General features: G+C 46.4%; 1 protein-coding gene across 2 annotated transcripts; it reads left to right on the top strand.

Moving 5' to 3' along the window:
• The first annotated feature begins 339,106 nt into the window (after positions 1–339,106).
• On the top strand, positions 339,107–1,009,104 carry LOC138581423 (cytochrome P450 2D17-like). Of its 2 annotated transcripts, none has more exons than XM_069652740.1 (9): positions 339,107–339,620; positions 475,912–476,077; positions 568,266–568,418; positions 631,916–632,076; positions 661,481–661,654; positions 759,297–759,438; positions 793,967–794,154; positions 876,021–876,162; positions 1,008,899–1,009,104. In XM_069652740.1, the coding sequence occupies exons 1-9, from the start codon at positions 339,168–339,170 to the stop codon at positions 1,009,015–1,009,017; spliced, it is 1,698 nt and encodes a 565-aa protein (XP_069508841.1). In that variant the 5' UTR covers positions 339,107–339,167; the 3' UTR covers positions 1,009,018–1,009,104. The 2 variants fall into 2 exon arrangements, with proteins under 2 accessions (XP_069508841.1, XP_069508840.1); XM_069652739.1 differs by lacking the exon at positions 1,008,899–1,009,104 and adding an exon at positions 878,155–878,522 and having other exon boundaries at positions 339,111–339,620.
• Positions 1,009,105–1,103,007: the final 93,903 nt, after the last annotated feature.

Raw genomic sequence — 1,103,007 nt, 5'->3', positions numbered from 1 at the left:
TTCAAGCCCCTTTTTCCAATTTTCTACCAAGGGGATACGTTCCTCATGTGCTCTAAGCGTTCTGATTGGGGTAGAATTGGTGGGATCCATGTGAATTTGTGCTGCTGTTTGTTGATTCCCTATATAAGATGGAGGATCCCTCACAGCCGTTACCGGGGGGTCCACTGAACCATTATTGGGACAACAATTCGGTGCAAAGGGCTCCTCCCATTCAGGTGCCCGATGTTCATCCTCAGTTGGATTACTCCGCACTTTCATAATCACGTGTGTGTGCACGTGTTTTTGTCACAGCCTTTCGGTTGTTTGCCTTTCTCTAAACTTGAACTAAGTGAATAAGTTACCTTTGTTAAAACAAGGTTACTTACTTTCACCTGACCAGCTGAATCAAAGGAACCTAGTTCCCACAGTCTTCAGCCGCAGGTGTATGTTTTTATTGCACCTGCTTTAAGCAAAATTAGGAATGAAGTTTAAGAAGCATGCAGCTCCAAGGCAATCGCCCGCAGTCACTGCATGTAATCTCAACGATAATATTCAGTCATCAATATTCAGTGATTATAATGAACACAGATTGAGCAGGTTTCTATGTGAGAGCACGAGCCAGCTAGACGAATCGACAAAAGGACTAACTAGAGGCACTGTGACAGTTCACTGGCGAATCACTGCATGATAGTCAAGCCAAAAAGAGGCGTGTTATTATGGCAGGTTGCCGGGCATATACATTCGTCAAAATCGTGTTCGAGCAATAAATACCTAGCGGCTAGTGGCACTGAGGATATCGACACACAATAGATGAAAATCGGACTTTAAGAAGTGAAATCTTCACCTTTGTTTTTACGGACAGTCTCAGAAATGCAGATATGACAAGTAACAGTTTTTTTTCTCCTTCGGGTTATTAGTGATTACCTGCTGTTGGCTGTGCCCAAAGCACAAATCTTACGGCCAGGCGAGTGATTATACGTTGTCACATGGTTGATGTTTCCGGTAGTATTAAGTAGGTTCAACTGCCAGCGCCACTCAGAGCCAAACAGCAGCAAAACAGTTCTCGCTTACACAGAACGCACCACCCTTTACTCCGCGGCCGGGCTTAACGCCGCAAGGGCTCAGTGCTCAGTGTTTTACTTCCTGGTATCCTCGGGAGCGTGTCTGCAGTTCCACGATCCTTAAAGTGGTAGGTAGTTATTCCGCAGCGCGGGTTGCACCTAATAGTTCTCTGACAAACTTCAAGGACACAGGCTCAAGGCAGTCCAAACAGAGCCAACAGCAGCAAAACAGTTCTCGCTTACACAGAACGCACCGCCTTTTTCTCTGCGGCCGAGCTTATCGCCGCAAGGGCTCGGTGCTCAGTGTTTTACTTCCTGGTATCCCAGGGGGCGTGTATGCAGTTCCACGATCCTTAAAGTGGTAGGTAGTTATTCCACAGCGCGGGTTGCACAAGTTGCCAAGTTGTAAAGAAGGCAACCTAATAGTTCTCTGACAAACTTCAAGGACGCAGACTCAAGGCAGTCCAAACAGAGCCAACAGCAGCAAAACAGTTCTCGCTTACACAGAACGCACCGCCCTTTACTCCGCAGCCGGGCTTGATCACGAATTCACAGCACCGACTCCGGGGGATAAGCAGGGCAGCAAGTCGCAGGATATTATAGAGGATATTAGTTTTGTCGCCAGAGCTATTCAGGCCGCGGCCATTTTCGTAGCCGTGCAACAGCGCCCCCTCACAAGACCCTTAATTAACCCGGGGTAGGTGAGACTTGCACCATTGAATGATGCCATTGCTTGCTGCTGGCACCATTAAGACCATGCCTACAAACTACGGGAGCACAGCTTCACATTAGTTTAACTGGGACCACTTTAAGCACATAATCTACATGCAGGCTCACCACATCTAAACGCATGTTTACTGTGTCTTCTCCGAGCACTTGCAGGATTGCAGGAGACCTGTACACTTTGCTTCAGTGTCTGTTTAGGATATTCACTCACACGGGTCCAGGTCAGTTTATGGTACAGTTCACAAACTGGCAAAGCCACACCTGGGAGTACCAGGGTGCCACATCGACCCAGTCCCTTGATGTTCGGGCATGCAGCGAGACGCTGGTAGCAGGGTGTCTAGGCGGTGCCACATGATGTTAACAGGGCATGGGGTGACAGCATGTCACTCACCCCCCTTTTTCTTGGTCACGCTCCTGCAGGTAGGAATGTCACTTTATTGCAGTGGTACCGAAGGGCGCACAAACCTCCCTCTGGGTGCGGGGATCAGGGCCACAGATGGTTGGTAGGCCAGACACATGTGACTGGGTGTCTGGGTCACATCCTCTCCTCCCGGGGCAGGAGTCACTGCTGTTGGTGCGGCAGTAGCCCTGGTCAGTCCACCTTTCCTTGCTTCCAGGCAGGACCATTGGGCAGTTGGCGTCCCAGTTCAGGGCTGGCAGGAATCGCACCTGTGGCCACATCGGCCTGGGCAATGGATGGTGGGCCGGTCTGATGACACTCATGGCAGGGTGTCAGGGCCACTTGCAGGGCAGGCAGCGTGACACTAGTGGCATAGCATTAGGGCCACTTGCTGCTTAGGTCTCGCCCCCAGGCAGGAGTGTGGGCAGGAATCTGCCAGTAGCAGAGAGCGCACACCAGTGGCAGGGTGCTGGGGCTACCTACCTGTCGGCAGGGCGGTTGTACCCAGTGAATTCCCCACTCTCGGTGGTGGATGTGGGACAGGCAGGGTGACACTGCTGGCAGGGCCTCTAGGCTGTGCCATTCACTTCACTCCCCCAGGCTGGAGTACTGTTCTTTCTTTAACTCTTCCCATGGAGCTTGCATGCAGCACCCAGTTCCAGCATTGCAGTGCACTCTTCAAACGATCTCTAAAGGTGGTACTCATAACACTGACACTTGACACATGTGCAAGCATGATGTATAGAGTATGTGCCTTTCCAGTGCACCTGGTTGTTCGGATGATAACTGTCACTTAAAATACCAAAACCCTTCCATTGCGAGCAGATGGAGTATCTTGCACTGCTTGTCTTTCTAATCTGGTGCCTGTACTGGAAACATGCCCCTCTCTATACTGCACGAGTCAGCTGGTTCAAGAAGTGCAGGGCATGCATAGAAACACATTTTAAACCTTTCCTTTTCCTATTCATTCTTCTTTGCAGTGCGCCGGCAGGGAGCACTGCATTCTTCTCCAGCCAACGCTTGTTATTCAAATCACTGCCCGGCCGGGGTCATTAATGAGGTGCACCCTTTTCTGAATCTCCGATGAAGCACTATTGTTTCACCACCGGGCCAGGGATCTGCAGAGGACCATGTACTTATGGTACATGTACTTATGGTTATTGCAGCTCGGACGTGCAGCACATGAAAAGTTCACTGCCTCCTACCCTGGGATCGCGTGAGGGCCTCTTACTTTGCTTCGCTCCGACCCGGAGCATAGCATCATGTTCACCGCCTGGTGGGCCTGGGATAGTTCGATCCTTGTGTGGTTTTCAAAAGGCCCGCTCTGGGCACTTCACTTAATTACCACCTGGCGGCCCGAGTTCTCTTATCGGATGTTTCCTCTATTATGCTCCGACGTGGAGCGCATCCACTTATCACTGCCCGCCTGGCCGGGGATATTTCTCTGGGGGCCCATACTCCTTGGTGTCACTGCGCCGGCACACAGCGCCACCTTAATGAGAGCTCCCGTCGGCCCAGGAATATCAGGGGGGGGGCGTCAGCATGGCAGGGAGATCTCCTGCCCTGCCTCTGGCTACCTAATCAAACGCGGGCAGCCGCTCATTTCCTTTCAACTTCTCGAACAAGGAACCTTTTTTTTGCTTTCACCACCAGCTGGGCCCGGCCCGGGTGTCTTCACCTATTCGTTCCGACGTTGAGCATTTTCCATTTTCACCACTGGTGGGCGCAGGTTGACTTTGGAGGCTGCCGGTGTAACGTCACTTTTTGCTAAAGAAACGTACAGCACCAATTGTAGTTGGGCCACAAGTTGCCAACGCACAACTTGAAGACTGCACTTGCCACCCATTAAGAATTCTACTATGCACATGTTGGACCAGTTGAGTAAACACTGCATTGAGATTGCTGATTATTGCAACAATCAGAGCAAAGCATTAGATGGGGCATGTATGATAACCTCCTGCACCTTGTGTTGGAAGAGTCTGACCAGGAAACGATCAGTGCGGCTTGACACAGTAGAGAAGGGAACGCCACTAGGTCCTTTTCTTTAGTCTCTCGCTGGTTGGAGCCTGTGGTGCTGTGTATCGAGCGTCGTCCTCCACGTTCCTGGAGCCCAGGCCGTCCACGTGCCTGGGAGCAGCCGAGTGGTGTAGCGGCAGTAACGCCAGAGGAAACATCGAGGCTGTTGTTTTGGAAAAGAGCAAGAGAAAGAGTGGGCGGTAAGCAATGGAGATCTCGTACTTTTGGGACGTACTCCGTTTGTGCGAGTGTAACTGAGTGCCTGTATTAAGGCCACCGCTGTGCGGTGGGGACAGATAGTATTTGGAGAACTTCAGTACTTGTCGCTTCATACCAGGGTATTGGCCTAGGCTAGGGCAACGGCACCGTGGTGGGCCGCAGGTTGTGGCAGTCCACGTTGAGTTTGCCCGTAAGGGCCCAGCAATCATCCTGTAAAGATTTTTCTCCGGTAAAACATCTTTTGATAATGTGTTTGGGCCATGTATGTGTTTGCTTTGCATAGCAGAGGATTGTCAGACTTGGCTCTTCTGCAGGATGCATTTTTGGAAGAAGATTTTAAGGTTCAAGTGGCTTCACTAACATCAATCATGGCAAAATCGAATTTTCTGCAAGGTTACTTTTTTTTGCGAAATCAAATGGGATTAGAGATGCTAATATGTTATCTCCACGAGTATTGCAAAATGGACGTGGTGGAGGCAGACATTCCAATTAAAGAAGCGTCCATCGTTATTGGTTTTATATATATATATATATATATTTGTTTGTTTGTTCGCTGGCTGCACAGGCCTTTTCACACAGCCCATCTACCATATCATTAATGGCAGTGCATAATGTGGCTGGTATTAATGACTGCCCTGCTCCACTGAATAATGTTCCCCTGTTATTACAAAGAAAACGAAAAATCAAAAGAACAATACTAAACTGAAAAATAGGGGCACTCAAAAGTTTCTTAGACGCCTAAAGTTGGCCTTAGCAACTAACAGGGAAGCCTCTATTTAGTCGCATAATGCGTTGGGACAGTAATCTGTTGTGGAGGATTTGCAATAAGGTCAGGTGATTTGTAAGGTCGGAAATTACTAAAGGCGTTACAAAAACCTGTGGAAGGGAAAAGCTCCATGAAACATTTTTTGAAAACACTAAATGCCTTGCTCTCCCCAGATGATTAGGATTTGAACCTAAGTATTCTCATTGGGCAATCCTGTGAAGTAGTAAAGGCATTAGCGAGACCAGCAGACTTGATGCTTTACCAAGCTTATCCAGCTATAAACAATCATGTAGCTGTGACTTCTGTTCATTTGACTCAAGGCGGATGTTAGGGAGAATTCTCCAGAATGGCTAATTTCCCTTACCTACTGAGTCCCTCAGCAGCTTTGCTGGATTTCTAGGATTTATTTTTTCACCTGGTAAGAGTATGAGCCCCTTTTCCCACTCTTACATGTGTTTTGCTGTGCGTGTTTAACATTTTTGTGTTCATAGACTGTGGAGCCCACCTCCTCCACAAGCATCATCTTTTTTATTGTGTTTTACACAGCACCTTCAGTGCAGTGACACAGGGTTGTCTTTTGGACTACCCAACTCAGACTCCATTTTCTGGGACTGACTCCTGTCTCCCAGAACCTTTAAAGTTACCATTAACTTTATTAGCCTTTTAAAACCACAGATCCAGTACAAATCATCTTTCATGTAGTACTGGAAAGTGTTAATGCTGATCCCTTTTTGTCTGTTCCTCTTGGAGCATTTCTTCGCTCCCTTTTCATCAAGACTTGGCTGGTGGCAGTGGTAACTATAACCTTGGTATTGTTTTAGGCTAGCTTGGTAGCCTCGAACTTAAACCCGCTTGACCAAGTTGTTTTTAATATTGTTCCGGCTGGGTTTATTCACCATTTCTTTTTGTAAAAGTCTTTCTCGTGTTTTACTCTGTGCGCCAACCCAGTTTTGGTTCCTTTGTTCACCATTTTTTCGCGGGCTTCTACGCAGAAGCCCTCCTTAGGCGCCTGTATGTCGGGGGACAGGATGTGAGGGAGGGGTTTAGGACTCCAGCACAGGGTCTCCTTGGAGACCCATGTCGCACTCTGACATGATTGGCTGTGGAGACTGTCCCGGCGGTACAGCCACCCTGCTGTGTGATTGACAGCCAGGCTCTGTGAATGGGGGAAAACTGCATAAAAAGCAGATCTCTGGGTCTGGAAAGGCAGAGTCACCACTGGAACTAAAGAACCTACGAGGAGCTGACTGAAGAGGACCCCCACCACGACTGAACCACCCGGTGAAGCCCTGCTGCAGGTCCGAATCCTCAAACTCTAACAGCAGAGAAGATCCTCCAGGAATCTTCTTCCCTTGAGCTGGTGGAACCAACCAGTGCACCCAAACTGCAAGCCAGGACCCCCTCCTCTGGTCGAATTTGCTGTACAGAGCTACAGTGGGCCGGATAGCCAGGAAGGTCGGACCCTGCTTGGGTTTTAAGGAGCGTACCTTTTATTTGTTGTTTTGCTCTGCTGCTGGTTTCTTTCCTGGTTAGTGCAGGACCCTCCAGTCTTCCTACCTCATGTCAGTCCGACAGTTGCTTCAGGAACCATCAGCCTGCAGGAACTACCAGGAACATCTGCCTCAGCTACAGCTTCTTCTCCATTGAAAGGTACTGTTCAATTCCGAATGTTCATCTCTTGAGATAACTTTGGCTGCTCAGCCATTGCTACCACTTTTACTGTGTAGTACGGGCTTGTACCAAAGGTGAATTTGTGCTGCCACTTGTAGTCTTAATTGTGTGTGGTTTTCCCAAAGGGTACTGCATATAATTCTGCCTAACAGCGGACCTGCGGCTATTGATGGAGCAATTTCCCCCATCATCCCCTATTTTTTTGACATTGGAAGCTAAAAGAAATAGACCGATAGCAAACCTGGGTGCTGCGTTTTTCACTCACCGTACGGGTGATGGTCTTGCTGTTGTTGAAAATAAGGTTAAGTCTTCCCATATGAATCCTGAGTTTGGGAAATATTTTATGACTTGTCCTACTGTAAATCTAAGTGCTAAGGTGCAAGTTGGTGGTAAATGTATGTCTAATTCTAGCCTGGAGGATAAGATGTATTGGAGTCAATGTGATATTTTTAGGCATGATATGGTATTACAGAGCCAAATTGTGTAGAGCTCATCCCCAGTTAAGATGGCACAGGTTTCGTGGAATGTGACCCCAAGATCATTTGGCATTGATAGCTCTATTCCTTTGAATAGACAAAAGGTTTTATCACTTTTGTATGATATGATATGATAGGTTATTTATTATAATGCGCTTAATACGCAGTGGTTTCTAAGCACGGATCCGGGGATCGAACCTGTGTTGCTCTGTGTCATCTTGCTTCCAAGGCAATCCCTGGTTACGTTCGATTCCATCTGCAGACATTCTACAATTCGAATTTATCCTGGAGCATCTTACAGATTTAGTGATGTTGCACTTGGCTTCCAAGAAGATTCAAACAATATTGTTGGAGGAAGCTCGTTTGTTCCTATTATTGGGGTATGATGTCTTTACTAATTTGGGGGAGAAGCATTAAGCGGTGAAGCAAGTGGTGCCTTTTAAAACTCTGTTGGCTCCGATCTTGTTGGATGCTGCTAATTCTTTAACAATGTGCCCAAGCAGATACTCAGTTGTCTAGGAGACACATTTCTGACATGTCATCACTTTTGAATATTTTACATGCTAAGAAGTTTTAATCTAAGCTAAAAATGTAGATAATATTTCAGGCAAGCTGAACTTTCCTGGAACATTTGAGGTTTTTCTCATTTGCTGACAACTTTCTTCTCAACTTCATTGCATTGTTGCTGTTCAATTATATGTTTACTTTTAATGAAGCTTATTATGATAAATTGTATACAAATGGAACATTTTAATTTAGTGAAAGATCAATGTTTGATCATAATACAATAAATAACATTATATGTTTACAAGAAACTTGGCTGCTAGACAAACCTCGTATACATGGTTTATCTGTTTTATATGTGTCAGCCCGAAGGGGAAGATTAGGGAGACCATTTGGTGGGCTATTATGTGTGGTGAGTGGTGCGTAACGATTTTGGGGTGTGAGCGGAATACTGGGGTGCTGCATCACACAATCTCTTGGCCATTAAATTAAAGTGGATTAATCCTTGGTCAAAAGAGCAGGAAAATTGTTTATTGTTAAATGTAAACATGAATCCAAAAATCATGACCGTGGATGTTTTTATGTGTGTGCTGACAGATATTCTGGTAAATGGCTCTCATTTTGTTAGGGTCATATTAAAATTGGTGATTTTAATAGTGAATGCGTAGATCCTAGTTTGCATATTGAACACCCTTGCTCTGTGTCTTTTCAGCAAGCAGTAGCGCGTGGTGACACTATTCACCAAGTCATGGAAGTGTGGAACCTGATTTTATTAAATGGTCGAGTGCATGGTGATATACCGCAGCGTTTTACCTGGCAGAATACCAGAATGTCTGAACTCCGCATTATATATTTATATCCAGTGCCTTTTTTTGAAATTGCTTAAAACTATCGACAAACGAGAGGATGGACAGTAACCACTATTTGTTGAATTTAGTCACTAATTTATCTACTTTCTGGCCTTCTATGTGAAAAGTCAACTTCCCGTTGGAAATAAAGCCCCGTAATTCAACAGTTGTTTGGAAGCCAAGCTTAGCCGACTGTTTGAATGCTAGGATTATGGGGAATGTTGTGTAATAGTGATCCAGAGAGTGGCAGGTTAAAGAATCCTTGAGAAGTTTCCTCCTCTTGTCAGGAGATATTGGCAGGCCTATTTATTGATCGTATAGGTTTGGTGGTAAAGGGTAGGAATCGGTTTACACACTCCTTGGATGCATCCGTACAAGCTAAAAAAAAGGGAGTTATGTCGTAATATCAGACATGTATATTGTAAAGATAAGATAAGGCACAAAAAGGAGGTATGACTTCTCAAACAAGGTTACTAGAACTGGCTTAAAAACCTGTTAAGGATTTCAATTAGGCGACACACACCTTGGTCTCAGCCTAGGATGTAGTGCTCAATTGGCATGCCTTTCTTTTTATTTGAATATGGGGGCAGCAATCACCAATGGGGTGATAATTACAATGAAAATGTAAGCAATGCACTTAATTAACCTTCTCCTAGAACATATACCAAGCATACGTGAATAGGAGCACTTTTTGGGTTAGGATAGATAGCACCCAAGTTAAGGTTTCCCCCTGCAATGTTCCCTCAACCCACAATTAATGACATTCCGAGTGGATAGAAAGGAGCAGCAGTTAGTCAGGAATAAGAGGGAGAAAACCAAATCCAAATCCGACCTGCCCTCACAAAATAAGAGCAAAGGGCCTAAAATGACACTCGAATTCCACAAATAATAAATTAATGTGTGGTTAAATTATAATATACATATGTTTTATCACAATAGCATGTATGTTCTATCACTGGCAATCACAATGCAATGGATCAGCAAGAGGCATACAATTTTGTTAGGGAGAATTCTCTGTTTAGGCTGAATTTCCTAACCTAGTGAGTCCCCCAGCAGCTTTGCTGGATTTTTGGGGTTTATTTTTTTCTCCTGCCAAGAGTGACTCTTTTACCCTCACTCTTGGGCATGATTTGAGTGTGTTTCTTTGAATCTAGATGTGTTTAATGGGCTATGGGGTCTTTTACCCCATAGGGCTTCATGTGTTTTTGTGATGTGTGTTACACAGCACCCTCAGTGCAGTAACACAGGGGTGTCCTAATGACCCCCCAGTATAGACTCCATACCCTGGGACTGACTACTGTCTCCCAGGGCATGTAAAGTCACCATTGACTTTACTAGTCTTAAATTCTGAACAGAACCAGTACAAACCATCATATTGTGGACGTACTGGCTGGGGCAATTGAATTGCCCCAGGGTCTGTTAGTCGAGGGGGCACGTCTCCGTCCCCCCTGATCGAGTTTTGGCTGGTGGCAGTGGATACTACTTCTTATATTCAACCGCAAATATTTTCCTCTGGGATTTCCCACTGTTTTAGGCTACTATCTTTATTTAATTATTTACGGTAGCCTCGAACATACCGCCGGTTTATTTAATTAATATTAATTCTCCGGTGGGTATTTTTTGCCAAAACTTGATTCTAAAATGGCGTTTGTGTTCTCTTCTGTGACTCCAACCCAAGTCGAGCCCTTTGTTCCACTTTTTGGCAGGCTTCTCCACAGAAGCCCTCCAAAGTGGTGCCACTCTGTCTGGGGTACTTAGGAGGGGTGGAGGGGGATTTAGGCACCCTGGACTGAGTTGCCTAGGCAACTCAAGTCGCACTCCGTCCTGATTGGCCCAAGTGGTGAGCCGGCCGGCTCACCACTTAGCATGTTTGAGTGACAGCTAGGCTGAGTGAATGGGGGTTTTCTGCATAAAAGCAGGGCTTTGGGGACTGGAACTTCAGAAGTCGCCACAGGACCTAAGAATCCGACGAGGGAGAAGCTGAGCCGACCTGCCACGACGACACCACCGGTGAAGCCCTGCTGGACCGTCTCACCACTTTTCCCAACGACAGAGGAGATCTCCTGCCGGAGAGTCTTCTTCCTTTGACTGGTGGGGACAATCAGTTTCACCGTCTTTTCGCCTTCCCGACGTATCTCGTGGCCGCCTTGCCTGTGCCAAGCACCCCGGCAACCGGGATACCACGTTTTACCACGACCGCAAATTAAAGGGTACTACATGTAACCGGAAAACTCCACGGCTGGTTTCTTCCCTGGCAGTGCAACAACCTTCATCTTTCCTCTAAGTCGAGATCTTCTCTTCCCCTGGACGACAGAGCGACTTGCACCCACTGCCAGGAACAACTGCCCCCGCTGGAGTACCTTCCCACTTAAGGTACCGTTTCCCGCCTGGCTTCCCTTGCGACTATACGGGGTAGATTTAGTCCCCGGCTTTCGAACCTGGGTTAGCCTGGGACACCCTGGCTAAACTTTTCTGAGCCTCTCTAAACTCTTTTTGAACTCCCTGCAAGACTTTCTAAGCCTAGTGTAACTGTGTGATCTTGGGCGCATTTGTGCTCTGCTCTCTCTAAGAGTGGGCCCAGCCATTGGACTTTGGCTCACCAGTGACTTTTGCTCTTCTGCCTTGCTAACAGTGTTCGTAAATCTTAGAGTGGTGTACCTTTCCATATTCTGTCTTTTTCCCTCCCTTTTTCACAAACTTATTGGAGTGCCATCTATTTAAGCGCTCACCTCTGTATGAAAATAAGTGGTGTTTTACTAAGACTCATCTGATAAGGAATAAGGGGTGTATATATTATAATAGTAACTGTGTTTAGAGTGTTTTACAATAAGAGTGCTGGAGTTTTTCAAACAGTGTGTTTTTAAATGAATAATTATATACTTTGATACCAAAGCTCTGGTCAGTGTTTGCTTGTATTATTGTGTCTGAGTGCCTATTGTGTATACTTTGCATACTGCCTAACTCTTCTTGAGGGAAGTCTGACTGCTCAGCCACAGCTACCAGGTAAATCTGGGTGGGACAGACTGCTACCAAGTGGGTTTACTGCTAACACCTGTAGTCCTAAATCTTTTGCAGTGTTCCCTAAGGGAACTGCACAGGTTTCTGCCTAACAAATTTGAAAACGAGTGGAAAGTTTAGAGCATGCTGCAGCCAAATGACACATTGAAAAACTTGCAATTTTCTCAATTCCCGCATTAAATTACCCAAACGGTTTTTAATAAAAACGGGTGAAATACTCTGATTTGGAGTGGGTTTTTGGGCTGGGGGGTAGATATATATCACAGGTACAATATAGAGGTGAAAATAGCTCTCTAGCTGGTGAATTGAGAGAATTGGAAGTCAGGGTGAGGTTAGTTTTTAAGAAAATAGAGCAGTTAAAGGGAAAACTCTGGTTTTAAAAGAAAGGCAAAGGTTACTTAAAACTAAATTATCTAGACTATATTGTTAAAGAGGAACACAGTAAGCTCCAAGGTTGATTCGCGAGGTCAACCTTGTCCCCCCAGTGCTCAACCCCAACAATAAAATATATGGAAATTAGTTTGATTACTCCAAAAATAAATAAGGGCTTATCATTTACACTAGACAAAATTTAAAAGTGATGGCGCTAGCACTTAAACATTGAGGACAGGATACAAGGATAATTCTAACAGTTTCAACAAGTTACCAGGGTATAAATATGATTACTTAGAGAGTGGGATAAGGACAAAGGCAAGACAAGATAGGCTATGTGTTTCTATGGGGTGGGGATTATACTCACAGTCCACTTTCTGCTTTTGCGAATTTTGGACAGTCAACAGGGTCTGGTCACCACACGGCGGCGCGCCTGGCAAAAGTCAGCTGGGCAATTCGGGTCACTGGATGGCACAGGTACCGCTGGAAGCAGTCAGTAGGCAAGCAGTTAGTGGGCCGCAAACCGGTCTGATTTCAGGATGCAAAAGGTACCACCGCTTTCCCCTTTTTAATGGGAGATTAGTGGGTTGATTTTGGATCAATGGCCTTGCTGGAGTCGGAATCAGCTATGCTTGGGTTTTTTAGTGGGCTCATGAGTAGTGTCAGCAATGCTCTGGCCTTGAAGTGGGGTCTGGAATCTGGATGGAACAGATCAGGAACGCAGCGCAGGAACTTCAGGAAGAGAGTGTGTGTCGAGTCCTGTCATGGACTTTTACTTTTAATGCCTAGTGACATCATAGAAGTATATGGCAGGGCAGGCTTAGCTAAACACACCTCTAACCCACTCGGTTTGTCAGGGGTGCTAGTCTACGCCTCACTCTCAGCTGGTTGGATCAAAAGGGCAGGTTTATGATGGGAGTTTTACAATGTTCAAAAACTTCCCACAGTTACATTAGCTAAATCCAATTTTTGCCACAAATGTTACATTTATACAGTTGAAGTCTCTTAGCAAATTACATAAACAGGTTACATATTTTATGCAGACCATTGCAGTCCAACTCTGCCATCTGTGAGACATTGTTTTGTACGTTTAATAATCTTTGGTCATTTTCAGTGTGAAATGTTCGGCCTAAAATTCTGTAACTTTACACGCGTGCACATACTATCATAGGGCCTATTTCTGTTAATTTTTAACGTTCCATCATATGTCCTTTCCCCATGATTCACATAATTCTGGTGTTCATGTCCCATACATGCTATTGACAGCCAATACCTCTTATTTGAAAGCCACAAAAATCACATTGAAACTACTAAATTTTTACATTTTTGCAAAGTCCTGTTGCAAAGATAACCATCTTCAAAGTTTCGTAATAAAATTGTCTTTTGAAACAAATGGGCATCCTTTGTCCTACACTGGCCCATTTTTTTTCTTTTCAGCTACCACCAACTGTCACTTTTCCCAGAGGGAGGATGGGGTTTTCCCATCTTGATTGAATGTTTATTGCCCCTTCTCCACTTCGCACATGCGTGTCCTGGAAATTCCATTGTAGAGGGCTCAGCCCAGATCAGATTCTGTCTAACCTAGTCATTATCACTGGGGTGTTAGTGTCTACTGAGAGAGTCCTTTCTGTTTCTGTCATCCTCTCAGCAGAAACCTGTCTTGGGCTGATTCCTCCCCCCATGCAGCCAGTGAAGTTTGATTTAATTGTATTTATTTTTGTTCTGAATTGGAAAAAAAACCTGCTGAATTGAACCGTTTCGTACATTGTATTTTCACAGCACAATCCCCTGTCACATTGCTAGGCAAGAAGTTTTTGTTCAACATAGTATTCTCCAACAAGCATTTTTCTTCTTTAGTTTGCCAAGCCCATCTTTACACATGTGGTTCAAGCTGCTAGCATTTTGCCTTCAAATTTGTTTTTTGACTTTCCATTTGGATTCCCACACTGTTTTGCAGCCATAGTCATTTTCTTCTAGGCAGTAGTTTATTTGAACCACCTATGCACTGAAATTGACATAGCTCAGAGTTGGAGTTTCTTTGAATTACTGATCATTGACTCTTTGTAACTTAAAAGTGAATCTTTTTCCCGTGCGGCGGAAAATTTAGTTTCTTTGTTGATTTTTCTCAGATTTGGTTTGACAGAGCCTGTCATTCAGGGGTCATGCTTGGTTTTGCTGAATCACAATGGGGATATGAATGGGCATGGCAGGGCCTTATTAATTACAGTAGTTTGAGGAAGAACAGATAAAAATAGCATTAGAGCAGCATCATTCTAAGGTAAAATACCCCCTTTTCAATGGGGACTTTAGGCTGGCAGCAAAGCAGCGCTGCTTTTTCACTCTATTTATTTTGTATATGGAAGACAACACTGTCAGGCTTCCTCAGTGTGCCCCCTTGTTCCATCCTGCCCAATATGTACTTGCCAAGATGATGCAGCCATCTTTTTGTTGAAGCAAAATGCAGTTTGAGGCCGTTGTGCTCACAGGAGCCAGCACAGCCATATTGCTGTTTCTGCAGATGCGCTGCTTGGTGATATGGGGAGGTTCAGCTGAGCTGGGTCAATATATCCCATAAATTCCGCCCCGACTCTTCTGAGATTCCGAGTCAAGGGAGAATCGGGCAAGTGGGATTCATCAAAGGGGCCAAGCAGGATTCCCCAGGTATAAGTCCTTCCATCAGACAGCAGTGCGCCATGATCCTCTCGCTGTCTATCATTGGAACATGGAACAACACCCCCAGCTTTTTCTTGGATCTTCCTTTATGGTGTTGAGTGACACCCACAGATTTCCTTCGATTTTTCCTTTGCAGGTGCCCTGGGAGGTCCTCCTTGGCAGTGAATGCGCAACCAGTACAAATCTATGAAATAAACACAAACTGGTTACTACAATTTCCCACTGACTGCCCTCCAATAGGGTTGACAGCAGTGGGACACGCCTGCATTCAATAATGACAATTGATAATGAAGAGAAATACTCCCTGTTACATAATTATACTTATAAATCCATCGTTCCCTTCTGATTCTTCTTTTTCTTATTCTCATGTTTCAGATGTCTCCTCTATTTGATTTTCCCTTGGCTCGTCAATTTGCTGCAAAGTGTGCCTAGGGTGACAACTTTTTAACTCATTAATCTGGACTAATTTCTCTTCTGTCAGTTCGCCTTTGGGGATGCTGATTCTGTAGGCGACAGGTGAAATTTTATCTACAATTTCAAAAGGACCCCGGGAGCTTGGCAAAAATGTACGTTCTTTGGTCTGGTTCCTTTGGAAATTGTACAAGTAGACCCTGTCTCCTACTAGGTATTCCTTTTTGGTTGTTTTTAAATCATATCGAGTCTTCATACCCTCTGCAGATCTTTCCAGATTCCGCTGATCGTACACAAAAGTATGTTGAAGGTGTTTTCTTAGATTCTCAACATACTCATGAGTTGTGGAAGTGTTTATCAGTGTCTGCTCTTGTGTTCTGTAGAGCAGATGCTGAGGTAGCACCATCCTTCGTCCAGTCATCAGCTCAAATGGAGACATCTTAGTTGCAGAAGAAGGTGTAGATCTGATGGCCATCAAGACAAGCGGTAATCGGATGTCCCAACTTGGCCCAGAGCCTGCCACAAACCTTTTTAGAATTCTCACAATGGTTTTATTGTACCTCTCAACTCCACCACAGGCAGTATACAATGTGAAGTTTCCTTTTTACCCCAAGTATCTCCCACATCTTTGTCATCATTTCGCTGGTGAAGTGACTAGCTCGGTCTGTCTCAATCCGTGAGAAGATATGATTGATCATCAGGGCAGCTACTGTTTCTGCCTTGCAATTTGGAGCCAGGAGACATTCCACCCATTTGGTAAACAAGCATGTTACGGTTAACATGTACTTGTTCCTCCTAGAGGAGCGAATCACGGGCCCTATGAAATCTACTTGTAAATCTGACCAAGGCAGTGTCAGCCCCCTCTTCTGGAGGGGAGCTCAGTGTGTGAGTGATGTTGGCTGAAATAGTGCACACACAAGACACCCCTTCAAGTATTGATCGAGGTCCTGCCCCATGTGTGGCCAGTATGCAACCTCTCACAAGATTTCTAAAGTAGTGTTAAATCCCCGATGACCGGCTGTGGCCACGTCATTGGCGTGACTTAGCATCAGGCTTCGGAATGAGGTAGGGACCACCCACTGGTCACAGCCAGAAATGGATCTCCTTACCAACAAACCGTCTTGGATTAAGAAAATATTTGGACATTTAATCAACTCCCTGAGGTCCTCTTTCCCAATGTAATCGGTATCCGTGAGAGGAAAGTTCTCAGGGTCCTCAGTTTATTCATAAAATGTACCAGTAATCGCATCCCCTTTTTGTGCCGTGATTAAATCAGCATCTGGGGTCTCCTTACTCCACTGGGCAGTTGAGAGTTCATTGTGAGCATTTGCCTGGGGCTTGTGATGGCACTGGCCTGGATTTCCCCCAACAGGCACTCGATCTCAAGGAGATCACCCTGGATGGGTCCGGTTTTGGCCAGCTGATCAGCTACGTCATTTCCAGTTTTGTCTGGCCCCTCTATTCTTGGATGAACCTTGATTTTCTTCCAATAGACAGTCATCCCACTAGAGGTGACCAGATCATCAATATTTTGGATTAGCTTGCCTTGTTTGAGAGGTCTGTTATTAGCACATAGCATGCCTCTGGTTTTCCAATTAACCAGGTGCTCCACAAACCCGTTCCGGACATAATCTGAATCGGTGATTATGACCAGTTGGTGTTGGACGGCAGTGAGGATGGCCTGATATACTGCCATCAACTCCACCACCTGACTACTCCGGAGACCGATTTTGTACCCGGCGGAGTGCTCTCGGGCATCATTCACCCATGCATTCCCAATGCCAGCCACCAGTTCCTTTTCCCCGTTGTAGTCAACATGGTAGGAGCACCCATCCACATAAACTGTGGGCATTCCCTGGTACTTGTCTTCTTCATAGAGTTTGTGTGGGTAATTCAGGTATGCCTCCATGTTGTCCTGGATTTTAAGACTTTCGTCCTCGAGACAGTTTTCTCTGGCACAATCATGCAAGTCAGCCAGAACTTGCGGGAGGGGACTCTTCTTGTTTTGGCCATATCTGACTTCCACAGGAAAGCCTTGCATTGACAGAATCCAGGAAGTAATTCTGGAATTACTCACACTTCCAGCCTGGATTCTGTCGCTTTGAAAGTATTGCAAAGACTGGTGTGGAGTCTCCACTATGATGTGTTCCCCCTGGATGAACGGGCGGTAATTTTTCAATGTGCACACCGTTGCCAGGAGTGCCTTCTCACAATCGTTGAATTTTTCCTCCACAGAGGATAAAGTCTTGCTTGCATAGGAGATGACTTTATTGACCTTGTCATGCTTTTGATATAATACTGCTGTCAAGTATGTATTCGAGAACCCTGTCTCCAAGAAAAACTCCTTGTTTTTGACCGGGTAAGCTAGACAAGGTGCTTGTGAGAGGCTTCCTTTGAGTTGCTTTACTGCCTCGGCTTGTTCTGGACCCCACTCCCACTTGACCCCCCCCTTCAACAGATGTATCAGGGGTCTTGGGATCTCTGCGTAATCCTTCAATGAACTTCCTACTGTAATTAGTCAGTCCAAGGAGGCTTCTTAGCTCCCGCAGAGTTGTGGGGTCTTTATGTTTTAGGAGTGCTTCCACTTTCTTCTCCTGGGGACAGAGACCCTCAGGAGTTATCTCATGCCCCAAGAAGGGTCCTGCACCACTGTGCTTTTTGGAAGCAAAGTTTTGTTCCGGCAACCCTCAACTGTGTTAGCACATAACGGATTTCCGCTATGTGTTCCTCCTCAGTGGAGCTTTTTATCAGGACATAATCCACATAGGCCAGGTTACTCCTTTCACCCAAGTCAGGCATGGCCTTATGTAGGAAGATGTTGAATTCGTAGCCGGAGTTGCTTTATCCAAAGAGAGTCTGGGTCCAGGTGTACTACTTCCCCCCAAAGGTAAAGGCCAGCTTGTATTGGTCCTCCCTACTGACATGCACAGCCTCGTACCCATTGGTCAGGTCAATGGCAGTGTGTACCTTTGACCGCTAGATCTGGGCCAGCCCCTGGTCAATGTAGGGGAGAGGCCATTGGGACATGTGGACCTGTTTATTCAGCTCCCTCAGGTCAGCACAGAGTCTCCACTGGCCGTTCGGTTTTAAAATCCCCAGCACCGGATTATTAAAGGTGCTATGGGTTGGACGAATTATCCCACGGGACTCAAGGTTTTTGATGATTTCCGTCAGGGACTCCATGGATGCGAAAGGCAAGCGGTATTGCTTGACAAACACTGGAGTCATTCCAGGGTCCGTGGGAATTGTTGTATTGTGGATTTCGGTGCGGCCACAGTCATACGAGTCCACAGCAAAGAGATCTTGAAAATCTAAGAATACCTGTTTGAACTTTTGCTTTTGCTCCGGAGTCTCACAGGCATCAGCTAGGTTGACTCGCTCTTCAACCAGCCTGTAAAGACTTCCGGTTTTGCTATCTCAGCGGCCTCCACCAGCTGGGTGGAGAGGTCCCTGGTTAGAGTATTGACCTGGACAGAGGGTTTCAGTTAGGAGAAGCTGTCATTGTGGACCTGGAAGATCACCTCATCCTGCCTGATGTCACAGGTCACCTCTTCCTCATTCCTCTTTGTAAGTGCAGGAAGAGTACACCAGGAAATTCCCCCCTTTCCGGGTGAAGATCCTGTCTGGTGGTCAGTCATTGTCACTGTCATTGTCAAAACAGTCATTGGGGATTGATCCTATCAGTTCATTTCCTAGATCCATGGAAAAATGTTGGTCATCAACCGCCATTCCAATAATGGTGCCTGCGCCCAGAGTGATACTCCTAGGGTCGCTGTTATCCATCAATATTGGAGTGGTGTTGAGTTCTACATTGACTAATGGTGTTGGTTTTAACCCCAACCCCTGCTGTTGGAGATGGGCGTTGAGGTGTACATATGCGTCAGGATTTTGCAGTTTCTGTCCTCTTTTAATTCAAGTGGGAATAGTCAGGCCCGTCCTGGGAGGGTGACCTCCTCTGCTTTTTCTGCATCATCAAAGTCCATGGGATTTTCCCTGAGTCAAGACCAGACTTTGTAATTTATCAGATCCAAATTAATGGCAAAACGCTTGAGAATGTCATTGCCTAAATAGAATGCAGCAGGGGCATCTCGCACAACCCAACAATTGTGTTCTATGCTTTTGTTACCTATAGAAATTTTGAGCATACTCTTGCTAGGCAGGAGATGTTTGGAATTCAGAGTTTCCAGGCCCATTTCCCACTTATCGATCTATTTAAACGTGGGAATGGCTGGATCTTTTGGGAGCTGCCTGAACGTGGCTTCGCTGATGAAGCTCTTACCATTGTCCACGCACACTCGGGCGAGAACAGACTCCCTCCGCTCATTTAACTGAATAGGGATGAACAACTGTTCTCTAATTTTCTGAATATCAGCTAAACATTGAGCTGGTTTCTCATCACTTTTGACTATAGGATTGGGGTTTTTAGATTGTGAATCAGTATACAATTTCAAAGTATATCCTTCCAGTGTGGAATGCCACTTAAAACTGGAAGGAAGGTTGATTTTCAGGAATGGAGAGGAGTCCCCATCACCAGTTTGTTGTCCCACAGCAATTACTGTCACGTCAGGTATTTGATTGTTCTGGAAATTAAACTCAATATGATCAGGTTTTTGTTCAACCATGTGGCATGTGCCATTTAAACTAACATGGTTGACACTCTGTTTCAATTTTATTGGCCTGTTAGTCTGAGTCCAGAGGACCTTGTTCATGCAGTCTATTAGGGGGGACAACCTACGCAGGATGTAATTCCCTAGTAGACATGGTGTGCCCTCTGGAGTCACGACTATGACCGGGTGTTTCACTTTGTGTCACCCAATTTTTATTTCCAAATCCGCTCTCCCCTGGACAGGAATTTCATTCCCGTCGAAGTTTTGTAGTTGTCCAGGAAGAGGGGTGAGAGAGATCTGGTATCTCTCCTCCCTTCCTGAATTTAGCTGATCAAAGCCCATTTTTGACAGAAGAGTGGCTTGCGATCCAGTGTCTACCAGCGCTGCAAATATACATTGACCTTGTACTTGGACCGGGGCACATAAACCCTCTTTCTCCACCATTGGGCAAAGGTAATGTGCATTCCAGGCAAGCTGGGTGGTCAATGTCTTTATTTTGGACTCCGACACAGGGGTAGTTTGGGAATAATCCTGTATTGGAGTTTGGGAATCTGAAAGAAAAATTTGACATTCTGATATTTGGGGAATTTCGGGATCCTTTTCTGATTCTGGGCTGCACCCCCTCTTTTTCTTCTTTAGTTTGCCAAGCCCATTTATACACATGTGGTGAAAACTGCTAGCGTTTTGCCTTCAAATTCAGTTTTTGACTTTCCATTCGGATTCCCACACTGTTTTGCAGCCATAGTTATTTTCTTATAGGCAGTGGTTTATTTGAACCACCTATGCACTGAAATGTACATAGCCCAGAGCTGGAGTCTCTTTGAATTACTGATCATTGACACATTGTAACTTAAAAGTGAAGCTTTTTCCTGTCCGCGGCGGAAAAAGTTTCTTTGTTGATTTTTCTCAGATTTGGTTTGACAGAGCCTGTCATTCAGGTGTCATGCTTGGTTTTGCTGAAGCACAATGGGATATGAATGGGCATGGCAGGGCCTTATTAATAACAGTAGTTTGAGGAAGAATAAATACAAATAGCGTTAGAGCAGCGTCATTTTAAGGTAAAATATCCTCTTTTCAATGGGGACTTTGGGCTGGCAGCAAAGCAGCACTGCTTTTTCACTCTATTTCTTTTGTCTATGGAAGACCACACTGGCAGGCTTCCTCAGTGTGCCCCCTTGTTCCATCCTGCCCAATATGTGCTTGGCAAGATGATGCAGCCAGCTTTTTGTTGCTGCACAACGCAGTTTTGAGGCCATGGTGCTCACAGGAGCCAGCACAGCCAATTTGTTGTTTCTGCAGATGCGCAGCTTGGTGACGTGGGGAGGTACAACTGAGTTGGGTCAATATATCCCACAAACCACACATTTATAATGTATCATCGTGAGGGCTGCATTGAGCAAGGACACTTGGGCCTTTTGGTGCCTTATTAAGAATCCATGTATTACTCAGTGTTACTTACAAGCGCAACCCATTTCAGAGTAATGCTTGGTGGACCATTCTTTCTAATTTAAATGGCCAAGTTGAGAGCAAGGACAGTAAAAAAGTGTCATTACTAATAAGCATAAATTGAGTTTAGACTTCTCCACTGAGGATGTCTTAACTATTTTTAGTAAATGTAAACCATCCAGAGCTCGGGGGCCTGATGGCCTATTGAATGCCACTTTTAAATCCAACATAGATCTTTGTGCTACAGTTTTAGCAGTTTTGTTTCACAATATTATAAATGAACAGCATATAATGATTTTGTGGAAATGTGCAATATTTTAGTGTTCAAAAAGGGTGACAGATTAAATCCTCGCAATTATAGTCTGCTCTCGCTTTTGGATGCTTCTTGCAAGGTGTTTTCAGGGATTGTTTTAAGGAGCTACAAGTTTGGCCTCTTTCTAAAGGGACTATGGATAGTTGTCAATCTAGCTTTAAAAAGTCTCTGGGAACTGCTTTGAATTGTTTTGTTCTGAATCTTCTGCCCAGGCAGGCGGTGCTGTCGAAACATGCTATAGATTCTGTTTTTGTGGACTTAACATTAGCTTTCGACTGGGTAAATCTTGACGAACTTTGGCTTAAATTAAAACAGAAAGGTTGTCTTGAGTTATTTGATTAAGATCTAAGGGGCCGATTCATGGAATAATCTGTGCTGAAAATAGGGTACTTGCGCGTGATTCGATTCATGGAACACACTGTTCAGGGCTTACCCTGGACTTGCGAGGAATCCCTGCCGGTCCACCACATCACTGCGACCCGACAAACGCCTTGCGTGACACTCCTCCAAGAGAAGGGCCGGACCGGCCTGTGCAGGCACCTAAAAAGGGATCGGCACACGTGTAATGAGGAAGAACAAGCTAAAATGTGGCCGTTAGTTTGACGGTGGAACATCCGTCCAAACATCCCACCCATACGCATGCAAAACAAATGTATTAATGGAATGGAACGGTCGCGAAAAAGCATGCGCAAATCCAGAAACACCAACGCCACGCGATCTCCGGGCTGGCTAATGCAGATGGTGCCAAAAAACACCCATGTCTGCTTGAAACAGGATAAAAAAGAGGGGTGCCCCCAGGCAGCCCTGCCTTACACCTCTCTCTACTTTTACCAATTCTGAGAGATGCCCCTGGTCGTCGAGGCGCACTCTCTGTGGTATCCCTATGCAGTTCGACCAGCATTGACAGCAGCGCTTCCGGGATCCCCCATTTTCTCAACTTGTTCCAAAGAAGGGCTCTTTCAACCTGGTGGAAAGCCTTTGATAGATCCACCCAGGCCCCATAGAGTGGTGGTCTACCCTTATCCATGATATGTTCGCAGGCCAGGTTTAAGATTAGGCCATTCAAAGCAGTAGAGAGGCCCCACCGGAATCCTGTCTGGTTGCAAGACAAAATCTGTGCGGTATCCACCCATTGGGTGAGGGCGTTTCATAGGAGTTTCATGAAGATTTTGCTATCTATATCAAGGAGGGCGCTCGGGCGATAATTCGCCGGATGTAACCGATCGCCCCTCTTGAAGAATGGTATAACTATAGCAGTCTTCCATGTGGCAGGAAACTCGCGTTGCTCAAGTATCTCCCTAAAAAGATGATTTAATAAATTGGAGCAAAGCTCTGGCTCATTTTTTAGGACCTGATACGTCCATTCGGGCCCGCGGCTCGAGAGTCCGAAGATTTAGATATTATCTCCAAAATGTCCCTCTCTTCGAAGGGCAAGTGCCACAGCACATCCAGGTATGCACAATCAGTCTGCCTGAGGATGCTCAAAATGTTTAGACAGATGACTCCGGAACCAGATTACATAAAGTGCTATTATGGTTAGCTTTTAGCTGACCAATTACTGACCAGATGTTTCTGGAGTTGTTCTCGTTTACCAGCTGCAGCATTGCTTATACGTCCTGATGCAGACGTAGCACCCGGCGGCTTCTGGACCAGTGAATATAATCTTGATTTACTCTTTTAGCCTCTTTTTTATAGTTATCTGGGTCCGGATGCAATTTCCCTAGAATTCGAAGTCTCTGTCTACGCTGCCCCTTTTTCCCCCGAGTTTCCTCATCAAAGCTATACATGTGGTTTCTTTTACTTCCTGATGCGGTTTGGTTTGGGGGTAATATAGACCGGATGAATTTAACAAACTTGGCTGGCTGGCAATCTGGTATCTTCTGTAGGTTACTATTTAATTTCGTACCCCCATTCCTATATTTGACCAGCCATACTTTACCCTTATTACCTATTAGATCTTGAGGATGCATGTCTGATGGAGTGGCTGATAGGTCTGAAAAAGTCAGCTCTGAAAAAGACAGCTCAGGATGAGAATGACCCCTCGCTCCATCATGTTTTATAACCAGGGAGGAGTGTTGCGAAAAAAGACCGGGAGAAACAAAGATGTAATCTAAAGTGGATGGTGATTGACCTCTATGCCATGCCGGAAAAGAGGTTATCTCTTCCCCGGAAGGCCCGTTTAACATCTTCAAACCCCAAGAATCCAAGAAGTCCACCCAGATTTGCCCTTTTTTCAGGATTCTTTTTAGGACTTTAAGCCCCCTCCACCCTTGATGGTTGAATACATTCAGTGTTTAGGTCTCCTGCAAGAATTATGTTAGCCCCGCCAGAGACCACTTTGACTCTCCCCAACAGCGAAGCCAACGCCAAAAAGACCTGGAGATCAGAACAGGCGGGGCTCCAGTAAATATTAATGACAATGAGGTCCAGATCTGACAAGTCACACTTTATCCAGATTTTATATGCCTGAATTCCCTTTACGTTGTTAAAAATGGGAGTTATGGAATTTACTGTAACATTTCTAAATGCCATCAGGAGACCCCCTGTCGGCCTTACTTTAGCTTTCTGAGATGCAGATAAGCAGTAAAGTGTATAGCCCTCAATCTCTATCGGGTTGACAAGCCATGTTTCCTGGAGCAATATGATGTCATTTAGTTGAAATAGCTGCTCTTTAATTTTTTTGACTTCGAAAGTACTGGATCCCCGCGTGTTCCATCTTACTAGGGTAAGGCCTCTCTGTCTAACAAGGCTGCACTCCCACCCCCAGCTTCTGAAGAACTTGGGATAGAATTTCTGGGAGGAGAGTCAAAGTGTTCTCATGTCTGGTTTCCCCCTTAGCTTTCCTTCTTTCTTCCTGGCGGGCCTCCTCGTGACCCTCACTACCTCCCTGTTGAACTGAATTTTGACCACCCAGGCCTGATACACTCCCAACTATCCTGGTAGCACACGGTAGTTACATCTTCAGGATGTCCCCACTACACCGGGCCCTGGAAGCTGGGAAGCATGGCAACACATGGATCATTGGTGAGTAGGAATCGCCATGCACATGCATTCATGTTGCACACAGACCAGTAGACACCATCAACAAATGACTCACCTCTACAGGGGATAGTGCCTACCCTCTAAGCACATACATGATGATTCCCATACACAACCCCAAAACACCTGCCGAGATATGGTACAATACTGCCCATATTGCGACTCGGGCATAGTGCACATTCGTAGTGCTCAAGGCACGTTTGCGCTCCCTTGACCACTCTGGTGGTGTGTTGCTATATGCACCACAAGTAGTCTGCAGGATCATTGTGGCAGCATGTGTCCTGCAGAATGTTGCAACACGGCGTGGTGTCCCGGTGGACATGGTGGTGGCACACCATCTATTCCCACAGGCACACCACTTGCATATGGTTGGGCAAAGGGCACATGGAGAGGCTGCACGTATGCGGCTTGTGCAATCTTTTTTCACCTAAAATCATTCCCCTGTGGAGTGCACATGATCCCGCAAAATACCAGGTGCCATTCACTGATGACAATGGGCAAATCTACTGTGCCCACAAAACCACCCTGAGAAAGTGCCTTAGAAGTGCAAATTTGTGTGCATCCCTTAGTACTAAAAAGACATTTCATTTTGTGTTTCATAAAGAAACACATTGAAGAGGGAGGACACCACTACCACCATGGCAACCATTTAATGAAATCACCCCTTTGGCACCCAAAACATCCCATATGATTAACATACCTAGCAAATGTGTAAGCAGCGATAACTCCTGAAACATGCCTGAGCTGCAAGCCATACATGGCCTCAAAAAATAACATGGACACAAAATACAACAAGCACAATGGCATATTGCTGCACACATGACCTAGAATGTTTTGGGGTGTAGAAAAGAAGAGCAGTATTGATCCACATGTGACACAATCTGGCAACATGACCACACGTAAACCCATCACAAAACCAAAAATGAACAAGAGGTAATTGACAATTGTGACAAAGAGGGTTACACACCAGAATGGCCACATACAGACATGCATCAACTAATGTAGCCATTCCATAACGATCAAGTTAATTGCCCATTTTACCTGTCCCCTTGGCATGTAGATGATTGGTGGACAGCCAAACTAAATCACCAGGATGGAGTTCTGGGGCAGGTAAACAGTGTTTATCGGTCTGTGTCTTGATGCGCTCCTGAGCGGGCTGAAGTTGCTGAGCGAACGCCGTACGGATGGTGACCAGGGTGCGTTTAGCCGTGTCGGCTGCCGGGACAGGCATTAAGGAAGGCAGGATTGGAGGCAGCACCCTGGAATGCAGCCCGTACAGGGCGTAAAAAGGGGAACAGCCAACTGATGAGTGGTGCAAATTATACACAAACTCGGCTGCCCCCAAGACCGACAGCCAATCGGACTGGAACTGCAGACAGAGGCACCAAAGGTACTGCTCCATGGTAGCATTGAGTCGCTCTGTCTGACTGTCAGTTTGCGAGGTGGTAAGAGGATGACAGCCGGACATCGATACCGAAGGCCTTGGTGAGAGGCAACCAAAATCCAGAGGTAAATTGCGACGACCGATCGGAAACAATCGTAGGGAGGCCATAAAAACGTACAATATTATCGAAGAACAGAGAAGCCAGAGTGGTGGCAGAGCGGACTCCATGACATGGGACAAAACGGGCCATTCTGGTAAAGGTGTCCACCCCCACAAGGATAGTCGACATGCCGTGTACAGGCGGAAGCTCGACTACGAAATCCAAAGAGACTGTTTGCCATGGTTGGTGAAGAATGGGCATCTTCTGTAGTATGCCTACTGGTTTGCCTGTCATAGCCTTACATTGAGTACAGATGGAACATTTTGCTATCTAGTCCCCCACGTCCTGCTACATGTTTGGCCACCAACACCATCTATGGAGCAGATCGTAGGTTTTGGACTGTCCTGGATGAGCTGCCAGACGGATGTCATGGGACCACTGTAGCGGCTGGATTCTGATCCGTACATCAGGTATGTAGAGACGCCCCTGCACATACGATAAACCCGATACAAGTGTCATGATCTCTGCTTCCAAAAGGTCAGGGTTTTCCCAACTCCCTTGGAAGCAGATCCATAACCCAGGTTCCGAGTGCCAACCAGTCCCAATTGGGACCTTTTGGACCCAGTCCTGACGCCAGTGGCACCAGGCTCATAAATATGCCCAGTCCCAGCGCTGGAAGCGCCGGGCTCATAATGCTTGGGTGGACTTACCTGCAGCAGACCATGCTGCTTACTTGCCTGTCAGTTGATCCTCTTCTGTTTGGAACTACTTTTCCTGTTGGGTGGGGCAGGAGCCACTCCCTAGATTCAGAACACTGGAACTCTTCTGGAAAGCAGGAACTCTTTTCTTACCTAGGCGTGGCTGTGGAAGGAGACACCTAAGCACTATAGGAGGCTATTTAAACCACACCCGATGGATGAATCTTGCTTTGCGTTATTCTGCATCCTCTGCAGCAGAACGCTCATCGTGTCTTCTGCATCTGATCCTGGGCCTAAGGAAAAAGGCTTACCATCCTGAATCCAGTCTTCAGCAACACCTATAAAGACAAGAAAGAACAGGTTAGCATTACGGTCTTCAGTGACAGCTCTTCACTTACCTGGTCCATCGGCTGTCACCAACGCCTCGCGCTGCATTCCGGCATCTGAAAGACAAAGGCTTACCTACTCTTCGTGCGCTCCGGAGGTCTTCACACTGCATTCCGGCATCTGAAAGACAAAATCTTACCAACTCTTCGCACGCTCCGGAGGCCTTCGGCGCTGCATCCCGCATCTGAAAGACAAAACAAGGTGCGTTTAAAGACATTGGGGAACTTTAATACTCACGAGCCATTACTCCTTTCCACATCTAACCCAGTGGGTATTCCGGCACCCTGCAGCCGCTCCGAACTTGTACCTGCAAAATAAAAAGACAGTTAGAGCGCATCGTGAAGCAGGCAACAAGCGCTTACTTACGTGCTTCCAGGCGCTTCTATTCATCACACGGGCTCCATCTTCAACTCACTTCAGCCCGTCATCCGCCATCGCCGGAACCCTGCAAAACAAGAAACATCATTACTAAAGACTTTAAAGACATTAGAATTACTCGAAACTTACCGTTCGTGCAGTAAACGACAGACAGCAGTCCTCTGAAGTCAAGAGGCCTGCTCCCCTTATCCAGTGAAGAAACTGGTTACAGCACCCTGCCCCGAGGCAGATGGAGAGCACGGCGTTCACTTACCTAAGGTGAGAGCGTTAACCTTTGGGGTTCTACTGGAGAAGAGAAAGGGAAGAAGAGAGAGACATTCAATAACCCAGTTCCTTAATCCCATATTTTCTATCTGCAGACATCTTACCCTTCGAGTCAGACATACAGTGCACAGAGGTCCAGCCCAAAGAGCCAGCCGTGTGTTACACATCACCTTTGAAGGTACGGTATACGCCCAGTCAAGACCGGCGCCTCTACGGGAATCAGGTGAGCGTTACAGAACGCAAAGACTACCACAAAACTCCCGTCCAGGCGCTATGGAAACCTCGGATACCGACCAGCTAGCCCAGTTACTTGGGGAACTAAGGGCAGAAGTGCATGCAGCCCGTCAGGAAACTAACGCTCTAAGAAGGGAACTGATTATTTCCAAGGAACGAACAGATGATCTCGCTAGACAATTGCTACAGTCACAAGCCGGACAGACCCCGTTACCCGCATCTGGGGGAAATCTTCCTTCTACATCCTCTATGAATCCAGTGCAGATCAACCTACCTGGGAATGTACCTCTGGCTCCGCCCGAACGATTTTCTGGTGACCCAAAGAGGTTTGCAGTATTTATCAATCAGTGCCGGTTGCATTTCTTATGCCGGCCAGCAGCCTTTCCAACTGATCAAGCTAAAGTAGCTTTCGTGCTTTCGTACCTTAGTGGCAATGCGGCAAACTGGTCGATCCCTCTAGTAAATCAAGATGATCCGGTCCTCCATGATTTTCAAGCTTTTCAGCTCAGTATGGAAAAACTGTTCGCAAGACATTCACAGGGGCAGGCCTTGGACAATGAGCTTCTTTCGTTGCGACAAGGTAATCAAGACCTTTTGGCTTATATTGCGTCTTTCAACAGACTGATAGTGGAAACTCAATGGCCTGAGGACAAAAGGATTACGCTGTTTTATAGAGGTCTATGTGGAGAGCTCAAAGATGTGTTAGCCCAAGTAGTGAATCCCCCACAAGATTGTTCGGACTATATAGACTTAGTCGTTCAAATAGATCACAGACTGCAGAACAGGAAGGCCGATCGTTCCAAGTTTGATGCTCGAGTATTTTCCAAACCGCCAACTCCTTCCAAAGGAGTAGACTCAAGGGAACCCATGCAAATAGGGGGTCTGAAAGGTCCTCTAACACAAAAGGAGCGGGAAAGGAGAAAACAGTTGCAATTATGCCTCTATTGCGGAAACTCAGGGCACTTTCTTCGAGACTGTCCGGTGAAACCTGCCAAGAAGGCAGTAGGAGCTGCAGTTACCAAAGTTACAAACTCTGAGCAGGGAAACGACCTCGCCCGACAAGAATAGAGGTCCTCTTGCCGAGCGTGAAAACCAGTTCCGTGACCTCGCATTTCGTGATACCTATGGTCCTCATTAGCCCTGATAATCCGGATCGATTACATGCAATTGAAGCTTACGTCGACAGCGGTGCCATCGGCAATTATGTGGATCATGAAATGGTTTTGAGGATGAATCTAACTCTTTGTCCCAAGGCTGTAAAGGACGTCATTACTACGGTGGATGGTACGGAGATAGCCTCCGGGCCAGTAACGCATACCACTCAAGAGGTGACGCTAGTAAGTCAAGATGGACACCATGAGAAGATCGTGTTCGATGTGATCAAGGCCCCTCAGTTTCAGATTATTCTAGGAATACCTTGGTTAGAGAAACACAATCCTCTGATCGATTGGCGAGCAAGAACGGTCCAGTTCCCAGAATGTGTCTCTACTTGTCACCCTCCACATGGTGTTGCACTGGCAGCAATTTCTTCAGAGACTCCCCAGTTACCTCCCGAATACCTAGAATACCAAGATGTTTTCCGGAAGGATCAGGCTAACTCTCTACCTCCTCATAGGTCTTATGACTGCCAGATAGACCTGATACCTGGATCTACTCCTCCTTGTAGTAGAATGTATGCCCTCACCGAGCCTGAGAACCTTCACCTTCGACAATACCTGGATCAATACCTGGCAAATGGGTTTATTCATCCTTCCAAGTCCCCTGCTTCTTCAGCTTTGTTCTTTGTTCCAAAAAAGGAAGGAGACCTTAGAACTTGTATAGATTATCGCTCCCTGAACCAGATCACCGTTAAGAATAGATATCCGTTACCTTTGATCCCTGAACTCCTGGACCAAGTCAGAAAAGCATGCATATATACAAAGCTGGATCTTAGAGGAGCTTACCACTTGGTACGAGTAAAAGAGGGCGATGAATGGAAGACGGCCTTCCGCACCAAGTATGGGCTATTTGAATATCAGGTCATGCCCTTCGGACTTTGCAATGCCCCGGCCGCCTTTCAATATTTTATGAACAATGTCCTCAGAGAGCTCATAGATGTGTGTGTTGTTGTTTACATTGACAACATCCTCGTTTATTCTTCATCGGAATCTGAACATCGGAAACACATGAAAATGGTCCTCGAAAGATTGCGTCAACACAAACTTTTCGCTAAGTTGGAAAAATGTGTTTTCAACGTGACTGAAGTTGAATTCTTGGGATTCATATTATCACCTGGCGGAGTGCGTATGGATTCAAAGAAGGTCGATGCAGTTCTCAAATGGCCATCACCATCCTCCGTAAAAGGTGTGCAAAGCATGTTAGGCTTCGCTAACTTTTACCGCAGGTTTATCCCCGAATTCTCTCGAATAGTCCAGCCCATCACTGCCTTGTTAAAGAAAAACAAACGTTTTGAATGGTCTACCGAGGCGGAACAAGCTTTCCAGGATTTGAAGACTAAATTTATCTCTGCACCAATCTTAAAACACCCTCGCCCCGAACTCCCCTACATCGTGGAAACTGATGCTTCAAGCCTTGCCATGGGGGCAGTTCTATCACAAAAGGACCCGGTAACCAATCAGTTGCATCCCGTGGCATTTTGGTCCCGCAAATTCTCGCCTCCTGAAATCAATTACACGATTACTGACAAGGAACTTCTGGCTATCAAGTCTGCCTTTAAGGCTTGGCGGCATTATCTGCTGGGGGCCCGACACACCGTTACTGTGATTACGGATCACCGAAACCTGCAATATTTGAAAACCGCAAAAGCCCAATCCTCTAGACAACTCCGTTGGGCATTATTCTTTGCCGAGTTTGACTTCATAATTACCTATCGACCTGGTACAAAGAACGGTAAAGCTGATGCCCTTTCTCGGATGGGAGTGGAAGAACACTTGATCAACCCTAAACCTGTACCAATCATTCCCGAACAAAGAATTCTGGGTGTAATCGCCACAGAATCCATAGAGGAAGTTAAGGATAAAGCCAGGCAACTTGTAACTCCAGCAGACATACAGAATTGGCATCTGCAGGGAAAGGGCTTTGCAGTAAAGGACAACTTATTGTATTTCCAAGAACGATTATACCTACCCAGCACAGATTTACAGAAAAAAGTAATCTCTTGTTATCACGATTCTTTAATGGAAGGACATCCCGGTATGGCCAAGACCTCAGAAAAGATCAAGCGCTACTTCTAGTGGCCGTCTTGGAAAAAAGATATCAGAGACTTTATAATGTCCTGTGGAGTATGCGCCCAAAACAAGAGTCAAAAGGAAAGACCAGCAGGCCTCTTACGCCCTATTGACATCCCACCTCGCCCTTGGCATACGCTTTCTATGGACTTCATCACCGATCTACCTCCATGCTCCGGATACAATACGATTCTAGTAATCGTGGACTTATTCTCCAAGATGGCGCATTTCATTCCGCTCAAAAGCTTGCCAACAGCAGCAACTCTGGCCCGAGAATTTCTCGAAAACATCGTCCGACTGCACGGTTTTCCTTCGGTTCTAATTTCGGATCGAGGTAGTCAATTTATTTCTCATTTTTGGCGAAGTTGCTGTCGGTCGGCTCAAATTGATGTGAGACTATCGACCAGTCACCACCCTCAGACCGACGGACAAACCGAGAGGACCAATCAAACTCTGGAACAGTATTTACGCTGCATGCTACAACAAACTGAAAAAACTTGGAAAGACATCCTTTGGATAGCCGAATATGCCTACAATAACTCTGTCCATTCGGGAACTGGGAAAACCCCGTTTTTTCTTTTGTACGGCAGCCACCCTCGAACCTCGGAGTTGGATCCCCTCCAAGATCTTGAAACACCAGCAGTAGACTACCTGCATTCTACAATCACCCAAGCCTTTAAGGAAGCTGTTTCTCACCTTCAAAGGGCTAAAGAACAATACAAGAAAGGAGCAGATCAACATCGGAAGGAAGCCCCTCAATATCAAGTAGGGGATCAAGTCTGGTTATCCACCAAATATCTACCTCTAAAAGGGCCACGCAGATTCAACCCAAGATACCTTGGTCCCTATTCCATCACTACCATAGTAAACCCAGTAGCTGTCAAGTTGGACTTGCCCCCGCACATGAAGATACATCCGGTCTTCCACGTCTCTCTATTAAAACCCGTGCAACCTCAAACCCGACTAACTAAATCTCCAAAACCTATCCTAGTTGATGGAGAACTCGAGTTTGAAGTCAAAAGCATTCTGGACTCCAAGATCTCCAAATCTAAATTATTTTACCTAATTGACTGGAAAGGCTACGGCCCCCAAGAGAGATCCTGGGAACCTGCTGAATATGTCCACGCTCCTCGCCTAATCAAAAGATTTCACCGAACATTTCCTGACAAGCCAAAACCCCCGGAGAAGCCCGGTTTGGGAGGGGCCTTGAGGGGGGGTACTGTCATGATCTCTGCTTCCAAAAGGTCAGGGTTTTCCCAACTCCCTTGGAAGCAGATCCATAACCCAGGTTCCGAGTGCCAACCAGTCCCAATTGGGACCTTTTGGACCCAGTCCTGGCGCCAGTGGCACCAGGCTCATAAATATGCCCAGTCCCAGCGCTGGAAGCGCCGGGCTCATAATGCTTGGGTGGACTTACCTGCAGCAGACTATGCTGCTTACTTGCCTGCCAGTTGAGCCTCTGATCCTCTTCTGTTTGGAACTACTTTTCCTGTTGGGTGGGGCAGGAGCCACTCCCTAGATTCAGAACACTGGAACTCTTCTGGAAAGCAGGAACTCTTTTCTTACCTAGGCGTGGCTGTGGAAGGAGATACCTAAGCACTACAGGAGGCTATTTAAACCACACCCGATGGATGAATCTTGCTTTGCGTTATTCTGCATCCTCTGCAGCAGAACGCTCATCGTGTCTTCTGCATCTGATCCTGGGCCTAAGGAAAAAGGCTTACCATCCTGAATCCAGTCTTCAGCAACACCTATAAAGACAAGAAAGAACAGGTTAGCATTACGGTCTTCAGTGACAGCTCTTCACTTACCTGGTCCATCGGCTGTCACCAACACCTCGCGCTGCATTCCGGCATCTGAAAGACAAAGGGTTACCTACTCTTCGTGCGCTCCGGAGGTCTTCACACTGCATTCCGGCATCTGAAAGACAAAAGCTTACCAACTCTTCGCACGCTCCGGAGGCTTTCGGCGCTGCATCCCGCATCTGAAAGACAAAACAAGGTGCGTTTAAAGACATTGGGGAACTTTAATACTCACGAGCCATTACTCCTTTCCACATCTAACCCAGTGGGTATTCCGGCACCCTGCAGCCGCTCCGAACTTGTACCTGCAAAATAAAAAGACAGAGCGCATCGTGAAGCAGGCAACAAGCGCTTACTTACGTGCTTCCAGGCGCTTCTATTCATCACACGGGCTCCATCTTCAACTCACTTCAGCCCGTCATCCGCCATCGCCGGAACCCTGCAAAACAAGAAACATCATTACTAAAGACTTTAAAGACATTAGAATTACTCGAAACTTACCGTTCGTGCTAGTAAACGACGGACAGCAGTCCTCTGAAGTCAAGAGGCCTGCTCCCCTTATCCAGTGAAGAAACTGGTTACAGCACCCTGCCCCGAGGCAGATGGAGAGCACGGCGTTCACTTACCTAAGGTGAGAGCGTTAACCTTTGGGGTTCTACAGGAGAAGAGAAAGGGAAGAAGAGAGAGACATTCAATAACCCAGTTCCTTAATCCCATATTTTCTATCTGCAGACATCTTACCCTTCGAGTCAGACATACAGTGCACAGAGGTCCAGCCCAAAGAGCCAGCCGTGTGTTACACATCACCTTTGAAGGTACGGTATACGCCCAGTCAAGACCGGCGCCTCTACGGGAATCAGGTGAGCGTTACAACAAGGCATGCTTGCATTGCTTGAAGGTCAGTGGAATGGCCCTTTGCCCCATGACGAACACCATCAAACAAGGGAACGGGGGCTGCACAGACACAGATCACAGCATCTTTGTGCAAGATGGACATGGTGGTCTTGGGCGCGTTGTAATCACCTCTGATATGTGACAGTGCATAAGCTTTGCCATGTAAGGGGCCAGGCCGGTAGGGGACCACAAAGTTAAACTGAGCAAAAAACAGATGCCACCGGATTTGTATTGAGTTGGTACACTTAGCGGTGGACAATGCCTGCAGGTTGCAGTGATCTAAGTACACCGTTATCGGGTACTTGGCCCCCAAGAGATGGTGCCGGCACTCTTTGAAAGCGGCCTGTATGGCCAATAACTCCCTCTCCATAATAGTGTAGTTTGTTTCGGGGGATGACAGGGTCCTAGAATAGTACACCACCGGGTGCAGGCGTTGTGTAGAAGGACACTTTTGCGAGAGGATAGCTCCAAGAGCTACCGTGGAAGCGTCTGCCTCTACGACAAACTGCAAGGACGGATGGCCTGCAATGCCCATTGTGCCCCCATATCACAGTGAAAAGGGACGGAAGGCTGGTGAGGCGGGTCATAGGTGCCACAATGGAGGAAAAGAAGGCAACAAACCGCCTATAAAAATTGGCAAACCCCAGGGAGGACTGTAAAGCCTGCAGAGTTGTAGGGACAGGCCAGTATAGTACTGCTAGCACTTTGGCATCAATCATGTGAATACCCTTGACGATATCATGAAACCCAGGAATTCCACTGATGAAGCGTGAAAGACATTTCTTGAACTTGGCGTATAGGTTGTACTCACAGAGGCATTGTAGGACAGTGCGAACATGCTGGACATGTTGTTCTTCTGTTTTCGGAGAAGATCAGTATGTCGTCCAAGTACACCATTATATAACAATCCAGGATGTCCCAGAAAACGTTGACGAAATGCTTAAAGGTGGCCGGGGAATTGCATAAACCAAACCGCATTACAAGGTACTCGAAGAGCCCATATTTAGTTTTGGATGCTGTTTTCCACTCACTCCCTTGCCTCATCCTCACTAACTTGTAGGCTCCCCTTAGGGCCAACATAGTGAAAAGTTTAGAAGCTGTTAGGCGGTCCAGAAGTTCTGTGATCAATGGCAGGGGGTACGGATTTTTGATGGTCACGGCATTGAGAAACCTGTAGTCCACACAAGGACGCAGCTCGCCGCCTTTCTTAGGCACGAAAAAGATCAGCGAGGCTGCTGGTGACCGGGATGGGTTTATGCATCCCAGCTTCAGGGATTTCTCTATGTATGCATTCAGTTGTTCTTCCTCTTGTTGGGTTAGGGAGTAGATGCAGCCATGGGGAACCACCGCCCCAGTACAAGGTCAATGGGACAGTCATATAACCGGTGCGGGGGAAGCCGCTCTGATAAACCCTTATCGAACACATCAGAGAGGTCACAATACACCAGAGGCAATTCAGAGGTCACAGCCTGGGTAGTAGCACTGACTGAAGGCGTGTTAGACAACAAAGCCAAACATGGGGACGACGGGGCTCTACCTTGAGCGAGAAGGCACTCTGTCGTGCAGAACGGAGAAGAGAAGCAGACGGTCTGCTTTACCCAGTCCATGACTGGGCTGTCCTTCTCCAGCTATGGGAGACCCAAAATGATACCGAATTGAGGTGCGGATATCAGGTCAAAAATCACATTTCTGCGTGGCCCTCCGAGGTGCACATCAATATAGGTTGTGTTTGTTCAGTCACTTGCCCTGAAACCAGGCAAGAACCATCAACAGCGTGGACCGCTTCGGGACAGGCTTTGGAAGAACAGGCAAGCCGTGTGTATGAGCCAGACGAGTGTCGATGTAGTTGCCTGTTGCTCCCGAGTCTATCATTACCGGGTTGCTAAAAGGCTTGGAGTCCGATAACGTGAATGTCATAGGCAGACAGATATGAGTTGCAGCAGAGAGTTTGTCCTAACCATCAGAGAACGGACCTGTCCTTTTGGCCCTGTCTAAGGACGGGTCTTGGCATTTCCCACACGTTTGGCCGGGCGCTTAGGGCAAACCCTGATGAAGTGGCCTGTCGGGCCACAATAAAGGCACAGATTGTTTTGCATCCGCCTTTCACTTTCTTCCTTTGTAAGGGGCCCTCTCACTGCCCCAATGTGCATGGGTTGTGCTTCACCCGACGGGGGTGAGGGGTTGCCTCGTGTTTGTCAGACCGCATTTCAGGGACCTGTCGTTCTCCTCGTCTCTTTTGGATGCAAGCATTTACCTGTAGCACCAGATCCAGGAGTTCGGAGAAGGTCGGCGGGAAGGAGGGGACGTCAGATAATGCAAACTTTAGTTCCTCACAGGGGCTCCCCTTGTAAAACACAGCTGCCTTTTTCTGCTCTGGCCATGTGGTCTCAGCTGCCAGCTGATTAAACCGAGCAAGGTACGACAGCAATGTCCTTTTTCCCCTGGACCAGGGCTAGAAACTCCAGATCGGATGCCTGGGCTTTGTACCGTGCATCAAATACAAGATTCATGGCATTTAATAAGGTGTCAAAATCGTGCAAGGTCGGATCGTTAGATTTCAACAGAGGGTTAGCCCATGTAGCTGAGGTGCCACCTAGGTAGGTGAGAGAGCACAAAAGCCGCCTTGGTCGTGGAATTTCGGAAAGGCCAAGGGGCGACAAAGGAAATGCAGGCGGCATTGATTGATGAATGTTCTGTATGTCTTGGGGCCCCCCGTAAACCATTCTGGTGGGGCCAGGGAAATGGTCCGGGCAATACCACCGGAGTGGGACCCGGTTATGGAGGGGGTGGATTGGGGGGGGGTGGTGCAGCAGCTGCCCCGTCCCCGATTTAATCATCCGTGGGTAAGGGGTGTACCAAGCTCTGCATGACATCCATGTGCTGATGTAAAGCGGCATGGACTGATGCCATGTCTTTTCGAAGTGCCGCAAAGGCCTGCAAGACTGCGGCCATAGGATCCGCCCTAGGATCCATCACAGACAGGCGTAATGTATAGGTTCCTAAATCTGTCACAAACTGTGTGTGCCTGTCACTAAACTGTATGGGTAACCAGGCCTCCTCCTGCCGATGATAGAAGGACTTTCTTCCCGAGTGTGCGGCTTGCAGGGTACAAGAACCTGTCAGGCCAGGGGCTCAGGCAAAAGGTAGGAGAACACAGCAGAGCAAAATGGAAAAAAACACAAGATTGAACGGTAAGTATGGTTCTATCTCGACTTCCCACTGCACCCCCAGTTGTCCCCAACACCCACATCTTACCTGTAGTCCTCTTCTGCTAGTTGATACACCTACTTGTGGTTCAGCACAAGGATGTCGTATATAGGGAGTCAGGTGTTTCCAAGCAAGTTCCAGGAATGTGGAGGGGTCCAAAAGGTGATGAAGGACACAAGGGGACTCCCTGACCCGAACAGAACGAGGGCGCAACTGGGGGTGACGAGGAAGTCACTAGAAGTTGTATCCAGTTCAGTTTTGAGAGGAGCAGAATCTGTATTAATCCAGGAGAAATCCAATGGAGCAAAGCGTCCGTGAATCTATGCAGAAAGCAGAAAATCCAGATCCCTCACACACACAGCGTAGCGTCCCAGAATGTGGGGGAAGTAACCAAAATGATGGTATATGGAGCAAGATGAAGATCCCTCTCACGGAGTGCAGCAAAGCGTCCCGGTCCGCGAGAGAGCAGGGCAGTGCTGCACAATGACAAGGATCAAGCAAGGAAGGCAAGGGCTTTCTACGCACGGGTTGTGACGGTAGCGAGGAGGGTTGAGGCTAACAGACATGAAGTATTCAGAGAAGACTATAACATAAAGAGCAGTCCGCGTCGGAGAGTATCAGGGGTAACTATCCATAGGAAACAAGCGCCACACACAGGAGGATTAGGCAGAAAGCATAGTCAAAAGCAGGATAGCCGGGTCAGAGTTGAAAGACGTGGAAATGAGGAAACAAATGAAGTCACCTCTTAGCCGTGCCGTAGCGAATGGTATAGGAGTACCAGGCAACAGCAGAGCCGACACTAAATAGCGCACTTCCGGGAGAGGCGTGAAACACATGGTGGGCAGCATTCCACGCGCATCACTGCACGCCATGATGGATGGGAGATGTGGTACTTGTTCTTTGTTGTGGCTGCCATTGCCCCAATATCCATTGTAATCACCAAGCCTTCAGTCCTCAGGTACGGGGAAGGCCCTGGAGAAGGCGGGGCATGACAGTTCCCCCCCCCCCCCGAAGAAAGAGGGCGACCCCGAGAGGGACTGGACCTGAAGCGGTGGAAGGCCCGCAAGAGACAAAGAGCGTGGATATTAGTAACGGGCTCACAGGTCCTACCGGGCCCGTAGCCCTTCCAGTCGACCAAATAGTGTTGAAGTCCCTGGGTGACACGGGTATCCAGTATGGCCCACACCTCATACTCGTCTTCTCCTTGCACGATCAGCGGAGCGGGGAAACGAGGTAGCCTGGTGCCAGCCATGTAGGGTCATAGCAGGGAGATGTTAAACACTGGGTGAATCCGCCAACGGGAAGGAATAGCCAGCTGGAAAGCCACTGCGTTGATACATTTGGTGACAGGGTAAGGGCCCACGTATCGGGGTAGCAGCTTGCAATTGCCCGGAATATGTAGATGCTTGGTGGACAACCAAACTAAATCACCAGTTTTCTGCTGGCTGCCTCTTCCTCACGGATTGCAGCTCTGTGGGCCAAAAACTCTCGCCTCAGGGCTTCCCTGTGTGCCTGACCTTCTGTAAGCAGGGATGCCTGCAGACACTGCAGATCTGCCCATCGGCCCTGATGATGGCCTCCATGCGCAGCCTCTGGGAGCGGCACGTGTACTGCATGACCTGCAGCTGTTGCTCCACCTATGTTGCTGGGTGGATCATGGAAGTGGCCACAATATCCATGCCCTCAGCCAAACTCTCAAAGGCAGCACCCTGTCGGTGTGCGGAACGCAACTTCTGCTGCTCCCACTCTGTCTGCACAGTCTGCACATGTCCCACGCCTGTCTGATCCAAGGGAGCATGGCCCTTGCTGTGATGCCCCTGTCCCTGGCTGCAGGGCTGCAACACTCCCTTGGACATATGTCCCAGGACAGAAACCAATACATGGGAGTGTGGGAGTGTGGCCTTGCAGCCGTAACTGCCACAGATGGGCGTGCCACCACTGACTGGCCTTATGAAGGCACCTGACCCCCTGCAAACTCACGGCCCCCAACTGCTCCACCCATTGGTGCACTCACCTCGGCCAGCATTGAGGACTGCACATCCAGTTCAGCATCAGAGCCAGTTGAGTTCAAAGAGTAAGAAGTGTCTGCAGCACGGCTCAGGATGGTCTGTAACACCAGTGGGTTTTCACAGCCTGCCACGCCATGTCCTCCACTGGTGATCTGAAGCACCACAGACTCTTCTTCATCCTCTTCCTCCTCCCCTGCATCTAGTGCCTCCTCACCTGCACATGGACAGAAAAAGACATGTGGAGTCATGTGCAATGTGTCTACAGTAAACATGCGTATCACATTGTTGTCATGTAACAAAATGCAGGGCATGTCACCATAAGAGAAACAGCATCCACACACTGTACAAGAAGCTATCTGATCATGTCATATGCAGACTGGCAACAAAATTCCCTGCTCGGGGCCATGCTGCCAGTGGCAAATTGCCTACCAATAGAGTCGTTAAGAAGCACATTAGGGCCCATGGCACCACAAACTGTTGACTAATACCAGTGAAATGGGCATGGACATGTGGCTCTGTGATGTGCAATTACATCACATGGCAACAGTCAGACACTCATATCCACATCCAAGTCTGCATCCATCACATGCCACACCAGTGTTGTCTTGGTACAGGGACTGTACACAATGGGAACATTGGGAACATGGCACAAGTCTAGAGAAAAGGACACAGTCCCAGTTGATGTATGGCTGTAAGAGTACCACCTAGGCAAGGTCCATAAAGTGGAGAGAGTAAGTCAGTGGAGTTGTAGATAGGAACAAGGTTCAGTGACCCACAAGAGGGAGAGGGGCATGGCTCCATGGAGTGTGGGAGGGTAACAGAGAGCAGGCTTCTCAACGATTTGCTTCAGGAGTCATTGCCACTGGGGCAGCGGGGATGTGCATAGTATAGACATATGCACACTCACTCAGGGCACACCATAATGCACGTTGGTTGTCATCTTGGATGTTCTATGTGGCATGGAAGCACATACGTACTTGTGTGAAAAGAGATTTTATACCCTGCAAGGCATGAAGTTTAACTCCTATTTCAGATACATGCACATGTCTAGCAGAGCAGAGTCACTGACATCAAGGATGCAGCAAACAACTGTGCACCTTGTGGTATCATGTTGCAGATTTTGGGGGTATGCTAGAGTACTGTCACACAGATATGTTCAACCGATGACAAAACACATGGTTTGTATCCACTCTTGTGTACACTGGACAGGAGTCAGTACAACACATGACATGGTTCACCCGGGGCAGTCATTCCAATGCAGCCAGATGTGCACCACAATTATACATCTAGGCCTCACACGCCTTGCACCTGCTCCAATAGAATGAATTGGCTCATAGACTCTTCATGCTCGGTCTTCATGCTCGGTCAGCTCCTCCTCCTCTAGTGACCCCCTCCAGTTGCCAGATCAGAGGCGAGGTTGGCACCACGCCTGGACCTGGTGTGACGGGTGAGATCATTCCAGTGCTTCACTACCTGTGCAGCAGTGCACTTCTCAAACTCTTAGGGCGTTGATCTCATCCGTGACATGCTGCCAATGCATCATACGCTGAGCTGGTGTATGTGTGCTAGCATATGTCACAGTGGTGAATGGTCACGTAGTCGATGAGGATCTTGAGTTCATCATGGAAGTTCTTCTTCCTCAATGTGCCAGTGTCCTGTGCCGTGTCATGGGGTTGAGCCTGTTCCTGCTGTGCAGGCTTTGTCTTCTTGCCATGAGGTGTTGGTGCCACCCCTGTACTTTGGTACTTTAGGCTGGGAGAGTGAAAGATTTAGTAATTGTCTACTGAATTCATTCTATCAGTATTCTTTGGGTTTTTATCCAGACCTCTGTTAGAACTGAAAGGGTAATCACAAAAGAAGCACTAATATCTATTGTCCACTCCCAACATGGCGCTCAGTGCTTTCCAGTTATTTCCTGGAAAGCACTGAAGGGAGTTATAACAAAGGGAAGCTCCAAACACTTGAGTTTCCATTTCCACTTGCGATCGAAAGGACAGATTGCGGACTACTAAGCGCTGAGACTACTAATACAGAGAATGAAGTAAGAACCTTAACTACGGATATTCTGATCCCTCTAAAACAGGCGAAAATGTAATATTCTATTGGAGATTCCACCCGGATAAGATATATTAAAATGAATAAACATAAATGCATTATGCATATAAACACAAATAACAATTTTAATCTCCTCACTTTCCCCACTAGATCCGGCAAGTTGGGAACAACCATTTTAAATATTTAGATTCCCTCTCAGGAAGGATTTCTTACTGGGCTTCGCTTCCCTTGTCCCTCTATGGTTGAATTTCACTTGCTAAAATGCCAATCGTCTCCAAGTTAACTCTATTATTTTCAGAACATCCTAGTGTGCCCCGGAAGGAAATTCTTTCACAGGATACGATAAATCCTGATTCAGCTATACTGGCACCCTAAAATACCTAGAATAAAAGGGGACAAGCAGCAACGGATTTAGAACTTTATTACCTAGTCGCACAGGCCCACTTTCCGATGCACTGGTTTCTATTCTCTCGTTTCTTCCCCCATGTGAGAGTCAGAAGATTATCCACTCGTCCTCATTTGCTTTTATTCGTCTTGCTCTCTCTCAACGGTACTACTGATACCTGCAAGTATGATCCTGTAAAGCAGGTAGATATGATATGGCATTTATAACGCACCTGTACGCAATTTTTTCTAGGCGCGACAAGACAAGGAGGGGGAAACAAAGGGAGGACAAAATAACGATCTTACTAGGCCTAGTGACATTGAAATTGCGCAAGTGCGGGGAAGAAGGAAGGGGAGAAGTGCAGGCGGATTGGAAGGGGGAAGTGCAGTTACAAGGGAGTTATTCCCCCCGCCCCCGAAGTGTGTGGGAAAAATGAAGATAGAAAATGTACATGCAATATAGCATGGGAATTGAAAGATGTATACACTGTGATATGGGTTATAAACAGTGCTTTAAGTGGGTCGCGGCCCCGGCAGTCTCCAAAAAGTGGGGCTGAGCCGGGGCCCCCCGGTCCCACACAACATTAGCGGGACGCATTATCCCGCCGCAGCGGGAGATGCGCCCGCCAGTTTAACGTCAGGCGAGCTGACAGAAGTGCCAGCCAGGCACAGCGTCGCAGAGGCTGGCTGGCACTTCCGTCAGTCATTGTAACTTCCTCTGATGACCCCCATGCGAGGGGTCATCAGAGGAAGTTACTGTCCCTTTGTTTGCCCTCCCCAGGATGGTCACTGACCCTTGCGGGCTCCGTGATCTAATCTGGAGATTAGATCACGGAGCCCGCAGGTTCGCAGAGGCTGAAAGACGCCTCGGGCTCCGTGATCTAGAGGTCACAGAGCCTGAGACGCCTTTCTCTTTTGGCAAAGCTTTATAAAAGATGCCTTGAATAGTTTACGTTTCAAGCCATCTTTTATAAACATAGAAATATGTTACAAATGTCTATGTTTATAAAAGGTGTCTTGAAAAGTACACAAACCATAGTAAGGGAAGCACACAAGTGTGCGTAAATTACTACGGTTTGTGCACTTTTCAAGCCACCTTTTATAAACTTAGAAATATGTAACATTGCTTTGTTTATACAAGAAAACTTGAAAAGTACACAAACCATAGTAGTACCCATGCAAATATATAAATGCTCACATACATTTATATATTTGTTTGAGCACCTTACTATGATTTGTGCACGTTTTAGGCCATGCCCACAATGGAAGCCACGCCCCCCCACACGAGGCCCCCCCCTCAGTTTCTTACCCCACTTAAAGCACTGTTTATAAATCAAAGTTTGAACATTTTACTGATCGGCTGGAGTAGTGAAAGGCTATTGCAATGGCTTTGTCATATTTCTGAACCGTTGAGTCCACGTCTCACACACACACCATTTGGTTCAGTAAGGCCAGATGAATGACCGCTTAAGTTGTAACGAAGCGGGACTCGCGGTTTCCCTGTGCAAAGTAGTCTGTGGGGTCTTTTGTGGTCACGAATGGGCCGCATGGCACGTGGCGCAGTCAAATAAGCACAGACGCGGAGTTCTGCTATAACACATCTTCTTTATTTAAATCACAACTTGAACTTCCCTTTCCCCTGCCCCCTCCCGCATCACTTCCCTTCTGCGGGTCAGTTCCCCTCCAACTCCCGCCTCCCGTCCCCATGGCGACATCAACGTGGCATCCCCCCCCATTTTAAACAATGACCAGACTCTTCACAACAGATGATGGTCTGGTGGTCCCTTAGTCCATTTCCTCGATCCACCGGTGAGGTCTATTCCAGGCTCTCTGCGGGCATGCACAACTGCTTACTGGAGACTGTCCATTATCCTCATTCTCTTTCACCACATCCTGGTCCGACTCTTCTGAATCCCACTGATCCCCTTGATACGGGTCATCCGATTCCGTCTTCCAAATGAGATTGCACCCTCCCGCTCAGGCGCCTGGTCCCCGTCTGTGGAAGTTCCTTGAAGTGAGAAGAGTTCTGGGTTACTGACCCCTCTGACCCTTGTGCAGTGATCATGGAACCCTTCTGGGTGACGAGTAGGGGTTCATTGCGAAACAGTGAGGTGTGTTTGTGTGTCATGGGCTGCCGGACGCCCACTACATCTCCAACCTCTATCTGAGGCACTTGTGCTCACCGGCGAGTGTCTGTGTATTCCTTCATTCTGGTCTTCGCTGCTGTGTCCCGCTCCCGCACCTCTAGGGCAGGAGGTGGGCTGATTGTTTCTATCTGGGGAATTCACGTTTGTGTATTCCGTCCAAACATTAGTTCTGCTGGGTCTTCCCCGTGGTGGTGTGGGGTGTCCCACGGTAGTCTCTCAGGAGTTGGTTTAACACTTGTTCGTATGGCTGTCCTGTTAGCCCCGCAATTTGTAGTGCTCTCTTGAGATTCGCCATGAAGCGCTCAATCATCCCATTGGCTTGGGGCCAGAGGGGAGTGATCTTCCGATGGTGAAACCCTAGATATTCAGCGAACCGGGCAAACTGATGCCCACAGAATGGGGGTCGATTGTCTGTCTTGAGTACCTTCAGCACTGCATAGTCTGAGAACATATGGTCCAAAGCGGGGATGACCTGGTGAGCTGCCGTCGAGGATATTAGCTGAACGTCTGGATATCGGGAGTATTCGTCCATCACAGCCAAGACGTATCTCCCTCCCTCGATAGGTCCGAAGAAATCAGCTGGGACTGCATCCCATATCCCTTGCGGAAGTTCAGACATAACCAGTGGCTCTGGGTGCCGGTATGGGATGATGAGACAGCATGTGGGACACGCTTTCAGTGCTGCCTCTACCAAGGTGTGCATGTGGGGAAACCACACTTTCTGGCGGAGCATGCGTTTGGTGGATACCATGCCCCAGTGGTTCTCATGGGCTAGTTTGATGACTTTTTCTTTCATGGCTGCTGGTAACACTAACTTGCAGTCTTTCAACAGTAAATGATCTTCGGACAATGCCATCTCATCTTTCACTTGTATCAGGTGCTCCACATCCTCTCTTACTTTGTCCCCTTCAGCTCTCCCTCTTTCCTTGGCTCTTCGCCATAGCCCCGACTCGAGTCACTCGCATATGATGCAACATGCTAGATCACTTTCAGTCTCTCTTGCGAGTGTTTCCGTGCTTACTCCCTCTGGAGTGGTCTGGTGGATGAGATATCCGAGATACCTGTCGGCTACTGAGGGTTCGGGTGCACACCCCTCACGTGGCCTTCTAGACGGGAAGTCTGCAGGGTTTTCTCCTTTTCCCAGCCTGTGTACGATTTCAAATGCATAGTCTGGTAAGCGCAGGCCCAATTGGGCGATCTGAGGTGGCCTCTTTGCCTGGGGGTTTCCATATAGGAATAGCACGTCTTGGTGGTCCGTTATGACTCGGAATGGCTTCCCATATAGGAAAAGGTCAAAATGCTCACACGCCCACACCACGGCGAGACCCTCCTTCTCTGCCTTAGAGTATGTGTAACGCTCACCTGATTCCCGTAGAGGCGCCGGTCTTGACTGGGCGTATACCGTATCTTCAAAGGTGATGTGTAACACACGGCTGGCTCTTTGGGCTGGACCTCTGTGCACTGTATGTTTGACTCGAAGGGTAAGATGTCTGCAGATAGAAAATATGGGATTAATGAACTGGGTTATTGAATGTCTCTCTCTTTTTCCCTTTCTCTTCTCCTGTAGGACCCCGAAGGTTAACGCTCTCACCTTAGGTAAGTGAACGCCGTGCTCTCCATCTGCCTCGGGGCAGGGTGCTGTAACCAGTTTCTTCACTGGATAAGGGGAGCAGGCCTCTTGACTTCAGAGGACTGCTGTCCGTCATTTACTGCACGAACGGTAAGTTTCGAGTAATTCTAATGTCTTTAAAGTCTTTAGTAATGATGTCTCTTGTTTTCCAGGGTTCCGGCGATGGTGGATGACGGGCTGAAGTGAGTTGAAGATGGAGCCCGTGTGATGAATAGAAGCGCCTGGAAGCACGTAAGTAAGCGCTTGTTGCCTGCTTCACGATGCGCTCTAACTGTCTTTTTATTTTGCAGGTACAAGTTCGGAGCGGCTGCAGGGTGCCGGAATACCCACTGGGTTAGATGTGGAAAGGAGTAATGGCACGTGAGTATTAAAGTTCCCCAATGTCTTTAAACGCACCTTGTTTTGTCTTTCAGATGCGGGATGCAGCGCCGAAGGCCTCCGGAGCGTGCGAAGAGTTGGTAAGCTTTTGTCTTTCAGATGCCGGAATGCAGTGTGAAGACCTCCGGAGCGCACGAAGAGTAGGTAAGCCTTTGTCTTTCAGAATGCAGCGCGAGGCGTTGGTGACAGCCGATGGCCCAGGTAAGTGAAGAGCTGTCACTGAAGACCGTAATGCTAACCTGTTCTTTCTTGTCTTTATAGGTGTTGCTGAAGACTGGATTCAGGATGGTAAGCCTTTTTCCTTAGGCCCAGGATCAGATGCAGAAGACACGATGAGCGTTCTGCTGCAGAGGATGCAGAATAACGCAAAGCAAGATTCATCCATCGGGTGTGGTTTAAATAGCCTCCTGTAGTGCTTAGGTTTCTCCTTCCACAGCCACGCCTAGGTAAGAAAAGAGTCCCTGCTTTCCAGAAGAGTTCCAGTGTTCTGAACTTAGGGAGTGGCTCCTGCCCCACCCAACAGGAAAAGTAGTTCCAAACAGAAGAGGATCAGAGGCTCAACTGGCAGGCAAGTAAGCAGCATGGTCTGCTGCAGGTAAGTCCACCCAAGCATTATGAGCCCGGCGCTTCCAGCGCTGGGACTGGGCATATTTATGAGCCTGGTGCCACTGGCGCCAGGACTGGGTCCAAAAGGTCCCAATTGGGACTGGTTGGCACTCGGAACCTGTGTTATGAATCTGCTTCCAAGGGAGTTGGGAAAACCCTGACCTTTTGGAAGCAGGGATCATGACAGTATGCCTGCTCGGTGGTGGACAGGCTCCTGCTGGCATAGGCCACGATGTGCTTCTGCGACGGATCCTTTGAGTCAACCTGTGCAAGAATGGCTCCCAGACCTACGGGGCTAGCATCTACTGTTAGTTCGGTCTTTCTACTGGGGTCGTAGTATGCCATGTTTTCTGCTTTCATGACTCTTTCTCTTATGATTTCGAATTCTTTCTTGTACTCGTCATACCACTTGAAGGTCACATCTTGATGCGTTGGACATATTAGTGGCTCGCTGACAGATGCAAAGTCCTGAATGTATCGATTGCAATAACTCGCCAGGCCCAAGAAAGACTGAAGTTCTGACACGTTGGCTGGGGATGAGGTTTCGTTTAGCGGTGCTACCTTCTCGGGGTCTGGGGTAATTCCTCATTCCGAGAAGACGTGTCCGAAGAACTTTAGAGTACTTTTTTGAAATTCACACTTGTCTCTGTTCAAGGTGAGGTTGCCATGATTTAGGGCTTTGCAGACTTTCATCAGGGTTTTGTCATGCTTGTTTACGTCTGTTCCAAATATATGTATGTTATCACTGTAGTTGCGACAGTTTGGGATGTGTTTGATGACGTTATGTACTTCGGCCTGAAAGATGTCTGCTGCCGAGGACACCTCAAATCTTAGTCTCTTGTACCTAAAGAGACCGATGTGGGTGACGAATGTTGTCATGTTCCTACTCTCGGGGCTCAGAACCAATTGATAATACCCTTTCTGCAAGTCGAGTTTAGAAAAGACTTTTGCCCCATTCAGCAAGTGAATCATGTCCGTAATGCGGGGCGTCTCTCCCGCTGGATAGCTTGATTTGGGCGCTGCATGTCCACACACAGTCTTATGCGCTCAGACCCTTTTTTAGGAACTGGGACTATTGGGGACACCCACGTGGTGGGGCCCGTGGCATGTTCAATAATGTCCTGTTCCAGAAGTTTGTGGAGCTCGTCCTCAACTTTTTTTTTAATGTTGACTGGAATCCCACGCTAGGGTTGGGCGACGGGGCGTATGGAGTCGTCCACATGGAGCTTAACTAGCCTGTTTTTTAGTTTGCCGATTCCTTTGAATATCCGGGGGTATAGGTTGTTGACCATTTCGACCGGGTCAATGTATTTGTGGACCATTATGTTGTATAGGATGTGAATTAGCCCCATGTCAGCGGCTGCCTTGAAGCTTAGGACACAGCCGCCGTCCGTTTCCGTGGCTAGGAAATGTATCAGTATTTTCATCTCATGTCCTTTGTAGCGGCAGAGCCCACTAAATTGTCCCAGATGCTTTAAGGGGGTTTTGGCCACGTAGGCGTAGATGTCGACGGTTGCTGGATGTAGCTTGGGCTTCTGAGGTAGGTTGGCATATACGTTCTCACTTACCACATTTACCGTGGCCCCTGTGTCTATGAGAAACTCTGTCGGCCTCTCATTCAGTTTGATGAGTGTTAGGCTGTGGGCTGTTGCTGTGTGGTTTCGTAAGCCCTTTTCATCTGGTCACTCCCTGATGAGCTGGGGTCGGAGTCAGTCGGGGATTGTTCCGCCAGATATCGCACGTGGTGTCTCGAACTGCGCTTCGGCCTTGCGCGCATTACAAATCTTCCTCTTTCTCTTCTCTCTCTCTTCTGCCGATCCTCCCCGGAATCTCTGTCTCGGGTGTCTACAGGGGCTGAATAGGGGTGTTCTGAGTGCTTGGGGCTGGGGCGTTGTTTGACGATCCCGTGGTCCGGGCTTTGGATCGGGAAGGATTATCTCTGGGCCAGTCTCTCCCTCGGTCTCTGAATAGTCTGCATACGGCCTTGAAATGCTCTTCTTCGCCACATGAGGCACAGCGTTGGCCTACCGCGGGGCATGTTCCGTTGTGTGGATATACAAACCCACATTTGTAGCGGAAGAGCTCTTCGTCTTTTCTTTCCAGTTGGAGTCTGTGCAAGTTTTTTCCCGGGTTGGTGTTTCCAAAGCTCTCCACTTGGGAGTCAATGGCTCTTTCAACTCTTGCTAGCGCCAGTATTTCCTCCAGTGTGCGGGATTTTTGAAGCAGCTTTCTGCGGAATGCTTGTGATTCGCACCCCGAGATGATTTGTGATCTCATCTCCTCCGTGTTTGAGTAATTTGCGAAGTCAGTGTTTTAGTTTGGTGCGCAATTGCATTACATAGGTGTCCATTTTTTCACCTTTCACCTGTTTGGTGCTGTGGAACAGGTGTCTTTCATAATCCACGTTAGTTTGTGGAGCGAAGTATGCGGCTAGTGCGTCTTTGAGGTCTTGAATGGAGTCTATGGAGTCTGATATCATGAGTGGCGGACCCAACTGCCAAGTTTAGTAGGCAAATTTGCCTGCCGTCGGCGATTGGCCCTGTGGCTCCGATGTACAGATCAAAGTCTCTGATCCATTTGTTCCATCTGGGACCCATGTTGCTGGTGTCAGTTACATCGAGTGCGCCTGGCATCTGGGCCGCCACCGTATCTGGCAAGTGATAAGGCACGTGGTCTGGTACTTGCATGGCTGGAGCTGGGGGCCCGTTACCCTGAGCCTGTGCTCCCTGCCCGCCGTCCTGGTCCGACATTTGTGCAATGTGGGGGTCACTTACTGTTGCCGGGTCTTCTTGGCTGCTTACTGCCTTCCACTCTTCTTGATGGCCGCCACTGTGGCACAAGCACATTCGGTTAGTTGCCCTTGGTGGAGGTCTTGTACTCTCCTTTCCCCCTTCTCTTGCAGGGCCTGACTTCACCTGCTGCGAGGGCTGGATGACCGCCACCTGGCACGAGCACAATCCGCCTGTAGAGCAGTCCTTCAGGGGTGTCTGCAGCACTTGCAGTATTCAGAGCTCCGGTGAGCTCACGTGTGCGTGTATCCTCAGGGGGGCCTTCCCCCTGCAGGCAGCGCACGGGCAGTGTGCTTACTTCCTCACCGCCGCGGGCCGGGTGCTGCAGAGGAGCGTGTCCGCTCTGGGTTTCCTCTGGGTCTGTAGTGGCCCTTCCCAGTGTCGGCAGTCACCACTGCAGCCCGGGCCGCTTGAAATGTACGCCCTGAGTCGAGCGGGCCCACGTCCTTGGGATCACCGCTCCGGCGCAGCATGGGTTGTGGGCTCTTTTATGAGAGCAGACGCTCGTCTTGGTCCGCCCTCCTCGTAGCCATTGTTGTGATCACGAATGGGTCGCGCGGCGCGGTCAAATAAGCACAGACGCGGAGCTCTGCTACAACACGTCTTCTTTATTTAAATCACAACTTGAACTTCCCCTTCCCCTGCCCCCTCCCGCATCACTTCCCTTCTGTACGTCAGTTCCCCTCCAACTCCCGTCTCCCGTCCCCATGGCGACTTCAACGTGACAGGGTCCAGCTGCGCTATGCTGCCTATAATTACGGGTGGCGAGTTGTACCATAGAGAGTAGCTGGCCCATCTACTCTAGTGCTTACTGTGGTACCCGAAGACATTGAAGAAGAGTCACATTTTCGTGAGATCGACACCAGAGGGTAGCAGAGACCATGGTGAAGTGACCAACCCCATGTTTGCTCTTCTAACACTCTATCCTTATCTTTAACTGCCTGCCTCTGCTATGCGCCCTTGTATGTAACTTGTTTCTTATTTTATGGAATTTTGATAAGCGCCAACATTCTGTCAAAGTATTCTCCATCGCCCTCTTTTTCGCCGTCTTTCTGTAACCTGCACCTGTGACGCATTCATCGTGCAGGTTCATAAATAAATGACTACTTATAAGGAGAGGAAACCCGGTATACTACTGGCTAAAAGAAGTTAGCAGTGTATACTCTGTCTATATCCGGGAGGATAATAATCAGTATATAAGAAGACAAAGCTATAGTGCAGATGCTAGAGATACAGAACATAAATACTCAAAGTGATTCCAATGGGGGACCAATCAAGATAAAAAGTGCATCTCAAATTTTAATAATGAAGTATAATGATGAAAACATAAAAGGGGTCCACAGTACAAAACTTAACATCCAATATGTAAAACAGCAACAAGGAATACGTATCAAGCTTGAATAGCAAGTTAAAACGGTGTCACAGAAAAAACAACACACACATATGGTACATATAAAGCAAATAGTATGGTACCCAATTCTGTTAGAATAAATGCGTAAAAGATTTAAATCTCTGTTTATAGTCCAAAGAGATGTCTCTGGACTATAAACAGAGATCTCCTTGTTGCTGATTTACATATTGGATGTTAGGTTTTGTACTGTGGACCCCTTTTATGTATTAATCATTACTCTCTTCTTATATACTGATCATAAATAAATGAACCTGCACCTGTAATGCTGCGCCAAAAAACCCCTGCGCCTAGTGTTCCCCGCGCCCTACTGCCTGTGCCGAACTGGCCGCACCAAAACATCCCGCTCTGCTTTCTTGTCAGTCTTCGTCGTTACTCTTTCTCTCCAACCGGGTGTTCTTCTGATCTCTTCCGGGTTTTGCGTCTGTCACCGCCACCTTTCTCAGATCATTTCTGTCATGACACCTGCCTCTATCGCCACCGCCTTATTTTTACGATCAAACTGTCGCCCTTCCCCATTCTGCACTGTATTTATCTATCAGGCTAACCCATGCTCCCATCACTGGTCAAATGAAGGAGGAGGTGGGCTAATGCAGCCTAGGTGAATCTGTGATGTCCGCGTCAGGAGAAGGCCTATTAAATACCTACACCCAAGCCAAAGCTGTTGGTTTTGCCAGTGCTTCTTTTTAAAAGGTCTTCAGTGCATACTGCTTATACATCGAGTGACTAAGAGTACACTTAGTTAAGCCATTTGTATTACTCCAGTAGCACATTTACAACTCTAATTAAGCCAACTAACAGAAGACTGCTTTGAAATAACACAAACAGGCAATTACAGCACTGTGTTTGATGTTATTCTTTGATAAACAGAGCTCAAAGAGATCCCAGGAGGATGGGTTTTGGGCAAGGCGGAGCAGGAAATAGATGGGAATGGCCATATGGATTAGCATTGCCATGGGCAGTCAATCAGTGGATGTTAATGTTAAAGGATATTTAAACCGTGCACTATCACCACCGTAGTGGTCCCCTGGCGGATCTGAAAAAAAGGGGGGTAGGTTAGGTAGGACAAAGTTTGGAGAGAGAGCAAGGGAGCTGTGATGTGCTGTTGGCAGCTTCATTTCGGTTAACGTCGTTCGCTGAGCTTTTTGGTGTGGTATCCGGTAGGAGTGTGTTGTGTGCTGTTGTGTAATGCTCTGTGTGGTGTGTTTGTTGTTGCAGTGTGGTGAAGTGCATACAGGTTGCTGCGGTTTAAGAGGTATGTTGTGTTTAGTTAGGGTTTGAGACGTGTGTGAAGAAGGGTGAAGTTTTAGTAGGGTTGGTTATTAGCATTGTTGTCTGGAGAAACGCACACTGATATGGTGTGTCTTTCGAGATTGAGACAACAGTTTTTCCTTACAGTGATCTAGTTTCATCATGACAAGGGTGTTTCTCACCTCTCTGTCCATATGTTGCATTAGTTAGTCCCTACAGTTCTATCTTTGTTCTTACTCAGGCCAGCCCCTACATCCCAGTCGGTGGCAGATGCAAATGGTACTCGCAGATTTATCTAGTTGCGACCTATGCCCATACCCATTGCTCTGTCTGAGTGCGACGCGGTACAGTTCAGCCCTTCCCAGGATGTCTGGACTGACGCAAGTGAAACACCATACCTATGTCTCAGATGATTTTGTTGTGTGTGTTGGGTTAATCGTTAGGAAGTCAGTGCATCTCCAACAATACTGCTAGGGTATCGTGTATGTCGGTCTAGTGCATTCCATCTTCTACTTACTAGCTTGGGGGATAAATAACCAAACAACACCCACAAGCTGTGCGTCCCTCCTCATATCCCATCTCCCACCTCGCTGTACTCCAGTGCAATAGTTTCAGCTTATAGGTGGTGCTGTAGTGCCATCTAATAGGCAACACTAAAAATAAAGTGCCTCACTGCATGTTGATGTCGAGTGCAGTGCTGCTGAATGGGCTTTAACTACTAGGGCCTGCAAACAGTGGTGAAATACAGAGAGTGAGATACAACCTCACTGCACAAACTGGCCTATACACACATTTTTACAAACTGCACATTGTTTAATCATTTGGCATTGGTAACACGCCCATGCCGAACAATATGTTGCTTGAGCGTAAGCAATGACAAGCGCCATGGTGAGAAACAGAGCAAACGCAGAAGAGGTAGAACAAAGACAAGGGGCTGGAGGGAGGGATGGAGACAGGCAAGTGCAGTACAGTTAGAAAAGAAAGCTAGGCCTGTTGACAAGGTCTCTAGAGGTATGTGTTTAAATGATCTCTTAGGGAAGAGCAGGTTTCTGTTTTTAGGAGATGGGGGGGGGGCAGTAGTTCAGCACTCTAAATCTGTGACATCAGAGCTGTTGTTCAAGAAACCTTATTACATCCATGAGTATGGATTTAGAGGTTAAGGGAGTTTGAAGGGCTGGTTTCCTTTGGATCATGCTTGAAATTAGGGCAGGGGCTGAAAATGGCACGGCTCTTGCTTGTCATGCGAGACTCAGAGGTCTACATGTGTCAGACTACACTGCAATTTATTCAGCACATATGCCCCACATGGTGCATGCTGCATATCGCAATATACTGTAACTTATTCAGGAATCCAGAACGAGTCGCGCAAGACTAACTCCGCCTTACACACTGCTTGAGCCCCAAACGGTCTGCAGGTGTATACAATCTACCTTACTCAGTGCCACATGGCTTCATGCCCCAGGACCCACCAGCCTCACGCGGGAACGCGGAATGCTGCCACTGTTATAGTCTGTTTAGTCTTCCATTCCTGCCCCTAACTCCGCTCACACAGGCGGAGGCTTGGCTGCAGGTGGGTGGGATTATCGACATGAATGGGAAGGCCATGAGGGTCCTCAAACACTCCGGTTGAGCCAGTAGGAGAAGGCCAGCCATTGGTGAAACTCACAGCTGATAGCTATTTCCTGCCTTCTCATCCTGCCACACAGATGTCCCCATTGAAAGAGACATTCAGAACCCACAATAACTGCACAACAATGACCAATTAAAACAGGTGCAATTCACTCTGACATCACGTGACCACCTTTTGAAACTGCAGAGCCGTTTTGAATGTTATTCTTTTTTCCTTCTGATACATTAGCTTGCGCAGACATGCCAACTTAAAAACATAATCTTTATTGTGCTTTAGTTTTAATTGAACTTTTCACAAATTCACAAAGAAATGTAAATTTAAAAACTGGATGAACTTAGCTCTCAAGTTGTCGCAGGACAGACATGCGTAGCCATTCAGTCCTTATTTTCACCTGCATTCCCGGACACATAGTTTTGCTTGTCCCTTTTGAAATGCAGGCCGTAGAATGCATAGGAAAATAACGTGCGTATCACACGACAACGTGCGTGCTTGGAGGATATGTGGTATAGACTATACCACGTATCCTCCAAGCACGCGCATTGTCCTTGTATTCTAGTGTTAGGCAGAATCCTGTGCAGGTCCCTTAGGGAGCACTACAGAAGATTAAGACTACAGGTATATGCAAGAAAATCCCCTTTGGTATCAGTCTGTACCACAAAGATTTAGTTGGTAGCTGTGGCTAAGCAGTCAGACTTATCTCAAGAGGGAGATGAACAGTATTCAGGGTTTACACAATAGGACTACAATACTATGGAACAAGGAACCACTGACCAAAGTTCTGTATCAAGAAGAATATATATATTTATGTTACACTCTCTGATGTTCACACACAAGTCACTATTCTTAAAGTAAGTTAAAACAGTCAGAAAAAGTATACACAACTCCCTATTTTAATTGTAGACAAGTTTGAGCAATAGTGAAAACTGAGCAAAACGGCACAGTGTAAACAAAGCAGAAATGGCACTCTAACAATTTCTCAGAAGGGAGGAAAAGGACAATGTATACAGGTTTGGTCTCTTTAACACACCTGCAACACTTCCCAAGTAGGTTGTGAACAAGTTAGGCAAGGCAGTACTTTAGCATATGCAATACTGAGGTGAAAACCGAGCAAAATGGCACTTCAAAATATTAAAAAGAGGAAGGAAAAAGGTGGTTATAAGAGTTAGGTGCACCAACAAATTTCTAGGTGAGAAGCAATCTAGAAAAGGCAGTTGTAACATATTTAGCCAGAGTCAATAGGCCTGTGCCAGCGTCAATGGTACAAGGCAATGTGCCCAGGATCAAACGGTTCGAGTAGCTGCAGTCAAGTCTTTGTTTAAAGAAGTGAAAAGGCGGTTGCAGAAGGTAAAAGACAATGTTAGTCGATAGGGGCGGCCAACCCAGTAGGTAAGTAAAGGATTTAAAACACCTTTAGCGATACCCAACGAAACGGGAGGCCTGGCGGAACAATGTACCTTTAAAGTGGATGAGGCGTCTGCGGTGGCGGTAGTTCCTGGCAGTTCCTGCAGTTCAGGAGATCCAGCAGAGGAAGAGAGGCTCGCGTTGTGGGGGAAGGTTCTAGTTAATGCATTGGCACGGGATGAAACCAGCCGCAGTGCTGCCAAAACAAATAAAAGGTATGCTCCTTTAAATCGCGGCCGTGGTGGACAGGTGCTTGGCTATCCGGTCTCCGAGTGCAGGGCACTGGCGATTCGACAAAGGCAAGTCCTGGAAGGCGATTGGCGAACTGGTTGACCCCGCCAGCTCAAGGGAAGAAGACTCTTGCAGAGGAAGATCTTCTCAAGTCATTGGAGAAAAGTGGTGAGGATCTGCAGCAGGGCTTCACCGGTGGTTCAGTCGTTGCAGATGTCTTCAGCTTCTCTCCTCTTCGATTTATTTGTTCCAGTGGCGACGTCTTGTCCTCCAGTCCTCAGGACCCTGCTTTTATGCAGCAAGACCCCCATTTATACAGCATAGCTGTCACTCACACAGTGGGGTGACTCTCCTGGCGGGAGAACCCCCCAGCCTATCAGAGCAGAGTGCGACTTGGGTTGTGTAGACAACCCTGTCCAGGGTGCCTATTCCCCCTCCCACACATCCTGTCTACCCCAGACTAAGTGGCACCGAGAGGAGGGATTCTGTGCAGAAGCCCGCCAAAAGGACGAACAAAGGATCCCGACCCAGGTTAGGATTTCAGAGAAAGACACGAAAAAGAAATATTAAAGTTCTGGCAAAAGAAAAAATCAAATTAAAGTTAATATTATAATAATAAACCGGCGGTATGTTGGAGGCTGTTAGTAAAAGTGGTAGCCTCGAACAATGGGAAAATCCCATAGGAAAATATTTGCGGTCTAATATTTACGGTAGTAACCACTGCCACTAGCCAGAAGCTTTTGAGAGAGGGACTGTACGGTACCCCTCGAAAATGAACACTAGGGAAAAACTATTAACCCTTTCCAGTACTTCTATATTAAGATGGGTTGTACTGGTTTAGTTCATAATTATTGAGTAGTAAAGTTAATGGGGATTTTACATGCCCTGGGAGACAGTAGTCAGTCCCAGGGAATGGAGTCTATGTTTGGGGGCTGCTATGACACCCTTGTGGTACGGCACAGAGGGTGTTGTGTACCACACGTGTTAAAAAGATGATTCCTATGAGGGTGAGAAAAACCCCATAGACCATAAGCACACAAGATAGCCTAAAACATACACTAGCAATCTGTCTAAGAGTGGGAAAAAGAGTCTTACTCTTAGCAGGAGAAAAAAAATAAACCCTTCAAATCCAGCAAAGCTGCTGGGGGACTCTATAAGGAAAATTAGCCTTAGAAGAGAATTCTCCCTAACATCTAGTGAACGCAAAACTACAAAAACCAGAATTCAAAGCCAAACTCAAGATTAGCTGATATACTTACAGCTGACAAACGGTAAGGTAGTGCTGTAATAATTAGCTCTTATTATTAACTCAGAACAAATTAACGGCAGAACCAAGGACTTAGTCCCACTTCAGATGTGAGGAGCACATTCAACTCCTGCTTTTCTTTGCATGCTTGCACTTATACTGCATTTAAACTCGAAGAGCTAAAGTACCAGTTCCCGAATGCAATAATAATAAGACTCCGAAGCCCGCCACCAGACAACTAGAAGATTTGATTTGGGGCTGAGGGTGCTGGGTCTGTAGCACTCTGGGGCAGGCAGTAAAGAGTAACATTGTGTGAGGAATTCAACCATCTGCACGGGAAGTGTGCGCTAGCCTGGGCTTTATGGAAATTAAAATTAATGATGGAAGATCTACCTCCGAAAATGGGTGAGGCCATTCCACACACATTTTCCCTGCTCACCACACGACAAGCGCAGTCATGTGTACTCCGGGAGGCACAGCCTACAGGCACCGTCCTCCCCTGTCATGTTCAGCTGGAATGTGACAGCCACGGGTACATCAAAGCATCTCAAGAAGGGGGAAGGTAACAAAGGCTCCATGGATCTGGCTTCCTATTGTCTAAATTGCTGGTGGCAGTGCCTACTAACAGGCCTGCAACAGGCTTGATCACAGAATGGACAAGAGGAAAGCAGTACTAACACCTCTTCAATTTACAATGTGTCAACTCGAAGCTAGTTCCCACCCCTATGTATGAAGAACAGTGGATGGCATGTCCGGGTCCACTATTTACTACCATAGGCAACCCCTGCAGAGCAAACTCTTTTCAGAGGCATGAAGTATAGAATTTGAGGGAGACAGAAGTATATTCTCACCACAAACTTCAAGGGAGACCTGCACTTTCATCAAGAGGCACACAGGGCTCAGTTAACCAGAGAGACACTTTGATCTACAACAGACAGGAAGATGGATGGGACTTAGGAGTACATGTTGTCACCTCTTACATTTCCTGTTGCAAAGCACTTGCAGAGGAGGTCCCAGATAGGGCCTGCACTCCAGCCACTCATCTTGAAATACCAAGAATATACTTGCCAAGATATGTGATGTATGAGGAGCAACTAAACCAACAGAGAGCCACACTGGGGCTCTGCCCAGTACCCATCAGAAGAACAACACCTGTTGAAATGCCAATAACCAGACAACCATGGGCAGCACGGTACCCATTCAGACAACCGTACCAACAGCTGACACGAAATGAAGACTACTTATAAACGGTCCCCGAAGATACCTAAAGGGCCTTAATCGAAGGCAAATGCTGACACACAAGGGCCAGGACAGATCTACAGATGAACGAAATAACAACCAAAGGATGACAAACAATGATGAAATGAGATGAATAAAGAAGTAAAGGACTTAAAAGGAGTAACGATGCTGAACTTTAAAGAAACATAACCATAAAGCAAGAGGCAAAATATGCAACTGGCTAAACGCCTGTAAATAGGCTTGGAACGCAAGCAGCTAAGGAAACGGTACTGCTTGCTATGCTTAGTAGAAGAATAGATCGGCAAGCGCAAACTATATATCTACCTCAAAGAAGCACATTATAGAAGTGCAACTCAATTTTACAAAAGCAGAATTAAGCCCAGAATGGTAGGGGTCAACCAAGCCAGGATTCATATAACAGCACAAAGCCAGATGAAAGAGCGGAATCGAAACTTAGCAAGAAGCAGCTCATGCCTGGAAATTCGAGGTCACCCAAGCAAGGGAGGAGAGCGGCAACTTCGAAGAAACGAAACTTAAGAGCATAGCAGCCAGCCAGTGAAGGTCGAGATAAGGAGGCCCAGGCAGGTGGCAAGGCTAAAGAATCAAATACACAAATAGAGGGAAAATGAATGAGATTCATGCTGTACTGACACGTGACCAGCCAAGCGCAAAGAGGTACTCACGTCTGATGACATCCGAACCCAGAGGATGCCATAACTTCTCCTGATAAGAAGCTACAGTTTCGAGGCCATCCTCTGCCAACTAATTGACACATAGCCTTAAAGTACAGATTGATGGAGGGGAGGCTGGATGAATCTTGGGGCATACCGCACCTGGGTAATCATTCTGCATGCTGCTAATTAAAGTGGAGATTTATGCCTAGAGGTGTAACCCACCCAATCACAATGGACCAAATAATCAATGGTCCTATAGCTAGTAGAACCAATGAGACGTCGTACTTTTAGTGACGTTTGACAGGAATGATGTAGAGGGAGGGGCGTAGACGCCCACCCGATAAGAGTTATCCTATCCTCACACTCAGTTACCATGTACAGATATAGTACCTATACTTAACTTTTCTCTTTAACCAATAGAATTGCATGACACACTTTTGAGTGTTACATGTCAATGATGACGAGAATGTGCTATAACTATCACTGTCTGAATGAAGAATTTGGGAGTAGAAGCGAGACGGGCGATCGCATCACTGATGATTTTCTATTGTTTCCCCTTTTATTGTACTTGTCATTAAACGGACTTCCCTTTGCCAAACCATTGAGTTGTCCTTTTTGATTGGTGTTGGAGTAAGAGAATCCCGCACCCCATCCGCCTCAAGGTGCAGCTATCTCATTTTAAAGTACTCGAGGGTGAGCTTTGATCCCATGGGCCCGTCAGAGGTCGCTCCTCCCTCCTGTATATTTGGTAGTGGAGAGGATGGTTTTGATTATTTATTAAAATAAGACACCTATTGACTGTCGACACGAAGTAACTCTAGGCCTTCGGCAATATCACGAGTCCTTCGCCATTTGGCCGAGTAGACTGTGAAGCTTCCTGTGGACAATGATAGTTTAAAACTGTCCAAAAACTGCAGTGGGTCTGAAGGAACCTGTTTCATAACATAAACCCTTCCATTCCTATGGGCAGCAGAACAGACGAAAGACTAAAGGAGGCGGTAACGTAGGCAGTGATACCGAGGATCCTGTAATAAATGCGTATTCAGAACAAAGTTTGGTAACTGAAGGGCAACCCCAAGGACTCATCGATAGTCTTCTTCCTCTCCTCTATTTCTCTCTGTCTCTGTCTCGAATTTCTTCCAACAGGGGGATGAGCACGAAAGCCTCCCTAAACCCTTTCCCCTACCTCTAGAAGACTAGAGGAGAAGAAAGGTCTCAGGGAAACCCTCTGGGGAAGAAAACCCTGTGTCAGCGGCTGCAGGATCAATGTCGTCAGTGCAGCGAATTTTCAGGTGAAGACTGGTGGAAAGCGGTCTTAATGGAAGAAGAAGAGAGTTTGGTAAATTAAGTGAGGGTAAGTAAATGATAGGAAAATTAAGGTAAGTATATATCAAGTTACCCTTAAGAAGGATTAGGAGAGGTATCACGCTGGAAGGGATGACTTCTGGTAATCACCTATTTGAGTGCGGAAGTTTGTTAGCACAGAACAGAGTATAGAGTAAACAGGAAATGAAATGACGGGGTCTTTACCTGGCAAGTTCTGAAAGAAGCGCATGGAAGTACATATAGCAATAGTATGTCTTGATTGAGCTGGTCTGTAGACCGAACTCGGAATCCCTAAATATTGAATAACGGAAGAAAATATGTCAACTTAGATTCGCTGTTTGGATCTTGGAGTTCCTGTGACAACTATCCTTCGTACCGGAGTTTGGGACCTGAGACTCCCTAGGAGTCTGCTCGCCGGTTTCCGCGACGGAGCCGATGAACAGGTGTGTGAGAGAGAGGGCTTGAGTCTCTGTGGTAGGAAAGGAGTCGAGTGGAAAGGCAGACTCTGAAAGCAGGAAATAACGAAGGACAGAATTAGGCGCAATAAATCCAAGTTTTGAAAGCAGGAAAGGCTTATTAGAAAGGTGTTTATAGATGCGAACTTACGTAGCGTTGTCTGTGAAGAGTAGCAACGCATCCTTGCGTTGCCAACAGGGACAGATAAAACGAATCCCGAGTAGGAGGGTGGAGCTTCTGTGGTGCTGGGCTGTGCATCGTCTAGACCCACGCCTTCCGTTGCGACGGCCATCTTGGAAGTAAAAATGGCCGAAATCCGCCATCTATGGGACCAACGATGCCACAAAGACCAACGTCTCCGGAGAGGCGTGACAAATCCAGAGAGGAACCATGCGAGCGGTGAGTGAAACAAAATTGAATGCTTTGACAAATGTCATTAGGCATTAGAACAAGTAAGGGAAAAGGTAACGGAGGGAGGTGGAGAAAACAAAATAGTCAGAAGTAGAGAAGACTGTATATATATATATATATATATATATATATATATAAGGGGATAATGACTCGAGAATAATGGAATAATAAGAGAGAATACCCGGGGTAGACACCCGAGAACAGAAAGAATACCGGGGTAGACACCCAAGAAGAGAGAGGATACCAGGGCGGACACCTGAGATTAAGAAAGAGGATACGCATTGTTCCTGCGCTTTAATAGAGCGGTCAGAAGAAACGTGAACTCAGAGCCCACATAATAGGGGACGACTAGGCTACTACCACGTTTAAGGACGTCGTAAAAGGGATTTGTTTGAACTCTATGTCGGGGTACAAATTAGAGGTAGAGATATTTGTGTCCAGCTGGTGTCTGTCTAGTCTGCTGAATTTCTGTTGGACGTGTTCTGTCGTATGTCACATCTAAGGAAATTTGTCTCCTTGTTGTTTGAAATTAAGTAGGATTTTTATGCGATTCTATAGTTAAGAGGAAATCGCACATGAATTGATGTTCGTGAAGTAAATTGGTGATAAAAAAGTTTTTGGCGGGAAAAGATTGGATCAGAGCTTGTAGTATTTGGTGCTCGCTCATATTGCTGGGAGTGTTGGAAGTTGCATGAAGGTATTGTTAGAGACAGATTTAAACATGGAAGACATTACTCCATTAGCACACCTATGTAAACAACTGCCGAAACATGCACCAAAGCTTAAGAAATACAGCACCGAGTGGATTAAGGGCACTGCCCAGAAGATGTTTATGCCGTGGCCACAAAATGGGTCCTTATCTAAAGCCATTTTACAGCACATGACGACTTACTTACACGCCACATATACAGGGAAAAAACTAGAGAAACGCCTTGCTGTTCTAGAACTTTGGAAAATGTTCGAACAGTCAAGGAAGAAGAGCCACCCGCTGACTGGATATTAAACGTATGCGCAGAGGGGCGTGAGACGCCTACCGCACCACCTGCCCCACCTGAAACAGAAACTGAGGGAGGTAAGCCTGAGGAACTCTACCCATTAAGAGAGCTTAAGGCAGCCACCGGGTATAGCAAACCCGCATATGAGTCACCTACGTACAGTAGTGACGAAAATAAAGGGAAGGATCAGGATAAGAATCTTGCCTCCGCAGTCCCGAGGGACAAGGAGATACACAATGAGAGGAAGGATCAGGCACAGATTAATGCATCTCTCTATAAGGAGAGTGAGGAAAAGAAATGGAAAGGAGGTGAAAACAGAACTGAGATAGCATTTGCAAAAGACGAAAAGGATGGGAGGACAGATATTGTTGAAACTCGATGGAAAAGGAAGTGATGATGTGAGACCTAAAGAGATGTCAGATGAGGAACAGAGAAGGGTGAAGGAAAAGGAAAAGGAGGTGAGGGATGAAAGGATAAGAAGGAAAGATAGGCTGAGACGAGAACAGCTATATCGCGAGGAGCAAGAAAAGCAGCTCGATCGCAAACAGAAAGCAGCCTATGACCAGTATAGACAGCAACAGCTAAGGCTGGAAGAAGAGCAAAGAGTATGTGAAAAAAGGATAAGGAGACGAAAAGATGAGGAAGTTCGAAGGGAAGATGAACGTAGAAATGAAAGCAGAAGGGAAGAAGATAAGGTCAGAGAAGAGGTGAGGAAGCGCAAAGTATTCCATGATGACATTGAACGTAAGCTTAGACAGAGGGCATGCGATCTCGAATATCTGGAGCGGAAAGTTAAAAAAGCCAATCATGTTGTAGAATGGGAAGATATTGAAGAATTTTTTCCTGCGTATGACTCAAGGAAAAAGGGAAGAGGAGCGTTTGGAAAGCACTCAGCTGTATGACACTGAGGATGTCACCCGAAGTAGCGGGAGCAGGAGACTGTCTTTGGACAGACTGGGAATCAGTAAAAACGATGATGACACAAGGAGTTGCGTGAATTGGGAATAATCAGTGTCCGACTCCGGAGAGGTGACGGAGGACGAGACAAATAAAGAAGGGAGATGGCGCGAAAAGCGGCTCCCAAGGGACAAAGCGGTAAGATGGTGAGATGCTGGTGAATCCGCACCTAGGATATCAGAGTCTGCTGCGGAATCTGACCAGCATGAAGAGACACCCCATGATCAGAGGGGGGTGTCAGCACCCGCCTATGCAGACAGGTTGAGGACATTGCCAGGCAGACGGTGAAGCGGGAATATTACCCCAGCGGTAGACAGGAGAGATATGGGGGAAGGAAAAGAAGGCTGCGCATTCCAATTTCCGCTATTAGAAAAGGGGGGAGCAAGACTGCAATATATTCCATGGCCACACATGGATGGAGAAAATCTGAAAAACAAGCTTCCAATGCTGACATCGGGAGCCGAGAAGTGGATACACGAATTAGAAAAAATGACAGGAGGCATCACATTAGCTATAGGGGATAGTAAAGGTCTCTTGATCGCCATACTTGGTGAGAGAGCAGATGATGTGTGGACACGGGCAGTGTACCCTGGCGTAACCATAATCAACACTGCACACGACGGAGCGCCATTTAATAATTGCAGAGCAGCTGTATGGAAAGCGCTACAAGTGCTTTACCCGGACACTTCCGATATGGGAGCTATAATGACTCAGAAAATGAAGGAGTCAGAAGATCCGTTGATTTATATCCAGAATTTCCAAGATGCGCGGGTGCTCGAAACGCATGAATCTTGGACAAAATCTATACTGGTGTTTTACCACATCTTATGCCAAGGGTTGCCAGGACCAGTGCAGAAACAGCTCAAGAAATTGGTAGGGGTTGAGGCTAAATCTTGGGCTGAAATACAGTTAACTATCGCACATTACTCTAGATTGTTACAAGAAAAGAACCGGGAAAACGAAGCAACTCGAAAGGGCGAGGAAGCGAAGCTGGTGCAAAAGAAATTATTAAAATATTCTCTTGAAGGAGCCATGCTAACTAGCCCAGCTGAACAGAAATTACAACAGGGGGCTAGCCCACAGCAGAACAACCAGAGTAACGTAGGACAATACCCAAGGGGAAGAGGATTTAGAGGAAGAGGATGGCAGAGTAATCAAGGAGGTTTCCAAAGTAATCAAGGAGGCTTTCAAAACGTGCAAACGGGCAGCCTAGATATGTCAAACGAACAAGTAATCCGACCACCGCCAGTATGTTAGCTGTGTGGAATGACAGGGCATTTAGCATGCATGTACGGAAGCCAAGGCGCGTGGAAGAATTTCCAAGGAATGGGAGCAGGCACGGCGAATCCACCTGCGATTTCACATCAGGGCAGTGCACAGAATCACACAGTGCAGCAGCAAGCACCAGGCGTGCAGCAGGGTGCACAGCAAGGGGTTCAACCCCCAAACATGGGGAATTCGCCACAAGGACAATTTCAACAGGCACCACCGCAGACGTCTCGGGGCACAAACTGCGGAAGGGGAGGCAGCTCAGGGTGTGGAGAGAATCCACAAGTGTACAGTGGGCCGAACTTATATATGAACTTAGACAGCTCACTGGGAATCCTGATGTGCTCTATCTTATCAGTGACACCAGACCCTAATAGGGAACCAAGGGTGAATGTGGTCATAGGGGTAAGGAATATTCCTTCTTAGTTGACACGGGTGCAACACGCTCGTGCATACGAGAAGGCAAGTTTTCCTTGTCCGGAGAGGCCATAGATACTCAGAGTTTTACAGGAGCTCACATTCAAATTCCCTTTACAGACACACTCCCAGTCTCCATAGGGGAGTGTGATATGAATGTACCTTTATTATACTCACGTCAGACCACAGTGAACATTTTGGGCCGTGACTTAATGACAAAATTGAACAGGACAATCTTGTTTACGGAGGAGGGTATAGCATGCTCCACTCCGAGAATGCATTAGTCAAACATGTGCAAAATGATCAGGGCATACTCAGGACATACAGCCATGAGAGCTATACCATTAGAGCCAGATGTTTTCACATATGGCATGCGTGTGCTTCTGGCAGGATTACCAGGCCACGCAGATAGAACTATGAGAACCCCTAATGAGTTTCTATTCAGACCACAAATACCTATGCATGAGGAAGAGGGACAAGTATTTCCCTTGATGATACATACTGCAGGAGTGCGAGGAAAGGTAGTATTAGTTGACGGGTACAATGATGAAGGCAGACAATGGTGCACAATTATCGCCATTGACAAAGGGTATCGAGTGACTGACGTCACCGATGATGATTAGTTCGAAGAACAACCAGGCTCAGAAAAGACAAGGGTAGAAGTGAGTCTTATATTTTGGGTAAAAATGATCAAAAGGGAAGTGCCTCAGAGAATGATGTTGGCACTGACACGTCCGGAATACTTTGATGACGACATGGCCCAGGTGCCTGTCTCAGTATGGACTACAGGACCATATGACGTAGGCCTCCTGAAGGGGGTGGAGAAGTGAAAATTAAGCTGAAACCAGGACAGGAGCAATTTTACCGAGAGCACGACAATATCCCATGTCCAGAGAGGCGGATGAAGGGATCGCAAAGACAATTTCTGCCATGATGGATCAGGGCATCTTAGTGGCGTCAGAGTCACCCTGTAATACAGTGATTTATCCTGTCAAGAAATCAAAGAGAGGGTCTTGGCGTTTAATCCAAGATTTAAGAGCATTATATGATATTGTTGAAGCCGAGTTCCCTCTAGTTCCTAATCCATCTACAATCCTATACAACATACCCATTGAGGCAGAATATTTCACAGTGATTGATTTGAAAAATGCCTTTTTCTCAATCCCGTTGCACCGTGACTCTCAAGATCTGACGTCATTCACTTTCAGACAAATGTGTCTGAAAAGCATGAGGTTGCCACAGGGGTACTGTGAGTCCCCATCCATTTTCAATAGAGTCCTACAGATTGACTCAAGCAATATTGCATTAGAAAGTGCCGTCTTGCAATACATGGACGACATCCTGATCTGCAGCTCCATGGAAGAACAATGCAGATGCGATTCAATTCAGCTATTGACTTTACTGGCTGAGAAAGGTTATAAGGTTGACAAGGAAAAGCTGCAATATTGTCAACAGGAGGTGCTATACATAGGCCAGCTAATCTCACATGAGGGTAAAAAGACCTCAGAAAGGGCTGAAGCTATCATGAACACGGCTAAGCCATTCACAATAAAGCAAATGCAGAGCTTTTTAGGCCTGTGCAACTATGTTAGAGCATGGGTCTTCGATTACAGCTCATATACCAAGACCTTGCTCCAGGCCCTGAGGAAGGCCCAGGCGACAAAGGAAAAGATTGAATGGACAGAAGCAATGGAAAAGGGTTTTGCAGAACTCAAAAGAGCGATTTGTACGGCTCCAGTTCTCGGGATTCCTAATTATGCAGAGGAATTGTACCTGTTGTCACGCACAGATGGCAGCGTTATGACGGCAGTGCTTGCGCAAAAAACCTCGTTGGGGTACAAGCGCCTGGCATATTACAGTGGGAACCTTGTCCAAGTAATGAGAGGCCACTTCCCATGCGAACAAAGCTTAGCTGCCACAGCGTTCACCATGGAGAAAGCGACAACCATTGTAATGGGATGTTCTATGACATTATATGTCGAACACTCATTATTCGCCATTTTAGAAAAACCAAAGGGCACATTGACATCTCAAAGAGCTTCTGCCTATGAAGTGATTATATCTAATCCATCGATCAAAATAGTTTGTTGTAAAACAGTGAACCCAGCTACGTTCATAGCTAAGCCAGTCACTGAAGGAGAGCCAATACATGACTGTGCAAACTATGAAGAATTCTATGATGAAATCCCCAGGGTGAAAGAAAAGGCCTTGGCGGGAGGAGAGATCGTTTTCATTGACAGCTCTTCGAGAATCGACCAAGAAGACGGACAAAGATATACAGGCGTCGCTGTGACGAAATACATAGCAAACAGAGAGTTTCGAGTACTCGTCAGTGCACGAATACCATCTCATTGTTCAGCACAGACTGCAGAATTATTGGTGTTGGTACTCTCCATAGAGAATCATGCAGACCAGGAAGTAACAGTGTACAGTGACTCGGCCTATGTGATGTGAACAGTACATGCAGGGTTAGCACACTAGAAAAGGAGGGGCTACCTCCGAGCAGACGGCACGCCAGTGCAGCATGCAGCCTTATTGGACAGGCTGATTAAGGCGCTACAGCTCCCAGTGGGCATAGCGGTCATGAAATGCACCGCCCACACTAAAGGGACAGATTTCGTATCATGAGGAAACCACTCAGCAGACACGGAAGCCAAGTGTATGGCCTCCAAAAGTGAGACGATCATGGAAGTGGAAGTGGCATGTACCCATGAGAGAATGATGGTGGCACGTACCACACCCGAAGCCTATAGTAGTCTGGGGCAGACACAATTAATGGAGCTTCAAGGGGAGGCACCACAGGACGAGAAGAACCTATGGAAACATTGAGGGATGTTCTTTAAACCCCTCTGATGGATTGTGGCGGAAAGACAGCACTGGTAAACCAGTAATGCCTGTAGCCTTACTGAAAATAGCATTGGAGCAATTGCATTACCCATTACACATGTCAAAAGAGAACCTAGCTGCAACGCTCGCGGAAGACTGGTTTATACCGAATTTAGCTAAGCATGTTGCATTCTTTATCGTGAACTGCATAATCTGCCAGCAATTCACGGCTGGGCACACATTAAAAGTAGTGAGAGGAGTCCTCCCCCAGCCAAATGGGCCTTTTCAGCACTTACATATCGACTATCTCGACATGATTGAAGTGTGTGGAACAGCTACAGATATTTAATTGTAGTGGTTTGTCCATTCTCTAGATGGATAGAAGCAGGTCCATGTACACACCCAGACTCTACCTGTGCGGCCAAATTCCTAGTGAGGGAAGTGTTCCCTAGATGGGGGTGTGTGAAGTGATGAGATCAGACAATGGGGCGCATTTTGTAAATACAGTCTTTGAGCAGATTAGCTTGTCACTTGGTGTGAAGCACAAGTTCTCGTTGGCGTATCATCCGGAAGGTAATGGTTTTTGTGACCAGCTCAATGGCTTGTTAAAGGAAAGGATAGCCAAGTTGAAGCTTACTCTAAACAGGGGATGGTTCAACTGCCTTCCACTGGCATTGTATGCTCTTCGGAACCAACCAGGCTGCGACCATCATCTTACGCCGCACGAGATAGTCACAGGAAAGAGAATGAATACTTCCCTACCCCCACGAGACAGAGCTAGATGTGATGCCCAGTCAACCCAGGAGGTCCTAGGAACCAAAATGAGCAAATATCTGAACTACATGACATCCAGCCTTACTGTAATTTCAGACCAACTGCAGCGGCGACAAAAAGGGTGCAGCACAGCACAAAACACAGCAGGAGATACTGAAACAGATGCAGTTCAAGGTTTACGTGTTCCACTCATTTTCCCGGGAGACGCTGTGCTCGTAAAGAACCATATGAGGAACGAGCCGAGATTCAATGGTCCTTTCATCGTGGAGGACTGCACTCCTTCAGCTGTTAAACTGCAGGGCAGGAGAGCATGGATTTTTCTCAATGACATTAAGCTCTATATCGGAGAAAGCCCTCTAGCTGCACCCCACCACGAAGAAACCACAGACAACTGGGAAGAACCACAGCACATGCAGATAAGGTCCATGATGAGGAAGAAGGACTCATGAGCAGCAAAGTCAAGACAGAAAGAACCCTTGTGCAAGTCATGGCTTAAACAGGACATTTCCTCTAAGCAAAAGGGGATAAGGACATAAACGGACACTCTGTGCATCATAGTTGCAGGGTGAAGAAGAAAATTGCGCATCTAAGCCACAACACGTTTGTTGACACAAACTTGTAAATCAAACCACACTTAAGCGTTGTCAAGAAACAAGACTCTAACAGACAGTGATCAAGGACTTTTACCTAAACGCAGTATCCTGAATCATCAAATATCAAGACTTTGTTTGGCAGCACTTATGGTGTCCCCCAGCAGAAACATCACAAGGGACGTACTCAACTACTTCCATTATGTATTGGCAACATATCCGTCGCTGGTAGGGAGGGTCAGCAGTGTCACAGACTATATCCAAGATCCTGCCAACAAGAAAGTAATCTGGCAAACTACTTACAGTCTTCGCGGAAGCTGTCATAGAACTACCGGAATACAGTGATTAAGACACAAATGATTCCACCGCAGGTGATTCTAGATGAACTCATCAATACACCAGACACTCCAGTGCAACCTTCCGCCGAGGGACAGATCGAGAAAGCAGAGGCAAGCACTTCATCTTTCTGCCAAGGGACAGATCGAGGGAGCAGAGACAAGAACTTCACCTTCATTTGTTTTGATTGCCATTCTTTCCATTTCTTCACATTAAACAGTGTCTAGCATGTCCTCGGGACTGAAGCAGATTTGGGGGATGGACTGGGAACTCACCTATTTTGAATATGCACAGTAAAAGTGACTCATCGAAGTGTTAGTCTAACCTATTTTCCCATAGTCTAGCAAGGTTACTGCATCCTGTATCAAGAGACAATCGTCACCCATAAGAGGGGGGACACTTGTGAAGCACCAGACATTTTATGACACAAACTGTTTGAGAACTATATCGAATCGAGAGTACATCAAATAAATAATCAAGATGGGGGCCCAGAACAGTAACCTGGTCCTCCCACAAGCTGAGGGGCACCCTCGCTTCTCTGGAAGGAAATGTTGCCATTTTATCTACAGAACTATCATGTATCTATGCATTGTGTTTATCATTATTTTGCTATCATAAACAATCAAAACTGCATTTTTCCTTGGTGCACGAAGCGGTCCAATTTCAGTGCACCCACCTGATGGTGTACGCATGAATCCCACAAAAGCACCCAGACCCTATATAGTTATCCCAGTCCCGAGAAAATCTGATGGTAAGGCAAATTAACTGAAAATTAATGTAATTAGCAGTGATACATACACACTTGAGGTAGCGAATGAAGAGAAAAGCTGGAGACAGGGTCCGCATGGAATGAACAAAAACTTAGTACTGACAACTACACGCACCCACCAATTGAATGCACACGAACCAGGGCATGTGTCGGAGGCCACAGAACCTCAAGCGAAGCAACCGTGAGTATGAGATTGCCTACCGAACAATCAGTCCTAGAAAATAATGAGAGAGACCGAAAAGAATTGAGAGAAATGCCAACGAAAGAAGACAGAGACGGCAATAGGAGAATTCACTGCAAGGACACAAATGTTAATAGATCATTTATTCCCATTCATAGCCAAAGCAAAGATGTGGCATGAGGGATTGAAAAATAAGACCGCAGAGACTGTATTGCCCAGGACACAAGTCCCAACACATGGAACAAGTACCAGGCCCACGATGTAGCCGTACACTGGGCCGGTAACGCTGGTGGTTGATAAAGGCACTTATAGAGGGCAGAAAAAGGATGCAAGAAGAGAAGGAGAGAACTGCAAAACCTCCACCCACCACATCGATGCAACTAAGGAAACCTGCTCCATTGACCAGAAGACCTGCAAGTCCCCCAGCAAGGAAAAGTCACACCAACGCGTTTAGAGAAGTAGTTATAGATAACTACAGGAAGACACTAAGTATCAAGAGAAGCCCACACAAAGATAACAATGAACTGAACGATTACCTGGATAGTACAGCACATCTAGGAAACAACATTTGGTACCAACACATGAAATAAGTCGGGAGAAGAAAATCAGAAGGAGAATGCTTCATTTGTACACTTCCACCATACAGCATGGGAAAATCCAAGGACTTCTTGGCTGTAGAAATTGATGTCCCGACAGCACACTGTTTGTCACACGTAGCAATGTGCAACACGAGAGGACAGTTTATGGGAAGGGATGCCTCATTGATATGGGCAACCGAAACGAATTACCCCGATGAAGATGACTACGTCCAGGACATTAAGACAAGAAATAGAATTCATACTAGGAATCACGTGTTCAGGTATGAAAAGCCAGGAGTTAAAGGAGCAGGAATAAGATGGGAAATTAACCCAAGACGGAACGTCCAAGGGCGAACTCCAGAAGAAGCTCACATTTGGAGAAACAGAGGCCAGATGCAGATTTGGGGAACAGTGCTTTCACCAAACGGATGGGAAGAAGGAGTGGTGATCTGCCAGGTATGGCTGGTCCTCGGAGCCTGCAAAGAAGCAATAGAAAACTCACAAAGATTGTTCAAACCTTTATGGCCGAAACTCACAAAATTATTGACATGGGTCGAAGACAGAGGAGGACTCTTGCAGATAGTGCCACTAGAAAGCCCAAAATTGTGCTTCAGGAACAATGGCACAAGGAATATGGGGGAAAATCAAAACTGTGGACGAATTTTTGAAGCTCCATGAATGACTCACGGAACCGCAGTAATTATGGATCATTACTGGGCGTGTGGATCCAAAGCATACATAAGACTGCTGAAAAACTGAGGAGGCATATGCACGATAGTGAACGTCCACGTTCCTGCACTAGTGATCCCGAAAAGTGACCTGAATATAGACAGTTTTCCGAGAGCAGATGCCCACCTGAGGAAAATGAGATCTGTGGAGCTGGTATCCCGAATGAAGAGAGAAAACTTACTTTTCTGCCAAATCAGAAGAGGCATTCCACGCAATCGCGTATGAACACAGGCTCTTCAGCCTCACTTCATCAGTATTCACAACAATTCTCATGCCATGGATCCAAGTTGGAGTGAATACCAAATGGTTGCAGATAACCAGATGGGAGTTATTGCAAAGCATCAACACTACCATAATAGGATTCAATGCGATTAAGGAAGAATTAAGAGCAATACGATTGATGACTCTACAAAACAGATATGTACTTGACATGATCACAGCGATAGATGGAGGAATTTGTGCAGAAATTTGAGAATCATGTTGCACGTTTATACCTTCTCACAATGAGGAAAATGGAACTTTAACAGAAGCCATAAGTATGCTGACAAATTTACAGAACCAGATGATCGATGAAACTGACGAAGGTGATGATGACAGCTGGTTTGGAACGCTGTTCTCATGGGTCCCACAATGGATGGCAGACATATTCAAGTTTCTGGGAGCCGTGCTATTGATGATACTACTAGGATTTCGTGTCATTAAGATAATAATCTCACAATGCCAGAAAACTGCAAAGAAAGCCATAGGGATGAAGATCATGATCGATGTCAAACAAGGATGGAAGCCCAGAGACCTGACCGATGAAGAAATAAGAGACTTTGTGAAGGCCAGCGAATATGCGCCAGAAGGAACACAGTTCCTGTACCTCAGGAAAAATAGAAATTATGAAGGAAAATGTGGATCTATTGCTGCCCAAATGGGCAGTGCCAGCTAATGACCTGGAGCAAAGACGAACATGTAAAAACAGCAGAAAGTTTGAAATGAGTGATAAAAATAAGGACTCCAAAGAAACACACGTTCAGACCGTCATGTACAAACCCAGAAGACGAGGAATTGGATGCAGAAGAACCAAGTAAGAGGAATCGAAAGGAGAAAGAAGAAGTGGTCGATGAACCGACCAGAGGGGAGAGTGTGGAGGAGGTCCCAGATAGGGCCTGCACTCCAGCCACCCATCTTGAAATACCAAAAATATACTCGCCAAGATATGTGACGTATGAGGAGCAAATAAACCAGTGCCCATCAGAAGAACAATACCTGTTGAAGTGCCGATAACCAGACAACCATGGGCAGCACGGTACCCATTGAGACAACCGTACCAACAGCTGACACAAAATGAAGACTACTTACAAACGGTCCCCGAAGAGACCCAGAGGGCCTTAATAGAAGGTGAATGCTGACAACACAAGGGCCGGTACAGATCTACAGATGAAAGAAATAACAATCAAAGAATGACAAACAATGATGAAATGAGATGAATAAAGAAGTAAAGGACGTAAAAGGAGTAACGATGCTGAACTTTAAAGAAACATAACCATAAAGCAAGAGGCAAAATATGCAACTGGCTAAACGCCTGTAAATAGGCTTGGAACGCAAGAAGCTAAGGAAACGGTACTGCTTGCTATGCTTAGTAGAAGAATAGAGCGGCAAGTGCCAACTATATATCTACCTCAAAGAAGCACATTATACAAGTGCGACTCCATTTTACAAAAGCAGAATTAAGCCCAGAATGGTAAGGGTCAAACAAGCCAGGATTCATATAACAGCACAAAGCCAGACGAAAGAGCGGAATCGAAACTTAGCAAGAAGCAGCTCATGCCTGGGAATTCGAGGTCACCCAAGGAAGGGAGGAGAGCGGCAAATTCAAAGAAACGAAATTTAAGAGCCTAGCAGCCAGCCAGTGAAGGTCGAGATAAGGAGGCTCAGGCAGGTGGCAAGGCTAAAGGAAGAATCAAATACACAAATAAAGGGAAAATGAAGCAGATTCATGGTGTACTGACACGTGACCAGCCAAGCGCAAAGAGGAACCCACGTCTGATGTCATCCAAACCCAGAGGATGCCATAACTTCTCCTGATAAGAAGCTACAGCTTCGAGGCCATCCTCTGACAACTAATTGACACATAGCCTTAAAGTGCTGATTGATGGAGGGGAGGCAGGGGGAATCTTGGGGCATACTGCACCTGGTTGATCATTCTGCATGCTGCTAATTAAAATGGAGATTTATGCCTAGGGGTGTAACCCACCCAATCACAATGGACCAAATAATCAAGGGCCTATAGCTAGTAGAACCAATGAGATGTCGTACTTTTAGTGATGTTTGGCAGGAATGATGTAGAGGGAGGGGCGTAGACGCCCACCCGATGAGAGTTATCCAATCCTCACACTCTGTTACCATATACAGATATAGTACCTATAATTAAGTTTTCTCTTTAACCAATAGAATTGCATGACAAACTTTTGAGTGTTACACGTCAATGATGATGAGAATGGGCTATAACTATTGCTGTCTGAATGAAGAAGTTGGGAGTTGAAGCGAGACGGGAGATCGCATCACTGATGATTTCCTATTGTTTCACCGTTTATTGTACTTGTCATTAAACTGACTTTCCTTTGCCAAACCATTGAGTTGTCCTTATTGATTGGTGTTGGAGTAAGAGAATCCTGCACCCCATCCGCCTCAAGGTGCAGCTATCTCATCTTAAAGTACTCAAGGGTGAGCTCTGATCCCATGGGCCCGTCAGAGGTCGCTCCTCCCTCCTGTACACAATCTGGTCCTGACCTCACGCATAACAGAATATTGTTGGTGGGGACCCAGGATTGGTTCATTAAGGTAGGCTTAGCCTGCACCAGTCATTGGGGCCCATTTGGCTTTAAAAGAGGGCTGAGCCCCACACTTAGCAGACCATCCGACGACTTCAAAAGGAGTAAGCAGGACTTATTTGGACACTGGCTGAAGGTACAGTCTGCGTTACATCCTCCGCCAGTGAAGGAAGGCCAGGATTTACAAGAGGGAAGCAAGATCTCTCCCCTAAACATCTCCCAGGGAATAAAGGGAGATACCGGACTCAGAGGACCTGTCCAGCTCCAGAACTGGTGCCCAGCCAGCACACAGTGTGCCCTGCTAGGTTCTGCCAGAAAGCTTCCTAGGTGGGAAGTGCCAGAGAATCTCTGAACAAAGGACAAGGCCATTACCTGCAAACACTCTCCTCAGCTTTGGGCCGTCTGCCTTAAAGGATGACACACGCCCGGCAAAGAAGCTAGGAGAAGTGCCACAACAAGCAACAACCAGCTTCCATTTTTGAAGGACATTTTCGAGGCAGTCAAGCCCTGGAACGGCGACCGGCTGCACCACTGACTGTTGTCACGCTGCAGTCACTAAAGCCATTTGAGATGCCTCGACCAGCATTCCAGATCTGCCAACCAGCACAGAGACAACAATTCTTGACCCACAATTGCTGTGTAGGCCAGCCTGCAGCTGTCCGCACAGCCTTGCTTCTCGAACTGCCTGCCGCCTGATACCCGCAGCTGTCTCCCGTCTTGAACTCTGTCGCAGGAGCTGCAAAGCATCCTGTAACAGACTTGATGCTATCAACCCTCAAGATCATCGCAAGCACCAGGTACATTGTGGGTCTGTCCCCCTGGTCTTTCTCCGAAGGCCCCTAGTTACATTTACAACCCGTTGGTCCCTTGGTGCTGAAACCAAATAACCTTGAACAGTTAAGACTGATTGCTCTACGACAATCCTCCTGTCATTATCCAGAGTGCAGCCCTTTCCTTCGTGAAACTGTCCGTCCTCTGTGTTCCTTTACAGGGTGGGCTGTATTTTGTAGTGTTCTAGAACTGTCTGTTGTAATTATAATAAAGTTGATATTTTTGTACAACCTTGAGTGGACAGCCCTTTTATCATTGGGTAATAATTGTAGTATTTTCGCTGTGTTGCAACTAACCGACGATCCACGACCTTGCAGAGATAAGCCTGCAGTTCCTTCCACTTTACCAAAATTGGACAAGGAGGTTTATAATTTACTTGTGTTTCCAATCTCTTTGGATCCCTTCTGCTGTACTAGAGGTGTGGGGCTGATTGATGGTTTAGAAATCGATATTCATCCCTGGACCACAGGTGCCCCGGAAGTTGATTCGTTACATTGGTAGCAAGCGGTCAGATCAGTTGGAGCCTTGCGCACAGCTTAGTCACCCAATGATAAAAGTACTGTTGCAGGCAATGTTTAGTCACTGCTAGGTATTAGTAATAGTCATCGATTTTAACATGGAGACTGTAAAAGGCAGGACCAAGGATGTCATGCGTGTCTAATGTCAAGAGAGGGGACTTCCCCACAGCACTAAGGTTAATAAACCTGAGTTGCTGACCAGTCGCCAAGCTTGGGTAGAAGCGAGGGCGGTTGGGGAGAAGACCCCAGGGGACCGGCTAGTCCCAGTGTACCTAAACAGACAAGACCTTCCGGGGGGGGGGGGAATGACGAGGACGACCGCATGAGCAGTGTTTCTCGCCAATCATCCCACCGGGGGGCAAGTGTGGTTTCTCAACACTCGAGAGCGTCAGTGAGGACAGAGGCTAATGCGGCATCCCGCAGGTCCCAGGCCTCAGCACAGTCTCTAAGTAGCCCAGTAATTGTTCCGGCTGTTGGTGAGGTAGCGGCTAGAAAGCTCCTGCTTCAGGAGAGGAGACTAGCGCTAGAGGAACAAAAACAGCGGGACAAGGTCACCATAGAGCTGCACAAGCTGGCGCTTGAAGAGCAGAAGGAAGCCAACAGATCCACATCTAGCGAAAGCAGCAGTAGTGCCTCAAACCAGAGTGCCTGGGATAAGCCCCAGCGGCACATCCCCAAAGACTTAGTGCAGGCTTATGAAGTGGGGAATGATATTTTTGACTGGTTTGAAGCGCTCGAGTTGGCTTTACATCTACAGGAGGTGGACGAGGTATTGTGGTGTGCAGTCCTGATGAGTCGCTTACCGACACCAGGGACTGATGTAATTCTTCAGTTAACTCCTGAAGGAAGGCCCATTTATGAGAGCATGAATGCAGCCCTCCTCAGGAAGTTCTGTAAAACCCCAAAATAGTATCTCAAGAGTTTAAGAGAGCTTGGAAAGAAAAGTGGGCAGACATTTGAAGCGTTCACACACTGAAATATCTGAGCGGGTGGGTGGCTGGTAACAAAGTTGACACATTTAAAGGGATGTACAATTTGATTGCCGGTGAGCATATATTGAAAAATTGTGAGGTTGACCTACACCAGCATCTTGTGGACAAGACTATCACAGACCCTAGGGAGCTTGCTACTCAAGTCCAGAAAAAGGCTCAGGCGAGCACACCAAACCGGAAGAGAAATCGGCAGACAAAAAGTAAAGGATGGGAAGGACAAAGGTCCAACCATATCCTATTCGAAGTCAGGTCCCCAAAAGAATGAAGGGAAATCCCAAAACTCTATTTCAGCTGTGCACACCGAGAAGAAGAGTGCAGGCACCACTGACACTTGATACATCTGCTTTCGCACCACCCAAAGGTTGTTTTGTGTGTGAGGAGCTGGGCCATAGGAAAGGGGATCCTGCTTACAAGGGCTTACCCAAGCAAGCCATAGTGAATGTTGGACTCGTGGAAGAGGCCATCATTAGTGTGTGCCTCTTAGAGGAGGACTTCCCACTAGGCCAAGGAGTGTCCGAATATGGATTGGTTACACTGAGTGGGAATGGTACCGGGTCTCCAGAAGAGACCTCAGTTCCCAATAATACTCACCTCTATCTAGAACATGTGTATATCAATGAACACAAAATTCCTGCAGCCCAAGACACTGCAGCTAATGTCACTGCTGTCGCCCGGCAGTGGGTACAGCCAGGCCAGTATATTGATGGGCCTGATTGTAGCTTAAGTGGGTTTGATGGAAAGAGTAAGTGCATCTTGACGATAGTAGAGTTCAACTGGCGAGATGAAAAGACCTAGCACCCTAAGGCGGTGAAATACTCCATCCCTGTCCCATGTCTGTTGGCAATGATCTTCCTGATCTCGAGGTAGTCGCAGTGGCTCCCCGATCAAGGGCCAGAGAGAGTGCCATATTGGATACTCTGAGAGCCTTAGGGTCTAGAGTGCTTCCAGAGGGCTTGTTGGAAGGACCAGTGTGGCTGGTAGCCCCGAGTCCTGTTCCACAGACTACTGAGTTGCCTACTCCTGTGGTAGAAGGGCTAGTAGCCACTGAGGACCCTACTTTGTTAGCATGGGACTCAGTGACTTCAGAGTTGCCTGGCGCAGCGCAGGAACATGAGGTGGAGGACTAGGTAGGCGCAGATCTGAAGAGCCTGACCAAGCTGGATGAGTTCACATCAGCTGGGAGCCCAGGTCAGACCGACTTATACACAGCCCAGAAAGAGTGTCCACTCTGGCAGGTCTGCGGAAGCAGGCAGAGGAGCAGGCTAGGGGTGAGGCCCCTGGATTGTTCAAAGTGTACTGGGAAGATGGACTCCTGTACAGTGAGCCAAAAGATTCTGAGGGCGAGGGCACCAGAAGGTTGGTGATTCCCCAATGCCACAGAAAGTTTCTTTTTTATTTGGCTCATCAAAATACTTTAGCGGGTCACTTGGGAGTGACTAAGACATCAGACCGGTTATCTGTGCACTTTTACTGGCCCCAGTTCGGTGTAAAGATTAAGGAATTTGGCCGGTCCTGCCCGACTTGTCAAGTTTCTGGCATGTCAGGTGGTGCCACAAAGGCCCCCTTAATTCCACTACATGTGGTTGGGCGGCCTTTTGAGAGAATAGGTATGGATATTGTGGGTCCTTTGGATCCTCAAACCAGCTCGGAGAACAGATGCATCTTGGTGGTGGTAGACCACACCACAAGATACCCTGAGGCTGTCCCTCTGAGGAGCATAAAAGCCCCCATGGGTGCTAAGGCCCTCATTGGGACATTCTCCTGTGTTGGATTGCCCAAGGAATTTGTTTCTGACAGGAGATCAAACTTCATATCAGCATATTTGAAGGCCATGTGGGAAGAGTGTGGAGTCAACTATAGGTTCTCTACATCCTTCAATCCACAAACCAATGGGCTTGTTGAGCGTTTCAACAAGACCCTAAAAGGCATGATAGGTGGCTTGGAAGAGCACCTGAGGAGACAATGGAATATTCTCCTGCCATGCCTTCTGTTCGCCCACAGGGAGGTGCTACAGAACGTACTAGGGTTTAGCCCCTTTGAGCTTCTGTTTGGACACCCTGTACGAGGTCCCCTCAGTCTAGTGAAAGAGGGATGGGAAAGCAAGCCCTCATCCCCTACACGAGATGTGGTGGAATATGTACTCGACCTTCAGTCTAGAATGGCCAAGTACATGGAACAGTCGATAAAGAACCTAAAGGCCAGTCAGGAGCTGATGAAGCACTTGCACGACCAGAAGGCCACAGTGACAGTCTATTCTCCAGGCCCGTGGGTGTGAATTACAGAGCGGGTCAAACCCAGTGCCCTTCAGGACAAATGGACTGGGCCTTACTGTGTGCTGGAAAAGGTCAGTGAGGTGAATTATCTCATTGACGTGAAAGGACCTAAAAAGTTGTGCAGACAAAGGCAAATTGTCGGAAGCGGCTGACGTTACGTAGCATTGCGTAGCATTGCCAGTGCGGCTTGACGATCCTTGATGGGCCTGTAGGGTCCTTTTCTCGAATATGAAGCAACGGAAGCAACAGAGCTTCGAGCCGTGCTGAATCGAACTGAATTGAACTGGACGCGGCGGTGGCAGTGATATTGGCTTTCGGCTGTGATTGTCCGCGATACTTGTTGCTGCTGCTGTGAAGGATCGTTTAGGGTACCTGAGCAGCGGCAGCTCTACGGCGCCCGAGGAGCGGTCCGAGTAGTGCTCCATGCTTAGAGCCCCAAGGGCCCCCCCCCCCCCCCTCCCTGAGTGTATCAGCCTCCCCGTATGAATTCCTCTTGTGGCGGCTCGATTCCCTAGACTGCCCACAGGAGGACCATAGCAGTGTGCATCCTGTATGAGGAGGAGGTTAAGCTACAGGAGAGGTGAGGCTACCATACTAAAGGTGTGGTTGCTATATTAAAGGTATGAGTGTGTGATTGTTGTGTCTCTTGTTGATTGTTCCAAATTTTAAATGGCACACAGACACACATACATACATACCTGGAGGGGTTTTTCCCACAATAAATAATTAAATCTAATGTGTGGAAAGTGCCCAGAATTTTAAAAGCATACGTGGAAGCGGTCTATTTTATAGGCTGTGCTTGGCTGTGTTTTGGGAACCCAGTGAACTATTTGATTTGGGGGCTATCCCGTAATACTGTTGAATAAATTCTCCCCTAATTGAAAGGAGCACGGGGGAGTGGTTGTTCAATAGGCGAACTAAAGGAAGTGGTGACTGTGGGACTTAGTCCTTTGAGCCACTCCTTTGAGACATATAGCCACTGCCGATACTCGCTAGTGGAGAAGTGTGCTGTAATTTGTCTACTTAGCACAAGCTTGGATCTCGGCTTTTATTCGATAAGTATTCTACCGCCACTTCTATATTCCAAAAGTTGGACTTTAGATCTACCTTAATATTAAGGGGACGGAGGAAGTAGGGGCCATAATGTATGACCTCCGTAGTTCAACCCAAGGTCCCCAAATTAATCAGGACGGCCACACCAAGACTATGGAAGTTGCAAAATCCTCAGAGTGTCCTGATAAGAGGGGTGCAAGTTATTTTAAACCCTATAAAACAGGAGGAGGTATTTTTGTTCCTCCAGGCATCTATCCAGCTAATAATCAATCTCCTGCAGGATCAGGGCTCCAAAAACCCTCTGCTGAATCAAGTTTTAAGGGAACAGAGTCTACTCCTTCAATTCATCCTTTCCGGGCACTCTTCCAGGGCACCCTGGATTATACATTAAGAGCAACTACAATGAGAAAGGTGATTTCAAACCAGCTAACAAAAACAACAGATCACTCTATGAATACTCTGATGAATGAATCGCCTACTGAAGAAGTAGTTTGAACACAGTATGGGGACTCTCAATTGTCGTTAATCGGCAATCTTAGTGAATTAAGAGACGAAGATCTCCTGGAGGTAGAAGTGGTGGAATCACCGAAAAGCTCTGTAGAGTCAACTCCAGATGGTGAAGATCAAAGGCAACCGCCCACTAACAATCGTGCTGTATGTGAGTTTGCGAATTCCATAAAAAGTCCGCAAGTAACTTCTAATATGGACCAAGGCAATAAATCACAGGAGTTGGCTCAACCAATGATAATGGCTTTAAATGTTGTCCTTACTTCGCTAGTAAAAGTCTTTGAAGATCTTAAGATGGAAGTTCAGCAACATAAAGGCATCCTTTGGAGATTACTAAAGAATTGGAGATAAATGACTCAACCATGGCTGCTCTGAAGTCGGCAATTAATGAGTCAATGGGGGAAACCGTGAAGGAGATTCAAAAGGAAGTTAAGGAGCAATCTCTAAAAATGGATCAGGTAACAGCAGGCTGTGCAGATTTATTTAGGGTATCAATGATCAACTCAGAGAAATGTGATCCCAGTGATAGAAGCCCTGAGAATCAAGACAAAGATGTCTGCTCTAAAACAAGTACAGAATCCGTCTTGCAAGATACCCCATTATCAGCATCGGTTATGGAAGAGTTTCTGAGGCTGGCAGTTGTGTTGGATAACGATCTCGAGCAAACCGACCATGACCAGCCGATTAACATATCTTTAGCTGGCTCTGATTGTGCTGCCCTTAGGAAGAAAAAAGTAAATGGAAAAACGAAGCAGAAAAGAAAAAGGCAAGCAAGAGCTACACCTGAAGTCCCTACGATGGTAACTACTCAAGGAAATAGCAAAAAGAACTGCAAGACACCAAGGACTAGCCAATTTCTGAAAAACCTAAAAGATGGTTTGAAAAAAAATGAAATAAAGCAGAAGGAAAGCTGCCCCGAAAGGGGTCAAGGAAAAAAGATGAAGACTAATAAATCAAAGAGCCAAGACATTAGAGATGCGATGGATATAAATAGAACTGTGTAAAAATCAACGGTGGGGATCCAAACAGATAAAATTGAGCCGCCAAAGAAAATGGCTCCTATATTCCTTCTAGCAAAACGTAAAACTAAGCCTATCGATCCCTCGCTAATAATTGCGCTGATTTTTTAAAAAAAAATAAAAACCACTTCCGCTGCAAACCAAGTGGGAAATCAGGGCATGAACACTGGGGGAGAGACTGAAACCAGAGGGGCAGTTAAAAATCTTGAAGACGAAGGACAGCGAAATAAAAATCTTGAAATAACTCCTGATGTGGATCAGGGAACGAGGAAATCAGTAAGGGAGAATGGAAATAATACCACAAAAGGCACATATGATCTCAGTAAGAAGATGAGAGGTTTGCAGAGCCTTTCTTATGTTGATTCCAAGTAAAAGACCATAGAGTCTCTCTTTCGAGAAAATCTTCGAGCTCCCTAAATACAATCCCGTTAAACCGATCTACAATTTTACGGGAAATGAAGATGATTCCAGCCCGCAAATATATTACAACTGCAGATAATGATGTGGTGAGCTTTCCCTTTGGGCCGGACACCAATACCGCAGAGGTTACCTTAAAATCAAGATTAGGTGTCGATTTAATCTTGGGTGAGTCAATAGCATGGAATCAGAGAGGCTTTAGGATCTCTCAGACATGCCCAACTTTAACAAATACGAGTCAAGGCCTTTTAGACACCCAAAATCAGAAGATGGAAACTAATAACAAAGAGAGAATCAATATGTGGGAAATGTTTATGTTTGTTTGTTTATGTTTATTTATTTATTGTGCGCACCAGACCCTAGGGTAGCAGGGCGCAAGAGAACAAGGAGGTTTACAGCTTAGTTAACGTTTACAGGTTACAGATTAGTTAACGTTACAGGTTACAGGCATAGTGGACATTTCGAATCTGCAGGGTAGGGCAAGTGCAAGTGCAGATAAAGCGTAGCTAAACAGTCAAATCTATGGCGATCAAACAGTAAAAGCAGGTTAGTACAAACATTATAAGAAGACGTTACGTATAAAGTGACATACGCTATGTCGCATTCTCAATAAGCCATTTTATGGTGTTCTTTCTGAAGTTATTGAAGGTTTGGTCAGATCTGAGTGCAAGGGGTAGGGAGTTCCATAACTGTGCTGCCTTAACTGGGAAGCTGGAACCTCCAATGGTGGCTAGTTTGAATCTGGGCACTAGGAGGCAGTTAGGGCTGGCTGTCCTTGTGAGTCTCGTTGGATTTTTCCTGTTGAAGCGTTCTGAGAGGTATCGGGGAGCTTTGTTGTTTAGGCATTTGTGGATAAGGGACGCAGATTTAAGGTTGATTTTTTCTTGGGTGGAAAGCCATTTGTGTTTTCGTCTTATTTCTGAAATGTGTGCACTTCTAGGGATACTTAGGGCCGCTCTAAGTGCATTGTTTTGGAGCACTTGGATTCTGTGGATGATTTGTTTGGTAGTCCCTATGTAGAGGGCGTTGCAATAATCTAGTTTCGATAAAATGAGGGCTCTAGCTAGAATAAGACAGCTGTCCTCTGAAAGGAATGGTTTCCCAGCTCGTATTAACTTGCATGTATAGGCAGTGGATGATGACAGTGAGTTCACCTGTTTGGTGAAAGATAGTGTCGCATCAAGGTAAAAACCTAGGGTTTTTACTTCTCTGGCGACCTTGATAGTGTTGCCATCGATGATGAAGGCGGAGTAGTTTTGGTTAAGTTTGGAGATACGGGCTGCCGTGCCCAGGATGATGAGCTCTGTTTTGTCATCGTTCAAGCATAGGCCATGGTTGGCCATCCATGCCTGAACGATGCTGTAGACTCTATTCACCAGAGCCAGATCTTCGACGTAATCCCCAGTAAGTGGTAAGAGAATCTGAGTATCATCTGCATAGTTAGTGTAGGTGATACCCAGATTATCAAGATCGTCAAAGAGTGGCTTGGTGAAGATGTTATAGAGTGTCGGCGAGACGCAGGATCCCTGGGGCACTCCGCAGGTGATTGGGATAGGGTCTGCTGCCGCTGCGGGGGAGAACACCCTCATGGTCCTGTCACTAAGAAATGATTGAATCCAGACTATAGCCTCCTCTGAGAAGTGGGCAGCCGAGTCCAAGTGATTACATAGGACTTTATGGTCCACCAGATCAAAGGCGGCTGAGAGGTCTAGAAGGAGGAGGAGAGCTAGTTTTCCCTCGTCTCTGAGTGAATCTATTTGGGCTTTTAGGTCGATAAGGGCAGTCTCTGTGCCGTGTTGCGGACGGAAACCGGATTGGCGGGTGCCGAGGAGATGGTTCATCTCAAGGAAGTTCTGGATTTGGGTGTATGCTACCTTGTCTAATATTTTTAGTAGGAAGGGAACCGTGGTGATGGGCCTGTAGTTAGTAGGAATGTTGGGGTCCAATGTTTGCTTTTTTAGGAGGGGGAGTACCCAAGATTCCTTTAGATTGTGGGGGATGGTGCCCGTAGTAAAGGAGGCATTGATAAGTTTTGTGATAAAGGGGGCTAAATCCCTAGCCGCATCCTTGATCAGTTGTGCGGGGCATTGGTCGCCTTTGCAATTAGAAGGTTTGAGAGTCAAAATGGTCTTCTCTACCTCAATTACTGAGACCTTGGAGAAACGGAATTGGGTGGATTCTGGGTTGTTGGATGAGGGAATTTTGACTATCAGAGGTTGAGTTGGCAGAGAGGCTTTCTTTAGGGCAATTTTTGTTTGGAGGTTGGATACTTTGTTGGTTAGTGCCAGTTGTATGTCTGTGCACCAAGTTTTGTCTTTGATGGAGTCATCCTGTACTGTGATAGGAGTTTCCAATTCCTTTAGGATGGAGAATAGCTCCTTCATGCTGGAGTTGGATTGGGAGATCCTATTATTATAGGTTTCTTGTTTGGCCAGGATGATGTCTCTTTTGTATTGCGAGGAGATGTTAATTAGGTTAGTTTTATTTTCAGCGGTCGGATGTCGGTTCCAAGCTGTTTCGCATTTTCTCTTCTGTAGTCTTAGGTTTTTTAGGTGGGGTGTAAACCATGAGTTCAAATGCTTTTTGGGTTTACTGATCCGAAGTTTAAATGGAGCAATACTGTCAAGAGCAGAGCACATGGCTGCGTTGAATGCATCCACTAGGATGCCTGGGTCAGAGTGGTCAGGTAGGGAATTTAGTTTGGGTAGGATGTGGGGCAGAATATTGTCGGCTGTGATGTTTTTCTTGTTTCTCGTTAAGGTGGGTGTGGCTGGCGTGGGTGTTAAGACTGTGGGTCTTTTGGTGTTGAGGGTGAAAGAGATAAGGTAGTGGTCAGACCATATTTGGGGGGTGATGGCTGTTATAGAGGGGTAGCAGTTGTGACTGGCAATCCAGTCTAGTGTTCTTCCCTTGATATGTGTGGAAGTATTCACGAACTGCGTGAAGCCTAGCACTGACAGAGTATTGCCTGTGGCAGTAGCATGATGGTCGTTGATATCGTTGAGCCCTAGATTGAAATCTCCTAGTACTAGTGTTTGGGAGGATTCTTTTAGCTTCTCAGAGATAACAGTGGTGATGTCTTCAGTGAAGGTGCTGACGGGGCCAGGGGGTCTATAGATAAGGTGGATATTTAGTGTTTGGGAGTTTGCAGTCGGTAATTTGATAGAGAGAAGCTCGCAGGATTTGAGGGAGGGTGTGGGTGTGATTCTCATAGAGAGATTAGATTTGGCGATAATTGCAATTCCTCCACCGCGCGAGTCTGGTCTGTCAGCTCTGAGAATGGTATAATTCTCTGGGACTGCCAGAGTGAGAGCCGGACCTGCTGCATCGTGGAGCCAAGATTCAGTAATGGCAATGAAGTCAAGGCTATTATCCCGTATGATATCTGCTATGTCAGTGGCATGGCCGACTAATGATCTGGCATTGATTAGAGCAGCTTTTAGTTCAGGTTCTAGCTGTGCTGTGAGCGGAGGTTTGGCTATAAGTTTATTGATTTTATGGTGTGGTTGGTGTCTGAGAGGGGCGGTGATTACCAGTGGTCGGCATATTTTGGGTCGGAGGTGTTCTAGGTTAATGTTATATTTAGTAATAGGTTCGAATATTTTAGGTAGTCGAGCCCGGAGTCTAAGCTTCCTTTGTTCTAAGTTGCAGGGTTTAGAGATGAGTTGTATGTGGGCACCAAGGCCCTCTGTAGGCAGAACTGTAGGCATGGTCGTGTAGATGATGGTAAGGATAATTGTCAGTTTGGAGAATTGTGCAAGGTGAACTGGGTTGGGCATGTGGAAGTACATACTGTTACTACTAGCTGAGCTAGGTGGGCTGGAATTAGTTGCCGTGGATGGATACGGGCCAGAGTTGGCAGAGTACAGTTCACAAATACTTAGCGAGATTAATGCAGCAGTGACGTACTAGTCTGAGAGTAGCAGTCAGATATTGGGCTAAGTGCGACGGTCAGATGTAGGTCTAAAAACCGAGGTCAGATACTGGGCTGAGAGTGATGGTACAGTGGTCTCTGGGCGACCATAAGGCACTACACAATAATACAGTGGTCTCTGGGCGACCATGAGGCACTACACAATAATACAGTGGTCTCTGGGCGACCATGAGGCACTACACAATAATACAGTGGTCTCTGGGCGACCATGAGGCACTACACAATAATACAGTGGTCTCTGGGCGACCATGAGGCATTACACAATAATACAGTGGTCTCTGGGCGACCATAAGGCACTACACAATACTACAGTGGTCTCTGGGCGACCATAAGGCACTACACAATACTACAGTGGTCTCTGGGCGACCATAAGGCACTATACAATAATACAGTGGTCTCTGGGCGACCATGAGGCATTACACAATAATACAGTGGTCTCTGGGCGACCATGAGGCACTACACAATACTACAGTGGTCTCTGGGCGACCATAAGGCACAATACAGTGCAGTGGTCAGTTAGCGACCAAAGGGCACGGCCAATAGCAGTCATGAGGCATAAAGCACTAGGGGCTGAAAATGACTGAACTATTAAAGAGGTGGCAGCAGTAACGCATAGAGGCGGCGGAGTTGGAAGCATAAGCGTATGTAGCAAACAGTTAAAACAGTTATCGAAGGTGAAAGAAACCGAGTTCAAATGTTTATGAATGCGGAATAGCAGAAGACATACCAGAAAGCACAATAGTGTAAACTGGGGGTATCCCCTTTACTCACAAAAGATTAAAGGTCCGAGTAGACACTGGCTCCGAGGCTCCGGAGGCAAACAAGGTGATTACACAAGGTGTTTGTGATGCCTGGAGCAGCACGGGCAGAGTTTGTGGCCCCTGGCTCCTGTGGCTCCGAACAGGCACCCAACAGGCCTTAGAGTGGCCTTGGAGCTGGCCGCCGGCGCGATCCGCCTGCCGGCGGTTACAGCTGATGTTAGCGAGGCTCAGCCTCGGTTTCAGGCCGCGCTGCGCCCGGCATGCGCGAGTCAGGCGGCGTGTGGGGACAGGGTCAGGCAGGCCCCTGTCCGTGTTCCTCTGCTGGGCTGGGGTGCTGGGGGGGCTCCTGCCCTCGCCCCACGATGAGGAAGAGTGGAGTGAGGGGGTGAGCAGGCACCCAACAGGCCTTAGAGTGGCCTTGGAGCTGGCCGCCGGCGCGATCCGCCTGCCGGCGGTTACAGCTGATGTTAGCGAGGCTCAGCCTCGGTTTCAGGCCGCGCTGCGCCCGGCATGCGCGAGTCAGGCGGCGTGTGGGGACAGGGTCAGGCAGGCCCCTGTCCGTGTTCCTCTGCTGGGCTGGGGTGCTGGGGGGGCTCCTGCCCTCGCCCCACGATGAGGAAGAGTGGAGTGAGGGGGTGAGCAGGCACCCAACAGGCCTTAGAGTGGCCTTGGAGCTGGCCGCCGGCGCGATCCGCCTGCCGGCGGTTACAGCTGATGTTAGCGAGGCTCAGCCTCGGTTTCAGGCCGCGCTGCGCCCGGCATGCGTCCCAGAGATAATCTCTGAGGTATTCCGCAAACTGGGTGCTCCCCAGCAGAGACTCTAGGGAAGACTCAAATTAATGTACTGTCATGGCACACAAGAGGATATGCATCTTTCTCTGAGGAACCAAGGAAATCGAAAATATTCAAATCATTTGAACTAATACTATTTCAAGAGACTTGGTTAATCGGAGTAGTTCTGTTGGATGGTTTTTCCATTTTTCAGCAACTGGCTCGAGGGTCAGAAGGGGGTAGGCCAATAGGGGGTCTGCTGATGGCATGCAGTAATGAGACTTTTGAGAACTCAAAGATTGTATGGAATGCTGGAGATGGTATCCTTGTGGTAAGAGTGATGAGGAGAGGGATCACCAAGGGGAATACTTGGCTCATCGTAAATGTCTATTGGAACCCCAACGCTATCTCGCTTTTTTGCTTAATTTATCGAATGCTTTAGGAGACTCTTTGCAGCAATATCCTTCTGATGATCTTATAATTGCTGGTGATTTTAACTCCCAATGTGTTTCCACAACTGACCCTATTTCAGGAAAAACCTGCCAGAAGACCTGAAATGGGAAGACTTGGACAGACTTTGTGTGAATGGGGCCTACAGATTAATGAAAATGTAAGGGGAGACATCCCTAATGCTCCATCGTGGCGTAGAGGGCCTGCCTTCTCGACCATCGACTATCTCTTTGCCTCGCAATGTATTTTTGAATCTTGTTCAAGTTTTCAAATGGGGAAGGGAACGCAGATGACCATCAAATCCTGAGAGCAACTCTGGTGTTTGAAGGGGTTCGGGATGTATCATGCAATGAGCAGGTCCTTACAAAGAATAGAGTAGGAAATGTTATCAGGAAGTTCCATAGGGGGGGGAGATCTAAATTCTGAATTGAGGGGTTGGGTGAATCAATCATCAGATTTACAACTTTCAAATCTCTGTAATCCTGATGATTTTTCTCTCTTTCTCTCCAACTTGGCTCCTTGCGATTCCAACTTGCAGAAACCTCATAGGATCCACAAGCATACTCCTAATATGGATATACTGACTAGGAAGAAGGAGCTTAGGCAGTAAAGAACGAAGCTAAAGAGATCCTGTATAGATCTGGTCCGACTTAAGGAGGGTATGAGAATTCTTAGGAACAACTATACAAATTGGTATAGGGTTTATAGATATCTTATATGGCAACAAGATGGAGAGAGAATGTTATCTGCTCTTTCAAGGGGAAATACAAGAAATTTTTGGACAATGGTAGGGGGAGGTGAGTTAAAAAGGAATCAAAAAATGGATGTGGTTATTCAAGAACAAGTCTGGTCTGAGCATTTTGCTACTCTTTATGACTCACCTAATGCTATAACTGGGGAGAGGAACAATTTGATTAAGTGGTCCCTGGACTTTACAACTATAGATTTGGAAATGTTAATAAGGAAATCATCAACTTCCAAAGGGGGAGGACTGAATGGGCTGAGTAATTCAATCCTTAAAAAAGACCCCCCCCCCCTATGGGCTGAGATTCTAAAGAAACTTTTCGATAATATAATCTATCAGAAAAGTTTCCCGCATTAATGGAACAACTCCCTAGTGATACCAGTCTATAAAAAGGGGGATAGATTGCTAGCTATCAACTATCAACCGAATTCCCTCTTAGATGCAGACAGTAACATTTTTACAGGGCTCATTTTAGCAGAACTGGAATCATGGGCAAAAAAAATGGATATTATCCCAAGACAGCAATCAAGTTTTAGGAAGGGTTTATCTACATCCTTAAATGGGCTGGTTCTGAGCGCCCTGACCTTCCCGGCTGTCCAAGGAGGGGGCTCACCCCTGTTTGGTGCTTGGTTAGATCCCTCCCAAGCTTTTGACACGATAGACAGAGATCTTCTTTGGAAAAAATTAGATGACTGGGGTTTGCCCCCGACTCTCTTGTCAATATTGAGAGAATTACATCATAATAATTCCATGCAGGTGAGGCTTGGAAGATCAGGCCTCTTGACAAATGTGATTGATGTAAAGAGAGGGGTCTGTCAAGGTTGTCTCCTAGCTCCCCTTTTGTTCATCTTATTTATGGCAGATTTGGCTGAGGCAATGAAGGGAATAGGTCTAACATCTCCGATATTAGGAAAATCAAAAATTAATTGGTTGGCATACGCGGACGATATCGTAGTTCTTGATCATTCCCAAGTAGGTCCCAGTGCCTCTTGTTTGGCTTAGAAAATTATGCCCGATATAATAATCTTATTATTAATCCAGCCAAGTCGAAGATAAGAAGATTTAAACATCCGAAAAAGATAATTAAGCAATATGTCTGGACCCTGAATGAACGTCCAATCGAGGTAGTCTCAGAGTTGACATACTTGGGAGCCTCGATTAGCTCTTTCCAAACGAAAGGTAATTTGGTCAGCCTGTTGGAATTAAAAGTTGTAAAACTGGAAGCACAAAAGAAAAAAATCAAATCCCAGTTTTGCAAATTTTCTGTTCTCCCCCTGGTGAAATTCTATATAGGGAAAGTAATTCCGATTCTTCTCTTTGGCCTTGATTATAACATTTTAGCAATTGACCTCAAGTGGGATTCCTGGGAAGCCAAGTTATGGAAGCGAACATTGGGACTGCCGGACTGTGTTCCAATAGTCTCTCTTCGCTATGAATTGGGCTTGCTGTCTCTTGGATCATGGCTTCAATGGAAGTGGCTGACTCTATATAGATCTCGTCCCGGGAGGATAGCTCAGCGGCAGCGTGCGCGTCTTGGAAGCAAGACGACACGAAGCAACAACAGGTTCGATCCCCGGGTCCGCGCTTAGAAACCTCTGGGTGTTTAAGCGTGTTATAAAAACGTAACTAAGATTTAAAAAAAAACACAATTACGCAACTAAGAAAAAAAAAATAACAATTCCTGTAACAGCACCTCGATGCCTGCGGGCTGTGTGAGCGCTTTATAAATGTAAAATAAATAAAATAAAATAAAAGATGCTCTTAAGAATTCACTTTTTGAGGATATTGCAGGTGAGCTGAATCATGGTAAAAATCTATTTCTGGCTAAGTTCAAGCAAAGATGCCTAGAAATGTTAGAGAGAGCGGACTGTGACTCAACCTTACTGCTTCAAAATCCAGATAGAGTAAAACAAAAGATGAAACAAAGAGACTGGATTGATACGATTGAGAGTATGAAGAGGACGAAAAGATCAGCATCGTTTTCTAAGGTTGATAAGCCTCTCTCTTTGGTACCCGCCTACCTAAAAAAAAGCCTGATTTGTATTTCGGACTATCTCTTCTTAGATTTCGCCTAAATCTACTCCCTACTCAAGAGATTTTGGCCTCTAGAGATAGAGAAGAGAAAATTAATCCATACTGTGATGTGGTATGAAGGTTTTCCAGTCCTTAAAACATATGAGAGTCAGAAGATTTGGCAGGTTTGTCCATCAGTCAAACTGGCTTGATTCTGATGCTTTTTGGGGGAGATTATCCTCCTGCATATGAATCTGCTCTTTCCATGGAACTTATTAGAGCCTTGAGAGAAATCTATCTAATTGGTGATCCTGTCTCGGTTATGTATGGATCAAGCTCTTAGTAATTACTGTTATCCAGGTCAAGTTTGCAATGGAGGATCCTTATTTGGACTTTGTAAACTTATACTGGCCCTCATTACAACCCCGGCGCTAAACCATGGCGCTATTAGCACCATGGTTGGTGCAGGTGTCGTAACGAGTCCGCCATGGTGGAATGGGGAAATACCGCCCCATTCCAAGGTTGGCGGGGCGGTATTTCCCCATTTCACCATGGCCCTTCCCCATTCCCATTTTCGCCCAATAGGGCTCAATGGGATTAGGGAAGGCGCTAAGTACGGTACCGCAAATTGCGGTACCGTAATTAGCACCGAGGTCCCTTTGCGGCACCCTAGTTTAACGGCTGGTAAAACCAGCCGTAAAGGTCGGGTCCCGCAAAGGGACCTCGTAATCAGGCGTTAAGGGTTTAACGGCGCCGACACCTTTTACGGCGCCGTTAAACCCTTAACGCCAGGGTCGTAATGACCCCCACTGTCTTTTTTTTAATTTTTTTTCCTATTTTTATGTGGGGGATTTTTTTTTCTTTGTGAAATTTGGATTTACTGACTAATTTCTTTGGGAGACAAGTTTGTTTCTTTCTGAGTTGTGGTTTGTTCGTTTTTTTTGTTTTTCCTTTTACCCTTTTTAAGAAGATTTTACTGATATGGGTTTTGTGAATTGTTTGAAGAATTTGAGTCTTACTTACTTTACGTATTTTTGTAAATGTGTTAAAAGTCAAATGTTGGCTATTGCACAATAAATAAAAATAAAAAAAAAGTTGTGCATGGACTTTCACGTCAGCCGGCTAAAACCCCATTATAGCTGGGATTACTTGGTCATGGCATGAATGGCTTACGGAGAGCCTGAGAAGGAGACCGATCCCCTCCCAGACCTCTTGCACACTGAAGCCACAGATGGGTCAGTTGAAGGTGTCAACCTTGCAACGGACTTGTCAGAACAGCAACTGACAGTCTGTCGCTGTTTACTGGGACAGTTTAACAGTCTGTTTTCACTGACTCCCATTGGCGCAGATTGGTGCGCTCATGATGTGTACACTTGAGACAGTAAGCCGCTGAAGGATGGGATTCACTGGATGTTCGATAAGTTCAGGGACACAACCAAGGGGGGTGTTTCCAAGATGTTGTCCCTTGGAGTGATAGAACCATCCCACAGATCCTAGGCTAGCCCAGTGGTACTGGTCTCTAAAAAGACGAGTGGTGGAAAAACTGAAGTTTGCTTTTGTGTGGACTATGAAGACAGATGCTCACCCCATTCCTTGGGCAGATGAGCTCATTGACAAGCTTGGCGCTGCCAAGTACATGAGTACCTTTGACCTCACGGCAGGTTATTGACAGGTTGAATTGACAGATGGAGCGAGAGAGGTCAGCATTCTCAACCTGGAAGGACATTATCAGTTCACTGTGATGCCCTTCGGATTGAAGAATGCCCCTGCCACTTTTCAGCAGATGGTAAACCTTGTTTTGTTGGGTCTGGAAAACTTCAGTGTCTCCTATTTAGACGACATTGCTGTCTTCAGCCACACCTGGGAGGATCACTTATTCCCACCTGAAACAAGTGCTTCAGGTGCTGCAGAATGCAGGCCTAACTATCAAGGCCACGAAGTTCCAGATAGCGCAGGGCACAGTGACTTACCTAGGCCACCTGGTCGGTCGAGGTAGGAAACAACCTCTTGAAGCAAAGGTACAGGCTGTGAAGGATTGGGACATCCCCACCACACAGACACAGGTGAGAGCCTTTTTAGGTGTCACTGGGTACTACTGGTCATTGATAAGGGGTATGGGACCATTGCCATGCCCCTGAATGATGTAACTTTCAAGAAGATGCCGAAGAAGGTAACTTGGACCCCCGCCTGTCAAACTTCCTTTCTGGATTTAAAAGGATGGATTGTGCAGGGCCCCAGTTCTGATAGTGCCAGACCATGGTCAGGAGTTCATTATCCAGACAGATGCTTGTGATTCTGGGATTGGAGCAGTGTTAGCGCAGCTGAACTCTGAAGGGGTAGAGCAACCTGTCCCCTGCATTAGCAGGCGGTTGACAAAAAGGGAAAGGAATTGGGCTGTCATAGAAAAAGAGGCGCATGCGGTCATGTGGGCCGTAAAGAAGCTGAAACCCTACATCTTTGGGTCTCACTTTATGATCCAGACAGACCACCAGCCTCAATGGCCATGCAAGGGGAGCACCCAAAGCTTTTGCGTTGGGCCATATCCCTACAGGGATTAGATATGGACATCCAGCACAAGCCAGGCTCCCAACTTGGAAATACAGATGACCCCAGTCGGGACTTTCGCCTTGATGACGAACCAGAACCTCAGTAGGGTAGTGGTTCACATGTTGAGGCTGGAGGGCATGTGCGGAATTCAACCATCCACACAGGGAGTGTGTGCTCGCCTGGGCTTTTTTAAATTTATTTGTATATGAAAATAAATGATGGGAGATCAACCTCCGAAAATGGGTGAGGCCATTCTGCACACTTTTTCCCTGCTCACTGCATGAGAAATGCATAGTCACGTGTACTCCGGGAGGACACAGCCTACAGGCACCGCCCTACCCTGTCATGTTCAGCTGGAATTTGACAGCCACGGGTACATCAAAGCATCTCAAGAAGGGGTAAGGCAACACCTTCCTCTGGCCATGGGCAGCCTAATTAAAATATCAAAGGTTCCATGGTTCTGCCTTCCTATTGTCTAAATTGCGGGTGCAAGCGCATACTAATAGGAGTTATTTGGAACAGGCCTGCGACAGGCTTGATCACAAAATGGACAAGAGAACGACAGAACAAACACCTCTTGGATATGCAGTGTGTCAACTTGAAGCTAGTTCCCACCCCTCTGTATGAAGGACAGTGAATGGCATGTCTGGGTCCACTATTTATCATAGGCAACCCCTGCAGATCGGGCCCCTTTCAGAGGGACGAAGTATGGGATTTGAAGGAGACGGAACTCTTTTTTTCTCCACAAACTTCAAGGGAGACCTGTGCTTTAATCAAGAGCCACAGAGGGCCCAGTTAACCTGAGAGACACTGTGATCTACAACAGACAGGAAGATGGGTGGGATTTAAGAGTACATGTTGTCACCTCTTATCTTTGTAAGGGTGTCCCTAATTAAGGTTGTGTCCCTAATTATGCTCACTATCTTGTCTATCTTGTAAGGATAACAAGTTTAATCTTACAAAAACAAGGGTGGTAGCAAAGGACTCTGCTGCCTGAACGGTCTTCTCCTGTCCCTCATCTGTTCCATTCTCCTCCCAGAGTGATACCTGACAGGGGTTTATATAGTCCTGGCTTGCTGCAGTTGTATCACTGGATATAGGCCATGGCTCTATCCCATACTGTCCTGCTTCCATACAAGGGATGCTCCAGAGCCTTCCTTTCTTCATTGTCAGCTGTTTTTGTCAGAACATGCTGCTCTACAGCTTATGCAAGAACACACTGTAGTTCATGCTTTCCTTCATTTTGGTACCTATGAGCATTGTATATATAAAAACATTTTCCAGTCATTCTCTCCATATTTCACTCATTCTACTCATGTTTATCTGAGCCCTGTAGGTTCCCCCCACCCTTAATACTCATATGTCCCATTTCTGCATTTTGTGCACTGAGCATGCAAATCCCTATTCTTAGTCTACATGGACTCTTTGACAGACAGTAGACAGCTGGTGAGTCACATCGTGTGCTCTTCCAGTGCTTGGCTCTAGTGATGAACCACCGCAGAAGTGCCTGTAGTCCATTTTTAGCGCAGGCCATATTCCTTCTGGAATGGAGGGGAGAGTTCGACAGTACTTAGATTTTTACAAATGCATAGGATCTGACATTACAAATATATTCAGCTAATAGTTAATTGCTCCTTATATTTAAACAATACCTGCCTTCTTCAGTGTCTGGCCATGTCCTTCTTCAGTGCCGGCCCATGTCTGTGTATGTGATTATATTTGCATGAGAGAGCTTTCCCAGTGCCCCTGCCCCCATTAAAGTGCCTAAAAGAGGTGTTGCCTAATTCTAAAGTGCTTGGTGGTGCAGGAAGACTCCAGTTCCTTCCCAACATTCCCCCCTTTCGTTACTTCTACAGTAACAAACTCATCCCCACCCAACATATCTACAATCCCAGAAAAATTAGTTTGAGTTTCACTGTTTATTATATGGCAAGGTATTTTAGATGCCCCAATTGATACCATCATCTTTGCACTATTAGGAACTATAGTGACACAATATCGGAGACACTATGGTGACAAAACATCGGAGACTCAATTGGCACGTGCAGAAGAGTACCAAGAAGAATACGATAACAGGCACCAGTATTTTTACTGTTGCCCCCAGCCATTACGGGACCCAATCAAAGGCAAGCGATAGCCAAGCCGTGTTCTGAACTCCACATTCTTTCTTCATTTGAACATCTAGATTATGCACTGCGTCGATGACGTGAGGTAGTGACCCATTCACAGCATCCTCCGGGGTGCAAAAGTTCAGCAGCTGCTTCCCAACTTTTTACACACTCCTCCTTCTATGGCTGTTAGCAAATCCAGCATGTAATGGTTTTGCATCTGTGGGATGTATTGACCCACTCCGCTGTGCTATGCGGCATCACTCTGATAGTTTTGGTGCAAGAAACAGCAACGATGGCGGCAAAACTCTTGTGTGCGCCAAAAACCTCCAAAACCGCGCATTTAAATGCACAAAATGATGGATGCACAACCTGCCACCCATGGTGCATAGGTGGTGGGATAGAGCACACACTGCAGAAAATGTGCCAGTGGGCTCCATGACCAGCAAACAGAGTGCAGAGAGAGAAGCAGCGCTTTGCAAATGAAACTCCAAAATGTACCTATAAATGACATTTGTTTTGTTGCTAAAAACTCCAAAATGCCTATACACAACACTTCTCAGATATTCAAAATCTTGCTTGGCGCTAAAATTCATGTAATCTAATGAAGCATGGCGAACATACAAAGTCCTAAATGTGAAGAGTAAAACATTTCCTCGGACAAACTGGATTGTCTGTAAACTGACAGCTCCTGTTAAAATCTGTGTGCAGTACCCTGGGCTACTTGTGAATGACAGCTGTCAGATGAGCTCCTGATGAAACTTCAAAGTATTTAAACTAAAAGTCTGCCGGATTAGCAAACATAAAAAGGATTGTTGCTAAAAGGAATACAGATCTTAGTTGTGTTTTTTGTTCCTACAGATTTAAAGCTAAGAACGTAATGTATTAATGTGATTTGATGCAACGAGTTTGGTTTCTGCTGGATTTGTAATTAAGAATAAATTTGCCTGGCTGAGCTGCAACCCTTTTGAAGTGGAAAAACAGGTTTCTCCCAAGGGGAAGGAAAATCCTCTCAGCAGAAACTCACTGGTAGATGATAATTGTAGGTTAGACCAGACTCTTGTCTACAGAAAGAGAATGAACAATAGCAGGCCCTTCAGCCCAGGAAACGGAGGTGTGAAAGGGGTCATAAACTGCTCCTGCAAGGAACTCCCCAAAGAGGCGGTTGCTCCAGGACTACATGCAGAGACTAAGGGGTGGACCATTTGTTGTTAAGCATGAACAATCAACAATTTTTAAAGACTCATGACTTGTCATTCAAAGTGATGAAAAATATAAAAAGGACAGAGTTGTTAGTCTAATTTTTGGCTGCATGTTTTAAGAGGCGTTAGAACTGTGTAACATATTCTGGACAGGAATGGCATTATATGTGGTTTTATGTGAACTGTGTTAATGTTAAATTGTGAAAATGTACACACACATCCCTATGGTAAATACACACATTTGTGGAAAGTTGCAGAAAGTTTGGAAATTGTGTTCATAGCGAAAAGGACAACATTCTGTAGAAAGGCGAAACGAGATCCCACAGCTGCAGGATTTTGAGGAACAGCTACTACATAAAATATGGAATCTTTGTCTGTGATTTGTGTAGAGATTACCAATGTAGAAATATGTATTTAGGATAAAATCCGATTTTGAGACCAGTGGCTAAAGGGAGGTTTCTAAGTACTGTAAAGCAAACCATAAAATGTGACATCATCCGGCCTTGACCCAATCACTCAGATGCAAGGCGGAGATGAGGTTTTGATCCAATACCAGCTCACAGGGGCAAGCTTAGTTAAGCCGGCCCATAAACCCATTTTGTGATGTCATTTGAAAGGATAAATAGAGACAGCTGACAACACATAAGGACTCACTGATCCACTCACTTTCCTGATTCCGGCGAAGCACTCTGATCCAGCATTCTACATCCAGCTTTAACATCCTTCCAGATCCAGATGCCAAGACTCTTGCCAGCAGTAGAGAACTATTGCTTTTCAGCAAGGCCTAAATTCTCAAACTTATTCTCACAACCCATTGAAGCGCTGTGGTGTAGGAAGGCCTTTTGAACTAGTATCCTGAAATTCTCTGGCTTGCTATCACAGGGCTTCCCTGAGGAACTCGCTATCCAGCTGATTGAAATAGCCACAAACAAGAAGGGCAGATCCTGTGCAAATCTGGTGACCGGACTAGCTGATACAGTCCCGCGCCTGATGTGCTGTCCTTCCTAGACCAGACCCAATCCAATGACCAGAATTGACGGTCCCATTTAATTACAAAGTACTGTAAGTATTAATAGGAAGAACAGTGACCAGAATATATCTGCATTGTATGATCCCAATCTCAAACCCACCCCATCTTTAATTCAGAATCATAGTCTTGCCAGAACTATCTTTGTGCTGACTGTTTTCTCATCTGTGTTATTAAACCCTAACTTCCTATTGATTTGATTAAGAAAAGTAAATCCCAGGAAGAAGTAGAGTATCCACAACAGGCGGGTTACGCTGATCACCTGACTGTAAGATCCATCTGTGGCATTCGCTTTTTCATAGTCATAATCTAGTGTAATGAAACCCATCTGTCATTTTCAAAAGTGCATTTCTGTTTTCCATTCTTGCGCCTATTTTGCAAAAATGTCTCTCACGAAAACCTCTATAACTCCCTCAGTTTTTATGATAGAAGCGAAATTTCAACTCCTGCCTACAATCCTATGATTGGCCCGTTATAGCGAATATCGCGCAAGTAAAAGTTTGCCGCAAATTGAAATTCTGAAAGGTTTTACATGTGTCAATTAGCTTTAAATTGCTTCCCACTTTGACTTTGAGATTTCAAATGTTTTCTTTTGACTAAATCATTGTTTGTGATTGTGTGCAACTGTTCAAAGCGGCTCCCATAATAATTTATAATTTCAGTATTTTTGACCACATTTGGTGTTTTTGCTCAGCTAATTCCAAAGACAATTTCAAAGCCATGCTGACAGCTGAATAGTCAATTCCGTTTTTCCCTTGTGTATGAAGGGGGAAGGTGGGAGTGATATTCTGTTTGATTGGTGTTATTCCTGAATCCCTGCTCTTTCATCACATCTATTTAATTGCCTATTGGGGGGTTGAGGGGTGTTGCAGGGGGAACCCCTCTCATAGTGCCATCTGTTCTAAACCAACCCAAAAGTATTCTTTTCTGTGCTGCATTTGTTTCTGTGCTCATTACTTGATTCATAGTGCATTAAAAATATTATTCAGTGTTCTGTAACCCCATTGGTGGTTATTGTTACCTATTAAAATTATTGTGATTAAAATTCTAAATACATAAATAAATATTTACCTTTGCAAACTAGCCTTATTCCTGGTTCAGTGTGACCGGGGGGGATATAAGGAGAAGGGTGTGATATGAGTGTTATATCATTCAGAATATTGCACTTATAGATGAAAAATAAATAAGGGTTTCATTTGCTCACTACATGCTGGGTATGACTTGGGTGTGTGCCGGATTGAAATCACTTACACATCGTCATGAGTCTCAATGCACGAAGCTCTACTTTGATGGCGTTGAACCGATTCTCTGTGCATTGGCCAGCTGGACTAGCTCCCATCGGACTATCTGCACCCACTTGGCGTTAGCAGCTGCTTGTACCCCAGGAGACAAAAAAGATGAAAAGAAAGTCTCTGCTAAGCTAAAAAGTTCATACTTGTTAGATATTCCTCTGAGCAGTGCGGAAGAGTCTTTCGAGATATAGTTTGATCTCTTCTTTCTTCCCAGCTGTTGAAATCATTCTTAGCATACCAAATTCTTGTGGGATCTGCAAGTTTATTTTTGCTTCTTTAGATGCAGGAGTGGCTGTTGGCACCTTGACAGGCATTTCTTCTCCCTTCAGGTATTCTTCCGGGATTACTAGTAGCACTGAGTGCAGGGTGGCCAGTCAACACTTGCCCCTCCAGGATAGTGGGAGGTGCAAGTAGGTTTATTGGCGACAAACCCAGTAGTAATCCATCACAGCTGCCGTACCTTTTGTCATATCAGGGATCACAAGAGTGTGGTTGCACTGTGTGTTTGCGCCAACAGGAACTGTTCCTTCATTTCTAAAACAAAGTTCATAGTCTGTGTCTCTATGTATTCACACTGGCTTCTGTATTGTTGCAATCCATGTCAGCCTTGTGATGTATTGGGACCATATTTGCACACACATAGGGCCTGATTAATGGAACGTTTTCCTATGGGATTGCACCATTATAAAACACTTCCATGAATCAGGCCCATAGTGTCTACTTAGGCTATTGTTTCTTTGCTGTACTCAATCAGTCTATCTGCCAGGCACGCCACTGTGGTGCCCTGCCATTTGTCGTTGACATGTGAGTGACTTCCCAATTAAAAATATGGTGCTTGTAGACACTTGATGTATTTTGTATCGTCATTACATAGCGCTGGGTCTAGATCAATGCTCCTAAACTGCATGCTGTGTGCCTGGAATGTGTCCTTTATCCTACATAGTGCAAGATGTACCAGGCATTGTGCCTCTGTAATTGGGACTGGATGTGGAACTAAAACCTTAGGAGTGAGCCCCTGATGCTTGCGGGATAGGTGCACGTAACATCTTTCATTTATCACATTTCTTCCTGCAGTACGCATATCGGAGAACCGGCTGTTTGATGATTCTGAGTACTCAATGTCAGAAATTATATCAAAACCCAACCCCTTATATAAATCACACGTCATTCATACTTCCCGTTTTATTAGTCTAAGAAAACCTGTAGGGGTGGCTGGCAAAAAGTGAGACATTGTTTGATTTATCTTCATACTAGCATTATGTAACTGTCCGCCCCCCCCCTTTATATGGCCACCCCAAATAACAGATATACCTTCATACACTCCAACAACCATGACCAGTGCCATACAAAACAATATAATACTAAAACAAATAATGCATAATTCCTAGAACAAATGACATTCACTTTAACCTTATCCCTACATAACAGAGAGGTTTGAACATGTCAGTCGGGCATCCTTGCTTATTCCCGGACTGGAGAGAAAAGGTTACCAAGAAAGAGAGAGAGAGGAAGAGAGAGAAAGAGAGGGGGAGAGGGAGAAAGAGAGGGAGAGAGATGGAGAGGGAGGATGAGCGAAGGAGAGGGAGGCAGAGGGTGGGACCCTTTTCCCACCAGGGCTGACTGGGTTCTGGACCTTCAAAATTTGAAACATTGAAAAATTGAAAAAAGATAAAAAAAACAAAAGGACAATAACAAATGAAAAAAGAAAAAAAAATCAATCAGGGGTGTGCCACTGCATACCGCCCTGGCATGGATCCTTTACTAAAGTCTTCTTCCTTAATTATGTTTTTAATCTATCAATTGAGCTTTGCATGCTCTCAATGCCTCGATGAGAGCGACAAGTTCCGCTGCCTGAGCTGAATACTGCAAAGGTAATCTTTTCATGATCAGAACTTCATGCCCCCCCCTTTACCGTGCACCACTGCCACTTCTGTGTGCCTCTGTCTCATCTCAGAGTGGGAAAATAAATAAAACTCCTGTATATAATCCTTAGTTGCTAAAACAGGGGCCGTACAAATAGCTTCTTTCAAGTCCTCAAATTGTCTACTCATTTCTTCAGTCCATTCCAATTTACAATTTTTTGTCTTCTGTCCTTCTCTGAGTCTTTGTAACAGCGGCCTTATGTAGGATACATGGCCTACATTAATTACATAAGCCCAAAAACTGCTGCATTTCCTTGACAGCACTGGGCCTAGGGGTGGCGCGTACTGCCGCCGTCCTATCTGGTAATATTATTTTCCCGTTTGCAGAAATAAGTTGCCCCAAGTATAGTACCTCCTGTTGGCAGTATTGTAGTTCTTTTTTCTGTATTGACCCTTTGTGAGCAATATCATTCCTCCTGCACTGATGTTCATTTTCGCTAGATACCAGCAGATCATCCAATTACTAGATGATTGTGCTAGGCACCTGAATATTTCCTAAGTCATGCAGTACTCTTTTGAAAATACTTGGACTTTCACAGTACCCTTGCAGCAATGTCGTGTGCTCGAACCGCTGTTGACCATGAATAAACGTAGTGAGATACCAGGAATCAGGTTGAAGTGAGTTTGAGAAGAACGCATTCTTCAGATCCACTACTGTGAAGTATGTCGCTGTCTTGGGAATGCTACATAGGATTGTCGCCGGATTTGGAAAAGGACTCCAAAGAGAATTCTAATAATTCCAATTCCAAAGAGGGCCCCAAACAGAACCAAAAGCGTAAGCCACCAGGGAAACCAAATCAGGCTAGTGTACCTCCTGGTGCCAAACCAGAAGGAGGTCAGAACACGCCACCATTCCAGAAAGCATTTGGTAAATGCTTTGTTTGTGGCTCTACTGACCATGTGAAAGGAGATCCCAGATGTAAGGGTAAACCTTCAGGGGTCCAGCTTGTCTCCTTAGCCTTCGCTCCAGAGGAGGAAGTCCAAATGGCAAGTGGAAACTTTCTATTACTGGCTGATGAACCCATGGGAGTCTCAGCTAGTGTTTCTTTAGTGTCTCTGGGTCTGTGGGAACAACAGAACTTAGATGTCTATAATTCTATCCCAGATAATACTAAAGAGTATTATAAGGACAGTGTCCAGGTGAATGGTCAGGAGACTCCTGCCATTAGGGACACTGGGGCCAGCATAACTGTGGAGGACAAATCGTTTTCTCAGGCTGAGGATGTTGCTAAGGCACCCAAACTCCTCACCAAGTTAGCTGGAGGGCCTGTGCAGATGCTTCCCCAATTACCAGTTCTCATCCAGTGTAATGACATGACTGTGAAGATACCTGTCAGCATACAAAGTGAGGTGCCAGGAAGGGTTCTACTGGGTAATGACTTGAAAACTCTTGGAGTAGTGTCGCATACCCCCAGACCTCCTAGTAAAAGGTTACAGGAGCTCACCAGACCTGCAAGGGAGAGAACCATGAGAGGTATTCCCAAGGAGATGATGAAGAAAGAGATCACTCCTGCTCCACTGGAGATGTCAGCTGCTGTCTCTAAGAAACTAGAAGAAAAAGGGAAACCTAAAACCTCTAAAAAGAACCTCACAGCCAGCCCTCCAGTGCAGCCAACAAGGACTTCCCCTAGGTTGTCCAAAGTTACACCAGTAACTCCCCCTCCAGCTGAGGCTGAGGCGGGAGGTACAACCCTGTGTGGTTGAACTAGACTCTGAAGAAGAGCTAGTAGAAGGCCAGGAACTCATCGGAGGTCTGGATCCTGTTGACCATCCTGATCTGCAGTATTTACTGGCAGAAGGTGGACCCAACAGGGCAGACTTCAGTAAGGGACAGAGAGAATGTCCAACTCTGGAAGGTCTTCGCCACCAGGCAGATGCTCAGGCTGAAGGGCAAGAGCCTGGGAAATATAGGTTACACTGGGAAGATGGCCTCTTCTACAGTGAACCAACCGAGTCTGCACCTGGGGACAACAAACGACTTGTAGTACCCCAAGAGAACAGACCACAGTTCTTGCAGTTAGCCCATGAGATTCCTTTGGCTGGTCACTTGAGTTTCAAGAAAACTAAGGAAAGGCTCTCACTCTACTTCTATTGGCCAAAGATAGGGGCCGAAGTAGATAAATACTGCAGGAGCTGCCACACTTCTGGTAAGGTTGGCTCCAAGAATGTGGCACCTTTAGTGCCCCTCCCAGTTGTGGGAGTCCCATTTGAGAGAGTAGGGATCGACATTGTTGGTCCCCTTGATCCTCCAACTTCCTCAGGCAACAGGTTTATACTTGTTGTAGTAGACCATGCTACTAGTACCCTGAATCAATTCCTATGAGGACTGTTACAGCTCTGGCTGTGGCTAAGGCCCTCCTTGGTATTTTTAACAGGGTTGGGTTTCCTAAGGAAGTAATCTCTGACAGGGGGTCAAATGTTATGTCCCACTACATGAAAGCCATGTGGAAAACCGGCGGAGTTACTTACAAGTTCTCAACCGCATACCACCCTCAGACAAATGGGCTGGTTGAAAAGTTCAACAGAACCATGAAGAGCATGATAGGTGCTTTAGAGGACCCCCTTAAAAGAAAGTGGGACCTTCTACTGCCATGCCTTCTCTTTGCTTATAGAGAAGTCCCTCAGGAGGGAGTAGGTTATTCTCCCTTTGAACTTCTCTTTGGTCATCCGGTCAGAGGTCCATTGGCCCTAATCAAGGAGGGGTTGGAGAGTGCTCCTTCCCCCAAGCCAGTCAGAGTGACTGACTATGTGATAGGTCTCCGAAGGAGAATGTCACAAATGATGGCAGAAGCAAGTGATAACTTGAAAGCTGGACAGGCATTGGTCAACACTGGCATGACCAAAAGGCTAACATGGTTGAGTTTACTCAGGACCAGCTAGTTCTCGTTATGATTCCAACAAGGCAGAGGGCCTTGCAAGACAAATGGATGGGACCCTTCAAAGTTGTGGGTAAACTTGGAGAGGTCAACTATCTGGTGGACTTGGGCAACCCCAATGAGGCTCCAACAGTCTTCCACAACAACAGACTAAAAGCGTATGTCTCCAGACCTGATGTAGTAGCTTTGCTTCTAGCATCATCAGAGGAAGAAGAAGAGAGTGAAGCTCTTCCTGATCTCCTCAGAGGCTTACCTTTAGACGAAAAAAAACACTTTAAGGTACCCTGTCCTCCAGGCCTCCCTTTCTAAAGATTGCTACAAGGTAATAATAACCCCTTAACCTTCTGGACTGGGCTGGCCGCCTTGACCTTCTAACTGGTCCCTTTCTTTGGTCCAACTCCGTTTTGAACCTTTGCAAGACTTTTGTGCACTGCAACCGTGTGACCTTGGACACATTTCGTTTGGATCCTCTGAAAGTGGATCCGGCCTCTTGAACTCGAACTTCACGGTTTTACTTTGCTTACCTCTCTTGTTATGTTCTGATAAAAGTGTTGGGATCTGTTTCAATTTGTTCCCTGCTTTTCTCTCCCTTTTTTTTAAACAAACTATTAGAGTGCCATCTACGTTAAGCGCTCACCGCTGTCTGAAAATAAGTGGGGCTTTACTTAAGACTTGTCTAATATTCTTTTAAGGGAGTGTATATCTTTTAGTGACCGTGTTTTTGAATTGCTTACTATTAGTGCCTGTGTGTTTTTCTAGATGTGGTTTTAAATAAATAATTATATCTCTTTTACACCAAGCCCTGGTCAGTGTTTAATTGTTCTACTGTGTTCACTTGACCTATTGTGAATACTCTGTATACTGCCTAACTCTTCTTGAGGGAAGTCTGACTGCTCAGCCACAGCTACCAAGTGAATCTGTGTGGTACAGGCTGCTACCAAGTGGGTTTACTGCCAAACACCTGTAGTCCTAAATCTTTTGCAGTGGTCCCAGACGGATCCGCACAGGTTTCTGCCTAACACTGGTGGCAGCAATAGGATTTGTATTGAGTATACACTTTAGAGTGCTTGTTGAACACTTTAGGACAACTAACCACAGAGCTTAGCACTAAAAAGCTGATTTTCTAACTATGTCTGCTATGGAGAGTTATACCCTAGAATCATTGTCTGCCAAAACTGCTAATTGCTTAAAAGTATTGTGTAGACATAAGAATCTCTCTGAGAAGGGCAAGAAAATGGAACTTATAGAAAGATTGTTAGAAAACCAAAGTCTGGGTGGTAAAGAGGAATCTACCCCCCCAGCAAATGTAGAAAACAGTAATGGTATTGATCTGAATCAAAGTCTTGAGAATGAGTCAGAAGAGGAAAGTGAACCTAATGAAGTTAGCCACTCTGAGCCTCTGTCTGCCTTACCTACTGTACCTACTGGGCCCACATGTAACCCTGCTTATTTTGAATTTGAGAAAATTAAGCTTGAATTAGAGTATAAACGTTTTTTAGCTCAATCTGAAAGAAACCAAGAGCTAGAGTTCAGAAGAATGAATGCCCAGGCTGAGCAGAAGCAAGCTGAGTTAAGACTCAGAGAATTTTTTTTTTTTTTTATTACGAGTATATAATCACCGAAGTGATTTTTACAAGAGGATGAGAAAAAAAAACACATCAATTTACAATTTCTAAAAAAATTTGTTACAGAATGGTTGAAGCAGAGAAGAGATCCAAAGTCAGGAGAAGCTGTAGCTAAGGGAAGCATGAGCAAGTTCAAAGCAAGTTCAAAGACACACTCAGCCCTCCTGGTGAGTGGTCCATCCAACGCCCAACCTCGCATTTCACCCCTTGTGCTTGTGCTTAGATGGGTCCGTTCTGCCCAGACTGCGAATCTGTGTGAGGAAAGATTTGATCTAAAATTTTGGTGGCTGCTATTGTCCAAGAGGGTCTCAAGCCTCCTATTAGGTGATCCCACCAGAGTGCTTCGTCGACCAAGTAAGCTTGCTTTAAATGGTGAAGCAGGTACGGCGATCTATATTTGTCTGTTCCTGGACACAATAGAAGAAGATGGCGTACTGTTTCAATTTGTTGGGTGTCAGTACAAAAGCGGCAGATATTAGTTGAAGAAAGGCCTCTTATATGCAGGATTTCATTCGTAGGGAGCAAATTGAGCCTAGCACGGAGTAGAGTATTCTGTGTTTTTCTGCTTGGATGTTTTATCAAAAATGGTTGGATTGTATTTAATTTTCTGCATGTTGGAGATAGGTTGCTAGTCAGCTTATACTCAGAGGCTTTGTCGAGTATATTTATCCAATCCATTTCTTCCATGCGAGTTTTGGTTTTTGTTGGATTACCTAAAAGTTCTTCCATAGAGCTGCCGCAGATTTCAAGCTGTGCTATGCACATTTCCTCCCATTTGGACAGAAGTATACTTTTACCTAGATTCATCTCTGCCTGCACCAATGAAAAAATTGTCGGGGAAGAAGGATCTTTGATCTTCCTGTATAACATAACAGAAGCCCTAGTTACTATTGACTCCAGAGATGAAAGAGACAGTTCACGTCTTATCAAAGCTAGTGGAGTGGAAGGCGGTAGATTCAACACAGAACGCCAAAAAAGGCTCTCCAGTTTAGACCACAGTGAGATAGGTAAAGATGGCATAGCGTCCGCTCCATAGGTAATTGTTGGGATAACTTTGCCCCGATAGAATTTAAGTAAGGGCATCAATGAGAAGCGCCTATATTTTTTGTCCAGTATTTTCACTTGTGAGATGAGGGTTTTCATTTTTTCCAAGAGGTGTTGTTGCATCGCTAAGTCTTTAGCTGTCGAGTCAATGAGAACCCCCAAATATTTGAATTTTGCTACTTGTTCAAGTTTGTTTCCCGCCAAGAACCATGAATTGATCTTCTTCCTCTTGTTGTTTTTTTCGAACACCATGATCTTTGTTTTTTGTTTGTTCACTTCCAGGTCATTGGCAGCTGTATATGTGGTCAGTGCAGTTAGCTGGCGTTGTAGGCCAATTGGGGTCTGGTCTAGTTGAATAAGGTCGTCCGCGTACAAGAGTCTTGGGATCTTCTCCTTGCCTAATTGTGGGGAAAATGCTTGTGTTGTAGTTGATGTTTCTTTGTAATCCCCAAAGTATGAAAGAAAAAGAGCCGGAGCTAGAGGGCAACCTTGTTTGACCCCTCTGCTAGTTGTTATGGCTGATGAAAGCAGACCACTAGTATTCAAACGCACCTGCACCGTTGTAGCAGCATGTAGAGCTTTGATGGGATTCAAGATCTCCTGTGGACAGTACCAGTTGTTGAGTTTTTCCCAAAGTTTCCTTCGATTGACTAAGTCAAAGGCCAGGGAGAGGTCTATGAATGCCAAGTACAAGTTCTGATTTGATTCTCAGGCTTTTGCTTTTAATAGGCTGAGAATAAAGATGTTGATGCTGGTTCCTACTCCTTTTTTGAACCCGGATTGAAGAGGGTCATTACATGGTGCGCTTTTCGCCCAATGGTTGAAGTGGTCCAACAATAGGGATCCATAGACCTTCCCTATGACGTCCAGGAGAGCCACTGGACGATAGTTCCTAGGATCATCCTTCCTACCTTTTTTAAATATGGGGATGATGACCGCTGAGGTCCATGAAGGCGGGATTGTACTCAAGTTTGTGCATTTTTGGAAAATCATACTCAATAAATTTGTCCAATCTTCTGGCGCGGATTTCAGATTTTCCTTGGATAGACCATCGGGCCCCTGGGCCCTCGATTTCTTTAACTTAGAGATTTTACCCAGGATTTCAGTCTTATCCGAAAGGTCGACCCAAGATTCTGTTGACAGTGATGGAAAAGGCACATCGCAAGAGTCAGGAGATCTGAACAATATTGAGTAAAACCCAATCCATGTTGCTTCCGAGATGCTATTTAGCAACATTGAGTCTACTTCTTTGGCTCGTGGATTGATAAATCTCCAAAAATCTCTGGAATTAGATTTTCGGATTTGGTCTAACATAGCTTCAGAGTCCTGTTGATGTAATGTTAGACGATGGTGCCGTAGCCAACTTTTGTAGACTCTTGTTGTCTCGGTGACATGTAATCTGTTGGAGTGCGTGTTGTTTCTTGCAGCCCTCCTTTTTGCTCTGCGTAGTATGTTTCGCTGTGCCATCAAGAGGGCATCAAAATTGTGTGCATGATAAAGATGTTCTTTGTTTTTCCCCTTCAAACCTTTCATCCTGGCTCTGTAAGGTTCCAAAAGTGGTCTGTAATCGACCTCTAATACAGACTGGCTACTTCCATATGAATTTGTGATCGCCCGGATGTTTGCCCGACTGACTCTTACCCGGTTGCCTTTGCCTTCTAATTCAACCCTTCCTGGGTAATGAGCTGATAATGGTTTTGCAGTGCTCCATTTTATAGCCAGAAGATTGTGGTCACTTTGATTTGAGTGGTGCATGCTGAAATCTGTCAATCGAGCTAGAAGGAATTCAGAGGCAAAGATGTAATCTATAGTTGAATAAGCCGTGCCACGCTTCCATGATGGTAAGGTGATGGAGTCAGGAAGTATGGTCGCAGTATTAAAAAGTTGCCTGTCAGTCATCAGTTTAAGCCAAGCTGTACCTTGGGTACAGGGTTTGTGGTGTAGGAAGCCCGTGGCGTTCGAACCGGCCATGGGACATTTGATGTTTAAGTCTCCACAAACAATGACCTCACATGGCCCATGCTCCAGGTATACCGAGTCCAAAGTAGCTGAAACTATGTCAAACAAAGCTGTCTTTTGTATTGCTTTATGGTTCCAGTAGATGGACATCACCAGCAGGGAGGTGTGCGTGGATTGATCATGCGCGGACTCCTTTCGCAGCCAAGAGATTAGGACTGCCAGGACATAGGAGGACTTTAGGATGATTTTGCTTATTTCAAGACCCATACCCATCCGGACCGCAATAATTAGTCCTGAAGAGGGCCTTCCTTTATTTCCTGCAAGAGCTTCTGAAAAGGCGATCTCAAACCCATCCAGTGTTGGTTTGGTTTTTAGCCAAACCTCTTGCAGACATAGGATGTCGTAATCCCCCAAGTTGATATCTCCAGGTGTTGTTAAATGTAGGAACCCTCTTGTGTTCCAACTCGCCAAAGAGAGTGATTGATGCTCTTTAGCAGTCTTAGTGTGTACTGGTGGCTATTTGTGGAGCCGAGAAGATAAGACCTTTGGTAGCCAGGACCATGTGGGAGACTTTTGGGTTGGTCTGGCCTGGGAGGTCTTTTGATCTTCTTATTAATGTGCTCGCTTTTGTACTAAGTGATAGGCGTGGCGAAATATCTTGCCCATGGGGGACTAATTGAACATTATCAAGCCGGGCGGGTACTGAAGAATTTAGTTGTGAATCGTCTCTTGTGCTAAAATGCTGATGTTCCTCTCTTGAAGAAATGCCATCCCTTGTGTCCTCTTTTGTCCTGTCGTAGTCTGTTTTGTTTGACCTGAGTAAAGTTAAGTCAAAACCTTGTTTGTATAAAACCTCTGCTGCTGCTGACAACAAGGTAATTACTCTGTCTGATGGTATGTAGAGCAAGCACGAGGCCTTTTGCCCCTCGTGGGAAGGTTCCACCGTTTTGAAATCTTCTGATTTTAGATTCCTTAGCGTAGAAATACTGTATAACAGACTCAACACAGTGCGTCTGTTTAATACCAAGTATTTTTGGTTGCCGGACCGTTGTCGAATTTTGACAGAGGGACTCAACCTCTGTCTGTTAGCCCCTTCGTGCTGTTTCTTCTGTTGGTGGAGAATATGAGTCGCTCTCCCTTGTTGATTATTATCATGGTGACCTTTTCTCTGCTGCGCATATTTGGAGTCCTTGCTCTTATCCAGTACTTCAGATTTTGTTTGGGTATGGACTCTCGAAGTATATTTCGCCTTTTGTCTACGGGGTGGTGAGTCTAGATGGGAGATTTGTTCAATACCTTTGCCCGTGGGCTTGTTGGAATGTGCCCATTTCTCGCCTCGTAGAGCTTTAAAGCGCTCGTCTAGTGAAGTAAAGCCTGAGAGGTCCCTAGTAACTATCTGTAGGTTAGGGGTCATTTTGGGTAGATGCAAGTTCTCTCCTTTCTGTTGGTTGTCCACGCTGACATCTAGATGCTGGCTTAGATCCATCAAGTCTTTCTGAGTGAGGAAATCGTCTACTGATTTTGGTGACTGAGGGAGGACTACCGCTGGTTCATGGATGTTTGAAGCAATTGCAGGAGCTGAAGTCTTCCCTCCCAGACTCTGAATAGTCTGTGGTAGAATCTGCTCATGGCGCTGTGCAAGTTGATGAGTCTCAGGGATAAGCTTGAACAGGGGGGCCGTTTTGAGGCAGACTTGGGAGGTCGGAGGCTGCTGATTACTTCCCATGTCTTGGTTCACACCAAGAATTGTCCCTGCAATCAGGGGATTTGGAGGTTTTCCCTGAATTATACTCGTGCTTGACTGGGCTTTGTGAGGAGAAAAGTCATCTATACACATCACATCGTAATCTCCAGGCTTGATATGCACAGAGTCCGGTCTGGTGAATGCCGAGTTGTGAGGGCCCTCCAAAGTACGTGAACCAAGTTTTGGCCTTGTCCCGCAGTCCCTGTGGGAGACATCATGCCGAGGAGTATCATGTGCTGTTGTTTGAGAACTTCCATCTATCCTAGGCCGGCCCTTGTTGTTATTTCTTAATTCTGTTAAAAGTTCCATTAACTCCGGTTGATGAAGTAGGGGAGTTCCGGCTAGGTCATTTTTCCTTCTCTCCAAGGCGTTGATATAACCTTCTAGGTATATGAGCTTTGAGTTCATCATCGCAAAGATAGATGTATTATCTTTCAAGGAGTCATTTATCGCCTCATATAGCTTGCAGAATGGGGCCAATGCAATCGTTACCGCAGACATAATGTACATGAAGTCTGCTTTTTTCGATGGAGTCTCCTTTGGAATGGTGAATGATGGCTCACTTAGTCTTCTATTTGCTGAAGAACTTATTGGTGATGTAGGCGGCCATAAGCGTGGAATTTGATGGGTTTTTTGTTTTGGGGTAGCCATCCTGGAAAGAGAGCCCTCTCTAGGTTCTGACAGAGCTTCCTTGCTTCCGTCTCCCCTTTGGCCCCCAATGCTAAGGCGATCTGCCGTTTCCATGGGCTTGTTTGCGGAGTTGTTTTTCCCGCAAGTTTGAGGCGGTAGACTTCCATTATTCTGTAGATCCAGGTCAGTTGTTCCAAATAGCACTGGTAAGGCCATTAGAGAGTATATAGAATCCAAATGGGGCGTTGGTTTCGAACTTCCCAGTGGAGAATGGCTTATCTGATCAGGTTCTAATAAGATTAAATCTTCACTTGGAATCTCGTTTTGAGCTGGCAAGGGTGAAAAGACAGACGTTTCCCCAAGCCGATTTTCTTGAGTTTCCACAATGGTCGGTAGAACTACTGGTACCAGATTAGAGAATTCTTTAACTTGCACTTTTTGTTGTTGTAAGGGTGCTTGGACCCCACTGCCTTGCAAGTTCTTCTGGTTACCTGATGAGGCTGTGAGTAGAGGTTCAAGGAGTGCTTCTAGCAAGTCTGCGTCTGAAATTTCACCGTTCCCCGTTTGTTGAAGTTTCTTTTTTGCTTGTCTTTGAAAGAGTGTTTTCAGGGAGTTTTCCAGGCGCAAACTCGCCGATGGAGTTGACGTATTAGTAGATCTCAAAAATTTTTTTGCTTGAGCTCGCTTATTAGATGTTGGGAGATCAAAGTTTTTTTTTGTGATCCGCCTGAGTGGGATTCCAATTGCATGCTTGTTGTGTGGCCCTTGATTAATCCCCTCTCTCAGATCACTAGGTTTACCGGACTCACATATGGTGCTCTCCGGGTGCAAAGGGACCGAAGAAGCTGTTGTTGCAGGGAACGTTGTCATTGGCTCACCAGGGCATCCCAAAGTCTTAACAACCCCCTCATGAGGCTGTATTTTGTTTCTTTCTTTCTGTTCTGCATCTGTGCTTTCAGCCGATGTCAAAGGTGGTGTACTGTGTATCTGTGCCTTTGTGTTTGATTCTGAAGGGGTTGGTGTAGTCACAGCTTTAGCCACCAGATCGCACTGTGGGGCTGCTGTGATGGGAAGCGTCAAGTTAAAAGACCGCGCCTCCCCCGAGTCTCTGGTTTGCTCGGATGAGAGCCGAGCCGGGAGCGGGTCGTCGTCGCTCCAATCCTCTGTCAAGTTGCACCGGTCCTCCGCGGCCGCAACGAAGACCGTGATGCCCGGCCGCGGCACCCCCCGGATTCCAACGCAGGTGGCCCCCCCTCCTTCGAGGGAAGGTTCCTCCGCGTCTTCCCCCATCCGCAGAGGCCGCGGACTGAGCACCACGGCTCCACCGGCCCCGCCGAAGCCCGGAGCGCAGCCGGCTCCCTCTTGCACATGCCGCCGCAGGGACACTCCCCTGCAGCTCTGCTCCTCCGCGGGCCCACAGCGGGCCAAAGGCTGCGAGTCGGAGCACACGAAGGCCGCCCCCCGCTCCCTTCGGCTTCCGACACAGGTGGCCCTCCCTCCTTCGAGGGGGTGCCCCACCGTGTCGTCCACCATCAGGGGCTGGGAACCAGGTGCTACGGCTCCGCTGGTGCTGCAGCCAACCTCCAGCTCCTCCGTCTGACCATGTCCACTGCCGACCTCTCCTGTTGAAGTGGATCTACACACGGGCTCAAACCAACCCGCAGGCTAGAGTTTTTTTTTTTGGGATGAATGGTTGATTTTTGCAGTTTGTTGTACTGCGAGTTTGGCCGTTTTTTTTGACGGGTTGTTTTGCAATTTGCCACCTGGTCGCTTTAGTGCGCCTGCACTGGGTAGGTTGATTATTTGAAGGGTAGAAGGAACGTCGTAAGAGGGTGAGGATGACAGGGGTAAAGAAGAGCTGTTTGCACTCCGCAGCCTATGAGGCTCATCTTCACCACCCGAGGTAATGAGTCTCAGGTCTCCCCCCTCTGCCCCAGACGCCATTAGACTGCCTCAGACTGCCCACTCTCACACCACTCCGCTCCGCTTCACTCCAGGAAGTGGCTTTTGTAGAAAAATGGCGCCAAACTGCAGTGTCCAAACGAGAAAAGACTGTGGACTGCCTCAGACTGCCCACTCTCACACCACTCCGCTTCGCTCCAGGAAGTGGCTTTTGTAGAAAAATGGCGCCAAACTGCAGTGTCCAAACGAGAAAAGACTGTGGACTGCCTCAGACTGCCCACTCTCACACCACTCAGAGAAATAGAGCTTAATCATGAATTAGAAATAAAAAAGTTGTCTGTGGAAAATGCTTCTCTCTCCTCTGGTTCTTCTAGGAGTTCCAGTCCCAAAAGACCCCGGATGCCTAAGGAATTAGTGGGTATGTATGAACCTAGATTGGATGTGTTGGATTGGTTGAAAATGTTTGAGTATAATCATGGGCTCCAGGACATCACAGGGAATGAGTTACTTCCCTGGTTGTTCTCTAGGCTTCCCCCTGTTGCAACTGATGTGGTAATGGAGTTGGGGGGGTGGATAAGAAGGATTATGAATGTGTGAACCTAGCTTTGATAGCTAGATTTGGGAAGACCCTTTCCCAGTACCTTAAGAGGTTTAGGACCCTCAAAAAGCATGATGGTACCCCTTGGGCTATCTGGCTGAGTGAACGTTTGAAAAACTTAGAGGGATGGATTAAGGGTTACAGAGTTAACACTTATGAAGGAATGAAGAATCTTGTAATGTTGGAGTCAATGTATGATGCCTGCTCTCCTGAGCTCAGACAGCACTTGGCTGATTCAAAGGAATTAGATTCCAGGAAGTTAGCTAAGGCTGCTGACTTGTGGGTTGCCAACAGAGCCACTCACAAGGATTCTGGGGCTACTCAGTAAAAGGATGAGGGGAAAACAGCCAAAAAAGGACTCCAAAGAGAATTCTAATAATTCCAATTCCAAAGAGGGCCCCAAACAGAACCAAAAGTGTAAGCCACCAGGGAAACCAAATCAGGCTAGTGTACCTCCTGGTGCCAAACCAGAAGGAGGTCAGAACACGCCACCATTCCAGAAAGCATTTGGTAAATGCTTTGTTTGTGGCTCTACTGACCATGTGAAAGGAGATCCCAGATGTAAGGGTAAACCTTCAGGGGTACAGCTTGTCTCCTTAGCCTTCGCTCCAGAGGAGGAAGTCCAAATGGTAAGTGGAAACTTTCTATTACTGGCTGATGAACCCATGGGAGTCTCAGCTAGTGTTTCTTTAGTGTCTCTGGGTCTGTGGGAACAACAGAACTTAGATGTCTATAATTCTATCCCAGATAATACTAAAGAGTATTATAAGGACAGTGTCCAGGTGAATGGTCAGGAGACTCCTGCCATTAGGGACACTGGGGCCAGCATAACTGTGGTGGACAAATCGTTTTTTCAGGCTGGGGATGTTGCTAAGGCACCCAAGCTCCTCACCAAGTTAGCTGGAGGGCCTGTGCAGATGCTTCCCCAATTACCAGTTCTCATCCAGTGTAATGACATGACTGTGAAGATACCTGTCAGCATACAAAGTGAGGTGCCAGGAAGGGTTCTGCTGGGTAATGACTTGAAAACTCTTGGAGTAGTGTCGCATACCCCCAGACCTCCTAGTAAAAGGTTACAGGAGCTCACCAGACCTGCAAGGGAGAGAACCATGAGAGGTACTCCCAAGGAGATGATGAAGAAAGAGATCACTCCTGCTCCACTGGAGATGTCAGCTGCTGTCTCTAAGAAACTAGAAGAAAAAGGGAAACCTAAAACTTCTAAAAAGAACCTCACAGCCAGCACTCCCGTGCAGCCAACAAGGACTTCCCCTAGGTTGTCCAAAGTTACACCAGTAACTCCCCCTCCAGCTGAGGCGGGAGGTACAACCCTGTGTGGTTGAACTAGACTCTGAAGAAGAGCTAGTAGAAGGCCAGGAACTCATTGGAGGTTTGGATTATGTTGACCATCCTGAGCTGCAGTCTTTACTGGCAGAAGGTGGACCCAACAGGGCAGACTTCAGTAAGGGACAGAGAGAATGTCCAACTCTGGAAGGTCTTCGCCACCAGGCAGATGCTCAGGCTGAAGGGCAAGAGCCTGGGAAATATAGGTTACACTGGGAAGATGGCCTCTTCTACAGTGAACCAACCCAGTCTGCACCTCGGGACAACAAACGACTTGTAGTACCCCAAGAGAACAGACCACAGTTCTTGCAGTTAGCCCATGAGATTCCTTTGGCTGGTCACTTGAGTTTCAAGAAGACTAAGGAAAGGCTCTCACTCTACTTCTATTGGCCAAAGATGGGGGCCGAAGTAGATAAATACTGCAGGAGCTGCCACACTTCTGGTAAGGTTGGCTCCAAGAATGTGGCACCTTTAATGCCCCTCCCAGTTGTGGGAGTCCCATTTGAGAGAGTAGGGATCGACATTGTTGGTCCCCTTGATCCTCCAACTTCCTCAGGCAACATGTTTATACTTGTTGTAGTAGACCATGCTACTAGGTACCCTGAGGCAATTCCTATGAGGACTGTTACAGCTCCGGCTGTGGCTAAGGCCCTCCTTGGTATTTTGAACAGGGTTGGGTTTCCTAAGGAAGTAATCTCTGACATGGGGTCAAATTTTATGTCCCACTACATGAAAGCCATGTAGAAAACCTGCAGAGTTACTTACAAGTTCTCAACCGCATACCACCCTCAGACAAATGGGCTGGTTGAAAGGTTCAACAGAACCATGAAGAGCATGATAGGTGCTTTAGAGGACCCCCTTAAAAGAAAGTGGGACCTTCTCTGCCATGCCTTCTCTTTGCTTATAGAGAAGTCCCTCAGGAGGGAGTAGGTTATTCTCCCTTTGAACTTCTCTATGGTCATCCGGTCAGAGGTCCATTGGCCCTGATCAAGGAGGGGTTGGAGAGTGCTCCTTCCCCCAAGCCAGTCAGAGTGACTGACTATGTGATAGGTCTCCGAAGGAGAATGTCACAAATGATGGCAGAAGCAAGTGATAACTTGAAAGCTGGACAGGCATTGGTCAACACTGGCATGACCAAAAGGCTAACATGGTTGAGTTTACTCAGGACCAGCTAGTTTCGTTATGATTCCAACAAGGCAGGGGGCCTTGCAAGACAAATGGATGGGACCCTTCAAAGTTGTGGGTAGACTTGGAGAGGTCAACTATCTGGTGGACTTGGGCAACCCCAAGGAGGCTCCATCAGTCTTCGACACCAACAGGCTAAAAGAGTATGCCTCCAGACCTGATGTAGGAGCTTTGCTTCTAGCATCATCAGAGGAAGAAGAACAGAGTGAAGCTCTTCCTGATCTCCTCAGAGGCTTACCTTTAGACGAAAAAATTGAAGGAGTAAATCTCTCTTCAAATCTGACACCTGAGCAACAGGAAGAGTGCAAATCTATGTTGAATCAGTTTGCCTCCTTGTTCTTACTTTAACCAGGCTTGACCCCTTTGGGACAGCATGACATACTCACTGGTGACTGTCTGCCAGTCAAAAGCAGAGGATATCGAATGTCAGAAAATGTAAGAACCCACATCAAAGGTGAGGTCCACAAGATGCTTGATCTCGGGGTAATAGAGCCCTCTACTAGTCCATGGTCTAGCCCAGTTGTGTTAGTACCAAAGGCAGGATCTAAAGAACTTAGATTTGGTGTGGATTACAGAGCTCTTAATGCAGTCACTAAGACTGATGCCCACCCTTTGCCAAGGACAGATGAGTTGGTGGATAGATTTGGTGCAGCCAAGTTCCTCAGTACATTTGACTTGACGTCAGGCTATTGGCAAATAGCCCTGCCAGACCATGCCAAGGAGAAAACTGCATGTTCTACCCCAGTTGGCTAATACCAGTTTAAGGTTATGCCTTTTGGATTGAAAAATGCACCTTCTACGTTTCAAAGGATGGTAAACCAGGTTCTGAATGGGATGGAGGACTTCTGCATGGCATACTTGGATGACATAGCAGTGTTCAGCAATTCCTGGGAGGAACATGTGGACCACTTGAGATATGTTTTGCGGGCTCTTGGAAAGGCCAATCTGACCATAAAGGCAAGTAAATGCCAGATTGGACAGAGTAAAGTGGTCTACCTTGGACATGAGGTAGGAGGTGGAGAAATAAGGCCTTTGCCCAGTAAGATTGAAGCTGTGCAAAATTGGACAACACCTACTACTCAGACCCAGGTGAGAGCCTTCTTAGGTCTCCCTGGGTATTACAGGAATTTCATTGAGAACTATGGGTCCATAGCTTCTCCACTGAATGTCATCTCCTCTCCTAAATTCCCTAAAAAGGTTGGATGGAATGAGGAACGCAATCAGGCCTTTGAAACCCTGAAAAAGGCTCTTTGCCAAGCCCCAGTACTCAGAGCTCCTGACTATCACCAAACTTTCATTGTGCAAACAGATGCTTAAAATGTAGGAATAGGTGCAGTCCTCAGTCAACTGGATGGGAAAGGTAGGGAGCACCCCATTTGCTTCATCAGCCGAAAGCTGAAGGATCCTGAGCCAAGGTGGGCAACAATCGAAAGAGAATGCTTTGCTATTGTGTGGGCACTGAAGAAGTTTAGGCCATACTTGTATGGTTCTACTTTTGTCATTCAGACTGACCACCAACCCTTGAGATGGTTAATGCAAATGAAAGGGGAAAATCCAAAACTATTGAGATGGTCAATCTGCCTTCAAGGGTTTGATTTCACCATTGAGCACAGGTCAGGGTGTCACCATCAAAATGCTGATGGACTCTCTAGGATGTATGCCATCGACTAGAGGTATGAGGTTCATCCAGGAGTGGATTAAATCCTCCTGTCCCTTAGTCTGGGGGGGGCGAGTGTTAGGGAGAATTCTCTCTTTAGGCTGAATTTCCTAACCTAGTGAGTCCCCCAGCAGCTTTGCTGGATTTCTGGAGTTTGTTTTTTTCCTCCTGCCAAGAGTGAGACTCTTTTTCTCCCACTCTTGGACATGACTTATGGTATTCCTTTGACTGGTAATGTGTTTTATGGGCTATGGGGTCCTTTACTCCATAGGGTCTCATGTGTTTTTCCTATGTGTGTTACACAGCACCCTCCGTGCAGTAACACAGGGGTGTCATAGTGACACCCCACCCTATACTCCATACCCTGGGACTGACTACTGTCTCCCAGGGCATGTAAAGTCACCATTGGCTTTACTAGTCCCGAATTATTAACAGAAACCAGTACAAACCATCATATTGTGGACGTACTGGTCGGGGCAATTCGATTGCCCCGGGGTCTGTTAGTCGAAGGGGCACGTCTCCGTCCCCCCTGATCGAGTTTTGGCTGGTGGCAGTGGAAACTACTTTTTATATTCGACCGCAAATATTTTCCTATGGGATTTTCCCATTGTTCGAGGCTACCAACTTTAATTATTTAATTCTCATAGCCTCGAACATACCACCGGTTTATTTAATTAATATTAATTCTCCGGTTGGTATTTTTTGCCAAGACTCGATTCTAAAATGGTGTTTGTGTTCTCTTCTGTAACTCCAACCCAAGTCGAGCCCTTTGTTCCACTTTTTGGCGGGCTTCTCAACAGAAGCCTCCAAAAGTGGTGCCACTCTGTCTGGGTACCACAGGGGTGTGGGAGGGGGTTTAGGCACCCTGGACTGAGTTACCTTGGTAACTCAAGTCGCACTCTTGTGTGATTGGCCCAAGTGGTGAGCTGGCCGGCTCACCACTTAGCATGTTTGAGTGACAGCTAGGCTAAGTGAATGGGGGTTTTCTGCATAAAAGCAGGGCTTTGGGGACTGGAACTTCAGAAGTCGCCACAGGACCTGAGAATCCGACGAGGGAGAAGCTGAGCTGACCTACCACGACCACACCACCGGTGGAGCCCTGCCGAACCGACTCACCACTTCCCGACGACAGAGAAGATCTCCCGGCTGGAGAGGCTTCTTCCACTGACTGGTGGGCACAACCAGTTTACCTTTCTTTCTTCGCACCCCAGCCCGGTTTGTGGTCGAACTGCCCGTGCCAAGCACCCCGGCAGCCGGATAGCCACTCACCACTGAACCGTGAATCACCGGACCGCTCCTTGTACCTGAGAAACTCAGCGGCTGGTTTCTTCCCTGGCAGTGCAACGGACTCCTGTCTTCCTCCACGACCAGATCCTCTCTCCCCCCGGACGAAGCACCAACTTGCATCCGCTGCCAGGAACAACTGCCCCCGCTGGAGCGTTCTCACCACTTTAAGGTACCCTGTCCGCCAGGCCTCCCTTTCTAAAGATTGCTACAAGGTAATAATAACCCCTTAACCTTCTGGACTGGGCTGGCTGCCTTGAGCCTCTAACTGGTCCCTTTCTTTGGTCCAACTCCTTTTTGAACCTTTGCAAGACTTTTGTGCACTGCAACCGTGTGACCTTGGACACATTTCGTATGGATCCTCTGAAAGTGGATCCGGCCTCTTGAACTCGAACCTCACGGTTTTACTTTGCCTTCCTCTCTTGTTATGTTCTGATAAAAGTGTTGGGATCTGTTTCAATTTGTTCTCTGCTTTTCTCTCCCTTTTTTTTAAACAAACTATTAGAGTGCCATCTACGTTAAGCGCTCACCGCTGTCTGAAAATAAGTGGGGCTTTACTTAAGACTTGTCTAATATTCTTTTAAGGGAGTGTATATCTTTTAGTGACCGTGTTTTTGAATTGCTTACTATTAGTGCCTGTGTGTTTTTCTAGATGTGGTTTTAAATAAATAATTATATCTCTTTCACACCAAGCCCTGGTCAGTGTTTAATTGTTCTACTGTGTTCTCTTGACCTATTGTGAATACTCTGTATACTGCCTAACTCTTCTTGAGGGAAGTCTGACTGCTCAGCCACAGCTACCAAGTGAATCTGTGTGGTACAGACTGCTACCAAGTGGGTATACTGCCAAACACCTGTAGTCCTAAATCTTTTGCAGTGGTCCCAGAGGGAACTGCACAGGTTTCTGCCTAACACTCGCTCTGGCTGTAAGCTAGGGGAGAGCTTTAATCAAATTACATTTGTCCATTTGATGCCATGGCACATACTGCAAGCAACTCCTACTCCTACTCCTTTATGTATATGAGGCATCTGAATGTCTATTTTGTTTCCTACCCCTTTTTTGTATTCTTCTGATCTTGTACTACCACCATTAAATCTGGTCTATTTCATGGTCTATCCCTTCTCACTGCCTCTTGTGGTGGGGACGGGTTTCTTGCCGCCTCCTCTCCTTGCTCTCTTTCTTGCCCCTCCTCTTCATTATTTCTGCCGTCTTGATCTTCCCATTCATTTTCCCTTGCTTGTTCTACTTCTTGTCCCAGGACCATCCATACCCTCTCCCCATCATCTTTTTCAACACAAACATTTCTTATTGCTCCAGGGTTGAGTATAAACCAAAACATCTCCTGACTTCCACTCCCCTATTTTCTGCACTGGTACCCTTATTTCTGGTGGCATTTCTTCAGGTTCTTGTAACCTAACCTTCCCCTTAATGCTCTTAACTCGTTTAATCTGCGTGTGAACCCCATGAGTACACTGATGCTACGGGCATGTCAGTGGAGGTGGAGGTACAAAAGCTTGAGTCCCCCCCTAGTTGCTAATCCTGATAATCCTGTTGTTGACACTCTCTCTACCGCTGGAGGCTTATAGACTGGATTTGTATACCCTACTGCAGGTTTAGGCGTTATAGGGTATATCCCCTTACATTGGATCTCTTTTTCATCTTCCTGATCTTCCATATCCTCGAGCAATCACCAGAGATCTGGAATTTCTTTTCTTTTTTGGAATGTTTTCCCCTTACATTTTTCTGCTAAAAAGATGGACATTTTTTCTAGCATGTTTCTGTTATGGGAGCCCTGCTCTGGCCAGGAGAAGGACATCCCCCTTCCTATGTTTCCAATACCCATTGTTTGTGATATTTATCCATCCTGTCACAATGCAGTGGAAGGACCCTCAGCATGTGTTTTATTGGAGTTTCTTACCCCATAATGTTACGCGCATCCCTAATGCTTCACTTAGACCTTACTGCTATGCTACACACGCTGCTGCTTGTTACACAAAAATACAGATAAACCCACTTTTTCCCCCACCGCCCTTATTTTGTCCATTTTGTTTTCACACACACACAAACCGCAACTCATCCACCTTCCTTCCTTTTTTACCACAAAAGACAGCAAGAGAAAATATGCAAAAATAACTGAGTAAAATCCCGGCCCATTCCGAGCCACTACTTGGTTTCCTTATGTCCTTGTAATACCACCTTCCCAGCCTTTTTAATATGCTGAGGATCCCATTGCTTTTATCATCATAAAAGAATACTATGTGGTACTACCTTCTCAACCTATCATGGCTGAGGATCCCTTACTTCCCAGTCCTTATACGCTGACGCTCCCTTTTTCCATTATAAAAAGTAGAAAAACATAAATACGTGACAATTTCTTTTTTAATTCCACATTTTATTGTTTTTTTGGAAACATAAAACATACAGCCCCACACAGTGGGGTAAACAAAACTTCCCATACTCGCCCGCCAACAACTCCCCGCTGTGGTCCCTTACCAACCAGCTGCAAAACATGCCACAACATTTTGTCCCTTTCGCATTACACCCACCAGTCCATCTGCAAGTCTCTGGATAGCGTAACAGTACAATATTATAAGTTACTTTTAGTGCGCCTCTTCCCAACTTTGCCACATTTTTTGCGCTTTTTCTGGGCACCCCCTGGCAGTATAGACTCTCTTTTCCATCGCAATGCAGGTATCCACGTCCGTGATCCATTGTTCAAGACTCGGTGGCCTCTCGGAGCCCCAAATTTCGCTATGTTCCTTTTAAGTATCACAGCGGTGGTAGATAAGAGCGCTCTCTCATACCTCGTTAAATCTGTGTCTCCTTCTATCCCCAGCAATAATTGCTTTGGATTTGCAAGTATCCTCTTGCCCATTACCCTTGACAGTTCTTCACAGCACTGTTGCCAGTATTGTTGAATGATGGCACAGTCCCACAGGATATGATAATAGGAGCCTTCCTCCCTCTTACATCTCAAACAGTATGGATTTGTAGCCTTTCCCCACTTGAACAGTGCCACCCTTGGGTAATAAATCCTATGTAGTATCTTCAGTTGAATTAATCTAAGCCTGGAGGAGATAGTTGATTCTCTGGGGTACATCAGCGCAGTCACCCATTCCTCTGGGAGTATGTCACCTACCTCCCTCTCCCACTTGTCTTTCAGGCTCGACAGCTCTTTCGTAGCAAAGGAGTTAATAACACTGTACATAGTCGATGTGACTTTCTGTTTAAGCAGTTCTGGGAATACATTACGTTCTAGTGGAGAATAATAAGGTATGTCACTCAATTCAGGGAGATGGGCCTGCAACGCATGTTTGAGCTGGATATAGTGGTATTGTTCGTTGGGAGGGAGTGCAAAGGTGGCAGTCAGATCCGCAAATGCTATTATTACATTTTCTTTCATCACATCGCCAATTTTCGTAATACCTAGTTGGGCCCATGCTTGCCATTTAGTGAGTTTGTTCACCTCCGGGAGATGTCTGTTGTTCCAGAGTGGTTGTGCTAGAGTTAGTTTTTTATCCCAACCTAGGTATTTATGTGTATCTGCCCAGACTAGGGTTATATGCGACAACATGGATGGGTCAGCAGGTCGCTCTTTTTTCCGGTAGAGGAGGCTCATGATGGGTCTTTCTTGTGCGTCGGTGTCTAGTATTATGTTATGCGGTAGAGTGGTATCCCCATGCAGTTTGTCATTCACTATTGCCATTTGACTGGCCCAGTAATAGGTCTGTAGCCGGGGGAGCCCAATCCCGCTCTCCCATATGGATCTTTGTAGGGTAGTAAGTGCCATTCGTGGGTGCCCCCCTTTCCATAACAACTTCCTAAGTGTTTGATCTATCTTATGGAACTCACTTGGTGCTATTGATAGTGGTGCATTTTGTAGCACATAGAGAAAACGGGGGAGGGCCATAATTTTGAACAGTGCCGCGCGTCCCAGTAATGTGAGTGGCAGGGACATCCACTGGCGAACATCATCCTTGAACCTGGTCGCCACTGGATGTAAGTTTTTCCCCACATAGTCCGTTAGTTTGTGTGTGATTTGTATACCGAGGTATCTGAATTGTTCCCTTTCAATATGGTAGAGGCACACATCTGGTATCGCAATGTCTATATGCTTCACCGGGAATAGTATGGACTTTGACAAGTTGACGCGGAGTCCGCTGAACGCGCCATATCTCTCTAGTAAATGCGACACAACGGGGCAGGAAACTTGCGGTTCCGCCAGATAAATTAACAGATCATCCGCGTATAAAGACACTGTCTTCCCAGCCGTCCGCCCACCTGAAGCCACTCCATGTTTGCGTGGATCTTAACAGGATTGCTAAAGGTTCGATTGCTAACGCAAAAATCAAAGCTGACAGGGGGAAGCCTTGTCGTGTGCCCCTACCTAGCTGGAAGGGTTCGGAAGTATACCCATTCACTCTTGTTACTGCTACTGGAAGGTGGTATAGTAGCTTAACCCAACTCATGAAGTAAGGGCCTATGCCCATTCGTCGCATAATTTCCCAACTTGCCTCCCAGTGCACAGAGTCGAAAGCCTTTTCGAAATCTATGGACAGTAGGGCTAGGGGGTTTGGTAGCTTAGGTGTTTTTTCTAGTGCTGTGTGTAATCTATATATATTTTGCCTGGTGGATCTTTGTGGCATAAATCCGCATTGGTCCGGGTGAACTAGTGTGTGTACGACGCGCTGCAGCCGATTGGCCAGTACTTTCGCCAGTATTTTGGCCTCGCAGTTTATAAGAGATGGGTCTGTAGGAACTGCACTTGTCAGGTGGCTTATCTGCTTTGGGCAAAACTATTATTGTAGCTTTTCTGAGGTCTTGGGGGAGGCAACCCTGCGAGCGCGAGAGTTGAAAGAGGCACAGTAGTTGTGGAGAGATTATGTTTGCACCTATTTTCTTTCATATTTCGACAGGAAAACCGTTCAGGCCTGGGGTCTTCCCTGACTGAAGTTCTGACATTGCACAGGTTACTTCTTCCTCTGTGATTTCTTGTTCTAGTAGGACCGCCTGTTGCTTGTCTAGGGTAGGAAGGGTAATTTCTTCTAATATATCGGTCGGTTGCAGTACAGTGGTGCACTGTACATTTCAGCGTAATATTTAGCAAATCCCTCTGCTATGTCCTGGTCTGTTACTAGCGGGTCTGGCTCTTCTGTCGTTAGTTTCCTAACTTGAGTGAGGCCTAAATCCCTGCGCTACAACCATGCCAGAATTTTCCCCGCCTTGTCCCCAGTTTCATATATTTCCGCTCGCATTGCTGCATGCGCTTGTTTTGCATTGTCTAAGGCTATGTGCTGTAGCTGTTTCTGTGCTAACTGCAGTGCACGTTGTGTCTCAGGTAGGTAATGGACCAGGTGAGCAGATTCTGCATTCCGTACCTTGGCTTCAGCTGCACGTATCGCTTCAAGGTGTTTTTTCTTGTGGGCTGCTGTCCAGGCTATGATTTCACCCCTCAATACTGCTTTTAGTGCCTCCCATAGCGTTGTTGGGCTGTCCACAGAAAATACGTGACAATTTCAATTCATAACCCACCTCCTATCCAATCTATACCTTAACACATCACCTAAGATCCTATTCAATCTATACCATAACACATCACCAAAGGTCCTATTCAGTCTATTTCATTTACCTCATACTTCATTCATACCAACGCCATACATACATGTCCCCTTGTTGTTATCTCTTACAAGAATATACTCACATGTGGGGTTCTCACGAGTATCCTCCATTACGAAGTCCCACTATTGGCCTGTCTTTCTCTCTGGAGCCACGCCCTGCTTCAGTGAGCCGAGAGGATTTCTTTTAGAATGGCTCCTACTAAAACGGTTCAGGAAACACGTGTTTTTTTATTTTGGTGACTGGTCTCTTTAGATGGGTGTGACTCCTTCCAGGTGACTGGCCTGGTCTTCACAAAGTATGGGGGAAAGACTGAGATCACATTGGGACGTCACCACTTGTAACAGTGTCCTTAATAAAGGGTGTCCCTAATTACGCTCAGACCAGAATAAATGCACCCCTCTAGGGAAGTGAGGCCAAGATTCTATCTTGCAAGGATAGCAAGATTAATCTTACAGATATGTGGATGGCAGCAAAGAACTCTGCTCCCTGAACGGTCTTCTCCTGTCCCTCTTCCATTCCTTTCTCCTGCCGCAGTGATGCCAGGCAGGGATTTATATACTCCTGGCTTACTGCAGTTGTGTCACTGGATACGGACCATGGCTCCATCCCAAACTGTCCTGCTTCCATACAAGGGATGCTCCAAAGTCTTCCTTTCTTCATTGTCAGCGGTTTCTGTCAGGACATGCTACTGTACATTTTTCTAGCCTATGCAAAAATACACTGTAGCTCATGCCTTCCTTCGCTTTGCTACCTATATAAACATGTTTTTCCGTCATTCTCTCCATAGTACACTCATTCTACTTTTTATCTTGTCCTGTAATCTCCTTCAAACCTTATTTTCATAATTCTGCAGTTTGTGCACAGAGCATGTAAAATTAATTTTTATTCTGCACGGGCCATTTGACAGACAGTAGACAACTGGTGAGTCACATGTGCTCTGTCAGTGCTAGCTTTAGTGACGCAACACAGCACAAGGCCTGCAATCCATTTTTAGAACAGGCAACATTCCTTCTGGGATGGAGCTTGACTCCTCTATAGCACTTAAGATTTTAAATTTGCCTAGGATCTGTCATTTACAAATGTATTCAGCTAAGAGTTAATTGCACCTTATATTTAAACAGTAACTACCTTTTTCAGTGCCTCCCCATGTCTGTGTATATGATTATATTTGCTGAGAGAGCTTTCCCAGTGCCCTCCTTTCCCCCTGGTCCCTTGTAGTGCCTAGAAGAGGTCTTGATTAATTCTAAAGCACTTGCGGGGGGGGTGTGGGAAGACCCTAGTTCCTTCCCAACACAGCCCCTAGGTGCTTGTAGGCCTGGAGGCAGTGCAAGGGTGACTGATCAAGAAAGAGCCTGGTACCGAGTGAGACTCTGAGGGTAGCCAAGCATCCAGTCAGTACAGCAGACAGGTAGGTCAGCAGGGGAGGGAGAGAAAGAAAGCAGAGGAGAAGAGGAAAGTTTTCAGCTGCTTCCAGAACTAAAGGTGGTACGGCTCAAGTTTGAGAGGGGCAGGGAGGCCATTCCAGAGGGAGGCACCAGCAGGGGAGAGGGATCTACCCCCCACTCTCTGCCTGGAGAAGCGTATAACCCTTAGAGCGTTAGAGGTAGCTGAGGGAAGGGCTAGAGAAGGAAGGTATTTTGGAAGGAAGCAATTGATGTAGTGCGAGCCTCGGCCCCAGAAAGCCTTGTGGACAATGCAAAAGGTCTTGATCTTTACAGCCACCGGGAGCCAGTGGAGAGATTTCAGTCCTGGAGAGATACCGTCCCTGGGCTTGAGGCCAAGGATAAGTCTTGCAGTCCTGTACTGGATTAATTGCAGAGGGCGGAGAGTAGAGGAAGGCAGATTGAGAAAGAGGCTATAGCAGTAGTCCAGCATACAGAGAACCAGGGCCCTGGAGACAGTGAGCTTCTGGCGAAAGTGAGAAAGGGCATCATCCCTTTGAGGAGGTGCAGCTGGTAGTGGGACTTCTTGCCGATGTCCGAAGTCCGAGATGTGAAGAGAGAAAGAGAGAGTGGAGTCGAAGGTGACATCAATGTTTTTTGCCTCGGAGGAAGGTGAAGGAAGAGGGCCCAAGGCCGGGGGCCAGAGGAAGAGAAGGAAAGCAGGGGCAGGGGTACCAAAGAGAAGGATCTCCGTCTTACTGGCCGTAAGGCAGAGATCTTTGGAGGTGCACCGATCCTGAATCGCGGATAGGCAGTCAGGAATGAGCGAGGAAGAGAGGAGGACGAGAGGAGCCTGAAGAAAAGCTGAGTGTCATCCACATAACCCTGAAAGGTAGACGAGTAGGTAGAGATCAGGTGGGCCAAAGGGGCCAAGTAGAGGTTGAAAAACAAGGGTGAGGGCATATAGCCACAGATAGAGTGGTGGCAGAGAGAAAGGAACCAAGTTGGACCTGGGAGGGGCGGTCCAAGAGGAAGGAGGTCAGCCACTCCGGGGTCTGATCCGTGATGCCTAGTTTCTCACAGAGTCGATTGATCAGGATGGCGTGCTTTATCGTGTCAAAATCAGAGAAAAGATCAAGGAGGATGAGGACAGAAGAAGGAATACTGGAATCAAGGTTAGCGAGCAGATCTTCGCAGGTGTTCAGGAGAGCAATTTCTTTGCCTCTGGCAGCTCTGAAGCCAAACTGATGGTAATGGAGACAACCCACAGATCAGTGTGGAGAGTAAGCTGGGAGATGGCCAGCTTTTCCAAGAGTTTGCCCAGGAAAGGGGTGATGGAGATTGGACAATAGTTTTCCGGGCAGGTAGGATGGGCAGACGGCTTCTTGTGGGGGTGCACAAGCGAGTGCTTAAGGGGAGAGGAGAAAGTTCCAGTGGCAAAAGAGTGATTACAGAAATCGGCCAAGGCTGGAGCGAGGGTGTCAATATGGTCCTTGATAGTTCTGGAGGAGCAGGGTAGCATGTGTTTGGACGACACTTTCATAGATCGGACTTGTCTAGAAACCTCGTCAGGTGTTGTCAGAGGGAAAGAGGAGAAAGAAGGAGGAGAGGGAGAGATGGCCAAAGGGGGGCTGAGAGAGGAAGAGGGAGAGGAAGAGGAGAGCACAGGATGTCCTGAGATTTAGCAGAGAAGTGAGAGGCCAGAGCCGTACAGAGGATCTGGGAGGGAACAGGAGACATGTAGACTGCAACAGTACTGGCCAGTTCCTAGCAGATTTTAACGAGTTTGGCCGTGTCGTTAGAGGCCGCAGAGACGCTGGCTTGAATGTGTGCTCTCTTCTTGAACAGGGCAAAGAGTCTGTATTGCCTTCGGAGCGGGCGCAGGCCAGTTTGTCAGAGGATGTGTCCGAAGCCCTCCACTTCGTCTCAGCCAACCTGCACTTGCATTTCAGGATGGGTAGGTCGAAACCATACCAAGAGTTGCACTTGGAGGTAGGCTACAGCTGGATTCTCATGACAGGGGCAAGGCTGTCCAGGGTGTTGGAAATAGAAAGATGCAGATTAGAAAGGGCTGTGTCAAGGTGTGAGTCAGCCGCAGGAGGAGCAGAGAAAGTAAAGTCAAAGGCATACACTGACACACGCTTCATGGGCCGAATGACAGAGAAGGTAGGTGGTAGTGCTGCAGGGGGCTTTGCCTGAGGGATAGAGAGTTTCAGATGAGAGGAGAGTAGAAAGTGGTCAGTTCAAGAGAGAGGAGTGGTGAGAGGGTTGGAGAGGGGGCTGTCTGAGGTGATGAGAACATCCAAAGTATGCCCGGCAGAGTGTGTCGGGCCATAGGGCAGAATGGAAAGAGAGTATCGCAGAGGTTGCGGAAAAGCCCAGAGGAGGGATCTAGGTGGATGTTGAGATCTCTGAGGAGGAGAAGTTGAGAAGTAGAGGCAAGGAGAGGAGAAGAGAGGTCGGCCCATTCAGAGAGGAAGAGGGCGACCTGGCCAGATGGCCTGTAGATGGTGGCCACAGTTAGGGAGAGGCCAGGAGAGAAAGAGAGCCTGAAGACCAGCTATTCAAAGGAGGAGTAGGCCTGCTTAGGGATGACAGAGGCCGGGGCCCACTTCAGAAAGATTAGGGCTACTCCACCTCCAGGTCAGTTGGTTCTGGGTTCTGAGAGGATCTTGTCGTCACAGGTAGGAGAGTGTCAAAACTTGTGACAAGACATGTCTCGGTGAGAACAAGCACATCTAGGTTGAGTTCTTAGAGAAGGTGACAGATGTCAAAGGAGTGTTTGACACCAGAACGAGAGTTGAGAGTGGCAAATTGGAGCAGGTTGCCACATATTAAAGGGGTACATGCTTGAGGTACAACCCACAGAGGTGGTAGAGGGGTCCGAGGATGGGCAGAGGAGGAAGATGAGGTTGCCAAAGAGGTGATGGAAAGAGTAGTAGGAGAAGTTGATAAGACGCGGGAAACACATATCAAAAAGGAGGCGATTGGGCTGAGGGCCCTGAACCAAGAGGGTGCAGTTCAGATAGATATTAATGATGGTCTTGGAGGAGTAGAAGGGGACCAAGAGGACATCCCACCAATAACTACCGTTAATGGGAAGAGGAGGAGAAAGAAGAGATAACAGAGACCATATGATTGGTCCATAGGTCGGAAAGGGGACGACCAAGAGGATGTCAGTGAGAGTCTGCCTGGAGGAAGCACTGGTGTAGGTATTAGCGATAGGGAGGCCTGGGTTGGAGACAAGGATGTCCCTCTTGAACTTCTTCCTTCCAGACTTAGTGAGTGGGATAGGGTAAGCGATAGAGGAAGCTGTCGGAGAAGATGGGAGAGACAGAGAGCACCATAGGCGGTGTGATGGAGGTATTTGCAGCGGAAGGGGGTGAGAGAAGGGAGAGAGACGCACAGCCCATTGGCACACAACTCAGAATGTGCAGGGGGAGGGGGAAGGGGGCCGGAGTCACAACAAAGGAAGACACAGGAGTGGAACAAGTAACTCACAACAATGAACAGCACGCCTTGTGGGTGGAGATCTAGGTGGGAGCCTAGAGAGAACCAGCAACAATGCCACAGTTACCGGAATGCTTAACACCCACATTCCACTTTTCCAGAAGGGGGAAAAAGGCAAGTTTTTGAGCACAGCACAATAAAACACACCCAGATTTGACTTTCCCAGAAAGGGAAAAAGACATGTTTTTGACTTACCTGATTAGTCGCAGCAGGTCGATGGCTGCAGGCTACGTGCTATCACAGCAGACACTGTATAAATGTCATATAGCCGCTGTATACATTTCAGCTGTATTTTTTAGTGTAGCCACTGAATTTAGCTGCATCTCTTAGTATAGTGTGCTGAATCCCTCACGTCTTCATTTCTCCCCGGGAGGTGGACCCTTCCCATGGGGCCAAGGAGCTGAGGCTGCTACCTGATAGTGCCCCTGGGGGTGGTACTCAGTGGGAGGATCCTATGGGTGGGGACACCCTCTCTGGGAGGAGTGAACACTGTTGAGGGAGAATGCGGTATACACACCATCATCTGGTTAGACATGAGGTATCCAGCTCTCAATGTAGCACTCAAACACACCCTATCCTCTCTTTCTTCTCTTGCTTCCACTAATTTCCTTATACATAGTAATTGTGGTTATCAGGGAAATAACTCTATGACGAGGAAGAGTGAGGGAAGAGTGAATATGGATAACTTCAAAAGTACTGTGTCACGAGGAAGAGCAGGGCGATGCAGAGCCCTTCGCAGATCCGATACGAGCATGCTAGCTATTGGAATTTAGAAAGCAGTCAGGAATAAACACTCACAAGCGCCCCCCATGGGGTCTGTCCTGCCCCAGAGCAGCTTCCTGCCGGAGAGCCGAATGCCGAGGAGAGGTCCCTCGGCAGACCCGGTTGCCTGGAACAGAGAGGTGGGGAAGCAACATGACTTACATAGTTGTGGGATCCAGGGTCCGGTGGCAGAAGTAAAGTCTTCCGAATGGTCCAAGCAAGACCCAACGCGCGGATAGAAACCAGCGTGATACAGCCGCCTAACACTGGACGAAGATTGCAAGAGCCCAGGGGAAGCTGTCTGGTGTTGGCGAGGAACAGAATCCTTGCAGACCAAGTACAAAGGTATGCGGAGGGGGACTGGGCAGGCACACGGATACCACAGAGGCTGTGGTTGAGAGGAAGGGCAGAGTCGTATTCCTCGTCTCAGTGGGACCGAAGAGAGACACAAGTTGGGAATGGAGGGGGTGAAAGAGTGCCCCAGAGAGACTGAAAGAGAGCTTGGCAGGGCCTAGTTAAGATACATTACAGAGTTGAAAAGGGTGTCTGGGACCCACAGAACGAGATGGGAAGTCCAGGTGAAGAGAACCTTTGGGATAAAGCACGAGAGGTCCAGGTGAGGAGAACCTTTGGCATAAAGCATGAGAAGTCCAGAGGGAAAGAACCTTTGGCACAAAGCACATGAAGTCTAGATGAAGAAAACCTTTGGCATAAGTTACGTGAAGACCAGGAGCAAAGTACCTTTGGCACAAGTTGCGAGAAGCCCAAGGGGAGAGACTCTTTAGCAAAAGTCACGGAAAGCCCAAGGGGGAAAGAAAGACCCCTTTGGCACAAATCATGAGAAGACCAGAGGAAGGGAGTCATACCCTTTGGCAGAAGATAGAACTGTGATAAAGAGACTATTGATAAAGAGAAGCAGAGGACCGCTTGGGGAAGGGAGACACCCCGAAGAATGGAGTCATCCTGTTCTAAGCCGAGCATAGTTTAGTTATAGGTTTTCTATTAAAGTGTAAGGGATGGAAATAGGTTTAGGACACAGGAAAGTGGACTTTATACTTTTGATGGGAATTCTGACATTATCCTTAGTTTTGGTTGAGGCAGGGAAGACCCTCTTAGTCATAGGGACAGGTAGGGTTCTTGCTCATTTTCAGTCCAATATAAGTCTATACCAACAAGTATGCCACCTTTGTGTCCTGATTCTACTTCTGCACTCTTAGAATAACCATTGCATAAAAAAAGTTACTGATTTTGTTAGTATAGCCACTGTGTTGAGCATAGCTGCATTGAATTTGCCACTGTGTTATTTCTAGTTCTCTTTGAGTATAGCCCCTGCACTGAAGCTAGCTGTAATATGAGGGTAGCATCTTCTTTATTTCTAGCGGTGCTTGAACCGAAGCACTGTGTTGAACCTAATTGGCACTGAGCATTCTGAGTGCAGTCACTGTTTAACTTTAGCTGTACTTGAACTTTTCCAGCCCTCCCACACTAGCAGCGCTTCAGAGTTCACTATTGTGTTAAATCTAGTTGGATCCTGAGAAAAGCCATTGCATTGAACCTCCCTGTAGCCATAAACTTTATTACAGCGCCTCAAGCTTTGCCTCCTTCCCTAATCTAGCCTTCTTAGAATACACTGATAGTGTGGCAGGCCCCCCCATTAGCCTTTCTAGCCACCAGCAGAGCAGACGCAACATGCTATCCACCATGAAAACCAACTCCCAGATCAGAGAGGCACTTTGGCACACCAAAAACATGGCCAACTGCACTGCGGACCCCTTACCCCTGCACCCTCCACACATCCAGCCCTTGGGGAAGAACTGCCCTGCTCAGACACCTCCCTCTTCCCCCTCACAAACCTTAGCCCTTACCTTCCCACACAAGCCTTTAACTGCGACCACCCTCCCCAACCCCTTCCCTTCTCAGTCTTTGCATCCCTTAGCGCCATTCATGCTTCCCTTGCCAACACCCTTCCTGGGCCGCCCTGTTCACCTTCACACACACGCCGCAGGTACCAAAGAACCCCCTCAAACAGAGGATTTGAGAAAACCCAGACCCTCTCATCTCTGCACACCTCTCCCTATCTCTCCCCTAGTTCCCTGCATGTATCTCTCACCTACACCATTACAATTTTGCACCACCTCTCCCAACCCAGTGAAATCCATCTTCAACACTTTCTTCAACTCCTTCAGCACTAACCCCCTTCATCCCCCTCGACAATCCCCTGGAAATCAGCAACCCCGCTTCATGTAAGAACTTACACCCTTCCTTTCTTCCAAACCCCTTTCATCAACAACCCCCCCTCAGTGACCCCATTCACCACCCTGCACCTTCCCCTGCCCCCTATCCTCCTGACTCCACACCTGCAATCCCCTCTTACACTCTCTCTTTACCCCCTCCCCCACTCCAATCCTCCTCCCTTGCAACCGTACATCACAAGCCCCCCTTCTGACCATCAAAGAATACTCAGAGCCTCTCCATCCCATCTTGATATCAGAAACAGCTCACCCTCCCCTAACAACCTCTCCCCTTCTACTTCCACCATCTCTCCCACTTCCTGCACTCCCTACCCTCTCCCTTATTCACACTGCACTACCCAAAGGGGCCCCACCAGGGGATCCCTTCCCTGCCCTCCACCACCACCCCAAAGGTACTCCACAGCCAGCCTTTCCGAGAGCAAAGAGCACCCACCCCCGCTCATTACTCTCATGCATCCTCATTAACACTAGATCTGTCGCCAAAAAGCGACACAACATATACGACCTAATTTCCAATGAAAGTCCAAACATCCCTTTCATCATAGAAACCTGGTTCACACACATACAAGGCAGTCCCCCCAGGCTACACACTCATCGTCCATAACAGAACTTGCAGAGCAGGAAGGATTGTCATCCTCCACAAATCACACCTCTCCATCTCACACTCTGAGCAGCAAGCCTGCAATGCAGACTGTGAATCCCTCCTCGTGAAATTTCTCACTAACCAATCTCTTACCCACAGTTTTTTTACTCATCTACAGACCTCCTGACAACTACCTCCTCAACCCCAGAAAAACAGAAATCATGATCTGCGGGAAGACGGCTCTCTGTCCCCAACCCACCCTTTACCCATCCTTCCTAGGTCCTCCCCGTGCCACATCCAATGCCTCAAAGAACCTGGGATGCACCATGGTCACTGATCTGACACTCTCTTGCCACGTTAATTCTGTGCCCAAATCTTGCTATCTACATGTCGACATTCTCAGACGTATCTTGTCTTACCTCTCGTAACCTCACAGAGTCACCGCGATCATGACCATCATCCTCTTCAGCCTTGACTATGCCAATTCCTGTTACCTGGGTGCCCTGCATATCAACTCAGAAAGCTCCAACAGGTCAAAAACACTGCATCTAGGCTATTTCTGAACCTTGGCTCCAGAGAGCACATAACACCCACCCATCGTGTCGTCCACTGGCTCCCTGTTGGACGACGGGGCGCTTTCAAAGTCATGTGCATCACCCACCGTGCCTTCCACAAGACAGGCCACAATAGAACCAACAGAAAGTACTCCATTACCAACACAACCGAAACCTTAGATCAGGCACCAAACCCATTCCTTGCATTGGTTTATTTAAGCACCTCTCAGGTAGGCCAGGGCAGCAATGAACCTGCAAATAAAATATATCGAGACCAGAGAAAATAAACTCCTGCAGGCAACAGGACAGAATGATCGCCAATTCTACAAAACCAGGAAACAAGCCAATGCACACGGGTACGTATCAAACTCCATGCTCATTAAAAATAAATGATGGCAAGGCAACCCACCCACACACATCTGCCACTACACACAACTCTTAAGACACATTGCACAACACCTCTGCCATAAAAATGCAGCCATCCCTAATGACAACAATTCAGTTTAACTGGACACTTAATAAACTTCCTGCATGCACATACTATCCAGACGATCCTACAGCGGCCATCCACATGCCAGCTCGATATGGTTAGCTAGTACAGACTTGGCCACGCCTAACCTCCTTCGTATTGACCATAATTCATGTGGTTTCCCGATGGGAACAGCAGGCCTGGATGCACAAATGCCCTCTTCGCCCCGAACAGAGTCACAAACAAAGCGTGTATGGTCTTCGATCCTGCTCGTGCACTGCCCTGCGTGCTAACGCAATGCTGAATCTATTGACATGGCGCAATGACTACCCAGTCTTTGCACCTTAAAGGAGATCACACCACAATGCACACACATATTCTACACTCATCTGACAAATTTCTCATTCTATGGACTTTATTCCCCCAAGGGCATTGACCTACATCACTTTGAGACCATACCAAAGGGAAAGGGCGCTAGACAAATGAAAAATGATATTACATTACCTTGCAGAAATTCTGAAAACTTTCATTGGGCAAGACTGAATGTCTCATATGTAAGTGCTGTTTAACCTAAATCTGAAGATTTAGCAACATTTGTAAATGAAAACCTTTCATGAATCTACATATACTCTGCAATATAAGATATAAACGTTATCAGCAAAATGTAGTTGTACTGTATTTATCACACTTCATACAGTCAAGTTTAAAATGTATGAATTAATTTACACACACAAACACACTCCAATATTGTTACCGTACTGTTTTGGAAAACATGTAAACAATATAATTGGAGATTTTAAGCATTAGACAGTAACAGATTTTGTATGAAACTGTTCTTTAAATTTAGAATTATAGAATAGGATTTGACTTCAAACAGAAAGGGGAGTAACATTGAAGCACAGACAGTGCACGCGAAGGAAGTGGATTTTAAGGAAACTGACAGATTCTTTGCTGCAACAACGTGGTGGGGGAAATAACGAGTCTGAGAACTCGTTAGTTCAAGTCCCTGCAATGGATTTTCATATCCACTTTAAAACAATAGATCGAAGGTTGTTTTTTTCTTTTATGACATTGTTTGGCATATAGTCTGAGTTTTTTTCCTCACTTGTGAAATTTTTTGGCATGGCATGTGACACCTGCAAGTACTTGTAGTAGTGACATGCAGTGGCACTCATCACTGGCACATGTAATGCCATATTCGGCTCTTACCCGTACTGCTACATGATCTGTGTGATAGTGGACAGATCACACCACCTGGATCCCTCGCGGGAGTGCATAAGAATAACTAAATATCGCGTGCTGCAGGTAATTACTTGGGTGGAGCTTTGGCTGATTAGTTATTGTCTTTCATTCAACACAAAGTTCTAATCTCTGCTTCTTCGTTTATTGAATCTGTGATCCTGAGCAAATATGTTTATCTGGCTTGTACCCGAGTTAGTACACATACTGGCCCAATATCTCCACCGGCCAATCTGGGTCTATAGCTCACAGCCGAGGGCTTTAGGTAGAGCAGTGCCAGTATAGCTGTTGCCGTCTATGCTGCAGCCCACTTGCAGATCAGCGGAGGACATTGTTGGGGATGGGGGAGGGGTGTGTGGGTCAGCTGCCACTGCGCATGCTTTACCCCTCCCTTTACCCCTCCTGAGCGAATGAACGAGTTAATACGTACTCTTCCCACACGCTAACGTTCTTATGGATGTAAGACTAGCGCTCGAGGGAGCCGACCCCCATGAGTGGGGGAGGATGGAGGCTGGCGCCGCACACCCCAGCTTAAGGCGCTAGACCTGGTATTCTCCCTTGTTAAATATTCACTGCATACCTTTGTTGGGCAGCGTACAATCGCATGTAATCGTGGTCAATAATAAACGCAGTCAATAAATCAGGATCGGAGGCAGGTGCGTGTTAAATGGTCTTTAATCAAGCGTGAACTGCCTAATTGGTGGTAACCCCGCCTCCTTAATCATGTGGGACGCAGCCCACGAGCAACTGCAATAAACAGAGGACTGCTCCTCTGAACAAATAATAATAATAAAAGTAGGACATTACATTTCCCCTCTCCTTGAACAAATACTTCAACAATGTTCAATTGAACTCTTCAATCCATCTCGTGGGTCTGCGGATGACCCTCTTGGATGGGCTGCGCGCCGGTGGGGCCAGTTTCACTGGAGTGCCATCACTTTCACTGCCACTATCATCAGCGTCTCTTTCCTCTTCATGATATTCAGAGTCCTTATCTGACGAATCATCTGTCAGCGTCATTGAGGTGCTGACAGGGGTGTCCGTGCTGTTGAAAGCCTTGAAAAAGGATGAATTCCTGGTGATTGTGCCATGGGGGCTAGAAGACGTTACCATCGACCCTTGGATGTGAGTCACTGTCATGGGGTCTGGCTTGAAGGCAGGCATGTCCTTAGTGACTTGGTTTTGTCATACTAATACCTGGTCACCAATGCGAATGGTGCCAGGTCTGGCCCGTCTTCTGGCATCTGCGTATTCCTTCATTTTGTCCTTGCTTTCTTGGTCTTTGCTTCTGGCATTCTGTATGTGCATGGAATCATCCTTGGTTCGTGCATAGTGGGGAAGCCTTGTTCTGATGACACGTCCGAACATTAGCATTGATGGGCATTCATGGTTGAGCTATGCAGTGTATTCCGATATTCTCGTAGTAACGTACAGATGGCTTGCATGAATGACCCATTTGTGATGGAACAGATCTGGAGCGTGCGTTTAAGGTTTCCCATGAAACGTTCCACCATTCCATTTGCTTGTGGCCACAGTGGTGTGACCTTGTGATGTTGGAAACCTAGGTGTTCTGCGAACATAGCAAAGTCATGGCTCATGAAGGGGGGCCCGTTATCAGAATTGACTCGTGAGGGGATGCCATAGTCAGCAAAAGTTTTATCCAGCGCAGGTATGACGGCTTGAGCACTGGTCGAGTGAATCAAATGTACTTCTGGGAATCGCGACATTTCGTCGATGATCACTAGCACATATTTGCCGTTTGCCAGCGGCCCAAACATATCCACTGCTACCTCATCCCACACCTGCAGAGGCATCTCAGATGTTTTAAGCGGCTCGGGGAATGTGCGCGGAGCCACCGCCTGACAGGGTAAGCATTTCCTTAGTAGTTGTTCCACCCGTTCGTCTATGGATGGGAACCATACCTTTGTTCTTAGTTGTCTCTTGGTTGACACTATTCCTCTGTGTCCTGCATGAGCGATATCTTGTACCTGGTCTTGCAGGGTTGCCGGAATTACTATTCTGTTTTCTTTCAATAGCAGGCCTTCGGGTGATGTGGACAGGGTAAGTCGGACGAGTTTGAATGTGCGAAAGTGTTGTTCCTCCTCCGTGGACAGGGAAGGTGCCCCTTTTGGTCTGTTCAGCCATTGGTTCGACTTTAGACAGGATTGTACTGTCTGGAGTAGTATGTCCTTTTGAGTCGCTTCTAGCAGCTATGCTGTGGTGATGGATTTGGGTAGCGCACTGCTGACTAGGTATCGTAGATATTGGTTTGCTTTGTGTGATTGGCGCTCATCTTGAGCTGGAAGTGGATAGCGTGATAGAAAATCTGCAGGATTGTTGTCTTTGCCTGGTCGATGGATTATCTTGAATGAGTATTCTTGTAACCTCAAACCCCATCTGGCGATTCGTGGTGGCATTTTGGCTGTCGGTTTTCCATAAATGGTGGTGAGAGCCTGGTGATCAGTAACTATGGTAAACGGTCGTCCATACAGAAATAGATGATAGTGCTCGCACGCCCATACTACCGCTAAACTCTCCTTTTCGGGTTGGGAGTATGCACATTCTGTGTTGGAAAGACTGCGGCTTGCATAAACTACAATTCTCTTCGGAGAGTCAGGTGAAGCACCACGCCTGGATTGTGCTAGGATTGCTCCTAGTCCAACTGGGCTAGCGTCTACTGTGAGTTCTGTGTCAAGGTCAGGGTCGTAATATGCCATGCATGAGGCCGTTGCGATTCTTTTCTTGATTTCTTGAAATGCTTCTTCACAAGTATCTGACCACTGGAATTCTTGATGCTTACCAGTTAGAAATCGAAGAGGCGTGCTCACAGAAGCGAAATCTTGTATATATCGAGTGCAATAGCTCGCCATTCCCAGGAATTAGCGTACTGCTGAAACTGATGTGGGCGTGTAAGTCTCTACCAGCGCTTGATCCTTTTCCGGGTCTGGTTTCAGGCCATCTTTTGAGAAAATATGTCTGAAGAATTTGAGAGTGGATTTACTGATCTCACATTTGTCCGGGTTGAGTGTGAGGTGGGCATTTTCTAGTGCAATGCAGACTCTCCTCAGAGTATCATCATGGCTGTCTTGTGTGGTGCCGAAAATTAATATGTCGTCCGAGTAGTTTAAACAGTTGGGGATGTGTTTTATCACTTGATGTATCTCAATTTGGAAAATTTCGGCAGCCGAAGATACCCCAAAACTGAGCCTTTTATACCTGAACAAACCCAGGTGGGTTGAAAAGGTGGTTATGTATCTTGAAGCAGGGTGTAGCTCTAGCTGGTGATATTCCTTATTTAAGTCTAATTTCAAGAACACCTTGGATCCGTGCAGTAGGTGCATCATATCAGTCATTCTTGGGGCAAGGTGTCGTTCCCGCTCTATGGCCACATTTGGGGCCCTCATGTCCACGCAAATGCGAATGCTGTCCTTGTTGTCCTTTTTCGGTACGGGTACAATGGGAGACACCCAGGGAGTTGGTCCTGATGCTGGCTCTATGATGTCCTGCTGTAATAATGACTGAATCTCGTCCTCCACGTGTCTTTGTATGTTGAGAGGTATGCCCCTGTAGTGGTGTGCTGTCGGAGGTATCTGGGGATTGATGTGCAACTTTACTTGTTTGTCCTTTAGTTTTCCCAGCCCTTTGAATAGAGAGGGAAACATTTTTTTCATCATGTCCTTCGGGCTGGTCGTGTATGCCGACATTATTTGATACATGATTTGAATGAGTCCCATTTGAATCGCAGACTTGAAGCTCAGAATGCTGCCGCCTCGCATGTCCCCTTTTATGACGTATATTTTGATCTTTTGATTATAAACAGAGGACTGCTCCTCTGAACAAATAACAATAATAATAAAAGTAGGACATTACATCCCTGAGCGTGGGTGGATGAGTCGGTGTGAAGGCGCAAGGCTGGCGTGGCTCTGCCGAGGTCGCCTGTGTTGCATACGGCGTGCTTGCCTCTGCCCTGCCTGTACAGGGGTTTCAACACTTAAGAGATGACTGGGCTGGGGCGGTGCACTGGCCGAGACTGAACTACTCGCTTATTGGAACCCATACACACCTGATCAATTATCCAATCAAACAACTTCGAGAAGTATTTGCACACTCTTGGTTAATCTCAATGCACTTGTTGTTCATTCCGCCCTATATCTGGCAAATCTGAGCTGGTGGCTCTCTTGGTGTCCCCTTAATCTTGCTTGATAGATAGTGTCGAAGTGCTGTGGTGGAAACCGCAGTGCCTTCTACCGCCGCCCCCGCCCGGCTCCTCCCCCACCCCCCACAAACACTTGAAACTCCATGAAGTGCTGGGCAAGGGCTTGAATGGTCACTACGAGGTCCACTTATTTTGTTCATTTATATCACGTTCAAATCCTGCTGTGGGAATTGAGCTCTTAGGTTACGAGTTTTGAATAACTCTTTGACATGGCACCGAACAGTCCCCGCTGTTTAGTAGGGAGGGCCCCTATTTATTTTTCATTCCAAAATTTTATTGAACACATCGTAAGTCAGAGAAAAACCGAAGCTCTGTCTTTTTGCTATAAAATGTCCCTTTTAAGCATTTACACATGATCGATGGAGTGAGTGACATACGCCCCACCCGCGCTTGCTCATGTGCATTAAACAACCTATATTAGTACATTGCCCCACTTGGCTTGCGTGTTTAACCTTTCTAACCCCTTAAACCCCCAGCCAACATTTTGTTTTCTTTTTCTCTTGTTGATCAAGGTACGGCTACGCCTGGCAGTGGGACAATACACCACTCTCAGGACAAAACTGCCACTGTTAGGCCACTATACAGCGGACTGGCAGAGTGCAAGAAAAGCTTAACAAAACCCTACAGCACAAAATCTCCCCCGAGGGATGGCCCGTCCCATTGAGTGTGGTGGGCATAGCTGGGTAAGATCCACTGTGGCAAGGGCAACTCATCTCATTTAAAGTGAAAACCCTTTCAGTAGCAGCCATGGCTTTCACTTCAGATGAGTAGAGTCACTTAAAACGTTATCGATCTTGGGTGGTGAGGTCACTTTGCGCAGGTTTATACCTGCCCCGGGCCTGCTGCTTTACCTCTTCCTATTCTTATGTGTGTGTTTGGGCCACAGCCCCTAAATCGGGGAGTCAGGGGTGGTTTGCGGGTTTCATGTGCACCTCTGCCCACTGCACGTTCTAATAATTACCTTTATAACTTGGTGTTTCTGCATTGCTTCCTGGCAATCTTGCTCCTCAATAATAGCGCTGCGGCATTCTCATGTGTATTTTCTCTGGACCTATGAGTCATGCTGACGCCCCCAAATTCCATGCTCCACATTAGAAGTAATATAAGTTTAAGAGGAGTCGATGGGGTGCAAGGGAGCAAAAAAAATCAACTTACCGTCTTGGAGTGTCATTATTTCTTAACTGAATGGAGCATTTTGTGTTTACTGCCTACTCCGAGTCAAATGCTGACTCGGTCTATATGGGTTTCAAACTCTGCACACGCTGGTGGCAATCTTCTGCGATACATGATCTACCCCACCAGGCTATCTCACCACCGTGTCCTGGTTCTTACTGCTGGGCCTTGGGAGACCTTTGTTTGACGACCCCTCTCCCCTCTTCAGGGGTGCCTTTCTAACTTCAGCCCTCCAAGAACATTGCAGCCCACCTCACAATGACGGAGCCTGCAGCCCTTGACGTTGGCGTCAGATTTAACCAAAACTAGGATTGCACCTCTCAGTGGGACTTTGTATTAAGTCTCACAGAGGAGAAAAAGAGATACAACCCCAGAAAACATTTACACCGTATAACGCTAAAGGCCTGATCTTGAGTTTTGAGGTATTACACCTCCAAACCCATTTACCACAATATTTACTGGGTGGTCCACTAGGTCCGCATAATGAGGAGTCATGCAGACCATACCGTAATTCCCAATTTTGGAGGCCCATACTACTTCATGAGGATCTGGTGAATACTGCATTCGGTAATTACCACATGCAATATGCAATAATTACTGGGTGGTTTGGTAGGTCCGCATAATGAGGAATCATGCAGACCATACCGGTATTCCCCATTTTGGAGTCCCATACTACTTCATGAGGATCCGGTGAATACTGTATCCGGTAATTACCACATGCAATAATTACTGGGTTATCCGGTAGGACCGCATGATGAGGAGTCATGCAGACCATACCGGTATGCCCCATTTTGGAGTCCCATACTACTTCATGAGGATCCGGTGAATACTGTATCCGGTAATTACTACATGCAATAATTACTGGGTGGTCCGGTAGGACCGCATGATGAGGAGTCAAGCAGACCATACAGCTATGCCCCATTTTGAAGTCCCATACTACTTCATGAGGATCCGGTGAATACTGTATCCGGTAATTACTACATGCAATAATTACTGGGTGGTCCGGTAGGACCGCATGATGAGGAGTCAAGCAGACCATACCGCTATGCCCCATTTTGGAGTCCCATACTACTTCGTGAGGATCCGGTGAATACTGTATCTGGTAATTACCATATGCAATAATTACTGGGTGGTCCTGTAGGACCGCATGATGAGGAGTCATGCAGACCATACCGGTATTCCCCATTTTGGAGTCCCATACTACTTCATGAGGATCCGGTGAATACTGCATCCGGTAATTACCACATGCAATACTGGTGTGATCCTGATGTAAAGACAGACTATATTTTCAGAGGCAACCTGTCGGGTCCTGCTCCAGCGGTCTTGCGCAGAGGTAGCACGAACACTTACCTCCCCGTTGGGTCTTGGCACCTGGGAGGGTATGTATACCTCAGGCCACCACGACCCGCCGGGGAAAGAGGGTTAGGGTCCACGGATTGGATAGGTTTGGGGTAGTTAGGGTAACCGGGTAGAGGATAGGGAGGGTAGGGTTGAGGTTATGGATAAGGATGGGTAATAGGGAAGGTATTCTGTGCTGGTTCCTTTAGAAGATGCTGTTAACTCTGCCCATGCACATCAGCCACTCACACACTTAACAATACAGATTCTGGTTTCCAACTTTAGAACACCTAATATTGCTTAGATGTTGCCTTTTGCAATGAATACCACAACTTTATCATCATGTTGCAGTTTACCTCTGATGTGCCCTCGTGCACCAAGGTATTCGCCCTTATGTTCTATCAACAACATTCCCTCATGTCGTACTAGATAATTGCATTTCAATCATTCATAATATTTTAGAGTTACAGTAAATTGCACTCAGCTCTGTTCGCAGTTCGTGCGGCTCTCCCCGCGGTCAGCTGTTTTTTTTCCCGGAATGCCTTTCCGAGTCGTGGCGGAACTCCGCTACAAAGAAAACATTCTATGAGTTTTGCATTAAGTTAGTGTGTTTACAACATGCTACAAACTTTCGTCTGGGGATGCCCGTATATACAACCAGGTGTCGTCTAGTGCAACCACATGCTGCACGTTTTGTTACTATCACACTGCCTCCATAACTTATAAATCTATGGGAGTGAACCGTGCTCTGGTAACTGTCATGAGCTTTTACGATTACGCGTTCACTTTTCCCCCAGAGGAACGCTACGCTGAGCGTTTGCCTCGCTACCCAGTGATAACAAGAGAGAGGACTTATCTGGCTCTGATTGCGGGGCCTGCAGTGGAAGCGCAGGCGGGGGAACGGCGCCGCTGATAGTGGTCTGCAGGAGCTCCCGAGTTCCGTGTCTGCCTTCTCCGATGCTCCGTAGCGCAAGCAGGGGGCGTCGGGCGTGGCGCACGCATGCTCGTAGCGTTGGGCGTGGTCCAGAAGCTCCAGAAGGCCCACGAACACTCGGGCCTTCTGGGTAGTGTAGTCCCAAGCTGTCCTGGCAGTTCAAAGTGGGTTTCCTTCTGAAACCACCAGTTTTCCTGCATGTTACACAAAGAAGGCTCTTACAACAGGCATGCCTTTTCCTTCTACAATGTCTGCATGAGCATTTACATTGTAATATATCAAATAAAGCCTTATTGTCTCCTTTGCTGCTGCTAGCTACTTGTTGGTTCTTAACACAACCTGACCTGGGTTTGCATTTCCTGCATATGAATGTGTGAGAGGGGACCCTGTAGTTCTAGAATGTATGTACCAAGCGGCTCCACATGCTGCTGGAGCCTCAGATGGGAGGTGACTGTCAGGTTTAGCTAAAGGCTTATGCTTGATGTCGCACTTATTGTACATCCCTACAGCACCTTCGCTTCACCCAACTACAAGTCCATGTAATGATAGCAGAATGAAAACAAGCGCTCAAGGGGCATATGCAACCCCGTACCAGTTAATGGGCATGCAAGGCAAATATATTTTTAATAAAAAATGTTTAATGTTACAGCCTGGGTTCCCCTCAGGCTTCCATTTTCGTGGAGACTTGTGCCACACATGGGATTTAAGCAGGCAGGTTATTTTCGATTTTGTAGACAAGCTACCTGTGATTGTGTTATATTGTGGTGACTTCACCTGCATAAATCTTAGGGACCACCAATGCATTCATTTGAATTTAATAAAACAAAATATTTATTCTGCAAATAGCCTGTTGCTTGCCCCCATAATTGTGGGGTGGGATTGCTTGTTAGGGGGCATTAAATCAGGGGTGCCAACTTAATGAGCGACCAAGATATCAACAGATTAGTCAAAATCATTGCATACCCAGCGAGAGGAACCCCCCTGCTGAGTCCTGAGTGGGGTATCATATGTGGCATTGCCATTTTCAAATCACATATTGAAACCAGAGCAACTCTGCTACCTCTGGTTGATTTCTAAAATGCTCCCATACCCCCACTAACTGGGACCATGGGCATTTGAACGACTTTGTTGTGATCTGTGGACACGTACTAGCCAGACCTGGCAATGCTCTTCTCCCGAAGGTTCTCATAGCGCAGGCTTTAACCCTGAGCAGGAGCAGGTGATGCAGCTGTGGAGGCCAGGAAACCCACGCCGAGCCTCTGCTGGGCTTGCCCCATTATTGTTGAAATGGCACCCCTACAACAGATTCCAGGGGTGCATCAAAGGAGCCAGGAGCAAAGAAAGGAGGATGTGTTCAACCCAGTTCATGGTGAGTGGAACTCTGCTTTCCTTTTCCATTGCTATCTTGGCCCTGATTTTGCTTTCTTGGTTTCTGCTCCTGCCCCTTGCTGCCCATCTACCCCTCAATGTGAGCAATCCATGCAGCTAAGATTCTGGGGGCAAACAGTCACAACAGGGGTCATTTCTAGCACTATACATCATTGTGCTAGGCCAGCTGCTGGAGGACACCCTTATTAATGACTGGCGTACTTGACTAATGCATCTGTAGTAATCCACAAAATATATTTTATTTAAGACTTTTAACAATTTATTACTCTATCTGAGCAAATTTATGCTATCCCGACAACCAAATCACAGCCACACACCACAGTCACATCACAACCACAGAACATGATACACATAACAGCCAAATCACAAACATATAACTATAACAAGCACTCCCATAACCACACCAGAACCAAAATCGCATCCCGTCCTCATCAAAACCAAATAATCATTAAAGCCACAGTAAAATCCATTCACATTCACAACACAATTTAAAAATGCTTTATGGCATGACAAAAGAAAATGCAAATATTGCCAATCAAGAGGTGGGCACTTTTTAAAACATTATTGCTCATTTATATAGCGCCTATACACTTAAACAAGCGTTTCAAATTGCTCCAATGCGGGGAGGGAGTGTAAAAGGATTACATTCAGAATAGGCAACGGATCATTCAAAATGGGCAAGCGCAATGCGTTAGAGGTACAACATAGAGCAAAATACAGACTGATTACAACATATGAACATACATTATTGTGCGTGTCTGATCCTGGTTGCAACAATGCAAGATCTTTACATAAAATAAGGGAGAGAGGGGGAGGGGGAGGGGAGGGGAGGGTAAAACAAACAGAACCATGAAACTATCATCGTACAAGAAGCAGCTCTGAAAGTGTTAGGTGCTTGAGCCCTAATAGAGAGAAGGGGGTGAGGAAGGTGGCAGGAAGAGGCCACTAACCAGGAGCACAAACCAAAGTGGCAACAGATGTAAAAGGACACCTAAATCCGAATTCTAGCAGGGGCACACAGTGAGCACAGAAGAGAAAATGGTGACATATGTAAAAGGACACCTAAATCTGAATTCTAGCAGGGGCACACAGTGAGCACAGAAGCAAAAATGGCGACAGATGTAAAAGGACACCTAAATCCGAATTCTAGCAGGGCCACAGAGTGAGCACAGAAACGAAAATGGCGACAGATGTAAAAGGACACCTAAATCCGAATTATAGCAGGGCCACAGAGTGAGCACGGAAATGGCGACAGATGTAAAAGGACACCTAAATCGAAATTCTAGCAGGGTGTCATGCGTCCCTCTCGTCCTGTGTCCCATCAGACTGTACGCCCCTTATCATGTCCCAGCACTAGGGCACACTCATCTGGTAGGCGCATCCCGAGACCCCTACTATCATGAAACCTTGTGTCCCTTGACGGACGATGTCCTGGGGTTCCGTGGTCCCGAGCTGGCGTTGCTGGCAACGCTGGCATTGGCAGTTGCCATGGCGTTTACGAACTTCCCGACAGCCAGCTCTCCGGGCTCCCGTTGCACTTCCTACACGGGTTGAGCAATCACGTGTGCGGGGGCGGGGCTTGACCTCATTCCGATCACGTGGGCCTTCCTGCACGTCGATCACGTGCACACGTGACAATTAGCCGGCAAAATACAAGGACGCCAAGTATGCTGCTTAAACGCTTCTCAGCTGTTCTTCTGCAGCGTTTGGCGTTTCGTTCTTGCTCTTTGTACCTTGGATTACGGACCCGGCAACGTTTCTTGGATTTTGCTACCCGATTTTCCCATTTGGATTTGGCGCCTAATTTGACAGTTTACCATGAACTGCTCTGACCTTGGGTCTTGGATTTTGGACTGCTCTAGATCTTGTCTTTGGAATTGACACCCTGGACCTTAACCCTTGTTTGGCCCTACCTCTGTCCTATCCTATTCCCCCATCAGGAGCCCCACCCATCCTCTTTACCCAATGGTGGCACCTCATTGTGGTCTTGATAAAACACCCATTCTGTTGTTTGAAAGTTGTTTCCACCATGACTTCTCACAAAACATAATGAGGGGATCAGTGTCTTCCTTTCCTCACTCCAGTCTCCATATTGGTAGGTGTCTTTCCAGTTCTTAGATTGGGACACATAACGAATCAAGATTGTTTGTTTTTGTCTAATTTGCCTGTTTTTTCCTTACAGTCACCTGGGACTCGGAGTTTACTGATCCTGCCACCTGTGGCCTCAATAATAGGTCAGCAAGTCAATTTGTCTCTCTCTGACTGGTGCTTGGGGATGGAGGTATACTTAATCTACGTGGACTTCAGTTCTTGACACAGGGGCGCACAGTGAGGACAGAAACGCAAGTGGCGACAGATGGAAAAGGACATCTAAATCTGAATTCTAGCAGGGGCACAGAGTGAGCACAGAAGCGAAAATGGCGACAGATGCAAAAGGATACCTAAATCAAATTCTAGCAGGGGCACACAGTGAGCACAGAAGCGAAAATGGCCACAGATGGAAAACGACACCTAAATCAAATTCTAGCAGGGGCACACAGTGAGCACAGAAGTGAAATGGCGACAGATGGAAAAGGACACCTACATCTGAATTCTAGCAGGGGCACAGAGTGAGCACAGAAGCAACAATGGTGACAGATGCAAAAGGACACCTAAATCAAATTCTAGCAGGGCACACAGTGAGCGCAGAAGCAAAAATGGCGACATATGTAAAAGGGCACCTAAATCCGAATTCTAGCAGGGGCACACTGTGAGCACAGAAGTGAAATGGCGGCAGATGAAAAAGGCACCTAAAATCGAATTCTAGCAGGTGCACACAGTGAGCACAGAAGCGAAAATCCAAATTCTAGCAGGGCACACAGTGAGCGCAGAAGCGAAAATGGCGACAGTTGTAAAAGGACACCTAAATCCGAATTCTAGCAGGGGCACACAGTGAGCACATCTGCCTTCTGCCACCAGGAGCCACGCTGCTTGCGATGTGGGTAGAACCTTGCATTGCCACACTGCCCCCGAGACCAAACAGAGCCGGCAACCTGCCCCAACTGCAAGGGACCGCACCCTGCCAGCTACCGAGGATGGCCAGCCAAGACCAGAGCAAAACAGGATGAGCAACAGAGTAGGGCACCACGACCACTGCAAACACCACAGAGCCCAGCAACCACTGCACATGACTTGCACAGGAGCAGCGGACACCACCAACCACACCAAAGTACCGCACATTGCCAGGACTCAAAACAAACATCTGCCACGCAGAGGAACAACCCATCTCGCCCGCCACTAAGCCAAGGCCCAGCGAAGAGCCAGAGGACACCCACTGCATCCAGGCTGAGCTACGCTGAAGTCCTAAATCTGCCACCCAACCCACCACAAGCTGCCACCCCGGTGCAGGAAGAGGGAACAGCGAGATCTATCAACTGGAAGACCATCATTGTGAAGATCGCAGCTTTTGTTGCAGAGCTGAACATCAACCCCACCATGACGATGGTGGCAAGGCTTGTCCTAAGCCTATTCCCGGGCAAAGAAACAAACCAACATGGTATCTAAACCCAGTTACGCCATCGTGATGTGGAATGCCAACGGTATCCCGAAGGAGACCGACAAACTCCTCCACCTGATGGAAACGAGAAAGATGAGTGCTGCCTTGCTGTCAGAGATCCACCTGCAAGGAAATCAGAAGCTGAGCCTGGCGAACCACAGAGTGTACCTGACCGACTGACCTGCAGGAGCCAAATGAGGGGGGACAGCAGTGATAGTGAAGACAGATCAAACACCACGAGATTGCACTCCCACCCCTCAGAAGCATTGAAGCCACTTGAGTGCAAGTCAAGACTGCGACAGGACCACTCCGGCTGATTGTAACTTACTGCCCTCCGAAAGCAAAGCTGGACCTTGGAGACCTGCATGCTTTGCTGAATTCCACTGTTCCGACAATCATCGGAGGAGACGTCAACGCCAAACATTGATGCTGGAACTCCAGGACTGCCAACCAGAGGGGACGGACACTGCTGGCGTATTCCAGGAAGAACGACTGTGTGGTAGCAGGCCCGACTGAGCCCACACACTACCCAGGTGTAGCAAGTCACAACCCAGATGTGCTGGACATCGTGCTGCTAAAGAACTTGCAACACTCTTTGGAGCTAGAAACACTGGTGGAGCTGACCTCAGACCACAATCCAGCAGCAATCACATTGGGAGATGAGATGGAACCCTACCAGCAGGCTGAGAAGTACAACCTCAGAAGAGCTGACTGGAGCCACTACAAGGAAGAGCTGAACAGCAAGGTCTCACCAAACCCGCTGAGCACCAAGTAAGACATCAACAAGGCTGTGGAAGATTTCACGATAGCAGTCCAGCAGGCAATCAAGAGAAGTGTTCTGATGCAGAAGACAAACCGATGTTCCATCTATGACCTACCCAGAGGCATCCAACAGTCAATCGCTGACAAGAACCTGGCCTACGCCACTGGCATAAGTTCTGCACACCTGATCTCCTGCAGAAGTAGAATATGCTCACAATCAGACAGCACTATGGAGAGAAGTGGGAGGCTGCAACAGCCAAGCTGAAGGACAGCTCAGTATGGAGAATGACTCGTCTCCTGACTGGGAAGAAGGAGAAATCCCACCAATCCAGGGACGAAACCCACCTTGCATGCAGCAACAAGGACAAGGCAGAGTTCCTTGCCGAGACACCATAGGCTTCGTTCACACCGAACAAGGTAAGTAGGCTCTCAGACAGAGTGGGAGAAGAAGTTGAGAAGCATCTCGCAGAAGACCGAACCAGGATGGGAGCAGACGATATCAAGGAGTGCACAAGCTATGAGGTAGCAGGAATTGCAGAGAAGCTGGTGAACAGTAAGGCGCCAGAGAGTGACGGAATAACCAACCTGGCAATCAAGAACCTCCTGCTGGCATCAATGGAACACCTCACTGAGATCTTCAATGCACGCATGAGGCTCCAGCACTTCCCGAGATCATGGAAAGAAGCAAGGGTCATTGTTTTTCCAAAGGCCGGCAAGCCACTGAGGGATCCTGCGTACTACTGCCGCATCAGCCTGCTCTTGGATTATCAAAGCTCCTGGAGAAGGTCCTCCTCGCCCGACTCAGAGACTTCGACCTCCGAAAGAAATCTACTAGCAAAGGAACAGTTCGGATTTCGAAAAGAGCATGCAATGATACATCACCTGCTGACAGTGGTGGACACCATCAGCCCCAGATTCAACATCAAGAAGTCCACGGGAATCGTCTTCTTGGATGTTGCCAAAGCATTTGACCGAGTCTGGCACAAGGGACTGCTGCACAAGATGATTGGCCTGGGATTTCCAAACTACCTCGTGAAGACAATTGCAAACTATCTGGGAGACCGCACCTTCCATGTCACCATGCGGTCTGAGATGTCCTCATCACATCCCATCCGAGCAGGCGTGCCACAGGGATCGAACCTCAGACCCTTCCTGTTCAACATCTTCACCAACGACATCCGGACAGACCTCTACAAGACCGACCTGGCACTGTATGTGGATGATGTTGCAGTCATCTTCCAGGTATTCAGCGACAAGGAACTGACGAAACACCAGCAAGCTTCATTGGATACCATCTCGACTTTGAACAGCGACTGGCAGATAGAACTCAACTCAACTCAACACCAGCAAGACAGCTGCAACGCTGTTCACCAAAAAGAAGATCAAGGAGCACCCGCACATCAGCTTCAGCGTGGAGACCATCAACTGGGAGAGCAGCAGCTGCCACCTCAGTGTGACCCTGGACAACAAACTCAACTGGGGAAGCCATATCGAGAATACTCAGCAGAAGGCAACAGGAAAGATGGCAGTGCTGTACCCACTCCTGAAGACCAAGTCCATGCCCCTCCGGACAAAGATCAACGTCTATAAAGCAATCATCAGACCTACCCTGACGTATGCCTCCCCAGCATGGGTGACCTGCCATGACAGACACCGGAGGAGTCTTGTCATAGTCCAGAACAAGGCCCTGTGGATATCGTTTGGAGCGCCAATCTTCACAAGGATAGCTGACCTTCACAGGAAACTGGACATCGAGATGTTGGATGAACATCTAGGGAAGCTGAGTAAGAACTTCTTTCAAGGACTGGATCAGAACCCGAACCCTCTGATCAGAAGACTCACTGCCACCACTGCAAACCCCTTCGACCGCTACCCACGTCCCATCACAGTGAAGACCCTGTGAAACCACTCCTACCATGGCAAGTCCACACAGACCAAGAAGAATCCTACATACTCAACCCGAGAAGAAAGAGTAATGAGGCTCAAGCCTCGGTATCCAAAATTCACTGCTGATGGATAAAATCTATCAGCAAGAAGAAGACAGACAGCCGTAAGAAGTCTCTTTGCACCCCCTGCCGCAGGATCATCGTTGTCTCTTTTGCAGGCAGAATTTTGGTGTAAAGAGCTTTGGAGGCAGTGCAGAGGTGAGTGGGGTTGAAGGTCAGGGAACCTTGTGTACCTCAACCTCCCTTCCCCATGTTTTCTTTCCCTTTGGCCTCGTATTTTGGCCTCAAGCAGGCCTCAAGCAGCTCCATCTCCCGTAAGATGGACTTCCTGCGTTGGTGCTTTTATGTACCTCAAATCGCAATGGGGAATGATGGAGGAAGTCTGCAAAGGGCAGTGGCGGGGGTCTTAACCGGTTGCTATAGGGTAATGCGCGATATTTAAAGGTACTGTCCTTTATACTCTGTGCTGCTTCGCACGGATGGCGCTGATCAGCAAGTAATGCAGTGTGATCGTGGCCACTTGTGGTACGGGTGCAACTGAATTTTGTGTCAACCCTAAAAACGCTGCTGGAAGAAGGTTGTGATGTGGTTTTTAGGAAAATGTGAGAAGGGCTTGTGTTACCCAAGCTGCGGTTTACTGGGATTGATGCACAGTCTTGGGTAATGGAAAAGTTCTGCTTTTCAAGGAATTTGTAAGAGCAATGGTTTCCATTTGGCAGGATGTGCTCGCACAAAGGAGCAGTTCCCCACCTTAAGTACCACCTCTCCAGCCACCATGTGGGCCCATTCAGGCATTACCTCCCCCTTTGGGCCATCTGCTAAGCGGGGGATGTTTCCTGAAGGGGAGTAAAGGAGAAAGAGCTTGAGGGGCAGGGACAGAAGTGCAATTTTGGGCTATAAAGGACTCCCAATGGAGATGCAAGAAAGGGTTTCTGAAGTGTTGTAATGGCATAGGTAACAGGAAGTGCACTCCCGGGTTCCGGAAAATGTAATCAAGCAATCCGAGAACGCGTTTCAAAGGAATCATGCGAAAGGACTGTTTGTCTTAACAATGTTAAATTGCAGGTCAGTGTTTTTATAAGGATAAACGCGTGTTGTCCAACAAATGGATATAAAGGTGTCGACGGAAAGACAAACAAGATGGAGGAGGCACCTCGATAACCGGGCCAGGGTCCTCCTCCTCCCTCCCCCCTGGGTAAGGGGGAGGGATAATCATAAGCGTGCCAAAGCGCTGGCAAAGCTCGCGAAATTGCGACAAAGAAAAGGGGCGGGACAAGCCCCATATAAGCGGCGGGCGCTAGCTGCCTGGAACTTTGCAGCCTGCAGCAGAAGGATGCCCGCCGACACTGGAAAGAGTTTCGGTTTGTTCCTGTTTCTTGATTGCTTGATGGAGATCGTGGATGCTGGCTTTCCGGAGTGGAGGTTCCAGTGTTCATGGTTGAGAATGACAGTGTTCCGGGATTGGGGTTGCGGTACCTGTCGGGTAAGGAGTGGCGGCTTGCGGTACTGTGGGGGAGCAAGAAGGCGACAGTGAGGGAGAGGGCTGGCCTGATAGCACAGCTAGGAGGTGCTGGAAGACAAGGTTCTCATGGTGTGTGTGCAGCCATCGCAATGGGAAAACACAAGTAGTCATGGAGACAGAGTAGAAGGTGCAGGTTGTGTCTTTGTGTTCCCTGGGCGATCCACACGCTGCAAGTGCTTAGTGTGGCGGCCGGCGTGAGGTAGGGACTTTGTTTTTAATTTTGACCATGTTGTTGGCGTTGATGGCTTCTGATGGATGAGGTGGAATTTGTCGGATGGCCGACTGGGGCGCAGCGTGTGCGTTTGGCATTTTCAACCAGCGGTTTTTATTCAAGGGTTAAGGCGTTGGTTGTGCTGCGTAAAAATGCTCTGATGTGCCCGCAGCTCAGTGCAAGGGAGGTGTAGGGGCTTGCCTTCCTTGCATCGTTGCTGAGACATTGTCTCATCACTTCCCAGATGGTTGCGTTACGTACTGTTTTTTGGATGAGAGGCAATGGGTCGCGGTATCCGTTCCAAGTTGTGCCGATTGTTTGAGAAACGCAAGTCAAATGATAAGTATTCTGATGTTGGGCTGCTTTTATCGCGTTGGTATTTCATTTACATTTCAAAAGTAGTTGAAGGTGGTGTGGTAACGGGTGGCAAACCGATCGTTTATGGTGGTAGAAGTAGCTGGGCTGCTTCGGGAGGGCAGCCATGCGGAATGAGGGCTACAGTGGCACACCGGCAAGGTCGGTGCTTGCAGGGCTGGAGACCGGGTTCAGGGCCTGCAACCAGATTGATACGTTTAATTAAATTAAGTGTTTAAGGGGGTTCCCCAGGTGAACGTAAGAAGCTTTTGTTTTGCATTTGATGGTCATTGTAGGAGCGCACCTTTTTAGGAAGGTAACGAAAAGTGGAGTGTGTGCCGGTTGATGAGGGGTTTAGGCTTTGCGGTACGCTCATAAATAAATAAAGCAGTTTGTACTGGACCTTTTACGAATGCTGGTGAGGTATTGCACTGGGTTGGGGCCCAGGGAATGCTTTCAGTGGGGGATGGCCTTGGAGACATGAAGTGGTGTTTCTGGTCTACCGGGGTATGCACGCTCTGCATGGGCTAGGTTACAGACCGGGCCAGAGGGCAATGCGCCAAAAGCAGTTATTGTGCTGTCGTATAATTTGCATACATTCTATTTTAATGTGGGAGTAGGGCATGGTCTCGGGGTGGGACGTCTGGTGTGGTGAACAGGGTAGCGCTGCTTTGCGCATTGCATCTGGGGTGCGGCTTTGCGCGCAGTAATGTGGCTAATGCTTGGTGTATGGTGTGCGATCGATATTTATGCGAAAGGCCTAGCTATGCAAGGGGGCTTTTCTCTCCCGTACGATATAAGTTTGACAGACGTAAGCATAGGTACCGAGTACTTGCTGGGGATATGTTTTCCTTAATTGGTATGTTACGAAGTAATTACGACTTAAAGAGGAGGAATTGAGCCGGCGCGCGCATCAGTTAGCACTCTCTTTCAGGTAGCATTCTGATGTTTGATATCCGTTTGGGGCTAGAGTTGCTTGTCTGGTTTCATCGGTCTACGGGACGGACAGAGGGGTCGGGTGCACCCTGCGGGGAAGTGCAACAGGAGGTAGCGCTTTAACTAATATGTGCGTTTACATGGCAAGAGAGTCACCAATGCTTCCTTAGACGTGCATGTTTACCGGTTACCAACTGGTTATATATTTTGGTGGATGTTGCCGTTCGCCTTCTGCAGCGGCAAGTTACCAGTGGTATAGGGTTGTCCACCGTTGTTGGAAGAGGTATGGCACACATTGCTTGCTAAAGGAGGACCAGTTGGCTCCGATCGGCAGGTCGTAGCGCATTTAAACACCCGGGTAGATATGTCTATTTGAAACGTTTTGTAGCTGCAATATACATACAAATGCAGCAGCTGTGTTTTCGGATGTGAGAGCCGCCTTGTAGGACGGTGATAGCGCAGGGTCAACGTGATGGTCTTGGAAGCAAGACCACACAAAGCAACAGGGATTCAAATCTGCCTTAAAAACATAGTTACTTTAAAAAAAAAAAAATTACAATTATGAGTTACTGACACGTGTATGCGCTTGCCGCACAACAGGCGCTCGGGAAGGCGCTGTGTGGGGGATGGGTAATGGGCTTGTGACAATAGAGAGCTTGACAAACAAGGACATTGTGCATATAAGTGGTGGTTCATGGGCGGCCAGGTGGCTCTTGCGGGCAGGGCAGATGCAAGTTAAGAAATAAGCGCACTATGACAACTGGGTATAGGAAATATGACACCGAATTAACGACTTGTTGAGAGTACAGGGTGTTCTAATTGCGGCGCACTGCAGATAATGTGCAAAAGGGGTAACATGCATTGTTACAAGTGGCGGTAGTGCTTCTGTTATTGGCGAGGACATTGTGCAGATAAAGGGTTGGGCAGGGGCGGCCGGTTGGCTTTTGGGGCAAGGCTGATGCAATGTAGAAATAGCGCACTAGGTCAACTAGGGAGTGGAAACATGGCGCCAAATTAACGATTTGCTCTGGGTACAGGGCGTTCAAAATTGCAGCGCACTTTGGATAAAGTTCGAAATTAGAAATGTGCATGTTTTCAATGGCGGTAGTGCTCCTGTTATTGGTGAGGGCATTTGGGCATATGAGTCTGTTCATGGCTGGCTGTGGGGCCTCTTGTGCAGGGCCGATGCAACTAAAATATGTGCACTGTGGAGCACCACAGGTGAGATGGGGATGCCAAACGCTACAGTTGATGTAGCAGCTTCAATGGTGGGGTCAGGGGAATAGTGCAAAGAAAGCATCCCCCTCAGTAAGGCACATGTTAAGCCCACCTCGATGCCTGCCACGCTACACAGGGCATTTAAAAGAGGTTGGGGGCAACAACGTACAGACACGGCAGTATTGTGGCATACATGTAATGGGGATGTGATTTGGGGAATGCCCAAGGAAAGCAACCCGGTAGAGGTGTTCTTGGGTGGAAGGGGTTGTACGGCAATGTACAAGCACTGACGGCGTTGTGTTTGGATATTAGGCGACTTTGGTGGGTTGTGGCCCAGGTGTAGGACCGAGGGTACATGCATGTCTTATGTCGGATACATAGTCCATAGAATATAGAGGAGCGGACGTTTGGAGTACACGGTACGGCAGACGGGTCGCTAGAGTTTAGGGGCCCGGGAGGTGAATTAAATGCCCATTTGAAACACGGGGTGGATGTGTTCTTGTGTCAAAAATAGCTTGTCGCTAAAATTTGCAAACAGGACTGCGGTACTGGACTTGGGTTTATCGTTTGAGGGTGAGACCGCAGTTAGTTTCCCCTGGGGAATGGGGTTTACGTCTAGGTGGGGACAAGCTCAGCCGATCATCCCACACGCCGTGGGTATTAATGAGGAATCAGAGTTTGATGATAATATTATTGTATAAAGGCCTCATTGAGCAGGGAATGTGTGAGGTGTACAGTGGGGTATAGTACGCATATTCTCCCTACAGGTACATATTTGTCGGACAGGTGAAGCACGTAGAACCTTTGGATGGGTTGACTCTCACGATGGCCAGAATGATTTAGTGGGGAAGTAAATCAAATTGCTATTGATTGGGCGCGGGGACCTCTTTAAACGGAACAACATAACGCCAAGGGGTGAAGACAAAAGGTTGGAGGATGATCATTTTCGATTTCAAGTAGCGGCGATAATTGAGCGATATGACTCCATAGGTATAGGATAATAGGTTCGATACGGTAAGCTTGGATCAAGAGAGCAGGAGTTGAGATTATGTCATCAGGCTCTCATCCTCTCTGAGTGGGCTGACCTCTCCTCCTCACTCCTGTCCTCAACCACTCAACTCCTCATTCTTGGTGACTTCAACATCCACTTGGATGCCTCCTGTCCCCCCACGGGACTCTTTCGAGACCTCTGCAACTCTCTCTTACTCTTTATTCTCCCGTCTGGGCCTACCCATTCTGCAGGGCACACTCTTGATGCTCTGATCTCTTCTGACCTTCCCCTCTCCGTCCCTCTCTCCACTCCTCTCTCCTGGAGTGATCACTTTCTCCTATCCTCCCACCTCACCCTCCCTACCCCACAGGCAAAGCCACCCTCATCACTGCCACCCACCTTCTCGGTCATCCGACCCATGAAGCGCGTGTCAGTTGAGGCTTTCGCTGACACCTTCTCGCCCCCCCCTCCGTCCCCCTTCGGCTGACTCCCACCCTGACACAGCCCTCTCCATGCTCCACTCTGCTATATCTGATACTCTTGATATCCTTGCCCCCGTCATGAGAATCCGCCTGAAGCCCAAAGCCAAATGTAACTCCTGGTATGACTCGGATCTCGTCACCCTAAAACGCAAGTGCAGGGTGGCAGAGAGGAAATGGCATGCTTCATGTTCATCCTCTGACAAACTGGCCTGCTGCCTGCTCCAAAGGCAATACCGTCTCTCCGTTCTCACCAAGAAGAGAGCCCTTATCCTAGCCCGCATCTCTCCGGCATCTAACAACTCAGCCGAACTCTTTAAAATCTGCAAGGAGCTTGCCAACCCTGCTGCAGTCTCTACCTCTCCTGTCCCCTCCCAGGCCCTCTGCACTGCACTGGCCTCTCACTTCATCTCTAAAACTCAGGACATCCTGTCCTCACTCTCCTCCTATCACCTCTCTCCCTCTCTTCCCAGCTCTTCCTCTTGCCCTTCTGCAGCCAGCCCTCCTCCCTCCTTCTCTGCCTTTCCCCTTTTTTCTGCTGACGAGGTTTCCAGACAAGTCCGATCTATGAAAGTCTCGTCTAAACAGGTTCACCCCTGTTCTTCCAAAACTATCAAGGACCACATTGACTCCCTGGCTCCTGCCCTGGCTGACTTTTGCAACCACTCCTTCACCTCTGGAGTCTTCCCATCCCCCCTTAAGCACTCCCTTGTGCACCCTCTTCTTAAGAAACCCTCTTCTGACCCCCCTTCTGACCTCCCTCTAACTATCGCCCAATCTCCATCACTCCCTTCCTGGGCAAGCTCCGGGAGAAACTGGCCATCTCCCAGCTTAACCTCCATGCTGAATCTGTTGGTAGTCTTCATGACCATCAATCTGGCTTCAGAACTGCCAGAAGCACGGAAACTGCTCTCCTGAACATCCGTGAGGACTTGCTCTTGAACCTCGACTCCAACACTCTGTGTGTTCTCATTCTGCTCAATCTCTCTTCTCCCTTTGACACTGTCAACCATGCCATCCTGCTCAACCGTCTCCATGATAACCTGGGTATCACTGGTCAGGCTCTGGCGTGGCTGACATCTTTCCTCTCCAATCGTCCCTCCCAGGTCCAACTGGGGTCCTTCCTCTCTGACATCTTTTTCTCCACCTGTGGTGTCCCCCAGGGATCCAATCTCTCTCCCTGGCTGTTCAACCAGTATCTGGCACTCCTTGCCCACCGCATCGCCACTCTCTGCCCCAACTTTCAGTGCTATGCGGATGATATCCAGCTCATTTTCAGGCTACCCTCGGCCTCCTCCTCTCCTTCCCTCATCTCTGACTGTCTGTCTGCTATTCAGGAATGGTGTGCCGCCAATGACCTCTGCCTTAATGCCACTAAGACTGAGATTCTACTCATCGGCACACCCACTCCCTCCTTCCCTGCAGCTCTCTGGCCGGCCTTTCTTGGCCCTCTTCCTGCTCCTACCTGCAAGGCAAAAAACCTCGGGGTCATCTTCGACTCCACACTCTCCTTCTCTCCTCATATATCTGACGTCTCTAAGAAGTCACACTACCAGCTGCACCTCCTCAGAGGTATTCTTCCCTTCCTCTCCTTCCCCCAGAAGCTCACTGTCTCCCGAGCCCTGGTTCTCTCAAATCTGGACTACTGTAACAGCCTCTATCTTAATCTGCCTGCCTCCACTCTCTGCCCTCTGCAACTCATCCAGAACAGAACTGCGAGACTTGTCCTTGGCCTCAAGCCCAGGGACCGTATCTCTCCAGGACTGAAATCTCTACACTGGCTCCCAGTGGCTGCGAGGATAAAGTTCAAAACCCTCTGCATTGTCCACAAGGCCTTCTGGGGCCTGGGGCCTAAATACCTTCAACTCTCTCTTCCTAAATATCTTCCTTCCCGAGCCCTTTGCTCATCCGTCTCCAACTCCCTCAGGGTCAGCCGCTTCTCGAAGCAACGAGTTGGTGGTAGATCTCTCTCCGCGGCAGGGGCCTCTCTCTGGAACAGCGTTCCTGCCTCCCTGAAATTTGAGGAGAACCATCTCCGGTTCCAGAAGCACCTCAAAACCTTCCTCTTTGCTTCTGCTTTCTCTCTCCCTCTCCCCTGCTAATTCTTCACTGAAACTGCACTGAATCTGCAACTGGGCCACTCTCACTGACCTCGGTCCTGGGCCCAGCCACTCTCCACTTGCACTGCCTCCCTGGCAACCCCTGCACTGCGGGACTGTCTCTGTATCCCTACAGCCCCCCCTTCCCAGCACTTGTCTGCACTTACCCTGCACTTGCCACCAACTGGCCCTTTTCTTGTACTGCACTCCCCCCCCCTTCCCCTTGAACTTTTTCCCTTCCCCCTACCCCTGCACTTGCACGGTCTGAATGACACCTGGCCTAGTAGGATTGTTGTCTGTCTTCCCCTTGTTCCCCCCTCCCTGCCTTGTCGCGCCTTGAAACACTTGTGTATAGGCGCGTTACAAATGCCTTATCATATCATATATCATATCATATCATATCATATCATATCATATACTGATAGCCAGTACGCTTTTGGCGTAGTTCATAATTTTGGCCGATTATGGGCTGAGAGAGGTTTCTTAACATCCCATGGGGCTAGAATTCAACATGGCCCTCTGATTGTACGATTACTGTCTGCACTTACGTGTCCAAAGCACCTGGCAATAGTGAAATGCGAGGCGCATAAGAAGGTGACATGTGAAGTGGGAGAAGGAAACGCATTTGCAGACAAAATTGCGAAACAGACTGCCACTGATTTGAATACAAAAATGTTGACAGTACAATCAGAGGAAGTGCCCTGCATGATAGAGAATGGAATTGCAACTGTTAAAGAGATGCAGGCGGAAGCTACCGCCGACGAAATACAGGGATGGGCCAAGGGCTCTGCAGAACTGGATTTGGAGGGTTGTTGGGTGGACAAGAAAAGTGGGAATTGGATGCTGCCAAATGCATATGTAAACGCAATGGTTACAATGGCTCACAGTTCCACACACATCTGTGCAAAGAAAATAGTCCAACATTTAGCCACAGTCTGGGAAAATCCACTTATAAAAAAGAATGCAGAGAGGCTGGTACAAAACTGCATTACATGCCTACAACACAATGTGGGAAAGGGAACAGTGACTCCAACAGGAAGTTTTGGACCTCCTTCTATGCCATTCGAAGTGATTCACTTTGACTTCATAGAGATGGAGAGATGCAAAAATCTGAAGTATGTTTTGGTGATCATATGTGCATTCAGCAAATGGGTGGAAGCATATCCATTGAAAGACTGCACAGCCATGAGCACAGTGAAAGTAATGCTAAAAGAGTATTTCTCTCGCTTCGGTCTGCCCCGTGTCATATGGTTGGACAATGGTCCGCATTTTGTAGGTGCAGTGATACTGCAGATTTGTGCAGGGTTACAAATCGATAAACGATTCCATTGTTCGAGACATCCGATGTCGGCCGGTTTTATTGAACGCCACAGCGGAATCTTGAACTCCAAAATCAGTAAGATCTGTGCAGGCAGCAAATTAAGTTGGGTAGATGCATTACCAATAGCGTTACTGTGTATGCGAACATCAGTGCAGGCCAGAACTGGGCTCTCCCCATATGAAATCATAATGGGGAGACCGGCGAATGTGTGGTGCGCACCTCAGCCGAAGAGAATGAGAGAGGTAGAATACCCTGTACTCAGCACTTATTGTAATTTGTTAGTAAAAAAACTGTGTTTGATTCATCAGCACGTGCAGGAGGCATTACCAGTTAGGTACACTGGCCCAGGACATGCATTGGAGCCAGGAACCTGGGTGTTGATCAGGAACTACGAACGGAAAACATCGCTGGCACCCAGGTGGCATGGACCGTACCAAATACTCAGGACCACGCAGACAGTGATACCCGTGGGTGGACGGAAGGCGTGGATTCATGCCACGCACGCCAAGAAAGTCCCATCACCATTTGACACGTCAACTGATCGGGACAAAGACCAGAAAGAGACATCAGCGGTTCCAGAAACGAAAAATGCCATTGCCAATCTCTTGCCACAGAAGCTGCCTGATCCTGAAACAAAGCCTGATGAGATTTCTATAAAAGCGGAAGGGCAAAGAGTGCCTCAACTAAGTCCAGCAGATGCTGCACCCCTGCTGGTGGACATCAAGCGCATACCTCTGTGGTGCCCACCATCTTCTGTTGCGCCACAGCCTGCATTGTCGCCTGGGCACCCATCATCATCTGCCATTGTGCCCCAGGCTGACTCCAAGCTTGAGACCGGAAGTGCACCCGCACTATTTGTCGATCACACGATACCAGGAGCAAATCGGTACAACCTGCGGAGCAGAAAAAAGAAGTGATCACATTTTCATCTATTTGTGATTTTCTTGCCTCTGTTTCCTATTTTTGAATGAAGTGGGAACCGGAGGCCTAGAGGAGGGTGGCGTAAGAGTTGTGCAAGTCAGACAGCTCACCAAACGCAACTCCTCGGTGCTAAATCCATGTATCAGGAACCCGAGCGAGCAAGCGGGGCGCACGTGGTACAAAGGCAGCTGCTCTGAAATTCTAGAGCAATGTGCAAAATGCACAGAGGCCTTGCCAAATGACTAAGCAATCCAGGCAGATAGAAAACTCGCATAGAAAGACTGTAGACATTGATTGAACTCTTTCAACATCCCGAGAAGCACATGAACAAAAGATAATCACGACAAGCACAGCAGAAGAAGGACAAGCGAAGAATGTCGGAACCAGCAAATGCCCCCTCCTGCACCAGAGCTGATAGTGAGTTAAACGCAGTACATAGTAAGGTGAAAAAAGGACATGGTCGAAAGAATTGTATGTTGGGTCTAACCATAATAATGTGTATAATGAGTATATTAGCCCCAATATTGACCATATCAGTATTATGGTACCTAGAAGAAACGCACCCTCTTGAAGTACTTTTGCCTATTATGAACATTTCCACAACGGAAAGCCCAGTCCATGTGATTTCCTATACCTTGTCCCCAATGGAAGAGAAACATAGGGAAGGATATGGGAACAACACATTGTTGTTAATAATGAATATGACACACTCAATCCTAAGAAACAATAATTGTTGGGTTTGTGCCCACCTGCCGCAGCATTGTGGTTAGGGAATAGGATGGTATGTACAGCCCCTGCCCTTAACTTCTGCATTTTATGCTTCTCTAAGTGCCTTATACTATGGGAAATGGAACGAAAGTGAAACTGGTCAACTAGATAAAACGAACATGAATGAATTCGAGGAAGTGATTATGAAACCGGTGGGTTGCTCTATGTTCCATAAAAGACGATTAATTACATCAGCAATAATGCCACAGGATAGATTGTCTGTACCTTATAAAACTTCTGTGATCACGTTCCACATGAACCCACAGGGGAATAAGGAAGCGGAACCCCCTTCATATGCAGTGAATTATAACCCTCATTCTGTCCCATTCTGTTTAAAGAAAAAGGGTTCTTTCCAGGTAGGAACATTTAACAGATGCAGGAACATATCATTCCTTGATAAAGAAGTGGAACCAATATATGTGGGAGATCCTGTGTATTTCATATGCGGAGAAAAAGCATATCCTTGGTTACCTAGGACCTGGGGAGGCACGTGTTATTTGGGATTTCTGTTTCCTGGGGTGTTTCTTTTAAAAACATCAGACATAACCAAATTGATCAGGTCACGACCTCGCCGTAATATTGAAGACGGGTTGATTGTAGGGGACATAGCAAAATCATTCATTTTGTCTCGGGAGGATAGCACAGCGGCAGCGTGCGCGTCTTGGAAGCAAGACGACACGGAGCAACAACAGGTTCGATCCCCGGATCCGCGCTTAGAAACCTCTGAGTGTTTAAGCGCGTTATAAATACGTAACTAAGACAAAAAACAAAAAAAAAAAAACACAATTACGCAACTAAGAAAAATAAACAATTCCTGTAACAGCGCCTCGATGGCTGCGGGCTGTGTGAGCGCTTTATAAATGTAAAATTAAATTAAAAAATTCACGACTGTCGAGGATATTGGAAGAAACAATAAATGGAACCACTGATATATTATATAATATGACTCTTGAAGAGAAAGGAATTAGATTGATGTCACTGCAAAATAGAATGGCCCTTGATATAATCTTAGTTGATCGCAGCAGTGTTTGTTCAATCGTGGGATCAGCGTGTTGCATATTTTTAAGTGACTCCTCCCCCACGATTTTTGAGGCGATAAGAAAATTGCATGTATTAAGTTCAGATCTCCACCCCCCCTGAAGGAGGCTGGGAATTGAACATAAGCTCCTGGTTTTGGGAAGTGTTACGATCCTGGGGATGGAAGCTATTTGCAATTCTAGTAACAATCCTAGGAATATTCATGACATGTTGTTGTTGAATACATTATCTCCCTATAGTATGTACTGACATTAGTGAAGAATGTGTACAAATGATGGAACGAAAAAACATTACTAAATCAAGCACTCACAATAGTAATGAATCTAAACCATTAAAGAATTCATGGCACTCGACATTTATAATAATAAGGAGGAGACAACAAATATATACGAGTCAGAATTTGAATCAGATTCCGAATCTGATCCAAATACTTGGTCAGAGGAGGATGCAATGTATGGATGAGGCATTTGGCATACGGCCAAGAGGAGGGTTTCTCAGTCCAGAAATACTAAACACCCCTTGGGCAGAAGGAAATGCATGATCAATTGGTTGGCCGAAGACCAATCGCCTCATTTACAGTGTTAGGAATATATTACTCATTAGTTATTGCGTAGCTATTAGTTCAACTAGAGTGAGGCCATTGTAAGATGACCAGAATTGCCATTTTGTTCTCTCTGCTCTCTCTAACTTTGCCACTTTGCCTCATGTAAAACTGCTTTGCTGTAGATATTATTTCGCTTCAATGACCCAAGGCTAAGAAACATGTTGAAACATTACACTGGAAAGCCAGACAGAAATGCCCGATTGCCTCCCTCACATATCCTTGAAGGCAGGGAGCAAGGCATTTTAATCAGTACATGAATGCCAGCGAGTCTCCTGAAAGAATAGCAATGTATGAAACTAGCATTTAAAGAGTTGAATTATGTTCTTCTTTACGGCACCCCTTTCTGAGCACAGTGAGGCCCCGGAGAGCGGGCTGACCTCTAGAGCGAGAATCGAAACTAAGAGATAGTGAGGCCTGGTATGTGCCAGTCTCTTACGCGCAGCTTGCCCATGAAAACAGAAACGCTGTGTTCTCGCAAATAAAGAATGGTGTCTGTAAAATTGGAGATTGCAACCTGTTAATAAATATGGTGGCTAAGGTGTCATATTTGTCACAATGGTCAATCATCGCCTCTAATTCAAAGGGAAATGAATTAGGGGCGGCATCGAATGTGTCATACTGTGTCATTGCTGACTGGAAGGTGCTCCTTTTGTATATATGTAACTGATGTACGTCTCTCACTCTCTTGCGTCCCCCGAGGTCTGTTAGACACACGTCGCGGGGCGTGGGACCATTTGGCCAACTGGGACTAATTTTGTATTGCAATAAACCCTAGATTTAGGAACAGAACCTCGTGTCTGGCGTATCCATTCATGTGTGGTGATTGTGCCTTGTTTCCACATCCGAGGGTCCGTCAGGGGCCCCTTCAACAGGGGGGATGATGCAGTGGATAGGTAACAGTAGAGGTTTAGTAGGACGCTAATTAAAGTGCCAGATAGAGGGCAGTTGGTAGTCTGAAGGGAAAAGAGGACTAGCTCTGTGTGGCCGGGTCTGCTAACTTTTGGGACTACAGCTGGGGAGCTTTGACTTACTAGAGGGACAGAAGAGGGGAAGGAGGCCTATCTAAAAGGAGAATGGCCTGGCTCCTTCCGGTCATGATCAGAGCTTGGCGAATTACTGCAACGGCAGGCAATCCGCAAGTGGTTAGAGTGGGGTTAAAAGCAAGTTGGTCTTGAAATGGTAACAAAGTATACAGCCCAACTTCACCCAGCAGGAACGGTGCTCTCCCAGCATGGTAACTCCTGCAGGGGCAGGCAGAACGAGGATAAATTGATTGGGGAGCTTTAGCCTACTAAAAATATAAAAAAAGAATGGACTTACTACAGGTGAAGTATGTCAAACAAATGGACCCCACTCCTGGTTTAAAATGGGAAACAAGGGTCGGACAACAGGCCATGGTAAGAAAGAAAGATGGCAGGGGTGAAGGGTTCCCCAGACCAGTCACAAGCTGATGAAAGGCGAAGTCCCTGGTCAAATAAGGAAAGAAGGAAGGGCACTGGCCAGCAAGGGGCAGGGAGGTGTACAAAAAATGGGCACAATAATACACTAAGCTCCTGGATCTACGAAATAGGAAAGGGGGGAGCCGCGGTGGCCGGTAACCCACCTTCGGCGTGGTAGTGTTTTGGTGACCAGTGACAAGAGACATACTCTGAATGAGCCATTGCATAGCCGGAAGGGTCTTCGCTCTTCTCGGACCAGCGCCTCTTGGGAGCCTAAAACGGCGGGGGCTCTTGGTGGTAGCAATGAGGGCTCAGCTTCCCCCAAATGAACGGTGCTCTCCCAGCCCAGGAACACCTGCAGGGGCAGGCGGGTCTCAGGCACAAAGGGTTGGGGGAGTTCTGCCTACTGTGGACTGTGTTGGAAAAAGGGGGAAGCAGGTTTGGACACGGAGCAGTCGCTGCATCTTCGGAACTATTTTCACAAATGTTTGCTGTGTTTACTATTATGTGTGAAAATAAACCTGCTGCTTTTAATGCCAAAAAGAAGTCATGTCTCATGCTGCCCCTTATTGGTGGAAAAAGAAAAGGGCTAAGAAGAATGAGCAATGAGAATGTATGATGGCATAGTAATGGACATATGCCCAGGTTGGGGTTCATGCACTTCGAACTATCAAGGGCAAGTGAGGTTTCTGGGGTAACAATAAAGGTTCAAAGAGAGGCCTAGAGTGATGCTTGCATGGCAATCCACAGTGCACTGTGGGAATCTTAAATCTTGTATAAAGCTTGCTGGTAACTGCGTGTTCATTGCCAGGTTTCAATAGGTAATCTTGGGGCGGTTTACAAGAATGGCGTCATTTCACATTTTAAGGGATTAGGAGGATTCACAGCTGTGGCAGATTACATGAGTAAAGGCTCTCAGGCCTAAGGCAAGTCCCTCAGGATTTATGGGCGGGGCTCACGGTTACAGAGATAAATGGCGGCTGCCTCGAACGGGCTAAGGAGGTAGGAAAAGCAGGGAGCCAGGGCCAAAGGGACATCAGAGGGCTTGTGACAGTTAAAACCGAAATAGAGCCGCATGGGCAGGAGGAAAAGAAGGCTTGGCTGCATCTGCTGTTGAAAGGCAGAATGTTGTCTTTTGTGCACATTTTCACGGCCCTGAACAAAAACAGAGAAAGTAATATATTGCTGGGTTACAAGAATGCTGACTGGCAGCATGGGGGCGGTTGCTGTAGATTACTGGGCCGCATTTGTAGAATATGGGCATGAGGTACCAGTTGTAGAAGTGGGGAAATGGTTAATTTCATTATTAAGATGTGTTACGGTTGGAGTGCTGATGGTTGGAATAAGAGGCCTGGTGGGACCGATCATGTCGGGGGAGCAGCTGCGAAGTGAATGTTTCCAGGCCACAGTTTGGTGCGCAGCATGGAAGCATTGCCATCACAGCTATTATTAGATAATTCTTTGTAAATACATATGTGCTTGCCGGATGTTGCATGCAGACCTTTAATTAGCAGGTTATTCTATAAGGGTAATGGCAAACTCCACTAGAGTGTATTGCGGGCTTGCCATGTGCAGTGCCGGATTGGCCCATAGGGCAATGCCCAAACCAAAAACGCAAAATGATCGTGTGGGCCAGTTTCTTGGCCCATGAAGGCCATTTTGAGAAGTTATTTCACCATGCGTCTAGTAGTTTTGACCAGTCTTACTGAACGATATTCTTTAAAATACACAATTTGCATCACATTTTATCAAAAACCTCCCCCCGAGTGTTGGATAAGGAAGTGTATTGTGGAGCAGAGATGTGGAATGAGTGTCCCCCGTTTTTCCATTACTCGCCTCCTGCCACCGTATTGTTAATTTTAAGGAACATTAAAGTGTAAGGCCGGGGATGTTGATGAACATGCGTGGCCTTGGTATGAAGTTTCTACACTTCCAGGAGGGAGATGTTGCTGAACATGCGTGGCATTGGTATGATGTTTCTACACATCCAGGCGGGCAAGATGAACTTTGGCAAGCAGAAAGTATAATTATTTCAGCAAAGGGAACATTTAGTTAATTTCAGTGGAGTAACTTGGCTGAAAATGTTGTGGGGGGGGCTTATGACATCTAAATGAAAGGGGCCCCTGCCAAATGAGTGGGACAAAATGGTGTGCCACAAAAGCTGGGGGAGGGACCTCCTCCCAAATGTCCCCCCCCTCCTAAAATGATCCCCATGGTTAATTTGTGCAGAGGTTGCCATCCGTTTCGGCAAAGGATGCGTTTTTCCAGTGGCAATTAGTTTATTTACAGTAACTGGCAACGTGCCGTGCTCATTTGTGAAGTTTTAAATAATAACGTTGCAGAGGTTAAAGTTTGGTAAAAGCATGAGTTATTGCGTTCATGTTTTGCTATGGTTGGACATGGGGTGTTGCTAGGTCTGGAAAAGACCCGGGGCTACGCTAATGTCAGAACTGTCAGGACTGGGGGCTAGCTAGCCTTTTGGCTGTAGCTCCTGAGATTCTATCCAGGGCTACAACCAAAAGAACAGCGGCTATAGCCCCCTTAGCCCCCCCTAGCAACGCCTCTGGGTTGGACAATGCAGGGTGGCTGAATGTATAGAGTGCGGGCTTGGCATTGGCTTGGGGTCTGCACTCTCCTGGTTCTCTTGTGAACATGGACCGCACAGTGGGCCATCGCCAGAACCTCCGGCGATCTGTACATACGGTTTGGTATGTTCTCTACATGTATGGTTCGCTTGGCGGAGGTTGGCACTAGTGTCGAGCTGATTGCTTTGGGGGCAGAGGTGTGCATGGTCACAGTATTGTGGGTATCTAGTTGTTTTGCACGTTACAAAGGGGATCTTAGTTTTACCAGTTGCATGTCGCATCGAAATGCAGAAGTTTTCAGCATTGGGATATGGCGACCCCCAGGCCATAAAGAAACAATGGGCGAACGGCATGATTAACATGCTTAAAGGCCCACTTGGGAGGTATGGTTGCGATAGGTTGGCGCTGCATGCAGGTAAAACAAGTGGTTACAGGGTTAACAGCTTCAATTGTAAATACGGTGGTAAATGGAAATGGGGCATGCTTTGCATGGCATAGGGACATGGGTGGCCCCAAGGTGAAAAGGTGGCCGGCTATAGATGGAGAACTGGGTCAGATGAAATGCCTGGGGTGCAGAAATCTAGGCAGACATTGCCTTGCATGCCTGGAAGGTAAGGGCATTGGTGCAGTTACAGAGCACAGAAAAGTGCCACATTACCCGTGCTGGTGTACTGGTGCTGCACAGGGTTTGGTGGATGGATGCTTTGCATGCCTGGTCCTACGTATTATAAGGGTGTCCAGGGTTTGAAATTGGGGACCGCTAGGAGCTGGATAGCGCCTGCTTGTGTCCTAGAAGGGCCAGGCTAGCTTGGCATCAACAGCGACCAGGAGATGCTTTTTGCTCCCGGGAAAACTGATGCAGAGCATAACCAGCTATGTGAATTAACATTGTGTGTTTGGCTAACCAATAAATAAACAGATAAAGCATAAGGGTCATAAATAATGGGTACAATGAGCTGCAGTGCAAGTTAAAGTACACAAACCATAGTAAGGTACGCACACAAATATATAACATTTACGGGGCGTGGCCAGCACGCATGGAGTGAAGACGCGAATCCACGCAGCTCCCGCTTGAGATCCTGTAAATGATCCTGTAACGGCGGACATAGACTTATCCGACTGCAAGCAAACACAAATAAAGTTGGCGGGACCATTTTCCTACCCTCCGGTGCCCTCCCGGAGGGAAAACGGACCAGGGAAACTGCGGTAGCGGCTGTTTTGCAGGACCCTCCTGCGTCCTCCAAGATGGCGTTGAGGGCTCCCTGAGGCGCTAAGACAGGGCGGGCCATCTCCGTCACCCCAGAAGCCGACCGAGCGCCTGAGAAAACAGAGGTGGCGGGGGCGAGCCCTGCAGACTTCGGGCCCGGGTCCGACCATGCGCCTGCACCTTGCGGCCGTCGTCGACCCGCAGGCTGACGGGCCTAGGCAGGCTTGCGGAGAGGCGGTGACCGAGGAACACACGAACGACATGGCGGGGAACTGTGCCCCCGGGGCAGGCTCGGACAGGCCATCGCTGTCACCCCTGATGTCCGGGAACCGACTGAGCGCTTGAAGCAACAGAGGCGGCGAAGAGTGAGCCCCGCAGACCCCTGAGCCTGGGCACGGCCTCCTGAACCTCGCGGCCGCCGCATACTCGCTGGCTGGTGGGCCCGGGAGGAGAGGGAGGAGAGGCGGCGGACGAGGAGCGCACCAACGACACAGCGAGGAGCGGGGCCCGCCCTGGCCCGTGGTCTTGCCTCCGGTGGAAGGAGGCGGAGGGAAGACGCGAGGCGGAGGGAAGACGCCCGACCGAGGAGAACAGATCGGGATTGCAGGTACTCGGAGATCCGGATCGGCTGCAGCGCCTGTCTTGGGGTGGCGTGCCCGTATGCTGCGGCCCCCTGCTAGTTACAAACAGGGCCGTGTGTGCCGCGGCCCTGGGGGACACTAAACCACCTGGTGGCAGCGGGCGGGAGGCAGCTGTTCCCCACCCACGAGATTGCATACAAGACTATACAACCCCCTGGGAAGAACAGGCAAAATCTGTTCCCTTAACCTCCACCCTAACAGCGCAAGCGACGAACAGGACCGCCTCACCCGCCAACCCAACTGCCACGTCTGGTAACAGCGGTTTTGAATTGAGAACAGATCACGGGTGAAAGGGACGGGAGCAGAGCCATACCTAAATGCCCATATACGAACAATGCCTACCAACAAGAAAACAGAAGTGAAAACTAAACAAGCCACCATGGACACTTTTGCTACAGCACCTGGGAATAAGCAACCAAATGTACAGGACGTGGTGGCGGCAGAGGCGAGCACCCCATGCCAACTAGTCAACGGGACAAACAGAGAGATTCTGGAGGCAATTGCTTCCCTAAAGACGTGTCTCGAAAACAAAATAGACATGGCTATAGGTGCCCTGAAAGCATCCCTGGAACAGAAACTGGACACAGTCATGGTGGATGTGGGCCTCCTTCGGCAGGATGCCAGGAACTTCACGGACAGGGTGTCAACAACAGAGCAGCTGTTACAACAAAACACTGCAGATCTCACGGTTACAAGGACAGAAATGTCAGAAGTGCTGCAGAAAGTCAGGCTCCTAGAGCGGAGAGCAGAGGATGCGGAAGGCAGGGCCAGGAGGAACAACGTCCGCATAATTGGAGTCCCGGAGGGCGAAGAGGGGAACGACCCCAAAGAATATGTAGAAAATATGCTCCTTCAGGAAATCGGAGCGGGGTCGTTATCCCAGGGCTTTGTGGTAGAACGAGCACACAGGGCACTATCTAGGAGGCCTCGGCCCAGGGCCCCATCGAAAGCAATGATCGCCAGGATAATGAACTTTAAAGACAGAGAAAGGATACTGGCATTCTCGAGGGGAGGGGGAGAGATCATCAGAAATTCCTCCAGGATCACAATATATCCCGACTATACTGCCACTGTCCAGAAACAAAGAGCCCAGTTTGGCCCTACAAAAGAACGCCTCAGAAGGGCGGAGATAAGATACATGCTCCTTTTTCCAAACTAAAGGTGATATATAAAGGGAAATCTTATTTTTTCGAATCTACGGAGGAAGCTCAAGCATGGATGGACGTGCAGGGGATCCCCCAGCTGCCACAGAGGGATGCCAATAACGGAAGGGGCTGACCCCGGTGAAGGGATCCGCAGCTAACTAGGAATAATGACACCAAAAAAACATCAAATATACAATGGGAGTTCGGAGAGTGAAGACAGATAGAAAGGAGCGACTAGCTCCACTCAGAAGCGCCGGCGGAGGGGAAAGGCCAAGCCCCTAAGAAGAGCGCAAAGCGAGTTTGGATGCCAGTTCTAAGGTATCACGCTGCGGCGAGCCTGCTTTGTCCAAAGGAGCATGACAAGAGAAGCGGCGAAGCCCGAGCGGGGGGAGGGTGGCTGGGCGTTAGTTTAAAGGTTGAAGTTTGGGTTAAGAAAGTTACGGTTTACGTGTTGGTTGATATTAAACATGGCCGACTGGCACACGGCACCATCGACGGATGGGATGACTCAAGCAATTACAGCATGACCCGAGTGGGTGGAGATAGAAAAATCACACAACAGCAAAGCATGCGGACCCACCCCGGAGGCGAAGGAGGAGATAACTTGGCAGGAAGCAGGGCAACAAACGAATTGAAGGCTATGGGACAACAGAGCCAAAAGAATCAATGTATATATGAACCCTGACGAGATAAAAATAGCAACTTGGAATGTGCGGGGACTCAACGCTTATGTCAAGAGACTCAGAGTATACGCCTGGCTAATCAGGATGAATGTCAAAATAGCAATGCTCCAAGAGACTCACTTAACATCAGAAAAGCAGGCCAAGATGGCAAAGAAATGGGGAGGACAAGTATATAGCAGTACATACTCGAACTATGCAAGAGGGACACTAACATGGATTGCACCGGGAGTGCCGTTCCAGCTCATGAAGCAAGAAACGGACTTAGAGGGGAGGCTAGTGCTGGTACACGAAATGCTAGAAAACAAAGAAATATGTCTGATCGAACCACGAAGCAACCGAGTTCTTCAAGAAAGCGGCACTCAGAGTGGCTCAATACAGAGACGCCACACTCATCTGGGCATTGGACTTCAATTGTACCTTAGACCCATTCCTCGACAGATCAGTTGACAAGTACAGGAGTCCGGCGCCTCCAGCCAAGGAACTTCATAGAACACTCACACGACTGCACCTGGTGGACGTCTGGAGGCAGGTACACGGAGGAGGGAGGGGGTACACTCACTATAGTATGCCCCACGGGGTATTCACACGGATTGATTACCTGTTCGCAGGCGCTGAATCCTTAATAGAATTCACAGGAATTGACATTAAAGCACGAACACTATCGGATCATGCCCCGGTAATAGCAACATGGGCGTATACCCATAGGAAAACCCCAATACCAACATGGCGCCTCTGAGCGGAGGCGCTGGAGGGGAGCGAATTGGAAGCACACCTACAAGAGGTAATAGAAGAATACTTTGAACAGAATGAGGGAAGTGTAGGAAGCAACGCCACACTCTGGGACGCGTTTAAGGGAGTGATAAGGGGGACGGCGATTGGGAAAACAGGAGGGCTAAAAGGGGCAGCCATGGAGGAACTGGATGAAATAGAAAAAGAAATAAGGAAGGAGGAAAAAAGGGCAGAAAATGTGGGCGGGGAACCCAGGGAATTGCTGACGTTAAGAATAAGATGTATGGAACTCTTGGAGAAATTGGGGAAACTAAATTATGGGAAATATCTACAGACACTGCACGCAGAAGGGGATAAACCCAGCAGACTCCTAGCATGGCTCACGAAACAAGAAAACAAAAGGAACCCCATAGTGGTACTGGAAGATGAAACAGGGACAGAGGTTAGAAGTCAAGAAAATATAAACAACCTTTTCGCCGGCTTTTATGAAAAGCTATATGCTCCTAATCCGGAAGTGGAACCGGAAGCCATTCCGGACACCCTGGCCGAGATAAGGTTACCAAAGTTAACGGAAGAACAGGCCCAATCATTAGATGCCCCATCACATTAGATGAAATTGAAACAGTGATTTCCGACCTCCCCTCGGGTAAGGCCCCGGGTCCTGACGGACTCCCGGGAGAATTTTACAAGGTATACAAGAACACCATTGCCCCGAAACTATTAGAGACATACCTGGAGGCCTATGAAAACATACAACTACCAAATAGCATGTCGGAAACGACATTTGTACCGATCCTTAAACCTGGGAAACCCCCAAGGAAATGTGCCTCTTATAGACCAATCTCCCTCATCAACCAAGACACCAAAATACTCACGGCAGTTTTAGCGAACCGCCTGAAAATAGTGATGCCCACATTGATCCACTCAGATCAAACGGGCTACGTCCCAGGGCGCATATACGTCATGGAACCTTCGCAGATTACATCATGTTATAGAGCAGATGAACCAGAGACAGGGCGAGTGCACGGTGGTGTCACTAGACGCCGTCAAAGCATTCGATTCAGTTAGCTGGAAGTGGCTGCTAAGTGTTTTGGCCCATTTCGGCATAGGGGAAGGGTTCCTTAGATGGATCAGGCTACTATACAAGGATCCCAGAGCCAGAGTACAGACAGGAAGGCACATCTCAAAAGCTTGGACAATATACAGGGGCACCAAACAGGGCTGCCCACTGTCCCCAATGTTATATATATTATCCTTGGAGCCATGGGCGGTTTTCCTCAGGGCAGAATACAGAGATACAGGAATAGACATAGACGAAGGAGTACATCAGATCTCGATATATGCAGATGATACCCTGCTCTTCGTAGAAAACCCACGTACTAACCTGCCCTGCCTCCTGGAAGCAGCAAATGCATACACCAGACTCTCAGGGATAGCCATTAATAAAGAGAAGTCGATCCTTTTCCCCCTGGCTGACCTCAGACGAGTCCCCCGAGACAAACTCCCGGACATGGGTCTGACATGGGCACTGAACTCCTTTTAGATATTTAGGAATAGAGATACACCATAACACCGTAGAATCACATGAACGTAATACACTAGTAGCATTAGACAAAATACAAAAGGCCATGAGCTTCTGGGAGACACTACCTCTGGGGATGATGGGAAGGGCAGCCATTTTGAAGATGGTGGTACTCCCAAGGTTGCTATATTATTTCATAAACATCCCGCACGCCATACCCAGAGCCTTTTTCAGAAGATTGGACACGATGGCGCGGAAGTTCCTGTGGGGCGGGGGGAGGTGCAGGATCACCATGACAACTTTACAAAGACAGTACGAAGCAGGGGGTATCAGGTTACCTGATTTCGAAAGATACTACCTAGCAGGGCAACTTCAATTTGTGGTCAAATGGCTGGGGGAGGATGAAGCAATAGACAAAATACTCTTCCAACCGGCACTGAAATCATAATACCTACGAGAAATCCCATGGCTAGACGAATCCCTATGCAAGACCTTACCAAGCATGCTCAGGCTTGCGACAAAACTGGGGGCGAGGGCGTGGACACTCCAGAAGGCGATGGACCCTTGCTCGTCACAGATACCATTAGCCGGGCTATTGGGTACAGATCGGAACGTGCTTACAACATACAGATCCCAAGATTCCAAGACATGGTGGAGAGTTTTGACATACATGAAGGCCAATTCATCCTATATAATAGGATGATACTGACAATTAAAAAGAGATGGCCTGAGTGGCCAGAACAAGAGGATGAAGAAGGGGAGTTAGATGTAAGGTACGATATAGCAGAAGGTGGACACACAACTTCAAGGCTATATGAACAGCTGTTAACATCTAATAACTCACAGGCGCCACACACGAGAGAAAGCTGGGAGGAAGAACTCGGACGATCCCTTACCGACCAGGAGTGGACCAGAGCATTGAAATATCCCAAGAAAGTATCAAGGAACGCAAGGTTCAGGCAAGCACAATTATATGTCACACACAGAGCGTACTTAACACCCAAAAGGATGAATCTAATGAAGCTGGGAGAACCCCGCACATGGCCCCGCTGTCCGGAGGAGCAAGCGGGCATGGTGCACATGTTCTGGACCTGCCCAGTGATACAGGTCTTTTGGGACGGAGTCAGAAGCAAGGTGGCCGGAAGCGGACTCCAAATACAGGTAGGGAACCCTGAACTATACCTACTTGGCCTCTTCCCTAGATGAGGCAGACATAGGTCGCACCTCGCAAAAATGAAAGACTTAATATGTATACTAGCTAAACGACGGATAGCGATGGCGTGGAACTCGAAAGAGGGCCCAAGAATAGACTCGTGGCGGGCGGACCTCAGGAAATGGGCGATGACAGAAACGGTGATGTGGATGAGGGCAGCGCAGAAAGGAGAAGAGGGAATGGGACAAAAAATGATGGCGTGGAACTCCCTGATGCAGGACCTATTCGAACAAAGAGAGGACAGTGAAGAGGGGGACCCGGGAAGGGAAGAAGAACGGTAGAGGATGGTGCTCGCAGCACCCCACAGTACAAGAAGGTGGAATAAGGAAGCCGCTGCACCGCCACACCGCCAAATAGACAGAAGAAACACAAATGGCAGGGTCGCCTGCCCACTCGGGGGCAAAGTAAGACACTTATACAGAGTGCCAAGCAGCCAGTCATGTAATGTGTTACACGTTGTATGTTATATGTTTGTTCATTTTTGTAATGTTATCCAAAAAAAATAAAACCAATAAAGTGTTTTAAAAAAAATATATATATAACATTTACATATTTACACTTTTTGGAGGCTGCTGGGTCCCTGCGCCAGGCTGCCCCCGGCCCACTTAAAGCACTCAGTGGGGGCTGCCCTCAGTGCTGACGCCCACCGGCCCGGTCTAGTGGAAAAAGGGGTAAGTGGTGGGGTAGGGGCTTATGAGCTCACCGCCCGGGGGGAACAAGGGGGCAGTTGCGTCATCAAGGGTCGACGCTGGGCCATGCCACGGCCATGGAGCCCTCCCTTATAAGGGCAGCTTGCATGTAGGAGCAGCCTCTTTGGGTCCTGTTCTTTGTTTGTGAAAGACGATGCGAGGCGGGATGAGGAGGTAAGTGTGCGGGAGGTGCAGTGAACAGTCCTGTTCCCTGTAGTGTTGGCTCTTAGAGCCCTGTGTTTGGCATGCACCTTCCCTCCACTAGCCTTGCGTTTGGGCGGTTGGTTTGGGTCTGCGCTTTCCGTTTCGGGCACAGATGGGAAGTTTGATGCTTGTGGCCGCTGTGCTGCCTGGGCGATTTCAGGCCCTAGATACTCATTGTGCGGCATATAGCGCTGACAGTCAGCATGTCTGAGAATATCTGTTTAACTAGGACACAGCTGGTTTGAGTACAGCTTTGGCCCCCTTCGGTGTTGCTGAAGTTTCTCAGCACACGCATGAGATATATAACCTGATTTGTCTCGGCACGCTCTCTGTGATAGAACACAAAATGGGAATTCGTTCATCCGTGCAGTGGTAGGGGTGTGTCTATAAAGCCTGCATATGTGGTAATGAACTGCGGGTCCCTCGGCCTGTAGCCGTGCCGCGGGGATGATCACGTGGGAGGCTGAGACAGAGTTAAATAAGCAGGCATTTGCAGGAAGCCAGGGTTGTCCTGTCCATTACCTATGATTCCACCCCCAAGCAAAAGAAACAATGTCCAACAAGGTTCTGAGCTTCTTCCAACTTCCAGCTTCCTTTCAGCTCCCTTCCCCAATTTTATAAAACAGTTCTGACAAAAAGTCTCAAGATTACCTTTCTTAAGTTCAGGATGATACAGTTTTAACCAATACTCGAGGTTCTCTGCCCCAAGTTCCAAGTAACACAGTTCCAAACACAAACGTACCTAGAGACTGCGTTCTCAAGTCAGTAAATGGGTTCTCTTGCCCAAAGACTTAGTTACAGTATCACAAAAATATTCTTTGTTTTCTTAGGGTTCTTTGCCACACTTGCGCCCTCTTTTTATTGTTGATTTTCATGGAAAAATCTTGACTGTGTTGGATTTAATATCAGGATTCCCGTTAATTCTGCTTTCATTGTATATTTCGTCATATGTAGTTTTCACACAATTTAGTATTCAATATGCCTCTGTTTGGTTCAAGGTTTAAAGTTCCCTTCACTTTAGAATTCAACATACAGTGGTTTTACTTGGATTTAAAGTTTCAGTTTGGTTCAATGTTAAAGTTCCATTTACTTTAGAATTCAGCATGCAGTGGTTTTTAAAGTTTCATTCAATTTAGAATTCAGCATACGGTCGTTTTACTTGAATTAACGTTTTGTTCATTTTAGAATTCAGCATGCATTGGTTTTGCTTGATTTTAAAGTTCTGTTCACTTCTGAACTCAGGGTGTCAAAGTTCTGCTTATTTGTAATGTTTTCATACAGTTCGGTATTCAATAGAGATGGGTTGTATTCATAACATACTTTCAATTCAACCTGCTGTTTAATAATCTTTTAAGTTGTTTTAAATGCAATGTTCAGCACTCAGAGACTTTTGAAAACGTGTTTCCTTAAACACGCGACCAGCCCGATAAAAGGTGTTCCTGGTAATTCACTAGATGACAATAGTTTGAACCAGAGACCTTCGAAAAACATATTTCCTTAAACACGTGTCCACTCTGATCCAAAGTATTCTTTTAGAATGGAAAAGTTAAAACGCTTATGAACCAGGTTTCTTACTTTTTAGAACTCACTGGTCGCGTTACAGCTTTTCCAGCAGCGTGGATCAAAAGGCCTTTTGCTTCGGAAGCCAGGGTTCCAACTTCTGCGACCTCTTAACACAGGGGAACAACCACCTTGACCACAAGACATAGGGACAGCCTCTCCCCATGCCTCTCTCTGTAATGCTCATTCTGCTCCACGGAGCACCAGCTCCCATGCCACACTTCCATAGATGCCTCTCTCTGCAGACTTCAGCGTCTTGGCGTATCTCTCAAATAAAGTCCCCTGCTGCTTGCACCGGCCTCCCTGCTGCTTCTCCTGTTGCTCTCTTTGCTGCTGGGCTGGTCTCCTTTTATATACCTGGAGCCCCTTGACAGGCTGCAGGTGTGAATGTCCAATCAGCCCTGCCTAACCACAATCAAGGGCACATGTCTGACCTTCACTACTCTCAGCAGGCATCTTCCTCGTCCCAGTACCAGATTGGTAACATAGTGTAGTCTTCATTGCTCTTCGTTGCCTCTTCCTCGTCCCAGTACTGTCAGGTTTTACATGTGGGAAAACAAGGGGAGCTGACTTACAATAACCCATAAAGGTCGAGCAAGGGTTGGTCGTCAATAGGCAAAGGGAGATACCATGTTTCGGCCAAAGGCACCCCACTCTCAGTCCCCAAGGGCTCTCCACCCAAGTGATCCTCCCTCTCTTCTCCACCGCTAGGGTCGGGATCCAAAAGCGATGGCCTTTTCCTGGCCACCATGCAGAGGACTCAAGGGGTTTAGGAGCGAGAATACCCTCAGGTTTCTCACAGCAGGAACAAAAAGAGAGTTGCTTTGGGAGAAGAGGACACTATTTCTGATGCGGAAAGATTTATAACAATGTGGTGTGAAAGAAATAAGTCATAGCTGAAATGCCTGAGTTGCGTGATACATGTGGAAGGAGTAAGAATGAAGTTAATGGTGGGCAGTTGTTCTCCATATACCATAATCTCTAGAGAGAAGTGGGAGGAGTTGACACTCCTAGGTGTTAAAGCAACTTTATGCAAACCCTATATTAAAAACCCAGGAGGATTTGAAGGAACAAGCATTCAGATAATGGGATATTTCCAAGCAGTAGCTGAATTCTGAACAGAATGGCAGAAATCAAAGTGTATGTCGCAAAGAAGAGCGTTGAGGTGCTAGTTTGGAAGGACCAAGCTGCACTCCAAATAATACTTGACTGTGTACGGAAGGGAGGAGAAGATCAAAATAAAAATTGGAACTGATTTCCACTTCTAACATTGGTTGTGTTGAAGGATATGCACATAAGATCACTAACAGTTGATGCCAGTGGGAAGGGTTTAGGAGCTGCCATTTCACAGGTTGTGGAAGGGATTGAAAGGATCATAGGCCATGCGTTTAGGGCGATATCAGAGAATGAATGAAGGTGCTCAGTAATAGAACGTGAATTGTTAGTATGTGATTGGGGAAGATGGGGGTATGGCCTGCAGCCATGCGGTAGGCAGCGCGTCATGTGAGCTCCTGCTGGATCCTTAATTGATTTCCCTGTAAGCTTTCTTGTTTTACATTCTGTGAAGTTCTTTAGCATTTTCATTTGCACCGGAACGTACCTGGATTGCCCTGCCTGCAGCGGCGCTGCTCGAGAACGCTGTGCTGGCTGTAGTTGCTGTTAGATTTCCAGTGCCTGAAGATTCCAATAGGGCGGCTAACTGAGGAGGCAGTTGGATGCAGCACAGCTAAGATGGGCTGCACAGCACTGTGGCACGACTCCGATGCTGGTGGAGCGAGGTGGGAGTGGCCCCGGTGGGGGCCATCTGCAGCCGTGGGTGAGAGAGCTGCATGCGCCTGCTCGGGCAGCAAGTGGCGAGGAGTGGCTGTAACGCTTACCTGGGACTCTGCGGGAGCATAATGCCTTCTCAGCCAGAGGATCTGTTATTTGGGCACTTTTTGGATTCTTTTTCTGTGAAAACTTCAATAATAACAATAGAACTACTATAATTTCTATTTTGCTGGGAAACAACTGTATAGCAGTGCACCCTTGATAATCCCTCCCTTCTCACCTGTATTAATGTTTTGTGGAGCTCTCCATCCTGTATTCTACAGGGGTGCGTTGGTATGAATACTTTTAACTTGAAAGGCTGCAGTGTTGAAATAATTCTTGTCACAATGTTGTCCTTGCTTTTCTAGAGTTATCTTGGGTAAGTATTTGGTCAAACAATATTATAGTTCGTTAGATTCTGAGCAGTCCCTACGTTGGAGAGATCTCTCTTTCTAATACTTTCCACTTTAACTTGCAGGTTCTTGGTTCTCAGAAAAGGTGAATGGCTGCAGAATGTCTGCGACTATACTCAGTTTGAGGAAACATTTAACAAACGTAAGTTTGTGTTAACTGAGTAATTGCAGCCTTTAGAGACGAGCGCGGTAATAACTAAGAGAATAAAACTTGCTGGAACTTCAGGTAAGCAACGTAGGTAAAACTTCTTCATTCTTATTTCTATAAGTGCATTCATTAATTAAATTACCTTTTGTTTGCACGTTTTTGGAAAGCTGTAGATGAAATACCTTCGGACGATGCAGAGTCTGCTGAGGAAACCTCAGAATGAAGGCACTGCCACTCCGAATGAAGACTGCTGCGAAGAAGATGCTGCGGCTGTGAAGGAACGTCTGACAGAAGATGCGGAGGCTACGAAATAAACAGCTGACTGAAGAAACGCTTCGGAAATACTTCGGTTTGGTAAGTCTTTTAAAAAACAATGGAATTCTGTTGATTTTCTGTGAAAACAAATGTCTCTGAACTTTCTTTTCTTTGGCAGGCTCTGTCAGGAGATCGCTGTTGGCGTTAACCGCTGTCAGAGGAGAAGACGCGAAGCGAGCGCTCCAGCGGAGGCGGGGCTTAAGTAGCTTCCTCTGCAATAGGTATAGTATGTGCTGTAAGTTAACAATGGACTTTCGGCGGCCATGTTGAGTGTATGAAAACCAATGTAAGCGCTATGTGAGCCTATGGGTGCAATGCTATGAATGAGACACATGCCATTTGTGCCAGGCTTGTAGCCACTGTTGACCCACTGACTGATGTGAAGTTCCTTGCATCCCTGGTATGCCTGAATGGGAACTGTGCCCCTTTACTGGGATCATGACAGTTTTCCCGACCAAGACCCCTCCCAAGGATGAATCCTCCGATCCTGGCTTAGTAGGGTGGTTTTGATGAAACTTCTGAAATAATTTTGGGGCATGAATGTTTGAGCTAGGTTCCCAAGTCCTATCATGTGGGCCAAACCGTTTCCAATCTACCAGGTAGAATAATTTCCTTTTTACAATCTTGGAATCTAAAATGTCCTTTACTATGAATTGTGGTTCACCTTCTATGATTAGGGTTTTTTGTGGGGGCTGGATCGAAGGTGGACGTCCAAGGATGTAAACCGTTCTGTATGTAGAAGGGAGTATAGCCCTTGGAAGTGTGTTCGGAGTTATTATAAGCATACTCTGCGATCCAAAGGACATCCGCCCAAGAACAATCTATCTGGTGGAGAAGACATCAAAGGTATTGTTCAAGAGTCTGATTGCTTCTTTCTCTTTGACCGTCAGTATGTGGGTGGTGACTGGTTGATAGACGTACTTCATTTTTAACCAACTCACAACATTTTCTCCACAATTGGGATACAAATTGGCTCCCTCTATCAGAGATCACTGTAGATGGAAATCCATGAAGATGTACAATTTGTTCCAGGAATACCGTGGCTAAGACTGAGGAAGTAGGAAGCCCTTTAAGGGCAATGAAATCTGCCATCTTGGAAAATATGTCCACCATGACAAGGATTGTGTTATACCCCAAGCAAGGAGGCAGCTCCGTAATAAAGTCCATGGAAATGGTATGCCATGGCGGTGGTTGGACGGGTAACAGTTGAAACAGTCCTGCTGGTTCCTGCTTTAAGCTTTTATTCTGAGCACAATTACCACAAATTTTAATGTAATCTATGATGTCCTTGCGCCATGTTGACCACCAGAAATGCCTCTTGATTTTGGCCGTGGTTTTAGCGATTCCAGGGTGGCCTTCCAATGTGGCTCCATGGTCATCTGCCATGACTTTCTTTTGCGTTGCGCAAATATTGCAGGTTTTGGTGATCTGTGAAAACTAACAGTGTGCCAGGCCCCTAACAAGTGGTGTCTCTGTTCTTTGAACACGTGTTTGATTGCTAGTAATTCCTTGTCGGTGATGCTGTAGTTTAATTCGGCTGTTGAGAACTTATTGGACCAGAAGACCATTGCATGCAGTTGTCCGGTTTCGGTATCTTTCTGGGATAGTACTGCTCCCATTGCTGCACTGGGCGCATCGGTTTCCACTACAAATGGTAGCACGGGTTGTGGGTGTCTCAAAATGGGAGCGCTGGTAAATATTTTCTTTAATGTCTTGAAAGCCTCTTCTGCTTCCTTGGTCCAGGAGAATGTCTCGTGCTTTTGCAGCAATGAAGTTATTGGGTGGACCAGTTATGAAAATCCTGCAACAAAGCGTCTGTAGAAATTTGCAAATCCTAAAAAAACTTTGGACTCCTTTCACTGATGTAGGGGGAGGCTAATTTAGAACTGCGTCAACTTTTCGGTTATCCATTTGGATTCCCATAGGCGATAAGACGAATCCCAGAAACTCCACTGAGGTCGCATGAATGGAGCATTTTTCTAGTTTAACAAAGAGCTTGTGTTGTTGCAGTATCTGGAGTACTGCTCTTACATGGGTTATGTGCTCACATAAAACATTGTTTTAAAATTCTGGAAGGCTGCTGTGGTGTTGCATAAGTCAAAGGGCATGACTTGGTATTCGTACAAACCATATTTTGTGCAGAAAGCAGTCTTCCATTCATCTCCTTCTTTGATTCTCACTAAGTGGTAAGCTCTTCTAAGGTCTAGTTTAGTAAAAATCTTGGCATCCTTAACTTGATCCATCAACACTGGAAAGAGTGGAAGGAGGTACCGGTTCTTGACTGTGATCTGGTTGAGGGTACGGTAGTCTATGCAAGTATGAAGGTCCCCTTCTTTCTTGAGCACAAAAAACAGAGGAGATGCCATGGGGGACTTAGAAGGCCGAATTAACCCATTGGCCAGGTAACTATCTAAATAGGTCTGTAAATGAATATTTTCTTGTTCAGTTAGAGCATAGATTCTGCTACATGGGGTCTTTGAGCCAGCAATCACATTGATTTGACGATCATATGGACGATGGGGTGGCAGCACATTAGCCTGTTCTTCTTTGAATACTTCTTGAAAGTCTTGATACTCCGGTGAAAGGGTTCCTATCAACCCTAAGGTGTTTTTTTACATGAAATCTCTGGAAACTCTTTCTTCAAGGTTCTGCCTTGAACATAGCAGGAAGTCCTGCATTCTTCAGTAAAAACTATGGTTTTGGCACGCCAATCAATCGGTGGATTATGTTACTCTAGCCATGGAATTCCTAAAATCACTTTAAACAGTGGAGCACTAATTAGGTCAAGCGATATCTTCTCCTGATGTCCTTCCTGGCAAAGCAAGGTGCAAACTTCAGTACACTTCGTCACTGGTACGGATATTAGTTGAGTTCCATCTACTGCGGTTACATTTTCTACCACAGCCTTTGGATGTATACCAATACCCATCTTGCCTGCTAGTTCGTAATCCATGTAGTTTTCAATCGCACCACTGTCCACATATGCTTCCAGAGCATACATCTTGGAAGGTTGAAGGTCACTACTTAGGATGACTGGAACAACGAAATGAGAGATCTGAATTTCCTTCTTCTGGCTCGACATGTTGATCTCTACACTTGTCGGGCACTGGAGTTTTCCGGCTGTTCATTTTCTGTGATTTTTCTGTCCACCTTGTCTACTGCTCCAACTGGTTTCCATGGTGGTTTCACTGGACAGTTTAGTAATTGATGATCCGCTGAACCACTATAGAGACATAAGTTCTGCTGTCTTCTCTTGTCTCGTTCTTCCTTAGATATGGAACCTCGAACACCTCTTAACTGCATGGGCTCAGGATGACTTTCAGTGATTGGACGAGTTCTGGAGTCTTTTGAACAAACATAAAATGATTTAGCCTCTGATCTGGCCCGATCAGAGCTCCGGTTCTGCAATCGGTGATCCAGCTGTATGGTCAGGTCTATGAATTTGGCACAACCTGTAGGAGGATTCACTACTTGCGCTAAAATATCCTTGAGCTCGCCTCTTAATCATCGATGAAAGAGTATGGTTCTCGTCTCCTCAGGCCAGTTGGTTTCTGCTACTTATCGATTAAAAGAGGCTACATAAGCCAACAATTCTTGGTTACCTTGGCGTAAAGAGAGCAGCTCGTTATCTAAGACCTGACCCTGAGAAGGATGAGCAAAAAGTTTTTATAACTCCTGCTGAAAAACAGGAAAATTCCCCAGTAATGGATCATCTCGATTCACTAAGGGTATGGACCAGTCCGCAGCATGTCCCCCCATATATGACAACACAAATGCCACCTTGGCCTTATCTGAAGGAAAGACCCCAGGTCTACATAGAAAGTGTAAATACATTGGTTCATAAAAACTGCAAGACATTGTGGGTCCCCTGTAAATCTCTCTGGGGCTGCTAGGGGAATATTCCTGGGTAAAACTACTTGTAGAGGAGGACTGGGATCGGAAATGTCACCCTGTGAAACCCCACTAGGAAGTGGTGCTTGTCCTGCTTGGGACTGTAGCAATTGGCGACCCAATTCCTCAGTGCCCTCTCTGTTAACCACAAACTCTCTCCTAAGAGAGTTGGTTTCTAACCTAGCTGCATGGACTACTGCCCTTAACTGTCCCAGAATATGGGACAAATGATCAATTCCTGTGTCCTCCATTACGCTGAGGTGGAGTATTTTAAGCACTGGCTTTGCATTCTGTAATGCTTACCTGCGTCTCCGCTGGAGCGTAATGCCTTCTCAGCCAGACAATCTGTTATTTAGGCACTTTTTTGATAATTTTTCTGTGAAAATGACAATAATAACAATAGAACTACTATTATTTCTATTTTGCTGGGAAAAAACTGTATAACAGTGCACCTTTGATAATCCCTCCCTTCTCACCTGTGTTTGTTTTGTGGAGCTCTCCATCCTGTATTCTACAGGGGCGCGTTGGTATGAATACTTTTAACTTGAAAGGCTGCAGTGTTCAAATGATTCTTGTCAGAATGATGTCCTTGCTTTTCTAGAGTTGGTAAGTATTTTGTGAAAAAATATTATAGTTCGTTAGATTCTGAGCAGTCCCTACGTTGGAGAGATCTCTCTTTCTAATATTTTCCTTTTAACTTGCAGGTTTGTGGTTCTCAGAAAAGGTTAATGGCTGCAGAATGACTGCGACTATACTCGGTGTGAGGAAACGTTTAACAAACATAAATTCATCTTACCCGAGTAATTGCAGACTTTAGCGACGAGCGCAGTAATAACTAATCGAAGAAAACTTGCTGGAACTTTGGGTAAGCAAAGTAGGTAAAACTTCTTTCTTATTTCTATAAGTTCATTCATTAATGAAAATACCTTTTTGTTGTCAGGTTTTCGGAAAGCTGTAGATGAAATACCTTTGAACGATGCAGAGTCTGCTGAGGAAACTTCTGAATGAAGGCACTGCGACTGCGAACAAAGACTGCTGCAAAGAAGATGCTGCGGCTGTGAAGGAACTTCTGACAGAAGATGCAGAGGCTACGAAATAAACAGCTGACTGAAGAAACGCTTCGGAAATACTTTGGTTCGGTAAGTCTTTTAAAAAACAATGGAATTCTGTTGATTTTCAGTGGATTTTCCGTGGAAACTAATGTTTTAGAACTTTCTTTTCTTTGACAGGTTCTGTCAGGAGATCGCCGGTAGCGTTACCCGCTGCAATAGGTATAGTATGTGCTGTAAGTTAACAATGGACTTGGCGGTGGCCATGTTGAGTGTATGAAAACCAATGTAAGTGATATGTGGGCCTGTGGGTGCAATGGTATGAATGAGACAAATGCCATTTGTGCCAGGCTTGCAGCCAATGTTGACCCACTGACTGATGTGAAGTTCCTTGCTTCCCTGGTATGCCTGAATGGGAACTGTGCTCCTTTACTGGGATCATGACAGTGGCATGGCATGTCGCAGGGCCGGTGTAGCAGCGGCTCTGGCTGGCAGCTCTGGCTGTGTCCCATGGGCATGTCCCATGCCCAGAGGCGGACATCAGCTGGATACTTTACTTATATGGTTGCAGGTAAGTAGCTGTTGCTGCAAACATATCCCCACAGGACGGCTGATTTCTCCAGGCACGCGAGCAATTGCAGGAAGCCGTGTTCTTGCTGATCTTGGGCCAAGACTGGGGGCGGTAACATTGCAGATACATCTTTACAACATTGTACATCCCGAGGGCAGCTAGGTGGACAGAAATAAGCAGAAGTGTGGTCGCTGCATTGAGGGCCCCCCTCGCCTGGAGAGTTTACCTTCGAAGGCGTGGGTGGGTGCCTTGGATGGTGAGACTGCGGCCTCTGCGCAGTTTTGACTTGCTGCGGCTTGTCTGAAGGTCCTGTGGTGGGAACGGGGTACAAGACTTGTGCCGGCAGCATCCTGAGTGTGATACAGTGACCGTGCTGCCCAAAATGTTGTCTGTGATTCATACTTGGTCCTTGCCCTGCTCTGAAGGGGGGGCAACAGGAGCATGGGAGTGCAGACTGAGCTTCTGGGTTGTGGTACATTTTGAGGTCTGGAAAGTCACGTGCTCCAGGGTATACGGAGGACAGCTACATTGAAGATACTGCCTGATCAGGGCAAATAGGGAGGGACATGTGTGAGGAGCCCCTGACGCACCAGACCCTCCCCAGCACAAGGATGCCCAGAGCTATATACAGATGCCGGACAAGCATAACATGTGCAAGGCCAAGCAGACGGTCATGGAGGCCTTCACCAAGAGTGAGGGCAGTGGTATGGCACAGTCACTGCCGCAAATGGTTGGGGAGTCCGCCTCTGTGTCCATGAGCCAACTAGGGGGAAGAACAAATAATGGCAGCCATTGCGATACTACAAATGTCTCTGTAGCACACGATTCAAACAGTTACAGTGACGTTGGCCTCTTGAGGCAGGATGTACGTTCGCTAGAGGAGCGAGTTGGTATTCCTGAGGCACAGGTGCAGGAGAACAGAACCCACGTTGCCAGTAACCAATCGACAATCACCTCATCAACGGTGATGGTGCGGGAGCTGGAATGTAGAAGGCATGACTAGGAGTAATAATGTAAGGATCCTGGGCCTACCTGAAGGGGAGGAAGGCCAGGACCCCACTTCCTACGTGGAGAACGTGCTACTGCAGGAGGTGGGCCCGGGAGCGTTTTCGCAGGGGTTCACGGTAGAGCGTGCCTACAGGGCTCTGGCTAAGAGGTCCCCTCCCAGTGCTCCCCCATCTTGCGGAGACCACTGATTGGTGAGATCCTCAATTATAAAGATAAAGAGCAGATACTAGCTTTTTCCAGAGAAGTTCGAGTGATAGAGCTGGCGTCCGCCAAACTAACTGTTTACCCTGATTACAGACAGCTGGTCCAGAGAGGCAAGCAGCATTTGACCCCACCAAGGAGCGACTGCATCGGGCCAATTTCAGATATATGCCGATCTATCCAGCCAAACTTACGGTGCTGCACAATGGACAATAGCATTTCTTTGAGGACACTACAGTGGCACATTCATGAATGGGCTCGATGTGGATTGCGCAGTTGCCAGCAAGATGGAATAATGAGCCCTGATTGTGGCACCCCCATTGTGTTGTTGTATACACTCTTACATTGCAGGGCATCTTTGATGTGCAAGTGGCGGGAGACCGCTGGTTGAAACCTTTGGCCGCTACATCTTTTTCCTGTTTTCCTGTTTTTTCCCCTTTTATTTCCGGGGTGCGGCTGCCTGCCGTAGTTGCAGCTGACATGCTGTCACATACATTGGGCCTCTTTGCAAGGTTGGCAATAACCTGCCAGTAGCCAACCCAGCAATACTGTTTCTGCCGCCTGACATCCCGGTGCTACCGGGATATCATAGGCGGCAGCGGAACTGTTATTTCCCATTCCCAAACCTGAAGCACTGGCGTTGTTAGTAACGGTGCCAGTGTCTTAGCGAAAAGCATGCCGGTATGGGCCTAAATTCTTAGCAGGTCAGGCTGCAAACGTACAGTTTGATGGTCGGAAATGGTGCTGGTACGTTGCTACTGGCACTGTAAACTCTGGACCGCCAAACCTGTAATGAGGCCCAATATTGAATTTTTTTATACCAGTTTTAGGTAATCCACTGCTGTTTGTCACCCGGCAGGTTGGGAGGAGGTGCACGAGAAGCAGATTGGCCTCAATATGCTTCAGACTATTGGGTGTGTATTGTTGGGGGTGGGAGATGATTGTTGGGGGTGGAGTTATTTTTTTGGTTTACTAGTTTTTATTGCACATATAGAGGGTCTTGTTTGTTGGGAACAAATCTGGAGACTGATCGGGTGTATGGGAAAGCACCGTTGTGGGGGCTAGCTAGGAAGGAAGAGGGAGGTGTGAATTGGTGGGCGTGAGGGGTCTGTGGGCATGGTCGGGGGCCGAGAATGATGATGCATGACTAGCAATGTGCGGGTTGTTAACGTAGAACGTCTGCAGCCTGAATGGCTATATCAAACATATTACAAACAATAATTACAAAATAATTAACCTGATTGCCACATGCTTAAAACCCCCTGAAAGCATCACCATGAACAGATTTAAACAGACCTTAGTAAACAATTTCTCAATGATAGGGCACACTTTAAAAACATTATGACAGCCCACCACACCTGGAAAAACATTGAAAACCTTGGCAGAAAAAGTCTTCTTTTTGGAGCATCTTTCGGCGCCTCACAAAATAGACATGATTGATCCTCTACCCCCTTGGACCAAAACACCACCACTGCTCTCACATGAATACAATTGAAACAGGCCCTGGCAACTAGAATTCGCTGTGAGGGATGCTGAGCCCAACTCAGGTACTTCTGGAGACCAGGGAACATAATTATCAAATGTTTCCTATTTGCTGCCCTCATGGTCTCCAGTGACTCTCTCTTCACCCTAATAAACTGGAGTACACTGGTTTTCACAATTTTTACAACTTTAAAATTTATAAGGTCTGGCGGATAAAAAAACTAAGCCACTCCAGTATCCACTAACACCGCCTTTATGTACCTAAGACATGGAATCCTCAGGTGAAGGTTTCTTCTGATCAGATAACTGATTAGGTCCTGGGTCAGAAATGCCTTTCTATTCCCTCAAACTCTAAGCCAGTGACTTACAGGCTGAGAAGCAACAAGGTCACCCACAAACCAACAGCCCAGTTCTTGGTGGACTGCAAAGTTAGAGGTCGACCTTGGTAACAACAATATTCTCTTAAAATAAAAAAGTATTCTCAACCACCTGTATAGACTCATGCTTACTGAAACCCCACAACTCCATCCCATACCTAGCCACAGAAGTGGCTTTAGCCTTATAGACCTTAAGCACAAGCTCCACCGGCTTTGATTTAAACAAGCCCAGTGCTCTGGTAACCCCACCAATTGCCTGCTAAAATCTCAAGGTCTGCTTCTCAACATGAGATTCAGCCCCCAAATTTGAATCTAACCCCCAGGTAGTCAAAATTGTCCTCTCTAGGGATTTTCTCGCCCTTGCTAAATATGGCAGGAAACCTTTGTGGATGCTTCCCCGTAGAGCAGACCATAACAGCCGATTTATTTTTTTAATTTCCTTTTTAAACACTCTTTATTGGCATTTTAATAAACCAACTGTCAAACAATAACAGCCACTTCCCTCCCCAATCCTCCCTTAACCCCTTATCCCATATTGCTCCTTATGGCTGACGAGTCCCTTTTGCCCCTTGTACTTTCTCCTCCGTTCCCCATTTACCTCCCCATCACATATACCCCCGATCTCCCTCGCGAAGTAATGTACAGTCATACTTCACCCCCATTGTCTCATGGTAGTCTCAGATCTTTTGATATGCACAGGACATTCAACAACTGACCCCAGTCTGTTGTTTCGCCGTCCACCAAGTCCTTATTATCCTGTAGTATCTCCAGTTCCGCCATACCCGATCTCCAGACATCTTCCTGGCATAGCGTCACTGACGGGCCCTGTGGGTGTTTCCAGGCTATAGCCATTCAACATTTAGCTAAGATCAACAGTAATCTAATCAATTTATTCAGTAACTTATGTCTTTTCCCTTCTGAGAGTATTCCCCACAGACATACCCTTGGCTCACATTCCAGTCAGCAGTTTGTTTATTCCCTTAAAAACCATTTCCAAGTATCTTGCTATAATTCTGCAATCCCAGACCAAATGCCAGTGTCCTGCCTGACCTATCCCACACCTACGACATTCATCACAGAGTCCCATTCATCACTCAGAGCCTGGCTGGGGTCACATACACTCAGTGTAACAGGTTAAACTGAATCAGTTGGAACCTAGCATTCCGTGACACCTTTCGTACCGGTTCCCAAACCTTAATCCATTCTTTTTTCGCATATCTGAAACCCTCCATCCGCTTCCCATTTACCTTTTATTTTCAGTTCCTTGTGGGGTACCTCCTCCTTTAGTGCCCTATAAATGCGGGAGATTTTTGCCCTTCCCCCTGCCAGCTCTAGTAGCGATTGCATTAGCTGGCTGACAGTCTATTCCTTAGGTATTGCCTCCCATATCTCTGCTAGTCTCTTAACTACCGCCCCATATGACAGGAATAAGCCCTTGGGTAGCCATACTTTGCACACCACTCCAAGAATGTCATAAGGGTCCCTTCCACAAACAAGTTCCCGCCCGCACAGCAATGCTTTTTATGGAGCCTCTTTGCTCCGATCCTATCGATAGCCTGCCTTAATTTCTGGTCTGAACTCCAGGGCAGGGTCCCACTATACAGTCCTTAAGTCGCGTCTTCTGAATATATTTCTTCCACACCTCTCTGACTGCGTGGAACAAATTTGCTGCCCCATTGTTTCCCACTTTGTCCCATAGCAGCTCCACCTCCAATCGATGTGCTGGTAAATTCCCCACCAACCCTTTCAGAACCTCTCCACCTACATGCCCCCCATTCCAACACTGTTTGCAGTTGCGTTTCTGTAAAATAGCCCTCATAGTGCGGTGAACCGAGGACTCCCTCCAATCTTGGACGTCGTTGCGTTACCAGTGACACCATCCTCCTTCCCGTGTTCCACAGTAATTCCCCGATATTTTTCATCCAACACTTTTTTAATCACATACAGTATGTTGGTGAAGTAGTAGAGCAATTTTGGGAGTATTACCATTTTACATAGCACCACCATTTCCATGAGGGAGAGGGCAGCCCTTTCCAAAACTGTACTGAGTCTCCTATTTTAGACAGTGCCATCCCAGTGTTAAGCACAAATGTTTCCTATATTGCTTGAAATATTCCAATACCTAAATATTTGAATGATTCTGTCTCCCATCTTATCCCCCAGTCCGGCAGATCATTCCCTTTACTGTTCCTAAGTCCTCCCAACGGGAACAGTAGCGACTTCACCTTATTTATCCTAATACCGGATCATTTTCGAAAATTCCCCAGCACCTCCAACATCATTGGAAAATTATCTAACAGATTGCCCACGTACAACAACAGATCATCTGCGTAGAGCGAGACAACGGGGCCCCACCCCATCCACAAAAATCCCAGCCTCCCTCATCTCCTGTTTTAGAAACCGCGCCAGCGGCTCCAGAGCCATTGAAAATAATATTGGGGACACAAAGCACCCTTACCTCGTCCCTCTACCCAGCTCCCATCGTCCTGACACCCAGTCGTTGGTTCTCACCACTGCCAATGGTCTATTGTATAAGAGGCCAAGCATCTCCTGTTGGGTACCCACAAGTTCTCCCGATCCGTCCCTGATTTGGGTAATAGTGTGGTGTGGTCGTTACTTGTCAATTAATCAGGCTAGCAGTTTTCCTGCTTTGTCACCTTCCCCATGCAGTCGCACATCTCGTTTGCTGCTGTCAACATTTGAGAGGTCCACCAGGGTCTTGTATGTTGTCTGAGCTTGGGCCAGTCGATCCCCCACTTGCCCCCCTCCTGATGCTTCCCTATCTAATTCCACCACTTGTTTCCCTCATGCCACCAGAGCTGCCTGTAGCTGTTTCCTTTTACCTACTGCCATGGATATACAAACCCCTTTTATTGTTGCTTTAAAGACCTCCCATATCAATCCCACCGTTGCTACTGACCCTGCATTTTGCTCAAAATATTGCTCTATCCCTTCACAGAGCTCTTTCTTGAATCCACTATCTTTCAACGTCACCCCATGCATGCACCACAAACATCTCAGGGGCCTCATCCCAGTCCCTCACAGCCTCGTCACTAAGGGGGAATGGTCTGATAAGGTGCGCCCTAAGTATTCCATCCCTTCAAACAGATGAAAGCGTTCCCTACCTGCCAAAGATAATCTAAAGGAGTGTAGATTCAATTCATGTTCCCCAGAGTGATAGGAAAACACCTTCTCCTCCCCATGTGCCTCTAGCCATAGCTCGACTAGGTCTTTGTGTAGTGCCACCGTCATTTGCCTCTTTTGGATCCCAGACCCTCCAGTACCATCCAAATTCATATCCAATTGGCAGCTGAAATCGCCTCTCCATACAAACAGCCCATCTCTATATTCCCCTGCTAGTTTCAGTACAGACTGAAAATATTCCTTGTCATCAATATTTGGCGCATACGAGTTCACCACACATAACATTCTCCCTTACATTCTCCCAAAAAGCACTATACTATCGTCCTACCCACCTCATCCATTAAGACCTTCTACGCCACCCAGATCAGCACCCCCTTGCCTGTGAGGAATAGGATGTGCCAACCACTTGCCCTCCCCACTGCCTCCCTAATGTCACCAATTCGGCCCTGGTTAAGTGTGTCTCTTGTATTAGAGCCACCTCCATGTCATTTTAGATATCTCCCAACTCTTTGTCTTTTAAGGTTTGTTCCCAACCCCCTAACATTCCATGTTCTGATCTTTAAGTTCATGTTCCCCAGTGAGGTCGCCTGGTTTAATTTGTGACTCTCCACCAGTCTTGTAGTGTCATTCCCTCGTCCCCTACCCCCTACCTCTGCTTTTGCCCCTTCGTCCTTGCTCTCGATACTCCAATCTCCTGGTCCTCCTCTCGCTCATACCCCCATAACTTTCTAAATCGCTTGTAGATGCCCTTCCTCCTCTGTCCCTCCGACCCCTCCTCCACTAACTCCCCTCCCCTACCCCAACTTCCTGCAACTACACTCTACATCGCACCCTCCCCCCCCTGCAAACTCCCGCTCAAACCCCTCTCCCCCTCCCCTTCCTGAAGCCTCCAGTCTCATAATCCACCCCACTCTTTTGCGTGGACTATCGACCTGGAGAGGTCCCACCCCTCTCACCTCCACCCCTACATTATTTGTTTCCCTTTCTACCGAGATCACCCACCCTCTTTGCAGTATTATTGCCCCCTAAACAGAGGAACAAATTCCACATCATGACTTCTCTTCTGCCCCCTCCTCACTCAGGGGCAGATGGTGTGACTTCGATTCCAGCCATGTCCAGACTTCCTCAGGCAATGTAAATAAACAAGCCTTTCCATCGGCTATAACCTTAAGTTTGGCTGGGAAGAACATCATGTACCTAATGTTCAGGTCTTGCAAGCGTCGTCTCACTGCATCATAGGTCCGTCTCTGCCTTTGCACTTCCAGTGTTAAGTCTGATAAAATACGCATCTTGACATTCCCCCACTCATAGAGGCCTGCCATTCCTGATTCCTGGAGGATCGTGTCCCTGTCTCGGAAATTCAGGGTCTTGGTCACTATTGCCCTTGAGGGTCCTCCCAGCGGGTGAGCTCTACTCTGTGTGAGAGTTCCACCATGAAAGTTTTGGAGAGCCCTTTCATACCCAGGGTTTTCCGAATAAGGTACTCCACAAAGAGCTCCACGCTCTGGCCTTCCTCTCTCTCCAGGACTCCCACTATTTGAATGTTGCAAATGCCAGGAACATCCGACTGCAGCATCTGACATCGCTTCCAGCGTTATTGTCGCCCCTATCAGGCCCGCCACCTGGCTTTTAAGATGCTGCAGGTCATCCTCCATGGTGCTCACCATTTGCTCCACTTCCGTAACTCTTTCACTTACGTTCTGTAGGTCTGCTCTGACCAGTGACATGTCTACCCCCACTTCCTTGATATTACCCTCCATCAACGCTTCCAATGTCACTCCCCTAGTGCCACTCAGGGATCTCCTCGGATTCAGGTTTCCCTCCTTCGCCTCTCTGCTGCCTATTTCTGGGGTCTGCATATTTGTCTATCTTTTGTTGGCTTTTCCCCATCACGACCGCTGACCCTTATGCCGTAGCTCTTCAAACAATATAGCTGTATTCTTTGGACCCTTCACTTCCTGTGCAGCTCTTGTCTGAGGAACGCTACAGCGCTTTATTTCTTGATTCTCTGGCCTCCAAGTATGTCACCAGCCTGTGCAGTCAGGATATAGATGAGTGGAACGGGTGCTCCAGTGAGCCACTTGTCCCCACCTCGATGGTTAGCCCCGCTCCATACAAATGCCTTATTCCCTTAGTGGACTTACTTATTGTAAGAAAAGGTGACCTTGTTCCCCTGAGCTGAGTCCTGTGGTGCCAAGGGGGACAATCCTCTTCCCCTGGTCTTTCCAAAACTACAGTTGTGGTGTGTAATCGTTTATATGGTGTTGTCTTGTCTCTGGGAGAGCGAGCCTTCTTTGCTAAGGAAATCCCAGTTTTGTTCTCAGTATCACTGGGACAAGGGCGGGTGAGTACGGATAATCAGACTAGTGATCTGCAACAAGCTTAATTGTTGCCGAGATCTCAGTGGGTGGCTGTTCTCTCCAGCACACTCAGATACTTATCTTCCCCTCATCTTCTTTATATACGCGCTCCAGCCCTCTCTGTGGTTTGTTTCCCTCTCTCTTTGTTTGCCACCACTCCCTTGACTACCAGCGCCCCCTTTTCCAGGCAAGTACATTCAACCGAGCTCTTCCTGGTCCACTGGGGTGTTCTCCTTCGGGGCTCCGTGTTCCCCAGCCCTACGGGGTGTTGTATCGCAGTTTCGTGGTGGCTGCTGCACCCGACAGCAGGCTGTCGGGATGTGCTCCCGGTGATCCTCACACAGGTCACCCACTTCAGATCCCGTGTCTTGGTCTAAAGGGGGTAGGATTTCACCAGGATATCGATGAGTGAAACGGGAGCTATGGCGTGCTATTTGTTCATGCCTCGCAGTTAGCCACATCCTGCACGGCCAATTTCTTTACTTTTATTTTTAGCCCCAGTGTGTCCATAAATTGAGAATACAAGACACTGTAGGGCTCAAGGAGTTCCGATTAGCGAAACTGTATAATCTGCATGGGCCCTTAGGGGTAAACGCCTAATGCCCAGCCTAGGAGTGTCTGAGGTGGATTTAAGTAGATGGTCATATAGAACATTTGTATACAAACAAAAAAGCAAAGGGGCCAGTACACGGCCTTGACGCACCCCACCGTCTACATCGAAAAATGGAGTGCAGTGTCCAGGGGCCCCACTCCTCACACAAGCCACTGTCGAGAGATGAAGTCTCTCCATGAGGTCCACCAAGGTACCAGGGCATTTCATGGATCTGAGCACACTCCACAACTTGCCACGATCCACCTTGTCAAAGGCGGTGCTCAGATCCATGAAGGCCAAGAAAATAGGCTCCTCCTTAATAAATGAAGAATGTGCTGCCACCAAATAAAGGTTCAGGACCTGCTCTGCTGTTCCAAGCCCTGGTCTTAAACCAAGCTGGATAGGGGAGAGAATGTTAGTGCTCTCCAACCAGGCCTCCAACCTCCCCAAGAGAGCCCTCCACAAAATCTTTAAGACAGACGGCTTCATCACAAGTGTGGCGGCATCAAGGCAGGATACCGCCAGTGCAAATAGCGCTGTCACTACTCGGTGTGGTGCTATTAGTGCCAAATCACGAGTAGCGGTTTGGTGGTTATTGCCCATTCCCCATTGGGTCCATAGGACCCATAAGGTTGGGGGTGCTATTACCACCGGCGGTAATTGTGCCGGTGGTAATAGTGCCGAAAATGGGCAGTAAGTGGAATTTATTTTGCTGCAGATAAAACTCCAACTTGCCGCCCAACTCATAATGGGGCCAGCAATTAAATGCAGTGGTAATATTATTACCACCGCATTTAAGGGCTACCGCCCAACTCATGATGAGGCTGAGAGTCTAAAAGAGAAATTGGTCTATACGATGCTGGTAGGGCCCTTGGATCCTTTGTATGAATTGGATTAATCACTGTGTGGGACTATGAAACAGGTTGAGTACCACCTTCACAAATAGCATTGGACCCCAAAGTCAAAATAGGCACCCAGAGGTCCGGTTCTGCCAAAAACAGATAGGCAGGATTCGGGGCTCAGGGGCCTTATTCCTAGCTTGACATTTTATAGCTGTCACAATTTCCTCAACTGTAAAGATTATTTTAATATCTCTCACAGAAGACAACCTTTTGGGATCCAGGGCTACTAAACGATCAATATCCACCTCCTTGCATCCACCACTGTATAAGGAGGAATAATGGGACACCCAGTCCTGGTATGCAACCGTCAGAAGGGCACCACTCAACTTATATTTATGATAGGGCCCGTTGTTTACAAAGTCCCACAAAAGCTTATCATTATTGGTGACAGAACAATTCAAATTTAACGAAAGGGAACCCCTATTGTATTAGGATTTGGGGGAGGAAGTACTTATATAACAAGAAGTTTCCTAATACTACAAATCGAAATTCACTAATTTGTGTGTTACTGTTTGCACCATGTATGGCAATTAATGTCCACTTTTTTCTTTTATTCAAATAGTCTTTGCAACACGTCTAGTGGTAATTATAATATTTGAACACTTTTTTAGAGGGTGCAAACATCAGCCCGTTTTTTCTTTTTTTATTCACAATACTTTTGTAGTACCTTCTATTATCATCACGACATACAATAATTTTCTCGTCATGTTCATATGTTCATTTTTTCAATAGATTCTATTTCATCTTTGTGCTGTACGGCTTACTCAATTTTCAAAAATATATATACAAATATACAGTGAAAGAAACACCCAACATTAAGTGCTAGTCCAGCGCATTCCTTTGTTCAAGTCACATAGACACAAGAAAGGAAAGGAGACGGGTACATAAATCATCTGTACAGGATCGGTAGGTGAGTCCCTATACAAGTTGGATGACCAATACCTCTTATATCCTGGACATTTTACAAAAGACTTATATACATAAAAAATATGCAAAGCATAAACAATTTACAGCTATTCACATATATGCAGTGTGCTCTTGATTTCTATTATAACCTATCCCAACCAAGTGTATGTACAACCCATGTGTTTTTATAATGAGCATGAGTTTCTAGGGATTAGCAATTCATCCCAGGGGTTCTTAAATTGTTCCTATAAAGCGAACAAGTTATCCTGTTCTTGATACTTTGTTATTAGTACTGTCAGTTGACCAATCCTTAGTCAAAGTGTCCTGCTCACTATTATAAAATGTACGACTAAAACATCACGAAGACGCCTCCCTACCTGCAAAAAAGGGCAGGGGAGTTCCAGTTGATATAATTCGTTCATAAGAAGGGTTTTGGCCAGAATACACAAACCTCCACGGCAGCGCACCCTAGAACATTTTTTGTGCCGGAACAGAGTAGGCTGTAAAACAATATCAGCCCCCTGAAAGAGTGACAGTCTCTGAACAACCTGCTCTAGATTTAATACCTGCTACATTCCATAAAACAATCACCAGCAACTCCAGTGAATGCAGCATCAGAGGTTGCATAGACACAACGTCTAAAACACCACCAACATCCTGACAGTAGGGGGTCGCAAAACAACTTCCTCTCGACCAATACCCCTAAACCCCTAAAGCTGCTTCACAGGCGGGGCCTGGGTAACAAGGGCATGCATCTCCTCCTGAACCTGTTGAGAGACCTGGAAAGACATTGAAAAAATCTGCCTCAGTCTCTGCTTGAAATCAGATTAGTCAGATCGATAAGGGGTCGATTGGGGTCAATAACAGACTCAATATTTCTACAGGACCTATCATTTCATACACTCCCAATGGAATGCTTACCAAAAAGAGGGGCGCTCTCCACTGGCCCCACCGCAGCCTGCCGGTGGTGCCAAGAATCATGGATGTGACATACATCAGCTTTCAGGTTTTCGAAGACCTCATTCCCCTTCAATGTCAAAACATCACAGCAATTCCAGATACACATATGAAAAATAGCATTAGCAAAGGAAAAATTGACATTACACCCTTTGCAAAACATACAGTCTGATAGAATGCGTACAGGGCACACTTGGATGGTGTTAGTTCTTGAGCTCCTGGAGGGTAGGGAAGTGTGTATCATGAATACTTATGCCCCCAATCATACTGCCACACCCTTTTTTGCCTCACTGTATTGGAGGTTGCCCCATTGTATACATGTTCGATGGATATGGCATGGGGGCGATTGCAATTGTACTCTACACCAGACAGTGGACAGGTCGGATGATAAATTTAAGAAGCCGGGCCCTCCAGCAAAGGCCCTGAGCAACTCGCTGAGAAACATTGAGTTGACAGATATATGGAGGGCTACCCATGAGACGGGGCGCTCATACTTGTACTTTTCCACCCTGCACAGAGTGCACACCCGCATAGATTATATTTTCATGGCCCACAAAGTATTAGGGGTATTTGCAGATGCTGCTTAGCAGACCAGAGTCCTCTCTGACTATCCCCACTGATGGTCACGTGGTTGTGGAGATTGGACAAACTTCTGATCCCCACCTGGAGGTTGTGGTCAGAGGCTCTGCTGGCTGACACATTTAGACGATATTTGGGGATGCAACAGATAATTTCTTTGATGTTAATTACAGCAGCGGTGATCAGGCTGGCACCCTGTGGGAAGCTATTGAAGTAGTTGTGCGAGGAGAAGCGATTGGTAGGATGGGCAGGCTCCGGAAGGAGTTACTGCAATCTCTCACGAGCATAGAGGCAGAAATCGAAATGTTGAAACGCAGAGATGAGGGTACTTGAGTGGAGAATGGGAACCTGACCAACTTGAGGCAACGGTGCCTCGTGGCTTGGGATCAGTTGGGCAAATTTGATTTTATGGAATATACCAGGAAGCTCCACATGGAGGGCGATGCACTGGCAGGCTGCTGGCATGGTTGTTAAGCAGAGAAGATAGGAGGGAAATGATCAGTGCCATACGGGATGACCAGGGGGTCGCTAGGCATGGACAGCACAAGAGCAATACAGTGTGGGAGGAAAGATAACATCATACGTAGGAAAGAATTGTATAGTTGTTTTGGGAACTCCTCTTATGAGATGAAAGAGCGCTCTGTAGCAGTAGAATATTGGTTTTATTTTGTTGTTGGCCCAATGAGGGGGGCGAGGGAATATTATTGTTGTATATAGGAGTGAGTTGTTTTTGTGGAAGTGAGGCAATTTATGATTGGAGGAGTATAGTGGATGTGTTGAAGTGTCGTAGGATTGTATTACAGTTGTTAAGGTGATACGTGTGTTTGAATGAGCGAGGTTTGTTTTGGGTGGGGTGAAAGGTGTGTGGTAATTGAAGGGTGAGGTGTGAGTGGTTTTTCAAAATAATTTTTGGGAGCTGGAAAATTGTTGTAATACAAATGAAGTTTTTCCAAATTGGGTTATTACAGTGCCGCAGAGGCATGGGCATACATGACCCTGTTAGAACAATGTCGGCGGACACCCAGCAATTAGGCATGGGGCTAACTGGCATTATGGAAACTCTGTTGGAACACTTATGCAGTACATTGCCACAGTATAGAGATTACATTATAAAGTACCACATAGTGTGGGTTCAGGACACGGCAGGAACATTTTTCAAATCGTGAGCCAGAGAGGGTATCTTTGAAAGGGGGATTGTAGAGAACATGTACTCATATTTATTGGCCACACACAAAAGGAAAAAAACTGAAGAGTAGACAAAGCATATTAGAGTTGTGGAAAATGTTCGAGGAGGATGAGAAAGCTCCCGTCAAAACAGCAGTTAACAGTAATGAAACATTCACTGTATCATCAGCCCCACCGCCTTATGGGTTCTTTCCGGCATTGCAACCTGTGGCGGGCTATATCAACGCTGCTCATGTACCTCCAGCTGAGGATCAAAAAGGGGCGACCAAGAAGAAAACAGGGGCTACCTCAACAGGTACCTCTAGTAACAGAACTGCTACCGCCACAGTAGCAGACAGGTAAGAGCGTACAAAGGCAGATAGTGTACATATTGAAAGAAGCAGGGGAAGAGCTTGCGAGGGCCATATGGGAACAGGAGGAGGGGCGGCACACAGTGATCACACTTGAATGACAGGGAAAATTATGTTGGACAGTAAACCCAATTCAGAACCAGTAGATAGTGATTCTGCAGATGACAATTGTCAAGTAGAGGAGGATGTAGGGGAGGAGGCAGCAGAAGGAGATATGATATTTTGGGGCGATGCTAGGGAAAGGCAATAAAGAGAGAGAGAGAGACCGAGATTGGTCCAAACGACTTAGGAAATGATAGCTCATGATAGCAATAGCAAGTAGCGCGAATGGGGACAGTACTTCTAAGCCTCAGAAGCAGTTGCCCCTATTACAGAAAGGTTGAGGGGGAACACAGTATGTGCCATGGCCAAATATGGATAAGGAAAATGTAATAAACAGCTTGCCATCAGTCACAACAGCACCAAACAAGGTACCCACACTGTAGACAGTCCTAGTTCTGTCAGTTATTTTAGTTATATCTCCAAAATAATACAAAAGGAATGTGCTTTGAAAAAAAGTCACATTAAAGGAACCAAACAAAAGTCTTTAGAATACAGAAATAAATTTAATATGCAAAACACACTTTATATTCAAATCACTTTTTACAGAAGATAAATGAAAATATTGAAAAAGAAAGAAAGACATAAAACAAAGCATTCATAATATATACATATATTCACAAAAAGGAGTACATTCATCAAAAGCAATTTGGATACATTTCAGCAACTTAATTGAGAAAAAGTCCCGGTAGGAAGCAAATTGTTCCTACAGAATAGGGAATACCAGGGTGTATGAAAAATTACCCTGATACGTAAAGAGAGATATTAATCAATCAACTGAATTTGTATGGTTATCTGCCAACGTGTAAGAGAGATCATAGATTAGTTCCCAAAGTATTCCAAGACAAATAGGGAACAAAACACATGGATAACACGTTTCGGCGTGCCAAATGGGCATCAGTAGTTGGAGACTTCCTCAGGGCAGGAATGATGTAGTAGGATTAGTTTCTCCCTAAAGGGGGCTGAAAAGAATGGGACATAGTTTTCAAAGCACATTCTTTTTGTATTATTTTGGAGGTATAACTAAAATAACCAACAGAAATTAGGACGGTCTACAGCATGGGTACCTTGTTTGGTTCTGTTTCAAAAGTATATTTTGCCCTCTCTCACGCTTGCACAAAGGGGCACCCCTATTGTTCATATAATAAAAATCCTTCAGAACAGCGGCAGGCAAATGGATCTATGCCCTTGAGAAAGAGACGGCAGAGGTTACCTTAGCAGTAGGTGATATGAAAAGTGTATTCCTCTTTAATGGACGAGCATGCGGATGGAATTTGGAAACGGGCAGGATATGATGGGCTAACGTTGAGCAGTAATGCCAATGATGGTGCACCATTCAATAACTGTCGGGAACACATATGAAAAGTGTTAAGGAGTCCGATAGGCTCCCAAATCCTGCCAGCTCCCCTGCTCCTGCCTTAAATGGAGGAAGAGGAGACCAGCAGGAGAAACCGCAGGGAGAAGGCCGAGGGAAAAGGCCTTTCTCCCTCTCTGTAGCTCTCCGCTGCTCGACGGTGCCTCCTGCCCAGCCTCACAAGTTAAGGCTCTCACTTCAAGCTAGATCGTCGTGCTATGGGGCAATCATGTTGCAGACACAAGGGCTGTCTCCTACACTCCACTACCCCCACCGTGCTGTGCTAGAAACCCGCGACTCCACTCGTGCACGCGGCCAGCCCCGCCCCTCTCCTATGCTCCAAACTCCTACTACCACAACATGCGGTTGGGAGTCAGATGCGCGCAAAGCGTTCACCGCCCCTAAAGTAAGGCCACCAGTTATTGCGGTGTGTGTGCACCCTTCACCTATGCTACCCCCACCATCACCTTGCCATCAGCCCCTCTCCCCCTTACCTCCACCGTACCCGCTTCGTTCGCCCAAGCTGGCCGCCCGCATCTGACTATGTCTCCGCTACCCGTTACATCAACGGCTGCACTGCAACAACCCATACCGAGTGCTCGCTCCGACCTACTCAAGTCGGATGCCCTGTGTGACACACCAGTTTGTTCACCAGAGAGACCCTCTACTATGACCCTGCCCACTAACAATATCACTTACCTGCATACTGTCTGGAACAAAGGTACTGCTCTCCTACCATTGAAAATCATTACCTGCCATTGACCATTACTACTTGTATACCATTGCCTGCCTCTCATGTTGCTCACACGCTCACTCATGCCTCTGAAGCTAGTATTGTGCCTGTGCCTGTGCCCATTGTTGCGCCCATGCCCTTACCTACATCTGATGGTGAAACCATGCCAATTATGACTGCACGTGTGGCTACTGCTGTGCCTATGCCACTACTTGCCTGTGATGCTGATATTATGCCAATTTTGCCTATGCCCTTTGGTGCGCCCATGCCCCTACCTGCGTGTGATGGTGATATTATGCTTACTGTGCTTGTGCCTGTGCCTATTTGGGCGCCCACGCCCTTACCTGCCTTTGATGTGGATACTATGCCTACTGTGCTTGCGCCTGTGCCCATTGGTCCACCTATGCCACTACCTACCTGTGATGTTGATATTTCGCCTCCTGTGCTTGTGCCTGTGCCCATTGGTGTGCCTATGCCACTACCTACCTGTGATGTTGATATTTCGCCTACAGTGCCGGTGCCTGTGACCACGGTGTGGTTATGCCACTACATGCCTGTGATGTTGACATTACGCACACTGTGCCTGCGCCTGTGTCCCTTGCTGGTCCAATCCCTTCTCCTGCCCATAACACCACACCTGTGCCTGCATCTGCTTCACAGCGGCAAACCTCGGTCGCCAATAGGCCAGAGCTCCGCAGGCCACCTGAGACCCGGCTGTCTGCCACTCTCAATTGTGCATTGGTCAACTCCCGCTCACTACTAGCCCATGCCCTAGATGTCCATGACCTCATTGTCAAGGATAACATTGACTTCCTGAAAATTACGGAAACCTGGTTGAACGAAGCCTCAGGTCCTGTCCTCTTGCCATCCCAGCTGGGTACACGATCTTTAGACAAGACCGTACTCACCAGACAGGTGGTGGAGTGGCCCTTCTCGCCAGAGAAAGCTTTGCTATTAGGGAGGCCGAAGGGGAGCACGGTCACAACTGTGCCTACCTCTTACTCAAAATCAACTTCTCCCATAACTGCACCATCACTGTGCATATTGTCTATCGACCCCCGAGTCCAATCGCTGAATTCCATGAGACCCTCATCCTCTCCCTGTCTCACAACCTCAAAAAGACCTCTCAAGTCCTGCTCGTGGGTGATCTAAATCTAGGCCTTAATGACCCTAAAGATCACCATGCCATTACCCTAAATGAAGCCCTGTCCACCCTAGGGTTCTCTCAAATCATCTCTGAGCCTACTCACATCAAAGGAAGCACCATGGATTGGATCAGTCACCACAATTGTGCTGTCCGAATCACTGCAAACACTCCTATTCCATGGCCTGATCACCACTATATTAAATTTGACCTCAATACTAATAAAGTGCCCCCTATGCCTATAATCCTGTGTCCAGCGGCACTCGCTAGAAACTCACATCAACTTACCTCGGAAAAGATTGCACCTTTCCTCATGGTGCCTGCTCTCCAGCCTCCATTTTCCGAAGACCCTGACATTCTCGCTAGTGCTATCATCACCCTATCTGTAGACGCTATCGCTCCTCTCACCCTAAAGAAAGCAAAAAAAGTTAAACATTCCATCGCCTGGTTCTCTTAGGAGCTGCTGGAATTACGCTCTAAGAAAAGGCTTGTACACTCCCTGCGATTTTTAGAAATTGAGAGACAGATGCAAAGCAAGACCCTCTTGCTTTTTATCTGTCCCTCAATTTCTAAACATCGTTTTTTATCCGGCGTTTACCTGGGCCGCTAGAGAGAGACACAGTATGGATGGAACAAAGGGCCATCCATACTGCGTCTCTTCTCACCGGCAGAGGTGAGGGGAGGTTCGGGGGGGGCACTCAGCCCCGACTCGATTCTGCCAGCGGGTGCTGCTCGGGCCCCAGAGCACCCGTGTACTCGGCGCCCCTGCTGTAGGAGGTCGTCAAGAAAGAAATAGCAGGGAATTCAGAAGAGCATAGGAGTAGAAATACAGGAAGAAAACGGGGTATAATGCAAGGAACAGAAGGTCGATGCAGGATTGAAAGGGGGACGTCAGTCCGTCCGGTAGGACGTTCGGAACGTTGTCGCCCATTGGGCGTGGCGAGAGATGTGTCCAAGGCGTGACTGCCATTTTGGTCGGTGATATGCCGCTTGGCGACCAAGTTGCCCCTGAGCCCACAGCGAGGTGAGTGAGGGACGAACGGATGTGACTGCCATGCATAATTTATCTGAATAAAATGAGGCAAGTCATTGATTCAGCAAATATGAGTAAATCCCATGTAGCTATAGGTGCTATGAAAGGAGTAAGTTGTTTGAATTCCCTGCTCTTTTGACAGCCACGCCATCTAGAACAGTATGGTGGAAAGGGTTGCGGGCAGTGTGACACAAACAAAGCACATGTCCTTCTAGTGCAATAACGGTGACAATCTCTTTTGTATCGGAGTTTACTGAAAGCAGACACCTCCATTCCTGCGTGTAAGTACTGCACATTTCAGTAAAAATTCTTTTTTGCCCAGAAATGCGTTATGCATGATTGAACCTGCGTGACTGTGCAGGTACGAGACTGATGAGTTTAGTGCCTGCTCGAGCCGAAGACATGTTTGCTTCTGCCACTGTTCAAGGGCATAAGCTTTCCACTCCTGAGCAAACCACAAGCCTTTCTTGAACACTGACCTTGGAGAAATGTGTAAATACAACTGACATGAATATCTTTTGTTGAATTTTCTCAACATCTTCATCTGCATTTATGTGTTCAGTTGTATTATTTTTGTTATGGAGTCACAATTTTCACCAACCTTTCTTTCCTCCCTATCTAAGGACGAGAAACTTTGGGAGAGGCCGCACCAGTTGTACAAGGAACACATCTTGGTTGCTGATGGGAAGTTCAGGAAGTGAGAGGCCTTCATACTTTTCTCTGCAGGTAAATACTGACACACTACGAAAATTGCAAAGATCGATATAATTAACAATTTATTTTCAATTTTAGTAAATTCCATATTTAAAGGTAGAAGTGGTTATAAGTGCAAATCGAAATTGCATACACCAAATGATAAACAGATCGATATGTGCAATTTCTCTGTTCATTGGTCCGATTTGACATTTTGTTGGCTTGTTTTATGTTCTACAGAGACTTTTCCACCTCTCCCTGTAAATTCCTTCTATGCCACTCCATTCCCTAATTTCCACTGTTGCAGGAATTTAGGAGTCTAATTTAGATGAGGCTGAAGAATCAAGTAGAGAGAGAGAGCCAGGTGGCATCCACTTCCATAGCCGGGGTTCACTATGCACTGTATTCTCATTATCCGCTGGGAGCAGACTAAGGCATGGGAATCTTGGTACCCCAGGTGTACATGCCAAATCTGCTCCATGAGGATAATCTGCATTGATTTTGGCCAATATCAGTAATGGGTGCTATGAAAAAGCATGGCGGCTGTCATTGCAATGAACTCATATGGACCTGGCATGATTTTCACAGGCGGAAAATTGACTGCAGGATTGATGTGAATTCAGCCTTTGTCCCAGCAGCAGAATACGTTTGTCATGGAGAAGCATGCAAAGTACCTGCATGGCGCAGACAAACCGAAGCAGCATATTTTCCACTATGGTTACCCAGGGGTGTAGGAGACACATAAAATCTGGGTGGGACAGGGGGCACCTTGGGGATTTAGCATGGTAAGATGACACGATCCATCAGGCCAGGTCAGCAGCCAGACAGTCCATGTTGTGCGCCCTGGTTTGTGCTGCCCTCTGCTATACGGGTTGTTACGTGCGTCTCCATCCCATTACATAGAAACCAGGTTCAGGAAGTTGTCTCTGGTCGCCCCCTGCCTGTAGAAGCCGTGATTCCCTAGGGACAGTTTTGGCGGGCGGTGCCCACTCCCTTACAGCAGATGAAGCGGGTAAAATATGACCCCATGTGTTGCGTGCGTGTACATTGGTCAGTAACTAACGCCACATAATGGTTGCCATTGTTTCTTCCCAAGGGTGTCAAAGTACTGTCCAAGTGGTTGTGTTGGCCCAAAAAGAAACAAAAATGGTTTTAATTTGTCTGTATGTTCCACCTGTGCAGTGTTGCCATTGCAACTGGGAGTGCTGGGATTCTGCAACAAGAGGAGCCTGTGTATGACAGCATGATCAGGGCAATCCAACAGCTTTAAATCAGAGAGCATGGCACAGTAAAGAGTATGTTGCACTGCCCACCCCCCTTGAATGGTGCATGTAAATTGAGAGGCAGTGGCAGTGGGTCAAGGAAGAAGGCTAGAGTCATTTGGGTTAAGCACAGGCAGTGTGAAATAGCTTGAGGGGGAATGGTGTCAGTAACAGCACAGAGATCATATAGCACAAGAGCTTGGTGATGGGAAAGAGAACAGTTCAGGCAGAGTGTGAGGGAAGGGGGCAGGGGAGAGAATGAGAGCTATATTCGGGTACTGAAGGGGTTGGGAGCCAGGATTATGTAATTGGAGGGGACAAGCAGAATAAACAGTCACAGAGAGAATGGAACTAACATTGGAGAAAGCCATCCATGAGAGGATAATTCTGGGCAACAAACAGCTAATAATGCCCAGAATTTCACAACTCTGATTGGGTGGGCCACCATAAACATTCTGGAAAGAGTCCTATAATATATATGTACCTATGCTGATCCAACTCCATGTTCTAACTCATATTTCTGTTTGTATTGTTCAATTGAGGCAGAAAGTGGTGGCATAATAAAGCATGACTAGCCGGTGTGTACCAACCTGTAATAGCCCTCCACCTGAATTAAGGTACAAATGCAGTGAGGGCATTTGGCAGGTGCTGTACAGAGCTCTTTATTGCCAGTGTGGCCTTTCGAAGCATGCTTTATCACCACTATCACCCAATTTGTTTGTGGCAAACAGATGCAAGCTGGAAGTGCAAACTCGTTTTTCAAAAACAAATACAACTACAAAAAGGTGTCTGTCTTTGAGAATCCAATGGAAGCTTTATAAATATCCTCCTTTCCATTTCAATGGTAGTCACAGTGCTTGAGTTAATGTGGGTCAAACAGGGGAAAGCAGCGGAGATGGATAGTGAGCAAATGCTGTTAGCCAACTAAGAAAGTGAACTGTTTAAAAAGGATAAAGCCCATGTTCACGCACACTCTTTGGCTGTAGCATCCATCGATAGTGCTAATGGATGATAAAACATGAGTCTGCAGGTGAATGAATGTATTAATTGGACAGGAATACATATTTCTCATGGATGTTTGTGAGCAACCAACCATTGTGAGGGCTTCCAAAACCAAGCAATGGAAGATCAGAGGGCTAACCCCACTCCCCACACCCCTTAGATTTGATTTTTTTTAAATAAAAGATTACAATTGTGCATTTTATTGAAGAGTTTTTTTGAATCAATCGGTAAATGCCTATAAAACATACAATTGATTGCGCGGGGTATCACATGAATACAATACAAAAATTGAATGCTAGGTTACCAATAGCACACACGTGGATTTTTCAGTGCATTTCCGGATCCTTCTGCACACAATATATCCTAGTATTCGTCTTGTGTCAAAAGACATTTTCAATCTCCAAGTTTCAATATACACCAGTATTCCAAAAATAAAAACACACTCATGTCGGTATTCCCTATAATCCCAATAATGCCACTGTAAGAAGAAAAGTTCACACTGGCCAGACTCATATATGGCAGTATTCCCACATAGGTTAGTACTCCCATGTAAGAATACTTATGATGTATTGGACCATAATGTTGTTGCCACATCTTAGTTGTGCTAATTAAGGGCAATATACCTCAATACTGCCATGTAACTAGGTAAAAAATTCTCTATGTTGGCTGTGGCAATAGTGGCCAGTATCTCCGTGAAAGAACTCTCATGATGCCTTTGCCAATAATGCCAGTAATATTACCATGCCATTATAAACGTGTCCATGCAGGTTATGCCACTATAGGCCATTGTCCTTCCTAAGAGCACTCAAACTGTTTTTGCCAAAAATGCCAGTATTATTGACATGACACATGAAGAAAGTATGCCCATGCTGCACTGTAAACATGTCCATGCAGGTTGTAAAACTTTACCCATATAAGAACACTTATTTTGGCTTTGCCCATAATGCCAGTAACATTGCAATGACGCAGCATAAAAATATGCCCATGCAGGCTGTGCCAACACAGATAAGTACCTACGTGTAAGCAAACTCATGTTGGCTTGGCCCATAATACAAGCCACATGGCCAGGCTATTGTATACAAATATGTTCATGCAAGCTATGCCAACATAGGCAATAACACCCTTTAGAACAGTCAGGCTGACATTTCCCATGATGCCAATAATATTGCCATGTCACATTAAAAAAAAGATCAATGCTTGTCCACGTTTACCAATCACCATCCTCTCGCAAAGTGCCCATGCACCAGCTCCTTCCATCACAGCCCACAACCCCCTATCTCTTTTAATCCCATCACAAACACAACATCCCCACGCACACTAAATCTCACTTGAGAATTCATAACCACACAAGCTCACACACAAATACTCTTAACACAAACTCACACTTGAACACACACATATGCTCACATCCAGGTCCGGACTGGCCTATAGGGCATAGGCCCATGGGCGAACCAAAAATAGAAAATGTTGGTGTGGGCCAGTTGTTGGTCAAAATGGGCCTCTTTTTTGGCCAATTTCGGCAAGCAGTTGAGTTTAGCAGCTACAAGTTTTGACCAGTGTTGCTGAATAAATATTCTTTAAAATGCACAATTTGCATCACACGTTATCAAAAAACTCCTCCTTGGTTAATATTCAAACTGTGTCACAAAAGGAATTAATAGCAATTTGCAACTGTGGGCCACTTTTTAATTGGTGCCCGAGACAATTGTATGGCCCAGTTCGACCCTGTTCACATCGCACATTCATACACCATTATAGCAATTGCACATGAACAGTATCGCTTTCTCTCTCACAGAGACAGGCACACACATTTGCCTTTCTACTTACCTTCAGGCCGCAGTAGCAATTGCTTCATCAAAGGGCTTCAAGTATGCATGCACAGTACACACAGGTGAGGGGTCAGGTGCCTCCCTTCAGTCTTCCATCTTATTACTCTGAATCAGACTGGGTGGAGGGGGAGGAGAGGTCAGCAAAGGAAGGGAGAGGGGCGGGAGAAGACATTTGTTTCCAGCCATGGACAGGAATTCCAGTGGCCATTCTGGGAAATGGGTTGTGCGAGCAGAATTACTTTAAGCTTGCAAACAGTCTGCAGAACGTGTACTTTTGCAAGCTGATGGCTGTAGCCTGCAGACGTATTTTTACACGCTGCATGATGCAACTGCAGACAGTGCAGAGACGCAGTGCACTGCACTGTGCACAACAACACTTACATTTTCTGGGGGGATGAATGCCATTATATCCCCCACTTACAATTGTGGGGGGGATTTGTCCCCCCCCATGTCCTACGCCCATGTGGTTACCTTATATACAGAGGCTTGTAAAGGATATGAGTGCCCCCATCCACACCATTTTGCGCCCTTATTGGAATGGCAATGTGACTACCGTAACAGGCACCCCTGTTTTGCAACGGAGTAAAAAGGGCATATGAATTTTCGCATGAAAATGATGTCCAAACAACAAACCTTCTCACATAGCCCATGTCCTGAAACTTACAGCAAACGGAGGGATGGGCGAGCAAACCTGTAAGCATATCGGTCAAAATATCTAATTCACTTGTGCTACATTATTGTGCCCATTTTGCCAGTGTTTGTCACACTCCCCATACTCCTGAAACATTCATAATGGATACAATCCCACGCACCTTGTTTTCTAAATACTGAACATCCTTACTATGAACCAACATATTCAATCATTGCGCAGCTCATTGAAGCACACAAACCCTATTCTCTAAATGCCAATTTTTTCTACATGATACATACAATATGCGACTCGTAGCCAGCATCAACCATCATTGCAAGCTTGTACTCCAAGCAGCACCTGAAAATTACAATGGTACGAATGCACTCATGAAAAACCGGTCTGGCACGTGTGTGTAGAACGACAGGAAAACAATTGACTGAGCCACACTTTCATAAAAGATTAGTAATTAATAACTCATAGAAAGCTTTGTTGGGATGCAAATTGCTATATCACCCCTAGAGATGCAATAACGCACCCATAACAATTCACTCAAAACATTTAGAGGATATAGTGGTATTCATCTAAACTCATACTAGCTACATGCAGCCATTGTAAACCATCATTTACTCTAAAAAGACAGTTTGAGGCAGTTTATAATTTTGATTACTTCTAGATCAGAGATTGAGGTGAACTCAAACAGGTGTATATCGAATGGAGGAAGCGGGAGTCAGGTGGTGTATCAGTGGCCATTCGTTTATTTTTCCTTGCAAGAATGTTTGTGTGTAGTAGTGTGATGTTTTCCAATAAAACATATTGGGGCACAAGTAGAGGTCTTTAAGGCAACTGGCTGGAGGGATGGGGATTGGTGCTTTGAGTTCCCACAGTATGGCAAAGAGTTCTCGAGTGCCTGAATTTGCTGTTTCAATTTGATCGTTGTATATCAAGCTTTTTGCAAGGAATAAGAATTTTTTTGTAAGTTTTAGACAATGAGCCAAAGTGATCTTTGTTAGCAGTTGATGGATGCTTTTTCCAGGTAGACTCAACTGCTCGCTTGGAGGAGCGGAGGGCTTTAATGTTGGGGGTGTACCATGTATTAATATGAGCCACCGGCTTAGGTTTACGTTTGCACATGGGTGCCACCGTCTCGATAGCAAGTAGAAGTGATTGGTTGTATTATTCTACCATTGTGGAGGGGTCGCTGATTGTGGGTTGGTAGGCTGTCAGAGGCATCAGCAACAGGAGCAAGTTGGCTGTTGTGATGTTCCTGGTATTTCTTGTGAGGATGGTCGGTAATGGTTATAATACGGCAAGAGATTGACTGTTCATAGGAATGGTGAAGGATCTAACATTGTGGCCTGACCAAGGGCACGGCTCACTGGATGAGATGCTGATATTACAGTTGAGGTCTGACACCCAATCTAGTGTGCAGACTTTGTCATGTGTAGGGCATGTGATGCGTTGGGTAAAGCCCAAGGCTTCAATAGAGTTGGCTAGGGCAAGCGCATTAGCATCTGTGGGGTCGTTGAATCCTAGATTTACATTGCCCATGAGGATAATTTTGGGTGAGGGTTTGGTCTCTAGTGATAGGAGTTGAGAAATATCTTTCTCAAATGTTAATGGTGGGCCTGGTGGTCTGTGTATGGGAGGAAAGGTCTCTAGGACCCCCCCTACATCCCTCAACTGCATGGGGCCTATGACTCGCCGGCAGCCATCTATGCACCTGGGCCCGGGATGCAGGATGGCTGCAGGTTGACGCAAAGGGCTGCACGGCTCATCCCATAACATGATACAGACTCCATTTTTGTGATACACCCAGATTCCATTTTGAATATAATAAGCTGGGCCTCAGTGGCACAAGCGGCCTGCAGGGCTGCAGTTCTCCCCACTTGACCGCGCACAGCGAGCCCAGCGCCTCCCTCACCCTCCTCCCCTTGGCGGCTCAACTGAAGGCCTGTTCTCACGGGAGACTGGGCACGAACAAGCTACATTTCAAACACTCTTCTGCAGTACATCTTTGACCTAACAATGACCGGCCCAAGATCAAGGTCTGAGAAAAGCAAGCTGTTTCCATAAAACTTGCCCTGTTCTCTCACAGACTCCCACATCTATAATATATGCTGCAAATGACCCCCCAACCCTGTTTCCCGTTTGAAGTGCCAGACGTGTATGTTAAGCCTGTGTGCCACTCAGTTTCGACCCATACGACTAAGCTATCTGTAAGGACGATAAATTAGTCTCAAGTCCATGAGATCGATTGTTTCTATTGGAATGAGACAGCTCTCTCCCATCCCAGATCACCCACACGTGAAGTTATGCAACAATCCTATATGTATTCGAACTGGCCAGTACTAACCAAGGATTATTGTTGCTGCGCAATATTTAAAAGCAATGTGTGACAGCCATATTAACTCTGATTTCCTAAAAGACATCCAAGACTGTAAGTAGACAATTAAGTGTTTCAATATGTATAGGTTCTTGAGGTAATAAGTGCTAACCATATTAATAGTGTTTTTTGTAAAGTATTTGTTTATCTTGTGAGCATTATGTTATACAAGTCAGATTATAAGTAGAATGGTGCAGACTCTTCTTTATGCCAATACATACACTAACCGGGTTCTACCTCATGTTTTTAATGCTAGCTTGTCTTGAGTGTCTCGCACCCAGATGTAAAACCTTAGCCCTGCAAAGGATGTGACGCTAACAAAACCTTTATGATAGAAGTATTTTACAAACATGGTACTCATAAAATACGAAAATGTGTAATACCTAGAATGTTTTATAAGCTCACATGGCTTTCGAGATACATGTAATTATACTGGCCTAATCCCGTCTCTCATTTATAATCATTGCATGTAACCCTATAACTTAGACGCGCGAGAAGCCACAGGGCCATCTCTCCCTTTCCCTGTAGACCCGCGCACTCAGCCACCACCCTCCTCAGGCTGGACTGACAATTGAAGGCCCTTGTTTCGCTGATGTGCAATAACACAGATGTATCTCTTCGCCTCCCTGCTGAACCCACTTCCCCTATGCCCCCTAACACCCGATACCACCATAAAATCACCTTGTACCTCAAAGCAGCTCTGGTTAAAAGAATTATGGGCAGCAAGCCCCCACGTTCCACTGCCTTTTTGATGTGCCAGCTATGTACCCCCTGACCCGATGGTATTCTAATTCACCCTAACCTCGATTGACCATGGTGGCAGTTTACTCACTCTTGTACTAACATACTATGACGATGTCTCCTACTTAATCTAACAAAACAGAATGATAAAGTTATCCTGACCCATGCTCCATGAAAAGACACCTGGACTCATGAAGCTGCCCCTTTTCAACTAATGTTTTTCAGGATCACGCATTAAGAGCGTTTAGAGTTATGTGCTATTTTTCTTGTGATGTTAGATCAACAACTTGTAGGATTTACAGGACAACTTGAAGCAGAACTTAATAATGAATGTGTATGTGTGGCCACAAGGGCAAAATGTTAGTGCAGCCAAAATGTATCAACTCAAACAGCTCCTGACCTGGCACTCCACCCCGATGAGCCCAGCTGACCCACAAGCATCATCACGACACCATGCAGAGTCTCACCAATCAGGACCGCCGACCCTACACAATCTATAATGTTTATTCCCCTTTGCCCAATCTCATCGATTCATGTAATCTCTAGTTCCCATGCCATAGGTGATGAGGATTAGTAACAAAATGTGGATGTTTGCTATTGTTTGGCAGAGCGCTCTCGGAGTTTGCAGAGTTCTCTGCATGCCCTATATTGGTTTAGATAAACCTTTTGACTTCACCCGCACTTGGTCTTGGTCTCATTCCCTACTGGGGTTGTCCATTATTGACTCTCATTGTGGAGATTTAAATGCCTTTTTGGGGGACGTTCACTTTCAAGTGGTCACCCCGACGCGATTGCGTTCTTTTTGTTCCTTTTGGCATGAGACGTCCCCGGCCACAGTGGAGACACATGGCACGCCCCCTCAAGAGAGCTGCCCGCCTACGGCAACCGGTACGCTTAGACATGCGCACGCAGTAGGGCGAGAGGGTACGGGTCCCACCTCACAAAACCCAGAGTACTGCTCGCCGGGTGTGGCCATTGAGCATGGGGCAGCGCCACCTGGACGGACCGGGTCCGAAGGGTCTTGGATCAAGACGGACACGTGAATATCAAGTGCGAGCGACATTAAAAGGCATTGGACATAGACAATAGTATATGAGGTCGATTTAAGTTAAAGGAGGTTCTTGTCACGACCCTCGCCCAAAACCTCCTCTGGCAAACCCATTGGCCTGGTGGAGTCAGGACTCGGGCCTCTAGAGCCTCGCATCCTCTTCCAAAACCCTCTTGCGGCCAGCCCTGGCGCCTATGGCGCCAGGCTCATACACCATGAAAAAGAATGTGCTTGGGAACTACTTTATTGTGTTTTCAGCCAACATGGAGGCATCCACATAGCTTGGTTCCTCGGAACCAAGCAATGCGGTCTAGTGTTTTGCGTGTGGTAGCCTCGGGACTACTTTATCTGGACTATTTTGTTGGGGCTATTTAAACCACACCCGAGCAAGACAACACGATTCGTGTTACTTTGCAGCTTGCAACGTGACGCTCACCGTGTCCAGCTATACCCCCGAACCTCGGAAAAGCAGAACCTGCATGGAGACAAAAGGGACATCATTAGCAGCAGTATCTTACCTGCAGTCTTCATCTTTAGTTATTTGCAGCTCCTGAGAACAGCTTTCCTTGGATCTGCACGCCTCCCGGACTGCACGACCTGAAAGAGGAAGATAGAGGCAACATTAAGAAAGCGGAAGAGACATTACAAATTACAAACTGCTCAAAATGCTTACCTGGCTGGTCGCCTCTCGGCTGGCACCACTCCGGAAATTCCACACGCGCTGAAGAACACCGCGACCTGCAAGGAAAGAAGACAAAACAGGTTAGCAAAGGCAAGCCATCGCAGCGCTGCGCATATCGCTTACTTACCGCATCATAGCGCTCTTAAAACGCCATCATTTACCAGCGGGGCTCAACCAAGCCAGTTCGCCGCGCTGAAGCTCCGCATACCTAAGGGAGAAAAAGAGACATTATTAAACAAAGAGAGGCATGCAGGATAGCCAACAATACTAAAGAACAGCAATAAGACCTAGCTGAACGATATCAGACGGGCCGGCGTCAGTGAAGTAACTGGACCGCACACGCTCACGAAAGACAACGCGCCCCTGCAAAGAAGGCAGGATGGAGAGCACGCCTAACTCTACCACAAGGTGAGGAGAGGGCCCCTGAGGGGCTGAAATCATACGGGGTGGAGGGAGGATACTTACCCCCGTTGGCCAGTCTTGAACACAGTCCTCCTGTATTTTCAGGCAGAATCTTCCCCGCAGACCACATCTGGGCAAAACTGAGAAGCATACCAGCGAGTAACCCGGCTGGGTGGCGTCCCTGTGGATACCAGGTGAGCGTAACAGTTCTTGGGGTAAAATAGGTGTTATTCTTAGACTTTCCATTCTCTCCTCATATGGTCATTAGGATGAGTTAAAGAGATTTCAAGGTGAAAAGGGAAGATGGGAACCTAGCTCCGAAAGGGGGTGGAAGGCGGCGCCGCATAGTGCTATCTTGACTAGTACTGGGAATAAGTGGAAAATAAAAGACATAAGTAGGAGAAGACTCTGAGTACAATTTAGAAACGCTTTTAAGCTTTTCCTCTTTCTAAAAATCTATAGGAAGCTATCGAGACAATCTAAGGGTTAAGAGGTGCAATGGACCGAAGTAAAAGAGATCTTTTTGGATAAAAAAGTAGCATAGAGAAGACAGGGAGGTATATGTTCTATGTTGCATGTAGAGGTTTTTTTCAATCAATGTTATGTGTTGGACCAGTTATGTTTTTTCTGTGATCACCATGTATGGTAAAGTTGTTTACATGACTGTGTAATGATTTTATGAAAAAGCAGTCACTGTAAGTGTGACCTTCCAAGGATTTGGTACATGTGATATACAAAAGTGGTATATTAGCGATAGAATATTGCCATCGTCAGCATTGTAAGTACATAACACCCCCCCCCACTAAAACAGAGTATCAGGAGAGGTGGACGGGAGAGTAACATGGGGGGCAGAAACACTCTTGGCCCATATTTGCCAGAACTTGCCAGGTTATGCAGAGCGTATCATGAAATACCATGACCAATGGGTCACGGAATTAAAAGGGGAAGGGCTACCACAGGTATGGCCCCAGGGAGGATCATTTGACAAGAGCGTGCTGGACATGGTGGCCACTTGCTTATTTGTGAAATATAAAGGAAAGCAATTACAAAATAGAAGAGAGATACTAGACCTGTGGAGGTTATTTGAAGAAGTACCTCCAAAAAAAAGAAAGGAGCAAATAAAAGAGCAAATTCCATCTCCCCTGGCAGCAGAGGGTAGCGAAAAGGAGAGCGAAGGAAAGGAGGGGCCAGTAGAAGTTGCACAGATATACCTCCTCTTAAACAAACCAGTGCCTGCTGAAGGATATAGTGACCCAGTCGCCCCCCAAACACACCACGGCCCACAGCACCCCACCATATGAATGCCCAAGAACAAGTGGACAGGTAAGTACCCCGGCAATAGATATCGAAAAATTCACAGAAGAGTTAGACTCCAGGTTATCAATGTCCCGAAACGAGCTGTCCAGATTAAGAGATATGTGTGAACAAAGTGGGTCAAGTAATTCTAGGATTGATCAGACACAGAGGGCACAGACACCCGACAGGTCCATAGAGGAAGGATGGAAAAAGGGAGAGATATTGTTCTGAATACAGGATGAGCCAACAAGCATAATAGAGCTAGAGCAACACACACCTGAAGGAGACACAGGGGGAGGCGGCCTGACCTCAGGGGGTGGAGTTATGGTGCGACATAGAGGAAGATGAGCTGGAAGGAAGAAAAATAGGGTTTGCAGCAGGAGGGGCTCCGGTGAGGTTGGATGAAATACCTCTGGGGAGGGCAATGGAAGAAGAATGGAATGGAAGATTAAGAAGCAGAGTGGGGAGGATGGCAGTATTGGAAAAATGAGGAACAAAGTTGAGTACAGGGAAAGGAACAAAAGGAAAGTTGCAGCTGCCCCTGATACATCGAGGAGGAGGGAGGCTAAATTACATACCCTGGGCACAAATGGATAAGGCCAATCTGTTGAAGTTATTGCCCCCGCTGTCAGGAGGTGTGAGTAAATGGATATACGCATTTGAGAAACACACTTCAGGAGTAGGTGACGTTAAAGGTGTGTTAGTATCAGTAGTGGGTGATCAAGCTGATCGAGTGTGGGCGAAAGCGGGGTTCCCAGGAATAACATTAGATTGTGACAGACATGATGGTGCTTTTAATACAGTAAGAGCAAGGGTATGGGATGCATTCAGAGACACGTTCCCAGACACACCAGATCTACAGTCAGTGATGCAATGCACAATGAATGATGAGGAAGATGCAATGGCTTTCATTTTATGGGTGCAGAATATGTGGAGAGCGGAGACGGGCATGGCCTCGGATCAGTCAACGTCCCCGTTTTACTTTATAATAAAGAGAGGGCTCCCGAAGGAATTCCAGAAAGCGCTTGATAAAAAAGCTGGAATTGAAGCCAAAGGCTGGCCTGAGATGCAAAGCATTATATTGCACCACTGCGAAAGGATCAAAGAACGAGAAAAGGAGATAGCACAGAGAAGGTTGGCAGATGAGGCAAAATAAATACAGACGAAACTGGTGAAGGTCACAGCAGCTGTAACCACACTCCCCACAAATAGAGAACGAGAGGAGGAGGAGGGCTCAACAGTAATACAAGCGAGAATGACAGCTAATTGGGGAGGAAACGGACAGGAGCAGTGGAATGGTGAAGAGCAGTTTGGAGGGCCACAGTGGCAAGTGTGGAGCGCCCGCGGAGGAAGAGGTGGATACAGAGGGCAAAGAGGTGGCGGTCTAGGGTACGGAGGGAATGGAGGGTACAGAGGTCCAGGTCCACGGGGGGGACAAGGAATTGTTGGAATTGTGGAAAGTGGGGACATTTTTCAAGGGAGTGTAGAAGCAGACCAATGAACACTTATCAAAATGGACAGCAGTGTGTCCACCCTCACCCAGGAAGCCCACATGGGCTGCCAATGGGCGGGGGAGAGAGAGGAGAACAACAGGATCAGAGATACACAGATGAACGCAGGGCACAGCCGCGGAATGTACAGCAACACCCACAATGCCGTGAGCACATGGCACACATACAGGGCAATCCATTTGCCATGATGGCAAATGGTGCACCTGCACTATTTGGTGCAATGGCTGTGATATCAGGAAACGTTTTTGAAAAGGGGGGAACAACAAGGCATCCAGCACAGGACAGCCCACAGAGAGCGCCTGCGTGTCCAGTACTATCAACGACCCTCAATGCAGCTGAGGAACCATTGGTGAGGGCGGAGATAGGGAACAAACAATGCATTTTCATGGTAGATTCGGGAGCTGAAAAATCATGCCTACGAGAAGGCAGGTTTCCTCTATCTAATCGTAAATTGGAAACACAGGGGTTATCTGGGGCGGTGGTCGAAGTTCCTTACACAGAACATTTGGATGTAACAATAGGGGGGAAGACAGTAAGAGCACCCTTATTGTACTATGAAGAATCACTGATTAACTTGCTGGGGAGGGACCTCCTCAGCAAGCTTAATATGACCATATTGTTTACTGAGAGGGGGATAGTGTGCTCAACACCGGGCATCTGCACTTTAAGAGTGTTGTTGGTAGTACACTCAGGAGCCACAGCACCAGAGGTACGCGGCATACCAGTTGACCCAGACATGTTCGTTCAGGGGTTAAAAAACACTAGCGCAAGTAGTTCCTGAGTTAAAGTGCCAAGAGTGGAGGGTACCTGCAGAATTTGTTTTTCGCCCAGTAGCACGCCCAGAGATAATGCCAGGAACAATGATGTCTTTAGACTTGCATGCGATACAGGTGTCAGCGCAGCGAATAGCAGTCATAGGAATGGATATACATGGGTGTCAGTGGCGAACAGTGTTATGCATTAATGCTAACATCGCACTGCGAGACCTGTTCGATGAAGACCTCTTCACAGATTCAGACAGTGATGGGGAAATAATAATGGAGATAGCGATCCCCTGTGACATCATGATACAAACAAGACAGGTGCCAGTGCAGCTAATGGCAGTGGTAGGAGCGCCACCTTCCTTTTTCGACACAGACATGCAACTAGTGCCAAATGATCTATGGACAACAGGCCCACATGATGTAGGGCTATTGCATGAGGTGATACCAGTAAAAATAAAACTCAAACCAGGAGCATTGCTGCCCCGAGTAAAACAGTACCCCCTGTCCCGAGAAGCAGAAGAAGGGATAAAAGACAATCTATGCACTATTAGTGCAGAGAATAATAGTGCCCTCAAACTCACCATGAAATACTTGTATCTACCCCATCAAGAAAGCAAAGGGCGGGGCGTGGAGGATGATCCAGGACCTACGCCCACTTAATAACGTCATACAGAAGGAATTCCCATTAGTTCCAAACCCTGCATCAATTCTGTGTAATATACCAAAAGATGCATCATGTTTCACAGTGGTGGACTTGAAGAACTCATTCTTCTCAGTGCCACTAGATCCAGAATCTCGATACTTGACAGCATTCACATTGGGAGGGAAGAGATATAAACATTGTAGACTACCCCAGGGATACTGTCAGAGCCCAAGCATATTCAACAGAATTTTACATGAAGTAATATTGTAATATTGTCACAGAGAGCACGCTCATTCAATATGTGGATGATCTCCTTTTGTGGAGAAAGTGAAGAACAGTGCAGAAAAGACTATTACACTTTTGACATTGCTGGCCCACAAAGGTTACAAAGTGGACAAGGAAAAATCACAATATTGTCAGGAAGAAGTATTGTATTTGGGACAGCTAATATCAAAAGATGGTAAAAGAATCATACCAGACAGGGCAGCAGTACGTGCGGTGAGTGAACCAAAAACAGTAAAGGGAATGCAGAAGTGTCTCGGCATGTGCAACTACTGCCGCGCCTGGATATCAGAATATGCAGGGTACACAAAGCCATTACTGCAGGGACTCAAGGAAGCACAAAAAGAGGGCACAGAAATACAATGGACAGCAGAAATGCACAAGGCCTTCAGCACACTCAAAGAATTGATTTCAACAGCACCAGTACTCGCAAACCCAGATTATGAACGCAAGTTCTACTTATTCTCACATTGTGACGGGACATTCATGACAGCAGTGCCAACAAAAAAATCATCTCTGGGTCACAAACCATTAGCGTACTATAGTGGCACACTAGATGCAGTAATGCAAGGACACTTCGCTTGCGTGCAGTCACTCGCAGCCGCAGCGTTCACCATAGAAAAGAGTGCAATAATTGTGATGGGGTGTTCTGTGACACTGTTTGTGGAACATTCACTGTTCGCAATATTAGAAAGATCAAAAAGCACACTGACAATGCAAAAGGGCCACAGCCTATGAAATTATTCTATCCAGTGCAAATATAAACATAGTGAGATGTAAGACAGTTAACCCCGCCACATTTATCACAGAAGCATGCACAGTGGAAGATATGCAAACACATGATTGTGCTCGTATAGAGAGTAGGATGGAGACACACCCAGTATGAGCGAGAATGCTTTGTCCGAAGGAGAAGTATACTTCATAGATGGGTCAGCATCAATAAATTCAGAGACAGGAGAAAAAAACGTGGGTGTGGCTGTGGTGAGAATGGAGGAAGGTGAATATGAAATACTCATTCAGCAGAGACTACCCGCTCATTACTCAGCTCAAACCGCAGAATTAGTAGCACTCATTGAAGCATTACATGCAGCCAAGGGATGCGCAGTAACAATCTATACTGACTCTGCATACATGAGCAGAACAATACTTGGGGGATTAGCTAGGTGGGGGAGAAGAGGATTCCACAGAACAGACGGATCACCAGTACAGCACGCTGAACTATTGAAAGAGTTGATAGAGGCATTAAAAGAGCCAACAGTTGTGGCCATAGTGAAATGCCAGGCCCATACAAATAAAAATGACGTCATCTCATTAGGAAACACGGCAGCAGACGCTGCCACGAAAGAAGCATCATATTTAACAAAAGGAAAAATAGGTGAGTAACTAGTGCAGAAACATGTGGAAGAAGATCGCCCTGATGGGTATAATTCCATGCCCAAAATATTAGAGTTACTAGAAGGGGCGTCAGGTGAGGAAAAGGAGATATGGGGAAAAAAAAGAGGATGTAGTCAGTCGTCCACTGACCTTCTTTGGCGCCAAATTAACACAGGTAAGGTAGTGATGCCTCAAAAGTTACTAGAAATAGCATTTCAACAGCTTCACTTTCCAGCTCACAATGCCAAACAGTACATTACCGCAGAAATACAAGAACACTGATTTGCACCAGGGCTGCAGGAACAAGTTTCAAAATTGGCCACGGAATGTACAACATTTCAGATATACAATTCAGGAATGACACTCAGAACAATACGAGAAACACTCCCCAAACCAATAAGTCCCTTTAGAGAGCTGCATATTGATTATGCCGACATGGGGGAAAGATGCAATGGATCCCGCTACATGATAGTGGTGGTCTGTGCCTTTTCAAGATGGGTGGAGGCAGGCCTGTGCGCCCATCCAGATGTGAAGTGCGCTGCAAAGTTCTTAGTGTGGGAAGTATTTCCGCGCTGGGGAATTTGCAACGTAATTCGCTTGGACAATGGTACACATTTTGTTAACAACCTTTCAAGGAAGTAACAGCAATGTTAGGGAGAACACATAAGCTGTGCACTATTTATCACCCGCAATCAAATGGCGTGGTTCAGAAAATCAACGGCCTCCTGAAAGGGAGTTTGTCAAAACTGTTTTACACTAAAAAAGAACTAGGTGCACTGTTTACCCCTGGCCTTGTTTGAACTGAGAAATCAACCCAGCAAGGACCATCATTTGTCCTCCCATGAAATAGTGACAGGAAGACGCATGCATACAGCGCACTCCCCACTCTGCAGACATTCAGATGCACACAGAAGTGCTACAGTGCTAGGGGAGGAATTCAATGAATACTTGACAAAGCTTACAAAAGCTGCCCGCATGATTTCCAGGCAGTTAGCACCTCCGTTCACACAAGATGCCACAAGTGACACAGTAACTCCAGCGCCAGATTGTCCCACAGGCCAGCTAATGCTAGGGGAGATGGTGTATGTGAGGAGTTCCGTTCGTCGGTGGAACTCTCCAAGATTTCATGGCCCATATGAAGTGGTGTACTGTACACCCACTGCGGTGAAGGTGAGGGGCCTGAGATATTGGATACATCTGACAGACGTGCGAAAAGCTTATGCAAGTGTAACACAGGAAACAGAAATGGGGATGGGCGATGAAGGAACACAACCTTGATAAGAAAAGGTGTAGGTTTAGCAGTACACCTGCGATAATGAGAAGAAAAAAATGAATACATATTCTGATGTACATACTAACTGTAATGAAATGGAGAAATATTATTCTCTCTCTTTCTCTCCTTCACTTTCCTTCACTCGGTTACAATTACAAATAATTACAAATAGTGCAAAACAAGAAAAAGAAACGTATAAAAATGAATGTTATTAGTTGCTTAATGCACTTTTATGTCTCATTATGTAGGAGAAACAATGGCAACGGAGGGGGCCCCCGCTGCAAACAACCTTAGAGTATATAGAAAAGGAAATAGTAATTTTGACTTGCATAGATATTCTTCTGAATGTGGTTTGTTTGTGTGTGCTGTGATATTTTTTGCAATGATGTTTGGCCTAGTAATATATTGGGCAGTAGCATTTATATCTATGGATATAAATGAGGGGGGGAGGGAATGGGACGAGCATGATAAAACAATTTATATGGGGACACGGTACCTACCATGATGGCACACGGCACCCAAATGATACAAGCAATGAACAGGTAGCTCCACATCCTATTGCCCTGTACAATGCCTCTGATTACAACATTTATGAACGAAACGATCCAAGTCCTTCTGAGTTACCTTGGTTTTATGATGACACCACCACCACCGTTGTAACACGAACATTCGAAACCTGTATAGGTTATGAATCCCCCACAAGCACAAAGGAAGAAAATGCAGAGATAGCCGAGAGATTTATGGCCTTATATAATGAATGGGAAATGGGGAGAGCGGAGGGAACGCCTTTGATGCAGCATGAGGTAGAAAAAGAGACAGAGAACCCCAGGAGCAACAGAAGGAGGAGGGAGGATGGGAGGAGAAAACATGATGAATACTCCGGACTAGGATTAGATACAATAGAAGACCCTAGAAACCTGCAGCAGTCCAATAAGTGATATGCGGACATGAGTTCCACTGCCAAACAAATCACCAACGAGAGCTGTTACATGTGCTCTCTAATACCCCACGCCTCAGGTACCTCCAAGGTGCTCCTGCCACAAGTATTACCGATTGCAGATGCCCATTTTCTTCTTCATCTCATCTTATGCAGAATAAAGAACACCTTCCAGGCACACACAGTTTCTTTTGAAATACTGCAGAATGAGAAGACGTGCTACTCAAGATCTAAAGGAGTAGTGTGCTTGAAGTAACCATTCCTAGTGATTAAAGGGACATTATATTCAGACAACAAATGGAAGGAGGAACAAGTTACATGCAAAGCAGAAGCACTACGAGGGTTGTCAGTGGAAAAGTTGCAATGCGTCGAGAAAACGTGCGCGCCAGCATGGGCCCAACACATCGCAAAGCTCACTTGGGTCACAGCCCTGGAAAAACCCTTCAAACTGCAAAAAGAAATTACATATGAACTGTACTTCCTCGGCGAAGAGAAAATTAACATGGGCTCCAATAAGAACTGTACCAAAACGCTCATCATCCCAGATATGAAGAAAGGAACAGCTTCCTTGATGGACACTTACTGGGTTTGCAGTAAACAGGCATACTTGCACCTCCCACAGTCATGGAGGGGCACGTGTTCTCTGGCAATGCTGCACTCTGCCCTGATGGTGATTCCGGAGAGTCATATTCAAGAAGGGAAGGGGCTGCAAGCCGTTCGAGAACCAGAGGACGCAGAGCCAACGGACAAAACACCAGTGTATGCCCTATGCGCAAACAACATGCAAAACCCAGTATCCCGAAAGCAGAGGTCGTCCAACTACATATCCAAAGCTTCCACAGAACTTTTGGCGCAGATTCCAGACAGGTTCCGGCTGTTCAATTTGCTGAAACATTTTTCGCCTCCCTTATCCCAAGCATCGAGGTGCGAGCTAATGCAAAATGGCAAATAACATGCTGGGAGTTGATCCAACTAGCCAACGACACAGAAGAAGGATTCAATGTGATCAAGGTGGAGCTGAGGGTGCTACGGCTAATGACAATGCAGAATAGGTATGTCCTAGACCTGTTGACAGCCATGGATGGAGGTGTTTGCCGAAAAATCAGGAGCGCATGTTGCACTTTCGCACCCTCTGCAGGCGCGGACAATGGAACACTGTCCCACGTTATCAGAGCCGTGCACAACCTTGGCGAGTGGATGAAGACAGAAGGAGGACTGGAGCAGAGCTCATGGTGTGACAACATTTTTTCATGGGAAACTTCCTGGCTCGGAATGACTGTTAAACCAGTGGTACCCATCATCGTCTTTTTGCTCCTGATTTTTTCTGTGTGCCAGCGAGGTCTTCGGTGCTGTGCAAACGCAGTCCCCAATGGTGCAATGATGATGGTGACAATGGCCAACGCTAGAGGAGTGGCACAGATGACCCAAGAAACACAAGTACAAACAGGTGTGGACCCTGGGCCCAAATACAGAATGGTAGCATTATACTATGACGGGGACATAGCGGACAAGTTATACCACACCACGATAAAAGAGACCCGTACACTGGAATGGTATAAGGAGGTATAGGTTGACTTGGAGGGAGATGGGGGGTGTATATATATGACCTGCCCCCCTGATGAATATGCCAGAGCAGGACAGAGCCTCCGGGGTGTATGTAGAGCCTGGATGCCAATAAAGGGAACACCGGCCTGGGATGAAGCAGTAGCTGATGAGAAGGAGCGAAGGAGGTTGGGTGAGCTGCAATATTCGTTGCTTAAGTAACGAAAGGGGGGAATGTATGGGAGGAAAGGTCTCTAGGTCACCCCCCTACATCCCTCACCTGCGTGGGGCCTATGACTCGCCGGCAGCCATCTATGCACCTGGGCCGGGATGCAGGATGGCTGCGGGTCGATGCATGGGGCTGCACGGCTCACCCCATAACATGAAACAGACTCCCTTTTTGTGATACACCCAGATTCCATTTTGAATATAATAAGCTAAGCCTCAGTGGCACAAGCGGCCTGCAGGGCTACAGTTCTCCCCACTTGACCGCGCACAGCGAGCCCAGCGCCTCCCTCACCTTCCTACCCTTGGCGGCTCAGCTGAAGGCCTGTTCTCACGGGGGACTGGGCGCGAACCAGCTACACTTCAAACACTGTATCTTTCATCTTCTGCAGTATATCTTTGACCTAACAATGACCGGCCCAAGATCGAGGTCTGAGAAAAGCAAGCTGTTTCCATAAAATTGTTCTGTCCTCTCACAGACCCCCACATCTATAACACATACTGCGAATGACCCCCAAACCTGTTCCCCGTTTGAAGTGCCAGACGTGTATGTTAAGCCTGTGTGCCATCCAGTTTCCACCCTATGACTAAGCTATCTGTAAGGACGATAAATTAGTCTCAAGTCCATGAGATCGATTGTTTCTTTTGGAATGAAGCGGCTCTCTCCCATCCCAGATCACCCACATGTGAAGTTATGCAATATACCTATATGTATTCGAACTGGTCAGTACTAACCAAGGATTATTGTTGCTGCACTCTATGATTTCCTAAAAGACATCCAAGACTATAAGTAGACAATTAAGTGTTACAATATGTATATGTTCTTGAGGTAATAAGTGCTAACCATATTAATAGTGTTTTTTTTTAAGTTTTTTTTTTTTTAAACTTTATTTAATGATTGTGGTACATGCCATTGCAACAACAACATAAATAGGATATCTTCGAAACATCAGCTTTCAGTTAGGTAACATTACAGCATAAGCATTATTTACTGATTTAATGGAGTACTTGGTCCTACCGGGCTGTTACTGTTCGAGTTAGCTTCGCTACGATACACTCTAAACAGGGCCCATATATCTTTCGGTTTGCTTGGATTCGGGATCGTCAATATATAGTATTCGTCACACTCATTTACATATATCAATTCTTTAAGGAAGTGATTCACTCTCGGTGCCTGTGCACTCTTCCATTTTTGCAATATACACTTTTTCGCCACTGCGCATGTAATATTAAAGAGTCTCCTTGTCACCTCGGATTGTTTACCAATGTCCCCAAACAAGTATTTTCGCGGTGTGAGGTCTGCAGGTATTTGAGTCACCTCCTCCAGGATATTCGCCACCTCGCCCCAAAAAGCAAGCAGAAGAGGACAGTTCCAATACATATGCATCAAATCAGCCCGATCCATCCCGCACTTTGGACACGCCCCAGACCCATTGTTTGTAAACCTCGCCACCTTCTGGGGGGTATAGTGTCATTTGTTCAGCATCTTAAACTGGATCAACCGGAGGCCGGCATTCATGGATACTTTCTTGGTCATTTCGCAGTACCGTTCCCATTGTCTATCGTTATATCCTCACCCAGATCTGTCTCCCAGGAGGCCTTCATTACATTTAATGTTGGGGTACTGGTCTGCACAGCTACATATAGTCCCAAGATGCTAGTTCCAGCCCGGGTTGAAAGGGTCAATCGACATGGGTGTGGTGGGGGCTCATCTGGGAGCGTTGACCAACGGGCTTTAAAAGCCAATCTCATTCTATAAAATTGCAGAATCATCAGCTGATCCCTCCCCATCCCCGTCCTGAATTCCTCCAGCGTTATAAATTGCCCATTGGAAAATATGTCCTTGATTTTAAATTCTTCATCTGGGTCCCATTTATTTTGTATACCTGGGTCGTATGTGGGTGTTATGCCTGGGAAGTTCCAGAAAGGGGCCTCAGCATAATAAGGCGTCTTTACCCCCAGTCTTCAGAAGATCTTGAACCATGCCTGAGCCGCCGCACTAACTGGATCGAATGGGCACTCATCCCTATGTTTAACTTTAAAAATGACTGACCTTATGTCGGTCGGGCGCGCTGCATGTCTTTCAAGACAGATGTGGGGTGAGGTGTCGTGTTCGTCATACCAGTGCTTAGCAAATTGGGCTTGTGCAACCAAATAATATAATTCAAAGTCGAGAGCCGCTATGCCCCCTTTATTGTATGGCTCCACCATTTTCTCCCACTTCATCCTAGCTGCCCTCCCCCCCGCACCAGATAAACTCCACCGCCAGGGACCTAACGGTGTCGAAAAACCTTCTGCCAGGCCAGATCGGGATGTTGGTAAATATGTATAGCAGCTTAGGAAGGATGACCATTTTTAATATGGCTACCCGGCCTATGAGTGAAATGGGGAGTTTGGCCCAGAAGCGGAGTCTAGTGGCAATGGTAGTCAGCAGGGAATCATGGTTGTTCAGAAATAGAGATGTTCTGTCTCCAGTAACTATAACCCCTAAGTATCTAATCTTATCTGGGGACCGCTTTAGACCATGTGTATTGTGTGGGCAGTTGGTAGCAGGGGTCAGGGGGAAGATTTCAGACTTAGATCGATTAGTCTTGTATCCTGAGTATGAAGCGAATTTGTGCATTTCATCCATTATTGGACCCAGGTGTTTGTCAGGTTCTCTAATGTACAATAGGGTGTCATCAGCATACAGGGATATCGATTGAGTAAGGCCCGCCATCCATATACCCCTCTGTTCCTGATGTTCTCTAATAGCTGCCGCAGCTGGTTCCATAGTGAGAGCGAACAGTATGGGGGAGAATGGACAGCCCTGTCTAGTACCCCTCTTCAACTCAAACCAGTCTGACATAGTATGGTTAGTTAACACTCTGGCCCCTGGGTTAGTGTACAGCACTTTGACATAGTTAAAAAAGCTGGGGCCCAGTGCGAACTTACCAAGCACCGTGAACAGGTATGTCCTTGACACAGAATCAAACACCTTTTCGGCATCTAGGGACACAGCTACCGCCTGGGCCTCCGGTTTGATTTGGGCCATTACGCCAAACAGCCTATGCAGATTAAGCGCTGTGGATCTAGTGGGGATGAACCCGCACTGGTCAGGGTGTACTAGTGCCGGCATGTGTGGCAGGAGTCTATTGGCCAGGATCTTCGCGAATATCTTAGCATCACAATTTATAAGGGATAGAGGCCTATATGAGGACATCTCGCTAGGGGGACGTCTGGGCTTAGGGAGTACCATGATTATAGCCTCTCTCATGGATGGTGGCAGTGTTCCTATCTCCGTGGCCTCTTCCCACATGGACAGCAATATTGGGGCGAGTTCTTTGCGTAGCTCCTTGTACAATTCGATTCCCAGACCGTCTGAGCCAGGAGCTTTTCCATTAGCCAAAAGTTTGATTGCTTTCTTAATTTCCTCAATCGTAAGGGGTTGGTCTAGCTGTAGTTTATACTCAGCAATCAATTTTGGAAGCGTTATGCTATCTAAATACCTTTGGATATCTCTGGGGGTTTTTAAGTCATGATTAGCATAGAGTTCTCTATAAAAAAGGGCAAACTCCCCATTAATATCTTCCTCACTTGTTCGTACTGTGCCGTCGCTCCCTATTATGCTGGTAATCAGGGTTCGGCCTCTGTCAGCTTTCAACAGGTTAGCTAGTGTGCGCCCTGCTTTATTTCCCTCGCCATACCGACGTGCTCTAACCGGAGTGGCCATATATAGCACCTCCCTATTGGCTAGTTTATGAAATTCTTGTAGGTTGCTATTAATGTCTGCCAGGGTGCTATCCTCATGCAAGGCTGTATATTGTTGCTCCAGTTCCCCCAGCCGCTTCTCAACCTCCTCCAGTTCTCTCCTGACTGCTTTCAATAGTCCTGTGGACTTGGAAATCAGGATCCCCCTCACCCATGCTTTGAATGTTTCCCATAGCATCGAGGGGCTATCCACCGAACCCTTATTGGTCTCAAAAAAGAATTCAACCTCAGTGTCTAGTTCCTCTAACACCCCAGGATCCTTAAAGATGTCGGAAGGCATTCTCCAACTCCTGGCTGGGGGTTTAAGGTTTTTTAAAGTCATATCTAACTCTATGGGAGAATGATCCGACAATGTGTGGGGAAATATTTCACTTTCATTAATTTGGCGAATGAGAGACGCTGATACCAGCCAATAAACAATGTGGGATTCAGTGTCATGTACTGAAGAGTAAAAGGAATATTGTCGTTTTAGGGGCTGGAGTGTTCTCCAGGCGTCTACCAGCTGTAGCTGTAAGATGATTTGTTGCAGGGTGTTGGCTGTTCTCGAGGGGTTCCTATGTGTGGAAGTTGAGCGATCTAGTTCCGAATCCAAAATAGTATTAAAATCTCCTCCCCACACAATCTGCTCGCCCCCACACGCACCGATCTCATGTAGTACATTTATGTAAAATTCAGGGTCATCAATATTTGGACCATATGTATTAATGAAAATCATTTCTTCTCCCTTGACGCTACCCCAAATTATAACGTAGCGACCCATTGGGTCTATTTTACTCCTCTCAAGCTGGAACCCAACAGATGGGTGTATCAAGGTTAGCACCCCTCTGGCCTGTGAGGAGTATTCCATGCAATACCTGTGAGAGCCCCACCCTTTCAAGAACTCGGCATTGATCTTCTGGAGCACATGAGTTTCCTGTAACATGATAATGTGGGGCTGATGTCTAGTAATATAGGCTCCCACTTTCCTCAATTTGGCTCAGTTATTCAGTCCCCGGACATTCCAAGTTAGCAATTTCAATCTGAGCCCTCGGGCTGTCTTGGCAGAATCAGCCACAGCCGTACTTCCAATTTACATTTTTTGCCTTGCTGCTATTCAGGAGATTTCCACGTGTTGCAATGTCACCACTTTTTTTTTTTAACTTGTGAGACTTCTCCAACTGAGTCCCAGTTCCCAACTTTCCCCCCTCCCTCTTCGTTCAGTCATATAACATTTTAAACCCCCACCCTCATCATCAACCCCAACATGACAATGCTGCCCCGCAATAAACAGTCCCTGAACATGTGGAACATTCCTGAGGGTCACTAATTGCAACCCGCTGGCGCGCTCTGAGTTGGGGCTCACAGCCCGGAAACAATAACAATTATAGTTTAGTCCGTCAACATCGTACAATTTCCAATTTCTGCATGTTTCTCACCGTGTGACAGGCCAACAAGCCCTGTCCTCTTTTCTCGCTCTGCCAGGTCTCTCCTCTACCTCTTCAGTTATGCATCTGCATTCGGTCACTTGGGGGTAGTGGGATGGAAGACTCCACGTAAGACATAGCATCTGCAGGGTTTTCAAAAAAGTGAGCCCGTCCCCCATGCTGTATTCTCATTTTCGCCGGGAAGATGAGAACATAAGGCACATTTCGCATACGTAGCTGCCTCTTCACCCCTTCATATGATCTCCTTTGTACGCTGGTCGAGAGGTCCGGGTATATGTGGATTTTGTTTTCCTCAAATTGTAAAGTTCCTTTTTCTCTCGACAGCCTGAGTATAGTGTCTCTGTCTCAGTAGTTTAGGAGGCGAGCAATTATAGTTCGAGGGGGGGCTCCTGGTTTCGGGAGTGGTGCTAGAGTGCGATGGGCTCTTTCCACCAGAAAGTGATCCGAGAAGGCATCGGCACCAAGGATTTCCTTCAGCAACACTTCAACTTGTCTTTCCATGAGGCCTTTACCAAACTTTTCCGACACCCCAACAATCCGGATATTATTTCTCCGGGATCTTGATTCAAGGTCCTCACACTTGCTCTGAGTCTTGTGCAATTCAGTTTGTAGGTGTGCTATATCTTGACTGTGCTGCAGTATCGTGTCTTCGCTTGCACATATTCTATTTTCCGCCTCCGTAACACGTGCGCTTTCTTTTTCAACACGTGCCTTTAAGGATCCCATTGTCGCCACTATATCGTCTAGTTTTACGTTCATAGCCATGAATCCGTTTTCCACCAATGTTGCTAGTCGTTCCATCAGGTCAGCCTCTCGCCCGTCAGGTAGTTGTGGCTCCCCGTTGGATGCTCCCTGCGGTTGCGAGCTGGTGAAAGCCATTGGGCCGATCTTCTTCCCTCCTGCCCCCCTTTTCTCAGTGCGGCCCATGTGGCGCGGCACTCTTGGACGGATGACTGTGTTCCCCCACATATTTTGTACCCTTGTACACCAGTGTGGGGAGGGGGTACCCCTCGATGTGTCCGTCTTTATCGTCTGGCTTACAGTTAATAACAAGAGTGTAATCGCACAACGTTGTGCCAATTAAGGCCTCACCCACTTCAAATCTGGATTATACGTTAAAGAGCTTCACCCACGGAACTAAATGTATCGTGGTATTACCGGCAGTTCTGCTGTTTCTCCCCAGTGCAGGGTCTATGATCGTTGCAGGACGTGTGTGTCCCCACCCGGGTGCTGTTTATCTGGCCTTTACGATGCACTGGAGGTCTCAGGGTGTTGTATGATGTTGTTCCAAAGTAGTCTGGGGTGCCTCTGGTTCGCCGCCTTCTGTACCGGTGGGGGCAATATGGATCGGGCCTAGGTTCCAGTCCCGGGACGCTAAGCAGGGCCTTCCTTCAGTGCGCCCACCACAATTCTACTTTCCCTCCCCTGAAGTGGGGGAGTCACTCCCGCAACACACAGCCACTTACTTGGTGTAACGTGGGTGGGAGGGGGTAGATTCCAGCCACACTCGCCCTTGGGCCAGCACGCGACGTGTTGATGAGGGTCGCTATCAAGTTCAGACTTCGCTCAGGGGGCCTCTGTTCAGGGCCAAACTATGTCCCAGCCGCAGTCTTCCCGGTAGGGAGGAGTTTGCGCCCCACGTAGAGCTGCAGGCAGGGAGTCGGGCCGGCAGCTGCCGCGGCTCCGCGACCGCGACGCAATCTGGCGCCTCCGTGCTCCTTTTCTCGCTCGCACGGGGTCCGACCACTCCAAGTGGTACCTGGGGAGATATTGCGGGCGGGGAACTAACTCTGTGCTCTCCGAACGGTCAGACTCCCCTTCACCCGCACGGGCGGGTCGCCGTGTGATGAGCGTTGCACCACCCCCACTCCGGCTCTCAGCTGGGCTTCCGCGGAACTCGCAGGCGGCTCTGCAGGCCTTCACTCGCCGCCACACAGATGGATATTTCCGCACCCCTGCTTCGATTTTCAGCGATTTTCCACCAATATGTGCAGCAGAGCTTCGGCTATCAGGGTAGTACAAAATTTCTGCACTTTAGACGTCACTGACAGGATTTTGCTCGATAAGGATTTCTTCCGAGCCGGAGCTCCCACACTAGGCGGCCATCTTAAATGTGCGCAACCGCGCCTCCCCGTATTTGTTTATTTTATGAGCATTATGTTATACAAGTCAGATAATAAGTAGAAGGGTGCAGACTCTTCTTTATGCCAATACATACACTAACCGGGTTCTACCTCATGTTTTTAATGCTAACTTTTCTTGAGTCTCGCACCCAGATATAAAACCTTAACCCTGCAAAGGATGTGACGCTAACAAAACCTTTATGATAGAAGTATTTTACAAACATGGTACTCATGAAATAGGAAAATGTGTAATACCTAGAATGTTTATAAACTCACATGGCTTTCGATATACATGTAATTATACTGGCTTAATCCCGTCTCTCATTCATAATAATGTGCATGTAACCCTGAAACGTAGATGCGCGAGAAGCCACAGGGCCATCTCTCCCTTTCCCTGTAGACCTGCGCACTCAGCCCCCACTCTGCTCCCTCCTCAGGCTGGACTGACAATTGAAGGCCCTTGTTTTGCTGATGTGCAATAACACAGATGTATCTTCGCCTGCCTGCTGAACCGACACAAGGTATTTGCCTTCCCCCATACCCCCTAACACGCGATACCACCATAAAATCACTTTGTACCTCAAAACTCTGGTTAAAAGAATTATGGGCAGCAAGTCCCCACGTTGCACCACCTTTTTGATGTGCCAGCTATGTACCCCCTGACGCGATGGTATTCTAGTTCACCCCAACCTCGATTGACCATGGTGGTAGACATATGCGCGTCCACGCGGTTTCTACGAGAGCCGAAGAGAGTTCTTACATCTAACAAGGTAAGCTATGACCGAGGGTTAGATTTATTGGATCATCACTATTCTGCAGATATGTTCTAATTTGTTCCTGCATATACAGTTACAGATGCTCTTTGGAGATCCAGTATCAAGCGCACGTTTGCATGCCATTTTGGCAAGAGATTACCCAGCCATTTTGAGGCATCATTACAGGGAAGCAAGGTCAGTTTCTACCTCTCCCTTGACACGTATTACCATTTGTTTTCACTTTAGAGTGAAGATTAACTCTTGTCTCCTTTCCCTATGTTTATTTATTTTTTATATTTGTAATTGCTGTGTTCCCTCCATTATCCACTACTTATCATACCCATATGTATATTATTTTCTCTGCATGTCTTTAGCATGATCGTGGACACATTGATAAATTGGACAAATGTACACGTAAATTGAATGAACGTGGTGGGCATTAATTCTGTGCATAATGGACTTGTGGTCTACGGTCATAATTTTGTTTTCTTGAATACGGCGTTACTTTGGTGATGTTGGAACTTTATTTGTGTCCTAAATAATCATTTCTAGGCCCTGATGAAGGAACTTTTATTCCGAAATGCATTGGCCATACCAATAGGCACCTGCATTGAGAGAATACAGGAATTGCATAACTCTCTGAATAACATTCAGTTATATTATACATAAGTACTGAATCTATGTTTCCTTATATTCGTGACATTAAATTGATCACTAAGAGAAGTCACATTCCAGTGGATATAGGAGTGCAGCCCGCACCGCTGGCTATATAGCCAAGGTCTTTTGAACATGGTGGCAGTTTACTCACTCTTGTACTAACATACTATGAAGATGTCTCCTACTAAATCTAACAAAGCAGAATGAAAAAGGTATCCTGACCCATGCCCCATGATAAGACACCTGGACTCATGAAGCTGCCCCTTTTCAACTAATGTTTTTCAGGATCACGCATTAAGAGCGTTTAGAGTTATGTGCTATTTTTCTTGTGATATTAGATTACCAACGTGTAGGATTTACAGGAGAACTTGAAGCAGAACTTAATAATGAATGTGTATGTGTGGCCACAAGGGCAAAATGTTAGTGCAGCCAACATGTATCAACTCGAAAAGCTCCTGACCTGGCACTCCACCCCAATGAGCCCAGCTGACCCACAAGCATCATCATGCAGAGCTTCACCAATCAGGAGCGCCAATCCTACACAATCTGTTTATTCCCCTTTGCCCAATCTCATCGATTCATGTAATCCCTAGTTCCCTCATCATATGTGACGTGGATTTGTAACAAAATGTGGATGTTTGCTATTGTTTGGCAGAGCGCTCTTGGAGTTTGCAGAGTTCTCTGCTTGCCCTATATTGGTTTAGATAAACCTTTTGACTTCACCCTCACTTGGTCTTGGTCTCATTCCCAACTGGGTTTGTCTATTATTGACTCTCATTGTGGAGATTTAAATGCCTTTTTGGGGGACGTTCACTTTTCATCTATAAATAAGATAAAGTGTTAGGGTGGCAGTCTGGGGGAGGGTCAATTTAATGGTCATCAGTTCTCCAGACTGCAAGACATAGTTATTCATTTCTCTAATGTATAATACGTTTTTAGCTATGATGGCCACCCTACCCCCTTTTGCATCCAGTCTGTCTTTCGTCAGAATGGTGTATGGAAGAGGGTGGGTCCTGCTCCCGCGTTCAGCCAAGTTTCTGTAATGGCTAATATATCCATTTTAAGGTGCTGTTTGGAGTACAGGCTTGCAATGATTGTTGATGTCGCATAATGTATCGTGTAGAAAACTGCAACATTTACCGAATAGGGTTTATGTGTTTCAATGAGCTGTATAATGATTGAATATGTTGGTTCATAGTAAGGATTTGCAGTATTTACAAAACATGGTGCGTGGGATTGTATCCATTTTGCATGTTTCCGGAGTACAGGGAGTGTGACATACACTGGCAAAATGGGAACAGTAATGTAGCACAAGTGCATTACTTTGACCGATATGCTTAGCAGGTTTGATCGCACAATCCTTTTGCTTTAAGTTGCAGGACATGTGCTATATGAGATGGTTTGTTGTTTGAACGTTTATATAATGTTAGTATTCAATTGCTTAAGATGGGGCTGTTTTTTTAAATGTTGCATGGTCTGATTCGTTTGAGAGATCTGGGCATCCTGAGAGTATTAGGATGTCTTTCTAAGGTTACGAGATTGTTTATTAGTGAGCAGACTACTAGACATATGAGTCTTAGGACGTAGGGAGTGTGATTGGTTGATTTCACACCAAGCGTGCGTGGGACCGAGCACTTTGTATTTCCAGTTTAATATAAGGTGCGTCACATTTAGAATAATGATTTCCGCCCACTTACAGAATGTTGTAATCCACCTACTGAGGCAGAAGGCTGGCAAAGAGCCGCAATATATGTAAGTAAAAGCAAGATGTTGCACAATTCATCTGCTTGTTGTGCAATTTTGGGTTATGAATATATATGAGAAGCAATGTTTATTTTTCATTTGTTTCCAGGTTTTTCATTTACTTTGATTGCTGTAACCACTTGGTTTGGAAAGTTCCTGTTCACATGATGAACGCTATACATAGTCCATTTCGACTTGAGGAGAGTCCATACATTTGCATAAGGTACCTCTAAGCCTATAATTAGGGTATATTCACATTTCTTGTCTTTGTGTTTTTTAAATAGGTGTTTTTAAATGCTATTTTTTTATTTAGCACGTGGACTTTTCCTCACATAAAATATTCATTGCTCACTAGGGTTGGTAAGTAGTTTGGTACACGCATAGGTGTTTATTGGGTTATATGTATTTATCCTTAAGATTTATGTATGGGCTAGTCAGTAGCGGATTATCCACTAGTTTAGCATATTGGTGGTTTCTGTACTTTTAGGCATCTTGGTGGTTCATGTCACAGTCATTCACTTTGCTTTCTTAAATTGTCTTTTTTTTATAAACTTTATTCATCTGTGAAGACACTCAATTAAGATGCAGCATACAAACATAATCTGGGAATGTACCCAAAAGGAAATCAACTCATAAAAACATCACGGTAAACGAAATCCCTGACGCTGTCATGCTGGAAAACTCAATCTTAATAGATAAAGAGCCCCAGACTGTAGAGACGGCCGTTCAAACCATGAAAGGTGAAACCAAAAACCAGTTAAATCAAACAGACAATGACCAAGACTCAAACTTGAACACGCTACCATCAACGATAGAAGCACCTCAGAAAGAGGGGGAGATGACCAACAAACTTAAGACAGGGGGAGAAAAGTGTGAAAAGGATGACTTCCTGATGATTACAACAATGGCAGCGATACTGGCCCCTTACATGAAACTACATGAAGATGCTACGGATACTCTGAAGGACCACACTACAATGCTAGCAATGGTTCATTCTAAGACAATCTTCATTGAAGGAATCATATCGGCCATATATATGCAAAATGTTGAGCAAAGAATCTCCGATATGTTACACACCATCTTAGAACCAATTATGAAAGAGAAGGGAAACCGATGGAAAAACCCTAGGAGAGATTCTCTATGTGGTTCGGACTGCTCCGTTTCTCAATCAAAAGAATTAGCAAAATTGCAACCACAAATAGAAGAAAATGCAAATGAAGAGCATTTGAAAGAACGTACTGAAAATATGATTGAAAAAGGGACCTTAGAAGACCTAAGTAATCAGGTCGAATGTCCAATTCCAACTCTGAGGAAAAGAGAAACAACCAAAGATACAATGGACACAATAAAAGGAAAGGATAAAAATAAAGAAAATAATGAAGTGGCGCCAAATACCTTAAAAATCCCTGTGGAAAACGAAACTCAAGGAGGAGCCACGGCGAACAACGATCAGAAAGTAAAACAGATTACAAAAAAAGGACAACACACACCTCAAAAAACTTTGGACCTTTCGCAGCACGAAAAAGATATTGATGTATTAAAAATGGATAAGCAGAACTCAAAATTGTGTGAAATCTTTAAAAAAAAGGACGTAAAACAGATGGAAGGTATCACTGTGTTGCAACGAAAGGAGCAAATGGCCCTGAATGATAAGAAAGCGAAAACTACTCAACCATTACAGATACTCAAAAAACAAAAAATCAACCGCCGCGGAGGTTATGTAAATCAAATAAAAGCAAATCATTTTTCAAATGCCTGAGTACACCAAAGGAAGCAGCAATTATTGTAGTAAATCGAAACATTGGTAGCCAGGGAGAGGCCAATACGCAAATAAGTATGAGTCCAAAGAACAAAGAAGCAGTAGAAACGGATGACTCCGATCAGGAGCTAATGGATATGTCCACTTACTCCATCTCGGAGGACAACGTTTCAACTGATAGTGACTCAGAAGAAGAGGAAATTGAAATAACTGATGAACAAGTACAGACAAAACGCCAAAGGGGAGTTAAACCAATTTTGGATGAAAAGAGGATAATTGGGGAAAACACAAACAAAGCTGAAACAACAAAAAAGGAAAATAATATAGTCAAGCCCGAAATTGCAAACAAGAAAAAATTAAAGACAACGATGACTGGAAGCTCAAACACACCAGTCAAAAGTCCAACAAGAAACCTGGAAAGTCAAAATATAAACAGCCTCATACCTATTTTGGAGATCAAGGAATACACCACAGAAGAAAGTGAGCAGAACAGTGTAACTGTTGATTTCTGGACTAGTCCCTTGAGACTACCGAAACGCAAATTAAACCCGGAAAAACGGGGAGAGGTCTTTTGGAAAGATTAGTACATACTGATGATGGTCTGATCCTAAACCGGGCAAATGTCCTAAGGTTGTTCCACCATATACCATCCTTGAGATTAATCAACTCTAGTGATATAACCCTGATAGAATTTCCTGACAAAAGGTATATGGATAGTATTCGGGTTTCTACATGCTCCCAGGTGATTCACCAGCTATTACTATCCGAAGAGAGGACCATAAAAAAGATGGGGTTCAAAATAACCGAAAAAAACAATAAAGAAATAGAACCAGAGGTACTGGACCAAGAAACTATCTCAAAGAAAGCTCGTTTTCAAGAGGCGTATGATACGCATAAAAAAGCCATGAAACAATCGCAGGTAACCCAACCTCAAGACGGAGAACAGGAGAGATGGGTATGGTTGGCCAACCTAGCAGCAGGAAAAATGAAGACACTATAAGGCCGGAAAGTAACACAAAAGGAAACATGGACCCTTTTTTTTCCTGGAATACAAGGGGATTCAACCACCTTCTAACAAAAAATGAATTTGAAAAAGAGATGCCAGATGTACTATGCCTGCAGGAAACGTGGTTGAGAGAAACTCCTCTGATCGAAGACTATTCAGTAAACATAAACCCAGCAAAGAAAGGAGAAAAAGGAAGACCAATGGCGGGTCTGCTGATAGTGATAAAAAAAGATCTAAACTGGAATGTGATCCATTCTTGGAACTTGGCTCCATATATTCAAATCTTAGTCCTGGAAACACTGTCGCCCCTAGACGATCAACATCACCAGCACGTTGCGCTGATGAATATATACTGGGTGCCAGGAGTTAAAGGAAACCAATCCCTTCCAAGGGACGTAGCAGAGGCAATTGATGATCTGAAAGCGAAATGGCATGACCCATGGATAATATTGGTGGGCGACCTTAATTGCACTTGTTTCGACGAAAACAATAAGGTACTCGAAGATGTACCGAAAATGGTCACAACCAAACACAAAAGAGGTGTCAACTGGAGGTCCACTTTAGAATCTAGAGATTGCACAATCCTAAATGGAGTCACGTTAGGTGATATTCCAGGGAAACCGACGTGGCGAGGGCTGAAATCCAAAGCCATTATAGATTACGTGACAATTTCAACTAATATGTCAGCGTTTATTAAAAAACTTGAGGTTAACCGACCAAGGCTAGTGACCACAATGCTATCAAACTTACCTGTTCTAGCTTTCTCCCTAAGAACGTATAGTAAATATACCCATTCAAGATAGAAATCAACACTGGGCGAACTTGAGTAAAAATGAATCCAGCCAAACTAACAACGCTGAACGATAACTTGACATCCACCCTAAACGAATTGTATTTGCAGCTACCTCTCCAAACCATCGATTATGTTCCACTGCTAAAAATCTTCCATACTAGAATTAAACCTGGGACTATTAAACCAATAATGTCACATCGACATATATTCGATCAAGCAGTGGTTGATAAAAAAAAGACTATGAGGAAACAGTTAAAATCACTGAAAGATTTGAATGAGGTAAATAAAACTGATAAAGTACGAGAAATAAAACAAACCTTCAGAAATTGGAGAAAGTTGCACAAAAAAACAATGTTAAACCACGACTCCCAGGCAATGTTAAGAACGATATGTGAGAGAAATACAGCAGAGACGTGGGCCTTAATAAATAATAAAGAGACTTTGCAAGATGCCCTAATAACAAATCCAGTCACAGAGAAACAATGGCAATTATACTATAAACAGCAACAGCCAGTTCTAAAACCTCTTACAAATAATTGTATTACACCAAAAAGGGATGAAAATTTGCTGACCATAGACAGTGAGACATTAGAAGACATGATTAAAAAGCTAAAGAACTCTAGAGCACCGGGGCCAGATGGCCTGACAAATGAAGGTCTGAAAAAGGACCCAGCGGAATGGGCAAAAATCCTACACCAACTGTTTAAATATATGTTGGCTTCGGGGAAACTACCGACTTCATGGAAGACGAGCATTGTGGTGCCAATCTTTAAAAAGGGCCTAAGAACAGTCCCAGAAAATTATAGGCCAATTGCCCTTCTGGATGTGGCTGGAAAAATCTTTGCCTCCATTCTATTAAAATCATTGACAAATTGGGCAACACAAACAGGCCATAAGGATGAATGGCAATCTGGGTTTGTAAAAGGACAAGGCACTCCATTAAACATCTTTATTCTAAATCTGTTGAAAGCTCGAACCCTGACGAACAAAGAGGCGAAATTCTATATAGCTTTTGTTGAGCTATCAAAGGCTGTTGATGCAGTTGATAGAGAGAGGATGTGGAGGAAACTAAAAAAATGGAATTGTCCAGAAATTCTACTCTACAACATAAAGGAACTACACTCGAACACCTCAATTAAAGTGAAATTAAATAAAGCCGGCCTGTTATCGGATACAGTTCCTACGACCATTGGGCTTAAGCAAGGCTGTCCCTTGGCTCCAGAATTATATAAACTATATTCCTCAGATATGGAAAAGGCCTTTGTAGATATAAGATCCTTTCCAGCAAAACTTGCTAATATAGCAATTGGACGATTGATCTATGCAGACGACATAGTTTTAATCGATCAGACTCCTATAGGTCTTCAGCATCAACTAAAAGCATTAGAAACATATGTAGTCAAAAACAAAATGACCATCAATCCAGAAAAATCTAGGATGTTGACGTTCACTAATACCAAAAAGAAGAAAAAGATAAACACACCTCAATGGTATTTAACCAACAAAAGGATAACGGAAGTGACAGCTATCACGTACCTGGGGGTTTGTATCAATACCGACAGATATGAAGCCCCGAGATGTCAGGATTTAAAAAACAAACTTGGAAATCTAATAGGCCAAGCTAAGATTCTACTGGCGCGATTTTGTCAATTTTACATGAAACCACTGATAGACTTCTATCGTGCAAAAGTAGTGGCAATCCTAACCTATGGATCACATACTTCACTCCTATTGGACAACAAAATATGGTCACGACTAGAAGGCAAGTTCTGGAGATCTATTTTGGGATTGCCTAAATCTTTCCCAAATCAATTAATTAGAAGAGAACTGGCACTATCCTCTCTGAAAGTCACTGTGGAGTGGAAGATATTGTCTTTCTACAGAAGATGCCTAGAACCGGCAACAAAGGGGGGCTTTGCAGCCATAAAAAAAGCAATGGCAGAGAGGTCGGAACCAATATTAACTGAATGGGCCAAAACATGCCAGATGATTCTTCTTAAATTGAATGAGACGAAAGAATCCTTCTTAAACAACCCAGATCAAGTGAAAAAGAAAATGTACACCAGAGATTGGATTGATACACTGGACGAGCTCACTAAATATCGAGGCTATGAAGAATTCTGGGCAGTCCCGCGAAAACTGAATATACTACCCAAATACCTAACTCTTTTCCCCAATTGGTTCTTGAGGCAAGGCTTCTTAAAGCTGCGTTTGAATCTCTGGCCAAGTAGAACCAATCATTATAGAAAAAGAGAGAAAGACGACCCAAAGAATTGTAGATTATGCAAAAATGTACTAAAAGTTGAATCATTGAAACATTTGTTGCTGGAATGCCCTACTGTGAGAGTTGAACGACAGAAGTATTTAGGTCATATCTGGCAAGAATACAGATTCAAGGACATTTATCTTTGGTGGTCATACCTGCTGGAAGGAGATAAGATCTCAAATAATCTTGTGGTCATAAAATTTATCCAGTTCATTTTTGAAAAAATTGAGGGACAAGACGAACCTCTTGGAACAGTGAAAAGGACCTGAAATCAAGCAGACTTTTGCAGTGCCAAACAGTAAGCAACATAAAAGAAAAGAAAGAGAAAGGAAATAAGAAACAGGCACTTTTAAAAATGTCTATTAACATTTTAGCATATCTGCAGAACAGAAGTTTGGGGAAATGATATCCTGGTTTTTTGGGCTATTTTTATTGAATTATTCTTGATTTTTAAAATGTTCTTTAAGTTTTCTTTAACGATTGAATTCACTTTTGTCTTGATTTTGTATAGTTGAACTTGCTTTTTTGCCTCTCTCTTTTATGTAGTTTTCTTCTCTTTTATGTTGTTTTCTGCTCCGTGTTCGGTAAAAATAGCTAAAGGTTTTCTTTGTGTAAACCAAAGAGCTATAATAATAAAAAAAAAATTTAAAAAATAATATATCATACTATTATTTCAACAGTTGAATCACGTATCTTAGATCAACAAGTACCATGTTACTACGAGTCTCATGTACAGTGGAATCAGCCATTACAGTTTTCCTGCTTGCGTAAATAGTCTTTAGACCGTTTCCAGATGTTTTTAGGTCTGGAAATCGGTGTAACCAACAATATATATGCTTCTTCGCTTTCGTTAACATGAGTCATCTCTTTCAGCCACCTATCTAGCTTCGGAGCTTTGACGGATTTCCAATTTAATAATATGCATTTTTTGGCTATCAGGCAGCCAATATTGACCAGTCTCTGTTTTTTAATGGAAATTTTCCCAATGTCTCCAAATAAGTATTTGGGGTATGTCAGCACCGGGGAGACTCCAGTGCATTCATTTAGTATTGCGGCAATTTCCACCCAGAACTGAACAATCAGGGTGCAGTAGTATTGCAGCAATTTCCACCCAGAACTGAACAATCAGGGTGTAGGACCAAAACATATGCATCGTGTCCGCTACATCATTGCATTTAACACAGTTTGAACTCACGGATAGGGCAAATTTGGATATCTTCAGTGGGGTCTAATGGAGCATATTAAGTACCTAAAATTGTATTAGTCGATACCTAGCATTTAGTGAAACATCTCTAGTAAGTCGACACCATCGCTCCCATCTGACATCATCGAGCGGGGTGTCCAAATATTCCTCCCAGTGCAGTCTGGGCGGATCTGGTGGCAAGTGCGTGTCTTTACATTTTTTGTATAGTGTGGAGATCAGTCCACGGGAATAACCCGTTGTCACGATCATCTCCAGAAGCTGGCATGTGTCAGGCTCTTTAGGGAATGATGGCCATTTTGATCTGAATGCTGCCCTCATTCTATAGTACTGCAAGGTTCGGCTCGGACCGGCACCCAGTTTTTCAGTGAAGACAGGCAAGGTTACAAATGCACCCCCAGGGTAGAGGTCTAGTAGTGTCATGACTCCTGCAGGGTCCCATCCTTCCCTTAGGGTTTTATCATATGTGGGCGGGGGGGCAGGGCAGCGCCATAATGGGATGGAGCCTGCCTATGGTTCAGAGACCTTCAGCCTAGACACACGTGACCAGGCGTTAACATTAGTGCGTACCGGATCAAACGTGCACGTATCAAGGTGATTGCTAGCTAGGATGATCATTTGCAGGTCTGATGGGGAGGCACTGTACTGCTCCAGACTAGTGTGCAGTGGGTGAGCGTTTAGTGTGTACCAGTGGCTTGCAAAGTGTGCCTGTGCAACTTCATAATACAGTTCAGTGTCTGGTGCCTGTAGCCCCCCCCCCGAGTACATATGGCCTGGTCATGGCATCCCATCTGATCCGAGCAGTGTCCTTATCCCAGCTGAAGCCGGTCACTACCAACGAAGTTTATCAAAAAACAATCGGCCAGGCCAGACAGGAATATTTACAAAATAATAAAGTAATTTAGGTACCACAATCATCGTCAACAGAGAAACCCTCCTGTATAATGATATCGGAAGCCTAGACCACAGTTTCAGTTTATCCGCTAATGTAAGCATATATTTCCTATGATTTTCAGACAACAAGGTCTGGTGCTGTTGCGATACAACTACCCCCAGATATTTCATCTTGTCTTGCATCCATCCGAAACCCTGTAGATCCACCGGAGGGATCGTGGCTTTATTCAGGGGGAACAGCTCAAACTTTGTTTCATTTACATGGTAGCCTGAGAATCTGGTGAATCTGCGGACTTCAAGTATTGGGGCTAGGTTGATTTCCGGGTTTCTGATGTATAACAGTGAGTCATCTGCGTACAATGATAAGAGTGGGGCCGGTCATTCGTAAGCCACGGTGTAGGTGGAATAAGCGCATGCAGCAGGCCAGGGCTCTATTGAGAGGGCGAATAGCAATGGCGATAAGGGGCAGCCCTACCGCATACCTCTGGCGAGTAGAAATATGGGTGAAATTGTTTTACCTTTCCTTTCAGCGAGAAGCACAGTAGCCGAACACATCAGATATAGAACTCTCCCAGCCCCATACGGCGAAGAACCAAGAACAAATACTGCCAAGAAAATCAAACGTCTTTTCGGCATCTAATGAAGCGGCCACGGCCTGTGCTATCGGGTCCAATTGTGAGATAATCCCAAATAGTCCACGCAGATTGGATGTGGTAGTCCGGCCAGGGATAAACCCTGACTGGTCTGGGTGGACAAGGTCCTGCATATATGGAAGTAATCTAGCTGCCAATATTTTGGCCAGAACCTTTGTATTGGTGTTGATCAGGGAGAGTGGGGGGTAAGATCCCATGTCCTCAGGGGGTCTATTGGTCTTTAACAATAGTGTAATCAGTGCCTTGGACATCGAGGGTGGGAGAGCCCCAGTCTGCAGCGCCTCCTCCCATACTTGAAGCATATTAGGGACCAGAACCGGGGACAGCTCTTTGTATAGTTCAATTCCAAGCCCGTCTGGTCCGGGGGCCTTGCCTGAGGGAAGTGACTTGATGGACTCAGTGATTTCCTCTGTAGTTAACGGGAGATTAATAGCTTGTTGGGACTCCTCGCTTAGCTTTGCTAATGTCATAGAGTCAAGATAAGACTAACTCTTCAGTAAAGCACCCATCGGTGTTGGAATAGAGCGATTTATAAAATGTGTAGAATTCAGCGTTGATATTTGTTTATTTATTCACATTAGTAGAAAACACAATAGCCCAAAGAGATCGTGGCGCTTGTTACAGGGGGTGATCGTAGCTTAGTTAAATAACAAACAACAGACAATCATAATATGTACAAATATTATAGAGCAGATAGGGAAGCATGAGGATAGGGAAGCTGCAGAGGTTGGAAGGTATGAGCAGTTAGTTGAAGAGAGCAGTTTTGAGGTTTTTCCGGAAGGCATGGAGAGAAGTTTCAGCTCTGAGTGCAGGGGGGAGTGCATTCCATAGCTTTGGGGCAATATAAGGGAAGCCTAACCCTCCTGCCTTGGTCCTATTGATGCGCGGTTCAATTAATTGGTTGGAGTATCATGTTCTGGTGGGCCTAGTTGAGAGTGATCTGGATAGTGTGTCTGAGAGGTAGGATGGTGCTGTGTAGTTAATGCATTTGTGTGTAGTCGTGAGAATTTTGAACGTGATGCAGTCTTTGACTGGGAGCCAGTGAACCGTCTTTCTTGCTTGTGTGATGCGGTCTCTTTTAGGTATACTTAGGACTGCTCTGAGCGAGTTATTTTGGGTAGTCTGGAGCCTGTTTATGGTTTTTATTGGAGGTGCAGGCTAGGAGTGCATTGCAGTAATAAAGCTTGAACCCTACAGTAGCTCTGGCAAAGGAGCGACAGTTGTCCTTTGTTAGGAAAGGTTTTATAGCTTTAGTGAGCTTAGTACTCAAAGCTGAGGCTGAGACGATAGCGCTGACTTGTTTGTTCATAGACAGCGTGGCATCAATGTGTACCCCTAGGGTTTTAACAGAGGATAAGATCGGGATGATGCAGTTGTCAATGTGGAAGGTAGCGTAGAGAGGGTCTAGATTAGCTAGAGTGGACTTCTTCTGGCCAAGAATAAGAATTTCAGTCTTTTCCCCGTTGAGACAGAGGCCATTTGTGGCCATCCATGCTTGGATGGTGGAGTAAATTTGCCTTAGGACTGTAGCGTCTTGGTGATAAATTCCTGTCAGAGGAAGGAGCACTTGGGTATTATCAGCATAGTTAGTGTCTGTGATCCCAAGTGCATCCAGTTTATCAAAAAGGGGCTTTGTGAAAAGATTGTATAACATAGGGGCAGTACAGGATCCCGGAGGAACACCACAGTGAATGATAGTGGGCGCTGCATTTGCTATATTTTAGAAGACTTTCATAGCTCTGCCTTCTAAGAAAGAGGTAATCCAGGTAGTTGCTTGGTTGCAGGACACGCAGCGTATGTGAGATGTTTGGTGAGGGTTTTGTGGTCAACCAGATCAAACGCTGTTGAGAGGTCTTAAGAGGAGTAGGAGGGCAGGCTTGCCCTTGTCCAAGATATGTTGTTTTAGGTCTAATAATGTGGTTTCAGTTCCGGGCCTTTTGTGAAAACCAGTCTTTTTCCTAGAATAGAGTTGGTTTCAAGGTAGAGTTGGATTTGGCTGCGGGCTGCCTTGTCTAATATTTTAAGAAGAAATGGGACGGTTGTTATGGGCCGGTAGTTATTAGGTTGTGAGGGGTCTAGCATAGGTTTTTTTAAGAGGGGACGCACCCTGGCCTCTTTAAGGCTGTCAAGGACTATGGCTGTTTTAAAATATGAGTTAATGAAGGCGGTCAGGAGAGGAGCAAGTGGCTCGGCACACTCCTTTATGATCTTAGGGGGGCACACATCTCCCTTGCATTGCGATGGTTTAAGATGTTTGAGGATGTCTATGACTTCTGTTTCTGAGATTTCCTTAAATGAGAATTTGGGAAAGTTGATAGTTTTGGAGTTGGGCAGAGTCTGCATATGTTGGTTCTGCTTAGGTAATGTATTATAGTGGTCTCAAATTTTGTTTTGTATGAGGTCTATTTTTTTAGCATGGCAGTTTGTATGCTGGTGCACCAAGCTTCATCTTTGATGATCTCATCAGTGCAAGTGGGAGGATCTGTGAGTTCATTAAAGATGGTGAAGAGTTCTTTGGTTTGCGAGTTAGCGTCAGAAATTCTGCGATTGTAAGCTTCAGATTTGGCATTAAAAATTGAGTCTTTGTACTTGTTTGCAATTGTTTGGAAGTTTCCTTTAGTGGTGGCAGAGGGGTTTGCCTGCCAATTTTTAAGCGCCTGGCGTTTGCTATTCAGCAGGGTTTGGAGCTCTTTTGTGAACCACGATTTAGAGTGGAATGATTTTTTCTCTTTCTTATTTACTAGTGGGGCACTGGTGTTGACTGCGCAAGTAAGGGTGTCCTTAAATATATCCGCTTGGATGTTAGGGTCTTGTGAGAACGGAGGTGCTAGGCACGGGAGGTCAAGATAGGCACGGATGTTCTCTGCAGTTAGTTTTTTGGCGCTTCGTGCTAAAGTAGCAGGTGCAGAAGTACTGGATTTAGTACTAGGTCCTGTGGGGACGGTGAACTGTAGGTAGTTGTGGTCCGTCCATGGGAGGACAGTGTTGGAGGTGATGGAAGAGTCACAATTATGGTCGACAACCCAGTCCAAGATGCGACCTTTGGAGTGGGTGGGGGAAGTGATTTTCTGTGAGAAACCCCGATCTAAGAGGTCCTTGGTGAGAGAAGAAGCAGTTTTATCATTAGGGTCATTGAATCCTATATTGAAGTTGCCTAGAAGTAGGATTTTGGTGGTTTTTTAAATTATTTTCACAGAGTAAATGGGTGATTTTTCCTAGGAAGTCTGTAGGGGGTCCCGGTGGCCGATAAATGGCATGAATATTTATGGTGTTTTTTGGTGTGAGAGATAGTTTGGCCGATAGAATGTCTGTATTACTTTCCCCTTGGTGGGGTATGGGTCTAATAGCTATGGCCTTTTTGAAAATTAGAACTACCCCCCCTCCTATTTTTGAAGGCCTGTCCTGTCTGAGGATAGAGTCGCCTTCTGGTAAGGCTAGCGTGACGGTGGGGCCGGATGCTTCATGAAGCCATGTTTCAGTGATGGCTAGTATGTCTATGTTCTGACTTACTATTAGGTCATTGACTTCAAGAGCATGGGCATTAGGAGAGCGTACATTGAGTAGAGCACATTTGAGTTGAAGTGCAGGGTTGTTCCTGCTAGAATGAGGTGAAGTGCCTGTTTTGGGTGAGATGTTATGTTGTTTAATAACGTTGAGGTTGGGCTTTACATGGGGCGGCTTGGGAGAATTAGAGTTGCGGTTGTGCATACAGTGGTGATCCGTTTTCCGTCTGTGGGTGGTGCGTGTTCCTAGTTGAGTGTTTCTGAGTACTATCTATAAGGGAAGGGCACTGATGTTCATGGGGCGTGTGCGTGTCCTAGGTCTGTGGAGTCTGGACTGACAATTAGGTGCATGAGTGAGTGCCTGCGTGTTATGGTGAGTGGGGTGATCGGGCCTAGGCAAAATGGTCATGGTGTGAAAATTAGGGCTGCTGGAGTTAAGATAGTTAGAGGGTTCTATCCTAGGATAATTGAGTATGATATTGAGGGCGAGTAAAGTGCCTAGCATGCTAAGGTAAAGTGGCGAGGTGCACATACTGAGAGCGAGGTTAGGGTACATTTAGCAGTTAGGCTATTTCGGAATGCACAAGACCAGAGACAGCTGGGCTATTTCCAGCAAGCATAGCTGAAAGGCTAATTCAGGTAGGCTAGGGCAGAGTATGTTTAACAGTGGCAAAGTAGGCAAAATAGGCTGTATTAAGACACTTTAGCAGCAAATAATTGGGCAGGCTTGGGTAGTATTAGTCTCTTTGAATTAGGCTATTTCAGAACTATGCATGACACAAGAACAGGCTAATTCAAAGCCACATGGGTACAAATAATTGGGCAATTGCAGTATTAGCTATATGAATTAGGCTGATTCAAAATAAGCAAAACAAAAAGATACCTATTTCAATGCATGTAGAGTTAAAAACAGATGTGCTCATTCAGTGCAGACTTAGCTGCAAAGGACAGGCTAGGCATTTCACAGCGTATTACAGTACGTATAGGAGATGACAGTTTGCTGTTTTCGAGTGTGCAGAGTAATGACAAAAAGGTCTGTTGCAAGACGCGCTTCACACAGTATCACATTGATCTGTCGGGCCTGTTTGTGCTAGGCAATTTAATGAGGATTATGCAGCCGTGTTGTTGCCGCGGCAGAGTCAGAGATTGTAAAGAGTCATCAAGTAGTCCACGTATGTTTGGACAAGGCGTGTGGGCAGTTATTTCTGATGAGGGCGAGAGTTAGTAATGTATCATAGAGTAACTAGGAGTGGGTAGCTGAAGATTGGATCTTGAGAATCAGTAGGCAAATGCTTACCTAGAGGCTGAGCGCGGACAGCGTTCTACGGCCCCCGGCTCCTACAGGCTTGGGACAGGAAGAGAGCCTTTGTTGTGCGTGCCTTCGTCGTGTGGGCCAGCTTAACACCTGCCGGCTCGGGATTGGTGCATAAAAAGCACCCAGCGGTCAATAGTAGACGGTCTGGTTGTGGGATGGGTGATGGTGCTGCCTTTTACAGGTGAGACGCCATTTTGGAAAGGTTTGGCCTCGTGTGCCTTAATGGAGACATGCAGCACTAGCAAAGTGCACTGCGTGGGCAGGAGAAGGCACAGCTGATGATCCGATTCAAATTAAAAATAATAATGTGTGAAGAAATATCAGCGTGATTGGTCGCGTTTCAGTTGCTGATGCAGGTGATGGCACGAATTCTGCAGAGGAGCCGCCGGGCTTACCTTGCGCTCGTGTGGTGTAGTGCAGCCTGAGACGGGGCTGTAGCACTGATCCAGCAGTGTTGGGAGCTCCTGCCCCACTGAAGACAGGCGCGCACAAAGCCTATGCAAAGACGGATAGCTTTTGGGGCATTAAGAGAGTCACCAGAGGCACAGCGGATCATAGAAATGTGATGTGTTCGCGTTTCGCCAGCACAGCCCTCGCCATGTGATACCCGGGCATATCTGCTTCTCCATATCGCCTTGCCTGAATCGGGTAGTATATAAGTCGTACCTCCTTGTCGGCAAGCTCCCGGAACTTCTGGAGGTTGCCCTTGATACAGCCCAATATCGCCCGGTCCGGTTTGTGTGAGTATTCTACCTCAAGATTTTTTAAATCAGTCTCAACCTCAGTCAGCTCCTTTCTAGTATCACACAACAGCCCACATGTTGAGGAGATAATTTCACTCCTAACCTACACCTTGAAAGCCTCTCAGTCCGTACCAGCCTGGGAGACCGGCAGTAAATTCCTCTGGAAGAATTCCTCAGACACTAAATGTAGTCTCTCTTGGACTGTCGAGACAGCCAGACATGTAGGCGGCAATCGCCATAGGGTGCACGGGAGTGTCTGGGTGAACCAATCAAATGTCAGCGTGATAGGGGAATGGTCAGAAAGGGTTTGTGGATAGATCGTGGAGTCGACAACCCGGGGCGCAAGCCAGGCGGGGATCAGCCATAGATCAATCCTGGAGTGTGCCTCATGCACCGAGGAGTAGAATATATACTCACGTTTGGTCGGATTGCGGCAGTGCCAGGAATCAGTTAGGTCAAGATGAGACATTACACTCGTAACCATGTGCCCAGCCACAGTTAATTCCCTTTGCGTGCTCCTGGAACGATCCATCACGCAGTCAAGTATGAGGTTAAAATCGCCTCCCCAAATTATGTGTATGCTGTGTGTCATCTAGCAGAAGATCAAGGACATGCTTATAGAAGTGAGGGTCATCTAAATTGGGGCCATATGTATTTACAAGTGTCACCCCAATACCCACCAAAGTACCCCATATCATGACATATCTACTCATTGGATCAAAACAGTGCTTGGTTTCTCGGAATTGTATAGAGTGGTGTATGAGAGTGAGTCACCGACTGGATTGAGATGAGTAATTAGTGTAATAGCGCTGGGTGCCCCAGTTTTTAGCAAACAATTAATTAACGGGACCAAGAGCATGGATCTCTTGGAGCATTACCAGCTTTGGGGAATGCCTATTCAAGTAGGCCGATACCTTACGGGACTTAATGTGATGATTCAGACCACGTACATTCCAAGAAAAAAATGTGAGATAAGTGCACTGCATATTGACAGAAACTTTTATTTATGCACATATGTTGCAGAACATTTGGCAGACCAGAGTTGCATACGTTTTCAAGAGAGATGTGTTCACAGTTTTCCAATTTACAACCAAACAGTCCCAAACCATAACCGGCGTGTTATAGCCTTACAACACAACAAGTACAAACTTGTGGATGGCCTAAGTATTTGCGAACAACCCGGAAAAGTCCCCCACCCACATCATCACCCCCAACTTGACGATGCACATCCCATTAACGAACAATATATCAAACCCTATGGCGTGCACTGCGAGCCCGCCTCAGGTCTCAGGCAGCGGGCGGAGAGAGTGGAGCACCCCCAATACATTGTAAGACCATACCCATAAAGAATAACAAAGGTACAATGATCATAAATGCCAGTATCAGTCATTATCCATAGAGTCAGGTGCGTCCGCAGCCAGGCGGGACCTCTCACTGCCTCTGCGGTACTTCCTTGGGAGCGGAATGGAGATATTAGCTTCTATGTATGATGTCGCATCTCCCGGATCCTCAAAAAGTGCGCTCTCCCCCCTTGCTGTAATCGTAGTTTGGCAGGATACAGTAAGGCATATTGAACCTGGCGCATTCGCAACAGTTTTCTGACTGGATAAAAGGATTTGCGCTTGGTGAGTACCGCCGATGCAAAATCAGGATAATTGTGGATGTTAGAGGATTCAAACCGGAGTGTACCACTCTCTCTAGCCAAACGAAGGATCAGGTCTCCGTCGTGGTAGTTGAGCAACCTAAGTATTTGCGAACAACCCGGAAAAGTCCCCCACCCACATCATCACCCCCAACTTGACGATGCACATCCCATTAACGAACAATATATCAAACCCTATGGCGTGCACTGCGAGCCCGCCTCAGGTCTCAGGCAGCGGGCGGAGAGAGTGGAGCACCCCCAATACATTGTAAGACCATACCCATAAAGAATAACAAAGGTACAATGATCATAAATGCCAGTATCAGTCATTATCCATAGAGTCAGGTGCGTCCGCAGCCAGGCGGGACCTCTCACTGCCTCTGCGGTACTTCCTTGGGAGCGGAATGGAGATATTAGCTTCTATGTATGATGTCGCATCTCCCGGATCCTCAAAAAGTGCGCTCTCCCCCCTTGCTGTAATCGTAGTTTGGCAGGATACAGTAAGGCATATTGAACCTGGCGCATTCGCAACAGTTTTCTGACTGGATAAAAGGATTTGCGCTTGGTGAGTACCGCCGATGCAAAATCAGGATAATTGTGGATGTTAGAGGATTCAAACCGGAGTGTACCACTCTCTCTAGCCAAACGAAGGATCAGGTCTCCGTCGTGGTAGTTGAGCAACCTCACCACAGTAGTGTGAGGCGGGGCACCAGGCTTAGGGACCGGGGCGAGGACACGAGGCGCCCTTTCAACCAAGAAATGCTCTGAGAATTTAGAGGGATCAAAAATGGATTTAAACAATTTCTCGATGAACTGTTCCATCAGGCTCTTACAGGCCGCCTCTGGGATTCCGACTATACGGATGTTGTTGCGGCGTGAGCGTGATTCGAGGTCATCTCACTTGCTGCGCACCTTACTAAACTCCTGCTGAAGGTGTACAATATCACAACCATGTTTTACCAGTTGGTCTTCCATCTCGCCAACCCTAGACCCTGTGATGCGAGCCTATTCTTTTTCCAATTTGGATTTTAGTGAGCCAATAGTGGATACAATCTCATCGAGCTTTACGTTTACAGCAAGAAAGCCATTTTTTACCGTAGCAAGAAAATGATCTTCCCTAGATGTGGCGAGGGCCAGCTCCTTCGCCATGGAGTCAGTGGCGCTAATGGGGGATTTGGTAGGGGTGCTGTTAAACGTGTCCACGGGGCCCTTCTTCTTGGGTGCAGCGCCTTTTGTCATGGCTGCTGGGGCAGAAACACCTACCAGGCAAGGTAGGCTGCCAAACCAGAAGCCCTCCAACAGATCTGCAGGAACCAGTGTCGGTCCCCCCTCCGTCAGGGACCAACTAATAAAATCGGACACTGTCCGCAGGGATTCCGCAGTTAGCAGCACTCAGGTGGTTTTAGTGGGGACGCCGAGACACCCCTTGAGATAGTTAGATATGCAGGGGGATATTACAACGAGGGGGGGAGAGGCAGGAGGGCGCACCAGAAAAGGTTGAACCACTGGCCGCTGCTGGATGTATGATGTTCAGCCCTGAGGTCCCTGTCCAGAGTGATAATGACCAAACGAATTAAGCCAGCCAGGCAAATAGAACAGATCACCCCCTTATTGGCAGCACGGCGACTAGTGGATTATGGGCCTTTTTGGTGTCAGAGGTGCCCCGGATTCATTTGCAGCCCATCACGGTAGGATATGAACGTGGATACCGAGGGGGGCAGGTGGGCCAACCAAAATTCATGACATCCTGCTTCAGGCCGCAGTATACACAGTGCGTCCAACCATGCCAGGCAGAGAGGATGTAGTAGGGCAGGGGTTCCCGACAGCGCTGCAAGCCAGTCGCCGTAGCCCACGCAAGGGCAGTGGGCCGACAGCAGGTGTTAGGATCAGGGAGTCGGTGGGGCAGCTCGGCAAAAACTCAAGCGGGGGAAGGGCCAGGCCACGACCGACCAGCCCGAGTTGGCCCCAGCAGGCTCTCCAGCACAATGTCATCTCACGTAGGGTGAGGGCACGGTACTACGGAGACCCGATGTTGCAATCAGGAGGGGGCCAGGGGGACCGGAGAACACTCCAAGGCCCCCATCAGCAGGAAGGACCCGCAGGGTCACCGAGGGCGCAGCAAAGTCCAAGGGGAGACAGGGTGCAACAGCTCTCACCTGGTCTGGGATGCAATCTGGAGTGGGGGAGGCGGAGAGCTGCACCAGGCCTGCTGAGCAGCGGCAAGCCCTCTTCAACCCGGGGTGCAGTGTCCACGTGTGCCGGCCCAGGGGTGCAGATTTAGCACACAGGGGAGTCGATGCCCAGATGCCCAGGGGGGGACCACACAGCAGGGGCCAGGACCAAAACAGAGGAGGCAGAGATGTTATCAGGCCGCAGCGAGACCGCACCAGGGTCGCCTCAGGCAAGGGGGGCCAGGCAGCCTGTCCTCTCCACGAGACAGGCGAGGAGGAGCCCAGTCAGCTCGGGCGCACAGTGAGTGCCACAAAGGCCATCCGCAGTGAACAGCAGGCCGTAGTCAGTTCCTGAGCTACCCGCCAGGCAAGGCGCTGCAAGGAGGCGTAGACCAGGGCGGGCTGGGCAATAATTCAACATATGGGTGCAGTCTGGATCGTATGCGCTGCTGCTGTGTGTGCGGCCAGGAGAAAATCAGAGGAGAAGGCTCCTGTTCCAGTTCCGTCGCATTGGAGGCTGGGGCCCCCCAATAGCGTGTGGTGAGGAAGATCTTGAATAGGCCGTCGGGGCCACAAAGAGCAGGGACATCAGGCCAGCACAGGGATCCAGCGCCTCACCTCCCACTGTCATAGCCAGTCGCAGCCTGCAGCAGACCAATCGCTGAAATCTCTGCTCCAGAGATCCGATTTCCACCAGGACTCCCTAGATAGACACACAGTTCTCTCTAGGGTTCAGGGATGACCGCTGGCTGTCATCTAGAAGGGCATAATAGGATTAATTCATCAAACAGATTTTATCGGGCAGGAGCCACACACTCAATTGGCCTTCTTGTTCAGCGGCTCAACAGCGCTCCCCCTTAAATTGTCTTTAACGTGAGGCAGTGTTCCATTTGTCCAGAACGGGTGACCAGATATCCGGTTGCCCCGCGTTATCGGGTGCAATGTGAAGGTATCAACGCCTGATTTACTTGTGATTAACGTGAACCCAGAGGTCCTTTAAGATGAGGTAACAGTATCTGAGATGGATGGGGATGCAGATTTTACTCATACATCAATAATCAGACCGACTCAGGATGTTTGGCAAAACCACAACTGTTTTAATTACACTTGTTAAAACAGGGAGTACAACGGGCATCAACGGACGCAGCACAGCTCGCTCAACGAGTTCTCAAAGCATTCATGAAAAAACACAACTTTATACAACAAATGTGTCATTGCTGATGTCATACTATGTGGCGAAATAAGAAAACCTACTAGGGTATGTGATAGGCTTAAAGGGAACATCTAAGTATACGTTCTATAAGGGCAGGGATCGTGATTGTGTCTCTACAGTAAGATGAACAACTAAGCCCACCCCCAAGTGCAAGTATTCTTCAGTGTCAGACTAATACACAATGTTCTATTGGCTTCTCAAACTATAGAGCTCCTTGCTACGTGGCCCTCTATAATTGGTGGGACGCTTGTAATCTTTTGGAATATTCCACTGGCTAGCAGCATGCAAGCTGGTAACCCAGGTGCTGGAGGGTTGGCTTGGTCATGCCTCCCCTCACAATTAGCCAACATCCATCCTCACTCCTGCGGTCTGCCATTCCATTAATTGTTTTTGAACTCGACCTTGCAAGGCTCACTGTGCCTGAGAATAAAAGGGAGTGAGTGTAACGCTCACCTGGTATCCACGGGTACGCCACCCAGCCCTGGTTGGATGATTTCCACTCTCAAACCCTCTCCCGGTCCCTTCGTAAGGCCTCTGGTTAAAGATGGGTCTGTAATATAGGAGAGCTGGATTCAATACCAGATTGTCTTTATGTTTCCCACCTCCCTTGGCCTCAACTCTTTCCTCCCCCTTGGGCCTTCTCCTCACCTTAATATTGTAAAAGGTGGATTCTCCGTCCTGCTCTTCGTGGCAGGGGCACGTAGATGTGGGGGGCGAGCAGCGACCAAGTTACTTCACTGGTGCAAGCCCCCCTGTGGGAATCCAGGCTGCTGCAACTCCGTCGGTTTGCTGCTTTACAGTCTTTATATGCAGTTCTTATGTTCCTCTTAGTTCGAATAATAAAGTCCTGCTTCTTTCCTTTTAGGTATGGAAAGGTATGTTGGTGTTGTCATGCAGTTTGAAGATGAGCATGGGCCGGTAGGCGAAAGCGCGGTATGCGCAATGCTGTCCGGTGAGTAATGCACAATACGCTATTTCACCTGCTAACCTGTGTCTTTTCTCTCCTTGCAGGTTGCGATTTTCCTCACCGAGCGCCGTAATGTTCCAGCAATGATACTGACCAGGATATGACTACCCAGGTAAGAATTGTGCGGCTTTCTTCATTCGGGAGGAAACGTGAGTAAATGCTTACAAATACTGTCTTTCTTTCTCCTTTTCCAGGTTATGGTATTGTACCTTCAGGTGAGTGGAACCGAAGTCGGCAATGGATTGAATACAGGATACTATTCCAGGTAAGTTTCATTGTGTTCTTTCTCTCTCTGCAGGTCTTTGGTTTCAGGTAAACTGGCATCAAAGAACTGGACACGGTTGGGGTTACACTGCCCACAGCAGAATAATGCAAAGCATGTTCTGCTGTTTGGGTGCGGTTTAAATAGTCTCAGGTAAAGTAGTCCAGGTAAAATAGTCCCAGGCCTGCCACACCCAAAGTAGTCCAGTTAAAGTAGTCCCAGGCCTGCCACACCCAAAAGACTAGACCGCATAGCTCAGTTCCTTGTAACTGAGCCATGTATGTGTCTCCATGTTGGCTGAACTCCCCCCCCCAAGTTAAAGAGTCCCAAGTAAATAGTCCCATTCTAATGTTGGTCTTCATGATGGTTATGAGCCTGGTGCCAGGACTGACTCCAATAGTGTCTTGGATGAGGTTTTAAGGCCTTTGACCTGGCCCTAACTGGAAGGCTGACTTGCCAGTGAGGGCCAGGGGCAAGGGTCATGACAGCAGAGGCGTAGACAGGGTAGGGCCTGAGCGGGCAAGGCCCACCCAAATTCTGTAAATGCCCACTCAGCAGCGCTGTGTGGGCATTTACAGGTGTTAATGTCACTGCAGTGGGCCCAACTACATTAGCGTTATGCCCCACTTGTTAAGTAACCCTGCCCACGCCTCTGCATGACAGCACTCCCCCCCTCCCCCCAAGGCCCCTCTCACGGTGGCACTTCTACCTGGTCCTTGTTTGGCTGGGTAATTCTGATGGAACTTTTTAATTAAGCGAGGTGCATTGATGTATTCACTAGGTTCCCATGATCTGTCTAGAGGGCCATATCCCTTCCAATCAACTAAGTAGTATAGTTTGGATCTGGTGTACTTTGAGTCTAGGATATCCTTTACTTCAAACTCTGGTTCTCCGTCAACTAATACTAGTTTTGGTGGTGTTGTAACCCGAGTACCGGGTTGTACCTGTTTCAGGAGTGATACGTGAAACACAGGATGAATCTGCATAGTGGGTGGTAGGGCTAATTTAACTGCCTAACTGCCACTGGATTTATTATGGATCCAATAGAATAAGGTCCCAGATATCGGGGACGAAAGGTCTGAGTCCCTTTTATGGGCACATATTTTGATGCTAACTAGACCTTGTCTCCAATTTGATAGTCGGGGGCTTTACTACGATGTTGGTCAGCAAATTTCTTTTGTCTGTTCTTGGCTTAGAGTAAATGTTCTGCTGCTTCTTTGAAGGCCTGGGAAATAGTCGTATGTAGGCTTTTAACCGCTGGCATTTCCAAAGGGGTTGGGAGATCCAATTCTGAAGTACGTGGATGTCTACCGTATATAGTGTAGAAAGGGGTTTGTCCACTGCTGGTGTGTAATGAATTATTATAGGCATATTCAGCATCCATAACAAGTCCTTCCAATTTCTTTCCTCTTCATGTAACATGCAACGTAAGTATTGCTCGAGGGTTTGGTTTGTTCTTTCTGTTTGGCCATCTGTTTGAGGATGGTGACTTGTGGATAGTCAAATGTCAATTTGGGCCATTGAACATCATTTCCTCCAGAAGTTGAATACGAACTGACTACCTTAATCTGAGTTCAAGACCGAAGGAAAGCCATGTAGCCATACGATTTCCTCCAGGAATACTTTTGCTAAATTGGATGCATTTGGAAGACCCTTAAAAGGAATAAAGTGTGCCATTTTAGAGAACAAGTCTACAACTACTAGGATGGTGTTGAATCCTTGACTGGGAGGTAGATCTGTAATGAAATCAAGGGACAGTGTGTGCCATGGTGCAGGAGGAATTTCCAATGGTTGGAAAAAACCAGCTGGTTTCTGCTTTTGGGACGTGTTTTGTGCACACACACACCGCAAGATTGGATAAATTGTATGATGTCTTTACGCCATGTGGGCCACCAATAGTTTTGTTTTACTTTAGCTAGAGTTTTGGCAATTCCAGGATGACCTTCAATCAGGGAGTCGTGATAACCCGAAATAACCTGCTCTTGTACATCTTTACTTGGCAAGTATAGACGGTTCCTAAAATATGGTAACTGGTCTTTAATGGTGTAATGTTCTCCTGGAGTACACCACTCTTGTGAGAAAGTGGGATACATTAAGAGTTGGATCTTGTTTTGGAGTCCACCCTGTGTCAATGTAGTTGTAAGACCCAGGAGTTTGTCTTCTGGAATGATGGCTACTGGATCTGGAGTTATGTATACCTTTCCATCAACACCCATGCGGGACAAGGCGTCAGCCTTTCCGTTTCGGACTCCTGCCCGGTAGGTGATCACATAGTCATATTCAGCGAAGAAAAGAGCCCACCGCAGTTGACAGGATGATTGAGCCTTTACTGTTTTTAGGTATTGCAGGTTTCGATGATCAGTTATGACCGTGACAGTATGTCTAGCACCAAGGAGATAGTGTCGCCATGCCTTGAAAGCTGATTTCATAGCCAAGAGGAGTTCTTTGTCTGTGATAGCATAGTTGAGTTTGGGAGGTGAGAATTTTCGTGACCAGAAGGCCACAGGGTGTAACTGGCCAGTTCCTGGGTCCCTTTGTGAGAGAACAGCTCCCATAGCCATAATAGAGGCATCTGTTTCAACTATATAAGGGAGGTCTGGGCGAGGATGCCGTAGAACTGGAGCAGAAGTGAATTTTTTCTTAGGTTCTTGAAAGGCCTTCTCTGCTTCTTCGGTCCAATGGAACTTTTTATTGTTTTTTCTCAATAGTGATGTAATTGGATGCACTATTTGAGGAAAAATCGGGGATGAATCAGAGGTAAAAGTTTGCAAAGCCCAACATACTCTGGATTCCTTTAAATGAAGTTGGTGACGGCCAGTTAAGAATGGCATCTATCTTGTGCCTATCCATTCTGATACCTTTTGGTTTGAGGATAAAACCAAGGAACTCCACTTGGGTGACATGAAAAGAGCATTTTTCAACTTTAGCATACAGTTTATGTTGGCGGAGTTTAGTAAGGACAGAGTGGACATGCCTGACACGGTCTTCTTTTGTAGCAGAATACACTAAGATGTCATCAATGTAAACCAGGGCGCAAACGTTGATTAACAAAACATCATTCTTAAAGTACTGGAATGCAGCAGGAGGGTTGCAAAGTCCAAAAGGCATTAGCTGGTATTCATACAAACCGTATTTGGTACGAAAGGCGGTTTTCCATTCGCTCCTTTCTTCACTCGAACAAGATGGTACGCCCCCCTAAGGTCCAGTTTGGTATAGATTTGGATGTCTTTGACTTGATCCAATAATTCCGGAATAAGGGGCAGTGGATAACGTTTTTTTACTGTGATCTGGTTTCATGCGCGATAGTCAATGCAAGTCCTCGAATCTCCTTCCTTCTTTGGTACGAAGAATAAGGAACTGGCTGCCGGTGATTTAGATGGGCGGAAAAATCCATTTGCCAGGTACTGATCAAGATAAGATTTCAAATGGAGGTTTTCTGGTTCAGTTAGTACATAGATTCGACCACAAGGAATTTGCGCACCAGGCATGTGGTCGATCTGACAATCGTAGGGCCTGTGCGGTGGTAGAGTATTGGCTTGTTCTTTCTGGAACACGTCTTGAAAATCATGGTATTCATTTGGTAGGGTACTAGTCACACCTAGTACAATCGCCGCCGTACTGGGAGTAGCAGTTGTACATAAGTCTGTTTTCCCCTTTTCTTGGTAATAACAGGTGCGAGCACAATCATTGGAAAAGGCCAACTTCTTGGCACGCCAATCTATTAGATGGTTGGGAGCTACCAACCATGGCATCCCTAAGATTAGTCGAAACTGAGGAGCTTTGATGAGATCGAATGCAATTAATTCTCGGTGTCCATCCTGGCACAGTAGGGTTAGTGCTGCTGTACATTGGGTTACTGGTCCGGAAGCTATTTCTGTCCCATCAACAGTAGTAACTTTTTCAGTAGTCGACTTAAGGGAATCTCTGCTGCCAGATCTTGGTCTACATAATTCCCAACTGCTCCGCTGTCTATGCATGCTTCGACAGCATGCATCCGAGATGGTTGTTGGTGATTGATCAAAATTACTGGTAATACAAAGTGTGAGGTCTGTGGCTCATCCTTCTCGCTCCACAAGCGGACCTCTATGCTTGCCGGGCTTGGTAGTTTTCCGACTCCTTGTTATTATCTTCCTTCTCTGGTTTCCAACAGTTCTCCCTGGTGGTTTTACTGGACATTCTTTGAGGAAGTGGCCTGATTTCCCGCAATATAAGCAGAATTACTGTTGCCTTCTCTTGTCTCTTTCAGTTTTAGTTAAAGGGGGCCGTACACCTCCGATTTGCATGGGTTCTTCCGTGTTTTCCAATGTACGTGGAACATTATCCTTTGACTGGACATACACAGCTCGAGTGTCTAACCTTATCCGGTCTGCTTTTTGGTCTTGTAATCTGTCATCTAATTGCACCACAAGGTTGATGAATTCTCCACAATCTTTGGGTGGGTTAACCACTTGAGCAAGGACATCCTTTAGTTTCCCTCGTAGACCCCGATGAAATAGTGTGGTCCTTTTTTCCTCAGGCCACCCAGCTTCAATGACTAGTCTGTTAAATGTTGCTATATATGCAAGCAAGTCTTGACTTCCTTGACAGAGTGACAAAAGTTTGTTGTCTAATGCTTGGCCTTGGGTATGACGAGCAAAGAGTTTTTCCATTTCCATCTGGAAACCCCCAAAGTCATGTAAAAACGGGTTATCCTGACTTACTAATGGTACCGACCAATCCGCAGCACTGCCACTCAGATATGACAAGACAAAAGCAACCAGCGCTTGGTCGTTAGGAAAAGCCCCAGGTCTGCAAAGGAAATGAAGACGACACTGGTTCATGAACGTTGCATACTTATTGGGGTCCCCTGTAAATCGTTCAGGTGGAGCTAAAGGAACTCCCACAGGAAGGTTTATTTGTACTGGATTGGTGGAAGAAATTGGTACAGGTGCTGGCAGAATGTTACCAGGCAATGGGCTCTGGCCTGCCTGTGATTGGAGCAATTGTCTACTTATTTTGTCAGTACGATCCTTAGTAACAATCAAATCCCTCCTAAGAGCGTTGGTTTCTTGCCTGGCTGAGTGTACTTCAGCGTGTATTTGTCCCAACCACTGAACTAACTGGTCAGTCTCTGAAGTCTCCATGATGCCCAGATGGATAATATTATTGAGGTTTTGTGTTCTGTTACGCTCACCTGGTATCCACGGGGACGCCACCCAGCCCTGGTTGGATGATTTGCACTCTCTAGCCCTCTCCCGGTCCCTTGGTAAGGCCTCTGGTTAACGATGGGTCTGCAATATAGGAGAGCTGGATTCAACACCAGATTGTCTTTATGTTTTCCCACCTCCCTTGGCCTCAACTCCTTCTTCCCCCTTGGGCGGCCTTCTCCTCACCTTAATATTGTAAAAGGTGGATTCTCCCTCCTGCTCCTCGTGGCAGGGGCACGTAGATGTGGGGGGCGAACAGCGACCAGGTTACTTCACTGGTGCAAGCTTCCCTGTGGGAATCCAGGCTTGCTGCGACTGCGTAGGTAAAGCAGCAAACCTACGCCGTTTATATGCCGTTCTTATGTTCCTCTTAGTTCGAATAATAATGTCTTGCTTCTTTCCTTTTAGGTATGGAAAGGTATTTTGGTGTTGTCATGCAGTTTGAAGATGAGCATGGGCCGGTAGGCGAAAGCGCTGTGTGCACGATGCTGTCCGGTGAGTAATGCGCGATGAGCAGTGCTGTTTTGCCTTTTATATTGTTAACCTGTGTCTTTTCTCTCCTTGCAGGTTGCGATGTTCCTCGCCGAGCGCTGTAATGTTCTAGCAATGATACTGACCAGGAGATAACTACCCAGGTAAGAATTGTGCAGCTTTCTTCATTCGGGAGGAAACGTGAGTAAACACTTACTAATGCTGTTTTTCTTTCTCCTCTTTCCAGGTTATGCTATTGCAGGATGCATGCAGTGCTGGATGATGGAGTTCGTACCTTCAGGTGAGTGGAACTGAAGTCGGCGATGGATTGAAGACAGGATACTGTTCCAGGTAAGTTTCGTAGCGTTCTTTCTCTCTCCAGAGGTCCTTTGTTTCAGGTAAACTGGCATCAAAGAACTGGACACGGTGGGCGTTACGCAGCCCACAGCAAAATAACGCAAAGCATGTTCTGCTGTTTGGGTGTGGTTTAAATAGTCTCAGGTAAAGTAGTCCAGGTAAAATAGTCCCAGGCCTGCCACACCCAAAAGAGTAGACCGCATAGCTCAATTCCTTGTAACTGAGCTGTGTGTGTGCCTCCATGTTGGCTGAACCCCCCCAAGTTAAATAGTCTTAAGTAAATAGTCCCATTCTAATGTTGGTCTTCATGATGGTTATGAGCATGGCGCCAAAGGTGCCAGGACTGACTGCAAGAGAGTCTTGGATGAGGCTTTAAAGCCTTTGACCTGGCCCTAACTGGAAGGCTGACTTGGCAGTGAGGGCCATAGGCAAGGGTCATGACAGTGAGAGATGGCTTTATCTTCTGATCTTGGTGTAACTCGCCCCAACGTCTATTTTCATCTGACCATGTGACTGGAGACCACGTTTTGAGCTCCTTCGTTGCATTTAATACTATTAAATGAAGAAAACTTCTAGTGTTTTTCTTTTACACCTAAAACAGGAGCTCGGCTCACTTCTCATGTTCATTGTATCTTCTCGCGTAGATAACCAGGCTCTTGGCGGCTCCGACTCTTGACACTCTTCCTTCGCCGTCAGCTGTTTTATTCTGCTGCACCACACTTTCAGCCCCTTCATTCACGCGGTCCAAGTTTGCTAAAATGCGTCGTGGAACATCCAGATTCTATACACACATATATATATATATTTCTGAGGCTTGTGGAATCTGATTAGATCACATGCTGTGCGTAGGCCGACATCTAGTTGAAGCTGCAGAGTATTACAGTTTGTTTTTCGAAACTCGAAAAAGGGCGTTGAACTAGGGCGTGCCAGTTATACTATCCCTAGTGTGACGTCCACTGTACCCATGAACCCTCACGCGTGTAGGACCCTCAGATTGTTTTCTTCCGCCATACTTGTCGGAAGCATAGTTGCAGAGCTCCCTGGCTTTCAGCCATTTATCATAAATTAATCTAAAATTCCAGTTCCTCAAATCCCATGTCGAGACTGCGAAGATCGACGCCGGTTCTGGAGAACGAACAGTCGTTGAGACTGCACAACAGATTTTGGGCCTCAGAAGGCCTCTGGCCTCGGCCTCGGCCTCAGAAGGCCTCTGGCCTCGGCCCTGTAAGTAGGGAGAGTGGGGGGTGGACATACTCGCACTCGCTTTTTTCCTACATACACTCATCCGCTGCCATATATTAACATAGGGAGAGTACTCCATTTAAATTCTGCCCCAAGTGCAACTGTAAGTTCCCTTGGGTAGTTAAGCAAAACACCTGTAATCTGTGTCTGCCTAAGGACCACCCCGAAGCATATTGCAGAGGGTGTAAGCTCTTTAAAGCTAAAACATTTAAGCTAAAACATTTAAGGACCGCTCCACCAAACGTTGGGCCCATTACGCCAGGCAGCTCCAGGCCATGGACGCGTTGGGTTCCTTCAGTGATGGCAGCAACCCCGCCGTATTGGACGGCGAGGGCACAGGGGTGTCGTTCGATGCCTGAGCGCAAGTCCCCGACCTCAGAGGACTGTCCGGCGGGGCAGTTATGGGGACCACACCCGGCGGCAAGAGCGCTACCCACACACCTTCATCTAAACACACTAACCCCACCCAAGACTCAGCACGCGTGTCGAGTGATCGGTAGAAAAAGGCACAAAGAGACCGGTCCGCAGAATTGGTATCCTATGGGCGCTCCAGGTCACGGTCGCCCCATGACACACAGCAACCATCTTTGATTGCTAAGAGTGCCACGCTATCTAAGGTCACAGAGGTATGGTCGTCAGAAGACAAATTCGACCTCTACCCCCAAACAGCACATTCAAAGTCGACTCCAGCAGTTCATTCTACGTCTGCCTCCGAGTCTCGACGTCCCTCCTTTAAAACTCCAGAACCTCCTGTACTCACCTACGAATCTCGACGCCAGGCGTCGAAAGATTCAGGGAAAGCCAAAGAGTCAGGGAAACATGCCTCTACACACAGGAAAGGGGACAAACAACAGAATAAAGTTTCTGTACACCACATCCAGAAGGAGAAACACAAATCTTCAGAGAAGTCCAAGACCCCTGACCCTGTCACTGGGCCTAACGTTGTCCCTCCCACTCCCCAGGATAATAAAAATAATAATAAAAATATGGGAATGGAAGAGGAACCACAGCAGGAAGTGGTCGTTCCCAGTTCCAAAGAATGGAGCTCTGAAGACATCGACAAAGTGATAAAAATTTGTCATAAAAGACATTCTTCTTATGAGAAAAATCCTGATTACTGCTATCAGAATACCCCTGCTACCTCTACTCGTTCCGGATCCAAGGACCCTCAGCCTCCTAGTAAAAATCCCTGTACTGGGACTCCAGTTCAGGGCCTGATTTCAGACCCACTCACAATTGAACCTTATCATCAGTATGTTGAAGACATACAAATACTCGACAACCAGGCAGGGGTGGAATATTATGGAGACGATGAGGACCATGGTGAGGAGGAGGAAGACGAGGCAGAGGCCTATAGTCTCGACTGCCCTATTCCCAAGGACCCACCGGTGAATGACTCACCTGTGGACAATCAACTGTTACTGAATGAGGTCTTAGCTAGAGCTGCAGACCACGTTCAGATAGACACTCAAGGGGCGCAAGAAGAGAGGGACTTTGCAGAGCAAATTATGGGGGATAGAAAATCCATTGGCCAAGCCATATCATTTCTGAAGTCTATTCAACGCAGAATTGACCGCTCTCTACTCACCCCTAATCTTACCTGGGCAGTTAACCCAAGGATAGAAAGATTATTCAGGGCCACCCCCTCAGACCCACTTTATATAAGGGGTCAGCTTAAACCCGACTCATTTGTGGTTATAACCACCAGGAAGAGGGCAGGGACACCTCTAGCATCCTCTGAAGCTCCCCCAGACAAGGAGAGCAAAAAGATGTCTGGGCTAGGAAGGAAAGTGCGTTCACTTCCGCTTACCAGGCATGAATTGTTAATACTACCACTCTGCTGGCAAGTTACAACTGTCACCAATGGGAACAGGTAGCTGCCCTCATTGCCTCTGCACCTGAATCTAAAGGGCCAGTTGCCCCAGATTGCGTCGGAAGGGAGATCAGTGTCTGGGTGCATTCTCAAAGCGACCTTTGACGCAGCAGACAATGCAGGGCGGCTCATCGCAGAGAGCACAGTCATCAAGAGACACGCTTTGCTGAGACAGTCTGGGTTTAAACCCGAGACCCAAGCTACACTCATCAACATGCCGGTGGAACCAAATGTCTTGTTCGGGAAAGCAGTGGAGGAAGCACTCAAAACAGCCAAGGACGAATACGATACCCTTAAATCCCTTGGATAATTAACTAATAAACCCACTAACCAACGAGGGAATAATAATTTTCGTCACTCTCGCGGCCAAAATTCCCAGAGAGGGTCTAATTACTTTCAAGGGCAAGGAGCATTGTGGGGAGGCAACCAACAGGCTTCACAGGGTTTCTCCAGAGGTCAAAAGAGGGGCCGTGGTAGGGGGAGAGTCAGGCCAGGTAGAGGTGCTACACCCCCCCCAACAAACAGTGACATTCCGCTCCGGGTCCCTTCCAATGCATCCCCTTTAGGGGGGCGCATTTCCACCTTCAGCCAACCATGGGAAGGGATCACTTCAGACAGATGGGTGCTGTCCACAGTGTCCGCGGTATACTGCATCGAACTGTTGGAACGCCCCCAAAACCATCCTCCAAGACAGAAAATACACTCCTTGGAACACCAAAGAATCCTCCTCGAGGACATTGTCATTCTTCTTGCAAAGGACGCGATAGAACTCCTCCCGGGCAACCAGGTAAACAAGGGTATTTATTCAACTTACTTCCTTGTGCCAAAAAAAGATCTAACAATGCGCCCAGTATTAGACTTACACCCTGCAAAGTATGTCAAGCCTCAAAAATTTCACATGACTACACTCCAAGAGGTAATTCCCCTACTAAAGAAAGGAGATAACATGGCAACATTAGACATGAAAGATGCCTATTTTCATATTTCCATATTCCCATCTCACAGAAGATTCTTGCGCTTCAAGGTGGACAGTCAGCAATACCAGTTCAAGGTGCTGCCCTTCGGTATAGCCTCGGCTCCTAGGGTATTCACCAAGGTACTGGGGGTGGTGGCGGCGCACCTACGCAGGGAAGCAATCCCAGTGTACCCTTCCCTGGACGACTGCCTCATCACAGGGGAAACCCCCGTAATTTGCAGATCCAACATTCAAAGAACGATCGACCTCCTCTTCCAATTGGGCTTCTTAATCAATGAGAAAAAAATCAAGCCTGGTGCCAAGCACCTCAAAACAGTTCCTAGGAGCTGTCCTAGACACTCAAGAGGGGTGGGCCTTTCCATCAGAGGAAAGAATTCAGAATCTATTACTGCAAATTCCTCAATATCAGTCTGGTCGCCAGATAAGGGTTCGCAAAGCGATGTGTTTGCTAAGCATGATGGCGTCATGCATTTACCTGGTTCCCCACGTGCGTCTGCGCATGCGACCCATGCAGGAATGGTTGGCGAAATAGTGGTCTCAGGCAAGTGGTCAAGTGGGACGATCTAGTGGTCGTTTCGCCAACACTAGTCCAGAGTCTTCGCTGGTGGACAAGCCCTTTTACGATCCAGATATACAGGCCGTACTCACTACAGACGCGTCCCTGTCAGGGTGGGGAGCACACCTCCTTCACCACACAGCTCAGGGCCTCTGGTCTCAGACAGTGGCCAGGAATCACATCAACCTGCTAGAGCTTCTGGCAGTCTTCGGAGCGCTTCGAGCGTTCGAACCCCACCTGTCGAACTTGTCAGTGCAGATCCTAATGGACAGCACGACCGCAATGTTTTACATAAACAAACAGGGGGGCACTCGTTCACCAAATCTGTCCAGGCTCGGCCAGAAAATTTGGATATGGGCACTCAGACGGAACATTTACCTGTCATCTCAACATGTTCCAGGGGATCTCAATTCACTAGCGGACCCTTTGAGCAGAGATCCCCTCCCAGAAGAATATGAATGGTGTCTACACGAAGAAGTCATAGAAGACCTCTTCTCACAGTGGGGTTCCCCCAATATAGACCTATTCGCCACAAACGAAAACAGACAATGCCCCGGATTCGCATCCAGGTTCCCCCAGCCAGGCTCCAAGGGGAACGCCCTATGGATGAACTGGTCAGGGATGTTTGCCTACGCTTTTCCACCAACCCCTCTGATGAGGAAGGTGGTCAACAAAATACACAGGGAATCGATGACGCACATCCTAGTTGCTCCCATGTGGGCAAGACAACCGTGGTTTCCGCACTTGGCAAACTGGCGGTGTGCGAACCCATCAGACTCCCGTTCTGGAACAACCTACTCTCCCAGCACGGAGGACAAACAGTCCATCCTCAAACCAACTCGATGAACTTGGCAGCATGGCTCCTGAAGTCATAGAGTTTGGCCATCTCAATTTACCACAGAGATGTATGGATATTTTAAAAGAATCAAGGAAACCTAACACAAGGCACTGTTACTTTGATAAGTGGAAAAGATTTGTTATTTGGTGCCAGAATAAACAGATCAACACAGTTGATTGAACTCCTTCCAATATTGTCACCTACATGCTCTACTTACTGGATGCAGGGTTGGTATTTAATTCACTCGTAATACATCTGGCGGCGCTGTCAGCCTACAACACCTCCCATAACAACGTGTCATGGTGGAAAATGCCAGTTGTCAAAGCCTTTATGGAAGGGGTGAAGAGACTCCACCCTCCATTTTCTAACCCACCACCAGGATGGGACCTTAATGTGGTGCTTGCTAAACTCATGGGACCCCCCCTTGAATCCACGCATAAAGCTAGTCTCAAACACCTGATTTATAAGACTGCCTTCTTAGTAGCCATTACATCCATAAGAAGGGTCAGTGAAATTCAGTCTCTGTCAGTGCAGGATCCTTTCTTTACTGTTCATAAGGATGAACTGGTTCTACGAACTCAACCTAGGTTCTCACCTAAGTTCATTTCAAAATTCCATGTTAACCAGTCCATTGTGCTACCGGTCTTCTTCCAAGAACCCAAAAGCTCGGCTGAGGTGAAACCACACACACTAGATGTGCGAAGAGTGGTCCTCTACTACGTAGACAAGACCAGACCGCTAAGAAAGACAGATCAGCTGTTCGTCTCGTAACTACAGGCAGAGAAGGAGATCGCGTCTCTAAAGGTGCCATCTCAAAATGGATAGTCAAATGTATCCAGCTGTGTTACTCCCTTTCTGATAAAACTCGGGGCCACTCTGGCTTTCATTGCAAATGTACCCCTGGACACCATTTGCAAAGCAGCTACATGGAGCTCTATTCACACTTTTACTCAGCACTACTGCATTGACACGCATTCCAAGACAGATACTCAAGTGAGACAAGCGGTTCTAAGACATTTGTTCGCTCATGACACTTCTCACATCCCACCTCCTTCTTCTAACACTGCTCGCTAATCTATGCGCAGCATGTGATCTAAGTAGATTCCAGAAGCCTCAGAAGGGATACATTACTCACCGTAATCGTATTTCTGATGCTTGTATCTGCTTAGATTTCCATGCGCCTGCCCTTCCTCCCCTCTGAGAGAAGGAGTATGGATGCTTGTAGTCTTATCTATCTATCTGCTTGGATACTCTGTACTCACGCTACTCCTCATGCTACCTCATGTCAGAAAAAATACAATTTGAGGGTCCCACACGCGTGAGGGATCATGGGTACAGTGGACGTCCCACTAGGGATAGTATTACTGGCACGCCCTAGTTCGACGCCCCTTTTCGAGTTTCAAAAAACAAACTGTAATACTCCGCAGCTTCCACTAGATGTCGGCCTATGCACAGCATGTGAATCTAAGCAGATACAAGCATCAGAAATACGATTACAGTGAGTAATGTATCCCATATATATATTGGCAGCACCGCCTACAGTCTATTCACTACGTATAGCCAGCCTTATGATTACTTCGTCTAATTTCGTTACTGCACCTGTACATTTATGAAATGGTTTTGCATTTTCTTCAGCACTTTGCTGTACGTGCAATCTTAATTTTGCTCCCAAAACGTGCTTAATTCGCTATTTTGCCATCAGATTCTATAAGGTCTATATATTTTCTTCATTGGCATCTCCTCTGGGTGCGTCATCTCTACTTCATGTGACATGATCAGTCTTCTCTTTCATTCACCTTCACACCTCTTCCGGAACTTCCTTCAGATGAGCATCATTTATCCTGAGATACATATAGGGTTTTCTCAATAGATATCTTGTTTCAAGGATTCTTTGCATTATAGGTGCCATTACTGGCTTTGCGCATGTCGTAATTTCCGGCTGCCAACATATAGGCTGAATGGGGGTGGGACTTGCGGTAGAGGTACTTGGCTCCTCCTCTACACTCCCCCCTCTGTTTGATTTATCAACCACTCTCCCATCAGTCTGCAAATCTAGAATTTTTTTCGGAAGAAGTGCTTCTTTGGAGTCCATATCGATATTACTCCTTTTAGATATCCTGCTAATTTCACATGTTCATCAACACTCCAAGTCATGTGGCTACATTGTCCATTCGGGCTGCGGTAGATCCATCTTCCCACATACTTCTTGTGGTTTCTTGGATACAGGAACTTTGTTCCCTCAGGTGCATGAATACTATCTTTTACCTAGTCTCTGATTTCTTCATCTGTCAGCTCTTTGGGTCCAAACCCTGACTCAACGTCAATCATGATCTTCATTCTTGTTGCTTTCTTTGCTGTCTTCTTGCACGGTGTGATTATTATCCTGATCACACAGAATCCAAACATGATCATCACCAACAAAAGCCCCAAGAAACTTAAAGATATTCGCCATCTATTGTGGGAACCATGAGAAGATTGATGCAAACCAACTGTCATCAGCAATATCTTCCACTTCATCTTCCATCTTGACATGTATGTTTGTGAGCATCGTTATGGCCTCTGTCAAGGTCCCATTCTCTTCATTACCTCCTTTGTCTTCGTCCCATGTCAGCAACTTTGCAAGCTTCGGCCAGAGAGGTTTGTATCCCTTTTCCACACAATCTGTAACTGGTTTGTGATGTCCAGTTACTGCCACGGCTCTGCATACAACTATGCCTTCTTCCCATCCATCTGGAGAAAGTATTGTTCCCCAGATTTGCATCTGGCCTCTCTCCTTGCATCTTCATATTTCTTCATCAGTTTTTCCTTGGCAATTGAGTTTCTTATTCATCTCTCATCTGATTCCTGCTCCCTTCATTCCAGGCTGCTCGTTGTTTGTTTGTTTATTAATTTGTAAAGCGCACCAAACCCATGGGTATCTGGGCGTATTGCACAAAATTTTGATGGTTACAGTTACATGCACATACAGGTTGTGAGCATAATATAACTATGTAACAGGTAACATATTATGCAAACAGGAAGCAGATGCAATGCAGAAGGTCAGGACTGGTATAGCATCAGAGTTGTGGCTGACTAGGTGGAGTTTGATGTCATTCGTAAGTAGCCAGTTTTTGGTGTTTTTCCTAAAACTTAGGAAGGTCTGATCAGTTCGCAGATGAAGATGGAGAGAGTTCCAGTATTGGGCGGCCTGAACAGAGAAGCTATTACCGCCTGCCCTTTTCAGGTTGAATCTGGGAACTACGATGCAGCAGGAGTTAGCAGTCCATGTGGGACGTGGTGAAGATTTTTTGATAATTCTTTCTCTTAAGTACTGCGGGACAGCATTGTTTAGACATTTATGGGTGATGGAAACTAATTTGAACTGAATCCTATCCTTGATATAGAGCCATTTGTGCTTTCTTCTAGCCTTGGAAATATGTTCCCTCCTAGGAATGCTTAGTGCTGTTCTAAGAGCATTATTTTGTAATATTTGGAGTTTGTTAGTGATATGTTTGCTAGCTCCTGCGTAAAGGGCGTTGCAATAATCAAGTTTCGAGAGGATTAAAACTCTCGATAGTGTGATGCAACTCTTAGTAGATAGGTATGGTTTGCAAGCACAAATCAGCTTGCAGATGTACGCTGTTGTGGAGGCCGTGGCATTAACTTGCTTGCCCGTGTTCAGGGTTGAATCCAAGTAAAATCCTAATGTTTTGGTCTCTTTAGCAACTTTGATGAAGATACCATCAATGTTGAATGATGTGTATTGACCGTCAAGTTTATTGAGGTTAGCAAGGGCACCTAAGATCAAGATCTCTGTCTTGTCATCATTCAGGCACATCCATGGGCTGCCATCCATGCCTGAATGGTTACATATATTTTGTTGACTAAGGCCAGGTTGTGTCGTAGGCGCCAGAGAGAGGTAGGATTATCTGGGTGTCATCTGCATAGCTGGTGTAGATGACACCCAGATGATCCAAGTCATCAAACAAAGGCTTTGTAAATATATTATACATGGTGGGTGAAACACACAAACCCTGCGATACTCCTCATGTAATGGGGGACGGTTCAGCAGCGGCAGAGGGAGAAAAGACTCTCATTGACCTTTTGTTAAGAAAGGATTGAATCCAGTCTGAGGCTTCTTGGGAGAAGTTTGCAGCAGAGGACAGGTGTTTACAAAGGACTTTGTTATCCACCAAATCGAAAGCAGCTGATAGGTGTAGTAGGAGTAGCAAGGCACATTGCCTGTTATCTTTGAGTTGGTCAATTTGCATTTTCAATTCTATCAACGAAGTTTCTTTGCCATGAAGTATTCTGAAACCAGATTGTCTTAGTCGTAGGAGATTATTGGTCTTGAGATATAGCTGGATCTGGAGGTATGCAGCTTTATCAATTATTTTAAGAAGGAACAGAACCGTAGTGATGGGCCTATAGTTAGTTGGAATGGTTGGGTCCAATGATGCTTTTTTAGCAACGGTAGAACCCGCGCGTCCTTTAAATTGGTAGGGACATTACAGGTGCGAAATGAGGCATTTATTAGATGGTGATAAATGGAGCCAGGTCTCTGGCGGCTTCTTTGATTATTTGGGCTGGGCAAATATCGCCTTGGCATCTTGATGGCTTAAGCGATGCAGTGATCTTTTCAACCTATACGGTAGTGACTTGAGAGAATTTAAATTTCTGGGGAAGGTTGGGAAGGCGTTCTTGGGGTCTGTGGTGGGTTGAGCCTTTTTGTTGCAATTTAATTTTGGAGTGTGGCAATTTTGTTGGATAGAGCATTTTGGATGTTAGTACACCATACTTTATCCTTTGTACAGGAATCCTCAGGGGGAAATGGGATTCCATTTCCCTCAGGATCACAAAGAGTTCCTTAGTACTGGAATTAGCTTTGTTGATCCTGTCGTTGTACGTTTCACATTTAGTTCATTATATTTCAGCTTTATATTTAGTAGACATTTCAATCAAGTTGTGTTAGTTTTCTTTGGATGGCAAATTTTTCCACAAGACTTCCAATTTTCTTTTCTCTGCCCGCAGGGTTTTAGCTGGGGGGGTGAGCCATGAGTTAAGGTGGGCTTTCGGGTTTACTTTTCCGCATTTTGAGTGGGGCAATGAAGTCTAATGCTTGTGTAGTAGTAGAGTTATACAAGTATAATAGCTCGGCTGGGTCCAATGACTCTGATGAAGAGTTCAAGGTAGGAATCAAGAGGGGCAAAAGCTTATCGGCAGTAATGTTCCATTTGTTCCTCGTGAGGAGAGGCAGAGCTATCGGGTTGCTCTTGGTAGCTACTTGCTTGGCAAGTATAGTGAAGGATATTTGGTAATGGTCAGTCCATGCCTGAGGTTCGATGGATGTGATTGAGGTCTCGCAATTGAAATCTGCTACCTAGTCTAATGTTCTGCCTTTCTTGTGAGTAGGCTGGTTGGCTCTTTACGTAAGGTCTAGTTTAGTTAGAGTATCAGACAGTGCATTAGCAGGTTGGTCATTGGGGTTGTGATAGCCCACGTTAAAATGGCCTAACAGTAGTATTTGCGAAGTGGGTTTGGTATTAGCCGAAACGTAAAGTAGTGATGTCTTCCTCAAGGGAACCAATGGGACTTGGAGGTCTGTAGTTTAGGTGGATAGTTAATGTACTTGACTTGGTCGTGGTTAGTTTGACCGTAAGTAAGTAATTCATAGGACTTAACGATAGGCAAAGTAGATACTCTGAGCCCTAGGCTCGACTTCGCGTAGAAAGCAATGCCGCCTCCTTTCGAAGTTACTCTAAGTCAGGTATGGTCAGTAGGAGGGAGGGTCCTGCTGCAGTGTGGTGCAATTTCTCAGCTACAGCTAGGAAATCTAGTTCTCCAGTATTGATTAGGTCAGCTATATCTGTGGCATGGGTAACCATCAATCTTGCATTAATTAAAGCACCTTTGATGTAAGGGCTGGTGGCATGAGAAGGGTTAGGGCAATCCTTCCTTTGGTTACCTCTTCTTTTTTCAGGTGGATAGTCTTAGAGGTTGAGTTGTTTGGCCCCAGTGGAGAGTTGGGTTTATCAAAAGGTTTGGTCTGTAAGGAGAGGTTTCTTTTAAGTCTGGAGCCAAGCCTTGTGTTTCTATCTCCAATGCCGCAGGGCTGGTTGGGTGTAGGTTTCATAGCATATAAGTTAATCAATTGGCAAGGAGTTAAGGTGTATACTGAGTCAGTAGTGCTAACTAGGTCAATGTTGTGGAGCTTAATATTTTGTTTTAATTCTGGTAGGAATGTAGTTGGTCTAACAGCTCTAGATGAAAGTGGTCGACCACTTTGGCATGAAGGAGGACCGCTGCTAATATGTACAAAAGACTAACTATAGGGCAGCTGGCGGCATACATAGTATAGGAAAAGCGGGCTACTGAACGTTAGGAAAGGACGTTCAGAGACCATGGTAGATGCTGGGTCAGGTGCCCTGAGACTCTAGAATGCAAGGTTGGTAGTAGTCAAAAATGGCTAAAGGTGTAAGGTGTAGGCTAGTGAACAATTGCTCTGTGCAATATGTTACAGGCTCCGTCATGAACAACAGGGTGTTAGTAATTACTGAAGGCATATGGTGGAAGAGACTATGGGCCTCATTACAAGTTCGCCGGTCCGGTAGTAACGGTACTGATAAGCTACCAGCACCGTTACTACAGGACTGGCAAACTACAAGTTCTGCTTGCTGGTGCCTTTCTGCCCTCCAAGTCTGACCTGGCGGGCATACCGGAATCCGCGAGCACAACTCGACAGAATGGTGCCGGTGCATCCGGGCTCCCCATTTCCATTGAGACCTATGGGGCTCGAATGGGAATGGGGAGCATTTTTTACAGGCACCCGCGAATGGGTAATTACCGGCTCCGGCGGGGCCGTAATGACGCGGTAATTGCCCATTCATGGGTTCTGGTGAGAAAATGATACCGGCGGCAGCCGTGCCAGTTTTACCAGCACCGCTACCGCCAGGGTCTTAATGACCCTCTATGATTTTGATAGCAGATATAGTCCTATGGCATATGGTAGAAGAGACTATGATTCTGAAAGTACATATAGTCCATAACATACTGTACATAAAACAATTATGACGCAGTAATATAGACTAGACCAGTGGTCTTCAAACTTTTTTGGCCTGGGCCCCCCCTGTGCAAAGTTTGGGCAGGCCGGGCCCCCCCAAAAATGTCAAATGGACAGTATGTACAAATCGCTATGAAATATTGCGTGCCGTCCCTGCACCCTACTCCCAGTATAGTCTGTGGGCTCCCCCAAATGCTCCCATCACGGTCGCTGGGCTCCCTCATCCCACTCCTACCAAGTCCCTGGGCTCTTTCCACCCTGCTACCACCACTATCCCAGTGCTCTTGCCCATCCTGCTCCCACCACAGTCCCTGAGCTCCCCCCCACATTCCCAACACAGTCCGAGGGCCAGTGGGATCTGTTTTTTTTTTAAGTGGAGGGCCATAAATATTTCCCATACAAATGCCATAGCGACCGAGCGCAGCGAGGGATTCCGAACCAATCAAGGGAGGTTCGGGGGGTTTCCCCCCGTGAATTTTTTTATAAATAATGGGTTAAAATGTTGGATTTTAGAGCATAGTTTAAAAGAAATGTGTAAAAAGCCAAACGGTTTGCAATTGGCGCTGGGGGGCCAAGGGAGAATCATGGTATTTTTGACTGGACGTCTATGATAGATATCCAGTAAAATAAATACCATCCCTGTCCCCTGTGTTCCACAGCGCCTCAGAAGGAGAGCTGATTTTGGCAGGTGGGTAGGGCGATTGTGCATCAAAGTCATTTTTAAAATGCCTTTGTTGTACAACCCTCCTTCCCCACTCTACCCCCAATACTCAAAATCAGCTCTTCGGACCAAAACAAACACACACAGTTTAGCCAGCCCAGGAGCACTCCCTCAGCTGGAAAAAGCAGCTGAGGGAGTGCTCAGTGTTTCACTGGGCTGGCTCCTCGGATCCTCCATAATGGGTGAGGGGGCCACTGGGTGGATACCCCCTCTGCCATTATGGATGAGCTGCTAGGCTCAGACTGGCCTATGGGGCAATAGGACAATGCCCGTACTAAAAATGCAAAATGCTAGTGTAGGCCAATCAAAATGGCCCACTTTTTTGGCCAATTGATGAGTTACTTCACTATGCAGCTAGTAGTTTTGACCATTGTTGCTGAATAAATATTCTTTAAATATCACCATTTGCTTACATTTTGACACAAAACACCGCCTTAGGTACTATTCAAATGGTCTGTGACAAAAGGAAAGACTATCAATTTGCAATTGCGGGCCACTTTTTCATTGGTGTCCGAGTCAGTTTTATGGTCCAGTCCGACCATGTGAGCCGCCCCTGGACATTTCCTCCAACCTAAAAAAAATATATATATATTTTTTTTTTTACATTTCATGCTGCTGGGCTCTCGCGCCCTCCCTGTGGGGCGCGCCCCACAGTTTGAAGACCTATGGACTAAACAGTGTATGTTAGACAATAGAACATAGGCAACTGGTCATTAGTCAGATTAGCATTGTGGTAATTACAAGCAATGATGACTGTGCATCTTGTACTAGGCTGAACAATACAGACATGTATAGATTTAACATAGGTTACGCAGAATAGCTGTGTGTTCTACTTTGCCATATGCACACTGTTGGCTGAATCGGGAAGGTCGCAAGGTGAGCGACGCAAGGAGACGCACACATAGATGGAACCGAACAGTAGTTGGCGCTGCAGAGCATACGGGTGTCTGCCCAAATACACGTGGAGATGGTGGAAATTCAGAGATGTCTATCAAACTGGTAGAGGGGCAGCCAAATGATGTAATATACATTGGTGTAAATAGGGTACACCTGATGGTGGTCTGCAGAATGTTATAGCGCCAAGCAGTACTTATCAGAGGCGTAAAGGCTTAAAGGCAAAGTGTGCTAATTGTAATGACAACAGTTGTACCCATGATAGCAGTAACACTAAAGGCAATTAGATACCCTCGAATGGGATTAGTGTTGGTGGTGAGATGCGAAGCAAGTCTGGCGGAAGCGCTTCTCACTGGATATAAGACTTTATGGAGTGGCCACGGCACAGACTTCCACGGACAGACACAGACAGACGAACAGCCTTAAGTATCAGGCCTTCAGTGATCAGGACCGGCTATCGCATTCCGGTGATATCGGAACAACCAAATAGGATGCAGAGGCCAATCAAGGTCTGTGAGTCGAAGTGAAGCGTTACTACTCAATAAATAAACAATTCAATACGACGGCCATCTTATCTGCAGCACACGTATTGCTACACGGCAGAAATGGTGAAATGGTGAATCAGCAGCTACTTGGAGGTCGCTGCTGCAGTAAACATCTGGATCACAGTGTTGCCTCATAAGAGTATGCCGACAAGGCTAGTAGTGCTTCCACTACACACTCAAGCCTTATCCTATCACATGTTGAAGTTGGCCTCTTGGAGTGCCGTGAGGTAAGGCAGTGTCGGCAGGATGGGCTCCACCCCTTCTCCCTGGATGAGACAACGATGAAAAGAGAGGACAAAGACAGATAAACAGCCTTAAGTATCAGGCCTTCAGGCCTTCATATCTTATCATATGATCTGTGGTGTGCGGTCTCTCTCTTGTCTTTAAATCTTGCACATAATCATCTTCTTCTGGAGCTGACCATTCAGTCACCCATACCAAGGATGCTGTTCGACCCTGGAACTGACCTCTTGTATGGCAGAGTGCAAGGTGAGTCAGGCATCAAGCTGTCTTGACGTCTATTTCTATAGCTATGAATATCTTGGACTTCCCCATAGCATAAGGTAGGAGAGCACATACATAGCAGTCCTCCTCAGATGTTCTTTTTCCTACCTCCTTCATATGTTGATAACACATGTTGTTCCCCAAACGTGCTGTACTGTCTAGATAATTATTTAACTCATAGTCATCTTCCCTTGCACTTCCTTAGGTCTCTTTCTTGGCAAATGAGCTCATACATAATGGTCATGGAGTATATAAAAAAAGGACCATCCTACAGGAGAAATCATAGGAATACTTGTCAGAGAAATGGGTGATTTTACATGTGTCACTGGTGTAGGTATAATCACATATGGCCTTGGTCTCTTTGCAACATCTTATTCTGTATTGGTCACTGGAGTGGGAAGAATCAAGGGAACTCCTATCTTTCTGGGACCAGCAAGGTAAGCAGGGTGAATTAGCAAAAAACAGAAAAACAATAATAGATGCTGAGCACACATATATTATACAACAATACATCAGACCCCACCACTGGTGTCTCTCCACACGTCTTTGAGTCTGCTGGCTACTTTCTGGAACTGCATTATTCTCAACGGTCCACATTGTACCTGTGTACTACTTTTAAGGAAGGAAAACGCCTTTTTAATCAGGCATCCTTGTTAGATGCTCAGGTAGCTGCCAAATTTGCTCAATTATCGCTGCAAGCAATCTTTTAATCACAGGGACATTCTTAGGATCCTGCACAAAAGTATGTAAGCCAGTGCTACGCCCAGCAAGAGCAGGGTAAGCTTGGAGTATAAAAATAAAGACATTGAGAAGAAGCCTATGGATATTGGCATCAGATAGAACCATGAATCTAGCCAAAGAGAAACTCAGTAAGGAATTAATCAGAGAACTGCTCCTTTTTCCAGTTGTTGTATATAAAATCAAGATCTGGCATTTTCAACAGATAAGCACTTTCTAAAGTCCAATTAAAAAGATTCCTGTGGCTCGAGAACATTGACTTTTGCACTCCTGCTAAAATATCTATAAAGAGTGTTCCGGGTAGGCCACAGTCCAAATGCACACTTGCATTTATTTAATCAGCAAGTTTAGGCTCCTTCTTCCTCGACATTGATCGAGTCTGCATGTGCTGGACTGCTTCTTCTTGTCTTGCTTCCGAATCAACAGGTGGTGATCTATCGGTCTCACCAGCATACGGCTTCACGTTGCCCAAGTGAATCCAGGAGCAGCGCCTTTCTTGGACCTTTACTGCTGAGGGAGTGATATTTTCAACGATGATTGGTCCACTAAAACGGGGCCCGTGCCACTTCCTTGTGAAGTTGCACACTAAAACGAGGTCTCCAACAAACAACTTGGGTACAGATAGTCATTTTTTACATCTGGTTGCTGAATGGTCTTCATCCGTTTCCTGAGATTGACACCCCTTTACGCTTCAGTTGATCTAAAATGACAGCGATACTAGCGGTCATGCATGTCTAATAAGTTTGTAGCTCATTTCCTAACAATTCTGAAGTCGTCTGGGCATCACTTCTGCTCCTCGATGGAGGTGACAAGGGTATTCTCATTTGCCTTCCTGTTACTATCGCATGGGGTGTAAGGTGGTGGTACGACCCAAGCTGATTCCTTTATGCGTATAATGCAAGGAGCAGGAAATACAGCCATCCCTTGTGCAGTGTCAATTTGAGTTTAGCGATTGTTTCTTTGAGAATACCGTTGAGTCACTCACATATTCTGTTCGCTTGCGGGTGATAAGTGGAAGAAAACTTGTGTTTTATACAAGCAATAGGCTGATCTGTTTGAATAATTCATTAAGAAAATGGGGCCCATTGTCAGATCTCAGCACCTCACATACTTCCCATCTAGGAAAGACTTCTTGGACTAAAAACTTTGCAGTGAAAGTGGCATCGAGGTGTGTACATGGACCAGCTTCAATCCATCTCGAAAAGGGGCACACCACCACTATCATATACCTATATCCACTACATACTTGCAACAAATCAACATAGTCGATATTTAAATGCTGAAAAGGACTGTTGAGTTGAGGAATCGCTCCTCTGATTATTCACAGTGTGTGCTCAGCAGTAAACTTTTAACATACGATGCCATTTACTACATAAAAGGCAACGTGTTCTAACAGGTTCGCTACGAACCAGTCCTATGCAATAGCTGCTGCGAGGCCTTACCTAGTTACATGCGCAGGGTAGTGCAGCTGTTCAAGCGCTACCCTTAATAAGGCTACAGGCATCACCGGCTTTCCATTGCTGTCCTGTCACCACAATGCTTCAGAGGGGGATAAAGAACACCCCCTTGGTTTCCACAATTCTTGCTCTTCCTGTTGGGCACTGCCTTGAACTTCCATCAACTATGTTCTGGACAAATGATTAAACCCTTCATTTACAATCATAATAATGACCACATTTTCTTTTACATCTGGAGTATCAAAACTTGAACTATCTGGTGAATATGCAACCCTTGTGGCCTCTTCATCTGTGGCTTCGTTCCCACGTGAAATAAAGTCAGTTATATTAGTATGTGCTGCACATTTAACTATTGCTATGGCTACTGGGAGTTGCAGTGCCTTAATAAGCCTGTCCAATAATGCTGCATGTTGCACTGGAGTGCTGTCTGCTCTGAGGTAGCCCCTCCTTTTCCAACGTGCTAGCCTTGCATGCACGGTTGACGTCACATAGGCAGAGTCACTGTACACTGTTACTTCCTGCCCTCCGTGCTTCTCTGGCGTGACAATAAGTGCCACCAATTCTGCACCTTGTGCCAAAAAGTGAGACGGTAGTCTGGCACTTGCTACCACTCAGAATTCCCCATTAGCTCTGTGCCTTACCTCAGCTGAACCTGAATGCCTTTCCCCATCAGTTTGATCAATTTTTGAAGACCGGTCAATAAAGAGAATCCCACCCCTGCTAGAGCATTCTCCTTTCCTCTTGCAATCTCATCGTAGAACTCATAGTTGTAGCAATCATGCACTTGCTCATACTCTGTCACAGGTTCGGCTACAAACGTGGCAGGGTTCACTATTTTACACCCGACTATTTTTATTGGCTGGATTCGATATACCTACCCCATATGCAGAACCCCTCTGAGATGTCAATATACCCCTAGGTTTCTCCAAAATGGCAAACAAAATATGCCCAACAAATAAAGTGATGAACACCCCATCACAATGCTTGTAGACTTCTCAAGGGATCCAGCGATTGTTCGCAAGGAAAGAGTCCTCTCATAACTGGATCTAAAATTCCACTATAATATGGCAGAGGTTTGTACCCAAGTGTAGTCCTCTGGGTAAGCACCGCTTCTTTCATATCTGTTCCATTCATGTGTGAAAACAGAAAGAACTCAGAATAATTGGGAATTCCTAAAACTGGAGCTGTACAAATTGCTTTTTTCAATTCCTCAAACCCTCCCTCCATTACCTCAGTCCTTTCTATTTTTTCCTCGTTCATGTGGGCTTTCTTTAAAGATTGCAAAAGGGGACTTGTGTATGAACTATAATCAAATACCCATACTATAACATAGTTGCACAATCCCAGAAACTGCTGAATTTGCTTTATCGTGTGTGGTTTTGGTGTTATATGCCTCAACTCTTTCAGGTGTGACTTTCTTTCCCTCATGCTAGATTAACTGCCCTATCTACAACACCTCCTCCTGGCAATATGGCAATTTCTCCTTGTCTACTTTATATCCCTTGTGTGCGAGGATAGTCATTAACTGAATCAAATCTTGTCTGCACTCATCTACTTTTGTGCTACAAACTAAAATGTCATCTACGTAATCTACGTACTGCAGCACAACACTTTGCAAATCAATATTGCTTAGGTCCATCAGCATGACTCTATTAAAGATCGATGGAGACTCACAGTACCCTTGGGGCCAACGAGTACTCTTCAGCTTAGTCTGACGAAATGTGAATGACGTAAGGTCTTGGGAGTCCTTATGCAACAGGATTGAGAAACATGCATTTTTCAAGTCAATCACTGTGAAATATCGTGCCTCTGTGGGGATACTATATAAAATCACCACAGGATTCGGAACTAAAGGAAACTCTGCCTCTACAATCTGGTTAATTGCCCTCATATCCTGAATTATCTCAATGACCCCCCTTTTGATTTCTTCACAGGATACACAGCAGTATTACATGGTGACTCTGACGTCACTAAAATACCCTGTTCCATAATGGCAGATATGGTAACATCACCTCTTGGGGGTTTGGTGTCACTGATAGTACTGAACACATCAAGTTACCCTGTGAGCTGTCCAATTGTGGGTACATGCTTATTCCTGTACCTGTAAAAGGACTTCCTCCCACGACAGTGAAACCCCCTATTCTAGGTGTCAGTAACTATCCAGTGCTTGCCCTCTGCTATATCTCCATGGGTGTATGCTGTGACTGCCCTTGCGGCAGATTCAATGGTGCTTGCTGTGGTTGCAATGCCTGTTGCATTTGCGGCGCTTGCGCTTGATACACTGTCTGATCTTGGGCAAACCCATCCCTAATTTGTGAGCTATATGCTGAAGGATATGCTGTCCCCTCCTTGAGAATTGGCCATTCTGTACATACCCCTGGCTCCCACTTGTTTGTGCAATGTGCCCTCTCATGCCACATGTCCAACATATAGGGGGAGCTCTCCTGACTAGACCCCCTTGATTAAAACCTCCTTACACATTTTGGTTATCATTCTGCATACTCTGAAACCCGCCTTGGTTATTTGAAACCCACCCTGATTATTCTGAAAATTACTTCTTCCTCTGAAACCCATTCCTCTGCCTCGCAGCATGAACCCATTCCCTCCTTGATCTTGTTGATTATTCACCTGCGATGTACCTACTGCTTGCTGCCTTCCCAGCCCTTCTCCGCTTGTCAGTACCGCCCCTTCTATGGCATCCTTTGACAATTTCTTCTGAACTGACTTAGCTTCCTCAAGTTTCCTAGCATCCTCCTTATTTTTTGCTTGCAACAGGCGGCAATGATGCGCAATAGTAAAAGGTATCTCTGCCCATGGCTCTGCTTCCATTCCCACTAGTTTTTTAAGCTGTCTTTGTACCTGCTCTGGCAATCCCTGACACAGAATGTGGAAAACTACTGCCACTGATTTCCCCCATGGCTCCCTCATTTCCAAAGTCCACTGTTCCTGAATACTTTGAATGTAAGCAAGCAGATCTTTGTCATCTTTTATTTTACATGCCATAATTGCACCCATATCTGACGTATCAGGATATTGTACCTTGAGTGCTCGCCAAACATCTGCTGTGCAATTATGAAATGGCGCTCCATCATGAGCCGTGTTCTGTACTGTGACACTTGAGTAATCTGCTCTCGTCGAAATGTTATCAGCCCTTTCCCCAAGAATGCCTACTAGGAGACTCTTAAGGTCCCCTATGGGTATAGCATTAAATCCTGTCATCTTTTCTAGCTCATAAATCCATTTTCCCGCACCCGCTGTTAAACTAGAGAGTTTACATCTTAAATTATCCTTGTCCATTTGGGGCCAGGGAATATACTGCTGTCGGGCCCCTCCTTTCTCCAATAAGGGGAACTGCGTGAACCCAAATCCACAATCGGCTCCCATCGTCTGCCTATCCATAGTGGGGACAATGGTTCCTGATTGCCTTCTACCTGGTAATTACCTCAACCTGTTCACATATGGTGGTGATTCCCCCTCTCACTATGCAATCATCCTTTAGGTCGCTCGGGTATGCCATGGGGTCTGGCGTACTATCTTTAGGCTGCTCTAGATCAGACCATCTCACTTCCTCATCTGTCTGCAAACACCCCTCAGGACCGCATGCACTTTCTCCCTGCTCCCCACGTAAGGTTTCTCTGTCTTCGTCTGACATATCTAGCCCCCAACTAGTATGGCTTTCACCCTTTTTGTCCCTATTTAAAGTCAGCCTGTCTAAAGAAAAGGCTCTATGCTCGAGACTAAACAGGCTTCCATCCTTGCCTTGTGACTGGACAACTATAGATTGATCTGCTTTCCCTCTGCTTTCCGATTCACTTTTTTGCCCTCATCACCTGATAAGCTTTATCGATCCTATATCCGAGGCTTCCCATCTCAAAAATTCCCATCTATGTTTAGCCTAGATGGGCCTGACATTGCTCCCTGTGACGGGAGAAACTCCTTGATGTCGCCCCATGATATTACTGGACTCGATTCCATCAGCTCTTTCTCAATGCGATCAAAATTGTGTTCCCTCTGTCTCCTTTTTCGCTCCATTTCTTCGTCTAATTCCTTTCACTTCTTCACTTCACATCTAACCCTTTCCTCTTCTTGTCTTTTTTCTTCCCTTCTTTCGTTTGCTCTACACACTTCTTGCCTTCGTCTTTGCATTCTTTTATCTCATAATTTGAGCCTCTTCCTCTTCACTCTTCTTTTCTAGCCTATGTCGTTCTTCAATTGCTCTCTGCCTGTTGTCTGCCTGTGCTCCTCTGCCCTTTCTTCCTTTCTTAGCTTGCCCCCCTGCTACATCTGCTCTCGTCTTTGTCTACTCTTCCTTTTATATTGGTCTTCTTTTCCTTTAGACTTTTCTGAGCTATCATCACTACTATAAGCAGGCGGTTCATGTATCGGATTACTATATCCTGTCACCGCCTTTAATTCCCTTAATGGATACAATCCTTCATCTTTTGTACTATCGCCATTACTAGCTAGCCATTTCTCCAATTTCTTCCCTCTGTACGCAGCGTGCAAGTATGTGGTCATGTGTTGCAAAACCACTTTTGACAGCGATCCCCCTTGTGGCCATGCCACAAACATTGTATCTGCTGTAACCTTGACCCATTCCGCACTATAATGTTTGAGCCAGGATGCGTGTTTTGGCAGTTTCTTGCACAAGTGCATCAGTGGAGTTACATCCCCCATTATGACAAGTCTCAGTTGACTGTCGATGCTTACCGTTGATGTACATTTCAGAAAAATAACAAATATGAGCGCTCACCACCCTCGCCGCTTAAAGGCTCTACTACAATTTACTCCAATCTACCTGTTCAGTCGGCGCCGACAATAACTAAAAAGATAGATAACAACTTTTTCCTCTTTCACCTCACAATTTTACTGTTGTCGTTCCTCAACACCTTTCTTCAACTTCAAAGTACACAAACAGACTAGCTGGCTTTACATATATCTTGTCATGACACTCCTTTTCTCTCAGGCCATAAAATATTCTGACTGGAGTTTGAAACATTCCCTACCATACAACCTTGTTTATGTGCCGCCTAAGTACCCCCTTGGGTTTTGAAATGACTCCTTCTAAAAGCTCCTTGAGCTAGAACTCTGGGCTTTTTTTGACGCTCCTCATCATATATTAATCAACCCGCCATTATTTTAATCTTTTACTACAACCCCCACTCCCTTATTTTGCCAGTCCCCTCAATCTACTCACCATTCGCCTTTCAGCTCCTGACCCTCGGGATCGTCTCCTCCTCCAATCAGCCACCGTCACCTTCGGTCCGCTCAGCGCCTGTGGAAACCAAGAGGGATTTCGTGAAAGAGGGACCCATCACACGTGTATCGTTTTCCTGTAAGAGTTCTATATAGGCTGCTCTCGACAGGAAGCCTCGCGATCCTCCAGCGAAATGGCAGAGGATTCCCAATGTTCCAAAAATTCTAAAAGCCTACTGGTCTATGGGTCTTTAACCATCCTCTTTCTGCTACCAAGTGAACCCGGAGGTCCTTTAAGACGAGGTAACAGTGTCTGAGATGGATGGGGATGCAGATCTTACTCATACATCAATATTCAGACCGAATCAGGAAGTTTGGCCAAAAACAGGATTGTTTTAATTACCCTTATTAAAACAGGGAGTACAACAGGTATCAACGGACGACGCACAGCTCGCTGAACGAGTACTCAAAGCATTACATGAAAAAACACAACTTTATGCTAAAAATTCGTCATTACGTGGCTAACTAAGAAAACCTACTAGGGTATGGGATAGTCTAAAAGGGAACATCTAAGTATACTTTCTATAAGGGCGTGGATCGTGATTGGGTCCCTACAGTCAGGTGGACAACTAAACCCACCCCAAGTGCAAGTCATCTTTCGTGTCAGACTAATACGCAACGTTCTATTGGCTTCTCAAACTATAGGACTCCTTGCTACGTGGCCCTCTATAATTAGTTGGCATGCTTGTACCCTTCTGGAATATTCCACTTGCTAGCAGCACGCAAGCTGGTACTCCAGCTGCTGGAGGGTTGGCTTGGTCATGACTCCCCTCCCAATTAGCCCAACATCCATCATCACTCCTGCGGTCTGCCATTCAATTAATTGTCTTTGAACTTGACCTTGCAAGGCTCCGGTGCCTGAGAATAAAAAGGAGTGAGAGCATGGCCTTATCTTCTGGTCTCGGTGTAACTCGCCCCAAAGTCCATTTTCATCTGACCATGTGACTGGAGACCACGTTTTGAGCTCCTTCGTTGCATTTAATACTATTAAATTTAGTAAACCTGGCACTTCTAGTGTTTTTCCGTTACACCTAAAACAGGAGCTTGGCTCGTTTCTCACATTCATTGTATCTTCTTGAGTAGATAACCAGACTCTTGGCGGCTCGACACTTGACACTGGCCCAGGCAAGCGTTCTCGAATTTTCCTTCGCCGTCAGCTTTTTTATTCTGCTCCGTCACACTTTCAGCCCATTCATTCACGGGGTCCAAGTTTGCTAAAATGCATTGTGGAACATCCAGTTTCGATATACACATATATATATTGGCGCCACTGCCTGCATTCTATTCACTCCGTATAGCCAGCCTCTTCATTACTTCATCTACTTGTGTTACTGCATCTGTACATTTATGAAATGGTTTTGCATTTTCTTCACCGCTTCTCTGTATGTGCATTCTTCATTTTGCTCCCAAAATGTTGCTTAATTTGCTATTTCGCCATCAGATTCTATAAGTTCTATATACTTTCTTCATTGGCATCTCTTCTGAGTGTATCATCTCGACTTCATGTGTTGTCACCAGTCTTCTCTTTCATTCACCTCACACTTCTGGAACTTCATTCAGAAGACCATCATATCTTTGCGGATACATATAGGGTTTTCTCAATGGATACATTGTTTCAAGGACTCTTTGCGGTATACGTACCATTACTGGCTTTGCCCATGTCGCAATTTCCGGCTGCCAACATATAGGCGGAAGGGGGGGGCTGGACTTCTGGTAGATGTACTCGGCTCCTCCTCTACAAACACGTTTATGGGTAAGTATGGGGAGGTTAAGATGTGAACATTGCCATTAAGATTTATTTGAATAGTATATTTTTTCTTACTTGTTTTTTCTTTGTGTTGTTATCTCTATCTTTGTTATTATGTTGTTTGTTTATGTATTTTTGACAATTTTGGTATATATCTTCTATTGTTTCGGGTCTTGCATGATACCAAATCATTTTAATAAAGTGTATGTCCATTTTTGAATGCATATACATTCATATATGTATGGTTTACATGTTGTACAGACCAGAAGATGACCTTTTAGGTCAAAACACATGTCGACTTTTTGAGCTTTTCTTGGAGATTAAACATATTTATGTTCGCTTTCAGAATGAGATTTTCAAATATCGTATGCATTTGCTATGATATTTATATGTCAATGAATCACGCATTTTAAGGCAACTTAGTTGGAAAGTATTATGTATAGTAATTCTGTATTAAATGCCGTATATCTATGTATTAGGAACGTAGGTTGATTGAGACCAACCCTTTCTTTCTTGTGTGCATTCATGAGGGGGCCCTTGGACCTGGGCCTCTTAGGCCCTCTGTCACTGCGGCACCTAGTCAGGTTCAATGTTGTTTAGCTAGCTCGTACCAAGGCAGGTCGAACTAACTTTGTTATACACCTTTGAGAATAATGAATGCAAATGAAAAATTCCTTCTTCTGCGCTCTGTCATTTAGGTTAATCTTTGAGAATCTGGCCCTTTGTCTAGTTTATTCAAACATCATATAATTTCTCACTTTCAGATTTCATTGTGCAACCTGTGGAGAAACATGATCACAATCCATTGATACATTATAAGTGTGAACTATTTCAATCAAACTAAATAATATTTTCTCAATACAGACCGAACGTTGATGGCTCCAAAACAAATCAGCTGCTTTGTACATCCAGAACAATTAGAATTATTTTGTGTGATTATTTTTAATTTTCTGATGAGTATTGCACCACTTTTGGGCATAAACAGGGCACACAAGAGAGGGTTCATCTGTCTCGGGTCTTTCATCTATTACTGAATGGTCATATGCATTAGTTGATCTGATTAAGTGTAATCGGTGTGAGATATGACCTACATTGTGTGAAGTATTGATTAGCTTGCAAATTGGTAGATGTCAAAGATCAATGTAACTGAAAGATATTCACATTGGTCAAAATCCCAGACGGTCCATGTCTTCCTGACTGCACAATCTTGACATAACGATGTTGCTAATAATGTGAAACATGAAGAAGCATCAACCTCTGTGAAAAAATAGAGCTTCTAGATCAATTATTGCCAAACTAACAAGTGGGATCTTCACTTGAAAACATGACCTTAATTGCATTGCATAACTTACAAGCAAGTAATTTCAAAGCATCTGAAGTTTTTTCAAGGGTGAGAAACATGTCACCTTCAAGTAATTGTGCAAGAGCAGACAACCTGCCATGATGTACAGCATATGTTTTGAAGGGATTGTGTCCTCCGACGTATTCCTTATCTTGATAGATTTCATCCCAGCTTGCTGGCCTCAGAAATTTTATCAGTTGAGGGCACTGCGCGTCGACGTCCCTCGAGCTGGTGTCCCTCGACAGCCTCTGTCTCGGCACAACATCATTGTGCCTATAAATAGACTCACGCAGCGACCGTTGCTCAGTTCCGTTTTTCTGCGCTTCGTGGGCCTCGGAATCGTGTTTCTCAATTCTCTCTTCAAGACAATGAAACTCATTCCTCTAAGATATCATCTTTATTCAGATGGCTTCCTCATCTGAACTGTCGACCCCACAGCTCGGTTTCAAAAAATGTCATGATTGTGGGAAGAAAATGTCGTTGACGGATCCTCACAGGATCTGTTTTTGGTGCCTGGGATCGGAGCATCACTGTTCGGAATGCGAGGACTGTATGTCCATGATGGCAAAAGCCTTGAAGGAGCGCAAGGGGAAGCTAGAAAGAGGTAAGACTCTTAAAACCCCTACTCCCTCGAAAGTTTCTTCGATGAGTCGAGACATTCGTCTCCTCGCCGTCACAGGAAACATTCCCGTTCTAGGTCTCGAAGCGGTTCCCATCGGTCTTCGAGATCGAAACACTCTAAGAAGAGGCATCGTAGATCTCCCTCTTCTTCGTCTTCTTCTGTCTTCCCGGAAAGGGTCACCTGCCCCACCAAACACAGCTCTCCAGCTAAGTGGGAGGAATTCCGAATGAAAATGCTTTGCGTCTTCGAGAAACCAGCCTCGACCCCCTCGGGGACGGCTAAAGGTGATACCCTGGATGAAAGACCCGAAAAATCAAAACACCGCGAGTCGTTGCACCAGGCGAAAAGAAACTACCCGAGAGTGTCATGAACCCTCAAGTAAAGGCAGTAAATCCGCGTCATCGACGCCGTCGTCGAAGGTTTCTTCGACTCATAAATCTGCGTCATCGACGCCTTTGTCGAAGGGTCCGTCGATGCATAAATCGGTTGCATCGACACCGTCTACGACGCCACTGTCGACTTCGATAAAAGACAGACCTGCAACTGTCACTACATCTCAGACAGTACAGGTGTCGAGGACTTCGACCATGACCGCGAGGATGATGTCGACAACTTCGACGACTCCGAGTAGGATTCCGATCCTCTTGAGTACTTTCGAGGTCTCTCCAAACTTTTTCGACGCCCTTTTCAGGTTTGTCAAAGCCTTTGACTTCCACGTCGACAACTTCGATGTTTTCTCAACTGGTGACAACCAATTTGGCCCCTTCTGCCCTAGAAATGGGTTTTAAACCATATCCTAGGTCTGATTACTTTAGAGCTTTTTCCCCTATATATGAGGAAGGGGAGGATTCTGACCACGAGAGACCGTTTGGTCTACAAAAGGGCCACAACACCCATACCAGAGGAATTTATCTCTGAAGACAACAGGTTAAAAGATCTTCAAGACTCTTTACATGAGACAAGTGGTTTAGATACTTCTCCAGAAGTAGAGTTTGCTATACCAGATCCTGGGGAGCCCTTATAGGGTTCTGATGGCTAGAATAATAGAATTCATGGGATGGTCTACACCATCACCTTCTTTCTAGCAGGATGACCTTACTGACATTGTATTTAAAGGTCCACAGGAAGATCCTGTTGTTCCTTTTCATACTGCTCTCGAAAGGAAGATCTCTGCTAATTGGGAAACTCTTGGAGGTTATCCCTGCAGTTAACAAGAAACTGTCTGCCAAATACAGGGTATCTGCATCAGATCCTGAATACTTGAGCAAACATCCAACTCCAGAGAGTTTGGTTGTACAAGCAGCAACTTCATCAAATAGTAGATCTGCATACCCTACTATTCCACAGGACAGGGATGATAAAAGGTTTGATGTTATGTCAAAAAAAGTATTTTCTGGATGTAGCATGGTGCTTAAATCTATTAACGCCACTTGCACGCTTGCAAGATTCAGCCATACACTTTTGGAGTGTGCTTCATCTGTGGCTGACTGTCTCCCAGAAGGAGAGGAAAGGGAAGCATTTTTAAACATCATCAAGGATGGAAAAGATGCAATGTGCGAGTCCCTTCAAACAGGCATTGATTTTGCTGACAGTATCAGCAGGGCCATGGTGGCAAGTACCACAATCCGCAGATTTGCATGGTTGCGGAAGTCTGGTTTTGCTCCACATGTACAAGCCAGACTTTTGAACATGCCTTTGATGGCACTTCTTTATTTGGCAAGAAGGCTGATGACAGCCTGGAGAAGTTACAGACATCCAAAGGCAGCAGCGAAATCTCTTGGGGCTGCAATCCAACAGACTCTGCAAAAAAACCGCAGCAGCAGGTGCCACTTTACCCTCAGCATCTGCGTCAGCCGCTTCTAAATCCCTCTGAGGTCTCCCCTCAAAAGACACCAGTAGGGGGCAGGTTAACTCAACATCTGGCAGAATGGCAGGCTATTACGTCAGATGCTTGGGCATTGGAGACAGTTGCCCAAGGTTACTGCCTGCCCTTCCTACACACCCCTCAGGGTCATCCACCAGGGAACAACTCTTTGAAGTTTCCAGATCCGCTCCTTATGCAGGAGATTCTAGACCTGCTAGAGAAAGGTGCCATAGAACCGGTACCTGCAGTGGAGAGGAACAAAGGTCGGTATTCCGCCTACTTCCTAGTACCGAAGAAGGACGGAGGACTGAGACCCATCTTGGACTTATGAGAATTGAACAAATTCTTCAGGAAGGACAAGTTCAAGATGGTAACTCTTTCTCAGATCCTTCAGGCTCTCCAGATTCAGGACTGGTTGGTATCTCTAGACCTTCAGGATGCTTATTTCCATGTGCCAATCCATCTCAAACACAGGAAATACCTGAGGTTCGCAATTGGCAACTCTCACTATTAATTTCGAGTTTTGCCATTTGGGCTGACCTCCGCCCGAGGGTCTTCACCAAGCTAATGTTGGTAGTGGCTGCAAGTCTAAGGAGGGAAGGGAGCCGCGTCTACCCCTACCTGGACGATTGGTTGATCAGAGCAGTATCTTCAGAACAAGCTCAGATCCAGCAAGATTAGGTCTTCCACTTCATTCACAAACTGGGCTTCTCCCTCAACTTAAAGAAGTCACAGATGATACCATCACAGAGACTCCAGTTCATTGGAGCAGTCCTGGACACTTCCCTGTGGAAAGCCTTGCCACCAGATGTGTGGGCTCAAGATATTCTGCAGATGGTGACCAAGTTTCAAAATGCCCAACGCCTTCCAGCCTTCGACTTTTTGAGGTTGCTAGGCGTCATGGCATCCTGCATCTTCCTAGTGCCAGAGGCTCGCCTGAGAATGAGATCCCTCCAGTGGGCACTAAGAACCCAATGGTCGCAATTCTCAGGAAGAATGACAGATCTCCTTCAAATCCCGAACAGAGTGGCTCGAGACCTTCAGTGGTGGGCTTGTCGGGAGAACATTTTGAAAGGAGAACAGTTTTGGCAACCATGGAAGGAGATAACAGTAGTCACGGATGCCTCACTCACGGGGTGGGGATCCCATGCCAACGACTTGACCATCAGCGGTCGTTGGTCTCCATCGGAGTCCAGACTACATACCAACCTATTGGAGCTGAGAGCAATCAGACTAGCGCTGAAGTCTTTTCTGCCATCTGTACAGGGGAAAAATGTCCTAATAATGAAGGACAACACAGTGGCCATGCACTACCTCAACAAAAGAGGAGGCGTAGGATCACTGCCACTGTGCAGAGAGGCGATGCAGCTCTGGTTTTGGGCAATTCAATAAGGAATCTCTCTATCGGCAGTTCACTTAGCCCGGAGAGAAGAACTTGACAGTGGACGCTCTGAGCAGATAGAGCACAGTCTCCCACGAGTGGGAGCTAGCTCAGGAGGTCCTTCAAGAGATCTTCGCCCTTTGGGGAACCCCTCTAGTGGATCTGTTCGCCACCAGTGTCAACAGGAAGTGCAATCAGTTTTGTTCAAGGGAATTTCCCCCGAGAGGAGTTCTAGGGGACGCGTTTGTGGTAGACTGGGAGTTTCCACTTCTATACGAGTTCCCTCCAGTCTCTGTCATTCCTCAGATGATCAGGAGGTTGAGAAGATTCCGGAAAACTATGATTGGGCCAGGAGAACATGGTGCCCGGACCTTCTGGACATGTCCATCTGCCCTCCGATTCGTCTTCCGCAAAGAGAGGATCTTCTCTCGCAGAAGGGAGTTCAGGTTCTCCATCCAGACATCAGAACCCTCATCCTTCACGCTTGTTTTCTGAAAGGTTGAGATACAAGGATTGGGACCTCCCAGATGACGTCATGGAGGTGTTGCTTTCAACTAGAAGGCCAGCAACAAAGACTTTATACCGCTGCCGTTGGAACAGATTTTGCAGCTGGTGTAGAGAAAAGAATATCGAACCCTTTTCATGTAGTACACCAATGGTGTTATCTTTTTTGCTCTATTTGGCAAATTCAGGTCTTCAAGTTGGTACGATCAAGGGCTACCTCGCAGCGCTGTCAATCTTTAAGCGCACTGCAGAGGAGCCATCATATTTCAAATTACCCCTAGTAATCCAATTTCGGAAAGGGCTAACTAATGTCTATCCCCCAAAGCCGTTTCAAGTTCCCTTGTGGGACTTAAATCTAGTCTTAAATTTTCTGATGGGTACTCCCTTTGACCCACTCCATTCTTGTTCATTAAGATTTCTCACTCTTAAAACAGTCTTCCTAGTGGCTCTAACATCTGCCAGAAGAGTGAGCGAATTACAAGCTCTAACTTGCAAACCTCATACAATTTTTCACAAAGTTGTCTTACAAGTGAAGCCTAATTTCCTCCCAAAGGTGGTTTCTGAATTCCACATCACTCAGAAAATAACCTTACCGTCATTCTATCCTCCTCCCCATCCAGGGAAAGAGGAAGAGAGGCTACATAGGCTGGATCCAAGGCGGGCCTTCAGTTTTATATCAACAGACTTGCTAGGATAAGGCAAGCAGACCAACTGTTTATAGGTTTTGCAGGACACAAATTAGGATTGCCAATATCAAAACAGACCACTTCAAAATGGATTCTTTTAGCCATTCTAGAATGCTATAAATTGGCAGGGAAACAGCCCCCTCAACATCTTAGGGCTCATTCAACAGGGGTATCGCAGCCTCTTCGGCTCTCCAAAGAGGGGTACCGATTCGGGACATATGTGCGGCTGCCACATGGTCGTCCGCACATTCCTTTACAGAATTCTACAATCTGGATTCCTCCTCTAGCCAGGAGACATGATTTGGCAAAGCTGTGTTACATTCTGTTCATTCTTAAAGGGAAATATTCCCATTTTACTCCCACCTCCTCTTTCGCACCACTGCTATGGGAGTCTATCAAGATAAGGAATACGTCAGAGGTCACAATCCCTTCGAAGAACAAGTTACTTCTTACCTTGTAACGTTCTTTTGATGGGATGTTCCTCCGACGTATTCCTTATCTCTCCACCCATCCATCCCCGCAGTAAAACTTCCTTTGTAGTTGCATCTTACGCTCCTTCAAGGTCATTAACCAATTCATGCCCAGCTAATTTCAAGCTTCAAAACGGAACTGAGCAATGGTCGCTGCACGAGTCTATTTATACGCACAATGACGTCGGCGCCGAGACAGAGGCTGTCGAGGGACACTAGCTCGAGGGACGTCGACGCACAGCGCCCTCTACTGAAAACATTTCCAAGGCCAGCAAGCTGGGATGAAATCTATCAAGATAAGGAATACGTCGGAGGAACATCCCATCGAAAGAACCTTACAAGGTCAGAAGTAACTTGTCTATATACTGCAATGTTATGCTATGTACAGATTCATTTGCCCACGTACTGCAGATTGATTTTCCTTTATCTAATGCTGTTCACAGATTCACATGCAAACTATTGTCATCAAATGCCAAGTGCAGCCTTAAATGGCCATTTACTGTCATGATATACCATGTAAAGCTTAATGCACCCAAATACTGTCATGTTATGCATTCTGCACCCTCTCTTACATGCCATCTTTAGAACACATCTTTCCATCTCTCTCTCTCTCACACACACAAACACATACAAGCACATAGCCTCTCTCACACCTTCTAGCCTCGCACGTTCCTGATGTTTTCTTCTAGCATTATTATTGCAATTTTGTGGACCTACGATTCCAGCCAAATTGGAACTGTGATAGACTGTAACTCTTATTGCCATTTAACTATGCTCTGTTGCAGAGACACATATCCAGTTAGTCCTAAGTATCCCATCATGGTTAACGGGGGTATCAGCCGATATGGAAGACCTATGCAAGTAATTGACGTTTTTGTTGCCCTAAGTGAGTGGTGTACCAATTGGCAACTAATCAGAAATTAATATTTGAGTGCACATAGAGTGCTGTCATTTTGCACTTGTTACTTTTTTGATGCAATCATTATTTAAAAGGTTCATGCTGTTCTTTTCAGGAGACAGTGAAGAGATGTATCATTATTCAGAATAATCTATGAACCTATAATTACACTGCACATACATTAGTGTCCCGTAGCGGTTCATCTGCATGGCAAACACACAGTGACTGATTTTCAGTCTGCTGCAAATGCTATTATCAGAGGTGTAGAGTGATACTTGAGCTGGTCCTTTGGAGATATCCAGCTGCAACTCATGCCGTAAAAGAGAATCCACACTCACTGGACAGTGCTCGCAACAAAGACACAACCAAGACTAACCAGGCAGTGGTCTTAATTGCCTTTAGCCAAATCATATACCAATTGCTTATTGGTGCACATTTTAAAGGGGAATTGATGTCCCAGCTGTTTAGTATTGCACCATATTACATATGGTTCCAGTTGGTGCAAAATAACACAATGAACTAAATGTATGTAAAATATATAACAATCCAGAATTTTGTATGAAGGTCATTGGCCGGCAGAATGCTATGAAAAAATACTTGACCTCTGAACATCATATTTTCAGCTAATACATCATTCTAACCATACACTATTTATTAAGGAAACTAAAATGACCGGCTATCGACAATTAACAAGCTTATAGAAACAATCCATCTAAATTCAAATGTAACGAACTGTTTAACAAATAATGATCATTCTTGTCCGAATGTACACATAACCTTCAATTTTAAGCTTCAATACAAAGTTTTATTATACAATTTGATTCTTATTAGTTAGCTTGTGCACATTTATATGTATCATTCAATATGATTTTTGTTTGATACTCCTACAACAACCTTTTATTTTACAAGTTAATTACTAATCCTCCATTGGCCTCATAAGAGGATATGTTGATACCTTTAATATTAAATCACCTGCTCATCCCTTGTGAGAAAAATATACAACCCTTATTACATTTAACCCCTTAAGTGCCAAGGGTGAGGTATCTCGTCCTTGGGAGTACCTCCCTGTTGCCAAGGACGAGATAGCTTGTCCTTGGCACTTAAGGGGTTAATAAAACAGAAAGCTTTAGAAGGCATTGAATAGCGAAATACCAAAATCACCAAAAAAGGCCTTGGCTTTGGGGGGGGAAACCCATAGCGACCTCCATTATTGAGATGTGTTTACCTTCCATTCTTTGAAATAAATTAAAACGGATTATTGTAAAGTGTGCTTGTAACAGTTCTCCTGCTTGATTCACTCTTCAATATTCTGTGTTGATTTAAGAGAATTAATATTCGTTTATTGAATAATCTACCAGCCCCATGTTAATGATATACTAAACATATGTCAAATACTGAATTTTTTTAAACTAGGTACTTGCCTTTGAAATTAATTGTGCATACTGCAGACTCCCTATATCTTGTATGTCAGTTTTCAGATAGGGTATACTTCAATTTCATGCTTTTTTGATTTCTCTCGGCTTGCAACATAGTCAATGTAAAAGATAGAAGTTTCTAAAAGCCATTCAGTTCTTTATTCAAGAAGATGTTACCTAGACTATAATTCACTATCTGGATCACACACCTCAGGCCACAATAGTGCTTCATCGCGGCACGATAACCGCAAACACGTGTACACTGGCATTTTCACTAAGCAGCACCGTTTTGGGCAATATTTTTATTATCTGTTTCATGGAAAGAAAAAGTGGACGTCATAGAGCACTTTCAGCTTCTTATGGCAGCCATTGAGGGTTGTTTTCCTTCACCTTAATGTCGTATTAAAAAAGAAAAAAAACTTCTTTAAGCACTTTCGACATGTTCTGTCAGCCATTACACACTGTGTTTGCTTTGCTCTACTGGTCTTAAATATACATTTTAATTAACGTACTGTTCCTTCTTCCAAAATGTACATGTTTCAATCAGTTATTTAAATACCTGTCTTAATGTTCTTAAACTTAACCTAAAATATGTATTTGTTCTTCTCACAGACCAAAGATGAAATTGATTGATACAATTAATCTCACCGATTATGCAGATACATCTTTAGAAAATCAAAATCACATTCAATTTTACCTCATTGCAACGGCTATCCTTGTTCACTTAAAAAGCACAATGTTTGTATACAATATTATGGTTATTGAAATAAATTCAACTCATGTTCTCTGGTAAAAAAGGAACAAATAATTGCTTCATTTACTTTTAAACAGAATGCTTTTCGTTTAAAGCCATTTATAAAATGCAATCATGCCACATAGTCCTATGCTTTACCACTTTACTACTTGAGACGTTGGGAGTTATGTTGACATTTCTTCAATAGCTTCTTACACAAGTGTGTTCAATGTTGGTCCTTTTTTCTGTCAATACATCCCACTAGGTGACATGATATGCCACTCACATTTTACTGCACTGTTGCACTGCCTGTAAGAGAGCCTTTTGAGAATGGAAATAACGGCATAAAAAAGAAATCTTTCTGTTGGCCACATAGCTATAAACCTTTCCTAATGCTTAAACAGATTGCCTGATCATACTCAATCCAGTCCCTAATGAATGGTACATTTTCAGTCCTGTTTTACACCATATGTCTTTGCTCTTGGGCTAGCCGAATGTGGATTTCTTCAAATCTCACCACAACTGGAAATGTTTGGAGTTATCCCTCTGTAAATGGAAGGAGGACAATATCTTGAGTGATCTTTTCCACTGGGAGTGCAGGTTTTTATTTGTACCCCTCTTTCTCTTGTTTCAAAAGTAATTCACAAATGGAGGTGTAGTCCTGACTGCCATGTGATTTTCAAAGCTCCCCAATGGGCAAACCATTTCTGGTACCTTTTACCTGCTACATTTCTCACTCTCTCCTCCAGTGTTTCTTCCACTTTAGAATAAGCTATTCTCAGAGAAAGGATGCTTTATCATTCATCCTTCCCCTCAATCAATGTGCTTAGTAGGCTAATCCCTCACACCCTGACAAATGGACACCTTTTTTGCAAAACAAAAATTATTTATGCTGAAGGCGGCTAGAAAAGACTCCAGTAGAAATCAATACACCAGAAAATTCATTAGATGGTGGTGCTTTTGTCTCTGGACAAATTAATCATTTTACTTGTTCTTTGAATTTATTTCCCTTTTCCATCCCCCCAGATCTGACTAATCCAAAGCTCAATTGGTGTGCAAAAAGATCTTAGTGCAGTGATCAAAATGTTGGAAGATCTTGATGAGACCAAGCAAGCCAAAGCCGGATTTGGAAGAATTTGTCGTGTTTGCTGAAGCGCAATAAATGGATCTGCTTCTGGAAGAACACTGTAATACCCCCATTTCATCAACAGAAAGGAACTCCTGTACTGAGCAGGATGTAAACACAAAGGGGGAAGTTACCAATCATTACCAACTGCTGTTCCAGAAGCAATTCCCTAGTTCGGCGATGGAGTTGGCCCATTCCAACCCGAAAGCCAGGCACCTGGGCTTAGAGAAGATGCACAAAACCACCTGCAGCACAAAGTTTATGCCCAGATCACACAGTTCTGCGTGACTTGCCCCCTCTGACAGAAAACCTTTGTTGGAAATTGTACCTATTACCCCCCTCCAACCATTGCCAATCATTGAGATGCCATTCTATGAGATTGGCATAGACATTGTAGGGCAGATGGAGCCAGGAAACAAGTACATTCTTGTGATACTTGATTGCACTACATGGTATCCTAAGGCCTTTCTCTTGGGAAGCAACAATATCAAGGATAGTCCCATGGTGGTCATACCATTATTCATGCGAGTGGGCATCCCGACAGAAATACGTACTGAACAAGGCAGACTTTCTATGTCTAATCTGATAGGTGAGATGAAAAACCTCATTAAAATGTACTCCCTCAGGTTGTTTGTGTACCAACTCTAGACTGATCGGCTGATGGGCTGGTGGAGCAGTTTAACCAAACTCAGAAATGCAACCTGAGAAGGTTGCTGATAGATGATGGGAAGAACTGCAACAGATTAATACACTAGGCAGTTTTCTGTGAAAGACACTCAGTCGTCTGGTGTACCGTTGGAACCCCCAAATATGTGTTGGCTATTATGGGTGAAGAGTGGGAAGGGCCTGGGGCAGACTAGCGATCAATCACCTGTGCGAAACACTAGGGAGTACATGGAAAAGGTAGAAAGCCTGGTGAAGGTTAATCTTCATGCAGCCCAGCCTGCCAATAGAAAACATGCATTAATGATACTTAGCTATTCCCATTTCAATTTGAGGATAAAGTCATGGTCCTACTCCCCATTACTCAGAACAGCCTACTATCCAGACAGCACGCGCCATATGTCACATCTATCCCATGTTAATAAGATAACGGCCCAGAGAGCAAACAGAAACCAACACCTGTTGGCTCTCTACGTAAACAATACCTGGGAGACTGCTTTACCATCTCAAGTTAATGAGTTAATACTGCAAGGACTATCCAACATCTAGTAATTAAGAATTAGCAGAGTTGCTAGGGAGATACCCAGATGTCTTCTCTTCAAAGCCAGGAGGAGTGCACAGCTGGTACACAATATTCAATCACCACTGGAAGACCCATTAGACTGCTACAGACTGCCAGAGGCCAGAAAGAACATTTTTAATGAAGACCTGAATAAGGTGCTGGACCTAGGTGTCATTGCTTTCAATGAGTGAGTGGTAGGATCATTTGAGACATCTAACAAAAGTCTGCATCAACTGCTTGAATCCCAACTCACAGCCAATCCAGCCAAATATCACCTGGCACAGTCATCCACTAAATACCTTGGATTGCAAGTGGGGAGTGGACTGGTATTGTCCCAGCACATTAAGGTGGGGAGGGTGTCCAAAGTGTTGAATGGCCCCAAACAAAAAAAGATATTTGAGCTTTTCTAGGGCTAGTAGGATACTATTGTAGATTAATTTTGAATGTTTCCGTAATTGGCCGCACCCTTAACTGACAAACTTACCAAATCCATCCCAAGCCTGAACAGATGGCGTTTGATAAACTAAAGCACACCCTCTGTAAAAGTCAAGCATTAGTCATACCAGACTTCTCAAAAGAAGATGTGCTAAAGACTGATGCCTCCTCAGTAGGGCTGGGAGCCGTTTTATCACAGATCCATAATTGGGAAGAGAGGCTAATCTTATTTATCAGCAGAAAACTCTTCCCTAAGAGGAAAAACCATTCTGTGGTATTCTTGGCAATAAAGTGGGCCATACCTCAGGAATTATATAATCACTAGCTTACCGGAGGCCCACAGGCTGCCCCACCGCCACATGTCCGGTGGAGGGGAGGTTGCTTCAGACATATAAAAGAAATATTTTCTTTTTGAAATCACTCTGACTTCAGAAATACATTTCTGTTACGATTCAGTTCCGTGATCTGAATAATTTTTTTCTGAAGTCTGACTTTCTAATTGAAGTCGTAGGGCTTCTAACCCACCCGCACATGACATGGAGGCCCCCAGCTCCTCTGCGCATGAGAGGAACAAGCGTTCCTGCTGTGTGGATCAGACAGCTGGAGGCCTACTGCAGAGGAGTTTCTCGGAGCAACACTGGATTTGAAAAAGGTAAGAATGTATTTTGTTAAAATCTGTGTGCGTGCATGTAATTGTGTTTGTATATCTATATTATGTAATGTGTGTGAATGAGTGAGTACATGATGTATAGGTGGCTGGTGTGCGTGTGTCTGAGTGTTTGGTCAGTGGGTGCAAGATGCCTCATACATAAGTACTGGGATGAGCAAGAGGGACGTGTAGGTAATTCTGGACCAAGGAGCAGATTGTGGGGGATTGGGTAGACGATGTGTGGGGAGGTTGGGACGGGGGTTGGTGCGCTAAATGGTAATGAACATGCATGATAAAGCAGGCATGATGTGAGTTATTAGTGGCGACTGGCATTTGGGTGCAGCCAGTCTGGCCGTTTCTTACTGTGGGATTGTATATTTTTCTGGGCATCTGTGATAAAATAAGCATGACACGTGTTATTATACCGACATGTTTTACTGGCATTTTTGGGCAAAGTCGACTTCATTAATGTTTTTACATGTAGTGGTGTTTTCGGTGGGGGTATATGTTACTATGGCATGGCATGTTTTACTGTGATGTTTATTACATACCTAGACTGGCCTACATTGTGCAGCCAGTTCTTATATTGGCATGGCATTTGTAAAAGCAAAACATTTAATTAAAGCATTAATGTTCCTGTGCATTCTTGTTGACTTGCATGTATTTAATTTTTGGATTGGGGTTACCTTACAAAAACCATTGCTTTGGCTTTTTACCCAATTTTCCTCAGTGTGCTGTATAATGCAAGATTTTAACCCATAATTCAAATATTTATCTTTGGTGTGAGGGATGAGAGGTACGCATCCATGGATCCCCTTTGGATGGTTTGCGCTCCTTAGCTATGCTTGGTCACTCTGAAATATTTGTGGGAAATGCGTATATCCCTTCAATTAAAAAATGAATCAGCCGCCACTTTATGAGGGACCGGTGGTTGAATGTGTATGAATATGTGCGTGCAAGCTTGGGGCCCGGGCAAGGAGCATTGGAACATGGATGTTTTCTTACTTTTTTTACTGGCATTTTTGTTCAAAGTCAACTTGATTGATATTTTTACATGGAAGGGTGTTTGGGGTGGGGGTTTATAGCGCGAGTGTGCAGGCAGAATGTACAGTGTCTGTAGTGTGCCATTTTTTACTTGCATATGGGGGTAAGACCACTATGATGTGTGTTCTTACATTGTGGGTCGATGCATTTCTGCAGCCAAACAAGGAAATGTTTCCTTACTCAGCAGCATTGCATATTCTACTGGTTTTAAGGGCAAAGTCCAGTTGAAGGGTATCCTTACATGGTGATTGTAGAAAAATCAGGACAGTAGGCTAAGTGGAGTTTTGTAGACCTTTATTACACAATGTCTTAACCCAGGTAGTTGGACTCCAGGTTGACCCCACAGTTACTTCACTGTGAGTAAAAGGCACCAGGAGTTCCTCTTTTTTTTGAGTGTCTCCTACTCTCACGGACCCGGATAGGCCCACCAGTTGCTCTCACTCTCCTCTCCTTCTCCCTGCAAAAAGCAACAACAACGCCATTAGGCCAGTCCCTTTTATACCTGGGGTTTGGAGGGAAAAAAGGCCAATCGGGGACAACTTTCCTCCCCCCCTGTCTGATTGGTGGGGACCCTAGGCACCCACCCTCTATGAATAGTGCTGCCTCCTCCCCACCTCCTCCTTTATTCTGGCTGCCTGGCTCTAGCTTCCCCTCCCTGCTGTCAGCCACACCCTCTCCATTGGCCCCGCCCCCCCAACATTGTGTCTCCCTCGAGGCATGTCTCCCGGAGGCCCGTCCTGCTTGAGGCCCCATGCTAGCGTTCTGGGTCTGCCCTGCATGAGGTAAGGAGGGGGTTCTGGTTGGCTGCCCCGATGGGTCCTTGCCCAGCTGTCTGGCGCACCTCCGACGCCGAGCGGTCGGCACAAGTCGGGCTCTCTAGTTCCCGAGCCTCGCCGCCGCTCGCCGCCGGAGGCCACCGAGGTACGTGGTGCTCGCGGGTCTCCCAGCCGCAGCGCCAGTGAACCCGGTCCTCGTGGGCACACGCGGCGCTGCGGCTGTGAGCACCTGCGGCGCCGCAGCTGCAACATCGGCACCGTCGCGGGACGCCGACAAGGCTCTCCCTTTAACAGGGACGCCTTCCCGGCGCCCGCGTTCGGCGCCGCACACGCCCGCGGCACAGCGGGCTCCTCTGGCCGTGCGTCCCGCTCTCCCTCTCCGTCCACCCTCACATCCCCACAGTGATGCAGGAGTTGGGCAGGCATTTGTGTAACAATAACATGCTTTCTTCCTGTGGCAGGAGATTTTTACTGGCATTAAGGGCATAGCCAACAAGAGAATGTTTGTATATGGGGATACTGGCAGTGCCAACATGAACATGTTTTCTTATTGTATCATTATTTCGCGTAACATTACTGGCCACGTACAGAGTTGGCTGGTGCATTTGGGTGCCCGGAGCTAGGCAGAGCCGCCTTGTTTCTATGCTAGGTGAAAGATTTACGGTTTGATTAAAAGCCATATTTGTTTTTCTTCTAGTGCAGTGCAGGGTGTACCTCTGCAGCAGCATGATTGTGTTTATTGCGCTTGTGTGGTGGTGCAGGCCGGCCCGGAGTGTGGCCCCTCAGCATGGCTCCCAGGGAGCCCCCGCATTTTATGCTACGCTGCTGTATCTAAACGGCTACCAATTTAAACCTACCCCTTGACAGTGCCCCTTGGTGTGGGTGGCCAGGAATAAAGACACCAACCCTTGCACGCTGAGATGGTTCTTGTCCCTCTACCGATATTCATTCAAAGTACCAGGGCCCCATGTTAGGATTAACTTAGGTCTTTCCGAGATGGATTGAAAGAGAAAGCGTGTTTGCCCTTAGGCCATCACAACCAGCCAGTCGGATATTAGCAGTAGGGGTTAACGATCTCTTCTAACCATCTTGGGGTATGGTAATACAATGGGCTAGGGACGGAACCACCCAGGTGATACGGGAGGGAGAGTAACAGCTTGTAGAGAGCTCTGCACAAGTATTTCAATAAAACCCCCGGTATTGTCTTCGAGAGTTGGCCATCTGTGACAAAGGGGAGAGGAGGGAATTTATGTCAAGAGTAGTTACAAAGCTTTGCTCCACTGACCTATATTATCGGCTTGGTAACGGTATTGAAGGAGACCAGATACTGAGTTCATAGTACATAAGCATCCCACCATGGACATAATTTGGGGGTGGCTGGGGGTCACAGCCGCAACCCCTCCTGTCACCCTTACTGCCCCTGGCACGCCCTTTGTGACCCCTAGATAATTGGAGAAAAAAACTGAGAAGAACAGAAAATCCATCACGGCTGCAGGGGCCACTGGGTCTCGTCTCGTGCTTTCAAGAGTTTTGTAACTTGAGTAGTTGCTCAAAAGTTATCAAACTCTTGAAAGCAAAAGAGCCCTCTATCTGCCCCTGTGGGCGAGGAGGGGTGAATGAGAGGACCTCGCACACAAACGCTGGATATCCTGACACTCCGTCCTAACGGGGGAAATGAGCGCCAGTGAAGTGGTTTGCCTGGCCTGGCTCTTCAAGTTCCCCCGGAGAAGAAGCTGAAGAGATATTATGTAAGTGCCCCAGAGCTTTTCTATCTCTTGGTTCTGTGTGCATGACACTGCTCTAAGAATGAAATATTAGATGTGTTTTTGTTCTTGACTGTGCTCATTCTATATGTTGTTTGCAGTAACTCTTCTTGCCACTCCTTCCTGATGTAAACACAGTTTGTTTTAACTCTAGCTCCCAGAAATATGATGGTGCAAAATAAGCAATGGGAATAGCAGCGTTTTCAAAGTGCCCCTTAAAGGAATGGTTCGGTCAAAAATATTTATTGCCCCTACGGGTCGGCCATGTGTTTTTAAGCCTAAGTCGCTCATTTTTAGAAAAATTTCCTATGGACCTCACCCGAGTTTTCGTCCATTAAACGCACGCGAAAACAGGCACCAGGGAGCTGCCATTTTGTGATAATCCTATCATTTCCCCCATCGCCCTGGAAGACCTGCTTTTGCGGCACTAAATCATATCCCCCGCCCCTGAGCCTGACATTATCAAAACATTCATATTCCCCGCCTCTCTACGTGACGTTACTGTGCTGCGTAGGCAAACGCGCCCAGTCGTCTTCTACGCGACTTCACACAGAACCCGGAAACCAACACAGATCAGCTCACAACACAGCGCGCCACAATTCGGAATATGAAACTGTACTTTAAAATCAAACAGCAACACGGTAAATTTGGTAAAGTACATTTATTTGACATTAAATGTTTATAGAATATTCTGCAATTGCCATATGAACTCTGAAAGTCATTTATTTTCTTTTATCTCTATCCGCAAATCCTTAAAATGTTATCGTGAGTCACGCGCTGTTCCTTTATGGTACACAGGGTGTTGGTTTTCGTTCAAAGAGGCACTTTTGTTGCACGTTGAACCGCAAGGCTGTTACATCAAGCAGGCATTAGGCCAGCGTAAAGGTTGATATGTTGCTTCTAGCCGCTAGTACCGCGTAAGGGCATATGGGCCCATAAGATCATCAGAATGGTGCAGTTGTTTACATTAAGCTGCAGCTGGCGGCTGAAGAAACCGTCTGCCGGTGTCTGAAAACTGGTGACAGTGGCAAAATGGGAGTATATACCTATTTTGAAAACATAAAATTTATAATTAGTCTCACCAGCCGATCTTTATTAATATTATTCATTTTAATTATTACGGCCGAGCTGAAACTATTTGCTTTCAAGGATAGTGCAATGGAGTATGTTCGGCTCTAAAATCAATGCGAAAACTAACTAAATAAATCGAGGTTGGTACACAATAAGAAACGACTTTTTGTCTACATGCGTGTGGAATGTGGACCTGCATGCCCATGTGCCCGCTACAAGGACGATCCCACAAACCTTTTCAAAGCTCTTCATTCATTCATTTATTCATGCATCCATTTATTAATTCTTCATTCCGGTATAAAAGCGTCTAAAGAGTTACTTAATATACATTATATTTACAATTTCCATTGTGTCTCTGCGTAATGCAGTCCTTAAATCCCACTGTGCTCTTGACAACGATTTTTTGTATACTGAACTAACATGAAACTCGGTCTAGTCTAAGAATTTTCTGCCTTATCGTCTCAAACGTTATTGCACCCCCCAGCCCCCTCTTCAAATGAAGTTCTTTCTGCATGGTCCTTGTCTCTCAACGTCAAAAAACAATAGAACCTTATACTGCCAGTGCGAGTTGTGGGCCTCTTCAGGGCGCGAGCTGAAAATCAGAGACGCTGACCTTCACTAGAAATTAACATACATTCTTTCTTTGCAACATCCCGTATTAAAGCCATCTGTGAGAACTTGAAGTTTCAAATCCATTTATGTAGTGCGCCTCAATGTGCAAATGCGAACTGGCTTCTCTCCCATCTGCAACGGCTTGCTTGGCGCGTTCTAAGGCCCTAATTTTGTCCTCCTTGTCTGTGAGCTTTGATGCCCCAAAGAACCATAACTATTGAGACTTTTAATTTTTTGGGGAAGGTCAGGTGAAAGTATAAAGTACCCAAGCAGTTGATTTGAAAGTGAGATTTATTGTTTCTTTGTTTTATTATTTGCAATACGCAAGCCTCCCCTCGGTTAACAGTGCCCACCATTTATAAGAGATTGCGAAAACAAAAATATATACATACACATATAGACAAGGTCAGCAATATGAGGTGAATAGAGAGAAAATTCAAAGATGACACCCAGGTAGTTCGGCACCCAGGATGGTGAAGGTAGGGGTTAGGGTTAGCATACTTTGTATGCACACTGTACAATAAAATGTATTTACAAAAAGACAATCGTATTACAATTATTTAAACCGGGATTTGTACTTCACAACCAGCTCTCCTTTGGGTGGACATGGCACAGTGGCAATGTTGGGTGGCAATGGATCAGTGCTCTGCACAGAAACGTTCAAAATTCTGTATCTGTGCTTCTCTAATACAGCAACAATAAGGCTTTTGACAAAGTCGAACTCCATTTCCTCATAAACTGGTTTGATCACCCATTGCTTACTTCTTTTTGAAAAGGCCTTAGTGTAGCGAGGCATCCTTACATTACCCTTAGTCCTAGATTGTTCACGGCCGAGATTCTCGTTATGGGCCAAGACGGCAAGTAGAGTCCTATGTCTCATGCCCCGTATGCTGAAATGCAAGCGCTTTGGCCTGTACTTTAGGCACATATTGTGGAACACCTCCAAACCTCCTGTGTGACAAAACAATCTTCTCAATGGCTTTGTGTGTCGGTGAAGATGGATTCAACCACTTCTTCTTCCGTGCCTCCACTGGGGATAAAGGGCCATGTTCACATTGGTGGAAATGTAGGTTTTCTGACCAGCGGTGCACGTTGGTACAGTGGTGCATAAGTGACCGCCATTTTTCAAGTAGTATTTCCACTGACCCTTCACAAGTTTTGGAGCTCCACCAAAGATGGTTGCTGATAGACTGGGACCACTCTGAAATACTTTCCAAACTTTTTTTTCCCTGCAGCCGAGATTTTCTTATTGATTGATTTAGCAAGATGCCATACGTCAAATTGATGTTTAATATGTGGGAACTGCTCTCTCATTGTCTTGGCAATTGAAACGTGTCTGTCCGCGGCTATGAGGTCGATGTGCATTCCCCTCGATTGTAGATATTCCACTGATTTTATAAATCCTAGTTTCTCCATGGCCACTGAGGATGTACATTGGGTTACCTGCACGACCACTGAACTCACAATTTTCTTACTATCCATGTCCTGAAAGTGGTAGGTGCAGTACTTGGCAGAAAAACCAGGGCTGTCGCACTGTCCATCGCCGGCTAGCCTGAATCGTTTGCCTTCGAATGTACTTGCTAGAGACAATTGTTAAATTTCCAAGCATCACTAATGGCCGGAAACAGATAATCATGTTGGTATTTGTAGTACTGCGTTTTTTAAATGAAATGGAGTCCCACAAACTGAAAGAAAGACTCTAACTTTCTAAAAATGGAGCCACTAAAAAGTGATGCGGCTGCACACAGTAGATTGCCTGCTGGCAGTTTCCCCAGCATCGGTTGTGCAGACCATGAGAACGTATGATGTAATCTACAGGCGGCATGTATTGTGACGTTACTGCCTTGTTTTTGACGAGTCACATGAATCAATGGCTTCCCACATACTTTCCCTCTGACGGAATGCCCACATTTCAGCATACTTATAATATCCATCAAACAACTGTTGAATACTATGTATTTGCCCTCTTTCATTAGACTGTCATCCTGCGTCAAAGTTGATTCGGCCTGTGACGTTGAGGACATATCACCACATTTGAAAGAAATATAGCTGCTATCAAGTTCTGATGCATCAGTGAATGCTGCTGCTGGTTAATTCTCTGTCATTTCAACATCTGCTACCTCAACATTGATGGGAGAACACAACAATGTCGACAGCTTTTTTGGTGGCAATTTTTTGGCGGGTGTAGATTGTGTGAATTGATCTGCGACTACTTCAGAGCTATCTTCAATACTTCCAGTATCATGTTGTTTCGGCAGTGCGGTCGTACTGTAGCAATGGTCCAATAAAACTTTGCTGTATTCTCCGGACACATTCATTTCATGTTCTGGCCATTGGACATGAGCATCCCGAGTCTCAACATGCCGTGTCTGAATTAATAGTTCCTCCATAGTGTAAATGGTCTGGCAAGCAACATCTCTCATTCGCTTCACTGTCTGTGTATGTATAGTTCGTAGACCCACAGGTAACTAGAGGACAGATTGGAAAAGGGATGTTCAGTTTAAACACAAGATAAAGTATAGTACAATTGACTGGAAAAAAACATAAAATAGTCCCCAGCACAAAAAAAATTCTAAAGTTATGAACTGTTTGTAACTAACCTTATTTTGGTTTCTTTTCTTTACAACTTTTTTGACTCGACCTTCAATATCTGCACGCTGTTGCTCTGATACGTATCGGCATGTCTCCCCTTCCTCTTGCGCTGCAAAGACTATATTTTCTGTATCCGCATAGACAGCACGGAATGAGGCTCCATCGACTCCCTGAAACATGGTATTTTCATTACTGTGTATCAAAATATTGTTAGCGTAAAACGCACGTGAGGACGAACACACATGTACATCTCAATAGCCAAACACGATTTAAACATTGTGTGGAACAATCAAACGACAAGTATTCGAGCTCTGATGACCTAGTTCGATGGAGATGTCAGTATCCATACCTCTGGCTCTACATGGACTGCCACGAATGATTGTATTGAAGAGGAGGCATCAGCAACTCCCTGAAACACAGTACTTGCGTTAGTATGGTTTTCAATATCGTAAACATAACACACACTTGGGGTCGACGGCACAGGTACATATAAAGAGATAACCACAAATGTTGCATTGTCTAAAAGAATCAAGGAATATTTAAAAATGATCAGATTTAATCGACTTATTTCTCCGATTTCTTTACATCTGCATCATCTAAATGGGATCTTGTGATTGTAGTGGAAGATCCATCATCTCCCTGAAACACAGTACTTGCGTTAGTAGGGAAGAAAGTATAGCAAATGGAATCACATTATATGAGCACGCTCGATGGAGCTGTCAGTATCCATACCTCATGCTGCTGAAGAATATCTAGGGCTGTTGTCAATGTGGTGCGCACTTCCGAAAGCTGTTGCGCCGATTCGTATCCACATGGTCCCGCTTCCACCGGAATTACTTGAATGTCAGGCTCTGCATCAAGTGCGTGTGTTGACGATTCAACAACAGCCTGAAACATAGTATTTGCATTAGTAAGGATTACAATATTGAAAACACAACACACGCTTGGGATCGACCGCACAGGTACATATCAACGGCTAACCACAAATGAAACATGGTGTAGAACAATCAAACGACAAGTGTTCCAGTCCTGATGATCACAGTCAGTTGAGCTGTCAGTATCCATACCTCGGGCTGCTGAAGAACATCTAGGGCTGTTGTCAATGTGATGGACGCTTCAGCATCTCCCTGAAAGACAGTACTTGCATTAGTATGGATAACACTAATTATAACTGAAAACAAACACCAGGGGACGACAACTAAGGTGTATATCAATTGGAAAGCACTAACCAAACAATTGGTAAAATAATCACACGATACATACAAACTATTACTTGACATGCATAAAACAAGTCTGTAGCGGAATAGCCAAGTATGATTACCTGATGCGCGATAGAAGTGGTTGATAACTGCGAGCACGTGACGGAAGTAGAATGTTCTTGCTTCAGATTCAAGGGATAGTCAAGAAGTTGTAAAGGTAAATTATTGTTTGATAATGAAATGCCAATATTTAAAATTGCCATGTAAGGAAACAGAATACTTGAGTAATGCGCAATATAGCACAGTTCCCTGTGCCCATATATAGATTTCGTTTGTGGGTTATGAAATCTAAAAATAATATATTGATAAATGTCATTATTCAAAAAGCTATACACTCATATCAATGTCGAAAGTATTACAAATTGGAAACAACACCTAAAATATCAATGAATCCATTCGGCTACCTACACACTAACGCAAGGCCTAAAGCTAAAAACAGACACTTGACTCACCAGTGGCGGATTGTGGATGAATAGAGTGGGAATAGCGTTTGCGAGCAATTTTCGTGTCGATCGCCGTTTGTTCTTCTTTGTTACCCAAGATGTGGTGTACATGTTCGAGGGAAAGTGCCGGCTGCAGATGCGGTATCGATCACCCCTCTTATCCTCAGACTTGTTGGACTCTACTTTCCAGCTCATCCAGTGGATATACGCAATGTCTGACCCATTCTCTTATTCGATCAACAGTTTTCGGGAATACATGCATTGTAGTGCCTTCAGATTTAGCATGGGTCTTCGAGGGGCAACCGCTAATCGAACAGGCAGGCATTGTTGAAAATTCTGAAAAGTAAATATCAAGATTATTATAAAACCTTGATGAATAAAAATGTCATAAAAAAGTAAATGAACCATACCATGCTCAATGCAAGGTTTGTTTTGGTCGCCGGAACTATACCAGTTCATCATGTGCGGCTTAGTAATTGCATAAGTTACAGAAATTTCTGTTTTGTCTTGCACGAAAAGGAACCATGCTTAGATTATAGACTGGACCCCCGAAGGATGCAATTCGGTGACAATTGACACAGATTAAAATAAATAGATCTATTGATAGCATAACAATTGAAACTCAAGTCAATAGCAATGAGACCAATGACCATAGCTCTATTGGGTACTGTAATAGCAAATAGATTGAAATTTAAAAATGATCGAAATATGACTAGGATACATGGCCTTACCTTGACCAACAAACAGTTGGATTCAGCAGGCCGAGCAGTATGTTGCAGGAGAACAGGTAGATGGCCACAGGTAGCACACTGACGAGTTTGCTCGAAGCGGTCACAGATAGCACGGCGACGAGCAGATTAGCATAGATCTCAGTGCTTCTCAGGTAGAAGGTTCAGGAGTTGACTTGTAAAGCACAAAGATGTTCTCATGAGACATATCAAGTGGTTTATAAAGTATTAGAAACAGGGGTGTGTTTGTGAATGAATGACGTGTGTATGTCGTGGTATTATGTGGATTGCAGGGGGGCGGCCTGCCTCAGGGGAGGCCTGCCTGGAACACGGGGTCTGAGGAGGCCATGTGAGCGAATGCCCCTGGGCGTGGGATACCTTTTGAAGTGTACATGCTGTTTGGCACCTTGGCCGTTTGCGCCCGTCACAGCCCCCCATGCCAGCGCTCAACCCCGGGTGCGAACCGCCTTTGATAGAGGGGGTGGGATGGATGGGCCTGGGGCGTGCAGATAAGGCACAGGAAGACTGCTGAATGGAGACTCACTTATGTGGATTGCAGGGGGGCGGCCTGCCTCAGGGGAGGCCTGCCTGGAGACACGGGGTCTGAGGAGGCCATGTGAGTGATGGCCTCTGGGCGTGGGATACCTTTTGAAGTGTACATGCTGTTTGGCACCTTGGCCGTTTGCGCCCGTCACAGCCCCCCAGGTCAGCGCTCATCCCCGGGTGCGAACCGCCTTTGATAGAGGGGGTGGGATGGATGGGCCTGGGGCGTGCAGATAAGGCACAGGAAGACTGCTGAATGGAGACTCACTTATGTGGATTGCAGGGGGGCGGTCTGCCTCAGGGGAGGCCTGCCAGGAGACACAGGGTCTGAGGAGGCCATGTGAGCGATGGCCCCTGGACGTGGGATACCTTTTAAAGTGTACATGCTGTTTGGCACCTTGGCCGTTTGCGCCCGTCCCTTGCCCTTATGTGATGTTAACTTTGCATGACATTCGCATAGATGGGAACACTGAGCAGGACACGGGGCATCCATTTTTGTACCCCCTTTCCACTCCATTTTGGTGACCAGGCCTCACTGCGATAGTACAGCGCGTAGAGCACATGGCCCACAGCCTCGTTCCCACTCTGACTGGAAAACTCCAGAGGTATTTGCAACAGCTAATAAATGTAACACATCACTCTCTGAGATCACGGTCCTGCATGTGAACCGGCTTGAACCATGCACATGGCTCGTTCATCTCCACAAACGTGTCCTTGCCCACGCACCCTCGCCAGTGGAAAGTAACTGCCATTCTGACCCTGTGTCCCTGCAAGGTATTCTCTTCATGTGCCAGACCACTGACCACGCCATGATGGCCAACTAGCAGATCCCCAACTAACATTAGACCCCTACTGCAGTATATCGTTGCCTATTAATAACAAATGCCACATATCGGAGATTCTTGTGAGCACAGACCCACACTTCAAACACTGTATTATAGTGGTCAAGACCCTTGACCTAAGACCTGTATAATCCAATGTTCATTGATAGTATTGATATATGTGTGACTTTTATAGAGACATAACCGACTGAAAGACTTTGAACAAGTGTTATTTAGTGCGTGCATTATTGATAATATATTTGGTTAGCTTAGATAGTGACCACCCTGCTTCACAGCGACCTGAACTTCACCCATTCCGAGCACAGGTTAAAATATATGTGGTGTTTTATTTTGTAACTTATTTTGATGACACAAAAATACAAAAGTTTACACATTGTACAGTTCAGGTTGCAGCACAGCGAGAGAAAATCCCCTGTACTGACCGCTGTCACTCGGGAATGTTTCTCTTATGGCACGAACGGCACAGGTGGGTATCACTCTTCGAACGCGGTGTCCAAGCCTCCCATGAAGCCACCATGTAAAGGAACGATAGGCCACCAGCCTGTACCACCTGTGAAAAGGAATGAAACAAACTGTTTTTAAATGACCAAGATAATTTTAATAAACGTTTGTTGTCAATGACAATTCTTGTAACTAATGGCATTCTGCTCTGACAAATGCTATCTAGACACTGCACACTATTGAACGACTTTCATGCATTTCAATGATATGTATATGTAATTTTGGATATAGTAGAAGACCATGAAATAGGAGTGGCATGACAAGCAGAGTATACTTACTCGTTACTCTGATTACGAGGACGAACAGTTGCGCGAAGTTCGTGCATAAGCACCATCATTATCCTCAACACGGACCGTGTGAGGCAGGCTGCCCTGAAGTCTGGCAGCTCGGTGATGTATTGCGGTCGTGGCTCGCCTTCCGAAATGTAGGCCACGCATCCCGAGTTTTCACAGCAGCAGAGTTTTCCTCCTCGGTCGGCATTAGCTCGCACCGATTGCATGTGCACCAGGTAGAAACACCGTCCATGCGACTAGGTCCAATGTCTTCATCCGTTGATTCGCCCTGTCAACGGCTGTCCGAAGCCCCATCGTTTTCGCGTGTTTCCCTTTCCAGTAGTTCCTCCTCGGTATACTCGGTCTCGTACATGTAGGGCATTATTGTATCCATTGTGTGTTGCACAAACTAAAATAATTGATAGCGGTGGTACTGGTATCTGTCCACACGGGTTACAAGCAACAAAGGTAGCTGACCAGAGCACAGAAACGAGTCACAGAATACTCAAAGTAACACAGAGAGAGGAATGGAATCAGAAATCTGCTGCTGTGTGTTGTGAAACGGTCTGTTTATACTTATAGAGGAAAGAGGCGTCCTGCCATTTCCATGGCGACACGTCATTAGCTGAAGCGCAGCGAATGTTGACACGAGACATGCTTTGGCGTTGTGAAATGGGCGGTACGCGTCTGCTGGTGACAGGCTCAGGGGCGGGGGATATGATTTAGTGCCGCAAAAGCAGGTCAGCCAGGGCGATGGGGGAAATGATAGGATTATCACAAAATGACAGCTCCCTTGTGCCTGTTTTCGCGTGCGTTTAATGAACGAAAACTAGGGTATGGTCCATAGGAAATTTTTCTAAAATCGAGCGACTTAGGCTTAAGAACACATGGCCGACCCGTAGGGGCAATAGAAAATTGTGACCGAACCATGCCTTTAACAGGCATGAGCAGTGCACCCCCTGCCCCCACGCCTTGCTTTTCCCTTTGAAGTAGGAGACATGTGATGTTATTTTCCGTTATAAGTGGCGACCCTCAATAACCAAAAGGTAAAGAAAAAAAACAGTACTGCATGAATGCGCCTGTCATGGGACAATTTAGGAGCTTTGTAAATAAGCAAAATACTGGCAATACTCGGCGTGCTAACTCGTGGGCAGTAGGGTGCAGGAAGGCCAGTTGGTATTTCAGGGTGCAAAAGAAATTGTCAGTTGAGTTAATGAAAGTAAAAATACCACTTTAATGTTAATACATGTCCAGAAACAGTAGGCAAGGGAGACACTTTTTCAATTGAATGGACCTTCTTTTTAGACAGTTGGGGCATTCTAATGCAAATTAAATACAGACGTCTCAAATTCAGACTTCCCCTTTTGTAATTGTTTTCGCTTTCACTGTGTGATTCGCTCTGTGCATTGACCTGCGCAATGGCGTTCGTGTAATGAAAGAAGGGAGGGCCAGCGGGGAACGTGAACCGTTTCCCCTCGGGGAGATTTTTGGCGCTGCACAAGGCCTGGTGCATAGAGCACCCCATGGGTATTTAAAGTGTTGGGGAAGATTCTGCTCCCGAGCCTTCCTTGATTGGGGCCTATATAGTGCAGGTCACGGAGGTAGGAAGATTGGGTACTTAGATAGTTAGTTGTTGGGAGGATAGGCTTAGTTCTAGCATATAATTTTGTTTCTTTTTCTTCATTAATTATATAATTTCGTCATGTTTGGGTGTGCTGTAAATAAAGCACACAAAACACTTACCAGAAGCTTGTGTACGTTGCGGCCTGCGTCGCAGCTGTACGGGAAGTGAGGTGTCCCATGGAGTTTTTCCTGTCAGCCCGTTCATCCGCTCTAAGGGTGGCGCAGCGCTGCTTTTCCAGCCAAGTGAAATAGGGGCTTCTTGTTTGTAGCCCTGCTTTGTGTGGGCACTCGGGGCAAGGGCGGGGCAGGTTGTCTCAGGTCAGTACGTTTTTCATTGTTAGTTGGATTTATGGCCGAATTTCGTGAGGCATTCGTTGCTGTTTTTTGTAACTAGATGCCGCTCGGCAGCCGTGTGTGGGCAGGGCCGAGCCCCTTAAAGGAGCCGTGCATTTAGAGGCAGAGACACATTGCTCTGCATCTGTGCTAGATATTAGCACATAGCGTGTGTCAAAGCTTTTAGGGAGTTTTTCCTAAAATACGGGGCCCGGGGCTGTAAAATAAAAAGAAAATGTTTTGCTTACATTATATATTTTATTATACTGTTAGGTCAGTTATATTTCATTTTTGTTAGCGGTTATTTTTCCCAGCTGTTGTTTTCCATGATATAGGCAATTTGGGGAGCCTTATAATACATATAATAAGATTGTTTTGCAGCCAGTACATGATTTTGGCAGCACATTCAATTTCTGCAATTTCTGCAGCCACTTTCCTTTAATTTCTAAGATTGTTCGTTATTTTAGGGGCCTTTGGTGTCATATTGTTGTCCAAGTCCCCAGCGTTTGAAAAGGGGGATAGGCTCGGGGCTAGTAGGTTTTTTCTCCAGGGCGTTGCGCAAGTGCGCAATAGCACTAATTAGGTAAAAAGGTGGTGCAGGTAGGGAAAAAGAGGGGACGTGTGGATGCTAAGGCACTGAGGGAAGCCTTGGACATCATTAGTAGGGCATCTAAAGGCCAGCTTGAGGGGGCTGTAGGTGAGGTCATGGGCAAAGGGGCGGAGGTTGTAGCAAGGCAGCAGCAGAGAGCAGCGGCAGATGGGGCTCTTTCGGCAGTGGTTGCTTGCAGCCCCTCGGCAGGCAGGGGGGAGGAATGGGAGTCTAGAGGTAGGAAGATGCGCAGGGAGATTGATAGGAGAGCGTCAAGGGGGGGATTTCATTTGGGGGAGAGTTCAGTAAGGGATTTGGAGGATAACGCACAGTGGCTGAAAGGGACATCAGGAATGTACAGAAAGATTTGGGTCGGGTGGGGCAGGAGGGTGAAGGTGAAGGGGCGCAGAGAGGGGTGACAGGGCAGAGGGGAAAAAGGAGAAAATACCTGCAGAAGAGTGCAGGTGGGAGGAGGAGAGAGTGGTCCCCATCAATTAGTGAGGTTACGGAGGGGCGCGGAATGCCCCCCCCCCCGGTTAGGAGGATTTCGGGTGGAGGGCACAGAGCAGCCCCTGCTGTTACAGAGAAGGAATATGGAGAGGGTTTAGGAACGGCCGCTCCTCGAGCTGTGCAAGGACAGGCTAGAGGGCACAGCACGGCCCTTAGTGAGGAAGACTACAGGGTGGAGGAGAGGACACCTTGCCCGAGAGAAGAGGACCAGGAAGGGGTTTCTACGGCCCCACGGAGAAGACGCCAAAGGAGTGGCGAGCGGACGGCCCGGACTCACAAGGTGTGGATCTACATGGCCCGAGCATGTGCACGCAACAGCAATGGTATTTCATGGACACTGATGAAGGGATGGAAGAATACGTGGGGCAGTGGGAGAATGAAGGTTATAGGTCAGTAAGGAAGTGGGGCGGCGAGAAGGGGTCGTAGGTGGGATTGTGAAAGACAGGAAAAAACGGGTTGGGTCAACTGCATGGCAGAGGGGGGACACGAGAATGGGGGCAAGAAGCGAAGGGTAGGATTGCAAGGGGTAAAGAGAGAGATTGGTGTACAGGCTATTGGAGCCTTGGTTGGAGAAAGGAAAAACTGCTTGATGGAGATACAGACAGACAAGGTTATTGAGCCAATGGCGCTTGAGGTGCATGTTTCTAAAGAAAAAGAGGTTGAGGTGAAAGGCAAGGTGAAAAAGCTACCATACATGGGCAACACAAAACCATTGGGAGCACGCTGTCACGACCCTCAGCCCTGATCCCCACTGGCAAGCCCATTGGCCAGGTGGAATCAGGGCTCGGATAGCTAATAAAGCCTGGCATCCACTTCTCAGGCCCTCTTGGGGCCAGTCCTGGTGCCTTTGGCGCCAGGCTCATAAGTAAGGAAAGACATCTGCTTGAGGAACTACTTTATTTAGGCTTTCAGCCAACATGGAGGCATCCACATAGCTTGATTCCTAGAACCAAGCTATGCGGTATAGTGTTTTGGGTGTGGTGGCCTAGGGACTACTTTACCGGGTCTACTTTACAGTAGCTATTTAATCCACACCCGAACAAGACAACATGCTTCGCGTTACTTTGCTTCTAGCAACGTGACGCTCACCGTGTCCAGCTTTCTCACGAGCCTGGCGAATTCCGGACCTGCAGAAAAACCAAGAACATTGTTAATCAGCAGAATCTTAACTGCATTCATCATCCTTCACTGCTTGCAGCTCCTGGGCAACTCTATTGGAGGAGTTCACCGCCCGGTTCGAAGGACCTGAGAAAAGGAGAAAGACATAATTAAAGGAGGTAGTGGAGACATTACAACCACAAAACGCTTAAAGACTTACCTGGTTGGTTGCTTTTCGGCCGGCATAGCTCCGGAACTCCATCTGCACTGGGAACTCACCGCGTCCTACGAAAAGAGAAAAGCACGGGTCAGTGAGGACAAGACATCGCTGCGCTATGCAAAGCACCTCCTTACCGCATCATAGTGCTTTAGCGCGCCATCATCTACCAGTGAGAACCAGCATATCCAGTTCTCCAAGTGGACACTCAGCGCTCCTAGGGAGATAAAAAGAGACATTTAGAACAGATAAAAGGCATGCAAGAATAATGACGCCATCAATCGCAATAAGACCTACCTGAAAGACACCACAAGGGCCGCAGTCAGTGAAGTAACTGGACTGCCCGCGTCCATAAAAGACAACGCGCCCCTGCCCAGAGAGCAGGACGGAGAGCCCACCGATTCCAACAACCAGGTGAGAAGAGAACCAGGAGGGGCTGGAAACACGAGGGAGGTGGGGGAAAACTTACCTTGGTCGTCCAGTCCTAATATAGTCTTCATTTCCAGGCGGAATCCCATCGACACCGAGACCAAACCAGGGAATCATTGGGTAGGGCACCAACGACCAACTGGATGGGTGGCGTCCCCGTGGATACCAGGTGAGCGTAACACACACTTGATGATAGCGACTAAGGATAAGATACAGGCGGGGAAATTTGTGGATGTGTTAAGTTGCTTCATAGGGAAGTAAGAGCAAAGGAGGGTTCTAAGGAGGAGGAGAGGGAGTTGGCCTCGCGCCCAAGGGTTCCGGTGACAATAAAAAATTGGACATTGGCTATTATTACCTACGCGTGTGTTTATTGCGAGAAATTTCCAGAGAGATGTGTGGCTCTGCTAAAATACATGGATGTGATTAGAAAGGCATTCACAAGTTTTGGGGGCTTTGCGTGGGTGCGTTACGATGAAGAATTTAGGGCAAGGATGGCAGAGGACAGCCAGGCGGTCTGGGGTGAAATGGACATGGATCTATGGCTGCAGTGGATGGCACCGACGAGGCTTGCCCTGACATTAAACACTCCAAGTGGTTTGCCTGTGCCTTTCCGGCCCTTTCTTGGTCGCCCCGTCTATGAAAGGGCAGGCGCAGGATGCAGAGGGCAACCCTCAGCGGCATGCTGGGCCTTTAATAAGGACGGCTGCACAAGGAATGTGCGTAGGTTCAGACACAAATGTAGCAAGTGTGCAGGGAAGCACCCACTTACTCAGTGTTTCAAACAAGGAGACATGGGGAGGGGGAGAGGGTCAGGCAGAGAAGTTGTGGGTAAAGGCTTTGATGCCAATTAAATTGGAGGTGTTGGAGAAGTGGTTGGAATTTTATCCGCCAAGGAAAATGTGGAGGTGGTGAGGGAGAAATTGGGCAAGGAGATAGCGGTAGGGAGGGTGGTAGGGCCATTTGATGATTTGCCTGGAGATGTAGTGGTATCCCCACTGGGAGTTGTACCCAAGAAGGTCCCAAGGTCCCAGGGGAATTTAGATTCATACACCACTTATTGTGGCCGGAGGGCATGTCTGTCAACAATTTTATTGCCCCGGAAGAGTGCGGGGTTGTATACGCAAGTGTGAACCAGGCAGTGGATTCGGTGAGGAAAGCAGGGAGTGGGGCTTTCATGGGCAAGTGCGACATTAAGGCGGCTTTCAGGTTGTTGCCGGTGCACCCGGAGGACTTTTGGCTACTAGGAATGCAATTTTAGGACTGCATCTACATCGACAAGGCTTTGCCAATGGGGTGTGCAATTTCTTGTGCCTTGTTCAAGCATTTCAGTTCTTTTTTGCAGTGGGTTTTCTCATTCAGTTCTGGTTGGAATGGGGTACTGCATTACCTAGATGATTTCCTTGTCATTAGCAAGGCAGACAGAGAGAGGGAGTGCGGGGAGATGCTAAAGATGTTTCAGGACCTGATGGGAGAGTTGGGGGTGCCTTTGGCAGAAGACAAAAACAGAGGGACTGCTGTGGTGTTGACCTTTTTAGGGATTGAGTTGGACTCAATGGCCATGACCTCACACTTGCCACACGACAAGGTGAGCAAACTGGTGGGATTGCTCGAGAAAGCGGTGGGGGCTCGGAAGATGATGCTGGTGGTAATGCAGAGACTGGTGGGGCATTTGAATTTTGCATGCAAGGTGGTGGGGTGGCCCAGGGTGGACTTTTTGTAGAAACATGGCACGGTCTATGGCAGGAGCAAAATGCCCACATCGCCGGGTAAGGGTGTCACGGGCAGTTTGGGAAGACTGTAGGATTTGGCTGCGGTTTTTGGAGAGTTTTAACGGGGTGTCCATGTGGTTGCAAGGGGATCCAGTGTCATGGGAAGTGCAGATATTTTCAGATGCAGCAGGTGCGGGAGGGTTTGGAGTGTTTTGGGGAGGAAAATGGTGCGCAGAGAAGTGGCTATCGCGTTGGTTGAAGGAAGGGAGGAGCATAGCATTTCATGAATTCTTTCCTTTGTTAGTTGCAAAGGAGTTGCAGAAAAGGAAGGTGAATCTCAACATTGACAACAAATGCGTGGTTCACATAGTGAACAGGCAGTCGGCAAGGGATCAGAGGGTGGCAAGGTTGATGAGAGAGTTTGTTCTGCGTTGCATGGAATGGAATGTGGTGTTTAAGGCAACACATGTGCCGGAGAAGGATAATGGCATCGCTGATGCATTATCTCGTTTTCAATGGCAGAGATTCCGTGGATTGGCACCAGGAGCGGAACAGGAGAGGCAGCGGATTCCGGAGGAGCTCTGGAAGATAGGAAGCTGAGAAAGGTAGGGACGATGGGGAAGAGCGGAGAAGGGATGATGTCACCAACTTCATCTTGAGGTGCATGGATAAGGGTTGGTCTAAAGCAACTATAACGGGGAAGATGGCAGGGATCGCTTTCTATGGGAAAAGGTTTTGGGGTTTTCAGCCAAGCGGTGGAGAAATGGCGACCAGGATGTTGGAAGGATGGGCAAGGGTGAACAGGAGGGAAAAGGACAAGAGGAGACTGGTCTCGGCGGTCTTCCTAGCCAGGTTGTGTGGGGCTGTGGGTGCGGTTTGCTGGTCAGCCTGGGAAGGACAGTTGTTTGCGACTTGCTTTACATGGCTGTTCTTTGGGGCTTTTAGGGTCTCTGAGATGGTGGGATGAAAGAGTGGGGTAAGTGGGACTGCGTTGGGAAGATGTTTATTTTACGGAAGCAGGCCTGGACATCAGGATTAAGAGGTCTAAGACAGATCAAAAAGGAAAGGGATCTTGAGTTTTTCTTGGTTGGGGGAGCAAGGAATTGTGCCCGGTGCAGTCAGGTTTGGCGTGGAAGGAGCTATGCGGGGGGAGGTCGGATTTGGTTTTTTAGCATGAGGATGGGGCGGCAGTATCAGCAGCGCAGGTTTTGGGGGTGCTACGAAGGGTGTTGGTAGCGGTAGGGGAAAAGGCGCAGGAGTTTGGAACTCATTCATTTAGGATGGGTACATCATGTGAAGGTAGCAGATTGGGCTTATCGGAGGATAAGGCGAAAAGCTTGGGACGGTGGAAGTCCGGGAAATACAAAGGGTACGTTAGGGACTTTGGTAAAGGTGATGTTTGAAATAAGGTTTGGGGATTTCAGGAACGTAGAATGTATTGGAATGGTTGTGATTTGAAAGTGATCTTGTAATTTCTTTTTCAGATGCTGCTCGGAGGACGGGGGAGATGCCGCAGATTTGGATTGTGGGCCACTCTATTGTTAAGTGGGCTGGGAAGGAAGCGGAGAAGAGAGTTTTTGGCAAGCAGTTGGGTTGCAGCTACAAGGTGGCCCTGGTAAGGTGGTCCAGTTTAGGGGGGCTTCGATGGGATCAGCTTCTGCCTATGTTGGCGGGGTTGAAGGAAAGATATGGGTCTCTGGATGGGGTGATAATTCATGCAGGGGAAAATGATCTGGTAAGAGATACTGGTGTGGCACTTCTTAGGAAAATGAAAAGGGATTTGGTATGGGTACGGGAGATGTGGCCCAAAGTGCATGTAGTTTGGTCTAAGCTGTTGCCGCAGAGGGTTTGGAGAGGAGCGAGAAATGAGGGAGCAATAGAGCGTGCTAGTAAAGGAATAAATAGAAAAATGGAAAAGTTTTGTGCCTCGGTGGCTGTGAAGGTTTTGGAGCATAAAGAAATAGTTTATGAAGGTTTTAAGATTTTCAGGTTTGACAGAGTTCACTTGTCCATTTTCGGGAATAGTTATTACTTGGGGGATTTGACCTTGCAGGTGGAAGAGATGGTAAAGAGTTGGAGGTAGAAAGAAGTGGTGGGGGTGGGGGCAGAAAGAACACCTCGGTGAGGGTTTCTCTGTTGCCGGGTGCATGGCCCCTTTAGTTGAGGGGGGGTGAAGCACAGTGGGGGAATAGTGCGGTAAAGGATGGGGTTGGTGCTTTTTGCACAAACGGGCTACCCCAAGGGAACAGGTTTTGAAGATGGAGGGGCATGGCCCTGGGGAGAAAGCGGGACGCCTGGAGAAGATGGTAAGGAGACGGTAGGGGACAAGGGATAGGTAGGGAGGAAGTGGGTTTGATTAATTATTTATTTGTTGCGGGAAATGAAAGTGTTTAATTATTAAATTGGTTGTTAAAACGTTTTGGTTAGTCTGTAAGGCCTAGGAGCCAGGTTAGCGGTTAATTGTGAGATTTGGCCTGTCACATTAAAGCGACCTTTTCCACTACAAGCGAGTCTGGGTGTTTTTGTACAGTAAGCCAAAATGTAATCTGGGACTTGTAATCTTGGTTAACTTTGACTGGACAAATTGAATTTAAGCATCTGACACAAACGATTTGCAAAAAGGAAAGTCTGAGAATTATCACGTTTTGTGCTGGTGACCTGTTCACCCAATAATAGCACAAAGTCGCCGGGTTACTCTGCAAAGGTCTGTATTTCGCTATTTTCAAAACACTTTTTTTTAAATCTGTGCCCAATAAAGGCTTTCAGATGCATTTGTTTGACCAGGGCAACACAATGTACTCAAGTGGGCAGGGTGGGATTAGAGTTTTGTTCTTCTGGTTCCTCACACCTTAGTAAAAACACAAGTCTTATTCAAGAAGTAATTTTGCAAATGCTCTCATCCTGTCACTGTAAGCATTGGAGCAGACAAGCAAAAAGGCATTCAGGGTTCATTATTTTAGGTGATCAAGCGTTTGGTACTAAATGTTCTTTCAGTTGACTAGATAGCAGCTTCAAACAGTCCATCAAAACATGCATAGTACTGGCTTGTAAAATTCAGCACACTGTCTCTTTCTTTTGAAAAGAATGTTTAAAGGCGAGGCATCTTTTGCTTTTTTTTTAAAGCATTTTCCCGTCTACCATGGTTAGTCGACGCCAGGCAGAGGAGTTTCGTGGGATTTTGGGGGCCAGGCAATGGATCCGCAGGGAGAAAGCTGGCAAGAATATTTCACCCACAAATAAAAAGAACAGTCCGTGGAGATGAATGCATGATCCAAGCTGGACCCTGATGATGTAGACTCGTCTAATACATCAAGAAGTGTCTTACATTTAAACGTGAGCGCTGTACAAAGTGATACCGTTAGTTGCTTTTTTAATAACAATCCACTAAAGTTGCGAATGTCGGTGTGAGAAATTATGATTGGTTCTTTTTACTGGCCAGCTTGGAGAGCATGGGTTTCGCATCTTCTAATATATAAGATGAATGTATGTATGTTTGTCCGGCTATACAAAGCCACACCGTTGAACCCACGTCTTCCAAATTATGCATGGATTCCTCCTTTGTCTGGGGCAGGATCGTGGTCTATGTTTGGATGCAAAAATCTTATATGCAAAACATTTTTGGAACGTGTGTGTGCATGTTTGTCAGTCTATACACATAGTTGAACCCACTGATACCACATTTTGCATGGATTCCTCATTTGTCTGTGGGTAGATTGTAGTCTATGTTTGGATGCAAAACATTCACTCAGTAGACACCCTCATTTACTGATGCTCACCCCGATCCACTACTGTAGGTACCAGAAGGAGGCAACATTTGGAAAAGTGTCTGGAGCAAAATGTTCAATGTGTTGGTTACTCCTTTGAAATGTATTACTACTGTATACAGTTTGAAAGTGTTTATTAAAGCATTTTTACAGGGAATTTAAAATGTTTTTTATCACACCACCCCAAATATGGGAAATGGCAAGGTTACAGTTTATCTAAGTTCATTCACAAGAAGAGAGCACAATCAATAAATCTTTCTTGGACAGTTTGTCAAATGTGCTGAAGCCATTGAGTGACTGAAACATGCCGCACAAAAAACCAACATCACTTGGAAAAGCTCTATCTGATGCAAAACGAAAATCAATATCAAGAGCTTCTGAAACACAACAACAAACAGCAACACGACTTGCCGACCAGAGGACAAGAGAATCTTTCTCCAGGGCAAATGAGTTGCCAGAGTAAACAGAAGCAAGACTTGGTGACATGAGGACAAGAGCAACATCCTCCAGGGCACATGAGACACCAGAGCAAACTGAAGCAAGACTTGCCGACAAGAGCAACATCCTCCAGGGGACATGAGACGCCACTCGATCAGGACATGAGCAACGCCGGGTACCCCAGCTAATAATTAATATATTGCCAATCGGAAAGGAGCACAATAGTTTAAAATCATCCTATTTATTATGTTCGAGGTATTGCACGCAAATGTTAATTTGCATTATCTATAAAGTATGAACTTTATTTTTTTAGGTATTTGCCAAATAGCCCTTTCACTCTTTGAGCTACTGTGCTGATGACTGCCAAGTTGATTAGATGTGTGCAGTTCAACTGTTCTTGAAGTGCCTTCTTCCTTATGGCATTGCATTTTAATGGCAAAGCCAACAGGAGCATGTTATGTGGAGCTACTGGCATGCAATTAAACCAGCTAGGACATGTTTTCTTAGAGTATCATTGCTGGCATTAAAGCCGGGATGAGTATGTTCTCATATGGCAACACAACACATATTTGTGCACCCACCATGGTCTACACACAACTTCAAGTGTGGAATGTGGGCTAGTGGCATGCCTTGAGGGGGAATGCGTGAGGTTGTCTCTCTCTCTCTCTCTCTCTCTGCGTTCCTTGCCATACTCAATATGTGAGAACTGTCTACCAAATGAAAATGCTTCAGAAAACTTCAAACACCTGTTAATATATATAACTTGCTACAATCATTTTTGTTGTTGCATATCCCGACAGGGGATGACTGTAGATATGCTTGGTTCTAGCTTAGTTTCTAAGGGTTGAATTTGTTGACACACGTTTCATTTCATGCAACTGCCACATGTGTTTTCTTTCCATTGCATGGCATCATTTGGCCTTGGACGTCTGCTTAAAGTCTCAGTAATATGGTCAAATGGGCCTATACACACTGATATTAATGCTACATATGGTGATCCATTCTTGTATGAAATGTTTATCATATCACAGTTATAGCATCACCCTATTTTTTGTAGTGTACTGAGGAACAGTGCTATGTGATGCCACTTCCTGTTTTGTCAATGGGTGAAAGGTTGTGTGTGATCACTTCCCATGATGTCACTTGGGGGCAGGAGAAAATTACATCACTTCCTGTGATGTCATCAGGGGGCAAGGGTCGTGTGATGTCGCTTCCGCTACCCCTTGCATTTTGGTGAAATTACATCCCTATATTCCACCACAGCATATACCTTGCTTAGCCTAATGAGGGGAAATGATCCCTGAGATGTGAGTTGCCCACCCTGGTTGAACCGGGATGACCAGCCATTGTCCATTCATGAACTACGGATAGCAACGGAAAATATTTAAAAGGCACAAAAAAGAGAAAATCCGGCATACAAAACCAGGGCATCATCCACTTAGGGACACACTATTCCAGTGGGTAACAGGTTAGAATAAGACTTCTCCACCAGGTCCCAAAAGGAGCCAGAAACACAGAGAAATCCACTGTTGTTAGCAAGGAGGTTGGGGAGGCATGGATCATGTGGTTAGATTACTCAAGACAGAAGACACAATGAACAGGATGAGTAGAGGTTGAAGAGTAACAGAAAGGGCCCCCACCAAATACTTCTCACTAGCTAGAAGCATAGCTCTCAACTCACACGCTTTTGGCGGGTGTTACCCACCTTGTAAGGGGCTGACTCACCCACCAAGCCTCCTGAACACCCATTCATTCCAATGGGTGTCGCACACGTCAAAAACAAAATTGGGTGATTTCATCCGCCTTTGCAACACAAATGGTTGAGAGCTATGTAGAAGAGTTAAGGATAGTGAGTGGCTGAGGGTGAGAGCACATAGATTTTTCTGTATAACATAATATATTTCTATCACTACTGGTCCTCTTGTTAAAGCTTTATCAATGACTTGATATGCTATTCTAATTGCCCATAGACGGGAGTTCTGGGTCCAAACATGGGCATACTGGGTGATTTCAGCATGGAATGTGTGGGTGTGCAAACCTAGACAGTTGCCCAGACATTGCAGATTATAATGAGCACTGTAGCGTTTGGGGCATACTGTGATGGGTGCACATAGAGTTCCATGGCTCTACGGCACCCGTTACCGTCTGTTCTGCCAACCCCAGGATGGCCGCCCCCCAGGGTCAACGAAGAGCCAAACTCAAGATGGCGCTCTCCAAAGTGCGTTGGGACGCCTGGGACGTCATCATGTCATTGGACGTTAGCGGAGGACCAATCAGGCCCATTCCAGGAAATAAGAATGATGGCTAGAGACGGACTTTGCGCCTCAACACTCCTTTAGTTTCCTTGTGGGCAGACGCTTTTCTTTCCCCATACTTTCTACTGTTTTCTTGTGCACCAGCCTTTTCTTGCTACTGGTCGGCCTTCCTTCTGTTACTTACTCAAATTCCTTCCTGGATTCCTCTCATTCCACGTCCTGTCTTTTCTGTGTTGCTGCTGGCTTCCTGGATCCTTGGCTGCACATATTGATGCCCTGCTGCATACACCTCGACTGCTATCCTCTGGAACTATTCTACATGGGGTTTTCGCAACTTTTAGACGCTTTTCCCCATTTCTGTGTTTTTCTCTGAATTCACATTGTCCTCAGATGTTCACTCCAACTTGAGACACTGTGGAACCTGCGAGGACTCAGCCTTGCATCCTGAGACAGGCTAGATTCCTCTATTCTCAGGTAAGGCTGTCTCCTAACAGACTGAGATGCCCAGAAAACCTAATTGCACACATGCAGGAGCTGATGTCTGCGACCTGTCTTTGACCACTGAAGTTCAGGCGTGACTGCCCTGGATGTTATATATGCTGAAATGCCATCCCCGCCTTTGGCCATGGCCCCTTTGGGGATTCACCTGCCAAACTCAAGGCTTTTCTTGACTCTTGTTCAATACAATTTACATTCCCACCTTTGGCCTTTTCTACTGATAGGGCAAGAGTGGGTTTTGTGGTTTCCAGCCTTGCCGATAGTGCCCTTGCCTGCGCTATGGCTCTTTTCACCGCAAACAACCCACTTTTGACCACTATGATGATTTTGTCGGTGCTTTCCGGTAGATGTTTGGTTGTCCTGAATTGTTCTATACATCCAAGGAGACTTCTGTATTGTATGCAAGGCACCTTGGACATTTTGGAATATATAACAATATTCAAACAACTTGCTGCCGAGACCACTTGGCCGGAGCAGGCCCAGTTTACTTTGTTGAGACGGGTACTCCCAGAGGAGGTCAAGGATGAGCTAGCTTGAGTCCCTAGAACTGCAACATGTGCGGATCTCATCACCATTATCCTGTAGTTGGCCAACCGTCTACGTGAACAACTAAATGAGAAGAGAAAAAACCAAAGCCCTTCCTCACTCCTTTTACCATCTTCCAGCGGGAACAGACCTGAGCCAGAGCAGTCCTCCATTACATCAGGGAAACCCATGCAAATTGGAACCATGAGAGGACCCATTTCTGTGGAGGAAAGGGAACGACGCCGTAGGTTGGTGCTCTGTATCTACTGTGCTTCGAACTCTCATGTGGTCAGAAATTGTCCAATTGCTCCACCCAGGCATTCAGAAATGCCACCTCCCGGTCATAAAATGGTCTCTTGATCGGGATGACTATCTAGGCACTGTACTTGCCGTGACCAGACCCTCGGAAGAAGACACTGATTGCTTTTCCTGTTAGTCGAAGTGTCAGACACGTCCCATTCTTGGAAGGTTCATGCCTTGGTGGACTGTGGAGCTGCAGGAATCTTTATAGCCAAGATATTCCCTGAACCAGCAAAGGGATTTCCGTCCTGGTTGAAGGTGTTGATGGCTGCCCCTTATCTTCTGGTCCATTGGTGCTATGTACGTACCCGATCCGGATAGTCATAGATAAACATCAGGACAATATTATATTTTGTACTTATCACTACTGCCCACTTAACTTTGATTCTTGGCATTCCCTGGCTTAAGGTTCATAACCTGTATATTGACTGGGCAGCTCGGACGCAGTATCTGGGTCCTGAATACTGTTGCCGGAATTTTCCAAAGCATGAACTCTGTCTCAATGGACCATGAAGTCACGCTTTCTGTCCAGGCTACTGTCATACCTTGCAAGTATCACGCTTAACTGGACATCTTCTCTGACAAGCCCGTCAAAGCTTTTCCCCCTCATCGAGCTGACAAATGTTCTATAGATCTAGTGCTGGGATCCACTGTCCCCTTTTGGTAGAATGTTTGCCCTTTCCGAAAAGGAGAAAAGCGCTCTCAAGGACTACTTAGATACCAATCTTCACAATGGTCTCATTACCGAATCTAAGTCCACTGGAGGTGTGTCACTTTTCTTTGGACCCAACACCAACACAGAGGAACTTGAGCACTGTTTGAACTATTGAGGGCTAAATAAAGTGACCATAAAGGACAAATATTCCTGTAGAGTGTAGTGGTCTTTAGGAAATTGGACCTGAGGGGGGCATACCACCTAGTCAGGATCTGTGCAATGGCAACAAATGAAAAACGGTCTTCCGCACCCCATTCGGTCACTACCAGTATAGGTTAATGCCGTTTGGCCTGACCAACACCACTGCTGTTTTTCAATGGTTTATGGACCATGGGCTGCATTACAAGTTTGGCAGTATACAGACAGTAAATCTGCCTGAATACTGCCAAACAGAATGACTGTTATCACCACTTGGTCTGGCAGATTTACCGCCTGATTACAAATAGTTGTAGATGGTGTTAGTGCCATTAATTGATGTCCATAGCACTCCATGGGTATTTTTGGCGGAATTAATGCAAGCGATAATTCCGCTGATTTTGTTAAGATTTGACAATAAGGTGGAGGAGCTTCTTCATAGTTGGGCGGTGAGATAATGCGGCAGTGAAGGAATTACCGCCACATTACCGTCAATTTCTACCGCACCACCCAACTTTTAATGAAGCCTCATGTGTTTGTCGATGTCATTGGACACCCACTGATTGTATACCTCGACGATATACAATTTTTCTCTAAAATCAATGAGGAACACGCTGCAGACATCTTCCTCCATCGTTTACGCTTACACCATCTTCGGGTTAAACCGGAAAAAGTTCTGTTTGGTGTGCTTTCGGTTCTTTACTTGGGTTATCGGCGACCCCCTGAAGGTATGTAGATCATGACTACATAGATTATATATATAGGTTTAGTACAGTCTCCCAAGAATGGAAGGCAATTCCCCCTCATACTATATTGGGAAACAAAATGATGCCCGGGCACTCATAGAAGGAGCTTGGGAAAAAGATTTATCAAATAAGTTTTATAACAAAACTTAAAAAGATTGCCAAACATGCACAATCATGGCAAAACAGGAAAGAAGGATTCACTCACTCATCAGGGTTACAAACACCACATGTTCTGCTCATTACAAGAGCTTCTTCAGGCAACAATTAAACAGACATTTCTCCTTGGTCCCAAAATATATACAATTCCCCTCGTCGTGCACTGCCTCCTCTGGTCATGTGACTACCATAGAGTTTCTCGCACCATTTGTACGGCCATCTTGGAATGGAGTACTTTCCTATAGTAGGTATACATATTAAGTCTAACTTGAACCAATTAAATCTAACACTCCTAATCATTTTACCTTCTCATCTCATTGTATTTGCAGGGAATGACAAATGAATTGATGTAATAAATTGCACCACATATTGGAAGCATAATGTGCAAGTTTGCACAATGTTTCAAAGTGCAATATCCTCTGTTCAATAATTGCTCAAATGTAAATTGCATATGCCCTGCAAAGCCTTCACTGGCTCCCAGTCTCAGCACAGATTAAATTAATATCCCTCTGTATCATCCACAAGGCTATCTGGGGCTGGGGACCACTCTATCTTCAACACCTCCTGACCAAATAGTCCCTTTCTAGACTCCTGCGTTCCTCTGGCACCAACTCCCTGCTTGTGAAGCATTTTGCTAAAAAGAGAGCTAGTGGTCGATCACTTTCCTTGGCAGGATCCCTCCTGTGGAATAGCCTCCCTCTGGTTCTTGAGCAGGACCTCCTTAAGTTCCAAAAAAGCCTCAAGGCCATGTTCTTTACCTCTTCCTTCACCTCCTCTCTTCCCTGCTAATCATACAGTAGCGTGATTGATGTGCAGGGCCCTTATGCATCCTCAGGACCTTGACCCCTTCCATCTCTCATCCCAACCGCTGTCTATTTACTGCACTTACTTAGGGTCACTCCCCCATGGGAGGTTGCACTTACCTTTTTTTCTCTTCTTAGCACTTCACCCTGAGCACTTCTCCATGAGCACCACAGCACCTATCCCTTATCCCCCTACCCTCTGCACTTGCACATTCTGAACACTCACAATGCATAGTAGGTTCGACTCCCCTGCCTCTTATTCTCATTATTTGTTTGTACTATTAATTCAATTATGTATCCTTGTAATTCACTGTCTACCTCCCCCTGTCCCCACCCTGTTGCCATGTGGGTGCTTTGAAACAGTTTTGCTAATTGCATAAGCGCCTAACAAATGACCAATAAATAAATAAACAATACATAAATATAGAGTCTCTAGCAGTATAGATTCAAGAATCTATACATAAATAAATATGCCCCATAAAGTGCAGTAGTTTATGAGCGGTCAACATGTGTAGCCTTTGTGCAAATTTATTTATAATCCAATGCAAATTGACTGTGGCAGCACATACAGTACATAAAGTGCTAATGCATAATCCTTGATACTACGATAGCTACCATTAATATACAAGGCAACTGCAGATAATGGCATAGTATAAGGCACTCAGGTGTCCATGTCTAACCTTAACATACCATGCCATGCTAATAATTGTTTAGATTTGTTTTATAGCAGCTAAATACTCACACAGAAAAACTAGCAGATTCCATAGAGTCCATCATCAACTATCTAAATTTCTGGTCTGTGTGGAAATGGGCAAACATCATCACAATAGGAACTCTTTATGCAGTACTATGTAGATAAAAGCTTCACCTTCACAATTGTAGAACCAAATTCTATACAGGATTTACCCTTCGTGTACAATATCATACATTTTTGAAGTATTTAGTTTAAGAAAGCGTGCACCTCTGAGTCAACATTGAGCCCAAATGGTCTCAGAGTATTGAACTTGCATGTTAGCCAATTGCCGCAATTTTAATTCTCTGTTCTGTTTTCTATCATGCTCTGGAATATGAGCTTAATCCGACAATTTCATGTGTAAGACATTACCATTATATTTGTTCATAAAGTGTTGTGTTAAAGGGTAGCTCAAATCGGCATTCTTTATTGCTCTATAGTGCTGCAATATTTTTTGTTTAAGTGAGCCCAAAACGTGACCCAATATATCTCAAGCCATATCTGCATATGATGACACACATCACGAATTTAGTCAAACACGTTATCTTGTTTTTGCAGGTCAAATTACAATTGTATCATCTACTCGCAAATTATTCAATGCCTTATTCTGCAGATAGGAGCAATTTCTTGATGTTGATGCAATGGAAGAAGAAAGTTTATTACAGTCTTTGAGAACCAATTCTTCAAACTCTTCAATTTGAAATGTTCAGACAAAAGATGGATTTGGGCTTAAATTGGAGTGAAAGCTCATGTCCGTGTGTATACATATCTATGTAACAGAGTAGTATCTTCTGGGGTAAAATTTGCTGGATCATCTTGCAAAGTTGTTAAGCAAGTGAAATCAGTTAAATCTGCAACAGAGAGAGGAGATACTTCTTGAGGATGCAGATGCCTGCCTTCATCAACCTTGGTTGAATAGAATTTGGTCAATTTTAATTTTTGTATACATTTAAATGTCTGACCTTCTTGATGTAAGGTCAAAGGCAAACGTAGTGCACAATGAAAGTCCTAATTTTAACACAGATTCTTCAATTAGGTCTAGAGGTCTTGATGATATGTTGAACATTTTTAATTGTAAGTCTTCCTTACACGTGCCCTCCCCCTCTGACCTCTCCCAAATCGTGTTACTCTGCTGGTTGTGCTGTCTTCATCTTGATTGGAATCCTTGTCACGATTAGTCTTTCCTGCAATTCCTTCTGTTCCTCTTACACGTGCTGTAAATTTCCCTTGTCCTCTTGTCCATTTTGTTGTCCAAATGGAGCAACTTGAACTCTTCTAAAAAATTCTTATGCAATGTTCTGACACCTGGATCGGATTTCTCCACTTCTGAACTGCTCGGATCTTCTGAAGGTGCAGTATTTGGTTTCGGAGTTGTTGCTGGATTATTGAGCCTAGCTTTAATGGGCACATCAAAACGTTTTGCAAAAGTATAGATGTGCACTTGCTCATAATCTAGCCTGTCTCGTTTCAATTTAAGTTGTTTCCTGCGTCTTATTTTACCTTCAAATCTTTCTAAATTTTCTTCTAGCCTGGTGATCCGTTTTTTTACATAAGCACACTAGTATTCCGTAGGTTAAGTATTGTGGACCCAAAAGGCATGGCCGGAAAACCTCAGCCTCTTACTGCCTCTGGCTCAGTGTAGATGTTTGTCATTAAACTGTCTTACACTGTTAAACTACATACAAAAATATTTGTATTCATCAATGTTAAATACAAAATCATTTTAAGAAAATACTATTTCAGCACAAACATTGTCCATATGTTGTGGAAAACAACGCAAATAGTGTTCAACACATGATAGCTCTCAAATCTACTATCATTACACCATTTCATTAAGTTGATTAAAACTCTTCAGTCACATATTACTCTCATTGTCCACAGTCACTCCATATCTGCATTCACAACTGAACATGTTTCATTTCTACACTCTCACTATTTAAGGACAATTATCCTGGAATTTCTTCAGGGGTACACTATTGTTTGTTTCCACTCTTTTAAGGCTCAGTGCAAATACATTTGATCATAGCTTGATTAAGAGAAGCCTTTTATTTTGTATCCTTTCTTTAGGACGTCACTATGTCAATTCCTATGTAGCTTTGTTACTGGCTTCCATGTCCCACTTGCAATTCTACCTTTGGGTCTACAATACAAAAAGAAGAAAGGGGATTATTTTATCCCGTTTCTATGGTTTCTAAATAACCACATTCTTACTCGGTTAATTACGTAACAAGTGCAATTCTCAATCTTTACAACACATCACTGCTCTCAGCTTCCTATCCTACTCAGCCAAGTTTCAACCTCCAAAGTGTGTGAGTCAATTCACTTCCACTTCTTTAATTTTCTTTGTTCATTTCTATTCGTTACTTGTACCTCAATTATCTTGCCCTATGTATAACCGAAGAAAGAACCATGGGGTCATAATTGCTTACTCCGCCGTATCATATTTCCAGAGCACATTGCACAGTTATATATTACATTCGCCCGTTGTCACATATACCATTTGATCTTGCTATGTTTAGTGTCCTGATGTATTTATTTCGTGGATTTTAAAATACAGACCACATCAGTCTTAAGTGTTTTATCCAATTTCCTGCCCCGTATAGTCTATAAATATTGCAAATAAACATCTGGCTGGCTGGGCGGATTTTTTACCTTGTTTTTGGGGAGCTGTATCGCCAGGCTCCTCGTATTAACGCTGTCTTGTCTATTCGGCAGCAAACCAGTTTATTTCTCTATTCGCCCCTATATCAATATTATTTATTTATTTATTTATTCGGATTTTTAAAGCACGCAATCAGCCCGAGGGCATTGTGGCGCTGTTACAGTTCAAAAGGACAATTGTCAGGTTACAGAGAGGAAAGGTTCATTATGGTACAAGCGCATGTTTGCAGTTTACAACCCTGAAAGAGCATTATATTCAAAGTCAAACGTCACACGCGGTAACCGGCCGATTTATGGAATTAATGTGCGCCAAAAATCTCTGCGAAAGCGTGCGAATCGCAGCGCAAGTGCGAAAATCACAGTGCAAGTGTGCAAAAGCCACGCACATCGATTCATGGAAGTCCGTGGGCGTGTAAATGCTGGGATGTGTGCTAAAATCCTGTGTGGCGCACGCGTGCGCACACCTCATCAAACGGCGTGCGCTACGTGCACAGCAAAAGCGCACATAGCGCTGCGCACACAACAAAAGTAGGCGGAACACGGGGTGTAACACGCGGAATGGGGAACATCGCGTGAAAATGTGGGCGTTACGGGGAAGTACAGGAGGCAAATGCGCGGAACGCTCACATGCACGCCTACAACACTTATTCATGGAATCGAACAGGGGAAACGCGTGCACCAAAAAAGACGCGCTAATCCGGAAATACGTACGCCAGTAGGAAGCAGGCGTTCGCGGACCCACGCAGCATTAAAGTGCGCGCAAACAAACAAGCTCAGACACTACGATGAATATACCGTTCCTCGCAGCAGTGGTCGTGGGACACCGCAGGAGGAGGAGGATAGTCAGGTGTATGGGAGGTACAGGTTTCCACCTCATATTATACTCGACCTGGTGAGTGAGTGGGAGGATGACCTCACATCACCCACCCTGTGCTCCCAAGCACTGAGCCCCTTGGAAAAGGTGCTCAATGTACTGCACTTCTTGGCCACTGGTTCATTTTAGCAGACAAGTGCCATAGTGGGGGGGTGTCACAGGCCACGCAGTCACGCTGCCTACACCAGGTGTTGGCCATCATGACTGCACGCCCATCAGTCCGCAGGCACATGTACCTGCCCAGAACACCTGCAGAAAGGCACGCTGCCATCCAGGATTTTTATGGGTTGGCACACTTACCCAAAGTGTTAGGTGCCATTGATTGCACCCATGTGGCTCTACGTCCTCCCAGGGCAGCTGAGCACATCTATAGAAACCGCAAGCACTGGCATTCCATCAACGTGCAGGTAGTATGTGATGCCAAGGGAATCATCACCTCAGTATATGCCAACTATCCAGGGTCCACCCATGACAGTTTCATTTACAGAATGTCAACCCTAAACCGGGACCTAGAAGCTGGGCGGCATGGCGATACATGGCTGCTTGGTGAGTATAAATGCCTCTGCACATGCATGCATGTCAGATACTGAGTAATGTCACAACCTCACTAATGATACCCATCATCACCTCCCCAGGGGACAGTGCCTACCCTCTGAGCACCCACATGATGACGCCAATTCGGAACCCCACCACACCACCCGAGGTAAGATACAACACAGCCCATATTGCAACCCGGGGCATGGTGGAGCACACATTCAGAGTGCTCAAGTCACGCTTTCGCTCCCTTGACCGCTCTGGTGGGACGCTGCTATACGCGCCCCCAGTGTGTAGTGTGCCAGATCATAGCGGCAGCATGTGTCCTGCACAACGTTGTAACCCGCCAGGGCCTGCCGGTGGACATGGTGGTGCCTCCACATCCACAACCACATGCACTGCCGCTGCGCATGGGAGGGGAAAGGGCACGTGGTGAGGCAGCCCGTACGCAGCTGGTGGCTAATAACTTCACCTAAAATCACACCCCTGTGGAGTGCACACAACCATGGTACATACCTGCTGACAATCAATGATGATGACATAAGGGACAGTCAACTGTCACAACCATACCAGCCTGAGATTGGTCACCTGGAAGTGTTACATTGTGTGCATCCCTACCTACCCAAAGACAATCAATGCTGTGTCACAAAAAGACACACATTTATGCTGCATGAATGACTACCCCCTTGCAAAATATAACATGAAAACAGCACCATGTCACCAAACCCCTCCCCATCTCCGCTACCCATCACACCATGGCATGTCATGCAATGTGAAAGCAAACAAAGGAATGCACAACACATGGCACAAGTGTCACAAAATGCACTGTCCCAAATGGAAACAGGCCACAGACAATATGCTCTCAGTAATCAATAACAAACAGCACACATGACCAAATACTTACCAGCAACACAATACAGCAACACAGGATGAAACATTGCCAAAATATGACAGTACCAAATGAAAGTAGTGCAAGTTTTACAACCTGAATAAGCAAGCACATACACCCCTTCCAACTACAGAGTGTTGACGTCAGGCAAATGTGTCAGTGTACTGCATACAACATGAACTGCATCCGCAAATGAGACAGCCTTGTGAAAACATGAAGAAGGTACCTGTGAATAAGGAGGAAGACATTAATGCACAAGCACATATCAATACACCATGCAGTGTTCAATACAACAACAATCCCCACTAGGGATGTACACACAGTTTTGACTACAGACTGCCCACACAGCTCATGGGAGCCCAATGTCACTGTGTAAGTCACTGTCACTTGGTCACACCCGTTGCAAGCCCATGGAAAGGGAAGCAGGAGGGGTGTGTGTGTCAGGAACCCAAGCATCTAACACAAACACAGGACAAGCCTGCATGTGCCCAGCTGGAATACACAGTGGATGCCCACGGGAGCCACACAAGGCAACACACAGTCAAAAAAAAAAAATCAAAAATGGCCATGTGGGGACCAGGGGGGGAGGCCACCCAGGAGGTTCGAGGACAGGGTGCACAACAACACCCACCTGCGTGGATTTTGCGAAAAAAATACCTCCATGGGCTCATGGCCTACACGGCTACGCTATTGTGGGAGAACTGCTGCTGTCTCTCTCTTCACCCTCTGCTTCTGCATCAGGAGGTGGTGGTGCTATGGGAGGCAGCCCACACAAAGCCCTGGTATGGTCCTCCATGGCAGCAAGCATTTGGGTGTTGAAGGTCTGATTCTGGAGGATGATAGTGCAGAGATCACCATGCAGCACCTCACGCGTTGCCTGCATTTCTGCACGCATGGCCTCGCATGATGCCCGGATCTCCTCCCGAGTTGCCTGCAGCTCAGCTGAGAGCGAACGTGTGAGCTGCTCCAGCTGCTGTTCTGACCTTAAATTTCCAGAAGCCTCAAGTTCACTTAGAGTCTGCCTGAGGAACTGGAGTTCTAACCTCAGGGCTTCCCTGTGGCCCTGTGACTCCACAGAAATGGCTTCCCGCAGAGTCTCCAGTGCCGCCCGTCGGTCCCTGTTGGACGCCAACATGTCTTCCCTGTGTGATTGGCAAATGGAGTCTGTTGCCTGCTGTTGTTGCTCCATTTGCCTTTCAGGGGGGAGAAGGGAAGTGGCCACCCTCTCCATTGCCTGAGCCATCATTTTAACTGATGCTCCCTGTTGTGCTGCAATACCGTAAATGGAGTTTTCCCATACAGTATTGCCTGGTGGCGCACGGCCACCGTGTCGGCGGGCACCACACCTGTTTGGGGCAAGGCAATCTGCACCTTGCGGTGCCGGCACTGCCTGAGGCTGCAGGACTGCATTCCCCCTCTGATCTGCTGGCCCAGGAACAGGATCAGATGTTGTGGAGTGTGACCCTGCATCCATAACCGCCAAAGGTGGAGTTACCAACACTGACATCCCCATAGAGGGTTCTACCCATGGTGCAGGTGGGTTGGATAGAACAGAATCCCTGCCAGAAACACTCACCTGCGACAGCACATTAGTCTCATCATCCGATTCAGCACCTGAATCATAGCGGTCTGGGGAGCTGCAACCAGAGACACCCCTGGACAGTATGGTCTGCAATAAGATTGGGTTTTCACCCACCACCACACCACATCCTCCACTGGTGCCCGGTCGTGCCTGAGATTCCTCCTGGGTCTGCACCATCTCCTCCACCTCTACAGCATCAAGTGCGTCATCACCTGCAAAAACATGAAAGACAACAAATGGAAACAGGCATGAGCACCATAGCACACACATAGGCCTTACAAGCCAGAGATCAAGTACATGATTTACACATGTCCCACATGACAATAACCCTGGCATGCATGCACTGTCAATGAGTTGGAAGGGGAGGCAAAAAGCAGACACTGAGGACACCAAGAGGGAAAAGCAACACATTTGCTGCATGCTCGGTAGCACTGGCATCACACATTAGCCTGTGAGTGGCATGTCCAATAAACATACATGACACATGCCAGCACACAGATGCCATGTATCCTAACCATGGTACATTTGACAAGTACAGCCATATGTCAGTGAATGAGTACTGTCACCCACCCATGTGAAATGGACATGATGAGATGAAAAATGCTAAATAGTGTGACAAAATATGCATGTGCCACACACTGCAACACATCCAGTGTACAATAATACAGTGATTACAGGCAGATGTACACATCAATGGTTGGTCACTTCAACATGACAGGAAACAACTATCATGTTCCACATTCAAACAGGCCCCAAAAGTTAATGTGAGCAGGCCAATACTCAATCAGCCTGAATGGTCTAATTATTCACATAACAAGTTAACAAATGTGGGCCAATGTGGGGTGTAATAAATGACAGAAGCATGTCACATATGTGGCATTAGGGCTAAAAATGTGTTGCAAAAATGGGAGAATTGAAACAATCAGCCTGAATGAACACTGAACAATTCAGAAAAATGTTGTTGCAAGATGACAGTTCAAGGGCAACTGCAGTAATGTGGCGCCAATTGGCTACTGTGGGCAGAAGGGATACTGTCATACCCAAATCCAAGGCCGCTGAATGTTTTGGGGAAAGCACATGGGTGACCCATACCACTCTGGAGGACACACCCTCAGCTGGCACTCAATCAGAACCCGTCACCCAAACAACATACACATGGATTACACACACATGCATGGGCACACACCAGACAATGCGTGGTAATCTGGTAGGTCTCCCACGCCTTGTATCTGTTCCTCTGTGACAAAGGTTCCAGCAACAGACTCATGTTCAGTGAGTTGGTTGTCCTCTGGTGGAGACCCACCGCCAGGCACCAGAGTAGAGGCATGATTTGAGGCCAGCCTGTTCTTTGCTCTGCGTTTCAGGTCATTCCACCGCTTGTAGCAATAATCAGCTGTGCGCCTCACAAATCCAAGGGCACTAATGTGGTCCGCAATGGTCTGCCATTGTGCCCTACGTTGACCAGGTGTGGTCTTGCACCCTGCAGTGACCACCATTTTGCGGCTATGTGCCGACACATAGGCCACAAGTGCATCAAGTTCGGCATCATTAAAGCTAGGCTTCCTTGACGTGCCGGAGTGTGTAGCCGTGTCTGGGGTCTCAGCCTGTAGTGCCAGAGCACCCTTCTTCTTCTTTTTCAAAGATGGTGCGGATCCTGATTGGCTTACGTCGCTCTGGTCAGTAGGGGCAGAAGCGCAGGTGGACTGGGTACTAGAAGTGTGCGAAGGCACAATGACTATAGGTCTTGGTGCAGGCATTGGCTGCAGAGTGATGTTTGCAGGGCCAACGTAGGTTTGATGGACCTGGACTGACACTGTCCCGGCTGGGAGACTCAGAGCTTGGGTGGATAGAGCTGCAGCTGCCCCTGCAGCCTCCCCACCCTGCCTACTTGGGGCAGCAGATGACATTGCTGCCCCAGATCCATGTGGCCTGGTGACAGCAACTTGCATCGCCACACATGGCTTAGACTTGCTGACCTGGAAGTCGGCCTGGGAGTCATCCTGTGCCGGTTCAGGTGCCAAAATGGGCCGGTCCAACAAGGGCTGAGCTGGGATGGTGTCAGCTACGTTTCCCACAACCATGGGGGGGGGCATGGGTGTCCCTGATTGCTCCTCCACACACAGGGATTTAGGAGCACCCTGCAAATCATGGCCATGTCCCCTACCGCGCCCACCACGCCCACCTTTTGGAGGTCGGCCACCTTTGCCTCCCTTACTGCTTGGTCGCCTACCAACCATGGCACTGATGTTGTTGTGCGTATGGGAGTTGCAGTAAACAATTGTCCTGGGCAATTGGGGTGAAAGGGCTAGGATACTAGATGGAATTCGTACCCTAGTGCTCTGGCAAGGCTGTATGTGACCCCTGAGGAAGATGACGGGTCACGCAAACGCACAGGCACCCCAAAAACAAAAGCACACGTGCACGCAACCCCTGGTAGACCACGTGCGTGGAAAAATAAACCCGCACTACGCTGTGGCACCCAGAAACACAAAAATAAGCGTAAGCGTGTTACACGCAGCCTACAATGACCACTGAAGGGGTACGCGACACACGGGGGCACAGTTGGGAAATACGTCTGCCTTGAAAAAGAACATGAAAAAGACGCACGTGTGCGCGTAAGCAACACTCCCGCCAAAAGAAGAAAAGAACGCAGTCTGAGGAAACAGGGAGTACGAACTGGAAACGTTATGAAGTAATCACGTGTGAACCGACAAGAAGTACAAGATACACCCGCTTGCTCTCCACAAAAAGCACGTACAAGGAAATAGCGTGATACTCGTACCTTTTAAGACAGCCCACACGTGAAATGTCACTTACGCGCTTACGCATTAAGGCCCTTTCCTCCAATAGCACAGTGACGTGCAGTTTTCTCTCGTGCTGATTCACTATGCACATGTGTTGTGGGCAACGTCTGCGCGCGTAACGTCACTTACGCGCTAAGGGCCTTTCCTCGGATTACACGCTGACGTGCTATTTTTTCACGTGCCAAATCACTCCGTATCAAGCTGGCCACGCGAATACACACGGAAGAATACGCTGCTGCCCAAAAGGCCATTTTCTTGCCCCCAAGAGCTCCGAGCACGTTCCCACCAGCCATCTGCTGCTGTCTGCCTGCTGTCCACGTGCCCTGCTATTTGGTGCCTGCACGTCAGCCCTCTGCAGGGGTCCAGTTGCTGTGTCCACCCCTGCTGGAACAGAATACTCCCAACTGGGATAACATCGCTCCACAGCCCAGCCCCAGGACCCAGTTGCCCACCCACGCCTGCCTCGGGGGTCGCCATGTCGGGGCAAACACCATCTGAGACCCCCAGTCAGAGAGGCAGAGGGCCACCAGCTTCAGTGAGAAGGAAGTTGATGTCCTGGTGGAGCATGTCCTGGGGAATTATGATGCCCTCTTGGGAACATCACGCGCCAACAAGGAAGGACGGTTGAGTATCTAGGAGGACGCAGTGCGGGACATGACCAGGGTTGCAGGGTAGTCCCTTGTGGTGTGGGTTGCCTGCAAGGGCCGTGGAGGGGGTAGAGGGCACACCTGTGAGGACCCACACTGCCAATTCACGTGTGGGCCTCCCTGCGCACCCCACTGGATACACGTACCCGCTCTGACAGCGAAATTGTGTGTTATACTTCCTGCGTACCCTGAAAATAGACATACCCTGCTCGCACAGGGCCGATCGCGTGTGAAACTTCCCGCGCACCCCAGTAATACACGTACCCTGCTCGCACAGGGCGGATCACGTGTGAAACTTCCCACACACCCCAGTAATACACGTACCCCGCTCGCACAGGGCCGATCGCGTGTGAAACTTCCTTGTTCACCCCAGTAATACATGTACCCCGCTCGCACAGGGCCGATCGCGTGTGAAACTTCCCGCGCACCCCCGAAATACACGTACCCCGCTCGCACAGGGCCGATTGCGTGTGAAACTTCCCATGCACCCCCGAAATACACGTACCCCGCTCGCACAGGCCCAATTTTGTGTGAAACTTGCCGCGCACCCCAGTAATACACGTACCCCGCTCGCACAGGGCCGATCGCGTGTGAAACTTCCCGCGCACCCCCGAAATTCACGTACACTGCTCGCACAGGGCCAATCGCGTGTGAAACTTCCCGCGCAGCGGGGTACGTGTATTCGGAGGGGTGCCTGGGGAGTTTTACAGGCATTTTCGTGGTTGGGGGCCTGTGCGCCATGTACGGGATTTGTGCGCTGTACATGGCGCATGGGGAGGGGTTGGGGCGTAACTGGCGCTGCTGCAGGGTCGCTGCGCCACTCTGCGCCATGGCTGGTAATGGATGTTGAAATCCATGAATACGCTGTGCGCGGAAATGGATTTTGGCGCACGCGGCTGGTGCAGAGTGTCGCACGCGCACACTGTGCGCGAGCCGCATGCGCCACTTGTGCGCTGAATTCTATGAATTACCCCCTATGTTGTCTTTTCCCTGCTAAGTTGCTCGCACATTCTCACTAAGTGGCGCCCTGCAAGGGGACGCAAATTAAGAGCGATTCAGAGTGCCGGTTTGTGTCTGCAGGATCGGTCCTGCATAGGCGAGGTGGCAAAACTTCATGCAAACGTGTTTGTTGTATTTCAGTTGTGTTTTTGTGTCCGGTGCCTTCAGAGTGAGGGCCATAATGTGGAAGCATGTTGTCAGCAGGAAGAGTCTTGGATTTACGGTTGGAATATGGATGTGGTTAATGATCTTAGCCATACAACTGGCAAGCCGTGCCAGGCATGAGGGGCAACAGTGCATTGTTTATCTCACTGCATGTTCCAATCGGAAATAATTGACCTACAAGAGCAATTGAACTGCAGTCAAAACGTTGTTATCCGGCATCCAGTTAAGCACTAGTTATTGGAATCTGGTGGTATTTGAACCTGCGGCCAGCAGCTTACTCTCGGATCACTGCAACAGGCGCACTAACCCACAGAGCTGTCACACTGTCACAGGAGTTTAAAAAGAAATTGAGGTAGGTCACGTAGGTGTTAAATAGGAAGATGAAGACGGGGCTGGCGCGTATCCAAAGACAGCTTAGAAATCATCCCTACAGGCTACTAGTTTACACGTGAAGTCATTCACTGCGGAAACCTAAGAACATACAAGGCCGAGCTTGTTTTTACAAAAGGAATGCTGTTTTCTTTTGCAGACTGCATTTCCAGTTTTTCATCTGAGTTGCGTCCATGACCTCCACCCACATTCATTTTCTCTTACTTCTGGAGCATGCAATTCTGAGCGCAGGGTGGTGCGGTGGTGGTAGCAGCCCATGATGGTTAAAGCCCGCACAGAAAGCATGTATGCTCTGGCATGACTACTCAGTATCAGGTGAAAGGCAGGGTGAAAAGGGAAAGGCACGCGGAAGGGCGTGCAGCAGGAGCATTGCAACAGTGAGCAGGCGGAGTAACAAGGTCCACAAAGGGCATTTGAGGTGGAGACGCCTGTGTTATGAAATATATGAGACCTGCTGCGCGAGGGCAGGAGCTCAGAGCCTGGAAGCCGCAGCAAGAGACAGATTTGGGCTGCTGAGTTCATTGAGCATGGCGCTGCTGTCTGCTCCCGGGGCGCTGCTGGCCTCCTGCTGTAGCAGCCTCCCCCTGCTCGGCCTGTTCCTCGCCACCTTCCTCCTCTGCCTGCGCTTCCTGAAGCGTAGGAAGAGCTGGAGCGCCGCCCTCCCAGGACCCCCGTCCAGGCCCTTTGTGGGCAACCTGCTGCAGGTGGATTTTGATAACCTCCCCAAGTCCTTCACTCAGGTATGTTGGCGCTTTCTGGTTGTGCATTGCTCTCCTTCCTTTCACTCCCTGGGGAGTTCTCGCACCTGGGCACGTAATAGGCGGTGCTTGATGGAAGGCCACAGCTTGAAGCCCGCTGGAGGTGAACTGAGGTGAAGAGCCTTTGTTTGGGTTCCACTGGGTAATGGGATAAGATAGAACTCTGATAATGGGCTGGTTCAATCCCTTAAGTGGGACGAAGGGTTGGAGGGGGTCCATAAAGAACGGATAGCCCAAGAAGCAAAGGCGCGCTGCTTACTTATAATCGTGCAGTGTTTGTTTAAGCGCAGTGATATGAGGGCTACACTAGGCTCTTGTGTCTTTGCATCTTCATTATTCCCAAAAGTTTTGAGTACACATTTTGCTTTTTTACATAAGAGAGCCTGCACCTAAGCAGAAGGGTCAAGTTTATGATACCTTTTATAATGTGTACATCTCGGTAAAATGAGGAACCGGGCACGGTCTCCTGCTACCAAATGCTGCATCTTCTAGAACATTCAGAAAAAGAATAAAGGGGCCGCAGAGCTGGGCGGGAGCGCCTACGCTGAGGGGTGAATCTGTCCGTTAATGAAGAAAACAACCCCCTGCAGAAGGGAATTCTCAAGCTAAGTGGACACAAAACATATTTTTGCTCTACTCTAAGATAACCCCAGACACGCAAATAGCCAACATGTACACAGAATTGGATAGCATTTTCAAAACAATTCCAATGCAAATTGTTTTTAATATAATGTTTTCAATTGAACTTTTAAAGTAGCCCATGTACTGCTTTATTTTCTGCTGTAATACCACTAGTGGACCCCACCCTTCAGCCAGGGGGCAAGCACTAGTGGGCAGAGAGCATGAGGCCCTGGGGAAATTCAACCAAGTGAAAGGGGGAGCTCTTGGACTGCAATTGCCTGCGCCATGTTTGCCTGAATAATGGGACCCGGAGGAGAGTTTTTGTAGCTTTTGTTGGTCTGTGTTTTGAGAGGACCCGGGCCAAAGAAAGGTAAGAAACATGGGGGGTAAGGAGGAACGTGCGTAAAATGAATCGTGCATACGGCGGCGCCCATGATGAAAAGCAGGAACAGTTACCGTACACCCTCCGAATCACGAATGTGCAACGTGTCTACAGGGACTTACCACCACTGCCCGCGGACGGCTCTCTTCAGGGGATGTGGGTGGGTCTGGTAATGGGAGGGGCATTTATACTACATGCCCATTCGCTCGTTGATCTTTTGGCAGTGAAAGGTGGGGCCGCCACTGGTAGGGAACTTGGTCACCAGTGCCTTTCAATCATTGAACTTTACATGAAGAAATCCCATCTGTGGCTGGAAGGGGATTTAGCCTCAGTGGTATTTCTGGCCACCTTTATTTATTTGTTTAGTTGTAGAAAATCGAATGCCCTTTTTAATGACACGCATGAAGGAGAGCACAACATAGTAAATGCTTAAAAGATAATAAATGATGGATGTTTGTAGATAATTCCGGTTTAGGTTTAGCTGATAGTTCCGTCTTCAGCTTCTGTTCCTGAATACCAACTATTTGATCTGGCAGGTTGATAAACACTTCAGCTGACGGGTACAATACAAACCGCAAAAACACAACCATAACCTCCAAACCATGCATTGCTCAAGATGTCCTAGAAAATATCACCAATAGCATTTAATCCCCGCTGACATCATCCAAGATACCATTATGTTCATGCCGCATGACAATAAGCATGGCCTGAAACCATGCCCCAGACATAGTATTCCAATTTGCAGTAACCCACAGGGCATGTCTGCAAGTACTGATCAATGGAGATTGCGATGGTCATACTTTTGAGTACATTATCCTATTTAATAGTTTAAAAAGTATGATCGGATATAGGTCAATATTATGTTTATTTCCTCTGCTATACAACTGTCCTTACCATAGCCACTGGCCAGGACCTTTGCATCCCATGCCTGTGAAGCCCTTATGAACCGCATCAGCCGAACATTGACTGATTCCATGCCATGTGCGAATGGTGGCTGAGGCATGCCATGTGCCTCGCTCTTAGGTCTTTCCCAGAGTTCCCAAAGCATGGCCTCTGACTAAACATAGTGCTGTTATATATGCACTCTCTTTCCAGGGCATGTACTACAACTGGTGCATAGCCTTCAGAATTGGATGTTACCGAGGTTCCGTCTTTACTTCAAGAACTTAAATCGCGCACACCATGGACCCGGAGGTTTAAGGGTACGACAACAAAAACAGACCAATGACAAATCAAAATCATAGATACCATAGATCACTGTGAAGATCTGACCATGAGATTAAACAAATAGGAGAGTTTTAAGTTTCTTTTTGAAGACTTCAGTGGATTTCATGCTCCTAAATTCCGGCGGAATGGGGCTGCATTCAGAAATGCTCCCTTTGTGGCTTTGATAGTCCTACATCTAGGAAGGGCCAACAGGTCCGTATTGCTGGATCTAAGGGTTCTCGTATAACTTTTTGTTCTTTTAGTAAATCCGGAAGATAAACAGCATTTTGCCTAGCAGACATTTCTGTACAATTACCAAAAGGCCGAAACAGAAACCTCGACTCCACTGGCAGCCAGTGCAGACCACATCTAGCCTCAGAAACGTGGTCTCTCCAGGCAATTCCCACAACCACATGCACTGCACTATTCTGTATTACCTGAAGCCGATTGCTCTCAGCTTTACTGATACCGTACAGTAAACTACTCGAATAATCAGTTTTGGCACCCACAATGGCCCTTGCAATGGTCTCAGCATTTGCCCGAGTAATAAAAGGACGTAGGTGGGCCAAAAGCTTAATATAATAAGCAGAGGAGGGCACAAGGCTACCAACATGAGCCTTCATATTTAAATGTTGGTCCAGAAAGATGCCCAACATCTTCACCTTCTTTTGGGCCATTATTCTTGTATCCTCAATTAAGAAGCTCTCGTACTCTGGACGCAATTTCCTAATCATATTGGGAGTGCTGACGACCAATGGCTGTGTCTTATCTCTATTCAGAGCCAGGGCATTTTGTACCATCCCGCTTTCAATAAAAAAGTATACTTTATTCAGCTGCAATTCATCAACATCATGTATGCCCGTAATGGGGATGACACATAGTGTTATCAGCATAATTTGTGAACGCTACCCCACTTTGCTCTAGAAGAGCAAAGAAGGGTACCGTAAAGATGTTGTGAAGGCAAGGTGAGAATGACCCCTGAGGGATGCCATATTTCAGGGTCATAGGCAATGCCTCTGCCTCCTCGCAGCAAACTCTGCAGTCCCGATTGCTTAGAAACGTGGAGACCCATTGAGATGCTGCACTTGAAAAGTTAGCGACGTTCCCCAACCTGGCGACCATAATGGAATGATCCACCATGTCGAAGGCTGGCAACAAATCCAGCAGGACCGGAATGGAGACCTTTCCATCATCCATACATTCCAGCAATCTGGATTTTAGTACAAGCAGCGCGGTTTCTGTCCCAAATCCCAGCCTGAATCCTGATTGATGATATGATATGGAATTTATAACGCGCCTATACCCAAGTGTTTCAAGGCGCGATGAGGCAAGGGAGGGGGAGCAGGGGAGGAGACAGACAACGATCCTACTAGGCCAGGTGTCATTCAGATTGCGCAAGTGTGGAAGGGGGAGGGGACAGTGCAGTACATGGGATAATAGAATAAATTATAGTAAGTAAAAGTATGGCCAGTAGGTGGTAAGTTCAAGGGTAAGTGCAGACATCAGATGTCAAGTGCTGGTAGTGGGACTTTAGGGATACAGAAAACAGTCCACAGTTGCAGGGGTTGCCAGGAAGGCAGTGCAGGTGTGTGTGACTGGCAGGGGAGGGACCTGCGCCGAGATCAGAGGGTAGCCAGGTAACCAGTGCAGTTTCAGCCAGGGGGCCAGCAGGGGAGAGGAGGAGAAAAAGCAGAAGCAAAGTGAAAGGTTTTGAGGTGCTTCCGGAACCGGAGGTGATTCTCCTCAAGTTTAAGGGGGGCAGGGAGGCTGTTCCAGAGGAAGGCCCCAGCCGAATAAAGAGATCTACCACCAACTCGTTGCTTGGAGAAGCGACTGATCCTGAGGGATTCAGAGGCGGATGAGCGAAGAGCTCGAGAAGGAAGATATTTAGGAAGAGAGGGTTGAAGGTATTGAGGCCCCTAAAGGCCATGTGGACAATGCAGAGGGTTTTGAACTTAATACCTGCAGCCACTGGGAGCCAGTGCAGAAATGGTTATTAAGAATAGGTAACGTATTGAGGTGTTCCGAAATTTGGACGTACGCCACCCGATTCAAGATCTTTCGCAGGAAAGGGGTGTTCGTGATCGGTCTGTAATTTAACGGCATATCCGCAGGTAGACCTGGCTTTTTAAGGGTGGCAGTTATCCATGCCTTTTTTAGACAACGGGGCACTAGATTTTCTCGAAAGGATGCATTGACAAATTTACAGATGAAATCCAACAAAATAGGAGTACAACCTTTAATAATAACAGCAGAACAAGGATTGCCTTTGCATTTAGTGGTTTTTAGCTGATCCACAATGGTAGATAGTTCTGAAACCGTTATATCGGTAAAGCTAAATTGTGGAATGAGATGGCAGCTAACATAATCCACTTTCGCCTCATCTCCTGATGGTTTGGATTGACTCTCTTTTTTAGTGGCGATATCTGCTTTGATTTTGCACAATTTACCCTGAATGGCTTCCTGGATAGCTGAGCACCAGCCAGCATCCTTAACAACAATGCCAAAATCCTATGTGTGTGGAGTTTCCTGCTCTTTAAGAATTTTAAAGAGCTCCTTCACATCAGAGTATGCTCTGCAGACATGGTCACTTGGTATTCTGTCTGATGTGTGGCCCATGTCCATATTCGGCCCTAGCACGCATACCCTCTCTAACTACTATTCATGACCGAGGACATGCTTCATAGGGACTGTCAAAGGACTCTTCTTATGGCAGACTGGATTTTACCATTAACTACAGGCTTGCTCTGGATCAATTTGCTGTAGTATTTTGCCTGCATGAGGGGAGGAGACCCTCCCATTAATTTATTTGACCTCTGGGCTATTGGAGAAGAACGATTCATCAGGACATCTATTGGGGGTACAGTCTGCTCCATAGTCATCTTCCATAATGGTGACGATAAAAACTTACAAGGAGGCCCCAAACATCCCAGGGGTACATTTGGGGGTGACTGCTGTTTGGACCAAAGCCTGCATGCCTGCTGAGACGCTGGTACCCAGGACTCTGCCTACTAGAAGACTCAGCCCTATAAGTACTCAGGCAACCTTCCTATCTGGGAAGGGAAGAATAAGGACTTACTTTATCCTTTCAGACCCTGGACTAGTTCTCACAGCAACCCAATGATCAGGTCTGGGCCCTGGTGCCCATCTCAAACTGCTTGTGAGTTACGCTGACCCAGAATCTACTGCCTGTCCCAAGCTTCCTAATGTCCAGTGCTGCTGCTGCTTGTGAACCCGCATTTTGCGTCAGAACTGGTTGACCTGCGCTCCAACGTCATGCCGAATCGCTGCGTCAGACAGCTCCCTTACTCCTGGATTGATGCTGTCAAACTCAAAGAACAGGACTGAAAGGTATTTGAAATACTTCTGTCCCCCTGGTCTTCCCTATAGGAACATAGGGACATGTAAGACTCATCCCCTTGCCCTTTTAAAGGAAATCTCTGTGAACCTGAATGTTACTGCAGAAATTCTTGCCTGTCGGCACCCTGCCTTCAAACCCCAAATAAGGTATTCTCTCCTTCTTTTACAGATGCGTTATTAGTGCTATTATTAGTTGCGTGTATTTTTTGTGTAATTACATGTTTGGATTTTCATAGAACATTGATTACACATTTCTTTTATTTCAATAGCATGGCACTAATGTTGTTCTGGTTGCTTTTGTGTTAGATCACACCGCTTCTGAAACATATAGCTTGCCCTCAGCCTGCGCTACCCTGGGAGGCGAGGGAAGCATACTGTTATGAAAAGTTATGAAAACTAGCCTAAGTTAAGACAGCTTTTTCACATATCATGCGCCCAGTAGCTAGTGAAACAATGACAAATGTTAATGACAGCTGTTAGATGTTCATCGAGTATAATGGTCGTCAAACACACAGCACACATCGTAGACAGAAAGGTAGTGCACAAGCTTGCTGGACAGCACACGTCGTAGACAGAAAGGTAGTGCACACGCTTGCTGGACGTATATGCCTTGGCTTAACCTTAGTCCAGGAAGGCGTGCTTTCCTTTTCTAGCAGATGAGCGAAACCACAAACACCTGTTTTAACTGCACACCAGTAGGCGCAAGTGTTCACTTTACACCATTGAGTGATACATCTGATAAGGAGTCAAATACAGGAAATACACCGACACGAATTGACGCATGATGCATGTCTGCTTTCTGCAAAACTATCAAGTAACTAGTGACATACCTATCTCTTCGCTAAGCCAAAGCCCAGGGAATACCAGTCACTGAACAAGTACAAAACCCACTTAATGGAGTTGTACACCGGAGACCGTATTACAACGATCACAGTGACGCTCTGACTTTTAGGCCCAGCTAGCGGATATGACGCACACACACGGGCAGGGAAACCATGTTTCTTCTTAGATATAAGCCCCTAGCAAAAAGAGAGAGAAGGTCAGCAAACTCACTGATCCATCGAGGTCAGCTGGGCTGGGGAAGAGTACAGTACAGAGGAGTCCTGAGCAGAACAGTAGCAGGAAGGAGACAGCCGGGCTCAGCTAAGCAGAACTCTCTAAAAGTGAGTGAAGGGTGGGGACTTGCTGAGTGCATTGAGACTGATGGCGTGTAGTGTGGTGTAGTGTAGTATATCATAGCTCCTTGAGACACAAAGGTTACACATGCTGTTAAAACAAAACTACCACGTGTACTATTGTTGATCTACTCAAACATGCTCTTAGCTCACATAGCAATCTTGTTCATTGGTGTGATGTTATCCTATGTTATATCTGCTTTTGCTTTAGCTTGTGTGATGAGAATAATAGCCCCCAGACGGTACGGGTCATATTAAATACATTACCATGATAACTCCTGTGTCAAGTGTGTAATTCAGAGTAATGTGTCTGAATGGTATTACTTTGAGTCCATGAACTTTACAATTCCTGGCTGGTTAGGTTTAATCATGGTGGTAAGCACAGCAACCTAGTCAGGCTTGTCTTGTAGCGCTGAGACATGGTCTAGGGTGAATATGTACATGAAACAACTGATGATCACGTGTCTATTTTCACAGCCTCAAACGAGGTGAAGATAAGAGGCTCTTGTTGCATGGTCTCTTCCTGCCATTCCTCTTCACTCCACTCTGAGGTTGTGGATTGGGATCCTCTGGGACTGCCATAGTGAGCCATACTTCCGGACTGTCAGCTGAGTAATGTTGCTCTCACCAGAGTAAATGCTGCTTGGCAACACTCTGAGCCTTCCGTGCAGTGGAAGCAGTTAATCACTTTTTTCTTTAGTTTTTTTGTTGTTAAACTGTCTTTAGCTCTTCTCCTCAATACTGTGCGTCAATCTGTGGCAATTCGAGTGGCCCTAACGTTGAAGGAGGACCAGGGATGTTGGGACACTTAGAAGCCACCTGCTCCCCTGGGGTCCTAAAGCGCGCTGCATTCGCCAGCGCGTTGTGAAGGAACGTTGAAGAAACGCACACAAACGAACGTTGAAGAAACATGAGGAGTGGGGCGGGGTGCCTGATACCAGCGCATTCGTTTGTGGCTCCTGCCCCGACTCCTCAGAACGCTTTGTACGGAATACACCACAAAAATACCAAAGATCATTGACAGGTATTCGCTAACGCGCACACGCGTGTGCAACTAGGTTTATGAAACGCTTGCCGCGTATCATTTTCTTGCAGCAATCCGTTCAAGCACACAAAGCCTACGCTTGGGAAACTAATCCCCTTCCTGCAGTATCACGTTATCTAAGCACTCATGCTATTACATAAATCCATCTATAGTAATTAAGTAAACATTTACATAAATCCATCTAATTAAGAAGTCACTTATCTCATGGCAGCAAAAAGAAAGATGAAGGGACCTAGGGCTAAGGGCACTTATACCCCACACAGGCTCCTGATAGGTGGAAGGGAGGAGCCAAGGCCTACCAGAGCCCAGAGGATCATGGGGCTCGTAGTGCCTATGGAAAGATTTGATTTTCTTGAACTTTAAACTTTGGTTTTATTTTTTCCTCAGTTGGATGGAGCAAAAACTATAAATCCCCATTTTAAATGTTCAATGTTTTAAACTGCTGAGGTTGCAGCAATAAAGAAAGAAAAGCATAATGATCGCCTCTGTGTCTTTAATAGAATCAAGAATACCCTGCGCTGTAAGCCTGGGCAATCTTCATTGCACCCCTGTATGTGAAGTGTTTTTTGCCTTTTTTCTGGGAACATTTGTTTTTACTATGTAGGCATCAATAAGGCAGCCTATGTATTTATTTGAAGCACTACATTATCTGTTTTGTAGCTTTGAAGAAGGTGAAACAATGCATTTTGAGTGTGATCGGTTTGTATATAATCAAGGCAACCATTTACACCAGAGAAAGGGGAACCAGGGAGACATTCAAGTGCGTTACATGCAATCAGTGTTGTGATAGCTAGTACCTTGATTGGTATCCCTACATATTATCCCCACCAAAAATATTCCCGTATATATGCTTGTCTGTAACGCCATAGGCGATATTTTTTGAGGGGATAATTTGTAGGAGCGGGGGTTGCGGGTGTGTCCCCCACACATTTAAAAATAATGGGGGGTTGCAGGGGTGTCCCCTGCAGGTTGCATGCCTCAATATTGCCGCAAAAATATTGCGATATTTTTGTATCGCAATATTTTTGCGGGGATATTAACACAAGGAACCCTTTAATTGAGGTAGGTATGAAACATTCAGTTTCAGTGTATATAGAGGGTGTACGTTGAGTTTCGTAAGTTGAACAATAAAGTTGTATATAGCTAAATCAGATAAAAATGACCCAAAAGGACGGGCACTTCAGTCATCGTCCATACAGCCCGTAGTGTAAACTTTGTTACTAAACCAAACCTAAACAAGCAACCTAATGAAATCTATGAACTTTTTTGTCTCCATGTTGCAAACCCTCGCTCCACACACTCCATAACAACACTTTTGCCTCACTAGAACCAGAACTAAAAATCCCATTTGATATCACCATCAGTGCACTTTGCTCATAGGTAGAGCTCACTTGTCACCATTATTTTGGCTCACAGATGGTATTTTTGTGCCACCATTAGTTTTGGCTCAGTGGCCTGCTACAACCATCTAGCAAGGCTTGATTGTTTTAGCACCCAGTTGGTTTAATCACAACCAGATGGTTCTCTTGTGACTCTAGAGAGCTGTCCACATTGTTACGAAATATGGCCCCATCACGCTTATTGTTCATCCAACCTGTTTTTGCCCTTTGGATCTTTTTGTTGTGATCAGAATGGCATGAGAGGACCATAGTTTCAGGGTGGGGCATATTGAGTTGCAAGTTTTCTCAGATAATTTACATCTCTGCCCGCAAAGACCTTGGGTAGTCGGCATAGTGCGTTAATTTGTTTTCTTTGCTCCATTTGGAGCTAACTGAGAGCCTTTCAAACTGGTGTATGTTTTATACATCAAATTCAGTAAATGCAGTTGCTCCTCTTGTGACGTGGTGTCAGCTGCTGATACTGTAGGAACTTGTGTGCCTGGCCCAGAGGTTGCTCATGGGTATATGGTCCCACTGGATGCTGCTATCTAAACAATAAAGCCACATGACAATATCATAATCATCTCAGGGATGGTCTGCAGACATTGACATCATTTATTCTAGTTCGGGCTCAGAGCCATATAGAGATTGTGATGTTTTTCTCAAATCATCATCTTCCATTCATCAGGGCCTCTACATTACCTTTCATGGCGTCATTAAGAACATGGATGGTTGCCCAGCAACATGTCAGACACCAAGCCCACTCTCCAAGAGTGTGTGGTTGCTTTGTGGGGCATCTTGGTGGTGTGGTCAGATTTTCTTTTTACAGTAGATTGCTTTGTGAGCCTCAACAGCGCATAGCTGCTTGTAAACTATGTTGCTGCTTGTGCTATTCATTGGCATGCATTTTTCACTGGACCTTTCCAACAGCTGGGACAGTGTATCTCTGGTATGTACTGTTTCCTCCCACATACAGTTAATGTAATCATTCAGTCTTGATGTGTTCATTTGAGCATGGCAGATTGCCCAACTCTTGTGTGGCTACCAGAACAGTATACGTCGCACACCAAGTGACTGTGTCAGCGTGTGTGTTTATTTGGTGGAGCATGTGAGCCGTATGATGAGGAAATGTGACAATGAGTCACTTTGTGAACAGCAACAGAGAACACTTGTGTGGGAATGCTGTTTGTTCTGTTCAGTTGTGACAGAAATCAGATGTGGCACCTGAATCTTGGTGAGGTAAGGTATGTAAATCTTTAATAGCACCACGGCAGGGAGAACACAACAATGGACAACACGTAATCGCAAAGCAATTACAACGCTGTTACCGTGTCAATTTATCAGCCACCTTTATATTTTTTCAGTACATTGAATTCAATACAATGAATGGAAGATTCAATAACTTAGAAATTATCACAATGGTCTTCTATGAGTAGACAGGCATGCCCAGCCTCCCAAGGCCATTCCACTGTCTTCCAGAGATAGCCAGCAGAGAAGTGCTGGCTTATTGCAATTAAGACTTGCACTCCATCTTTCGTTTGGTGCTGCTTCTGCTTGTAATCTATGCGTACACTGCAAAAAGTATACCCATGTTTCTTGAATTACTTGCAAGGCAAGCAGAATAAAAACATGTCAGTAAATGCAGCATTAGGTGCCACATTCACCTCTTCATTTGGACTGTAAGCATATATTTATTTCTGATTAACTCTAAACTAAATGAGGTCTAATACTGGATACAAAGGCCTAGTCTTTCGCCATTCAGTATACTACTTCCACTTACATTAAAATGTACTTACAAGTATGTTTCTCAACAACATTCTTTGAGACATTCATTTGCTTACATCTGCATTTTTCTTCCACAGAGCGGTATTTAATTTTTTTGCACCTTTGCCACAGCTGTATTGTATTGTATTATTTATTTAGCGCTCTTTCCCCATTTGTATGGCCTCAGTGTGCTTCGTGGTTGGAACACCCTCAGTGACCGCAGTCCATGGCCCTCATTACAAGTCAGGCGGTGGACCATGGTGCTCTTGGCACCATGGTCCATGCCGGATTCCGCCATGGTGGATGGCGGAATTACCGCCCCATTCCAAGGTGAGTTGGGCAGTAATTCCCCATTCACCATTTGCCCTTCCCCATTCCCATTTTTGCCCCATAGGGCATAATGGGGATGGGGAAGGCGCTAATTACGGCACCGTAAATTACGTTGCCGTAATTAGCACCAAGGTCGCTTAGCGCCTTGGACTTTAACGCCTGCAAAAAGCAGGCGTTAAAGTGTGAATCAGGCGTTAAGGGTTAACAGCGCAGACGGCGCCGTTAAACCCTTAACGCCTGACTTGTAATGAGGGCCCATGTGTGGGCGGTTCTCAGAATTTAAATTAAAAAATGCTTGTGTGCATTTTTGCTAGGCTCGGACTTAGGTGGGCTGGCTAGGCTCCAGTAAGAAGCCCGGAGGTCAGGCACATGCGTGGGTCGCTGTTGGTGGTTTAGGTGGTTTGCTGAAGATTCGATGTGTGCCCAGCTAGACCAAATTTAATTTTTCCTTGGCTTTCGCTGTATACCAATGGCAGAGTTGTTGAAGTACGTCAGGGTTTTCAGTGCGGACGGCTATGTGTGCGGCTAGACTGGAAAAGCATAGCCATAGCTGCAGTCTAGGGTGCATGGATGGGTGGCCGTTCCTGTGGCCTGTGTCCACAGATGTGGTGTGAAGTATGCGTACCGTATGCTTGGATAGAGTTCGACTGCAGTGTTCTTTTTCTTGGTCCAAATGCGATTGCCTGGTCTCGCTGTTCGTGATCTCCCTGTAACAAAAGTCTGATCAGTGGCAGAGGAGCCTGGAAGGAGGGGGTGTGGGGGATGAGGGGAGGACGATAGGAGAGGACGATAGTTTGTTATGGTGTGCCTTTTACAAAAGCTGACAGCATTAGTGAGGTATTGGTGGCTAGAAGTGGTGTTGTGTTTTTCAGGAGGATGAAAGTTTGTTACGGTGTGCCTCAGTGAACGCTGCCGGCATACATGGGGTATTGGTGGGTAGGAGTGTTGTTGTTTTTGGGCAGGGCGATATTTTGTCACAGTGTTCCGCTGCGAACGCTGCCAGCATCTGTGAGGTATTGGTGGATAGGAGTGTTGTGTTTGGGTCAGCGTTTGTGTACCTATCGCGAGTGTTGCGTGGGGGAGGGTTTCAAGAGAAGGGAGGGAAAAGCCAGGGACTGAGGGCCTTTCCGAATGCCAGGTGATTGTAAATATTGCGAATGTGCAGGGGTAGAGGGTTCCAGATGATCGGCGCTTGGACGGAGAAAGAGGAACCTGTGTCCTTGGCATTTGCTGTTTCATTCCATGTACAGCTTACAACATTGTTCAGCTTGGGCATCCAGGGCAGGATAGCTATCTGCCGTAAGTTGTTGGCATTTTAATAGATGTATACCATTCCATTGTTGTACCACTATCAGCCCAGATGCCATGCTCCCAGCATCACTTCTCACAGAATCCATCAACCCAACCAGGTTTATCATGGGAGGAGTGTCGCCACTTCGTCCCAGACAGTTGGCAACCCTGCTTGAACAATCGAACGGGGTGGGGGTAATGAACACTAATACGCAAAACACTGGAAGTTAAACGGTAACCACATTCAATAGAACAGACATCTCCAACTTTAAGGACACTTCTGCTTCACTAGACAGCATGCCTTTCACGGAAAAACATGCAGAGACTGCCTCGGATGCACAGTCATTGCAGTTGATCACAAGGTTTATATTATACCCAGAAAATAGTCAAGCCCAATGTGACAGTCTAGAGATGTACATAATACGTCAGCCGGTAGGTACCCTCCATCTAGCCCTAGTGGCATATTTGTATTTTTAATTTTATTTGCGCAACAGGGATGTCAATTTCGATCAGAAGTGACCTACAATAGCACATTTTCAGATGGAGGAATACTAAGAAAGGGTACCTGTACAATAGTACTAAGGTGAGAAAATGTAGTAAGCCAGTTTTAGAGGGTGATTGATTGTAATGGGCAGTGGTTCCCGTTGGAGCGGGTCGAGTAGGGAGAAAACACGGAAGCAATTGGAGGCACAGGGGAATGGGGCAGTGAGGTTGAGCGCAGAGGTGGAGCCAAGGGAATGAGATGGCGAGCAGACACAGATCCAGTCAGCCAGGTTCTGAGGAGCAAGACCTCTGATAGCCTTGTAGACAAAGAGAAGGAAGTTAAAAGACAGTGATTGTACACAGACAGCTAACCAGCAAAGTGGCTGTATGTAGAAGTGGGGGAGGATCTGTGTAGATTGTAGAAAGTGCAGGCAGCGATGTTGAGGACATTGTCTAGAGGGAGGATGTACTAGAGGGGAAGTTCAAGGAGTTGGCATGAGCAGTAGTCGATTTTGGTGAGCATGAGGGTGGAAATTACACTTTTCGCAGAGTGGTGAGTAATAAGTAGATGAACTTTCTGAATGTTGAGTAGGTTAATATAAGGAGCGGAGGCAGAGGTAGTGATACTGGTTTCTTTTGTCAGTTGCTATCTAAGAGGACTCAAAGTTTGCAAGCTTTATGCGGGGGATAAAAAAGGTCAGAAACGAAGGAGATGGATGAGGGTAGGGTAGTGATGGTGTTGGAAGCCGGGCCAAAGTAGATTTAAATTTTTAACAGTTCAGCATGTGCCAGCGCAGAGCCACCCAGTGATGGATTGCAGTGAGCCAGTTGGTAACCTGCTCATACAGGTGAAACAGGCGTGTTTAAGGGCCTATGGTATACCCCAAAAGGTGTATACCTTAAACTCTTAGGATAGTGCACACTAAGAGTAGGCTGTATTCTTCAGGAGGGGTGGGAGCTTGTACAGAAGCAAAATGAACAATAGTACTGTGGTCCCAAAATACATGATTGTCCAAACAAGATTCTATTAAAAAAAAGGGGATACTTTAGTTATACTAAGAGCAAACAAACTAATGAAAAACACTATAACCCTCCCCAGTAAAGGAAGATACAGAGAATGCCGACTTTGGAAGAAAGGGGGCACCCTGAGTTTGAAGACGGGTGCACAGGCAATAATTCCAGCAGCATTGTCAAAGTTACTGAAGATGTCTTTGAAAAGGTAGAGAGTAGGGTCTTAGTAGTTACTATACCACTTTAAGGTTGGGCATAGGGAAGTAACCACTTGAGGTACCTGTAGTACTTGCTTTTGATACTCAACAGCATCAAACCAGGCTTTTAGGTTCTTTAGCTGGGTCAAGTTGGTGTCATAACATTGCAAATTGGTAGTACCCAGTGTATTCCAGGACATTTTGAGTTGGTATTACCCAGTGGATCACAGGTGTAGTGACTGTTGAGTCAGCTTGAGATGGACCAGTGATGCAGCCCGGTCCTGTAGCTGGGATCCCTTCGAAATGGGTCAGGAGCAGTCGGGCAATATGCTGATTTGGTATTTCAAATTTGTCGAATTGGCGTGAAGAGGTGCAACAATGCAATGGTGCTTCAGTAGTAATTGACCCAAAGATGCTGGAGTGCAGGGCACGTGATGGGTTGATGCAGTGACTCGATGGCTTGCCAGCAGATTGAAAAAGCAGAGAGTGTCAAATGCAGCTCTCGTTGTTTATCGTGGCTGGAAAGGTATGTCACAGTGGTAAAGCTGGGTTGATAATGGATCTTATCTGGAAAACAGCTGGCCGGAGCTGGTTTTTCACTTCTGGATTCTAGGGAGACCCCATTCAAGGTCTCCAGAGGCCAAGACGTTATTTATGTCTGCAGTTCCCAACCAGGAAGGTCTTAGAAAGCATTTGCTGGGTTGTCACCTCTAATGAGCAGGTTCCTGGGTACCAGTGGTCTCAGCTGTAGTAGGCTTGGTTCAGCCTGCTAATCAGCGCACACATCCGTCTGGGTGGTTGAGGGAAAGGGCTTGCCCTATTCTCGGAAGCCTCTGTCCTTGCCTTTATGGCAGAGGGCTTTAGAAAAGACTGTATTTTCAACAGAGTTCCAGATGTAATCCTTCTTCTGGCCCCACCTCTTAAATAGGGAATTATCCACATTGGATTGCTTCACTTCTAGTCTTCTGTAATGTACACAATCTGAGCTGCTGTTCCAGCATTGTCTGCCTGCTGATGTCATACCCAAAGTACTTTGTCTGCAGGAAATGGGGATGGATGTACTGATATTTTGGGAGCTCTGGGGCGAGACCCTTCTTGGACTGATGCTCATCTCCTGGCTACTCTTATTCAGCTCCCTTCCTCTGTCTGCCTCCACAAAGAGTTTCAGGTAACTAACACCATAGTGTGTAAACATGCAAATGTAATCAGCAATTTCAAAGGCATGTCCAACCAAAGAGCGGGCATTCAGTAAAGATAATGCTAGTGGATTGCTACCAGGTAAATTATTATCATCCCATTAGAATCCGGGGATGCAATTATTATCACACAGTGACTGCTCCTAACTAGTTTTAGTCAGCTCCTTAATGGAAGGAGTTGTGAAATGAATCACAATAGGGTCTGTGTCTATTAAAGGTGGTAGTATATAATCAGAGGTAGAAGCCAAAGCTTTGGCCCGTAACATTTGTGTCATGGTCACTAGGCAAGCGCCCAGCCCTCCACTATATACAAGGTCCCAATGGACCCAGTCTTGGCGCCTATGGCACCAAGCTCATTTCAAAGTGTGCTCTGCACACAGAAATCCAGGGGCACGTGCAGCAAGGCCGGGCGGGGCCCGATTATCACTGAGAAGGCACGTGCAGAAGGAGGAGCTAGGTTGGGCCACAAGGCGGAGCCTACCAGGAGTGGCCAGGATCAGGCTATATAAGCTGGCCCCTCCCGAATACTCGCGCTTCCAGTTAGTTTGCTATCTGCAATGTAACACTCACCGCAGACCAGAATAATCTTACCTGATCCAGCACGTGCGCTTCCAGTCTCCGGAACCCTTCGTCACCTATCTGATTCAACGCGCGCACCTCCAGCCACCTAGACCATCTTACCTGGAAAGCATCATCGCTGGAGGCTTTGTCACACGCTTCCCTCTCTACAATCGCTGCGCACGCCTTACCTGAGATCACACAACCGTCGAAAGCACAGTCATCTGCTTTCACTCTGCAGTCGCAGCGCAAACCTTACCTGTGATCGCTTTGTTGCTGGAAGCCTCGCCATCAGCTCCCGACTTGGCCGCAATCATACTCACCTTCCGGCGTCCTTGACAGGTACAGCCCAACAACCTTATCTGTTCCTTATTCTTTCGACTCAGGACCCTCTTTGGGTGCTGCCTCTGTGCTAATCTTCGCCTCCAACCACCATCAGGAGCCAGATACCGTCCTCCAGCCATCCCCAACCTGCCGCACCTGCAAAGAGAGTAAGAGACACAAGGTGAGCGATCGCACAGACTTTAACCCGTTAAAGCGGCATAATTTACGAACTTGGTGCAGTTTCAGAAATCACCAGCTTATCTACCAGTGGTGGAAACTCCCGGAGCTGTTTCCTTTTGCCATTACGCGCTCCTGGGTCATCTTCATTGCTACAGAGGAGAAAGAACAACATACCCTTACGAACAATAAGTGTCATTACCAGGACACGGACAATGCGAAAGTCATAAACACTTAACTTCAAGACAGAATGGTCACAGCCGGTCTGGACCCCCGCAATCAGGACCAGTGACCTAATTAGGTCCATCCGCAGTGCCCCTGCTGAAGGAAAGCAGGACGGAGAGCTCGCCCTTACATACTATCAAGTGAGCCTGCATGGGTAAACCTCTGCGCACCACATTCTGGCACGAAAGGGCGGAAGGGAACCGCGACTCCACCACGCGAGCCTCATTGTCTCTCACCCTCTCGCCGGAACAGGTACAATCTTCTAGGCCCATGAAGAAGCAGCTATTGGTGGGAAAGTAGCGATCTGAAGGAGTCAACTCCAGGGAGGGCTCCAACCATGCCCCAACGCCCCCGCAGAGACCAGGTGAACGTAACAGTTTTGGAGCAAGTTCTTCGATCCATTAATGATAATGGAGAAAGTGAAAACTAGTGGAACGGGTGCAGCAGAAGCGCTTACCTTTGTTTTAAAGATTGAATGGAGATCGGAAGCAATAGGTGCTTCTGGTAGAGCCCACCATCCACTCGCCTTACACGAACCGGCACTAAACAGGTTTAGTCTTCCGCATCCTCCTCAGGATGACACTCATGGCAAACACCTGAATGGACAGTGGCCGAACATCACTTGCCTCTGAACAGAGACATTGACCATCCCCATGACCAGGCTAAGACCAGATTGAACCTCAGGTGAGAAGTTTCCTCGGTGTCCCCTGAACGCCATAAATTAAAACAAAACAATTGCAAGCTGCATGCTTGTCAAACAATGGCCGTAAGCGGGTGACCTTCTTACACTATCCTTAGTTGTAAATGATAGCATGTGCCACACTAAGATGGAATTGTGATTGATAGCGTATGATTGGTAGCATGTCCCTCACTTAGTTGGCACTGTAAATGATAGCATGTGCCGCACCCTGATGGAATTGTAAATGATAGCATGTGCCGCACCTAGATGGAATTGTAAATGATAGCATATGATAGATAGCAGCTCCCTTACTTAGTTGGAATTATAAATGATAGCAGGGACCACACTTGGATGGAATTGCGAGTGATAGCGTTTGCCTCATCTAGATAGAATTATGATTGTAGCACATCCCTCACTTAGTTGGAATTGTAAATGATAGCATGTGTCACTCTTAGATGGAATTGTGAATGATAGCATGTTAGCATGTGCCTCATCTAGATAGAATTATGATTGTAGCATATCCCTCACTTCGTTGGCATTGTAAATGATAGCATGTGCCACACTCAGATGGAATTGCGAATGATAGCATATAATTGGTAGCATATCCCTCACTTGGTCGGAATTGTAAATGATAGCATGTGCCACACTTAGGTGCAATTGTGAATGATAGCATATGATTGTTAGCATATTCCCCACTTAGTGGGAATTGTAAATGATAGCATGTACCACACTTAGATGGAATTGTGAATGATAGCATATGATTGGTAGTATATCCCTCAATTAGTATAACTATAAGTGATAGCATGTACCACACTTAGATGGAATTATAAATGATAGCATGTACCATACAGAGATGGAACTGTGAATGATAGCATGTCCCACAACTCGATTCAATGGTAAAAGATAGCATGTGCCACACCTCGATTCAATGGTAAAAGATAGCATATGCTGCACTTATATAGGGGGTCATTACGACCCAGGCGGTAATTACGCCAACTTACACCATGGTGGATGTCGGATTTACCGCCCCATTCCAAGGTGAGTGGGGCGGTAAATCCCCATTTCCCATTTTCCCTTCCCCATTCCCATTTTTGCCCCATAGGGCATAATGGGAGTGGGGAAGGCGCTAATTACGCCACCGTAAATTACGGTGGCGTAATTAGCATCATGGCGGGTTAGCGCCATGGATTTTAACGGCTGCTAAAAGCAGCAATTAAAATTGCAATCAGGCGTTAAGGGTTAACGACGGCGTTAACCCTTAACGCCTGGGTCGTAATGAGGCCCTTAGAATTGTGGATCATAGCATGTGTCACATCTGAAAGGAACTGTGAATGATAGCATGTGCCTCATCTGGATGGAGTTGTGATTGGTAGCATTTTCCTCACTTAGTTTGAATTGTAAATGATAGCATGTGCCATTCTTAGATGGAATTGTAAATGATAGCACGTGTCTCATCTAGATAGAATTATGATTGTAGCATATCACTCACTTAGTTGGAATCGTGAATGATAGCATACCCCGCACTTAAGATAGACTTCTGATTGATATCAGGTCTGGGTGTCTCACACTTATTGTTGAACTTAGAAACTGTGCCTAATGTACGCCCCCTGTCCTGCTCTCATGCTTGATCGCAGGCGCTTACTGATACCCACCATATCACACTACTATGCTTACTCTCCCCTATACACCATCATTCAACTAGAACACAGCTATACTATGACACATTCATTTTAGCTGTTCTCATAATAACATGACCCCACAAACTCCACATCATCCTAATAAAACACTGCTAGTTGAGCACATTCCAGCTAGCTTAAGCGTCTCCTCAGGCCTAACACAGCCAGATTTCAGTCTGGGTGTCTACCCTCCAGACTGAACACATCCAACTGATTTCCTCAGCACCACAACTAACGCTAAGAAGCAGCTTTCATGCAACAACCACACTAGCTGCACAAATATCCGGTGCACCCACGCACTACCACACTCTCTCTACTTACTAAACTACGGTTGCCGAGGGCGTTGAACCTACCAGCACTTTGAGATCATACCAATGATACATAAGGGGCTATATAAATGTAAAGTAGCATAACATAACATGTGTCTTGAAGTCCAGAGTTTATCAAAACCCTAACACCAACGGCACGAGGACACCTTAGAACACAGTCCAGTGCTTAATAGGCAGTCTCTAGTCCAAGCACTCACGAGATCGTCCTGATGTAAGGAACGAAGCTTCTTCAAAGTTCCAAAGAGGATGAAGCAATGATCCTAATTCGTAAGGCAAAGGGAGTCCGTAAAGAGTTCCAGGTTGAAGAATTCCATTTGAAGAGCAGGTGAGAGCAAAGACAGAAGCAAACCGGATTAGCAAAGCCAGGTCATAGACAAGTAGTCAAAAAACAGAAGTAACAAAGAACAAGAACGCTGCTGTAACCAAATTCTGAAGCACCGCTCTATAGACTGTGAGGAGCTTATATCCAGAAATCACCTAACACGCTGAACACGGTGTCGCTGTATGAGAGCAGGTGAAAGCTAGCATACCGGCTGCCAGCGGTTCCATGGCATCCCCCAACGCTGCCTCAAGGATCTGACATGCGTTGAGGGTTTGTATATGATATATCGTATGCCGTGCTTTTTCCAGATACTGGGGGCAAGAAACAAACATGATGGGGAAGCATCTAAAGAAGTGCTATGCTTTTTCAACGCACTTGGAGGGGCTCTTAATGTCCCTGGAGATAACTGAGGTGGTTTCCTGACAGCATCCTCCCCCAAAGACACATCCCTACCCCGGGAGGCAAGGAAACGGGACAACATCTCAGGGGCATGCAGATTGGATTTAGGTTCCCAGGTTTGATCCTCTGGACTGTAACCCTTCCAGTCTATCAAATATAAACGAACCCCCCGGAAGGTCTTGGTATCTAGAATGGCATTAACCTCTTATTCCTCCGAACCTTGTACAGTGACTGGAGAAGGACGGACTGGTAGTCTGGTTTTGTCCAAACAAGGTGTTAACAAGGATACATGGAATACAGGATGGATCTTCCATGTAGGCAGTAGCTCTAGTCTGATGGCCAAAGGGTTAACAACCTCCTTGACCGAATAAGGACGTACAAAACGAAGTACCAGGCATTTGCGAAGAGGTATGTGAAGATTTTTGGTCGATAACCAATCAACATCCCAGGTTGATACGTGGGTGCAGGATTACAGTGACGATCAGCATATTTCATGGTTTGATCTTGGGCCTCCTTCAAATGACCATGTACTTGATCACGCAAGGCAGCGCTATCCCGGACACAATCCTGAACGGCCGGGTTGTCAGACTGGAGAGGAAGTTCTATTGGTAGCAACCTTGGATGCTGCCCAAACAGGGCATAAAACATTGAAGAACCTGTGGAAGTATGGATAGAATTATTATATGCAAACTCAGCAGGTACTAGGACTGAAAACCATGATTTCTGATGTTGCATGGTCAAAGAGGGCAGATATTGCTCAAGAGAAGCATTCAAGCGTTCTGTCTGCCTGTCTGTTTCTTGATGGTAAGCACTGGAATAGCGCGCATCAAGGCCCAGAGAAGCTGTGAGATGTCGCCAAAAATGAGAAGTGAATTGCATCCCCCCGATCAGATATAATGATATCGGGGAGACCAAAAAACCTGAAGACATTATGCAAAAATAACTCAGCCAGGACAGGAGTGGTAGGCAACCCTCAACAAGGGACAAACAGGGCCATTTTTGTAAAGAAATCAGCCACCACCCAGATAGTGTCATACCGCTGGACTGATGGCAATTCCACAATGAAATCTGGTGAAACCATTGCCCAAGGTTTGTTCGGTATCGGAAGGGGCTGTAACAGGCCTATGGGCTTGACAGTGTTTCCCTTACATTGGGCACATATTGAACAGGAAGCGATATAGTCAGCCACATCTTTATGTAGAGACGGCCACCAACATCAGCGTTTCAATAGGTCGGTAGTCTTGCGTTGTCCTGGGTGTGCGACCATAAGGGAATCATGGCACCATTGCAACGCGGTTTGTCTAGTATCTGCATCTGGAAGGTAAATACGACCCTGGACATATGGCAGAGAATGAAAAATGTCCATATTGTACTCTGATATTTCCACTGGTCTTCTTGCCACCCAATCTTGAATGGCAGTTTTCAATGATGGTTTCAGTGTACAGGTACATACAACCTGATTGGGTAGGAGTACATTACCTTCCCAAGCACATGATGAATTGTCCCCATGCATCCTTGATAATGCATCAGCTTTGTAGTGTAATGACTCTGGACGATAGGTCAGCACAAAGTTGAACATGGAGCAGAATTCTTGCCACCTTGCTTGACGAGCGGTGGTACACTTCATGGATTGTAAGACAAGCAAATTGCGATGATCCATGTAAACCTGCACTGGGGTGACAGTACCCAACAAGTGATTTTTCCACACCCTAAAGGCATCCCTTACCGACAATAATTTGCGCTCTGTGATGGTATAATTCATTTCATATTTCGTGAGTTTACTAGAATGACGAGCTACGGGATGTAAAAGCCCTGTGTCCACACAAACTTGTGACAAGACAGCTCCCACCGCCTGATCAGATGCATCTGCTTCAACATAAAAAGGTTGCTCAGCGTCAGAGTGTTGAAGCACTGGAGCTGTGGTGAAATCAGCCTTTAATGCGTCAAACGCCAACTGACGGCCATCACTCCAGACAAAAGAATGTTTCGATCTAGTGAGAGCTGTCAGCGGTGCCACAGTAGCAGAGAAAGAATGGATGAATCGTCTTAAAAATTTTGAGAAGCCAAGAAAGGACTGCAGTGCTTTGATTGACATAAGATCGGGCTAGTCCAGAATAGCTCTGACTTTGGAAGTCCTCATCAGGACCCCTTCACTTGTTATGTCATAACCCAGGAATTCAACATGCTTCGCATTGAACATACATTTTTCTAGTTTGCATATAGATTATTATCACGCAACTGTTGCAAGACATTGGAAACATGTTGTACATAAGTTTCATACGAAGGTGAATAAATCAAGATATCATCAAGATATACAACAACATAGAGATCAAGAAAGTCTCTAAACACATTGTTGATGAAACATTGTAACATTGCCGTAGCGTTGCACAAACCGAATGGCATAACCAAGTATTCGAACAGGCCGTACTTGGTTTTGGACGCAGTTTTCCATTCATCACCCCTCTGCATTCTTACCAGATTGTAAGCACCACGTATGTCAAGTTTAGTGAACAGTAGAGAAGACCCCAACTGATCCAACAAGACACAGATAAGCGTAATAGGTTATTGGTTGCGTATTGTGACTGCGTTTAAGGCACAGTAATCTATGCATGGACGCAAATCCCCCTCCTTTTACGGAACAAAGAAAAGAGGTGATGCGGCCGGAGAGCGAGAAGGACATATGAACCCTGACTTCAGTGCCTTGTCCAGATACTCTTACATACGCCGTTCTCCTTATGTGTCAGTGAGTAAATCTGACCGGAGGGGATTGAAGCATCCTGAATCAAGTCAATAGGACAATCATAGGGTTGGTGGGGAGGAATAAATAACCTAGGCCCCACCCTTGTCAAAGACATCCCTTTATGTCTCATACTCCTTCAGAAGGATTACCGTAGTGACACCCCCTACCACTGAGGCCGAGTCCAGGATAGATATACAAGGACTTAATACTGTAGTCTTGGTAGATAAACAACAATCCTCACACAGCGCTGAGGCAAATTCTACTGATCCTGCCCGCCAATCAATAACAGGATTGTATAGTTTTAACCATGGTAAGCCAAGCATAAGCTTGAATTGCGGTCCTGCTATGACGTCAAATGTTTTCACTTCAGAGTGTCCGGGTGCAATGGTCATAGTGAGAACAATGGTGCATTCCGTTACAAGTCCAGACAGTAACGTAGTTCCATCCACTGTGTTAACCAGCTCAGGACATTCCTTAGGGACCACCAGAATACACTGTTCACACACATATTGTGCATCCACATAATTCCCTGTCACCCCTGAGTCCAAAACCGCCTCTGTGGACCACGGTTCTCTAGAGGGATAGACTAGAGTAGCAGGTATGGAAAACAGAACTAAACAACTGGACCCCTGGTTGTTTCTGCTCGGCAAAGGGACTCCCTCTATTGCCGGACTTTGGCATGTCCCTGCTTTTTGGTTTTTTTTGGACATGATCTCAAGAAGTGTTCAGAGGAACCACAGTAAACAGTTCTTCTTACGGAGTTCTCTCTCCTCAGTGGTTAACGGGCCCTGAACAGCCCCAATTTGCATTGGTTCATTGTTTCCTGATGGTGAAGCAGCAGGGGTGTGAGGTATAAAAGGTACCCCTCGCTTTTCCCCTTTACATTCTGCTTTTTGTGCATCTATCTGCAAAACAAGATCCACAAGTTCTGGAAAGGAGGTAGGCACAACAGGAACCGTGGCTAATACATCCTTTAAAGAGTCGGACAATCCCTTATAAAACAAAGCTTCCTTCTTTTCATCCGGCTAGCCTGTCTCAGCAACTAACTGATTAAATCTGGCCAGGTATGCTAAAAGGGATGTGTTGCCTTGCTGTAAGGCAAGCAACTCCATGTCGGAGCCCTGAGATTTGTACTGTGTATTGAACACCCGAGACATGGCAGTTATTAACGCGTCACAATCATAAAGCAAGTTACTGCCCTGCTCCAACAAGGGATTAGCCCATACGGCTGCTGTACCACCTTAATAAGACAGCACCAATGCTGCCTTTGTGGTTGAGTCTGGAAATGACATAGGGCGACACAGAAAGTGTAGTTGACATTGATTGATGAACATCCAAAATGTTTTCGGGTCACCTTGAAAACGCTCAGGAGGGGCCAAAGAGAATTGTGCCGCGACGTACACAGGTACATTCTCCTGTCTACCTGGCACCCCGCCTGAAGCTGAACCGGGAACAAGAGCAGAGGTGGAATGCACCGGATTGCAGTCCAGCCTGTAGAGCTTCAATACGACGTTGTCTAGCGTCATGAGTGGCATTCATGTCTGCATGTAAATCTGCCACCAACTGAACCAGAACAACCAAAGGATCATTGGCGGGCTCCATGGTATATATTTATATAGGCTTCTGAATATGTCAGATAACCCCTGCGATGCTCTGGAGTAAATGCCTATTGGCAGTTGAGCACATTGTGCAGGAGAAGAATTATTTCTGTCAATATAACTCTCAAGCGTACATAAGGAAAGATTGAGAGGTCTATTGACCCAAAGATGGATTACCGACCCGGTACACAGCTCGCTGAAAGAAAAACACACAATATCTCATTAGGAAAGAGAGACAATACTATGCAATGAGTTGCTAAACTCACTTGTGTGTATATGACAGAAGTCTTCTTGTATATTCAATACTACAGGGTTCTGCTTATTTCCAAAGGGATGTAATCCTGTAGACAAGGACATTGACAACCATAATACCAAACCAAAGATGATACTAGGATATCAAGAAAACTTGTGTCATTACATGAATTCAATAAGTGAAGAATGCCTTGCCAAAATGCTGCATGGAAGGTGGTTCAAATCCTTGTTGATATGAAAGATAAAGGCAAAGTCCGCTATTCCCGCCGGCACAAGAACCCCTGCAAGGAAGTCCAGAGTTTATCAAAACCCTATCACTGAAGGCACGAGCACTTCTTACAACAAAGTCCAGTGCTTAAAAGGCAGTTTCTAGTCCAAGCACTCACGAGATTGTCCTGACGTAAAGAATGAAGCGTCTTCAAAGTTTCAAAGAGGATGAAGCAATGATCCTAATCCATGAGGCAAAGGGAGTCCGTAAAGACCTCTGTAGTCATAACTTTCCCAGGACGTACCGTAGCAAAATGTTAGGCAAAGACAGTTCCGTTAAACTTTCCAGGTCGAAGGATTCCAATTGAAGGGCAGGTGAGGGCGAAGACAGAAGCAAACCAGATTAGCAAAGCCAGATCATACACTAGTATTCAAAAAAACAGAAGTAAAAAAGAACAAGAACGCTGCTGTAACCAAATTCAAACGCACCCCTCTATACACTGGGAGGAGCTTATATCCAGAAATCATCTGACACGCTGAACGTGGCACCGCTGTACACATCAGGTGAAAACCAGCGTACTGGCTGCCAGCATTTCCATGGCAACCCCCAACGCTGCCTGAATGATCTGACATGCGTTGAGGGTTTGTTTATGATATATTGTATACCATGCTTTTTCTGGATACTGGGGCCAAGAAACGAACATGATGGGGAAGCATCTAAAGAAGTGCTATGCTTTTTCAACGCACTTGGAGGGGCTCTTAATGTCCGTGGAGATAACTGAGGTGGTTTCCTGACAGACCTGAGGAGCTATGTAGTCCCTAACTGCAGACTATTCTCAAATCCTGGTTTCAACAACACATAATTAAAGTATGTGATCCTGGGCAAGTCAGTCTATCTCCCTCGCCCTTATTTGACAACATAATAAGTACTTAAAATTGATTGAGTTGACGTGGTATACTGACAAAAAGTCCTTAATGGCATTGCACCATATATAATATATTTGTATTATTATAAAAAACAATGACCATCAATCCATATATTGCAGATCAGATCAAAGTTTTTTGTCCCTTGACTTGCTCATGACAACTTTTTGTGATGCAACTTTTCATGATACTCTTCAGAATCAAAGACTGATTTCACGCTCTGTAACTTCATTTTCTCTAGTGTTGTATCAGGTGATATCAGAACATGTGCAAAGAAGGGGGCCCGGACGTCTTCGACCATATGTTGAAGCAGTGCTTCAGATAAGCCATGAGGTGGGAGTATTTTTACTCCCTATTTTTAAACTTTGAGTGTAAATGTGATTTCAATGGAGTAAAACTGAGTTTTCTCCTGCTCAAGAGAGTAAAAAGTAAGTGGCATCCAGCGGACGCATGGAAAAAGTTAAAATTGTATGGAAACCCTTATCATGCAGCCACGGTCCACATCATAACAGAAAATCAGGTTTCTCTCACAATTAACAGATAGAGCACAGTGGGTAATAGAACAAAAACTCTGTCACAAATGGAAAAGATGACCCTGTCACAAATGGAAAACATGAGCGTTAACTAAAACAGTGAGCTTCCCCTGCATGCAAAGAAGAGGTGCAGCAGCATAGTACGCTTTTCACTCACACAGAACTGGTCAGCGTGAGTAGGAGCCATCCAGGCTTCCCTCATACAAACAGAAAACCCGAATTAGGGCAACAGCTATGCACACTTTCATTATGTAGAACAGGTGGAGGGGATCAGTGCAAAGTAAAGCCAGGGTAGAAGAATGAATTGCAGAATGGGGAACCAAACCCAATCAATGCCCTGGTCGCTAGATATCACAGTTGAGGGTGTTGCAGAGAAACCTAGAGTGTGGGCTGCTTGCCCAGCGGCACATAAAGTAAACAAACAAAGATAGGGTGATTGGGTTCCTGTTCTAAGAGTATGCTGTGTTAGAAAATTATAAACAAATGAATTTATTCCGTTCAAAATTCCTTGAGCCAACATGTGTTTTGAGCCAAAGCTCTTCCTCAGGGCTTTATCAGTGTATACAAACAAGTTGTATTCGTAAATATTTCCACTGAATGTCATCATTCATTTGAATCTTATATGTGACATCCAAGTTCTAAATCGTTTGTTTCCGATAATTGTTGTTTCTTATTCAAATGCTTGCCATAAAGCAATTTGAGTATCATAATACAATCGGGATGCCTGTTGACTGATTTGGGTAAACGTGTGCTAATTTTATTCACTGGAGCGCATGATAACGCCTGACCGTCAATTGCTCCTAGGGTACGGAGGAACCGGGCCCCCATCAAGGGATGTAGTCCAGTCAAGGGTAGAGGATACCCACGCAGAGAACAGATAAGGAACGGGTCTGCACAGTAGAAGCTCTCCTCACATAGATCAGGTGCATGGGCTTCAGGAGCGCCCACTCCCCTCCTAATGGACCGGTATGTAATTCTTTCTTCACATGGAACAGGAACGTCATGGGTCTCAAAAGTACAAGATTACTATGAACAAGTTGGTCACAGCAGTAGAGGTTCCATTCTCATAGAGCAGGAGCTGCATGGAATGGAGCAATGCAAGCACCCCCCTGACCCCTTATTGACCAGGTAAATGAAGGGCCTCTTAGAACAGGAACAGCATAGACTTAGAATTCCTAATTCCAATCGCAAAAAGCAGGGAGTAAGCGATCCAAGCTCTCACCACATAGAATAGTAATAGCATACATCATCATTAACTATATTGGCTAGGATTGGTGGGATATGTAGTCCAAAACATGTGGCGAGCCAAAGGTTGCAGACCTCTGGACTAGCTAAAATGCAGAGGCTAACTGTTTCTGGAATCAGAAAAACTTCACATAGTAGCAATTTAGTAATCTGTTATTTGCAGGAATTCAATCTTGGAACAACAAATCATTTATCAGCCATCTACAGCTGGTCCACTCCTAAAGTGAGCTGCAGGTATGGATGCTAATATTACAGGAGGATAAGTCACCCAATATGCTTTTCGTGTTTCCTCTACAAAGTTCTGCACATTTGATCTCTTCTGTATATATTTAAATTTTTAAGATGCAAACAAACCCGGTCATTTACACAGTTAAGCAAACATGACTTGTAGTGTGTTTCTAGGTTTGATAGCAATATTGTCTGTTGGTGATAAATAATCACAGTGCTTAGAAGTTGAATAAATCCGGCATGAAGGCTTGCATACAAAATACCCACCTGGCTTAGCACTACAGGGGCATGTTTTGCTGAGTTTTTATTTCGTTTGTAAATGCAACCATTGACCTTGTTTGCAGTGAAGTGAGTGAGCATATTGAATGCATCGCAGCCTCCCCAAGAAGTTCTGAGGTCTATTTGCCTCAAGAATATTGTGAGAAAAGCAGGGGCAGATTGTGCATTTTCCTGAACACAGAAGTTATGCAACAAAGCTGTACATTACATGCGCTTCGAAACGCACACATACTCCACTACTAAGAAGCATCTGCCGATGGAAGAAAACTCTGCCCAATGGGTTTGATCACCAAGGTCCTTATCTGTGGGGGTGTTATAATTACATCACACATGATATCTCAACTCCCCCACCAGCTTTTACAGACATGCAGACGAACATGCATAAACACCTGCGCTCATGTTAAGTGCTGAAGTTATACCAGGGGACACAGGCTCCTCGGGATGGCAATGGGTGAATAGGGCCAGCACTTCCGGGTGAATAGGGCCAGCACTTCCTGGTGTCTGGCCATAACCCCTCCCTCCTCCCTCCTCAAACTGCCTGCTCCTTTAGGGTCACGCTGTCATTCCACTGGCTGTCCCCCACTCTTTGCCTGGGACATGGCCCTGCCCGTGAAGCGGCAACGTGATTGGGTCTAGCTGTGTAGCCTAGGTACTCCTTTCCCAGTGCTCTTGAATCCCTCCAGCAGAGTAACAGTAGATATTATACTGGTATAGACAACGTTTGAATGAAAAATCTGAAACTTGGTCTGCACTCCAGCACACAATAATGAAACACATTTACATGATCACTTCCAGGACTTACAATGAACGCTCTGCCAGCAATGGTCACCACACACTAAACTACAGAAACACTAGGCGGCAGCAAATAAAGTAATGTTTACACATTTACCCACAGAGGAAAAGTATTATTACTGAGGATGTGGAATATAATGCAGCCTTGCGATCCTGGCAAACAATGTATTGCAAGGTCTTGTGTTTCATGGGGTGCAAATAAACCCGGTTTAAGTGGGTTGAGGATTTCATTGCAAAGCAGCTTTGTGAGTTGGAGCGCAAAGTATAGTCTGAGGTCTTGCGTTTGAGTGGAAAGTAATCGCATACCCGTCGACTCACCCACGTTTGTGGGGTGTCACCCCCATGGTAGTTCATTCACCCGCCAATCCCCTTACATGTCCATCAACCAGATGGGCTCTCAGCCTTCAAATGCAAACGTTTCTATTTTCACCCATCCCAGTGACTCAAAAGGTTAGCAGACATGCGTCAGCAGTAGAGATTGAATGAACGACATCCGTTCGATCTTGGGAAAACAGTACATTCTGGGATCGTATGTTCTATGGGGCAATAGTTCCCATTCACAAGTGTTCTGTTATGAGGAAGGCAATTGACAATGGGAGGTAGAAGTAATTGGAATTATTAGCAGTGGCCACTGGTTAGTGAATTCAATGGGAATCACACCCCCATGTTTGCAGTGTTGGGCATCCTCTGGTTTATGTTCTGACCTCTACCGCCTCGTCAGTCAAAAAGCTCTCTGTCAAACACGTGTTTGGGGAAAGGTATGTGTGTGTGGGGGGTGGATGGTTGGAGGCATAGGGAGGTACCCTCTTACCTTTCACAAAAATCCAAGAGGGGCAACCAATTGGTTGAGCAAACTTAAATGAGCCTTCTACACAACAATATGCAAAGCATGAAAGGTTGCAAACATTGTATTCGCAAAAGGTGCATATATACATTACGTTACACAATAACTGAATTGAATACTGGAGAAAGTTTGCACTGTTATATCCAACATACCTCAACCATGGAATTCATTACACACAAACTCGCAGCTAAGCAAGTGCATCCGAAACCTCGGTTGACATATCATCAAGTTTTTATATAGCACTTCATGCCAGGTTCCTCATGCTTGAAAAACTATAAAAAGCGTTGTTACCCTTGTTAATGAAATAGGCCAATACAGCTAGAACAAAGGCAATCATGCAACAATGTGAGATGTATGGCTGGCTACATGTTGTAGTGCCTGGTACTTCATTGCTTTAATTCAAGTATCACTCTGGCAGAGCACCAAAAGCTTGCGTTTCAGCGCTTCGCCTAGGAGCCTTGAAATGCAAGCTTAAAAGCATTTCTACACCCTCAAGGGGTGCAACGTCCATTTTTACATCACTGATGGTATGCATATTATGCCTTGGACTAATATACTTGAATGTGTTAAACAATGACTAGGAGCAGGTGACTTTCACACACTGGATCTTCTGGGTTGTTTGTAAGTCGTAAAGAGGTACAGACCATTGTCAGGTAATTTGCAGAGATCTCAGGTTGTGCCATGACTGGCGTGAAGTCCTAATCCATTCCTAGATTTTCAGTTTATACCATGTTGCATTTTGGTACATCCTGTACAGCATTTGTAATTTGTACAGGAATGCAAATTGGCATGCAATTACGCATTCTATCACTCACGGAACATGATTTGAGAACTCTGTTTCTGCACATTTGTAAGTGTGTATGAAGAAGTGGTATTAGCTGAGGAAAGTGGATTCTGGTTTTTCTGCATTACTACCTTTAGCAGGCTTCCGAATTCATCATATTCAATAATTACTGTGTATCAATTTCATTGTCATGTGCCAGATGAGAGAACGTGCATCAGCTCGATTTCTGGCACGATTGGCACGTTCGTTTTGTAAAATAAATCTGTGTATTAATCAAGTAGCAGGTGAGTTATAAGGTGAAAAAACACTTTCCGGTTTCATCAAAGGGTACATACATATCTTGTGATAGGTCTGGTGACACCGGGGTTACATATACAATATCAACTGCTTCACCCGCCCAGGAATATTCCCCCTCTCTGTTTACCTAGACCAGCCTATCCTCTCCCTTCTGCTAATAGCTGACTGTCCTCAGGTTCCCTCCCACCACCCCCTCCAGGAGGAACTGTCACCGTGCTACCACCCTTCACTAATCACTATCATTTAGTTTAGGTATCTGGTGAGGTCATCAGAACGTTCAACAATTGGCCCTAGTCTGTGGAGATCCCCTCCTCTTGCTCAAATCCATGGGTTGTGCATAAAATCTCCAGCTCAGCCCACTCCCTTCTTTGATGTCCAATACCCGTTGGGCCACCAGTGGTCCTCTGGAGCTCTTCCATGCTATTGCCACCCGCTGTTTTGCTAATATATGGAGAAACCGATTTATCATTTTCTTGTATCTGTGCTTTGCATCCAGGTAGATTCCGTAGCAAACCTATCGCCGGTGTGGACTCATAGTTCCCAGACAACAAAGGATTGGTTTTGTCTATCAAATCCCTCCAATACCTTTGGATCAAAATACACTCCCACACCATGTGGCAGAAGCACACCGACTCCATCATTCATCTAGGACAACTATGGGGTACTTCACGGTTTACTGCATGCATTCTTGCCAGCATCGTATATACTTAGTGAAGAATATTATACTGGATTAGCTTAAAGCGGGCCTTTACAGAATCCTTTGCAACTTGCTCCCATAGCTTTAACCAATCTCAATCTGACATAGTAAGCTTAAAAGAGCTTTCCTGGCCTCTAAACCAGGCCTACCTATTGTTGACACCTAGGTCAGTGCTGCTTCCAGGCAGACTATTACTAACATCCTCTTCTCTGTCCCCTCCCTGGACCAATGCACTCCCCACTTGGGCTCCACTCCCCTTTCTCCTCTTCACCCATTAATGGTGGCACTAGATGGGAAATACTCTTGGTATAATTCTCATCCTCTAGGTACATCATTAATGTCTATCACAATGGCACTATCATGGCCCAAGGTTCTCAACCTACCATTCTCTTTCTGGACCGGCACCTGCCCTCTCTCATAAACTTCCTCCCTTCTACTGCTACTCCTGCCTCCTCTTCATTATCCCCCACACCACCACCAACAGGAGTACCAGTCCCCTGTAACCCCTCCTCTGAAAACTTTCAAAGGTTGTAATTAGCTTCACTTAGCTACTTTGAACGCTCGTTCTTCTCTCAATCACTACTCTGGCTTCTGTCTCCTTCTTGAAGATCGTGACCTCGACGTCCTAGCCCTTACCGAGACATGGTTCAACACCAGCTCTGTCACTTCTCTTGACTCTCTCCTTCCTGGGGGCTACAAACTCCTCTCGGTGGGTCTAGTGGCCCTCATTTACCCCGAGTGGGTCTCTGTTTCCATCATACCTACTCAATCCTACACCCCTTTTGAATGCCTGGTCTGTAGGCTTGGGGTTTCACTTACTCTCTCACTAACCCTCCCTACCATCTACAGGCACCTGGCCCTATCCCTCTCTTCTTCTCCGAATGCGACTACCCCACCTCATCCCTCCGGACCTACTCCTCCTCGGTTCCTTTAATATCCATCCGACTCTCCTGAGTCAGCCACCTCACGTTTCAGTGACCTATGTGACTCCCTCTCTCTTACTATTCTTCCTTCCAGTCCAACACATTCAGCCGGACACACTCTGGATGCCTTCATCTCTTATCACATCCCTATCGCTAATTCGGTCACTACCCTTCTCTCCTGGTCTCACCACTCCCTCCTCTCCTGCCACTTGGGGCCCCTCAGCTCTATGTCCGAGCCACTGCCAGCCTCCTTTGCCGTCATTTAACCGATGAAGCCAGTCTCAGTCGTGGCTTTCGCCTCCACCATCACCCCCCACCCCTCCTTCCGAATTTCCCTCTTAATCTGTCCTCCCTAACCTTCACCTCTCCATCTCAAAATCTGCAAGGACGTGGCCAATCCAACTGCAGTCTCCACCTCGCTCCTTCCTTCCCAGGTGCTCTGCACTGCTTTGGCCTCCCATTTCATATCCAAAACTAAAGACATCCACTCTCTACCCCCATAACCACTCCTGCTCCTGCTCTCCTGCCTCCCTTGGATTCTCTCCCTCCACGCCCCACACTCACCTCCCTCCTGCCCATAGCACCCGATGAGATCTCTAAAGGTGTCTGCTCTATGAAGGTCTCATCCAAACAAGTGCTCCCCTTCCAGAACCATTATGAACAAGATCTCCTGTCTCGCCCCGGCTCTTGCTGACTCATCTAAACACTCCTTCGCCACTGGCTCTTTCCCTCTATCCCCCAAGCACTCGGGTGTACACCCACTCCTAGAGAAGCCATCTGCTGACCCCTCCTGTCTGGCTAACTATCGCCCTAGCTCCACCACCCAGTCAACCATTCTACCCTCCTGAAACGGCTCTGTAATACCCTCAGCATCACAGACCGGGCACTGGACTGGCTGACCTCTTATCTCACTGGACCGGATAGAGTGGATGGAACGGATAGAGTGAATGAAGCGGATGGAGTGAATGAAGCGGATGGAGTGAATGAAATGGACAGAGTGAATGAAGCGGACAGAATGAATGAAGCAGACGGAGTGAATGAAGCGGACAGAGTGTATGGAACGGATGGAGTGTATGGAACGGATGGAGTGGATGGAATGGATGGAGTAGACTGAATGGATAGAGTGAACAGAATGGACAGAGTGGATGGAGTGGACGGAATGGATAGAGTGGACGGAATGGATAGAGTGGATGGAATGGACAGAGTGGACGGAATAGATGGAGCAGACTGAATACATTAAATGGATAAAGTAGATGGAATGGATGGAGTGGACGGAATGGATAGAGTGGATGAAATTCATGAAATGAATAAAGTAGATGGATCGGATGGAGTGGACAGAATGGATGGAGCGGATGAAATACATGAAATGGAGAAAGTAAATGGAATGGATAGATTGGACGGAGTGGATGTAATGGATGTAATTAATAGAGTGGATGGACTGGATGAAATGAGTGGACGGAATAGATGGAGTGGATGCAATAGATGGAGTGGATACAATAGATGGCGTGGACGGAATGGATGGAATGCACATAATGCATGGAATGGACAGAGTGGATCGAACAGATAGAGCAGATGAAATGCAAATGTAAATGCTAATATGCCCCACACGTGTATCACTGTGTACCCTGCTTACCTGTTCCCCATGTTGTTGCTATACATCCGTATCCCCCTCCTGTCGCTGTAAGCCCAGCCGCCTGTCTCTATGTCCGTGTGTCGCTTTGATCCTGCCATCCTGTTCACGTGTCTGGTCTTGAGTACCTTAAATATAACCATCATATCACATCACTACGCTTACTCTCTACTATACACCATCATTCAGCTAGAACACAGCTATACCCCTGACTAATTCGGCCTAGCTGTTCACATACGAACACGACCCCATGAACACCCCATCACCCTATAAAATTCAGCTAGCCGAGCAGCACATTCCGGCTAATTGCTCACATATGCGTCCTTCAGGTCTAACATAGCCAGAGCCCAGTCTGGGTGTCCACCCACCAGACTGCACACATCTAACTGATATCTTCAGCACCACACCTAATGCTAGGACGCAGCTACCATCCCGCAATCACATCAGATGCACACATATCTGGTGCACCCACGCACCCTACGACACTATCTCTCTCTACTGACCAGAACTATGGTTCCGAGGGCGTTCAACCTACCAGCGCTTCGAGCCACCCATCCCATTTGCAACTGGGCCCTTTCTCCTCCACCACCTCATTCTCTACCTGCGGTGCCCCCCAGGGCTCTATCTTATCGCTGTGGCTCTTCAATTTCTATCCTGCCCCTCGTGCTCACCTGATCTCCTTCTCTCCTCGTTTTCAGTGTTATGCTGATGATACACAGCTTTCCTTCACACTTCCCTCTACTACCTTCCCCTCTCTCATTCTTGACTGCCTGACCACCATGCAGGCATGGTGTGCGGCTAATGATCTCTGTTTTAATGTCAGTAACACAGAAATCCTTGTCATTGGGACACCTTTGCCCTGTTTTCCTCCTACCCTCTGGCCACCCTCCTTGGGCCCTCTACCCTCGCCCTCTTGTAAGGCCAAAAACCTTGGGGTCATCTTCAACTTTGCTCTCTCCTTCACCCCTCACATATTGGACCTTGCCAAGAAGGCCCACTACCAGTTTCACCTCCTTAGAGGCATTCTCTCCTTCCTCACCTTTCCCTAGAAGCTCAACATCACCAGAGCTCTGGTCCTCTCTAGGCTAGACTATTGCAACTGCCTCTTCCTCAGTCTCCCCCTTTCCTCCCTACCGCTCCTTCAGCTAATCCAGAATAGGGCTGCAAGATTAATCCTTGGTCTCAAGCCCAGGGACCGTATCTCTCCAGCCCTAAAATCTCTCCACTGGCTCCCTCTGGCTGCGAGGATCAATTGTAAGGCCCTCTGCATCGTCCACAAGTCTTTCTGGGGCCTGTGACCACGCTATCTTCAACTTTCCCTCCATAAATACTTCCCTGATGGAGCCCTCTGCTCCTCCAACTCAACTTTCGGCTTGTCAAACACTTCTCCAAGCAGAGAGTGGGGGGAAAGACCCTCTCTTCAGCTGGCGCCTCTCTTTGGAACAGCCTCCCTGCCCCTCTCAGAGTTGAGCTGGACCTCCTTAAGTTCCGGAAACTCCTCAAAACACCACTTTTCTCCACTTCTTCCCCTTTTTCCCTTTCCTGCTAATCACCCCACTGCCGCTGAGACGGGCGGCCTAGTCCTTCATGCATCTCTCAGGTTAGCAGGCCCTCTAGCCAGCCAACACCAGTACCCCACTTCCCCCATCAGCTCTGCCCTTACGGGCCCCCGCCTGGCGGCTGAGCATCCCACCCTTGGGATTACACCACCCTAGCACTTAGCCAGTGGCCCCCTCCCCTGGCCCCCCTTCCCTTTCACTTCCCTCCCGGGCTCCAACTAACACTTCTCCATACCTTTCTCCCTCCCCCACTCTCCCTTCCCTATCCCCCGCACTTCTTTTCCCTGCACTTGCACATCCGTATGTCACAAGGCCTAGTAGGACCTATGGGACTCCACAGGAATGGGGACTAGCATTTTCCGCTGCCTGATATCCCTGGCCGCCGGGACTTGTAATGTCCCATTAACACCGGGATCTCAGGCGGCGGAAACAGTGTTAAAGTTCGGCAGTAACCCACTGGTAGCACCGGCGGGCTAATACCGCCAGTCTTGGAATGAGGCTCATTTAAGAGTGTTAAAGACTGGCAGCTACCCGCCAGTAGCAAGAAATCCTTGCTGGACCACTGGTGTTTGTCACTCTAATGTGAGTGCGCCTGCATTGAAAGTTTTTCTAATCCTTTTTATGTGTGAACTCATTCAAATCTGCGCTGGGCTAAGGGTAAATTGTCAACAACGGTTCATATTTTAAAGTTGCATAGTATGCTGCAATGCTTACTGGTAACGCGCACATACATCCATGTTCCCTACTATGTCCTGTATTTAAGCCAGACAACCCTTTATTTGTTTCCAGATAACCCAGGAGCTGTGTGGAAAGCAGGTATGTGTAGGAGTCAGTGTGATGTAGAACAGTATTCACCTGCAACTGGGACATGTATGCAGCACAATCCATAATATTCACTCCCTGTATGGTTATCTGGGGCGATATCGGAGGAAATTAGACCGGCAAGGCACTGCAGGACTGAATGAGCATGCGACACAGACAGTGATAGTAAATAGGCCCCACACTGATTCAGCACTTAGTCATTTTATAGGTCTCTAGTTTTACACTATTGTGATGCTGGAAATCCATCGGAGGGTCAGGGCCTCCATATCCTTGTCCTTTACTGCTTTATCATGTACCTTCTGAGTTGTTTTCTACGCAGGAGTTCACGTGGGACTCCTGACGGTGCAGCTCTCTCTTTCTGGTTTGGTGAACAGACCCTTGGGATACCCTTATGGCAACCATGGGTGGGAGTACAACCCTGTACCCCTAGCGTATGTTTTTGGGCATCTGTGTGTGGCGAACAGAGCAGGTTACGGCTGGTGGCAGCTCCGTACTGAATTGATAGGTGTCGTGAGCATCTTCCATTTTGGAATGCCAGGCCCTGTCATTGGAATCTGTTGATTCCTGATGGAGACAAGATGGCCCCCGTGGCCTCTTGCCGACCACCGCCTGGGAACTTGTTTTACCGAAGTCCCGGGAAGCCCTGTCTCTGTCCCTTCCCCCTGACTGGCTGTTGGGTGGAAGTTCCATATATGGTAGTGTGGGGAAGTCCAGGCCAGACCGGCTGGAGCCTTCTCAACGACTGTATATTGTGGGTACGACCTGGGGGTGGGAACTGGGTAAATGTAGTGTGTGACGAATATGCATTTCTTGTTGTGGATCTCTAGTATCTGATGTGTGACGCAAAGACTGAGACAGCCCTGCCCGAAACTGGTATGAATGCACTGTGGAGTGTTGAATAGCTGGGTACTTGTCCCAATACAAATTACTTGTTGTGAGTGTCTGGAGAGAAGTGAATGGCCTGAATGCACTATGCACCTAATTGGCTGCCTGCCTGCATAAATGCACTTCTGAGTGATTGTTTGCCTGAGTGTGTCCCAGCAGAATGAATGAGAGACCAAATAGTATATCCGGGGACCTCTCACTGCTAGAAATCATTCAGAAGCTGAAGTTGAAACTGACATTGAAACTAATGCTTAATCTTGAAGCCCTGCTGGGAGATAAGAATTGCTGTTGCTCTGCTTCGCCAATCTAAAAGCTGTTGTGTCTCCAAGAACTGATCCAAGAGAGGACCTGGTATGGAGACCTCTTCCCGAGCTACAAGGGACCATCAGGCACTCCTAACCTTCGCCAAAGCTCCCTGGAAGCCAGCATACGAAAGACGGTCAACTGGAGATGGGGACCGCCGAAGAGAACGAAGAGAAACATTGGACAGCTGTCCATCTTCGTGGACCAGGGCTATAACCGCTCGAGGCCTATAGAAGCTGTGTTGCCCAGAAGCCGGAACCGCTTGATGCCGTGCCGCTGCCGACCGGAGCCGCAGTGCTCCCGTTGACTAAGACACCCTGAATCTAAGGAATCTCTTGCCTGCACCGTCGACCGTTTTGTTGTGCCGGAGAAAGTTCTGCCCGCTGACGCGTCGAGGAGAAACCGCTGGTGGGTTTCCCGTCACCTGAGACCGCAGAGATGCCGACAACCCAACGCCGTTGCTGGGCCAAAGTTCTTCATAGACTCTTTGCCATCCCGAACTATCAACGCAGAGGTGCCCCGCACGTCTCTTCTTCGCAGGACGTCTACGACGATCCTCGACGAGCACCGCCAGGACCCAAGCTGCTGCCTCGCCGTCATTGTTCACCCTTTTCTTCGTGGGATCTCGATGATCCGGGCTCCTGCCTTAAAGGGAGCCGCTCAAGAAGGATCCGTCGATGACCCGCCATCGGACTCTGCTATTCCAGCTACATTGGGGTTGTAGAGCTATTTATGAGGAAATAAGACTCTTGTGAGGAATATATGGACAGGGCTTGTATTATATCTTTATTTACGGGTTGCCCAGGTGGGGGGGTCCTCATACAGAACCGTGCTGGTGGTAGGGGCTCAGTATTCTGCCAATTGTTAGAACCAACTGCTTTCCTCCTATGACTATGGTTGGTCCCCTTTATTAATTGATTTGTGTGACATTTGACTACAGTACAGTTGATGCACTTTAATGAAATTTGATAGTAATTGTGGTACCACGTAGAACTGTGTTTATATTTTCCATTGTAGATTAACTGAACACAAAGTGAGTTATTTTGATTGTGTATATAACCTTGAACCTTAATTATCTAAAGAACTGTGTTTTCGCTAATACAGTGTGCAGACATTCCTTTGTGGGTGCATGGGGACTACACTGTACTTAGGAACCAGTCTGCATCACCTCCTGAGAAGCTAGGCCTCGATTGCTCATCCATTGCTACCATAATAGAGAATCTTGGCTGGAGTCCTCTGTGCCTCTCTTCTGCCATATAGAGAGCAGGAGTACAGATACCCCCCTCCAGTCTTTACAACCAGTTAGCCTGGCTCTGGATCATTCATTTTAACATTTGCCCCCTATGTTATTCATATCATGATGACCGTAACATGACTGCACAACAAACACTTGCTCTCTGTGTCTTTCAGCAATCGGCATTACATCACAACCAAACACATACCCACATCCATCATACTGTGAGGAATTGCCATCTGGGAAGGTATAGAAGCCCTGGCTTTTTTTATTTTTACTCATGAATAAAATGATGCAGGTAATTCCATCTTCGAAAAGGTAATCTGCCAATCCTATTCTCCTTTCATAAGCTCCATGCCAAAAGCATAGTGTACACCTGTGCCCTGCTGCATCGGTTACCTGATCTGCACCTACTCCACCGATAGCACAGAGCAGACCCAGAGGAAACAAGTGCTCATTTGACAGCTGCAGTGACAGGCAAGTATCTGCAGCACATGACGTGCATTTAGGACATGCACCTCTATACCAAAACCCTATGAGTTTACAGTTCAGGTGTCAGAATGATCTTTAAATATAAGCCATACCTGAGTTATGGTTGGATGGATAATATTTCCCATAATAATTGGTCAGCTGTTAAAGGATTGTGTATCTGCAGCCAGCAAGACCTTAGTCTTGGGGTCTGCCACTTTTTATTCCTTTCGGAGTGCAGGTAACACTCGCTACAGGAAGACAGCCACTCTATACAAACCTGTCACAACAGGAGTAGCCTCACACCAGGGTGCTGCATTCCAAAACGCCTTTGATTCTATTGAGAAGGAAATGGGGTAGGGCGAATTGTAGGCAAAGGGAAGTCTTTACAGTTGGAGGAAGGTTTCACCATCTTGTTTTTCTCGATGTCTATCTTTCCTTCCTGTACCCTTCACTTCCTTTTGCACAAAGCACTTTGGATGTGATGTCAGAAGGCAAAGTCCACTGGTACCTAGAACAGGGATCGGAGCCCTAAAGCAGGCTAGCATCAGACAAATCACCTGTGAGCCTTTGCCTTTAAATGAAGTGGTCTCCCATCACTTCTCAGATTCACTTTGGAACAGCCATATACAAAGACGTTCCTTGGACCTCTGTTGGGAGAGTTGGCTTTCCACAACCCTCCAACAGTGAGGTGAATACTGAGTGAATACTGAACTTGTGCCTGTTTCCCTGAGTTTCCAGAGTGGTAAACGCATTATCCTGGGAGGCAAGACAGTCGATAGCCCTGTGTTTCATAAGATCAAACCTGTCAAACTACCATCAAACTGGCTCCACCACATCTCAAACAAGCAGGACCCTTGGGATCTCTCTTTGGCACTCACCAAGCTCTTTGAACTCAAAATGTATATTTGACCCTGTTCAGCGTGACAGCGTATTAGCTGAGCATGTCGTTGCCTCAGCTCAAACTACAGCTCTTTGTTGCACCTGCCACCTTCAACCTGCTACTTGCCCCACCAGCATCTTCGATGCTGATTGCTCTCGCCAATCTTAACTGTCGCTGATGTATACTCAAGCCATGACTAACAGTGCATCAAACCGCGTGAAGCGAACTTGCGCATTCAGTCACCAGCGTGTTTTCCACCTATTCAACCATCAAGCCAATCCTGGTGGCCCTTAGTTCATCGAGCACTTCATCAAACCGATCCTGTCAAACAGCGCATCCAGTCCCTGCCTCTTCAAACTGACCATCGAACCAACACTGGTGGCCATCATGAGCCACCCGGCTCTTCGCATTGCCTTTGTACAGCAACAAGCTCCCGTTTGTCCCCTGCTTGACACTGCTCCCCATCTAGAACAACGCGATCATTGCACTTGAACAGCCTCGAATTGCATGAAGAGCACCGAACACCTGAGTACACTTTAGTTGAACCGCCAAGATGGTACTATTTACCCATAATTGCCCCCTTGGTCTATTTTGGTCCCTAAAGAGTGTTTAGGTAACCTGTGCACCTTTTACCTCAAGACATATCCTTTTTTAAAAAAAACATTATGATCATTGAAATTGCCTTCCACCACTCTATTCTTACCCAGCGTGTGTTGCATTCTCTTTTTTCTGCCTATTCTCTGTTCTTTCCACACGGTGGGTTATTGTACAGTTTCTCTATGTAGTCATCTTGTAGATGCTGTGCTCAATTAAAGTATATATATTGTTATAGATCCTTGATTGGACATTGTCTTTATTTTGAGCTGTGTTACTTTGCTGTTTGGGTCGCTGCTGAATCACATTCACACCCCTCTTGAGAGTATAGCCTTCATTTGGCCGTTGTTACCGTAAAAGGAAAAGGAGGTGCAACTCTTGAATGTGTCTGTTTTCCCTTTCATTGGGTTCACTGTTAGTCTGAATAAGTGTGAGGGCTGCTCACCCATATACTCCTGCAGAGCAGAAGTCATTTTGTCACACATATCCCCTTTACGCCTCCCAGAGGAGACCCTGTTATGAAAGAGTACAGGGTGATGGCATTTTGCGGGTGCTTTGTAAGAGCGGATCTTTCAAGTAACCCCTCCCAGGAATGTCAGGACATGTTTGTTCCTGCAAAGCACATGCACCACACACACACACACACACAATCCTTCTCACACTCGCTCCCTCTAATGATGTGCATTCCCATAGGCTGTGCTACGGCAGTCCCATACTGCAGTGTCATAGAGAGAGAAGACCCAGTCAGGTTTAATTAAAAGTAGGGAAACGGTGTATTTTGTAACACATTCCCTAGCTTTTTCTGAAATAGCTTGCAGGAATTTACCAAAAGGTGTGTATCGAAAGGTTCTTGCTATATTCATACATACATGCCTACTGCAACACTTGCTATATATGCATATGTGTGTGTGCATTTGTGTGTGTTTTAAGTCACTTATTTTACTCTCTTTGCCTGCATTGGTCCTGCTGTACTGCCAGCAGCTCTCCTGGCAACCTTTTCAAACGTTGAGGACATTGGGTATGAGCATGATGTTGCCATCGTCACTCAGACTCGTAGCCTTCACTGCTTCTTGTCTCTGTAGATTCTGTAGCCCGCCTGGAAAAGCAAGTCTCTGGCCTCTTCTTACAAAGCTGTTCATATTTTCCATTGTCTGCTCCATACACATGCGGTACATCATGTGGGAGCCAAGAATGGCCATTGGATATGTTGAGCATATTACTTTTTGGCACTTGTAACTGAAAGCCCAGTGCGTTGCATGCAGCACTCACTGACCAGTCGTATCATATTCTAAGCTCCTCAGAATCAAATCCACTCCCCCGGGGATGCAGGCAGCTTGATTCAGTCAGTAAAAAAACCTTTCTCAAAATTGCACATAATTAGCAATGCAGGATTCGAGTGGGATATAAGTGACACCATTAGCTGCCACTCAAAGCAACCACCTATGTTGCCTGAAGCTAAGACAGTCTTCTTTTTCATCCTCCGCTACAACTTAGTGGCAGAAATATTGTGCACTGAAGCAATATGCAGTCTTTCGAAGTCCAGAAATCTCATCCCACCACAACCAACAGGCAACTGCTGTTTCCGCATCTCAATGCCAAGAGGCTTGCCATCCCAAAATATGTCTCCCATTAGCTTATTAGCTTGTTAAGTTCTTTAAAAGATATGCCCGGTACTGGAAATGGAAACATTGATGGGCCAAAACTCACCTTCTGAGCCATCTCCATCTTAATTGAATTGATCTTGCCCCACAGTGACAGCTTGAAGGATGGCCATCTGCCAAACAGATCTTTCACCTTTTACATCAGCTGGCTCACATTCCACCTCCAAATCCCCATGATACATGCTTGAATCCAAAAAAACAGGTGCTTTGTCTTCCTGAGCACCACCTGCAGCTGAAACAATCAATATCATAGCTGAGGGAGACTGGCAAACATTTAGACATGGACAAGTTGATCTGATAAACTGCTGTCGCTCCAAACCATTTAACAGTGATAAGCAGTGCTCTGAGAGATGGCAAGTTGTTCTTGAACTACAGTAAGAGATTATCAGCATATAATCCTTTCTTGCTGGGTACTGTTGCTAAATACACCTTTCTTTTCTGCATTAATTCTGTTCGGAATCACCAAAGGTTCCGTAGCCAAAATGAACAGGAGTGGGAAGAGCTGACTTTTCTGCCTCTTCAACCTCAACTGGACAGACTCTTCATACCGCAGCCATGTTGTCATCACTGAGTCTGGAGGTGTGGTGAAAAGCAACTTTATCATGCGCTTGAAGTTTTCTCCAATATCAGTCCATTCCATCACCAGAATCAAACTGTCAAAGGTGTTTCCATGGTTGGACCAATTTCTCTAGTGTCATGCACATTTTGAAGTGCACCAGGAGCTGTCATCTAATCTGGCCCAAGAAGGTGTGTTGCTCTGACCTGGAGGCATTCTGGATGGAAGACCTTTGGTGCTTACTATTGAGGGCAGATCTTGCCCACCTGTAAGTGGGGATTATATTGCACCTGTGGCAAGTCAGAAGGACACTGGGCCTCATTCTGACCCTGGCGGTAGGGGGTTAACCGCGCCGGTAGAGCTGCCGACGCCGTTAACCCCCTAACGCCTCATTACGAGGTCTGCTCGCGGGACCCGCTAAGGACGCCTGGTAAAACTAGGCGTTCTTAGCGGGTCCCGCGAGCAGACCAGGATGCTAACAACGGATCCATCATTAACGGGCCCGTTATTCACATCCTCCCCATTCCTATTGAGCCCTATGGGGGTTCGAATGGGAATGAGGATGCACAGGTTCTGGGTTCTCTGAATGGGGAAATACCGGGCCATCCAGGATTGAAATAGCCCGGTATTTCCCCATTCAGGGAACCCGGTACCCGGTATGGGGTACCTCCATACTCGGAATGAGGCCCACTAACTCTTGGATGGCATGATGTATTATTATTTAGCCAAAAGAAAAAAGGCCCAACTTTCCCTATGACTCTGGGTGGTCCCTGCCTACTTTACTAACTAATGTGTGTCACAGTCTATCGTGACAGCCAAAAGGGAAAGTCTGCTGCCAAAAACTACCCTAACTGACTCTACCGCTATATAAACTAACTTATAATTGGTGTATGACTCTCTTCTTCTTAGGGTACTGCTAGCACCAGTCTATAGAGTTTTTTTTTAAAGCAATGTTATTATTTTATTAACAACAGTATACCTTACAAACTTTCAAATGCATACACTTAACAATGCACACCTAGTTGCGTGTGCTTGATCCCCTTCCCCTCATTTCCCCCACCTCCCAGCATATTCCACATGTGGTACCCCAAATCAGGTTCCAACGGACTGTACAAAGTATATTTATGTATCTCTTTACTGTCAATTGCGTAGGAGCCTTTATTTCCGCCTGGGTTTCACTATGCATAGAAGCAATCAATTCTTGAAGCATCAGCCTCCAAAGGTCCAAGTCTATGTTTAGTTCAGTTTGGCTCGACGGACTGCTTCTTGCCACACTGAAGTCTCTGCCTGCGACAGTTTTTGAAAGTCACCCCACCACAGTTTGACTTCCGGACCCTTGTGTGCTTTCCATCCCATTGCTATCCTGTGTTTTGCTAGGTCTTTCAGTTTGCTGACATGTTTTGCCTGCTTTGGTCGTGCATGGATGCCGAGCATACAGGCTGTGTGGGACTGTGTGTCCAATATTATACCTGCCTTGGCTAGGAACTGAGCTATGTCTTCCCAATACTGTTGGATCTTCCTGCAGGACCAGAACAAATGTACAAGATCTGCATTAATCAGTCCGCATTTCGGGCAAGTTTGTTCTGTTGCTTTGCTAAATCTAGCGATTTTCTTGGGCGTAAAGTATGCTCAATGGGTTATATACAGTTGTATTAACTGTAGCTTTGCATTTCTGGACACTTTTTTATGAAAATGTTATCGCTCAACTCCAGTCCTTATCTGTCAACTGTTGCTGCAGATCTGCTTCCCAGCTTTGTCGGGTCAGAACGAGCATATCTCCACGCCGAGACATAAATAACTTGTATATTCTTGATACCACATGCCCCCCTTCTGAAATATCATAAAGTGTTTATATTGTTTCATCCTGCTGCAATTCACTATCTATTTCTGGCCATTTCTTCTTTAACCTAGTAAGGAGTGTGGCATATATCATAACATATCTTATGTTGCCCACAATGTAAACCAGTTTCTGAGGTGAGTGCTCCAAAGTCCAGTGACCTCCCCTCTTGTAATAACTCTCCCACTGTCGCTACCCCTATGGGTTCCCAGTACTTCCTCACATTCCTTCTGCATTTAATGCTATCAATGAAATCTATGGGGACTAGGGTGGCTCTTTCCCTAGCCAGCGCCAAGCCCTATGCCATATCATCCTCCCCAGTGTCGGCAGCAACGGGGGTTTTGGACTACGTGGCATCTGGATCCACATCTCCTCTTTTAGAAAAAATGGGGTGCAAGCCGGCTGTAGCAGCAGAATGTTGTGGGACTGCTCGTCTGCCTGCCAGTTTGTAATACATTTTAGTTGGCCCGCTACAAAGTATGCTACAAAATTGGGCACTTTTATACCTCCCTGGTCATGTGGTCTCTCCAGTTCATAAGTGCTATTCTAGAGTTGTGCCATAAAAACCCACAAAACGTAGTGTCAAGTTTCTTAAAGAAGCTCTTAGGGATGTGTCATGATTCCTGCCCCTCATGTGCCCACCCCCAAAAATGTCAGGCTGGAGCCAGGCCACAATCACCTACATGGCCCTCAAGGGCCTCTCCATCCCTCCAAAGACCCACTTGGAGTCAGACTTGGCGCTTGTGGCACCGGACTCACTCACTCCCATAGGATAACATTGGGGATTGGACTTGAAGTGCATTGATGGGGACAAGATGGATGCTCCCACATATTTCGGTTCCCAGAACTGCATGTGCGGTCTAGTCTTTTGGGTGCGGTTCAGCCCAGAGACACCTGGGATACCCAGAGACTATTTAAGCCACACCCAGGCTGAGAAACATGCTTTGCGTTTTCTGCACCTGCAGCGTGACACTCACCGTGTTCGGATCAGTCTCCAGTAGGCCTGCATCTTTCTTCTGTGCTCAGCTCCTGCAAGAACAAGAACACCGTTAGGAACAGCCTTACCTTGCGGCGCTTCTGCCCATCATTCAACGCTCCTTTTGTTCTGCGGGCATCTTCGGCTTTGTCATTCCCATCCCGGCACGCCGCTTCCTAAGGAAAAGGGAAAACAACAGAAAAAAGGCATTAGTAAGCATTCTGAAAATCTTCGCTTATTTTTAAATACTGTACGAGCTTCAAACGCTTACCTGAATCCCAACCGCTCTGGGGGAACTCTGACTCCGGAACTTCTCATCCATCTGCAAGAGGGAAAAGACACTCCAGGTTAGCGTGGAAACATCTAGAGGCGCTGCATACCGTGCTTACCCACCGCATTTGTTCTTCATTACCGGCATCCACGCTGAAAACGTTGTGGCACCTAAAAAACACAGAAAAAGAACTCAGTTCAATGCAAATACGAAAGGGGTGCATCGCACATCGCGCTCTCACTCACCTTCAGCGCTACTCATCTCGGCAGCACCCCGCCATCCCTGGACGCCGGCCATCATCTAAGGAAGGAAAGGAACGAAGTTAGAGAACTGTTCAAAAGACTCATTATACTTACCTGTCGGACTCTTGCCAGTGAAGTAACTAGGCAGCAACGAACCTGCATCAATCAATACGCCCCTGCGCTGAAAGCAGGATGGAGAGCACACTATCCAAGAAAACAAGGTGAGCTGTGGATCAAAGCGAAGGGTTGGACCCCGGGGAAGAAGGGGTTCAAGCACACAGAGACAATATGGAGTTAAACTCTACCAATCCTGTGTTTCAGGCCCAGTCTCCAGTCGAATAGCCTCCAGGGAAGGGTTTGATGTCGTAAGAGGTCAGAACAGGTTGAGTGATGTCTCCGTGGATACCAGGTGAGTGTTACAGGATGTTATGCGGAGGTTAGTGAAAAAGTGAAGGAGCCTAGGGAGCGCCACCTTCAACAATGCTGCCCTACCCATCAGTGAAAGCGGCAGTCTAGCCCAAAAGTCCATGGATTTCTCTAATTTATCTGCACGCTTCTGTGTGTTTTGTAGGCATTCCATCTTGGGATAATGGAAGATTTCCACTCCTAGGTATTTGAATGTGTTCACACTTAATTAGTAGCACTGACAGTGTATTCAGAGGTTTCCCTCTATACCCTGCCAAGGGGAACACGCACGATTTCTGCTCGTTAATTGTTATGCCCAAAAGGTCTGCTTATCGCTCAAACACCTCCAAAATATACTGTAGGTTGGTCTCCGGGTGCTTTAGGTATAAAACCATGTCATCAGTGTATAACGAAATCAGATTCCTTCTGCCATGTGTTACTATACACGCATCTTGATACTCCTTCCGGAGATACGCTGCTAAGGGTTCTAAGGCCAATATAAACAACATAGGGTACCATGGACAACCCTGCCCCGTACCTTGACCTAGCGACCATTGGTCTGAGCCAAAGAGATGACGAAGCTGGACTGCAGCGCGACTGTGTAGGATTATTACAACTGTCAGCTATAAACGGTGCATAGTCAGTGGAAGCAGCGGACATAAGCCTTCAAAGACCCGATGCCTATAAGAGCCGCCGGAGGACGGAGAAAGACACAGCATATTGTGCCCCGGCAACTAGGCGTGCATGATACGCGAGCGGATCATCCTCCCCAGTGAGCGCTGGAATCGATCGGGCACCCGCAGCCATCCGTTATGGGAACCCCAGCGGTAAACGAATCCTCGACACGAAACGAAGAGAAATAGGCAGACGTACGGAAGTACACAACACATCCTAATGTTGTAGCACGGAAAGTGATGCACTAACGGAAAGAGTGGTACAAGCTTCTGTACCGCGCTGTTGTGGGCAGAAACCGCTGACGAAGCGATCCCGGGGTACTGCACGGTGCCCAAGGAGATCACAGTGTAATTGAACCTAACTCAGAAGTCAGCACACCTGGAGCAGCAGTGAAAGACTTTCCAGACCGCTATAATAGCCGAAGCGCTGATGCGCTGCCCGTGCCCCTAAGAAAGTGAAACCATCAAACATCACTCAATCCAATGTTTAAAAGTGATACATGGAATCCGCTGAAGTGCAATGATAAAGGGGAGAGTAATAGCGGGAGCCTGCGGAAGGGAAGAAACTGACAAGGCTAGAGTCCAGAGTAATCCGAAAGGGGTGTCCACCGGAGGAACATAAAAGAAGAGGCGGTGCACAAAAAAAAATAATTAAACCTGTGGATGACGGCTCAGAGGAAGAGGAACTCCATGACAGAGCTGGCACAGACATTAACCCATGAGAAAGGTCATCACGTGGGCGCCCCAAAGAATAGGAGAAAACGCTAGCTGCACAGCCCTGACAGCAGTCCTGGGATGGTAACTGGATGTAAAATCAGAGCAAGAGTCGCATGCAGGGATCGCTGATGGATTTCGAGCCCAGAAAACAAAGTCTGCATGTGTACTGGACTGAATACGGCTCAACGGTGGGGCTCTCTGAGCTGGGAACGAAACAGGTAAACACCCAAGCCCGACACCTGTAGTGTGGGCGGGGGGGACCCCACTGCTGTAAACTGAGATCACAATTGAGATGCAGATACAAGACTGACACAAGCAAACAGCAGAGGTGAATCCCACATCTGTGTGGGGTAAGGAAGGAGAATAACGTGGATTTCTGCAAGAGATTGGGCTCCCATTGAGCTGCGCAGGAACACATGGCGTAAAAACCGTGCAAATCCAATGGGAAGAAGCTATCAATAGATATTTTGACTAAACCAAATCAAGCAGGGGAGATCGCAAAGACCGTGGGACAAGGCATGCAAGGAGAAGTAGCCCCACCACGGGATGACCACCAGATCCTGGAAGCCATTGTGGAGTTGAAGTCATCATGGAAGTCCAAGATTCATGCTGCCATCGCAGAGCTGCAGACATCCTTGGAGTGCAAAATTGTGGGCGTTAATCTTCTGAGACAAGATGTTAGGGCGCTAGCCGAATGCACAGGAGGGCTAGAAAAGGAGGTTAAGACAAACACAGGCCTTTGCACTAGCAACGCCAATGATGTCTCCCTATTGCAACAACAAGTGCGCAACCTGGAGTGCAGAGCAGAGGAGGCAAAGGGACGAGTGCCCAGGAACAATATACGTATTGTGGGACTTCTGGAAGGAGAGGAAAGTCTGGATATGACTAACTAGATTAAAAATATGTTGCTGCAAGAAATAGGCGGTGGATCGCTCACCCAGGGTTCATAGTGGAGAGAGCGCACAAAGCCTGGACTAGGAAGCCGCCACCAGGAGCCCCTCCTCGGCCGATCATCTCCAAGATATTGAGCTATAAAGACAGAGAGAAGATCCTAGAGCACTTTCTCAAAGGGGGTGCTACAAGCAGAGCGTCGCGACCATTACGAGTACCCAGATTTTACTTTCCAGGTACAGAAGCAACACCTGAGCTATGTGTCGGTTAAAAGAAGGTTACGTGAGTCTGGCTACAAATATGTGTTGGTGTACCCAGCGACAACTGAAGGTCGTGCACAAAGACGGAGCATTTTTTTTCGAGACTCCGGAGGACGTGACAAAGTAGATGGACGCGATGAACTGCACGGCGGAAGCGGGTGACCAGGCGGATAACAGACAGAATAAGTGAATCTGTGAAACTATCGGACAGTACGTATGCTGCTGTGTAATGTTATTTAAATGACACTGAACTTGATACAAGGGCATAACCCAGAATAAGTCGGATCAGATGTAACGAGTTCACATAGATAATTAAGTGTTTAATTTACTGTGCAGTATACTGACAGCAAAATGCAGGAGTCGCTGGGGCTGCTCCCTTGTAAGCAGCGATAGGAAACACGTTATCACCCCCCAATATTTAGTTAGTTTAGTCAGGATACAGGTAGTGTGGATCCTCCTGCAGTGCTCTAGTACCGACTGTTGACCGGGAAATGGACGAGCTGCAGGGTAGCCTGAGATCCAGGGATGAAGCTGGGCAACAGTTGGGAACAGTTGGGGCAGAGGGAGGGGAGGGAGTTGGGGTAATTAAGGGAAGTAAGGCCTACAGTAATGCACACAGGGAACGGAGGAGGAGTATGCGAGAAGAGCAATATTCCAAAGTGACAGTTGAATATGGTTGACCTTAGAAATGTCACCTGGAATGTCAGGGGAATGAACAGTTATATAAAGAGAAATAGGATTATGGCATACCTTAAACGGCAAAAGGTAGATATAGCGCTCCTACAAGAGACTCACCTCACCATGGAGAAACAGGAGATGTTGACAACGAAAATGGAGCGGGAGGACGGTGGGCTCAACTTATTCAGCATATGCCAGAGGAGTCCTGATCTGGGACGCGCCGAAAGTCCCTTTCAAGGTCCTTCAGACTGTGGTGGACAATGACGGTAGTATGGCAATTGTTAGGGGCCTGGTGGAAAACAAATAAATATGCGTCATAAATACATATTCCCTGAACCAAGACACCACTTCTTACTTTAAACCACTATATTCCAGGATTAGTCCACACAGGGACTGTTTGTTGATATGGGGAGGGGATTTTAATTGGGATTAGACCTGACGAAAGATAGGTCATATGGTAAATTTTCTTGCCCAACCCCAGCTGCTAAAGCGTTGAATGTGTTGCTGCGCACACTGAAACTAGTGGATGTATGGAGAGAGTTGTTCCCACAAGACCGAGAGTATTCGCACTACTTTGCCCCACAGCACATATATATGAGATCAGATTATGTGTTTGTTAGAGAATAGTCAATACACCAGATTACACAAACAGAATATAAAGCGAGAGTCCTTTCCGACCATGCCCCCTGGTCACTACATAGCAAATACTTCCTCCCCGAGCCAGAATTCCAACCTGGAGACTAAGGGTGGAAGCTTTGAAAGACGCTGGGTTCCGTGAACACATGCGGAAAGAAGTGCAGGAATATTTTAAGCATAACACCGGCAGTCTGGACTTAGCTGGGATACTGAGGGAGGCCTTCAAGGTTGTGGTGCGGGGAGTGGAGATGGCCAGATCTAAAGGGCTACAAGAGGTCATAATGCGTGACTTACAGAAAACGGAGAATAAACTGGAAGCTATAATGTGGGCTGGTAACGGGACGCTAGAAGAAGTGGGAGAGGTGTCCCCCCTTCAGCTAGAATGCAGAGAACTGTGGGAAAGGCTAGGTAAACTAAGTTATAAGAGATATATAGAGTGCCTACATGCAGAAGGGGATAAACCGGGCAGACTTCTAGCTTGGTTGTATAAAGGTGAGACCACACAACAACCAATCCGAGCAGTGCAGGGCAAAGATGGGAGACTGCTAGAAACCCAGGAAGAAGTGAATAAGTGCTTCTTTGAGTACTATAAAAACCTTTACGAGGAGACCACGGAAGAAGAGGAAGAGGACGTGGATATACAAGACACGCTAACAGAGATAAATCTCCCCAAACTAAGGGCGGAGGAGAGGGATAGGTTGGAGATGCCTATTAGGATCGAGGAACTAGATAATGTGATTAGTGAACTGCCTACTAGCAAAGTTCCCAGGGCGTATAGGCTCCCCAGTGAATTTTACAAAGAATATAGGATAGATATCCTTCCCCAACTGTTGGAAATGCTAAATTAAGCCTTAGGACACGGCATGCTACCTGGGTCGTTGGGGGAATCAATAATCATCCCCCTTCTTAAACCTAATAAATACCGGACACAGAATGTGGGTCATACAGACCTCTGTCCTTGCTGAACCAAGATAGGAAGATCCTCACTGCGGTGATGGCAATGCGACTGAGGCCCGTGATAGGTAAACTCATCCACTCAGATGAGACGGGATATGTCCCACATAGAAGCATCACCAACAATTTGAGAAGGTTACACCATATAAAAGACCACACAAATAAGGAGACACGCGAAGTGGTGGTGGTATCGCTCGATGCAGTGAAAGCCTTCGACTCAGTTAAAAGGCTCTGGTTGCTGGCGGTTCTGAAGGACTTTTGTATAAGGCCCATATATGTAAGGTGGGTGAAGTTATTATGTAATATACCAATGGCAAAAGTCAAGACAGGCTCCACCTTCTTGGAGAAATGGTAATTAACTAAAGGCATGAGACAAGGGTGTCCTTGGTCCCCGATGCTCTTTATATTGGCATTCGAACCCTTAGCGGTCTATTTGAGGATGGAGTTTGGTGAGGTGCGTATAAACACACCTGGTGGTAAGCATCTGATTTTGTTGTACGCAGACAACATGCTCCTGTACCTTCAATACCCAGAGATTGCCAGTGTTGCTGATTAAGTGGGAGTTAGAAACATTTAGGTAATTGGGAGTGGTCATATACCACGATAGAACATGGTTAAAGTGGTAGACAAAATTGAGAAAAGCATATCTTTCTGGGCAAGGCTACCACGCTCTATGATGGTGCGAGCAGCATTGTAGACTTTCGCAATCCCAATTCTTTTTTTTAATAGACTAAATAGCATATGTAGGAGTTTCATATGGCATAACTCCAGAAACAGAGTGGCTTTGTGGAAGCTCCAGAATTCATATGAACAAGGAGGTATAAGGCTGTCTAATTTCGAAACATACTTCATGGCTAGTCAGCTATAATTTGTGGCCAAATGGCTGTCGGATGAACAAACATCAGAATCGAGGCTGCTAGGTACGATGGGCGCGCCGTTCTTCTTGAAGGAAGTTATATGGCTACCAGATTCGTACAAAGCCAGTGAGAGCCTACTGTTGCGCCTCTAGTACAATAAGCAAGACAACTGCAAGGGGGTGCAGCACCATATTCCCCGCAGATACCATTGGTCACGCTAGGAGGGGTGGATGAACAGACCAGGAGAAATGTTCAGAAGAGTTGGGAACCCATGGGAGTAGCTACAGTGGGGGATGTACATAGAGAAGGGGTACACCGAATGTTTGAGGAATTGATAGAGGACACTGGAATACATAGTGGGCAATACATTACGCATGCCATACTTTTGAGAAGCCTGAAACAGAGATGGCCAAACTCTGTCATGCCCCTGCAGCCAGACGAAGTGACTGAATCATTTTACGATGTGTCTGAGGGAGGACACAAAGTATCACGTATATACGAGCTATTAATGTCTAAGGTGGCCCGGGAAACGGATCAGACTATACGGAAATGGGAAGCAAAGCTGGGGGAATCATTGTCACATGAGGGGTGGAATTGAGCGAAATTGTACCATAAGAAGGTTTCGAGAAACACAAGACTGCAGCTGATTCAGTTGGACGTGACACATAGAGAATACCTGACTCCTAACAAGATAGCCAGTTTTGGCCAAACGGAGGTTCAGAGGTGCCCGAAATGCAGGGAGGTGGATACGATCGGATGCATATGTTTTGGGCGTGTGTGGAAATTGGTAGGTTTTGGAGAGAGGTAGCACAATTGTAGGAAAAAGCGGAAATCACTCTAGATGTGGGGTCTCTGAAGGCTTCTCTGGTGGGGGGTTCCTGAGACCCAAACGGGCGCACCATGTCAATAAACTTAAAGACTTAGCATATATCCTGGCAAAACACAGAATAGTGATGGGTTGGAAAGCTCGAGCAAGACCGGTGTCACATGTGTGATGGAGGGACTTGTTGAAATGGGCAAATGCAGAGACCACTGTATTGTAAGAAGTGTTCCGACAAAGAAGGGTAACAGGGGGTGGGGGAGGGGTTGAGTCATGGAAATTGCTGATAGCCACCTTGGCAGCCTAGGAATGCAAGACACAGGAAGAGGTAGAGATCTCTGCACAGGAAGCTACCATAGATGTACAAAATGGAAGCAAGGAATAGAGCTGAAATGTGAGTTTGTATAGGCCTAGACCGAGGGGAAGTTGTGGGGAGGAAAGGGGAGTTGATATGTTATTGAATGTGTGTTGGTTATTATTAGCAATATGTAAAGTGTTTTGTTTATGTTCAAAAATAAAAATTGTTTTTAAAAAAAAGGATCTCATAAGATATTCTCGGCTTCTTCCCCTGCCATATGAAATGGAAAACTGCAACTTTAACTTCCCAAATAAAAGGCCCTGGAGACACTAATGGGGAGCACGTGGAATATGTAAAGGAACCTCGGTAAGCACACCATCTTGAGTGCATTGAGGCGTCCTATCCACGAGATGGTCAGTTTCCCCCATTTTTCAAGATCTGTCCGGAACCCTGAGAGCAACCTGGGGTCATTTGCCTGGAATAAATCTGCCAGGTCTCTTGTGAGATTAATTCCCAAGTATCTCAGTTTACCCAAGCTAACCCCCAATCCCAGAGGGGAGAACCTTTCTATTCCGCCATATGCAGGAGCAAGTCATCTGCATATAGTGTAACTTTATATTCCACTCCCCCACCCTGGTTCCCTCTACCCCTTGGTCGTCCCTAATCCATTGTGCGAGCCGTTCTAGTGAGAGCGCAAACAAAATCGTGGAGAAGGGACAACCCTGTCTCGTACCCCTACTCAAGGGAAACCATCGGGAAAAACATCCACTGACTGCCACACATGCCTAAGGGGACCCTTAAACTGCCATAATACCTCACGTTAATCGTAGATACAGACCCACTTTGCCTAACACATCCTTGAGGAAGCCCCATTCCACCCTATCAAAGGCTTTTTCTGCATCTACTGAGAGAGGAACGGGGTCTTCTCCAATTCCCTGTGCTTCGTGCATCAGATGCAAGGTCTTACAGAACGTATCCGCCCCCTGGCATCCCCTTATAAAGCCCACTTGGTCTGAGTGGATCACCCCCTTGATCATCCATTTTCCCCACCCCCTCTATGGTTGTAACACACCTATATGCGCGCTGTCCCCTGAACCTTGCCGCTAGCAATACATCAGCCTTGTCTCCCTTTTCATAGAACTTTTGTTTCAGGAACTGCAGTTTCCTGATTATTTGGCCTTCCTCAAGAAGACGCAGTTCTTACCTTTTCTTTCTTGCCTCCAAGACCCTTTCCTCCTTTCCCTCTGTGATGTCCCTTGCCCTCCTGTCAAGTTGGGCAATCTCGATCCTCACCTTGTTTTCAATTAATTCCTGCACCCGTTTTTTATGATCCCTTTCCCTGATCCGGATTCCCCGCCATGTCGCCTTTCCTGCTTCCCACACCGTTTTCCTTGGGACCTCCCCCTTATTGTTCATTTTGAAATATTCCACAATCTCCTTGTCAGTTCCTCATGAAACACTAGGTCTTTCCATAAGGAATCGTTGCACCTCCATTTAGAGCCCCTTGGTGCCACCCCTGTAAATTTAGTTCCACCTGAACCACGTGATCGGGGAGATCTCTGAACTCAGAGTCTCTTCCCATAGCCCCTTCGAGATGTAGATATAGTCGATTCTGGTGAAAGTACCATGTGGGGCTGAGTAAAAAAGTATACCTTCGTTCCTCCGGGTGTAGGTGTCTCCACATGTCCCGTAGATATCCAACATTCCCAAGACCTCCAAATATACTGGCCTTGACACTTCATCCGTACTCCCTCCCGGTTCTGTCTTTCTACCCTTGGATCCGTCCACAAATTGAAGTCTCATCCTAGAATTATATGGCCCATGGCTTCAAGCATTATCTTCGGGATGGTTTTCTTCAGATACCTCTGGTGTCCCTGATTTGGGCAGTAGACTGTCGCAAATGTGAACCACACCTTGTTTCTGGCTTTCCCTCTTCATCTGCCCAAACCTTTGCTACCTCCATCCTTAGCCCCTTTGCAATAGAAATCCCGACCCCTGCTTTTCTGAGAGGCCCTGACCCAGAGTATTCCTGCCCCAATGTCCTGTCGTGCACCCTCCGTTCCTCTCCCCTGGCATTTTTAGTCTCCTGTAGAAATGGCACATCGAATCCGGCCACCAGTGATCTCTTTGTGGGTGAGTTCATTCCCTTTACGTTCAGCGTCCCCACCCTGAGGAGGCCCTCTCCCTATTTTCTTACTATTACTGCCATCTTCCCTCCCCTCTGACCCTTGGGTACTGTGGGCGACCTGTGCACATACCCCCCAACAACCGGTAAATACCCCTCTGAGAAGACTCTTGTCCTACCCCACTTGTGACTAACCCCTCCACCCCCATCCTGTACCCTCCCTGGCACCCGACTCCCCCGTCATCGAGAGATCGGACCACCAGTTGGAGCCGGTTCCTGCACATCAGTACCTCTTAATCCTTTGCGCCCTTTGACCCCCCCACATATCGCCATTATCAAACCACCCTTCCCCCATTGTGTCATCATACATCACCAAATTAAGTCCTGCCCAGGTACACCCTGGTCCCATGCGCCAGTCCGGGATCTGTCCAGCCTGAATCAGGTATCGCTGGTGGGTGACAAATTCAGTTTCATGTATTTCCTGGATCCTGGAATCTTTCTCCTTCTGGGACCCTTAATCAGCCATTGCCTGTCGCCAGCCCATGTTTCCTCCTGATTCTCTGAGGAACCTGGTTCATCAAGCAATTCACCCGCGGCTCTCCTAATGTGTTCCTCTGTCAGCAACTTGTATTTCTGGCCGCCCACTTCAAAGGAGATGCAGAATGGAAACCCCCACCTGTATCTTATTCCCTTTTCGTTTAGCCATTTGGTTAGGGGGGAGCTCATTCTCTGCTGAGCTAAGGTCAGTGAGGATAGGTCCTGAAAAATTGTCACCCTTGATGAGTCATATGTAACCGGCCCTTCACTCTTGCTTTCTCCAAGATGTTCACCTTGTCCGTATAGTTATGGAACTTAGTGAGGACTGACCTGGGGTCTCCAGGAGCTTGGCCAGCACAGTGAATTATTTCGATCTTTGTTGCATGTATGTATCGTCCTCAAAGACCAGCTTTGTCAATTCATGTAAGGCTCTCCTCAGGTCAAATTCTGTCTCCCCCTCATGATCCAGAATACCAAAGAGTCTGAGGTTGTTACGCCTTTCCCAGTTTTCCAAGTTGTCCATCTTCATTCTAATCTCCCCCTTCTGTCTTTCCATTTCCGTAAGCGCACATCCATTTGTGACTCTAAGGTGTCTATGGAGGCATGATTGTGCTCTACTTCTTCAAGCCTTCCCTCCATCTTGTCTATCTGCTGCGTGATCCTGTCCACTGTACTACCGATGTCCGCTCTCATGTTTTGTATTTCTGCCATCAGGTTGGCAAACTCTTTCTTAGTAGCTGCTGATTCCTCAGCTGTCATGGCCATGCTGGTTTGTGCTGTGTCTCGGTCTCCCGGACCACTCGACGAGTACTTGTAAACCTCAACTTCGAAGGGATTGTGTCCTTCGACGTATTCCTCATCTTAGATATCTCCTTCCAGCTCTGCTGGCCTTGGAAAATTTTTTCTCTAGAGGGCGCTGCGCGTCGACGTCCTTCGAGTCGATGTCCCTCGACAGCCGCCGTATCGACGCCAACGTCATCCTGGCTATAAAGGCCGCGCGCAGCGCCCGTTGCTCAGTTCCGTTTTTCCGCGCGTACTCAGTGCCTCGGAATACCGTTGCTCAGTTTTGTCAGGTTAAACCTATTTACCTCGAGTTATTCGATCCGTACTCAATGGCTTCTTCGTTGGAACCGACAACTCCTCGATCTGGCTTCAAAAAATGCAGAGATTGTAGGAAAAAGATGTCGCTGACTGACCCTCACAGAGTTTGTCTGTGGTGTTTGGGAGCTGAACACCATTGTTCGGAGTGCGTGGACTGTATGTCCATGACAGCTAAGGCCCTGAAGGAGCGTAGGGGGAAGCTGGAGAAAGGTAAGACTTTAAAAGCTTCTTCTTCGTCGACGAAGTCGAGACATTCGTCTCCTCGCCACCATTCGCGCTCCAGATCTCGGAGTGGGTCTCATCACTCCTCGAGATCGAAGCACTCGAAGAGGAGACGTCGAAGATCCCCTTCTCCGTTTTCCTCTTCCTCTGTTTTGCCAAAGAGAATCCCGTGCCCCACGAAACATAGTTCCCGGGCTGAATGGGAGGAATCCGCAAAAATATGATGAGCGTCTTCGAGAAAGCGGCCTCGACCCCCTCGAAGACTGCCGAGAGCGATGCTCTGGTCGAAAGACCCGAAGGTCAAAAACGCCGCGAGTCGAAGTACCCGGCGAAGGAAACCTCTCGAGCGCGTCACGAACCCTCGAAAGTTCCGTCGAGGTCGATGTCTTCGACGCCGTTGTCGAAGGGACCTTCGACACACGAGTCTGTCGACTCGACGCCAGCTTCGACACCGGTGTCGACGCCAAGAAAAGTCACGGTTACGACACACCCAGTGTCTATCCCCAGGTCCTCGACGTCGATGGCTTCGAGATTGTCCAGTAGAATCCCAATTCTGTCGAGGTCTTTGAGGCCTCCGCCTTTGTTTTCGACGCCACGCTCGAAGCCTTCGACGTCGGCGTCGACGACATCAACGTTTTCGAGGCCGATTATGACAAGTTCGGCACCCTCTGCCTTTGAAATGGGGTTTACACCCTTTATGAGTTCAGAGCAATTGAGAACTATGTCCTCAATATTGGAAGAGGGTGAATTGTCTGAACGGGAAGACACATTTGAGTTGCAGGGACCTGTAACCCCAATTAGAGAGGAATTTTCCTCTGAAGAACGCAGGTTAAAGGATCTTCATGATTCCTTACATGAGGCAAGTGGGTTAGACACCTCCCCTGAGGTGGAGTTTGCTAGGCCAGACCCGGGGGAGCCTGCTGAAACCCCCTATAGAGCCTTAATGGCCAGGATCACAGAGTTTATGGGGTGGTCTGCACCTTCACAATCTTTCCAACAAGATGACCTCACGGATATTCTTGACAAAGGCCCACAGGAGGATCCTGTGGTGCCTTTTCACAAAGCTCTTCAGAGGAAGATCATGACAAACTGGGAAACCCCAGATGTCGTACCAGCAGTAAATAAAAAACTGTCTACAAAGTACAGGGTATCCTCTACAGACCCGGAGTTTTTGTCTAAACACCCATCCCCAGAAAGTCTGGTGGTACAGGCAGCATCCTCTACCGATGTCAAGACGGCTTATCCTACCGTCCCACAGGACAGGGACGATAAAAAATATGATGCTATGGCAAAGAAAGTCTTTTCGGCATGTAGCATGGCGTTAAAATCTGTTAATGCTACTTGCACCCTTGCTAGATTCAGCCATACACTTTGGGAGTGTGCTTCTACAGCGGCTGACTGCATCCCGGAGGGAGAAGAAAGGGATGCGTTCCTGAATATTATACAGGACGGTAAAGACGCTATGTGCGAATCCCTCCAGACGGGCATTGATTCGGCTGACAGTATCAGCAGAGCAATGGCGGCAAGAACAACAACCAGGAGATTCGCTTGGTTGAGAAAGTCTGGTTTTGCCCCAGATGTGCAAGCCAGGCTCTTGAACATGCCATTTGATGGCTCTTCTTTGTTCGGGAAAAAGGCGGATGACAGTTTAGAGAAACTGCAAACTTCAAAAGCAGCAGCAAAATCCCTAGGAGCTGCAATCCGTCAGACACCTTTTTGTCCCACAGGAACCTCTGCGAGGGGCAAGTCCTTTCGCTTCTACTTCGCATTCGGAAGAGGTAGAGGATGACCGGCTCAAAGGGGACAAAGAAGAACTACCCGAGGTGGACGAGGTAGATATTCAAAAGCCGCAGCAACAGCAGGTGCCTCTTTACCATCGGCATCTGCATCAGCCGCCCCAAAACCACTCTGAGGACTTCCCTCACAGGACACTTGTGGGAGGCAGGTTGACTCAACATCTGGCGGTATGGCAGGCTATCACGTCAGATGCTTGGGCATTGGAAACAGTTGCCCAAGGTTACTGCCTACCTTTCCTACGTATACCTCAGAGTCATCCACCGGGGATCAGCTCTCAGAAAGCTCCAGATCCGCTCCTCTTGCAGGAAATTTTAGACCTGCTAGAGAAAGGTGCCATAGAACCGGTACCTGTAGCGGAGAGGAACAAGGGCTGGTACTCCCCTTACTTTCTCATTCCGAAGAAAGCCGGAGGACTGAGACCCATCTTGGACTTGCGAGAATTGAACAAATTCCTCAGGAAAGACAAATTCAAGATGGTGACTCTTTCTCAGATCCTCCAGGCCCTTCAGTTCCAGGACTGGTTAGTATCTCTGGACCTTCAGGACGCTTATTTCCATGTGCCTATCCATCTCAAACACAGGAAATACCTGAGGTTCGCAATTGGCAACTCTCACTATCAATTTCGAGTGCTGCCATTTGGGCTGACCTCTGCCCCGAGGGTCTTCACCAAGTTAATGTCGGTAGTGGCGGCAAGTCTAAGGAGGGAAGGGATTCACGTCTACCCCTACCTGGACGATTGGTTAATCAGGGCTGTTTCTTCGGAACAAGCTCAGATCCAGCTAAATCACGTGTGCCACTCCCTTCACAGACTGGGCTTCTCCCTCAATTTAAATAAGTCACAAATGATACCATCACAGAGACTCCAGTTCATAGGAGCGATCCTGGACACTTCCCTGCGAAAAGCCTCGCCACCAAAGGTGAGGGCTCAAGATATTCTACAGATGGTTACCAAGATCCAACATGCCCAACATCTCCCAGCCGTCGACTTTTTGAGGTTGCTAGGCCTCATGGCATCCTGCATTTTCCTAGTGCCAGAGGCTCGCCTGAGAATGAGATCCCTCCAGTGGGCACTGAGGACTCAGTGGTCACAATTCTCAGGGAGAATGACAGATCTTCTTCAGGTTCCCGACAGAGTAGCTCGAGACCTTCAGTGGTGGGCCTGTCAGGAGAACATTCTGAAAGGAGAACAGTTTTGGCAACCCTGGCCGGAGATAACAGTAGTCACGGATGCCTCACTCACGGGGTGGGGAGCCCACGCCAACGACTTGACTATCAGCGGTCGTTGGTCTCCATCGGAGTCCAGACTACATATCAACCTGTTAGAGCTGAGAGCCATCAGACTTGCGCTGAAGGGGTTCCTGCCAGCTGTACAAGGGAAAAACGTCCTGATAATGACGGACAACACAGTGGCCATGCATTACCTCAACAAAAGAGGAGGCGTAGGATCACTACCCCTGTGCAGAGAGGCGATGCAGCTCTGGTTGGTTTTGGGCAATCCAAGAAGGAATCTCTCTATCGGCAGTTCACCTAGCCGGAGAGAAGAACTTGACAGCGGACGCTCTGAGCAGGCAGAGCACAGTCTCCCACGAGTGGGAGCGAGCTCCGGAAGTCCTTCAAGAGGTCTTCGCCCTTTGGGGAACCCCTCAGGTAGATCTGTTCGCCACCAGCCTCAACAGGAAATGCGATCTGTTCTGCTCAAGGGAATTTCCCCCGAGAGGAGCACTGGGAGACGCGTTCATAGTGGACTGGGAGTTTCCGCTTCTGTACGCATTCCCACCGGTCCCTGTCATTCCTCAAATGATCAGGAGGTTGAGAAGATTCCGGAGAACCATGATCCTAATTGCCCCGGATTGGGCCAGGAGAACGTGGTACCCGGACCTTCTAGACTTGTCCATCTGCCCTCCAATTCGACTTCCACTCAGAGAGAACCTACTCTCACAGAAGGGAGGTCAGGTTCTCCATCCAGACATCAAAACCCTCAACCTTCACGCTTGGCTTCTGAAAGGCTGAGGTACAAGGATTGGGACCTCCCTGATGATGTTATGGAGGTGTTGCTTTCGGCAAGGAGCCCAGCAACAAAGTCTTTATACCGCTGCCGTTGGAACAGATTTTGCAGCTGGTGTAGAGAACAGAATATCGACCCTTTTTCATGTGGTACACCAATGGTTTTGTCCTTCCTACTATATTTGGCAAATTCAGGCCTTCAAGTTGGCACCATTAAGGGCTATCTCGCAGCGCTATCCATCTTTAAGCGCACTGCGGAAGAACCATCCTATTTCAAGTTACCCTTGGTAATACAATTTCTTAAGGTGTTAACCAAGTTTATCCCCCAAGACCATTCCAAGTTCCCCTATGGGATTTAAACTCAGTCCTAACTTTCCTGATGGGCACACCTTTCGAACCACTCCATTCTTGTTTGTTAAGATTCCTTACCCTTAAAACTGTTTTATTAATAGCACTTACATCTGCTAGAAGGGTGAGCGAATTACAAGCTCTTTCTTGTAAACCCCCTCACACTATCTTTCACAAAGACAAAGTTGTCCTGCAAGTGAAGCCTAATTTCCTCCCAAAGGTGGTTTCTGAATTCCATATCACTCAGAAGATTACCCTACCATCTTTCTATCCTCCTACTCACCCGGGGAAAGAGGAAGAGAGGTTACACAGGCTAGAACCTAGAAGGGCTTTAAGTTTTTACATCAGTAGACTAGCCAGGATAAAACAGGCAGACCAGCTGTTTGTAGGTTACACAGGTCTCAAGCTGGGGTTACCAATAACTAAGCAGACCATTTCCAGATGGATCATTCTAGCCATTCTGGAATGTTATAAATTGGCAGGAAAAGAGCCCCCTCAAAACCTTAGAGCTCATTCGACCAGAGGTATTGCAGCTTCATCGGCCCTCAAAAGAGGTGTGCCGGTTAAAGACATCTGTGCGGCCCCTACATGGTCGTCTGTCCATACCTTTACACGATTTTACAATTTGGATTCCTCCTCCAGTCAAGAGACTAGGTTTGGAAGGGCTGTACTGCATTCTATTCATCAATAGAAGACAGCATGAAGTCAGTACTCCCTCCTCCAATAATAGAATACTGCTATGGGAGCATATCTAAGATGAGGAATACGTCGGAGGACACAATCCCTTCGAAGAACAAGTTACTTCTTACCTTGTAACGTTCTTTCGACGGGATGTTCCTCCGATGTATTCCTCATCGACCCTCCCATCCATCCCCGCAGTTCTACTTCCCTTGTTGTTGCAGCTTACGCTCCTTCATGGTGATTAGTTTAGTCCAGAAAGCATTATTGTGGGCTACAAAACGGAACTGAGCAACGGGCGCTGCGCGCGGCCTTTATAGCCAGGATGACGTCGGCGTCGATATACGGTGGCTGTCGAGGGACATCAACTCGAAGGACGTCGATGCGCAGCGCCCTCTAGAGAAACATTTTTCCGAGGCCAGCAGAGCTGGAAGGAGATATCTAAGATGAGGAATACGTCGGAGGAACATCCCGTCGAAAGAACGTTACAAGGTAAGAAGTAACTTGTTCTTCTACTTCGCTGACATGTGCCTCTCCCCGCTTTTCCCTGAAAGTCCTCTCAGGGGTGTACCCTTCTTCTGATAGTGTGTGCTGGTTGTCTGACCTCTTTTAAGTCCCCCTTACAGAGTGTCTTGAGTTCAGAGAATGTCCCTGCCGACAACGGTACAGGAGGAGGGCACACGCCCCGAACTCAGGGGCCCACACCTCCTGAAGGGAACCCAGTGTTCTATCACTCCTCCCCAGGGGAACAGACTGCGGGGGTCTTCTTCCAAAGTCCTCCATCTGGTGTATGAGGAGCCCTCTATGTGGTGGCAGGGTGGGAGCCTGGGCCCCGACTGATCACTCCTGATGCTTTCCTTTAGATGTTCCCAGAACGCCTCATCTTTCAGGGATTCACCTCTGAGCAGGTCGGGATACATGCACTAGGAGGGTCAACTTGACATGTGACTGTTAGCAGTGCATGTTCCGATAGAACCCAGGCCTTATATTCCACCATTTTGAATTTGCCTAAGGTTTCCTATCCTGTGAAGACATACTCCAGTCTGGTGTATACGTTTTTGGGGGCTGTCTAATGTGAGTATCCTCAGTCTTGTTGGTGAAGGTTCCTCCATATTTCGGAAAGCATGAACGCTCATAACAACGTGTTCATGGCTTTGGCTGGAGTGGCTAGACGTGCAAGTTTATCGTCTGATCGATCGAGTTCTGGGTTTAGCGTACAATTAACGTCTCCCCCGCCCCAAGAATAATGTGCCAATTCTATATGAGCCAATTTAGGGGTATAGCAAGTGAAAGTAGGGTGCAGTTTTATGGTTTGGTCCGTAGGCGTTAATAATACATAGTTCACTTTTTTCCATAAACCCCTGCACTACAATCATCCTGCCTTCTTTGTCTTTGAATGTATTAAGGCCCCTAAATGGCACAGACGGTGCTACCCATATAAAAACCCCTTTAGCATATGCCGAATACTGCAAGCCCAGGGTTGTGCCACTCCATTATTTGGTAAGGATGGCTAATTTCTCAATGGTGAGGTGATTCTCTTGTAGGAGTGCTATGTCAACTTTTTGGCGGCGCAATTATGTCATTATCCTGTTACGTTTCATGGAACTATTTAGCCCCCTGACATTCCAGGAGGCTATCTTAAGGTCACCTATCATAAATGAGGTCCACTGTTTGATTCGTCAGCCTGATGTGTGTATCGTTCATACTCTGTGTGGTTATGTAGGCTATCTCCCCACTAACTACCCCAACTTTTGTACCCTCCCAACCCACAACAATTGCCCAGCTCAGTACCTCGTGCTCAGGCATTCCTCCTTCTCACTCCCGCCGCAGTTACTTGTCCACTGGTGCCTGGAGTGCGGCAAACTGATACGTAACAGATAGTGTCCGAAAACAAAAAACAATCTTAGGTGAAGGACGTTTCCATGCAGCGCACTCCCGACTCCACAGAGTCTGCACTGCTTGCTCCTGCAATCTACAGAGGTGTTATTGCCAAAGACTTTTTCACAGGGATTGCTTCTTACTGTTGTCTGTCAGCTTTTGCACATGACTTGCCCTTCTCATGTCATACGACGATCCCTCAGCATGTGTCCATCTTGCTTACTGTTGGCTGTCTGCCCCGCCTGGCAGGTTTTCCATGTCCATCCACTTGTGTGCATTCGCAGGGGTATCAAAGAAGATGGTTCGACCTTTGTTTATGATTTTCAGTCTTGTCGGATACAGCAGCATATATTTGAGGTTCGCCACCCAAAGCCTCCTTTTAACTGATGTAAAGTGCAGCCTCTTGCAAGGTGTAGTCTGGGTATGCCGTAATATTTGCTGATGCGTTGATGCTCACTGTATCGTACCACCTTTCTGGAAGTGTTCAGGAATCTTCTCCCTGTCTTTATAATTTAATATCCAGGTGATTATGAGACTCAGTGGGGCTCCTAGCGGTGGCTTCCTCGTTAGGGACCTGTGTGCCCTTTCTACTGTAAAACCTTGACTAAGAGTGCCTGGGATGATTTCTTGCAGCAGCATAGTCTGTACAATATTAGTGGGGTTTGCTCCTTCTTCACCTTCAGGGAGTCTGATCATTCTGTTGATGTTCCTTCTAGCACGCCCTTCTGCATCTTCAAGTCTTCCTTCTAGGTTCCTCATTCGCTGTTGCAGAATTGCAACGTCCTTCATGGTGTCCTTCAGGCTGACTGTGTTAACTGCAACTTCTTTCTCAAGGGCCCTGGTACGTTCAGCGAGTGAGCCTCAGGAGGGTCACGTCTAGACTGACGGCATCCATTTTGGATTCCATTGCGATCTGCAGGGCTGCTATTGCCGCTAGGACCTGTTGGTCCCCCTTCATCTGTTCCTGTTCTCCTTGCAGTGCTGGGTCCGCTGGCATGGTGGCATCACTTGAATTTGTTGGTTTAGCGAATGTGTCCAACGTGGGTTGCTTGGATCTGTTCTTTTGGGTCTTGGAATCCATGAGTGGGTCCTCAAGTACCTGTCTATATACTGCTTGCTGGCTTGCCTGTGCCTCACCACTAGGCTGCTGGCCGCCGGCCTGTGCTGAGTGAATAACTGCACTCATTGTTCCGAGACTCCAATACTGGCAGTTCGGCGCAAACAGTGTTCACTGCAGACGAACGTCGCTGCCGTACCTCGCTGTGTTGGCTTGAATCTGTGCGCAATGTTTAAGCAGGTGGCCACATACACATCTGTGAGTCTTACCCGTTGTGCAGGGTTTATAGTGAAAAGGTCGAATAAAAAAAGTCGAATGTCAAAATCTAGATTTTTTTTTACAATGTTTTTTATTCGAAATGGGGGGGCTCCCCCCAAAACCTCCCTTTTTTTTAACCATTTTTTTTATTCCCGGACCCCAAAATAAATATATAATTAAAAAAGAGGGAATTCGACTTTTTTTTTTCGAGATTTATTTTTCGAGATTATTGTCATTGAACTTTTTTTTCGAGATTTTGACTGACCACCGTTGTGCAGACTGATGTATTCCTTATGAGACAACCATTTCCAGATGTACTCCCGTGTGTCCATGTGTGTTTTGCTGAGTGTACACCCAGTTCTGATCCCGTACACTGGGGGCACCCCACTGTTTCTTGGAAAACTGGTAGTCGTCGTTTGGGTGACCTCTTTGACTGCACCCGAGGGCATCACGACTGGTATCTTCCTTCCCTTTCATTGAGCCAAAGTCATGCGTGTGTGTGGCCCCATAGACATTCATAAAGTCTTATGTGTTTAACTGGGCAACCTGCTATAGCTTCACAATTGGCTGACACTCCTTGGCAGCTGTCCATTCCTTATTAAATTTTACTTTCACAATTCAGTATTTATGCCACTATACATGGAGCCTGCCATCGAGGCCGTGCCTACAGGGATGTTGGATTGCACTATTAGTGCTCTTCATAATCCGGTGGTTCATATATGTTGCCTGTGTGTCCTCTGCCTCTCAAGCCCCGAGTATATTACATTCAGGGTTGGCTCCTACCCCTGCCCCGCTTCCGGGATTACACCCTGTGTCTCAGTTTATGCCATTTGTGCATGTGATTCGTTGGATTTAGCAGGGGGGGTTGGATGCAGCTGCTTCTGCAGCAAACAGCTCTTGCTGCTTACCTTATCATGTGCTTGCACACAGTGTTGTCTGTACGTCCTCAATGGACCTTCTATACAATCTGCTCCGCAGGCCACACTGTCCCTTCCTGACTCAACGATGGTCCCTGCATTGCTGGCGGCAATCCTCCGGTGCTTCTGCCTTGCGCTCAGTGCTTCGCCTGCCGAGTCCAGTTCTTCTGCCCGACCGCTCGCACTGCAGCCACTTACCAGTGTCCGCCACAACCTCCATAGCAGCAGGGTTCAGTCGGATCTTGTCTACGCTATGTTCCTCATGTGGAAACAGGTTAAGTCCCTGTTGCTCCGCCGGCAGCCGTGTTGCTGTTTCATATCACCACACTGCTTCCAAGACGAAATAAGTCTCCACACCCACATCCGCCACCATGCTGGATCCTTTGCAGACTGCAGCAACCTATACTTCAATGAGCCCGATCATAGCTCTACTTTGTCCGTTTACTCTGGATTCATACACGTGTGCGTGCATGCTTACCCCACCTGCTGGTGTGCTAACAAGGACTTAAAACATGCAGAAGCTGGTATTCTAGGCCAGAATCTTGTTGTATCGGCAGGAGCCGAGGGAAACACGTCCTTACTGCATGGCTACTTATCCACTCCCCTCCAATCTATAGAGTTCTTTCAGTATTAAGAATTCCTCAAATAGGGCCTCATTACGAGGTTACCAGTAAAACACTGTTAGCGCCGCCTGACATCCTGGTGCTACTGGAATATCACAGGCGGCAGAGGTACAATAAGTTCCCATTCCCATGGGAAACCTGAAGCACCGGCACTGTTAGTAATGGTGCCAGTGCTTCAGTGAAAAGCCTGCCGGTAGGGGCCTGAACTCCCGGCAGGTCAGGCCTGACCGGGAATCGGTGGCCCCCACCGGTAGGCTCAAAGTGAGCCGGTCCGGAAAAAGGTGCCGGTAACCTTTTACCAGCACCTTTATTTCCGGACCGGCTCACTTGTAATGAGGGCCATAGCCTCTTTGGATCCCTTGTTTGGATATCTTTGTAAATCTTGTATTTTTCCCTTATCCTTTTTGGTTCTTATGTCAGAATAGCCATTTTCCCCTGGCCAATAAAGATTTGAATTACTTTCGTATGTTGATCTCTTGTTTAAATAATATTGGGCCTCATTTCAGGTCTGGTGGTAACTCTCCGGGGATACTGGCTGGTTGCCGCCAGATCTGAAAAAAATGACCGGCGCCTGACTTCCCGTCAACATTGGGGTATTACATCCCCGGCGGCCGCGAAGTCAGGCGCTGGTATTTCTGTTAATCCCCATTCCCATGGAGTCCTATGATACAGGAGTACTGGCACTGTTAACAACGGTGCCCCAGTGAGAACTCTGCGATCGGGTGCCATCCCGCCCGCCAGGTCTGCCCCTCAGAGTCGCCCCCTTGCCCGTGCCAATCCGGTAACAATGGTGACAGTAGGCTTACCAGCACCGCTGTTACCGGACCGCCACAGTCGGAATGAGGCCCATTGTCTGATTTCTCCAAATTCATGTTCACCGTAATTATTCCTATTTATTTTCTGTTCCTCTTCTCACTGTGATAAATTCACCCCCCTGGCCCCACTCAACCCCAGATGATCATACATCACTACCCGTCCCTCTGGGCCCCTCACCCACTGCTCAGGCTCACAATCTTGGGAGACCACAACTGATGAGACCAGTCAATCGCGTTGGACCAAGGAAAATTACATTGAAGATGAACTCCATCCGAGTTTAAGGTATGTATACCTTGCACCATGTTCTGCAAACACAGGCCGCAGGCACGGCCACCAATCCATGAACTATAGAATGCAGCTATGGCTATACAATTCCAGTCTAGCAGCTCGCATAGCCATCCACACTGAAAGCCCTGACGTACCTCAACACCTCTGCCATTAGTATACATTGACAACCTACGAAAAAACTCAGTCTAGCTTGGCACACATTGAGTCTCTGGCACTAGCACTCTATCCTAGATCACCAACAGCACCCTCCCACATGCCTGACCTCCGGGCTGCCTGCTGGAGCCTAGCCATCCCACCTAAGTCCTCACCTGGCAAAATGCACACACGCATCCTAAAAACTAACTCTTAGAATCTCCACACTTCGGTCCAAAGGGCGTTCCAACCACAAATCGCATTGAGGCCATACACATGGGGAAAGCGCTCTATATAAATGACGAATACAATACAATACAATGTCCAAGTCCACTGCCAAAGACGAGGCCCATCCCTGGAATATCAGCTGGAGCATCTTCCTCATATTGCCGATCTCTTTCTCTTCATTAATCCATACTAATCACAGCTGGCCAAGTTGTTCAATTCCCTCTGCAGCCTCATTGCCAGGATTTCGACCAGGATTTTAGTTGCTCTTCATTAGGCTAATCTGTCTGTACCTTCCACAAGCCATTAACTATGTCTGTTATGAAGAGCAGATTGATCTTGATATTTCTAAGACTCACTGGGACTGTTTTTCATGAGTGAGTGAGAACAATCTCATGCTTTGAGTATTTTGTAAAGTCCACTTGAAAACCATCTGGCCATAATGCCTTCATGGGGATCAGATCATCTAGTGAGATCTATACCTCTTCTAGAGTAATCTCTTCTTCCATCAGGTTCACCTTATCTTTTCCAAGAGAAGGTAGATTGACGCTATTCAGAATGTCTGCAGTATCATCCTCTCTCAGCCGACGCTGATAGAATAATAAATAGAACTTCTTTAGCTCTTCATTTATTTTCCTGTGCATGCATGTCACTTCTTAATTCTCCAAACATATTGCTGCAATCATCTATTCACCCTGCATGCATTTACTGTGTTCCTTCAGCCCACTGCCCCACTCTGCCTGCTCAAAGTAATTTGCCCGACAGTAAACATTGGAACATACAGCAGACAGAGTAAGTTTCATTTTCTACAGATCAGCAGTTCCTACTACGACTACAGTTGACACACAGGTCGTGTGATGCCTATTCGCCTAATGTTGCTAATTCTACCTACTAAAGACATCTCGCCGAGTGAGGGAGTCGAAACCATGCTTGCTAGTGCAAAACAGGACAGAATGGCACATCATGGGTGTGTGCCTTCTCAGTGGTATTGAAATACAGGTGGACTTTTCACATTGGGTGTGGATACAGATACATAACCATTTGCTTATCAGCGCAACACAATACAGGCTCAGGAGTAAAACCAGTATCAAGAGGGCAATCTGGACAATGGCTGTTCCAAAGGAGCCAGTATACCAGTGAGCCACGACCAAATAGCCCACCCTGAACAATTGTTTTCATGAGCTGAGTGTCATCCGCATAGCTACAGTTTGACAGATGTGGGCAACAATGTCAGTGATGTTGCTGTTGGTATTTGGTATGTAAGTGCAGCATTACATTTTCACGAGGGCTCACTCGCCTCCTTTGGAAGCTAAGAGGGTGTCCAGGGCCATACAATTCTGTAGTACCAGAGATCGGATTTCCATTTGCTCACGGGACAGGAGGGTCAGGGAGGTGGCAGTCTCACTTGCAACATCTTCTATGAGTCGGGATGAGGTAACCCCTACCAGTAATAAAGTCTTACCAGCCTGTGGCTGTCATCGGGCAGGGGTGGGATGGAAAGGTGCAAGAGTATCAAATGGCTAGCAGGACAGACCCCATGTAACAACTCCCACCACAATCAATGAGCAGGCAAACGTTAATCTTTATCTCCACATATAAAGTATGCCCCGCGATATGTGGTGAACCTAGCTTCAGAAAATGAGAACCCTGGGGTGAAAGTAAATGAGACATTATGGATGGCTACACTGGTATTGATTGAATGGTAATATTGATACTTACTGTTTCTCTTGAATATTACACCTTGGTTGGTGTAGCAAATAAGGCCAGCAGTCTGAGAGGAAAGGTGGAGTGCTGTTTGTCTCATTGATACCTGGTCTGGGGAGCAAAATGTGTTAGAACCAATAAAGCCCATGTGGGAATGAAAATCACCACATGGTCTGGGACCTCGAAATCAGGCAACCAGCCGGAGATCCACGCTAAAGGTAACAGGCGTTATGGGGAATCCGGGAAAACACGTCATGGTGGAGATGGGCTTAAATGCAGCAATCAGAAACATAAAAAATACATAAATATTGCCAGGTGAGGTACAGAAACATATTTTCACTTTGAATCCAGGGGTGAGGAGAGGGGGTTGTCGTGTTCGCGACTTGTGGTTCTAAAAGCAGCAATCACAGTGAACTTACAGCGATGACAACAGTAGTAAAAAAACAGACATGATGCGTCAATTGCGACACCTAAGAATGCCAATGTTCAGAAGTGGGAGTGTTTGCTTCCAAAGTATCACGTTCGTGGGAGGGACTGACAGTTCAGTAAAAAAAGGGGGATGAATGTTCTCAGAGGTTCATTGGGATGCAGGTCTTCTGCTCAGGGAATGGTTCACAGCTTGGGGGTTAGACCCGGACTGTTACAATCTCCACGAGAGTTCTGTAGGTGGGAACACAGGGAGTCCACTGGGATCCTGAGGATAGGGCGGGATAGGGCAATCAAGGGCTAGTTTTTCTGTTCCATTGGCAAAGTCAGAAGTAACCATAGAACCAAAGCCACAGAAATACAGAGGTCATTAGCACGAAGACTTCTGCAATCATTCCTTCGCCACTGGAGTCTTCCCATCCCCCCTTAAGCACTCCATTGTGCACCCTCTTCTTAAGAAACCCACTGCCAACCCGTCCTGTCTGGATAACTATCGCCCAATCTCCATCACTCCCTTCCTGGGCAAACTCCTAGAAAAGCTGGCCATCTCCCAGCCCAATCTCCACACTGAATCTGTTGTTTGTCTTCATGATCATCAGTCTGGCATCAGAGCTGCCAGAAGCACGGAAACTGCTCTCCTGAACACCCGTGAAGACCTGCTCTCCAACCTTGATTCCAACACCCCCTGTGTCCTCATCTTACTTGAACTCTCTTCTGCCTTTGACACAGTAAACCACGTCATCCTGCTCATCCGTCTCCGTGATAACCTGAGTATCACCGGTCAGGCCCTGGTGTGGCTGACTTCTTTCCTCTCTGATCGACCCTCCCAGGTCCAACTTGGGTCCTTCCTCTCCTCTGTCTCTATCTCTACATGTGATGTTTCCCAGGGGTCTAACCTCTCTCCCTGGCTATTCAACCAATACCTGGCACTTCTTGCCCAACGCATTGCTGCTCTCTGCCCCAACTTCCAGTGCTATGCGGATGACACTCAGCTCATTTTCAGGCTAACTTCAGCCACCTCTTCTCCTTCACTCATCTCTCACTGTCTGTCTGCTATCCAGTAGTGGTGTGCAGCCAATGATCTCTGTCTTAAATCCAGTAAGACTGAGATTCTCCTCATCGGCACACCTGCTTCCTCTCTTGGCCTTCTTCCGGCTCCCGCCTGCAAGGCTAAAAACCTTGGGGTATTCTTCGACTCCACACTCTCCTTCTGTCCTCACATCTCTGACGTCTCTAAGAAGTCACACTACCAGCAGCACCTCCTCATAGGTATTCTTCGGTTCCTCTCCTTCCCTCAGAACCTTACTGTCTCCAGAGCTCTGGTTCTCTCTAGGCTGGACTACTGCAACAGCCCCTTTCTTAATCTGCCTGCTTCTACCCTCCGCCCTCTGCAACTCATCCAGAACAGGACTGTAAGGCTTGTCCTTGGCCCCAGGCCCAGGGATTGTATCTCTCTAGGACTGAAATCTCTGCACTGGCTCCCAGTGGCTGTGAGGATTAAGTTCAAAACCCTCTGCATTGTCCACAAGGCCTTCTGGGGCCTGGGGCCTCAATGCCTTCAACTCTCTCTTCCTAAATACCTTCCTTCTCGAGCTCTTCGCTCACCCACCTCCACCTTCCTCAGGGTCAGTTCCTTCTCCAAGCAACATGCTGGTGGTAGATCTTTCTTTGGCTGGGGCCTCCCTATGGAACAGCCTCCCTGCCTTCCTGAAACTAGAGGAGAACCATCTCCGGTTTCAGAAACAACTCAAAACCTTCCTCTTTGTTTCTGCTTTCTCTCCTCCTCTCCCCTGCTGAATTCCTGCCTGAAACTGAAACTGCACTGGTTACCTGGCCACCCTCTGATCTCAGGCCCAGGTCACCTCCCCCGCCAGTTGCACACCTGCACTGCCTCTCTGGCAACCCCCGCACTTGGGGACTGTTTTCTGTATCCATACAGTCCACATAACAGCGCTTCACACCTGTTTTCTGCACTTATCCTTGCACTTGCCACCAGCTGGCCGTATTTTTTATTATTGTTTTATTTATTCTATGTATCCCGTATACTGCACTGTCCCCGCCCACACCCCTCTGCACGTTTCCCTTCCCTCTTCCCATCCACTTGCAAAATATGAATGACACCTGGCCTAGTATGATCATTGTTTCTTTCTTCCTCCTGTTCCCCCTCCCTTGCCTCGTCGTGCCTGGAAACACTTGTCTATAGGCGCGTTATAAATGCCATATCATATCAAAGAGAATAACCAGTATGTGGTAACAAAAGTATCCAAACACTTCAGGCAAGGGCATGTCAGCAGTGTACTGCCACATTTGAGAGGTGCATCTCTTGACGTTTGAAAGGTCCAGAGGCGAGTTGTGATACACACAGACGAGATCATGAAGATTGCTGACACCCCCCAGGTTCCAAGATGGCCAATTTATAGGAAGGAGGTGTAGATGATCGCTCCGTCCTATTAATGCAGCCAAGTCGGGACACAGTGGTTAAGGTGGTCCTCCTCGACTCCTAACAACATCAGAGAAGTCCAGCAGCAGCCCCTCACCCCAACATCAACGCTCAATGGCGGTGGAATTGGGCACGGCAGGAGCGCAGTGAATGAGGACCATGTCCTTACCACTTTAGCACTCGGACAGTTACCAGAGGAAGACATCTGCTGCTGTCCTCTCTCCGTCCCCACAATCTCCATCCGGGGCCGAGTCTGACCTGTGGTATGCCACTTCAGCTATGGAGTAAGTGGGCAGGGTGGGGGTTAAGGTGGAATATAGAAGACAACATGCGTGAGGAAGAGGGATCAACACAGCCGGGCGCAAGTTTTATGGAAATCATACCTTGCTCAGGGCAAGAATTACAATGCTCACCATAGACAGCAGAACCCATCGCACATTTTTATCTACATATTAGGCAAGTGTAAGCTCTGTGATGTAACAGCGCTTCAAGGGAACAGTAATAAAGTCAGTGAAATCACTCAATAGGAAAGAGACATCCAGCAGTAAAGGGAAGAAAAGTAATTGCTGAGCTTGCCTTAGACTCCTGGAGGGACAGAGATATTGGCCTCACCATTGGCTCCTTTGGACCAGTTAAGAATGTAACACAATAAAGAATGGCTTGCCCCCACAGCAGAAACATCTAGTATAACCATTAACCAAAGACATATGTCTGGCAGTAGGAAGAACCAAACTAAACATGGGCAAACAGAATCTCAGTAGAAACAGCATAAATCCTTGGATTTGCTTTCGTCCATCAGGTGCACCGATCAAATAAAAACTGCAACTTTCCCCGGAAACATCACTGGGTGCATCAGACATGTCAGCATCTAAAGATGACTTTGTTAAAAGCTTCAAGGAATTCCAAGATAAATTTGCCTCTTCCTTCGAGTTGCAGCTTTCTACTTTCACCTCTGAAATCAGAGGGTCACTTGTAAACTTCAATAAAGAAATATCTACTCTAGCAGAAAAGGTAGATACCAATCCGCGAGCTATTCAGGAACTGACGGAAGGGAATAAGCAATCTGACATCGCTTTAGAAGAACTGTCTCGAATAACACACAACTTAGAACTGCAATATGAAGGGCTTGAAAACCGTTCACGACATTCCAATATTCAAATAAAGAACCTTCCGGAATCAGTGTCGGACATCGATTTGAAAGAAACTGTAACTCGCATATTTGCAGACCTCACAACTGAAGCAGAGCCTACACACAGTCTCCTGGATAGGGTTCATAGGCCTGGACCCAAGAGATTGGAACCGGGTACCCGCCCATGAGATGTGCTGGCAGCTTGTGCACTCGATCAACAAAAGGAGCAAATATTAAGGGAGGCGGGAACTGCAGCTACGATTACGCATAACTGGGCAGAGATTCAACTATACCAGGATCTGTCCAGGTCGACCCTACAAAAACGCGGGGACATGTACGCTGCAGTAAAACCTCTCCAGGCACGAGGTATAAAGTGTATATGGGCCTTTCCCTTTGATTTACTCTTCAATTTGGATAGCAGGCAACAAAGGATTACTTCCAGGAAATCAGGCATGGCATTACTACATATCGAGGAGGATATTCCGGGGGTAGGGTGGCCTCTGAGAAGGGGTTCATCCTACACTGGAGCAACAAGGAGTCCTCTCCAAGGCAGGGGAATGGACTTCTACGGACCGACAAAAGAGGAATCACAAAAGACTGGAGAGCTCGACTCAGAGGCCCAACCCACAAATGTGGCACTTTTGTAGAATTTTGAGGACAGCATTTTAATATCCTTCTACAAGAAACACAGACTCAGCTAAAGAAAATTCGATAAGCAGATCGGACAGACAGCGACATCTTGGATTCTATCTGTTCAGGTAACAGATGGGGGAGCTAGGACTCTCTGCACTTAGCCCTGGGACAAAGGGTGATTTGCAGCCGGGGCTGAGGTTCCCAGGATTCAATAGGTACTGTGACTCACACCAGGGAACTCTTCAATGGAAGGGGAGCGGGTTGGGAGGGGGTGGGTTAAAAATGTTAGTTGGGATGTTAAGGGGGTATTAAGGGAGGGGGGACATATTGCTAAGACAGGGGTGGTTGCCCATTTTGCAGAAGAAATATTACAATGCTGTGATTGAAATTTGCCCAAATGTATCCACTCCAAGGCATAGAGAGACTATAGAGAATAATTCAAGTGCTTGTCATCAAATGCAAGGGGGCTTAATACTCTGCAGAAGCGAAGGAAAGTTGAGACCTTCTTGAGGCGGCACCAACCGGACTTGGTGGCGCTCCAATCAACCCATATTCAGAAGGTGGATTAAGGTAAACTTTGTTTAGGCCAAAACCTGATAATATTACAGGCGACAGCGTAAAGCAAGGTTGCAGGTGTGTTGATAGTGATAAAGCAAGGGTCGGAGATCCAAGTGGTCCATACCAAGATCCATAAGGAGGGGAGATATGTATTTGCAATTGTAAAGCTTACGGCTATTAAACTACTGTAGCCTCAATATATGCCCCTAACACAGGCCAAGATGGCTTTTTGAAACACGTCATGGGGCAATTGGAAGCTTTCATGGAAGGGGAATTACTGATATTGGGGGACTTTAATATAGCGTGGAACCCGGATCGGGATTGTAGCAGGTAGGTTAACTCAATATGCATCGGTGGCCCTGTTATGGAAATTTGCAGATCTATCCTTAGTGGATGCTTGGCCTACCGTAAAAAGGGAGGAAAAGGGTTATACTTTTTACTCAAACGTATATCGGTCATTTTCCCGATCAATTATATATATGCATCTCCACCCCACTTTTAGGCTTAACGAAAATTATGACCCACACGATTACTCTTCCAGATCACGCCCCAATTAGGGTAGATTTTAATATTGCAAAAGAGAAAAAAAAACGTTGGTCCTGGAGATTTCCATTAGTGCTATTGCAAGATCCAGTGGTTAGGGGAGAAATTGAGGCGCAAATAAGGGAATACTTTGAGCTAAACCGAGTGGGTGAGATGTCGATTAATACTATCTGGGATGCTTTAAAAGCGACACTGAAAGGTTTTCTTACAGCAGCGGAGGCTAATAGACGCAAGCAGAGTTTGGCACTAGAATTAGAACTAGAAGGGGAATTAGCCCAAATTCTAAAGAAGATGAAAACACATTTGGGTCCATCGATTCAGAAAGAGTTTAGGGCAGTGGCTGGCAGATTAAATCTTCATACTGCTAAGAAACCTGAAAAAGCCCTTCTCTTCTTAAAACAAAAAGACTATATCAAAGCAAATAAAATAGATTGTCTCTTAGCATTTAAACTTCGTCAGAGAGCAGCATTAAGGATTGTATAACAGATCAAATTGCCTTCTGGGTAAACAATGTCAGAAGTCATAAGCATTCTCACACAATTCCACTCCTTTTTTTAAGTAATATCACGGTGATAAAGAATGGTCCACAGGTGAGTCTCGGAAAGGATGGTTACAGATGGAACAAGTGGTGGGGAGACCTAGGGCCTCATTACGACCCTGCCGGTACCATAGTTTCCGGACCACCATACTATGGGCTGTGCTCACGGGTGCCTGACAGCCTGCCAGGTTTTTCCTGGCAGGCTGACCGGCACCTGCGAGCAGAGCACATCCGATGCACCGGCACAACTCTGCATGTACCGGTGCACCCAACGTCCCTATGGGGCAGAATGGAGATGAGAAGGCCCTTGATTCCAGCACCCGAAAATGGGCAAGTACAGGGTCCTCCTAACTCGGCATGACCCGGGTTCTTGCCCATTCATGTGTGCCGGAAAAAATGCAACTGCGGCGGCAGCCGTGCGGTTTCTAACAGCACGGCTACTGCCAGAGTTGTAATGTGGCCCCTAGACTCTGGGATGCACTGTGGTTACCAAAAGAAGACCTGCCGACTAATATACATGCAAGTGATATTATGGGTGCAGTAGAGGAGTCCTGGGATGCATTAGGTAAAACGCACAGCTAGACAAACTCACACCTATGTTCTTTAACCCTCAGTTTACCCCAGGCCTAGAACCCAATGCATTCACAGAATGGAAACAGGCAGGATGCAGAAAACCTAGAGACATGTTTCAGGGGGAGGAGGTCAAATCATTTATACAATGTAAGCAAGAGATTGGTCTATCTGAAAAATCGAGATTTAAATATTTCAGGTGAGACATTGAACTCTTGCCCCACCAGTAAAGTCTGTGGCTGTAAAAGAGTTAACACCTTTAGAAATCTTTGTGACATCCAATTCAGGGGAAAGGGTCCTTATCTTGCATCTACATAAACTGATGGGGGATGTTGAAGTTAAGGAGGCGAGTAGCTATAGGCAATGCTGGCAGGTAACGTTGGGGGCAGAAATCTCAGACATAGGGACTCATTATAAGTGTGCCGGTCTGGTAACAATGATGCTGGTAAGCCTATGGGCACCGTTGTTACCGGACCGGAACACTACTACTCTGCGGGCAGGTGCCATCCCGCCCGCCAGGGTCTGACCTGGCGGGCGGAACGGTACCCACCCGCAGAGTTTCACGGAAGCGCCGGCACCGTCGTTGATGGTGCCGGTGCTTCCGTGGTCCCCATTCCCACTTGAGTTCTAAGGAACTCAAGTGGGAATGGGGACTTACATTTACTGCCACCTGACTTCTCGGAACACCTGGGTCATAATACCCTGGTTTTAACAGGAAGTCAGGTGCTGGTAAATATTGCAAGTCCGGCGGCACCCTGCCCGTTTTACTGGTGAAGTTACAGCCAGGCTCTTAATGAGGCCCATAGACTGGGAAAGTCTGTGCAAAGCAATTCCTAAACTCATCAGATCAATCCAGACTAGATAGTTCTGGTACAAACTAATGGTGCAATGGCATTTCACTCCGGCTCATTTGGGGAAAATGAAACCATCATTAACAGATAAATGTTGGAGTGATTGTGGATGGTTGGGAAATTGGGAGCACGTATGGTGGAGCTGCCCAGTGTTGACTCAGTACTGGGAAGCAATGAGCGAAATGTTTCCCTCGCAAAAGCCCAGATCTAAATGGACATGCCTCCTATGTTGGAGAAGGACTTTAGACGGCAATCAAAACCAACTCAGAGGGTCGATGTAATGTTGCAAATGGCAGCACTGCTAGCGATTGCTCAAAAATGGAAAGTGAAAGACCCCCCACCCTCATATCACAGAATGGTTCACCAATGTTTGGAACTTTTTAGCCATGGAATGGATGACATACTCATTACAGGGGGAACACTCTGCATTCTCTAAAGACTGGAAAGAGGTGCTTGACTTTCTACATACGGACTATAATGTTATGTATTGCCCTCAGAAACTGCGTATACTGGGCATTGCTAGAAATGGTAACAAGTGTTGGTACATGTCTGGAGGTAAACTCGTCACAAGAGAATTGGTACATCTGTAATCTGGCCCAGAGAGGGTTGGGGGGTTTATTTAAAGGGATGTTTGGGGTGGGGGTAGGGATTGTTGTTCATTTGTACAAAATAAATGCAAATTGGGGTCACAGAGAGTATCTATCTTGCCTGCATCAGGTGCTGAGGTCCATGGGGGCCAGATGCTGGAGATAGGCCAGTAGGGGAACCTGAATCAGGTTGGTAACCCCCTGGGGCCTTGTTTGCTTGGTGAAGAAGCTCGAACAGTAACTCCTGTAGCGACCCCACTTCTGTAAACCGGTTATGCAACTGTGGGTCTGGGTTCAGTGCCTGGGCATAGAGGTAAAGAGGAAGTGGTGGAGTCGGCTTCCATCCTTGCCCGAGGATTGAGCTGAGCTGTCAGCGACAGGGTTGTTGTAGGGGCTGGATCTCTGGAGAAGAGTTGTCCGATTGATGTGGTGCTGGTTTTTGGTAGCAGAGGATCCGGAAAGCTGGTTCTGGCAGTGCCTGCTTTGGCTAGCAACTTCAGACACTGGGCAGCAGGCATCCAGGTTGTGCGGCCGATGCACTTGGATAGCAGTTCCTAGCAGGACCTGGAGTGGGCCTCCAATGGGGCTGGAACACTGACTTCCACTGGCTGCTATAATTGTGAAGTTTCGGTAGCTGGGGAGGCAGTTTGGGACTGATAATGGAGAGAACTGACAGCCTTGAATAGTGCACAGCAATAATTAAGAACAGTTTTGTCTTTCAGGTGCATGTTCAACAGGTGCAGGGCCGAAGGGGGTGTGCCTATTGTGAGAAAACTGAGGGTATCCTCACTCCTACTCCCCCTGGATCCTTTGCTCAGGTGGCCAGGGAAAGGCCATCACTCTTGGATCCCGACCCTGGGGGTGGAGAAGCGAGGGAGCATCACCTGGGTGGAGGGTCCTCAGAGATTGGGGGTGGGGCGCCTGCAGCCGAGACGAGACATGGTAACCTCTTTCCCTATTGATGACCAACCTAACCCTCCCCCAACGTTTATGTGGTATTACAAAACCTCTTCCTTTATTTCCCCACATTTGACATTGGAAAGTACTGGGACAAGGAAGAGAAGACTAAGAGTAATGAACACTAGACCTACATTTTACCACTCTGGTACTAGGAGGAGTAAGGTGTCTGCAAAGTATGGTAAGAGTCAGGCATGCCCCCTTAATTATAGTCAGGCAAACCTAATGAAGGGTTCTCACCTTCATCCTCACTCTGGCCATCTTCTATGGGCTCACCCCCTTCTCCTTCATCTGAAGCCCGAAACATTCAGGACCTTGCCAAGAAGGCCCACTTTAAACTCCACCTCTTCAAAAGAATCCTTCCTTTCCTCACTTTCCCCCAGAAGCTCAATGTCTCTAGAGCTCTGTTTCTCTCTGGGCTTGACTACTGCAATCTTTCTTTCCTTAATCTACCCTCTTCTTCTCTACAACCCCTCCAGCTATTCCAGAATAGGGCTGCAAGACTTATCCTTGGCCTCAAGCCCAGGAACCGCATCTCTCCAGTGCTAAAATCTGTCCGCTGGCTCCTGGTTGCTGCAAGGATGAAATTCAAATCCCTTTGTATCCTCCAAAAGGCTATCTCGGGCCGGGGACCACGCTATCTACAATAGACTCTCACTAAATGCCCTCCTTCTAGATCTTTACATTCCTCCGTTCCCAACTCTCTGTGTGTCAAGTGCTTTGCTAAAACACAAGCTGGTGGCCGATCTATGTCCAGGGCAGGCTCCTTCATATGGAACAGCCTTACCCTCCCTCTTCGTCCTGCGCCACGTCTCCTCAGTTTCCAGAAGCTCCTCAAGACCTTCCTTTCACCACCTCCTTCCCTTCCTCCCTCTTCTGCTAAACCCCACGGTTGCCGAGATTGGTGACCAGGGACCTTATGTGTCCTCCTGGGTCCTGGCCTCCCACACCCAATCTCCTTCAGCCTCCGCCCACTCCCAGCACTTGCCTTGGGACTCACTGACCCATGCCACCACAGGCCTGCACTTACTTATTTATTGGCAGTTGACCACTCTCAGAAATTCACTTAACAGCTGCTTACTCTGTAGCACTTCCCTCTTGGTAGGCCTAGCACTTACCACCCCACTTCCTCATCCCTTCTTTCTCTCTGCACTTGCACATTCTGAATGCTCACAAGGACCAGTAGGTTTGCCTTTATCTTATATTGTTATATTTGCTTCCTTTTCCCATGTTCACTCTCTGTTGCCATGTGGGCGTTGTGAAACAAAATTTACTTGATGTAGAAGCACCTTACAAATGCACAATAAATTAAAAAAAATAATAATAAAATGAGAGCCAGAGAACGGTATAAAAAGAAAACAGGGAGGCTTGTGGGGAAAGGACCAGCAGGGCACCCTTTCCAGGATGAGGCAGCCGTGGTGGAACCTGTGAAGGAGCCAGGACGCCAGCCAGCAGCCCTGAACTTTGCAGAAGGAAGCATGCTGTCCTAATCCCCATGGAGGCAGTGGAGCTACCAGCGTGTGAGAGGCGTGCCCTGGTGTATGTATTTATTTATTTATTTGCTAATACTGTGCCGTAATCCTGCAGGCATCTGGATGCCAACATATAGACAAGGAACCCGAAAAGATTATGAAGAACAAGACAACAACATTTACCATATAACATCTGTCAGGGGACGCTATTGTAACTCAAGAGTTGGAACTACTTGAGAACTATCAGGGGATGATAATCCAACTCAGGATGGACTACTTAAAAAGGTACGTTTTGAGGTTTTTTTCAGAATGTGATGTATGTGGGCTCTAAACCTAACTGTATGGTAAGTTATTCCATTTTGTGGCCACCTTAATGTGAAATGCTTTTCCGAGTCCATTTGTTTTCTTATGCATTGCCACCAAAATGTGTCCCTGTGCTTCTGATCTGAGGACACGACCTAGCACAAAGCGGACGATCTTCTCTTTGAGGTATGCCGGTGCTTTCCCACATATACACCTATGAGCCAGTGTCAAGGCCTGTTGTGCAAGCAGGGATCACAGGAGCTAATCTGCTGACCTGCAAGGAAGAAGGAAGCAGCAGGAGCTGCTCGGGAATGACGCCGAGCAGCGATGAGTGTCAGGGAGAAGCACTCAATACTGGGGCGTACCTAAGCAGCCTGCTAATAAGGTAATGAATGCATCGTCATTACCGAACTGCACGGACTGTTGAAAGTAAGCACAATTAATACTTATTTAATGTCGAACTGTATAACAACTTGAAATTAAACCATACAGAGTACATATTGTATACCAAATTGATGGAAACTTTAAACAATGCATTTCTATTGAATATCAAACTGAAAACATACTGGGGGGGGTGCTAGTGAGCCCGACAAAGATGGCTGCTAGCCCATGAAGCTCCACAGCACTCATAAATCTGGCTCTAAATCCAGAAGATTTCCAGCCTGCCAACATCGAATGCATGTCAGAATTAGAAAGGGAAGAACGTCAGGATCCAGTAGGAGCTTTGCTGAGAAGAATTGGAGCTGGTAAGCCCATAATAGCTGGCACTGTAGAGGTGACGGTGGAAGGCCGCAGGTACGACAACGAGCAGAGAAGGAGCCGAGGCAGCCACGCGCTGGCGTGCGGTGAGGTCTCTGTGTAAACCTCGCTGCACTACCGAAGAGATTCTACACAGCCCCGAAGATCCTGAATCCCAAAGCCGCCCGGTGGCGGCAGCGAACTTGAGCTGCTTGAGAGTGGGGGGTGCCGAGACTGAAGCAGACCCTGGGTTCGCCGGGGGTCCACTGCGGGGAGCAGAACCAGCGTCCTGCCAGCGAGGTGAACAAAGACTTGGGATGCGTGGAGGGGGGGCCCCACCATCCAGACCGGGACCATTGCCTCTCTGAAGCTCCCTGGGAAGGGGAGGCAGAGGTGACCACTAGATGTCAAGATGTTGTGAAGTGGAGGTGCAGTGCCGCGGACCAAGAACTCCGGTGGCCATTGGAACGTTGGTGACACGGGACCACATGGAGACCAGGGGTGATCCCACAAAGAAGAACACCAGACCAGCTGATCCAAAAGGTCTACTCCCCATGCGCCATCTAAGTGCCCAGAGGTGGTGGACCATCTAACCCTTTCCACGGAAATAGTGCAGCACATAATACTCCGACGACCGCAGCCCATCTGCCACTGCAGCGTGGTGTCTGAAAGGGTCCAGAGGCGAGGTGAGGGTGGGGGCCGAGCTCTGGTGAGTTGGGACTGCCAAGGGAGGTAATTGATACACGGGAGAACTGTCTTGTGAACAAGGCCGGATCACCCCCAAGTCAGAATTGAACCTTATGTCCAAATCCGGAAAGAGCGTCAAACAGCAGGCAAAGCTAAACTTTGAAACGAGGTCAAAGTCAAAGTCAGCCAGAATGATGGAGGATTCACAGGAGACTCGGCTCTCTGCACTCCCCCCAGACCCGACGACAGCCTTCTAAGACATCAAAGTGATGTTTACACAATTGCAGTCAGGCATGCAATCCTTAGATGGGAAACTTGCCACCTTGACCTGTAAGGTGGATCACATGCAGGTGAGGCTGGATAAACATGAGGAGAGACTGGACGAAGCTGAGGGCAGAGTCTTGAGAGTAGAAAATGAGGCTGTCTCCGTCTCCAGGGAAATGACTGAAGTAAAGAGGGCTCTGAAGGAGCTCACAGAGAAGCAGGAGGATCTGGAATTGCGATCCAGACTAAATAATATCAGAATTGTGGGGCTGTCGGAATCACTGGACCAGAAAAACATGGAGGAATTGGTGGAAGAGATACTACGGGAAGCGCTGGGACCCGAGGAGTTCTCATCACTGTGCATAGTTGAGAGGGCACACAGAATACCAAGCGGTAGGAGACCGGTTCCGGGGGTATCACCTCGCCTACTAATAGCCCGCCTGCTGAATTATCGAGATAGACACACAGCTCTCCTCAGAGCAAGGGAAAAAGGCACAGTCTTCTACAAAGGGGACACTATACGTTCTTCCAGGACTTTTCAGGTACAGGCATCCAGAAGAACATTAATAGCCATAAAGAAAAGGCTACGGGACAGAGGCATGAAGTATGCCATGATGTTTTCGGCCAAGCTGAGGTTCGAGCACGAAGACAAACCTACTTTTTTCCAAACACCAGAGGAGGCCAGCTCTTTTCTAGACATGCTACCAAGAGCCCCACGCCCACGTGAGAACAATACATGAAGTACTATTTGAACGAACACACAGCGCAAATAAGTTTGCATAATAATGTTTGAAATCTAAAAAGCTGGACATTTCTGGAAACCGCACACCTAGAGAGTGCAATGGAGGGTCGGCTCCTAGCCTCCCCTATAGCGAAAGCTTGGTAACATTCAATGGTTGCGGATGTTAAAGTGCTGAAATGTTGGGGTACTCAGCAAGAGGGGGACGGGGAGTTCTTTTTCGGGATAGATGAAGTTGGGGGGCGGGGGAGTGAGGAGGGATATCACTGACGAATTGGGATTGTCGGTAGGTGTCACGCTCACCTGGGAAGCTGACTTGCCAAAAGAATGGGTGTTTAGAGGGTTTTCCGTAATGAGGCATTCCTAACCTCCCTCCACCCTCCCAGTGCATTCCCTTGCTTAGGGCGTGGCTCACCTTTTGGTTTAGTGTGGTGTGCTTTCCATCCTGCATCTGCAGGGGTGAGGTAGTCTGAGGACCGGGACTAGTTGCTTCACTAGTTTCAGGTAGGTTCTGAAGAATACACAGTCTGTGGTACGTACCCAGTTACAACACTGGGAATTGTTCGTAAGGTTATGCACGGGCTTGATTCTGTGAGCCTACGAAAAGGAAGCTGCACGTTAGTTCAACAACAAGCGGAAGGTAAGTCCAATGGGGCCAGTTACTTCATTGGCCTTGCGCCTGAGTTACAAAAAAGGTGAGTTGTTGCCTGTGGATATGCAGAGCGTAATCTTGTGTTCTTTGTCGTTGCAGGTTTCGGGCATGGAGCCGCGAGCTGTATTCTGGTGCAGAGAGAAGAGTTCCAAAAGACTTGCTTACGGAGGTAAATTCCTTTGGTCGCGCGGGAGACTGAGGGGTTAATTGAATGCGTGTGCTTACTAATTCTGGCTTGTTTTCTCTTCTTTCATAGATCGGGTCCGAAGTGCTGGTGTGAAGAGCAGGGAAGAAACTTGCCTCGATCGGGTCCGCAACGCTGGAGAGAAGAGCAAGAAGAAACTTGCCTCGATCAAGAAGAAGAAGCAGGTGAGAGTTCCACTGGATGTCCGGATCACCATGAAGCGGAAACAGGTAAGGATGTACTGGATATTTGGGTTGCGAGGAAGCAGAAACTGGTAAGTATCCACTGGAGATCCGGGCTGCGGTGAACATGTGCTTGAAGCTACAGAAAGCACACTAAGCATGGGGCAGTTCTTGGGTGTGGTTTATATAGGCAGCCACGCCCAAACACTAGAGTGTGCTACAAAGTTCCCTGCATTTCCTGAAAGTCACACAGGCATCCATGTTGGGAGTACAGGAAGTGACTAGAAAATAAAGGCTATGCCAGAATAAGCTTATGTGAATGATGTATATGTTAAGGCTTCCTCAATGTATGTTTTGCTTGCCAAGCCTTTACCCATCTTTATTTATTTATTTTTTATTTTTAATATTTATATTGCGCTGGTAGCTCGCAAGCCTCGGGGCGCAGAAACAAGGACTCGAGAACGGACGGAACAGATAGTGATTAGACAGAGCAGACGGGACAGTCACATAGAATTAAGCTAACTGAGGTATATGCCGTGATGGCCGTTTATTTGAAGATATGGGTTTTTACCTGCTTGCGAAAACGCGAGTAGTTGGTTTCCAGTCTAAGGTGGTCTGGTAGGTTGTTCCAAAGGTTGGCTGCAAGGGTTGGAAAGGCTCTACCTAAGCCACTTTTGAGTTTGTGAGGTGACGTAGCAATTTTAACAAGTTGGGATGATCTCAGTGTTCTATTAGGAACGTATGGTTTGATCCTAGTTTTTAAGTAGGTTGGTGCCTTTCCGTAGATGCATCTGTGAACGATGGTTAAGGTTTTGAAATGCACCCTATCTTCGATTTTCAGCCAATGAAGCTCCCTTCTGGAGTTGCTGATATGTTCTGTTTTAGTTTTGAGCTTGACAATTCTTACCGCGTTGTTCTGTACAATTTGGTAGCTTTGTAGGCATTGCTTGGAGGCACCCAGGACTAGAGCGTTGCCATAGTCAAGGCGCGATAAGATGGTGGCTCTTGCTATGGTCGCACAATTTTCATTGCCCCTGATTGTGTCTTCAGCTTTTCCCCAGGTGTTTGTACTACTGAGGTGTGGGCCCGAATGCTAGTACCCATGACAGTAGGGGAGGAGGGAGGGATACCACTGGTACAGGCGGAATAGTATCTAGATATGGTGTGAAATCTTCTATGAGTGTATCAAAGAGTGGGATGTCACAGACGCCACGGATGACCTTCCGATATTGGGGGGGAATAACTCAAACAAACCTGAAATGGCGACACTTAAATTCTTAACTTGGAATGTAAGTGGCCTCAACTGCCCCTCTAGGTGCCGGAAAGTCTTGCAATACATGAGACGTCATCAGGTGGGGGTTGCTCTCCTGCAGGAGGCACATCTCACAACAGAGTCAGAGACTAAATTTGGGAAGAGTTGGGGTTGCCACAGATATTTATCCTCATATTCCTCATATGCAAGAAGTGTAAGCATCCTAATATAAAACTCTGTGGGGTTTTTCCAAACACATATCATGAGAGACAGGGAAGGCAGAGCACTAGTGGTTCAGGGGGTAATCCAAGGGAAATTATACACCCTAATCAATTATTATGGCCCCAATCAAGATATGATAGAATCTCTAGAATGAATCGAAAAACAATTAGGAAACATACCCGAAGGGGAGATAATATGGATGGGAGACTTCAATGAGGTTCTGGATCCCATCCGTGACCGGACAGGGAGAAATCCACGCTTGCACACGAGGGGGTCTGATAAACTCCAGGGAATACTCCAGATGTGGGGGGTAGAGGATGTGTGGAGAATAAGGAATCTGGCTACATGTCAATATACATATCATTCTGAGCCCCATAACTCCGCATTTAGGCTGGATTTTTTCTTGATATCCCGGACCACTCTGCGTCAAATTGCTGACATGGGTATACTTGACTGCACGCTATCGGACCATGCCCCCGTACTTCTTACAGTTCATCTACTCGGGAGGGGAGGGACGCGACCACCCTGGAGGTTTAAAAGTGAGGGACTCTCAGACACAGTCTTTAGAGAGGAACTGAAAGCAGCTATTGATTCATATTTCGAGATTAATGAGGGTTCAGTAGACTCTGGCTACTCTATGGGAGGGGTTTAAGTTTGTGATCCACGAGGAATGCATCGAAAGGGAATCTGGGATACTAAAGCAAATAAGAAGAGAACTAGCAGAGAAGGAGGCGATTAGCCACACCCTACAGGAGGCTAACCCTACCCCCACGCACGTCCAACAATCGGAAACGATGCAGGCACTCCAAGATTTTTACACTCTAGCAGAGAGGGAAATAAAATGTCTATGGGATAAGATAGCACCCCGACAATATGGGGAGGGTCAAGCCCTGGGCGGTCCCTTGCCAGGGCCACTAGGATGGAAGGCCAGGAAGGCCGGGTAGTAGCTATAGTTGATGAAAATGGGAGAGATCAATATGAAGATCTCAAAATTGTACAGGAGTTTCAGAAATTGTATACACATCTATACTCTGCTCAGACCCACGCCTCCCAGGCGGACATAGACTTGGACCAGGTGGGGCTATACTGGTGTAATGATGGGCAGAGGGAATGGCTGAACCGACCACTGACATTGGCAGAGGTCAAGGAGGCAATTAAAGATCTGCCATCTGGGAAATCCCCAGCCCGGGCGGCTTCTCAGCCAAATTTGATAAATATTACGTCAATAAGCTGGCCCCTTAACTTTTAAAGGTATACCAGCAGGCCGTCGAAATGGGCCGTTTACTGGATTCCCTCAGAGAGGCGGTTGTGGTGGTTTTGCTGAAACCAGGGAAACCGAGTAACGACTGTGCATCCTACCGCCCGATCTTGCTCATCAACCTCGACAATAACATTCTGGCGAAGATCCTAGCGACAAGATTATCACTGCTTATGTTGATAATGGTCAGGGCCGATCATGCGGGATTCATACCGGGGCACTGAACATTATACTGATTGAGGAGAATGTTCAGTTTAATGGCGCCCCTGCCACAGGATGAGCCTGTGGTAGCAGCGCTACTTGACGCCACCAAGGGGTTTGACTCGGTTGAGTGGCCATATTTATTTACGATTCTATGCCGTCTAGATGTGGGTGAGCTGTTTATCTTGCTGATATCCCTGCGGTATGCAGATCCGGTAGCAAAAGTGAGAGTGAATGGGCAGGAGACGGAACGCATACCTCTTGGGCGAGGGACACGCCAGGGCTGCCCATTATCCCCCCTGCTCTTCGCCCTGGCAATAGAACCGCTAGCGGAACGAATTAGGGAGCTTCATCTACACAGGGGGATTAGACTGTAAAACCATAGAGTTGTAATGTCGTTATGTGCAGATGACATGGTGCTGTTCCTTAAAGACCCTACTGTTAACTTAGACCCTGTGATGCGTGAAGTCCAGCACTATGGCTATCGGGCCTGAAGGTGAATAACAGCAAGTCGATTATATTTCCTCTAACAAAGGCGGTAGACCAATTCCGGGATAATTGGGGGTTCCAATGGGATTTACTCCAAACTCGGTACCTGGGGGTCACCATATCTAGGAATAAGGCGATGGTTTACAATAGCAACTATGTGGCAACTCTAGAAGTCGTCAAAAAGGCCATGTTGCGATGGAACTCTCTCCCACTCAACCTCAGGATATCGGTGGTCAAGATGGCCATATTAGCCATATTTCTGTACATATTCCTAAACGCACCAATATCAGTACCTGCAATATTCTTTCGAGAACTAAGGTCAGCAGTCACACAACTTATTTGGGCAGGTAAAAGGGTGAGAATATCTTGGGACAAGATTACGGCCCTGATACTGGAAGGGGGTCAAGCATTACCAGAATTTGAAGTATACTACAATGTGGCACATGCCGGTTTCCTCAGGTACTGGTTCGGGGCACATCAAGACCGGAGACATGTTGAAATAGAGAGAGCGTTGGCAGCCCCGGCAAAACTGAGGTCGATAATTCTCACTGCCCCAAGCCAATCACACAAATCGCGGCACATGGTTGATTTGACATGTAAAGCCTGGACCATACTAGAATGTAAAACCAAAGGGGAAATACTTTAGTCACCTGAACTCCCAGTCATTCATATCCCAGACGACCCCCTGACCAGTGAAGCAAGATTCATATCTCTGATGAAAAAATTGGGGGTGGGTACATTTTCCCAACTATTCCCTAATGGAGTGTTTATAATGTTGGAATTATTGAGGGAGAAGGGGGAGTTGTCAGCGCTCAATATCTTTCTATACTTTAGGCTGGGAGTGACCCTGCTGCGCCTATTCCCATAATTTCCCAGACGACCCCAGATCGCAAGCATACTAGACAGCATGATACAGGGATCCTTGGGAGGCCGGGTTACGTCCACATTGTATACGAAAGCTTTGACCAACAGACCGACGACCATAGCCAGTCCCAAAATAGCCTGGTAACGGACACTGGGGAGGGAAATATCAGATGAAATGTGGAGATACTGCTGCAAAATGACCAGGAAGGGAGCCATCTGCACCAGATTTAAAGTAATCCATTTTAAGTACCTGCACCAATTCTATTACACTTCAGCCACGATAAAATAATTATTTCCACTCACCAATGGGAGATGTTGTAGATGCGGCCGGGAGACGGCAGATTTCCTTCATATGGCATGGGAATGCAGAGAAATTAGACAATTCTGGGACCAGGTCTTTGAGGGAGGTGATAGGGAACATTATTGGTCGGGAGACCAGAATTAGCCCTGCTAGGATATACCAGGCTAATACCTAAAGGCACCAGGAAATTGGTTGGCCTCCTGCTGATACTGGCCAAGCGGAGGGTGGCAATGGTGTGAGGAGGAAGGCAACGCTCATAGGTAGCGCAGTGGACTAAAGACATACTGTACTGCAACAATATGGAGACTGGGTGGGGCAATATGCAAGGTAACAGATGCGGAGATGGACAAATGTGGGATGCATACACGCTTTATCTACTAAAGGAATCTGATAAGGAGAGGGGGGCACCTCTCACCACAAGATACTCCCTAACAGCCCCGGCGTAAATAATGGAACTCACTGATGGCACCCCAATATTTTTTAAAGGGGAGAGGTGTGCCCCCGATCAACAATTACCCAAGCTGCACCAATCTGGAAAATGCCTAGTCGAATACCACACAACCCCAATTTACTAACTATGGGACATAACCTAGATGTGCCGAGAACTTATGCACTGGGACACCTGGAACAGTCCTTATTTTCTTTTTTGTTCCATTTTTTTGAGACACCACCAGTTCACGCTCACCTGACACTGGTAGGACGAGGACACATTGTGAGGAATGTACCGGGGGAGGGAGGGAGTAAAGGGGGAGTTAATGTATTGGTAAGAATTTTAAAAAAACCTGAAAACATACCGAGGGCTTATTTCAAAACCAAAGTGAAGAAAAACTTTAAATCAAGCACAACAATTGCACATTGAACATCAAACTAAATGAAAGCTTGAAAATAACTAAAGTGAATATTTGTTGGGTGTTGAACTGAATGAAGCCTTGCAATTTCACTTACTGAACATTGAACTGAGTAACACTCTTTATGGGCAGACCAAAGGACAGCCAAAGAGAAAGTGCCCAGGTGAAAATAGCGCAGAGAAAAAAGCATAAGTGTGAAAGAGTGTTATAGGAATGTGGGACATGGGCAAGACCATCATAACATGAACTGTATGGATAATTGCAGTGTGGCAAAGTCAAAGATTGGCAAGAGGTGTGTCACACTTTGGGTCAGAGCCAAAAGGCTAATCAGGAGAAGCCAAAGTAGTGTCAATATTGCACATAAGCCAAGAAGGCAACCAAGAGAGACTGCAAGAACACAAATCTGTACACAGGGACAAGTCTGGAAAACCTGTGTGGGTTGAGAAGCCTAGGGATCCTGGTTGTGTGATCTGTGATGGGTGGACAGTGTGGTCTGACAACTGCGCCTAGACCAGTGAGCGCAGGAGTCTGCGAGCCAATGACATTGGCCCTCATTACGATACCGGCGCTAAACCATGGCGCTATTAGAACCATGATTGGTGCCGGTATCGTAACGTGTCCGCCATGGTGAAATGGGGAAATACCGCCCCATTCCAAGGTTGGCGGGGCAGTATTTCCCCATTTCCCCATGGCCCTTCCCCATTCCCATTTTTGCCCCATAGGACATAATGGGAATGGCGAAGGCGCTAAGTACGGTACCGCAAATTGCGGTACCATACTTACCGCGAAGGTCCCTTTGCGGGTCCCTACTTTAACGGCTGGTCTAGACCAGCCGTTAAGGTCGGGTCCCGCAAAGGGACCTCGTAATTAGGCGCTAATGGGTTAACGGTGCCGCAGCCTTTTACGGCGCCGTTAACCCATGAGCGCCAGGGTCGTAATGAGGCCCATTGTGTAAACTAAAGACTTGGGGAAGGGCACCCTGAGACTGAAGGTATTGTGAATCTTGTCTTGAGAACAAAGTCTCAAGACCCTTATGCTTTTGAACTTTGTTGCTTGGAACTTAAGGGGGCTGAAGAAGCTCAGAACTTTATGTTGATCACCATTACTTACAATATTTACATCCCTATACATTGTTTAGCTGTAGTTGTGAGGGCAAGGATAGGTTATGAACACAGACAGACTTTTCAGTTGAACTCTTTGACTCAGATTTTCCAAAGTATCGTTCAGGTAGCAAAATCCCACCTTAGCATTGGGCAAGTTAGGTCTTCAACCATCCTGACATTTAAATTAATAAATACCTTTTGTTTGAACTTTAAGTCTGTTGTCTGTGTTTTACTCCATGATGTCTTCACATCATACACATTGGGAGCCCGATGATCTCAGGTTTGTGGTGCGGGTTATTTCACATATGAAGCGGTGTGAGGGGCTGTGTCTTGGGCCACTTCAATCCTGTTTCTTGACACACTTAAGATAGTCTAAGCTTCAAGTCGCCATTTCAGAGTTCCACTGTGCCCCTGGACTATGGTAGTAGGAGCAATGAAACTGTTGGGAATTCCCCAAGGCTTTACATACTGTCACAGGTTTCCCCCTTTCTCACCTGTCTGTGTTGTTTGTTGGAGTTCTTCATTGGAGTCTTCTTTCACACAGTTCGGGTCTTGTATAACCCTGTGCGTATGTCTTTGGGTTCCAGTGTGCATTCAGCGTCCCGTCTCCTGGGAACGTTCAGATGTCCGGGAAAAGTCCAGGAAACGTCAAAGAGTGCACTCGGGAATGAGTGCACAGAGATCCAGGATGCAATAGAGGACAAAAAAGGGCAGGAATGAAGGAGGAGCAATTTAGGGGGTCCGGGAACCAGGAATCAAAGGAATTAGCAAAAGCGAACTACAGCAGCACATGTCTTGCCAGTGCAAGCGGTAGTGTTGAGATGCGCAGGGCCATGTCAGCTTTATAGAACGTTTTGCGTACGACGCGGAAACTGGTAAACAGCTTTCCATGTTCGGCGGCCATGTTGGGAGTACTGCTGAGTGCAAGCCCCTATGGATCAGGGACCAGGAAGTCCAGAAAGGACGCGTCCGATAGTTCATGACAGCATGCCTCCTCCGAAGGCCTGTTCCTCTGGGTTTGCCCAGGTGTATAAGGTGGTACCTTTGGAGTAGTCTGGGGGCATTTAGGTTTGAGACTGGTTCCCAGGTGCGTTCACTGGGAGGGTACCCTTTCCACTCAACCAGGTACTGTAGCTGACCACGTCTGTACCTGGAGTCACATATTCTGGACACTTTGTATTCTAGCTGGTCATCGACAACCATAGGGGTAGACCTTGGAGCAGTCCGGGAGGTCTGGACGTATGGTTTCATTAGAGACATGTGAAACACTGGGTGGATCCTCTTCTAGGAGTCTGGTAGTTAGAGTCGGAAGGCCATTGGGTTAATGATTTCCTTTATGGAAAAAGGGTCATAATACTGGAGAGCCAACTTATTAGGTCGTAAGTGTCGAGACAGTAGTTTCGAGGATAGCCAGACCTTATCACCCACTGCATAGGAAGGCCCTGGTCTTCTTTTGGAGTCCGCATAGTGCTTGGTGTTAGTTTGGGCCCTTTCGAGTTGTTCTTTGGCTTTCTTGTGTATGTTGATGAGGGTTTCAATCCAGGAGTCGACTGTAGGAACTGGTGTAGGATGTGGGAGAATGGATGGTAGAACTGAAGGGTGGAATCCTTGGCTGCAGAAGAAAGGGCTGGTCTTGACAGCCGAGTAGTCCGAATTGTTGTAGGCGAATTCAGCCACAGGTATTAAGAGTGACCAATCGCCCTGGACCTTGGTGGTGAAGCAACGAAGATACTGCTCCAGGGTTTGGTTCACACGTTCAGTAGCTCCGTTGGTCTGTGAATGATAACCCGAGGAGAGGGCTCGTTGGATTCCTAGTATACGGCATAAGTGTTTCCAGAATTGAGATATGTATTGAGGTCCTCTGTCTGATATGATCTTGGAAGGGAGTCCATGAAGTCGGAATATGTGTTCCAGGAAGATTCCAGCGAGTTCTGAGGAAGATGGTAGTTTATACAAGGGTGTAAAATGAGCCATGTGAGTGAATAAATCAATGGTGACCATGATAGTTGTGTATCCCCTGGAAGGTGGTAATTCCACAATAAAGTCTGTAGCGATGAATTCCCAGGTCTTGTTGGTAGCGTTGGTTGGAGTAGGAGACCTGCCGGTCTCTTGTTATCATGCTTGTTTTGATTGCAGACTGCACTGGCTTGGATATACTGCTGGACGTCAACTTTCATTTTTGGCCACCAAAACTGTCTTTGTATTAAACGGAGAGTGTGGGTGATGCCACAATGTCCTGAATGAAGGGTATTATGACAGAGGCTTGTAATCCTTTGTCGCACTCTCTGTGTGGGGATGACCAAGCCATTATCCTTGAACAAATGCCCGTCCTTTGTTTTAAGATTCCATCGATTCTTCCCAGTAAATTCCATCCAGATCTCAGAGGACTGGGTTTGAATCCGAATGTCTTCCAGGAGACTGATTGCTTGGGCTAAAGAAATTGGGTGGGGAAACATCTTTGGGAAGGATCGATCTTCAAGAGTTTCGTAGTCGGGACGTCAGGATAAGGCGTCAGCAATTATGTTGTGTGTTCCAGGAACATGATGGATTTGGAACTGGTACTGGGCAAAGAAGAAGGCCCAACGGGCTTGACGACTATTCCTACATTCCAAGGATTGTAGAACTTGAAGATTCCGATGGTCCGTACGGACCTGAACAGGATGTTTTGCTCCCAGGAGTAGATGACGCCACTCTGTGAAGGCTTGACGGATGGCTAACAGTTCCTTTTCCAGAACAGAATAATGGGTCTCGTTAGGAGTTAGGGTTCGCGAGAGATAAGCGATGGGATGTTCTAACTTGTCCTCAAATTCCTGCTTTAGGACTGCTCCGTTGGCGTAGTTGGAGGCATCCGTCTCCACTAGGAAAGGTCGATCAATGTCAGGTTGCGCCAGGATGGCGGCCTGTGTAAACTCATCTTGGGCTGCTGTATCCTTCTTCAACAACGTAATGATCGGTTGAAATATCTCCAAAAAGGAGGCTATGAATTTCCGGTAGAAGTTGGCAAGCCCCAGGAAGGATTGAATCTGTTTCACAGTAGTTGGAACAGGCCAGGATAGTATGAAATTTACTTTTGAGAGGTCCGTTCCAATTCCTTCTGGACTAAGGACGAATCCTAGATAGTGAACAGTAGAGACATGGAAAAGGCATTTCTCGGGTTTAGCCAGGAGCTTATGTTCACATAGCCGCTGATACCACTGGTACAGGCGGAATAGTATCTAGATATGGTGTGAAATCTTCTATGAGTGTATCAAAGAGTGGGATGTCACAGACGCCACGGATGACCTTCCGATATTGGGGGGGAATAACTCAAACAAACCTGAAATGGCGACACTTAAATTCTTAACTTGGAATGTAAGTGGCCTCAACTGCCCCTCTAGGTGCCGGAAAGTCTTGCAATACATGAGACGTCATCAGGTGGGGGTTGCTCTCCTGCAGGAGGCACATCTCACAACAGAGTCAGAGACTAAATTTGGGAAGAGTTGGGGTTGCCACAGATATTTATCCTCATATTCCTCATATGCAAGAAGTGTAAGCATCCTAATATAAAACTCTGTGGGGTTTTTCCAAACACATATCATGAGAGACAGGGAAGGCAGAGCACTAGTGGTTCAGGGGGTAATCCAAGGGAAATTATACACCCTAATCAATTATTATGGCCCCAATCAAGATATGATAGAATCTCTAGAATGAATCGAAAAACAATTAGGAAACATACCCGAAGGGGAGATAATATGGATGGGAGACTTCAATGAGGTTCTGGATCCCATCCGTGACCGGACAGGGAGAAATCCACGCTTGCACACGAGGGGGTCTGATAAACTCCAGGGAATACTCCAGATGTGGGGGGTAGAGGATGTGTGGAGAATAAGGAATCTGGCTACATGTCAATATACATATCATTCTGAGCCCCATAACTCCGCATTTAGGCTGGATTTTTTCTTGATATCCCGGACCACTCTGCGTCAAATTGCTGACATGGGTATACTTGACTGCACGCTATCGGACCATGCCCCCGTACTTCTTACAGTTCATCTACTCGGGAGGGGAGGGACGCGACCACCCTGGAGGTTTAAAAGTGAGGGACTCTCAGACACAGTCTTTAGAGAGGAACTGAAAGCAGCTATTGATTCATATTTCGAGATTAATGAGGGTTCAGTAGACTCTGGCTACTCTATGGGAGGGGTTTAAGTTTGTGATCCACGAGGAATGCATCGAAAGGGAATCTGGGATACTAAAGCAAATAAGAAGAGAACTAGCAGAGAAGGAGGCGATTAGCCACACCCTACAGGAGGCTAACCCTACCCCCACGCACGTCCAACAATCGGAAACGATGCAGGCACTGCAAGATTTTTACACTCTAGCAGAGAGGGAAATAAAATGTCTATGGGATAAGATAGCACCCCGACAATATGGGGAGGGTCACGCCCTGGGCGGTCCCTTGCCAGGGCCACTAGGATGGAAGGCCAGGAAGGCCGGGTAGTAGCTATAGTTGATGAAAATGGGAGAGATCAATATGAAGATCTCAAAATTGTACAGGAGTTTCAGAAATTGTATACACATCTATACTCTGCTCAGACCCACGCCTCCCAGGCGGACATAGACTTGGACCAGGTGGGGCTATACTGGTGTAATGATGGGCAGAGGGAATGGCTGAACCGACCACTGACATTGGCAGAGGTCAAGGAGGCAATTAAAGATCTGCCATCTGGGAAATCCCCAGTCCGGGCGGCTTCTCAGCCAAATTTGATAAATATTACGTCAATAAGCTGGCCCCTTAACTTTTAAAGGTATACCAGCAGGCCGTCGAAATGGGCCGTTTACTGGATTCCCTCAGAGAGGCGGTTGTGGTGGTTTTGCTGAAACCAGGGAAACCGAGTAACGACTGTGCATCCTACCGCCCGATCTTGCTCATCAACCTCGACAATAACATTCTGGCGAAGATCCTAGCGACAAGATTATCACTGCTTATGTTGATAATGGTCAGGGCCGATCATGCGGGATTCATACCGGGGCACTGAACATTATACTGATTGAGGAGAATGTTCAGTTTAATGGCGCCCCTGCCACAGGATGAGCCTGTGGTAGCAGCGCTACTTGACGCCACCAAGGGGTTTGACTCGGTTGAGTGGCCATATTTATTTACGATTCTATGCCGTCTAGATGTGGGTGAGCTGTTTATCTTGCTGATATCCCTGCGGTATGCAGATCCGGTAGCAAAAGTGAGAGTGAATGGGCAGGAGACGGAACGCATACCTCTTGGGCGAGGGACACGCCAGGGCTGCCCATTATCCCCCCTGCTCTTCGCCCTGGCAATAGAACCGCTAGCGGAACGAATTAGGGAGCTTCATCTACACAGGGGGATTAGACTGTAAAACCATAGAGTTGTAATGTCGTTATGTGCAGATGACATGGTGCTGTTCCTTAAAGACCCTACTGTTAACTTAGACCCTGTGATGCGTGAAGTCCAGCACTATGGCTATCGGGCCTGAAGGTGAATAACAGCAAGTCGATTATATTTCCTCTAACAAAGGCGGTAGACCAATTCCGGGATAATTGGGGGTTCCAATGGGATTTACTCCAAACTCGGTACCTGGGGGTCACCATATCTAGGAATAAGGCGATGGTTTACAATAGCAACTATGTGGCAACTCTAGAAGTCGTCAAAAAGGCCATGTTGCGATGGAACTCTCTCCCACTCAACCTCAGGATATCGGTGGTCAAGATGGCCATATTAGCCATATTTCTGTACATATTCCTAAACGCACCAATATCAGTACCTGCAATATTCTTTCGAGAACTAAGGTCAGCAGTCACACAACTTATTTGGGCAGGTAAAAGGGTGAGAATATCTTGGGACAAGATTACGGCCCTGATACTGGAAGGGGGTCAAGCATTACCAGAATTTGAAGTATACTACAATGTGGCACATGCCGGTTTCCTCAGGTACTGGTTCGGGGCACATCAAGACCGGAGACATGTTGAAATAGAGAGAGCGTTGGCAGCCCCGGCAAAACTGAGGTCGATAATTCTCACTGCCCCAAGCCAATCACACAAATCGCGGCACATGGTTGATTTGACATGTAAAGCCTGGACCATACTAGAATGTAAAACCAAAGGGGAAATACTTTAGTCACCTGAACTCCCAGTCATTCATATCCCAGACGACCCCCTGACCAGTGAAGCAAGATTCATATCTCTGATGAAAAAATTGGGGGTGGGTACATTTTCCCAACTATTCCCTAATGGAGTGTTTATAATGTTGGAATTATTGAGGGAGAAGGGGGAGTTGTCAGCGCTCAATATCTTTCTATACTTTAGGCTGGGAGTGACCCTGCTGCGCCTATTCCCATAATTTCCCAGACGACCCCAGATCGCAAGCATACTAGACAGCATGATACAGGGATCCTTGGGAGGCCGGGTTACGTCCACATTGTATACGAAAGCTTTGACCAACAGACCGACGACCATAGCCAGTCCCAAAATAGCCTGGTAACGGACACTGGGGAGGGAAATATCAGATGAAATGTGGAGATACTGCTGCAAAATGACCAGGAAGGGAGCCATCTGCACCAGATTTAAAGTAATCCATTTTAAGTACCTGCACCAATTCTATTACACTTCAGCCACGATAAAATAATTATTTCCACTCACCAATGGGAGATGTTGTAGATGCGGCCGGGAGACGGCAGATTTCCTTCATATGGCATGGGAATGCAGAGAAATTAGACAATTCTGGGACCAGGTCTTTGAGGGAGGTGATAGGGAACATTATTGGTCGGGAGACTCCACCGGAACCAGAATTAGCCCTGCTAGGATATACCAGGCTAATACCTAAAGGCACCAGGAAATTGGTTGGCCTCCTGCTGATACTGGCCAAGCGGAGGGTGGCAATGGTGTGAGGAGGAAGGCAACGCTCATAGGTAGCGCAGTGGACTAAAGACATACTGTACTGCAACAATATGGAGACTGGGTGGGGCAATATGCAAGGTAACAGATGCGGAGATGGACGAATGTGGGATGCATACACGCTTTATCTACTAAAGGAATCTGATAAGGAGAGGGGGGCACCTCTCACCACAAGATACTCCCTAACAGCCCCGGCGTAAATAATGGAACTCACTGATGGCACCCCAATATTTTTTAAAGGGGAGAGGTGTGCCCCCGATCAACAATTACCCAAGCTGCACCAATCTGGAAAATGCCTAGTCGAATACCACACAACCCCAATTTACTAACTATGGGACATAACCTAGATGTGCCGAGAACTTATGCACTGGGACACCTGGAACAGTCCTTATTTTCTTTTTTGTTCCATTTTTTTGAGACACCACCAGTTCACGCTCACCTGACACTGGTAGGACGAGGACACATTGTGAGGAATGTACCGGGGGAGGGAGGGAGTAAAGGGGGAGTTAATGTATTGGTAAGAATTTTAAAAAAACCTGAAAACATACCGAGGGCTTATTTCAAAACCAAAGTGAAGAAAAACTTTAAATCAAGCACAACAATTGCACATTGAACATCAAACTAAATGAAAGCTTGAAAATAACTAAAGTGAATATTTGTTGGGTGTTGAACTGAATGAAGCCTTGCAATTTCACTTACTGAACATTGAACTGAGTAACACTCTTTGTGGGCAGACCAAAGGACAGCCAAAGAGAAAGTGCCCAGGTGAAAATAGCGCAGAGAAAAAAGCATAAGTGTGAAAGAGTGTTATAGGAATGTGGGACATGGGCAAGACCATCATAACATGAACTGTATGGATAATTGCAGTGTGGCAAAGTCAAAGATTGGCAAGAGGTGTGTCACACTTTGGGTCAGAGCCAAAAGGCTAATCAGGAGAAGCCAAAGTAGTGTCAATATTGCACATAAGCCAAGAAGGCAACCAAGAGAGACTGCAAGAACACAAATCTGTACACAGGGACAAGTCTGGAAAACCTGTGTGGGTTGAGAAGCCTAGGGATCCTGGTTGTGTGATCTGTGATGGGTGGACAGTGCGGTCTGACAACTGCGCCTAGACCAGTGAGCGCAGGAGTCTGCGAGCCAATGACATTGGCCCTCATTACGATACCGGCGCTAAACCATGGCGCTATTAGAACCATGATTGGTGCCGGTATCGTAACGTGTCCGCCATGGTGAAATGGGGAAATACCGCCCCATTCCAAGGTTGGCGGGGCAGTATTTCCCCATTTCCCCATGGCCCTTCCCCATTCCCATTTTTGCCCCATAGGACATAATGGGAATGGCGAAGGCGCTAAGTACGGTACCGCAAATTGCGGTACCATACTTACCGCGAAGGTCCCTTTGCGGGTCCCTACTTTACTGGCTGGTCTAGACCAGCCGTTAAGGTCGGGTCCCGCAAAGGGACCTCGTAATTAGGCGCTAATGGGTTAACGGTGCCGCAGCCTTTTACGGCGCCGTTAACCCATGAGCGCCAGGGTCGTAATGAGGCCCATTGTGTAAACTAAAGACTTGGGGAAGGGCACCCTGAGACTGAAGGTATTGTGAATCTTGTCTTGAGAACAAAGTCTCAAGACCCTTATGCTTTTGAACTTTGTTGCTTGGAACTTAAGGGGGCTGAAGAAGCTCAGAACTTTATGTTGATCACCATTACTTACAATATTTACATCCCTATACATTGTTTAGCTGTAGTTGTGAGGGCAAGGATAGGTTATGAACACAGACAGACTTTTCAGTTGAACTCTTTGACTCAGATTTTCCAAAGTATCGTTCAGGTAGCAAAATCCCACCTTAGCATTGGGCAAGTTAGGTCTTCAACCATCCTGACATTTAAATTAATAAATACCTTTTGTTTGAACTTTAAGTCTGTTGTCTGTGTTTTACTCCATGATGTCTTCACATCATACACATTGGGAGCCCGATGATCTCAGGTTTGTGGTGCGGGTTATTTCACATATGAAGCGGTGTGAGGGGCTTTGTCTTGGGCCACTTCAATCCTGTTTCTTGACACACTTAAGATAGTCTAAGCTTCAAGTCGCCATTTGAGAGTTCCACTGTGCCCCTGGACTATGGTAGTAGGAGCAATGAAACTGTTGGGAATTCCCCAAGGCTTTACATACTGTCACAGGTTTCCCCCTTTCTCACCTGTCTGTGTTGTTTGTTGGAGTTCTTCATTGGAGTCTTCTTTCACACAGTTCTGGTCTTGTATAAACCTGTGCGTATGTCTTTGGGTTCCAGTGTGCATTCAGCGTCCCGTCTCCTGGGAACGTTCAGATGTCCGGGAAAAGTCCAGGAAACGTCAAAGAGTGCACTCGGGAATGAGTGCACAGAGAACCAGGATGCAATAGAGGACAAAAAAGGGCAGGAATGAAGGAGGAGCAATTTAGGGGGTCCGGGAACCAGGAATCAAAGGAATTAGCAAAAGCGAACTACAGCAGCACATGTCTTGCCAGTGCAAGCGGTAGTGTTGAGATGCGCAGGGCCATGTCAGCTTTATAGAACGTTTTGCGTACGACGCGGAAACTGGTAAACAGCTTTCCATGTTCGGCGGCCATGTTGGGAGTACTGCTGAGTGCAAGCCCCTATGGATCAGGGACCAGGAAGTCCAGAAAGGACGCGTCCGATAGTTCATGACAGCATGCCTCCTCCGAAGGCCTGTTCCTCTGGGTTTGCCCAGGTGTATAAGGTGGTACCTTTGGAGTAGTCTGGGGGCATTTAGGTTTGAGACTGGTTCCCAGGTGCGTTCACTGGGAGGGTACCCTTTCCACTCAACCAGGTACTGTAGCTGACCACGTCTGTACCTGGAGTCACATATTCTGGACACTTTGTATTCTAGCTGGTCATCGACAACCATAGGGGTAGACCTTGGAGCAGTCCGGGAGGTCTGGACGTATGGTTTCATTAGAGACATATGAAACACTGGGTGGATCCTCTTCTAGGAGTCTGGTAGTTAGAGTCGGAAGGCCATTGGGTTAATGATTTCCTTTATGGAAAAAGGGTCATAATACTGGAGAGCCAACTTATTAGGTCGTAAGTGTCGAGACAGTAGTTTCGAGGATAGCCAGACCTTATCACCCACTGCATAGGAAGGCCCTGGTCTTCTTTTGGAGTCCGCATAGTGCTTGGTGTTAGTTTGGGCCCTTTCGAGTTGTTCTTTGGCTTTCTTGTGTATGTTGATGAGGGTTTCAATCCAGGAGTCGACTGTAGGAACTGGTGTAGGATGTGGGAGAATGGATGGTAGAACTGAAGGGTGGAATCCTTGGCTGCAGAAGAAAGGGCTGGTCTTGACAGCCGAGTAGTCCGAATTGTTGTAGGCGAATTCAGCCACAGGTATTAAGAGTGACCAATCGCCCTGGACCTTGGTGGTGAAGCAACGAAGATACTGCTCCAGGGTTTGGTTCACACGTTCAGTAGCTCCGTTGGTCTGTGAATGATAACCCGAGGAGAGGGCTCGTTGGATTCCTAGTATACGGCATAAGTGTTTCCAGAATTGAGATATGTATTGAGGTCCTCTGTCTGATATGATCTTGGAAGGGAGTCCATGAAGTCGGAATATGTGTTCCAGGAAGATTCCAGCGAGTTCTGAGGAAGATGGTAGTTTATACAAGGGTGTAAAATGAGCCATGTGAGTGAATAAATCAATGGTGACCATGATAGTTGTGTATCCCCTGGAAGGTGGTAATTCCACAATAAAGTCTGTAGCGATGAATTCCCAGGTCTTGTTGGTAGCGTTGGTTGGAGTAGGAGACCTGCCGGTCTCTTGTTATCATCCTTGTTTTGATTGCAGACTGCACTGGCTTGGATATACTGCTGGACGTCAACTTTCATTTTTGGCCACCAAAACTGTCTTTGTATTAAACGGAGAGTGTGGGTGATGCCACAATGTCCTGAATGAAGGGTATTATGACAGAGGCTTGTAATCCTTTGTCGCAGTCTCTGTGTGGGGATGACCAAGCCATTATCCTTGAACAAATGCCCGTCCTTTGTTTTAAGATTCCATCGATTCTTCCCAGTAAATTCCTTCCAGATCTCAGAGGACTGGGTTTGAATCCGAATGTCTTCCAGGAGACTGATTGCTTGGGCTAAAGAAATTGGGTGGGGAAACATCTTTGGGAAGGATCGATCTTCAAGAGTTTCGTAGTCGGGACGTCAGGATAAGGCGTCAGCAATTATGTTGTGTGTTCCAGGAACATGATGGATTTGGAACTGGTACTGGGCAAAGAAGAAGGCCCAACGGGCTTGACGACTATTCCTACATTCCAAGGATTGTAGAACTTGAAGATTCCGATGGTCCGTACGGACCTGAACAGGATGTTTTGCTCCCAGGAGTAGATGACGCCACTCTGTGAAGGCTTGACGGATGGCTAACAGTTCCTTTTCCAGAACAGAATAATGGGTCTCGTTAGGAGTTAGGGTTCGCGAGAGATAAGCGATGGGATGTTCTAACTTGTCCTCAAATTCCTGCTTTAGGACTGCTCCGTTGGCGTAGTTGGAGGCATCCGTCTCCACTAGGAAAGGTCGATCAATGTCAGGTTGCGCCAGGATGGGGGCCTGTGTAAACTCATCTTGGGCTGCTGTATCCTTCTTCAACAACGTAATGATCGGTTGAAATATCTCCAAAAAGGAGGCTATGAATTTCCGGTAGAAGTTGGCAAGCCCCAGGAAGGATTGAATCTGTTTCACAGTAGTTGGAACAGGCCAGGATAGTATGAAATTTACTTTTGAGAGGTCCGTTCCAATTCCTTCTGGACTAAGGACGAATCCTAGATAGTGAACAGTAGAGACATGGAAAAGGCATTTCTCGGGTTTAGCCAGGAGCTTATGTTCACATAGCCGCTGTAAAACTGCCTTAACATGCTCTTCATGCTTAAGATGGTCCTTGGAGTATATCAGAATATCGTCCAGGTAAACTATGACGAAGAGGAACAGCATATCGGAGAACACTCGGTCCATGAAACATTGGAAGACCGCTGGGGCATTGGCAAGTCCGAAGGGCATAACCAGGTATTCAAAGTGACCAAAGGGTGTTCTAAAGGCTGTTTTCCATTTGTCACCTTCGTTTATACGGATCAGATGGTAGGCACCTCTGAGATCCAATTTTGTGAAGATTGCAGCTCCTCTCACCGCTTCTAGGATATCCGAGATTAAGGGCAATGGGTAGCGGTCCTTGAGGGTGCATTGATTAAGACCACGATAATCAAGACAAGGCCTAAGCTCCTTAGTATCTTTCTTGGGAGCGAAAAACAACAAAGCTCCCGCCGGGGATTTGGATGGTTATATGATGCCATTTTCTAGGTTGATGTCCAAGTATTCTCGGAGGGCCCGTTTGTCTGGTTCTGATAGAATGAACATCCTTCCAAAGCGAATCACTGCTGAAGGTTCAGCATCAATAGCGCAGTCTTCAGGTCTGTGAGGGGGTAGGGCTTGAACCGTGAATGGGCTTTGCTGGTCTGTAAGCGTACCTAAAGAGAAGCTTGACAAGGAATCCAGGGATAGACAGTGAGACATACAATGTTCGGAGCCAAGAAACAAGGATCCTGCCGCTCAGTTGATTTATGGGTTGTGCTTCTGTAACCAAGGCATACCCAGTACCATTGGATAATGGGCAGACTTTATGATGTCAAATTTGATCACCTCTCGATGATGGTTTATCGAGAGCTGGATCTCTTTGGTTTGCAGGGTTATGAGTCCTGAAGAGAGAGGTCTTCCATCGATGGCCTCTACAGGTTGCATGATGTCTCGAGTTTCATATGGAATGTTGTGGGTAGTGACCCAATCCTGATCTATAAAAATCGCCATGGCCCCACAATCCACTAATGCCAGAATGGGGTAAGTTTCTTTCTCGGACGGCCATAGAAAGGCCTGCAAGATCACAAGGTTGTTTTGTCCAGGAGAGTTCAACGATGGAATAGATGTGGAGCAAACATTTCTCTCCCGAAGCTGTGCTCTGTCTAGGATAGGGAGCTGGGATTTCCCCGATGCTGTGGAGGGGCCAAAGGACATTCTCTGAGGCACAGTACATACACAGTCTGGTGTGAATCCGTCTCAACCTTTCTTGCAGGGTTATGGGTCAGCGGAAGGCCCCCAGTTGCATGCGTTCTGCGTCTGTGGTCGGGGCAGGATTGGGCTCTGGTCTAGAGGAAGGTTCTATAGAGATCTTTTGGTAAGGCATTTTTGTCTTCTTCTTTTCCGCCTTCCTTTCCTGGATACGAAAGTCTATTTGTAAAGAGAGGTCCATAAGAGCCTGGAAGGAACCTGGGCGAGCTACCCTGGCTAGTTCGTCTTCTATATCTTCATTTAGTCCTCTACGAAATAGGGTAAAGCAGGCCTCCGAGGACCAATCTGCTTCCTTGGCCAGTTGCTTAAAGCATGTTACATAGGTAAGCATATCCTGGGACCCTTGTTGGAAATCCAGTAGGCATTCTTGGGCACTGTAAACCTGTTCTGGGTGGTCAAACGTGGTCTTTAGAGCCCGTACGAACCCATCATAATCATCCAGGAGGGCATCTCTAAAATTAACTAAGGGTGTAGCCCAAGTTAATGCATTCCCGGAAAGATGCGAAATCATAAAGCCCACCTTTGCCCTGGCGGTAGAAAAGTAGTAGGGCTTAAAGGTAAAGTGTACTAAACACGAATCAAGGAAGCTACGAAGGTTCTTTGATGAGCCATCATATTTATCCACTACTCCGCCCAGCAATACACTTTCCTTGGTCGCGGAATCACGTGACAGGACTAGTTGTTTTAATGCGGCATTCGCAGCTTTGAGATTCTGAACTTTTGTGGTTAACTCTTGCATGCCGCGCATGAGGTCTTGAACTGCAGCCTCCATGTCCGTATCTGTATCGGTTTGTTGGCATCTCAATCTGTCACAGGTTTCCCCCTTCTCACCTGTCTTTGTTGTTTGTTGGAGTTCTTCGATGGAGTCTTCTTTCGCACAGTTCGAGTCTTATATAACCCTGTGCGTATGTCCTCGGGTTCCAGCGTGCATTCAGCGCCCCGTCTCCTGGGAACGTTCAGATGTCCGGGAAAAGTCCAGGAAACGGCGAAGAGTGCAATCGGGAATGGGTGCACAGAGATCTGGGATGCAATAGAGGACAAAAAAGGGGAGGAATGAAGGAGGAGGAATTTAGGGTGTCCGGGAACCAGGAATCAAAGGAATTAGCAAAAGCGAACTACGGCAGCACATGTCTAGCCACTGCAAGCAGTAGCGTTGAGACACGCAGGGCTGCGGGGGCGTGTCAGCTTTATAGAACGTAGTGCGTACGACGCGGAAACTGGTAAACAGCTTTCTGCATTCGGCGACTATGTTGGGAGTACTGTTGAGTGCAAGCCCCTATGGGTCAGGGACCAGGAAGTCCAGAAAGGACGCGTCTGATAGTTTATGACACATACTTCCCTGACAACCTGAACTATAACATGAGTACCCCTGGCACTTCTATCGGGAGAGGGAGAAGAAATCGGGGGATGAATTCTGCAAGCAATTTCTTTGCAACAGTTATAGCCTGTGTCGTTCGTCATGGGTAGACTTACACTCAATTCGAGAAAAGATTGACCAGGCAGTACTCGTATGACATGCACCTGGGGAGCTGTATGCAGTCTATCTGTACATTTAGGAAAAGCCCTTCCATTACCACACATGCTGATAGCTTTTTTTTCACCGCTCTCTCCACATTGTGAGACAAACACACTAAACAATTATCAAACTAGGCCTGGGCGACTGAGGCGATGGACAGAGCGTACCAGTCGAGATTTACTTGGAGGGACATAGCACCTTTATCTCAGTGTTCAATGGAGTGCACCAGCTGGATCAGGTACGGTAGAAGTGCCTTGGGTGTTACCAGGTGGCCACCTGAGGGACACCAAAGGGAATATGTATGCAACTTACAATTATTCCTCGACCAGAACTCCATTTCAGGCTTGGGTGCTTGATCTAGGAGCACGTCCAAACTGGAAAGGGAGGAAATCAGTGACTGTTGGATTGAAACACAAACAACAACTTCATTTTGAGCCTGTGGCCCTTTTAAGGCCAACTAGCAAGCTGTGTTATCAGCTAGTGAGTTGCCCACAGCAGTAAAGGACTGGGACGGATTGTGTTATAGCCACAGCCCTGCTGGCAGAGCGGCAGCCACCAGATCGAGTACCATAGTAGGAGACTGGCCGGTGCGTATCACCATGTAGCTTAGTGAGTACCCCTTGGGCAAACCCACAAGGCTCATAGCAATACACCACAAATGCTTTCTGATAATCTGGGAGACCCAGGGCCGATGCTTTTAAGATTTCATACTTAATGGTGACAAAGGCTTCCTCAGGCCGTGGCAGGGGTTCAGAGATCAAGCATACGTGAGAGCTTGGCAAGGCTTGACTATGGTGGCATACCCTGGGATTCATTGCCAGCAGTAACCGCCCATCCCAAGGAATGCCCTCATTTGCTTTCTAGCCCAGGGCTAACCTACTTGATTGTCTTAATGCGATCCTGGGACAGATACCTTTAGCCTGCTGAAATATCATGGCCTAAGTATCGCACACGGGGTAAACACAACTGTAGCTCATCTTTGGAGGCCTTATGACCCTTATGAACAAGAGCTGTCTTACTTACATGCCTCCAGGAAGAGTGAGGATAGCAGAAGGTCATTGATATACTGCACCAGGACTGACCCTACTTTGAACATGAGTGAGTCAAGATTTCTTTTTCAAGATTTGGAAGAACAGAGTGGGGCTCTTTATGTACCCCATTGGGAGCCTAATGAACAATGACTGTAAGGTTTTATAAGTAAAGGCAAACAGGTACTGGCTGTTGGAATGTAAGGGCACCCAGAAGAAAGGAGAAAATAAGTCAACATTGAAGTTAGTGGCAGAGGCACGGATGCAGGACAAAAATGTTGCAGGGTTAAGAACCAACCAGAAGGTGGGCAGTTCATCAGCATTTACCGTCTGCAGGTCTTGGAGGAAATGGTAGACCTCCTTACCTGGTTTTGTTGTCAGAAGAATCTAGGTGTTACACAAGCTGTGAGTTGGAACAATAATTCCCTGTTTGTGTAGCAATTTAATGACAGGGCGGAGGCCTTCCTCCGCCTGCTTAGAAATGGAGTACTGTGGTATATTGGGCGGCAAGGTCTTGTCTGAGCTCAGGGTCATTTTCACATGCCTGGCTTTCAGTATCCATGACACATTATTAGAATGTGTGGACCATAATTTGGAAGGGGCTCGGTCCAACAATCACTATTGCAACTAGGGAGAGTTGGTCTGGTTTCCCCCCTGGATCAAATTAGCCTTGTCCTGTAACATAGCCAAGGTCTCTAATTCTCTATGGACTGGAACGTCCATAAAAAATACCATCCTCAGGGCACTAAATGTCACACTTATCTTGCAAATTAGATTCAAACCCAACAAGTTAACAGATGTGAATGGCTGGGTAAGAAGGCCTTGTTTTCAGAGATAGGACCGAAAGAGATAGGCAAAGGGTTAGACACAGGATGAGGTATAGCCATACCCCTAATACCAACAGCATTAATGAAAAACACATGAAATGGGGAAGCTCAAAAGCTTTTCCTGAGCAGAGCGCGATGCCCAATATCATCAAACATGAAACCCTTTGATCATTGACAGCACATTCTACATAGGGAGCAGCTGGATTAAGTGGGATGAGCAGTGCAACAATTGCCCGAACCCCCTGGCTGTCTTAACTGTTTTCACAGATGGTGGCAGAGGAGGTCGCCGGAACGTGGGGCTGACTGGGGCTGTGGGATACTCGCCACACCTGCCAGGCTGTGGTCTGTTTGGTCATTCCGCTTTCCAGTGGCCAAACTCTTTGCAATAATGAGTGACCATTATACACATTTCCAATGTTTCTTTCACTGCTGTTCTCATGATCTGTCTGTGGGGAAGGGCCACAGCACCTTGCACTTTTCTTCCACTCCTCCCAGCTGCAGGTATGAAGCCTTCTCTTTCTTGAGAGGGCCGAGGTGCTGAATGTGCAAAGACATCAGATTTGCTTCAGTACTTTCTTTCTGTCTCTCAGCTTCCTCCATGAAAATGTGGTGCAGTCAACAGACCCTCACACAAGTTTTTCCTTACCAGCCAATCAAGATATATTTCATTCTTTTTGGCAGCTTGGGTTGCAGATCCATAAAAAATTATGATGTGGGTGACTACATTCATGTCTAATAATCCAGAACACTGCTCAAAACATTGTTTGAATTCTTCACGATTCTTCAGGATTTTTGCCCTTAGCTTGCTTGGAGGAGTTTATTTTTGGACAAGTCTATCAGTGAAAGCTTTAAAAACCCTTTTGGGTTTTCTTCAGCTGGCCAGTTACTACCTTGCTTTAGCAGGGCACATGTATTGGCAGGGAGAGCAACCCCTAGCAAATGGTTAAGGTTAAGACATATGGATTAATAGCAGCCAATAATGACCTGGAGTTTCCCGTCAACACTTTTACAGTTCCTTGAACTACTTTTCAGCTTGCAGTTAGCAATTTTCATTCACCACAGCCCGGCTCTTATCGGCTCTCCCCTCAACCCACTTGCTGTGATGAACCGCTTGGCTTTCTTTGTAACTGGAGTGAAGGCCAGTACAACGGTAGCAGGAGTCTCCCTCGTTCCCGCTTATCAGCATCAACATGCTCTGTGTACCGTTGACATCTGCTGCAAGACACTTGTACTATTGTTCGCGGCCTTAGGCTCTCTTCCGTGAAGGTTCAGCAGGCCTGGGACTAAAGGGCCAAGGTTGTTTCTCTCCTCACTGTCCTCTCATTTCCCACCGTCTTTCTCCTTCTCTTGAACTGCTGCACACCTAGTTAGCCATCTCGTCCTGCTGTCTGCCGTGCTTGTACTGTGCTCTCTTGCTCCACCTTTTATCCCTGTGGGGGAAGGAAAAGGGCCGTCATGTGTGAGTGGTTCTGGTTAATTGACTGACCCTTGCATTGGGACATGTCAGGTAAACAGCTCTGGTGTTAGTCTGTTCTCTGGTGTGTTGTGCGAAAGTCTTTGTATCGAAAGAGAGGGGGGGCAGTGGTTTTGAATGTCCTACATGGTAGGATGGGGAAAAGGTGTCAAAAGAAGGGGGATACCGTGTCTCACCTGTCAGTGTCCAAATCCCACTCCCCGAGGACCCCCAATCCTCCCTCACTGGTCCACCCCCAGGAACTGGATCCAATAGTGATGGCTGTGTCCTGGCCACCTGGATGACAAATCCCCGGGGACTAGATAGGGAGACACCTTCAGGTTTCTCACACAGGTCTGTGCTTACCTCTGATGGAGTCAAGAGCTCAAGACTGGCAGAGCTGATCCGGCTAATGTGGAATGCTTTGCAGCGTGACTATCCAGAGGTATGGGTGGAGTCACCCGAACTCTGATCCTCCCCATTACAGAAATTTCAGAAACACATGTTAATGTTGGTCAAATCTGTATCCCAGCGAACGTGCTCCCTACCGCAGCAGTCGTTCACGGTGTGTGTCCCCGTACAGCGCTGTCTAGCTTCCAGAGACGGGATTGGGAAGTGTTAAGGACAAGACGCATACTGAGGAAAGTAAAGCCTGTTAAATTTCCTATACTAGGATAGAGGGAGAGAGAAGCTCATTATTTTCCCCACAACTGGGTTGCACTTGTATGGTTTGGGTGGGAACGAGATCGGACAAGACAAGATACCAGGGCTCACATCCAGAATGTTTTCTTCATATTCATACAAAGTTCACATACTCAAGACCCTTTCTTGCGCTTCTATACTCAAAACAATATTACTTCTTTGGTTTCATTCATTTTGTGTCAGCGTTGTGCATGTGTGCACTGCTTAGATGTTAGTTACTTTCTTGTTGTGGTTACTTCATTAGTACAGTGTCCAGCAACTTCCTGATTTCCTTATCCAGACTGATACAAAAACAGCACAGTACCTTCCATCCTTGTTTCCAGACAGTTTATAAAATCCACTTTCCGTTTACCAGAGACCACACACTTAACACAAAATGTTACCAGAGACACCATAAAATAGCACATAAACCTGACAGATAACAATGCAATTCACTACGCTCACCAACCCACGTTTTTCTGTAGGCTCTTCTTCTGCATCTGCTCTGCATCCCACCCCACCCCCCGACTCCCCAGGCACACCTGCAGTTGGTCCCCTTTCCGGACAAAAATATCTTATCTCAGGCCCTCGCGGACTAGTGAGAGTCGTGTCTGGCGACCCCTGGGGTTTTTGCTGCAGGGCAGCGTGAATCCGACGTTGCAGTAACCAATCTGATGTGATAAAAGAACCACAGACTCTTCAGGTAGATTGGAACGCATCTTTAATGGCAGTCAGCAAAGCAGCATGCAGATAATCCACAAGACAGGATTCGTAGCCAACAATTAAACTGGATATGGCGCAGCACCCCCTTCCCGGGCTTAAAGGCTTTTTATACAGTAATCTTCACATGTTCTTCTATGGAAGGGGGTGGATCATGATTTGCACAGTGGCAACAATATATAGGCCCTCATTACAAGTCAGGCGCTAAGGGTTTAACGGCACCTTTGGTGCCGTTAACCCTTAACGCCTGATTCTCACTTTAACGCCTGCTTTTTTCAGGCGTTAATGTCCAAGGCGATAAGCGACCTTGTTGCTAATTACGGCACCGTAATTTACTGTGCCGTAATTAGCACCTTCCCCATCCCCACATTATGCCCTATGGGGCAAAAATGGGAATGGGGAAGGGCAAATGGTGAATGGGGAATTACCGCCCCACTCACCTTGGAATGGGGCGGTAATTCCGCCATCCACCATGGCGGAATCTGGCATGGACCATGGTGCTAATAGCACCATGTTCCACTGCCTGACTTGTAATGAGGGCCATAGGGCCTCATTACGACCCTGGCGGTAAGGGGTTAACGCCAGCGTTAGCTGCGCCGACCCCTTACCGCCAATTACGAGGTCCCCTAGCGCCATGGTGCTTTTAACACCTGCTTTTAGCAGGTGTTAAAATCCATGGCGCTAAGGGACCATGGAGTTAATTACGCCACCGTAATTTACGGTGGCGTAATTAACGCCTTCCCCACTCCCATTATGCCCTATGGGGCAAAAATGGGAATGGGGAAGGGTAAATGGGGATTGGGGATTTACCGCCCCGCCAAGGTCGGAATGGGGCGGTAAATCCGCCAACCACCATGGTGTAAACGTAGTTTACGCCATGGTGGTAAAGTCACGGCCCAGGCGGTAACTTACCGCCTGGGTCGTAATGAGGCCCATAGTGTTTTAAAGTGCACAGCAAGCTTCTCATCATAGGTTATACAGACATTATCTGAGCTCCTCATATTTTGGAGAGTAAACATTGCAACATGCAGCAGACAGAGTGAGTTACATTTTCCACATCTCAGCAGTCTCTAATCTGACTACAGTTCTCACATGGCACAGACGGCACCTAATGTTGCTAATTCTACCTGCTAAAGTTGTCTCGCCTAGCGAGGCAGTGGTCTAAAACACACTTGCTAGTGGAGGTTGGAAAATATGTCAGAAGTGAGCAATGTGGAAGTGAGCCGTATCTAGTGGAGCAGGTTCTATGATATTTGTTAGAGAAAATGTGCTCAAGGCCAATTTGTTCAGCTTTTTTTTAACACATTTCCTCACAAATAAAATGTGAAGGGAGACTCCCTGCATCCTCCGCCACCATAACTAAATATCTAAACCCAACACCCACATGTATTTGCAAGGAAAGTTGTTAAAACATTGCGAACAGGGGGGGTTCCAAGATGGCCGCCGAGACCCCACAAGCGTGAGGCGCGCGCTCCTCCTTGGCGACTTCAAGAAGTTGCAATAAGCAGCGATTGATTTATGATCCCAAGGCAGTGAATGCGATGGGAATAGCCAGAAATCGAAGCTGTACCCAAGAAAATCTAAATCAGAGTGGGCGCAAGCAGTAAGAGAGCAGAGCGGACCTGTGACTGCCATCTAAGGAGCTGGCGAGAGTGCCTGTGGCCGATACCAAGCAGGAGGTGATTAGAGGGGAGAGCGGACCCCACGCAATTGCCACAGGAAGATACGGGGGAGCCCATCCAGCCATGGTCACATATGTGTGACTTGAGAAGGTGTGCGGACCGCTACGGCCCGGTCCTGGGGGAGACACGAGACTCGCGTATCATCGCGCCCACCGGGACCTGCAGGCTCACACCCCGCAGCGCTGCAAGCCAGAAGAGCCGTAAGAGCCAGGTCACCAGGCTATTCAAGAAAGGAGGGGGTGCAGGCAGGTCACCCCACGCACCAGCGCCCCAACCCACCACAACTCAGCCCAACATCACACGGCGACAAGCCCCCCGGGACCTCCGAGCACCTCACAAGGCTGATGGCGAGCGGGCGCAATCTAAGGAGCTGGAGCTGTGAAGCAGCAGGAACGCACAAGCAGCTCTCTCACTATACGGGCATAGAGGCCCCAGAGTGCAATAACCCTGGTGCATTACAGCCTCCACAGCGAAGGGGACTATCAGCAGTGGGTGAAACGCGGCGAGCCAAGGCCTAGGTCAAGGGGCAAATCCTCAGCCCACACTAACTGGAGAGGGAACCCCCAGCAACAGCATTCTAACACCATCAAGACTCTCCCGGCGCCCTCTCAACCACCAGCCCAGTAGGGTTGGGGGGACAGGCGCGAGCCACCAAGCCCTCCACATTGGATTTCACAAGTGATCTGTCCCAACCCAATGCTCACCCCCTCGAGAATTTAAGTTGCCGTGTGAGGCACATAGAGGAGGAACCCCCAGGGGCGCTGGGGCTAGCAAAAAGGCACCAGAGTGGTGGGGGCACAGAGAGTACCCCAGGGAAAGTCCTAAGAAGCTCCTGGCAATTGAGACGCTGAGGCCCTGTACATCGCAGGAGCACCTTTGGGCACCGGGCTCACAGACCCCTTGGGGGCAGCTAACTCAAGCTCTCCAGGGGAACCAACCCTCTGAGGCACCCAGGAGGGTGAGAAGAGCACCCCCTCCACATGCCACAACCCGGGGAGCAGGAGGATCACTCGAGACCCTGGGAGAAGTCCCCCCCCACACAAAGGTACACATGGGCATGCACCGCCTACCAGCAATGTCATGCAATAAGCCTGAAGAGGCCAAAGAGGGACCCCAAGGGGCCAAGACCTCAAAAAAACAGGAAGGGACCCTTTAAAAACTATGGAGAAAGGAGGGGGACACCTAGGACCAAGAGGACCCGGCGGTGACGGAGAGGCAGGTATCGGATGACCCCCCAGCGCTGCCACAGGGACAGGAGGTCACAAGCAAGGTACTCCAGCAATGCTTTAAAGGCATTTAGCGACCAAATGATGCCCACCCTGCAGACACAATTAAGCCTTATACGCACAGAGCTTGCACAATCCCTGCAGGAAATCAAAAGTGACATTGTGGAACTAGGTGACAGAGTTGACACAAACGAAAATGCATTCAAGAACTCACAGAAGGCACCCGAAAGATCAATGCACTGGCCGAGCAGCTGGTGGCAGCAACACACAACCTGGAGCTCTAAGCAGTGGACTTGGAGAAACACTCGAGGAGGTCGAACATTAGGGTGAAGGGACTGCCAGAAAGTGTGGTTGATGCCGACCTCAAGGCAACAATGCAGCACGTGTTCAAAGACCTACTGGACATTGAGACTGGGGCAGAAATCCACATGGACAGAATACATTGATTGGGCCCGCAGCGAGAAGAACCCAGGGCCAGGCCTAGAGAAATGATAATGGCCCTAAAGCGGTATGACAAAAAAGAACTGCTCCTCCAAGCGGCAAGGACAGCAACCCTGATAAAGGTGAACGGCACAGTCATAGAGCTGTTCCATGATCTGGCCAAGTCTACATTAGCTAAGAGGAAGCAAATGGGCCAGGTGACCAAAGCCCTTAAAAAAGCCCAGATAAGGTACACAAGGACTTTCCCCTTTGGATTGGTCTTTAAATGTGAAGGGCGCCAATGCTGCACCACTACGTTGGAGCAGGGGCTCAAGATCCTGAACATCGAAGAAGGGGACGCAGGTGGAGGGCAAAACAGGAGGCCAGACCACGAAGGATACCAGGAGAAGCCATGGGAGTGGAGAAGAGTGAGGGAGTCTAAGGCGAGACGCAGACATCTTCAGGGTCGGGCGGGTAGTGGTTTCTGCGACTTAAGTCTCCAGGCTAAATAAAACTGTCCATATTGCAGCTAATGCAGGGACCACGGGATACTGGGTCAAGGTCCAGAAGGGTTTTAGGGGAAAGCCAGCCCGAGGGTCTGCCCGGGGAGGCCAGGATGATAATGACAGATCTTGGGAACAGGGAGGGCTGAGGGATGGCTCTCCCACACAGTTTCTCTCTGGAATTGGAACAAGACTTGGCAACCGAGGACGATGTTACGCCGTGGGGAAGTTGAGCTGAGTCTAGCCGGAGGGGGTGAGGGGAAACGGGGGGCTGTGGGAAGGATCGAGGGCGAGGGGGATTGCTGCAATATAGTAACATTCAGGGCGATATGGGGTATAGGTAGTAATAAAGGGATCCAAATACTGACACTCAATGTTAGAGGGTAAATACACCTGCTAAGAGACGGAAACTAGAGAACCTTCTCAAGGATGCTAAACCCGAAATCGTGACACTCCAGGAGACCCATATCCATTCGTAAGACCAAAAAACAAACTGATGCTGAGAAGGTACCCCCAAGTCCTACTGGCCACTGATAAGAACAAGGTTCGAGGAGTCCTCATATCGTTCAAATACCTGCCAGAGGTCCAAGTAATAGACACAAAGGCCTACAAGGAGGGTAGGTTCCTCTGCGTCCAGCTCCAATGGGGAGGAGAACCTCTCACAATCACCACAGTGCACGCCCCCAACTCAGGGCAGGATGGTTATCTGTGGGGGGTCTTGGAGAAATTAGACCAGTTCACAACAGGACAGCTTAATACTGACAGGGGATTTTAACCTGGCGTGGCACGCAATCACGGAGAGAAGTGCAAACAGAACACATGCATGGAAAGGCCCATCCATTAAATTGCAGGCTGGCATTGATAGATTGGCCCTAGCTGACACATGGCATGAACTAAAAGGGGACTCAAAAGGGTATACTTACTATTTCAATGTGCACCAATCTTTCTCAAGAATTGATTATATATGGGTTTCGGTGACATTGCTTAGCCAAGTGCGCAACATAGAAAGGGGGCCCATAGCCATGTCCGACCATGCTCCTCTGTAGATAGAAATCCATTGCGAAAGGGGAGGGGGGTTGGGGCGCTGGAAGTGGAAGTTCTCCCGCCATCTGCTGAGAGACACAGTAATTTGCGACAAGATACGGGAGTCCATCCACAACTTCTTTGGGGAAAATAAGACCCCAGAGGTGCAGGAGCCTTCAAGGCAACCATGCAGGGGGTGCTCATAGCTAATCAGGCAACAATAGCTAAACAGGAGAGGGCCCTCCAGGTGGACCTAGAATGGCAATTAAAAGGGGTAATGGGGAGAATGAAAATAGATAAGGGGGCACAGATCGGGAAGGAGAATAGGCATCTCAAAGGGCAAATCAACATCCTGCTAGCTAAGAGGGCAGAAGGATTGCTCCTATTCATGATGCAGAAGTACTAACTCCAGGCAATCCAAGCCGGTCGGCTGCTAGCCAGGCAGGTTAAGAAAAAGGAGGCAGCTGTCATAATACGCCGCATTCAGAAGGCGGGGGCATAGGAAACCGCACTAACAGAGGAGATTCTGCAGGCGTTCACCGAGTTATATACGGCCCTCTATACCACAAAAATGCATGATAGCAACCTCCAAAAGGCCTATTTAATATCTTACCATCTAAAAAGATTAGATCATAGCCAGCGAGATGCCTTGGAGGGGCCGAGCACAGAAGATGAGGTACGGGCAGTGATTAGATCGCTGCCAACACATAAAGCACCAGGCCCGGATGGCTACCCCGCCATGTTCTACAAGGCATTCCAGACCTCATTAGTCCTGTTAATGACATCCCTGTTCAACTCCTTCTCAGCTACGGGCCGCATCTTCCACTCCATGGAAGAGGCTAAGGTGGTCCTCTTCGCTAAACCAAATAAGAAAGAAACCCTCTGCAGCTCATACCACCCAATTGCCCTAATAAACCTCGATGCCAAAATCTTCCCGAAAAGTTTAATATCTTGAATAGATAAGGTAATTCCAGATCTGGTCCACCCGGACCAGGTGGGCTTTGTCAGGGGGAGACACATTTTTGATAACATTAGGCGAATATCCCACCTAATAGAGAAATCAAATCGGATGGGCCTGAGGGTGGGGGTGTTAGCCCTAGATGCCGAGAAGGCCTTCGACTGGGTCGAATGGTCATTCTTGTTTAGCACCATGGAGGTTATGGGGTTCGGCCCAGTCTTTCTCCACCTGGTCAAAGCCAATTACGAGCACCACTCATTAGGCTGGGTATCAATGGGCATCTCTCCCAGGCGATAAAGGTAACCGGGGGTACTATGTAGGTCTGCCCCATGTCGCCAGTCCTGTACGTGATGATTCTTGAACCCTTCCTAGCTAGAATCAGACAGGAGAGAGGAATAAAATGGATTACCTTTGGAGGGGAAGACCATAAGGCATGGCCTTCACTGACACATTCTGGTTTTGCTGACAGACATGAGCTCTTCCCTCCCAAATCTAACGGCACTCCTAGAGGAATTTGGCAGAGTGGCGGGCTTGAAAACCAACAACCAAAAGTCCAAACTAATGATACTGCAAGGAGGAATGCCCTCTGAAACCCCGGACACAGGGCAGTTCCCGAGAGCGGAGGGATCGCTCCGATACTTGGGGATGACAATAACCAGTAACCTAGCGGTTATGTACCAAGCGAACTACCCCCACCTGTTGGAAACATTTAAGACTTGGTTGGGAGAAAGGATGCTCCTTAATGGGCCTCATCAATGTTGTTAAAATGATAACTCTCCCCAGAGCGCTATACTATTTCCACAGCCCTCCCCACAGCGATCCCCCAAAAATTCTTCAAAACTCTGAATAAAATGGTGCAGGACTACATCTGCCAAGGGAAAAGACTGAGGTGGCATGGAAGGTCATGATTACCCCCACGGAAGCAGGGGGTTTGGGAGTCCAGAACTTTCAGATGTACTGAGGGTAATACAAGACTAGTTCAATGGGAATCCGGACAGCATGTGGCGAAGGATGGATAGGGCATTGGTGGGTAGACCCCTGGACAAGGTCTTGTGGTGCCCCAGAGCGAACAGGCCCCCGAACATGTATAGAAGCCAAATTACGGCCTTGGTGGGGGACACATGGGATGCTATGGTCAATAATGCAAAGTTCATGTCCTGGCCATCACTGTTGACCCCCCTACTCCGGAACCCACAATTCACCCCGTGGCTGGAAAAAGGAGCATATGCTAGGTGGGAAGAGGCAGGCTGCATCCGTGCAAGGGACATGAGGGAGGGGCAGGAAGTCAAGTCATTCCAGACCTGCAAACAAACTATGCGGCTGAGCGAGGAAGATCGGTATTGCTATGCCCAACTCCGGCCCTGGCTCTCCTCACGAGGTATTAAGCAATCTACCACCAGAGAATTCACCCCGCTAGAAAGGTTCTAGCTATAAAACTCGGGCGACAGACAAATGATTAGCAAATTGTACAAAATATTCACTGCCCCAGCGACTCAGGCCCATTGGCCCTGTATGAAACAATGGGCGGACACAATGCCCCTTTCAATCTCTGAAGAACAGTTGGGAAGTGTGGCAGAGAATCCTCAAACTAATGAGAGGGATGCAGATCAGGGAAATGTGGCCCAGGGTGCTGGTGCAGTGGCACTTAACTCTGGAGAAGCTACATAAAATATACCCCTCAGCTTCCCAGATGTGTTGGCGGGGGTTTAAAGAGGTAGGCACATGGCTCCACACCTGGTGGACCTGCCCTATCCTAAAACCATTCTGGGAAGTGGTTAACAGAGAAATGAAAGTTATCTTTGATCCTCAAATACAGAGAGAATATGGGGGGAGGCTATGCTGGACCTGAGCGACGTGCTGGCGCACTCCCGACCAAACCGCATAGCAAGGCATATATGGTCCTAAGTGTGGCAGCCCTCTCCTTAATTGCGCAAAAGTGGAACCAGACCACAATCCCAAATGAACAGGAATGGATAGCAAAAATCTGTCATTTGACTTCACTCGAATGGGTAACATACACTATCCAGGGGGATTACGGTAAATTCAAGAAAAAGTGGGACTCGGTCCTGAACTTCCTGCACAAAGATGACCCCGAACAATGGTGCCTCCAGAGACCACGAATATTGGGTATACTATAAACGTGTACCTATTCTACCCGGAGCACTTACCTCAGGAGATATGCAGCACAGTGATTAAAGGGAGGGAGAAAGGGAATGGGTTGGGGAAGGGTGAGGTCAGCGGGGGAGCGGATTGTTGTTCCAAACCCCAAAATGCTAATAAAAACAACCAAATCAACGGCAGCCCACCATACGTAACGTCAGAGGCAATGAGCCTTAACGATGCACTAATTCAGTGATAACAATCACCTTTGGCTATCTGATCTCAAAACTTTAATGTAGAAGAAACACAATATTCTAGCCTTTATAAAGACCTTGTAATGGTCAAAACACGTGTCAGCACCCACAGTGATTATTAAAGTTCTAAATGGTATCAAGCCCAAATGAGTGGACTATATCTTTCATCATTCAAACATAGGAAGCACGTAGCAAATGTGTAAAGTGCCAATTTTGTAGGAATCCAACACCAAAGCTAATAAAAACAATCTTAAAAAAAAGCAAATGAGCCAGATCGGTGGAGCACTGAGAAAACATTCCAGTTAAGACATGTGCGCAATGACATAGGACAAAGCAGTTAAGGAATACGCTAGTTTTTACATGAAGGATTGTTCCATTCCTGTAGTTAGCTAAGTGAAAACGCTAGGGGGGTTTCTTGACATTTCTCTAGGCGGAGAAACCCAAGCCAACTACATCTCAAGGAACTGCTACTACCACGTAAACCTTTGAAAGAATATCAAACCTTACATTTCAGAGGTCAACTGTGCCTCCATTACCCGAGCCATTATCTTATCACACCTGGATTATTGAAATGCACTATTATTGGAGGCCAACAAAAAGTGCTTACAAAAGCATTAAACTGCAGAACGATGCTGTTCACATTATCAAGAGCATCACACGCGTGAGCATATTTCATCTGGCAGACAGTCTCTGCACTGGCTACCTTGTGTGGACCGAATTCAGCACAAAACTGCATCCATTTTGCATAAAAACTGTATGGAAATGCACCCGACTACCTGAAGTCCTAAATCTCACTATACATTCCAAGACGCACATTAGGCTCCACCGATTTGGGACTCGTCAATTCCCACAAATTAAAAAGGTCTAAATGCCTAGGAAGGGCCTTTCCCACTCTGACTGCTTAGACATGGAATTCCCTACCTACCTATAAGTTTTCAAGAAGAACAACAAAACTTTCCAAAGTGCGTTGAAGACCACTCTATTCAGATAAACGGGGATTACTGATACCTGAGGTGATTATTATCATTTAAAATTGAACTTTGTCTGAGTCCTCTTCTATAAGTATGTCCAATGTGTCCATGTGCACCCAGATGCCTGCGGGTTCCAGGCACGTTATACATAAACAAATAAATAAATAAACAAGGCAGTAAGGCTCAGGTTAACATGGCAGCTGCAGGTTGCTGGACATTTTGCTGTGGAGAATTATGTGAGTACAGACAACCAAATTCAATGTCTGCCACCACATCCCTATGGGGGCCAGCCCCACAGTTTGAAGACCACTGGCATAGATGTTAGATAGGAGAATGTGCATCCTGAAAATCCATCATATATACACAATATCCCCTCATGATCGAGAGAAGGAGAGAGCACCATCATGGGAAGGTCCTTGCATAACAGGATGTAAGTTGTAAGGGGAGAAGAAATCTTTGCACAGATAGCCCTGAATCAATATCTGCTATTCCTACTATTGCAAATGAGTTTCTTGGAGAAATGTAACATTGCTTCAGATGGCATTCAGATACTTCAGCACATACCTGTGCCTTACTATGCACTTAATTTCTTTTATTTTTAAACTTTATTTATTGATTATGGTTCACAACATCGCAGCAACACTTAAAAACAAAAATTACAATTGAGTTCGGCAGAGATGTGTATTTTAATCATATAGTACAACATACATTATACAGCAACAAACTTGGATCAGGGCCTTGAGGGGCTGTCTTCATCTGACACCATCTCACATAGATATAATCTAAGTGGAGTCCATATATTTTTAGGACAATTTGTTCTCGGTAAAGACAAAACATACTGCTCCTCACATTCGTTAACATACGTAAGTTCTTTGAGGAATTGATTTATGTTTGGTGCATGCAGGCTTTTCCAGTTCTGTAGTATACACATTTTAGCCACAACACATATAACATTCAACAGTCTTCTGGTTACTTCCACCGTTTTCCCTATATCCCCAAACAAGTACTTCTGGGGTGTGAGATCAGCCAGTATCCGTGTAATCTCCTCTATTATCTTGGCCACCGCCCTCCAAAATTCAAGGATAGGTGGGCAACACCAGTACATATGGAATGAGTCGGCTACTAGACCCCCACATTTCTGGCAATCCCCGGTACAGTTTCCTGTAAATTTAGCGATCTTGGCTGGTGTATAGTGTAGTTTATTTAGTACCTTAAACTGGATCAATCGGAATCCGGCATTAAATTATACTGTCTTGGATAGTGCGCAGTATCTTGACCATTTCTCGTCTCCAAATGTGGTCCCCATGTCTGCCTCCCTGAGCCCTTAATCGTGTTCAGTGTGGGTGTGGTTGTGTGTGTTTGTACTATCGTATATAATTTGGAGACACTGGTCCCGGACTGAGAGGACAATAATGTGAGACATTCGTGTGAAAATGGCTCATTCAGAAATAGCAGCCATCTTTCCTTGAATGCTCTCTTCATACGATGGTATTGCAGCATTCTAAGCTGACCTCCCACCATGGTGGCAACAAAATCTTCTGGGGTGACAAATTTCCCATTAGAAAACATATCCCGCATTTTAATGTCCCTGTTGCGGTCCCATACTTTATGTATGTCAGCATCGAATGATGGTGAAATGTCGGGAAAGTTCCAAAGAGGCGCATAAGAAATTGTAAGGTACCTTGAGTTTCAACCTCCTGTAAATTCTAGACCAGGCATGGACTGTTGTGCTGGATCAAACCTGCATTAATCTTTGTGTTGTTTTGTAAATACTACAGCGCGTAAATCCATCAGGAATGCAGCGTGTCGTTCTATTGGAATATGTAGTGCAGTGTCCAAGGGGTCATACCAGTGTTTGGCATATTGGGCTCGCGCTACTAGGTAGTACAATTCAAAATCTGGGGCTGCTATGCCTCCTGTATTGTAGGGTTCCACCATTTTCTCCCACTTCATCCTGGCTGTACCCCCATTCCAGACAAACGCTATGACTATGGAACGTAGTTTATCAAAAAATTGTCTACCTGGCCAGATCGGGACATTGCTGAATATGTATAGCAGTTTGGGCATGACCACCATTTTTAGGATTGCAACACGCCCGATCAGTGATATGGGGAGTTAGGCCCACAGCTGGAGTTTGGTTGGGATTGCCTGTTGGAGTTTTTCGTGGTAGTCTGTGTACAGGGAAGATTTTTCCATAGATACAAGAATCCCCAGATATCGAATTCTGATGGGCTACCATTTGAGCCCATATGTATTGGCCGGGCATGTGGTGGAGGACGTCAGGGGGAAGATTTCAGACTTGGAGTCGTTAATTTTATAGCCTGAGTATTCTGCAAACTCATGTATGATTTCCATAGCAGGGCAAAGATTGGTTTCGGGCTCTCGGATATACGATAACGTATCATCCGCATATAGTGATATAGACTGGTACATTCCCACCATTTTGATTCCCCTCTGTCCTTGATTCTGCCTGATGGTGGCTGCTACCGGTTCTATTGTAAGGGCAAATAGTATAGGTGAGAACGGGCAACCTTGTCTTGTACCTCAACCCAGTTTAAAGGTGTGTGAAATAGTACGGTTGGTAAGCACCTTGGCTCCCGGCCCAGAATACGGCAGCTTGACACATTTTAGAAAATAAGGGCCTATACCAAACTTTTCAAGTACAGTGAACAAGTATGTCCAGGACACCGAATCAAATGCCTTTTCAGCGTCTAATGATATAACCACTGCCTGAGCCTCAGGTTTAATTTGAGCCATTACCCTAAACAATCTGCGCAAATTTAATGCAGTTGATCTTGTCGGGATGAAGCCACATTGGTCCGGGTGGACCAGTCGGGGCATGTGAGGTAGGAGCCTTGTAGTCAGAGCTTTAGCGAAAATGTCAGTTGATCAGCGAGAGAGGTTTATAGGAAGACATATTATGGGATGGGTGTCTTGGTTTCAAAAGCATGGTTATAATGGCCTCCCTCATAGAATCTGGAAGTGTCCCCTGTTCAATCGCCTCCTCCCACACCAGAAGTAATATGGGGGCAAGCTCGGCACAGTACTCCTTATAATACTCTGCGCCAAGCCCACCCAATCCCGGAGCCTTCCCTGAGGACAAAGCTTTAACTGCCTCCATGATTTCCTCTAGTGTCATTGGTTTCTCCAGGGCTAGCCTATCCTCTGGCTGGAGCTTAGGAAGTGTTATTGAATTCAGGTAGTTCTCCGTATCCCTAGCGGATCTTACATTATGATTAGAGTATGATTCCGAATAGAATTCAGTAAACTCTGTATTGATACCCTCCTCACTGATGATCACAATGCCGCCTCTCGCAACTATGCCGGAGATGGGTGCATGATACCGTTCAGACTTCAACAGATTTGCGAGAGAGCAGCCTGCTTTATTTCCTTCGCCATATCGGTGTACCCTGATGGGATTAGCCATATATAATAACTCCCTGGCCGCTAATTTATTGAATTCCTGTAGTAGACTTTTGACCTCCGCCAAGGTCTTCCTTTCATGGGTGACACTATATTGTAGCTCTAGATCTCTCAGTCTTTTCTCCACCCCTTCCAGTTCTGACCTTACTGACTTCAGTAACCCGATAGATTTAGAGATCAGGATCCTTCTCAACCAGATCTTGAAGGTTTCCCATACGTTGCATTCCTGTCTACAGACCCCTTGTTAATGTCAAAAAATATTACATCCCGTGTAAAGAAAAAAGGTATGGTTGACCTTAAGAAGTTAGAAGATGAACTGATGTGGCTCAGAAAAAATATGCATTATCAAAAAATATTGGGGACAAGATGGTGGTAGGAAGGCTGAGAGACAGACTTAAACGGGAAATGGATATTCAACATGAAAAAGGTGTGTTTTCTATGAGGCAAAAGTTTTGGGAAAAAGGGGATAAGAATGGTAAGCTATTGGCAAATAGATTGCGTGGCCTTCCAGAAAGTTCCTTTGTCCAACGATTGGAAGGTGATAACGGTGAATATAAGACCAGAAAGGGTGAAATATGTGAATGCTCTAGAGCATTCTATAATTCCTTATACCAGGAAGAACAATTTACATCATTGGATGCCATGAATTCCTTTTTTGATAAAATTACTCTGCCAAAGTTAAATGAGGATCAGTCAGGAATGATGGATAGTCCCGTCAGGGAAGTGGAATTGTTGGTAGCAATGAAACAACTCAATAAAGGTAAATCACCAGGCCTGGATGGCCTCCCTGTTGAATTTTACCAGGCTTTGAGTGGGGTGTTGGTGTCATTCTTGCACACTTTGTATAATGGTTTTATGAGAAATGGAGTGATTTGTCCCACAATGAGAGAGGCATGTGTTGTGGTCCTTCTGAAACCAGGGAAAGATTGTAAAAAGTGTGAAAATTACAGGCCGGTTTCGCTCTGGAATGTAGACCTAAAATTCTTTGCAAGAATATTGACTAACAGACTGGATGCATGTATTGGTAAACTGATTGGTAGCTCTCAGGTTAAATTTATGAGGGGTAGGTATGGATATGACCACATTAGAACGTTGATTGATATAATGGGACTGCCGAAGGAGAGAATCCGAGATACTTTGTTGATTTTTATGGATGCGGAAAAGGCCTTCGATAGGGTTAATTGGTCTTTTTTATATCGTACCCTTAGAAGAATGGGTTTTGGAGACACGTTCATAAACACCATTAGGTCATTAAACTCTGACATTAATGCAAAGGTTTGGGTAAATGGAGTGATGTCTTCTTCATTTTTACTATCTAGGGGGACCAGACAGGGATGCCATTGTCACCATACTTGTTTAATTTGGCATTGGAGCCACTCATTGTATACCTAAAACAAGAACAGTGTCTCCATGGCCTTCGATTTGATAATAGTGAGGTGAAGGTTTTGTGTTATGCTGATGACATGACTATTGTTTTGTCTAATCCAGCGGAGGGTTGTGAACGACTTAAATATATGTTTGATGAGGTGTGTCAGTTATCAGGCCACAAGATAAATTGGGGAAAAACAGTGGTTTTCCCTCTGGATGTTATTCTACCACGAAATGTTTTGGGTTCCTGGGATTGTCGCTGGGAAGTGGGTGCAATGAAATATTTGGGTGTTTACATGATTCGTGATTTGAGAAAACTGGCTGAATTCAATATATCGAAAGTATTGGAGACTGTTAAAAGGGACATATTAAAATGGGGCCAGCTGAAGGTGGGATTATGGGCTAAAGTTAACGTTACTAAAATGGTACTTTTGCCAAAGATACTTTACATTATACAGTCAATTCCTTTGAAAGTTACGAAAAAGGTGATCTCCTCTATTGATAAGGTTTTCCAGGGATTCCTTTGGAGGGAAGGTAGTAGACCAAAAGTGCCCAAATACATTTTGATGCGTCCTGTGAAGGAGGGAGGATTTGGATATCCGAAACAGAGGAATTACTGCACTGGTTTTGTCTTGAAAAAATCAACTTCTTATTTCTCTGAAATCACTAATTATGTTCCGAATTGGCATATTATTGAGCATACTCAATTTTCACCTTATGCACTGAGCGAGGTATACTCCATGTCTAGAATGCCGAATTTGAATGTGAAATTGCCTACTGCATGCGCTACCAGAGAGGCGTTACAAAGTTTTATGAAAAGAAACGGGAACAATATCTGGATGCATTATGACGCGTCTTTGTGGCATAATTTGGGGTTGCAAAGGATGAATAAATCTTTATGCTGGAAAAGTTGGATCAATAAGGGCATAATTAAGATTCGGGATGTGTGGCAGAATTGTCATATGATTCTGTTTGACCAGTTGAGAGTAACCTATGGGATTGGGGGTAGAGAGCGGGAACGTTATATGACTTTAAAAACCCTTTTGATTGAAAGAACTGGAATGTTGGAGGACGCTATGACTGAACGACCCCCGATGTGTGAGATTGTTCGCTCTGCCCCGTATACTGTATCCACGTATACTAATTTGATGCCGATGGATAGGTCGGAAGTGGAGGCCTGGGACAAGCTTCGCCAGGCTTGGATGGAGGATCTTGACATAGTTATCGCTGTGAAGGAGTGGGATTATCTGATTCACGTGGGGTACGGGCGAAAATGGATCTGGGACTACGATACATTAGGCAGAGGATTCTTTACAGGTTATATTGGACGCCGTCTAGGATGGCGAGATTGGGTCTTTTGGAAACTGATTCTTGTTGGGGATGTGGATGTGGCGGTGGTACTTTGTTGCATATGATGTGGGTATGCTCAAGAGTGTCTGACTTTTGGTCTGAGGTATTAGATAGATTGGACATTGTAGTGGGGGAGCAACTTCCACGTACTTTCTCTTTGACAAGTTTGTTATCAAACAGAGGAATGGGGGGTAGGGCTAGAGAACAAACAGACTGGATCAACAGAGTTTTGGTAGCAGCGGCAAAACAAATATTACGTGTCTGGAAGTCGAGAAAGAAACCAAAAGTGGAAGAATGGTTATTGGATGTACAAACCCTGTCACACTATGAAAAAGTCATGTTTTTGAAACAGGGTAGGGAGGGTTCTTATTCCCAACTTTGAGGGTCTTTTGATGAATTGTACATTTGAACGTCCAATACCACTTATATTATATTAGTGTGGTTACATCATTTGGGGGGTTGGTTTAATGGTTATTTGGAGTTGTCTCTTGTGCACGTCGATGTTGTCTTGTCTTGTCTTGTTTGTGAAGCGTCAAACGTTGATAAACAGGTTGTAAATTGGTACTTTGTAATTGCTATTAATTTCTTTGTGTTCATGAAGTTGAGTATAGTACTGTATATCACTTGAAAATGTTATGATTTTTGCAATCTGGTTGCATTGTTAAGATTGTAAGATGTCTTTGCTTTTCTGTCTTTTGTGTGTTGCTCAAAACAACAAATAAAGTGGTTAAAAAAAAAATTCTTCAATTTCAGTATGAAGTGCTTCTGTGACCGTGGGGTCTTTTAGGACACCGGGCGGCATTCTCCAGCGTCTAGCTGGAGGTTTAACCTTATCAAACAATATTTTTAGGGATATTGGGGAATGGTCCAACAGTGTGCGAGGGTGTAGCTTGCAATTATCAGTCATACTGCAAAGGTGCGTGGAGACAAGCCAGTAGTCAATACATGACTCAGTATCATGTACAGAGGAGTAAAATGTATATTGTCTTTCTAACGGCTGGAGTGTCCTCCAGGCGTTCAGCAGGGCCATCTGTGTTAAAATCTGGTGTACTGTAGCGGCTGTTCTCGTGGGTGTTCTGTGTTCACTAGCAGACCGGTCTAAGGAGATATCTAGAATGGTAGTAAAATCACCCCCCCCCCACAGCACAGATTCACAGTCCAACGAGCCTATCTCTTTCACAGAAGTTGTATAAAATGTAGGGTTATCAATATTTGGGCCATATGTATTTATCAGTACCATTTCCTTGCCGGCGATGCTACCCCACACAATAACATATTGGCCCTGTGGTCAATTTTGCTTCTAATGAATTGGAAACATATAGAAGGATGTATTAGTGTGGGAACCTCTCTTGCCTGGGTGGAATATTCTGTATAATATCTTGGTTACCCCAGTCCCGCAGAAGGCCAGTGTTTACTTTCTGGAGTATGTGCGTTTCTTGTAACATAATAATGTGTGGATGACGCCTGGCCACATACGTGCTAACATTCCTTCACTTAGCAGGGTTGTTAAGTCCCCGAACATTCCTCTCAAGGAGTTTAACTCTCAGTCCTTTTGGGGATGCCTTAACCATGCACTTAATTTACTTGCCATTCCAGGTCACAATTTTAATATAGCTTTTCATCACACACTCGGGGGTAGTCAGCCCAGTGCCACTGCTACTTCAGTCTTGCTGAATGATATACTCTACTGTTTCGCCTTGTTCACCCAAAAGAATTGTATGACTTGCTCTTCCTCTAAAACATGTGAAGACCATCACAATAACACGCTAAAATAGGCCAGAAAACAGGATAAGCAACATTCATGACCTATCGCCAAAATCCCCAACTCTGATTCATTAAGGTAACATGACACACAAGAGTCGTCGGCTGTCCGTTTCTTCCACTGTCAGCTTCAGGGTCCACTGCCAAACTCCTTGCCACCTTTTGAAGCACTAGTGGTTAACATGAATCTGAGACCCCACTCAGGTGCAAGCCTGTTAGACCTAGACTAACACCATATAAAACTCCCACAGTCCTTCAAATGCTGCCCATTTGTTTTATAAACAGTAAATGACTTCCAATTATTTCTGAAAGAGCTACAATGTTGCAAAAAGTAATTGGTCCCAGTCACCTCTGTAAAACACCAATAGACAAACATATGTGGCTGAGTAAACCTCCACCAGGATTTTAGTAAGTGTGGACAGTGCAAAATGTGTTCATTTGTTTTGGAAACACCTAGAATATAACACGGTCCATAAACTGCAAGAGTAGTATGGTCATATACATTATTCAATGTATTTGTAACTCGGGGGGGGGGGCAGAAGTAACACTGGGCCTCATTACGACCCAGGAGGAATGATTTTAACCTCGCCGGTCCCATTCCGCCCTATTACCAAGTTCCCTTGCGGGACGCGCTCTGGTCATCTGGTTTTACCAGACGTCCATAGCGGGTCCAGCGAGGGAACCAGGGAACTAACAACAGGCCCGTTATTAATGGGCCCGTTGTTAGCCCCTCCGCATTCCCATTGAGCCCTATGGGGGTTCTAATGGGAATGGGGAAGGTCCGGGTTCCCTAAAAGGGGAAATATCGGGCCCTCCAAGGTCAGAATTGCCCAGTATTTTCCCATTCAGGGAACCCGGACCCGAGTTTGGAGGACCAGCAGACCAGTTTATCAACTTGGAGCCAGGCCCCAGCATTAACTCACCAATAAACCTAATGTGTCTGAAGTACTATAAACACTCCCAAAACATCCTCCTTCGACTATCTTTGGCGTGCATTGCCAACACCTGTCCACATTAGCCACTCTAGGCATCAGTGATGGAGGCTCTTTACCTAGTCTAGCTTCCCTTGCCAGTGTTCAGCATGAAGCTAAGCACACCAACCTATTGAGCTCTAAAGGGGACTAATGAACACCTGAATCCAACAAGTCAGATAAGTTGTCGAGGCTGACCTCACTCGAGAGCTAAAAAAACACAATTATGACATAGTTTACCAGCTAATAAGGTAATGTGTATCTGTCGACCCAGTCATCCATGGTTCATCCTAGAAGAACCAGCAACTATTGTGGTATGGCAATTAATAATCACAGTCAGAAGGAAGGGGTGTTGTAGAATGACACTAGATGTGTGCCTGACACTATGATGTACAGATGCTCAGCCCACAAATGTGCATGTACACTACTAAAACACCCCCCAATTCAAAACTTCTCCCTACCCCAAAATGATCATTAGCTGTTCATTCATCCAGGTTCAAGGATGTTCTCATCACAGCTTGAGAGCCAATCTGGTGTCCTGGTGTCAGTTCACTATTATGCAGCTGGCTTACATATTATTTACTGCTCCACTCAACGGCGAGGCATCTTAGTACACATGAACATTTGGTTTTCCGATCCCCATCTGCATGGCACAAGGATCTCTGGTGTCAGTGCTGAATCAATGCACCCCACTACCCAGAGAACCCTCTAATCGTCTGTGGCTGAGGACCATTTAGCCATCCTAGCCCAATGGAGTCATCTTTTGTTTCTCTTGCATCTAAACATTAAATCAATAACAAAAGAAAATATACGTTGTAATATTAATAACAATGAACATGAACCACATTCCTAAAGAGAAATAGAAGAAATTGATAAAAAGCCCCAACCCAACTTGGAGACATGTTAACCAGAGAAACCCTTAATTAAGATGAATGTGACCAGAATAGTTGTAGAGGGTAAGTCCCACCTACCCGTCCATCAATACCCAGCTGTCTTTCTGTCCAGTTGTTACTTCCTAAATTGGGTCTCACTTTATCATGACCCCTTCTGAAAAGTACATCTTAGAGGTCGCTGTTTTTAATGGTTTGACTCTGTGGCAAGCTATATTATTTTTCTTCCCCAAAAGCATTCCACTTCTCTAGCACTTCTATAAGGAAGTCAGGAAAAAAGATCCTTTGAAGCCTAGTCAGTCTTTCCATTTTATTTTGATTCACGCACAACAGCCTCCTTTGTGGACAATTTGGGAAAAACAGGAATAACCTGTCTGACCCCTGCAATACATAGTTGGTTGTCTTGGCTTTTGATCTCAAGATCTGTATTCTTGTTCTGACTTTTTTAAATCTTAGTCTTCATCTTATTACTTGCTTTAAAGCTTATTTAGAATGGATTGTGTCCTCCCACCTATTCCTTATCTTTGATATTTCCAATATCCACAGCTTGCTGCTTCGGAAAAATGTTTTCCCACTAGAGGACGTTGTGCGTCGATGCCTGTCGAGTCGATATCCCTCGGAGGCCTTTGTCTCGACGTCATCATGGGTATAAGTAGTCGCAGCGTCCGTTGCTCAGTTCCGTTTTCCCGCGCTTCATGAGCTTCATGACCGTAACGCTCGGTTCTGTGAAAAATCTTCCAAACTGCGATCGAGATGGCATCTTCATCGCCTCCATCTATGCCCCGATCTGGTTTTTAAAAATGCAGAGATTGGGGGGCAGAGATGTCCATGACAGATCCACAAAGGGCCTTGGAGCAGAGCATCCATGTTCGGAGTGCGAAGAGTGTTTATCGATGATGGCGAAAGCCTTCAGGGAGCGCAGAGGGAAACTGGAGAGAGGTAAGCCCCAAAGGTCTATTACCCCTAACAAACGCACTTCCGATGAGTCGAGACCGTCATCTCCTTGACGTACACAACAATCTTGTTCACAATCTCGAAACGGATCACATCACTAATGCGCTTCGAAGCATAGTAAGAAAAGACGTCAAAGATTGCCTTCCACCTCATCCTCCAGTTCACCTCCAGTTCACCGGAGAGAGTCATATGTCCCACCAAACACGGTTCACCAAAATAGTGGGAGTAATTCCACAAAAGCATGCTAAACGTGTTAGAGAACATGGCCTTGCCCCTCTCCAAGACACCGAGAGGCGATACCCCAGGAGAAAAACCTGGCAAATGTAGAGACCTCAGCGAGAGAAATTCCTTGAGAGAGTGAAAAACCCTTTGAGTCGAGAAAAAAGGCTCTATGACGTGCTAGATGTTGACACTATCCACTCCGATGTCGAAGCCGAAGACTGCGTCATCAACGCCCTCTGCGACTCAGTCGAAGGAGAAGTCTTCGACGCCGGTCAGGTCATTATCGTCAATGACTCCATAGAAGACGTCGACGCCACAGTCGCTTCCATCCACGACCTTGAAGCCAATCACGATTTCATCGAGGCCAATGACGTTGATATCAACAATTTCGTATTTCTGCACCAATAGTGACATCTATTGCTCCTGCTTCATTAGAAAGAAGCTACATACCACAATCCTGTTCAGATTACTTTAAAACGGTATCCTCAATTTATGAGGAGGGAGAAGTATCTGATGAAGAAAGACCTTTTGGTCTGGAGTATGGAAGGCCTTCCATACCAGAAGAGCTGGTCTCAGAAGAGTCCAGAATTAAACATCTGCAGGACTCTCTGCATGAAGCAAGCAGGATTGATACTTCCCCAGAAGTTGACTTTGGTAAGCCCGACCCAGGGGATCATGCAGACAGTAATTACAGGATGCTTATGGATAGAGTGATGGAATATATGGGGTGGTCTAGGCCCACAACAATATACGAGAAAGACGACATACTTGACAAGGGACCACAAGAAGATCCTATTGTCCCTTTTCACAAGGCTTTACAAAAAAGGGTGTCTACCAACTCGGAAATGCTGGGGTGATCCCTGCAGTCAGTAAAAGACTGGCAGCTAAATATAGAGCATCAGCTGCAGATCCTCTATATCTGTCAAAACACCCAACTCCAGAAAGTCTGGTTGATCAAGCGGCAACTTCTTCAGGAAAACAGAATGCATACCCTAGAATCCTGCAGCATCCTGATGATAAGAAATTTGATGCCATGGCCTCGGCATGCAGCATGGCCTTAAAGTGTGCTGATGCCACATGCACGCTGGTGAGGTTTAGCCACATCCTTTGGGTTTGTGTTTCAGTGGCGGCTGACCATCTCCCTGAAGGGGAGAAGAGAGATGGTTTCTTGAACATTATCAAGGACGGAAAGGACGCTATGTGCGAATCCCTCCAGACTGGTCTTGACTCTGTTGACAGCATTAGCAGAGCCATGGCGGCTAGTACAACAATCCGCAGATTTGCGTGGTTGCAGAAGTCTGGATTTGATCAAGAAGTACAGTCCAGGCTTCTGAATATGCCCTTTGATGGCACACATCTATTTGGTAAGAAAGCAGATGACAGTTTGGAGAAGTTGCAAACTTCCAAGGCGGTGGCCAAATCCCTTGGTGCTGCAATAAGGCAAACTCCAAACCGCCCCACAGGTGCGCCATGGAGGGATAGGTCCTTTTGCTATTATTCTGCATTCGGAAAAGGCAGAGGACAGCCAGCTCAAAGAGGCCAGAGACGATTCCCCCGTGGTGGACGGGGTTAAGGTACTAAGACCACAACAGCAGGGCCTACTTACCCTCAGCCTCTGCGTCAGCCGCCTCAAAACCTCTCTGAGGTCTTACATCACAAGACAGCAGTAGGGGGCAGGTTAACTTAACATCTGATAGAATGGCAGGCTATTACTTCAGATGCTTGGGCATGGGAGACACTTGCCCAGGGTTACTGCCTGCCTTTTCTACGTATACCCCAGAGTCATCCATCAGGGAGCAACTCTTTGAAGTTTCCAGATCTGCTCCTTATGCAGGAGATTCTAGACCTGCTAGAGAAAGGTGCTATAGAACCGGTGCCTGTAGCAGAGAGGAACAAGGGTTGGTACTCCCCATATTTTCTCATCCCGAAAAAGGACAGAGGAATGAGACCCATCTTAGACTTAAGGGAATTGAACAAATTCCTCAGGAAGGACAAGTTCAAGATGGTTACCCTTTCTTAGATCCTTCAGGCCCTCCAACTTCGGGATTGGTTGGTATTTCTGGACCTTCAGGATGCTTACTTTCATGTGCCAATTCATCACAAAGCATAGAAAGTACCTGAGTTTCACCAAGGGCAACTCTCACTATCAGTTTCGGGTTCTGCCATTTGTACTAACCTCCGCCCTGAGGGTGTTCACCAAGATGATGGCGGTTGTGGCACGAGTACAGGGAGAAAGGGCTTCTCATCTAAGCCTTACCTGGACGATTGGTTGATCAGGCCCAGTTCCCCGGAACAAGCTCTGGACCATCTAAACTATACTTGCCACTCCCTCCACAGGCTGAGCTTCTTCCTCAACTTCAAGAAGTCCCACATGATACCATCACAAAGACTCCAGTTCATCAGAGCAGTACTGGATGCATTCCTGGGAAAAGCCCCTCCACCAGAGGTGAGGGCTCAAGACATTCTGCAGATGGTAACAAAATTCCAAAATGCCCAATATCTACCGGCCTTTGATTTTCTGAGGTTGCTAGGCCTGATGGCATCCTGCATCTTATTGGTGCCACAGGCCTGCCTGGGAATGAGATCTCTCCAGTGGGCTCTCAGGACGCAGTGGTCACAGTTCTCAGGAAAGATGTCAGATCTCCTACATATTCCGAACAAAGTCTCACTGGACGTTCAGTAGTGGGCCTGTCGGGAAAACATCTTGGAAGGAGATCCTTTTTGGCAACCATGGCCGGAGATAACGGTAGTGACGGACGCCTCACTCACGGGGTGGGCAGCCTATACTAACGACTTGACCATCAGCGGTCATTGGTCTTCATCGGAGTCCAAACTACACATCAACCTGTTACAGCTGAGAGCAATCAGGCTAGCACTGAAGTCTTTTCTGCCATCTGTACAGGGAAAGAACGTCCTGATAATGACAGACAACACAGTGGCCATGTACTACCTCAACAAAAGAGAAGGTGTAGGGTCACTACCACTGTGCAGAGAGGCAATGTAGCTCTAGTTTTAGGCAGTACAAGATGGGAATCTCTCTGTCGGCAGTTCAGCTAGCCGGAGAGAAGAACACTGCGGCAGAGGCTCTGAGCAGGCAGAGCACAGTCCCCCACGAGTTGTTACTAGCTCTGGAAGTCCTTCAAGAGATCTTCACCCTTTGAGGAACCCCTCAAGTCGATTTGTTCGCGACCAGTCTCAACAGGAAGTGCAAACTATTCTGCTCAATTTCCCCCGAGAGAAGCTCCAGGAGACACGTTTTGTGGTGGACTGGGAATTTCCGCTTCTAAGGGCGTTTCCTCCAGTGCCCGTCATTCCTCATGTAATAAGGAGGTTCAGAAGGTTCAGGAAATCGATGATCCTAATTGCTCCAGATTGGGCCAGGAGAACGTGGTACCTGAAACTTCTACACATGTCCATCTGTCCTCCTATTCGTCTTCCACAAAGAGAGGATCTTCTCTCGCGAGAGGAGGGTCATGTTCTCCATCCGGATATCAGGACTCTCAGTCTTCATGCATGGTTTCTGAGAGGCTGAGATACAAAGATTGGGACCTCCCGTATGACGTAATGGAGGTGTTGTTTTTGGCCAGAAGGCCAGCAACCAAATCTTTATACTGCTGCCGTTGGAGCAAGTTCTGCAGCTGGCGTAGAGATAAGAATGTTAAACCTTTCATGTGTAATACACCAATGGTGTTATCTTTACTGTTGTACTTAGCAGATCTGGGGCTCCAGATTGGCACAATAAAAGGTTACCCAGCAGCGCTGTCCATCTTTAAGCGCACTGCTGAGGAACCCTAATTTATTTTTATTTTTTTACTTTTCTTTACTGGCATGAGGCAAGAACAGGTAAACAATACGGTGCATATAGCAGATAATGTTGCAGACACATGAATGGCATTGCACACAGGGGTTAACAGAAGAGGACAGGCGACATCTCGCGCAGTTCAGCACATTTCAGCACATTTCAGGGGGTAGCAAAGTCTATATGTCCGGCAGGGGGGAGGAGAGCAGTTCAATATCATCTTTACTGTTCAGGTAGCTACAAAAATCAGACCATATGAGAGGACGTGGGGAGAGTGTTGATATAGTCCTCTTCGCACATTTCGGTCCAGGTAAGGGCCTTCAGCCACATCTTGAAAGAGGGGGGGCAATGGCGCTTCCAGCACTGTAATATGCATTTTTTAGCAACCATACTTCCGATGTTCAAGAACTTGGACGCCTTTCTCAACTCAGGCCCATCCCATATTCCAAACAGAGCGGCCAGTGGGTCAGGAGCAATATGGATCCCAGTTATCTCAGAGAGGGCCTATATGATGGCTTTCCAGTACGGGCCCAGCGCATCACAAGACCAAAACATGTGAATCTGGTCTGCTTCCTTGGATTTACATATCGTGCAAGTATGGGCCTGGCTGTGTGCAAATCTCCCCAACCTATGCGGAGTATAGTATAGACATTTCAGGAGTTTATATTGCATGCACCAAAATCTGGCATTAATGGAGACCTTACTTGTATGCATGCACATCCTACCCCACATAGCATCAGTGATAGTCAGGCCCAGTTCGCCATTCGAGCAACGGACGCTGCGCGCAACTACTTATACCTGTGATTACTTCGACGTGGAGACGGAGGCCTCCGAGGGACATCGTCTCAACAGGCATCGACGTGCAGTGCCCTCTACTGGGAAAAATGTTTTCCGAAGCAGCAAGCTGTGGATATTGGAAATATCAAAGATAAGGAATACGGGGTAAGTAACATCGCCCCAAAAACTCCCAGTTCTCTTCTACACTGTGTTCATGTACCTTCAAGGCTGATGACTTTCCTGGAATGCTCAGATAGGTTAATTCTTTATAGCACCTCTTGCAAAATTGGACAACAAGGCAAGTATGTTTGCAGAGCTAGAAAAATCCTCTATCATTTCAGACTTAGCTAGTGGAACACCAGCTTGGGCTTAATGGGGGTTAGGGCGGTTGTCAATGTCCTCCAATCTTTTCTTCTGTTGGGTGCTGACCAGGATGGCTCAACTTCAGGCTCAATCAAGGTCAAGCTCAGTTCATTCAAATCAAATAAGTCAATAGAAGATTAGTGTATATGAGGCGGGCAGAAGCTCAAGCCATAATCAGCTGCTCTGTTGGCAGGCATTTTAGAATCCTGCTGTGTAAAAAGGTCAGAAAGTTGATCATACATAATTTTATAAATCAATTCATTTTCAGCAAATAGCAATCACATAGTGTGGGGAATGCATAGTTTAATTTCATACTAATTGCTTTTGCAGTATGGATCGTGCTTCAGGCACATCCTGCAAGCTCAAAGACTCAAAGCAGATAGGCATATATGGATTTCCTGAGACGCAGGCTAAATTAGGCTTTGTTCTCTATGGCTGCCATTGTTCTCATGATAACAATATCTTTGTACTAATCATGCCTATATTTTCTTTCAGCTTCAGTCGTTGTACACATAATATATTTATCATCCATTTGTGGTTGGGTTTCATATGGTTTTGTGATTGGGTTTTCACATCCATCCCTGTTTGTCGCTTAATCTACATGTGTAAGATATTAAGTCATCATTAAAATATCGTTAAAGTAATAGAGCTTTCCTTGCTGTAAGGCTGATGGAATTGTGCCCTCATGAATATCAAGCTGTCTTGTATTGAAACACCTTCTGATTCCTTCCAGCTGAGTAAGAAGTATGGGAACATCTTCCGCTTTCAGTTTGTTTGGAAGAACCTTCTGGTCGTGAATGGATTTGAGGCAGTCAAAGAAACCATCATCAATGAGGATACAGTTGATCGCCCATCCTTACCGCTATTGAAACAGATAGGATTCAAGAAGAACTCTGAAGGTGAGCAGAAAAAAGTGCTTGTGTAGCTTTGCGGCTCTTTAAAGCCCAGGGTAAGTGTGAACTGGGGGAAGAAGCCATATAGTATAAAGTAAAGTGAATCGAAGATCAAATGCTCTACACTGAGAGTAGTTAGAAGGGGATTTAATTCCAAAGCATGCTACAACCAAGGGAGAAATACTGCCCTCTGAAGGATTTTCCTCCTAGTATTTAAAATGACCAGGTCATACAAGATTTGTAAGTAGAGAGACCACCATGGAAGGTGACAAGAGAACATGGGCCTCATCACGAGTCTGGTGGTAACCCTTAAATGTGGCGGTAGCGCAATTACCGCCGCATTTGAGGGTCTGCCAGATCATGGCTTTGGCAGATTTCCCTCAGCTCTGAGCTGAGGGGAAATCTGCGGCAACTTTGCCGATTTTCAGCGCTATTACCGCCGACGGGAAATCCTATGGTGGTAATGGCACAAATTTTCCCCATTGGGCCCAATGGGGAATGAGGAATTCCCAAAGGGGCCCAATGGGGAATTGGCACTAACCATTCTGCCAAACCCGTGATCCGGCGCTAATAGTGCTGGGGGGTTTGTCAGTAGGGCTAATAGCGCGGTGGTAATAGCGCCGGCGTTATCGCCCAACTCGTGATGAGGCCCCATGTGTTGCAGGTGTGGTCAACCTGAGCTGTTTACATACCTGTGGGTTTGTGCAGGTTTTAATAACAGGCAGTCAATTACTTAAACTGTGCTGTGTTAAAATGCATTTATATTAATGGGGTGAGCGTAAGAGACCATAATCTGCTAATTTCATCCTTTTTGAAAAAATCTGAAACCTAGGATAATCTGTGGTCCCTTGGCATTGATGTTAAACGGGGAGCATAATCGCCTAAAATGAATGAAAAGAATATGTTCCTTTTTAATTTCATTTTGCAGACCACGTTCACAAATACCTCTCTAACCCAGAAGACCCTTGCCTATTTGCTGAGAGTACAAACCAAACAGTACTAGATGCACTACGGCCTCTCTTTCTTAGATCTCTTGTGAGAAGGAGGCTGAGATTAAGCATGTGAGGCAGAGACAAAATAATGGGTGTAGGGGCCATCAACACCGATTACTGCAACACGATGGGGAAATTATGCTGGCTATTTTGGCTAGGCGACTGGATGTAGATTTCTGGTCTTTAGTTAATGCCCCTTAGACAAACCAGGTGGAGATTCAAACCAGACCTATCTCGGAGGAGGCATGGGCACAGTATTATTCACAACTTTATGAACACTGTGGTCAGGTCTCTCTTCTGCGCCAACATTTGGTAAATTGTATATGGTCTATTGAATTTACATTTGAGGCTATTGAGCGAATTAGTAATCATTCTAGTTCATCCAGAGCTGAGGGCCGAATTTAATATCTAATGCTATTTGAAAAAAAGCTTTGATGATTTGGTCAAATATACTGTTTATGCTTTTTAAGGCCATTGTCTATAACCAACAAACTCCCGAATCATGGAAAAATGCCTATGTGGTTCACATTTTAAAAAGGGTAATAGATCATTGCTAAGCAATTATCGGTCAGTCACACTTTTAGATGCAGAATCCCAAGATTTTTGCCGGATTGATCTCGGAGATGGGGCTAAAGAAAATGTGGTGCTGAGTACATTTCAGACTGGCTTTAGGCTAAACATGGGAACGCACTGCAATGGTTTCTTGATGGGTTGTATTCAGAAGCTGGCATGGAAGAAAAATGTCCCACCTGTTTATGCAGTTTGTTTTGATTTATCGACCGCTTTTGATTTAGTTGATCAAGGAATTTTATTATCTAAAATGAACAGGTTGGGTTTACCGCCAGGTTTGTTGAACATTCGGATTCATCTGCATGAGGGGTCCATGGTGCAGGTGTGGCTCAATAATGAGGGGTCTTTATCAAGGAAGGTATCTTCTAGTAGTGGTCTCCTGCAAGGGTGCATTTTGGTCCTCTGCCTTTTTCATTTTTATGTAGCTGACATTGGCACAGCTTTGATGAAGGCCGCTTTTGTATCCCCTAAAATCGGAGACCTAATCCTCACATGGATGGCTTATGCCGATGATTTTATCTTGTTTGATTTAAGACCGATTGGGCTACAGCAGTTCATTTCTTCCTTTGCTGGTTTTATGGAAGAAAATAAGTTTTAAATTAATCCTACTAAAACCTGTGTGCTGCCATTTTGTCTGCAGGAAAAAGAAATGTAAAACAAACCTGGCTTGTCAAAAATACAAGATTCCCCATTGCTAATATCATCAAATATTTGGGCATTGCAATTTTAGCACACCCCAAGAAGTCTTTTGATCGAGATCTCCTTAAAAAGAACGCTCAGATGTTGGCGGCCCAAATGTTTAAGTTGAATTTGAAGTATGGCAAGTGTTCTATGGCCCCTGTATTGAAACTCTACATTGGAAAGGTGGTACCAAAATAGTTATATGGATTGGAAGTACTGCCTTGTTGGATTCATGGGGAATTAGATGTTTATGAAGCATTGCCATAAAGAACGGTTCTGTACTTTATCCCTCTGTGTACCTCTAGTGGCGATCTGTCGCAAGCTGGGCTTACAGTCCCTATGTAGCAGGGTACAACGGAAGCAGCTGGCCCTGTTTCCTAGGTTTTTGTGTTCACCATCTACTTCTTTGAACGCAAATGGTGGTAGTGTGAATAGTATGAGATTTGCTATCCCTCTATGAGATTTTAGAAATGATTATATAGAACAGCTGTTCAGGAGGGAAATGTCATTAGATTTACTGATTGAGAACCCAGCGAACGTAAAATTGGATATAGCGTGAGGGGACTGAATTCAAACCAGAGTCGACACACGCTTTACGCACACTTATGTAATAGTCACACGAGGCTGTTGAACCTTACTTGATAGAATTTCTAAATAGAGTTGGGAGACAACATTTTATGCAATTTCGCTTTACTGTTCTTTTAACACTTGATGGTATGCATACAAAATGGTATTGCTCACAGTCTGGCTTTTTGCAGATTGTGTAGGAATCGGTATACTAAAGAGAACATATATAATTTAATTTTGAGCTGCCCTGCACTGTTGACACTGCAAGTCCACCATTTTGGTAAATTTGTGAATAATCTAGCCTTCGTAGACTCACAAAATATGTGGAGGAGAATGTTGGGGGGCGCCTCCGTGGCATTATCCCTTGCAGTGTTAAGGTTTCTATCTTTTTGGGGTCTCATGCAAATAGGGAAATGAGTCTCAATAAGTGTGATAGATGGTAGGCACCTTATGTTTTAACAGATTATGAAATGTAGTTCAGATATGTTATTTATATCCATATGTTTCTGATGTAAGTATTATTGGAAATGTTGCTATTGCAGTTTTATTGTATGCAGGTTTATTGTAAATGTTTATTTTTTTAAACCAACATAATTAAATGATAAGTAAAAAGACCCATTTATGTTCCATTTTGCTCCAGTTTAGCTCAATTTCAAAGGGGAATATTGGTGGTAAATTTTGCCTGGCAATGTTTCACTTTCATTCATTTTTGTTTTCATATATAGTGAAAACATCCTTATTTGTCTTTTGGGGAAGTGGGAGATTGCCTGAGTAGAAAGAACTATCCTCTACTCTCTGGAGGTTGGAATGCCTCATCATTATTTTTGGTGAACAGGCTGTCAACAGCTTGGAGAAGCTGCCAGCTTCAAGAGCAGCAGCTATATCTTTAGGGGCAGCAATCAGACAACCACAACCATCAGGACAAGGATGTAGAAGACCTCCTTTTCATTTCTATTTTTCCGTCTCGAGAAGAAGAGGACAATTCTCACAGAGGGGTTAGAGAAGAGCTCCTCATGGAGGCAGAGGAAGAGGGGGTAGATCTTCCTGTGCAACACCCAAAGAGTTACCCTCAGCTGTAGGTAGAGCAGCAAAAGGACTACCTCACCAACAAGTCTGTGGTAGGAAGCAGCCTGTCACATCATCTGCGGAGGTGGAGAAGAATAACTTCTAATGCATGGGTGCTGCAAACAGTAGCAGATGGTTATTGTCTTTCATTCCTAAAAAAGACCCCAGATTGCTCCGAAAGCCAGGCCAACCTTGGTTCCACACCTGCTCCTTTTACAGGAGATGCTCATCCTGTTGGAGAAGGGGAACATGTACCAGTGGCGGAGAGAAACCACGTTGGTACTCTCCCTACTTACTAATTCTCAAGAAAGGACGGAGGAGTGCGACCCATCTTGGACTTGAGATGCTTGAACAAGTTCCTCAGGAAGGACAAGTGGTAACTCTTTTACAGATCCTTCAGGCCCTTCGACTCCAGGATTGGTTGGTGTCATTGGACCTTCAGGATGTTTACTTTGATGTGCCCATGCAACAGAAACACAGAAAGTACCTGAGATTTGCGGTTGGCAGTCTCGGGAGAATAGCTCGGCGGCAACGTGATTGCCTTGAAAGCAAGATGACACAGAGCAACAGAGGTTCGATCCCCGGGTCAGCGCTTAGAAACCGCTGAGTATTAAGCCTGTTATAAATAACCTATCATATCACATCATATCATATCATAATAAGTTTTGAGTTCTGCCATTCGGGGCCACCTCAGCCCTGAGGGTCTTCACCAAGCTTATGGCAGTGGTGGCAGCAAGTCTAAAGAGGGAGGGGAGTCACATCTACCCCTACCAAGATGAATGGTTGATCAGAACTTGTTCTGCGGAACAGGCAGAGAGTCACCTCAGTCGCACTTGTCACTTCCTCTACAAGCTGGGCTTCTCCCTGAACTTCAAGAAGTCCCACTTGACACCTTCACAGAACGTTCAATTTATTGGAGCAGTCCTGGATTCAGGCTCAGGAAATGCTTTGCCACCCGAGTTGAGGGCTCAACATCTCTCACAGATGGTCCAAACATTTCAGAGTGCCCAACATCTCCTGGCCTTTGACTTCCTAAGGTTGCTTGTCATAGAATGAGATCCCTTTAGTGGACTCTCAGATCCCAGTGGTCTCAATTCTCTGGCAAAATGACAGACCTTCTTCACGAGGAACATGGAGGCACACAGATTTTGGGTTTCAAACATATATCTATTTAATTGGCTACCCACGGGACACCGAGCAGGAACACATGCCCAGACACCTCTTTGCTTCATGATACAGTCATGTACAATTTTTATTGAGCAGCCCGGGTGAATGGGCAAAAGTCTGTTTGTTTGTAAATATACAGAGCTACTAGCCCTGAAGATGGACCAAGGGTCCAAAATGCATTGGCGTTTATAGCTCATATTGGCAAAGGCTGTGTAATACAGTTGATATTATTTTTTTGAAAAACTGTATATGGTTTGAAGTATCACTTGGAATAAAACTAAGATCCACAATAAAGGTTGTGTGCAAGAGGTCTATTACTTTTCAACTAATGTCAAATCTAGTTATCACACTACACTAAGGGTGTGCAAACCCGCACCAAAGGTAATTTATACCTTGGTACACAGTGCTGAACCTTCTTCAGGTCCCAACAAAGGTCGCTCAGGATCTCCTGTGGTGGGCCAGCTGAGAGAATGTGATGAGAAGAGAACCCTTTTGGCAACCATGGCCGGAGATGATAGTTGTTACAGACGACTCTCTTACTGGATGGGGAGCGCACATGAAAGAACTTTTAGTAAGCAGACACTGGTCTCAGTTGGAGTCCAGACTCCATATCAACCTTTTAGAGCTGAGGGCAATCAGACTAGTTCTGATGGCCTTCCTGCCATCACTACAGGAGAAAGGTGTCCTGGTAATGAACAACAACACAGTGGCCATGCACTACTTCAACAAGAGAGTGGGTGTAGGGTCACTGCCCCTGTCTAGAGAGGCAATGCAGCTCTTGTTCTGGGCACCGAGAGAAGGAATCACTCTTCTGGCAGTTCATCTAGCCGGCGAAGAAAACACTGCGGGGACGCTCTTAGCAGGCAGAGTACGATCTCTTATGAGTGGGAGCCAGCTCAGGAAGTCCTTCTGGAGAGCTTCGCCCTTTGGGGAACCCCTCAAGAGGATTTGTTCACAACCAGTGTGAACAGGAAGTGCAAGCAGGATATTTCCCCCAAGACGAGCTCTAATGGACACGTCCGTAGTGGGCTTGGAGTTTGTACTGCTGTACGCGTTTCCCCTGTCATTCCTCACATAATAAGGAGGTTGAGGCAGTTCGAGAAAACCATGATCCTGATTGCTCCGGATTAGGCCAGAAGAATATGGTACCTCGACCTTCTAGAGATGGCCATTTCGTCTTCCCCAAAGAGAGGACCTACTCCCACAAGAGGTAGGTTGCATTCTTCACTGAGCAATCGGGACGCTCAACCTTCATGCCTGGTGTCTGAAAGGATGAGATATAAGAATTTGGACCTTCTGTAAGACATGTTCGAGGGGTTACTTTCGGCTGGAAGAACAGCAACTAAATCCCTATATCGCTGCCTCTGGAACAGGTTTTGCAGCTGGTGCAGGGAAAAGAAACTTGATCCTTTTACATGTAAACTTTCTACTGGCCTAACAAATTTGTTTCTGTCTACTCCCTTCATCGTGCCGACATAGGACTTGAACCTAGTGTTGAAATGCCTTATGGGAGCTCCTTTCGAGCCCTTACACCCGTGCCCATTGAGAATTGTTTACTATTTAAAACTGCCTTTTCAAATGGATTGTGTCCTCACACGTATTCATCTTTTGATACTATGTTCCAGCTTTAGCTGCTTCTGAAAAAAAAATTGCCAGAGGGCGCTGTGGGGTATATATAGCACACACCGTGCCCGTTGGCTTCAGTTCTGTTTTTCCGCAATAGCTAACACTTCGAGAAATACGCTGTGCTTTGGTTTTCTGTGAAGAAAAACTTTGCTATTTGAGTACGATGGCCTCCTCTTTGACACCATCAACCCCAAAGATCGAGTAAACAAATTGCCACGACTGCAGTGTCAAGATGTACCTCCCTTTGCACCGTTTGCATTGGCTGTTGGTTGCCCAACGTATCGAATTCAAAGCGCTCTGCATTGTGCATTGTGCTCTCCACGATCAGGGGGCAGAGTATCTTTGTGTAAAATTTTCACGCTATCTTCCAAAGCTCTCCTTGAGGTCTGAGGTGGCTGGCCTGCTTTGTGTGCCACCTTTTCTCCGTTCCAGATTGGGGGACGTGCCTTCTCTATTGCTGCAGCGCAGCTATGGAATAAGCTGCCCATGACATTGAAAAAAACATCTAACCGTTTGGCCTTCATTTAACTTCCGTGACTGATGGCTTTGTTTTCAGGGTTTTTGTCCTTTTCCTCTCCAGCGCCATGATGCCTCCAGGTGACCGTCCGCTATATAAGAAATCTTAACATAACATAACGGATCCTCATTGTGTGTCTCTGTGGTGCATTGGTGTGGACCATAAGACAGCAGACTGTGGGGGTCATTGCGAGCTTGGAGGTATAACTGTCCTTACTGGCATAGAGCAAATACAGTGTCTGTTTAGTAAAGAGCCCGCTAATAGAGGGCTATTACAAGTTCGCGTGCACAAGCTTAGCAGCATGTCGGTAACGACATTACCGGCATGCCGCTAAAGTCCAAAAAATGGCCCTTAGCGGCATCATGGAAAGCGCAGACAGCACAACCGCCGGTGTATTCCTCTTAATAACGTGACCGGCATCAATGGATATGGCATTAGCGGGCACCGCTATCAGCGGTGACCGCAAATAAGCGTAACCGGAAGTAGTATCATCGCACAGGAACGGGAAAGAGCACGGCGGCCAGATATCAACCTTGAACACCAGCATCATGCCCAAGGCTGTAAAAAAAGGTGCATCCCGGCAGCGCAAAGAGCGCTTCAATGAGGATGAAATGACTGTGCTGGCAGAGACACTGGCAGACAATGCAGAGGTTGTTTTTGCTAACAGCCTCAAGAGGGAGGCACAGATAAAAAAGAAAGAGATCTGGCAACTTGTTGCCCAAAAAGTCAGTGCCATAGGCAACACCCCCGCACCATCAAGGATGTCCGCAAGTGATGGAACGACCTGCGCCTGAGAATCAGGAACATTCTGTCCGCAAACCGGAGCCAGGTCATGGCTACTGGCGGTGGTCCTAGCTCACCCATAAAGCTAAGCCAGTGGGAAGAGATCTGCGCCAGGACAATTGGCATCGTGGCCATAGAAGGTGTGGGCGAGATGGAGCGTGGCGCAACCTCATCGGCGGATGGAAGTGAGTGTCCAAAGAAAACACTGTAATGCTAAGTATGATGATAGTCCACCAATTTGTCTGTCCAAAGAGGCAATGCAAGGCCCAATACATACACATTGACACATCCCTGCCTCGGTGCCGTCTCCAGCACAGACACATGCCCATGCATGCAGCATGGCAATGGCATACCTGACACACACCACACAAATATGAAAATGGCATAAGTCACACTGCACGCAGTCCACAACAGAAATGCATGTCACATAGCATACGGCAGCTCCAACATCAGTGACCCTAACAGATGCCTGCATGCTCCACCCATATAGCAAGCAACGTGATCATCAAAACTCCAATGCCTAATCCCCTCTAATGTGTAGAAGAGCAATAATACCAATGTATGCATGATGCTTGTCAAACCATCACTTATGCCGTCCTTACGCAGGCAACTACTCCCCGGAAGAGGGCCAGGGATGAAGGCAACAGGCCTTCTACATCGAAAGGCCCAGCCAAGCCACGACAGGCACTGAAGTTGCAAACAGCGCAGGATGCCATGGCACTGGTGCCGCTAAGGCCCATTGCCACAATCCCCACAACACCTGTGTCACCTGCACAGGGGGCAGTTGGTGATGGGGCACATTCAGCAGAAAACAGCTCTGTTGGGGAGGCGGCAGCTACGGCACCCCAGACAGACGATGATGCGCAGGGCCAGGTGTGTGTTCCTGTCGAGGACGACTCCTTGGACCTTCCTGCAACACCCAGTTCCGCACCATCCCCTCAGGTCACACCTGTGTACTCCTACCATGACACCACACTGGAGCAGTGTGGAGGGGAGGCTGTACAAGGGAGCATGAGTCCCACAGAGGAGCCACATGGATTTGGGGATGTCACACATGCACCCTCCACCTCCACTGGTGTACAGGCGGGGGTGCAGCAGATAGGACATGCAGTGCAGCACCGGGAGGATCTCACAGCCCTAGTGAGGCAGTTTGTTGCAGACGGTGCCCAGGCAAGGCAGGAGGGGACGACAACACTGCTTCCCTGAGGCAGGCCATTGAGGCAAGCACTACAAGAATATGCGAGGAGGTGTCTGCACTGAGGCAGGTCCTCTCCCGCATTGCGGATTCATTGGAGGCTGAGAGTCTGGCCCCCAGACTGGAGCAAGTGGCCACCCCTTCTTCATCCAGCTCCACCCAAACAAGCGCCCTACGCAGGTCAGCGCGCAACTTGTGCTGATCGGACATGCCACCACCACGTGCAGGAAGTGGAAGAATGTAGATGGGGCAGCCTGATTAAGGCTATATACGCAGACACATGAAGCATTTGCTTGGACTCCATGTGTGGGAGAGTTGTGGGGGGAGAGGGAGGGAGGAGAGGGTTTGTCAGGGAGTTGTGGGGGTAGAGGGAGTGGGGACAGGGTGTGTTGGGGAGTTGTGGGGGGAAGGGGTGGGAGAGAGGGTGTGTGGGGGAGTTGTGGTGGGAGCCAGAGGGGGGATAGGGTGTGTGAGGTGGAGGGTTTGCCCACTTAATTCTATTGGACAGTTTAATACACCTGTTGTGTAAAAATAAAAACTTGAGTGGACATTCCGTATTGCATGTGTGTCATTTATTGATATACAATGCATAGTGTACAAGTACTCCCACACCCAGTGCCCTCTGTCCCACTTTCATGTCACCCTCTGCACCCATGTGTGTTAGAAATATTGTGCAATCACTGACTGATGCACAGCACGTCCCTCCTGTGCATCGGCAGCACAATGATGTGCGGCCAAATCTTCTTCATCCCCTTCATCATCACCAGGTGGTTGCAGTTCAATGTCTGGGGGCAGTGGCACGTTCCGTCGGATACACATGTTGTGCAGCATGGCACACCTTCTCATGCCTGTAGAGGAGTGCCCCACTCAACCGGCTAAGGCAGCAAAACCGTGCCTTCAACAGGCCAAAGGTCTGTTCGATGACCACATGGGTACAGGTATGGGAACGATTGTAGTCCTCCTTGTGCCTGTTCTGCGGATTTCAGACAGGGGTGAGGAGCCATGGCTTCAAGGGATAGCCACTATCACCTGCATGAGAGGAAATAAAAGGTATATGTTAGTCGATTCATGATGGACAGCTGAACTTGTCACACATGCCTGCAGATAATTGTTGATCACATGCACATGCCCCTGGTTGTATGCACACATGTTTCATGCCCTCTATGTGTTCTGTGAAATGGACTTATGGTGTGGGTTACATCTTCAAGATGATACACGGTGTACACTGCATTGATGTTGTTCATGCATTGTGGACGCATACCGCTTTGTTTGTGTTGAATATGTGATGTGTAGTGTTCTGTATGATTTTCTTACTGGCAGCGTTGGCAGTAGTCTTTGCATTATTTGCCATTCAGCGCTGATTATTCCCATGGTGACATGCTGCACTTCTGTTGTGGTGGCGTCCCTGTGACAAGCAGTGGATTCCCTTGGTGGTTTTGTTCAGTGCACTCCCGTGGATGCTTGTCCTGTGTGGTGATTTGCTGCATTTACATAGTGAGGGCCTCATGCCGAGGTGGGCGGTAAGGGATACCGGGCATCGGTAAGGAGACCGGTGCTGGTAATCCCTTACCGCCCAATTCCAAGGTCCCTTAGCAGGAACCGTAAAGGACGTGTGGTCTGGCGACACATTCTTTACGGGACCCGTTAAGGGACCTTGGAGCTAATAACGGGCCCGCAATTAGCGGGCTCGTTATTAGCGCCTCCCCCCTTCCTATTAAGCCCTATGGGGGCTCAAATGGGAATGGGGAAAGGCATTTGGAATGGGGATTTACCAGGTCCGTCTAGGGCGGAATGTCCCGGTAAGTCCCCTCTCCACCAGATCGGACCCGGACAAGATTTTGGAGGCAGCCATGGCGCTAATAGCTAATAGGGTTGCTAACAGTGCCATGGCTACCTCCAAAGTCGTAATGAGGCCCTGAATATTCACAACATGTTTCTGGATTGTGTTACGGAGGTTGTGGTACGATGATGGGTGGTGCACGTGTTGTGGGATGTGAGGTGGTTTTACGTTTGGCATGTTGTGATTGGTGTGCAGCTTACTTCATTGCTATGGGATTTGGTTGTCATGTTCAGTTTGCGATGCTTTGGGGCACAGTGTTTTGGGATGTGCACATCGTGCTCTCACAACAACAATGACACTATGGTGGTGTGTGCATCTATCCCCCCATTTCATTGCCATGTGCCTGTCATGCAACTTACCAAGGAGCCAGGCATGTCGTCCTGCATGTCGCTCCAAGTAGCGTGGAGTTCCGCAGGACCATTGAGTCATGAGTTGAACTGGGATATCGGGCACACCAATGTGTGATGATCTTGCTGGCGTCACATACCATCTGCACATTGATGGAGTGGTATTGCTTGCGATTGCGGGACACCATCTCCATGGCATGCGGGACCATCAACTCCACGTGGGTGCAGTCGAGGGCACCTATACAATTTGGCATGCCTACCAGTGCATGGAAGCCAACTTTTGTATCAAAAATCTCCTGGGGAGTCCGTGGTAGGGATATGTAGTCTCTTGTGTGCTTCATGAGGGCATCCAGCACTTGGTTCAGCATGCGGGAAAATAAGGGTTGTGATATGCCATGCATGTGCCCCACTGTGTGCTGTTAAGTGTCTGTGGCAAGGAAGTGGAGCACCAACACTACCTTCTGTAGAGGGGGGATGGCGGTGCATATTTCAATGAGGCTGACAATGTTGTTGTGTATAATGTCCAAAATGGTGGGGATGGTGTCCCGGTCCAGACGGTACAGGGTGTGGATCTGCTCAGGGATTAGGTTGAATGGACTGGCTCTGATGCGAGGGATTGGGGGCTGCCTGCATGGTACCACTGGCTGCACTGGTGGGGCATGCTGGGCTTGTCTCACCCTCCTTCTCCTCCTTCGTCTCTTCTGCGGTGCCTGCTGTTGTTGTTGTTGTTGCTGGTGTAGCAGTGCAAGCATGTTCTCCAGCCCCAGTATTGCTACTACTAGTGGATACATTTTGGTTTGGGAAGTGGTGTGGTGTGTGGGTGTGCTCCTTTTGTGCTGACCCAGACTCGATTGCTTCCACCTGTGCTGATTGTGTGCACCTGTGGCAGTTGGGAACACTGCACATAGCAGTTTACGGGTGCTTTGCGATGCCGGTATTGCCGGCATCCGGTATCCCATTTTAGCGCCTTCATGATGCCGCTATTTGCATGTCTGCCTGACTTGTGATATCCTCCTGCTAGCGGCATCCCGGTATTGCCGGCCTGAAGGCCCGCGCACCTGCCACTATTAGCGGCAACTTTATTAGCGCCACCTCTAATACCGGGTTCTTGGGTCGGAATAGCCCGGAGCAGTATGCAGGGCCGGTAATCCTTTACCGGCATCCTTTTTCAATTACCTCCAACCTCGTAATGAACCCCCTTGACTCCATGAGAGGTAATGCTCTGAAAGAGCATAAAGGGAAATTAGTGGCGGGTAGCATACCTACTAAATCCCCATTGAAGATTCCGTCCAAGAAAAAATCATTAGACGAGTCGAGAGGTGACTCTCCTTGAAGGAAGAGATCAAAAAAGTGTTCTCGCTCCACGAGCAGATTGCATCATTCCTCGTCCTCTTTGAAGAAGGCGAAGAAAAGGCACTATAGGTTGCCTTCTTCGACTTCATCAGATTCCTCTCCGGAAAGAATAACATGCCCGACCAAATCCTCCACTACAGCCCAGTGGGAAGAATGTAGGCATGAAATGTTAAAAATGTTTGCGAAGGAGGCTCGACCCCCTCGAAAGAGAAGATAAGAAGCCCATGCCCCTGTTGTGCCATCGAAAGCCAACAAGGAAAGGGATAAGGCTAAATCTTGCGTGCCCTTGAGCCCGGCCCATAGACCGCAGACCCCTTTAGAACTTCTGAGGTCTCCATTGAGCAGAGGGTGAAGCCCTTTGACGGCTCCGTCAAAGCCAAAATCGAGAAGAAATCATCAATAGGGTTGACGCCATTGGCATCAAGACCATCAAGGCCATTAGCGTTGAGACCATCAATAACATTACCGTGACAACCGTCGACGCCATCAACGTCGTCAATGCCGTTAGTATCGAAGCCTTCGACTCCTTTACCCACTCAAGTTGAAAAACCCTACAAGCCATAACCAAAAAAGTATTTTATCAAGTCTTTATCCTCCATTTATGAGGAATCCGAGCCTTTGGACCATGACACTCCGCCATTTGGGTTGGAGTTTGGCACACCTAACGCCACAGAAAGCCACATTTCAGAGGAGCCCAGATTAAAAGATTTGCATGACAATCTCTAATCTGCTAGTGGTGTGCACACATCACCGGAACTTAAGTTTGGCAAGTAAGACCCGGAAGACCAGGCAGATGCCTCTTACAGGCAGCTTTTGTCCAGAGTTATAGCCTTTCTGGGATGAGGAGACCTGCACCACCATTTGAGCACGCTGACCTGACAGATATTCTAGATAAAGGTCCACAGAAGGATCCCATTTTCCCATTTCATGTTGCACTTCAAAAAAGGGTTATGGCGAATTGGGAGGTTCCTGAATCAAGCCCAGCAGTGAATAAAAACCTCACAAAGAAGTATAGGTCCTCAAGTAGCAACCCTAGCTATCTATCAAAGCACCCTACACCAGAGAGCCTAGTAGTTCAGGCAGCGACAGCTACTTCCTAACAGACTGCTTATCCAACCATCCCACCAGACAGGGATGATAAGTGTTTCAACGCTTGGGCTAGAAAAGTATTTTCTAATGGGAACATGGCTCTCAAGTCTGCAAACACCACTTGCGCCTTGGCAAAATGTACATTTACCCTGGGGGACTGTATAGCTATGGCGGCTGACCATATTCCCGAAGGGGAGGAGACAGACAACGTCTCCCTGAATATTGCAAGGGACGGTAGGCAGGGTTTGTGTGACTCTCTACAATCAGGACCGGACTTGGCTGAACATATCAGCAGAGCGATGGCGGCAAGCACGGTAATACGCAGGTTTGCGTAGTTGAGGAAGTCCGGTTTTGCACCGGACGAGCAATCCAGACTCCTTAACATGCCCTTTGATGGTCTCAGCTATTTGGCAGCAAGGCTGACGAAAGCCTATAGAAGCTGCAGACCTCGAAGGCGGCAGCCAAATCCCTTGGTGCCACCATCAGACAGCCACAAACATCTCACCCCAGTGAATCATCTTGGAGGGATAGGTCCTTTAGCTTCTACTCCTCAGCTGGAAGAGCTAGAGGACTGGCTAATCTAAGGGGCCGAAGACGATTCCCTAATGGTGGATGAGGGAGAGGGGCAAAGTCCGCCAAAGCAACGGCTAATTTACCACCAGCCACTGCTTCAGCCACCTCAAAACCTCTCTGAGGCCTTAACCCACCAGACCCCTCTGGGAGGCAGACTCTCACATCATCTGCAAGACTGGTGGGGTATTATTTCAGATGCTTGTGCATTGGAAAAAGTAGCCCCGGGTTACTTCCTTCCCTTTCTGAAAGGCCTCAGGACCATCCACCGGGGAGCCACTCATTCAAAATTCTGGATCCGTTCCTTGTGCAGGAAGTTTTGAGCTTGCCAGAGAAAGGTGCTATAGAACCAGTACCTGTAACACAGAGTAACAAAGGGTGGTACTCTCCCTATTTCCTAATCCTCAAGAAGGACGGAGGATTGAGACTCATCTTGGACTTGAGATGCTTGAACAAGTTCCTTAGGAAGGACAAGTTCAAGATGGTCACACCTTCTCAAATCCTTCAGGCGCTCCAGGATTGGATGGTATAATTGGACCTTCAGACAAGCACAGGAAGTACCTGAGGTTCGCCGTTGGCAGTTCTCATGATCAGTTTTGAGTTATGCCATTCTGGCTGACCTCCGCCTGATGGTTTTCACCAAGCGATGGATGTGGTGACAGCGATTCTCAAGCGAGGGGGGGATTCACGTCTGCCCCTACCAGGATGATTAGCTGATCTGGGCTTGTTCTCCCAAACAGGCCCTGCAACATCTCAGCATCACCTGCCACTCTCTCCACAGGCTGGGCTTCTCCCTCAATTACAAAATGTCTCACATGATACCATCTAAAATACTCCAATTTATCGTAGCTGTCTTGGATGCATCCTTGGGAAAAGCCTCGCCACCCGAGGTGAGGGCTCAACACATTCTGCAGATGGTCACAAAATTCCAGAGTGACCAGCGTCTTTCCCCCTTTGACTTTTTGGGGTTGCTCGGCCTAATGGCATGCTGTATTTTCCTGTTGCCAGAGGCTCATCTGAGGATGAGATCCCTCAAATGTGCAGGATGTCAGATCTACTTCAGGTTCTGAGCAGTGTCGCTCAGGATCTTCTGTAGTGGGCCTGCGAGGACAACATTCTGAAGGGAGAACCTTTTTGGCAACCATGGCCATTGTAACAGTAGTTACAGACGCCTCACTCACAGGGTGAGGAGTCCACACCAACGAACTGAAAGTCAGCAGTCATTGGTCTCCTTTCCTAAACATCAATCTTTTGGAGCTGAGTGCAGTCAGAAAAGCGATGAAGGCCTTTCTGCCCTCTGTATGGGGAAAGAATGACCTGATAATGACAGACAACACAGTGGCCATGTACTACCTCAATATGAGAGTAGGTGTAGGGCCACTACCACTGTGCAGAGAGGCAATGCAGCTCTGGTTCTGGGCAATTCAAGAAGGAGTCTCCCTGTCAGCAGTTCATCTAGCCAGAGAGGAGAATATGGCGGCGGATGCTCTGAGCAGGCAGAGTACAGTCTCCCACGAGTGGTAACTAACTCAGGAAGTCCTTCGAAAGATCTTCACCCTTTGGGGAACCCCTCAAGTCAATCTGTCCGCGACCAGTGTCAACCGGAAGTGCAAACTGTTCTACTCCATGGAATTTCCCCCAAGAGGAGATCTAGGAGACGCGTTCGTAGTAGACTGGGAGTTTCCACTCCTGGGTGCATTTACTTCAGTCCCCGTTATTCCTCAGGTGGTCAGGAGGTTATGATATATGATAGTTTATTTATATAGCACCTATGCACAATGTTTTTCAAAGTGCTTCAAGGGAGGGAACAAGGGAAAATACAATGACATTCTTACAGGCCATGAACAGTAAAAATGTGAAATTAACTATCCTACTCGGCCTGACAACATTTTAGATAGCGCAAGAGCTAAGACATAGATAAGGAAGGGAGCAGGAGAGTGGGAAAGAAATGGAAACAGACAGGCGACTACCGTACTAGGCCTGAAGACATTTCTGGTAGAGCCGGAGACAAAGAAAAGGTGAGGAAGAGGGGTGCAGAAAGGGAGGGGAGGAACAAAACAAGCAACTATCATACTAGGCCTGACAACATTTCAGATAGTGCTGGAGGGGGGGACAAGTAAGAGGAGGGGTGATTAGACAGGCGCAGTTGCTATCATACTAGATCCAGGGACAATTCTGATAGAGTAAGTGCACAGAAGAAAGTAAAGGGAGGAGGAGAGGAGATAGGAAAAGGGTGAAAGGGAGAGGAGGAGAGAACAGAGAGTAAGAAGTCAAAACGAGTGGAGAAGCAAGAGGGGAGAACGAATATAATTTCAGAAGTCAGTAGTAACACATAGGGCCTCATTACCCGGTAGGTGGTAAGATATTGCCCTTACCGGCATGGTGCTATTACCGTGTCCACGTAGGCAAGAGGCCACTAATTGCGTGCCATTACGAGTACGCGGACACAAGCATAGCGCCATGCCGGTAATGACCCTACCGCCATGCCGCTAAAGGCCCCGTAAAGACCCTTAGCGGCACGGATGAAAGCGCTGATAGCACTTCTGACCTCCTACAACACGGAATTAGCGGTGACCGCTATTAGCGGTCACCGTAAATTTGCGGAACCGGAAATAGCGTCATCGCACACGAATGGGAAAGAGCACAGCGGCCATCTTTAAAAACACAATCCATTGCCATCCTCTGCCCCCAGGACCTGCATCCACACCAGTGCTATACAAACCCATCCAAGACCCCCTGACAATGCCGAAGGCTATTAAAAAAGGAGCGGATCGGCAGCGAAAAGAGAAATTCACAAATGAGGAGCTTATCATGCTCACGGACACGCTTGCCGCCAACGCGGATGTGGTGTTTGCAAATGACATGCAGCGTGACACCCTAATAAAAAAAAGGCCATCTGGGCAGAGGTGGCCCAGAAAGTCAGTGCGGTGGGCACCACCACCCGCACTGTGAAACATTGCAGGAAGCGGTGGTACGATCTCCGTCTCCGTGTCCGCAGCATACTGGCTGCCAATCTGAACCTGCCATGGCCACAGGAGGTGGTGGAGATTCACCCATCAAACTGAGGGAGTGGGAGGAGACCTGCGAGAGCACCATAGGTGTTGAATCCATAGAGGGAGTCGGCGATATGGAGCGTGGTACGCCCACAATGTCAGATGGAGGTGAGTGTCCACATGATACACTGCACTGTGAAAGTAGAGGTACCCCCCAAATGTGAGCCGTAAATCAGCTAATGGATGTGGCCACAAACATACATGCACACAACCCTGCCCATGTGAGGGTCACATCCCACCACACACATATGCACGCATCACCACAGACACGTGCCACCCAGACCCATGCAAGAATGACCCACCCAACAGTCCTACGACCTGAATGCCCACAAATGAAGTCCCACTGCATAGAACAGCATGATGAACAACATCTGCATGAAGCACGTTGACCCATCACCAATGCCATCCCCCTCTTTGTCACCCATAGGCTCACAGACTGACAGCGATGAGTAGGACACTGCGAAACAGGCTCCCCCTGCCAAGAAACAAGCCAGGGCAAAGGAGTCAGGGGAAACCGCCAGCACATCGAGGGGCACAGGGAGGAGTGCGCACCTGCAGAGGGCCAAACTCAGCAAGCCACCCACGTCACCAAGACGCAAACCTACGGCTGAAACTATTGCTGCACCCACTCCAGTGATCCCCCCAACGCACGAACCCCCCATGGAGGGGCCACTGTCTGCTGCCAACAGTTCAATTGGCGAGGCAGCAGCCACCGCACCGCTGTCCGATGTGGAGGACACCTGTGAATTGGCCATGCAAGAGCACACCCCCAGCCCCCACCAATCCAAAGAAGGAAGCCCACGGCCAACATCAGAATCCAGCAGCCATGCCCAGTCTGGCAATGAACTCGGGCAGGGTGCAGGAGCCCACCGGTGTCCTCACCTGATGCCCTACCCATACATCAAGGTGCGGCACCCACCCCACAAGCAGGACACAGTGGCCATGACATGGCCATCATCAGACAGTGGCAGGAGGAGATAACAGTGCTGGTTGGCCAGCATGTTGATGGGGCAGCAAGTTTGAGGGAGGAGTGCAGGGAGAATGCAAGGGAGATAAGACAGGGCATGGAAGCCTGCACCAACAGGCTCTGTGAGGAGATGGCACTAATGAGGCAGGTCCTCACCTGCATAGCTGACGCTATGGACAGACAGTACCCCCCAACGCCGCAAGAACAACCATGCACCTCCTCCTCTGCCAGCTCAAGGCAGACGAGCCCCCGGCGCCGGTTCTTGTGATCCATGCGGCGCACACCCTCCCAAGCCCCTAATGGTGGTGGTGGGGATGGGAACTAGGGCCAGCCCGATGTAGCTGGCACATGTACAGCAAGACAGCAACGTTGTACCAGCCATACATGTGGTTGTTTTGGGGGGAGGGGGGAAAGGGTATTTTGGGAGTGTTGTGGGGGCGGGGGAAAGGGTGTTTTGGGAGTGTTGTGGGGGGAAAGGTGTATTGGGAGTGTTGTGGGGGAGCGGGGAAAGGGTGTAAAGGGTGTATTGGGAGTGTTGTGGGGGTAGGTGGGAAAGGGTGTTTTGGGAGTGTTGTGGGGGAGGGGGAAAGGGTGTTTGCGTAGTTGGGTTCATGCACTTCTTCATCTCTTAATATAATAAACACACTGGTGACAAATTGAAACACAGGCTTCGACCTTATCATTGAGTATGTGAGCTTTATTGGGGGACAGGGCCCAGTGTGTGCTTCACCACAGAACCCAGTGTACAAATACCCACATCCATTCAACAGAGTAGGGCCATGTGATTCAGAATAATTGATTGATCAGATGCTGACGCACATTGCGTCGCTCCTGGGCATCGCCTCCTGCATGACCTGCAGCCCCATCTCCTCCCTCCTCATCCCCATCATCATCCTCATCAGGTGGTTGCACTTCAATGTCAGGGGGCATTGGCACATTCCGTCTGATACACATATTGTGCAGCATGACACATGCCATGGTGATCTTGGCCACCTTCTCATGGCCGTATAGGAGTACCCCACTCGACCTGCTGAGGCACCGGAACCGTGTCTTCAAAAGGCCAAATGTATGCTCAATTACCATGCGGGTACGGGTATGTGCATGATTGCATTCCTCTTCGTGCCTGTACTGTGGGTTCCGTACAGGGGTAAGGAGCCACCTCCTCAGGGGATAGCCAGCATCACCTGTATGGGTGCAACAATGGGGACGTGCTACATCATGTTCACATCAAGTGCAACCTGTACATATCACACAAATCAACCTTGCATTGTGATTGGCATCCACGAATCGCAGCATGCATGGAGATGGTATGTGTAACTGCAAGGTGAGAAGGTGAGCTAGTTCTTGCAAGTGGACATGCACCATGCATGTCCCCGGCAGCTATTGCCATGTCCTGGGTGAGGACAGGTCTTAAGTGTTCCTGGGCCCAGGCAACGTTTGTAGCACACTGCTAGTGTACTGTCATGCTGATATTGATGTTGCCATGCTGTGAAGCGGCACTTCAGTAGTGGTGTACGGATTTGGTTCGGTACAATGGCTACAGGTGATCCCTTTGCATGCACTCAAGGGCGCATATCTGTTGTGATGTTGTTCAGCACACATTTTCATTAGGCATATTGGTTCCATGTTGCTGATTTGTGTCATATGGGGTATGGTATGATGTGCAATGTTAATGTGGATAGATGTGTCATGTTTGCCATATTGGATTTATTTCAATGTTGTGCAGCTTCTAAAATGCAGTTGTTTTTTTGTTTTTTTGGTTCATTGTGGCCTGCCTTGGTGGACATTGGCGTACATCTGTATGTCCATTTGTTCTACGGACGACAGTCCACACCAAGTTGAAGTATGCATGGAGTATGCATCTCTTCCCCCCACCAATCACACCCAGTTGGAGTATGCATCTCTCCCTCCCCAATCACACCCAGTTGGAGTATGCATCTCTTTCCCCCCCAATCACACCCAGTTGGAGTATGCATCTCTTCCCCCCCAATCACACCCCACATCTCACTGCAATATGCTTGCCCTGCTACTCACCAATTAACCACGAACGTTGTCCAGCATGTCGCTCCATGAAGCGTGGTATTGTTGAGTTCCGCAGGACCATTGAATCATGGGTTGATCCGGGATATAGGGAACAACAATGTGTGATTATCTTGTCTGAGTCACATACCATTTGGACATTGATGGAGTGGTATTGCTTTCTGTTTCGGTAGACTGCTTCATTGTGGTGTGGGACCACCAATTCCACATGGGTACAGTCGATGGCCCTGATGCAACTTGAGATGCCTGCCAGTGAATAGAAGCCAACTTTGGTGTTGGAGATCTCCTGGGCAGGCCGTGGCAGGGATATGTGTTCACTTGTGTGCTTCAGGAGGGCATCGAGCACCTGGTTCAGCGTGCATGAGAATACAGGTTGTGATATACCATGCATCTGCCCTACCGTATGCTGGTAGGTGCCTGTGGCCAGGAAGTGGAGCACACTTACCACCTTCAGTAGAGGGGGGATGGCAGTACAGATGTCTATGAGGTTTACAATGTCGTTGTGTATCATGTCCACGATGCTGGTGATGGTATCCCGGTCCAGACGGTACAGGGTGTGTATCTGCTCAGGGGTTAGGTTGAATGGACTGGCTTGAATCCTGGGGATTGGTGGCTGCCTCTGTGGTATTGCTAGGTGCACTGGTGGGGCTTGCTGGGCCTGTCTCGCCCTCCTCCTCCTCCTGCGTCTCCTCTGTGCTGCCTGTTGTTGTTGGTGCTGCAATGCAATCATGTCCTCCAGGCCATGTAATGCTGCTAGTATTGGAACCATCTTGGTGTGGGGAGGGGTGGGGGAAGGGGTGTGGTGTGCTCCTTTTGTGCTGCCCCAGTCTCCATTGCCTCCACCTGTGCTGATTGTGGCCACCTGTGGCAGGTGGGAACACTGCTCATGTCTCTTAACGGGTGGTTCGCAAAGCCGGTATTTCCGCCATGCCGGTATGGGGTTTTTGGGCCATATCCATGCTGCTATTAGCATGTCCGCATCGTTTGTGATGGTATGCTATTAGCGCCATGCCGCTATTTCCAACATGAGGGGTCGCGTGCCCGAGGACTAGCCGCAATTAGTGGCAGCGTTCTTAGCGGTGCCGCTAATTGCGGTTATCCGGGTCGTAATTGGCAAGGGCATTTAGCAATACCGGTAATCCCTTACCCGTATCATTATTTCCTTACTGCCATCCGTGTAATGAGGCCCATAATGTTGCAAGCCAGGATACAAGATGAAGATGGGAACGGCATGATTCAGGGCCACCATGTGTACAAGATGCAAAGGAAGTCCAGCATGAGAGAGTTGAGAAAGAGTGGCCCACTGTGAGTCAGTGAAGTACATAAAAGTCAAATCCAGCATTGGCCACAAGACGGTGATGGTGAAACCAGAATGTATCAGGACAGACTCCTGCAGAAGTAGGCTGGAGGGGCGTGAGGGGGAGCAGCGTAGAAGAATTAAGCAAAACAGGCAACACCTGAGTGTGAGAAGGGTGAAGGCGCCAGGGAACATCACGGTGAGACCAGAGTGGTTGGTGCATGCTTACCTGCTGTCTGAGCAGGGGTTCGGGCCCTGGGTCCTCCTGGTCAGAACAGGTCCAAAAAGGGATTGCCCTTTTCTTCGACTGCCCAAACAGGAATTGCCCTTTTCTTTGACTGCCCAAACAGGAATTGCCCTTTTCATTGACTGCCCAAACAGGAATTGCCCTTTTCTTCGACTGCCCTTCGATTCAGACACCGGGGTGAGAGACAACCTTAATCCAAGAGTTAAGAGCAGGAAGGAAGAGGCAGGGCTAACCAGGTGGGTGCTCCCCATCTGCAAAGGAAAAGAGGCTGGAGGGCTCCTTAAGTAGGGAAAAAGAGTGGCAATTAGGAAGGCAACAGGTGGGCGGAGCTTGCTAAGTGGGGAAAAGAACAGCAACCTGGAAGGCACCAGTTGGGTGGGGCTTAGGCCAGGTGACCTAAAGCCACTTGTACCTGCTCCCCATCTGAGGTTGAGAACGTTCAGGAAAACCATGATCCAAATTGGTCCGGATTGGGCCAGGAGGACGTGGTACCTGGACCTTCTGGACATGTCCATCTGCCCTCCAATTCGTCTTCCACAAAGAGAGGGCCTTCTCTTGCATGAGGAGTTTCGGGTTCCCCATCCAGAGGTCAAGACACTCAACCTTCGATTTGGACAATAAAAGGTTATTTGGCAGCGCATTGAATCTTCAAGTACACATCTGAAGAGGTATCTTATTTCAAGATGCTGTTAATAATTCAATTCCTAAATGGCCCACTAACGTGTTCCCTCCTACACCTTTTCAAGTGCCAGTTAGGGATCTCAATCTTGTGTTGAAATTTCTAATGTGTGCTCCCCCTTGAACCACTCCATTCATGCCCATTAAGGTTACTAACATTTAAAAGCATTCTGTTAGTTGCATTGGCATCAGCCCATATGATGAGTGAGTTGCAGGCCTTATCTAATAAGGAAAAGTTGTCCTTAGGGTTAAACCTTCTTTTTTGACAAAAACTGTATCAGATTTTCATTTATCCAAGAATATTGCACTACCAACATTTTAACCGCCTCCTCATCCTGGCAAGGAAGAGGAAAGACTGCATAGGCTCGATCCCAGAAAGGCTTTGAGCTTTTATATCTCACGGATGGCAAAAATATGACAGCATGATCAGCTTTTCATAGGGTACACTGGACATAAACTGGGGCTTCCAGTTACAAAACAAACATTGTCCAGATGGATAATTCTGGCTATTACAGAACACTGCAGAGTGGCTGGAAAATATCCCCCAGAAGGCCTGAGAGCTCATTCCACGAGGGGCATGTTGACGACATCTGCTCTGCAAAGAGTGATTCATATAAAAGACATTTGTGTGTCAGCCACTTGGTCTAACATTCACACATTTACAAAGCATTACAGTCTGGATTCATCCTCTAGCTAAGAAGGCTGATTTGGGAAAGTTGTCGTTCATTCAGTCCATGACAAATCCTAAATCTGAAAATTCGTACTTCCTCCTCCAAAACCTAACGCTGCTTTGGGAGTCTCAAAAGATGAAGAATATGTGGGAGGACACAACCCATTTGAAGAACAAGTTACTTACCTCTGGTAATGTTCTTTCGACTGGATGTTCCTCCCACATATTCCTCATTGTCCCTCCCCACCTACCCTGGTTTAGAATTTCCAGGCATTACACATTACGCTCTTTCAAAGTTTGGTATTGTCTGCAACTCACTTACGCAGGTATTTCTGCGAGAGGAAGGCGTAAAAACAGAACTGAAGCCAACGGACGCTGCACATGCTATGGATACCGACAATGACATTGACTCTGGGACGGAAGCCCCCGGGGGACATCGAGTAGATCGCATCGACGCACAGTGCCCTCTACTGAAAATGTTTTCTGAAGCAGCTGAAGCTGGAAGATAATATCAAAAGATAAGGAATACGTGGGAGCAACATCAAGTCGAAAGAACGTTACTAGGGGGTTCTTTAGTAGCTATCATGTCTGCTCGCAGAGTAAGTGAGCTACAGGCCCTGTCTTCTAAACCCCCTTTCGAATAATTTTTCAAGGACAAGGTCATTTTAAGGGTTCGATCATCCTTCCTTCCGAAAGTTGGGTCGGAGTTTCACCATGCACAACATATAGTATTACCATCAAAAAAGGAGGAGAGGCTCCATCGTCTGCACCCTAAAAGGGTATTGAGTTACTATATTACACGAACAGCAAATGTCCATCAGGATGACCAGTTTTTTTGTTGGATACGTGGAAAAAAGACAAGACATAGCAGTAACAAAACAAACAATTTCCAGGTGGATTGTCATGTGCATAACAGAATGCTACTCTCTGTCAGGCAAGGATTCACCTGACAGTTTTAGGTGGCTGCTTCCTTGGCTCTACAAAGAGGCATGCCAGTGCAGGACATCTGCAGAGCGGCAACGTGGTCGTCCCTTCATACTTTCAGTAAATTCTACTGTATAGACCCTTGTTCAGGAGAGGAAGCCAATTTTGGCAAAGCTGTCCTCCAAAATATTAAAAATAAGAACATTCTTGGCACCCACCTCCTAAGACAAACTGTTTTGGGAGTCTATTAAAGATGAGGAATATGTTGACGGACACAAGCCATTCGAACAACAAGTTACTTACCCGTGGTAACTTTTTTCGACTGGATGTTCCTCCGCAGATATTTCTCATCGCCCTTCTATTCTTCCCCTCTTACTTGCATAGAATTTCTGCATTTTAACCCTTCCTTTCTTGCAACGTCAAGGTTGTCTCCTCCTATTACACAGCATGCAATTAAAGGAGTGAAAAAACAAAAAATGAACGCTCTGCTCGTGTTCTTCATATACCAGCATCGCCGTCACAACAAGGGATGCTACGGAGGCCGTCGATGACCATGACTAGACGCATCATGACACTGGACCCTATTAAATATTTTTCCAAAGCAAGCTGCAAGCAGACTTGTATATATCAAAGATGAGGAATACATGGGAGGAACAACCAGTCGAAAGAACGTTAACACGAGTAAGTAATTTGTTCATCCCATTCCCATGGAGTCCCATGGGACTAACAGTGCTGGTGCTTCAGTGAAAAGCCTGCCAGTAGGGGCCTGAACTTCCGGTAGGTCAGGTGTGCCGGGAGTTTGTTGCCCCTACCGGCAGACTCACAGTGAGCCGGTCCGGAAAAGGTGCCGGTCACCTATAATAGTCAATAATTAATTGATGTTAACAGTGCATACACTACCTGACTCAATTCAGGTATATGTGTCATGATCAAATTGTCTGTTTTTAGACAGTGTTTTAGTATTTAATACATTGTGCGCCAACAGATAGCTACTGATGTCTCTTGTTTTTTAACTTTGAATATTTTTGAATAAATGATCTATTTTCGATAATGAAACAGTATTGATTTAATGTGTAATTACTGTGAATGTTGATAAAAGCTAGCTACCTCCTGTGTACAGGGGCGTTGCTAGGGGGGGATAAGGGGGCTATAGCCCTTGATCTTTTGGTTGTAGCCCCGGATAGAATCTCAGAAGCTACAGCCAAAAGACTAGCTAGCCCCCAGTCCCAACAGTTCCGACATCAGCGTAGCCCCGGGTCTTTTCCAGACCTAGCAACTCCCCTGCCTGTGTACATGAATAATATTCCCCAATTAAAGGTAAAGCTACCACTTAAGTGGTTCTATTGGGCTTCCCCCCTAAAGTTGAGTGTTTCCAGATCATCAACATTGAAAGAAAGATCCATTTCCCTTTGTTTAAGATCTTGCATGCTGCCTTCAAATTTTTTTTCCATTAGGTTGGTGGCCAGCTGGTTGTTTTACAGTGTTTCGATTGTTTTCTTTGACTTTGGCCACCCTTCCCTTGAGGTTGGTTATTGCTGCGGTTATGCCACTCTTCATAGACCTGATTTCCTCCAATAGTAAGCCCACATCTGCTTTGGTGGATGCTTCCTGATCAGCTCCTGGGATACTTGGTGCGCCCTCCTTTTGGCTCTCTACAGCTATGTCCAACTTGTCACGGAAGCTTTGTAATACTGTCGCCATGTCACAGAAAAGCGCTCTGTTATGCATCTGTATGTTGTATAACGTGCTCTGTTGCTTCTCAAAGCTAGGTCTGTGCTAAAAAAATACCATAATAATAATACTAATAGGACAGATACCGAGCATGGGTGGGAGTCCTGCTCTGGCTGCCACCCAGTGACTCCTGTCGTAGGTCTTATATGAGTGCGGATGCAGTCCTGGCACAGGGGCCAAGGGGAGCTTCATTGTTTATCCCTGGGATATGCAGGCTTTGCATACTCCATCCCCTAGTTCAATCTGTGTGGTTTAACCAAACTCTTATGTCCCAATGTTGTTGCGAGTGCAGGTATACTATCCTATCTTAACTGAGCCTCAGTGTTGGAGCTACCGCCTCTAGAGGTCTCTGCGTGGATCAATAAGAAGGCTGGCCTGGATGGCATTTGTTACTCTGTGATGAGAGGATGGTCCTGCTAATGTTCAGTCCCTCTACACCCTGAAAGGGTCACCCTCCAGGAACACCACCAGATTGAGCAACTACACATAGCACCCCCACGCCTGCAGGCGTGTTAGCTCAAGGGTTACATTTTTTGCTGTTGGTAATCAGCGTTCCTAGCCTAGTCTAGACGATTTCTTCTCCTGCTGCGCTTCTCTCCCTTTCTGTTGCATTGGGCTGAGCAGCTCATTGCCACTGGTCCCAACCATTAATGGCTGGCATATGTTGCATCCCCATGCTTGGAAGAAGATTTATCCTGAGATCAGCAGTGTTGCCAATAGCCGCCGGCTCTCCCGGGAGGCAGGGCAGGGTCACTGACTTTCTGGGCCACTGCTGGCAGATACATTCTGGGTTGTTTGACACTTTGGGGACCTCCATGCTTCAATTAATGCTCGGCTGTTCCTGGAATATGCAGCCCAACCACACTAAAGAACAGGGACTTCCCAACGCTGCTGCTGAATTGCTGGGCTGCACCTGGCATAAGCAGTGCAGGCACCAAGAATTTTGCCCACCCCCACCCCACATGCTGCTGTTGCTCTTATTATTATGTTTCATTAAGAGAGTCTCCAGATATAACATGTCATTTGTAAATTAGCGACCAATGAAGACTGCCCATGCTTACAGCGCAGGCCAGTCTTGATTCTATTAAAGACACAGAGGCGAGCATTATCTTTTACTTTCTTTATTGCTGCCACATCAGCACTTTAAAACATTGAACATTTAAACTGGGCATTTATGGTTTTATTCCAGCACTCCAAGGGGAAAACACAATCAAAGTTTAAAGTTCAAGACATTTTCAGGCAATTTTTCCATAGGCACTACGAGCCCCATGATCCTCTGGGCTCTAGTAGTCTTTGGCTCCTCCTTCTCCCTATCAGGATCCTGTGTGAGGTATAAGAGCCCTTAGCACCAGGTCCTTAGCTCTTTCTTTGCCAAACAATGATCTTGTAGTTTGAACGTCAAACTTTGCTCTTTAAACAAACCATCCCAACTATTGGAACTGTCAACTGATCCCCTGATGCCAAAGTCTCTCTGGGACAAAATGCAACCATTTTCTTCATCTCATGGTCCTTCAAGTTTTTTCAGGCTGTCTTCTGGTCATCTCATGCGAGGAATGGAGAGAAAATCATGAGGGCGGGAATGCGCTAAAGCTCTTACACAGCATACTTTTACATGTTTTACATGTTAAGTTAAGACTTTTACCATTCTTGGTGGGATATAAAACTGGCCTGCGCTGTAAGCATGGGCAATCTTCATTCTGTGTCAAGACAAGAGGAGAGCATTATGCTTGCTCAAAGCTTGCTACCACCCTATTCGTTATATCTGATACAGGCTTGAAATAAAATGTCTTAGAAGTTGACTCAGAAGACCAGTTTGCTGATTTCATTATGTCCTGCAATGAGACACCTGCAGCAAATGCTGTAGAAGCTATTGCTCCCGACGCAGAATGTGCACCAAACAAGGACAAGTCTATCCCAGCCCATTGCATCACTGCCCTCACCCACCTAGCAATCGTTGCAGTTTCTACAGCATGATGGGGCTTTAAGCTATAAGCAGTTGGGTTACCCCTTGCAGTCTAAGATGGGCTGTCGCCTCCTTATAATCCTTAATGCATTGTGCCACTCATATTTTCTTATTCTCAGTGAAGGGTAGGAAATGTATTCTGGAATCGGTCTTTGTTCTCTTCGCTATGCTAAATGCTACGCTTTCCGGATAAAATATCTTCATATCTATCTCTAAGGCCTTGACGTCTGACACCCTTCAGCATGCTGCCAGACATAACAGCATTGGTAGCTTCCCTGAAAGTTGTGATTGAGAAAGGCTATCGTTCTCTGGCCATCTAAGGAAGAGGCGAAAAACGTCTCTGACATCCCATAACACTGCGTATTTGGGTTCTGGCGGCCTCTTCAACTTCATTCCTCTGAGAAGTTGTGTGACCACCGGGTGTTCCCTTACAGGAGCCCCTTCCACCTTGTCGTGGCCTGCTGACACTACTGATCTGTAGAACCGTAGTGTTCTGTAGGCACAGCCGTCTTGAAACCTGATCGCTAGAAAGTTGAGGATTTGAACTACAGGGGCTAAAACAGGATTCAAACCCTGTTCTGTGCACCATTGGGCCCAATGGTCCCATGCAGCACCATAGCTCCTAATAGTGGAAGGCGCCCAGGAGTTACTGATACAGTCTGCAGCGAGATGCAAAATGCCTGGCTATTCCCATCTCTTCCTGAAATCCTGCAGGTGAACAAGTGTAGTGTGCCTGGTGAGGTTGGCCAGTTGGTCCGAGAAGAAGGTCCAGCCGATGCAGTACTATCCTCGGAAAATCCAAAGAAAGATCCATCGCTACTGGAAATCAGGCCTGGGACTTCCAAAATGGTAGTATCACCACAAGCTCTGCTTTCTCTCTGGAGGCTTTCGTCAGGGCTCTCGTGAGCATGATGAACAGCGGGAAGGCATAGTGCACTGCCCCGTTCCACGGGTGTAGAAAGGCATCTGTACCTGCTGCTCCCGGGTCTATCCATCAACTGAAGTAATTTTGCATCTGGGCGTTCAGTCTGAATGCAAATAGATCAGTGTGCATGGGACCCCAGACTTCTTGAAACCGTTTGAATATCTGCGGATGTAGCTTCCAATCGCTGGAGTCTACAAGATACCGTGAATTCCAGTCTGCAACTCTGTTCTGTGTCCATGGTAGGTACTCTGCTGCTACTGCAATCTGGTGTTGGAGGCAACAGTGCCAGAAATATTTTTCTAGCTCTACTAGCATCATGGATTTGGTCCCTCCTAGTTTGTTTATGTAGCGTACGGCTGAGATGTTGTCCACCTTGAGCAAGACACAACATCTGACTTTCTCTTTGGTGAAGCGGGCATTGTGAACAAACCTGGTAGGAGTTCATGACAGTTTATGGGTAATTTCAATTCTTCTTCTGACCATTTCCCCCCTGCCTCTGCTTGGTCGCACCTGGCTCCCCAGCTTGATCTTCTAGTGTCTGACTCTATCACTAAGCCTAGAACGTCACCGAAGATCGCCCGGGCATTCCAGCCCTCCATATTCTTCAGCCACCAATGCAGTTCTGTGAGTGCTTCCAATCTCCTGTACGTAGGAGGTCTCAGAGCAGGTGAATGCCCTCCATCTTGAAAAGGTTATAAATGAGCCATTGGTTTAAACTCTTTAGATTTATGACTGGTCTTATCTTTTCTCCAATGTGCACCAGGAACATATTGCTGAGGAAACCTGCTCCCCCTTGAGTATCGCGCTCTATCACATTCTTGTCTACAAGCTTTAGCAGTTCGCTCTGCAACAGCGCTGCTTCCTCTTGCAGCATGTTCATTGGGTGAGGTTCTATACTCTGTATGGGGTTGCCTACAAACTAACTGGAGGCTCGCCACTGCTTGGAGTACCCATCCATTCCACGATAAAGCTCGCCATTCGCTCAAGAAGCAGTGGTTTCTGCCTCCTACTTGTTTGCATGCTGTACTCACCGCCAGTGGCACTGAGCTGCTGGTAAGAACCTCTTCCTCTACAACCTCTTGGGAATCTTCATCTGGCCGGGAAGAAGGTGTCCTGCTGTCTTCCCTTCCAATATTGGGCTTGCGACCCTTGGAGTCTGCATTGGAAGTTGTAGCGACGGACGACCAACACCCGTGGCGTTGTTATGCTTGAGCTAAAACATGGCGCTGTTGCGCAGTGTATTCTGGGGGCACTCAGAGCCATAATGGATATTTACTCCATGCCTCAGTGAAAAGCTGTACTTACTTTGCTGAGAGCTGAATTTACTTTGCTGAAGAAACAATGCTTTCCAAACCTGGTATGCAGTCAAGGACATTCTGCTGGGAAAGCTGGTTTTGCTATGTCTTGTTATGAGTTATGGGACTGTTTTCCGTGGTGTTTGTTCTTAGGAGAGGAGGGCAGCGCTTTGCTCCTTGAGGTTACTGTCGGTTGACCCAGCTGGCAACCGACGGTTACCCATCAAAGCGCAAGTGCATTGCCAGAAAGTTCGAGAAATTACCACCCCTTTTTGAGGAGTGCATATATGCGGAACCCCTCAACGGTCAGAAGGGACAAGTACAAAGACCTCAGTCGGAAGGGGGACGCCTTTGTCCGGCATACCTGTGGGCTGTTGTGCTCTCAGCCTGGCTGTTATCGGGGTCTTCCAGCCGCTTCTGGCGAGATGAGGGATTCAGTTACGCCCACGGTGATGTATTTTCTTTGGAATTCTCTGTCTTTTCTGTGATTTATTTCTGTGTTATCACTTGTTGCTTCCAAGCTTTGAATAAATAGCCGTATAAGTGCTCATTATTTTCTAAGTGTGCGTGTCGTTGTAAGTCATTGCGTCGTCTACCTGCGTTAAAAGTATTGGCTCTGCAATTGCGCTGGTGATTAATGACTGTCCGTGCACTCTGGGCGAGCAATACATTTTGGCGCAAATATTAAGGAATCTGTTTGAACGCAGATAGGCTTTGTTTACATTGCAAGCGAAAGTAATTTGGCAGCGAGTGTTGGACTGTGTTAATCTGTTTTTTTTTTGTTGGTGTGTGCGTGCCTGCTCGAGTGACTGCAGTGTGGAAAGAAAACAATATATATATATATATATATATATATATATATATATATATATATATATATATATATATATATATATATATATATATATTTATATAAAGCGGTTTTGTACATTATTGCAATGATGAATAGTTTGTTCAGGAAAAAGAGCGTTCCCGCTGGCAGTGAATGTTCTGATGTTATCATTCCAGGCTGGGCTAAGAGCCCATATGATAAATTGGCCCAGGTGTGGGCATGCGGCGCGGGGCTAAGTGAAACATGGGATCAGGTGTTGGGAGATGCTGATCCGTCTGATGTAATGTTGTGCTTACAACAAGTTTCAGTGGAAAGAGGAAGGGAATGCACTGCACTGGGTAGGTGGGGTTGGGTCCTCTTGCATGCCTAAAGGAAAATAGATCAAAGGAATTTTGAAATGAAAAATGATATTTTGCGATTGGAAAGAGAGCTGGCTGCAGAAAGTCAGATTGCGTTAATGCAGCAGATTCAAATGAAACTTTTTAAAGATAAAGCCGACACATACCAGGCAGTGGCCGAGAGGGCAGCAGTCAGAGTAGCCCTGTATAAGTATAGGAAAAGATGGGGAGGGGTCAACCAAAGAAAGGTGGCAGCTGTAATCGCTATCGCCGGTGTGGACTGGGATCCGGATAATTGGGATGATGGCATTTTTAATGAGAGCAGTTTGGCAAATGAGGCAGATCCCAAAACAGAATTTAAGCAGAAGACAGTGGTGGCTAAGCCAGTTAGAAGACGGCGAGCCGGGCCCCACCTGCAGAATCCTGCAGGCGGGGTTGTGGATTTAACCAGGTTGGAGGATTACACCCAGCAGGAGGTTGGGGAAATTATTACCCGTTTGAGGCAAAAATCAGGGGAACCTTTATTGACATGGATGGTGAGATTGCTAGATGGGGCGCTGCTGGGTTGTTGGTAGATTCCACTGACTCACCGCGTTTTCTACCCTTGTCAACTGACACCAATGTACAGGAGGTCTTAAGGGCAGGGCCGCCCCCTGATGAGAATGGTCAGGATTCACAGGTGTCTTTGTTGCACCTTGCATCCGAAGCATGTAACCATAAATACCCCATTAACACCGATTGGCCTAGCGAGGAAACAAAGTGGTATACTTTGAAAGAGGCAATTCAAAAGGTCAGAGAGCATGCTATGAAAGAGGCAATTCACGTAGATTCTCCAGGACACATGGGGGCCGTGCCGCTCTCAGTTTCAACTAGAAATATGGTGATCAGAAATGCACCGCCCGCATACAAAAGTGTCATTATGACTTTGCTCGTAGGTATGACGGGCAAACCCACTGATGAGGTAGTGGATGCCATCCGGCAACTGGCAGATTTAGGGGAGTGGGACAAGAGTGATGACAAGCCACGAGAGAGAGAGGGGCGTAGTGATAGAAGAACTGAAGGCAGGAGGCAAGATAGTAGAGACTCCCGAGTGTCCAGAAAGGACATGTTTTTGGCTTTGTTAAAAGATGGTATGCCACGAGAAGAAATTGATGGCATTGAAACTAGGGTAATGTATGAATTATACAAAATAAGAGAGGGCTTGCAGCCAAAGAGCACTATAAACAGGTTAAGAAACAGGTAGTAACCAAGCCACAGGGGGACACCTCACCTTCTGCTCCTCCTGAGGAAGAACAAGAAGAAGGGTCTATGGGGACACCTTCCCTGTACCAGCCAACATACGCTGATTTGAGGAAGGTGGTGAGTGTAATGCTAGAGGCAAGTCACACTCATTCAAAATTTGACTAGGGTTACGGCCAAGCTCCGGCAGCGTATGCTCGAATAAAAGTTGATAGGCGGCCCCATGTTAATGTTAAGATTTCTTGGGGGCCAGGAAATACGCAAGGGGTCCGAGCATTGATAGACACTACGGCGGAGGCCTCTCTGATTCATGGCAATCCAGCAAGGTTCAAAGGCAGATAATTTACTATTACAGGTCTCGGGAGGAAAGGAGAACCCCGCAGTACAAACTGAAGTGGAGATAAAAATAGGCAATTTGAATAGGCAGAAATACCAAGTGTTGATTGTCCCGATACCTGAGTACATAATTGGCTTTGACATTCTGGAAGGGTTGACTTTGGGACTGGGAGGTAAAACGTACCAGTTTGGGGTGAGTGCATTGACCTGCACACCCATTACCGTAGGCAAATTAAAGATGCCCCCAGTGCAAGTGCCTGTGGCAACCAAGCAGGTAGCAATGAAGCAATACTGCATTCCTGGGGGGCACAAGGAATTTTCAGACACCATCAAAGGGTATGTAGAGGCGGGTGTTTTACGCCCTATCACTACCGCATGGAACAATCCTCTCTGGCCTATCAAAAAAGGGGATGGGTCTTGGAGGATGACGGTGGATTACCGGGAGTTGAATAAACACACTCCTCCCTTAGTGCCCGCGGTCCCAGATGCCATTATCTTGATTGAGAATGTCCAAAAGTTTGAGGGGACTTGGTATGCAGTGGTAGATTTAGCCAATGCATTTTTCTCTGTGCCAATTGCTGAAGAGTGCCAAGAGCAGTTTGCATTTTCTTGTAGCGGGCGTCAGTACACCTTTACAGGGTTACTTATGGGGTACATACATAGCCCGACTATCTGTCACCGGCTGGTGGCAGAGCACTTAGACAAGATACCGTGTAAACCTGACATACAAATCTCTCACTACATTGATGATATTTTTATTCAGGGCAAGGATGAGCGCAGTGTTCAAAACCAGTTAGAAGTCATTCTGGAAGGATTGAAGAAGGAAGGGTGGGAGATTAACCCGAATAAAATTCAAGGCCCAGCTGAAACAGTGATATTCCTAGGGATTCAGTGGCATAATGGGCATCGAGAAATTGTGCCGAAGGCTCGACAGAAAATACTTGAGTTCACCACTCCAATGAACATAAAGCAAGCTTAGCAGTTTATAGGGCTGTTTGGGTTTTGGAGACAGCACATTCCCCATTTAGGGCAGATACTGGCCCCCCTCTACAAAGTGACACGAAAGAAATATGAGTTTCAGTGGGGGGAAGAGCAGCAGAAAGCATTTGATTTGGCGAAAGACACCGTGCAGCAGGTGCTTGATCTATGGCCATTGAAGGAAGGCGAAGTGGAATTGAATATGTCTGTACAAGACAATTATGCTAACTGGAATGTGTGGCAGAAACAGGACAGGAAACGTGTGCCATTCGGGTTCTGGGGTCGTAAGTTACCGATGCTGGTAACTCACACACTCCATTTGAGAAGCAGTTGCTGGCATGTTATTGGGCCCTTGTTGATACCGAGCAAATGACGGTGGGCCATGATGTATTGATGAGGCCAGAAATACTGATTATGCAATGGGTGCTAAGCTCTCCTAAAACACATAGAATGGGACATGCTCAAGAAGCCAGCATAATTAAATGGAAATGGTACATTCAAGACAGAGCCACATCAGGGAAGGGTGGAGTTGCAAAATTACATGAGCAAGTAGCCAACATACCGCCCTCAGATTACATACCACCGGAAGTGCCTGAAAAACGCGAGTCTCCCGTGAAATGGGGAGTATTTTATGGCGATTTGACCGTGGAGCAGACAGAGCATGCCTGGTTCACAGATGGCTCAGCCCAATATGTGGGAACCGAGCGATACTGGAAAGCAGTGTCGTACAATCCCAAGACAAAAAAGATTTTGACAACATCAGGGAAAGGGAAGAGCAGTCAGTTTGCAGAGCTCTACGCAGTTTACCAGGCATTGAAACAAGAGACCCCTGGTCGATGTCATTTGTACACGGATTCATGGTCAGTGGCAAATGGGTTGGCTGTGTGGTTGCCAACCTGGCAAAAGAATGGGTGGAAGATTCATTCAAAAGAGTTGTGGGGAAAAGAACTGTGGGAAGATATTGCAGAAATGTTATCACAAAGTGAAGTCACTGTGTATCATGTGGACGCGCATTGTGCTAGAGACTCATTAGAACGTTGGTTTAATTCTGTTGCAGATGAACACACCAAGATTTCATCTGTGGATGCGGAGGCTCAGGAAGACGATTTGGAGGGTTTGGCCAAGTGGGCTCACCAGAAATGTGGGCACCTTGGAGAAAAGGCTACTATCAGGTGGGCACAAGCTCGAGGAATCAGTATTCCTTTAGAGATAGTGAAAATGATCATTTTGCAATGCCCAGTGTGCCAACACCAACAGCATAGGCCTATTCCTCAGATTATTCAGGGTACATTGCGAAGAGGAAAATTACCAGGTCAAATTTGGCAGATTGATTATATCGGTCCCCTGCCAATCCATAAAGGTTGTCAGTATGCATGCATACATAATGGTTTTGCCGTGCAAGCGTGCCACACAACTGAACACCATTAGGTTGTTAGATCAGATCATATTGCATTACGGAGTGCCTTTGCAGATTCAAAGTGACAATGGGTCACACTAAGGCAAATTGATTCAGGATTATTGTCAGGAAAACAGCATTGAATGATGGCTCTATCATGTGCCTTATTACCCTGCCGCTTCAGGGCTGATTAAACAAATGAATGGTTTGTTGAAAGAACAGCTGCACAAATCTGGAGATGGCAATTTGGCAGGCTGGCGTGATCGTGTGTTTGATGCGGTGCAAGTGCTAAACAATAGGTCTGTGAATGAGCATGAAACTCCTTTGATGCGGCTAATGACTCCTGCTTTACAGATTCAACCCAACTCAGTCAGAGAAACCCTATTGTACTGGGAAATTACCCCGGGTTCTTTAGCTCCCTATCTGGCGACTCTAGAGTCAGCAGGTATAGACTTGCATTCCCATGAGGAAATCAGATTAGACCCAAGAGGGATTGTTGTAATTGAAACAGGGATTGGAGTACAATTTCCCCCAGAGCATATGGGATGGATTGCCCCTAGATCTGGCCTAGCATTGAAGGGAGTTCATGTGTTGGGAGGGGTAATTGATGCCGATTACCAAGGCGAGATCAAAGTCATCCTGATGAATAGAAGGGAGCAATTGTTACCGATCCACAAGGGCGATCGGGTGGCCCAATTAATTATTATCCCTGTTAAGTTCCACGCACATGTACCAGTGTGAATAACACTATGTCTTGCAATCATACAGTGATAGCTGCCAGTCATCTGAATCATGTGAAACTTCCAACAGGATGGCTCTTTCCATGTGGCAACATCACATACACTTACAGTCCAGCTAGCATTTCCGGGGGTCCATGTGCCTTAACTCGATTAGGACTAATGATGTTCCCTTTACACCCAGCGATATCTCGAAGCAAAAGGTCAACTTTGAGTCTGTGGGTCTATCCCCCGATTGTGATTCAGATGTGCATTTGCTATCAGAAGCTGAGGTTCTAGCATTAACCCTTTCATTAGTGGGAGTTTGGGGTTTAGCTGCTGGGGGTTACAAATCTTTGATCAAATTAGCATGTTTAGTAGTCAAAGGACTCAATCATACTTGCATTAGAAGAGTTACTCCTTGATAGCAAGGTTATTAGAAAAGCAACTTTGCAAAACAGGGCTGCTGTTGATTATCTATTGCTAAAGCATAATTTAGGTTGTAACGCAGTTGAAGGTATGCGTTGTTTCAATCTAAGTGACCATTCACGATCCATTGAAAGTCATATTCGAGGTTTGAGGGATCTCATTTCTTAAGTGTTCCAAGATCATACTGGGAATTGGTGGGATTGGTTATTTTCATGGATTCCTGATATTGTGGGTACACTGCGTTACGCTTTTGCTTGTATTTGCATTATATTAGCTATCATAATAGCTTGTTGTTGTTGTATTCAATGCATTCCCAACTTAGTTTTAATATTTCGTCGGTTTCAGAGACCGGCTCCTCTGCCACTGGGCTATGGAAGATAAATATCCAAAGGCGGAATTGTTATGCTTGAGCTAAAACATGGCTCTGGTGCGCAGTGTATTTGTAACGCTCACCTGATTTCTGTAGAGGCGCCGGTCTTGACTGGGCGTATACCGTATCTTCAAAGGTGATGTGTAACACACGGCTGGCTCTTTGGGCTGGACCTCTGTGCACTGTATGTCTGACTCGAAGGGTAAGATGTCTGCAGATAAAAAATATGGGATTAAGGAACTGGGTTATTGAATGTCTCTCTCTTCTTCCCTTTCTCTTCTCCTGTAGAACCCCAAAGGTTAACGCTCTCACATTAGGTAAGTGAACGCCGTGCTCTCCATCTGCCTCGGGGCAGGGTGCTGTAACCAGTTTCTTCACTGGATAAGGGGAGCAGGCCTCTTGACTTCAGAGGACTGCTGTCCGTCGTTTACTGCACGAACGGTAAGTTTCGAGTAATTCTAATGTCTTTAAAGTCTTTAGTAATGATGTTTCTTGTTTTGCAGGGTTCCGGCGATGGCGGATGACGGGCTGAAGTGAGTTGAAGATGGAGCCCGTGTGATGAATAGAAGCGCCTGGAAGCACGTAAGTAAGCGCTTGTTGCCTGCTTCACGATGCGCTCTAACTGTCTTTTTATTTTGCAGGTACAAGTTCGGAGCGGCTGCAGGGTGCCGGAATACCCACTGGGTTAGATGTGGAAAGGAGTAATGGCACGTGAGTATTAAAGTTCCCCAATGTCTTTAAACGCACCTTGTTTTGTCTTTCAGATGCGGGATGCAGCGCCGAAGGCCTCCGGAGCGTGCGAAGAGTTGGTAAGCTTTTGTCTTTCAGATGCCGGAATGCAGTGTGAAGACCTCCGGAGCGCACGAAGAGTAGGGAAGCCTTTGTCTTTCAGATGCCGGAATGCAGCGCGAGGCGTTGGTGACAGCCGATGGACCAGATAAGTGAAGAGCTGTCACTGAAGACCGTAATGCTAACCTGTTCTTTCTTGTCTTTATAGGTGTTGCTGAAGACTGGATTCAGGATGGTAAGCCTTTTTCCTTAGGCCCAGGATCAGATGCAGAAGACACGATGAGCGTTCTGCTGCAGAGGATGCAGAATAACGCAAAGCAAGATTCATCCATCGGGTGTGGCTTAATAGCCTCCTGTAGTGCTTAGGTGTCTCCTTCCACAGCCACGCCTAGTTAAGAAAAGAGTTCCTGCTTTCCAGAAGAGTTCCAGTGTTCTGAATCTAGGGAGTGGCTCCTGCCCCACCCAACAGGAAAAGTAGTTCCAAACAGAAGAGGATCAGAGGCTCAACTGGCAGGCAAGTAAGCAGCATGGTCTGCTGCAGGTAAGTCCACCCAAGCATTATGAGCCCGGCGCTTCCAGCGCTGGGACTGGGCATATTTATGAGCCTGGTGCCACTGGCGCCAGGACTGGGTCCAAAAGGTCCCAATTGGGACTGGTTGGCCCTCGGAACCTGGGTTATGGATCTGCTTCCAAGGGAGTTGGGAAAACCCTGACCTTTTGGAAGCAGAGATCATGACAGTACCCCCCCTCAAGGCCCCTCCCAAACCGGGCTTCTCCGGGGGTTTTGGCTTGTCAGGAAATGTTCGGTGAAATCTTTTGATTAGGCGAGGAGCGTGGACATATTCAGCAGGTTCCCAGGATCTCTGTTGGGGGCCGTAGCCTTTCCAGTCAATTAGGTAAAATAGTTTAGATTTGGAGATCTTGGAGTCCAGAATGCTTTTGACTTCAAACTCGAGTTCTCCATCAACTAGGATAGGTTTTGGAGATTTAGTTAGTCGGGTTTGAGGTTGCACGGGTTTTAATAGAGAGACGTGGAAGACCGGATGTATCTTCATGTGCGGGGGCAAGTCCAACTTGACCGCTACTGGGTTTACTATGGTAGTGATGGAATAGGGACCAAGGTATCTTGGGTTGAATGTGCGTGGCCCTTTTAGAGGTAGATATTTGGTGGATAACCAGACTTGATCCCCTACTTGATATTGAGGGGCTTCCTTCCGATGTTGATCTGCTCCTTTCTTGTATTGTTCTTTAGCCCTTTGAAGGTGAGAAACAGCTTCCTTAAAGGCTTGGGTGATTGTAGAATGCAGGTAGTCTACTGCTGGTGTTTCAAGATCTTGGAGGGGATCCAACTCCGAGGTTCGAGGGTGACTGCCGTACCAAAGAAAAAACGGGGTTTTCCCAGTTCCCGAATGGACAGAGTTATTGTAGGCATATTCGGCTATCCAAAGGATGTCTTTCCAAGTTTTTTCAGTTTGTTGCAGCATGCAGCGTAAATACTGTTCCAGAGTTTGATTGGTCCTCTCGGTTTGTCTGTCAGTCTGAGGGTGGTGACTGGTCGATAGTCTCACATCAATTTGAGCCGACCGACAGCAACTTCGCCAAAAATGAGAAATAAATTGACTACCTCGATCCGAAATTAGAACCGAAGGAAAACCGTGCAGTCGGACGATGTTTTCGAGAAATTCTCGGGCCAGAGTTGCTGCTGTTGGCAAGCCTTTGAGCGGAATGAAATGCGCCATCTTGGAGAATAAGTCCACGATTACTAGAATCGTATTGTATCCGGAGCATGGAGGTAGATCGGTGATGAAGTCCATAGAAAGCGTATGCCAAGGGCGAGGTGGGATGTCAATAGGGCGTAAGAGGCCTGCTGGTCTTTCCTTTTGACTCTTGTTTTGGGCGCATACTCCACAGGACATTATAAAGTCTCTGATATCTTTTTTCCAAGACGGCCACCAGAAGTAGCGCTTGATCTTTTCTGAGGTCTTGGCCATACCGGGATGTCCTTCCATTAAAGAATCGTGATAACAAGAGATTACTTTTTTCTGTAAATCTGTGCTGGGTAGGTATAATCGTTCTTGGAAATACAATAAGTTGTCCTTTACTGCAAAGTCCTTTCCCTGCAGATGCCAATTCTGTATGTCTGCTGGAGTTACAAGTTGCCTGGCTTTATCCTTAACTTCCTCTATGGATTCTGTGGCGATTACACCCAGAATTCTTTGTTCGGGAATGATTGGTACAGGTTTAGGGTTGATCAAGTGTTCTTCCACTCCCATCCGAGAAAGGGCATCAGCTTTAACGTTCTTTGTACCAGGTCGATAGGTAATTATGAAGTCAAACTCGGCAAAGAATAATGCCCAACGGAGTTGTCTAGAGGATTGGGCTTTTGCGGTTTTCAAATATTACAGGTTTCGGTGATCCGTAATCACAGTAACGCTGTGTCGGGCCCCCAGCAGATAATGCCGCCAAGCCTTAAAGGCAGACTTGATAGCCAGAAGTTCCTTGTCAGTAATCGTGTAATTGATTTCAGGAGGCGAGAATTTGCGGGACCAAAATGCCACGGGATGCAACTGATTGGTTACCGGGTCCTTTTGTGATAGAACTGCCCCCATGGCAAGGCTTGAAGCATCAGTTTCCACGATGTAGGGGAGTTCGGGGCGAGGGTGTTTTAAGATTGGTGCAGAGATAAATTTAGTCTTCAAATCCTGGAAAGCTTGTTCCGCCTCGGTAGACCATTCAAAACGTTTGTTTTTCTTTAACACGGCAATGATGGGCTGGACTATTCGAGAGAATTTGGGGATAAACCTGCGGTAAAAGTTAGCGAAGCCTAACATGCTTTGCACACCTTTTGCGGAGGATGGTGATGGCCATTTGAGAACTGCATCGACCTTCTTTGAATCCATACGCACTCCGCCAGGTGATAATATGAATCCCAAGAATTCAACTTCAGTCACGTTGAAAACACATTTTTCCAACTTAGCGAAAAGTTTGTGTTGACGCAATCTTTCGAGGACCATTTTCACGTGTTTCCGATGTTCAGATTCCGATGAAGAATAAACGAGGATGTCGTCAATGTAAACAACAACACACACATCTATGAGCTCTCTGAGGACATCGTTCATAAAATATTGAAAGGCGGCCGGGGCATTGCAAAGTCCGAAGGGCATGACCTGATATTCAAATAGCCCATACTTGGTGCGGAAGGCCGTCTTCCATTCATCGCCCTCTTTTACTCGTGCCAAGTGGTAAGCTCCTCTAAGATCCAGCTTTGTATATATGCATGCTTTTCTGACTTGGTCCAGGAGTTCAGGGATCAAAGGTAACGGATATCTATTCTTAACAGTGATCTGGTTCAGGGAGCGATAATCTATACAAGTTCTAAGGTCTCCTTCCTTTTTTGGAACGAAGAACAAAGCTGAAGAAGCAGGGGACTTGGAAGGATGAATAAACCCATTTGCCAGGTATTGATCCAGGTATTGTCGAAGGTGAAGGTTCTCAGGCTCGGTGAGGGCATAAATTCTACTACAAGGAGGAGTAGATCCAGGTATCAGGTCTATCTGGCAGTCATAAGACCTATGAGGAGGTAGAGAGTTAGCCTGATCCTTCCGGAAAACATCTTGGTATTCTAGGTATTCGGGAGGTAACTGGGGAGTCTCTGAAGAAATTGCTGCCAGTGCAACACCAGGTGGAGGGTGACAAGTAGAGACACATTCTGGAAACTGGACCGTTCTTGCTCGCCAATCGATCAGAGGATTGTGTTTCTCTAACCAAGGTTTTCTTAGAATAATCTGAAACTGAGGGGCCTTGATCACATCGAACACGATCTTCTCATGGTGTCCATCTTGACTTACTAGCGTCACCTCTTGAGTGGTATGCGTTACTGGCCCGGAGGCTATCTCCGTACCATCCACCGTAGTAATGACGTCCTTTACAGCCTTGGGACAAAGAGTTAGATTCATCCTCAAAACCATTTCATGATCCACATAATTGCCGATGGCACCGCTGTCGACGTAAGCTTCAATTGCATGTAATCGATCCGGATTATCAGGGCTAATGAGGACCATAGGTATCACGAAATGCGAGGTCACGGAACTGGTTTTCACGCTCGGCAAGAGGACCTCTATTCTTGTCGGGCGAGGTCGTTTCCCTGCTCAGAGTTTGTAACTTTGGTAACTGCAGCTCCTACTGCCTTCTTGGCAGGTTTCACCGGACAGTCTCGAAGAAAGTGCCCTGAGTTTCCGCAATAGAGGCATAATTGCAACTGTTTTCTCCTTTCCCGCTCCTTTTGTGTTAGAGGACCTTTCAGACCCCCTATTTGCATGGGTTCCCCGGAGTCTACTCCTTTGGAAGGAGTTGGCGGTTTGGAAAATACTCGAGCATCAAACTTGGAACGATCGGCCTTCCTGTTCTGCAGTCTGTGATCTATTTGAACGACTAAGTCTATATAGTCCGAACAATCTTGTGGGGGATTCACTACTTGGGCTAACACATCTTTGAGCTCTCCACGTAGACCTCTATAAAACAGCGTAATCCTTTTGTCCTCAGGCCATTGAGTTTCCACTATCAGTCTGTTGAAAGACGCAATATAAGCCAAAAGTTCTTGATTACCTTGTCGCAACGAAAGAAGCTCATTGTCCAAGGCCTGCCCCTGTGAATGTCTTGCGAACAGTTTTTCCATACTGAGCTGAAAAGCTTGAAAATCATGGAGGACCGGATCATCTTGATTTACTAGAGGGATCGACCAGTCTGCCGCATTGCCACTAAGGTACGAAAGCACGAAAGCTACTTTAGCTTGATCAGTTGTCAAGGCTGCTGGCCGGCATAAGAAATGCAACCGGCACTGATTGATAAATACTGCAAACCTCTTTGGGTCACCAGAAAATCGTTCGGGCAGAGCCAGAGGTACATTCCCAGGTAGGTTGATCTGCACTGGATTCATAGAGGATGTAGAAGGAAGATTTCCCCCAGATGCGGGTAACGGGGTCTGTCCGGCTTGTGACTGTAGCAATTGTCTAGCGAGATCATCTGTTCGCTCCTTGGAAATAATCAGTTCCCTTCTTAGAGCATTTGTTTCCTGACGGGCTGCATGCACTTCTGCCCTTAGTTCCCCAAGTAACTGGGCTAGCTGGTCGGTATCCGAGGTTTCCATAGCTCCTGGACGGGAGTTTTGTGGTAGGCTTTGCGTTCTGTAACGCTCACCTGATTCCCGTAGAGGCGCCGGTCTTGACTGGGCGTATACCGTATCTTCAAAGGTGATGTGTAACACACGGCTGGCTCTTTGGGCTGGACCTCTGTGCACTGTATGTCTGACTCGAAGGGTAAGATGTCTGCAGATAGAAAATATGGGATTAAGGAACTGGGTTATTGAATGTCTCTCTCTTCTTCCCTTTCTCTTCTCCTGTAGAACCCCAAAGGTTAACGCTCTCACCTTAGGTAAGTGAACGCCGTGCTCTCCATCTGCCTCGGGGCACGGTGCTGTAACCAGTTTCTTCACTGGATAAGGGGAGCAGGCCTCTTGACTTCAGAGGACTGCTGTCCGTCGTTTACTGCACGAACGGTAAGTTTCGAGTAATTCTAATGTCTTTAAAGTCTTTAGTAATGATGTTTCTTGTTTTGCAGGGTTCCGGCGATGGCGGATGACGGGCTGAAGTGAGTTGAAGATGGAGCCCGTGTGATGAATAGAAGCGCCTGGAAGCACGTAAGTAAGCGCTTGTTGCCTGCTTCACGATGCGCTCTAACTGTCTTTTTATTTTGCAGGTACAAGTTCGGAGCGGCTGCAGGGTGCCGGAATACCCACTGGGTTAGATGTGGAAAGGAGTAATGGCACGTGAGTATTAAAGTTCCCCAATGTCTTTAAACGCACCTTGTTTTGTCTTTCAGATGCGGGATGCAGCGCCGAAGGCCTCCGGAGCGTGCGAAGAGTTGGTAAGCTTTTGTCTTTCAGATGCCGGAATGCAGTGTGAAGACCTCCGGAGCGCACGAAGAGTTGGTAAGCCTTTGTCTTTCAGATGCCGGAATGCAGCGCGAGGCGTTGGTGACAGCCGATGGACCAGATAAGTGAAGAGCTGTCACTGAAGACCGTAATGCTAACCTGTTCTTTCTTGTCTTTATAGGTGTTGCTGAAGGCTGGATTCAGGATGGTAAGCCTTTTTCCTTAGGCCCAGGATCAGATGCAGAAGACACGATGAGCGTTCTGCTGCAGAGGATGCAGAATAACGCAAAGCAAGATTCATCCATCGGGTGTGGTTTAAATAGCCTCCTGTAGTGCTTAGGTGTCTCCTTCCACAGCCACGCCTAGGTAAGAAAAGAGTTCCTGCTTTCCAGAAGAGTTCCAGTGTTCTGAATCTAGGGAGTGGCTCCTGCCCCACCCAACAGGAAAAGTAGTTCCAAACAGAAGAGGATCAGAGGCTCAACTGGCAGGCAAGTAAGCAGCATGGTCTGCTGCAGGTAAGTCCACCCAAGCATTATGAGCCCGGCGCTTCCAGCACTGGGACTGGGCATATTTATGAGCCTGGTGCCACTGGCGCCAGGACTGGGTCCAAAAGGTCCCAATTGGGACTGGTTGGCACTCGGAACCTGGGTTATGGATCTGCTTCCAAGGGAGTTGGGAAAACCCTGACCTTTTGGAAGCAGAGATCATGACAGTATTCTGGGGGCACTCAGAGCCATAATGGATATTTACTCCATGCCTCAGTGAAAAACTGTACTTACTTTGCTGAGAGCTGAATTTATTTTGCTGAAGAAAACATGCTTTCCAAACCTGGTATGCAGTCAAGGACATTCTGCTGGGAAAGCTGGTTTTGTTATGTCTTGTTATGAGTCATGGGACTGTTTTCCGTGGCGTTTGTTCTTAAGAGAGGAGGGAAGCGCTTTGCTCCTTGAGGTTACTGTCGGTTGACCCAGCTGGCAACCAACGGTTACCCATCAATGCGCAAGTGCATTGCCAGAAGGTTTGAGAAATTACCACCCCTTTTTGAGGATTGCATATATGCGGAACCCCTCAACGGTCAGACGGGACAAGTACAAAGACCTCAGTCGGAAGGGGGATGCCTTTGTCCGGCATACCTGTGGCCTGTTGTGCTCTCGGCCTGGCTGTTATCGGGGTCTTCCAGCCGCTTCTGGCGAGATGAGGGATTCAGTTACCCCACGGTGATGTATTTTCTTTTGAATTCTCTGTCTTTTCTGTGATTTATTTCTGTGTTATCACTTGTTGCTTCCAAGCTTTGAATAAATAGCCATATAAGTGCTCATTATTTTCTAAGCGTGCGTGTGGTTGTAAGTCATTGCGTCATCTAACTGCGTTTAAAGTATTGGCTCTGCAATTGCGTTGGTGATTAATGACTGTCCGTGCACTCTGGGCGAGCAATACAGGCGTCCAGTCCTGGCAAATATTTGCCCCAGAAAAATGTTTCTAATGGAGCTTTTTGCCTTCTCCAATGCCAAATACGTCCCGACAAACTGCAACATCTCTTTCGCAAATGCTTCTCCAAATAAAAGTCCCTTAGCGCCTTCTCCCACTTTGTAGGAGGCCAGTTCGCTGAGCTTCCTGTCTATTTTCAGTAACACACCTCTCCTTCTCTCTGAGGAGAGGGCGCAGTTGGCATTGCCTAAGTGGCATACTGCGCGGTGTGCCCAATTACCCAAAGCTTAGGCATCTACTGGTGTTTCCGTTTCCTTGGCCTTCTCCGCCAGGTCCATTATTTTTGCCAGTGGCCCTGCTAGGTCAAGGACCTTATATTGACACCCCTCCAGGCACAGTCCACACTTCCCTGATGGCCCTCGCCGCTTTGGTCACCAAGGTGACAATTTTCAGGTTGCGGTCCGGGGTCTCTGCCAACTTACCTAGTAGCTCTGGCAGTGGGTATTCCGACCTCATCCAAGGGAGCACCTCCCGGTCCAGGGGCTTCCTAATATGTTGCTCCATATATAGCGCCACTCTGGGTGATGTCACCCATTCAGAAGACTTGGGGTGCCTAATGGCTTCAGGATCAAACATGTCCTCTGTGTTGTCTTCTTCTTCAGGGGCGACGCTCTCCTCGATCCGCTCTTTGTTGGCGTCCTCTTCTTCTTCTCCTCCTTCATCATCGGGCGAATAGCCCTCATCGTAGTCCCCTGAATTATTCACCCCTGGGGTAGTGGTGGTCTGTCATGGTGTGCTGCCATTTTTGCAAGGAAGGCTTTCTTCAATCTGGCGACAGGGTCGTCTTCTCTTTGTGAAACAGTGTTTACCCTCTACACTGTGCTCAGGGCGGGGGTCAAAAAGTCTTTGCTCTTCCGAGCTACTTTACACCCCTTCTTTCCAACCCCTCCTCGGGTGTGTCTTGCTGACATCCCCTCTCCAGGGCTGTCTGCCCGTCTTTTCCTGGCTGCTAGCTGCTCTCGCTGCTCAGCCATCAATGCCTCAAGCATATCTAGCCTTTGGGCAATGGGTTGTACCCCCTGTGAGACTGCGTGTGAAAGGGATTCTCCCAGCACCTTTTTAAAACTGAGGGATAACTCAGTGTCTTGCTGCATGCATGAGCTCTTCCTCCCATTCCTCCTCACGCCACTCTGGGTTGGTGGACTGAGACCCTCTGGGGCTTTCACAGTGAGCCATACTCCTGTGTTGGCAAGGCCAACTTCTGGGCTGTCAGCTAATGTTTGGATCTTCAGCAGAATTAATGCTGTTTGTCAACACTCTGCACCTTCCGTGCTGCTCAATCTGTAAATGAGCGTGTCTTTTTATTCCTTTTTTGTTTTTTCTGTTTAGAATTCTGCTGAGGCCTTATCTCCGAGCTGTGTGCTTGTTCGTGTGTATATGAACTGCACGAACGTTAGGAGAGGGCCGGGGGATGCCGGGAAGCTTAGAAGACTTCCGATCCTCCGGGTCCTAGAGATTGCCAATTTCGCTGGCGGCTCATAATGCGAGTTACTCTGAGGAGTGGGGCCGGGTGCCCGGGGCGAGCGCGTTCGCTCGCAGCTCCGGCCCAACTCAATCACTTCACAAGAACTGAAAGAATTTGCTTGTGCGCGCACTTTTCAAGCTCTTCGGGTGAAGTTTATTACTAAAACGCCTGCATCTTAACGTGAAGCGAGTTATGCATATTGAATTCTAGCAGACAGTAAACTTAATTAGGCAAACTTATCCCTTTAGACAACATTTTAGCGGTATGCTGCACTGACATCATTTGAACATGTATATCAAAGAAATTAGTGTTCATTTATGAAAACATCTCTATAGTTTATGAAGGCAAGAAAATCAGAAGTCACTTATCTGTAGGCATCAAAAAGAAAAAGGAAAGGAGCTGGGGCTAAGGGCTCTTGCACCTCGCACAGGATCGTGACAGGTGGAAGGAGGAGCCCAAAACTACCAAAGCGTAGAGGATCATGGGGCTTGTAGTGCCTATGGAAAAATTACCTGAACATTTCTTGAACTTTAAACTTTGATTTTGTTTTCCCCTCAGAGTGCTGGAATAAAACCATAAATGCCCAGTTTAATTGTTCAATGTTTTAAAGTGCTGATGTGGCAGCAGTAAAGAAAGTAAAGCATAATGCTCGCCTCCAGTCTTGACATAGAATAAAAGGTACCTACAATTTCCTAAAGAGATCAGATTTATTTCTCGGGCCAAGATGACCTTCATGGCCATGAAGGCTTGATCCTCCTGAAACGTGGACATTCTGGTTGCGGGATTGCATTTTTTCCACATCTAGCAAACAGTTCTGCTTTCTTTTACACAACTCTCTTCTTTGAGAGAATTCTCTACATGATTTCATTTATCACCATACAATATCCAAGTAACAGTATCTTGCTTTTAAGCACTAATCAAATCTGCTTTCGATGTCCCAAACTATGTTGGACTATGGAAATCCCTTTTGTCTTTAGAACTGAGCTTGGGTGACAGCCAACTACTCCAATCATGTCTTTGACTGAAATGAACACTTCCCACAAAGCACTTAATTTGGATAATCATTGACACAGCCATTTCTTCATTTATTTTCACCATCTCTTTTGAAATGGCTCGGACTTTGTTCCAAAACCGTCATCCCACTAGACTACATCAGGTTGTCAATTGATTGAATCAACTTCCAGTGTTTTAAATATTTCTTGTTGGCGCTGAACATTCCGCTGGATTTCCAGCTAATCAAAAACCCTACAAAGCCATTTGGCATACTTGGAGTCAGTAATAATCACAAAATCGTTCACTTGGTGGTATACAGCAGTGCATGTGGCTTGATGGTTAGGTCTAAGATCCACTGCTTGACTGTACAGGGGGGGATTTTATACATTGCAGAGGGCCTCTCCATCGTCTGAGATTTCTGTGTTTTCTTTAAAGCAATTTTTGTGTGATTTCTGCATACATTTATATTGCAAGTACATTGGTTTTCCCTTACAGACTACTCAATTTCTTGTTAGAAGTTGTGTCCTTCAACTTCAACAAAGGTACAACTTCCTTCTTGTTTGGGTTCAGTGCATGACCTAAGAAATGTACCTTTTTCCTACTATATTCAGACTTATTTAAGGAGATTTGTGCCATTGCAACTTGCAGTTGGAGCATCACGTGTATCCCTACTATATGTGAGGCCACAGTTTTATTTTACAACATGAAATTGTCCAAATAAGTCGGTGTACATCACTCCTATGCAAAAGACATCGATCCATTACCACTACTTATGATGCTGAACATGTTTCAGTTCAAGCAATACTGTGAATTCTAAAATGAAAAAGTAAGGTTGCACATGTGTTCTGGAAAAATGTGTACTCCCCAAAATCCAGTAGCTGGTTATAAAATGGAGCGCACTTGTGACCCTTGGATTGATTCCAAACCTTGATAGGCTTTGGGAAGAAACTACACTGAGCAGTCGAACTGTTGTTATGTCCCCCTGAGGTCAGCTGACAAGAACCACTGGCCACTCGGTTGGAGAATACACAAAATTGCACTGCGTGGTTAGTTATAATATTTAGCTTAGTGAGCCTACATTCAGAGACCTCCATGAAATACATGAATATTTGCAGCAGTTTCTGCTTTTCAGATGCTGAGGTACAGACATCTTTCTTTTGAATTTGGATCTTAACCATTTGATACAGTTCAGGGCAGTTCTCAAACTGCAACTTTTCTGACACCTTCTACAGTTGGGTGTAAAGGTACAGTTGGAGAGTACATATTTCGTGAAGTCCTGCTTGCCTTTGTTTCTGGAAAACTCTCTGATGTGAACAATCATCCCTATCTCAGAATACTGTAGACTGATAGTTTTACATGCAATCTCTTCTGTATAGAAAGGACATTCAGATTGTAATGTAACAATTGAACCTACATTGGTTAAAATAGCATTATGTAACTTACCATCCTGACCGGAAAACATTTCTTGTAACATGCCAATGACATTGTAGACCAAATCAGCTCTGCAGCATTGATCACTTATAACTATTCCAATCTATGCCTCTTATTGTAGGTGAACACTATGAAGTCCTAGATTGTCTGTTAAAATAGAGAGGGGGTAATCCATGTCACGACCAGGTCTTGACAATGAAGACGTGTTTATATTAATAAATGCTTCCGATCTAGAAAACATTGGTTGGTCCTTTGCTGGCATGCAAGTGAAGGGAAGAATATGCAGGAATTATAATCAGCTTTTTCTGCTTTACCTCAACTGAATAAGCTAATACATGGGTTGCTTGACAGACCTGGTCGCAATCCGTGAAATACCTGAGATTCTTGCCAATGCTCTACCACATCTGATGTGGACAGCATATTTGGTCATGGCTATCTGGTGTAGTACATCATTCTCTCAAACAGGTATGATGGGAGTTTGGACAATCCATACACTTGAATAAATGTTCTTGGCCTAAATATTTATTTTGATGCAGTGATTTGAAGTTAGTTCATTCATAAGCTTCATTTCCAGCTTTTGTTTTGTTCTTTATGCTTTTTAGGGTTTCTGTTTTTTGTGGTAGTTTAGAATCTCTAATCTTTAGTTTTCCACAACTTAGGCTGCAGCTTTACCCTCTTCTCTTTTGAATTGTCAGGCACAATTATGAAGGATAATTATTCCACTTAAGATCTAGTAGTGAATTGGTTGATAGGAAACATTTTAGAGCTGATAATTTGAGTAATTCTCTCGGTTAAGCTTACTTTTCTTTTTATTTGCCTAATGGATTGGCAAAAGAGGTTTCAGAGATGATATACTCTGGCTGTCTCTCACGCTTGACATGAGCCTTTGCCAGGCAATGTCCTGTCCTTTTGAGTCTTTGTTTTTTCTTTTTCCAAAGTTCCCTCTTATGGAATCACTTTCACCACGTATTCAGTGCAATAACAGGAAATGCTGCATTGTAACTATTCTCTGATATTCTAGCTTGGGGAACCTGCTGAGTTTTTGTAAGTTGATTTAAGATTGCAGTCCTCTTTTTAACTTGTTTCTCCAAGAATGCACATCTCTCTAGTTTCCTGGTACTCAGACCTTGCTGGTGTTCAGTCTTGAGGTAGCAAGGCTCAGGCTTGGTTGATGCAACTGATTATCTTTTAAAATACTGTGCTTGGTTTCTGTCTCAGTGGTCCTTGCAGAGATAATTTTGGGATCTTGTAGTATGCAATGTATAGTTACGTTAATAGTTTTGATGTCTCAGTGGTTACAGGTCCAATTCTCTCTGACAGAGGTTGTGTCCTTCGGCCTCTGGAAAGTCAAGATGGGCTTTCGAATTAAGGAGGTCTGCATGGAAATGGATAGGAATCCCAGGCTTGTCCACCAGTTTCACGGTCCTCCTACTTTGTGTTCTTTCCAGTTCTCCTTTGTTCAATTGGGAAATGTTTGTACCCAATAATGGGTCTCTTTGCATTACCCCTGACTCCATTACATGGATCCCTTTGCATTACCCCTGACTCCATTATATGGATTCATGCCTCTGTATTGAAGTTCTTAGATTATGCTAGAGTGCTAGTTTATGCAAAGTTGCCTACAGCTGGTTCAGAATGCTGCTGCTCAAATGCTTGATGGGTTTTGCCCGTCGAACATACTGTATTTCCCCCACTCTATGCAATAGAGTTCCTATAGTCTCCTGTGTGAAGTACAAGATGTACATCATAGCCTTCAAATATTCACACGGTGCTCGGTTGAGCTATCTTCAGAAATCATTGGTGTGCCATTTAGTGACCATCTGCAGCCTGAGTTCCTCAATATCTCATTGTTCCAAGGATGTTTCATGAATTCACAAATGTATCTCCTTATGTCTGGAATTATCTTCTCATGAACTGATAGCCACATTAAAACTGCTCCTAGACTACATGTGCTAAACAGCCCACAGTTTGCTTTTGGATTTCCCTGATGTTTATTTTATATCTTTTTTTCTGTGTTACATTTTAATTTTGTTCAGTTTGGTTTTACTGCTTTACGTGTTTATCACTTTAGTTAGTAAAACAGAAACCTAAACAATTTTCCTGAGTTTATTTCTAGAGCAAATGTGTTTTAGCCTTTTGGGGTTCCTGCATTCAGATCCAGGGGCTGATTGGCTTTGTCCTCTGCATTTCTGGGCACTGCATCAGTTTTGGATATTGTTTGAGTGCCCTGCGGGCCACTACTATGTTGTACTGCATACTTTTGAGTTGCCTGATTACAACATCTAGTGGTTGAACTTCATCATAATCTCATGCCACATGCTTAGCTATCTCATATGTTAACTCATGTACATATGAAATTTTAAACCAGAGCCTTTAATATCAACATGACAGGACATTTGAAGGACATTTGATATCTCTACCTAAATGCAATCAACCTGAATGTTCAGGATCTCGCAATTCTCCCTTGATTCACTTACTTCTACCTAGGAGAAGTTGGAGTGTCATCCTATAGAGACATATTGAATAGCCTAAAAACCACTACCTGCCCCAATGATGCCTGACTGAGAAGATCTATTATGTCCTTTGTTTTCTGATGTTATTGTTGCTGGTGGAATAGCTCAAGGGCAATGCGTTCATCTTGGAGGCATGCCTACACTGAGCAGGACCAGTCTGTTAGGACTGATTTTCTATACTCTGGCCCGGGGGACAGATATATAGAAGGCCAACCCATATTGTAACAGGGACAACTCTGGGAGCTATAGCCAAACCAGTTCAAGGTAGCAAAGTGAGTGGTCTAGGATAAATCTCAAGAGGTGTTGAGCTTATAAAGGGTCCACAATGAGCATACACAGTGAAGCAGTCAAGGAACACACTTAGACAGACAGGTATGAAAATACTTCTTTACTTATGGCCAAAAGACACAGTGAAAAATGACTACTATCAGGTAATAGTATCACTCAATACTAAAAATTAGATACATATTTGCAATTACTAGAGTAGGGCAAAATACATATCAAACCCCTGAAAAGGAAAGTATAGATTAGCATTAGCACTACTAGTCCACAGAGATTCAATCCTAACTTCAGAAGTCCATCCCTAAAACTGTGGGGCCTTGTGTCCAAAAGTTCAGCAAAGTACAATACAGTTTTCGGAAGCTGGAAAAATTGAAGGTAGGGTCTCTGGGGTCCAGTGAACAGTTTCACGTGTCACGAGGTGGGTTAAACTAGCTAACCAACGTGTTCCCAACTTTCAGAGTGCTTGTGTGAACAATTAAAGGCAAAGCCAAAGTAATCTAAACATTTCTAAAAGTTACCAAACGTTTAAAGGAGAACATATGGGTTCAGGTAAGTATTGCTACATCTCATCTCCAGCACTCTGATTCTTCACAGGACTTGGCAGGTCCATTGAAGAAGGTTCAAGGTAGCTTTTCCCACCATCAGCCTCAGCCCTTCATTCCAAGGGGTTGCAGGTTCGAGCAGCACTCTCTATGTATAATGCTGATGCAAGGTCTCGCAGTTGAAGAGTGCAGTAGAACTTGATGCATCGCCCCTATCAGGACAGGAATGGGCGTAAGTAAGCAGTTTTGGACGATGACCACCGATGCATGGCGACGCAAATTGATTCACTTGCTGTGGTCAGACTTTCCCTCCTATCTCGGGTCCCCTTGATGCTAGGACCATGAAATTTTGCATAGGTAACTCTTGTTGCACCAGCTGAAGTTCCAGGCCTTAACTCGGAACAGCGACTTCTGCAGCACAGTAGCCCAAACTCAGGGCTGGTCAGCCACAGGGCAGTTCTGGGACACTTCCGATGGCTATTCTTCATAAGACTCCGAGCTGACGTCGGTAATGGATGATCCCTCTACTCCAAGGGTCACAGCTTCTTCTCAGAACTGCCTGGAGATCTTCCACAGGACAGGGCTTTACCAGGGCAGCAGCAGAAGTTGGTCGCCAAATCTTCTTCTGACTGATCCATGGTTCCTCGCAAGTTTTGTAGCTGGACCGGAGTCTTGGCTCCTTCAGGTTCTTCCAGGATCTCTCCAGAGTGGGTGCAGGGGTCCTCTTTTTATCCTAAAAGCCAGGTAAAAGCAGCAACTCCCACTAGCCAATCACAGATCTGACACACATCCTAGCAGTGGTCCAATCAGGACCACTGGTGGCAAAACACATGCAAACCACACAGACACACTGGCACCAGTTTGTGGATTGGGACCTGACAGTCCCAGCCCACTTCCTGGCAGCAAACGCACATAGCCCTCCTGTAGCCCGCCAGAAGCCTCTGCTTTCCCAGGCACTGGAAGTCCATATAGGGATATTCCTGGCCTCTCAGGCTAGGAAGAAGGCTAAAAGACAAGATGGCTAAAGGACAAGTGAAAAACCTTGTGGCATGGCCATGTTTGATCACTAGCCACCGTTAGTAGCCAAACGCGGAAAATGCGGTAGAGGTAAAGCAAAATTAACCAAAAAATTGTAAAAAGTCACTGCTGCCACCAACATGTCCATGTATCATGCCTAGAGTAACCAAAAATCCTCTTGGGTGTTAGTCTAGGAAAAAACAAAACGTGAACCCCATTGTACTGCATTATAAGATGCATTGTACAATGATAAAAAGTTACCACAAATGATAACAAGTTACTAAAAGTAGTAGCAAAGTAACAAGACTAAGGCAAACAATGTTTCCCAGTACTGACAGCCTGAAGGAAATGTCAGTTTCCCCATAACAGATGAGCAAAAGCCAGTGTAGTGAAGCCCAAGGCTTCACTGAACTACAAAAAGAACAGGTCAGATACAAAAATAAAAGCAAAAAACAAAATGTTTAGGGGTCCATAGAAATGGAAGGAAAGGTGCAGCAAAGAGGAATCTTTCCTAACACAGTACGTGTTTGAAACCCAGTCCCAGTGTCGCACTTAGACGCTGGAGTTCAGCATGAAACAAACATGATATTAGAACCCAATTTAATTTGTTTTTAACAGAATTCACAGTGCCAGATATATTCAAAAAAGCTTGGATCAGACTGTCAGAAAAATACTTCCCAGGATCCACTGGAGCTATCGTCCTATTACTAGTTCCCCTTTTCTTTCAGACATTTTAGACCATGTAGCAACCATCTAGCTGCAGGCTAATGTAGAATCCCATTTACTCCTACAGGACCGTCGACTGGGCTTTTGAAAGGGCCCTTTTGGACACAAGGGACTCCCTTCAACAAATTATATATCAGAGCCAAATGGGCCTTCTAATGTTACTTGATCTCTGAGAACCATTTGATACCATCAACCATACTATACCATTCCAACGCTAGAGATCTAGCCATAGCTTCTGAAAGGGCAGCCAACTGATTCAGCTCTTTCCTTAGTAACAGACTGCGGGTAAAATGTCTCGGAACGTGTATCCTCATCGGAACCTGTTGATTGTGGGGTACCCCAAGGTTCTTGCATCTCCCCATTTCTCTTGAATATTTACATGATGTTGTTGCATGACCTCTTACAAGATTATGGCTACCTAGACAGCAATTGTCATACCAATTCATCAGACATTCATACCATATTCAATCGCATTGAACAATGGATGCCTGAAAACTGGTTTGGACTTAACCAGGAGAACATGTAGATCTTGCTTGTAGCTTACTCACATTTGTACACTTGTATGCACTTGTGTGCAGGCACGTTATCAATGACATATCATATCACATTAGGTTCTCTAAGGAGCCAATGGTGGCAACAGTAAAGACAGACACAAGTGATCACAATTCAAGGTTGTTTATTAAACTGTAATGGTAGGTTGGAAAAATGCCTAATCCAAGCCTAAATCTAAGATGGGTGCAAGGATCGATCATCAAACAATAATAAGGCAGTCCTTCTGGCGTCTTGTCAAAATAAAAGTGCCTATACTAAGAAAAACCTATTGCCAATCCTTATGCTAAATTCAAATCAAGTGAGGGAAAATGTTCATAAGAAAGAAGGAAGTGTTCAAAAAGAATATGTCAGGATGTGGTTGTTGGAATCTCACTTCCCCACGTTTTGAGCACGGGTCAAGGTAGGATTCTGGAGCACAGCACACGCTCGAGCTTTCCTAGTACGAGCGGACAGTTACACTCTTAGCAATCAGAACCTTTGGTGGTTAAGTCTCTTTTCTACAAAAAGTATCTTGCCGCTGTAGGCCTGATGTATTCAAATAATAAACAAAAGGTTATTTTCTGCTTGCACATTGGGTGATGCCTCCCACCCTTGGATGGCCCTTTTCCGGGCGCAGATCCTTAGAAAGTTCTTTAATGATACCAGGGCCCTTGATAGCTGTCTTCTCTTGTTTTCGAGGGCCTATAGGATTCAATGTATCCCAAAACAAAAGTTCAACACAGGTTCTAATGCTCTTCTCTGGCTTTATTTGGGTGGTAGTTTTCGCCCCGGGGTTCTCCCTCTTCTGGGCTCAGACCCCTCTCGTATCTCAGCTTCTCTTTCTCGGGTTCTCTTTTGCATGGCTTGTGTTGAAAGGCTTTCCAGTTGGTACTTTGATTTGTTGCATTCACGGGTCGGTGGGTGTTGGCTTCTCACCATTGGATCCCCCTCTTCCGGGCTCAGATTGGACGTGACTGTTCGCCTCCCACGATTGAGTTCACTATGGCTTTCAATGCAATCTAACTGTTCACTGTGGACAATTCATGGCTGGGTTCACTCTTGTCAACACATTGTTTTTCAGGACTTTAGACTTCACCCCCTCTTTAATCGGCATCCCTCGTTCAGGTTCACTCTGCCAATCTTGTCAATCATACCCTTTTCTCATTCAACTCTTACAATGCAGGATTCACTTCCCTTAACTTCCCAATCATCTGCCGGTCAAAGACTTTCGACTGTACAGAGGATTTTACAAGAGCCCTGTATGATCACTTTGACCCCCTTCTTGCCTTTCACAAGACCTTCTGGTTCAGGTGTTTCTACCTTCGGGTATTGAGTGAGCACCCACATGGTGCCAGACTCCTTTGCTGCCCTTCAATAATAACAGTTCTTTCCTTGCTCAAAGTTCAATTAGCCGCATGCTACTTTTCATTCAACACAGATCTGTTTCTTATTGTTTCTCCCCTTGATTCACCGGCTGTGATGAACCATTTGGCTTTTGTTTTCTCTGGAGTCAAGGTCGGTACCTCTGGGACAACTGTCTGTCCCCGGCTTGGTTATCAGCGCAGGAGGCTCTTGCGTACTGTTGACATCTGCTATAACACACGCTGGCTATTGTTCGAAATCTTATGCTTCCTTCTGTTGAGGTTTCATGGGCCTGTCTCGGAAAGGGCAAGGCCGGTTCTCTCATTGTCACCCTCTCGCTTCACACCGTCTTTCTCCTCCTGTTGAACTGCCGTGCTGCGTTAGCCCTCTCGTCGTGCTGTCTGCCTTGCTCGTACTGTGCTGTTGTGCTCCACCTTTTATCCTACTAGGGGAGGGGACAGGACCGACCGTCAGGTGTGTGTAATTCCAGTCAATTGCCTGACTGTGCCTGACCCTTGTGTTGGGACAAGTCAGGTAGAGGGCTTGGGTGTTTGTCCGTCGTCTTTCGTGGTGCGCAAAAGTGTTTGTGTTAGAAAACAGGGGTAAGGGGGTAAAGAGGTTGAATGTCCTATACAGTGGGAAAGGGAAAAAGGGTTGACAGAAGGGGACTACCATGTCTTACCTGTTGGCGTTCCCGTTCCACTCCCCAAGGACATCCCGCACTGGTCCACCCCCAGCAACCGGATCCAATAGCGATGGCCATGTCCTGGCCACCTGGTTGACAGAACCCCGGGGGCTAGACTGGAAGACACCTTCAGGTTTCTCACAGTTCCAAGAGCTATACATGCCTCTCCGGACATACAGATTGCAGTACATATCATTAAAGGGAAAACTAAAGTAAAACCATTAGCTATGTGTTACATTTTCATGTAATGTTACAAACATGGAATGTTGTGAGAGAAGAAACACTGGGGGTGTCCATGCTTCTGGCGTACCAAGTTGTTCCTGAGTAGACATTTGGAGGAACTTGAAGAGAGAAGGCGGACATCCCAGATTCTCTGTACCCACGATCTTACATTTTTAAATTAAAATGTCCTGATTCGACTTACTTTCTCATGAGACCTGTCTATATCCAGGCCTTATTGATACCTGTGGAGGGCACGCGACTCCAAGTACAATTGATCATTGATTCAGACGTCACAGGTAACTACGTGGATATATCCCTGGCTGCATACCTCAACTTGCCAATTCAGAAAAAAAAACGACCCGATCCCGTACAAACAGTGGACGGCTCCTCTTTGGTTTCAGGTCCAATAAAACAGCAGATAGCTCCACTGACCCTGGTTATTCACGAGGTTCACAGGAAGGTGTTGTCTTTTGATCTCATCTCCCCAGTTTGGCCAAATCCTCTGTATTCTTTGGTTACGAACACATAACCCAATCCTAGACTGGTTCCAAGGCAAGGTGTTCTTCGAGTCCCCGCATTGTCAGGAACACTGCCTGGTATCAGACATTGTCTCATGTCCTTCCCAGGCATTAGGCGTCCTAGTACAACTGACATTGTGCGAAGACCAGGCCATGAATATGGACCCCCCAGTTCATGTGGTGGGGGCTACGGTCTCAGATATTCCTCAGAAATACCATGATTAGTTAGAGGTCTTTGATAAAAAGAGTACTGAACACCTTCCACCTGATAGGCCCTATGATTGCCCCATCGATTTTCTCCCTGGGGCTATCATCCCATGTGGGCCAATCTACTCTTTGTCACCTTCTGAAGACCAAACCCTGAAGGAATATCTACAGACTGCTTTATGTTTAGGGCACATCCGTCCTTCACAGTCCCCCGTCGCTAGTCCCATCTTTTTTGTGCCAAAATGAGAGTGTGACCTCCGTCCTTGTGTGGACTATTGACGGCTCAATCAAATTACCATAAAGAACCGGTACCCAATCCCCCTCATTAATCCCTTACTGGACCGGTTCGCACAGGCTACCATTTTCACCAAGCTCGATCTCAGGGGGGTTTATAACCTGATTCGGGTCTGTCGAGGGGACGAGTGGGAAACGGCTTTCTGCACTTGGCACGGCCTGTATGAGTACACCGTCATGCCCTTTGGTTTATGCAATGCTCCGGCGACCTTCCAAAGGTTTATGAAGGATGTATTTCATGATATCATTGACATCTACGTGGTGGTTTACCTGGATGACATCTTGATATTTTCCCCGTCCCTCCAAACTCACATTACCCATGTTCGGGAGGTATTACAACGACTGGGAGACAATGCGTTGTTTGCTAAGCCTGAGAAATGTCTCTTACACTCCACTGAAATCGAATTTCTAGGGTTCCATATCACACCGGGAGGCCTCTCCATGAACACCGCAAAAATCAAGACAGTTCTCGACTGGCCTATTCCCACAAATGTTAAGTCCTTGCAGTCCTTCCTTGGATTCGCAAATTTTTACAGGCGGTTTATTGCAGGCTTCTCCACAATTGTAGCACCACTGACCATGCTCACTATTCAGCGGAACCCTTACTTGTGGACTTCAGTTCAGCAAGAGGCATTCACTGCTCTGAAGGCTGCCTTCATTTCAGCACCTATCCTGCAACACCCCAACGCAGAACTTCCCTTTATCGTAGAAGCTGATGCTTGTTCCTTCGCTCTTGGCGCTGTCCTTTCCCAAAAATGTCCTGCTACTGGACTTCTTCACCCTGTTGCCTTTCATTCTCGCAAGTTTACTCCCACTGAACTTCATTACACGGTCACTGAGAAGGAGTTGTTGGCTGTGAAAGATGCATACTCCAATCACCGGAACCTCTAGGATCTTGCTTCCCTGAAATGCGTGAACAGCTGACAGGTCCGGTGGCATCTCTTCTTTTCTTCATACAACTTTGTCATCTGACATCGCCCCGGGACTACCCATGGTAAGGCAGACGCCTTATCCCATCTGCCAGGTGGGGACTCCCTTCCTCTATTTCCGGACACTCTCCTGGACCCATAACATGTCATCTGCCTCTGTACCCCCCCCAGTTGATATGCATGACTCCATTTGCCAGTGGGTAACATGATATCCAGAAGTGCCACACGACTGGAACCCTGTTTTTCATGAGGGATTGCCTTTCGTTCAGAATAGGTTATACTTACCCACTCCTGACACACATACGCTGGCAGTGGAATGGTCACACGATGCCCCCCTTAACGGGCATCCAGGCCAGAAACGCACATTGGCACTACTACAACGTTGGTGCTGGTGGCCCACTATCCATAAAGATACTTAATATTATCTTTCTAACTGCTCGATATGCGCCCAATGTAAAAATCTCAAGGGTCATCCTCTAGGGTTGCTCAAGCCCATGCCTCTCCCACCCAGGCCCTGGCATACTGTTACGATGGACTTTATTACTGATCTGCCCAAGATACATGGACATGATACTGTTTGGGTTGTAGTTGACACCTTCACTAAGATGGCCCGTTTTATTCCATGTACAGGCATTCCCTCAGCCCCTACATTGGCCAACCTGTTCTTCGGTTTTGTGTTTTATTTGTTTGGCCTCCCTTCTGTTTTGGTCTCTGACAGGGGTCCCCAGGTTACGTCACGGTTTTGGCGCTCTCTCACCAAACTCGGGGGTATAGACGCCCGTTATTCCTCGTCATACCACCCAGAGATAAAACGGCCAGACGGAACGCGTCAACCAGTCCCTAGAGTAATACTTATGTTGCCTCTCTCTCCAACATCAACATTCATGGCTCCAAGTATTACATATTGCCGAGTTTGCGTATAACAACGCCCCACATTCTTCCACTGGCTTGTCCCCGTTCTATGCCCTTTATGGACAACACCCACAATTTTTGCCCATACCTGACTTTACTGTCTCCTGTAATCCCGCTGCTGATGCATGCCTGTGGGACATGAAGGCTACACACGTACAAGTCCTTACGCATCTCAGGGAGGCCCAAAATGTCATGTGCAGTTCATCTAACAAAAAACGTGCTCCTGCCTGCTCATATAACTTGGGCGTCCAGGTCTGGCTGTCTTCAAGGCACCTCCATATACCCGGCTGTCAGAAGTTATTGCCTCGATTCGTGGGCCCATACCGGGTCACCAGAATCATCAATTCTGTGGCATACCGTCTGTCTTTACCCACAGCTTGGCGCATACACCCTGTTTTCCACACCTTGTTGCTAAAGCCATGCCCACGTTCCACTAGAGTGGTTTTGCCCCCTTCACCTGTCCTTTGCAGTTCACCTGATGAGTATGAGGTATGTGACATCCTGGGTTCAGGCTTCCATAGGGGCCGGCTGTACTACCTGGTAGATTGGGCGGGTTTTGGTCCAGAAGATCGTTCCTTGGAACCCGCTTGTAATGTCCATGCCCCGACCCTTGTGTCTAGGTTTCATAAGAATAGTTCTTCTTGCCCACGGGGTCGTGGGCCTTTGCGGGGGTTCTGTCATGCCCTCACTAGCAACCTCAGACACACCCTCACTTGCAACCTCAGACACACATACAAGAACTACTGCAACACCGGGTGGTACCTCGGCTCGCTTCCCTTCCCATATGCTGCAACACAGGCAAAGATTACACCATAGCGGCACGAAGAAGAATCGCTGCTATCGCTTCTCAGCTACTTTACCTCGGCGAGTGGCGTTTCGTAATCAATCTTCTGGTTCCTTGGATTTTGACCCTAGCTTTTGTACCACGGACTGTCTTTGCTTATCCCTGCATATTACCTGGCTATTTGTGTACACGGATATGGATTTGGACTTTGGACTGCCTTTGTCTCACGATTTGGGATACTTTGCTTCTGGTACTTCTTGGATCTCGCCTTTTGGATCTGTTCAAAGGTTATTCACCCTAAGGGCCTTACACCTTCATCAAGATGCCCACAGGAACACCAGCCTTCCTACTACCACCCGGCTGTTGCAGGTTCTTTTCCATATACCACCCCCGAGTTTACTTGGGTTTAGCTCACCACCTTCCTTTCCCCATTGTGACCTATCCCAGGGGTATCACTGGTAGGTGTTCATCACTGTATTACCCGATAGTTGTTTCTGTTGTATTGGTTATTTCCTCATTGTGGTTTACTGTTTCCTTCTGCAGCTTCCTGGGTACCTGCGTTCCTGTCAGCAATCACCTGTGGCCTCAATAACTGGTCAGGGAGTGCTGTTGGGCCTCCCTTACTGGTGCTTGGGGATGGAGGTATCTATAGTCTACAAGGAGTCGCGTTCCTGACAGGCTCTCATTTTTCACACCTTCACTGTAATTGCTATGTACAGCGTTGGCCATCTTAGGACAAGGCACTGTGCGTGTGGGACAGTAGCAGTCCTAATACTGTGGTGGCCATCTTAGAGTGAGGCTGGGCAAGTATTTGACTAAGCTAATGTTTTCTACTGGACAATTCAAGCACACTAAGGGTATTATCTTATCCGGTTCAGTTGGAACTGATCACAAATAAGGGAAATTGTTAAAAGAAAAACGGAGTTGAGAGGAAACAGCAAGTGCAGGCCGTAGAACAGTGTGTGTGTGTGTGTGTCAAAACAAGCATAAAGAGAAAGTCTGGAAGGAAATAAAATGAGCAACCTACCGCCCCATTTGCTGCCCAAACCAAGGTAACCTGTCATCAAGTGGGATATTTGGATGGAGGACTTCCAGGACTGCCTTGGCTGTTCATTGACCTACATTTAAGTGCAGAGAGAAGAACATTGCTTGTGCACTGTATCGGTTTCGAAGGTAGTAGTATTGCATGATGTGACTTGTGGAGCAGGTGAAAGGTAGGATACTGCAGGAGGAGATATGTTGAATCCATTTGAAACCATCATACGAAAATTGGATCTGCCCGCTGGAAAATAATACTTTCCCCATTTTGGAACATTATTACTTTGGAATACAAGAACAAGCAGAGGGCAAGTCGATGGAGGATTTTGTAACATAAGTTCACAAACTAACCAACTGATGGATGCAACAGTGGAGAGTTCTACAACGAGCACCTATGAAACCAATTCATGCTGCGTGTGCGATAGCATAAAATAACAAGGAAACCTGGAGCAAATGTGATCCTAGTCTTGATGAAGTGTTGCAAATAGGTAAGAAGATCAGAAATCTGATGAAATGTGTCAAGGGACTGGAGAGTAAAGATAAAGTATTGGAAAGTGTGCTGCCATAAAGACTGATGCTAAATGAGAACGGAGGCAGCGTTTTTCCGTGGACTAGTGGAAGTGGGCCAAAAAGGTTTTCGAGAGCAGGTGGTAGAGATGATTCCACTTTGTAAATTCAAGGAATTACCCAGGGATGAATTCAGAGTGCCGAAGGTGTAGAAATAAGGCACATTTTGGATATTGCTGTGCAAAAGCCTCTAAACAAGGCAAAAGAGAAGTTGCACAGGGAGAGGGAGGGAAGAGGATGACATGTGTGTAAGATTGGATGTGGATGGTGGTGTAGGCTTTTTTGGCTTACTGCACAAAAACCCAGACTCATTTAAAAGTGGAAAAGGTCGCTTTAATGTGACAGGCCAAAGCTTACAATTAAACGCTTACCTGGCTCCGTGGCCTTACAGACTAACGAAATATTTAAACAACCAATTAACTAATTACACATTTTCATTTCCCCCAACAATTAAATAATTAAATAAAGCCATTTCCTCCCTAACTGTCCCTTGGACCCTACCATCTCCTTACCCCTTTTCCAGGCGTCCCGCTTTCTCCCTGGGTCCATGACCCTCCAGGCTCAATACCTGTTTCCCCGGGGTAGCCCGCTTGTGCAAACAGCACCACTCCAACCCCCACGGCCACTCGCTGGCCGTGTGCAGCGCCAAAAACTTCCCCTGGGGGAAACGCTTAGCGTTCCCCCCGGGGCCCCCCATTTGGCTTACTGCACAAAAACCCAGACTCATTTAAAAGTGGAAAAGGTCGCTTTAATGTGACAGGCCAAAGCTTACAATTAAACGCTTACCTGGCTCCATGGCCTTACAGACTAACGAAATATTTAAACAACCAATTAACTAATTACACATTTTCATTTCCCCCAACAATTAAATAATTAAATAAAGCCATTTCCTCCCTAACTGTCCCTTGGACCCTACCATCTCCTTACCCCTTTTCCAGGCGTCCCGCTTTCTCCCTGGGGCCATGCCCCTCCAGGCTCAATACCTGTTCCCCCGGGGTAGCCCGCTTGTGCAAACAGCACCACCTCATCCTTTCCCGTGTCATTTCCCCATTGTGCTTCCCTCCCCCCATATCAAAAGGGGCCATGCCCCCGGAGCCCAGACCCCCTTCAATACCCCTCAGACTTCCCTCTACACCAATCTCCCCCTTCCTATGACCTGCATCCAGTCTGACCTGCCACATCAGCAACAGAAATTTTACATCACAACTTCACTAATCCCCCGACCTGTCACACAAAACTACCAGCCAATCGCCCCTTAGCCAACACCAAAAACCCCTTAACATCTTGCCCTGGGACGTAAAAAACCCTGTCCACACCAACATACGATGGTCCTCCCCTCTTTTAATAAACCAGATCCCAGACCTAAACCAAAATGAAGGGGTGGGAGGGCGGGACAATCGCCAAGTCCAACCGTCACCTGCCTCCCGAACCTTCCCCGGCCCCTTAAATACCCCGGAGAGGCGCTCTGCCCCCACGGACACTCGCTGGCCGTGTGCAGCGCCAAAAACTTCCCCTGGGGGAAACGCTTAGCGTTCCCCCCGGTTCCCCCCTTTTGGCTTACTGCACAAAAACCCAGACTCATTTAAAAGTGGAAAAGGTCGCTTTAATGTGACAGGCCAAAGCTTACAATTAAACGCTTACCTGGCTCCATGGCCTTACAGACTAACGAAATATTTAAACAACCAATTAACTAATTACACATTTTCATTTCCCCCAACAATTAAATAATTAAATAAAGCCATTTCCTCCCTAACTGTCCCTTAGACCCTACCATCTCCTTACCCCTTTTCCAGGCGTCCCGCTTTCTCCCTGGGGTCATGCCCCTCCAGGCTCAATACCTGTTCCCCCGGGGTGGCCCACTTGTGCAAACAGCACCACCCCATCCTTTCCCGTGTCATTCCCCCATTGTGCTTCCCTCCCCTCACATCAAAAGGGGCCATGCCCCCGGCACCAGAAAAACCCTCCCCTGCGGTGTTCTTTCTGCCCCACTCCCCCAAAGTGTTCTTTCTGCCCCACCCCCCCACACTTTCCTTTATTTCCAACTCTTTAACCAATCTCCTAGCCAAGAGCCCAGGTCCGCCAAATAGTGGTTGTTCCCATAAATCGACAAGTGTACACCATCCTCCCTAAAGATCATAAAGCCCTCATACACTATGTCCTTATGTTCCATCACCTGCACCGCCACAGAGGCACAAAACTTCACCATTTCTCTGTTGATCCCCTTTCTAGCCCGCTCTATCGCTCCTTCGCTCCTTGCTCCCCTCCACACTCTGCGCGGCAACAGCTTAGTCCATAACACCTCTGCTTGAGGCCACATTTCCCGCACCCAGACTAAGTCCCTTTTCATTTTCCTTAGCAGTGCCACCCCCGTATCCCTTACCAGGTCATTCTCCCCAGCATGAATAATCAACACCTCCGGCACCCCGTAGCTTTCCCGCAACCCCGCCAACATAGGCAGCAACTGGTCCCAGAGCAGGCCCCCTAACACATGCCATTTTACCACCACACCCTTGTAGCTACACCCCAGTTGCCTGCCCATAACCCTTTTCTCCGCTTCTTTCCCAGCCCATTTAACAATTGAATGGCCGACAATCCACACTTGCGCCAACTCCCCATCCTTTCGCACAGCATCTGAAAAAGAAATTACAAAATTACCACACAATACATACCCCCCCCACGCTGTTGTCCGCCAAATTCTGCCACCTTCCTTCAAAATTCCCCTTTTTGAAACTCCCTGACATACCCCTTGTATCTCACAGGCCTCCAACGCCCCAAACTTTTCACCTTATCTTCCGAAAAACCCAACCTGTTACCCTACGATGCTGCACCCATCCTGAATGAATGTGTACCAAACTCCTCTCCCTTTTCCCCTACCACTAGCAGAGCCTTCCGCAATACCCCCAAAACTTGTGCCGCTGAAACCGGCGACCCATCCTCATGCTTAAACAGCAAGCCTGTCTTCCCTCCACACCGCTCCTTCCACAACCTGCCTACCTGCACTGGGCATAAATCCTTGCTCCCCTGCCCCAACAAAACCCAGGAACTCTTCCCCCTCTGGTCCGTTTTAGACTTACTAATCTTGATGTCCAAACCCCCTTCTGTGATTTGCACAGCCTCCCATTGCAATCCCCCAGACCCCCCTTTTCCCCCACCAACTCCGAAACCTGAAAAGCCCCGAAAAATAACCACGTAAAACAGGTCGCAAAAAGCTCCCCCTCCCATATCGACCAGCAAACTCCCCCTACCGCCTTAACCAACCTTTGCAGCAATTCAGCCGATATCGGCCTCCTCCTGTCCTTGTCCCTCTTACTTTCCCTTGTCCATCCTTCCAACATCCTACTCGCCATTTCCCCCCCCCCACTTGGCTGGAAACCCCAAAACCATTTCCCGTAGAAAGCAATTCCTGCTAACTTCCCTGCTATAGTTGCTCTTGACCAGCCCCTGTCCATGCACCTCAGGAGGAAGTTCATAACATCATCCCTCCTCCGCTCTTCCGAATCCCATCTACCCTTCCAACTATGCCCCCCCCCCAATAAAATCCTCCCAGGCCCTCCTGTATGACTCCTTAGACGCCCCGGACAATGAACCCTCCACCAAAGCCAGCGCTCTCATCTTCCTATCTTCCACAGCTCCTCCGGAATCTGCTGCCCCTCCTGACCTGCATCTGGAGCCAATCCATGGAATCTCTGCCATTGAAAACGAGATAATGCAACAGCGATGCCATTATCCTTCCCTGGGACATGTGTCGCCTTAAACACCACATTCAATTCCATGCAGCGCAGCACAAACTCTCTCATGAGTCTTGCCACCCTCTGATCCCTTGCTGACTGTCTGTTTACCACATGGACCACGCTTTCATTGTCCACATTGAAATTCACCTTCCTATCCTGCAACTCCTTTCCCCACAACTCCAATGCCACCAGTAATGGGAAAAATTCAAGGAATGCTATACTCCTTCCCTCCTTCAACCACAGATCAGGCCATTTCTCCGCACACCATTTCCCCCCCAAAATACTCCAAAACCCCCTGCTCCTGCTGCGTCTGAAAATATCTGTACTTCCCATGTCACCGGGTCTCCCTGCAACCACATTGACACCCCATTAAACTTCTCCAAAAAACGCAGCCAAATTCTGCAGTCCTCCCTCACTGACCCCGATACTCTTATCCGATGATGTGGGCACTTTGCTCCCGCCATAGCCCTCGCCATGTTCCTACAAAACGTCCGTCCTGGGGCCACCACCTTGCATGCAAAATTCAAATGCCCTACCAGTCTCTGCATGTCCATCAGCGTCATTTTCTTGGTCCCTACCGCCCTTTCCAGCAACACCACCAGTTTGTTCACCATGTCGTGCGGCAAACGTGAGGTCATGGCCACTGAATCCGGTTCAATTCCCAGAAATGTCAACACCACTGCAGGCCCTTCAGTTTTGTCTTCCGCTAACGGCACACCCAACTCCTCCATTAGCTCCTGAAACAACTTTAGCATTCCTTTGCACTCTCCCTCTCTATCTGCCCCGCTAATGAACAAAAAATCACTTAATGAGAAAGGGGTCATCCTGCAGTAGTTTATAAAGGGGAGAGATCTTCCCTCGGGCTGGAAGGTCGTTTACGGTGAATTCTAGCGGAGCGGGAGCTCGGGTCGCTGCAGTTCGCATCTGGGGGTGGGGGCACCAGTGCCACAGTGAACCTGTCCATTTCCGCTAGCTGGAAGGTTATCTTGCATTGTTCAAAGGTGCACAAGGCGCCCTCCTCAAAGAGCTGCCCCAGCGATTCGAGGCCTCCCGCCACCCAATTCCTAAAGTTTGCTGGGCAGAAGCCCGGGGAGAAGGCTGGATTATGGAAGATTGGAGAGAATGAGCTCAGGCCCCCTGGGGTGCCTTTTTGTCTGCGGGCCCAGTCCCAGGATCTCACTGAATGTTTAGTGGAGGCCAGCATGTTCAGCCAAGTTCGGCACAATGAAGTAGGGACGAATGGGAGGTAGCGCATGGGGAGGGAGACACTGGATTGTTCGATCTCCACCCATTTCGGGCGCCTCAAGGCAATTCCCCGTGCTTGAATGTGGGCTAGCTGTGCTGCTATTTGGTATCTACGGAAGTCCGGAACCCCCAATCCTCCCAATTTAGCACTGCCCATCATGGTTCTCTGGGGAATGTGCGCTTTCTTGCCCCTCCAAATAAAGTTGATAATTTTCCTTTGAAGACGCTGCAAGGGGGGGATGGGGAATGAGATCGCCAGGGAGGAGCAGGTGTAAAGGAACTGTGGGAGGAGGCTAACTTTGCAGGCCGTAATGCGGCCCAGAAGGGAGATCTCTTGCGATAGCCAGCGGTTGAGATCCTTTTCCATCTCCTCAAAGAGGGGGGGAAAGTTTGTCTGATACACTTTTGTCAGGTGGGCCGGGATCTGGACCCCCAGGCATGGGATAGACTTGACGCTCCACTGGATTGGGCTTTGCTTCTCTAGGGCTTCTCTTTCACCTGGGCCCGGACTCACACCCAGGGCCACCGATTTCTCGAAATTGATAGCGATACCTGCTACTCTCCTGTATCTCCAGATTTCGGCCAAGGATGCCTTCATGGAGGCCTCGATGTCAGTGATAGTCAGTAACACATTGTCGGTGTAAAGAGCTATCTTTATGTTGGGCAGGGCCTACTTGTGGGCCTTTGATCCGAGGGTTCAAGCGGATGTGTTGGGCCAAGGGCTCCATGGCCAAGGCAAAGAGCAGGGGGAACAGAGGGCATCCTTGTCTCATTCCACATGTGAGGGGGATCGGGTCTAACAGGAGACCATTGACTCTCAGCAGGGTATTGGGTGATTGATAGTTAGTTAGGACAATTTTTTGGAACGTCGGCCCAAAGCTGAAGGCCTCAAGGGTGAGGTGTAGGAAGGTCCAATCCACTTGATTAAAAGCTTTGGTCGCATCCAGGGCCAGTAGGGCAAGTTGTTGTGATTCTTGGTTGGCCAAAATATTAGGTTTAGGGCTCTGCGGATGTTGTCTCTTGTTGACCTGTGGGTTATGAACCCAGTCTAGTCCGGGTCTATGATGCTAGGGAGGATGGGCGCTAGGCGGTTGGTCAAAATATTAGAGTATATGTTGGCATCCAGATTTAATAATGAGATGGGCCTATATGAGCTGTTGTCCCTGGGGTCTTATCCGGGCATGAGAATGAGGATCGTAATGGACTCCTGCATTGTAGGGGTGATACTTCCGGTGGCGGCAAATGAGTTAAAGAGCCGGGTTAAGGAGGCTACCAGCTGAGGACGGAAGAGTTTGTAAAACCGGGTAGTGTACCCATCTGGGCCCAGGGTTCTGGATTTCACGCTTTCTATGGCCGCCTTGACTTCCTCCCTTGTGATTGGGGCTTCAAGACCTTCCCTCGCCGTGGGCGTAAGGTGTGGGAGAGCTGCATCTCGCAGGTAGATCTGTTGTTTGTCTTGGTCCCTTGGGACTGCTGTCATTATCTCCAGTCGTAGCTTCTCGCGCTCCGCAAATTGGACCGCGCCCTGTGGGTCACATAGGCCCAGGAAGGTGTTTCTTTTCGTCGTTTTGGCCAGTTTGTTTACAAACAGCTTATTTGCTTTGTTACTGTTCACACAGTACAACTGTTTAGTTCTGGTCTGTCGGTGTGCCGTGGCTTAATCGTAATGTGCCTCCAGCCTCTTTCTTGCTGCCTGTAAAGCCCTGTAGGATTTCGGGAACCAACCCTTCCGATTGTGAGTGGCTTCGGCCTCCCAGACTTCCGATTCCAGGACGGTGTGGGCCGCCTGTTTTCACTTATGGAAGGCTGCGACTTGGGCGATCAGTTCCCCTCTGAGCACCGCCTCCATCATGGCATCCCAGGCGTTGACTGGGGACGTGTCCTTGTTGCGATTTTCCACAAAGAAGTTTTTTATTGATCTGGCAGTGGAGTCCCTTACTGCCATGTCGTTTAAGATAGGGTCATATAGGTTCCATCGGCGACGAGGGGGGACATCAGGATTGTGTGCTCACAGGGTCAACAAGACTGGGGCGTGGTCAGAGAGGATCCTGGAGCCAATGGTGACGACATCCGTGAAAGCCAGGATCTTAGGGGAGGCCAGTAATAGATCAATTTGGGAGAAGGTACTTTGCATGTATGAATAGAAAGTGAAGTTTTCCTTATCTGGAGATATTACCCTCCAGGTGTCCACGACGTCTAGGGTCAGAAAGAGATGAAGCAGGCCATTTGGCAATTTTAGGTCTCTATAGGATGGGGGGTGCAATCGGTCTTTAAGTGGGTCCAGGGCTGCGTTAAAGTACCCCCCAATGATGACTTGTTCCTCAATGAATGGGAGGAGTGCCTCCTCTAAGTCCTGGTAAATCCCTTCCTGATGATCGTTCGGAGCATAAACTAAGATGAGGGTGTAGAGTTGGTCAAAAATAACGCACTTGATTGCAATAAAGCGACCCTCCTGGCACCGTAGTGAGTCCAGGATTTGCGGTCTCAAATCTTTTGCAAAGAGGATGGCCGTACTTCCCTTCTTGGTGCCATTGGAAGCCAACAGTTGTAGGGGAAAGAGTCTACTACAAAGGCGGGAGAAGTCCACCGGCATCAGATGATTCTCTTGCAAGAAGACCACTGAGGTTCCCTTGTCCTGTAGCCATTGCAGAGTGGATTTCTTTTTCGGAGGGGAGTTTAGGCCCCTGACATTTACGGTGGTGAATTTCAGCTTTTGGTGTGGAGGCTGGCCCTCTAAAATCTATTGTCGTGGGGGGGGGGGGGGTTGGGAGGAGTTTAAGTCAACTATGATCGTGAGAGGCGAGTTGGTTCGGGTTTTCCTGTGGCTGAATTTTTTCAAGTAGCCTCCAACGCGAGGAACGAGCTTCTAAAATTGACCTCCAATACCCTAACTTGGGGGACCGATTTTGACTTATCGGTACATCCCCTAGCCAACCAGGCTATTGTCAACCAAAGGGGTTGAGTTTCACTCCCAGGGTAAAACCGTGACATGCACCTTGGAGTTGGGCAAGTACCACACAGGGCCCGCTGCAGGATTTAGTAAACTGTGTTCCGATGCTATGTGTTCCTTGAACATTCTGCCGATCTTTATTTAGGTTTGCGGCTTCTCTGCACTCTTGTCTAGGGTGCCCGCCTCAGCTTGGGGAACCTGTGCCCTGTTCGGTTACCATCCAGCTGGGAGAAGAGGACCCCGTGCCCTCCGGGGAGCCGGGGCGTAGGATTAATGCCGCGTCATCCAGATGGCTGATCGCTCGAGGGGTGCCATTGTGCGAGAATTGTGGTGCCATTGGAAACAGTCACCGATAGCGTATCTGATGGTCTCGGAGGAAGAGCATGAGCGGACGCAGAGCCCTGTGCTTCTGCTACATCAGAAGAGAGAGGTTCCGGAATATTTGGAGTGGGGAGCCTTGGAACGATAGTTCATCGTGTGAGCGACCTATTGCCGAGATGGCTTCCTTGGTGGTATAAAAATGGACTCTCGTGATTACATCTGGGGGGAATCTGAATCCGTCCCTCATTGTGGGTGCAGTCTGTGGGTGCAATCAAGTAAGAGCTGAGATTTGTCCAGGTTCGGCAACAGCGACTGGGAGAAGTCGCCCACGTACTCGGTTAGCTCCCTGTCAGGAACTGAGAAGGGGACACCTGGAATACGCAGGTTATTGCGGCGGGCACGGTTTCAAATGTCCTCTTGCTTGAATTTGAGGCTCTCGGTTCTGTCCATTAAGGTCTGGATCGTGTGTTGCGCCTACACCAGAGTGGTGGAATGCTCTTGGGCTAGATCTTCAGATTCCCCCATCCTGTGTTTGATGTCCACGAGCCTCTGCTCCGTTTGTTCCAGCTTTGAGGTGAACTCCGACATGCAGGATCTGAATTCTGACTTCATATCGGACATGAAGACTAGGAGGTCTTCTTTGGTTACGAGGGTCCCTTTGTATTCTGGTGCTTTTTGAGGCGTACGTTTTGGGGGGGTCCGATTTCTTCCCTTTCTCTGCTGCGAGGAGCATGGTGGAAATGTCAGCGGATTTGGGAGGTTTAAGGAGTTTAGCCATTGTTCCAGGGAGGGAGACAGCTCCCAGCAAGACTTATGAGATTTTACAGCCGCTGGTGGGCAGGTGAGCTGGTTATTGGCCATTGGAAATCCCCAAGACACCAGCCGAGGCACCAAGCTACCTTACTTTGGCGGTGTCAGGTACTGTCAGGTTGGAGTGACATATTCTTTACATACAGTATCATATACTCACTTACATTGGGTCAGGGGAGACACATATTTAGTATAGAAAGGTTTTAGGAAGTTATTATGGGTTATATTTTTTATACAGCCAATTTTGCCCTTAACCTTCATTGCAGTCTATGGAGATTGCCCCAAGCCAAGATGGAGGTTCTCAGTCTAAATTCTGATTGGCTGGAGATTGTTTATAGGGAGGACAATGAACATTCTAAACTGCCTTTCATCGTCCTTGCCCAGCTGAGAGGTTGTGTGCCTTGTTGCTCCTGCTTAACTTTGTCAAAGGTGACAAGTTTCTAGCGGTTGAGCGGAAGATCTGAAAGTATAACAGGAGTCATGTTTGGAGTTTGGTGGAGACACAGGACAGGAGTCAGAAACTTCCATTTATTCTGAGAAAAGAAGTTTTCAAGTCTCATTCAAGATAAGTGACTTTCCTGATTTGTTGAACTTGTAAAAAGGTTATATTTATCTAAGGGATTGAAATCAAATCTGTATATAAAAAGATTTAAGCGCGTACGTTTGTTTTTATCGCTACATGTCAAATCAAACTAGCGCGAGAGTTTTTTGTCTGTTACTTTTCGCCCGCGCGTGTGTCTCTGCGCGTGAGAGTGAAGCGCGAGCGTGTACTTTGGACTCACGTTTACTGTTCGTTTACGCAAGGGTTTTTTCTGCGTGATAATATAAGCGTGTGTGTATGTTGCGCGTGTACGTATTTATTCGTGAGTTGGACATTAGCGCGAGTGCGTTTTACCCGCGAATTGAGTCGTCAGCGCGTGTACGTGTTTCCCGCGACTTGGAGGAAAGCGCGTGTAATTTTTATCGCGTCTTGGATTTTAGCGCGAGTGCGTTTTACCCGCAAATTGAATCGTCTGCGCGTGTGCGTGTTTCCCGCGACTTGGAGGAAAGCGCGTGTAATTTTTATTGCGTCTTGGATTTCAGCGCGAGTGCGTTTTTACGCGTGTGCGTATTTCCTGCGATTTGGAGAAAAGGCGCGTGATTTTTTCTTCCCGCGGTTTTTGGCTTTCCACGTGAAGATTCCAGTGCAAGTTAAATTCGTTCCTGAGAAAAAGACTCTCTACAAAGAAAATATTAAAAACAAATACAAGAACTTAAAAGAACTTCATAAATCTTACTTGAAGACCTTGTTCAAGAATCTTTGATTTGAGCAGACTAACTACAAAGTTAATTTACATTCATGGACCTACTGAGAAGGCTGAATTATCTATAAGATTCTGGTCCACAAGTAAGGAAGTCTTGTCTGCTTTTCACTTCTCTGGGCATTCTGAAGAGAAGAACCAGGTATGGTTTTTAAACTATTTTGATTAAGGATTTAGAGTTTAAGGTTAGTATAGTAACCCATGAGTAATGAGGAATATTGCATGTTTATGTTTTAACTACAGGTGAAGAACCAGCGAGTTCATAGCTTCCAGCCTGGTGTTTGTTTCTTTGTCCCTTCCCCCTTTCCCCTGAAAGTGAGGTAAACTGAGCAGTTATTTATGTCAGCTCAGAGTGCCACATTTTGGGTGGTTTGTCGGGGGTTCAGCAGCTTCTGCAGACACCAGGTTCTCAGCATGACAGGCGGCAGCGGGGGAGTGAGGTGGGCCGGGGCGCCCCAGGAAACAGCAGGTCAGATTAGTGACAGTAGGCTCCTCTGCTGTGGTTATATAGTGGTCAGAGCACGGGTAGAGGGAAAAGAGGGGGTTCCAAAGCTGCGATGACAGTTGGTGGTCTACTCACCGGTTGACAAGATCCCCCGGGGTGAAAGGAGGGGGATCAGGCCTCTCCATTCTGGTGGTTATGGGAGGTGGGCAGGGGCGCCCCAGGAGGCTGGAGGTAATGCTGGTGCCAGCAAGGACTTCTGTGGAGGTTCTTCAAAGTCTAGTAGTCCCTGGAGAAGCGTAGGCTAGGTTCTGGAGACGGGGGCCGGTCTTGTGGGTGTTGAGGGTCCAGTCCGCCACCCGCTGTGGCGCAGTGTTCTGGAGGAGTCCAGGCTGTCGTTAGGCGGCCCTTGGTTGTGCCTGAAGGGCTCAGGGACAAAGGTAGAAACCTCATTAGGACTGTGTCAGGCCCCCTGTGATTTTGCTTCAGCATCCCTGGCTGTGGGGGTGAGACTGCCACCAGGAGTCGTGCGGGCGCAAAGCGCGCTCAAAATAATGTGTGGGGGGGCAGAGATGATGGTTGCCGCCCTAAGGCTGTGATCCGGGCCAGGGAGAAATAGCGGGTGAGATGAGAGGGCCCCCTCCGGGAGCAACGTTAAGGAGCTGAGACCTCTCCCCTCCAGCAGAGGGGGAGACCAGGCGTCCCGCTGGTGAGAACCGTTTCAGAGCGGGGGGTGGAAGGTGAGGTGGCTCTGAGGCTTCGATCCTGTTAGAGCAGATAGTTGCTGCCAGCACTACTCGCGGGCCGGGCTCAAAAGAAGGAAGTTGTTCTCCGGGAGGTCAGCGGGCAGGTTTGGAGTGCCTGGAGGAGCAGAGACAGACTGGAGGCACTGGAGTCCCCCTCAATGGGGCCCCCAGCCAGGCACAACCCAGGGCAGCCCCGGCTGAGTCACAGCTTACTGGGTGGGCACCTTCGGGGTAATGAATACACTGTAGTAAGTTGACCTGTGGTGCCCCGGATCGAAGGTTTCAACAGGGTGCACTGGGCTTATTATTAGCCTTAGGCAGTCTCAGATCTCGCTGCGATCACAGCTTGTCAGGCATTTTCCTGACATGCCGTGATCGCAGCAAGATCTTCGCAGTCATTACGCCGATCTGAGACCACCTAAGGCTAATAATAAGCCCAGTGGACCCTGTTGAAATCTTTGATCCGAGGCACCCCAGGTCAACTTACTACAGTGTATTCATTACACCATAGTCCTCCATGCTGACATGAGGGACTCGTAAGTACAGCCACACCGCCAAACTCTCAGTTGACGATAACACCCACAGACAGAATCCCTCTACACGTCTCTCCTGATGAAGGCCACCACAATAACGTGCTTCAATCAAGCTCCTTGTGGCCAAAACACTACAGTGTCGATGATCTGTGACACAACTGTTTAAAACCTATTATATGTTTGTATATAGTGTTGTGTACACTGTCTGTTAGATACACCTGGATTGAAAGCGGTCCCGGGTAGCACTTTCTCAAGTTTTGTTTCTCCTCATTTTTGTATTCACTTGTGCATTTTGCTAGGGAACTTTACCTCAATATTCCAGAGGTTGGTACACAGTTGTACCCCCCATTTTTTAGAATACCAAACCTGTCCGTGTCACTTTCGTGCTTATCGAAAGTAATGTAAATATCTAACAATTGTTTTGAGATTTAAATAAATGTGTCCAAAACTATATAACTGTCTGATGATCTCACATCCTGATTGCTTTTGATATTTATATATGTACCCTCCTGGGCATATCAGGACCCTGCCAGTGTCATGACCCGGCGAAATTGCCCCTTCTGGACCTCATGGTCATTATCACGAAGGGCTAGTACTCCTTGTTCCTCCCAACATGGCCGAACCAAGCTCCGTGCTATGCACTAGCCTTCACGTCGTGGCACGTACTATAAATTGGTCACGCCCCTGCGGGTCTGCACGTCCCAACGCTATCTTCGGAAGTGACCCGATGTGTGCTTACTCTCTGCTTTGATTCCCTTTGATCCTCTTACTTCCTTCCTTGTCCTTTATCCTGTTCCTGGAATTTTTCCCGCTACTTACTCGTTCATCGATAATCCTGAATACCCTGGAACCACGAACTGCCCGGAACTCTGAACGCATCCTGCAACCTGACGAGGCTCGGGCGAGCCTGTTCAAGACCCGAACCATCCACAGGAAGAGTCCTGCGGCCGAACAAGGAAGATCCCGATCACAGGTGAGACGGGGGAGATATACGACAGTTTGAGACGCGCCAAACGATCAATACGGATTCTACCATGGAGAATGCTATTCAGGACTTGATGCGTGGAATGCAAGAACTTTCCACAGAGATGCAGAATTTAAAAGCTGAGAATGCGGCGCTAAAACAGCTTGTCTTGTCACGTGACTCCGCGAACAAGGCCAGCGTATTATTGGGAGGAGTGGTCGATAAATACGACGGTTCCACAAAGACCTTACGTGGATTCCTGGATTCTTGTCTGGTACATTTTACCTTCAAGCCCTACTATTTCTCAACTCCTAGGGCTAAGGTGGGCTTCATAATATTGCATTTTACCGGCAATGCCCTTACATGGGCTACTCCTTTACTCAATTCAGGGGATGCACTCCTGGATGATTATGAAGGCTTCATCGCGGAACTCAAGACCATGTTCGAACGTCCAGAGCTGGTCCACGGTGCTCAAGAGAAGTTACTTGACTTCCAACAGGGATCCCAAGACATGTTGACCTACGTTACCAGATTCAAACAGCTAGCCAAAGAGGCGGACTGGCCCCTGGAAGCCAGTTTTACCTTGTTTCGCAGAGGTCTAAATGAAGAAATTAAGGACGAATTAGCCAGAGTGGCACGTCCTAGTTCATTCCAGGCCCTCCTGGACTTATCTATGCAAATAGACTTCAGATTCCAAGAAAGAAAGGCCGAAAAGAAAAAGAATAACAAAATCTCTAATCAAAGGAATTCCCCAGAGAATATTACTAGGACTGAATCTGCCAAGAATCCAAGCACTTATTCTGAACCCATGCAACTTGGAGCCTTTCGTGGACCAATTTCTCCGCAGGAAAGGTTAAGAAGGATACACACAGGTTTGTGCATGTATTGTGCCTCAGATAAACATCTCGTTAAAGAGTGTCCTCTGGCTCCTCCCCGACGCTCGGGAAATGCCAGCTCCCGATCCTAAATGGAGCAAGGTTTCGGGAGAGCGATGTTTGCTCCACATCAATTCCATCCTTGAACTCTCCTGGACAAAACAAGTTGGTGATATTACAGGCCTTTTTATCGCCATCCAAGGACAAGGTCTACCCCATACTGGCCTTGGTGGATTGCGGAGAAATGGGAGTCTTCATTGATCAAGATTGGGTCAGAAGTCATGACATTCCATATGAAGCAAGAAGTTTTTCACAGCCAGTAGAAGCAATTGACGGAAGGCCTCTTTCATCAGGTCCCATAAGTCTGCAAACAAGGGAGATCCATCTTTCCATAAATAATCATCAAGAAAGGATTGTGTTTGACATTATAAAATCAGTCCATTACCCCTTGGTTCTGGGCATGCCCTGGTTACAAAGGCACAATCCATATATTAACTGGACGGCCGGATCCTTATTCCTGGGCTCGGAGTTCTGTTTGAACCATTGTTTAAACCTGGATACCTCAGTCACAGCTCCTATAAGTCTACCAAGATGTCCAGAGACACCACTCATGGTTTCCAATATTGTACAAGTTCCAGAGATCTATCAAGGGTATGCTGATGTATTTTTTACTGCCATTGTTCAAACCTTACCTCCACATAGACCCGAGGACTGTGCCATAGATACTGAACCCTCAGCTGTGATTCCCTTTGGTAGGATGTTTATCCTTTCAGAACCTGAAAAGAGAGCCCTCCGGGAATACCTAGACACTAATCTTGAGAACGGCACCATAAGACCTTCAAAATGGCCAGCTGGTGCTTCATTGTTCTTCGTTCCTAAAAAGGATACCAAAGAGCTCAGACCTTGCCTGGACTACCGGGGCCTGAATCAATACACCCTGAAAGACAGATACCCACTACCCTTGATTTCGGATATCCTTGAAGCTGTGAGAGGTGCAGTGATATTCACAAAACTGGATCTCCGAGGTGCTTACCATTTGATCCGTATCCGTGAAGGAGACGAGTGGAAAACAGCCTTTAGAACACCCTTTGGTCACTTTGAATACCTCGTCATGCCCTTTGGTCTGACTAAGGCTCCCGCAGTCTTCCAGCATTTTATGGATAGGGTGTTCTCTGACATGTTATTTCTTAATGTTATCGTTTACTTGGATGACATATTGATCTTTTCCAAGGACTCCTTGAAACATGAAGAACATGTAAAAGCAGTACTTCAACGTCTCCGTGAAAATCAACTCCTAGCCAAACCAGAAAAATGTTTGTTTCATGTTACATCAGTTCACTATCTGGGATTTGTCCTCAGTTCAGAAGGAATTAGTATGGACCCTTCAAAGGTGAAGGCCATACTGAGTTGGCCCGCCCCAACCTCTGTCAAACAAATACAATCTTTCCTGGGACTAGCCAACTTCTACCGGAAATTTATTCCCACCTTTTCCGAGATTGTTCAACCCATTGTTAACCTCCTGAAGAAAGACGTTCCATTTAACTGGTCTATACCACAAGATAAGGCATTCCAACGCTTGAAAGAAGAATTCACTCAGGCCCCCATCCTGGCCCAACCTGACATAAATCGTCCTTCTCTAGTGGAAACTGATGCCTCCAATTACGCCATAGGAGCAGTTTTAAAACAAGAATCCGATGATAAGTTGGAACGTCCCATTGCATATCTTTCACGGACACTGACCACCAGCGAAACTCACTACTCAGTTCTGGAGAAGGAATTATTGGATATTCGTCATGCCTTCACTGAATGGAGACATTTACTCCTGGGTGCTAAATATCCAGTTCAAGTCCGTACTGATCACCGAAATCTTCAGGTCCTACAATCCATGGAGTGCAGGAACAGTAGACAAGCTCGATGGGCCTACTTCTTTGCTCAATATCAATTTCAAATTTCACATGTTCCTGGATCGCAAAACTTGATTGCCGATGCCCTTTCTCGGCGTCCCGACTATGTTCCCTTGGAGGATAAGATCTATCCTAAAATGTTTCCACCCACAATCTTTGTAGCTCAAGCGATCAATCTCCTGGAAGAAATCAGAGCACAGACTCAATTATCTGATCTCTGGAAGGACATATCGAAGAAAAATCCCTTCCGTCTGACAATCAAGGAAGGATATTTATTCAAGAACAATTCAGTGGTCATTCCGACAAAAGAACTTCAACAGAAGGTAATGAATCTATGCCATGATACTCTTCACTCCGGCCATCGAGGAGTAACCAACACCTTCCGCCTTATACAAAGACAGTTCTGGTGGCCAGGGATGAAGGCCAGTGTAGTTCAATACATCAAGACCTGTGCTATTTGTAGTCAGAACAAATACGACAATCAGAGACCGGCGGGTCTGCTTCTACAACCTACGTTGCCAACCAGACCCTGGGAAGTTATTGCCACGGACTTCATTGTTGAATTACCACCTTCCCGAGGATATACAACCATCATGGTAACTATTGACTTGTTCACTCATCTAGCTCATTTTACACCATTGTATAAACTACCATCTTCCTCAGAACTTGCTGGAATTTTCCTGGAACATATTTTTCGTCTTCATGGTCTTCCTTCCAAGATTATTTCGGATCGGGGACCTCAGTATATTTCACAATTCTGGAAACATCTCTGTCATGTTCTAGCAATCCAACGTGCCCTTTCTTCAGGCTATCATCCACAAACCAATGGGGCAACGGAACGAGTGAATCAAACCCTGGAACAGTATCTTCGTTGTTTTGCCACCAAGGTTCAAGACGATTGGTCTCTCCTTATACCTTTAGCCGAATTCTCCTACAATAACTCAGATCAGTCAGCTCTCAAGATCAGTCCTTTCTATTGCAGTGAAGGTTATCACCCGTCTGTTTTACCATCAGTTCTTCCAGAATCTACTCCGGTACCTACCCTTGACTCTTGGATTCAGACGCTGATCAACTTACAAAGAGAGGCAAAGGATCAATTAGAACAAGCCCAGACTCGAACCAAAAGATATGCTGACTCTAAGAGAAGAGCGTCACCTTCCTATTCAGTTGGCGATCAAGTCTGGTTAGCCTCAAAAATGTTACCTCGACATCTACGACCAAACAAATTAGCTCCTCGCTATTATGGTCCATTTTCTATAAAGGAGATCATCAATCCTGTCTCCTTCCGACTTAAGCTCCCGGATTCCTGGAAGAAGATACATTCAGTCTTCCATACTTCCCTGTTGAAACCCTACGTTAGTTCTACTCGAAAACCCTTCAAACCCACACCTGTTGTTGTGGACGACCAGTTGGAATATGAGGTGTCCAGGATATGTGATTCCAGGTATAGGAGGGGTCGACTACAATATCTGGTCGAGTGGAAAGGCTACCCCCCTAGCGAGAGGACATGGGAACCAGTTTCTAATTTAAAGACCCCTCGTTTGCTCAGAAGGTTCCATCTTATTCACCCAGGCAAGCCTGGAGGAACCAGTCTTCGGAGGGGGCATGCTGTCATGACCCGGCAAAATTGCCCCTTCTGGACCTCATGGTCATTATCACGAAGGGCTAGTACTCCTTGTTCCTCCCAACATGGCCGAACCAAGCTCTGTGCTACGCACTAGCCTTCACGTCGTGGCACGTACTATAAATTGGTCACGCCCCTGCAGGTCCGCGCGTCTCAACGCTATCTTCGGAAGTGATCCGACGTGTGCTTAGTCTCTGCTTTGATTCCCTTTGATCCTCTTACTTCCTTCCTTGCCCTTTATCCTGTTCCTGGAATTTTTCCCGCTACTTACTCGTTCATCGATAATCCTGGATACCCTGGAACCACGAACTTCCCGGAACTCTGAACGCATCCTGCAACCTGACGAGGCTCGGGCGAGCCTGTTCAAGACCCGAACCATCCACAGGAAGAGTCCTGCGGCCGAACAAGGGAGATCCCAATCACACGTGAGACGGGGGGAGATTTACGACAGCCAGGTGCCCTTTAGATATATTTATGTTTGGACAAGTAGTGCACGTAGTGCCACAGGGAGAAACCTCTACTATTATTACTGCCTGATTTTAAGAGGTAAATGTATGTCTTTCAATCTGCATGAATAACTTGGTGCAAAGAAATATTTATTACGAAACAGTTCTGTTTTACAGTTATAACTGTAAAACAGAACTGTTTCATAATAAGCCACTTATAACATAGGTTTAGTCTCTTATTAAATTGGGAATGGAACATATGGTTTGACTTCCTAAACTTTTAAAGATAGGCATTAAAATATTCCCACTTCAAAATCCTTTCTGGAGCACTGGGTAAGATTGCATTTAAACATCTTACTCTTGCTCACAAAGCATTTTTGGGCAAACCCTCCTTTATATCAAAAAATGCTTTAAGTGGCTCATCTCTCTCCCTCAGAGAGAAGTCTCTCTTTTCACTCTGTCTAGCACTCGTTTTAAACATTCCAGGGTCTTTTGCCACTCATGTACTGATAACACAGCTAATCTTTAGAATGCCCTTCCTGCCAATGTACGGAATTTACTTGATTTTACAAAAAGAGTAAAGATCTTTCTGTTCAAATTACCTTCCTCTACCTGTTGCCCTCCCTTCCTATTGGTCATCCCAGAGCACTTGCATGCCCTTGGGTGGAATTGCCTTCTACTTGAATATACAATATTGTAGTTTTAGGTGGGCGGGAATTTCAGGGGATACAGTGCTTTGCCTTTTTACATTGCATGTTCGCCCTTGAACGCACTCAGATTTATTAGTGCTTACTGACCCATGATAGATATGGTTACTCTATTGTTTATGTTTGTCTTATACAAGGTAGTGAGATTCCCTCCCTGAGTATCTTCTTTGGGCATTTCTGCTACCCTGCTCTCTGGGCTATGAACCTTTCTCACTTCATTCACTTCTTTCTTCACTGGTCCTGTTAATCTCTTATTCACCCTGCTTTTTTGGGGGGGGAGGGCCTTGCTGCCTATCTCTCCCAGGTTCTCCCCTTTGCAGGGCAGAATAGATTATCACCAGCTCTTCTCCAGAAGAAGAAACTATTCTTCTCCTATATTCTTTTCTTCTGACATCATAATCCCTTTAAATGATCTCTCCTGTGGCATCTATAAACCTTTCAAGCGTAAGCCTTGCCGTGCTACCTCGCTTTTCCAATCCTTTGTGAGAATTAATCCTTTCTTGTAGTTCCATCTTCACAGATTCCAGTGGCTTTATGTTTTAATGGGCCTACTCTGCCTGAACTTGCAGTAGCCATTTTACACCAGTCAACATGTGCCTGTTCACAATCTTTTTGTTAACTTTAACCCTGCCTGCAGCGGGTACGGGTGCAGGAGGGAGAGGCTGACACAGGGGTGACATATTTCACAAATATTTATTGAGATGTTAAAGAAAAACCTACTTGGCCATATCACTATGAGGGGTTTTCCTGCCTCAAACAAAACTAAAAGAACTATCGGTATGTCAGTCAAACAAATAGTCACTGTCCTGTTTCCAAATCTATACCTAGCCCATACACTCTACAACTAAGGATATATAATAACACAAATGTTCTTCCACCAGGGGGATGACTCCCTTCTCCTTATTATTCGAATTATTCTTGCCAACTGTCCAAAAAGTTCTCAAGCCAAAAATGTTCACACAAAGTAAATAGATACTGATCCAGAAGAATGACTCCCTTCTGCTGGACTAGGTATGGACTTCCACATCCTTTCACAGGACCAGGGGTAATAGCTCACTTCCTCTGATAGCCTCTGGTTCCCCTGGTAGGTTACGCAGTCCTTCAACAGAGTTTGCCATTCCTTACAAGTGTAGGCAAACTTCCATTCTTTCTTATTGGTATTCTCTTTGTCTGGATTCCAGACACTTTTCACACTTCCTTCATCTGGGTCCCAGTCCCTACTTTTGTGTACAGCGGGCTTCGCCTCCCCACTGCACTGAGGAAGATTTTCTCCTTGACTCATCATTTATTGTTGGGGTCCTTGATCCTTGTCTGGTGGTCAGTGGTTTTGGGTTTGTCACAGATGTAAGGAAGATTTCCTTGGATGCACACTTTGTACGCTTCACTTCCCTTAACATTGGGGTACTCAACCCTTCTGTTATGAGTAGTGGATTTATACCTGTCACCACAATGAGGATGGTCTCCTCTTTTGCTGATCTAGATTTGGTTGAGGTCCTCAAACCTTCCCTGGTGGTCAGTTGGCTTATTTGTGTGGCCACTAGTGCATGGAATAGTACCTTGGATGCAGTATTCTTGATGGTAGGGGTCCTCGACCCTTCCATGGTGGTCAGTGGGCTTATGGTATGCCCACTGGGGGAGGAAGAATTCCTGGCATGCAGTATTCGAGATGGTAGGGGTCCTCGACCCTTCGCTGGTGGTCAGTGGTCTTATTGTTACGGCCACTGGGACAAGGAGCTTTGCTACACGTTAGGCCTTTCAGAGTCCCCTGGGCACTGTGGCTACCAAGGGTTTGAGGGGAATTAGCCCTAGGCTGCTTTACTTGCGCTTCCACTTTCCCTCTGGATCTCCCACACCACCAGTTACCTTGATTTGGGTGTAGGTGTGTTGCCGGGGTTTCCAGGGACAGCGGTCCTCCAGCTTGCTACTGCAGGGTCTTCAGTCTGCCTTCTGCTGTCGAGTGGCGATTCCACCAACATCACCTATGAGAAAGGGGAGGCAGGCAAATAGCACCAATGTAAGGTACTAGCTGCTTTGCGTAGCAAAAGGCATTTTGAGAACATAAAGATGACTGCAAATTTGTATATTTGACACATATGTTTGTGAGAGTTATTCAAGCCTAAAATCCTCCTGAGGAAATATTGGACATTGGCCTTGGTGCTCATTTTTTTGTCATCACGTTGTCACAGTAACATGTTTGTAAACCACGAGCCGTATATACCCACTTGGACATTTGGATAGACCCAGCCTTTGACCACGAGGGCTTGGCTGTTCTACTTGAGCAGAAAACTGCTCCTTGTTCCCCTGCATCCTTTCACAGATTGTTCTATTATAAATAAGATGTTATATGGTGGTTGCTACTATTAGGATCAACCTAAAGGACACATAGCATAGGAATTAATCACCCATTATTCCTACTTAAAAAGGCAGAACTATAATTTACTAACTCTTTATATAACGCATTCCATTCCTAATATAAACCTCCCCCCAATATTTACAGCCCTAACAAGGAACCATAGCCATTAAGCATCACCTTTTGATGTTGCAGTCAAGTCCTTCTCATCATTTCGCCAGTCTTGCAGCGTCTCCTTGATCTACAGACCAGCACACTCCCCCCCTCCCCTTATTTTCCCCAACTTTATTCCGACAGAATAGAGCATGTGCTATTCTTGAACCACTCTTGGCCGGGGCCTGACAGTTATCCTGAATTTGCCAATCCAGATCTGACTAACGATCGTATATTAACAACCAACTGGGTAACATACCTGCACGAGTCCAACTAATCAGTTCAAGCTCTTCCTGAGAACATTACACAACCAAACACCGGAATAACATTACCTACATATCCCCTGAAAACGCCTTGCATAGATAATTGTGTTTGAACTAAACCAAAGTATTACTATTATACCTTCTTCCTAACTGACGCAGGCTCCCAGATTATAAATAACCCACACACCTGGCTGCATTCCCGCCATCTATTTTACCCGGTTCTTCATTTTCCTTCTAGACTGAATACCCCGATCAAGGGAAGAATACACCAAATTCTTCTGGCGAAGCTCGGTGCTCTGAGACTGCTTTGGTGGTGTTTTGGGGCATTATAAAAGCTCCTTAATATAACACCCGCTAAGTCGGTGCAGAGTCTCGTGAGTCTCTGACCCACTGCTTTCCTGGAGTCCCTGTTGGAGAAGTGTTGTCCTTCCTCTATTGCTACCACTAAACAGAGGGGTGTGGACTTAAAAGCCTCCTTTGTCCGCGGAGCGGCGCGGAGTCGGTGCAGAGTCTCGTGAGTCTCTGACCCACTGCTTTCCTGGAGTCCCTGTTGGAGAAGTGTTGTCCTTCCTCTATTGCTACCACTAAACAGAGGGGTGTGGACTTAAAAGCCTCCTCTGTCCGCGGAGCGGCGCGGAGTCAGTGCAGAGTCTCGTGAGTCTCTGACCCACTGCTTTCCTGGAGTCCCTGTTGGAGAAGTGTTGTCCTTCCTCTATTGCTACCACTAAACAGAGGGGTGTGGACTTAAAAGCCTCCTCTGTCCGCGGAGCGGCGCGGAGTCAGTGCAGAGTCTCGTGAGTCTCTGGAGGCTCACGAGGCTTACGAGGCACCCGCTGTTAGCCCGCTGTCATCCAGCGTATGGCTAATATGAACCGCGAAAAGCAATCATCGCGAATCGTTCACCACCCATTAACGCGTCTACAGCTGCGCAAGACCGAACGAGGAGTATCTTCGGAGACAACTGGCACTACGAGCCTAAACGAGGAAGACCCCGCGATTACACAAGTAAGAAAAATATCCGGTCTTTCTTCCCCGGCCCCTCGCACTACCTCCCTCCCATACCCCAAAACATTTAAGCCACATGAAACTCGCACAAATATGAGAGCTAATGAATCTGTAATTGAGATAACTGACACGATAACTGACACAAAACACACAGCTGATGGCCCACACCAGACTCACCCCGTGGCTAAAAACCATGAGATCTTACCGCATAATCAGCCAACTCCTGCGAGGTCTGTTATGTTGGGAACTGCTGGAGCATGCGCAACTGCTGGAGTTAGTTCAGCTGCAGTGAGCAATTGTTGGCGCGCCGAGGAGGAGGCTGCCGCGAATGTATTGGTCTGCCACGCGCCAAGAGATCAGGGCGGCCAGCATGCCTGGGGGAAGGTGTGGGGTGACCATGTCTCCATGGCGACCATGGGGGGGGAAATCTCCTTATCTGAACCGCCACGTTTGCGAGTGTTGGCCGTGCGAGCCGTCCAGGTGGCTGAACTGGATGCGAACCCCTTGCCTGTAAACACAACGCCAAGAGACAGACGCCTAACTTCCGAATGTACAAGTGACTGGTTAGAATGCGCGCCGACCTGTCCAGGAGTCCTCGAACCTGCGCAAAAGCGCCATATACCCATCATCCACCCTGTGATCATACCTGAGCCTGGTGAAAATGACACAGACTGTACTATAGAGACTCGAGAAAAACACACAGACTGCCGCAAGGAGCGCACGGCAGATTCACACTTGTTGGAAGAGACAGATGTAAACTACAGAATTAATAATCCATCCTCTGGAAATCTGGAAAGATGCAATGATGTTTCTCGCCAAGACAAGGCGGGGACTGCTTCGCCACAAGAAAATGCAGATCCCGTTTGCCCCAAGAGCAACAGTAAGAAAAAAAGTATGCAATCCCCTGCAAAAAAACAAAATTCGCTGGCCATTGTAAACAAACTGCTGTTAGACTTGACTGAGCTAAACGGCTCTCTAAACTCGAAATCGGCTGTAGTCAATAACTCAAAATGCAATCTGGAAGAAATACATAACGAACCATGTCGAACAAAACAAACACCACCAATACCAGTCAAAGTCTCTACCCCGCGGAATCATTGGCTAAGTGGCGCAAGAAAAAGGAGACGGGTGGCTGAAAGTTTGTCACCTCCGTTCGAATGCTCACAGAATAGACCCAGGCTAATCAACCATACTTCTTCTATAAACTTAAACTTAAACGACAATCACCAAGAGAGATGTTCCTCACCCAAGATAACTCTCAGTCTAAGCACAGAAGAACGGCCAGCCTCTTCCAGCAATGATGAATCTCTCGCATACTCTCCAGAAGAACAAAGGTATAATTCAAAACCAAAACGCTTGAGCAATAGAGCTCCATCAATTAGAAGTAGGAACGATGCAAACGCTCAGAAATTAATCAAGGAAGCTTTAAACGAATTAAGACCTTTTGTCATGTCTTCACTGACAATAGCGATAGCCCCCATGCTCAAGATGTATGAGCAAATTAATGAGAACATAAAAGATCTCTCAACCCTGTCTGCTTTGATGAATTCGAGACTGCCTCTTGCAGATACCCAGGGAGCCATGACATCTGCCAAATTATGGGGAAACATTCAAAGAATAGACCAGTCCATCAAGGACCTAGCAGACCAAAAGAGAAATAATACTGAAGATAAGAGAGTTCTAGCAGAGGTGACCAAAGAGGCACTGGGTCTATTAAAACAAAGTCAAAAAATGAGAAGGGATGAAATGGACACAAATACAATGATATCTCTGCAATCTACATCGAGGTCTGTGGTCAACCAAAAGAATGGTTCGGAGGGGCTGAATCAACAACTGGTGAGCCAGCACACTACGGCACTACCATGCCTGTCCAAATGCCCAGACAAAGAATCAACACAAGTCTGCCTTGGAGAAGTAGAAGGTATGGAACCACCTATCGTGGGAACTACATGTCCCTTGTTGTTACAAACTACACAGGACTCCTGCCCACTGCTAAAAGTGGCGAAAGTTACTCATAATAATTACCCTGCTATGTGCCAACCAAATATTTGCAATCAACTGGAACAAGAGAAGACCGCAGTCGTCCAGGAGTCTACTTCCCATGCAGAAGCATGGCCAACAATCTCTGCCAACGCTGATGGCATCATTGGGTCTGGAGACATCCATTTACAAACCCCACAACTCACTCAAATTCCTCTGCCTACAGGCGAAAAGACAAATGGTGCGAATACCCTTAACACACCAAATGAAACTGATATTTCAGCTCCATGTTCAACAAATGAAGTGGAGGACTCCAATTCAAGTGGAGGAAATAGCGCTGGTCAAAAATCTAGTAAGGGCAAAACCTACGATATATTTCAGAAACCCAACCTGACCATTCCAAGCCAAGAACTCGAAAAGAAGTCAAAAAATCAAAAATGTAAGAGAAAACGAAATAATTTAGGCTCAAGAAAATTTCTCAGGGACCTGAAGGCAGTGAACGTCTTTGTAAACGCAGAACAGCCGAGCAAAAGTCTCCAAAAAGCTCTGCCAAATTCTAAAACAAACGAAAAACCTACTGTAGAAGATACAATTGTCATAGAGGACAGCGCAGAATTTGTACAGAGTGAACTCCTTGACTTTTCTACCTATGAGGAAGAGTCATGCAATGAGGAAATTGAAGAGCAAACTGTGGAGGATTCTGTGAATCCAAGTGTTCCGCAACCTGAGAACAAGCAGGTGATAAAACACACACAAGACATGGCAAACCGTGGAAGAATCTGCCAATTAATACTGCCTATTGAAGACCCAAAAGCCCCAGATCCAGTACAACAAAAGATCAAGTTCGAGACAATGGATGAGAAAAGAAAACGGCTAAGAGCTGTTAATGGTCCGATTGAAACATCACACAACCGAAATGATTCCGGAACTACAATAGAAGGTCCAAAGGTGAAGGACGCCGCTGAAACTCCGAGTTGCCACACTCCACCTTGTAAATCCTTGTTTAAAACATACTCAAAGGATCTCACAGTAGGATCAATCACTAATAAGAATGTCAGTACCAGGAGACAAGTCGCTCAAAAAAATAACCTGCAAAGTGGGAAACATAAAAAGTCTGGGAGGCACGTATTGATCCTGGAACGAATCCTAGACACAAAAGATGGCCTAACGCTAAATAGAAATAACGTTCTTCGCCTATTACACCATGTGCCCGGCCTTCGGTCCATAGAATCAAACGACATCCAAACAGTCGAATTTGTAAGTGATCATCAAAACGACAAAGTTCGGCTTCACATTGACTCTAGACTAATATGTGACCTACTCTTGAATGCGATCCAGTTCCTACTGTCCTTGGGATTTGACATTCATGAAGAAAGAAACACATCCCGGGAAGACATATTTTCCATCGACACCCAAAGTGGAAGCCCGGTAGACGTCAAAAGACTTGATAAACATGTTGTGAAACCTGATGCGGCTCAACCAGGATCCACTAGTGAGCACGCAGCTGAGCGACCAACAATACTCCAGATTGAAAAGGAGTTTAGCGACAAAAACCAAGTACGTTTTACATTTGGCGAACAAATAAAAATCACAATAAATGGAAATTCAAACCCAGCAATAATCGAAAACGATAAAACACAAGGTGTAGAAATGCAAAGTAAGTGCTCAAACTGGAATTGGCTAGCAGGTGCCTTAAGGAGCAAATCAAGCTAACGCCAACAAGGGCCAGACGGCCCGTTTATAAACATACTCTCTTGGAACACGAGAGGTTTCACACATTTATTCAATGACACAAAAAACTGGAGTAATGATCACACCGTTATCTGCCTACAAGAAACATGGATGGCAACCTGTCCTGTATCTGATGAATACGAGCTGGCTATAAACCCGGCCATCACAAGAGCCAAGGGACGTCCATCCGCTGGTCTCTTAACAATGATAAAGAAGAACTCTGGCTGGAACTTAGAGAAAACAACAAACGTATCACCTTTCATACAGTATTCTGTGATTGCAGCAAAAAATGAGGTGAATAACAACAGAACCCGATTTCACATCATCAACATCTACTGGCATCACAAGAATGCAGGGAAATATAAATTCATAACAATGGTGTGCGACCTAATTGATGGAATAAACAGTGCTCATCATAACCCAAACATTATCTGTTGTGGTGATCTTAACCTGGATTGCGTGAATGAGGCGAAGATGCCTGGACCCAAAACTCCGCTACAAAACCTGGCAAAAAAATGGTGTGATGAGCTCGAGGTAAGAAACGTCATCATCTTAAATGGGAACATCATGGGGGACATTCCACCAAAAAAAACGTGGAGATCTCTGAAGCAGACCTCTACCATCGACTACTTCTTCATATCTGATAGTCTGCAACAACGAGCTATTGCACTCAACATCACAGCAAACTCGAACAGTGATCATAGTCAACTAGAACTGGTAATCAAAATGTCGAACATCAAAAAGCCCCAACAATGGCACAATCAGATCTACGTTGAACCCAACAGATCCCGACTGAGAATAAAACCTCAAGAAGTAAAGATCCTAACAAAATCTTATGACAAGCATATTCTGAGTGTAACAGAACAGAGAGCTGAATACAATTGCCTTCTACAACAATTTATGATGGTAGATTCGGGGTTGAGAAGACCTTCTCTTCAACCAATACACCGATATGATAAACAAGTTCGCGAAAGAAAACAACAACTGCGAAAGGAATTGAGGCAACATAGAAATTTGAACGTTGAACAACAAAAGAAGGTGGTTAAAATCAGCAAACAGAAATACAAAAACTGGCAAATTTCGCATAAAGCAATTATGTATCAAAACAACAGTGAAACAATGCTTGCCAGCCTCAATAACAAAAATTCCTCAGAGTTTTGGAAACTAATAAACAATACCAACTGCACGCAAGACGCAATCCAAGCAAATATGGTGAATGAAAAAGATTGGATCACCCACTATAACTCAGTATACGAAAAAAAAAGTACCACCATCGACCCGATGCTCCCCGAGCTTTCAAAATGGGACTTGCGCTTTGACAAAGAGGACATCCTACAGAGTATTCAAAGATGTTCCTCTTCCAGGGCACCGGGACCAGATGGTTTGACGAACTTTATTCTCAAACAAAACCCTGAAGAGTGGGCAAATTTCCTATCGAAATTATTTGCCACAATTGCTAACGAAGCAAAAGTCCCAACCAGTTGGAAAACCGCAATTGTCATTCCAATCTTCAAAAAAGGCAATAGAGCCGAACCTAAAAATTACAGACCAATTGCCTTGTTAGACGTTGTGGGAAAAATATTTGCGACTCAAATACAAAAACAACTTCAAGAGTGGATTCAGGAGTCAAGTCATCTGGACACCCGCCAAGCGGGCTTTGTCAAAGGTGTAGGCTGTGGCCTAAATCTTCTTTTGTTAAACCTACTCAAGATGGAGGCAATAAAAGGAAACAAAAAGATCTATCTGGCATTTGTGGACTTATCACAAGCCTTTGACAGCATAGACAGAGAGCTACTTTGGAAAAAAATGTTTGATTGGCAATGTCCACTCAGCCTACTTTTAGCAATAAAAGCATTACACACTAACACAGAGATAAAAATAAAGCTGGACAAAAGCGGCACCCTATCGGCTCCAATAAAAACTTATCGAGGAGTGAAGCAAGGGTGCCCTCTGGCCTCTATTATCTTCAATCTATTCATCTCAGACCTGGGTGATGCATACAAAGGTGCAAACACTTTTCCTCCAAAAGTAAATGGAACAGATCTTCATTGGCTCCTGTATGCAGATGACCTTGTCCTCTTGGACTTGACGCCAATAGGCCTACAACGAAAACTCGGGATCTTAGCGAAATACATCCAGCTAAACGGATTAAATGTAAACACACAAAAATCAGAAATCTTAATCCTGCAAGATCTGCAAAAGAATAAAGATCCTATTGGAAAAAAAAAGTTCACGTGGAAAATGAACGATGAAAAAATCGAGCAAAAAAAACAATCCCTGTACCTGGGTATGCTGCTCAGCTCAAGCATAAACGATGCCCCATGGGTGGGAAAAGTTAAGTCAAAATGCAAACAATTGACAGCGCAGGCTTGCATTATTAACTCAAAATTCGGGAAACATTCACTAACACCTGTCTTAACATTTTATAAGACAAAAGTTATACCGGCCCTGATCCATGGAGCTGAATGTGCCTTTGGATGTCCAGCAGAACTATGGGCCTCTCTGGAACACTCGTTCTGGTCAAAAGTCTTGTGCCTACCGCCTGGTGTACCAACTGCCTGCATAAGACATGAGCTGAGTCTTCTGTCTATTAATGGAAGGATAACGTGGAACACTTTAAGTGAATTCCGTAAAGCATCTGCTAAAAAGCCGAGTATTCAATACAACATTCTAAAAACCTCGGCTATAGAGCATGGTAATTCGGTGTTCTCAATGTGGCTCCAACGCTGTGAAAAAATCCTTAGCGACATAGGAGCGGACAGAAATCTACTGCAAGAAAACCTGAACAAGGTTAAATCCTTGTTATGGATCCAAGAATGGATTGATACGGGTGATACATGCAAAAAACACAGAATCATGAAGCTGATGCCAAACAGCGAGAGAATTTTGAATAAAACTCAGCCATATTTACACAAATTTCCAGACAGAAAACGCAGAGCATTATTCATGAAATATCGTCTCAACCAATTTGCAACCAGAGAAAATCTAAACATACGGAACGACATGAATCAAATCTCTACAATGTGCCGACTCTGTGGGAAAGATACTGAAACGCTAAAACATCTGACGTTGGCATGCAGCCGTCTAACACAGGAACGCACAAAGCACTTTGGAAGATTCATAAGGGCAAAGCCTTCATTGTCCGCTGAAGAATGGTGGATACGACTTTCTCAAGATGCAGATCGCAGCTTAACAATTGAACTAACCTTCTTTTTAGAATCAATGATGGAGAAGCTACTAAAGGCCGAAACTAATTCGGAATTACAACAGCCGAAGCCATCAGAGGCGGGTGAATAACCAGCTTAAGTGGGAAATTCGTTCTTTCCTTAAAAACACCTAGCCTTGAAGCTTTAGCGATCGTAAAACTAACCCAAAATACTGTATTGTCAAATCTATGTCATATGAGGGACTTACAGATTGGTTCACCCTCCTTGAGGGTTCCCTAGTCTGGTGGTTGCTCCTAATCTTCGTTTACACACTCTTCTTGTGGGCTTTCTAGGCTGATGGCCTTTTACAGTCTTCCCAGCTGCATCCTGTTCTTACTTTTTTAAAGGTTTGTAACAAACCATATAAAAAAAAAAATAAAAATAAAAAAAAATAAATAAAAAATAACACCCGCTAAACTAGTGTGAGGCAACAGTGCGCACTTTCAGGCTCTTGGCTCGTGCTTCATGCTCACTGATGGTGGGACTCTTAGGTAGCCAGCGTGGGGGGCAGCTTTTAAAGACTGCAGAGTCACTGATCTTGTCTCACGCAGGGTCTTCTTGACAATGCACTCCTGCGGTTCACAGGCCATTTGCGACTTGTTTGTGTGTCGGCAGTCATGCAAAGGAGCTTGTGTCCACTTTAAATATGTCTTACCACAACAACAATCGTGTCATTCTGGGTACAGTTTGTGAAGTGGACAGAGCTGCAATTCCCCATTGGTGCACACATCTACGTTTGGATATTAACTAATTTGTGAATGTAATCCTTGATTTGAACGTATTCTGTAGTTGTACGCATGTGACATTGTAAAACCTGCTGCCTGTCTTCTGGCTGTCCTCTAGTTGCTCTGCAGTGATGTCTGGTGATCTTACCTGTCCTCATTTCACCTCTTACAGGCATAGTATTTGCAAGGTACGGCCAAGCATGGAAAGACATGAGGCGGTTCTCACTCTCCACCTTGAGGAATTTTGGTCTTGGGAAGAAGTCCCTGGATGAGAGGATAGGCCAGGAGGCCAGCTGCCTCTGCAGTGCCTTCGAAAGTGAAGAAGGTGAGTCTGAATAACAGAATGTCTCATCTTTTACAGCAGTCCCTTGCTTTGTTGTTTCCTTAGTAGGGACCTCATAACTAGTTTGGTTGTAACTTTGCTGTATTTCTGTGGAATTACCGCCTACCGCCACTCGGTCTAGCGGAATTACAGCTAGATTATGACTGGTGGTCAAATGGTGTTAATCCCCATTTTTGGAGTCCATGGGACTCCATATGCGATTTATTTTCTGATTGACTGCTAGTGAAAATGCTGCCAGAGAAAATTCCTTTTATTTGGCATTGAAATTGAGTTTTTAACCCCAGCATCTTGCTGCAGGTAAATCCTCCGCTTAAAGGACAAAACCTTACTTTGCCGGCGTTGTAAAGTTCCAGTAATTCCATTAACACAAAAAAAGTAGCAGTCACAGAATTACCAACATTTTTTTGCTACACCGCTGATCTTGTAATGAGTCGTATGAGCATCATCAGGAAACATGCTGCATTTTGGAAAGGATAAGCTAGTGCTGATTTCTTGTTACCGGCCTGCTTTACGCAGGCTATTCTAAATAGGAATGCTTTAGTATTCAGCACCACATTAATGTGTTCTGTGAACATGATTTCATACGTAGAAACAAAACCATTGTCTTGGAAGCTCACTTACTGAATTTCAATACAGCAATGTTTTTAGTGTACTTTTTGGGTTGGTATTAAAGTCCACTCAGCTATCACCCATGCAGCAGATATTGCCAACCTCATCCCTACCCTCGACTTTGACGACATCTTCATCACCGAGACCTGGCTGACATCCACCTCCACCCACATCCTAGATTTCCTTTTCCCCAACGACTACAGCATCCAACACAGAAACCAACCAAACAAGAGAGGCAGAGGCCTTGCAGTCATATACAACACCTCATAGCCCTGCACCAGACTTGACGTCTCCAACATTGGCTCCTTTGAAGTCCTCTCCTGCCACTTCTTGCTCTCCCCGATGGACACAGTCATCTTCCATCACATCTACAGACCACCCAAACGCAACACCACCTACATCAGAGACTTCACTGACCTGGTCACCACCATGTCCCTCACGCATGCCATCATCATCTTCCTAGGCGATTTCAACCTCCCAGGCAACAAGCCACAAAACTAATGCAGGAAGCTCTCCTCAGCCTTCCGGAGACCCTCAGCCTCACACAGCACACGAAAGACCCAATACACGAAAAAGGTAACATCCTCAGTCTAATCATCACCACACTGTCTTCCCTCCACTACAGCTCTCCTCACCTGCTTGACTGATCTCACCACCTAGCCGTGCCTTTCAACATCTGCCCACCACCCCAGTCAAGCACTCCCAGCTGAAACCCAGCAGACAAACCTTCAGGTCCTCCAAGAGCTTCCCAGTGGAATCCCTCACAGAAGACCTCGCCAACCTACACCTTACATGGACTGAACACCCCCAACTGAACTGCGACTCTCTACTGGAAGCACTCAATGCCACACTCTCATTCTCCATCAACCAACATGTGCCTCTGAAACAGCACACCTGCAAACTGAAACCGTGAGCATCGTGGTACACGCAAGAACTCAACCTCAGCAAAAGAGTAATCAGGAAACAAGTGAAAACCTTTTGTCACTCCAGAACTGCATCTGGGCTGGACGCTCCTCAGGGAACACCGGGCAACCACAGACAACTAATCAACACAGCCAAGGTCTCCTACTATCAGAATACCATAGCAGAAGCTGACAACAAAAGCAGAGCCCTCTTCAAAGCGGTCAAGAGGGCATCAACCTGCTACCCAATATGCCATACCTCACTCCATCGAAGAACAAAATCCACCACCATCAACACCTTCGTCATCGACAAAATCAGCAAGATTCGCCAGCACATAGATGCCAGCGCTGCATCCACAGACCCACCTCACGTCCCTTCTCGCAATATCTCTCTCCCTGGACAACATTCAAGACACTCTTGACAGATACCCTTGTAGAAAATCTGGCAACCCTCAAAGCCACTTCGTATACAGATGATATCTTCCCAGCATCCATCCTCAAGACCATCCCCACAGAAGCTCTCCTTCCCTACTTGGAGATCATGAACAGCTCCCTAACTCAAGGTACCTTCCCATCAACCCTAAAAACAGGGCAAATCCTCCCTCTACTAAAGAAACCCACTCTGGATCCTGACAACCTAGGTAATTATCACCCAATCACCCATCTTCCATTCCTAGGTCGGATCATTGAGAAAGCGGTAGCCGCACAACTGCAGCAACACATCGACACCAACAAACTCCTCCACACCTAACAATACTGATTCAGATGCAGTATGGAGACAGCAATCCTACAGGTGGTTGACAACACCCTCAACATCCTTGACGACAGCCACCCTTGCCTCCTGGTTCTGCTCGACCTCTCAGCCACTTTCGACACAGTAGACTGACAGGTGCTTACAGACACCCAACATCAGCGCATAGGGATCAGCAATCTTGTACTACGCTGGTTCTAGTCCTACCTCGCCAACCGCAAGCAGTTCGTTCATATGAACTCCCCTAGATCGCGAATGCTACTTGTCATCTGCAGAGTCTCACAGGGTTCCATCTTCTCCCCAGTGATCTTCAATCCATAAATGGAGCCGCTGGGTGCCCTCCTACCCACACCGAACATTCACATCCACCAATAAACCAACGACACACAGCTATACCTCAAGATCGACTCCATCTAGGACATACATAGGCTCAAAACCTGCCGCTCGCTGATCCAGTCTTGGATGTCCAGTGCCAACTTGAAGCTCAAACCCTCCAAGATTGAATTCCTACTCCTCACCACAACACCGAACACCCAGACATACAGACCTGGCTACCAACCATGAACTCTGCACCAACTCCCTCGGGTTCCACATCGACAAATACCTTTCCTTCAAAACACGCATAGCCAAGAAAACTCAGACAGCTTGGTATCAGCTCTTCCTCCTGCGAAAAGTCAAGCTCTCTCTCCCTCCAGACAGCTCTAGATCCACCGTTCAAGCACTGGTCCTATCCCACCTGGATGCAGGCAATGCACACCTCAAAGGTCTCCTGTCATCCTCCCTTGTGCCCCTGAGAAGTGTCCCACACGCGGCCGCCTGCCTCATCAAGGGTCTCCACAGATACAACATCACCCCGGCATTCATCACCCTTCATGGGCTCCTGCTGCATGCATGAATCACCTTCAAGTCTTGCTTGCATCATCTATAAGGCAGTTGCCCTCAAGTCACCCATCAACCTTGCAGAGAAACTCTGCATCTCTGGCAGACAGCGCACCACCGAAAACCAGGACACGTGCATATTTGAAATCCGATGTTACAAAAAGAAAAGGACCAGAAAAGACCCCTTGGAATGGATTGTGTCCTCCAACGTATTCCTCATCTTTGATAATCACGTCCAGCTTTGGCTGCTTTGGAAACAAAAATTATCGGCAGAGTGTGCCATACGTCGATGGCGTTCAGTCGATGTCCCTCGAAAGCCTCCGTCGAGGGTAATGTAATCGGGTGTATAAGTAGCACGCGCGGCACCCGTTGGCCACAGTTCTGTTTTTCCACAAACGTGTTTGCTTTGGAGATTCAGCATGCCCCAATAGTATTTATTATTATGCAGCTTCTTCAAATATAGGAAAAATCATTTACAATATGTCTTCGTCATGGATCCGACTACCCCTTAAACAGGTTTCAAAAAGTGCAAAGAATGTGATTCAAAAATGTCCATCACGGGTCTGCATCGCTCTTGCCTGTGGTGTTTGAGGGAAGGCCACAACATGGATTCCTGCTCGAAGTGTCAGGCAATGACGGGTAAAGCACTGCAAGAAAGGAAGGGGAAGTTGCATGTAGGCCGTAAAACTAAAGCTGATCGGTCCTCGACTGTCAAGTGTGAAGATCGTTCGCCTCGACACAAGAGTGACAAAAAGAGGTCGAGATCCCGTAGTGGCTCCTGCCACTTGTCGTCCTCGATGAAATGATTGGAGACGACACCATCGGTCGCCATCTTCTTCTTCGTTGTCAGACGAATACCCCCGAAAATGTAAGTGCCCCACCAAACATTCTACATCTGCAGAGGGGGAGGCATTTCGTTTGAAAATGCTAGACATTTTCGAGAAGGGCAAGCCCCTGTCCGTGCCTTATTTGGAAGCCGGTCGAGAGCGGTCCCGTTCCGACACTCGCGTGCCCTCGAGCCCGGGTGGTCGAAGAAAGACCCATCGAGAGCCTTCGAGGTCTATGATGAAAAAAAGTCACCGGAGTCGTGACGAGCGCTCGAGGTTCTCAACGCCATGGAAGACTCCACACACCTCAAAAACGAAATCTTCGAAGGTGGCCATCGAATCCTCGACGTCACCAGCGCCATTACCATCAATGCCATCAACGCCTTTGTCGACGTCGACACCGAAACCATCAGCGCTGAAGATTCCTTGTATCATCCTGGGCTGGCCTAATTTGTCATTGTGGAAGACGTTCACTTTCTGTATATTTTATGTGACTTTTGGATTCAGGGGTTCTCCCATAATACCTTCATCTAAATAGATTGTGGTTCTGGGCTTCCTGTATTGCAGTTTGTAGCTCTCCACATTTTGTTTTGTACTTTTGTCTGTTTGTGTGCTCCTCCAAAAGCTGAGCAGTGATTTTATGGCCTTCTTTTGACAGTTGCAAATCCAGTCTTGACCTTAATGAAAGCAGCTTGATGCCACTGGCTATCCGCACAGACAAAGAGTCTGTAACTGCTATTAGCAAAATGTACAGTGACCTAGCTCTGGAAGAGGTGTGTGTGCATGTTTGTAAACTGCACATGCCTTTTACCCCTCCTTCTATTGCTTTGGTACTATCTCTTGCACTCTATTGCTGTTTCTGTAAATCCTCTGTCTCTTGCCATGTTGCTTTACATGTCTTTCCTATTCACATTTTCTTTTCAAATTTAGTTCCTTTGCATTTCTTTCCTGACATGTCTCCCACCTTGCTGCTACCTCTCATTTAGCCTTTACTGGTCTTTGCTGCTACATTATAACTGTGCCCCCAGATCTGCTATTGCATTATTCAATTGTTACTATCTGCTGCTGTTACCATTTCTCTTTTCTTGTGATGCAACCTTGCTCACTCTTTCTCTATGCTGCTGCTGCGGAAAGAGTCACTAATATTTAGAATACAACAAATCTAACTTCCAAATAAGATGCAACTAGAACTTTGTCTATTTCCAAGACAGAGTTAAAATTCAGATGCACATATGTGTTGCACCAGTTGTTTTGGGGAGCTAAAACCAGTTCCTGGTAGCTGTGGGTTCCACACTACCAATGCTCTTCTAGGTCCTATCTAGGAGCTCAATATCTACAAGCTCCCATCAGTTTTGAACCCTTTGTTAGATGACACAAGTCAGTGAAGTGTTGGTCCGCGGTGTGGTCTGTGGTGGTGTATAGCCCTTGAGTGTGTGTTTGGGACATTTCGTGTGGCATGAAATAATAAAAAATGTAGCTCCTAGGAAGAGAGTCTGGCATACTTTTTGGGAGCTCTTGAAGGGTATATCTGTGACTGTGGTTTGTAAAAACAAGTCTGTTTTTAAGGGCATGCCTGTGAACCATAGAAAAAAGTCACAGGGAGACTTGGCATGTGCTAGCTCAGGACAGGGGAATATGTGATAGATGTGCATAAATAGCCCTGCTTATGAAGATCTGTTGGTGCAACCCTGACAGAACTGTTATGAATCAGTTCATATTTTCCGTTCTATATAATGAGCAGGGTTTCCTTCAGAAAACAGATGCATTTTTATGCATGATGTAAAATTTGGGACTGATGTTGATATGTTATCCCAACGTTCATGATCCTAATATCTTGTGGTAATATTAAACACATATTTAGGGCACGGCGACCAGCTGACATTGAAAATCAGTTTAAGAGTAAGGGTAATGAAAGGGGCATAAAACAAGGGTAATGCCTTAAAGCCTATCTGGATATCTACAAGCCGCCCAATGCCAGTAAGATGTAGAAGGAAATGGACAAGCGTGCTATGAGTTTAATTAGAATCTTTTATGCCATGTTGAAATTGTCATGATCCATAGGAAATAGATCTATATCCTCGGCTCTGGAAGTTTATCAAAAGCAGGCAATCACAAGTAACCTACAGTAGGTTTTGGCGTCATTAGAGGGGTATAAACCTGCAGCTGCTAAAAACAGCTTTTTAGAAACGGTGCTGGCAATCCCACCAAGCTCCTCTGACATACTCATTTGTACTGAGTTTGATTGCACATTTCTAAATGATTAACTGAATCTTAGACCTGAATTCAACTCTAGTCAAAATATGCACTAGATTTGATAAAGGAAGATCTAGAAGATATCTGCAATTTGGATTATATAGCCAGCTGTCATTGGCTAAACCATGTTAAAAAGTTAGCATTATCTCTTCGGTTAAATCTGTATCTCATGGCAAGGTTACTAAACTAAAAAATCAGAGAATTCTATACCTTCAAACAGGAAAAAAACATTTTCAAAAAAGCAGTTACCAGCTCACTAACCAGGCACTATTTTTCTTTAAAGTTGCAAGTTGCCTATGATAATTCTTTAGATAAAGCATTCCAACTAAGAATGAGAAACCTATACCTCAACATGTGCTTTGTAATTCCACCTCTGGCAGTGGTAGATAGTAGTCGGAATACAGTTGATGTTGCCCATTGTCGATTCTGCACAGGCATGGCTGGAACAGTTCAGAACTTCTTAATCAGTTGCCAAAGCTATCACCAGGTTCGGTGACAGAATTTAGAAACCAGTTTCCACAACTTTAGTGTTAGAATTCTGTCTAACGTGAAATATGTGTTGCTGTTCCTTCTTGCATGCCAATGTTGTATATAGTGTTGCCTCTTGTCTTTAAAGCCTGGAGGGAGAAGCCCTAACATAATCCTACTAATGAATTACATACTTTTAATTATGGTATCTATTTTATTATGATTTTAAATCTTCATTAATTCTTGATTGGTAATCTTTTAAATACTAAAGTTAATGTTAGAATTGTATGACAATTGAATTAGCAATTTGATTGTTTTGTGCTTTAATGGCTATTGATCAAATACAGCTTTGTTGTGCTTTATTTAATAATTCTGGTAATTCTTATTGGCAGCTATAAAAGGCAACTGGAAAGAAGTTCATATTTTGACATTATAGTCTTTACATTGTCTTTTTTCCTTTAATAGTTGCATTTATTTGTTTGATAAAGTATTTCACCCAGAAACCTTAAAATAAGATACAGCTGTTATCTAAGTAATCCTGATTCTGGTGTCATAAAATCACAGGTAATGGTAAGGTGTAATGAGTGGTACATGGTGGTGAAACGTGATATAGGAACGTGGACAGGACACAGAACATGCACTTTATTTTACACCTGTATGGGATTTGCAGATTGGAAGTAGTAAATGCTAGTTAATTCCTTTTTTTATTGTCTCCACCTTCTAATTACTTAGTAATCATTTTGTCTACTCTGTCCATTTCTCTCCCTTCTCAAGCTGCCACCCACTCATCTTTTCCTTTTCAGTTGACCTCTGCCCCACCCAATTGCTAAACACTACTAATATATTGGCTCTCTTGTTTCCTGTCCCTTCCCTTTCCTTCCCTTTTTAGGTTGGCTCTAGTCTTCTTTTCCTTTACTGTTGGTCAGCTGGTGTTAGTGGACCTAGCTCATGTGACCGCTGTCCCGCCAATCTGCTAATCATTGTTAATCTACTAGTGCTCTTTCTGCATTCCCACTGTTTTCTTTTACATCTTCAGTCTTAGATCCCAGGGCTATCATAACAAAAAGTGCCCTAATACACAAATTCCAAAACATCAATTTTGAATGGATTGTGTCCTCCCATGTATTCCTCATCTTAGATATTAGTATCTCAGCTTTGCTGCTTCGGAAAAAAAATATTTCACCAGGGGGCGCTGTAATCGAGGACGCAGCGTTGATGTCCCTCGAGGGCTGCCGTCCTGCGTCAACGTCATCCGCAGTATAAAGGGCTCGAGCCGCACCCGTTGGCTTCAGTTTGCGTTTTTCCGATAGCTTTCGCTTCATGTCATGAAAACAGCGCTTCAGTTTTCTGCGAATAATGTCTTCTTCGTCAAATCCTTCAACGCCCAAGACTGGCTTCAAGAAATGTCAGAAATGCAGGAAGAAGATGTCGATCACCGACCCCCATCGAATTTGCCTCTGTTGTTTGGGTCCTGACCATCAGGTCAACGAGTGCGGTTCCTGTCAGGCTATGACCAACAAAGCGCTTAAGGAGTTTAGAGGTAAACTATCGATGGGGGAGGAAGTCTTCTTTGAGAAAACAGAAAAACTCGAGAGAATCGAGTAGTAAACAACATAGGTCAAGGAAATCGAGACCGAGAAGTCGCTCGAGAAAATCGTCATCTTCATCAAAAAAATCTAAGAAAAGACGACACCGATCTCCCTCTTCCTCTTCCTCGTCAGCTGACACAAAGGTCATCACCTACCCTTCAAAACACGATTCGCCGAAGAAATGGGAGGCCTTCAGAGCCTCAATGATGAACATTTTTGAGAATGCGGCCCAGGCCCCTTCGAAAAAGTTGCGGGAAGACCATGCCCCAACTCACTCTAAAAGTGACAGAGGTAGGTCAGAAACCAAACGCGAAAGATCTGGCGATAAGTCGTCGAGGGTGCCATCGGAGTATATTTCCCTGACACCTCATTAAGGAAAAAAGATCAAGCCTACCGGTGCACAAATCCGGGGTAACGTCGGACAAGATGGTGGCAGGCATCCATCCGCCATCAAAGTCGATGTCGAAGGTGCTTTGATGCCTCTATTGAAGGCGCTCTTGATGCCGGTTTCGAAGATGGCCTCAACGCCTTTCTCGAAGGCAACGACATTGAAGGTTCCATCGACAGTGTTGAAGCCAGCGTCGACAACATTGATGCCATCGATGCCCTTATCAAGGCCAACTTTCATTCCGGTGCCAAAATCGACTCCCTTGTCAAAGCCGAGGTCGATGCTTGTGACATCATCGAGTAGAATGTACCATCCACAACCGAGACAAGATTGTTTTTTTAGATCTATGTCCTCCATTAATGAGGAACAATCCTCTGAGGACGACATTATTCCTGCTGGAGTACAGTTTGGTACTAGAGATGTCCCTGAGGAATTGATAGATCCCAATTCAAAGATGGCTGACCTGTATGAATGCTTAAAAACGGGCAGTGGCCTGGATACTTCTCCTGAAGTAGATTTTTGATACACCTGACCCTGCAGATCATGCAGACTCAGGGTACAGAACTCTGACGAATAGAGTTATAGAATTTATGGGATGAACACAAATTCCCCAAACTATGACCAAGATGACTTGATGGATATCCTCAATGAAGGCCCTCAAAAGGACCCTGTCCTTCCCTTTCATACAGCTCTGCAAAAAAGGGTTAGGGCCACATGGGAAACCCCAGATTCTGGGCCAGCTGTAATTAAAAAATGTGTAGGAAAGTACAGGCCATCCTCATCTGATCCAGAATACCTTTCAAAACATCCCTCGTTTGAGAGCTTAGTGGCCCAGGCGACCTCTTCCACTAGGCAATCAACTTACCCATCAATTCCCCTAAATAGGGATGACAAAGGGATTGATGCCTGGGCCCATTAGGTTTTTTCTTCGGGCAGCATGGCTTTAAAGTCGACAAACGTGACTTGCACTCTTGCAAGGTTCACAAACACCCTCTGGGATTGTATGATGGCAGCAGCTGAACACATTCCTGAGGGCAAGGAACTGGAAGGTTTTCTCGCATTCGTCAGAGATGGAAAGGAGGCTATGGGGGAATGCCTTTAATCAGGTCTGGACACTGCCGATAGCAAAAGCAGGTCCATGGCGTCTAGAACAGTCCTATGCAGATTTGCATGGCTGAGGAAGTCAGGCTTTGCATCAGATGTGCAGGCCAGACTACTCAATATGCCTTTTGATGGCTTGAGGTTGTTTGGCAGCAAGGCGGACATGAGTTTAGAAAGGCTGCAGACCTTGAAGGCGGCGGCTAAGTCACTTAGTGCCTCCATAAAACAACCTCAACGGCACTCCTACTCCACTTCCTGGAGGAGCCGTCCATTTTGATTCTACTCCTCATTTGGGAGAGGGAAGGGACAGGCCAGTCAGAAAGGACAACAAAGAAAATGTCCTCATGGTGGAAGAGGAAAAGGTGCTACATCAGCCCCAGCTGCGGCAACTGTCCCCTCGAGCACTGCTGCAGCCACTGCAAAGCCACTCTGAGGCCTGCTCCCACAAGACCCCGGTGGGAGGCAGAATCACTAAGCATTTGAACGAATGGCGGGGCATTACTTCAGATGCTTGGGCACTGGAAATAGTAGCTCAAGGTTACTGCCTTCCTTTTCTACAAAGGCCTCAGGACCATCCAGCGGGAGCCAGCTCTGCCAAAATTCCAGACCCGCTCCTTGGGCAGGAGATTTATACCCTGCTAAAGAAAGGTGCAATAGAACCTGTACCTGTAGCGGAGAGGAACAAGTGTTAGTACTCCCCTTATTTTCTCATCCCAAAGAAGGAGGGAGGACTGAGACCTATCTTGGACTTGCGAAACTTGAACAAGTTCCTCAAGAAGGACAAGTTCAAGATGGTAACCCTTTCTCAGATCCTTCAGGCTCACCAACTCCAGGACTGGTTGGTATCATTGGACCTTCAGGATGCTTACTTTCATGTGCCGATCCATCTGAAGCACAGGAAGTACATGAGGTTCGCGATTGGCGGTTCTCACTATCAGTTTCGAGTTCTGCCATTTCTGTTGACCTCCGCCGCAAGGGTTTTTACCAAGCTAATGGCTGTGGTGGGAGCGAGTCTCAGGAGAAGGGGGATTTACGTCTACCCCTACCCGGATGACTGGTTAATCAGGGCAAGTTCACCCGAACGAGCTCAGGAACATCTGGCCATGACCTTCCTCTTCTTGCACAAACTGGGCTTCTCCCTCAATTACAAGAAGTCACAAATGATTCCACTCCAAAAGCTCCAATTTATCGGAGCAGTCCTGGATACTTCCTTGGGCAAAGCCTCGCCGCCCGAGGATGGCGCTCACCACGTTCTGCAGATGATGACAAAGTTTCAGAATGCCCTTTATCTGCCGGCTTTGATTTTCTGAGGTTGCTCGGCCTCATGGCATCCTGCATTTTTCTGGTGCCAGAGGCCAGAGTGAGAATGAGATCCCTTCAGTGGGCCCTCAGGACTCAATGGTCACAGTTTTCACGGGATGTCAGACCTTCTGCGAGTTCCGGTGAGAGTGACTCAAGATCTTCTATGGTGGACTCGCAAGGACAATATCCTCAAAACAAAATCTTTTTGGCAACCATGGCGGGAGTTAACAGTAGTGACAGGCGCCTCACTCACAGGGTGGGGAGCCAACACCAACGATTTCACAATAAGCGGTCGTTGGTCTCCATCGGGGTCCAAACTACACATCAACCTTTTGGAGCTGAGGGCAATCAGACTAGCACTGAAGGCCTTTCTGCCCTCTGTACGGAGAAAGAATATCCTGATAATAACAGACAACAAAGTGGCCATCATGTACTACCTCAACAAGAGAGGGTGTAGTGTAATGCTGGAAATGCGTCGGCGGGACAGGCCCTCTGTATCTTTGTACTTTACTGCTTTTTATCATGTGTTCTGTTGTGTTTTCTGCACAGGAGTTCATGTGGGACTCCTGGCGGTGCAGCTCTCTCTTTTGGTTTGGTGTACAGACCCATGGGATAGATACCCTTATGGCACCCATTGGTGGGGGTACAACCCAGTGTCCCTAGTGTATGTTTTTGGGCACCTGTGTGTGGCCGACACAGCAGGGTACGGGCTGGTGGCAGCTCTGTGCTGAATTGACAGATGCCCTGAGTGTCTTCCATTTTGGGATGGCCATGCCGTGTCATTGGAATTAATAGATTCCTGGTTGAAACAAGATGGCCCCCATGGCCTCTTGCCTTCCATCACCTGTTACTTCGGTTTTCCCGAAGTCCCGGGAAGCCCTGACTCTGTCCCTTCCCCCTGACTGGCCGTTGGGTGGAAGTTCCATATATGGTAGTGTGGGGAAGTGCCAACGAGACTGACTGGAGCCATCCCAACCACCATATAGTGTGCGTACACCTATGTGTGGGACCTGGGTGAATGGAGTGTGTGACGAATACGCATTCTGTGTTGTGGATGTCTAGTATCTGGTGTTTGACACAATGACTGAGACAGCCCTGCCCGAAACTGGTATGAATGCAGTGTGTAGTGTTGAAAGGCGTGGTACGGTACTTGTCCGAATTCACATTCTGTGTTGTGAGTGTCTGGATGGAGAAGAATGGACTGAATGCACTTTGCGCCTGATTGGCTGACTGATTGCCTGAATGCCCTTCTGCGTGATTGGTTGCCTGAGTGTGACCCAGCAGAATTAATGGGAGATCAACAGTATATATGAGGGCCTCTCACTGCTAGAAATCGTTCAGAAGCTGGAGTTGAAACTGACATTGAAAGTGAAGCTTAACCTTGAAGCCCTGCTGGAAGAGAAGCATTGCTGTTGCTCTACTTCGTCATTCTTAAAGCTGTTGTGTCTTCAAGAACTGATCCAGAGAGGACCTGGTTAGGCGCCCTCTTCCCAAGCTAGGAGGGACCATTGTGCACTGCTAACCTTCGCCGAAGCTCCCTGGAAGTCAGCCTACGGAAGACTGTCAGCCGGAGACGGGGACCGTCAACGAGAAACCAAGAGAAGCACCAGACATCCCGTCCACCGTCATCGACCAGGGTTTGCAGGTTTGCTATAACCGCTGGAGGCCCGTCGAGCTATGTTGCCCAGAATTGGGGACCGCTTGACACCGTGCCCGTCAACGACCGGAGCCGCAACGCTCCATTGATTAAGGCATCTGATTCCCATATGCGCTCGTCCGCACCACGGACCGCCTTATCCCGCCGGATAAGGCCAGGCAGGCGACGCGCCGGGGAGCATCCACCGGTGGGTTTCCTGCCACCCAAAGACCGTAGAGACGCCGGACGACTCAACGCCCTTGCTGGGCCAAAGTTCTTCACAAACTCTTTGCGGTCCTGAACTATCGACTTTCAGGTGCCCCGCACACCTCTTCCTTGCAGAACGTCTTTGACTCATCATCGACGAGCACCGCCAGGACCCAAGCTGCTGCCTCAACACCACCAACCTTTTCATCGAGGATCATCAATGCCAAGTTCACTTTCTTTGAGGCCCATCGACGATCCGTGGCTCCCACTTTAAAGCAATTAAATTTTAAGCAGAAGAGTGATTGAATGACCAATAATTTCAGGCATCCATTTTTCCATGACTCTTGAGTTTCCTCCTTCAATTTCCCCAGGGGTACCATGAAAGAAATGCCTTTCCTATTCCTATCTTCAAGGTTGTTGTCTGTGATTTCAAGATAAACCCTCTACGGCTTGCATCATAGGCCTTCTGCATGATCCTCAGGACTTGGCAAACGCTCTTATGCTTTTAATAATGATGAACTCATCTCATGCCTAACTGATAGGCTAGCATTTTGAACTGGCTAAATGCGCTGATTGCTGGTTGATGGATACAAGAGTGAATGTTAGCTAATTCTAGAAGCATTTTTCAAGCTTCTGACTGGGGGAATACATTTTGTTGAGATACGTTTGTAGCAACAGAATCATCTTCAAAGGAAGATGACATTTAAGCATTTTTTTGAGGAACTGTGAGAGGCAGCAAAATGTTATCCATAACCAGTAAGCGGATCCACCTGAATTTTCTTAGTGAGAATTAATGAGGAGAAGAATGCCTGTCTTGAAATTGCAGAAGAAGATGTGGTCAAACAGCACTGCTCATTTGAAAAAGTTGAAAGCAATAGCTCAAAGCATGTATGAAGATATAAAATACTATAATATTGCACATACGTTAAATTAATTTAGCATTAGGCTCTTACACAAAAGAGAGCAATAATATTCATAGAAACACTGCAATAAATGTTTTAAGGAAGGTTAGAGTAGCATGCACATTAGTGAACATTAGTGATGAGGACAATTGTGTATTTTAATCATACATTGGTACGCTAATATTGTAGCCATTTGGAAGAGATGAAATATTATTGAAGTACCTCCCAATCAGAAAGTTAATCCAATGACTATTTTCAAGTGAAAGATGATTGTGAGAGCAGTAGCGAATGTAACTCAATTAAACTGATGCTTACAATTTCACTTTAAGGCTATGTCAAATGCCTCAGGGCTAGCATAATTATATTATTCAAGGTAGTTAAAAGGCAAGAACAGAGTATCTCGCCATTAAGTCTGATGCTTCACCAAGGATAGAAAATTTAAATAGACACACCTTGCAAATTATGCATAATTTGGCAGATAATAAATATGGTAATACGTAGATATTTTATAAGCACCAGTCAGGCAAGATGTTATTATGTAACCTGAAGTTACCCGAATTATCAGAAATGTGGCCAGAATATATTATTGTTACGAACTTTCGCTTTTCACAGGATTTATCGCCGCATTTCCTTATGGCGCTGTTGGCGTCACTTAGCAAACATTCAGAGTACTACCCCCAACATGGCCGTTACACTACCGGGCGTCAGTCTAGAGGATCAGAATGAGATTGAACAGACTTCGCCCATTTGTCACGGAACAGTATTTCCGGCGTCCGAAGCAGGACGGCTTCGCGTTGATTCTGTTTTCAGAGCCTCCGCTCAGTGAGTATCGCAACTAGGTTTTCCTAGAATCCTATGAACTCTCTACCCCCCAACCCAGACTTATAATCTCTTTTTCCCACTCTTAGGAACACTTACACTTCGAGAATCCCTCCCGGGTCATTCCTTTAGGAGGTTTGTGCATCAGAACCCTTTCAAGCTCCTCGTAGCTTAGGTGAACATACTACCTTTTCCCTTACTTTTTCTCCTAACTTCTGTACTTCACATACACATTTTCACTTCCGTTTCTATTGTTTATTTAGCAATCCCGGTGGGCACGAACTTCAGCAAACCAGTCACCATTCATACCCGATCGCGGGGCTATTTTCAGAATCTTTCTTTCCTCCAGCCAGCAAAGCTTCCGGTACGAGGACCTGCATCATATTTCTTTTTATCCTTTTAATTTCGGACAACAGCTTGATTAAGAGTCTATCCTTTCATATTAGTTTTCAGCCCTCTCCCTTCATTGGCCTACTACCAACCATACATCCTACTTTACCTGAACTTCAAAAAGGTAGGATTTCCTCCAATCTGCTTTTTATCTGTTTTTTCTTCTTTTCACCGGACTAACGGTCCTTTCTCATTATAGATGAATTCGGGGACCTGCACTCTTCCCATCCCAGGGACAACTTGGCTTTGACCTGCTTTCCTCGGAAGACGTCCATCTGGGTCTCTACATCTGACTCTCCACGAACTCCATCCACTGGGTTTTCTTCCCCTCAAGGGTTTCCCTGGAGTTTTCACACAGTGCGAGATTCATCTGCACGGTGGGAAAGCGCTGGGTATACTTCTCTAATCTACAAGCAGTTACACTAGAAGAACAGGTTGGATTTCTTATCTTGACACTGGTATATAGACTTGGAGGTGATTGGTGCATATCTTTGCGAAACCCAAGGTTATAACAGCAAGCAACGCCTGATATTATAGATACGCACAACTCACCTCCTCGCACGGGTGGCAAAGATACGAAATGGAACAGCAGGTCCAATAACTAGTGGCAGCCATGCAAAACCTATTAGCTGAAGTACAGTTCCTTAAACAGGAAAACCAGTCCCTAAAGAATCAGGTTGGTCGGTCTGCTCAAAGCTCGGAAGTCCCTCCGGGTCCTCTCCCTTCTGGCAGATTTGATGGCAATCCCCATCAGGTAAAAGAATTTCTTCAATCCTGTACCGTTCAGTTTGCCTTCAAGGCAGCTTTCTTCCCAACCGACAGGGACAAAGTAGGTCATATGATTTCCCAAATGACCGGAGCCGTCTTAGCATGGGCGACTCCATTAGTGACCAATAGTAACCCGATATTGGAATCCTACCCAGCCATTTGCAACAGTGTAAAAACATGTTTGGAAGACAAGAAGTAACTATAGCCGCACAAGAGCATTTACTTGATCTCAAACAAGGTTCCCTAGATATCTTATCGTACATAACCAGTTTTAAACAGATGGCAGCTGACACCACCGGGGCAGATGATGCTCAGATGACCATATTTCGGAGAGGTCTATCCGAAGAACTAAAAGATGAGTTCTCACAAGTACCTCGTTCCCATAACATGAGCGAATTCATCTCCTTAGTAATGCAATTGGATTATAGACTTCAGGAAAGGAATAGGGAGAAACGAAAAGGGAAACACTACCAACCAACGCTTGAAAGACATACAACTTCCAGTAAGACGGTGACATCAGAAGAACCTTTGCAGGTAGGAGCCACTTGCGGTCCCGTATCCCCCGAGGAACGCTTTAGACGAAAGTCTCTCGGGCACTGTATGTATTACGGGGCCAGCACTCATACAGTCAAAGAGTGCCTTTTAGTTCCCACTAAGAAGGCGGGAAACACCAGCGCTCGGCCGTAAGGGGAACAACGGTGCAGGGTACAATATCCACAAACAGTTCCCTCCTTGGCACTCTTTCTGAATCCCAAACTCAACCAACCGACAACAGAATGGTGGTTTTAGGAGTATCCCTCTCCTGGGAAAACTTCCGATTAGAGAATGTACCCGCATTAGTTGACTGCGGAGCCACAGGAAATTTTATTGACGATTCTTGGGTCCAAAAACATAAAGTTTCCAGAAATCCAAAGACTGTGTCCGTCCCAGTAGAAATTGTGGACGGAAGTCCTTTAATTTCCAGTCCCATTAAAGATCAAACTACTCCCCTGATCATGACGGTAGCTTCCCATCAAGAATCCATAGAGTTTGATCTAATACGGACTGCACATTACCCCATCATTCTAGGTCTACCCTGGTTAAAAAGACACAATCCATATATCAATTGGACAGCAGGTACCCTATTCCTGGGTTCCGACATTGCATAAGTAAAGCCCCCATTCAATCCTATGGGAATCGGGAAACTGATTGTTCAGGCCTCAAGAGTACTCTGCTAAATCAAGTCACTACTCTACCCCCAGAATACCAACGGTTTCAGTCAGTGTTTTCTCACGGCGAGTATTCTGAGCTACCCCCACATCGAAGGGATGATTGTGCGATAGATCTGATACCAAACAATCCTCTTCCATTCGGACGTATGTACATTCTTCCAGCCAATGAAAAGGAAGTGCTAAAAGAATATTTACTGACACATCTCCAAAATGGTCTTATTACAGAATCAACATCCCCAGCGGCAGCTTACCTCTTCTTCATTCCCAAGAAAAGCACTACGGAGCACTGTCCGTGCATTGATTACCGAGGGTTAAACAAGATCACTGTTCCGGACAAATATCCGATGCCCCTCATTCCGGTTATCTTAGAAGCAGTTCGAGGGTCGAATCTCTATACGAAACTTGATCTACGCGGGGCGTATCATTTAATCCGTATAAGAATGGGAGATGAATGGAAAATGGCATTCCGGACTCCATTTGGTCACTACCAATACAGAGTCATGCCGTTCGGATTATCCAATGCTCCGGCAGTCTTCCAACAGTTTATGGACCACACCTTTGCCGATATATCCCTTCACTATGTAATCATCTACCTCAATGACATACTGTTTTTTTCTTCATCATTGGCGGAACATGTTTCACATGTTCAAGAAGTTCTTTCCTGTCTCCAACAAAATCATCTCTTCTGAAAGATCGAGAAGTGTGAGTTCCATAAGTCGTCTATAACCTACCTGGGATACATTTTGTCAGGAGAAGGTATTTCAATGGATCCTTCCAAAATCTCTGCCATCACCGAGTGGCCAACTCCAAAATCCGTCAAGGACATCCAGAGGTTCTTGGGATTCGCAAACTTTTACAGACAATTTATCCCTCACTTTTCCTCCCTTACTCGTGCCTTAAACCATCTCCTCAAAAAAGGCATTCCGTTCCTTTGGACATCGGAGATACAACACTCCTTTGATCAACTCAAGAACTTATTTACAAAGGCGCCAATATTGATCATGCCAGACCAAAAAAAAAGATTCTTAGTTGAATCAGACGCATCCCATCAGGCACTAGGAGCCGTCCTACTGCAACCGGGAAAGAATAACACCAAACAACTTGTGACTTATCTCTTTAAGACACTGTCACCAGCGGAGATCAACTATACCCTATTGAAAAAAGAACTATTGGCCATAAAACGCGCCTTCGAAGAGTGGAGACACCTGTTGTTGGGAGCTCGATTCCCAATCGAGGTTAGGACTGACCACCACAACCTACGCATATTACAATATGCGCAAACATGCAACAGCCGCCAGGCCAGGTGGGCTCATTTCTTTTTCCACCTTTTCGCATCACTTTTTCTTTTATCCCTGGCAGAACCAATTTAAAGGTAGACACTTTATCTCGAAGAGACCCAGTGGAAGATACACCATTCCATTCCGAACCCATTTTCCCCAAGACTGTTTGTGTCCCCGTGGTACGGAATTTTTTGCATAAGATTGAAGAAGCAACTAAACAATGGGAAGCCTCACATCCGGAACAAGTAACAAAGTATCATCTGACAACCCATCACAATATCTTATGTAAAGAAAACAAGGTATTCATACCTGACGAGGACCTACAGAAGGAAATACTACGTCTTTTTTTTTTTTTTTTAAACTTTCTTTATTGGTTTTCAACAGATTAACAGACCACCAACATTTCAAGTACTATAAATATGCCACATGTCCAAAACTTCCGCAACACCACCCCCCGCCTCCCTCCCCCACCTCCAAGGTCCAGGTCAACACCCCCGTCCTATTCCAAACCAGTTTAGAGGCCGGGGCTGGCCGATCCTTCTGAGGGGTCGTCCACCGCTCTGGGGTGGAGTAATGGCACTGTCAGCGACACCCAGCAGTGTAGTTCCGCACTGGAGTCTAGCCTCTGTTCGTGGATTGCGGTTTCCCATGCTCCGGTCTCGGCAACTATCCACTTTGTGAGGTCTTCCCACCATTGCGCTTCAATCGGGCCTCTGGGGCTCTTCCAACCCATGGCTATGCGTCTTTTCGCCGTGATATAAATTAAGTCTCTAAGTCTGTTTAGGGGCTTGTTCTTGCGGTCACTACTGTACCTACCCAGGGTGCATGCCGCAGGGTCGTGCACCTCTAGTACAATATCTGCTTTTGCCACCCTTTCCCGTACTTGCGTCCAAAAGGTGCGTATCACTGGGCAACCCCAGAACATATGAGTCATTCCCGCCCTCGGCTCATTGCATTTAGGGCATAGCTGGATAGCGGCGCCCTTGAAACTCGATATGGTTTCGGGAGTAAGGTAGGCCCTGTTGGTGATGTATAGTTGGATGAGTTGTAAGCGGGCGTTTCTGGAGATTTTCTTGTGGTAGAGGGTGACTCTTTCCCATTCCTTATCGTTGAATTCCAGGCCTAGTTCGTGTTCCCACTTTCCTCTGCTTCTGAGCTCATTTCCGGTCGTGCCTAACATTAAGGCTTCGTAGAGCCGCGAGGTTTCGTGGCCCCCTTCGGCGGTGTTTAGCATTGTTTCTATGATCTCGTTGTCCGTAGCAAGGGTGGCCGCCGTGGGCCATCTATCCTTCAGAGCCTGGATCACTGCTCTATGGAGCAGGAATTGTCCTGCTGGTAGCTCCGTGGTCTCGCTGAGGTCGGAGAATGTTAGGATTTCCTGATCCTGAACCAGGTCTCCAAGGGTGGCCACCCCGCAGGGCTCCCATTGTGCACGCGTTTCCAGACGGCCCCATGGGAGATGGGCCATGAGTGCAGCTATGGGAATCTGTGGGGAATATGGGTCTGGGGACCCCAATGTCCTGCAAGCCCTTCGCCAGAGCCGGGTTCCGAGCTTCGCCAGGTATGGGTACTGCCCTGGGGTTCCCTCCTTGACCCAAAGTAGGTCTCTGAGTAAGAGGCCGGTCAGGGCTGGTTGGAGAAGTCTGGTATCTGTAGTGATCTCATCGGCCATCCATCGCATCACGTGTCTTAGCTGGCATGCTAGGTAGTACAGTTCGAAGTTTGGGACTTTCAATCCTCCCCTTTCATAGGGTCTTTGGAGTGTCTCCAGCGCCACCCTGTGCCTGCGCCCCTGCCAGAGGAACTGCCTACATAACTTATTAATGTCACTGAAGAAGGAGGGGGGGATGTTGAAGGGAACATTGGTGAAATTGTGTAGTAGGCGGGGAAGTGCAACCATCTTGAGGAGACCCGCTCTCCCAGCCATGGAAAGTGGAAGCTTCCCCCAGAAGTCCATGGATTTTGCTAGGGTGTCTTTAGCTCTGATCGTATTGAGGATGTGTTCCGTGTGAGGGTTACGGTGTATAGTGATTCCCAGGTATCTAAAGGAGGTCACCTGCCATTGGAGATCTAAGGGGGGCAGGGATCTGAAGTCTTCTCTGTATAGTGCAGCTAACGGGTAGAGGCAGGACTTGTCTTTGTTGATCCGGATTCCCGTGTGTTTGTGGAAGCATTCTAGGGTTTCGAGAATGTAGGGCAAGAGGTGTTCGGGGTTATGTAAGTATAACAGGGTATCATCAGCGTACATGGAGACAAGGTGGGTTATCCCGTCAATCTCAATGCCCCCATCCCCGTATTCCTGTCTAAGGTATGCGGCCACAGGTTCGTTGGCGATGATGTATAGCATCGGGGAGAGTGGGCATCCCTGACGGGTGCCCCTGTGGAGGGACCACAAATCAGAGTATGTCTTGTTGGTCCTCACCCTGGCAGAATGATTGGTGTAAACCAATTTGGACCATTTCAGGAAGACTGGTCCTATTCCCATTTTTACCATGGTGGCGTAAAGCCACTCCCACCGCACTGAGTCGAAGGCTTTGGTGGCGTCTAGAGACGCAACCGCATATTTCTGGGGCCTCAGTTCCGTGCTGTATATAACGTGGTGCAACCTCCGCAGGTTCTCGGTTATGGAGCGCCCGGGCACATAGCCCGTTTGATCCTGATGGATTAAGTGAGGTATTACTCTGCGCAATCTGTTCGCTAGGAGGGAGGTTAGTATCTTGCTGTCAACGTTCAACATGGAAAGGGGCCTGTAAGAGCCGCAATCTGTACCATCCCTACCAGGCTTGAGGAGGGGGATAATAACGGCTTCCCTCATGGTGTCAGGGAGGGTGCCATGCTCATAAGCTTCATTAAACACCTGGGCCAGCAGAGGGGCTAGAGTCTCCACATAAGTCTTGTAGAACTCTCCGGGGAGGCCATCAGTACCTGGGGCTTTTCCAGATGGAAGGGATCTAATGATTACCTTTACTTCGTCAGGGGTGATGGGTTCGTCTAGCGTCTCAGCCATCTGTGAGTCCAATTTAGGCAGTTCAATGATGTCCAAGACATCTTCAATACGGGCATCAACTACAGACGGGGTCTCGGAGTACAGGTTGCGGTAGAAATCTGAAAAAACTGAGTTGATTTCTTTTTGGGTGTGTGCCGTGGTGCCATCCGGCTTAAGAATTTGGCAGATGGGTGCGCGGGGGGTTTCCCTTTTATACAGCCAGGCTAGGAGTTTCCCGGGTTTGTCTCCCAGGGCGTGGGTTCTTTCAATGTGTTTAGTGTAACTCAATTTGCCCAGGGATTCCCAGTGAGTTAAGCAGGTCTGCTTTATGTCGGTTATTTTTTGTAGGAGTTCTGGGGTAGGGTCGGCTCTGTTTTCTAATTTGCCCTGTTCCCCTTCCAAGCGTTCCAGGGAGGATATAATGGATCTACGGGCTCCACCTATGGACGCAATCATTTCCCCTCTCATGACCACCTTGTATGCCTCCCATGCAGTGCCCATGTATCTGACCCTGTGCAAATTACGTTCCCAGTAATCTTCGGTACAGTCACTTATGTGTTCCCGGAAAGTCGCATCATGAAGGGCTTCGGCTCTAAGCCTCCAAGTAGGGACTGGGGGTCTAGGCGGGAATACTTCCCAGGTGGCCAGCAATGGGGAATGGTCAGACAGCACCCTGGGCAGGTAAAGGGCGTCGCCGAACATAGCTTGTTGTTCTTGACTCACAAACAAATAATCCAGCCTAGTGTGGACTGCATGGGGCGGGGAGTAAAAGGAAAATACTTGTTGGTCAGGGTGCAGTTCTCTCCACAAGTCGCGGAGTAGCAGCTGGCGAGTCAGTGTGGACAAAATTTTGGCGGGGGGGGGGACGGGCGGGTATGTTTATTGTCCGATCTATCTTTTAGAGGGTCTAGAATGCAATTGTGATCACCTCCCCAGATCATGGCGCTGTCCCTGTAGGGGCTAAGCCTCGGGTACAGGGAATGGAAGAAAGCCGTAGCGTCGTGGTTGGGTGCGTAGGTGCTAACTAGGCATACCTCTCTGCCTTCGATGGTGCCGCATGCTAGTGCCATCCTGCCCTCATCGTCTGTTTTGGTGCATGTTAGTCTGAAGGGGATGGATGGGTCAACCCATATCAAGACTCCCCTAGCATAAGAGGAGTAGGAGGATCCTATCAAGGTCCCACGCCAAGTTTTAGCCAATGTCTTCAGTTTATCCGCAGATAGATGTGTTTCTTGGAGCATGGCAATCCCGGCCTTGCATCTTTTCAAATATGCGTGGATGCGACGTTGTTTCACATAGCTATTCATGCCTCTGACGTTCCACGTGATGATTTTTATCGTGTCAGCCATGGGTAATTGGAGGTATAGCGTTTATCTGGGGGACTAGTAAGTGGCAAGGAGCGTGTAGAGAATTCTGGTGGTCTTGGTGCTTCTAGATGGAGGTACTTGACTATAACGCCACCACTTCCCGTTTCCCCTCTCAGCAGCTTGGGGGACGCCGAGCCCCGGGGCCGTGTTGACTTCAAGTTGTGTATGGTGGACGTCAGTGGTCTAGGTGTTTCCCTTTCCCGGGAACCTAACATTCGTGCCAACTCCCGTTTTCCCTCCCCCCCATAACCTTAAACTCCCCAAACTGAAAGAAGGTCGAGCGAGGTCTCCCTCGTTGTGACTGTCCCGTTTCCGCTCCGTTAGACCGTGCATAGGTCGCCAGGTGCCCTACGGGCGGGTATGTATATACCCAAAAAAGGAAACTTCCGGGGGTGGAAGTGTGTTCGACTCTGGTGCCCCGCTGTGTAGAATCTGTTCAGCTGTGTAAAGTTGGCATTAGCATGGAGGGGCCCTGGAGGGTCCTCGGACCCGAACGCCGCCATCGTGGCGTGGTTCAGCGCGGTCGCCTTCCCTTTACCTCTATGTCAGGGATCTGTTCTCTGTCCATCCAGTCCCGGGCCCCAGATGGGGTGTCAAATAGATGGGCTTTGTTGTTGCGTATAACTTTCAATCTGGAGGGGTAAAGGAGCATGTAGCGCAGACCGGCTGTCTTCAATCTGGCTTTAGTATGTATGAATTGAGCCCTCTTCAATTGGACCTGGAAGGTGTAGTCGGGGTAGATGGATATTTTGGCCGAGTCTTTGAGGATCTGACCGCCCGACCGTGAGTAGGCCAGGATGGTCTCCCGGTCTCTGTAGTTAAGAACCTTCGCTATTATAGGTCTGGGAGGGGCGCCAGGGGGAGGCCTTTTAGTGAGGGATCGGTGGGCCCTTTCAATCGTGAAGCCTTGAGACAGTTTCTCAGCGCCGATCTCTTGTAGTATTAAGTTCTCCACGTAATTCGTGGGGTCGGACCCCTCAATGCCCTCAGGTAGGCCCAGGAGGCGGATGTTATTCCGGCGTGCTCGCCCTTCTGCCGCCTCGGCCCTTTCCTCCAAGTTCTTCAGTTTTTGCTGCAGCTCATCAACATCTTTGAGGAGCACCACTTTGGTTTCAGTGTTTTCACGCACCTGAGCCTCTAGTGTATCAATCCTGTTGGTCAAGGAGTGGACGTCCTGGCGTAGGGGGCCCAGGTCTATGGCCACCGCGTCAATTTTGTGTTCCATTGTGGTCTGGAGCAGTTTAATGGCTTCAAGGATATGGGTGTTGCTAGGTTCAGTAGCCGATCCCGGGGGGACAGGCTGTGCATCTATGATTGAGTCGTCAGAGGTTTCGGAAGCCAGGGGTCCCCTAGCCGTGAAGGTGTCCAAGGTGGTTTGGCGCGGTTTGGACCTGGCCCCTTTGGTGGACATGGCGGATGGTCCGGGGGATCGCTGTCTGCTCTAGCGTGGGCCCGGGGTGGTCCGAGCGCAGCGGGGGCTGGGCGGCCGTGTGATCCCCGATAAAGGCGTTGATGGTAGGGTTCCCTAGGGCGGTGGTCGTGTAGGGAGTTCAGGGGAGATCCGTGGTGATGGCACCCGGGCCTTCAGTGCTGCCGGTGTAGTCCCGGGGCGCGCCTAGCGGGCCCTCAACGCCTCGGGGCAGGTCGCCCCTCCTGGCCGACACCGGGCCGAGACTTCTAGGCCTGTCCCACAGGGCCTCGGGTATAGAGTTCGTGGTGTTGCGCCCCACCTGGGGGTCCCAGTGAGTAAGGTGGGCAAAGAAAAAGGGGGGGGGAATGCTGGCACGGCAATCCGGTGATCCTGCTAGTAATGGGCTTTCCCCCCCCCGCTCACCTCGTGGGTGTAGCGACGCCTGGGTTTTCCGTTCCTCTCCCCGGCCGTCACTCCAGGGGCCCAGCTCCTGGCAGGCCGCACCGCCCTCTGCCTGCGCGCCGGGCCGGTTGTGTCTTTCGATGTCTTCCGATGGCTTCCCTCACCGATCGGCTAGGCCTTGCAGGGTCCTCTGCTCAGCGGGGGAACCCAGGAGTGGTCCCGGGCTCCGAGCTCCGCGCAGGTAGGTCAGGAGGGACAGGGCGAGACCCCAGAGCTGCCGCAGGGGCCGTATCCTGCCCTCCGCCCGCGCGGCTCCACCAGCCGGCCGCTCCGAGGGCGATGTTCGTGGCTGAGGGGCTTCCCAGTCGGGTGTGTCCTGCGTTGGCTCCCTGCGCGGGTCGGGCCGGACCGCTGGTGTCGTTATGTCCAAGGGTATCCGATCGGTTCAGCCGGTGCGGCGTCGCAGCCCAGGTGCGGCACTGGTATGGGGGCCGGCGCATATCTTAACGCGAGGGAGCCGCCATTTTGGCTCGGATCTGCCGCGACTTTCCGTGCGGCCGCTCGGTCTTCGTAGGGCGTCCACGAGTTTGGAAAAAAGCCAGCGGGTGCAGGAAGGTAGCAGCGTTCGGTGAAGAGGACCACAGGCTTCCAGGGTTCACAATTTAGGTAAGAAAAAGCAGCTTATGTTGGTCGCATCGAGCGGAGCTCAACCAGAGCACGTCCTCTTCACATGGCAGTTGGCCACGCCCCCCGAAATACTACGTCTTTATCATGACTCAAAGGGTGCAGGTCATAGGGGATATGCAGGAACCTTAGACCTTATTCAGAGACAGTACTGGTGGCCTTCTATCATATCAGATATTCGTAACTATATCTCTTCATGTAGCATCTATCTGCAAACTAAAAGTTCCAGACAAGCACCTAGTGGAAAATTAGTCAGTCCACGAATACCGACAAGACCCTGGCAAATCATTTCCAAGGATTTCATAGTCGACTTACCGATTTCAGAAGGATGTAATACCACTATGGTGACCTTGGATTCTCTCACCAAGATGGCCCACTTCATTACTCTGCCGGCAATCCCTTCTGCTTCTGTCATGGCTCGAGTATTTTTGGACCGTATCTTCTCTCTACATGGCCTTCCAGAGGTGATCATATCCGACCGGGGTCCACAGTATACCTCGAAGTATTGGAAATAACTTTGTCATATCCTAGGGATCTCCAGAGCCTTAAGCTCCGGCTTCCATCCACAAACTAATGGACAAACTGAGCGTCTCAACCAAACACTGGAGGGTTACCTCTGATGTTACATTTCAGCCGCACAGGATAATTGGAAAGGACTTCTACCCTTAGCAGTATTTGCTTACAATAACACCACCCACTCTGCTACCCGGTACAGTCCTTTTTTATGTGCCTACGAATTCCACTGTACCTTGTTTCCAACACTAGGGCCAGTTTCATCCTCCATTCCCAACATAGACAGTATGGTTAAGACCATATAAGAAGGACAAAAGGAAGCCATTGAGGCCCTACAAGATCCACAACTCAGAAGCAAAATTCAAGCAGACGAACACAGAACTGCAGCCCCATTTATTCAAGTTGGTGACCAAGTATGGTTGGCAAGCAAATTCCTCCCTAGGAGATTAGTCTCCTCTAAACTTTCACCTAAGTTCTTTGGTCCTTTTCGGGTGATCAAACAACAAGGTCCGGCTGCCTTCCAATTACAACTACCGGATTCATGGAAACGTATCCATTCAACCTTTCATGTCTCCTAACTCAAACCTGACATCCGAAACAATTTCCATCCACACGCTACCCAGAAACCTCTACCGATCCTAACGGACGATGGTCCAGAATATGAGGTTGCAGGAATCTGTGACTCACGTTATAGGCGTGGAACCCTACAATATTTGGTGGACTGGAAGGGGTACTCGCCAGCGGAAAGATCCTGGGAACCTGCATCAGCATTACATGCCCCTCGTCTGGTACGGGCCTTTTTTCACTTTCATCCTGGCAAACCGGGCTTGGTCGCCCATAAGAGGGGGCATACTGTTAGGAATTTTCGCTTTCACAGAATTTCTTGATGCATTTCCTTATGGTGCCGTTGGCGTCACTTAGCAAACATTCAGAGTACTACCCCCAACATGGCCGTTACACTACCAGGCGTCAGTCTAGAGGATCAGAATGAGATTGAACAGACTCCGCCCATTTGTCACGGAACAGTATTTCAGGCATCCGAAGCAGGACGGCTTTGCGTTGCTTCTGTTTTCAGAGCCTCTGCTCCGTGAGTATCGCAACTAGGTTATCCTAGAATCCTACGACCGCTCTACCCCCAACCCAGACTTATAATCTCTTTTTTCCACTCTTAGGAACACTTACACTTCGAGAATCCCTCCAGGGTCATTCCTTCAGGAGGTTTGTGCATTGGAACCCTTTCAAGCTCCTCGTAGTTTAGGTAAACATAATACCTTTTCCCTTACTTTTTCTCCTAACTTCTGTACTTCACATACACATTTTCACTTCTGTTTCTATCGTTTATTTAGTGATCCCGGTGGGCACGAACTTCAGCAAACCAATCACCATTCATACCTGATCGCTGGACTATTTTCCAAATCTTTCTTTCCTCCAGCCAGCAAAGCTTCCGGTACGAGGACCTGCATCATATTTCTTTTTATCCTTTTAATTTCGGACAACAGCTTGATTAAGAATCTATCCTTTCATATTAGTTTTCAGCCCTCTGTCTTCATTGGACTACTACCAACCATACATCCTACTTTACCTGAACTTCAAAGGTAGGATTTCCTCCAATCTGCTCTTTATTTGTTTTTTCTTCTTTTCACCGGACTAACAGTCTTTTCTCATTATAGTTGAATTCCAGGATCTGCACTCTTCCCATCCCAGGGACAACTTGACTTTGACCTGCTTTCCCCGGAAGACGTCCATCTGAGTCTCTACATCCGACCCTCCACAAACTCCATCCACAGGGTTTTCTTCTCCTCGAGGGTTTCCCCAGAGTTTTCACACAGTGCGAGATTCATCTGCACGGTGGAAAAGCGCCGGGTATACTTCTCTAATCTACAAGCAGTTACACTCGAAGAACAGGTAGGATTTCTTATCTTGACACTGGTGTATAGACTTTGAGGTGATTGGTGCATATCTTTGCGAAACCCAAGGTTATAACAATTATAGCTTTATGGTCCTTCATACGGCATCAAAGGCCCTCGCTACGCTCAGGCCTTTAACTCGGTATTAAGGGCCCATAACGCCCGGTACGGCGAACACCCTCAGTATTTAATTAGTTACAAAAAAAGAAAAATTACGAATAAATGCTGCAGAAATGTATTTTTATTGGGTAAAGGGTTAGAGGGTGGAAATTGTAGTTTTCTAAAGAAAAAAAGATATATTGTAAGTTCAATTCTGTGGTGCCATAAAAATAAAGGTTGCAGTTAATGAATTGGCCATGTGGAACAAGACCAGTGACTCCAGTGTTGTTTACATTCGGGGTTGAGGTGGTAGCCACAGAATCATGGACAGATGATGTGTTTGGTAGTTCATCTGGTAAAGTTTGTTTCAATTGGTTGGTCTGTTTTCTGTGAACGTCTAGGATATTTATTCTTTTTGTTGGTTGCAGGGGTGTATATGATAGCACTAAGAGAATGGTGGTCCCATGATGTGCTTGGAAGTTCATCTGGTAAAGTACTTTCATTTGGTTTGTCTGTGTTTTGTGTCAATGCAGGATACTTACTTTTCTACGTTTCTGAGAAAACCTCCGGGAACTCGATGGCCTGTCTATCTTGCACTTGCGCTATAGACACTGGTTCCTCTAGATTGGCTTGGATGCAAATTCCCAGATTAGCCTGTTCATCCCACCCCAAAAGGGACGAATCTTTCTTTGCCATAAACACTTCAGCTGCACAACACTTGCCCTTGTTCTCTATGGTAGTGTTGAATTTCCCCAGCATCTCTAGCTCTACTTCGCCATGACCATAAGGGCAGATGTTGTGCTCCAGGATGTTTTGTGCTCTTCATCCAAAGATGTTCTTGAAAGTCTCGCCAGAGATAATAGTCCAAGGAGAAGCACTGTCTACCTTCATTGTCAGTGTTTTCCCATTGATTGTTAACTCTTCCAACGGGCCTCTCTTGCCCCCATTAAGTGTGGAAATTTCAAACACATGTCAGACATTACCTCCCATGCTCTCTGTTTGGGACAGCTGCACCACTTCATGTTGGACATTACCTCCCTTGACCTCTGTTTGGGACAGCTGTGCCACTTCTTGTTCGACTCTGGGCGGGGCCTGTTCCATAGTGTTCACTCCTCCTTCTTTTCACACTCGAGCAAAATGGCCCTTACCTTTTGCATTTCATATAGTTCTCATTCCGGATTGGACAGAATAAATTGGATAGGTGCGTTGTGCTGAAACACTTGACGTATCTTACTTCCCTGCTGCTTTAATTTGTTCTCCTGTTCCTCACAGTACACACCTCATTGATGGGTAGATCAATCTTCATATTTCTCATGTAGTGAGCTGTCTGTTCTATACTCCGGGTCAAATCTACAGCCTGCACCAAAGAGAGATCTTTTTCCAACAACCTTTCCTGAACTTTAATGTTGTTGGTGCGCCTTACGAGTTGGTCTCTCATTAAGGAGTTTGCTAAAGGACCAAATTCACAGGTATAATTGAGCATGTGAAGAACAGCTACATATCATTCTCACCAGGCTCCAGTGTTTCTTGACGCCTCTGAAAAAACATGTGACGTTCAAAGGTTACATTCTTTTTCGGCTCATAATGATCTTGGAATTCCCTCATTGCCACCCCAAAATCATCCAGGTCATCAGCATCTATACCACCAAGATCCGGCAAACCGCCAAACACATAGCGCCAAATTGTGAAGTAAGAGGGCTTGTTATCTTGCTGGCCCGAACTTTTCTCCATCGATGGGAAGCATATAAGTTTCAAACGACCTTTTCCATCTGACCTAATTGGGGTTGTACACGTTTCAGCCAAAAATGGTGGGGGGACAATATTCCTGCCGCTTCCATTATCATGATGGTGAGTGTAGAGGTACACTAGTTGTGGTTACTTCAGTCTAGCTAGTCGGGAGTTCCTATCTTCCCAAGTCCCGTGTCCACAACTCTTCCTTTTATTGGCCTTGCCACATTTTCCTCTCTTCTATTTCCCTTTTTTTTATTTGGTCTGTGCAGGCTTTTCTTTTTTTTGCCTCCGCTCTGGCACACCTCCTGGCTGGAGCAATGTTTGCGGCTTCAGGAGCGTCACGTTGTTATAGAAGCAGCATGCAGTGCGAGCACACTTTCTCGCACCAGAAAGTCCACTCGTCTAATCCACTGTTTTGGTGAGGCCTGGGGATCGCACTCACCCGAGCTGCATCCACTGGGGCGGAAGCCCACTGCTAGTCGCTCGCTCTCACCCTTTCATTCCCTTTGGGTCTCGGTCTCCCTACAGATCCGTCGCAAATGCCAAGGACACCAGCAGCTGATGCCTATATAGGGAGGGGGACTCTGCGGGCTGCATACTCCGATTTCCCCCCTTCTTCACAGACTCCAGATTTTCGTCGCCATTAAAGAGGCAGCATGCAGTAGGTTAAACAAGGACTTTATTCGCAGCCCTCAGAGTGCAGCACCTCTGCTGCAGGGTCATAGCATAACTGAATAAAATCGAATGAACACAATTCTAGAACTAGCATAGAATGTACAAAGGAAAGAATGCCATGCTGCGTGACATAGACACAACAGGCTGCCACTGTGGGGGCCTTTGCATGACCGAAGAATGCTTCAGAGCAGCACAGGATTATAGGATTAAGATGGCACCTGGTTAATGATCTAAACTGCTCTTTGGGGTAGACACGCAACTGTGTGTTATTTTGTAACGTTATATATATGTGAACTAAATGTATGTATGTAGCACACAGAGTCTTCTGTAGTTTCTAGTATATTTATTCGTAGGAGAGTTCCCCCAAACTGCTGCAGCTCCGGTGTCATTCTCTTCCCGTGTGTCTCTCACATTCCAGAATCACACGGAAAGAGACGTCACCGAGAACTGAGAATGGAAGGTTCTAATAACCTCAAGATCATAACATCTCCCTTCCTTAATGTTACCAAGAAAACAAAATAACTATATACATCAAACGAAATTGTGAAAGCACACACAGTACAAATATAAGCAAAAGGATACATGTTGACACTTCTTCTCGCATATCCAAGAGGATCATAACTGTCATCCACTAAAATAAGATTGATAATATATCAAATTAATAATATATAAAATCCTTTTTTTTATGCGGCATCCCTCTTCTGGGTCTCAAACCAGTAATGTCATTGTTCACTGTATCTGCATGAGTTATAGGTTTACATGATGAAGGCACATCCTCTTTAAACACATCTCCACAATCCACCCAGCTTGCAGCATTGGAACTTTGTCTGTCTCTCTCACTTGTCATGACAATGTCATTACATGACCACTTGCTGCCATCCTCCAATGTCACAGATTTCTTTGAACAACTCACAACTCTTTGTGGTGAACGATATTTGGACTCTCCCTTCATACCTCTTCTGGGCTCTTTCACTCTGATCCAATCTCCCTCCATTACTTTGCTTTCCTTCACATGCTTCTGACTGTCATAGTATTTTTTATAATCTTCTTGTTTTTTCTTTACCCTTTTTACAACTGCTTCCATGTCTATGTTCTTGTTCTTTTTCAACGTTAACCAAGCAGGTCTAGGTCTGTTGGTGGCAATTCTTCCCCTCATCAAGGTGAAAGGTTCCACTTCCGTTGTAGAATGCGGGGTGACTTTGTAAGTGCTCAACGCGTCTTTGAGAGTTTCTCTCCATGGCAGGTTGTTTGCTACAGCCGACTGAAGTACATCCGTTATGAATCGGTTCATTCTCTCTACTAATCCATTGCCCATGGGATGATATAAGGCTGTGGTCTTGTGTTTGATAGCTCTCTCTTTGAGGAACCCTTGCACCTCTTGTGACATGAATTGTGCACCATTGTCTGATATTAATTCCTGAGGCTCACCCTCTCTGTTGAAAATTTCCTCCAAAAACTTTTTAACTTTTATTGCAGACACTGACTCTTCTACAATACCACACTCTACCCACTTCGAGGTGTAATCAATCAAAACAATGATATACACTTTGTGCGGTTCTAATATCTCATATGGACCTGAAATATCAATGGCCAACTTTGTCCAAACTGAATCCGGTATCGCTATGGGTAGTAGTGGTGTGGCTCTGGTAACCTTCCCTTTATCACTTATTGCGCACACAGAACACTCCTTCACAATGTTTGCCAGCTCACTGAACATGTTGGGCCACCAGAATGTCTCTCTTACTCTCCTTGTCGTTAGGCTTCTCCCTAGGTGTCCCTCATGCACAATTTCCATAATCCTCTCCCTTAAACTTGCGGGCAGAACAATGCGATCTCCACGATAAATGCAAACTCCATCATACGACATTTCATCCTTCATCTTTTCCCAAGATGAAATTCCTTCAGTGACTTTCCAACCACTGTTGACTGCTCTCCTTAGCTGTTCCTGCTCCACATCCATTTTGGTGGCTTCAACCTAATCTTCCTTGGAGAGAGAAACTGGGATGTATTTGTGCTATCACAGTGTCTGTTTCCACTTCCTCAACATTTACATCTTCATCATTTGAACAGCATGGCAAACGAGAGAAACAGTGAGCAACCTTATTTGTTCTCCCCGGGGTGAAATTAATGGTCACATTATATTGCATTATGATTAATATCCACCTTCTAATTCGTGGGGAGGTTAAGTGTGGGTTCTTTGGATTCAAAATATGAATGAGCGGTTTATGGTCAGTCTTAAGTTCAATGGGAATTCCCCATATTAGCCCCTTGAAATGCTCCAATATCCACATCACAGCCAAAGCCTCCTTTTCTATCGTGGAATAATTCTTCTCCGCACCCCTTAATGTCCTGGAGGCGAAAGCAATCGGGACCACAATTCCATCTTGAACCTGCTCCAGTACACCTCCCAATCCTATATTGCTCGCATCAACTGATATTAAGGTTTTTGCGCTGCGGACGAACATCTTCAATGCAGGAGCCTTGTTTATCAAACGTTTGATTGTCTCCAACTCATTCTTGCATTCAAACCTAACCCCTTTGCCCATCAAACTTCTCATATGGGTCGTCTTGTCAGCATAATGGTCAATACATTTCGAATAATATTCAGTAAGGCCAAACAAACTCCTCAGTTGATCTTTGTTGGACGGTCCAGGAAGTTTGAGAATTGTATTTATCAGAGTTTCCTAAGGCTTGATCACATCAGCATTAATGCAATGCCCAAGATAGGTCACCTCACTTTTCTTTATCTTGCATTTTTCAATCTTTAAGGTAAGACCTTTAAGCATCTCCCCTATGTTGGGAAGTGGGTGGCGATCTATCCATATGTTGTTGTTGAGATCCCTTAGGTCAACACACATCCGGATTGAACCTTCCGGTTTCCTTACAATTACAATGGGAGAAAGCAATTCAGAGCTCTCTATAGGCTCAATGATGTCTTGAGAGCATAACTTTTCTAATTCTCTTTTCAATGGTTCGTGAGTGCCAACAGGTATGTTCCTTAACTTATGTACAACAGGTCTTGCTCCCCTTTTCAATACTATTCGATGTTTGAAACCCTTGAGCACACCTATGCTGTTATTAAAAATGTTCAGAAATCTTTGAACCAAGCTGGCAGCAGAATCACAACAGTTGTCCATGACACTCAAAATGGGATTATTTTCGCCAGGATGAATCCTAATTTTTAGAGCGGCTTGCTCCCACCAACCAACTATTGCAAAGCCTTCACGGGCCACATACCATTTGCAATATGTTTGTCTCCCTTCAAAAGCCAAATGGACCCACACATAACCCACAATATCAATAGGAGACTTGCCATATCCCGTTGCTCTGATTTTGGCCAGGCACATATCTTCAGGTTTCTTCTTTAAGGCTCCCTGCAATGTATCTATGTCCACTATAGTATACAGGGATCTTGTATCAACCATAACTTGTAGGTTGACTCCATCAATAATCATTGACACCCACGGATCTACCGTTCTTTCTGTTGAAGAGAGAGCTAGAATTTGTATTTCTTCTTCAAATTCAGTTGTTATTGTCACTACTTCATCAGAATCAGGAATCTCTTCAACAGTTCTCACCCCCAAATTGGCACCTCTATACTGCTGGTGATAACCTCTGCCATTATTACCACGTGTATTAATTTTTCCTCTCCCTCTTGTATTTCGACACACTTTGCCAAAATGTCCCACTTGACCGCATCTGAAATAGTCCGAATTGATTGCTGGGCAGTCTTTGTCCAGATTTGCATGCTTGTACCACCCACATCTGTAACATTTACTCTGGGATCTGGAAAACATTTCTCTGTTCTGTCTGGGACCATACCTAAATCAGACCTCACAATCCTCTTTACCATAGCAACTAAAGCCTCTTCATCCTTATTTGTCGCTGCTGTCAGACAAAGGACCGACCTCCCCAACCTCCTCCTCACCAATACTTTCAGAAAAGTTGTCCTTGGAACTGGCGGGGGTCTTCCTGCACAACTGCCGGTCTTCTGAGGACTGTCCCTTCCTTGACTTCCTCTTCTTGTCGTGTAAATAGGGCCTAGCTCCCTCAGAGGCCACCTTGACAGGAAGTGTAACCTATCAAAGGTGAACCCCGAGGAGCTAGACCCCCAAAGTACCAGGGAAAAAGCCTCTCGGGCACCAAAAAACCCTGGGTGAATTGTAAAGATGAATAAATGGCTGACTTCACAAGCCTTGTCCTTTAGTCTTGAGGCAATTCCGGAAAACAGATAAATGCAAGCAGAGGTCCAAAAGATCAACAGGATACAGGGAATGGCCCAAAGAGCAAAACTAAGCATGGGTGTAATGACAGGAACGGGGTAGATCCTGAGACAAGGGAGAGAAAGACAGAAACTGAAGATAGGGTGAAAAACCCGGAAATAGTGTCACAGAAGAAAGGTAAAAAAATGGATGTTAGAGGAGAAAGGAAACACCCCAAATCCAACAGGAAACAACGGAAACACCTACCGTGAGATGAGACCAAGAGGAAGAAAATAGTAGTTACCGGAGACGCTTACCAAGCGGAACCGGAAACTAAACAGGAGCGTTAGAGCAAGGCTCCCGGACGATAATAGAAGGAGGATGAAAAAAGAAATGAAACTAAGAATTAAAGGAAGAGGAGTACGCGGAGAGCGTCTAGGAATAGAAACTAGGTAAGGTGAAGCAAGTGAACGGCAAGGGTGGTTCGGAGCGGGATCCAGACACACCGGCAGCAGAACACAGTGTTGACGGCGTACAAAAACATGGACAGATACAACGCGCTGAAGAGGGGGCGTGGTCTCGTTTTATAGTTGCGGCCGCCATCTTGGGTGAGGACTAGACCGGGGGCCATAACCTCGAGGTCCCCCACAAGCTCCACGGGTGAAGTCTGACAGTATAACCCTTCCCCCTAGGGGGCCCTCCAGGTTTCCCTGGGTGGAGAAGATGGAACTTTCTCAGCAGCCGTGGGGCATGGATGTGGCTCTTCGGTTCCCATGTTCTTTCTTCTGTAGAAAAGCCCTTCCAATGAACCAAGTATTGCACTCTCCCCTTGCAATACCGAGAGTCCACTAAATAGGCCACCTCGTATTCTTCTGGGGTCTGTGTCTTGGGAGGCTTGAGGCTCAACGGCTTTCTTTGATACGGGTCTAGTGTGTGTACCTTCAATAAAGAGGCATGGAACACAGGATGTATCCGTTGTAAACTCTTGGGCAACTGGAGTTTGTAAGCTTCTGGATTAACCTGAGAGAGGATGGGATAGGGTCCCAGGTAGCGAGGAGCAAACTTGCCAGTATGGACCCATCTTGGTAGATACTTGGGAGCCAACCATACCAGCTGACCTGGCTTCCAGTTTGGGTTGGTTCGTCTCCTTAAATCAGCCCACTTCTTATGTGATTGTCTGCTATCCTCCAGTGCCTTCTTTACCGTCTTCTGGACTTCTGCAAGTTCAGTTAGTAGACTGTCAATCGCCGGGGTGCTAGTGGAAGGTACCCCTGTCCAACGTAGGGGTTGAGGATCATAGCCATAGGTACAAAAGAAGGGGCTCATTTGAATGGAGGTATGGTATGAGTTATTGTAGACAAATTCAGCTTGAGGAAGGAATGAGGCCCATTCTTCTTGTTTGTTGCTACAGAAACATCTGAGATATTGCTCAAGTGTGGCATTAAGTCTTTCTGTCTGGCCATTACTTTGGGGATGATAGCCTGAAGATAGGGCTCTGTGTACCCCCAATTGTCGGCATAAGGTGGACCAGAATCTTGAGGTATATTGTGAACCTCTGTCCGAAATGATGGTTCTTGGGAGACCATGTAGCCGAACAATGTCCCGTAAGAACACGGCCGCTGCCTCTGGGGCCGAAGGAAGATGTGAAATGGGTGAGAAATGAGCCATCTTACTGAATGAGTCTACCGTGACCATTATCGTATTCATACCCCTAGATATGGGTAATTCAACTATGAAGTCAGTGGAGATATGCTCCCATGGTCGCCCTGGTAGTGGTGGTTGTTGAAGGAGTCCAATTGGTTTTCCAGTGACCTGCTTATTACACGCACACACTGGACAAGATGACACATAGCTGTTTACATCATGAAGGATAGAAGGCCACCAAAAACGTCTCTTGATCAACTCTTGAGTCTTCTTTACGCCTGGATGACCAGCCAACGGTGTATCGTGGCACCATCTGAGTACTTGTTCTTGTAAGGATTTGGAAGGAATGTACAAGGCTTCTTCGTGATAGAAGAGTCCTTCACTGCCTTGTCTTACAGACCGAGGGAACTCCTTTTCCTGGTGATACTGTTGCAACAGTTGCTGTCCGAACGTCCCCACTAAGGCGACCATTCTTAGGCCAGGTAGTAGAAGGTCATGCCCTTGGTAGGTACCAATCTCCTCCCCTTGACTGCGTGACAAAGCATCAGCTACCTGGTTTTCCGTTCCTGGAATGTAGGTAATCCTGAAATCAAACTGAAGGAAAAAATATGCCCATCTAGCGTGACGGGCATTGGAACACTCCATCTGCTGAAGGACCTTCAGGTTTCGGTGATCAGTACGAATGAGGAAACTATGCTTGGCTCCTTGCAAAAGATGGCGCCACTCTAGGCATGCTAACTTGATGGCTAATAACTCCTTCTCTAGAACTGAATAATTTCTTTCACTGCTCGTGAGGGTTTTAGAGTAGTAGGCCACTGGATGTTCAATACCATCTTCTGTTTTCTGTAACAAGACGGCCCCTACTGCTCCTATCGAGGCGTCTGTCTCCAATATAAACGGTTTGTCTTGATCTGGTTGAACCAAAACGGGAGCAGTGGTAAACCGTTCCTTAAGAGTGTTGAAGGCTTGTCTTTGTTCTTGGGCAAATTCGAACTTGACCCCTTTTTTAAGGAGTTTGGTGATTGGTTGGATTAGATCAGAGAAGTTGGGTATAAATCGTCTGTAGAAATTTGCCAAGCCCAAGAATCTTTGGATATCCTTAACACATCTTGGTTCCTTCCATTCCAGTATTGCTTGAGTCTTGCGATTGTCCATCTGTATACCTTCCTTCGAAAGGATAAAGCCTAAATAGGAAACGGTCTTGGCTTCGAAGATACACTTCTCTGGTTTAACCAGAAGTTGGTTGGTGTGCAGTCGATGTAGTACTTCCTTGACTTGATTCCTATGTTCTTCTAAGTTGCGGGAGAAAATCAAAATATCGTCCAGGTAAACTACTACCGACAAATAGAGGAGATCTGAAAATAACTTGTCCATGAATCTTTGAAAAATGGCAGGAGCATTGACTAATCCAAACGGCATTACCTTGTATTCAAATAGCCCAAGGGGTGTCCTAAATGCCGTCTTCCATTCGTCTCCTTGGCGGATCCTCAAGAGATGGTACGCTCCTCGCAGATCTAGTTTGGTGAAGTAATGTGAACCCTGGACTGCTTCCAGGATGTCTCTAATCAAGGGCATCGGATATCTGTCTCGGATAGTCACCTGATTGAGACCTCGATAATCTATGCAGGGTCTTAATTCCAAAGTGTCTTTTTTAGGAATAAAGAACAATGATGCTCCACAAGGGGACTTGGAGTCTTGAATAAGCCCGTTCTGAAGGTGTGTGTCCAGGTATTCTCTCAAGGCGTTCTTTTCGGGTAAAGATAACGCATACATCCGACCGAACGGAACTTGTGCATCAGGGATCAATTCGATTGAACAATCTTCTGCTCGGTGTGGGGGTAACTGCCTTGGTACTACGTCTTGGAAGACTTCGGCATAACCTTGGTATTGCAACGGAACAGAAAACACAGTTTTGATAGTCTCTTCCTCTTTCAATGGTCCAATAAGAAGAACTGTCATGCAGTGACGTTCGCAGTATGATGAGTCAAAGCTTACCTTGTTCAAGGCCCAATCAATGGAAGGATTGTGTCTCCTTAACCAGGGTATTCCAATTATCAAGGGAAAATGAGCTGCTCGGATAACGTCAAACACCACTTCCTCTTGGTGTTGTCCCAACTGCATTCGTATTGGAGTGGTTTACTTGATAATTGGCCCGGAAGAAAGAGGAGTTCTGTCTACTCCTTCTACAGGTATGGTTCTTGATTTGAGCCGTTCAGGAATGTGGTGGGCTCTGGCCCACTCCACATCAATGAAATTGCCAGCAGCACCACAATCTAACATGGCCAAAACTTCCAATGGAGTGGAGGCATCCAGCCACAGCAAGACCTTGAAAACCATTAGACGGTTGTCTTCCTCTACTGGGGTTGTGTTGAAGCAAGCATAGCAGAGAGATCCCCCGAAACTTCCCTTGCGTAAGTTCGGGGGCTGGCGTTTACCTTCCGGCGAGGCGGAACTTCAGGACAGTTCCTGAGTAGGTGTCTGGAGGAACCACAATACATGCATAGTCCTGCATCTCGGCGCCTCTTGCGCTCTTCAGGTGTCAAAGGGCCACGGGTGTTTCCAATCTGCATGGGTTCTTCTGCCGCTTGAGATTGCCTGGGAGGCGGAGAGGGGGTACTCGGTTGAAAAGATAAACGTGGTCTTCTTCTTTCCTGACGACGTTCCTCCAGACGAAACTCTATTTCTAGAGCAATAGTCATCAAATCCTGAAAGGTAGCTGGTCGAGCGATGCAAGCCAATTCGTCCTTGATATCCTCGTGTAGACCTCTCCTGAATATGGTGTGTTTGGCTGAATCAGGCCAGTCTGCCTTGGATGCCAGTCTCAAGAATCTGGAGATATAGGTCTGCACATCCGTTGTTCCTTGTCTAACATCAAGGATGGCTTCAAGAGATGTAAACAATATTTCAGGACGATCAAACCTTTCTTTGAATTGGGCCACAAAGAGGTCGTAGTCGCTCAAAGAAGGATCATTGTTTGTCACCAGAGTGGTTGCCCACGCCAATGCGTTTCCAATCAAATTGGCGATAATGAACCCCACTCGGGATCTGGCTGACTCGTAGGCGTGTGGTCTAAATGTAAAGTAGACCTGGCAGGCATCTAAAAAGTCCTTTAGTCCCCCTGGGTGACCATCATATTTGCCATACGACAAGGCCATAGGCGGTAGATCTCCACAATCCTCTCTCTGTAAGGCCACTTGTTGACGCAGTGTGGTGTTTTCCGTCTTGAGGGTTTGTAATTCTATTGTGAGATTTTGCATGGCTGCAAACAATTCCTGATATTGTTCCAAGGATGCCATGGTTATCGGTGGGTGTTGTATTCTGTCAGACAAAGGACCGACCTCCCCAACCTCCTCCTCACCAATACTTTCAGAAAAGTTGTCCTTGGAACTAGCGGGGGTCTTCCTGCACAACTGCCGGTCTTCTGAGGACTGTCCCTTCCTTGACTTCCTCTTCTTGTCGTGTAAATAGGGCCTAGCTCCCTCAGAGGCCACCTTGACAGGAAGTGTAACCTATCAAAGGTGAACCCTGAGGAGCTAGACCCCCAAAGTACCAGGGAAAAAGCCTCTCGGGCACCAAAAAACCCTGGGTGAATTGTAAAGATGAATAAATGGCTGACTTCACAAGCCTTGTCCTTTAGTCTTGAGGCAATTCCGGAAAACAGATAAATGCAAGCAGAGGTCCAAAAGATCAACAGGATACAGGGAATGGCCCAAAGAGCAAAACTAAGCGTGGGTGTAATGACAGGAACGGGGTAGATCTTGAGACAAGGGAGAGAAAGACAGAAACTGAAGATAGGGTGAAAAACCCGGAAATAGTGTCACGGAAGAAAGGTAAGAAATGGATGTTAGAGGAGAAAGGAAACACCCCAAATCCAAAAGGAAACAACAGAAACACCTACCGTGAGATGAGACCTAGAGGAAGAAAATAGTAGTTACCGGAGACGCTTACCAAGCGGAACCGGAAACTAAACAGGAGCGTTAGAGAAAGGCTCCCGGACGATAATAGAAGGAGGATGAAAAAAGAAATGAAACTAAGAATTAAAGGAAGAGGAGTATGCGGAGAGCGTCTAGGAATAGAAACTAGGTAAGGTGAAGCAAGTGAACGGCAAGGGTGGTTCGGAGCGGGATCCAGACACACAGGCAGCAGAACACAGCGTTGACGGCGTACAAAAACATGGACAGATACAACGCGCCGAAGAGGGGGCGTGGTCTCGTCTTATAGTTGCGGCCGCCATCTTGGGTGAGGACTAGACCGGGGGCCATAACCTCCAGGTCCTCCACAAGCTCCACGGGCGAAGTCTGACAGCTGCGCAGTTCACAGCTTGGACAGACTTTACATCCAGAAACTCTTGTTTACTCTGTACTTCCCTCATTTCATTCATTTATCTCCCAACTCAATAGACCTTGCAATTTCTAATGTTTGCTCCAAAGTTGGATTTTTTGCTTGCCAAAGTCTCTGTTGAATCTTGGAATCAGCCACATGCAGAACAACTTGGTCCCTTAAATATTCATCTGCCAGTCCAGTGAAATGTCGATATGAGCCCCCTGAAAGCTGCGATATACACATCAATAGATTCATTTTTGAGTTGCTTTCTGGTAAAGAACCTGTACCTCTCTAGAACAATGTTAATTTTGTTCCCAAAATGTTTGCTCAGTTTCGATAACGCAGTGTCATATTTCCTAGAGCTGGTTGTAGAATCACCCGATCCACTTCCACCATCACCATCTCCTGGTAGAGTTCGAAATATCCTTAATGCCTCAGCTCCTATACAAGTAAGTAGGGTGGCCTCTTATAGATCGTCAGTGAATTTTGCACCACCAATGGCTCTCATATAAACCTGGAAATTGTCCAGCCATTGTTCCCAAGGAGAAACAGGGTTTCCTGGTTGGGCCAAAAACTTAGCAGGAGCCGCAATGCTTTGCATGCTGGTGTGTGATTGGTTAGTTGCTTTATATTAATTGTGATTTCTCTTATTACTACATTTATTGTAGCCTCCTATATGTAGACTCATCAGTTTCTATGCATCCATCACTGAAGCCTCTTTCAATTATATGTTTTCCAATAGCAAGAATTGTCCTCTGTTGAAATAGTACTCCAAAAGGTATTAATGTTTCTTTTCTTTTTAAACTTTCATTCATCAGCTGTGCTTATACGCTTGCAGTTCCAATATTGGCCACATATGTCTGCTGCCCAGATTAATGTTCATTTGTACTGGCCCCTTTAAGTATTGAGTCCTTGTTGCCGCTCAGCATTGAATGTCGCTTAGCTTTCCACAAATCAATCTTTCATCGTGAAATGACATCGGAGATTCTAACTAGATAACAGCTTCAGTCAAACGATTACTACGTTCGTACTGTTTCACACCGCCGGGTAGTGTGTATTCAAGATGGCGGCACGTAAAGCACGTCCTAGGGTGCTTTACTCAGTTGTTTTCCGTGACATCACTGTTTACTCCGCAGCCATTGTACATCATCGTTGCAGTTATCGTAGCTCGCGCAGCATTTGAAACATGCAACCCAAGCAAGCCTTTTATAGTAAATATTTTTCCTTTTTAAACGCCAGTTAATACAAATTGGGGCTTAGTACCTCGATTGGAGTCGAGTCGTGGGTTCTGGTTGGCCGTCTTTTTGTTGCTGCTCAATGCTGCTCTTTCCTTTATATCCTGAGGGAACTCTCCTGTATACGTATAGACAGCCTCCTCGTCGCCATATGTTATTTTGTAACGTTATATATATATGTGAACTAAATGTATGTATCTAGCACACGGAGTCTTCTGTAGTTTCTAGTATATTTATTCGTAGGAGAGTTCCCCCGAACTGCCGCAGCTCCGGTGTCGTTCTCTTCCCGTGTGTCTCTCACATTCCAGAATCACACGGAAAGAGGCGTCACCGAGAACTGAGAATGGAAGGTTCTAATAACCTCAAGATCATAACACTGTGCTTGGTCTTTCTCCCTCAGACACGGTTGCTAGAGGATTTCTCTTTGTTTATTTAGAATGTGGACCTTTCTGCCTTTGTTCGGGAAGGCACCTACTGATTAACTGCTCATTACTTTAAATCGAGAAGGAAACTGAGTGGAGGCGTTGATCCAATGAGCTGGATCTCACTTGGACACGGCCACACAGATTAGAGGAGCTGGGAGTGATGAAGTTCACACTGTTTGAAGGAGGGATGGCTTCACAGTGGGCTGGACCTGGGGGCATTTGGTGTACCCTTCTGTATCTCTGTTGGGTGTCCTGGGGACGTCTACTGGAGGGGCACTGTTGTTGCATTGGCCTCCCCCCCTATGTCCCTTGGTACTTCATTAGACAGGCAATATAAGGTTTCATCCTCTGCATCCAGCCAAGTCATTATAATGACCGATGGCCCCTTATAATTGTATACAGTAATGACAGTTGCTTCTATTAATTTAGTTATTTACACTCACCCCCTCCCCTCCTCTGGATGCTATCGTAGCATAGCTCGGGGTTTGCTGAGATTGTTTCTCCTATTGCCCTTTCGTCTCTCCCAACTGTCATTCAGCACACAGCCAACTCTTGACTTTGAAAACCTATGTCAGCGGGCTCAGCATTACAGGCTCTTGAGTACTCATAAGGGTATTCATTCGAAATACCTGGTCTTAAACTCCCACAACTCACAGGAACTCTTGAGCACATCTCAAGGCCATCACACATCCATAACTCGATTACATAATACAACCAATTAGATTTCATTGCTATCTGGTAAAATATTCAAATCTGTTCCCATATGGACACTCTTTGATTCTTTTCATGACCTGCTTAATATACATGCATCCCAGCTATCACTATCAATCAACCTTATGTTAATGTTCCCTCTTATTAACTGACCCAGGTCTGTCTGTGGTTCCCTGACTTTCTCCCTCTTTGCCATTGTCTGCTTATCTTTGCCCCGTTTCTTTTTCACTCCACAGACCACGCTCTAGTTTACACCCTGGGTGGGCTCCCAGTTTGGCAGTTTCGGACAAGGTTCAGGTGATTTAAGACCACTACAGTGATGATTTGCGCAGTATTAAAGCCAATTAACATAACATAACAATTTGGAGCCCATATCATATCTGTCATGTGTTCTGCATCATAGGTCTTTGTGATTCAGAGTGTGTGGCTCTATCCCAACGTGTATTATCCTTTGTTCCTGTAGCCTTGTGTGGCTTGTCATGTTGTATATGGCAATATGACCCCACTGTAATCAAGAGTTGTCGAGTTCATTTGTGACCTTCTGTTAAATCACATCTCACGGTGTAGAGGGAATAATTAGTAAGCTATGGATAAAACTGTAAGGGCAGAAAGGATATAACAACCAATTTCAAACCAATCGAGTCTCTCCCGATTTTTAAACATTGCAACTCAAATTGTAGGAGAAAGAGAGTTTTTTAACACTTTCTCTGTGATGAAGCCTAAACTGCAGAGTCCTTTGTACATTTGCAAATCATCTACATTCATGACGCTTCTTGGCAAATGCAAAGGCTCGATGAACCATGCACTGTCCTATGGATGGCTCGGGCGATGGGGCACAGAGCGGTGTCACCCTACAACTGGGACATAAACAGTACAGTGCAGACTCTCAGGGAACACTAGCCTACTAGACAATGCCATTGGTAACTCATTTCCCTGTGAGTCTAATCCTACAGCCAAGGTAGGGTAACGGGATCCATATCCCTATTCTTGTCCATCCAGTTTTGAGGTGGGTCAGTTGGCTTACCCCATTCTCAGCATCAAGTACAAGAAGGGCCATGGTGTGATAGTGGAGCGCAGTGCTTGGTTTGCTTGGTTCTAGGTGACACACCTCCCAACATTAAGCACTGTGGTACAGCTCACCCTTGTCTGTCAGTGGTGCGGGGGACTTGAGCTTGCATAGAAGCAGGTATGTATTGTTCATTCATGTCTGTCTGCTTTTGTGTGAAGTCTAGTCTGTATGCATGTTTGCTGAGGGTTTGCAGATGCCCAGATGCAGTATGTGTTAGGTGTTTCTCAGCAAATGCACGCTTTTGGGGAGGCATTTACGTTCCATGGACCAATTCTAGAGCAGTGTGAAAGTTGTATAGGTCAATTCTGAGGACATTGTGAAAGTGACATGGGTCAATTCCGAGTATTTGATATGCTCTGGACGAATCCAAGTGATTTGCCCGCAGCTGAAAGTACCGCAGGCAAATCGTTCACATGAGAAAGGTGCGAACTACCAAAAGTTTGCACCTTTCTCATGCAAACACACTTACATGATACGGGGCTGCAGTGGAGTCCACCGCAACCCCCGCTCACTATACTGTAAAGTATAGCGACCAGGGTGTTGTGGGGGACACCCCTGCAGCCCCCATTTTTTTTTTTTTGCATGTGTGTTGAAGGGATGTCCCCTGCAAAACCCTGCTGACTATACCACACAGTATAGTGAGCTGGGTGTTGTGGGGGACACTCCTGCAGCCCCCGCATTTTTTTTATACTTACCTATAATGCTACCACCAAAGGTTCAAACTTTTGGTGTTTGAACCTTTGGTGGTAGCATTTTTAGGACTTGTTGACCATGCACACTTTTGCATGCGGTCAAAACGTCCTACACCGCTCTGGACCAATGTTAAAGTATCAAAAGTCGAGTCAGAAGCAATGGGAAAGTGGCAAGGGCAAGTGTTCAGAGGGCAATATGCAAGTGGCGAGGGACAAGGTTTGGGGGCAATGTGAACATGTCATGGGCGATTTGTCTGGCAAGGTACAAGTAATATGGCTGATTCATGTGACAATGTGAAACTGGCATCAGAACATTCTGGAAGCAGTATGGCATTGGATAGGTATAGGGCAGTGCGAAGGTGGCACAGAACACAATTCTGTGGTCACAGGAGCATGTGGCTTAACTTGAGCCCTTGCACACAGCATGTGGTAAACCTGTGGCCAATAATTGAGTGCTTTGTGGAAATGTTTTTGGGTTCATGAAAGTAGAATGTTGCATTTCTGGGGCAATGTGAAAATGCCATTTGGCAATTCTGTTGTTAATGCAAACTTGACATGATGCCTTTTGAAAGGGGTGTGGAGCAAGATCCTAGGACAGTGTGAGAAATGCATGAGCAATCTTCTTGGCAACGTCGTATAGTAATTTCATAGGGCACTGCAAGTCCGACCTGGCAAGTTTCTGTGGGCAATATGAACACTAGCATGACAACGTTCTTATCTGGAACACCAGACAGAAAAGAAAGAAAATGGGGGATTTACTTGTTTGTTTGTTTGTTTATTTATTTAGTATTGCGCGCCAAACCCTTGGGTAGCTGGGCACAGAATAATAACATAACTTAAGCTTAGTTTACAGAATGTGTAAAATGAAAGCCTATACATAAAAATACAGATAGAGAGTTACTTCCAGTCCGGTTACAGTGGAATGGTACATTACAGTTTTGTATATAAATATGACAAAATACAGACAATGAGGCATGGTTAGAGTCAAAGACCGTGATAGTGCAGGGTAAAGATAGGGCAAGCTACCGGTCATTAGTTCATAGCCATTTAAGTACATTAAGTCTAAATTTGGGATACGGTTGTTCCTTTCTGAGGTCAGGCGGCAGTGCATTCCACGTTTGTGCCGCTATAACTGGGAAGCTAGCTCCACCAGCTGTGACTCGTTTGAATTTAAGCGTCTCTAGAGTGTGGGCATTGGCCGCTCTCGTTGGATGGGTACTGGATCTTCTGTTTATCCTTTCGGCAAGGTAGGGTGGTGCAAAGTTGTTCAGGCATTTAGAGGTAGGTGATACTGTTTTCAAGAGGATCCTGTCAGATATTTTTAACCAGTGAACCTCTCTTCTATCATTGGAGATGTGTTCTTTGAGGGGGAAATTCAGAGCTGCTCTTAGGGCATTGTTTTGCATTCTTTGAATTTTATCAGTGACATATTTGTTTGTGCCTGAGTACAGGGCTTTACAATTGTCTAATCTAGACATTATGAGGGCATTGGCAAAGGTGATACAATTCGAGCTATAGAGAAACGGTCTACATGCTCGGATGAGCTTGCAGGTGTAGGCTGTTGAAGAAGCAAGTGAGTTAACTTGTTTCTTAAAAGAGAGGGTAGCATCAAGATAGAAGCCTAATGTCTTGACCACAGGCATCACCTTAATGAGATTGTTGTCGATATTAAAAGAGGTATAGCTAGGGCTGAGTTTTTAAATATTGGTTTCGGAGCCTAGGATTAGTATCTCGGTTTTATCGGCGTTCAGGCAGAGGCCTTGAGATGCCATCCATGCTTGAATGAGGAGGTATACCCTCTTTACTAAGGGTGTGTCCTCTGAAAAATCTCCCGAAAGGGGGATGAGGATCTAGGTATCATCTGCGTAATTTGTGTAGGTGATACCCAGTCTGTCCAATTTGTCAAGAAAATGTCTTGCAGCCTAATAAACAGCTGTTGGCGAACTGGGTGTATGAAGTAGTGAATCCAATTTCCTTTGAGCAATTTGTTGGGTGCTGCGAAGGGATGACTATATCACTCAGGCTGCCGAGTGTTTCAGGAACTGGAAAATAGTCATTGGTTATAGTCATGCAACCTGCGCACCTAATGTAATGATTAGAATTCAAAGATTTCGTCAACCAAGTATTTTTATTTTCTCTTTGTCAGAATAGATTCAAATGATCCCTCAGGGTAAATTCAAATGTTCCCTAAACACGTGTTTCCCCAATCTCATTGGTTCATCAGGAGGGTGCTCTTTTCATAACAAGAATAAAATGATTCATTGTTCAATTTATTATTTGTCATACATAGTTCAATTCTCTGTTGAGAAAAGTTAAAAAAAATATAAAATGAACACAAGTTATGTGAATAATCAGTATATATGTTACATCACATATTAAGTGAACATACAGTTGTCTACAGAAAAAAAGAAAAACATGTTTTCTTAGAAGTTCATTGACAAAAAGCATGTGCTAAGTTTCTGAATAAATGAGAACTAGGCAGTTGGATTCGTATTGTTTCAGTAAATTCTCATAATGCATGCTATATCTTCGTGCTTTTTAGTAAACATGATTTCATCTTAATTAATATTCCATTCGTAAGTCTAATATAAAGAGATGATGTTTAAATTGCTCACCTTACTAACGGACTGCGTGTCCGAAAAAAAAATTCTTTGGATATGCCCCTTCTTTAGTTCAAAACTGCTTTTCGGGTTTGCAACGATGCCGATAGTGGTCAAAATTGTACGTTTTTTTGAAGCGTCTGGTCGCGCAGAGCTCTATCTATTAAGTGCAACAGGAATTAATGCTTCATTTAGCATAGTTGTTCTGCTTGCTTTCTAATTGCTTAGTTAGTTTCAGGCTAAGAAAAATCAAGATTCTTACCTTTTTCCGCAGGTCAATACGGACTTCCTTTCAGGTGGACGACGATTTTACTTTAGAGTTTAATTTCTGCGGGGCCATGACTGACTCCAAGATGGCCGTCTATTTATATGATAGTTTAATGTACGCTCGTCACGTGTAATACGATGTGAAGGAATTACGTTCGCTGCGGAATATATTTAAGAATCAAGCCATCTGTAAAGCTGTTTTAGGTTAACAGGATAGTTTATCTTGCGCTTTAGGTATATCCAACTAAATAATTGTGAAGTCACTTGTTCCAGGTTTTTTACGAACGGTTGTGAATCAAAAATTCGAATTGAATGTATTTTTGCTGATTTTAATTAAATGCACATTAATTATTGTGCGTGTTTCGAAATTATATATGTAATATGTTAAATGTTTTGGATATGGCTGCCTAAGTTATAGAGAGCATGTTATCATAACAAAAGCATTCTGTTGAATGCTTTAAAGATGGCCGCCGGTTAGAAACAACGTTGTGTTGGGTTGGCATCCATAACACCAGACGCCATATTGGGTCAGGTTAATTAGAATCAACACTATTTAATACCGTTTGGAGTGTCCTTTAAGAATTCTAATGGGGTAAACCAGAAAGGAAGAGAAAAGTATTATGGATGAATGGGATAAAAATGCAAAGATTGTTTAGTATATATATTACATAGAAAGCAATTGAAGTTCTTTTAGATATAAAAAAAATGTGCTAAACTGTGTAGATTGATACTAAATTGGATATAACAGAAGAGGGAAATGATGACATTTGAACGAAACTAATTATTGGTGATGGCAATCATGAAAATAAAATAGTGAATATAAAGTTCAAAATAACAGATCAGATCAAAAGGTTATCCTGGGAAGGAAAATAAATGCAAATTACAGTTGGCCCACTGTTATAAGATGATCACAAGAAATGTCCTAATTCTGAATCTGTGTTGAGACCTGTGTGGCAGCAATCCAATTTGCAAATCCAATATGCTTCTCTTTGTCTCAGTCTTTTTTTGTTGTCTCCTCCTCTGCTTAGCGCTTGCACTTTTTCCAGACCATAGAACTGGATTTTATCCATGTGGGTTTCTGGATGTTCTTTAAGAAAATGGAGTCCAATTGGGAATCTCATGTCTTTGTTCATAATGTTTATTAGATGTTCAGAAATTCTTGTTTTTAACATGCGGATGGTGCTACCAACATATATTTTTGTGCATTGGCATTTTAACACATATACCACAAATTTACTTTTGCAGTTAATTAAGTCTTGTATATAATGGATCCGGCCATTGGGCAGATGAAAATGTGTAAATCCATTGGCAGAGTATTGACACATAGTGCAAGTTCCACATTTGTAGTTTCCTTTTAGTGTGTTTACAGTCCAAAGTTAAGAGAGCCCTTTTTGTTTCTGATGTGCAAAGTGTGATGGTCTCACAATACTTTTTAAGTTCTGAGCTTTCCTGAAAGTGATCCTTGGTTGATCATCCAAAAATGGTTGAAGATCCTGGTCTAATTTTAACACATGCCAATGTTTTGTTAGAGTTTTTCTCAAAAATTTGTTTTCAGAATTATAAGTAGTAACGAGTCTCAGTTTCCGAGTTGCTACTGTTGTGTCTTTTGATTTTTTTTTGTTCTTAAGTAGCTCCATTCTGTGTCTGGAGGACGTTTTTTCTAAGGCTCTTTGTAAAATCTTTTTTCGAATAGCCTCTTTGCAAAGATTTCTCCGTGACTGATTCACTATGTTTTTTTAATTCTATGTCTTCAGTGCAGTTTCTTTTAATTTGCAGAAATTCCCTGTATGGGATGTTGTTTATTATGTGGAGGGGATGATTGCTCTTAGCATGGAGTATACTGTTGCCTGAAGTGGGTTTTGTATAGAGCGTTGAATGTATTCTGTCCTCATGAATATAGAGCTCTAAATCCAAGAAATGTATCCTCTGATTACTTGCTTCCATTGTTAGCTTTAAGTTGAAATCGTTGTTGAGAAAGTTGTGAAATTTGTTCAATGATCGTTTGTCACCTCTCCAGATTACAAGAATATCGTATATGTATCTTCCCCAGTACACTACCTGTTCAATGAATGAGCTGTGTTTCCAGGCATGTTGAAGTTTGTATGCTCCCATGTACAGGTTGGCATAGGAAAGGGTGAATTTTGCGCCCTTTGCTGTGCCCTGTTTTTGCCTGTATAGATGTTTGTTGAATAGGAAGAGGTTATTATTGAGAGTAAAATCCAATATGTCACAAATCATTTTATTCTGATGATAATAGGACAATGATCTAGTTTGTAGAAAAAATTGAACTGTTTCAATACCTTTTTTGTGAATGATACTTGTATAGAGAGCAGTTACGTCAAATGTTACTAACTTAAAGTCTGCCTCCCAATTTATAAGGGTAAATTGTTGTATGACGTCTTTTGTATCTTTGATGAATGATGACAGATTCACTGTGGTTGCAACTGAGTTTCTATGTAGGCTGAAAAGGGCTCTGTTAACGATCCTATACTGTTGATTATAGGTCTACTGCTTGGTAGTGCTGTATATTTTTTGTGAATTTTGGGTAGGAAATAGATACTTCCAATAATTGGATGTTTGATGTTTAGAAAATCATATTCTTCATTAGCTAGGAGTCCTTCATCATTCCAATTTTTTGTTTTTGTAGCCCATATTGCAATTAGGTTGGCAATTGGACTTATTGTCAATTTTTCGTAACATTATGTATCATTAAGGTGGACTTCTGCCATTTTAATGTAGTCTTCAGTGTTGAGGATTACTATTTTTCCACCTTTATCTGCTTGTTTATCTATCAGATTTTCATCCTTTCTTAGTTCTTGGATTGCTTTCCTTTCTGATGTCGTCAAATTGAACTGAATTTTACATGTTGGTTTATTTTTCCGAATGTAATTGTTTCTGAAATCTCCTAATACAAGCTTTTGAAAAATGTCCACTGTGTGTTTCCCGAAGGTAGTTTGGGGGTAGAAGGATGATTTGTTTTTCAAAGATGTAGTTTCTGCCAAATCTTGATCTGATTCCATATTGGAAGCAAAAGTTTCAATTGTGTGGACATTTTCAATTCCTTGAAGGTTGAGTAATTCCACAGTATTAAGAGAATGTGTAATGCTTAGGTCTGAAGGTATGGCATTGGTTGTGATTTCCTTCTTTTTTTGCAGTTAGTTCTCTAATAAAATAATTTTTTGAGTTTAAGAAGTCTTCCAAATTTGAAAACATCTAAGGTTTCCTGAAAATAATTTGAAAAAGATGAGGGGCTGAAGGAAAGCCCTTTATTTAGAGCTGTTTCAAGTGATTTGGAACATTGCTTGTTTGAAAGGTTGAGAACTAAACTTTTCTTTGTAATTGGTTCTTGGTTCTTGCAGAGCTCCTTTGTTCTTTTGCGTCATTTTCTGCTACTTGGTCTCCCCCGTGGCCCCTTTTAGTTTTCCATCTTTGGTGAGATCTTTGTTGCGATCGTCTGTTATGAACTGTGATCTTGTCATTATTTTTGTTTTCCTCTGTTTGTGTTTTTTGTACTGTTCTAAAAAAGAGTATGGTCTCTGTGTTTCGTCTGAGCTTTCTTGATTAGGAGTGACGTTTCCCTCCAAATTATCAATTTCTCCTTCGCTTATTGTTTCCGTTTCAGATGATAATGATGTTTCACTTCCTGAGACTACAATGGGTGCTGGTTCATTTTTGGTGGGGAGATTTTTGGGGATGTTTCCCTTGTGAAAGGTATAAACACGTTTAAATTTGTAATCTAGTTAATTTCTTAAAAATGTTTGCTGCTTTTTAATTTCTTGCTCATATTTTTCCAGGTAGTTATTCAGAATTTGAAAGTTTTTGAAAGTGCCTTCTGGTATATTCAATTCATCTATATTGCTTCTGATAGTGTCTATTTCTTTGATGAGTTTTTCATGTGCCTTCTTATTGATTATAATTTTGTGTATCATTTCTTTCGATGTAGCCACTAATAGCTCTTCCCAATCTTTGAGATCTTCTACATCTTCTTCTGCCCAGTTGTAACCGCAACGTATGGAGGAAATGTCTTGCAGCCTAATAAACAGCTGTTGGCGAACTGGGTGTGTGAAGTAGTGAATCCAATTTCTTTTGAGCAATTTGTTGGGTGCTGCGAAGGGATGACTATATCACTTAGGCTGCCGAGTGTTTCAGGAACTGGAAAATAGTCATTGGTTATAGTCATGCAACCTGCGCACCTAATGTAATGATTAGAATTTAAAGATTTCGTCAACCAAGTATTTTTATTTTCACTTTGTTAGAATAGATTCAAATGATCTCTCAGGGTAGATTCAAACATTCCCTCAACACGTGTTTCCCCAATCTCATTGGTTCATCAGGAGGGTGCCCTTTTCATAACAAGAATAAAATGATTCATTGTTCAATGTATTATTTGTCATAAATAGTTCAATTCTCTGTTGAGAAAACTTAAAAAAAATTATAAAATGGACAAAGGTTATGTAAATAATCAATGTATATGTTACATCACATATTAAGGGAACATACAGTTGTCTACAGAAAAAAGAAAAAAAGATTTTCTTAGAAGTTCATTGACAAAAAGCATGTGCTAACTTTCTGAATAAATGAGAACTAGGCAGTTGAATTCGTATTGTTTCTGTACATTCTCATAATGCACGCTATATCTTTGTGCTTTTTAGTAAACATGATTTCATCTTAATTAATATTCCATTCGTAAGTCTAATATAAAGAGATGGGGCCTCATTCCGAGGCTGGCGCTATCCATGGACTAAATAGCACCATGGTAAGCAACCATGGAGCTATTTACTCCATGGAAATCGGGCATGGTGAATGGAGTAATTACCGGTCCATTCCAAGGTTGGAGGGACCGGTAATTCCCCATTCACCATACCGGTTCCCCATCCCCATTCCTGCCCTCATAGGGCTCAATGGGAATGGGGAAGGAGTAAATTACGGCACCGTAAATTACGGTGCCGTAATTTACTCCAAGGTCCCTTTGCGGGTTGGATTTTTAACGCCTGCTAAAAGCAGGCGTTAAATGCCAACCCGCAAAAGGGAACTCAGAATATGGTGGTAAGTGTTAACGGTCACCGTTGCCATTAACGGTGACCGTTAACCCTTACCTCCAGCCTCGGAATGAGGCCCATGGTGTTTAAACTGCTCACCTTTCTTACGGACTGAGTGTCCAAATAAAATTTTCTTTGGATACACCCCATCTTTAGTTCAAAACTGCTTTTAGGGTTTGCAACTATGCCGATAGTGGTCAGAATTGTATGTTTTTGTGAAGCGTCTGGTCGCGCAGGGATCTGTTCATTAAGTGCAACAGGAATTAATGCTTCGTTTAGCATAGTTGTTCTGCTTGCTTTTTAATTGCTTAGTTAGTTTCAGGCTAAGAAAAATCAAGATACTTACCTTTTTCCGCAAGTTAATACAGACTTCCTTTCAGGTGGACGACGATTTTACTTTAGAGTTTAATTTCCGCGGGGCCATGACTGACTCCAAGATGGCCGCCTATTTATATGATAGTTTAACGTACGCTCATCACCTGTAATACGATGCAAACGAATTACGTTCGATGCAGGATATATTTAAGAATCGAACCATCTGTAAAGCTGTTTTAGGTTAACAGGATAGTTAATCTTGCGCTTTAGGTACATCCAACTAAATAATTGTGAAGTCACTTGTTCCAGGTTTTTTACCAACGGTTGTTAATCAAAAATTCGAATTGATTTTATTTTGCTGATTTTAATTAAATGCACCAATTGGGAATCTCATGTCTTTGTTCATAATGTTTCTTAGATGTTCAGAAATTCTTGTTTTTAACATGCGGATGGTGCTACCAACATATATTTTTGTGCATTGGCATTATGGGTCTACTGCTTGGTAGTGCTGTATATTTTTTGTGAATTTTGGGTAGGAAATAGATACTTCCAATGATCGGATGTTTCCAAAATTGACAAAAAATATACAGCACTACCAAGCAGTAGACCTATAATGCCAATGCACATGTTGGTAGCACCATCCGCATGTTAAAAACAAGAATTTCTGACAACAGTATAGGATCGTTAACAGAGCCCATTTCAGCCTACATAGAAACTCAGTTGCAACCACAGGTGGTGAATCTGTCATCATTCATCAAAGATACAAAAGACGTCATACAACAACTTACCCTCATAAATTGGGAGGCAGACTTTAAGTTAGAAACATTTGACGTAACTGCTCTCTATACAAGTATCATTCACAAAAAAGGTATTGAAACAGTTCAATTTTTTCTACAAACTAGATCGTTGTCCTATTATCATCAGAATAAAATGATTTGTGACATGTTGGATTTTACCCTCAATAATCACCTCTTCCTATTCAACAAACAACTATACAGGCAAAAACAGGGCACAGCAATGGGCGCAAAATTCACCCTTTCACTATGCCAACCTGTACATGGGAGCATACAAACTTCAACATGCATGGAAACACAGCTCATTCATTGAACACGTAGTGTACTGGGGAAGATACATAGACGATATTCTTGTAATCTGGAGAGGTGACAAACTATCATTTAAAGAATTTCACAACTTTCTCAACAACAACGATTTCAACTTAAAGCTAACAATGGAAGCAAGTAATGAGAGGATACATTTCTTGGATTTAGAGCTCTATATTCATGAGGACAAAATACACTCAACGCTCTATACAAAACCCACTTCAGGCAACAGTATACTCCATGCTAAGAGCAATCATCCCTCCACATAATAAACAACATCCCATATGGAGAATTTCTGTGAATTAAAAGAAACTGCACTGAAGACATAGAATTAAAAAAACATAGTGAATCAGCCACAGAGACATTTTTGGAAAGAGGCTATTTGAAAAAGATTTTACAAAGAGCCTTAAAAAAAACTTCCTCCAGACACAGAATGGAGCTACTTAGGAACAAAACTAAATCAAAAGACACAACAGTAACAACTCGGAAACTGAGATTCATTACTACTTATAATTCTGAAAACACATTTTTGAGAAAAACTCTAATAAAACATTGGCCTTTGTTACAATTAGACCAGGATCTTCAACCATTTTTGGATGATCAACCAAGGATCACTTTCAGGAAAGCTCAGAACTTAAAAAGTATTGTGAGTCCATCACACTTTGCACATCAGAACTTTGGACTGTAAACACACTAAAAGGAAACTACAAATGTGGAACTTGCACTATGTGTCAATACTCTGCCAATGGACTTACACATTTTCATCTGTCCAATGGCCGGATCCATTATATACAAGACTTCATTAACTGCAAAAGTACATTTGTGGTATATGTGTTAAAATGCCAATGCACAAAAATATATGTTGGTAGCACCATCCGCATGTTAAAAACAAGAATTTCTGAACATCTAAGAAACATTATGAACAAATACATGAGATTCCCAATTGGACTCCATTTTCTTACAGAACATCCAGAAACCCACATGGATAAAATCCAGTTCTATGGTCTGGAAAAAGTGCAAGCGTTTAGCAGAGGAGGAGACAACGAAAAAAGACTGAGACAAAGAGAAGCGTATTGGATTTGCAATTTGTATTGCTGCCACACAGGTCTCAACGCAGATTCAGAATTAGGACATTTCTTGTGATCATCTTATAACAGTGGGCCAACTGTAATTTGCATTTATTTTCCTTCCCAGGATAACCTTTTGATCTGATCTGTTATTTTGAACTTTATATTCACTATTTTATTTTCATGATTGCCAACACCAATAATTAGTTTCGTTCAATTATCATCATTTTCACTCTTCTATTATATCCAATTTAGTATCAATCTACACAGTTTAGCAAGAAAAAATGTATATCTAAAGGAACTTCAATTGCTTTCTATATAATATATGTACTAAACAATCTTTTCATTTTCATCCCATTCATCCATAATACTTTTCTCTTCCTTTCTGGTTTACCTCATTACAGTTCTTAAAGGACACTCCAAACGGTATTAAATAGTGTTGATTCTAATTAACCTGACCCAATATGGCGTCTGGTGTTATGGATGCCAACCCAACACAACGTTGTTTCTAACCGGCGGCCATCTTTAAAGCATTCAACAGAATGCTTTTATTATGATGACATGCTGTCTATAAATTAGGCAGCCATATCCAAAACATTTAACATGTTACATATATAATTTCGAAACACGCACAATAATTAATGTGCATTTAATTAAAATCAGCAAAAATACATTCAATTCGAATTTTTGATTCACAACCGTTCGTAAAAAACCTGGAACAAGTGACTTCACAATTATTTAGTTGGATATACCTAAAGTGCAAGATAAACTATCCTGTTAACCTAAAACAGCTTTACAGATGGCTTGATTCTTAAATATATTCCGCAGCGAACGTAATTCCTTCACATCGTATTACACGTGACGAGCGTACGTTAAACTATCATATAAATAGGCGGCCATCTTGGAGTCAATCATGGCCCCGCGGAAATTAAACTCTAAAGTAAAATCGTCGTCCACCTGAAAGGAAGTCCGTATTAACCTGCAGAAAAAGGTAAGAATCTTGATTTTTCTTAGCCTGAAACTAACTAAGCAATTAAAAAGCAAGCAGAACAACTATGCTAAACGAAGCATTAATTCCTGTTGCACTTAATAGATAGATATCTGCGCGACCAGACGCTTCAAAAAAACTTACAATTCTGACCACTATCGGCATCGTTGCAAACCCTAAAAGCAGTTTTGAACTAAAGAAGGGGCATATCAAAAGAATATTTTATTTGGACACTCAGTCCGTTAGTAAGGTGAGCAATTTAAACATCATCTCTTTATATTAGAGTTATGAATGGAATATTAATTAAGATGAAATCATGTTTACTAAAAAGCACAAAGATATAGCGGGCATTATGAGAATGTACTGAAACAATACGAATTCAACTGCCTAGTTCTCATTTATTCAGAAAGTTAGCACATGCGTTTTTTCTGTAGACAACTGTATGTTCACTTAATATGTGATGTAACATATATACTGATTATTTACATAACTTTTATTCATTTTATAATTTTTTTTAACTTTTCTCAACAGAGAATTGAACTATGTATGACAAATAATACATTGAGCAATGAATCATTTTATTCTTGTTCTGAAAAGAGCACCCTCCTGATGAACCAATGAGATTGGGGAAACACGTATTGAGGGCACGTTTGAATCTACCCTGAGGGATCATTTGAATCTGTTCTGACAAAGAGAAAATAAAAATACTTGGTTGACGAAATCTTTGAATTCTAATCATTACATTAGGTGCGCAGGTTGCATGACTACAACCAATGACTATTGTCCAATTTGTCAAACAGAGGCTTAGTAAAAGTGTTGTACATAGTGGGTGAGACACAGGATCCTTGGGCTACTCCACATGATATTTGAATTGGGTCAGCAGCCGCTGATGGGGAAAAGACTTGCATTGTCCTGTTGGCCACGAAGGATTGGACCCAGGCTATGGCTTCCACTGAAAAGTGAGCCGCCGACCTAAGGTGGTTGCATAGGATTGCATGATCCACTAGGTCGAAAGCTGCAGAAAGGTCCAGGAGAAGTACCATAGCTGTTTGTCCATTGTCCTTCAACTCGTCAATTTGGGTCTTAAGGTTTAGCAAGACAGTTTCTGTTCCGTGAAGTGGGCGGAAGCCAGACTGTCGTGATCCTAGTAGATGATTAGCTTCTAGGTATTCCCAAATTTGAATATAGGCTACACTGTCAATAATTTTGAGTAGAAAGGGTACAGTGGTAATGCGTCTATAGTTGGTGGGGATGGTAGGGTCTAGCGTTTGTTTTTTGAGCAGGGGAAGGACCCAGGATTCTTTGAGGTTATTGGGCACTGTATTTGTTTTAAAGGATGCATTAATAAACTTGGAGATAAACAGGGCTAAATCTCGAGCAGCGTCCTTTATCATTTGGGCAGTGCAGCAGTCACCCTTGCAATTTGATGGTTTTAGAGAGAGGGTGATTTTCTCCGTGTCAAGGATGGAGATTTCTTCGAATGTAAATGGTGTTGTCGTATTGCTCCCAGTCTGAGGGATGGTTGTTGCTCTGAGGAAGGCACTGAGGCCTTTTTAAACGCTATTTTCTGATGGAGCGATGTAATTTTATTCGAGAGGGCATTTTGAATTGCAGTGCACCATGCACCATGGTTTGCCCGTTGGGACAGTGTCTGCCAGCGGAGTTGGGGATTCCATTTCACAAAGGATGGTAAAAAGTTCCTTGGTGTTGGATCCGGCCTTTGCAATTCTCTCATTGAATATATTCTTTTTGGTATTGATTTGTTTTTTTTGTAGTGTTTGGAGAGTTCAGTTAATTTAGCATTGTTGCCGGTGGTAGGGGAGTGGCGCCAAATAGCTTGTAGCTTTCTTTTCTGTAATCTTAATTCTTTAAGTTGAGGCGTGAACCATGCATTGAGGGGAGATTTCTGTTTGGTTTTGCACATTTTTAGCGGGGCAATAGTGTCCAAGGCCTTGGTCATGGCATTATTAAAAATCTCAACTAAGGATTTAGGGTCAACATTATTGATAGCGCTGTTAAGAGATGGGAGGAGGTGAGGGAGTCATTTTTCTGCTGTAGTATCCTTTTTACTTCTGGTGGGGAGTGGAGGTGCCATGTCAATAGTTTTGGGACTAAGGAGGTCAAGCCTGGCTGAGAAAGAAATAAGGTGATGGTCAGTCCATGATTGCGGTGCATTATCTGTAATAGTAATGTTACAGTTCAAATCGGCCACCCAATCGAGGGTCCTACCTTTGATATGGGTTGGGGAGAGGACTTTTTGTAAAGGTCCATGGTCTTTGAGGAGCGCGGCTATAGATTGAGCATGTTTGTTGCCGACCTTGTTGAAGCCAAGGTTAAAGTCCCCCAGCAGCAGAGTTTGTGAGTGGTCTTTAGTATTGTTGGCTAAGAGGTTAGTTAGGTCCTCCTCAAAGGTTCTGAGTGGGCCAGGGGGTCTGTATACCAGGTAGATAGTTAATGTGCATTTGTTAGATAGAAGAAGTTTAGCCGTGAGCACCTCACATGACGGACATGGAGGTGAGGAGGCAAGTCTGATGGGAAGGTTAGTTTTAGAGATAATGGCTAGGCCACTGCCACTAGAGTTAGGCCTGTCTACTCTGAGTATGTGATAGCTATCATGTATCGCCACCATAAGGGCTGATCCTGCTGCCTCATGGAGCCAGGTTTCAGTTAAGGCTAGTAGGTCTAGATTCTCATTGTGTAGGATGTCAGCAATTTCAGTAGCATGGGCCACCAGAGATCTGGCATTAATGAGTGTTTCAGATAGAGTCAATGTGCCCTTAGTTGTGGGATTGGATGGAGGTTTGGTTGCCAATTTATTGGGGCTCGCAGAATTTTTAGTAACTGCTTGTGAAGGATTCGGTTATTAGGATTGGGCATCAATGTTCGGTTGTTTGTGTTGGTATTTTTAGGTTCATATAGACGGGACAGTCTGGATCTGAGGCTCATAATTCTGTCCTGAGGAGGGCATGTTAGGGGGGTGGCCAGAGCCATAATGGCTATGAAACTAAGTATGAGTACTAAGGGTTGGGTCCTCTGGTTGTCAAATATATTCAGTAGGCTGCGCCAATGTATCTAGACTAGTATCAGACTGGATCAGTTGCACATAAGGACGAGTGTCAGGCTAGAATCAAATTGCACATATGGCTAGTATCAGACTAGATCTGGAATCAATTGCACATATAGGCTAGTATCAGGCTAGGATCAATTACACATGTAGGCTAGTGTCAGATTAGAGCAATTGCACAAATGGGCTAGTATCAGACTGGATCTGGAATCAATTGCAAATGTAGGCTAGTAGCAGGCTAGAGTCAAATGCACATCTGGGCTAGTATCAGGCTAGAATCAAATGCACATCTGGGCTAGTAGCAGGCTAGAATCAATTGCACATATAGGCTAGTGGCAGACTAGAATCAATTGCACATATAGGATAGTAGCAGGCTAGAATCAATTGCACATATAGGCTAGTAGCAGGCTAGAATCAATTGCACATATGGGCTAGTAGGAGGCTAGAATCAATTGCATATATAGGCTAGTGGCAGACTACAATCAATTGCACATATAGGCTAGTAGCAGGCTAGAATCAATTGCACATAAGGGCTAGTATCAGACTGGAAACAATTACACATATAGGCTGGTGTCAGAATGCAACTGGCCACTGGCAACTGCAACACTCAGTAGTAATGTTAAAGCAGCCTATGCAGCACTAAAAAGTGAGGCTAATGCGACATTCAAGTAGAGAGGCAGGTGTAGGCTAAGCAGTCACATGTAGTAGTAAGGCAGATATAGGCTAATGCCATGTTCACAAGGCAGGTTGGTGTATACATGTAGCAACTCATAATTGGTGTAAGGACAATTAAAGCACTACCAGTATGTAGGTAAACAATGCGGAAGGCTTACGAGACGCCCGATCATGAAGTGACTTAACATTGAAGAAGCTGTTGCAACTAAACGTCCAAGGGCTCAGCAATAGCAGGAAGGCACTGTAATAACATGAAGATTGGGGCATGGGGCTGGCACAACAATGTCGAGACTAGCGCATAGATGATAATTGTGCAGGCAGTGAGGAACAAACGTTTAGTGTCACAGTACCTTATAATAGCGTCATCCGGTGGCAGCAAGTCTTAGGGGTGCAAAGTTCCTGGCAGGAGGCAGGGTCGGCAATGGACAGACTAGGACAGGATTTGGCCTTGGTTCATGGCCTTCGTGAAAATGGCCGGCTTGTGCCTCCCGGTGGGCGATTGGCTGCCTTCTAGGCAGTGCTGACCAATGGCAGTGGTCGGTGGATCAGGGTGGGAGCGAAGCGTGGAGCGGAGCCTAGGCCAACTAGGCATCCATCTTGGAGTGTTGAACATGTGCAGCCCAGTATGGGAGCACAATAGAAGTGCAGCGTGGGATACGAACACAGTGCCTGGAAGTTGAATATGCGGCAGGCAGTAGATGCAGCGATCGTCGGTGCTCAATTAGAACACACTTTCAGCAAAGAAGGTCAGCGGGTAAACGATGCGGTCCGCTGGCTCCTGGGGCTTACCTTGATGGAAGGAAAGCTCCTGCTTCTCCTCCTCAAGGGAGGCACTGCTCCAGCAGTGATGATGGGAGCTCCTACTCCTTTGTTGTAGGCAAGTGAAGATGATCAAAAGTCCAGACCGTTATGGTAACTTCCTTCGATGGATCCAGCTTGCTGAAGGGAACTCCAGGGTTTTGGTTACAGGTTTTGCTCAGTATATATCTACTGTTTCAGAGGTTCCAGTGTTCTCTCGTGGCTTTCCTTCTTCCAAGAGGTTGTATGGGACCGGAGTAACCCTTCTCCTCTTTGTTCTCCGCAGTATGCCCAAAGGCTGTTGAACATCACTCTTTGAGGTGGTGTTGCTAGAGGTTATCGTCACTCGCTGAATTATTGCTGTGGAACACTGACAAGAGAAAGCCAAAGGGACACTAGAACTGAAGGCATGGAGACTGTTTTTTTCAGGGGGCAGAGAGAGCTTTGTGGGTAGGTTCCTTCCCTGCCTCAATGAAACTTAGAAGCATGGATCCAGTGGGCAAGTATTGATGATCCAGGCAGTGCTTTGGCCCGCACAGTCTGACCTGGTCTGTCCCACTTTTAATACCACTGTCACAAAGCTGAGTGGGATCAAAATCAGACAGGCTTGGAAATAAAATATTAGCAAGGCTTTTATAAGGGGATATCAGGGTTAACTTAATTATGATTGTCCCAGATTTCTTATCTTGCCTCCCCTCCCTATTCATTAAACACGAGTAGGCTACCTTAACAAAATGCAAAGCCTGTCACCATTTAAAATCTAATACCAAAAAGAAGTCTCATGGGTAACAGAAGTCCCTGGTTTTAATACATTCTCAAAATCCAGTCTGGCTTTCCAGTTCTCAGCCCAAAGATGGGGAAATACCATCACAAGCAAATCTCTTAGGCACTTTCAATCTAGAGGGTTTACATGTCCCCACACTTCATGACTTTTCTTTCTGTTCTGTCAGGTATTCCTCTTTTCTTCCTCTGCTCTTGGGGAGACCCCTTTGCCTGATCCCTGGATCCAATGTGTGGCGCACGCGAGGCTGAACCTCATAGTTTCCACAAAGTACTTGACTCTGTGGATTTCCCAGATGACTGAGACTTACTAGGGTCATGTGGCCGCTGGCCCCAAACAGTTCACTGTAGGCTAATAAGACACACACTTCTAGAGCTGGAGACTGGTTGTCTTCTCTTTGAACCAGACTTGTTGCTCTAAGCCCCAGTGCCCCATCATTATCTACCTATTCGCTGAGTTATAAAATCACCATGCCTCCTTGTCACTACACCAGGTGTTCCTACCTCCACCCCTTCTTAACTCTACTCTCACTAACTGTGTGCCTCTTTCCCCTACTCCTCAACTCACCTCCTCACACTTGCCAGTACTCTCTTACTATTTCAAATGCTCTCCACCGGTTTTGCCTTCAACTTCCTCATGAATATCTTTCCTCTCAATGTGTTTCTTCTACCCGATGTTACTTCCACGCTCCTTTTGCTCCTCAAAGATACACCTCCTCTTCTCTCTTAAATCTACCACTTTTTGACGTTCTCCTACTGCATTTCCTATTCACCACATTCTCTCCATTCTCCATCTTTTGCTCCTGCTGTTATTAGTTACCAACTCCTCTTCATTCCCCACATTCCCCCTGCTGTCCTTATTCACCACCTCCTTCTTAGTCTTTACTTTACACACTTCTCATAGCCACTTCTCTACAGTCTGTACCTTCCTGCTTTGCTACCCCCACTCCTCCATCTACCAGCAACTCAAGCATTCTGTATCCTTCCTCAATCACTGACATCCCTGTATCCTTCCCCCAGCTACTGACCTATACAGGGACTTGGCCACATCCCTGAGCACCAATCCTCTTTAATTGTAGTGCAACTTGGATTTGTTGTCTTTTTCAGGCTGCCAGGCTCTCTACTACATACTCTTCACTACCTCTAGGTGCACATATACGTGGCCCAAGCTTTCAAGAAAGCTGGTCAATTCAGCTGTTGTATGAACCTGCATTGTTTCTGCAGAGCTCTCTGGTTATGCTCTGTATCAGTCAATTCTCTGTGGAGGATCAAAAAGAGTGCCTCTTGATGCAGTTCCTTCTTGCTGCGATTTCAGTGGTGGAAGCAGGTTGGTTGACACATAGCCAGTCCTCCTTCCATTTTAGTGTTCTCACATACATATTGGTTATTAAAGTTGAAAAGGATAAGCCTTCCCCTTTTAGCATCTTTGCTAGTGCAGCCTTGGTGTTAGACACTCCCCTACCCTGACATCTCATAGGAGGTGGATGGTCCTTAACAACTCCAAACGCAGAATACTAGCGAAACAGGACACACAGTGAGTCTCTCTCTTGTTGTAGTGTTCTTATATACATATTTGTTATATCACTTGAAAAGGCTAAACCTTTCCCTTTTGGCATTTCTGCTGGTGCAGCTTAGGTGTTAGATACTCCCCTGCCTGTATATCTCATGGGAGTTGGAGGGTCCCTAGCAACTCCAAAGGGGAGACTCTCAGGGCAACAGGACCACAGGTTCTCAGGTGGATGGGTGAGCCTAGTGTTTGTCTGGGGTCTGCCTCAATGGCTTTGGTGTAACTGGTGCCCCAATGGGACCAGCCCCTGTCAAACAAAGTAGGCTGTGTCAGGGTATCCTCCCCAGAGTTCCCTGGGGTCCAACATCACAGAGCTGGTAGTGGTAAACAACCTCATTGCCATCCCACCCTCTACCCAAAAAGCCAGATAGTGACATTTGTTACATGTCTCAAATAAATGTTAAATATGCCAAATAAAAGGTATGTCCCAGCATGCATGCTGCATGAGAGGGGTTGAGGCCTGGAGGGGAATGGGTACTCAGTTGCACCGCATTTCCTCTTTCAAGGAAGGATATGAATCATTTCATTGCCACTAAAGATTTATTCATGCCACTTCTGAGAGTCTGGAAAGTAAAATCTAGTAAACCACCACATCAAAATCTAGTAACCCACCACATCAGAGGTGGCGCTTCCGTACAAGAGAACAACCACGGCAGCCTCACCCTGGAAAAAAGTACGATTTATGATCTTTTTTGTGACCATAATGCTGAGAGGTCTAGATCCAGATTACTTTTTTAAAACAAGATGTGTTTGGATTTTAATCTCTAATACTTTTTCTGTGATGTTTTTTGGTATGTCAAGCTCTACATTTTCTATGCATTTACCAAATGAATAACTTGTGTCTCAATTGTATCTTCACAGGAAATCCTTTTGACCCACATTTTCTTATAAATAATGCAGTGAGCAATGTTATCTGCTCCATCGTTTTTGGAGATCGCTTTGAGTACACTGATAAGAAATTTCAGAGGATGCTGCATCTCTTTGAAGAAGCTTTGAAGAGTGGGGGTGGATTCCTCCCTCTGGTAAGCTAAACACATGAGCACTATCACATACTAACGCAGCATGGTCCTGTGTGTGCAGAAAGAAAGATCTCCCCACGCAAACTGTTCACTGTGTCTTGTACAGGAGGCCGTTGAGGCCAAGTGTTCTGGGCAACATAAGACTATTTTGTATCTATGCTTGCACATATCTCTCCCTGGTATAAAAACAAAGCTAAAGGAATTTAAGGAAAGGGGATAGTATTAGGACATTTAAGATGGAACTATTTTGCCATATAATAAAGATACTTGACGTAAAATGGGAAGTATCTTGCCAAATGATCGCAGTACCATACATATGTTTGCTGTACTCTGGTCAATGTTCTGTTCATATATCAGTAAAATAAGCAAATCAATCACTGAACACCTCATATGATAGCAGGAAAACACAGAATATATGGTTTGAGTTAAGAAAAACACTAGAAAAACACATAAACGTCATTTTAACTGCTAGTCAAAGATGGACTGGCAAAGCTGATAGAAGCAGCAAGAATCGGTATATCAGCACCCACATAACACTTCTGAGAAAAGCACATAGAACTTTATTATTCATCGCAACTAGTAGAAAGAACAGGGTCAGTATACTAGCACCTGCAAGTCACTTAGAAGTGAGAAAGGTGCACAAAGCTTAGTAGAAGTAGCGTTTAGAATGGCAGTGACTGTATGATAAGGGTATCAAATAATAGTTACATTTTTTTTTACTTCATATGTATTTATTGTGCGATCTTTCCTGTCCAGTAAAAACATCTAATCTCCTTCTCAACCCGCCTCTTCGAAGGGGGCGCATCCCTTTTGCCAATGCTCGGATGGAAATTAGTCTGTCCCACCCCCCACGCACTTTCAGGTAAGGCGAACACCATATGAGGTGATGTAATGTATAAGGGGGAGTAATCCGCAATATTAAACACCGTTTAGAGGCGCTGTAGCGCCTACAGCAAATGTGTGGCACTCGAAAACACGTAGCACATGACTCCATTTTGTATTAGACCCACAACAGTAGGAGCTTTTATAATTGCGCTGTTCATGAACCCAGCTCACTAGGCCCGAATTTCAGTAGAACGGAAAGGATCGGCAGAGCTCCTTTCCCACGGAAGTTCACTTCCCCTGTGTCACTCCAGTGTTGCGTATATTTAGTTTCTTCCAAAGGAATGCACCTTCCAAGAGCGTGAGACAACACTGGGCTCCGGACTGCGCCCATTCATATCCACAAAACTGCCAGTAAACCTCTAACCACCACCCAGCCAGCCCGGAGCGAGCCCCACACCACTGACCCGTCCAGCTCACCTTTGCTGTCCCCGATAAGCAGATGATCCCCCTGTTCCAACACAAATCAAGGGTCCGCAGAAGATACAAGCATGCGTGGCTGTATTTCCTCAAGCATGAAAACACATCCCTTGTAACACAAGGTACAGGGAGGGATACATTAAAGATCAAAACCCTGGTTGGAGACTTTGAGCGCAGGAACTGCGGTATCAACAAAACCCTGAATGTGTGCGTCAGCGCGACTGTATTTTAGCTTCCTTTCTCCCTGGCACCATTTCCCGTACCGCCCAGGTGCCTGCCACAATGATATAGTAACCAGGCTTAGCATGTTTAGTTTAGAATGAAACAATGTAGTAATGTGTGCCCTGACCTTACACCGCGAGGATGAGCCCAGCTGACCCAGGTGTATCTTGATCGACGGGAAAGAACCAACCAATTACATTCCGGCCTACCCCATGGAGCAGGCCCATGTGTAGGGTGCCTCCAATCAGGGGCACCAATTAGTACTGTATATAATTATGTTTTTTGTGTTTTTAAGCCCTTGTTTGTTGCAGGACGAGTCAGAGCGCTCGCAAGCAGCAGAGTCCTTTGCTGATATTTGTATTCTGTACTATTAAACCTTGTTATCCTTGCAACGCTATCTCCTGGCCTAGTTCCCTAGTGGGTTGTCTTTATTCTGGAGTGTGCGTAAAAAGGTGACCCTTACAACATTCCATTATCCCCGTACTTACAGAGGTATCCAGGTGGCCTCTCCGAAAGGGCCGTGCCCTCCTATGTTGACCAGCCCCAAGACCTGTACGCTGAGTGACCCTTGCGGGTGCCGTCTTTGCAGAATTCCCACCTGCTCGTTGAAGCGGGGTACGGCCTAAGGGAGACGCCCAGGCCTGTTGTGGATCCCCTGCGAAACAAGGCTTTTGGAAGAATGTGAACACGTGAGTATAGCCTGCAAGGGATAACAAAGTAGAGTTGGGAGTGTAGAGCAGTGTGAAATGGGTGAACACGCGCTGGATGAAAGTATCACACTCACCTGTGTCTCTGCAGGAGCGATGGATGAGCCTCCCTTGAACCCGAGCCTTCACTTCCCCTGTTTCACACGGAGGAATACCTGTCAAATACAACTTGTACACTCAGACCTGAATTCACCCAATTCCCCTGGGCCCTTCCCTTCTCTTTACTGTGTGCTGTGATGTCCCCGTATGGGCTTACTTTGATCTTTAGTAGGGTGTGCACTCCATCCTGCATTTGCAGGGGCGCAATTCACTCATGTGATTGGTGCCAATGTCTGTAGGCTGAGTTCAGATGCCAAATGCTGTTTTATGCCTTCACAGCGAGGCCGAGAGTGCAAGGTGCCAGTTTCTTCACTGGCTAGAAGGTCCTTCCCACAAGTGAACGTTGCGCGGAGAATGCTGAGTGTCCAAAATTGTCCGTATTGTCTTTGTTTGCCAGTATTTTTGTGGGTGAGTAGCGCTGCATATAGAAGGTAGCTGCCTATAGGTTTGCGCAGCACCTTCAATTCGAGCGCGCCTGGTGTTGTGTGTTACATATTATTAGTTAGATGGATTGAAGAACAATAGAATGTTGATGTGGGGGCTCTAGAATGTTGGGGGGATGTTTTCGTCAGTATGGCGATGAATAAACGATAGATAAGACGTTCCGCATCTTGGCTAATTCTTAATCTAATAATGTGAACAATACACAACACCTGGTAATGTCTCTCCCTTTCCCTTGCAGGAGAAATTATGTGGTATTAGTGCCTTGAGTCCGGGTTCAGTGCTACTGGAGACTTGGTGGTTAGGTAAGTTTTCACGGAGGCTTTTGGTAAGTATGCACCGTGTAGAGGGAGAGAGTGCAGTGAAATAAGTGTCCGCGTTATTGGAGCGAGCGCAATGAATAATGTCTCTTCTTTCTTACAGGGGTTTGTGCGCTAGAGCAACTAACCTGGATTCCAGCGTCGCGGGAAGTTTCGGTGAGTATGCGCAGTGTTACTGATGTGCGCGTATTAACGCTGTTCTTCTTTGTTCTTACAGGTGCCGGTGTAGAAGTCCCTCTTGACTGGAGATAGCTGCAGCATAGAGTAAGAACCAGGTAAGCTGAAGCTGAATGATCCAGAGCGGGTAAGCAGAAGTAGGATGATCCGGAGCAGCTAAGCAGAAGCAGGATGATCCAGAGCAGGTAAGCAGAAACAGGATGATCCGGAGCAGGTAAGCAGATGCTGGCTTATCCAGAGCACGGCAAGTGTGTTGCTGATACAGCTCACAGTAAGCAACACGAAGCACTGGAAGAATCTTGGGTGTGGCTTATATACCCAGCCACACCCAAACAATAGAGAGCTCATGAGTTATCATGCACTTCCTGTGTGGCAACAGGAAGTGGTAACCAGGAAGTTACTACAAACAATAGGAAGGAATGAAAGGAGGGATTTGTTATGGGTTCTTTGTGTGCCTATGCGAGGCCTGCCAAGCCTCCACCCAGCTTGCCCCAACTACCTGCCTGATACCCATGAAAGAAAGCAAGAGTGTATTTTGGTTTCCTGATTGTTGATGTTTTTATGGCTAATTTTGTTCATTTATTTTCTAAGGAATATTAATGATAAGGAAAAAGTAATATGGGAGCCTCACCGAGTAATGGGAGAGGGTGGTGCATGTTATACTGTCCCGGCCAGTGTGAGAGATAAATACAAAAAGAAATATAGGGGCTCTTTATAATTAAAGAGCTTGGGAATAATAGTGGTTGTTATTTAAGCTTGTTTATTTTGTTATTATATTTTTATGTGCACACAGGAGGCCCAGGAGGGGCTTGTGTGACGTGTGCGAGTGCATCAGGGAAGCGTGTACGGAGTGAATGAAGAAGCTATAGTGGGGAACGTGGGAGGGGAAAAGTGAATTGATGTTTTTTTGTGTGTTATGACATTTTTGACAGCGCTGACTCATAATAAAGACACTATTAAGGGCCATACATTTTAACTGATATTGAACATACTTAAATTGTGGTACAGCTGTACAAGCATAACCCTGACACAAGATACCTCCCCAGACGCAACTATGTGGACAAACACACCCCTAGACCATATATGTAAAGCCCTGCCCCTGTATTGTGAGAAAATCAGAAAGTATCACAACCAATGGATGCCTGAGACTAAAGGGGAGGGAATGCCCCACTCCTGGCTTGAACGAGGATCGCTTGACAGATGTGCCCTGGACCATATGTCTACCTACTTGACAGCAAAGTATAGGGGAGAAAATTACAGAGTAGGTGGGAAATATTGGACCTCTGTAGAATGTTTGAAGAAGTAGAGGTCCCGACTGAAGGTGGGATGACACTGGATAGTGACAAGAAGACGAGTACAGAGGAAGCAGGGGGAAAAGGGGTGACGAAAAAGGGGGTATACCCGCTAGCAACATAGCCAGGAGAAGGGTACACCAACCCAACCTATGTGTCAGGGGGTACTATGATGGCCGCCCCCCAGTACGGTCCCACCCCCACCATGGGTCAGACCTGTTGAGTGCAGTGGAACCGGCAGACAGACTCAGAGTTTGGCAGTCCGGAAACAAGGCTGCCGGTAAGCTTATAGGCACCCTTGTGTTCAGACAGCCACACTCATAATGAGGCACCATGTCCTTTATTTAAATTTCATGTGTCCAAAACTGTAGACCCTGAAGCGATTCTCACTCCAGTCCTTGAAATTCCTTCTGCCCAATGTGTTTGGTTTCCTAATGGTGCTGATGGAACTTCAAGAGTCAGGGGCAACATGTCCTATTGAGGAGAAACGCAGATGTGAAGAATTAGTCTCATTCTCCAAGAGGAAAATTATTTGTTTGCCAACTTGCAAACAATTTTTTCGAATGGATTGTGTCCTGCCACGTATTCACTATTTGATAATTATCTTCCAGCTTCAGCTGCTTCGGAAAGCAAAATTCTCGACAGATGACTCGATGTCCCTCGAAGGCCTCCGTCCGATGGTCGACATCATATGCATTATATGTAGCACGCGCAGGGCCCATTGGCTTCAGTTCCGTTTTACGGCACGCTTCGGTTTGTTGAATAAAAAACGTCATGACTTCACCGTCGACTCCATCGACACCCAAACGGGTTTTAAGAAATGGCAAGATTGTGGGTCGGAGATGTCCATCACTGGCCCCCACCACATTTGCCTTTGGTGCCTCGGCACGGAGTATTGTACGAAGGAGTGCAAATCCTGTCAATCGATGACTGACAAGACTCTGAGAGATTGTAAAGTTATAATTGCCAGTGGATAGAATTCCTAAATCCCTTTCTGTCCCAAAAAATGTACTCCGATGAGTCGAGAGATTCTCCTCATTGAAAAAGATGTATGAAATCTCGATGGAGAAGTCGTTCGTATCATTCTTCATCTTCCAAGAAGTCGAAGAAAAGACATCATAGGTCTCCTTCTCCATCGAGTGACTCCTCACTTGAGAGAATAACTTGCCCAACTAAATCCGACTCCCAAGCAAAATGGGAAGATTTTCGGAGGGAAATCATGAAAATCTTTGAGAGAGAAGCCCCTACTAAAGAATGGAAGAAAGACCAGTTGCTCTGCGTAAAGACGACTAGGGGAAGTGTAAGGCAAAACCCTATGCACCCTCAAGTCTGGGACACAAACCTGATGAACATCAAGAGCCTTCAAAGCCTCGAAAGAGTAAAAAAAGGCGTTGAGGACCTCGACATGTCAAGAGTTCAGCCCTTCGAGGATTTTGTCAAAGACAACTTCAACGAAAACAAAATCGATTCCATCAACGCCCTCGACGTCGGAAAGTTCGACACCCATGTTAAAGCCATTGACACCTAAGTTGAATACTTCCAAGCCATTGGCCTCGAGCCCTACTTCGAAGACATTTTCAGAACCATTGAAGACAACACAAGAGAAATCTTATAAGCCACTATCGCAGAAATATTTCTTCAAATCTCTTTCTTCAATGTATGAAACTGGAACCATCTGATGATAAACAAACACCTTTTGATCTTCAATACGGCACTCCAAATGTGCAAATTGAGTTTATTTCAGATTAATTTAGACTTAAGATCTTTATGAGAACTACAATCAGCCAGCGGGGTAGATACATCTCCAGGGCTAGAATTTGGAAAGCAGGATCCTGCAGATCAAGCTAATAGCTCATATAGGCAATTAAAGCCGTAGAATATTTGGGATGGGCTAAACCTGCTTCGCCTTTTCAACAGGATGACTTAACTGACATTTTAGACCAAGGTCCACAGAGGGATCCCATTTTACCCTTCCGGATTGCTTTGCAAAAAAGCATCACAACAAACTGGGAAACCCAATATTCTCTTTCTGTGGTTAATAAGAACTTACCCAAGAAATACAGACCATCAAGCAGTGGCCCAGACTACTTAACCAAGCACCCCACTGTGGAAAGTTTGGTGATCCAAGCAGCCAAGTCCACAAAACAATCTGCTTTCCCTACCATTCCTACAGACAGTGAAGATAAATGGGTGGACGTTTGGGCACGGAAAGTATTTACTGCCGGTAGCATGGCCTTGAAATCGGAAAATGCCACTTGTGCCTTAACTTCATTTTGGTTCATCCTGTGGGATTGTGCAGCAACGGTGGCTGACCACATCCCCCCAAGGGGAAGACAGAGATGGCTTCCTGGCTATAATCAAGGATGGTAAGGAGGCAATGTGTGAGTGCCTCCAGTCAGGTCTGGATGCTGCAGACAGTATTAGTTACTAGCGACTAGCACCGTGCTGTGCAGATTTTCGTGGCTGAGGAAGTCTCGATTTGCACCGGACGTGCAATCTAAATTGCTGAATATGCCTTTTGACGACTCGAGACTGTTTGGTAGAAAGGCTGATGAAAGTCTGGAAAGGCTACAGACCTCAAAAGCAGCAGCTAAATCTCTTAGTGCTGCTATTAGACACCCTCAACATTCATAGTCCGGCATATCATCTTGGAGGGGTAAGTCCTTTCGTTTCTACCTCATTTGGAAGCGGGAGAGGACAAGCCAGCCATAGGGGACAAAGAAGATTCGACGAGGGAGGGGTGCTAAATCAGCCCAAGCAGCAGCAGCTTTGCACTCAGCCGCTGCTTCAGCTGCCTCAAATCCTCTCTGAGGCCTTAAACCACAAGATCCCAGTGGGAGGCAGATTTCTCACAGCATCTAAAAGAATTGAGTGGAATTACTTCACGTGCTTGGGCACTGGAAACGGTAGCCCAGGGAAACTCCCTTCCTTTTCTAAAAACGCCCCAGGATCATCCACCGGGGAACAGCTCATTGAAAACTCCAGATCCGCTCCTTATGCAGGAAATTTTGATCCTGCTAGAGAAAGGTACAATACAACCAATACCTGCAGCGGAGAGGAACAAGGGTTGGTACTCCCTGTATTTTCTGATACCCAAAAAAGGACGGAGGATTGAGACCCATCTTGAACTTAAGAAGCTTGAACAATTTCCTCAGGGAGGACAAATTCAAGATGGTTACGCTTTCTCAGATCCTTCAGGCCCACCAACTCCAAGACTGGATGGTATCATTGGACCTTCAAAATGCTTACTTTCATGTGCCTATCCATCACAGGTACAGAAAGTACCTGAGGTTTGCAGTTGGCCGTTCTCATTATCAGTTTCGAGTTCTGCCATTTGGGCAGGCCTCCGCCCCAAGGGTTTTCACCAAGTTGATGGCGGTAGTGGCAGCGAGTCTTAGGAGAAGGGGGATTCACGTCTACCCCTACAGTGGACGATTGGCTGAGCAGGGCTTGTTCTCCCGAACAGACCCTGGAACATCTCATTGTGACTTGCCATTTTCTCCACAAACTGGGCTTCTCCCTCAATTACAAGACGTCAAACATGATACCATCTCAAAGGCTCCAATTTATCGGAGCAGTCCTGGATGCCTCCTCTGGAAAAGCCTTGCCACCCAGGTGAGGGCTCATCACATTCTGCAGATGGTCATCAAATTTTAGAGTGCCCAGCTTCTTCCAACCAATTTTTTTAGATTGCTCGGCCTCATGGCATCCTGCATTTTCCTGGTGCCAGAGGCTTGCCTGAGAATGTGATCTCTCCAATGGGCTCTCAGCACTCACTGGTCCCAATTCCGAGGCAGCATGTCAGACCTTCTTCAGGCTCCAAGCAGAGTCGCACATGGCCTTCTGTTGTGGGCCTGCACGGACAACATTCTGAAGGGAGAACCTTTTTGGCAGCCATGACCGGAGATAACAGTAGTGACGGATGCCTCACTCACGGGGCGGGGAGCCCACACCAATGATCTAACAATCATGTGGCTGTTGGTCTCCATCGGAGTCCAAACTACATATGAATCTTTTGGAGCGGAGGGCAATCAGACTAGCACTGAATGCCTTTCTGCCCTCTGTACAGGGAAAGAATGGGCCTCATTACAAGATTGGCGCTCCGGTAATAACGGCACCAGTAAGGCAATACTGGCATCCATTACCGGGCGGTTGTATTATGACCCTAGTTGCCGGTACTACCGGCATCGACAAGGACCCTCTGTGGCCGTGCACCACCGTACCGGCATGCCGGCGCGCATTCGGGTGACGTGCCCGTAATACTGGCATCCCGCAATGGAGGGGACACCACGAGTCGCACGGACATGTACATACCGGCATCAAGATGCCGGTAAGAATGGCCACCATGATTCCGGCAATACCGGCATCGCAGTCCACCCGTAAACAGCAAACTGCTTTGTAACCAAGTGCCACAGGTGCACACAGTCAGCACAGGTGGAGGCAATGGAGTCAGGGCCAGCACAAAAGGAGCACACCCACACACCACACCCCTTTCCAAGCCAAAATGCTACCACTTGCACTTGCCATACTGGGGCTGGAGGACATGCCTGCACTGCTACTCCTTGGGCAGGCAGTAGAACAGGAAACACAGAGGAGACACAGGAGGAGGAGGGTGAGACTGGCCCAGCAAATCACACCAGTGCAGGTAGTTGTTCCCCGCAGACAGCCATCAATTCCACGTATAAGGGCCAATCCATTTGACTAAACCCCAGCACATATCCACACCCTGTACCGGCTGGACAGGGACACCATCACCAACATAGTAGAATTAATACAGGATGACTTGGTCAGCCTGATCAACATCCGCACAGCCATCCCCCCTCTGCTGAAGGTGGCATCTGTCCTCTACTTCCTGGCCACAGACACTTACCAACACACAGTGGGCCAAATGCATGGCATGTCGCAATCATGCTTCTCTGTTCTGTTAAACCAAGTGCTGGATGCACTACTGAAGCACGCAAGCGCCTACATATCCCTACCAAGGACACCACAGGACGCAAATGCCACCAAAATAGCATTCCATGCACTGGCAGGCATGCCCAATGTAATTGGTGCCTTCAACTGCACCCACGTATAGTTGGTAGTCCCACATGCCATGGAGGCAGTGTACCGCAATCGGAAGCTATACCACTCCATCAATGTGCAAATGGTGTGTGATGCCAGCCAGATAATAACACATTGCTGTGCCAGATACCCAGGATCCACGCATGATGCCATGGTGCTGCGGAACTCCTCACTACCCAGCTACATGGAAGGAGACGTTGTACGAAGTTTATGTACAGACAATAGGTGTGCCCCAGTGTGCAAGCGTGAGCAGGGGCAAATAACATGTTTTAAACAAAAACCAAAAGAGGTACCCACGCTGGTGACAGTCCTAATTTCTGTCAGTTATTTTGGTTGAATCTCCATATTAGTACAAGGTATATGCTTTCAAAGAAAGTCACAGGAACAAAAACCAAAGAAAAAGGTCCTAAGAGTACAAACAATAATTTTATTATTCAAAACACATTATGTTTTTCAAATTACTTTTTATACAAGTTAAGGAAAAATCTCAGAAAGAAGAAAAAGACACAAAACATAGCATTCATCGTATATACATAAGTTCACCAAGAGCGGTATATTCATCAAGGAGCAATTTGGATAGTTTTCAATAACTCAATTGATGAAAGTATCCTAGCAGGAAACAAATTGTTCCTGTGGACTAGGTATTACAAGGGTGTATAAAAAATTACCCTGGTAGGTAAAAGCGAAATCATTCAATCAACTTGGTTTATATGGTTATCTACCATATGGTTATCTGCCATCTACCATATGGTTATCTGCCAACGTGTAGAAGAGAAAAAAAACGTGTTCCCGAAGTACTTACACACGAGAAGGGAACAAACCACATGGATAACACGTTTCAGCGTGCCTAAACAGGCATCAGTAGTTGGGGCCTTCCTCGGGGCAGGAATTATGTAGTATAGTAGTTTTTCCCCTGTATGTTCATAGAGGACAGGGGGAATCTGTGGAGCTACTATCCCGGTGTATTAGGGTTCTTACAGTACTTCTAGGTTCAGCCTATTGGGGTGAACCTGGGCCGATGCTCCGGCTTGCTGTACAAGGAGTCCAGCAACTGTTAGCATAGTACCAGACGGTGCTGGATTGAAAAGGCTTGAATGAAGATGGGACAGTGCAGGGTGGAGTGAAGGCACAGACCAAATCCGGCAGCACAGATGATGCTGTGCGTTCGCAGGGAGGCAGTCGCTCAGCTAAAGAGATTAATGGAGCTGAAGCGTGCAGCAAAAAGAAAGTTGCTGCGTCATGATGTGGAGAGCGCTGAGTGAAGCCTTCGCGCAACGAGCAGCTGAGGCTAATGGAGGATACAGGATGACTTGGTCAGCCTGATCAACATCCGCACAGCCATCCCCCCTCTGCTGAAGGGGGCACCTACCAACACACAGTGGGCCAAATGCATGGCCTGTCGCAATCATGCTTCTCTGTTGTGTTAAACCAAGTGCTGGATGCACTACTGAAGCACGCAAGTGCCTACATATCCCTGCCAAGGACACCACAGGAGGTAAATGCCACCAGAATAGCATTCCATGCACTGGCAGGCATGCCCAATGTAATTGGTGCCCTCGACTGCACCCACGTAGAGTTGGTAGTCCCACATGCCGTAGAGGCGGTGTACCGCAATCGGAAGCTATACCACTCCATCAATGCGCAGATGGTGTGTGATACCAGCCAGATAATAGCACATTGCTGTGCCAGATACCCAGGATCCACGCATGATGCCATGGTGCTGCGGAACACCTCACTACCCCGCTACATGGAAGGAGACGTTGTATAAAGTGGCTGGCTGTTGGGTGAGTCTGCCCCCTGGGCCATGGGAGGAGAGGAATGGGCGTGGCTACATGCATATGCAAGGGGAATGCCCCCTGGGCCATGGGAGGAGAGGGTTGGGGGGGTTACATGCATATACAAGGGGAATTCCCCTTGGGCCATGGGAGGAGAGGGATTGGGGGGCTACATGCACATGCAAGGGGAATGCCGCCTGGGCCAAGGGAGGAGAGGGATGGAAGTATCTTGAGTCATCCACCGACACACAGCCCTCGCTTGTGCATACAAAATGCCCCTAGCCAAGATGCATCGGGGGGCCTGGTGGTTTAAATGCCTAGGAGCCTAGGTCATGTATGTCACCCAAGGCTCGCCCCATGGATTGGCATGCACTGTATCGGGCTGATAGTCATGTGGATGTGGCTGCCATTGATGAGATTGTGCATATGAACTTGAATGATGTACAGGCTGAGCACACATGGCAACTGAGCATTATCCTTACCCATACCTCCTTCTGCTCCCATGTAGGTGATGCTGGATATCCCCTGAAGGCGTGGCTACTCACAGAACAGGCACGAGGAGGACTTCAATCGTGCACATACACGTACGCGTGTGGTCAATGAGCAGACGTTTGACCTTTTGAAGGCACGGTTTCGCTGCATCAGCAGGTCGGGAGGGGCACTCATATACGGGCCCGAGAAGGTGGGCAAGATCATCACGGTATGTGCGATGCTACATAACATGTGCATCTGGCGGAACGTACCCCTGCCACCTGACGTGGAGCTGCCACCACCTGGTGAAGTAGAAGGAGAGGAAGGAGTAGATGTTGGACATAGGCCAGGACGTGATACACGCGAGGGTCGCGCAGTACGGCAATTGGTCATAGACCAATCATTCTGATGCACTTGGATGCAGAGGGTGCCATGTATTGGGATCTGTGGGCACTGGGTGTGTGGGTATATGGGCACAGTTCACTGTGAAGCATAAAACTAACAAACAACAAATCAGCAATGTCCACTCATGTGATGTTTGCTACACAACAGGTGTATTAGTGAGATTTTTTGTAGAACATAATTCAACAATCCACGCCCCCAACAATACTCCACCTCCCCCCATGCTACGCCCAAGCCCCCCAACATCCCCAGTACTACACACTACACCCACCACCACCCTCCACCCTCCCCCTAACACCTAAAGCAAACAATGGCACAACATGTGTCTGCATGTATTCGTAAGGAGAATCTGCAGGGTGGCCCTGCTACTGTTGAGCCCCCTTTGGAGGTGGGGGTTGGATATCATAGCGCCGTGCACTTTGCAGGGACCTGCGCACGGGGCTGGTCTGCCTGGAACTCGCTGGCGTGGTCGATGCGGATGAGCCAGATGGTTGTGACTCCAAAGCCGGAGTTTGCCGCTGCTCCATGCTGTCAGAAATCCTGGTGAGGATCTGACCCAAGGCATTGAAGCCATTGCGCACTTGCTGTGCACTTGAGTTGATGGCGTGGATTACGGCCGCAGTGCTGTCCTGGATGATACAGCATGTTGTCTCCCCTCCAGCAAGGTACTGCTGGACATAGCCTTGCATCACCTCCTGCCGGGCCTCCATCCTGGACAGCCTTCCCTCAAGGTCCTGTATGGCAGTGTGGGTCAGGGTTGGTGGGTCATGTGGTGGCACTGCATGCTTTATGGGGCTGTGCATTGTCGGAGACCATTCACCATGACTGCCCTGTTCGGATGAGTCCCGCCGAGGTGTGTCCTTTGGGGTGACCTGCGGGCTTGGTGTTCGAACTACAGGCTCTGAGTGGACAAGTCCTGCATTGCCCTCATCATCAGGGTCAGCTTCCTCGTCAACACTATGCTGTGCCGATGCAGCCATCTCCCCAATTGTGCTTGCTGCAGCAGACTGTGTGCCATCGTCCATGCCAGATGTGTCCTCGGCTTGTGCCGATAGTGTGCCCAGGGGTGCAGGGGCAGGTGTCTGCTCGTCCTGTGTGGGTCTCTATGTGGCTGGTATGGCACTGGTTGTTGTCCTGCGTGCCGTTCGGCCCATCCTTGGTCCACTTGAAGTAGATGGTCCTGTGCCATCACCATGCCTCCTTGCCCTTTTGGCTGGTGTTGTGCATTGTGCACGCCCATGTGCTTCTTCGCTGTCTGCATCCGTACCTGTGGGGGACATATAGTGGCAGGGCATCAGTGATGGTGGTGCTTGCATCATGCATGCGTTAGTCTTTGAGCAGGTGGCGCCATGTGATCAGTTGCATGCCTGGCTTTGTAGCGGACTGTGTACATGCAAGGTTGGAGGGTGCATTTTGGAATGGTACATGTGTTCACATGTACACCATGGTGGCTGCTGTTGGGCCTTGATGTGTGTTGGGAGTAACGTCCTGTGTGACACATTCAGGTCATCAGTGTATCGGGTGTGTATTCGTGTATGGGCGCAGCATGCAGCATGCATTGGTATGGGATAGTGGTGGGCCTAGCATGTGTATATGGATATGTGTAGGTGTGCATGATGGGCCATGTATTGGCTGGTGTTGCTGTCACATATGGAGGACAATGAAGTTGATTAGTTGTCGTGTGTTTGTAGGGACACTCACCTTCATCTACCGATGTTGGCACGGCAAACTCAGATCCACCAACTCCTTCTATTGACTCCACATCTATGATTGAGCTGCAGGTCTCCTCCCATCTGGCCAATCTCACTGGTGAGTGTGGTCCTCCTCCTGTTGCCAGCCCCTGGCTCCGATTGGCCGACAAGATGTTCCGGACTCTCAGCCTGAGGTCATCCCATCTTTTTTTACAATCATGCACTGTGCATTCGGTGGTGCCGACTGCACTTACTTTCCGGGCTACTTCTTCCCAGATGGACTTCTTCTTCAGCTGGGCTGGATGCCTGAGGTCGCTGCAGAACACCACATAAGCATTCGCCACTAGGGCGTTAGATAACATGTTCAGCTCCTTGTCCGTGAACCGTGGTTTGCACAGGCGGGCAGTGCCTTTTTGGGTGGCCTTTGACATTTTGCCTGTGGTGGGCTATGGGTTCTGGTGGTGAAGGTCCTGTATGTGGAGGATGGCAATGGATTGTGTTTTTTGAAGATGGCCGCCTAAGCATTTCCCGTTCCGGCGCAATGACATTACTTCCGTGTCCGGTAATGACAGGCCCATTCTTAGCACTATGTTAGTACCTGTACCGCTATTTGGGGGTTGGGGAGGCCAGAGCCGTTATGTGCGCATTCGTTGGTGCCGCTATCTGGGGGTTTGAGGGTCGTTTCCGGCATGCCGGTACAGCCGTTAACCAGCATGCAGGGGTGCGCGTGCTCGAGCACTCTTAATGACCCGCTGTTTGCGGGTTCCAGCCAAGACGGGCATGTTGTTAACGGCATGCTGTTAATGGCTGCTTTTTAGCGCCAACCTTGTAATGAGGCCCATTGTCTTGATAATGACAGACAACACAGTGGCCATGTACTACCTCAGCAAGAGAGGAGATGTAGGGTCACTATCACTGTGCAGAGGCAACGCAGCTCTGGTCCTGGGAAATTCAAGAAGGAATCTTCATATCAGCAGTTCACCTAGCCGGAGAGGAGAACACAGTGGTGGATGCTCTGAGCAAGCAGAACACAGACTCCCATGAGTGGGAACTAGCTCAGGAAGTCCTTCAAGAGATCTTCACCCTATGGGGAACCCCTCAAGTGGATCTGTTTGCAACCAGTGTCCACCGGAATTGCTAACTGTTCTGCTCCTGGGAATTTCCGCCAAGTGGAGCTCTAGGAGATGCGTTCGTGGTGGACTGGGAGTTTCCACTTCTATACGCGATTCCTTTAGTCCCTGCCATTCCTCATCTGATCAGGAGGTTGAGAAAGTTTGGGAAAACCATGATCCTGCCACGGATTGGGAAAGGAGGACGTGGTACTCAGACGTTTGGACATGCCCATCTGCCCTCTGATACGTCTTCCACAAAGAGAGGACCTTCTCTCGTCAGAGGAGGGTCGGGTTCTCCATCCAGACATCAAAACACTCAGCCTTCACGCATGGTTTCTGAGAGGCTGAGGTACAAGGATTGGGACCTCCCGAAAGACTTAATGGAGATTTTGCTTTTGGCCAGAAGGCCAGCAACAAAATCCTTATACCGCTGTCAGTGGAACAAGTTCAGCAGCTGGTGTAGGGATAAGAATTGGGCCCCTTTTCAGTGCAATACACCTACAGTGTTATCTTTTCTACTTCACTTAGCAAATCTGGGGCTCCAGATCACAACAATAAAGGGTTATCTGGCAGTGCTTTTGATCTTCAAACGCTCATCAGAGGAAACCTCATACTTTAAAATCCCTTTAATAATTCAGTTTCTTAAAGGACTCACTAATGTGTTTCCCCTACTCCCTTTCCAGTCCCTGTTTGGGATTTAAATCTTGTATTCAAATTGTTAACATGCATTCCGTTTGTACCCATGCATTCATGTCCATTAAGACATTTAACACTTAAAACTGTTTTGCTAGTCGCAATTACATCTAGCCACAGAGTGAGCGAATTGCAAGCACTGACTTTTAAACTGCCATATACAGTTTTTCATAATGATAAGGTTATTCTTAAAGTAAGACCTTTGATTCTGCCAAAAATATCCCCCTCCTCATCCTGGAAAGGAGGAGGAGAGTTTATACAGACTGGACCCTAGAAGGGGTCTCAGTTTGTATATCTCGCGAATGTCAAAAATTCACCAGGATGACTAATTATTTGTCATATATACAGGTCATAAATTGGGCTTAGCAATAACTAAACAGATTCTATCTAGATGGATTATTCTGGCTATCCGAGAATGCTATAGTCTGGCTGGTGAAGATTCCCCAAAGGGTCAAAGAGCTCACTCAACAAGGAGCATGGCTACTTCTTCTGCTCTTCAGAGAGGAGTACCATTAAAGACATCTGTGCAGCAGCCACATGGTCTACCTTGCACACCTTTGTAAAACATTATTCCCTAGACACTTGGGGGAGCTTCTGGGAAAGCTGTTTTACACTCTGTTCATGATAACTACTAAAGACAGATCTAAATTATTTTCCCACCTCCAAGACTATTACTGCTTTGGGAGGTTATCAAAGATGAGCAATATGTGTGAGGACAAAATCCATTCGAAGAACAAGTTGCTTACCCCCATGTAAGTTTCTTTCGATTGGATGTTCCTCTCACATATTCCTCATCGCCTCTCCCGGCCTACCCCACTGCAGAATTGACGTCTCTTACACTCTACACTCTACACTCTCTCAGAGTTTTCTAAGGTTTAAGGAGGCACTAATAATTCCTCTAAACATGGGAAAAAGAACTGAAGCGAACTGGTGCTGCGCATGCAGCATATGCTACATATACTGCGGATGACGTCGCCCATCAGACGGAGGCCTTCCGGGGACATCGAGTCATCGAAGCTACCGCACAGCGCCCTCTGTTGAGAACATTCTATCTGAAGCAGCTGAAGCTGGAAGATAATTATCAAAGATGAGGAATACGTGGGAGGAACACCCAATTGAATTAACATTACCAGGGCTAAGTAACTTGTTCTTCTTAAGTAGGTAGGTATCTGTAAAATGTATCATACCTGAATCCATTGCTATCTGATTAATCACTCTTATATGTGCAACCAAATCCTACATTACCTGATTAATGAGCTGAGTCATAATGACCTTACTCATAAAGGGCCTCATTACACGGTAGGCGGTAGGGATTTACCGGTACTGGTAAAATACCGGTAAATCCCTGCCGCCTTACTACGAGGTCCCTTAGCGGGTTGGAGCTTTAACGCCTGCTTTTTGCAGGCGTTAAAAACCAACCCGCTAAGGGACCTCGGAGCTAATTACGGCACCGCAAAATTGCGGTGTCGTAATTAGCGCCTTCCCCATTCCCATAGAGCCCGATGGGGCAGAAATGGGAATGGGGAAGGGCAATGGCGGAAGGGGGATTTACCGCCCCTCCAACCTTGGGATGGGGCGGTAAATCCCCTTTCCGCCAAGGCGGTGCCGGTATTTTACCGGCATGAGCCATGGCGCTAATAGCGCCATGGCTCACCGCCTACCGTGTAATGAGGCCCAAAGTATTCTCTTTCTTCTTTTGTTACATCTATTTTCCCTTCTAATAATCTCTCACTGTTTTTATTGCATGCCTTTTCTTAGCTTTCTTTGACCAATTTATCAGGATATCCTCACAATTGCCGTCTTACTGATAAGGCTCATGCTTCGGCATTGAAATGTATCTCATCCGTGCTGTTTCTAAAAATGTGGATCTGGTATGGATTCACATGCTCATGAAGGATTTGGGTTGAAAGCCCGTGGCTGACATGTTTGAGGGAGATAAAAACTGTTATTTTTCCAAAACGAACCTTTGTCCTCCTGTCCCCTGAAAATGTAGACTTTTCCCTTGCCCCCACCCCCTACTTATCTGTGGGCAGCACACCTCCTTGTGTGCTGCCGTCTCCAACATCCCTCTGCATTCTTGTCTGGTGTGCCACTGCTCAACATTTGCAACGCTGGTTCCCTTCACTTACGTGTATGGGAACCGGCGCCGCAGGGTCTGCTTTTCTTTTTTTTTTTAATACTTTATTGAATCAGGGTTTGCGGGGTACAAACCTGCATCTCTTGCTCACATTACAGGGAAGAACGGTGCCCCCCGCCATTCTTCACTGTAATATTTCGTATAGGAATATTTGTTCGAATTTGTAGGCTATACGAGCTTTTTCGTATAGCCAAAATGTTGGCAAATATACCAAGAAGTCTTTCATTTTCTGACTTTTTGGATGATTCCCTCATGAATATTCAACGTCGTCAGGCTGGGAATCCTCTGTAAAAGAAAAAACTCACTTTCAATTGCAAACTGTATTTCTCCTCACTGTCCTCTTAGTCATACTGCCCCATCAATGACAGTCCTCCCTAAGCCACTCCTCTGGCAGCCATCTTCAGATTTAGTATCCACGTAAAGTGGCAGTATGGCCAAGAAGAGCTGCAGAGGGGGCGGAGGGAGGGTTTGAATATCAATTCATGCCAGACTCATGCCGGAGAACAATAGTTACAGGTAAGTAACTTAAACCTTCTCCAGCATGGGGTCTGGCATGGATTCACATGCTTATGAATAGCGAATGCATAGCAGTACAACATTACACAACCATGAGAGATGACAAGGCACAACAGAAGCAATTACTCTTGCACCTCAAGCAAGCAGGTTGCGTAGCACTGCTTGGCTGACTCTGGACTTCTCTCTGGAATCCCTGTCGATGCAGTAGAATTTCGTGAAGGTGTGCATGAACCTCCACGTAGCATCCCTGCAAATGTCGAGCAGTGGCACACCAGACAGGAACGCCATTGCCACAGCGATCGCTGTGGTGTTGTGGGTTCTCCAACGGCCGGGCAGTGGTAGGTTAGCCAAGTGCCAAGTGCGTAATGCAGAACAGAGAGCGATCTTGAAATGGAAGCCTTGGCCAAGGCCTTGCCATGGTTCACAGGACCAAAGTTCACAAACAACTGTGAAGTCTTCCAAAAACTCTTTGTGCGTGTCACATAGAACTCCATGGCACGAGCAACGTCCAGCGAGTTTAAGGTCCTTTCCGCGGGAGACAACATTTTTGGGGAAAAACACAGGTAACACCAAGGGCTTGTTGAGGTGCAATTCCGACAGAACTTTCGGCATGAAGGAGGGGAGCGTAAGCAGCACCACCCTTGATTCGTGGAAAGTTTGGTAAGGTTGCTTGCTGGATAGGGCCTGATGCAGAGGTTCAAAGGCGGCCCGCATGAGCCTTGTCAGAACCACGTTGAGGTCCCACGCCAGGGCAGGTGCCTTCACTGGCGGGAAAGATCTGAAAAGTCATTTGAGAAACTCCTTGACGAGTCGGTGGGACCAAAGTGAAGATCTACCTGGTGACCTGGTGTAGCGGGAGATAGCCACCAGATGTACCTTGATGGAGGTGTGTGCCATTCTGTCCTTGGCCAAGTAGAGCAAGTACGGCAGGATCTGTGGGGCTGTGACCCTCAAAGGGGTAATCTTCTGTGACCGCTACCACGTAATGAAACGCTTCCACTTGTGACCGTGGCACTTCAAGGTCGATGATACAATGGCTTTGGTGAGGACCTCCCTGCAGTCCGCAGGCAATTCATATCCTCCAAACTCTATGGCTGAAGGTGCCAAGCCCTCAGGTTTTGTGATCCTGGATCCTGATGCAGGATTGCACCTCCTTCTCTGGTGAGAAGACCCAGAACCACTGGCAGCTTGACTGGAGTCGAAGCTGGCAGGCTGAGACGGTCCGGGTACCAAGTCAGCCTCCGCCAAGCCGGGGCGATGAGTATCATCCTGCATTGACACTGTCTGAGTGTGTTGATGACTTGTAGCAGGAGAGGGAGCGGAGGAAATTTGTACAGAAACAGCCCTTGCCACAGGAAGGAGAACACGTACCCCACGCTCTTTGGTTGGTGGAATCTGCTGGCAAACTTCTAGCATTTGGAGTTTGCCGCCATCGCAAACAAATCGATCTGGGACCTGCCTCACTTGACAAAGGCGCAGTCCATCTGATCCAGCCGAAGTTCCCATTCATGGCAGGAGCTCAAGTCCCTGCTGCGGGAGTCTGCAATGGTGTTCTTGACTCCCGCTAGGTGAATAGGGCTGAGGAACATCCCTTGTCTCACGTTCCAGCGCCACAAGTCCTGTGCTTCCTTGGAGAATGCTGGGGATCGAGTACCCCCCTGTTTCCTGATGTAGAACATGGTGGTGGTGTTGCCCGTGAAGATCCTCACCACCTTTCCCTTCATAGACAGAAGGGCCCAGAACACTGCTCTTAGTTCCAGGATATTGATCCGTCTCCTCCGGTAGCCACAGGGTCCTGGCGTGCAGACGTCTGGTGTGGGCTCCCCAGCCTTCCAGGAAAGCATCCGTGGTGACTGTCTCCTGGTATGGGGGTTTTAAAATCCTGTGCCCTGGTTGATGTTGGAGCGGACACCCCACCATCCTATTACCCGACGGAACTCGTCGTTGAGAGGGATCTTGTCTGTGAAGCTCCCGGACACTTGTATCTAGTGAGCATCCAGGAACTACTGAAGGGGTCGCATTTTGAACCTGCAGAGCCGCATGTGGTAAATGCAGAACAACCTCATGCTGAGTAATGACTTGATGGCCCGCACCGTGGCTGGCTTTGTCGATGACAGTCGCTGCACCTACCCATGAATGGCTGCTACCCTCTCCGCCGAGGGAGACATCAAGTAAGACACCATATTGAGTCTGGTTCCTAGGAACAGAGCGTCTGCGATGATGTTAAGCAGGACTTTGGATAGTTGATGGAGAATTCCAAATCCGTAAGTAGCTGGACGGTTGTCTCCATGTGTCTCCATGTGTCCGACCGCCAACTCCTGTGAGCGGGCACGAATGGGCCAGTAGTCCAGGTATGGGTATACGTGTATGCCCTGTAGACATAGATGGGCAGCCACTGGCACCAGGCATTTTGTGAACACTCTGGGGGCCGACTTCAAGCCGAAAGGTAGAGCCTTGACCTGGTAGTGATGTCCCTGCACTACAAAACGCAGAAACTTTCAATGTTTCTTGTGAATGGGGACGTGGAAAAAGGCGACCCCCAGGTCAAATAATGTCAAGAAGTCTCCTTTTTCTAGTTGGCCGAGCATGTTTTGCAACGTAACCATCATTAACCTTTGGGACGTTAGGTATTTGTTCAGATGTCGTAGGTCTAGGATGGGCCTCCAGCCCCCTGTCTTCTTTCTGACGAGAAAGTATCTGGAATAGACTCTGGAGCCACTGAGCCATTGGGAAACTAGCTCTATCACCCCTTTTTGCAGCATGGCCTGTACCTTGTCCATGAGCTGAAGGATGTGCTGCTCCTGACGGGTAAAAGGAGGGATCCGCGGAAACAAGAGTTCACAAGAACTCCAGTTCAGAATGGTGCAGAGTCGTAGTTGGCCTCTCCTAAAAAGCCCATGTTTCAGAAGAACGTCGAGCCCTGCATTGGCTCCCTGTACAGGCTTGGATATCCTTCAGACTCTCGGTTATCATCTTCAAATGCCTTATGGGCACTATGCCGTTTTACTTACAAAGATACATACAAAAAAATCATGCCTTAGAAATCTGCGCTCCAACAACCAACATCTTCTCTGTCAGCCAAGATTTAAAACCAAAAAAGTGCAATTGGGTGCCTTTGCGTTCATGGCCCGGCACTTTGGAATGCTCTGCGCAGCCATTTGAGAAGCTCTTCAGTTTTGAGTATCTTTAAAAGGGGTCTTAAAACTTTCCTCTTTAATTAGCTCTTCTTTTTGATAGCTTCCCTTAGGCAACCTTCTTGTCCCTGGACAGCTTTTGCTTGTTTTTGTCATGTCCGTCTTTTTGTCTGCGCCCTGACACCCCTGGGTCTATGGATGCGCAATATAAATGTAATAAAGTAAAAGTAAAAGTAAAGGGAGTGTCCCTGGGCGAGAGCGTCCAGCACCCATCTGTTAGTGGCGATCTCTTCCACTCGCTGATGAACCTCGTCAGCCAACCTCACACTGGGGTGCACGTGTGAGGGGACAAGGTCCCGGCCGGTTCAGGCATGCTTCAGCGCCGGCGTCCTGCCCTGCAGACAACGATGACGCTGTCCTCCGCTACCGTAGGCCTGTAGGCTTCCTGAGTTGTGGATCTGGAGGGCTGATGGTATGAAGCGGAGAAACCTTTGGAATACCTGCTTGACTTTCCCCTGGAGGAGCGAAAAGAAGAGTGATGCTTCTGGAGAGTGCCCAGGGAATGGGTCGTCTCTGTATCCACTTTAATGGCCTGCAGGCACTCGTCAACGACCTTCCCAAATACATTCTCGCCATCAAAGGGCATGTCCAACACCTTCGCCTGGACCTTCTGACAGAAATTTGTGGCCTTCATCCAGCCTTGGTGACAAAGGCAGACACCGTTCACCATCTGCTGGATCCCCGTGTCGGCGACGACCAATGCCACTGTGATAGCGTGATCAGACGCTACTTCCCCTTCCTGGAAGAGAATGATTGCCTCCATTCTTTATCATCAGGGAGGAATTCCAGAATGGGCCCAAGCTTGTACCACAGCTCCTTGTCATACCTGGCTAGGATTGCCAAGGTGTTTTCCACCTTGATACTGGACGCTCCAGTGTAATTCAACTTCCTTCCCATGGTGTCCATCCTCTTCCCTTCGCTCTCTGGAGGGACCGAAGACGACGAGGACGGTTGGCCGACCGTTTCCTCACCGTCGCTGATACCACCAAATCTGGCAATGGCTGTTACCTGAGGCACTTGGGTACAGAGTCCGACACCCGGTACTTCTTCTCCAGCCTATCCCATTTGGCTGGAGCCATGCAGGGGTTCTTCATGAGGGCCAAACCCTCTTCACACAGGTCGTCCAAAAGGAGTACCACTATGATTGTCTTCCTCTTGGCCTCGCTCCTCTGGTACAAGAAGCCCTCCTTCTTGGTTTCCTCGGGTACAAGCTGGAATAGCTCGAAGGCTTTGGAGATCATGGAGTGGAACGATAACACTCTATCTGGTGGGGACACCCTATGTGGGGCATCCAAATGCGGAGACTCACCGTGCGCAGCAATGATATCCTCCTCGTCATCCGTACTCGTGGCCATGTACGTCCCCGTATCTGGGTCTGCTGGAGGAGAAGGGGACCGAGGTGGAGGCTGATTGGGGACACTTCCTCTTCTTTGTTGGAGGCTGATTAGGGAACTGGGGGACCACCGAAGCCGGGTCCAGGGGACTCCTCCTCTGGATTTCTGACACCAAGGTATGCAGGGTCGATAGAATGTCCAAAGAAATGTCCCTCAGCTAAGATGGCTGGATCGGAACTAGGCCCTGCACCGTTGTCTTCCTCCTCTTCCACTTCCTTGTGGATCATGTGTAGGGGCTCCTGGTCATTGTCGTTCGTGGACGAGACCTCCATGGTTTGGGCCACCCTCTGGGAGGGCTGTTTTGGGGCCTCCTCGCCCCCCTTGCTTTCCCCCCTGCAGAGCTTGACCCAGGGCCTGAGCCGGTTTCCCCCCTTGTGGCTTGCCAGCAGACTTTGGCAAAGTCACTGTGGCGGCATTGCACCTTGGGGGGCAGGGATACCTTCGGCGCTGCGCAGGCTACCTTTGCAGGGTCAGCGCCCTTAGCCTTTGTGGTAGTAGCCGTCGCTATCTCCGTCATCGACGAAGTCCTAGCCTGTGCCGATTCTCACTGCTTCGGCTGTTCAATCTTCATCTTCTCCGTCCGCGCCTTCTCTGATTTCTCCCGCAGTTTAGTCGGGTTAGATTATTTCCTCTTCGAAGAGGAGCCCGATTGCCGGCTAGCAATAGAGGTGGAGGGTGATGTCGATCGCGCCCTATCCACCTTGGGACCCGCTTCTGCGGCAAACACGGTGGGCTCGGACTTGCAGTTTTTGGTCTTGTCTTGGGCCCACACGGATGAGGCGCTCTCAAAGGACTTCGAACATCACCCTTCAGACTGGCCCGTCCTGGGTGAGGCATGACCCTGCTCGGAACACCGGTCAGAGGCCCTGGCGTTAAGCCACGCCGCCAGTCTTCTGCGCCTGTCCCTTGTCGTCATCTTGGAGAACCTGAGCCATATCTCGCACTTCACCTCCTTATGGTCCGGATGCAGGCAGTAGAGGCATTGCAGGTGCTTGTCTTCTACAAACACATTCTGTGACCAGCCCTCCTCCTTATCTGTCATGGTCGGAGAACGCAAAGCAGACCCAATGGCCTTCTGGAATCTTCAACAATCTTTGCCCTTGAGGGGCACTGAAATTCACTGCCAAAGGATCCCCGCTGTCGGCAGATGGAGAAGAGAGCACATGGGCTCTTTTGGAACATAATGACACCTTTTTACGTTGAAAAACACGAACAAACATAGAAGTAGCTTGAAGAGCAAACTCGAGGACTCCCAACACTGAAGCGTGCTGTAAAAATCTAAAGATGGCTGACAGAGGAGGGGTTTAGGGAGAGCACTGTCATTAGATGGGGGCAGTATGACCCAGAGGACAGTGATTGGTTTAAAGGAGATATACAGTTTGTAAGTGAAAGTGAAACTGTTTTTTCTTTTACCGAGGATTCCCAGCCTGATGAAGGGGAATATTCATGAGCATGTGAATCCATGCTGGAGAAAGAGTCATATCTAATGCATTTCTGTCAGTTGCCTTATGGTATGGTTTCACCTCAAATCTTAAACCATTTTTGACTGCTTTCCTTTCTCCAAGCCGTCCTGATCGTGAGTGTCGAGATCAGGGCGGCTTGGAAAAGGACTGCTGGACCAGGACATGAAATAAGATGATCAGCAACCAACTGGTGGACTGGATGACCACATGAATGTGACCCAGTCACTAGAAGAGGTTGAGGAACCCCAGTTCCATGTCCGAAGTCCTTCTTTGGGCCCCCTTTTAGTGGGGTCTTTAATCCTCACCATGGTTGCCTCCTCTGTAGATTCAATTGAACTCTAGTAGCACCTATCTTTCGTTCTACCCGGTCGTTGCCTACTGACTGTCCCATTTTGACACACTTTCTAAACTCACTACAAGTACCTACATATTTGATCTCCCTGTAAAGTTATATGGAATAACTGTTCAGCTAGGGTTTGTGATTTTTAGGTACACTGCTGATTTTAGATACATTGTATTTTTGAAGGAAATGTTTGCTTTTACAAACTGACATTTAAATTCTCCCTAGTATATTTAAAACATTTTAATAATCTGTAATTGTATGTCCTGCTGGTTCAAAACGTGTTGTGACTTTTATAGAAAATGCTATTGTTTTTTATAAAACCTGTAATTTTTTAAAAGTATTTACCTGAAGTAAATATTTCCTTATGTTTAACTCTATAATTATCAACATATTTTTTTTTCCACTGTAAATCAAGATAAGGCTTATCCGCCTTGTTGCCATTGAAAGAGTCAGGACGAACTTGGTTGAAACCCTGCATATACATTAATAATTGTCCTCCTAAGCCTTCACCAGAGGACTTTTGAAAAACCTCTTAACAATAATAAAACTGTTTTTTATAACTAGCGCTTTCTGGTGCAGGTATGTTGGCATGTAGCACAATAGGTGCAGGGTTCAAAATTAAGATTTGATTAGCAGAAGCTAAAACCAGCTCCTGGTTCTCATCCATCACCCAGTAGGTAGGATCTACTGCTGGGGAACCAGGAGCAATGATACAGTGCACCGCACATCTAACTTCCACATGGGATGCAACCTTTAACTTTTTGCCCATTATGTATGTTCAACAATGTTTAAATATGTACTAGATGTGTCCTAATTCTTCTTTATTAACACTCAAATATTCCAAGATAAGGTCACATATGAATGTGAGGCATTGGTTGGCTTCGGGCACCAAAGTAGCTCATGGTAGCTCTTGGTTTAAAGCTAGCCAGGCTCCCCTGAGCTAGAATCAAGTGCTCAGTAGGTCCCAGCAAATTAAATCCCTGTAGGTGCTAGTAACACTTGACTTTATATACTTAAGTTTATCAAATTCTTACGAGTTGGCCTCACCAGCATTTTACTGTGATCTGACATGTGAATATAAATCTGTGCAACCAGTCCTTAATGCATCTTGTTAATCACACAAACCTATTCATATACATTTCAGCATTGGTTATTTTCGATACACAAGTTGAGCTATAATGCACACACAAACTGTAATTATTACATTGAAACTGAGTACATTACAGTATCAATTGATCAGATCGTAACTTTACTTCCACAGCTAGGCAGCATGCCCATAGCTTCAACAGCACACAATAGAGTATCATGACATGTTATTAATTTATGTTTGCGCAAAATGTGCACTGACTTCATTACTTCAAGTAGCCAGATGGGGGTCCCTCCTAGCATGCTGAAATCGTGTAAATGTCCTTTGCCCCCAAATTAAGTAATCTCTTGTACGTTCAAAAGAACACTCAGTGTGGATCTGGAACTGTACACAGATGCACCTGGAGTATAGGCTTTGCTACCATTCTAGGAAAAGGTTGCTGTGCCATGAGTTGGATGAGGGTTTGAAGGGAAGTGACCTGGTCTTCGACAACATGTTTTTAAGGCTTTCACAGACATACATAAAATATTATGACAATTTACACTTCATTTCATCATTTAAAACAATAAAAAGCAAATTGTGACATACACACAGCAGAAAACAACCCTTAAATGCCTAAATCAAACCACAAATACCTCCTTGTTCAAGCATTCAAAACATTTCCAGAGGTTTCCCAGGGGTCGTTGAGTTTGATCAGTACAACACACAGGTAGGCATATAAAGCCACAACAGTTTTCACCCCAGTTCGCCACATTAGCCTAGCCCAGTACAGTTCTGAAAGTTCTACTGCACCCAGGTATTGCGCTCAACCCAAGATTAAAGGTTTTAGGGTTTCCTCTATTTGATAACTTTAACCCAATAGAGAGATGTAGTGAGGAATGTTTTCTCTTTTCCTACGAAAGGAAGCATATTCTTTATAGAGGGAAACCATAGCCAATCTGTCACAAAGAGCTTCTTTTTCAAAAGATTTGGAGTGAGCGTCAGCTCTTCTGCTGAGGCGCCGATAAGATGCAAAATCTCACTCATTTGCCCCTTGTATTAATTTATTGAGGCCACCACCTGTTCTACGGCCAAATCATCCAGGTTTAGATACAGTGAGTTCCTCGGGGGTTGAGGAATTTTCCGTACTCCACCAGTTTCTTCCACACCGCCCTTGCTGTCAGGAATACTAAGCCCAAGTCTTGCCTTATAACCGCATTTGGCACAGAGTTAGCCAACCGCAGGGTCTTTTTACACAGTTGACCCTGTAGGATATTCAGGTATAACCCCATGTTAAATGGTACGATGTCTAGCCCATACAGGATTGTCGGCTCTACCGCCTGTGGGTAGAACTTGATTAGAGGGAGAAGAGAATAACGACACAACTGCGAGTAAATTCTCTTCATCTGGGTAAGGAGGGGAGTAAGTCCACCTCTCAGAAAAACTTCACAGGCCCCCCTAGACTACGTTTTGACAAGTTGTACCCAGATATCTCCTAGCCTTTACCCTTTCCAGGGGTTGGGAACCCATGCTCCAGAGCATGGTCTTAGGTAGACGAGAAGAAGATGGCCTTGGATTTTTGGCCATTAAACTTCAGATTGTTGATTACAGCATATTGATGGAAGAGGGTTAACTTTCTATGTAAGCCTATCAGAGTCTTATCAAATAGGATGATATCATCCTCGAATGCGAGCTAGTTGATAATCAGTGAACCCAGTTTCACTGGAAATGTAACTCCTGAGTTCCAGATATCATTCAGATCCAAAATGTACAAGTTGAAGGAGGTCGGGCCACAACACACCCCTGCCTGAGACCCAAAGAAGTTGGAACCGGGCCCAAGACCGCCCCCTCTCTGTTCAACCATCCTGGAGCACAGACTTGCTATGGAGCATAGCCAACAGCTGCACCGTTCTCCTGGGAATTTTCCAAGCTGCAAGCTTCCTCCAGGGGGTGGACCGGTTTACAGTGTCAAACGCATTGGACATATCTATTGATGCCATGTAAACCGGCTAAACCCCTCCTTTTGTCACAGCTGCCAACATATGTGCAAGCACTGTGGCATTTAGGGAAGTCGCCATCACTCTACAAAACCCCACCTGCTAGCGCAAGGCGAGATTAAGTGGAACTAACTGATTGGAAAGATCTCTAAGTAATAGAGAAGCAAAGGTTTTGCTGGAAGCATCCAACAGTGCAATCAGGCTGACATTTTTCAGATCTGACTTATCCCTGTGTTTATAGATCAGAATAATAATTGACTGTTTCCACGTGTGAGGCACCTGCTGGGTTTTGTAGATGCTTTTGAATAGGGCCATTAAAGGACCCGGCCTGACCCCTGGTCTTTCTTAATGAGTATCGGAGGAATGCCATCAGGGCCTTGGGCTCTGGATGCCTTTGCTTGCCCTAGTAGTTCCTTTTCACCAGAGTGTGAGTCATTTCCTGGTTTTGTTTGGGGTAGGCTTCCACTTTCAGTGTTTTCAATAGCCTCTTATAGCAAGCATGGATAGAATGCTTAGCTTGGGGATAATCTTGCACTGACAGATCTAATCCTCTCATTGTTCTAAGTTCCTCCCTTTTTTTTCCTTCTGGCAAGCACAATATAAAATTGTGCTGATGCCAATGGGTCAACCGGCCCGAGTATTTACCCCTCTTATGTTAGCAACCCCAGGCACTTGTTCATAGTTGTGTTGTAAGCCTCCACTAAAAATCCTTCAAGTAGTGCTCCTTCCCTCCTCACAACTTCTGTCAAAATAGACAAGAATTGCCTACAAACACCATCATTCCATCTAACCGTTTCGCCACCTCTTGCCGGCACCACAAAAGCAACAAATGGAATTGCTGTGCACATAGGAAGGGACCAGTGTAAAGATAATGCCACGGGACAGTGATCACTGCACAGTGCCAACACCTTGACACCAAGTTCCTGGAGCTATTTCCATTTTTAGCAGTAACATTATAGGTGAAGCCTGTAGCTAACAAAAAGTATTATTTGATCCAAATGCTGGTCCGTTGTACAGTTTCTAAATAAACAGTAGACACAGTGTCCATATATATTCGTTTTGTTTAGGGAATTTGTTTTGCAATGTTTAAATAAGAGCATTAACTTCTTAACATGATTTATTTTGAAGATTTCAAGAATGAAGTTGCTAATGATTTGTGCCTGCATACTTTTAAAGCAGAACATTCACCCAATGCATGCAATATCGGCTCCGGATAATGCTTTGTCTCATTATCAGGGGTAAAGTTGCCCAAGGATGGTACCAGAAGTGGAAGAAGAGGTGACACTGTTCCCACCCATCCTTTGGAATTTTTTACTCCTCAACTGATTATCTTAGCACTGACTGCCCTTTAAAAAGCCATAAGGATTTCGATACAAGGCTGGTATCCACAATTACAGACAGTGATATGATATGGAGTACCATGGAAAACCTGCCTGGTTAGAAGAGAAGATGCATGGTCATGGAATAACAGTAAATGTAGGATTGGAACCATGGTAATCTTGCTCTGATTTTCACATTTATTCCTATAGGTGATGAACCAGATTCCAGTGTTGATGAACATCCCTTGGCTCCTACGGAAAGTGATCAAACCTCAACTAGATCTGATGCACTTTACTGCCGAAATCATCAAGGAGCACCAGAAGACCTGGGACCCTGAGATAACACGGGACTTCATAGATGCCTTCCTACTTGAGATAGAGAAGGTAATGGTGCAAAAAAGCATTTGGGGGATTTGGATTCCTGGTGTCATGTACCCATAAAGCCTCATATCTCTAGTGGACATTGAACATGCACCCATCTATACCTCACAGTTGCTCATGCTCCCTTGGTCACTCATGTTAGTTTCAAATTAACCGAATGTCTTTCGGTGACCAGAGTGGAATCACCATCCTGATCTGATTTAAATATATTCAGAATAATAAAGTGAGTCCACAGATATTCCTCAATAAATCAATGAATGATATGATATGATATAAATCATTTATAACGCTCCTGTACACAAGTATTTCTAGGCATGACAAGACAAGGAAGGGAAGACAGAGAGAGGACAAGACAAACAATCTTACTAGGCCTTGTGTCATTCAGATTGTGCGAGAACGAGAAGTGCAAGGGGAAAGGGAGGGGGGAAGTGCAAGGGAGAGGGGATGGGAAAACAGGACAGCAATGCTCTGAGTAAGTGCAGCCAGGGCAGCGCGGTTCTGGCAAGTGCAAGGAGAATAAGGGACTGTAGGGTTACAGTTACAGCCCCTACGTGCGTCGTAGGCCTGGAGGCAGTGCAACAGTGACTGATCAAGAAAGAGCCTGGTACCCAGTGAGATGCTGGGGTTAGCCAGGCAACCAGTCGGTATAGCAGACAGGTAGGTCAACAGGGCAGGGAGAGACAGAAAGCAGAGAAGCAGAACGTTTTGAGCTGCTTCCAGAACTTTAGGTGGTCTGGCTCAAGTTTGAGAGGGGCAGGGAGGCCATTCCAGAGGGAGGCACCTGCAGAGGAGAGAGATCTACCCCCCACTCTCTGCCTGGAGAAGCATCTAACCCTTAAAGAGGTGGAGGTAGCTGAGCGAAGTGCAGGAGAAGGAAGGTATTTTGGAAAAGAGCGTTGGATTTAGTGCGGACCCCGGCCCCTTAAAGCCTTGTGAACAATGCAAAGGGTCTTGAACTTGAGCCTTCCAGCCACCGGGAGCCATTTGAGAGATTTCAGGGCTGTAGAGATTCAGTCCCTGGGCTTGAGGCCAAGGATAAGTCTTGCAGTCTTGTTCTGGATTAGTTGCGGCAAGTAGAGGAAGGCAGATTGAGAAAGAGGCTGTTGCAGTAGTCCAGCCTAGAGAGAACCAGGGCTCTGGAGATGCGATTCTGCAAGAAAGTGAGAAAGGGAAGAGTCCCTTTGAAGAGGAGCTGCTGGTAGTGGGACCCCTTGGCGACGTCCGAGATGTGAGGAGAGAAAGAGAGAGTGGAGTCGAAGATGACACCAAGGTTTTTTGCCGCGCAGGACGGCAAAGGAAGAGGGCCCAAGGTGTGCAGTCAGAGTGAAAGAGGCAAAGAAGGGGCAGGGGTCCCAATGAGAAGGATCTCTTTCTTACTGGCATTAAGGCAGATATCATTGGAGGCGCACCAATCCTGAATAGCGGATAAATAAATGATCTACTTATCTTGATATTGCATTAGAAATATCACTGTGCTACATGTAAAGGGTTCAGATATAGTAAGTACATATTCAACATTCGAATCACTAAATGGCTAGCGGCTTGCATTGGGCTAGTCATTGGGTTCCATGTCATTTCATCACGGGATGAAACAACGATGGGGTTTTCTCCGTGGCTATTTCAACGAGAAAACACATCGTTTTTTTTGCTTTATTTATTTTTGGGTGGTTCTCCCCAACCCCCATCCCCTTTAATTATTTAACTATTCCCGAACACCCGAGGTGTATTTTGGGAATGTATTTATTTAACCCACACTACAAAATTCGATGAGTTTTCACGTTGAAATAACAACGGAGAAAAACCCAGCATCCTTTCATCCCACGATGAAAGGATGTTGTACCAGTCATTGAAGTGTTCCCAGCTCACAATAATGGTGTGCTGCAGCTCTTCTGATTGATTCTCAGAATTTGCTTTGGAGAGTTGTCTGAAGAAGCTTGTTTCAAGAGATTTGTGGTCAGTTGTCCCCGAAATTTCATCAGGTGTGCAGTAGTTTGGATAAGGGTGGTAGAAATCAGTCCTAGAGGCATGGTGCAATAGGTCCTTCAGCCATTTGTAAGTATTCCCTATTACGGTAACTCACATAGAAACTGTCCCTCAAATCATCTTGTGTGCTGGCAGCATTGGAAAAATATTTGAAATTCGCTCCTCGTGATGTGGCAGAAGTATCCCTTAATCTAAAGCATATTGAAATTATGCACAACCAGAATTGAATCTACTTTCATCGAACCACTTGCAATCGTCCCAAGTTAATTTTAACTACATTTTTCTGACGATTGTTCCTACATCAAAGGTGAAAATACTAAAGCATTCTCCCATGTGACACACGCAAACTCTCCAATTCCACAAGTCTCTCTAATTTCTCTAGCTCAACAGCTTCCCGAGCTGGTTGCGACATGGTATTTTCATTAAAACGTAGATGTCCAAAGCAACATGACTTTAAAAGTCTTTCATTGTCTATTACACTTGTACGACTACCTCTCAAGACCAACAAATATACCAAAGTCTAGAATGTAAAAAGAAAATTATAAACTCTCAAGGCCCTGACAATATTAGATGGGTGTTAATAAATGTCAGCTCCATGCACGCCCACTTTTGAAATTCATGATTTAATTTTTAGAATCTAAACCTGATCTATTGGTGATTACAGAAAAAGGCCCCAAAATTGTGGTCTCCTTCCCTACAGGTTATGCTATAAATACCTCCAATAGGCCAGCTGGCTGGGGTGGTGGGGTGGCTCTCATCCATAAAGACAACCTTACTATTAAATCATGTCCTTCTCTCAAGGACATGATTTAATAGTGAATCTTCAATTGTGAATCTTCAAATATCCAAATTTGTACTCGGCCCTATGTCAGTAATGTACTCCTTTTATTCCGTTTCCCCCACCCAAATCACGATCTCCAAATTTGCAGTTTCCAGATTGATACTGTCATATCTCTAACCAAGTTAGTTCAACTCCACTGCTACTGGTCGTAAATTTCACAATCCCAGAGACACCTCAGCTCTACAGCTGAAACCGGAATTTTCAGATCTACATTTCCCATGTCTGGACTTCCCAAGCACACACATCAAGGGTTGCTTTCTAGCCTTTCTAATGGCTGGATCAATTGGGTAGACTGAATGGGCCATGCAGTTATTTCCTTTTTCACTTTCCTACCCTCCTATATTACACACCAGCCGGAAAAAGACTTGTTCATCCAATTTTGGGGACAAGCATAAATGTAGCAATAATACACTAAATTCAATTTCTGAATTATCTAGGCACTTAATTTAATTGGCCAGATTTTGGGACATTAGTGGACTCTACAATTCTACCATCACATATGATATGATAAGTCATTTATAACACGCCTGTACACAAATGATTCTAGGCGCAACAAGACGAGGAACGGAGGACAGAGGGAGGACAAAACAACAATCTTACTAGTCCTTGTGTCATTCAGATAGCGCAAGGGCAGGGGGATGGGGGAGAAATGCAAGGGGTTGGGGGGAAAGTGCAGGTACCTCATAAGTGCTGCCGGTAAGTGGCTCATAAGTGCAGAGAATTGGGCGACTGTAGGGTTGCATATACAGACCTGCAAGTGCAAACGAGGCCTGGAGGCAGTGCAAGGGCAGCTGGACATGTAGGAGCCTGGACCCGAAGTCCAGTGGGTGGCCCGGTGGCCAGTGTGCGTAGCAGTCAGGGACATCAGCAAGGGAAAGGGAGAGAGAAAGCGGAAGCGAAAAGGAAGGTCTTGAGTTGCTTCTGGACCCAGAGTGGTCCTGCTCAAGTTTGAGAGAGGCAGGAAGGCTGTTCCAAGGGAGGCTGCAGCATAGGAAAGAGATCTACCCCCCACTCTCTGTCTGGAGAAGCGTCTGACCCTCAGAGAGTTGGAGGTGGGTGAGCAGAGGGCTTGAGAAGGAAGATGCTTAGGAATAGAAAGTTGGAGGTAGTGCGGTCCCCGGCCCCAGAAAGCCATGCAGATGATTCAAAGGGCTTCAGTACCCCTGAGGAGTGTGATAGTGTGACTTCTTAGAGACATCTGAAATGTGAGGAAAGAAGGAGAGGGTGTAGTTGAAGATGACCCCAATGTTCTTAGCCTCACTGGAAGGAGCAGATAGAGGGCCCATGGTGGGCAGCCAGGGTGAGAGATGAAAGAAGGGAGCAGGTGTCCCAATAAGGAGGATCTCAGTCTTACTGGCATTAAGGCAGAAATCGTTTGAGGCACACCATTCCTGAATTGTGGACAGGCAGTCTGGTATGAGAGAAGAAGCAGAAGTGGCTGAGGGGAGCCTGAAGGAGAGCTTGGTGTCTTCGGCATAACACTGAAAGTTAGGGCAGAAGGTAGAGATGCAGTGGGCAAGAGGGGAGACAGATTCACCCACAACAACCAAGAAAAGGAAGTATCCTGCACTGACACAAAACACAGACAAACCAACTGGAATACTTTTACCAGATGAACCTCCAAGCACATCATGAAACCCCAATACTCTTACTGCTATCATATACACACCTGCAACCAACAAAATGAATAAATATCCTAGACTTGAAAACAGACCAACCAACTGAAACAACTTAACCAGATGTACTACCAAACACATCATCTGTCCATGATTCTCTGTCTACAACCTCAACCCCTAAATGTGCCAGTACTGTGGGGCGAAGATGTCCCTTATGGTCGCTCATTGGGTGTGTCTGTGGTGCCTGGGTTCCTCTCATGCTACTTTTGACTGTAAGACCTGCCTATCGATGGCAGAGAAATCTCAAAAATCCCCATCGACGACTCCGTTGAAAAAACGATCTTTAGACAAATCGAGAAATATTTCCCCTCGTCGAAGGAAGACAAAAACATCATGATCACACAGTGGTTCTCACCACTCGTCATTTTCGCTGTGTTCAAAGAAAAGGCACCATAGGTCGCCATCTTCATCGTTGTCGAGTTCCTCACCGGAACAGGTCAAGTACCCGATGAAATCAGCCTCCTGAGTGGGAATATTTCAGATTAATAATGATGCGTGTATTCGAGAATGCAGCGTTGACCCCTTCGAAAATTCATGAAAGCCATGCCCAGGTCGAAAAACTCGACAAGAAAAAAGGTAAGGGAAAAACTTGTGCACCCTTAACCCCTGGAGGCAAGTAAAAAACTCCTCGAGAGAGGTCGAAGGATCCCTCGAGTCAAGACAGATCTCCTTTGCGGAAGAAGTCATAGATGCCCTTGGCACCAAAAGACTCCTCATCTGGTCCTAAAAAGACCCTAATGCTGCATGTTTTAAAACCCTCGACAGGGTCGAAAAAATGTCAGTGCCATCATCGAAGCAATCAAGGATTATTTAAAAATCCTACACACCTGTTAGGGGGAATTCTCTTATAAGGCTAATTTCCCAAACCTAGTGAGTCCCCCAGCAGCTTTGCTGGATTTTTGGGGTTTGTTTTTTTCTCCTGCTAAGATTGAGACTCTTTTCCTCCCACTCTTAGGCATGATTTGAGGTATGTCTTTGACTTTTGTTGTGCTTATGGGCTATGGGGTCTTTTACTTCATAGGATACCATCTGTTTTTTGTGTATGTGTTACACAGCACCCTCAGTGCAGTAACACAGGGGTGTCATAGTGGCCCCCAAACATAGACTCCATACCCTGGGACTGACTACTGTCTTCCAGGGCATGTAAAGTCACCATTGACTTTACTAGTCCAAAATTGTGAACAGAACCAGTACAAACCATCATATTGTGGAAGTACTGGAAGGGGTTAATTTGATTGCCCCTGGGTCTGTTTCCAAGGGGGCACTGTCCAGTCCCACCTTGTCGAGTTTCTGGCTGGTGGCAGTGGTTACCACGCAAAATATTCCACCGGAATATTTCCTATGGGATTTTCCCATTGATTTTAAACACACCACTTTTTGGTGCAATGTTAAAGATACCGCCGATTTATTTATTTAACATTAAATCACTGGTTGGGTCTTTTTGCCAGAACTCTTTTCTAAAATGGCGTTTGTGTCAGTCTCTGTAACTCCAACCAAGGTAGGGCCCTTTGTTTAACTTTTTAGTGGGCTTCTCCACAGAAGCCCTCCAACTGGTGCCACTCTGTCTGGGTTCCACAGGATGTGTGGGTGGGGGAATTGGCACCCTGGACTGTGTTATCTTAGCAACTCAAGTCGCACTCTGTTCTGATTGGCCCAGTGGTGAGCTGCCCGGCTCACCACTGAGCATGTTTGAGTGACAGCTAGGCCATTGATGGGGGTTTTTATGCATAAAAGCAGGGCTTTTGGGACTGGAACTTCAGAAGTCACCACAGGACCTAAGAAATCCGAAGAGGGGAGAAGCTGGGCCATCTGCAACGATGGCAACACCGGTGGAGCCCTGCTGCAACGACCTCACCACTTTCCCGATGACAAGAGAAGATCTTCTGCTGAAAGAGTCTTCTTCCTCTGAGCTGGTGGGATCAACCAGTTCGCCATTTCGTCTTCCAGGACGTCTCTTGGTCGAATCACCCGTGCCAAGCGCCCCGGCAGCCGGATAGCCAAGCTTCACCACTGTGACCGCGAATATAACAAACGCATCTTTTAACCGACGAACTCCGCGGCTGGTTTCTTCCCTGGGCAGTGCAACCACTCAAAGTTTCCTCCTCGACAAGATCCTCTCTTCCCCTGGTCGAAACCATGAACTGCACCCGCTGCCAGGAACAACTGCCACCTCTGGAGCTTCCTCAACTTTAAAGTTACTGTGTTCAACCTGGCCTCCCTTTCTACGGTTTGCTAAAGGTGACCCTTAAATCCTTGGCTTTCCAACTGTGTTGGCCCCCAGACCTTCTAACTTTACCTTTTGAACCAACCCAACCTCTTTTGAACATTTCTACAAAGACTTGAATGCATTTCTCAACTGTGTGATCTTGGGCACATTTCACCTTGCTCCATTTAAAGTGGGCCTGGCCTATTAACTTTGGCTCTATAGTAGACTGTGCCTTCACTAACTTGTTTTGGTCTTTTAAAAGTGTTGGGAACTGTTTTATTTTTATGACCTGCCTTTTTCTCTCGCTTTTACGTAATTATTGGAGTCCCATCTAAATTACGCGCTCACCTCTGTTTTGACAAAAAGTGGTGTTTTGACTTAGACTTATCTAGTAATTGCTAAGGGAGGTGTGTATCCTTTTCTGATTGTGTTGGAACTTGCTTTTGATTTATAGTGCTAGTGTATTTTCGAAAGTGTGTGTTAAATAAATAATTACATACTTTTGATAACAAGCTCTGGTCAGTGTTTGCGTGCTCTACTGTGTTTTTAGCCCTATTGTGTATCCTCTGTATACTGCCTAACTCTTCTTGAGAGAAGTCTGACTGCTCATCCACAGCTACCAGGTAAATCTAGGTGGTACAGACTGCTACCAATTGGGTTCACTGCTTACTCCTGTAGTCTTAATCTTTTTGCAGTGTTCCCCAAGGGAACTGCACAGGATTCTGCCTAACACTGGTGTACAGCGGTGGGATTTGTATTGAGGATACATTGTAGAGTGCTTCCAGGACATCTCTTGGTCAAATCACCCGTGCCAAGCGCCCCGGCAGCCGGATAGCCAAGCTTCACCGCTGTGACCGCGAATACAACAAACGCATCTTTTAACCGACGAACTCCGCGGCTGGTTTCTTCCCTGGGCAGTGCAACCACTCAAAGTTTCCTCCTCGACAAGATCCTCTCTTCCCCTGGTCGAAACCATGAACTGCACCCGCTGCCAGGAACAACTGCCACCGCTGGAGCTTCCTCAACTTTAAAGTTACTGTGTTCAACCTGGCCTCCCTTTCTACGGTTTGCTAAAGGTGACCCTTAAATCCTTGGCTTTCCAACTGTGTTGGCCCCCAGACCTTCTAACTTTACCTTTTGAACCAACCCAACCTCTTTTGAACATTTCTACAAAGACTTGAATGCATTTCTCAACTGTGCGATCTTGGGCACATTTCACCTTGCTCCATTTAAAGTGGGCCTGGCCTATGAACTTTGGCTCTACAGTAGACTGTGCCTTCACTAACTTGTTTTGGTCTTTTAAAAGTGTTGGGAACTGTTTTATTTTTATGACCTGCCTTTTTCTCTCGCTTTTACGTAATTATTGGAGTCCCATCTAAATTACGCGCTCACCTCTGTTTTGACAAAAAGTGGTGTTTTGACTTAGACTTATCTAGTAATTGCTAAGGGAGGTGTGTATCCCTTTCTGATTGTGTTGGAACTTGCTTTTCATTTATAGTGCTAGTGTATTTTCTAAAGTGTGTGTTAAATAAATAATTATATACTTTTGATAACAAGCTCTGGTCAGTGTTTGCGTGCTCTACTGTGTTTTTAGCCCTATTGTGTATCCTCTGTATACTGCCTAACTCTTCTTGAGAGAAGTCTGACTGCTCATCCACAGCTACCAGGTAAATCTAGGTGGTACAGACTGCTACCAATTGGGTTCACTGCTTACTCCTGTAGTCTTAATCTTTTTGCAGTGTTCCCCAAGGGAACTGCACAGGATTCTGCCTAACACTGGTATACAGCGGTGGGATTTGTATTGAGGATACATTGTAGAGTGCTTCTGATACTTTACTGCAACTAACATCAAATCTTAGCACTAGAAAGGTTTATTTTCTAACAAGTCAACTATGGAAAGTTACAGCCAGGAGTCCCTTTCTGCAAAAACTGCTGATTGTTTAAGAGTCCTTTGTAGACATAAGGATCTTCCTGTAAAAGGCAAGAAAATGGAATTGATAGAAAGATTGTTAAAAAAACAAAGTCTGGGTAGTGTTTCAGATGAGCCTAACTCCCCAGCAAATGTAGACAACAGTAATGAAGTTAATATGGATCAAAGTGTTGATAATCTTGTAGAGTCAGATGAGGTAAGTGAGGCCAATGGATCTGCCCCCACTGGCCCTCTGCCTGCTCTAGCACCTCAAGCTATGCCTACTGGACCTTTGTCAGGTCCCACATTAAGTCCTGCATTCATTGAACTAGAAAAAATGAGACTTGAATTAGAGTTCAAAACAATTAGTGCCCAATCTGAACAAAAGCACAAAGAACTAAGGCTCGGAGAAATGGAGCTCAAACATGAGCTAGAGATGAAGAAATTGTCTGTGGAAAATGCTTCTCTTCCCGGATCCTCTAGGAGGTCCAGTCCCAAAAGACCCTGGATGCCTAAAGAGATTGTGGGTATGTATGAACCTAACTTGGATGCGTGAGATTGGTTGGCTATGTTTGAGTATAATCATGGGCTCCCGGACATCACAGGGAATCAGTTGCTTCCTTGGTTGTTCTCTAGGCTCCCCCCTGTTGCATCTGATGTGGTAATGGAGTTGGGGGAGGCGGATAGGATGGACTATGAATGTGTGAAGCTAGCTTTTGGAAGACCCCTTCCCAGTACCTTAAGAGGTCTAGGACCCTCAAAAAGCATGAGGGTACCCCTTTGGCTACCTGGGTGAATGAAAGTTTGGAGAACTTAGAGCGATGGATTAAGGGTTACAGAGTGAACACTTATGAGGGAATGAGAAATCTTGTTATGTTGGAGTCAATTTATGATGCCTGCTCTCCTGAGCTCAGACAGCATTTAGCTGATTCAAAGGAAATAGATACTAGGAAGCTAGCTAAGGCTGCTGACTTGTGGGTTGCCAACAGGGCTACTACTCACAAGGATTCAGGGGTCACTCAGAAAAAGGATGAGGGAAAGCAGCCACCAAATCTGAATCCAGAGAATTCTAATATCTCCCATACCAAAGAGGGCCGCAAACAACACAATAACCAGGGTAAACCACCAGAGTAACCCCATCAGGCTAGTGTACCTTCTGGTCTCCAACCAGAAGGAGGTCAGAACAAGCTACCATTCCAGAGAGCATTTGGAATATGCTATGTCTGTAAGGCAACTGACCATGTCAAAGGAGATCCCAAATGTAAGGGTAGACCTACAGGGATCAGCACAGTCTCCTTAGCCTTCACTCCTGAGGAGGAAGTACAAGTGGCCAGTGCTCACTTTGAAGTCTTTGCTGAAGAACCCTTGAGTCTTCAAGCAAGTGTATCCTTAGAGCCTATGGGTCAGGTTAGCAACCAGAATAGGGAAATCTATGTCTCCCTACCAGCAAACTCTAAAATATATTACATGGACAGTGTTCTTGTCAATGGCCAGGATACTCCTGCCAGGAGCAACGCTGGGGCCAGCAGAACAGTAGTGGATGAAAGCTTTTTCAAACCCGAGGATGTTGCTAAGACACCCGAAGGTCCCACTAGAAATTCTGGAGGCACTGTCCAAATGGTTCCTATTCTACCAGCCCTCATTCAGTGTAATGACATGACAGTGAGGATTCCTGTCATTGTTCAGACTGAGGTGCCTCGGAGAGTCCTGTTGGGGAATGACCTAAGAACTTTAGGAGTAGTGTCCAGTACCCCCAGGCCTCCCAGTATGGAACAGCAGAACCCAACCAAATTGGCTAGAGAGGCCACCTTAAGGGACCACTCTAAGCCTGTGGGAACCTCTACAGAGAACCCCACTACAAGCCCTGGTGTTAGTGAGTTGACCTCTAGCCCAGGCAAATTTTAGGCTAAAATGTTAGGGAAATGGGAGCCCGAACCAAGCTCCATCATTGTTTCCCCCGTTTTAGAGTCTCTGACTCCCCCTGCTTCTCAGGAAGAGGTGGATAGACCAACTGGACCCCTACCTAGGCCTAAGAGATCTGGTAATTCTCAGTGCTGGTGGAAAACCAGAAAAGGAAAGTCTAAGGCCAAAAACGTTCAGACTGTTGGACCTTCTACTGAGGACTCCAACTCAAATCCTAGTATTGGGAATGAAACTCTTAAAGTAGGCAAGGATAGATCTAAGAGTAATGGGAAGCAGGTACATTGCCTAACCCTAACCCCTCCAACCAAGAGGCCTGAAATCCAAACTGCTCCCAACAGAGAGGTGGTGAGGAACCTTGGAGGCCCCTCTAAATCTAAGGGAATCCTTTATAAGGACCCCTTGAAAAAGCTTAACACAGGTTCAGAAGTTGTACCAACCTCTGAAGGACTGGTCAACCAGATCCCCTATAGATTTAAAAAGGAAGATGTTCCTCAAAGGGTTTGTAGGTCATATAGCTTACAAAGGAAAACCTTTGATGTTTCCATTGAACACAGGTCAAGGTGTCACCACCAAAATGCTGATGGTCTCTCTAAGATGTTTGTAACCGACTAGAGGTATGTGATTTATCCAGGAGTGGATTCAATCCTCCTGTCCTTTAGTCTGGGGGGGGGGGGTGAGTGTTAGAGAGAATTCTCTTATAAGGCTAATTTCCCAAACCTAGTGAGTCCCCAGCAGCGTTGCTGGATATTTGGGGTTTGTTTTTTTCTCCTGCTAAAAGTGAGACTCTTTTCCTCGCACTCTTAGGCGTGATTTGAGGTATGTCTTTGACTTTTGGTGTGCTTATGGGCTATGGGGTCTTTTACTCCATAGGGTACCATCTGTTTTTTGTGTATTTGTTACACAGCACCCTCAGTGCAGTAACACAGGGGTGTCATAGTGACCCCCAAACATAGACTCCATACCCTGGGACTGACTACTGTCTCCCAGGGCATGTAAAGTCACCATTGACTTTACTAGTCCAAAATTGTGTACTGAACCAGTACAAACCATCATATTGTGGAAGTACTGGAAGGGGTTAATTCGAAGGGGTTAATTCGATTGCCCCTGGGTCTGTTTCCAAGGGGGGCACTGTCCAGTCCCCCCTTGTCGAGTTTCTGGCTGGTGCAAGTGGTTACCACGCAAAATATTCCACCATAATATTTCCTATGGGATTTTCCCATTGATTTTAAACGCACCACTTTTTGGTGCAATGTTAAAGATACCGCCGGTTTATTTATTTAATATTAAATCACTGGTTGGGTCTTTTTGCCAGAACTCTTTTCTAAAATGGTGTTCGTGTCCGTCTCTGTAACTCCAACCAAGGTCGGGCCCTTTGTTCCACTTTTTGGTGGGCTTCTCCACAGAAGCCCTCCAACTGGTGCCACTCTGTCTGGGTTCCGCAGGATGTGTGGGTGGGGGAATTGGCACCCTGGACTGCATTTCCTTAGCAACTCAAGTCGCACTCTGTTCTGATTGGCCCAGTGGTGAGCCGCCTGGACACTACTTAGCATGTTTGAATGACAGCTAGGCTGTTGAATGGGTGTTTTTCTGCATAAAAGCAGGGCTTTTGGGACTGGAACTTCAGAAGTCGCCACAGGACCTAGGAAATCCAAAGAGGGGAGAAGCTGAGCCATCTGCAACGACGACATCACCGGTGGAGCCCTGCTGCAACGACCTCACCACTTGCCCGACGACAAGGGAAGATCTTCTGCTGAAAGAGTCTTCTTCCTCTGAGCTGGTGGGATCAACCAGTTCGCCATTTCGTCTTCCAGGATGTCTCTTGGTCGAATCACCCGTGCCAAGCGCCCCGGCAGCCGGATAGCCAAGCTTCACCACTGTGACCGCGAATACAACAAACGCACCTTTTAACCGACGAACTCCGCGGCTGGTTTCTTCCCTGGGCAGTGCAACGACTCAAAGTTTCCTCCTCGACAAGATCCTCTCTTCCCCTGGTCGAAACCATGAACTGCACCCGCTGGCAGGAACAACTGCCACCGCTGGAGCTTCCTCAACTTTAAAGGTACTGTGTTCCACCTGGCCTCCCTTTCTACGGTTTGCTAAAGGTGACCCTTAAATCTTTGGCTTTCCAACTAGGTTGGCCCTCAGACCTTCTAACTTTACCTTTTGAACCAACCCAACCTCTTTTGAACATTTCTACAAAGACTTGAATGCATTTCTCAACTATGTGATCTTGGGCACATTTCACCTTGCTCCATTTAAAGTGGGCCTGGCATATGAACTTTGGCTCTACAGTAGACTCTGCCTTCACTAACTTGTTTTGGTCTTTTAAAAGTGTTGGGAACTGTTTCATTTTCATGACCTGCCTTTTTCTCTTTTACGTAATTATTGGAGTGCCATCTAAGTTACGCGCTCACCTCTGTTTTGACAAAAAGTGGTGTTTTGACTTAGACTTGTCTAGTAATTGCTAAGGGAGGTGTGTATACTTTTCTGATTGTGTTGGAACTTGCTTTTGATTTATAGTGCTAGTGTATTTTCTAAAGTGTGTGTTAAATAAATAATTATATACTTTTGTTAACAAGCTCTGGTCAGTGTTTGCTTGCTCTATTGTGTTTTTAGCCCTATTGTGTATCCTCTGTATACTGCCCAACTCTTCTTGAGAGAAGTCTGACTGCTCAGCCACAGCTACCAGGTAAATCTGGGTGGTACAGACTGCTACCAATTGGGTTTACTGCTTACTCCTGTAGTCTTAGGGCCTCATTACACGGATGGCGGAGAACCATGGCGCTATTAGCGACATGGTTCATGCCGGTAAAATACTGGCACCGCCTTGGCGGAAAGGGGAATTACCGCCCCATTCCAAGGTTGGCGGGGCGGTAATTCCCCCTTCCACCATTGCCCTTCCCCATTCCCATTTTTGCCCTATAGGGCTCAATGGGAATGGGGAAGGTGCTAATTACGGTACCGCAAGTTGCAGTACCGTAATTAGCTCCCTGGGTCCCTTTCCGGGTTGGTTTTTAACGCCTGCAAAAAGCAGGCGTTAAATCCCCCAACCCGCAAAGGGACCTCGTAGTAAGGTGGTAAGGATTTAACGGTACCGGTATTTTACCGCTATCGGTAAATCCTTACCGCGATCCGTGTAATGAGGCCCTTAATCTTTTTGCACTGTTCCCCAAGGGAACTGCACAGGATTCTGCCTAACAACACCACTACCAAGAAAGGTTTTTTTAAAATCACTTTCTTCTATTTATGAGGCTGAAGAACATTCCTCTGATGATTCACGTCCCTTTGAACTACAATATGGAGCACCTGGGGTCCCTGAACCCTTGATCTCAGAGGAATCAAGGATCAAAAATCTACACGTGTCCCTGCAAAATGCAAGAGGACTAGATACGTCCCCAGAATTTGAATTTGGGAGTCCTGATCCTAGTGACCATGCAGATGGGTCTTACAGACATTTAATGTCCAGGGCGGTTGAATAACTAGGGTGGAAAAAACCCACTCCAATATACATTACAGATATCCTGGATAAAGGACCCCAGGAGGACCCTATTCTTCCCTTCCATTTGGCGCTGCAAAGGTGGGTAAATGTCAATTGGGAGACTCCAGAGTTAATTCCGGCAGTAAATTAAAAGCTAACATCTAAATACAGGGCATCCAGTAGTGACCCTGGTGATATGACGAAACACCGACTCCTGAAAGTTTGATAGTTCAGGCTGCCACATCCACCTCAAAACAAAATGCCTACCCAACTATTCCCCCAGATAGAGATGACAAGCGTTACGACGCTTTAGCCAAGAACGTTTTATTTGTAGGGAGTATGGCCCTAAAGTTGGAGAATGCTATGTGCACGTTGGCCAGGGTCGCTTTCACACTTTGGAATGTATAGCAATGGCGGCTGAGCATATCCCCGAAGGGGAGGAAAGAGACAGCTATTTTAATCTAGTCAAGGATGGCAAAGACGCAATATGCGAATCCCTTCAGACACATCTCAACTCTGCTGACTTTATCAGCAGGCCAGTGGCGGCTAGTACAGTAATGCATAGATTTGCTGGTTGAGAAAGTCTGGTTTTGCTCCAGATGTGCAGTCCAGACTACTTAACATGCCCTTTGACAGCACATATTTATTTAATAGCAAAGCTGACGAGAGCCTGGAGAAGCTGCAGATCTCCAAAGCAGCAGCCAAATCCCTTGGTGCTGCTATTAGACAGCCACACAACCACCCCAGCGGGACACCTTTGAGGGCTTAGTCCTTTCGCTATTACTCCTCAGTTGGAAGGGGGAGAGGACTGTTGAATCAAAGAGGTAAAAAAAGATTCCCCCATGGTGGACGGGGAAGAGGTACTAAGACTGCCTGACAGCAGCTACTTTATCATCAGCCACTACTTCAGCTGCCTCAAAACCTCTTAAGACCCCGGTGGGAGGCAGACTCTCACAGCATCTCAAAGAATGGTAAGGCATTACTTCAGATGCATGGGCATTGGAAACAGTTGCCCAGGGTTACTGCCTTCCCTTTCTAAAAAAGTGTCATCCACCGGGGTACAGTTCTTTCAAAGTTCCAGAGCTGCTCCTTATGCAGTTAATCTTGATGCTGCTAGAAAAAGGTGCTATAGAACCAGTACCTTTACTTCATAACTCCAAAAAAGGACAGAGGATTGAGACCCATTTTGGGGGCTTACAAATTACAAAAAAAATCCTCACAAAGGACAAGTTCAAGATGGTCACACTTTCTCAGATCCTTCAGGCCCTCCAGCTTCAGCACTGGAGGGTGTATCATTGCACCTTCAGGATGCTTACTTTCATGTGCCAATACATCACAAGCACAGATAGTACCTGAGGTTTCACCGTTGGCAGTTCTCATTATCAGTTTCGAGTTCTGCCATTTGGGCTGACCTCTGCCCTGAGAGTTTTCACCAAGTTGATGGCAGTGGTGGCAATGAGTCTCAGGAGAGGGGGATTCGCATCTACCCCTGCCTGGGCGATTGGCTGATCAGGGCCAGTTCCCACGAACAGGCCCTGGAACATCTCAGCTACACCTGTCACTCTCTCTCTGGTCTGGGCTTCTCCTTCAACTTCAAGAAGTCCCAAATGATACCATCTCAAAAGCTCCAATTCATTGGAGCAGTCCTGGATGCATCCCTGGGAAAAGCGTCGCCACGATGGCGCAAGACAGTCTGCAGATGGTCACCAAATTCCAAAGTGCCTAGCGTCTACCGGCCTTCAACTTTCTGAGGTTGCTCGGCCTCATGTCATCCTGCATTTTTCTGGTGCCAGAGGTGCCTCTGAAAATGAGATCTTTCCAGTGGTCGCTCAGGAATCAATGGTCTCAATTCTCAGTCAGGATGCCAGATCTCCTTCAGGTTCCAAGCAGGGTCGCACAGGATCTCCTGTGGTGGGCCTGCAAGGACAACATTCTGAAGGGAGAACCTTTTTGGCAGCTATGGCCTGAGATAACGGTAGTAACAGATGTCTCACTCACAGGGTGGGGAGCACATGCCAACGATCTGACAATCAGCAGTTGTTCATCTTCATCATAGTCCAAACTACATATCACCCATTTGGAGCTGAGGGCAATCAGACTAGCAATGAAGGCCTTTCTGTCCTCTGTGCTGGGGAAGAATGTCCTGATAATAATGGAAAAAACAGTGTCCATGTACTACCTCAACAAGAGAGGAGGTGTAGGGCCACTACCACTGTGCAGAGAGGCAATGCAGCTCTGGTTCTGTGCAATTCAAGAAGGAATCTCCCTATCAGCAGTTCACCTAGCTGGAGTGGAGAATACGTTGGCGGATGCTCTGAGCAGGCAGAACACACCCTCCAACAAGTAGGACCTAGCTCAGGAAGTCCTTCAAGAGAGCTTCACCCTTTGGGGAACCCCTCAAGTGTATCTGTTTGCAACCAGTGTCAACCGAAGTGCGAGCGGTACTGCTCAGTGGAATTTTTTCCTAGAGGAGATCTAGGGCACACGTTCATAGTGGACTGGGAGTTTCCACTCCTGTACGCGTTTCCTCCAGTCCCCATCATTCCTCAAGACATCAGTCATTGAGGAGGTTCAGGAAATCCATGATTGTAATTGCTCCGGATTGGGCCAGGAGGATGTGGCACCCAAACCTTCTGGACATGTCCATTTGCCGTCCAATACGCCTTGGACAAAGAGAGGACCTTCTCGAGAGAGAGGAGGGTCGGGTTCCCCATCCGGAGGTCAAGACTCAACTAAGTCCTTGTACCACTGCCATTGGAACAAATTCTGCAGCTTGTGCAAGGATAAGAATGTGGATCCTTTTACATGCAGTACACCTATGGTGTTATCATTCCTATTACACCTGGCCAATCTAGGGCTCCGGGTTGGTACAATTAGAGGTATGTGGCACTGCTCTCTATTTTTAAGCGCTCCTCTGAAGAGGTCTTAAAGATCCCACTAGTTATACAATTCTTAAAAGGATTGACAAACACATTTCCTCTGGTCCCTTAGCAAGTCCCAATTTGTGACCTCAACTTGGTGTTAAAATTTCTAATGTTTGCTCCTTTTGAGCCTATCCATTCCTGTCCTTTAAGGTTATTAACTTTAAAGACCATTCTTTTAGTGGCCATCACATCAGCCAGAAGGGTCAGTGAACTTCAGGCCTTGTCCTGCAAGCCTCAATACACAATCTATTAAGGTGAAACCTACCTTCTTACGTAAGATTGTGTTTCAGTTTCATTTAACTCAAAAAATAATTCTACCTTCTCACAACACACATACACAAATATATCCTGTTAGAGCTTTGCAAAATTGGAAAGGAATGTGAATGTGAAAGGCCTAATACGAGTAGGGCTGTAGCTCTTCATGGAGGACACACCAATGGTGTGTGGACCTATAGCATATGTAATGTACACACTAAGTGTATCTACCTAACACTTTATACAGTTGTTTTTAATTTAACTTAAACCAATTAACTTGTCTACAATCAATACAACCTGCACTACTTGTCTATTCCCACTAGACTCCAGCTGTACCCGCCAATATTTATTTCCCATGTATTCGTATTTTTCCTGCAGTCTAAATTATTTGGGGGAGGGCTGGAATCTGAATGTGCATCCCAACATTCACCCATTTAGTTAATCCTCCATTAACTAATCCCTCCTTTTCTCTCCTCCTATCTGCTTTGTGCTTGGGGTCCCACACTCTACATATGTGGCATAAGATTTCTCCATCGCGGGCGTAGTTCTCCAGGCTGCATGTAAGGTAAATACAGCCCCCATAACCCGCTAGTGTTGCATATAATTCTCTGGATCTGGTAGGGTCAAGGTCAGTGTACCAGAGGGATTTATGGGCCTTTCATTTCTAATCATACGCAGCATGTTTGGTTAAAGATCTGCAATGAACAGTGTTTCATTGCATTTGATATTAGTTCCAGTGGGAACTGCCCCATGCCCTCGAAAGCAAAACCTATATTCTTCAACCGCTTGAACCTTTGCTGGAATTTCTCGTGTCTCAATCCATGTTAATTTTGAGACATACGTTGCCCATATTGTAAAACAGTTCTTGTTAATGTTCCATATTACTTCCACTCCAAATCCTGCCAAACCCCCTGTCAATCAACTCTACACCACCTTTCCCCATCTGTTTGACACAAACAGCATTCCCTCCAATTTCAGCCGGGGTCATGGTTTGCATTGGGCACCATTATCTTCTTTAGCAAATTTTTCTTCATCTTGTCTACTAGTATAATTTGTACCTTGTGCCCCTGGAACAGAGTTCGAACCCGACACAGTGCCAGATGGACTAAACACTGTACTTCGGGCATTTCCTGGGGTACTAACATCTTGAGCGCCCCCAACTTGTGTGGTATAAGGGAGCGGACATAACAGCTCTCGTTATATCTCTGTTTCTCCACTGAATCCCTGACATCAGAAGTGAGTTTCAGAATGATGTTTCTCCTCAAAAGTCCCTTGTGGGACAAGGCTGCAGTGTTGTGCACGCAGGAGAGACTGCCCGATGACACGTAGCACGCAGTGCTTTTTCCACACTCCCAAGCCTTTAAGAACCGAGGATTGAACCCTCTGCAGCAAAGCCCTCGCAGGATAAGGCAGCGGTGTTGTGCGACACACGTACGCAGGAGACGATGCCCGACAACATGTAGCATGCAACATATCTTCCACGCTCCCAAGCCTTTAAGAACTGAGGATCGGGCCATCTGCGGCAAAGCCCTTGCAGGACAAAGCCGCGGTGTTATGCGATGCAGGTACGCAGGAGATGCTGCCCGATGACAAATTGCACACAACTCTTCTTCCACGCTCCGGAGCCTTTAAGAACCGAGGATCAGGCCCTGTGCGGCAAAGCCCTTGCAGGATAAGGCCGCGCTGTTGTGCGATGCAGGTATTTGGCAACAAAGGTGTAGTGGCGGAGATTGCGAGTGCGGACGACACTCCATCCATCCGTATCCATAAGGTAAGATGATGCGGAGAGGGAGAGTAGCACTGCTGCACTCCATGCAACTCTCCACTGTTGGCGCGCCCTTCCCCTCTCTTGCCGTCTCCATGTGCGCTTTCCACCCGCAACACAGGCTCCGCTCTACCGACCTTGCCCGTCTTTCCACTCTCTTCCTGTCTCCAGGTGTGCTTTCCACCCGTGACTCAGGCTCTGCTTCTCCCGGCCTTGCACATCCTTCCACCTCCCTTTCTGCCCCTGTGTGCTCCCCACCCGCAACTCAGGCTCCTCTTCACCCGGCCTTGCACGTCCTTCTCCTCTCTTCCCGTCTCCACGTGCGGTTCCACCCACAACTCAGGCTCCTCTTCTCCAAGCCTTGCATGTCCTTCCCCTTTCTTCATGTCTCCATATGCACTTTCCAGCCACAAATCAGGCCCGCTTGTCACGGCCTTGGAGGTCCTTTCCCTCTATTTCCGTCTCCATGTGGGCTTCCACCCGAAACTCAGGACCCGCTACTCCCGGCCTTGCACATCCTTCCACCTCCCTTCCCGTCCCTGTGCGCTCTCCACCCGCAACTCAGGTTCCTCTTCTCCCGGCCTTGCACGTCCTTCCCCTCTCTTTCCGTCTCCATGTGCGCTTCCACCCGCAACTCAGGCTCCTTTTCTCCCGGCCTTGCACGTCCTTCCCCTTTCTTCACGTCTCCATTTGTACTTTCCAGCCACAACTCAGGCCCACTTCTCACAGCCTTGGGCATCCTCCTCCTCTCTTCCCGTCCCCCTACGCACTTCCCTGCCGCAACTCAGGCCCCGCTTCTCCCAGCCTTGGTTGTCCTTTCTCTCTCTTCACGTCCCGCTGTACGCTTTCCACCTGCAACTCAGGCTCCTCTTCTCCTGGCCTTGCGCATTCTTCCCCTCTCTGCCTGTCTCCTCTTACACATTCCCCACATTCCTGGGTCCCTCTCCCCTCTCTTCTTTCCCCTTTCAGGTCCCCTCCTAGCTGTAACTACTTATTGTTTACCTGTTGTATCCTATATATTCTCTTCTTCTCCTCTAGGTCCCCCACGGTTACCTGTTTCTTGCATATATTGTACTGTATTTGCAGCTCCCTCACACTCTATTGTTTCGTGACTATTGTATTGTATTGTTTATTTGTGGCGTTGTTGCATTTCTCTTCTTACTCCTCCTGGTCCTCCAGGGTTACTAGTGTTCTGCGTATCCTGTACTGTACTGCATTTCCCTTCTTGTATTCTGTGCTGTATTGCATTTCCTCTCTTGTTCTCCCGCTCTGTTGTCTTTATTGTATTATTGCACATTATTGCACTGTCTACATCTCTTTAGGTCCCCCTCCCCCCTAACTGCAAGCATTGTGGTTTCGCTTCTCTGTGGTCACTGTACCCGTCCTCCTCTTGTGCCTTCCTCTTTTTGTGCCCTTAGTGTGAATGTGTGACCTCCTCCCACGCCCCCTCCTGCTTGGGCTGCTTTCTCTTGATCTCCTTCTCGTACCCTGCCATGGTGCTCTCAATCTCCCTATCTTCTCTAACCGCTATTCTAGCTCCTATCCTATCCTATCCCTCTCACTAAGTCTGGGAGGAAGAAGCTTAAAAGGCACATACTGGTCTCCAACTCAGGCTTCCCCATCGCTGATACCCATACCAGTACTTCCTCCAGACAGACCCTCGCCGACATCTTCTTTGTTGTTCCCTCTCCAGGCTTATGGACCCCGCATATGGTCTCTGTTCTCTCTCCTTTTTCCTCCTCTCCCATTAATGGTGGCACTCGGTGGGAGGTCCTCCTGGCCCCCTTCCACGCTTCCAAGACCATCATTAATGTCTATCTAAACGGCTGAATTAATGTCTATCTATCAGCCCAATCTCCTCCTTTTCGATAGATGCTTCCCACACCTTATCAACATACTTCCTTCTCCTGCTACTCCTACCCATACCTCTCTGGCTCCTCCACCACCATCCTCTTCTGCCACCTCTCTGTCATCCTCCTCTGCCTGCGCTGCTTCCTCCTTCTTCGCCACCTTTCTGGCACCCTCTTATTCCTTCCTGACTACTCTGTCATCTCCTTCTTCCTCCTTTGCCCCCTATCAGGCACCTCTAGCACCTCTGCAGGGTTTACCGCATGCCTGTACTCCTCCACGGAAGTCTTTCAAGGGTGGCAATTTACTCCACGTCGCCACCCTTAAGTCTTGCTCTGCTGTCAAATGCTCCTCTGACATCTGCCGGCCGCTCGAAGGACTTGGTCTGGATGTCCTCGGCCTCATCTAGACATGGTTCACAGGCATCTTTGTCACTTGTTTCGACACTCTCCTCCCTGATGGCTACAAGATCCTATCCAAACCCAGAACCAACCGTCCAGGAGATGGCGTAGCCCTGATCTTCCCAAACTGGATCCCTGCTTTGGTCATTCCTACGCAGGCCTACTCCTCCTTTGAATGCCTGGTCTGCAGGCTCTCCATCTCTCCTGGCCTCTCTCTTACTATGGCCACCATCTACAGGCCACCTGTCCAGGCCACCCTATTCCTCTCCAAGTGAGCCGACCTCTCCTCCTCCCTCGTTGCCTGTACCTCTCAACTTCTCCTCCTTGGAGAATGCAACATCCACTTGGATGCCTCTAGCCCTTGCTCAGGGCTCTTTTGCAATCCCTGCGACACTCTGTCTTTCTATTCTTCCCTCTGGCCTGACATACTCTGCACACCCTGGATATTCTTATCTTCTCAGACATCCCCCTATCCATCCCTCGAACCACTCCTCTCTCCCGGACTGACCACTTTCTTCTCTCCTCTCACCTGTCCCCAAGGCAAAGCCAACCCAAGCACTGCCACCCACCTTCTCAGTCATCCGGCCCATGAAGCGTGTGTTAGTGGAGGCTTTTGCTGCTACTTTGTCTATCCTCCTTCTCCTGCGCCTGACTCACACTCTGACACAGCCCTCTCCAACCTGCATCTCTCAATCATTAACACTCTTGATGTCCTTGCCCCTGTCATGAGGATCCGTCTGAAGCCCACTTCCAAGTGCAATTCTTGGTATGATTCCGACCTTGCCAACTTTAAACGCAAGTGCAGGGGTGCAGAGTGGAAGTGGAGGCCATAAGGATCATCCTCTGACAAATCGGTCTGTCGTCTGCTCCAAAGGCAACGCGTCTTTTCATGAGGGTATGGTGCCTAAAGATCTGAAGAGAGTTACCATCACTCCTCTTGTCAAAAAAGCGGGACTAGACCCCAAGGATCCCGCTAATCTTCGCCCCATTACTAACTCGAATTTTGTTCTCAAACTATTAGACAAGGTAGCCACACATCAGCTCCAACACTTCATTGAAGTACAGGAGATTCTGCACCAACAACAATCCGGCTTTAGAGCATCCCATAGCACCGAAACAGCTATGCTAGATTTGCAGAATCAGATGTTGACGATGTTGGACGAAAATAAACTGGGGATGCTGATGCTCTTAGACCTCAGTGCAGCATTCGATCTAATGGATCACAGTCTTCTTATCAAGGCGCTTAAGGAGAGCGTTGGCTGCTCGAAGGGAGCTATTGACTGGCTCTTATCTTTTCTTTCTAACCGCCAAGCGAGAGTGCACTGGGGTAATAGTTTCTCTGACTCTTGCGACATCTTATTCGGAGTGCCCCAGGGCGCTAGTCTATCCCCAATGCTCTTTAACATTTATATGCGCACTCTGTGCACCCTCCTGGTGAAAGCCGGAGTGTCATTTACTAACTACGCAGATGACACCCAACTCATATTGGAGTTGGGGGGTAGGAACCACGCCACAGATAGCGAAACGCTCACCAAGGTTTATAAGCTAATTGACGACTGGATGCAGGCAAACTGGATGTGCCTGAACGACTCCAAAACAGAATTGATGTTGTTTGGCTCTAGTCGTCAGTTGGAAAAACTGGGAGCAGAGTATAACTCTTTTCAAATAAAAAATGCCACCATCCAAGTGGTTCCCAAGGTGAAGACCCTGGGCATGATGGTCGATTCAGTTGTCGACTCTCACGCCCAAACCAACTTCCTCCAAAAAAATTCAGCTTACTATCTTAGGCTCATGAAAGCAATTAAACCTTTGCTTAATGAAGCAAATAGGGCAACGATAGCCAGAGCCATTATTCTCTCACGGCTTGACTATGGGAACGCCCTGTTGTTGGGAGCCGCTTCCAAGGATCTATCTAGTTGTCAGGTGATTCAGAACAACGCGGTCAGAATAGTAAAAAACCTGAAAAGGAAAGACCATGTCACTGAAGAGAGGCTTGCGCTGCATTGGCTCAGGGTAGAGGAGCGCATTAAGTTCAAGGCCCTCTGCTTGGTTCACAAATGCCTGTATGGCACAGCACCTCCCTATTTGAAAACTCACGTAAGGCCCTACAATCCCACCAGAAACCTTCGCTCGGGTGGAAAATGCCTTTTACACGTGCCCAAGTTTAAGCTAAAAACAGGGCTGGGCAGATCCTTCCTGGTGCTGGCTCCCAAATTGTGGAACAGCGTCCCTGAATCACTTAGGTCTGAAGTCAGTCACCCAGTTTTTAGAAAGAGGCTGAAAACATACCTCTTCAGATAAGAACCCGTGGGCACAGGTTCTTAATTAGAGACCTCGTCGCTTATTAGTTAGCTGTACCATCCGCCCGTTCCATATGTGTTGTTTGTCCTTGGTCTTGCTGTATCAGTGTTCTATGTTCAAGCGCCCTGATGCCCGCGGGCTATCGGCGCTATATAAAAATTAAATACTTAAATACATACATACAATATAGACTCTATGTCCTGTCCAAGAAGAGAGCCTACATCCAAGCCCACATCTCTGCTACCTGTAGCAACTCGGCCGAACTTTTCAAAATCTGCAAGGAGCTGGCCAATCCTGCTGCAGTCTCCACCTCTCCTGTTCTCTCCCCGGCCCTTTGCACAGCACTGGCTTCTCATTTCACCACTAAATCTCAGGAAATCCTGTCCACTCTCTCCTCTTCCGCATCCCTCTACGACCCCCGGCCCCTTTCCGTCTCTCTCTCCTCCTTCCCCGTGTTCACAATTTCGACAATGTTACTCGACAAGTCTGATCTATGAAAGTCTTGTCAAAGCAGGCGCTCCCCTGCTCCTCCAGAACCATCAAGGACCACATCGACACCCTTACTCCAGCCTTGGCTGATTTCTGCAATAACTCTTGCCAGTGGAACGTTCCCTTTCCCTCTGAAGCACTCACTTGTGCTCCCCCTCCTCCCCCTCCTCAAGAAGCTCTCTGCCAATCCTTCCTATATGGCAAATTACTGCCCGATCTCTATCACTCCCTTTCTGTGCAAACTCCTGGAAAAGTTGGCCATCTCCCAGCTCACTCTCCATACTGAAACTGATGGTTGTCTCCATGACCGCCAGTCTGGCTTTAGAGCAGCCAGAAGCATGGAAACTGCGTTCCTGAACACCCGTGAAGACCTGCTCTCAAATCTCGACTCTAACCTCCCTTCTGTCCTCATTCTCCCTGATCTATCCTCTGCTTTCGCTACGGTCAACCATGCCATCCTGATGAGCTGTCTCTGTGACAACCTGGGCATCATGGGACAGGCACTGGCATGGTTGGTCTCCTTTCTCTCTGATCGACCCTCCCAGGTCGACTGGGGTCCTTTCTCCCACCTTTCTCTCCACATGTGGTGTTCCCCAGGATTCTAACCTCTCAACCTCTCCTCTGGCCCACCTCATCTCTACCTTCTGTTCTAACTTTTAGTGTTATGCGGATGACACCCAGCTCTCCTTCAGGCTCCCCTCAGCCTCATCTGATCTCTCGACTAAAGATTGATGAAGGTGAACAGCTTATATAAATATCAACTTGTTATAGGATGATTTCAAAATCCATTATGTTCACTACATGGGGTGCAAACTCACTAAAAAGGTGCCTCTGAGATAAGCACTGAAAGTTTGGATAAAAAGAAAAGACCTTGTCTACGAAGCCAGCGCTGTGGGCTGCACTCCCATATACCACGTTGTGGTGTGTAATATTTTTGATCATTTTGTAACTGAATATACTTTAAAAATGTTCAAAAAAATGTTTTATTCTCAATATTCTTTGTCTTTAAAGTGCAATTCAATGTTCAATCGTAGTTGGCAAATGCATATCGGGGCCAATGCATTTTGGACAAAAACTGTCCTTTATCAGGTCCAGTATGATCTTTTAGCTAGATCCAATAATCACAGTTCATAATCCGTAATTAATCCATTTATGTATACATAATCCACATGAGCATAATCAAACCAGAATGCATTATAGTAAGTGTACATTAAAAGCAAAAAACATAGCGAGCATAGTATCAACACGCAATTGTATAATGTTGTTTAGTGACCAATACGTACGTTATGCGATGTTGCATTATTTGGAGGTAAGAGGAAAGAGATAGCACATTATTATTAGCTAATCAGCAAAATCTTATACTCATATTTTGTGTCATTGCCTCGTTTTTTGTCAGACTGAACGTATAGTGCGCGTAACTATGGATGATATCTGCAAAAAATATATAAAAGTGTTTTGGGTGCTGCATTTGATAATCATCCAAAGCATGACTGTTCAGTAATGATTGGTACATGAATGTTCGAGTGTCTTTTTCCATAGTTAATTTGGATGTGGTTATCAATGCTGTTAAGGTATCTCAGAAATTCTTCTAATTCTTCTTTACTTCCGCTCCAAACCCCAAAAATGTCATCTATGTACCGAACCGCTCATTCCTGACTGTCTACTCACAATTCAGCAATGGTGTGCCTCCAACAATCTCTCCCTTAATGCCAGTAAAACTTGAGATCCCTCTCATTGGGAGCCCTATCCCTCTTTCCCTCTTGCACTCTGGCCGGCCACCCTGGGCTCTCTACCCTCACTTTCCTGTGTCATCTTCGATTCCACCCGCTCCCTCTCTCATCACATCTCAGACATTTCTAAGAAATCACACTACCAGCTACACCTCCTCAGATGTATTCTGCCTTTTCTCACTTCCGCCCAGACGCTCACTGTCTCTGGAGCCCTGGTTCTCTCTAGGCTGGACTACTGCAACAGCCTCTATCTAAATCTGCCTACCTCTACTCTTCGCCCTTTGCAACTAATCCAGAACAGGACTGCAAGACTTGCCCTTGGCCTCAAGCCCAGAGATCGTATCTCTCCAGCCCTGAAATCTATCCACTGGCTCCCGGTGGCTAGAAGTATCAAGTTCAAGACCCTCTGCATTGTCCACAAGGTTTTCTGGGGTCAGGGACCACACTACATCCAACTTTCTCTGCCTGAGTAGCTTCCTTCTGGAGCCCCCCGTTCTTCCACCTCCAACTCTCTGAGGGTCAGACGCTTCTCCAGGCAGAGAGTGGGGGGTAGATCTCTGTCCTCGGCTGGAGCCTCCCTCTGGAACAGCCTCCCTGCCTCTCTCAAACTTGAGCAGGACCACCTGAGGTTTTGGAAGCAACTGAAGACCTTCCTTTTCGCTTCTGCTTTCTCTCTCTCTCTCCCCTGCTGATGCTCCTGTCTGCTACGCTAATTGGTTACTTGGCCACCCACTGAACCTCACAGGCAATAGGCCCCCAAACAACCAGGAGCCCCCTGCACTGCCTCCGGGCTTGCCACCCACTTAGGGACTTTATCTGCAACCCTACAGTCCCCTGCCTCTTTGTACTTACTTGAGCCTCCACCCTGGCAGCACTTACCGTGGCTTTCCACTGCACTGTTCCCTTTCTCCCCGTCACTTCTCCTCTTCACTCCTCCTCACACTTGCATTATCTGAATTACACAAGCCCTAGTAAGATCGTTCTTTGTACTCCATTTGTCTGCCCTCCCTTGTCTTGTCACGTCTAGAAACACGTGTGTACAGCCGCATTATAAATGACTTATCATATCATATATCATATCATGTGAGTGTACCACACGTTACTCAATTCTGGATGGTGCATATCAGTGTCAAAAACAACTCCTATATACTGGGTATATTTTTTTTTCCTCTATTCCCTTTTTACACGCAGCTTCCATTGCCATGATACTGTGTCATTTATACAAATTATTTTAAGATTCACTATAGTAGTGATAACATCATATCGTAAACTCAAAAAAACCTATTCACACATCGCCCTATACTACAACCCCCCCAATTATGCCCTTAGAAATACAAAAAATATACCAAAAAGAAACCGACAGCATCAATACAAAATAAACATGATGCAAAAATACTTATTAAACAACTTGAATATACTGATGTAATCCATGTAATATCAATGGAAAAGGTCATTTTTCCAAAGGAAAAGTACACAACAGCAGCTTTTTGATATTATGAAATACAAATACACACATATAAGAAATCCTTAAGTCCATGTTGTAGAGGTGAAAAATCTGCTGCTAAAATGAAAAAACTTAAAACAGCCTTCTGAACTTCACAAGTCTTTGTTCGATACAACAATTTACAAGAAACATTCAGACAGTATGTTCACAGAAGGAAGTGATGTATGGGGCGCTCTCCTGACATCGCAGAGGTGCACCCAATACCGCAGTTCCTTCACCTTGACCGCAAAGGGAGTGGCATACACTACTGTATAAGGTCCGTTATAGCACGGCTCACTCCACCGGTGGACAACGTTGCAAACGTAAACAGCATCCCCTTTGTGTAATTGGAGAGGCAGCGAGCTCACAGAATCTGGTGCAGCACTGTTCGCTTTGTCCGCTCATCATGGCACTATCAATCGAGAAAGGCATTTTATTGACTTTGTTAATTCAGTGAGATACAACTTAAACTCATCTCCTAGAATTGACAGAGTCCTGTGAGCATCTGAAGCACTCTGCACAGGTGAAGTGACGTGTACATACGTCTCCCTGTCACTATCTCATGAGGGGAGAGGTCATGGTCCTTACAGGACTTAGTCCTCAAACTGAAGAGGGCCAGAGGCAGGCAATGGACCCAATTTATTTTTAGACTAACACATAGTTTAGACAATTTAGCCTTTAAGAGTCCGTTGGGGGTGGTAAATGGAGCACATCTTGCCTTTAAAAGAGCCGCAATCTCCCTGAACAGCTCATTAAAGAAGTGGGTGCTGTTATCCACCAGGGAACCACTTCTCTTACTAAAAATGTAGCTGCTGATTCAGCATCAGGATGTGCACATGGACCATGCTCAATCCAATGTGGGAAGGGGCACACCACTACAATGAGATAGCAAACTGTGTTGCACCATTCTCCCACATCTGCAAAATCAATATGGAGGTCTCAAAATGATCTGCTTGGATGGGGCAATGTGCCCTGTAAGGTTCGTGATATATGACCAGTATTGTAGTTTCAGACAGTACAGTTTAATGTGAACACATTAGATAACTCTTGTATGTTTGGTACGTACCAATCCCCCTGTGTATCAGCAACAATTTGCTGCTTAGAGACATGCAAAGGGTAGTATAGTTGGTTGAATGTGACCAGGACCAATTCTAGGGACCTTACGATCTTGCTTTTGCTAATCTGCCGCCAGACTAGGTTAGTGGGAGACTGTGCACACCCTTTCCTCTGCCACAGCAATTTCCCACTCTGCGGTGCTTGAGCCTGCAATTCTATCATTTCAGTAATAGGTAACGTGGTATATAGAACTTGTATTTGCAACTGCATACTGGCAAGTTCTGGGTGCTCAGGAATATCTGGCACTGGTAAATAGGCTGCTAACTTTGCAGCTCTTTCTGCTGCTTCGTTACTGAGTGATACTAGATCCTTGCCATTTGTCTGGGTGGCACACTTGATGATTGCGACAAGTGTTGCTGAAACAGGGCATGGATCAATCTATGTAAGAGAGCTGCATGTTGCACTGGGGACCCATCTGCTCTCCGAAAATCCTCTCCTCTTCCACCCTGACAATCCAGAGTGTACGGTTGTCGTCACATATGCTGAATCAGATTCAATGGTTACTCGACATCTCTGCACTCCCGCCATTGCCTCAATAAGAGCAATCAGTCTGCCACGTGGGCAGAATAATGAACCATCATATTCTCCATCAACCAGTCGGAACACTGCTGCCCCAGTATGTCACTGACCTGTCTGATGGTCAATAGTCTCACTGACCGGTCAACAAAGAACACCTCTCCACATCATCTAGGGCACAATCTTGTGCTTTAGATTTCTCACTGTCCGGACCCTCGTATGTGACACAGTCATGAACATCATCAGTCAGAAATGGGTTCTGTCAGGAAGGTAGCAGGGGTAACAGTTTTACAACAATGTGGATGTATAGGCTAGAAAGGATAACTTACTAAGTGGATGCCCTCTGTGTTGTCAACTTAGACTTCGATCTGTCAATTATTGCAAAAACTGCATGTTCTATGTACAGAGTCACTGAGCACACCATGGTAATCATGGCTGACCTCTCAATAGCGAAAGCAGCTGCAGCTAACACTTGTTCACAGGGGAACTGTTCCTGCATGACCAAATGTAACATACCACTGTAGCATGCTAAAGGTTTGTGGCCCATGGTACTATGTTGTGTTAAGACTACTGTCATCATCTGACCATCAGAGTACCATCAGAGTGGTATAGTTGGGGGTTGCTAAAATGAGGCAGTGGAGATTACATCTTTTAACTCCTGAAAGCTAGTAAGCCTCTCATCGGGGTAGGGTGCATGATGAATAGTCAGAAATCCACATTCTACAATAATTACCCGACCCCACAAATGTCTGCATGCCCTTAACTGTCACTGGAAATCCAATTTGAGATATATGATATGGCATTTATAATGCGCCCATACACAAGTGTTTCGATGCGCGACGAGGCAAGGGAGGGGGAACCGAGGGAAGACAGAGACAACGATCTTACTAGGCCAGGTGACATTGAGATCGTGCAAGTGCAGGGGAGGGGGAAATGCATGGGGTAGGGGAAGGGGGCAGTGCAGTGCATAGCATCAACAGTACAAAATAAATAGAATAAATAGAAAAACATTAAGTAAAAGTGCAGCCAGCTAGTGGCAAGAAGAGGGGTGAGTGCAGACGTCAAGTGTCAGGAGCTGGTGGGGGCTGTAAGGATGCGGAAGTTCAGCAGGGGAGAGGAGGAGAGAAAACAGAAGCAAAGAGGAAGGTTTTGAGGTGCTTCCGGAACCGGAGATGGTCCTCCTCAAGTTTCAGAGAGGCATGGAGTTCCAGAGGGAGGCCCCAGCCAAAGAGAGCGATCTACCACCAACTTGTTGCTTGGAGATGCGACTGACCCTGAGGGAGTTGGAGGCGGATGAGCTAAGAGCTTGAGAAGGATGAGATTTAGGAAGAGAGAGTTGAAGGTATTGAGGCCTCAGCCCCCAGAAGGCCTTGTGGACAATGCATAGGGTTTTGAACTTTATCCTCACAGTCCTGGCGAGATATGATCCCTGGTCTTGAGGCCAAGGACAAGTCTTGCAGTCCTGTTCTGGATGAGTTGCAGAGGGTGGAGAGTAGAAGCAGGAAGATTTAGATAGAAGCTGTTGCAGTAGTCCAGCCTAGAGAGAACCAGAGCTCTAGAGAAAGTGAGCTTCTGGGTAAAGGAGAGTAAAGGAAGAATACTTCTGAGGAGGTGCAGCTGGTAGTGTGACTTCTTAGAGACGTCAGAGATGTGAGGAGAGAAGGAGAGTGTTGTGTCAAAGATGACCTGAGTATTTTAGCCTCCCAGGTGGGAGAAGAAAGAGGGCCAAGAGAGGCCGGCCAGAGAGCAATAGGAAAGTAGGGAGCAGGTGTGCCGATGAGGAGAATCTCAGTCTTACCGGCATTAAGGCAGAGATAATTGGCGGCACACCACTCCTGGATTGCAGACAGTCAAAAATGAGAGAAGGAGAATTTATAGCACAAGCAACGCAATATTAAAGGGAGAAAGCCCTCATAATACGTAAATTGGAAGAAGAGGTAAGAAATGCAGAAAAGCTCCACAAGACCCGTCAGACGCTCAGAGCCTGGCGGGACCTTAAAAAGGCCAGGACCAAACTAGAAAACCACTTAGCGGACAGAACAGCACAAATTCTGCTAAACACTAAGCAATCATATTATATACATGGGGGGAAAGCGAGTAGATTTCTGGCGGCTAAATTACGTAGATAGAAGGCATGCAATTACATTACCCGGTTAAGAAATAGTAGTGTGGAACTGCAAACGGGAGATGAGGAGAAACTAGAAACGATGGTCCTCTTCCATAAAAACCTGATGTCTAGCGAGAACGCAGCGGAACAGGTGTCCTATTTGTCAGCCATAAAACTACCACAGATCTCAGAACAGCAAAAAGAAATATTGGGCGCCCCTTTCACTACACAGGAGGTGGGGGATGCTATAGCCCCGCTACCTAGGGGAAAGGCACCGGGTCCAGATGGCTTAGGAAATGGGTTTTATAAGGCATTCCTGACGCAGCTAGCAACCCCGCTTACTCGCCTTTTCAATCTAATTAGGGATAGGGGAGCTGTGTCAAAGGACATGGGTCACTCGGTCACTATTATATCCTTAAAGCCCAGGAAAGATCCGGTAGAATGCTCTAGTTACCACCCTAAAGCTCTCCTCAATACGAACGCAAAATTATATGCTAAAATACTTGCGAATCGGTTCGCGTCAGTATTGCCCGAGATAATACACACAGACCAGGCGGGCTTTGTATGGGGGAGACACACTCAGGATAATGTCAGGCGCGCAATCGACATCATAGACTGGGGGACCAGAGGGACCCAGAAATTTGCTATTGCTGCACTCGACGCCACACTTGCATTCGACAGCATAGACTGGGAGTACCTACGACTGGTACTAGAGGGTTTTGAATGTGGGCCGACATTCATCAAGATGGTTTTGGCAAATTACCAGCAACCTTCTACGCACCCAATGGTGAACGGCTGCACATCAGAAAGAATCGATATTCGGAGAGGTACTAGGCAGGGGTGCCCTCTCTCCCCTCTCATATTCGCCATGGCTATGGAGCCGTTTGCCCCCAGGATTAGGGAGGACCCAGGAATTAGAGGGGTGCGAACTGGGGAGACCCAAAATAAAATCGCCCTATATGCAGATGATATTATGCTTTACATAGCTGATCAGACGCACACACTGCCCAGAATTATTAGTGAATTGTAGGAGTTCGAAAAGATATCAGGGTTCACAATAAATTACCTCAAATCCAAAGCGTTGAACATAACGGAAGGTAGCGAAGAGATAGCACTCCTGAAGGAGCGCTATCCCCTACAGTGGGAAAAGCAGTCCCTGGAATATCTGGGAATCTGTATCACTAGATCCACAAAGAACCTGCTCAGAGCAAACATTACGCCTTTATGGAAGCACCTGCAGGAGGGCCTGCAAAGCTGGGACGCTCAGGAACTATCGTGGTTTGCTAGGATAGCGGCGATAAAAATGACCATGATACCCAAACTATTATACGTAGTAAGCTCAACTCCAGTGGTGATCGCCCCGAAACTGATCCGGGAACTCCAGCGAGCTGTGTTTAAATTTATCTCGGGAAGCAAAAAGCCAAGAGTCCAAAAAAGGATCATGATGCGCCCACCGCTTCTGGGCGGGCTGGGAGTTCCGATATAGGGAGATATGTTTTGGCAGCTCAAATCGGACCAGTATTGAAATGGGCGGGTGGTGACCCCCTCCTGGGGTGGGGGGAAATAGAACAGTCTGCGACAGACATCCCACTGGTCATGCTACCATTCCCGGGGCCAAAGATTTGGGAGAAGGGAGGTATCCTTCTGGAGGCCACAAAAGCGACTTTACATGCCTGGGATAGGGCCATCCGGGGTAGGGGGGTTAAACAGGGATTGGGCCCACTGTCCCATATAGCGTTCAATCCAGACTTCTCGTCTGGGCTTCATAAAACGTTCTGGGACAGTTGGAGGGGAGCAAACGCAGTGTCCCTACAATACATGTATCAGGATGATACCCCACTATCCTTTGAAACATGCAAACAAAGATTTGGCATTACCGAGCGTTATCGATTTAAATATATACAATTGCGTCACTGGATCATGCACCCTGAGGTAAAAGGGCTGGGTTCTCCTGTCCCTGCCCTCCACATCTCCTGAATTTGCAAAATGTACTGAGCTGGGTCTTCATAATTCTGCATTGTCCACTGCATTATCGATTGAAGATCTGGCATGTCTGGATATGTGCACTGCAGCACTGCCCATACTGGAGGTCTAATGTCATTAAAATGTGCTCCGTCATGGCTATCATCCCCTAACTTCTCTCCCAAATACCCTGCTTTGACTCAAATGGCATCTGCCTGATCCCCCAGTATTGCAGGAAATACACTTTTCAGATCTCCACACGGCTAGGGTAGTATCGGGTGTTTGCTTCTCAAAGGCATATATCCACTTGCCCGCTCCATCGGTGAGAGACGGGAGTGCCTTATCTAGATTCTTTTTTATCCACGTGGGCCCATGGTATATACTGGGCTCTCTCCGGACCCTTATGGAATAATAGAAACTGCACCCCCACTGTGTTACTCACTTTCTTCTTCTTTGTCTGCATCCTTTTTGCCGCTGCCATGCACCCAAACCTATTTCTTAACCTAGGCTCCCACAAACTCTCAACCCGCGGCAATATTACAGACTGCTCTTCTTCAAATCAACCACGGTATCCCACTCTTTGCTTTGCCCACTGCTTCAATCTGTTCATAGTCATCATCAAACCGTACCGTCCCATAATCCAAACTATCTACCTGCCTTCTCCCCCTCCCTCGATTGCTCTATGTGCACATCCTTAATCGCAGTACTGTCAATTCTAAACAAAATGTCTCCTGCTCTGCATTCATCAGTTCCCACAGGCACTCACTCTCCTTCTCTCCTATGTAACATAAACCTCTCCTATATAAGCTAATTCTCTGTCTTTCTCAGCGTTTCTTCCAACTTCTGTGGTTTCTTGTCTATTTCTTCTTGTTCTCTAGCTCTCGTAGCTGCAGACGCTACAGGATTGGGAAGTTTCTGATACTGGGCTGCTGTGGGTGGTGGGGAGCAGTGGCAGGTAAAGGGATGTACGTGGGATTTGTGTATCCTGATGCAGCGCGTGTGCGGTAACACCCTAACAGAGGGGACTGACCTGTGTCTACGAGGGACACTGTGGCAGGGGGTACTGGAGCCCTTTGGGTGGTGGGCATGGTAGGGGTCGGGACACAGGTTGTGGGAGGCCTGTCCACAAAATCAGGGGGATTGATATGGAAAACATCTTCCAAATCCTGCACCATTTTCCACAATTTTAACACTTCTTTTCTGTTTTCCAACTGTTTTCCTCTGTATTGGCTGCTAGAAATGTACACATATGCCTCAAAATCTCTTTATTATTTGTTCCCTGTTCCGGACATGGTTTATACATCCCCTTTGGTCTCTGCTAGTCATTATTTATTATATTTGAGGATCTTCTCTCGATAAAAGGGAAGAGCCTTACACATATACTCCAACTGGGTTTCCGGCTCCATCGCGGCCAGCCCTCTATCACCCTTATACAACATTTTGCTTCACCACACCCTGAAACCAGCGGGGCTGTATTCGCTGTTACCCCTCTTGCCCTCCCACTGCCAATACCTCACCCTTCCCCTTACCCACCCCCGACACTCCTCACACACATGTCCTCACACTGCGCACTAATCTCCTCTCACACAACAAAATCAGGCCCCACCTCATCCCCTCATCATCACAATAAAAAAAAAGCAGAATAAAATCACAATTAACAGTACTTTTCTATTCCCACACCTCCCATATATCATGTAAGGAGATCCGAGGCCCACAAGGAGCTTCTACCACAATGTCTTCTTTTTCTCATACCCTCCTTATACTGGGCGGAGAGATGCCATGCCCACTAAATATACCAAGCCTCTATCCGTAGTTTTTCCTCTGTTACACAGCACTGTCTTCTCCCCTTGTAATAGGAAGGATCCTGTTACACCACAATCCTCTAGCTTATCAAAAAAACCTATGGGCAACCCCATGTGGTCTTCTACACTTCACACCCATTCATTTGCGCACTACACGCGCACTCCCCTTCCTTATCACACTTGTTTTTCTCCACAAAAAGGTACACTTAAATCTACAATCTACGTGCTCCTCCGAAATCCTCCGTCACAGGGTCCCATCAACGGCCTGCACAATCCGAGGACATAGCCCTGCTCCAAAGACCAAACAGGAATTCTTATAACACGGTTCCTGTAAACCTCTCCAAGGTTCACGGAAGGGGACTGTTTGTTGCAGGTGGTCACGGCCCCTCTGGATTGGTGGCAAGTAAAGTCTGGGATCACGTCGGGGGTCACCAATTTTTTAGGGCAAACCTCCATCAACCAGACAGATAAATAACAACCGTAAAGGGAAAAAAGCTCGGTGCACCCTTTTGTAAGATGAACAAGTGCTTCATTTGTATACAAAAAGAAAATGGTGACATGGTATTATAAGTCCTCTGCCGCAGAGCTCTCCCTCTTCTTTGAGGCAAACAGCACATTATAACTAAAATTCTCATCTGTGACACACACAATATACCGTGTTAATCCCCCACCCTCATTGGCTGCCACCTATATGCATACTACTGATTACATATGGTCCCCCAGTTCATTGGCCAAATCCTCTTCGACTCCAACTTCTTCACACATGGGTACCGATCTCTTCACCTTGGATTGCAGCTAGGTGATTGGTTAAGTTACTGAAGTCACTGCCCTGCCCTGAGGCCTAATCACGTGATATGCACCTGGCCGTCAACATGAGCTCAATGGATAACTTCGAGGTCAGTCTGGTCCTTGCAAATAAAGCAATGTTTCTCTCATCCCAGACACACAGGCACCCCTTGCATGCCTCCCTGTTGCAATTTTATGTGAGTTGGCATCACCCATTGCTCTCCCTGGTACAAATAATGGGTCGAGTTGTTCTCAGTTCCTCCCTTATCAGCTGCCCCTCCCGAGGGGCATGCCTGGTTCTCCTGCAGGTCCCACTAATCATTCCAAGTTGTGAAGGATTTAGGTGGTTTGCTCTCCGACATGTGGTAGTTCAAATAGGATTACCATTCTTCCTATTTATTTTTATTTTAATGCGCCATGGTTTACAAAAAACCTTAACCACAGTTCAAATAATACATAGGTATTAAAAAAGAAAAAACAGGACAATTTTACCAAATGTGCTCAATTTCTTTAAAAAAAACAAATAAGATGAATAGTCACTAGTCACTAGTCACTAATATATTTTTGACCGACATAAGCTTTACCAGATTGCACATACTTGCCCTATAACAGAGCAGTTGTCCATAATCTTGTGCAGGAGGGGGTAATTGCCTAGTTATCTTAAGTGTTTTTCATGTGAGAAGGCACAGCATATGTATTTGAGATTTAGGCTAAACCAAATGCATACCAAGGAAAGGAAAAAGCATTGGACTACTGAATCCTTTGAGTGGAGTTTTACTATGAAATGTCACTTTTGTGGGGGTAATTCTACTACAGAAAATTTGAGACACTGGATTCTCGACTGCCTCACTCTGTGTGTGATCAGAGAGACTTCCTTTCATAAAGAATGGGATTGCTTTCCTTCAGACTACTCTAAGGAGCTTCTCTGGTTGTGGCTTATGTGGGGCGAGAATATACCAATGGGATGACCACTATCCTGGGGGGCACTGGTGTCCTAAATCTCAACTTTCTGCGGCTCAAGACCTCTGCCCTAGCTCCCATGGGTTTGTCTTTCACGACCGGCCGCAGCCCTACTCTTATTAGGCTTTTCACATTCCTTCATAATTTTCGCAAAGCTATAACAGGATACATTTGCCTGTGTGTGTACATGTCCCCTACCTCGCCTGGGGTGGTGGTGAAATGTTGGAGCGTGGGGCCTCATTATTCTGTGTTCTGAACACGGCTGGCGAGGACCCAGGCCAAACTTCATGCATCTTAACACTTCTATATTTCTCGTCAATGGGGAGGGGATTTATAGCATATGTAATGTATGCACTCAGTATATCTACCTAACACTCTATAGGGTTGTTTTTAATTTACCTTAAACCCATCTAATTTACTACAATAAATACGCCCAGCACTACTTGTCTATGCCCACAGGAGCCGCCTGTGCCCCTGTACCTGCCCATATTTATTTTGCATGCATTAGTATATTTTCTGCAGTCTAATCATATGGGATGGGCTGAAAACTGAACGTGCCAGTTTTTTGTGATGAATGGCATGGTGAGTTTTTTTCCTTCTATTTTATTGGTTTGTTTCACAACTTTCCCCTTGTTGACATGTTCTAAAAAAATTAACTTATTTCCGTTGAGCGTGTGGGTGTGTTGTCCCTTGGTGTGCATCTATTTCCTGGTGTGGTATTCCGAGATTGTTCCATTTCATTTGCTCTGTTTTGGTTGTTCCTTTTGTGTTAGACTTTCCTGAGGTGTGGCATTTCGGGAAATGTACTGTCCGTGGTGGCTTTATTCTAGGTGGGGGGCTTGTGATGGGCTGGGCTATTTGGGCAGTGCGATATCCCTTAGGTAGGCTGGTCTAGGGTTGTCTGCCCCTAGTATTGGTTCATTAGTTGCCTGGCCGTAGGGGAGAACTTTCGCTGCCTCAGACTAATTTAGCCTCTCTGGAATTAGCCTAGGTTGAATGTGACTGAATGTGACTAACTTTGGTGAAGGATTAGGTTTGGCGGCTGGTAGTGTCAGTTGGTTACCCTCGCTGTATGGGAGGTCTTCAGCTGCCTCAGACTAAGTCAGTCTTTCTGGGATTTGCCTAGGTGGGAGGTGACTGATTTTGGTGGTCAGGATTAGGTTTGACGGTAGGTTTTATCGGGTTTGCAGTGATGATATCTTCCTTATGGTGCACTGTTGTTAAATTGTTCCTTGAGGGGTCCTGTGTGGCCTTGTCATTGTGTGGGGTCTTGAATTTTACATAGTTGTATTGGATTGTCATCGGTGAGGGCCTCACTGTCGTGATCTGTGGTGGCCTGTGTAGATATCAGGTTCACAGTTGCAAAAGCCTCCCTGTGATTACATGGGTTTGACCTTCCCTTTTGGGAACCTGTGTTTTTTGTAGTTGTACGCGATTTACAGTGAGAAGAAGCCCCCCTGTGGAAATTAGTGGTTTGAAATTGACTCTTGTGGGTCCTGTATTGGGTTCAATTGTTATGGGGGACCTCATTTGGTCACCTGTGAGGGGTCAGCAATGTGAGACGGACAACATTTAGATGATTGTTCAAAATAATCAATTTTATTAAATTATATATGATATCAAACGCCTCACTTTCCCTTCCCTACTTTGACAAGGATTTTCCTGCCTATCTAAACTAAAGAGACACACTCTTAACACAGAATGTCTGGCCCTCACACTTAAACATCAAATACACAAAGAAAATATATGGCAATTCGAATAACATCAATGTTAATATTCACAGTCTCTTTTGATATCCTCTTGGTAAACTGGGTGAGCGTCTCTTGCAATACAGTCTCAAGCCAGTTCATGATGGTTTCAATGTCAAAGAGAGTTTTGTTAACCAAAGTTCCAATAACAGAAAATCTTGTCTTGGTCATAAGACTTTCCACTTCACTAAAATAGCATCAATGCCATTCCCAGCCACAATGCTTTGCCACAACTTCCAGGTGCCCAAGGAGAATTACCACAGTTCAAAGGAAAGACAGCTTCTGTAATTGTTAGTGAAACACAGGTCTTGGTTAACAGTTAATATGTCTCTCTTAACAAGATTAGGAGTCACAGCAGGTATCTTTGTCAAGATGACTTCACAGCACTTCTAATTCCACTTCAACAACTTCAAATTTACAAGAGTTTACCACGAGGACATACTCCTTGGCCTCATAATAGTCCACCTTTACTTGTGCTACTGAAGTCTCAAATCTACTGACAACCAAATACACTTCCACAGCTTCAGTTCTTTGTGGCACCATACAGCATCAGTACTTTGTAATTTCAAACAGGTTTTCATGCTGACAAGTTTTACTTTCAGGTACTTCCACGCATTCAAATGGGCAAGTCACTTTTCCTGTGAATATCCCATTTCCAAAGGGTCATCCTCATGTCTATCTGCAACCAATAACAACCTAGAATTGCCTTTGGGATACACTTCTCTGTTTCTCTTACTGTCTTTTGCAATGTAGGCTGTAACAACTTCAAGGAATGTTTATCAACAGCAGGTTTTTCTTCCCCAACCTTAGCTTCATCACTATGCCCAATGGTAGCCAGAATAATTACCCAGAAGCTTTGTTGCCACTCTCATGGCTTCAAGTACTGTTTCTATATGTGTATCGTGGGCAATGCTGAAGTTCCATTTGGCTCACAGAGTTGTTTAGACTTCTCTCTGGCTTTGGGAAATGCTGGTATCAGCCTCAATTGGGGAATACCTTGATCACTCCCGGCTTGGGCAATGCTTGCTCTCTCCAACTCCAAATAATGTTTAAACACCTGACTTCTCTTTGTTAGCAATTGTTGCCTGCTTTCATAAAGATTCAGAGGTCACTTTTCCTCCGAGAATCATAATTAGGTACACATGACCACTTCTTCATATACTTTACAAAGTTTTAAGTTCCACAATTGCTTTTCATAGGGTTTGCTCTTCCCGCAAGTGAAAGAGAGAATACCCAATCACACACAAGTGCTACATTTCACGAGTCCCATTGTTAAAGACTCAACCACAACTTTGCATCATTTCTACTCTTAAGAAAGTGATTATTAAGCTGGATACTGTTGTCGGCAGTGCTCGTGCAAGGAATCAGAAAGCCGGGTTTGACTCACCGGCTTCTGTGTTCCTTTCTCCACTTATGGCACAGCTTCTGGCTTCACTTGGGACCCACACCCTTCCTCGCAGAAGGCATCTCCAGTCTGGCCACTTACTTAAGGAGCTCCTCCTGCTCCTGAGACCCACGGCTTAAGGACAGCTGCTCGCCATGGCCACTGACACGCTTCCTGTTGCGCAATCTCTGCAATTAGACTCACATGGCCAAAGGCAGCCTTCCTGCACACACTCTGCTCCACAGTAGCTGCACATTAATGTTTGGGGGAACAGGGTACTCTTAGGGTAAGCAGGTGAAATCTGTTGCATCAGACTCCTGGCATCCCTTTGGTCACCCCACTTCTGCCTGGATTGCCAACAATGTGCCTTTTCCTTCTGCTACTACTGCATACACTCCAGCCACAGTTCCAGCTCCTTCTAATTGCCTGCACCTGAGAGGACATTTTAAGCCTTGCAGCTTCCCTCAGGTGTGGGCTATCAGGCTTAGTTGCCTGACTACTACTACAGCATGACTCTTCAGCCCTCTTCCTCGTCCCAGTTCTTATGGGATAATGGGACTTGTAGTCCGCAACAACAAAATCAGTTCTTTTTAGTAACTTCTTGGTTTTAAGGGTAGATTTATATCCTTTAAAGTAATTGAAGGATGAACCCGTAGAATTCATTGTTACAGAGAAAAACTGTTTATTTAAGGAAACATTTTGAAATTCCTTTCCATTATACCTTTGGGAGTAGGGAGATGTTTATCCTGAAGTACCTTAAATGGTCTTTCTGTTATTACAGTCTGTTCAGGTTTTAAGGCATTTGTGCCCAGAGCCACAGATCTTATATATGGTTCAGATACATCATAATGACAATAAGCCATTACCTGTTTTGGCAACTCTAAAAAAATCTCCCTTTTAAAGGACAAATACTGTGTCTCATCCCACAGGATCTCCTCACCACCCTGGGCTTTGTCTCCCCCAAGGTGATCCTCCCACAGTTCACCACCCCCAAGGTCATGATCAGGAAGTGTTTGCCTTTTCCTGGCAACCTAGGAGGAGACTTTAGGCACGGTTTAATGAGGGATCTGTAGGATTCATCACACACCTCTGGTGGTTAGTTCTTCTGTTGTGGGGTCCCGTGTGCTTGTCCTTCCTTGTAGGGTCTCTTGGTTGTCTTATTGTGTTCGGTTCACAAAGGCATTAGCCTATCTGTGGTGACATGTGGATTGGTTTTCCTGGGGGGTCCTGTGTGCAGGAGTGTTGCTAGGTCTGGAAAAGACCTGGGGCTATGATGAGTTCGGAACTTTCTGGACTGGGGGCTAGCTAGCCTTTTGGTTGTAGCTCCTGAGATTCTTTCCGGGGCTACAACCAAAAGACCAGGTGCTATAGCCCCCTCAGCCCCTCCACCCGTAGCAACGCCTCTGACTGTGTGGTTGTCTTCTTTTGCAGGCTTTTGTTTTTGTATTGGGTTCATTAGGTGACCTGAGGTAGTATGTTTTTCCTTGTGGGATCCAATTTGACCGTCTCTCCTTGTGAGCCCCTTTGTTGCCTCCAGTTGCATCCGATTCACAGAGGTGGTAGCCAGGTTATTTTTATTTACCATATGGTGTTTGTCTTACATCTGCACTGTGCTATGGCGGGGCGCGCTGGGAGGAAGTGCTGTTTGATGCGGTGCAGTGTAGCCTGCTGCTAGCAGTGTCAATTCAGCAGTGTTTGTATTGCGAGATTCCTCCTGGGTTTGGAAGGGTTGTATTTCAACATTGTTTGAGCTTGGCAGTGTTTAACTAGTGAGAAATCACCTGGATACAGCAGACGCTGTATAGTAGTGGTTGTGTAGTAAAAGTATCAAGAGTTCAACAGAGTTATAATGGTTACTTCTGAGTGCAGCAATGAGCAATGTACTACACAATGGTTAGTTCAAGACTTAGCAATGTACCACACTACTTCTGTGCACGTAAATCCAAATATTACTTGAGTTTAGTTATCACTTAAGTTCAGCAGTGTTTATATGCCGAGAATTCATCTCGACATAGTGAGAATTCACCTGGATTTAACAGTGGCTGTGTTGCAGAACTCACTTGAGTTCAGCAGTGTTTATATAATTAGAATTCAATGGCAAGTTAGATGGCGCAGCAATGTTCAACACAATAATAAATAATTAAAGACCACTGTGGAATCCATCTCAATGGCTAACAAGAGAGCGCAGAAAGGTTCAGCACAGTGGTTCACTAGAGAGTGCAGCAAGGTTGTGGGGGTTGACCTACGATCCCTCTAAACCAAAATAGGCTCACCTCTTAAGAAGCGAGTGCACGTTTGTCCATAAAGCAGGTTTATTGTACAAATGGCTGGGAGAGGCTAGATGATGCAGTAGAGACAAACTAACCTGAGTCTACTCGAACCACACAAATATTCCACATTATATATATTTTGCAACAGTTAACACATTCCCACATATTTTGTTACAAAGTCATCCCCCCAGTCATGATTGCTCAACCCTTTACAAAGAAATCTAATCCCCTTCACTTCCCAGGCTTTCATTGGATACATGTATTTACCCATCATCCCCTTTCAACCTACATTTGCATTATCTCATATTTACAGCACACCCCTTCTCAGGATCTTTCCGTAGTAGGTCATGACATCCTCACATGGTTAGACATTCACACAACAATCTTAATTTACAACCTGTTCCATCTGGTCGGGGATGTCTAACCCCAGTCGTGATGCACATGGCTTTACCAAGGATATTTCAACAAGAGGGAAACAACCAAACAAGTTTGCTTTTAACTGGCAATAAGAATCTTATCCGCTGGAGTCCTCATTTCACACTAAGCTCTAACAACTACCGTTTCAACACTCATGGCCTTTGGCCACATCCTGGTCATTCCTGAGAACCTGATCAAAACCCATAAACTATTTGTCCATTCTGCACTTAAGCACCTGTTGCACTGGATTTATCACCCGGCCCTAAATTGACCATACCAGGTAGCTAGCCTTCCCTGGACACTGAATAACAGGCTCCCATGTACCTAAGAAGATTACATCTCCTCTTACACAATAGTACCAGGTTGTAAATCCCTTGGCTGGCTGTAGCTGACCATTTTATATTATCTCAGCTGCCCGAATACAATTAGCTGCCTTCCCCAAGCCTTCAACCTCGATCAACCTGCTTTCTGGGACGCACAAAGTGTATCTGGCCACCCCAGATTTTGGCAGCCTACACAACCCCTATCTATGGGGGGACTTGAGGCCTACAGATTCATGTATTCCCCACCTGTCCCAAACACATTTCCCTGAAGGCCCCCATGTATATATGCCTGTGCATGTATGTTCATGACTACTGCGTCCCCTCACAATGGATTCTCTATCCGTTAACCTCCTTTCTCACGTGTGCATATGAAGCTCCTCACTTCCCATCTTTAGGCGCTGCGTGGTATGCCACGTGACTACATCATTTTTATATTGCATTGGCAGATTTGTCATTATGTTTCTACGCGTGTGTGAATCTAAAATTTATCAACTAAACACAAAGTAACACTAATAGTAATACTCATCCCATTCGCATTAACTACACTAGATACATGCTAAATCGCAACATCGCCTCAACATTGCCGTCACCCCATTCACCACGTGTGCAATGTGAACCCCTCTTTCCCATTGAGACGTTTATCGACCACCCCAAGATTGTTCAACACAATGGCAAACTTAAGAACACCATGGAATTCAACACAATGGCTAACTAGAGAGCACAGAAAGGTTCAACACAATGGCAAATTAAAGAATGCAGTGGAATTCAACATAATGGTGGTAATTACACGTTTTGTAGTGTGGGAACAGTGCTGGTAAAAGTGCAGGTAATTCTGTCACTGCCACTTTTCGCACACCGCAAAACTACAATGTTGCCAGTGGGGGTCACTAATTTACCTCCAGCCAAGAGCTGGAAGTAAATCCGGCTCCCACTGCCAAAAAACGCTGGGATTTCCGACACTGGTATTACCGGTGCCAGAAATAATGCCAATCCCCTCCATGGAGTCCTAGTAATAGCCAGGAAATTCTGGGATATCAGGCACTGCTAACAGTGGCTCAGTTTGCCGGTATCCCACCGGAATTACTGGTGTGATACGAGCAAACCTATAATGAGGGCATGGGGCTACCTAGAAAGCGCAGCATGGTTCAACATAATGGCAAACTCAAGAAGACAGTGGAGTACTATGCAGTTTTAGGAGCTGGTGATAGTAGTATAGAAGTGGCAGGGATTTACCAGAGCAGAGTAATAGCTGTGCACCCCACCCATACCAGCTTACCTGGTCATAGCTATAGGATGTCACTTCAGGCGTCCAGTGCAAACAGGGGATGGGAGCTGCCCTTTGCGTTGTAGCCCTTAGCCGGCTGCCCAGGCAAGGCTGCCCTGGTGCTCCCAGTTGAGTGGCCTGCTTCCTCTTTGTAAGCACCATCAGGCATGGGTGGCCGGGAGATGGGAGGGAATAAGGGTTTGGAATGGGGTTAGAGAGAGAAGAGGCACAGGACTGGGATATCACTAGATTGCCAATGGTTTCAGAGCATTCTTATATGGGACCTGGAATATTAGCTGGGCAGCTAGCAGGCGTTCATCTAGTAAGGGGTTGACATTTCTTTTTTGTTTGATTCAGGGTTGGGCTACTTTACAGGTAAAGTTCATCAACCCACAATCACACAAAGGGTTGGCCACACGGTATACTTACGCAAAATATAAATCTTTTTGTAGAAATAAAGCATACAAGTGATGTATACATTTACAGGTAAGGGTTATAGGTCAAAGTTTTGACTCAAAAGGGTCGACTGACAAAAGGGTTGAGTCAATTCGGTTGAATAATAATTATTTTTTTTTTATTTTTGGGGGGTGTCCCCCCCAATCCCTCGTTTTTGGTGTAAAAACACCTTTTTTTACCTATACTAAAGCAAAAAAAAATACATTTTAGAAAAAAATGTGATCCTTTTGTTTTCGGTCGAATTGACTCAACCCTTTTGTCATTCAACCCCTTTGAGTCGAAACTTTGACGGTACACCACAGGTAAGTACTAGGTTGAGGCACAAGTATTATTGAAAACAGTAAAGTTGTCTACACTGGATTTACCCTAATTAACAGTGGATGCTGGAGGAAGTAATTTAAGGCATGTTCCCTCAAGAGCACCAATATTTTCCCTAATGCATGTGGTGGGGATCACATCAAGGTCCTGGTAGAATCATTTATCAAGGGAAGGACACTTTAGTTGCTGATGCCCTATCTCATTACCCTTGTGGAAAAGGCTAAACCTCACCTAAGGCGGATGTAGAGGAGAAACAAGTATTGCAGGTGTTAGACACTTTGAACAAAGGTGAGTGGAATAAAGCACTGCTTCAGGATCAAAAGTACTCATCTCCGCTTGGTTGGGTGCCATGGAGTATAGCCACACACTCACGAAGTTCAGGAGAGTGAGTTAAGTGTGGAAGCACCTGCTGTAGGGAAAGGTTCAAGGATGTCTCCTCTCAAGGGATTCCAGTATAGTTTGTTGCCGTAGCTCATGTGGGTCATTTGGTTCACTACAAGACCAAAAGGATTCTTCATGGGGCTTATTTGTGGGCAGAAATGGATTTTGAGGTTGAGGAACTTCTTAAACCTTGTCAAGCCTGTAATAAAAGTAATAGGGTGCAGCAGGTCGGCAGGAGCCCATGGGTCTACGTTAACTTTTCAGAGGCCCGTGGCAGGAGGCTACTCAGCATTTAGGCAGGCCTATTGTGTTACCCAATTTAGGAACTACATTCTTGGTAGTGTTCGTTGATCTGTACTCCAAATGGCCAGAAGTGCAAGCAAGGGATAAAACTGCACCTCGGGTGTTTGTTGAAAGAAGGAGATATTGGTGCGATGAATGCTGCAGAATGGGTTTCTCCAACTATTGCAGAGAGGAAGCCAAATAGATCAGTGAGATTGCATGTGGACCTTTGTAACAATGTACAGAGATGATTGACAAATTATTATTATTTTTGTTTCAGTTCATACAAGAACCTTTACAAAATATAAAGCACACATTTACTTTTTACATTAATATTTACACATTATACCTTACACATTACCTCTCCCTTATCATGTAGTTTTATCCTTGACATTTTTCACATTTCACATTTCACATTTCATTTAATCTGATAGCAATAAAATAGGAACCCCTTCAGTCTCTTAAAATCATTTAAAACTTTAAAATGTAGGAATATGAGAATGGCATATCTTCGTATGTCAAAACCAGACACCATCGAATACTTTTTGTATTTAGTTTCAAACATTATAATTCTCATGAGCACATTTAAATACATTTCAGTTATGTCCATCCTGTCTTTACATGGAGGAGATTTCCATCCCCCTTTCCTCATTAGCACTTCAGCCGTGTTATAATCTTCTTCCAGATTTGATATTGCGCCATATGGACACTTTCTAGGCCAGTGTTTGGGCAAAAATACCCAAGCTCATCTGTTTTAATAGCGGCATACCTTCCTACGAACTGTCTCATCAGTGTCATATGCATTGCCCCCATCTTTGGGCAGAGTGTCAGGATATGTCTTGGTGTTTCTATTTTAAACTGGGACTTACAAATACGGCATATTCTTTGTTCTCTTGGAATTTCTGCCCAGGCCCCCTGAAGTGCAAGTACTGAGAGTTGGTTAACCCCGAGCTGTAGTACAAAATAACGCATGGCTGGGCTAGGGCAATGCAGGAGGTATCTCTGTGGTTTGAGACAGGTGTATCTGATCTTATTCACATATTTATATATCTTCACATATTTATAGTTATATAGAGTTTCGAGATATGAGCAATTATTGGCCCAGTCTCACAGCTCAACCTTGTTTTTGTATATGGATTTCAGTAGCTTGTATTTAGTGCCAAGTGTAAAGTCCGGGAACCAGCCAATATTTGCAAAGGACTCTTTGTTCAGCTCCACGTAATTACAGGAAGCCAATGTATCATGGGTCGAGCCCAGAAAATGCAACAACGGGCACTTCGGCTGGAATCCAGATTTAATATAAAGCATTCCTCTACGTATAGGGACCTGACTCTTTAGACACTAGTCCCAACTCCAAACAGATATAAGCCATGGGAGTAGTAGGGGTAGTTTTAATAGTTTCCTCCAGAAATGTGCCTCTATTAAATTTAGCCATTCCAATTCCCTCATTGTTAAGTCTTCTATACTGTAGAGGATTGCTGGTGTAAAACTATGTTCATATAGTTTTAAGTTTAAGAACCCCAACCACTGAGTAATCAGCCATTTGTTTGGCAAACTTATTCATTACAGCTGTTAACTGTCTAGCCTTTCCTTTCTTCCCCTCGATAATAGTACTATATTCCCCATCCGCCCGCAGCTAGAGTCCAAGATAGGGGTAGATCTGTAAATAGTCTATGTTATTGTCTGTGTCTGTCAGTATTTTAACCCTATTGATCTTTCCTCTTGACACCAACATCATCTTAGTCTTATCATTGTTGATTATCAGATAATTCTGCCTCGCATAAACACACAGTTCTTTATACTTATTTTTAGCTCCCCTTATTGTGCGGTCCAGTTAGACCAGGTCATCGGCATTCAGTAGGCTTGCTATATGTCGGGGACCCAGATTGATTGAGCAGCCCTCAACCGATTAAAGTTGCAGTGGAAGATCAGCCAAGTAGAGGTTGAATAAAAATGGCGCCAACAAGCACCCCTGTCTAACCCCCATGTTTTTCTCCACTGGGGACGTTACCAAGCCTGAGTTGTTCAAATGCACTTTGTTATTGGAGTAGAGTTGGATCAGCATGGCCAATAGCCATTCCAGGCACCCCCATGTGCGTAGTGTCTGCAATAGACGTGTGCGGCTAACAGTATTGAATGCTGCACTGAAGTCCAACCATATCACAAAAAGCACTGGGTTCTCTTTTTAACTGCCTCCTAATGTCTTAAGAGGCTGATATTATGTACGGTAGCCGAGCCTGCACGAAAACCAGTTTGCATAGGATGCAGTATATTGCTTTCATCGGCCCATTGTTGCAGTGCTTTTAATACAAAATATGCAAACGGTTTGCCAGTTACATCTAATAATGACAATAGCCTATAATTTGAGGGGCACTCTCTGTCACTCTTATTGTAAACATGCACTATAATCGCCGGCTGCCATGTAACTGGTACCTTTTTTTCTTTACAGACCTTATTGAATAAGATGTTTATCACTCCAGCCCATAATACCGGGTCCGCCTTCAATACTTCATTCGACAAGCCGTTAGGTCCAGGTGCTTGAGAGCTCTTTAACCCTACAATCACAATGTGAATCTCCCTCACATTGGGAGACCACGTCCATATCCCCTCATATTTTTCCCACTCCGTTTTTTCACCATTGACTACATATTTAGACCTAATGTGTTCCATCCATTTACACTCTGGTATCAGGTTCACATGGCACACCTTGTATCTCCATTTCCCTTATCTAGGATTTGCCATATTTTCCCCACGTTACAACTGCAAAGTACCGAGAACATATGTTGCCCCTGCCCATTTAATGTTGAGAACCTCTGTGGTGTTAGCCAGCACTTATACTCTTTTTTGGTTTGCCTTATTTTAGCATTCGTAATGATTTGGGGGGACCCCTCTGTTTTTATTTTATGTATGTCTCTCTACAGCTCACGCTTAGCATCCCTTATTTCTATTTCGAAACAATTTCAGTTTTTTCCCCTCAGATATTGTCCCCAAGTTGTACTTAGCCTTCACTGTGTCCTGTCACAATTTCGATTGATTGAGAAATTCATAAACACGTACACAACAAACTAAATCGAATACTGGCGCTGTTGGAATGTGTCATCATTACAAATATAATAGCCAATCACATGATGATAATAGCTCGTAAGTCACGATGGAGAAGCCGTTTTTAAAGAGATACATTTTTAATCCTGCTCAAAATGTTAGAAGTGAATTCTATTTCCTTGAGATCAGAGGGAAGCTGTTCCACAATCTGGGCCCAAAGACCGTGAATCTACAGTCTCCCCATGAGACACATTTTGTCCTGGGGATAATGAGTAGGTGTTTATCTTCCGACCATAGGGCCCAAGTGGGATGGTATAGTTTCAGCTTATCCCTCAGATTGCTTTGTGCCAGACCATTTATGCATTTGAACACCAAGCAACCAACCTTGAATTTTATGCAGTCTTCCACTACTAACCACTGGAGATAGCGGCGAAACACAGAGAATGGAGTATATTTAGGTACTCCAAACACTAATCTGGCCGCTGCATTTTGCGCCCTTTGTAGGCAATAAATCTGCTTGGCAGGGGCTCCCGCAAGGAGCCCATTGCAGTAATCCAACTTTGAATTAACTGAGGCTCCCACCACCAGGGCGCAGTCTTTCTCAGGTACATAAGGGAGGGCTTGTCATAAACAACTGGATATTATACAATGCTGATTGAACTTTTGCTGAGATTTAACCATCACAGCCCAAATCACTCTGCCATATGCACCCCAGGTTTTTTACCCTGGAGGCATATTTCAAACTTGAGCGCAGGAATTGAGGTGGGGGCAGGCCGCTGTTCCCCTCCAAAAGGTTTTTCGGCCGAAAGAGAATCACCTCTGTTTTGTTTGGATTAATTTGCAGCCACTTTAGTGCCATCCATACTCCTATTTCTTCAAGACATCTACCCACCTTGATAAATGCATTGTCTAAATCATCAAGTCTGATGTAGAGCAGCGTATCATCGGCATATGATTGAAAACTGATATTATGGGCCTCATTACGACCCTGGCGGAATGGGTTAAAAGGCGCCGTAAAAGGTGACGGCGCCATTCAACCCATTCTGCCACATTACGAGGTCCCCTCGCGGGACACGGTAAGCACGCCTGGGAAAACCAGACCTTCCTTCAGTGAAGGAATGGTCAATAGAACACGCAAATGCCTTAAATACTTTTTTTATGGATAAAATCTTGACTATTCAGAAAAGCATCCAATCTCAAAGGGAACTTGATAACTCACCCCCCTTAATGTCACGAATGGGAATCCCACGTTAAGGGAAGGGGGAACTCCCAAGAGTCCATCTTTATTTTTAAGCCGGTTTCAAGGAGAACATTTTAACTCTTCTGCAGGCCTTAAAACATACGAATAACCTACTATTCCCATTGCCTGCGCATGCTGCTAAGCGTATTGCTTTTATGACTAAGTTCATAAGCACGTCTTTTACTCAGGGGATTGTCTGAGTTGATTTGAAATTGTCGGTCATTTCCCCTATGCTAAAGAAGTCAAATCATGACCCTAAGGACTACGAGAACTATCGTCCCATTGCTGGCCTTCCTTGGGCAGGAAAAATCCTGGTAAAAGTGGCCACATCAGAGTTCCAGGACTTCATTGAAGAGGAGTGCCTACTACATCCATTGCAATCAGTATTCTGACCTAAGTGTGGGACCAGAACAGGGGATGATGGTAAACTATCCCTTCTTGTAATGCTCGACCCATCCACAGCATTTGATACAGTGGACCATAGTATCCTGTTAGATCGCTTAAAAAACATAGGAAATGTTGCTACAGCTTCTTTGGACTGGTTTGCATCCTTCCTGGCAGGCGCAGACATTGTGTACAGTTGGGGGGTTTCTTGTCAGAAATTCTCTTGCAAATGTTGTGGGGTCCCACAGGGGTCTGCACTTTCCCCCCTTCTGTTCAATATTCATCTCCGCCCCCTGATGGACATCCTAGAAAGACATTGGGCCTCATTACGAGTTTGAACGGTAGCCGTGCCTGCATTACAGGCACGACTACCGCCAAACTCGCATCCGTCACCGTCACCCGCAAATGGGCACTTACCAGCCCATTCAACTCGTAATGGGCTGGACTCTTGGGAGTTCCCCCTTCCCTTAACGTGGGATTCCCATTCGTGACATTAAAGGGGGTGAGTTATCAAGTTCCCTTTGAGATTGGATGCTTTTCTGAATAGTCAAGATTTTATCCATAAAAAAGTATTTAAGGCATTTCTATTGACCATTCCTTCACTGAAGTATTCTTACTTGGATTTACAAAATGTGCTAATGCTCTAAACAGCTCTTCAGGGTGGTTAGCTGCGGCTGTGATTTTTCCTACTAGAAAATCGGATTTTGCCTTAAAAATTGCTTTTTTATAATTAGTCACAGCTATTTTCACCAAAGCAGCATGTTCAGATGACTTTGAAGAGTACCATCTTCTCTCAAGTTGTTTATAAGCTTTTTTTTGCTCTAGAAGCTGTGTAGTATAACAAGCCTGAGATAACGTTCTTGGGGGGTATTTTTTTCTCAAGGAGGCGTACTTAGTGCACATATTATTCATTATTGAGACCCCCTGTGAGAAAAAGCTTTCACATCCTTGGAGAGAGGTACAGAGACCCAACGCCTCACTAACCTCATTACTGGGTATGTTATCTAGCGCATTCTTCTTACGTATTAACTCTACACCATTTGGTGTAGAAACATGGTTTACATGTTTGATTGCCTTAAGAGAAAAAAGCCTAAGGTAATGATCGGTCCACAATATGGGTACTGTGTCTATCATGTCAATTCCCTTCTCTCTGGCTAGGACTACATCCAGGCAATACCTAGATTTATGTGAGGCTGAGTATGGTAGGGCTGATAGGTAGTGGTGATTTAACATTTCCCGGACCTGTCAGAATCTGGCTTAAACTGATCCCCAACCAAATATTCAGATCACCCAAGCAAAGTAGCTAGCTCCTTATATTTACTACCTGTACTTGTGAGAAAATCGTCAAGTCCCTCTAGAAATGCTGTAGTCGTTCCCCGGGGTCTATAGGCCAACAATATCTTTACAGAATACTTTGGAGACATAGTGAAAGTCATCATTCCGATTTCGGTGGAATTTTCCCACCGAGTAGGTTTAAAATGTGCAACTTTTCCAGCCAGACACCTATAGCATGCACACTGCATTTTTCCAGAACATTCTCCTCGTTCTTCACCCATTGCTGAATTGCCTTGATGCTTTAAGTATATTTCTGGGTGTCCAGGTTATCCTATTGCCCCCTTGGTTCAGATTAATATCCTTCAGCCCCGCCAATTTCTCTGGCAACACCTGCAGATTCAGGGTAAGTATCAGCATATGGTTATGTTGCTTGGCATTTATATAGCGCTCTATTTATCATTGGTATTGACTCAAAGTGCTTGTAGGTTGAACGCCCTCGGGGACCGTAGTTCTGGTCAGTAGAGAGAGATAGTGTCATAGGGTGCATGGGTGCACCAGATATGTGTGCAGCTGATGTAATTGCCTGGTGGTAACTGCATCCTAGCGTTAGGTGTGGTGCTGGAGATATCAGTTGGATGTGTGCAGTCTGGTGGGTGGACACCCAAACTGGTCTCTGGTTGCGTTAGGCCTGAAGGACCCATATGTGAGCGACTAGGCCAGAATGTGCTCGGCTAGCTACTTTTCATTAGTGTGATGAGGTGTTCATGGGGTAGTATTCATATGTGAACAGCTAGGCCGAATTAATCAGAGCTATAACTGTGTTCTAGTTGAATGATGGTGTATAGTAGAGAGTGCACGTAATGATGTAATACGATGATTATCTTTAAAGCGCCCGAGGCCAGGCACGTGGATACAGGGGGCTGGGGTTACAGCGACATGGGGGGGTTACAGATATATAGCAACAGCATGGGAACAGGAAGGCAGGGTACATAGTGATACACGAGTTAACATTTACATTCATATTTTTATCCAGATGTGACACAGGCTAATGTTTACAGCTCCACCCAAGTGTGGGACATGTCAACGTTCGCATCTCCATCGAGAAGCGACTCAGGCCAACGCTCACAATCCTGTCAGGGTCTGGCGCAGGGTAATGTTCACAGTTCCAGCTGAGTACTCCATTAATTCCATCTTTTTCCATCCATTTCACCCACTCAATCTTTTTCTTCCATTCCATTCACTTCATTCATGCCATCCATTTCATTTACTCCACCCATTCCATCTATTCCATCCAATCCATCCACTCCACCCATTCCATACATTCCATCTATTCGGTCCAGTCGATCCCTCCACACAATCCGTCAATTCCACGCACTCCATCCATTCTGATCCGTTTCAACCATTCCTATCTGTTTTATCCTTTTCTATCCGTTTCATCCATTCTATCTGTTTCATCCATTCTATCAGTTTCATCCATTCTATCTGTTTCATCCACCCCGTCCCCCATCCATCTATTCCATCCACTCTATACATTTTATCAATTTCATCCATTAAATCAATTCCATCCAATCCATCCATTTCCCCTATTCCATCCATTTCATCTGTTTCATCCATTCTAATAGTTTCATCCATTCTATTAATGTAATCCATTCTATCCGTTTCATCCATTCTATCCACCCCATCCACCTATTCCATCCACTCTATCCATTTTGAATATAGTGGAGGTCACTGTATACAGTTTTTCGGGACTCAACTGACTCTACTTTCTCCGAGCAGGGATTAGTTCCAAAAAAGTAGTCCGATGTAGTGGTTTGTTCCCCATGGACCACGTGCATTGACCCGAAAATCTCCTGGTGATCGTCCGTTATGCATCAATAGGTCCCAGTCTCTTAACATAGTAACCCAACTTTTCTCTTTCAGATTCCCTTTGGGTTTAAGCATCCTGCTATTTGGTTTCACCCACCTATATTGTGGGCATATGTCGTGGTCTTGACAACCTGCATTTAAATCACCTCACAGCCGTATGAATTCATTCTCTTCCACACTACCAACGTTGTGCATATTTTGTCAATGCCCACTTGGCTCTCATCCAATGACTCGATATCAGGTGATACATAGATATTTATCAGTAATATCGCTAATTGAGAAGTCTCCCCATTCAATTCCACCTCAATGGCCAGGATGATTTTATTACTCAGTATCAACTTTTCACTTATAACTGGGGCCGTCTGCTTAATTCCTATGATTAAGCCCCTGTTCCCCCTTTTCCGCCAATTGCTGGTATAGTGTAAAGCCATCCATGTGAATCTTGGCAGTTAGCCAAGTTTCCTGCAAAAAGATGACTTCGAACTCCTCTAAAAGAGGACCTGACCCACTATTCCCCAGCAAGTGTGATTGACCCCTAGTGTTTCAGCTTACAATTTTTGTTAATCACTTGCTTTCTACCAACTGCCTCATCAGGAACTTTTTAAACCATTCCCAGTTTATAGCATCTTCCAGTATTGCCTCCTTAGCCAGCCCCTCAGCCCTAGGACTGGGGCTGCTTAGCACTGTATGCTTCACCACCTGAGTAATTTCAAATTGTGTCGGGCAGTCAACCACATATCCTGCATTCTCAATTGATCTTATATGGCCACTTATCAAAGCAGATAACTCTACTGTGGCACAATGCACCCCGTACGAAGTTACCACCATTAATATCAACAGGTTCCACAAAGCTAAAATCGGCAGTAGACAAAACACATAATGCAGGTACATTTTTACATAAGTTCAATAAGTCTGATCTATTAGTACGTTTATCCGTAAAGGTTTTCAGGCCCGACCCATAGTAAACACTTTTGGTTCGTTGACAAAACTGGTTGGTGTCTGTATGGGTGGAGAGGGCATGGGAAGGGGTTGTTTCACTGTCTGCTGAACATGGGCTATGCCCCTCCTCTCCAGCAAATCCTGTTCTGCTAGTAGTGAAGTCAATTCACCTCTCAACGTTGTTGACTTGGGCACCATTATGCCCTCATCATGTTGCAAGTCGAGAGATCCCTCCCCCAGCAGCCAGCTAGTCAGTATTCCCATTGGTTTTGGGTGCTTAACCATTCCTTTTTGTGGATTTTTCTTTGGCAGGTCTCTGTATTCCTGAGTCGGTGCGATTGTCGTAGAATTGAGGGGCTATGATGTTTGCGTTTTTTGGCTGGTGATTTGCTTTCTATTTTCTGCTTGTCTCCTAAGTCTGTCTTGCTTTTCTAACCTTCTTTCTCTTCTGGTTTTATACAAGGTTATATCCGGACTATCTACATTCGGCTGTTCTCCAGACATTTGGATCTCAATAACTTCTTGCTAGGGGCATATCTTGTCGCCACCCGATGAGTCCAAGTGATCTTGGCACATCACATTGTTGGCACATCACATTGTTGTTAGCGATCACCGCCCTTTGTAGGCAGTTCTCCAAGGAGCCAATCACAACTCCTTGTTTCTTTACTTCTTCTAAGATGACTCCACAAAGTGTGAGCAGAATTTTTACAGCGAACTGTAAAACACCTTCCAATACATTGGTATTGTTTTTGGGATCAGACAAATGGCTATCGCCAAGTCTATTTAGGGTGTTCCCTAGATCTCCTTCGGTGTCCAGGTCCGCGCTAGGGAAAAGATTTGGTGAGGCTGATAGCCGCGGGTCGCTGATGTGGATCGCTGGTTGTCCTGTGTGCCTTTCTTCCATCTCTGATTCAGATGGTGATGCACATCTCAGCTCATTTGCTGTAGGGGCGGTTTATAGGCAGCGGTCCCTTGTAACCGATAGCACAGGGCCAATAGAGAGTTGTCATCTATGTCCCTGTAATTTGAGTTGGAGCCACTTTGAGGCGCCATATTTGTGGTCGCAGTATCCACCTGTTACAGGATTTTATCAGGTAACCCACTGGTTGGTAATAGTTTGTGATTTTACCTGCTATCGCCATATTGTCAAATTCATTGTTGGTTTCAGCCGCAACCAAGCGTGTCTGTTCTTGGCGTACCTCTCTGGCATATGCTTCTGCTCCCTCCTCACTAGGTGCCTATTTTCCATATGGCTTGCCTTTTCTAGGCTTTTGTATGCACGGCTTCATTGCCATTTTACCCAGCATTCCTAACGGGTGGTTTTTAAACAGCAATCAGTCACAGGACAGGGGCCAAACAGTACACACAGGATCAGGTGGCAGATTCCTTTTTCACTTGTTGACTTTTAGAATGGGCTATGAGGCGCCTTGATGGATTATCTCATATTGCACACTCCACTCGCCTTTTCAAACTCTTGCTCACCTTGCCTCTGCGTTCTTCAGTCGACAGGTATGAAGAATTTCTCTGCTGCCGTCACCCGTCTACACAGGTATACCATGGTACACCACTTCCAGACACTTTTCTGCTCCTCGCTGACTGGGGGTTATAACAGTGTTTGGGTCTGAACACACTGCTTAGCTCCTCCTCCAACAGCAGCAACTGTAGACACACTGCAACTCCTTTCACCACGGTACACCACTTCCAGCCACTTCTCCGGCCCGTGCTCCACGCTGACTGGGGGGTTATAACAGTGTTTGGGTCTGAACACACTGCTCAGCTCCTCCTCCAACAGTAGCAACTGTATACACACTGCAACTTCTTTCACCACGGTACACCACTTCCAGCCCCTTCTCTGCGTGATTGACAAATGCTTTCCCTTTCTGTAATTTCTGAAATGATTCATGGACCAGGTATGGACACAGTATTCTTTACAATTGATACGTTTTTAGACCAAGTATTTGGAGTGAGCGGTTTCCGATTAAGCTTTTCACCGATAATGGGTGCAGATTGTCTCTAATGATATCGAGACATTTCCAATATCTAATGGCGCCAACCACAGTCATGCTGCATTGTATTTATTTATTTATTTTAATTTTTGTTATGCACTACACTCTCATGAGCCTCAGAGCGCAAAGAGGGAGGCGGGATAGATTCAGAAGGATAGGTTGGATCAAATAAAAAAAGAGTTTTTACTGATTGTTTAAAAATCATCAGATTGTTCAATGGCAGTGAATTCCATTCCCTGGATGCTTGAACCTCAAGGTTTCGACCGTCAAAGTTTTCCACGCGGTAGCCTGGTTGGATCAATGAGAGAGTATCATTGGATCGTAGAGACCTAGTGGGTTGTTTAGCAGATATCCTGTCCAGGAGATATTGGGGGTATGCATTTCAATGTCAGGGATAAAATCTTCTGCCTGATTCTCTGTTTTAAGGGTAGCCAATATAAAGTTTTCCTGAATGAGAAGATGTGTTCATGTATAGTGAGTCCAAAATGGCGCCATTTTGAGAAGTCTGCAAACGTTGCAGGTTGGTAACGGAAGTGCCAGCAAGCAGGCTGTTGCAATAGTCAATATGGGAATTGACTAGTGCAGTTGCCAGCAGTGATCTGTTTTCAATGGAACGATAGGGGATAAGTTTGATAACATGGCCACACGAGGAGCGAACCTGTGAGATGTGTTGCTGCATGGAAAACTTGTAATCCAGGACAACACCCAGTGTTTTTACAGATCTGCTGACAGGCGTTAGTTGGAAGCTATTATCAATAGCTCAGTTTTTCCATTATTTAATGCAAGGGAGTTCTGTACCATCCATGATTGAATCTCACAATAAACTTCATCAGGGTTTTGGAGTCTTGTGCATGTACCCCTGTGAGTTTAAAGAGTACCTGGTTGTCATCTGCGTAGTTCACATAATTGACGCTCAATCTGTCCAGCAAGTCAAGGAGGGGCCTAGTATAGATGTTAAAAAGAATTGGAGATCAGCAGGAACCCTGAGGAACTAGGCACATGGACAAGATTGACAATGCCCAGGCGTTCTCTACTGCTACTCTGGACGTTCTTGGACCTAAAAAAGATTTGATCCAATGTCCTCATAGCTAACAGAGGGTTTAAAAGTTTGAAAAGGGCCTTGATGGATGGGTGATAAGGGCCTATCTGGTTGTGACTGGGTCTTAGGGTTCTTCAGGGACTCTATAGGATGCCCCCCTTCGGTTAAAGGTCTGGTACCATTGGACGTTTTTAGAGGGAGGAAGCTACACTCCAAGCTTAACCCTGTTTGGATGGACCAAGCAAGGTATTTAAAATTCTCTGACATGGCTCTGAGGAAGAAGGCTGAAGATCTTAATTGCACTGTTAAGGCATGGTATGACACCAGGTTTGAACAAGAGAAGAGGTTTTAAGTAGGTGAGGATGTAAAGTTAAAGTCATTTCAGGAGGGCGCTGTTGCACAGCTACAGATGAAGACGTAGGTACCCAGTGCTCCGTGAGGCTGAATTTATCTGCCATAAATATCCTGTTCTAAAGCTACCAGTTTGTTTGCCCAACTGCAGAATTAGGTAGAAGACGGGGCTGGCGATCACCTGTTCTTTCCCTGACAAAGGTTGGTGGCCAGGAAGTGGAGAATTTTGCCGCTGACATATGCGGGCTTTGGCGCCCCAGAGCTGTGGCTGCCATTCTTGGCAAGGAGCAACAGACCGCGTGAGCTGCGTACTTCCTCTGAGGCAGCAGTGGGAGGAGTAGAGGAGGCAAGGCAAGGCAGGCAAGAGCCAGTGCAGGGAGATACCGCGGGCCGCCGGTAGGCAAGTGGACCACGGCAGCTGCAAGGTGACCCCGATGCCCAGGGTGCGCAGAGGCGGCACACAACAGCGCTATTGTGTGTGCTCTGCAGTCTGAGGAGCCCGGGAGCGGGAGAGCATGTCTCTGTCCATGGCGGGCCTGCCGGGGGGAGGGTGTGGGCCAACCGCAGCTGAAACTGAGATTGCTGCTACAACGGGTCACTGCCTGAAAATCATTCTACATTAAATGACACTTTGCGAAAGAAAAGGCGGCAACACGTAACAAGAAGCCAGCAGCCAGTGGGGGGTCTGGTGCTGTAACGACTCTGGGGTGGGTGTCCTACAACACAGTGGCAATGAAAGACATGGTGGCAGCACTCTGCTGGGGGGCAGTGCATCTTGAACGGTGTGAGAGCTGGTGAGAGCTGGTGAGGTTGGGCTGTGGTTAGTGCAGCCCACCCGTGGGCTAAACGCAGAGAACAGGCGAGGTGGCTGGGGCTCAGTGCATAACATACGGTTAACCACTTGATAGGAATGGGCAGCATGGAAAGTGTGAATTGGGCCTCAGTGGTGAGTGCTGGTGGTGGGACCATCTTGGAAGGCGGGGAAGCACCGGAGGCCGGACAGGGCCCTCCCGGGTGAGCTTGGAGGCAGCTCAGACCTTGCAGAGGAGGGTGGAAACAAGAGAACGGCGAGGTGAGCATGCATGTGCAAACTAGTGGGTTGGCAGCGAGATCCAGCAGCTGGGGCTCAAAAATGTTGGTGTGAGGCTGACTCTAGGACTGTCGTCCCGCAGATTGGGTGGACAACGTACTCCAGGGGCTGGGGCGGACCAAGAAGAAACCCAGTGGGGATTCGGGCCCTGCACGGGCAGGTGTGAGAAGGATTGGTGCCGCCCTCCATTTCAAGATAGTTAAGGAAAAGACAAACAAGGTGATGCAACAAAGTAGAAAAGAGCAATTTGTGGTCTTCGGCCCAGTTGTGGTGCAGCCAGCGGTGAACGGCACTCGCTACATTGTACATCTGCCGCAGGGTTTGACTTTATCACTCAGCAACATCATGGGGGGCATTGCAGAGTCTCGAGTCTCTGTGGAAGTAACGATAGATGGGTTAGTCCCAGAAGTCTCATTCTTGCGGCAGGACGTTTGCAAACTGTCAGTTGGGAAAATAGAACAACAGATCTCAGACACAGCAGTGAAGAAGATGGAGCTTCAGTTGACACGAGGTGTCAAGCAAGTTGAGGGTCCTTGAGAGCAGAGCGGAGGACAGCGAAGGAAGGTAAAGGAGGAACAACCTACGCATCCTGGGTCTCCCAGAGAAAGCAGACGGCCCATGCATAGAATTATTCCTCGAGAACTGGCTTGCGGACCTAGTGGTGTGGAAGAAAGTGTCACATTTTCTTATCAGTGGAAAGGGCTGATAGGGTGTCCACAGCCAGCCCAATACCGGGGGCGATCCCTTGTACCGTTATTGCAACACTCTTAAACTTTAGAGAACGGGACACCTTGCTGCAGATGGCGTGGGTGAAGGGTACAATCACTTACAGTGGGTCCCATATCGGAGTCTTTACTAACTACATGAGGGACGCGCAGCGGGCGAGACAATATTTTGACTCTATCAAAGAGAAGTTGCTCACCTGTGGCATCACTTATGCCCTGTTCTTCCCTTCTCAGCCTAAAATGTATTACAGGCTGAGGGCTCTCCTCTTCAACACTCATAAAGAGGCATGGGAGTGGTACAAAACTAATGTTCAGCAAGCAGAGGCTTACACGCAGCAAAAGGGGAAGCAACAACAGGCATCGGCAGATGATGCAGTGCCCTCGTTGGCTCTATTGTTTTCGCAGGATCCGATGACCCAGGAGAATGCTGACCACATCTTGGAAGGTGGAGGAGAAGGATGAACACAAGGCGGGTAGACGGGGCTGGACATAGGCGCATCTGGATGATAATCATGTTAGGAACAGTTTAGCTTTGAAGAAATTGGCCTCTAGACTGCAGGAGGCTGGAGGACGGGCCCCGATTGGGGGGTCTTTTTTCTTTTTCACTTCTCTTTTGCATTCCCGGCTGCACTGGCAAGCACACCATTTTTCTCTTTTGCATCACCGGCTGCGCTGGCAAGCACACCATTTAAGTCTATGTTGTATGGTTCATGTATGTTCTGCATGGGCCTGGGTGACAGGTGCTTCAATTTGAGAGAAGTGCTTTGGGGATGCTGTACATTTATATGGTTCACTGTTTGGCTTTACATGGCTTGTCAAGATGGTGGGACAACGTTTACGGCGGAAGGCTGGCCATGGCTTGATATTGGATTGTTAAAGGGTGGAGAGGTGTCACATTCTGAAAATGGAACGTCAGTGGGATGTGCTCGAGTATTAAACACAGGTTATTACAGTTCCTCAACAGGCACTCCCTAGATGTAGCCCTCCTGGCTGAGACTCACCTGGCAGAGTCAAATTGTAGGTTCTTTAAGCACACGAACTACAGGCAGGCATTCCATGCAGGCTTCAATGGGAGGGCGAGGGGTACTATGGTTTTGATTCACAAGAGGGTGCCTTTTTCTGTCATTGAGGTGCACCCGGACCTCCTGGGCAGATTTGTGTTGATGCATGGTGAGCTCTGGGGTACCATTTGGGGGATAGTGGCGGTATACACACTCCTTCCTCTCATGCAGAGCTTAATCAGTGATCTTCAGAAGATTATGATGGTGGTGGAGGGTGACAAATGGGTAATCAGTGATGTCTTTAATGTTGTTATGGATACTGGGTTGGACAGGTCGCATGTAGGAAGTAGAACCCCGCAGGATCTCACCAGATTCGTCACTATTGTGGGGGCTATGGGCCTGTTGGACACATGGAGGAGTTTACACTCAGGGGAGGTGGGGTATTCCTTTTTTTCAGGGGTGCACTCCTCCTTCTCCAGGTTCGATTACCGGTTCATTCCACGAGGGAGGGCCATAGGCTTCCATCGGCAGAGTTTCTGGCAAGGGGGGTTTTGGACCACTCTCCGCTGCTCATCGCACTTAAGAGTGGGCTGGAGATGCCTGTTCCCTCCTGGGGGCTGAACCTGTACTACCTGGGCTTTCCCAAGTTCATTGATGCATTGGCCAGCACCACACAAGAATACTTAGCGATTAATGAAGGCTCGGTGGGCAGTGCTATCACACTATGGGAGGGGTATAAAAAGGTTCTCAGGGGGAAGGCGATCTCACAGGTGGCAGCACAGCGGAAGCGACACATGCTGGCAGTATAGGACGCTGAGGCGGCCTCGGAAGAGGCAGAGGTAGAACTAGTGGTTAAGGGATCCCTTGAGGCACAGCAGAAGCTGCGTACAGCGCGGCAAGTGCTGTGCAATGTGACACTGGACAATGCGAGGGATGCCCACTGGCTCAAATGAAGCAGGGTTCATGAAACCGGGACAAGGCCGGGAATATGCTAGCGTGGCTGCAGCATAGTGAAAGGGGTAGTGGGCAGGTGAGGGCGATTCACAGTGGCACAGGCGAGGTTCTAACTAAGGGGAAAGATATAGCGCATGAATTTGCAGGGTATTATGAAGCTCTATATAGCGCTTTGCCGCAACTTGGGGCAGAGGAGGTGCCGGGGGGGTTTAGGTAGTTCTACTGCAACTGACAGTCGAACAGCAGGCAGGGTTGGAAGTAAATATATCGAAGGAAGAGGTGAAAATTGCCATCTTCGGAAAGTCACCAGGTCCAAATGGTTTCCCAGTGGAGGTTTGGAAGAAGCTTGGGGGAATGGTGTCGGAACCACTCTACTGGTTATTCCTGCAAAGCAGAAGGGAGGGCATGTTGCTTGAGGATCTCAGGTGGGCTGTTATCGTGGTTCTCTCCAAACCTGGGAAGCCGCCAGAATGCTGTGCATCATACAGACCTATCTCACTCATCAACAGGGAGGTGAAACTCCTAGCTAATGTCCTGGCAAACCATCTGCTCAGGGGTTGGGGGCTCTCAGTCACCCGGACCAATGCAGGTTTATGCCATCCAAATCTACCTGCTGCATGAATCTACGCAGGGTACAGTTAGCATTGGGGCAGGCTGCTGCAATCGCAGGTCCACTAGCACTGTTGTCTGTAAATTTTGAAAAGGCGTTCGATTCGGTGTACTGGGAGGCATTATGGGGAACAATGGAAAGGATGGGATTCGGGGGCAACTACCTGGGATGGGTGTGTCTGCTGTATCAATCGCCGGCGGCTGAGGTGCGAGTTAATGGGTTTTGCACCCTGACATTTTCTTTGGAATGGGCAACGAGGCAGGGTTGTCCCCTTTCCTCGCTGCTCTTCACCCTAGCGATCGAGCCACTGGTCCTGCAGCTCTGCACAAGTGGGGACTGGGTGGGTTTAAGGTGGCCCTGGGGAGGTGAAGACAGAATATCTTTGCATGCAGACGATCTGTTAATTTATATGGGCGTTCCGCAAAAGTCCTGCTGTGCAGTGACAAAGATACTGAGTGACTTCCAGACGGTAAGCAGCCTGAAGGTCAAATGGCAGAAGTCTGTTTTTTCCTGGTGCAAGGCAGGGATGCAGCGATTCCACTCAAGTGTCCGTAAAGGGTGTCACTCACAGGCTTTCGGTATCTGGGCATTCAGTTGAGCGTGCAGCTCTCGAAATTTCTCGATTTGAATTTGCAACTAATAAAAACAAAATTTAAGGCCATTGTGCGGTGACAAAGATACTGAGTGACTTCTAGACGGTAAGCAGCCTCAAGGTCAAATGGCAGGAGTCTGTTTTTTCCTGGTTCAAGGCAGGGATGCAGCGATTCCATTCAAGTGTCCCTACAGGGTGTCACTCACAGGCTTTCGGTATCTGGGCATTCAGTTGAGCGTGCAGCTCTCGAAATTTCTCGATTTGAATTTGCAACTGATAAAAACAAAATTTAAGGCAGAGGTTCCACACTGGCAGACCCTCCCACTGAGTTTGTTGGGCAAGATGGCACTCTTTAAAATTATATACCTTCCCAAATTCCTATATGTATTACAAAATTCCCCATTACCGGTCCCTAGGACGATATTCCGGGACATTGAGGGGTTCCTGAAGGAGCTTATCAGGGGAGATGGACAGACGTGCATCGCCCTTAAAACTCTTCAGAGGTTGGTCTGGGAGAGGGGAATTGGCCTCCCCTGTCTACAATGGTATTACTGGGTGGTGCAGTTGGGGGTAGTTAACGATTGGTTACACAGGGATCCCCAGGTTTTCTCATTTTGCGTCCTTGCTGGCTGGATGGGGAACAGGGCCCCGAAGCAGGTGGTTTATGGTAGGAAAGTGGGACGGGTGGGACTCCCACTCATGACGCTGCATGTGCAACAGGTATGGGAAGAGGCGCATAATCATATTGGGTGGGGAGGGAAGCCAACGGTATGTCAACCTATCTGGGGCAACTCACACCTCCTGGAACTCCTCAAGATGGGCCATTTTAGGAACTGGGAAAGGTAGGGGGTTCGGCGCTTGGGGGATGTGGTATTAGGGACTGGTCCCCTCTCGATTGAGTCGCAGCAGAAGAGGTTTGTCCTCAATGATGGGAAAGTTTTTGATCTACACAACTCTTGCATGCACTGCAGGGACATTTCCTGACATGACCAAGATCCCGCAGAACTCCCCGCTGGAGGCAAATTTAATACCAGCCCGAATAGAGACAAAGGTCACATCTACACTGTCACATGTGGTATCCGCTGTTGGGCCCAAGGAGTTGGCGGGCCCAAGAGACAGGTGGGTGAGGGATCTAGGCCAAATGGAACCTGAAGAGTGGGTGGAGGCGCTGATGTTTCCGCAGGAGGTGGGGATATCGGCTAGGCTCCGCCTCACACAGTACAAGATTCTCCAAAGGGTCTATTATTCCTGTACCAAATTGAGGGGGTGGGTGGATAATGAAAGCTATCTACGGTGTGGGGAGCCGGGGGGTACGTTCTATCACATTTTGTGGGTATGTCCTCAAGTACAGGTGTTTTGGGGGAAATGTATAAACAAATTTTCTAGCATAATGTCGGTTGAGGTCCCCAGGGAGCCGAAATGTGTTTTGCTTGGAATATAGGGGATGGGGGATTTACTAAACATGAAAACATGAAAAGACATTTCTGGCGGTGGCCGTGGGTCTAGTTAAAAAAGTGGTTGCCTTCTTGTGGGGGTCACCCTAACGCCCCTCGGATTACCCGTTGGCGTGCAGAGATTTGACTTAAATTTAAGTCAGAGCATTAAAGGTTGTAATCGTGCTTCGTAACCAATACCTGATTGACCAACTTTCAGCTCTAAGAGTACATTTGATGTCCAACTTTGTAACGCTGAGAGCTTTCTAAAAAAAGAAATTCTTCCCTACCCTCAAACAGCTCGTATTGGGATACTCCCAGAACTGTGCACCACAATGAATGACTAATTTAAGTTGTGCTCTACAAACATCAAAGTTGCATTTCAACAAGCTTAATGTTACCCAACACGCCTACTGAGAGTTGATTCACTTACTTCTGATTTGCAGTACCTCTTATGACTAAAGCGAACCTGAGGTAGCACAAATAGTTAACAGTTATGATTTTGTCATCAGCCACTTTAATATTCAAACTCCGGGATTGGCTTGCGTAGCAGGCCATCATGGACCGTGCTTTGTGTGCATTAAGAGTCAGACACTTCATTACACACACATTTGAGTGAACCAAGAGTCTTTGAAAGTCATACAGTATACTCTGCAAACAATACACAATCCCTATTTTCTCACCATTAAGGTTTGTGTGGTCAGCTCGGCAGCTACCGCTGTGGCCGCCATGTCATTTTAAAAAAGTGAAAATAGCATTGGCACTAGCGCACATCCCTGGCAGACACCAGTCTTACCATCTGCATTCATAAAGCCACATTTGTCATCTTTGCCAACTCTTGCTGGTCCTTTGGGCGTCATATAAAATTACCTGCTACATTTGCAAAGCATTAGGCAGATTTAAAACCCTAATTCTAAGTGCACAAGAAAAACTTAGCATGTATATTTATCTGGCCTAGCAGCACACAATTCAGGCTGCCGGCACTACCAAAACCAGTCTGATAGTATGTGATGTTGGCTGGAGGATGTGTGACTGCCTCTGTACTGGCACTTTCATCAGGCTGACAGGGAATATGTGCGGTGTGTATGCAAGTGCATCCATCAGCTGTTGAATATTTGTGTTTGTCGAGGCACATGTGTCTGAACCTGTTGTTGAAGTCTCTACCTATTTGTGTGCCTGCCTGTGCACCTGTTAGAACTCTCCCTGCCTGCTTGTGATGAATATAATGGTGTTGGTGGAACATTTGAGCCTTCATAAGGCATATGTTAGCAGCACCTGCATGTTTGTAACCTTTACACATGGTAACTATACCATGCCTGAGATTGCTTTATTGGGGATACGATGGCAGAATTTGTCAGTCTATACCTCACACATGGTGACTATATTTGATAGCCTTACTGGGCCATTTAAAGATGTGTTTCTATATTGTTATATCTTACATACAGTGACAATACCGGTCATTTGATTGCATTTCTGAGCCTGTTAGTCTGCAAAACAAGCCCTATCATGGTCTTGCCCCCCTGGGCATGCATGCACCGGTCTTAGACAATCTTAGACAATCTCCTGGGGGGGGGGGTGTGGATCCCTGACACCCCCCTGCTCTCGTATCTTAGGGCCTTTGTGCAGTGTTTTTTCTCCTAATTTACGCCTAATAACATACACCTATCTTACACAAAACACAAGACACAAACAAAACACATGAATCGATTCAATTATAACAATGGAATACATTTATTTATTCACAGCAAAGCATAATGCAGACAATGCTAAAACTCTAGCCAGTATTGAATTTGCACCCCTTATGCTTCTGGTGCAAATCTACCATGCAATAACTATAAGCCTTTCAGGTTTCTAATGCAAGCCTGTGATGCAAGCCTGTGATTCTAATGCAAGCGTCAAACATCCTACAATCCTCTCCTTCATGCAGAATCAATCCACACCATTTCACACCATACTTCACACCATACTTCACACTCACTCTCTTAAGACAATCCCTGTCTGATCTCCCCTTTCTCCCAAACCCAAAGCTCTTTGTGTGAGTGTCTGTTCTAATCATGGGCATAATTCTAGGGGGGCAGGGATGCCCTCTCCCCAACCTCCATGGCACACCATTCTGTCCCCACTGATTTGGCTCGGGCACCTCCTCTTCAGATGTCATGTCCACCCCAAACCCATCAGCAAAGTTACCCCGCTAGTTGGAATCAATCAGTTTGTCTAGGTCATGAACCATACTTCCCATTTGCTTGTCCCTCTGTATCCTCTCCAGTTCTGCCTTTGTCAAGTCTCTCCTCTATGCACAACTCTGCAATCAGCCAGTCAGTGGTGGAAGGCCCCTCAAGATCTGGCCACTCGACTGCTTCTGCCAAGCTCTGCCAAGCTCTCTCCCTCATTCTCAGGACTGCAGCTACTCCAACACTCCATCAGCAACTAGCTCGAACAAACTCCATCAGTTTCTAACCCCATTCCCCAACAGCAACTCTCAGCAACTAGCAAGAACTACGGGCAATCCCTCACAGCAACTAACAGCTCTGTCTTCTCTCAGCTTCTGCTTATACTTTCCAATGACACACTCATTCCCATGGTTACTTACATTCTCTAAGCTAAGAATGTCTCTTTGTGTGTCAGCATTAACAATGCCTGCCAGTCTGTGTTATGCGTCTTTCGTGTTCTGGTCACTACGTTCTGTGTCAAAGTGACATAGGACGTCATATCTCTGCCTTGGCCTTCCGTGTGCGGTGCCTGCCTCCTATTTCTCCATTCACTCCACTGTTGGCTCTGTCTTTCTTACATAATCCTCTCTCTGTGCCCGTGTTCAAAGCATCTCATTGCCTGAAAAAGGGTTCTCTCCCATCTCCCCATGTTGCTCTCCCCATGGCCCAACCTTTGCTGTCTCCGCGGCACACCAGCAATGCCATGCTGATTAGCTTCCTTCGCTTTCCCCACTCGGACAAGGGTTCATGCTATCTGTCTGCCAAGCAAATGTTTACAAATTCCTTCTTTCAGTGTACCATAACATCTCCGCACAGAGCCCAGTGGCGCTTCTGTGTCTCCATCAAAAATGGCTTCAAATGCCAGCCAAATGCTTTCTAACGTTCTCGAATGTAGTGCCCAACACATTCAAACAATACCAAGCACTATCCTCAAAGCATAATGCAATTTCTAAGTGCACACTCTACATACATACATGTGTGTCAAACATATCTCTAAATGTGTAACTACAAAGCATAACAATTTGTCATTCTAAATGGTTCTACATGGCATTTCCAAATATGACAGTGTGTCATTCCAGGCCTCATTCATTCTCTCTAGCCTAGCACGTTTCTCTCCTAATGGTAAGCACTATAATGCAAACATATAATTCTAAAAACATCTCTTTCTGTCAAAAACATAACTAAGCAAACCCTTCATATAACAGGGCCTATTTCTCTCTCCAAATGCATAATGCAAATGGCTAATGGCAAAGTGGCAGTCTAATATGTGGATAGTATACTGATGCTGCTTCTTCATGTACTACTAAATACTTCTTCATGTACTACTAAACAGGATGCAGTAATGGATAACTAAACATGATGCAATCATTCCTAAAGAGATAATACTAAATAATGGTTCTCTAACAAAGAGTCTGATTCTCTAATGATTCTCTTATGATTCTCTAATGATAACCATTCCAGGCATCCCCGTTTTATCAGATTCTACAAGCCATATGAGGGTGCACTTGGCATATGGTGGCAGCACCTGCGAGGCTATACTTTTCATATGGTGACTTTTTTGGCTAAGTGTTAGCAAAATGTGCAGTTGCTTGCACCGTTTGGAGTACGGATATGTTGCAGCCTGCCCTTTTGCTATAGGAGGCCTCACATGGCAGCCCTGGAAAATGATTGTAATAGTGAGACTACATTTGAGTTTCAACCCTTAGTAAATCACATGGCAATCCCACAGGGCATGTCACACCTACCCTGAATGTGCGTCCTTCCTGTCGGTTCCATACTCTGCTGAAACATAATCCTTCATTCTGCATTGTCCCCTGATCTTTCTAAAAGGTTTCACCTGGCTCTGGTATAATAACATGCGTTTTTCTAGAGAAATGTTGTTTACCATCTCATTGCTGCGGAGACCCTCCGAGAGACTGCCTTTATCTTTCCAGGCCCGAGCTATTGGTAACCTTGTCAGCAGGATCGCTGAGACGCATTGTCCCATGGGTCCAAGGCCAAGGAACCCCACCCTCAATCAAAGCCAGAAGAAACCCATGTTTGGGTTGAGGCGAGTTGCTGAAAATTATGGGTGCCAATTCTCTAACTACCCCTCTCTAGAAAGCTTGCAAGACTGCAAACATCCACACAGTCAACCTCTCACTACATTGTGGATCAATGCTATTGCATGGTTGAACTCTTTTTTTTGTACTTAAAAAAATGAAGTGGTTGATTGGATGGTTCAACAATTCTATTTGAAGTTCTTAAACATTGCCCAACCAACGTTCCTGGGTCCGCATCCCACTTATAGCCTTTTCCCTACCAATATATCCCCCTCTAATACATTATCACAATCAAATGGTACTAATGTGATATTTAACTCTTTTCCTCGACTGTGTGCTCAATGACTGAATCCATTTTTAGCTAATTTAAACCATGATTCCATTCATTAAAGAATTAGAATTAGACCTACATGATTTCATTTCTACTCTGACCATAATTTAAACTCTTACCAGCAAATATTACTTGAAGAGTGGAATTACCCCAAAGATTGCTGAAAGCATGCAACTTGGGAAGTTTATATCGCACTCTGTCCGGCCATGTGCATAATACAACTTACAGGCATTTCAGTCTGACATTTGTGAAGAATTTGTGGCCCCCAAATGTGAAACTCCACACCGACCCACCACACTGTTCAGAATTACCATGGCCCATGAGCTGTATTACCCAAGAGTAAAGGTACTTTCAAATGGGTGTTCAACGCTACCCAATTGTAACTTTGTGCTTCAGGATCCGAGAGCCTTCCATACGCCCAATCACGACACCAGCATTTCCGACTGTGATTTTCAAAGGAGGAAGGAGGACATTCTAGAATCAAATGCAAGGGAGCCAGTCTGATTTTTAAATATGAAACAAAGTTTGAAATAATGTAAACATTTGACAAGCAAAACAGCTTTACTAAATGAACCCTTCCATAGCTGGGATGGGTAGATTGTGCCATTTCTGAAAAAGGGCCTGGACTTCCCTGCTTACGCTATCTGGATTTTCCCCACCTATACTGCTTAATGTGACACCCCGGCCTATTAGATCATAGGGTTATTCTGGACAATCTAACATCAATTGCACTTTGTTTACTTTCATTTGCTAATCTGTGACTCCTAAGCATATCAAAATATATTAGCAATTTATCTGAAAGGATCTGAAGCGATTAAGGCAATATAATCTGCATACATGGCCAGTTTTGTTTCTACCCCATCTTCTGTGAAGAAGGGCTTAAAGCCCCACCTTGATTAGGCTCTTTTTGAAAAGATATGTAAATAGCACCTATCCCAAAGGAGAACGGAGAGCCCTGCCTACTCACCCTTCTTGAAGGTACTGGAATCCCCATAACCAGTCTAAGCACCAAAGACAGAGCTTGATCGAAATCCTGAATTCTGCTAATAAAAGCTCCATGCAAGCCCATTTTCAACATTTCCATCCACAGAAAACCCAGTCGTGGCTCGTCCTGATGGGTGAGTGGACACCGACTCACCAGTACCCTCGCCCATTATGATGAAGCTGAGCCAGCCCAGTGTAAACACTGAGCGAATCCTCAGCTGCCTTCTGCAGCTGAGGGAGTGTTCCTGTGCAGGCTTAAACTGTAAAGGGCCACATGGGTTTCCATTTGACAGTTTCTGTTCGGCAGTGCGCATGTCCAATGGACCAGGCAAGGCCGGGGGCATTATTGATACCCGGTCTTTCATGGCCGATTGGGAATGTAGACTGGGGAACTGCAACTCTAAATGTGCGTAGCGGTCACTCCTGCTCCACGCGGCACATTCAGACAGTATGGGACAGTGGGGGTCATTACGAGATTGGAGGTAGCCATGGTGCTATTAGCCTCCAAACTCGTGTCCGGGTTCCTTGAATGGGGACTTACTGGGTCATTCCAACCTTGGAGGACCCGGTAAGTCCCCATTCAAAATACCCATCCCTACTCCCATTCAAGCCCCCATAGGGCTCAATGGGAATGGGGAAGGAGCTAATAACGGGCCCGTTATTAGCTTCCTGGTCCCTTAGCGGCTCCTGCTAAGGGCGGCTGGTAAAACCAGGTGCCCTTAGCGGGACCCGCTAAGGGACCTTGTAATGCGGAGGTAAGGGGTTAACGGCACCGGCACCATTACCGGCGCCGTTATCCCGTTACCTCCAACCTTGTAATGAGGCCCAGTGACTTTGGGAGTGCCCACGCTTGGGCATGCATATTCAGAACGATTGCTGGTTCCTGTGGCGTGGGAGCCGGAGGGCTCCCATATTCCCTGTGAGGCCAGGGTGCGACGAGGAGCAGAGCCTCAAAAGGGTCTGAAGGTTAGAAGAATGTATTTTGTATGTATGCAAACAATAAACATAACAAAGGGTGGGTACTTGGTGCATGTATGAATGATTGAGTGTATGGTGTATGGGTGTGCGAGTGAATGCTGTGTGAATGAGCGTGTGCATGTTGCATGAAAACGTGTGTGATATGTGCTTGTTTGCATGTACTGGGTAGGGATGTGTCTTTTGGGGTATGGGTGAGGATGTTTTCGGATGTGGATACATGCAACAGCATAATGGGTATCTTAGCATTATTACATAGCTAAACTGGCATTTTGGTGCAGCAATTCTACCTATTTCTTTGGCATAACATTTATTTTACTGAGTATCTATAGTAAAGCAAGCATGATGTGTTATTATGGGGTTCGAATGGCATTTTGGTGCAGCCAGTCTAGCTGCATTTGTATTTTGGCATAGCATTTTTTACTGGTCATCTATGATATAGTATTTTATTTATTTATATATAAAGAGGAACAATGCTCTTTTGATCTCAAAATAAAAGTACAGTAGATAAGAAATCAGATTTGACAGGAAGTGGTGAGCTTCCTCCAATGGGCTAAGTTTGAAGGACATTCTGACCAGGTTGTGGAGGGGAGTAAATGGAAGTCACCCGGGACAATACATAACTGGACATACATAGATTAACATTGGTAAGTAAGCATGATATTTTGCGTTATTATGTGGCTAGACTGGCATTTTGGTGTCGCTAGTCTATTTCTTTGGCATGGCATTTTGTACTGTGCATCTATGATAAAGCAAACATGGTTGTTATTATGTGGGTAGTCTGGCATGTTGGTGCAGCCAGTGTAGCTACTTCTTACTGTGACATGGCATGTTTTACTGGGCATCTATGACAAATCAAACATGATATGGTATTACGTGGCTACACAGGCATTTCGGTGCATCAATTTTGGACATGTTTACACGTTGTGGCATGTCAGAGTTAATGGCAAAGGCAACAGGAGTTTGTTCTTATGTGGTTATATTGCCATATATTGGCAGAACCACCATGGACATGATTTCTTATAGTATTATTGCTGGCATTATGTGCTAAGCAAACATGAATAGGTTCTTATATGGTAATACTGGCATAGTCATGTCTCGCCGAACTATAGTGTGCTCTACCCTTATATAAGTATTAGAAGACTGGTTCTGCTTTCGATGAGTTTCAGCATTCCATCTAGCTATATCGGAAGGGCCCTCCTATCTTTCGCTGTATTCATTAGCTTTAAAATTGGCATGTTTTAAATGATACTAAAACCTGCATTACCACTAAATCATAATTAATATCTGGTCCTTCTTACATCATAAGAAAGAATTGTTCCTATCCTGGGAAAACAAACATATGAAACTTCAGATTACGTCTAGGACGTTGCAGGCTCTAGGAATTTTCAACATCCTTTACCTTCCCACGCTAACTCCTTCCCACCAAAACCACCTTTCACCTTTATGACTGTTCCACTCTTGGACTAGGCCTCTGAATTAAGATTTGCTTGACAGTTGCAGATGTACCATCCCAAAAATATCTGCAGTGATTTAAATGTATACAGCAGATATACTCAGCCGACAACTCCACCAGAATTGCCCGAGCATGCTCTTGTGGCCCTAAGACAACCAACACGTCTCAATTCTTTACTTATAGCCCTCCTAAACTGACTTGTAACTAAATCACTTATGCTATCACAACGCATATATCTGTTTGCTAACTTTTACCAGAAGACATTCCTTAGAGGATGAACTAACACACATCCATCATTATAGAAAACCCTTTAATTTTCCCAAATATCCTTCTTCTCTTTCCACCCTCCGCTCTTGCATTACTCAGTTTTACTTACTTTTCCTCAAGTAGACTAAGGGCTTGAGCACTCCGGGCTGGGGCAGAATATGCTATGGACAAGGATCAGGCGCTCTGAAACTACTTCAGTGATGATTTGGCACAGTGTAAAATCAGAGTAACAGAACATATTGGTCTAGCCAACATGAAAATCTGTGGGCACAGCCAGCATGAAAATGGGCATCACTATAAGTTTGCCAGTCCGGTAGTAACGGTGCTGGTAAGCTACTGGTGCTGTTACTACCGGCCCGCAAACTACGAGTTGTGCTTGCAGGTGCCTTTCTGCCCGCCAGGTCTGACCTGGCAAGCAGAGCGGCACCCGCGAGCACAACTCGTCAGATGCACCGGCACCATTCAATGAATGGTGCCGGTGCATCTGACCTCCCTATTCCCATTGAGCCCTAGCAGGCTGAAATGGGAATGGGAAGTAATGAATACCGGCACCCGGCAATGGGCACGGACCAGGTACCCCGGGGTCGGATTGCCCCCTTACGTCCCATTGCTGGGTGCCAGTAATTTCACGGGTTTGGTGGCAGCCTTGCCGGTTTTACCAGCAAGGCTACCGCCAAACTCGTAATGAGGCCAAATGTTGCTATACTGGCCTATGTTGTGGGCAAATGCATCATGAACATGCATTGGGAAATACTCCTGTCATTCTTGATGGCTTGCATATATTTGATTTTTCATGAGTTACCCCTACAAAACCAATTGCAAATTGGCGTTTTACGTAAAGGGTATTGTAAAATGCATTTTAACCCATTATTCAAAACCCTTTCTCAAAGAGAGAACCCGCCCGTGATTTGTTCAGGCTCGCTTGCTATGCTCGGTTGCTCTGGCAAATATTTATGCCCTTCCAATTAAATAATTCATCAGTCGTCATTGACCCCAGCCCACCTTTTTGGAGGACTTCACTGCATCAATGAATTGTGACGAATCTAGACAATTCATCCTTTCTTCCCAGTCGGGAGCCACCCCTTTTGAGGCTCCAGACCCGGTATGTAATAAAAGAAAGTGCTTCTTTATTGTATCTTGGTTACAGGTAAAGGTAGATATGGGAGAGTGGTTAATAGCATCCTTCTAGTTCCTGCCTCTCTCCAAGAGTGCTCCAACTGTCACCTCGAGAACACTCACCCCACAGCAGTCAACACGTATCACAACATTCTCACATTCCATTCAGCCTTCAGGCTAACACAACACAAACCTAGTATTACAGGATACTACACATCCTCCTCCTTTTAAATATTCAAATAACCAAAAGATAGGCCACATTGATGTGTCCAAATGATTAGGACAGCTATAAACATCATTAAAGTGATTAACCATCCAACTTCCGTCCTGGCTGCCACCGAGGACTGCCACGACCGGGCACAACCGCTCACATGAGAGCACCACATCCTGGACCTGCCACATCATGACCCCAACACTCCAATGGAGCACACTGCTCGCCCTTTACAAAAGAAAGCAAAGGAAACATCCTAACCTGTATACTGTCCAAAATCACAACCTCACTTAAATACAAAGGAAACCATAGATTTGAAAGCACACCACACATCATCTCCACAAAGAAACATATAAAAGTAGGAAACAAATGATAGAAAAGATAATTACAAGACTGAGTTCATGCACAAAAAAATGTAACACAAGGTAGTGTTACAAAAGGAACAGATAACCACAAGAACAAAAGGTTAGTTACGCCCAAATTCCTTATTATAACTGTCTGAAATAGATTTTTTTGTTTATTGCCAATAGTAGCACTTACACTGTTCCACCTCTTAACACTACTGGCAGGTGCTCTACGTGCAACCCTTTCTCCGTTACCAGATGTCCATAAAGTAAAGAACAATTCTGTGGAACATGTACCACCACAACAATCCTGCTGGGATAGGTGCACCAACCGTATAACCTATTTCCAATGCCCAGACTTCCACTTAATTGCTCGGAACAACCACCAATGCCCAGACTTCCCTACAACTGCTGGCTAAGTCCACTGCAAAGTGCCACCTAATTTCCAATATCCAGACTTCCTAATAATCTCAATATCCAGACTTCACCCAGACGCCTACACACTGCTGGAACAACATACAATTTAAATGCTGGATAAACACTAATTGCGCTAAACCTCTATATCCAGACTTCTTTAATCATCTCCATGCGCTACAATATTCAACTCAGTGCTTGATTATTCACTAACTGTGCTAAAACTTCTATACTCCTATCATGCACTACCACTTCCGGAATTCCATAAACCTTAGCACTGGAACTTTTAAGGTATAACATATTAAAAGACTGTAGGGTTGGCCATTCCCCGCTAATACTACAATTCACCAATTGATACATTCATGCACACGTGAAACACACATATATACTTGATCAACCTTGCGTACCGCATCACTTAGCACGCCCCAGTTGTCATTATATATCAACTCATTATTCATCATTTCAGCATCCTCATTTTAAAAAACAATGCATGATTTTGAATAATCCTGAAAACAATGTACCCTTCAAAATATTGCTCACACTCATGCATGCACAATAACATCCATTCACTCACACATACAAGATGAAGTGAAAGCTCAATTCTGAAATGTATGCACTAAATTCCATAATTCCATCACCATTTTCACACTTAGCAGCTATAAACATCACCCATTGCTTAATGCATACAATATATAATACATAATACGGTCATAATAAAATCGGGTTCAGTGAGTTAACATTACATTTCTCTAATTGATTCCACCACTAATTAATAACTCATTACCCATCAGTAACATCCCTAACACAGGCTACACATCTCATTGCAGTTATAATACAAATCACATTCATGTTTTTAAACATCCATTTGTAGATTAACCATTAATCTTCATAATGACCCTCATATACTAACACCTAAATAGCCATGTCATGTTCTCCTTAAAGTTAACAGACTCACCATCTTTGTGCGTTAATACGCCCATGCACGTTCAAAGGGCCTTTCCTCCACTGCCCTTATACTTGGAACTCCGACACTGGGATTGTATTACCGGGCGCGTTGCTTGCATTCCAGTTTAACTGTTATGCTGGAAAGCGCTGGAACACACTGCACCGTTGGGCGCCAAGGCAACACAATTTCTGCTCTGGACGCCACTAAACCGCATTTTCCGTTGAACAGCTCCCTGTTCCATTTCTGTTACAGCAACAGACTTCATGTCCAGTGATGCATCAGTGCTGCGGGGCTGTTCCACCCAACCAGGTAGCCATTGACCCGCACTGCAAAACCGTCAACATTTAAAAAATGCACATTCACGGGACCTCTCTGCAACTGGACATGGACAATTTCCAAATAGCAGGTATCTCCTGGGCAACTCTATGTTGTACCTCCACACACAGCACAGATCAAAGGGGGCCCACATCCTCCAGAGCTCCATGGTCATGGGCACCAACAGCTTCCAGCCTCCCTGTTCGTTGCCCAATGAGTCCCTGGACTTATCTTCATCATCAGGATTTTTGGGTCCTTCCTGCTGCATCCACTTTAAGATCTCCATGGCCTGCAGTCTTCCATGCAACGGTACATCCCATCCTCGTCCCCAAATGAAGTATTCACCCTGGTCTTGGTAAGTAATAAGAATGTGAAATGTACTACCATACTCGGCCTGGCGACATTTCAGATAGTGCAAGAGTAAGACAAAGATAAGGAAGGGAGGAGGTGGGTGGGAAGGAAATGGCAACAGAGAGGGGACTAACGCACTAGGCCTGACGACATTTCTGTAGAGCTGGAAGATTACTAGAGGAGAGGGAGAGGAGAAGGAAGGAGAGGAACAAAACAAGGAAGGAGAGGAACAAAACAAGCGACTATCGTCCTAGACCAGATGACATTTCAGATAGTGCGGGAGGGGGAGGAGGAGAAACGAGAGGGACGGGGTGATGCTATCATACTAGATCCTAGAACAATTCTGATAGAGTAAATGCATAGGATAAAGTAAGGGGATGGGGAGAGGAGAGAAGGAAAGGAAGAAAGAGAGAAGAGGAGAGACTAAGAGTAAGCAATCTAAAGGAGGGAATAAGCAAGAGGGGAGAAAACAAATACAGTTGCAGAAGGTGGTAATAAGCAAGTGCTTCTTTATTGTATTGTGGCAACAGGTAAAGGTAGATATAGGAGAGTGGTTAATAGCATCCTTCTAGTTGCTGCATTTCTCCAAGAGTTTCCCAAGCATCACCTGGAGAATACTCAGCCCACAACACTCCACATGAATCATAACATTTGCACGTTCCCTTCGCCTTCAGGCTGACACAACACAAACCTATTACACAGGGCCTCATTACACGGTAGGCGGTAAGGGTTTACCGGTACCGGTAAGGGCACCGGTACCAGTAAACCCTTGCCGCCTTACTACGAGGTCCCTTTGCGGGACCCGACCTTAACGGCTGGTGTAGACAGGATTTGCAAACTAGGCACTCCGAAGCCACCAAATATTCAACACGCAAGCCATGCCACAATCACAAACTCTTAAAGCATATTCCACAATCTCGTATCTAACGTTCATCACCAGCTTAATAAACTAATCACCACCTGCCCGGAACTGCCACTCCCATCCTCACCGCTGCCACCTGCAAGCGCATACAATCATGACCACACTCGACAACAATCACAGCCTATACTCCTTCCACTCCATCTGCCACACAGAGACTCGGGCCTGCCACGCCCGCAGCACAAACACGCTTCCACGCAATCATCAGAAAACTCAACTAACATCCGGATACACCATCACCAAATATCATCACATCCATAACTACATACACACCACCATTCTCTCCAGAATAACCTGTCATTTGCCACATCCAATTACACTGTCCACACATACGCCCACTGCCTCCAAGAAAACATATAAAAGTGGTAAAACAAAGGAAAGATACTTACAAAACAAAGATCACATGCAAGCAACGCAACTGGAAAAGAAACAGCACATGAAATAAAACACTGCGACAGAAAACTGATCAGGCTCTCTGTCCAAGTGTGAAAGGTCTTGAAAAAAACAATGAATGTATTCAACTTCTAGCAATGAAATGGCCACATACATACTGGTAAAATATATAATTATTCGCACTATACTGCGTTCATAGCATGCTCCAATAAATACGCCCACGCCCTTGCATCAACTATACCTTGGGGCCTTTCATCCATCTGGGCAATCAAACAATGAAAAATATAAACTTCATCTGGGCACATACTTAACCTCATGTCACAGCACTTCAAACCTGAACTGTGCAGTGTCACTACTCAAATACATCATTATATTCATAACGTCACATCCACCTCACGCAAATTCACATGCTTCATGAAATCTGAACAATGCAGTGCCACCACTAATATAACTATGACAATGCCCAATACAATATGTCAGGATATCATCCCTGTGTTTCAGTACAAAATTATTTCACATATTCATATTCATAATACACATCATCATGCACCATTGCTCTCTTAAACCATTAATAATATAAGAGCACAATAATATGATAACACAAATATTGGCACATTGAGTCCATAGATGCAGTCCAAAATAGACAACCTGAAAACCCTACAAAATTGTTAAACAACTAAAAAAAAAAGTTTGATTTTTTTGTTTATTTTGGTATATTTTATGTGCCTACCATCAACCATGCACCACACATCATACTTACATCCACCCTGCACCTTCCCAGCCAGGCACATCAAACACACAACATCCTATCTCATGAAAATACTGGCACACCAACATTACATCATTGCAGTAACCCAACTGCTCAAACCATAAACAATGTAGATCCATTTCATCCAAATGTGCACATAGCATTTAAATGATCCGAAGAACATATATTGCAAAAAAACATGTATGAGGTAAACAACAAGTTTTAAAAATCATCCGTCCAAAAATGAAAATAGAATTATGTGCATTTGAATTACCATACAAAAATAAAGACATGACTTGCACTTAAGTAGTTAAAACATATGTAAAGCTCTACAAGCGTCCATGAATTGCACGTTGAAATCCTGGAAACGAAAACAAATAAACAGTACCTTGTGTTCACACTCATATGGAACGGGAGACATTGCTGGTGTCCCCCCATTCCATTATGTAATTTCCGTGACAATGTACCTTAAACAGCATCAGAGCAACACGCTAGCCATGTTCGCTCCCATGGTAACATCACAGCCGTATTATACATCATCACAAACCTTTATGGATCGCCGGAGACCAATACAAATACCGTCATTATTTGGCGAAACCGTTGGTTTCATACCCATTGTTTCTCCAGCGGACGACCATGTTCCACATTGATGAAAGTGAGGAAACTTCCAACTGCGCATATACACAAACGTGATCATGCTTCACATACGAATGTTGGTATGGAAAAGAGTCCTCCCTTCCATACTCGTCATCACGCCGGGAACGTTTCTTCTTCTTCTTCTTCTTAATTATCAGATGTGTGGGCGGACCCACGCAGGCGCTTCCCCATCCTAAAGGATGATGTGCACCAGACCCACCAATCAATACTTATCTCACATAAACTCACAACTCCTCCCACCGCCCAGTCTGCCTCACAAAATCCAACATCACACTGTTCCTCCTCCTGCCTCTCACCCCGTCACCTCCTAGCAAAGCCTACCCACTCAGCTCAGCCACACCCAGCGCAGACAACCGAACCCTCATCAATTCTCTCTCCTCAACATGTATCTCACACCTAAGCAGAAAATGTCCCACAGTCTCAGGCACCCCACACACTGCACAATCCCTCGACTCACGCTTCCCTACTCAAAACAGACAGTCATTCAGCCCTACATGTCCTATCCTCAACTGATTCAGCATCACCTCCTCCCCCCTCCTCCATTCTTCCAGGCTCCCTGCATCCGCCTTCGCTGATACTTTCCCACGAACACCAAACATCCACCTGCCCTTCACCCCACTCACCCACCTCTCCTGCCACTCTTCCATGACCCGCCTCACCACCACAGCCTTTACCTCATCCACACTCAAAGGCAACCTCACATCAACCGCTCCCCTTCTCATACCCTCACCCGCCACCCAATTCACTAACTCATTACCCAAAATGCCACTGTGACTGGGAGCCCACGCCAACTACAAATCCATTCCCCCACGCACACACCGATCAATCTTCCTCCTGATGTCCATAATCACATCCTTCCTATCACCATCCCCTGCCACAATCGCCTGCAACCCACTCAATGAATCTGAAAACATCACCACCTTCTCTAACCCCAACTCGCACACCCTATCAATCGCCAATGCAATCGCCACCAATTTAGCTGTACAAATCGACACATCATTCGTCAATCGTCCCACTTTATACTCCCCAGTGCTTTCCAGATAATATGCCATACCCACTCTCCCAGACACAGGATCCTTCGAACCATCCATGAACACCTTGCTTCCTTCCTTTCCTGCCACATACGCCTGACCCAAAGCTTTGATTTCGCCCCGCAATCCTCTCTTCTTCGACACCACATTCGCCAACTCCAAACACACCTTTGGAGACCCCATCATCCACCTCAGCCATCTCTCCAAATCTGTACCCGTCACAGTCATCAAATCGCCCACACCCCACACCCCACTGCACTCCTTTCTCCCACATGTGAAACCCAAAAGTGCCACCCTTCCTCCTCCACCGGTCCCTATAATAGTCAAACCTCCAATTATGCTTCAAACATTCACGCACTGGATGAGCCACACTCTTCACACTGCATTTCATCCACCATCTCATATTCAACGCATCCCTCCTCAACCCCAACGGCATCTCTCCCACAAGCACCTGAACCGCATTCACTGGAGAGGACCTCATAACACCCAAACACACCCTTAATGCCCTCGCCTGTACCCTATCCAACCGCAACTTCTGACTCGCCGTGAAACCCACTGACACCTGGCATCCAAAATCCATCACACTCAAAATCAACCCCTTATACAACATTCGTAGACACTTCTACTGCGCACCCGACTTTTTCCCAGTCACCGGCCACAACAAATTCAACCTACGTTTACACTTATCCACCATGCCATTCACCTGCAAATTCCAATTTAACTTCCTATCCAAAATCACCACCAAGTACCGAAACTCTTCCATGCTTTTCACCTTCTCACCTTTCAAAACCAAGTCCAACCCTTGCTGCACTTTTCTCCATGAGAAAACCATACTCACACTTTTATCTACAGACACCGAAAAGCCCCATTTCCCACACCACTCCTCCATACGCACTATCGCAGCTTGCAGCCGACTCTGCACCAACAACAAACTCCGCCCTATTACCCATTCCACACCATCATCTGCGAAGAAATCCACCTGACACCCGAAATCCGCCAAACCTCGAATCAACCCATCCACCATCACATTAACCAACATCACACTAATCACACTCCCCTGCGGCGTCCCATTCTCCATCTTCCAAACCTCAGCCATCACCCCCCTCACTCTCACCTGAAAGGTCCTGTCAGCCAAAAACGCCTTAATCCACCGAAACATCCTCCCCTTCACACCCATCTCCAACAGTCTCACCAGCAACCCATTCTTCCACACCATATCATACGCCTTCTCCAAATCCAAAAAGAACGCCCCCACCATCTCCCCATCACACAACGCCTCCTCCACTCCAGTCACCAACCTCACTAACAGATCTGCCACCGACCGATTCTTCCTGAACCCACTCTGAAAATCACTCAAACACCTATTCGACTCCAAATAAAACCTCAAAAGCTCAACTACCATCCGTTCCATAACCTTACACAACACAACAGTCAGTGCAATCGTCCTATAAGACTTAGGGCCCCATTACACGGGAGGCGGAGGACCAAGGTGCTATTAGCACCTTGGTCCATGCCGGTAAAATACCGGCACCGCCTTGGTGGAAAGGGGAATTACCGCCCCATTCCAAGGTTGGCGGGGCGGTAATTCCCCCTTCCACCACTGCCCTTCCCCATTCCCATTTGTGCCCCATAGGGCATAATGGGAATGGGGAAGGTGCTAATTATGGCACCGCAATTTTGCGGTGCCGTAATTAGCACCAAGGTCCCTTAGCGGGTTGGTTTTTAACGCCTGCAAAAAGCAGGCGTTAAAGCACCAACCCGCTAAGGGACCTCGTAGTAAGGCGGTAATGGTTAACGGTCACCGTTACCATTAACGGTGACCGTTAACCATTACCGCCTTCCGTGTAATGAGGCCCTTGCACTCTGTCGGGACCTTGCCATTCTTCAAAATCGCTACCACAATCGCTCTCTTCCACAACCTCGGTAAAACTCCACTCTTCCAGATCTCATTGAACAATGCTAACACCTCCAACTTACATTCCACTCACAACTTCTCCAAAAATACATACATGACCCCATCCACCCCTGGGCTAGACCACTTCCCCTTCCGAATCGCCCCATCTAACTCCACCATAGAAAACGGAACCTCATACTGCTCTTCCCAAGGCCCAACATTCGCCAATAACTCCCGCTTCTCCTCCTCAACCACTCCCATACTGCCTCCGGGAAGTTCTCTGAACTGTGCACTCCCGCAAAATGCTCCCCCAACAAATTCGCCTTCTCCCCATCTTCACTGACCACCTCCACCCCTTTCAACAACACAGACATACCACCCTGCGGCCTCATCAACCCAGACATCCGCTTGAACTGCTTCCAAACCTCACCCACACCAGAATTACTCCCCAGAGACCCACAATAGCCCCTCTAATATCCACGCTTTCTTTCCCTAGTCACACTCTGTACCACCGCCTTCGCCTTCTTATATGCCAACAAATCCTCCAACCTTCCCATTCTCACCGCCCTGGCCCTCGCCTTCTTACGCGCTGCCACAGCCCGTGAAAATTCCACCGACCACCAAGGAACCTCCACCTTCCCACCCTTCCCCTTCTCAACCTCCGGAACTGCTGCCACCGACGCCGCTCTCATTCCCTGCACCAAATGCTCATTCCATTCATCCACCCCCCCATCTCTATGTCGAGGAACAATCAATTCCTGACATAATCTTTTATACAACTCCCAATCAGCCTTCCTAAAATTCAATTGACTCCCAAGCATCCGAGACCTGACCCCTACCTCACCCCTCACAGTCACCAAAATGCCAGAATGATCATTCCCCATATCCCCATCCTCACGTACCGTCCAGTCACATTCACCCGCAATCGCAGCAGACACCCAGGTCAAGTCTAAACACGACAACTTCCCAGTCCTCACATCCAACCGAGAGCCCGAACTTTCATTCATCAAAAACAGACTCAATTCATCCGCCATACCCTCCAGCAACTCCCCATTCGCATCCGTCCGATCACTACCCCACAACATATTGGCACTGTTGAAATCGCCACATAAAACACAAGGTCCCACATGTCCCCTTATCACTCCAGATTTAACAAGGGGGGGTCCTGGGAGTCCCTCTGCCAGACATTAGTCCTGGTTACGAGAGACTTACCCAGAGTCTTTAGCTCATTATCTTTCACAGAGAAGAAATATCCCAAACATATCAGTCTTTGTGCTGCCCTGGGGCAGTCCAGCAGCGAAATGCGAGGCAATTCTCCTCTGAACAAGAGTACCAACAGAAACCCCAGACACGTGTTTCGGTCTGGTTGGACCTCATCAGTAGGATGGATCTGTGCCTCTCTAAGAATAGTGAGCAAGGGGTCTAGTCTGGATTCCCCTAGTAACTTAGGGTGAGACCCAAAGTTACTTAAATATGCGGATTAAACAAGGGGGGGTCCTGGGAGTCCCTCTGCCAGACATTAGTCCTGGTTACGAGAGACTTACCCAGAGTCTTTAGCTCACTATCTTTCACAGAGAAGAATTATCACAAACATGTCAGTCTTTGTCCTGCCCTGGGGCAGTCCAGCACCGAAATGCGAGGCAATTCTCCTCTGAACAAGAGTACCAACAGAAACCCCAGACACGTATTTCGGTCTGGTTGGACCTCATCAGTAGGATGGATCTGTGCCTCTCTAAGAATAGTGAGCAAGGGGTCCACGTCTGGATTCCCCTAGTAACTTAGGGTGAGACCCAAAGTTACTTAAATATGCGGATTTAACAAGGGGGGGTCCTGGGAGTCCCTCTGCCAGACATTAGTCCTGGTTACGAGAGACTTACCCAGAGTCTTTAGCTCACTATCTTTCACAGAGAAGAAATATCCCAAACATATCAGTCTTTGTCCTGCCCTGGGGCAGTCCAGCACCGAAATGTGAGGCAATTTTCCTCTGAACAAGAGTACCAACAGAAACCCCAGACACGTGTTTCGGTCTGGTTGGACCTCATCAGTAGGATGGATCTGTGCCTATCTAAGAATAAGTAACCAGGACTAATGTCTGGCAGAGGGACTCCCAGGACCCCCCCTTGTTAATTCCCTTATCACTCCAGACAGCACATCCACCTCCACCACCTCACACGGATTATAATAATTCAACATCAAAACTTCCAATCCTCCTACCCGAATCCCCGCCCCGATAACCTCCACAGTTCCATCTACCACAATCTCCCTTGCCACCAACCCCTTCCGAACTGCCAGAGCTACACCCCCCTCTCTCCTCGATCCTATCCTTACGAAATAACTCAAAACCCGGAATCACAAACCTCAGATCACCCCTTAACCACGTTTCCTGGATACAAACCACATCAACATTCAATTCCCCACACAACACCGCTTTCAACTCCTGCCCATTCCTCAACAAGCTCCTCGCATTCCACTGCAAAATTCTCAGGCCGACACCCCACTCTGTTTCCGCACTTTAGCAACCTTCTTAAACACATCTAGTTCCAACACATCCACAACATTCAAAAACCTTCTCCCTGCTTCCACCACTCCTTTCGTAAGATCTGACACACTGACTGACAAATTCCCCTGAAACAGCTCCAGCACACTCACTATAAAGCACATAAACTCAGTTTTCGGGACAACCATCATTTCTACGCCTTTCACCTCTCCCACCACTCTCTTCCTTCCTGCAGCCTCATCCACCACCGACTCTCTCCCACACACCTCGTTCACTACTCGTACCGGTTTCACCTTTGCCACTGCCTCCGCATATGACAAACCTTCTGCCGCCCTCACCTGCACCACCTCTCTTTCCACCCTGTGGCTCTCACACCCCCTAAACGCAGTAGAGTGCCCCCCTCCACAATTCACACACTTCTCTGGGGTCTCCACCTTGCATTCCTTAATATCATGATTTCCACCATACCTCCCACAGTGCCTCTCATTCCTGCATACTCTCGCCACATGTCCAAACTGCTGACACTTATAACATCTCAAAGGCAACGCTACATAAGCTTTCACACAGAACCTCTGGAAACCCAACTTTACTACCTCCGGACACTCCGCCCTCGCAAACCTCACTGCCACAGTCGTTGACACCACATTCCCTTGTGCATCTCTCCTCCCCAGCCTCCACGCCTCCACTACCCCCACATCCGCCAGCTGCTCCTCCACCTCAGACATATTCACGGACACCGGCACTCCATACAACACCCCCTTACATGACACACCACTTTGATCAAACACTCGCACCGCATGTCTACCCAGACAACCCACCTCCAGAATCTTAGCCTTACTGCCAGCATCCGTCCCCTCCACCAACAACTGGCCCCCAGACACCACTTGCACCCGAGTGACATCCCCCACAGCCTCTTTCACCCATCCAGCAATCACCATCGGATTCTCTCCCTGAAACATCTTCACCCGACTTTCAGGCTTCAACACCACCTTCCACACATTTTCATACTGCATCTGCTCCTCCCCAGACACACCACTCCCTGAGGCCCCCGGCCCCTCCAAAACGCACTTTTCCTGGTTCCCCAACCCTGAGATGTCCCGGATCAGCCCCCCTCCATCATTCCTCTGTGGGGACCTGCTGCGATGCCGTCCCTCAGTTCCCTCCTAACCCCCCTCCACAGATGTAGATTTCACAGACAGCGTCTTCCCCTCTTCTCCCCTTCCTCCACCCCTCCTTTCTTATCAGCCTTCCTGCCCCCTTTGCCATCCTTACCTCCTCCTCCAGGCACACTCTCCCCCTGTACCCGTCTAGAGAGACCGCTCCGCCTCCTCAAGCCCAGCACCCTCCTCCCAGACACCACTCCGCCCTGCCTGAGTGCGCCCGGATCTAGGTCCCATCTTTGGAACGGACCCTACACACGTCCTGCCTTGAAACTGAAAAGACCCCGGGAACGTTTCAACGTCCTTTTCTCTAATGTATCTTTTGCTTCGCATACAGAGGACGGGAACCAAAACGCTGTTCTGCAACGGAATCAGAACACTAAGGGGATGAACGTTCCATTCCTTTGCCATAATCCCGCTTCATTCATGTACGTCATCACTTGACCCCAATCCACGACGCTGTGCGGATCAACGGCACCATTATTTTAGCAACAATGAGGGCACCGTTGCACATCATGACAGCTATCAATAAGGACCAAATTCACCCTCGCTCAAAACGAAAGGCAACTTAGCCAGAAACTAACGCTGCATTGGGTGCTCGGAGACAGCCCTGACTTATAACACACTGCAACGCCCCAGCATGCCCGCAAAGCAGTCACAGTACCTCAATTAAATGCAGCTAGCAAATCAACTCAGCTGCCAGCGGTCTTCTGGCTGCCAGCAGTCTTCTGGCTACCTGCACAGGAATATGCAGGGCTTATACCTCACGTAGCCCCCATCAAAATCCTTTTTATTAGCATGGGGCTTATGAGGACCTCTCCATGGGCAGCTGGCTGGCTCTGCAAACAGGGCTTGATCTCTCCTGGGCTCTTCATGGATCACTGCCACTATTGTCCTCTCCATCTCAGGAATCAGCAGACCTTCTCCAGTATGTATCCTCCTCATATTTGGGATCAGCAGGCGCCTTCTGATCCCATCCTTGTCGCTACTTGCAGTATTGGGGAGACTGGAGAGTCACCATGAGACAGGTATGACGCTGGAGGCATATGTATATAAAAGTAAGTAGGTTTATTTAAAGTTACAGGGCAAATTGGGTGAAGGGAGTCAGGAGCTATACGGTAAGCATCCTCTCAGATCAGTTCTCCCATCTTGAAGTCCCAACTGACAATCTTGGAACTCTGATGACCCATGAAATTCCTGCTGACATCACAAAATTCCACTGCCTGCAATGGTGCACACAGTGCAGGCAGATAATACAGTTTTTTAGTATAGGCCCTTTTTATTTGATTGGACTCCATTAGGACTGTATTATTATTATTTGATGGTCGTAGCTGGCTCCCATCTTAGATTTAGGTTTAGATTAGGTGTTTATCTCACCCATTTTTACAGTTTAATAAACACCCTTGAACTGTGATCACTTGTGTCTGTCTTGCTTTGATACCATGCCATCCTTATATATGGTGTCAGGGGTGGGATGTGGCTCAATTAAAACTATTGGGGAACCCTACAATTTCAAAAACGTAGTCATAGAGCTTCTAACCCCTCTGTTGTCACTAAAGAGTCAATAGGTTTTGATATCTGTAGCAGTAGGGAAGCTGTTATCCCCCCTGGGAAAAGAGGGATGATTCCTACCGATTTGGGTTTGATACCTCCTCTGGGGTTTTACATAAGGTTGGCCCCAAAATCTGGCCTAGCGTGGAAGTTCGGTATAGATGTTTTTGCAGGCGTCATCGATCCCGACTTCCGGGGAGATGTAAAGGTTCTCTTACAGAATCATGGTGAAATCCCATTTGAAGTACATAGTGGGGATCACATTTCTCAGGGAATTTTGGAAAGAGCTCTATTTCCTCCATTTAAAGAAAGTGAACCAGATGAAACAGAACGAGGTACATTAGGCTTTGGGGAAGCGGATAGACCTTGTAATATCGAAGAAAGGAAGGGAGGCTTTCTTACAAACTATTCCGGAAGGACAAGGTACAGAGAAGGGGAGCCCATTTTTCTTCCTAAAGCAAGGGTTATTATATAGAAGAGAAACATCTGCAGAAGGCTTAGTTAGTAATCCCTAAGATCCACCTCAAAGTTGTACTGGAGATTGCACATTCCCATCTTACCGGGGGGCACTTAGGACAATCCAAAACCCAGGCACATATCAGTGGGATGTTTTACTGGCCAGGCATCCCCGCTAATATAAAGACCTTTATTCAGACGTGTGAAATATGTCAGAAAACCAGCACGCACATCCCATTTCCTGCCCCTCTGAATCCTTTACCAATCATAGAAGTCCCTTTCTCAAGAATCGGGATGGACGTTATTGGACCTCTAGAAACCTCCAGACTAGGAAACAAATATGTCCTTGTGATTATTGACTATGCCATGAGATACCCCAAAGCATTCCCAATGCAAAATAATACTGCACAATAATACTGCACAGCAAATCCTTAAACACCTGCTACCGTATTTTTCCAGTGTCGGCTTTCCCAAGGAAATACTAACCGATCAAGGTTCAAATTTTATGAGCAAGCTTATGGCAGAAGTCAAGGAACTACTGCATGTTACCACCTTACAAACGTCTGTGTACCATTCCCAAACCAATGGCTTTGTAGAAAGAATCAATAAGACTCTGAAATTAATCCTACAAAAAATGGTAGATAAGGACGGGCAAAACTGGGACCAAATGATCCCTTGGGCACTACTTGCAGTACAGAAAGCCCCTCAGGATTCTACATGATTCTCTCCTTTTGAACTGCTTTATGGTAGAGAGTCTAAAGATGTCCTGGACATGCTGCGGGAAACCTGGGAAGAACTGGAAGAGGCAGTCATTCACAGGTCACAAGCCGCTACTAGAATGAGAGAGCATATGAGGCTTGTTTGAGATCCAGTCTATATTCATATGGAAAAAGCCCAGGGCCAACAAAAATCCACTTACAACTGGAAGGTGAGCTTAAGATCGTTCTCCATATGTGAGGAACTAATGGTGAGAACAGTAAAGACTGACACAAGTGATCACAGTTCAAGGGTGTTTATTTAAAATGTATTCAGGTTGGAAAAAAGCCTAATCTAAACCTAAATCTAAGATGGGAACAAGCGTCACCCATCAAATGAAAAATAAGGCAGTCCTATTGGCGTTGTTTCAAATAATAAGAGCCCATACTAAGAAACATATTGCCAAACCTCCCAACTAATACCAAAAAAAGAGTGTGGGATAGTTTCAGGAAAATAAGTGTTTGTAAACAATTTGTCAGGATGCGGTCGCCTGGGACTCCTTTCCCCACGTTTGAAGCACGGTTAAAATGGAAACTTGGAGCACAGCACACACTGAAGCCTTCCCAGCACGAGTTAACGGTTCCAATGGTAGCAGTCAGGACCGTTGATGGACAAGTCTTGTTCCTCTTGAAAGTCTCTTGCCTTCGAGGGCCTGATGTATTCTCAAAACAAACACAAAGGTCTTCTTTGCAGTTCACATCGGGTGAAGGTTTCACCCCTGGGTCCCCCTCTTCTGGGGCTGACCCTTCAAAAACAGTTCCTTCTCTTAATAGATTTTGGGTTATGTCTTCACCCCTAGATCTTCCTTGTTCAGACTCAGACCCATCTCAACTGTTGGCCTCCCTCCGCCGGGTTCCCTATGGTTCAACAGTCTTCTGCTATGGTTCTAACAAAAGTCTGTTCACTAGTTTGCTGTGAACCTCCTTTTCTCGGGTTCACGTGATCAGGGTGATAATGGCTCACCCCTGGGTCCCCCTCTTCCTGGCGTTGACCCATCTTTGTCAAGTGGGACAGTGTACTTCTCCTGTCCTTCACTTTCACTTGTAATGTTCACCGGATTCACTTCCCCTTTTACTTTCACCATGCAGGATTCACTTCCCTATTACTTTCACCATGCAGGATTCCCTTCCCTTAATGTCTTATGTTTGCAGATCAAAGTCTTTCAATTGTACAATGATTTTACTAGACCGCTTGTATGACCACGTTGACCTCTTCCGGCGGCTCTCATACGACCTTCTGGGTTCTGTGGTTTCAGACGGGGATTGACCAGAGTCTCTTGGAGCAACACCCACTTGGTGCCGATTCCCTCTGCAGCTGGTCTTCCCTCAACACTTTTACAGTACTTTCCCAGTTCATTGAACTAGTTTCAAACTTTACCACTTTGCGCTTCTCATTCGACACAGTCCGGTTCTTATCAGCTCTCCTATCGACTCACTGGATGTTATGAGCGGCTTGGCTTTTCCGGCTTTCCTGGAGTCAACGCCGGTACCACGGCAGCAGGAATTTCCCTTGCTCCTGCATTTCTGGTTCAATATGTTCTGTGTACCGTTGACATCTCCTGCAAGACACTTGTGCTATTGTCTGCAGTGTTATGCTCTCTTCCATGATGGTTCTGCGGGTCTGGGATGAAAAGGGCTAAGTCACTTCTCTCCTCGCCACCCTCTTGCTTCCCGCTGCCTTTCTCCTTCTCCTGAACTGCCATGCTCGATTAGCCATGTCGTGCTGTCTGCCGTGCTTGTCCTGTGCTCTCTGGCTCCACCTTTTATCCCTTTGGGGAAAAGGAAGGGCCATCAGGTGTGTGCGATTTAAGTAAACTGCCTGACTTTGCCTGGGCCTTGCGTCGGGACATCTGAGGTAAACAGGTTTATTACTAGTCTGTGGTTTTCTACATCAGGGAAAAGTGTGCATATCAGAAAAGGGGAGAGGTAGAGTTTGTACATGTTCTGTGTGATAGGATGGGGATAAGGAGGCATAAGAAAGAAAATGGTTAGGAATTTCAGAAAGGTTACTTTTGTAGGAGTCGTGCAACGAACGGGAAGGACCAGTATTCTTATCTGTAACTAAATAAGGGGAATTGTTTGAACGGTAGTGTTTGGTCTGAGTAAGTTGGGAGTGCAGGAAATAATCAGATGGACGTGGAGAAGAATGATGGTGACTGCCCGGGTAGGCAACCGGAAAACAGGGATTCTTTGAGCTGTGGGGTTTGAGTGAAACAGGATTTGGTCTCCTAGGAGATTTGCCAAATTTGTAGGGGTTGTTGGATTTAGACTTCAGAGACTTTATCGGAGGAAGGATGAAAGAGGTATTATAGAAAGGCCTCAGGGATGTAGTCCGCCTCTTCCTCGGCATAGTACTGCATCTCACCTGGGGCAATTCCCCGAGCATAACCCCGGGTTCCCCTACTCAGGTGATCCTCCCCCACTGGTCCACCCCCAAGAACTGGATCCAACAGCGATGGCCGTGTCCTGGCCACCTGAATAAGGGATTCCGGGGCTCTACTCGGAAGAACACCAGGTTTCTCACAATTAGGACAGAAAGTACTGGTCCTCTTACCCACCTCAGAAAACAAGCTTGTCTCTAAGTGGCATTTGCTCTATGAAATATTAGAACAAACAGGAACCTGTACTTTTAAAGTAGCCCAACCGGACAGAAAACGGAAGGTCCATTTATATCACGTAAATCTCCTAAAGGAGTGGAAAGAGAACCCATCAGCCACCCATGCCAAAGTACTATCCTGTTTGGTTCCAGAAGAAATAGGTAGCTTTGAATTTAGAACAATAAGAAGATCTAAAAGATGTAGATAGATCCTTTCCCAGTGTATTTTCTGAAGAACCAGGAGGAATAAAAGGAACCTACATCTATTTTAAAACACCTAGGGGAAAAGTGGTTAATTAAAAACCGTATAGACTCCTGTAAGCCTGTATACCGATAGTCATTGAGGAAGTAAATAACATTTTCAAAGCCAATATTATCGAGCCTTCTTCAGACACATTGTCCTCACCTATTGTATTGGTCAATAAACCTGAGCATTCCTGCTGGTTTTGCTTAGATTACCATCAAGTTAATGCAATTTCCGACTTCGATGCCTATCCCATGCTACGCATCGATGACCTAATTGGTAAACTCAGAACCACCACCTTTCTATCCACCCTAGACTTAACAAAAGGATACTGGCAAGTCCCAGTATATGGGCCAGATAAGGAAAAGACAGTGTTTTCAACGCCCTTACGAATGTTTCAATTCAAAGTCCTCCCTTTTGACTTACGCGGCGTGCCAGCCACCTTCCGAAGCCGCATGGATACATTCTTGCAACCATATTCTTTCTAGGGTTAATAGGATATTACCGTAGGTTTATCCTCAAACTTTCGGACAAAACAGCTAGGGTAACAGACAAACGTAAAAACGCTGAACCCCAGAAATTTAATTGGACTGACAAGGATGATATATGTTATAACAACTTAAAACAATCTCTGTGCCAGAACCCGATAATAAAGGAAGTAGATTTCTCTAAGGATTTCATATTGCAAACAGATGCCTCCCTTCCAGGGTTAGGAGCAGTCTCATTTCAAGTTTGCAATGGATTGGAACATCCCATCTTGTTTGCAGGTCGCAAGCTTTTCCCACGTGAGAAAAATGACTCTGTGCTGGAATTAGAGGCCCTAGCCATCAAGTGGGCCATACTCCACCTTAGATACTACCTGTTGGGGAGGAAATCTACACTAGTCAGGGACCATTCTCCCCTAGTTTGGCTTAGCCAACGCAAATACTCTAACCCTCGTGTCATGAATGGTTTCTAGACCTGCAACCCTACTGTTTCACTGTAGAACACTAAAAAGGAAAAGACTAGGGGAATGTACATTTCCTTTCCCGGTCCCCCTGTGAAACAGATGCGGCTACATCGCATGGAGGAAGGGTATGTGAGAAACCTGAAGGTGTCTCACCTGCTAGTCTCCGGGGATCTGTCATCCAGGTGGCCAGGACATGACCATCGCTTTGGATACAGTTCCTGGGGGTGGACCAATGCGGGAGGATCACCTGGATGGAGGGGACTTTATGGAGTAGAAGTGGGACACCAAAGAGTGGGATGCGGCACCGCCTTCCTTATGATACCTTTTCCTCATCCTATCCCTTAGGATATGTAGAAACTCTAACCCCTGCCATTTTCCAACAAAAATACTTTCTCACACCGTGAAAGACAACAGACTAACACCAGAGCCGTTTACATGACATGTCCCAATACAAGGATTAGGCAGAATCAGGCAATTGATGATAACTACACACCTGACTGCCCTTCCCCATAGGAATAAAAGGCAGAGCACGAAAGCACTCTGAGCAAGGCCGAACTCACGAGGAAGCAGCTATTCCAGGATGGCAGTTCAAATGATGAGAAAGGCGGCGAGACCTGAAAGGACGTCAAGAAGGCTTGCCCTTTTCAACCTCGACCAGCAAAGCCTCCGACAAATACGACATAAGACCGGGCATCGCTGCTGGCGCATGGTGTGACGGATTTCAGAGGTACATGGAACCCTCCCTCACTGATAGCAAGTGCGGGGAGACGCATTTGCCATTGTGGTACCGTCCTTGACTCCAGCAGCAAAAGAAACGCAAAAGAGATCAGCACAGCCAGTGAGTTGGAAGAACCTGATTGTGGGACCGGAATGTGTTTGGCATAAGGTTGCAGTGACACCATTAAGAAGATTAAGATACAAAAGTATTTTGTTTTTGAGAACTAACCTGGTACCAGAGATAAAGTGGTACAGCGCCACGTGGGCGCTCAGTCGAAGGTCTCTGGCTGGTACCCATCTCCTGAACAAAGAGAAAGTGTTGAGCTAAAGGAATATTAAAACTCCAAGTACCAAGAGGCCACGGGGAAGGCCAGCATAAGGTGTCAAGGTGGTCATAAAAGGATCAATCCAAATGCCTTGTACAATCGAAAGTCCTTGACAAGTTGCAGATGTTTTGCCGATTGGGAAAGTGTGAACTCGATTGAGGGAATTGTAAAATAGGCATTTGCGCCCGGCTGAGGGGAACGCCGTGCAAACTGTGATTTTGTAAAGCCTGCACTTGCCATAGGCTAACACAGTGACCCAGCGAGACGAGGTCGCCCTTCAGAAGTATCTGTTCAAACTGACAAGTTCTTTGGGATGATGATGCTGAAAGAACGATTGGTGCCCGACTGAGGGGGATCCAAGGGTGAAGGGTAATCATCCGGTATGAAGGTTAACAGAAGGAACTTTTGTTTTATTATTTTGGCATATCAGGCCGAAGTCTCTTCTCATGCAAGAGACTTTGCATGAGAAGAGACTGGGCACAGAAGGCCCTGATATAGAGAAATGTAACTGAGCTTGTGACGGAGAGTCCCAGGAATGTGCTGTGATCGAGAATCCCACCTTGTCCCGTGCTTCAAACATGGGGAAGGGAGACCTCAGCCATACCATCCTGACTTATCATTTTCTGAACACTTCTTTCGTTTCTTGTGAGAACTATCCCACACTGTTTTGTAGCATAGCGGTAAGGATTGGCAGTAGGTTTTTTAGTATAGGACCTTTTTATTTCACTAGACTCCACTAGGACTGTATTATTCTCATTTGATAGATTAGGCGTTTATCTCACCCATTTTTACAGTTTAATAAACATTGTTGAACTGTGATCACTTGTGTCTGTTTTAATTTGATACCACGCTTTCCTTACAGTTGCAAGCGGTTCCATGTAAAGATTGAATATTACTAGTGGACAGGATGGATCCTTGTGGGACTCCACAGGTGATGCAAGGCCACCTCCCTACCTGCCATATGTAAGTTAAGAGTGGGGGACAAGACACACCCCTGTTTCTGCCCTCGATTGGCTACAATCTTAGTGTTGAGCCATATGCTTATTGACTTATTTGTATGTAGAAGAATGGTTAATTGAGTAGGCCTTCATCGATGCCCCATTTTGTCCACTGCTGACATTGGGCTCTCTCTATCAACCATACTATATACAGTAAAATCAAGGAAGGCAATATAAGGAGGAGGACTGTTTACATTCCCATGTTGACTGCTTTAGGCATTAACTAATATAATATTAAGTTTCAGGTAAGCTGGGTGAATAGAAAAGTTAGTGCGCACTAGCCCTCGTAGTTTCTGATGTCCGAAATGCATTGGCACAGATAGATCTTGGCACTGAATAGTCATTCATATTCAGTACATCTGGAATACATTTTGGAAAGTGGTCACACCACTTAAAACCACTTAAAACACACCTCTTTGACTTAGATCATTATTTTGAAGATTTAACAGCAACCGTAATCTACCTGCAACTCTGTATGGAAGGCAGCAAGTGAGCGCACTTAGAATCAGATTAGCTTCTGATTCTCTCTTCTTTCTGATAATAGCAACCTTGTGCCAAGGCTTTAAGGTGCACTCCAATACCTTATTTCTCTACAGATTTTGAATTTTGAAGAATTATAGCTGTGCCCACCTTTAATCCCCTACCTTTTCCCCATAGTACCACATACATTTACCTGGGGTATCCCTATTGTCCTAACCCTTTAACATGTATAAGCCTCAGTCTTTCATAAGGTTGTGCCAAAAATGACCATATATATTTTCCTGTTTTTGGAGTAGGCTATGACTCTGAATGTCACCATCTTCAATGTCATATTCTCCCAACATGTGTTCATAGGCACCTGTAAATTCTTTTTTTAAATCTCTTGAGAGGATGATCTTGCCAGTTGTACCTGAAATATGAGCTCACACACCACACCACCTGGAAGATTATATACCTTGATACAGATAGCTCTCATCCTACATTTCATTCCTACCCAACACCAACCCGCTGCTGCTCCTACCTCCAAATTACTCTAGTTTGTACTTGTTTCTCGCTGCAATTAGAAGACCTCCACTCGGTCTACCCTGAAGACCCTGCTTAGATGGGGATATCATATTTATACAACCATCTAACGTGGGAGGTTCTGTTAGCCAGGTTTCTAGGAATAAGAGAATATTGTGAGCATATATATAGTTATTTTTCCCATTTGGTCCAAGAAAACTTCTAAACCCTCTGGTGTTCGAAGAGAGCAGCAGCAAGTTGGTTTTGTGGCTGGTGTCGTGTTAAGGCTTTTGATTGAAGCACATTAGGCAACCAAGCCCAGTCGTCTTTCTCAAAATTTCTCATTTGGAATTTATAACCAGCTGTTTTATCAATAGAGGAAATTATCCTGAAATCAATATTAGCTGGAAATCCTCTGTTCTTTGAAATTTCACTTTTATACCATACTTTAACCTGATGCTTAAACTCCGACCTACCTACACCACTAACTGGGTACACAAAATAGCCCTTTTCTGTACTATCTTTTATAGCCATATGGATACATCTACTGACTCTATCTTAAACTAAACTATTACCTTAAATATGTCCTTTATACCGGGCGTTCCACCCATTCAATATCCTCTGACGTATTCACTCTGTGAACTAGAATTGAGTGACATATTCGTAAAATGTTATTTTGATTGTGTGGACCAGTTACTTGTGTGTGGAAGAGACCCTCTGTGCATTAGGATAACATATCACTTAGTGTATCATTTGGTGACGCTTCCCCATGAGGCTGAACTACCTTTTTTTTTGTTAGGATTGTTGGATCACTTAATCTCAAAACATCTACTACTTCCTCTTCTTTGCTCTTTATCACCCTTTGAAAGGATGAAGCTCTCCTATCAATGTCTTTTCATATCATAAAGTCACTTATATCTTTAGGAAGGGGTAGCATGTTTATGCTGTTTTTATTTCCCATGTAAACCTTTCATCTTCAAGCTGAAATTGCTCCCCACTTCTTCCTGTAATGTGAAATACATTCTATGACTAGTTGTGATTACAGTTTTGTGCTTCTTTATTGGTTCTGAGCTCACGAAAACCTATTTTTATTCCGATAATTTATCTTTTTTCCATTCTTTTGTCCTTTTTTTTTGTTAGGAATTTGCCTGATCAACACTACACTCCTGTCCTACCATCTCTATCTTCACAGCATTAATTTCAGTTTCCATTTCTGTTACATTTACATGATTAGCTGTGCCCTTTAACTTGTTGGCATGACCCCCACTTAATTTGAAATCTCCTGTGTCAGGCTCACCTTGGTTTCTTACCTTATAAAAGTCACTTTCAGGCAAATTACAGTTAACTGAGTTACTGAGCTGAGTATTGACAGTTTTCTGTTCATCTTTTTCAATTACATGATTAAATGACTCCTCTAAACTCTCCAACACAATTTAAGCAACGAGTTGTAAATAGAGTTTTCTATTGTGACTCATCTAGGCCTGTAACATTTTAAGACAACTCATTAACTGATGATAAAAAAAAATCTAGCACTCCTGGCAGTTTACTGTGACTACCATGTGCAACGTTTTGCCCCCTTACTCTTTATTTTCTTCAAAAGGTGCAAAAGAAAAATCAGTGATGGTAGTTTACTTTCACTTTTAGCCTTACATGTCAGTATTATCAACTCCCTCATGCTTGTACTTATTTAGGGGTGATGTGTGTGGATCCACCAAAACCAAATACTGTACATTTTTCTCAAGCAAAGCAGAATTATTGCAACCTCAGTCTTTGGGACTAAGAAGATTATACGCCAGTCTTCTACAAGTGTGAAGTTCCCCACCTAGTAGCTTACCCAATTGTAGATACCTTAGTTGGGTGCTTTAAGGCGGTGTTCATAAGAAGTTCAAGTAACGGGGCACAAGCAAAAGTAACCTCTAAATAACTGATTTCTGCAACAAGCGTTGCATGCTGGCTGCTCTCCGCAGCCCGGCTGCCTGCACGGACTGTCAGGAATTACCACATTACAGCATCGCTTTGCGTGAGCGCACCCTTGTTTATTGCTGCCGGCTGCAGTGACATTGCAGTCTGCCCAGTTCATTCACTGAAAGCTACAACAACCACGGTACTTATAGGTACCGTGGTTGTTGTAGCTTCTCCTTCAGGGACTGCCCTTATGTAGGTCCACACGTTCAGCTCCACAAGATTTACTATAGGATTATGAGTGGTGGCACAGTGGTGTTGGTCCCCATTTTGAAGAGTCTGTAGGACTATATGGGACTTTTTGCTGGTGGATTCGGTAATTCCAGGTGGTGAATTTACTATTTTTTTTTACAGTAGAATGGTGATTTACCTCCAGCTGTTTGTTGGTGGTAAATCATCCCCTTATCGCCAAAACCCATAGTACGGCAGTGTGGTAATATGGCATTAAATGGAATTAAAGCCACTTTACTGCCACTTTTTACTGAACCACTGTACTTGGAATGTGGCCCATTTCGTTTTCATCACCATGATACATATTTTTTTCCCTCCGACTCCTCATCTGCTTTTATATATCGAACTGCATTGCCAGTGTACCCCATTGCCCATCTATCTCTACGTTTGATCGCTCCAGTTGAGCCAACTGTTGTACAAATGGATTTGCATGCAACAAACCTCTTCTTATCCTGAATAATGGAAATAGCACAGAGTTCAAAGATTACCCTCCACTGTGGCTCCTGTGTAACAATTACATAGTGAAACTACCAGTGATTTCTCTTATTCCTTTCAGGAAATGCCAGGTAAGTATTCAGCATGACGGAGAGTTCACCCCAGCATCCACCCTTATTCAATATTCCAAAAGTATATCCTCAATGAAAGTGACTGTGCTAAGCAGGCATTGATTAACATAGATGCTTTTTCACTTATTAAGGTTCAGCTCCTGCAGCAGCACTGCCATGTTGAATAGCACTTAACGTGTGTCCATTTCTGCACCCTTACAGACTAAAGACAACCCCAGCAGCACCTTCAGTCAAGAAAACCTTCTCTTTACCACCAGTGACCTGTTTGGGGCAGGCACAGAGACAACCTCTACAACACTACGCTGGGGCCTGCTCTACATGCTCCTTTATCCAGATGTTCAGAGTAAGTGTTAATGTGGCAAAATGTGGGCGTGGGATTAGAACGAGTTCAAATAATAATAATTGTCTAAATTCATATGGCCATACACCTACAGGAAGTGATCAATGCCAGCTTCCTGTTTCAAGAACACATGTTTTTCTGTAGTACATAGTAAGCCTGGGTGAACTTGTTAGGCTAACAACTGAACTGAAACTGAACCATCCAACATTTGGTCTTTTTTCTCGAAAAACAGTCTTTTCCAAAGTTTGTGGGTGATACAGACAGTGTGTTGCTTGGTTGGGCATAGCGAGGATTATTAGTGATGCATGGTCTAATTTCAGAATCAGTGTGGTGTAAGCAGATAGGTAAGAGGTTGCAGAGCAGTTAAGAGAATAGGCTTTAGTTGGGGTTTAGCTAGAACATTGTTAGGATCTAGGTCAGGAAGAGGTAGAATATTAAAATAGGCTTCACTTGAGGGAGCAGTATTAAATAACCACAGGATTTAGTTCAGTGTGTTGGAGAACAGTGAAGTAGGATAGGGCATTTTTTGCAATTGCTACTTACCTTTTGTGAAATGGACACATATGCCGTTGCTTCCCAGTTTGAGGAGAGAAGGACCAAAGATGTTGGCGGAGTCAGTAGCAAGTAGAAGATTAAATTGGGTTTTTGCAACTAAGCGTGCCATCGGTGTGGCCAAACAAATATACTTGCTGTTTGTGTCGAGAAGAATTAGTAATCTCTTTGCCAAGGAAATGTCTTAGAAATCTTTGAAGGCAAGAGAGTGTATTCAGTGGCTGCGAATAAGTGTACGGTCGTTTTTAGGCAGTCCACATATCTGCTGCATGAGCAGAAAAGTCTTATCAATTCTATTACAAATGTAAATTCACATAAATCGTTTTACAAAGTGTTAGGGCCTCATTCCGAAATGGGCGCAAAGGGATACCGGGCACCGTTAAGGACATTGGTGCCGGTAATCCCTTTGCGCCCTATTCCGAGGTCCTTTAGCGGGTCCTGCAATGGGCGCCTGGTTTTACCAGGCGCCCTTATCGGGAGCCGCTAAGGGACCAGAGAGCTAATAATGGTACCGCAAATTGCGGTACCGTTATTAGCTACTTCACCATCCCATTGAGCCCTATGGGGGCTGAAATGGGAGTGGGGAATAGTTTTTTCATTGGGGACTTACCGGTCCTTCCAAGGTCGGAATGGACCGGTAAGTCCCCATTGAACCAGGACGGAATCGGTACCGGTATGGGAGGTAGTCATGGCGCAAATAGCGCAATGATTACCTCCATACTCGGAATGAGGCCATTCAGTGGCTGTAAATGAAAGTCCATTATTTTGTGAACAGTCCACATACTTGTTTGTTAAATTGAAGAGACTTTGAAGATATTTTGCAAATTGATAAATAATCTCAGTAATCTTTTTAGGTTAGAGATTGCATTCAGTGGTTGCTACTGATTGTGGTGCCTTTTTGTGACCAGTCCACATATTCTTTGCTTTGTACAAGTGTCATTGTAGTTTTGGGAGGCAGGAGAGATTATAAGCAGTGGCTGTAGCAGAGTGTTCCATCTCAGTAGCATGGAGGAGACATCTCCAAAGGCCAGCTTGCACGACACAAAGGCATGTGTGATTGCTTCTACCTTATTATAAATACATTCTGTGACAACCCGGAATTTGAATGTCAACATGGCAAAAACAGTATCCATGACTTGTCACACATATAAGGTATCGCATGCAGGGATGTCATATGGGGGTCGCCAGGGGTGGCAGTTGTGACCCATGAGATCTGACTTGCTACCCCTGTTGTCTCCCTTGCTACCCCCAAAAAAAAGAAAAATATATATATATATATATATATATATATATGTTTTGATTTAAGCTCCTGGGCTGTGGCCAGCACCATGTGGCTTGTTATTTCTGGAGTTGCTGGCTTTCTTGTTCAGGCCTCTTAAAAAAACAGCTTTGAGCAGTGACCCTAAATAAGAAAGAATAGGAATAACAAATAATTTGTCTTTCTGGAATTCTATACAATAATTGCTAGACTCATTAAAGGTTTATTTCAGGCAGTCTTCAGAGGGTGAGTCACTGATTTAGTCTATTCTTAAACACCTCAACTCACCCTTTCATCCTTCTGAGGTGGATAAATGAGTACGAACACATGTTGGGTGATATTTTATCTATATTTTTTCTATATAAAGCGCTTATGGTAATTGCTATATAATAACACATCATTATCATTTGGCCTTGGACGTCTGCTTGTATTCATAATAATTTGGTAATATGGGCCTTTTCACACTGATATTAACAATCCATATGGTGATCCATTCTTGTATGAAATGTTTATCACATTGTTGTATCGTAACCATTTTCTCCGTAGTGTACTTAAGAACAATGCTATTTGATGCCACTTCCTGTTTTGTCAAGGGGTGAAAGGTCATGTTTTACCACTTCCTGTGATGTCACTCCGGGTGGGGGTCAAATGACATCACTTCCTGTGATGTCATCAGAGGTCAACGGTTGTGTGATGTAACTTCCGCTACCCCAGGCATTTTGGTGAAATGGCATCCCTGATCACATGTCATGTTTAACACAATAGAAAGTCTTGAGTTCTTTATCTCAGGATTAGATTATCTAGAAATGGGACGTGACAACAACATACATCCAGCAGATATACTGTAATGGTCCAAAGAACTGGTGCCATACATAGGTTTTCTAATAATATAGAGAAAAAGCGATCTTGCCTGCAGTAGATTTATATGCACAAGCAAGATCAGTGACTTTGCATGGTAGTAGTAGTAGTAGTACGTCATTTTTATGGCGCATTTCACCATTAGTATGGTCCCAACACGGTGTAGGTTTAATCCCTCAGGGACTGGAGTCTAGGTAAGCAGTGACCCAAAATTAGTATGACGGCTAAAATCTAAATCAACTAGCTAAATTCTACATAGTCCGAATCAGTGTAACAGTATCAACGTTCTTCAAGATTGATAACTGACTGTGTTCTACATTCTTCAAGATTCCAAGCTCACCTAACATTCTTCTGGTGCTGAATTATGGGGGCATTTGGCTCAAAACATTTTAGAAGAAAGAAGATTTCTAAAGACATTTTTATTTATTTATTTATTTTGTTTTTTCATTAGTTAAGCGCACTAAACCCAGAGGCATCAAGGCGCTGGTTTCATGTTGCAAAGACAAGGGGCCTCATTACGAGTTTGGCGGTAGCCATGCCGCTATTGGTGGCATGGCTGCCGCCAAACCTGGCTCCTTTACTGGGTTCCCTGAATGGGGAATTACCGGGCCATTCCGAGTTCGGAGGGCCCAGTAATTCCTCCCTCAGGGAACCCGAGCCCGGACCTTCCCCATTCCCATTTGAGCCCCCATAGGGCTCAATGGGAATGGGAGAGGGAGCTAACAACGGGCCGATTACGACCGGTCCGTTGTTAGCTCCTTCTTCCCCTCGTAGGCGTCCTTACCGGGTCCCACGAGAGGAGCTCGTAATTGTGCGGAATGGTGTTAACGGGTCCGCATCCATTAGCAGAACCCGTAAACCCATTCTGCACGAGTCGTAATGAGGCCCAAGGAGTTTAAAATGTATACAGGGAACTCAGGGAAGCAGTTAGCTCAATGACAGGGCAATTAATATATTATAAGAGAAGAGTTTGGACATTCCAATGACTCAGACAAGCGGTAAGTGTAAGGTTTTGAGTTTGGTGACTAGCGATTTGAAGATGATGTGTTCACGGATAGGTAACCAGTGTACGCATTTTCAAGCTGCTGAGATGTGCTCACCTTTTGGTTTATTGACAGCCACTGTGAGGGCATTATTCTGAACAATTTGCAGTTTGTTGAGGCTGCGGGACGAGGTTCCTGCAAATAAGGCATTGCAGTAGTCCAGTCTTGAACCTATGAGAGCTCTCGCAATGGTGACACAGCTTTCAAGGGGTCAAGAATGACTGCACACGTTCATTAGTTTCGAGATGTGGGCTGCAGAGGAGGCAATCGCATTGACTTGTCTTGTGAGGGCAGTGTCCAGGTAGACTTCCAGGGTCTTGACATTGCTGGACACCTGAATGGGGATGCCCTCAATGATGAAGGATTTGTAGGACTGGCTAAGTTTGTTGATAGAAGAGTGCAAGCTGATCAGTAAGATCTCTGTCTTTTCATCATTGATGCAAAGGTGCTGGGATATGATATGGCATTTATAACGCACCTATACACAAGTGTTTCAAGGCGCGACGAGACAAGGGAGGAGGAACAGGGGGAAGACAAAGACAACGATATTACTAGGCCAGGTGACATTGAGATCGTGCAAGTGCAGGGGAGGGGAGAGAGGGAAAAGTGCATGTGGGAAGGGGGAGTGCAATGCATAGGATCAATAGTAAAATAAATAAAATAATAAGAACAGTTGGTAAAAAGTGTAGCCAGCTAGTGGCAAGTGCAGGGGTAGGTGCAGACATCAAGTGTCAAGAGCTGGGAGGGGACTGTAGGGATACAGAAACAGCCCCTAGGTGCAGGTGTTGCCCGGGCGGCAGTGCAGGTGTGCAACTGTCAGGGGATGGGACCAGGGCCCGAGATCAGAGGGTAGCCAGGTGACCAGTGCAGTTAAAGTCAGGAATTCAGCAGGGGAGAGGAGGAGAGAAAGCAGAAGCAAAGAGGAAGGTCTTGAGGTGTTGCCGGAACCGGAGATGGTTCTCCTCAAGTTTCAGGGAGGCAGGGAGGTTGTTCCAGAGGGAGGCCCCAGCCGAAGATAGAGCTCTACCACCAACTCGTTGCTTGGGGAAGCGACTAAACCTGAAGGAGTTGGAGGCGGATGAGCGAAGAGCTCGAGAAGGAATTTATTTAGGAAAAGAGAGTTGAAGGTATTGAGGCCCTGGCCCCAGAAGGCCTTGTGGACAATGCAGAGGGTTTTGAACTTAATCCTCACAGCCACTGATAGCCAGTGCAGAGATTTCAGTCCTGAAGATATACGATCCCTTTGCTTGAGGCCAAGGACAAGTCTTGCAGTCATGTTCTGGATGAGTTGCAGAGGGCGCAGAGTAGAGACTGGCAGATTCAGAAAGAGGCTGTTGCAGTAGTCTAGCCTAAAAAGAACCAGAGCTCTAGAGACAGTAGGCTTCTGGGGTAAGGAAAGGAAATGAAGAATACCTCTAAGGAGGTGCAGTTGGTAGTTTGACTTTTTAGAGACGTCAGAAAGGAGAGTGTGGAGTCGAAGATGACCCCGGGGTTCTTAGCCTAACAAGTGGGAGCAGGAAGAGGGCCAAAGGAGGCTGACCAGAGAGTGACAGGAAAGGAGGGTGCAGGTGTGCCAATGAGGAGAATTTCCATCTTACTGGCATTAAGGCAGAGATAATTGGCGGCACAGCACTCCTGGATGGCAGACAGTCAGAGATGAGGGAGGGAGAAGAGGTGGCGGAGGGAAGCCTGAAAACGAGTTGAGTGTCATCTGCATAGCTCTGAAGGTTGGAGTAGAGAGCGGCAATACGATGGGCAAGGGGGGCCAGGTATTAGTTGAACAGCCAGGCAGAGAGGTTAGACACCTTGGGAACACCACAAGTAGAGATTGAGATGGAGGAAAGGAAGGACCCAAGTTGGAACTGGGAGGGTCGATCATAGAGGAAAGAGGTCAGCCAGGCCAGGGCCTGATCGGTAACACCCAGGTTATGACAGAGACGGTTGAGCAGGATGGTATGTTGACCGTGCCAAAGGCAGAAGAGAGATCCAGTAGGATGAGGACAGAAGGGATGTTAGAATCAAGGTTGGAGACCAGGTCCTCATAGATGTTCAGGAGAGCAGTTTCCGTGCTTCTGGCGGCTCTGAAGCCAGATTGATTGTCATAGAGACAACCAACAGAGTCGGTATGAAGATTAAGCTGGGTGATGGCCAGCTTTCCCAAGAGTTTACCCAGGAAAGGAGTGATAGAAATTGGGCAATAGTTATCCAGGCAGGATAAATCGGCTATGTGTTTTTTAAGAGGGTGCACAAGGGAGTGCTTCAGAGGGGAGGGAAGGCTCCAGAGGTGACAGAATGGTTACAGAGGTCATCCAGAACCAGAGCAAGGGTGTCAATGGGCTCCGTGATGGTTTTGGGGGAACAGGGAAGAACCTGTTTTGACCGGACTTTCATAGATCAGACTTGTCTGGAAATCTCATCGGGCAAGAACAGAGGAAAAACTGAGAAGGAGGGAGGAGAGACTGCTGCAGGGGGCCAGAGGTAATAGAGAGAGAAGGGGGCAGGACAAGAGAGTGCACAGGATGTCCTCGGTTTTAGAGATGAAATGAGAGGCCAGGGCCATGCAAAGGGCCTGGGAGGTGACAGGAGAGGTAGAGGCTGCAGCAGGGTTGGCCAGCTCCTTGCAGATTTTAAAGAGTTCAGCCGAGTTGTTAGATGCCGCAGAGATGCAGACTTGCATATGGACTCTCTTCTTAGTGTGGACAAGGAGCCGGTATTGCCAGATTTAATTTAATCTACCACTCCACAAGTGTGGCAGGCCGTGGAGTTCCTAAACAGTATCACAGATCTGGTATCATCAGCCTCTGTTGCCAATTCCAATAGCATCTTTCTAGGCAACATCAACTAGCCACTAACTCGGACAGCCTAGGACTCCATGATATCACCAATATTCTGAACATAGTGCACCACACCATTAGCCTTCCCAGCCTCAAGCACAACACTGTGGATCTAGTCCTATCCTCATGCCTACTAGTTAACTGTGAGGCACTTATCAAACAGGACTGGTTGCAAGACATTGCTATCTCAGTCCATCTTATCTGCAGGATACCTACCAATAAAGTACAGCAGCCACCCTCTCTCAGAGAATGCCACTTCTTCAAGGCCTTACTCTGAGACCATAGAGGACAGCCTACTCCCCCGACCACTGCTTTTCCCCGCAATCAACATTAACTCACTCCTCACCATCTTTAACCAGAACATAGGCACTCTTGCTGACAGGCATGCCCCATTATAATTGTGTTGCGGAAAGGCACAACCATGCAGCCTCCACACTCCCAGAATCTCAAAGATGGTACATTAACCATTTGGTTAGCTAAAAAAGACTGGTGTCAAAACAAATCAGAGATTAAAATCAACATGCCCCAACAATTGCACAGCAGCGGGCAGGCCCTCATAAAAACAGCTAAGTACATGTCTGTTTCAGGCAATAATCTCTTTTGTAACTCTCAACCGGAAACAGCCGTTCCACAATGGACATAAAAATACAATGCCTAATAATGTATTCTCAATAACATTTAAAAAATCGGGTCCCATAGCCACAATGCTGTGTTTCAAACCAGTGCCACCACTGATCACCCCTTGTGAGGAACAGAAATGGTCAAATATCAGGTTCATTTAAATTAATGAGCCTGACCAGCCTTACAGCTTTCATATCCACCACATATGAAAACGACATTCTCTATTCCTCGATCATCCAGCTCATCAATAGCCAAGACCTCTTACCCCTCCTCCACATTTTCAAAGCATCTCTCACACAGCGTGCCTTCACCAACCTCCCTTTAGACAAGCTTAATATGCTCCTTTCTCAGAATAGTGTACCTGGATGCTGACGGCCTATCAAACTACTGCTCAATTACCAACCATCCATTGAGGCGAAGGTGATTGAACCTATCACCTTAAAGCTGCACAAACAAACGGACATAAAGGTTCTATTGCAGACACGTCCTGATCTCTATGTTGCTATGGAGAGGTCGGGACCGAGATGCCGTGGGCGTGCCCACACCCTATGGTGTGCCACGTTGCGGCGTCCCATTGGCCCTCATGAAGGCATCCTGAAATATTTGGAAAGGGTTTTATCTCCTTCAGGCTTTATATACTTTTACAACTACATACACTCATCCACAAACGTTTGTGTTCGGTCTCCAGGGGGCCGACACGTCCCATCCTCTTTGTTGCCATTGAGAGGCCGGGATGCGAGGCGCTGTGGGCATTGCCGCACCCTGTCCCTATCATATTAGATCCAGGGACAATTCTGATAGAGTAAGTGCATAGAAGAAAGTAAGGGGAGGAGATAGGAAAACGGAGAAGAGAAAGGAGGAGAGAAAAGAGAGTAAGCAGTCAAAAAGAGTGGAAAAGCAAGAGTGGAGAGCGAATACAATTGCAGAAGTCAGTAGTAACACATAATGTTGCAAGCCAGGATACAAGATGAAGATGGGAACAGCATGATTCAGGGCCACAATGAGTACAAGATGCAAAGGAAGTCCAGCATGAGAGTTGAGAAAGAGTGACGCACCATGAATGAATGAAGTCCATAAAAGTCAAATCCAGCATTGGCCACAAGACAGTGATGCTGAAGGAAGGCACCAGGTGGGCGGGGCTTGGGAAGTGGTGAAAAAGAGCAGCAGGCAGGAAGGTACCGGGGGGGCGGGGCTTAGGCCAGGTGACCTAGATCCACTTGCACCTGCTCCCCATCTGCAAAGGAAAAGAAGCTAGAGGGCTCCTTAAGTAGGGAAACAGAGCGGCAAGCAGGAAGGCACCAGGTGGGCGTGGCTTGCTAAGTGGTGAAAAAGAGCGGGAAGCAGGAAGGCACCAGGTGGGCGGGGCTTGCTAAGTGGCGAAAAAGAGTGGCAGGCAGGAAGGCACCAGGTGGGCGGGGCTTAGGCCAGATGACCTAGATCCACTTGCACCTGCTCCCCATCTGCAAAGGAAAAGAAGCTGGAGGGCTCCTTAAGTAGGGAAACAGAGTGGCAAGCAGGAAGGCACCAGGTGGGCGTGGCTTGCTAAGTGGTGAAAAGGAGTGGGAAGCAGGAAGGCACCAGGTGGGTGGGGCTTGCTAAGTGGCGAAAAAGAGCGGGAAGCAGGAAGGCACCAATTGTGCGTGGCTTGCTAAGTGGTGGAAAATAGCGGGAAGCAGGAAGGCACCAGGTGGGCGGGGCTTGCTAAGTGGTGAAAAAGAGCGGCAGGCAGGAAGTGTAACGCTCACCTGACTCCCACGGAGGCGCTGGCCTGGTTCGCGCTGCTGTGACCTCTTCTAAGGTGAGGCGCAGGGTTCGGAAGACGGACTGGACCGGGCCCCCAAATCTGGCTTGTCTGGCTCGCAGAAGTATCCTTCTGTAGGCGAAAATAGGGGATTAACTGTCTGCGGGGTAATGCAATCGGCCTCCCACTTTCCCCTCTCACCCTCCTCGAAACCCTTCTGTGATTCCCCGTAGCGTCTCACCTTAGGGTCTGGAAGGACGAGCTCTCCATCCTGCTTCTGATGCAGGGGCGCCTTGGTATCCAGTTACTTCACTTTGGTGAGAACCAAACTTGCTTGGCTTCCAGGTAAGTTTTTTAATAAGAGGTTCCCCTTGTGTCCATGCATTAATGTACTAATGCTAGTGTCTTTTTCCCCATAGGGGCCGGGGTACGGAATGCCGGGGAACAGGCACCGACCCGAGATGAGAGGTGAAATCCTTGTAGAAATCAGGTAAGTCTTTAATGAGCTTTTTTTGGTAATGTCTTTTCATTCGCTCATTAACGCTGATGTCCTTTTTTCCCCTTAGGGGCCGGGGTCCGGAAATGCCAGGATGCGGCACGAACCCGAAATGAAGAGGGAATGAATCAACAGGTAAGTCTTAACATGGAGATTTAGCTTTCCTTATTCCCTTCTCTCTCTCACCTTTTGTTCTTGCCTTTTTCTCCCTAGGCGCTGGGGCGTGACTGCGAATCCGGATGATCGCTGCTGAACATGGAGGCGCCCTGGAAAGGTGAGTGGAATGCGGCGCTGCAGCGATCGACGCGATGAGCTTTTAAATAAAAGTCTTCCTTTTCAGGATTGTCGGCGAGATGTCTCCGGGATGCGGATTTAGCAGGTAAGGACTTTTGCCTCTTCTGTTCTCTTCTTCTCTTCCTTTGCAGGTGATCCAGGATGCTGGCAGGCGTAGCAGAAGTCAGGATGCAGGAGCAGACACGGTGAGCGTGCAGCTGCTAGATGCAGTACAATGCGAAGCACGTGTGGCTGTTTGGGTGGGGTTTAAATAGCCTTGGAAGAAGTTCCAGGTATGTATCCTTCCTCCAATCAGGTATGTATCCTTCCCCGACCACGCCCGGATGGTAAATTAGTCCCACAGGTAAAGTAGTTCCTTTCAGGCCTTAAGGAGGCCGGGATCCTGCAGCATGGTCTGCATCAGGTAAGTGCACCCAAGCACTCCCATAATGAGCCTGGCGCCTATGGCGCCAGGACTGATGTCTTTTATGAGCCTGGCGCCATAGGCGCCAGGACACTGTCCAAAGGGCCCCTATATGGGGTTGCTGGGTCTTTCCTTGGGGACTGGATGTCCGCTTTCGGGGACGCAGGGCTTGAACCGGCTCCCCGGGAGCGGGCATCATGACAGGAAGGCACCAGGTGGGCGGGGCTTGCTAAGTGGTGAAAAAGAGTGAGAAGTGGGCGGGGCGTGCTCACTCTTTGAACACTGGAGTACCCCAAGGCGCATGCCTATCTGCTCTCCTGTTTAACCTCTATATGACCACTCTACCTGAAATCATCTGCATGCACAACATCTCCTGTTACAACTACGCTGACGACACTGAAATTATCCTAAGAATTCCCAAGTCAGGCACCAACCCCCTTCCCGACCTAGAAGCCTGCTTCTGCGATATTGATCAATGGAAAACAACAAACCATCCCCCTTTGAAGCCAGCCAAAACTGAAATCATGGTGGTGGCAACAATGCCCTTCTACCACATCCACTCCCATGGCCCTCATCCCTCAGCACCCCCTCCCCCTCCGATAATGTAAAAATCCTAGGCTGCACTATGGACGCAGACCTAACCCTCTCCCGTCAGATCAACAACGTGTCGAAATGCTGTCACTACCACCTCAAACCTCTCAGACGCATCTTTCCCTACCTCTCCTACCCGAACAGACTTGCCGCAATTATGTCTATTGTGATGTCAAGACTGGACTATGCCAACTCCCTATACCTAGGAGCCCCGGCATACCAACTCAGCAAACTCCAAAGAGCCGAAAACGCTGCTGCAAAACTGCTCCTAGTCCTGGACCAAAGAGACCACACCTCACCAGCTCTCTGAACCCTCCACTGCCTCCCAGTCAGATGAGGGGCCACCTTCAAGACCCTATGCATCACTCACTGAGCAGTGCACAAGACTGGCCCATCATACCTATAAGAAAAGTTAAAACCATACCTCCCATCCCACACCCTATGATCAAGCACTGCCATCCTCTAGTGATCCCAACCACTAACTCTGTCAGGAGCGGAGGTTCCGCCTTCTCAGCCTGGGCTCCAACTCTGTGGAACTTGCTTCCCCCTCTTATTCGTCACACCCAAAACTATATGCTGTTCAGAAAAGCTCTAAAACGGAGCTCTTTCCGTAATACCAACCACGACCATCTGAAGTGATTGAACACTAGCAAACTGATGACCAATCCTAAATGAAATCCCGAACAATGTCAGCACTGAATTTGCGTATTAATTCACAAATAAGCAATCGCATGGCTGAAATGCAGAATATCGATTGCCTTTTAATCATAACTCCACACAAACACTCACCTCCCATATCACTATGCTTACTCTCTACACCATCACAGAATCAGAATACAGCTACACCCCTCGATCAATTCCGCCTAGCTGCTCACATACGAACATTACCTCATGAACACCTCATCACTCTAATAAAACGCAGCTATACTCCATGACAAACCGGCCTAGCTGCACACATAAGAGTCCAACAGGCCTAACACAGCCAGAACACTTTCTTGGTGTCCACCAGCCAGACTGCACACATTCAACCTATTTCAATACCTCAACACCCAATGCTAGGATGCAGCTACCATCAAGCAATTACATTGGCTGCACACATAACTGGCGCACCCAAGCACTCTATGACACTGTACTGTCTCAACTGACCTGGACTATGGTCCCAAGGGCGTTCAACCTACGAGCGCTTTGAGGTCATACCAATGATATATAGAGTGCTATATAAATGCTAAATAACATTACAATAACATAACACACGTTATGTTTTTTGCAAATGGGATATTTATTTAAAAAACACTTTTTTTTAACTTTACAGAGTTCGTAACGATTGACCGCTTGGTCTTACATTTAAGGTATTTTCTTTCTTTTTGTCTTACATTATTTTGTTTCACAGAATGATATTGATGGACTGTACAATTTATATTATGTTCCATCAATCTGTTTTCTTTCTCCACATTTCCCGCACATGTATAGCTTTGTGTATCTAATGGGGGTATATATTGTTTATTTTACCATTGCATACAATGGTGTATTATATTGTTTTATTTATGTCATACTTTTTATGCACTTATACAAACTGTTGGTTTATTGTGAACATGATTATAATGTTGAACTATGTATTATTGGACCTAGTAGGGCACAGCCCTGATGAAGGAGAATTTCTCCGAAATGCATTGGCTTAAGAGCTATTTATGATGAGGCAACAGTTGGCCTCCCTTACTTTTGTGATTAAAATGTTATTGTGGCACAAGAAAATTCTACATCTGGTTTTGGAAATCCTACAATACTTGTAGAAACTATTTGTTTGATTTCTATATTTATCGTCTTTCAATTTATTGGTAACTCCGGAACGGTGACAAAGGCAGAGCACCTTACAGCTGCACAAACAAACGTACATAAAGTTTCTGTTGCAGAATTACCAGTCTAATTCTATGCTTAGGTGCTGCACAGAGACGGCAACCATACATGTCATCAAACATGCCCTCCACATTATGGTCCTGCTTGATCTCTTGGCGGAAATCAGCATAGTTGATCACATAGCACAACTGACAGTTCTACAAACAAGGAATGGACTTTAGGGATTGTATACTGAGATGGTTTTTGTTAGAGTCAGGTCCCCTGTGTAATCCCCCAATGAGCCATCCTATCACAAGTCATATTCAACCTCTATTTGATATATGATATGATGTGACATTTAGAATGCACATTTACACAAGTGTTTCTAAGCACGACACGACAAGGAGGAGCAAACAAAGGGAGGACAAAATAACAATCTTACTAGGCCTTCTGTTATTCAGATTGCGCAAGTGCTGGGAAAAGAGAAGGGGAGAAGTGCCAGAGGGAAGGGAAGGGGGAAGTGCAGTTTACTCACAAGTGCAGTCAGCGTCTGGCTCATAAGTGCAGAAAGAAGGGACTGTGGGGTTGCAGATACAGACCCTTAAGTGCTGGGGAGCCTAGAGGCAGTGCTAGGGCAACTGGACATGAAGGCGCATGGGCCCGAGTTCAGAGGATGACCAGTCAGGTGGGTGCATTAGCATTGGGGAAAGCAAAACCGAAAAGGAAGGTCTTTAGTTGCTTCTAGAACCGGAGGTGGTTGTACTCAAGTTTGAAAGAGAGGCAGGGAGGCTGTTCCAGAGGGAGGTCCCAGCCGAGGAGACATGTCTGCCCCCAACTCTTTGCTTGGAGAAGCGTCTGACCCTCAGAGAGTTGGATGTGGATGAGCGGAGAGCTCAAGAAGGAAGATGTTTTGGAAGAGAAGGTCGTAGGTAGAGCAGTTCCAGGCCCCCGAACACATTGTGGACGATGCAGAGGGTCTTGAACTTGATCCTTGCAGCCACAGGGAGCCAGTGAAGAGATTTCAGAGCTGGAGAGATACGATCCCAGGGCTTGAGGCCAAGGACAAGTTTTGCAGTCCTGTCCTATATATGATATGATAGCAAGGCATAAATTAGTTTTAAAAAATTGATTAGCAGATTTTGCTAATTAAACATTTTTTGAATAGCAAATTATCTTATTTGATTAGCAATTTTGTACTAATGTTAATGTCACCAGAATTACTTGTACCACAAGCTATAGAATTATCAAGAATGCAGAAATGATTTCTATGTACCTCTGAATTATAACATCAATGCAATGTCTGTAAAATGTAAAGGTTTGCTCCATGAATGGCCAAACAAATAAAGCGCTAAAAACATTTTTCAATTCAAGGATGTGTGGCTGGGTCATGCAGTCAGTGTTGTAGCACAGGGTGCTGTGTCCTTCACATTGTTAACAAGACATCAATTAATTAGTACACTCAAAGCAACCTCCTTCGAGTATTTGCACCACCCTGAACCGAAGACTACACATCTCAGAATGCAAAACCATGTTTGATCTCATGGATGAACTCAGCTTTAAAAATAAATAGCTTTGAATGACTTTCTGTGCGAATGTGGTGTTTAAGGTATCTAACTTATTTACACATTGTTGGACTCTTGACAGTTAGCTTTAATGTTAAATGGTCTCCCGTTTCCTCTTGCCTCTTGCTGCTGACAGGAAAGAACAAATGATTTAGCCTTCTGCAGGCTTTATCAGTGCAGAGCTGCATGCTAGCAAAGGGCTCTGGTACAAATATGTTGCCCACCAAATGCTCACAGCCCTGCTGTTTTAACACAGCCTGCTCAGAAAGCATTCTAATATTATTTAAATTGTGATTGAAAGAATATTTAGAAGGCTTTCTGCCAGCACCAGAAGTTCTTTTAGTGCGGGGCTGAGCTCAAGCAAGAGGCTGGTATTGATATTTCCTGCTTGCCTTTGATTAGTCTACATTAAAAAGATATTTTTAGAATAAATGTTGGGCTAGGCTGCTTTGCTTACCTCTCAGGCCTGTTGTTATCAAGTCACAGTGGAAAGGTCCTATCTGCTCAATCTTCCTCTACACTGCAGACCAATTCCTACAAAATAGGCAAAAAGGCAACTCATTACTTATCCACAACAATGCCACTCACTCTGGAGGGGCCTCGAGAATTGACAGGGCCCCTCAGCACCCGCTAAGGAGTGAAAATAATATTTCTCCCACCCGAACAAATGCCAGCTCAGCCACTTGCTAACACCTAGCCCAGCAATCGGGGACAGCGTTGGGGCCTTTCGTCTTTACAAACAAGAGGACTGAAGCCTCTGGGGGCAAGGGGTCCAGCAACTGCCCCCATGTTTCCAGTCTGCAAAGCACAGCAAAAAAGTCACCATTTCTGTTCTGGGGCTTTTAATATGTGCTTTGCAGTGCTCACATTAAAGTTATGGCCAGTGTAAAGCTTCTTGCTGGCTCTGGCTGCCTGCCTCGTGATACATTTGGCAGCTAATCTCCATGCACCACTGCAGGCTGCTCGGACTGGCCTATAGGGCAATAGGCCCATGGCTTAACCAAAAACGCAAAATACTTATGTGGGTCAATTTTTTGGGTCAAAGTGGGCCACCTTTTTTGACCAATGTGGGCCAGTTTGATAGGTTACTGGACTAAATTATGTGGCTAATAGTTTTGACCAGTGTTGCTGAATATTGTACAATTTGAATCACATTTTTATCAGAAATGTCCCCCTTGGGTTATTCAAACAGCGCCACAGGAATTAATTCCCATTGCAATGTTTGGGCGGGAGAAATATGATTCTCAGCAACTTTCTAACACCAGCAACCGCCGTAATAACGCAGCCTTCTGCTCGTAGAGGCCTTCTACGAGCAGCAGGCTGCGTTATTACAGTGGGTGCTGGGTGTTAGCAAGTGGCTGCGAATATTTCTCTCGCCGAAACGGGCGGGAGAAATATTATTGTCAGCCACTTACACCCAGGCCCAGCAGCACCAAAAAGATTTCCCTGAAAAGGGCCCGGCTCCCCCACCCAAACCTCCCCTAGCACTGTGACTCTCTCCACTTTACCTCTTAGTCGGAAGCCAGAGTGTGAGTGGAGGGCTGAGATCCTCCTCTCACGACGTGATGACGCTGCATCCAGGCTGGGCTAATAACATTGATACAATGTTTTTAGCCCAGCCTGGGTGCTTCTGCCTCGCCTGCAGTGCACACTGTGCACAGAGGCAAACTAAAGGTTGTAGCTGTACAATCATATCGCAGTTAGTGCAACATGATTGTTTAAATACACAGCAAAACAGCATTATTGTATCACAAATTGTGATGAGATACCGCTTATTTTATGTGGTGTGATAGGTTATTTATAATGTGCTTAATACCAAGAGGATTCTAAGCGCAGACCTGGGGATCGAACCTGTGTTGCTCCGTGTCGTCTTGTTTCCAAGGCGAGCAAGTTGCCCCTGAGCTATCTTCCTGAGACTAAGTCAAGATTGTAAAGCAAGTCTTCACAGGTGTTCAGAAGAGAAGTTTCAGTGCTTCTGGCATCTCTGAAGCTAGACTGGTGGTCATGGAGGCAACCAACAGATTCGATATTTAGATTAAGCAGGGAGATGGCCAGCTTTTCCAAGAGTTTGCCCAGGAAAGGAGTGATGGAGATCGGGCAATAGTTAGCCAGAGAGGAAGGATCGGCCGAGGGCTTCTTTAGAAAGCGGTGCACAAGAAAGTGCTTAAGAGGGGAGGGGAATGTTCCATTTGGAGCCTCTAGGCTGTATCGTTGATGACCAAACATCTCTCTAATTCCACATGCAGATAACAGGCATCTATAGCTAAAAGTAAGTTGCATAGAAGATATTGCATGGCAAACACATTGCCTCGAACTCATACCTTCAAGTACTACAGGGTCATAGCTTAAAATGAACCCTACAAAAACTGAATATCTCCCTCTTGGGAACCCAACCAGTCAAACACTCTCAGAATCATGGCTATGTTAAGTGTGGCCCAAATAGGGACTGCTTAGGATGTGGTTTCATGTTGCTAGGGTATAGTAAATAAATACACACATATTAATTTGGTAACTAAATGCTGTTGTTGTATTGTTATGGAGCCATTGTCTGTATGGGTGATGCTTGGAATGTCCCATGAGAAATGGAAGAGGGCCACTTCCAAATTTGGACTTCTCAACAATGCTCATAATTGACCACACAGGTGGTTCCATGGAATTGTATTGCACAAGGATTAATAAAACTAAAAAAGGGTTGCTGGAGAGAGAAGGAAGAACTGGAGCCTGGGGGACTGCTGCCTTGCATGACCCACTCCTCCCCACAGGTACTATGGAGCCCTGGGCCTACTCTTCAAGAGACCATTTGCTATGGGGAGTGGAGAGTGACTGCTACTCCTGGGGATCATGGATGCAAGTGACCCTCCACGGCCTGGGAAGTTGGGCTCCAGGTGCCACAGCACCTGGACCTGTGCCAGGATGGTCTGTATTCATAGAGGAGGTATAAGCTTAGTGCTTGGGGCTGCATTGACATCATGTGGCCCAGGTGAGAACAGTGTCACAAGCTGTGGAAGCGGGGTGACTCGAGGACCCTGGGTGAATAGTTGCAGAGTGAGGTGGCCGCGGGTAAGAATGAGCATGCCATGGGTGATTGATTGCTGGTGGTGAGGAGATGGTCCCAGATGTGGCTTCTGGCACACCTTCTTTGAGTGCTTTGATTGCTTGGTCCAGGGTGGCTCTCCAAGCATCATACAGCCTGCCCCATGTGTCATGACATGGGTTGCTTCGCACTATGAGACACAGTGGTGCCTGCTGCGCAATTCCCACGGGGGCGAAGTAGGGGGGATCAAGTCACCAGGAGCCTTCATACTTGTTCCCTGGGGACTGGTAAAAAGGAATTAGGAATGTTGGATCCCCATCAAAGAATAAGGAACCAAGCCATTCCAGAAAGATTGCAGCAGTTAGTGGTCAGAACTCTGGCTCCTGTGTACAGTGATTTATCATTCTAAAATATGCATTTTATTTTAAATTCACAGCCTCCATTTGGGGTGACTATGTGCGATTGATAAGGGATACTGTTGATGATGATTAATGGGATCACGTACCTGCAATCCCTGGATGTTTCCCAACTTGGGAGACTCACTACGATCTCTGATTTAGAGGTGGGGCACCCAGGCATTTGAGCATTGACACTTGGGGAATGTCTTGATTGGTTTGTTGTAGTGATAGGGCAGATGGCTGGAGCCAAAGGGTTACATAGAGTGTGCAGCAAGTTGCTTGTTGACGGCCCCATGTACCAATCCCATGGCTCTCCCTGAGGCTTCTTAAGGGGCATGGGTGTTGGGTACCTGTATCTGATTTTGATTAACAGAACAGGTCTTGAGAACTGCATTGTAAGACAGTAGGTTAGTGTTACAACCTGGTACTATTATATTTGGGGGATTGAAATGCTAGTGTGACAGCCACAATGAAGGGACTTCAGGGATTCGAATTGTGTCTCTAGAGGTCCAGCAGGAGCCCACCAAAGTTTCAGCAGGAATGACTTCGGAAGACGTTGCACTGCACTCAGAGATCAACATCCCCTGGTATTGGTGGTTTGCAGCCCAGGAAGGTTGCAGCAGGTTGAGGGATGGCTTGTTTTGCAGGTTGTCTTGAGACTACTGGGTGTCACCAGCCTCTGTGTTGGAGCTGTCATTTTATGGACCTCCAGGTCGGATGGAAGGAAGGTTTACATCAGGCTTCGGTTACACAGCTGGCTCTCTGGTATCTGGAAATCATTGCAGAGGTTGTTTATTAATCTTCCACTTCAGATTCAACTCCAGTGGTCGACTTGTCTGCAGCTTCCAGGATCGGAGTAGTTATCAGGAACTACAGCATAACCTCTGGAAACTCTCCCTAAAGTTTATAGAAAACGGGAGGCTAGCTGTCCAGTCAGGATAGCCAGCTCACCAATAGGAACTGGTTCCTTTCAGGCAAGGTGAAAGTCAAAGGGCTGTAGAGTATTGGACTCCTCCTTAGCTTCCTACCTTCACAGACACTCTGGCGCCTCTGCAGGGAACATAAAGGACTCCAGCTGAAGACCAAACTTCAACCAAGATCTTTGCCACCTAGGACAGGAGAAAAAGACCTAAGAAAGAACAAGGATACTTAAAAATGGCAAAAAGGCATTACCGCAGCTGATTTGACAGCCTGCGAGTTATATGACTAAAATGTCATTAGGGTAAAACCACCAGCCATTCAAGTTAACTTGCAATTGTAACAAACATTTGACTAGGTAAGTGAGAAAGTGGATACAGTGTATATCCCCAGCACTCCACATAAGGTAGGGTGTGCTGGCTCACTATATAAAATGTAAAGGGTATGGGGAACCCCCTTTATTTCTTGGGAACAGTAGTTCAACCAAGAGATAAAAAGAGAAATTACAAAGGGAAGCCCAAAGGGGCAACCCAGCCTAAGCGCAAAAGTTAAAGGGAACTCCAGCCACACGCTATGGAGAGACATAAAAAGGTCACCCATAAAAAGAGTAAAAGACTAGGTGAGAGAGGAAAAAGATTCTCACTCACCTAGGGACAAGTGAACATAATGACCAAGTCCAAGAAAAATGTTACGGGGTTGACACAGGTCAGGAAGATGTATCACTAATATAGAAATCTTACCTTATAATGTGAAGTGGCCATGGCTAGTGGGACCCAAAGAAACGTATTGGTTCAACATGTACAGTAGCCATAGCGTAGTCCGTTGCCGCTTGTAATGGCCAAAGGCCATGGCTATGGTGCAACATGTACAGTGGTCAAGGCCGAAGTCTATTGCTAGTGGGTCCCAAAGACACTATAGTATAACAAAAACCTTGAAATTCAGTGAAAAAACTTTAGTTAAGAGAGTGTAAAGGTGATCATATTTAATGTGAACAATACATAGCAACAAAACCTTTGAAATTCACTGAAAAACATTTTGCTTGAAAACAGTTAGGTTAAACAATACATTGCAACAAAACCTTTCACATTCAGTGAAAAAAAACCTTAGTTACAGAGACATCAAGGTGAACATGTAACTCAACAAAACATTTGAAACTTGGCAGACAATTCAGGCAAAGCTACCTTAACTTCTCCCCCCTGTTGTGCAGCGTCTGACCAATCAACTTAAACAAAAAATGAACAACACATAGCAACATGTGCATTAATGAATCAATGAAATTACAAACCGATGACATACTTAAGGGCTGCCTGAAATATATATCTGCTAAACACAGTTAATCTATTCTAAACACATGGCATGATGATCGTTGAGACCTGTAAGGTGTGTCTGTAATGTGCTTATCCACCTTACTTATTTATGAAGCAAGGAGCTTTGTGGGTTGGTGGATATTTTAACTACATCCAATAGCCATCAAGTTAGGTCATCTGCATTAAGATTACATTTCTTGTCCTACATTCTTTTCCTTTCCTTATGACTTTCGGTTGGAAGATGTTTAAACAAGCTTTCTATTTGGCTTCATTACAGTTCCATGATTTGAATACTGTAGTTTGGCGAAATGTTGCTTAATTATCGTTTTCCTGCTGTTGGCCTCAGTGTCTCCCTTTGCTTCATGGTGGTGAGTTTTTCACCACTACCTTTTGTTTTATGGCAGTCTTCTTTTAATTACATCAACCCCAGTTATTTTCTAATTTCTTTATGTAGTAATTTTAACTTATGTGCACAGGGTCACACTGAGTAACTGCTCCTGATAAAGACGGTCAAATTATTCCCCCAGCTGAAACTTTTGCTACTGTAACCCTCTCACAACGTGGACCCTGTCAGCCATTGTTTGTTGCCTTGATCACATTGATAGTTTTTGTTAGTTGCACATACCATGATAGTTTTACATCATACCATGTGTTTAGATTTACTGTGTTTAGCGGATGTATATTTTAGGCAGCCATTAAGTATGCTATTGGTTTATAATTATATTGATTCATTAATGTACAGGTTTCTATGTGTTGTTTAAGCAATGTTTTGTTTAAGTTCATTGTATATAGACATTTTCTCCACTTTAACTTTTGCCGATGTTTGTGAAATGATTAAATATTGATTTTGATATGAGACAAAAAATATGTGTTTAACTGACTACTGCAGTTTCACTGTTTCTGTAAATATGATGTATGCTACCTATATGCACAGGAGGTGCAAAATGTATTTTAGATTGCCTCAAATGGGATTCATATATATATCTTCAGAAATACTTTGATTAGAATAACTGTTTTACTATTCCCTCAGGGAACAAACTTTTATATTGTGCAAAATTCCCAAAGGCATTCTTCATGTTTTGAAACTGCCTAGCCTGTTAATACTCTCAATAAAAGAGTCACTCAATTTCTCAAAAGCAAAGAACTATTGGGTCGTCAACTACCGTACTACCTGAACAGTTTCTGCATTAATATATGTCTGTAAGATCTAAGTAGGCAGTACAATTTGTTGCAGTAACTAGTAAAATGTGCAATATGCAATGACAACTCATGTAAGTAAGAAGCATAAAAACAATGAAGCGAAGGGCCCACACTTCATTCAAAGTGACCATATTAACAAACATCAGAGAAGTGAAGACAGAAGCCTAACCTTTTGGGGAAGAATACGTAGTTGAATATTTTTTTTTATTTTTTACAAAACCTTTATTTTTGTTTTTTATAACAAAAGAGAACAATAACTACAAGCATTCACACCGACATTAGGGTGGTTTCAACTTAGCGCCATTCCCTCAACCCTCCCTCTCCCACCCGTTCCCCCCTCCGTTTCCCCCCTCACTCCCATTGCTCCACGCCTCCGTGAGTTTATGTTCGAGTTCTGGTCTCCTCCTTCTGTGTGTCGAGCCATTGGCTTGCACTGTTTAATAGTTCATACCCCGGGATTTATTGGGAATTTGCAGGGGAGGTGAATTTCAGCCTCTGAGATCAAAAATAATACCACTGGGCCCCACATATCTGGTGGGCGTGCGTGTTGGGGCAATAGCTTAATGAAGTCTGTTTCCACGTCCTGGCAGTAGAGGATGTCCTTGCGCCAGTTGGAGAAGGAGGGGGGGGGCCGGCCCCAAGAGATGGCTACCCTCCTGCGGGCGAGTGTCAATAGTAACCCTGCTTGTTTCCTCATCGGTGGTGATATGAGTCGTGTCATCCCTAGTAGCGCTGCGGTTTCAGAGGGTTGTATCTCTTCCCCAATGATTTTTGCGGTTGTCTCCAGGACCTGCTTCCAGAAGGAAGTTAGTTTCGGGCAGTCCCATGCAAGGTGGAAAAAGTCAGCCTCAGGGACTCTGCACCTTTCACAATTGGAAGGGGATTCGGAGTGATGCTTATGCGCTTTCGCTGGTGTGTAATAGGTCTGATGGAGATAGTTGAAATAAATTATCTTGAGGCGAGAGTTAAGTGCTATTTTTTGAGTTTTTCGCAGTATGCATGTCCAGTCTTCTTCTGAGATGGTGGATAGCAGGGAGCGTTCCCATCTTACTTTAATGCTGTTGTTGACGGGGACTGTCTCGCTTGTGATAGATTTGCATATTTGTGAAACCAGCCTCCCCGTACCTTGCGCCTTGATCACATTGTGGAGAAGCTGCCAGGTTGGGGGTTGAGATGGGAAGGAGGGCCAGATTGCTTTTAGGGTATATCGTGTCCTGAAATACATGAATGTGTCAAGGGTGGTGTTACCACCCTTCTGCTTTGCTTGCTGGGGGGTTATAAAGCAATCATCAATGAAAAGATCTCCAATTGTGTTTATTTGTAATTTCTCAAGCCATCTGTGAAAGACTGTCTCCGATGTCAGCGGTATACCCGGTATGAATTTGATGGGGAGGAGGGGCGAGTATCGGGTTTGTATTTCATATTTTTGGGCTATCTTCTTCCACACTTTGTAGGTGGAAACCACAATGTTCATTGTGTTTTTGAAGACCGGGATCTGGCTGAGGATAACTGCCGTTAGCAGGTTGGGAGTTGCTAGGGCTCGCTCCACTTGGACGTGAGGTCTGTCAAAGTGCTCGGTATACCAGTGGCTGAGGAAGTGCGCTTGTGCCGCCCAGAAGTATCTCTCAAGGTCAGGGAGGGAGAGCCCCCCGCTGGTCACCGGGAGGGTGAGCGTTGAATAAGCCACTCTGGCAGGTTTGTCTGCCCATAGCAGTTCCAGGACCATACTCTTTAGTTTTTTCAAGAAGGGTTGAGGTAACAGGATCGGGATGTTGGTAAACACGTACATGAGTTTCGGTAGGATCACCATCTTTACCAAGGAGGCTTTTCCCCAAAGGGTGAGAGGCAGTGTTTTCCAACGAGAGATTTTATCTTGTAACACCTTCGCTACTTCTTCGTAGTTGTCTCAGAAAATGTCCTGGTAGTTTAGTGATATCATGATTCCCAAGTAGCGAACTTGGGACGTTTGCCAAGTAAATTGGAAGTCGTCCCTGAACAATTGGGTGGTTGGTGTTAATGGGAATATGATGGATTTTGTTTGGTTGATTTTCAAACCGGATACTGCATCGAATGTAATCACCTTCCTCATAACGGGGTTCAGGTTTTCTTCGGGATCACGTATGAACAGGGCGACGTCTTCTGCATATAACGAAATTATTAGTTTGTGTGGTCCTATGCTGAGGCCTCTTAGGGCTCGCTGTTCGCGTAGGTTTGAAGCTAACGGTTCCATTATCAAAGCAAAAATTAGGGCCGAAAGCGGGCAACCCTGTCTGGTTCCACGCTGTAGTTCAAGTGGCGCAGACTTTACTGTTCCTGTGAGTATGTTGGCATAGGGTTTGGTGTATAGTAACGATACTAACTTAATGAAACGAGTCCCAGTCCCATCCTATAAGCACTGCGAATAGAAACGGCCATTCCACAGAATCAAATGCCTTTTCTGCATCGAGAAGAACTGCTATAGCCTTTTGTGAGGGATCTAATGCCTCGATGATGCTGAATAGCCTCCTGATACCGAAGGTCATATTACGTCTGGGTATGAACCCTGCCTAGTCTGCCAACATCAAAGCCGGCATCAAAGGAATCAGCCTATTTGTGAACACTTTGGCCAGGATTTTGTTGTCCAGGTTGAGTAAGGAGATAGGGCGGTATGACGCGCAGTTTTCCGGTGGTTTACCTGGTTTGTGAAGGAGGATTATATTGGCTTCACAGGTGGATCGTGGGAGACGTCCTACTTCCAGCGCTTCCTGATAGACCTCAGCCAGGAGGGGGGCCAAGGTATCAGCAAATGCTTTGTAAAATTCTCCTGTTAGGCCATCCGGGCCGGGGGCTTTGGTGTTGGCGAGGGTATTGATAGCCTCCTTGATCTCTTCTGGTGTGATTAGTTCGTTGAGGGGTCACGTAGCTGACCTTCCACCCAATACAGTTCTGTATCGTCTAAATATTCTCTCAGAGTATTCGAGTTTGTATGGTGTTTGGAGCTGTATAACTCTTGGTAGAAGAGTCTAAACTCCTCTGCGATTCCCACGTCAGTATGTATTAACTCGCCCTGTTTAGAGCGTATTCCTTCTATTGGCGGTAATGACCTGTCGGCTTTATCAGGTTGGCTAGAAGGGCTCCCGGCTATTGGCCTTCATCGTATTGACGGACTTGACTATTACGATTCAGGAATTTTATTTCACGATCTGTCGTGGCGTTGAAGATTCATAGCTCTTCCTTTAAGGCTGCTTGTGTAGCTGGGTCAGTCCCGTCGGCGCTTTTCATTTCCAGGCTTTTTAGCCATTCTTCGCTGCTGGCCAGCTTGCGCCTGATTAGTTTAAGGATGCCATTTTCTTTGGCCAAACAGATCCCTCTGATGAATCCTTTCAATGTCTTCCATATTGTGCCCGTTGAGGTAACAGATCCAATATTGGAGTTGAGGAACGCGGCAATCTCATCTCTTATTTCGGAGGCAAAGACCTGGTCTAGCATGGATCCTGCCTTGAGTCGCCAGCGTTGTAGCGGCGGGTTGAAACCAGAGGGCTTACAGCTAAGGATCATTGGCGAGTGATCGGAGAGGGTTTTTGGTAGGATGCGGCAGGGGCCCCATAATGTCTGGCCGTTCGTCGATGTGAAGAAATAGTCAATCCTGGAGCTTGTGTTATGTACAGCGGAGTGGAAGGTGTATGCTCGCTGGTCGCCGTTCATGGATCTCCATGCATCCATAAGGTCAAGAGCTGTGCATATCTCCCTTATTTGTAGGCTGGCCTTGGATTGCAGTTGGGATGCGGGCTGCGACCTATCCATTAAGGGGTCTATTACTGTGTTCATGTCACCTCCCCAGATTATGTTACTTGGGTCCAAGGTAGCTAGCTGGGTCTAGACCCAGTCGAAATTGTTGGTGCCGTCGACGTTGGGCCCATAGGAGTTGACAAAGGCGAAGCGTTGGCTGGCTATGATGCCGCTAACTAGGATTGCTCTTCCCTCTGAATCTTTATCCGTATGTATTAGCCGGAAGTTAGTTCTTTTGTTAATCAGGATCGCGACCCCTCTGGAGTATGATGAGTAGGAGGAGAAGTATCTGTGGCAACCCCAGTTCCGAGCCCAGAGGTGTTCTCTTCCGGGGAGTAGGTGCGTTTCTTGAATCATTGCCACATCCACCTCGTGCCTTTGTAGGTACTGTAGGATTTTCATGGATTTAGCCGGGAGGTTGCCTCCTCTTATGTTCCAGGTTGCGACGTTGAATTGGGTGCTTTCGTTGATGTTTTTGCTCTGCTTTTCTTCTTGATGTGTGGGGGGATTGTGGTCTGACTCAGTGTAGAGGACTGGGAGGTATTTGGTGGGCTTTTAGAGGTTTTCAGGCATGGAGGTGCAGGTAACGGGATTCGGAGGGTCGTGGGGGGGCCGAGGGTCGGTGGCACAATTCCCCCCCGTGTATATATTTCTACTTTCTCACGGGCAACCCCCAACTGGCCCATTAGTGTACTCAAACAGGGTGTGGCTCCTGGTGTCTCCAGGCCGCCCAACTTAATCCCACCCTGTTAACAAAACTTTACAAACCGAACCAGTGTTGTGCAAGGGGCGCTTGGGGCTTCCCGATCGTCCCAGCCCTGCACTATATTCTTCATGATTGTTCCTGTCCTTTTTATTGCTTTGTTGTGGGCTCGTCATCTGACTGCGGTCTCTTCAGCTTACGGTGGGTTCCTGTGGTTTCTATCCTTTTGGGGCCTGGGATGATTGGGGTTTTGATCAGGGCTGCCAATCTGGTCTAGAAACATGTTTGCCTCGGTGTTTGGAAGAAGTGGACCTTCTCGGCATGCTGTACTCTAAGCCGTGCTGGAAAGAGCATCGAGTAAGGCATTTGAGCTCTAAGTCTTTTTTTAACGGAGGTAAAGGATTTTCTCTGTGCTTGGACTGAGGGAGAGAAGTCAGGGTAAAAGTGAATTTTGTCACCATGATGGAGGAGGTCCCCCCTCTCCCTGGCTAGCCGGAGGATAGTATTGCGGTCTCTGTAATTGAGTAGCTTTGCAATGATTAGTCTGGGCGGCGTGCCGGGAGCGGGTCTGGTTGATGGTATCCTGTGTGCCCTTTCTACTATGAAGAGCTACGACAACGATTCCTGGCCAAAGAGGGATGTGCAGATTGATTCCACGTAGTCTTCCATTTTGCCTTGTGGCTGGTGTTCTCACAACCTATAATTCTGATGTTGCTCCTTCTTGACCGACCTTCCAAGTCTTTGCATTTAGCTATTGTCATTTTCATTTGCGCTTCTAACTGCGAGACTTTATTTGATAAGATCGTTGAGTTATCGTCAAGGTTAGACACTCTTTGCTCGACCTGGTTCAGGCGTTCTGAATGTGTATCCATACGATGTTGTAGTAGGTCAACTTTGGAGGCGAAGCCATCCATTTTATTATTCAGGCTCCCAATGCCAGCCTTCATTTCTAAGAGGATTTCTTTGATTTCGGACGGGTTACTATCCGATTCCATCTGGTGTGGACCGATAGGTGTTGGTGCCTGGTCATCTCGCTGTGGGGGCGCTTTTGCCGTGTTGCCATTTTCAAATGTCAGTTTCCTTTGGGACTTGTTGGTTTTCCCCATCTTTCATGTAAGCTTGCTAGCATTTATTGGTATCAGGGTGTGATTTCCCTTAACTAGAGTGCCCTGTAAAATCTCTCGGGATTATGAGGTAGTGCTTACTTAGGTGGGATTGGTGGGAATTCAGGTATTTGACAGTGTGGCTTGTTTCCGAAACAGGGGAGTCATGAGCAGTTCGCAGGTGGGGACACCTCTCTGAGAAGCCTCGGGCAGTTGTTTTGTGGCGGTTGCCTTATGGTGCTGAACTTTAACTCCGGTGCTTTTGAAAAAGGGGTGGTATTTGTTTCTGGCTGCAATCCGCGAAGTGGAGAGTCAGATATTGCCAAAGTTGGAGGAGATGAAAGCTCCTTTTCGGGGTTCTGCCGTAACTCTGTAATGTGGGGGGGTAATCAGTCCTGCTTGATGTGCTGAGCACTATTCCTGGGCCTTGCGGGGGAGGGAGTGGGCTTATCAGCTCTTAAAATAGCCAGAGCAGGGCACCCACCACTACTGCAGTGTCTCTAGAGGCTTCCGCGTTGGACGAGTAATGCTGTGATCGGGGTTCCAGAAAGAGCTCGCTTCTGACTGCGGCTGGTGTGACAGAGAAGTAAGTGATGCAGTTCAAAGGGTGGGCCCCCTCATATGGTAAGGCAGTCTCTCCTTACTGATGTGTTAGATTGGGACTCCCGAAGTGGGGGTTGTTCATCCCCTTCAGGCTTGGGAGTGCTGTGTGATCGATGGGGTTGATGGAGCGAGTCTCTTATGGCCTTTGGATAGTGGACGTGGAGCTCTGTGTGTGGCCACATGTGATCCCGCAGTCTCCCGCGACTGCCTCGGGCTGCAGGGCTCCGCTGCTTTGGCCCGTGCAGCGAGCCGGAGCCACCTCTGCTTTGGCGAGGCCCGGGCGGCGCCACCGCCAACAGCTGTGTGTTCGGCGGGGGAGCGGGAGGGGGAGCTGGCCCGGGATGACTCCGCTGCGGGGCTGAATGCGGCCTCCCTCCCGTGCCTTACCTCGGTGCTCGGCGGGTCCTCGTGCAGCTCTCCGGTCATGGACGCAGGCTGTCGGCGCTGGGGGGCCTCCACTGTTGATACGTGGCCCTGGGTCTCCGCAGGGGGCCCCTGTCTCTTAGCCCCGCAGGAGGGCCGGAAGGGACCCAGCACCAGCGGAATGGTGGGGAAAGTCTTCTGGCTCTCACCGGATCGCCTCAGCCCCCGGCGGCGACATCAGGCGCCGGCAGTTGTTATGGTGCTCTCGTTCCCAGTCAAGGGCCGGGGGGAGGGAGAGGTCTCCCGCAGGTCCGCCGCAGGCCGCCACCCACGCCAATCCTCCACCTGCTTCACCGGCTATGCCTCTCGACGTCCTCACGGGGACCAGTGTTTTCGCTTCTCAGCCGGGTGAGGGTGTCTCGAGTCCTCCGACGCCCCGCCTGTTAAATGCTCGGCACTCAGCCTTAAGGCCTCGTAGGTCGTTTCTGGGTTCGGAGAGGCCGTTTTTGTTCTAGTTTTCGGGAAATGGCAGCTAGATAGATCAGAACGCCAAGAGTCAGAGCTTTGGATCAGTAGTTAGTAAGGAACAGCAGGATTTCACAGGATTGATGCAGGGCTAGACCAAGACGGCCATCTTGGTTGGCCCTCTAGTGCCCTCTATACGTAGTTGAATATGTAAGCAACCCCTGCAACATTTATTACAATTGTTGAATTCTATGTATTTTGGAACATTTTATTCAAGTCTCCAGTGATTATGAACTCTGTTTCTATAAGATGACAGACAGATAAACACTAATCAAAATATTCACACAAAAGCAGTTTCTGATGTACGGAATTTAATAAATGTTCTGAAGATAACAACACTATATTCTTTAAATAGTTCAGTTTTAGTAGCAATCTCTCATGGTTAAAATTAGTTTAATGGTTATTGATGAAGGATTAATAAGTAATTAAAGAAGAGGATAAAGCTAGCCAAGAATTATTTATTTGCTACCTACCACTTAATTACTACAGACATGCATGTCTACTTCTATGTCATTGTGGTACCCGCTAATAAGGCTCCTATCAGAGTAGCAGGAATTACTTACACTATTAAGTGTTTAAGGTGTCCACTACTGAAACCCAGGTGTAGGCAGAGCCAACCAACCCAGATGCTTTAAACATTATGTCAGGAAAGAGTTTTACTTCTGTATAGAATTACTGCCGTAAAAAACTGATGGTGAGACCTTATTGATGTGAAGTGTTTTATGATGTATTAATTGATGATGAGCTAATGGTCTGCAAAAAATGGATACTCAAAATATTGAGGATGCCCAATATAGAAGAAGATAAGTAATGAAAAGAAGGAATCCGTCATTTGCGCCAATTAAGTAATTTATTGTGAAATCTTCTATGAAAAAGAAAAAGTTTCTTATAATAGGTTCCTCATATGTGTGAATAATTCCTCTTCCTCAACACATGTTTTGCCACCTTAAATATGGTGGGGTCATCACAAGGTTATAAACAATTCTAAATGCAAAATTAAAATAATTTTCAATTAACCTAAAATTAAGGTCCTGTACACACAATTCCATAAAGTTAGACTTAATTTAATAAAATGCTATTTCAAATAGTTGCTCACTTTAAATTGCTGAGTTCCCTTTGACATTGATTAAATTCATCAAGTGTGGACACAATGGTTGCTGACTGGAGAAGGCAGTTAAATCTCTTCTGACCTTTCTCGGAATTTAAAGAATTACCTGCGATTCAAAGTTACCTTTTTTACAAATTTTGTGAATAGCAATATAAATGCAGTCAGCAGGATACAGTATATAACTGCCTTAAGGAGCTTAGTGGACATGGGCTTAACAGTTTGAAGAAAGGGTTTGCCCAAATGCAAGGATTCCTTGCGGCATGTATCCTGTGGTAAAACTAAAATGGCTGCTATTTATAGCGGCGTGATGACGCAATCGCGTTGGATATGCGCGATCATCTCATAACGTAGTGGGGATCTCTGCGATGGCATCTTGCTTTGGACATTTTTGTTTGCATCCCCGTAAAATTAAAGAGACACAACATCTTGCTCCCAAGATGATATTGTTGTTATTTTAAAATTATCTTGGCATGCAGCACCGTAAATGTGTTTGATTTGATGCCAATTGTAATAGTACTTGGTTTTGGGCATAAACAAAGCACGTTGTTAAATGTGATGGTATTATGAAAAGTCACATGATTCTGGACCTGACATTCTTATTAATTAATTGAGAATTATTTGAGCATGATCTACATGAGAATTGTGTTAAATATAATTTTGTGCAAAAATGAACAATTCTTAGAAAAAGGAAATAAAATGTTGGTACAGAAATTCAAAATCTCAGATGCATAAGGCAGAATCAAAATAAGATTAACGCTTTAAAGAATAAAACATGAAACCAAATTGATAAAGAAAAAATACTTGCATCACACATGGTGGCTCATCTCTGTGTCAAAGTTGAGGCCTGTATGGCAAGTGTCCATTATATTAATTCAAAACGATTCTCTGCATCTTAAAAGTGTTTCCCTATTTCCTCCTCTTGGGGGCATGCTGATGCTTTCCAATCCATAAAATGTGACATTGTCAATTGAAAGTGATAAGCCAAGAGTTATTTTAAATCCTTTTTTTGATGGATCTGATATGTTCAGCTATTCTAGTTTTGAGCGGGCAAATGGTGCTTCTAATGCAGGGCTTGGAGCATGTGCGCTGTATTCCATAAATTACAAACTTGGTGTTGCAGTTAATGAAACAAATTATTTGATGAGTTATCCTATTTGGGAGTTGAATCTGTTTTTCCCATTAACTGAATACGGACACATGTCACATTGCCCACATTTGAAATTGCCCTGGAGAGTGGATTGGTTCCACAATTGTTTAATACCAGGCTCTTGTTTCTGAGACATATAATGTGATGGGCTTATAAGATTCTTCATATTTCTGGCTTTGCAAAATGTTAGGGAGGGTTTTTCATCAAGGAATGGTAAAAGGTCTGGATCCAACTTGAGAATAGACCAGTGTTGTGACAGAACTTTTATGATTTGATTTGTTTCAAAGTTTTATGTGGTGATGAAACTCACTATCTTGACAGTTTCAGGTAAAGATGATTTGGGTTTAGTAGCAAGTAGATCTGATCTGGTGCGTAATAGAGTTTTATTGAATGCTTTCTGGAGAGATATCCTTTCATAACCTCTTTCCTCAAACCTTTGAATCATTATTTTGGCATGCCTTTCAAATTCAGTGTTGTGCGTACAATTGCATTTAGTTCTCAGAAGTTCTCCATAAGGAATATTCCTAGTGACATGGTTAGGATGACTGCTTTTGGCATGTAATATACGGTTCCATACTGTGGGTTTTACAAATAGGGTGGTTTGAATTGTGTTACTTTCAACATATTGCTCCAAGTCCAGAAAACTAAACCTTGTTGTACTGTCTTGTATTGTAAATTTTAAACTGCAATTGTTGTTGTTCAGGTAGACGTAATATTGCATAAGTAATTCATGATCACCATTCCAGATGATGAGAATGTCGTCGATAAACCATCCCCAATAAGCTATTTGGTTGGGGTTGTAAATTATGGATGTTGCCAATGCGAATTCCAATTCAAAATGTCCCATGTAGAGTTTGGCATAAATTGGGGCAAACTTTGCACCCATCGTTGTGCCCTGTTTTTGTTGATAAATTTGATTGTCGAAGATGAGGATGTTGTTCAGAGTGAAGTGTAGCATTTCTGTTAACATCATATTTTGTGAATGGTATGATATTTACCTTGATTTTAAGAAATAAAGAATAATGTTGATGACCTTGTCATAATGAATACTGGTGTATAAAGAAGTGACGTCCAAGGTGACTAATCTATAGTTGGATTCTCAAGTAATACATTCTAAGTGCTCTATAACTTGTTTTGTGTCTTGGATGTAAGATGCCAGGCCTGAAGCTAGCGGTTCAAGATGATGATCCATGTATTGAGAAATTGGTTCAGTCAAAGAGCCTATACCATTAATGCCGGGTCTGCAATTCGGAAATGATTGAAAAGGTTTATGAATCTTTGGGATGAAGAGTTCTATGTACAGCGTGGTCAATGGGGTTGGAGCTAAACCTGTAATGGGGGGCCATAAGAATTGTAGTTTTGTATAGGTATAAATCCTGAAGAAGATAATTTCAGATTTGGATGTGTTAAGGCAGAGTTTATTATGCATGGCTCAATCCTGGATTTTCTTGAGAATGTAAGTTATATGAGAAAGACTCAATGATATCATCCAAGTGTTCAACACATGCATTAAATATCCATAGATATAAAATGGAGCCTTAGTGAATCCCACATGTTGGAGTGAAGGTAGTGCATTTGATGCCCCCTCTTTTGAGCCCTTTGGAACAATGTTTTAGGTTATTGGTGATACATTTCGAGACAGGTCCTTCTATTCCCTTCTGGCTCTGCACTAATGCATACTGATTGACTGTCATGTGCGGCTGATAGATCGTGGCGAACGTGGGGTGGTGGTGTGTTATTTTCAAGTGTTTTAAAAACGTCTTCTTTCCTAAACAGGAGGCTTGTCTCATTACCCCTGTCAGGGGAAAAAACGATTTGCTTTCCATGAAGGAGCAGGGTATCCTCAATGCAGTCAATGAGTTTGGTGGTCATTATTGTGACAAATCAACTTCTGGGGCACCAGTGGTCTAGGGGTGAATATCGGTTTCTAAACCATCAATCAGCAACACACGTCTAGCACATCAGAATGGATCCAAACAAATTGGAAACACAAGCAAAACTATTAAACCTCCTTGTCCAATTTTGGTAGCGTCGACAGAACGGTAAGATTATCTCAGAAAGTTTGTGGATCATTGGTTAATTGCAACACACCAAAAAATACAATTATTACCAAATGATAAAAAGGGAATGCCCAGTCAAGGTTGTGTAAAAATAGCTACTTTTTTCTAGCACACTCACAAAATACAACCCACCCTGTAATGGAATGCAGAGGACAGACAGTTTCAAAGATGGAAAAGGGGTGCACTCTGGATACTGACAAGAGGGTAGTCGGTATAGTAATTAATCGCAGTAATTCAATGATACTTGGTTTGAACACAAAGGCAGCAATGGGTCGTAAAATGTCATTAGGGGCCTTCAGACAAGGGCCAGGAGGACAGAACCACAATGTACCTTGTGCTGTATGAGTTCTTGGTGCTCAACAGGGTCGAGTCGGTTTTTGGGGCGCATTGCATCTTCTGCAACAGAGTTCAAAATGGGAGACAGCTGTGGTTATCAGACAGCAGGAAGTTTGGCGAGCAAAGCTGGCCAGACAGCTGCAGGCTGGCCTACAAAGCAGCTTGGGATCAGGAATCATAGTCTCTGTGCTGGTTAGCGATTCTGAACCAATGGTTGTGGCGTCTCAGATAGCTTTACCGACTGCTGTGTAACAACAGTCAACTGTGCAACTCGTTGCAGCTCAACAGGCTCGACTGGCACAAAAGTGGACATCGGTAGATGTTTGTTGATGCACTCCTCCTAGCTGCTTCACTGGGCTCATGTCGTCCCTTAAGGTGGACGGCCAACAGCTGAGGAAAGTGTGGCAGGCAGCTGTCTTGTCTTTGATTTGGTTCAGGGACTCTTTGGCACTTTCCACCTAGGAAGCTTTAGCAGGGCACACTGTGTGCTGGCTGGGTACCGGTTCTGGAGCTGCTGGGGGGTCCTCTGGATTTGGTATCTCCCTCTTGGAGATCCTGGCCTACCTTCACTGGCAGAAGATGTAAGGCAGACTGTACCTCCAATAAATGAGTTATTCCTTCTGCTTCTGGTGAAGCCTTCAAATGATTTGCCAAAAGAGGGGCTCTGCCCTCTTTTAAAGCCAAATGGACCACAGGGATTGGTGTACACTAAGCTTACTCCAATGAGCCAATCCTGGATCCCCACCAACAATCTCCTTTATGCACAAGGTCATAACCAGAGTGCTTTGCAGCAGAAAAGCTAAAGTGGTGAAAAGATGTAATACTAAGTCCCGCCATGTTCCTGTCTGTTGTGGATCAAAGGGTCTCTCTGGTTAATGGATCTCTGTGTGGTTCCTGATTAAAGCGGCAGGTCTCCCTTAAAGCTGCAGCGAGACCAATCCACATACTTTTACCTTCCGAATGGGCTCTCCCTGCAGGGATAACTACTGTAAACAGGCAGTCCCAGACATGAAATTTCACTGTCAGTCGATACTGAGGACAGTAGCTGGCATCAGGTTGACATAGTGCATTTGAAAAGGTGTTCAGTTTTTCTGTCACCTTTGTTAGCCTCTGCAGGCAGGCCCCATATGGGTATGTTTGAATTAAACTCTGATAAGTATGTGAATGCTTCCAAAAGCTACAGGGCTCAACAAAAGGACACAGTGGATCCATGGAGCCTTTGTTAGTCATTTAGACTGGCCATGGCTGGGGGAAGGTTTGGCCTTCCCCCTTCTGACATGACATGGTATACTCCTGGAAATGTGTGCGGATAAGCCCCACACATTTTCCAGAGGTTGATCTACCATCGTTCAATTTCATTTAAAATTTCAAAAAACCCAGACGAGCACACACCCACCATGTGGATGGTCGAATTCCTTACAGTTATTTATTCCAATATTTTAACAATGAATTTGGAATCCCTCTGGGCAACCCATTTCATGTATCGGATGGGTTGGTTGCTGTGATTCAGACATGCATTAATTTCTCCAAATATAATGTGCTCCAAACAAGTGGAGAATTTGAAGTGTGTCATTATCAGTGAATTGATTCATATCTCAAATGAAATGGTGCTGATTTTGAATAATCTGTTAATATATTGTATGATATAAACCTACTACTGATCAGCTCAGGGAATTTATTTTCAAGCAAAAAGCATTTGGCTGTGCAGTGTTCATGCCAACCTGAGCACCTATGCTTTGTGGCGGGTTGTAGCAGGATCCAGGAGTACACCCTTCACTAACTTACGTTTTATGAAGTTCTTATTATAAAGGTTTGCCACAGCCATGTGAAAATGCAAGGCAAAGTAACAGATGAAGCATTTATGTTTTTTAGGACGCGTCCATGAAGAAATTGACAGCGTGATAGGACGGGACAGAAAACCCACAATGCAGGATCAAGTCAATATGCCCTTCACCAATGCAGTGATCCATGAGACCCAGCGCTGTGGAGATATTGCTCCTCTAGCAGCTCCACATATGACGTGCCGGGACACGGAGATCCAGGGATACTTTATCCCAAAGGTAACCAGTGTGTTATAACACCCCTCCTCCTCCTCCCACCACCAGCAACATAACATCAGAGAATAAGTGAGTATATTTCAGATATCTAGTCAAGTAAGTTGGGCCTCCATGTCCCAATATTTATAGATTCTCCAGACAAATGCACCTGAGCTATCTTGAATGAAATACATGTTTTATACCAATACAAATTTAACAAAGGAGAAAAATAACTACATTTTCAATACAAATACAGTTTCAATGTCATTGGCAGATTTAATGCAAATGTCGTCAAGGCAGAAATGACAAAAAGTGCAGGCAGGCAGGGTATGGTGGTGGAGTTGGGGCAAGTGATCGGTCAGCGCTTGGGGCAAATGAAGCTTGGGTGTGGTAAGTTCATTAACAGTGCTTTTTACAGTTAATTGTGTCACATTATTTATTTTTAAGTTTCCTTTTTTTACAAGTGAAGTCATGTTTTTCGAAATATCATCAGATGCCTGGACACTGCATTGTCTCCCCAAGCAAAATGTGCTGAATATATTATATGTGCCTGTCACGCTTTGGCCATCAAGCCTGTAAATAATTATGCTACATTCTTTGTAACGTTAATAATTTAATTAAAGCCCGTTTTCCTCTGTTTAATAAATCAGAAATGCAGTTTGTGTAATGCAGCTCTTACCACTATAGAAGCCAGCATTCCATATTCATCCCTTCTTCCCACGGTTTCCAGTTCTTTAGCCAATCAGCAATCTTGGAAAGGAGTCTCTAACTACCTGTAAAGGATGCATTCCAAGCTTCCCTTTATGATGTGTACACACTGGGCACTGGAAAAGGAGACATGAGCTAGCACATTTTTACAGGAAGACAGATATAAGGCTTCCCTGTTGTCCCCCTGATCAAGCTCTATTAGAATTATAGCCCTTACGCTCAGGCTCTGCTGTGAGCCAAATGACCTAAATCTTGTTATATGCCCTCACTTTCTGCTCGGGACCTCTGCTCGGGGCCAGTGACTTGGGCAGTGGTGACCTAGCCCAAATTAGAACCCAAGGTTATGGGCTCTTATTGTTTCAATAAACATGTGACTGACTCCATTGTTGATGTAAATATGTTTTGTCCTGCTACGTTGTGCCTCTTAAGCCAATATCAATTAGTGGGAAGGTGAGCAGTGCCCCTATTTTTCAGAAAAAGAACATATATTTTTGTTGCAAGCTTTCCACATTTGCAGTTTGTTATTTGGAAAGACAAAATGCACCTTATAACAGCTGGGAGCTTAGGGTCAGCACATTTGTCTTGGAAACAAAACAACCCAGAGCATCACAGGTCTGAAATCCAATCCCGTGCTTAGAGGCTGGTCTCCGGCATGAAGCATTTATAAAAGCTCAATTTGATTTTATATTTTTGTTCCTTATTTTCAAAGCTCATATCTTTCAATGTGCACTTTGCTTGAATTTGCATCGTTTTACAGTAGATTGGGAGTTTTCACATTTAAAAAATGTACCTAAAGTAGAATGTTTAAAAGTAGAGCTGGCAGTGAAGTTACTTAGAAGATAAAGGAAAGACAATTACACCCAGATGTTTAGAATACGTATGTACTCTAATACCATATCCACTAATAGATATTAGTGGATATGTGTATTCTTAGAATACTGAGTATTCTTAGAATACTTGTGCTGAATGTTACAAGGATCTTTCTTCAATATAGAAACCGATTTAAGTACACACAACACTTTGAAGAAAGATTTTGAACTTTAAAGACTGGTCCTTTATTAGAGAGTTACACTCTGACTCCAATCAGGACTTTGATTTGATGGAATATACCTTGTAACAATTTATCAAAGTCACCTTCAGGTTTCTGTGTGATTTAGCATACGTTCTCCTTCTAAATTGGAGACACATGACCCCCCCGGTAAGTGAACACACTTCCTCATGAACTGTCAGCCTTGTGTTGTTGTTCTTCATCTTCTGCTACGATTACCCCCCTTAGTTCCTGCTCCAGCTCCATCTATTTCCCCCTCCTGGTGCAGTATTTTAGGCTCCTTAGGTGGGGCAATTAAGTTCAGGTGCAGGCCCCCAGTGTAATTTACCTGACCTAGGCAAAGACTCTTAGGCCTACTTGCCTGTCCTTCCCTTCTACATGTTTCCTTAGCCCTCGTCTTCGTCTCAGCCTCTGTGGCATTATGGAACATGTAGTTCGCTTTAGGGAAGTTATATTTTTCTACTTTTATAGAATTAACGGTAGATTTAATTCCCTTAGTATTTTCAAAAGAGGGATTGTAGGTTTAACCTTTTTAGAGGAAGAAGATGTAAATAAGGCAGTATTTCCATTATTTCTACCACTGTATTTCAGTGAGTAAGGAGAGCATTTGACTTTAGGGATACAAATAATTGGTTCTTTTGTGTAAGAGGTTTAGATGTTGCAACCTTAGAACTGCCCCTGGAACTAGATGAAAGGAACCAGAGGAAGAGAGGCATTCCCCTGGTCTTGGAACCTTCATCTTTTGTTTATATTGTGTGGACACTCTATCCTGGGGAAGGGAGTCACTCCCCCAGGTTGCTGACGCTGTCTGTGACACATCACGAGGAGGGAGGCATCCTCCTGCTATTGTGTGTGTCATTAGAGTGTGGGCCTCATCACAAGGTTGGCGCTCCGGTAAGAACGGCACCGGTAAGGCAATACTGGCATCCATTACCGGGCCGGTGTATCATGACCCTAGATGCCGTTGCTACCGGCATCGTCAAGGACCCGCTGTGGCCGTGCACCACCGTACCGGCATGCGGGCACGAGCACAGATGGGGAGGCCTTAATACCGTCATGCCGCAAAGAAGGGGACACCACGAGACACACATACAAGTACATACCGGCATCGAGATGCCGGTAAGAAGGGCCACCATGATGCCGGCAATACCGGCATCGTGGACCACCCGTAAACAGCAAACTGCTGTGTAACCAAGTGCCACAGGTGCACTCAATCAGCACAGGTGGAGGCAATGGAGTCGGGGTCAGCACAAAAGGAGCACACCCACACACCACACCCCCCTCCAAGGCAAAATGCTACCACTTGCACTTGCCATACTGGGCCTGGAGGACATGCCTGCACTGCTACTCTTTGAGCAGGCAGTACAACAGGAAACACAGAGGAGACGCCGGAGGAGAAGGAGGGTGAGACATGCCCAGCAAATCCCACCAGTGCAGGCAGTCGCTCCCCCCAGACAGCCAACAATCCCACGTATAAGGGCCAATCCATTTGACTTAACCCCAGCACAGATCCACACCCTGTAACGCCTGGACAGAGACATCATCACCAACATAGTGGAATTAATACAGGATGACTTGGTCAGCCTGATCAACATCCGCACAGCCATCCCCCCTTTGCTGAAGGTGGCATCTGTGCTCCACTTCCTGGCCACAGGCACTTATCAACACACAGTGGGCCAAATGCATGGCATGTCCCAATCATGCTTCTCTGTTGTGTTAAACCAAGTGCTGGATGCACTACTGAAGCACGCAAATGCCTACATAGCATTCCATGCACTGGCAGGCATGCCCAATGTAATTGGTGCCCTCGACTGTACCCATGTAGAGTTGGTAGTTCCACATGCCGTGGAGGCGGTGTACCGCAATTGGAAGCTATACCATTTCATCAATGTGCAGATGGTGTGTGATGCCAGCCAGATAATAACACATTGCTGTGCCAGATACCCAGGATCCACGCATGATGCCATGGTGCTGCGGAACTCCTCACTACCCCGCTACATGGAAGTGCATATGCAAGGGGAATGCCCTCTGGGCCATGAGGGCAGATGGATTGGGGGGGTACATGCATATGCAAGGTGAATGCCCTCTGGGCCATGGGGCAGATGGATTGGGGGGAGGTACATGCAAATGCAAGGGGAATGGCCTCTGGGCCATGGGGGCAGATAGATTGGGGGGAATGGTAGTTTCTTAAGTCATCCGCCGACACACAGCCCTCACATTTGCATGCAAAATGCCCCTAGCCAAGACATACATTGCCTGGTGCTTTAAAATCCTAGTACCCTAGTTTGTGTATGTCACACAAGGCTCCCTCTATGGATTGGCATGCACTGTACAGGGCTGACAGTCATGTGGATGTGGCTGCCAATGACGAGATAGTGCATATGAACTTGAATGATGTACAGGCTGAGCACACCTGTCAACTGAGCCTCATCCTCACACATACCTCCTTCTGCTCCCACGTAGGTGATGCTGGATATCCCCTGAAGCTGTGGCTACTCACCCCTGTCAGGAACCCGCAGAACAGGCATGAGGAGGACTTCAATCGTACACATACACGTACACGTGTGGTCAATGAGCAGACGTTTGGCCTTTTGAAGGCACAGTTTTGCTGCATCAGCAGGTCAGGAGGGGCCCTCATATACGGGCCTGAGAAGGTGGGCAAGATCATCACGGCATGTGTAATGCTACATAACATGTGCATCCGGCGGAACATACCCCTGCCACCTGACGTGGAGCTGCCACCACCTGGTGAAGTAGAAGGAGAGGAAGGAGTAGAAGTAGGCCAGGATGCAAAACTCGTGAGGGTCGCGCAGTGCGCAAAATGGTCATAGACCAATCATTCTGATGCACTTTAATGCAGAGGGTGCCATGTGTTGTGTACTGTGGGCACTGGTTGTGTGGGCACATGTGCACAAATCACAATGAAGCAATAAATTGCCATACAAAAAATCAGCAATGTCCACTCATGTGATGTTTGTTGCACAACTGGTGTATTCGTGAGAAATTAAGTACAACATGATTCAACAATCCACGCCCCCACCACCCCCCCACCTACCCAACCTACTCCCATGCCCCCAAACACCCCAGTACTACACACTACACCCACCACCACCCTCCACCTTCCCCAACCTACTCCCGTGCCCCCAAACACCCCAGTACTACACACTATACCCACCACCACCCTCCACCCACCCCCTAACACCCAAAGTCAACTATGGCACGACATGTGTCTGGATGTATGCCCAAATGGATTATGCAGGGTGGCCCTGCTACTGTTGAGCCCCCTTAGGAGGTGGGGGTTGGATCTCTGAGTGGCGTGAACTCCGCAGGGACATGCGCACGGGGCTGGTCTGCCTCGAGCCCGATGGCGTGGATGATGGGGATGACCCAGATGGTTGTGATCCAAGGGGCAGGGTTTGCCGTTGGTCCATGCGGTCAGCAATCCTGGTGAGGATCTGACCCAAGGCATTGAAGCCATCACGCACTTGCTGTGCACTTGAGTTAATGGACTGGATAACGGCCACGGTGCTGTCCTGGATAATACGGCGTGTTGTCTCCCCTTCAGCAAGGTACTGCTGCACATAGCCCTGCATCACCTCCTGCCGGGCCTCCATCCTGGAGAGACGTCCCTCAAGGCAGTGTGGGTTGTGGCCAGTGGGTGATGAGGTGGCACAGCATGGATCATGGGGCTATGCATGGCCGGAGACCACTGTCCATGGCTGCCCTGGTCAGATGAGTCCCACTGAGGTGTGTCCTTTGGGGTGGCCTGCTGGCTTGGTGTGTGCAGTACAGGCTCTGAGTGGACAAGTCCTGCATCGCCCTCATTGTCCGGCCCATCTACCTCATCAAGACTATGATCTGCTGATGCAGCCATCTCCCCAATTGTGCTGGCAGCATCAGAATGTGTGCCACCCTCCATGCCTGCTGTGTCCTCAGCCAGTGTGGATGGTGTGACCACGGATGCAGGTGCAGGTGTCAGCTCATCCTGTGTACTTGTCTGTGGTGCTGTTTTTGCACCGGTTCTTGGCCCGCTTCCTGCATGGCCCATCCTTGGTCCACTTGAGGTTGATGGACCTGTGCCATCAGATTGCCTCCTAGGCCTTTTGGCTGGTGTTGTGCATTGTGCACTCCCTTGCGCTTCATCACTATCAGCATCCGTACCTGTGGGGGACAGAGAGTGGCAGGATATCAGTGATTGTTCCGCTTGCATTGTGCATGCATTAGTCATTGGACATGTGGCGCCATCTGATCAGTTGCATTCGTGGCTTTGTAGGGGGCTGTGTACATGCAATGTTGAAGAGTGGATTTTGATAGCGTAGTCGTGTCCACATGTATACATTGTTGGGTGCAGTTGGACATTGATGTGTTTTGGGAGGGTCGTCCTGGGTGGCACATGCCCATAAAATGTGTCTTATGGGTGTATTTGTGTATGACCGCAACATGCATTGGGATGGGATGGTGGTAGACCCAGAATGTGTACATGGATATGTGTAGGTGTGCATGATGGCCCATTTGTTGGCTGGTGTAGAAGCCACATTTGGGGGAGGATGATTATGATTATTTTTACTGTTTCAGTAGGGAAACTCACCTGCCAAACTCTGCTTCACCGACTCCTTCGATGGACTCCACGTCTATGATGGAGCTGCAGGTCTCCTCCCATCTGGCCAATTTCAGTGGGGAGTGTGGTCCCCCTCCTGTTGCCAGCCCCTGGCTCCGATTAGCTGACAATATGTGGCGGACTCCCAGCCTGAGGTCGTCCCAATGTTTTTTGCAATCACGCACTGTGCGTGCGGTGGTGCCGACTGCACTTACTTTCTGGGCAACTTCTTCCCAGATGGCCTTTTTCTTGAGCTGGCTGGACGCCTGAGGTTGTTGCAGAACACCACTTCAGCATTTGCCGCAAGGGTGTCGGCCAACATGTTCAGCTGATCGTCTGTAAAACGTGGTTTGCGCAGGCGGGCCGTGCCTCTCCGGGTGGTCTTCGACATGTTGTCCGTGGTGGCCTGGGAGTTGGGGTGTAGAGGGTCCTGTAGGTGGAGGATGGCAATGGATTGTGTTTTTAAAGATGGCCGCCATGGCATTTCCCGTTCCGGCGCGATGACGTTACTTCCGGGTCCGGTATTAATGCACCCGTTATTTGCACTATGTTAATAACGGTAACAGTATTTAGGGGTTGTCGAGGGCGGAGCCGTTCTGTGTGTATTGGTTGATGCCGCTGTGTGGGGGTTTAGGGGTCGTTACCGGCATGCCGGTACGGCCGTAACCGGCATGCAGGGATGCGCGCACCCGCGCACTCTTGATCATCCGCTATTTGCGGGTTGGTGCCAAGCCGGACATGTTATTACCGCCATGCCAGTACGGCCAGATTTTTAGTGCCAACCTTGTGATGAGGCCCTATGTATTGTAAGAGAGTGCTGTAAGTGTGTGTCATAAGGGTGTGTGTGGTAGAAGAGTGTGTCGTAAAAGCAGGTGTCGTAGGAGCATGTGTCGTAGATGCATGTGTCATAGGTGCATGTGCCATGGGTCCATGCTCTGTGGACGGTTCGTATTGAAAGTGTACATGTAGTCCATGAACTTAAAACTGAGATTCATTTCAGCTGTGACTTGCCTTTGATGTGAGTTCTTAGAAGATGTTAAGTTTGTAATGTACCAACTGTAAAACTCATACGCTCTGTGTCTGTGATTGTAGCGCATGTTGTAGGTGCCTCTGTGGTATGAGTATGTGTTGTAAGAGTGTGTGTTGTAGGAGCTGTAAGGGTACAAAAGGACGACATGGGAAAGTTGAAGACTTAATATTCAAAACTGAGCTTAAAGCCGGTGTTACATCGAGAAAGTTCTCGATCCAACAAAATATTGTCCAGGTATTCGACGAATCGGAAACCTAGTCCATCTAGGGTTCCATCGAAGAAGCACAAGACGTCAAAAACTTCAACACTTTCGCCGACCCTGTCGGCATCAGAGCCGTCAACGCCGAAATCGATGTTGACGCTGACTAAACCGGCACCAATTTCGAATCCATTGTCGACATTTTCGAACGACTACTTCGACAATGTCGATGATATTAGTAGTCCAAGACAAGGTTTACAAGCCTTTAACTAAAAAATGCTATTTTAAGTCTCTGTCAACTATATATGAGGAGGAGCCTCCTTCTGAGCAGGATGATATGTCGGACGTCTTGGACCAGGGTCCTCAGAAATACCCAATTTTACCTTTCCACATGGTGCTACAGAAAACAGTCTCAGCAAATTGGGAGACCCAAGAAACTGCTGCTGCAGTAAATAAAAACTTTGCAAAGAAGTACAGACCATCCAACAGTGACCCGGAATATCTCACCAAGCATCCCACACCAGAAAACCTGGTGGTTCAGGCAGCTAGGTCTACCAGGCAGTCGGCTTACCCAACCATCCCTTCTGACAGGGATGATAAGAGAGTGGATGCCTGGGCCCGATAAGTTTTCATTGTGGGTATTATGGCTTTGAAATCGACTAATGCGACTTCATTCCGAAGTAGCTGAAGCTGGGGAGATAATTATCATAAGATGAGGAATATGTGGGAGGAACATCCAATCGAAAGAACGTTACATGGAGTAAGTAACTTGCTCTTCTCCTGGATGAGGTAGCACATTTCTTGTTGCGAGTTCTTAACCAGGGGGAATGACTCCCTTCTCCTGATTTCAGTACTTCACAAAATAAACATTAATTGCTGGTCCTCTAGCCCTCTGCTTCGGAAAGTTCAATATTTCTTTATCCCATGGGGACTGACTCCCTTCCCCTGGAACACTAGTTTGATCCTCTTTTTGAGTTCAGCCGTCAGGAGAATGACTCTGTTCTCCTGGCCTTCCTTGGCTTTGGTCTCACATTTCACAACACCAGGGGAATGGCTCGCTTCACCTGACCTTTCTTAGGCTTTGTTTCACAGTTCACAACACTAGGGGAATGTCTCCCTTCTCATGGTCTTTCTCATTCTTAGTTTTACAGTTCACAACACCAGGGGGAATGACTCCCTTCCCCAAGGTCAATGTCAGGAGGATGCCTCCCTCCTCGTGATGTGTCGCAGACAGCGTCAGCAACCTGGGGGAGTGACTCCCTTCCCCAGGATAGAGTGTCCACACAATATAAACAAAAGATGAAGGTTCCAAGACCAGGGGAATGCCTCTCTTCCCCTGGTTCCTTTTATCTACTTCCAGGGGCGAGTCAATGACCCATACCTCTCTGTATCTTGCTTCTGGTAGGCCTGGTTCACGCTGCTGCCAGGCACTGCGCCGAAGAAAATGTCTTGTGAGCTTTTTCTTCTTCTGTGTGCAGGTCCCCGACCTGTATTTTCTCACAACATGCTTTTGGCAGACCTAGTCCACTCTACTGCCATGAAGAAGAGGACTTGTGACTCTGTCTCTTGGTTGTAGGTGCCAGACCCATGCACACTTCACTCCTCTTGGCTTTTTGATAGTCTCTTCTGAGGGCTTTTCTCCCATCCCTTACTCCCAGGGTATCTCCACCCTTCAAATCTGGACCGCCCGTCTCTCTGCTGACCCAACCAGCCAGGTCAAACCAGTTCCTACCTTTCAGGAACCCGGCTTCGGTTCTCGTACACATTCTGCGTGTGGTCTATTTCAGCTAAAGCGGCCCTGCAGCAGTTGGTTCCCTCTGGGCCCCTCTTCTGATGTGGACCGCACAGTCCTTCTTCCTGCGTCAGGTACAGCAGCCTGTCTCCAGTCGAGAAAAGAGTCCTTCTGCTTCCCACCCTGTAGAGACACCTCGCCCTTTCAGTCAGTGTCTCGCTTTGCCTCGTTTCACCCCGCTGCCCTGCTTGCAGCTCCTCCAGAGACTGCTGATCTTCGTACAAAGTCCTTCTTTTCTTTTTTTGTCTGCAGTGTTCGTAAATTGACTATATTGAAGATAACGCTCACCTTGGTTCCAAGTGGTATTGTTCATTGCTACACACCTCATCCTCATCCCATCTCAGTGCCTATAAGGCTACAGGCTCTGCAGGTATACATGGGGTAGCTAGATATGCAATCAGAGTGTGAGATGGTTGTGTTGTTTTTATGCAATGATATTTTATTTATATGGCGCTCATACACAACTGTTTCAGAGCACCACAAGGCAAGGGAAGCGGAACAGGGGAGAGCAAAACAACAATCTTACTAGGCCCAGTGACATTGAGAACGTGCAAGTGCATGGGGGAGGGGGAAAAGTGCAAGGAAAGGGGGAGAAAAGGAGAGTGCGGAGCAAGGAGACACATATCAATAATAATAAATTGATAAATAATAAGGCAACAAACAATGGTAGTACAGCCAGCAATTGGCAAGTGCTGGGTTTAAGGTGGCAGACTGAGTAGGTCTGATAAGTGCTAAAAGAAAAAAAAAGGGGGGGCTGTATGGGTACAGATACAGACCCCAGTGCAAGGGGTGGCCCAAAGGCAGTGCGGGAGGGTGGCAGGCTGAGCAGGGGTGGCCTGGAGGCAGTGCAGGAGGGTGGCAGGGTGAGCAGTTACCTGGGCCCTTAGAGGTGTTTGGATACTGCGTTGTACTTGGTTGGTCGTCCTTGTCCCCAGAAGGGGAGTATCTCCCAATGAGATCCTCCCGCTTGTACCACCCCCAGGGAGACTATCGGGTAGCGGCCTCACCTGCCAGGTCTCATGAGAAGGGGCTCTGCCTGGGGAGAAGTGACAACATCCAAGGATTCATCACAGAGTGGATGTCGTAGAATTGGATCTTAAGGGTGTGTATCGTAAGAGTGTGTGTGATAGGAGCGTGTGTGGTGGGAGCATTTGTCGTAGGTGCACACTCTATGTACAGTTCGTATGATAAGTGTACATTTATTCCATCACTTTAAACTGACATCAAAGTCAACTCCTACATTTCTTGGACAGTTCACATTGAAGGTGTACATTTATTCCACCACCTTAAAACTAACATTAAAGTCAGCTGAGACTTGCCTTTAATGTGAGTTGTTATGAGATGTTAATTGTGTAATAGACGTACTGTAAAGCCCATTAGCTCTGTGTACAGTTCTTATAAAAAAGGAGCTTCATTCTGCGTGTGCATCATATATAGATGCATTTCAATCATTAATAACTCAAAAATGGCCACGTCGATTTTCATTTTTCAGTGCACCAATTCCAGATGAAATCTAGGTGCCTTCGAAAAATGTGGGAATCAAAGCGCCATCATTTTCAGTTATGTGGCTGAAATATTTTTTTTTCCTGTGGTGAAAAACCCCACGTGCAATGTTCCAAGCGCCATCACATTAAAACATGTTTAAACTATGAAGTGCTTAATGTTCAAATCTGAAATTTTGCATGCACAGGTGACTGCCTCGAATATTACTCTATTACAGATTTTCTTCATGCAGGCATTCGGATGTTATTGAGAAAAGTTATTTTCTGAAACACCATAGTTTGTTTTAACCTTAACTATGCCTTACGCTAGTGCGAGCACATAATATAAAATGAGTCCCCTAATATGACTAGATTTACATAATCCTGTCTATAACATACGGGACAATTTGTAGCCACTCCATCCCCATTTGTGCACAGACTTGGTTTATTTCTCAGTTGATGTCTTTCCTAGCCCAATTATTAACTAGCTGCTTGACTCTACTTCAGACCTTGTAGATGAGACTAGACCAGGGGTCTCCAACCTTTACATTAGCAAGAGCTTTTTGTAGTTAAAAGCCAATAGGCGAGAGCTACTGGCGAGTGCTACTAGAGTGATGATGTCCAAGAGTATGAGAATTTGTACCAGGATTTGTTTATGCATTTATTTGCTGTTTGTATAAAAAACGAATAAAGGAATACGATATGCATTTACCATGATCTTAATAACATCAAAAACATCTTAATTTCATTTGTTTTTATAAGTGGTCGTCTCCTAAAAATTGCAAGTATATCAGAATGCAGGAAACCAATCAAGTCATTCAATGTAAAGGCTGACACTGTATGCTATCCACTAGTGCTCAGTGATCTGGCGTGCAGCTTGAAATAGTAACAGCACTCAGATGCTGTCACATGCAATCAAAGTTTTGATTGTTAGGAAGTCTGGGAACGAAATGGGTGTAGAGTCAGGGCAATGCAAAGGGATCTCAAGGAAATTAATAGGAATGGGCCAGAGGGTATCCACTTGCCCATTCTTCTCAATTTCGTTGAGATCCCTCTGCATTGCCCTGACTCTCCACCCATTTCGTTCCCAGATCTTTTTCCATGTGACCTAAATGATTACTGTTCATCGATGCCACATCCTGCACTAGCAAATGTTATTTAACCATAAAATCCTGGGAACACAAGCCTGTCTGCTGGTACATTGAAATAAACAGTGTTTTACTAACATTAATCAGTAACCCTCCCTCTTTTCCTCAGCTTTTTCAAAACCGTTTCACTGCTGATTCGAACAGGATTGCTTTCTACTGAACCTTGATGCCTTCCCACTTTACAATAGAGCGGCTTATGATATGTAATGCAATGTATTGCATTGTAACTGGTTCTCGTTTAGCTTGGGTTCTGCTTATTGGGCAGCCTTTTGATACCACATTCAAAATGTGTTTCTACCCTCAGAAAATATTGAAAACATCCAGAAAAACATCTATGGGTCACATCCTAGTCCTGGAAACCTGTTTCGTTGGTTCTTAAAAAGCCAGTATAACCGATATACAACCATCTTCCCAAACTCATGATATCCGTTTTGCTCATGTCCAGTTGTCTAATTTCTGTGCCTCAGCCTCTTTTAAAGGATTACGGGCCAGAATATTTAGGATCCACCCCAACTTTTATATACATTTCTTCTCTGCTCTGGCACAGGATCATGCTCAGGCCTTTTTTCTTTGTGGCGCTGTAATAGTGGTTCACCCATTTCATGCCTTATTTCCAGTTATGTAATTAACACAATGCCTCAGCATCCTCTATGTTTCCTGCTTCTCCCTGTTGGCCCGTTTTAATTTTCATGAATCAGTTCATTTAAACGTTATTTCCTTCCTATAAGTTTAGAATCTGTAAATGCCCTAGAGACATAAACAGATGGAGTATATCTATAATCCATTTTAAAGAATGGAAGTTTCCCTCCCTTTGTTTTGTTTACTTTCATACCTCTCATTCTAGCACAGACTTCTTGCATCATTTTGCCCATCCCGTTACTAACTGTTCATATTTTATAGTATTCTTAGAGCACCTAGGCTTCTTTGAAAAAGGGAGTATTTGGGCCCCACCAGGGTTTTCCGGATTGCAGTCTGTGAAGAAAGAGAAAAGGGAAAGAGAAAGAGCATGCCAAATAAAGGATGAAGATGGTAAGACAAACCAATAGGGTAAAGAGGTGTGAGAGCTTGGATGTGTGAATCTATGTAAGCATGGAACGTGAGTGAAGTGTGGAAAGTGAGGAGTGAGCTCCATGGTGTTTGTGGATGAAGGAGAGCTATCTTGAGTGCAGTGTAATATAATCTGCATGATGAAACATTGATTAAAGATTGGTAAAATCACCCCATGAAGCGTGGAGGCATATGTTGTCTGAAAAGACACTTAATGTCTCTGACAAAGCAAACACCAGCATATTAATACTGGGACAGTCAAGCCAGAGTGCCAACGGTAACTCATTCCAAGATGGACTGTGTTATAAAATAATGTGAACCAAAGAAGAAGGTAGGTGAAAGGATATCCACCTTACAGGAAGATGTGCAGGCCTTGCCAACCTTGCTTTGTAACATGTGTTATACTATCAAATATCCTCCAAAAATATTCACTACAATAGACCTGTCCATTTGATTCTGATTGCCACCAGTGCCAACTGTTTACAATGACCATAGCTATATTTTGCTCCACTGCTAAGCAATTACCTTTGAGGATCTCTTCTTACACCTGCCTGTTGAAACTGGAAATTAAACCTTCTATGCAATATGGTGCCATCAAGAGCTTTGCATCAGCAAACTAAGAGGCATCCACGCCGGCACCTCTGTAATTGAAATAGTACGTCTTCTATGCTATTGCCAATGTCTGATACATGCTTTGTTAAAAATATATGTTCCACTTGAAATGTTGCATCAAAAACTCCTGAACAATTTTCAGAACCTTGGTTCCTCTGACAACTGCTTGTTTATTATTGCTACTGTTGCCTCATTTTCCACATTAAATATAGCTCTTAAATATTGTAACTGTCATCCCCATAAAACCACTGAGACAGTTACCCGAATAATCTTGAAACTTTGATGCTATGTCAGACTCTATTAAATGTAAGATTGTGGAGCAGGAGGAGCCAAGATGCTTGCTGAGTAAGTTGACTGGTAATGGAGCTCTGCCATGCAGCCGGTAGCAGATCAACTAAACCTGTGCCTAATGAAATTCAATGGCCAGTAACACTGTGTAGGAAGCTGCCTAAGGGGCTTGCATGTGGATGGTGCAGCAAGGAGCTCATAGTGATACCCAGTGAGACGAGTTGGTGTGAGGCCTGGAAGCCGCACAGCCGTTGTAGCTCTGCAGTCGAGCAGAGAGTCCGAGGACAGGAGCGACAGAGCGTGCCTTGCCGGCTGGCTAATATACACCAGGAGGCCACAGCACTCCTGGCTGGAGTGGCCATGTACAGTAACACCATGCTTGGGAGCAGTGGTCGTGAAAGTTTGTGAATCAGGGTGCCAGCCATCACTGTGGAGAGCGTTGAAGGTGGCCTCAGACCGAAGCTGAGGACTCTGTCGGAGCACAGCGTTGAAAGGTAAAGCTGAGAACTGCCGCAGTAGCAGTGTGTGTGCGCTGTGGAACATTGCACCCTCGATGGGGGTCTGCAGTTGTGAGCATCCAACCTCTTGCAGTGGCAAGATAAGGTAAATCTACGGCTATCACGATAATGACTAAAGGGGAACCTGTAAGTAGCTGGTGTGTCTCATCTGTTAAGCCTCTGAAGCGGTTTCTGTGAGCAGCATCTATCAAGACTGCTTGCTGGTTAGACCAGGCTGCATGTAGGCCAGGAAGCTGTGCAGCATTTGGAAATGGCTGCACACCACTGAAGAGGTGTGCAACTGGAGGCATTGCTCGGCTAGATGCCATGAAGAATATTGCTATGAAGACCGGAGATTGTCAGGGACACTTAGCACAACAAGGTGCTTCGGACTGACTAAGAATGCATGCGTGTGCCCTGAGAGCAGTTAACTAAAGGCAAGTGGTGACTGAGCACATGTGGTGGGACCGGGCTACAGGTGGGAATGTACAGGTTTACTGGAAAACTGGTATATTCAATGCCGAAAAGAGAAGGGAGAAGTAGTCAGAAAGTACAAAGAGCTACACAAAAGCAAGATGAAATGGTGGGGAAGGTGGAGAATGAACTGGCCAATTCCATGAATGTGGAACTGAGAACATTGATACTATAAGTGAACAAACATATCACAGACAAAATAGAAACATAGTCAGTTTTCATGGTGCAGATGAGGCAAGATGTGAGCAAACGGATTGAAAGAATAATTGCAGTGTAAAAGAATGCCTCAGCTCAAGGACAACAGTCATACGTATGGAAAGGAGTTTGCATTTCTGAGCGGAGTGATGATGTCCAAGCACTTAAGCTCAGTGACCTAAAAGCTAGGTCAAGAAGAACAATGTACGGGTGCTGATGCTGCCACAGGGTAAAGTGAAAGGTAACGTGGAAAGGTTCTTGGAAAGCCTGTTACCCACACTATTTGATGATGGAGCTTGGCTGCAAGATATACATGTGGACAGGGCTCGCCGCAAATCAGCGCAGAGGCATATGCCGGGGGTCACTCCTGTATGCAGTAACTATATAACAAATGTGTGGCGGCCAAACAAAAAAAGAAAGATTATTGGGTAAGACAGGCAATGTGCTAAGATAAAGCTCTAAAGCAGAGCCATCCTCCTCTGAGGGGTGTTGCACTACGACCCAATCCTGAATGACATGCCACTGAGAGATGCTATAGCCAAGGTCATCCAGAACTACTTTCAGGAGAATCTGGTGGAGGACACGTCCCCAGCTAATACCTGGGATGCCATGAAGGCCGTAGTCAGGAGAGAATTGATCGGCCATGGGGCAGCATACCGAACACGAAAACCACAGACCCACATGGAGCTGGAAGAAGAGGTCCAAAGAGCTGAGGCCTAACACAAAAGAGGCTGGGCGCTGAAGATCCATTGTGCCTTAAAAAACAGCTGGGAAGAAGCTGGAGGCCTACTATGCAGAGGAAACGGCTCATCTGTTGGTCAAATCCAAAAAAGGCTATTATGCCAAAAACAACAAAGCGAACCAACCTCTGGTGGGTAAACTGGCTAAGGCGAAGAGAAGGAATACCATAATAAGCCTCTGTGACCCACATGGCAAGGTCCACTACGGCCGAACACATTAAGCTACAGTTGCCAGCAGCCCATCTCTCCGAAACGATGTCAGCAACTCCCTGCGACAAAGCGGAACAAGTAAGCTACCTGCAGGGTGCCACCCCTCTGTAGCTCGAAGAGCCTGACAGGGAGGCACTGGACGCCCTGATTACAGGTGAGGAGGTGGAGGCAGCCATTAAGTCTCTAAAGCCTAGAGCCCCAGGCCCGGAAGGGTTCACGAGGAGGTTCTACAAAGTGTTTTGTCTCCAACTGATAGCCACGCTGATGGCCCTTTTCAACTCTTTTGACTTATCACGCTCCATTACTCCATCAATGCAAGAATCTGTAACCATCCTCCTGCTTAAACCTGGTAAAGACCCCAGAGAAAATAGCTCATATAGGCCCATCTCCCTATTAAATATTGATGCCAATATCTATTTGAAAGTTCTGGCAAACCGCTTAGCATCCATTCTTCCTAAACTGATCGATGCAGATCAAACAGGGTTTATAATAAATAGGTCAACCGGGGATAATATTTGGAGAGCCCTACATTTGGTGGATATGGCGGCCCAAGACTCACACAAATTGGTCCTGTTAGCTTTGGATGCTTCTAAAGCCTTTGATAAAGTAGACTGATCCTTCCCACAGCTCACCCTAGAGTCCTTTTGCTTTGGCCCAAGCTTTCATAATATGGTGTTGGCCAACTACCAATCTCCGATAACCTCTCTACGGGTTAACCACAAACTATCAGAACCTATTCCCCTGACCTGTGGAACCAGACAGGAATGTTCCCTGTCCCCTCTCCTGTTTGCTTTCATAATAGAGCCATTCGCTCAGCGGATTTGTATTGACCCCAACATTAAAGGACTGCCAATCGGCACCTCCCAGCATAAGATCTCGCTCTACGCTGATGACGTGCTGCTGTCCATAACAGATATCCGTCCCTCTTGGAGAGGTAGCAGGGTTTGCCATTAACTTTGGGAAATCTGCGGCCCTAGGAGTGGATCTGAAACATGGGGAGTTGGAAGCCCTCAAACCCCTATGCCCTATTCAATGGAACAGGAAATCTATATCTTACCTAGGGGGCCAGATCCCAGCCCATCCAATGTATGTATACATAATGACCTTCCCCCCTCTCTTTAAAGAATTGGAAAAAGACCTTCAACGGTGTCCTTCCCGGGAGATATCTCTCATCGGGCGGATTACAGCCTGCAAGATTAATCTTCTCCCGCCATTCCTTTATGTCTGCTCCTCTCTACCCACTAGGATCCCACTGCCCTCCCTTCTGCATATGCAGAGGAAAAGGCTTCGGTTCAAATGGAGAGGTAGGCAAGCATATCCCAGAAAGTAATGATGGGCAGCTCTCGCTTGGGTGCGCTTTCAGGCTTGGTGCATGACTGCTGGGCCCCCGAAATGGGTGGAGCTGGAACACTCCTGACTCTCGCTTCCCCTCCCCCTTCTCCCATATATTCCACCCCTGCTGCGGAAGACCTGGGCCGGGATCCTGGCCTCCACTAAAAACACTCTTAGTATATGGGACTGGGCACTAAAATCCGAGGGAATCACACGTGGCCTGAGCCCAAACTCTCCGATCTTCCATAACCCGACCTTCCCTCCTTGGTCTCACCCTTTAAACTTTAGAAATTGGGTCACAGGGGGACTGGAATCGCTGGGGCAACTTTTTGAAAATGGCCAACCCCGCACCTCTGAGAATTGTAAACTGACCTTTCAATTAGCCGAAACAGACGTATACTCTTACAACTTCGGCACTGGTGTACTCATCCTTTTGTCTGACAGGAAGCCACATGAAATCTCAGCCTTCTCGAACTTACTTTGCAGGGGATGCCAGCGAGGGGCAGGACCTCCAGTCTCTACAAACTGTTACAAGAAGACATGCTTTCTGTTAGGCCCCCATATATGACGCAATGGGAAACAGACTTGGCACACTCACTGGAAAACAAAAGATGGGTGTGCATATGGACTAGAGCCAATTCTTCCTCCTTTTGCATTACTAACCGAGAATGTGCCTATAAACTGATCCTTCGCTGGTACTATTCCCCAGTACGGCACCACCAATTCACACAATCCCTTAGCCCCCAATGCTTGCGCAAATGTGTACAGCTAGGTTTGTACCTTCACATGTGGTGTACCTGCCCCGCTGTGCAAACCTTCTGGAACCAATGCATCTCAGTTATAAAATATATCACTCAAGTGACAATCCCCAGGGAACCGGAAACTATCTTACTGGGTGCACCAGCGCCATGGTCCTGGGAAGACTGCCAATCTTCTTATGCAACTATTACTAGCGGGTAGGATCACTATTGCCTGCACCTGGAAAACACTGAGGGCCCTCTATGATTCTATGGTGGACCAAACTCTGGGACATCTTTGTGGTGGAAAAGGTCACGGCATCCAGAGCAGGCCTCCTACATCGGTTTACAGACTCCCCGCTTATAGAGTACGGGCCCCGATTACGGAGAACGACCAGAACTTTCCGACATAGACCCACAAACCTCGATCTGCCCGATTGGCCCTACAGCACAATGCCGAACTAGAAACAAATGACCCTGATCCACTGGGCCAGAGGGAGGCATTAACTGGCGGAAGAAGGGGATGGGGGAGGGGGCAATGGGGAAGCCGGAGAGTGACCACTCAGTCACAAATTGCTGCTGTGTTATGCTCTGTACCTATCTGATATCTCTGCTTGTGCAACCGATTTAAAGTGTTAAAAAAAAAGAATGACACGTCTGGACAATAAGCTCAAATACGTCATAATAAGAACATGCAAATTAGCATTGTTTGTTTTAACTTTTGTGAACATCAATCTACAGCATGTTATCAAATCTAGCTAAAACCCAGCTCCTATTGGAAACAAAAGGTGAAGCAGTTCTCAGAATTAATTTTGAAACAAAACAATTAACTTCGTTTTTCTAAAATATTTGGCATCAGAAATTTTTGTATAGCTCACCTGTTCTTGGGCTGATTAAAAAGTAAAGTGTTGGACACTATTGTGACAAACTATTAATTCCTAGCTTGGCCAAAGATACTTTTGGATGTCTGATGATATTGATTTGGTTGCAAGTAATTTTAATAGCTGGGGTTTAGGATTTCTTTTTCCTTTTTGGAATGCTGCAACAACAGCGTCTTACTCTCCCACTATTCTCAAGGAATCAGGTTCACTTTCACAACACTCCAGTTCCATATGTTCATAAAATAATTGATTACAATTACTTGTCATTCATATTTTAATATGAGATGTTTACAGCCTGTAGTCACATTGCAGGAGAAAAGCCTTATTATTGTGAAGCTACCTAGGGCTTCAACTTTAATTCAGCATGTTATGTTAGAGTGTTTATGCTGCACATCACTGCCTTTTACATGGTCTCTAGGCACTCTAGTGGATCTGATTGGGTTGGTCTGTAAGTTGGGTAGAGAGCATGAGTGCTTTTGCTATGGTGTTGGTAGCTTCATTTCAGAAAAAATAGTCAATGTGTGTGGGTTTGCCTCTAGGTGTTCTGAGTTGATGAGGGGTGCAAGTAGAGGTGAGGGAGTCAAAACAAACCTGGCTAGCGCCAAGCCGGAGCCAAGCCATAGAGAATGGTTTAGCTCCAAATTCAAACCAAGCCAGGAACAGTCGACATCCCACTCCTCAAACACAAAACCCATACCTGTCATCATTCCTCTTCAACCTCCAAAATCCAGTAGACTGTCCTCCTCAACACTAACCCCTACCAGATGTTTTGCCTCCCTGTCCGCAATACAGGAAACCTATACCTGGCATCTCAATTTTGGAAGATATGGCACAGTGAAATGAAGTAATTTCTTCAGGATCACACACTTTCTGTAAGATGGGATTTGATCCCAGTCTGCACTTAAAGGATAGTTCCGGGACTTTTTTTTTATTGTCTCTACGGTTCGGCCATGTGTTTTTAAGCATAAATCGGTAGATCGTAGAAAACTTTCCTATGGACCATACCCGACTTTTCGTCCATTAACGCACTTGAAATCAACCACCATTTTCTGATAATCCTCTCACTTGCCGCATCGCCCTGGCTCACCTGCTTTTGCGGCACTAAATCAAATCCCCCGCCCCTGAGCCTGACATCAGCAGACGCGTACCGCCCATTTCCCAACGCCAAAGCACGTTTCGTGTCAACAATCGCTGCGCCTCAGCTAATGACGTGTCGCCATGGAAATGGCAGGACGCCTCTTTCCTCAATAAGTATAAACACACCGTTTCACAACACACAGCAGCAGATTTTCGATTCCATTATTCTCTCTGTATTACTTTGAGTATTCTGTGACTCGTTTCTGTGCTCTGGTCAGCTACCTTCGCCACTTCTAGGCCTTGTGAACACCTGTACCATCTCTGTAAATTATTTTACTTTCTTTACCACACAATGGCTACAATAATGCCGTATATGTACGAGCCCGAGTACACCGAGGAAGAACTACTGGAAAGGCAAGCACGCGAAAACGATAAGGATTCGGACGGCAGTTGGGAGGACCAGTCAACGGATGAAGAGCCTGGACCATGTCGCATGGACGGCGTCTCCACCTGGTGCATGTGCAATCGGTGCGAGCTAATGCCAACTGAGGAGGAGAACTGCTGCTGCCGTGAAAATTCCGGGTGCTTGGCCTACATTTCGGAAGGCGAGCCAAGTACGCAATGCATCACCGAGCTGCCAGAGTTCAGGGAAGCCTGCCTCTCACGGACCGTGTTGAGGATGATGATGGTGCTTATGCACGAACTTCGCGGCACTGTTCGTCCGCGTAATCCGAGTAACGAGTAAGTATACTCTGGTTTTGATGTCAGTGATGCCACTACTATGTCATGGTCGTCTCCCACATATAAAATTACATCTACATATCATTCGAATGCATGTAAATTGGGTCCATATTGTGCATTTTCTAGATAGAATTTTTTTCAAAGCAGAATGATAAGAAAGTTTTGTCATTTTAATACAGTTTGCATCTTTCATTTTCACAGGTGGTACAGGCTGGTGGCCTATCGTTGCTTCACTTGGTGGCTTCACGGGAGGCTCGGACACCGCGTTCGGAGAGTAATACCTGCCTGTGCGGTACTTGCCATTAGTCAACATTTCCCAAGCGACAGTGGACAATACCGCGGATTTTCCCTGGATGTGCTGCAACCGGAACTTTACAATGTGTAATGTTTATTATTTATGTTCAATTGAAATTAAGATCTAAAATAAAACCCAACATATATTTTAACAATGGTTGTTTTCATTTTTTAAATGAATCTAGTGTGTCTCCATTGAATAGTCTTCCTGTGCCTTGTCTTGTCACACCACATGTCTCCGGCCAGCATCCTCCCTCACGCTGGCCGCCCACCTTCAATCCACATAACCTTTGCACCCATATATTCTCCTGGGAGGGTGAGGTATTTATAAAGTCACCCCCCTGCCTTCCATGTACTAGATCCTGCAGCCTGCCTCTTACATGCAGTTAGATGGCCTCTCCTTGGTGAGGCCCTGCGGCAAACGAGTCTTGTCTGCACGACCACCGCCCCAATCCACCCCCCCGCCCTATCAAAGGCAGTTCGCACCGGGGTACTTGTGCTGGCAAGTGGAGCTGTCAGGGAGCGATAAAGGCCAAGAGGTGCCAAAGACCATGTACACTTCAAAGTGGTCTATAGAGCATGGGTTGTTGTTCCCATGTCTACCTCCAGACCCCGTGTCTCCTGCCAAGCATCCCCCCTCACGCTGGACGGCCCCCTGCAATCCACATAAGTGTGTCTCCATTCACGAGTCTTCCTGTGTCTTGTCTGCACGACCAGCGCCCCAATCCACCCCCCGCCCTATCAAAGGCAGTTCGCACCGGGGTACTTGTGCTGGCAAGTGGAGCTGTCAGGGAGCGATAAAGGCCAAGAGGTGCCAAAGACCATGTACACTTCAAAGTGGTCTATAGAGCATGGGTTGTTGTTCCCATGTCTACCTCCAGACCCCGTGTCTCCTGCCAAGCATCCCCCCTCACGCTGGACGGCCCCCTGCAATCCACATAAGTGTGTCTCCATTCACGAGTCTTCCTGTGTCTTGTCTGCACGACCAGCGCCCCAATCCACCCCCCGCCCTATCAAAGGCAGTTCGCACCGGGGTACTTGTGCTGCCAAGTGGAGCTGTCAGGAAGCGATAAAGGCCAAGAGGTGTCAAAGACCATGTACACTTCAAAGTGGTCTATAGAGCATGGGTTGTTGTTCCCATGTCTACCTCCAGACCCCGTGTCTCCTGCCAAGCATCCCCCCTCACGCTGGACGGCCCCCTGCAATCCACATAAGTGTGTCTCCATTCACGAGTCTTCCTGTGTCTTGTCTGCACGACCAGCGCCCCAATCCACCCCCCGCCCTATCAAAGGCAGTTCGCACCGGGGTACTTGTGCTGCCAAGTGGAGCTGTCAGGGAGCGATAAAGGCCAAGAGGTGCCAAAGACCATGTACACTTCAAAGTGGTCTATAGAGCATGGTTTGTTGTTCCCATGTGTACCTCCAGACCCCGTGTCTCCTGCCAAGCATCCCCCTTCACGCTGGACGGCCCCCTGCAATCCGCATAATGCCACGACATATAGACGTCATTCATTCACAAACACACCCCTGTTTCGAATTCTTTATAACCCACTTCATATTTCTAATGAGCACTTCTTTGCGCTTTGCTAGTCAACCCGTGAAGGTGCTGGTTATCTGCTCTTCGTCTCTGTGAACTTCCGTGACCACTCCGAGGAAACTCCTCAGTTTGCAACCGGTGAACTGCTCCCTGTTGTACGACAAGAAAGTACTCTGATCCCTGCATCTAACTGTTTGTTCGTCAAGGTAAGGCCATGTACCATAATCATTTTGCATCCAATTTCTTTTTGTTCAAGACAGTACATGCAAGGAACTAGTCACATGTTCTGAGTTTACATTGGTATTCATAGAGAATTGTTGATCTTTACTTTTCAGAACTTTCCACAATGCCTGCCTGTTCCATTGGCGGTTGCCCTTCGAAGACCCATAATAAATCTGAAGGTACTATAATGCATGTTTTCCCTAAGACAATAGATCAGATAAGAGAATGGGTCCGATATTGCGGATATCCACCGTCTGAGCTTGAAAGTAGAGTCCTAGAAGTCTTTGCGGACAAGAGGGGTGATCGATACCGCATCTGCGGCAGGCACTTTAGCTCAGACATGTACTCCACATCATTGCTAATAAAGAAGAACACACCGCGAGCGAGGCGAAAATTGCTCTCAAACGCTATTCCCACTCTATTCGTCCACATCCCTCCACTGGTGAGTCAAGTTTACGTATTTATCTCTCGGCCTTGCGGTAGTGTGTAGCATTAGCTAACAATAATTTCCCCATTTATGTATCCACTCAATATGAAGGCGGAAGATTCTCCATCCGTGTCGTTATTGCAGTCATCAGCCACTTCAAGCGCCTATCGGGTAATCTTACTTGGCTATTCTGCCACTGACTTTTTTAGGCATGTAAATCAATAGTTTTAATTTATCGTGTAATTATTTTACCTAATGGTACACCCTTGTACTCGTCCTCTAGTCTTTGTTTTCAGTTATAATTATTGTTATCCAAAATAATGCAAGTACTGTCTTTCAGGGAGATGCTGAGGAGTCCAACGTATTGACGACAACCGTTGATGTCACTCAGATGCTAGAGGTACGTTTCCGGACAGTTCCATCGATGGAGATCATCAGATCTTGCATTCTTGTAGCGTGATTGTTACACACAATGTTTCTTTCGTTTTTAGCCATTGATATGTCCTTCTGTCGTCGCCCTCCTATGTGTCTTCTTTTTTCAATATTGTGTTCATTACTAATGAAAGTCCTACGTTTCAGGGAGTCGATGGAGCATTAGTCCAAGAAGAAGGGGGAGCATGCAGTTACGGGTCGGCGCAACAGCTTGCAGAAGTGTGCACCGCAGTTACATCGTCCCTTGATGTTCTTATGCATTTCGAGGTATGGATACTGACAGTTCGATCAAGCGAAATCATATGACGTGATTACATCCGCTATACTTCCTTCTTTATTAACGCAAGTACTATGTTAGAGGGAGATGACGGACCTTCTTCTACAAGAACATCACCCCTAGTAGTTGATGCAGATCTCTGGGTGGTGACACTTCCAACGATCGAGCAAATCGAATCATATTTACATATCCATTATTTATTTTAGACAACTGATCATTTGTGCAGGTCTATTTAGATGAGCCGTTGACGCCTGCACAAAGTTTCTGTTCTTTTTATCAAAATAGAAAACCATACTAATGCAATTACTGTGTTTCAGGGAGTCACTGAAGCATCATCTTCAATAATATCATCAATGGAAGTCTATGAGGAGCCCGAGGTATGGATCTTGACAGTTCCATCTAACTAGATCAACAATGCGTGAATAATTGTCGTTTGAATGTTCTACACAAAGCGTTCATTCGTGTTTTGCTATTGAGATGTACGTGGGTATTGGTCCCCAAGTACATTTTGTGTTTTCGATATTATTATACATACTAATGAAAGTTCTATGTTTCAGGGAGTCGATGGAGCGTCAGTGCGTGATGGATGTGCTTATCATGAAAATATAGTCGTTGCAGCGCAAGAGGAAGTGGAGACATGCACACACGAGTCGGAGCAACAGCGTCCTGATGTTGAAGTTCGAGGCAAGAAAGTTTCAAAGAAAAGAAAGCAAAAGAAGGTTAGTGTCCTGGTCACTATATTATGTTGTTTTTCACTGTTAATAGTTCAATACTGTAAGTTGTGTTTAAACTGAACATCCCTTTTCCAATCTGTCCTCTAGTTGCGAGTGGGTGTACGAACTAGATCTACACAGACAGTGAAGCGAACGAGAGATGTTGCTTGTCAAACCTTTTGGCAGGGACTTGAGACTGGAGATGCATCGTGCCAATGGGAAGAATATGAAGTGATTGACAACGGAGCTATACCACATCCAGCCATTGATAGTGAATGTCCTCCTGGTAGTTCGGATGCAGTCGGAGATCAGTTCACAGAATCCACACCCGCAAAAACTAAGACCGCGAGAAAGTTGAAGAAATTGTCTTATTCACCCATCGCCGGAGAAGGAACAGATGTTGCAATGGAAGAGAATGAAGTGGACGACAATGAAACACCATCAATATCACTGAACATAGCGGAAGACGATATCATAGATTCTACCTTTCATGTGAGTGACATGTCCTCAACGTTACAGGCCGAACCAGCTGGGATGCAGAGTGACAGTATAAGGAAAGAGGCCAAATTCATTGTATTCGATAGTTGTTTGATTGATATTATTATTCGGATGAAATGTGGGCATTCGGTTGGTGGGGAAGTATGTGGGGAGCCATTGATTAATGTGACTCGTGCAATTCGAGGCACTAACCTTAAAATACATGCCACCTGTACAAAATATCATCCTTTCTCATGGTCTGCACAACCCATGCTGGGGCAACTGCCAGCAGGCAATCTACTTTGTGCAGCGGCTGCACTTTTTAGTGGTTCAAGTTTTAAAAAGTTAGAGTCTTTCTTTCAGTTTGTGGGAATCCATTTCATTGCGAAAACTCAGTTCTACAAATACCAAACCGATTATCTATTTCCAGCCATTAGCGAAGCTTGGAGAATGGAAAAAATGTCTATTGATAGTACATTCGCGGGCAAATGGTTCAGGCTAGCCGGTGATGGACAGTGCGACAGCCCTGGATTTTCAGCCAAGTACTGCACCTACCACTTTCAGGACATGGAAAGTAAGAAAATTGTGAGTTCGGTGGTCGTGCAGGTGTCACAAAGTACATCCTCAGTGGCCATGGAGAAAGTTGGCTTTGTAGCATCATTGCAAGAACTACAATCGCGGGGAATGGTGATCGACCTGATAGCCACGGACAGACACGTTTCAATTGGCAAGACAATGAGAGAAGAGTACAAAAATATAAATCACCAATTTGACGTTTGGCATCTTGCAAAAACAATCAATAAAAAAATGTCTGCTGCAGGTAAAAAAAAAGAAACGCAAGGTATTTCACAGTGGTCCAAGTCAATCAGCAACCATCTTTGGTGGAGCTCAAAAACATGTGGAGGGTCGTTGGAAATTCTACTGGAAAAATGGCGGTCAGTAATGCTACACTGTACAAACGTTCACCGTTGGAACACAAACCAACATTTCCACAATTGTGAACATGGCCATTTGTCCACAGAGGAGGCACGGAAGAAGAAGTGGTTGATTCCTTCATCACCCACTCACAAAGCCATTGAAAAGATTGTATTTGATAAAACTATAACAAGAGATTTGAGGGGACTCACGGAATTCTGCCACACAGGAGATTTGGAGGTGTTCCACAATATGTGCCTAAAGTACAGGCCAAAACGATTGCATTTTGGCATGGAGGGCATGATAAATCGGACTCTTCTAGCGGTCTTGGCACATAACCATAATGTTGGACGTCAACAAAGTAGGACGACCGGAACTTTAGGGACGCTTCGCTACAATAAGGCCTTCACTAAAAGAAGTAAACAATGGGTGATCAAACCAGTGTTTGAGGATATGCAATATGAGTTTATTGAGAGACTTATTGTTGACGTCCTAGATAGGCACATAAATGGAGTTGTGAACGAACCTGTGCAGGGGACAACTGCATTGCCACCCAACATTGCCTCTGTTCCATGTCCACCTAAAGAAGAGCTCATTGAGAAATACACATCACGGTTTAAATGATTGTAATTTGATTGTCTGTTCTCTCGAGTCTCCTCATGTCGCAGGCCCATTGAATATGTGTATCTATGTAATGTGTAAATTAAAGTGATTGCTCAGTGTACATGCAATGTGTCTATCCAACCTTGTTCATCTGCGCATTAAATTAAACCAAACAGTATTATAAATCATTTTTAAAAAAATATAGAATGTCTCCGTATTTATGGTTCTCTGGGGCTGCAAAGCACGCAGACAAAATGCAAAAATGGAGTGTAAATTTCAAGTCCTGTGAGATGGCCTTACACTGAATGTAGCTAAATAGGAATGTGCGCTCGTTCAAAGTGAAGGTCAGCTGCTTTGATTTTTTGCTCGGGTGCCGGAATGGCCCACGACTCAGTATAAGGTTGTATTGTTATTTGACCTTGACAGGCCGGGACCATCCCGAAAGACTTCTTTTTGGGGGTGTGGGGCAATAACGTAAGAAACGATAATGAAGCCATTTCATGTTCGTTCATTAGAAGAAATAACGTCGGCATAGAAGGAGTGGTATTTCGGGGCTGCCCTACGCACAGACACAATGGAAAATGCAAATATAATGTAAGTAACTCTTTAGATGAGTTTATACCGCAATTTAATTACTATACAGTAGCTTTAAAGACGGGTTAAGTTGTACTTGTTCGTTCTATGTGGCATATTGTTTTGTACCGCCACTATCTTGAGGAGAACCATCTCCTTTTACGGAAGCACCTCAAAACCTTCCTCTTTGCTTCTGCTTTCTCTCTCCCTCTCCCCTGCTACAACTGGTCCACTGTCTTCGACCTCGGTCCTGGGCCCTTCCACTCTCCACCTGCACTGCCTCCCTGTCAACCCCTGCACTGGGGGACTGTCTCAGTATCCTACAGCCACCCCTTGATGTATAATACCCAGTTGCACTGTCCTAGCTATGAAATAATTTCCCGACCTAATATATAAAATGAATAATTTTAATAAAGATCTGATGGTGAGACTAATTTCATTTTTTATGTTTTTCAAACAGGTACATCATGCATTACTGCATGTGTCACGAGTACCAGACACCGGCGGATGGTTTTTTTAACCGCCAGTTGCTTCTCCGCGTGAACAACGTTACCACCCTGACCATTTTATGGGACGATCGCCAAGTACAAGTATGCCCTTACGCGGTACTAACAGCTAGATGCAACATACAGACCATTGTGGTGGCCTAGTGCCTTGTTGTTGGAACAGCCATGCGATTATCAGTGCGACCGAAGAGCTTATTTTATCGTAAACCAACACCCTGTGTACTGCACACGAACATCGCTTGCCTCAAGACGAACTATTTTGGATCGAGAGCAAAGAAAAATGCAAATCCCAGAATATTCTCTAAACATTTGATGTCGAATAAATGTACTTTGCCAAATGTACAATCTTGCCGTTTGCTTTTAAACCACAGTTTCATATTCCGAATTGTGGCGCTGTATTGTGAGATGATCTAAGACCCTGTGTACAGCAAAGGAACATCGCGTGCCTCAAAACGAACTTTTTGGAATGTGAGCAAATAAAAATGAAAATCGCTGAATATTCTCAAAACATTTGATGTCAAATAAATGTACTTTACCAAATTTACAATCTTGAAGTTTAATTTAAAAGTACAGTTTCATATTCCCGATTGTGGCGCGCTGTGTTGTGTGAGCTCATCTGTGTTGATTTCCGGGTTCTGTGTGGAGTCGCGTATAAGACGCCTGGGCGCGTTTGCCTACGCAGCTCAGTCACGTCACGGATAGAGGCGGGGAATATGAATGTTTTGATAAAGTCTGTTTCAGGGGCGGGGGATTTGATTTAGTGCCGCAAAAGCAGGTGAGCCAGGGCGATGCGGCAAGTGAGAGGATTATCAGAAAATGGCGGCTGATTTCGAGTGCGTTAATGGACGAAAAGTCGGGTATGGTCCATAGGAAAGTTTTCTACGATCTACCGATTTATGCTTAAAAACACATGGCCGAACCGTAGGGACAATAAAAAAAAAGTCCCGGAACTATCCTTTAAGGAACTTTACCATATATCTTCCCCTATCTAACTGATATAGAGTTAATGTACAGTTTCAAGGAATACACAAATCAAAGTACAGCAATATAAACCAACCTGACAACTACATAAAACCTTATGTTGTGCAGAAAGAGTGATTATAGCTTTATTTTCGCCATCCTGAATGGAACTCTATATGTACAGGAATGCAAAGTAAAGTCAGCCAAAACAATCCTCTGCGTTTTGCAACTATCATTTTCAGGCTTAGATACAGAACAAAAAAATGATGTGAAAAGGTCAGCTACTTATAGTCAATGTTTCACACAGTATTGGAGCTGGTTATTGTGCCTAGCTTCTAGCAGGCTCAAAACATGGGGGAACTACTGTCAGTCATTTAGCGTGGACAAATGGGTTGAACAGGCAGCACCCCCATTTCTGAATAGTGGGCGTTGGCGTCAAAACCTTAAGGGCTATGTGGCAGGTGGAATGCCTCATGTCTATGCAAGCATCCTCTTTGCCCTGGCAGTGCGTGGATACCTCATGCTTACAGCTCATAGCCCGGGGGAGAGTAAAAGAAAGTGTCCTGAAAGTCTCCTTATATGGTAAAAGAAAATACCAAAGGCAAACACTTTCGCTCACAAACCATTCTAGTACATCATTTATTTCACTTTTCCGTTAGGAGAGAGCATGGCACATAAGTGACAGAGCATTGAGCAAGTTAGGGTATATCTCAGTCTGTGATGTGCACAGTACAAATGATAAATATTTGTTTTATCTTTGGAACAAACACTGTAGTTTAACGCCTTATATATTATATATATATATTATAGTTCATCTTTTCTAACATAAGTAATTTTAAGTGATCCCTATTGTGACAACAAAGGGAAATGTAGCCCATGCCAATGGAGTACTTTACCCAGGATTGCATAGATTGCTGAAGTGTGGAAGCCAGGTTTTCTGTTTGCACCGTTTGCCATTTTGGAGTTTTCAGGGCATGCATGCCCCAATTGCACCTGTTGTTTTGCACCAACATGCAATTCCGGGCCAGAGATTAAAACAAATTCTCTGTGCAAGTAGATGATTGTACACAGTTCTTTTAGCTGTCACTGGGCGGAAGTGGCATTTTTATTTACTCTGCAAACATAACAGAGTATAAGGAAATGATTGTCTTAGCTCCAGTTCGACTGTTCTATCACAAAGGCAGATGTGCTTAGCCAGAGGCAGGCAGTTGGCATTAAACAGAATCGAGCCAGCTCTGGCTCCCGCACTGCTCTGTACATCCATATGCAGGAGAATGGAAGGCTTTAGTATGGGTTAGTGGTCAAAGGAGTACATTGGGTTAAGTCACAGTGACACAACTAACTTGTTGGGTAACTGAAACCCAGTGTGCTGTGTCAGCTATGTTTGGTCTTTCTTTGTCAATGGGCCATGGCTTGTGATTTAGCTTGGCATCCAAAACAGCCATGTTTTACTGATTTCCTGAAGGTCAGGTGTTCCTCTATTGTGCGTATCCCCTCGAGGGCACATGGGTGGAGTCCCAGAGTTTCAGTGGGATGTTTGAAAATGCTGGTCCACCAAATTTAATTTTCAAATAGTGTTTCGGTGAGAGGCGTATACCATCGCTAGACCTCAGGGTTTTGTTTGGTCTGTAGATGGAGATTTCCTCTTGAAGGAATTTGTCACTGAATTGTTCTGTGAACAATCCAGCAGGTTTTGAAATAGATCCCTTTCTTGACAGGTAGCCAGTGTATGGACCTTAGTGCTTGCATGTTGTGTTCTCTGTTGTTGGGTCTTAGAAGGAATCTTGCAGCTGCTGCATTCTAGATTAATTGTAGTTTTTTGGTGGGGAAGCTAGGTATGCCAAGGTAGATGCTGTTGGCATAGTCTTTTCTTCACTTGACAAGTGATGCAATGAGTGTTATGTGTGAAAAAGTGAGAAAGGGTAATATTTGTCTGATAGATCATAGGTGAAAGAAGCATTTTTTTAACTACTGCATTAACTGTGTCATCTGATGAGTCTTATCAGAGGATCCGTGCAGATGTTGAAGAGTAGTGGTGAGAGGGATGAGCCTTGTGGAACACCACGTGACTATGTGTGAGTTTCTTTCTGTCAGGAGGGATTTTATCCATTGTAGGTCTGTGTTGCTTAGCCCAGTTTCTTCTATTCTTTTGATGAGGGTTGCATGGTTACTGTGTCAAAAGCCGCTGAAAGGTCTAATGTGGAAGTGGTGTTGGAGTCTGGGTTCACATTTAGATCCTCCCAGATGGAGGGTTGTACTGATTCAATCCCTCTCATAGGTCTGAGACCGACTTTTGCCTGGTTCAGTAGAAGGTTGGTATCCATGTGTTTTATTGTTTGTCCATATAAGTAAGTTTCTAGGAGTTTAGCCGGGTAAGCAATATTTTAAATTGGCCGGTAGTTGGTGGGGGTTCTCTGTGCTTCCTGTGGGAGCTTTGAGAAAGAGTTTAATGTAGGTGGATTTGAAGCTTCTGGCGCGTGGCTCATGAGCTTTCAGAAGAATGTTTTAGGTGTTCCTTAGCTGGGGATGTCTTGTAGATGTCTGGTGGGCAGAGCCAGCTTGGTTGCTTTCCTTCACCAGTTAAGTAAAGTCTTCTGTTGAGATAGCTGCGAAAGAGTTCAGCATTGTGGTTGCTTCCGAGGATTTGTCGGAAGTGAAATCATGGCTTATGTCCTTGTGCATAGCGCTAATGACTTGTTTGGATGTGTGCTTATCTTTCTGTATATTGCTTGCTTTCGACATTCATTTAGCATACTGCATTTTCTTTGCTGTTAGGATTTCTGCTTTATAGTGCTGTACTTAATTTTGGCACACAATTAGGTCCTGTTGGTTATAATCTTACCAACATGCTTGTTCTATTCCCTTGTTTATTTTCTTCAAAACATGTAGGTGGTGGGGAGGGTGGATAAACCATATTGTGGGCAATTTAAGTTTAGGAGTGGTGAAGAGTTTTTTCAGTGCTACAGGGTGTATGGCTACTGTGGTCCACTTTTTGAGTATCTCCATTATTTATTCTGGTGGGAGTGTGTTCAGGACAGAATTGTGTAGTTTTGTGGATTCCAGTACGGTGTTGAGTTCCGCTGTGTTGAGGGGATTCTAGTTTCTTTTCTTAATTGTAGCAAGATTTTTGTGGGCAGCACATACGGATGTGTGAATCACAAAAGTAATCATAACGCGGTCGCACCATAAAATGTGTACTTGAAGAGCAGTTGTAGTTAGACTTTTTCCAGAACGTTGCGTGCATTGTGGGTTGTTGTAGGTGCATGTTAGCTAGATAGGAGGTTAGTGATTTGATAGAGTTGATATTCTCTGTCTTCAAACCAGATGCTAAAGTCTAGTAGTATAACAAGTACAATCATCTTGCAATAAATCCCTACTTTCAGGGGTGTATAGTTTTTAAACAGGGTTCCCCAAAATACTTTTCATTACTAGCTAGGACATTTGTCTAAAACCTCTGGGATCACAGTCCTCACTTCTTGTTTGACTTTCAAAGGCCCAGGATGTAGAGACACAACTGGGCTCAGGCAGCTCCACCAGGTATTTACTTCCCTCTAGTCTGCACACTTGCTTCCACAATCCCTCTCTGGTAACCTGGTCCTACTTTGTGAAAAGACCTTTACAGTTAGTTCCATCTGGTGAAGGCGCTCTTAAGAATATTTCCCCATCAGCTGCTTCATTTGGAGCCTAAATCCGCTATTCTCCAGTCGGAGGGGATCTCTTGCTTTTCTGTTTTACCAAAATGGTGTCTTCTTCCTATATGCTTGAGTTTACCCAGAAAACTCCACCCATGCTTCATCATTTGCAACAAAACATGTTTGATTGGCAGAGCATGTGATAGGTTCCCTTCACTTTCTCTGTGTCATCAGAGCCATCTTTCTTGCTTCCATTGTCCCATTTAATTATATATTTCATAAGGAAATATGTCAGCTATAAGCTAGTTCTTCCCTCATGAATGAGGAGTCGTAATTGGACTGGAACACTCATTATTCTTATAACTGTATATCAACATGTGATACTGATGAGAATTATATAATTCAGATCCATAAGAATATTCTGAATCCAGAGTTATCAGTTACGTTACGACTTCCTGCAAACCAGTTATTACAATATACAAATGTGTTCATAAATCAGACATTTTAATACATTGTTTTGCATGAACATGATGTTCATATTTCTGCTGAATTCAGATCTATCGTAATTTTTCTGGACACTGGGTCTGACATTATACCTTTTAAATATTTTCCCCACTTAGTACCCCTGAGGGTGGTGCATAGCTGGAGAATCTCATAGGTAGAGTCTCCCCATCTGGGGATAAGGGAGGACATCTAGGGAGAGTGTGGTATGACAACCTTCCACCAACATCCTATACACATCCTATACACCGTCTTATCCCATTTTACCAAACTCCCTATCCCATACTTCCATGTATGTCTGCAAATCTGAAATAAATCAGTGAGTAGACTATGAGTGAGTCCTTCATGTTTGTTGCTGCCGTTCTAGTCCTGTTTCACCAGCCAGCGGAGGATCTGAGGTTGTTGTGCTACTCCTAGAAATTGCTCTGCGTAATCTAAGAAAGGCGCCTAAACGCTTTAGAATTTGCTTCTGTTACCGTAGCGGAAAGCTGTTATTTTTTCAGCGACTGCTATATCCCAACACTTGGTCCATCATATGGGAACTGCCGGGTCCTCGGGGTGTTCCCACAGTCTTGCTATCAAAATTTTTGCTGCTGTGACTAGGTGAGAGCATAGTTCCGCTAGGCGACCAGTCATTGGAAATTGCCCTTCGCCTGTAGTTCCCAACAGGACTACTCCTGGGTCCCATGGGATTGACAGACCCGTGATTAGTCTGATTTGTTCCAGTATTACTTTCCAGAACTGCAAAGTTTTCGGGCATGTCCATAAGAGGTGAAACAATGTGCCTATGTCTTGGCAGCCTCTCCAGCATTGTGGTGGGATTGCCGGGTTGCTCTTATTTAGGACCTACAGTGTCAAGTACCACCTGTAGCACGCTTTGATCGCCCTCTCTTTGTTTGTGACACATTTTGAACTCTTGTGCATTCTTGTCTAGATACGCCTCCAGTCCTCCAAACCCAATTCGTTTCCTATGTCCTTTCCCATTTCTGCATATAGGTTTCTTTTTTGTTGGGGTCCGCTTTATCAAGTAGTCTGTATAGGGTGGAGATCTTACCTCTAGGGGGGTGCGCTGTCGTTCTAGCGCTGTTAGTTCCCTGCCCCCATGTGTTTTTATATTACTGTGGGATAGCCAGTTCCTGAGTTGCACATAGCGGAACCTTTCAGTTTTTGCCACCTGGAACTTTGTTTTGCATGCTTCAAATGTTAGTGGGGTGCCGTTCAAGAGAAAGTCTGATATTTGCTTTAGGCCCACCTGTCGAAAACCTTTTGCCAGTATTTTTGGGGTGAAGTCGGGGTTGTCCCAGATTGGGGACAGGGGTCCCACTGTGCTCTTACAGTTCCTTTGGCGAGCTGCCTTTTTCCAGCTCTCCACTGTGTTTCTGTTGGCTGTTAGATGGACAGAGTTGGGAAGGTCTCGGGTCATTGCAATGTGTGACAACGAATCTAATGGGACCCGGCTCCAGTCTTCCTCTAGCTTCTTCCAGCGGGGTTGGTTGGTGCTTGCTTTCCACGTGAAGGCCTGTGAGAGCTGAGCTGCGAGGCAGTATCTGGTGATGTCCGGCACCCCCAGGCCGCCCACTCCCGGTCCTCGGAGCATTATTCTTTTAGCTATTTGCAGTATTTCCCCACTCCAAACGTAATTCAGGATGCTTGTTTGTAGCTTCTGCAGGTACTTTTTTGGGATGGAGAATGTAAGCGCCAGGCAGTGGTAGATCAGCCTTGGTACCAGATTCATTTTTAACGCTGTGATTCGCCCCAGCCATATCACTTCTTGTTTCTGCCAGCATGACAGGTCGCTGTGCAGTTCTTTGAATAGGGGCGGGAAGTTTACTCTATATGTACTCTCTATTTTATTTGGGATCTGGACCCCCACGTAACTGATGTGGGATTTTTCCCAGGGGATAGGATACCTGGCTGCCAGTGTCTCCTTGAGGTTCCTTGGTATGTTGATACCTAACGCTATTGATTTAGCGAAATTGACCTTGAACCCCGAAACTTCACCAAAGGCTTCGGTTTCTTCCATAGGGCTTTCATGGAGTTCTCAGGCTGGATCACTGTCCGGAGGACACCGTCTGCATACATGGCTGTTTTGTAGGTTTCGTCCTTTACCTCTATTCTGTGTATCAGTGGGTTGTTGCGGATTCTGCTCGCAAAAGGCTCCATGGAAAGGGAAAATATCAGCGGTGACAAAGGGCAGCCCTGCCGTGTGCCTCTGGTTATGACGTTTTTGCCTGATCTGCCACCGTTTATTCTAAGTGACATGCTTGGGTGTTGATAGTTGGCTACAGTCCACTTCAGGAATTTCGGGCCAAACCCGAAGTGGGTTACAGTTTCCATTACGTATCCCCAGTCCAACATGTCAAATGCTTTGTGTGCATCAAGTGAGATGTCTGCCATTTCAACTCCAGCCCTATTTGCTGATTCAGTTGTTTAGGGTGCGTTTCGTGTTGTCCTGAATGTTGCGGCCAGGGATGAATCCTGTTTGGTCTGGATGGATTAATTCTGGGAGGACTTTTGCTAATCTATGTGCTAGAATCTTCAAAAATATTTTAGCATCATTATTCGTTAGTGTGATAGGACTATATGATGCACATTGCTCTGGGTTTTTCCCTGGCTTTGGGATCAGCACTGGTATGGAATCCTCCATTGAGGGGGTGATGCTGCCTGTGGAGAGGAACGTGTTATATCGGGATGCCATGTGTGGTGCGAGAATGTAAAATGGGCCGTAAACCCATCGTGGCCCGGGGCTGTGTTTTTTAGGGTCTGAATTGTTTCAGCAACCTCCTCTGTAGTTATTGGGAGCTCCAATGACACCAGTTGAGGGTGAGAGCTGCCCTTTTGGGTAGCTAACAGGTATCAGATCTGTGCTGCCTCGTCCTTTGAGTTGCCAGACATAACTTCCCTGTGGTGCTCTGTCACAATCTCCAGTTTCTCTCTCTCTGTGTAGCAGGGCTTGCCGCTCAAGTCTTGGAGAATGTGGATATTATTCTGTGTGTGCAGTTTTTTAAGTTTATGCACCAACACCAACAAACAATTTGCCTTGTTGCTGTTTAAGTAGTAATATTGTTTAGTATATGCTAGGGCTCTGGCCGACAGGTCTGCCAAGTGCATCTCCAAGGCTGCTTTCGCCTTCTTCGGCTCCCTACTTACTTTTGTTGTTTGGTGTCTTTTGAAGCTTTTTCCAGCTCAGCTACCTTCTCCTCTAGCTTAGATTGCTGCAATTGATTTCTTTTTCTATGTGCCGCCGTGCAATTGATTGTTGCCCCTCTCACCAATGGCTTCATTGCGTCCCATACAGGTGCCTAGGTGATGCCTTTTCCTGTGTTTTCTCTGAAGTAGTTTGTGAGGGATTCAGATAGTTCACTGCTGATTGCTATATCCGTTAGGATGTGGTCTTGTAGTTTCCAGGACCTTTGGGCGTGATCTGATATCATTGTGTGGCCAATATGTATATCTTTGATGCATGGGAAGAGAATGCTGGATGTTAACAGTAGATCAATTCTGGAGAAGCCCTTCTGGACGTGCAAATAAAACATGTAGTCATGGGTCCCCTTGTTGGCAAACCTCCAGATGCCTATGGTCCCTGTCTCCTTTAGGAACTCCACCAGCCCTAATGCCCGGGCAAAGTCTTCTCTGGTGGGTGGCAATGTCTTGTCATTATATGGGTCAGGGATTAGGTTGAAGTCACCCACAATTAGCAAGCAGCCCTGTGTGAATGTGGTTATAGTTGGGAGGATGTTGTGGAGGAAGTGATCTTGGGTGTTGTTTGGGCAGTACACCACTGTTAAGCAGAAGGTATCTCCCCACTGGATCTCGCTTTGGGGACCTCTTGGCTGATTAGTAGGGCCACTCCCCTTTTTTTATGGTGGGCTGTGACGAAGTATCGTCTGAGCTATCGTTTGAAGTTGATTCGCTTTTCAGCCGCCTCCAGGAGATGAGTTTCTTGCAAGCAGACAATGTCCGCTGAGAGCTGGGACAATCTGCGCTCGGCCGACTTACGTTTTCCTGGGGAGTTCCCTGCATATTCCATGTTATCATGGTGAGTTCTTTACCAGAATCCATCATCTAGACAGTACCTGGTGATTCTGCTTACTTGGCGCCAGAAGTTTCTATGGAAGCTTTGGCTTCTGCGTGCAGCTCGCTCTAACAGCAGTTTTCGAGTTTCACTTGGTGAGCAGATTTTGGATATTGCTGTTTTTCCTGGCTACTCTTGCAATCCCCCCCCCCGCTTTCCTGTGGCAACAACCTATCCTGGAGGCAACTGCGCCTCCTGTTACATTTGGGTAAAAATTGGCATTTTTGCGTTTGGCAAGTGATTGGGTTTATAATAAGTTCATGTTTTGTGCAGCCTGGCCCTTGTTATCCTCTGAGTTTCGGCCCATCCATTTTTGCGGGCCTGATGACGAAGTGTTATCTTGTTTTGGAAGAAGTTGCATTGAAGAGGCCCTGGGGCTTTGCTTGGCCCAATTTCGTCAGATGTGTCTAAAGGTGCTTGGTTAATTGTTGGCCTGAGCACCAGTGACCTGTTTCTTGTGTGGAGTGAGTTCCAGAGGCCTTCATCCCCTCAATCATTGTTATTCTGCTTACTTTTGAGGGGGGACCCCCGATCCTGTATCGTCTCTCTACAGGGGTCCAGGATTTTATGAGGTCTCTTGATGTGCCTTCGAGGGAGGGGGGGTTCTTTCTCAGGGTTGTCCTCCTCTATCTCTGTGTTCAAAAACCTCTCTGCCTCCTTTCGGGTGCAGATGAACCAAGACTTGCCTTCCAAGGTGGAGTTCAGGGCGGTGGGGAACCCCCAGCGGTACAGGACTTTTTTTTCTTTTAGCCACTCTGTAATGGGTTTCAGGGATTTCCTTTTCATGAGTGTGGTCGATGCCAGATCCTGGTATAGCTAGATGGAGGCATCCCTGAAGTGTATGCGCGCTGAGCTTCTAGCTTATCGCATTATGTCCTCCTTGACTTTGCAGAAGTGTACTCTTGCTAGTATGTCCGGCAGGGTCGAAGAGCCCTGTCTTGTCCTGGTTCTGCGTACCCTGTTGAGTTCAAGGGGAGATTTGCCTGGCAGGATCAGGATAAAGCGGAACAGGTCCCTAGTGTAGGTTTTCAGCTCCTCGTCAGTAACTGATGTTAGGATCCCCCGTAGGCGGGTGTTGTTTGTGCAGGGAACATTTTTCTGCATCTTGCTGTTTGAGTTCCAGGCCTTCACATATGTTTTCAAGTGCTGAGTTCCTATCTGTTCCATACCCGATTTCGAAGTTTTGTTCTTATAGTGTGGTTTCAATTTTCGATGTTCTGTTTTCAATTTCGCCTACTCGCTTGTCTAGGGTTGTGATTTTGCTCATCATCTCTTCAGTACCCTTCTGGTATTCCTTGGTGATGGCCGCCAATAGCTCTTGAAGATCTGTTTTCGTGACAGCCTGTGCCGAATGACCATTTGCCACCTCTGGGTATGTCCCTGGTGCCATAGCTTTGCTTCGCTGTCCCCTCTTTGCTTTTTCTGTGGTGGAAGTTGTCAACAGCATGGAAATGTCTGCGTGTTTCATCGATTTGGGGATCTCTGCTCTGGCAGGGTGGGTTCTTCGATTCCAGTGCCCCCCGCTTCGCTATGGTGTCTCAAGCGTGAACTTTTAGCTGTGCCGCAGGCGTCTTTGCTTGTCTGCTATGTAAATTGACCCTTCCTGGACTTTAGAAGGGCATAGCAAAGTTTTAGCTGTGTCAGCCCCCCGTCGGGAGCTCTACTGTGGGTCTGATGAGTGATAACAGAGCTCTGGTCCCCACTCCGGGCACTTTCTTGGCAGGCCTTGTTTTGGGTGCCTTGTGAGTAGGTGGGCTACCTCCTCTTCAGGAAGGCTACGACCCCTCCTGCTTATCAACACCCTGATTGCTAGGTTGTTCGGGAGGCCAAGCTATCGGGTGGGCAGGCGTGTAGTCCGGATCAACACTCCCGCTGATGCCGTGAGCGGCTGAGAGGCTGTTTAAGCTGCACTTGAGCTGAGGGCTGTATGCTGCCTGGATGTTGCGTGGTGGCGTTGGTGCTGTCTGGGTTTGGATCTGCTGTTGGAGCCACTGCAACCACGTGTGGGCCTGCCGTTCCCCAGGGGGGCCGGGCCCCTGTGTGGTGCCACCCTCAACCCCTGCATGAGGGAGGGAGAGGGGTTGGCTGAGCTGTGCAAGGGGGTCGCTGGGCTGCGCAGCATTTGCCGCCCCACCTTCAGGCCGATCATCAGGATTATGGAGCTGATAATACCAGGGGTCCCCCGCCAGTGAGGAGGGGTGCGGGTCACAGCAGGCTGCCAATGGAGGATTTCAGGCACTTTCCCTTAGCGTGCTGATTGAGGGATTTGTTAGATGGGATTTGACCTGCCTTCCATGTGGAGCGCCTCTGGGTGCACGTTTATTTCCCTCTCAATGGTGTCAGGCAAGGGTGAACTTGCAGGTCCCTGCTGATTTTAACTACCAGTTAACTGGTCCTTGTGGGGCCTCACAGCCTCCGCGGGCCTGCTACTTTGTGCCGGTGGCCCGGGCTGGACGCAGGGCAGCATGGGTCGGGGAGTCTCATTCTGCGGTCATTGCCATGCAGGCGTATCCGTATTCCTTTCGGTTCTCTGGTGTCTCCGCAGGAGCACCATTGGTTTCTCCGCCACCCCCCCCATGCTGTGGAGAGTAGGCTGCCCAGCTATCCATGTCACTCTGCAGGGCTCCCAGCTGAGGTGGGCTATTGGGGGCTCCCCGACCCGCTACAGGGTTCTTTCGTTGCGGCTTGCTGGTTAGACCCCGCTCTGCCCCCAGTTCTGCCGTGAGAGGGGGTCATGCCATGTAGAAGCAGCCGAGGCTACCGCCGAGTTATGGGTTGCGCGAGTCCCTGGTCCACTAGGGCGCTTACACCCCAGGGTGTTGGTTGGTCGGGATGGTGTCCGCCATTTTGCTTCCGCACTTGCCGGGCTCACTACGAACGCCTCTCTGTTGGGAAATATCCTGAGTCAGGTGCTGATGACAGTCGGGAGTGCGTCTGTGTTCGCCGCAACTTGCAGTTTCCAGTTTGCTTCATTTCCAGCCTCGGATATGCAGTTTTACCAGTGCATTTTCATTGGTCGCGTGGCTCAAGCCAGGAGCTCCTACAAAGCCGCACAAGCCGCCATAGCTCTAAGTCATGCCCCCCACAGTTTAGTATAGTATGTCCACTTAGGATAAATACGAAAGGAGGACTTACTTTGTTGTCAAACCAGCTGTCAATCCAGCACCTGACCAACATCAAGTAAGGAAGCTGAGAGGCGCAGGAGAAGAGAGATGGCATAGACCGGAGAGCAGAAAACGTCAGCGTGTTGCAGTAAGCGTCTCTCCAGGACCGGACATCAGTCGGTCCTTTAACAGTGAGGCCAAGCAAAGTTAAAGGCTCTGTGACAAGGTGCACCACGCGGATCAAGAGCCACACTTACTTCACTGGTAGTAACGGATCACAGAAGAGACGCGAGAAACTGATGACTGCAGATGAGGAACGGATGGCCAACACCAATCCCTCAAAGAGCCACAACTGTGCGCAGGTGTCCCTAAAGGTAATGGGGTGATGGTCAGACCGACTGGGACATAGGGAGGACAGCAGGGCCTAATCCATGTGCCGCAGCAGTAGTGAGGCTGGGAGAGGCCAAAGAGGGTTTGGGACCCAACGTGAAGTTGTGAAAGTTACACATACAAACCCAGAAAGGGGACACACAGGGTCTGAGATCTTTGAGAAGAGAATTGTAAAGATTGGAGGGAATCTACCTCATGCTGGTGGTCAATTACAGCCACTGATCACCAGGGAAGGGTCAAGGACCTAGAAACAAGAGAACAACACAAGTCATCTTCCTCATGGCTGTCGTTTGGAGGAAAGGGTTCCAAGTATCCTAATACAAAGGAGAAGAGAAATACAGGTTAGGGACCCACACCCACAAGAGGAGAGGAGTACAAATCATCTTCCTTGTGGCAGTACTTGGCAGGGGAGTGAACCAAGTCTGCCCAAGTCTGGACACGCGGAAGCCTGCGTCTGGGACCCTCAAAGGGAAAGACTAAAAAAGTTGAATAGTGAAAGCAAAGTGAGAAGCCAAGGGAAGGGAGCCATTCCCTCTGGTGGTGTTGAACTGTGAAACTAAAGTGAAAGAGAGGCCAGGGGGAGGGAGACAATTCCGCAGGTTGTAGCATACGTTGAAATCAAAATACCAGGAGAAGGGAGTCATTCTCCTACTAACCAGGACCAGGGGAAGGGAGTCATTCTCCCTGGTTGAGTTGAACTGGTAAATCAATACACCAGGAGAGGGGAGTCATTTTCCTGGTAATCATAATTGTACAAAAAGTGTAAAAAGACAGGCACCGTTCCTGACAGAGAGTAAAGTGTCTTTTGTGTTGGAGGACAATTTTGACCTGCTGAAGGGAGTCATTCCCCTAAGGCGAAGCCAAAACCTGGACGTGAACTTTTAGCCCCAATCCATAAGAACGGAGTCATTCTTCTGGACCAAGAAGGTATACTTTGTCTGTAGTTTAGTTTTAAGTGTAAGGGACGCCAGTAGAGTTTTTGACACAGGATGGTACATTTACATGGACATTCTGACAAAAGGCTTAGTGTTTTAGTTGAGGCAGGGAAACCCCTCTTAGAGATAAAAGGGAAAGTTAGGTTTTCTCTTTATTTTCTTGAATAATCAAAGTCTATAGCAACACACATCTTCAGGTCTGGAGGTTAAGGTTCTATGTAAGCATATGCTTCTGAGAATGCACCCAACAAATGACCAGGGACACATCAGTCTATTCCCAGGGTGGCCCTGGACTTTCATATCAGCTGAAAAATACAAGCCCTTAGATTTGGCCTGAATCTCAGAATTAAATCTTGTATTTAGATGTATTTTTGGGGAATTTGGAAAGAGGGCTTTTGTCCTTGGTAAACACAGATGTGCCATTAACTCTTTTTTTAACCGTGGTTCAAAGTGATAGATAATTTGTTTATGGGCATTCCTGTTTCACAAAAGTGCTGACTTCTACACACAGAGACCTGCTAGACCTTCAAACTAAGTTCACAAGTTTTATGTTACATATAAAAATACAATGTTTTCTGTATGGCCATTTTAATTGTAATGGCAATCTAATAATGTGTAGGCCTGTCAACATCTTTAACAGAATCTATCAGGTTATTTGAAATATATATTCTATCATTGTCTCACCATTTTCCCCTTTCACATTGCAACAAATATGTAAACACTCTTTAAGCCTCATTATGAGGTTTTCCTAAAAGTCTACACACATAGCATATTTTCCTTATAGAAGAATGACTAGTGCAATTTCGTTTTCAATTGTGTCAGTTTGTTTAACTTTAACATTATTTAATGTTTCAATATCACCTAATATTCCGACCATACATTATTTAATGGAGAGCATTGCATTCAATGAAAACGTACACAACACCAAGTAGAATGTCATAAGTGATTTCATAAGTGTTGTGTGCTGAGACGATGGAGGTGGTTTCAATCTAAATGAGCAGTCTACATCCATTGGCAATAAAGGTGCGTACATCCTTTTTGGCTATGAAATCAATTTGTTTTAAAGAGCACTTTGAAATGTTGATGAAAATATCACAATTTTGCTTACTTAATGACATCTTTTTATTTGAGGAGACCTGTTATATTAAAAAACAAGGTATGTTCATGTGCCCTTCCTTTGCCCTTTCCTGTGCAAATCTGGGTTTGGGCTGGTGGGAGGTGAATGCATCTTGGAGCTATATAATAGATTTTGGTTGCAAACTTGCTGTGACAATAGTGACATTGGGGACATTACCATTTGTATATCTGTCTGGTCCCACACACTAGCAGTCCAGCTGGAAATGCTAGACAAGAGTACCATAAGCAACTACAGACAAGTGTTTCAGCTGGACTACCCTTGTGGGTGGTACCAGACAAATAAGCAAATTGATGAGGGCATTGTATTCCCAAAAATCTCTCTTCTGTGAAGGATACAGTGAGCTAAAATGTGGTTGTTGACCCTCCTGTGTGGCACAGGCTAGTTGAACCATGTTCGTTCTCAATAAAGGGGCTCACACACTTTGTTAACTTTCTTAAAACTTAGGGTTTTACACAACGGTACTAAGGGTAATCCAGAAATGGGCCCCTTGCTCACCTTCACCTAATTATGCCCAACAAACCAGAAACCCATGTCTGGGACTGCTGATAGTACTCTTGTTCAGAAGAGGATTGCCTTGCATTTCGATGCTGGACTGCCCTTGTGGGTGTGACCAGACTGAAATGCAAATTGATATTATCTCCTCTTTGAAGGGTACAGTGAGCTAAACATGGTTGTAGCTTCTCCCCATTGTTGTTAATCCCATAGAAAAGGTTATTTGAACTTTGTCCGTTCTCAGTAAACTGGTTCCCACACTTTTCTAAATACCCTACAAAGACAACTCATTTGTTTCTCAGACTCCTTCATCAGCATATCCCTGTCATATGTGTTGTTGAGTGCTAATAATCACCATGCCCCCACTGGAAGACTGGGTAGGTTCACTCACTTTAGTCAACTGGCGATAACTTTCTTCATACGATCTCTATCTTCGCACTCCTGCACCATCACCTCGGAGTCCAAAACAAACCGCAAGGTGGTCTTGTTCTTCAAAGTAGCTGGTTTCACAAGAACCCTGATTTTAGCCACTTCCCTACTATGTTTAGCCTGTTCAAGTTTGGAGTGCATTGCTCTCACTGCCCATATTATCACGAAGGTCCTTCCACATCTGGATGGTTCATCATTTAGAGAGTGCATCCATTTACAATGCACCTTGTTCACGCACCTGATGGACTTCTCTTTCAGTAAAATTCATTTGGCTGAAAGAGACCATTGCCTCCTCTCTGTCTTCTGTAAATGACTTTGATGTTGCTTCTTTATTTAACTTTTTGGGAATACGATACGCTCCATAGATGCTCCATAGATGCCATCAAGTCCCTATGACTCCTGGGACCACCTCATTCTCTCAACTGGTGTGTGGGACCCCTTCTTCATATACCTTTTGACCTCTGATGTGGGGTTTTAAAGACTTCGGCCCTCATTACGACCCTGGCGGAAAGGGGTTTACGCCGGCGTAAACCATGGCGCCCCTTTCCGCCTGAGTACGAGTTTCCTTAGCGCCATGGTGATTTTAACGCCTGCTTTTAGCAGGCGTTAAAATCCATGGCGCTAAGGGACCTTGTTGTTAATTACGCCACCGTAATTTACGGTGGCGTAATTAACGCCTTCCCCACTCCCATTATACCCTATGGGGCAAAAATGGGAATGGGGAAGGGTAAATGGGGATTGGGGACTTACCGCCCCGCCAAGGTCGGAATGGGGCGGTAAGTCCGCCAACCACCATGGCGGAGTTGGCAGCTTAGCGCCATGGACCATGGTGCAAATAGCACCATGGTTCTCCGCCAAGGTCGTAATGAGGGCCTTAGTGTTATCTCTCTTGGGTTTTGTCTGTTTCTGTCTGCCTGGCCAGTATTTCAGCCAGTATTTCAGCTGTGCACGCATACACTCATGCCTCTTCAACAGCCTCCAGGTCAGTGTCAATGATGTGGTATATGGAGGCCGTCTGCCTAGCCCTCAAGCACTGCAGAACACAACATCTGCAGCCTTCCTATCAGCCCCAACGAGGCTCTACAACTTACTTTCATTAAAATCATTCAGAATTGTGGTTTGACCCATTTGTGGCATTTGTTGGCATCACTTATAGCTAATGGCATGTTTCTGAATCATGTCTTGCCTCCTGCTACCACCTTGCATGCACAGTTAGGGAGTCCCAAAAGCTGTTGCGTTTTCCACTGATGTACCTTTGACGTTTCGACGACTGACACAGATACATCTTTTAGTTTCTCTGACACCCCAGCATGTTGTGTTGCCTTTTGTGTTTCCACCACAATGTCCACGATAACCTTTAACATTCACCCTTTGTGTTGGCCTTTATCACCAGAAGAAACTGTATTGTTGCATAGCAGAGAACTTTCTCAGACCCCTATCTTTTCCAAAAGCCTGAATCCACGCTGGTCTTGACAAGAGCACACAAAATCAAGCCACCCCTAGGCATTCACTTGTCAATAAATATCTCTTCATCAAACTGCATCCCCTCTAGGTAAAAACCATTGTGACGAGGCTGCAATGAATAGAATACTGACTCCGAGCCTGAATGTGTGCTTGTAAGGTGAACAGTGTGATGGATTTACGTGTACATCGCAGTAGCATTTTGCACCTAATTTTGATGCTGACACATTGAAAGTTGCTGGAGCCCAGAGGCAGAGTTTAATGGTCCCGTTTTGCTGGATTTGCTTGTCTGTGACAACACTGCATCTATCAGCAGCACATTTGGTAATTTGTAGATATTTACTGGAGGTGAGAGTTTGTGTGCTGCAGCATAATGGGACCTTCTGTGTGCTCTCCTCACCTGTTGCCCCACCGTACGTTGTGCTGCAGATATCTCAGAAACGGTGCATCCTATGGTCTTGAATTGTGGCATAAATTGATTTGAACCAAAATGTAATAACAAATGCTTTATGCAACTAAATATTAACGAAAAACAAATTAATTTTTTTGTAAACATGTATGTGGGGGTGGGGAACGGTGTAAGAATGGGTGGGGTTGGGGTGAGTTTACAAACATAGGGAAACGGGGGGGTTTAGGAGGACCCCCCCAAATAAATAAAAGTCAATTCAATGTTTTTCAGGGAAACTTTTTTTGATTGATGAAGTTTTCGTTATAACAATTTTTCGATTACATCACATGGAACCTTCAAATGTGGTTGTTGAGGCCTTTGTGTTTTGTTCCTGGCGTAGAGACTTTGACCGGTCCTTCTATGACCACACTGATGTTTTGCCGATTTGCAGTGCAAATATCTTGGAAATGGTGCGTCCTAGGGCCTTGCAACGTGGTTTTCCTGGTACCATGGGACCTTTGATGAGAATTGTTCCTCGTGTGGAGATGCTTCAAATGAGCTTTGTCCGGTCCTTCTATGACCACATAGATGTTTCAACTATTTCAGGCAACCGTCTCATGTGTGAAGGGGCTGACATCAGGGAAATGGATCAGGTGTACAAATATCATGTAGTCAGTATTGTCAGGAGGATCCTAACAGGTAACTATGCACAATTTGGTGCAGATTGTTGGAACGTTGTGGAATTGTATAAGGATCAAAAGCTTGTTTTCCACATAAGAAAATGCGTACTTTACCATCCTATTTAATACGTTGTCCATCACCCAAATATCGGCATCACATTTTAAAATTACGATTTAACCTGTGGGCCACTAGAGAGTTACAAGCCAAAAGAAGACTGTTGAGTAATTCGGAGAACTTTTGCCGCTTTTGCACTTCGATGGACATTCATGAAACCACGATGCACCTTATCACAGAATGTACAGTTCTTCATCCCCGACGAGCAATTCATTTTGCACGACACTGCAATTACTTACATCTTGCATCTCAAGATTTGACCTGGTCTCTGATCCAAGGCTCAGGCTACTTGCCATTACAGATCGCTACTGTAAATTTTCTTTTAAGCCTAAACTTAGAGCTTAAGTAATCAAGCAGCTAATTAACCAACTGATTATTCAGATGTATTCAATTTTTCTGTACTTTTTCCTTTTCTCAATTAATATGTGTTTTTTCTCTTTTAGGTTCATTTTATTTATCCCCTATTTTCCTTTTCTGGCTTCTTTGAGTCCATGTTTTAATGTTAGTTTAAATTTTACGATATAAAGTTTTACATGTTTATGTATTTTGTATTTGTATTTGAAAGGTTTATTTATTTCAACTAAAACAAAAAAAAAGAAAAAAAAATAAGGATCAAAACACTTCGGTGCAAATATTTGGCAAACGGTGCATCCTATAGCCTTGAAATGTGTTTTTTAGGTCCTATAGGGAACTTTGATTTGTTTTCCTTGCGTGGGGATGCTAGAAATTAACTTTGTCTGGTCCTTCTATGACGACATTTAAGTTGCACGGATGTCGTGCATTGCGGTGAAAATATGTCAGAAACGGTGTGCTCTAAGGCCTTGAAATGCAGTTTTTGAGCCTTAGAATTTTGTTCCTGGCATCAAGATGCTTAAATTTAGCTTTGTCCGGTCCTTCTGCGACCACAATGAAGATTACCCAGGATATTAGCGCTGGTAATCTTGATTCTATTAAAGACTCGGTGGCGAGCATTATGCTTAAAACTCTTTAATGCCACCTCTCATAGCAGCTCTATTCAAAACATTCAATCACCACAAAACCACATCTTTTTCCTTTTCTTCTGTCAACAAAACAGAAAAAAACAGTAAAACAGTCCAGAAACTACTGCCCTCTGGGACTACAAATCCCCACAAGTCCCCAGAGATCCTGTAGTTTTGACCCTAAACCAAACACCAATCCTGGTCCAGCAACTGTCCTTTCATCATATCCTGTGTTAACTCCTTCGTCTTTCTTTGATGTCTTATAACTGTCATAAAATGTGAAACACCACAACTTTCCGAACTTGGAACTGAAAGTCTTTTTCGATCATCGGGATCCCGACTCCTTCGCTCTGGCCTCCTTAACCATGTCGTCCAATTCTCTCAGGTGGTCTTGGACTCCTCTCCTAGAATCCAGACCAAAAAACACATAATTAGGGTGGGAATACGCAGTCGCTGTTACATAATCATGAACAAGATACAGCTGTTTTGCATCGAGAAAATCATAACACTAATCCCCCCCGCGTAGAAGGGTGGGATAATGCTTGCCTCCGATTATTTAATAGAATTAAGACTACCAGCGCAAATAGCCTGGGTAATATTCATTCTATGTCAAGACCGGAGGCGTGCATTATGCTTGTTCAAAGCTTTCCAACACCACCTTAGCTACAGTAGAGACTGGCTTAAAATAAAATGTCTTAAGCGTAGATTCCAAAGACCAGTCAGCTGCCCTCAAGATGTCATGCAACGAAGCTCCCACTGCAAATGCTTTAGAAGCCATAGCTCCCCTAACTGAATGGGCCACAAAACAATTCAGATCTATGCCAGCCCAACGCATGACCTCTCTCACCCATCTGGCTATAGTGGCTGTAGCTATTTCATGAAAAGGCTTCCTACATGCTATCAACATCTGCCGAACCCCCGCTGGTCTAACACACTCAGTCACTCTCTCATATTCCTTGATACACCGTGCCACACACAATTTAGGCTTGTCAGGAAATAGGGGTATGAAATCACTGAAGACGAACTTTTAGTTCTCTGTGCAATCTGGAAGGCTATTCCCTCCGGATAAAAAACCTTTCTATCTATCCACTTCTTGTGCCTTCACATCTGAAACGCTTCTGCAAGAAACCAAACACAAAAGCATAGCTAGGTTGCCCGACAGCCGTTGCAGCGATAGAGACTCATTATCTGGCCATTGTTTAAAGAGGCGAAAAATGACCTTGACGTCCCACAACACTGAATACCTGGGGACCAGAGGCCTACGGATCTTGATTTCCTTCAATAATCTGACTACTGCAGGATGCACCCCGATAGACGACCCTCATAACTCTCTTGCCCTGCGGAAATTGCTGAACGATTCACTCCCAATGTATGAAAAGCCTATCCCCTACATGACGCCTCTGCTAAAAAATTAAGCATGTGCACTACACTCTGCATTTGGCGAAAGCCTTCACCGCAAACAACCCTGCTATCAACTCTAAACAGTTTATATGAAGCCTTAGCTCTTCCTCTGACCATCTTCCTCCTGTCTGCAAGTGCCTGCACCAGGCGCCCCACCCAGAGCTGCTTGTGTCCGATTCTATGACCAACTCCGGCACGTCTTCGAAAATGGCTCTGCCGTTCCAGGCCTACATATTCTCCAGCCACCACTGTAGGTCTACTCTTCCCTCTAACGGGACCAACTGGTGATAACTCACCCTGCCTGGTAAATGCCTGATTTTCAATCTCTGAAGCGCTCTGTAGTGTAAAAGCCCGGAAAAATCGCCTGAATGGAGGCTGCCTGCCAGGAGTCCCACTATCCGAGCCAGACTCCGAAGTGAAATATGCATCTTCCCCATCGCTGACCTTCATTCCTTGTTTATGCTTTTCATTTTATGCAGCAGCATTTCCAATGTGGCCTTCCTGGTGTCTATCATAAACCCCAGGAATTCCATCCGTTGCTTCGGAATGGGTTCCGATTACTCCCGATTTATCAGAAAGGCGAGGTCACCCACTGTACTTGCTCCTTCAAGGCCGCCTTGCTCTGAGCGATCACTAAAATATTGTCTAAATATATAATTATTCTAATGCCCCTGTTTCTGATCTCTTCCTCATCACCTTTGTGAAAGCCCAGGGGGCCGAGGACACAGCGAAGGGCAGACATGCGAATCGCCAACTCTGTCCCTTCCAGCGAAACGTGAGAAAGTCCCTGAACTCGTGCGCCACTGGAATGGTCAGATAGGCATCCTTCAGATCCAACCTCACCATCCAATCTCCCTTGCCAAACATGTCCCTGAGAAGGTGAATGCCCTCCGTCTTGTATGTATATCAGCCACCCGTTCAACTCCTTCAGATTTATCACTGGCCTCGACTTCCCTTTCCTGTGGACCAGAAACATATTGCTGTAAAACCCTGGACTCCCGTCGGTACATCTTTCTATTGCTCCCTTTCACATTAGGGCTAGAAGCTCCTTCTCTAGGAGCAACTCCTCGTCTCTTGGCATCTGGAAGCTTTCTGGTAAACGAGTCTGCTGAGGGACACCACCGAACTCTAGGTTCAAACATCCAACGGCTTGTAATACCCAAGAATCTCTTGATATGTCACGCCACCTGCTTACATGCAAAGCCGTCCGCCCCCCAACCGTGGGGTACTCTTCGCTCTGTGCACTTACCGTCGGCTGTGTTGTGCTGTCGCAAATTTACTCTGCCTCTCCTTCCACGGAAACCTCTCTCTCTTGCCGGGAAGAAGGCGTTGTGTTACCGGCCCTCCCAGTACTGGGCCCCTGAGGCCGTCTAGCAAAGACACAACCGGTCGCGCGGCCTCTATGGCGACCGGTCCTGGTAAAAATACGCCAAGGGAATATTTAGCTTATCGATGATTGGGCTTTGTCTAGAGCTGTGAAGGTCCCCAGAAATCTGGCCATCTCCTTGGCGAATGTCTCCCCGAATAACATGCCCTTTGCAGCCTCGCCTGCCTCGTAATTAGCGAGATCTCCCAACTTGCTGTCAATCTTCAGCAAAAGACTTCAGCGCCTCTCTGCTGAGAGCGCACAACTGCCGTTGCCCAGAAAGCAAACGGCCCTCTGCGCCCAGTTAGGTAGTGTTTGCGGGTCTACCAGTTCCCCAGTATACCTGGACCTTTCCGCCAGGTCCATAATTTTTGCGAGTAGCCTTGCTACGTCGAGGAGCTTGTCCTGACAGGACTTCCAGGCACAATCCACTCCCCTCCTGACATCCTACGTGGCTTTAGTCATGAAGATGACCACCTTGGCGTCCATCTCAGGAGTTTTCATAATCTTACTGGGAAGCTCCGGCCTGGGGCACTCTGCCCTCATCCTGAAGCGTACTTCCCTTTCCAAGGGCCTGCGAATTCTCTGCGTTATATACTGAGCCACTCTTAGGGATAGTGACCATTCCGTAGACTTCGGATGTCTAATATTCTCTGGATCAAACATGTCTTCCATGTTGTCTCCTTCCTCTGGACTCCTGGGTATTCTGCCACTATTGCCCTCTTTCTCCTCGACCTCATCCTCTTCCTCTTCTGAGGAGCTATCGCCTTCTACAGCGTCCCCTATATTTAACACCCTTGGGGTAGGGGGTACGAGGCTGGGCACTGCTGCACTCCCTCAAAAAGCTGCCTTCAGCTTATCAAAGGGTCCGGCAACCTCCCGGGGCTTGATCTGATCCCCTGTAATCAGACCCAGGAAGGTAGAAGAGTGGGGGCTATTCCGGGTCTTGGCCATCCCCTTAAGCGCTGTCAACTGTCTCTTTTGCGGGCCCTGCAAGGTTCCCTCTCCACGGTTGAGCTCTCTCTTCCTTCTTTTGGGGACCTTAGTCGCTATGGGCTCAGAGACAGATCTTCATCTCCATCCGACTCCACTTCACTGTACTCAGGAGTGGAGCTTCCCTCTTGCATTCTGTCTATCAGTGAAGGGATATCCCTCTTCTACACACTAGTCCCCAATATAATTAAACTTCTTTTTTTTCTTTTTTTTAATGTTGTGCCTGGGTTGCCTGCAGAGGGCTGCTGAAGGGAGAGGCTCTGCGCGTATCTCTCTGTTTAACGAGGCCATGCGGGCAGGGAAACAGCTCTAATCTGTCACTCGCGTCACTCTTGTCGAAGATATGGTCTGCGCATGCACGAACGCTCGCCTGACACGTGATCAGGAGAAATCTGAACTGTTGCGCGGCCTGCCTGAAGCGTGCTAACCCTTCAGTACCTCTGAAATCTACAGCAGTGAGCACCGGTCGCCAGGAAGCGAGCAGGGTGTCTCTCAGCCCTGCAGCTCTCCTGCACTCAATCCGCTGCCAAAATAGTGCGTGAGACAGGCACCCGATTGGCGCTCTCGCTGACAGAACTTCTGCACTGCTGCAATCCGTACCTAACACCTCTAGTAAGACTCTGTATTAAGATAACACTCTCATTCTCTGCCTCAAGCACACTGACAATCACATATGATAGAGCTCAATATAAAGGTGACTTATCTCTGAGAAGCGGCAAAGAAAGAAATCGGGATGAGTTAGAGCAGGATATGATGCAAGGACACTTGCTGGACCAGGTTTGGTGATCGGTTTAGGGTCAAAACTACAGGATCTCTGGGGACTTATGGGGATTTGTAGTCCCAGAGGGCAGTAGTTCCTGGACAGTAGTTTTACTGTTTGTTCTGTTTTCTGTTTTTGTTGAAAGAAGAAAAGGAAAAAGATGTGGTTTTGTGGTGATTGAATGTTTTTAATAGAGCTGCTATGACAAGTGGCATTAAAGAGTTTTAAGCATAATGCTCACCTCCGGTCTTGACATAGAATGATGTTTTGCCGATTTCAGGATACTGTCTCACATGTGAAGGGGCTGTAATCCAGAAAAAGGGATGGGGTGTCCAAATAGCATGTAGCCAGTAATATCCAGAGGGTACTAACAGGTAACTGTGCAATATTTGGTGCAGATTTGGGTAACTATGCAATATTTGGTGCAGATTTGTGGCACGGTGTAGAATTGTATAAGCAACAAAACATCGTGGTGCAAATATTTCGCAAATGGTGCATCCTGTGACCTTGAAATGTGGTTTCCGAGGTCTCATAGGGAACTTTGAGTTTTTTTCCTAGCGTCAAGATGCTTGAAATTTGCTCTGTCGGTTGTTCAGTGACCACATTGATGTTTTTCTGATTTCGTGCACATTTCTTGAAAATGGTGTGTCCTAGGGCCTTAAAACGTGGTTTTCGTTGTCCCTAGGGACCTTATAGTGTTCTTCATATATAGATGCTTAAAATAATACCCACCTTGATGTTTTGCTGCTTCCAGGCAACCATCTCATGTATGCATGGGCTGAAATCGGGAACGAGGTGGGGCGTAATGTGGTCAGTGACGTCCTGTTACGCTCACCTGGTCTCCGTGGAGGCATTGGGGCTCAGTCGCAGCCTTCCCAGGGATGAAACTCCTCTTGTCTGTTCCTCCCTCTGCGACTGTGTGGGGAACTGCGGTGATGAGCAGTGTGGTTTCTGCGTGAATATAAGGGGGGGGTCATATGAGTATGCAGCCTGTGGTCCCTGACCCCTTCTCCAGACCTCTTCTCCCTGGATGTGGCTTCCCTGGGGTTGCACTACTCTTGAGGCTCACCTGCTGAAGGATGATGATGAGCTCTCCGTCGTGCTGCTTCTGGCAAGGGCGCTTGTTGAAGGGAACCGAGTTCCTTCACTGGTCCCTTATCGTGGAAGTCCACGCCAGCTGCGACTAGTCCACTTCTCTTGTAGGTAAGTGTTTCCCTTGTTTCCACTTGCCCGCTTGTCTTCTGACTGTTGTAATTGTATTTGTAAAGTTTGTTCTCTGTCCTTTGTATGTAATGTCTCTTTTCTCTGCTCTCTCCCCTTGCAGGTGGTGTAGCAGTGCCGGCGGTAGCTGTGGTAGAAGAAGCAGAGCCGGCGGTACGGAAGAGTGTGGCTGAGATGGGCAGACAGCTGGTAAGTAACCTTTAATGGTGCGCGTTGGGTATTAAAGGCAGCGCACCACGGAGGTGCAAAGTAACGCAAAGCTTTTGCCTGAGGGGTTGGTGGGTTTATATAGTCTTGTTCCTGGCCGCGCCCAGTAGCTCTTGCCTGCCTGTTGCCATGCCCTGCCACACCCAGTGAGTCAGCACCTGAAGACCAGGCCTAGGGAGACATGCCTGATGAGTCAGCACATGGGGATGTTCTCTGGAATAAAGGCTTTCAGCACCTGGAAAGTTCTTATAAAATAAAAGCACTCAGGAGTGAAGTAAAATAAAAGCACTCTTGCACTGAAATAAAGTGTGCACTGAAGTAAAATAAAAGCACTCCCGCACTGAAATAAAGTGTTCCTGCTCACATCTCTATATGAGCCTGGCAAAGGCGCCAGGACTGAGTCCCGCCAGGGCCCCTGTGTTTATGAGTCTCAAAGGGACATAAGTGAGTCAAGTGACCCATTGCCCCATCACTAGATGGTGTGGTTATTGTGTTCTGGGGCCCGTGGCCATGACACGTCCAGAGAGGGTACTCAAGGGTATTATTATTATTATTATTATTATTATTATTATTATTATTATTATTATTGTATTTATTGAGTGCAGGTCTAGCTTTGAGATGCAACAGAGCCCTTTATAGAGATATACACCAATACAGATACATACTGGAATGCTTTACAGAGGTATACAACAGTACAGATGCTTAACGGATCCCTTTACAGTGGTAACAACTTAACAGATATACAGTGGGGGGTAGGATACAAAGGGGTTTAGAGGAGGGGTACAGTTGCACCGGGTGGCAGGGAGAATGGGAGTGAGCGGCGTCTGGCAAGTCAAATGGCATGAGGGGTGAACTGATGGCATAGGTGTTCTTTTCTGAATTATCGGAGTGTGGGGGTGAGTCTGATGCCGATGGGGAGGAGATTCCATAGTCTTGGGGCATAGGCAGAGAAGGCATTTTTTCTGGTCCTTTCCTTTTTGTAGCAGTGGATTTCAAGTCTGCAGTTGTCCTGGCTTCTGGTGCTGCACTGTCTGCTGGAGATGCAGAGTTTCTGTGTGTGGTAGCTGGGTGATTTGAGGACGACTGCCTTATAGATGATACAGCAAGACTTGAAGATCATTTGTGGGTGCAGTGGGAGCCAGTGAAGGTTGATGAGGGCTGGGGTGATGTGGTTGTATCTGCGTAAAGCCTTGATGAGGCATGCAGCCGCATGTAGAACACTTCTAAGGGGCACAAGTAAGGATGATGGGAAGCCTTTGAGGAGTGCATTGCCTGCATCTAGGTGGGATAGGACCAGTGCTTGAACCGTGGATCTAAAGTTGTCGGGAGGGAGGAAGGGTTTGACTTTTCGCAGGAGGGAGAGCTGATACCTTTGTTAGAGGTAGCAGAGTGTGTAGGAGAATGTGTTTTATGTTTGCTGCCTTTTGATTTGGTCAGTCTTTCTACAGGCCACGTTATTAGCTGACTGAGGAACCTAAGAAACCGTCTCACGATGCCCATGCCCCCGGTCACATCACTGCTTATATTAAACCTGGGAACACAGTAGCTGGCTCCGTGGTGAATTAAGAAACCCTTGCCGTAGAACCAGAAATTCACTTAAACAACGCCAATGCAAGCCTTTTATCTGGCACATCTCTGGGTGCAATCGATGACAACTCTTTGCTTGATCTCTGTTACCGCTTGTGCGGCACTGCAAGAGAATCTCCCGAGTGTAATGCACTGAAAACCAGAGAGACACCAAGTGCTGATATTCAAGAGATCAGACCTACCAAGATGATTGTTTCGCCAAGACTATCAACTACTCCTACACTCTATCCTCCAACTCTGCCCTCTCTCTTAACGCTCATGGCTACACTTAAAGATAACAAAGTAAATTAATATAAGGAGAGGATTGCGAAAGATATGGAATACCATAATCTGAAGCATAGAGGTGGCGTCTCTACACCAAATGAGGTACAACCACCCAGTGGCCTGCTGCACTTTGCTATTAAAATATGAATAAAACTGTGCAATCAAATATACACGGAGACACAGAAACATGGGGAAATTCTTGAAAGCCTTCGCCAACAAATTAAGGAAGTCAGCTCTTGCGATGAAACTCAGAGAAACCCTGCTGAAATATTACCTATACACAATATGTCACCAATTGTGATTACCGCTCAAGACGTTCATGATATTCCCTTGAGTGTGCACAATTTAACTGGCTCTCCTCAATCATATCCAACACACAATCAAAAACAAAGACATGACAAACTACGTAAACAACCGGAAAAACATAAACCACAACCAATGACTACTGAATATGAGGTGGATGATCAGCCCCAACCCCTTAATTCCATTATAACGTCTACTTGAGCATTGAAAGGTCAACCTAAATGAGTGAGAAAGAGAGAGAACAGGTGAAGGAAAAGACGTTTACAGAAAATGGGGAGACTGACTAGTTGGTTGCTCCAAGATAGCAATTTCGACAATACTGATTTCCATGTACAATCAAGTGAAAAAGTAAATCTGCCTGAGAGTGCAAAACATGGAAAAACTGCCCCTCCTGAAAAACTCCACATCTAAAACTACAACAACTGATAGTCCCAAAGTCATTGTGGTAGTGAGCGATATTGAGGAAGTGCCTCTGTGCCCACTTAACATCAGAGTAATCACTATCAGCGAAAAGGCTAATAAAAGAACAAAAAAAACATATAAATAGATTGTCATCAGTTCATCTATTTTCAAAGATTCCATCACTACCGATATTAAAATCCTGTGATGTTGAATTTATACAACCTTTGAAAAGAGCCTTTGGAGCAATAACACAAGTACAGTGTGTTCTACCCACAATAGCTATTCTGATCAGATTGCAAGAAGAATCACTAGACTTTCTTGGTTTCGAGCTAGACATAGAGATATCTGCTCCCACACAACCCTCTCAGTGTGAACATTATTGCACATCCAAGAGCGAAGAAGCACTAAAGAACATTATCCAACAAACATCTGATATAGCTAATCAAGTAGGATGGAGATGGCTAAACAATCTAGTCCATCAAATGGAAAGTACACACCCATGAGTGTTTACTGTGGCCTTGACGAACACCAGAGGCCATGACCATTTTTTTTAACAGGCCCCTCCCTTGATCGACTGCTTGGTTATCCTATATTCATGTTACAAGAGACGTTGCCACTGAATGATTTCTATACTGATAGCCACATTATATATCAGTATAATGCAAATAAAGGGCAAAAAGTTTGCATATACGGTGGTTTGTTGACTGTGGTGATGGGTGACTTTTATTCCACGAAAATAAATGTAGGACAAGCTATTGACAACATACTGGCAATTGAAATAAAAGCAAAACATAATCCAGTTGGCCCCTAATATATTGATTATTAATATATATGATCCCCCTACTAGGACCTGTAGTAATGAAATATTTGAAAGTATTGACATAATGATCACTAAATGGGCCTTGATTGCGGGGAATAACATGACCTATACCAGCCTACTCACTGTACCCATGGTGCAAAAAGCAAGAGCAGGGGGTACCAGCTTCCCCTACCTTACGGCTCTACACTGGAATGCCCTCCCCACTGCCCTGCGAGCTGTACCTTCTCTGGCCACCTTCCGCAAAACCTTGAAAACCACCCTGTTTGCTTGATTCTCTACCGTTTCTCATGTACACCCGCCATATGTATATCTGACCTGTGTACGCCTCCATGCATAATATGTGTTACACCTATGTGCCCAATGCTGTAATTTATGCATAATGTAACTACGTTTTTCTGCAAGTAACAGCGCCACATTGCCCTTGGGCTGCCTGCGCGCTATACAAATGTAAAAAAATAAAAAAAATTTTTAAAAAATTACAAAAAATGATAATAATGGAAGGAGACTTCAGTACCAGATGTGGTGTGTACACTATGAATAATTATTATACAAACATTGCTGCTACTAACATAATGGAAAATCCTAAATGCAATAATAAAGGTACGGAATGGAAGTCCTTTATGGGTGAATGGGACATATGGCCGCTTAATGGAAGAACCAAAAGGGATACCCCTGGTAAAAGCACTTGGTCCTTGTTGCTCCAGATCAGCCACTTTGGACTATATATGTGGTAATCCGCCCACATTAAGTTATGTCACTGATTTTAGAGTTGTCTATCTACCCTATAGTGATCATTCCCTGATTTGTGTTCAACTAAATTTACCTTTTTCTTCTTTGAAAAATAGGGGGCCTAGTAACGTGATTGTCAGCAATAGTGGTACGAAATGAAAATGTACTATGCCCAAAATCAATAAAATGTGTCATCAATTTCGACTATTTGCTAAATACCCATATCATGGTATTAAGGCACTGAATAGTGAAGAGATTGAAAATGTAATTAAAATTAGAAAAACTCATATTGCTGCATACCAATCGGCCCCCTTAACTGTCACAAGGAAAAAGTCTAACAAAACATACAATGTAGAACTATTGGTAGCCAAGAGATCTCATCGGAATAAAATGCGGAAGATAGAAAGCCAGAATATGACTGATAAAGATTATGTTAAATAATGAAAAGAACTGAACAACCTATACAGAAATTGGCGTAAAAGAAGACAAGTGGAGAAATTAAACTCAAAGTGGCAACTGATGATAGGAGTATTGCAAGAAAATAACACCAGGTCCATTTGGAAACTATTGAATAAAGTTAGAGGAGATTCACATCCTCAATTGTTGAACACTATTGGTGAAGAGGAGTGGGTGCCTTACCTCTCCTCCCAACCATGATGTAGGAGTATAAGATCGAAATTGTCCCTAGGAGCATATTGAAGGCATGGCCCCTTACATTTTTAGTGAACACGATAAGAGAGATAATAATCGAGGCAAAAAACTCTAGAGCCCCTGGTCCAAATGGCCTGGCCACTATTGTAATCAAGCAAGACCTTGAAACCTGAGCCAATAGTCTATAGATCCTCTTTATGAAAGTATGCAACAAAATGTACATACCTGCATCATGGAAAACATCTATGCTAATACCAATGTATAAGGCTGTGGAAAGGCTCGCCCCTGAGAATTACCGCGTACTATCACTATTAGATACCACCAGCAAAGTCTTTACGGCCATAGTTTTAGACCATTTGCAGAGCTGGACTAAACATAACAATTTGCTTCATGCATTCCAGACAGGATTCAGAGCTGGATCTAATACCATTCATAATATCCGCTTATTAGATGCCATAATAACAAAGACAAAGAAGAGCAACAATCCCTCCATATATGTCACCGTCATAGATTTGAGCTCTGCTTTTGATAGCGTAAACCGTCATAAACTGTGGGAAATATTAGTAGCCATGAATTGTCCAAATTGGCTATTAGAGATCATAATATACCTACACACTAATACTAGTGCTCAAATACGCTTAGATAATGAAGGCCGACTTACTCGACCCATTAAGATCAATAAGGGTGTTAAACAGGGATGTTTGCTGGCTGCTCATTTATTTAACCTCTATCTTGCCAATTTAATAAATCGCCTTGCGAGTAAAGCTAATATGCTGGCCAAATTTAAGTCTACTTGGGTCTCTGCAATGCTTTATGCAGATGACCTTGTTATAGTTGACCATACTTTGGGCCTCATTACGACCCAGGCGGTAAGTTACCGCCTGGGCCTTGACTTTACCACCATGGCGTAAACTACGTTTACGCCATGGTGGTTGGCGGACTTACCGCCCCATTCCGAGGTCGGCGGGGCGGTAAGTCCCCAATCCCCATTTACCCTTCCCCATTCCCATTTTTGCCCCATAGGGCATAATGGGAGTGGGGAAGGCGTTAATTACGCCACCGTAAATTACGGTGGCGTAATTAACTCCATGGTCCCTTAGCGCCATGGATTTTAACACCTGCTAAAAGCAGGTGTTAAAAGCGCCATGGCGCTAAGGGACCTCGTAGTTGGCGGTAAGGGGTCGGCGCAGCTAACGCTGGCGTTAACCCCTTACCGCCAGGGTCGTAATGAGGCCCTTTGAGAGTTATGAAATAAATTTTAGAAGAGGTAGGTCTTTTGCAAATGAACATAAACTAAGAATTAACCTGAGAAAAACTCAGACAATGTTAATCTCCCCCAAGAAAGTTACTAAGCCTAGAATGGTTACCAGCTGGGGGACGATTAACTAAACTGAATCCTATAAATATCTCTGCATCGAAATTCATATATTCCACTATACTAAGCTATATTCCACTCACTGAAAATAAGATTCACTGTGCAAGACAGATAACATTGCTTGTTGGTAGCTTTGTCTCTAATTACGCAGGATATTCTTTAAAGGGGATCATGATGTTATACACCTAGTGGCTTATACCAGTGATAGCACATGGACTAGAGGCCCTTTCTATCAGAAACCTATCTTGGCTGGACAGAGTTGAAGGACATTTTTGGCAAACCGTATTGCGACTGCCATCCTCTTGCCCCATTCAATATGTAAGAGTAGAACTGGGCCTCCTCTCACGCAAAGCTACCATCTTGTTGTGGAGAGGCATATTACCTTTGAAAGAAGATACTCACCCAGAATGCCAAATGCTAAAAGCAATAGGTAATAACATCACCACTATGGGTAGGACCGACCATACTAACCTATATTATGAGTTGAGTACAGATCTATATACAAAAATTCATTGGTCAATACATAAAGCCCACTGTGGCAATTTCAATGCTATTAAACATGCTTTCAAAAAAAGACTGAAAAGATGGGATTGGGAATGCAATTACACACATATGAGTACGCTTCATAATTACCCCCAAATAGAGGGAATTGTCCATTCATAATTTCAACCACATATCTATCTTTTGAGGCACCCTGATCAAGCGGTTTGCAAATTTCGACTGTTATGCTGACAAACTAACTCCCTGTGAGAGCTCTATGGGGAGCTAAATGGCATTTGTCACCAGAGAAACTTTATTGTCGCATTTGCAACTGCAATACGAATCTTGAGACAGTAAGACGTGTTTTGTCTGAGTGCCTGTGTTTGGGTTCGATATATATGACTGCATATGGTCGTTTTGTGTATCAGTATGATGCAATTAAACTCTGGACTTCTGGTATTATTGTCTAAACAAGATCACTGCAGCCATGCATATTGCACTACTTAGTGTATGATTACATGTAGTGAAACTTTTTGAACAGCTGTAAAATGAAATTGGAATATGAACGTTCTGTATAATGGAGTAGCCATGTTCGATAACTGGAATATATATACATGAAGAAAGCCTATGGCATTTCCTATTTCTATACACATGATATGTCTATATACTAAAGTGATACACTGAATATCAATTCACATGATTCTGTCAGAATGTTTATTAGAACATATCATATCATGAAGTATATATATTTGTTTTATTGTGTTAATTTCAGATGTGACTGTTATGAAAATAATTGTAACAGTTGTAGAAGTTTTGAGGAACTAAATACAACTTTAACAATAAAAAAATAAAAAAATAAAGGGACGTTATGGTTACAAGTCGAAAAACCACACAAATTCACCAGTTATGGTAAGCTAAGCAACCATAACACGTGCCACCACAGTGCACTGCTAGAACTAACACCCAGGACATCAAAGGTGACATCACAAATGTAATTGATGACATCACTGATGACATCACACATCTAGGCCACTTGTTCTTGTTCACTGACATATCTAAGCCAGGTGTTTTTGTGCACTGACAGTCAGAATATGGAAATTCAAAAGGTGCTATATATCTAGACATTAACCTTGTATGTTCTTAAAGTACGTTCCTTAGGGTTTGATCTCAGACCATGGTGCACATACACAGGGCAATACGCAGGTCTCAAACACACAATTCATCTGTATACATGAGGATAAACTTTAATGTTATTGACATTTTCTGGTGATGTTGTTTCTTTCTTCCTTACTTTAGTTTCCCTATATGTGCCTTCAAATGTATTGTTTGTACTAACGCAAGTGTGTAGTAAGTCTTGAATTGTTAGCTCTTTATCCCATGTTTAACATTACTTAAAACTCTGATAAGGTAGTATTCATTATTTTACTATCCAAAATGACCAGATTAAAAATATTGTACTTCTATGGTGCATGCTAAGCCATTGCCTATGTGTATGTATGATTAGGTTCCTGTATTAACAACACTGCAATATAATGTTTTGTTTAGATGAGTACATTCTTTAATACATTAAGTAGTTTATGATAGGTCTCCCAATCACCCCTGACATCTTGTTACCAACATTATAAACACAACCCCCTGTAGGAACTTTTCATCAGAATAAATTTGATATGTGATGTCATCAGTGACATTTATGATGTTATCTTTGTTGTCCTGGTTGTTAGTCTTAACAGTGCACGGTGGTGGTGCGAGATATGTTTGCCTAGCTTAACACATCTAGGAGAATTTATGGGGGTTTTCGGTTTTACTTGTAACCATAATGTCCCTTTAACAAACTTTTTTCACTCAATTTCATAGTTTTTTTATTAGTGCAACTTTACCATAACTAACAAAGTGTTTTGTGTGAATGTCATGGGTTTTTATGAGTGAAAACAATTCCTCTTTTAACATATATCAACGGATACTGATTTGTGTCATTTTCAGCAGTGCATGCTGGGGATGCAAGTCATGGTTGAATTGCTGAGGGCATGAGGCTCGACCATGACCACAGCTCCACCAAACCACCCCTGTTATCCACTGCAACCTACCCTGCATCCTAGTTCAGTGTTCATTATACCCTCATAACGTGACCATTGGCCAGTCGCCACCATTCATGGGGTATTGGCTTTGGCCATGCCGCGTCCCCAATAGGCAAATCAGAGTAGACAGGCCCACTGAACAGGCATCAAACTTATATCACTATTTTTTGTACTTACATTTTGACACTTTGAAAGTGGCGCCAAAGGTATGAGCCATCCAAAAACTGCTTTTCACCGACCCTGTAATGCAGAAATATCTATGGATCTCCCCGAGCATATGAGATGTTCGCAAACATCCCAGCAATTCCCTCCAAACACCTGAGATGTTCTGGGACTGGCTGGTAAATATGTTTTTAACCGTAGGAATGTAATATTTCACAGTAATCGGCATAAGTGGCAGATTATAGGAAGGTATACTGAACAAACTGAAAGCATGTGGAAGGGTGGTTTCCCGCACAATATATTTTTGTAACTAATGGATTTCACTGGTGCCTTTTACACTTTTTGTAAGATATTGGGTACAAATCCCTACAATTCACAGTTTGTTGTGTATGGTAACAGATGAAAATATCCAGCAGATGCCAGATCACCAACAGCACACAGGAGCGTTTTCCAACACACGTTCATGATTTGCCACATAATACATGCAAGCATTGCCACTGTTATAACACACTTATGTTACGTCTGACCAATAATGCCAGTGTTGCCACTGTACGAAGGCATGGTCATGCAGGATGTACCACTATATGCCATATTGTCTCTTCATGAACAGAGGCATGTTGGCTTTGCCTAATAAGGCCAATATTTCCAAAGATGGATGTTTTCCTGCTAGCTGTGTCAATATATGTTAGTATTGCCACTTTTCAAACACACTTATGTTGGCTATTTCTAATAAAGTCAGTAGTGCCGCTGTAAGAATACATTGTCGTTCTGGCTGGGCCTAATAATGCCAATATTGCCACTACAAGAAAATGTTTTCATTTAGCTGTGGATGTTTATGTATGCCAGCATTTCCTTTAAAGTATTTCCATAACAAAATCTCTCATTCACACCTGCCCATGCAATCACTGCCGCCCTACACTTGCGCACACATAAACATTGCATTTGCACACACATTTGCACACACATACATAGATATACACACACATACTTCTCGACATATGCATAGATAACTCCTTGCTTGCATGCACATACATTTGTGTGCGCACATACACATACATATGAACACACACATACAAACACCTTTTTTATTTAAAGTAGCTGATCTGCCAGCCCGACTGGAACCCCATACCGCCACAGTCAGCTCACCTCTAAATTGCCTGCTCAGTACTCAATACATGACATTAATGTTTATTTCATATGTGAATCCCTTAGATTTGCATAAAGCGCGTGTGTCATTGTCACATGTAACTTTGAACAAGCTTACTTGTATGATGCCTCTGCATAATGCAAGCAGACTTCATGTGGTTCACACTACTAACACCTGATGGAACAGGTGGTGGAGACTGATACCAGGGAAGTACCTCAGTGTTCTGGGGAAAATAGCTATGTAGGGGGAGAACCCCACAAATTACCAGTGCAAAGATGGGACTGGTGCTGGAGAGCGTTGGGCTGATGACAATTGCAGCTAGTGAGCGCTGGAAGTATTAGGCACAATCCGCTGAGACGGATGAGGCAGTGTAACTGCTACGCAGTGGTGAAGCTGTTTTAGGAGGCCATCGAGGCAGACATAGCAGGGGAATTCGGAAGAGCACAAGAGCGGAAATACAGGAGGAAAATAGGGAATGAGTTAAGAGGGAACAGAAGGACGATGCAGGATGCAGGGCGAAGGAAGCAGAAGCAAAGCCAAGCAAGGAAACGCTAGCATCCTGCAACATAGTAGATGGGTTGTGACGTGCGGGCAACTGGCTTCAGTCTACCTTTGAACAGGCTAGGTCAGTACATTTGGCGGTACATTCATAACGCAGTAGACACCATCTTCATTGAGGTGTTGATGTGTGGAGAAAGAAGAATGAAATTATGTGAATGCCAACTTGGAGGGGGATAGGCCGCTTGTCGAACCAGTCGCCACCGTGCCCACAGAGAGGGGCAAACGGATATGACACTCATGCATAATTTATGTGAATAAAATTAAGAAAGTCCGATGAATCAGCAAATATGAGTAACTCAGGCTTATCGATAGATGTTAATTATGAAAGCAGCACATTGTTGGAATTTCCCTGCCCCTTCGCCAGTTATCCACACATAGCTGTATATGAGAAAGGATTGGGGCTAGTGCAACACAAACATAGCGCATATCTTTGTGCTGTGACGTCCACTAACAACTCCTCTGTATAAGCATTGTACAAAAATAATGATTAGCGGGATGGCAATTTTACTGACCACACGCAAGTCCATTCATGTGCTTGAGTATCGCACATTTCAGTTCAAATTCTTCTGCACAGAAATGTGTAATGCATGCCATTACACCCCTCAAACCTCCTTCCTGTGCAGGTGTGAGACCGCTGATCATTCTTTGGTGCTGTATCGATGGGCCCCTAATCACCTTAACCAAGAAGCCCCACCACTTAAGAAGCGAGTGCATGTTTGTACGTAAAGCTAGTTTATTTATATTTATTCTAAGCGCCCTGATGCCCACGGGCTATCGGTGCTATACAAAAATAAATACATACATACATACATATTGTACAATCGTCCGGGGAGCAGCAAGATGACCCCATCGAGTCAAACTAACCCAAGTCTCACTGAACCATATAAATTGACACATTATATAAAGTTTTGCAACAGTTTAAACACTCTGATATGTTTTATTACAATCCACCCCGCACATGTGATTGGACAAAGCATATACAAAAAAATCCCATCTTTCTCTAATTCTTCCATTCCCATTGGCCATTGTTATCTTAACTGCCATCTTCAGATTGTATTCATAGCATACCCCTCTTTGGGATTCGGCCGTAGTAGGCCAGTTAAACATTCATATACAAACATTATTAATTGCAAGTGCTAGATGGGCTGAGATCTTTGAATCTTAAATGTAATTTGTGCATGATCTGCACAAATACTTCAAACGATATGAGAGAGAGCAGAATAAACGGTTCCCTTTGACCTGTCAGTAGCCATCTCCTCCACCCCTGCTTTGGTGTCATTGAAAATTCTGGTCTAATGACTACCATTTCAACATGTGCGGCACATCCTGAATAACAGTTGAAACTTCTGAATATTGGTCATGTGTGGCCTCAAGCAGTACCTCACCCCATGTTTATTGCTGGTCAAAAGAAATAGCCACAACTCTCTGTCAAGCTTAAAAGAGATGGCATCTGCTTTCTCCGGTACTGGCAGGCCATAAACTCTCGCAGGTTTATTAGCTGAGCTGAGCATCGACTTAAATTCATAGGTACTCATTTACCCTTCCTCTGTCCCTGAAACTCTGCAAAACCAGTTTCTCCAAGTCACTTTAAAATTCACCTTGCAAAAACCCTTATTACTGTGTTTTCATCAATTTGTAAAAAGGCCCACTACATGTAGATTTATGAATTCCCTGTGTATGTATAATCACTGTGCATGTGTGTTTAATAACTGTCATATTTCCTTCACAGTGGGTTCTCTATGACCAGTCCTCTTTCGCATTATGAAAAACCCCTTGTTGTCCAGTTTCTAGGCACTTCATAGCACTCCATGGGCCTCATTACGGGTTTGGCGGTAGCCATGCGGCTATTGGCGGCATGGCTGCCACCAAAATCGTGTCCGGGTTCCCTGAATGGGGAATTACTGGGCCAATCTGAGTTTGGAGGGCCCGGTAATTCCTCCCTCTGGGAACCCGGTCCTGGACCTTCCCCCTTCCCATTTGAGCCCCCATAGTGCTTAATGGGAATGGGAGAGGGAGCTAACAACGGGCCGATTATGACCGGCCCGTTGTTAGCTCCATGGTCCCCTCGGGGGACCCGGTAATGATGCCTGGTTTTACCAGGCGTCCTTACCGAGTCCCGCGAGGGGACCTCGTAATCGTGCGGAATGGTGTTAACGGGTCCGCATCCATTAGCGGAACCCGTTAACCCATTCCGCTCGGGTCGTAATGAGGCACCATATCTGAATCGTGTTTTTACATTTCATTTGAACGTTTTGGCATTTTATCTTTCTACGTGTGTCCAGATCTACTATGTATCAGCTTAAACACAAAGTAACACTTGAGTAACATATCCCATTCACATTTAATTACACTGGATACATATGAAATTGCAACATTGCGCTAACTTTGCTGCATTCCTAGTCATAAATATGGCGCTTGAAACATGGACCCCTCTTCATCATTGTGACTTTTCCTGACCACACCAACATTCCCCCCTTTAGTATATACTTTAACTAACAAATCATATTTGTGTTCTTTAAAACCATCTTCTTGTGGAGCAACCCTAAAATCATCTCTCACATCGGTCCCAAGATGGGCATACTCCTCTGCTGAACAACCCCCAACTCGTCCCCCCAACATTTCTGCAATCTACTCGCTGCTCCACACAATCATCCCAACTTGGTGGAGGACACACAACAGCTTCAATCTGAGTACCCATGTGAGATGAAATGGCAGTGATTCTAGCCTTGGACAGGGTCACAGTCATCATAGCAGCTGCTTTCAGTTCTTGGGCAGAACAACATCGTAAGAGCATTTGACAGGAACAAAAGATAAGAAAAAAGACAAAAATAGGTAGACATTTTTAAAGTAAGGCTCATCCAGGATGGTACCCAGGAAAAAAGAGATTCCAGCCACGGGTCATTTGTGATCCCTGCCTCATTCTCCATAATCACTCTGAGCATATGTATGCAAGGCGGCAACAGTCTGAGTCTGGGACCCATTCTCCGAATCATTGGGAGGCACAAACATTCAACACCCGCTCCCTATTTTCGGCAACCCCTCCCTCCATAGCTGTTAGGAGGTCGAATATGTACCTATTTTGTAAGGTTATATGCCTCAGTGTCTGAAATTCTTCTTTGATTGCACTGTTCAGGAATATCCATTACATCTTCGATGCTGCTGCTGAGATGTAATTGGACCGCTTCGTCCACCGCAATAGTCTCTCCTTTCTGTGGTCACCCAAAGTCATTGATCTATCCATGTGTGGTGATTCAGGGGATGCAAGGGGTACAGGGGATAAAGGGGGCACATATGTGGCTTTGGGCATCGAGCAGACCAGGACCAAGTGTTCTTCCGGAATAACGAGGACCAGCATGTGCAATGTGGAAAACCTGTACACACCTGTCCAGGGTGGTGGCAACAGCCTATAGGCATACGATCCACATGTCGCAAAGATTTCCAAAATACCAGCGGTACCTCAAGCCAGATCAGTGATGCGAAGCGTGCATCTTCAGTTCCCATTCGTGTCAACGGGCACTGTGCCATCGCCCTTAAAAAACAGAGAAAAATGGGTGTCTGCATCTTACAAGTAATTCAGTCTTCTTGAGCCATATCAGATGCTGCAGATAGTTTTTCCACACATTTCCACTTTCTTGATTCACCTGTGCCACCCCTTCTTCTCCGAATCCCCTCATTCCTCCAGCTCTGCAACTCTTTACCCCTTGCTCTCATCAGTTCTTGGTAAAAATAGCCCCTTCTAAACTCAGTTGGACTCTTTGGGTACAATGAACATTCTTCTACTCTTTACGATCTGTAGCTGATCTGTGGACTGGATGCTGTGAATGATTGCCCTTTGAGCTGCCCTCAGACACTGCACAAGGCTAGGTGCACTAGACACAGTGCGTCTGCTAAATCTTCTTCATTCGGGATAAACACCCTATGGACACCATAAGCGTAGGGGATGAGAGAGCAAATGTAGCAAATCCCACAGATCTCTCTCTTCCAACTTTCCTCATGTGGCTGTACCATAAATCTGTTGCGAAACCATGTGCATCTGTTACTCTCACCTGGTCTCTGCGGGGGCGTCTGCTTCATGGGAAGCGTCTGGTCCTTCTCTGTCTCTCCGAATTCCTCTCTCCTTCTTCCTAACAGGACTGCTCCTTATGTATTTAGTAGACACACTCTGCGTCCTGCTTGTTCTCAGCAGGGGTGCATTTGCTTCTGTACAAGCTGAGTTACTCCACTGGTTCGTTTGACTACTTGTGCAGATTAGACAATTCCAATGTGGTGACGACTGCAGTTTCCACTTGCTATGGGTTTTCTTCTTGCTGGTGCTTTATGCGCTTGTTAGCGTCCGAATGTTCAAGAACCCAGGTAAATCCTTCTTTTATGCGTCCTTTCCTTATGTGTCCTTTATGTGTGACCTAGTTCTAGATCACTGTGGTTGCTGTCCGAGTTTAAATGTCCTTCTCTTTCTTCTGCAGAGGCAAATTGATGCAAGTGCGTGGTTTGGAAGCAGTGTGTTGGCTCTGGTGTGGCTGTTATGTACGATGTCACGGGAGAATAGCGCCCACCGAAGTTGACGAGACGACTGGGCTTTTGCTGATTTCAAGTATTGTAGGTTGCGATGATCTGTGATCACTGTGACTCTATGCCTGGCTCCCAGGAGATAATGTCTCCAGGCCTTGAATGCTGCTTTAATGACTAGGAGCTCCTTGTCTGTTATTGCATAGTTTAGCTCTGGGACGGTGAATTTGTGCGACCAAAACGCGACTGGGTGTAATTGATCGGTTTCTGGATACATCTGTGATAATACTGCTCCCATTTCTGTGCTGGAGGCATCGGTTTCGACTACGTATGGAAGATCAGGTCGAGGGTGATGTAGTATCAGAGCCGTAGTACGTTTTTGTTTCAGGCCCTGGAAGGCCTCCTCAGCTTCTGCAGACCAGTGGAAATGCCGGTTTTTACGGAGTAGTGATGCGATTGGATGAACAATATGGGAGAATCCGGGGATGAAACAGCGGTAGAAATTCACAAATCCGAGCGCACTCTGAACTCCTTTTACGGATTTTGCCGATGGCCAGTTAAGTATGGTATTCACCTTGTGGGTGTCCATTCAAATGCCTCGTGGAGTAAGGATAAATCCTAGGAATTCGACTTCCTTCACATGGAAGAAGCATTTTTCCAACTTGGCATAGAGCCGGTGTTGTCAGAGTTTTTCCAGGACAGCTCTAATGTGGGTGACATGATCACGCTCGGTGGCTGAGTATATCAGAATATCATCTATGTAGACTAACGCACAGACGCCAAGTCGTTCTCTTAATACAGCTTTCATGAAGAATTGCAACGCAGTGGGAGCGTTACATAGCCCAAAGGGCGTCACTTGGTACTCAAAAAGTCTGTACTTAGTACGGAAGGCGGTCTTCCACTCGTCTCCTTTTTTGACTCTTACTAGGTGGTACGCTCCTCGGAGGTCTAGCTTGGTGTAAATCTGACCATCCTTGACCTGGTCCAGCAATTCTGGGATGAGGGGCAAGTTCTCAAATCCCCCTCCTTCTTTGGGACGAAAAAGAGGGGCGAGGCTGCTGGTGACTTGGATGGTCAAATAAAACTGTTTGAAAGATACTGGTCCAGGTAGGTTTTTAAGTGGAGATTTTCCTAATCCTTAAAGGCATATATACGACTGCAATCTGACCACCAGGAATGAGGTCGATTTGGCAGTCGTAAGGCCTGTGAGGGGGTAGCGTGTTTGCTTGTTCCTTTTGGAAAACATTCTGAAAATCGATGTATTCCTGCGGTAACGTACTCCTTAAGCCCAACATCACTTCTTTTGCAGGTGGAAGTCTTTTTCGCTCTTGTTGATGAAGAGAACCCACCTTTTAGCATGACTGAGCACATTTGTTGGAGAAGGTCAGACTTTTTGTGCGCCAGTCGATTTGAGGATTATGATCTCTAACCATGGTATTCCCAGGATTACTCAAAATTGGGGGGCATTGATGAGGTCGAAGACAATGTCTTCCAGGTGGCCGTCTTGACAAAGGAGAGTTACTTCTCTGTTACAATGTGTCACTGGGCCAGAGGATATCTGTGTACCGTCTACAGTTGTGGCGTTCTCTGCTGTTGTCTTTTCGCAGAGGGAGAAGTCCTATCCTGTTCGACAGTTCCTGGTCTATGTAATTACCAATGGTTCCACTGTCTACATATGCCTCCAAGGCGTGCATCCTAGATGGTTGTTGGTGATTGATCAGGATCACTGTTACAGCTTAGTGCAAGGTTTGCGTTTCCTTCTCTCGGCTCGACAAGCGGACCTCTACACTTGCCGTGCATGGCAGTTTTCTGAGTTGACTGGATCTTCCAGAGACTACGCCCTCCATGTTGAATGGTGTATAGTTCCTCAGGCCTATTCTTACAATGAGCCTGGTGCCACCGGCGCCAGGACTAAGTCCAAGTACCCTTTCTAGGACTGTTCCTGCAGGAGATTGGTGTCACACTTTGATGCACAAACCCCACAGCTACATGAGGGCGGTGTTGCATACATGCCCTTGACCCACAGATCATCACAGCATCTACTTTTGGGTCTATTTTAATCGTCCTCATTGTTCAAGAAATCAACATCAACATTTATTCTTGGCGTTAGTAATATATTCTTAGATTCTGTGAAACTAGATAACTGTAAGCCAGCTATACCCATACTTATTGCTATCTTCGAACATGATGACAAAAGAACCACAAAACATATAGACACAATCATCCTATACAAATTCACATTTTCTTCTTTTTTCGTTTAAAACACAGAAATGTACCTCCTGGATCTGCACCCCCCCATTCTCCACTGGAATGAACCATGAATCCTTAGTGTATACTTAACTTTGAGCCTGTGCCGGTGGAGGGATACCAGTATCTCTTTGTGTATCTCTAAGGTGCACCCAGCTCTTGTTGCCCTCCACCATCACAGCAGTCAGAGTTACATAAATCACTCTGTGCGGCCCATGGAAATGTCGCTCCTTCCAGCGGTGAACGAATGTCCATATGTAGATCTATTCACCCGGAAAAAGTGGTTGCTTGCGCTGATCATCCGTTTCCTTGCCGCTTTCGCCTGTAGACTGTTGGTGAGAAGACACAACCTTTGAAGATATAATCTTAACACTTTTGGTTAAAGTCCTAAGGTACTCCCTAAACTCCTCACCTAGGACCTCTGTGATCTTACATGTGTCTGATACAGTGCATGCAGGTGAGAGTGGTGTGTGTAGTCTATGCCCTGAGGGCTGAGGTGGTGATCTTTCCCTGGCTGATTTCTCAAATAAAAAAGCACTGCAGGCACTGCAGCCATGATTTTCCCAAATCATGGCACATGTTGGGCAGCTGGGTCTTACGGAGCCTGTTTAACCTCTCTGCGATACCGTTGGCCTGTGGGTGGTACACAGAGCACAACCAGTGCTTGATTCCCAAGAGTAAGGAATTTATGTAAACATGGCATTAAAAAAGTGGGTTCCATTTTCGGATTTCAAGACCTCACAAATTCCCCACTGTGGAAATACATCTCTCACCAGAAATGTTGCTGCAGACTTAGCATCAGAGTGTTCGCAGGGACCAACCTCAAGCCACCGGGAGAATGGGCAAACCACCACAATGAGGTGCCGTTACTGGTTATCTTTCATGCACATATCCACAAGATGATATGGAGCTCCCGAAATGGCCTAGAAGGCTTCAGCAAGACTCCTCTTACTGACCACATGGTGTTTCCAGGGTTGAATTCTTTAGAAACTATACAGTTCTCCACATATGTACTTGCTGTTCCTGGAGGTTCGGTATGAACTATTCCTTCTGGAGCTCTGCTGCAATTTGTCATCGAGAAGTACGTGACAGGAAGTGTAGTTGCTCTAGAGCCACAAGAAGCAGCTCTACAGGCATTACTACCTTTCCGTTCAACTTCTGTATACACAACAAATTTGTGGGTGAGAGGGCACATCCTCTCTTTGCCCAATGCTCCTGTTACCCTTTAGGTGATTTTCCTTGCATCTCTAGGATTTGAAGCACAGGGACTGCAGTATATGGGGCTGGTAACTGTACCTGCTGGGTCACCGCTTGTGTTTTTTGGGAATCTGTAAATTTCATATAAATGTCTCCTTCTCCGCACTGTCTGTGGCATCATTTCCAAGTACTATGGGGTTAGTACGATTAGTATGCGCAGCACACTTTACAAGGCCTACCTCTGTGGACAGGGTTAATGCTTTGATTAGTCTGGGTGCAACGCAGCAATCTGGACAGGGCTCCCGTCAGATCCCCTAAACATACTTCTCTCCTGAATGTACAGCCACGGTTACACATGCAGGGTCAGAATAAATAGTGACTGCCTTCCGCTTACTAATTTCTAGCACCTCTTTAAGTGCCACTAGGTCCGCTGTTTGAGCAGAGTAATGCAAAGCCAACCGCTTTTTTCAATCAGACCTGGTATTCAAGGCCCACAATGGCAGTACCCGTATGCCCCTCACCAGTGTCCTGATTAATTGTTAAAGACCTATCAACAAAAAGTAAAATACCTCACCTCCTTCCAGGGCATCCTCCTTACCATTTGTCCTTTCTTCCTCTTCTCCCTCATAAGTTGCACAATAATGAACAATGCGCATAATAAACAATGTCATTAGGCTTCACTGGCTCGGCTACAAATGTCACAGGATTGACTAAGTGACACTGCACAATGCATTTGATGAAATAACCATGTACCTGGAATTGGAAACTCGTTGGGTCATTAAAGTCGACTTGGATTTTTCCGAGATCGCAAAGACTGCAGGCTCCATGTTCAATGTCACCGGGCAATCCGTGGGAATGGTGTAAGACTTTTGAATTACAAAAGCTGCTGCCACTAAAACTTTCTCGCAAGGTAACTGCCCCTGCACCACTCGGTCTAGGAGTCTTCTATAATATGATAAAGGTTTGTGGCCTGGCAATGTTTGCTGGGTCAGGACCACTGTCATCACCTGCCCATTTCAGTGAGAAAATAAATACAATAGTTTCTTGTAATTCAGGGTCTTCAAGACAGGAGCATTGCTGATCGCAGCCTTGAGTTTTCAGAAGCAAGCCACCCTTTCTTCACACCATTCTGTTGTCCACTTTTCCTTCAGCAATTCCTTAAGTCCCTGCAGTAAGGGCCTCACGTAACTAGTAGTCAAAGATCCATGATCTACCATAGATACAGAGCCCCAAAAACTGTTTCACAGTGAATGGCTGAGGCATATTCTGAACAGCGGTGACTCTCTCCGGCATAACCTTTCTTCCTGCGGGTGATATTACTTGCCCCAAATATACTACCTCTGTGTGCCAGTACTGCAATTTGTCTTTGTCCACTTTGTACCCATTCTCTGCAAGCAGGGTGAGGAGCGTTATTGAATCTCCTTGACACTGCTCTTCTGAAGTGGTACAGACAAGCAAATCGACCACGTACTGGATTACTTTACTGGACACATGTAAATTACCCAAATCCATTTGAACCACCCTGTTAAAAACACTCAGCTTCACAGTACCACCGGGGCAACCTTATGTGCTTGAATCTCTGACAACGATAGGTAAACGCAGGGAGGTACTGAGAATCTGGGTCTAAGGGAACCAAGAAAAATACTTTCTTTAAATCAATCACCTTGAAGTGGGTCGACCCAGTAGGGATATTACAGAGAATGGTGGCAGGATTTGGTACACTGGAAATTCTGCCTCAACAATATTATTGAGGGGGCGCAAATCCTGGACCAACTTCCAACTGGACGCCTTTGCTTTCTTCACAGGGTAGATGGCCGTTTTACATGGGGACACAGAAGGTTGTATTATGCCTTGCTTCAACAACGCCATAATGGTCCTGTAAATCCCTTTGTCCACCTCTCTAGACTTCGGGTACTGCTTAACTCCTGGAAATATCGCAACACTTTTCAATTTTATTTGCACTGCTCCAATACTCTTTAGAAACCCCACATCATGAGGATTGCTGGTCCATAAATGGTCCGACACACTTTCCAAATCCTCTTTCTAATGTGGCGATGTATGTCTAACGATGATCATGGTCTCTGGTACTCATATTTGCTCTATCGCTATCTGGCAAAGCACCCCAATCTCAAAAACCATCTCTTCTGTGTCTTCAAAAAATTCTTTGTCAGACAAGTCCCTTAGCAATAAGGTTGAATCAGTTCACAGATCTGTGTTCCACTCTCTGCATTCCTCATCAGTGCCTAAGCCACCATGTTCTTCTTGATCACTACTGCCTCTAGGAGAATTGTGACAAAGGTGCCTGGTGTTACCTCCTGCACCACAACAGGCAGAAACTTAATCTCCATCAGTACCTGCCATGTCTGATCTCCGACCAAAAGATTGGCTGGGGTATCTGGACAATACAAGAAATGAGCAGATACATTTTGTTTATCTACCTTGATATGTAGATCTTCAGTTTATGGAACCAGCAGGATATCCCCAGAGAATCCATGTGTGTCCATCATTTTACCTGACGAGGGGAACTCAACATCCTTAATGCTAGATTTTGTGGTCCCCATATCGACCATGAATGAGAACGTTCAATCACCTACCTGCACAACCATCCAGTGGTTCCTCTTCCAGATCGGTGGTGTAAGGAAAGACATGGTATCCAAGTAAGACAGACACAAGTGATCACAGTTCAAGGGTGTTTATTGAACTTTCAAAGGGGTCTGATAAACGACTATCTAAACCGAAATCTAAGATGCGAGCAAGCAACGACCATCATATAAAAGGAATACAGTCCTAGTGGAGTCTTGTCAAAATAAAAGGGCCTATATTAAAACAATGATTGAAAATCCTTACAGCTAATTTACAAATAGTGTGGGGGAAAGAATGAAGTGTTCACAAAATGATATGTTAGGCTGTTCGGCCGTTGGCCTCCCTTCCCCACGTTATCAGCACGGGCAAGGCGGTTCACTCGAGCCAAGCACACACTCTGGCTTCCTGGACACGAGGATACAGTTCCATTTCCAGCATCGGGGCCTTCTGTGCTCAAGACTCTTTTCCATAAAAGTCTCTTGATTCTGATAGCCTTTTTTTGTTATACTTATATGATCTGGGTGTCTCTCACTGGATCCCCTCAGCCGGGCTCAGATCCCTTTATTCCTTCTCAGGTAACTCACGGTTCACCCCGGATCCCCCTCAGTCGGGCTCAGATCCCTTCTTCACATTCCATTAGTCTCCCTCCGACGGGCTCGGACTAATTGCAGTTCACTGTAGCTGGTAAACCGTTCCTCTCTGACAACAGCTGTCTGATCCTGGCTACAGCTCTAATACTCTCCAGAATCGACTATTGTAATGCCCTCTACAGTGGTGCCAACAAATCTACCATTCAAAAGCTCCAAACACTACAGAATAACGCCCTAAGAGCAGCCTTAGCCATAAATAAAAAAAACTCACATCTCTTCCTTGGGACGTCAACATAAATGGCTATCCACATCTAACAAAATATCACTAAAAATGCTTTCCTTGACACATAAAGCCCTTGACAACGCAGCCCCTAGCTACCTCATAGATAAACTCCAGAGAAGAACTTCTCTCAGACCTACTAGAATTGGAAACACTAATTGTCTGACTATTCCTAAATACAAGCTAACCACCATTGGGGGGAACAGCTTCACTGTTAAGGCAGCTTAAAGTTGGAACTCATTGCCCCAGGAGCTGAGAGCGGACCAAACTTACCTACATTTCAGGAAAAATTTAATAAATCATTTCACTGCTACGGATCCTTAGTCTCCCACCACTCCTAGAAGACTTGCCCACTTCCTTAGTGACTGGGTCATCCTGCAGCAACAGCGGACTACTGTACTAACCTTTGCATTAATCTCTGAAGACCTTGTGCATTGTGATCCACACGGGAGCCTAGTTTCCTACAAAGGGCCCCATGTGGCACATTTATCCTCTGTACAATGCCTACTGATCATTTATTTAATTCCACTGGTTATTCCTTTCTTCGTCCTATTTTGTACATTGTATATATCCTGTATTCCTGTAAAAACTGTATATCGTGCTATTATGTAAATATTGTAACCTGTGTATACGTAACTCTGTAAGTCTTGCATCTCCATATCACTGCGCCCTTTTACTCACGAGTCTGGTGCGCTTAACAAATGAATAAACAAACAAACAAACATTCTGTATACTTATCGAAAACATTTGAATGTGCACAGGTTTTATTTTGACCCGTTGCAGGACCACTTTGATACAAAGTTCCCTTTTTCACAATGCAGTTGCAATTCAGTTGAATACCTTACAGAGACTTTCGAATGAGCACCCACATGGCACCAGTCCACTCTGCACCCGGTATCTTATTTGGCCTTTTCAAAATACATTCACTCCTTAGTTTTCACTTATTTGCGCCTCTCATCACATGCACTTCAAACACTGTCCTTTGTGGATTTATTTATACAATGTTGCTGCTTGCAACCTTGGTTCAAACATAAGCTGATTTTGTATCGGTTTATCCGACTTACTGGTTGTGCTGCTTTTACTGGTGCAGCTTTCTTACAGGAGCCAAGCACAGTACCACGGTGGCAATCCCTCCTCCCGGCCTGGGTTATCAACACTGGAGCGCCCAGGATATCTTTGATGCACTCTGTTGGATAGATCAGCGTCAGTTCCCGGTCTTAGGCTTCTCACTTTCCAAGGCTCGTAAAAGTAACGGTTTCTAGAGGTCAAGGGCAATTTCCGCCTTGCAACCCTCTCTGGTCTTGTCGCCTTTCTCCTCGTGTTAGATCGCCATCTTGGAACTGCTGCTTCCTCATGTGCTTTTCCTCACTCAAAGTGTGCTTTTGTTCTCTGCCTTTTATCCATGTGGGGAAGTGTGATGGGAGTCAGGTGTGTGTAATGATTAGTAATTGCCTTACCTTCTATGACCAGGGTGTTGGGACATGTCAGGTATACGGCTCTGGTGTTAGTTCATTGTTGCTCATGATGAATGGTCTGTGAGAACATTTTCGTGTGGGGAAAGGGGTGAGGGTTGAGCTACGTATCCTACCTGGTAGAATGGAGAAAATGTGTTAGAGGAAAGGGGACACCTCGTCTCACCTTTTCGGTGTCCCACTTACATTCCCCGAAGATCCCTCATTCAGGTGATCCTCCCGCACTGGTCCACCCCCAGGAACTGCATCCAATAGTGATGGCCGTGTCCTGGCCACCTGGATGACAGACCCCCGGGGACTAGCGGGTAAGATACCTTCAGCTTTCTCACAGTGGTAACGGACAGGACCAGACACATCAGAGATCCCTGCGGGCTGTTCTACTCTTGGTACATGTTAGCACCACGGAGCGAAAAAGGACTCCCTCTAAAAACACTTTCTCCAGTGTAATGAGTAATCGTGCATTGGGGTAAGGGATTTTTCTCACATGTCTGTACCGGTGCCTGTGCTGGCATAGTCTGTGGGATCCCATAGGTCTGTGCAACCCCAGTCGCTGGGTTCTGTTCAACCCATACCTGCTGTGATTTCACAGAGCCTGGGGCATATGGCAGGATCAGGGATTGCATCTGTTGAACTCCCACATTAAAATACTGTGACCTGTCTTGACAATCTCAAGACACGTATCCTATCCTTCCACACGACTAACACTGAATCCCATAAAACCCTCCATAGTTATTTCCCATTGGCCCATTAAACCGGGGACCCATTCCTCTGAACCTGCCAAATGACCCCCTTCCCTGGGCATTAAACCGGGGACCCATTCCTCCAAACCTGCAAAATGACCCACTTCCCTGTGGAAATTCTCCTCTACCCCTCAGAAACCCTCTAATTTGCCTTGGACCAGGGGCATACCCGCCCATCCACCCTTGTGTCATACATGATTCACCATATCCCTGTTGTCCCAATTGCCCCTGCTGTCCCTCCATGGACCTAGTAATCACTGCTCCTTCCAAACAAATCTTGGCCAGTTTTTCCTGAACAAGCTTGACCTCTGCCTTCTGTGCCTGTTCTATGCACTCCTTTTTCTTTTCTTGTCTACTTTTACAAAAATGCACAATGTGTGCCTGAATTTCAGGCCAACTCTTGGCCTCTATCCCTACTACTTTATCTAGATTGTGCTGGACTTCTTTGGGGAGTTCCTTCTTTAGCATGTGGTAAAACATTGCCACATTCTTATACCATGCTACTCCTGTATCTGCCCTCCATATCTCCTGAATTAATTGTATGTCTGCGGCAGGATCATGCAATTTCATTACTTTTGTTCAAATGGAATTTATATCCGGCGTATCGGGATACATAATCCGCAGAGCCCCCTATACCTGCACCCTGCAATTGTTAAAAACTGCTTCATTATGAGCATTTGAATCCAACTGAACTCCCGGATACCCCCATCTCCTCCAAAGCCTGTCTCGCCGCTCGCCCATCAGAGCCGTGAATGCACATTTGTGTGTCCCCAATGGCCAACATGACACAGCTGGTGTGTTTCACTAATGCATGAATCCACTTCCCTGCTGTTGCAGTGAGTGAAGGGAGAGTCTTCATCAAATTATTCTGGTCCATGTGCGACCATCGGACATAATATGCCTTTCCAAGACCCTTCTGTAGCAATGGAAACTGAGGTGCACCTGCTTTTACTGGTGCTTCCCCCATCTCTCTCCTGCTACTTACTACAGCCATGCAAGTACCCTGGTGCATCCTAAGACTCCATGGTGTATTCTCTGTGGATGCCCCTGGAGTGGGAGGTAGGGCAGCTACACCCTGCTCTCACTGCTTGCTATCTGATTCCCAATCCGCTTCATCTCCTACTCCTGTTATTACATCCCCTGACACCTTTACAGGCACGGAAGCATACTCGGCACTACCATAGGGTGCCGGCTCCCATTCTCCCTGCTCAAACCCTGTACCCATGGCAAGATTTGTGTTCTCCACATCCACATTGACCTCTTTGATAATCGATTAATCCAACCTAACAAAAATGTGTGCATGCCTCCACCTTCCTTCCACTATGTCCTTTGCCTGTCTATTCACTTCTTCCCGCTCTTCATTTCTCTGAGCAGTAACAGCATTACCTCTTCCTCAGCTAGCCTCAGTTGCTGTTCCTGTGTCTCTACTGCCCTTCGCAACCTATCTTCTAGCCTAGCAGTATATGACATAATCTCCTCTTTCAGCATCATTCTCAACCCTTCACCTGCTCTTCTAACTGCCGGCCTAACTCTTTCTCATTCCTCCACCCTTAATCTCTGTGCTACCCTAGCAGTCGGGGGGAGTTATTTCCTTCCGGCTCTCTGTTCTCTACCTCCCTACAGCCCTAACCATTGAAGGAGTTACCCTTCCACTTTCCTCGCTATCCCATTTTCAAGAAATCATAGCTGATGGAAACATTTCCTGTGTCCGTCTCGCAACCACTGGAGTGGCCGCTGCGGAAAATGAAGGTTGAAACACAGGGTCTGTATACCCTTCTGCGGGCCATAAAGAATATCACCCATGTGGGGGCAGTGTGGAAGGAATCCCTGCACCCGCCTCTGAGACTTTAATACTATGAGCCGGCCCACTTTTTTCATACATCCTCCATAGTTCTAAGATGTTTAACCGATTCTCTAAATTTCAGCCCTTGTGCCTTGTCGTTAAAAAAAAAAAAAGTATGCAGGTTTTCCAATGTCCCTTTATCATAGGTCCCCTCAGTAGGCCAATAATTGTACATACCCTTAGTTTCCTGCCACCATTCCTGATGATATTTTAGACACACATGATTCAGCAGAGTCTCCATACTCCAACCCAACTTACCCAAAATGATATCACAAAAAATAACATCGAAGCCAAACCTTATGGCACAACATTTCCACCTTAAGAACCCCCCTTTTCCCTATTCCTGGTTTCTTAATCTTCCCCCACAATTGTTCACCTTACTCGCTTTCACTGCAATCACCTCACTTAGCTATTCACTTTAATTATACTTCTCACTCCTACACAAAGGACAGCATCTTTTTTAAAAAAGCACTTGCCGGCCAATATCTCCGAGATGTCTCCTTCAGTCAAGCATAGAAGGAGCGCAATGTTTTTCACTACCACTCTTCTGCTCTCGCTCTCTTCATCACTGGTACAGTCTTCTTTACTACCATCTCGTCTTTCCCTGACTACAGGAAGTTTCCCCTTCACTACTTTGACTATCCAAGAAAAGCGAGGCAAGGGATCCGCCCACATATTCAATACAAAATGAAGGGTGCCAAAGGTATACTTCAGGAAGGTATCTACGGGTGGACTTACCATAAGATGCCACTTCACCTATAGATGAGGGCTCCAGCAAACTGGACAAGCAAACTGAAGGGTATCAGGACAGATCTCACAATGGGCATGCTGGGTAGGATACAACCTCACCCCTCTAACATAAAAAATGAAGTAAAAATATATACAAAGGAACTGCATCGTAAAGCGGTTCACTCACTCCTTCAAAGCATTCAGCCCTTTCAGTCCCCGTAACTTGAGCTAACTCCACGCACGCACTCCAGTTCTACCTTAACAAAACCTCTTAAATCAAAGAAAACCCCTTTTCTCCCTATTTCCCCTCTTGCTTTACTCCCCAAAAGTGCACTTACATAACCCAAAGCGCTGCGATGTGGTGCTCCGTCAATTGGTCATGCACAGCTGGACCACAGTGCCACGCCCCCGGGGGCCAGATGGCCCTTTAACCTCTCTTTTTCATCATGCACTGAAGACTGGTCCCGCAGCGAGGCGCTGCAGCTGAGTTTTGCGGACAGTAGACCCCAACATGTCGGAAAGCCTGCGCTCCCTTTGTCGGTCACCATATGTATGGATGTGCACCTAATTACCTTAACTAAGCAGGTCCACCACTTAAGAAGTGAGAGCATGTTTGTATGTAAAGCAAGTATATCATACAATTGTCCGAGGAGGAGCTAGATGAACCTGTCGAGTCAAACTAACGCAAGTCTCACTGAACCACATAACTTGACACATTATATACATTTTTGCAACAATTAAAACACTCCCATATGTTGTGTTAAAATCCACCCCCCACATGTGATTGGGCAAAACCTATACAAAGAAATCCTATCTTTCTCTAATTCGTCCATTCCCACTGCCCATTGTTATCATAGCTACCATCTTCAGATAATATTCATAGCACACCCCTCTTGTGGATTTGTCTGTGGTAGGTTATGACATCATCAACCAGTTAAACATTTGTATACATTTGTATACAAACATAATTCATTACGAATCCCAGCTTTTCTAAGATCTCTTCATCTTAAATGTAATTTGCATATGGTTTGCACAAATACTTAAAACGACATGAGAGAGAGAGAGAACAGAATAAACAGGTTACCTTTAAACTGTCGATAGCCATCTCCCCTGCTTTGGCGTCACTGGAAAATTGTAATCTAACGACTACCATTTCAACATGCACTGCATATCCTGAATAACAATCGAAACACCTGACTATCGGTTACTTGTGGCATCGAGCAGTACTTCACCCCATGTTTATTGCTGGTCAAAACAAATAGCTGGAACTCTCTGTCAAGCTCTCATGCCCTTAAAAGAGATTACATCTGCTTTCTGCGATACTGCCAGGCCATAAACTCTTGTAGGTTTATTAGCTGAGCTTACCATCTGCTTAAGGTCGTAGTTACTCATTTGCCCATCCTCTGGGACTGAAAGTCCACAAAAACAGTCTCTTAAAGTCACTTTAAAAGTCGCCTGACTGCTGTGTTTTAATCATTTGTAAAAAAAAGCCCACTACATGTAGATTTATGAATTCCCTGTGTATGTATATCAGTATGCATGCATGTTTTATACCTGTCATATTGTCTTTACATTGGGCTCGCTATGACCATTCCTCATCCTTACATGCGCATTATGAAAAACTCCTTGTTTCCCTTTTTCTATGCACTTCATAGCACCCCATGTCTGAATCGTGTGTTTACATTTCATTCTACATTTTTGGCATTTAATCTTTCTACATGCATGCAGATTTAATATCTATCAACTTAAACACAAAGTAACACTTAACAACATATCCCATTCACATTTAACTTCACTGGATACATATGAAATTGCAACATTGCACTAACTTTGCTGCATCCCCAGTCACAAATATGGCGCGCGCAACATGACCCCCTCTTCATCATTGAGACTTTTCCTGACCACCCTAACAGTGCCTGCTTATGCTGAAGACATGTTTGCCTCTGGCACTGTACAGGAACATAAGCTTTGTTTCCCTTGCTCTGATCACAAACCTTTCTTTAACACTGCCCTTGGAGAAAAGTATAAATAACACTGACATGAAAATCGTGTGTTGCATTTACTCAACGACTTCATCTGACTTCATCGGTTTAATGCCATCTTTTTTTAGGGAGTCAGCATTTTCATCAACCTTTCCTCTGTCCTGAAGGATGAGACAGTTTGGGAGAGGCCGCACCAGTTCCACCCAGAACACTTCCTGGATGCTGATGGGAAGTTCATGAAGCGAGAGGCATTCATACCCTTCTCTGCAGGTAAATACAAACACTGTACATCAATTGCACAGTACAATATAACGAGCAATTGTTTTTCAATAAATTCGATACTTCACCCTAGAAGTGCTTCTATGTTCAAATGAAATTGCATACACCAACTGTTATACAGATCTATATGTGCAAGTTTGCTGTTCATTGGTCCTATGTGACATTTTGTTGGCCTGTTTTATGTTCTACAGAGACTTTTCCCACCTCTACCTATAATTTCCTTCTACCTACCCCCTTCTGCGATGGTGGCACTCTCAGTCTAAAGTTGTACCCATGCTTGTCTCCATTTTTTTTTAAAACACCCCCTTTCGTTGTTTTAACATTCATTTTAAACACCTCTTACTCCCGTAATCAAGGAGTGCACAAAACAATTACAAAACCCTGATGCTTGCACATTTCTTACCTGCACAAGGCATCTTGACATCTGTGTATTGCCCTATTTTTCTCACATCACAGAATTGTTTTCTACAAGTATCTTGTGACTAGAGTGTGCATGCATTATTACCACACTGTTTGGCCGCTTTCCAGTGAGCTATGACTTGTCAGAGAAAGGAGCCATCAGCACTCTCCATTTCACACTTGTGCCTACCCCAGCCCAGTTATAAAAGATAAGGCTTCAAAGAAACAGACCTGGTGATTGTCCTGGGGCCGTGAAGCCACGCTACGAAAACGGCATATGTAAAAGTCCTTGATGGGTGCCAGCTTGTACACAAACAAGCAACCCTTTTGTTTGTATTTCACAGAGTCAGATCTCTGTGTTTTACACTACAAAAAAGCACAATTTTTCTTGTTTTCAGGGACGAGGATGCATACCACACAGTAATTTAAGTGCCACCACCAGGCCCACTTCATTTCTTCATTTCCATTGTTATATGAAATTAAGAGCCTAATTTAGATGAAGCTGAAGAATCCGGTAGAGAGACCCAGGTGGCACCCGCTTCCATGGCCGGGGTTGACTTTACAGTGTATTCTCATTATCGACAGAGAGCAGACTAAGGAATGGGAACCTTGGTGTCCCCAGGTGTGCATGCCCAAATCTGCTCCATGAGGATAATCCGAATAGATGTTGGCCAATATCAGTAATGGGTACTATGAAAAAGCATGGCAGCTGTCATTGCAATTACCTCGTATGATCTGGGCATGATTTTCCCAGGTGTTGAGGTGTACAGAGTCTCCTTCGCAGAATGGTACACTTGTAAATTTTGTGCACCCATTCCAAATATACTGGAGTGATGCCAGCTGGGGCCACAAAGACACTGTAATGGGAATACAGTTGTGTCCTCATTCCATTACAAAGTCTGCTTCTCATATGAGTACCTGTTGGATGCTCAATCAGTCCTATGAAGAGGTAGTGTCATATTCCACAACCAGGTTCTATGTCATTTAATTGCCTGCAATTTCATCCCCTGTCATTTTAATGTGTACATTCTAATGAAAATGCACATCAGTTTTTTTGTGTTTTTCTGGAGGGGGTTGCCCCCAAAGCCTCCCTCCCACACTTATTTTTAGCTATTCCATACACACCAAAGCCTTATCTGCCCTTTCCCACCCCCCCTAAAAAAGTTGATGAGCATATTTGTTTTAATATACACGTTAAAATGCCAGGGGATAAAAATGCAGGCGATGAAAGGACGTTGTACCGTACAACCCATACTTGCTTTTCCAGTCCAAGGCACGAGCCCTGCCATTTCATAGACAATGCATTATACCAAGCTATGTCTAAACACAGAGAGAGAGCCTCTTGATTTGCGGCACTAAGCTGGATTGAATAGTGCACCACGATGCTTTTGCTATCTTGAAGGCAGAAGGATTGAACCTAGAGCATCAGTTTGACCTCTGTCCATTTTCATTGTTGCTGATTTGCTTTTGCAATTTATTATGTACTAGACGGTACTACAGTATGTCCTGTCGTGAGTTCAAGACAATATCCTTGAAAAGGGTAGTCTACCTTTTTCACAGAGTATGTCTCCTTCTTCTCCCCAGGTCGCCGGGTATGTTTGGGGGAGCAGCTGGCCAGGATGGAGCTCTTCCTCTTCTTCACCGCCCTACTTCAGCGTTTCACCTTCAGTATCCCAAGTAAACAGGCCAGGCCATCAGAGGATCCAGTCTTCACGCAAACACAGGCTCCACACCCATACCAGATCTGTGCCCAGCTGAGATAAATTGAGGAGAACCCTCGCCCATCCTGTTCCAATATCCCATAGCTTAGCTCACTATGCTGTTTGATTAGGATCCTCGCCCTTGGAAGGAAGAGGAGAGACCTTTATATGAACAGGCTTGTCGTTTTACAATGTATTGGGTACTGATGCCATTTAGAAAAACAAAAATAAAAAAGTACTAAACTAATCAAATATAGTTATGTAATATACTTGCATAAGGTTTAATTTAACTGTTAGCATTAAAAAGATAATTCCAAAATAAGAGGGAAAAAAGCAAAACTCCTATAATCTTAAAATCAATCTGAGTAGGTCATAACAGGTCGCCAAGTATTGCTCATCTTTCATCTCTGAGCCAGATTCTCAAAGCTATATTTGGAGCAAGTGGTGAGATGTGCACCTGCGCCAAAACAGGTGCCTCCCATTGCACAAAGGGCATCTGAATTGGTGCATCTTTGATCAGCAAATTCAAATGCCCTGTTTCACTCTGTTAGTGCAAAACGGGGATGCACTTTGAAATGCACAAAAATCAAGGATCAGGTACAGGAGACAGCACAATACACGAGAGGTTAATTTCCAAGCCGTTTTACTTCATTTTCATTTCTGTGCTTCAGACAAAGATAGAAATGAATTTCTCTTTTTTACAGAATTTCACATTGGCTGGGTGCTAGGAGCATATAAAACATAGTGGGCCTCATCAGGAGTCTGGCGGTATCCCAGCGTAATACCGCTGGGATACTGCCAGCGCAAATAGAGTTACTCCTACTCGGTTTGGTGCGATTGGTGCTGGATCACAAGTAGCGGTACACCAGTAAGTTCCTATTCCCCACTGGGTCCCCAATGGGGTTGGTGGACGCTATTACCACCGGCGATAATTGTTCCGGCGATAACAGTGCCAAAAACGCACAGTAAGGGACATTTCTACCTCCAGCAAGAAGCTGGAGGTAAAACTCTGACTTACCACCTGACTCATGATTGGGACAACCCTTAAATTTGGCGTTAATAGCCTTACCGCCGCATTTAAGGGCTAAGGCCCAACTCATGGTGAGACCCAGTGTCAGGAGCATGCCCCCACCACTATTGCATGCAAAGTGGCTGGCCAGTAATCTTTTGTGCTGCTGTCCAGCCCCAATGAAATGGGCAGGTCACCTTTGGGAATAACATGACCTGGGCATTTCTAAAATTAATGCAAATGAAAAAATCCCATCCTCTGCGCTCTGTCATTTAGGTTCATTTTTTAGACTCTGGCCCTTTGTCTAGTTTAGTCACACAAAATGTATTTTTTCACTTTCAAATTTCATTGTGCAGCCAGTGTAGAAACATGATCACAATCCATTGATACATTATGAGTGTTTGAACTATTGCAATCACGTATTCCTCATCTTTGATACTCGCCAGTGGTATAAGTACGCAGCAACTGTTGCCTTAGTTTCATTTTTCTGCATGCTACTAAGGTTCGGACGGTTCTTCGCCTCAGCTACGTTTATTCGATGAAACTTAATTATGTCAACACCTAAGACGGCACTCAAGCAGTGTTTCTAATCATTGGGCTAAAATGTCCATATCTGACCCACATTGAATCTGTTTGTAGTGACTGGGGGTGGACACAAAGTTGATGACTGCGGCTCCTGTCAGTCAATGACAGTGAAGACCTTGAGAGAGAGGAAGGGGAAACTTGTGGCAGGTCAAAATCCCCTTCTGTTACCACCCTCAAAAAGGAGGACTTCGGACGTCTCCAGAGATGTTTCCCTGGAGACAGAGTGCTCAAAACACCCAAAGTGCTCGAGATCTAGATCTCAATACTCGTTCTCCATCCATAAAAAAATCAAAGAAGCAACGCCATAGATATCGCCTTCATCTTTGTCCTCCTCTCCTGACAGCGGAGTCTGTTTCCCAAGTAGGTCGGTGTCACCCACTGACTGGGAAAGATTCTGAGTGAAAATGCTGGAGGTATTTCAGAAGGCAGCTCGGAGTGCACCTCCTGAAAAGCCCAAGAAAACGTCTCAGCCCACCGCGTCTGACAAGAGGGGGAGGGCGCCTAATGAGTCTGGGAGGTAGGTCTCCTCGAAAAGTGTTGAAGGAGTCTTCATCTCCACACAGGCAGAAGTCAAAACCTTCCTCCTAGACTGCTGAGAAGGTACTTGTACCTGTGTATTCAAAGCCCTTGTCGAAGCCTCTGTCGAAGCCTATTAAGCCATCATTTCCGTTAATGTCTTCAATGCCATCAGCACCTTCGAAGATTTCCAAACCTTTGGTCGAGGTATTGAGGTCTTCTAAACCTCGGTCGAAATCTGACTTTTCCAAGACAATGAATCCATTTTTGAAGAGGAGGAGGATCAAGATGTGCCTTTTGGCTATGAATACGGTACCCCTAATATACCTGAAGAACTGGTTTCTGAGAAATCCAGGATGAGGAATCTGGTTGAGACATTAAAAGAGGCGAGTGGCTTAGACGCTTCGCCTGAGACAGACTTTGCCAACCCCGATGTGTTGTACCTAGGATGTGGAAAGCCAATAGCCATAATAGAAAAAGATGAGCTCACTGACATCCTTGACAATGGACCCCCAAGAGAGCCTGTATTACCTTTTCATACTGCATTGAGGACAAGGGTATTGGAGAACTGGTTCAAATCAGACTCTACTCTTGCAGTGAACAAGAATTTTAAAAAAATACAGTGCTGCCTCTATTGACCCTGAATTTCTAAGCAGACACCCAATGTCAGAGAATTTGGTGGTACGGGCAGCAATGTCATCCTCAAAGGCTACAGCCTATCCATCTATCCCACAAGATAGGGATGGCAAAAGGATTGATACCTTGGGTAAAAGGGTTTTCAGTTCCAGCAGAATGGCCCTCAAATCACGTAATGCAACTTGTGCCCTGGCCAAGTACACCCACACCTTGTGGTATGTTATTGCTTTAGCAGTGGAGCACATCCCTATGGGTGAGGATAGGGAAGGCTTGGACGGCAATAACATCGGCCTGTAGAGTGAGTGAGTTGCAGTCTCTTTCTGCCAAACCACCTTTTACAACCTTCTTTAAAGATAAGGTGGTGTTGAGGGTGCGTCCGTCATGCTTACCTAAGGTGGTATCTGAATTCACTTAGCACAAAAAAGTGTTAACTACCTTTTATCCAGAACCTCACCCCTCTAAAGAGGAGGAGAGATCCCAAGAAGGGCTTTATGTTTTTACATTTCCACAGGTAGGATGACCAACTCTTTATATGCTACTCAGGCCATACATTGGGGCTAGCTGTCACTAAGCAGACTATTTCACACTGGATAATCTTGTGCATTTCAGAATGCTATTCAATAGCCGGCAAAGACCTGCCTGATGGCTTAAGGGTGCAATTCACCCGAGGATTGGCTACTTCTTTGGTGATTGAAAGAGGGGTGCCCATGCAAGATTTCTGTAAAGCGGCAACTTGGTAATCTTTACACACCTTCACTAAATACTATTGTCTGGACTCTGTGTCAGGTCAGGAGGACAGATTTGGCAAAGCTGTACTGCACAGCATCAATCAGTAATAATTCTCAGGACCCACCTTCTTATACGGACTGCTTTGGGAGTGCATCAAAGATGAGGAATACCTGGGAGGACATAATCCATTCGAAGAACAAATTACTTACCCCTGTTAATATTCTTTTGACAGGATGTTCCTCCCACATATTCCTCATCGCCCTCCAATTCTTCCCCTCTTGCTTGCTGAGAATTTCCGTGATTTAACAGCTTCCTCTCTTTCAACATCTGATTCTCCCTTTTAAGTCGGCAGAGCATGGAGAAAAAAACTAGAACTGAGGCAAAGGTCAGCAAGCGAGCTACGTATACCCGCATCGACGTCACAGCCCAGGACAGTACAGAGGCAAGCGAGAGCCACGATACTATGAAAAGAAAATCCAAAGCAAGCAGATTTGCGAATATCAAAGATGAGGAATACGTGGGCGGAACATCCAGTCGAAAGAACATTGTTTTTCTCAATAGAGACTGAATGCTGATGCTTCCAACACAAATTGTTCCTCTGTAAATCCACAACAATTTGAAATATTTTGTGAAATTGTTTTTAAATTCCGGACTAATATTGATAAACTTTTGGACATAAATAAAGCTCATGAGAGAGGGTTCTTCTGTTTAGTGTCTTTCATCTTCTATCGAATGGTCATATGCATTGGTGGATCAGATTAAGTGTAATGGGTGTGAGATATGACCTACATTGTGTGAAGCATTGAGTAGCTTGAAAACTGGTAGATGTCAAAGATCAATGTAAGTGATAACGATATTCACATTGGTCAAAACCCCAGTAGGCCCATGTCTCCCTGACTGCTCAATCCAAGTTGACGATCTTGACATAAAGATGTTGCTAATAATGTGAGACATGAGGAAGTGTTATCTGTGACAAAATAGAGCTTCTGGATAATTGCCAAACTACAAAGCAGGATCTTCACTTGAAAACATGACCTTAATTGTATAAATTGAAAACAAGTAATTTCAAACCATCTGAAGGTTTTTTCAAAGGTGAGAAACATGTCACCTTCAAATAATTGTGCAAGAGCAGATAGCCTGCCGTCATATACAGCATATGTCTCAGGAGGATAGCTCAGCGGCAACGTGCTCGCCTTGGAGACAAGACGACACAGAGCAACACGGGTTTGATCCCCGGGTCTGCGCTTAGAAACCTCTGGGTAGTAAGCGCGTTATAAATAACCTATCATATCATATGTCTCTAGATACTGCAATGTTATGCTATGTACAGGTTCATTTGCCCAGATCTTATGCTGTGCACAGGTTCACCTGGAAACCTATTGCCATCATATGCCAAGTGCATCCTTGTATGACCGGTTACTATCGTTTTAGGCCATGTAAAGCTTAATGCCCCCAAATTCTATCGTGTAATACATTATACAACCTCTTTTACACTTCACTTTAGCAGACATCTCTCTCTCTCACACACACACATACACTCTCACGCCTTCTAGCTTCACAAGTTCCTGTCCTTTGCCTCCAGCATAATCCTTATTGCAATTTTGTGGACCAAAGGTTCCGACCAAAATCAGGCCTGTGATTGTTGAATCTTATTGTAGTTCAGCTATGCTCTGTGCTGTAGAGACAACTAGACAGTCAGTCCTAAGTAACGCACTGGTAGCTGATTTTAGTGGTGTCCAGTGTGTATGGAAGACCCATCCAAGTAACGGACATCATTGTTTCCCTAATTGACCCATCTACCATTTGGCAGCTGATCACCACACAATATTTGTGCAGATATAGGTGCTGTACCATTTTGCATATGCCTCTTTTTTTGATGTGATAATTATTAAAAACGTCAATGCTGTTCTTTTCACAAGAATGTATCATTTTGTTGAATAGTCTGCGTACATACACTACTGACACATAGCTCTTCATCTGCATTTTAGTGGCACAAACACAACCTTTTTGAGTAAATGCACACTTAATTCAGAATTCTGTTTAAATAGTCCATTGGGGGTATCTAGCTGCAACACATGACATACAAGCAAATCTGCAATCTCTGGACAGAGGTATCCACACAGAGACAAACCCCTGTTTCAGCAGTTGCTACAACCAAGACCAACCTGGCAGTGAATTTCCTTTAGCCAAATCAAGTACAATGCACTAATTGGTGCACCTCTAGAAGGGTCTACTGATTTTCCATGCTGTCTAGTCCTACGCCTACACCATATTACGTACAGTTGCAGTTGGTGAAAATAACCCAAATCAAAATAGTGGATGGGTGTTTTAGCGATGGGTTATTTGTTAAAGATTTGTGTTTTATTTCTTTAAAATTGTCAGGTCAGTGGTGGATAGTAGCCATCTTGCTTTAGGATAGTGCAAATGGAAAATTTGAATCTATGTGATTACTGCGCCGCCCATAATGCCGACTATTAAATTGCCGACTCCCATTATGGCGCCGCGCAGTGATCACATAGACTACTGTGCCCTTCATCTCCATACTCCAAAGCTCTTTGAAACACATTGTGTATAAGCGCTATATGAATTCACTATCATATCATATATACCCGCCCCCACTCCCACCTATTCACTTACCTTTTCAGCGACACACAGTGAAGTGTACCGCAGTCTCTCTTCTGTCCCTGCAGCGTCAGTTCCTCCCACTTGCGTGGGTCAATGCTGACGCTGCAGGGTGCTTTTTTTTTTTACTTGTTATCCCCCGATTACAGGGCCATCACGAGGGGAGTGCAGGGGAGGCAAACTGCCCCAGGCCTCGTGCTCAGGGGGGCCTCGCGGCCGCCTGGATGGAATTTCATCTTGGGAGATGCAAGGTTTCATTAAGATTGAAAAAAAAAGGTTTAAAAAAAAAGGTACATGCCACACAAATCATGGGGGAGGCGGGGCGGGGCGGGCCATGGCCCACGGGGGATATAGTGGGCATTGGGCAGGTGGCGCCGGCGGCACTTTACAATGTAACAGCATCGTTTCACGTGGTTTGCTAACCTTGCATTTTGCAGACGACGCAGGCGTTGGAGTCAGAGATGAAGTAGTTAAGTGAAATTACTTCAGTGCCTGGGCTCCAGGACTTGCACTTGTGTTGGATTTCATTGTGGCCTGATCCAGGGGTCCTTGGATGATCACAGCAGCGCCTGCAGGGGCTTATAGGCTGCAGCAGCAGGTAAGGTATCCGAATTTGGTGAATCCAGTAGTCAAGTTCTAAAATATTAAAGAGGGGGGACTCATCAACAAACGCAATGTGATGTGTACATCACATAAATTAACGTGAGAAGGAGAAATATACACATTTCATTAAATTGGCTTTGCATAACCACTCAAATTTCACAAGACGAATGGATTTACCTTTAACAAAATTAACACACACAAAAAAAACAAGAGAGGATATTTTCATTTAATAGTGTTTTTGAAAATGTTAAAAGGGGTGCACGTTTTAAACTCCAAAACCAATACAAATATTTTCCCTGGAGTTTGCAGCACTGAAATGGGACATTTCACCTTTAGTTGTTTGTTATTTTTCATCAGGTTTTATAGTGCAGTGGTGAAGTGTCCGGCCTGCAAACCCGGTAACATAAATTCAAGGAGGACATTCAACGTTTTTCATTTTAGATGGGGGGATTGAGTCCACCCTCTGAAAAAAGTGGGTGGACTCTGTCCACCCGTGTGTACCCTCGACTTGAGCCCTGGGTCAATCAATGGCAATCCGTGTGTGTGTGTGGTCAGCACAGTCAGCGTGTAAACTATAAGTCCCAGAATGCAACACAAAGATAGATATGCATATTCGTTGTCCCAAACTTCCAGCTGATAGTTACATAGCACTCAACCTTACCAAGGTGGGTGAAAACACCGGATTTCTTTTTTTTGGACAGGGTGAGAGCCCAATGAAGTGAATGGGCGTATAGGGGGCTTGGCTAGCGAGGTAGCTGATTGTAAGGAGGGTGACACCCTGCAAAAGAGTGCGAGTTGAGAGCTATGATAACGCCAATGTGGCCTTCTGGTTTTCGAATACATTGGGTTGGTATGTACTAGATTTTGCTCGCGTTGAACACCTCTTTCAGTTTATCGACTGTAAGGTCATTAGATTCACTTTTCACATAATATGTACAATTGTGTGGATCCGCCACGTGCACAGATGCTCCGCTGCCAGCTGAAAACCACCTCTCAGAGCCTAGAAGGCTCACTTTTAGGCATTCCTATGGTGGAAATGAAACAAACAGCATATATAGGTGTGCCCCATCAAGCTGCAATTGTTGGACCCCTTCCGGCTTTCACTTCCCTGGGGTACATAGAAGTGTTATCACCTTGTTGCCTTTTGACACCAGTTCCTCCTCATCACCCACTTGCTGACAAAGTAGGATTGAAAGATTTTCAGTGGGCATTTAGTGTTTCAGCTAGCTGGCTGTCTCGCTAGGGCCTTTCTGCTCTTTCAGTTGAAAGTGGCTTCGGGGGACCCCAGCAAATGCCCCCATGTTGCCAGTCAGCCCTTTTGTAACATGGCAATATATTCCTTTCGTTCTGGGGTTTAAAATGAGCGCTTTCAAATGCTCGTCTTACAGCTGCGTTTGCTGGAGCCCTTTCAGCGGTCACTTCCCTGATGTATACAGAATTGTTATCACCACATTGCCTTTTAACACTGGTTCCCCCACATCAGCCAACTTCTGACAAAGGGGGATTTTAAGATTTTCATTGGGCATTTAGTGTTTCAGCTCCCTGCTGGCTGGCCGTCTTGTGATAATCAGTGGCTATTAACTCCTGGCTGTTTTTCTTTGTCTCCATTATAATGTATGCACCCAATGGTGGCCTGAGACTATTTTCCGCTCTAAGCAATGGGGGGCCCCCAACCGTCATGTTGAAATGGGCCCCAACTCATCTTCAGCCAGGCCTAGGTAAAGAAAACGTAAGTGGTATCATTTGGCTAGGCTGGCCTAGATTGAATATTGGCCAGTCTAGCCAGCAAGAACACTTATGGTGCACAGCTGGTCTGTATATACGTTCCGTGGCATGTTTTTTTTTTTTACTGGCTGTGAGTCCTTATATGGTAATGCTGGCCCAGATGCCTTTGGGTTCGGCGCGCCTTACAAATGCCAAATAAATAAATAAAATATATTGATGCAGCCTGCATGGACATGTTTTGATACTGGCATATGATGTGGCCAAAGCCAGCATTAAATGCAATGGAAAATGCTCCTGTGCATGTTTCGTGACTTACATCTACTGGGTTTGTCCGTGGGCTACCATACAAAACCAATTGCAAACTCTATGGCTTTTCACCCTAATTTATAAACAAAGTGCTGTAAAATGCACCATTTTAATTTGCTTCAAAACTATTTTGTGGGCCAAATATCTTCTCAAGCACCCCTTGCTTGGGCTCTCTCACTGTGCTCTGCCAGTCCCACATAATTGGTCCACACATTTAAGATTCTCCAGTTCAAAAATTCATCAGCTGCCACTGAACATCATCTACCTGTCACTGTGTATGATGTGTGTTTTAATGCACACCAAGGGGCAGGGCGCTCGCCCTTAAAGCTGGCGGCATGCACCAACCGCCATCATGCCATCCTATATATATTTATGCATATAGCAAAATTGCTATTCTGGAGTGAACGTGTCTTCAGTACAGAAACATAACTTTGCTGTAGTTGATTTGCTGACATAATAATAAACCATATTTGGGTTCCTCTACACAAACTGAATGGGAGATTTCTTGCGTCTCCTGTTTGCAGCGGCAATGCTGGCCCAGTGCAAAAAATTATAAGGGGGCCTCACCAAAGTTTTGCCCTGGGCCTCACCACACAGTGTGACAGCCCTGCTCGCTTACCACTACGTTAAGCGGGGGACACCCCAGCAACTCCTGACCTCCGTTACTGCTTCGGCTCAGTAATGGGAGTTGGGATTTTTTGCGCACCTAAAGGCGCAGTAACTGCAGGGGCACAGTACTCGAGTCAACATTTTTCTACGATTCCGAAAACTGAAGTGTGTTGGCTGCTACGGAATTCATTCAGGTGTGAATGATTCCTATTTTTAGGAATGGCTTATTTAGCGTGGTTCCATGTGATAATGTTGCAGTGAAAAAGTCAGCAGGTAGACGATTATTTTTCCTGACGCCTAAAATTCTTTCCCCAAACATTCTGGGAGGGGAATAATTATATATTATTACCTCCAATACCTAGAATATTTGGGGAAAGTGTTTTATTTTCTGGAGGGTGCATTTTTAGGGAAGTGTCGCCACCTGGCGGCCTTTTTCACAGCAAGATTCTCACTGGATGCCTTTAGCTTGCAGCTTGTACAGGCCAACGCTTGTTTTGAACGAACAGTCATTACTATGTGAGTGAGAGGGGGTTGATGTTGAATTTCGGCTTACATGGAACATCCGAAGCAAGCCTAACAGTTGGCATACAGCCTAAAACCTCACAACTATAACACAAATGAAAGAAAATCCTAGTAGATCCCCTTCATAACCCTTCACTCCATGAAATTCACACAAAGATGCGGCATGATTATTTTGCATTTGCAGAATTGTTTTTAGGCATGTCCATCACTCTGCAACAATCGATTGCACACTGACAACGTATTAATTTAATCAAAAATAAATGAAATGCACTGAAAACTAGAATCGTTGTGTTCTTAGAAAATACGAGTATTTTTCTGCTGGACAGCATTCAGCTCAAATATCAATGAGAACTTTTATTTAAAAAGGAGTTACCAAAATCTCTTCCATGTGTTAAAATTACACGTGGACCTAGGAAGAAACTGCCCTACAGTAGCAACGACAGGGGCACTTCCCACTCAAACTGAAGTGCTAATTGCACAGAGTTGTTGCCTACCTATATGCTTAGTTTTGTCTTAATTTTCAAAGTCTAGCAAACGCATTATCCATTATTGAGCAACTTTCAGGACACCAGGTTCCCCTGTGTATTGTAAGTGGTTGATGTCCTGCTCCCCTGGTCCCTCTCTGCCCTTCCCCCTCACAGAGCTCTTCTGCAGATAGCACTTGATTTAATCACATCACCTGCAATTGACTGATGGTTCAGGTTACCCCCCAAAACCACTGACCGCCACTAGTTTTCTTTGAAGCTGTGAGCTGGCCTACTTTCAAGCTCTGTCCCGCCATGCCACACACCCTTTTATACACTCCTACAATTCCCAGACTCGAGACCTTCCTCTGGCTTTTCCATTTACCACTCTCAGGACACTGGATCAGCTATCCTTGACACCTCCATAAACAGATACATGCCTCAGCCAAGCCAGACATTCTAACGCCACCTTCAGCCATTCCCTTGACCCATGAACATAGATTAGCTAATCAGCTTCTCTGTGTACCTGTAACCCCAAATCCAGTTGCCCTTTTCGATAATCCTATTATCATAGTGTCATGCAACTACATATGTGCATAATATATTTACACTTTCTAGTCATTCGCCTGAAGAAAATCCTCATACTAGCACCCAACTGATGAATATGCTTATACAGGCAGCTAACTAATCAACCTGCCCCTACATGCCAGCCTGACCCTGCTCATACTAAATGCCTTCTGCTTGGGGTCTGCTAGGGGTTGCAAGCAATATGCCAGGGGTACCCGACATCAGCACAGGGGTAACAGTTGCTAACTTTGGCAACCACCAGTTCACATTCATCAAGCTAAGCTGCTGGACATAAGGTCCCTGTGAGCCATGAGGGAGTCTGATAAAAACATCCTGGACATCATCCATAGCCCAGCCCATGAGGTAAAATCAAAGAAGAAAAAGAAATGTACAGGGGTGCAATGACACAAAGCTCTGTCCCTCGAAAGCAGTTTGGAGTATGAAATTCATAGGGATCATACCATCCTCCTTTAGTATTAAAGCTGCAGGATATAATGATAGCAAGGCGTTTTGATTATGAGGTAATCTTTCCTGACTCTATTCAATATACGTTGAACAGAATACTTGATATTTTTTACTCACATCTTGCTTTAATGTGGTAAGATTGATTGCTCAACCCACATTACCCATGTTCTTGTAAAGCAGCATAGCCAACCGTTATTGAGATCAGAACTGAAATGATGGGCCTTATCAAGCTATCTACCAAACTAATAGAAACCACACTCCTATTTCTGAACCTATATATTTTAGATTATGTGTGGTGGCTAGAAAAGGTCAAAATAAGATGGTCCAGGCCCAAGGACACAAATATGTACTGCTGCGAATAAGTTGACCTCTTGCACCACACAACACTCATACTCTCAATTTTAATATATCCAGTCGTATCGACTTACTGGAGCAGACCAGTCTGTATAACAAACTGTATTAGGTTTAATGGGCTACCAACACGTGTTTCAACCTATTTCAGCAGGTCTTCTCCAGGGCTACAATATTTTATACATGCTGAACTCATATAATGAAAGCATAATTAATGATAAAACAACACACAAGACCAAAGGAAACACAAAAAATAGGAGAGGGGATGGGAGGGGGATAAATATTATCACCTTGGTCTCAAAAGTATGATACTTATATACATTATTATTTCTCATAAAGAGGTGTTCACCCCTTTAACCAAGTGAGACACCAGATACCCTTTGCTTTGTGACCACCACCAAAACACAGCCAATAACCCCACAATCAATTCTTCCATTATCGTTGCTGTGGACCACTTCTAATATATGTGTGATAATATAAAACTTTCAAACAAGCATGTTATTTAGTCATTACCAAATTTTCTATATATCAATTAGCATAATCCTGTGGTGCCTGATCCAGAGCTCAAATACTCTAAGGACAAAAGAAACACATTATGTTGCATTGAAGGTACCAATATACTTTCCTGCTGCAGTTTCTACCTCTCCTGTCCCCTCCCAGGCCCTCTGCACAGCACTAGCCTCTCACTTCATTTCTAAAACTCAGGACATCCTGTCCTCACTCTCCTCCTATCACCTCCCCCCTCTATTCCCTGCTCTTCCACAGGCCCTTCTGCAGCCATCCCTCCTCTCCCTTTCTCTGCCTTTCCCCTTTTTTCTGCTGACGAGGTTTCGAGACAAGTCCGATCTATGAAAGTCTTGTCAAAACAGGTCCACCCCTGTTCCTCCAAAACTATCAAGGACCACATCGACTCCTTGGCTCCTGCCCTTGCCGACTTCTTTTTTTTTTTTTTTTTTTTTTATTGATATAGTTGAAATATACAACTTTTCAATATCTTGAGTTTAAAATAGAAAAATTTTTTTTTTTGAAAATCATTTTACCAATATATACATATCTTTTTTAGCATATCTTTTTTTGGCAAGGGGTCAGACTTCTGCAATCACTCCTTCGCCTCTGAAGTCTTCCCATCCCCTCTCAAGCACTCCCTGGTGCACCCCCTTCTTAAGAAACCCTCTTCCGACCCCTCCTGCCCAGCTAGCCATCGCCCAATCTCTATCACTCCCTTCCTGGGCAAGCTCCTGGAGAAACTGGCCATCTCCCAGCTTAATCACCATGCTGAATCTGTTGGTAGTCTTCATGACCATCAGTCTGGCTTCAGAGCTGCCAGAAGCACGGAAACTGCTCTCCTGAACATCCTTGAGGACCTGCTCTCGAACCTTGACTCTAACACTCCATGTGTTCTCATTTTGCTTGATCTCTCGTCTGCCTTTGATACTGTCAACCATACCATCCCGCTCAACCGTCTCCGTGATAACCTGGGTATCACCGGTCAGGCTCTGGCGTGGCTGACCTCTTTCCTCTCCAATCGACCCTCCCCGGTCCAACTGGGGCCTTTCCTCTCTGACATCTTTTTCTCTACCTGTGGTGTCCCCCAGGGATCTAACCTCTCTCACTGGCTTTTCAACCAGTATCTGGCACTTCTCGCCCACCTCATCGCCGCTCTCTGCCCCAACTTTCAGTGCTATGCGGATGATACCCAGCTCATTTTCAGGCTACCCTCTGCCTCCTCTTCTCCTTCCCTCATCACTGACTGTCTTTCTGCTAGCCAGGACTGGTGTGCCGCCAATGACCTCTGCCTTAATGCCACTAAGACTGAGATTTTACTCATCGGCACACCCACTCCCTCCTTCCCTGCAGCTCTCTGGCCGGCCTCTCTTGGCCCTCTTCCTGCTCCTACCTGCAAGGCAAAAAACCCCTGGGTCATCTTCGACTCCACACTCTCCTTCTCTCCTCACATATCCGACGTCTCTAAGAAGTCACACTATTATCTACACCTCCTTAGAGGTATCCTTCCTTTCCTCTCCTTCCCCCAGAAGCTCACTGTCTCTAGAGCCCTGGTTCTCTCAAATCTGGACTACTGTAACAGCCTCTATCTAAATCTGCCTGCCTCTACCCTCCGCCCTTTGCAACTCATCCAGAACAGGACTGCGAGACTTGTCCTTGGCCTCAAGCCCAGGGACCGTATCTCTCCAGGACTGAAATCACTACACTGGCTCCCAGTGACTGCGAGGATCAAGTTCAAAACCCTCAGCATTGTCCACAAGGCCTTGGGCCAAAATACCTTCAACTCTCTCTTCCTAAATATCTTCCTTCTCAAGCTCTTCGCTCATCCGCCTCCAACTCCCTCAGGGTCAGCCGCTTCTCCAAACAACGAGTTGGGGGCAGATCTCTCTCCGCTGCAGGGGCCTCCCTCTGGAACAGCCTTCCTGCCTCCCTGAAACTTGAGGAGAACCATCTCCGGTTCCGGAAGCACCTCAAAACCTTCCTCTTCGCCTCCGCTTTCTCTCCGCCTCTCCCCTGCTGAAGTCACTGAAACTGCACTGAATCTGCAACTGGGCTACTCACCGTTCTCGGTCCTTGGCCCAGCCACTCTCCCCTGCACTGCCTCCCTGGCACCCCCTGCACTGCAGGACTGTGTGTATCCCTACAGCCCCCCTTCCCAGCACTTGTCTGCACTTACCTCGCACTTGCCACTAGCTGGCCCTTGTTATTTATCCTGTTTGCTATTAACCCTGTACTGCACTTTCCCCTCTCCCTTTCACCCTTTGCACTTTTCCCTTCCCTTCTACCCTTGCACTTGCGCCATCTGAATGACACCTGGCCTAGTAGGATCGTTGTCTGTCTCCCCGTGTTCCCCCCGCCTCGTCGCGCCTCGAAACACTTGTGTATAGGCGTGTCACAAATGCCATATCATATCATATCATAATACCACCATACCATAACAACGCTTCAAATCAAGTCAAAACAATAATGGTTGGCCATTCCTCTGCTGATTAAAATAATATTGCAAAGCCATACCTATTTCCTTATTCAATCGGATAGCCTTTTTCTTTGATCTGCTCCTCTAAATAGGAATATCCAAAATGTAACTGTTCGGGTTAGCACCCAAATCTAATGTTTCCCTAAAAGGTAAGTTAGAAGACAATAAATACAAATAGTGATTGTCCATGCTCAATAAGCAGGAAAATATCTCCTAAAAATAGACAAACACCTGAAAATCACATTATAGCAGGGCTGATTAGACCCATGCACCTTCTAGGCAGCAAAATTGGCGGCATTCTGTGTGGCATTAAGACCCGCCAATGATGTCAGATGTTAGCACCAATGTCATTCTCAATTATCATATCATAACAAGAACCGCGTATTAGTGCAGTACTTTTTTTATTCAAAGCCTGCTTCTATTCTCTGATATAACCTTATTTATGTATTCAATATATATGGGATGGATCATGGAAATGATTTCCAAGTACATTGATGCCATTATATTTAAAGAGGTTATCAAACTGTCTGCTTACCTAAGAGATACCATGTAACTAATGCAGTTGTTAGAGAACTGTGAGTGACTGGAGGACTTTCGATTTGCTACTTTGGATGTAAAAGTACTTTATACTTCAATTGAACACAGTCTAGCTTTGAAAACCATTGATTTCCCATATGCCATTCGATCTGCATCTTATCTATTACATATGTTAAAAGAAATGTTACTTTTTACATTGAGTAATAATGTCTTTTTGTTTAACAACAACATGAGGTGTGGCTATGGGGGCAAATGTTTTTATGGGATTTTATATTTTTTTTATTTTTTATTTTTCATTCAGTTTTTACAAACTTTTTGAAAACTTTTTTTTAAACACTTACTTTTTACACAAGAACAAAACACTTTTTTTAAAATGTACCAATTGCATCTAAAAGCAACAGAGAACATTACGACTGGAAGACAATTTTTCCCTTGGCTTGTCGCGCTTAAACTTTAGTGTAACTCTGCTCAGGCGATTTTTCTAGTTCTCTTTTAGTTCTATGCTCTTCGTGCCTTCTATTTTCACAACTGTGTGAATGAAATTGATGACATTCTTGATCCTTGTCTCCACTGTTCGCCTGATCATTCGTTTGTGATTGTCTTATCCTCATCGTATGGAGAAGTCTCCTCTAACCGAATTTGCATTTGGTCGAGGAATCGCATCATTGCGATCAGTAGGGATTTGCTTTCGCCGATGTGGAGGTGCGTCCACCATTCTTCCAGACCATACGACAAGACTCGACATCTCTTTGAGTTCCGGACAGTGCAGGACCAGATGTTTTAGATTTTCATCTTCCTCTGCGCATAACCTGCATTTCGAGTTTCTTGCCGCGATCTTCCTTCGATGGATTAAAATCTCTTTCGTTTCATAGATGTTTAAGCGAAATTTCAGGTATAGTCTTCGTAGTCGTTTACATGGTGATAACGTTAGGTATTTCGCTAGTGTGTTACGTCTTTTTACTTCAGGTGGAGTATTCCGCATGCATTTATGCGAAGATCTTTTTTCGTTGGTTTCTATCCAGTCCCAGTCTAGTAGTTTTCGTTTTACTAGCTCTGGATTCAGCCATAAGGTGTCTTCATCTGAACCCAACTGCGCTAAGATTTCTTTGCATTGTTGTTTCCACTCCCATAATGCTGATTTTCTTTGTCTTTTGTCATCAGTCAAGAATTTGACGGGGGGTAAGTTTGCTGCTTCATGGGTTTTCCTAAATAGCGCCAGTTTGTTCCAGGTGATCCTCGCGTTCAGAGTGGGAAGACCCATCTCAAATAGTACACATGCTGTGGGTGTACTTAGTGGGATCTGCAGAATCCTTTTCCAGAAGATGCTTTCGCAACGGGCCCATATTTTGTAGTCGCACCCAAACATATTCTCGGCACCGTAAGTGAGAATTGGGCATACTTTACTTTGGTAGAATCTTCTTACCGCTTCATAAGAGAATTTGCCATATTTTTGCTGTAAAATGGCGCCTTGTGCTGTTAGTAATTTACAGCTATTTAAGAGTTTTTTGTCATTGGGGTATCATTTATACTCGAGTTGATTGTTGTCCCCAAGTATTTTGTGTGCGGTACTTTGTTTAATTTATTTGTTCCTATGTACCATATCCAAATAAAAAAAAATCAACATCTTCCCCTTTGGTTTTCTAGTACTAGGATCTCCGATTTAGCCACGTTGATCTCGAGACCTAATGCTTCAACAAAGGTTCTTAGAGCTGTAAGTTTTCGTTGGAGCCCTATGGGAGTCTGATCTATGATTACCATGTCATCCGCATACATGATGTGATTTATTGGGACTCCATTTATGAGTGGCGGGAATGCGACCACAGAGGAGAATACTGTTCCAACTTCCGATATGTAGAAGTTAAACAGGGTCGCTCCTAACGGGCACCCTTGTTTCACGCCCCTCTCAGTTGGTATGGGGTTGGTGAGGTTTCCTTCACGATCTAATCTCACCTGTATATAGGTGTCGGAGTATAGCTCTTTGATGGCATGGATGAGGCTCGCATTACATCCTCTTTCTTTAAGTTTCTCCCATAATATTTCTCTATCCACACCGTCAAATGCATTCTCCATGTCGATAAAGGCGAGGTATATTTTTCTTCCTGATCTGATGGAATCGATTTTTAACAGGTTCAGTATCAGCAAATTTATACTACAGCCTATACCTTTGACAAAGCCCGATTGGCGTTCGTCATATACTTTGTTTTTCTGGATCCACTTGGTCAGCTGGACTTGTAACATCGATGCGAACACTTTTCCCACTACATCAAGTAGGGCTATTGGGCGATAGTTCGCGGGGTCAGTACCAACGCCCTTCTTGTAAATTGGAACTATAATCCCGGCTTTCCATGTCCTAGGGATTTTCCCTTCCTTTTTATTGCTTTGAACAGTGTGTAGCAAAAATTTGACCATTCTTCAATGTTTTCTTTTAGGTCTGCATTTGACAGGCCATCAGGTCCCGCCGCACGGGAAGCGTTACATCTTTTGATGGTCGCTCTAATTTCATCTCTTTCCATCTCAATTTCCCACGGCTGTCTTGTGTCTTCATTTAGTGTCTCGAATGATTTTCTCCTTTGAAATAACCTTGTGTAATGCCTTACCCACTCTTTTTCTTGCACCATGCTTGATAGCAGCGCCTTATCGGAGTTCTGTGTATCATTGATGATGTCCCAAAATCCTCTGGTATTCTTACGATTTAGCGCCTTCAACATTGACTCTGCATCTCTTTGTTCTACTATTGCTCTGCGCTGTTTATACCAGTTGTTGTACCGGTTTTTTATCTTTTTTATCTGTGTTACTGTGTCTGTTGCCTGAAAGGCCCTGATTTTCCGTATTAGTTTCCTTGATTCTCTTTTTCTTCGTGCAACTTCCGGGTCAAACTGATGGTTTCTGTGTTCCGGTCTCAACGACGACGTTCTCTTTTTGACTTTATAAATTTCAAGGAATTGTTAGTATTCTATAGCCGTCGGACAATTCTGTTCTTGAGATTTTCCTAGTAATTCGGTGATTGCCACAATGTCGCGTTGTTTCAGGCGCAATCTGTTTCGGCCAGGCACTACAGATGGATCTTGTCTCCATTGCTTACGTTCCTCTAAGATGTTCTTGTTCCATTCGGCTGCTACTATGTTGTGGTCGCTGTGGTTAGTCATGACCACTTGGAAGGAGTCGATTTCCTGGAATATATTGTCAGAGACAAAAATGTAGTCTATTATTGACTTTTGTGTTCCTCGTGTCCAGGTTGGTTTGGCCGGAATGTCACCATTTATTGCTCCGTTCAGCATTACTAGATTTCTTAAGGACATTTCGTTAAGCCAGCGTTCACAGTTTGTTTTTTCTCTGTGATTCACTAGTACCTTAGCTTGCAAGGTCTCAATCAGCTTCATATTAAGATCACCACATAATATTAGTAGTGCGTTTGGGTCGCCTTCTAGTGTGCTGTCGATTGCATCTAGGATGTCATCCTCAAATTGTAGATGCGAATTCGCTGTTGTATTCCAATACACGTTTAAAACGTAGATAGTCTGATTGTTAGTTTTTGTCGGACACACTGCTTCAATGCTGGTTTTTTGTAAATGGGACGATAGATTCCACATTTCCTTAATTCTCAGACCCCTTTTCCTTTTGATTAGAGTTAGTTGTCCTGACATTGGGCGACCTTTTCCATTACAGATCGCCGGATTAAAAGCTATTTCATATCCTTCTATGTACGGTATACATGATAGCCATGTTTCTTGCATACAGACAATGTCGGCTTTCCTCAAGTCCTCTGGTGTTGAGTTCAGTAGGTGGTTAAACCCCCTCGTGTTCCAGGAGGTTATTACCAATTTTCCCTTTTGGCATTAGCTCATGGGTGACCCGTTTAAGGATTTTGCTATCCATCTCCATGATTGGGACACTTCCTCAGTATTCAGTGTCTTTTTGCACTGTGTCCTTTTTGGATCCTGGGTGTTCTTCACTGTTATACTGATTTTTCTCTGCTTTATCTCCTCCAGCGAGAGTTGTGTACCGCCACCTTCCTCATCTTCTTCATTTATGTTTTCCTGTGCTTCATTTATTAATCTTTTCTCCTGTTGGCTTTTCATTTGTGTTTCTTTTTCGGTTGTCAGCTGGGCACATTTTTCGTTGTAATTTTCACGGTCATTTCCTCCCAGTGCATTGTCTACCTCGTACACTTGATAACCTGCGTTCAACAATTGTCTCTCACCCGTCATTATCCGTTCGACAACTTTTCTCTCAGCAATATGAAGCAATACAAATTTCTGGTTTGAGTCAGCTATAATTTCCACCCTGTCAATTTGTGGACTCTTTAAAGTTCTTAACACCGGGATCTTTTGGAATATCTGCAGTATCGAGTATCTATTTAAAGCGGAGTCACTCTGTTTGGGGTCAACTTTTTCCACTAGTATTCTATATCGTGTGGAGTTCTCATCTTTCTTCGATTTCCAGCTATGCTCGATTGCTTTGTCTGCTTTTTTTTGATTTTTCGGAGAAGGTACTATATTTGATTGTATCCCACTCTTCGTTTGGCGCTTCGTGTCTTTGAATGTTGAATTAGGTGATACCCCACATGGTCTACATGTCACGTTAATTTTTTGTTGGTGTTGTGTGCTCCTTAAACGTTTCTCCTCCAACGTACAGAAGTTTTTGCCGTTTCCGTCTGTGGGCTCTTTGTTTTTTAACGTTGCGTCTGCTTTCTTTGGGGTCGCCGGCCATTGGATGACTCTTTTTCCTACTTGCCTTGTCGCTCCCTCTTTTTCAGGTTCTGTAGGAATCTTGCATGTCAAGATTGGTACTCCTCTCCTTTTGTCTTGCTGGATTTTCGATTCGCACTCGTCAGTTGTCTCAATGGCGTGGTCTTCATCATCTTCTCCTTCAGTCTGTAAACTGTAGGTTGACATATCTAGTAGATTTCCGTCGTTTTCGACTTCCTCCTCGATCGCCACTGGTGTTTTTGTTTTTCTTTCATCTTTGGTTTTCTCTGTCTGTCTAGACTTATCTTTAGGTAGTTCTTCTGTGGCCGTTGTTATTCTGGCCTCACTGGAGTCTGGGCTGCTTTTTTTGTTAATCGTGCCCGTAGGCTCTGTATTGTTTACTGTAATAGTTAGCGCTTTGATGTTTCGGAAGAAGTTTGCAGCGCTTCGTGGATTTTTGACCTTCTGCACTTGCTGATTTTTGGATTTCATTTTCTGTTTGCTCTGCTTTGAGACGACAGACTTACTGTTTAGGCTTGAACTGGAGCTTTTTTTTGCATTTCTAGGCTCGAAAATGTCAAACCATTCCACATCGTTCTTCTTTTCAGCTGTGTCATTGACTTTTTTATTTAACGACGTCTGTCTCGCTTCTTTTCCTTTCGAATTCGTCCTTGTGTCATCTGAGACTTCACTCTGGCACCCTTCTTCCTCATTTTCAGTTTGTATAATCTCGATTAGGTCCGTTTCTTGGGGCCTCTTTTTTTTTGTTGGAGTTTTGAGTGAGTTTTCATTCATGTCTTTGCCCCCATCTTTACCCTCTTTGGAGGGATCCTCTTTCTTATTGTTTTTCTCTATGTTGCTTCTTTCACTTACTCCATCCAAGGAGTCCTTTGTATTTTTTGATTTCTCTGCGCTATCTCTCATCACAATTGACATTTCCAAGTCTGTCACAGAGCAACTACTTTTGTTCTTCCTTGTTCTTATGGGCGCAGATTTTAGTTTTAATGTTTCCTCATTTGTCAGAGATACAACATCGCTGTCAATTGTGATCGTGGCATGTGTTATCTCTGGATTCATTTGGATTTTTGCTGGGGGTCGGTTCTCATTTGCATCTGCTCTATGTTCACGATCTTTTTGTAGTAGAGTCAGGGCTTGTTTCGTCACTTCTGCCAAGAGTCTTTTGTCTTCTATTGTTGCTTTTAAGGACTCTTTTAGCGCTGTTAAAGATATATCATTGCCTCTTCTAGTTTCCACGACTTGTGTCGTCATGTCCAACAAGTCTATTTCGAGCTTTATAATTTTCGAATTCAGCAGGGCGACCAGTGTTGTTTGGTCGCAAAGGCTCTCATTTAGATTTTCGTAAAGTTTCAGCAGCGGAGCCACCGCTATCGTCGTGGCGGACATTAAGACAGGGCTCAGCCTTCCAATTGTCGTCTCGACAAGTGTTGTGACTTCGTCAGAGTTTTGCGGAGCCCTCGGAGTTGCCTCAAACTGTTGTCTCTTCTTTTTTGAATGGAGAGACTCTACTTCATCTTCAGGCTCAGATGAGGCCTGGCTCTGTGTTTGCTCCCTTACTCTCTTTGGTGTAGGTGTCAAACTCCGTCTCGTATTACTTTTAAATCTTTTATGTCCGCCTTCAAGTTCTAGATCAGAGCTTAGTTTTCTTCTGCATCTTTTTTGAGATACTGCAATCTCTTTGTTTCTAGATTCGAAGGAAGGAGTATTCGCTTCTAGTGTCATCACATCGTGTAGGCTCTTTTCCTTCGTTCTTTGCCACTCTGCTTGAGGAGTTGTCCTTCCACATGAGAGTGTTTCTGAATTCCTTCGTCGTTTCGCTAAATTGGAATTCATTTCTACTAGGCCTCTCAGAACCTGGTCAGCGAGCTCTACTGAATCCCTTCTACGTGGTGTCTCGGCAGCTCTATCCTTTGTAAATCTTTCTTTCCATCTCACGTCGCGGGCCCGCGTCTCTAAGGGGTTTTCTTCTGTCATAGCGATACTCGTTTCCACGCTTGACTCCGATGTTCTTTTTTTGTTGTTTCTTAACGCATGATCTTTTTCCTCTTGAGTTTGTAAATTTAAGACTTTGTGATCCTTGCGATCCTTGTTGTGCATTGTGGCCACTCTTGTCCATGCCAGTAGCTTTAGAGAAGCGCCAGTGTGTGTTGGTTTAAACGGGGGCTCGTGGGGACCATCCGAGCAATCTAATGGGGACACACTTTGTCCTCTCACACTCCCTGGAGATGTCACGTTTGTTAGATCGAGCATCTATGCTGCTATCTCTTCTGCTGGCACACAAGTTGTTTCATTCATTTCTTTCTTCTGCTTATTGGCTTGTGAATCGTGTTTTGTTAGGTCCACACTCCCCTTAACTTTATCGGACTGGGCGCTACTACTCGTTTGAGCGACCATGTGTGTAGGGTTCGAGGTAGCCTTCATGGAATTTTCTCTCTCTGTCCTTGTTGTACATTTTTCCCTCATGGACCTGGTGCGTGGAATTCCATCATTAGATGTTGTCGTGGCAGAGTCGGAGTGTATCATAGCAGTACAGATCTTCAGTCTCGCCTCGACCCCCGTCATTCTCTCCTCTTCCAATTGTGTTTGCGACACGACTATTTCAGCTCTCATCGTGTCAGTGGTTTCTTCAATTTGCTTTAGTGCGTTGGGGGGGAGGGGGAAATCTGTTCTTTTGTATCTCTCTCTCGCCCCTCATTCCGATGTGTCCACTCCTCTGGGCAACCAGTGTCCCCCTCCATGGAATCGTCATCACCATCTTGGTACTCTGTCTCACTTATCCCCTCACCGTCACCATCACAATCACTTGAAGTGCTCGACTCCTCAATGGCTAAGTTAGAGACATTGCCCTCTCGGGTTAGTGATAAGTCATCTTTCCTCTCGTTTCTTGGTCTCAACGCGTCAGCACAGTGGTGTGTTGAGAATGAGCTCATTACATGAGAAACGTCTGCACCCACTCCTCTTTCTTCTCTCCCTTCGGTTGCTGGCTTCCCATGCATCGCTGTTAGGGTGGTGTGAACGCCCTTCATCGGGGCACTTAACGTTACTCTCTCTCTTTTTGCGTGTGCTCGCGTGTTCGGGGGGGCCGTGTCCCCCGTTCTCATCCTTGCGACTTCCAAATCGCTCCTGCAGCACGAGGGGCACACTTCGCGCACTTCGTGTCTTTTTTTTTTTTATCGGGGCTCACTCGTAGAGAGCGCAGGGCAGAGCGGTTGGAAAGAAAAAGAGGGGGACTATGAGGAGGGCACGCACGCGCAGCTACTCTTACCCGTTCCTTCTTCCTTCTACTGGCGAGTTATCCAAGCCTCTCCGGACCTCCACGGAACACCAGGGAACACAGGAAACACTCTGTCCACTCCGCTCCGCTCCGCTTCGTTTTGCTGGGGGATTATAACAGCTGGCTCCTCCTCTCCAGTATAGCAATGAATAACAGACTGCTCCACACAGGAAACACTCTGTCCACTCCGCTCCGCTCCGCTTCGTTTTGCTGGGGGATTATAACAGCTGGCTCCTCCTCTCCAGTATAGCAATGAATAACAGACTGCTCCACACAGGAAACACTCTGTCCACTCCGCTCCGCTCCGCTTCGTTTTGCTGGGGGATTATAACAGCTGGCTCCTCCTCTCCAGTATAGCAATGAATAACAGACTGCTCCACACAGGAAACACTCTGTCCACTCCGCTCTATGTGTATTCAGACAATGAATTTTCCTCAAGGATAAAGTTGTGGGTTTGATTTATCAATAATGTTTTGTGATCTCGCAAGGGAGTGAAGGTGTACTACAGGAATGTGTCCAATTTTGAACAACAATAAGGTTGGCATACAATTTGCTAGCACAATGCTCCTGATTAAATAGATTTTCTGGACACATACTTGTATGTGAAGGGACATTTAGGAAGCTGAAGTAAACTAGCACCTATTGGCTACTATCTGCCATAGATCCAGTGTGATCAAGAACATCCCAATTGGAGAATGTACTAGTGTACAAAGGAATTGTAGAGACATTTCTGAATTTGAACATGAATGTGAGCTGTTAACTACCAGGTTTAAACAGAGAGGTTACGCAGAGGATATTTTGAAGAATGCACAAACAAGAACAAAGGTTATGCACAGGCAAGAACTACTTAAGCCAAAAGTTAAAACCAAAAATGATGATTCCAAGGTACTGCGAAAGATTACACAATATTTGTAAGAGAGTAACAAAGTATTCAACACATGTTGTAAGCATTGGCATATATTGGCCCTAGATACTGATCTTCAAAACTACATCTAGGAAGAGCCGAACTTTGTGTATATGACAGCCCTCACACTGAGAAATGCACTTTGTCTGGCATTTCTGAAAGCAATAGTAGTCCCTATGAATTGGTTACACCATAATTTATGTGGTTTCTATAGATGTGGAACATGTAGCATGTGTCAATATGTCAAAGAAAGCAAGCAAATTAAATTAACATTAGGACGAACATATAATCGCAGATTTCATTAACTGTAGAACAACATTTGTTTATGGAATTGTGTGTCTTTGTGGATTGGTGTACATTTGTATTTTATTTTAAATGTATAAAGCCCACTAGCAGCCCAGAGGCATTGAGGCGCTACATTGGTAGTACGATCCATAAATTTGTGAATACTTATTGATTTGCTGGGCAGTGTGGTCAACATAATAGAGACCTTACGATAATATTGTCAGGTCACTGAAATGCTAAATCTAAATTTGACAACCCTGGTGAGACTGAATGGCAGGCGACTTGCCAATAATAGATGCCAGGCGCGAATTAAATGTCTCCAATTGAAGTAGTACCTGGACGGAGACCCTTGTGGATTGGGGGTAATCTTTAATTAATAGGCCAGTTCCAGGTAATGTGCCAGGTGAGTTCATGAGATGCCAACTGGGACCCGGATCAAAATTGGATTAGAATTGGTAGATCATTTCAGTATTATGCCAAATGAGGTGAGTGTGCGGATGGGCCTTTAATCACCTTAACCCAAAGCAGGCCAACCACTTAAGAAACAAGAGCATGTTTGTATGTAAGGCAAGTTAATTGTACAATCGGCTGGGAGGAGCTAAATGATTCTATAGAGTCAAACTACCCCGAGTCTCCCCGAACCACAGAAGTTGACACAGTATATACATTTTTGCTAGAGTTAAAACACTCCTATATATTTTATTACAATCCACCCACACATGTTATTGGTCAAGACCTATACAAAAGAAATCCAGTCTTACTCCAATTCCCCCGTTTTCATTGGTCACGTTTATCTTAACTACCATCTTGTTTTAGAATTTGCATGTGGTAGGTCATGACATCATCACATAGTTACACATTCACATACAAACATAATTTATTACATGTCTCAGCTGGCCTGACCTCATAACCCCAGATGTAATTTCAAATGATTTACAAGAGTACTTCAAACAATAATAGAAGAGGGAGAATAAACAGGTTCCCTTTGAACTTGCAAAACCATCTCACCCACCTAGACTTGCTGGCACCTTTGGAACACTCTCATCTAAACGACTACGAATTCAACACGCATGGCCTCTTGTTACATCCTAAGAAATCAATCGAAACCCATGAATTATCGGTCAACTCTGGCCTTGAGCGTCACTGCACCCGAATTTTATAACTGGTCAAAAAGCAAATGGACGAATCTCCCTGAACAATAAATAACAAGCACTTAAAAGATTGCATCTTCCTTCCGCGATACTGACAATCCATAAAAACCCTGAGCCACCCTGTTGGCTGACCATCTGCTTAATGTCGTGGCTAATCATTTCCTTCCCATTGGCCTCCAAATCCTGTGAAAAACAGTTTTCCCTGTCCCTCAGAATTCACCTTGCAAAACCCAGACTGCAGAATATAACAAAGTTATGAAAAGAGCACATTGCATATAGATTGGTAAATATCCCAAGTACATATATCAGTGTGTATGCATGTTTAAGAACTATTATGTGCTCTTTACAGTGGTTTCTTCATTACGACTCCCCTTCAATGCTTGCGCATGCGCATTATGAAGCTCCTTGTTGCCCAGCTTCCGGGTGCTTCATGACATATCATACCCAGATTGTGTTTATATTTCATTGGCGATTTTCACATTTATTTTGCTGCGCACGTGCAAATCTTAAATGTCTCAACTGAAACACAAAGTAAAAGTAACATATATCCCATTCACATTAACTACACTGGATACATATAAAATTGCAACATCGCCCCAACTTCACAGCTCCCCCAATCACCAATATGGTGCATGCAACATGAACCCCTCTTTCTCATTGGGACCTTTCCTGACCACCCCAACACAAGTGATCATTCCACCATCCCTTTTAGGCTGAACCTCAATATAAAATTCATGCAAGAGACTGGAAGGGAAAGTGCCTTGGAAGTGAATAGTGCCAAAATTGGCTCAGCTGATCAGATACAAATTTGTAAACAATTAATCTAATTGAGTATAATCTTAACGATCTGCTAGCTAGGGGTGCAATGTAGAAGATTGTGAAGTGGAAGATTTGAATGAAAGGTAGAGACTGGTGGAACCAGAATGTGAAATTCTGCCTTCTTGTGTTTATATATGGTGCACATTTTTTCCAACTATGAACAGAAAGTGTGGTACTTTAATGCACTAAAATACTGAGATACTTTACTGAACTCAACGAACATGAAATATGGTGCCTGTGATATGCAGACCAACACTTAATTTAAGCAATATAAAACACCATTTTATGCACAAATAATCTGCAGTTCCACGCAAACATTTAATAATACATTGCTACTGAATTGTACATTGGTAAATGTGAGGGAGCCAGAGAAGAGGCACCTATTTCTACACTTACCTGGAAAGTGTTGCCATGTAGTCTTAAATGATGCACAACAGTGACAAGACTTTGCTTTAATTTGACAAGGTATTTCATTCAAAGCAATGAAACAAAGGTGAATGTACAAAAAGCTTATTTTTCAAACAGTAATAAGATTTACACAGAACAGGGGGGCGCTGTTGTGCGCCAAAGAAAATGGCCGCTTGTCTCGCGCGCTCTGCAGCCTACAAACTCCTGAAGGCATAAATCCCTGTTTGAAGTATGGGGATTTTCTGGCAGAAAGGCACGCAAATCTGAGTTTTTCACACAAATAATTCCATGAATCAGGCAGTCTGTCTCTTGGAAATACATGTACTCCATACTCAAAAAGCTAGATTTCGGGCAGGGATTCTAGAAGTACATACAAATACTATATGAAAACCCTAAGGCCAAGGTCCGAACAAATAATACACTATCGGCAGAGTTCACACTCCGAAGGGGCACAAGGCAGGGCTGCCCACTTGCCCCGCTAATCTTTGCACTCATAATAGAGGGCATGGCAGCTAGACTCTGACACATTCATGCTTGGAGGGGACTACGTATAAGGGGTCCCATGCAATTCATTTCACTATATGCAGACAATACGATGCTATATATATGTAACCCCGAAACAAACCTAATGCCAGTAATGGAGACATATCCAAATTTGCAGAATGCTCAGGATATAAAATAACTAAGACTGAAATCTGAAATAATCCCCCTAACTCGAGCTACTAAACAATCTCAGGCCGCTGCTCAATTCCGCTGGTCCCCAAGCACAGCACGCTATCTGGGCATAGTCAGGGCAACAGACAGTTATACATTATACTCAAACAATTACGAGCCATACCTAATACTACTCGAGCAGAAACTTAAAGTGTGGGACAAACTCCCAATATCGATATATGGCCAGATTACCCTGCTCAAAATGGTGGTAGTTCCAAAATGATTATATATATACAGCAATATACCCATCTGGCCAGAGAGACAATTCTTTATCACACTACAAAAACTGGCATCCATTTTTGTTTGGGGAGGGGGAACAGTGAGACATAGATTGCCTAAAATGTGCGAGAGGTATGAGGCGAGAGCGTTGACAGCTCCAGATTTCCTACTGTACTATCATAGGGCGCAAGCACACTCCCCAAAATACTGGGCCGAATCCACTGAAAGTTATGCACATATACAAGCGGAGAAATTTGCAGCCTCCCCGATTAAATTACAATCCATGATTTTCGCCAAATGTAAAAAGACAGTGAAGAAATAGACCCATTAAATTCCACGGTAAGAGCATTGACATACCTCTTCCAAAGAGTGTGGATGTACCAATCCATACTGGCCCTACACGCCACTCTGGCATAATCCAGATCTCGCACCCACTACAGACTCGACAATACAAAAAAAGTGGGATCCAAACTACGAAATGAAATTGGGAGACCTTTACCTCGAAGGAAAGTTTGCACCGGTAGTGGTAGTCCAAGAAAAGATAAGTGAAGGTCTCACGACGACGCTACAATATCACAGACTTAAAGCAGCGTTGAAAAAGAAATGTCCAGAATTCCCAACGGAGCCGCCACACACCCTTTCCTGACTACAATATTGTCGCCTGAGGGATTCCTAGGAGGCATATCCACACTATACAAAGCAGTGCAAGTACACACGGCATCCACTGATAACATGAAGAAGAAATGGGAGCGCAACCTAAAAATAAGTATAGAAGAGCCACAATGGTCCAAGCGCTGCCATTACACCAAATCAATCTCTATGAACTCCAATCTTAGACTAATTCAATTTAAAATCTTCAATCACTTACACATCACAACTAAATTCGACACCTCCAGACAAATGCACTGCACAAAATGCAATGCCCCGGCAGCTAATTCCATTCACATGTACTGGGAATGTCCACCCATTCAAAGATTCTGGGAAGGAGTAGCCAAAACGATGAGTGAGATTCTGGACAGACACACACACATACCGGCCACCCCACTCAAATACTTATTGGGAGATATAGGAAAAATCTCTATCAAACACCGAAGACTATTCGCCATATCCAATGCATTGGCCAAGAGGAACATTCTCAAGGCATGGAAAGCTAGAACAGCTCCTATGGTACAAGAATGGTTGAAAGATCTTATATGGGTACAAGACTGCGAAGAAACATATATAAAGGGAATAGTGGCCTCCTGCAGACCTAAAGCCATTTGGGGCCCCCTCCGATGATACCTGGACATTGACGGGGGAGAGTCAGAGGAAGATACTGAATAAACCAAACTCGTCGACAACACTGGCTAAACAGCCGGTATAATTGGCCCCGAAACACCAATCACTCTTGCTCTAAACTACTGTATCTGGTGCAAAATTGACTAACATATATAATGTATACTATGTTCACCTGTGAGTATGCATATGACAGCAAAAATAAAGGTTTTTTAAAAAAAAGATTTACTCAGAGCACTATCATTTTGATTATATATGTCAAGGAAATCATTGGAATGCAACTATAAATGGAGAGAAGCATATTTAAAATGTATCAAATGTCCATAATTGCATGTTAGACTGTTTGAATTTATAAAGGGAATACAGAACTGTTTCATATGCATGGTCATATAGCAGTTCTAATGTTGGCTTTTGCCAATGTTTGTTTGTGTAGGTTCTTCAGTCAGTCTGATATAAGCTAAGCATGTATTCCTGTCATGGCCACTGGTCATTGGTCAGTTACTTCACATCCTGCAGGGCCCCAATGGACCCAGTCTTGGCACCTTTGGCACCAAGCTTATTATAAAGTGTGCTTTGCTCACAGACTGTTGAAGGCACGTGCATCTGGTCAGGGCGGGGCCCTAGCAATGCATGGAAGGCACGTGCAGAAGGCAGGAGGAGTGGCAAGGTGGGGCCTCAGGGCAAGGCCTAATGGGAGGGGCTGGGGCCAGGCTCTATAAACCGGCCCCACCCGCATGCTGGCACTTTGTGTTAGTCTGCTAGAGCAGTGTAACGCTTACCGCCGTTCAGAAGACCTTACCTGTTTCAGCACTTGTATCCTCAGACTCCGGAACCCTCCAGAATCTTACCTTGAGGTCAGCCACCCCATCGCTTCACTTCTGCAGCTACGCGCGCATCTTACCCGAATCAGCCACGCCATCGCTGGAAGCACTGCCACCGCTTCACTTCTGCAGCTACGCACGCATCTTACCTGAGTCCGCCGCACCATCGCTGGAAGCACTGCCACCGCTTCACCTCTGCAGCTACTCGCGCATCTTACCTGAATTAGCCACACCATCACTGGAAGCACTGCCACTGCTTCACTTCTGCAGCTATGCGCGCATCTTACCTGAGTCAGCCGCACCATCGCTGGAAGCACTGCCACCGCTTCACTTCTGCAGCCAAGCGCGCATCTTATCTGAGTCAGCCGCTCCATCGCTGGAAGCACTATTATCACTTCTCCTTCTGCAGCCACACGCATATCTCACCTGGATCTGCAGTCCCTCATGGGACTTACCAGTCCCGAACTTCGATCAGCACGGGATCTTCTTCCGACACACCATCCTCACGGATCTTCATCTCAGGCCACCTGTAGGAGTTCGGAAGCCGCCCATCAAACACTGATCAGCTGCATCTGCAAAGGGAAAGAAAACACAAGATTAGCACTTGCATAGACTTTCATACCCTAAGCAGCGCGCTTGTAACGCTTACCTTGACTCTGCGGGGACACACACAATTGGAACCACTTCACACTGACTCTTCTCCTCAGATTGCAATGCGCGTACACTCTCCTCAACTTCCCAATCTAGGACTCCCTAAAAACAACACAGAAATTCCTTAGGGGAGGTGTGAGAGAATCTGCAACCTGATAATGCAGCTAATGTACTCAACACTGTAAAAATACAAAACGCCTTCTAAATTATTCTCTTGTCTTTACCTTATTTATTTTTTGGGTGAGCTCTCCATCCTGCATCTGTGCAGGGGCGCAAGTTCTGTAGAGTGGAATTAATGGAAGTCTTCAATGGCGGGAAATGGGGAGAGGCGCCAACCTGTGTAAAACAACTATGCACCTGGAAAAAAAACCTGCGCAAAAAAACAATAATGCCACAGAAAAGACAATAAGGAATAATACTGCCTAAAGATTTGATGCGTAAACCTGTGACCCAGTGGAGCCCCACTAGCCACTAGACGAGGGTCAGGAGAGCTAATACATGAAGGCTAATGGCGTGTATAGCAAGGGGGTGAAGGAGAAAACTACGGCACTCCCTTGACGCTTTTTATTAAGTACTGAACTCTAAAATGTAAGTGGAAAAGAAAGGAGAAAAAGCAACTGACTCCTTACACTGAGGGCAGAGACACTGCAAGCACAATAGCGCTGCTACCTATGTACACAAACAACGGCTGACTCCTGTCACTGAGAGAGCGGGAGCCTACTTCCCACAGGGAGCGAATAATGCAAGCACAAACGTGTGGATATCAATGAAAAGGCACAATTCACTTGGCAACAATGTAAACGAAAACCAATACTTGCGGTTTTGAAGCTTCTGACTGGAAGTGGGAGTTACGTGTGAGGAATGCTACTGTAATAATAAAAACACAGAACTCTCGGGGACAAACACCTTTCACACCTAAGGCTGAAAAAGACATGGGATACCACAGAAAGCACAACGAATGCTATAAACTACGAATACTGGATAAAGGGGAAGTGACTGGAACAGATGAGTGAACCGCGGTAAGCGTTGACTGAAACAATCGGAACGCGAAGCGCGGGACAGTCGGTGGGAGGGGCTTGAATAGAAGCAGAGCTGTGACAACTAGACCAACTTTGCTCACAATCCGGAATAAACTAGGCGGCAATGTGTGAGAGTCAGGAAGTGACTATCTATGCCCTTTCAGTGCCCTAACTGCCTTTCCCCTTAACCAACAGTGATAAGCAGAAGACCAATTCATTTTAGGGGCAATAGAGGAACCCTTTTCCGTGATCATGACAGAGCTTCAGGTAGAGGCCACTTACCTCTGGTAGCTACTCTGGAGTAGACGTTGTCATCACACGTTCCTGGCTCATCTTCATACCTAAGGGAGAGAGAAAGGACAATATAGATTCACGGACAATAATCATGAAGGAAGATTAACACAATCAATACGAACAATAATCATAGTTACAAAACTTACCTTCAAGACGGAATGGTTGCAGCCGGTCTGGACCTTCACGCCAAGGACCAGTGACGCAACTAGGTCCATCTACAGCAGCCCTGCTGGAAGAAAGCAGGACGGAGAGCTCATCTTTCAATCAAAAGAGGTGAGCCTGCATGGGCAAACTCTTACTCACAACCTTCTGGCACAAAAGGGTTGAGGGGAATCCCGACATCACCACGCCATTTTCACTGTCTCTCATCCTCTCTCAGGCGCAGAACCAGTAGCCTGGGTCCTCGATAACGCAGTGGCTGGGGGAGAGAGCTGATCCACGGGAGCCAGGTCCAGGGAGGGCTCCAATCGTGCCCCAATGCCTCCGCGGAGACCAGGTAAGCGTAACAATCCCTACATCAAAGCACATTGCTGATGGGAGAAAGTCAGAGACCCCCAGGAGATTATAAATGCTCCATCTGGAGGGCCAGGTCCACATATCCAGCCATCGAAGAAACACATTAGGTTCACTACAACAAACAATACATATGTTCAGGGCTCACATAAACAGTGGAATTAACTAGAAATAAATTCAAAATATGGACTACCAAGCTGATAAGATCTAAATGCTTACATGATGAACAGGCCTATTTTCCACAGGCAGGGCTTCAAATGAAAATGGTTGCAACTCTGAATTCTGCTTCACTATAAAATTCACCATCTGGAGTTAATGGAAAATCAAACAAAGGATCCTTGACAGCCACCCATATTAATCATCAGCTATACAAACTTCATTTGAGAGCCTCTCACATGATTGATTATAATGGCACAGATGTTCACATGCTCAGTAAAACAAGCAATGAAGTGGGTCATTTAAATCAGCTAATGTTGGTGCATTTAAAATGGTTTTGTCTGTATATGAACAAAACAGGTTTACTATCAAAAGGACATTTCTTTTAAAACTGCAAGAGTCTCTTCTACAAAATGGGACTAAATATGACATTCAAATGTATTAATTAAATCAAAAATAATTGCACAATTTCATGCCACATATGCCTGAATTCGGTTTGATCTTGTAAATCTAAAAATCCGTATTTCAGAAAATATGGAAGAGAAAAAAATGATTGAGCCAAATTGTCTAGCTCTATCCTGTCACATGCGGAAAAATGTGAGCAACCAATAATTAAGGTGTGTATTCTCTGGGATTGTCAAACTGTTAAGCAAGCCAATGGGAAGATTTCACCAATTAGAAATTGTGAGGTTAATGACAATATAATGTGAGGAAAATGAGAGGATTTTTAATGTCAATGTTAAAAAGTATTTGTTCCGTGCACTGTCACAAACGGAATTGGTCCCCAGGCACTCAGGCGGATCTGCAAACAAGAGGCGGGGGGTTAGTTGGGTGAAGATGGAGTACGAAAGTGAGAAAGGTGATGTCCTGTTAGTTTTTCACCATGCGCTGAGCTTGGGTGTGAGTATCGGATTGATGTGGGTGCTTGTATGCTGTTGATGTGACTTATTTAAGCAGAAAACCACATGAAGTGGGGAGAGAGCTGTGGGAATTTGAAGGCCAACTGGATGAGTGCTGACCTGGGCTGGGATAAGATCTGGAAATAGGAGAGACCATGGGCCTTGCCCAAGGGAAAGCCTTAAGCAGGTTTTTGTTGCAGCAGACCTGGTTCCCATAGGTGGATACATCAGAGAGCAAAGGAGCTGGGCTGACTGGGAAGATTACCTACAGGCTGTGAGGGTCAATGCTCTCTGTGTACTGTGGTAATGGAGATAAGAGTTGCACCAGCATTTGCCATGCCCCCAATGGCCCCACCTGCTCGCAATCATGAACGTATAGGCTGAGGAAGGGTCAATAAGCCATTGACAAAAACACCAAGGGCCATGTGATTGTCATTAACAGTTAAATAGGTAATGTGGCAGAAGTAGGGGTATGATGAATCCTGTGGATCCCCCATCAAATCTCTGACTAAAGTCTCCTCCCAGGTGGCCAGGGAAAGGCAGACCTTTCCTGATGCTGACCTTTGGGGTGATGCTCTGCGGGAGGATCACCTGGGGGCAGGAAAGGCTCAAGGAGGTAAGAGGAATCAATTGGTTGAGAGACAATTTTTACTTTCCCCTAAGGAAGAGATGCTATAAATGCTAGACTACCTAATCGCTTGTTGCCAATATAATATAACTGTTCCGCTGGTTGAAAACATAAATATGGGTAAAATCAGCCAAAGCTTCTGTGGCATAAAAGTGAATCAAATCCATTCTAAAGCCCCTAGAGCTAAATGCTTCCCTAACTCAAAAGGGGGGAATTAAAAGAAGTATGTGAATAATAATCACCAAAAGCCTAGAACACCTTATTCCGCTTTCCAAACAAGACTGGTCACTGAATTGCATGAAATTCCTCTAAAGAATGTTGAAGAAACTAGAAGGCAACTCAGCAAATCACAAAGAGTTAGAAAAATGTACTTTGTTACTAGGGACTTCAAGTCCCATAATTCCCTTGGTACTCGGACGAGGAAGAAGGAGACAGAGAACACTACTGTGGGAGTGATCTCTTAATTAGTGTAAATGGCCTACATCTGAAGGGAGAGAGAGGCATAAAAAGCCCCCTCAGGTGCAGGCATCAGAGAGAGCGAGAGAAGCAGAGCAGTGGAATAATAAGAAGCAGCATGGTCTGAGGTTGCAGCTGAGAGGGAAGTCTGTGGCGAGAGAAGATTCCAGGACCACGAAAAGGCCAGAAGCCGTGGTGGGTCATGAGAGGGCCTTTGACTTGGACTCTCCCTGTTGTAGATGTTGCACAGTGGGAAGCAGCAGTAGCAAGGGAAGTGTTCCCTCTTTGGAGGTTCCAGGTGGCAGGGTTGAACCTGGCCCTCTCAGGAGCAGAGGAGGCTCCAATCCTCAGTGGCATGAGCAGAGGAGGACCAAAGGAAGCTGTCCAGTTAACCATGAGGAGCCCCAAGTACTGAAGATCTGCAAACACCAAGCAGAGCGTAATCGAGCGACTTATCCAGTGAGTTCACAGCTTGCAAGTGACTCCGGATTGCCCCAACGCTGTCTGCGTGTTCACAGTAAGCTGCTTCATTCACGAGTGAGTGAAAACAACAGTAGCAGTCATTCTGAATAACGAACTATACGAAACCAACAAAAGTGTTGCTTGTTGAAACAAAATGATTGTATAAATAAGCACATGAGTATGTGGAAAGCCTAAGAACCCCATGCGAAAGCTGTAAATGGTCCAAAAGCTTACAAGCAATACCAGAGCCAAGAGTGTATTACCAACCAGCAATACCAATATACCAAACAGTGCTCAAGGCAAGAGGGGTGGATTGAGAGGCTTAATGATTGTGAGACTTACTGCTTATGTGCTATGAAATACAGATCTTCAGGAGATAGAAACCTCCATTGCCAAAGTCAAGAAATAGGAACCGTGATACTACGTATTAGTCACTATTTGGTTGTTAGTACAGAGCGGAAAGAAAGGTGGCAAACAGGCTGTCACTCTGGAGAAGGTCAAAAGAGCACTAATGTGGTTCTTGTTTTCCCTGCAACTTGTTTAAAGTTTGATGTTAAAGAAGCCTAATGAAATTGTTGTTTTCTAAAGTTGGAAATTACCACTGAAGCACTTTTTTGTTCTTGTTGTTGAAGAAGTAGACGGACAGGCGAGTATACCCATAGGTCAAGAAGTTGTTTCAGAAAAGAGCCTGGCAAAAGAATGATCCACGTAGTAGTTGATGCAAGTGCTGAACTGTGGTTCTAACAACAACTCATGTTGACTTGTAACATTGGAAGAATTGTGAAAGCTTGTTGAAGAAAAATTACAATTTTTTTTTAAACCAAAATTGCACTAAACCAACCTGACAAAAACATGTGTTGTTACTACAAAGGTGAAATCTGTTCTTACTCTATGAGGAGTTGGAATAGTTTATTTCTATCTGAAACTGAAAGTCACGACAACTATCATGACAAAGACAATTGTTGTTGCTTACTTGGAGAATACAAAAGTGAGACAGTTCTTATTCCAGGAGGAGTGGGATCTGGTGATTTCTTGAGATACTTTACTGAAGCAGCAGACATTTATGTAATTGAGTATCAAACCTTAAGAATTGCTTTGGAACTTTGTGTTAAACCAGATTTCCTTGTTTCCTTTGAACTGTGGAGAAAACCCATTGTTCAGATCTGGTGAAGGGAAACTCACCCAGGTTATGAGAAGAGACATTGATCATATTGTGAATCACATCATGAGTTATACATTATTATTGAATTGAATTGCCATATATTTCCTTTTTTGCTATATTTGTTTTATAAGTGTGAGGGCCAGATATCCTTTTGTTAGAGTGTATCCTTTAGTTTATTTTAGGCAGGAAAATCCTCGTCAGGATAGTGAGGCGTTTATCCAACCTGTTTTTTTAAATAAAATGGCTAAAATTGAAAACTCTTTACAAAGTTGTCCGCCTCACATTTATGACCCCTAACAGGGGACAGGTAGTTGCATTTTATTATATTCAAAGGCATGGAACAATTAAATGGTGACACACATATACACGAAGCACACGCAAAACACACAAAGAGCATGACAGACACGAAGAACAATCACATATAGACACGAAGAACACTTTCATGTAGACAGGAAGAACTTGTGAATGCAGACTCAAAGAACATTAACAATCAAGACAGGAAGAACACAATATGGTGGAGAAAGGAAAGAAGTAACACCAATATTCACACCAAACTTTGCTAGGCCTCAATTAAGAAATACTACAGCCTGACATAAAATCGCTGCACACGAGCCCCACACACCAACGTCAGTGAGCCGAGGGGAGTTTGGCTTAGTAAGCTGAAACGACACCAGATAAACTTTCCCATGGCACACAGCACACAATTATTAAAGTTAATTTGTTTCAGTTGGTCAGTGAGAAAACAAATATCCTTGAATGCCAGGTGCAAGTAGCTACCATGCCAATTGATCCCATAACAAACGAACATACAGCACCCGATGCGGATATCGCGAGAAAGCACACACACGTTAAAACTGTAGAAATCCAACAAATACATGAAAATGGACAATGGTCCTCTAGTACGTGACTGAAACAATGGTAATTTATTCCAGGGCCATTTATATAGTGCTGCTGCTAGTTCCCTAGCACATCCAGACACAGAGGCGACGTGACAAGGCCATGAACAAGACTGACAGTGAAAATCTCAGTCCTGGGAATGAGAAGGGAGTATTTTCTTTAAACTGAATCATAACGGTTCACCCATTTCTCCTTCAGCACCATGTAACTTGGCACTGCTAACAAATGTCCAATCACCTTATGTTCCTCTTATCGACTGGTGTAGTATAACGCCAACCAATAAAGAATTAGATTGACAAGTTTCATTGTAGAAGGCTGAACCTATTAGTTGTAGAAGAACCAATAAGAATGAAGTTCACTTATAGCTAACTATATATTCTATACTCTACCATCCAATTAAAAAACTAGAATAGATGTTTTAGGATAACAACTAACTCTGACGTCATTTATGATGAAATTCTTAGATAAAAGTTGTTCCTAAGGCCATTTTGTGATTGTCCTTTGTACGATCGCCTAGCCGCTGTTTGTTCCTGAATAAAGCTGGGTTTTCTTGTGCACTCTGTTATTGAGTGTTATCCTTTTATTGGTATATTTGGGCCTATCTTAACATTTGGCAGCACTGCTGAGGAGGAGGAGGGCTGAGGACTCCTCACCGCGGCTCCTTGGACAGCAGAGTCCACCTGCATGGAGTGGTTGAAGTGCGCACCTAACCACAAGGTTGGTAGGAGCCCAGTTTCAGCAAAATTCCTGTCCTGTCTTGCAGGCGGCATGCTGGGTGCAGAGGACGAAAGCAGGCAGAGAGAGGAGACTCTAAGCCGGCAGACCTCGGGGATCATATGGTTCTGTGAGTATATCCATGTACGAAAATAGCTATATGGGAGTGTATAACTTGTAATTGTTGTTAACGTTGAAAAAAAGAGTATTGAAAAGAGAGAGAAAAGCGATACTTCGGACAGTCAGTTGGGGAAGGATGTGCATCAGGTCGTAAAGCCCAGCCTCCTTCCAGGGGCAGTAAGAAGTAAGAGGAGATCCCCCATATAAAGTTAAGGCAGCTGTGTAGAATAGATGTTATTGGTGATATTGTTGATGTTGTTTTGGTATATGATAGGACGGTAGAGGTGTTTTTTGTGTTCATAAAGAAGCAATTAGGATTATTTATAGGTATATATGAGATTGTATATTATTGTTGTGAGTTAGGAGGAATATGTGTTGAGATTGTAGAAATTGAAAGGGAAGGTGCGTGAAAAGGTGAGAACCTGTGAGATTGTGGTGAAACAGCGAATATAATTGGTAAGCTGAGTTTGTATTATTATAATGGCGCATACCCCCCATTGTTCACTTGTGTAAATCGCTTCCCCAATATAAAGGAAACATTTTGAAATACCATGAGCAATGGATCAAAGACATGGCTGGCAAAAAGGTCCAGCCATCGCCTCAAGAAAGGACACACTCAAAGCATCTGCTGCAACATATGCACACTTATTTACACGCCACACATAAGGGAAGGAAATTACAGACCAGATGGAGCATACTCGACTTGTGGAAGATGTTTGAGGAGGAGCAGGTCAAGAAGGAAGGTATAAGTAGAAGAGATTATGATGGGTGTGTAAAGCCCACTGCGCCTCTCCCCCCTCAGCCAAATCCTCCGTATTCGACCATGCCAGGAATATATCCATTGCACGCTGCTGCAGGTTATAGTAACCCCTGATATGTTCACCTGGAAGTCGAAGGTAATAACAAGGAAAGGAAAAAGGAAAAGGAAAGTGGCACAAATGGCACTTTAGCAGAGCGAGTAGAACATGACAAACAGCATGTTTAGAAGCACAGCTAAAAGAAGCAAAAGAAGAGTTGAAAAGAGTGAAAAGGGAAGGGAACAATCAGCAGCAGTGGTATCAGACAATTGGGTAGGGGAACAGATATTATTTAAAACAGACAGACAGAAAACTGACAATGATAATGTGAAGGCCTTGGAAAGGGAGGATGAGAAGGAGAGAAGAGTATCGAAACAAAGTTAATGCCAGCATTAGTAGAAGAGTGACAGAGGGCAGAAAAATACAAGAGAGCATGAGAGGAGTTGTAGGCAGTTTTAGCAGAAACATAGCAGACAAAATTGAAAGAGGAGTGTATGTGAGTGGAGGAATCTGCTATCAAGTGTTGGAAGAGATAGAGGGAGAGGAAGAAGAATGGGAAGAAGAGGAAGAGGAAGAAGACACCAGAGTGTCCACTAATAGATTTGCGAGATGATTATATAATATGAATCGGAGCCCCATCGGTCCCAGGGTGTCATGATGCCCGCTCCCGGGGAGCCGGTTCAAGCCCTGCGTCCCCGAAAGCGGACATCCAGTCCCCAAGGAAGGACCCAGCAACCCCATATAGAGGCCCTTTGGACAGTGTCCTGGCGCCTATGGCGCCAGGCTCATAAAAGACATCAGTCCTGGCGCCATAGGCGCCAGGCTCATTATGGATGTGCTTGGGTGCACTTACCTGATGCAGACCATGCTGCAGGATCCCGGCCTCCTTGAGGCCTGAAAGGAACTACTTTACCTGTGGGACTAATTTACCATCCGGGCGTGGTCAGGGAAGGATACATACCTGATTGGAGGAAGGATACATACCTGGAACTTCTTCCAAGGCTATTTAAACCCCACCCGAACAGCCACACGTGCTTCGCGTTGTTCTGCATCTAGCAGCTGGACGCTCACCGTGTCTGCTCCTGCATCCTGACTTCTGCCACGCCTGCCAACATCCTGGATCACCTGCAAAGGAAGAGAAGAAGAGAACAGAAGAAGGAAAAGTCCTTACCTGCTAAATCCGCATCCCGGAGACATCTCGCCGACAATCCTGAAAAGGAAGACTTTTATTTAAAAAGCTCATCGCGTCGATCTCTGCAGCGCCGCATTCCACTCACCTTTACTGGGCGCCTCCATGTTCAGCAGCGATCATCCGGATTTGCAGTCACGCCCCAGCGCCTAGGGAGAAAAAGACCAGAACAAAAGGTGAGAGAGAGAAGGGAATAAGGAAAGCTAAATCTCCATGTTAAGACTTACCTGTTGATTCATTCCCTCTTCATTTCGGGTCCGCGCCGCACTCTGGCATTTCCGGACCCCGGCCTCTAAGGGGAAAAAGAGACATCAGCGTTAATGAGCGAATGAAAAGACATTACCAAAAAACGCTCATTAAAGACTTACCTGATTTCTACAAGGATTTCACCTCTCATCTCGGGTCGGTGCCTGTTCCCCGGCATTCCGTACCCCGGCCCCTATGGGGAAAAAGACACTAGCATTAGTACATTAATGCATGGACACAAGGGGAACCTCTTATCAAAAAACTTACCTGGAAGCCAAGCAAGTTTGGTTCTCACCAATCCGAAAATCCAGTGAAGTAACTGGATACCAACGCGCCCCTGCATCAGAAGAAGGATGGAGAGCTCGTCCTTCCAGACCCTAAGGTGAGACGCTACGAGGAATCACAGAAGGGTTTCGAGGAGGGTGAGAGGGGAAAGTGGGAGGCTGATTGCATTACCCCGCAGACAGTTAATCCCCTATTTTCGCCTACAGAAGGATACTTCTGCGAGCCAGACAAGCCAGATTTGGGGGGCCCGGTCCAGTCCGTCTTCCGAACCCTGCGCAACACCTTAGAAGAGGTCACAGCAGCGCGAACCAGGCCAGCGCCTCCGTGGGAGTCAGGTGAGCGTTACAGAACGCAAAGCCTTCCTACAAATTCCCACCCAGGCGCTATGGAAAGTTCTGAGACTGACCAGTTGGCCCAATTACTGGGGGATTTACGGGCCGAAGTACATGCCGCTCGTCAAGAGACTAATGCCCTCAGGAGGGAATTAATAATATCAAAGGAAAGAACTGATGACCTGGCCAGACAGCTTTTGCAAGGTCAAGCTGGGCAAACTCCTCTACCTGGTTCCAGAGGGAACCCCGCTCCTGTGGTTTCCAGTAACCCTGTGCAGATTAATCTACCTGGAAACATGCCGCTGGCCCCACCCGAACGCTTTGCTGGGGACCCCAAACGATTCGCCGTATTCATGAATCAGTGTCGTTTGCACTTCCTATGCAGACCTGGGGCCTTCCCTAATGATCAGACCAAGGTAGCCTTTGTATTGTCATATCTCAGCGGCTGCGCTGCCGATTGGTCAGTTCCACTGGTTACTCAAATGACCCGATTCTCCGTGATTTTCAAAGGTTTCAAGCAAGCTTGGAAAGGTTATTTGCTCGACACTCTCAGGGGCAGGCTCTGGATGACGAACTTCTATCCCTGCGACAGGGCAATCAGGACCTCCTATCCTATATTGCAACCTTTAATAGACTAATTGTGGAAACGGGATGGCCAGAGGATAAAAGAGTCATGTTGTTTTATCGAGGCCTACGCGGAGAACTTAAAGATGTCTTGGCCCAAGTTGTAAATCCACCCCAAGCATGCATAGAGTATATAGACTTAGTGGTCCAATTGGATCACAGACTTCAAAACAGAAAAGCAGATCGGTCCAGGTTTGAGACCCGGGTGTTGGTCAAGACCCATGCTAATCCCAAGGGAGTTGATATCTCTGAGCCTATGCAAATTGGAGGGGTTAAAGGACCCTTAACTCAAAAGGAACGTGAAAGGAGGCGGCAGTTAAAATTATGTCTTTATTGTGGGAATTCTAGACACTTTCTACGAGATTGCCCGGCAAAACCTCCCCGAAAGGCGGTAGGAGCCGCTGATAAAAACCATGAAGACTCTGTTTCGGGAAATGACTCTGCCCGACAAGTGTAGGGGTCCGCTTGCCGAGCTTGAAAACTAACTCTCAGACCTCGCATTTCATTGTGCCAATGGTTCTCGTAGATCCAGAACAGCCTAAACGGTTGCATGCAATAAAGGCATACATCGACAGTGGGGCTATTGGAAACTATGTGGATCGTGAATTGGTCTCTAGGATTAACCTCCCTCTCCGTCCTAAAACCAGCAAAGATGTCATCACCACAGTCGATGGAACTGAAATTGCCTCTGGACCGGTAACACATTCCACTACTGAGGTGACTCTTATTGGTCCCGACGGCCATCGGGAGGGTGTTGTGTTTGATGTAATCAAGGCTCCACAGTTTCAGGTTATTCTTGGAATCCCTTGGTTAGAGACACATAATCCTCAAATTGATTGGCGAGCTAAGAGAATAACCTTCCCGGATTGTACACAAACCTGCTACCCATAAAACCTGAAGATTAATCTAGCATCTGTAACCTCTGCCTCCATGCAACTACCTCCGGAATACCAAGACTTTCAGGATGTCTTCCAAAAGGAACAGGCCAACACGTTACCTCCTCACAGATCGTACGATTGCCAAATCGATCTGGTGCCCGGTGCACAACCCCCTTGTAGCAGGATTTATGCCCTTACCGAACCTGAGAATCTGCATTTGAGACAATATTTGGATCAATACCTAGCTAATGGTTTTATTCGCCCGTCAAAGTCCCCGGCATCCTGGGCTTTGTTCTTCGTGCCCAAAAAAGAAGGCGACCTTAGAAGTTGTATTGATTACCGCGCATTGAACCAGATAACGGTTAAAAACCGTTATCCTCTGCCTCTGATCCCTGAACTCCTTGACCAGGTGAAGGACGCATGCATATACACCAAGTTAGATCTCCGGGGGGCTTATCATCTGGTACGAGTTAAAGAAGGTGACGAATGGAAAACTGCCTTCCGTACTAAATACGGATTATTCGAGTACCAGGTGATGCCTTTCGGATTGTGTAACGCGCCGGCTGCCTTCCAATACTTCATGAATGATGTCCTTCGGGAACTCATCGATGTTTGTGTTGTCGTATATATCGATGACATTCTGGTGTACTCCTCTCCGGAATCTGATCACAGAAAACACGTCAGGGCAGTACTTGAAAAACTGCGCCAACACAAACTATTTGCTAAATTGGAGAAATGTGTTTTCCATACCACAGAAGTCGAGTTTCTAGGTTTCATCCTGACACCCAAAGGAGTCCGAATGGATTCAAGAAAAGTGGATGCCATCCTCAAATGGCCATCACCTAGCTCAGTAAAAGGGGTTCCAAGAATGCTCGGCTTTGCCAATTTCTATCGCAGGTTTATACCGGAATTTTCACGCGTGGTACAACCCATTACTGCACTCTTGAGGAAAAATAAACGTTTTGAATGGTCTGAAGAAGCCGAGCAGGCCTTTCAGGATTTAAAAGCTAAGCTTACCTCCGCACTTATATTGAAACACCCGCGTCCAGATCTCCCTTATGTCGTCGAGACTGACGCATCCAGCCTAGCCATGGGAGCTGTCCTGTCCCAAAGAGATCCCGAAACCAACCAACTGCATCCCGTAGCATTTTGGTCCAGAAAATTCTCGACACCCGAGGTTAATTATGCAATCACGGACAAAGAACTGTTAGCCATTAAGTCCGCTTTTAAAGCCTGGCGGCATTATCTGCTTGGCTCTCGACATACCATCACAGTGATCACTGATCACCGGAATTTACAGTATTTGAAAACCGCCAAGGCTCAGTCATCACGGCAGCTCCGATGGGCTTTGTTTTTCGCTGAATTTGATTTCGTGATTACCTATCGACCTGGCTGCAAGAATGGCAAAGCAGAAGCCTTATCCTGAATTGGAATGGGATAATCTGATACAAACTCAGAACCAGTACCAATAATTCCCGAACAGAGGATTCTAGGCATGACTTCGTTACAGACGCTTGAAGACATTCAAGCCAGAGTGAAACAACTCCTGGACCCTACAACCTTACAGGATTGGATACAAAAGGGATCAGACTTTACCATAGATAATGGTTTACCTTATTTTCAAGGACGCTTATTCCTGCCACATAAGGAATTACACAAACTAGTTATTTCTGGTTATCATGATGCATTAATAGAGGGACACCCCGGTATTGCCAAGACAGAGGAAAAGGTGAAACGACAATTTTGGTGGCCCTCTTGGCGAAAAGATGTTAAATCTTTTGTGATGTCCTGTGGTGTTTGCGCCCAAAATAAAAGTCAAAAGAAAAGACCAGCCGGTCTCCTTCAACCTCTAGACATACCGCCAGCACCCTGGCACACCCTATCAATGGATTTTATTACAGACCTGCCTCCTTGTTCGGGGTACAATACTATTCTGGTAATTGTGGATTTGTTTTCCAAAATGGCCCACTTTATTCCTTTGAAAGGTTTACCTTCAGCTTCTGTCCTAGCCAAAGAACTCCTCGAAAATATTGTTCGGCTACATGGATTCCCATCTATACTAATCTCTGACCGGGGAAGCCAATTCATTTCCCACTTCTGGCGCAAATGTTGTCAAATGGCGCAGATCGACTTAAGATTATCGACCAGTCACCACCCTCAGACCGATGGTCAGACCGAGAGGACAAATCAGACCCTTGAGCAATACTTACGGTGTATGTTACAGCAATTTGAAAGCAACTGGAAAGACATTCTTTGGATAGCCGAATACGCATATAATAATTCGGTACACTCTGGAACTGGCCACAGTCCTTTTTATACTTTGTTTGGGCATCACCCTCGAACCTCAAACCTTGACTCACCTCAGAACCTCGGAATGCCTGCAGTAGAACATCTGCATTCTACAATTACCCAAGCCTTCAAAGAGGCAACTACGCATTTACAACAAGCCAAGAGAAAATACAAGGAGAATGCTGATCTACATCGGAGTGAAACATCTCCGTATCAGATTGGGGATCAAGTGTGGTTAGCTACCAGACATTTACCACTCAAAGGGCCTCGAACTTTTAACCCAAAATATCTGGGACCTTATTCTATTACGGCAATAATTAACCCAGTGGCTGTTAAACTTGATTTACCAGCTAGTATGCAAATTCACCCTGTTTTTCATGTGTCACTTCTGAAACCAGTGGTACCTGGAACCCGACTACTCAAACCTCCAGAACCTATTCTAATAGATGGGGAGCCCGAATTCGAAGTGAAGAACATTTTAGACTCAAAAATGTTTAGGTCAAAACTGTTCTACCTAATTGATTGGAAGGGGTACGGACCTCAGGAGAGGTTGTGGGAACCCAGCGACCATGTGCATGCACCTCGATTAGTCAGGAAATTCCACCGACTCTTCCCAGACAAACCAAAACCCACGGAGGGAACAACCTTGGGAGGGGCTTTGGGGGGGGGAGTGCTGTCATGATGCCCGCTCCCGGGGAGCCGGTTCAAGCCCTGCGTCCCCGAAAGCGGACATCCAGTCCCCAAGGAAGGACCCAGCAACCCCATATAGGGGCCCTTTGGACAGTGTCCTGGCGCCTATGGCGCCAGGCTCATAAAAGACATCAGTCGTGGCGCCATAGGCGCCAGGCTCATTATGGATGTGCTTGGGTGCACTTACCTGATGCAGACCATGCTGCAGGATCCCGGCCTCCTTGAGGCCTGAAAGGAACTACTTTACCTGTGGGACTAATTTACCATCCGGGCGTGGTCAGGGAAGGATACATACCTGATTGGAGGAAGGATACATACCTGGAACTTCTTCCAAGGCTATTTAAACCCCACCCAAACAGCCACACATGCTTCGCGTTGTTCTGCATCTAGCAGCTGGACGCTCACCGTGTCTGCTCCTGCATCCTGACTTCTGCCACGCCTGCCAACATCCTGGATCACCTGCAAAGGAAGAGAAGAAGAGAACAGAAGAAGGAAAAGTCCTTACCTGCTAAATCCGCATCCCGGAGACATCTCGCCGACAATCCTGAAAAGGAAGACTTTTATTTAAAAAGCTCATCGCATCGATCGCTGCAGCGACGCATTCCACTCACCTTTACTGGGCGCCTCCATGTTCAGCAGCGATCATACGGATTCGCAGTCACACCCCAGCGCCTAGGGAGAAAAAGACCAGAACAAAAGGTGAGAGAGAGAAGGGAATAAGGAAAGCTAAATCTCCATGTTAAGACTTACCTGTTGATTCATTCCCTCTTCATTTCGGGTCCGCGCCGCATCCTGGCATTTCCGGACCCCGGCCCTTAAGGGGAAAAAGAGACATCAGCGTTAATGAGCGAATGAAAAGACATTACCAAAAAACGCTCATTAAAGACTTACCTGATTTCTACAAGGATTTCACCTCTCATCTCGGGTCGGTGCCTGTTCCCCGGCATTCCGTACCCCGGCCCCTATGGGGAAAAAGACACTAGCATTAGTACATTAATGCATGGACACAAAGGGAACCTCTTATCAAAAAACTTACCTGGAAGCCAAGCAAGTTTGGTTCTCACCAATCCGAAAATCCAGTGAAGTAACTGGATACCAAGGCGCCCCTGCATCAGAAGCAGGATGGAGAGCTTGTCCTTCCAGACCCTAAGGTGAGACGCTACGAGGAATCACAGAAGGGTTTCGAGGAGGGTGAGAGGGGAAAGTGGGAGGCTGATTGCATTACCCCGCAGACAGTTAATCCCCTATTTTCGCCTACAGAAGGATACTTCTGCGAGCCAGACAAGCCAGATTTGGGGTGCCCGGTCCAGTCTGTCTTCCGAACCCTGCGCATCACCTTAGAAGAGGTCACAGCAGCACGAACCAGGCCAGCGCCTCCGTGGGAGTCAGGTGAGCGTTACACAGGGCTACTGCCAATAAATTCAGGTAGGAAAACACCATATATAAACAGATTAAGAAGTGTGCTGAGAAAACCGCATGGCGATAACATCAAAAGGGACCAAGGGTACGGCTGCACCCGTAGATAAGGTAGGAGTGACGCAGTTACAATTGCTTCATACTCCTACGTCCCGTCCCCTTTCCTCCATACTTATGGGACATTCCTCCGTCCTGTGTGACGGGACCGGAGCACTTTTTTAAAAAGCATCACATTTTTCAAAAATGTGTCCTTCCTCTCTTTTTACGCGGGGTACCACACGCAGCCGTAACCCTGCCTGCCTTAGCTCCGCCCAGCACATCGCCCATCAGTTCTTTTCTCCGCTCGATTGGGACTGGACACACTTGCATCTTCGGAAGATTTTTTCCTTCCAGTGTCCTCCTCTCCTGCTCCAGCTTAGCGGTCGCGTGGTAGTCCGTCTAAGCCGTTTCAGTTAGATTTTCCTACTTGTTCTTCTTGTCAGCGACGCTTCCCTAGGGCGGATCCCCATCCTCTTTGTTTAGAGTGCTTGGGTCCGGACCACCGGTGAGACTCGTGCTTTTACTGCGACTTCTTTTCGGTCCGGGCGCTTCAACGTCGTTTGGAGCGGTGGGAGGAGGTATTTCGGCGCGCTCCCCCATCCCATTTTCGTACTTGCCTCGAAGAAAAGAAGAAACGCCCGGTGAGTTCTTTACTTTTTAGAGCACCCCAGCCGGGGGACGCCTTCCCGGGGTCTTCCCGGTCCGGTAGGAGCGTCAAAAGCTCTATTACCGGGACTTGCCCTGAGGTGCCTTCTAGGCCTAAAAAGTGTACCAGAGTTTTCTTTGAGGGCCTCCGTGGGCCTATTGACACTGGATTGCAATCCGAGGCCCCTCCTGTGGGGGCTGTTTGTGAGCCCAGTTCTACTGTGGCGGCGGGTACCAGAGCTTGCTTGGAGGTCTCCTTGGCTGGAGCTTCCCGTAAAACCACAGGGGTATGCCCTGAGGCCTCAGTTGAGGCTGTTGGTACTGAACGAAAGTTCGAGGCCCGTTGTGAAGGGGCTTTACATACCGGGCTTGGGTCGGAGGCCCATTGTTTCGAGGCTAGGGTGACCAACAGTTCTGAGAGGCCTGTTAAGGTCTTGTAAGTGCGGTGTGTTCCTCATCGCTCACGTTCAAGCAGTGACACCAGACCTGTTGAGGGGGCACGGAGTGAGGTCTTGGACCGGAATTCCTCCGTTACCGGCGGCGCCGAGGTCCTTCCGTTGAAGGCTTTTCTGGCTGATGGCATGTCTCAAAAACATTCTAGGTCACGCAGTACTGGCTCGGCCGAGGTTCCTTATATTAAGGCTAAGATGAAGACCCCTGACCCACCTGTGGAGACCTCTGTCTCACTTCAACACATGTCGCAGTTCTCCTCAGGTGCTGACAAAACGGTGGCGGCTCCCGCCAAGACTACAGCGGCCTCTAGGTGTGGGGAGTGGGTTTTCAGGTGAACATCGGTTTCCTTGTGCACATCCTTTTCGTACAGTTTATGACTGGAACGCTTGGATGACCCTTCCGCACAATGTCTCGCTTCTTGCGGCATCAGCGTCCTTGATTTATGTGGACACCAGTGGGGAAGGGCCATCTTGGCAACCCTCTCCCTTGCGTCACTGGAATTACTCTGCTCATGAGAGGCCTCCTCCAGTCGCGCCTAAATCATCGGCGGAGGACGTCTTTTTTTTCGGCAAGTTTCAAAGACTTATGCACTCCGACCCCATGAAGGAGTATTTGCGAGGCTTGTTTAGGGAGATATGCCAGCCTGCGCCGACTGTCCCAGCTGCGGCACCAGTGGTTCTGCCGGCGCTGACTTTACCGGCTGGACCTCCCCCGACTCTTCCTCCCTTGCCTCCATTGTCCCCAGTGGACAAGTCTATAGTGGTGCCTGATACTCTATTGGACGACGCACAAGAGGATCAGGACAGCGATGACAGCGATGACCAGCCCCGCTCTGTCAGAGCCTTTCACGACCGGGTGCTGGACATGATGTGTCTGTTGGATGTTCCAGTACCCGAGGTACCCGCTCCGCAGGAGGGCGTGCTTTCAGGGGCGTTCACCTTGTCTCCTTCGAAGTGTACTGGCTTGTTCTTGCAGAAGGACATTTTGGCCGAGGTCCTTAAAGTTTGGGAAAAACCACACTCTGGACTGTTTGTCAACAAGAAGAATGACGCGCGTTATAGGCTCCATTGTTCGGAAGAGGTGGCTTTAGCGTCGTGTCTGCCCCCCTCCTCCACAGTAGTGGCTGCTGCCACTTTACAATCCAAACCTGCTGCATCATCTTCTGCAACGGCTACACAGGTCTGGCCAAAGAGGACAAGCTTCTTGACTCCTTGGGAACGAGGATATTCGCTAATTCAGCCCTGCAGTTACGTCAAGCGAACGCAGAACTGGTGTTAGCGGGGGCGGATATGAAAATGTGGGAAGGTCTGTCGGAATGTGAGGAGTTTATTCCCGCTGAAAAGCTAGAGGATTTCACAGCGGCTAGGGTCCTCGCGCAGGATATGTTGGAGGCCGCGGCGCATCATGTTGATACCTCGGCCCGGGGCCTCATGCTTGGCGTGGACGCCTCTCGTCAGGCTTGGCTGCATGCCACCAAGTTCTATAAGGAGGTGCAGGATGAGGTTTTGGACCTGCCCTTTGATGGCAAGGAGCTTTTTCATTTCACAACGGATGTTGAACTGACCAAAACTAGTCTTTGTCGGTCGTGGTGAAACCGCCTTTCAGGGCACAGAGAACGACCTCGCAGCCTCGGCCTTCCTCTGATTTCTGGGGTTTTCTGTACCAAAAGTCCCACAGAGTTGATACCCCATTGGGAAATCCCTGCCGAAGGCAGCAAAGCAGCCGGTTTTTCTCTCGTTCCTCAGCCTCCTCTTCAGGTGGCGTCGCCACCGAAAAACCAGCTAAATGAAGTTTCTCTGCGCTCGCACGAGACCCCAGTGGGAGGACGCATTGCGTCTCGTTGGGAGGCGTGGCAGACCATCACCGAGGACCGGTGGGTCTTGTCAGTCGCTCGGGCGGGCTTCTGCTTAACCCTTCACCCTACCCCACCCATCAATCCTCCCTTCCAGCAGTCAGGGTCGCCCGCCCTTAGAGCCGAGATTCAGAAGTTACTGGATCTCAGGGTGGTGGAACCTGTTCCCCTAGGGGAGCAAGAGGAGGGCTTCTATTCCCAGCTGTTTACGATGCCCAAACCCAACCAGGCTGGCTTGTGCACCATCCTAGACCTTTCCCAGTTCAATCTCTCTCTACCCAAAGAGAAATTCAAGATGATCACGCCCTGTCAAATAAAGTCCTCTTTACAGAAGGGCGATTGTCTCAGCGTGGTGGACCTCCAGGATGCATATATGCATATCATGATCTGGAATCAGCGTCGGTGATACCTAAGGTTTTCCGTGGGGGAGGAGCACTTCCAGTTCCGAGTGCTCCCTTTTGGCCTCAGCTCGGCACTGCGTGTCTCTACAAAGATGATGTTGGTTATCGCAGCTTATCTTCGGCTTCAGGCTATCCACGTGTATCCGTATTTGGACGATCTGCTCCTTGTCCGCTGAAAGCCTTGAGCAACCTTCAGTCCCTCCTCCAGCTCCTGGTCCACTTTGGGCTGTCGGTGACCAGCAGAGATTTTCCTGGGTTTTCTTTGGAACACGATCGACTGCAGAGTATACCTGACCCGGGGAAAGAATGGCGGATCTGGTGGCCACAGGCCAGGTCTTTGCACAGTCGGAGAGCATGTTGGCCTGGTGGTTCCAGAGGCTTCTGGGCCTCATGGCCTCGTGTGTATTGGCTCTTCCTCTTGCTCGGCTCAAGATGAGGCGAATGCAGATGGCTCTTCGGAGTTCTTGCCTTCAAGCTGTGGATCCGGACTACAAAATGATATCGATTCCAGCTTTCATGAGAGTGGACCTTTTGTGGTGGTTGTCTCTCGCCAATCTATCGGTGGGCGTGGCTTATCAGGACCCTGCTCCGCTGGGGACAATCACGACGGACTCTTCCCTTCTGGGGTGGGGTGCGACGTTGGACCTTCTTCAAGTTTCCGATCTCTGGTCGCCCCAAGACTAGCTCCTCCATATAAATCACTTGGAGCTCCTGGTGATCTTCCTGGCACTCAAGGCGTTCAGGCCAGTCTTTGTCAACCAAGTGGTCTGTGTCCGCACGGAAAATGTGGTGTCCATGTTTTACATCAACAAGCAGGGGTGTACCAAGTCCCCTCCTCTTATGGATCTTGCCATTCAGATATGGGAATGGGCGGTTCAGCAGGGCATCTGGCTGGTGGCAGTACACATCCCAGGCCAGCTGAATGTTACTGCAGATGCCCTCAGCCGACGAACGACGTTCAGCTACGAGTGGGAATTGAAAGTGGAGGTCCTCTTACAAGTCTTCCAGTGTTGGGGCATGCCAGAAGTGGACCTCTTCGCAACGTCAGCCAACAGGAAACTTCCTCTGTATGCCTCCAGAAACGGACTGGGAGCCTCCTCTCTGGGAGATGCTCTTGAGAATTCCTAGCACAACATGAGGGCCTATGCTTTTCCGCCTCTGCCTCTGATTCATTGGACGATTTGCAAACTGAGGAACACGGTGAACTGTTCTCTTTTGCTCATAGCTCTGTGGTGGCCGGCCAGGTTCTGGTTTTCAGAGCTTCAACATCTGTCATTGTGTGCACCGATCAGGCTTCCGTTGGTTCCCAACCTGCTTCACCAGAGAGATTGCCAGCTGTGGCACCCCTCCCCACAATCGTTCAGCTTGGCGGCATGGTGCCTGTGTTCAGATCTTTAGAACATCTCTACCTGCCTGCTGATAACATGCGCACTATTCAGGCAGACAGGAAGCCCTCGACGAGATCTCAATACTGGAGCAAATGGCGTTGGTTCTGCCTCTGGTGCTTAGCCAAACAACAGGGTGGCTACGATCGACAAGGTGCTGTCTTTCGTCTCTCACCTAGAGGACACTCAGGCATTCGTGTCCTCTCATGCAGGACTTATCTTTCGGCTGTTGCCGCCTACTTATCCACAGTCCTCTTTTTCTCTTTCAAATCCAGTGGTTAAAAGGCATTTTGCGGGTCTAATGCGTCTTTACCCTCCTGTTCGCAAACCGCATCCTATGTGGGATCTGAACGTGGTCTTTACGGCCTTGTGCCATAAGCCCTTTGAGCCAATGGCTATGGTAGATCTTAAGCACCTTTCGTGGAAAGTGTCCTTCTTGGTCGCTGTGACTTTGGCAAGACGCGTTAGTGAGCTCCAGACTTTGTCGGTGGAGCATCCCTTCTTGGTCTTCCACAAGGATAAGGTTGTCCTGAGGACAAATCCTTCTTTCCTGCCAAAAGTGGTCTCTGATTTCCATCTAAATCAGTCAATCTCCTTGCCCGTCTTCTTCCCAAACCCAGCTTTGGAAGCCAAAAGGGTTTTGCATTGCCTGGATGTTAGAAGAGCTCTTAAATTCTATCTGGACAGAACATCTGAATTTAGGAGTTCTTCTCAGCTATTGGTGATTTTTGGTAATCCGCAGGGAAAACAGGTCTTCAAAGCGACTATCTCCAGATGGGTTGCTGCCTGTATTATGGAGTCTTACACTGTTCAGGGCCTCCAACCTGCTAAAGGGATTCATGCACACCTGGTACGGGGCAAGGCAGCTGCTGTTGCCTTTCAAAAGTATGTCCACTGGGAGACCATCGCGAAAGCTGGTACCTGGGCCTCTCAATCAGCTTTTTGTAAACACTACTGTTTGGACCTGAGCTCCAGATCTGATGCTCAGTTTGGCCAGGCTGTGCTAAAAAACCTTTTTCTGTAGGGGGCTTTCCATCCACCCGTATTTCCTGTGAGGAGAGCTTGGGAATATCCCATAAGTTTGGAGGAAAGGGGACGGGCCGTAGGAGTATAATAAGATTACTCACCGTAGTGACCACCTTACTCCTAGTCCATAGTCCCCTTTCCTCCATACGCCCGCCCGCCGTCCCCTCTAATAAGGTTCCTCTATTATTGCTTAAAGGTCTCTGACCTGGCGATAGAAAAGGACTGATGGGCGATGCGCTGGGCGGAGCTAAGGAGGGTGGAGTTACGGCCACGTGCGGTACCCCGCGTAAAAAGAGAGGAAGGGCAATTTTTTTGTAAAAAGTGATGCTTTTTACAAAGTGCCCTGGTCCCGTCCCACAGGACAGAGGAATGTCCCATAAGTATGGAGCAAAGGGGACTATGGACTAGGAGTAAGGTGGTCACTACGGTGAGTAACCTTATTAAAAGTGGAGGGTGCTGGCTCAGTATGTGCCGTTGCCACAAACAGATGAAACAACTTGATGGCTAGATTGCCATCGTTGACAGGAAAGTGAATTAATGAGTTGGAGAAAAGGACGGCAGGAATGACATTAGCAGTAGGGGACGTGAAGACCTTTCTGCTTTGAAATTAGCGGAACAATCAGATGATTTATGGAAAAGAGCAGGTTATTCTAGTGTGATGGCACAAAATAATGCAAATGACGGTTTGCCATTTAAGAATTGCAGAGCAGACATTTGGAGGGCATTGTGTGTGCAATACCCTGATACATCAGACATGTGTGTGATTATGACACGTAAAATGAGGAGGATTGATGAGGATCGAGCTGAATATACACAAGAGAAGCAGTGTTTAGAAACTAGGGAAAGCTGAGATAAAAATTTACCCATATTTTTTCACATTTTATGCCAGAGTCTCCCAGACGAAGTGCAGAAACAGCTAAATAAAATTGTAGGGAATTAAATGAAACAATGGCTTGAGATACATTTGTCGTTTTTTCAACTATTGTCGACTGAGACAAGAGAAGGAGAGGAACAAGATAGAAGAGAGGCAAAGAGAGAAAGCTAAATAGGTACAAAAGAAACTGTCGAAGGTAACAATGGAGTGAGCAGTGATAACTAATGTTGGGGGAGAAAATTATGAGCAGGAACATCAACCGCAAGGGGCAATCAGATATATGGGAGGACAAAGTAACTATTACCCCCAGGGGATGGGATATGTACCAAGGGGAAGAGGGTATGGTTTTGGAGGTGGGTATGGAGAAACATTTGGTGGAATGGGACCATGATTTTGAGGTTTTCAAGCACAGTGTTGGGCGTGCAGGAGCAGAGGAGCAATTACAGAGGGTGGCAACAACCCAGCCGAAGAAGGGGACCAGCATTTCCCCTGCAATACTTTTAACAGACACAGCAAGAGCAGGCAGTGCAAATGTCAATATACACAGCAACAACAGTAGCATCAGACACCACAGCAACACGCTGCAGATGCAGCATTTACAGCAACTGCAGCAAACACTGCATCCATTACAAATGCAGAGACAGCAGTCCGGAGTTATTTTTGAAATATCTATCCTATATCAGTTGCAAATACAGTACAAATAAATACTCCAGATAATATAGTTGGCTATAAAGGTACCTTCATTATGCAACAAGATTTGGCAAAAGGACAAATCGTACTATGGACCTTCGGCCCTTATGATGCAGGTCTGTTGAAAGGGATTAGAGCAGTACAAATACAATTAAAGGGGGAGCAATATGCCCCAAGTCAATCAATATCCCATTTCAAGGGAAGCCGATGAAGGCTTTTATGAAACGATTGCTGCCTTGATGTGGCAGGATATCATTGTGCCATCTGAATCTCCATGCAACACGATTGTGACCCCTGTGAAAAAAAGCAAAGGGATGGTCTTGGAGATTCATACAAGATTTACGCACCTTAAATAACATTGTGGTGGCGGAGTTTACAGCAGTGCCCAAACCCAGCTATAATTTTGTGTAACATACCACCCACTGCTACACATTATTCAGTGATTGATTCAAAAAATGCCACCTTTTCCATTCCACTACATGTAGATTCTCAATATCTCACAGTGTTTACTTACCGCAGGATCTGACTTCAACACACAAGACTCTGACAGGGGTATTGTGTGTCCCCCAGTGTTTTTAACAAGGTGCTAAGGATGGACTTGGGAAAAATACAAACACACACCACCATCATAGAGTATGTTGATTATTTGTTAGTATGTAGCTCCACACAGGAAGAGTGCAGGACAGACTCAGTAACAGTACTAACAGTATTGGCTGACAGAGGCTACAAGGTGGAAAAAGATAAATTGTAGCATTGCCAGGAAGAAGTATTATATTTGTGCCAGATAATATCAAAGGAAAGAAGGGGGGTAACACCTGACAGAGCAGATGCAATTGCACACACACCCTGTCCAGGAACAGTGAAGGACTTACAGCAATTCCTGGGGCTATGTAATTACTGTCGCGTGTGGGTTTTTGACTACAGCATATATGTTCAGCCCCTTTTAGAAGCACAGAAAGAGAAAAGCCCCATAATGTGGACAGACAAGATGATCAATGTATTTGGAACTCTGATGGAAGCAACAAGTACAGCCCCTGTTTTGGGAATACCAGATTACAAGGATGAATTTTGTATATTCTAACATTCAAATGGGTATGTGATGACAGCTGCCTTCCCGCAAATTACTTCAATGGGACACAAATCCTTGGTATATTACAGTGGGATCTTAGATCTAGTGATGAGAGGGCATTTCCCATGTAAACAAGCATTGGCTGCAGCAGACTTGACAATAGAGAAAACATCTGCAATAAAAATGGGCTGTGTAGTAACATTGTTTGTGCAACATGTCCTATTCCTGTCCTGGAGAAATCCAAATCCATGCTCACTACACAGCAGGGCTCTGATGCTATTTTATCCAATCCATCTATAAACATTGCTCGATGTTGCACGGTGAATCCTGCAAGATTTATATCTGAGCCAGTATAAGGAAGGGAATGGGTTCATGACGTTTCTACATACACAGACATGCATGATAATGTACTCCTAGTAAAAGAAATAAAGCTAGAGGGGAGGAAAGGTGGTCTTCGGTGATGGTTCATCGACGAGCTATCAGAACATGGGATTGAGGCATTCAGGAGCAGCAGTGATGAGGATTAAGGTTGTTGATTTTGAGATTGTAGCAAACATCAGATTACCAGCAGACTTTTCTGCGCAGGCAGCTGAGTTAGTAGCAATGATATTGGCATTCAAACAGCATGAAGACAAGGTAATGACAATATATTTTGACTCCGCCTATGTGATGGCTACAGAACACTCAGGACTGTCACAGTGGAGAAGGAGGGGCTTTCAGCTCACAGACGACACAGCAGTACAACATGCCCCATTATAAGCAAGATTGCTAGATGCAATAGCATATCCCACGGCGGCTGCCTTTGTGAAGTGTGCAGCCCAACCCAGGAGCACAGATTTGGTTTCCTGTGGTAATGAAGCTGCAGAAGCAGAAAGGGCAGCATATTTCCCACAGATAGCAGAAATTGCAATTGCCCCACACAAATTCATGCGTAACACAAAGTTATAATGCATTACCTTTAACACAATTAGTGGAACTACAGATACATGCACCAGAGACAGAACCGGGTCTTTGAATAAGGTGGGAATGTTCACTATCCCCAGTGACCTAGTGTGGTGACAGGATAATAGTTTCTATTGATTTTCATTGCTCATAACACAAACATCGACTTAAACTTTATGAACCAAATAAACCAAAGGTTGACCAACCCAAGTACATATTCTCTGTGCATCACAAGCCTCCCTTCTAACCTCCTCTCCTTGTACATCTCTGCCCTCCGCTTGCCTGTAACAGACTCCCTCCAACCTATCTTTTGCTTCTTCTTCCCAGTAACTTTCTCTTCCTTTCGTCCTCCCTGTCAGCTGCGTATTGGGGGTATTTAAGCCTGCCTCAAACCATCTGGCCCATATTTTTTTGAAATATTTGAGGACAAACACTGTCTGTTTACACCCTCCTCTCCAATTTCGCACAGTAGTCCATCCCCTCCCTCCACCTCTGAATGGTAGGGGGATTACAGGTGCCCAATTCTGTTGCAAATACCTTTTTCCCCAGGGTCAGAGCTGTCCTAATCAGGATTTTGTCACGAGCACGCAGTGCATTGCTTTGAAGTGCATGGAACGCTGTGATGTTCCTAATTGTCGTGGATGGAGGAAGGTGCTACATACGTAGAGTGAGTGGTCTGTTAGTCAATTTGAAGAATTAGATGTAATGTGGCATTACAGGTTCGGTTGGGCTTTCATTTTTGTGGTTTTACTATAAGGTACTCTGTCGTGTAATAATATTTAACTTGAGATTTAGGCAACCAAGGTAACCAAGGCAAGGTACCTTATACCTTTTTTTTTTTTTTTGGATTAGTACACAACCGCTTATTTTTCCACTGTTTGGAAGTTTATTAGTGTTTTGTAATCGATTCTTAGGTCACAGTTTTTTGGGAAGTTCATGAATTAGCCAGAAATAACTTGGGTTAGTAGTGTTTTTCTTAAACTAAACAGCAGGTAGGTGTGTCTACTGAGAATAAGTATATTTATCCATTGGCACTTATTGGTAGGTCAGACTTGTTTTTGAGTTTGAGTCACAAGCATTTGGTTTTAGAATGGCATCGGTTTTCTTCTCTTTGGCTACATTTCTTTCCCATTAGGGGTTTTCAATGGGTTGCATTGGTGGTGGATGCTTGCACGCTATGCACAAAGTGCATGTTTAGATTATTGGTGTTATTCAAGACACTGGGTTGCATAGTGTCCCTTGTACTATTTTATACAATATGTCAGATTGGATCCAATTAATGGTGGTTTCTCGTGCTTATTTCCTTTGTCCACCTACTTGGGAATTTCACGTTTGGTCCCTTGATGTAATTACCAATCAACCAACATCTGAAAACTGCAAACAATGTGAAATACAAATGCACTAATATTTGGTAATGTATGGAATATTTGATTGTATACATGTTTTATATCTACCACTTTTGTTTTCCCTATTGTGAGTGTTATTGGTAATACTCAGCCCTGAAGAAGACCTGTGGTTTCAGGTTTAAATGTGCGTTGGCTAACCATAAAAAAGGAAATCATATATCAACAAAGAATAAGCATGCCAAGATTTGTGTTTGAACTATGTGGTTGTTGCAAATATCTCTTGAAAACAACTCTTGACAAATTTTCTATTGTTAAGTGTTTTAGGCAAAAATTGAAAGATACCCTGAAATTGGTTGCACTTCCTTTCCCTGGCTCTTTTTGCCTTCCGCAATCAGCCAGGCTCGGACCACCACCTCACACCCCATGAAATAGTGACGGGCAGAAGGATGTATGTTCCCATTGCTTCTCCCATGCAGGCTGGATTGGGTGCAGACAATTCTGCTACAGTGCTAGGTGATGAAATGCATGATTATTTAACTGCCATGAATAAAAGTCTGCACTGCATCTCCCGACAGATAAAGGTGCGGCGGGGGGCCAAGAAGAAACAAACGACAACAGAGAAGGAGTAGGAGATGTAAATGCTATAAACCCCCCCATGACCTTCTTCCCTGGAGATTTCATTATTTTTGAAACTTTATTACTGGGTTTGTTATTGGGTATTGTAAAACAAACATTATATGTGCTGAAGGCAGCTAGAAAAGACTCCACTGGAAATCAATACACAAGAAAATACATTAGATTGTGATGTTAAACCTATTTGTATAAACCTATTTATTTATTTATTACGTTACGCCACTTACCTTGTACTGCACTTCCCCCCCTCCCCTTCCCCTTGCACTTTTCCCCCTCCCCCACCCCTGCACTTGTGCGATCTGAATGACACCTGGCCTAGTAAGATCGTTGTCTGTCTCCCCTTGTCCCCCCCTCCCTGCCTCGTCGCGCCTTGAAACACATGTGTATAGGCGCGTTACAAATACCATATCATATCATATCATATCATGTTATTGTTTCTAGACAAATTAATAATTTTACCTGTTCTTTGCATTTTTTCCCTTTTCCTTCACCGAGATGTGGCTAACCCAAAGCTCAATTGGTGTGCAAAAAGATCTTGCAGTGATTGAAAAAAGTGGAAGATGTTGATGAGACCAAACAAGCCAAAACCAGATTTGGGGAAATGACTTAGACCCCCGGATCCTAGGCACCCCAGGGCCCACATCGGTGGTGCTTGCTGAAGCACAATAAATTGATCTGTTTCTGGAACAATCCCGTAAGAATTTAATTTCTGAAGCTGGGAGCCGAACTCTGAAGACTTCCCATTTCATCGACAGGAAGGAACTCTATACCAAGTGGATGTAAACCCAAAGAGGAAGTTACTAATCGTTACCATCTGCTGCTCCAGAAGCGATTCCAGAGTCTGGCAATGGAGTTAGCCCATGCCAACCCGACATCCAGGCACTTGGGTTTAGGGAAGATGCAGAAAACCATCTGCTGCCCAGTATGTATGCCATGATCAAATAGTTCTGCATGACTTGCCAGAAAACCTTGTTGGACAATGTAACTAGTGCCCAAACCACCAACCGTTGTCAATCATTGATATGCCATTCTGTGGGATTGACATAGACATTGTAGTGCAAATGGAACCAGGAAACTAGTGCATGCTTGTGATAATTGATTGCACTACCTGGTATCCTACGGCATTTCTCTTGAGAAACAGCAATGCCAAGGATAGTCTCAAGATCCTCATTCCATTCTTCATGTGAGACGGCTTCCTGACAGAAATACTGTCTGATCAAGGCAGCAGTTCTATGTCTAAGCTGCTAGGGGAGATGGAAGATCTCCTGAAAATGTAGACCCTCAGGGCGTTTATGTACCAACCCTAGACTGAAGGGCTGGTGTAGTGTAGCAGTTTAATTAGACTCAGAATTGCAACCTGAGAAGGTTGCTCACAGATGATGTGAAGAACTGGACCGGCTTAATATCTTGGTGGTTTTCTGTGAAACACACCCTAGTCCTCTGGTATAAAGGCGGAACCCCAAAGATGTGTTGGATTTTATGCATGGAGAGTGGGAAGGGCCTGGGACAGACTAGCGATCACCTGATGGTGCAAAACACTAGGAAGTACATGCAAAAGGTAGAAAGCCTGGTCAAGGTTCATCTTTAAGCAGCCCAGCCTGCCAAGAGAAAGTGTGCATTAATGATGCTTAGCTATTCCCATTTCAAGTCGAAGACAAAGTCCTACTCCCCACCGGTCAGAACATCCTACTATTTAGGTGGCACATGCCATATGTCACAGCCCTGCCATGTTAATAAAATGAAGGTCCGGAGAGAGAACAGAAACCCACAGCTATTGGCTCTCCACATAAACAATACATGGGAGACTGCTTTACCATCTCAAGTTAATGAGTTAATACCCCCAGGACAATCCACATCCAGCCATTACGAATTGGCAGAGTTGCTAAGGAGATACCCACATGTGTTCTCGCCAAAGCCTGGAAAGGTTCACAGGTGGTACACAATGTTCAAACACCACTGGAAGAGTCATTAGAATGAAATGGTATCAACTGCCAGAGGCCAGGAAGAAAATGGTTAATGAAGACCTGAATAAGATGCTGGACCTAGGTGTTTTTGAAAGGCCATACAATGCGTGGTAGGATCATTTGAGACATCCAACATCAGTCTGTATCAACTGCTTGGATCCCACCGCACAGCCAATCCAGCTAAATATCACCTGGCACAGTCATCCACTAAATACCTCGGATTGCAAGTGGGGAATGGACTGGCATTGTTCCAGCACATCAAGGTGGGGAGTGGGCCCAAAGTGTCGAATGGCCCCAAACAAAAAATATATATTTGAGCTTTTCTAGTGCATGTAGGATACTATTGTATTTATTTTTCCAGAATTGGTTGACCCCCTAACCGACAAACTAAGCAAAGATGGATGCCAAGCCTGTACAGTGGCACCGCAAGGCCCAGATGGCATTTGAGGACCTAAAGAACACCCTCTGTAAAAGTCAAGTATTAGTCATACCACATTTCTCAAAGGAATTTGTGCTACAAACTGATGCCTCCTCAGTAGGGCTTGCAGCAGTCTTGTCACAGATCCATGATGGGGAAGAGAAGGTAATCTTATTCATCAGCAGAAAACTCTTCCCTAGGGGGAAACATTAATATCTAACCATTGGTGTAGCGGGGCCCCCATAGACTCTGCTGCATGGCCTGACCCGCCACGACATGCCTGGCGGGGTTGCAGGGGGCACCTCAGACTTAAAAAAGAAATGTTTTCTTTTTATAGTCACTCTGACTCCAGAAATACATTATTTCCGTTACGGTTCCGTGGCGGAAGACATTTTTTGCTGAAGTCAGATTGACTTAAAAAATACATTATTTCTTTTTTAAATTAGAGTGCGCCTCCTAACACCCACACATTAAAATTGTGTATGTGCATGTAAGTGTGTGTGTGTGTGTGTGTGTGTGTGTGTGTGTGTGTGTGTATATTATGTAATGTGTGTGAATGAGCGAGTACATGATGTATGGGTGGCTGGGTGTGCGTGTGTCTGAGTGTATGTGGGCATATGAGTGAGTGAATAGTGTGTGAATGTGTGTGTGCTTTGGTTAAATGCCTGAATTACTTACCAGTAATCTTCAATACTTCTAGACCTACTCCTCCTCGTCGCAGTACTTCTGTATGAGGCACCTTGCCCCATACACAAGTACTGGGACGAGGTAGAGGGATATGGCGTTAATGCCTGGCTTAGTTACCTATAATCTTTATTCCTCCTAGTCCCACTTTTCCTTGTCCCAGTCCTTACGTATAAGGCAAGGTGCCTCATAAGTAAGGACTGGGACCAGGAAGAGGGACGTGTAGGTAATTCTGGGCCAAAAAGCTGATTTGGGGGATTTGGGTAAGGGGGTTTTAGCTAGAGGGGATGTGTGGGGAGGTTTGGACGGGGTTGGTGCAATAAATCGTAATGGACATCCATGATAAAGCAGGCATGGTGGGTGTTATTAGTGGCTAGACTGGTATATGGAATCAGCCAGTCTAGCCATTTCGTACTGTGGCATTGTATATTTTTCTCTACATTTCTGATATAATAAGCATGATAAGTGCTGACATTTTGGTGCAACAAGTCTAGGTATGTCTTACTGCGGCATGGCATGTTTTGCTGTGATGTTTATTACGTGCCTAGACTGGCCTACTTTGCGGATCCTGTTCTTATAATTGGCATGGCATTTTTAATAGCAAAACATTACATTAATGAAAGCATAAATGTTTCTGTGCACTGTTGGTGACTTGCATGTATTGGATTTATGGATTAGTGTTACCCTAGAAAAACAATTGCTCTGACTGTTTACCCAGTTTTCCTCAGTGTGCTGTATAATGCACGAACCCATTAGTCGAACATTTAACTTTGGTGTGAGGGGGGAGGGATATGCAACTACGATTCCCCTTTGGATGATTTTGGCTCCTTCGGTATGCTCGATCGCTCTGGTATATTTGTGGGAAATGTTTATGCCCCTTCAACTTTCTTACATATTTTACTGGCATTTTTGGGCAAAGTCACCTTGATTAATGTTATTAAATGGAGTGGTGTTTGGACGAGGGTTTATAGCGCAAGGAGGCAGGCAGACTGTAACTTTTCTGTGGCGTGACATTTTTTACTCGCATATGGGGCAAGACCACTATGATGTGTGTTCTTACATAGTGGGTGGTACATTTGTGCTGCCAAACAAGGAAATGTTTCCTTACTCTGTAGAATTGCATGTTTTACTGGCTTTGAGGGCAAAGTCCACTTGAAGCATTTCCTTACATGGCGATGCAGGCATTTGTGTAGCCAGCAAAAACATGCTTTCTTCCTGTGGCAGGTGATTTTTACTGGCATTAAGGGCAAAGCCAACGATAGAATGTTCATATATGGGGATACTGGCAGAGCCAGCATGAACATGTTTTCTTATTGTATCATTATTTTGCTTAACATTACGGGCCACACACAGAGTTGGATGGTACATCTGGGTGCCAGAGCCAGGCAGAGCCCTCTTGTTACTATGCTAGGTAAAAGATGTATGGTTACATTAAAACCCATATTTGTGTTTCTCCTCGTGCAGTGTGTGGTGTGAGCCTGCAGCAGCATGATTATGTTTATTGCGCTTCTGCGGTGGTTCAGGCCAGTCCGGAGTGTCGCCCGACCTGTGCTTTGTTGTCAAGCTTGGGGGCGGGGCTCAGCATAGCTCGCAGGAAGCCCCCACATTTGATGCTATGCCACTGTATCTAACAGGCTACCAATTTAAACATGCCCTTTGACAGTGCCCTTTGGTGTGTGACCAACCCTTGTAGCTTGAGATGGATCTTGTGCCTCCACCAATATTCATTCAAAGTTCCAGGATCCCAGGTAAGGATTAATCTAGGTTGTTCTGAGACGGAGAGAGAGTGTTTGACCTTAGGCCATCACAACCAGACAGTCATTAGGCAGTAGGAGTTACCGATCTCTAGTAACCATCTTGGGGTATGGTGATACAATGGGCTAGGGAGGGAATTGCCCAGGTGATTTGGGAGAGAGTAACAGCCCTTAGAGAGTTCTGCACAAGTATTTCAATAAAACCCCTTTTACTGTCTACGAGAGTTGGCCATCTGTGACACCGGAGATGAAGAAATATATGGCAAGACTAGGTACAAAGCTGTGCTCCTCTAACCTATATCGTTGACATGCTAATGGCATCGGGAAAAGATTTAACAGGGGCATGAAGAATTTGTTATTGGGCCTATTATCCTTTCATGGAAGAAGACCAGTAAATCATCCAGGCATGCTGAGTGCATAGTACATAAGCATCCCACCAGGGACTTCATTTGGGGGTCGCAGCCATGCTCCCTGCTATCTCCCTTGCTACCCCTGGCATGCCCTCCTTGACCACTAGATAGAAAATAATTGGGGGAAGAAACAGAGCAAAGCGGGAGCTCCATCACGGCTGCAGGCACCACTACACCACCACTACAAAAAGTTGTTTAACCTTTGAAAGCAGGAGGGCCTTCTATCTGCCCCTGTGGTGGGGGGTGGGGGTGAAGGAGAGGAAGCCACACACGAACACACTCTGGATAGCCAACGCTCTCTCCTAAGGAGGGGGGGGTGAGCGCCGGTAACGTGGTGTGCACAGGCTGACTCATAAAGTCTTCCGCACCTCTGCTGCCTCCCACCCCTCGAGAAGAAGCTGAAGAGATATTATGTAAGTGCCCCAGAGCGTTTCTATCTCTTAGTACTGTGTGCATGACACTGCAGTAAGAATGAAGCATTAGATGTGTTTTTCTTCTTGACTGTGCTCATTCTATATGTCCTTCGCAGTAACTCTTCTCGCCACGCCTTCCTGATGTAAACACAGCTTGTTTTAACTCTAGCGCCCAGAAATATGATGGCAGAAAATAAGCAACGGGAATAGCAGCGCTTTCAAAGTGCCCCTTAACAGGCATGAGCAGTGCTCCCTCCTCCACGCCTTGCTTTTCCTTTTGCATTAGGAGACCTGTGCTGCTATTTTCCCCGTTATAAGTGGCGGCCAACAATAACCAGAAGGTATAGAAAAAAAACAGGACTGCATGATCTACATGCGCCTGTCATGTGACAATTTAGGAGCTTTGTAAATAAGACAAAATACTGGCAATACTCGCCGTGCTAACTCGTGGGAAGCAGGGTGAGGGAAGGCCAGTTGGTATTTCAAGGTGCGAAAGAAATTGTCAGCTCGGAGCGCATTTTTAACTTGCGTTAATGAAAGTAAATATACCACTTTAATGTTAGTACATGTCTGTTATGTACGCCTTACGTCCCGCCACACAGTGACGTAAGGCGCTATAAATAAAGGCCCTGCCCCCGCTCCACGAGGGCTGTTCCGGGCAAATCTCTGCACAGGCGAGTCCACGTCCCTCATTTCGCGCGGCACCCAAAAAAAAAGAAAACATTTTTTTGGGGGGAAAACGTCACTGGTTACCTGATACCTCTCCTGCAGCAACATCAACCATCAGAGGGCCTGCCACAAACCAGGTGATGCCCTGATTCACCAACAGCCTGCCAAAGAAACTCACGAAATTGGGTGTTTCCATCTCCTACCACGCTACGCTGGGCCAAGCAAGGCCATCTACCGCCTACCAAGGTGAGGAGGACTCAGCACACGCTTGTCCGAACCAGACCCGCTTCCACATACGATGGCAACTGGCGCTTCTACCCCTAGGCTCAGCACACCCTCAAGAATTACGGCCACCCCCTCACCATCTACGTCACACACGCGATCACAAGGAGGGATGATGATGGCGCTGAGCCCCTTCTACCCGTACACCGATCCCTCCTCAATCGGCCCTCGGTGGCAGTTATGGATCCAAAAATTTGAGATGGCCATGGATTGCAAAGATATCACCATGTCCAGAAAAATGAGATCACACCTTCTACTCAATGTCGGTGACGAGGTGTTGCGCATATTCAACTCACTTGCAAAAGCAGATAGCGCAGATGTTTACCAATCAACAAAGGACACCCTCACGGCCCATTTTTTGCCACAACTAAACCCAGACTATGAAACATTCATTTTTTACACCACCATCCAGCTAGAAGACGAGACACTTGATGCCTACCACACCAGGCTCAGGAAACTTGCGATCTCATGCAAGTTCAACAACGTTGAAAGAGAAATCCAATGACAAACTATCAATGGGATACACTCAGAGAAACTACGAAGGATGGTGCTGAGCTAGAAGGGCATCTCCCTGACCAGGATCCTAGAACTGGGACGCCAGAGGGAGCTATCGCATGCCAGGGCGGCGCACATGGGAATGACCCTGCAAAAGCTTCAACCGGCGCCAACAATGGCGATAGTGGCACAAATCACAAACCGCCAACAGCCAAGAGACGAAGCCAGCAGCACAAACACCGCTCCCCGGTGGCAGCTGAGAATTCCAGGACCCTCTGAGTGTGGATGGTGTGGAGGACCTCGCCACGGAATACGAAATTGCCCAGCTCAAGGCACCACGTCCGGGGCATGTGGCCGGAAAGACCACTATGCAAGGGTCTGCAGATCATCTGAGCCACCCCAACATCCCCAAATGTTCCAAGACAAAAACACGGGGAAGAAGAAGAAACAAGCCAATGCCCGCCAAGTTGAAACAACCAACTCGTCAATCGATGAAGAGGGGGACAATGACGACAACTCTCAAAAGGGAGCAGCAAACGAGCAATGGAAAAAAGGAAAAAAAAAGTATACCTAGTGTCAGCGCACCGCGACACGAAAAGACAGAGAAGACGGAAATGCCAAGTGGCCATTCAAGGCCAAGAAACGCAGATGACAATAGACATGGGGGCGTCAGTTAACGTCATGCCCATGACTGTGTTCAGAAAACTATGCCCCACCGGTGCTGCAAAAGATGGACACACTGCTGTTTGCATATGGATGCGAAACTCCCTTACGCTTAATGGGACGATTTCGAATGACACTCAGCAGAGGTGACAAAACACTGCAGTCTAAAATATACGTTGTGAACGCAGGCATTGAATGTCTACTAAGCGGAGATGCGGCAGAAGACCTGCTGGTACTCATAAGCTTCATCTGCAACGTGACAGACACAACAAACCTCACCAGCAAACCTCCTCAAGGGCATTGGATGCCTAAAGGAAAATCCATCAAGCTACACATAGATGAAACTGTACAACAGCGAGCAGTGCGCCACCGAAGAACACCATTCCACATGAGAAATCAGGTTGAGAAGGAACTGCGGGCACTCGAGAAAGCAGGCATCATTGAAGAAGTAACCCAACCAACGCTCTGGGTATTACCCATGGTCATCACCAGGAAACCCAAACAACCTGGAAAGGTGAGAATCTGCATTGACATGCGCCTCCCCAACGCAGCCATTAAACGGGAGGGGCACATCACCCCCACACTCGATGAAATTATAACAGACCTCACCGGATCAAAAATCTTCTTCAAAGTTGACCTTAACCCTGGATACCACCAACTGAAACTCCACCGGAACTCCAGGTATATCACAACATTTTACACGCACCTCGGCCTATGCAGATACAAACAACTCAGCTTTGGAATCTCCTCGGCAGCCAAAGTATTTCAACAAGCTATCCAAGAGGTAATTTGTGGCATGCCGGGAGTACTCAATGTCAGCGATGACATTCTCATTCATGCCAGCGACGAAGGAAGAACTCATAAGTTGCCTCGACATGCTACTTAACAGGCTGGAGAGTGCAGGCCTAACCATTCACAAGGATTCTTGAAGGAAGAAATCTCATTTTATGACTACCTGTTCAACAGCGCAGGGATCTTGGCTGACCCTCAGAAAGTGGCAGATATTCGTGCTGCATCTCCCCCAACCACACCCACGGAGGTGCGTAGTTTCTTGGGGATGGCAACTTACTGTGGGAGATTCATCCCCAACCTGGCGACCATATCCGAGTCACTGAGGGAGCTCACCAAGGCCAACGCAAAATGGGTCTGGAACACCACCTGCCAAGAAGCATTCAAACAAATCAAAACGTCACTCTCAGCCGACACCACCTTGGCATACTACGACCCCATGTTGCCGACCGAACTATATGTCGACGCCAGCCATGTTGGCCTAGGGACGATCTTAATGCAAATTGCTCACACTGGGGAATCGATGCCGATCGCATATGCCTTTCGCGCTTTGAGGCCTACAGAGCAATGTTATTCGCACATAGAAAAGGAAGCGATCGCAGTACTGTGGGGCTGTCGGCATTGTCACCTATACCTGTATGGCCGCAAATTCAAAGCCTACACAGACCACAAACCCCTGATCCCCATATTCACAGGCTCCTCATCGCACCCCCCGGCCAGAATAGGAAAATGGCTGCTACACCTACAGCAATATGAATTTGAACTGGCATACCAACCTGGCAGCGGCAACCCAGCAGATTTCCTGTCCAGGCACCCAAGGGCGGCCACGCCGGGAGAGGTACACGTGGCTGAGGAGACTGAGGAACACATCTGCCAAGTCGTTCACACAATGAAACCAAAAACAATCAGTATCAAGGACATTGCAGAAGCCACACAAGCGGACCCATGTTGTGATCTGGTCAAAGACTCCATCATATCCGGCGAATGGAGATCCTTCCTTCGACACACACACAATCGCACAGCCGAGGCAAAAGAGTTCCTTGCCGGCATGTTTGCAGTAAGACAAGACCTGTAGGGAAGGACTCATACTAAGGGGGACCCGAATAGTCATACCCACAAGCCTACAGGACAGGACCATGGCATTGGCCCACGAAGGCCACCAGGGCAGAGTAAGGACAAAGGCCAGAATCAGACACCGCGTCTGGTTCCCACACATCAACGAAAAAGTCAAACAACTTATCTCAACATGCTTCCCATGCCAAATCATGAGTGCCCCACCGAATCCCGAGCCCATACTATTGGCTGCGTGAGGGTCATCCAGATGGGACGCCATCAGCATTGACTTCTGCAAGATACAAGAAGGCACATACCTATTAGTGGACATTGATGAACACTCGAGGTACCCCGAGGTCGAAATCGTGTCATCCACAGCAGCAGAGATGGTAATACCGGCAATGGAAAAGATATTCACCACCCATGGCCTCCCACGACGCATCCGGAGCGACAATGGGCCACCCTTCCAGGGCGAAGAATTCAGGAAATACCTAGCAGACCTCAACATTCACTACCACCACATAACGCCAAGATGGCCACAGGCCAACAGTGATGTTGAACGATTTATGCGCACCCTCAACAAAGTGCTACGCTTATACCGAGCCAACTCGAGCCCCTGGAGGGTGGACTTGTACAGGTTTCTACGAAACTACAGAGTAACACGCCACAGCACCACAGGGATACCAACAGCAGACATCATGTATGGGACAATAATCAACTCATCCATTCCACACCACCCAAGCAGGGATGCGGACACGTATGACTTTACGCGCACACACCAAAGAAGGACTATGGCGAACGAACTCATGAGCACCAGGAGACACGCCAGGAAGTCCAAGCACCGAGTTGGTGACCAGGTAACAATGGTACGAAACCCATCCAAATCGAAGTTGGACACTCAGTATGACTCTGTCCCATGGACCATCACGCAAAGACGGGGAACCATGATAACAGCCACAAGAGGGCAAAGATAGGTAATCAGAGGCAACTGTGAACGGATGGAGAGCAGCAACCCAGGGAAGAGCCAGATCGGCCAAGCGAGGATGAGCGGCTCCACCAGGAAGATGAAGCAACCATGGACAGATGGGTGGATGATCTGCAGGGCAAACCAGAGGAGGCAGGCCCGGATGATGAAGGTGAGAAACTGAGAGGGAGCCAGGGGGCAGCCCCCAGGGGTGGCCGTTACGCTCTACGAACTGCGCCCAAACCCCCAGAGAGACTAAAAGACTATGAATGGTAGAAGAACAATCCTTGAGTGGCGTGGGAACCCACAGTTCAGATTAATGTTAGAACATGTCAGTATTGTTAATATTTTGTTAGAAAAAAGGAGGAATGTTATGTACACCTTACGTCCTGCCATGCGGTGACGTAAGGTGCTATAATTAAAGGCATTGCCCCTGCTCCGCGAGGGCAGTTCCGGGCAGATCTCTGCACAGGCGAGTCCACATCCCTCATTTCGCGCAGCGCTGCGCAGCAAGGCCTCAGCACCCGTGGCCCTGTATTAGTCTCTTCCCCCCGACGCATCGGCGGAGAAAGAGAACATAACAATGTCGATAAACAGTTGGAAAGGGAGACACATTTTAATCAAATGGAACTTCTTTTTAACTCGCCAGATCACCTGCTGCGTTTGTGGCATCCTAGTCTATTGTCTGTTGGTGCATTCTAATGTAGATTAAATACATACGTCTCAAATTCAGACTTCTCCTTTTCTAATTGTTTTTGCTTTCACTGTGTGATTCGCTCTGCGCATTGGCCTCGAGCACTGGAGCTCATGTAATGACAGAACGTAGTCTGGGACAACTTTGAATGGACAAATTGAATGTAAGCACCTGACACAAACGGTCTGCAGAAAGGAAAGTCTGAGAATAAGCATGCGTTGTGCTGGTGACGGGGTATCGCTGATCACCCAATAATAACACAGAGTCACCCTGTTGATTTGATTTGATTTGATTTATACTGTGCACCATTGACCTTGAGGCATAAGGGCGCCGACAAAACAAACAAATACAGAAATCAGTACCACAAATCCAAAACACATAAATCTAAAAAACAGATAAGAAAATTAGGCAATATCAGAACACCAAAGCAAACCGAAAAAAGGATAAGCAAAAACATGCAAGAGTAAAAAGTCAGTTCAAAACAATTCTTAGTTTAGTGGGCGAGGGCATGTCCTGAACATTTGTGAGACTGTTAATAAACGCAGGGACGCTGCTGGACCCACATCCAATAACAATGCAGTCAGTGTTGTCATCAGACCACCAGTTACTAATCTGTATTCTACGGAGGACTTTCAAGTCCTGAGATCTAACACAATTAGAGCCCACTTTATGGTTAAGCCACGCTAGAACTTTGTTTTTAAGTGATTCCCTTGATTCCACTTGTCTAGGCGTGTCCATGTTAGTTAAGATGATATTTCTTGGATCCAGGGCAAAACTCCTTACGTTGGAATCCACAATTTTAGCCATTGTGGATTTTTTTTACGGATCTCCTTGGACGGTAAAGGGGCCGAAGTTGACATAGGCTTGAGAGGAAGCAGAGTACCCTCCATTGAGGCTGCACTCCCTGGACGGAGAGATGGGGAGTCTAACTTTGCTTGCCAACGCGAACATATATAAGAAGGTTCTGTGAGATCTGTTTGACAACCCAAATGAACCCCATTCTGAATGACGGGGGTTTGGGAGGCCTTTTCCTCTCTTAAAGGATCCATATGAATGGGCTTCTGTGAGATTGCCAGGTTTAGCATTGGCATTTTCGAGCCAACAGAGCTTACCCAGGATTGAAATTCCTCAAAATTGGAGCATATTGCAAGGTCCCGCAGCGTGTGATCCTTGAAGCGCAGCCAGTTATCTGGTACTTTGGGGTCATCCAGCCCCCTCTCAATGCTTGCTACAGTCACTTCTACAGACTGCTCAACTTTTTTCATTGGCTGGGCTGACAGAGCCTGGTAGCCCATGGGTACAGGACTTTCAGATTTATCAAGATCCTTATCCTCGAATAGCACCCCATTAACCCCTCCAAGGACATTATGGAAGTCCAGGGCATTTAACTGTGATTGCGTGAATGAGTCCAGAGGGGATGCGAGCGACGCTATCATCACTCTTAGAGTCTTTATTGCTAAGCAGAAAGTTTGTGAGCAAAAGATGTTCTTTCTGTAATTTCTTTTAGCACTTAAGGTTAAAACTTTGGATAATTGGCTACCACTCTTATGAGCAGCCCCAGATGGTGACTGTATGGAGGAATCCCCCTTACTCAAGGTGACATGGTGGTTATCAGCAGGCCCCAACCCAGGGCTAGGGGCAATAAGAGGGTCTGAAGGAGAGTCTGTACCCTTATTTGCGTTGCTTGCAGCCTCGTAACTGGCATGAACTAAGAAGATGGATATTGGACTGACAATTAAAACACCAGGCAGAGCTAAGTTGAGAGGATAACAATCGCTTACCCGCAGCAACCTCATGGAACCCGCTGAGCACATCAGCTGGAAAGGTGCTTGGTACACAGCCACCAAAGATTCCTCTGGGAGAAACCGCAGAGGAAGCCCCCAGAGGCAACACAAATCTGCAGCACTGTCACCAGCAATGGCAGACTAGAGTCCCTGACCGCAAGCACCCGCACTGTCAAGGAGCGGACTCAGTGAGCGGCTGGGGGACCGAAGGACTAAAAAGGCCAAAGAGACAAAGGAAGGTGCTATGCCCAACAGCCCAAAAGCACTGCAGCCATATGTTATCCTGTAAATGTCGGTGTTTCGCCATTTTCCAGACTTTTGTAAATCTGTGCTCGATAGGGGCATTAACATGCATTTGTTTGCGCAGGGCCACACTATGTACTCAAGTGGGCAGGGTGGGGATAGGAGCATTCTTCTTCTGGTGCCTCGCACCTCAGTAAAAGCACATTGTCACTTTAATCGAGGAAGCCTTATTCAAGAAGTAATTTTGCAAATGCTCTCAGCCTGTCATTGTAAGCATTGGAGCTCTCAGCAGACAAGCAGAGATGGAGTACGAGGCAGAGTTCGCAGTTACTGGCAGGAGGCTGTTTTCAGTGTTTTCTGTGCTACGTGCATCAGAAGGAGGAGGAGCATACTTAACCAGCCAAACTCACCGAAGCAGAGTTCGAAGCAGAGTTTGCAGTTACTGGCAGGAGGCGGCAATAGCCGGTATTGGCCAGGAACCTTGTACATCTCATCAGCCCACCCTGCCTGGGGTCTGTATGTGTGTGTTTACATTGGGTCTCCACTCCTTCCTTTCTTTTAAATCGGAAAAGATACAAACTGAATGGCCACCTGCTGGTAAGTCTCTTACGAAACACCTTCCTGCTGAGGCTCATTGGCGTACTTGATTGTCCCTGTCTAAAGCTCAAGGTATATAAAGGACATCAAAGTCTGAACTGCTACTATTTGATTGGTTGTTTACAACCTCGGGGACTGTGGAGGGCTGCCTTTGGGCTTCTCCTTTGACCTGGGTCTCTATTCCTAAAATAAGGAGCGGAAAAGGCATGTTTCCAGAGACTGTGTGGCTCCGCAATTGGGGCATCCTTTGATCGGGTTCCTGCCCTAAGCTTGATTCATTCCATCCACCTGGCTGCACCCACGTGGACCCCTATTCTAAGCAAACTCTTACTATAATGTCTGGATTAAGAATCCAAATGTGGGCAAAATCCATTGGAGGGGATTTGGAATGCTATAGCAACAGAGAATCTGCCTGTGGGTCTTGCTCCCCGGAACTCTATCATTGAGAGCTCCTCCAGGTGTCGACTTCCTTGTGTATTTTCTCACCAGCTTGTTGTGATGGGGAGAAGCAAGGCCCTGGGGTGGGCACGGCCAAGGCAATCGTACATCCAATTCCACAATTGTCATCAAATTTGGATGACCAGTTTAACTCAGGACTACTATCCTCAACCTTATTGGTCCAACCTGATACCCATCTCTCTACTGGGCCCATTATAGCAAGTGCCTCTGCTAAAACGCCTCGGGCTCATTATAAGACACCTCGATCCATCTTGGGATCCAACCCAATCCTGGGACAGCGGGTCATCAAGGCTACTGCAACTAGTACGGAATTGAAATCTTGCCCAACAATGAAAGGAACAGCGATGTTAGATCATTCCATTATGAATCCACATGCCCACCAATAAATGATTTGACTGATCTTAGTATTATAGAGCTCGCTGACCAGGCAGTGAAATCAGAGGTGATTAATGAGTTAACGGAAGGTAATCACGCTGTGAGCATGGAGCAACAAACCTGCGATGCATCGCTACAAGACTCACCCACGGCACTTAGAAACCTAATAGATGTAACTCTGGACACGTTCAAGAATGCCATGTTCAATCCCAATTTGAGGGTTCAGGAGCATTTGGTGGCCAGAGTGATTCTCCAACACTTCACCATACCTTGAGGGAAGTTGATGAGTGGCTACGTCTGACCTACCCGAAGGCCTCCACACTGAACATGGTCCTGAGTACTTTCATCTCATTATATTACAATATATGTGCGGAGCCAAAGACCACTAATCTTATGTTGTCGAATGTGACTAGTAATTTGGAAGAGCTTGGACTTGAAGTATGATGTGGGCCAGTAAGGGTGGAGCGGGGTAAATGAGGGGGACAACCACGAAATCCCATTGTTACCAGAGGCTCTGTAGAAATTATTGAAATCTCTGATGACAACTTGGTGATGGAATTGCCGAATTGCCCCAATAATTCGAAAGGGCCCAGGTGGGAGCAGATTCCAACCTGCTACCTCGGGAAGGGCCAAAATGAGCATTGCCCTAATACTGATCGCAGTCATGAGCCTGATCCAGATGGGTGTTGTTTACCTCATCCGGGCAGTGGGGTGCTGGCTGAGGTTGTACCTGATGATGATTCTCCTGTATCTAAAAAAAGAATGCTAAGAAATTGAAACTGGTAAAACGGAAACTGCTCCCACATAGAAATCGTATTCTTAGCATTAGAGCAGCACATAAATCTTTATTCTGCTCAAGGTTATCTCACTTGTTGAGCATGGTAGCTTTATAATGGAGGGTTTAACTAAAGCTCTGTCTGTTGATGCTGAAGTACAAACTGAAATTAATCCTCTGCCTCTTCAAAATGAAAGTTCTGGGCAGAGTGATCCTACTCTCCCAACCGAACCCACAGTGAACAAAGGTAACAGCGAGGGTGAAGCTCTGCTGGGTCCTAGAATGGTAACTGGGGGAGTGCGTGGCCCAGGGGAAGGAGGCCACAGTGCAGTATCCCCCTTGCCTGGGAAGAGGACCTGGGTTAGCATGCTCCGAGGGTGCCATACTTGGCCAGATTTAATCTATTTGGGGCCAATGTCAGGGAGCATCTACCTCGGCTCGGCTGGTAGTAAAAACTGGAGGGTGGGGGGAATGGCTTGGAGTTCTTGGGGGGTATCGGGAGGGAGACCCCCTCTGACGCTAGCAGAAATGGAAACAGAGTAGCTGCATCACTTTGTCAAATGGTGGGTCATGATGACTCGGGGGAGAGTAGATTCAGGGAAATAATCCCCCCGGTGACTATTGGTTTTGGACCTCTCTCTCTTGGGGGGGGCAGTGGCAAAGGTAAATTCCGGTTATTGCCGGAACCTGATGAAGTGCCAGCAGCATCTAACTACCCTAGAGTGGCTTCGGGAGTTAAGGATCTGCTTCAACGCTTCCGTATAAATGTCGAGAGCTGGCATGAATGAGCAGAGATCGACAGAACCTAATTTACAAATGGGAGATACCTGGAGTGCAAAAATAAGGGATATATCTGGTATTCAGTTGAGGAATCATGGTGCTAATCGGGGATATTAACAAACTGTTATCAGAATGAGCGGTGTATTGGGCCAAGATTGTCCGATATGCCTGAATAGGTCTAACATCTTAATGATATTTGCGGGAATACCATCATTGGCTCTGATTAGCTCATCTGATATTAAACAAGTTGCTTTCCCCATCAAAGACCAGCTGGACTTCTACACCCTATATCTGAACTCGTTGCTAGTAAAGGAATTGATTTTTACACAAAGCGAGGGGTTATTAAACCTAGGGTTTGTAGTTAAGCAGGAGGAAATGGTGGAAGGGGGCCCAGTTTATATAAATGATATGCAGCAAAGTGTGCTACCCCTGGGGGGCAATGGGAATGTGGGTTTGGGCAGTGTAAATTCGGAAAAGCTGAAGGTAAAGAAATAGATTGTGCCACAATCATCTGCTTGTGGCAGAAATTGGTCCCGTAATGAACATAAACGTCGGGGCACTGAGTTGAAAAATGTTTCATTAAGTATAAAATCTTGGAATACACGTGGTAATGTACATCTCTTTACAAATCCTATTTGTTTGGCCAATTTACGAGAGGCGAACTGTGTCTACCTACAAGAGACGTGGCTGACCTCTACTCCTACCTTGGATGGCTATAAGATATTTGGCCAACCAGCAAAGTCAAGCACAGGGGGGAGGCCCTCTGGTGGCTTGCTGATTGCTATAGAAAACCCTCTAGGCTTAACTGGGTCGATTATTGAGAATCTGCCTTTTGGTCTACTGGGGTGGATCTTACTTCTGGCGATGGGGCTCGGACGTTCCTGATCATTAACATATATTGGCACAAAGGTATTTCACTGGTGAACTCCTTTGTTGACAGAGTGTGCCAAGTTATTGATGAATGGTCGGGGAAGTTTACAAATGGCAGAGTCTTAGTGGTAGGGGACCTAAATGCTGATTGTGGGACACAGAGAAATCCAGAGGAATTGGATCTGGGTATTATTGGACAGCCTGGGAAGAACTTGGTGAGTTGAATTGGGCAGTATAGGATTACAACCTTTGGTGAGGAATATGTGCCGCAATCATAAGGAGTCCGATTGGCACACCTGGCATAGGGGTAATATCACTTCCATATTGAATTACATCTATCTGGATTATTACCTGCTTAACAAATGTGTGTCATTTAAGGTGCTGAGGAGTGACTGGAGTGACCACTCTATTTTAATGCCTAATTTTGATCTGACATTGACTACCAGAGAATTTAGATTGCAACCACATGTTGCCGCGACAGTGTCAGGAAATGCAGTACGATGGACAGAGACGCATATATGTACCCTGAATTGCAATTTGAGGGATTCCCTCAATAAATGTACCTTGGATAGGAAACCAAACAACTTTAATGTGAATATGTTCCAGAGTTCTATCCGGGACGCAATCTCTGGTATTCTACCTAGGATTAATATTAAAAGAAGGACCATGATAGACACACATATTGGCCCTCATTCTGACTCAGGCGTTAAGGGGTTTACGGCGCCGTAAACGGCGCCGACCCTTAACGCCTGATTACAAGGTTCCCTTTGCGGGATGGCTTTTAATGGCTGCTTTTTTGCAGCCGTTAAAATCCATGCCACAAAGGGACCTTGGCGATAATTACGGCACCGTAATTTACGGTGCCGTAATTATCGCCTTTCCCCATTCCCATTATGCCCTATGGGGCGAAAATGGGAATGGGGAAGGGTAAAATGGGAAATGGGGATTTACCGCCCCACTCACCTTGGAATGGGGCGGTAAATCCGCCAACCACCATGGCGTAAACGTAGTTTACGCCATGGTGGTAAGGGTACGACCCAGGCGGTAACTTACCGCCTGGGTCGTAATGAGGGCCATTGTTATGATGGTGATCTGGCCTCTGCAAAAACATCCATGAGGAGAGATATCAGAGGTGCTCGTCGGCTAAGTGTGGATGAGGGCACTAGACATGAATATGTCAGGAAAATCAGACAGTCCTATAAAAATTATTGTAAGTCAATAAAAAATACTTTACTGCAACAAGATGCTGAGACAATGTTGGGTGTCTTGATTAGGGCTGAGGTCAGTGCGTTTTGGCACCTCATTAATGGTCAGGATCAAAATGTTGTGGTCTCACAACTAAATAGTATCTCTAAGCCTCAGTGAGTTGAGTTTTTTGTGAAAAGAATTGGTACCTCTATGACTCATCCATCTATGTTACCTGGCCCTATGGATAGTAACATTTGGGACCCTACCTTCGATATAATTGATATTAACTTCCTGATAGCCAAATGTAAAAGATCTCGAGCTTCAGGCCCAAATGTCCTCACAAACAATACCTTTAAGGCTGATGGTAATATGTGGGCGAATCTACTACTCCTGGAATTTTAGGATATCATCCGAACAGGGGTAACCCCACCTTCTTGGAGCACATCCCATGTGATACCAATATTCAAGTGTGGCAGTAGGGCGGAAACAACTAACTATCGGCCAATCTCCCTTATAGATGCCGACTGTAAAATCTTCTTGGCCTTTCTTCTTTCCTATCTAGAAGAATGGGCTAAAATGTCTCACCCCCTGGATCGGTTTCAGACCAGCTCCAGGAAGGGCCACTGAACTAACATCAATGGGCTGGTACTGAAATGTCGCCAGGAAGATGCTTGGAGGAGGACGAACGGCTGCAAATATATGGTCTCTATCGATCTGTCAGCCGCATTGGACTGTGTAGATCGTGGCAAACTGGGTAAAATTTGCTGAATGGGGACTACCGGGGGGACTGTTGAGGATTATCAGGGGTGTCTATGAAAATTGTGGGATTCAAGTCTGCCTCAGCCAAAAGGGGGGCCTATCTCAGAGAACTTCATCTCATCGGGGATCAGGCAGAGGTGTGTCCTGGTGCCCTGGCTATTTAATGAATATATGTTTGTTTGTTTGTTTGATTTATTGATTTGATAATGCGCGCCAAACTCTTGGGTAGCTGGGCGCAACAGTACAAGAATGCTCAAAGCTTAGTTGCAGTGCCAGTCTCAAGCAGGTACATACATGTGAGTACAACAAATAATACAGTGTAAAATACAGGATGTAGCTGATCAAAGGTGCAAATCAGGACCAAGGCTAATCATTGTCTATGTTTAGGGTAGGGGTGGAGTGGCAGTGAAGGGAAGAAAGGCTATAGGTCATTAGTGCAGAGCAAGGTGAGAGCGTTCTGTCTGAATCTGGAGTAGGGTAGGGGACGTCTAAAGTCAATTGGGAGTGTATTCTAGGATTGTGCAGCTTTGACTGGGAAACTGGATCCTCCAGCCGTGGTCAGTTTAAATCTGGGGATTTCGAGCATAAATGAGTTGACAGATCTCGTAGGTCGGGGCGTATGTTGGATGTTGTGTATGCCCTGGCTAAGGAAGGATTAATTGCACCTAAAATCGGAAAAGCGAAAATGACATGGCTATCGTATGCAGATGATTTTTTAATGTTTGACCTTACTAGGGTTGGTCTGCAAAGGCTTCTTAATAATTTTGCGGAATATGCTAGAGATAATGGGCTTACTATTAATCCTAATAAAATGAAAATATTGGCCTTTAAAAAAAACAGGGCTAAGCTTAATCAGCCTGCGGGGTATGTTGAAGGGGTGGCCCTGAAATTCTCTGAAGGTGTCAGGTATCTAGATTTTAATTTTGGAGGCCACAATAGTAATACAATCAGTTTTGAAGCGCTGTTCTGTAAGGCCAAGCATTTGGAGTCCCAGATTATAAAAATCGATCGGAAATTCGGTCGGTTTACTATCAAACCGGCAATAATGTTTTTTGAAGGCAAGATTGTACCAAAGTTAACATATGGCTTTGAACTATTGACGGGCAATGTGGAGAAGATCTTGGATACAATTGAAGGCAGAATATGGAGACGGTTACTCATCGTGCCCAATGCAGTGCCCCTATCGGCACTAAGATTTGAATTAAGTCTTTCATCACACTGGGCGAGGGTGCAATGGCACTGCCTGACCCTCTATGCGAAAATTGTTGCCCCCACACCTGACTCCCTGTACCATCTATTGGGTGAAAATATAACCCTATCTGTAGAGCTTTCTGCCCTGAGGGAAAGATGCTAACATATCCTGCAAGACATTGTTCTGAATCTGTAGACTATGGTCTCTAACCCCCGAAGGTAAAAAGGGCATTGCTTGACCTCGATTGGGTCCATACAACAGATGATTTTCACTCCTATATATCCCTAAGTCATCTGGCGCATGAGCATAAACGCTGAGGATCCCTATCCAATATTCTGCTCCAATTTCCGAATAGGTACTATCGTGGGACACTACTTAGGGTGCAGTGGAACCTTCTTTTGATCAAGGAAATTCTGCTAAGGAGGAACCGTATAGAGGGGGCGTGGTTTGATGGCCGCGTAGAAGGACGTGCTCTAGAGGAGCTCCCGTGATCCGACATTGATCCTAGGACAGAAATGCAGTTTGCAGATATACCAGACTGCTAACAGCATACCCACGGACTCGTGAATAGCTGGAGCTTATGCTGGGCATTGAGAGACTGCAAGCGGTGATGTTATGAGCAAGATGTGGCATCTTGAAGAAAGTTGGGTGCCCGCGTTGGAAGGAAGGGCAAGATTGCTGGCGGCACACAAAGGGTCATAAACTGACCGCGGCGCCGCGATCAGGAAAATCTGCGGCTGTGACAGGGCTCGCGTCTGCACTACTGAAGGGGACTCGCCCAGGGAAGACAAGACACTGCAAGTTGGGGGGACCCGCGGGACGCACCCGGCTGGATCCTGATTCGGGCACAGTAGCCCGCAACAAGAGGGGGCATGGTGGGGGTTGGCGCTGCCCCCGACTGCTGAGCACCGAGGAGTTCTAGCCAGGCAAAGAGGCGGTGACGCCGAAGAGCGCTGTCGGCGCAGGGACCCGGCACATTGATGCTGAGGGAGACGCACCAGACGGCTGACTGGGCCCAGCTGAGGCATTGAACCCAGGCCCAATTGGTGGACCCGGCCGGACCCTGATGCGGGCACTGCAGCCTGCGATGAGAGGTGATATGGTGGGAGTCGGTGCTGCCCCCAACTGCTGAGCACTGGAGAGCGCCCACGGGGCGTGGAGGCAGTAGCACCGAGGAGTGTGGCCAACACAGGGGCCCGGCGTGTGCGGTTGGTGCCTGCTTCGGTGTGTTAGATAGCGTCAGCCGGTTGAAGCGGGTGCTAAGAGAGCTAAAACACTGGCAGTGCACATAATTTTTGGAACCTTGACACGGTTCGCGCTTGACTTGGGCGGGACCGAGCTGGAGTTGCAGGAACCCTCCAACCACAGGTCTGGCAGCGGCAGCAAGACCTCGGCTCCCCAGCCGGGCCTGCACTGTGTGTGATGCAACATTGTAGCAGTAGACCCTGAGGCTAGCGAGAGGGAGTGAGTGGCAGTGGCTGCATACATACACTGTGAAACAGATCTCGGGCACAAGGAGTGAGAGGTATTAAAGGGGCTGTGGACAGTCCAAGACCGATGCCCCACACAATCTAAGACACTGCAAGCTAAGCTGTTGGTGGAAGCTGCAGCGGCCGGTCCTGTGAGGAGTGACGAAATACAGGAGACCAGGCACACTCCGGGGGGCCGCCCCCGAGGAACATAGGAGGCTGAGTGGACCGCGATACCTGGGGGCCTAAAAGGGACACCCAGAGCATTTTTACCAGGGCGCAGCCAAGGGGGGTGCGGAAACATCTGAGGCAAGACCACAGGCCACATGGCCTGGGGGCTCACGGAGCACAGGAGTGGGAGAGTGTTGGGTCAGCAGATGGACATGACCACCAGCTATTGATAGGAACACAGTGGGGGCCGGGGGAGCGACACTGTGTGAGCGCAGTTACGTGGGAGGACACAGCCCATCCTAAGTGTGGGGCGAGCGACAAGGACACTCCTGAACACAGCTGAAAAGGCCCCAGACACGCCACGTGTGGCCTAGCACCACGTGGACTCCTGCACGAGGGGAGGTTCTGCGGGCCCACGCCTGAATAGCATTGCATAATGTCTAACAAAACTGTCAGACCCAAAAGTAAACAGCCCACGATGGAGGCCTATGCCAAGACGCCCACAGGCGCAGAAGGCGGTAAAAGCAGGGACACCACCGCTGCAGTGGCGGAGACACCGGGCACAATCCAGGAAGTGCTGGCAGCGATTGCAGACTTGAAAATTGCCTGGGAGACCAAACTGGGCCTAGCAATGGACCAACTGAAAGTGGGTCTGGACTTCAAAATCGGAGCGGTCCAGGAGGAAGTCAATCTGTTGAGACAGGATGTGCGCACGCTAGCGGAGCGCACTGGGAAACTGGAAAAGGAGATGGCCCCGAATACGGCGGCATGCGCCGCCCACGGATCAGAACTTCATGCCCTCCTGCAGCGTGTGGGCAACCTGGAGAACAGGGCGGAGGAGGCGGAAGGGCGCGCCAGACCCAATAACATTCGTATTGTGGGCCTGCCGGAAGGAATGGAGGGGCCCAACCCAACAGAATACGTAGAATCCATGCTTCTGCAGGAAATAACTGGTGGAGCACTGACCCAGGGGTTTGCAGTAAAGAGGGCGCATAGGGCCTTGACAAGGAGACCGCCCCCGGGGACCCCCCCTGCTGCCGCTGATTGCAAAGATTTTGAACTATCGGGATCGGGAAAAGATACTAGAATTTTTCCGGACGGGAGGAGCGATAGAAAGGGGGCCGGCGAAAATCACGGTGTACCCGGACTACACTTTGCACGTACAACGCAGTAGGATGAACTTCGGGGCAGTGAAAAGGAGGTTGAGAGAGGCCGGTCACTGATACATGTTGCTTTACCCGGCCAAATTGAAAGTGTTCTACAAGAACAAAACTCTGTTCTTCGAGACGCCGCAGGATGCTATGGGCTGGCTGGACACGCAGGGTCGCCCTCAGGAACGGGACATCCAGACGGGAGCCGTAGAAGATAAGTAGCATGCAGATGGGTCATCCCTGGTGATTTGACACAGGACACTGGGACTTGAATTTAGTTTTAAATAAAGTTTGTGGGGAGTGTGTTGCAGCAAATATATGCGGCCAAGGTAATCGAACATAGTGTTAAATAAAGCTTGTGGGGAATATGTTGCAGTAAATATGCACTGGCAGGATCCGTTGGATGCAACTATCCCATTTAGACAAATGGGAGCTCCAGGATTACAATCCTCGAACCCCTTTGTAGTATATTTAAGTAAGGTCACGCCCCGCAGGGTCCTAGTTCTCGGCTCCGAGATAGGGCCAGACGCGGGTGGGCCTGAGATCCAGGGATGGAGCTGGGCATTTGTTGCGGTTGGGTAGGGTGAGGGGAGGGGTTGTGTGCAGTGGGGAAGAGTTTCGGGAAGGGAGGGGGAGTTGTTTAAGATGGGCGGGCCAAGAGTCGGACAACGGGTCATCAGGGAAGACATTGGAGGGGAGGATAGAGGGGAAGTACATCGAGTAGATGGCGTTGGGTAATCTCAGAGTGGCGACCTGGAATGTGCGGGGCCTCAACAGCTATCTAAAATGCAATAAAGTGATGATGTATTTAAAGAGGATGCGCATTGACATAGCCTTGTTACAAGAGACCCACCTCACCAAGGAGAAGCTGTAGGTGGTCCGGAGGAAATGGAAGGGTAATGTCATTGGTGCCACATATTCGGCATATGCAAGAGGGGTGATCACTTGGGTGGCACCGCACATGCCGTTTCAGCTGCTCAGCTCGACAACAGACCCAGAGGGCAGAATGGTGGTGGTGGCGGGAATCCTGGAAAATAGGGAGGTGAACATTATAAACCTGTATGCCCCCAACCATGATACAGCAGCATATTTTAGGTCCCTATACAGTAAAATTAGCCCCTTGGTGGGTGGCGCGATGGTGTGGGGAGGGGACTTCAATTGCACCCTGAACCCCAGGATTGATAGGTCAGATGACAAACTAGGAAAGCCGGCGCCAGCAGCTAAAGCATTGTGGACACTATTGATAGACCTCGGTCTGGAGGATGTGTGGAGAAGGCTACACCCAACGGATAGGCAGTATTCGCATTATGCAGCGCCACATGACCTGTACACAAGGTTGGATTACGTGTTTGCTGCAGCGGAGATAGCGGGAGAAATGGTGGGGGCTGAATACAAGGCCAGGGTATTATCTGACCACTCGCCTCTGGTAGTAGAGTGGCAACATCAACCCCCAGGGCGCCTATCCCGACATGGAGGCTCAGAACTGAGGCTCTACTGGACGCAGAATTTTGAGAGGATCTGAGGGAGGCCATCGAGGAGCACTTTGAAATCAATACGGGCAGTGTACGCTCTGTGGGAACTGTATGGGAAGCATTTAAGGTGGTTGTGCGTGGGGTAGCCATATCAAAATCCAAGGGGCTCCAAGGGGGTATTGAACGGGAACTGCTAGAAACAGAAAAAGAGCTGGAAGGCCTTACTCGAAGTGAGGAGACCGCCCGAGGGAACAGTGCCAAGATAAAAGACTTACAGTTAGCTTGTAGTGAACTCTGGGATAGACTATGCAAATTAAATTATAAGAAATATACGGAGAGGTTACATGCAGGTGGAGACAAACCAGGTAGACTACTGGCCTGGCTATACAAAAATGAGACCCCCCGTTCAGTGATAAGAGAGATCAGGGATCTAGAAGGTCGAATTTATAACACCCAGGAGGGGTAAACGGGGAGTTCCTCAAGTACTATAAACGATTATATGAGGATAGAGGAGAAGATGTGAGCCAGGAAATACTAGAAACAATAGAAGATATGGGGCTGCCCACCTTGGATGACCTAGAACGTGCAGACTTAGACTCCCCCATTGCCTTGGACGAACTGGAGACGGTGATCCAGCACCTCCCCACATATAAAGCGCCCGGGTTGGATGGGTTACCCAGCGAATTCTACAAAACATATAAGCAGGAGCTACTCCGGCCGCTGCTGGCTACGTTCAATGAAGCCTATGAGCGGGGGGAACTGCCAGCGTCGCTCCGCAAGGCAGTGATTGTCCCACTCCTGAAACCAGGTAAACCGGACATGGAATGCGGGTCCTATAGGCCTTTGTCCATGCTTAATCAGGATAGCAAAATACTCACGGCAGTGCTAGCCAACAGGCTAAAGAGGGTAATCGGCAAGTTGATACACACACACACAGACCAAACGGGTTATGTCCCTGGCAGAAATATCACAGATAACCACAGGAGGCTGCACCATATCATTGATCAAACCAAGGAATACTCAGGCGAGATGGCTTTTGTGTCGCTGGACTCAGTGAAAGCCTTTGATTCGGTGCGGTGGCCGTGGTTGAAAGTGACCTTGAAAGGATATGGAATGGGAACAGTACATACCGGATGGGTCCAGTTGCTATATAGTTCCCCGATTGCGAGAGTTAAAACTGGACCCACAATTTCAGACAAATGGCAACTCAGCATGGGGACCAGACAGGGTTGCCTATGGTCACCCATGTTATATATCCTGGCACTAGAGCCACTAGCAATATGCCTGCGGCAACAATACGGGGAGGTGGGGATCCGCACGACAGGGGGCACACATCTGATATCACTGTATGCAGATGATATGCTTCTCTACTTGCGCTACCCGGAAGAAAATCTGCAACATGTGCTGGAGGTGATGGATCGATACGCCACCCTTTCGGGCATATCGGTTAACCCCGGGAAGTGTAGCTTGTTCCCCTTGGGAAGGTATAGGAGCACCTCATCGGCGAGGCTGCCCGTTCTGTGAATACCCTGGCAGACCGTGACATTCAAGTATCTGGGAGTGAATATTTACCATAAAATAGAGATAGAGCACAAGCACAATACAGAGAAGGCGATTGAGGGTATTAGGAATAGTATGGCGTTCTGGTCCAGGTTGCCCCTGGCCATGATGGGGAGAGCGGCTCTGCTCAAAATGGTCGTTCTGTCCAGACTCTTGCACTTCTTTGTGAATGTCCCATACTTGATCCCCAGACGCATCTTTGTGAGACTCCATGGCATGTGCAGGGGCTTTATATGGGCAACTCTAGGAATAGGGCGGACCTGTGGAAGCTACAGAACACTTGTGATAAGGGGGCATAAACCTGCCAAACTTTGAACTGTATTACTTGGCGGGACAGCTGTTGTATATGGCAAGGTGGTTGTCTGCGGAGGACTCGGCAGAAGCCAGGCTTTTGCGGGGTGACTCAACCCCATACTTTCTAAGAGAGACAGTGTGGATGCATAAAACTAAGATGGTGGGGAGGGGAAGACGCTTGGAGTTGGGCCGGAAAGTTTGGCGCAGAGCATGGAAAACGGTGGGCGACCCAGACCCGCTCTCTCAGCAATTCCCGCTGGTGGCTCTATGCGGGGATGACCCCCAATTGTTCGAAACGGTCCGCAGATACTGGGAACTGGTGGATCTAGCCACCCTCGGAGACATTTGGAAGGAAGGAGAGGTATTGGAGTTTCAGAGGTTGCAGGAGGAGACAGGGGTGCATAGCGGCCAATACATCACATATATCAGGCTCTTGAAACGGGTAAGGGGAAGGTGGCCCGAGACAGCACTGGAGGAAGAACCTGAAGCCACCCTGGAAACGATGTATGACGTCTCAGAGGGTGGACATGAAATATCTAGGATATATGAGCTCTTAAGAGCAAAGGCAGAGAGGGAGCTACTTCAGCTAAGGCATGATTGGGAGGAGGAGATAGGAGAACCCATGACAGACGGACAATGGGATAGAGCTCAGAGGTACCATAAAAAGGTGTCTCGGAATGCGAGACTCCAGCAGATCCAGCTGTACATTACCCACAGAGCCTATCTGACCCCTGGAAGAATAGCCAGGTTTGGAGGCTCAGCCATACAGAAGTGCCCCAGGTGTGGAGAGGAGGAGGCAGGGTTGCTGCACATGTTCTGGGCTTGCCCAGAGGTGCATAGATTCTGGGAGGAAATAAAGATGAAAATGGCCAGGGGGGGTGTGGTGTTGGATGTGGGGTCTGCTGGGGCATGCATACTTGGGAATTTCCCCAGGCCACGTGATCTAAAGCATGTCAATAAAGTGAAAGACCTGGCATATGTCCTGGCCAAGCGCAGGATTGCAATGTGTTGGGAGGCGGCCCATAGGCCTAGAGTGGAGACATGGTGGGTGGACCTCCTGAGATGGGCAGAGGCAGAAACTGCGGTTTGGTTTGAAACCGCCACCATGGGGAGAGGAGAGGAAGTGGGTCCCCTAATAGCCTGGAGGCAACTGGTGGCCTCATTGACCACCCCTCACCAGGCCAGTCATGAAACAGAAGACTCAGATGAGTCAATAGGCACTAAGATTCCCGAAAATGCTCACGAAGATGACACCGATGAAACGGCTCGAGTTTGTGGGGAGGGAGGGGGGAGGACAGGAAATGTATGTGTTGATTTGACATTGATTATGAACGTCCAAAAGTTGTAATGTTTGGTGTGATGTTTTAAAAAAATAATAAAAATTGGTTAAAAAAAAAAAAGGAGGAACCGTATAAAGAAGGAGGATATTGGTTGTAGGTTCTGTTTGTCTAAACCTGAGTCGCTACGTCATTTGGTCCTGGAGTGTGATTCGCTAAAGTCTCTAAGGGCCAGATATTTGCCATCATTAGGGTTGAACTGTATTCCTTTTGATGTGGATTTGGCATGGAAACGCTGCCTCTGTACTCAGACTGTACATGAGGGGTTGGCCCGATCGGGCTTTATTAAAAGTCTACATTTGTAGAGCCACAGTAGTTGTGGGCTAAATGATTCACCTCCCTAAAGGAAAGGAAAGTTTTGTATCTGGATATCCCATTCTCTCCTCAGTCTGCTCTGCATCTGTAATGTAAATTTCTTCTCTGCCCGCTTGAATTTGTATTGTACAGGCCTGAACTGTTGGAAATGTCCGCTTGGATTTTTTATTTGTATCAAATTGTTTTTTGTTTATTAACTATTAGGGTGTAGGTTTCATAGACGTGTTTCTGCAGGTCCTATTTTAATTAATTCAATATATTTGGTTTAGAGTTTTTTATCTACGCCTCTTTTTTGGGGGGATTTTGTTTCTTGTGCGAATCGGTTCTGTTTAATTGAATATTATGATGGATTGTAAAGGTTTATTGAAACCAAAAACCATTTTAAAAAAAAGGCATTCAGGGTTCATTATTTTAGGTGATCAAGGGTTTGTTACTAAACGTTCTCTCTTTCAGTTGACTAGATAGCAGCTTCAAACAGTCCATCAAAACATTCATACCACTGGCTTGTAAAAATTCAGCACATTGTCTCGTTCTTTTGAAATAAATGTGCAGAGGGCAGGCATCTTTTGCTTTTCTTTAAACATTTTCCAATTTTTTGTGACCTTTTGTGATTTTACTGAAAGTGTTCAATGTGTTGACCACATGACTCGCTTTTCCCTTTTATGGACTTTCCATAACAAGCGATCTGGACTCTTTACACATCTATTACGAAATGGTTGTTCCTCTCCAAGCTTGAAAACATGTTTAATACATATTATAAATAGCAATATATGAAGATCTGTATGCTGTTGTGTGTTCTTTGGCAGTCAAGACGAACATTATAAAATAGGCCTTCCTGTCCTTAGACTTCTAAATGACTACCGCTATTTCTCACAATAAATGTTGTTGCCCGCTCGTAGACCCCCAATGCGGGTCGATTTATGTGCCCCAAGTGCATAAACAACTGTGCCTACCACATGGTGTTTCTAGAATTCATACTTTAAGTACACAATGGGCTCCCCTCCCTTGGCACCAGCGATGAGTGCATTCGCGCTGGCCAAACACTCTCTTCAACGCATGGCAACTGAGCTCTTCAACACAGCTCCCGATTACATTACACATGCCCTTTGCCTTCACGCATGCGCCAGCTCCACTCACTGCCTGCAAGCAGCAAATCAGCTCGCACGTACAGGTAAGCCTCTCTTGAGCTGCGCTTTCGACTGCATCTCTTCTCATCCACCTTCTATGCCCCAGGAGCAGTCCACGCTCGCTGTTCACTGCCTCTACCTTCGGTAGTCCTGCACTCGCAGCGCACATCGCGGGTCATCCCTAGGGCACCTCCATCTTGCCATTGACCACCCCGCCTGTCTATGAACACTTTTCCACCAGTTTTTTGATTAATCGCTCTATGAACCACAGTACGATCCTACCCTCCTGTTGCACATTCACCGTTACTTGAGCCACCATTTTGTGTAATGATGCCGCATCCTCTTCTCTCATTTGCATGCTTACTATACAGACACGGTTGCATTTAAAGCATGCGATTTTCCAATATCACTTCATTAAACCCTTCTACAGCAGAAGCACCATCCACAGTTTTGGGATTAATTGCCTTATTAATCACGCTATGATCCTACCCTCTTGCTGCACATTCACCGTGACTTGAGCCACCATTTTGCGCTATGATGCCGCATCCTCTTACCTCATTTGCATGCCTACTATATAGACACTTTTTTCATCTAGAGCATGCAGTTGTTCAAAATCACGTTTTTAAACCCTTCTACAGAAGACCCCGGCACCTCCCAGTGGTTGACAGATAGAGATTCCTTCTCATCGACCTATACCTGAACCCAACCTCAACTACACCAGGAATTGCTCATTTCATGCCTCAGAATTACCTTCCCTTCAATCGCACTATGTTGGATACATTTCCTGCGCTCTATCACATTGGATCTCTCCAAATTGTTTCAGAGACCTCCTGCCCGGTCTACGGACACAAACCTAACGCCAGAAAAATTATGCATACCTGGCAATCAAATAACGTCTTGCCATGACGCTCCCACTACCTTGGGTAGGTTTCCTTTTGCAGTGTTCATTTGTGCAAAATTATTTTGCCCTTTTAATCCCCCACTCCTGATAATCATCCATCCCCTTGTCTCACTATTTGTAGTTGCCTGGCACTCCTCTAAGCTACATCGTGTTCCAAGATTCCATAGTCCTAAAGACAGTTCGGTGCCACATCCAGCAGGGCTTGACTTATAAGCCGCTGGTTCTCTCTCCATCAATCCACCGAACTAGAAACACCTGAATTTTGTGTGTCGACAATGTTTGCATATTGTTTCACTTACAGCAATACATGAAAATAACAGTCACCTACTATTTACGAACACACGTATATGCACAATCAATTGTTGACTGTACGCAATGCATATTCCCTCTTCCTATGACGGCATATGTTCCTTTTTCTTCCTTTTAAAAAAAAGTGTTATATGTTTAAATAAAATGCCTTTTTCTTGTTTGTAAACATCCCTACTCCCTTGTGTTCCTTGTAAGAGCTAGCCGATACATGCTATACTAGCTCCACTGCTTACAAAAAAAAGATGACCACCTGAGCGTTAATGACAAGGGTAGCCTTTGACTCCATTCCTTCGATAATTCCGAGTTACAGATACAGACCCACGTGCAAGGGTTGCCAAGAGGCACTGCAGGTGTGCAACTGGGCGGGCAGGGACCTGGGCCTGAAATCAGAGGATAGCCAGTTGACTAGTGCAGTATCAGACAGGAAATCAGCAGGGGAAAGGAAGAGAGAAGGCAGAAGCAAAGAGGAAGGTCTTGAGGTGCTTCCGGAACCGGAGATAGTTCTCAAGTTTCAGAGAGGCAGGGAGGCTGTACCAGAGGGAGGGCCCAGCCGAGGAAAGAGATCTACCACCAATTTGTTGCTTGGAGAATCGACTGACCCTGAGGGAGTTGGAGGTGGAGGAGCGAAGAGCTCGAGTAGGAAGGCATTTACGAAGAGAGAGTTGGAGGTATTGAGGACCCAGGCCCCAGAAGGCCTTGTGGACAATGCAGAGGGTCTTGAACTTAATCCTTGCAGCCACTGGGAGCCAATGCCGATATTTGAGTGCTTGAGGGATACAATCCCTGGGCTTGAGGCCAAATTACATCACTTCCTGTGATGTCATCAGAGGTCAAAGGCTGTGTTTTGTTACTTCCGATACCCCTGGCATTTTGGTGAAATGACATACCTGCATCCCACCACAGCATATACCTTGCTTAGCCTAATGCTGGGCAGTGATCCCTGAGATGTGAGCCCTCAGATGTGAGCTGCCCACCCTGGTTGAATGACCAGCCAATCTCCATTCATGAACTACGGATAGTAAAGGAATATATTTAAAAAGCTAAAAAAAGAGAAAATCTGGCATACAAAACCAGGGCTTCCACTTAAGGACACACCATTCCAGTGAGTAAATGGTCCCAAAAGGTGCCAGCAACACAGAGAAATACTCTATTGTTAGCAAGGAAGTCGGGGAGACATGGATCATGTGGTTAGATTACTCAAGATAGAGGACACAATGGACAGGATGAGTAGAGGTTCAAGAGTAACAGAACAGGCCCCCACCAAATACTCCACACTAGCTAGAAGAGTTAAGGATAGTGAGTGAGGGTGAGACCACATAGATTCAATCAATAATTCAGCTTTTTTTTTTTGTGTGAAAGTGCAAGCCTAGACAGCCACCCAGACATTGCAGTTTATTGTGAACACTGTAGCGTTTGGGGTGTACTGTTACGGGTACACGTAGAGTTCCATGGCTCTACGGCACCCGTTAGAGTCTGTTCTGCCAACTAGAAGATGGCCGCCCCCAGGGCTGAGGAAAAGCCAAACTCAAGATGGTGCTCTCCAAAGTACATCGGGAAGCCGTAAGATGTCAGTGCATCATCGGAAGTCACCGGAGGCCCAATCGACCCATTGCAGAAAATAAGAATGACGGAAAGGGTGGCTTAATTTGTTGAGGGCAGTGTCTGCTTCAGGCTTGGGGTGGAGGACAGAGGAGTATGAGGATATTATATGTAGAGAGTGGTCAGGCATGTGCAGGAGTTTGGGGTTCAAATGCAGGGTGGTTACAGTCAGATTCATCTTGGTATGTTGGACGGTGTCCAGGCGAGGGCGTTGAGGATTGTGACGGGGAAGGTTAGGTCGTCGCCTACTATGGCTGTTCAAGTGTTGGCCGGGATGTTGCCATTAGATTTGAAAAGGGAGGAGCTGAATGCAAATATTGGTTAAAATGTAAATCCCTCAGTGTGTGGCACCAGTGAAGAAGTGCCTGGTGGTTAATTGGCTGCATGCCTATAAAGGTGGAAGTTGGGAGAGGAAAAGGGGTACTTATGGGTTCCATGCTGACAGGCTAGTGAAACGATTGGTGTTGGAGGAGCATAGAGGTCTAGAGGGTGAATATTTAGTAAGAGAGAGTTGCAGATAGTATGGTCCCTGGCCCCAGACAGCCTTGTGGATGATTCAGAGGAATCTGAATGTACTCCATGAAGCAACCACAAGCCAGTGAAGACTTTTTAGGGCAGGAGAGATGCAGTCCCTCGACTTGAGGCCAAGGATAAGTCTTGCTGCCCTATTCTGTATTAGCTGGAGGGGTTGCAGAGTGGAAGAAAGTTGATTCAGGACGAGGCTGTTGCAATAGTCAAGCCTAGAGAGAACTAGGGCTCGTGTAACATTGAGCTTCTGGGGAAAGGTGAGAAAAGGTAGACCTCCTTTGAGAAGGAAGAGCTGAAAGTGGGACTTCTTGGCAATGTCCTGAGTGTGAGGGAGGAAGGAGAAAGAGGAGTTGAAGGTGACTGCAAGGTTTCTGGCTTCAAAAGAGGGAGCAGGGGAGAGCCCATGGAAGAAGTCGGGAGCAGGGGCCTGAATTGGAAGGATCTCCATTTTGCTGGCATTGAGGCAGAGATCATTGGAAGTGCACCAGGCTTGGATGGCAGAAAGGCAGTCAGGGATGATGGAAGGTGCAAGAGGGTCAGCAGGATGTTTGAAGAAGACTTGTATGTCGTCAACATTACACTGAAAGTTGGGGGAGAAGGAGGAGATGAGGAGTGCCAGCTGAGTAAAGTAGATGTTAAAGAACCAAGGAGAGAGAATAGAGCCCTGGCGGACACCACAGGTGGAGAATGAGGTAGAAGAGAGGATGCCTAGGATGAATTGGGAGGAGCAGTCAGTTAGGAAGGAGATCAGCCAGTCAAGTGCCTGCTCTGAAATACCAAGGGTGTCATGGAGCCTTTGTATGTGGATGGAGTGGTTGGCCGTCTCAAATGCAGAGGAGAGATCAAGAAGGATGAGGACCTCAGGGGAGTTGGAAACCAGGGATGCAAGCAGTTCTTCACAGGTGTTCAGAAGTGCAGTTTCCGCGCCTATGGATGCTCAGAATCCAGACTGATGGTTGTTGGACCACCAAGTTCAGTGTGAGAGGTTTACTTACAATACAGTATCTCCTTCCAGATCTCACACTTTGCATATAAGTCTTTCCTGTTCCCCTCCCTCTCCTTCCCCTATCCCACCCTAACCCAAACTAGAACTGACAACATGGCTATCACCTTCTGAAAGATCTCTGACATTCTTTCCCATTGATATGCAAGATCTTCCATTGAGTACCCGGGTATCCACCCTTTCCTCGGGTCGTCGTCCTACACCTACTTATTGTCTATTTTCGGTAACCCTGATTTATCAGCAGAGTTTGTCGTTGGGTGTGGTGAAGGTAGCATGCACTAGGGCATTACAGGTCGTTATATATCATCCAAGCTTTCCCTTTTATCCAATTGGAGTGCCTCATACCACACTACTGCCTCGGCCATGGACCATCTGTGAAGTATATAATACTGAGTTCGTTTTAGTCTGGCATTTCTTCAGACCCTCTTGGGGTATCAAAAAACTCTCAGCCACTCCCCTTCTGTGAGCTCGCTGCCCACCTCTGCTTCCCATGTGCCTCCCTCGGATGGAAGCAACTGTGTCGCCGTGTGGATAAACGGTGAACACAGGGCCTCCTTCTGCGAGTGCCTGAACAAGAGGAAAAAAGCCAGTGGCTCGAAAAAAACCTCTTGTAAGAATCCGTCCGGAGCAAAAGCAGGTACAGTTGTACACTAACGGATCCTTCTGGTGGTAATGCAGAAGAACAGGCCAGCAGGAACCGGAGGCTGAGCAAATCCCGGTGCGTGGAAAACCGAAGCGGGAAAACCATGGACGGCAAAATGCAAAAGCAGGTAAGAAAAACAGTGAGAGAACCAGGAGGGAGGAGGACTGTACACGGACGGCGGAAGGAAGGAAGGAAAGGCAAAAGGAAACAGAAGAATGCCAAACGCGCGGAATGGACCGCGAACAGACAAGAAGGAAGAAGCAGCAAAAGGTAAGAGAAACATACAGACCGCGGTAAAGTCGGCGGCGGAGAACGCACAGAAGCAGCTCAGAGGAAAAATAGGAAAGAGCAGGGGAAGCAAGCAAGCATAAGGCAGTAGTGACTGCAAGAGGAAATTACAAGGTAGCGCAAACCCAAAGAGAAATCAAAGCTCAAAGGGGTTGCAACGCGAATCGTAAACAAGGGGCGGGCTAAAGTAGGAAACAGGAAGGAAATGGCCAGAAAGTCTAGACAGTGACAGGAAAGAACGTTACAAATATAACCGGAAAATCAATGGTGGCGTAATCGCCAGGCATGCCACAAGCGCCAGCAAGGCAGGCGCGTGACAGCTATGCCAAGCGTGTCTAGTTTATTAAAGAGCTGCTTTGTGAACATGTTGTAGAGAGTCAGAGCTACGCAGTGGATGGTAGTTGGTGCTGCACTGGCCTGGTTTGAGAAAACCTTCATGGCTCTTAATTTTAAGAAGGATGTGATCCACGTGGAGGCCTTTTTGGAGAATTGAGCGGCATGGGTGAGGTGTGAGGTGAGAATCTTGTGATCAACAAGATCAAAGACGGCTGAGAGATCTAGAAGTAGGAGGATAGCTGGTTTACCTTTATCCATAATGTCTTGTATTTGATTTTTTAAGTCTAAAAGGGTGGTTTCTGTATCACGTCCTTTACAAGATCCTGATTGCCTTTTACCTAAGATGGAGTTAGATTCGAGGAAGTGATGAATCTGATTGTGAGCAGCTTTGTCCACGATTTCTAGGAGAAAAGGGACTGTGGTGATTGTTCGGTAGTTGTTAGGGGAGGAGGGTTCTAGGTCAATTTTTTTTATAAATGGGCGCACCCAAGCTTCTTTTGAGGCTAGATGGAACGATACTGGTTGTGAATGATGCATTGATGAAAGCTGTTATGAGTGGTGCTAGTGAATCAGTGCATTCTTTAATGATTCTAGGAGGACAAATGTCCCCTTTGCACAAAGATGTTTTAAGGTGTTGAAGGAGGTCAAGAACTTCTGTTTCAGTGACTTCTCGAAAGGAGAAGATTAGATCAGAGGGGAAATGGGAAGGGCGACTGGGCATAGGCGGATGGTCATGGTTAGGTAAGGCTTTGAAGTGCATCTGAATTTTTGCTTGAAGAAGTTCGATTTTACTGAGTAGGGCAGATTGAATGCTAGCGCACCACTCTTCATCTTTAATTGATTGATTGATTGATATTTTATTTGTATCGCGCTCGTACACAAGTGTTTCAGAGCGCGACAAGGCAAGGGAGGGGAACATCGATCTTACTAGGCCCAGTGACATTGAGAACGCGCAAGTGCATGGGAGAGGGGGGAGGGGAAAAGTGCATGGAAGGGGGGAGAAGTGGAAAGTGCGAAGCAGAGGAGAAACAGATACATAACAATAAATAAATAATGAAGGCAACAAACAGTGGTAATGTAGCCAGCAATTTGCAAGTGCTAGGTTGATCTCATCAGGGCTGGTGGCAGGCGTGATTAAGTCTTTGAAAATGGTGAACATTTCCTTGGATTGAGAATTGGCCTTGAGGATACGTTCATTAAAGGAGTTAGACTTAGCTTTAATGATTGCTTCTTTATACTGTGAGCAAAGCCTTTTGAAGTTGTCTTTGGTGGAGTCACTAGGTTTAGTTTGGTACTTGGTTAATCCTTCATGTTTACTGGAGAGTAGAGCCTATAGTTCATCTGTGAACTATGAGTTAACGTGCATTGATTTCTTCTTTTTTTTCACATTCGAGTGGGGCTATTGCATCAATAGCTTTGGTGAGGGTGTCTACATAGATGTCTACTAGAGTGCAAGGGTCACTAGAGAATGAAGGCCGTAGTTGTGGGACTTCTGGAAATGGGCAAAGGTTATCCTTGGTTCATTTTTTGGAACTTCTGACCTGTGCTGGTGGCGCGCAGTTAAGAGCTTTGGTGTAGGGCACTGTGGGTATGGTGAATTGAATACAGTTATGGTCCATCCACGGGAAGACAGAGATGGTACTGATAGTGGTGGAGAAGTTGTGGTCAGCCACCCAGTCGAGGGTGTGCCCTTTACAGTGTGTCAGGCTGTTAATTCTTTGTAGGAACCCCATGTCTCTGAGTTTCTTAGATAGGGCTGTGGCTGCTTTATCTTTGGGGTCGTTGAGGCCTAAATTAAGGTCCCATAGTAGGAGAGGTTTGGTGGAGCTTTTTAGGTTGTCACCTATTAGGTGGAGGAGGTGTCCTTGAAAGTCTAGGGCTGAGCCTGGTGGTTGTTAACAAGATTTACATTTATGGTACATTTAAGTGACATGGACTGTTTGGCAGTGATGATGTTGCCGTTGCCTTTCCAGGGGGAGTTGCACAGCCTGATGGAAAGGGCATCTTTCGTTATGAGGGCTACTCCTCCACCTTTCGACAGCTGTCTGTCTTGTCAGAGGATGGAGTATCCAGGTGGGAGGGCTAGTGAGATGGTCGGACCAGAAGCCTTGTGGAGCCATGTCTCCGTAATGGCCAGTAAGTCTAAGTCATGGATAGTGAGGAGATCATAAATCTCTAATGCATGGGCAGGCAGAGAGCAAGCATTTTTGAGTGCACTTTTGAGAGATGGTGGCTGCTTCTTTATCTTAGAGGGGTACATGGGAGCTGGAGCTCTGTGGTGAGGGAGGGTGGGCCTGAGCGAGGCAGGTGATTTAACTGGCATGGTGGGGTGGTGTGAGGTGGAGAGGGTATTGAGCGTACAGTAGGGGTAGTACGGGGAGGCAGGAGTCTCCTTTGAGGGTGTTTTAGGAGGTGTAACCAGCGAAGCGTTGGTGTGTGTGGCTCTGGCCCAATTTGTGGCATATGCACAGTGAGAGCGAGAGCCCAACCTGTGATTTCTCACATTCAATGGCAGTGAGAGACTATGGTATTGTAGTGGTGTGGTGCGAGACCTAAGCCTGGCAAGCCTCGAGGATACTGAGTGGGCCAGGAAATGGGATGTGTTGATGGTGCACCTAGTGGAAGCTAAGTTGCTAAAAGTAGCGATTTTGGAGTGGTTAGGGGTGTTATTATTTATGTCCTGTCAGGGTTGGGTGTGTCATAATGTGGTTCTGCATTATTGATGGTGCAGCGCTGAGGAGAGTGAGTAATGCAAGCAGGAAGAGAGGCATATGATGCCTGGTTGGAGTAGTGATGTGTGTTTATTGTGGCGTGTGCATGTCACATACCTGTAATTTAGGCTGTGAATACATTAGTAACAAGGGTACACGATAGGCTGATGCTGCGTTATAAAGAGTCAGACAGTGGGCGGTGAGTAGTTTAGCAACAGTGCAGAAATAATAAAGGTAGATTCCCTGGGCATTTATGGTGCTTTAGTAGTCAGACAACAAAGGCGAGCACCTGGCATACAATATACAATGGGCAAGTATGGTGCTATGGAACTCAGACAGCAATGCAGGCAAAATGGGCAAAAAGGCATTTTGGAGGTCAGGCAGCAAAGGCAAGCACAGGGCATACAAGATACAATGGGCAAGTATGGTGCTATGGAACTCAGACAGCAATGCAGGCACAATGGACAAAATGACGTTTGGAGGTCAAGCCGCAAAGGCAAGCACAGGGCATACAAGATACAATGGGCACATATGGTGCTGTGGTACCTCAGACAGCAAAGGCAGGCACTGGGCATACAAGATACAATGGGCAAGTATGGTGCTATGGTACTCGGGTAGCAAGGCAAGCAAAGGGCATACAAGATACAATGGGCAAGTGTGGTGCTATGGTACATAGGTGGCAAAGGCAGGCACCAGGCAACAGAATGCACTGGGCAGTAGACCTATCAAGCATGTACGGTCATTTGAATGTGGCCGGGTGCAAAAGTTATAAAGGTGCAGTCAGGGCAGGTCGGTCACCACTGTTGTGCGACACTCAAATGGAAGTTTGTGAGCGTTCTTGGAGGTCGCTTTATGGGTGTGCGGCATGGGGCATAGCATCAAGTACTACAAGCATGTGTGGCAAGACATCACTCATTGGTAATGGGAGGCTACTCCTCGCAGAGGCAGAATGCGCTGCGGAAGGAGTAGACTTCATGTGGCACGCTGAGAGGCGGTGCGCATGGACGAATGGGGGGGGCAGTGAGTATGCTTACAATGGGCATGGAACAAGAAGGGGCTGCCTGTTATGATTAGCTCTGCCTGCAAGAGAGTGGAATGTTGAGATGGAAGGCAGAGCTAATCATAACAGGCAGCCAGTGCAAAGGTACTCACAGAGATGGTGGATAGAGGAATGGGCAGCGTGGCTGGCCAACGGCACTAGCGGCTACGGACAGACACAGACAGGCCCTTAGGAAGCACCCCTCTGGTGGAGCGGCCGGCTTCCGCCTTACGGTCGTCTGGATTGGATGAAGTAGCAATGCGGATGGCCAATCAGGAAGACTCTGGGTAGGAGGCCCGACCGCTTCTCGGAGCGGCTCAGGAAATCAGGCGGCCATCTTGGAATGGCTTGCAATTCGAATTTCGTCATGTGTAGCTCCAAGTGCAGCTTGAGCTCCTGCAGCTTTTAATCACTCTGCGGGAGCGCAGAACCATGGGCAAAAGAGGGATGGGATTCTCTTTCCACAGACATGAAAATACCTGGAAGGATATAGAGGGCCTTAGGCAGCCATGTAGCCACAGTGATTTCTTCTGTTTCTGCATGCCGGAATTAGAGGGAGAAGGCTCCAGCCCTCTTGCGTTCATGTGGTGAGGGGATTGATGCATTGCCTCCGTATATGGCTGCCAGGGGGATCAGAGGGAGTTGGGTTCTTTGAGTTTTAGAAGTGCTTTGGTTCTGGTCCATATCTGCATGCCTAGCTGGCTGCAAGAGACCTGGGGAGGTCTTTGATCCTCTTCCTTCTAAGCCACAACACCTCTTTTAGGAAGAACCAGGAGAATACCTGGGCTCATCAGATTATGTTCGCCTGTTTCTATTTCTGCTAGCCACCCTGCCACATATTGAAGCTGTCCTGCCAAGGAATAGAGATCAAAGTGCTGGAAGCGCAGCCCGCCCTCTGCGTATTCCCTACATAAGACATTTAGAGCTATCGGTCTTCTGCCGCATCCCCATATGAGGAGGTTTGGCCCTTAAAGAAGGCCCTGGGTATGACGTATGGGATATTTATAAAGTGGGGGGATGGGGATAGGACTCTATCATCTGATTCGTCTAGTTCTGGGTCCAGGGGAGGGCTACCATATTTAAAAGTGCTGGTCAACGATGACCGAGAGGGGCAACACTCTCCCAAATTTAATGGAGGCTTCCAAACCAGATTTCACCTTCAGTGTATAGTGTTGGTATGTGTCTTTTGTGTCATGGTGATTATCCACTCCCAGGTACCTAAATGTATGGGTCTTCCATTGTAACCCCAGGCTTAGGAGTTGTCCCTCTTCTACCCCCATCGATCACGCTAGCGGGAATATGCAGGATTTTGTCTTACTAATTGAAATCCCTGACAGAGCTGCAAAACTCTCCAGCATCTCCAGGTACGACTCCAGGTTGTCTTCGAGGTGTTTAATGTATAAAAAAATGTATCCGCATATAGGGATAACACATGGTGTACCCCATCTACATAAAGTCCTGTGTCTTTGAGCTCCTTCCTCATGTATATTACTAGGGGTACCAGTGCTAGGATGTACAAGGGGTATAAGGGACAGCCCTGTTTTGTGGCTCTGTGGATTGGGATCTGTTCCCATATATATCTGGCAGTGTGTACACTCGCGGTCGGGCTAGAGTAGAGCATTCGGACCCACCTCATGAAGTTGTCCCCGATGCAGAAGCTCCTCAGGGATGCAAACAGCCACTCCCATCTGACCAAGCGAAATGCTTTGATGGCATCTAGCACCACCTCTCGTAGCCCTCTGACCATTCTTTTGTTCTGTCTATAACTGCGTATACTCCTCTCAGGTTATCTGTTGTTGCTCTGCCCGGAACGTGGCCCATTTGATCCAGCTGTATTAATGCTGTGATCTCTCTTTTTAATCTTTCGGCTAACGCTGCTGTAAGGATGTTGGTGTCTTGATTAATTAATGATATCGGCCTGTAGAATTCGCAAGCTTTCCCGTCCATGCTTCAGGATCGGGAGTATGATGGACGCCTCCATGCTATCAGGCAACTTCCTGTTCTCATATGCCTCTTCTAGGGTCAAAAGTAATTCTGGGGCCACTAAATCTGCAAATTCCCTATAAAACTCTGCTGGGAGGCCATCTCCTCATGGAGGTTTACCTGTGGGGAGCATGGCTATCAACTCTCTTAGCTCATCCACTGTGAGTGGCGCTTAGAACATTTCCTTCTGCTCTGCGGTCCGAGTGGGCAAGCCTATATCTAGCAGGGTCTCAACTATTTCACTCTCTTTGGTGGCTCCCGGGTCCTCATACAGATCCCTTTAAAAGGAGCGAAAGGTCTCATTCATTTATTTTTGTGACATCCAACTTGCTCTGCATTTGTCTGTTATTTTGACAATCCCTTCTTGGGTTCCTGTGCTTTAGTTAACCAAGCCAGCAGCCTACCTGACTTATCCCCTTGGCCATGCAATCTTTCAGAATACTTTGCATAGCTATATCTCCCCAACCTTTCCAAGTGCTTGAGGCAGTCCTGTCTGAGTTGAATGAGTCTCCCTTCTGATTCCACTGTCTTGGTCCCTGATCCCACTATCCTCTTAATCTGGGCCTCAGTATCCACTAGCTGTCGTTCTAAATCTTTCCGGATCACTTCTGCCTTGGCCATGGCTACGCCCCTTATTACCACCTTAAAGGCTTCCCATATGGTCTGCATTCCATCGTAGCTATCCATATTGAGGCTGAAATATTCTTCAATCTGCCGGCTTAGTTCTTCCCTGAGGGGCCTGTCTCTCAGGGTTTCTACTTCCACGTGGGTATTGGGCAGGGTGGTTGGTAAGGATCCACTCAACTACTAGCGGCGAGTGATCTTAGAGAGTGCTCCCTTCATAGGAAGCACTAAAAAAAAGACCCCCAGCTGGTCTATCCCTGTGAGAATGTAATCTGTTCTTGTATGTATTTTATGCACACTTGAATAAAATGAGAATTGTCTTTTAGGTCTGTGTACCCATCTCCAGATCTCATGTAGTTCGAAATCCTCCATCAGTGTTCTCAGGACCCTGATTGGGGGGATGGGGATAGGACTCTATCATCTGATCCGTCTAGTTCTGGGTCCAATGTGCAATTGAAGTCTCCTCCCCAGATCCATGTCAGACCTCTAAAGGGGGGCAGTTTGGCATATACAGAGCGAAAGGCGGCGGCTGCGCCCTGATTGGGTGCATAAATATTAATCAGGCAAACATCCTTCCTGTCTAGGAACCGGTGCACAAGTACCTTTCTCCCCTCATTATCTGTTTGAACACCCATCTGTTGGAAGGGCACAGTGGGGGCCACCCAAATCAGGACTCCCCTCGCATAATTAGAATATGCCAACCCAAACCCTTTTCCTCCCCATTTTTTCAGCACCTGGGACTGTTTCTCCAGTGTGAAGTTCGTCTCCTGCAACAGGGCTACCCGGATCTGTTTGCACGTAGGTATGCAGCCACTCTTACCCTCTTAATATAGTTATTTAGTCCCCTCACATTCCAGGAGGACATATTTTTTGTCTCTGGCATCTAGTATCTCCTTCCTTCTCTCCATTTTCCCCTCACTAACTGAAGGGATTCCATTGTCTTTCCCATCGCACTTTCAACTCACAGGTTTTTACCATGTTTCCACCTATGTAAGTAATAATGCTGTTTTGTAACCTGAACAAACTATCCCCAACATAAAATATAACATACCGCCCACCACCGGGCTTTACCAGTAGAGGCACAGCCACCGTTTGTCCCCACACTCCTTAGGGTTTTGATGACCGAGTACTTTACCCTAACTACTCCCTAGAAAGGAGCTAACGAAAAGGGAAAACAGGACTCCCGGGCCATCAGGGGATAAAATGTTACATGGGGTGGGGGTTCCCAGTCGCTGCACCGTTTCCCTACAAAGGAAAGGGTCTACTCTGAGCAGTGGCGTCGCCAGGAATCAAATTTAGGAGGGGCATAGAGGCGGCCAAAGACAAAAGTAGGGGGGGCAGAGACAAAAGTAAGGGGAGAACATGGTCACTGCTCATCTTAGGTGGGGGGCCCATGGGGTGCACAGGGTTTAACAGGGGGGCCCCACCCTACCCAATCCCACCTAGCGATGCCACTGACTCTGAGAGTTTTCTGTTCGAAATAAAGTCTTGTAAACCGGGTTCCCGGGCCCCCCACCTTTGCTTTTGAATCTGGGTTGTGCATTCAACGTCAAATGTCTGCTTTACTGTTACCATTCACCTGGTGGCCTCTCTACTGTCTACTATTCTCTCCGGCATCTGCTCCATACGATGTTCATCCATCCAGGCGTTTACTTCTTCTGGGGTTTCGAAAAAGAGGGATTTTCCTTTGTAGATTATTTTCAACTTTGCTGGGTATAAAAGCATGCATTTTATACCGTGGCCTCAGAGTCTCTCTTTTGTTGGGACAAATTGCCCTCTTCTTTTCTGGTCCTGAATAGTGAGTCTGGGCAGATTGCTAGTAATGCTTATTCACGGCGGATCTCTCTTCAGACCTGGAGAAGGCCAGAATCTGTTCCTTGTCCTGGTAATTTAGAATGTGTGCGATAATGGGCCAAGGGGGTGCTCGTGTGGAGGGCTCATTAGTGCCCGTTGTGATCTATCCACAGTGAACCCTTGTGATAGAGCCCTTTTGATAGAGCCCCTGGAGGAGCATATTTTCTATGTAGGTGGTAGGATCTCGGCAACACCAGGATTCAGATTTTGCTTCTCCTCGTTCTTTCCTCTGCATCCTCGGCTCTGTCCTGCAACATCCAGACTTTAGCCTTCAGATCTTGGACTGTTTCTTGCAGTTCTTTTGCAGAATTTCGAGATGTCCTCCAGCTTTTTCTTTGGTCTCTCCCACTCTGCCAGCAAGGTTGCACACGTCCTGGCGCAGGAGTCTCACATCACTTTTTACCTCTCCTACGTGGGTCTCCATGGATGCCCGCAGGACCGCTATTGCATCTAGAATTCTATTGTCGGCGCTCTCCTGCTGAAGTTCCTGATCTTTTTCCTCCGGGTGCTGATCCCAGGCCTTAGAGTCTGGTCTCTGATCATTTTATTTTGCAAATGTTTCCATGGTCTGTTTTGGCTGGGCCCCCGTCTTTTTCCTCCCTTCCCGTCATTGGGCTCACTTGCGTGTTATCTATGTTCAATGTCTCTGCAATGTCTCCACAATGTCTCTGCAATCAATGTGGGTGGAGGTGTCTCCTTTTCTAGTGCATAGGTAGTCTGCCAGCTTGTCTGCCAGCTTGTGCCTGACCTGTGTGTTTGTACCTCTTCTCAGCCCTGCTGTCTGTTCCGGTATGATTTGCCTTCCCTCTGTAGGTCCTGCTAGCCTCCTTCATGAATCAGTGCCTCTGCTTGCTGTTGTTTGGATCACCCTCCTTATTAGTATGGCCACAATTTTTCATGCTGTTGTCTCTGTAATGGCTTGTTGTTATGCGCACACCGGTATCTGGTGTTCTTAATATCCTCCTCTGTCTTTTTCATTTATCCTGGTAACAACGATCTCCGCCGCATCTCAGGGCACAGTAGGAACTCGCCTGTTCTAGAGGAGCACAATCTATATAGTGCGAGGCGCCGGAGGGAAGCCGCTCTATTACCCTCTCAGCCACTCTCTGTGGTCGGATCCCCAGAGCGTTATTGCCACCTGGGTGGAGAGTGTCCCCGGCAGCTTGAGCCCTCTTTGTGTTGGTCTCAGTAAGTAGAATAAGGAAGCGCGGCCTGGACTAGGGGCGTATATGTACCACGATCCCTCACATCTGCGTTAAGGTGCTCTTCTCAGTTTGTCCCTCAATACCGGGCCGGCACCACGCATTTCTTGCCCTTGTCGGATGTCTCTCCCTTGACGTCCCATCCGACCTGCTTGGCTCCGCAAGCCTCACTGGATGTTCAGGCTTCTTTCAGGGAGAATTTGCCCTGTACGCTCATCCTACCAGTTTGCGCCCGCCATTTTGGTGTCGGTCTCACTGACCGAACGCAGGTGTTTTCTCCTCTTTCAGGCGGCGGTTTTCTACCGGAATCAGTGTGGAGTGTGCTGATGCAATTGCGAACATGGCTGTTACAAATTAGGAGTTCCGCTATCTGTTCAATGCACAAAAATATCTCATTTAGCAGGATCAGGCGGGGAGCTCATGCGGAACACGTCTGTTTCACATTACGGCTATCCACGCCCCTGTTCAGTGTGAGAGTTAAGTTGGGACAGGACCAACTTCTCCAGCAGTTTCCCCAGGAAGGGGGTGATGGAGATAGGGCGGTAGTTGGCTGGACAGGCAGGGTCTACTGACAGTTTTTTGAAGAGAGGGCGCTCAAGGGAGATCTTGAGGGAGGAGGGGAAAGAACCAGTAGCAAAGGAGTGGTTACAAAGATCAGCAAGTGCAGACACAATAGAGCCAATGTTGTCCTTGATGGTTCTGGATGAGCAAGGGGAAACCTGTTTGGAAGAGACCTTCGTGGAGCGGACAACTCTGGTGACTTCTTCTGTTGAGACAAGGGCGAAGGAAGAGAAGGAGGAACGAGGAGGGTGAGTGTCCAAGGAAGGCAGGGGAGAGAGGGATGGGTTGGGAGAGTGAGTGACAAGGCTGTTCAGGATGTCCTGAGTTTTAGTGACGAAGTGAATGGCAAGGGAGTTGCAGAGGGCCTGAGAAGGAATAGGGAAGGAGGATACTGCAGAAGGGTTGGCTAGTTCCCTGCGCATTTTGAAAAGTTCAGCCGTGTTGTTGGACGAGCCAGATACCCGTGCCTGAATGTGTGCCGTTTCTTTGCATGGATAGAGAGTCTGTATTGCCTTTGGAGCAGACGGCATGCGATTTTGTCAGAGGGTGAGCCTGAGGTTTGCCACTTCCGTTCCACAACTCTGCACGTTCGTTGCAGGGCTGCCAGTTCAGAGTCGTACCAGGTGTTGTGCTTAAAGGCTTTTTCATTTCATTTCAATAAACCAAAACTGCAAAGAGCAGAGAAAATGAAGATATCACCAGGGGATGATGCTGATAGTTCTATGAAATTCACCCATTAGAATGTTCAACAAAAACGTCCTGTGCATAAAAAATCAATATGCCTTTTTTAGTGACATGCCTGCCCCAGCTAGAAGATCACTGTATGCAGCATCTACATTTGTCCTTGATACATGCCTTGGTCACTGTGTCCTTTAATTAGAAGACACACCCCTGCTTGCTAAACTGAGTGCAGGTGATCTTATTGCACAAGTTGCCTTGTACCATATTCATTGCCTCGTATTATTATATAATAGAGCAGGAGACACGAAAACACCACAAGAAACTCAGGTGGAGCAAATTAATCATGGTATTGCAATTGTAGAACTTATATCATACATTGAAGATGCTCTAACTGACAATTAAATTGCACCCATATTTAAACTTGTTGACCTAAATCAGTTTGTACAGCATGAGGATGAAACAACTTGGCAGAGATCTTTCAGGATGCATACATTCCACAAAACTGAAAAGCAGGACACTAGTTTACTTTCCTGATATGTAAGCACATAAGCAAGGCCGTCATGTGATGCTTATATTTAATAATGAAACTGGTTCTGCACTGATCGAAGCATGTGACTATGATGCAGGTAGTGACGCTGTTCATCTTGCTAAAGAAGCAGATATAGTGAGAAGAGACATCTTTAAAATGAAAAATCTCCTCAACTGATCTTTTGGAAACAAATGTCAGGAAGGCTCGGTGCCAGCATCTCTGTTAGCACTGGTTGCTGTGGTTACGAACGGCCCATACATTAAAGCACGGTCAAGTTAAGTTCTTCAACAATGCCACAACCAATACTCACTGCTGCACAGTTACTAATGTACAACAGTTTGGTGAGATGTCATTAGTATGAGTCTGAAAGAGCCTTCAGGCACGACCGTGAATGGGAAACTCCTTTGCCTATCTGCTTAGGTATTTTAATCCATACAAGAACTTGCAAGCGTGAACTTGTTGAAACCCTACACAAACTTGGTTAAACATATAATTTAACTGTGTGCTACACATCTCATCAAAACTTGGCAATGAGGTATATCATCACTATCACACGGAAAATGCTGTCCTTCCTCTTCAGTTAAAATGATGGCTCTACACGACTAGCGCGGTCGACAATATAGACCACAATCCAAGCTCTACCACAGCTCATGACTCTTTCCATGGTACAGGAATATCAATATTAAATTTTATGGGGACTAATCGGACTTTAATTGAAAGTCCTTGTGCTGACAAAGTGACTAAACCTCTCCCTGAGTGATACACCAGAGTGCCCCCTGTTCTTCCTATGAAAACTGATTTTCCTCTGCCAACAGTAGAATTTGACTACCAAGTTACGCTGCAAGCTATGGTGAAAGAATACACCTGGCTGAAGCGGTATTGTATGAAATTACCTAATGCAAAACGTCTGACCCCCATTTTTCCACAGATATATATGTGGGGGGGTAAAGTTAATAAAAATGCATAGCGGTAAACTGGGGGAGTTGTGGGGGGTCTCCCCCCACATATGTATTTGCAGAAAAATATAGAAAAAAAAATTCAAATAAAAGTCAGACTTTTGGTAGTCGAACTTTTGCATTCGGTCATTTCACGCAGATCTGGCTGAAGCATGTAACACAGGTTATGTCTGGTGACAACCTAGATGAGTATGAAATAATCACATGGGCAGCATACCACGCAAGTCAACAAGAAGAAACTCCAAAAGCCTGTGAATTAACACTTTCTCCCCTGCTTCTTTTATTTCCACACCATTCTATGTCAGTGGCCATGATTCACCATTCAATGGCTATTGATCAATTCATTGTAATATTTTGTGGGCTGCACATTGAGATGACAGTTTGCCAGGTTCTTGGAAATCTCTTGAATGAAAGTGGGGGGACTGGAGCACTTGACTGGGCTGATATTAACATAGCTGGAAAAGCAGATTTGTTTATAAAATATTCCCATGTGACTCGTAGGTGCAGGGCTCATCAAATCACAGCCAGTAGCCTCCATTTACTTATGCAACTATACTCTAACTATAGCCAAGATGTAGAGGATAGCAGTCAAGTTAAGTCACTTAAAGACCGGTGTAAAGTAATGTATGTACCCAATTTAGATTCAAGTAGATCATTCTAAAAATAGAACTCCTTTTAATGACTTTTGTAAGAGCGATACGAGAAGGAGATTTCCAGCTCTATTTAGAGGTTCTATCCAAGATTGTTCCCTTGTCTTTTCCTTGGACCCTACACACTATGCACAATGGATTCCTGTCCACTTACTTGATATGGTTGCACTTAAAAAGCATCACCCTGACACAAATGCAGAATTCTTGAAAGGAATGTTTGTCATAAAAAAAGTCAAAGTGTGCGTTATGTGCTATTGCCATTGGTCAGGCCCATGAACAACATAACACATGAGTCAAAGCTGACGTAGGGCCTATAGGCCTGACAGAAAACCCAACAGCTATGCATCGTAATTGAAGAATTTAATTCTACTAAGAAATAGGAAATAAAATAGCTTTACCACAAGTACAACAATCATTCACAGATAGCTTTTGCATAAGATATCAAGTCTCTTACTCATGCAACACAAGATATGGGAAACCCAATTAGAGAAACCAGCTGTGATATATTGGTACTTGGCAGCAGAAATACAGTACATCCAGCAGTTGCAGACACATTGCTAAATATTGAAACAGTTGGAGTTAACCAGTATGAGTTATAGATTGTGTGAAAGGGCATGTATTACACAGTCTAGTTATAGAATAGATATACACATATGAAAAGAGTTCAATTAAATATGTGTCACGATGATTACATTATGAATATGTTGTTGGAGAAATTGACAACATGTCTAATGTTGTGATGTGATGAAACAGATATGTTGAATACTGTCGATTGAATTGCAGATGGGTTGTGTATAATTTATTATAAAACTATAATCTGTATATTCTTGAGAATACACAGAGAAAGAGTTCATTTTTCCTCGGATCGAGTGCACCAGAGTTACAGGTTTATTGTTTTAGACAGTATGAGTTATATGTCAGCGACAGGCTTAATCAAACTAATCATATCACAGATCCTATTAAGCAGAATAATCTCCCCCTCTTCAGCCATCCTCCAGTTTGTGAAAAGTCAAGCAAACAGGTACAACTGACATCACTGAATCACTGCTCACTATTTTCTAGGCTCTACTTTGCATCACAGATACGTAATGGAGATCTGGATGATTCCTTTAGACACGAAAACCAACCCTGTCCTCCAGCAGTGTCGAAGTTAGGGACTCTAAGAAACAAAACAAAGTCTGATTTATGATTTGCCTGGAAGAACTCACACCCAGAAAAAAACACTGGTTCCAAATGTTTCATTTGGAAGCATCAAACAGTCCAAATGACCATCCTTGCCAGCGCTGCAATTGTCAGCATGTTGCGACCAGGATTTTCAAAAAACATTCATTGATTATGCCAGGACTGTGTTCATACCCTTCATCAAATCTCAGTTTCAATATTTTACAAGGCTATGTATCATCTGGGATGTGTACAGGCCTGAAAGCTTGAAGAGTGCCACATGCAATAAAAGGGGAAAAGGTGTTCGGAAACGCGTTGAACCAAGAAACGCACAGCCTAAAAATTGGCAGGATTTTTTCCGGTTTGACAAAAATAAGACTGACTTGTTCTCTTTCTTGGAAAAAACCTTAACAGCTACTGACTCGAACCAGCAGAAAATGACCACAAATAGTTCTTTCTTTATAAATCGTCTTGGGACTGGCTCCATGCTCACACGAAGAAGCAAACACTTGCATCCTATTCCATTTATGTGATGCTGTGCAGCAAGGATATAACAAAGCCAAAATACGCACTGTGGATACCGACATTGTCCTCACCATCATATCTGCACAATGTCTCAACATTGAGGAACTATGCGTTGCATTTAGAGTTGGGAAGAATTCCCGCTTCTTTACCGCTCATGAGTTAGCAAGAGCTTTGGGTCTTGATCGTTGCACTGCCTCATCGATGTTTCACGCAATAACTGGTTGTGACACTGTATCCTTTTTTGGAGGAAGAAGCAAGAGGACTGCATGGGATACCTGGAATGCATGCAGAGATGTCAATTCACCTTTGTTAGGATTGTCTGACAGGTCTAGTCAGCAGGCAGTAGAAGAAATGTTGAAGCCATTGGAGAAATGTATAGTTTTGCTATATGACCGTACTAGCAGCGACAAACATGTTAGTGAGGCAAGAAAACACCTATTTACTCCAATGCAAGATGCGCTCATTCAGCATACAAAAAGAGCTGTCGACCAGGCTGGTTACTGCTAGGCCCAAATAATGGTAGCAATGATATCACGTTTCATCCACAGGAGTTTTTTCAATGTAATTTATTGTGAAAAATGTTAATTGAAAAAATGAATCGAAACATATGGGGTTGGGGGTGGAGTAAAGGGTGATAAGGGTTCAGGAGGGAGTCAGGGTAGGTTTTATAATTAAGTGATGGGGGATTTGGAGGGGGGCCTCGCAAATAAAAAATAAATATATTTCAATGAGTTTTAGTGAAATCATTTCTTCGAAAATAATTCGTTCAATAAAGCTCATGGCGATCTAGGGACATAGAGCCGGTCGCAACACCACAGCTTCTATCACCAAGGGATTGGGGGTGGAAGAAGATGGATGAAGGTTGATGGGGAAATAACCTGCAAAACCCTATCAGAGGCTACGCAAGCCTGCAGGGAACTCTTACAATGTGACTGCAAGAAAGGCTGCCCACTTCAGTGCAAGTGTGGGAAGGCTGCCCTAGAGTGTACTGCTCTTTGTACCTGTGGCGCTCTTTGTACTGATTGAAATAAGGAGGGAAGGGTTATTACCAATAATCTGTTTGAGCAATAATATCAATATTCATTCAATAATAAACAATAACATACACATCAGTTAAGATAAGACACTGGGGGCCTCATTACGACCCTGTCATTCCGGAAACAACAGTGGTAGTAAAACCGCCGCCACAGTTGTTTCCGGACCGGCTGATTCAGAGTCCTGCAGGTGGGAGGTGTCACTCCCGCCAGGTCTGACCTGGTGGTTGAACACCACCTGCCTGCAGGTGGACATGGAAACACCAGCTCTGTCATAGACGGAACCAGTGTTTCCATGTTCCCCATGGGAATGGGGATTTACAGAATTCCGCCTCTGGAATTACCGGGTCACTGGGGTTGTAATGCCCTGGTGATTCTGGCAATCACGGAGGCGGAATGGTATTACGGGTCTGGCGGCAGCCTGCCGGTTCCTCCGGCATGGCTACCAGTGGACTAATAATGAGGCCCTGGGTCTCATTACAACCCTGGCGGTAGCCGTGCCTGTAAAACAGGCACGGCTGCCGCCGGAGTTGGATTTTTTCTGGCGCCCAGAAATGGGCAAATACCAGGTCATTAAGGCCTTGCTGGACCCGGTATTTGCCCATTCCTGGGCGCTGGAAAAAATTCTTCCCCATTCCCATTGAGCCCTATAGGGCTCAATGGGAATGGGGAAGCCGGATGCACTGGCACCGTTATTAACTGTGCATCCGAAATGCTGTGCTCGCGGGTGCCTTTCATTCCACCAGGTCAGACCTGGCAGAATGAAAGACACCCGCGAGCACAACTCGGAGTTTGCCGGTCTGGATACAGAGGTAGAGGCAGGCTTACCGGTACCGTTGTATCCGGACCAGCAAACTTGTAATGAGGGCCACTGTTTTTACATTACATGAAAATCAATCAATAATTGTTAATGCCTTTGTTTTTCTTCCCTTGACTAAATGAATTAATGTATATACTCTACTATGAATTATGAAAAAAAAGCGTATCATTTACTATTAGGCTTCATTTGTACTCTTCCTAAAGTATAAAATTGGCACCGCATGACCACAAGTAAATTATTGAACATTGCATTTCTCCAAAAATTAAGATACCTAAATGACAACTCGTTTAAAAAAAAGGGCTGTCAACTTTCTTATAGGATTAATCTATGATGGCCTCATAGCCAATAACATGTTCATTAGGGTGTGCTCTATCAGTGTACCAATATTAATGCTTCTATTATCAAAGGTACAATTATTTCATCTATCTGCAGTACAAGGGAAAAGCATGGCCACAACAGTGAGGCAGGAAACAGATGAGCAGGACAGTGAACACAGGAGGAAGGGATACATATTGCAGGGGGTTGGCATTCCGTGACTGACTCCAAGAGGGCCACCTGATCAACTCCCATAGGACAGAGCAGTAAAAGGAGTTACTGAAAGCATGAGCTAAAAGAATGCAGATCTAGCAGCTGTGGGTGCTATGGGCCACTGTGAGTAGTGCACCCAGCAGAGCGAACCCCCTAGGCACAGCAGCTGAAATACAATCACACACGGTGCCACTTGATATCAGGAACACTGCATATGGCAAAGAAAGACACACATGGCTGAGTACTTCCTGTCCAACAGTGATTCTGAGTAAAGAACCTCTCTCTTTTTTGGAACATTGGCATTCAGGTGGTGAAGACCCTAGCTGGCTGGAATGCCCTTAAGTAAATGTCAGGTGATTTAGAAGGTGGGAGAAGGGGCCCAAAGGATGTGCTCAGTGTAACACGGACAGTGCAGTGGGCCATTTCCTGTGCCATCCCTGCACCAAGTGGCACCACCAGCAGAAGGGTAGTCAGAAAATGAAATTAAAAAAGAGGTTGAAAGTCTAGGTGTTCTGGTGCGAGGCACTAGATTGACAGTGACATAAGCCATCAGAAAAGTCATGCAGCACCCAGGGGTATAAGAATACATACCAGTGAAATTGGACCACATCAGGCAAGAAAGTATGTGTGTGCCTAGGAGTAGAGGGACAACATTAATGGTGAAAGATAAAAATATGATGTCCCAGCAACAAAAATGGACAGGTTTACAGCAACATCTAACCCAATTGCACTTCAGTCACAAACCAAAGTCGCAATACCAGGCAAAAGAGACACAGCGAAGACAAGTCACCCTCAATAGATGTTAGCATAGCAGAGGTCCTACAATCTATTGAGGACTCACAAGCTGCATTGGAAGCAAACATAGGGACTGCCGGGGAAGAGATGAACCTGATTAGCGCAGACTTTGCAAGTATCACATAGGCTATCAGAGATGAAAGAGAGAGTTGGTGATCTGGAGGAGGAGATATCAACACTTAAAGAATAAACAAAGGGACTTACAGCCGTGACACAGCTCCTGGAGGAAAGTGACAATAACAAGGATACACCTGAAAGAAATAATAATTAGCTGGTGGGGCTGCACGATGGGGAGGCAGGACATTTTATGGAACTCAGAGGGTTTACAGTTGAACAAGCCAATAGTGTGCCAGTGAATACACTGAACTCCTTCTCTTCCAAGAGCTGTGGTGGTGAAACTTCTCAGATTTAGGGACAGGGGTGACATATTGCAGACGGTGAGAGTGAAAGTATCCATTGGAATGGAAAAAGTACCATTGTCCATCTTTCCCAAACCTAGGCAGAAAGTACAAAGGATTGTCAAATTATATGATGGAATTAAGTGTCAACTGCGATGGAGAAGCTTTCTGTTCATGCTGGTGATAGCAGTGAAGAGAGGGTCCCTGGAATGCCCCTCTTACCTCCATGAACATGACATCCTGAAGAGTTAAAAACACACAAAGCAACTCACTATTCAGACAGCCCCCAGGAGGGCCAGTGGCATCTACATATTCTGACAGATATTCTCTTAGACAGCCATTCACACCTTATGCAATCAATGTCTTTATGGATACAGGTGCGTCAAGAATGGTCATGGACCCAAATGCCTCGATGGATGACTTTGACTAATGCCAAGAACAGTGATAGAAGTGTATCAGAAAAAGTAGTGGAACTGTGACTCCAGCGGGGGACAGAGTAGGAAAGAAAGGAGAAAAGTGAAACATATTCTTCAAGGGTTGCAATCATGCTGGTTGACAGCCAATTGAGTTTAAATAGATTTCAGTTTAGCTGTAACAAATATTTGGTGGTAAAGTAGAGAGAAGTGTGCTTTGACTTCATAAACAACGGTTCTGGAATGGTACAAATTGTTGCAAAAAGTAGTGGCGCTGTTAACAGTAAAAAATAAAAGTAGTGGAACACTACTCCCGACGGTTCCCGCTCCCGCGACCACTGTCCAAGAAACCAATTTGCTGATGTCATTGGTAACACCACGACATAGCCACATTAGTTATGAAGTACACTTGCAGCCATGCATGAAGTTGCACAAACATACACATGAACACATGCAGAACATGCTTACACAGTTCTGTCGATAGAGGACAGATACATATACATACTGTCAAAAGCTTTTATTATTTTTCTCATTCAGCAAGTGCAGAAATGCTGAATACAAGGCAAACGAAGAGATGCAGAGCAAGCTTGCATATTCTTATTACAACTTACCCAATGGATAATCATAGTATAATTATAATGAGGATTACATGAGGCCACAAGCCGCAGGACGAGATGCGAGGGAAAGCAGAACCAGAATGCACAGAACAGCAGGCTAGGGCTTGCAGCCAAGGTCAGAGGCAAGCAACACATTCCAAGCATAAAATGACCAGGGGCCATCTGCAGAAAAACAGAATAAATCCTTATAATTTTCAGAGCAGAAGAGCTCGATTTTGTGGTCCTCAACTATGTGATGCAGCCGAGCTAGACAATGGTCATTCACCCGCAGTTGGAAAAACAGTTCTCAGCAACACAAACATGAAGTGAAATATGGAATCGGTAACAACATTGCAACGCTGAGGACACTCTCACAGGCAAAAGTGGTACTGCTAACAATTACATTGGGAACACATAGTCATTCTCATCACCTTGAGAAGGTGCACAGAGCGCTGAGACCAGAGCTGGGTTCCAGGCCTGGGGAAATCAGCTCCAGCCAATCAGGGAACAAAAATCCAGGTGTGGATGGCAGAGGAAAAGGGCCAATGGTTATCCTGCGACCCTACAACAAGGGGCAGGCCAGCCACCTGACATGTGAGGGCCAATCAACCAAGGTCTATTGGTGCTATCCATCAGGGATACCAATTCAATCACCCAACCTGAAGGACCCGTAGGTTTTTCGGGAAGGGTCCATGTTCTGATGCAGATGGGCAACAAAATGGGCCGTCACAGGCTCGGGAGAAGTGATTCTGGGAATTTCCGAATGTCCAGTATAATCCCTGTCGGTTTGTGTAATAAAAGACAATTCTTACTTGTCCTTTGCTGTGTCCTCTGTTTTTATACTGGTAGCGGTTATTGGGCCCTGGGAGCTGAATGGTTACGCTCGTAGTAACCCCCACACCTCTGGCATACCTAAGTCAACAGCAGCAAAATTGAGAATAATACAAAAGAGAAGGAACATATTTTGAAAACCCTGCAAGATGTGTGTGATTGCCTGGAAGGGATAAGACGCAGGTTATCCTGTCAAACCCCTAAAGGGAATATAGACCATTAGACTGGTCAGAACACTGCAACACACAAGGGGCCTCATTACGACCCTGGCGGAAATCGAAAAACGATGGCGGAAATGCAATACCGCCATCGAATAGCGCTCGGTGCGACTATGACCCGTCACCGCAAAGTACGAAGCCATTAGCGACACCGTAGTGAACGCCAACGCTAACTGCACCAAGTACGCGCGCGCGCGCCATGCCAAACCGTAAATACCACCATGGCGCAAGGGTACGCGAATTCCGACCCTAGCGGACATGTACCTAACGCCATCAAGCACGGCGGAAAGTACCATTCCGCCATGGTGAGAAGTACGGCATCGCGAATCAACCGTAAACGGCCCCACTGAGTGCCTGTACACCGCTCCCTGCCCACAAAGTACAACTCCCCGTAGGTGCAATGAAGTCACAATGCAACCAGTGAAATGTACAAGTCACCCATGCATGCCAACGAACAAAAGAATCACAAGAGGGGCCAATGGGAGCTGCAGGGCACAGATGGCACGAATACAGAAGCCGTTCCAATGGACATGACCACAGTCCCCCACCAAGAAACGCACGCAAACACAGGCACCTGTGACCAGCAATATTCCGAAAATCACATCATTCCACCAGTCCACCTGGCTGACCGGCATCTGTTACACAAAACCCAATCCCCCGCCCCTGAGCATGACAACATTCAAACAGTCATATTGGCAGCCCCCATCCCTGACCTCACTGGGCTTCGTAGGCAAACGCGCCCAGCACAGTACCACGCAACTAAACTCCGAAGCTGGAACCCAATGCAGATCTCCTCACAATACATCGCTCCCCAAATAGGATTATGCCACATCACTCGCAAAGAAGAACGCTACACGGCCCATATCAGAATAGAAATTTAATGCACAACAAAATCACCAAGCCCATACAGCCATTAGGCCATGAACTCCAAAACACATTTCACCATTGTGGGCTGCATCCGCAAGAAATGACCAGCTACTACTTGTGTGACGCCCTGTTCCATCATGGTACACAGAGCCACATTCACGTACGAAAAGGCAACATGGTAGCGCACAGAACCGCAGGGCCGTCCCAATGGGGAGGCACTAGTCCAGCTGAAAGGCCGCAATGTTGCTCCGAGCCACTAGTACTGCGTAAGGGCATGTGGCCCATTGGCGATCGTCCCATAAGATCGTAATGCTGCTCCACTGATTAACACGAAGCAGCAGGTGTCGGGAGTAAAAGCCATCTGCAGGAGTGGCATACAGATGGCAGTGGCAAAAGGGGAGGAGATACCTGTCAACCAAAAGAAAAGAAAAAGAACAAAATGGCCATCAGGACTACATTCGAACAACTCACTTCAATGATCACACTAAATCCACAGCCATATGCATGCTAGCCCAATCCAAAGGATCATCACCACCCCAAAACCACTTGCGACTCATAACCATCTATATCGAGGTGTAAACACCATCACAAACGAGTGTACCTGTGCATGAGTCTGTGAAAACAGAATCCATCAGATGGGAATGTTAACGTGCATGGACACAAGTGTCTGAAGGCGCGTCGAGACAGGGAGGGCTCAACAAGGCCAGATAGACGATGGTCCCACTATGGCAGCCCTGCATCACATAGCGCAGGGGAGGCGGACAGATTCAAAGAAGCCCTGTACATGGCAAACTCTGTATCAAATCATCTGCCCATGCATCCATTCATCATTCCCTCATCCCGGTATAAAAACGCCTGAATATTTACTCACATAACATTAGAAATTTCCATTGAGTCTGTGCGCTATGCAGCCTGCAAAATCCACTGTGCCCCAGCCCGTTATTCCAGTGTTGTGAAGTAACATGTATTTGGGAACGTCCGGCCTCATCGCCCACGTCGCTATTGCGCATCCCAAACTATTCATATCAATCATTGCATCCTCGCCATGGCCCCTGTCTCAAGGACATTGAACAATAGAACGTTATATTTGCAGTCAGACCTGTGGGCATCTCCTCGCCGCTAGCTGAAAACCGAAAGCGCCGCCCTTCGAATTCCTCATTTGCAACATCACGTCGAAAAGGCATCTGTGGCCGTTTGAAATCACAAATTAATCCATCTAGTGCGGCTGTGTGTGAAAATGGCAACTGCCTTCACCCACAAATGGGACGCCCCGCCCGTCGGTGCAACTCGGTACAGTGATGCATGAGGGCCCACCGTTACTCGAGTACTACGTTCCACTGACCCTTCACAAGTCTGTTCGCGACTGCAAAGATTGTATGTGAAACAATGGGACCATAGCCGAATGTACATATCAACAAATGTTACACGGCCATCGGGTACAAATACATGATTGCAATAGCAAGATGCCATTACTCGAATTGCAGCGTTGTGTGCGGGACGTGCTCGGCCAAAGGGGAGAGCAGCTTGCACAGGTGGAATGAATCACCACAGGTGGAGGCCATACAGCCTGAAAACACATAAATTGCACACCCAGTCTCCTCCCACAACCACACCCACTCCGAAATGCTACCGGCAGGACTCGCGATGTTGGCCCTGGGGGACCTGATAGCACTGCAAGTACTCCAACTCCAGGAAAAAGACGAACACCAACTACAACCGGCCGCACGGAGGAGACGCAGGAGGAGGAGGAGGCCAAGGCAGGGCCAGCAAGGGCCGCCAGCACAGCCACTACCACCACGCAGGCAGCCCGCAATCCCACGCCTCCGAGCACATCCGTTCAACCTCACTGATGAGCAGATCCACACCCTCTACCGTTTGGACCGGGACACCATAGCCGCCATTGTGGACATGACACAGGCTGACCTTGTCAGCATGATAGATAGCCCAACCGCCATCCCACCCCTACTGAAGGTGGTGTCTGTACTACACTTCCTGGCCACAGGCACCTACCAGCACACAGTCGGACAGTTGCATGGCATTTCTCAGCCACTGTTCTCACGGACACTATTGCAAGTGCTCGATGCCCTCCTGCAGCACGCAGACGACTACATCTCCCTACCACGCTCGGAGCAGGAAATTACCAACACAAAAGTGGGATTCCATGCACTTGCCAGCATACCGGGTTGCATTGGTGCCATCGACTGCACCCATGTGGAATTGGTCGTACCACATGCCATGGAGGCCCAGTACCGCAACCGAAAACAATTTCATTCCCTGAATGTACAAATGGTGTGTGACTCCAACAGGATCATTACACATTGTTGTGCCCGATTCCCTGGATCAACCCATGATTCTATGGTCTTGAGGAACTCTACAATACCACGCTACATGGAGCGACACGCAGGGAACAGATCCTGGCTACTCGGTGAGTCTCATTTCATGCATGATAATGTGGGGTATGTGATTCGGCAATGACCTGGCAGGAAGGGGGGGGGGGTGTGCGTACGTAGCAATGGCATTCCACATCATACGTTTATCGTCCACATACAGGTGATGCTGGATATCCACTGAAGAGATGGCTCCTCACACCAGTCCGGAACCCACGGGACCAGCATGAGGAGGACTACAACCATGCCCACTCACGTACCCGTGTAGTCATTGAACAGGCATTCGGCCTACTGAAGACTCGTTTCCGCTGCCTCAGCAGGTCTGGCGGGGCACTCCTGTACCGCCATGAGAAGGTTGCAAAGATGGTCATGGCATGTGTCATGCTCCACAACATGTGCGTACGTAGAAATGTGCCCATGCCCCCTGACGCAGAACTGCAAGCACCAGAAGATGGTCATGATGAGGGTGGGGATGTGGCAGCACCTCAAGGAGTCTGCGAGGCACCGGAGGGCCGTGACATTCGTCAGCATCTCATTGATGCATGCTTCTAGCACTCACGCCTGGTGGCTGATACATGGACACGGTACTCGTGGCAATGTGTGTGTCTGGTACATGCACAATATAGACTGTACGCCTATGATGGCCTAGTACACAAAGATCATTGTCCACACATCTCATTGGTTGATCGTGCACTGTTTATGGCATATGTGATATCATGTTGAACACCCTATCGACCCGCCACCCAAGTGAGCCCAAAAAACCCCCTCCACCCTCCTACCTCCCCCCCGAACACCAGTGTCCAAAGATGCTCATTGTCAGTGGGCTGTCGCTATTGCAAGCCCCCTCTGCGGGTATCAGGGGCACCCCTGCCTGTGGAGCGCAGGTTCCTCCCAGATCTACGTTGGGGGCTGCCCTGGACGGAACTTGCAACGGATGATGTCTCTGCCTGCTCACGTCCATGCATGTCCCTAAGGGTTTGTGAGAGCTCAGTGAGCACACGGCGCACTGCGGCAAGTTCGGCACATACGTCTTTGGACGTCGCATGCAGTTCCCCCCTCAGGCTCTCGGTGCTTCTCTCCATTTGGGCTCTCAGGCTCTCGGTGCTACTCTCCATTTGGGCTCTCAGGCTCTCGGTGCTACTCTCCATTTGGACTCTCAGGCTCTCGGTGCTACTCTCCATTTGGACTCTCAGGCTCTCGGTGCTACTCTCCATTTGTGCCCTTAGTGTCTCTGTACTTCTCTCCATTTCTGCCCTAAGTGTCTCAGTTGATGTTTCTATGTCTGCCTTAGTGCCCCCACATTCATCGGCATGGTCCTTGAGGAGCGTGGCCAGTTGCTGCTGTTGCACGATTAACTGGTCGAGGGACTGTTGCCTCTGCTGGGCCATGGCCATTTGCGGTGGTGTCACAGAGGGGCTGGTGACCTCATGTTGCCTTGCCACAGGGCTTGTGGGGGATGGCCAGTCGTCGTCTTGTGGGTGCCCCTGCGTGGTATCCTCATGTTGTACGGGATGGGACAGACAGGGGGATTGGGACAGGTCATGGATGGATCTGACTTCGACATCCCCGTCTTCTGTGTCGGAGCATGCTGCCATCAATGGGGTGTCACCTATGGTGCTGCTGCCACCAGAGGCAGTGCCTTCTGTGGCATCCATTGGGGGGACCTGTGGTGGTGGTGTTGTGGGCATGCTGGCTGCTGGGGTGCCTGTTGATGTTCCATCCTCTGTGCTGCCACCTGATTTGTGCTGCTGCCGTGTCTTGATGCGTGCAGCTGAGGTGGAGGGTCTTTGGCCGTTGGTCTTGGCCCTCTTTGCAGGTGTGCTGGTAGGGGTGTCCTGATGCTCGTCGTTTGGATCGGACCCTGTGGTGGAGTAAAGGAGGGCGAGGGTTATTAATGGGTCTGTGGGAATTGGAATGGCAATGTATCACATGCATTGGGGTGGTACCTGAGGGTGATTTGGGTCGGGGCCTTGGAGGTGCTTTCATTTGTGTGTGGAGTGAGGGTGCAGTTGTTTGGCAGCCTGCAGTTAGGGTGTGCCTGCTGCACGTGTAGTGGGTGTTTTAGGGGTTTTTAATTATTTATGTATTTATTGTGAGTTTTAAAGTGCGCTATCAGGCCAATGTGTGTGGACGTTCTCCTGGACATGTGTTTCTGTTGCACTATGTGGACACATGGTACTTCACATGATTGGACATTGTGGATTTGGCATTGTTTTATTTGGGCCACCTACCTGATTCTCCGGATGTCTGCACTCCTTTCTCCATCCCTCCGACTCCCTCTGTGCTCTCCATTCCAATGGTGGAGGCACAGATTTCTTCCCAGGGGGTCAACTTGATGGGTGATTCCGATCCTCCCCCGGTGGCTGTGGCAATGTTGCTGTTGGCAGAAAGTATGCTACGGACGCGTATCCGCAGGTCGTCCCATCGCTTTCTGCATTGCTGTGGGTTGCGGGGTGCGGTCCCCACCGCACTTACCCGCTGTGCCACCAGAGCCCATATGGCCTTCTTGTTCGCAAGTGCCGTCCTGGTCATTTGCGTGGAGAAGACGACGGCAGCATTCTCCTGGAGGGTCTCTGTTAGCACGGTGAGTTCCTCACGGGAGAAGTGGACCTGCCGCTTGCGGTCGCACGCTTTCTTCGCTACTTTTCCCATTTTTCTTGGTTTCGCTAGGGTGGATGACGGGTTGGGGTGTGTTTCAGGGTAGTGTTTTTAGTGGTTGTGTGGATTTTGTGGTTTTATAGGTGTACGGCGGGATGTTTCCCGTTCCGGGCCCATGTTTTTACTTCCGTTTCCGTATATTTACGGTCACCGTACTTTCCGGTTGGCGCTCACTGCGGTGTCCGCTGTGATGGGTGGCGGTATTGCACCTAGGGCGCCGTACGGCGGCGGTGTGGGCCGTTTTGGGGTCATTTCCGCCATCGCGGACATGCACTTCCGCCATGCCGTGGTGCTCGTGCCCGATGGGTCGGAATGGGCCGCACTTTGCTCCATCGTGCAATGGCGGAAACGCTATTTACGCTGTGGCGGTCCGGTCTGTCACTTTCCGCCAGGGTCGTAATGAGGGCCAAGGACTCATGGAGTATTCGAACAGCAGAAGACATCTTCTCCTAGCTGGGGGAAGGTTCCACGAAGGGAGAGCGCTGAATAAAACGTGTGTCTAACCCACGTAGCTGGAAAATGATGTATTTGTTGTACATGAGGCCATGTTGGAAGAAGGTTTCTGTCCCAGGAAGGAAAAGTCAAAATTGGCGCAAGAAGGCGTTAGCAGGGAACAAGCAGCACAGGGAGCAAATTGTGATATGGAGACTCAAAACAATGTCAAAGATATACAGTCATGAAAAAGAGGATAAAGGCTGCTGGAAAATGGGATCTGGTAGGAACAAGGGCTAAAATTAAATGGTCTGGGTAGCAAAAGGCAATAATAATCAGGGACTGTGAACAAATGTCAAGAATTGTGATAGTCTTTCTCCGTGATCTCAGTCAGGGGTTTGTGTAATTTAATGTCTGTTATTGGTATGGGCAACAGGTACTACGACACCTAGAAGGTGTGAGGATACGGGAGTTGAGAAGGGGAAGGTTTGGATTAATGGGGAGGTTTCGACAGCAGATGAAAAAATATTCTTTAACATTGGCAGACAAATAACATTAATGTCAGCTTTGGGGAATAACATGACAACCCAAAAGAAAGCGTACTCACACGCCTATCATGCATCATCAGCAATCACTGCGATTAGTTAAATCAAGGAGTGGTCCTGCAATTCATTTAAAGTCAAAATCCAGACCTCTTTTTTGTTACAGGACACACTTCCAGGGGACCCTCTGCAAATTCCTTCACAGGGTACAACACACCGACTTTCTGAGGAGTTCCATGGGCAAAACCATTCTCTGTAAAACATGTCTGCCCGGCAGATTGGAGAAGTTCACAGGGATCTTGGGTGAAAAATCAAAATGATATCTAGATGGGTAGGGAAAGATGTGCTTAATTTACTTATCTGGGATGCCTCTCCACCACTCATAATGAGCCTCTTGTAGGAAACCCAGGCCATACTAATAGAGAAGCCAGCCTGAATTATCCTAATGGACTTTAATGACACAATGGATATGTCAAAAGACAGCTCTAGGGTCAGGACAACAGGCATAAGACTGGATTTAAAACTGAAAACCTTCACCCATTGCATGGGACTGGTAGATGTGTGGTGGGAGAAACATCTGGATGGGAAGACTACTCATTCTGTTTCAAAGAACACCCCACTTTCTCAAGACTCCCCTACTTCTTTGTACTAGATATGGACCACCACAAGGTCAGAAGTGTTTGATTTCTCCCCACGCTGGGGGCTGTTGGACTACTGGTCAAGACTGATGTCTGTATCTGATTGTCAGGGAAATTGCAAGAAAGTGCTTTTTTTGCTTCAAGTTAAGGATGTGGTCAATCAAAGGGGGAGTAAATAAAATAATGCTTGTTGACATTCACAACATCCCGGATAACCAGGTGGTCATCTGAGAGGCATGTAAGGCAACTTCTAGGGTCAAGATGAAGGCGTCAATCAAGTGCTACAATAAAGTAACATAACTCCTCACACTGCTGGATGAAAATTCTCAGTCAGAAGATTTAACAACTGGAAGACATCAAATTAGATATCCAAATTTCGGGGCAGTGTCATGATGCCTCACTGGTTCTTGTATGACCAAGGGAAATTGCAGATAAAGAGGGGTATTCACAACTTTAAACATGCTTAATTCCCATTTCAAGATGGGCACCGACACCTAAATGTAACCTCTACCATCATGACATTATGCACATTCCGAATCAGTTGATATTCATCAGCGCTCAGAGAGGAATTTGTCTCTCAATGCTTATGTACATTGTTCCAGAGCTTACGTGTGTTAGTTCCCAATATTTCCCTTGTTCCTTCTGTGTTTCTCACCCCTCTTGCATCCTGTTCTTTGTGCTTCAGTTTGAGTGCTATGATCCTCCTGTGGCATGGGTCCAGCTCTCTCTACGTGTGTCTTAGCGTGGCTCCATGATTCTGAACAGACCTATTTGTCTGGTATCCTGTGGCCCTTCCAGGTCATCTTCCTGGTCCTTAATGTGAGGACACTTTGCCATTGTGATCCTGTCTTGAGAGATGGGGACCTCTCTCAACCTGTGGCAGGAGGCCTACCAGGGTGTTTTCCAGAGCCAGTCTTGACCAGTGGCAGGCTGTGAAAGGTAGGAAGCCCCAGGTCTATATTCCCCCTTATGTGCCTGGTTGCAAAATGAAAAGTGACATACCTGTCGTACAACATGCTGCATGCCAGTGTTTCTATCTTCTGCTACAGAACTCCGAAGACCAGAGGTTGGTGTGGTGGAGGATGGAACATGCAGCCTACTGGTGAGAAACTTGGCAACAAGCACAAAGTCAGCGGAACATTACTTGCCACGGACCAGCAATGAAGACGCTCCTTCACAACGAAATACAAATGCTGATATTGACTTCCACTGTAACAGGCGCTATTGCCAAACACCAGTGGGCCCATGTTTAAAAAGGGGGTGGAGCTTAGCAAGTGTCTTATGGCATCACACTAATGTAACCAGGCCCTTGGGGAGAACAAGGCAGAGATTGGCACCAGTACACAGGTGAGCCTGAGAATCAATGGAAGGGGTAGGACCAGGATGTAAGAGTGTGGGTTGTTGGGGTGAGGTCAAGAGGTGAAGAGGTTACGTACCAAGATACTAAGTGGTGGAAGGATGGCAGAGTGTTGAAGGTGAAGGAAAAAACTCAAGACATTCCTCTTCAAGGAATGGCTCCTCCATAACGCCTAGGTCAACACACCCCCCACTACCGACCCTACCTGAGACTTGGCAATCTGTTGTTCACTGTTTGCTCCACTGGTTGCTTGTAGATCCCTTTCTGGCAAGTTCCCAGTCTCGTCCCCCCCCCCTGTTAGCTCCCCACTCCATTTTCCTCTGCTCCCCTCTCTGTGTTCCTCCTCTATGATTGCTTCCGGAAGCTAGAGCTAAGCTCAATAAATGCCATAATATTATTAATAATAATAATTGATAGTTTGCAATGCCAGGATTATATATTAGAAGTGGGGGTGTAGGGAATAGTAGCAGATGCTCAGAGGCGGATGCCAGTAATAAATGTATATGACCCTTTGGGAGCTGTATGCACGACTGATATATCTGAGACACTCATTTAATTATTAGTGGATTGGACTAGTGAGGATAATGATGATATTGTATTTTTCCGGTGGTTGAGGGGTTGATCTTAATGCACACTGCGTCTCCACTGATCTAATTGGGAATTATGTTAATGTAGAAAGTGGTAGCCCCATGAGGCAAAATATATCTAATACGAAGGGAATTACCTAGAAGAATGGGGGTTGTCCTGCTGAATGGGAGCATTAGGAGTCATTGCCCGGGGAATTACACCTGGTCCTCTGGTAGTAATAAGACCACCTTGGATTATTTGTATGTTAATGCACCCTGTGTAAGTCATGGTTAGTGGAAGGCATGGTTGTAAATCATAATCGATTTAGTGACCATGCCACTGGTACCTTGTCTCTTAATTTGAACCAGGGTACTAGGTTGACTCAACGGATTGGTGCATTAAATGTGAATCATGCCGGTAACCATACAAAGGTATAGATCCCACATAGAGGGCCTCATTACAACCCAGGCGGTAAATTCCCTACTTTACCACCATGGTGTAAACTCTGTTTACACCACAGTGGATGGCGGATTTACCCTTCCCCATTCCCATTTTTGCCCCATAGGGCATAATGGGAGTGGGGAAGGCGCTAATTACGGTGCCGTAATAAGCACCAAGGCGGGTTAGTGCCTTGCATTTTAACGCCTGCTAAAAGCAGGCGATAAAATGGTAATCAGGCGTTAAGGGTTAACGGCGCCGACGGATTCCTTTCTAGAGTCAGTATAACCTTGTACGATCATCACTTGCCGTAGTCAAGCAGGAGCTGGACACTCTTCCTCCAGGCTGCGATATTATCTAGGACATTCTGAATGTTCTTTGCATGATCAGCTGGACCATCAAAAGCCATAGAGATCTGTGTATAATCCACCTAAGCCTGGAGGACAAACCTGTGTCTTTTGATCATACACTTCCGGGAAGACAAATAGACATCAAATAATATTGGTGAGAGCGATAGGCCTGTCATGATCCAAGAAAAATGAAACCCACTAATGTGGCACCCACTGAACCCTGCCCACAGTTGAGAGTCTAGAGAGCAGCATCCCATCTCGAACACTGCAGACAGGTCCAAAAGAATGATCATGGAGAAGATCCCCCCCCGCCCCGTCTGTGCGTTCCAGAACATTGTCTGAGATTTAAGAAGGGGCAATTCATTTCCATAATGTGGCGTCAAGTCTGACTGAAGGGGGGGCAGGTTGCAGACCATTTCTTTAGGAATCTGAGCCATGCGAATTACCAGATCAGAGCAGTCCAAAGCTGGAGCGTGCATTAATGCAATGCTCGTAGCAGTATTGATGTCTCCTGGTATGGACCCTTCTCATAGGGAGGAATGCACAATATCCTGGATAGCTGGAGATACTCCAAGTCAGAACAGAGTCTAATGGGGCCACCCTGGGTTTATGGTGTGAACATTCTCCCAAATGCGACTACAAGGACATTCAACAACCCTCTGTCGAAGATAAAGAAGACTGGCCCCTGTGAATCTTCACAGGCTTCTGGGGGCAGCAACATATTCAGGGGGTGGAGGGCACAGACTTAGCAGTGGCCCCGGCCCAGTCCTTTATAGCTTAACGTTCTTCATGGAGGTAGCGAGTGAAGCGGAGCGGAGAGAGCCACCTCGGAAGGCGGTTTATTTCTGAGGTACGAGAGCATAATCGGATCAATGCAAGTTGCAAATATCTGTTTAGAGGAGCTCTGTGTCTCAAAGATAGCACACACCGGCACTTACAAAGCGCTGCCAAGCATAGTTCCACATGAATGGCTGTCTTGTAAATCCAGGCACCGTTTCTATCACTGGGCTTCCAACCTTCTTCCCTTCTCTTTCAGGTGCTTTAATTCTGCTGTGAGCCATGCAGCACAGTTGGTGTTCACTTTGGCTCTCTACCACTTGCCAGTCCACGGCTTCTGCCAGGGCACAGTGGAAGACGGCTGTGGTGTCACGTGCCCGGACGGAAGGGTCACGTGACACGGGGAGAGGGGGAGGAGAAATAAAGGTATCACCGGAACTGGCGGTTTCGCGCCAGTCCGGGTTTATGCAGCCAGCCAACGAGTTGTGTGTCCTTTCTGCGCGGTGCCTGCATGCTCCGCGAGTAGACCTGTGTCATTGGGGGCCGCGATCATTCTGCTGCCGCCGCCCGCTCCAGAGGCGGCCTTGCTCAACATCACACTGGCGACGAGGCGGGTGTAGACTGCACGCCTCCCAGCATCAGAGGGAGCCGCGGCGTCCACAGACCCACGACAACTCCGCGGAGGCCGGTAAGCGCTAACCCCGGCTCCGCCCACGCTCAGAAAAAAAAAAAAAAAAAAAAATTTCGTTTTCCACAACAAAGAGGAGAAGAAAACTCCGGCCACGCTAACACCCCAGGGTAGCCACTGCACGATCCATCGCACGCGACCCGCCCAGAACCGCAGCGCTCCACGGGGAGCCACGTGCCATCGCACCAGGCACCCAAGCAGCCAAGATAACCTCACCAGCTACGCTCAGCCACCAAAAGTCATTTAATAGAGCAGCATGTCGAGCCCAAACACCAGCCCGACAAGAATCAGCACCGGCTCCTCATCATCAAGAAGAAGCATCACCGAGGAGCGCAGCGACCCCACACTGACAACGTTCATGCCACCATTCGACCCTTTCACCAGCGGAGCAGCCATCCGGTGGGAAATATGGCTGCAACAATTTGAGATGCATCTAGAGGCCCGAGATATCACCACACCCAAAAAGATGCGCACCTTCCTCTTGCTCAACGTAGGGTCAGCAGCTCTGCGCCTTTTCAACGCCCTACCAAACCGCGGGAGCGACATTGACTATGCAGTGGCCAGAGCGGTGCTCACCAACATGTTTAAGCCTGACCTCAATCCGGACTATGAGCGGTTCCATTTCTGTATGGCACGTCAACGTGAAAGGGAGACGGTAGACAAATTTCACGCTCGCCTTCGCGAAATGGCCGTAGGCTGTGAATTCCCGGACGAAGAATTCGCCATTCGCCTCCAAATCATCAATGGAATCTCCTCTGAAAAACTAAGAAGGGCAATTCTATCAGAGAAGAACATGCGACTATCACGCATTCTCGAGACAGCACGCCTCCGTGAACAGACAGAGGACCAAGTAGCAGTAATGGAAGCTGCCATCCAGAGACTACCGTTAGATAGCCCCGGACCCGCAGAAGACGTAGCAGCTATCTCCAGACAACAATCAACACGCCCGAGACAGTACCAAAAGCCGCACCAACCACAAGGACGAGATCAAGCCTGCAAATGGTGCGGAGGCCCATGGCATAAAGGCGACTCTTGCCCCGCCTGGGGGTCCACATGCAGAAAATGCAATCGCCTCAACCATTATGCAGCGGTCTGCCTGAATCCGCCAAACAAGAATAACAAAGACCCAAGCTCTCGCACGACACAAGAACAACGGAGAAAATTCGCACCGAGAGAACATCCCCGCCAACAAATGAGGAGAGGTAAAGCGAGAGCAGTCGATGAGTCCCAAAGATCCCCGAGCTCAAGCGACAGCGACGACAGCGACAGCAGCTCATCCCCCGACAGACAGAACAAAGGGAAGAAGAAGAAGGGGAGAAGACCAGTACACCGTGTACACTTAATATCGGCAGTCAAATCCGGCCGGTCGCGCCAAAAGAAGAGACCGTCGTGCACAGTCCTCTCCAACGGAGACCCACTCAAGGTGATAATTGACACTGGCGCGACAGTTAACGTCATGCCCGTGACGGCCTTCAACAGACTTCACCCAAAACCAAAACTCCACAAGAAGAAAGTCAGACTATACGCCTATGGATCCAAGAAACCCCTACCAGTGCAGGGGTCGTTTAAATCCAACTTTGCGCACAACAACACGAACTGCTGCGCACAGATCTACGTAGTAGACGCCGGTTGCGAAACCCTATTGAGCTGCAGAACTGCGGAGAAACTAAAGCTGATACACTTCGCGTTCAGCGTCCAACACGACGAACTCAACAACATCCTAGGTCGTCATAAGAAACTATTTCAAGGCATCGGATGCCTGAAAGGGAGGTCTATCAAACTACACATAGACCCCACCGTCGAACCCAAGGCAGTGCGCCACCGGCGGATCCCATTTCACCTGCGAACAGCCGTAGAGGAAGAGCTATCCAAACTCGAGGATGCCGGAATCATCGAGAGAACATCAGGCCCGACCCCGTGGGTCTCACCTATGGTGGTAGCCCAGAAGCCGAAACAACCGAACGCAGTGAGAATATGCATCGACATGAGGCTCCCCAACGTAGCCATCGGCCGAGAACGCCACGTAACTCCCACCATTGATGAGCTCATCGTAGACCTCACAGGGGCGAAAGTATTTAGCAAACTCGATCTCCGATCAGGATACCACCAGCTAAGACTATCCAAAGAATCACGGTACATCACCACATTTTCGTCCCACCTCGGCCTCATGAGGTACAAGCGACTGAACTTTGGAATTTCATCCGCCGCAGAGGTTTTCCAGCACGAGATCCGTAAAGTCATCACAGGGCTAGCTGGTACCACCAACATCAGCGATGACATCCTGGTATACGCCGCAGACAAGGATGAGCACCACCGACGACTATCAGCTGTCCTGGAAAGACTCGAGGGAGCAGGTCTGACGCTCAATGCCGAGAAATGCGAATTCGACAAAGATGAACTATGCTTTTTCGGCTACATCTTCAGCGCCGCAGGCGTATCCCCTGACCCATCCAAAGTACAAGACATAAAAGATTTCAAACCTCCCCAGTCTGCCTCGGAGGTGCGAAGTTTCATGGGGATGGCAACTTACTGCGCGCGTTTCATCCCTGACCTCGCAACCATCGCGAGTCCCCTCAGAGAACTAACCAAGAAAGACCAAAGATGGGAGTGGACCGAAGTCCACCAGCGTGCATTCCAACAGATCAAAGACGCCCTGTCCGCTACCACAACCATGGCGTTCTTCAACGTAGAACGACAGACTGAACTCCTCGTGGATGCCAGCCCCGTAGGCCTAGGGGCCGTACTGACCCAAACAGACAGCGAAGGCAGAGTGTTCCCCATCGCATTTGCCAGCAGGGCCCTCACGAAGCCAGAACAAAACTATGCCCACATTGAAAAGGAGGCCTTAGCAATACTGTGGGGGTGCCGCCACTTCAAGGTGTACCTATTAGGAGAACAGGCAAAAGTCTTCTCGGACCACAAACCCCTGATACCAATATTCCGAGGCTCCGCTCCACACCCCCCTGCCCGCATAGAGAAGTGGATGCTGCAACTGCAGCCGTACAACATTGAGGTAGAATATCGGCCAGGTTCAGACAACCCGGCAGACTATCTGTCCCGCCATCCGCGACCCGCCACTGACAGCGAACGACATCACGCAAGAGAAACAGACGAGCACGTCTGTCATGTGGTGGCATGCGCCAGGCCACGAGCCCTGACGCTGCAAGAAATAATACAAGAGACAAGAGAAGACACAATTTTACAATACACTACCTCGGCCATTCAATCAGGAAGCTGGAAGACCTATCTCATGTCGGCATCCCACCGCACTATACCAGCTCAAACCAAACTCAGAGCACTGTTCGGGATTAGACACGAACTCTCGATAGCACCAGAGGGAGTGCTTCTGAAAGGTCACCGCATCATTCTGCCGCAGTCCCTCGAAGAGAGAGCGCTCAAAATAGCGCACAGTGGACATCAAGGAATTGTCAAGTCCTCGGCGTACCTCAAGTCCCGGATGTGGATGCCAAACATGCACCAAAGAATCACAGAACTAATTGAGTCATGCGCAGCCTGTCAAGCGTCCAGGAGACCAGAGAACCCAGAACCGATCTACAGTGCACCACGAAGCTGCAAAAGATGGGACGCGGTCAGCATGGACCACTGCACCATCGCAGGCGAAGGATACTTGCTCGTAGTGATAGATGAATTCAGTAGATACCCTGAAGTAGAACATGTGTCATCCACCAATGCTGAAACCACCATCCTCACGCTGGAGAAAATGTTCGCCACGCATGGGATCCCAAGGAAAGTGAAGAGTGACAATGGACCGTCATTCACCAGCCAAGAGCTGCGAGAATTCTTCAAAGAGGTAAACGTGAAACATCAGCGAATTACCCCACGATGGCCTCAGGCCAACGGAGATGCGGAACGCTTCATGGGGTCGCTAAACAAAGTCATCAGAATTGCCAAGGAGCAAAAACACCCCTGGCTGAAGGCAGTATACCAATTTCTGAGGACGCACCGGCAAACCCCGCACTCAGCCACTGGGATCAGCCCAGCAGCCCTTATGTTTGGAGTACCAATACAGGCGGAACTCCCCGTACATCCTCACTGGGTTGCACCCGAGTTAGACATCCCGGAAATGGATGCTAGAAGGAAGAGGCACAACGAGCAAGAAAGCGTCGCCAGGCGCGCACACCATCGAGAACTAAACCCCGGGGACACAGTCCTCGTCAAGAACCGGGCACAGCCAAAGAAGATGTCCCTAAACTTCGAAGTTCATCCGTGGACAGTTCAAGCCACCAACCACAGCATGGTCACTGCCACCCGAGGAGGGGAAACTGTGACCCGGAACATATCCCACTTCAAGAAAGTACCCCCGGAGATGTGGGAAGAACACCCCCTGTCCCCGAAGGAAAAAGCTGCTGAGACGCCCCAGAGACCCACACCGTCAACCAGCGAAAATACGCCGGAAGAGTCAAATAGTCCGCGCCCACCAGAGATCGAGACAGAAGAAAGGACCGCCACAGACACCTCGCCCAAAGGACGGAACACCCGCTACAGCCTGAGGGAGAAGCCCAAACCATCATCCCGCCTCAAAGGGTATGTCATAGACGGGGTATATCGTAAAGAGACTAGTGGAAGAGACAATAATCCATGCTAAAATGTATTCTGTGGTGCATGTGAATTTACCTCCAATTTGGGGAGGAATGTGGTGTCATGTGCCCGGACGGAAGGGTCACGTGACACGGGGAGAGGGGGAGGAGAAATAAAGGTATCACCGGAACTGGCGGTTTCGCGCCAGTCCGGGTTTATGCAGCCAGCCAACGAGTTGTGTGTCCTTTCTGCGCGGCGCCTGCATGCTCCGCGAGTAGACCTGTGTCATTGGGGGCCGCGATCATTCTGCTGCTGCCGCCCGCTCCAGAGGCGGCCTTGCTCAACATCACAACGGCTACTTTTGATTCCACATCTGGACAGGATTGAAACTGCCTCAGATTAGAAGGCCAAACATGCTTCAGGTGTGAGAGGCTTGCAACCTCCCTGTTTTTCTATTCTCTGGGTGGCCCTTGGTTGGCTCCTGCTTTCCCTACATGCTGGAATGACATGGAATCGAACATCAGCGTGAACAGACCGTGCTAGAGTGCTCTGGACATTCCCACAAAAGAGCCCGTGACCCGTGCGATACCTGGGCGATGGACATGATTGCGAGATTGAGTGAGGACAAGATGCCCGAATGCCAGTCATTCCAGGGTACCAGAAACGCCCGTGGTCATGGTTTTCATGCCATTATCCATATGAATATTCCGGTCCCCAAGGATCTGACACAGAGCGGGGACAATCATTTCTGTGAAACATTCAGCAAATTCCCTTGCGTGCCCTGGTGCCATGGCATCAAGGTTAACTAACTCATGTGAGCACAGGGACTTGTAGTCCCAACCACCGACATTATGGACTGTGAGGATAAGATTGTAGTTCTAATAATGCTCCTCTTATGAATACTTCCAACTTCACCTCCCTCTCTGTCTAGACTGTGTTTACATACAAATTGGGAAGTGGGGACACCATAGTTGCTAGAAATTGAGTCACAGCACTCTGTAATAGTGGGAAAGATAAATTGAATAAATAGTCATTTGTCAGGCTAAGAGGAGTAAGAAATACAGTTAACAGTATATGACTGTACAGTATATCTGGAGTACTAATTACAGCAGGCCCTTGAATATAACACTTGGTTAGTGGCGGCAACGCTCTCACATCACTAATGGCTAGTATAGGGCATCCCTGGGGGAAATTCTCCATTCACAGCATGATGACTCTGGCATCTGAGAAAAAGTGAACTTTGTTGAAATGGACTGTGGCTAGAAGGGCTTTATTGTAAGATGAATTCTGTAAATTCCTAAAAAATTCTATCAAATGGAGGGATCTTCCTCTCAGGTTATCATTGAGGAGCACATAGGAGATTGGGAAAGTAAGATATCACACTGGAAAAAGTTTTATTCAATGCACCCCAGGAAAGACAGAACAGTTAATTGTGACAAGGCTGAGGGTGGGATGCCTACCAAAGCAGAAGCCAGAGCGGTCCTACCTCAGAGGTGGACAGCAGCATTTGGAAGTTCCCCATTTCCTGTCCCCTGACCAAGTGCCTGTCTTTACATGTGCAGTATCAACTTGCATTACCCCATACCTCCTGACAAAAGTGACAGCAAAGGTCTCTTTTTCTTTTCTAGAGATACCAGAGAATGCTGAGAGACCACCCGCAGGACGGCAACACATCGGCGTACCCAGTTTACATCTGTCTGGACCACACATTCAACCCGGCGAGAAAGAGGGATCCAATGAAATTTGAACCTGAGATCCTATGCAACTTTTTCAGATGCCGCACACTGCCCGCCGGTGCCGTCGCGCAACAGCAGCGAAACCACTGCGGGTGCCCTAGACCACAAGGGACGTAAAGTGGCGTGGCAATCGCTCAGCAAGCCTGCACTTACCTGTATCTCTCAACTGCTTATGAACTCTTCTGCACTGACTCTTGTATGTCTTCTCACAACCACACATACACATCCTGCTCTCTCCTGCCTCTCCAGGCAGCTGCAGGTGACAGGCATGGCTTCAACACACCTACAGAGAGTTGTGGCTCAGGTAAAGGATGAAACAGAGTAGAAATATGTAAGAAAGCATAGTCTGGCCCACAACCTCACTTCCTAAATAATGGTAACGTTAACAAGTGTGGTGACGAGTTCACTTTACCATTGGAGAAGGGTTGGTTCTACCGATTTTTAAGACATCCTATGAACTTGTGTGACCTGCACATCCAGCTAGAAAGCAGAGTGATAGAGATATTGCACTGTCGACTGAAAAGAAATAAAGAATAATTAAACAGAGCATGGTTATCATGTTCATGTGAGACTGCCAAGCCTGATTGTAAAAAAAGAACTTATCACGTTGGCACGTGGACTTTGGAAATCATGAGGTGCTTGACAGCATGTTATGTTACGACATACTTGCACTTTATTGAGCTTCCTGTGTGTGTCTGTTGAGATGGCCCGCCCTGAACCGCTAGCAGGAGAGAAGGAACCAATGCGTGAACTCGAGCGACCTCCAGACCTGGCAACAGGAAGCCGCCTCGCAATATTTGGAGTTCTAGTCAGCGCTGCATTCTGGGACGTTGGGGCAGCCAGTGACGCTGTGCCCGGGAACATCAAACGTGAGCAGGGCCCTCTGCTGCCCGCCCATCTATCAATATGGGACGTGTGGCCTTCACTGGCCACCAGCACCATGGATGCCACCATTCCTAGGACCCGATGACGCGCTTCCTTCGCACATGTGGTGTGCTGCTTGCATTCGCAGCGAGAGACTTAGGGAACATGAATGTTTCTCAGGTGTGCTCATCTCACGGAGACACTCCACACTCTGCACGGGTCCCGCATAGTCCCACACCCAATGCTTCCCAATCACCACTGTGTGCACAGCTCTTAAAACATTCACGCTTATGCCCTGGAGTTATAGCCCTGCGTCAATGTTTCTGCATGAGTGTGTTGTTATTTTGCAGGACATGTTGACAGCGTGCAAAACGGTATCGCATATGTGCACATATGTGAGCTGTGCTAGTGACATCCACACAGCCGCAGTTGTTTGAAGGAGAGATCCTAACTGGCCCATGGGGTCAATTTAATGCTGAAGGCAAGGCCATTCAGTGTTGCGTGTGTTGATGTATGAACATATTCTTAGGCACCGTCTCTGGTGCAATGTGGCTAGTCATATGTAACACTGTTCTCTGGCATGATGTACATGTGTAATTTACTAGGGGCTACCATTTTAATATACTCTTCTGCATGTAGGCTGCTAATTGAAGTTATTCTGTAAAAGTTGATATCAGACGGACTTCACAGTTTCTGCTTGATTTCTCTCCTCTTGACTCCATTTCTTCTTCCCTCTTTCACCTTGGCTGGCTTCCCTTCCACTCTCAACTTAAATTTAACTTCCTTTGTCTCGTCTTTAAATCTCTTCATGATCTTGCTCCTCCCTACCTTTCCTCTCTCCTCTCATTCTACTCCCCCTCTCGCCCCCTCCGATCTGCTGATCACTTCCTACTCACTGTACCCCCTCCTCCTTGTGCCCCTTCTCGTTTCTGATCCTTTCAGCTCCTTGCCCCCCTACACTGGAACTCTCTACCTCTCTCTCTATCCACTCCATTTCCTCATACCCCTCCTTTTGCTCCTCCTTGAAATCCCATTTCCTTCATTCCCCGTCCTGTTAACCTCCTCAATATTCTCTCATTCTCCCTCTCGCCTGTTTTTCCTTCACTGCCCTAGGTTAATTGTTCTTTATATTGTATTGATGGTTTGTCTCATGTTTTGCATTTATGCTTCCATTATTCAATGTACCCAGTTGTTGTAATGTAAAGCACTTTGGAGTAAAGCGCTCTATAAATGTAATAAATATAAATACAAAATATGTGACATTGTGAAGGTATAGGCTCATATTATCCATTGATGGGTTATATCTATAGTCATTGTGTTTTTTCTGTATGCTTTTTCTTTATGTATGACATCTATCTAGTCACAGGGATGCAACAATGTATGAGGGGCCTCCAACAGGGCTACAGGTCTATAATTAGATGGCTTAGCCTGAGTACTCTTTTAATGGATGGCAACTGTTATTGAATTGGACCATGAATCAGGAATCTTCTTAGTCGCAAGGACTCTACTAAAAATTGCCAGCAACATATTCGCCCAGAGGTCTGTGTTACCTTTCAAGACCATATTTGATCGGCCATCTGGCCCCAGAGCCCTTGAATTCTACATTTGTAATCCAGATCAAGCACCCAGAGGTCCTCCAAAAGCACAGGGATCTTGGGTAAAACTTTACTCCCATCATCTTACATATTTTGGAAGTGCTCTATCCAATTCAATTCAGGAATCAGGTTTATGTGTGCGTATGATTGGGGCTTGATAGAGTCATTTATTAGGCACCAGAATTCCCTAGTGTCTTTAGTAACCAGTAGAGGGATCATTTTCGATGAGTCCTTAATCAACTGTCATACTCTGGGCAACATCACCCCCTTAAGCCCATGCAATGCTTTCCATAATTCCCTTTTATTATGTTGCACTTCGGGGTCATAGTCATGTTTATGGACAACCAAGGGCTTTTTTTAGGACACAGCATTTGTTCATAAATTCCTTTCAGTAAAACATTATACAAGACGCTTTCCAGCAATACATAAAAATCATCCTCAGAATGCATGTTAAGTAACCCCATGTTAAGTAACCCTGTATTCAAATTCTTTATGTTCTGACTGTTCCAGGCTAGGCGGTTTCCCCCTTGATTTAAATCCAGTTTCACTGAATATAAAACTGGATCTACCGCTTGAATTGCTACCCTCCGTTTCAGGTAAAGCGGACAATGGTCACTGGCCATAGTCAACACAGTGTTTATAAAAATATCCACAGACACAAAGAAGTAATACAACACATTGGTTTGTGATCCTCTAGACCAAGTGTATTGGGGGGTGTCATCCCCCAAAATATTTCCATTTACAATACAAAATCCCCACGCATCCACGTGCCAACCAGGCGCTACCACATTTTGTCACACCGCTATCACACGCATGCTGACCATAACTACTTGAAATTGAGACCCACAAGGCGTGCAAGTCTCCACAGATGAGGATTGAATTAGAGTTTCTCAGCAGTTGCCAGTTAAAGATCACACTTCGAATCGTGTCGAAAAAATCATTAATCAAGACCTTCGCTGAGTTCCAATATAGGTTTAGTATCAGCGGGTATTCTAAACTTGGATAAACTGTGACATCCCACTCTACCTCCACTGCCAGTACGAATGCGTTTGGATGGGCATAGGGGGTAGCTAACACAGAAATGTGTTGTGGATACCAAGTAACCGGCCCGATGCGGGACACCCTTTATCCCCTTTATATGCCAGGTTTAATAAAAGAGTAAAACCATCTAAGGTGGGCACTTCCCAGAGCCAGGACTCCTGCAGGCAAAATACGTCTACAGCAGTTAAATCCACACTTTCTTTACAAGAAAAGGTGGGCAAAGCCTCTACAATTCCAGGAAATGAATCTCATTTCTCTACTCGATGTGGTTGATGTCAGCTATTGACAAGAGTAAGTACCCAAAGTCGCCGCTAACCAGCTCCAGTTTGTGTTGCTTTTCGGTAAGTGAACACCCTCTACAGAGTTCATTATCTGCCTTTTCAAACCCTCTTCTCTAAAGTATTGTATCTGCAATGGGCCGGGGGTAGGGGGACTTGATCAAGACAAAACCAGTTTTGATCAGAATCAGCTCCTTGTTTGTTGATCATCGGGTGTTTTGTGAAAAATGTAGCGACATCGAATCCCCAGGCCCTAAAGCTGTCAGATTATTCGGATCTTGAACTTGGCATATTTGCCACCTTTTCTCCTCCAATGACCTAAATATTGGAGCCGTAGGCAGAGAGGTGGGACTGCTCATTTTGTAATAGCTGGACGCCAATACCTTTAGGACTAAGCAGGGCCACAGCAAGGTCCCTTCTGCCCACAGCCCCAGATAGTCTTTGTTGTCTCCCATCCGTAGATGTTACAATTATGATATGATATGATAGGTTATTTATAACGCACGTAATACCCAAAGGTTTGTTTCTAAGCGCGGACCCGGGGATCAAACCTGTGTTGCTCCGTGTCGTCTTGCTTCCAAGGCGAGCACGTTGCCCCTGAACTATCCTCCCGAGACATTTGGCAAACCTGTTTGAGTTGAAACACACAAGGCAATGCTTGCAGGGTTTAACAGTGGGTCAGCCGCCCGGCCAGTCACCCCTCACCCCCACCTAAATATCAGACTCCCATGTGTCTGTCACCTTTAAAGAGATATTTCCCGGGTCACAACCTTTTGAGCAGGGACCTTAGAGATGCCACAGACAAGGTTTGCTGTTTGTTTGTTTATTTATAGGGCACCCGAAAACCCTTGGGTAGCTGGGCGCACAGAATAACAAGAATGCTTAGAACTTGGTTACAGGTTGAATATTACAGGTTGTTGGTAACATAAATTGTATACAGTACTTACATTATGTACATTCTTTACATGTAAGGGTGGAAAGGTAACACATTATATACAGTAAATACATTATGTACATTTTACATGTAAGAGTGGAGGGGTATATGTGTCATCAGGTCACAATGCTCAGGGTCACAGGTTTCAGAGGTTGTTGCGTCGAAGCCAGGTGCGGGTATGGTGCCTGAAGTTGTTTTAGGGCTGGTCCCTTCTTAGTTCAACTGGTAGGGCGTTCCAGTACTGGGCTGCTTGCACAGGGAAGCTATTATCTCCTGGTTTTTTTTGTCGGAATCTAGGGGTTTAGAGGCAGAAAGAGTTGGCTGTTCTGGTTGGACGTGCAGTGGTTTTTCTTATTATTCTATCCCTAAGGTATAGGGGGGCTGCATTGTTCAGACATTTGAATGTTAGTGTGACAATTTTGAAGGTGATCCTATCGCTAATTTTTAGCCAGTTGTATTTTCTCCGTACATTCGAGATGTGCTCTCTAGATGGAAGGTTCAGGGCCGTTCTTAGCGCGTTGTTTTGTAGGGTTTGAAGTTTATTGATGATGTATTTATTTGTGCCTGCATAAAGTGCATTGCAGTAATCCAGTTTTGAGAGGATTAGTGCATTGGCTAAGATAATGCAGCTAGCTGGTGAGAGGAAGGGTCTGCATGCTTTAATAAGTTTACCGGTATAGGTTGTGCATGACGCCAAGGAGTTCACTTGTTTCCTTACGGACAAAGTGGAGTCCAAATAGAAACCGAGGGTTTTCACCTCTTTGGCGATGGGGATTATATTGCCATCGATATTGAAGGAGCTGTAGTTGGAATCAAGTTTTTTAGGTTGTTGGGTGATCCTAGAATGAGGATCTATGTTTTTTCATCATTCAGAGAGAGGCCATGGGTTGCCATCCATGCCTGAATGAGGGTGTACATTTTGTTTACTAAAGCTGTATCCGTAGTGAAATTGCCCGAAAGGGGGATGAGGATCTGGGTGTCGTCTGCATAATTTGTATAGGTGACACCCAGTCTGTCCAATTTGTCAAATAGAGGTTTAGTAAAGATATTATACATCGTTGGCGAGACACAAGAGCCCTGTGGGACTCCACATGCTGTCTGGATAGGGTCTGCAGAGTCTAAGGTGGAGAAGACACGCATGCTTCTGTTGTCGAGAAAGGATTGGATCCAGGCTATAGCTTCACTTGAGAAGTGGGTGGCTGACGCTAGGTGTTTGCAGAGTACTGCGTGGTCCACTAGGTCAAAAGCCGCCGACAGATCAAGGAGGAGGAGCATAGCTGTGTTTCCTTTATCGTTGAGCTCGTCAAATTGGGCTTTTAGATCTATAAGGGCGGTCTCAGTGCCGTGTTGCGGTCTGAAGCCCGATTGACGAGTGCTGAGGAGTTGGTTGGTCTCTAGGTATTTTTGGATTTGGAGATAGGCCACTCTGTCAATTATCTTCAGGAGGAAAGGGACAGTAGTGATGGGCTTATATTTGGTGGGGATGGAGGGGTCTAAGGTTTGTTTTTTAAGCAGGGGGAGAACCCAGGACTATTTTAAGCTACTTGGGACGGTGCTAGATGAGAAGGAGGCATTGATGAGTTTAGTGACGAAGGGGGCAAGGTCTCTAGCAGCATCCTTGATTATCTGGGCTGGGCAGTAGTCGCCTTTGCAATTGGATGGTTTTAGTGAGGCAATGATTTTTTCAGTTTCATGTGTGGAAACTTTAGAGAATTTGAAGGGTGTTAGGCTAGGTTTGAGCGTGTGCGTGGGCGTGCTGGGAATTTCACTAAGAGGGAGCAAGGCTTTTTTTATAGCAATTTTTGTTTGTAGTGTTTTTACTTTATTAGCGAGGGCATTTTGGATATTTGTACACCATTGCTTGTCTTTGGGTACGTTATCAGGTGGTGATATGGGGGATTTGAGTTCTCGCAAGATTGCGAATAGTTCCTTTGTATTGGAGCATGCTTTGGAAATTTGGTCGTTATAGGCTTCTTTTTTAGCTTGGATGATTGCTTTCTTATAATGTTTAGCGCACAATTTCAGTTTAAGTTTATTTTCAGCTGTAGGGGAGTGTTGCCATACAGTGTCAAGCTTCCTTTTTCCCAGTCTCAGTTCTTTTAGATGGGCGGTGAACCAAGTATTAAGGTGGGATTGTTGTTTACTTTTACAGTTTCTCAGTGGGGCGATGGTGTCCATGGCTATGGTCATGGTGTTGTTGTATATTTTAACCGTGGTGTCTGGGTCAGAATTAAATGGCAAGGCATTGATGGTTGGGAGGAGCAGGGGTAGGATATTGTCTGATGTGATGTTTTTTCTGGATCTAGTGGGAACAGATGGTACTATTGTTTTTCAATTCTGGACATCTTGTTGAGTCTTAAGTAGAAATTGATGAGGAAGTGGTCAGTCCAAGGCTGGGGTGTAATTTTAGTGATAGTAGTAGGGCGGTTGGAGGTGGCTACCCAGTCTAGTATTCTCCCTTTGTCGTGGGTGGGGGTGAGGACTTTTTGAGTGAGGCCATGCCCTTCAAGCATGGTAGCGATTGTTTGCGCTTGTTTGTCATTTGGGTCGTTAAGACCTAGGTTAAGGTCGCCAAGGATCATTGTCTGGGATGACTTTGTTGTGTTGCCTGCTAAGAGGCTGGATAATTCCTCTTCGAAAGGGCCTAAGGGCCCTGGTGGCCTGTAAATGAGATAGTTAGGGTTTGGCATGGGGATATTGGTAATTTAGCGGCCAGGAGTTCACAGGATTTTAAGGTGGGCAGTGTTGTTAACCTTACATTCAGGTTGGATTTGGCAATGATGGCTAAGCCACCACCTCTGGCGTTAGGGCGGTCTAGTCTTAGTAGTTGGTACTCTTCGGGTATTGCTAGGGAGAGGGCTGGACCTGCTGCATCATGTAGCCAGGTTTCTGTGACTGCTAGGAGGTCAAGCATTGATCAGTGCTCCTGTTATGGAGATTGTTTTAGGTAGACAGTTGGTGTTAGTTAGGAGCTGGCAGGGTTGAAAGACTGCACAAACATTTTCTTGTGCACTTTGACACATTCTTCCTTTCTGCCTTTTTGTTTTTAGGTTTTCTTTTGTGTTGGTTGACATCCCCATTTATAGGATCATCTTTCTTTCCCTTCTTACTCTTCCTCGATTTCTTCTGTTGAAAAATAGGAACTCTTGTTTGTTCCTCCACAGTGTTCTCCACCACTACCAAACTTCTCTCAACACTTCCAGCGCTAAACTCCTCTGCTGCCGTCACCCCACTCATGCGTAGAGGGGACAGCTCAACTAAAGACAGTTGGCAATTATCAAACAAATTCAAGTTTATGCACGGGAGGGAACACAAAAGCCTGACTTCCTCCTCAGTGTTCTCTTCCATCTGAACTTCCAAGTAGTCATTTGCCAAACCCCCATCAGCCTGGACAGCCACATCCCTCCCCAATCCGTCGTAGATAGGCTTGCCATTTGCACTCTTACAAAACCCTTCACAGAGTGCAAATTTAGCATCCAAAGTACTCAGCAGAACCGATTGGTTCCCTTAAAGCAGCACCAACAGTTTCCTGGTAGCTTAGCAAAGCAGATAGAGCTATATTCAGATTAAAAGAATTATCAGTTGGAGCATCCATTGTACTGACAGCCCGGTAAGAGACCCTCTCACTAGCTGAGTGAAGCACCCGAGTCACAGGGTCAGTAGTTGCATAATGCCATGTAGGAGAGGTCGAAGGACCACAAGTTGCCCTGGCTTCAGCTTCCACCCCGACCCCAGCACCGGACACAGTGCCCACCTTCTAAACCCACCCAGGACACTTTTGCAATAAGATAGAATCAGAACATTTGTCTGGAATAGACAGGGGCATAAACAGGAGCATTGTTGCACAAGTGGCCCCCACCTTTATTCCTTGCCCATTGGGCAGGAGTGAGCACAGTTGTAGACACTGACTGGGAACTATTGTTCAGAGGGTTACTTAATATGTTTGAAGTCATGGTAGAGGGGTTCGGTAGACCTGATCAGGGGGATAACATGCTCAGTGTTGTTGGGAGAGCCAAGTAGGCATAGCGGTGGAACAGTAGAGAAGCTCTCTTCTAAAGCAAGATTTCCCTTCACAGCTGCCCAAGTCTTGACCTGTTCACAGTGGGAGATTATTTCCAAATCAGAAATCTCCTTAAGCAACCCCATGCTTGCTGAGAATAAAGTTAAAAATGAATCATCACGGTCCATTGCTATCGCCGTCACATAAGACAATGAGGGCTCCCTGAGCTTGCTTCCCACCCTCACGTTATCGTGTGGCTTATCACCAAAGAAGAATACCTCAAAGTTTTGTTGATGGGAAAGAGTTGGCAGAGAAGCAGATTGTGGTAGTGTAAAAAAGGAGGCAGAGGTTTTCATTGTAGACGTGTGAAACCACACGGTCTTGCTTTGGGGAAAGCTGATGGTACGGTTAGGTTAGTAGAAATAACTGTATCCATCGCCTCCACCACAACCTCCAAAGGCGCTGGCAGATTCACTAAATTGGATGGATGTTTTGGCAGATATTTTAAAGGGTGCTTGGAGCTACAGTCCACTTCCACTACTACTTCCACTTGCTCCGTTTCGCTTGTCCAGGGGTGAAGTTGAGCTCCCTTTGCTGCGTAAACCGTATTGAAACATATCAGTATAATAGGCAGCAAACACAATAAGACAATGGTCACCCTGTGCAGGGCAGGATTGGGGGGAAGCAGACTCAACGAAACCCAGGCAGACGTATATCAAATGCTGTCACCTAGGAGGTTTCTGCAAACGTTTCAAAGGCCCCCAAGTCGATCAAAAAGAGGCTCACTCCCCGAACCTCTTGCCAAACCTCTTACTGAACAACAGAGCTGAGCAGTAGCTCATACAGCCGGTAGAACGCTGGTTTAACCGGTCAGGCGCCATTTTCAGATCAGCTTTCAGAGCTTTCACAACGACCCACCAAAAATTGCTCTTGCCCCCCTGCTACGCTCCCTCCCTACTAAGTGTCTACTGGGAGCACTGCATAGACAGCTTTGGTATACAGTTTTCTCCAACTTCCACCAGCAAAACCTTGTGTGGCAGAGAAACGCTCTAGTGGAAGTCTGTCAATGTTCTCAGTTTTGGATTCAATTTAGTCACAAACAGAACAGATATTGATGAGGGGCACAGGGGATTAGCTTCTTCACATCTGATGTAAAAACAATACCGGAGTAGGTAACGTCTCACCCGTCTTGACAGACTGCCAGACTGCTGTTGCAGAACACTTCCACAACACTTTTCATGCTCAGAATTAAAAAAGTCATGCCCAGTGGAGGCACATCTAGCAGGCATGCAAGAATTACCAACATACTATACCTTCACAGCATGCTCCAACCAGAACACCCACATGGTCAAGCTGTCCTCTTCATCGCCAGCCTGACTGCAGGGCACAAGCTTCAACTCCACTCCACTACGCTCCTCACTGCTTGATCAGCAAAAACCCATCTCCCGTTCTAAGCAAAACAAATTAGAGGAAATAACCTATGCATGAGCACAGTGAACATGTCGAGAGCCTTATAGATGAATCTCACATCAGTATTTCTTTTGGCTGAATAACAGACAGGTGGGCACCAATGTTCCCTCTAAGCTGTGCGCATGTGCGCTTGCCCAGTTTCCTTCTGGGTGCCGCTCAGAAGATTTTTAGCAGCACACACAGACAATTCTCACCCATTCAAAAAGATTTAATAAGGCACAAGCCACAACAATTACCTGAAATTGTCTTTCTTTTAAATTAAGCAACTAGTCTCGATATTCTGTTCATTTGCATTACACTACTATGCAAGGGTGACCGTAAACACCTAAAATCCCTAACAGCAGAATACACACACAAGAGGTTAAAAACGAATATCAAATAATGTTCCCTGCCCACCCATGACTCCTAAACCTGACTCTGGCACACTTTTACCTTATGACTCTAACTTTGGGCCCAGAACACATTAAGATACTACCGGACAACCTTGACTCTTTCTCTCTTGGATCTTTAAAAGGTTAGCAGACTTGTACCTACATGCACTTGTTTTATGTTTGTTGTAACATGAACATTCATGCGCCAACATTTCTGTTACTCATTGTGCCTTACCAAAAGCATCACCCACACCATATAATCGAACTACCAGCTCAAATATCGGATACTGACTGTAAGTAAGCAGGCTACTTGGCTGTGTAACCTTATCCCATACTTTCTTGTCTTTTTACATATGTCACGCAAGTGCTTTGAAGGGGTCTCCTTGTAAGTTAACACATTATAAAACTCAAATATTAATTTGCCTTCTAAAGATTTTGAGAAGACAAATGTGATGCTTAGCGTCTCCTATTTTAGCATTACTAACATTATCCTATAAGTGGAGAGCAACATTGCAATATCCTTTACTTAGCCTACAAGAGATAATGGGTGTGGACTATGCCTCTGATTACTCGTCCATGCTATCAGGGCACCGGATATTCAGACAGATTGCTTTTCACACAATCTGCATAGTTGTGTACATGCAGAGTGATGACATTCTTAAAATGCACATATGTCAATGCATTAAATATGTCTTGCTTGCAAAGTATTGTGGGTCTGCAAATATCCCAGTGAATATTTACTGCTACAATCCCTCACTTTTTACAGTGCTCTATCAACTAGTATTGGAGGCTAGCACAGGGGCCGGGAAAGGCTATGGGTGGAAGAGCACAGGTATCGCTCCTTGCGGTGATGAACAAAGCAGCACATTTCAAAAACCAAGGCAGATGTTTTGTCAGTACACTGAAGGAAATGTGTTGTCTGCTTGCTAAAGGATAGGAAATTCTAATACCTGTCTAGACAACAGCACCTTCCTTTTCTTTCTATGCTCAGCTGCTGACGGATTTTCAATATGACCATGTGTTCTGTGTGTATTGTCTCTAGCAGCTCTCTGCATCTTATTTAACTGATCACAAAGAATTACAGAACACTGATCCAATGTTACAGAAGAAGGCACTCGATCAGTTGTATCTGTGATAAATTGATGCTATTAACTGAAAAGGCATATATATGTGATTGTCTTCAGTAAGGCTCTTGTTTAATTGTATCTAGGCTGTGGTGCGGAAGGGTGGGCAAAACTATACACTTTATTATGTGCCCTGTCATTTCACTTCCTATGTAGGGATACAAACAGGGGTCTAATCAGATTCTGCTCCCTACTTAGAGTCAAATGATTCTTTAGGGAGTAAAAAAGTAATTGGCTTTGACAATAGGTATACTTTCTGCTTATTAAAAGATTTTCTTTCCCCTTAAAATTCCTCTCGAGATCGGGCATTTATATTATTAAAGTTCCTTCCTATGCCACTGCTCTACTGCGGTCACTCATTTTTCATCCTTATATTCTGTGGGGCAGTTATTCTGATGCAATTATCATCCTTACAAAAATTATTACAAGAATGTTCTTCTGGCTCTTGAATTACTTAATTAAAGTGGCACTTAACTGCTATCAGCATGTTTTTTGACACATTGCTTTTAAATGCCATTAATACATTGGCAAATAATGTATTCTGTCTGAATTCCGTGACAGCCACATCAGTTATGCCAAGAGATCTTTGTGTTTTGTAATACACATGAGTGATTTTCCAGTGGTATAAAACATACATTTTTCTCTGCAGAGAAGTATGTTAGCAAGATACTGTGGCAAATGTTGACGTCTTGGACTGGTTTATGAGTTTTCTCTATAATCCTATATGACCTTTTTTTATTTTAGCCTATGTGTTTGGAAAATGTGTTGTACGATTTGTAAAGAATTGCAGTGGCTCAGAAGAGGAAATTCCTTTCCAAACTCTCTTCTGCAATGGTAGCTCACAAAGTGGCTTACCTCATTAGTCAGTTGCGCACATGGAAAATAATGTGCACTCAACAGCCAACCAGTTCCGCACATAGAGAAAAATAATTAGAGGGAACATTTGTGGGCACCCCCTCTTAAGGACTGCCTCGAATCTCCTCCTACAGAAACAGGTGGACATCAGTCAATAAGATAGGATCAGCTTTTCTCCACAGCCTGTCGGTCTCTTCCACTGAAGAAGGTCTGGAACTTTAACTCCTTGTAGGCGTCACTGTCAGGGCTCGGCTCTGGTGATAATGCATAATGGGTCTAAAAAGAAAGCTATATATTCCATCTCCTTCTGGTTGTTATCAATCCTCCTTCCTCCCATTCTTCTCTATCAGTCACTGAGTGAGCTAATACATTTCTTAAGTGAGTCCTCATGAGTGAGTGTCTGAGTCTAATTTGTATGTATGTTTGAACTTTTATAGAACAGAAACCTTTTTCTGGTATGTATGATTTCCCCACTCTAATTGGTCAATGTATATGATTGGACAATGTTCCCAAAGTGACATCACAGTAGACAAATCCTCTGCAGTCATTGGCTATAATAATAAAAGAGGCAATCTGATGGGAGTAACTTCTAAACCCCATTTCCCTCCCATTTAATGTGATGTAATCTCAGAGGTTTCTGGTATTAAAATGTATCACATCCTGAAACATTACATTCCACCTATGTGAATATAAGTAGAAAAAGAAGGCCAGGCGCGCACTCAAGTTCCCAGTCATTTAATCCTGATGTGAGTAATAACAGGGTTAAATCCCAACAAAGTAAAAAAAATAACAGGGTTGAATCCCAGATGCAAATAATAACAGGGTTAAGTCCCAACAATGGTAAAAAATTACCAGGGTTAAATCCCAACTGCTGCAGTTCAAATGCAAAATAGTTCTACTCCTCCAAGTACTTTCAAGTCTCAAACTCTCTTCAGGGAGGCTGTGTTGGCTGTGTTCTTTTTCAGGTGTTGCTAATTACTTTTTCAATTTGAGTCTCAAGGGATTCTGGTTATTGTATTGATGGCACAAGTGTTTCATTCAGGAGACCAGGAACCAACTCCCCTCCAAACACACAAATCCTACCCAAAATTGGGGGAGAGGGGAAAACCATGACTTTGGCACTCCAAAGCGGGGGCATAATAACCCCGGTGCTGCTGCCTCTGGAGCCGGGGTCGCCTGCAACATTAAGTAGAAAAAGAAGGTCAGGCGCGCACTCTAGTTCCCAGTCATTTAATCCTGATGTGAGTAATAACAGGATTAAAAAAAAAACAGGGTTAAATCCCAGATGCAAATAATAACAGGGTTAAGTCCCAACAATGTTAAAAAATGACCAGGGTTAAATCCCAACTGCTGCAGTTCAAATGCACAATGGTTCTACTCCTCCAAGTACTTTCAAGTCTCAAACTCTTCAGGGGGGCTGTGTTGGCTGTGTTCTTTTTCAGGTGTTGCTAATTACTTGGGGTAAGATGTGTGTGTTTGGAGGGGTGTTCATTCCTGGTCTCCTGAACAAAACATTGTGCCATCACTACAAAGACCAGCATTCTTTGAAACTGTAATTAAAAAAGCAATTGGCAACAGCTGAATATAAACACAGCCTCCCTGAATAGAGTTGGAGACTCGAAAGTACTTGGAGGAGTAGAACTACTGTGCATTTGAACTGGCATTTGGGATTTAACCCTGGTATATTTTTTGAACATGTTGTGGCAGTTGGGATTTAACCCTGTTATGTTTGAACATTGCTGGGATCAAACCCTGTTATTACTAGTTTAAGGATTAAAATGACTGGGAACTAGAGTGCGCGCCTGACCTTTTCTTTTTTACTTAATGTTGCAGGAAGCCTGGGTCCTGGAGGCAACAGCACCGGGGGTTGTCATGCCCTCACTTTGAAGAGCCATAATCATGGTTTTTCCCCCTCCCCCAATTTTGGGTAAGATGTGTGTGTTTGGAGGGGTGTTAGGTCCTGGTCTCCTGAACAAAACATTGTGCCATCACTACAAAGACCAGAATTCCTTGAGACTGTAATTAAAAAAGCAATTGGCAACAGCTGAATATAAACACAGGCTCCCTGAAGAGAGTTGGAGACTCGAAAATACTTGGAGGAACAGTACTGTGCATTTGAACTGGCAGTTGGGATTTAACCCTAGTATATTTTTTGAACATTTTGTGGCAGTTGGGATTTAACCCTGTTATTTTTGAGCATTGCTGGGATCAAACCCTGTTATTACTAGTTTAAGGATTAAAATGACTGGGAACTAGAGTGTGCGCCTGACCTTTTCTTTTTCACCTATGTGACTACTTTAATAATTTGCTCACCAGATTCCTCTCTCTGGCACGAGTGAATTGATGCATGTTTAATCATTATAGCAAAAATAATTCCTGAGTTATAAAGTTTTCCCTTTAACTCACCTCTACATTAATACTGAACTTTTTTTTCCATCTCAACATAACAGGCTCATCGCTGTGAATGCTAGGATATATGGGTCGCCTGGGTGCACTTTTTCGGCACATGGAAATGTACATTTGCATAATTTGCATATTTAAACTACATTTAAAAAAAAAATTCCTAATAACAGATTTACAGCTGAATGTTTCAACGCTTAAATGAGTTCTTTAAGAGGTTTGGTTCCAGAGATACAGGCGATGTAAACAATTCAAGGTACATTTCAAGGGTATTTTCCTTCATATAAAAATATGGCAACACAATTACAGTTTTTCTGCCTAGATACCAAGACTATGAATATGTTACTTTTCTTTAGAGTCAGGGCTGGAAATCTTCTCTTGTTGATTCAGGCCTGGCTCACATGGTCTTTATGGCACATGGCCTGGCTGATGAAAAGAGCCTTTGTAATTTGAATGTCAGTGGTTGTATGGTGTTTGTTATGCCTCCTCCTGAGACATTTCCAGGCCTGTAGTCCTGTCAAGTGTTACATTCTTTCATTTAGGAAGGCCTGTGAGATGGTGTTCATAGATTTGAACTGAGCAGGACCACGGATTCATCTGAATTCAAATTATTATTTTTGTCCACTAATAACATATACACAGGGCAAGTAATAAAACTGAACACTTAAATATAGCACAGTCTGGTTTGCCTCATCGATTTACAGTATGATCCTTCTTTGCAGTAGGCAGGCTTCAAAGAGTTTATTAGCTCAGGAAGGCATCTTATCCATCATCGCATCCTGTATGCTGGGGTTGGGCGTCTTTGTGAGCTGAAAGGATTCCCATAGGTCAGAATTCAGTACTAGCTTTATTTTAAGTTGGTTTCAGTCGCAGTTGCAGCTTTTAATGTGCCTATTTTCATAAAACACCACAGTTCATATGCATTGGCTTATCAAGCCCCTATCAACAGCCCATATTCTCAAAACTGTAGGTTTCCTAAGCTTATTTGCAAATCAGCTTTTCTTTCTATAACTGGAAGTGGCTGTTTTTCTCCTCAAATTAAGCAATTCCCCATTTTAACAAATGTTGCAGGTTATTTTCCATTACTTGAAATGTTTATCACAGGCCTTGAGTGGCTGCAAAACATTGCACATTCCGTTTGTGTGTGTGTCTCTAAACTGCTGTGCACAGGCTGCAGCTTGAATATTGTTTTTAAAATGACGTCTTGCTCTGCAGGTTTTCTCATGAATCAGACTTCCCTACAAATCCCCCTCTTACTTCGTGCGGCAGCAAAAGGGTGGTCAAGGGATCTTTGGAATTTTATTTTCAGATGGATCTTCATTCCCTCTCCATTCATTTCCTTCAAGAGATTTCCTTGGAAGCCCCCATCCCCGTTCAACATGTCCTCAAAATAATTATTTATTTAATTAACTAAAGAGAGGAGTAGAAAGGCTGATTTAGTAGCACATACAGAAGGACTTTTTTTTTTTTTACAAAAGCAATACATCCTGATGCAAAAAAACCTGAGACCAATCACTGACTCAAAATTTCTATTGAAAATATTGGATAAAGTGGCTACCTTCCAACTACAGTCTTTCCTTGAAGCAACCTCTTAATTCCACATCAAACAATCAGGCTTCAGAACAAATCACAGTACTGAGACAGTATTGCTCGACCTTCAGACCAACATGTTCGAGTTCCTGGATCAGGGGAAAACTGCACTATTGGTCCTTTAAGATCTGTCAGTCGACCTACTTGATCACCAACACCCGCTTCACACCTTGACAGATCTGGGGAACTGTGCCACACAATCCACAAGCTGGATTCAAACCTTCATATCACACAGACAATCCTCTGTGTGTTGGGGGAATGTCTCATGTAAACCACCTCTGATCCATTGTGGTGTACCACAGGGTGCCTGTATATCCCCTTCTCTTTTTAACATGTACATTATACATCTCTGCAGTCTTTTAGAGAAACAGGGGGTCTTTTTTACAAGTTATGCGTATGACACCCACCTTATTATGTAAAGCATTGGGGACTATGACTCCGATACTGTCATGCTAAGCTCTATCTATGGCTCGATTGAACATTGAATGACAAAGAATTGGCTTTGTTTAAATGGAGGAAAAAACTAATTATTCACATTTGGAACTCCAGCAGCCAGAGCCAAAGTGGGGAAAGAATACCCTTGTTTTCATATTACGAACTGTAAAATATCAGTTGCTGGAAAGGTTAAGGATGTGGTTGTTTTTCTTGGTACCTCGCTCAGTACTGAGACACAGGTAAATTACATCTCCCAAAATTGCCAATATCATCTTAGACTGTTAAAGTATATCAAACCCTTTATCTCAGAGCCAAATTCTTTATCAATTGCACAATCAATCATTCTCTCCCGCCTTGATTACTATAATGCGTTGCTGACAGGTGCAAATAAAAAATACTTATAAAAACTTCAGAACCTTCAGAATGATGCAGTTTGCATATACAAGGGATTCCCTCGAAGAGAGCACACATCATCCTACAGACAGACCCTACATTGGCTCCCAATTTCAGCTTGGATTAATTACAAGACAGCCATACTCGTGCATAAATGCTTTTATGGCATGGCCCCAGCATACTTGAAAGCTCGTGTGACCCTATACGAGCCTAAACACAATTTACGTTCAACAATCCTGGCCCTAGTTAACAGCTATAAGGTCAAATGGGCCACCCAGCCTACATTTGGACAAGAACATAAATTCCTTATGTTCTTCTCTGAAAACTGTACTCTTTAATTAGAGTCTAATGTACTTGGCCCTGACCAGCTCATGCTGATTTTTCATTGTCCTGTCTTCTATATGTATGTTCTTCCGTGTACTTGTGCGCCCCTGCGCTATACAAATAAACAAATCAAATCCTATCACAAAATGTTTACATGCTACTTTTTCTTTCAGTCATTTACTAGCAATCTAATTTGATTACTCGCCTGTTAATCTTCCTGTTAATTTTTTTTTTGTTCTTCAGGTTTCATTCTTCACCATTCTCATCCGTTCTGGCTTCAAATGGCTCCTCAATCATTCCCAAAGCTAATTTGGGTGGCAACTTTTCAATTGATCGATGTGGGCCCATTTTTCCTCAACCATATCTCCTTTTGGGATTTGGATCTTATAGGTGACAGGATAGATCTTTTCTATGATCTCAAAATCACCTTGACAAGTAGGTAAAAACGTCTTCTCCTTCACATGGTTTCTTTGGAAATTATATAGATGAACCCTGTCACCTACCACATACTCCCATTTTGCTGTCTTGAGGTTATAGTAAGAAGTCATTCCTTCAGCAGACTCCAAAATGTGTTGGTCATATGCAAAAGCATGTTGTAGGTGCTTCCTCCTCGAGTTCTCAATGTATTCTTGAGTAGTTCAAGCAATTTCTAATGTCTTCTCCTGAGTTCAGTAAAGCCGATGTTGAGGCAATACCATTTTTCATCCAGTCATCAATTCAAATGGAGACATCTTGGTGGCAGAAGAAGCTGTAGATCGAATGGCCATCAGGACAAGCAGCAATCCGATGTCCCAACATAGTCCAGAATCAACCACAAACTTCGTCAAGATACTCACAATTGTTTTGCTGTGTCTCTCCACACCCACGCTTGATGCTAGGCGATAGGCAATGTAGAGTTTTCTTTTTACTCCTAGCATTTCCCATATCTTAGTCATCACCTCACTGGTAAAATGACTACCTCTGTCTGACTCCATCCATTGAGGAAGACTAAAACATGAGAAGATGTGGTTGATCATCAAAGTGGCAGCTGTGTCTGCCTTACAATTTGGGGCAGTAAGGCACTCAATCCACTTTGTGAAGAGGCATGTCACAGTCAACATGTATTTGTTTCCTCTGGAAGAACTAGTTAATGATCCAATGAAGTCTACCTGCAAATTGGACCATAATAACGTCAATCCTCTTTTCTGTGAAGCAGCTCTGTGTGTGGGAGATATCGGATGGAACTGAGCACATCCGAGACATGCTTTCAAGTATGTGTTGATGTCCTGGCCCATTTGTGGCCAGTAAGCGATTCCTCGCAGTATCTTAAGGGTCTTTTAAAACCCCTCTAGCGGCAGTGGCCACCTCATGGACATGCTTTTGCATCAGACTTCAGAATGAGGTAGGTACCACCCACTGTTCATAACCAGAGTGGGGTTTCCTCACCAACAGCCCATCTTGAACTATGAACATATTCTGGAATTTAATCAGAATATGAAGGTCTTTTGTTCCTTCATTACCTGGTTCTACCAGAGGAAATCTGACTGGATCTTCGAAATATTTATAGAATTTCCCAATAATGGGATCCTCTTTTTGAGCAATGATCACATCTGCATCAGGAGTATCTCTACTCTGAGCAGCTGTAAGTTCACTGTCAGGGCATGTTTGTGATCTGGTCACTGCTGTGATCTGGATTTCTCACAGGAAGTGTTCTGTATCTACGTGAAGTCCCCCTGTAGAGCTCCTGTTTTGGCCAATTGATCAGCCAAGACATTTCCAGTCTTATCATGACCGTCTATCTTGAAATGACCTTTGATCTTTTTCCAATAGATGATGATTTCATTAGACGTCATCACATCGTCAATAGTCAGGGTCAATCTACCATGTTTTAACAGTTTATTTGCACAAAGCATGCCTCTGTTTTTCCAATTTATCAGGTGTTCCACAAACCCATTTTCCACACAATCCGAATCAGTGATATTCACCAGTTTTATGAGTTGGTGATTTACAGCAGTGAAGACAGCTTGATAAATTGCCATCAGCACTGCAACCTGACTACTTTGGGGGAACTTTTTTCTAACAAGCAGAGGGATGATCATTTACCCAAGCGTTTGCAATGCCAGCAACCAATTCCTTCTCCCCATCTTTTGGAACATGGTAGAAACACCCTTCCATATACACTGTGGGTATCCCCTGATACTTATTTTCTTCATATACCATGTGTGGGATGCCAGGTATGCCTCCATATTACCATTAAGGATTAGAGCTTCGTCTTTTCATCCTTTCTTTAACACAAACATGTAAGTCTGCCAATCTGTGATCTAGAAAGCTCCTCTTATTTTGGCCTTACCTGACCTCCACAGGGAGACCCTGCATTGACAGAACCCATGAAGTGATTCTTGAATTAGAGACATTCCCAGACTGTATTCCATCACTCTGGAGATATTGTAACAGTTGGAAAGAGGTCTAAGATCTGCTCCCTCTGGATAAATGGGTGGTAGTTTTTCAACACCCACACTGTTGCAAGAAGTGCTTATATCACAATCATTATATTTTTCTTCTACAGAGGATAATGTTTTGCTCACCTAGGAAATTACCTTGTTGACTTTGTCATGTTTTTCATATAACACTGTCGTCAACCAAGTATCTGAGTACCCAGTCTCTAAGAAAAACTACTTATTCTTGATGGGATAAGCCAAACAAGGAGCTTGTGACAGGGTTCTTTTCAATTGCTTCACTGCCTCGGATTGTACTTCACCCCACTTCCACTCTACCCCAGGTTTCAATAAGTGGAGTAAGGCATCTACCTTCTTTTTCTGGGGAATGGGGTGTAACGCTCACCTGGTTCCCACGGAGGCGCGGCGTCGAAGGCGCAGAACTCTGAAGATGGACAGGAAGGGCCCCTCTATTCTGGCTTCCCTGGCTCGTTGGATACCCTCCTGTGCGTGAAAAGGGAGTATTACCAACTGTGGAACAATGCTCAAGCCTCCCACTCCCTTCCAACCCTCCACGATACCTCCTCCACGATTCCCCGTGAAGCCTCACCTTAGGGTTTGGAAGGATGAGCTCTCCACCCTGCTTCTGATGCAGGGGCGCGTTGAAACCCAGTTACTTCACTGGATTGAGGATTGATGGGAGTTCAGGTAAGCTTGACTGTTCAGGTAAGGCGCTGTAAAAGTTCTGTTCAAAAGTTCAAGCTTAATAATAATGTTCGTTGTCTAATTGCAGCAAGCGCTAATGCTTATGTCTTTTTCCCCTTAGGGGCCGGGGTTCGGAGTGCCGGAGATATGGCGCCGACCCGAAGTGAAACAGTTCTGGATGAGCGCTCAGGTAATGTCTTTGCATTCGCTCATTCAATGTCTTTGTCTTTTTTCCCCATAGGGGCCGGGGTCCGGAGATGCCAGGAAGCGGCAGGACCCGAAATGCAGTGGGAATAATCCAACAGGTAAGACTTAAAAGGAAACTGAGCTTTCCTTATTCCTTTTCTCCCTTTCACCTTTGTTCTTGTCTTTTTTCCTCTAGCCGCCGGGGCGTAGCTGAATCCGGAAGATCGCTGCTGAAGATGGAAGCGCCTTGCAAAGGTGAGTAAAATGCAGCGCTGCAGCGATCGAAACGAAATGCCTTTAAAATGATGTCTTCCTTTTCAGGGCCGTTGGAGAAATGACTCCGGGATGCAGATTTAGCAGGTAAGGGCTTTTCTTCTCCTATTCTCTTCCTTTCTCCCCTTGCAGGTGTTCCAGGGTGCTGGCAGGCGTGGCTGAAGTCAGGATGCAGGAGCTGACACGGTGAGCATCCAGCTGCTAGGTGCAGATCAACGCGAAGCATGGGTGGCTGTTCGGGTAGGGTTTAAATAGCCTTGGAAGAAGTTCCTGGTATGTATCCTTCCACCAATCAGGTATGTATCCTTCCCCGACCACACCCGGGTGGTGAAGTAGTCCTACAGGTTAAGTAGTCCCATTCAGGCCTCAAGGGGGCCTGGATGAAGCAGCAAGGTCTGCATCAGGTAAGTGTGCACCCAAGCACTTAAACACATATCCTCTTCTATGAGCCTGGCGCCTAAGGCGCCAGGACTGGGGTCCGCTATGAGCCTGGCGCCTAAGGCGCCAGGACTGAGTCCAAAGGGCCCGACTTGGGCCCGCTGAGACTTCCCTGGGGAAAATGATGTCTGCCTCTGGGGTTGCTGGGCCCGGCCTGGCTCCTTAGAGGTAGGCATCATGACAGTACCCCCCCTTAAGGCCCCTCCCAAGGTCTTTTCCTCCGGGGGTTTTGGTTTGTGCGGGAATCTTCGATGGAATCTTTGAATTAATCGTGGTGCGTGAACATAGTTACTGGGTTCCCAAGATCTTTCCTGAGGTCCATATCCTTTCCAATCAACAAGATAGAAGAGTTTCGACTTAACTATCTTGGAATCTAAAATGTCTTTCACTTCGAATTCTAATTCTCCATCAATTTGGACAGGGCCTGGGGGCTCAGACAGTCTGGTTCCAGGTTGTACTGGTTTTAGAAGAGATGCGTGAAAAACGGGATGAATCCGCATGTTGGATGGTAAATCGAGTTTAAAGGCCACTGGGTTGATAATAGCTTTGATGGGGTAAGGCCCAATGAATCTGGGATTAAAAGTTCGCTGACCCTTGAGGGGTAGATGTTTAGTTGCTAGCTATACCTGATCTCCTACTTGGTAAGGAGGAGTTTTACTTTGGTGCAAATCAGCGTTTTCTTTATACTTTTTCTTGGCTTGCTGTAAGTGGGTTGTAGCTTCTTTGAAGGCTTGGGTTATTGTGGAATGTAGGTGATTTACTGCAGGCATCTCCAGGGTCAGAGGTGGATCTAGGTCAGAGGTCCGAGGATGGTGACCATACAGGGTATAAAAAGGAGTCTGTCCGGTTCCAGAATGCACTGAATTGTTGTATGCATATTCTGCAATCCAAAGGATGTCCTTCCAATTCAACTCGGATTGGTGTAACATGCACCGCAGATATTGCTCGAGAGTCTGATTGGTTCTCTCGGTTTGTCCGTCGGTCTGGGGGTGGTGGCTGGTGGATAACCGCACGTCTATTTGTGCTAGTTGGCAACATTTCTTCCAAAAGTGGGAGATAAATTGACTTCCACGGTCTGAGACTAATATGGAAGGGAAACCATGTAACCGCACTATATTTTCCATAAATTCCTTGGCCAAGGTGGAAGCTGACGGCAATCCTTTTAAAGGGATAAAATGGGCCATTTTGGAGAATAGATCCACTATTACGAGAATCGTGTTGTAACCACCACAAGGAGGCAGGTCAGTTATAAAGTCCATTGACAAGGTGTGCCAAGGTGCTGGTGGAATGTCCAAAGGTTGAAGTAGGCTGGCTGGCCTTTTCTTTTGACTCTTATTTTGGGCACAGATTCCGCAAGACAACACAAATGACTTTATGTCTTTTCTCCAAGAAGGCCACCAGAAGTGGCGTTTGATCTTTTCTTCTGTTTTCGCGATACCGGGGTGTCCTTCCATTAATGATTCATGATGACGGGTAATGACAAGTTCCTGCAATTCTTTACTTGGCAGAAATAACCGCTCTTGGAAGTAGGGTAAATCATCCTTAACGGTGTAGTGAGGACCCTTTTGACTCCATTCCAGTAAGGCAGAAGAGTCAAAAAGCTGTTTTACTTGAGCTTGGATGTCCTCAATGGTTTGCAATGAAGTCAAGCCCAGAATTCTTTGTTCCGGTATGATTGGCACAGGTTCTAAACTCGAATTGGGTTCTTCCATGCCTATCCGGGATAAGGCATCTGCCTTACCATTCTTGCAGCCAGGGCGATAGGTAATTACAAAATCAAATTCCGCAAAGAATAAAGCCCATCGGAGTTGTCGCGAAGATTGAGCTTTGGCCGTCTTTAAATACTGCAAATTTCTGTGGTCCGTAATTACGGTGATGGTGTGTCTTGCACCGAGAAGATAGTGACGCCAAGCCTTGAAAGCTGATTTAATAGCCAGTAGTTCTTTGTCGGTAATTGCGTAATTGAGTTCAGGTGGAGAGAATTTTCTGGACCAAAAGGCTACAGGGTGTAGTTGGTTAGTTTCTGGGTCTCTTTGCGACAGGACAGCTCCCATGGCCGAACTGGATGCATCGGTTTCCACGATGTAAGGGAGATCTGGGCGCGGGTGCTTCAATACAGGTGCAGAGGTGAATTTGGTTTTCAGGTCCTGAAAGGCTTGTTCAGCCTCAAGAGTCCATTCAAAGCGTTTATTTTTCTTTAGGAGAGCTGTGATGGGTTGAACAGTTCGAGAAAATTCCGGGATGAACCTTCGATAGAAATTGGCAAAGCCAAGCATGCTTTGCACTCCCTTCACAGAGCTAGGAGATGGCCATTTGAGAATGGCGTCCACTTTCTGCGAGTCCATTCGGATTCCTTGAGGTGTCAGGATGAATCCGAGAAACTCCACTTCTGTGTTATGAAAAACGCATTTTTCGAGCTTGGCAAATAATTTGTGCTGGCGCAATTTCTCAAGAACTGCCCTAACATGGTTTCTGTGATCAGATTCTGAGGAGGAATACACCAGGATGTCGTCAATATAAACGATGACACAAACATCGATAAGTTCCCGAAGAACATCATTCATGAAGTACTGAAAGGCGGCAGGTGCGTTGCACAAACCGAAGGGCATTACTTGATATTCGAAGAGCCCAAATTTGGTGCGGAATGCAGTCTTCCACTCGTCGCCCTCTTTTATACGTACCAGGTGGTAAGCTCCTCGGAGATCTAGCTTGGTGTACACACGAGCATCTTTTACTTGGTCGATAAGCTCAGGTATCAGGGGCAAAGGGTAACGATTCTTAATCGTTATCTGATTTAGGGCGCGGTAGTCAATACAGGCCCTAAGGTCTCCTTCCTTTTTAGGTACGAAGAACAAAGCGGAAGAGACTGGTGACTTTGATGGGCGAATGAAACCATTGGCCAGGTATTGATCCAAATACTGGCACAAATGCAGGTTCTCAGGTTCAGTAAGAGCATAAATCCTACTACAAGGTAGTTGTGCATTGGGTACCAAGTCGATTTGGCAATCGTAAGATCGATGGGGAGGTAAGGTGTTAGCCTGCTCTTTCTGAAAAACGTCTTGGAATTCTTGGTATTCAGATGGTAGCTGTACAGGGGTGGAAGTTACAGAGGCTAGACCCATAGCTGGATTCCTTGGGTAACAGGTTGGTTCACAATCAGGAAAAGTTATCTTCTTTGCTCGCCAGTCTATTCTCGGATTATGTGTTTCTAACCAAGGGATTCCAAGAAGTACTTGAAATTGTGGGGCCTTGATCACATCAAACACGATTGCTTCCCGATGTCCGTCCTGACCCACCAGAGTGATTTCAACTGTGGAATGCGTTACAGGCCCTGAGGCTATTTCGGTTCCATCAACTGTAGTAATTACATCTTGGGTTACTTTCGGGCGGAGAGGAAGCTTAATCCTGGAAGCCAATTCACGGTCTATGTAATTTCCAATAGCTCCACTGTCTATGTATGCTTTTATAGCATGCAACTGCTGAGGCTGTTTTGGGTTCACAAGCATCATTGGCATGACAAAATGCGAGGTCAAAGAGTTTGTTTTCAAGCTCGGCAAGCGGACCCCTACGCTTGTCGGGCTAGGTCGTTTCCCGAACCAGGTGTCAATAACTCGTTATCAGTGGCTCCAACCACCTTCTTGGGTGGTTTAACTGGACAACTTTGAAGAAAGTGACCGGAAGTTCCGCAATACAGACAAAGTTGCATTTGTCGCCTTCTCTCTCGTTCCTTCTGCGTTAATGGTCCTTTAACACTGCCAATTTGCATAGGTTCAGAAACGTCAGTACTCTTGGAGTTAACGTGGGTCTTGATAGGTACTCTGGTTTCATACTTGAGCCGATCTGCTTTTCTATTTTGAAGTCTGTGATCAAGTTGAACCACTAAGTCTATGTAGTCTGCGCAGGCCTGGGGTGGATCTACTATCTGAGCTATAACATCTTTAAGCTCTCCGCGCAGGCCTCGATGAAACAATGTGATCCTTTTATTTTCAGGCCATCCGGTTTCCACAACTAGTCTATTAAAGGTGGCGATATAGGACAAAAGATCCTGATTACCTTGTCGTAAGGATAGCAGTTCGTTGTCAAGGGCCTGTCCCTGCGAGTGTCGAGCAAACAATCTTTCCATGCTGGCCTGGAAGCCCTGGAAATCCCGGAGAATGGGATCATCCTGATTTACCAATGGAATAGACCAATCGGCAGCACAGCCACTGAGGTAAGATAGTACAAAGGCTACTTTGGTCTGGTCGTTGGGGAAGGCCCCGGGCCTGCATAAAAAGTGTAAACGGCATTGGTTCATAAAACGGCATATTTCTTGGGATCCCCCGCAAAACGTTCCGGCGGGGCCAAAGGCATGTGTCCAGGTAGATTGATTTGTACCGGGTTATTCGAACCCATTGTTGTAGAAATATCTCCGGAAACAGGTAAAGAAGTGTGCTCTGCCTGGCCCTGCAATAACCTTTTGGCCAGATCATCAGTTCTTTCCATGGATAGGATTAGTTCCCTTCTGAGAGCATTAGTCTCCTGGCGGGCTGAGTGCACTTCTGCCCGTAATTCCCCTAAAAGATGGGCCAGCTGATCTGTCTCGGAAGTCTCCATAGCGCCCAGGTGGGAAATTGTGGTAAGGCTTCGCGTTCTGTAACGCTCACCTGGTTCCCACGGAGGCGCGGCGTCGAAGGCGCAGAACTCTGAAGATGGACAGGAAGGGCCCCTCTATTCTGGCTTCCCTGGCTCGTTGGATACCCTCCTGTGCGTGAAAAGGGAGTATTACCAACTGTGGAACAATGCTCAAGCCTCCCACTCCCTTCCAACCCTCCACGATACCTCCTCCACGATTCCCCGTGAAGCCTCACCTTAGGGTTTGGAAGGATGAGCTCTCCATCCTGCTTCTGATGCAGGGGCGCGTTGAAACCCAGTTACTTCACTGGATTGAGGATTGATGGGAGTTCAGGTAAGCTTGACTGTTCAGGTAAGGCGCTGTAAAAGTTCTGTTCAAAAGTTCAAGCTTAATAATAATGTTTGTTGTCTAATTGCAGCAAGCGCTAATGCTTATGTCTTTTTCCCCTTAGGGGCCGGTGTTCGGAGTGCCGGAGATATGGCGCCGACCCGAAGTGAAACAGTTGTGGATGAGCGCTCAGGTAATGTCTTTGCATTCGCTCATTCAATGTCTTTGTCTTTTTTCCCCATAGGGGCCGGGGTCCGGAGATGCCAGGAAGCGGCAGGACCCGAAATGCAGTGGGAATAATCCAACAGGTAAGACTTAAAAGGAAACTGAGCTTTCCTTATTCCTTTTCTCCCTCTCACCTTTGTTCTTGTCTTTTTTCCTCTAGGCGCCGGGGCGTAGCTGAATCCGGAAGATCGCTGCTGAAGATGGAAGCGCCTTGCAAAGGTGAGTAAAATGCAGCGCTGCAGCGATCGAAACGAAATGCCTTTAAAATGATGTCTTCCTTTTCAGGGCCGTTGGAGAAATGACTCCGGGATGCAGATTTAGCAGGTAAGGGCTTTTCTTCTCCTATTCTCTTCCTTTCTCCCCTTGCAGGTGTTCCAGGGTGCTGGCAGGCGTGGCTGAAGTCAGATTGCAGGAGCTGACACGGTGAGCGTCCAGCTGCTAGGTGCAGAACAACGCGAAGCATGTGTGGCTGTTCGGGTGGGGTTTAAATAGCCTTGGAAGAAGTTCCTGGTATGTATCCTTCCACCAATCAGGTATGTATCCTTCCCCGACCACACCCGGGTGGTGAAGTAGTCCTACAGGTTAAGTAGTCCCATTCAGGCCTCAAGGGGGCCTGGATGAAGCAGCAAGGTCTGCATCAGGTAAGTGTGCACCCAAGCACTTAAACACATATCCTCTTCTATGAGCCTGGCGCCTAAGGCGCCAGGACTGAGTCCAAAGGGCCCCGACTTGGGCCCGCTGAGACTTCCCTGGGGAAAATGATGTCTGCCTCTGGGGTTGCTGGGCCCGGCCTGGCTCCTTAGAGGTAGGCATCATGACATGGGGCCCCTCTGCTGTAATTTCATGTCCCAGAAAGTTCACTCCGATCTTGTACCATTGTGTTTTCTGGAAAGACAATTTGCACCAGCTATGTACAACTTGGTAAAAACATATCTGATTTCTGCCATATTCTTTCACAGTCGAGCTCTTGTTTAACACCTTATCCACATAGGCCAGGTGTCCTCTTTCGCTCAGATCAGGCATGGCCTTGTGAAGGAAAATGTTGAACTCATTTCCTGAATTAATGTATCTAAAGGGAGTACGGGTCCAAATATATTGTTGCCCTGTGAAGGTAAAGGCAAGCTTATACTGCTGTTCCCTATTCAAGGATACTGTGCAATAACCATTTGTCAAGTCAAGGGCTAAGTATGCTTTTGATCCTTGGATCTGTGCCAGTCCTTGGTCGATATAGGGAAGACACCGCCTTGACATGTGAACCTGTTAATTGAACTCCCTGAGGGCAGCACACAGTCTCCTTTGTCCATTGGGTTTTAGGATCCCCAGTATTGGGTTGTTAAAGTTACTGTGAATAGGACGAATTATGCCACGGGATCACAGGTTTCTGATAATCTCGGTGAGTGATTCCATGGACACAAGAGGCAACCAGTATTGTCTTACAAACACAGGTGCCATTTCAGGGTCTGTTGGTATTGCCATTGCATGAATACTTGTATGGACACTATCCTAGGAGTCAACTGAGAAGATACTGTGGAAATCCAGGAATATGTGTCTCCATTGTTATCGCAGTGCATCGGTTTCACAGGCATCATCCTGACTGATCTCTTCTTCAACCATCTGCCGGAAACCCAGAAACACCTTTGGTGTCGATATTTCTGAAGTATCCTACAGTTGGGTGGAGAGATCACTTTCAATGGTATTTACCTAGAGAGGAGGTTCAATGGATTCAAGATAGTTATTATAAACTCTAAACACTACCTTGTCTTCCAAGATGTCACAGGTAACATTTATTACCCCGTAAGGGTATGAGGAATACACCAAGCAATATCCCCCATGTCGGGTGTTGATCTTTTTCTGGTTGGATACTGTCTGTTTTATCATAACAATTTTCAGGGATTGGACATATAATTTAAATTTGCTAAGTCAATAGAAACATATTGGGAATAGACTGCCATTCCAATAGAGGTATCTGCGCGCAAAGTAATATTTAGAGGGTTGCTGTCATACACCAATATTCAAATGGTGTCATCATTTAGATCAACTAGTGGTGTTGAATGTAGGGACAATCCTTGTTGTTGTAGGGTATTACTGAAATATATGAATGCTTCCTGATTTTGCATCATTTGCCCTCTTTTTTATTTTGATTGGTATTGTAAATTGTTACACCTGGCCTGGGATAGTAACCTCTCCTTTTGCTTGGACTTCACCAGCATAACGCAATGACTGAGCTGACCGAAATGCTTTCTCAACATTGTCAAAGCACACTGGGTTACTCCCAGTCTTCAACAAACTCTGCCATTAATAAAATCTAAAGACATTGCGTACTTCTTCTTCCTAACAAGTGGTGTCTTAAGTTCAAAAATAGCAATTTTGTTTCTTTAACGATACTTGTAAAAATCTCAAATGATTGAACACAAGAATAAAATAAAAAATAAAAAAAGAATACTTTGCAAATCGATGGAGAATATCACTACCAAGATAAAATTCAGAAGTGACATCTCTAACAGTCCAACAATAATAGTCAATCGTTATATTGCCAGTTGAAATTTTTAACATGCACTGGCTAGGTAGTACATGTTTTGAATTTTGTGTTTCCAGACCAGCTTCCCATTTATTTTTCAAATTAAAGCCGGGAGTGGTCTGATTTTTTCGGAGTCACTGAAACAGTGATTCACTTAGGAAGCTTTTTTCATTGTTTGAATAGACTCTGGCAAGCACAGAATATTTTCCTACATTTATCAGACTAGGGAAGAATGTGTGTTTACCTTTTTTCTGGATGTCGGTCAAATTGCAACTATGTTTTTCTGGCGCACTTTGAAATTATTTGGGGTCCTGCCGCATATAGAACGTCAAGGTATCCCCATCCAATGTGGAAGACCACTTGGTAGGGAGATTCATTTTTAGGAGTTGGGATGAGGTCCTAATTTTTAGGTGTTGGGATGAGGTCCCCTTACTACTCTGGCCACCTATTGAGATGATGGTGATCTCGGGAATCTGATTATTTTGAAAAAGAAATTCAACGTGATTGGGTTCGTGTTCAATCGATTGACAAGTACCATTCAGACTGACATAATTGCCACTTCTCTTCCGCTTAATGGGTCCATTTGTTTGGGTCCAGACTCCAGAGAACCTGGTTCATGCAATAAAATCAGAGGTGACAGCCTCCGAAGAACATCGTTCCCCAGTAAACAGGGTGTGCCCTCTGGAGCCCCAATGATCACTGGATGTTTCAGACGATGTCACCCAATTTAAACTTCCAGATCCACAATCCCATTGACAGAAATGTCCTTTGCATCAAAATTTGGGAGTTCTACTAAAAGAGGTTTGTATGGAATTGTATGGCTCTGCCCTCTTCCCAGGTTGTGTTGTTGTGTTTCTCAAATGGTTGCTTTGAAATCAAAGTCGCCTGTGTCTACCAGAGCTGATGAATCACACTGACCTTGTACCTGGACAGGAGCATAGAACCTACCTTCTTTAAACTTAGTCTACAAAGAACGTGTGATTTATTTGACAGCTCTTGATGTTGTTTATTTCTAGGACAAGACCTTGGGTTGCCCCCATATCTGTATTTCCTTCCTTGAGGGCAAGTTCACGTGAGTTCACTTGGGAATCTGTCAGACTAAACACGTATTTGAAAATAAGGTAGGGAGTATGTGTATCCCCCCTTTCCACAGACTCTTTGTTGTCTTCTCTTTTTAGAGGACATCCAACAACACACCAATGACACACAGCTATACCTCAAGATTGACTCCATCAAAGACATCCTTTGGCTCAAAACCTGCCTCTCGCTGATCCAGTCTTGGATGTCTTGCGCATACTTGAAGATCAACCCCTCCAAGACCAAATTCCTACTTTTCACCAACAACACACGAACACCCAAACATACAGACCTGGCTATCAACCATAAACTCTGAGGGCTTCACACCCGAGTGCACCTCCAGTGCCAAGTATCTTGGGTCCACATCGACAAACGCCTCTCCTTCAAGACACACATAGCTAACAAAATTCAGACAGTTTGGTAGCAGCTGTCCCTCCTGCAGAAAGTCAAGCCCTTCCACCCTATGGACAGCTTTAGATCCACTGTTCAAGCACTGGTCCTATCCCAGCTGGATGGGGTCAATGCACTCCTCGAAGGCCTCTCGTCATCCACCCTTCTGACCCTGAGAAATGTCCTACATGTGGCTGCACACCTCATCAACGGTCTACGCAGATAGGACCATATCATCCAGCCCCTGATCGACCTTCACTGGCTCCCACTGAAAGCACAAATCACCTTGAAATCTTGCTGCACCATCTATAAGGCAGTCACCCTCAGTCACCCAGCTACCTCGCAGAGAAACTCTGCATCTCTGGCAAACAGTGCACTACCAGAAGCCAGGACACATGCAGACTTGAAATCCATCACTGCAAAAAGGAAAGGACCAGAAAACAAGCCTTCTCTGCCTACGCCCCATGACTACGGAACCGCCACCCTGTCGACATCAGACTCGCCCCTAATTCCTACAATTTAGAAAGCAACTGAAGACCAAGCTCGTTAAGGAATCTCTCCTCCTCAACACCCAGGCCATCACATCGCCCCTCTCCTTCACGCCACCTGGTACAGCTATACCCCTTCTCTGTCCCCCTCTGTATATTACCCCCAGCTGTATATCTGTTTAGTTTTTATCATTGAAAAGCACTTGGTTATGCATCTGTAATGTTGCACACCTATGTAAAGCACTATGTTGCTCTCGAAGCTAGGTCTGCGCTCAATACATTCAATAATAATTATAATAATAATAATAAAGAAGACACTCTTCAGAATCCTTTACTAAGGAGGGTACTGCAACTGTTTCTGGACTTTCGGGGTGTATAATATCTGTGTTATCACATTGGCATTCATATCTAGGTGTTTCTTCACACTTTACTATCTCTTTTTCTACATTCTCAGATTCAGTGCTTTCTATTTTTACCCACTTCTCTTTAGGCAGTGTCACTCCATCTTTAAAAGAGAATACTTTCTTTTCTGTGTACTCCTCGGTCTCAATGGTGACTATTCTTTTTCTTTTCTTAAAATATAACTGTTTTTCTCTGTTCTCTTAGTGCTAGTTCCCAGTTGTTGCTATTATTTTATTGTATTTCTTAATTTAATTCAGGGTTCATTGTATGGGTCAGAAAGGAAGCTTCCTGTAAGGCTTGACATATCTTTTCATCCCTATCCCCTTTTTCCTCTTCCACTATGATACCATTACTTGGATTGTTTGCCTCTTGTCATTGTCCTCTCCACCCCCACCCCCGAGGCCCCTGACCCAGACATTGAGGCATTGTGGGAAACAATGGCAGTCTGAGGGTTCTGTTGGGTCCTCAACATCTGTCAATGTTCTCGGTCAATTGCTTGAACTGTCCCTCCAGCTGAGAGATCTTTTCTCCTCCCCTAGAAACATATAAACATAGGAAGGTCTTTGGTCATAACTCTGTTGCTCGCTGGATGGGAAACCATCCCTCCTAACAAAGTAACTCAGGTATGGTTCAATGTTACTGTAACCTTCATTTCTGGGTCTCCACTCCGCTTGATTCTGGGCTCTATTGTCCTGGAATCTAGGAGGAGGCGGACATTTCTTTGAAAATGTTGATTTGGAATGGTGTTGGATTTCTTTCCCGCTAGAAATTTTGGGTAGGATTTCCTGGGGGAATGGCCCCTTCATTTGGATCCCCCCTGTTGTGGGGAGTGTATCTGTAATCCACAATGGGCCTGGAGCCCAGGTACCGTGGATTTATGTAGGTATGAGTGTCAGAAGGATCTCTATTTTGGAACACTGGTTGAGTGTCACTCGATTGGGACTGGGCAGAAGGCCTCCTCTGTAGGTAATTCTGTTTGGTGGTACGAAGAGCATTAGTCAAACCTCCTGACTTCAGATCCAAAGGAGCGGCACTCTTCACCTTTGCCACTATTGCAGTGGTAGGCGTTGATTTTGATTTGAGAGTTTTTGGACTATTTTTATTTTCTACAGGATTTTGGACCTCATAAATCCTAGCAGCCCATGAAATCACCCATTTGAGAGTTCACGAATCGTCAAAGTCATGCACTAATTTAGTGATTATGTATTTTTTGTGGCACATGGAAAAATGTGCTACCAGTAGGGATACTGTTAGTATTTACCCACTGAGAAGTCTGTGCAAATGCATGCTTCAACTCTTGGGCAAATTCTCTCAGAGACTGGTCCTCACCACAGCAACATTAGAACATTCTACATGGGTAGAACATTCTTTACATTGGCTGCCTTATAGGTGATTTTGGTCTTTTAGCTCTGCAAAGAAGCATAATGTCCATTTGACATATTCCATCTTGTTAAAATCATTCACGATTCCAAATTTAATGGGGAGCAGGTGCAAGTGGATCTTGGTCACCTGGCCTAAACCCCGCCCACCTGATGCCTTCCTGGTTGCTGCTCTTTTTCCCACTTAGCAAGCCCCGCCCACTTGGTGCCTTCCTGGTTGCCGCTCTTTTTCCCTACTTGAGGAGCCCTCCAGCCTCTTTTCCTTTGCAGAAGGGGAGCAGGTGCAAGTGGATCTAGGTCACCTGGCCTAAGCCCTGCCCACCTGGTACCTTCCTGGCTGCCACTCTTTTTCCCCACTTAGCAAGCCCCGCCCACCTGGTGCCTTCCTGTTTGCTGCTCTTTTTCCTTACTTAAGGAGCCCTCCAGCCTCTTTTCTTTTGCAGAAGGGGAGCAGGTGCAAGTGGATCTAGGTCAGCTGGCCTAAGCCCGCCCACCTGGTGCCTTCCTGGTTGCCACTCTTTTTCCCCACTTAGCAAGCCCCGCCCTCCTGGTACCGTCCTGGTTGCCACTCTTTTTCCCTACTTAAAGAGCCCTTCAGCCTCTTTTCCTTTGCAGATTGGGAGCAGGTGCTAGTGGATCTTGGTCACCTGGCCTAAGCCCTGCCCACTGGTGCCTTCCTGGTTGCTACTCTTTCATCACTTAGCAAGCCCCGCCCACTTGGTGCTTTCCTGGTTGCCACTCTTTTTCCCTACTTAAGGAGCCCTCCAGCCTCTTTTCCTTTGCAGATGGGGAGCAGGTGCAAGCGGATCTTGGTCACCTGGCCTGAGCCCCACCCACCTTGTGGCTTCCTGGTTGCCGCACTTATTCCCCACTTAGCAACCCCCAACCACCTGGTGCCTTCCTGGTTGCCGCTCTTCTTCCCTACTTAAGGAGCCATCCAGCCTCTTTTTCTTTGCAGATGGGGAGTAGGTGCAAGCGGATCTAGGTCACCTGGCCTAAGCCCTGCCCACCTGGCGCCTTCCTGGTTGCCGCTCTTTTTCCCTACTTAAAGAGCCCTCCAGCCTCTTTTCCTTTGCAGATGGGGAGCAGGTGCAAGTGGATGTTGGTCACCTGGCCTAAGCCCCGCCCACCTTGTGCCTTTCTGGTTGCCACTCTTTTTCCCACTTACCAAGCCCCACCCACCTGGTTCCTTCCTGGTTACCGCTCTTTTCCCCTACTTAAGGAGCCCTCCAGCCTCTTTTCCTTTGCAGATGGGGTGCAGGTGCTAGTGGATCTTGGTCACCTGGCCTAAGCCCCGCCCACCTGGTGCCTTCCTGGTTGCTACTCTTTCCTCACTTAGCAAGCCCCGCCCACTTGGTGCTTTCCTGGTTGCCACTCTTTTTTCCCTACTTAAGGAGCCCTCCAGCCTCTTTTCCTTTGCAGATGGGGTGCAGGCAGGGGTGGACTGGCCTATAGGGAACTCTGGAGATTTCCCGGTGGGCCTCTGCACCCTGGGCCTCTTTTGTGTGATATTTCCACATTTTCTCATAGGAAAAGCATTGGGCTTGCTGGAAATGTGTCATATGGGGCCACTTTGAACGTTATTTCCAGGGCCTCTTTTAGTTCCCAGTCCACCCCTGGGTGCAGGTGCAAGTGAATCGAGGTCACCTGGCCTAAGCCCTGCCCACCTGGTGCCTTCCTGGTTGCCGCTCTTTTTCCCCACTTAGCAAGCCCTGGTCACCTGGTGCCTTCTTGGCTGCCGCTCTTTTTCCCCAATTAGCAAGCCCCACCCACCTGGTGCCTTCCTGGTTGCTGCTCTTTTTCCCCACTTAGCAAGCCCCGCCCACCTGGTACCATCCTGGTTGCCACTCTTTTTCCCTACTTAAGGTGCCCTTCAGCCTCTTTTCCTTTGCAGAAGGGGAGCAGCTGCAAGTGGATCTAGGTCAGCTGGCCTAAGCCCCGCCCACCTGGTGCCTTCCTGGTTGCCACTCTTTTTCCCCACTTAGCAAGCCCCGCCCACCTGGTACCGTCCTGGTTGCCACTCTTTTTCCCTACTTAAAGAGCCCTTCAGCCTCTTTTCCTTTGCAGATGGGGAGCAGGTGCTAGTGGATCTTGGTCACCTGGCCTAAGCCCTGCCCACCTGGTGCCTTCCTTGTTGCTACTCTTTCCTCTCTTAGCAAGCCCCGCCCACTTGGTGCTTTCCTGGTTGCCACTCTTTTTCCCTACTTAAGGAGCCCTCCAGCCTCTTTTCCTTTGCAGATGGGAGCAGGTGCAAGTGGATCTTGGTCACCTGGCCTGAGCCCCACCCACCAGGTGCCTTCCTGGTTGCCGCACTTATTCCCCACTTAGCAACCCCCACCCACCTGGTGCCTTCCCGGTTGCCACTCTTCTTCCCTACTTAAGGAGCCATCCAGCCTCTTTTTATTTGCAGATGGGGAGTAGGTGCAAGCGGATCTAGGTCACCTGGCCTAAACCCTGCCCACCTGGTGCCTTCCTGGTTGCCGCTCTTTTTCCCTACTTAAAGAGCCCTCCAGCCTCTTTTCCTTTGCAGATGGGGAGCAGGTGCAAGTGGATCTTGGTCACCTGGCCTAAGCCCCACCCACCTTGTGCCTTCCTGGTTGCCGCACTTATTCCCCACTTAGCAACCCCCACCCACCTGGTGCCTTCCTGGTTGCTGCTCTTCTTCCCTACTTAAGGAGCCATCCAGCCTCTTTTTCTTTCCAGATGGGGAGTAGGTGCAAGCGGATCTAGATCACCTGGCCTAAGCCCCACCCACTTTGTGCCTTTCTGGTTGCCACTCTTTTTCCCACTTACAAAGCCCGCCCACCTGGTTCCTTCCTGGTTTCCGCTCTTTTACCCTACTTAAGGAGCCCTCCAGCCTCTTTTCCTTTGCAGGTGGGGTGCAGGTGCAAGTGAATCGAGGTCACCTGGCCTAAGCCCTGCCCACCGGGTGCCTTCCTGGTTGCCGCTCTTTTTCCCCACTTAGCAAGCCCTGGGCACCTGGTGCCTTCCTGGCTGCCGCTCTTTTTCCCCAATTAGCAAGCCCCACCCACCTGGTGCCTTCCTAGCTGCCACTTTTTTTGCCCTACTTAAGGAGCCCTCAAGCCTCTTTTCCTTTGCAGATGGGGAGCAGGTGCAAGTGGATCTTGGTCACCTGGCATAAGCCCCGCCCACCTGGTGCCTTCCTGGTTGCCGCACTTTTTCCCACTTAGCAAACCCTGCCAACCTGGTGCCTTCCTGGTTGCCGCTCTTTTTCCCACTTAGCAAGCCCCGCCCACTTAATGCCTTCCTGTTTGCTGCTCTTTTCCCCACTTAGCAAGCCACCCAAAGCTGGTGCCTTCCTGGTTGCCGCTCTTTTTCCTTACTTAAAGAGCCCTCCAGCCTCTTTTCCTTTGCAGGTGGGGAGCAAGTGCAAGTGGATCTTAGTCACCTGGCCTAAACCCCACCCACCTGGTGCCTTCCTGGTTTACGCTCTTTTTCCCACTTAGCATGCGCCGCACACATGGTGACTTCCTGGAGGCTGCTCTTTTTCCCTACTTAAGGAGCCCTCCAGCCTCTTTTCCCTTGCAGATGGGGAGCGGGGGCAAGTGGATCTAGGTCACCTGGCCTAAGCCCCACCCACCTGTTGCCTTCCTAGTTGTAGCTCTTTTTCCCCACTTGGCAAGCCCCCCCCCCACCTGATGCCTTACTGGTTGCCGCTCTTTTTCCCTATTTAAAGAGCCCTCCAGCCTCTTTTCCTTTGGAGATGGGGAGCAGGTGCAAGTGGATCTTGGTCACCTGGCCTACGCCCCGCCTACCTGGTGCCTTCCTGGTTGCAGCTCTTTTTCCCCACTTGGCAAGCCCCCCCCCACCTGATGCCTTCCTGGTTGCCGCTCTTTTTCCCTATTTAAAGAGCCCTCCAGCCTCTTTTCCTTTGGAGATGGGGAGCAGGTGCAAGTGGATCTTGGTCACCTGGCCTACGCCCCGCCTACCTGGTGCCTTCCTGGTTGCTGCTCTTTTTTCCACGTAGCAAGCCCCGCCCACCTGGTGCCTTCCTGGTTGACGTTCTTTTTCCCTACTTAAGGAACCCTCCAGCCTCTTTTCCTTTGCAAATGGGGAGCAGATGCAAGTGGATCAAGGTCACCTGGCTTAATAACCACCCACCTTCCTAGCCCTGCCTCTTCCTTGCTTCCTGCTCTTAACTCCTAGATCAAAGGTGTGTCTCACCCAGGCGTCCAAAGTGAAGGGCAGACAAAGAAAAGGGCAATGCCTGTTTGGACCTGTTCGGACCAGGAGGATCCAGGGTCCGAAGCCCTGCTCAGACAGCAGGTAAGCATGCACCAAAATGGGTTTTACTCCCTCTTTCCCCACAGGCCAGCCCCATCCCTCTGGCTCTCCTGTGATGTTCCCTTGTGCCCCCCCTTTTCGCACACATGTGTTGACTGTTTTGCTTGATTCTTCTACCCTGCTCCCTTCCCCCCTCCAGCCTACTTCTGCAGGAGTCTGTCCTGATGCATTCTGGTTTCACCATCACAGTCTTGTGGTCAATGCTGGATTTGTCTTTTATGGACTTTATTGATTCACAGTGTGTCACCCTTTCTTACGGTGGCCCTGAATCATGCTGTTCCCATCTTCATCTTGTATCCAGGCTTGCAACATTATGTGTTACTACTGACTCCTGCACTTGTATTCGCTCTCCCCTCTTGCTTCTCCAATCTTTATGAATGCTTACTCTCTGTTCTCTCCTCTCCCTTTTCCTATCTCCTCCCCTTACTTTCTTCTATGCACTTACTCTATCAGAATTGTCCCTGGACCTAGGGCCTCATTACAACCTTGGTGCTAAGTGCACCAACTTTACCACCATGGTGTAAACTCCGTTTACACCATGGTGGATGGCGGATTTACCGCCCCATTCCAAGGTGAGTGGGGCGGTAAATCCCCATTTCCCATTTTCCCTTCCCCATTCCCATTTTTGCCCCATAGGGCATAATGGGAGTGGGGAAGGCGCTAATTACGCCGCCGTAAATTACGGCGGCGTAATTAGCACCATGGCAGGTTAGCGCTATGGATTTTAACGCCTGCTAAAAGCAGGCGTTAAAATCAGAATCAGGCGTTAAGGGTTAACGGTGGCGTTAACCCTTAACGCCTGAGTTGTAATGAGGCCCCTAGTATGATAGCAACCTTTTCTGTCTCCTGCCCCCTCCCATTACTAGTTCCCCCCAGCACTATCTGAAATGTCGTCAGGCCTAGTACGATAGTAACTTGTTTTGTTCCTCCACTCCCTTTCTGCACCTCTCTCTCTCACCTTTTGTTTTCTCCGGCTCTACCAGAAATGTTGCCAGGCCTATTATGGTAGTCGCCTGTCTGTTTCCATTTCCTTCCCACTCTCCCCTCCCTTCCTTATCTATGTCTTAGCTCTTGCACTATCTGAAATGTCATCAGGCCGAGTACGATAGTTAATTTCACATCCTTACTGTTCATGGCCTGTAAGAATGTCATTGTATTTTCCCTTGTTCCTTGCCTTGCCTTGCCTTGAAGAGCTTTGAAACACATTGTGTATAGGCACTATATTAATAAACTATCATATCATATAATATCATATCAAATGAGGACATCATTTGCTCATAAAGCTCTAAATGTGTCCACAGGGCTTGTATTTGTTCTATAGGGTCTTTGATGGACGCCTTTTGGGATCTGCCCTTCTTTCCTCTATGAACCTGTATCCACTCTTCCTCTGAGTCAAAGCTACTGCTAGAACCCCATTCCTTTTTGTCATCTGGGCCCTCCCGACAGTTCTGATTTCAGGAAGGCCTTCTAGATGCACAGGACACAGGCTCCTCTCTTTGTACTTCCCTCTGGGATTTCTAAAGGGTTAGTTTCCCAGTATCCCTTTTTAGAGGTTGGTTAATATGTGGTTTCTTCTTTTGAGGGCTGAAAGTAAACAGTGTCTCTTCTCCTAGATGTTGTAGAAGACGTCTTTTAGTCTCCATGAAGAGAAGATACTTTTAAAATACCCTTCCTTTGCTGATGCTTTTGGCTTTCCATGTTAGCTAAGTGGGCTAAATAATTTCTCTGCTGTATCATTTTCTGCAGTTCAAGATCTCTCGCCCATTCATGATATTTTTCCTCAGACCAAGATATATCTTTATTTACACTCCAGTCCCCTTCTGACATGCTGAATGGGACACCCTTCCCCTTCTCACTGGCAAAGGCGAGAAGTAATCTATATCAGATAAGGAATGTTCTCCTTCCTGGTCAGAAATATTAGACTCCTCTCAACTCCTTATTCTCTAGAGGAGTCAGACACATTACTTCCCTGACTAGAGTAGGGTTTAGGTGTGTGGACTGCACCCTTTGGTAAAAGGGATTGATCCCCCTATCCAAAGTACTTGCCTCTTGTGGTTCTATGTTGGGTAATTGTAGGTCCATTTTATAGTCCCTTAATTCTTGGTGTCATTTTTCATTTTTTTTCTATTTCAAATGTCAGTTTCTGCTTCCACTGGATTAACTGCTCTCTCACGTCACACATGCTGGCCTGAATACTTCCAGCGTTTTGCTCTGGGAAGTCAACACATCTTTTTAATTTTGCAATTCCTGCTGTAAACATTCATCATCACGCTGGCAATTTTGAATTACAGTAGACCTTTTCTGACTTTCATATTGCCAGTGTAGCATTTCTTGTTCAAAATATCCTTTTAGTTAAATTGCCTGTTTCAGGCCAGTCTCTATATTATCCAGTTTGTCCCGTAAATGAAAATGTGCATCTTTCACTTTGTCTAATTCTTAGGAAAACACTTGGTTCAAAACCTCATTTTCCTGCCCCTGTTCAAGTTTTTGTTTCAGTTGCTGCTTCACATGAGCTCGACCATCATGATCTTGTGTGAGCTGATCTCTCTGTCTTTTTGTAACACTTAAATTATGATTCATTTGTTCAAATTTGTTATGGGACTCAACTTCTTTGAGAATTATTTTCTTATTTTCTTGTTTTAATTCTGCTAAATTGAGTTTTAGGGTCAAAATGTTGTATTACAGGGCAGATTGGTCGTTATATTTTCCTTGTAACACATTTCTGGCCTCCATACACTGATTATAAGTGTTATGGAAACTCAAACATTGTGTCATCTGATTCTACAGTTCATCACAAGATGTCTTAATTTCAGTTTGTATTTTATGCATGACATTATGCTTTTGCAATATGGAAACCTGGTTTTCGTTCCGTGATTCTTGCAGCCACACAATGTCTTGCATTTGGTCGCTATAGAATAGCTTGACACTCAGCAGATCTTGCACATTTTTCTGGGCCACTCCTTGGCACTGTTTAATCTGAACTTCCCCGTCTGCCAAACTGCCCCCCACCAATTGAAGGTGAATATAAAAGACCACAGAGAGAGATCTGCTTAAAATGTTCTTTTTTGTCAGTGGAAGTATAGCATCTGTAAGGCCACGTTAATCTCAAATGTCTACGCCCACGGAGGCGATTCTGTCTACCATCTCTGTCTTCCAAATATCTGTGGCTCTCCAATCCCCTTCCTTTCAGTTAACTTTGAAAGAGCAAGGGCTTTTGCCACAGGTACTGCTATGCCAGACATTTCTCAGTTTAAATGTAAATGTAATCGGCAGCATCTCATCGATGCATTACTGAAAACAGCCTAATGAATTGAAAGTTCCAACAGACGGGGACTGCCTTTAAACTTTGGCAGCACTGATTCAAATTGTATAATTGTGGTCTCCCGTGGCGTGTTGTAGATTAAAATAATAATTATAAACCATGTTCAGCTTGATGTGGTGGCTTTTGGGAATCTACAATTATACTTGCCATAAACTTTTGGTGTCATTGTATTGACATCCTGGCTTTTATTGACTCGCTTCACGGACAGGCCCTTATGTGCATCAGTGGCTGGAACTGGGTTTCGGTACAAGGAAATGTACATTCACCTAACTTGCATATTAATTCTACATTTTAAACAAATTGTTTTTGGTACATCTGATAGAATATGTTGAGCTGAACATATATATACACCTTGATGAGTTCTCTAAGAGGTTTAGTTCCAGAGGTACAGTCGATATAAACAATTAAGTGTACATTTAAAGGGCATTTTAATTCATATAAAAATATGGCATTAGAATGACAGTTTTTCTGCCTAGCTACCAAGACTATGAACATGGTCATTCTCTATTGAGGCAAGGATGGACATCTGCTCTTGTTGGCTCAGGCCTGGCTCACATGGTCTTTATGGTTCTGTGTCTGGCTGATGAAAAGAGGCTTTATAATTTGAGCATATGTGGTTTTATGGTGTTCTGTCTACTCTTGAGAAGTTTCCAGACCTCTAGTCCTGTCAAGTGTTAAATTATTTCATTCAGGAAGGTATGTGAGATGGTGTTAATAGGTTTGAACTGAGCAGCACCTAACATATACACAGGGCAAGTAATAATACTCAACACTGAAACATTATAGCATGTTCTAGTTTGCATCAGCGATTTGCAGTATGATCGTTAACTGCTTAGGGCAGGCTTCAAAGACTTTATTATCTTGGGAAGGGAATGTATCTGTCCTCCCATCCTGTATGCTGGGGTTGAGGGGTCTTTGTGAGTTGAAATGATTTGCATATGTCAGAACATAGTGCTAGATTAATTTAAAGTTGTTTTCAGTCACAATTGCAGCTTTTAAAGTAGCTATTTTCATAAAACAACACTGTCCATATTGCACTGGTTTATCAAATCCTATCAACAGTCCATATTCTCATTAGCTGTGGATTGCTACTCCTGACTCTTTATTTCTGTAGAAGAAAATGAAAACACCCAGCAGCAAAATTGCAAATCTGTTTTTCTTTCTATAACTGGAAATATCTCTTCTTCTCATCAGATTAAGCAGTTCCCTATTATAACAAAAGTTGCAGCTTGTTTTCTGTTGCTTGGAATGTTCGGCTCAGTCCTTGTAAATTATGGTTTGGAGTGGCTGCACAACACTGCACATTTCATTTGTGTGTGCGTTTCCCAACTGCTGTGCGCAGGCTGCAGCTTAAATATTTTTAAAATGATGCCTTGCTCTGGATCTTTTCTCATAAATCAGACTTCCCTGTTATCAGATATGTGTCATTGACCAATCAGGTAGATATTCTGACAAGATATGATAGGTGTATTCTCGAGGGCAGAGAGAGTCCTCAATAATAACGTGTTTTTTGTTGTTTATAGTGATCCTCATAATGGACACGGGTCTGAAGTGCATTGGCTACGGCTACTGTTTCTGCAACTCAAGTAGTCTCGGTTGAAGGATCTTGCTCAATAAAGGAGTCTTCAATGGGGCATATGCATGCAATGTAACATGAGCTCTCACCTTAGGTGGGCAGGGTGGCTGGTCAGCACAGTGTGGCTGTGTGTGTACTTGTCTGGCTGTGCCTCTGAAGCATCACAGTTTTACACACGTTTGGATGAGCCATAATGTAAACGGAATGCGTAAAAGCCTTGCATAAGGCTTTTACGAATTCCGTTTGCGTCACGGCTCATTTTCATTCATTTGTATGGCAGAGAGAAGGGGCAGAACATAACTTGCATTTCTGCCACTCCCTTCCTCTCCGCCATACAAATGGATTTTCATGCCGCGACAAATGCCTTGGATTCCCATGAAGACTGCTGGCTTTTTGCACCAGCAAAACAATATGCATACTCAGTAGGAATCCCTTGTAAATGCTGCCTGCCAAGCGACTTTGGTAGGCACAGTTTACTCAATTTGCACGGTGGAGTGCAAAAGGGTGACATACAGGTATGTACGCCTCCTTTTTGCCCTCCCTTTTGCATTCCACCATGCAAAATGAGATAAAATGGTATTGTACAAAAATGTTGCCCTCATTTGTGCGCCCCCGCAATCACTGCGACTTTGGAGGCGCACAAAATGAGGGTGACATTTACTGTGCCCAAGCAGAGCAGGGGTTGCGGGGGTGTCCCCCGCTCTTCCTGGGTGCAATGATGGGGGTCGGGAGTTGTGTGGGTGTCACACGTAAGAAAAAAAAAAGAAAAAAAAGAAAAGCACACTGCAGCATCAACTCCAACCCACGTTAGTGGGAGGAGCTGACACTGCAGGGATCTCAGAGTACGGGCGGCACACTTCTGCATGTGCTGCCCTTAAGGTAAGTGGAGTGGGGGGGTTAGGAGAGGTAATGCAGGCCAGGGGAAGAGGGCACAGTGATCCATATGATCACTGCGCCGCCCCTTAACTGGCGTCAGCATTTTGGCTGTCGCAGTTACGGGTGGCACAGTGATCACATAGATCCAGAAATAATTGGTGGCAGGGACCCTTTTAAACAAACATGTAAATGTACAGGTCCCCTCTGCTGAATTTTGCATGAACTCTGTGATCAGGTTCCTGGGTACCAGGGATATCAGCTTGTCAGGCCTATCCAAATAGCAGGTCACCCTAAACGTCCCTCTGGAATGGGAGAAGGAAGAGTCTTTATCCCTTCTTGAGCCTTTATCTTCACCTCTATGGAAAAGGATTTTCAAGCACAATGTTTCCCTAGTAAAGTATCAGACACACTCCTTCTTCTGGTATTCAAAGATGATTCAAACGTGGGGTTGGTCTCACCCCTCAAAAAAACAATCTGCAACAGAGGGTGGGTCCACTTCTAGCCTTCTGTAAAGGATCAAATCCTAGCTCCTGTGTTCAGAGTCTTTTGCCTAGTAATGACAGTCCCAGGGTGGTTTGTCAGCAAGAGGTGAGGAGGGACCTTAGGGAGTGTGGGAGCCCTGGGAAATTCCAAAATGGTGGGACCCTTCTGTGGGACTAGCTACTCTAGCTTTACCGTCTCTCTAGACTATCCAGCACCAAAATGTCTCTAGAAATGATCACCCTGATATCAATTTTCCATTGTGCTGGCAGTGCTCCCCTTCAAAGCAGTGGTTCCCGGCTAATTCCTTGAGGAGATCTCCTGTCCTCTGGGAAAGGTGGACCAAAAGGGGTTTTCCTGGGGTTTTCCTAGCCTGTGCTCAAAAGATTGTTGGGTAAACCCATTCCCAGCCACTGCTGCACATAAGGGCCAGTCAGTGAAGTGAGTCAATAACAAGCAGGATGTCAATATAATGACACCAAATGTTTATGGCCAGTATAATTGCAGATTCCCAGAAGCCACAACATCAAGCTGGACATGGTTAATAATTATTATATTAATCTGCAACCAGGCAACGGTATCCCACATTTATAGAATTTGAATAAGGGCTACCAAAGTTTAAAGGCAGTCCCTGGCTGTTGGAACCTTCACTTCATTGGGCTATTTTCAGGAATGCATCGATTAGACTTTGTCGATTTTGTTTGTGTGCTGAGTTTTTTTTATCTCTTTTTTGGTACCACAGAAAGCAGGGGGGACCCCCTGAAACACCACCTTCTGCCTCTTCCCCTCTCTATATACCATATCCATACTTACCATTTGTGGTTAAAAATAAAAGCTAAACATTTTTCTGAAAATGCATAGATGGGGAAAGTTGGCAGTTGGCAAAAGTGTAGCATACCGGAATGCACATGTAACTCTTAAACTGCCATGTTGCCAAACTGCATGGCGGCTGCTGAGAGGTGTCAGCAGATAGGATAAGCAGGTCCACATGTTTGCACTATACTTTTCAGCAAGGAGATTTATGAAAGTGGGATGTGATTAGCAGATCTCCTTTCCAGAGACAAATTTACCTGCATTAATTTCTATTAACAATCAATAAATCTTAGGCTATTCCGTCATGACAGGTGGCATTTTGTTTTAATTGCCATATGGGATGCTAATGTTCCCACACCCTTTGCAGCTCCCTTGCATAGTTATGACCCAAAGTGAAGGGGATGTGCTAGCCCAACCCTTTTAACTTATGGGACAAACGGTTTTGAAATGCTGGAGATGAAAAATGTGTACTACGTTTAGTGTGGGGGAAAATGATGTGCAAATATCTCCAGTTTCAAGGAGGTATTTCAGTCTGTAATCCTACAGTATTTACTGCATGTCTTATATGGTCAATACCTCAGTACTTATAATGAGTATTCTCAGTATAAGCTGGCAGCATTGCAAATACTGGAAGCTTTTATCATCCCAGCAGTACTCAGAATGAGCACCTGGGTCTCCACCTCCATCTTTGCTTTTATCTGAAAAGCAAAACAGTGCTCTGAGAGAGTGGCAGACTGGAAAAAGGTGAGGAGGACAGGAGTAGGTCATTGTGAGGGAGACAGGGGCCAAACCCGCTTGCATGTAACCATTTTATAACATGTGCTAATTGCATGCAGGGACCAACACTTACAAGTATGTGCTGCTGGTCCGCTGCATTCAATTTTAAACTCTCAAAGCGGAGTGTAATTGTGAAGAATACAACTAAGCAAAATTGCCTTTACTCTTTGCTTTTACTCTCCGCTTTGAGAGAGAAAAAACACTTCCTGCAAATACGCTTTGCACGCTATGTTTTATCATGGATTCCAGTGGAATCTGCCTGCACATTAGCAGGTGATAATGTGAGGCATTACACCTGCATGAAAATGTCATGATTATGTAAAACATATGCAAATCCTTTCTAATCACAAAGGCCCCCCCAGACCCATCATAAAGGATGGGAGGACAGATAAATTCCTGTCCCAAGCTAATAAACTCTTTGAAACCTGCCCACTGCAGATAACGATCATACCGCAAACCAGCAAAGCAAACTAGATAGCACTATAATGTTTAAGTGTTCAGTTGTATTACTTGCCCTGTGTATGGGTGAACAATAAATAATAATTTAAATTCCGATGAATCAGTGGTCCTGCTCAGTTCAAACCTGTTAACAACATCTTGCATGCCTTCCTGAATGAAAGAATTTAACACTTGACAGGACTACAGGTCTGGAAACTTCTCAAGAGGAGACAGAACTAACACCATAAAATCACAGATATTCATTACAAAGGCTCTTTTCATCAGCCAGGCACTGATTCATAAAGACCATCTGAGCCAGGCCTGAGTCAACTAGAGCAGATTTCCAGCCCAGACTCAATAGAAAATTACAATGTTCACAGTCTTGGTACCCAGGCAGAAGAACTGTAATTGCAATACCCTATTCTTGCATGAAGGAAAATGCCCTTTAAATGTACACTGAATTGTTTAGATTACCTGTATTTCTAGAACGAAACCTCTTAGAGTACTAATTTAGGTGTTGAAACGTTCCACTCAAAATCCTCTATTAGATGTAACAAAAACGATTTGTTTAAAATTTAGTTGTTATTCGTAAATTAGGTGAATGTACTGTGAGATATTTTTACCCATGCCGATGCACCCCACTGCACCCCTTTTCCAATGAGGAAAGAAACAGACAAAAATGGATGCGCTAACACCTGCGCTTGCAAAAATCTGCAAAACTGCATATGGCTCATAATCACAAAAGGCTGCAAACCCCTGCCACACACAGTCAAAGTTGGGGTAAAAATAGAACTCACTGCAGGAGAATGCCAGTGGATGTTGTTACATGTAACATGAAGCAAGGCCACACAAGTGAAGAAATTGCAAAATGTGCCTGTTTAAAAGCATGTTTTTGTGAAGGGCTTAATTCCTTTAATTGTCACAATCACCTATAAACTCTGTTCATTTTATATCTTTGAAATGAAAGATTGTACGTGAATCTTAAAGTAACCCAGTTTGGAGTTAACTGGTTAATTCTGAATGGACAGTGCCCAGCCTGGGAAAGATGACACTTCATGTTGACACTCTGCTGCTACCAGGAAGGTTTAATTGATGTTGGAGGTTCTTGCATATTTAGAACAAAGACCTCATTAGCCATTCGTCTTTGGCTGAGCCAAGGGCAAAAGACAGGCTGAGCATTGATCCCTTTGGGGGAGGGGCCGGAAACGTCCCTCTACACCCCACCCTGTTCAAAGGGATTTGACAGCTGTTGTCTGTTGAAAGGAGAGAAGAAAAACTGCTCAACGCAATCTGTTGTTTAAAATGCATATTTGTGATTAAGTTTTGAAATCCTTTAACTTTGCAACATGAAGGAGGACAAATCTAAAAATTGGTAGTTATGAATCTAATTGTATGCTCTTTCTCTGGAGACGTTTGTGAACACTGCACTACATAAGGACCAAAGTTACACCAAAACCGTAATTGTGGCAAAACTATTGATGCTGCAAATATGAGTTTGTATACCCATGTTCTAGGGGTAATCGCCCAGATATATATTGAAATAGAAATTGTTAGGCCAAACCGTTATGATTAAAATGGACAAAATTCCACAGAACGACAAAGACAGCTCTCACAGAGATGGGTATTGGACCTAAGGATAACTCACTAAATATATAATATATGTGTCTGATTGTATTAGGGGGCATAATTATAGAAATATGCATTTGTGCAAAAGTTAAATTGTGGTTCAAATCAATGTGGGAGTTCCTAAATCACATCATAAAGATGACAGCTCTATTCTGACTTCCAACCAGAACAAGGCAATTGCCTTTGACCACTCACAGCCGTGGGGGTGTTTTGAAATTCTGTCCCTACCATAAACTTTGTGATGTCACTTGGCATGGTAAATATAGGAACTTCACCACACACAGACACACTGATTCCTGACTTCATCCTGATTTCCGCGCAGCGCCCTGTTCCAGAATTCTTCATCTTGCAGCTGATTCCCGGCTTCTTTGCAAAACCAAGGCCCAGCACTTGCTGAACTCTTTTCAGCTAGGCCCAAATCAAGAACCATCCCAACAGAACTTCTGAAATTCATTCTGATCCAGTCTGGCTTGCTACCATTCATGCTTGCCTACTGAACTCACCATCCCGCTAATCTACCATGTCCAGTGACCAGAATGGCCAATCCAAATCCAGTCTGAGGTGCAGTCCAAATTGACCAGAACCACCCAGCTGACCATCCTGCCAGAGGTGCCCTGCTGCCTGTAGACCGGATCCAGGATGACCAGAACCCTGACGGCCCAATCTTAAATTACAGTGGACTGTAAGTATAAACAGGAATAATTGTAATCCATATTATATATTTGCCTTGTCCTACCCCAATCTCAATCATCCCATCTTTAACTTCAGAACCCTAATATTGTCAGAACCATTCTTGCGCTGATTTTTCTCATGTGTTTCATTAAACCATTAGTGATTTGGATTAAATAAAGTAATTCCCATACAGAACGGAAACCAGAGTACATACATGCCAACATTCTGTGAACAAGAATCTGTAGGAATCTTAAAGTTTCAAAAATAGTCAGGCGAGGAGGTAATGATAGGAACAGGGCACGTCAGCAGCCCATTGTCATTGAATGAGCCCACCGCCGCGGGTGCATTCAATGACAATGAGGCACCTGCCACGCCTTCTGCCACCACGCCAGCTCAGGGGAGCCCTTGAAAGGCTCCCCCGAGCTGGCGTGGTGGGGGGCTAATGGCACCTTTTGTCAAAGGCACCCGCGGCAGAGGGGCGCATTTAGCCCACTGCCGTGGGCGCCTTTAACATCAAAAGCCTGCATGCCGTGCCTTCTCCCGCTACGCCAGCTCGGGGAAGTCGTTGAAAGACTCCCCCGAGCTGGTGTGGTGGGGGGCTAATGGCGCCTTTTGTCAAAGGCACCCGCGGCGGAGGGGCACATTTAGCCCACCGCCGTAGTTGATTTTGACATCAAAAGCTTGCATGCCGCGCCTTCTCCCGCTACACCAGCTCGGGGGAGCTCTTGAAAGACTCCCTTGAGCTGGCGTGGGCAAAAAAAAAAAAAATGTAAAAACAAAAATAAAAAAAACATATATTTATTTTTTTTACAAAATAAATCGGTATTTGGTGCTCTCAGATTTAGGGGGTTCTTTGTTAAGGTTAATACCAGGATCCTCCCTCTCTTCCTTCTCACCTGATTCTTGTTCCTCAGATGAGCTCTCAGTAGGTATCGTCCTTCTGTTTCTCCAAGCTCCCTTTTCTCTCTCTTTGTAGGTTTTGGGACGAACTCGTCTGGAGGCCACCTTGCCAGTTCGCAGATTTGCTCGGCAGTGGGACCCTCAGGGAGTCCGCCCCCAATCCCAGGGAAAAAGGCGTATGCCGGAAAAAACCCTGGCGTGATGGTAAACTGCTGCGGGATGGAATGCAGGAGAGCGTAGAACGTGATTCCCAATAGACTCGTTCAAGAATCAAACAAAGCGAAGCGAAGCAAAATCCAGGCACAACAAGGCGGAAGGTGAGTGAATGCAGCTGAGTGGAGGCAGGATTCGTACACGAAGGAAAGCGAGAAACGAGAGCTGGACCAGAGAAGAGAAGCATAGAGCGGGGACGGAAGGCAAACAAGGTAAGCAAGCAAGGTAAGGCGGAGAAATGCGGGAGACAGAGCCCCAGCGGGGGAAACAGCTGGAGGGCAGAGAAATACTCACACGGAGCGCGAAGGAAGGAACTTCAGCGTGTTAACCCGAAGCGGAGACTGAGGGTTGCAACGCATCGGCGTAGCTGTTCGGTGCGTAGATAACGTTGAACCTCAGGGGGCGTGGCACGGCAGTCCGGACACTAGACCGTAGTGTATAGTTCCGTTAGTGTTTCCTCCATCGATTCCACAGTTTCCAGGACGGACGCGTCGTGACAGGTGCCAATAAATTGGTAGGCGGTAGGACTGCTTAAAAAGTGGTATCCTACTGCCTAAATCGGTAGGGTTGGCAAATATGCAGAGTATCATACGTGAAGAGTTACAATCGGCCGTGCGTAACTGTGGAGATTCACGGATGACATTCTCTTTTTCTTAGTCATTAATATAGTTTAAATAAACCCAATCTGTCATTTTCAAAAAACGAATTTCTGCTTTTCTTAGTTCTATTTTTTTCAAAAACGCCTCTCACTAAACCTTCCATAACTTCTTCAATTTCATAGCTAGAGACCTGTTTCAACTCTGACTTAAACATAAGACCCTTAGCTACATCTACAACTAAAAACCGCATTGCGGAACAGTATATTTGACCTGTTTTCATTAAATATCACATAGTGACATTTTGCCGCAAATTCACATTTTGCAAAAGTTGACACGTGCCTTTTCCCATCCAAATTGTTTAACTTCCATTCCGATCTAAAGTGTGTACTGTTGTTTATCTTGTAGCTCATGTGGGTTAGGATCTGTTTAGTGTTGCTCCCATAGGAATTTTTATCAATTTAAACATTTTTGCACACTTTGCCAAAAGCTAGAGGAAAGAAAGCTAGTGCTCCAGGAGCTCAGAGAAGTAAAAACTGAATATGAGAAGCTACTAGAGCACACCAGGCGGGTGGAAGATGCTCTGGAAAAGGACACCCAGACCAATAATGATAAAACTCAGGAGGTGAGTCTTCTGCAGCAGAAATTGGCCCAGTGTTTTCAGACCAGGCAGGAAGCGCCGAGAGACAAAGAGGCTCTCTGAGAAAAGAATAATGTGCCCCACAAACAGATAGCCATGCAAGAGCAAATCATTGAGACCAGTAAGGCCTTAATAGAGGAAGCAAAATAGTTAGATTTTGGCATATCACCAGGGAATAGGGGCTGAAAGAGAAGGGGTAGGGAGGGACAGAGAAACCCCTGAGCATAACATCAGGACCCCTGTAATCAGGGACTCTAACCCCTTCAGTACCATGGACTCTGCCATCTTCATGTCCACTGGCTCATATGAACCAAGGCCCATGGGGATGGTAGACTTCAGCAGAATAGGTAACATGGGACTGACAGATCAGCACCTCCGAGAAATTGATGGACGGGCTTCGCTGTACAGATCCCCAAATGTTAGGGCTAGCCTCTCTGATCAGGGAGACTCCTGTGAGGGGAGAATCAGGGAATTGGATCCTCAAAAAATACCGCCTACCAAAGGATCAGTTTGTCAAATTTGGTGGCGAACTACAGGAAATCAAGCCCAAAATGAGTATCCTAAAGACCTCTTCCAAGCTAGGGCAGTGGGGGGTAGGGGGGTACTCTACCAATCCTGGGAGCAGGGGAGAGTCAGAGGACTCTTCTGAGGGCCACAGGCATCAAGAAACTAGGCCCCCACATTCTGCAAGCCCTTCTCAAGCTCGCGGAATCAGGGAGAGCCTAGAGGATCAGATAGCCACCTCCTGTAGTAGTGCCTCTGAGTCAGAGGATGAGTGGACTCGGGTGACTAAGACCAAAAAGGCCAACAAAATCAAGAGGGCTCTACAAAAAGATCTCCTGAAACAGATCAAGGCCATTAGGAGCGTTATAACTCCCTATCACAGAAATGCCAAATATTCAGTCTGGGAACACCTGGAATTATACGAACAGATGATGGGTACTTTTCATCTGAAATATAGTGAGAGTTGCATCCAATATGTAAAATGGACATTTTCTCCTGAGTACTCCAGCTTCTTTGCGAGGCTGGAGGATCAGAACCACTCAAGATGGTCCACCTACACGGTGTCCATCTTAAAATATTTTTCTGTCCATAGGAACCCCCAAGAGGCCCGCAAAGCGGCATACCATCTACAGTGTGGGGAAGATCAGGCCCCACAATAATTTGTGCAAGAACTAAAACGTGCCTTTGTGCAGACCACCAGGAGGGGGCGCACATACAGCAGGGAGTTCATTAACACCTTCTTTCATGCACTCCCTAAATACATCATGACCCAGCTGGTGAGGGACTTTCACAACAAGAGATCACTGGACTGGGTCATTGAACAGACGACCCGTATTTATGAAGTGCAGAAACCTGCAGAGAACAAAAATACAAATAAAAACCCCAAACCAGCCAACACCCCTGCTGCTGCTAAGGTGGCGGAGGTGAAGGTTGCCCCCATTTTAGGTCTGGAGATGGGGGGGCCTAAAAATATTCCTGTACAGAATCCATCTTCTAACCAAGGAACCAAAAGGCCCTCAGGCCACTCCCAATCAGTTAGTCAGGGAGGTAATCCCACAAATGGGACCCCTAACTCCCCTGATTATATTAGCCCCCATTACAAGGGCAACAAGCCCATCCTGGGGTATGTGTGGACTCCCCCAGCCCTAGGGGGGATCCAATCAGGTAGGTACCGCCCCGGGAAACTTCCTTCCTAACTTTTCCTTAGGAGGGCAGTAATCCCCCAAATGCCGGGTTGAGCTTCTTTCCCCGGTACTCACAAAACTTCAACCCGCAAAACAACCCTCCTTTCTTTCCCCACTTTCCTGAGCCCCGACAGCCCAATCTGGGAGAGGGCAGGCCAAGGGTGGAGGATTACCAGAACTACCCCAACCAAGGGTATTATGGGAGAAGGGACAGTTACCCTTCCCGTGATCCACCTAGGATGGACCAGAGACCCCCGTACCAGCCAGAGCGGGTGTCGCAACTGGAGCGCCATGTCCAGAACTTGTCCCAGGATCTGGGTCGCATGTTGAGGGCCCAGCAGAACGCTCAGAAGAACATGGCGGCCCATAACTCCCCTGATTATATTAGCCCCCATTACAAGGGCAACAAGCCCATCCTGGGGTATGTGTGGACTCCCCCAGCCCAAGGGGGGATCCAATCAGGTAGGTACCGCCCCGGGAAACTTCCCTCCTAACTTTTCCTTAGGAGGGCAGTAATCCCCCAAATGCCGGGTTGAGCTTCTTTCCCCGGTACTCGCAAAACTTCAACCCGCAAAACAACCCTCCTTTCTTTCCCCACTTTCCTGAGCCCCGACAGCCCAATCTGGGAGAGGGCAGACCAAGGGTGGAGGGTTACCAGAATTACCCCAACCAAGGCTATTATGGGAGAAGGGACAGTTACCCTTCCCGTGATCCACCTAGGATGGACCAGAGACCCCCGTACCAGCCAGAGCGGGTGTCACAACTGGAGCGCCATGTCCAGAACTTGTCCCAGGATCTGGGTCGCATGTTGAGGGCCCAGCAGAACCCTCAGAAGAACATGGCGGCCCATAACTCCACAAACCAAGGGTCTGGTGCTCCAGAGCAATGACAGGGAGAGAACCCTGATAACCCACCGGTTCCAAAGGAGGAGGCACGGGGGAAAGGGGGAGTAAAGCCTTAGAGGAAGCTTCTTTCCCCACTTGTGAAAAGCCCCTGGAAACCCAGGAACCGGAACCAAAATCTCCTGCCCCCAAAAGTCTGCAACCTAAGGAACAGAGGGCGGGTAGGAGAAATAAAGGACCTAAAAAGACCCATTTTGTGGAGGAGGTTAGTGTCCTCCAATTTGAAGGAGAGGGGTCTTCAGAGGACTCTGGGAAAAGGATCTTCTCCTTCAGGGATGGGGGTACTCCTCCCAAAGAAAAATGGGTCCTGAGTGTCATGATGCCTACCCCCGGAGCACCAGGCCAGGCCCAGCACCCCCGGAAGCAGGCATCATGCCCTCGGGTAAAAGCCCAGCGGCCCCTTATAGGGGCTCTTTGGACTCAGTCCTGGCGCCTTTGGCGCCAGGCTCATGTTGGACATCAGTCCTGGTGCCATAGGCGCCAGGCTCATAAAGGAGGTGTTTTGTGCACTTACCTGATGCAGACCATGCTGCACGCTTCAGGCCTCCCTGAGACCTGAAAGGGACTATTTTTTCATAGGGACTATTTTTTCACTCGGGCGTGGCCAGGGAAGGATACATACCTAGTTGGGGAAGGATACATACCTGGGACTTCTTTGGAGGCTATTTAAGCCACGCCCAGACAGCAGCTCATGCTTCGTGTTGTTCTGCTTCCTGCAGCTTAACGCTCACTGTGTCTGCTCCTGCTCCTGGACTCCAGCCACGCCCGCCTCGAACCTGGAAGACCTGCAAGGAAGGAAGAGAAGAGAAAGGTGAAAACCAAGGACTATTTCAAACTTCTTACCTGCATCCGGAATCTTCTCGCCAGCATCCCTGAAGAAAGACTTCCATTTAAAAGCATTGCGTTGCTCGCTGCAGCGCCACGCTTCACTCACCTGTCCTCGAGACATCTCCCGGCTCCATCGCGGCTGTCAGCATCGGATGCCACATCTCTGCACCTAGGGGAGAGAGGAAGAAACAAAAGGTGAGCAGAAGAAACACAGAAGGAAAGCCTGATTAACAGCCATAATACTTACCGGCTTTTCTTCCACATTTCGGGTCGGCGCCGCCCCGTTGGCAGGTACCGTACCCCGGCCCCTATGGGGGAAAGGACAAGAGACATTTCTGGGGAATGATAAGGACATTTAGAAGGATCGACCTCATCACTACTCACCTCGGCAGTTTAACCCCTCGACGCATCGCCTTCATTCTGCACCTGAAATAAAGGACAGATCACAGGTTAGAAAGACAACATAAAGGGGGCCTCACTTGAACTTTGAACTTTCATACTTACAGTGCATCGCTCAGGAAAGTCAAGTGGATTTTGCCAGCGCCATTCTGAAAACCAGTGAAGTAACTGGACGAACGCGCGCCCCTGCACCAGAAGCAGGATGGAGAGTTCATCCTTCCAAACCATAAGGTGAGCTTAAACCGGGGTTTGGAGGAAGTTAGAGAGGAACGAAGGGGGAAAAGGGGGAGCTAGCACACTATTCTGCAGACTGTTAATCCCCTTTCTCATCTGCAGAAGGATATTCCTACGGGCCAGGCAAGCACGATTTGGAGGTCCTGTCCAATCAGTGTTCCGGGTCCTGCGCATCACGCTAGAAGAGGCCACAGCAATCCAGACTAGACCAGCACCCCTGTGGGAACCAGGTGAGCGTTACACTGAGAGATCCTAATCAAGACTGGGTAAATGTGGGGACTGAGTTAAAACCGCCCATCATTGAACCCCAGAATGATTGCTTGGAAAACCACGCTGCCCAAAAATATTCTGGGGACTGCCTCCAAAAAGGGGGGAGGGGGAGCGGCCCTGAATCAGAACCAGGGGAGCTCAAAACTCCCCTGATATCCAACTGCCATATTTTTATTGCAGATTCCCAAGCTCTCACACCGAATCCTGCCCAAACTACCCCTGTGTCAGAATGAAGAGTCAAGAAATGAACCCACCAACTGGCCCAAAATGCACATTATCTTTGCCCCCTTGAGTTGAGTTTATGCCCCGGTCCAAATACAAGGGCAAAGTACATTTTTGGCACTGGTGGACACTGGATCCCAAGCCACCCTTCTGTCAAAGAGAGCCTTTGATCAGCTGAATTCAGGAAGTGGGGAGAGATACCAGATCCCTCTCACCCCTCTTCCTGGACAACTTCAGAACTTCGATGGGAATGAAATTTCTGCGGATTTGGAAATTAAAATTGGGCGACACAAGGTTAAACACCCGGTCATAGTTGTGACTCCAGAGGGCACACCATGTTTATTGGGAATGACATCCTCCGTAGACTGTCACCCCTCATAGACTGTGTAAACAAGGTCTTCTGGACCCAGACTAACTGACCAATAAAATTAAAGCATAGTGTCAACCATGTTAGTTTAAATGGCACATGCCACATGGTTGAACAAAAACAGGATCAAATTGAATTCCATTTTCAAAACAACCAAATCCCTGACGTGAAAGTAATTGCAGTAGGACAACAAACTGGTGATGGGAAGTACTCTCTATTTTTGAAAATCAACCTTCCTTCCAGTCTCAAGTGACATTCTACACAGAAAGGAAATACTCTGAAATTCTATACCAATTCACAATTAGCAAATCCCACTTACATAGTCCAAAATGATGAGAAACCAGCTCAAAGCTTAGCTGACATTCAGAAGATTAGAGAACAGTTGTTCATCCCTATTCAGTTAAATGAGGGGAAGGACTATGTTGTCGCCTGAGTGTGCGTGAACAATGGTAAGAGCTTCATCAACAAAGCCATGTTCTGAAAACTCCCAAAAGATCCAGCCATTCTCACATTTAAATTGATAGACAAATGGGAAATGGACCTGGAAACTCCCAATTCCAAACATCTCCTGTATAGCAGGTGTATACTCAAAATTTCTATAGGCAACAAAAACATAGTGCATAACTGTTGGGTCGTGCGAGATGTCTCTTCTGCATTTTATTTAGGCAGTGACATTCTCAATCGCTTTGCCATTAGTTTGGACCTGATAAAATTCAAAGCCTGGTCCCGATTAGCTGGTAATCCCATGGACTTTGATGATCCAGAGAAAGCATTTCGGTCAGCTCAACTGCTGCCATATGCAGTTGAAGTTCAGATTGGAGAGGAAGTCACCATCCCAGAACGGACCCAACTATTCCCACTTAAAGTAAAATTAAAAGAGGACAGAAACTGCAAATTCCTGACGCATATGTTCATCTCAACGCCTATCTCCAACAGCAAGGGCTGGGGTTAAACCCAACACCATTAGTCATTACAGAACACGACACCATTCCAATAGTGGTGGATAACAATGACCTTAGGAGTATCACTCTGGCCGCAGGCACCATTATTGGAATGGCGTTGATAACCAACATTTTTCCATAGATTTAGGTAATGAACTGGTAGGAAAAATCCCCAATGACCGTTTTGACAGTGATGGCGACAATGACACAACACCAGACAAGATCTTCACCCGGCATGGGGGGAATTTCCTGGTGTACTCTTCCTGCCCTTATGGTAAGGAAGAGGTGACCTGTGACTTCAGTAGGGATGAGGTGATCTTTCAAGTCCACCAGGACTGCTTTCCACACCTGAAGCCATCAGTCCAAGTCAGTACTTTAACCAGGGACTTATCCACCCAGCTGGAGGATGCCGCTGAGATAGCCAAACCAGACGTCTTTCCGGGCTTCAGGCAAATGGTTGAAGAGAGAGTCAACCTAACTGATGCCTGTGAGACTCTGGAGTAAAAGCTAAAGTTGAAACAAGTTTTCTTAGATTTTCAGGATCTCTTTGCGGTCGACTCATATGACTGTGGTCGCACCGAAATCCATACAACAACAATTCCCACAGACCCTGGCATGGATCCAGTGTTTGAGAAGCAATATCGCTTGCCTCTCGCATCCATGGAGTCCCTCACAGAAATAATTAAAAACCTTGAGTCCCATGGGATAATTCGTCCAGTCCACAGCACCTTCAATAATCTGATGGTGGGGATTTTGAAACCGAATGGCCAGTGAAGAATATGTGCTGACCTGAGGGAGCTACACAAACGGGTCCACACTTCCCGATGGCCTCTTCCCTACATTGACTAAGGGCTGGCCCAGATCCAAGGGTCAAAGGTATACACTGCCATTGACCTGACCAATGGGAACTGGACCATACCTGTCAGTAGGGAGGACCAATACAAGCTGGCCTTTACCTTCAGGGGCAGCAGTACACATGGACCGAGACTCCCTTTGGATACATCAACTCCGGTGATGAATTTAATATCTTCTTGCATAAGGCCATGCCCGACTTGGGTGAAAGGGGTAACCTGGCCTATGTAGATGATGTTCTGATCAAAAGCTCAACTGTGGAGGAACACATGGCGGAGATCTGTTATGGTATGACACAGTTGAGGGCTGCCGGAGCAAAACTATCTTTCCAAAAGGCACAGTGGTGCATGAGATAACTCCTGAGGGTCTCTGTCCCCAGGATAAGAAAGTGGAAGCACTCCTGAAACTAAAAGACCCCACAACTCTGCGTGAGCTAAGGAGCCTCCTTGGACTGACTAATTACAGCAGAAAGTTCATTGAGGATTAAGCAGAGATCACAAGACCCCTGATCCATCTGTTGAAGGGGGGTCAAGTGGGAGTGGGGTCCAGAACACGCCGAGGCAGTAAGACAACTCAAAAGAAGCCTCTCACAAACGCCTTGCCTAGCTTACCCTGTCAGAAACAAGGGGTTCTTCTTCAGCACAGGGTTCTCAAATACATGCTTGACCGCAGTATTGTACCAAAAGCATGACACGGTCAATAAAGTTATCTCCTATGCCAGCAAGACATTATCCTCTGTGGAGGAAAAATTCAATGATTGTGAGAAGGCACTCATGGCAACGGTGTTGGCATTGAAGAATTACAGCCCGATCATCCAGGGGGAACACATTATAGTGGAGACTCCACACCAGCCTGCCTCTGCAATATCTTCAAAGTGACAGAATCCGGGCCGGAAATGTGAGTAATCCCGAATTATTTCCTGGATTCTTCCTCAGATTATGTCTGGAACAAGTTCGTGGAGCACCTGGTTAATTGGAAAACCAGAGGCATACTATGTGCCAACAACAAACCACTAAAACATGGAAAATGAATACAACATATTGATGATCTGGTCACCTCTAGTGGGATGACCATTTGTTGGAAAAAGATCAAGGGTCATTCTAAAGTAGAGGGACCAGACAAAACTGGAAATGACTTCGCTGATCAGCTGGCCAAAACTGGAGCCATCCAAGGGGATCTACTTGAGATCGAGTCCCTGTTGGGAGAAATCCAGGTTACTGCTATAACTAGGTCCCAGACAAATGCTCACAATGAACTCTCAACTGCCCAGTGGAGTAAGGAGACCCTAGATGCTGATTTAATCACGGCTCAAAAAGGGGATCCAAAAATTGGTAAGTTTTATCAACAGATTGAGGACCCTGAGAACTTTCCCCTGCCGGATACCGATTTCATTGGGAAAGAGGATCTCAGAGTGTTGATGAAATGTCCAAAAATGTTCCGAATCCAAGACAGTTTGTTGGTTAGAAGATCCATATCTGGCTGTGACCAGTGGGTGGTCCCTACCTCATTCCGAAACCTGATGCTAAGTCACACTCATGATGCAGCCACAGCCGGTCATCGGGGGTTTCATACGACATTAGAAATCTTGCGAGAGGTTGCATACTGGCCACACATGGGGCAGGACCTCGACCAATACTTGAAGGGGTGTCTTGTGTGTGCACAATTTCAGCCAACATCACTCACACAACATGCTCCCCTCCAAAAGAGGGGTATGGCACTGCCTTGGTCAGATTTGCAAGTCAATTTCTTCAGACCGTGATTCGCTCCTCTAGGGGGAACAAGTACATGTTAACTGTAACATGCTTGTTTACTAAATGGGTGGAATGTTTCCCGGCCCCAAATTGCAAGGCAGAAACAGCAGCTGCCCTGATGATCAATCACATCTTCTCGTGTTTTGGACTACCCCAAAGGATTGAGTCAGACCGAGGTAGTCACTTCACCAGCGAAGTGATGACAAAAATGTGGGAGATACTTGGGCTAAAAAGGAAACTGCACATTGCATACTGCATGTCCTCTAGTGGTGGAGTTGAGAGGTACAATAAAACCATTGTGAGCATATTAAAAATGTTTGTGGCAGACTCTGTGCCAAGTTGGGATATTCGATTACACTTTGTCCTGATGGCCGTCAGATCTACCCCTTCTTCTGCAACTAAACTGTCTCCATTTGAGCTGATGACTGGACGAAGGATGGTGCTACCCCAGCATCTGCTCCACAGAACCCAAGTGCAGACCTTGATAAATGCCTCAACAACTCATGAGTATGGGGAAGACAAGTGAGTCCACATAAACCAGCTAAAGAGTTGCCACCCCAGGCATACTTTGCGGCAAATAGAAGAGCCTACCGGAAACCCAAAGGGAGATAATCCGGACACCTAGAGAAATTATTAAATTGTCATTGATTACATGTGAGGAATGTAAAATTGTCATTAAATACATGCAGGGAATATTGTCAATTTTTATTGAATGCAAGCGTCTATCCCACTGCTGAAATCCCCCTGGGAACAGTAGTAGGAAAATGTTCATAACCACGTTATGTTCTGTTTTCTACCACTGGCACTAAATACACCTAATCACCAAGGAGGAAAAACCCAAGATATCCGGAGTATCGCTCCACACTGGGAAAGAAAGCAGGGGAGAAGACAGGAGTATCTTCCCATCCCAACCAGAACCAGCGAGGAGAGCGTGTTGCATCAAACGCTGACGGGAAAAGAAACCGGATTTCTTCACATGGACAGAAAGAAAAATCCCACGTGCCCGACTTCCCCACGACTGGAAGTCAAGCCGAAGTCAGGGGGGGGGCTTTGTGGGATATTTTTACCCATGCTGATGTGCCCCACTGCTCCCCTTTTCCAATGGGGAAAGAAACAGCCAAAAATAGATGCGCTAACACTTGTGCGCGCAAAAATCTGCAAAACTGCATATGGTTCATAATCACAAAAGGCTGCACACCCCTGCCACACACAGTCAAAGTTGGGGTAAAAACAGAACTCACTGCAGGAGAATGCCTTTAAAATGTAGCTTCCCCAACCAATTGCAACCTTCAAAGTGCTGTTTTGGCACTAAATTCAGTCATTTTCTAAGTGAACCATTGAAATTAAAAGTGTACTGAAATCACAGATTCTCCAGGTGGCTCAGAGAAAACCGGGCCTCACTGACTGACAGCAGCTAAGAAATGTATTTCATGAAAAACCAGTCCAGCAAAAGTTTTTTTTCAGTTACACAAGAAAAATGCAGCTAAAAGTAGCAATATAGAACAATTTCAGCTTTGCAGAGAAAACTCCAAGCAAAGGGTGAATATTTACTTCCAGATTGCAAACAAATTCCAGCACTCAAGGACAGAAATTGTGCTGAATAGATGCATATGCTGCAAAGGAAACTCTGATGTAAAAAACCAGAGTATCATACGTGAAGAGTTACAATCGGCCATGCGTAACTGTGGAGATTCACGGATGACATTCTCTTTTTCTTAGTCATTAATATAGTTTAAATAAACCCAATCTGTCATTTTCAAAAACCAAATTTCTGCTTTTTTTTTCTATTTTTTTCAAAAACCCCTCTCACTAAAACTTCCATAACTTCTTCAATTTCATAGCCAGATACCTAATTTCAACTCTCACTTAAACCTAGGACCCTTACCTACATCCACAACTAAACACCACATTGCGGAACAGTATATTTGACCCGTTTTCATTAGAAATCACATAGTGAAATTTTGCCGCAAATTCACATTTTGCAAAGGTTTTACACGTGTCTTTTCCCATCCAAAGTGTTTCTTAACTTCCATTCTGATCTAAAGTGTGTACTGTTGTTTATCTTGTAGCTCATGTGGGTTAGGATCTGTTTAGTGTAGCTCCCATAGGAATTTCAATTTAAGCATTTTTGCACACTTTTCATTGTTCGCAAAGCCATTTCCAACTGTCAGTTTTTAAAGTGTCAAGGTTCCAAAAACGTTTTCTCTCTTTTTTGGGGAGGGAAGTTTATATTCAAACACTGTATTGTGTTGTTCATTCCTGAATACCTGCTGCTCACTTACATCTGTGTAGAATTGCTCATGTGTGAATTAAGAAATTTGCAAGGGGAAATATTAACCTAAGCGCTATCTATCACAAACCAAAACTGTTCTTTTCCTGTTACGCTCACCTGGTATCCACAGGGATGCCACCCAGCTGGGTTACTCGCTGGTATGCTTCTTAGCTTTGCCCTGATGTGGTCTGCTGGGAAGGTTCTGCCTGAAAATACAGGAGGACTGTGTTCAAGACTGACCGACTCGGGGAAGTATCCGCCCTCCACCCCCGTATGATTTCAGTCCCTCTGGCGCCCTCTCCTCACCTTGTGGTAGAATTAGGCGTGCTCTCCGTCCTGCCTTCTTTGCAGGGGTGCGTTGTCTTTCATGGGCGAGTGCGGTCCAGTTACTTCACTGACGCCTGCCCGTTTGATATTGTTCAGGTAGGTCTTATTGCTGTTCTTTAGTTTTGTTGCTATCCTGCATGCCTTTCTTTGTTTAAAATGTCTCTTTTTTCTCCCTTGGGTATGCAGAGCTTCAGCGCAGCGAACTGGCTTGGTTGAGCCCCGCTGGTAAATGACGGCGCATTAAGAGCGCTATGATGCAGTAAGTAAGTGCTATGCACAGTGCTGCAAAGTCTTGCCTTTGCTAACCTGTGTTTTCCTTCCTTGTAGGTCGCGGTGTTCTTCAGCGCGAGTGGAATGTCCGGAGCGGTGCCAACCGAGAGGCGACCAGCCAGGTAAGCCAACAAAATAGTCCAAGAAAAGTAGTCCCTAGGCTACCATACCCAAAACACTAGACCACATAGCTTGGTTCTTAGGAACCAAGCTATTGTAAAGCTCACCTGATTCCCGTAGAGGCGCCGGTCTTGACTGGGCGTATACCGTATCTTCAAAGGTGATGTGTAACACACGGCTGGCTCTTTGGGCTGGACCTCTGTGCACTGTATGTCTGACTTGAAGGGTAAGATGTCTTAGGTAAGTGAACGCCGTGCTCTCCATCTGCCTCGGGGCAGGGTGCTGTAACCAGTTTCTTCACTGGATAAGGGGAGCAGGCCTCTTGACTTCAGAGGACTGCTGTCCGTCGTTTACTGCACGAACGGTAAGTTTCGAGTAATTCTAATGTCTTTAAAGTCTTTAGTAATGATGTTTCTTGTTTTGCAGGGTTCCGGCGATGGCGGATGATGGGCTGAAGTGAGTTGAAGATGGAGCCCGTGTGATGAATAGAAGCGCCTGGAAGCACGTAAGTAAGCGCTTGTTGCCTGCTTCACGATGCGCTCTAACTGTCTTTTTATTTTGCAGGTACAAGTTCGGAGCGGCTGCAGGGTGCCGGAATACCCACTGGGTTAGATGTGGAAAGGAGTAATGGCACGTGAGTATTAAAGTTCCCCAATGTCTTTAAATGCACCTTGTTTTGTCTTTCAGATGCGGGATGCGGCGCTGAAGGCCTCCGGAGCGTGCGAAGAGTTGGTAAGCTTTTGTCTTTCAGATGCCGGAATGCAGTGTGAAGACCTCCGGAGCGCACGAAGAGTAGGTAAGCCTTTGTCTTTCAGATGCCGGAATGCAGCGCGAGGCGTTGGTGACAGCCGATGGACCAGGTAAGTGAAGAGCTGTCACTGAAGACCGTAATGCTAACCTGTTCTTTCTTGTCTTTATAGGTGTTGCTGAAGACTGGATTCAGGATGGTAAGCCTTTTTCCTTAGGCCCAGGATCAGATGCAGAAGACACGATGAGCGTTCTGCTGCAGAGGATGCAGAATAACGCAAAGCAAGATTCATCCATCGGGTGTGGTTTAAATAGCCTCCTGTAGTGCTTAGGTGTCTCCTTCCACAGCCACGCCTAGGTAAGAAAAGAGTTCCTGCTTTCCAGAAGAGTTCCAGTGTTCTGAATCTAGGGAGTGGCTCCTGCCCCACCCAACAGGAAAAGTAGTTCCAAACAGAAGAGGATCAGAGGCTCAACTGGCAGGCAAGTAAGCAGCATGGTCTGCTGCAGGTAAGTCCACCCAAGCATTATGAGCCCGGCGCTTCCAGCGCTGGGACTGGGCATATTTATGAGCCTGGTGCCACTGGCGCCAGGACTGGGTCCAAAAGGTCCCAATTGGGACTGGTTGGCACTCGGAACCTGGGTTATGGATCTGCTTCCAAGGGAGTTGGGAAAACCCTGACCTTTTGGAAGCAGAGATCATGACAGTACCCCCCCTCAAGGCCCCTCCCAAACCGGGCTCCTCCGGGGGTTTTGGCTTGTCAGGAAATGTTCGGTGAAATCTTTTGATTAGGCGAGGAGCGTGGACATATTCAGCAGGTTCCCAGGATCTCTCTTGGGGGCCGTAGCCTTTCCAGTCAATTAGGTAAAATAGTTTAGATTTGGAGATCTTGGAGTCCAGAATGCTTTTGACTTCAAACTCGAGTTCTCCATCAACTAGGATAGGTGTCAGGATTAGTCAGGCGAGTACAAAGGCAGCGAATATGGCAAGGGAAATGTGCACCCAGGAACTACGACTCAGGTATGCTAGAACCCAGGAGTGCAAATAGAGTGTGACATCAAAACCAATATATGAAAAGGGATGTGGGGTAAGCACCTGACCGCGAGGAAAGTCGGCAAGCGCCTTACCCCCAATTGCTGTTACAGGTACTGACAGCGCTAAACCCACGTGGAGGGCAAGCAATGACAGGATCTGTGTACTAACACTCTTGATGGTATTACATAAGGGAACTTAAGAACTGTACTCACGAGGACGAGATAAACCTCTTGAATGTCAGCTAGCCCACGAATCCTGTTGAAGAAACTGGGACCCCGAAAGGCTAGAACAGCAATGGAAGGAAAACTAAATACCTAAGTGGGAATAGTGTTTACAAAATAGTGAGGAAAACATAAGCATTCACACAGGGGCTAGCTACTACCGCACACCACACCTAATAATCAAAGGGAAAATATATGCAGAAGTGCAGTGGAAAACATGGAATGGATCCTCTAGAAAGTAAGGATCAGGAGCAGGGAAAAACGAAATAACCTATGCAAACTTCTCCCTACCCCTCCAAGGAAAAGACAGGAAACTAAACTAAGAGGAAGGCTAAGGCAAATGGGTAACAGCAGCAAAGGACAGAGTCAAAGAAATATAGAACACAGACAAACTGGGCTGCATCTAAAAGGGGAAAGCACTGAGAATTGCTGCCTGCAAACAGAGGAAGACAAAAAGGGAAATCAAGGGAGCAGAAATCAATTAGCGCATGAATCCGAAATTCAGGGCGGAGGAAACAAGAAAACAGGAACAAGGAAGTAGGTACAAAGGCAAGGAACCAGGAACCAGGGACTAGTCAAAAACAGGAACACTGCAAACGATGACCAGCGCTGGACTGAAGTAAGACTGAGGCTTTTAAAGCTGCTTAACGAGCACACGCCTCGGGTGTGCTGATTGCTGCACCTGCCGCCACAGCTGTTACCTATCCTCCACCCAACCTTGTGTTGCAAGGGTGGAGGTGGAGCAGTGGGCCAGGCATTCTGGAAAGCATAGTCATTTGGTTAAAGAAGCATGCTGGCTGCCAAAAACCAGGAATGGATCCGGAAGGGAAGTAGCTGGGAAAATAGGGATTTAGCGCTCCCAAATCATCACAGCACTGTATCATAAAGTTCGGAGGAAAAGTCCAGTAGGGAATAAACCCCAAATCATGCCCCCAAATGGTGGGAACGGAGCGAAGGGAGCGAGTCGTGACAGTATACCCCCTCCTACGGCCGGCTTCGGGTGCCCGCCACCCGCACGAGACATCTTCTTTCCATGATGGGAGTGCTTTTTCTTTGGAGGTGGCACTGATGGAAATGGTGGCCTGTGGGCAAAGGCAGATGGACTTCCATGATAGGAGTGCTTTGTCTTTGGAGGTGGTACTGATGGAAACGATGGCTTCTGGTGAGGAAGAGACTCATGGTTCGAAGAAAGGCATGAAGGACTTGCAGAACCAGAAGCAGAGTTGGAAGGTCCAGGAAGCTCAGTCACTGGGAGTGGACCCTTATAAGTCTTTGAGGAGGGAGGCAGGCTGGTGCAACATGCCTTAGGCAATGGTAGAAACTCTGTTAGCCTTTCTGCCGAGAGTGGACATGCGGGAGGTGAGGAAAATGCTCGCTTCAGGAAAGGTTTATGCTCAGCCATTAGAGAAGGTGGTGGCTGAGGTAGAGGTTCAGATTTCCTTCTGTCATCCATCTGGGAAAAGGCTTGTGGTTGAAAGTGACTAAGGTTTGACTGCACCTGTTCTACGCCTTGGAGACCTGAAAGTCCTATGGGTTGTACAAGGCTAGTGCTCCTGGTGACAGTCGTGTAGCCACTTTGTTTCGCGTGGGATACCACAGCAGGGATGTTTGGCATCCTGATAGGAGTGATAGACGCAGTACTTGGTATTTCAGGCAGACTCGCAGAAGGAGCAATAACAGACACATCTTGAACTGCAGCAGTCATTCCCTTCCTTTGGCTACTAGCACCCGACTGGTGCTTCTTGGCGGAATTCTGTTGCACAAGTCCTGTAGGTAATACGCCGGTCTGCACCACCCCTTGTGCACACCCAAGTGAGTGGTTCTGACTCACCACTTGGTCCAGCTTGATGACTCTGAAGCGGGAGCTGGCAAAAGCCTCAAACTCTGATGCTGCATCTTTAGGAGGCTCTGATGCTAAAGTGAAGCAGTTGGGAGAATCGTCTTGTGGAAAAGGCAGGCATTCTGGTGCTCCTCCTGAAGCAAAAGAAAGGCAGGCTAGACTTTCATCGACTGTAAATGGTTGGGATTCAGGAGGAATCGCTGGAGCAGAAGAAAATACAGCAGAATCTGATGGTGTAGACAGGTATACCTCTGATATTGGCAGCGAGGCTATGCAGGATACAGGCGTCTCATGAACTGAAGGCAAATACTCAGTATACTCCGGGACTGAAGACATGCTCTTTTGATGGACTACCGGAGGCTCTAAAGCTGAAGGATGATCTGCAGGATGAGTCACTGTAGCTGAAGACAGGCAGGTCAGGGGAAACCTTGAGGCTGAAGGCATGCAAGCTGGAGCAATCTCGGTTGCTGGATACAAACATGTCCAGGTCTTTGGGACTGGCTCTTGAGTAAATGGCAGACATGGCAGCGGTTCATTGGTTGAAGACAGGTGTGCCAAAGATGACTGCAGGGCTGTGGATTGAATCATAGAAGAGTCAATGGTTGTAGGAGGACAGACAGAAGTCTCAGAAGTTGACAGACCCATCGGTGGCTCAGGAATGAAGGGCACCTTTAGGGCAGTAGACTCCTTGGCACCAGTAACCAAAGACTGAGCTGTACCCTTGCAGTCCCTTTCTTTAGTGGGTGACACAGAGTCTTTTTCTTTGTAGAAGTCAAAATCAATCAGTGGAATCACCATAGTAAAGTCTCTGTTAATCAGGATTTCGTCTATTGTCCATTCCTCTGTTTTAGCTTCTGAAAGAGGCAGATTATCAATCAACAGTTCAGGAACCGCCTGACGGTTCTTTGGTTCAGTATATTGTGGAATGAGTCCATCAGAACATGAATTCTGTACTGTCTCTGACTGTTCGTATTGATCTGAAGTGGCAGAAGGAAGAGTGAACCCAGAGGTAACATTGTTTTCCACATCAGCTTTAACATCTACTTCAGTCTCAGCAGCTGTATCAAGAGCAGGGCCTAAGCCTACGGTAGTGACTGAATCTGTGTATGCCACCATTGTGGATTGTGTTTGGAAATCAGAAGCTTGTATGTGTGCTAGCTCAGAATTATGACAAACTGCTACACAGGGTATTTTTGGCAAAGGAGTGGCTTGTAACTCTTCAGCTAACTGCAATCCCTGATAAACAGCAGAACAATTGTTAGAACCTGTGCCTAGATTAAGCGCTGTGCTAGACGAAAGACCTTCACTCCCAATAGATCTAACATATCGACAAATATTATGGTTTACCAAAGTCTCTGCACTCAGGGGCTGAACAGTGTTCACTTCCTCCACATCAACAGATAAAGTCTGAGGTGTATTCAGTAAAGAGTGTAAGGTTTTATTTTCCTCTTGTGCAGAAATGAGTTCTTGTCTTAACTCCTCAAGTTTAGCTCTTAGCATGCCCTGCATTAACTGTACATCACTATCAGTAGGCACAGGGGGAAGCATAGTGGCATCAGGGCTGGATCCTGCACTAGCGATCTGGATGTGCATCGATTGTACATTGTCCTCTACTGCTTGCAGGTTCTGTGATTTATAGTTTATCTTTCCAACTTGGTCTGTGTTTCCCTTAAACAAACTATTGACATTAGACTTCTTGGCATTAGGGACTACAGTATGTACCTGTGCAACGGAGTATGCGTTAGACTGAGGGTAGAAAACAGAAGTTATGTAAGAAACCCCTCCATTCTTTATGTTGGTATCATGAAACTGTTCTATCTGAGGTGAAGCACAACTGGAATCATGGGGTTCAACAACAGAGGTACTCTCGTATAATAAGTCTAACAGTGTGTTGTTTTCTGCGGCTAAGGCTTGTGCTGACATAGAATCGGGATCAAAACCAAAGATAGAACTAGGATCAGGCCATGTAGGATGTGCCATCCTATGGGAAAAATACTTTGCACGTAAATGCCCATTCGTGACAAGGAGTTCATTGGAGTCAGGACTAGTGATTTGATTGTCACAGGTAAATGTAGGGGAAGCTTTCTGTACAAACTTGTTAGAGGCCTTGCTGCCTTTCTTTCTTAAACTTGCCATATTCAATGGGAATTTTGGGCTGGTCATACTGTCAGGATTAGTCAGGCGAGTACAAAGGCAGCGAATATGGCAAGGGAAATGTGCACCCAGGAACTACGACTCAGGTATGCTAGAACCCAGGAGTGCAAATAGAGTGTGACATCAAAACCAATATATGAAAAGGGATGTGGGGTAAGCACCTGACCGCGAGGAAAGTCGGCAAGCGCCTTACCCCCAATTGCTGTTACAGGTACTGACAGCGCTAAACCCACGTGGAGGGCAAGCAATGACAGGATCTGTGTACTAACACTCTTGATGGTATTACATAAGGGAACTTAAGAACTGTACTCACGAGGACGAGATAAACCTCTTGAATGTCAGCTAGCCCACGAATCCTGTTGAAGAAACTGGGACCCCGAAAGGCTAGAACAGCAATGGAAGGAAAACTAAATACCTAAGTGGGAATAGTGTTTACAAAATAGTGAGGAAAACATAAGCATTCACACAGGGGCTAGCTACTACCGCACACCACACCTAATAATCAAAGGGAAAATATATGCAGAAGTGCAGTGGAAAACATGGAATGGATCCTCTAGAAAGTAAGGATCAGGAGCAGGGAAAAACGAAATAACCTATGCAAACTTCTCCCTACCCCTCCAAGGAAAAGACAGGAAACTAAACTAAGAGGAAGGCTAAGGCAAATGGGTAACAGCAGCAAAGGATAGAGTCAAAGAAATATAGAACACAGACAAACTGGGGTGCATCTAAAAGGGGAAAGCACTGAGAATTGCTGCCTGCAAACAGAGGAAGAAAAGAAGGGAAATCAAGGGAGCAGAAATCAATTAGCGCATGAATCCGAAATTCAGGGCGGAGGAAACAAGAAAACAGGAACAAGGAAGTAGATACAAAGGCAAGGAACCAGGAACCAGGGACTAGTCAAAAACAGGAACACTGCAAACGATGACCAGCGCTGGACTGAAGTAAGACTGAGGCTTTTAAAGCTGCTTAACGAGCACACGCCTCGGGTGTGCTGATTGCTGCACCTGCCGCCACAGCTGTTACCTATCCTCCACCCAACCTTGTGTTGCAAGGGTGGAGGTGGAGCAGTGGGCCAGGCATTCTGGGAAGCATAGTCATTTGGTTAAAGAAGCATGCTGGCTGCCAAAAACCAGGAATGGATCCGGAAGGGAAGTAGCTGGGAAAATAGGGATTTAGCGCTCCCAAATCATCACAGCACTGTATCATAAAGTTCGGAGGAAAAGTCCAGTAGGGAATAAACCCCAAATCATCCCCCCAAATGGTGGGAACGGGAGCGAAGGGAGCGAGTCGTGACAATAGGTTTTGGAGATTTAGTTAGTCGGGTTTGAGGTTGCACGGGTTTTAATAGAGAGACGTGGAAGACCGGATGTATCTTCATGTGCGGGGGCAAGTCCAACTTGACCGCTACTGGGTTTACTATGGTAGTGATGGAATAGGGACCAAGGTATCTTGGGTTGAATGTGCGTGGCCCTTTTAGAGGTAGATATTTGGTGGATAACCAGACTTGATCCCCTACTTGATATTGAGGGGCTTCCTTCCGATATTGATCTGCTCCTTTCTTGTATTGTTCTTTAGCCCTTTGAAGGTGAGAAACAGCTTCCTTAAAGGCTTGGGTGATTGTAGAATGCAGGTAGTCTACTGCTGGTGTTTCGAGATCTTGGAGGGGATCCAACTCCGAGGTTCGAGGGTGACTGCCGTACAAAAGAAAAAACGGGGTTTTCCCAGTTCCCGAATGGACAGAGTTATTGTAGGCATATTCGGCTATCCAAAGGATGTCTTTCCAAGTTTTTTCAGTTTGTTGCAGCATGCAGCGTAAATACTGTTCCAGAGTTCGATTGGTCCTCTCGGTTTGTCCGTCGGTCTGAGGGTGGTGACTGGTCGATAGTCTCACATCAATTTGAGCCGACCGACAGCAACATCGCCAAAAATGAGAAATAAATTGACTACCTCGATCGGAAATTAGAACCGAAGGAAAACCGTGCAGTCGGACGATGTTTTCGAGAAATTCTCGGGCCAGAGTTGCTGCTGTTGGCAAGCCTTTGAGCGGAATGAAATGCGCCATCTTGGAGAATAAGTCCACGATTACTAGAATCGTATTGTATCCGGAGCATGGAGGTAGATCGGTGATGAAGTCCATAGAAAGCGTATGCCAAGGGCGAGGTGGGATGTCAATAGGGCGTAAGAGGCCTGCTGGTCTTTCCTTTTGACTCTTGTTTTGGGCACATACTCCACAGGACATTATAAAGTCTCTGATATCTTTTTTCCAAGACGGCCACCAGAAGTAGCGCTTGATCTTTTCTGAGGTCTTGGCCATACCGGGATGTCCTTCCATTAAAGAATCGTGATAACAAGAGATTACTTTTTTCTGTAAATCTGTGCTGGGTAGGTATAATCGTTCTTGGAAATACAATAAGTTGTCCTTTACTGCAAAGTCCTTTCCCTGCAGATGCCAATTCTGTATGTCTGCTGGAGTTACAAGTTGCCTGGCTTTATCCTTAACTTCCTCTATGGATTCTGTGGCGATTACACCCAGAATTCTTTGTTCGGGAATGATTGGTACAGGTTTAGGGTTGATCAAGTGTTCTTCCACTCCCATCCGAGAAAGGGCATCAGCTTTACCGTTCTTTGTACCAGGTCGATAGGTAATTATGAAGTCAAACTCGGCAAAGAATAATGCCCAACGGAGTTGTCTAGAGGATTGGGCTTTTGCGGTTTTCAAATATTGCAGGTTTCGGTGATCCGTAATCACAGTAACGGTGTGTCGGGCCCCCAGCAGATAATGCCGCCAAGCCTTAAAGGCAGACTTGATAGCCAGAAGTTCCTTGTCAGTAATCGTGTAATTGATTTCAGGAGGCGAGAATTTGCGGGACCAAAATGCCACGGGATGCAACTGATTGGTTACCGGGTCCTTTTGTGATAGAACTGCCCCCATGGAAAGGCTTGAAGCATCAGTTTCCACGATGTAGGGGAGTTCGGGGCGAGGGTGTTTTAAGATTGGTGCAGAGATAAATTTAGTCTTCAAATCCTGGAAAGCTTGTTCCGCCTCAGTAGACCATTCAAAACGTTTGTTTTTCTTTAACAAGGCAGTGATGGGCTGGACTATTCGAGAGAATTCGGGGATAAACCTGCGGTAAAAGTTAGCGAAGCCTAACATGCTTTGCACACCTTTTACAGAGGATGGTGATGGCCATTTGAGAACTGCATCGACCTTCTTTGAATCCATACGCACTCCGCCAGGTGATAATATGAATCCCAAGAATTCAACTTCAGTCACGTTGAAAACACATTTTTCCAACTTAGCGAAAAGTTTGTGTTGACGCAATCTTTCGAGGACCATTTTCACGTGTTTCCGATGTTCAGATTCCGATGAAGAATAAACGAGGATGTCGTCAATGTAAACAACAACACACACATCTATGAGCTCTCTGAGGACATCGTTCATAAAATATTGAAAGGCGGCCGGGGCATTGCAAAGTCCGAAGGGCATGACCTGATATTCAAATAGCCCATACTTGGTGCGGAAGGCCGTCTTCCATTCATCGCCCTCTTTTACTCGTACCAAGTGGTAAGCTCCTCTAAGATCCAGCTTTGTATATATGCATGCTTTTCTGACTTGGTCCAGGAGTTCAGGGATCAAAGGTAACGGATATCTATTCTTAACGGTGATCTGGTTCAGGGAGCGATAATCTATACAAGTTCTAAGGTCTCCTTCCTTTTTTGGAACGAAGAACAAAGCTGAAGAAGCAGGGGACTTGGAAGGACGAATAAACCCATTTGCCAGGTATTGATCCAGGTATTGTCGAAGGTGAAGGTTCTCAGGCTCGGTGAGGGCATAAATTCTACTACAAGGAGGAGTAGATCCAGGTATCAGGTCTATCTGGCAGTCATAAGACCTATGAGGAGGTAGAGAGTTAGCCTGATCCTTCCGGAAAACATCTTGGTATTCTAGGTATTCGGGAGGTAACTGGGGAGTCTCTGAAGAAATTGCTGCCAGTGCAACACCAGGTGGAGGGTGACAAGTAGAGACACATTCTGGAAACTGGACCGTTCTTGCTCGCCAATCGATCAGAGGATTGTGTTTCTCTAACCAAGGTATTCCTAGAATAATCTGAAACTGAGGGGCCTTGATCACATCGAACACGATCTTCTCATGGTGTCCATCTTGACTTACTAGTGTCACCTCTTGAGTGGTATGCGTTACTGGCCCGGAGGCTATCTCCGTACCATCCACCGTAGTAATGACGTCCTTTACAGCCTTGGGACAAAGAGTTAGATTCATCCTCAAAACCATTTCATGATCCACATAATTGCCGATGGCACCGCTGTCGACGTAAGCTTCAATTGCATGTAATCGATCCGGATTATCAGGGCTAATGAGGACCATAGGTATCACGAAATGCGAGGTCACGGAACTGGTTTTCACGCTCGGCAAGAGGACCTCTATTCTTGTCGGGCGAGGTCGTTTCCCTGCTCAGAGTTTGTAACTTTGGTAACTGCAGCTCCTACTGCCTTCTTGGCAGGTTTCACCGGACAGTCTCGAAGAAAGTGCCCTGAGTTTCCGCAATAGAGGCATAATTGCAACTGTTTTCTCCTTTCCCGCTCCTTTTGTGTTAGAGGACCTTTCAGACCCCCTATTTGCATGGGTTCCCCAGAGTCTACTCCTTTGGAAGGAGTTGGTGGTTTGGAAAATACTCGAGCATCAAACTTGGAAAGATCGGCCTTCCTGTTCTGCAGTCTGTGATCTATTTGAACGACTAAGTCTATATAGTCCGAACAATCTTGTGGGGGATTCACTACTTGGGCTAACACATCTTTGAGCTCTCCACGTAGACCTCTATAAAACTGCGTAATCCTTTTGTCCTCAGGCCATTGAGTTTCCACTATCAGTCTGTTGAAAGACGCAATATAAGCCAAAAGGTCTTGATTACCTTGTCGCAACGAAAGAAGCTCATTGTCCAAGGCCTGCCCCTGTGAATGTCTTGCGAACAGTTTTTCCATACTGAGCTGAAAAGCTTGAAAATCATGGAGGACCGGATCATCTTGATTTACTAGAGGGATCGACCAGTCTGCCGCATTGCCACTGAGGTACGAAAGCACGAAAGCTACTTTAGCTTGATCAGTTGGAAAGGCTGCTGGCCGGCATAAGAAATGCAACCGGCACTGATTGATAAATACTGCAAACCTCTTTGGGTCACCAGAAAATCGTTCGGGCGGAGCCAGAGGTACATTCCCAGGTAGGTTGATCTGCACTGGATTCAAAGAGGATGTAGAAGGAAGATTTCCCCCAGATGCGGGTAACGGGGTCTGTCCGGCTTGTGACTGTAGCAATTGTCTAGCGAGATCATCTGTTCGCTCCTTGGAAATAATCAGTTCCCTTCTTAGAGCGTTCGTTTCCTGACGGGCTGCATGCACTTCTGCCCTTAGTTCCCCAAGTAACTAGGCTAGCTGGTCGGTATCCGAGGTTTCCATAGCGCCTGGACGGGAGTTTTGTGGTAGGCTTTGCGTTCTGTAACGCTCACCTGATTCCCGTAGAGGCGCCGGTCTTGACTGGGCGTATACCGTATCTTCAAAGGTGATGTGTAACACACGGCTGGCTCTTTGGGCTGGACCTCTGTGCACTGTATGTCTGACTTGAAGGGTAAGATGTCTTAGGTAAGTGAACGCCGTGCTCTCCATCTGCCTCGGGGCAGGGTGCTGTAACCAGTTTCTTCACTGGATAAGGGGAGCAGGCCTCTTGACTTCAGTGGACTGCTGTCCGTCGTTTACTGCACGAACGGTAAGTTTCGAGTAATTCTAATGTCTTTAAAGTCTTTAGTAATGATGTTTCTTGTTTTGCAGGGTTCCGGCGATGGCAGATGATGGGCTGAAGTGAGTTGAAGATGGAGCCCGTGTGATGAATAGAAGCGCCTGGAAGCACGTAAGTAAGCGCTTGTTGCCTGCTTCACGATGCGCTCTAACTGTCTTTTTATTTTGCAGGTACAAGTTCGGAGCGGCTGCAGGGTGCCGGAATACCCACTGGGTTAGATGTGGAAAGGAGTAATGGCACGTGAGTATTAAAGTTCCCCAATGTCTTTAAACGCACCTTGTTTTGTCTTTCAGATGCGGGATGCAGCGCCGAAGGCCTCCGGAGCGTGCGAAGAGTTGGTAAGCTTTTGTCTTTCAGATGCCGGAATGCAGTGTGAAGACCTCCGGAGCGCACGAAGAGTAGGTAAGCCTTTGTCTTTCAGATGCCGGAATGCAGCGCGAGGCGTTGGTGACAGCCGATGGACCAGGTAAGTGAAGAGCTGTCACTGAAGACCGTAATGCTAACCTGTTCTTTCTTGTCTTTATAGGTGTTGCTGAAGACTGGATTCAGGATGGTAAGCCTTTTTCCTTAGGCCCAGGATCAGATGCAGAAGACACGATGAGCGTTCTGCTGCAGAGGATGCAGAATAACGCAAAGCAAGATTCATCCATTGGGTGTGGTTTAAATAGCCTCCTGTAGTGCTTAGGTGTCTCCTTCCACAGCCACGCCTAGGTAAGAAAAGAGTTCCTGCTTTCCAGAAGAGTTCCAGTGTTCTGAATCTAGGGAGTGGCTCCTGCCCCACCCAACAGGAAAAGTAGTTCCAAACAGAAGAGGATCAGAGGCTCAACTGGCAGGCAAGTAAGCAGCATGGTCTGCTGCAGGTAAGTCCACCCAAGCATTATGAGCCCGGCGCTTCCAGCGCTGCGACTGGGCATATTTATGAGCCTGGTGCCACTGGCGCCAGGACTGGGTCCAAAAGGTCCCAATTGGGACTGGTTGGCACTCGGAACCTGGATTATGGATCTGCTTCCAAGGGAGTTGGGAAAACCCTGACCTTTTGGAAGCAGAGATCATGACAGCTATGTTGATGCCTCCATGTTGGCTGACAATACAATAAAGTAGTTCCCAAGCACATTGTTTTTCATGGTGTATGAGCCTGGCGCCATAGGTGCCCTGACTGGCCCCATGTGGGCTTTTGAAGAGGATGCCAGGCTCTAGAGGCCCGAGTCCTGACTCCACTTGGCCAATGGGTTTGCCAGAGGGGGTTTTGGGCGAGGGTCGTGACATTTCCCTGTGTTTTATCTTCTGTGCTGCTCAAAAGTGAATTCAATTGCCTTACCTGTTTTCTGATAGTAACGGTAGTGGCCATGTAGTTATGGTTAAGTTGCTGTTTCCATAGGAAGAGCACTTTTTGGGTGGCTTATAACTTCGCTCTCCCTGGACGGATCCTCACCAACCTTTGCAAAAAAAGTATTTGGGTCACTCTGAATTTTTTTGCAAAGTTTGGTGAGGATTCGTCCAGGGGGGGCAAAGTTATAGGGGGGGTCCCAAAACTTTTTTTTTCCCATAGACATAATGGGAAAAAACTTTGCTCACGCCTACAGCCCAAACCGCTGGACGGATTTACATCAAATCAGCGGCAGGAGCGGCGGCTTGGTCCCGAAAGCGGTGTAAATCCGTCCAGTAGTTTTTAAAAAAATGACAAAAATGTAAGTGAAAAAAATTAGTGATATCTGTGTTCGCTTCGCGGACACACTTCCCTGTTCGCTCCGCGGACAGGACGGTGATTGGGCAAGCAGCTTGCGTGATGTCCGCAGACATCTGACGTGCTCTCTCATTGGATGCGTGAAAGCGTGCAGTGCGTCTGGCTTCAGAGACGCCCGCCATCTTTGTTCCTCGCATGAGAGGCTTTGTATCCCGCCTGCACAGTAAGTCCCCCACCCCCGCTCATGCCCGTGTCTGTCTCCTGTTCCTCCCACCCCCCGCTCATGTCCGTGTGTCTTTCTCCCTCCCGCCCACCGCCGGCTCATGTCCATGTGTCTTTCTCCCTCCCGCCCACCCCCCGCTCATGTCCGTGTGTCTTTCTCCCTCCCGCCCACCCCCCGCTCATGCACCGCTCGTGCCCCGCTCGTCTCTCCCAACCGCCCACCCCCCGCTCTTGCCCAGTGTGTCTCTCCCACCCCCGTGTGTCTCTACCACCCGCTGCTCATGTCTGTGTGTTTCTCCCCACCCGCCGCCCGCTCATGTCCGTGTGTCTCTCCCCACCCGCCGCCCACCCCCCGCTCATGTCCGTATGTCTCTCACCACCTGCTGCCCACCCACCGCTCATGTCCGTGTGTCTCTCCCTACCCCCGCTCATGTCCGTGTGTCTCTCCCCACCCGCCGCCCACCCCCCGCTGATGCCCCGTGTGTCTCTCCCACTCCCGCCCACCCCCGCTCATGTCCGTGTGTCTCTCCCCACCCGCCGCCCACCCCCACTCATGTCCCGTGTGTCTCTCTCCCTCCCCCCCACCCCCGCTCATGCCCCGTGTGTCTCTACCCCTCCCGCCCACCCCCTGCTCATGCCCCATGTGTCTCTCTCTCCTTCCCCCCACTCCCCACTCATGCCCCGTGTGTCTCTCTCCCTCCCCCCACCCATGCCCCGTGTGTCTCTCCCCCTCACGCCCACCCCGCTCATGCCCCGTGTGTCTCTCCCCCTCCCCCCCGCCCCCCGCTCATGCCCCGTGTGTCTCTCCCCCTCCCGCCCACCCCCCGCTCATGCCTCGTGTGTATGTCTCCCTACTCCCTACCCCTGCTCTTGCCCCGTGTGTCTGTCTCCCTCCCCCCGCCCCCGCTCTTGCCCCGTGTGTCTGTCTCCCTCCCCCCCACCCCCGATCTTGCCCCATGTCTCTTTCCCCCTCCCGCCCACCCCCGATCTTGGCCCGTGTCTCTTTCCCCCTCCCGCCCACCCCCGCTCTTGCCCCGTGTCTCTTTCCCCCTCCCGCCCACCCCCGCTCTTGCCCCGTGTCTCTTTCCCCCTCCCGCCCAACCCCGCTCTTGCCCCGTGTCTCTTCCCCCTCCCGCCCACCCCCGCTCTTGCCCCGTGTCTCTTTCCCCCTCCCGCCCACCCCCGCTCTTGCCCCGTGTCTCTTTCCCCCTCCCGCCCACCCCCGCTCTTGCCCCGTGTCTCTTTCCCCCTCCCACCCACCCCCGCTCTTGCCCCGTGTCTCTTTCCCCCTCCCGCCCACCCCCGCTCTTGCCCCGTGTCTCTTTCACCCTCCCGGCCACCCCCACTCTTGCCCCGTGTCTCTTTCCCCCTCCCGGCCACCTCCGCTCTTGCCCCGTGTCTCTTTCCCCCTCCCGCCCACCCCTGCTCTTGCCCCGTGTCTCTTTCCCCCTCCCGCCCACCCCGCTCTTGCCCCGTGTCTCTTTCCCCCTCCCGCCCACCCCCGCTCTTGCCCCGTGTCTCTTTCCCCCTCCCGCCCACCCCCGCTCTTGCCCCGTGTCTCTTTCCCCCTCCCGCCCACCCCCGCTCTTGTCCTGTGTCTTTCTCCCTCCCGCCCACCCAAGCTCTTGCCCCGTGTCTTTCTCCCTCCCGCCCACCCCCGCTCTTGCCCCGTGTCTTTCACCCTCCCGCCCACCCCCGCTCTTGCCCTGTGTCTTTCACACTCCCGCCCACCCCCGCTCTTGCCCCGTGTCTATCACCCTCCCGCCTTCCCCCACCCCCCGCTCATGCCCCATGTCTGTCTTCTGTTCCCCCCGCTCATGCCCTGTGTCTGTCTCCTGTTCTCTCCACACCCGGCTCATGCCCCATGTCTGTGTCCTGTTCCTCCCACCCCCGCTCATGCCCCGTGTCTATCTCCTGTTGCCCCCCACCCCTCCCGCTCATGCCCCGTGTCTGTCTCCTCTTCCCCCCACCCGCTCATGCCCCGTGTCTGTCTCCTGTTCCCCCCACACGCTCATGCCCTGTGTCTCTCTCTTGTTGACCCCCACCCCCCCGTTCATGCCCCGTGTTTGTCTCCTGTTCTCCCCACCCCCTGCTCATGCCCCATGTCTTTTTCCTGTTCCTCCCACCCCCCGCTCATGCCCCGTGTCTGTCTCCTGTTGCTCCCCACCGCCCCGCTCATGCCCGTGTCTGTTCTCCCCACCCCCCGCTCATGCCCGTGTCTGTTGTTCCCCCACCCCCCGCTCATGCCCCGTGTCTGTCTCCTGTTCGCCCCACCCCTCGCTCATGCCCCGTGTCTGTCTCCTGTTCCCCCCACCCCCGCTCATGTCCCGTGTCTCTCCTGTTGACCCCCTCCCCCGCTCATGTCCCGTGTCTCTCCTGTTGCCCCCCACCCCCTGCTCATGCCCCGTGTCTGTCTCCTGTTGCCCCCCACCCCCGCTCATGCCCCGTGTCTGTCTCCTGTTGCCCCTCACCCCCCGCTCATGCCCCGTGTCTGTCTCCTGTTGCCCCCCAGCCCCCGCTCATGCCCTCATGCCCCGTGTCTGTCTCCTGTTGCCCTCCACCCCCCGCTCATGCCCCGTGTCTGTCTCTGTTGTTCCCCCCACCCCCCGCTCATGCCCCGTGTCTGTCTCCTGTTCCCCCCACCCCCGCTCATGCCCCGTGTCTCTCTCCTGTTGCCCCCCACCCCCCGCTCATGCCCCGTGTCTGTCTCCTGTACCCCCACCTCCCGCTCATGCCCCGTGTCTGTCTCCTGTTGCCCCCCCGCCCATGCCCCGTGTCTGTCTCCTGTACCCCCCACCCGCTCATGTCCCGTGTCTCTCTCCTGTTGCCCCCCACCGCCTGCTCATGCCCCGTGTCTGTCTCCTGTTGCCCCCACCCCCCTCTCATGCCCCGTGTCTGTCTCCTGTTCTCCCCACCCTCCGCTCATGCTCCGTGTCTGTCTCCTGTTCCCCCCACCCCCTGCTCATGCCCCGTGTCTGTCTCCTGTTGCCCTCACCCCCCGCTCATGCCCCGTGTCTGTCTCCTGTTGCCCCCCACCCCCCGCTCATGCCCTGTGTCTGTCTCCTGTTCCCTCCACCCCCCGCTCATGCCCCGTGTCTCTCTCCTGTTGCCCCCACCCCCTGCTCATGCCCTGTGTCTGTCTCCTGTACCCCCCCACCCCCCGCTCATGCTCGTGTCTGTCTCCTGTACCCCCCCACCCCCCCGCTCATGCCCCATGTCTGTCTCCTGTTGCCCCCCTGCTCATGCCCCGTGTCTGCCTCCTGTTCCCCCCACCCGCTCATGTCCCGTGTCTCTCTCCTGTTGCCCCCCACCCCCCCACTCATGCCCCGTGTCTGTCTCCTGTTCCTCCCACCCTCGCTCATGCCCTGTGTCTGTCTCCTGTTGCCACCCACCCCCCGCTCATGCCCCGTGTCTGTCTCCTGTTCTCCCCACCCCCCGCTCATGCTCCGTGTGTCTGTCTCCTGTTCCCCCCACCCCCCGCTCATGCCCCGTGTCTCTCTCCTGTTGCCCCCACCCCCTGCTCATGCCCTGTGTCTGTCTCCTGTACCCCCCCACCCCCCGCTCATGCTCGTGTCTGTCTCCTGTACCCCCCACCCCCCTGCTCATGCCCCATGTCTGTCTCCTGTTGCCCCCCTGCTCATGCCCCGTGTCTGCCTCCTGTTCCCCCCACCCGCTCATGTCCCGTGTCTCTCTCCTGCTGCCCCCCACCCCCCCGCTCATGCCCCGTGTCTGTCTCCTGTTCCTCCCACCCCCGCTCATGCCCTGTGTCTGTCTCCTGTTGCCCCCCACCCCCCGCTCATGCCCCGTGTCTGTCTCCTGTTCTCCCCACCCCCCGCTCATGCCCTGTGTCTGTCTCCTGTTGCCCCCCACCCCACGCTCATGCCCCGTGTCTGTCTCCTGTTGCCCCCCACCCCCGCTCATGCCCCGTGTCTGTCTCCTGTTGCCCCCCACCCCCTGCTCATGCCCTGTGTCTGTCTCCTGTTGCCCCCACCCCCTGCTCATGCCCCGTGTCTGTCTCTGTTGTTCCCCCACTCCCGCTCATGCCCCGTGTCTGTCTCCTGTTCCCCCACCCCCTGCTCATGCCCCGTGTCTCTCTCCTGTTGCCCCCCAACCTCCGCTCATGCCCTGTGTCTGTCTCCTGTACCCACCCACCCCCGCTCATGCCCCGTGTCTGTCTCCTGTACCCTCCCACCCCCCGCTCATGCCCCGTGTCTGTCTCCTGTTGCCCCCCCCACTCATGCCCCGTGTCTATCTCCTGTTCCCCCCACCCACTCATGTCCCGTGTCTCTCTCCTGTTGCTCCCACCCCCTGCTCATGCCCCGTGTCTGTCTCCTGTTGCCCCCCCACCCCACGCTCATGCCCCGTGTCTCTTTCCTGTTGCCCCCGACTCCCCCGCTCTTGCCCCGTGTCTTTCACCCTCCCGCCCACCCCCGCTCTTGCCCCGTGTCTATCACCCTCCCGCCCACCCCCGCTCATGCCCCTTGTGTCTCTCCCCCTCCCGCCCATCCCCGATCATGCCCCGTGTGTCTCTCTCCCACACCTCACCCCCCGCTCATGCCGCGTGCGGCTCTCTCCCTCCCCCCACCCCCGCTCATGCCCTATGTGTCTCTCTCCCTACCGCCCACCCTCCGCTCATGCCCCGTGTGTCTCTCTCCCTCCCGCCCACCCCCGCACATGCCCCGTGTGTCTCTCTCCCTCCCGCCCACCCCCCACTCATGCCCCGTGTGTCTCTCTCCCTCCCACCCACCCCCGCTCTCATGCCCCGTGTGTCTCTCTCCCTCCCCCCACCCCCTGCTCATGCCCCGTGTATCTCTCTCCCTCCCCCCACCCCCACTCATGCCCCGTGTGTCTCTCTCCCCTTCCCCCACCCCCCGCTCATGCCCCATGTCTGTCTTCTGTTCCCCCCGTGCATGCCCCGTGTCTGTCTCCTGTTCTCTCCTCACCCCGCTCATGCCCCATGTCTGTGTCCTGTTCCCCCCACCCCCCGCTCATGCCCCGTGTCTATCTCCTGTTGCCCCCACCCCTCCCGCTCATGCCCCGTGTCTGTCTCCTGTTCCCCCCACCCGCTCATGCCCCGTGTCTGTCTCCCGTTGCCCCCCACCGCCCCGCTCATGCCCCGTGTCTGTTCTCCACACCCCCCGCTCATGCCTGTGTCTGTTGTTCCCCCCACACCCCGCTCATGCCCCGTGTCTGTCTCCTGTTCCCCCCACCCCTCGTTGAGGCCCCGTGTCTGTCTCCTGTTCCCCCCACCCCCGCTCATGTCCCGTGTCACTCCTGTTGCCCCCCACCCCTGCTCATGCCCCGTGTCTCTCCTGTTGCCCCCCCACCCCCAGCTCATGCCCCGTGTCTGTCTCCTGTTGCCCCCCACCCCCTGCTCATGCCCCGTGTCTGTCTCCTGTTGCCCCTCACCCCCCGCTCATGCCCCGTGTCTGACTCCTGTTGCCCCCCACCCCCCGCTCATGCCCCATGTCTGTCTCCTGTTGCCCTCCACCCCCCGTTCATGCCCCGTGTCTGTCTCTGTTGTTCCCCCCACCCCCCGCTCATGCCCCGTGTCTGTCTCCTATTCACCCCACCCCCCGCTCATGCCCCGTGTCTCTCTCACGTTGCCCCCCACCCCCCGCTCATGCCCCATGTCTGTCTCCTGTACCCCCCACCGCCCGCTCATGCCCCGTGTCTGTATCCTGTTGCCCCCCCGCTCATGCCCCGTGTCTGTCTCCGGTTCCCCCCACCCGCTCATGTCCCGTCTCTCTCCTGTTGCCCCCACCCCCGCTCATGCCCCGTGTCTGTCTCCTGTTGCCCCCCACACCCCTCTCATGCCCCGTGTCTGTCTCCTGTTCTCCCCACCCCCTGCTCATGCTCCGTGTCTGTCTCCTGTTCCCCCCCACCCCCTGCTTCTGCCCCGTGTCTGTCTCCTGTTGCCCTCACCCCCGCTCATGCCCCGTGTCTGTCTCCTGTTGCCCCCCACCCCCCTCTCCTGCCCTGTGTCTCTCTCCTGTTGCCCCCCACCCCCCGCTCATGCCCCGTGTCTGTCTCTTTTGTTCCCCCCAGCCCCCGCTCATGCCCTGTGTCTGTCTCCTGTTCCCCCCGCCCCCCGCTCATACTCTGTGTCTCTCTCCTGTTGCCCCCCACCCCCTGCTCATGCCCCGTGTCTGTCTCCTGTACCCCCCACCCCCGCTCATGCTCGTGTCTGTCTCCTGTACCCCCCCACCCCCCCGCTCATGCCCCATGTCTGTCTCCTGCTGCCCCCCCTGCTCATGCCCCATGTCTGTCTCCTGTTCCCCCCACCCGCTCATGTCCCGTGTCTCTCTCCTGTTGCCCCCCCACCTCCCGCTCATGCCCCGTGTCTGTCTCCAGTACCCCCCACCCCCCCGCTCATGCCCTGTGTCTCTCTCCTGTTGCCCCCCAACCCCTGCTCATGCCCCGTGTCTGTCTCCTGTACCCCCCCACCCCCTGCTCATGCCCCATGTCTCTTTCCTGTTGCCCCCCACTACCCCGCTCATGCCCCGTGTCTGTCTTCTGTACCCCCCATCCCCGCTCATCGCTCATGCCCCGTGTCTGTCTCCTGTTCCCCCCACCCCCCGCTCATGCCCCATGTCTGTCTCCTCTTGCTCCCACCCATGCCCCGTGTCTGTCTCCTGTTCCTCCCACCCCCGCTCATGCCCGTTGTCTGTCTCCTGTTGCCCCCCACCCCCCGCTCATGCCCCGTGTCTGTCTCCTGTTGCCCCCCACCCCCTCGCTCATTCCCCGTGTCTGTCTCCTGTTCTCCCCACCCCCCGCTCATGCCCCGTGTCTGTCTCCTGTTCCTCCCACCCCCGCTCATGCCCTGTGTCTGTCTCCTGTTGCCCCCACCCCCCGCTCATGCCCTGTGTCTGTCTCCTGTTCTCCCCACCCCCCGCTCATGCTCCGTGTCTGTCTCCTGTTCCCCCCCACCCCCCGCTCATGCCCCGTGTCTGTCTCCTGTTGCCCCCCACCCCCCGCTCATGCCCCGTGTCTGTCTCCTGTTGTTGCCCCCCACCCCCAGCTCATGCCCCGTGTCTGTCTCCTGTTGCCCCCCACCCCCCGCTCATGCCCTGTGTCTGTCTCCTGTTGCCCCCCACCCCCTGCTCATGCCCCGTGTCTGTCTCTGTTGTTCCCCCACCCCCGCTCATGCCCCGTGTCTGTCTCCTGTACCCCCCACCCCCGCTCATGTCCCGTGTCTGTCTCCTGTTGCCCCCCCACTCATGCCCCGTGTCTGTCTCCTGTTCCCCCCGCCCACTCATGTCCCGTGTCTCTCTCCTGTTGCCCCCCACCCCCTGCTCATGCCCCGTGTCTGTCTCCTGTACCCCCCACCCCACGCTCATGCCCCGTGTCTCTTTCCTGTTGCCCCCGACTCCCCCGCTCTTGCCCCGTGTCTGTCTTCTGTTCCCCCCACCCCCGCTCATGCCCCGTGTCTGTCTCCTGTTCCCCCACCCCCCGCTCATGCCCCGTGTCTGTCTCCTGTTGCCCCCACCCATGCCCCGTGTCTGTCTCCTGCATTCCCCCACTCCACGCTCATGCCCTGTGTCTCTCTCCTGTTGCCCCCCACACCCCCCGCTCATGCCCCGTGTCTGTCTCCTGTTGCCCCCCCGCTCATGCCCCGTGTCTGTCTCCTGTTCTCCCCACCCCCCGCTCATGCTCCCTGTCTGTCTCCTGTTCCCCCCCACCCTCTGCTCATGCCCCGTGTCTGTCTCCTGTTGCCCTCACCCCCCGCTCATGCCCCGTGTCTGTCTCCTGTTGCCCCCCACCCCCCGCTCCTGCCCTGTGTCTGTCTCTTTTGTTCCCCCCAGCCCCCGCTCATGCCCTGTGTCTGTCTCCTGTTCCCCCACCCCTGCTCATGCCCCGTGTCTCTCTCCTGTTGCCCCCCACCCCCTGCTCATGCCCCGTGTCTGTCTCCTGTACCCCCCACCCCCCGCTCATGCTCGTGTCTGTCTCCTGTACCCCCCCACCCCTCCGCTCATGCCCCATGTCTGTCTCCTGCTGCCGCCCCTGCTCATGCCCCATGTCTGTCTCCTGTTCCCCCCACCCGCTCATGTCCCGTGTCTCTCTCCTGTTGCCCCCCACCCCCCGCTCATGCCCCGTGTCTGTCTCCTGTACCCCCCCACCCCCCTGCTCATGCCCTGTGTCTCTCTCCTGTTGCCCCCCCACCCCCTGCTCATGCCCCGTGTCTGTCTCCTGTACCCCCCCACCCCCCGCTCATGCCCCATGTCTCTCTCCTGTTGCCCCCCACTACCCCGCTCATGCCCCGTGTCTGTCTTCTGTACCCCCCACCCCCCGCTCATGCCCCGTGTCTGTCTCCTGTTCCCCCCAGCACCGCTCATGCCCCATGTTTGTCTCCTCTTGCTCCCACCCATGCCCCGTGTCTGTCTCCTGTTCCTCCCACCCCCGCTCATGCCCTGTCTCTGTCTCCTGTTGCCCCCCACCTCCCGCTCATGCCCCGTGTCTGTCTCCTGCTGCCCCCCACCCCCTCGCTCATGCCCCGTGTCTGTCTCCTGTTCTCCCCACCCCCCGCTCATGCCCCGTGTCTGTCTCCTGTTCCTCCCACCCCCGCTCATGACCTGTGTCTGTCTCCTGTTGCCCCCCACCCCCCGCTCATGCCCCGTGTCTGTCTCCTGTTCTCCCCACCCCCCGCTCATGCCCCGTGTCTGTCTCCTGTACCCCCCCACCCCACGCTCATGCCCCGTGTCTATTTCCTGTCGCCCCCTACTCCCCCGCTCTTGCCCCGTGTCTGTCTTCTGTTCCCCCCACCCCCCGCTCATGCCCCGTGTCTGTCTCCTGTTGCCCCCCCACTCATGCCCCGTGTCTGTCTCCTGTTCCCCCCACCCACTCATGTCCCGTGTCTCTCTCCTGTTGCCCCCCACCCCTCGCTCATGCCCCGTGTCTGTCTCCTGTACCCCCCCACCCCACGCTCATGCCCCGTGTCTATTTCCTGTCGCCCCCTACTCCCCCGCTCTTGCCCCGTGTCTGTCTTCTGTTCCCCCCACCCCCCGCTCATGCCCCGTGTCTGTCTCCTGTTCCCCCACCCCCCGCTCATGCCCCGTGTCTGTCTCCTGTTGCCCCCACCCATGCCCCGTGTCTGTCTCCTGCATTCCCCCACTCCACGCTCATGCCCTGTGTCTCTCTCCTGTTGCCCCCCACGCCCCCGCTCATGCCCTGTGTCTGTCTCCTGTTGACCCCCACCCCCCGCTCATGCCCCGTGTCTGTCTCCTGTTCTCCCCACCCCCGCTCATGCCCCGTATCTGTCTCCTGTTCCCCCCATCCCCCGCTCATGCCCCGTGTCTGTCTCCTGTTCTCCCCACCCCCCGCTCATGCCCCGTGTCTGTCTCCTGTTCTCCCCACCCCCCGCTCATGCCCCGTGTCTCTCTCCTGTTGACCCCACCCCCTGCTCATGCCCCGTGTCTGTCTCCTGTTGCCCCCCACCCCCCGCTCATGCCCCGTGTCTCCCTCGTGTTCCCCCCACCCCCCGCTCATGCCCCGTCTTTCCCTCGTGTTACCCCCCGCCCCCCGCTCATGCTCCGTGTCTCCCTCGTGTTCCCCCACCCCCCGCTCATGCCCCTTGTCTCTCTCCTTTCCTCCCCACCCCCGCTCATTTCCCGTATGTGCCCTGTACCCCCCGCTCATGCCCTGTGTCTCCCTCGTGTTCCTCCCCACCCCCTGCTCATACCCCGTGTCTCCCTCATGTTCCTCCCCACCCGCTGCTCATGCCCCGTGTCTCTCTCCTGTTCCCCCCACCACCGCTCATGCCCTGTGTTTCCTTCCTTTTCCCCCCCACCCCCTGCTCATGCCCCGTTTGTACCCTGTTCCCTCTCACCCCCCGCTCATGCCCATGTGTCTCCCCTGTGCCCCCCCAACCCCGCTCATGCGCCGTTGTGTTCTTAATACACCCCGCCTTCCCTTTCCATGGTGGCCATCTTGGTAAAAGATTTTCCTTCCTACACCGAGACGCCGCAGGCGTCCCGGCGTAGGAAGGAAAATCTTTTTGTTTTTTTTACCACCCGGCATTCCCACTTTGAGGACATAAGATGTTAGTGGTCTTCATCTATTGAAAAGGATGTTATGGTCACGTTGTACTAATAAAAACCTTTAAAATTTAGTTAAAAAAAAATGTTACAGGGACGTTATGGTTAAGTTGCACTAATAAAAACCTATGAAATTCAATGAAAAAACTTTGTTAAAGGGACGTTATGGTTAAGTTGCGCTACTAAAAACCTATGAAATTCAGTGAAAACCAGAAAAATTCTGTAAGACTACAAAATACAATAACTTATTTGGAAGGACGATGGCATAATCCATAATGAATTAATCCAAGCTTTTGATGTAGAATGCAAGGGTATAGCTTTATACTGCCAATATAAAACCTGGAACAGCCTGAGCAAATATGCTGTTGAGTATTCTAGACAAGTTAAATAAAGAACGGACCTAAATGATACATGGCCAATAGCCAAAAAGCCGTGTAATCCGCCATATTATAAGATGCAAGTTTCTACCTTTTACCATATGAGGCAAAGTAGTTAAAGTGCATAGTGCTCTAAAGTGCATATTGCTTTAAAGTGCACCTTTGCCATATAAAGCAAAGTAGTTAAAGTGCATAGTGCTCTAAAGTGCACAGTGCTTTAAAGTGCATCATACATTATCGAATCTAAAATATACATGGTCCTAGAATGTTACTTCTTTTTATATGGTGCTGGCTGTATCCGGGTTTATTATATCTGCACATCATCCTTAAGAAATGGGACATAAAATATTTCACATATACTAACTACCACTATCATTTTGGCTAAAAAAAGGGAGAAAGAAGGAACTGACTTCAATCTCAAAACAACTCTGCAGCCATGTGTTGTAGCGGACAACCATGAGTCTAAGACTGGCCAATAAATCATCACCCAAGTGAATAAAAATATGGCAAATATGTAAACACAAATAACAAATTCAAAATTTAAAAAGACTACATATGGTGACATCGCACGTCCTCATGCAGATAATGTGTAGCTGTTCAGCTAGCTATGTGGAACTTTGTCTATATAAACATAAAGATAAGAGGATTTCTACCAAAATGGCAAAATATATTAAGATCAATGCTCAAAATAGCAGCTGACCAGAGACTAGAGGAGAACAGCAGGTAATCATTCATCCCATTGCTTACGTTCCTAGATACGTGTACAACTCCTCATCAACACTGTGTCCTTTAGGTTTTTTGGATTCAGAGTCCAAAATAAATTTAGTCTCTTTTTGGTGCAGATCCAGTTCTCTATTGCCCCCCCCCCCTGTGGGTTATCTGTAATGTGATGTAAACCTAGGAATCTCAAACAGTTAAATTTGTCCTGATGTACATCCTTGAAGTGAACTGTCATAGGATATGTGGGGTCAAAGTTTTTTATGGCTCGCATGTGCTGTAAAATTCTGAGTTTTAGTTTGCCAATGGTACTTCCGATGTACCAGAGGTTACAGGAACATAAGAGTCCATAGACCACAAACTCTGTATTACCCGTAATGTGACTCTACAGTTCAACCAATTGTCCTGTAACAGGATGTGTATAATTTGTTCTATTCAGGGCAAACTTACATGCTTTGCATTTAGTACATTTTAAAAAACCACTAATGTTGGTATTAAGCCAAGAACTGTTTGAGATTTTACATAGGGGGGCAAAAAAACTGCTAACCAATGAATCTTTGATAAAGGGGACTTCCTGAAGGTGATGTTAACACGTTCCTTGAGAACAGTTGATAACACTTCATCTGATTGCAAAATATGCCAATGTCGATGCAGTATTTTTCGAATGACATTGGCATGGGTTCCATACCTAAGAATGAGCCTAATTTCGTCATCCTGTTTTTCTGTCTCTGGTGTCCTATTAGTCAAAAGCAGGGTAGTTCGATTTAAATTTCTTTGGGGTATCTTTGTTTGACAAAATTAGCAGCAGTGAATTTGCATTCTTGGTCAAAATGTTCCATTGTGCTGCAATTTCGTCGTATTCTGATGAATTCGCCATAAGGAATACTCCATTTTAACGACGTAGGGTGATTGCTAGTAGTGAAAAGTGGCATATTGGAACTTGTAGGTTTGCAATCTCGCTTTGGTTTGTCTTAACCAATACATCCAGGAAGACAATTTGTTCCCGACTATGGGTCTCTGTGAATTTTAGATTTAAGTTGTTCACATTTAATGTTTTGACAAAATCAAGCCAGTCATTCTCTTCGCCTTTCCATAGAATAAAAAGATCATCAATAAACCTTAAACCATAGGATTACTTGGTTGGTATGTTGAATATTGTGTTCTGTCCATACTATGAACTTTTCCCACCACCCCATGGTCAAATTGGCTTAGGATGGGGCAAAGCTTGTGCCCATGCCAGTCCCTCTCAATTGGTTGTAGAATTCATTATCGAACAAGAAGACGTTGTTAGTGAGACAAATCTCTATCATCTCCATTATCATTTCCCCATGAGAAAGATAGTTGAGTGATCTACTGTTGAGGAAATATTTGCAGGCTTTCTTGCCATCTTCATGCTGAATGGAAGTATAGAGTGAGACAACATCTAATGTGGCAAACATGTAATCTTCTTCCCATACTATTCCTTCGATCTTACTGAGGAAATCTTTAGTATCTCGCAGATAGGATGGTAAGGTAAATACGAGCGGTAGGGGAGTTTGATCCACATATTTCAAAATGTTTTCTAGAGAGGCTCCATTTAAGGTGACAATAGGGCGCCCAGGGGGATGGGTAGGGTGTTTATGAATTTTAAGGAGAAAGTAGATGGTAGGTATATTGGGAAACTTGTTGAAAAGGAATCTGCAGTCATCCTCGTCCAGAAGGCCTAAATCGGACCATTTCTTTAGAAGGCACTCCACCTTTTGTTTTATTTTCTCTGTCGGATTCTTCTCAAGTTTTTCATAACAGCTGGTGTCCAATAGCTGCCTATGTGCTTCCTTGATATAATCTGTTCGGTTTTGAATGACAATAATGGTACCCTTGTCTAATGCTTTAATTATGATGTTAGCGACTCCTTGTAGATCTTTCAAGATTTGTCTTTCTTTAAAAGAAAAATTAGGTTTCATTTTGCTAAGTTTTAATCTTGCCTTCTGTAGGTCATGAATGACCAGATCTTGGAAAGCTTCTATTTTGCCACCAGGCTGAAACAACGGATTAAACCGTGATTTGGCTTTCAATCTACTTTTCATGGGTCAGTCCGTCTCTATGTTGAGTGTTTCTAAGGAGATATCAGGAGTACCTTCCTCGGAACTTCCCATTGATTCTAATTCAGCCAAGTCTAATAGTGCGTCAAGATCTTCAATAATGGCCGCTGTTTTACCTTGATGAATTTCTTTGGGTTTAGCCTTAGGTGGATTCAAAATGGAAAAATCTTGTCAGTCTAATTTTTCGCATATATTTGAAGAAGTCAATCCTGGTTTCAGCATAGTCGTATGAGGCAGTTGGGCAAAAATTGAACCCATACTACAAGACTTTAATTTGATCCATATTGAGGGTGTAGTCCGACAGATTAATGATGCTATTATCAGTATTAATGATATTCTTCACTTCAGTGTTTTGTTGCCAGAGCGCGTTCTTGGATTCCCATCTGACTCGGTACTGCTTGCTCCTTTGTCCCCTCCTTGTTTTCTTTTTCCTCCTCGTCCATGTGATTTTCCACGTCCATTGCCTGTGAATTTCTTTGGATTGCTGCGACCATCTAGCCCTAGCATCCTCATTTCCTTTAAAAAACATTTTTTTTTTGGAACATTTTCATTTTCATTTTCACTGGTAGATGTTTCTGATTCTGATGTTGTGGCTACCTCACTGAATGTTGGGGCTGTAGTCTCATTACTTTGACTAATTTTGTTGGACAGGTTTTTTCTCAAATGGTCGAATCAACGAGCAAAGATGTTGACTCTCCCCTTCTCGTAGTCTTCTTTGTCACAAATACATTTTCTTTGTTTTCGTTGTTTAATTTCTTCCTCATAGGTTTTGAGGCCAACTTCAATGTTGGTTCTTAATTTATTGCCCTCTTCGTTTGCTGGTATTTGGGACAGTTGCTCGTTGATTTCTTTCATTTTAGTTAGTGTTTTTTCTCTATCTTTTCATGCGCACTTGATGAGAATATTCAAAACTGTCCTGAACACACATTCGTGGAGTCTCCCCACTCCCTTAGCATTTCAGGGTCTTGTTCGTCGAAAGATGGTGAGATTAGGATTCTAAGGCCACGTGGAATTCTTCCAACATCCAAATAGTTTTGGAGTGAATGTATATATATACTTATGTGTGATTTGAATTTTAAATAAATAAATACATATTTACCTTTACAATCCAGCCTGATTCCTGGTCCACTGTGAGCTGGGGTGGGGGGGGGTATTTTGAGACAGGTGTGATATGAATGGTATATCACTCAGAATATTGTACCTATAGACACAATAAATAAGTATTTCATCTGTGCTTTACATGCTAGGCGAGACCCGGTTGTATTGCCTGATTGAAATCCTTAACAGTACATTTCCTTGCACCGAAACAGCACACCCCAATGGCCCATATATATTAGCATTTGCAGTGACGAGCGTGTTATGTTGAGATATAAAAATAATTTGAATATAAATGTAAAAATGTGTTAAAGGGACAAATCTATAACTCAGAAAGTATTTGTGCTATGATGATAAAACTTGCAACAATTGATTTGTGCCAGAGAGAGGAATCTGGTGAGCCAATAATTAAAGTGGTCACATAGGTGGAGTTTAATGTTTCAGAATGTGATACATTTCAATAGCAGAAACCTCTGATATTACATCGTATTAAATGGGAGGGAAACTGGGTTTAGAAGTTACTCCCATCAGACGGCCTCCTTCTTTAATATGCCTGTTGACTATGGAGGGGTATGTATACTGTGATGTCAATTTGGGAACATTGTCCAATCAATAACATTGACTGCTTAGAGTGGGAAAATCACTCACACCTCAAAATGGTGGGGTTTCTGTTCTATAAAAGGTCAAACACAAATAAAGGAGACTGACACACTGCTCTGCTCTTCAGAGACAGGGGACGAAAGAAAATGTCACACCGCGGCCCTGGACACTGTGGAAAAGATGGAGGCTCTCGTAGGTCACTCGTAGGAACACTTACCGCGCTAGTCTTTTTGTGTGCAGTTCCTTTTAAGGAGGCCACGCCCCCAGCGCCTCGCGTTGCAAATCACATTGTTAGTCTGATGCTTTCACCGCGTAGCAGTGCCGCCGTCTCTAGTGTCTTTTTACCCTTTTTCTCTCCGCTTTTCTGCCCGAAGTTGCATTTTCCTCCCTGTTTCTTGTTCTCTCGGAGATCTTCATTTCCAGTCTCTGCTTCCGGTTTCACGGACCCGGTTTCGTTATTCTTTTCCATTTTCCCTTGTGCCTGTCCTTTCTTTCAGGATTTGGTGAGTGCTTCCCTTTCTTCTCGGTGCCCTTTTGTTGCGCGGGCCTTTCGCTCTTCACTCTATTCCTTTTTCCTTCGTTTGTTTACCCTCACTCGCCTGTCCGCACGCTCTCTCTCTTTCTCGCTCTCTCTCTCTCTCTCTCTCACCCGCCTGCTCTCTCGCAGTCACTCTCGCTGGTCTGCCCTCTCGATCTCTCTCTCCCTCCTTGCTCTCTCTCTCTCGCTCTACTTCTCTCTCCTTCATTCCGCTCTCATTCTTCCCTTTACTCTTGTTTCTGCGTGTCTCCTGCCGGGTATGTCTTTCTTCGCAGTTTCTCTGTGTCTGTACAGACCTTGTTAGGTTGGTTCCCCAACATTTCTCAAGACCCTATCCTCCAAGGACTTTGGCACACTACTCCACTTGTTTCTACCGAGATCTCCACAACGTTTCACAGTATGACTGTGTTTTTGGACTCATTTTCTTGGACTCGTGACTTGGCCTCCAGTACCGCCAATCTATCAGCCTCTTCCACACTAGGCTCAGTTCAGCCTTCAATCCTACGTCCTACCAGGGTTTTTTCTGCCTCAGTGGGCTTTTTCCTTGTTGAAAGGGACTGGCTCCCCTGGTGTCCCCTGACTGCCTGGTCAAACCACAGTCAAGCAGGCCTCAAGTGGAGACCGTCCTTATCTCTTCGAACGCAAGAAGGGGAAAAAAGGCTCAAAGACAGACGAAGAACAAGAAGAGACCAAGAAGGACAGGAGGAGAAAACAGAAGACATCTCCTCAGGAAGATTACTCTAAGGACTCAGATGAGGAGTCGCAGGGGCTGTTAACGTCCGATTCTGACAGAAAAGCAGAGATGCTATCTATGCAATGCTGCTCTTGTACACCTCAGGATGGCAGGAAAATGAGCTAGAGCGGGAAATGAAAGTGTAAAAGCAATTTTACGCTTTCATTTTACACTCCACTTGCTACAAAATGACCCCATGAGTGTTTAGGCACATTAAAGGAGTAAAGAGTACATTTAAAATCTTGGGGATTCTTTCAATTCCAGACAGTAGGTTTAAGAACAATGTGCTTTGCCGACATCCTAATGCAAACATGATTTGAGCACCAAGCTGAGAGATAGCTTTTCAAGTTGCAAGGTACTCAGGAACCTGATCACCAGAAGTGAAAGCTCCTACAAGTACTCTCTGGCAAACTTCCTAGCTGAGAAGTGCAGAACCAGGCTGCACCTTCCCCTTGGATACCCTGGACTGGGTGTCCCAGCAATCAAGATGCAAAGGAACAGGTGTGTACCCTGTCTCCCACCTTAATCTCTTTTTGAGCTGACTCAACTATGCTAGAGTCATGTTGAGCCATTCTAGGACCCCTGTAGCTACCGTCGTCACTCTATGCAATTTGAGCTACTGTAAACCGTGTTTCAATCCGTCTCAATGCCTACTCGAAATACTGGACGCAATCATCTCACCTGTCTTGAATGCCAACTCATCCTGCTAGAAGCCATTGTCTATACCCATCTCAACACTGACTCGAAACTGTGGAATCAACTGTCTCAACCATCTAAACCAGACTCGACCCATTGTGAAGCCTGACTCAACCCATCTCAATGAGGTCTCCACCTGTGGTAAAGCATCCTGGAGGCTATTTCGATGCTGTCCACCCCTAAGAACAAGTCTAAAAGGAGTCTGTAGTGGTTCTGTCCCTATGACCTGCCTTAAAGGGCCCTAGTGTCATTTAAGACCCCCACTCCTTACTTTCAAAGACATTCTTCATTGAAGTTGACTTTGCTGCTGAAAATATTGTCTGTGCACCCCGGTATTCAGACCCAGAGTTCCCCCTTTTCTTACAAAGTTGGGTTTTTGATTAGCTGTGTGTATTTTTATTGTAATAATATATCCTATTTTATACAATTTTGGTTGGGATTCTTTTATTCTGATACTTTTGTATTATTGCTGTTTGGAAGCTTCTTTGCTAGCTCGCACCCACTGTGTAGAGTAAAGCCTGCCCTCGGCCCATGTTACCACAAGAGGCAAAGGGGGTATGATCACTGCTGGTTTAATAGTAGTGTCGGGATGAGTAGGACTGTTCATCCCTGTATCCGGCAGATCAGTAGTCATTTTGTCACAGCGACACACAAAGCACAGAAGGGTCATTACTAATAATGATGTAATATTTTTACATAGCACTTCATGCCAAATTCCTCGTCCTTCTAAGCAATGTAATAACAGCTGTTATTACCCAATTAACAAAACTATCAAGCTCAGAAGGATGAAAGGCTGAGTTGGCCATGCAGCGATTTGAACTTGCAGCGTTCCAGCAGACCCCGATATGAGAGGCAGGCACTTCACTAGTGAGCTATCTACCTGAACTATCTTCTATGCATTTTGTCTCAACTGGACGCCCGTGAATACCACGTTTCTACCAAAGACGCCCTAATTAGAGCCTATAACAGTGGCTTTCAAAGTGGGGGGCACAAAGGATATCCAGGAAGGAGGGCAGACTCTTCAAAAAGGGATTGAGGTGACTGTTTTTCATATAAATTAAATATTTTCTACGCTTCCTTTTACTATAAAAAAGCGGTCAACTTAAGCTTCTTTTAAAGAGCCTGGGCGCCCCCTGGACATCCTTTGGGCCCCCTAGAGGTGCCACCCCCTAGGTAGGAAGGGGCCAAACAATATGTTTACTCAAGTGGGGCTTGGTAGCGAAAAGTTTGAATACCACGCGTCTCTGAGGTTGGATCAGGCAGAGAAAATAATCCTACTATATGCAACGCTGCCCCTAAAATATGTTTAGATGTGGTTCTATACAAACTGTACACATACCAAAAAAGCAAAGACAGTGCTGGTGACTGGCTGGGCCTGGCGGTGCTTCACTGTAGTGTCCAGCTGTCTGGTTTTACTGTCCCGCAATGCATACGGTAGTAGAGTACATTGGAGGGCCCGCTACTACTTCTAGCTGTGTCCTTCTGCCCTGAGCTCAAGGGAAAGGGGGCAGCAGAGCTCCGGCGCCCCTCGCTTACGCACACAGTGTCGCTGCACAAGTTCGTCAAGGCAGATGAAGCCATTGCACGGTGAGAAAATGAACAGGTGAAGAAAAAATTAACATCGTAAAGTGAGAGAAG

Source organism: Ambystoma mexicanum, chromosome 3p (genome assembly GCF_040938575.1).
Source record: "Ambystoma mexicanum isolate Mex_15411 chromosome 3p, UKY_AmexF1_1, whole genome shotgun sequence".
Taxonomy (NCBI): domain Eukaryota; kingdom Metazoa; phylum Chordata; class Amphibia; order Caudata; family Ambystomatidae; genus Ambystoma; species Ambystoma mexicanum.
Note: the sequence above shows the minus strand (reverse complement) of the source record. Positions and strands in the feature narration are given on the sequence as shown.

What these genes read in the sequence shown, in the direction of transcription:
- LOC138581423 (XM_069652739.1), top strand. Translation starts at nt 339,168, where the DNA reads ATGCTCTGGCATGACTACTCAGTATCAGGTGAAAGGCAGGGTGAAAAG. An exon ending in ATTCAAGAAGAACTCTGAAG is followed by an intron (nt 476,078 to 568,265) that starts GTGAGCAGAAAA and finishes CACCTCTTACAG; the next exon opens with GCATAGTATTTGCAAGGTAC. An exon ending in ATTCATACCCTTCTCTGCAG is followed by an intron (nt 876,163 to 878,154) that starts GTAAATACAAAC and finishes TCTTCTCCCCAG; the next exon opens with GTCGCCGGGTATGTTTGGGG.